This window comes from Schistocerca serialis, chromosome 8 (genome assembly GCF_023864345.2).
Source record: "Schistocerca serialis cubense isolate TAMUIC-IGC-003099 chromosome 8, iqSchSeri2.2, whole genome shotgun sequence".
Taxonomy (NCBI): Eukaryota; Metazoa; Arthropoda; class Insecta; order Orthoptera; family Acrididae; genus Schistocerca; species Schistocerca serialis.
In genome coordinates this window covers 295,433,437-296,424,188 of record NC_064645.1, presented here as the reverse complement: position 1 = coordinate 296,424,188, position 990,752 = coordinate 295,433,437, and the positions used below count along the sequence as shown (strand labels likewise).

General features: G+C 42.8%; 1 protein-coding gene across 1 annotated transcript; it reads right to left on the bottom strand.

The window, feature by feature from the left end:
* Positions 1-30,485: 30,485 nt before the first annotated feature.
* LOC126416144 (NACHT domain- and WD repeat-containing protein 1) lies at positions 30,486-643,632 on the bottom strand. Its single transcript, XM_050083692.1, has 26 exons — positions 643,311-643,632; positions 511,935-512,036; positions 357,237-357,406; positions 306,195-306,293; positions 291,033-291,272; positions 225,444-225,611; positions 203,499-203,716; positions 175,664-175,795; positions 157,392-157,547; positions 156,579-156,746; positions 150,622-150,749; positions 149,711-149,945; positions 139,321-139,413; positions 131,692-131,835; positions 111,444-111,581; positions 107,975-108,097; positions 107,640-107,748; positions 102,305-102,492; positions 101,673-101,746; positions 86,282-86,408; positions 80,965-81,306; positions 67,982-68,346; positions 44,306-44,468; positions 44,036-44,210; positions 42,523-42,657; positions 30,486-30,901 (listed from the first exon to the last, which is right to left on the bottom strand). The coding sequence occupies exons 2-26, from the start codon at positions 512,000-512,002 to the stop codon at positions 30,681-30,683; spliced, it is 4,179 nt and encodes a 1,392-aa protein (XP_049939649.1). The 5' UTR covers positions 512,003-512,036; positions 643,311-643,632; the 3' UTR covers positions 30,486-30,680.
* Between the last annotated feature and the right edge of the window lie 347,120 nt (positions 643,633-990,752).

Sequence of the window (990,752 nt, the reverse complement as noted above, 5' to 3'; positions counted from 1 at the left end):
TCAGTTCTAAATTTCCCTACCTGAGGTGCTCTAGGTAGTAGTGCCCTTATAGGCACTCCTTCATCAAGGAGAATGTGCAGTTCAGAAAGACTCTGAGGAAACAGTAACGCTGACTAATGAGAAAACTACAGAACATTTTAAAGAAAGCTTAAAAATGTTGACTGGGGCAAAGTTTACAATGAACCTAATGCTAACATTAAATTCAACATATTTATTAATGAGTTTGTATCCACTTTTGAAAGTAGTTTTTCTAAAAAGATAATTAAATTTAATAATGGCAAATCAGTAAAGAAACATTGGATCACTAAGGTACTGGAGTCTCTTCACAATGAAAACAGAACTTGTACAAAGTAGCCAGTGCAACTAATGACCAAAAAATTGTGTATTATTATAGAGAGTACTTTAAGATATTAGTAAAAGTTGTGAAAAGGTCCAGGAGTATGCACGTCTTGTCTGAAATTGACAGATCAGATAATAAAATAAAATCAATATGTAATATCATTAAAAAGAGAGACAAGGAAATAGGCCATAGATGACATTATTTCTGTGAAAGAGAATGGCAGCATTATGAAAGAAAGTTCATGCACAGCAGATATTTTTAATTAAACTATGGAAAATCCAGGATGGAATAATAACTATGGTTTCGGCAGCTAGAGACTGTGGTCATATTTGTGTGTGTGTGTGTGTGTGTGTGTGTGTGTGTGTGTGTGTGTGTGTGTGTGTGTGTTGTCTACTTCTGATAAAGGCATTTTTTGCTGAAAGCTTACTTCTTTGACAGTCTTGTTATTGCGCCTAGCTGTGATTCAACATCTCTTCTATATGGTGAGTAGCAGTCTAATCTTTTCAAGATTTTTGAATTATTGCTTATTAAAAAAGGTGAGTAAGTTGATGCAAATAGTTCAGAAAAGAAAGGAAAACAGTACACAGAAAACCAATCCACAGGAAATTTAGCGAATTACAAATTTATCTCACGTTCCCATCTGAAATGGGGAAGATCATCATGACTCTTAAAAGTGAAAGTTTATGTTGTTGTGGTCTTCAGTCCAAAGACTGGTTTCATGCAGCTCTCCATGGTATTCTGTCCTGTGCAAACCTCTTAATCTCTGAATAACTACTGCAACCTACACTATTCTGAATCTGCTACATTGATGTCTGGTGCTCTTCCTCTACAATTTTTACCCTGCACACTTCCCTGCAATACTAAACTGGTGATATCTTGAAGTCTCAGAATGTGTCCTATCAACCTATTGCTTCTTCTGTTATAAATTTCTTGTCTCCTCAAATTTAATTCAGTACCTCCTCATTAGTTACGTAATCTACCCATCTAATCTTAAAAATAATGAAAACATCCCCATAGAAAAAGATGCCATGGCAAACTATATAAACAATTATTTTGTAAATATTCCCCTTACTTTAAGTAGTAAATTTAAGCAACAACCAACAGTGACGACTCCAATGGTAAATACCAGCATGATGACAATCCCAACAGATGGGCATGAAGTTCTAAAAGTCATTAAATGCTTGATATTCAAAATGTCCTCTGGGTTGGATGATGTACCTGTATCAATAATTAAGAAAATTGCTCCATTTGTTGTCAAACCTTTAGTGCACATAGCAAACTTGTCCCTTAGTGAAGGGATATTTCCAGATAAACTTAAAATCTCTAAAGTGAAACCTCTATACAAAAATTTTGACAGATATAAAATAGAAAATTAGCGACCTTTATCTCTCCTCCCAGCCTTCTCCAAAATACTTGAGGAATTAATGAAAATCAGGGTTACAAAATATCTAGAAAAACATAAACTAATAAATAACAGTCAACATGGTTTTCGAGCAGGGCACAATAAAGAAACAGCCATATTGGACTACACAACAGAATTAGTAAGAAATTTGGAGTCAAATAAACAGGTTGTTGGAATTAACCTAGATTTATCCAAAGCCTTCGATACTGTGAACCATGTAATATTACTAGGGAAACTTGAAGCAATAGGCATCAGGGGTACTGTTAAAAAATGGTTTGAATCTTATCTGCAAAACAGGTCACAAGTTGTTGAGCTGAGGTCATCCAACAATCTTCACAGTTTTAAACTCATATCTGAACCAAAACAAATTGAAATAGGTGTTCCACAGGGCAGCATTCTGAGCCCATTGTTATTTCTAATTTATATCAATGATATACAGGCTCCAGACGGCTCAGCCAAAATTCTACTATTTGCAGATGACACGAGTATCATAATTAGTGATATAAAAGAATCATTGTTTACTACAGCAGAAAAAAATGCTCTCATACATACAGTCATGGTTTTATTCAAATAAGCTGACATTAAATACAAAGAAAACAAACTTTATACAGAATGGAAGCAAGTGTCAAGGGGAAAATATGTGCCTTATGCTGGATAGCAAACAAATAGAAAAAGTGTGCACCACGAAGTTTCTGGGAATGCGAATTGACCAAGATTTAAACTGGAATGAACACGGTGTACATCTTACTCAGAAACTTAGCTCAGCATGTTTTGCCTTAAGAATAATATCCAAGGTATGTAGCAAAGAATGTATTGGATCAGTGTACTTTAGTTATTTCCAATCAGTTGCAAGCTATGGCATAAGTTTTTGGGGGAAAACCAGGTCAAGTCTAAATGACATTTTAAAAGAGCTATTCGTATCATGACACACAGCCCACCACAAACTCACTGTAGACCCTTGTTCAGACAACTAAAGATACTGACAATACCATCGATATATATTTTTAAATGCCTGGAAATGATCAGTAAAAATAACTGCGATCTCCAAACGAACTCAAGCTACCATGATCACAATACAAGGCATTGTAAAGACTTCCACATTCCCTATGTAGCAAAAACTAGAAGTGAGAAACATGTTAGCCACTTAGGAATAAAGCTTTTAAATGCACTTCCATCTCAAATTAAAGAATTGAAAGGCAAAAATAATTTCAAGCGTGAAGTAAAAAAATACTTGATGGAAAAATGCTACCACAGTGTAAATGAATACCTGTCTCAGACTGTGGATTGAAACCTGTACTTATTTTTAAAAAATTCAAACTAATTTAATTATGTTTCAACTTCATAATTATGGTACTCATGAAAAATCTGTTAAATATGCATAATACGTTTTGTGTATAAGACGTAGTTCATGATCTATAATTGTTTATCATGAGCACGTACTTTTGTTTTTGTGTAATAAGTTCTTGTACACTACTTATGTACTATGTGTATGTAATTTGTTTTGCTGTTTGTATATGTTTGTCCATTTATTATGTGTATGTGTTGTTATGTGTTACGTGTAATCAAATGACAAATCCTATATCACACGTGTGATCTATTGGATGCTAAATAAATTCTTTGGTAACACAGCATTTCAAAAGCTTATACTCTCCTCTTGTGCAAACTGGTTACTATCCATGCTTCATTTCCATAAATGGCTACAATCCAGAGAAATACATTCAGAAAAGTTTTTCTAACACTTAAATCTATATTCGATGTTAACAAATTTCTTTTCTTCAAAAACACATTTCTTGCCATTGCCAGTCCACATTTTAAACCTTTATGCATTGACCATCATCAGTTATTTTGCTCCTCAAATAGCAGAACTCATCTACTACTTTAAGGTTCATCTATTTCCCTCAGCATCATCTGATTTAATTAAACTACATTCCATTATCTTTATTTTACTTTTACTGATGCTCATCTACATCCTCCTTTCAAGACACTGTTCATTCTGTTCACCTGCTCTTCCAAGCCCTTTTCTGTCTCTAACAGAAGTACAATATCATTGCCAAAACTCAATGTTTTTATTTCTTTTCCCTGAACTTTAATTCCTAGTTGAATTTTTTCTTTGGTTTGCTTTACTACTTGTTCAGTGTACAGATTTAATAACATTGGGCTACATGCAACCCTATCTCACTTCCTTCTCAACCACTGCATCCCTTTCATGCCCTTTGACTCATATAACTGTGTGTTGGTTAAGTACAAGTTGTAAATAGCCATTTGCTCATTGTAGTTTACCCCTGATACCTGCAAAATTTCAAGCAGAAAAGTCCAATCACCATCTCCAAAAGCTTTCTCTAAGTCTACAAATCCTATAAATGTAGGTTTGCCTTTACTAAACCTGTCATAGACATAGGGCCAATATTGCCTCATGTGTTCCTATATTTATCTGGAATCCAAACCGATGTTCCCCAAGGTCAGCTGCTACCAGTTTTTTCAGTGTTATATAAACAATTTGTGTTAGTATTTTGCAACCATGACTTATTAAACTGATGGTGCAGTAATATTTGCACCTGCCAGCACCCACTTTTTTTGGAATTGGAATTATTACATTCTTCTTCAAGTCTGAGGGTATTTCGCCTGTCTCAAGCATCTTGCACATCAGATGGAATAATTTTGTCAAAAATGACTCTCCCAAGGCTGTCAGTAGCTCTGACTCAATGTCATCTACTCCAGGTGCCTTGTTTCAGTGCTCTGTCAAATTCTTCTCTCACTGTCATATCTCCCACCTCAACTTCATCTATGTCCTCTTCCATTTCCATAATATTGCCATCATCTCCCTCATATAGTCCTTCTATCTACTTTGTCCATCTTTCAGATCTACCTTCTTCTCTTAATACAAGTTTTCCATCTGAGCTCTTGATATTCATACAGCTGCATCTCTTTTCTCCAAAATCCTCTTTAATTTTCATGTAGGCAGTATCTATCTTTTTCCTAGTAAAATGTGCTTCTCAAGCATTACATTTGTCTTCTAGCCATCCCTGTTTAGACATTTTGCACTCACTGTCAATATTTTTTCAGTGTTTGTATTTGCTTTCTCATGCTCTATTTTTGTATTTTGTCTTTTCATCAACTACAATCAATATCTTCTGTCTTATCCAAGTATTTTTTACCAATTTGATCCTCTGCTGCCTTCAGTATTTCATCTCTCAAAGCTACCCATTCATCTTTTACTGTCTTACTTTGCCCTGTTTTAGTCTATCGTTGCCTAAAGCTTCCTTTGAAACTTACAAAAGCCTCACATTCTTTGAAATTATTCAGGTACCATCTTGTTATTTCCTGCTTTTTTGCAATTTCTTCAAGTTTAATCCACAGTTTATAACTGACAAATCATGCTCAGAGTCCACACCTGTCCCTGAAAATGTCTTACAGTTTAAAATATGGTTCCAAAATCTCTGTTTTACCATTACATAATCAATCTGAAACCTTCTGGTGTCTCCAAGTCTCTTCCACATAAACAATCTTCTTTCGCGATTCTTAAACCAAGTGTTAGTGATGATTAAATTATGCTCTGTGCAAAATTATACCAGGAGGCTTCCTCTTCATTCCTTTACTGGAGTCCACATTCACAAAATATCTTTCCTACTTTTCCTTCTCCTACTATCAGGTTCCAGTTCTCAATCACAATTAAATTTTCCCCTTCCTTAACTTTTTTCTTTTGTGTCATTTCACAGTTCTTCAATCTCTTCAGCATCTGCAGCACTAGTTGGCAATTAAACTTATGCTACTGTGGTGGATGTGGGCTTGGTGTCTTATTGGCTACAATAATGCATTCACTATGCCATTCATAGTAGCTTACTCACATTCCTATTTTCTTATTCATTATTAAACCTACTCCTACATTATCCCTACTTGATTTTGAATTTATAACCCTGTATTCGGATGACCAGAAGCTGTGTTCCTCCTGCTACCAAACTTCACTAATTCCCACTGTATCTAACTTCAGCCTATCCATTTCCCTTTTTAAATTTTCTTACCTACCTGCCTGTTTAAGGGAACACAAGTTTTTTTCTGCTGATGATGACATCCTCCTGAGTAGTCTCTGACTGGACATCAAAATGAGGGATTATTTTACCTCTGGAATACTTTACCCAAGAGGATGCGATCATCATTTAACCATAAAGTAGAGCTGCATGCCCTTAGGAAAAATTATGGCTGTATTTTCCCCTCGCTTTCAGCCACTTACAGTACCAACACAGCATGGATTTGTTGCCCCTGCAACTACAGAAAAGGCTGTCACCACTCTTCAGGAACCACACATTTGTTTGGCCTCTCAACAGGTACCCCTCTGTTGTGGTTGCACTTATGGTACGGCTATCGGTATTGCTGCGGCACGCAAGCCCTTCCACCGATGGTAAGGTCCACGGTTTAGGGACAGCGGGTACATATAAAGTGGATAATATCTCCAATAAGACACTTAAAGGTTGTGGCCCTGTAATATGTAAAGTTCTTAGTCACTTACACAATGCATCATTAACTCAGTGTGCTGTCCTAGCAAGACTGAACTATGCCATTATTAGGCTTCTCTGTAAAAAGGGAAACTACACAGATGTCAGTATCTACTGTCCATTATCACTCCTTACATAATTTTAGTTATTTAGAAATTTACTGAGCACATAATAAAATCTCTAAATGGTAAAAATTACTAACTGGGGTCTTCTGTGACTTACTGAAGGCTTTTGATGCTGTCAGTCATAGTGTTCTATTAGAGAAGTATTTTTTATGGAACACCTAGTTCAGCAAATATTTAGTTCAGCTTTTATTTAAGAAACAGACTGCAGGAAGCTACCCTAGGGTGGCTGGGTAATACAAAGAGGGACACCACATTATCTGAATGGGGAGAAATTACAATGGGAGTTCCACAGTGTTTGATTATTGGGCAATTACTGTTCTTGCTTTATGTTAATGGTCTGCCATTTTATTACAATCAGGAGGCAGAATTAGTCATGTTTGCAGTTGATATGAGTGTTGTTGTTAAGTTGAGCAAAGAAGCATCAGCAGAGAAAATAGTGTATATGTTTCTGTGAAAGTTACTGAATGGTTTTATACAAATGGACTAGCTTTAAACTTTTTTTTAAAAAAAACTTATTAACCTATTATACTAACAAGAAACAGAGTAGAAAATTGATGAAAACTTAAACTGGAAAGACCATAGAGCATACCTGCTAAAATGTTTACATTCAACTATTTTGTCATTAGAATAACTGCCAACTTTAGGGATAGACAACAGTAATCAGTTAGTTAACATATTTTGCTTATTTTAATTTTTTGATGTCTTATGGGATGTTTTTATTCAAGTCAGAAACAAATACAATGCATGGTAATTACCATTACAAACAAATGAAAGAAAGAATTATCTAGCTACACTATTCTTCATCAAAATCTTGCATCTTCTGTGCAAGGTGTAGCAAACAATCTTGTAGGTCCTCCATGATCTGCAATTCTGCATGGTCGCAGCTGGTAATATCCTTAAGAAAAAGGAATTTTATAGTGTTGGAGAATATGTATCACATTAAATTTGTGTATATTGTTACTTATAACCAGTGATGTTAGAATGTAAGAAAAATGTTTAGGAAGTGCTTGATAATGAATGTTTTTCATTTTTGATGTGACTTATATTACATGTGCAATTCTAAAGGATTAAATAAAATTCTGTTGAATGAATCCAGCTCAACTGCCATTTCTGGAGTTTAATCCTGGATCTTCTAACTTCAGGCTGAAGATAATTGAGTGATCCCCGCACTGAGTAATCTCCGCACAATCCACCTCTGTTCATGGCCATGTGGGAGTTACAAAAGGTAGAGCCCAAATAGAGATGTTTTCACATCGTGAGATCCACAATTGTTTTCTTACTGTAGCTACTATTGTTTGCAAGACAAGTGATCTTGAGGAAACTTCTTCCGGACCTCAAACTTGAGGCTGCTGGAATGTACCCAAACAGTATTCATTAATAAAAGCCAATAATTAGAATTATGTACGGAGTTCCCACAGATACATTTTGCAGCTATTTCTTTAAGGAACTGGGGATATTAACCATGGTCTCAAAATATATATATATATTCACTTATGAAATTCCATACACGTTTGAGAATAACAGACTTTCGCAAGTACAACACTAGAAGGAAAAATGATCTGCATTACAATTAATAAATCTGACTTTGGTACAGTTATAAAACCCTTTGACAGTCTACCCATGAATATGAGATGTCTAATAATGGAAACTTCAGGCTGAAGTATCAACAATGTAGAAAAAGATAGACTGCTCCTTACAATAAAGATGACTGGTTAAGTTGCAGATAGGCACAATTAAAAGACACTAACACAGAAGCTTTCATCTACAGTCTTTGTCAGAACAAGAAAGTGAAACACACACCATTCACTCACACTAGTAAGTATACCTCCCGCACGTATGACCGCCAACTCCGGTAGCTCAGACCAGAATGTAACTTATATGTGGAATGAAAGCAGTGGCCTGGAGGAGTGGGGAAGGGGAAAGGATAGCAGTGTATAGATGGAGAGAGAGAGAGAGGGAAGAGTGCTGTCTGGGAGAGTGTGCAAGGACTAGACTGCCAACAGGTGCAGTGTCAGGAAGCTGTGGGGCAGGGAAGGGGGCAAACTGAAACAGAAAGGAGAACAGTGTTGAAAGATGGGTGTGTCCATTGTCAGAGGGCAGCAAACAAAGAGTGTGGGAGAAGAGAATGGAGAGGATGTGATAGGACAGACTGGATGGAAACTGTTGATTAAAGGGTGTGGGGACAGTTTGTTACCATAGATTGAGCACAGGATAATTATGGGAGTGGAGAATGTGTTGTAAGGGTAACTTCCGTCTGCTTAGTTCAGAAAAGCTGGTGGTAGAGGGGAGGATCCAGATGGCTGGTGTAGTGATGCAGCCCTTAAAATGATGCATTTTATGTTCAGCTTCATCTTTGCCACAGGTGGTCTACTTTGATCTTGGCCACAGTTGGCAGTGACTGTTCATTTCTGTGGACAGCTGGTTGGTAGTCACACGCATAGAAAAAGATGCAGCAGAGCTGATATATGACATGGCTGCTTTCACAGGTGGCTCAGCCCCTGATGGGGAGGATAAGCTTGTGACAGAACTGGAATAAGAAATGCTGGGTGAATGGTTTGGAAAGGTCTTGCATCTGTGTCTTCCACAGGGATATGATATATTTTTGTAGGTAGAGGAGTCATATAAGTAGCAGAGGTCATCCATAAGGTAGACACAGTGAGTCATAATGACAGTGGTAGAACCTTCGACTGCAGGAAGGACAATTATGCCAGGATTTGTTTCGAGGTTGTGCATGGCTATTCTTTCTTCTGCTGGAAGATTGGTGTTCTGAGGAAGGGACCTGGGGAAGCATGGTGATGTAAGGAATTCCTGAAAGGTGACCAGTAGGTGGTTAGGTTGGAGGGGAGGAGGATCACGGTTGGATGGTAGTATGAACTGGGAGTAGCAGGGTTCAATATCGGAATTAGGTTGGCTTTGGGTGGAAGGATTGGCAGAAAATAGGTATTTCCATTGCAGTAGTCAGAAGAAGGGGAGTAGGCAAGGTTTACATGTTATGAGAGGCAGACAAGGAGGAATTCTGTGGCTAGGATAAGGGTGGGACAGTGGTGCTTTGAGAGGGCAGTAAGAAGTCAGCAGGTTGGCTAATTTATGGAGCTGGTATCTGGAATGCTCCTGCATGTGCTGGAGAGCAAGGGATCCAGTTTCAGAGCTGTGATGTACAAAGCAGGGATTGCACAGTAGCAGTATCTTGCCAAGGTAGCAGATATGGTTCTGGGATGCCTGTGCCACAGAGATATGTTTTTGCAGTACCAGGTCTATGAGGTGCAGGAATTGGCAGAATCTGAAAAGGTGAAGGTCATTGTGAAAGGAGGCTTGGGACCCAGAGAAAGAAATTTTTGTGGTTAGACCTTTGTGGAGGATTCCATGGTTAAGGTGGCATTTAAGAAATAGGATGTGGGACTGAGTTTCAGCCATGGAAATGGATACTTTCCTGAACTGATGCAGAAAGATGGAGCAAAGGTCCATTGTGACATGGGTCATGTAAAGAAAATGGGAGTGATGTGGAAATGGGCAAAATAAGGTGTTGATGGTTGTGAGTGGAGCTGGACAATAGAAAAGATACGTACAGAAGCAGATACGCAAAAACGCCCAGAGTTCATAAAAATACACAAAATTGTGTGAAACCATGTGAAAACACACACAGGCATAAAAAATGTAGATAAACATGGGAGAAAATGAACATATAGGGTAGGGAGTATGTGTGTGTTGCGATAAGGGAAGACAGGGGAAGGGGGATGGGTTACATCGAGGATCACAAGTTCATGTGGCACGGGCAGATGTGGAAAATAGAAAGCTAAAGCACCTCAGGATTAATGATGAAGTGGAGTCAGTAGGAGTAATTATAAGTACCAGAGGAAAGAATCTGGGGCATCAGATGCTGCATCAACAGTTTATGTGGTCATGAAGCCATATTTCATACATTGATGATGGTTGATACACTATGGCTTAGAATCAGATGCAGTTTGGAAGGTGATGAATAAACACAGGAAAGAAGAGATAGTAATTGAGAAGTCTAGCCTCCTGAAATGGGTGACATCGTACCTAAGGTCCTTCCCACCACTCCTAAGGTGGTGCTCTGTTGCCCAGCCAACTGCCACAACATCCTAATTCATCCCTACGCGTCTCCCATTCCCAAACCCTAGCCACAGGATCATATTCCTGTGGAAGACCCCGGTGCAAGATATGCCCAATCTATCCACCAAACACTTCCTATTCCAGTCCTGTCACAGGTTTGTCTGATGGCAACAGCAGGTGGGCCATCTGTGAAAGAAGCAATGTCATATACCAGCTCTGCTGCAATCATTGCACACCTTTTTATATTCGTATGAATACCAACAAGCTGTCCACAAGCATGAAGTCACCACCAACTGTGGCACAACATGCAGCTGAACACAACATGCATGATTTCAACAGCTGCATCACTACTTGAGCAATATGAAATCTCCCCTTTGTCATAAGCTTTCCTGTGTAGATGGGAGTTATCCTTACAACACATTCTCCACTCCCATAATTATTCCAGCCTCATCCTACAGTAACATATTGCCCCCCAGACTCAACCCAACAGTTTCCACCTTCTCTGTCCTGTCCCCTTCCTCCCATCCTCTTCTCCCACCCTCTGCCAATGCACCCACCCGTTTTTCCCTGATCCTATTCTCTCTTGCTCTATTTTCCCCACCTCCATGCCCCACAACCTCCTGGCACTGTACCTGTTGGCAGTCTAGTCCCTGCATACTCCACCAGACAGCAGTCTTCTCTGCCCTCACAGATATGGTGTTATCTCTTCCTCTTCCCCATCCTCTCCAGATTGCTACTTCCATTCCATGTGAAAGTTGGATTCTGATCTGAGTTGGTGGTTATATATGTGTGTGTGTGTGTTGTTGGGTTGTTTGTGGGAAGAGACCAAACTGCGAGGTTATCGGTTGTGTGTGTGTGTGTGTGTGTGTGTGTGTGTGTGTGTGTGTGTGTGTGTTTTAGTGTGTGAGGTGTGCTTGCTTGTGTGAATGAATGATGTCTGTTTCTCTTTCTGGTTCGGGTGAAGGCTGTGGCTGAAAGTTTATGTGTAAATATTTTTGAACTGTGTGTCTGCAACTGGATGTGTCAAAATAAAATGTCTGACAGATAGCAGCAATGTTTCCAAACACAGATCCATAGGTTTCCCTTAACAGCTCCTCCTGTACCTCACAGTTCTTAATTAAAGTAAAATACCCTGTAAATGAATAGCATGTAGCTTTATATCATCTTTTTACTTATATATGATTTGACAACTTAAAGTAGTAAAGAAGTTTTGCTATCTGGGGAGCAAAATAACTGATGATGGTCGAAGTAGAGAGGATATAAAATGTCGACTGGCAATGGCAAGAAAAGCATTTCTGAAGAAGAGAAATTTGTTAACATCGAGTATAGATTTGAGTGTCAGGAAGTCGTTTCTGAAAGTATTTGTATGGATTGTAGCCATGTATGGAAGTGAAACATGGACGATAAATAGTTTGGACAAGAAGAGAATAGAAGCTTTCAAAATGTGATGCTACAGAAGAATGCTGAAGATTAGATGGGTAGATCACATAACTAATGAGGAGGTATTGAACAGAATTGGGGAGAAGAGGAGTTTGTGGCACAACTTGACAAGAAGAAGGGACCGGTTGGTAGGACATGTTCTGAGGCATCAAGGGATCACAAATATAGCATTGGAGGGCAGCGTGGAGGGTAAAAATCGTAGAGGGAGACCAAGAGATGAATACACTAAGCAGATTCAGAAGGATGTAGGTTGCTGTAAGCACTGGAAGATGAAGAAGCTTGCACAGGATAGAGTAGCATGGAGAGCTGCATCAAACCAGTCTCAGGACTGAAGACCCCAACAACAACAACAACAACAACAACATGATTTGACAATCAGCAGCTGTATGAAATAGTATTGCAAATTATTTGCTGAATGCAAATTTCATGACATCAATTGCAATGAGTATAGATGTATTACCCAATTGTAACATTTGAAAATATGTGCTGGACTGGGACTCAAAGCCAGATTTCCTGTTAAGCAGTCATCTTGACTATCCATGCATGCTCCCTGGCTTGATCCAAACCTCCACTTCCTTATTTCATAGTCTTATATATGTATCCCCCATAAAGCTCACAACATTACTTGATGCAGATTTACTTCATCCGAGAGTTGCTTCTCTACAGACAAGTTAACTGCATAATTAACAACAAATATACAGTTTTTCTGTCCTGCATGTTCCTAACAAACCAACTTAATACCCCTGCTAATCAATTTTGTTGAAATTAGTTCCAATTCAATGATAAACGAATGTTTCTGAAGGTTAATACTCCCTTTGCTTCCTGTTCATCTATTCAAATAAATCAAAATGTAACGATTCTTTTCCATTCAGTGCACCTGCAAATATACACAAAAGTTTCCTGATTGCATGAAATGGACTGAAAATAGAAAATTAATGAAGTTTTTCCATGCAATAAATATAAGACATACAATTTACCAATTGATCTCATGGCCCTGGAAAACAGTTGCTGTACAGTAATTCATAACAACACTATTTAATCAGTTAATATTGAAGAGATGTTTTGTAATAACCACATCACACCATCTGTGGAAAAATGCCAGTAGCACATTTGGTGGATAAAGTTGCAAGTGACAGAAGCGATTCATTACGAATACAACTCTGTGGTCTTTCCATTGCCTGTATGTCATAGTAGGCTCATTAATTTTAGTTTATTTTTTCACTCATAGTTGCAGAAGCCCATTGTTACAGATAAAGGAAGTGACTTTTGGAGACAGCACATATTTATTTAAATTATAGCTCTCCAAACTTAGTGCATAATCTGCAACTCTAGTGTTTAAGCCACAGTTCAGTTGCGGTTATCTTCTAATTAGCTAGTTAATCTGGGTTCATTTTTGCACACATAGGACCAGAAGTGCACTTGTATAAGTGGAGCAAGTGCCATTTGGTGACAAGTGTCATGTGGTGACAGCAACTATTTCTTTAGTTATGGATCACCAAAATTAGTGTGGATCCAGCAGTGAGTACACTATCATCAGTATTCAGCCTGTATCTCTTACTTATCTTGTTAATCTGGGTTTATACTTTTACACACAACAGGACACAGCAGTGGAAAACACTTCCGTAATTACGGCTCTCCAAATTTAATGTGGAGTGCGCATATCACACAGCTCTTCCATAGTTCAGTTGCATATATCTCATAATTGCTTCTTAAATCTGCATTACAATACTTACGAAGGTTATTAGTGATTATTAGTGTTAATAGAGCACTATAATTTTCTAGGAAATGTGGAGAGTGGCACTGACAAGTATTATACACAGAGTTTTGCAGAGGTCATCTCTGTAGTAACCAAAACCAACTGCGGGAACACCTTGGGCTGCGGATTGGAGCCGCCAGGCGGGGAAGCCGCCGGCGGTGGAGCGCGCACACAAGGACGAGTCGGACGACAGACCAACAAGAACTGAGAACAACCGACAACGACCGACTATGACCGACACAACAAGGAAGAGATAAACAATGGAGGCTTGTGGAAACCACAACACCAAACACCAACAGTAAATCCACTCGGAACCAGAGCCAGGCAAATGTCAACAACGAGCAATGACCAGAATGCAGTACCGCTGAGATAGAAATGAAATCCAGAGCGAGTACCAGACTGACTGGACTAGGGCAGAGCGGGTCCCTATATACGAAACTGGAGGGAGCGGCTATTGATCGCTGTCTGCATGTGGTGTAGCGGTGGCGCCCTCGCTGCGCGAAATAGCCGCCGCGGAGGCGGAGCCCTCTATGGGCCAACCACGTCCATTTGTTCTGGTGCGTGTTCGACTTCTGTGGTGGAAGGTACTAGAATGTCATGATTGGGTTTTGCAACTGTCAGTTGCTTTATGTGGATATCCACTTGAAAATCTGATAAGTTTAATCCAATATTAATTCTAAGATCTCATATGTGGTTTTTGGGAGAGTGTGGGTGATTCTAGTGTTTTATTAATTACATTGCTTGCCAAGTCATGCTAAAACAAAAAATTTGCAGGTAGTGGCTTCACACTATGATTGGCACCCCTACTGGCAGGCAGTGAAAACAAAGGTAACTTCAATGTGGCTGGGGAAAGGGAGCAGTATTTGTAACCTCAGTTATACAATTGAGGATGACATTGGACACATTGCTGAATACGGTCCTCCCACTAATGTGAAGAACTTGTTACTCTTTGAGGGATACAAAAAGCCCTGGATGACTCCTCTATCAAAACATGCAAACACAAGGCTTTAGGAGTCACTGAACAGGATTGGATGGTCACATATGACTGTGATCTATATTTCACTCTTTATTCAGTCACACAAAATCTTGGTTGGTTTTACAGCTAGGTGTTTTTGTTAATAGGCCAGTTCTATGAATAATTTCTGAAAGCATGCAGTGTAATCAGAACAGTATGTGTCCTGTTGCAGTGATCTTCATTGTTATCATTAGAATGTTTAGAATAAATGTTTCTCAAAAACATAACTGAATAATAAGCAGTGACACAATACAAGCGATAAGTGGAAAAAAATGGCACCTTGTATATCAGAAAGGCTTAAATTCAAAATAGCAATACTTTTAGACTTATCATTCAAACTTAAGAAGCCTATTCAATAAGAAAGAAGAGCTTCTCACATTTACTTTAGGAAATGGAAAATCTAAATTCATTAATGAGATTTAGTAGAAATAATTGAGTATTGTTGCATGTGATGATTTAAACATGGATTTCATCTTGGATAGTTATGACAGAGAGAACCTGGAGTTACTTTGAGTTGTACCCCACATTAAAATTTCTAATAAAAATAAAAAGCCAAAGCACAGCACTAGTTGATAGTTTACTTCTGACTCCTACTGTCTTTCATGAAATAGATGTGAATCCATAATAAATGGCTTGCATATCCTCCATGACTGTCAAATGATAGCAGTAAAACTCTAGCTAGGAAGTGAAAAGCAACAATATGAAGAGGATAGTTTGCTAATCACTAGGTAGAAGAGACACCAACACTTTTCATGTTTTTGTTATTTCATCCTGGATTGTGCATTGTAAGAAAGTTTGTTGGTATTCACTAGTTTTACCTATCAAGATGGCCGCGAGTGTAGAAGTGTGTGAATCTAACTTGAGAAAAAGTTATAGTTGTGCTGTTAAAAAGGGAGTTTGTAAGAATTGTAACACTGAAATAACAACGCTAAAAGAACGAATTGCTAGCTTACAATTCATAGTCAGTTCCTTAAGAAGCGATATTGACTCACTCAAGAAAGAAAATCGGGATCTGCGATCGAAGCCAACACTAAGTGAAGTGATGCAAGACAAAAGTAATATATCGTCCGAGTGGGTAAAAGTGCCGTACAAAAATAGTGTTCCAACTACAAAAAGAACAACAAAGTCCGCTAAAAATGTCACATTTTCGGAGAAAAACAAATATCATGTTTTGCAAACAAGTGACTGTGATAACGACTCTCCAAATGATCGTGAACTTGAAAAAGACAGTGAACTGAAAATGAATAGCGTTTTTTCAAATACTGTCAACAACAAACACAGATCATCAGAGAAAAAGAGTAGTGTACTATTACTAGCAGACAGTCATGGCAGGAATCTATCCAGCATGCTCCGTGAGAAAAATCGCGACATAGCAGTAACTAGTGTAGTGAAACCGGGAGCGGGATGTAAAAATGTTGTAGACATTAACTCTCAGACGAAATTAATGCAAGAAAATGACTTTATCGTCTGTATAATGGGTTCAAACGATGTGGCAAAAAATGAAGCAGAGGTTTGCGTGAAAACGCTACAGAATTTTTTACAAGCTAATAAATGCAGAAACACAGTAGTTGCCACACTTCCTCATAGGCATGATCTGATTTATAATTCGTGTGTAAACAAAGAAATTCGGAAAACAAACATTAAAATAAGGAAACTGTGTTCTCAATACACTAAGTGCGATGTACTGGATATAAGCAAGCTGCATGGAAATCTGCACACGAAGCATGGAATGCATTTGAACTATGATGGGAAAAGATTTGTTTGTGATCGTGTTAGTCAAATAATCAAAGAAAGACTTGTAAGGGATAGAACAATTTATCAGCTTCCTGAACATCCTTCCAACAGCGAGGAAAACAAAATAAACAAGAAAGAAGAACGAAAATACAACGCTGCTGACGTTCCTAATTTAAACTAGAGGTATGTGATGCTGTAAATATGATTCCCAGTTACCAAATCGTGAATACGCCCGAACTAAAAATTTATCACCATAATGTGCAATCCCTGCGTAATAAGATCGATGAAATTAACGTTCTATTGACACATGAACTTAATGATATCTCAGTGTTATGCATTTCTGAGCACTGGCTTAACCCAGAATTAACCCAGAATACGAAAATAAACAAATTTGTCTTGGCTGCTTACTACTGCAGGAAAAACAGCAAACAGGGTGGGGTAGCAATTTACACAAAGGAAAATGTAGATTTTATTACACTACCTGACTTAACTAGGGCAAATGTCGAAAAGGATTATGAAATTGCAGCTATAAAAATTACTCAGTTCAACCTGGTTATTGCTACAGTTTACCGATCACCGTCCGGGAATTTTGAACTTTTCTTAAACAAAATGGAGTCATTGCTAAATAAAGTAAATAAAATAGATTGTGAATTGATAATCTGTGGTGACTTCAATATTGACTTCCTCACGAATAGTGGAAATAGGGAGACCATTTTGAACCTTGCAACGTCCTACAATTTAAAGGCTGAAGTAAAAGCAGCTACCCGAGTATCTGAAACTTGTCAAACAGCTCTTGATCAGTTTCTAGTAAAGAAGAGTTTACACAACACCTCACTAAAAATTTTCAATGCAGGTTTTAGTGATCACCTTGCTCAAATATTAAGCATAAAAGTACAAGACAGTATTATTAACAACATGTCTCTTAGAACAACATATCGAAGCTATAATCAGCATAATGTGAACTAATTCAACAACTTATTACAGAAAGAAAAGTGGCTAGGAGTGTACAAAATGAATGATATAAATGAAAAATTCGACACTTTCATTGATACAATAACCCATTTCTTTGAACTTGCATTCCCACTGAAAACATTAACCATACGGTGAAACTCTAGAACAAACAGTTGGATCACAAAGGGAATAAGGGTTTCATGCCAGAAGAAAAGACTACTTCATGAAATATGTAACTCAAAAAATTCCTCACCTGTAGTACGCGCATACTATAAAAAATACTCCAAAATATTAAGAAAAGTAATAAAAGCAGCAAAAATAATGCATAATGATGAAATCATTTATAATTCAGCTAATAAATCAAAGGCTATGTGGAGTGTTATAAAAAAAGAATGTGGAGAATACAGACAACCTTGGAAAAATATAACACTATCACATAAAAATAAAAAAGTAACAAACCCCTTAGAAGTAGCTAATACATTTAACAACTTTTTCACAGGTGTTGCTGAAAATATGTTACAATCAAACTTTAAGAGCATCCAGGCAAATGAATATAAAATAAGTACATGCAGAGGATCAATGTACATCAGTTCTGTTTCACAAGATGAAGTAGCTAAAGCAATAAAAGGACTAAAAAATTCCAAATCGGCAGGTATTGATGGTATACCTGCAACAATGTTAAAGAAGAGCGCATCAAACCTAATTGAAGTACTCACACATTTATGCGACTGCTCACTTCAGGCAGGCACTTTCCCTGATGTGTTAAAAACATCAAAAGTTATTCCTGTATATAAAAAAGGGGATAAAGACAATGTAAATAACTACAGACCCATCACAATTTCCTCCTGCATCTCTAAAGTATTGGAAAAAGTTATGTACGAGAAACTTATGAAATTTATAAATAAAAACAGCATCCTATGTAATGAACAACATGGATTCAGAAATAAGAGGTCAACGACAACGGCTGTCTATGAGTGCATCAATTCCATCCTAAACCTGATGGACAAAAAACAGGAAACAATAGGAGTCTTTATTGACTTGTCAAAAGCATTTGACATGGTGGACCATAAAATTCTGCTATCAAAGCTAGAAAGATATGGTATTCGAGGTCTGTCCAACAAGTGGATCAGTTCCTTCCTGACAAATCGTATGCAGGCAGTGTGCGTCAAGCACACAGATATTGAACTAAAAACTGTATCTAATCACTTATCTGACTATAAACAAATAAAATGTGGTGTACCCCAAGGATCCGTATTGGGACCCCTTCTGTTTCTTCTGTACATAAATGATCTAAGCTTAAATATTGATGCACACAAATCAATCATATTTGCAGATGACACCACGATTCTATTAAAAGGAGACGACGATGAACAGTTACAGCAGACAGTAAACACGGTCACGAAACAACTTAGCAGCTGGGCACAGAGTAACCAGCTTGTAATAAACAGTAAGAAAACCGTTGCTCTAAAATTCCACAATGTTCCTAACAAGGACATGTTTATCCCATCAGTCTCTATCAATGACGAACCAGTTGGTAACAGTACTGAAACCAAATTCTTAGGACTTTGGCTGCAGAGTAACATCAGATGGAATAAGCATATTGAATGTCTCAATACAGAACTGAGCAAAACATGTTATCTTCTTTGTTCATTAAAATCATGCTGTAGTGAGAAAACAGTAATGAATGCATATCATGCGTACTTTCATTCTCGTCTTAGATATGGGGTCACCTTCTGGGGAAACTCTAAAATAGCAAATAGCACTTTTAAACTACAAAAAAGGGCCATTAGAATCTTGTTTGGGTGCAAGCCTAGAGACTCTTGTAAACCCCTGTTTAAGAAATCTGGTATTCACCCATTACCGTGTGTATACATTATGGAAACCCTTTTGTTCTTTAAATTAAATGTAATAGGCAAGGACCAGAGGCTACAAAAAAACTGTGATATACATGAGCACTTTACCAGACAAAACAGGAACTTACATATGACTCAAACCAGCACAGCACTGTGCCAAAAAGGTACTTTTCACATGGGAGTTAAGCTTTATAACAAACTTCCTGAAAACATAAAAGCTATCACTGAGGTCAATACATTTGGAAAATCTCTAAAGTCATATTTACAGCATCACTGCTTTTATTCCATTGAAGAATATTTAAATTTATGAAATGTGTTATATAAATACTTGTGTGTAAAGTGTATTATTGTAAGCTTAAATATGTATTATTGTAAGCTTAAATATGTATGCCTTGAAATTACTTTCAGCCTGTATATTTATAACTTGACTTGTCCAATGTCTTATGCATAAGCTGCTATGTAGACAACAGGACCAATAAAAAAATACAAATACAATACAAATAAGAAAAAAGAATACTTTCACAGTATCATAAATGCTGATTCGGTTACATTCAGAGTGAGTTTTCTAGACAAACAATGGAAATATGTTAACCAAGGGCACATAATAGAGGAGTAAATAATGTAGTAAAGATGTAGTAAGATGATATATAAGTGACATATTGATATGGTTTGGTACTCATTTCTGATATGTTTTCATAGCAGTAATACATTTATTTTCCTTTTAGCATTCATTATATTATCACTTCTACAATTTGGTGCTCGTGAATACATCCAAATGGCCACATAACAAAAGCTTTATTACATTTATTTATTTATTTTATTTTTCAGTACTATGACTTTATTTACAATCCATAAACACGTGAAAAAATAGGACTATTACATTTATTTTCTCTTTTCTGCCAGATCTCAGCTACCTTTGTATCATGAATTCAAGATACAATACATTACTAGCTGGAATACTGAGTTCACTCAGCAGTGTAAGTAACACAAGTTCATACACACTGGAAACCATTCGTTGCTAAGAGTCATTGACAGCACAAGTATCAATAAACCACACTGATTCCATGACAGGAAACCAACTATTGTAGCACTGTTTGTCCGGCAGAGTGTGATGGTGAACAGTGTAGGTATAGCACCATGAGAGTGCCGATGCTCCCATGGGGGCTCCTTTGCCCAAAGTGTGATACAACTGGCTATGCCTGTGCGTTATAGCATGGTCTTTCATTCTTATGTGATGCCTTGGTGTCCTCTGGTGAGAGACCATCCCCAACTGTGTAGTTATCTCTGGGGAGTCTGTATTGATAGCCCTCTGGATACAAAAAGCTTCAACCATGGATTTGTGATGTAGGGCACAGAATGATGCCAGTAGTGCTGTGTGGGATATGAGGAGTGAGAATGTTATACTCCAAGTCGAACAGTGCTAAGCTGGTGACATTTGCTGCACTGCAGGTGGTGGCAGTGTGGGCAAGGCTGTCCATTTTGTCCTCCAAATAGAGAATGTCCTCATCCAAGCTACAAATGAAGTGATACTGTCTGTCTGGATGGCAGATGCACTTGCCTATGCTGTTCAGAAGTGAAGTTCTTATGTACCATGCTTCACCATCCTGTGTCTTCCCCAGTCTTGGCTGAACTTGGCAGCTGGATGCCTTGGCAGTGGCTGGCGATGCAGTTGCAGGTCAGGCTGTCCTGGCATGGGCTCCAACATCTCAAGGGTGACTGCTAGGAAGGAGATGGGATATTTGACTACCAGGGCTTCAACTGGTTTTGCTATTTTCTCTGTAGTGTGTCCCTATTGTTAACTTCATACATGATGCAGCGTTGTGAAGATGAAACCTTGCCAGACATTAAATATGTCTTTGATGGATATGAGGCTCATGATGCTCTTGTCTCTAGAAATATGATGTAGAGCAATGCGCTCGCTCATGTCCTTCTGTTAATGGAGCAAGGCAAGAATCCTTTGACTCAGCATTGTCAGAATGATGACACAAGGCTGTTGAACATAAATGGTGTAAATGATTACACCATGCTGAAAATGCTTTGTAAGACAGCCACTTCCGTGGATGCCTCACTCACAGTTTTTAACATATGTTGTTTAAATATCCTGAACATTATTTCGGCTTTGGCATTGCTTTCAAGGTGAAACAGTGCTGATACTAGGTTTTGTATACCATTTCTATGCCAGAAACAGTGTGCGATTTGCAGGGGAGGATGGGGGGGGGGGGGGGGGATTTCCCTCCCTCTGCATCAGACCATCCCCTCCTCTGGTTTTAGTTTATGCATCCCAACCTGGGATGTTGATTTCCCACACACTGGAGTAAAACTTTACATATAATTTAAATTTGTGGAGCCGAACACTGAAAGTTTTTAGTAAGTCTTACTATTAATACTACTAATATGTTTCAGTTTTCTAACATCAGAATAAGTACAGCTTTTCACAAATGTGCCTCTACTTCTTGAATTCCTCTCGTATACCTGTATGTAGATGGTTTTGTAAAGAAGCTTTACCTATAATGTACTTTTAAAGATATAACAAGGGATGGCTTTTCTGATAGTGCACACGCGTGAATAGTGAGTTTCAGCATTAACATCTGTTTATAAATAGCTGTTTAACCACGCATAATGCTACGGTCCAAGCTAGTAACATATATAATTCTACTAACCCTCTAAGACACCCCCCACTGGTAAAAGCGCAAATCGCACCCTGGCCAGAAATCCTCAAATGTCTTCATTTTAAATTGTGGTCTACTGTGAGACACTACTGAAAAAGACATTGGTCAATTCCTTAACTGTTGTTTCTGTGATGGTGGATGACATTGCAACAATATAATGGAAGTTTGACAACACATCTACTTCCAGTCACTTGGAATTGGTGGAACGGCATGGCAAAATCAATATGGGACCATCCCCATGGCTACATGGGCTTAAGCCAAGATGAAAAAGTGGCCTTTGCAGCCTGCTGCACCTTGATGCAATTGGTGCAGAGGTGGATCAAGACCTCTATATCACTATTGAGCCCTGGTAAGTAGAAATAGTGGTGGGCCAAGTTTTTCATTCTTTTCACGAAACAAGGCAAGAATCCTTTGTCTCAGTACTGTCAGAATGATGACACAGAGCTGTTATATAAATGGTGGAAATGATTACACCATTTACAAGTTGTAACTGATGGTGCACAAGGGTTGAATTTGCTTGTTGGCAGAATGTTTTTTTGGCCATCCTTTGAGTATGTATGTGGCCATCCTTCACAAGACTGGGACATTATCTGTAGCTTGGGTGATGGTCTGTGACATCATTGAGAAAATGTTGTTTGTCTGCTGTAATTCTGAAACCAGTTGGAATTCCTCCTCATCAAATGTTGGGTCCTGTCCCATAGGTAACTGAAGAGTGCCAGCAGTTGCATGTTCCCCCGCAGGCTTGTAGTAGAAGTCATAGTTATAAATATCACACACATACATATGGACTCACTTTATTTCAGAGACTACTGCAAATGTCTCTTTTTGAATTTGTGAGTAATTTCTTTGTCATAAAACAAATGGGCTACTTTGACCCATCAGGATTTTGATATGTAAGCACCACACCTACAAATATGCTGCTACTGCTAATGTTTTTCCAGGCATGTAAATAGATATACATGGTACTGACATAAGTTTCCATATTAGCATTTGAATTGATCATTTGCATTTCTCTGAGCAACTGAATGTGATACATTAGCTTTGTAGCCTGCTGACTGGACACATGAGATCAGCTGCCTGCATAAAAAATTTCGCATGATAATTGACTTTCCCTGAGAAAGCTAGGTCCTAGGGGTGCAGCACAGCATCAGTAGTGGCTAGATGACAATCTGTGGGCATGATGCCGTTTGCACTAAGCACATATCTGAGGTATTCTATGGTTTCTTTGAAAAACTTGCATTTGTCAAGTTCACTCTTCAGGGCAGCTTCCTCTAGGCAAGAAAACACTGCATGTAAATTCTTCAAGTGCTCAGTTTGCTGTAACCAGTCACTATGATATTGTCAATGGAATTTGTACAACATGGGTTTGATGCAGTCCCTCATGTTGATGCTGAAAAATTTCAGTGAACTTGCAATACCAAACAGTTGGCATACAAGCTGTAGGGCATATCAATCAATATTATATTTTAAAATTCCTTGCCTAGTGGGAACTGCAGGTGAAGCACAATCACTTGACATCGCAGGTTCAATGACACTCTAACTTTGTAGGTGATCAAGTTCTCCTTTAATCAATTGTTTTACTGCAATTGGTGCTGGACACACACTACAGAATTTTGTGTTGCTGCAAATTTCAAGCTTATACATGCTGTGAAAATGTTAGTGCATACTAGATCTGGTACAAACAGTTCTTTACATAAGTTTTCTAGGGCATTCAATGGAATTTGCTGCTCAATTAAACCTACTGCATCCTGTGTTATGGATCAAAAGCTGTAAATGTATTGAACTCAAAAATATTTGTTACTAAGTTTTGAATCACTACCAGAGCAGGAATTTAGTAAATGTCTTGTAATAATGAGGAATTGATTTATGATAGGTTTCTAAATTGATTTAAGTCATTGCAGCATTGATGTCAGCCAGGAAACACAATGGGTGCTGATTTATAATTGCATTCAATGGTATTTTATGGGGTTTATTTTAACCTGAATAATATTGAGCTTATAGTGTGTTAATATCCATTTTGCTAGCTGAATATTCTCAGAACTACTGCACATGCTTTCTGTTCCACATAATATCTAAATTAAGTTCTTTTCCACAGCACTGACAGATTGCTTTATGGAAGTGGCAGGTAGACTGATCATGCAGAGACAATATTGAGAGCAAGAAGCAAGTGCACAGTTATGGCTAAGTGTTGTTGACTATCTCTGCTGCATTTGGCAGAGAAGAAAAGTCTAAATTTGATTCTGATGCCAAAATCCTATTTGCTTGGGTCTGAAAGCACACTAATATTCGAACTAGCCAAAGATGAGGTTCTTGGTTTACTCATTTTCACTTTTTCTGGAGGTTGATCTAATTGCACATCATCCCATTGAAAAAGTGTCAGTGGCTGGACTATTTGTAACACTTGCTACGTGGTGGCTCTGGTAATTTTAAAGCTTAATGAATGATTTCTCCATCTGACACATTCTGCAGCATGATGTCATGAATTAGTGAATTCTTACTGTATGTGATGCTTGAACTGGCTGCACTAAATAACCACTTGCAACCTAAACCATAAAAATCTGCTACCTAGCTTGCAAATGTCTGATCTGCCTTTTAACATGACAGACAAAAATTCAGTTTAACTGCTACACTGTATGTTTACTTTCAACAAAATGATGTTAGCAGTTCACATATTTCTACAAAAGACAATGAATTTGGGTCTGCTTCTGGACCAGCTTATGAGAAAACTGAAATATATCTGGACTATTCCAAGAGAGGAAGAATGCATATTGGACATGTGCATTGTTTTACTATAAATGCTGCAAAGTGCTGTTACAGACATTTGCCATAGGATTCCCAATTCTCTTTATTGTCACTGAATGCTGGGAATGCAGATGACAAGACTGCAGGTTGCTGGACTGCTGCTAGAGAATGGTCAAGGGTGCTATTTTTCTTAGTAATAAGTTGTTCAAACTGTTATTGTTATTATTACTGTTGTTGTTCCATTTGCTATTCTTATAAATCCATTAGTTGTTGCTACAGCTTTAGGAATTCTGAATCCATTTTACTCGTTATTCATTCACACTCAAAGCCGGTAATAACTTTCTTTATTATGGCTTTTGGATGCCTTTATTGCACAAACAGATGATATGATAAATGATAGCATGGAACACTGAGTTCACTTGACAGTGCAATACACTTTAGAAGGCAATTCATAGCCAAGAGCCATTAACATCATAACCACCACTAAACTGAGCAGAATGTGTAAGAGAAAACCAACCACTGCAGTAGCATTCAGCATCTCTGAGTCTATCTGACAGATGATAAACAGCATAGGCATAGTATCATGAGAGTGCTAATGAGCTGTAGTGGCCGCTGATTATCTCAGGTACAAGGCGAATGGCCATGCCCACGTGACAAAGTGTGGCCATTGAAGTTGTCACCTCATTCTTGTGCGATTGTGTGGTGCCCTCTCTTAGTATGTCAAGGTTCCCATGAGTCATTGAGACACTACAGTAAGCTGGCTGGAACATCCTCAAGTCCTCTAGCTCAACTTATCTGCAAGCTACTTGAGACATTCACAAAACAGAAGCCACCTGCAGAAAATATCCATGCATCATCCTTTCTAATCCTTGCCAAGTGTTTCATTCTAAATTCCAGTGCAAAAACTTCTTCTTCCCCCCTCCCCCCAACAGTAAAAATGAGATATTACAGCAGATTATGTTAGAGTCTATTTATTTGTCACTAAATGCAATATAAGTTGGAAGCCTTCGGTCAAATAATATATTTGCTTCAGCACACACTTGTTGACCTTTAAGACCCTACAATACCATAGTGAAGTAGCAGCAAGCACTCCACAGTTGAACACGGGCGAGATACCTAGGCAGCAACTGTGTGAACCAAGAACACTGTTGTCACAAACACCTTGTTAGCGGCAGACATCTGTTCTGCAGTAATCATTTCTCTACGATGCTTTTTGGACTATATGACAATGGAATAAGAGCTTGCAGTTAGTTGCAGACTGAGAGAAAGACTTTTTCTCATAGGCATAAGATAATAATACAAGGGGCACAAGAACTCTTATCATTCCTTCCTGGTTAATCTAAATGGGTGTTCAGTGACTTCATTAGAAGAAAGCCTTTTGACTGAAAGCTCCCATATATAACAGTCTTTTTGTTGTGGCTGTCTGTAACTCAAGATCATCTCTATATAGCAAGTAACAATCTCATACTATTGTTGTTTTTTTATAAATTGAGTTATCTGATAATGTTTCATGGCAAAAATCAAACACTGGTATGTTAAGTTGAGAACTGTTGAAGAAAGGCACTGACAGATTGAAGTTATGGATTAGGTATAAGTGGTAAGGTACTGTCAACAACACAGAGGTCTAAAACTGAGTTGCACACTGACATATACTTTTAAATCTATGAAGCAAGTCATATGATGTAACTTTCCTGTAGAATTATCTTGTGTTTCATATTCTGCTCTTAACTACTTTGTCATTTGTCACTCATACGCATGGTCAGGTCTTCCTGTGAGGAATATAATGTACTTGGCTTATGCTTACATCTTTCAATCAATTCTTGTTACTGGGTTGATTTTATGTTTTGCAAGTACTATTCAAAACTAGGATCTTGTAAGATGTCAAAATTTTTGGGGTAACATTCTCTCCTATAGACTCCGACTAACTTGTTTAACAAAATTCTTTTATTGTACTTTTTAGCCTGCAGATGCACTGATTATACCTTCAATGATTTTGAATTCTTAGCAACAATGTAGGAAAAGACAGACTGCTACTTACCATAAACAAGACACCTTTAGTTGCAGACAGGTATAATTAAAAGACACTTACACAAAGCTTTCAGCCACAGCCTTCATCTGCAAAAGAGAAACAAAGAAACACACACCATTCATACACACAAGAAAGCATGCCCCCCCCCCCCCCCCCATACGCATGACCACCAACTCTGTCAACTCAGAGCAAAAAAGCTCTTCTTTGTGGTAAGTAGCAATCTGTCTTTTCCTTCATTCTTGACATTCCTTCATGGATTTTCCATCATTTTTTTAGTATGTACAAAGTAACTCAAAGTACAACTGTCAGGGATACTACTACTTGTTTTTCCAGGCACCTTCTTTGGGAAGTATGTGTGATTTTTTATTGAGCACCTCTGTTTTAGGCAAAGTCAGTAGTTTTGCAATGTAAGAGAAAATAGCCTCACGCTAAATGAGATTGTATACGATAATGGATATGTCAGAATGAGTAATAAAAATATGTGAAAAGTGCTATATGCCAGTTAATTTTCTAACTGAATTCAGACATGCATAGGTGAATTTCTTGCATGACAAGTAGTTAAGTTTTAAAATGTAATTTAATGAATTATTCTATTGTTTATCTCACACATAACACGAACACATTATTTGATTTTGGTTGAAGAGTCATCTGGCATTTATATGTTGGTTAATATTTATTTTTTAATCAAGCCTCATTTTGTTCTTACTCTTTTCTATAAATTCAGAAGTTCAAAAGAAAAAGAAAAATAAACAAATACATCTGTGTTAACCTTTTTCCTTATGAATTTGTGTTGAACTTTAGATGGTATGTACAGTCATGCAAAATGAACAGTAATATGGAGAAACACTGCAACTGATCATAGTCAGAGCCACGAAAGAAGGTTGGTGAAGACAAGCAGTTCTTGAAATTATGGCAGTAGTGGTTTCTGAAGACAGTGCTTTCCTGAGAGGCAGCAAAACAAACAGTCAGACTGCTGTTCTCTGCTTCGCTCTTCAAGGAAGCATGTAGTCTATGAATGATATCTTTTACTTGTGTATATATTTTTTGCTATTTACCACCACCAGAAATCATGATCATTTGGAACAATTCCAGCACTTTTATGGAAAATAATTCACTAAACAATTGGAAGACAATTTTAAAATTTGCATTGCCAACACCCTTCTAAATAGAGTCCTCACAAAGTAAACTATCAATTCTTGGTTATTGGGAACTAAGTTCATCCACCTTCATTTGTAAATCTGGCTATATCAACACAGTCTTTACAGTTTATGCATTTCCACAAATTAAAATTTTTGAAAACATTATCAGCGATCTCTAAAATTAAAATTTAAAGATTAAAAAGAGTCTTGATTGCAACTTTTTATTTTTAAAAGACACTTACACAAAGCTTTCAGCCACAGCCTTCATCTGCAAAAGATAAACAAAGAAACACACACCATTCATACACACAAGAAAGCGTGCCCCACACACACATGACCACCAACTCTGCTAGCTCAGAGCAAAAATAAAAGGTTGTGATCGAGACTGTTTTTAATCTTTAAATTCCACAAATTAACTTGCAGTGTTACCTTGATACGACATCCAAGAAATGTTGCTGCTCCCACTCATAAAAATTTAAAATGGTGTAAGGGGCATTCAATAAGTAATGCAATACATATTGTTTATTGACCAATTCTGGTTAAAATGGTGTCCGCAATTGAGATGCATTGCAAACAAAGAGAAGTCACTGAATTTCTTTGGTGGTAACCAGACCATCACAAAAGTTCACAAGCATTTAAAGAATTTTTTTCAGATACTGGCCTCTTTCTAAAACCACAGTAAGTTGCTGGACAAAGCATTTGTCGTCAACACAACAAGGGGAATAAATTTGTCTGGTTTCTCATCTACAGGACAGCTATAGTGTTAGAATGTGCAGACACTATAATTTGAGGTGATCAATGAATATCAAACAAGCATCCGAGTTCTCAGCTTGACATCTCTGTTTGTAGTACTGACACACTTGTCCACATGTTAGTGTATTCAAAGATTTGTGGTCACTTGCTTCCTCAAAGACTAACTAAAAAGCATAAAGAGAAAGGAGGAACATGCGCAACTCATTATGAGGCCGATGATGAAGATCTCTTGTTGAACATTGTCACAGTTGACAAAATATCGGTTCACAATTTATAACCTGAAACAAAATGGCAATACACACCATCTCTTTTGATGAAGTAGTTCAAAACAGTACCCTCAACAGATAAAGAAAGGGCTGAAGGGACTATTTGGTTGTTTGTTGGTCAAATGATCAGCTCTAAAATCTACAGGGAGACTCTCAGGACGCTGAACAAATGATTAGAGCAAGTTCATTGCCCCAAAAATGCAAAGACATTCCTCCTTATCCATGATTACGCAAGGCCACATACAAGTCTGTGTAGCCAAGAGGAGATCAGAAAACTGTGATGGACTCTTATTTCTCATCCACCCTACAACCCAGATCTCACACCTCCCTTTGTAGGATGGATTCCACAGGAAGCATTACAGCAATGATGGGAAAGTTACTGACGCAGCAAACACTTGGCTAAGGCATAGAGAAGTAAAGTGATAGCATGGTCATATACAGGCTCTCACATTAAGGTGACATGAGGTCACAGACAAAGGTGATGAATTACTTATTGAATGACCCTTGTAGACAACATTCACTCACACTGTTTACATGTAACAGAAAGTTTCCAAGAACAATAAATAAAATGAGCCAATTGAGTTGCTTTTATAAGAACCAACACACAAACACAACTGTAATGTGTTAACTTATTATTAATAACAATAATATTAATAAGATCATACTCATTTCTTTTCCAATGTCATTTGTAATTTGAAACACTGAATGAATTAAATAATCTTTAAAACCAGTCTGTTAAACTCCCCCTTTGTAACATGTCATAAATGATTTTCCATTTGGTGTCTGTGGAACCAATATCAGTATTTTTCATCAATTTTCAAAAATAAAATATTGTTCTTATATTACAACATTCAATAAAATTGCTATTTATGGATTTCTGCTTTGTTCATGTTAACCATTCAGTTAATAGCATTGTTCCTGTGAGCTCAAATATAACCAGTATTCTCAGCAGCATTCCTTAAATTATTCCAAATGTTTAACAATTTAGATAAATTCAGAGAAAGCAGTCAAAAAAATACGAAAAAATAATAGAAAAGTATAGGTACAAATAAATTGTGTGTGCTAGTATCATGATATCACCACAATTATCTCTGTCAGCCTCCAGGAATTTTGGCTATTTCTTGGTCAGCATCTGATTCAACAACAAACTGATTCACCAATCTTAGTTAACTCTGTAAGATTAATTCTGCTGGGCTTTTCCAAAAATGTGAGAAGAAGCTAATGAGAAATGGAGTTGAGTTCTGTGATGAACTAGATCCAATTAAGAAGGTCAGGAGGAAATTTTCAATTCTGTGATGATGAAATTTCAGCAAAGAATGTCAAAAGAGGAAAATGAAGTTTAAATACATTTCTATTACAGGAAGAGCTAGTTATGTTACAGATATCAAATTATGGAAATATTTGTCACCAAGAGCTGAACATTTACATATATCATATTCCTGAAATGTTTGTACCCATCAAATAATATGACTCCATTGTTAATGAAGATGTATAAAATTCTCTCTGTATGTGTGCATGCATGCATGCACACACACACACACACACACACACACACACACACACACACACACACACACACACACACAAAAGGTTCAGTTGCATCAAGCAATGAGTTAAAACAGTCCAGGTGGTCTCACAAGAATGTAATCCCAAATAATATCTGCTTCACAAAGACAAGTGGAAAAAAAAAAAAAAAAAAAAGCCAACTTCACGATTCAAAATAAGGATAACAACTCTGTGTCATGCACTCCATGCTGTGCACTGTAACTGTCTCACCATGATTAGCATATTATCAACATGATTGCAGATCTCTGTCTTAACAGTTCACTGTCCACACTGTTTTTCGGCAATGCAGCTGCCTATAAGACCACTGTCTTTGCCTTTCACTGTGTTCACAGAGCATCACCTCTCTTCATCCTCCACATTAAAAACCTTTCCTTCCAGTCCTGGATCACCGTAACAAGTCACCACGCCATCTGTTGGTGACTGGATACCAGGCCCGTGCAGCTGTAGTGTAAGGATGTGGGAGCAGCCACGTAGCGCCAGCACTACAGTACAACCCCCACTTGTCACTTCACAGGACGTCACTGGTTTCTCCGGGGTGTAGACTGCCAGCAGCTCACCTGAAGAACATGTTATGTCCCACATTTGTTTGTAACAATGTGAACAAGGTACATATGTACTTATTTATTTATTTTATTATTTTTTTATTTTGCATATGGCAACACAGCGAAAATATTTTATAGAAGTACAACAATATGTAAACAAAATGTATAAAACGAAACACTGTGTAAATAGTACATGTATAAATAACAAACAATAGCACAAAAGGATAAAGTACAAACACTCAAGACAAAATAACTACACGTTAAAAGCTTGGCAAGCCTGACTAGAAACTCATTCATATATTTAAAGCTCAATATCTAGATTGCACAGCCAATACAAAGCAGAGGGTTTCGCATATATAACCTCAGGTCTGGCACATCTTCTTAAGGGGCATTCCTCAATAATATGGCGTATGTTCTATTCTGGTGCTCCACAGTCACTGGCTGGTGAGTCGCATAGACCTCACTTGTACTTATATGCAATGCATCTTGCATGGCACGTTCTGATACGGTTTAATTTAGTCCAGGTACATCTCTTTAGGTCAAAGCCCGGTAATTCCAGAGTAGGATCTTGGATACCTTGGTTATTAATTCCAGAATCATTCCAAAAGTGCCACCATTGCTCCTTGATGTCAGGTTGATGTTCTTGTGAATTAACCCATATAGGCTTCCGTGACTTCAAGCGGGTTGATGGTATTTTGTTCAAAAATATCATGGATTGGTAGATTCTGTGGGTAATCTGAGTCATGAATTTTTGACCACTCTCTTGCTGCTGCTTCTTGCCTTCTCAATTGTGGAGGTGGGATATTGCTTAGAGTATGCAGCCAAGGGACTGGGGTGTATTTAATAGTACCCGTTATTAGCCTCATACACTCGTTCAACTGGACGTCGATTTTCTTAGTATGAGTGCTCGAATTCCTGACAGCAGAGCAATATTCGGCAACAGGATATACCAGGGCTATTGCAGCAGTACATAAGGTGGATGCTTGAGCTCCCCAAGTCGAGCCAGCCAATTTTCTCAGGATGTTGTTGCAACTCTTTAGCTTACGTTTCCTAGATGTTTTTTGTAAGTCAGGGAGCGGTCTAGTGTTATGCCAAGGTATTTGGGGTTGGAGTTGTGTTTGACTCTTTGTTCACAGAAGTTCACATTCAGTTCCTGATGGGCCATTTTATTGTTCAAGTGGACCTCAGTCTTGGTTGGATTAGGGCAGAGTCGCCATTTTTTATAATAGAAATTCAAGGACTCCAGATCTTCTGTGAGTACGTTTGCTCCTTCCCCAAGTGTTTTAGTTTGTACAACTAGGACCAAATCATCAGCGCAGCAAAATTTCCTGCTGACTTTATTTGCCAAGTCGCTAATATACAAATTAAATAGGGTTGGAGCCAACACAGATCCTTGAGGAATGCCATGTTTTATTTTATATGATCTGCTGGTGTTGTGGCCGATGCTCACTTTGAAAGTCCTGTTTGTCAGCATGTTGTTCATTAAGGTTGCCAGTTTTAAACTAGGTATGTGTCTCTTGAACTTAAGCATAAGACACTGGAGCCACACAGTGTCGTATGCCGACGACAGATCAACAAAAGCTACACTTGACTTCATTCTGTTCTGGAATCCACTTTCTATATGTAATGTTGAGCTAAAACTTGTTTGCAACAGCTGCACTTGTTTCTGAAACCTGCCTGATATGGAGGGTTTACTCCATCCACGATATCCTGAATTCTATTAAGTATTAGGTGTTCCAACAAGTTAAAGCATACACTCAAGAGGGCGATGGGGCGGTAGCTAGTTGGATCTTCTGGTGGCTTTCCAGGTTTAAGGATTGCTAGCCTATGGGCTATTTTAAATTGTGGTGGTACTATTCCAGTGTTTAAAATGTTGGTGTAAAAGTTTCTTAGCCATGCTTTGCCATTAGATCCGAGTTGTTTTATAAATTCTGGGAATATACCGTCTAATCCCGCCATTTTGCGTATTTTTAAGGTCTTTATCACACCCTTGATTTCCTCTTTGCTAAATGGGGACGAAAGCAATGTATCGTCATTCAGAGTTTTATCAAGTTCTTGTAGGTCTTCTTTAGTTTCTGCTTCAGTTGTTGGATAAAGAGGCATGCGCCTTTATGTGCAATGCCATCTCCGACGGATTTATTTTAGGTTCCTGGTGGCGTGCTGAAGAGGAGTTCCTGCCACTTGTGTTTTCTGTGTGTGTTTAGTCCCTTTTCCCCCCAATGTAAGTCTTTCTGCTCCCGGGATTGGAATGACTCCTTACCCTCTCCCTTAAAACCCACAACGCTTTCGTTTGGTAAGTTACATCATCACTGTTTTTAGATATATTTTTCCCACGTGGAGTGTTACCCTCTGTTATATACATATATATACACAAATCAGTTGGTTTTACTGAGAAATTCATCAATGGAGTAGAAGGAGTTGGCCACCAATAAATCCTTTAGGCTTCTCTGAAACTGAATTTCATTGGTTGTTAAGCTTTTTATGGCTGCTGGCAAGTTATTGAAAATGTCTGTTCCTGAACAATGCACACTTTTTTGTACAAGACTAAGTGACTTTAAATCCTTGTCAAGATTATTCTTATTTATAGTATTTATTCCATGAATTGAGCTGTTGGTTTGAAAAAGTGATATATTTTTAATGACAAATTTCATTAAGGAATACATACATTGGGAAGCAGTAATTAGTATCCCTAGTTCCCTAAACAGGCTTCTGCAGGAAGTTCTTGAGTTCACACCACATATAACTCTTACTGCACGTTTTTTTGCACGGAAAACTTTAGCTTGGCTTGATGAATTACCCTAAAAAATAATCCCATATGACATTATGGGCTGAAAGTAAGCATAGTATGCCAGCTTTTTCATTTTTATATCCCCTATGTCTGACAGAATTCCCATTGCAAATAGAGATTTGTTAAGACGCTTCAGCAGTTCCGTGGTGTGCTCCTCCCAGTTTAATTTATTATCAAGCTGTAATCCCAAGAATTTAACACTGTCCACTTCTTCTATCTTCTTGTCATCGTATGTTAGGCATATACTTGTGGGACACCCCTTACAAGTTCTGAACTGCATGTACTGTGTTTTTTCAAAGTTTGGTGACAAATAATTGGCTAGGAACCAGTGATTAATGTCCACAAAATTTTATTAGCTGATCTTTCTAAGACTACACTTGATTTGCTATTTACTGCAATGTTTGTATCATCAGCAAACAAAACGAACTTGGCATCTGGTAATGTTACTGATGAAAGGTCATTGATATACACAAAAAAAAAGTAATGGCACCAAAATGGAACCTTGTGGAACCCCACATGTAATTAGTTCACAGTTGGATAATGCCTGATAGCTTGATACATGTCTCTTTCCTAATAACACCCCTTGTTTCCTGCCAGAAATCTAAGATTTGAACCATTTTGAAGCATTTCCTGTTACACTATAATATTCTAATTTATTTAAAAGGATATTGTGATTTACACAGTCAAATGACTTTGACAGATCACAAAATATACCAGTTGCCTGCAATTTTTTGTCTAATGAATTTAGCACATTTTCACTGTAAGTGTAGATAGCCTTCTCAATATCAGAACCCTTTAGAAATCCAAATTGTGACTTTGACAGTATGTCATTTGAGATAAGATGGTTATAAAGCTGACTGTACATTACTTTTTCTAAAAGTTTTGAAAATGCTGGCAACAGTGAAATTGGACAGAAATTTGATGCTATTTCTTTATCTCCCTTCTTAAACAGTGGCTTAACTTCAGCATATTTCAACCATTCAGGAAATATTCCACTGATAAACGACTGGTTACACAGATAGCTTAATATGTTACTTAGCTCATCTGTCTGATGAAGCATAAAATGTGATTCATCTGAAAAGGCCACCTGCTGCCACTCAGTGAATGTACAGTTGTAGAACTGGTGTGCAAAGTCCATCCTTTGTTGCCAGTGAATAGCAGTCAATATGAGTGAATGAACAAGCTGCCTGCTGCTGAGACCTACATGCAGCCATGTTTGCTGAGCAGTCATTGAGGACACACTGTTTTGGCATCCCCTTCTTTCATCTGAGTGGTCAGTTGTTCAACAGCTGCACATCTATTTGCCCCTACAAATCTCTGCAGTCATTGCTCACCCCTGTCATCTGTGTCCCGTGGTGCAGCACAGTTGTCTTGGTGCCAGTTTCGGATAGTGTTGTTTTGCAATGGACAGTATACTTTAACCATGTCAGCATGTGAACAGTTTAAAAAACTTAGCCATTTCTAAAATACTTTCACCCTTGGCCTCAAAGCCAACGATCATACCCTTTTGGATGTCAGATAAATCTCTCCGTTTCTGCTTTATGGCAAGGACTGCATTGTTTTCCACCTCTCCTCTAAATACTGTAATACGGACATCAAAGCAAATATATTACAAGGAAAAAATAGTCATATCAGATAACAAAATAAAGAGAATATGCGATATAGTGAAGGAGGAGACTGGTAGAACCAGACATGAAAAGGAACAAATAAATGATACATTGGTGACAGATGTGTATAGTGTTGCAGAACTTTTTAACAAACATTTTATAACTGTTACTGACAAGATAGGGTTGTCAGATTTTGTAGATGCTGTTATGGAATACCTCAGACCAGACATTTCAAGTAACTTCCATAATATGAATTTGACCCTAACTAACCCAGCAGAAATAATGTCCATCATAAAATTTTTAAAATCAAAAACATCTACTGGGTATGATGAAATATCAACAAAGTTAGTACAAGAATGTGATACTGAGCTAAGTAACATATTAAGCTATCTGTGTAACCAGTCAAACCAGTCATTTATTAGTGGATTATTTCCTGAAATGCTGCAAAATGGTTCAAATCTTATATCTCTGGCAGGAAACAAGGGGTGTTATTAGGAAAGAGACATGTATCAAGCTATCAGGCATCATCCAACTGGTAACTAATTATATGTGGGGTCCCACAAGGTTCCATTTTTGGGCCCTTACTTTTTCTTATGTATATCAATGACCTCTCATCAGTAACATTACCAGATGCCAAGTTCACTTTGTTTGCCAATGATACAAACATTGCAATAAATAGCAAATCAAGTGTAGTCTTAGAAAGATCAGCTGATAAAATATTTGTGGGCATTAATCACTGGTTCCAAGCCAATTCTTTGTCACTAAACTTTGAAAAAGTACACTACATGCAGTTCAGAACTTGTAAGGGGTGTCCCACAAGTATATGCCTAACATGCGATGACAAGCAGATAGTAGAAGTGGACAGTGTTAAATTCTTGGGATTACAGCTCGATAACAAATTCAACTGGGAGGAGCACACCACAGAACTGCTGAAGTGTCTTAAAAAATCTCTATTTGCAATGCGAATTGTGTCAGACATAGGGGATATAAAAATGAAAAAGCTGTCATACTATGCTTAGTTTCATTCCATAATGTCATATGGGATTATTTTTTAGGGTAATTCATCAAGTCAAGCTAAAGTTTTCTGGGCACAAAAACGTGCAGTAAGAACATCCTGCAGAAGCCTGTTTAGGGAACTAAGGATACTAACTACTGCTTCCAAATATATTTATTCCTTAATTAAATTTGTCATTAAAAATATATCACTACTTCAAACCAACAGCTCAATTCACGGAATCAGTACTAGAAATAAGAATAATCTTCACAAGGATTTAAAGTGACTTAGTCTTGTACAAAAAGGTGTGCATTATTCAGGAACAGACATTTTCAATAACTTGCCAACAGCCATTAAAAGCTTAACAACCAATGAAATTCAGTTTAAGAGAAGCTTAAAGGATTTATTGGTAGCCAACTCCATATATATAAGTACAATGTAACTTCTGTACCATTTCAGTGCACTAATGTGTTCATTGTAAATAAGTATTATAGTAGTTGTATTACACATTTATTACCTTATAAATAAATAAAAAACTTTTTATTTTAAATTCAGTGCATTGGTATTTGTAAAATGACTTTTCATATAGTGTTCATTAAAAAATTACAATCATTCCACTTGGAACCTGTGGAACGATAAATTAGCTTATTTGTTTTAGTTGTAAATATTTGTCATGTATTGTTATTTTTCTGACATGTTCTACATCCTGGAGGACCTCCTTACTACAGATCAATTGGAATGAAAGTAAATCTAATCTAATCTAATCCTCGACACATTTTATATTCCCTCCACTGCTAATGATCCCAACTGCCATCTGGGAGTGGCTATTGCACATTGATGTCAAACATCTGTGGTGTTCACATTAATGTGCCTGGACCCTATGGTTAATAGAAGAGGTTTCTTTCATGAATTTCATAGGAACTCACAAACTGTGGAAGTAAATATATATGTTGCAAAGACATAGCGCAGCAGATGCCTACATCCACTATCTGCAAAACCACTGTGAAGACCACAGCAGATGATACTTTCCATAGTAGTAGATTTTGGGATTTCTTACCATTGCATTTATGTTTGAAGCACAGGGAGAATGACTGCTTGAATCCCACAGTGCATGCTGTAATTAGTCTAATATTGTCTTCACAATCTCTATGGGAACAATTTGTAGAGTGCTGTAATATATTTTTGGATTCCCCTTTTAATGGATGTTGAGAATTTGTAGGTATGCTTTCATGTAATACTTAGAGTCTATCCTCCAGCATCTGCCAGTACTGATTTTTTTAAAATTTCTGTGATGCTCTGCTGTGAGTCTAACAGACCTGTCACAATTGGTATTGCCCTTTTACATATGCATTCTATATCCTCTGTTACTCCTATGTGGTATGGGTCCTACATACTTGAGCAATATTCTAGGATGGGTAACACAAGAGTTCTGTTCTAATTCAACCACAAACTCTATATAATATCTGAAAGGGATTCCATCAACCCCTGGGGTATGTTCAATTTCAGAAATTTTAGCTGTTTTTCAATGCTACAGACACTAACACCAATATTACTTGTCTTAACAGTGATCTGAGGTTAAATTGGGACAGTATTCTTGAATCTCCCTTCTGCTTTGCTATCGTCAGTTTTAGTCCTTGCGTCACCCTAGATATCTGAATACTGACTTTGGTCCTACAAACAGCCTTTGCATATGATCAGAACTTCCTTGGATTTCTGAGAGGTCTTTCAATATGATTATGCAGTGGTAGTTGGAGAACGTACCATGCAACACCCTTTTGACAGTCACATCTGTTTCATTTAGTATCTATCTATAGCTCTATACATTGTTTGACAATTATGACAAGCACCTGCACGCTTCTGCCCAGAGACAAATGTTTCCAGGTCATCCATGAGATATGATACTACTGTGTTTTTATCATATTTATTGAATATGTTGATTTTCTGACTTATTTTAGTTGCCATTTGTACTCTGGTAATCACTATTGCTACATTGACATCAGGTTAAATGTGGACATCCTAAAAAGGTGAGATTTATTGATGCATTAGATCTAACCAATTTCCATGATGAATGGCCTTCTGAACAAACTGCTTGAAGTAATTAACAGATACAGCAAGTAGTACTGTCTTGAGTCCACCACATGCACATACAAAACTACAAATTTCTCAGTTGGTTGTCTCCTCCAATGTTGACAGTATGATTTAGAAAATTATGTCATAGTGAGCTGTGGTATTCTTCTAAAGGTTTTGGCTGCATTTGTAGTTGAACGTAGTGGTCGGTATAATTACCCAATTAATTAATATCTAGTTTTGATACTGACTCTTGACACATAGAGGATGGTGAACATGTCTAGGGCACTTCTAAAGGATGTAGTTTTAACAGAGGGAGTCACCAGGAAACTGTTACCTCAAGCATCTGTGCTGACAAGACTTTATGGACTGGGTGTCGTTGGGCACTATTGTCAACAACATTAGGGCACTTACATATTTGTTGGCAAAATACCTGATGTAAATACTAAGCTGTTATGTGGGTAAAAGGTATCATCACATCTGCAATTCTGTGGGTTTTGTAAAATGTCTTGGCAACTTCAGAGTGAAAGACTAAGATGTCCTGGAGAGTTTTGACATCATTTCACTATTCACCAGGGTGCCTCTACAAGAGTCACTAGGGCTTATTGGACAGAAGTTTTACAAGACTTTATCTCCATGTAATTTCTGTTTAATGGAGACTATTACAAACAAATGGTAGGAGTCACAATGGGCTGCACACTCTCACCTATGGTAACTAATTGTATACATAGTACTATGAGGAGGAAGCCCTAGCATTATCCAAATGGAAGCTCACATGTTTTTTTCTTTATATGGATGACACATTCGTTACCAGCCCCCATGGAAGAGGAAAACTCCTTGACTTCCTTACACATTTGACCTTCATAATCCCAACATCAAATTCAGTGTGGAGACTGAAGTAGAAGGGAGATTACTATTCCTGGACACCATGGTCTAGAGAAGAGCTGATGGCACCCTGGGCCATGGTGTGTATTGGAAGAAAACACACACTGACCTGTATTTGCATGCAGATGGCTGCCACCATCCTACACAGAGGAATGGAGTACTAAAAACCCTAGTACACGGGCTGCATACCATCTCAGACAATGAAAATCTCCCCAGCAGCTGGAACACCTCAGAACTGTATTCTTAGAAAACAGGTGCCCAGAATGGTGGATCAGACATGCTCTCTGCCCAACCATAACAGCATAACCTGTGGAGATGGAAGAAGTCACAGAGGAAGAGGCAGCCACTGTCTTTACACCATACACTGGCATAATGAAGAAGCACTCAGCAAAAACTACCTTCTGCCACCCAATAGAACAGCAGCATTATTGGAAAGCATCAAAGATGATCTCAGTTTGCAGAAGGCCAACATATAGCACATTCCACTTCAATGTGGAAAGACATATATTGGACAGACAATGCACATCACTGAAGATCATGCTGGTGGGAACGCCAGAGGCACACTTGAATGACGTATGGTGACAAGGCATCAGTTGCAGATCACTGTTTGTCTGAGAATCACATGATGGAGTACAAACATACCAGGGTCTTGGCACAGAGTTCCAAATACTGGTTAGAGAGGCCATAGAAATTCACACCAGGATGATCTTATCAACTGGGAGTGTGGCTATAATCTTAGTAAGGCTTGGAACCCAGTACTGAGTTTAATTCAGCAAACAAAAAGATCTGGCAACCAGGGCAGACAGAGCATCTACCACAACACTATCACAAACACTGATGCTAACATCTCTGTGACCACCAAAGCACAGCTGGGCATGGACCACAGAGTGAGCGGCTTGCAGGGGGATGAGACATGAGTCTGCCTCAGGAGCTCACTTCGTCAGCAAACCTGAAAATGGCAACATGTCTGAGTGTCAAAATATTGCGTCATTGGACACTGTGAACAAGTGGAACAACTGTGGGCTGTTCAGTCACTAAAAAACCCTAATGTGCAACTCACACACAGTCAAATATTTGAATAGCAGCATCCAATTTGATGCGCCCTCCTGACTCATTTAAGGAGTACTCTGCACTTCAAACTCTATGGTGCAAGTATAGGAAGTAACAGCCTAGGTTGTCACAGAAATTCCAATGTCTCTGGTGCAAGCCTTTGAGTCGATTCAGCTCCACGGTGTCTCCATCTGTTGTGGGGACAATCATTTGTTGAATTTCTGTGAACAATGCTGTTGTTCTCAGTCTTCTCTGTCAGTCACTGGAATGATCCCAGTATTATCTTGGAGCCTGTACAACAGACATATTTCATTCCAAGATAAGCCACTATCTTTTGCAGGTTGCTCCCTGTTCCCTCAATGACAAAATAGTGTCTTCAAAATGTAGTATGAGCATCCTAATAGGTACAATTATTTGCATTTTATTCTATGCTATGCCCTTTCCAAAAGGAGTAGTCCAGCATTTACCTTATGCGATTTAGGGAAACTACAGGAAATCTAAGACCTGAAACACACTCCTCCCAGATGCAGGTCCACTGACAACCATTTCATCACTTTCTTTGGGTACAAGCTTAAAGTAATGTCATTTGGTTTTGTAGCTTTCCAGCTCCCTTTATGTATATGGTAGGCAATTTGCTTCAGTTCCAGAAATGAATAACATACGTTTTTTTGCAACTATCATTAGTAAGTCACTTTTTGAAGAGAATCTAACCTACTTAACTACTCAATTTCAAGTCTTTACCTGAATTTGTGAAACACTTCTTCATCATAAAAAAAATCTTTGAGTGACTAGTTCATATTGACTGAATTTGCCCTAATGTAGTAAAATATAAGACCCAGGAGAGATTTTCCAATTCCTCAGCAGATTTATGGTACAAGATGTTTTCTCAGAATATACTTGTCCTGCAAGTACTTCATAATGTATTTCAGCATCCGGAAGGTAATTCTACAAGGGCTGCTGCAAGGAGACCTCATAGTTTCATGGAATGAGGAACAATAATGCTCTTTCTCTGCTGTTAATGTGTTGTTGAAATCTTTTCTATATCAGGTACTGCATAATGATAATGCTGAATCAGAGTTGCACAGATTACTGCTGTTATGGAATAGGTGCAGTTCTGGTGCACATCTAGGAAGACGCAGAACGTGACTGCATGTATTTTCAGAGAACTTTCAAAGTCAAATAAAAATTACTCAGCAGCTAATAAAGAAGTCTTGCAATTATTTTGGCAATCAGTAAGCTCTGACCATACTTATTTGTCACATCATTCACAATTATAATGGACCATCATTCTTCACATTAGCTGACAAGTCTGGAGGTCTGTCAGAATGACTGGCATGGAGGACATTGGGGCTTCAAAGAGTATGGTTATCACAGAAGTAAACAACAACACAATCCTAAGGACACTGAATGTCTTTCGAGCAATTCTTTTGACAAAAATTCAAATCTGAATGATTCACCTGACATCTTTGAATGACTTATGTTTCTTGCTGAACAAAGGGAAGATCAAGCATTTTCGGCAGTATGAAGGCCTCTTAAATAAGGTTTTTCTTTTGAAAAATCCTTTGAAGGAAACTTCAGCATGGATCATACACCAACCATAACTACATTGACATACATTCCTACAGATGAAATAGTTGTCTTAACATGGCTCAAGATTATAAACATCTTGGAAAGGGAAGAAACAGGCAACAAAAAATAATTATTTGAAGACAGAACAATAGATAAAAGATTTAAAATGGGTGAATATGGCTTTTGTCATTCCAGTACATTTACAGAGGAACATACCATAAAACTTCCATATTGCTCCAACATTAAAACACCCGAAATTCATGAAGATTCTTGGTAGAATCAGATGCAATAATCATTGGCCATGTCTGTATCATATGCAATTCACTAGAAAGAGTGCATCTTGTCAACCCAGTACATTTACAGAGGAGCACACCATGGTACTTTCGTAATTCTCCAGCATTTAACCACTTGTAATACATGAAGATTCTTGACAAAATCAGATGGAGGGATCATTGGTCAGGTCTCTATCATACGTACTCCACTGTGAACACTGTGAGCCTCTCTCCCAATACATGTTCATCTACTATTTTTACTTCTTCTTTTCCTACTAACTCTCTCTCTGTCTCATAAACACACACACACACACACACACACACACACACACACACACACACACAGAGAGAGAGAGAGAGAGAGAGAGAGAGAGAGAGAGAGAGAAATACATGTGTATACTGACCTTTACTAAGACTCCAGAGACGCAAGGAACGATCACGACAACTACTGTCAGCTGATAAGAATGACCCACCAAGGGGATCAAGTCGCAGGAATGTCACAGGAGCTGTGTGGCCACAAAGATTCCAGCGACAATTGCCTGAAAATCAATAGAAAATTATGAAATGTTCACATGTTATTATAAATTAAGTGTAATGATCTACAGTAAAAATAATACCAAATATAAAACCTGTATACTATAAAAAATATAGTTTTCATTTACAATATATTTATGAATGTGGAACCATTAGTGTCTTATGTATCTCAAGAAGGGTGTTGTTAACGTATCATTATTTGGCAAGTGCTGCCTGGCTGGTTCCTTCCATGGATGCAGTATGAGAAAAATGAATTGTTATATGATTTTTAACTAATTGTAAACTAATTTATAAAAGCCCACTAATTTATGTTCATTAATCATTGCTCTTATTCTTATTTACGCTAATTTTCAATACTGAAAAGTTTTAAAATTCTCTTTTTTGAGGTTGGCAAATAACCAGTCATCTTCAGATCATGATTTACAATTACAAATCGTACATGATGTGGAAAAGGTGCTTGAATTGCCACTTTATTATAACAACAGGATACAGTTAAATTACAAGATGCTGAACAAAAGGGGTAAGTAGCTACTGAGGGTCCTACTCCCCAGTATCAAGTCGCATAATATATACTATCATTCATTTGTGATACAAAGAGCTGTCCCCTCCTGTAAAATTTAGGATTATTTTATGGTTAGCTGTGATAAGGTATCAATATTGAACAGCTGCATATTATCAACAAATCAAAATAATCTTTCATATTTATGACTCTCCTGGGCATAACAGTCTTTTCCCCCCTCATGTTATGGAGCTCAAAGTTATATTTCTTTTATTAACCACACTTTTGATTTAACTTTTCTTATTTCCTATCTGCCTTTCATCATAGCCAAATACTAATTTTTAAGCTACATATTTACTTTCAAATTTGTTTGCAGTCATGTCTCAGAGATTGCTGAGTTTGTGTAAGAGAATCTTTGTCAATGATCTGATGTCAGTTTCTTTTTAAGTATGTTCCAAATGTACATGAGATTCTTGCAGTTTCTGCAACTACAAAAAATTGGTGGCATATTAATGATAATACAGTATGACTACTGCCTCGTAGACTGATTTTATTTTATATAATAACAAATACTTCTCATCATGTCCACAGGAGACTGCATTTGGGTGCCCCTGTGGTTGTGTATGCATGAATGTGTGTCTTTTTGCTAGAAGCTAGCTCAGTAGCTAGTGTGAATAGTCTTCTGTTGCGTGTTTCACATGTCAGTCCACTACAGGTGATGTTCCTTTCCTGTATTTTACTTATTGTTCCACCCAGGAATTTTTAGTATTGTAATAAATGTGTTATGATTAATCATTGCCTGCACTGTACATCACATGTACAACTCCAGCACTAGATGTTTCAAAATCAATATTGATAGGAATTGTAAAGAAAAATAGGACAACCTGTGACAAGGTCCCAGACCAAAATACGAGCATCTTCCAATCCACTGATCACACAGCCATCACGAGAAGATATATCTAGTGAAACTGTATCCACACCAGGCTTCCATTTCTTGAATAGTGTGCCACTTTGTAAATCATACACAACAATGAAATTTGGAGATGGTTCATCCACTTCCTAAAAATAAAGTTGGGGTATAAATCATTCATTATTTCTTGAATAGAAATACAAAATATATATATGTTTGCAAATGTGACGCATGTGACTTTTACCTTTGCTACACAGCACACATAATGTCCTTCATGTGTTATTGCAGCTAAACTTGTGATGAAATCATGATGTGGAATACGTAGATCATAAAGCAATTTCCTTGATGCTAGGTTCCATACAAGTAGTGGAAATGGCTTTTGTGTTTCATCACCACACACTAAAACCCTGAAAATAAAACAGCAAGTCTATGAAGTTAACAGAATGGAATAATACCACAGGCACAAGAAAATCCATGAAACATATCAGAAGAGATTTTCATGGTTTGGAGTTTCTAATATGTACTAACATATAAAGCTGAAACATTATTAGCATATATCTCTTGATCAATTTACTTCAGAGTTTTGCACAATACTCTAATAAATATTTGGACAGACACATGCTACGTATTTTTTTAAACAACAAGTCTATAGGTACTGTACCTGAATATTAGAAAAATTGTATTTATGAAATTAAAATTATGCAAAAATAATGTCACTGAAGCAACTATTTTCACAGATCCAGCAGCTGAAGAGATCTCTTTCATACTCTGATTACCCTTTCAGTTTAAGTGACTCAAGGTTACATCTGAAGTAACAATAAAGAACATCCAAGGTTGGACATTCAAATACATTGGAACTAATTTACAATCAGAGTGGTTTTACCATGGTCAAGTCGTATGTTGCCCTTTTGTGAAGCGGTAGTACAGAAAACCAGTTCATACTCTTACCGCCAAGTATTTTTTAAAAATTATTCTGAAATTTTGTAATTTTATTGTGCGCATAAAATTAAAAAGATCTTAAAAGCAAAAAAAAAAAAAAAAAAAAAAAAAAGGGATCTTCGTAATTCATATCTTATATAATTTAATAGAATTTCGAGTTCCATACCTATAAAGTGGGCAGAGTCATAGCAAGGAACAAAATTTGTAAAGTGACACAATTCACAGGGATACCGAAGACTATGATGTATATCCAGTTCCTATACATATTTAGCAATTGTGAAGTATTGTTGTGTTCACCAGTTGTATGTATAAAGATCAACTCACTTTTTTTCTTTCAGAAAATGTATTACGGATAAACGAAGCTAATAAGCATTGTTTTTGTTTGTATAATTTCACTTGATTATGTAACAAACTATAGAAAAGATTCATTCATCCATCATGTTCCATACATTCCATTGTGAAAGAGAAGCTCAGGAGATATGGAACGAGTCAAGTTATACATTAGCAGAATGAAGCTACTGTAAATTACATTCATTATTAATCAATGATACAAATGATTTGTTCTTTCTTAAGGTAAATCCAAGACATTAAAACTAGCAGGAAAGCTGTCACTTTCCCAGTCGTAATAAATAAGATGCCTTCCTCCTACTGTTAGTTTATTATCTACATTCTGCATGATCAAATTGCTGTTAACCACAGAATGACAGCTGCCCACGTTTGTAGCAACAGAAGCCTGTTTACAATAAACATTGCTAAATGTTACACAGCTAAAAAGATTCTTCAGTTTTTTAATCTGGATAATTAGATAGTTTGTAGAAGGAGCGAAAAAACTGTTGAATTCTGATTTTCTTCTGAATCTGTAAGGACTTACATTTCTTTCCTTCACTCCTGATAAAACTATGGATTACATATCTACAATAAAGAACCTTCCTGTCAACTCTAGACAATGAAAGTTTACTTGAAAATTAAGAACAACATAGGAAATGATAGATTGCTACTTCCAGTAAAGAAGACATTTTAAGCTGCAGACAGGCACAATTAAAAGACACTTACACAAAGAAACACTCCTCAAGCACACATGAGTGCCAACTCCAGCAGCTCAGACCAGAATGCTACATTCTGGCCTGAGATGCCAGAGTTGGCAGTCATATGTGGATGAGATGTGCTTACTTGTGTGTATGAATGATGTGTGTTTCTCTGTTTTTCTTTGCTGATGAAGGCTGTGGTTGAAAGCTGTGTGTCAATATCTACTATCATTAACACCTTTTTTGAGAAGGGAACATTTCCTGGCCATTTAAAAATTTCTAAAATTATACCACTGTACAAGAAAGGAGAGAACACTGCCATGGAAAATCATAGGCCTATTGCAATATTATCCACATTTTCAAAATTTGTTGAATACTGTTTCCATAATATTAGAAAGCTTGTGGTGTCCCATAGGGGTCTGTTCTTGGCCCAGTCCTTTTCACATTGTTCATCAATGACATAATGCTGATTCTTTTTTGTATTCTGATGATATAAATAGTTTAATTTCAAATAGAGGAGATGTGCTTCAAGAAACAGTCAATGAAACTACCTGTGACATAAAATCTTGGTCTGAGGCAAACAGACTACTAATAAACACTCAGAGAACTCTAAGCATGAACTTTCACACAAGGCAGAACTCAATTTGATGCAGACATATATATTGGCGAAGATGAAATTGTCAGTGTGCATGACACCAAATTCCTTGGAATAACTGTCAGTAGCACCCTAAGCTGGAAACTACATGTAGAGATAGTTGCAAAGCAGCTCAGCAAAGTGTGCTACCTTCTCAGGTCAATAAAAGAATCAGCCAACATTAATACCTGGAAGCTCATATGCCATGCTCTGTATGACTCCATTATGAGCTATTGCCTAATTTTCTGGGGAAATAGTTCTGAATACAATATAATTTTCAAATCAGAAAATCAAGTGATCAGAATCATGTCATCAAGAAACAGAAGTGAATGCTGCAAGTCATTGTTTAAAGCACTAAAAATTCTGCCAATGCCATGTCTTTAGATAATGGAACTGGTTTGTTTTGTAGTTCAGTGTTTGGGAACCCTACACAGAAATCTAAATTGCTAGACACACAACACTAGAAACAAATCTCAGTTAAGAACTGTAGCACACATCACTAAATTATATGTTGGCAGCATTAAATATATGGGCATAAAAATTTGTAACAATCTCCCATCAGGGACCAAGACCATTAATAATCTGAAGGAAATGAGAAGAACACTAAATTAAATTTTATTTACTCCATTACTGCATTTCTTGGAACAAAACTCCTCCTCATCTTCGTATATGCAATATAACTCTGTTTAAATTGTTACTTTTTCTGTCCATGCTCTATGCATTTGTATGTAAACCTAAACTTCATAGTACAGAAGCCAGTCTTCCTTTTTGCCATGTATTTTTAACGTGTACTTATCAATTTCCATGTTCTTTATTCTGTCCAAGTTCTGTAGTTTGCATGTAAACCTGAACACCTTATATAAAGTGCGTCATCTTTACTACCTTACTTTCATAATGAATTTTTAAATGTATATGGTACTTTTGTATTTACATTTTAATTGCTTTTTTAATATATTCTTTGAATTTCCATGTTAGTTGTTCGTCCAAGTTCTGTATGTTGTATGTAAAGCTGAACACTTTAATACAGAAGTGTGTCACTTACTGCTTTACTTTAGTAATTAATTTGTAAATGTATATGGTACTTTTTAATTTCCATGTTATTTGCTTATATGTTTCTTTCCCTTATAATGTGAAATTGTTTAGAAATATTGTGCAACTCTGAATTTTTTACAAGATATCCACCTACATGCTTTTCTGTTTCTGAGCATTAATATGTATTATATGAACATTTGTATCATTATAATAGCATTGTCATAATAATTTTAACAAAGTATAATCTTATCTTCATTTTTGACTTGTCCTATATCATCATGTGCTTCTCTGCTCACATTGTATGACCTACAGGGTACATAAAATTACAAAACTGTGCCCGTCTGGGACTTAACATGTCTTCTTTATGATAAGTAGCAATTTATCTTTTGCTACATTGTTGATATTACTACATGGAGTTCCCACTGTTTGATTTTACTTGAAAATTAGTTGCTTTTTGTGTTGAGTTTGTATGAGACCCACACTACTGCCTAAACATTCATAAAAGTAAATAAATCATAGAATAAACAGTCTTTGTTATATTTTATTTTGTGTAAAGTCTAATCGGTGTTCAGATTGTGTCAAATCAGAGTTAAAGCTCAAGCACTATATCACCTCAAATCATACAGGTCAAGAGTGAATGTGTCACATCACTATTTCAAATTTTGCTGAAAAAAATATATGTTGAAGTTCCGCATGGTACCTCTTCAAAACTATAATATTTTGCTTTTCTGGTGATTTGTTAAAATGCTACAGACCTCTCTAAATGAGATTATTTGTGAAAATGTCATAATGAAAGAGGAAATTGAAATATTGTCATGAAAAAACAAAAGTGATAGAGACCTGAATTTATTTTCAGTAAATACTTTGTTCCCAATACTATACGACATGATTAATAAATACAAACTTCTGAGTATTTTTTAAAAAAATAAACTATGAAAATTTGTAACTTTTTGTTACGCATTTTTTAATATAAACTTGAAAGCTTTCTGAAACAATGCTTTATTAATTAATCTGTTCATGCATAACAACAACTACACACCCAAGAACACGTTCTAACCACCAAGTAATTATAACAAAATGGAGCATGCCTAGACATTGGCATATCTGCCCTAAGTCTTTTATCTCAAGAAATCTCTTCAAAGATCTTTTGAATTGATCCAAAACACTTCTGCCATTTGAGAACAATAACATATCATCAACATTTAAAGCTATGATGACTCGTTTGGCGCCATCTCTGTGAAAATAGACACATCGATCACTGTTTGGTCTGTTCAGTTTCAGTTTTCTTAACACCTCATCAGCTTTTTGATTCTAATTCCTACTAGCCTGTTTGAGTCCATAAACAGCTTTCTTCAGACTCCATACTTTTCCAGGAGTTGCAAAATTTTCTGGTGGAAGGACAGAAACTTCTTCATTTCAGTCTCCATATAATAAGCAGTAGTGACGTCAACATCATCGATTTCCAGGTTCTCTTGAGCTGCCACAGACAAGAGGTATCAAATGGATGCATGCTTGACCACTGGTGCAAATGTTTCCCGATAATCAACACTTTGCACCTGAGCGCATCATTTTACCACTAGGCATCCCTTAAATGTTTCTGGTATACTGCTAGTTCCAGTCTTTATTTTTAATATCCACTTAGTCTTGGGTGGTTTGTGTCCTCTGGGCAGTACTTCTTCAAATGTATTATTACAAGCTACAGATGAGAATTCTTTCTTCATTGTTTTTTTTCCATTCTTCATTATTTGCCCCTTCCAAAGCTTCTTTGACATCAATGTCCTCACTTGGAAGTCCTTCTTTTAAATTGTAAGTAACACGATCACCCCACCTCTTGGGTTTTGGTTCTCTGTTTGGCCTTCGAGATATGTTTTGATTCTCATGACCCCAGTCTTGAGCTTCAGATTCTATTTAATCACTGTCAAAGCCATAAAAATGTTCATTATCACTGTCTTCTAATTTAACTACTTCTTCAGTCTGTGAAGTATTGATGTCCTGAAGAATTGCTTCTTGTTCCAATCCTAAAACATTTGTTGTCTTAGGTTCCTCTGTCTTTGAACTTGAAAAACTTTCATCTTCCAGAAATTTTATATCCCTGCTGACAATTATCTGGCCAGTCTCCCTATTGATGAATTGACAGCCTTTGGTTGCCTGACAGTAACCTAAAAATGTCAACTTCGGTGACTTCTTATCCCACTTCTTGTGATGGGGTTTTGGAATGTGAACTATTGCACTACAGCCAAAAATTCTCAGATGTGATAAACAAGGCTTCCTCCTGTGCCAAAGGTCATATGGCATCTTATCTCCAAGTGTAGTGGACTGTGAACAGTTTGATACATATGCAGATGTCGACACTGCTTCAGTGCAATACTTCTTTGGTAGGTTAGTATCAAACATCATAGTACGAGTCTTTTCAACCAATGTTCTATTAGCTCTCTTGGCAACACCATTTTGATGAGGACTGTAATGAACTGTAAGCTGGTAGATGATACCCTCAGAAGCCAGATATCTTTTTACTTCATAGTTGAAAATACTCCTTTCCATTGTCAGACTGCAACTTCTTGATATTTCTGCCTGTCTGCTTTTCCACTGTAGCTTTGAAGTTTCTTCAAAAATTAACAAACTTGAATCTTGCAAAATCATCAATAAACGTGAGAAAGTAATGATTTCCACCAATAGATGCTGTCTCCATTTGCCCAGACGACTCAGGATGTACTAAGCCTAAGATGTGTTTAGAATACCTTTTGCTAAGTTTGAATGGAAGATGTGACTGTTTTCCCACAATGCATAACTCACAGGGATCCTTAACCACAATATTTTTATTTAGTCCTGTTGAGACTTTTAACAACTTCAGCATATGTATGCAATTCATATGTCCTAGCCTGTGATGCAATAAGAATCCACTGTCTTTTGTATAGTAGCACAGTGTCATTTCACTTGTGTTCAAGGAAGAGATGCCATTCTTAGGCAATACTGTGGCAATTAGTTCACTTTCTTCATAGTAGATGAATCCACCTTCCTTGTTAAAAGTCACTTTATGCACTTTTCTTACAATTTTACTAAATGAGAGCAAATTTACTGCTGAGTTTGGGATATGAACGAAGTCAGATGCTTCTACTGTTTTATCACCAGTATAGAAGGTCAGATCAACACATCCTGTAACTTCTGCTATTAAGCATCACCTCCCATGCTGGTTACTGAATTATTAGTGACTTGACATTATGAAGCTTCTTTCCATCATTAGTAATGTGAGTCAAGGTGCAGGAATCTAAACACCACATATCCTTTCCATGAGACTCCTTACAATCAGCAGCAAGAAAAGCTTTCTTTTGTTGTGTCTGTTTCTTAAATGCATATCCATCATGGATATTTTTTGATGAGCTCCCTCCTTTTTCATTCTTGCTAGTACAATACTTATCAGTATTGTTTGGTTTATTGCACTTGTAACATTTAATAATACGTTTATAGGCCTCTCCTTATTTGTATGTAGAGCAGATCCTACATTTCCATTTGTGTCTTCAGGTTTGACTTTAATAGAATCTCCCGTGATACGTGTGCCACTGTTTTCAATTGTCATGATCATAGGTTGATAATGATCACATAATCCAGCCAGGAGCGAAGTTCCTATCCACTTTTCACTCACTGGAAACTTCATTTTGTTCAACTTTAATGCAGTCAATAAAATACAATTGCAGTAGTCATCTACCGACTTGCAGTTATCTAATTTGTTAATGATTAATGATCTAAGCAAACCAACTTTACGTGCGAGTCCTGAGTCTTCAAATGCCTATCCCAAGGCCATCCAGGCTTCTGCTGCCATCTTCGTGTCTCTTGTATAGGAATAATTTATCTTGTTGACGAAAAGTATAATCTGGGAAAGTGTCGTTTGTCTCACAGTTTGTCATGGACCAAATATGCTTTCATGGCAAATGTCCACATCAGGTAATTTTCGTGACCAATCAACTTTTCAACCATTGGAAGTCCTTTCAGGTTGTACCACTCATTTTTTTTAGCTTTGAGTGAGAGAAAAAATATCAGCAGTCTGAATGCAAGAATGAGCAACTGGCAAAATATGAATGATCGACACACACTTCTGAACTGGCTCTGGATTTCCATGCATGGCTTCCATTTTAACATTAAAAAAATTTTATTTCAACACCTGTGCCTGGGCCCATAACCTTTTGTTGAGCATTTTTTAATATAAATGTGAAAACTTTCTGAAATAATGCTTTATTAATTAATCCGTTCATGCATAACAACTAAAAAAAAAAAAGGAAAAAAAAACCTTGAAAACTTCCTGAAATAATGCTTTATTAATTAATCCGTTCATACATAACAACTTAAAAAAAAATAAAAAAAATAAAAAAAAAACACCTGTCTATATCGATTTACATATCTCAACGCTTTTTGTGAATTTCAGAATTATGTTTTGAAAATATGAGTAGCCACAGTATGTTAACTGTCTTGTGACATGATAAAGTGGAAGGACTGCTAACTGTCAGCTATGACATTAATGCATGAAATTTTTAAACTGTCAAAATATTTGTACATGAAAATGAAAGAATCTGAAATTTTTTGCTTATTTAGACATTATTTTCTCCAAAATCCCCATCCTAAATGTTATAAAAATTTCATGGTATGTTCAGTTGTCACTGTACTTAAGAGAATGTACAATCACAGGGGACAACACTTGTCTATACAAAATGTGAGAAATTTTGTAAGTAGGCCTAGCTCTACACTCAAGCTCCAAAAATCATGGACACTTAAATATTTAAACTGATCACTGGTTTTAAGTAAATTTCATGCAACACTGGTATTTCTGAATTAAGATAATTAATTAACAATATTATAAGTAAGTGGGAAAGCAATTCATAATTTTGTTCAAAAACATTTTACAACAAAAATGAAATACAGAATATTTATACCCACTTTTCTTTTTATGATATAATTCAAATATTATTATTGTCTTCCATCATGATTCTACTTCTTCACGACCTTCCATGAACTAAAATTGTCTACAATGTAACAATTAAACTTTTGAAAAGAGTTCATTTGTTTTTCATCTGCTTGCCACTGAACTTGTATAGGCTAGCTGAATCTGTGCTTGGACAAAGATGATCCAACAAGAGCAGTACTTCGGAAATGGGAACTGCTCACTGATATCTTGATGATGGCCATTTGAAAGCATTAGCAGGACCACGAGGCATCATAAAGAAGATGGTCATATCTTGCAGCTCATGAGAGAGACTTGTTTTCTGTCCCAACCACCACTGCTTGTCATACGCACAAGAAATGAAGTGATCACTACAAAGTCTTTTAATGTATACTGTGGTCTCTGTATTCCACACACAGTAACAGGCTGCATTTCATGGACAACAATTCTTGCGAAGTATGTGCCACTTTGGGATGCAACCCAGAAGTGAGGTGATTGAATTCTTACCACAGGCTTCGTAGCAGACACACTTATCTCTTTTTTAAACAGAATTCCCTTAATGTACTTTCATTTAGAATTAAGAGTTTCCCATTTTTTACTAATGTTGATATGGTGTGTACAAATCCAGTAGAATCTCTTATAGTATCAACAGCATCGTGCTGCAGATTACATCTTGTTGCAAGATGTTTACCGAGGCTTCCTGCCCCATCACACACACTTTTTCCATGACTTGTTGCTGAAACTATCCATTTCTTTTCTAAATCCTGTACTACAGTGCTTACTAAGCTCATAAAGCTGAAAGAGGTTTTTAAAATGAGATGCTGCACCATCAGTCACATACAAATGTTTATCACTGACAATAGCAAAACTGTGATGTTCCAAGAAAGTGAGCCACTCAAGTGAGTACTGATACCTGTGATGTGTGCCAGTGGTAACTTTAAATTTTGTTCTGCAAAGCAAGATACCAGTTCTCGCAAAGTGCACATGAAGAACTAATGTGGTCAGTATTCTCTGATGTGGCTGATTTTACTTCTGCTAAGGCCTGTCTCTGTATCCTCCAGATATGATGGTGAGCTATTCCTTTCATGACACAATGCCTAACATCTGTAACAAACTTCTCTGGGTCTACTATCTTCTTCACCAACTCTTCTACTCCCACAATACATAGCTTATGTAATTGTCAGTATGCTTCAACAGACATCACTTCAACACCAGGACACATTGCACTCTCCTGCAACCAACATTTATCTTGCAGTTCTTGACCCATACACAAAAGCATCAGGTCCATCTCTGTGTACTTCTTTCCTGTGACACTGCTTATGGTGATACAAACAAGTTTCAAATTAGTGCAGTAAATACATGTGCATACTTCCTTCACTGGCTGACATTTTATCCATTTTGGTCATAAAGAGTAGAATTTTAAATTCGGGTACTCCTTTTTGATTAGGAGATATGCTTCTCTTATTGACCTTGTCATATATCTTTTTAACTTTTTCACTGTTTTCACAAACAGAGATAACATCAGCCTGGTTTTTCATTTTTGAATTTATTATCATTAACATATGTCAGTATGATCTGCATTTTCATAAAAGAGAAAGGTTGACCCTCAGTTTTAAGGACTATAACACCAGATCTAATTTTGTGCTTAGTTTTATATATGTAATTGATTTTCTAATTTATTTCAACTATTCATAGTTAATACTATTGTTATAGGGTGAAATCAGTAATTGTTTCACACTTAAATTCTATTGCTGATGTATAAATGAACATAAACTCTGTACCAATTATAAATATTTGGGGGAACAACTAATATTAATCTTAAAGTATCTGTTTGGCTCTATTCAAAAACACTTTAACAAAGCAAGCCCATAATTAATTGCAAAGTCATTAACAGTTTTGTCAAAAGTATTGTTTGTGTAACTATATATGTTAATTTCATGATTTAAACAAATAATTTGGCCTAACTCTTGTAGTAAAAGAAACTGTTAAAAAGATGGAATTTGTTGATGTATTCTGTTAATTTAATGAGCCAAGTTTTAATTGTAATTTTTGTAAATTACATTTCAAACAATGTGTATTTCAGTACCAGTTATTGTGATCATGTACAAGGGCCCAATTTTTGGATCCGAGACAGTCAGTCCATGGCCGAGTTTCAGACGAGGAACCTGTGTTGGTTAGAATGACAACAATGCATCAACTTAACTGTGAGATAAGTGTTACACAATTAGGCCATGTGTTACAACAATGACAGTGTCTGCTCCATACGTACCTTTCTATTCTTTAAGAACCGTGAACTTTGTGGTTAGGTTTTTACTGCTCATAGATACTCATATTGTAACAGTATGTGGATGTTCACCTGAAAACTACACTCCTGGAAATGGAAAAAAGAACACATTGACACCGGTGTGTCAGACCCACCATACTTGCTCCGGACACTGCGAGAGAGCTGTACAAGCAATGATCACACGCACGGGACAGCGGACACACCAGGAACCGCGGTGTTGGCCGTCGAATGGCGCTAGCTGCGCAGCATTTGTGCACCGCCGCCGTCAGTGTCAGCCAGTTTGCCGTGGCATACGGAGCTCCATCGCAGTCTTTAACACTGGTAGCATGCCGCGACAGCGTGGACGTGAACCGTATGTGCAGTTGACGGACTTTGAGCGAGGGCGTATAGTGGGCTTGCGGGAGGCCGGGTGGACGTACCGCCGAATTGCTCAACATGTGGGGCGTGAGGTCTCCACAGTACATCGATGTTGTCGCCAGTGGTCGGCGGAAGGTGCACGTGCCCGTCGACCTGGGACCGGACCGCAGCGACGCACGGATGCACGCCAAGACCATAGGATCCTACGCAGTGCCGTAAGGGACCGCACCGCCACTTCCCAGCAAATTAGGGACACTGTTGCTCCTGGAGTATCGGCGAGGACCATTCGCAACCGTCTCCATGAAGCTGGGCTACGGTCCCGCACACCGTTAGGCCGTCTTCCGCTCACGCCCCAACATCCTGCAGCCCGCCTCCAGTGGTGTCGCGACAGGCGTGAATGGAGGGACGAATGGAGACGTGTCGTCTTCAGCGATGAGAGTCGCTTCTGCCTTGGTGCCAATGATGGTCGTATGCGTGTTTGGCGCCATGCAAGTGAGCGCCACAATCAGGACTGCATACGACCGAGGCACACAGGGCCAACACCCGGCATCATGGTGTGGGGAGCGATCTCCTACACTGGCCGTACACCACTGGTGGTCGTCGAGGGGACACTGAATAGTGCACGGTACATCCAAACCGTCATCGAACCCATCGTTCTACCATTCCTAGACCGGCAAGGGAACTTGCTGTTCCAACAGGACAATGCACGTCCGCATGTATCCCGTGCCACCCAACGTGCTCTAGAAGGTGTAAGTCAACTACCCTGGCCAGCAAGATCTCCGGATCTGTCCCCCATTGAGCATGTTTGGGACTGGATGAAGTGTCGTCTCACGCGGTCTGCACGTCCAGCACGAACGCTGGTCCAACTGAGGCGCCAGGTGGAAATGGCATGGCTAGCCGTTCCCCAGGACTACATCCAGCATCTCTACGATCGTCTCCATGGGAGAATAGCAGCCTGCATTGCTGCGAAAGGTGGATATACACTGTACTAGTGCCGACATTGTGCATGCTCTGTTGCCTGTGTCTATGTACCTGTGGTTCTGTCAGTGTGATCATGTGATGTATCTGACCCCAGGAATGTGTCAATAAAGTTTCCCCCTCCTGGGACAATGAATTCACGGTGTTCTTATTTCAATTTCCAGGAGTGTATTATTGAGGCTTGTATAAAGTTAAACAATAGTGCACTGGCCATATTCAATGTGTATATGGGGGGTTGTGAAAAGTGAAAGTAAACAACTGTGAAATGCAAATGTGCACCTATCAGCTACATCATTTACAGTAGACAGTACTGCACTTCCACACCTCATTTTTCAGCTAGTATCACAACACAGTACCTTGACACTGAGGACAACAAATGAAGAAATAAAAGAGGGCAAACATTGTCACATTTGTTGCCCTGATGTGAGGACTTTTGTATGTGGGCACAATAAATTAGGACTCACGAATTTTGAACAATGAACTCAACAGCAGTTTACAGTGTAGTGGTGCCACAGCCACTCAGCACATGGGTTCCATGGCCACAGTATAACAGCAACCAATCACCAAGTTGGTTCTATGGAAGCAGCCACTAGGTACAGGAGCAGCCAATCAGCAGGTAGTTGGACACAGCTGACCGGAGATAAACAAGATGTCTTGCCGAGAGATTTACAACTTGTAGCAGGCATGTAGACAATGGATCCAGATGAGAACCACAGCCTCAGAAGCAGATGAGTGAATAAGAATAAGATAATTTCATAGCAAAAGCTGTTTTATAATAAGTGATATATAATGAGTGGCTTTAACAAACATGACAGTGTATGTTGAGGTGAATGAAGTGGACAAGAATGGTACTGAAATGCATGACATAGTTAAGGTTAAGGAGGAGGAACCTAGTAGCAAAAATCAGCAAGGGCAAAAGTTTATGGCAGATGGAAAAGTGGAAGCGATGCTAAGGCAAATTATGAGTAGTATGTGTAGGGTGGAAAAGAAAACTGATAGCATTAGAACTGACAAGGTTAACTTAAAGAATGAGCTGAAGAAAGAAATTAAAAAGGATATTCCGGTAATCAGCTCTAATCTTTCAGAATTAAATAAGAAGTTTGTTGCGGTAATTAAAGATTGTGACAATACTAATGAGAAATTAACATTGAGTTGTAAATGTGTGGAAGAGAGAAAGAATCTTTGTGATGACAATAGTAAGAAGGTGGAGGTTTCCGAGCAACAATGTGCTGAAAACAGGGTTAAACTTGAGAACCAAAATGATCATATTAAAAATGATTTAGCAGCAGAGGTAGAAACCAAGTAAGCAGTAGTGGTAGAGGAAAAGCTGGTAAAAGTAAATAAAAATGTAGATTCCAAATTGTCTGAAATAGAGATTAAGGTGGAAGTAGTACAAAATCTAAAGCATAGAGAAAGTGACAGTAGGTCTGATTCTGATAGTAGTTGTAATGATAATAGCAATGACAAATACAGTAGTGATGGGGTATTTTAATTTATTATTGATAATGATGGCAATATGGTAACTAAAAAGGAAGTGTGTCACCCTGTAATAACAGCAAGTGTGCAAACTATACATGTTAATTGTTTACTGGACAGTGGTAGTGATTTTAATGGCATTTCACAGGCATTTTTGAATTATTAAGAAGACAGAGGGTACAGTAGTGATGCATGTTTCTGGAATAAAAATTATTGGTGCTACTGTTAAACTATCAAAGAGTGTGGAACATGAGTTAATATTAACTATGGAATTGGCAGGAGAGCTGTTGGAGTGCAATTTGTTGGTGATCCTAAATCTCAGCATTGATGTATTATTTGGGAATAATTTCTTGTGCAACTAGGGGGTTCAACATTCTGAGTTGGATTCATTATGTGGGACTAATGCTTACCCCAAGTGTCTGTCTCATTTTTCATGTTTCCTGAGGCAGTCAAACTCTTCTCCTATCGTATATGTAGTTTATAAGTGAATCACACACATTTTATCTTTGACTTTTATGTGATTTTGTACGGAAGGATACTTTAATATAAGGATATTTTAGAAAAGTTTTTTCCAGGGTTTCTATGTGTGTATCTATATATATTATGTTGTGTTAGTTGTAAGTAATGGAGTCATAAGAGGATGGATGAAAGTAAATTGGTACCATGATTAAATAATTTATTTCAAAGAAAGAGATAAGGTAAACAGAAAATGAAAGGTGTCAACATATGTGGAGGATAATTAACATCTGAAGTAATCAGCTCAGGGTGTAGCAACAGTGGCAATGTGCAGTAAAAACCATCTTAAATACGAGATCTTAATACTGATTGTGGTATAATAGAAGTGTGTGTGTTCACTGCAATCAGTATCTGGAGATAACTATCTATCTGTGCCATGGTACAGCCTTGTTTAACATTAAGAATTTACAACTTTAAACATAGTTGCCTGGAGTAATTTATGTGGAAAGAATAAGCAAGGTTTGTATGTACAGGGTGACACACGGGACACGGATGGTTTTGAACTGCATACTACTGAGGGCACGGTGGTGGGAGGTGGTCGTGGTGGTTACAGTTCTGATCCACACAAGATGCCATTTCATTTACTCAGTCACTATGGAGCAGTGGGACTTGCAACATAGAGTGTTTGTCTATGACAGTTTTGTGAAAAATGGTGATTCTATTATTGCTACGCAGCGATTATTTCGTGCGTGGTTTAATGTCGGTCAACATGGAACTGTTCTGAGCCGTAACACAATCCTCAGATGGGTGGAAAACTTCAGATCAACTGGAAACATACTGGATAAGAAGCATCCTGGCCCAAGACACAGAGTAACGACACCAGAAAATGTTGAAAGGGTAAGGCAAGCGGCAGTCAGAAGCCCAGGACGGTCAGCTAGACGTCCTGCTAGTGAGTTACGAATCAATCATGAATCAGTAAGACAAATTTTGCATAAAGAATTAAAATTACATCTCTACAAAATGCTCATTGTCCAACAACTTAAGGAAACTGATTTTGCTGTATGAGAGACTTCCCTTACAGAATGCAAGTGATTTTGGGATCGAATGAGAATGAAATTTTATTGATGAGCGATGAAGCTCATTTTCATTTAAACGGGACCGTGAATAAGCAAAACCTATGTTACTGGGCTCCAGAGCATCCACACCTTATCTACCAGCGTCCTCTACACTCAGAAAAAGTAACAGTCTGGTGTGCTCTTGGCTGTTGGCATTATTGGACCTTTTTTTTTTTTATTTAAGAGAACGGGGCTACAGTTACTGTTAATTTGGTTCATTACATTCGTATGCTTGAAACACTCTTGAAACCAGAACTAAGAAGACGATAAATCCCTTTAAAATGTGTTTGGTTCCAGCAGGATGGGGCAACATTTCACACCACAAACACTTTAATGACAGTTCTTAGACGCATGTTTCCTGGCTGAATTATCTCACATTTTGGCAATGTTCCTAGGCCTCCCAGGTCTCCTGACTCACCAGTATGTAACTTTTTTCTGTAACCTTGATCAAAGTCAGAAACGTGATGGTATGCATTTCTCCTCCTTACATGAGGCATCGCAACAACGTTTCACCAGGCAAAGCCGGTCAATTGCTGTTTGTGTATGAGAAATCGGTTGGAAACTTTTCTCATGTCAGCAAGTTGTAGGTGTCGCCACCAAAGCCAACCTTGTGTGAATGCTCTGAAAAGCTAATCATTTACATGTCAAAGCATCTTCTTCCTGTCAGTTAAACTTCGCTTCTGTAGCACATCATCTTCGTGGTGTAGCAATTTTAATGGCCAGTAGTGTATTAATACACACTTTTTACTCTCAACTCCAAAACAGTTACCAGAAACTATTTTAAGTAAAACCAAATTTTACCAGTTTGTCAGTGGAGGACCCCAACTCTCCTTTTGTTAAGCAATATTCCATTCCCACAAACCTCTTTGTGCCCCCCCCCCCCCCCCCCCCCAATTATCCCACCGCTTCTTGACCTTCTAGAATCACCCCTGTATGTAATTGATTTTCTAATTTATTTTGGCTATTCATAGTTAATATTACTGTTATATGGTAAAAATCAGTAATTGTTTTATAACTTAAATTCTATTGTTGATAAATAAACAAATATAAATTCTGTACTAATTATAAACATTCAGAGGAACAACTAATAGTAATCTTAAAGTATCTATTTGGCTCCACTCGAAAACTTTTTAGGAAAGCCAGCCATTAATTAATTCCAAAGTAATTAAATATTTTGTCAAAAGCATTGCTTGTGTAATTGTATATGTTAATTTCATGATTTAAACAAATAATTCGGCCTAACTCTTGTAGTAGAAGAAACTGTTAAAAAGATGGAATTTTTTGATGTATTCTGTTAATTTAATGAGTTAAGTTGTAATTGTAATTTCTGTACATTAAACTTCAAACAATGTGTAGTTTCAGAACCCATTATTGTGATGATATATAAGGGCCCAATTTTTGGACCCGAGACAGTCAGTCCAAGGCCGAGTTTCAGACAAGGAACCTGTGTTGGTTAGAATGACAACAATGCATCAACTTAACTGTGAGACAAGTGTTACACAATTGGGCCATGTGTTAAAACAATGAAAGTGTCTCCTCCATACGTACCTTTCTATTCTTCAAGAACTGTGAACTTTGGGGTTAGGTTATTACTGCTCGTAGATAATCAATAGTAAATTATTGTAGCAGTATCAATGATGCTTATTGAAAGTTAAACAATAGTGCACTGGCCATATTACATGTGTATATGGGGGGTTGTGAAAAGTGAAAGTAAACAACTGTGAAACGCAAATGTGCACCATTCGGCTACATCATTTACAGTAGACAGTACTGCACTTCCATACCCATTTTTCAGCCAGTATCACAATGCAATACATCAACAATAAGGACAACAAATGAAGAAATAAAAGACAGCAAACGTTATCACAATCTCCTACCTTTGCAACAACACAGAAGTTCTGCGAAACTTGTGGAACTAGCACTCCTGGAAGAGAAGGTATTGTTGAGATATGGCTTAGTCATGGTCTGGAGCATGTTTCCAGAATGGACTGCATGCTGATATGAAACATCCTGGAAGATTAAAACTGTGTGCCACACCAAGTCTCAACCTTGTGACTTCTGCTTTGTATGGGCAAGTTATCTACCAACTGAGCTACCCAAGAACAACACGTGATCTGTCCTCACATGTTATTTCTGCCAGTACCTTTTCTCCTACCTTCCATACTTCTCAGAAGTCCTCCAACGAAACTTGCACGACTAGCACTCCTGAAAGAAAGGATATTATGGAGACATGGCTTAGCTGTAGTATAGGGGATGTTTCCATAGTGAAATTTTCACTGTGTAGTGGAGTGTACGCAGACATGAAACTTCCTGACAGATTGAAACTGTGAATTGGACTGAGACTCAAACTTGAGACCTTTGCATTTCACAAGTAAGTGCTCTCCTAACTCAGCTACACAAGCACGACTCACGACCTGTTCTCACAGCTTTACTTACCTCATCTCCTACCTTCCAAACATTACACAAGTTGCCCTGTGAGGAGAACAGGTCATGAGTCCTGCTTGGGTAGCTCATGAGAGGCAAAGGTCCCCGGTTTCAGTCTTGGTCTGGTACACAGTTTTAATCTGCCAGGAAGTTTCATATCAGTGCACACTCTGCTGCAAAGTGGAAATTTCATTCTGGAAACATCCCCCCAGGCTGTGGCTAAGCCACGTATCCATAGCATCTTTTCTTCCAGGAATGGCAGCTCTGCAAGATTTGCAGAGCTTCTGTAAGTTTGAAAGGTAGGAGACAAGGTACTGGTGGCAGTAAATCTGCGAGAAGGGGTCATGAGTCATACTTGAGTAGCTCAGTTGGCAGAGTACTTGACCATGAAAAGCAAAAGTTTGAGTGTGAGTTTTTGTTGGACACAGTTTTAATCTGCCTGAAAGTTCATATCAGTGGACACTCAGCTGCAGAGTGAAACATATTACTGCAACCAGATTAGAATTTTAGCAGAAAAAGGGTCCCAATCAATCATATGCAGACTGGGCTGCTGACCTACAGAGTTGCTGTTTTAAACTTTTGTGTGAGCAGGACTACACAGGCTCTGTAATCGGTGACATTAAAGTAGAGCTTATCCTTGACTCAGAAGTGAGAAACCACAAGATCCATCTTTGATGGAAATTATGCGAAGAGCTCAAGCTCACAAAATTGCCCATGCAACCCAGGGCTTGTTTTACACAACCCATGGTTTGTTTCTGGTGGAAGAAAACATCACGGCAGTCAATTATGGCACTGGTTACGCGGGATGTTATGCCACCTTTGGTGAGGCCTCCACCAGCACGACCTAGTAAACAACCACATCAAGGACGACTGTTCGCTTCAGGAGCAGTGTCTTTGCTTGGATGTAAACATAATTTCCTTTGCCCTGCACACACTGCGTGTCCCCATTGACATGCAAAGGGCACTTGTATGAGGTATGTTACAACAGTTCCAATGAGAGCACATCCCAACCTCTGGGAACAAACCAAGTGAGTGAGTATGCCACAGAACTGTCGGACTCCCACAACACAAACCAGAAAATGTGCTTTGATGCATTCACTGACAAACAACCTATGAGGTTATTTTTGCACACCAATGCTTCTGTATCACTGCTAAACCAATCTATTTGTGTTATTGCTAAACTAGTCTACTTAAGTTTAGGGTCATGCTTCTTCCAGGTAGCTGAGACAAATCTTTGGGCCCTTACTAGGAAATTTTCAAGTAATTACTTACAACCAAGTCACTTATTCCAATAAATTTTATAATTCTGGTAGCAGCTCACCCCAAAGTGGAAAATGGTTTTTGGCTAGAATTTTCCCATGCTTTTGATTTAAGGTATATGAAAAAATCACAGCAAGCAATCTGAAGGGCCTTGCGGCATGTTAATGACTCTTTGTTATAAATACGCTGAATTTTTTTCATCTGGCTAGGAAAGACAACTGATTTTGAAGCTCCTCATGTCTCTCTTAAAGTGATGGCATCCCCATATTTTTTCAAAGCTCACCTGGGACCCTTGGCTCTTATGGATGGCCTTGAAACAGAGCTAGATAGGCTCACATAGGCTAACTCATAAAGTTGCTTAACATCTACACCCCACTGTCAATGGACTCCTACCCTGTGTGCACACCCAACAGCACCTTGACTCCGTGGTGACTTCAAAGTAACAATCAATGCACAAGTCAAAATGGAAACTTATCCTCTACCAACTCTGGATGAACTCTTTGCAAAATTAGACCATGGCACTTCATTCCATAAAACTGAACTCACAGAGGCATATTTTTCATATTCCTTTGGCTGCAGCATCACAAAATTATCTAGAGGTGAACATGCCATATGGACTTTACTGTTATAAATGGTTGCCTTTTGGAATCTATCCAGCCCCTTCCATATTTCAGCATTTCACAAGTGCACTACAACAGAACATTCCTAACTATGTTGCATATCTTAACAATCATTTGCTCACAGTTACAACTTCAAGGAAACCACCTTCACAACCTTGAGCTTTTCTTCCAGACAGGCAACAAGTGGACTTGGAAGCACAACATGCAGAAGGTTTCTTTTATGTAACCTTCCTTGATATACTTAGGGTTTAAACTTTCAACAAATGGACTGGAACCAATGAAGGATTATGTTACAGTTATTAATTACATACAGCCCTCCAAGAATGACAAAGACTTCCAGATATTTCTAGGTAAGGTTTTAAACTATTGTGGCCAAAATTATCAGAAATATCTTACCCAATGAAACAACTACCAAGGCATACTTTTTGAATGGTCACCTTGCTGTCAACAAGCTGTACATGTTACGGGTACCCTAAATGGGCACCATGCTTAATGAAGTACATTCCTGGTTTGCCTCTGATAGTAGCAATACATGTGCCCCTATGATATTGGTGCAGTCCTATCCCAAAAATACCCTGACAGCACCAAGTGCCCTATTTCCTATGCTTCTAAGACATTATCTGCTTCTCAGCAACACTATTCTCAAACAGAGTGGGAGGCCCTCACTGCTATTTAAGTTGAAAAATTGTGGAGCCACTATCATTTTAAATGTGACACGAGCTTCAAAATCAGTTGTCTTCCCATGTCCACATGAAAAAAAATTGAGCATACTTATAACAGAGAGTCTTTAAGATGGCAAAAGACTCTTCAGATTGCTTGGTGTACTTATGGTTTAAATTGTTCCTTTATTTACAGAAATTTCATCTTGTCATGGATCACCACCCACTGCTCACTGTTTTTGTTCCCAAGCATCCCTTACCAGACCAGGCAACCCATTGCCTCCACCACTGGTTGCTGTACTTACATAATTTTCATTATTCTATACACTATCAAGCAGTGATGTTTTATGGGAATGCAGACATGCTGTCCTGATTCCTCATGGAACCCGACCCGTTCTTTGACCAACATGAACTGAAGTGTTTGCATATCGATCAAGATTTGGATTCTGCCATTTACACCTTTTCCTTAACATCGTGTGGCATCATGGACACTAACCACAAGAACCCAGTGACTTTGTACAAAATGGATAGATGGACACTTCTCCCGGGCCCAAATTTCATACCCATCAGCCACAGCAGCATCAATTACACCTAAATCAAATAGTTCTGTTGTGGGTCTGAGAGGATGACCACTGCCATGTCCTGATTTCTCCCAATCTGAGGCCATAAGTCCGGTGCCTCCTGCATACTGTGCACTAGGGCATGTCCCAGATGAAAAGTTCGGTGCAAGAACATGTTTAGTGGCCAAATATTGACTCTGACATTGTGGACCAGGTCTGCCAACGTTCTAGCTCTGGAACTCTGAGAGCATATCCACTTAGATCTTAACGGTCCATTTCTGGGCTCCATTGCACTGGCCATGACTGATTCCTCTTCTCATTTCCATTTTGTGTTCCCTATGTCTAAAGTCAATACTACTGCTATTATCATCACTCAGAAAAAGTCTTTGCCCTTGAGGGCACCTCATGTACTTTGTTTCTGATAATAGGATGCCACTTATCTCCTATGAATTCAAATAGTGTTGCACTTGTAATGGAATTCATAATCTTTGCACTGTGCCTTTTCACCCAGCCTCCAACAGTCATGTGGGCACTAGGTCTGCACCTTTAAAATCCAGCTCCAGAACGAAATGATGTGAAACACTGCATCCAATGATCTCTGTAGCTTTCTAGCAACTTATAGGGCCACACTGATGGAGAACTGCAGCCCACAACAGCAGCTTCAGGGTCACCCTCACCACACCTTTTTGAATATGCTGTGTGCATGTCATCACTGAAGCCACTTCCTTCCTAATGGGCATTTGGAGTGGGCTCGTATGTTTCAATGTCATGCTACCTAGATCTGCAGGACACTCTCCACCTGCCACTGGTCTACATTATATACTGTGGCATCTGTCCACAGACTTCTGCAGTGCTATCAAAATCAACTTCACCTAAACCATCATTGTCAGCAGCCAACTGCTTCTCCACCACCAGTTGAACATCTGGTCCCATGGTCACTCCATAATTTCCCACTATGCCTTGCCCTTCCAAAGTATGTCCATAGGCATTGACTCACTACCTTTCTCAGAGTTGGTTCTCTCCCAGTAGTTGCGCTGCTTTGGAGGGGGGGGGGGGGGGCATTGATCCTCTGGTGCTCCCTTTTATGGCATCACACAGAACTCCAGCATATCAGCTGGCTTGGGGTTAGCATAAGGCACTGTTAATGCGAATAGTGGAGTGCACACCACTGCATTATCTGCGGTGTTATTATGGTGGACTCTATTTATAATACACAGCACTCTGATATGGCTTGGACTAGACTTTGCTTGGGAATATGGACTTAAGACAGCTGGGATTGTTCTTAGTAGCACCATGTCTATATACAGGGTGGTTCAAAAATAACTGTACACACTTCATGGGTGTTATGTAAGCATCAAAACATCAAATAAAGTTTTGTCTAAAATTGCTTTATTTCCAAGTTATGATGCATAATGTCATTTATCATAGGCATTACAACATGGGCCAGCACAGACTTTTGGCATGTTGTCTTTGCTTGCATCATTTTGAACATGTTCTGGGGTAAATGTGCAGTATGAAGTTGGGTTGAATTTTGGATCCCTTCATGTTGTTTCTGAGAAGAATTAATTTTCTGTTATTTGTGTTACACTTGTGATTCCTACTCTCTTGCATAACTCTGAAATAAAGCAATTTCAAACAAAACTTTATTTAACATTTTAAGCTTATTATGATGCATACATTACACCAAAGATGTGTCCAGTTACTTTTGAAACACCAAGAATTAATTTTGTGTTGTTTGTGGTGCACTTGCGATCGCTCCTCCTCTGTGTATCTTGAAAATAAACAAATTTCAGGCAAATATTATTTAGTACTTAATTTTTTATTTAATATTTTATTTTGATGAAATCACCAGGTATATCTCTTGTTGTGGATAAGTTCCATTGTTTGCGGGTGTAGACTGCCTTTTCAAAACACATGTTTTTCCAAGTTACTGAAAGCTAATCAACCACAGATACTAATCATCTGTGTGTCAAAAGGTGTACTGTCACTCCATCAAAAAAGAGAGAGAGAGAGAGAGAAAACACCTGCACCTTTTTTTGACAACAAAAAGAAAATGTCAACTTCTGTGAAATCTTACAAGATCCCAGCAGTAATAGCTCTCCCTGTCTTGATTTTGCCCCACGCTCTAATGTGAGACACAAGGAAGCACATTGTATGGCCACATTAACCATTTCTACAGACAATTTGTCTGGTTACATGAAGTCCAAAGCAGTGAATACAGTGTACATTGTTTGTTGTTGTCGACTCCTCAATAATATAAGCTCAAATTTCTTTCCTCAATTATAGCACTTCTACACTGCCACACCACTCATGCGACATTTGGTTCTAAAGTTTACAGTTACTTTCTTTACTTCATCATACTGCAATTTCTTATTTTATAATGAGTTCAACAGATCAATAACAGTACAGTTACTGCGTACTTTACAAATACAAGAAAGAGCACAAGTGACCAGCACTGAGCCCTGTGGCCATTACTCCACTTACATCACAGAAGTGTGATTTATTTAAATGAATTTTATGGCCCAAACAGACAAAAGCGTTAGATACATCACATAGGATTCTGACTGGTGCCCTCTAACTGTAAGAGATTTCAGGTGAAGGAGAAAATAACAGCATCTATTTTTGCTGGAAACCAAACTGACATTACTGAGAAGGTTATGACTTTCAGGTGGTCAAAATTCTCCTGAATCCCAATTTCTCAAAGGCCATGGAAAAAGTTATCAACAGGGAGAAGAAGTGAGGAATTTCCCAGTTTTTAAAATAAGCAAATATCTCTTAAAACAATGTTTCCATTTACATTTCACTGCATCGATATACATCAAAATCTGCACTGTCAAGATTGTTATGCAATGCCTGACACACATTTTAGCTCATTGGCCCTTTCTCTCTTTTCCTCCATGGCCTAAAGACCCTGATTTGAGCATGGTAAACAACCAAATTGACGTAAAGCAAATATTTGCCATATTCTTTCTGCCATGAATGCTAGTCCAGTAAGGCATATAGGAGAAGTTTCACTATAGGTTATTTTGTTGCAGGTACAACTAAGTTATATTTTGAGTTCTGAGGTAATAGAAAAATATTTTGACAATAAACTGTGTGTTAGTGACTTAAAAATTTGAGAAGTCAGAGTTTCCTTAGAACCTCTTCATAAGACAATTGCAGTTCAATTACCTGCCATCACCAGAAACCAGAAGTGAGTTCAGGAAGCGGTCTTCTCCTGCCTTGAATGTTGTCACACAGTCCCCAGTTCGTAGATCCATCAAATTAACATACATGCGATTGCGAGAGAGAGCCACTAAGTGACTATCATCATGTAGTCCAAAAAATGGCATTTTTTGATTCATGACTCCTTTCAGACGAACAATTAGACGACCAGCATCTAGATCATAAACTCTCAGTTCTCGCCGACAGAGGACAACCGCCCGCCGCCAATCAATGGCGCGCAGACCCCCTGGTCGAGTAACTCCTTGTAGTGTTCGTACCTTCTTATTTGTTCTTACACTCCATACAGCAATTTCTTCATGTTCTGTAGCCACCTGTACATAAATATTAACACAATCAACAGAAAAATCAGAAACTCAATATAAACAACTTTTATATCATTAACAAGTTTACATTCATTTTCACACTGTTGTTGCCCAGTTTTTACAGCAATGTACGAGGGTTGTTTTTAAGTAAGGGCCGTTTCTATTTTTAAAAAAGATACAAATACTTTTGTAAAAAAAAACTTTTATTTTCTGATTCTACACACTTTTACGTATTATTCTACATAGTTGCCTTGTTCATTTAAGCACTTGCCATACCGTACAACTAAGTTTTTAATTCCCTCTTCAAAGAATTCAGCCGCCTGCTCCGACAGCCAAGAGTTCACGGCCGCTTTCACTTCATCGTCGTCATTGAAGCGCTGCCCGCCAAGGTGGTGTTTCAGGTACCGGAAAAGGTGAAAATCGCTAGGAGCAAGGTCGGGGCTGTATGGTGCATGGTCCAAAACTTCCCAGCCAAAAGAATCAATCAAATCCCGAGTCTTTTGAGAGGTGTGAGGCCTAGCGTTATCGTGCAGGAGCAAAACTCCTTTTGTCAGCATGCCGCGCCTTTTGTTTTGAATTGCTCTGTGGAGCTTCTTTAGAGTTGCACAGTAGGCATCTGAGTTGATTGTCGTTCCTCGTGGCATAAAGTCCACTAGCAAAACACCGCGCCGGTCCCAGAACACAGTTGCCACAATCTTGCGCTTTGACAGCGTCTATTTGGCTTTGACCTTGACGGGTGAGGTTGTGTGTGTCGCCATTCCATCGATTGTCGCTTGCTTTCGGGAGTGATATGGGATACCCATGTTTCATCTCCAGTGACAATTTGACTCAACATATCATCCCCTTCTTCCTCGTAATGAATCAAAAAGTCAAATGAAGTGGCAAATTTCTTCCCTTTGTGGTCCTCTGTGAGGAGTCTGGGTACCCATCAAGAACACAGTTTCTTAAAGTTTAGGTTTTCAGACACAATTTTGTACAAAACCGATCTTGAAACTTGTGGAAATTCCAAAGAAAGAGTGGAAATTGTGAATCTACTGTCCTCATGAATCTTTGTTTTGACTGCAGCCACCAAATCATCAGTGATCACAGAGGGCCGGCCTGAGCGTTCTTCATCATGGACGTTTTGACGGCCATTTTTAAACTCTCTAACCCATTGACGCACTTTACCTTCACTCATTGCATTCAAGCCATAAACTTCTGTTAACTGACGATGAATTTCTGCAGCTGATAGGCTTCTCGCGGTCATAAAACGTATCACTGACCGTATCTCACACGCGGCGGGCGATTCAATAATCGTAAACATTATAAAGTAGCACAGCGATGCATACATGTCAGATACAGAGCTGCAACTTGCATCAGTGTGAACGAGAAGGATGCTGGCAACTGGCGCGGTGGCTTGTTGCGGAGTCCGCGCGAACTACGGGACTATACATGCGAACAGCCCTTACTTAAAAAACAACCCTTGTATTTATAATAGAGCAGAATGTCAAATTCATCAAACAAAAATATGTATGACTCACATGCACTTAGAGAATATAACTTAACCAGCAGCAAAGACATGAATTAAATTTACTGTACCATGTTTAGGCCTTGCTAAACAACTGGTAAACTGCATATTTGACACACACTACCTTCAAATAACAATTGTAATGTAATGTCGTGTGATATAATTATGAAATTAAAACACAATCACACTATCCAACATGTCAACAATAAGCAAATGAGACAATTGACAAATTTGTTCCTTGAGATCTAGCGTTCCATAATTCCCATCATGCAAGAGAGCACTCAGAGATGAGGGATGAATCAAATCATTTACTGTAATGTTACACAAGTGGGTGCTTGGAAATGTTGGTACAACATGCAAAACTGGTAAGACTACATTTAAAAAAAGCCATACTTGTGTGAGCAGGAGAGCTATATCAGGGGACTTCATCAAGCTAGCTGATGGAGCAGGCAGCTATTAAATATCACAGGATACTGAGGAACTGAGCTACTGGTGGGTTTTCCCCCACAGTAACAGGTAGACACTGGTTCGTGTGAGATGACTTCCTTGTGCTGACACAAAGCATGCATTCAATTATCATAGGCTCCAAGTACAGTCTGTAATTATTTGTGATTCCTTCAATCTACAATGGCTAAAAAGACATGTAACTGAGACTTGAGTACAGTGATATAGGCCACTTAATCATACGATAAACACTATCAAAGCTATAGTTTATCTAATGGAACAGACAATAGCCAATAAGTTATTAAGATCAACAGTTGCTAAAATCATGAAGCAGCAAAGCCAAGTGAATCTTAAATTGAAAAACTCAATGGGCATTATTATGTACTAAAGTATCAAATTAGTTAGTTGTACAGAATAATATGATAAAAAATCTTAAGACACCAAGTGATACAACACAGATAATAAGGCAACTTCTATGACTTAACTTATACCAGCACCATTAAATTGTAGGATAGTACTGTTTGGTTGGGTAAGCTTCCTATTTTACTATATAAGCATAAAATTAATTGATGATTAATACAAAATGCTACAGGAGACAATCAAATGAAAAGTACCACTAGACAGCTTGTTGGTGCTACAACATATCCCTTGCATTGAAAACATAGTCTAAAAATAGGTTTTCATTATCAAATTCAATTCAACATTACTGAAATTGATGTTTATTTGCATTTTATTCACACAAACACTCTCAACTGATACAATATATCAATACATATAAACTGATATATGGCAAGTAATGTATGTTTCATCTGAAGTTAGAACTTCTATCTGAACCCTAGATATTAATAAATAGTCTATAAGGAAATTATTTTTACTTCTAATATTTCCTAAATTTGCTCTTATTATTAGCCAAAAGTACCATTAATGAAAGGGATAAATGTATTGGCATGTGAGTGTAAAAATCTCACGATCTCTGAAGAGGCTTCTACAAGATATTCAGTTATTACTTTATGTAATATTCTTACTGCATGCATCTATAAGAACAAATATCTTTCTAAAATTATTTACATTAACACTTCGAAGATTATCTCACATGACAATGTTGAATGAAAATGTGTAAAGTAGATTAACGACTTCATTTGCAGGTCAACACAACTAGAGAAATTTATAAGTTCAAAGAAAGCAAAATAGAGGTTTTCTGTCACATGTCGTTGGTAAAGCATTTATATGTAGGTTGCAAACAGGAGTGGAACAACAACTGAACTATGTATGATGCTTCTCCACTCTGAATTTAGTTTTATTCTTGTGGTACCATTTCATAATGAACCCTTGTTTGTTTATTTATTTCTACAGGATTGAGTTTCTTTTCCCATTTCTGTGGAGAACTCTTTATAGAAGCCACACTGAACTGACCTTAAAAGGCTATTGTCAGAAAATTAAGTCAATAATATAATATAAGCTACCTTCTCAAAAATGTTTTAGAGGAGGTGGATTTATAATTAAAGATCACTAGCTTTTCTACACTTTCATAATTGAGTGTTACTATTGCATATTTCAATCTTTCAAGAAATACAGTGACTTACTTATTAATTATGACTGTAATTAAGGGGGGTGGAGAGGAGATGGGACCAAGTCAGCTCAAGATTTCATATTTTGGTTAAAATGTAGCCATAGCCACAAGAGCATTTCACTGGCCAAACCTATTTTATGGTCTCTCCAATAGCTAAGTTTGCAAAATTAATGTCTGATGGTGCAGTATACATCTGCAATTCACATTTAAGTGCTTGATAGAGGGTTCAGCGAACGACAATCATATTATCTCCCTACCATTCCACTCCCGAACAGCGCGCGGGAAAAAAGAACACCTAAACCTTTCTGTTCGAGCTCTGATTTCTCTTATTTTATTTTGATGACCATCCTACCTATGTAGGTTGGGCTCAACAAAATACTTTCGCATTCGGGAGAGAAAGTTGGTGACTGAAATTTCATAAATAGATCTCGCCGCGCCGAAAAACGTCTTTGCTTTAATGACTTCCATCCCAACTCGCGTATCATATCTGCCACACTCTCTCCCCTATTACGTGATAATACAAAACGAGCTGCCTTTTTTGCACCCTTTCGATGTCCTCCGTCAATCCCACCTGGTAAGGATCCCACACTGCGCAGCAATATTCTAACAGAGGACGAACAAGTGTAGTGTAAGCTGCCTCTTTACTGGACTTGTTGCATCTTCTAAGTGTCCTGCCAATGAAACCCAACCTTTGGCTTGCCTCCCCGACAAGATTATCTATGTGGTCTTTCCAACTGAAGTTGTTCGTAATTTTAACATCCAGGTACTTAGTTGAATTGACAGCCTTGAAAATTGTACTATTTATCGAGTAATCAAATTCCAACGGATTTCTTTTGGAACTCATGTGGATCACCTCACACTTTTCGTTATTTAGTGTCAACTGCCACCTGCCACACCATACAGCAATCTATTCTAAATCTCTTTGCAACTGATACTGGTCTTCGGATGACCTTACTAGATGGTAAATTACAGCATCATCTGCGAACAACCTAAGAGAACTGCTCAGATTGTCACCCAGGTCATTTATGTAGATCAGGAACAGCAGTGGTCCCAGGACGCTTCCCTGAGGAACACCTGATATCACTTCAATTTTACTTGATGATTTGCCGTCTATTACTATGAACTGTGACCTTCCTGACAGGAAATCACGAATCCAGTCGCACAACTGAGATGATACCACATAGGCCCGCAGCTTGATTAGAAGTCGCTTGTGAGGAATGGTGTCAAAAGCTTTCCGGAAATCTAGAAATACGGAATCAACTTGAGATCCCCTGTCAACAGCGGCCATTACTTTGTCTGAATAAAGAGCTAGCTGCGTTGCACAAGAACGATGTTTTCTGAAACCATGCTGATTACGTATCAATAGATCGTTCCCTTCGAGGTGATTCATAATGTTTGAAAACAATATATGCTCCAAAACCTTACTGCAAACCACTGTCAATGATATAGGTCTGTAGTTCGATGTATTACTCCTACTACCCTTCTTAAACACTGGTGTGACCTGTGCAATTTTCCAATCTGTAGGTACAGATCTATCAGTGAGCAAGCAGTTGTATATGACTGCTAAGCAGGGAGCTATTGTATCAGCGTATTCTGAAAGGAACCTAATCGGTATACAATATGGATCTGAAGACTTGCCCGTATCAAGCGATTTGAGTTGTTTCGCAACCCCTAAGGTATCTACTTCTAAGAAACTCATGCTACCAAATGTTCGTGAATCAAATTCTGGAATATTCCATTCGTTTTCCCTGGTGAAGGAATTTCGAAAACTGCATTCAATAACTCCGCTTTAGCGGCACAGTCGTCAGTAACAGTACCATCGACACTGCGCAGCGAAGGTATTGACTGCATCTTGCCGCTTGTGTACTTTACATACGACCAGAATTTCTTTGGATTTTGTACCAAATTTCGAGACAATGTTTCATTGTGGAACCTATTAAAGGCATCTAACTAAATCTAATAGATCTGTTTTCAATGGTTCATTTCTTTGGCACTGCATTTTCTGATCTTTAGCTACTGTTAGAAAAAATCACTGAATTTTGTGGCTATTCATTTTGAAACTTACTTCATTTGGCTTATCAAGTTTTTCACTTCACAATTAACATTGGACCAGATTGCATTTGGTTTGTTCACACATTTTCCACTTTCTTTCCAGTGAGAGACTGTACAGAATTGCTTGTGGTGTAGCCAGCATGTCCTCTGCATTAAATAAAGCATTCTCTTTGGTGCCAGATGCTCTGATCACAAATATAAACTACCCATTTTTTAAAAATCCCTGATTCACTATCACAGAAAATTTGATGCATAATGCAGTAAGAATGTAAGAATAAGGAAAGAATTAAACTTGTCATGTACTTTATTCCCTCAGTAAACTTATTCCAATGATCTATCCAGTAAATTATCTCTGAATGGTATGTACATGTGGTACTCCAGTATATAGTGATAGGGAATGATACATACAAGGATACACGACATAACACACTTGAGACACAGAGTGAACTGAACTGCCACCATGAACTGTCAGAGGTAAGACCACAAGTCATTTTCTCCAGCCAGCTATGCTAACATGTTCCCATAGAGGGCCCCTCCCTCCCTCTCCCCCAGTGCTGCAGAGGCATGACCAAGGGTGGTCTGGTGCAGGGTGTAGAGATGATAGCCATGGATTGGGCAGGTGTGTCAATAGCCTGGTTGTTGTGGGTGAGCATGAGAGGGGGGGGCGGGGGGGGGGGGGGAGAATATGTACCCCCAGTATGTGTAAGTCGGATGGGTCCAGGAAAGCTCACTGTCTGGAGGGGCCAGGCAAGTAGCATGAGTAGTAGAGATGGCCAGATGGCAATCATCGGTGAAACATGCAAGCAGAGTTGTGAGGTCAACGTTACCTGAGAAAGTGAGAACTACCCAGAAATGATTTACCAGGGACTCAGGTGAGACCGTGCAGTCATCGTGGGTCCCTGTGGCTACAAGCTCCTTGTCTGTAACCATGAGGCTAAGATCCTCAGGGCAGAAGCAGCAGATGTCTAGTGTTTGGAAAGGATGGGACACAGTCCCAGGGGGAGAAGGATCAGGAGTAGGGGGGGGGGGGGGGGGGAGCCATTGTGATGGTACATTCTGATGGTAGAGTCCCTATCAGGGGGCTTGTTGAAGCAATACCAGGCAGGTTTCAGTCAGCTGATGGAGAGACTCTGAATTGCTTGCTGTTAGGCAGAATGTCATAGGTGTTGGAGCCATGTCGAAGAACTCTATGTGGGCCTGAGAATAAGTGCTGGAGTGTGGGGGCAGATGGTATCATCACAAGGTTATGATGTATTCACACATGGCTAGGTCTTTGGAGCATAATTTTAGGAGGGGTATGGAGGGAAGGGGAGGAACTTGAAGGTTGCCAGTGTGACGCCAGATGCAGTCAACCATGGTGGGAATCAAGGCTAGCATGGGTGGGGACGGGGGTGGGGGTGCAGTCACAAGAGAAAAAATCACTGAATGAAATCACTGGGGAGGGATAGTGTCTTGCCACGTAAAATCTCGGCTAGTGAGGAATTGAGGTCTTGGTTATGCACCATGCACCAGTCACCCCCATGGGACACAAGAATGGATTTTAGGGTGCAACACCGCCTCTTGACAAGCCCATTAGCTTGAGGGTGGTAGGTGATGGTTCGGTAACAAGAAATGCCGCATAGTTTACAGAGATTGGCAAACAGCAAGAACTCAAAATTGCCTACCTTGCTAATGTGGTTATGAAGGGAGGGCAGCCAAAATGCACAAACCAGTTAGATATGAGAGCTGTGGCAACTGTTTCAGCACTGATATCTTGGATGGCAGTAACCTCTACCCAGTGCCTGGTCAGAAATTGGGAGGAGATAGCAATAGTTGCCAGATGAGGGAAGGAGGCAACCATGTCCACATGAATGTGTAGGAAGTATCCCTTTGGTATCTGGAAGGTGCCTAGTGGAGACTGAGAGTTCCAGATGGTTTTACATTGCTGTCATGGTACACAGGCCCTAGTTCATAGCTAAACATGGGCCAAATGTATCTGTCAGTTATTAGGCAAGTAGTAGGTTTGACAGTGGGGTGGGCAAGGTTGTGAAACAGCTGAAAAATAATTCTGTGGAACTGTTGTGTGATGAGCAGGCATGTGTGTCCCAGGGGTGTGTCGGAGATAAACTTTGGCTCAATGATGAGGGTAGAGGAGGCATTGTTTAAGAGGTCCTGTAGCTGAGGGTTGTCCTGCTGAGCCTGTGTGAGCTTGTCAAACTCAATCATGGCCACAATGGCACCAATGCATTACTGGCAGACAGTGACTATGTTGTCTGCACCTTTCACACAATGGACGTTCATAGCGAATTGTGCGATGTATTTGAGGCGCAGAGAAACTCATCCCTGGGTGAGCTACAGATTGCACCAGCCAGGGGCCCATGGTCCATGTAAATGACAAGGGGGCATTCTTCAATATGTTCTCTGAAATACCACATGGCCTCGTAAATGACCAGTAGCTCCTGGTAGTAGGCTGACCAAGTGCACTGTGCCTCAGTCAGTTTATGAGAGAAGAAATGCAAGTGTTGGCTGGAGCTGTTGCTGAAGGATGGCTCTTATCACTAAATCACTAGTGTGAGCAGTGACAGATGTGTGAGCACCTGGAATTCGGTGAGGTAAGGTGGCTGCCTGAACCAGATTACTGTTGATCGCTTGGAAGGTGTGCCACATGTCTGTGGTCGATGTGAGCATCCTGTGATCCATTGTATTTTTACCTCTGAGGGCTTATGTTAAGGGTTCCTGCAGGGCAGCAACATGGGGCAAGTGAAGGAGATAGAAACTGGCCATCCTGAGGAAATGGTGGAATTCGTGGTAGTCGGATGGTGGTGGTAGGTTACAAATCAGCTTGGTGTGCCCTGAAATGGGTGGATGCCAGAAGTATTAAAGATGTGGCCCAAGAACATGACTTCCACCTGACAGAGTTGACATTTGTCAGTGTTGATCACTACACTATTGGCTTTGGGGGCGAAGAGAACTTGTTCAAGGTGGGCAGAGTGTGAGTCTACATCTGGCATAAAAATGAGGATATTGCCCAGATATGCATAACAGAAAGAAAATTTAAAAAGCAGGCTGCCTATAAAGTGTTTCAAGGTTTTTTCAGCGTTTTTAGTCCATAAGGGATAAAAAGGAACTCAAACAATCTAAAAGATGTGGTTATGTGAATGTCGCCTTTGTACATCGTTATCTGCAGATATGCATTCTTACAATCAATTACATTGAACACTTCAGTGCTGACAAGGAAGTGTATGAAGTCTTGAATATTAGGGACCGCGTAATTGTCCACAATTGTGCATGCATTCAAGACACGATAGTCCCAACTAAATCTGCCCAAGCCGTCCTTCTTAGGGTTGACACGGATGGGTCAGGCCAAACTTTTACAGGTGAATGATTCCAGCTTGTAACATCCTGTCCACCACTGCCTTCGCCGTGTGGTGGTGGTCAGGGGGTAGACATCTGGGGTGCTGACTAACTGACAGGCTGGGTGTAGTGTTGATAAGGTACACTGTGATGTAGTTGATGTCTGACAAGATAAAAAGATCACACGGTGGGAGAGCCACTGCTTGAGAGTTTGTCAGTGTGGGTCACATTGAGTCGGTGTCCTGAGCAGCAGAAATGATGTTGGATGTCAGCTGTAGGCTGGAGGTGGGTTGCCCGAGCAAAGTGGTAGTCTGTGCATGGGTGGCGCAGCCAGCGAGCTGTGGAAGTTCGGACACAGTGCAGCAGGCAGTGCCATGTGCAGGCATTGGCTTGGCCTCTGAGGCAGCACTATTAGATGGCAGCTGCAGACTGGAGCTAGGATGCCTGGGTGATGCTGGTGCATGCACATGTGTGGCATGGTTGACGAGCTGCGGCAGTTTGTTTGCAGCGTGACAGGTAGCACTGGGTGCAGGTGCTGGTTTGGTGTGGACAGTGACTTACTGTGAGCAGGCATTGTCCAGCAGAGGTGCAGAGGCGGCGAAGGTGAGTGGTCGTAGCACAAGCACAGCATGAGTTGACTTGAGGTGTTGGGTGACAGGTTCAGGTCTGTAAGCATAGGCAATAAATATGTGTGGAACGGAGGTGCTCGAGGATGGAGCGGACCTCTGTGAGATCTGCCCATGCTGTTTGAATGTGACTGCTTAGGGACATGTTGCCCTGGCAGAGGTGAGCAAGTGTCTCTTGCATGTCTATATGCTGTTAACAGAAATGCAGTATGCAGTCAGTGCAATCCACACATTATAGTATGTACTGTTGCACGAGTTGAGGGTGAAGGAATGTTGGCGTCATCGTGTTGTCATGGCAGGGATGCGTGTACTGTCAAGAGGCATGTAGGTGAGTTTGTTTGCATAAAGTAAGGGCACAAGGGGAAAGACCTGTTGGAAATGAGCACACATGAAGGGCATGCTGTATCCGAGGTTTAGAGTCTGTGATATGAGAGCTGTTAGCAGCTGTCAAGTGAAGAGACAGTCTTCAGGTGTAGGCAGGTGTGTGAGATGTTTGCTTACCTGCAATCTGGTGTCGACTAGGAAACATAGTCCTGATGCGGTTGAGGACATACAGAAGGTGCTTGGAGCAACAGCGGAAGCTGGTGGACAGGCGCCAACTTTGTGTATATCAAGGTGGCTTATGCATTGTTCATGCATGCTTGGGGCACCTCTTGCAGGCTGTCAGGCATGTTTTGGGAACGCATGAGGCTGACGAGAGAGATGCAGTGTCGTCAAAGTGGGCTTGGTGCCAACAGTGGTGAGACTGTGCATGCATGGCGGCCGATGTACCAGGATCGACAGCTGAGTTTGTTTCATACACACAGAGGGTGGTGGCCACAGTGATGTCAGCTTTGGGTAGAGTCAGAAGTACTCGGCGACTGTCAGTGGCTGCAGGAGGTCGCATGCGTGACAGTGCAGCATGTGTATCCATACCATTGTTGGGAGCCTTGTTGATGCTGCGCCTATGTTGAGAAATGGTGAAAAAGCAGTCGGCCAGGGACATGCAGGCACCGAGAGACCCGTTACTAGTGGCGAGTAAAGTCATCTGCACCTGAGATGGAAGCTTAATGATCCATATTGTCTACAGGGCCTCATCAGGCATGATGCATGGGTCTATTTTAATGCAAAGATGCTGAAACAGTTCAGAGGAGGACCCATCCTGTAAATGTTTGTTGTGAAGTACCTGGAGTGGTTGCTCTTCGGAAGTCCAGGAGAAGCATTGTAAGAGTGCCATTTTGGTGGTCTCATATTTCTCCATAGACAGTGTTGCCAGGATGATGTCATAGATAACATCAGCATGGGTGCCAAGGTGGTTGAGTAGAGTGCCACACTTCATGTCATCTGTGACGATGGTGTTGGAAGCAAACATGCTTTTGACAATCACGAACCAAAGGTGTGGGTTGTCTGTACAGAATAGCAGTAGTATGAGTCATGAAGCAGTTTGATAATGCGGTTGGAATATGGCTGCGCAGCACGGGGAGAATTGTGGGTGGGCAGTGGCCGGTAATGCAGGCAGCTGCATGGATCAGAGGACGGACGGCATGGCCATCATGCAGCATGTATGTCACTGTCACTTTTAAACACTTGCGCACCATACAAAGCACTGTTCATGTCTATTGATAGCAAGGGGCACAAGAGATGACAAAATTCGTGATCAGCATAATACAATGTGGGTGTGATGGCCACATTGTCACAATGTGAATTTGCATTATTTTAGGATTCACTCAAAGTTCGGAGTCACCAATGTGGAACTCTGGTACATAGTGATAGCGAATGACAGTTGATACACTGGTATGGAGTACACAATGCACTTTATTTCATAGAAAATTGATTCATACAAGGAGACATGACATAACACACTTGAGTCACAGAGTAAACTGAACTGCTTCAACCATCAGAGATAAGACTGGGAATCATTTTCTCTGGCTAGTGATGCTAATGATCTCAGAAATAAACTAGCATTTATAATTATATGAAACTGTAGTTTTCCCTTCTTAGCTACAGCTGACTCATAAGAATGCTTTACTGCTGTCGTTTGACCACCAGTGTCAGGGAAATACTTTATTGTTAGGCTCACATTCATTTCAAGGAAAACAGCTGGATTTAGAAAATTTATTTCTAATTACTATGCATTACGGCCTTCTACTCTTGTTAGGAATGTGACTATGGAGATGTCAATAACTCTAGATGTCCTCTTTCAGTACTATTAGAGACAAAATCAAGACATACAATGTGTTGGCAATTAGTTTTACTATCTTGTGGATGTAAATATTTCTAGCAGGGGCTTGTACATGGTTAGAAGTACCATTTTGTACATTTCCAAGTCTAATACTGAAGTACATCATTGAAAGAGTGAACTATTTAGGTCTAGGGCCTGATACTTTATTCCACTTCAAGCGTGTACAGCCAATCTCCCTTTCCTACAGTAATATGATATTAATTTTTATCCATTCAGTAGTGTTGCTCAATTTCAAATGATGTTGTGTTACACATAACGCATCTGTAAAAATAGCTACTGATTGTTCAGTTTGTGGCAGTGATGCAATAAAATTGACTTTCTTATTTAAAATGCTTCCTACATTTAGAAGAAATACTTTTATTTTTAACTTTCACATTGTCCAAGGAGCAGTTTTCATTTCTCCACTAAAATTCCCTGCCCACCTCACACATACTGTATTATGTTCCATAGATGATATATCCGAAGAGTTTGATTTGCAATTATTTAAAGTATGGTATATTGACAGAAAGAGTACTATGTAAAATTATTCAAATGCTGCTGGCACTGAATAGTCTCATTCCAGATCTGTTCTGACAAAATAATCAGATTTAGAAATCCTATAATATATATGTTTCATTGATCACATATCTTTCACCAAATAACTTGGACTTACTGTCAAAATGGACTAATGAGAGAACTGTCACAATTTGCTGCATGTAAAACACTGTGGTACAACTGAGTTGAAGAAAGATATTTGTATTTTTGTTTTTGTTCTAATATCTCAAAACATTGATTTTATTATACAAAGTGTACTACATCATACTAGGTGACTTCTGGTGATGTAGTTCTCTGAAAAAGAAAGAAGAAATAACAGAAACTAGTCTCAAATACTCACTGTGGCTACAAAATCAGCACAGTTCCCAAGGCGTGCAATCAAGTCAATGCAAGTGTCTGAACATTGTTCTTCTTCTTCAGATAATAAGCCTTCATTGCTGACAGGAAGTAATGATGGGACAGGAGGATCTCGACAAATCTGCAGAAGGTTTGAAAGGTGCGGCATCCCAACTTCGCCTTTACTGGTTATTTGGTTCTGCAACCTCCACAACAGTTGTGAGTACATTTGTCTTCCATCATACAGAAGTGCAGAACCACACTCTTGTAGGCACTGCTGCAGCAATTCTAGCTCCACATCCCATGTTTCTGAGTTAGATTCTTCCAAAGCAAAATCTTCCAGCACCTGTGACCACAAAACAGCTACTTGAAAGGAAATATTTTTGGAGACTGGTTTTACTCTGAACCTGAGGACAAATGCTCTATTACTGAGCTTACTGTCATTCATGACAAATACTACTACTTAGATATATAATATTTCTTTAAGATGAAGTAGTGCTATTTTTGGGAGTTACCGTCAAATGGGGTGATTTCAGACACGGGGGCAAATTTGGACAGTATGGCTTATTTGCTCTTTGCCATTGCATAGAAACAAAGAGTTGCTTATTTTAACATCCGTGTGCCAGTTATTTTAAGCGAGAGATTACATTTATCGCTTTCCACAACTTTTATTTTGCATCAATTGTTTCCCTATGTGAATAATTGATGAACAGTCTCAGTGTTAAATATCCATGCATTACCATAAAGTGGAAACTTTCTATTGTTGTGCCGAGTGGGAAGTTATTGTAAGCATAATTGTTGACACACCCAGTAGCTAACAGCATTGAGACAATTTCTGTACAAGTTTGTCGAGTTTTTCATGCAAGGTTATAAAATAATGGCAGTTTTTGTAAAACTGTGTACTGTGTGGGGTGATTTCAGACAATGCCATGAACATATAAGAGCAGGAGAGGTGCTACAGTATGGTGTAATTATGACCCGGAACTTTTAGATAAAGCTGTTCGTGATATTCAGAGTGGTAAATTATCATACAGAAAAGCATGTGATTTGTATGGTATACCTAAATCAACCCTACCAAATAAAATGCAGGAAACACATCCGAAAAAAATGGAAGGACAGCCAGTGCTAAATGAAGAAGAAGAAGAAGAAGAAGAAGAAGAAATGTTGAAGCAAGGCATCTTGAGGGCTGCACATTGGGGATTTCCCTTCACTAAATTGGATATTAGTTATTTAGTTAAAGGCTGCCTTTATAAATCTGGCCAAAAAGAGAAGAAATTTCGTAATAATTTGCCAGGAGAAGAATGGGCACATTTATTCCTCAAACAACAGTCAGAAGATCTTTCTGTTCGTTTAAGCGAAAATATTAAACGAGCTTGTGCTGAAGTGAACAAAGAGACTGTTAAGATGTTTTTCTCCAATATCAAGGCAAAGCTGGAAAATCTCCCACCTAGCAACACGATCAACTACGATGAAACCAACATGTCAGATGATCCAGGCAAGCAGCAGATTAATTACGAAACGAGGGAGTAAGCATGCTAGAAAAGTGATTGACTCATCAAAATCTAGTGTCTCAATAATGATGGCAGCTAGTGTTAATGGTAAACTGCTTCCTCCATATGTCCTTTACAAATCAGAACATTTGTGGGACACATGGCAAGAAGGTGGACCACAAGGAACCCATTTCAATAGGAACCAAAACTGGATGATTTGAGCTGCCAGTATTTGAAGACTGGTTCTTTACAATCGCTTTGCCCTATTTGAAGAGTCAAAACAGGCCAACTGTCATGATTGGAGACAACTTATCCAGTCACATGTCTTTACGTGTTATTGAATAATGTGAGCGGAACAAAATTTCATTCCTTCTCCTTCCCCCCAATAGCACGCACCTCCTCCAACCGCTTGATGTACGCTTCTTCAAGCCAATGAAAGCAGCTTGGCGAACTGTATTGACTGACTGGAAGAAACACACTCGTGGGACTATTTCCAGGGATGCCTTCCCATCTCTTCTGAAGCAGACACTGACTAAGATTTCAGCAAAACATAAAGGGTGGATTTCGCACCACGGGCCTAATCCCTTTTGATTCAGGCCATGTCTTACGAAAATTGCCTGATAATAAGGGTAGCCAGCAAAGCAACGCAGATGCAAGGTCTTCTACTTTTGAAGAAATGCTCAAAGAAATTCGTTATCCTCTAAATAAGCTTGGTAGCTCCCAATGCCACCACAATCTAGACGTTCAACCTGGAAAATCAATCACTGGCCGAGGTTTTCAAGGAAACGAAAACAGTGCTGAAAAAAGTGACAGTGCTTTTAGCAGTAGTGAAAGTGAAAACGACACATCATCCAATGAAGTTTTACTGCTGAAAGAACAAGCTTTTCTTGTTGCAGAGTGCAAATATAAACATGGAAACAAGGAGCAAACAAGGAAGTATGTTGGAGTGGCCACAAATGTTGGTGCTACAGAAGTAAGTGTGAAATTGGGGGAAATTAATATAAGAAAAATGGGTAGCTTTGAAAGACAAAGTAATGAATGGAGAAGAGGATCAAATGAGCAATAACACAATGCTTTGTAGAAATCCACAGATAACACAGAATATTGCCCAATGAGGAAAGGAGAAAGTATAAAAATTGAGCAAATGAAGCAGGCAAAAGGGAATACAGATATAAAAAAAAGTGAGATTGAGGGCAAGTGCAAAATGGCAAAGCAGAAATGGCTAGAGACAAAATGCAAGCTGTAAGCGTACATGATTATATGAAAGATGGACTCCACCTATAGAATAATTAAGGAGACCTGTGGAGAAAAGAGAAGCATCTGTTTGAAATGTTAAGACCTCAGATGGCAAGCCAGGACTAAGCAAAGAAGGGAAGGCTTAAGGTTGGAAGTTATGTACCAGGTGGTTATAATTAAACTTTCCTGTTTGACACATTACAACAGGGAAACTAATTACCTTATGAGTTCCAAACTTGGTAGCATTAATGCCCAGAGTATGAAGAGCATGATTTCCATGTATCACAGCGCCATAATCTAGTTCCAACTATGGCCACCAGGTGCCTGATCACTCATTGTAATTCATAGTCTCACACATCTGACCAGTTGCAGTGCACATGTTAATGTGTCAACATGAGCTTGGATGAAAGGAGCAAGGGATTATTGGTAAAACTCTATTATCAAAACAACTATAACACTGCTGCTGCACTTCGAGAATATTGCCAGCTGAAAGGATTACAGAAGGGTCCTCTTTCTCCACCTGCTATGCGGAGCATGTTGAAGGAGTTCAAATCAACTGGAGAACTGGGTGTCGCTTTGGGAAGAGGCTGATGACTGATTGTGTCACAGGTGGTTGATGAAATCGCTGTTGCTATGGCAGACAATGCTGCATGGAATTCCCGATTGTCAGGCAGTGTGCAAGCTGTGTCACAACAGTTGAACATCCCATGGTCCACTGAACAGAATGTGCTTAGAACAATTCTCAAATGTTATCTGTACAAGATCCATATTGTAGAGCATCTTGCACTACAGGATGCACAACGACATGTTGACTTCACTCTCCACTTTCTTGCAAAGATTGAAATTGATAAGGGCTGGCCCTGGACTATCCTATGGACAGGGTGGCCCTCAAGGACGAAAGACTGCAGTGTGATTGGCCAGCATTACTGTGATATGCTTTGCCAGCATGTCATACCCACCCTACAGGAGAGAGACACATTGAACTCAACAGTTTTATGCAAGATGGGGCCCTACCGCACATCGCTCATGAAGTTCACTTGCTTCTCCAAAACACATTTGGAAATGATTGAATTATCAGCTGATAGTTTCCAAATGCTTGGCCGGCACAATCACTCCCTGTGATTTCTGGTTGTGGGGCTACCTGAAGGGCAGGGCTTACCAGGGGAACATTCACACATTTGCTGATCTGAAGTGTAGCATGTCAAGAGGGGTAGCCAGCATACATACGGACATGCTTCGCTCTGCTGTGCAGAATGCATCCTGCACTTTCAGACTCTTCTGAACACTGATGGGCATCAAATTGAGCCCCTTTTGTAGCTGTAATGGTACTGGTACATAGTGGCATGATGTACCATAGCAGTACATTGAAAGTGTTTCATTGAACTGATTCTGCATTATTTCTCTTCCTCATGTCCTTGACATTAATGCTATGAAGTTTGGAACTAATACCATAATTAGTTTCTGTGTTATAATGGGTTAAATAGGGAAAGTTTAATTATAACTTCCTGATATATAAAAAGACTATACAAAGCAGAAATATCAAAACAATATTATGGAGATATAAATGGAAATAGATGATGAAGAGATGAGTGGTGTCATAATGAGAAAAGAATTTGATAGAGCACTGAAAGAGCTAAGTTGAAACATGGCATTTAGACTAGATGTCATTCTTTCAGAATTATGAGATTACTGGGAGAGCCAGCCATTCCATCTCATACCCAAGATATATGGGACAGGAGAAATACCATCAGATTTTAAGAAGAATGTAATGATTCCAATTGAAAAAAGGCAGGTACTAACAAATGTGCAAATTACTGAATCATTAGTTTAATAAATCATATCCACAAAATTCAGACATGAATTATTTATGAAAGAATGAAAAAATTGATAATAGCCAACATCAAGGAAGATTAGGCTAGGTTCCAGAGAAATTTAGAAACACACAAGGAAATACTGACACTATCACTTATTTTGGATGATATACTGAAGGAAGACAAACGTATGTTTATACAGTTTGTAGATTTAGAGAAAGCTTTTGACAGTATCAGCTAGAACACACTCTTTGAAATTCTGAAGGTATATAGAATAAAATACAGGGTACAAAAGGTATAGAAACCAGCCTGCAAGTTGTGAGAACATGAAATGGAATCAGTAGTAGAGGAAGGAGTGAGACAAAGCTGTGATGTATCCATAATGCTATTCAATCTGTACATTTAGGAAGTTATGAAGCCTAAGAGAAATTTGGAAAGCAAACTGAAATTCAGCAAGAGGAGATTAAAGCTTTGATGTTTGCCTGTGCCATTGTCCTTATAAAGCATTTCAACATACATACTGGTTTTATGTAAAATTACGATAAAATTTTTGTGAAAGTTCATGTTGTTGACACAATGTGGAATTCTTGGTCTCACAATGACAACTCTTGGATTCCTTTATAGCACAGAAATCACATACATTTCAAGCAAAACTTTTTATGGTGAATGAGGAGAAACTGCTTGATATCTGGATTATTTCATAACAAGTATTTCTTACGACAAAAGCCTAGCTTCTCTGTTCTTGCAATATACAATTTTAATTATATTCAAAATATGTTCCTACCTGATGAACGTCAGAACCACACAGTTTGTCATAAAGCCATTTATCATTTAATAAGAATTCTTCCTTTATGGAACCTTTCACTTTGTACAGCTGATATGGTAATTCCTCCAATTTCCGATCATTATAGCTGTGAAAATGGAAAAAATGACGAAGTGAGAAATAAATAATTACATTTGGAAATGAATATAATAAAGGGAAACATTCCACGCGGGAAACATATATTTAAAAACAAAGATGATGTGACTTACCAAACAAAAGCGCTGGCAGGTCAATAGAAACACAGACACATACATACACACAAAATTCAAGCTTTCGCAACAAACTGTTGCCTCATCAGGAAAGAGGGAAGGAGAGGGAAAGACGAAAGGAAGTGGGTTTTAAGGGAGAGGGTAAGGAGTCATTCCAATCGCAGGATCAGAAAGACTTACCTTAGGGGGGAGAAAGGATGGGTATACACTCGCACACACACACATATCAATCCACACATATACAGACACAAGCAGACATGTGTGTGTGTGTGAGTGTATACCCGTCCTTTTTTCCCCCTAAGGTAAGTCTGGTCTTTAAATATGTCTGCTTGTGTCTGTATATGTGTGGATGGATATGTGTGTGTGTGCGAGTGTATACCCGTCCTTTTTTCCCCCCTAAGGTAAGTATTTCCGCTCCCGGGATTGGAATGACTCCTTACCCTCTCCCTTAAAACCCACTTCCTTTCGTCTTTCCCTCTCCTTCCCTCTTTCCTGATGAGGCAACAGTTTGTTACGAAAGCTTGAATTTTGTGTGTATGTATGTGTCTGTTTGTGTTTCTATCGACCTGCCAGCGCTTTCATATGGTAAGTCACATCATCTTTGTTTTTAAATATATTTTTCCCGCGTGGAATGTTTCCCTCTATTATATTGATATCATACATTTGGAAATGTTTACATATAACAGTCACCAAATCTTAAAGGAATATTATGCTGCTTTCCCTTATATGTAGAAATAAACTACTTTCAACTAGGGTGCTTTGCTGAATTTCTCTCATCACAAGCACTCATACAACCTCAACTTTGAATTTTTTAATGTCTTAGTTTTATTCCTGAAAGTGCCCTTTTCTTCTCTTACTTGGAAACATTTATCTCCTCTGCTCTCCCTCTTCTCCAATATTACACTTGTTTTCTTTATTATACTTTCACATACAATGGAATGCGCTGGAAAATTAATATTGTTATTACTATTATTACATTATTAACATTACTTTATGATCTCTCAACCTCATTTATGTTTTTGATTGAATGTTGTTTCTAGTCTGTTCCTCATGTCAAACCATCAAATTCCTGAAACTTTAGTCTGTAAAAATGACAACGCATGAACGTGTGTTCAATGTAGGCCGCCTTTAGAATCTGAAGATGGTCATTGTATGGCAGAAACCGATTATGACTGTGTCATAAATGTGATTGCATCTATAAACAAATAAAAAACTTTTTACAAAATAATCAATCACACACTCCATAGACAAAATGTCGTTTTTTTCCAAAACTTTAGTCTGTGTTTATTGAGAAATTCTGTCATACAGCTCATTATTAAAAGTCCAGCATTTGAGTCTTGTAAACTGAAGTAGTTTTGTCAGCACTGGTGTGCAATAATTTTAACTTTGGCTTGCAGTTGGAATAACAGAAAATGAGATTTGTTTGCAGTGGATATTAACAATTTGTTTTAATATTAATCCTCTTGGTGTTAATGAACATATGTTGTCATATGAATTACCTGAATTCAGTTAATTTTCTAAGAGTATTTTTTGTGATTATATCTTGTATTACTTGTGTGCATTTACTATGGATGACTAATACAAAGTAAAAACAGATTAAAAAGTCAATGAGTAGCAAAAGACCATTTGCACAGATATATTTAATCTTGTTCAATCTATTTATTTGATTCTAAGATATATTATTATTTTATATTACTTGTGAACACGGATGTGGGTAGGCTAAATAACCCATAAAAATTGACATTTTGGTTCAAATACTGAAGATGTGCTCTGACGATCAAAGATAACAACATATGTGATGGAGTCGAACATGGAATGTAGGCTAGGTGGCAAAATGACAGGTGAGTAGCAGCGACATGACATTTTGAGTGGCGTCACTTAAGGTTATAATACTTTTGTGTTAATGGAGTCCATTCACTGAAAGGTAGAAGCAATGAGTCACCAACAGGCACAGACACAAAAATAGAAAATTTGCTAGCTTTCTGAATAATCCTTTTTTGGGATAGAGTAAACCACACAAACACACATACACACACCCATGCCCCTATGTGGTGCTGGCTGGACAAAAACTGCCAGTACTGCATTTCAGCAGGTGGACTATGTTGTGGTGGGGTTTGTGTCAGTTGGGGTGGGTGAAATGTGAAGACATGCACAAGGCAGGGAGATGGAGTGTGAGTGGGTGGCTAGCAGCTCAGAGGGAGGCAGCACATTTGCCAGCTAGGAATGTGGGTGGGAGGGGTGGTTGTTCTGGGCAACAGTTTGGTGATGGCCATTCAACCTAGTGGACAGCTGGTTGGTAGTCATTCCAGCATAAACAACTGTGCAGTGTTTGCAGCAGAGCTGGTATAGAAGAAGGCTGCTTTCACAGGTGGCCCAGCCTCTGATGGGGTAGGATAACCCTGTAACAGACTGGAGTAGGGTGTGCTGGGTGGGTGGATTGGTTAGGTCTTGCACGTGCGTCTTCACAGGGATGTGATCCCTGTGGCAAGGGTTGTGTAAGTTGGGTGAGTGATGGAACACCACTTTAGGACGAGTGGGAAAATCTTAGGTAGGATGTCTCTCATTTCAGGGCATGATGAAAAATAATCGAAGCCCTAACAATGACAATGCATATGGTTCAGTTGTTCCAGTCCAGGATGATGTTGGCTGAATTGGGGGGGGGGGGGGGGGGGGGTGGCTCCCTTTTGTAGTTCGACTCGTGGTGGTCTGATGACTGGGGTGTTTTTCAGGATATGGCATGGAAAATCTGTTTGTGGATGAGGTTTGGTGGTAGAGTCTTTTTGTGAAGGCCTTCATGAATCCTTCATCACACTGGGAAAGATAGTTATTGTTGCTGTAGGTATGTCCTCCATAGGTAGCTAGACAGCGTGAGTGGGATTTTCTTGCACGAAAGGGATGGCAGCTGTCAAAATGCAGGTGGTGAGGTGGTGGTTAATGGGTTTAATGTGGACAGAGATGCAGATGGAGCCATTGAAAAGGCAGAGACCAATCTCTAAGAACATAGCACGTCAGTTGAGAAGAACCAGGTAAAGTAGATGGGAAAGAGGATGTTGATAATGTGGAGAAATAAGGACAGGGTGTCTTGTCTCTGAGTCCAGATCATGGACATATCATCAGTGCACCTGGACCAGACAATGGGTTGGGAGTTTGGGAAAGTTTCCTCTAGAGGCCCACAAACAGGATGGCACAGGAGGGAGAAATTCAGATGCCCATGACTGTGCCATAGCATAGGGCATAACACCTTCCAACACTGACCTATTTATGTGGCATCTAGAGGTAACCTTCCTAGCCTTCCAAAACTCCTAACCCCTAGTCTGGTTTAGGTTCACTCATAATATCTTCATGATCTGGACTCAGGGCCAAGGCACCTTATTCTCACTCCATCACAACCCCAACACCTTCTCTCCCATTTGCTTTATCTGGTCTTCAACCAATATGTGATCCCCTGACACTGAACTTCACCTCTCTGATGGCTCCACTCACACCTTCGTCCAGGTTAAACCCACTAACCACCACCTCACCACCTGCATTTTCACACCTCCATCCCTTTCACAGCAAAAAATCCCTCTCATACAGTCTGGCCACCTGTGGCTGATGTCCCTGCAGTGATGAGAACTATCTTGACCAGTATGCTGAAGGTCTCATAAAGACTTTCACAGACAGACACCACCCCCCAATCATTCCACCACCAACAGCACGAGTCAGCTACAAAGGAGTCCCGCCCACCCACATAAAAACCATATCCAACATTAGAGCTTTGATTATCCCTCATCGTGCCCTGACGTGAGAGGCATCATACCCAAGAACCATCCTACCCCTCCTAAAGTGGCGTCCCATCACCAAACCATCCTAGACAACATCCTAGTCCACCCCTATGCCATTAGCAACCCTGGCCACAGGGATCATATCCCATGTGGGAATGACTACCAACGAGCTGTCCACTAGGTTGAATAGCCATACAAAACTGTTGCCAAGAACAAAGTTGACCTCCTGGTGGCAAAATATGCATAGCATGCTCAATTTCAGTGGCTGCTTCACAACCTGGGGCATCTGGATCCTTCCCTCCACCACCAGCTTCTCTGAACTATATACATGGGCATTATTCTTACAAGACATTCTCCTCTCATGCTCTGGTGATCCATTGTCCCCACCCCTCTCCCAAAAATATTCCCATCCTCTGTCCAGTCAGCCTCACGTAATTCACATCCATTCAGTGTGGACCACTCCCCACCAGCTCTGACAACTGTGCCTAACCCTCCTACATCTCCAGTCAACAAACCGGCTGCCTTCCTCTGAGCTACTAGTGACCCACCCCACTCCCTCTCCCTCTCCCTGCCTCATGCATGTCTGCCACACTACCCATTCCACGCAATGTAACCTACACCACATATTCCGCCTGCAGAAATGCAGTACTGGCAGTGTTCATCTGAATGAACATGGGCAGTGGATAAAAGACTGATAGTGATGATTTAAATATTTCTGAGGTAAGCTATTTATTATTAAGGCTTGCTAAGAAACTGTTGTATGGGACTAATGCATTGTGGCAGATTTTGTATCTACAATTCATGTTGCAGTGCTACTGAAAGCTTCCATTGGAGTGGAACTGCACTGATTCACATATAAACAGAAGCCAATGTGAGAAGGAGAAAGAATGGGCTACATGCACACACACAACACTGACTGAACATGGATATTGACTGAATGAATGAGAGAATGAATTAACGATGCTGATGTTTATGTACTATTTCAGAGATAAATTGTTTAAGAGGTAAATTGTTTATTGTTAAATTTATTAAGAAACTACAGTAGTACATGATAAAGGCATACTGTCAATTTTTTATCTAAGTCTTTACATTAAAGTAAAGTCCTTGGTGGACCATAAATAATGGAATACATTAAGGTAACAACTAATTCTGTATTTTAAGTGTGCAAATGTCAACAAACGAACAAACAAGATTGAAAACATTGCTAAGCATTTGGACAATGTTCTTCTTCAAATATAACTACAGAATACACATACAACAAAAATGCTAAACTTTCATGGCAGTGCACCTTCACAGTCAGGTGACCACACTATCTGAAAGTTTAGCACTGTTTCCAGTCTTATATATGTGCGCACTGATCACTCAATTCCTCAACTATGAGCTTATTGTAGGTTGTCATTTTGAGATGAGGTGTACTGACTCAGACAAACACAGAAGTAGAGATGAAGAGAAGAAGGCATGGACTCTGTACATGCACTGTGAAAAGTCTCTGGATATCTGCAAAGTATGAGAAGCATGGAGAAAGATTTCGCAGTGCACTGAATATCAATGGTGAAGTGCTGTGATAATTGCTTCAGAGTTTACGAGGTGCATTCAAGTTCTAAGGCCTCCAATTTTTTTTATCTGGACTGGAAAGAGATAGAAACATGCGCATTGTTTTAAAATGAGGCCGCGTTCATTGTCAATACGTCCCAGAGATGGCAGCATCATATGGCAGATGGAATTTTACAACCAGCAGCGAGAATGAGAACTGTTTTAAATACTTAAAATGGCGAAGTTTTCCTTACTTGAACAGCGTGCAATCATGCGTTTTCTGAATTTGCGTGGTGTGAAACCAATTGAAATTAATTGACAGTTGAAGGAGACATGTGGTGATGGAGTTATGGATGTGTCGAAAGTGTGTTCGTGGGTGCGACAGTTTAATGAAGGCAGAACATTGTGTGACAACAAACCGAAACAACCTCAGGCTCGCACAAGCCGGTCTGACGACATGATCGAGAAAATGGAGAAAATTGTTTTGGGGGATCGCCGAATGACTGTTGAACAGATCGCCACCAGAGTTGGCATTTCTGTGGGTTCTGTGCACACAATCCTGCATGACGACCTGAAAATGCGAAAAGTGTCATCCAGGTGGGTGCCACGAATGCTGACGGATGACCACATGGCTGCCCGTGTGGCATGTTGCCAAGCAATGTTGACGTGCAACGACAGCATGAATAGGACTTTCTTTTCGTTGGTTGTGACAATGGATGAGACGTGGATGCCATTTTTCAATCCAGAAACAAAGCGCCAGTCAGCTCAATGGAAGCACACAGATTCATCGCCACCAAAAAAATTTCGAGTAACCGCCAGTGCTGAAAAAATGATGGTGTCCATGTTCTGGGACAGCGAGGGCATAATCCTTACCCATTGCGTTCCAAAGGGCACTACGGTAACAGGTGCATCCTACGAAAATGTTTTGAAGAACAAATTCCTTCCTGCACTGCAGCAAAAACATCCGTGAAGGGCTGCGCATGTGCTGTTTCACCAAGACAACACACCCGCACATCGAGCTAACATTACGCAACAGTTTCTTCGTGATAACAACTATGAAGTGATTCCTCATGCTCCCTACTCACCTGACCTGGCTCCTAGTGACTTTTGGCTTTTTCTGACAATGAAAGACACTCTCCGTGGCCGCACATTCACCAGCCGTGCTGCTATTGCCTCAGTGATTTTCCAGTGGTCAAAACAGACTCCTAAAGAAGCCTTTGCCACTGCCATGGAATCATGGCATCAGCGTTGTGAAAAATGTGTACGTCTGCAGGGCGATTACGTCGAGAAGTAATGCCAGTTTCATTGATTTCGGGTGAGTAGTTAATTAGAAAAAAAATCGGAGGCCTTATAACTTGAATGCACCTCGTATTTATTTATTTTGATTCAATACAGTGAAATAAGATTGCCAATATTCTTAGTAGGAAGTGTTTTTAATTTATAGTTTCTCCAAGGCTGCCAAGAAAAGGAAAGCAACATGCTGAGAAAAATTATACTTTTCAAGGTTTTTCTCTTTCAGTGGATGAAGGAATATGGTAAATGCACCAAATTTTTTCCTTGGCTTGAATATTACTCTTTAAATATTTTTTATTTATTTGTAAATAATTCATCACAGAGATTTGGACATGTTGTTGAGAGTAAATAACGGCATTAGTGAAGAGGATTTACACTTTACTCTCCATTTTTTTCTTTTTAATAATGCTACCAACTTCTGAAATCTTGATTTGAAAAAGTTTTCACAGGTGAGAAACATGTAACAGTTGCTACCACAGGAAATCAATTTATTTACTTTTATTAAATTTCATTTTATTTTTAATTCTGTGTTGTTTAAACGATATTAGAAACTTTTGCTTTCCCATCTCTTAAAAGCGCTATAGGGACGAAGGGGCTTTTCACACAGCTTATGTATTTGCTGAATTCCATACAGGTTGAGAGGGTGGGGAGAGTAAAAGAAAAAACAGATCAAGCTGTGAAAAACATTATCAAATATAAATTGACTGTACTAAATGAGTAACTTTCAAGAAAAATGAATAACTATCATTTGAAGGAAGATATAATCAGAGTAGATAAGCAGTGAATAAAACAGCTTAAGTGAGGACCATTTTTATAGAACAGAGTGAAGTGTACAGGGAAATTAATAAGAATGAAAACTTTTGATTAATGTAGGATAGCTATGTAGCAAAAAATGATTTCCCATGACATGATGGCATTAAGGAAGTTACTGAATTTAAACAAGCTCGTAAGTCAAGAAATAGAAATGCAGAATATGTAGGGGTGGGGAAAAACTGTTTTATTTTATGACCAATTTAGGTGTTGTGATTCTTGAATTTCTCCCGGCGTATTTGATAATCAAAATATCCACCGGTGTGCTGCCGGTCTATAGTATCCAACGGGCACAATATTTCGGCGATCATACATGTTACCATCATCAGGTGAACTGAAGGACTGAGCTCCTGTGAACGTGCCGGCATGGTGATCCGTATGATATGGCTGCTCAGAGGGAACTGGGTTCGGTCGCGGCGGTGGCCGATTTAAATGCCCTCCGTCCGCGGCGCGCTATCTCCGACGTCCGCGCCCCGCGCCACGGTCGTGCGGTGGAACAGATTGCGACAGCATCTGAGATGACGTCGGTGTGATGGCTCTGTCCGCCGTGGTCGTCACAACTATACGTTTGCTCGATTTACTCTTAATTAACCCGATCGCTGGTTCCCAAGCCTTGCTAAGATTATAGCCACAGTCACAGTTTATGAGGTCGTCATTGGTGCGAATTTCGATGGCCTCTCTAACAATGCTGTCCCAGTATCTCGACGTCTGTACCAGAATCCTCGTGCGGTCATACTCCATGGCGTGATTTTCCGACAAACAATGTTCAGCGACCGCCGACTTGCTCGGATACATCAGTTAAGTGTGCCTCTGGTGTTCACGGCATCGATCCTTGACGGTATGCATCGTCTGACCAATATACGACTTGCCACATTGACACGGAATCTGGTACATGCCAGGGCTTCCTCAAACCGAGGTCATCTTTGGCGCTCCCCACCAGTGAACGAGTTTTATTTGGAGGACAAAACACAGTTCCGACCCGGTGTTTCTTCAGAATGCGGGCGATTTTCCCCGAGAGTGTGCCTGTGTATGGAACAAATGCAGTACCTACCTCCTCCCTCGTGACTTCATCCATCTCAACAGGTTGTGCTGCAGTGGTTGGGCGGAGAGTACGTTGAATCTGCCACTCTGAGTACCCATTATTTCGAAATACAGTTCTCAGATGTTCCAATTCCTGGGGTAGACTCTCTGCGTCAGAGATAGTGCGCGCCCTATGTACTAGAGTTTTAAGTACCCCATTCCTCTGTGAAGGGTAGTGGCAGCTGTCTGCGTGCAAATACAGATCAGTGTGCGTAGTCTTCCAATACACCACATGACCTAGGGTGCCATCAGCCCTTCTCTTGACCAAGACGTCAAGGAAAGGTAATTTACCCTCCGTTTCAGTCTCCATAGTGAATTTGATGTAGGGGTGTATGGAGTTTAGATGTGTAAGAAAGTCAAGGAGTTTATCCATACCATGTGGCCAGATGACGAACGTGTCCTCCATGTAACGGAAAAAGCAAGTAGGTTTCCATACAGATTACAACAGGGCTTCCTCCTCGAAGTTCTCCATGTACAAATTCGCTACCACCGGTGAGAGTGGGCTACCCATGGCGACTCCCTCCGTTTGTTCGTAGTATTCCCCATTAAAAAGAAAATACGTGGAAGTCAAGACATGCCTAAAAAGTTCAGTGGTCTTCTCGTCAAACTTCTGACTAATCAATTCTAGTGACTCTCGCAGGGGTACCCTCATAAACAAGGAAACGACGTCAAAACTCTCCATGATATCTGACTCATCCAACCTGAAGCTATCAAGGCGTTTAACAAAATCCATGGAATTAAGGATGTGATGAGGGCATTTACCCACATAAGGACTTAATATTCCCGGTTGGTATTTGGCCAACAAATATGTAGGTGCCCTGATGTTGCTGACAATGGGGCGTAATGGTACCCCCTCTTTGTGAACCTTCGGGAGTCCATATAGTCTAGGCAGTACCGGACCTTGGGGTAACAATTTCTTAGCGTCACCCTCCAGTAAATCTGCATCCTTGAGAAGTGCCCTCGTCTTGTTCTCCACCTTCTTTGTATGGTCAACGCTGATCTTCCGGTAGGAATCGTCATTTAGCAGGCTCTGCATCTTATCAGTGTAGTCCTTATGGGAGACAACAACTGTAGCATTGCCTTTGTCAGCCGGTAAGACAACAATTTCAGAGCGCTCCCTAAGATCACGAATGGCCGCCCTCTCTTTACTGCTGATTTTTGACTTCATCGGCTTGGATTTCGTCAACGCATGACAGGTATCACGATGTATTTCCTCGGCTGATTCTGGCGGAAGTCGAGCTGCAACCTGTTCAACAGCACTAACAATTTCTGCGACCGGAGTGAACTTGGGGGTGGGAGCGAAGTTGAGACCTTTCTGCAAAACCGAGACCGCATCATCACTCAACACTATGCCACTCAAATTGATGACAGTCTTGCACGGAACCTGCAGAGATGGTTTGTCAAGGAGACGTGAGAACTTGGCTGTTTACCGTCCCGTAGCCTTTTTATGGGCGGAATCAGCTGACACCCAGGTGACACCATCAATCCAATCCCAGGAACAAGAAGTGAACTTACTAGCCAGTTGCAAATGTAGTTTGAGTAATTCCTGTGAGATAAACTCAAGGCTCCGGCGGGTGAATTGCACTCTCTCATATACCAATGCGAGGTTGGCTCGTTTTTTGATTCTCTTAGCTGCTGCACAATCAATGTGATGCATAACCTTAGCAAAATTTGGAACAACATTCTCGGAACGACATCTCTTTAGAAAGGCAAAGTACTTAGCAAACGACATCTACGGTGGCGCAACTTTTCAAATTTCTTCATGCTGTGATACATCTCCTCCCCGTAAAGGTGTATGATGTGATTCTTGAGTTTCTCCCGGGGTATTTGATAATCAAAATATCCACAGGTGTGCTGCCGGTCTATAGTGTCCAACGGGCACAATATTTCGGCGATCACACATATCGCCATCATCAGGTGAACTGACGGACTGAGCTCCTGTGAGGGAGCCTTGAGTTTATCTCACAGGAATTACTCAAACTACATTTGCAACTGGCTAGTAAGTTCACTTCTTGTTCCTGGGATTAGATTGATGGTGTCACCTGGGTGTCAGCTGATTCCGCCCATAAAAAGGCTACGGGACGGCAAACAGCCAAGTTCTCATGTCTCCTTGACAAACCATCTCTGCAGGTTCCGTGCAAGACTGTCATCAATTTGAGTGGCATGGTGTTGAGTGATGATGCGGTCTCAGTTTTGCAGAAAGGTCTCAACTTCGCTCCCACCCCCAAGTTCACTCCGGTCGCAGAAATTGTTAGTGCTGTTGAACAGGTTGCAGCTCGACTTCCGCCAGAATCAGCCGAGGAAATACATCGTGATACCTGTCGTGCGTTGACGAAATCCAAGCCGATGAAGTCAAAAATCAGCAGTAAAGAGAGGGCGGCCATTCGTGATCTTAGGGAGCGCTCTGAAATTGTTGTCTTACCGGCTGACAAAGGCAATGCTACAGTTGTTGTCTCCCATAAGGACTACACTGATAAGATGCAGAGCCTGCTAAATGACGATTCCTACCAGAAGATCAGCGTTGACCCTAGAAAGAAGGTGGAGAACAAGACGAGGGCACTTCTCAAGGATGCAGATTTACCGGAGGGTGACGCTAAGAAATTGTTACCCCAAGGTCCGGTACTGCCTAGACTATATGGACTCCCGAAGGTTCACAAAGAGGGGGTACCATTACGCCCCATTGTCAGCAACATCAGGGCACCTACATATTTGTTGGCCAAATACCAACCGGGAATATTAAGTCCTTATGTGGGTAAATGCCCTCATCACATCCTTAATTACATGGATTTTGTTAAACGCCTTGATAGCTTCAGGTTGGATGAGTCAGATATCATGGAGAGTTTTGACGTCGTTTCCTTGTTTATGAGGGTACCCCTGCGAGAGTCACTAGAATTGATTAGTCAGAAGTTTGACGAGAAGACCACTGAACTTTTTAGGCATGTCTTGACTTCCACGTATTTTCTTTATAATGGGGAATACTACGAACAAACGGAGGGAGTCGCCATGGGTAGCCCACCCTCACCGGTAGTAGCGAATTTGTACATGGAGAACTTCGCGGAGGAAGCTCTGTCGTCATCCGTATGGAAACCTACTTGCTTTTTCCGTTACATGGACGACACGTTCGTCATCTGGCCACATGGTATGGATAAACTCCTTGACTTTCTTACACATCTAAACTCCATACACCCCAACATCAAATTCACTATGGAGACTGAAACGGAGGGTAAATTACCTTTCCTTGACGTCTTGGTCAAGAGAAGGGCTGATGGCACCCTAGGTCATGTGGTGTATTGGAAGACTACGCACACTGATCTGTATTTGCACGCAGACAGCTGCCACTACCCTTCACAGAGGAATGGGGTACTTAAAACTCTAGTACATAGGGCGCGCACTATCTCTGACGCAGAGAGTCTACCCCAGGAATTGGAACATCTGAGAACTGTATTTCGAAACAATGGGTACTCAGAGTGGCAGATTCAACGTGCTCTCCGCCCAACCACTGCAGCACAACCTGTTGAGATGGATGAAGTCACGAGGGAGGAGGTAGGTACTGCATTTATTCCATACACAGGCACACTCTCGGGGAAAATCGCCCGCATTCTGAAGAAACACCGGGTCGGAACTGTGTTTTGTCCTCCAAATAAAACTCGTGCACTGGTGGGGAGCGCCAAAGATGACCTCGGTTTGAGGAAGCCCTGGCATGTACCAGATTCCGTGTCAATGTGGCAAGTCGTATATTGGTCAGACGATGCATACCGTCAAGGATCGATGCCGTGAACACCAGAGGCACACTTAACTGATGTATCCGAGCAAGTCGGCGGTCGCTGAACATTGTTTGTCGGAAAATCACGCCATGGAGTATGACCGCACGAGGATTCTGGTACAGACGTCGAGATACTGGGACAGCATTGTTAGAGAGGCCATCGAAATTCGCACCAATGACGACCTCATAAACTGTGACTGTGGCTATAATCTTAGCAAGGCTTGGGAACCAGCGATCGGGTTAATTAAGAGTAAATCGAGCAAACGTATAGTTGTGATGACCACGGTGGACAGAGCCATCACACCGACGTCATCTCAGATGCTGTCGCAATCTGTTCCACCGCACGACCGTGGCGCGGGGCGCGGACGTCGGAGATAGCGCGCCGCGGGCGGAGGGCATTTAAATCGGCCGCCGCCGCGACCGAACCCAGTTCCCTCTGAGCAGCCATATCGTACGGATCACCATGCCGGCACGTTCACAGGAGCTCAGTCCTTCAGTTCACCTGATGATGGCGACATGTATGATCGCCGAAATATTGTGCCCGTTGGACACTATAGACCGGCAGCACACCCATGGATATTTTGATAATTTAGGTGTTACTTGTTTACCAGTTTTGGTGTTATTTTTTTGCAACAGAGCATACAAAAAATGGCTTGAAGGTAGCACAGAAATACAAATACAAAAACCACCAAATATGGTGATTTAGAAGACTGAAATTTTTCACAACAAAAGTCTTGTATAAGTATTCTTGGACTTCTTGTTGCATCAATTTAGGGAAAAACTTCAAGATTTCAATGATTTGTCACCTTTGTCAGCAGTGTCTGAATGTCTTGGTGGCTGCTGCTATGGTGGTCTTGTATGGCCCATGGACAACCTTTGATTGGTCAGCAATTAAATCATGCTGCCATAGATGGTGTCAATGCACATTGTCGTGGCACTCCTATGGGAGCAGTGGCACCACCAGTGCAGCTGCTGACCAGTGTAGAAGTTGACACCATCTACACTGGTGGTGCCACTGTTCTTATAGGAGTGCCACCAGCAAACATTCTGATACCAAAAAAGCCAAAAGCCAATTTCAATATTCAATAACTATCAGTTACAAATATTAGTAAACAGACATCCTCAGATTTATAACACTTTTATATGTGAAAATGTCAAATTTTATAAGATGTTGTAAAAACTGGTTATATTTTCTGCAGTGTTGGTTTTGTGAAGTTTTCCTGTCCCTAAGAATAATAAATTCATGGCAGGCAGTTAGATCATTTGTGGAAATGGGGACAAAGAATATGACAATGTTTACAATAATGAAGTTAGGGAAAAGAGAACACTGAGTAGGTCTTAACATAAGAGTTGTGAGGTTCCCATCTCTTCCCTCCAAAACATAAGTACTTCTCATATTAACAGCTGTATTTATGTAATGAGTTAGTGGAGAATGAAAATGAGGTAGGCTACTAGAGGCAGGATATTCTGTACTTCAAAAAATGTGTAAAATCTGCATATAGAAATATTAATACTGATTATACATTTTAAATTATGGGAACCACAAAATACCTGAGACAAGAACCTCTGTGGGCCAATGGGTCCCCAACAAAAACAGGAAAGATAATAAGGTGAAATCTTGCAAAAGTAAAAGGAAGAGACACAAAGAAAGGGAGGAGGGAGAAACCTCAGTTGAACTGAAGTAAAATAGTTCCTGAAAAACATATCAAAATTTTTATTGTTGATTTGGTACAGTTTAAGAGGAAGCAAGGTAAAATAAATCAAGATGATTAGCCGTTTGGAGCTGTGAGGGTGGATACCAAGTCATATCCATGTAGCTCAGATGGCAAGAACATTGCCTGTAGAAATTAAGGACATGAATTTGAGTCACGGTCGAGCACAGTTTTCATTTGCCAGGAAGATTCTAAAGAGCACACACTCTGCTGCAGAGTAAAAGCCTCATTCTGGAGATAAAAAAACAAATAATCTAAATTGAAAGATTTGGAGAGAAGAAAATTTATTCAATATTACATGACTCAAGCTTGTGAGAGATCTGGGGTGTTAAGTTGTAGTGCAAATTAAACACAATTTTGTTTTGCTAATTTGAGGTTAATACATACACATGGCATAGCAATGAAGTATATAACATGACAGAAAATAAACATGAAGATATTTAAAAGGCGTGAAAACGCTGTTGGTAAATTATGGGATTTTGTTATCACTGGCACTAACATGAACTAAGGGGCAGACTGTAGAAAACATATCATACCCACAGAACATAATAAGGGAAGAGTATTCATTGGATATTAGACGACTGAGTGACTGTGTGTATAGACAAATCCATAGGACACTGACTAAAGCGAAGGTTACTGAGATGTGAATGTTATTTATGCAGTAAAAGATAAAGTTATCTATATTTATGTAAAGGGAAATGTGGTATAAATTTTGCTTACAAGAGTCACTTACAGACAAAATATGAGAGGAAACTTTTACGCCAGAAATACTTCCTGTTAGCTGAAGGTCCCTTTGTCAAGTGGCACTTCTGCATTAAAGTTTAAAATTAACCATTTTCTCTACAAGCAGGAAAAGGAATGAAAATTCTGGACAAGGTCATTTCTGAAATAAATTATGAGTTTCTATCATTTTATCTGTAATACAAACTAGAGCATCCCCTCTATCCAAAGTCAAAGCCAGTAGCACATTACATGTTTGAGAATTGTAAGTAGCAGAATATGATAATTTAAATATACAAAAAATCATTCAGCTTTTCATTGGAAATGCTCAGAAATTCACAACTTGTTTTTAGAATGGAGACTCCATATAAAATATCTCACATGCAGTGTAAGACAAATTTATATGCAAACTATAAAACTTTTTTATTTTCTTTGAAGCATTAAATATTTTACTTTTAGATGACTTACCATCCATCACTATTATTAGGTTGTGTTAAAAGATGTGCAACCAGCTGTGGATTTTCCTTCTCTGACCAAATGCCCTATTGGAAAAAATTTTTTTTTAATGAAATAGACAAAAATTCTAATGCCATTTCTTGTTATTTACAAAAGGAAAATATAAGAGCAAAAATGAGTGACAAAATTAATAACTATATTCAATTCATGGGACATATTTTATTAATATTTCTGGAAAGGACCTTCTTCTTTGGCTGTTAAATTTTTCTCAGATTGTAAAAACAGATCTGTCTTACAAAACAATTTGAACTCACAAATGTGTGAAACAAAATTTAAATCCTCATCTGATTTCCCAAAATTAATTACAGAAAATTTTGTCTGGGTTCCTCTGAGAGGGGGCAAAAAATCACGATCAATTTCTCTCCCCTGCCTGAGCTTGTGCCCTGTCTCTAGTATCATAAAAAAGTGAGTGAGACAAAAATAAAGAAAATAATACTTTACAGTAAGTCAATCACCATCTCTCTTTTTTTCCAGAACTTGGATGCTTTGGGTAATTCATCAGTTCAGCTCCGCCATAGTATACTGATTGTTGTTTTAGTGGGATTATTACACTGACTTATTTCTATAGTAAATGAATAAATTACCTGGTAATACTGGACTAGTGTCTCATGAGCCCACTTTCTCCTGTGTGAATACCGTTTTGCAGCTGTCTGCAGAAGCATCTCATCATTCCACTGAGCAGTGCTGCAGTCTGCTGTAGCTGACCACCGCAAGAAAGGTCCCATGTACTTGTTGAGCCTAGCCCAGAACAGACAGGCTGGAGCCCATGGAACTGCAATTGTATATAATAAATATCAGAGATAGCTATTAGATTTTGTTTTGTTTCTGTTTATTTTTATCTACTTTATTTGGAAGATGACCTACTCCTCTGTGAAAGATTGTTGATCTAATTAAAACTTCTGTAACAGCAGGTAATGTAAGGCTTTTAACTGCAATATTCTAATCCAGGATTCACATTAATTTGAAAGAACTAATAACATTTTTTTTTCAGTTGTAATTTTCTAGCTACTGACTTAATTATAAATCATAGCTGAAAAAATGTATTCATTATTGGAAACATGAAACTGTACATGTAAGATTTACTGGACCAAATAAATACAGTACAATAGACTGCAGAAACCCCAAGAAAGAAATATAGGGCACAACATAAAGCATATGCACGATGTAGTTGCCATAACAAGACACATGTATTTTACTTTATGACACCAACCAAAGACATAGATATAGTACACAGCAGAGAGATTAACATAAACATTTCACTTCAACACTTCCCCTAAATGTTTATCTCGCTAAATGCAGTACTTAACACATTCCAATTAATGATCTTAAATATTTAAGCTGGACATGTGGCAACGGTGAGAATATCTGCAGCTTGCTGATTACCTGGTACATTCTCAATGGCTAGCTGGCCTTCTTGAATCTTCTTACAGATGTAGTGCATGCGAACATTAATATGCTTTGACCTCTTGTGAAATTCAGGATTTTTGGCAAGTTTAATAGCACTTGCATTATCAACTATAAGAACAGGAACACTCTCCAGTGGTGAAATTTCTTCATAGAGCTTAGATAGCCACATTCCTTCTCTTGCCCCTTCACTGGCAGCCACATACTCCGACTCTGTTGTTGACAGTGATAGGCAATGTTGCCGCCTACTAGCCCAGGTAAGTGCTCCTTCACAAAATCTTGCAACCACTCTGCTAGCTGAGCATGGGGTTGCTGGATCACTGGCATAATCAGCATCAGTATATATCTCCAGTCTTCTGTTTGGATGGCTAGCATCATATTTTATACCCAATGACAATGAACCTTTATATATTTTAGGATTCTTTTTACCACAGACCAGTGATTTTCTCGAGGATTCTCTAAAAATTTTGACACATAGCTCACTGCAAATGCTATATCAGGCCTTGTACCAACAGCTAAATGCATAAGACAGCCAACTGCTTCTCGATATGGAGCATTAGTTGGTTTATCAATGGTTAACTCATTTGACTGCAGATACTGCTCAATTGGAGTTGACACAGGATTTGCCTCTGTCATTTTAAACTGTTGAAGAATATCTTTAGCATAACTTTCTTGATTAATCTCTATTGATCCATTATCGTGACATACAATATTAATATTTAAGAAATATCCTACTGGCTCAACAGTAATTTTAAATCCATCTTGAATTTCCTTTAGAAAAACTTCAACATCCTTCTCCTTACTTGCAGATATTAATCCATCATCAACATACAGAACTAACATCAACAAGTCATCACAGTTTTCTCTATAGAACAATCATGGATCTGCCTTACTTTTCACAAGCCCAAGATTTATTAGGAAATCCTGGAACCATTGGTTCCAACACCTTGGAGATTGTTTTAGTCCACATAAACTTTTATGAAGTTTGCATACCTGATCTGTTCCAACACTAAATACCTCAGGCTGCTCCATATATATCTCTTCTTTTAAGAAGATATTCAAAAAAGCAGATTTTACATCGAATTGTGCCAACTGAAGTTGCTCACCAGCAGAAACACTCAAAATTGCTCTAATTGTATCGTATCTAGCAACAGGACTGAATGTTTCATTATAGTCAAAACCTTTTTGTTGACAAAATCACATGACCATTGCCCCTCTCAGAGAGTGAGAGACAGCTCTATGTATGCAGTCTGTTTGTGTGCTTGTCTGTCATTCAGCATATCCTCTATTTGGTGATCATCAATCTATTCTTTACATAATGCTGTTGTTATTCCATCCTGGACTTTCCACTGTTTGATTTAGTATCCATGTTAATATTATTTCAGTATAATATCAGTTATGTTACTTTTTTACTTATTCAATTTCAATGAAGAACACTACCTGTTTTGTTATTTTCTTGTTTCTGTCCAAGACTTACTACCCATGTGTGGCTTATTGTAAATGTTGGCAAAAAAATTACAGGTATGTTTATTATGGCATGTCTGGTGCAATAAACATACCTGAAATAAAGTTCTGGTGGTTTTTATTAGCATTTACATGGTTTAGCTATGGAGCAAAAAAAATTATCTCTATTATTTTCTGCCTTACTGATTGCTGGCAGCTAGTTATGCCTTAGAATGTGTGTCTTGTTATTGTGGATTGTTATGTCAAAATTCTGTCTTGCCATTTACATCTGCCTTGAAATAACATTCACAACAATTTATTCTCTCCTCCTCTGCACACACATTTTCTTGTCACTTTTGCTATTTATTCCTGTCTCTATATTCTGATAAAGAAACAGTATAGTAAGTTCTGAAACCTAGGGAAATCCCTATTCAATTTGCATGTCTGCTGAACCTATTTAAATTGCTACTGTTTCAGAAACTGGCAAACAGCCAAATCCCTTAAATTCAACATAAGAGTTTCAACAATTATTTGAAATAAAAAGCCATGCCCGCATATATTAAATGTTGTAAGCTGGGAGGAAAGGCAGTAATGTTTCAAAATACTGAATTATTTAACAGTCAATCATCAAAACATTTTAGAATAGTTCTTGATGTGATATAGTAACAATAGTCTCATTCATACACTCCTGGAAATGGAAAAAAGAACACATTGACACCGGTGTGTCAGACCCACCATAATTGCTCCGGACACTGCGAGAGGGCTGTACAAGCAATGATCACACGCACGGCACAGCGGACACACCAGGAACTGCGGTGTTGGCCGTCGAATGGCGCTAGCTGCGCAGCATTTGTGCACCGCCGCCGTCAGTGTCAGCCAGTTTGCCGTGGCATACGGAGCTCCATCGCAGTCTTTAACACTGGTAGCATGCCGCGACAGCGTGGACGTGAACCGTATGTGCAGTTGACGGACTTTGAGCGAGGGCGTATAGTGGGCATGCGGGAGGTCGGGTGGACGTACCGCCGAATTGCTCAACACGTGGGGCGTGAGGTCTCCACGGTACATCGATGTTGTCGCCAGTGGTCGACGGAAGGTGCACGTGCCCGTCGACCTGGGACCGGACCGCAGCGACGCACGGATGCACGCCAAGACCGTAGGATCCTACGCAGTGCCGTAGGGGACCGCACCACCACTTCCCAGCAAATTAGGGACACTGTTGCTCCTGGGGTATTGGCGAGGACCATTCGCAACCGTCTCCATGAAGCTGGGCTACGGTCCCGCACACCGTTAGGCCGTCTTCCGCTCACGCCTCAACATCGTGCAGCCCGCCTCCAGTGGTGTCGCGACAGGCGTGAATGGAGGGACGAATGGAGACATGTCGTCTTCAGCGATGAGAGTCGCTTCTGCCTTGGTGCCAATGATGGTCGTATGCGTGTTTGGCGCCGTGCAGGTGAGCGCCACAATCAGGACTGCATACGACCGAGGCACACAGGGCCAACACCCGGCATCATGGTGTGGGGAGCGATCTCCTACACTGGCCGTACACCACTGGTGATCGTCGAGGGGACACTGAATAGTGCACGGTACATCCAAACCATCATCGAACCCATCGTTCTACCATTCCTAGACCGGCAAGGGAACTTGCTGTTCCAACAGGACAGTGCACGTCCGCATGTATCCCGTGCCACCCAGCGTGCTCTAGAAGGTGTAAGTCAACTACCCTGGCCAGCAAGATCTCCGGATCTGTCCCCCATTGAGCATGTTTGGGACTGGATGAAGCGTCGTCTCACGCGGTCTGCACGTCCAGCACGAACGCTGGTCCAACTGAGGCGCCAGGTGGAAATGGCATGGCAAGCCGTTCCACAGGACTACATCCAGCATCTCTATGATCGTCTCCATGGGAGAATAGCAGCCTGCATTGCTGCGAAAGGTGGATATACACTGCACTAGTGCCGACATTGTGCATGCTCTGTTGCCTGTGTCCATGTGCCTGTGGTTCTGTCAGTGTGATAATGTGATGTATCTGACCCCAGGAATGTGTCAATAAAGTTTCCCCTTCCTGGGACAATGAATTCACGGTGTTCTTATTTCAATTTCCAGGAGTATATATTGTGGAAAATTAATATTTAGATTCACTACCAATATTTAAAAGTTTCATATTTATTGCTTAATAGTAAATAATACAGCAAACTGCCATTTATCTTGGTCAGTGCAGATACAAACTGCATGGGAAAAAAACATGTATAATCTAAAACATATATGTTTTTACTGGAATCTGCTGACAACTTATTTACAAAATAGTACTGAATCATACCAATTTTGTTGTCACTTATTTTCAGTTCATTTATGCAAAATGGCATCCAGGTTATTTTCCCTCTTGTAGTGCTTCACATTTTCTGGAGTGTAAAACCTTTAGTACCATCAAGCAAATTTTATCTTTCATACTAGATTAATGCATTTCAGTGCCTTGGTGTGCATGATAAATTGTTATTAAATTGCCTCATCCTCACTCACTTCGTCTACTGAAGACACTTTTCTCACTATTTCTGTGTCACCTAGTTGATCAAATCCCAATTCATAGGCATCGATATTTAATCATTTGCAGGTGTTTTTGTTATGTCTTCACAACCAGAAATTTGTATTCTAAACAAAAGTATTCATTCTAATTATAACAGAAAATTTTAGACATTTTATTTTTTATTTTTTTAGAAACTGATGATCTATGTATGAATAATTTGCAAGCTGGATAATCCACACCCAGATAAAAGGGAATCTACTGTACATTTATTTTAGAAGAAGTAAAGTTTTTCAATTCCCCCGTAAGAATTCCAATTTGTGGCTTTTTCTGGAATTTGACATCTCATAGATATTGAGATAATAAGACATGGACTTTTTAGCTTAACTTATTTAGACAATTAATATGCAAAACTCACTCATAACTAGTTTTTTTCTAAAAGGCTAAATAAATATTCTGTCTAATCAACTACAGTGTGAGGTTTCATGAAAAAAAAATTAGGGAAGGAAGAGTTACAGTTAGAGAAAGTAGACTGAAGTTAGTAAAAATGTTGGTACCGTATGTAGCTGTGCTATGGAAGATGCTGTCATGTGCCAGAATGTCCAATATCTCAGAGTCTGTAACACCAGTCTTTGCAGCAGTTATGAGAGACAACGCATGCTCCACCTGCCATGACAGAATATGTCCGTTGACAACAGTCCCTTCAAAAGGTAAAAACTCAGTCTTTCACACTGAATAACAAAACAAAAATAGGCAAGTAGAACAGAATGTTAAAGCAAAAATATATTTTAACAGCTGTTTGATACTTCTCAAACAGTACAGCAAAAAATAATTTAAAAAATTGGGGAAATGGTTGTACACAAATAATAATGTATCACTTTAAGTTTCTTACCATATCTTGCCCAAGTATGTTTTCTATTTCTTCCAGCATTTGATTTATCTGTTTGATGACATCACCTGTCGGAGCAACATTGTGGTCTGTGTGTGACCACCATGATGTCTGCCATGCCAGCACCTTTACACATTGAATACTGTTATAATGGGACAAAATTACACAGCCTTATTCTAAAAGTTAATTTATCAAATAAGCAGATCACAACAAAGTGTTACATCTCTTTCTCTCTCTCTCTCTCTCTCTCTCTCTCTCTCTCTCTCTCTCTCTCTCTCTCTCTCACACACACACACACACACACACACACACACACACACACACACCAAAATATCTTTTGAACGTGTGATCAGTAGGATAAAACACAACTAGGGAGCTACTGAGGATGTCCCGAATGAAACAAAGGATAACTTGTGGAACATAGATACACATAAAGGCACATCCATCACTCTAATTGCAATCCATTCTCTTGACATGAACTGCTATGCTTCTCTATAATTTTTTTTAAGATTTGCCCTGACTGCAATATTTTCTGTTTGCCATGCCTTAATTTTTGTATTACAAGTGTCCTGAAGTTCTTAGTTGTAACACTTAACTTGTATTTTTATTTACTTATTTAAATTTTAAACTAGAACATTACAAACACTTTCCATTTCTGACTATAACAATTTCAGTTCCTTTTATTGCAGCAAACACAGAAATGAGCTGAAGGCTAAATCACAAGCAGTTCTAATTTCATACTGTTTTGACAGTTTTATGCAGCTACAGAAGACATTCTCACTTTATTCATATGTTTATTACATGAAGGAAGTATTCATCTTCCTCCTAGGCTGTATTTATTGGTGAACAAGCATTTATTGGCATACAATTTGGCAATTTTGACTTCATGCCATTTTCAAATGGATCTATTTGAAATCCATGTAATACAGCAATTATGTATCTCTGGACAACACTCTAATTATGTTTACATGAAATTTCAAAAATAGATGTAAATATAAAAATGTACATCAGACAATTTAGCAATGGTATTCTGTTGTCATCCCTATGTGTACACTGTCTGTAACAGATATGTCATTGTTGAAGTAAAAACCGGAATAATCTTAAATGAGAATAAAGTTTTGCACTCATCAATAACTAAAATAAACAATAACAAACATAGGGTACAAGACAGAAAACATATTGTGTGACTCGCCGATCTTTCAAAATGCCGCTGCGCAGTTACGCGCGTCCTCTACATGTGGTGCTGTCTGCCAGCCATGCAGGAGCAGCGCCACCTATGTAGCCAGCCAGCCGGCGGCCGCTAGACTCGGACTCAGTTATGATTTGACTGTTAAAGTGTACACACGTCTTACTTTGTTTACTTGATCTATGACTTACATGTATTGTGTCATCCTTGAAATATATTTGTTCAACTTGAAGTTATAACACATATAATCCCATGAAATATTGCACAGTACTAATTCTCACTCTTGAATATTTGACACTGGCATTACAATATGCAGGAAAATCTTTTCTCTATGATGCCTTCATTTTTTCATGTGTGTTTCTTGTATATAAAGCATTCCCAGTTTTCTTGCTCCCTGAGTTTGGGATAAAATCTTGAGCTTTTGATAATAGCCTCCATTGTCATCATTAGGAGCAACTGACTGTCTTCACTGCTGCTGTGGTGGCCTTATATAGCCTGTGGATGGCTTCTTGATTGTTCGATGAAACAAAAATTTTGTCCCATGCCTCCACATACTGGGGCTCTGTTAAAATTTGGGCAGTTGAGATAAGAATAAGTGAGAAGAACTTAAACCAATTTTTCTAGTTCTCTATTTTTTATATGCCATTGGTGTTCTGCACAGCGTTCGGAAATGGTCTGACTTATATAATTGCTTCCACACTCACAGGGGATATTATAAATTCCACGGACCCTGAGGCCAAGACTGTCCTTAACAGGGCGATCTCCTTAATTTTCTTAGGAGTCACTAGGATGAAAAATCAGTCTTATACCATGTGTACCCAGGACTCTTCTTATTTCACTGGATATAGCACCACAACAAGGAAGAACCGCAATCATTGGTTTCTCCTGTAAGTGTGCAGCGTATTCACATTTCCTTTTCTTGGAGAATATTGCCTTTATATCACGTGCACCATAGCCATTCTTTCAGAATGCGTACTTCAGATGGTTAATATCAGACTTCAAGTGGTCTTCATCAGAAAGAGTTTTAGCTCCATATACCAATGTGTTAAAAACAGCTCTCTTCTAAACATGATGATGGACACTCTGTGCATTAAGATATAAATTGATATGTGTCAGCTTGCAGTACACAGAGATGTTGTACTAAAACGTCTAAGAATGGCCACCTTCCTTCCTGCTCCATCTTAACAGTGAACTGGATGTTTGGATGTATGCTGTTCACCTGTCCCATGAATTGTTCAAGAGCTTCTGCATAGTGTGGCCAGATCATAAATGTATCGTCAACATAATGATAAATTAAGGATGGAAGGAGAGGAGCTGAATTTAATGCACATTCCTCAAAATTCTCCGTAAAAAAGTTAGCCAATGATGGAGATAATGGAGTTCCCACCACCATACTGTCCGTCATTTCATTATATTTACTGCCATACAAGAAGTAGGTGGTCATCATCACATGCCGAAACAACTTTCTAGTTGCAAGAGAGAAAGATCCACCAGCATTTTCAAAGAGTCCTCCACAGGAACCTTTGTGAACAGTAATACCACATTTAGACTGACTAAAATGTCAACTCTGTTTGACGAAACAAAAATTTTGTCCCATGCCTCCACATACTGGGATTCTGTTATTAAGGAGGTTGCTGAAATAAGAATGAGTGAGAAGAACTTTAACCGTGATAGCAGATATTACCTGAGTGGTGCATGGCAACAAGCACTCAATGCAGAGAAGCAGGAGAGACATTTCTTGCAGTGTTTGCATTGCCAGGTAAGCGGTGGTGCCACCAGTGCAGACACTGACACCGTCTGCGACAGCAATACGTAAGTGCCTACCAATCATAAGCCGACCAATCAAAAGCTGTCCACAGTCTATATAAGACTACCACAGCAGTGGTGAAGGCAGTAAGTTGCTCCTGATGATGGTGACGGTGGAGGCTACTGTTGCAAGCTTGAGATTTTATCCCGAACTGATGCAGCAATAAAACCAAGAATGTTTTATGTATAAGTGCCAACACGAAAGACTTCATTATCACATGTGTTTCTTGTGTCCAGACATTTGGTTCACTAAGACAGTATTAAGTAAACAGTTAACTTTAATTTCTCTCAGACAGTCTTTTCCTCATTATTTTTGATGAAAATTTAGCACTTGGAAAGAGTCCAAAAACCAGTTTCAGAAATAACACCAGAAACCAATATCTACCACTATCCTTACAAATAAAACATAGTATTAAGACAATTATTCACCCCCTTCCTCCCATCTCTATTCCAGTTTTAACTGTAGGGTATGTCACTCACCTTTACATACAGTGGCAATGTGCAGCTCTGCACTGATGAACGAACACAGTCATGTACACGGCTATTGACACTATGGTTATATTGCATAACAGATGCCATCAGGATAGCTTCTGCTTCTTCTTTTCCCAAATCAGGCATCTAGAACGAATGTGTTCATATCCTTCAGTTATTCATCATGTACTATGCTACACAAGAATTACAATTAACGAATATATTAACGCTAGCCGAAGCTTACTGTGTTGTATAAAAGATATGAGTGTCTGAACATATCATTGATATAACATACAAAACTATGGAGACAAATATCTGCTTGCAGAGCTGTTGAGTTGGAGAAAACAAATGGTCACTGAGTAGAATGCTCTTTTTAAATGGTAGGTTGGAGCTTGCAGATCTGAGAGTGAAGATGTTGCATGAAGTCCGAGACTCCACTAAAACCGTTGGATGTGTTAGTTAAAGAACTCACCTGATAGTCAAAGTATTTGTCGATGCACTAATTCAGCTATTATTGCATTGAGATTTTCCTTGGAAGCTGTTCCAGAGGTCTAATAGTACAATAGGGAGCCTTTCAGTCCAGTGCTCTGTGGCATGACATCTGAGTGAGGCCTTTTATTGTCAGTGGAGCTGTTCCATAAGACCATTAGCAGTAGGGCATTAGGCACAGTTTTGAAGCAGGCAAAGCTGACAGTGCTTTAAAGTGGTAGTAAGATTCTAACTGTTTGCCCTGATTGGTAGTGATGCAGAGGGAAATTCTGAAGTGTGGGATACACTCACGCCATTAAGCATTTCAGGCCAATGAGAGAAACTATCAGTCTCTATAAGGAAGTATTGATATCCTACTGACAGTAGTAAAGGTCCAATGATGTTGATGTGTCAAGTTATTTTGTTGTGCTGACAAGTATTGCACTGTCAAGCAAATGCCCTGCAATCTTTCTTGACTTTTGGCCAAACAAATGCCTTCTTCCCAAGTCATACAGTAGCCCTTACTTCTAGAAGGGAGAGGCTGTGAAGGAAGGAAATTGCATGTTTGTGAAAATCTGCCTTAATGAAAGGTTGCACTTTTTGCATTGACTTGTTACAATATAGTGCTACATTCGAGCTCAGTATTCAAGAACATTAGAGTTGTATGCCAGACAATGTTTCAAGGCATTCTTTCAGTTTGTTGTCTCTTCCCTGTGCACTGGCAAGTGCTAGCAAGTCAGGTTCCTTCACAATGGTGTCAATGCAAGGTATTGCATTGCTGGACTGTTCTGCTCACCATCAACATTTTGAACATCCATAATAAATTGTGCACTACTGCAATTGGCGCAGTTATGCTTTGTCTGGCTTCTGTCAGAAAGTGAAAACAAGTGCTTTTAATCTGTGAGAAGTGTAAAATGACTGTTTCAAATATGCCTAAACTTTTTGATTGACATGCCATAGAGCTCGCCTGTCATATGTTCACCAATTTGCTTGTGAAGCTAACAGTTATTTGATGAAAAATTCCAGAAATTTGTCAGACATGTTGCACACATTGTGTAACACAACTCCAATGATGAAGAGTCCACAGTAACTGTAAGAGGTAAATCAGAAAAACGATAAGCTAACAATAAACCATTGCAATAGTAGCTTTCAATCTGGCCAAGAGTGCTTTCTTTTCATTAATCCACCTTAGCATTTATCAAGGTTTCGGTGAAATTTTTAGCATTTGGTTGTTGATAAATTTCATCAATCCCAATAAATGGTGTAATTTTCATATTGTGGTGGGATGGGGAGCTGAGAAATAGCTTCCACTCTGCCTTGAGGTAGTATAGTGTTTCGAGAATTTCTGCATAAATTCTAGAACCGCTCAGCCTTCCACCATCTCAAACACACGATATTTTAGACATGAGTGGGAGAAAGAAAACCCTATCTACTGCACGTCACGTGTCTGTGTCTGCAGGTGTGAAATCAGTAGTGAGCAAAAGGTCGACACAGTGGCTGAACGGCACTGACAAGTACTTGGAAGTCATAGTGAAAGCACACAGAAGACCCAAGGAACTTCTGTGTTATTCTATGCAGTTTATAATTGTGACTACTGTTAGTGACAAAAGAAAAATTGAGATTCGGAATTGTGAAAAAACTCTTATCTTGGGCTTGCTGGAGGCAAAGCATATTTTACGATATGTTTGTAGTAGAGACATGGTTGTTAAGCCAACTATTTTCTAAATGTTTCTAATGTGAGAGGATATTAGTTACTTAAAAGAAGTTAAATATTAAATGTGAATTTTGCTAATTTATGAAGCTCAAATATACCCATAGCTACTGAAAAGTATTCTTCAAGTACCGAATTATTTCGCAAGTGGTGAGAGAGTCTTTAAGGTTCCTGTAACTAGCATAATTCTTCGGAGAAGAAGTTTATAGAGATTCCAGAAACTGTCTATCCAGAGAAGAAGATCGGCTGTATACACCAAGTAAGTCGACTCGTATAAGTGGGAAGTTTGCACATCCACTTCACACACTCTTAGTCATCAAAAACATTAGAACGTGGCAACCGGTATGAAAGAACTGAAGAAAACAGGAATTTTGAGATGAAAAAGAGAGAAAAAGCTACCGAGTGTTGCCATAGCAACCAAGCATAACACAACAAGAGAATCATTAAGAGAAACTGGATTTTGTCAGACTATCCGCGGGAGAAAATTTGTAAAGGAAAATAAGGGAGAAAGCGTAAGAAAGTCACAACATGAAAAACCGGAGAGGAGATCTCAACGTATTAGACTAAGAAGAGATATGCCTAGAACGATACAACTAAGATCTGGTGTGGGGAGTATACAGCTCTCACACACGTCGCGGGGATGCAGATGTGGAAATGAGCCTACATCCGACGATGCCAGCACCAGCTGCTGTTCACTGGTGCCGACCTGCTGTCACATTAGCTCACTTACGCTGTGAGAATTCTACGCTGGGTGGGTGCAAAGAAGAACTTTAGTACCTTAGCAAGAAGTGATACAAACTATTTAATGAACTTTATTGTTGTTATTGTTGTGGTCTTCAGTCCTGAGACTGGTTTGATGCAGCTCTCCATGCTACTCTATCCTGTGCAAGCTTCTTCATCTCCCAGTAACTCCCAGTAACTACAAAACTTTATTAATGTAGCTATTATATTTAAAGTTAATTTTTAAATGGTCACAATGTCTAAAGTTTGTAAAATTATGGATCACATTCAGCAAATTGAAGAGACATCAGAACCAGCCATATTTATGAGAATCACTAAAGAAGGGCCTGACTGGTCTGAGTTAGTAAATCTAATCAAAACTCAAAATGCTGCTCTAAGTAAGGAACTAAATGCAACTCTGAGAAAGGAATTAAGGTTAGAACAGTCTAGTTTAAATGCTCAGAATGAAACTTTAGGAGTGTTAAATGCCAAAGTCGACTCACAGAGCAAAGAATCTGGTAATATATGCGCAGGCATGGATGCTTTAAAGACGGAATTTGACACCTTGAATAGTAAAGTAGAGGATTTTAAATTAGACTTAAAGAAAGAATTAACCAATTCTGTGAACATTCGTGTAAATCAACTGTTCACTGACTTTAGTCAGAAACATAATGATCAATTACAAGATTTAGCAAAAAGTTAGAATTTGAGACTTAGGACAGATGCAATAACGTAGAATCAGAAGTCAATGAAAAATTAGGATCTTTTGAAAATGTGTGTAACTTTAAATTTAATGCTGTAAGCCAGGGACTGAGTACTTTCAAAGAAAGTGTACATAAGCAGAGTGAGTTAATGCCGGTCATTCAATCACAAATTACAGGTGTTAATACACGAGTAGACAATGTGGAAAGGAAATTCAAAGAGCAATTAGCGAACCTCGACATCATAAATCTCCGACATCATAAATGTAACTGGTTTGGAGGAACAGGTGGAGGAAATGATAGACCAAAAAGTTGCTGTGATAGTGACATCCGGGAATGTATCTCCTATCTTCAGACCTTAGTGATACTAAGCAAGATTTAGATGACCTGTGGAAAGAATTCAAACTTATTCAAGACAAAGTAGAAAATGTGTTAACTAGTGAAGTGGTGACTGATTTGCAGTGGGGAGACTTTCAAAAGAAATTTAAAGAGAAAAACTGGTCTGCCAGTGCACAAGTAAAGTTAATATCAGATCCACGTGACCCGGGTGGGGTCATATGTCACCCAGGGACATTAACATTCTGAGTTAATGGGCGGAGGGACAACTGTCAAATCCCAAGTTGTTTTTGGTGCTGCTTCCATAATAGTTTTGCTGCACCAAATTCCTATCAAACAATTCTGTTATATATCCCCCAGGGACGTTAACATTCTGAGTTAACAGGCAGAGTGACGACCATCGGATCCTGATTTGTTTTCAGTGTTTCTTCCACAATAGTTGTCCTGTACCGAATTCCTTTAAAATCTTAAACTATTCTGTCATTTACTCCTAAAATCTTAAACTATCCTGTAATCTAATGTCTCAGAAAACCAGATATGACAGTCGTATAAAAAACAATCCTAGAGAATCACAGGTAAAAAGTGATATTTAGATAAAGTGAACTGAATGGAATATTATGTTTGTAGAAAATACACTCCTGGAAATTGAAATAAGAACACCGTGAATTCATTGTCCCAGGAAGGGGAAACTTTATTGACACATTCCTGGGTTCAGATACATCACATGATCACACTGACAGAACCACAGGCACATAGACACAGGCAACAGAGCATGCACAATGTCGGCACTAGTACAGTGTATATCCACCTTTCGCAGCAATGCAGGCTGCTATTCTCCCATGGAGACAATCATAGAGATGCTGGATGTAGTCCTGTGGAACGGCTTGCCATGCCATTTCCACCTGGCGCCTCAGTTGGACCAGCGTTCGTGCTGGACGTGCAGACCGCGTGATACGACGCTTCATCCAGTCCCAAACATGCTCAATGGGGGACAGATCCGGAGATCTTGCTGGCCAGGGTAGTTGACTTACACCTTCTAGAGCACGTTGGGTGGCACGGGATACATGCGGACGTGCATTGTCCTGTTGGAACAGCAAGTTCCCTTGCCAGTCTAGGAATGGTAGAACGATGGGTTCGATGACGGTTTGGATGTACCGTGCACTATTCAGTGTCCCCTCGACGATCACCAGTGGTGTACGGCCAGTGTAGGAGATCGCTCCCCACACCATGATGCCGGGTGTTGGCCCTGTGTGCCTCGGTCGTATGCAGTCCTGATTGTGGCGCTCACCTGCACGGCGCCAAACACGCATACGACCATCATTGGCACCAAGGCAGAAGCGACTCTCATCGCTGAAGACGACACGTCTCCATTCGTCCCTCCATTCACGCCTGTCGCGACACCACTGGAGGCGGGCTGCAGGATGTTGGGGCGTGAGCGGAAGACGGCCTAACGGTGTGCGGGACCGTAGCCCAGCTTCATGGAGACGGTTGCGAATGGTCCTCACCGATACCCCAGGAGCAACAGTGTCCCTAATTTGCTGGGAAGTGGCGGTGCAGTCCCCTACGGCACTGCGTAGGATCCTACGGTCTTGGCGTGCATCCGTGCGTCGCTGCGGTCCGGTCCCAGGTCGACAGGCACTTGCACCTTCCGTCGACCACTGGCGACAACATCGATGTACTGTGGAGACCTCACGCCCCACGTGTTGAGCAATTCGGCGGTACGTCCACCCGACCTCCCGCATGCCCACTATACGCCCTCGCTCAAAGTCCGTCAACTGCACATACGGTTCACGTCCACGCTGTCGCGGCATGCTACCAGTGTTAAAGACTGTGATGGAGCTCCGTATGCCTTGGCAAACTGGCTGACACTGACGGTGGCGGTGCACAAATGCTGCGCAGCTAGCGCCATTCGACGGCCAACACCGCGGTTCCTGGTGTGTCCGCTGTGCCGTGCGTGTGATCATTGCTTGTATAGCCCTCTCGCAGTGTCCGGAGCAAGTATGGTGGGTCTGACACACCGGTGTCAATGTGTTCTTTTTTCCATTTCCAGGAGTGTATAACATTGTGTGACTAGTTGAACAACTAATATAGCATAGTATATAGATTTTCTATTTTGTATAGAATATTTTATACCTTTCATGAGATGTGATGTAGATGGGAGGGTTTATATCAGTTCTGAAAGGGGTGGCTATTGATGATTTACGAGAACACACAAATCATGACTAACACACTCATCACACCTTTCAAACAACCATCACAAACAAGTGTGTCTGATTCTTCATCACTTGCTTGTTTCCATAGGGTCGCTAAGATTTCCTTCAAGGACCTCAAGGGTGAAGGTGAGAATGTCCATTCTGTAGGAGACGATTTAACACCAAACCTCCTCCGGCATCTCACTCAAGTACCTGCGAGGTAAGGATCCTGGGGAAGTGGGGTGGGAAGTGTTTCCTGTCTTTGGGGCTATCTTCTTCAATCTTAGCAAACCATTTCTATTTATTTCCTTTCTTACTTCTCATTTGAGGACCTATCTATTTTTTCCCTCTTTTCATAATCACATACTTCTATCGCAGAAGTCCTTCCAACTTTCTGTGGTTTCTAATAACCTACATCCTATCTTTCGATAAGAAAGCTGAAGAATCAGACTACACGAATACACATTTGCATACACACAAGAATACCCTTATACACAAACACTGAAATTACAGAACAGAGACCTGTTGTGATGCGAGAACCGCCAGGTGTTGAAGGGGAAAGAATGGGTGTACATAAGAAAATATGCACACAAGACACACACACACACACACACACACACACACACACACACACACACAGAAAACTATCATACATATACATAAGTATCTAAAAACTAGGACGATTCTTCATCAAGTATACATAACAAGGAGGCGTGGGTGAAGGAAAAAAAGCAAGCAAGCAAGAGCGAAATTGGTAATGGTAGTCATCTAAGAAAAGTCAGTATAATAAATACTCTGATAAAGTGATGAATTGTAGGATAGTAGAACTCAAATAGCCTATTATCTACTGAATGGTGTATATAGATGTGGTATCTACTGGAAGTATAGAAGTTGATAAGTAGGAGGAGGACTCTAGGGATTAGATGAAGTATTAAGAAGTATATGCAAAGTGTACAGTAGATTTGTAATTTTACCAGAAAATACTTAATTATAGTGTACATGGGAATGAATACTGGGGTAATGAATCATGAGGTCTACTCAGACAGGATAAGGGGGGCATACCCGGTATTCACTAAGTATATGGGGCAGGCATACGTACTTGGAGATAGGACGACCTGTGGCCTGAAAAAATAGGAGTGTTTTATAAAGGGGCATACCTACCAAAAAATGGAAAGAGGAAGTCCTCTCATATGGTCAACCCACAGGCAAGGTATAGGTACTGATCCTAGGGAAAAGGGACAGTATTGTGACAAAAGTCCCAAAATTTTGTAGGGATTATTCTGAAAAGTATGAACTCTAGGCACAATGAGCATTATTAGGTTTTATGTAAGTCCACAAGTGTCAAAAAGAACGCATTCATTTTGCCCAGAGTTCCTCCAAAGTACAACAGATAATGAAGCTAGTACATACTAAAGAAAAGTTAGTACAAAGGATAGAAATAATAGAATACTCAATTGTCATGAACACCTGCAATTTATGATTGGAAATAAGGAAAGGGTTCTCACAATTCTTAAATATTATAAATGATGACTATAAACGAAAAAATGTTTGGGTCTTAATGTCAAGATGAAATAAAAACATAATAAAGGAACACTCAGCTAAAGATTGTTCTAGAGAGAAAAAAGATTGCTGTTGAAGTGAAACATGTATGTAGAAACATGTATGAGAAAAGTATATTGTTATGATATGAAATGTTGTTGTGAGTGATGTTATGTACATAATGATTAGTTATAAAATATTGCAAGTCCGATCCGAGGGAGGGGGATAAGCAGTGTTTCGAGATCGAACACAGGATATTTTGGATGTGAGTGGGAGGAAGGAACCCTGTCTACTGCATGTCACATGTCTGTGTCTGCAGGTGTGGAATCAATCACAAGCAAAAGGTTGAAGCAGAGGTTGAACAGCACCGACAAGTACTTGTCGGGCGATCCATGGAAGTTCTAGTGAAAGCACACGAAAGAACCAAGGAAATTCTGTGTTATTCTACGCTGTTTGTAATTGTGACTGTTGTTAGTGACAAAAGAACAATTGAGATTTAGAATTGTGAAACAACTCTTATCTTGGGCTTGCTGGAGGCAAAGCATATTTTATGATATGTTTGTAGTAGAGACATGGTTGTTAAGCCAACTATTTTCTAAATGGACTTAAATGTGTTTCTAATGTGAGACGATATGAGTTACTTACAAGAAGTTAAATGTTATGTGTGAAGTAATAATTTTGCTTCTTTATGAAGTTCAAATATATCTGCAGCTACCGAAATGTATTCTTCAAGTACCAAATTATTTCGCAAGTGGTGAGAGAGTCTTTAAGGTTACTGTAACTAGCATCATTCTTCGGAGAAGAAGTTTATAGAGATTCCAGAAACTGGCTATCCAGAAAAACAGATCGGCTGTATACACCAAGTAAGTCGACTCATATGAGTGGGAAGTTTGCACGTACAATTCACATACTCTTAGTTGTCAAAAACATTAGAGTAGCAGGATTCCTTGTGCATTGATAAGGTACCCTGAGAATTTTACTTCCATCACTTCAAAGACACATTTTTTGTGGGTTAATCACTAAACCATGTTCTCACATTCCAGTGAACAGCTGCTGTATACATGGTAAGTGCTCTGTCTTGTTGGATGACATTACAAGTAAGTCACCAATGGAGATGTAACAAAACTAGTCATTTTGCCCACAATGCACTTGAAAGTCAAGGCAGCACTCTACAATCCTAATGGTATTTGCACAAATTTGTTAAGTCTGAATCGAGTGTAAACAATGACTTTGAGTATATTTTCTGCTGCAGTTGGTGTATGATAAAAAAGGACAGACAAGGTCAATCATGCAGAAAATTACCTTACCATGAATATGCACAGCAATGTTGTGAACATGTGACAGAGGGCAATGATCGGCATTCATTCTGGCATTAAACTGACAACAGTTGCCACTTGTGTACCCACTGTTATTCTTCTTAGGGACTAAATGGTGTATAGAGACACGTCTACTATTTGAAGGGAAACTGATCCCTGCTCCAACAATCCAGTATAGCATGTCAACAACAATGAATCTCCATATGAATTCATGTGGAAGACTGAAGTTTAGCTGTAAGTTGATGCAGCTGTAAGTATTAATCAAAGATTCATTCACAGTAGACAAGTAATTGCTATTGGTTTTTCAATGGGGAAGATAAGAAGAAGGGTAAACTGGGAAATCAGCACCATCAATGAGAAATTGTAGCTTGGTAGATGTCTCTGTTATAAGCAATTGACAGCTGGCCATTTCGATCAGTCACCATCTCTGTTGATGCCTGGTGACATTTTCCTTGTCACAGGGTGGTCATCACTGCCAAGATGCAATTCCAAACATTTTATGGTAGCTGTAGATATTCTCTGCAATGGGAGAATGTCTGTTCCTGTTGGAAGTCACTGTTGTGACACATGTGTGGTGCACCACAATTGTAAGGGCACAAATTGCTTATAAAGTTCAGTTACTTGTGCTTGCAGAAAAGTATCTGTTCTGACAGAAATCGTTGTGATATATGTTGATGGATACAGCTTGACTATTTGGTCAGTAGATTGAGTGAGTGTGTCAAGGTTACCAGTGAAAACTGTGAGTATTTTCTGTGCATGTGCAGGTGAGCATGACAACCATACATTCCACAGAATATCATTGTTAATGGTGTTGCCTGCAAGTGCATGAAGACAACAAAGCAGTTGAGATGGTGTGTGGTTGCAGAGTCCTTCAGTGCAGAGCAGTTTTTCAAGTTGCTTATTTTCTGACTGTGACAAGCATAGAAAAAGTTCTTGGCAGCAAAGGTGTATGTCTTCAACTTCCACAGCCATTTTCTTGTTAAGTGAAACTACTACATTTAGTTTCATCTGAGATAATATGGGCCAAGACAAATTGGCTCACAACTTGGGCAAACCATAATACCAGATTATCCAACAAGAGGACAGGATTTTCACCACGATTACACTAAGGATCACTTTGCTGTTGGTAAGCCAGTGCTTACAGGATTCTGTATGTTTGTCATGGTAGACATTGATTAAGTGATGCAGCTGTTCATGAATGGTCGCACATCTGCATCTACATCTACATCTGCAAACCCCCATGAGATGCATGTCAGAAAGTACATCCCATTGTAGCAGTTATTACAGTTTCTTTCCACTCCATTCACATATGGAGTGCAGGGAGAATGATTGATTGAATGCCTCTGTGCATGCAGTAATTATTATAATCTTACCCTCATGATGCCTACAGGAGTGATGTGTAGCGGGTTGTAGTATATTCCTGGAGTGATCATTTAAAACCACTTCTTGAAACTTTGTTAACGTAGTTACTCAGGATAGTTTATGTCTATCTTCAAGAGTCTTCCAGTTCAGTTCCTTCAGTATCTCTGTTACACTCTCCCACAGATTAAGCAAACCTGTGAGGGTCTGTGCTGCCCTATCTCTGTATAAGTTCAATACCCCCTGTTAGTCCTGTCTGGTGAAGGTCCCTCACACTTCACCAATATTCTAGAAATGTTTGCATGAGTGATTTGTAAGCAATCTCTGTTGTAGAATGATTGCACTTCCACAGTATTCTATCAGTAAACTGAAATCTACCACTTGCTTTATCCATGACTGAACCTATGTGATCATTCCATTTCATATCTCTACAAAGTGTTACACTCAGGTATTTGTATGAGTTGGCAAATTACAACAGTGACTTATTTATGTTGTAGTCACAGGAACTAGTTTTTTTTCATTTTGTGAAGCGCAAAATTTTACATTTCTGAACATTTAGAGTAAGCAGCCAATCTCTGTACCACACTGAAATCTTATCAAGATCTGAGAGCATATTTATGCAACTTCTTTCAGATAGTACTTCATTATAATAACAACATCATCTGCATTTACTATTAATATTGTCTGCAGGGTCATAAATACACAAGATGAACAACAATCTCAACACAATTTCGAGAAATACTGCATCTACCTGGTTGTCTTGATCCAAAGCTTTCAGCATGTCATGCTAAAAAAGTGTGACTTCGGTTTCACATGATTGATGTTTTCGAAATCCATGCAGAGGAAGTCATTCTGTTCAAGGTGCCTCAATATGTGTGAGTTCAGAATGTGTTTCAAGATTTTACAACAAATTGATATCAAGGGTACTGTAGGGTAGTTTTGTGGATCACTTCCGTGTCACCTGTGAATTTTTCCAAGAACTGGGCATGGTTTTTTGTTTGAGAGATCTGCAATAGATTATAGTTGGAAGAGGGGCTAACTCAGTCACAATTTCAGTATAGAATCTGACAGGGATTTCATCAGAGCCTGGAGCTCTGTTCAGTTTTAATGATGTTTCTCGCACAACTGACACTAATACTTATTTCATTTGTCTTTCCAGTGGTATGAGGATTATACTGGGGCAATTCTCCTGGGTTTTCTTTTGCAAAGGAACATTTGAAAATGGAGTTAAGCATTTCAGCTTTTGCTTTGCTGCCCTCTGTTTCAGTTCTGCCTCATTCACTAGGGGCTGGACACTGATTTTAGTGTCACTAATAGCCTTTACATATGGCCAGAATTTCTTTGGGTTTCGTGAAAGATCACTTGACAATACTCTGTTATGGCAGTCATTGAAGATTCATGCAGTGTTCTCTTGACACCCAAATTAAGTTCATTTAGTATCTCTCTATCTATATCCCTACATTACACCTATTATGCAGTAATATCTGTTTCTCTAGAAGTTTCTTTACAGTGACTGTATACCATGGATGTTCTCTCCCATCAACTATTCTATCAGGTGCATATCTATCCAGGACATTGTCAACTATTCTTTTAAACTTGAGTTGCTCTACATGCTCCTGCCCTGCCCTGTCCTCAAAGTTTCAAGCTCTTCATTGAGATATGACACTACTGATTTTTTATCTGGTTTACTGAACATACATATCTTTCTGCTTGTTTTAGTTGTCCGACGTACTTTGGTAATCATTAGTGCCACTACCATGTCATGGTCACTGATACCAGTTTCGATGTCGACATCCTCAAACAGGTCAGGTCTGTTTGTTGCCATTAGATCCAATAGTTTTAGTTTTAGTTGTGTCATATTCCATAGATCATTTTCCCGATTATTTTATCAATATGATGTGGAACAGGTCAGATCACAAGACATATATACACACATGATTAGTACTAATATTAATTTTTTTTTTTTTTTTTTTTTTTTTTTTTTTTTTTTTTTTTTTTTTTAACCCTTGTTGAAACGGAAACTCGTCCATGGAGTAGCACGAGTTGTCCGAAAGAAATGATTTTAAGCAAGATTTAAAACTTGATCTGCTACCTGCCAGACACTTTACGTTGTTGGGAAAATGATCAAAGATTTTTGTTGCTGAATAATGTACTCCTTTTTGAGCAACTGACAGCTTCAATAACAGATAGGAAACGTCATTTTTCCCTCTAGTATTGTATGTATGAACATCACTGTTCTTCACAAACTGAGATGGATTATGTGTAACAAATTTCATTAGCGAATACTCTGATGATGCAGTTAAAATAACTAACTCCTTGAAAAGATGCCTACATGACGCCCTTGGTTGAACACCACTAATTATTCTCACTGCTCTCTTTTGTGCAATGAATCCTTTATGTCTAAGTGGTGAGTTTCCCCAGAAAACTATTCCATAAGACATTATTGAATGGAAATATGCAAACTACGTTAGGAGGCTGATCTGTTTATTACCAAGACTAGTGATTGTACGAAGAGTGAAAGAAGCTGAAGTTAGTTGTTTGAGAAGCTCAGTAATATGCATCTTCCAGTTCAAGTTGTCATCAATGTGAACACCCAAAAATTTGGAGAAATCTAGCCTGTTAACTGAGCCCTGTTCATATTCTTCATCAATTGTTGGTATGACTCTATTCAGTGTCAGAACTGTATATAGTGAGTTTTTTCAAAATTAAGGGAGTGTCCATTTTCTGAGAACCACTTAATAATTCTTTGAAGGACATTCTTAACAGTAACTTCAGCTGCTTTTTCTGGAATGGGATTTATTATAACACTTGTGTCATCTGCAAAAGTACTAGTTCCGCTTGCTGAGCGTTAAGTGGGAGGTCATTCACATGAATAAGGAACAGTAGAGGACCTAAAATTGAACCCTGTGGGACTCCCTTTGTAATAACTCCCCATTCACTAGAATTTACGACCCTCCCAACATTATTTGTGCTATTCACCACAACTTTTTGCTTTCTGTACATTAAGTATGATTCAAATCAGCTGTGTGTATAGCCTTCAATTCCATAGAACCTGAGTTTTTCTAAGAGAGTGACATGATCCACACAGTCAAATGCCTTGGATAGAGCACAAAAAATACCAACTGGCAATAATTTGTTATTTAGGGCTCATACTATTTGATGGGTAAATGTGTAGATAGCATTCTCAGTTGAGTAACCCTTCCGGAATCCAAACTGTGACATGCCGAGTAAATTATTTTCACTTAAATGTGTGACTACTCTTGAATACATAACTTTTTCTAATATTTTTGAAAATGAAGTCAGCAACGAGATTGGTCTATAATTATTTAAGCCACTCTTGTCCCCTTTCTTATGAATAGCTTTGACAATTGTATATTTCAATCTGTCTGGAAAAATTCCCTGTGCCAGAGAAGCATTACGTATATCGCTAAGGACTCCACTTATTAAATTAGAACAACAATTCAAAATTCTGTTAGAGACTCCATCAAAACCACATGAGCTCTTCTTTTTCAGTATATTTATAATTCCCTTAATTTCAGTGGGGGATGTTATGCTATTTCTAAAGGCCTAAAGTCCTGGGGAATGACATTTTTAACATATTTCTTTGCTTCTTCAACTGAACCCTTTAACCCTATTTTTGCTGATATGTTCTATCATGAGTGAGGTTCCTAATTATCTATTCTAGGCAGTTTCCAGAGAAGTCATTTGGTAATTTTCACAGGATGCTTATCATGCACACCAGCAACAAAACTGTAATTTTGCAATTAACTGTTGGATGATTAAAGTCTCCACCAATGATTACAGTAAGACTGTATGCCATGGAGGTTCCCTCCCATTATGAATTGTACATATCCAACCATGCATGGTCAATTATTCTTTTAAACTCTAGCCGCCAGGGTTCCTCTACATGCTCCTGCACTGCACTGAAAGTTTCAAGTTCCTCACTGAAATATTGTTTTAGTTGTACTTTGTACTTTGATAATCATTGTTGTCACAACTGCATCATGGACACTAATATCACTTCTGATGTGAACATCCTCAAAGAGGTCAAGACTATTTCTTGCCACTGTTGTTGTTGTCATTATGGTTTTCAGTCGAGAGACTGGTTTGTTGTAGCTCTCCATGTTACTCTATCCTGTGCAAGCTTCTTCGTCTCCAAGTGTCTACTGCAACCCACATCCTTCTGAATCTGCTTAGTGTATTCATCTCTTGATCTCCCTCTATGATTTTTACCCTCCACACTGCCCTCCAATACTAAATTGATGATCTCTTGATGCCTTGGAACATGACCTACCAACAGACCCCTTCTTCTAGTCAAGTGGTGCCACAAATTCCTCTTATGCCCAATTCTATTCAGTACCTCCTCATTAGTTATGTGGTCTACCCATCTAATCTTCAGCATACTTCTGTAGCACCACATTATGAAAGCTTCTATTCTCTTCGTGTCTAAACTATTTATCGTCCATGTTTTATTTCCATACATGGCTACACTCCATACAGTCTTTCAGAAAAGACTTCCTGGCACTTAAATCTATTCTTGATGTTAACACACTTCTCTTCTTCAGATAGCTTTCCTTGCCATTGTCAGCCTACATTTTATGTCTTCTCTACTTTGACTATCATCAGTTCTTTTGATCCCCAGACAGCAAAACACATCTACTACTTTAAGTGTCTCATTTCCTGATCTAATTCCCTCAGTATCACATGATTTAATTCGATTAAATTTCATTATCCTCATTTTGCTTTTGTTGATGTTCATCTTCTATCCTCCTTTCAAGACACTGCCCATTCCTTTCAACTGCTCTTCCAGGTCCTTTACTGGCTCAGAGAGAATTACAATGTCACTGGCAAACCTCAAAGTTTTTATTTCTTCTACATGGATTTTAATTCCTACTACAAATTTTTCTTTTGTTTACTTTACTGCTTGCTCAATATATAGATTGAATAACATCGGGGATAGGCTACAACCCTGTCTCACTCCCTTCCCAGCCACTGCTTTACTTTCACGCCCCTTGACGCTTATAACAGCCATCTGGTTTCTGTACAAATTGTTTCACTCCCTGTATTTGACTCCTCCCACCTTCAGAATTTGAAAGAGAATATTCCAGTCAACATTGTCAAAAGCTTTCTCTAAGTCTACAAATGCTAGGAACAGAGGTGTTCCTTTCCTTAATCTATCTTCTAAGACAAGTTGTAGGGTCATTAATGCTTCATGTGTTCCAACATTTCTATGGAATCCAAACTGATCTTCCCCGAGGTTGGGTTCTACCAGTTTTTCCATTTGTCTGTAAAGATTTCGTGTTAGTGTTTTGCGGCCATGATTTATTAAACTGATAGTTTGGTAATTTTCACACCTTCCGACACCTGCTTTCTTTGGCATTGGTATTATTATATTCTTCTTGAGATCCGAGGGTATTTTGCCTGTATCACACATCTTGCTCACCAGATGGTAGAGTTCTGTCATGGACGGCTCTCCCAGGGCTATCAGTAGTTCTAATGGAATGTTTTCTACTCCCATGGCCTTCTTTCAGCTTAAGTCTTTCTGTGCTTTGTCAAACTCTTCATGCAGTATCATATCTCCCATTTCATCTTCATCTATGTCCTCTTTCATCTCCATAATATTGACCTCGAGCACCTAGCCCTTGTATACTCCTTCCACCTTTCCTTCTTTGCTTGGAAGTGGTTTTCCATCTGAGCTCTTGATATTCATACAAGTAGTTCTCTTTTCTCCAAAGGTCTTTTTAATTTTCCTGCATGCAATATCTATCTTACCCCTAGTAATACATGTCTCTACATCCTTACATTTGTCCCCTAGCCATCCCTGTTTGGCCATTTTGCACTTCATGTCAATCTCATTTTTGAGACATTTGTTTTCCTTTTTGCTTACTACGAGAGCGCATTCAGCAGACCCGACGGGACTTGGCAAGCACAAACTGTAAGTTAATGTCTCTCCATATTACGATCAGTAATAAACTGTGCAGCGGTGACTGGGATAAAATTGATAGACTACTGCATGATACCATGGGGAAGCGTATGTTGACGACGTCTAGTAGACAGAAGAAGAAGTTTGATAATTTGCTACCTAATCAGACTGTTCGGCATTTAGACGTTTCCCGGACCGTTATCAATTTGTCCAAACGTTCGTTATCTGACGATGAGCCATCTGTGCTTGCCAAGGGAGGAAATTTTGCTGTTAGTCCGCATTTTGTCCCCACGGAAGAAATTATAGCCAATGTAGAAGCAGGAATTTGCAGTGTAGATTCTGTAACAGCTGAAGAAATCCATATAGAAACAGTGAGAATATTAGCCAATGCAAAACTGCCGGAAAGTAATATAACTGTGGGTGAGAGAAGAGCTTTAAAACTCCTGAATGACGATGATAGTATTTTGGTTCTCCCAGCTGACAAAGGAAGCACAACGGTGGTTATGGATGTGGCCGACTATCAGAAAAAAATTACGTATCTACTGGATCCGCAAGCATATAGGAAGCTGAATAAGGACCCCACTAACAACGTTCTCAGAACTGTGTCGCGGTTAATAAAAAAGTCCTCCATTGAAGAGAGTGTACAGAAAGGTCTCTGCAGTTCGGTTGCGCTACCACCGAGGCTTTATGGATTGCCCAAAATTCATAAAGAAAATGTTCCGTTAAGACCGATACTAAGTGCCATTGGTTCGCCCACCTACTCGTTAGCCAAGTTTTTGACTACGCTGTTAAAATCACATGTGGGCCGTTCGGACTCGTATATAAAGAATTCAACACATTTCATCAGCAGATTGAATGGCATAGTGGTCCAGCCGGAGGACATATTGGTCAGCTTCGATGTGGTATCGCTGTTTACCATGGTTCCACTTAATGATGTATTGGAACAGCTGGATCGAATTTTTCCTGTCGATATTTTAGAGCTGTTTAAGTGTTGTTTGACGACCACATACTTCAAGTGGAATGAACAGTTTTATGAGCAAATGGATGGCGTGGCTATGGGAAGCCCCCTAAGTCCCGTAATTGCAAACTTCTTTATGGAGAAATTCGAAGAACAGGCCTTAGGTACTGCCAGCAAGAAACCAAATGTATGGTTCCGATACGTGGATGACACGTTTGTGTTGTGGAGACATGGTAGGGAGGAACTAAGCCGGTTCCACGAACATCTGAACAGTATAAACTCAAGAATTCAGTTTACAATGGAGGAGGAGGTAGACGGCAAACTACATTTCCTCGATGTGCTTGTGTTTAGAAACAAAAATGGTAGTTTGGGCCACTCAGTGTACCACAAACCCACGCACACAGACCGTTACTTGCACCGGGATTCGAACCACCACCCACAACAGAAGCGGGGTGTTATCAAGACGTTAGCGGACAGAGCTAGAAATATTTGTGAACCTGAGTTGCTCGACGCTGAGATGGAACATCTCCACAATGCACTAACGAAGAACGGATATTCGTCCGCCGAAATAAAATGTGCGTTGAGGCAGCCATGCAGAAATCATACTAACGTACAGGCTACTGCAAAATCTAAGGTTTTCCTGCCGTTTGTTAAAAATGTAACGGAAAGAATAGGGAGGATCTTGACGAAGTGGAATATTACTGTAATTTACAAGCCCACCAGGAAGATACAGGAATACCTTAGGCCGGCCAAGGACGCTCGCAAACCATTGGAAAAATCTGGAGTGTATAGGATCCCATACAGCTGTGGTGATGTTTATGTGGGTACCACCAAAAGAACTGTTTCTAAACGTTTGGAAGAGCACAAGGGAAATTGTAGAAGAGGAGAAACGGAACGATCAGCTGTTGCGGAGCATGCTTTCCAGCCAGGGAACCACAATATTCGTTTCGAGGAGACGCAAGTACTAGCGGCCATGAGCGGATACTACGAAAGGCTATACAGGGAGGCAATCGAAATCGCTAAACACCCAAATAATTTAAACCGAAAGGAGGAGGGCGTCAAACGGTATATGGATGCCGATGTTAAAGAAGATGTGTACCACTCGTCCACTACTGGGTGATGGCAACGGCGATCGACGGCGACGGACAGCGGCCAATTGCACTGACGTTTTCAAAACACGTGACGTCACGCCGCGGCGCGGGGGCGCGCGGACACGGAATTTAGCGGCAGTCAGTAGCGAACCAGTGTGTGTGTTGGACCTTCCATCAAGCTACGGACCCCCTTGAAGATGTCTCCCGCAGTCAGAGACGAAACGTTGGGAATCACCACAGAATTCATCAACTGACCACGGCATAACAGCCCGGATAATTAAAATTTTAATACCATGGTTTATTTCCATCACTGGATGTGGTGGCTACTTTAATAGTGAAACTCCTATAACACAATATTATAGCTGATATGAAACAAAACTGAAATAACAATGATTATGGATTTGTCTGAATGTAGGCTTTGGTGATGTAACATGTTTCAACAAATTCCATATTCATCACCTTCTGGTGAAGCCACTCTTCGCCAGAAGATGGAGAGTGTGGCACTCATTGAAACACTGTGGTATCTCAATACTGTCACCAAGCTGGAAACCTGAGATCTTTTCATCTTATATCCAACTGATACTAGTACTATGAGACTGATGTAGCATATGTAATTACAAAAGAAAATGTGGAGTGACACAAAATATTCATTGACAATATAATGTAACAGGGTAGATAAAGGAATCTATTCACCAGATAGTGGTAAAAGAACAAATACAGGGAAAGTTTTAACTTACACAAGCATTTGGGACCAGTGGCTCCTTCTTCCAGCAGATGAGTTGAAGGAGAAGGAAGAGGGGTAAAGAAAAAGGAGTGGAGAGGTTTAGGAAAAGGGCTACAGTTTGGAAAAGTCACCAAGTCACCTTTTCCTTCACCCCTCTTTCTCTCCCTTTAACTCTTCTGCCAGAAGAAGGAGCCACTGGCTCCAAAAGCTTCCATAAGTTAAACCTTTTTCTATGTGGGTCCGCTTGCTGCCACTTGGTGAGCAGATTTTTTTATCTATGCAGTTACATTATAGTGTCAAAAATTGATTATTTTCATTGTTAAAAACATTCATTGAGATATTTGTTTGGGACGCCTCTCTTTTTGTGCAACTGAACACAAAGTTTCTGTTTTGGGGTAAATTGTATCTGCTGTAACACGTCTGAAGCCTTGGTCACATTAGTGAGAGCCCTACAAACTGTGCTGCTTAGTCATACGATCAGTATCAGAAACTATCAGAGATGAAAAAGACTACTATCTGTATCTACATCACTACTCTGCAAGTCACAATGAATTGCTTGGCAGAGGTTCATTGAACCACTTTATTTCTCTTTCATACTACTCTTGAACAGTGTGCAGGAAAAATGAACACTTAAGTCCTTCAGTGCGGGCTCAGATTTCTCTTAAATCATTACAATGATCATTTCTCCATATGTATGTGGTTGTCAACAAAATATTTTCATATTTGCAAGAGAAACTTAGAGCCTGAAATTTTGCTGCTACAAAAAGTGCCTTTGTTTTTATGACTGCTACCTCAACTCACATATCATATCGATGACACTCTCTCCCCTGTTTCAAGAAAATATAAAATGAAGTGCCCTTCTTTGAAATTTTTTGATGTCCTCCATCAATCATATCTCATACAGATCCCACCTCGTGCAGCAGTAATCCAGAAGAGGATGAGCAAGCATAATGCAAGTAGTCTCTTTAGTAGACATGTTGCGTTTCCTAAGTGTTCTGGCAATGAGCTGCAGCCTTTGGTTAGCTTTCCTGACAACCTTACCAGATATTAAACAGTGAACGCCTGTCTTTGAGTATGGGGTATAAGTAATTGGTGTAGACATTACCTCTATTTAACAAACAGTTAATAATAGGAAATAAGACATTTAGAACTTCATCATTAACTTAACAAAATACAGAATGATGTATATCAAAAATTAAACACATCAATTTTCACTCACTTTTATGTACTGCGCCTTTGCACCAAACCTCTCCTTTAGTTCTGTGAAGAGAGGACTGTCATCAGCTACGGACACAATTAACTTGACACTCTCTGGTAGAGTAAGCGGAAGCCAGTCTATTGTTTTGGAGCCATACTCTCTTATCTAAACAAAAAAACACTGAATATTACTGCCTCAAGAACAAAATAATGTTAAGTTGCATTTACATATCTATAAGAACAACACATATTGTGTATTATTATGGTAAAGAGAAATTAAAAATAAATTTTATTACTAAATAAAATGTAGAAAAATTTTCAGATGGTCTTTGCTCTGGAGACAAAAAATTAATTATTATTAAATTACGAGGGCAGTTCAATACGTAATGCAACACATTTTTTTTCTGAAACAGGGGTTGTTTTATTCAGCATTGAAATACACCAGGTTATTCCCCAATCTTTTAGCTACACAACACTATTTTTCAACGTAATCTCCATTCAATGCTACGGCCTTATGCCACCTTGATATGAGGGCCTGTATGCCTGCACGGTACCATTCCACTGGTCGATGTCGGAGCCAACGTCGTACTGCATCAATAACTTCTTCATCATCCACGTAGTGCCTCCCATGGATTGCGTCCTTCATTGGGCCAAACATGTGGAAATCCGACGGTGCGAGATCGGGGCTGTAGGGTGCATGAGGAAGAACAGTCCACTGAAGTTTTGTGAGCTCCTCTCGGGTGCGAAGACTTGTGTGAGGTCTTGCGTTGTCATGAAGAAGGAGAAGTTCGTTCAGATTTTTGTGCCTACGAACGCGCTGAAGTCGTTTCTTCAATTTCTGAAGAGTAGCACAATACACTTCAGAGTTGATCGTTTGACCATGGGGAAGGACATCAAACAGAATAACCCCTTCAGCGTCCCAGAAGACTGTAACCATGACTTTACCAGCTTTTTCTTGGTAGGGGAGTGGGTGTGGCGCCACTCCATTGATTGCCGTTTTGTTTCAGGTTCGAAGTGATGAACCCATGTTTCATCGCCTGTAACAATCTTTGACAAGAAATTGTCACCCTCAGCCACATGACGAGCAAGCAATTCCGCACAGATGGTTCTCCTTTGCTCTTAATGGTGTTCGGTTAGACAACGAGGGACCCAGCGGGAACAAACCTTTGAATACCCCAACTGGTGAACAATTGTGACAGCACTACCAACAGAGATGTCAAGTTGAGCACTGAGTTGTTTGATGGTGATCCGTCGATCATCTCGAACGAGTGTGTTCGCACGCTCCGCCATTGCAGGAGTCACAGCTGTGCACGGCCGGCCCGCACGCGGGAGATCAGACAGTTTTGCTTGACCTTGCGGCGATGATGACACACGCTTTGCCCAATGACTCACTGTGCTTTTGTCCACTGCCAGATCACCATAAACATTCTGCAAGCGCCTATGAATATCTGAGATGCCCTGGTTTTCCGCCAAAAGAAACTCTATCACTGCCCGTTGTTTGCAATGCACATCCGTTACAGATGCCATTTTAACAGCTCCGTACAGCGCTGCCACCTGTCGGAAGTCAATGAAACTATACGAGACGAAGCGGGAATGTTTGAAAATATTCCACAAGAAATTTCCGGTTTTTTCAACAAAAATTGGCCGAGAAAAAAAATGTGTTGCATTACTTATTGAACTGTCCTCGTACAAATAGGAACAGAGTGGAAGAAATTGAAAAGTGTTGGACATTTTTTAATTCCTTTTCTATTTAACTGATTTATAGCACACAGGAAAGATTACAGTGGAACAGAAGTAAAAATTAACAAAGGACTATATCAAATGAGATTCAGTTTATATATATCTGAATTAGTATAGACTGGAAATAGGAAGTGGGAATACTTGTCGCATAGTGCAATCCTACACCCTAATAGGAAGGAGAATCACATGTTAGCAGATCTTTGATGTGAAGCAACATGTACGCTGCATATTTTCGTGTTACGATGGTATAAATTCGAATTCCACCAAACACCACATGTTACTTTCCGAAGCATTAAAATCGATATTGCGACGCGCACACTGGACTCGCATTCGGGAGGACGACGGTTCAATCCCGCACCCAGCCATCCTGATTTAGGTTTTCCGTGATTTCCCTAAATCGCTCCAGGCAAATGCCGGGATGGTTCCTTTGAAAGGGCACAGCCGACCTCCTTCCCCTTCCTTCCCTAATCCAGTGAGACCAATGACCTCGCTGTTTAGTCTCTTCCCCCAAAAAAATCCAATCCAAAAATTGCGACGCACTTTTGTAAGCCAGTCACAGCTCATGTGATGTGATCTCACCAGCTGATGACAGCATTTGACATGTGATGTAGTCAGCCAATAGCAAGATCACTTTTAAGTAGCGTGAACACACACATAAAAAAAGTTAATGGCTTAAATTAATATACATATTGTTGCTACATGAAAAGCAAAGCTTTCACATATAATATTGGTCTCGAAGATTATTAAGCTGCAAGAGAAGCTAAGCTTCCACATATAACGTTGATCTTTTTTGCACGTCATACATCACATAAATGTGGCAGTAAAATTTTTAATAACAATGTAAATGTCTGATCTTCTGGGCTCGAAATTCTTCAGATGGTCGTCCCCAAAGAGTTGATTTTTAAATGAGAGTCAAACGTTCTGTGATCTAAGAAATTCGTCGTACAGTCTCGCATATAGTTTATCTTACATAAAAGGAAATTTACTTTGAAAGTAATGCTTTTTAAAGCAATATTCCCAATATTTTTCCGTTACCTATTAGAAATAGGTTCATTTCAGCAGTTGCCAGAGAGTGCCAGATAACAGGTGTCACTGAACTTGCGCAGCTACGATGATGCAGGAAGCCCACGTGTTCGTACACGTGAATCATTAAAAGATCTTGCATTAAAACGAATCTAATGTAAACAGCTGTCATGTCATGCTCATTGGAGGCAATTTGTTGTTAAGAAGCATTGCACAGTCTTCCTACGGCCTCTGACACACTTTGCTGTTGGCAGACACTTGTATGAGCACCGTGTTTTGTTGTTGTATATGGCGCATTTCCTTTGCGACTTAAGTTTTATTTTCGTTTTTTTCTCTCATTAATGTTTTGTTGCTGCAGTAATATTCTGCAGAAGCGGGATACAGTAATATTCTTTGTTAGAGTATTGGTTCTTACCAGTCAAAATCAAAAAAATTTAGCTTAAAACTAAAACAATGAAAAATTCCCAGAATTCAAAAAAATTCCCAGGTTTTTCCCGGTTTTCTCCCAGATGAAAAAATTACCGGCTTTTTCCCAGATCTCCCGGTTGTCCTGGGTCATATACACCCTGATTTATTTTTTTAATTTGAGCACTTCTCTTTTGGTCTTCCATGTTTAATGTTCCTTCTTTGTTCTTGTACAAATTGTATATTAACTATCCTCCCTTAAACCGCATACCTCAATTTCTGTGGATCTCAAACATACTGCACCACTTCCCATTGATGAACGCTACTTCCAGGATGACAAGTGTTGTGATAGTATATAGTGGAGGTGCCGAGTCGCAGATAGGCACAACTAAAAGACTGTCACAAATAAGCTTTCATCCAAAGAGGCCTTTGTCGCAAATAGACAACAAGAGCACACGCGCGCGCGCTTGAGCACACACGCACACAACTGCAACTCACACTCACATGAATGCAGTTTCTGGCAGCTGAAGCCACACTGCAAGCAGCAGCAGCAGCAGTGCATGATTGGATTGGCAACTGGATGAGGGTAAGGAGGAGGCTGGGGTGGGGAGGGGGCGGATAGCAAGGTAGGGGTGGGGGGACAGTGAAGTGCTGCTGGGGAGCACACAGGTCCAGGGTGGAGAGAGGATAGAGCAGCTATGTGAAGTTGGCAGGGAAGGGCGGGATGGGGGGGGGGTGGTGGGGGGGGGGGGGGGGGAGGAGGGAGTAGCAGGAAAGCAGAGAAGTAACAAGACTGGGTGCAATGGTGGAATGAGGGCTGTGTAGTGCCAGAATGGGAACAGGGAAACGGCTGGATAGGTGACAGTGACCAATGAAGGTTGAGGCCAAGAGGGCTACAGGCATGTAGGATAACCTGCAGGGAAAGTTCCCACATCCACAGTTCAGAAAAGCTGGTGTTGGTGGGAAAGATCCATATGGCACAGGCTGTGAAGCAGTCATTGAAAGGAAGGATGTTGTGTTAGACAGTATGCTCAGTAACAGTGTGGTCCACTTGTTTCTTGGCCACAGTTTGTCAGTGGCCATTCATGCGGCCAGACAGCTTGTTGGTTGTCATGCCTGCATGGACTGTAGCACGGTGGCTGCAGCTTAGCTTGTAGATCACTTGACTGGTTTCATAGGTAGACCGGCCTTTAATGGGATAGGTGATGTTTGTGACTGGACTTGAGTAGGTGGTGGTGGGATGATGTATAGGACAGGTCTTGCATCTAGGTCTATTACAGGGATATGAGCCATGAGGTAAGGGGTTGGGAGCAGGGGTTGTGTAGGGATGGACGAGTGTATTGTGTAGGTTCAGTGGACGGCAGAATACCCCTGTGGGAGCGGTGGACATTTCTCATTTCAGGGCATGACAAGAGGTAGGGCTACCTGGGAAACCAGTCATGTAATCTGCAAGCTAAGCTGCAGACACTATGCTCCTATGAAAGCATGACAACTAACAAGCTGTCTGTCCACATGGATGGTCACCGACAAACTGTGACCAAGACACAAGTGGACCTGTTGCTGAGCAGGCTGCCTCAATGACATGTTTCACTTCAATGACTGTTTCATGGCTTGTGCCATATGGATCCTTCCCACCAACACCAGATTTTCTGAATTGCACTGGTGGGAACTTTGCCTGGAATATATCCTACATGCCTGTAAACCTCCTGTCCTCAACCTTTGTTAGTCATTGTACTCCCCTATCCACAGCCCTCATTCCATCAATGCACCCAGTCTTTTTACTTCTCTCCTTTTCCGCTATGCCCCCTCACCACCAACTCTCCCCTGTCCTCCATCAAACCTCCTGACTGTACATAGTTCATAGCTGCCCTACACTCTCTCCACCTCATCCCTGCGGGCTCCCCAGCAGCACTTCACTGTCCCCCACCCCTACCCTACTATCCTTCCCCGTCCCTCCCCCACCTTCTCCTTACCCACCACTCAATCGCCACTCCCATCATGCACTGGCTCTGCTCCACACAGTGTGGCTTCAGTTGTCAGAGACTGCAATCATGTGTGAGAGTCGCATTTGTGTGTGTGTCTGTCGTTTATTTTTGACGAAGGCCATGCTGGCTGAAAGCTTATTGTGACAGCCTTTTAGTTGTTCCTATCTGCGACTCAGCATCTCTGGTATATGGTGAGTGGCAATTTTCCTTTCCATAATACTGTTATAAGGGAACTTTCTTTAGTGGTGCAGAAGGTAGTACATCATAAAAATATTGAAAAATATAAATTAATTTTATTGCAAAATTTCATATGTTTGTGCATTTGGTCAAACATTCTTAACCAAAATTCTTCTGGGGACTGGATATAATGCCATTCTCTGATTGGCTCAATCCACTCCTCCCACAGTGTCATTGTAGTCTGGCACAAGCTTTGGCTTTATTATTTTATTTGAGACCTTCTCAGTCATCAGCACCATATCCATAGTATGGATAGTTGAAGAAATACTAGGTCCTGTTTGTCCTTCCAACACATGCTGGAACCTTTCCTCATCTTTCAGCTCAGTTTCCCTCTTTCGTAATTTTTGATTTCAGAGAGATTGTGGCATCTCTTTCAAGCTCAGTTCTACTATTCCATAACTACAGTGGGGTTCAAAAGCAGCAAATTTGCTAATTGTGGGGATGTGTAGAAGTTATCTGTCCTCAGACGGGAACCTTTCATCAGGAGCAGTTTTAGTTGTGAAGACACTGGAAAATCTGAAAGTCTGCACCCAGCTTTGTCTGTTTACAAGAGTATAATTGTCAGCAAATTCTTATAAAAAAGTGTTCAGATATTTGAGGTTCATCATCAGTAAAAGGAATTGCATGGTAGTGATTAGCAGACAATGGAAATCTTGGGGGAACACAATCAGTATTTGGATCAACAATATGACATACTCTCGTCTGGGCCGATCTATATCTCTGTCTTCCTCACATTCTCCCTCACTTGATGAAGGTTCAAAAAGAGTCATCACTAGACTATGAAATAGAGAGGTCTTCCCTCTGCTCTTCCTCACTGAAATAACCACTTTTCAATTTAAAAACCTGCAAGCAGACATAATACTGCAACAGCTGCACCAAAATGCTACCAAAGAACATTACAATGTTGCAGTGACTATAGAAACTCTACTGATGTGAGTCTAATATTGTTGGAAACATATCCCTCATCTCCCAAGCCTTCTACAGGATTCACAATCACAAGCCAGTAACAATGCACTGAAACAAAACACATAACAGTAAACCTGCTAACTAGTGGCATCAGAAGGAACTACCATTATAATCAGGATGCTGGTGCTAACTAGCATCAGCAGAAGGAATTACAGTGATTGTAATCGGAATGGTGGTACAGGAAGATGCAGAATTTCAGATCCTGAGTTATCTTGGGAAGATATTTCTCAGCAAAACAGTTTCAGCAGTTTAACTCGAGTTCTCTCGAGATAAACAGTTAGGAGGTTCACCTTCCTAATGATTTGCAGTTTTTTCATTGTTTCTAATTATTTTGTTTCTACAATTTGCTTTAACTTTAATGGTTTTAGTGTACAGATACTTGTAAATGGATAATAATTAGTGACATGCTTAAGGAACTGACATTTACTTCACACTCAGTATCGAGATACAGGTAAATCCATAGAAGAAATGCTGATACACGATGTTTTTAATTTGTTTTCAAATGTTTGGAGATGACAAACTTTCTATTGCAAGCCAATTGGCAATTTTTAATGATTTTTGCACTGAAACACAGTACTTCAGTGACACATGAAATCATATCAAATCATAACACTCACTCCTGACTGAGAGAAACAAAGACTTTCATTTCAATTAAACTAGATGTTTTCATTTGAGGAAACTCCACAAGTATAGTACATAAGTAATCTCAGCACATTTACTTCTTGACAAAAGATGTTTAAAGTTTCACACTTTTGTAACTTTCTTTTTTTAATTTTATTTATTTATTTATTTTTCCAACATAGAAAGACCCTAAAGCTATTCCATAAACTGCAGAAATTGCTATGGTAACATAAAAAAAACTTTTTTTTTTTTTTACAGGTAAGCTCCACCCTATTGGTTCAGAACAATTATGTTAGTAATGGTCATACCAACAAGTTGTAACTGAGATTTTTCTACAAAGCACAACCACATTACAAACTACTGTGCAAGACTGAAATAAATGGTTGTAGCTTTGTCATAAGGTGCACTGAGAAGTATATTTTTTTAGTTCTTGATGGATGCTTCTCAATGCAACTCATGACAGAGCTATGAGCATTTATTTCAATTATAAAACAAGTTGCAGATCTATTTTTCACCTGCAGCATGCTGCAAGTTCATAGTATGCAAGATGCCATTGGTTTTCAGCAATGACTGATTGATTTTTTTTACAGCTTGTCCAGCATATTTTAAGAATCTGATTTCCATAATTTGATTGAAATGCCATCAAATCTGCAAGTGCAGTAATTGAGACTAACCTGATCTATACCATCTATCATGATGATCTGGGGACGCTGTAAACAAGCTGCAGCTAAAAGAGCTGGTAACTTCTCAGACAGGCTTTTCACATTCTGAATGAAAGAACAGATTAACTACATCAGTACTCAAATATGTCTTACAGCTTAAATAATAATGTAAGATAATATTAGAAAGGAATCATCGAAAAAAGGCTACAAAACAGATTTACTGGAAAGAAATTATTTTATTCATGTAAAACTATGTATGCAGTGTTCCACTCTGTGGATATATTTCATAACGAAAGAAAATGATGCTACTACTCTAATATTTCTTAGAATTAAAAAAAAAAAAAAAAAAAAAAAGATCAAAATATTTCTGTTAGTCTTTATTTTCTCTTCTCTTTTTTCTTCTTTCTTCATTACATTAACATCAGTAACATCAGAGAGAGAGAAAGAGAGAGAGAGAGAGATAGCCACGCAAGGATAATAGTTTTTAATTTCTTTAATTCAAAATCAATTTTGATTTTAGAACTTCTAGCCCCATTTACAGAAGCACCTGTTCACACAGAAAAATTTTCCATAATTTCATCAGTACATATGCAGTGTAACAGCAATATTCGTATACTAAATATTACGAAATGTAAAACCTACCAGTCATAAGACCAGATTAAAGTTCTTGTTCTTAAGTCAGACTATAAATGAAATTACAATTACTCTTTGTCAAAACCAAATATAAGCCAGTAATATTTTCTGACTTAGGTGTGTTAACGTCATTGTATATAGCTGGCAACCAATTTACATTGAATTAAGACCAGTTAATGTGGAAATGTGTATACCACTCTACAAGCATGAGCCATTTATGGTGTTAAAAACGAACCTCTACGATATAACTTTCCTGCATTCTGGCACTACCATTGCATTGTGCAGGGTACCTGCTGAGCACATAGCTGTGGAGCCATTGCAGTCTGTGATCATAAACATTTACTGCTTATGCCTTATGTCTGTAGTATCTGCTGTATGCCGTACACACACAGTGTCTTCTTCCTCCTTGTAAAGAAAACATCAAGTAGGGTATTTTTTTCAAAGCTTTCACAGTTTGTAGGGAAGCTTTTGATGCTGAGTTGAATGTGATCAACATCCTCTCTGACAGGAAAATTTATCATACTACCTTCTGGATGACTGTGTATTGGCAAATGTATTATTGTGATGATTAACACATGAATTTCCTCCAACTTATACAGACTCACTGCATTTTCTCTAGTTTCATATATGGGCTGTGTATCCAACCAAAACCTACTTCAATTACAGGTGTCATATCCATTGCTAAGAATATTTTCTTCCTAATTCCTGTTGTCATATGCAGGCCCTCTTGTGATCAGCATATTGCTGACCTCTGTCTGTATTACCTGCCACATGTTATCACACTCTGCAACTATAACATGTGACATGATATCACACCCTGAGTCTCTCTAAGCTTTATACAGTTACTCAAGTAGACAGCTTGTTTGAAATAAGGAAACTTGTTAGACATCATACCATAGTGTGTTTCATTTTCAAGTGCTCTGTACTGTTCAAATGGTGATTAATTTTTAAACCATTTACTTCAGACATGCAAAGTAGGTTTAGAATAAAATTTCATGTGCTACACAACTGTCATATTGGCTGTGCTCTTGATTTTAATAGGTGTATAGGTAAAAATGTAATTAGAGAAATTTGGTTCTACAACTCAGAAACCAAAGTGAGACAGTGGCAGCACCTATGAGGATCTGTTTATAGCAGGGGCATAACCAATGTCCATGACTGGCACTTAAGCTCAGACTCATTGCTTTGCTTTCACAATCATGGAAGAACAGAATGTTGTACTGCTTGCAGGAACAGTGTAATGTGTCAAAATATAATTAGGCACTGAAAGGAAAAAAAGTCCATGTCATGTCAACTGATACAAAGACTGCCATCAAGTAGTGTAACAAAATATAACTGTGGATGGAAATAATCTGTAACAGGGCAAAAATGCTTGATATGGAAAAGACTGACAGAAAAACTGAGAAGAGATTGAGATTACTGCAAAAATACTGTGGCTATTTATCAATCTCACAAGCTTTTGACTCACGGATGAGTGTGAAATATTGTTGATGGGGGAAAGAAGCATTCTTTTTCATACTTTGATTCTGTGTGACATAAATGCTCATGCCCTCCGCAGTGCAATAATATAATAAAAAGTATCGATCATGGAGTTTGATGTTTGTCTTGTAGAAAATTATGCAACAGAAGAGAAAAGACTCTTAGCAGACAAGGGATTTGATAATAATTCTCAGACATTTTCTGGGGTGCATTTTCATTTAAATGAACGACACAAGAAAACTACACAAACTGATAGAGAAGAAGTCTGCTTGAAAAACAAAGTATGCTGAGAAACCTGATATGAAGGCAAAAACTTGCAACATACCAATATGAGTTCTATCAAATGTTTAGGCTTATTCCATAATGAAGAATTGGAGAACGTAGGAGTTTGCACAATAAGGATGAGACAGGTTATTATCTAAAACCAATTTAAAAGGTGCATACCATTAAAAAGCAAAAGCAAAATTAACTTAGGCCTTTAACTAGGTCAGTTCTGAACACAGATGGAAAATACAAAGATGAACTACTGTGTTGACAAACACATACTGAATGTTTCAGATGCTGTAACATCAAATTTGCATGTGAACTACAAAAAACACCATATATATTGGATCAAAAAACAAAAAGTATGAATAAGATTTCGTTTGTGATTCACAAAAACTGTTTGTTCAGATAAAAGAGATAGACTGGAAGTACATCAACAACAAACAATGAGAGAACATTTAACACATTTCAATGTCTGAACGTATCTCACTTTCTTTTTAAATCAGAGCAACCAAAAGTCTAAGTTTTTCTTTGAGAGATTTATTCCTCCGTTTCAACAGCCAAAATTCAAATAGATACCAAAGAAGCTGAAAAGAAAAATTCAAACAATGGAAAATTCAGGATGGAATATAACAATATTACGAAAAGGAAAGTTGCTACCCACCATACAGAGATGCTGAGTTGCAGACAGGCACAACACAAAAACTGCCACAAATAATCTTTTGGTCCAACATTGCTTTTGTTGAAAATAGACAACACACACAAACACAACTCCCACAGACATAACTGCAATCTCTGGCAACTGAAGCCACACTGCGAGCAGCAGCAGCAGTGCATGAGGAGAGTGGCAAATGGGTGGGGGTAAGGACAAGGATGAGGCAGGGAGGAGGAGGGTAATAGGGTAGGGGTGGGGGATAGTGAAGTGCTGCTGTAGAGCATGCAGGAATGAGGTGGAGAGAGGCTAGGGCAGCTAGGTGCAGTCGGGAGGTTCAACGGAGGGCAGGGGGCAAGGAAGAGGTGGGGAAGGGTGGGGGTATCAGAAAAGGAGAGAAGTAAAAAGACTGGGTGCAATGGTGGAATGAGGGCTGTGTAGTGCTGGAATGGGAACAGGAATGGGGCTGGATGGGTGAGGACAATGACTAACAAGGCTGAGGCCAGGAGGGTTACGGGAACGTAGGATATATTCCAGGCAAAGTTCCCACCTGCGCAATGCAAAAGAACTGGTGTTGGTGGGAAGGATCCATATGTCGCAGGCCGTGAAGCAGTCATTGAAATGAAGGATGTTGTGTTGGGCAGTATTCTCAGCAACAGGTTAGTCCATTTGTTTCTTGGCCACAGTTTGTCAATGGCCATTCATGCGGACAGACAGCTTGTTGGTTGTCATTCCCATATGAAATGCAGCACAGAGGTTGCAACTTAGCTTGTAGATCACATGACTGGTTTCAAAAGTAGTCCGGCCTCTGATGGGATAGATGATGTTTGTGACAGGACTGGAGTAGGTGGTGATATTCTGCCATCCACTGAACCTACACAATACACTCATCCATCCTTACACAACCCCTGCTTCCAACCCCTTACCTCATGGCCCATATCTCTGTAATAGACCTAGATGCAAGACCTGTCCCAAACATCCTCTCACTGCCACCTATCCCAGTCCAGTCACAAATATCACCTATCCCTTCAAAGGCATGGCTACCTGTGAAACCAGTCATGTGATCTACAAGCAAGCTGCAAGCATTGTGCTGCATTCTATATGGGCATGACAATCAACAAGCTGTCTGTCTGCATGAATGGCCAGTGACAAACTGTGGCCAAGAAACAAGTGGACCACCCTGTTGCTGAGCACACTGCCCAACACAACATCCTTCATATCAATGACTGCTTCACAACCTGCACCGTATGGATCCTTCTTACCAACAGCAGCTTTTTTGAATTGCACAAGTGAGAACTTTCTCTGCAATATATCCTATGTTCCTGTAACCCTTCAGGCTTCGATATTTGTTACTCACTGCCCTCAACTGTCCAGCCCTTTCCCTGTTTCCATTGCAGCAAAACACAGCCCTCATTCCATCAATGCACCCAGTCTTTTTACTTCTCTCCTTTTCCACTAACAGCCCCCCCACCCCCCCCCCCCCTCCCCTGCCCACTGTCATACTTCCTGACTATACCTAGCTGCCCAACCTCTTTCCACCTTGTCCCTGTGTGCTCTCCAGCAATACTTCACTGTCCCCCACCCCTACCCTACTATCACTCCCCCACCCCACCCTTACTATCCCTCTCCCACCCCAACCCAGCCTCCTCCTTACCCCCACCCAGTTGCACTCCCATCATGCTGCACTGGTGCTGCTGCTTGCAGTGTGGCTTCAGCTGCCAGAAACTGCAGTCATGTGAGTGTGAGTTGCATTTAAGTGAGTGTGTGTGTGTGTGTGTGTGTGTGTGTGTGTGTGTGTGTGTGTGTGTGTGTGTGTGTGTGTGTGTGTGTGTGTACGCATGCTTGTTGTCTATTTGTGACAAAGGCATCTTTGGATGAAATATATACAGGGCTATTACAAAAGATTGAAGCGATTTCATAAATTCACTGTAGCTCCATTCATTGGCATATGGGCACGACACACTACAGATACATAGAAAAACTCATAAAGTTTTGTTCAGCTGAAGCCGCACTTCAGGTTTCTGCCGCCAGAGTGCTCGAGAGCTCAGTGAGAGAAAATGGCGACAGGAGCCGAAAAGCGTATGTCGTGCTTGAAATGCACTCACATCAGTCAGTCATAACAGTGCAACGACACTTCAGGACGAAGTTCAACAAAGATCCACCAACTGCTAACTCCATTCGGCGGTGGTATGCGCAGTTTAAAGCTTCTGGATGCCTCTGTAAGGGGAAATCAACGGGTCGGCCTGCAGTGAGCGGGCAAGTTTCACGTGTAGCCCGCGGAAGTCGACGAATAAAGCAAGCAGGGAGCTAAACGTGCCACAGCCGACGGTTTGGAAAATCTTACGGAAAAGGCTAAAGCAGAAGCCTTACCATTTACAATTGCTACAAGCCCTGACACCTGATGACAAAGTCAAACGCTTTGAATTTTCGACGCAGTTGCAACAGCTCATGGAAGAGGATGCGTTCAGTGCGAAACTTATTTTCAGTGATGAAGCAACATTTTTTCTTAATGGTCAAGTGAACAGACACAATGTGCGAATCTGGGCAGTAGAGAATCCTCACGCATTCGTGCAGCAAATTCGCAATTCACCAAAAGTTAACGTGTTTTGTGCAATCTCACGGTTTAAAGTTTACGGCCCCTTTTTCTACTGCGAAAAAAACATTACAGGACACGTGTATCTGGACATGCTGGAAAATTGGCTCATGCCACAACTGGAGACCGACAGCGCCGACTTCATCTTTCAACAGGATGGTGCTCCACTGCACTTCCATGATGATGTTCGGCATTTCTTAAACAGGAGATTGGAAAACCGATGGATCGGTCATGATGGAGATCATGATCAGCAATTCATGTCACGGGCTCCACGCTCTCCCGACTTAACCCCATGCGATTTCTTTCTGTGGGGTTATGTGAAAGATTCAGTGTTTAAACCTCCTCTACCAAGAAACGTGCCAGAACTGCGAGCTCGCATCAACGATGCTTTCGAACTCATTGATGGGGACATGCTGCGCCGAGTGTGGGAGGAACTTGATTATCGGCTTGATGTCTGCCAAATCACTAAAGGGGCACATATCAAACATTTGTGAATGCCTAAAAAATCTTTTTGAGTTTTTGAATGTGTGTGCAAAGCATTGTGAAAATATCTCAAATAATAAAGTTATTGTAGAGCTGTGAAATCGCTTCAGTCATTTGTAATAACCCTGTATATAACTATTGAAGATCAAATGCACCCCTTTGAGCTTGGTGTTTTGTCAGAATGTAATCATAATGTTACTCTTGGATGGGACTTCTTGAAAGCATCACAATGTTGTAGACTGTGATAGATAAGAACTCTAAACTATCAAAGCTATTCCAACATGCACATAGAACCAAAGCAGCTTTTTTGAATTGCTTTGAAGATGTTGTTATCAAATCATCAGCACCAAGATGAGTTTCAGTTGTTAATCGAGCTGATCTTTCATGCTAGGAAGGTTTTGTTAGATGTGTACACAAAAGTATTCCAGCAAATTATCACAAGCACTGTAGGTTGGCTAGGGAGAACTCTGGATAACTAGTTGTCAAGAGCAGCCACAACTCATCCGTAAAGGTATTTACGTAGGGACAGCTGAAAGTCCAGGTAGGGCAGCTTTATGTCATCAATGAAGAGCAATGCTCAAAATCCACTAAAGACAATGCAATGGAGGAAGGTGCTATCACACTGCCAATAGAATATGGCCTGAATGAGGAACATCATCAGCAAGTGATGGCCATTTTGTGACAATTTTTGGCTGCTTTCAAATCCAGAGTGGAGAAAAGACAGACCAAGTGGCCCACAGTAAAACAATGTATCAACACTGGGGACCATCCACCAATTAGCCAGTGCTCTTGTACAGTGTTGCTGCCTTAGTCATGGATAAACTGGGAGCGAGTGGAGAAGATGCTGCAAGATGGCATCTCTGAACTTTCAGAGTCCTTGTTCCTCTCCTGTGGTCCTTGCAAAGAATAAGAATGGCACATGGCATTTCTGCATTGACTACCAGTGACTGAACAAAATCACAAAGAAGGATTTTGTTCTGGGGTAACCATAAACACTAGAACGAAGAGGTGGCATGAAAAAGCAGAGAAGACTGTGAGGAAACGGTGGCCAATTGTGCGTGGAATCAGACTGCGCTGCACCAGGTGCACCCCCTGCAACAAGTGCATATAAATGACGCTCCTGCTAGACTCGGCAGCTCATATCAGCCCGAGTCTGCAACGTGACTAGTGCTATGCTGTCAGAGTTGTATCGTTTCCTTGGACTCACTGTGCAGCCAGAACGGTACTGTTTTCATGTTGCCTCTCGTTAGTGACATTTGCTGTAATAAAGTTAAGTATTGTCAATTTGCTTTCTGGAAATAAAATTAATAATGGTATTTGCCTGAGTTGTATACGATTCCAAGAATGCTGCATCCTGTAGGCACCCCACTAGGGATGAGTGGGCAAGACCCCACAGATATGTATCCACTGCCATACACTATTGACACCCCTGACTAACAGAAAGGAGCAAAGTATTTCTCCTCTGTGGACATGCAGACAGGCTATTGGTGAATCGAGATTGACAAGGTCAACCAAGAAAAACTGCCTTCATAGCTCCTGAAGGCCTTTATGAGTTTAAGGTTATGCTGTTTGGACTGTATAATGCTCCAGCCACTGTTGAACATATGACGAAAACCTGCTTTAACACCTTAAATAGATTATGTGTCTTTGCTATCTGGGTAACGTTCTCATTTTTCGAAGATATTTGAAGAATACCTAAGTTGCCCAACAACAGTGTCGAATTCTGTCCAGACTGAAAATCTCTGCCTAAATCTGAAAAAGTGCCAATTCATCACCCAAGACTGAGTTTGGCCTGATCCAGAGAAAATAAGAGCAATCACAGATTTTCCAGCTCTTTGGCACATTCATGATGTGAGAAGTTTTCTAGGAATGTGTTCATATTAACAGTGATTCAAAAAGGACATCTGTACCAAGGCGTATGCCTTGGAAGAACTACTGCAGGGAGACAAAGCATTTTCTTGGAATGTGGCACAACAAAAACCTTTCCTTGTCCTCATGGAGGTGCTAACATGTTCTCCAGTTTTAACACTGTATGACAAGAATGCTGACACAGAGCTTCACACTGATCAACAAATTCTGGCCAAATTTATTCCGCAAACCATCAACCACTATGTTGGACCACCTTTCTCTATGGTGGCTGAATAACCATGTGGATCTGTTAGTTCGACTGGTGAGATGGGCACTGAAACTACAGGCATATGACGCCACAGTGGTATAAAAAAGTGGGCACGAGCACAAGGATGCTCACTGCATTCCAAGGAATTCTTTGGTGAAATACAGCTGTAGGGATAAAATATCAGTCATTGCTGCATTAAATGGCAGTGATGCTGAACAGAAGGATGGTCCAGCCCTGCTGAAACCCATAAAAGCCTTGAAGATGGAGGGACCAACCAAAGTAGAATTCCAATTAATAAATGGAGCAGAGTAAAGAGGAACTATAATCCAATGGGGCAGTAATGGTGCTCGTCATCCCAGGCCAGCTATCCTGAAGTATTTCCTTGATGATCCAATATCTGGTTATCAGGACAGAATCAGACACAGGTATAACTGGCCCGGTTTCTACTGATCTGTTGGGCACTAAGTGAACCACTGTAAGGAATGCCAATGATGGAAGCATGTGGCGTAGTTACCTCCAGGGCATCTGGTATCACTCCTGCCTGCAGCAGCACCATTCCACTGAACTGGAATTGACCTCTTGGGGAGGTGCCTGAAATCGACAAATGGGAATCAATCAATAATAGTCTGCACTGACTTCCTCATCTGCTATGCTGTCACCAAAGCTGTACCAACTGCTGAAGCTCCAAAAATTGGAAAGTTCCTTCTAGAAGACATAATTCTGCAGCATAAAGTACCCCATGTTATGATATCCAATTGTAGAAAAGTTTTCCAATCAACACTTTAATAAGACACTGGCAGATATGCTGTCATATATACTGATGTCAGGAAGGGAGACTGGGATACAATACTGGTCTCTGTGACATGCACATACAACATGGTGAAGCCAGACACTACACGTTTCACACTTCCTGCTCCACAGTCATGATGCTGAAATGGCCATGTATACACTGTACCTGTTTCAACCGAATGGTACTCAGAATGACTGCGGGGAACACCTTGTCACTAGGATCAAAGAGGTATATGGGCCCTGAATGCCCAGGAAAAGGACCAAGAGTGCCACAATGCCAAGCAGCGACCAGTGAGATACAGACCAGGGGACTTCATTCGGATTTTTACACCACTGTGGAAATGAGGACCATCAGAAAAATTACTAAAGCCTACTTTGGGTCCTAATGCATCCTTTGTCCTTTTTGAATGTCACATATGAAGTCAGGGATTATGACCCTTCATCAAGAAGACAGAGGTGCAGAGACATCATGCATATTCTCTGTATGAAGTCCTGCTACAGTACAGAGACGAAGATTTGTGAAAGGCGATTCAAGGAAACTGAAGATCCACCAATGATCACAAAGCTTTGAGGGAGGGGATATCTTTGATGCTCATCATAGTGAAGAGGCTGTAAGAACATGAGTATAATATGAAGATCTTCCAGTGTTATCACACACAAGACCACTGGCAGGTTTTGGATCCATGGTGCTGTAGTTGGCTCCAAGGAGAATTTCTGAAACAGCACCTTGCTGTTTCTTCAGGAGAGGGAATAATGACACATGCAGTAAGTGGTTACCATCACTGGATTGTGTGCTGTGGGTTACAGTTCAAATATGACCACCAGCAATTATTTGAATGTGTGTATATTCTAGGAAATTCCTTGTGTGTGTAAATACCAGCATTCTGGAATATTCAATGGTTGTTTACATAGCTGCAAAGGCTGTGCACAAGTTGTGTTCTGTGCTGGTTCTACACTGGTGTCACTAATAAGTGTACTTTCGCTTCTAAGTGCTGTACTTCATTGATGAACCTGCTGTCATATTTCGGTTTGATTGTTATTTCAATATGACAATATTATACAGAGATAAAATGTGTATGGTAATTGGCAGGAGATGATGTTAGAGATTTAATAAAACTACACAAAAAACAACAGAGGAGATCACAGAAAATAATAAATTAAAGTAATGATAATGGTAAAAGGCTAGACTGGCTTACTAAATTCAGAAACAAAGGAAAGCATTTAAAAAGATTAATGATATAGAAAGATGAAATATGGTATGAGACACAAATAACTCATCAAGTGTTAGTTACACAGAGTCAAGTATCTCTTAAGAAAAAAAAAATCCCATATCCTTTCAACAGAACATTAGAAATATAGCAGACAGTAATTTAAACTTGTCAAGCCAGTTTACCTGTGTTGCCCAACACTGGTGACCCACGCTCACAACAGATATCTGGTCAGCAATTCCAGAGAGCAGCTGTTCCACTGTTCTACTTCGAGATGACACTCCCACAAATCTGATTGCAAGCACTGCTTCAGGTAGCCAAGTGTGGCAACACTGAGCAGCACGAGCCATGAGTGTACTCTTCCCGCAGCCATGGCATCCAGACAGAATCAGTGGCTGTCGATAATCACCTGTCAGGTAGCTGAAATATGATGTCGAGCTCCATAAAGAGGAACCAAAAATCTAAGAGCTAAACAAAGTGAACATTTCATTATTAAGTGATGTAGCCGTAAGTTTCAAATCTTCTGTAGAGTTTCAAGAAACAGTACTTAAATTTTTTCTAAGATTGTTTTACAGACATGTAATACCACAGGAAATAATATAATTTCAGTAAAACAAAAAATATATATCACATTTATTTATCTTGAGCCAGGATTACTCATCATAATACTTCATTACGCGACAAGAAGCCATACTTCTTCACAGCCAAGGAATATGTTCTAAGGACAGTCAGTCAATCACTCTCTCACTCATGTTGGTCATTTATTAATCTCCTGCTTCCCACACTCCCTGCTCCTAGGCACTTTATCTGTCACTCCTTATCTACATATGTACATAAAGCATTTAAAATTGAGAAATTAACTATGTGAGTGAGCAATAACCGATATTCACTACACAAACAGTCAGATAATGTGGATTAATTGGCAATTACTTGCAACTTATGACAATCAACAGCTGTCTGCTTACTGTCACTTGGCTAGTGACTGGCTATCACTCCATAATTTAACATGGAAATTGCAACACTGCACTGAACTATAAATATACATGCATATGAAGCACACTGTTGTTAGAGTGTTGTTCCCTCAGAAAGAACTCACCTTCTAATATCATTGAGCACAGCTTCACGGTTCACACTGCTCTGAGCAGCTTGCTGACACACACCAGTTTGTAACATGAGCTCCTGCAAAAGCTGTCCACTGATGCCATAGCTGGACTTAAGCACCATCTGCAATATATTATTGAGTATTTAGAGAAGCACTTAAGTATCCTTAATAACAAAAATGCACAGAATTCTACGGAATTGAGACCAAATGATAACTTATCGTATTAACTACAAAACAGACTTAGGAATGCCGGACTTAGAATATAAATCTGTATTGGTTCTTCTTCTGGGAAGAACAATGGCTTAAAGTTCACAGAGTTGTACCACTGTGTGCCACGTTGAGATTTGGCTATAACTTTTGCCCATTGTGGTCAGAGTCAGAAGTCCAGTCAGAAAATGAAAAATAGAGGAAAAAGTTCCTGTAGCTGCATATTTCTTTTCCAGTGGTAGGATAGTGCAACGTGAAGGACATGCTAACAATCTTGACTGGTAAGGTATGAGTGTAGGTGTGGAGGTGCTTTTGAAGATCAGTTTAAGTTTTTCTTAATTAAAATGAGAACTGCAGCTTCTAGCAAAAATGTTTCCCAGTATAAAATGGAACTACATCAAACCTCCTACAAAAATGGCCATATTAATTTTTTTTCAAGGACTAATAGTTTCCATATTGTAGGGGATGGAAAATTCACAGATTATTAAAAAGTAGTGTTTTAATGGTACAAAATTAATGTCTATTGTTAAATGAAGTGGATTAAGAACAAATGTTAATTGTGTGTATCACATCTAAGTGCAGTAAAATGGTGTTAAGGCATAAGTTGTGTTCTGGGGGTGTAAAAGAGTGGAAAGGGGGTGGAGAGTAGAAGTGTGAGGGATGGAAGGTTGCCGGATTGTGGTCATGCACTTTTCTCCTTCACCGGTCTGCAAACTGAATCATGAGGAGGTGATTCCCCACTCTCTCTACCACATGAAATAACAAAAGAACAACTACAGGATATTTTATAAAGTAATACCAAAACTTCTGCAGTTCACCCTATGAATCACTGGTAACAAAGTGTGTGGAAATGCCAGGAGAAGTTTATTTTTCCACAGAGTGCATTAATGCTACATGGAATACAGAAATGTGTTACTAACAATGTAATGCAAGAAGCGAATATGGACAGAATGTATGTAAATCTCTGCAGGTTGTTCTACACTGCTAGAGGGGAAATTGATTCTTAAGTCATCCTGTACAGCAGCTATGGGATTCTTCCAGAAAAGGTAACTTTCCCCACCATGTGTGCTGCTCGCTTTTCAGTTCACAGACAGACTAAACCTTCCCAACATTGCTGTCCAGTTCTCCAATATGAACAGGCAAAATAAATTTGCTGGGCTCATGTGTATATAGTGAAGTTATTTTCAGTTTAGTAAGTGACTACTTACTTGTGGTTGTCTAGTGAGCTAGTATGTAAGGAAGTTTCACAGCCAGAGCTGTTAATTATCTATTACAATGAAGGGCCTGTCCGAAGTGTGCAATGCTGACAATACATATTCGACAATGTTGACTTACTAGTCTTCACTATAAAGGGCTAGAACACGTTTCACAGCATGAGAGGTATAAAACACATCAAGCCTCTCAACATCTTAAGAGGCATAGAAACTTCAGTTGGCTCCCTCTATACAGTAGTAGGTCACTTAGCTGTTATGGAACTTCACATTTCGTACCATAAGTCAAGCAATGCATTACATCAGGTTACTGTTCTACATTTGAACTTGATCATTCCTCTTCCATCACACATATTGATGTCCATCTTGCAAGATATACAGTGGTTGTGTGATAAGTGGCTTCAATCAGTTCAGCCCATTCTACAAATGACAGCAATTCTTGAATGGAAGAGACTTACATAGCCGATCAGTAACACAATTAATGGTAACAGAACTGCAGAAACTTTTTGGTCATTCACTATTTCACAACCAAGTGACCACAATGCCAATAACATTGCCACAGTGGTAATGCTGATTCCTGTCAGATCACTGAAGTTAAGTGCTGTTAGGCTTGGCTAGCACCTGGAAGTATAAGCGTCCAGGTATGCCTAGTGCTGTTGGAAAGTGGGTTGCACTCAGCCCTTATGAGGGCAACTGAGGAGCTGCCTGACTGACAAGTAGCAGCTCTGGTAGCAAAAACTGACAACAGCTTCAACAGCAATGTACTGAGCACATTCCCTTCCATTTCTACATCCAGTGACGCCTATTCGTTCAGGATGACATGACAGTTCGTCGGTACTGATGGGCCTTTCACGGTTGTTCAGAGTAAGTGACTACAACACAGAACACAGTTGCAAGCCTTCACATTGTGCTGTCAATGATGGACAGCAACACGATGTCATATTTACCAATCCAATTCCTCTCCCACTAACACTACATAGGTCACATTTACAAATTAAGCACATCTCAGCCATTGTTTATGGCAATGCATTTTACACAAAAGCTCATTTAACAAAAGAAAACAAGTACTCACTTAATAAACTGAAAGTACCTCCACAATGTAAACATGAGCTCAGTGAATTTATTTTGTGTAATTACAAACATGAACGGGACTGGAAAGGTTGAGGAAGTATAGACTGTTCATAAATTGAAAAGTGAGCATTGCTCATGGTGGAGGAAGTTTCCTTTCTCCATAGAACAGTACAACTGCCATGAAGGTTGACTAAGAATCAATTTCCCTCCTAGCAGTGTAGAACATTGTACAGAGATTTACGTAGAATCTGTCTATATGGTTTTCTAGCACTAGTATTATTGGTAACTCATACCTGTATTCATTGTAGTGTTAACACACTTTTTGGAAAATAATGGCCTCCTCTCCTCCGGGGTGTCTGCATACTGCATTGCCAGTGATTCATAAGGCACACTGTGGAAGGGTCAGTATAATTTCGTAATGCACCTTGTAGTACCTTTGGTGATAAGAGTGGGTACTCATTTGCTCATTCTTCAGTTGGCAGATCTATATGAGGGGTGTGCATGACCATAATCTGGTGACCTACCGTTTAGACAAACAGAAAATATGTGGCAAGTATGAAGAAGGCAAATATAAGTAAAATACAAGATGAAACAAGAAAAACTTTAGTGACCTTATAGGACTTGAAAATGAAAATAGGACATGCAAATGGAAGATAAGCAGCATATCAATATACTTAACATCACTCACTTGTAGTGAAGGGGCCTCCTGTGGAGAAGCCACTGTTTTGCAGGGCAGTCATGTGAAATTTCATAGCGAACAAATACGAGGATGCATGGTAGCTGCTCACATTTCAGTTCTTCCTTTGCTAGCTACTATTATCTGACTTTGCCTTTATAGACTGATCTATGACCACCACTACTGTTTACCTAAACTGGATTGGACTTGTGTTTCGATAGTAACTGTCAAGCTTTCTAGTTACCGCAGAGTGATGAGCCTGTTACCTACACTCCATAAAGTGGTACAACATTTCTGTACAATACTACTATTTGATGAGCATTCGGTTTACCTGAAACTGTGCCTAATATTAAAACTGCAGAATGTATGTATAATGGTGTAGTTACATTTGGGCTTACATTAGTTTCAGTCAGAAACTGTTATTGCTCAAATTTGCGGACTAGTGGATGATTTAATCTGTTGTTACAGAATGCTATTTTTGTGTTCAATAAATGTTTGTTGACCATAAGTGAGGGTTATAACACAACCTTTAAAAAAATGAAATAAAATAAAAAATGAGAGTTTCAGGCAAATAACAGGAACTTGGAAGCATATTGGGGTTGCATCACATAGTGTAATGTAGAGGGAGAGATCACCTTTACTACTTCAACTGGAAATATGTGTGGCATTGCATAAAACTGTTGGAAAATCCCTCAAAGAGGATGCAAGAAAATACAATGAAGAATTGATAAGAGAAATGTTTGAAAGCAACGTGGTATTCAAAAGCTGTTAATTGAATACAAATTATGAAATTATTATATATAGCCATTTCACTTAAAATTTGTCTCAGAAACTTAGTTGTGGTATGACTAGTCCAGAAAAATTAACCTGTTGGTATTTTCTGTAATCCTGCCAAGAGCCGCGCTGGGTAGCTGTGTGGTCTAGGGCACCTTGCCACAGTTTGCGTGGCTCCCCTCATCGGACGTTCGAGTCATCCCTCGGACGTTGGTGTGGGTGTGTGTGTGTGTGTGTGTGTGTGTGTGTGTGTGTGTGTGTGTTTGTTGTCCTTAGTGTAAGTTAGTTTAAGTTAGATTAAGTAGTGTGTAAGCCTCCTAGGGACCGATGGCCTCAGCAGTTTGGTCCCATAGGAACTTTTCCAATTTCCAAATTACGTAGATGAGTGCCGTAATTCAAATTATGTTATGGGTCCAAAGCCACACAAGTATGCTGATAAAGTGTCCATACACATCCATACCAGAAACAGACAGGTTAAGAGTGGAACAGGCTAATAACTGATTGGAGCAGACAGCTGAACTTTTATTATTACTGCACCAAGCAACTCAAAGCAAGTAAATATGACTTACAGGTAGCAGTAATAGAGATCAATAGGCACACATTAAATTAAACTTCCTGTGTGAAAAAAGAGCAAACTGAGGTGGTGACAGCATATGGATAATTAAACATAAAGATCAGTCTTGCCTGCTTTGAACTTAGAAATGTCTCTCACTGTGTTGATCTATGGACCATATTGCTAACAAACTTTCAATCAATACTGTCCTATGGCAAATCTTCTGGGGATAATGGAGCTAAGGTAAGAAAAAAGTATTTATTCTACAGAAGCATGCAGTCAGAATATTAGTTAAGTTGAGAACCAAATGTTTAGGAAAAGTTTCTCCAGTGACCTTGGCACTCTTACATTCATGTCCGAGTTCTGAAGTAACAACTCACTGAAGGGGGAGGGGGGGGGGGGGGGGGGGGGAAGAACTGTAATTTGGACCATGATTTTCACTTCGGGTTCTGTCTCCCTAGTAGTACTTGCAATTAATAATTAAGAGTGATGAGCTGTGAAATTCACAACTAGATCAACAGAAGTAAAAATAACTTCTATATAGACTGAGAATACTTGTCAAGGGTTCAAATTGGAGATCAATATCCTGGTGCAAAAATTACAGATTAAAGCACTGAGCAGAAATTACCAACAGTCTGTCTGAAGCAAAGTAAATGGACTAGCATGTTCATAGTGGACAGGTAAGAATATTAAATCTCACATAATGTTTAAGGAAGGACTTGAATTTATACTCTTTCCTTTAACAGTCATTCATATCAACAGATGTAAGGATGCATATGTAAAACTATAATAAAAGAGAAAAATACCACAGTTAAATGAAGATCTGTACTACATGGCACAGGACAGCACATTTCATCACCTGCTGAACTAAGGATACTTGGAACAAGAGTCAGGGAAAGACAAAAAGGAATCAATGCTGAAACTAATTTCAGACCTGGAAATTCTTTCATCACAAATTCTAAATCAATGAGTGGAAAAAGAAACAAGAGGGTTATCAAGGATACCATGTGGGACAGAACTTACTTCATTCCTAAAATATAGATCATCAGGATGAGTTTTGAAGTAACAATTCACATTAACATAAAAAAATCCTGTAATTTGGACAATGACTGTTACAGTTCATTTCCACTTAAGATTTCTGTCTTGTGCGGTAGGGATTTGCCAATATTAAGCACTTAGTGAATTCTCCTTTAATTTCCTACATTATGTATAGGCTATATCTTTTCTACAATATTTTCAATTCTCCCAATGAACTCTTCCTTGTGAGGAAAGAACCGCTTATTCTAAAGGTCAGAGGATATTTAAGAGGCCTGCTCCAGTTCTTCCTGTTTTTAGTAAATCTCCAGGAAATAAATCTCCTTTTTTCCTTCATAAATTGGGGTACTAGAAGTTCAAAGCCTTGCAGTAAGTAATACTAAGTTCAGGATTAATTGTGTGCAAGTAGTACAGCTTTTTGCACCTTGGATTGATCCTCCTCAATGATGGAATCAATTACAGAATTGAGATGAGTAGTGAGCTGCGTAACCACTTCTGAAACATACTGTGCGTGCTCTGGCAACTGAGTGTTGAGGCCTCCTTCTACCCATCGCACTGGAATCCGCAGTATATGTTTTTCACTTAACTGAGTCTGAAAAGCATTGAAAAAATACATGTCACTATCAAATGTTGGAGCATAGTTCAAAAGTAATTATGACATTTACATTAGCATTCAAGCAAAGTAAAGATAAGTTCAGAACATATCAGTGGCATGACAAACATTATGTGCTGAACACTACCATCAAAATATATGTGTAGCCAATTAGTGTAGATTTAGCAGTCTGTGGTACGCTAGCTTCACTTATCAGAGTTTTTTGAGCACTGAAACCTACATAATGCAGAAGTAACATAAAGCCAATACAAGTTTCTAATTGTGAGTGCAGAAACTAAAAAGTTAACATATGATTTAAAGGCTAACTTTTGAAATTGTCAATACTGTCTACTGGTGCAAGCAGCCAGACAACTACCTTAGATAGTTTTCAGGAAAATATATCCAGTGGAAGCTGACGGCAAGTCTAGATTTTTAGTTTTATCTTTATTTGACTATTGTATAATATTATGCACTTTCTCATACAGTTATACTGTAATACAGTATAAATAGTAACCAAAAAAATGCCTTAAGATTCTTGTGCAAGCTGATCAGTTAGAACAAACATTACAAGGTGACTGCCATTTATGTGATTCCTCAAGAAGTACAGTAAGCTTTTAAAAATTTATGAAAAGCTATGTACCATACCTTTAACTCTTTGTGCAGTGTGTCAAGTCTCCGCAGAAGCTCCACATCACCTGGGGTTGATGGCTCTGTGGTTGGTCCTGTGTGTGTATACAGTCTATACAGCCACAAGCAGCGACGTGCAAGCTCTTGGCTCATACAGACAGTGTTGTGAACTTCCTGAAACAATCAGTGCGTAATAAACTGAGTGTCAAGGGAAGTTGCTGCATGCACATGTGTTTTGCGTGTGTGTGTGTGTGTGTGTGTGTGTGTGTGTGTGTGTGTGTGTGTGTGTGTGTGTGTATAGGCACACATGCATGTGCTAAGCTGGCTAAAATGTATATTATCAGAATGAACTTGTCTTGGATACCAATGTAATATCACCATGACCCTACTGTCTAATTGCACATGGTCCAGAAAATAATCTTTCTGTAGCATATTCAGCTGATAAGCCTGCAGTGGCTCAAATACAAGTTAATGATACAATAAATCATACTAATTCAAAAACTGCCTGGTTGCATACCTTATCTACAAAAATTGCCAATACTAATTTGCGAATATGAGTGAAACCACAATATCCCGTCTTCATTTCATTAGCAATTGCCTAACTTTGCACCACAACATAAAACTCCACAATGAACAAAAGGCACACATGACAGCTGCTATTTTCTTACAATGTTTAGGCAAATTTCTTGCTTGCTAACAGCAAGAAATTTTAGGTTACTATCATTTGCAAAGTCTTGATGAAACAACTATAATGGTAAAAGGTGAATGTGTTTCACTCACATGAGCTGTGACTCTGAAGGGTTCATTCATTTTAACTAGAGTAATCTAAACAACTTATTTGAGAGCTTGGAATAAATGTTCAACTTCAAACAGCACTCAGATCAAAACTGACATAATCATTACCGGCACAGTGGGCAATGCATCTACATCTACATCCATACTCTGCAATAGAGATGGCCAAACTCATTCATCCGTGGGAACTAGTTCACTGGTGATCACTCTTTTTTGGGAAATGTTCATTTTTACTCATTCACTGTTCATTTGTGCGTGATATACAGTTCTTATGAAAAATTGAAAATTAGTAGCATAGGTGACTGAAGATGGAAGGCACCAAGAGGGGACACTTGCCTCCACCCTGGAGTACAGAGTTTTTATTCATAACAGAATTCTCACACAATTGTAGAAGTAATTTTTGCGATACTGCACATTCTCTCGTTTAGCCAACTGTAGCTTAGGTGGCTGATTGCAGTGAAATAATATAAGGTGGCGCATGAAAAACCGGCCCAATTGCGCAGGATTTGTTGACTGCTACGAGCAGAATGGATAAACATGTAACAATTAGGCAGTGAAGAAGTAAAAAATAAACTAATGCAAACAACAACTTCGAAACAATAGATGACGATTGGTAGGCGACAATGAGCAGTCTAGTACTAGGGGCCGATTTTTCGTGCGCCACCCTGTACCACTGAAATAATATTGTAGAAGTTATCATATTCTGTGACACCGGACACTCGACTCATTTGGTTGTTAGTCAGTCTGCCTTCCATAACAACGAACATGCTCTTTTACCCCGGATAAAAAAGAGATGGAAAATTGCCACTCGTGTGTGCCGTGCCGACTTCCCTTGCATATGTAATAACAAAAAATCTTGCCTTTTTACAAGCATTTCTTCTTCTGTTTATCGAAATAGTGAAGTAAGCTGATATGCCGTTTTGTTACCTGAAAAGATGTACATATCACATACCACGTAATTGTATGTAATTTAGGTAATTATAAAATACTGGTAATGGACACTGAATAGAATACGAGAAAAACAAGAAGTTCAGAGTTCAAAAAAGGTTTGAAACAGATCTAGAATGGGCGTGCACAGTGGTCGAAACAAACAACTCCATACTGAACTACCTGTGAGCAGTCGGCTATGGAACTGCGACGAGAGGCCACGTGAAGGACGTGTCCAGCTCAGCGAGACCGAGACAGATGGGAATGGGACCGAGGCTGGAACGAGACTGGCTGACGTATTGTTGCAGGAACGAGACTGACCGTTTCCCGTTCCCGGGAACTTTAAGTAGAAAGCTGCGACTGAGACCGACTTGAACGGGACCGAGGCTGGAACGAGACTGGTCGATGTGCAATTACGGGAAGCCGCGACTGAAGTGAACTATGAAAGACCATTCCTTAGAGTTCGTTCATTGCTCGTTCCGTTCATCTTGATGAACCATTCCTTTGGACCCATTAGTTCGCGAACGACCCATCTCTACTCTGCAAGTCACTGAAATGCGAGGTTGAAGGCACTCCACACTGTACCACTCATTAGTGCTGCTTCCCCTTTTTCTTATGATCCCTTTGGAAGTGATATGTGAGGGGGTGTATTATGTTCGTAGATTCATCATTTAAAGATGGTTCTTAAAATTTTGTTAGTAGGTTTTCTCAGAAAAGTTTATGTCTACCTTGTACTGTCTGCCAGTCCAATTTCTTCAGCATCTCTGTGACACTCTCAAATGGGTCAAAAAAACCTGTGGCCATTCATGCTGCCTTTTTTGTGCACACTGAATATTCCCTGTTAGTTCTATTTGGTATGGGTCCCACACTTCTAGCAATATTCTAGTATTTGTCAAATGAGTGTTTTGTCTTCACAGAATGATTGCGTTTCCCTAGTATTCTATCAGTGAACCAAGTCTGCCACCTACTTTACCTATGACTGAGACTGTATTATCATTCCATTTCATATCCCTCCAAATTGTTATACCTGTATGATTGTGCTGTATGTATGAGTTTACCAATTACAGTTGTGACCTGTTGATACTGTAGCCATAGGACACCATGTTTTTTTCGTTTTGTGGAGTGCAGAAGTTCACATTTGAAACATTTAAAACAGGTTGCCTACTTTTGCACTATTTAAATCTTATCAAGATCTGACTGAATGTTTATGGAGTTCTTATTCAGACAGTGCTGTATTATAGACAACTGCACCCTCTGTGAGAAGCCTAACAAAACAAACACTGTTTCTTCCATTGTTTCACAAATTTTATTATGGTTATTGCACATCCTAGGTTTCAGGTTATAAACCCATTCTCAAGTACATTACTGATTTCAAAGATGATAAATCTTTCACTAGCTGATGGTTTTCTACTTCCACAACTGATTTTTGCTCCCATGTAAATGCACAACCATTTTTGAAACGCGCTTGGATTGTCAAGTTACATCTTGTTTTCAAAATATTTAGCTAATGTGGACAGAGTGAATCATTGTTCAGCGAAGGGGAACAAGAAATGTTAGGTTGGGCATGATGCTAAATATTTAAGTAATGATAAACCGTGACTGCTGACTAATTCATAAACTGGAACAACTGTTTTCTAGATGTATTAATTAACTAGGCTAGCAAACCTACTTCAGACATTAAATCCGTTTTCACAGATGCAACTAAAGCGTTGCCACGTCTGCATGTAAGAAATCCTAGTTTCAGAGGCACAACTTACGAGATGATTGTTTTGTCATGCCACAGAAAGTTCAGCTTGGTTGTACTTTGTTTCACTGCTTTCCTTCCATGACTGCTTCCTGGTGGCTGTATTTCAAAACACGAGTATCCTGTTGCAGTTATCGTAAAAGAATTGCTGCTGTACTCCATTCGATTTCAGTGTGGTTTCATTTCATTAATGAAAAAGTGAGAACAATGGTCGGCAGGTACATTGCCACAGCTTCTGGAACTACAAGAACAATAACTTGTGTTTAATTTAGGAATGTGTGTGTGTGTGTGTGTGTGTGTGTGTGTGTGTGTGTGTGTGTGTGTGTGTGTGTGTGTGTGTGTGTGTGGAAACCAATGATGTAGGCCTATCACACTATCTCGAAAGATGTTTGGATGAATAAATAAATACACTTAATATCCAACCAAAAAAGGGAGTTGGATAAACTTTGTGATTTGTGAGACCAAGCAGTGTATAAATTGTGGATTATATGCACGAAATAGCCACCCGAGTGTGATGTGGTAGCTGTTAAAAAATCAGTAATTCGGAATGCCTACATCATCGAATACCGTTAGTTTCTAAAACCTTGGAAGAGTGACTTGTCTGCAGACGATATTTTCATGCCAACAGTTGGTTAATTTACCATAGCAGAGAGCATTTTCGTCTCCAAGTATATTTCTTTTATAAATGTGTTTGTGGCCCCTGTTTCAGCCCTGCAGGAAATATATCTACGGTTGTAACATTTGGGTTTCGTCTTCCTTGTATTTAACTCTTGTCACAGCTCTAATGCCATAGCCTGCACTATACCACTAATACCTGCCCATATGATTTCAGTTGACACTGTGTTGAAAGGTGTGCAACTACGTAGAGTTTATGGCGTCCTGTGCAAATTGAACAGCGCAGTGCAACTACAGAAAACCTCAAGCTGTGGCGTCACATTAGTTGCAAGTGTGAATCCAACTTAACGTGGTAACACAACAGCAAAAAACTTTTTCCAAAATTTGTTTTTTGTCTCTCAGATAATGTGTAGCATGCAAAAGTAGCCTGCGTATGCGTGCTAATTAGAGTGCAGATGGTACTATCCCTAACCCAGAAGTCACAGCAGTTTGTAGAGTATAGCTGACTATGACACTACAGTCTGAACTACCATCGACCCACTTAAAAAAATTAGCTAACAATCAAGTGATTAATGTTCCACAAGAACTTCTCTGCTCATGTAACGCATGTGCAGGGCCACACACACAAGCCGACAGCAGTGGTCCGAAACAACCGACATCGTTGCAATCAGTCGCTCACCCTGTCCCTGCCACACATTTTGTCAAACTATCAGAACCAGTATTATGTAAGCCACTGTGTCATGAAGATCTGATATGGAAAATAAACCATTTGTGTTTAACAGCAGTGGCAGTTGATCTCCACTAATATTTGCAACATACATGAATAAAAACAAACGTAAATTGAAATTTATTAACCTTTTTTTGAAGCACTTGTCCTGAGAACTGTAGGTTACATTCCAGAATACATTTTTCATTGGCACGAAGTGACTTGGATACATTTTTCTAGCGAGCTAATAAATGTCGATTTATTAGCCCTCAATTACTTTTTTATTCATTAGTGTTGTAGTGTAACTGTAAATGTTTACATAATAGTTCTGTAATCTCGATGTATGTATGGTAATGTTATCAACAGCAGCACTGCTGAGTTCCATTATTCATTCCGTAAGTAACTTTTGATAATGCGTCTTGCTGTTTCATAAATAACTCATATTCACCAGATGAAGCACAGTATATCGTGACTATTACTATTAGCTTCCCTCGAACTTCTTTATCTGCAGCACAAGCATCCAAATGCTAAATATTTCAAAATCTGATGGTGTCAATGTTTTTGTATTTGTATTCCTTTTCAATATAAGTGATAACTCTGGCTTCCGCTTCGCTTCTTAGGGTGGTTCGTGCTCCCTGAACAACTACAAATTCTAATATAAAGTTGTAGCCAACTTGAGAAAAGTGAAATTAAAGAAAATTACGTACCAATGCTAAACAAACAGACAGAAGGTTCACATCCCGGCAGCCATATTGCATACAAAAATAACATGTGATCCATCAGATTTCCTGGCCTTTCTATGTGATCAGTAATCGACTGCTGTGATCTGCTCACACTCGTCTGATCTACAAAGCGACTGCATGCCTATGTGATGGATTGCTGCAATGTACCACATGTGTGTGGAGCCCTTACTGTGCACATAACCCCTCTAAATGTGGACTTATCATTGTGTGACCATAATACTTCACTGACATGTATTTCAGTTTAGCAGTGGTACCAGTATACTAGTCGTGACTACTGCCTGCCAATTGTGTCACTATTAGCGTACTCAGCAAGGAATAGGAGATGGTTGCTGCCTACCCACTGGACGTTAAAAAAAGACAATAGCCAAATTGAGTAGCAAACTAACTATGTGATGACAGATTATTCACGGTTCTTGTAAGAAAAATAGTTTTAAGCCAAATGAAGGGGATACCCAAAAGATATTTTAATTTATTAATCATTTTTTGACTATGACTCAATGCTAAAGTATCGTAGTCAGGCATGGGCCCAAGGGGGGTTCTATACTAACCACCAATGAAAACAAATTATTGTGATTACATTCAGTCATTTTATATACAGCATTTTATAGTTTTTAGTATTAAAATCATAGGCACCTGTGACATGTTAAATGTAGAGGAGACTGGAGGTTATGTTTGGGGGGGAAGGAGAAACAGTGAAAAACTGTAACCGCCAGAATCGAACCCTAGATCTGCACCTACGATGAGTGTCAGAATACACATCCAAAGGTTTGGTCTTCAATCCTTCACAGTCCAGGGACGTTTTTGTATGTTATCACTTCACAGTATCGTCGGGAAAATCCGTGTGCACGGTGCACCAGAGTTAAATGCATAATGAATTATTCCAGAGAGGGCATTGTGCTCAGTGTTGCTCAGGGGTAACGCTCATTTCACATGATTTCCTGCACATGTGGAGCAATATCGACAGCAGCAGGAACTGCTATCGACTTCCATTACCGTTCGATGTGGGCCTCACTCGCATGTGTACGAGGTCATATATCAAGACCACCTACAATAAATCAGACCTTAAGGCAGATATTGATAGTTGACAATAAGGCGGCAATCGTGGGGGAAACAAACCAGCACGCTTGTGTTTCCATAACGCGTGTGTGTAACATTGTATACGTGACGTTCAAGAGAAGCGAAAGCATTTATTACTAGATGTTATTTATGCTATATGCTGTGAATGTCGTCAAAAGTGCTACGCTAGTATTTATTTTCTAGATTCTGTAGTAAGTTCTACATAATTTAAAGTGTAAACTGTTCTTGCGATGGGTCGTAGCTGTTGTGTACCAGGATATAAATCCAATTAGGGCAAAACATACGATACGTCAACATTTAAGTTTCCCAAGGAAACAGCATTGAGGGACAAATGGATTAAACTAATTCATAGGGATAACTTTGAAGTGAACGATAAAGCGGTGGTATGCATTAAGCATTTTGACCCTAAGTTTGTGGTTAGGGAAGACATTTTTCCTGTGGAAAATAGTGAACCAATACGTGTGCCACGAAAAATACCAAAAGTAACAAATGATGCATTTCCAACCATCTTTCCTAATCAACCTTCTTATCACACAGTACCAGTTCCTAAGCGAAGGAAGAATCCTGAAGATCGTGTTCAACAGCTACTGGAACGTGATGAATGTAGTTTCAGTAAGTGGTGCAAAAATGACAATATACCTGACTTTCAGTATTTTAAAAGTGAAGTGCAGAAAAAGAATGTTTGTCCATTTACAATTTTAGTAAAGGATGACTACGTATCTTTCATTAAATTAAAGGATGATTCAGTCAGTGATGTGCCATTAGTTTCAGTGTGCTTCAAGATATCAAGTTCCTTGGAAGTAAAAGTGTTTCACAAAAATGTGTGTTTGCCTATGGAAACCTTGAAATGGATACTACAGTCTGGGGAGGAAGAGAACTTGAAATGTGACAAGTGGAGGAAATTTGATAATCTGGTGAGTCACCTAAATGGTTTCACAGATAACTCTACTGGCACCATTGACAAAATTATAATTTTAGTCAATGTTCTCAAACAAGCACTAAAAGCTGGTAGTGATTTTGACGCTGAAATAGCACCTAAAATAGAATTTGTTTTGGAGCAATTGCAACTCGCAATAACAAAGCAAAGTAGATACTCTCCTGGGCTTTTGATATGGGCAGCAACTATTTGCTTTTCATTTCCTGGTGCCTACCATCACTTGAGAAAAACAAATGTGTTAACATTACCTCATCCTGTCTATTTAAGGCAATTTCTATGCAAAATGGATCCAAATAAACCTTGTATTGGCCCATCACAGGTAGCTTTTTTGAGGGAAAAAAATAAATTTCTTCAGGGAAGTGACAAGGTAATTTCAGTGATGCTAGATGAAGTTTATGGTAATTCAAAATTCTCTTATAAGGCAGGAAAGATATTTGGTGTTGCTGAGAATACTTCAGATACTACAACAGCAGGTACAATGCAGGTTTTCATGGCATCATCTTTACATTCTGATTATAAAGAAGTGATAGCTCTCTTTCCTGTAAAAAATGTTAATTCTGATACTCTACTGAAAATGACAACTGATGTATTAAAGTTAATGCATGAGCTTCAGTATGATGTTATATGCCTGGTAACAGATAACCATAGCACTAATAGAAAAATGTATCAGCTTGTGTGTGGTGGCACTTTACAGCCGTGTACTACAAATCCAGTCGCTCCATCCAAATTTCTCTTTCTTCTGTTTGACAATGTGCACTTGCTTAAGTGTATCAGAAATAACTGGTTGAACGGAAAAAATGAATCCTTCATAATGCCAAATATTGAGGATACATTTGATCAATACCTTTCTACACAGTGATGAAGGGAATGCTGCATGTGAATATACTGTCAGTGAAACAAAGTTTTCAGATTTGAGGAACCTGTTCATTCTGAGAAAAATAAACTGTTGAAACTTGCCCCAAAGCTAGTGAGAAAGGCAGTATATCCAACTTCTATTGAGAGACAGAATGTTACCCTTGCTCTCAGTATTTTTGATTCTAAAAATGTGGCAGTACTACAAATTTTGAAAAGTCAGGGGATTGAGATTTCTGATGGCACTATTCAGTTTTTGAAATTAATCATTAAAAATCATTAAAAATTTCTAATGTACAGCATCTCATGAAAGGCAAATACACATCAGATGATAATTCTAGTCCAATCACTGGACCTACTGACTCCAATCTTGTGTTTCTTGAAAATTTGAAAACATTTCTTGATATCTGGCATGCATTGCCTACTCATGGAAAATTAACTAATGAAACATATACTGCTTCCTCTCACACACTTGCAACAACAGTTCAGTTATGCAGATACATTTTTAACACTTACAACTGGTCCTATATTCTTACAGAAAAATTACAAACTGATGCTGTGGAAGCAAGATTTGGAGCTTATAGAAGGCTAAGTGGCTGCACATATAATGTTTCAGTTGAGCAAATCTTGGAATCTGAGAGGAAACTGAAAGTAATAAGTCTACTAAATCTCAGATCTACTAAACATGGTGAATTTACATTAAATTATTTTGCAGCAAAAATAAATTACAGCATAAAATACCAAACGTATGAAAATTTAGATAAATTAGAACTTGCTCTAGAGGAACTAGCAAACATTCCCATGATGGATGAAGACTTGAAAGTCTTGGTTTGTATTGCTAGCTACACCATCAAAACAGTGCTTGAGAAGCTGCAAAAAGGTGGAAAATGTTCAGGCTGTGAAGAAATGTTGCAGACACAGGATGAAATTTTGTTGCAGTGTGAAACCAAAGAACTCCTTTCCTATTTCAACCAACTGAATCATGGGGGATTGAAGTGTCCTTCTTCTATAATGATTTCCTTGTGTTGTAATATATATAAACTTTTTCCAAGTTCTGATTAGCAGCACATGTGAACCAGAATTCCTAAAACTTGAAAATCAGAGAGATGCAGTACTTGCCTTAGGAACTGAATTGTGTGACAATGCCGTTAGTAACCTCAGTGATGTGTGCAAATGTGGCATTCCTCGAAAGACAATAATCAAGAAAAGTATTAAAGTGCTTTAAAATATTTTTATTAATAATTACACAAAACTGTTGAATGAAAAGTGTGTTTCAAAGGAAATTGCTCGAACACTAGTCAAACAAAAAAGAGGAACTCACGAAGACATTGCAGCAAGAATAACAAAACGCAAAGTGGCCAAGCTGAGCAGCAAATAAATCCAACAGGTACTCAAAATCAAACACTTCTAACATATCACGTAATGACAGTGACTAGAATTAAGTGCATATTGAGCTTTAGTTACACGTTTCATTTATTATTGCTATGTAGCTTCTATTATGCAAATTATTGTTAGTGTCCAAATATGCCATTTACATGTGTTCTGTAGAGGTTTTTTGGATTTGATTTTGAGTTGCATCTCATAATTTTACTTCGTCATAGTTCTTATTACGTAATTTGTGGCTTTAGTGACAACTTTTTATTTAAGTTTGAAGATAGAAAAATACATAACAATACATTTCTTACGCAATTTAGAATCTACTTTCCATTTATGAAGTTTGTGAATTATTCGTATTAGGGTAGCGCTGAAATACTTGGCCTACGATGGCCGCCATTTTGGTTTCTGTGTTGTGGTCTGATGTATTGTAGGTGGTCTTGCATATATGTTGTTAGCGGCAGAACTATACCAACTGGAAGTGCCATTGCTTGGCAGGAACCCTTGTGAGAAGAGTGTTACCCATGTAATTTTCGTGACAAGGAAAATATGAATGCAACTGCTCATCATTTCACTCACAGCAATTTTAAGTTGTCGTCCTAGGCTGCTGTCTAACCACACAGTAGGAAAGAGCCACATATTCAGAAAGAAACAGTGAAGTATTCGTAACAAGGAAGGATATGACTGCTATTGTTCCTTGTTTCACTCACAGCAATTTAAGCTGCCCTCTTAGGTTCATGGCCCAGTTGCTTGCAAGATAAATTCAGTACAGAAGGTAAGAACTATTGATTTTTCTAGATAATTTCATGGTGTCAAAGGGGACAGAGAACTCTTACAGGAAATGAATTGTTGGAAAGTGTTTGAGCGATTAAAAACCTGCACGAAAGTACAATTTTATTTACATGACAGCTGTTTCCAACCATAAGCCAACAAGAAAACACGCTGTACTCAGTACAATTTTTTCCAGTGTATGATTATATAATCTGTTCATTCGATAATTACAGAAATGTTATGAGGATCTAAGAAGTTTTTTTCAGTTGCTGAGAACTACCACATCTTTATTGCAGGAAGTTTTATGTAAAACATAGACACACTTTATAATTGTACTTCCCAAAGGCTAATTACAGAAACCAATTTGTCCAATTAATGTATATACTAGCCACATTTTAAAATGGAAGTATAATTATGGCGTTCTTTGTTGATGCAGAAATAGCAAGTCGCATCAAGGTTCAGAAAACCATGTTAGAGTGTATGCCCCACATAACAGGCTGTGTAAGTTAATTCAGAGGACAAAGGAAGGCATGGGAATATCATGTAAGCTACACACAAACTAACCTTCGTATTGTGGGCAGCTTTACCTTCATTAACTTATCAACAACCGAAATCACTGTAGCGCACTAATGCGTCGGCGATTGCACCGTAGATAATAGTGTTGTTTATGGTGATTCCTACTAATTGGATTTTGAGCTCAGTAGCTTTATGCTATCATTTGACAAAGGGTGTGATTTCACAGCGAGTTTCATCTACCTTGCTTTTATTTAATATGTCAGGTGTCCTCCACTGTATTCATAAAAACAAACAAATCTTGATGTGGTTCCCCCCCTCCCCCCTTCCACTTCCCCCTCAGATCTATACAGGAACTGGATAAAGTAATATTTATTTATAATTATTTTGTGATTCTTCTATTTCTCCAGGCGTATCTCATGACGAAATAAATCTCGGGTGAACAGCCTGGTTTGAGTGTACAAAGGATACAATGTTCGTGAGATTGATAATGGTCTTCCCCCTATCTTCAGAGGGCAGTTTCTCCGATATACGTTCAATCTCAAGAATATAGAACTAGATAATGACGCGATCTCGGTTCCCAAGAAAGGATTGAACTTTGCTCCGACACCTAAAGATGTACCCATAGCCAACATCATCAGTGCAGTTGAACAGACAGCGGCTCGACTCCCACCTGAGGCAGCGGAAGAGGTGCGTCGCCAAACCTGCAGGGCCATAACCAGAACTAGATCTATGAAACCGAATATTTCCAAAAAAGAGAGGGCGGCCATCCGGAAGCTAAGAGAAGATCCAGGCATAGTGGTCTTACCGGCAGGCAAGGGTAATGCTACATTGATCTTGTCCCACCAGGATTACACAATGAAGATGCGGGACCTGCTAGATGACACTGCATACCACAAGACTGATACCGATCCTACCAAGAGGGTCGAAAGGAAAAATTTGGCGCTTCTCAAAGATACCGGCTTCCCTGAAGAGATCATAAAGAAGTTATGACCCAGGGCCTCTGTTCCTTCGAGGCTGTACGGCTTACCAAAAGTCCACAAGGAACACGTCCCGTTACGTCCTATTGTCAGCAATATTGGTGCCCCGACGTATCCTCTCGCCAAGTACCTCAAGGAGCTGCTTAGCACTCACGTGGGGACATGCCCACACCATATCTGTAACTGTTCGGATTTCTTGCGACGCATCAACCACCTCACGATTAAGGAATCTGACATACTTGTGAGATTCGAAGTGGTTTCCCTGTTTACTAGGGTTCCGTTACCCGAATCTCTGGAACTCATCGGCCGGAAATTTGACGAGTAAACCACCGATCTGTTCAGACATGTTCTAACGTCAACATACTTTCTATTTGACAGTGACTACTGCGAGCAGACTGAAGGTGTTGCTATGGGGAGTCCTCTCTCTCTCGCCGTCGCTAACATGTACATGGAACATTTCGAGGGAGAAGCCTTGGAGTCAGCGCATCTAAAAATGGTTCAAATGGCTCTAAGTACTATGGGACTTACCATCTGAGGTCATCAGTCCCCTTGAACTTAGAACTACTTAATCCTAACTAACCTACGGACATCACACACATCCATGCCCGAAGCAGGATTCGAATCTGCGACCGTAGCGGTCGCGCGGGTCCAGACTGTAGCGCCTAGAACCGCTCGGCCACACCGGCCGGCCAGCGCATCTAAAACCTACCTGTTTCTTCAGATACGTGGATGACACGCTTGTTATTTTGCCACGTGGAAGAGACAAGCTGATGGAATTTCTCGCACATCTCAACTCAAGACACGAGAATACCAAGTTCACTAAGGAGGTAGAATCGGATGGGATGCTCCCCTTCTTGGATGATCTCGTCAAAAGACGAGATGACGGCAGGTTGGGGCACAGCGTATCTAGAAAAAAAACTCATACCGACTTATACCTATATGTGGAGAGCTGCCACCACCCTGCTCAGAAGAACGGCGTGCTAAAAACTCTTGTACACACAGCTCGCACCCTCTCTGACAGGGACAGTCTCCAACAAGAGTTGGCCCATCTGAAGTCCGTGTTTCTGAGGAACGGTTATGAGGAAAGGCAAATCTGGGATGCTCTACGTCCGACACTCGCAACACAACCGGCGGAAACTAATGAAGAACCTGTGGAATAGTCGACCATGGCATTTATTCCATTTTGTGCGGCCTTATCGGGAAAAGTTGGACGCATTTTACGTAAATATGAAGTAAAAACCGTCTTCTGCCCTCCAACTAAAACTAGAACACTTCTTGACAGTGTTAAAGACGAACTTGGTTTACGTAAATCAGGGGTCTATAAAACACTGTGCCAATGTGGCAAGGAATACATAGAACAGACAATTCGCACCATTGAAGACCGATGTCGTGAATACGAACGGCACACGAGATTGCAACAGCCTAATAAGTCTGCAATCACCGAGCATTGCCTGTCAGAACTTCACGGCATGGATTATGACAAGACCAAAGTCCCAACATAAACTACGAAATATTGGGGACTATATCATCAAAGAAGTTATAGATATCAGGGTAAGAAAACCTGAACTGATTCGTGACAGCGGCTATTCCTTTAACCAAGCTTGGGAACCACCCATTACTCGGATTAAGGAGAAGATAGAAATATCTGAGGATGTACTGACTTCGATGACAGGGGGGGGGGGGGGGCGGGAGGGGAACCGCCGAAACGCCGCCGGCAAACAATGGAAGTGGGAGACCAAGAACGAAGTGCTCAGGTTAAAAAGGGTGTAAGACAGGGATGTAGTCTTTCGCCCCTACTGTACATCGAAGAAGCAATGATGGAAATTAAAGGTTCAGGAGCGGAATTAAAATACGGTGAAAGAATATCAGTGATACAATTATTATCCTGAGTGAAAGTGAAGAAGACTTACAAGCTGTGCTGAATGGAATGAACAGTGCATTGAGTACAGAATATGGATTGAGACTAAATCGAAGAAAGACGAAAGTCATGGGAAGTAGCAGAAATGACAACAGCGAGAAACTTATCAGGGCTGATGGTCACGAGGTAGACGAAGTTACTTCTGATACCTAGGCAGGAAAATAGCCAATGACGGAAAGGAGGACCTAAAAAGCAGACTAGCTAACGGGGCATTCCTGGACAAGAGAAGTCTATCAGTATCAAACACAGGCCTTAATTTGAGGAAGAAATTTCTGAGAATGTATGTCTGGAGCCCAGCATTGTATGGTAGTGACATGGACTGTGGGAAAAGCGCAATAGAAGAGAATCGAAGCATTTTTGACGTGGTGTTACAGAACGAGAAGGTTCTGCGATGAAACGGAGAGGAAAGAATATGTGGAAAACACTGACAAGGAGAAGGGACATTTTTCAAGACGACAGGGACTAACTTCCGTGGTTCTAGAGGGAGCTGTAGAGGGTGAAAACTGTAAAGAAAGAGATTGGAATACATCCAGCAAATAATTGAGGACGTAGGTTGCAAGTGCTTCTTCTCTGAGGTGAAGTGGTTGGCATAGAGGAATTTGTGGCAGGTCGCATCAAACCAGTCAGAAGTCTGATGCCGCAAAAAAAAAAAAAAAAAAAAAAAAAAAAAAAAAAAAAAAAAAAAAAAAAAAAAAAAGATATGCGATATGACACACTGCAATAAAGGTCGCACGATGTGACGGTTGCCTGTGTGACATTCTCGTTCCTTCAGGAGCGAGGTAAATGGCAAGCAAACAGACGCAACAGGCGAAAGTAGCTTCGTGTGTGGCACACTGCTGCCAGACTTATCGTGGACAATTCCACATATGTCATACATTTACTCAATACTCGAATGAGGTATGGCTCTCCTTCCAGCATTAAATGTCAGCTACGTTTGGTACCTAAAATGCACCAAGTGTAAAGACCCAGAGACTACATTACTACTGCACAACTTCTCAAAATATATGCTGTGTTTTACTTAATTTCGTCGTATCAGAGTAACTGTGGGCAAAAGGGAAAAGAAAACCAGTTCATTATCAAACTGTGATATCAGATTATAAGAAGCAAAGTGAGAGCAATGTTTTTTACGAGACAATCTCCTCATAATAGAATGAGAAAGATTACATAGCGCCGGCCGGAATGGTCGTGCGGTTCTAGGCGCTACAGTCTGGAGCCGAGCGACCGCTACGGTCGCAGGTTCGAATCCTGCCTCGGGCATCTATGTGTGTGATGTCCTTAGGTTAGGTAGGTTTAATTAGTTCTCAGTTCTAGGCGACTGATGACCTCAGAAGTTAAGTCGCATAGTGATCAGAGCCATTTGAACCATTTTTTGATCACATAGCGGAGAATGCACGCTTCTCATAACAATGGTTATTAAAGTTTTATGCGAAAAATAAAAGTTTTACTGAGAAACTAACTACAGAGACAGCTGTGCCATTGTTTCGTCTACATAACACAATTTTTTTGAGACACATCAGACGTGTATGTTGCATAAAAATGCATCTGAAGTGTTCCAGGCTCTGCTTTACACATTGGACTTTCCTTGTGCTGCCCCATTTGTAGGTTTTAATTGCCTTCGTGAATGCCACCAGTCAGCCTGGCAACATACAAAAACTGTGGATTCAACACTAACATTGTTGACTTGACAACTTGAAATTTCTCTCTGCATGTATTGTACGGTACAGTTACGTGGAGCAACCGACACACTATATTGCGACGGGCTGTACAACACAGAATTGTATTGGTCCTGCATTGTTGACGTCCCAGTTGGAACCAGTTACATTACTTCCATTACTTTTTTATGGTCTCAACCAATGCGGGTTGCTTCTGCATCGTGACACCAGTTGCATTGCATAGCGTATGATATATCATATCGCCTCAGTGAGACTCAAACCTAACTTTCGCTGCTAGACGATGATTGTGGACTAATAGTTCAGCCAGCCACCACTCTGCACAGAGCTTGCAAGAATATTCAGAAAGCTTGCAATAACATTCAACAAGACGACACACCGAATGTCTCTAGCATAGCCTACTTATAAGACATTGATAAAAGCAGTAGAAGAGCTCCTTGTTAATTACTCTTATATATCATCCTCTTTGGTGTATCCGCGGGCCAACCGAATAGCGCGCGCGCCCTGCCGTCGCATCGTTTGCCACAGTTTCCCGTCGCGACCGCGGGCGGCGCATGGCGTTGCCGCCGACCGAAGACGTCGCGCCATTGCTGAGCTGGGGCCTACAGCGCCCTCTGGCCACACGATATAACAGGGGCGCTGGCCCCGAGTCTGGAGTCTGGCAGACAGCTCGTTGCAGTTGTCAGTGCCGACGTTCGTTGTCTGGTTAACTACCTCGCTGTGTGATTCAGTATTGTATAACGACTTAGGCCACGAATCAGGAATATTCTTTGGACACTAATTGGAACTGTATCTACGATTTTAGTCACCACCTGGTCACATCCTACTCCATATCCACATTATGGTTGCCACGCCCGGGCAGCCATAAAACTCTTCACAACCATACCACACTGCTAAAGGTGCTGGGTGTCTTATTCCAAAAGTATATTCTTCCAGATAGTGGATCATATGTGTTCCACATTTGTCTGACAGTATTCCAGACATTTCAGAGTTACGCTTACATGTCACCACTTTTTTACTCACACGACCAAAGTAATGTGGTTTTGGGTTTATTGCGAGCTGGTACTAAATTTGTTAGAAATAGCCACTGGCATTTCTTTACCATGCTGGAACGTGAATGTACACATGCACAAGTACACATGCTCGCGCTCGCTCACATACGCACACACACACACACACACACACACACACACACACACACACACACACACACACACAAAACTCTATTGTTAATCATGTGGCTTTGCTCGTGTTCCCTTAGGCCACATGTATTGCACACATCTCCTCCCCCTCTCTCAGTCCTCCCCCTTCTCTCTGTACGTCTCCTCCTCCCCCTCTCTTAATCTTCTCCTACCTTTCTTATTTCCATCACCTCCTCTCCTCACCTCCTCCTCACTCCCTCTTCCTATCCATCTCCCCCTATTTCTTTCCATCTCTTAATCCACCCTCACTCTTTCCATGTCCTTCTCCTCCTCATATCTTTGACTGTCTCCTCTTCATCCTTCCTGTCTTTAAACATCTCCTCCTCTCCCTCCCTATGTACATATCCTCCTCCCTCTCTCTCTGATCATCTCCTCTTCCCTACTCTCTGTGCACATCCCCATCCTTCTGTATCTCTCCATATCCGCCTCCCCCTCTTACTTCATCTCCTCCTCCCCACCTTACCATCCATCTCCTCTTCCATCTCTCTGTCCATATTCTCATTGCTTCTATGAACATATCCTCTTCTCCCTTCCCCTATCCACATATTTCATCTTCTCTCTCTCTTCCCATCTCTTCCTCCAACCTCTCACTGTTCACCTTCTCCCCCTGTTCCTTTTCCATCTGCCTACTAGCCATCTTCATCTTTCGTCTATCTCCTACACATCCCCATCTCTCTCTATGCCTCCTTCCCCACCTGCTTTTCAAAAATGGCTCTGAGCACTATGGGACTTAACATCTGAGGTCATCAGTCCTCTAGAACTTAGAACTATTTAAACCTAACAAACCTAAGGACATCACACACATCCATGCCCGAGGCAAGATTCGAACCTGCGACTGTAGCAGTCACTCAGTTCCCGATTGAAGCGCCTAGAACTGCTCGGCCACACCAGCCGGCCTCCTGGTTTTCCATCTGCTCATTATCCCTCCGCTCTTCCACTTGCCTCCTAAACCTCCCCTCCTACTCCTACTCTTGTCTCTGTCTCCTGCTCACCTCTCTCTTTGACACCATTTTCCCCTTGAGTTTATCCATCCCTTACTACCCCTCTTAATCCATCACCTGCTCCCCTTTTCTCATTCCCATCATCCTCCCCCTCTCACAGTTCATCCCCTACACTCCCCTCTTTCTCCTCAGCCATGCACCCATAGCGCTGTGCACATATAGCCCCTGGAACGCATTCAGGACACAACATGCCTGTCATGCAAGGCAGCCAAGATGCCAGTGCTTATCAATACTTTTCACCCCCATCTCTACGAGAGATAGGTTGTTCCTGCCTTCACAGTATGTCTTCAAATTTGGTTGAAAGAGATCTAGTCGTTTAGGAGATGTGGAACACACAGACAATGAGATGATCTCAAGCTTCCTCTGTGTCGATCATGTGAGAAAAGTGTGTGTGTTATAGATCGTACAGTCAAGCCTATATAAGTCATAATGCTGCATGTGTAATGTTAACAGAAGAATGTAACTTACTTGTTCCACAACCGTTGTGAGGTATGTGTCTCGGAGTTCTTGTGGGAAGACGTTAACCATGACAGCCAGTGTGCGTTCAATTTCAGAGCGCCATTCGCTGAGCGCCCTCTCCTTTTCATCTGGACAGTTCTCCTGAAAGAAATTAGAAATGCACAAAGATGACTCATACTCTTTCCGTATGCTAGTAGCTAGTGCCTAACATGCTGATCAGTTATTCCACCTGCTATGCATTCACTTTATTCATTACGGATATGAGTGAAATGAACATTTGCAGAAAAAAGTGGTGAGGAAAAGCATTGAGGTTGGCTGAAGTTGTGTTCCATCTATAGTTTGTTCACAACACCCTGAACGAGAGCTCCCTAGTTCTGAATCGGCTAAAGGCTGTAGAAGTCGGTGGACTTCGAGAGACCAGAGTTACGTGTGCGGCCGTTGCTAACGTTAGTGATCTAACAAATGGTTCAAATGGCTCTGAGCACTATGGGACTTAACATTGGAGGTCATCAGTCCCCTAGAACTTAGAACTACTTAAACCTAACAAACATCGCGCACATCCATGCCCGAGGTAGGATTCGAACCTGCGACCGTTGCGGTCGCGCGGTTCCAGACTGAAGCGCCTAGCACCGCTCGGCCACACCGGCCGACTGTGTTCATATAGCTGAAGCTCATAATGTGTGGGGAAGTCTGAAGCGATGTTTATTCATAGGTGGATGACAAATAGTTGGAGATGATGCTAATAGTATCCGTGCAATAACAGACGTTCATATCAATTTGAAACTAGTGAGGTGAGAGATATCACCGTGTACCTTAACCCCTCACCGCCAATCGATAAATTGTTCAGCGACACACGTCACTCCTGAGATACTCGTCGTTGCGCTAGTCTAAACCGAAGATTACACTTTACTTTTGCTAGAAACTGCCTCAGATGCAGCACACAGAATATCAAAACACTGGTGACGATCTGCAGCTATAGTAATATTACGAAATTTTGTTGTGGTTGCGAATATTTTTGACATCAAATGTACTAGGTATGGAAATCACTCCTATCTGGTAACACATGAAAATTTTTGCCAAACTGGGACTCGAAACCGGATTTATCGGTTATCAAGAGCTTTCACCTTTACTGTCTCGGCTATCCGTGCACGCTTCCAGGAGCAACCTAAACTTCCATATACCATAGTGTCTACACCACCATTGCTCTCAGCTTACCTGGATTCCCGCAACGGGGCTAATGAGACAGACGCGTTCGACATTAGTATTATCCTCCTTTTATACGTCCACATTGTAATATCTGTTATTACAATGTCTGTTCTATCAAGCATGCATGCATGATTTCCATACATAATGTAGCTGATGTCAAAGATGTTCGCGATTGTGACAAAATTTCAAAATATGTTTACACCTTAAACCTGACTCAAACAGCTGCCCGAGTGGTAGCGATGAACGATTATAAGAAAGAGTCGATTAACTGGTCTTTTCAATTACCATTATCATATCGATTAACTGTATGCTAATAATCGATTTTCGAGCAATTACCATGTTAAATCTTTACTTTTATAGCTACTAAACATCCCCGTAAAACTATTTTTTACAACAAAAATGTTTGCTCTACCAAAAATAACATTACTCTGTTAACAAAGACTCTGTAGTGTACATCGTAACGAGTACCCACCACTGAGTCTCGAACGGCGAGCTGTTGCTGTGTCCCCTGTCTTTTAAAACAGTATTTCATAAGTAACACATAGTAACTTGGAAAGTGGACATAACACTAAGGTTTGGCTGTGGATGGAAGTCCTCCCGGCTCATAGGCGGGCGGGGTGTGGAGGAAGAATGCCATTGTGGCCACTGCTGTGTGGTGTGTGGACTTGAAAGGGAGAATGTTCACTTACTTCCGTCCAGCGCTGACAACTCATGGGCTTATCAGCCTCATACCGATAAGCAGCTATGGAATAAATTACCGAAGTGACAAGTGCTGGTGAAAGAACATCATAGAGACGCTCATGTTCAAACACACTTGGTACATTAATTTTTTGTTAATTTTCACACACGTAACCACGCTATTAAGTTAGACTGCCGATGTTGGGTGCATGGTAAACAGAACGTAGTCGACACGAAATGGTCCGACCTATGTTGACGTTACACGATGAATAAAAGACGACAGTCGGACTTCTTTCGATAATAAAGTTATATAGATAGCACGTCAACAACACTCAACAGGTTTTGAAACAAAATGGAAAAAGTGCATTACTAGAGCATTGAAATTCACGACATACGAAAATTCAGTTTACAATGGAGCGGGAAGGCTCTTCTATAAATTCGTTGGAACTTAATATGGTTATTAGTACAACAAAATATACTCTTGGAAATGGAAAAAAGAACACATTGACACCGGTGTGTCAGACCCACCATACTTGCTCCGGACACTGCGAGAGGGCTGTACAAGCATTGATCACACGCACGGCACAGCGGACACACCAGGAACCGCGGTGTTGGCCGTCGAATGGCGCTAGCTGCGCAGCATTTGTGCACCGCTGCCGTCAGTGTCAGCCAGTTTGCCGTGGCATACGGAGCTCCATCGCAGTCTTTAACACTGGTAGCATGCCGCGACAGCGTGGACGTGAACCGTATGTGCAGTTGACGGACTTTGAGCGAGGGCGTATAGTGGGCATGCGGGAGGCCAGGTGGACGTACCGCCGAATTGCTCAACACGTGGGGCGTGAGGTCTCCACAGTGCATCGATGTTGTCGCCAGTGGTCGGCGGAAGGTGCACGTGCCCGTCGACCTGGGACCGGACCGCAGCGACGCACGGATGCACGCCAAGACCGTAGGATCCTACGCAGTGCCGTAGGGGACCGCACCGCCACTCCCCAGCAAATTAGGGACACTGTTGCTCCTGGGGTATCGGCGAGGACCATTCGCAACCGTCTCCATGAAGCTGGGCTACGGTCCCGCACACCGTTAGGCCGTCTTCCGCTCACGCCCCAACATCGTGCAGCCCGCCTCCAGTGGTGTCGCGACAGGCGTGAATGGAGGGACGAATGGAGACGTGTCGTCTTCAGCGATGAGAGTCGCTTCTGCCTTGGTGCCAATGATGGTCGTATGCGAGTTTGGCGCCGTGCAGGTGAGCGCCACAATCAGGACTGCATACGACCGAGGCACACAGGGCCAACACCCGCCATCATGGTGTGGGGAGCGATCTCCTACACTGGCCGTACACCACTGGTGATCGTCGAGGGGACACTGAATAGTGCACGGTACATCCAAACCGTCATCGAACCCATCGTTCTACCATTCCTCGACCGGCAAGGGAACTTGCTGTTCCAACAGGACAATGCACGTCCGCATGTATCCTGTGCCACCCAACGTGCTCTAGAAGGTGTAAGTCAACTACCCTGGCCAGCAAGATCTCCGGATCTGACCCCCATTGAGCATGTTTGGGACTGGATGAAGCGTCGTCTCACGCGGTCTGCACGTCCAGCACGAACGCTGGTCCAACTGAGGCGCCAGGTGGAAATGGCATGGCAAGCCGTTCCACAGGACTACATCCAGCATCTCTACGATCGTCTCCATGGGAGAATAGCAGCCTGCATTGCTGTGAAAGGTGGATATACACTGTACTAGTGCCGACATTGTGCATGCTCTGTTGCCTGTGTCTATGTGCCTGTGGTTCTGTCAGTGTGATCATGTGATGTATCTGACCCCAGGAATGTGTCAATAAAGTTTCCCCTTCCTGGGACAATGAATTCACGGTGTTCTTATTTCAATTTCCAGGAGTGTATGTATTTAGCATGTACCGAAAAATGTGGCTGAAAGCTCCCAGCATCCACACTGCCACAAACATGCTGCTTCCCATTCAGTGGCGCATCGCCTTATGTATGTTCCATTATTCAAATCAACCTTTTAGACAGAGCTACAAACCATCAAACTGCTTCCAGCAATTGCTATATTTCTGCCCTGATTGATAATATTCGACGAATAAGGAAAATGAATAAAATTACACCACATCTATACGCTGTCCAACAACAATCACTCGTTTCAAAGCCAGATGCAAAATTCCATAGCTTGGCAACATTTCAGACAATCTTGCAATAATGTGTCAAAATTTTTCTTCAATAGCGAAGACAAAATGCAGCCCTGTCAGAGAGTGGTACATATAAAATCACTTGCAAGCATTATAAAAGAGTGTATATTGGTCAGTCAGGCAGAGCTGTGGCAATTCAGCTACGTGAAAATGAGAGAAGTTGGCGATTAAAGAAGATAGATTCGACCTTTGCCTGGTTTGTTAACCATTTGTAACTTTCAGAGAAGTGATACAGGTGGGGAATTTAGTGTAAAACCTACACAATTCTCTTGTTGCCATGTTAAAATTTGATTTTAGACCGAAGATTATCCGTGAAAATGATTGCAGAAGAATGATTTTAGAAAGACTTCATAAAAGAGTTCTTCGTGTCCGTGCCAACATTGCTGATAATTGGATTCTGCATTAGGATAATTCGCCATCCCATACTGCTCTGTCAGTACAGTAACTTTTAACCTCAACTACCACAGCCACCTTATTCACCAGATATTGCTCCGTGCGACTTTTTTCCATTTCCAAGAGTCAAGATGGCGGTCAAGGGAGACCATTTTCAAATAACACAAAATGTCCAAAAAGCTGTGGTGAGAGTCTTGGACGATATTACAGAAGATGAGTTCCAGAAATGTTACCATCAATGGCAGAAGCCCTGGAAAAAGTGTGTGCAATCAGAAGGTAATTACTTTGAAGGAGACAGCACTAAACTTGACTAAAACGGTAAGCAACATTTTTTTCACATCACTCACATTACCTTATTGTCGCACCTCGTATATGCTGTCTCCTTTACAGATGAACCACACTTCCTTAAAATATTACCAGTAAACCGAAGGAGACCATTCGTCTTCCTTGTCACAATCCTCACATACTCGTTTCATTTCATATCGCTTTGTAACATTACTCGCAGATATTTAAACGACTTGACTGTCTACCAGGACACTACTAATGCTGTATCCGAGCATTACGGGTTTGTTTTTCCTAATCATCCGCATTAACTTACAGTTTCCTACATTTAGAGCTAGTTGCCATTGATCACAACAACTAGAGGTTTTGTCTAAGTCACCTAGTATCATCGAACAGTCACTCACCTTCGACAGTTTCCCGTACAACACCAGGAAACAACCATAGAATGCTAACCACCCTGTCTGCCAAATCGATTACGAATAGAGAAAGTAACAGCTGTCCTCCATAAAACCTGCGGCTCTCACTGGGGATCGTCAGCAGACATTCTGCGGGTATCAGCACTCGGTTTGGTATATTCAGCAGCAGAGTACTGTGCGCCTGCTGGCTTAACAATGCACACATAAAAAAGATAGAAGTACAACTTAACGAGGCTATGCACATTGTTAGTGGGTCAGTACGATATACTCTCACATACTGACTAGTTATCGTGAGCCACATTCCACCTCCTGATATCAGACGGAAGAGAGCGCTACTGCGTCGATACCACAAGATTGCTAAGAACACCGACCTTCCAATAATGGACGACGTATTCCCTGCGTAGCGAAAGAGACTAAGGTCAAGATATCCGATTCTCATCACAGCCAGGACTCCCATGGAAACTGAACTCAATCCCATCGATAAATGGAAACGCTGGTGGCAACAAAACTTTCCCACACTGCCTGAAGGTGCCTTGCAGCCGGAAGAAACCCCCTGGATTTGACCAGGCTCGGGCAGTTTGGAGTGTTTCGAACCGCATCCGAACGGGCCATGGACGACGTGCAGTCTCTACAAGTGGGCAGATCTTCATCACCATTGTGTGACGGTGGTGCGGAACGACAGACAGTTGCTCATGCTGTATCGACATGTCCCGCGCGTGCCTATAAGGGTCCTCTCGAAGAATTTCTCACAGCGACGAGTGATGTAATAAAATACATAAAAGACCTTGATATCCTTCTATAGCTGTTGTTATTTGTGTTATTTTATGCTGGAGAGCTCTAGTAGTTTTTTAATCTTTGTATACGTATTGCCATGTGATAAATAAATAAATAAATGGCTGTCCTCATCCATGGGTACTCCAGACGATACCACTGTCTCTGATAACCATTCGTCGTCGAAGACAATGAACACTCGCTGTCGAGGATAACATACTGGTTTCTGTAACTTAAGAAGTCTTCGACCCACTCACATATGTGGGAATCTATTCCATACGGTTTTACCTTCGTTAACAGTTTGTAATGAGTTACCGCCTCAAATGCTTGTCGGAAATTTTGAAATATGAAGTCTGCCATTGCCCTTCATGCATAGTTTACAGTATAAAAAAATGGTTCAAATGGCTATGAGCACTATGGGACTTAACAGCTGAGGTCATCAGTCCCCTAGACTTAGAACTACTTAAACCTAACTAACCTAAGGACATCACACACATCCATGCCCGAGGCAGGATTCGAAGCTGCAGCCGTAGCAGCGGCGCGGTTCCGGACTGAAGCGCCTAGAACCGCTCGGACACAACGGCCGGCGTTTACAGTATATCATGCGAGAAAAGGGTAAGCTGAGTTTCACACGAACGATGCTTTCTAAATCCGTGTTGATCCATGGACATGTTAACGGTCTGTACAAAATTTATTGTATTCGAATTCAGAACATGTTCTAGAATTCTGCAGCAAGCCTTTGTTAATCATATTGGTCTGTAATTTTGCCAGTCCGTCCTTTTACCCTTGTTATATACAGAAGTTACCTGCGTTTTTTCTTGTCGCTTGGGACTTAAAGCTGGGCTCAGGGGCGGTTGCAAGGGGGCGAGGGGGCTATGGGGGCTATAGCCCCCCTCCCCCCCCCCCCCCCCAATGGATTATCATATTACACTGGATAAAATGACTTCTGAAATCAGCGAATATGGTACTCCAACAGATTCAATCATTTTTTTAAAAATAATTATGTAGCAATATAGATTGCAATGTATTTCAAACACATTTTAACGAAAGAATAAGAGCGGCAAATAGCTTACTACGTAAACCAGTACATATCATTTAACTTAAAATGGCCGTCTTATTATTTTTAACACATATTTTTTACCCTGAACTCCAAGACAGTACCAAAAACTACTTTAAGCAACACCAAGTTCTTCCAATTTGTCGGTGGAGGACCCCAACTCTCCTTTTGTTAAGCGATATTCCAGTCCTAAAGTTAAATGCCCAGGCACTAGATCAGACGAAATAGCGTCGTCCGGACATGAACAGGACGAAGAGAAGAAGCAGAATGTGGAATAAAATAATACTGTGTGATTCATCTAGCACCTATTTTCTGCCGCGCTGCCGCCATTTTCGAAATATTTTTGTGTTCCTTATGGCATGTAACACACAAAAATACGTTTGCGCCCACCATATAAATATTTAGGTTGCTTCTGACATTTATCGCACTTGCCCGCCTCAATTTCTGTAGAAATTCACAACTCACAGTGAGCAACAGCTCCGGGCTTCTATTTAATCGGGTCGGAACGACGCTACAACGTACAGGAAGCTGACCGCGGCGAAGTCTCCGCTCCCTGTTTGACAGAGCCCTTAAGGCCTTCCGTAACCGATCAAACAATTTATCAAGCTTGACTAGTTTCTCAAATTATTTTACAACCTGCCACTTAGTCTGACTCGTTTGCTTATACAGGGTATTACAAAAAGGCACGGCCAAACTTTCAGGAAACATTCCTCACACACAAATAAAGAAAAGATGTTATGTGGACATGTGTCCGGTAACGCTTAATTTCCATGTTAGAGCTCATTTAGTTTCGTCAGTATGTACTGTACTTCCTCGATTCACCGCCAGTTCGCCCAATTGAAGGAAGATAATGTTGACTTCGGTGCTTGTGTTGACATGCGACTCATTGCTCTACAGTACTAGCATCAAGCACATCAGTACGTAACATCAACAGGTTAGTGTGCATCACGAACGTGGTTTTGCAGTCAGTGCAATGTTTACAAATGCGGAGTTGGCAGATGCCCATTTGATGTATGGATTAGCACGGGGCAATAGCCGTGGCGCGGTACGTTTGTATCAAGACAGATTTCCAGAACGAAGGTGTCCCGACAGGAAGACGTTCGAAGCAATTGATCGGCGTCTTAGGGAGCGCGGAACATTCCAGCCTATGACTCGCAACTGGGGAAGACCTAGAACGACGAGGACACCTGCAATGGACGAGGCAATTCTTCGTGCAGTTGACGATAACCATAAAGTCAGCGTCAGAGAAGTTGCTGCTGTACAAGGTAACGTTGACCACGTCACTGTATGGAGAGTGCTACGGGAGAACCACTTGTTTCCGTACCATGTACAGCGTGTGCAGGCAGTATCAGCAGCTGATTGGCCTCCACGGGTACACTTCTGGGAATGGTTCATCCAACAATGTGTCAATCCTCATTTCAGTGCAAATGTTCTCTTTACGGATGAAGCTTCATTCCAACGTGATCAAATTGTAAATTATCACAATCATCATGTGTGGGCTGACGAGAATCCGCACGCAATTGTGCAATCATGTCATCAACACAGATTTTCTGTGAACGTTTGGGCAGGCATTGTTGGTGATGTCTTGATTGGGCTCTATGTTCTTCCACCTACGCTCAGTGGAGCACGTTATCATGATTTCATACGGGATACTCTACCTGTGCTGCTAGAACATGTGCCTTTACAAGTACGACACAACATGTGGTTCATGCACGATGGAGCTATGGAACTCCTGCACATTTCAGTCGAAGTGTTCGTACGCTTGTCAACAACAGATTCGGTGAACGATGGATTGGTAGAGGCGGACCAATTCCATGGCCTCCACGCTCTCCTGACCTCAACCCTCTTGACTTTCATTTATGGGGGCATTTGAAAGCTCTTGTCTACGCAACCCCGCTACCAAATGTAGATACTCTTCGTGCTCGTATTGTGGACGGCTGTGATACAATATGCCATTCTCCACGGCTGCATCAGAGCATCAGGGATTCCATGCGACGGAGGGTGGATGCATGTATCCTCGCTAACGTAGGATATTTTGAACATTTCCTGTAACAAAGTGTTTGAAGTCACGATGGTACGTTCTGTTGCTGTGTGTTTCCATTCCATGATTAATGTGATTTGAAGAGAAGTGATAAAATGAGCTCTAACATGGAAAGTAAGCGTTTCCGGACACATGTTCACATAACATATTTTCTTTCTTTGTGTGTGAGGAATGTTTCCTGAAAGTTAGGCCGTACCTTTTTGTAACACGCTGTATAGTTCGTGTCTCAGAGAAATTTTGATTGACGGTATATTTAACAAGATGGCGGATGTTTTTTGTGTGTGGAAACTACAGTACACGATAAAAACAAATAAGTACTGGCATTTACCAATATGGTAGAGATGTTGCGTCTTTCCCAGCCACACATTACGCAGGAAGATGTTGAAGAAAATCAATATTCTACGCACAACGAAAAAGTGGGAGTGCTACTAAAAATATCGAATCTCTCTGGTTCTTCCACGAACGATGTGTATGTTCCCAAGTTGTGGTATTTAATGAACTTTCGTTATGGACCATACAGAATACATTTTCGTGTAAGTGTATGTCTCCATTTTCAAAGTGATTGCAAAGCAGTTCTATTAAAAGTTTGACTGTCCATTCGGAAAAGTTTGATGTAATAATCAAGTTCTGAGTGTAATGTTCCCTTTAGCAGATTTTTGACCATCCCCCGGACCAGCGTCCTATTTTTCGGTACGCATGCGACAGCATGCGCTACCATTACGTTCCAAAATGCTGGGCATAGAAACGGAATTTTTTCGGAGTTCGTACCACAGGTTCTATTGCTGCTGGAAAGGTAGGGCCAAGTGTTCTGGATAGCCCTAGGAATGGGGATGTTTCGTACAGCAACGAGATGGATTGTATTGCTGTGACTATCATATAGGACAGGTTCAAAGTTTGAGTATTACACACTTCCGCTGTTTAGGCAGACGGAGCAAATCAGTTAATTATTTTTGCATTAGACGTTGTCTGCGGTGCACCTCAACGGATTTATGAAGGTACAATTTGGTTCTTAGGTGGTTCCTGAGAAAATCCGAACGTTTTTCGCCATTTTTTCGGCGTCAGCAGCGAATATCTAAATAACTTATCGCAGTAAATTGCTCAAATTTCAATGGTACATTCTCGGGGCATTTATGTAGAAGTGTCACCTTCCCGTTTTCGAAAACCGTTATCCGAAGTCGAGAAATACATCAAAAACATGGTTTATGGGCATCACAAACCAGTCGAGGAGTCCAAGACAGGTACGCACGGCAAATGCCTGAATTTTTTACGACATATTTCTAAAACGCTGTTCTGGATTGGTTGGTCGGTTGGTTTGAGGAAGGAGACCAGACAGCGAGGTCATCGGTCTCATCGGATTAGGGAAGGACGGGGAAGGAAGTCGGCCGTGCCCTTTGAAAGGAACCATCCCGGCATTTGCCTGGAGCGATTTAGGGAAGTCACGGAAAACCTAAATCAGGATGGCCGGACGCGGGATTGAACCGTCGTCCTCCCGAATGCGAGTCCAGTGTCTAACCACTGCGCCACCTCGCTCGGTGCTGTTCTGGAATAAGCTTAAAAATTTCCGTGACATCTCTATCTGTTTCAGAGAAATAGAGGTTCAAAGTTACCCTACTTGTGCACGTAAAATCTGTTACGGGGCGAAAACGTAGTTCCTAAAGTGACGTAGCACAGAGAAATATGCTGTTAACTTTTGTTTGTCGCGCCCCTCTACTGCCAAAAATGGAAACTTCGCTTCCCCTTTCACAATAATAATGCCGTGTTGTCACAACAAGCACCTGAAAATGCGACCGATTAGCTCATTGTCTTGGCGTTGGTGGTTAAAAGAGAAAGTAGAAAGCACTTGGTGAGCGAGAAACGACAAACGCGCATGTATAATTTCTCCCTCGGCACTAGGAATATGAAGGTGAGGCGTGCGCCTTGTATCGATCAGTCGGTATAGTGTAAATACCGAACGGAAGTAGTATAGATTAGTGAAGACCTGTTATTAGAGCCCCAATTTCCATTCACTATTATATTTTAAACATACTTGCATTCAGTAACTGTCACAAGAACAAAATTGCACAATGAAGCACGCGTTCAAGTGTGTGAGTTCCTAAGGGACCAAACTGCTGAGGTCAGTGGTCCCTAGTCTTACACACTACTTAAACTAACTTATGCTAAGAACAACACACACACACACACACACACACACACACACACACACACACACACATGTACCCATGCCCGAGGGAGGACTCGAACCTCCGGCGAGAGGGGCCGCGCAATCCATGGCATGGCGCCTCTAACCGCACGGCCACTCCGCGCGGCTTCAAGCGTTCATTGGATCATGAGCGGTAGAGTATTTGTTACAGTGCGAAAATTTGAAGTTAGTGTTTTATCTCAAGGGCGTGCAGGTGGAGGACAGCGAGAGAGTACCTTATCTGTCTCCGTTTCGGAGCTGCCAACCGGCGAGTTCGCGCGCATTATACCAAAAGGCTGCAGTGGTATAAATTTGACACGAAAGAAACATAGATTCGAGATTGCGCATTACACAGATAGACGCTCATCTTGAAATGCGTTGCTCACATGTATCAGGGAGAAAAGCTTCGGTACTCGGACGAGAACTGGTGTATTCAACGTGTGAAACTTCCCCTTTGAACAATTATACACGACTGACCTTAAACTGACACACAATATTTTGTTAGCGCAACGCAATCTGACTTTCAAAACTCCCTACTAAAGAATGGCCCTGACAAACATTAAACTATACCTTTCACAAATCACTTACCTCACAAAAATCTTCGCTGCTCAAGCTACTGCAATACAGCGAGCGCCACTACTGCCAGCTAAATAAAAGATTCAAACTACTGAAGGCACTAACTACTGATAGGGATAGTTAGCAAATGAAAGATATTAATAGAGAACAAACAATGTATTTACCTTGATATCATCATATATAAATATATCAGTTCACCTTGATATCATCATATATAAATATATCAGTTCATGACAAATTTCAAAACTCCGCCATCTCTCTCCCCACATCCACCACTGCTGGCGGCTCACCTCCAACTGCGCAACGCTACGCGCTGTTCACATCCAGCTGCCGCTGCACAACACTACAATGGCGAGTATTACAACAATGCAAAGCAGACACAGACTGCCCACAGCACAGCCAGTGATTTCATTTTGAGCGCTACGTAACGTTGCCAAAACGAAAACATAAACAGCCTACTTACATAGCCCCCATGCTCCCCACAAAAATTTTTTACAAATGGTGTTGGGCACTGGCCAATACAGATTTGACAAAAATTTTTCACAATTACAGTAACAAAGATATAAAATGCACACACTTATTAATATTATGTTGGTCAAAAGATCAAAATTTCTCACAGTCCATAAAGACAGTCCACATTGTTCATCACAGTAAAAATGCAGAATTTTTCTCAAAGTCCAAGCAGTAAAAGAAAATGCACATAGAAGTAGTGGATTTCCATGCAGTCTTGAAGAAGTAGTGTTGTCCTTCCAATGGAAAGACAGTGCTGACTCTCGACATGCAGACAGGTAATGGGCCACAACAGAGCAAACCCACAGCAGAGTCAGTCGAAATTTTGAAGAGTATTGATAGGTAGGTCATCACAGAACAGACCCACTGTAGTCCTTGTAGAGATAACGGTATTGGTGGGCCACCAGAGGTGCAGACCCACTGCAGTCCTTGTAGAAATGGCCAGCAGCCATCTGTTGCGACTGTGCAGGTGCACAATCACCATTGAAGAGTCTTGCGGATAATATAGCAATTCCATAAACCACCACTTGTGCACTCACAAAGTTTCTGGAATTGTCCTTAGAACCAGCAATGCTGTTATCCAGTCCCTTGCTGAATCATTAACACACGTGCAAACACTATCAGTCCCTACTTCTCACATATTGTCCATGTACTACGACCAACAGAAACGTGTGCAGTGAAATGTAACTTACAAGTTAATAATAAGATGAACTGGTGTCAATTACAATTTTATAACATAAGAATACAATTACAAAGGTACAAAATACATCATTAAAAACATAATAATACAGAGAACATTTGTAGTACAGGCTTTACAAAAGAATAGATATAGACATATACATCAGTGTTACAGGAATTATGACATGAGTACATACATAGAAGATCCGAATAATTACTGAAACATCAACTTCACACAAGAGCATTTAAACAGAATAAATAATGTGTAAGCATATTTATAAGGTAAATAACATATTATGAATGCCAATTATATTTGAGGATAACAGTATTCCTCATCATAGTGAATGTAGCTTAATATTAATAGAAGAAAAAATTCTATGAAACTGCACAGAGACAGGAAGAAAACAAATACACAAGGGTACACAAACATATAGTGGGATAACACAAAAGGGAAAGGATAGGGTTCGTTTTCAGTGTAACATGTGGTACTGCAGTCCAACCCAAAACTTCATATATCTTTCCTCTTATTTCATCCTTTGTTTCCACCCAAAAAATTCTATCTAAGCATGCTTTCTGTATTTATATGTTCATACATTTCTTACCTCAACATTTATTTCCAAGAAAATCCTACCTAAACCTGTTTTCTCAATGCATTTCTTTACCTATTCTCCATAGTCAGTTTCTTATATAGTCTACCCCCTCTTAAGCTAACTTAAATCTACTGAGCTCAGATATTAAACTAAGGGACGAGGCAATGCAGCAGCACAAAACAAGTTATCACAAACAGCAATGACAAAAAAAATGCCAATTTGCAAAGCAAGCAGCAGCAAATCTAAATTAACAGATAAAATGCAAAATTACAACTAATATGAGCCAATGTGCAGCAACATGAAAAATCAATGAGTAGTAAAATTGGCTTAGCAGAGTAACACAAATTAAAGTTCAGTAGCACTATGCCTGGCAAACAGCAGCAGCAAATATAAAAAATATAAAACTTATATCTATACATGACAAAGCTCAAGCAGAAAAGATATTGCAGTAAAAACAACAATGCAGATAAGGGAAATGTATATTCACATCTTAATGTCTATGTAATTAAAGTGGTGCACCACAACAACTGATTGTAAAAAGAAATATTACCATGTACTTGAAAAGAATATTATGTGTTACTGTTATTAGTTCCTTCTTATTGTTCTTTCCTTTCCAAGTGCTCCTTTTTTAAAGAATGTGGAACATAAAATAATTATTTAATAGATCTGTTGACAGAAAGTGTTCACATTAGCAAATGCATTTCATTTATAAAAGCAATGCTGCAACACAGCTGGAAACCAGATATCAAGTGAAATAAGCAACTACGAAAAGCAAAGTATAAAAATATCATTCAGTAGTCATGTGACATTTCATAAGTTAGTAGAAACTCTCTCAACTCTCGTAGAAAGACACTTGTCATTATCAGGTTTGCAGATGTAAGAATATTTCCAAGGGTAATGGCCTCCCCTTTTTTTTTGTTCTACCTGTGCCGCTGAAAAGGGCTCGCAATAATGGCTTTTTCTCCAGGCGTCTGACAGCTGGGTGCCCGCGACGCATTACGTGCAGGTGGTCACTTAACTTTCTTACGGAAATATTTACGACAGCAGTTTCCGCTACCGTGGCAGTCATATAAAAATATCTCACAGGTCAAGAATTAGCGTTGCAAATCTGTAGAAACAAAATGCTATTGATATAACAGTGTCCAAAAAATTTTCGTCTGCATTGTAATACATTCATGCATATACACACACATTTCATAACTCTTAAAGTACGATTCTTGGTTTCCAACAACCTTTTCCATAAATCAGAGTCCCTAATCCCTACTCCTTATTCCTTACCTTATTACACATATACGTATCCATCGACACTCGTCAATATTTCGTCATTATAAATATGAAGCATAATCAAATAACTCATATAGTAGCCTCAGCCTATTAATCGTAAACATACCTCAGCAGCATAATACACATCGTCGTCGTAAAAATAACATCATAACACCTCAGTCAAATCTCAAAATCGTCGTAGCTTCCTCCAGTAATTAAAAAAAATTCTCTGCTCATGTCAAAAGTGTCATCTGCCTCAAACGTACTTTAAAAATCATAATCCATACCAAATACATCATTCAAAGCTCTCATAGTATCACAATGGTTCCGAAAAAATATGAACAGTTCACAATGCACAGACAAAATACAGTTTCATAAGTGTGAAGTTATCCAGCTGTGTAATTACGTAAACATCTGTCACTGACGTAGTAAAAAAAATGTTTATCTCTCAGTTAAATGATCAGATAGCTGTGTAATTTGTGTGTTAGAGAAATATGGTACCGATGTGTAAAGTTGTATAAGCAAATACCATATTAGCTAGGGTTCCTTGTGGTTGCCACACACATGGTACACAAAGTAAGCGTGTACCCCCCTGAGGATAAATGTAATTATACCCTCAGGTGTTACAAATTACAGCAATGGAATGAAATGTATCACGGAAAACTTTCTTTGTAATTAAAAATCTTTAAAAATAAATGTTTTAAGTATAAAATTGATCACTGAAATGCGTGTCCTGTAGCGCTAAATGTGCATCTTGTTGTAAGATAATCTCTGTGGAAGGGTCGTAGTTATTTTCCTCCGAAAGCTAAATTCTGCAGAAGTCAATGTACTTACCACATGATAAACAAAAGTGAAATGCTTTGCGTATAGATGTCGTAGTTATTATGCTTATTGGCGTGATGAAGAAAGTACTGTACAGTAACGTAATGTTGTGCCACGAAAAAGGCTGTCTCATTGTTGCTATACCACAAAAGTTACTACTAAAACATGTTTTTCTTTCCAGAAGAATTCAGAAAACTGTGCAGATATAAAACAGATACACCGCAAAAGCAACATTGTAAATTGTCACTCATTAGTAGCGTCGTGATAAAATCGTGTAGCTGTCACATAAACTAACTACTGTGCCATCTGGTATCTCTCAGAAAGCACCTAGAATCCATAATGTAGTTGCAAGTAAACCAAAATGTTGCATTAAAATCTCATTAGCAGTACCAGATATAATGTTATTTTTCTCGGAGCCAGCCGGCGCACGTGGCTGCCTGCTGTGCGAGTCATTGTCTGTCTCTTTGTTGGCGCGCGTCGTTACTGGGATTAGGAGGCCTAACTTCCACAAATTCGCCTTGCCGAGAGGGCCCAGCTCTGTTTAAAGCTCGCCAGTTCTGATGGAATTCAGGTCTGTCGTTTTGTCGGTAGTTTACACAGTTTCTTTCATGTCGGTCATGTGGTGGAGAATTTCTCCCTGAATCGTAACTGCGCGCTGAACTGTTGCGTCTGAAATTATTCTGTCTCCCTTGATAATAATAGTTCTGATTACCATATTGTCTGTTTCTATTATAGTCTCTGTCATATTCATTACTACGGAAATGCGATCTTTCTCTGTAACTATTATTACTCTGCCAGTGGTTGTCATATGGGTGGTGTCTATTTTGGTCACGATTTGCGTTGTAAGAATAGCCTTGTCGTGTCCAGTTATTGTTTCTGTCGTCACGGAATTGTGACGTACGTGACCTGTAATTGTTGTGCTCCTGTTTCCGCGTTCCCCGATTGTCAGTGTCAATTTCCAATTCTTGTAACAAACCCTGAAATGCTTCAATGTCATCTTTGCAACGTCCTGCTAAAATAATATGTCGTAAATGTTCAGGCAATTTGAGTAAGCAAATGCGGATGAGTTCTGAGGGGCTGTATGGATTTGAAAGATACTGATTCTTATGCAACATGTCTTCAAAATATTTGACAAGACTGAAAAATTCAGATTGTTCGAAATGTTTCATCATTATGATACCATGTTTTACCCGGTCTTGTGTGGCTTGAGACCAATATGCTGAGAGGAAGGCATGGTAAAATTCTCCTTCACTGTGGCAATCGTGAATGACCGACCGCATTCTTACAGCTGGTTCATTCTCTAAGTAGCCACACATAAATTCTAACCTGTGCTCCAATGACCAGTTGGGAGGGAAACAATGAGAGAATTGATGGAGCCATGCTTGTGGATGAATGTCGTTGCCAGAATTCTTAAATGTTTTGAATTTACGTGTAGTAATGAACAGCTTATAGTCAAAATCATCATGTCGGCGAGTCGCATGTCGGTCATTGTTACTTCGTTTCGGCGGTTCCATCTCAAAATTCGGTGTACCTTGCCAATTTCTTTCATAATTACCGAAATGCCCTGTGTTATTATTTTGTGGCTTTTGCGTATTTCTAAGTTCCTCTTCCCGTGTTGGAGCGCGAGTGTCTTCTGAAATACGTAATTCTTGTATTACCTGTGTCAGTTGATCTTGTACTTCCCGGATTTCTCTTTGGTGTTGCGTATTAATCTGATTCTGATTTTGTTTGAATTTCCTAATTTGTTCGCACTCTTCAGTGTCAGTGAAGGCTACAGGTCTTGTGTCATTCAGATCATCATCTACCTTTGTAGATAAGTTAGTGACCTGATCCGAAAGTTCGGCTACTTTCTCCGATAGTGAACACATTTCCTCAGTGTGTTTTTCTGAACCAAGTTTCAGAGTGTCCATTTGTGTTGAAATCGAATCTACTGTGTCCTTTAAGTTATCCTGAGTTTTTGCAAGTTGCGTAACCGAATCGGTAGATGCAACTGAGTCAAATTTAGCTTGCAAGGTCTCATGATTTTCATGAACAATAATTTGCAGTTCTTTTATGGCTGCTTCGTGATTCTGTAATGCATTTTCATGCCGCGAAAAAATAGGTTGAAAATGCTCACAAATTTGTGTTTTTACGTCATTACAGACTTTTTGACATTTCGATTCAATGTTATGTAACTCAGTAGTTAAATCTTCACGCGTTTGTTCAAGAGTTTGTTCCAATGAGTCTAACTGTTGCTGTGTTTGTCTCTGATGTTGTTCCATTGTGTCTAACTTTTTAAGATTTTGTTCCACTGTGTCTAACTTTTTAAGATTTTGTCCCATTTGTTTCTGATTTTGTTCAAGTGTTGTGTCTAACTTTTGTAGCTTTTGTCCCATTTGTTGCATTAACTGTAATAACAATGCACTGGTGTCTGAAACATGTTCCTCAGTGCTTTTCGGCAGTGAAGTTGCACCGGCAACATTCACATTTTGACAAGCAGAAAATGTGTCTTGACTCATTTGAGAAAACGGTGAGAACCCAAAACCTGAGTCTACAGTATTCGCAAAATTGTGTCCTGTCATTCCCGATTCCTGAGGCAAGCTGTTGCCGACCGATCGATCGATAATGCGTCCCTCTTCACTAATTGTTTCACTGTCCACGCCATTGTTTGCCGCCTGCTCCATTTCCCTATGAACAGTTACCAAATTACTACTTTGAACATCAGTTAATTCATTACTCGGTGGCGCTAACACACTGCTTTCATTTTCACTGTCATTTCTCAGTTTACTTTGGAGCCTAGTATTACGTTTTTCACACGCCATTATTGTCACAGTATTTCACACGACAACACAGAAAAACATAATTTGAAGATAAAAAATAAGAGAACACATTAAAATAGCACTGAAAATAATATCTAGTTAATTACCAGCGCAGCTGCGAAATACTTGGTGCAAATCTACATGCATGCCACAACTGTTTTACTGTACAACAATGAAAGACTGCAACTACAAAGGAGATTTTCTCTACAATTACGCGCTAGCAATAAACAAAATCTACACTAATTACACAAACTACAACAGAAAAATCAGAAGATTCCAGTGAGGTATCCTAGGCTAAGGGTCGCCATATGAAACTTCCCCTTTGAACAATTATACACGACTGACCTTAAACTGACACACAATATTTTGTTAGCGCAACGCAATCTGACTTTCAAAACTCCCTACTAAAGAATGGCCCTGACAAACATTAAACTATACCTTTCACAAATCACTTACCTCACAAAAATCTTCGCTGCTCAAGCTACTGCAATACAGCGAGCGCCACTACTGCCAGCTAAATAAAAGATTCAAACTACTGAAGGCACTAACTACTGATAGGGATAGTTAGCAAATGAAAGATATTAATAGAGAACAAACAATGTATTTACCTTGATATCATCATATATAAATATATCAGTTCATGACAAATTTCAAAACTCCGCCATCTCTCTCCCCACATCCACCACTGCTGGCGGCTCACCTCCAACTGCGCAACGCTACGCGCTGTTCACATCCAGCTGCCGCTGCACAACACTACAATGGCGAGTATTACAACAATGCAAAGCAGACACAGACTGCCCACAGCACAGCCAGTGATTTCATTTTGAGCGCTACGTAACGTTGCCAAAACGAAAACATAAACAGCCTACTTACACGTGGTATGCCCGTTGGCATCAGGGAAAATGAAACTGTTTTAAAGGTGTTGTAGCACTAAGAAAGTTGTAGAGAAACACAACTCAAAACGTATTGAGCGTTCCAGGTCGTGTCAGATAGTTTTATAGAAATACTATTAACAGCACTCGTAGTTAACCGCTCATTTCGTTAATATTTAAATGTCAACACCAGAAAATACACCACGACACAGCATCACTTCTCTCGCATCTTTAATGCCACAACAGTAAGATTTTGACGATGAGGCCAGTGGGGAAAAAGAGGTTTATCGATACGAAACGTTCCGACTTCTTCTGACATGCCACGGGAAGAACAACTAAAAATGTGCGTACTGCACCACTCTCGGCCACTTTCCTTTGTGGATGTCAAGGAAACACTTTTGCTTTGACGACTAACAACAAAGAAAAGGGGAGAAAATGGTTTAGGCCTATGTGTTTACTCACAATTCTATGAAACAGAACCGTCCAAAAATTGGCAAAATTTTTCATTTCTAAAATAATAATTAGTTCAACCAAATTACCACAGATTTTGCATAATCTTGAATTTGGTCATAATTCACATGAGTAAAGAGAGTACCTGTTACGCCTATGCAACTTACTGTAACATGTCCATTGAAGCGAGGAAAGTTATTTGTATCCCTTATGAATTTTTAAATAAAGGACATTACATAAAAAAATTCTTCGACATATGCAACTATTCCCTAAATGGTCAATACACCCATTTGCATGGAAATTCGGGCTCTACTCATTACAGAAATGGCCAGTTTCAAATGTGGCGCTTATTTCTAGGAAAGAAACATGGACGATAAATAGTTTAGACAAGAAGAGAATAGAAGCTTTCAAAATGTGATGCTACAGAAGAATGCTGAAGATTAAATGGGTAGATCACGTGACCAATGAGGAGGTACTGAACGGAATTGGGGAGAAGAGAAATTTGTAGCGCAACTCGACTAGAAGAAGGGATCGGTTGTTAGGACATGTTCGGAGGCATCAAGGGAAGTGTGTGTGTGTGTGTGTGTGTGTGTGTGTGTGTGTGTGTGTGTGTGTGTGTGTGTGTGTGTGTGTGTGTGGAGGGGGGGGGGGGGTAAAATTCGTAGAGGGACACTAAGAGATGACTACACAAAGAAGATTCAGAAGGATGTAGGTTGCAGTAGTTACTCGGAGATGGAGTTTGCACAGGATAGAGTAGCATGGAGAGATGCATCCAACCAGTCTCTGGACTGAAGACCACAACAACAACATTGTGAAAATAAGTCTGTTAGAGTACATCGCAATGAACAGAAGAAAAATGGCGACTACTGACAGGTCGGTACGGCTGCGAGCAGTGTGAAACAAAAGATAGGTCACACAAATTGCTTCGAATTGGGAGGATACTGATCGACCGAAATATAGCCTGTCGCAACTATTTTTGCGGCTAAGGGTTATAAGGGCAGAAAAAGTTCATCAACTTTTATAATATAAATATTTTATTGTAAACATACACTATTTGTACACGCATTTGGATGTAAAAAAATAAATCAATGTGATGAATGAGCTTTATTTTTGCAAAGACTTTCAGCTCTTGGTTGTACAGAAGGAAGTGTGCAACGTAAACTACTAGCAATATTGAGTATGCTTCTGTATTTCCTTTTCATTGCTAGAACTGCTGAAAACGCTCTTTCGCACAAAGTGCTTGAAAATGACAATTGCTTACTTTGCTGTGCTGAGATAAAATTTCATCTATTTTAACCAAAAATAATGGCATATTCATCTAATGAAAGTCATATTTGGCTGGGGCCGCGCGGAGTGGCCGTTGGTTTGAGGCGCCATGTCACGGATTGCGCGGCCCCTCCCGCCGGAAGTTCGAGTCCTCCCTCGGGCATGGGTGTGTGTGTTGTTCTTAGCGTTAAGTTAGTTTAAGTAGTGTGCAAGTATAGGGACCGATTACCTCAGCAGTTTGTTCCCTTAGCAATTCACACACATTTGAACATTCATATTTGGCTGCAGAATCGTTTTTAATTTCCAAAGCTTGCCTTTGCAGTGTTTCTGACAGCACATCTATGCCTACGTAAAAGGATCTGTTGCCAATATGTGAATGTTATTATTACACGAGCAAGGGGAGTAGCGTTTGAATTCGTTAGTTAGATGCAGCAAATGATTTTATATTTTATTCGTAATATGTTTGGTTAAAGACCTCCATAAAGAGTGCTTCTTCCAGGATTCCAAATAATCTGGGAAAAGAGAAATAATTGCAGGTTACAGTTTTACGTTTCCAAAGTAGCAACTTAACAGTACACGCAGTGATGGCATCGCGAAGAATTTGTTCGAATCTACACCTTGCAATTTCAAATTCAGTGAGTTCAACTAATCGAAAATGTATCTGACAGATAAGCCAACATAATTGAACACTTGACTTTCGGAGTGACACACACACAATTCAGTTTGGTTTTGAATTTCCAAACACTGAATCACTCCATCTGTAAGTTCAAATAATCTAGCTAACATCTTTCCTTTTGAGAGCCAACTTACGTCCGTGTGAAATAGCAATTACTTTAGATTCTGTTGCCAAATCTTTACAAAGTGACGTAAAAAGACGCCATATGATTCACAATTTTGATGCACACTTTTAAGTTCGTTTCGTAGTGTCTTAGCTGCTATGGCTTGACGGTGCATAGCACAAGTGAACTGAAATTTTCTTTGACCATCTGCACGAAGCCTGAGCGAGATCCAAGCATTGACATGGCTGCGTCTGTGCATCCGGCGATCAGCTTTTGTTACGACAGTTCATATTTGCAAGGGAGTTCAGATATCACTGTCATTATATGAATTGCTTTTGAAGTAAGCGTTTGCTCTGTAGAAAATAGCATCTCGTTTTGAAGTGTTTCGTTTTGTATGAATCGAACGAAAACTAGCAAGTTAACAACAATTTGCAACCGTTGCTTTCGTCTAACTGTATTGTGAAAAATTCTGCTCCTTCACGGCCTGCACTAACTAATTTGTTATGTATTCGGCCATATCATCAATCCGAAGTTTCACAGTGTTATCTGAAATCGGTATTTGTGAAAGATTTGTTTACTTTCTGGTCCACGAACAATTATCAGCTGCTTTCAATAAACAGGGCTTGGCAAGTGTTTCTTCGACAGTAAGACTTTTCTTAGTCTTTGCGATGAGTAGCGGTAACTCATAGGAAGCTAGGATCGCTGTTTCAGAAAACCGAGCAAAAGATCCAGTACTATTTAACTTCATACGTTTCAAACTCGCACATTTTTGCAGCAAAAAACTGCATCGGTTTACTTTTTTTAAAGCGCTATGTTTAGTGCGCAAATGCCGTTCGAGACGGCAAGGTCTCATGGCATCTTTGCCCAATTCTTCGTAACAAATAACACGTTGCGGCTAACCGACACTATTGTTTTATACAGCAACAAAATCGTATTTAATGTAATCATCACTGTATTTGTGTTAATCCAACAAACTCATGACGAAGTAAAGAAAGAAATAGTTTCGCAAGTCGTCAGTTCACATCAAAAGTATACACGACTAAGCTGCATGTTTGATCGATAATGAATGAACAACCCAGTCCAACTAAGACTTCAGCGACAACAATGCTTGTTTCGGAATCGGAATGACGTGCGACAATCAGCCAAGTTTCCGCATGTTTACTGTACTTGTACGCTACGAATTTTAGTGGTCATATTGGCTACGGTCAGTTACTGCGGTTACATTCAGGCTGATGATCTACGAAGAAAACGAATCACAGAGTACAGGGAAAGTGCTGGGTACCCAGTAAACAGTTCGTCATAAGTTCTAACATATTTGTCTTGATTAAAAAGCTACTTTTTAAATATCGCTGGCCTCGGCCACGCCCTCTTTTATACGTCCACACGTCCCCCTTCGGGGTCGTGCCCCACAGTTTGAAAACCAATGTTGTAAAGTGTCTCCGTTACCATCATGGAACACCAAGTCGTAGTACTGAAGCACATGCAAAATCATTTTGCACGTAAAATCAGGCCTGAGGCGGAAATAAAATTAGTTTTGCATTGTTTCACATAAGTAAACTATCAAAATTTTATTGATCCATGAAGTTCTTTTCGTATGAGTGACATGCCATGCCGCAGCAGGGAAGCGAGGGGAATCAGCGGAAAATTGCTCCTATCGGAGCACAAAAAAGGCGACTGTGCTCCTGTTTATTTAAAAGAGTCTGACTGAAAAGTGAGATGCCAGCTGCCCCATCCTACCTTCCTCATCACTTTTAAAAATTTTCCCATAAATTTAGGCACGCTCTTTTTAACATGCAACTCCCCTCTCATTCCAACAAGCTCCCATCACTGTAACACGCTCGCATCTGCTAGTCCATCGCTATAAGTCGCTCATACGCATCCACTGTCACTTGCCCATTATTTCTCTCTCTTTCTCCGCCCAACTCGTTGTCATTATCTCTTTGTGTCTCTAATTGTCACTGTCTCCTGTCTCTTAGCCACAGTGTGCTACTACTACTGCTGAATCTTCTCACTATTACTGCCTGCCTCATGCACTCTCTTACTGCAACTATCTCAGTCATTCGTTCTTACTGCTGCAACCTCTCGTTGCCATTGTCATAAACTCTCTCTCATTATCGCTGGCTCTCATTCACTTCCACTTTCTTCTTTACTCCTCTTCCACAGACAGAGGTCCTTCTCTGTTTTCCTAGCATGTCTTGCCACTGTCAACTATGTTCCACTGACATTGTGCCCCTCTGTTTCTCTCAAACTGCCATTGTCTCCTTCACTCTTTCTATACCACAACTACTGTTTGCTATCTTTCAGTATTTATTACTTTTCCGTCTCTTTCCCGCTGCTAATTTCTCCTCGTGTCTTAGCAAAGAAAAGCGCGAGTATGTTCACATCCCAAAATTTTTGGGAAAATTTTTCAAGGTGCTGTGGGAGGTAGAATTTGGTAGCTGCTACCGCACTTTCCAGTCAGAATTTTTTATTAAGCAGAAGCACATTAGCCTTTTATGTCTTCCCATAGGTTCATTTTTCCGGTGGTTGTTTTCTTCTTTATACACAGCGCTAAAGTCAATGCGAGAAACGCTTGGCCTGTATTGGTAGCTATTCTCGCCAGTGTCAAAATACTTTGTGACACGATCGCCTAGCATGACACCTACTTAAAATGTGAGATTAAATTTGACACAGTTGGTTGGTAGATCTGTGCGCTTGTTTGAAAAACCAGTGAATAGGAAACAACGAATTTGAAAAACAAATTTCACCGTTACCGGGAGTCTTTGCACTGAAGTGATCAAAGTCATGGGACAGATATTTGCACACACACAGATGGCGGTAGAATCGCGTACATAAGGCATGAAAGGGTGGTGAATTGGCGGAACTGTTTTTGGTAAGCAGCTGATCCATGTGAAAAGGTTTCCGAAGTGCCTATGGCCGTATGACGGGGATTAACAGATTTTGAACGCGCAATGGTAGTTGGAGCTGGACACCATAGGACATTCCATTTTGGAAATCGTTAGGGAAGTCAGTATTCCGAGAATCACAATGTCAAGAATGGGCAAGGAATACCAAATTTCAGGCATTACCTCTCACCACGGACAACGCAGCAGCCAACGGTCTTCACTTAACGACCGAGAGCAGCGGCGTTTGCGTAGAGTTGTCAGTGCTAACAGACAAGCAACACAGCGTGACATAACCGCAGAAATCAACGTGGGACGTACGAAGAACGTGTCCATTAGCGCAGTACCGCAAAATCTGGGATTGATGGGTTATGGCAGCAGACGACCATTGCGAGTGCCTTTTGCTGGCAGCACGTCATCGCAACAAGCGCCAGTCGTGGGCTCGTGACCATATCTGTTGGACCCTAGACGGCTGGAAAACCGTGGCCGGCCGGTCGTAGTGGCCGTGCGGTTAAAGGCGCTGCAGTCTGGAACCGCAAGACCGCTGCGGTCGCAGGTTCGAATCCTGCCTCGGGCATGGATGTTTGTGATGTCCTTAGGTTAGTTAGGTTTAACTAGTTCTAAGTTCTAGGGGACTAATGACCTCAGCAGTTGAGTCCCATAGTGCTCAGAGCCATTTGAACCAAACCGTGGCCTGGTGAGATGATGCTATTGGTTTGTGGCGCTCTCGACATCGCGGTCATCAGCGCCAGTACAAGTTCCAAATCTTCTCCACGGTCGGAGAAAATCTCCGAGCCGGCCGGGAATTGAACCCGGGACCCCTTGATCCAGAGGCAGCAACGCTAGTTACTAACGACGAGTTGCGGACGACCTGGTGAGATGAGTTCCTATTTCTGTTAGTAAGAGTTGATGATGGGGTTTGAAAGTGATGCAGACCCAACAAAACCATGGACCCAAGTTGTTAACATGGCACTGTGTAAGCTTGTGGTGGCTCCACAATGGTGTGGGCTGTTTTTACATGGAATGGACTGGGTCCCCTGGTCCAACTGAGCCGATCATTGATGGAAATGGTTATTTTCGGCTAGTTGGAAAACATTTGCAGCCATTCATGCCCACCCTGATAGGTCAGGGTGGCGGATTGCCGTCCTATGTGCCCAGGTTCGATTCCCGGCTGGGTCGGAGATTTTCTTCGCTCATAGACTGGGTGTTGTGTTGCCTCCATTATCATTTCATCACCATCTGGCGCGCGGGTCGCCCAATGTGGCGTCGAATGTAATAAGACCTGCACCAAGGCGGCCGGACCTGCCCCGCAAGGGGCCTCCCGGCCCATGACGCCAAACGCTCATTTCCATTTTCCATAGACCTCATGTTCCTAAAAAACGATGGAATTTTTATGGATGATAGAGCGCCCTGTCAGAACATACTGGAAAGTTCGAAAGAATGGTTTATTGAACTAGATGGTCCGGCATAAATCCCATCGAACATTTACGGGTCATAATCTAGAGGTCAGTCCGTGCACAAAGTCCTACACCGGCTACACTTTCGAATTATGAACGGAGGTAGAGGCAGTATGGCTCAGTATTTCTGCAGGGGACATCTAGCAATTTGTTGAGTCCGTGCTACGCCGAGTTGCTGCACTACACCGGGCGAAAAGAGGTCCGACACTATAATGCGAGATATTCCGTGACTTTTGTCCCTCAGTGTAGACTTGGGATGTACACTACTGGCCATTAAAATTGCTACAGCACGAAGATGACGTGCTACAGACGCGAAACTTAACCGACGGGAAGAAGATGCTGTGATATACAAATGATTAGCTTTTCAGAGCATTCACACAAGGCTGGCGCCGGTGGAGACACCTACAACGTGCTGACATGAGGAAAGTTTTCAACCGATTTCTCATACACAAACAGCAGTTGATCGGCGTTGCTTGGTGAAACGTTGTTGTGATGCCTCGTGTAAGGAGGAGAAATGCGTAACATCACGTTTCCGACTTTGATAAAGGTCGGATCGTAGCCTGTCGAGATTGCGGTTTATTGTATCGCGACATTGCTGCTCGCGTTGGTCGAGATCCAATGACTGTTGGCAGAATATGGAATCGGTGGGTTCAGGAGGGTAATAAGGAACGTCGTGCTGGATTCCAACGGCCTCGTATCACTAGCAGTCGAGATGACAGGCATCTTATCCGCATGGCTGTAACGGATCGTGCAGCCACGTCTCGATCCCTGAGTCAACAGATGGGGACGCTTGCAAGACAACAACCATCTGCACGAACAGTTCGACGACGTTTGCAGCAGCATGGACTATCAGCTCGGAGACCATGGCTGCGGTTACCTTCGACGCTGCATCACAGACAGGAGCGCCTGCGATGGTGTACTCAACGACGAACCTGGGCGCACGAATGGGAAAACGCCGTGAATCCAGGTTCTGTTTACAGCAACATGATGGTCGCATCCGTGTTTGGCGACATCGCGGTGAACGCACATTGGAAGCGTGTATTCGTCATCGCCATACAGGCGTATCACCCGGCGTGATGGTATGGGGTGCCATTTGTTACACGTCTCGGTAACCTCTTGTTCGCATTGACGCCACTTTGAACAGTGGACGTTATATTTCAGATGTGTTACGACCCGTGACTCTACCCTTCATTCGATCCCTGCGAAACCCTACATTTCAGCAGGATAATGCACGACCGCATGTTGCAGGTCCTGTACCGGCCTTTCTGGATACAGAATATGTTCGACTGCTGCCCTGGCCAGCACATTCTCCAGATCTCTCACCAACTGAAATCGTCTGGTCAATGGTGGCCGAGCAACTGGTACGTCACAATACGCCAGTCGCTACTCTTGATGAACTGTCGTATCGTGTTGAGGCTGCATGGGCAACTGTACCTGTACACGCCATCCAAGCTCTGTTTGGCTCAATGCCCAGGCGTATCAAGGCCGTTATTACGGCCAGAGGTGGCTGTTCTGGGTACTGATTTCTCAGGGTCTATGCACCGAAATTGCATGAAAATGTAATCACATGTCAGTTCTAGTATAACACATTTGTCCAATGAATACCCGTTTATGATCTGCGTTTCTTCTTGGTGTAGCAATTTTAATGGCCAGTAGTTTAATTCTGGGGTCGTACCTTGAAGCCGGGTATGTGCAGCGCGGTGGGCTGCAGGCGGTAGCAGGGCGGCTGCGCGGCGCTGTCGAGGCGGTACCACTTGCGCAGCAGCTCCTTGTTGTCGGCGCGCTCCAGCGCCATCTCGAAGTCCTGCGTCTCCACCGTGTTGGGCAGCAGCGGCGTGCCCAGCGAGTTGCTCAGGAACAGCACCGGCACCACGTACGCCGTCTGCATCTCGCCTGCGCCACAAACACCTTTTCTGTATCACACCCTTCACTAGTGTGTTATCTCACTAGGCATTTGACTGTGTGAACCATAGTATCCTGCTAGACAAACTGAAGCTCTACGAAATTTATGGTATAGCCAATCAATAGACAGCGTAGTATAAAAAAATACAAAAGGTTCTACTTGATAATTCAACCAATGTTGAGAGTTGAGAGTCTTCAGACTGGGAGGAAATGACTTATGGGATTTATAATGAATCTAGTCATAGTTCTGCTCAGTTAGCAAACTTTGCGATACCAGCTTAATTCTGTCCACGTGTGAATTGGTTGTCATATGGACCGGGTGATCAAAAAGTCAGTATAAATTTGAAAACTTAATAAACCTCGGAATAATGTAGATAGAGAGGTAAAAATTGACACATGCTTCGAATGGCATGGGGTTTTATTAGAACCAAAAAAACTCCCCATATTGCTAGATGTGAGAAAGATCTCTTGCGCGCGTCGTTTGGTGATTATCGTGTGCTGAGCCGCCACTTTCGCCATGCTTGGCCTCTCAGGTCCCCAGACCTCAGTCCGTGCGATTATTGGCTTTGGGGTTACCTGAAGTCGCAACTGTATCGTGATCGACCGACATCTCTAGGGATGCTGAAAGACAACAATCGACGCCAATGCCTCACCATAACTCCGGACGTGCTTTACATTGCTGTTCACAACATTATTCCTCGACTATAGCTATTGTTGAGGAATGGTGGTGGGCATATTGAGCATTTCCTGTAAAGAACATCATCTTTGCTTTGTCTTACTTTGTTATGCTAATTATTGCTATTCTGATCAGATGAAGCGCCGTCTGTCGGACATTTTTTGAACGTTTGTGTTTTTTTGGTTCTAATAAAACCCCATGTCATTCCAAGCACGTGTGTCAGTTTGTACCTCTCTATCTATATTATTCCGTGATTTATTCAGTTTTCAAATTTATACTGATTTTTTGATCAAGCGGTACATTATGTAATCCACGTTTGTGAATGTTTGCTAATTTTTCTTGTTGTTTGAGGAGACGATCACAGTTGTCCTTGGAAATGTACCTGTGACTCTCCTGCAGAAATCAATTGACGACATTCCTAAGCGTTTAAGACGCAAGAGCATATGTGGATTTGTAGAGTAGTGCACATATTATCATGGTCCTGAGAACCGACTATAACTTAATCAGTACGCAAATATTCATTAGTAAAAAAATTATTGACATTTAAAACTAGGAGCGACTTCTCGCTCATCTTGTACGTCCTCAAACGCACTCTCTCTTATGACTGACTTAAGTCATCTTCAACAGCGACGACAGTGTACACTAATTACACTCGTGTTAGTGGGGATACATCGCCGTATACATCATTATTGCAACGTCTTCCGCTGCAGTTAATGGTGCATTTTCCCTGACGTTTTCATGCTGACTAAACGAAACAGTGGTGAATCCTGAATCTTTTCTGTTTCTTCCGTTAACCAAGATAGTAAGAGTCCCAAACTCATTAGTCGCTTGCCGTAGTTGTGTAGCAAAAGATGTATCTTTATGAAAAGACGACATTCTACTACAGTAATAAATACCTTCGAAGGTAACTGGTATTTTAAAGAGTTTATAACTGCCACTATTATCACGCTGTTCAGAAATTTGGGTTTATAGGCAATAGATTACAAGCACGGCAAGGCAGGGTAGTATCTAACAGCGGAATGTATCGGACAAGAGCGTTTCTGATGATGATGATGTTTGGTTTGTGGGGCACTCAACTGCGCGGTCATCAGCGCCCGGAGAGCGTTTCTAAACTCTGATGCTAGTGGCAGCACCTGTTGATGCGCTGCAGTGCGAACTATGGAGGAACAAGACAGCTCACAAGATATAAGTCAAAACGGTACTGCGTTTCGGAGTAGCAAGAAGTTATCCTTTCCTAGCGAGTTTTTCTGCGCACGAACTTTGGAGTGTTGTATTTTGTTTGCAAGTGTGTAATACTACAGACTGAGTTAAAATGGACTTTACAACTTTGGAATAATATAGAAATTTACTGAGATAATATACAGAATCAGGAGATGTAACATTTTGTAGCAAACAACCTCAAGTTTCACATATGCCAAACGCAGTTTGGTTAGATGTGACTACCATTTGTGATGTGACAAACATCCCACCGGTAATTAATTTCTTCCCACACTCGTTGCAGCAAATCGGGCAAACTTGTGCAACAGCAGTGTAGATTCGATTTTCCATGTCGGCTAAAATTGTTTGGCAGGAGAGAAACATACACACGGTCTTTAATGAAAGCCCAGAGAAAAAAAACCAATGGTGTCATGTTTGGGGAGTGACATAGTTTGACATGAACATCAACACTGAGGCGACCTGGTGATTTATAATATCGCAGTGAACAACACGTCTCAAAAAAGTTATTGTACCAAGACTAAAATGTAGGCCTGCATGGATGTTATTTTGCATATTCGGTGCGAAATTTATGCCGAACAGCTGCGGCAGAGTTCGTTTCACGAAACCAAAACAAACAGCGAGCACGCTCCGCACAAGTGAAATTAGCCATTTTAGCTGTGCGCTACATTGGGGCTTCTGGTAGAGGACGAGGGTACTGAAGTACTACGTGAATCAAACTTCGGATTGTTTGCTACAAAATGACACATCTGTAAGTTGTCTCAGTCCGCATCTCGTGGTCGTGCGGTAGCGTCCTCGCTTCCCACGCCCGGGTTCCCGGGTTCGATTCTCGGCGGGGTCAGGGATTTTCTCTGCCTCGTGATGACTGGGTGTTGTGTGCTGTCCCTAGGTTAGTTAGGTTTAAGTAGTTCTAAGTTGTAGGGGACTGATGACCTCAGATGTTAAGTCCCATAGTGCTCAGAGCCATTTTGTAAGTTGTCTCAATAAATTTCTACATCATTCCAAAGTTGTAAAGTCCTTTTTGACTCACCCTGTACCTTTTTATTGTACATTTAGGTGCAGCTGATATTAATTCTATATTACAGGTTGTGACAATGTTGAGCCCAAATACAAACAATGGGAGCATTAATATGGCCAAAAGTCGGTAAGCAAGATATGCATTACAAAGAAGCTAAACGGTTACTGAAGGACTAGCCTTTGCAGTTGGCTTCTGTGTAACCGGAATTCATTTACAAGTTTCCAGTACTTGTCCAGAATTTCCTTGCAGTGAGATGGGTCCACGGTGAAAGAAGTAAGCTAAGAAAATGTTAGAGTGCTAAAGGAATATGTTAATGTGAGAAGAAAAACCACCAAACTGATTTAGTTTTATTTTTAATTAAGAGGATATCAACAGAGATAACACGTTATGTTGTACAGCGTCATTTTCAATCTAGTTAATTAAGTCACGAAATCCTGAAGTGAATCCCGTACGCTAGTGACCGAATGTCAGATACATGTACTGAGGCGGTTCGTAGACGCTAACTGTTGCCTTTGAAGTTGCCTTGGCACAAGGGAAATACCTTGCTGATGATTGATTGATTGGTTAGTTTATGCAGAAGTATACCAAAGAGAAGTATTGTGTCAAGAGTTGAAGGAAGCATATCCATATTCCCCCTGTCACCTCTACACAAAATATTCGCCATATTGTGTTGCACATACATTCTAGTTGCGTTATTATATGTTCTTAATTTATTTGCAATGAAAACTCCGAAAATTCTGAGCCTTTCAATAAAAAGAACATTGGTATGTGGTGAGTACTAACCTTTTCTTGTGTTCATAGACATTTTTATTTTCCGTTTCCTCCTTCTCAAAGAGGCCAATAGGCAAGTTATCACATCAGTTTTTTTCTTGCATTCGACTAGCTGAAGGCCTTATTCTCCAGTTAATGTGACTCGGGTGTCTTCTTTGCTCACTTTACGGCAATATTCTGATTGGGAGGAATCCCAGAGAATAGACCATTCTCTATATTTCTCTATAAAGAAACGAATTTTCACCTGGTTCCACTTCATAATATTTATGTAGACTCACAGAATCTCGTCTTCTACTTCGTGTGTTACAGCTTCTGTAGGACTGCGGGTAGCCTCTCCATGGACTATATTTTCCTCTTCTGCTCCCAGAACCTCTTCATCCTCTCTCTTCCTGACCTGCTGGTGACACTATCCTTGCCCTGTATCCCACTCTGTCGACGATCTCTGACATTTTGGTAGATATATACTTGCTGCTCCAATATTCCTTTCCTTCATCTTCATCCCGAATTCCGACCAATCATAGAGTTCAACAACTCACTTGGTTCCTGTCTTTCCTCCTATGCTTCCGGTTATTTCTCATACTCTTTTCGTCGTTTTGTTCAAATTCATCCTGATTATGTGTCCGGTAAACCTAGCCCTTTTGAGTCAGATTTCTCCCGACATTCTTCTCATGTTCCAGTACATTTCTTCCTTAGGTCTTCGCACCCATCTCTCACTATCTCCTTGAGGACTTAATATTTTACTCACTAATTTATCTCTACTTTCTCTAGTTGTTGTGCACCATCTTTTCCTAGTGTTATCGTCTCATCCAGATATAGTACCACTTCCTCACCGTTGTCTTGTAGTGGTGGTGGTGGTCAGTGTTTAACGTCCCGTCGACAACGAGGTCATTAGAGACGGAGCGCAAGCTCGGGTTAGGGAAGGATTGGGAAGGAAATCGGCCGTGCCCTTTCAAAGGAACCATCCCGGCATTTGCCTGAAACGATTTAGGGAAATCACGGAAAACCTAAATCAGGATGGCCGGAGACGAGATTGAACGGTCGTCCTCCCGAATGCGAGTCCAGTGTGTGTCTTGTAGTGTCTGATCTTTACAGATACTTCCTTTTTATTGTATGTACATATATAAAAAAAAAGGTTTTACATCACCTCGGTTCCGAGAGTTCCGGAACCTATACAGAAAACTGGGAGAGAGATCAACATAAACATCAATTCCACCCTTTTTATTGCTCATGAAAACCACACATTGCATGTTGTACCACCATACAGCGTGACTTTCAGAGGTCGTGGTCCAGACTGCTGTACACATCGGTACCTCTAATACCGAGTAGCTCGTCCTCTAGCATTGATGCATGCCTGTATTCGTCGTGGAATACTATCCAAGTTCATCAAGGCACTGTTGGTCCAGATTGTCCCACTCCTCAACGGCGATTCGGCGTAAATTCCTCAGAGTGGTTGGTGGGTCACATCGTTCATAAACAGCCCGTTTCAGTCTATCCCAGGCAGGTTCGAAAGGGTTCATGTCTGGAGAACATGCTGGCCACTCTAGTCGAGCGATGTCGTTACCCTGGAGGAAGCCACTCACAAGATGTGCACGGTGGGGGCGCGAATTGTCGTCCATGAAGACGAATGCCTAGCCAATATGCTGTCGATATGGGTGCACTGTCGGTCGGAGGACGGCATTCACGTATCGTACAGCCGTTACGGCGTCTTCTATGACCACCAGCGGCGTACGTCGGCCCCACATAATGTCACCCCAAAACAGCAGGGAACCTCCATCTTGCTGCACTCGCTGGACAGTGTGTCTAAGGCGCTCATCCTGACCGTGTTGCCTCCAAACACGTCTCCGACAATTGTCTGGTTGAAGGCATATGCGACATTCATCGGTGAAGAGAACGTGATGCCAATCCTGAGCAGTCCAACCGGCATGTTGTTGGGCTCAACTGTACCGCACTGCATGGTGTCGTGGTTGCGAAGATGGACCACGCCATGGACGTCGGGAGTGAAGTTGCGCATCAAAAATGTTCAAATGTGTGTGAAATCTTATGGGACTTAACTGCTACGATCATCAGACCCTATGCTTACACACTACTTAACCTAAATTATCCTAAGGACAAACACACACTCACGCCCGAGGGAGGACTCGAACCTCCGCCGGGACCAGCCGCACAGTCCATGACTGCAGTTGCGCATCACGCAGCCTATTGCGCACAGTTTGAGTCGTATCATGACGTCCTGTGGCTGCACGAAAATAATTGTTCACGTGGTGGCGTTACTGTCAGGGTTCCTCCGAGCCATAATCCGTAGGTAGCGGTCATCCATTGCATTAGTAGCCTTTGGGCGGCCTGAGCGAGGCGTGTTATCGACAGTTCCTGTCTCTCTCTGTATCTCCTCCATGTCCGAACAACATCGCTTTGGTTCACTCCGAGACGCCTAGACACTTCCCTTGGTGTGAGCCCTTCCTGGCACAAAGTAACAATGTGGACGCGATCGAACCGCGGTATTGGCCGTCTAGGCATGGTTAAACTACAGACAACACGAGCCGTGTACCTCCTTCCTGATGGAATGACTGGAATTGATCGGCTGTCGGGCCCCCTCCGTCTAATAGGCGCTGCTCATGCATGGTTGTTTACATCTTTGGGCGGGTTTAGTGACGTCTCTGAACAGTCAAAGGACTGTATCTGTGATGCAATACCCACAGTCAAGATCTATCTTCAAGAGTTCTCGGAACTGGGGTGATGCAAAACTTTTTTTGATGTGTGTATTTATGTATTTTTGGCTGCACAGCTGGCTGACCTCATCTTCTTCAATCTCTCTGTTATTCCCTATCTGCTCCTGTTTCTTGATGGTACATACTCTCCCAGATATATAAATCTGTCCACCTTTTTCCTTCTGGTGTTTTCCAATCCCCAGAAGTATTCAGTGCTTCCATCTTGTTGTGGGCGATGCTCAATCCCACTCTTCCGGCTGTCTTGCTTAGGTTGTCGAGTTGTGTGTTTGCGCCTCCTTTTGTCTCACTTACTGTCGCTATGTCATCCGCAGGGGCTAGTCAGTCCCCTTGTGTCCTAGTATCCTTTTAGTCACCTAGTAACGTCTTTGATATTCCCATTTTCTCGCTTATTGCTCTCCACTGTCTGATGACTTTCCCCAGTCCTGTGCTGCACAAAGCTGGTGACAGTCCACTTCACCGTTTGGCACAGATCTTGGTCGCAAGACTTGTAATGTGGAAGGGGCCGACAAAAATAAGGAAACTTCGAAAATACAAAACAGTACCATCCCTAATACGGTGTAGGAAAATCGTTAGGATTCGAAACGAGTTCTGGTTGTCACGAAATGTGCAAATACAAGTCCTTTATTATTTGCAAGGTAATCTTACCATTCTTTCTGCAAAATACTTGCAGATTTAGGTAACGATGACGGTGGTGGGGATCGATCACGCACCATTCTCTCGTAAGTAGACCACAAATACTCAATAATATTGTGGATCTGGTGACTATGGTGGCCAGGGGACATACGATAATTCAGCCTCGTGCTCACAAAACTAGTCAGGGACGTAGCAAACTGTGTGAGCAGTCTTTGAAGACAGTTTCACCACCGGGGAACAAACGTTATTTCAGCCGAAAATGGTCACATAATTCCTAGAAGTAACGCGATCTTACACATGGGGTAGCTTCAGAATGCAAAAGTTACTCTCCGCCACCTCCAGCTCGACATGAAATGACGGGCAAACCCCGCTAAGCGTTTTCCTCAAATCGATCACCGTTTGTCGAACTGACACTACACCTACCTCGAGTTCGACTTGTGAATCTATCCTCAGTAATTCCCTCAGAAAGCGATCACAACTGTTCCCCAGACTCTCAGTCCATAGTGAGGGCAAACTGGCACAACCGCAAACTGCCGCCACGCTATCTCCGAGCTAATGCGAGCAAGCTGGAGCGTATTGCAACTTCGGCACGGAAATCTGCCATGCGGCGGAATAATCCAATTAGAGTTTGTAGGGTATTCGTCACTCCAAATCGTGTAGCAATTTCGCAGCTGTATCCTACGATCGGCCTACGCATCGACAGCGGATGCGTAATCAGTTGTTACTCTCTCCACAGTGAATCGGAGTGTTGTATTCGTACCAGTGGGTGCACTTGCGTGTATGTATGTGCGTTTATTCTGCGTGAATGTTGTTGTGCACCATAGAAAAATTGCACTGCTCTATTGTTAATTAGTTAGTTCCATAGATAATTTGAACGATCTTTTTATCGAAACGTTGTGGAACGAGTCAGTTTACAGGATATGAATACATAATTAGTGTTAACCTTAATGAATACATTATTACTTTCAGTCCTACTCAAGCAACTATTCGCCTTTTCCTTTTTATTTTTTTGCTGCCTACCAGTTTTTAAGTATAAATGAGTCAATGGAATAGGAGTTGTCCGGGAGAAGTGATTTTAAGATAGAATTAAAAGCTCCATTGCTAACTGTCAGAGATTTTATGTTACTGGACATATGATAAAAAAAGTTTTGTTGCTGGGTGTTGAACTCCATTCTGAGCCCCAGACAACATCAATAATGGGTGATAAAGGTCATTTCTCCCTCTATTGTTCAGATATGGACATCACTGATCTTCTCAAATAGGGACGGATTATTTATGACTAATTTCGTTAGTAAATATACGCAGTTAAAACACCTAGACCTTGAAGACGTACGCACATGACTTCCGTGACTGCTCACTTTTGTGCAATCAATACTTTCTTTTTAAGTGATAAGTTACCCCAGAAAATTATTCCTTAAGCCATTATTGAATGGAAACTTGAAGAATATGTCAGGAGATTGCTAGGTTTGCTTCCAAGATTAGCAAGGTATCTGAACTTAATTGTTCGAGAAGCTCAGTAATATTCTTCTTCCAGTTCAAGTTTACATCAGTATGTACATCCAAAAATTTGAAGCATTCTGCCCTATTTACTGACTCCTACTCATGTGCAGCATCAATTGTTGGTGTGATTCTGTAATGTTTTCTTGTTTCAAAATTTAGGGAGAGTCCATTTTCTGAGAGGCACTTAATAATTCTGTGGAACGTATCATTTACCATATCGCCTGTTGTTTTCTCTCTAATGGGATTTATTACAACACTAGTATCATCTACAAAAGGTATAATTCTGCTTGTTGAATATTAAGTGGGAGGTCATTCACATATACAAGGGATAGGAGTGGACCCAAAACTGAACCCTGTGCGACTGCTTTTGTGATTCCTGCCCAGGCAGTATAGTTTTTTACCTTTCTGATGTTGTTTAAATTATTCAGGACAGCGCTTTGCATTCTCTTTTTAAGTGTATTCAAAGCAGCTGTGTGTAATGCCATCAGTTCGACAAAAATTTAGTTTTTCTAAGAGAGTACCATGATCTGTACAATCAAACGCCTTGGAAAGATCACAAAAGTACCAACTAGCAATACATTGGTATTTGATCACTGAATTTAAAAACAGCATTCTGGATCGAGTAATCCTTCTGAAATCCGAACTGCGATAAGCTAAGTAAATAATTTCCACTTAAGAACGCGACTACTATTGAGTTATTAAAAATGCTACACCAGGAAGGACACCAAATAGCGTAATTTTACTTACTGTGTAGGAGGGAGAACATCTGAATAAATTTTTAGGTGATACAGAGGTATAAACGGTGCAAATGTAGTGCAAGGAGCTGTCACTTTCAGCGGTCAAAATGGCCTTATCACGGGTAGGCAAAGCGTCGAACTGAGCTTGGATAACATATAACCGTATTAGAAAGTTGCTATGTAAACAAAGAGAGCTTCCTCATAGATTTAAGAGATGTCAAAACCTAGTCGACAAACAAAAGCTGAACTAGGCAAAATTGAGCATAAGAAGAGCAATGAGAGAAGCGATCAGTGACTTTGAAAGGACAATTTTGCCAACCCATCCGACTAAAAACCCTAAAAGATTTTGGTATAACGTGAAATCGGATCGAAATCATGTATTCAGTCACTCAGTGACCGTACCGCCAGCGGAACGGAAGATGAAGGTCGAAATGCTGAATTCGTTCTACCAAAACTGTTTCACTGCGGAAGATCGTGATACGTTCTACTTCAAATCATCGCAAGAAGGCCGACATGCTGAGATAAGTAATCATTTACTAGAAAAGCAACTGCAATCTCTTAGTACAGTGTGTAAACTTTTAGATGGCAGACCTCTCCCTCGTCCTGAATCGGTAGAAGTCGGTAAACGTCGGGAGGCTTCGGTAGGGACGCAGTTTCGACTGCTGCCAACATTACGTAGCTGACTGTGTTGTACAAGGTAGCCATTGTCGTCTGCTTCGTTATTGTTTTGCGCTGTACTGTTCTGCGTGTTTTTATTGTGCAGTTGTGCTAAACATTATCAAAATGAGTGAAGAGGCAGTTGCTGGCCCATCTCGGGAATCGCCGACAACTCCTACCGGTAGGCCTACGGTTAGAAGGAAACCAGTATTACGTAGCGATGCTCGCAAAATTATATTGCGTGTGACTGAATGCTGCGAAAGGGAAAGGGAGCAGAAAAAATTGCTTCACCTATTTACAAATCTTCAGTGAGAGCTGCTACATACACAGTACAAAGCATGCGTAGCATTGGAAGATTCAAACTGTTTTCCAAGAATCATCCTGGCGTATCACCACAAACGCCTGGCAAGAAAAGGTGAGTTTCCATTTTAGATATTTTGTTCGCGATCACTTTGAAGGAGCCTCCTATTTCGTCCGAATTATCTTATATTTCATTTTTCCTTGCTACCGTATTGCTTTGTATGGGAACACCACTGGTTACTGTATTATTTCGAAACACATTCATATTACAGTACTTTGCAATCGGATGAATGGTTTGTGAGCGCATAGTAGACAAACATACATTTTAATGTACATGACGATTTCAGTTTCGCTTACGAATAACATTTAAAGCGAGTTTTACTTCCAAGCCTTTCGTCTGCTTTCGTGTAATAGTGCCAGCACTGAAACTGGTAGGCGTGCCTTGTCACCCCCCCCCCCCCCCCCCCATCGGCTCCTCTGCCCCCGCCAGCCAATGCTTGCCTACTCCTCTCCCCGTACTCCCCTCACAATTCTGCCTTCTTACAGTTAACACACTGTAGTGGAAACGCGTCTGTAAGAGATGACAAATCTTAAGACTCTACAGAGATAATGCGAAAGTAATTACTTCCTTTCTATCAGCACTGTTTCGTAGGTCACTGGAGCAACGAAGGGTACATAACGATTGGAAAAAAAGTACCTCATTCTAGTTTCAAGAAAGGTCGTGGGACATGCATATAATTGTAGCCCTATATCGCTGACGTCAGTCAGTTGCACAGTTGCAGAATTACGGAACATGTTAGGTGGTTACGTGTTACAACATTTTGGAGAATGCGAATATTCTCTATAAAAATCAAGATTATGCAAGCAGAGATATTGCGAAATTAAGTTCGCCGTGTTCTTCCATAACATCCATAGCACAGTAGACAACGATACTCAGGTTGATGTCGCGTTCGATAACTTCAGCAAGGCAGTTCCTCACTGTAGTTTAGTGAAAAAATACGAGCTTACCGAGTGTCAGATCAGATTGGTGACTGCATTCAAGCCTTCCTTGCAGACAGAATTCGTCACGTCGGTCTTAACGGAACAAAACCGACAGATATAAAGGTAATTTCAGGAATACCTCAAGTAGGTGGGAGAGGACCGTTACTGTTTACAGTGTGTATAAATGATCTACACTACTGGCCATTAAAATTGCTACACCAAGAAGAAATGCAGATCATAAACGGGTATTCATTGGACAAATATATTATACTAGAACTGACATGTGAATATATTTTCACGCAATTTGGGTGCATAGATCCTGAGAAATCAGTACACAGAACAACCACCTCTGGCCGTAATAACTGCCTTGATACGCCTGGGCATTGAGTCAAAAAGAGATTGGATGGCGTGTACAGGTACAGCTGCCCATGCAGCTTCAACACGATACCACAGTTCATCAACAGTAGTGACTGGCGTATTGTGACGAGCCAGTTGCTTGGCCACCATTGCCCAGACGTTTTCAATTGGTGAGAGATCTGGAGAATGCGCTGGCCAGGGAAGCAGTCGAACATTTTCTGTATCCAGAAAGGGCCGTACAGGACCTGCAACATGCGGTCGTGCATTGTTCTGCTGAAATGTAAGGTTTCGCAGTTGTCGAATGAAGGATAGAGCCACGGGTCGTAACACATCTGAACTGTAACGTCCACTGTTCAAAGTGCCGTCAGTGCGAACAAGAGGTCACCGAGACGAGTAACCAATGGCACACAATACTATCACGCCGGGTGATACGCCAGTATGGCGGTGACGAATACACGCTTCCAATGTGTGTTCACCGCGATGTCGCCAAACACGGATGCGACCATCATGATGCTGTAAACAGAACCTGGATTCATCCGAAAAAATGACGTTTTACCGTTCGTGCACCTAGGTTCGTCGTTGAGTACACCATCGCAGGCGTTCCTGTCTGTGATGCAGCGTCAAGGGTAACCGCAGCCACGATCTCCGAGCTGAGAGTCCTTGCAGCTGCAAACGTCGTCGAACTGTTCGTGCATATGGTTGTCGTCTTGCAAACGTCCCAATCTGTTGACTCAGGGATCGAGACGTGGCTGCACGATCCGTTACAGCCATGCGGATAAGATGCCTGTCATCTCGACTGCTAGTGATATGAGGCCGTTGGGATACAGCACGGCGTTCCGTATTACCCACCTGAACCCACCGATTCCATATTCTGCCAACAGTCATTGTATCTCGACCAACGCGAGCACTCGTCCTTACACGAGGCATCACAACAACGTTTCACCGGGCAACGCCGGTCAACTGCTGTTTGTGTATGAGAAATCGGTTGTAAACGTTCCTTATGTCAGCACGTTGTAGGTGTCGCCACTGGCGCCAACCTTGTGTGAATGATCTGAAAAGCTAATCATTTGCATATCACAGCATCTTCTTCCTGTCGGTTAAATTTCGTGTCTGTAGCACGTCATCTTCGTGGTGTAGCAGTTTTAATGGCCAGTAGTGTATTTACCATTATTAAAGTTCCAACCCTCGTATATGCGGCCGTTGGGATACAGCACGGCGTTCCGTATTACCCACCTGAACCCACCGATTCCATATTCTGCCAACAGTCATTGTATCTCGACCAACGCGAGCACTCGTCCTTACACGAGGCATCACAACAACGTTTCACCGGGCAACGCCGGTCAACTGCTGTTTGTGTATGAGAAATCGGTTGTAAACGTTCCTTATGTCAGCACGTTGTAGGTGTCGCCACTGGCGCCAACCTTGTGTGAATGATCTGAAAAGCTAATCATTTGCATATCACAGCATCTTCTTCCTGTCGGTTAAATTTCGTGTCTGTAGCACGTCATCTTCGTGGTGTAGCAGTTTTAATGGCCAGTAGTGTATTTACCATTATTAAAGTTCCAACCCTCGTATTTTAATAGTCAGAAGTGTAGATTGGTTAGGCACAGCTTCTATCATGTAGTGTTTTATAGAGCTGTAAACCCAAAACCATTTCAGTGTATTGATTTCTTTACTGTATTCTTTTTTTTCATTCAAGCTAATAAAACAAGGGGATATGGTATTATCTGTTGTTCTTCGGATTAGACCTGTGGCATGAATTTTTTATTATTGTAGTAATACTATTATTATCATCAGTATTACTCGATGAGACAGGATTCGATCAGTATAAGCTTTATGTATTTGGCAAAGATCTTCGTTTTGCTCTCCGTTCAAAATTCCCTTTTGAGCGGGATTGTTTGCGGTCCGCTGTCCACGGAGCAGCGCGTCTTCGTGTCGGTTACTCTGAGCGCTTAACCCCATTTGGTCTGCTAAAGCAGAACATGTGGTTTTGGGTTTTTGTTTCAAAATATACCTTTTCCGTCAGCCTGTTAACGTCCTTTCTTTTGAAGTGACCATAGAACCGTGTCCATATTTTATGCATCGTTTCTATACTGTGCACAGTTATATTTCTAGGTACTGCTTTTTCTACATTGGTAATCCAGCTTTGGACCTATCACTGGTTTCCACTATTTATCTTTCGAATCAGATGACATTGTAGCATCAGATTAGAACATTCTGTGAGTTGTTTCTATTTGGTCCTATATTTTAACTTGCTATTTAGATATATAACGTTCGTGTGATTTCATCGGTTGTCACACAGCATTTTATAGTCTTTATTAGGTATTACCAATTAATCAGGGAATAGGATCGCTACGTGCAACTTTTATTTTTGGCATATCGCCTTTCCGGCAGTTTTATTCTAAACTGATGAGTGTGTGTGTGTGTGTTGGGGTTTATGGGCGCTCAACATCGAGGTCATCAGCGCCCTGACACACAGTAAAAGGAACGAATGTGGAGAGACCTAATAAAACTGAAAAACACACTCAAAGCAGGAAAGGAGGGAAAATACGACCTGAGAAGGTAAAACCTAAGGTAAGGGATAACATAGCGACAAGAATGACATAGGAAACCGTCAGTGTCTGGCCACTTACATAAAATATGGGCGAGCTTGTCACACAGGAAACAAGTTAAAATCCCCTCCCTAAAATCTTTGTAAAAACATTCGACATGGCACAGAACTTTAAAACTTTAACCACATTCGTCCGAGTGTTGCCTAAAAGAGTTGGCAGGTCCGCTGGCAAGGCAGCCGCGGCCCGCTGGTCAGAAAATAAAACGCAATCCAATAAAACGTGGCGCACAGTGACCTGGACGCCGCAAGCACCACACAGTGGAGGGTCCTCCCGCCGGAGCAGGAAGCCATGCGTCATAGGGCTGTGGCCTATTCGAAGCCGAGTGAGGAGAACCTCGTCCCGTCGATGGGGCTGAAAGGAAGTACACCACACACGCGTTGTGGGCTTGACTAGACGGAGCTTATTGTCAGTCACGTCCAGCCACTCGTCCTCCCACCGACACATGACTCGGGAGCTCAACAGCGAGGTGAGTGCGTGCAAGGGGATAGCACACTGAGATACGTGTGGATCAAGACACGCTTCCTTGGCTGCGAGATCTGCCCCTTCATTCCCAGCAATGCCAACATGCCCCGGAACCCAGCAGAAAGCTACAACCTTCCCCAGTCGCTGTAGTCGGAGGAGGGCATCCTGGATGGTCTGGACTACTGTAACTGCCGGATACAAATGGTGCAATGATTGAAGGGCACTGAGGGAATCGGAACAGACAAGAAATTTAGGAGAGGAAGAATGTCTCATCTCCTCCAGCGCCCGCAAGATCGCAGACAATTCTGCATCAAAGACCGTGAAAGGCGGAGGCAGTCGGACCTTAAGGACACGATCCGGAAAAACAACGGAGCAGCCAACGGAATCCCTGATGATGAATGTTGGATGTTCCATATAACCCCCAGTGTTGCTCATCTTATGACCTGAGGTATGTTATTACAGCTACGTTTTAAGACTGAGGACTTATATTTCAGGGTAAATATAATGGTTATATGTTTACGTCTAGATGATCGCTGGAAGATACGCATGGTTGTAGTGCCACGAAACCAGTCGTGAATCCAATAAAAAGAATCTTTATACAGCTGAAGCAGTTTTTCACTTTCTAGCATAGAGATACGCAGCTGCGGTGCCCTGTCGTAGAGTTATTTTGCTTTTTACATTTGACTCGATTTTTTTTCCCTGAAATAACATCATGTATCCTGGAGAAGAAATAAAAACTTCGCGGTTTGCCGATGATATTGTAATTCTGTCAGAGACAGCAAAGGACTTGGAAGAGCAGTTGAACGGAATGGACAGTGTCTTGAAAGGAGTATACAAGATGAACATTAACAAAAGCAATACAAAGATAATGGAATGTAGATTAAATCTGGTGATGCTGAGGAAACTAGATTAGGAAATGAGAGACTTAAAGTAATAGATGAGTTTTGCTGCTTGGGGAGCAAAATAACTGATGATGGTTGAAGTAGAGAGGATAAAAAATGTGGACTGGCAATGGCAAGGAAAACGTTTCTGAAGAAGAGAAATTTGTTAACATCGAGTATAGATTTAAGTGTCAGAAAGTCTTTTCTGAAAGCATTTGTATGGGGTGTAGCCATATATGGAAATGAAACATAGACGATAACTATATAGTTTAGACAAGAAGTGAATAGAAGTTTTCGAAATATGTGGTGTTACAGAAGAACGCTGAAGATTAGATGGGTAGATAAAGTAACTAATGAGGAGCTACTGAATAGAATCGGGGAGAAGAGGAATTTGTGGCACAACTTGACTAGAAGAAGGGATCGGTTGGTAGGACACGTTCTGAGGCGCCAATGGATCACCAGTTTAGTATTGGAGGGCAGCGTGAAGGGAAAAACCGTAGAGGGAGACCAAGAGATGAATACACGAAGTAGATTCAGAAGGATGAAGGTTGCAGTAGGTACTGGGAGATGAAGAAGCTTGCACAGGATAGAGCAGCATGGAGGGCTGCATCAAACCAGTCTCTGTACTGAAGACCACCACAACAACATCCTCTCAATTTGTGAAGATTCATCATTTCCTCCTGGACGTTTTTATTTTGTCAGGAAGTGAAATTACTACTACAAATTCTTGAGTAAAAGCATTTGACACTCTGTTAGTCGCTCTGGATCTCCGATGTTTTTGGCCGTACAGTGCTAGTGTCATGGGGTGAGAAGGTCCCTGGTCCAGTATCGTACTAAATAGTCGGCCGTCACACTCCATAGTTGGTTCGACTTTCCGAATGCTGTAGATATCTAATGGACCTGTGAGACTGAACTTTGTAAATATTCTGACTGATTTGATTTTTGTTTTTCGTAGCTATTTATGCACGTTGTCGTTTTGTAACGTTCTTTAAAAAATGAAATAATAAACTTCACGATTATGTTGAATGAAGTCTGATCTGTGGAATGGATACATAACTCGAAATGTCGTGTTGCGTGTTGTAACTGCAAGTGGTGTGCTTGCTCTGTGTTACTGTTAGCAAAACTTTACAGGAATCGAGTGGGCAATGCAACTCCCAGTACCAATAACGAAATATAGTAGCTGCAAAATATATTCAGCCCCGTAGGCAGTGAACCATCTGGCCCTGTTCAAAACTGATAACTTTGGTCCCTCTGCACATGACAAATAAATTAAATTGTCTTACCCCTAAAACAGCAACGGAGTAACGCGATATATTCTGGTCTCTCATAAAAAATATGAATGTTAGCTACAGGCTTAGCAGTGTGCAATGCTGGCCATAATAAGCCTAATGGAAACGCACATGGAATTCATTTGTCTGATAAACGAGAACATTTGAGAATATCCAACTTCTTTGAAAAATATGTGACCTGGACTGGGAGGCGGTACTGATTATGGTGAATTACTAACTCACAGATTTTTTTAGCAAAATTATATTGCATGTTAAGTTTGGCTTTTCAAAAACATCTGATAATTAAAGCTACATTACTCACAACTGATTCACATTGAAACATCAAGTATTATCTAATTTCCTTAATCCAACATAAACGCGAATCGTCAAATTACAAATAGCTCTGTTAACAAATCTTAAAAGCATTACAAAAATGAAATATCTAACTAGTCTTTTTCTCAAAACATTTACGTATATTCTGGGGTTGCTCAACAATTACACATTATCAGCCAACTCATCTATACTAACGCGCTGGCAGAAACAGAAATCACAATTATTTAACACTTTTACCTTATTTCCATGAAGATTTCTGCTTCCATGTTCAACAATATTGACATACCTACATCAATATAACTATTGGTGGCAGCACACCACAAAGACTGCCTACTTCATCGTCTTTCCCTCACTGACAGCTGCCTACAACGAAGCGCCCAGCGCTCTCTTACTCCAACAAAGCAGTATCTTTGGCTCTGCGGTGGCGCACAGTCAGAGATTCACATTGTCGAGCCTATGAGAGATATTCATCGTTTATGGTATACTAGTTTATTTTATTAACATTCTTATCTCATTCCGGCGCCACATACAAGTGCGCCACAGTATACTCCTTTCAGTTTATATGTTGTGACACTCGGGTTCCTAAAGCATTTTAAGAGAATTTGTTTTCATGTGCATACAGGGTGGTGCAAATAAAAATAGCCTGGAGAACAGAGTTCCAGGGTTCAAAGAAACACAGCAGAGAAGAGGAAGTCCAGTACTAATCTGACTGTAGCAGATGTTAAAAATGACCGTCATTCATCTCTTGACACTTTTGGGCCATGATCAGCTAGCTGCTTAAGGCAGATCGAAGCTGGACTGCTGGAACTGCTGCAGTCTCATCCGAAAAGTTCCGCTGCAGTTCTTGAAGACTATGAGGTTGGTTGTGATACACCTTAGACTTGAGAGCTCCTCAAACAAAGTAATCGTGTACTGACAGATCAGGTGACCCGGGTGGCCAGCTAGGGCCGCAACTAGACTGACCTCTGCTATCAAGTCTGTCGGGTGCGAAGATTATGTAAATGTGCTCCAAGCTTCGGTCGACTGTATGCGCAGTTGCTCCATCATGTTGAAACTAAAGTTAGGTCTTTTTCTCCTCCGCTAATGCTGGTTTCAAAATGTTGGCAATCTAACGCGCTGAAGTCAGCGTCTGATGAAGGAAGATGGGCTGAACAATGTGACGTGCAGAGGCTACACGCCAAAACCCAACCTTCTGATTGTACAACGGTGTTTCGTGGAAGTTATGCGGATTCTCCACTGCCTGGGACCTGTGATTCTGTGAGTTGACATAACCGGCCAGGTGAAACCAGGTTTCACCAGTCATAAAGAACAGGTCCATTTACTGTTATCTCAGCGAACAGCCACTCACAACACTGGAGCCTCTGAGGAGCATCTGCTAGTTTTACTGCATGAACAATAGACATCCGGTAGCGATTCATCTGCAGGTGCAGGTGGAGTATTACGTGATATGCCGATCTCTTGCGACAGGCATCGGGTTGATATGGTAGAGTCCGAAGCATTTTCTGGTGTGCGGGCACGTTTCTGAATGTTTGTTGACTTGTTCAGAACAGATCCTGTCTGACGCCATTTTCGGACTAAGCGTTGCGTGGCACTCCTTGACACCATTAAACTTGTCTGCAAACAACTAGTTACCGCGTCTTCGTTGTCACGTAACTTTCCACAACGAACACCCGCTACTCCACTGTGACTACCATCGTCCCCTTTGCACTGTTCCACTCACACTGACACAGCACGCACTACGCTCTGAACCGGCGTGGACCACGTGGCAGGCGTACACGTGGTGAGCACGTCACGTGGTGTGCTTAGATGCATACTTTCACGTGCAATCGTATTCACTAGTCTGAGCCACTTTTATTTGCCCGATCCTATTTCTGTTCCACGTCTCCAATAAACATGTGAAGAACGACAGTCGTTTCTCGTGTTCCACCTTTTGAATGTGAAGCTCACTAGTTTTTTTTTTAATACAAAATTATCCATTTTTCTCATTTTTACGATAAGAAAGTAATGAGGCTGATTTTCTTTGCAAGATGTGGCAACCTTGCAGGCTTGCGTAGGCACAATATCTTTGACCTTGGTCTATAAGCTGCTTCTAGTCCAAGAGGCACATCAATGCAACTGCTCAGTCGTGAGTTGTGCTGTAATAAGTTAACACATGTTTGTGTCTCTCGTCACGGAAACAGAAGCGCATAATATTGCACAACGGTAGGCCATTTCTTTTTGCGTTAAACTGGGTGAAAACGCGAAGACAACTTACGGTAACCTTCAGAAGGCTTTTGGAGAGGAGGTTATGTCAAGAGCTCAAGTTTTTCGTTGGCATAAAATGTTTAGTGAAGGCAGAACGAATGTTGAAGATAAAGACGGCAGTGGACGACCATGAACCTCACGGACGTATGTCAACTTGGGTGAGTGCCTTTTGGACAAACAGTTAACGAATGTTACTACAAAGAAATTTTAAAAAGTCTTCGTAAACGAGTTCTTCGTTTCTGTGCCAACATTGCTGATAATTGGATTCTGCATCACGATAATGCGCCATCCCATACTGCTCTGTCAGTACAGCAATTTTTAACCTCAAAACAAATTTCAGTATTACCACAGCCACCTTATTCAGCAGATATCTGTCCGTGTGACTTTTTTCTATTTCCAAGAGTCAAAACGACGGTCAAGGCACACCATTTTCAAACAACACAAGATGTCCAAAAAGCTGTGACGAGGGTCTTGGAGGATATTACAGAAGATCAGTTCCAGAAATGTTACCATCAATGGCAGAAGCGCTGGAGAGAGTGCATGCAACCAGAAGGAACTACTTTGAAGGAGACAACACTAAACTTGACTAAAACGGTAAGCAACATTTTTTTTCACATCAGTTTCATTACTTTATTGTCGCACCTCGTATCTCTCAGATCAACAGCGACTATCTACGTTTACAGTGTGTTACAAAAAGGTACGGCCTAACTTTCAGGAAACATTCCTCACACACAAAGAAAGAAAATATGTTATGTGGACATGTGTCCGGAAACGCTTACTTTCCATGTTAGAGCTCATTTTATCACTTCTCTTCAAATCGCATTAATCATGGAATGGAAACACACAGCAACAGAACGTACCAGCGTGACTTCAAACACTTTGTTACAGGAAATGTTCAAAATGTCCTCCGTTAGCGAGGATACATGCATCCACCCTCAGTCGCATGGAATCCCTGATGCTCTGATGCAGCCGTGAAGAATGGCGTATTGTATCACAGCCGTCCACAATACGAGCACGAAGAGTATCTACATTTGGTAGCGGGGTTGCGTAGACAAGAGCTTTCAAATGCCCCCGTAAATGAAAGTCAAGAGGGTTGAGGTCAGGAGAGCGTGGAGGCCATGGAATTGGTCCGCCTCTACCAATCCATCGGTCACCGAATCTGTTGTTGACAAGCGTACCAACACTTCGACTGAAATGTGCAGGAGTTCCATAGCTCCATCGTGCATGAACCACATGTTGTGTCGTACTTGTAAAGGCACATGTTCTAGCAGCACAGGTAGAGTATCCCGTATGAAATCATGATAACTTGCTCCATTGACCGTAGGTGGAAGAACATGGGGCCCAATCAAGACATCACCAACAATGCCTGCCCAAACGTTCACAGAAAATCTGTGTTGATGACGTGATTGCACAATTGCGTGCGGATTCTCGTCAGCCCACACAAGTTGATTGTGAAAATTTACAATTGGATCACGTTGGAATGAAGCCTCATCCGTAAAGAGAACATTTGCACTGAAATGAGGATTGACACATTGTTGGATGAACCATCCCCAGAAGTGTACCCGTGGAGGCCAATCAGCTGCTGATTTGCCTGCACACGCTGGACATGGTACGGAAACAACTGGTTCTCCCGTAGCACTCTCCATACAGTGACGTGGTCAACGTTACCTTGTACAGCAGCAACTTCTCTGACGCTGACATTAGGGTTATCATCAACTGCACGAAGAATTGCCTCGTCCATTGCAGGTGTCCTCGTCGTTCTAGGTCTTCTCCAGTTGCGAGTCACAGGCTGGAATGTTCCGTGCTCCCTAAGACGCCGATCAATTGCTTCGAACGTCTTCCTGTCGGGACACCTTCGTTCTGGAAATCTGACTCGATACAAACGTACCGCGCCACAGCTATTGCCCCGTGCTAATCCATACATCAAATGGGCATCTGCCAACTCCGCATTTGTAAACATTGCACTGACTGCAAAACCACGTTCGTGATGAACACTAACCTGTTGATGCTACGTACTGATGTGCTTGATTGTAGTACTGTAGAGCAATGAGTCGCATGTCAACACAAGCACCGAAGTCAACATTACCTTCCTTCAATTGGGCCAATTGGCGGTGAATCGAGGAAGTACAGTACATACTGACGAAACTGAAATGAGCTCTAACATGGAAATTAAGCGTTTCCGGACACATGTTCACATAACATCTTTTCTTTATTTGTGTGTGAGGAATGTTTCCTGAAAGTTTGGCCGTACCCTTTTGGAACACCCTGTATATCAGGGCTGCGCCTAACCGAGTGCTAAGCGAGACACAATGTGGGGAGGAAGTGTGTGCCTGTTGGCTGTACTCACGTGCCAGCTCGCCCAGACAGAGCTCTGGGAACTCGTGGTCCTGCTGCTTCTCCAGCGCCGTCCTCCAGTGCAGGTCGACCACGTGCAGTTCATAGCCGCGCTGTCGACAGCGCGCGCGCACCGCCGGGTACACCTTGTTGTGCAGCGCGCCCTTCTCCACGCAGCAGTCTGCAACACGGGACATCGGTCCTCCAGTCACCCTGGGCGCACTCGGTAGAATGGGGAAGACTGGATAAGGTATGTGACATCACGGGGGACCATATTACAGATAAACACCAGTTAAATCTTTGGAAATCTGAGACATGGTGCGGCGCGGCACGTTACTTTTTACCGCCCTGCCAGTGTCCAGTAATGTTCATTTGTCTAGCTAAAAGCTGTAGTAGAAAATACTAGACCACTACTGTCTACTGCAGGTCGCAACATACATGGAATTATCCGGTAAACGGGATGTGGCTAGTACTGAAATAAAAGTTTTAACTTGGCAATGTAAATTTTCAGGTGTATTTTTACGATAAAGATCACAGTTAATACTGCCAAGTCCGTACTAAGTGTCTACACAATGCAAAGCTCCCACGCACACCACAATCACACACGCAGCCAGTTTATGGTATTTACACCCGTTACCGAAGTTAATAGAGTTGACTAGATCGTTTAGTTATGAAAATGCTCGCTCAAATGTTGTGCCCTCTGCTCTACACGTAACACCTGTTCCAGTCTTAGACAGCACAACACGCCACGCGGTTTTAACTAACAGTCAAAAGCAATAATTTTGATATTCCGTCCGAAATTCCACACGACTTCCACTATACCGTTCCACTATACACTTTGTACTACTTCGCGAACTCGTAATTAGCATATTTCCGCGATTTCACAGTACTTTCGTCGGAGCTGCTTTCAATGATATGTCACTAGTTCGAACCCTCATCCCTGACTTCCTAGATGACACCAAAGGCTTTGTTCCCAGCATAAATTGGCGCGAGTCTGCATTTTTCTGATTGGCTGATATCACAAACAGCAAATCAGGTTGCAGTGTTATCCCGCGCTAACCCGCGCTTTACTTTAATGACCAATCATAGTAAAACATTTCTTTCCGTGGCAATTGCTAAATAAATAAATTTAGAAAAGTATCAAATATAAAATTACTCCTTCTGAAATTACCGATTAATATGTTTTTTTTTCTTTATTGTAATTTTAGCACCTCATACAGGCGGGCTGTCAGCAGCATAGTACGCCGCTCTTCAGCCTTAAGTGGTACAATCATATGACAAAGAGGCGACATAGACAAGACAATGAAAATGGCGGGCAAAAAAGGTAGAGACAAAAAACAATAAACATGAAGCCGTTCACGCTGGACGATAAAAACACTAACAGTTGTTGACACGGCGCACAGAACACGGAGAACGGCGACGGCACATGTGAACAGTGGAGTTGTAACTGCGAAAGAACTCGAAACACAAAACGAAGCACACACACGAGACACTGATGGCGATGATCTCCGGCGCGCGAATGTTCACTATGCGTGTGCGAGTCCCGATTAATATGTGTTCTACTCACGATTTATTAGTACCATAAACTGACTCCACATTTAATTATAGTAAATCTCCTGTATAGTTTAACTGGTACTTCGTGAATAAACAAAACAATTTTCATTTACTTCTGTTCTTCTTCACGCATACAATACTCACACGGCTAATTAAATATTAATTACATTAAATATTAATCAAACACAACATTGTAACATTGTTTTGACTACGACTGCTAGCATTGTTCATCAGCTGCTGACCTCTGCCGCCTACTAGTACAACTAAGGGCAGCTCTGTAACTCAGGTCCATGTCAGCTGGTGACATCTGTCGATGACTCATGCCTATAACGATATCGTCTTAACAAGTGACAGGAGCGATGCAAAGGCGCTACGCCTCAATGGCAAAAAGCATGGGAAACCTCTCGGGTTTCCTCCTTCTTCCCGAACATCCGGGAACGGTCGAGGCTCAGACACGTTGACCCAAGTCGCGGTACGGCACACTTCCTGACGGGCCGTGGCCCTTACCCCACACACTTGCACCGCTTTGGCCTTAGCCAAAGTGATATGTGTGAATGTGAGCAATATGGATCCGACGAACACCTAACACTAAAATGTAAGGCCGACGTCAGAAATCGAAGACACAGGGCAAGCTTTAAGAGACCTAGATAACTGGAGCATGCTTAACGGCATCAGCGACGAAATGTCAGGAGCGCTACACAAGACTTACAACCAGCAACGACCATATACAAGATCACGCCCCGAAACACTCCCTACACCACAATATGATGTATGGAATAACAGAGATTCAAACACTGATATGGAAACAGATGGATATATAGAAACAAGTGATGACACGAACACTCCAATATCACTAGATACATATACGATACAGTAGCAAATCACACGACTGCAACAATACTACAAGTAATACAAACATGGAATTTAGAAATAAGTTAGTAACAGAAAAAAAGCAACGGATTTTCCTGTTTGGACAAGCAAAAGCAGGCCGGAGTGGCCGAGCGGTTCTAGGCGCTACAGTCTGGAACCTCGCGACCGCTATGGTCGCAGGTTCGAATCCTGCCTCGGGCATGGATGTGTGTGATGTCCTTACGTTTGTTAGGTTTAAGTAGTTACAAGTTCTAGGGGACTGATGATCACAGCAGTTAATTCCCATAGTGCTCAGAGCCATTTGAACTATTTTTTTGACAAGCAAAACAAGTATTTAGTTCTTCAGATCATTATTTTCAAACATGTAAACGCGTAATTTGTGAAATGTATAAGATGCAAACTGTAAAACATTTGAACTTTATGAAGTTGTGCATAAACGTACATACGCACTATAATAAGACGTAAATACACAAACACAACTAAACAACATAGATAAGAAGCGCCATTCGGGGAGACGAAGCTTGAAGTTATCTCCCAAGGCTTCTCTCCCGCTTACGGCGTGGTTAAGTGGAGGAAGCAATTGTAGTAACAAATGATACTGTCATACCTTAAGCAAAAATCTCGTAAGTTACTATCACAGCACACATGCATATAGTAGTAGCTATAGAAGAATAGAATATGCTAATTCAGCCAGACAGATCGAAGCCCTTCCACTTGAAATAGCTAGGTAAAAGAACCTCTTTAGCTATCTGAATCTTTCCGTTCGTGTATCATTCCTTTCTTAAGAATATAGTAATTTTTCCAATTGTACTTCATGCATCTTGTGTTTTTTTGTTTTGTTTCTCTTTTTTAATTAACAATTGAATTATACAAAAAACAACAAACGTACTAAAATTCTGAAAATTGCTTGTTTGTAGTAGCAAACGAACCACTGCGGTTACCAAGGTGGTGTATCACTCTGTAATTTTAATAAATAAATAATAAAAAAAATCTCGGTAGAGGCGGAAATTTTGCGGCCAGCTCTATAACGGCCTTGTAGGGCAGATTAATCAGGTGAATCGCTTACTATAAAAAGGCTACTAGTCCGAAATTTATAAATTTCCGTTTTCTCTCGATTATGATCCAAGCGGTTCAATGCACTGTTTACTGCAAACAGGAAAGCTGCTCAAAGGACAGAAAGTGCCTGGCAACGCCTTCAGTTTTCTGTTTGCCGCAGGTGGGAAACTAGGTGGAAGGAGGAAAGATACTCTACAAAGGACGGCATTGTTGAACTCATAAAACATTCGTCAAAATATGATAAGTTTTCCGTTGTTCAGATGAAGGTGGATTTTTCATCGATTACTTTTTATGACTTTGTAGAGGGACTGAGTAGACAATATTTTGCCCTCCATTTCTACAGGGTGCTCTAAAAGTCGCATTACAAACTTTTTATGACTTTGTAGAGGGACTGAGTAGACAATATTTTGCCCTCCATTTCTACAGGGTGCTCTAAAAGTCCCATTACAAACTTTTTATGACTTTGCAGAGGGACTGAGTAGACAATATTTTGAATTGGATCCCACGTCCGTTACCGTGCTGCATCCATTTGAAAACACGTTGGTAACAAATAATTTATTAGACGTGACAGAGTACATCAGTAGTTTTTCAATACTACTCATTAATAACTAAAGAAACCGGACCGAAGTACTCGTTGACGGGTTCCCTTCAATATGATGCAGTAAGGTCTCTCCCGATTTGGGTTTGCAGTGTCCCCTTGGAGTACCACAGTCACTCCAGCGACGGGGAAGGTACCCTTTCCGTAATTCTGGCGGAAAGGGTATGCTATGGAGCCAGACGTTCTGCGTAACGATTTTGATAAAAGCGACGAACAGCTCTTCCACTGTCGTGAACTATGTCATACAGTAGGATCGTGTTGGTGTATTTTGCAGACGTGTACTCAACCATGTTGCTCTAACCGCCACACACGAGTGAATAAGGCTCGAACCAGGTCGGATAGGTAGGGCAGACTTCAAATGATATCAGCTGATCCGACGTAAGCACCCTCCACCGTGACTACCCTGTTGCATACCTACCTAGCAAACATGTTTTCAAACAGATGTAGCACGGAAACGGTTCGTTTGCGGACATGGGTTCCGATTGAAAACGCTGTCTATTCAATCCCATCTACAAAATGGTTCAAATGGCTCTGAGCACTATGGGACTCAACTGCTGAGGTTATTAGTCCCCTAGAACTTAGAACTAGTTAAACCTAACTAACCTAAGGACATCACAAACATCCATGCCCGAGGCAGGATTCGAACCTGCGACCGTAGCGGTCTTGCGGTTCCAGACTGCAGCGTCTTTAACCGCACGGCCACTTCGGCCGGCCCCATCTACAAGTTCTACAAGTTTGTAAGGGGGATTTTAGAGCGCACTGTATAAAGGAAACTGCCTGAGGGTTAATTCGTATGGTATAGTCGATCCTAGACACCTGAAAAGCGTTCTCGTTGTTTCAAAATACCATGAGGTGACCTTTTCAACTGCAAATCCGCGTAATGTTACGTGCCACACGGATATTGCTGACATGATGATGGACAGTTGCAGGCTGAGAAAAGCTGTACAAGCTTTGACACTCCCTTCAAAGAAAGCCTACATACCTGTACCACCTATAAACAAAAGCGAAATGGATGATAGCAAGAAATCTTTTGTCTATATCCCTCAGGACAAGATGCAGTTTTGGAATTCAGTCGCATCATGGCCGACAACAACGGCATCTCTCGATGTAGATAAATATGACTGACTAATGCAAACAGGCAAAACGCCAAATATTATTCAGAAATATGTAACAAACAATATTAAACTTCTTGGAAGATTAAAACTATGTGCCGGACCGAGACTCGAACTCGCGACCTTTGCCTTTCGCGGGCAAGTGCTCTACCAACTGAGCTACCCAAGCACGACTCACGCCCCGTTCTCACAGCTTTACTTCTGCCAGTATCTCGTCTCAACAAACAATATTATTACAACGAAATACGTTTATATATACAATTCTGTTTTAATCTAACCCTAAATTTAATTTGAAGATCCAGTGTACTGCAGAAAGGGCACACGTCCAACACCAACAAAGGCGTCCCCCTCTTTCCCGTTACGTCTTATGTAATGAGCAACTTACACCTACATCAAGAACCAGATACATAAGTCAGGATATAAATTGCATTAAACCGGTTTTATTGAGTTGTGAAAGTAGGAAAAGTGAACACGTTGACTTTCTGTGTCATGCTTTTCAACTTAAACTGCAGCCAGTCGCATTACATTAATTTTTTGTAATGTGGTCTGCAGCCTGTATGAATTGTTTAAAGAACACGACTTTCTGTTTTTAAATGTTGCGATATCGTCAGGTCCAACTTATATTAGGAACCCTCGGATATCGATCACTCGATTTACAAATAATAATTTTATGTAACTCGATTTCTATTTAAACGATACTTTTTGTGAATTCTGCTTTTATTCGATATGAATAGAATAATTTCTAAGTTAGTTATCAAGATATAAACCTAAGTAAATTTTGCAAATTTATTTACAACAATCTTTTCATTAAATTTCGTAATTTACGTAAAAAATATGTGTGAAGTCAATTTAAATACTTTAGTTGCCAGCAGCGTAAATGGTTAGAGGCTTTGTCTCCACTTTTAATCTCTGAACTGACGCGCCTGGCGGGAACAGACGATATAAAGTTAGAGGTGTGTGTGTGTGCAGTCGTAGGGAATAGTTGCAATTTTGTAGCTCTTGTGAGTAGATAGAAATGATATTACCTTCAAAGTTGAATGATTATTGTGAACGGTTGGTCTGAGTGTTTAAAAGTACAGAAGCTAAAGTTAATGAATTTCTGTTATTTAGTAGTTAAAGTAATTCGTTAAATTGTTACGATTCTGGGAAGTTCCACACTTCTTTGCACAGCAAAAACTCAATACAACAGTCATACCGTGAAGAAGGCAACGAAGCCAACATAATACTAGCTAAGTACCAGATTAATAATTTATCAAATTTGGCAGGCCTAGGTTCAAAATTACGCAAATTGTCAAAAATTATTAAGGTTGATGCGCCGATGGAGGTTTGATCTTAGTAGGGTATCACGCCTCGGTGTACATGTTTTTATTTTGCTATTGCAATATCGACGTTACGCCATTGTGAAAAAATGGCTCTGAGCACTATGGGACTTAACACCGATGGTCATCAGTCCTCTAGAACTTACAACTACTTAAACCTAACTAACCTCAGGACATCACACAACACCCAGTCATCACGAGGCAGAATAAATCCCTGACCCCGCCGGGAATCGAACCCGGGAACCCGGGCGCGGGAGCCATTGTGAAACATAAATACTTGATAACATGTCACTGCCCAGAAATACACGGAAGTTAAGATTAATAGAACCCTTTTACGATTGTTCCACTTTGTGGCAATTGAGACAACAGCTGTGATTACTGACATGAGTAATATAACGCCTAAACGTATGCTATCCACGTGAAGGTTAAAATAGAACAGTCTCATTTACGCACTACAATAACGGAATAAAAACTTCTACAGCCAAAAGCAGAAAACTACGCCTATTAAAAATACAATACAACACCGTCTACATCTACATCCTCGTGCATACTCTGCAAACTGGGAACTGTATTTCAGAGCATTCTTATTGTAACACGTATGAATGTTTCTCGCCGTTCCATTTACATTTCAAATGCTTCTGTGCTTCCTGTAATTAGTCTAACAGTGTCGCCGCTGTCCCTGCGGGAACGATACGTAGAGGGCTGCAGTAAACTCCTGCATTCCTCACTTAACACCGATACCTGAAACTTTTGAAGCAGACTTTCGCGATATAGCGGGCGAATATGCGGCTGCTAGCTCACGTTTTCCAGCATTTCCGACACGCTCTCATGTAGGTCACACAAATCTGTGACCATTCGTGTAGTCCTTCTTTTTGTACGTTCAGTACGCCCTGTTACGCCTATTTACTGAGGGGTCCACACACACGAGCATTTTTTAGGATTGATCGTACGAGTATTATGGAGCAAAAGTCCTTTATAGTATGACTGCGGTTTTTTCAGTATCCTACCAATAAACAGAAGTGTGCCGCCTGTTATATCTACGACTGAGCCTAAATGACCTTTCCATTCATTTTGAATCCTCAGTCTTCGCGCAGATTAAATGCGCTCCGCTGCAATTTCTCTCCTGCGCCAACCTCTTCTTTTCAGAGTAGCACTTTCCTCTGCATTTTCTACCCTCTACAGCTCCCTTTAGAACCACGGAGTTAATCTCTGATGCCTTAGCGCATGTCTTATCATTCTGTCTCTTCTTCTTGTCAGTGTTTTCCACATATTCCTGTTTTTGCCGATTCTGCAAGGAACTTCCCCATTCCTTATCTTATCAGTCCAACTGGGTTTCAACGTTCTTCTGTAGAACCACATCACAAACGCTTCGACTCTCTTCTGCTCCGGATTTTCCACAGTCCATCTCGCATTACCATACAAAGCCGTGCTCCAGTCTTGTACTTTCAGGGATTTCTTCCTTAAATTAAGGCTTATGTTTGATACCAGTAGACTTCTCTCAGCCAGGAATGTGGTTTTATGCCAGTGCAAGTCTGCATTTTAAATCGTGCTGTCTCCGTCCGTCAAGGATTATTTTGATTTCAAGTCAGCAGAACTCCTTAACTTAATCTACTTCCTCACCACCAAGTTTGAAGTTAAGTTTCTCATTGTTCCCATTTTTAACTTCTCAGTAGTTTATGTCCCGTTTACTCTCAATCCATATTCTGTACTCATTAGACTGTTCACACCATTCAACAGATCCTGCATTCTTTTTCACTTTCACGAAACTTATCATTAATATCCTTTCACCACGAATTTTAATTCCATTCTTGAAACTTTCTTTTGTTTCTCTTATTGCTTTTTCGATCTATATATTGAACAACAGGGGCGAAAGACTGTATCCCTGTCTTACACCCCTTTTAATCTGACCACTTCGTTCTTGGTCTTCCAATTTCATTGATCCGTCTTGATTCTTGTACATGCAAACAGTGTGGCCAGGTGTTCGGTTTTTTACCGAACTGTTCGGTATTCCAAACCCATGTTCGGTGTTCAGTATCGAAGTACGATTGATTTGGTATTTTTAGAATTCATTTCATAGCACCAAATTATTTACTGAGTTGAAAAATTGTCAAAAGAAGAATGGGGGTGCCATACAGCAAAGCCTCTACGGAAAGTGTCTTCAGTCTCGTGAATCATTCGTGGTCTAACACTAGAAACAAACCGAGTGACCGTATGGTGAAAGCAGAGTTATTATGAATTCGTTGTAATTTGAAGTTGCAACGTGGAACGATCTTTCCCACAATAATTAAAGGCAACAAAATTTTTTTGAAAGCTTAAACTAGCAATAATAAATATAATTTTTAATGATTGCTAAGCTCACAAAATTCTTTCGTCTGACAATATATGGTAATTTTGTCAATTTAATCTGGCAAACCTAATTTTATATCATTCCTGTCACTCTTATTTCTCCGTCGTTTGCTCCTATATTCCTCAGAACTTCGAATACTTTGCACTGTTTCACACTGTCGAACGCCTTCACTGTACTCTTTCCATTTATCTGCTCATCCTTCTGCGTTTAACAGTGGAATTCCCATTTCACTCTTAGTCACCACCCCTGCTTTTAATTTCACCGAGGAGTGTTCTGACTTTTCTATATCCGTAGTCAATCCTTCTCAAGATGATTTCTTTTTCCATTTCTTCAGTTTCGCCTGCTTCCATTCGCCTTCGCTGCCTGCAATTCCTACTAATTGCATTGCCTAGGGCACTTCTGTAATGGACGAATATAATCCACCTTTTTTTTTCACCGTTCAAAAAACGTAAATCATAAGTAAAAGCGATGTAATTAATGAAATACACGCCTGCATCCGTAATCAGTCGCAGGCTCCAGCTTTCGAGAAAATGCTTTGATACGCTTGATTTGCCGCGAAATTATCGCTAGAGTACGAAGTATTCAGCAACGTTAACGAGGTTGTTTATGTTAATGATATTCACACTAAAAATCTGACTGTGGTGTATGTGCCCTCACACGAGTTCTGAATTTTTATGCTTTGAATATTTTATGACATATCACCCTAGAGACTGCATCAGTTTTCTTGAAGTGTAAAGTAAAAAATGAAAGCAAACAATGAAGTACTAGAATTTATACGTCTTTCATTTTCAATTGATGTTAATTATATAAGGCTACATAAGATTAATGCTGATAAAGTCTTCGTTTAATAAGATTCGAAACGTTTATGTCTTTTGTCAGTAATCCCATAGCATTTCTCGATCTTGCGGAAAATATTGCCGTTACATACTTCAGTGACAAAATAAACACTACTGGATTTGAACATGAAGCGCAAACATTCGAAACTTGGTTTAATGCAGCACATGAACTGATGAAGCAGCATGAAAACTTTGACAGACAGTCACTTTCTAAGAAACGTTTGATTGTTGGTACCTAAGACAAAGCAGGTGTCCCTTTATATTCACCCTTGTTTCCCCTTATTCTTTCTCACCTGACCTGTAAAAATGGCATTAATTTTCTTCTGTAGATTAAGTAAACTTCCGATGTGTTCGCATTCATTAATTAATTGTTTCATATCAGTTCAGACGTTTTTTTTCCGAATATCCGTAATGGCTCTCGCTAGATGTTTCCAAAGAGTATACATGCGATAAAAAAGGAAGCAATGCGTTGCACCAGAGATGTTGATGGATGAATGATAGAGATGTGAATGTCACTTTTTTTTCGTCGACCAAAAGAGAGGAGTCTGAGATGTGTCTTGATCAAGAAAGGACGCAAACATTTCATCGGTCTTCCCATTGTAACACTTTTGAAAATAATATTGGATTCTGGCTTAATATAAATACCACGAAGTGAATTGCAGTGCCTGTCTATTTGGCAAACAGTTCATCTCACCGCATAGAAATACGTGTTTCTTTCATTTGGCGACAGGATCAGCAATTACTAACTTCTGCGGCGGCTGTATTCGAGACGACCGTCGCAGCAGAAATAAGAGGTAAAGCTTTCCACTGAGAAGAAAATATAGCTAAGAACATTTACTATGAAATTTCCTAGAAAGTTTATTCCAGATATGTTTGATGGCGTCTGTTCGGCAGCCGGCCGTAAAAGCACTTCATTAACTTCCATTTATGCTTCGGCAGTTAAATGTCGGGAAACATTTCCAATTCAAAAGCTCTAATTCATTCTCCAGCCAGTAGTAAAAAATAGAATAAAATGCACTGGTGACCGAACAGAGATCAGATACCACAATCTTCGGATCGTAAGTACAAAGTAAAGTAATTGTAACAGTGATTGTTGAAAAACGACTTGTATTTTGTCGTTGCTCCTCATATTGAACAATGAGGATACAATGAGAAAAGGAGAATGTGAAGAAATTGAACATTACGGAATGTAGAAAGAAGTACGCCAACCACAGGTAATATCAAGAATATTTCTTTGATCATAGTACGCAAAAGCTTTTTCGCCACAGCATCCAGATCCTTATCCCGATCGAAATCTTTTTTCTAGCAAGAGTATTTATGGTAAAAGTGATTTTTCATTGCGATAGTAAACACTCATATGCGTAACAGCGACAATAATTAGAAACCATCTAGTCGGGAACGTATATCACGACTGAAATTTTCTACAACTACTGAGTTTCTGTTATATTTCAGTAATTCAATTACAGTGTGTACATTTTATTGACAGTAAAAGTGAAATCAAGTGTCAATGAGGAAATTAGTACTAACGGTAGTGATCACGAAAATAGTGAATCAGCATCTAATGCAAATGACATTGCATTGCAACAAGACGGCAGTGTTACACTCGAAAACAATGTACAGCTGACCTCATCTGCAATTAATGGACAGAAATTTTAGACCAAGGATGTCGCATGGCTAACAGTTGATAAAGTTAATTCACAACACTCAATATGTCTTTTTTCAAAATAATTTAGATAGAAACTATGCAACAGATGTAGGAAATTTTCAAAGCTCGACATTGAGTGAACGAAACGTACACACACATACTTAGGCTTTAAGCACATTATATAATCATCATTATCAGGTGTCAACCGCCTTTTTTAAGAACTCGTAATACCAAAATTGTACTTAAAACACTTTCAAACCGCATCCCTCAGCTAAAACTCCACAAACGGGTAGATCACGCTTCATTGTGCAATAGGCGTACTGAAACGTAGCTGCGAAGCTTTACTAACGCTGTTGTGAAGTAGACGACTGCGATGGAGGGCGAGAGGAATCGGGGCAGAGAGCGGAAATGGAAATTTCGGTAGGACATCCGCTGACAGCAACCTGATTTCTCTGATTTCCATCGCCGACTGACATCACAAGGTATCAGCTATTTTCGTCCTCGCCGTGAGGTTTTGAGGAAGACGCCATGCGAAGAAGGGGTTGACTGACAAACGTTGAAGGTTTTCATTTTCGGAGTTAAAAGGTATTTCTTTTGGTTTTCCTTTATGGCCTAGTGCGTATTATACGAAGGGTAAAAAGCAAAACGAGGATAATGGAATGCAGTCGAATTAAGTCGGGTGATGCTGAGGGAATTAGATTAGGAAATGAGACACTTAAAGTAGTAAAGGAGTTTTGTTATTTGGGGAGCAAAATAAATGATGATGGTCGAAGTAGAGAGGATATAAAATGTAGACTGGCAATGGCAAGGGAAGCGCTTCTGAAGAAGAGAAATTTGTTAACATCAAGTATAGATTTAAGTATCAGGAAGTCATTTCTGAAAATATTTGTATGGTGTGAAACATGGACGATAAATAATTTAGACAAGAAGAGATTAAAAGCTTTCGAAATGTGGTGCTACAGAAGAATGCTGAAGATTATATGGGTAGATCACATAACTAATGAGGAGGTATTGAATAGGATTGGAGACAAGTTTGTGGCACAACTTGACTAGAAGAAGGGATCGGTTGGTAGGACATGTTCTGAAGCATCAAGGGATCACCAATTTAGTATTTGAGGGCAGCGTGGAGGGTAAAAATCGTAGAGGGAGACCAAGAGATGAATACACGAAGCAGATTCAGAAGGATGTAGGCTGCAGTAGGTACTGGGAGATGAAGAAGCTTGCACAGGATAGAGTAGCATGGAGAGCTGCATCAAACCAGTCTCAGGACTGAAGACCACAACAACAACAACAAAAAGGTAAAAACGAAAACACATCTTCTTGAGTGACAGTGCTTGTTTTAGAACTGCATATTGAATATGATCTGCGAGATGCTATTAGTTACGGTACGCTTAATGAAATACTGTACAGGCATGTAGGGGCAGATCTGTCAGCATCACTTGGGAGTCACACCATTGACCACATGTGATTCATCTTGTACTGAGCTCTCTCTGGCTTGTGAGAAATAGAGCACTTGGCACATTACATTACATTGTGGACCTTTGCGCCATCACACCTGTCGCTAAGACTGAGGTATATCAGATGGCTTGTATTACAGAAATTCTAATGTATCTCCTGGAGCCTTCAGCGCTATTTAAAATGTTTATTGAGTCTTTGGTAACCTTTTAATTTTAACATGTGAATATATACTATAGAGGAAAAAAAGGACGTACCACAAAGGATTTATCCGAATCGGTAGATGTGACGTGCGTGCAGAAACAAAGCATTACAACTGCACAAAAACTGGATGACTTATTCAAGAGAATGAGCTACACAAATTGAGCAAGTCAGTAACTTGTTGGTCCACCTCTGTCCCTAATGCAAGCAGTTATTCTGCTTGGCGTCGATTGACATAGTTGTTGGATGTACTCCTGAGAGATATCGTGCCAAATTCTGTCCATTAGGCGCGCTAGAGCGTCAAAATCCAGGGATGGCTGGAGTGCCCTGCCCACAATGATACAAACTTTCTCAATAGGGGAGACATCAGACGATCTTCCCGTCCAAGGTTAGGGTTTTGGCAAGAATGAAGACAAGCTGTAGAAACTCTCGCCGGTAGCGGGGGTATTACCTTGCTGAAGTTTAGGCCCAGAATGGCTTGTCATAAATGACAGCAAAACGGGGCGTATAGCCGATGTACTGTTGCGCTGTAAGGGTGCTGAGGATGACAGCCAAAAGGGTCCTGCTATGAAATGAAATGGCATCCCAGAGCGTCACTCCTGGTTGTCAGTCAGTATGGCGGGCGAGAGTGAAGTTGGTGTTCTACCGCTATTCGGTGCGTCTCCAGACTCATCTTTGGCATCGAATCTCATTGACTGGAGTAGAAATGTCTTCAGTCATGAGTCTCGTTTCGAACTGAGCCCCAGTGACCAGCAAAGACGTGGTTGGAGACGCCCCAGACAGCGGTGGGATACCAGCCTGACTCTGTAAGTCTATCTTATCTGGACGGTTATGTTGTCCAATATAAAATGCAAGGTCAATACACCTTCAGCAATCTAAATTTCCAGCCTAGCACTATGCAATCTGACCTACGTGCAGAAAGAATCCCACCTCTTGTGCAATCAAAATATTGTCCACCGTACAACATGTGGTACCTGTAGACTTCTTTTTAACAAAGCGATACTTCGTTCATAACCTACAGGTGAGAACACACTATCAGTCCAACTAATTTTCAACATTTTTCTTTAGCACCGCATCTCAAGTGCTTCGATTCTCTTTTGTTTCGGTTTTCCCACGGTCCATGTTTCACTACCATCCAATGCTGTGATCCAAACGTACATTCTTCGAAATTTATTCCTCAAATAAAGGCGTATGTCTGATATTAGTAGACTTGTCTTAGCCAGGAATTCCCTTTTTGCCACTGCTAGTCTGCTTTTTACGTCTTCTTTGCTGTGTCCGTCATGTGTTATTTTGTTTCCTAGATAGCAGACTTCCTTAAGTTCACCTACTTCGTGATCACCAGTCCAGAGTGTCAGTTTCTCGCTGTCCTAGTTTCTGCTATTTATTATTACTTTCAGCTTTCTTCGATTTACTCGCAGTCCATATTCTGCGCTCAGTAGGCTGTTTATTCCATTCAGCAGATCCTGTGATTCTTCTACACTTTCACTGAGGATAGCAATGTCATCACCGTATCTTATCACTGATATCCTTTCACCTTGAATTTTAGTTTCACTCTCGAATCTTTCTTTTATGTCCCTCATTATTTCTTCGATATATAGATTGAATAGTAGGGGCGAAAGACTATATCCCTGTCTTACAGCATTTTTAATAGTATTGGTTAAAAACAGTCTTGGTTGCAATTTTAGTTTTTTTTGTTTTTCAACGACGCGTTTCGCCTTATTTAGGCATCTTGAGGTTATCTTAATTTGGTATTTCTTAACAATCCTTTAGTCAGTGTAGCCAAAGGGCATCGTCGAATATATCAGGCCAACATCGCCTTCGACGATGCCCTTTGGCTACACTGACTAAAGGATTCTTAAGAAATACTTAAGAAATGCCAAATTAAGATAACCTGAAGATGCCTAAATAAGGCAAAATGCGTCGTTGAAAAATATAAAAACTAAAATTGCAACCAAGACTGTTTTTAACCAATACTGTTAAGCACTGGTTTGTTGTTATGCCACATATAGACTGGAAGAATTACCATTTTTAATCCTAGCACTTCGTTCCTGATCTTCCACTCTCATTGTACCCCCTTGGCTCTTGTACGTATTGTATATCACCTGTCGATCCCTAAAAAATGCCCCTATTTTTCTGAGAATTTCAATCTTGCATCATTTGATATTGTCAAACGCTTTTTGTAGAAGATTGAGCCTCAGCATTTCTTTTTCCAGATCTTTTAGCTTCTCTACCACGTTCAAACTTCTGACGTGGCACACCCAGATTCGTAGAACGTTATCCTTTCGTTGGTTACTTAGTATTCTTCACGTGGTATGGTAATGAGTCTTATGTGAGAAACTTGCTTTTTTGATCCATCTGATGCACTGCCTGCCTTTCAGTGACGATCTCTGTAAAACCGAAACCGGTAAAGAATGAAATTGAATGTGTACAACTGATGGCTATAAAAATGCTTTCATCAAATATTCAACACTCATCGCAAGTTACCTGTACAAGCTAATAATATAACGTAGACGACGGGTACCTGTAAGAGTTCCCTCTTTATGATGATATACTGTTTTTATTAAAACAAAGGCACCGGTTGATATAGTGTGTGGTATGAATCAAAATAAAATATTAACGGAGTAATCAGTCCCTAGAAAATTATAATTTGTTTTGTGAGAAGCTATGAAGCAGTACGGGTGCCTGCTGCTTGTGACTGGTACAATTGTAATTTGTAGAAAAAAACATCCACCGTATTTAGCTTATTTGATATATTTTAATCCCACGCTGTATGTTTTTTTTTTTCAAGTAACTCGAGCCAAATATTTAAAAAGTCGATCTGTTCAGTAGTTTCTGCGCAATGTTGATTCTTACACGGAACCCATTACTGCTTCTCTTTAACGCTCCAGTTTCCTTTAGATCTTATCGTAATAAAGCTCTATTCATCTCTGACGATCCATTTAGGTCTACATTGTACTCTCTTCAAGAATTTTCCTTTTACTTTGAGAAAGGTGCTCTTTGATACGGCACTGCTCCGGAAGAACCTATTACCTCTAATCTACAACAACTTAAAGAGGTATTTGGCAAGTGTTTCTCATCTTGACATGTCTGAGACTCATGACACAGATCTACGTTAACAGCTGCTGTCACAAGTTTAACGAAATTTGTTGTCCATAACGACCCGTTGCGTTACTACTAACACTACTTCCTGTGACAGAGGTAATGGGGTGTCGTTTGCACCACACAAAGCGGCACCCAGTGTCTGATGTGCGACGCGGATTTAATAAGTAACGCTAAATGACCTCAACTCAAAGCCTGTTTTGTACAGCACATCACAGTGCTTCACAAGGTATGCCCCCGTCTTCCTCCGACGTTTGAACACAGGCTTACCCTTGCCGGCTATAGCGAGACCTGCAGCTTATCTTGCGTTCTACACCATAATGGTAGTGTGTTTTGGCTCTGTTATTTAATACTTCTACCAACAGTTGACCTCTGCCAAATAATACAACAATTTTCATTTATGCTGACGATCTCTCCCTCTGTTCCCAGACTGAGACCTTTGAACAGGGATGTTCATGAAAAACGCACACTATTTACAAAATGCACCAATCCACAAATCTGAAGATACGGCAAAGAAATTGTATATACCATGCTTTACATGATATTAACACATTTACTGTTGAGTTACACTACTGGCCATTAAAATTGCTACACCAAGAAGAAATGCGGATGATAAACGTGTATTCATTGGACAAATATATTATACTAGAACTGACATGTGATTACGTTTTCACGCAATTTGGGCACATAGATCCAGAGAAATCAGTACCCAGTTCAACGTCCTCTGGCCGTAATAACTGCCTTGATACGCCTGGGCATTGAGTCAAACAGAGCTTGGATGGCGTGTACAGGTACACCTGTCCATGCAGCTTCAACACGATACCACAGTTCATCAAGAGTAGTGACTGGCATATAGTGACGAGCCAGTTGCTCGGCCACCATTGACCAGACGTTTTCAATGTGCTGGCCAGGGCAGCAGTCGAACATTTTCTGTATCCAGAAAGGCCCGTACAGGACCTCCAACATACGGTCGTGGATTATCCTGCTGAAATGTAGGGTTTCGCAGGGATCGAATGAAGGGTAGAGCCACGGGTCGTAACACATCTGAAATATAACGTCCACTGTTCAAAGGGCCGTCAATGCGAACAAGAGGTGACCGAGACGTGTAACCAAGGGCACCCCATACAATCACGCCGGGTGATACGCCTGTATGGCGATGACGAATACACGCTTCCAATGTGCGTTCACTGCGATGTCGCCAAACGCGGATGCGACCATCATGATGCTGTAAACATAACCTGGATTCATCCGAACAAATTACGTTTTGCCATTCGTGCACCCAGGTTCGTCGGTGAGTACACCATCGCGGGCGCTCCTGTCTGTGATGCAGCGTTAAGCGTAACCGCAGCCATGGTCTCCGAGCTGATAGTCCATGCTGCTGCAAACGTCGTCGAATTGTTCGTGCAAATGGTTGTTGTCTTGCAAACGTCCCCATCTGTTGACTCAGGAATCGAGACGTGTCTGCACGATCCGTTACAGCCATGCGGATAAGATGCCTGTCATCTCGACTGCTAGTGATACGAGGCCGTTGGGATCCAGCACGGCGTTCCGTATTATCCTCCTGAACCCACCGATTCCATATTCTGCTAACAGTCATTGGATCTCGACCTACGCGAGCAGCAATGTCGCGATACGATAAACCGCAATCGCGATAGTCTACAATCTGATCTTTGTCAAAGTAGGAAACGTGATGGTACGCATTTCTCCTCTTTACACGAGGCATCACAACAACGTTTCACCAGGCCACGCCGGTCAACTGCTGTTTGTGTATGAGAAATCGGTTGGAAACGTTCCTTATGTCAGCACGTTGTAGGTGTCGCGACCGGCGCCAACCTTGTGTGAATTCTCTGAAAAGCTAATCATTTACATATCACACCATCTTCTTCCCGCCGGTTAAGCTTCGCGTCTGTAGCACGTCATCTTTGTGGTGTAGCAATTTTAATGGCCAGTAGTGTACTTGGGTTACGTATATTCGACTTTTTTATGAAATTAAAAAAATTATTTTAAAAAAGTAATACATGTAATTTTTATTCAGAAATTGTGTAAGAGATTTCTACAAAATTCTCTGTGTCTAATCCCTCATGAGATTTTTTGACTATATTGCATAGGAGAATTTTAATAACATGTTAATTGTACCTCTATAAGTATAATATAAACTTCATGCAAAATTCATCGTGGAACTACAGTTGACTTGGAGAAGAGTGCAGCTGAAACACAGTTTGTAGCCCAAATATCCTGGGCTCATTCGTGACCATACACTGACTTTCAAGCAGCAATGTCTGAATGTAAACCAAAAGGCACCTGCAAAATTAACATACTGCGTAAAATTTCGGCAACATCCTGTGGTGCTGCAGAAAAAGCAGTTAGGACTAAAGCTTTATCTTTGTGTTACGTTGCAGGTGAATATGCTAGGCCTTTGTGGTATAATTTTGCCCACACAAAAGAAGTAGGTATTGCTGTTAATGAGTCATGTAGATTAATACTGGATGTCCGAAACATAAAGCGCGGCATAAATATTACTGTTTAGCTGGAATTTCTCCTCCAGACATCTGACGTGAGATGGCTGTATGGAGAGAAAGTATAAAGTATCTACCTCCGATAAACACCCATTATATGCTCACTACCCTCCTCCTCCACGACTGACGTCCAAGAAAAATATCATTAGGACAGCGGATAACACTGTCTAACAGACGTGTTCCGACTATGTGGAATCTAAGGTATGAACACCACTGGATGACACCATCGGATAATTAACCACTGGTTTCACTGAAGTATGATTCAAATTTCACGCAGACACAAGACAAAAAATCAGGAAATACCTATTTAAATAATTTTTTAATATGTGAGTTTTTATAACGAAGTAAAAAGTACGAAATTCATCTAGAAAGTACAGAATGATTGCGCCCCATACTCGACGCCGATCCCCCACAGCACCTTGCCCTATTTCAGTGTGATCCAAGTTTTGTTATATTACATTAACAGTTATTCCATAGATCATGAATACGACGTTTCGTAATTATGTGAAACGTATCAGTTTAAGAGAATGTGTCTTTACACAATATAATTAAAATTTTGTTTTATTTAATAATTTTTTTTTTACAATTACTACTTCATACCTAAAAAGTCATCCATTGAGTAGAAGGAGCTTCATTCAGAAATTATTTTAATATGTTTTTAAATGCTGGTTTGCTATCTGTCAGACTTTTAATGCTATTTGATAAATGATCAAAGAGTTTTGAGGTAGCATAATTCACCCCTACTGTGCCAAAGTCAGATATGACCCAGAGCAGTGAACATCATCCTTTCTTCTAGCGTTGTAGCTATGCACTTTGCTATTATTTCTGAACCGGGATGTGTTATTAACAACAAATTTCATAAGTGAATGTATGTATTGTGAAGATACTGCGAATATCCCTAGTCCCTTAAATAAGTATCTGCCATGTGATCTCAGATGGGCTCCATCTATTACTGTGATTACACGCTTTTGTGCAATGAATACATTTTCTCCTGACGATGAATTACCCAAAATATGATGCCACATGAAAACAGTGAATGAAAATAGACATAGTAGGATAATTTACTGATATGCATATCACAAAAATTTGCATTAAACCTAACAGCATAAGTACCTGAGCTCAAGCATTTCAGCAGCTCATCAATGTGTTTCTTCCAATTCAATTTCTCATCAGTGCACACGCTCAGAAATTTTTAATATTCTGCCTTAGCAACAGACTTCCATTCAAAGTCTATATTTATCAATGGTGTACTGTATTTTCTCAAAATTTAGTGAGAGTTCATTTACAGAGAACCACTTAATAATTTTCTGAAAATATTATTCACAATTTTCTTAGCTAATTCTCATTTGTTGAGTGTGATTGCTATACTTGTATCGTCAACAAAAAGAACTAGCTTTGCATTTTCACAAACATAGAATGGCAAGTCATTAATATGTACTAAGAACAATAAGGGACAAGACTAAACCCTGTGGGACACTGTTGTTGACACCACCGCAGACAGAGGGCTTCGCGAATTTTTGCAGACTATCTGTACTGTTAATTTTAACATTCTTAATTCTTCCAGTTAAATATGAATCACACCATTTGTACACTGTCCGACCTCTACCACAGTAGTTATCGAGAAGAATTTCATGATTCACATATTCAAAAGCCTTTGAGAGATCACAAGAAATCTCGATGGGTGGTGTTCGGTTACTAAGATCTTTTAATATCTGATCACTGAAAGCATACATCGCATTTTCTATTGAAAAGCCTTTCTGGAAATGAAACTGACATTTTTTTGGGCCTCAGTTTTACAAATGTGTGAGGCTACTCTTGAATACATTACTTTTTCAAGAATTTTGGATAAAGCTCCCGGTAGTTAGATAGGGCAGTAGTAGTTAGTGTCAGACCTATCCTCCTTTTTATGGAATGGTTTAACAATAGTATATTTCACCAGTCCAGAAAAATGCTCTGTTTCAGTGAGCTAGTACTCGCTGAGAACCCTACTTGTTTGTTGGGAACGAGATTTTAGCACTCTGCTGGAAATGACATCAACTCCATTAGCAGTTTCAGCGACTGAGTTCAACTGGTTGTTCGACATCTACATCTACGTGGATAGATTGCAAATCACATTTAAGTGCGTGGTTGAGGGTTCATCGAACCACCTTCACAATTCTCTGTTATTCCAATTTCGTATAGCGCGCGGAAAAAACGAACACCTATGTCTTTCCGTGCAAGCTCTAGTTTCCCTTATTTTATTATTGTAATCGTTTCTCCCTATGTTGGTCGGCGTCAACAAAATATTTTCGCATTCGGAGGAGGAAATTGGTTATTGAAATTTCGTGAGAAGATTCCTCCGCAGTGAAAAAGGCATTTGTTTTAATGATATCCACCCAAAATCCTGTACCATTTCAGTGACGTTCTCTCCCAGATTTCGCGATGATACAAAACGTACTGCTCTTCTTTGAACTTTTTCGATGTACTCCGTCAATCCTATCTGCTAAGGATCCCACACTGCGCAGCAGTATTCTAACAGAGGCCGGACAAGTGTAGTGTAGGTAGTCTCTTTGGTAGATCTGTTACATTTTCTAAGTACCCTGCCAACTGCAGTCTTTGGTTAGTCTTCACCACAACATTTTCTGTGTGTTCATTCAAATTTATGTTGGTCGTAATTATAATTCCTAGGTATTTAGTTGGATTTATGGCCTTTAGGTTTGACTGATTTATCGTGTAATCGAAGTTTAACGGATTTCTTTTAGGACTCATGTGAATGCCTCACACTTTTCGTTATTTAGGGTTAACTGCCAATTTTTGCACCATACAGATATCTGTTATAAATCGTTTTGCAATTTGTTTTGATCTTCTGATGACTTTACTAGTCGATAAACGACAGCGTCAACTGCAAAAAAACCTAGACGGCAGCTCAGATTGTCTCCCAAATCTTTTATAACAGCAAAGGATCTATCACACTACCTTGGGGAACGCCAGAAATCACTTCTGTTTTATTCGATGACTTTCCATCATTTACTACGAACTGTGGTCTCTTTAGCAGGAAATCACGAATCCAGGCAAGTAACTGAAACGATATTCCATAAGCACGCAATTTCACTAGAAGCCACTTGTGTGGTACAGTGTCAAAAGCCTTCCATAGATACAGAAATACAGCTTATCAGTAGCACTCAACACTTTTTACGAGTAAAGAGCTAGCTGTGTTTCATAAGAACGATGTTTTGTAAATTCGAGTTGATTGTGTCAATAGACCGTTTTCTTCGAGGTAACTCATAATGTTCGAACACAAAATGTTTTCCAAACTCCAGCTACATATCGAGTTAATGATATGGGCCTGTAATTTAGTGGATCACTGCTGCTACCTTTCTTGAATATTGGTGTGACGATCTTTCGTCTAGCGAACGGTTGTATACGTTTGTTAAGTTTGGAGCTATTGCATCAGCATACTGGTATACAGTTTGGACTGGAAAACTTGCTTTTGTTAAGTGATATAAGTAGCTTTACTACTCCAAGGATATCTACTTCTACGTTTCCCATGTTGGCAGCTGTTCTTGATTAGAATTCTAGAATATTTTCTATTTACTTCTGTCTTCTTTGGTGAAGGACTTTCGGAAGGCTGTGTTAAAGTTTCGTTGTGGAAACTATTATAAGCATCTCGCACTGGAGTCCGTGCTAAATTTCGAGCTTCTGTAAAAGATCGCTAGTCTTGGAGATTTTGCGTCTGGTTGAGGGTGGCGGGTTTTTTTGTTTTGTTTCTGCAACAGTGTTCTGGCCCCTTTTGTGTATGAAGGAGGATAAGCTCCGTCGTCAACTTCAGCTGAGGGTTCTGCCTGAAGATGGTCTGAGCCTCGGTCGAAACCGGTCATTTATTAAAGTACCATCGCGATCTAGGCTGTTTCTCACTGATTTTATATAGCTTACAAGATCGCTGTTTCCCGAAAATGTTACAAAAAATTTGAAGTCCATGCAAGCTTTTGCTTTTTGAGCGTATTTATTTCCCTAATTTCAGTAGGAGAGGTGTGCTGAATTTCAATTTTAGCAAATTGCGTAGGTATTGCCTCTTCCAAATACAGCATTGAATTTTCTAATGAACAGTCGGAGCCTTTTTTTCACTACAACATTAAATAATGATTATTAAAATATTTTCTACTCGTGAATTTTGTTAACAAACTTTTCCTTGAGTTTGATAGAAGCACAATCTTCATGTGCTCTTGGTTGCCCTGTTTCCCTTTTAACAATATTCCAAACTGTTTTAATTTTATTGTCAGAGGTGCTAATCACAGACATAATGCACGTACTTCTAGAATTTTTAGTAAATTTTCTTAATACAGTGCTGTAATTTTTATAATTGACACAAACAATAGATTTGCGTTGTTACTTCAGTTAAATACGGAAGAGACTCAAGTAGATGTAAATGTAGTTAATACTCAACAGACTTTCGCCAGGAAATCAACTCTTTCGAAAAAAGTAGGAAGTACGAGGAAAGTTCTGTTGTTAGTTAGTAGCCGTGGGAGAGGTGTGGGCCAGATGGTGCAGGAAAAATTAGGTGACAGTTACCGGGTCACAAGTTCTTTGAAGCCCTGTGCACATCTTAGCCAAATGATAGAGGATGAAAGTTTATTCTGCAACAGTTTTACAATGCAGGATCATGTTGTGATAATGGGTGGAACAGGAAACAGTATTGGGGGGACCATTGCTACAGTATTGAGTGTGACCTGATAAAAATAGCATCTGCAACGAACCATACAAGTCTTGGATTGGTTCCTGCTTTCATGCGGTATGATCTGCCCATATTGAACAGCTCTGTCACTAAGGACAATGTGGAGTTAGATCAGCTGCTTCTGGCGGCTAGTTTGTCAGGCATGGGTTTTGTTCCTGTTGATACTATTGGTAGGTGGGACGTCACAGGGCATGGCCTACATCTCAGTAGGAAAAAGGAGGATAAGTTGGCCGGGATGATAGCAAAATCTTTAACGGGGGCACTGAAACTCAAGGGAGTACCTCTTTTTTAGGCGAAGATGAGTGACCATTGATTCAACTTAATGAGAAGATCAGACAGGCAGGTGCTGGAGATGTTTCAGCTCTTTCTGAAAACCTTGTATTCTTTGTTGTGCTATCTGTCAGAGGGACGAAAATTATTGTTTGTGGGGATCTCAATGTTGATTTTTCGAAAGAATCTGACAAAAAAACAATCACCTTTAAGTATTACTTGGTTCTTTTAATTTGACATCAGTTACTGATTTTCCTACCTACGCAGTACTAGAAAATAGCACAGTGATGGATAATGTTTTTATAGACCAAGATAAATTTAACCAGATAAAAACTTTTCCTGTTAGGAATGGTTGTTCTGATCACGATGCACAGCTAGTTACAGTATATGACATAGCACCATACAGTAATGTGAAACAGTCATCCAACATAGTGCGTTCAATTAATGATTCAAGCGACCAAGCCTGTTCTGTAACCTTTCGACATAGCAGCACCCACCGAAAATCTCGTAAATACGCAGTGTGGAGTATCATTTGGTTTATGAATGCACAAAATTTTCGGATTATCGAAATTTACTGGTAAATAAACAATGTTAATGATGATAGGGCACTGAACAGGTCTTCAATGAGAAAATAGTGGTTATGTTTAATCAAAGAAAACCAGCATGCTCAACGAAGTTCGGAGTGGTCAGTCGTCAGTCATTATGGCATCAATACAGACACGAGAACTTCACTGTCTTGCGTGGCACACAGTGGTGTTCACTTATTCCTGAAACTGAAGGAATCTTTGGTTGGAAAACAGTTTGCAAACAATGAAAACATCAAACAGGTGGTGACATCTTGGCTCAGATCTTCGGTGGTAGAGGAGAAACACATGGGAATTAAAAAATTGACCCTACGTTACAATAAGTGCCTTGCAGCTTGAAAAATAGGGTTAGGTACTACAACTTTGTAAATAAAGTTTTTTGTTTATCTCTTCCATTTTTATTTACGAGTAGTTATGTCAAAACGTTCTTTACTTTCTGGATGACACTCGGATAAAATAATTTATAATAGGCCTATAAGGATTCCTATCCCATGATAGATATTCCTGAAAATTTTTGCTTGCGAATTTTTAATAGCTACGGCAATATTTGAAAGATTTAAAACGAGAAATGTAGGGCACACGCAATAAATAATTGATTCATGAATAGTTCACTTAAATCATTTACAATTTCGTTGCACTGCAAATGATATGACATCTTGTGAGAGATTTCTCAATGACAGTTACTTTCAGTACTCTTTACTATTGTCTACTGCACGCATCCCACGTTTTACGTTTTCATCATATAAGTACTGTTAGTTAGTTAGTAGTTCGTTCGTTCCATGTTCCATGGATATCATAATCATGTGGGATGAGTCAGTTTACACTCACATCACAAATTAATTTGTACATATGATGTTGTTGTTGTTGTTGTGGTCTTCAGTCCTGAGACTGGTTTGATGCAGCTCTCCATGCTACTCTATCCTGTGCAAGCTTTTTCATCTCCCAGTACCTACTGCAACCTACATCCTTCTGAATCTGCTTAGTGTACTCATCTCTTGGTCTCCCTCTACGATTTTTACCCTCCACGCTCCCCTCCAATACTAAATTGGTGATCCCTTGATGCCTCAGAACATGTCCTACCAACCGATCCCTTCTTCTGGTCAAGTTGTGCCACAAACTTCTCTTCTCCCCAATCCTATTCAATACTTCCTCAATAGTTATGTGATCTACCCATCTAATCTTCAGCATTCTTCTGTAGCACCACATTTCGAAAGCTTCTATTCTCTTCTTGTCCAAACTATTTATCGTCCATGTTTCACATCCATACATGGCTACACTCCATACGAATACTTTCAGAAATGACTTCCTGACACTTAAATCAATACTGGATGTTAACAAATTTCTCTTCTTCAGAAACGCTTTCCTTGCCATTGCCAGCCTACATTTTATATCCTCTCTACTTCGACCATCATCAGTTATTTTGCTCCCCAAATAGCAAAACTCCTTTACTACTTTAAGTGCCTCATTTCCTAATCTAATTCCCTCAGCATCACCTGACTTAATTAGACTACATTCCACTATCCTTGTTTTGCTTTTGTTGATGTTCATCTTATATCCTCCTTTCAAGACACTGTCCATTCCATTCAACTGCTCTTCCAAGTCCTTTGCTGTCTCTGACAGAATTACAATGTCATCGGCGAACCTCAAAGTTTTTATTTCTACTCCATGAATTTTAATACCTACTCCGAATTTTTCTTTTGTTTCCTTTACTGCTTGTTCAATATACAGATTGAACAACATCGGGGAGAGGCTACAACCCTGTCTTACTCCCTTCCCAACCACTGCTTCCCTTTCATGTCCCTCGACTCTTATAACTGCCATCTGGTTTCTGTACAAATTGTAAATAGCCTTTCGCTCCCTGTATTTTACCCCTGCCACCTTTAGAATTTGAAAGAGAGTATTCCAGTCAACATTGTCAAAAGCTTTCTCTAAGTCTACAAATGCTAGAAACGTAGGTTTGCCTTTCCTTAATCTTTCTTCTAAGATAAGTCGTAAGGTCAGTATTGCCTCACGTGTTCCCGTGTTTCTACGGAATCCAAACTGATCTTCCCCGAGGTTGGCTTCTACTAGTTTTTCCATTCGTCTGTAAAGAATTCGTGTTAGTATTTTGCAGCTGTGACTTATTAAGCTGATAGTTCGGTAATTTTCACATCTGTCAACACCTGCTTTCTTTGGGATTGGAATTATTATATTCTTCTTGAAGTCTGTGGGTATTTCGCCTGTTTCATACATCTTGCTCACCAGATGGTAGAGTTTTGTCAGGACTGGCTCTCCCACGGCCGTCAGTAGTTCCAATGGAATATTGTCTACTCCGGGGGCCTTGTTTCGACTCAGGTCTTTCAGTGCTCTGTCAAACTCTTCACGCAGTATCATATCTCCCATTTCATCTTCATCTACATCCTCTTCCATTTCCATAATATTGTCCTCAAGTACATCGCCCTTGTATAGACCCTCTATATACTCCTTCCACCTTTCTGCTTTCCCTTCTTTGCTTAGAACTGGATCTCCATCTGAGCTCTTGATATTCATACAAGTCGTTCTCTTATCTCCAAAGGTCTCTTTAATTTTCCTGTAGGCGGTATCTATCTTACCCCTAGTGAGATAGGCCTCTACATCCTTACATTTGTCCTCTAGCCATCCCTGCTTAGCCATTTTGCACTTCCTGTCGATCTCATTTTTGAGACATTTGTATTCCTTCTTGCCTGTTTCACTTACTGCATTTTTATATTTTCTCCTTTCATCCTTTACCCAAGGATTTCTACTAGCCCTCGTCTTTTTACCTACTTGATCCACTGCTGCCTTCACTACTTCATCCCTCAAAGTTACCCATTCTTCTTCTACTGTATTTATTTCCCCCATTCCTGTCAATTGCTCCCTTATGCTCTCCCTGAATCTCTGTACAACCTCTGGTTCTTTTAGTTTATCCAGGTCCCATCTCCTTAAATTCCCACCTTTTTGCAGTTTCTTCAGTTTTAATCTACAGGTCATAACCAATAGATTGTGGTCAGAGTCCACATCTGCCCCTGGAAATGTCTTACAATTTAAAACCTGGTTCCTAAATCTCTGTCTTACCATTATATAATCTATCTGATACCTTTTAGTATCTCCAGGGTTCTTCCATGTATACAACCTTCTTTCATGATTCTTAAACCAAGTGTTAGTTATGATTATGTTGTGCTCTGTGCAAAATTCTACCAGGCGGCTTCCTCTTTCATTTCTGTCCCCCAATCCATATTCACCTACTATGTTTCCTTCTCTCCCTTTTCCTACACTCGAATTCCAGTCACCCATGACTATTAAATTTTCGTCTCCCTTCACAATCTGAATAATTTCTTTTATTTCATCATACATTTCTTCAATTTCTTCGTCATCTGCAGAGCTAGTTGGCATATAAACTTGTACTACTGTAGTAGGTGTGGGCTTCGTATCTATCTTGGCCACAATAATGCGTTCACTATGCTGTTTGTAGTAGCTTACCCGCATTCCAATTTTCCTATTCATTATTAAACCTACTCCTGCATTACCCCTATTTGATTTTGTGTTTATAACCCTGTAGTCACCTGACCAGAAGTCTTGTACCTCCTGCCACCGAACTTCACTAATTCCCACTATATCTAACTTCAACCTATCCATTTCCCTTTTTAAATTTTCTAACCTACCTGCCCGATTAAGGGATCTGACATTCCACGCTCCGATCCGTAGAACGCCAGTTTTCTTTCTCCTGATAACGACATCCTCTTGAGTAGTCCCCGCCCGGAGATCCGAATGGGGGACTATTTTACCTCCGGAATATTTTACCCAAGAGGACGCCATCATCATGTAATCATACAGTAAAGCTGCATGCCCTCGGGAAAAATTACGGCTGTAGTTTCCCCTTGCTTTCAGTCGTTCGCAGTACCAGCACAGCAAGGCCGTTTTGGTTAATGTTACAAGGCCAGATCAGTCAATCATCCAGACTGTTGCCCTTGCAACTACTGAAAAGGCTGCTGCCCCTCTTCAGGAACCACACGTTTGTCTGGCCTCTCAACAGATACCCCTCGGTTGTGGTTGCACCTACGGTACGGCTATCTGTATCGCTGAGGCACGCAAGCCTCCCCACCAACGGCAAGGTCCATGGTTCATGGGGGGGGGGGGGCGGGGGGTACATATGATTACATTCTGAAAAATTTTAAGCTTTTTTCGAAATAGAAAAAAGATATACAAATGCTGTATCAGTACATCCTATGCACCTCCTTTTACACATTACACTAATAGAAATTCTTCTACAGAATAGAAGGAGTGGTCAAGAAGAAACTTTCTCAGTTTGTTTTCAAATTTTACTTTGTCTGTTTGGTATTTTGTATCATTGGGCAAGTGACAAAATTTTTTTGCAGCATTGTGCAACTCTTTTAGAGACAACCATAATGTGGAATAATGAATGTAATTTTTCCTTCTTGTGTTGTAATTATGTACATCACTGTTCCTTTTGAACAGTAGTCAATTACTTAAGAAACATGATAAGGGAATAAAAATACTGTGAAGCAGTAATCTGAATGGCCAATTTTTCAAACAGGTGTCGACAAGAGGATCATGGGTGTGTACCACATATTATTCTTGCAGCACATTTTTCTGTAATGAAGACGTTCCTTCTTAAAAATGAGTTAGCCCAGAACGATATTCCATATAACATTATTGAATGAAAATATGCAAAACATATCAGCTTACTGATTTGTCTCTCCCCAAGATCTGCAATAATTCTAAGTGCAAATGAGGCTTAACTACGTTGTTTTAGTAGTTCTGAAATGTGTTTTTTTCCTATTTAAAATCTCATCAATATGGACACCTACGAATTTTGAAGTGTCCACCCTATTTATATTTTCCTCACCATGTGTTACACTTATCACTGCTGTTGTAGCCCTATATGTGCAAAACTGTGTATGTTGTAGTGCAGGAAAGTAGTCAATGATAATTTTAACAACTGTGTATACCATATGATCTGTTTCTGTATGCATGTTTGTGTGGATTAAAATATCAGTGTCATCTGCAAAAAGAACTAATCAGCTTGTCGTATATGAGGTGGAAGGTCGTTTACGTAAATGAAGAACAATAGTGGACCTAAGATTGGACCTTGGGGAACCTTATAGCTATTACAAATTCGCAACTGCAGATTTTCAGGACTATCCACAAGGAATTAGAAATCTGTATGGGGCTAGGAGAAATCATTTTATACTTTCTATTTCGTTTTAAAACTGTGGTACATTAAAAATAATTATTTAGTGTAGCAATTCAGTTACCTTAATCCACCAAGAAAGTCCCAATGTTTTAACAATTGAAAGTATGTACTTTTTAATTGCTTTCATTATCTTGTGAGACGGGGATTGCAGTGATACAGTCACAGTTAACGTTAGAAGTGAAACTGTTCACAAGATGAAAAACAAAATACTGGTGAAACTGCTAAATATGAATCGGGAGTCAGCGAAATTTCAACCCTGTTGGGCAGTGCTAACAGAGAGGTGGAGTCGAAAAAGTGCTGTGCTGACAGGATGCTGCCTGACATTTACCACAGCGTGCGGGTTTCCTTTTTGTGAAAAGTTTTGCTGTTAGCATTGGAATGTGTTACAACACTGTACTACTCTTTTCAAAAGGTGTATAATTCCGTTAAATAAAGTACGTAGGAGAGATAATCATAAAGTTTTAGTCATTATTTTGAAATCATTATACTGCGATCACGAATTTTGTGATGGTGTTCGTCCTTCAGTAGACACTCACTGTTCAGTGTGACACATTTTTCCAAAAGGTGGATGATTTGGCGGAGAACTTGGATTTAAAAGTCTGCATTTGGCTGTTCAGGAAAACTTCTGCCTAGAAAATCACCTCGTCGTCATTTTGGAACTGCCTGCGACAAAATGGCTTCTTCGTCCACCCACAGAGGAAGAATTCACTGGGCATCATGTCAACAGAACAAGGGAGTTAGACACAATATAATAAACACAAGAGGCAGCTTAAGTGCCTGTGTTCTGTTTAGAGAGAGCAGGGGCGTTGTCATCAAGAAGAGTCACCTCCTAGTTTGGCTTCCCGACGCATCGTCTTTATGGCTATCGGTAACGTTGTCAAGGGATAGCGTGTGTTCCCCACTATGTGTTTCTGCATGAAATTTAGCCCAAATTTACCTCTTACTCAAAAAGTCTACGTTTTACCATAACTATTTACCCACAAACTGTTATTCAAACTAAACCTGTATGCTAACCTTTGACTAAACAGAACCTGATTTGAACTGAACTGTAACTGGTATGAAAGCGACTTGCCTTTGTATTAAATGCGCAACTGAAGTAAAAAATTTATCTGACCCTAATGAAAATTTTCACTTAGCTCACATCTTGACAACACTGTTGCAAATTTATTGAAAGGACAACAGTAAACAGCAAGCAGGAAGCGCCTAAGCTAGTTTTCTATTTCTACGATTGTTGGAACTTTAATAAAGGAAACTATTTATTTACAGCTCGTACAAAATAGATACGTGTTTCAAAGTTTTACTGACCTTCAAAGCAGTCACTAGCATTGTGTATAACCCGTCGCCAGCGATGTGGAAGTCGTAGGATACTCTTAGCAGTGCCAGTTGTGTTGACAGTTCGAGCGACGCGGTCTATAGCCTAACGGATTTGTAGCAGTTCTGAAGCGAATGCCGTGAAGAGTTTCCTTCAGTTTAGAAATCGAGTTGAACTCATGAGGGCTTAAGTCAGGTGAGTGCAGTAGGTGGTATAGCACTTAGCAGCCCCATCAGTCAAACAAATCAGTAACAGCTTGCACAGTACGTGCTTGAGCATTGTCCTGCAAAATCATGGTCAGGTTCTGCAGAAAGTGCTATCACTTCTGTCTATATGCTGTTCATTTTTGGAACACAACCTACGACCAGACTAGAGACAGAAGTGATGACACTTTCTGCAGGACCTGACCATCATTTTGCAGGACAATGGTCAAGCACGTACAGCAACAGCAAGCTGTTTCTGATTTGTTTGTCTGATGGGGCTGCTAAGTGCTATACCACCTACTGCACTCCCCTGACTTAAGCCCTCGTGAGTTCAGCTCGATTTCTAAACTGAAGGAAACTCTTCACGGCATTCGCTTCAGAACTGCTACAAATTCGTTGGGCAATAGACCGCAGCACTCGAACTGTCAACACAACTGGCACTGCTAAGAGTATCCTACGACTTCCACATCGCTGGCAACGAGTTAAACACAATGCTGGTGACTCCTTTGAAGGTCAGTAAAACTTTGAAACACGTATCTATTTTGTACAAGCTATAAATAAATAGCTGCCACTATTAAAGTTCCAACCCTCGTAAATTAATATTCAGACTGTTGCATACCACATGATGCAGTGTGATAATCCGTAATATAAACCTTTAAACAGTGGAATGGGGAGGGTAACCATGCCTATGAAATGATATTTCAAAACAACGATTTTAGAATGAATTATGTTTTCATAGAGACAGAATAAACTTCTCTTAATCTTCACACATATCATTGGTCTGAACAATACTATGCTTAACAAAGAGAACAATGATTTGAAAAGGGTACAATGTTAACAGAGAATTTCTATAAAAAGCAAACAGCTTAATCAGTTGATACGTTAATGCAGGACTCAAGGAAGTGGGGTGGTCTTTGTCTCAGCTCTGAACAACTGAACGACATTATCTAACTGACGAGAATCACTCCGACACACTAGCTGCGCAGTGCTGCAATCTTACCTCAGACTTCAAAATTTATATTCTTTTCGCCTTTCAGTACATACATCATGTTTACCCCTGCTGTCCTTTTCAATAAATCTATCTTCATCTAACAGACACAATGACAAATCAACACAGCATACTGAATACGTCCATCACCGACCACACTTCAACTAAGAATGTATCAGACTGCGCAGAGGCAAAGACTGTGCCACAGCAAGACCAAAGATTCTTTAACAGTAACGTAACTTACTCTCTCCCTGACGTGCACATCGATAACATACAAAAAGCAAAATGACATGTCTACTTTCAAACATCTGCAGTATGCTCCTTTAACGGTTCGCGCCTCACTGATTTATTCTGATACATAACTAGGTCTACAGGTAGCGTCTCTAGGTGATCAAAACGTCTTCGATCTCGTGTTAGATTCCAAATACTACTTAATTTTTAGATCAAAAGGATCAGCAACAGTGGTTGAAACATTTCGACACAAGTAGTCACCTTCGTTCTGTTGCGGCCTTGTCAAAGTGGACGAAGAAGCAAACAGATTTTTGAGGCATCCCCTTGCCACTGAGATGCAGAAGGACAGCGCTCTTCAAGGGCATGAAGATAGAGAACGCGATGTAAACCACTGAATTAACTATACATAACGAATATCCACATTTAATTACGGCCTATAATTGAAAAAATCATGCTCTTTCCTTTGGGAAAAGATTATGAATTACTATCCCATTTAGATCTTCTGGAGGAGACTGCCAAGAAAGCGCTGCCTGTAGGAAAAAGACTGGATAACCGCCGAAACCGTAACATTCTACGAATCGAAGCATTGGCTGTTGGAAGGGTGACTGTGGTAGAAAAGCGAGAAAATTTAAGAAGTGAAATGTAATGGCTGAATCTAGATGTAGTCTCGGTCGTTGATGCGAAATGGAAAAAAGACAGACATTTCAGATCAGACGAATACAGAATAATTCAAGCAGCACCCGAATTCACTATGTGATCAAAAGTATCCAGACACTCCCAAAAACATATGTTTGTCATATTAGGTGCATTGTGCTGCCACCTACTGCCAGGTGCTCCATGTCAGTGACCTCAGTAGTCATTAGACATTGTGAGAGAGCAGAATGGGGCGCTCTGCAGAACTCACTGACTTCGAACGTGGTCAGGTAAATGGGTGTCACGTGTGTCGTACGTCTGTACGGGAGGTTTCCACACTCCTAAGCATCCCTAGGTACACTGTTTCCGATGTGATAGTGAAGTAGAAACGTGAAGGGACACGTACAGTACAAAAGCGTACAGGCCGACCTCGTCTGTTGACTGACAGAGACCGTCGACAGTTGAAGAGGGTCGTAATGTGTAATAGGTAGACGTCTATGCAGACCATCACACAGGAATTCCAAACTGCTTCAGGATCCACTGCAAGTACTGTGACAGGCGGTAGGTGAGAAAACTTGGATTTCATTGTCGAGCGGCTGCTCGTAAGCCACACATCACGCCGGTAAATGCCAAACGACGCCTCGCTTGGTGTAAGGAGCGTAGACATTGGACGATTGAATAGTGGAAAAACGTTGTGTGGAATGACGAACCACGGTACACAATGTGACGATACGATGTCAGTGTGTAGTTATGGCGAATTCCCGGTGAACGTCATATGCCAGCGTGTGTAGTGCCAACAGTAAAATTCGGAGGCGGTGATGTTATGGTGTGGTAGTGTTTTTCATGGGAGGGGGGGGGGGGAGGGCTTGCACCCTTTGTTGTTTCGCGTGGCACTATCACATCAGAGGTCTGCATTGAAGTTTTAAGCACCTTCTTGCTTCACACTGTTGAAGAGCAATTCGAGGATGGCGATTGCATCTTTCAACATGATCGAGCACGGCATGTGGCCGAGTGGTTACACGACAATAACATCCCTGTAATGGACAGGCCCGCACAGAGTCCTGACCTGATCCTATAGAACACCTTTGGGATATTTTGAAACGCCGACTTCGTGCCAAGCCTCACCGACCGACGTCGATACCTCTCCTCAGTGCAGCACTCCGTGAAGAATGGGCAGCCATTATCCAAGAAACGTGCCAGCACCTGATTTAAGGCATGCCTGCGAGAGTGGGAGCTGTCATCAAGGCTAAGGGTGGGCCAACACCATATTGAATTCCAGCATTGGCGATGGAGGGCGCCAGGAACATTTAAGTCATTTTCAGTCAGGTGTCCGGATACTTTTGATCACATTATAACAGGAGTTGTAATTCGCTATGAATAGGAAGGTACGTGAAAGGGAGTTTTACTTCGAACAATTTAGTGATAAGAATCGACAAAACAATTCAGGTACACATGCCGACGTCACAAGCACAAGATTTAGAAACAGAGTATAGGAGGACAGTAAACAGTCAGCTCAGTATCTAAAACGAGATGATTATCATGGGGGACAGGAACACCATGTAGGGGAAGGAACTGAAGACGGTATTACGGGAGAATACGTTTTCGGTTGTAGGAATGAGACGGAGGTGATGCTAATATAGTTTTGCAGTAAACGTGAACTGGTGATAGTGAATCATAAAAGGAGGAGGTACACTTGGAAAATGATTGGAGACACGGTAAGATACAAACTGGATTAAATCATGGTCAGACACAAATTCATAAATTAGATATTGGATTTTAGGCGTACCCCGGAGCATATATAGATTAAATTCACAATTTTGTAATATTGAAGAGTAGACAAGTTTAACAGAAGGATCAGAAAGAATCAACATGGAAAGAAGGAGAATATGGAAGTACTGCGGAATGATGATCTGTGTGTGAAGTTTTCTGAGGCTACAAATATTGCAGTAACGAATGCCACAGCAGGCAGTTCCGTTGAAGAGGAATGGACATTTGTAAAAAGAGCAATCACAGAATTTGTTTGGACAAATATACGTACAAGAAAGGTAGCTGCGAAGAAATACGTCAACTGTTGGAGGAAAGGAAAGTACAAAAATGCTCAGGAGATGACCTGCATACTACAGTGAACGCTACCTACAACGGAAACTCCCTATCGCACCCCCCTCATATTTAGGGGTAAAATGGCCCAGTGGATATCCTGCAAAAACTGAACACAGATCAAGCATGATAACAGGAAGAAGGTGTACTGAACTGTGATAAAGAAGCAAAATCGAAACAGTGAACGGTTCAAGCGCAAGATGTACAACATCGAGCTAAAATGAATAGCGATGGCGTCGTGGTTCTGTGGTCACACAATTGGACTGTGAAGGGGGAGGTCCGCTTCAGATCTCCCTCGTGCTCCATGGATACACTTTTTTTCACAAAATTACGTACTGTCCATTCTGCCACTGACGTATTTGTTCGTTGTATTTAAATGTGTGTCTGTATTGTTGTGTAACGTCCATTTGGAACAGCGAGATGTAAGGAGGGGACCTCCAGATGCACGTACCTCCTAATTGTTCGACACAAGTACCACATATTATGACTTCTGGTTCCATTTTGGATGTTTTGAATTCCTTTGTTGTAACTTGCTTCACATCCGTTTATTTGCTGTTTTCATTTCTGTGAGAGGTCTATGCGGCATCTCACCTGCTCTCATTATTCATCACATTTGCTTGCGACGGTAATATATTCTTATTATATGACTCATATTTTATAACCAACGTGTAGTGTGACAATAGCCCGGACTGGAGAAGGAGAAAGACACGTCAATGAGCGGACGGACAGTTCATAATTTTGTGGAAAAAAGGAAAAATATGGGGCACCAGGGAAATCTGAACACGGATTTCCCCTTTCGCAGACCAATACCGTGACCATTCAACCACGACGTCATTGCTATGCAAATTCGTTCGATGTTGCACATCTTGCCACTGGACCGTTCACTGTTTCTATTTTCCTCCTTTTTTCACAGTTCAGTACATCTTCTTCCTGTTTTATAGTTGATCTGTGTTCAGTTTTTGACGGGCTATCCACTGGGCCATTTTGCCACTAAATCTGAGGGAGGTGATGAGGAGTTTCCCTTTTTAGGAATGACGTAAATACACTGAAGAGCCAAAGAAAATGGTACACCTGCCTAATATCGTGTAGGGTCCCCGCAAGCCCGTAGGAGTGCCTCAACACGATGTGGCATGGACTCGACTAATGTCTGAAGTAGTGCTGGAGGGAATCCTGAAGCGATGTCCATAAATCTGTAAGAGTACGAAGGGGCGGAGATCTCTTCTGAACAGCACGTTGGAAGGCGTCCCAGATATGACCAATAAGGTTCATGCCTGGAGGGTTTGGTGGCCAGCGGAACTATTTAAACCCAGAACAGTGTTCCTGGAGTCACTCTGTAGCAATTATGTACCCGTAGGGTGTCGCAATGTCCTACTGTAATTGCTCAAGTCCGTCGGAATACACAATGGGCGTGAATGCATGCAGGTGATCAGACAGGATGCTTACGTACGTGTCACGTGTCAGAGTCATACCTAGACGTATCATGGGTCCCATATCACTCCAGCTGCACACGCCCCACACCATTACATATCTTCCACCAGCTTGAACAGGTCCCTGCTGACATGCAGGGTCCATAGATTCCTGAGATTGTCTCCATCCGTTCGTTACAATTTGAAACGAGACTCGTCCGACCAGGCAACATGTTTCCAGTCATGAACAGTCCAGTATCGGTGTTGATGGGCCCAGGAGAGGCGTAAAGATTTGTGTCGTGCAGTCACACAAGGACACACGAGTGGGCCTTCGGCACCGAAAGTCCATATCGATGATGTTTCGTTGAATGGTTCGCACGCTGACACTTGTTGATGGCTCAGCATTGAAGTCTGCAGGAATTTGCGGAAGGGTTGCACTTCTGTCACGTTGAACGATTATCTTCAGTCGTCGTTGGTGTCGTTCTTGCATCGTCTTTTTCCGGGCGCAGCGATGTCGGAGATTTGACTGTTTTACCGGATTCCTGATTTTCACGGTACACTCTTGAAATGGCCGTACGAGAAAATCCCCACTTCGCCGCTACCTCGGAGATGCTGTATCCCATAGCTCGTGCGCCGACTATAACAACACGTTCAACGTCACTTCAATCTTGATAATCTGCCATTGTAGCAGCAGTAACCGATCTAACAACTGTGGCAGACACTTGTTGTCTTATATTGACGTTGCCGACCACAGCGCCATATTCTGCGTGTTTCCACATCTCTGTATTTGAATACGCATGCCTATACCAGTTTCTTTGGCGCTTCAGTGTAGAAAGTGTAGGGAAGAAGGCGAAACAGTTGTAGGGAAAATGTGAGTAAAAAAAATTAGGAAATAAAAAAGAATGATATACAATGATGAGCCACACTTCCCACCGTGAGACTGAATGCCTTCTGATGGTGTTGTGGGCACGTGATGGTCTAAGGAAAGAATGTAAGCGGAGGAGAGACGAACGGGCAGTCCTTATAGCAAAGATACGGACCGCAAATGCGAAAATCCATTGATATTAGCTGTTTTGACAAAGGGCACATTGCTGTGGGCTCTGCGGCTGGAGAGGTGAATATCTGAAACAACGAAGCTGGTCGCCTGTTGGCATACTACTATCGTGAACACCTATGGAAAGTGGTTGAAGGATGTTGAAATAAGTGGTACTGTATGGTATTTGACGATCACTTCTCGTTAGAAAACATGGACGTTGGAGGTTCCCCCACTATGTAATCCAGGATATGCAGCGATTAGTGGCAGATCTGACGACAGAGTACAACGCTGGTGCAGGCACAAATGTTTCGCAGCACACCATCTAAAGGGCATTGTTGAACATGGAGCTCCACATCATACTGCGCCTGTGTGTTCTTCTGTTGACCCAACGATATCGTCAATTATGATTGAAGTGGACATAGCATCACTGAGGTTTTACCGCGGATCAATAGAAACTTTCGCCTGCCGAATTAATCGCATTTCTTGTTACACCAGGTAGAGGGTTGGGCCCTTACACGCCATCATCCAGGCGAATGGCTGCACGGAACATGCACAGCACCAGAGATGCGGGACGTTGAGGTTCGAATTATGCTACGGGGTGTAATATATTGATTATTCCTTGCTACTGTAGTGTTATCTTGAAGCTGTGAGAAAGGAGGACAGACGCTCCAAGGCGTGGAAGCAGAGGCGATGCTGAAGGCAGACGAAACTAGGAGAGATATTGTTATATGAAGTAAACCGTAAGGGGAGAGCCTTTCGAAAATGCAGACGCCCCCAGACGCGGTCCCAGGGTGCTAGTTACTCTTCAAGGAATTAAAATGTAACTTCATATGTCGTCATGACGCTGTGGTAGGTTGCCACAGTAGAACTTTGTAACCAACAGGCATGTATTAGCGTATAAAGCCAGCTTTATACTAGCCCTGAGAATAGTAACGACAGTAAGGTCACAAGGGTTATAAAGAGAGCGAAAACGCCAAAAACTGTTGTTGACCTAGGAGACCTTACTCTGGGGAGACTAAGGGGTGGGGCTAAATGACGTATAACAATAATGTTGCAAGCCTTATTTGGCAGAGTAGTTACGTTTAGCTTTCAGCTGAACAATGTTGATACCAAATACGGACTTAGTGCAACTGCATTAACATCCCGCCTTAGGAGCAGTAGAGAGGACCTAACTAAACCGTGATTGACAGGCGCCTGCAAGCGCCCTGCGGTATTGGCTGGGTGGTTTTATGTGGGAAAAAGAGTGTCCCCACGCGACTCTTTAAAACCCCTAGACTCCGCATTTCGTCGGAGTTCTCAGTCAGACGATCTGTGCGCCGAATCCGCATCCGTCGACTCCAGCCTCGGTCCAGCTCCGCGAAAGTCTGCTCTCTCACTTGGAGTGCCTCAGTGAACAGTGTCACATTCAGTATGTTTTGTTTTGCAACTAAGTTGTTGCCTTAAGATGTTGCTTGTGGCCGGCCGAAGTGGCCGTGCGGTTCTGGCGCTGCAGTCTGGAACCGCGAGACCGCTACGGTCGCAGGTTCGAATCCTGCCTCGGGCATGGATGTGTGTGATGTCCTTAGGTTAGTTAGGTTTAACTAGTTCTAAGTTCTAGGGGACTAATGACCTCAGAAGTTGAGTCCCATAGTGCTCAGAGCCATTTGAACCATTTGTTGCTTGTGTTTGCTACTGTGGTTAGCATCCACTCCTGGAACTTCTGCACTGGCTTCTGTTGTAGCAGTGTTACTCATGCTTTTTTAAATCCTAGAACTAGTCTCCAGTGTATTAGTTAAAAAATGGCTATGAGTACTATGGGACTTAACTTATGAGGTCATCAGTCCCCTAGAACTTAGAACTACTTCAACCTAACTAACCTAAGGACATCAGACAGATCCATGCCCGAGGCAGGATTCGAACCTGCGACCGAAGCGGTCGCGCGGTTCAAGACTGAAGCGCCTAGAACCGCTCGGCCACCCCAGCCGGCTGTATTACTTAGTCCTGTCTGGAATAAACAACTATTTCAAAACTCTGTCCAAGAGTCTCCACAACGAGTTCCCTACCGAATCTCACCACCAACTTTCTAGTAAATGCCTGTACCAGTGCTGACTCAGATAGAAGAAAACAGTCAAATGCCTTCACTGTGAATTGCCCTTCTGCCTTCTGCTCTGTACCGCTCGGGAGCGCAGAATGACCGTATCCCCTTTTCTCCCTCTCCCACTTATGTCAGGACACGACAGGGTACATTGAGTTGGGCTTCCATGGGATCTGTGATGGTGATCGCAGGCATCATGACAGCACTGAACTACACGAACAACATTGCGGACCAATTGCATCGATTCATGCTTGAAGTCCCCACCTACGTCGATGGCATCTTCCAGCAGGATAACTATCTGTGTTGCAAGGTGAGAATCCCGCTATACTGGTTTATGGGCATTATAGTGAACACACATTAATGTATTTGCCAGCACATGTGCCTGATCTGTACCCAATGGAACGCATATCGGGCATCAGCTGCGCGCCCGTAAACCACCATCCCGTAATTTGAAGGAATTACTTGACCTGTGTGTAGACGTCTGGTGCCATATACTTCTGGAATTCTGTCAAGGGCTTGCAGAATCCATGCCAAGCAGAATCTTTGTTGTGGTTTGATTGTAAAGTGGGACAACACGCTCTTAAACAGATGGTCATAGTGTTTTGGCTTATCGTGTAGAAAACACTAGAAAACCTTCGATGAAATTAAAAGCGAAGGTAACAACATTAAAAGTGTAGCAGGGATTTTGCTGTTAAATGTAGGGAGCAGATAGCTGGAAAGAGTACACTGAAGGCCTCTACGAGGAGGTGGGGAAAGGGGTGGGAGAGGTGGGTAATGTAGGATGACGTGATAGAAGAAGAAATGGAAGTCCATTTGGACGACACGAGGGATGCAGTACTAGATTCACAGGCTGCTAGTGATTTATAAGTCTAGTAATTAAATAAAGCAGAGGGCTAACATAACGTTCCTTAGGAATATATAAAAGCCACTGGAGGGAATGGTAACCAACCGACTATTCAAATAGGTGTGTACAGTCTACGAGACTGAGACATACCATCAGACTCTAGAAAAAAGTATCATCCACTCAGTTCAGAGTGAGAATTATCGCGCAAACACCCTAACAGCTCTTGCGTCCAAATTGCTGACAAGAATATTATATAGAAGAATAGAAAGAAAATTGAGAATCTGTTAGCTGGTGAGCAGGTTGCATTTTGATCATGTAAAGTTGCCGGAGAGGCGCTTCTGACGTCGCGCTTGATAATGGAAGCAAGACTTAAGAAACATCGAAAAGTTCATTGGAGTTGTCGATCCAAGAAAAGAGTTTGACCCTGGAAAATTGTACAAGACGTTCGAATTTTTCAGAAAAAGTAGGTGTAAGCTGTAGGGAAAGACGGGTGTTATACTATGTGCGTAAGAACCAACAAGGCACAATAAGAATGGAAGACCAAGAGCAAAGCGCTCTGACTAAGAAGGGTATAAGACAGAGAAGTAGTCTTTTCCTCTACTGTTCAGTCGATACCTCTAAGAAGCAATCAGGGAAGTAAAAGATAGGTCCAGGAGTGTAATTAAAATTCAGGGTGAAGAAATGTCAATATTAACACACGCTGGTGACATTACTATCCTCGATCAAAACGAGGAAGAAGTATTGTATATACTGCACTGAACGAACGTCGTACGAAATATAGAATATTGACTGAGAGTAAGTTGGGAAAAGGCAAAAGTAATGATCAGCAGCAGTAAGGTGATTACCAATAAAAGTAAACATCAAAATTGGTGACAGCGAGACAGACGAAGAGAGGGAATTCAGTTATTCTGGAAGTAAAACAACGTATGAAGAAGCAAGGAGCACAAAAAAAAAATTTGCGCAGGGAAAGGAGCATTCCTGACTAAATAAAGTGGACAAGTATCAAACTGGCCTTAATTGAGGAAGACATTTCTGAGAAGGTACGTTTGGAGCGCAGCATTGTATGGAAGCGAATCATGGACTGTGGGGAAACCGGAACGGTCGAGAATCGAAGCATGTGAGACGTGGCGCTATAGGAGGCGTCGAATATTAGGTGGGCTGACAAGGTAAGGAGGTTCTCCGCAGAATCGGCGAGGAAAGGAATATGTGGGAACATTGACAAGCAGAAAGTTGCTGTAGAGGGTAAAATACTATGGGGGAAGACAGAGATTGAAATACAAACAACAAATACATGAGGACGGTGGGTCTACTTGCTGTTCTGAGATGAAGAGGTTCGCACAGGAGAGGAAGACGTGGGGGCTTGCATCAAGGCAGTCAGCATAGAAAAAAAGAATCGGACTATACCATGGAAGTCCCAAGAAGTACTCAGCCCTATCTTTGCCTATGATGGCAGGATACAATTTCGGTGGATACAATTTTTTCCCATACTTGCTTTGCTCATTTAACTTGGGGTCATATTGATACACCTAGCACTCGCCCTTGCTGATTAAGATTGCTCTGATACAGTGGTGCAAAATTTTCGATCCTGCGCCAGTTTGATGGCCTGTTTGAATGGGTGTGATCAGTTGAAGCTCTCATGCGAGATGTTTAAAACTGATGCATGGCTAATCTTCACTTTTCCACTCTGGCCTCGACTGTGATATGCCGGTAACCTGGTACTACGGCTGCCACTTCACTTGCAATTCCAGTTTCTTAACAGAGAGATGATCTGCCACTTTGTTCTTCGTTATTCAGGCATGTCTGAGTACACTGGAAGAGGATTCGCTAACGGCAGAATTATACCACTTCCTTTTAGGTCTAGAAAGTATTACTTATATTTAACTGTTAGTTAACGACGCATAAATGATATAAGCCTTCAAGAGATACTACGAGAAAAATCGCATGTCTTCGGCATGGCATAATGAGTAAGTACGTGGATTCCAGAATCGAAGGAAGAAAGTTCACGTCGCGCTATATGCTAATTTTTTTTCATATTAGCGCTTTTAATCCACTCTGGGACTTTCTTATGAGTGTAATTCAAGTATTTTCTGCAATATTCAGTATTATTTACACATAAATGTGCGTTCTCTGAAGAATGAGTTTCTTCTGTTTCGTGACTTCCGCCTGATTGGAAAACGAATGTCGAAGTAAATATTTGGCTGTTTATTTTCAAATACGCGGCGATTTCCGAGTATGTGGACAGTCAGGAACTTAAGAAGAGAGCTTATATTGTTGCAAGTGAAACGAGATGTTAAATGGATGCGTGTTGTACGCTCTTCCAGATATGCCTGAAAGAACAGACACCGAGCAGAATACACAGGGTTCATACATTATATACAATCTGAAAGTGGAGAGGGGAAGAAAGAGAAGGGATCAATGCCGTCAGCAGCAGCAGTTCATTACGCGGAATCAGGGGTGATGAGTGAAAATTTGTATGGGTCCGGGATTCGAACCCGGGATCTCCTGATTACTAGGTAGGTGCGTTAACCACTGCGCCATACGGGACACAGCATTATTGCAACTGCGTGGATTATCTCGGCACCCCTCACCGCTGGTCTACAATCCGAACGAGCGCCACCTATCCGCAGTCCCTATCAATTTCCTCCACGTTCGCTCTCTGAGATGCCCAGAGGAGACCGGACGTACCTCTGCATCTGCATTGAAGATTGTGCAGCTAGGCCAATATTTACACTGATTCCGTGTAATGTCCCACTACAGCTGACATCTATGATCCACTTCTTTTCCTTTCCTTTCCTTTCTTCCCCCCTCCGCCTTCAATTGACATATAATGTATAATAGCATATCTCTCACACATGTCCGAAAGAACAGACACTACACAGTCATATAATTTGATTTGCCTAGCTGGGCAACGGATCCAACTTCTTCAGTGCGGATGCAGAAATACGTCCGACCTTGTGTGGCAATCTCAGAGAGCGAATGTGGAGGAAGTTGGCAGGAACTGCTGATAGGTGGCGCTCGATGGGAATGTAGATTGGTGATGAGGCGTGCCGAGTTAGCCCGTGCAGTTGCGATAACGCTGTGTCCCGCATGGCACAGTGGTTATCACGCATAGTAATGAGGAGATTCCGAGTTCGAATCCTGGTGCGGTACACATTTTCACTCGTCGCCGTTGATTCCGCGTAATGTCCTGATGCAACTGTCCTTCTCCTTTCCTTTCTTCCTCTCCACCTTCAATTTACAGGAAACCAGCTGGGCTTGGCAGATGAAAGATCATGAAGAGACAGATACTTCACATGTTACAAACAATTACAGGCACTTGCGGGTGGTATAGTTAAGCCACTAACGACAGCTATCATTGGTTCATATAAATAATTTAGAAGTGGGAGGAAGAGCCGGCGGCGGCCGTAGTGGCCGAGCGGTTCTAGGCGCTACACTTTGGAACCGCGCGACCGCTACGGTCGCAGGTTCGAATCCTGCCTCGGGCATGGATGTGTGTGATATCCTTAAGTTAGTTAGGTTTAAGTACTTCTAAGTTGTAGGGGACTGATGACCTCAGAAATTAAGTCCCATAGTGCTCCGAGCCATTCGAACCCTTTTCTGAACAGAATTCTTGTGAGTAGTGCGGTCTTGCAGAGTAACCCTTTGAATACCACTGTATGCCTGCCCAAATCATCACCAGATCCTCGCAATGTTTATCTCTTGAGACGTAAACTGTGCCAGAACTTGGAATTAATGTCGAACAAGACTCATCCTATCAAATGGCATTCTTCCATTGCTCCATCGTTGCGGTTTTATGGCTTCGGCAGCACATTTTCCAGTTACGAGATTTGCGTCACTGATGAATGCTTTTGCAATTCCACCTTTCTCTGCACTTCCCGGTTTACGGGAATACCTTCGCGTTAGTTAGGTGCTGACAGGATCCCCAAGTGCGACATTCAGTTCTGCAGTTGCTTTTACAGGTCTCGTCCTCTTTGTTTTCGTCACAATTCTCTTCAACGACCGACTATCATGACCATTCACACACGTTGCGACTTCGCGGATGATAATTTTCCGTGTCTGTGGTATACGAGGGCTATTCGGAAAGTAAGGAACGATAGGTCACGAATTTGAAACCACAGTGAAAATCAAAACTATTTTATTTGCAACGGTTAGCTACACCTTACAGCTACTTCTCTACACAGTCGCCGCTGAGACTTAGACATTTGTGTAGCGTTGTACTAACTTTTCAATTCCCTCGTTATAGAAGACAACCGCCAGTGCTTTTCGACAATTTTCGACTCCGGACTGCAGCTTGTTGTCTGTGTCAAAATATTGTTTTCATAGTCAGCGGTTCATTTGAGCAGAGATGAACCTCAGGGGTAGCCAATTACGGGCTGTATTGTGGGTGATCAAACACTTCCCATAGAAAACGCTGCAGGAGCATCTTCACTGCCCCTGCAAAAGTGCAGTCATGAATTGTCGTGTAGAATGAGCTGCATGACAGTTATGTTATGTGGACTGCATAGCTTCAGGCGAAATATTTCTAGCCGGGGTCGCTAATTTCTCGCCATCTTTACGTTTTCACTGTGAGCTCAGAACTGAAAAGAGTGACAGGGCGTAACAGACACAGTGCCCAACGCATCTGTGCAAAGCTTGATCAGATTTTCACTGTATTTTCCATTTTGCTATCGATCGTTCCTTACTTTCCGAATAACCCTCGTAAATCATCAATACAGAAGACGCTACTGATCACGACTGACATTTGCAGCGTGTTGAGGACATGCTGCTCGTGGTGAAATACAATAACGTAACATGCATGCATTTATGTTCAAGCATGCAGTTCTCGTGGCGTACTTTTGTGTTTCCAATGTACACCTACAAATACTTCCACGTCTACGTTTAAATCTACATCTACAAATATAGACCTTCTCCGAACTGCACTGTACAGTGTATGGCGGGTGCTAATTTTAGCCATGTTGTGTCCTATTCCATTAGCATACAGAGCGAGGAAAAAATGTCTAAATGTGTCTCCCTTATCTTGTCTTTAAGGTCCCTATGCTAGATATGCGATAGAGGCAGCAGAATTGTAGCACAGACTTCTTGAGTACCAACTCATCAAAGTAATTCATAGGGCTTGTCACCTTTTTTCAAATTTTTCCTTTTAAATTTCCTGAGCATTTAAATAATGTTTTCCTATGGGCTACAGAGACCTGCTAAAAGAAGTGCGTCTCTAAATTGGATCCATGTATGCTGCCATGTTGGCATAATAATAACTCCAAACCCCGGTACATTACTCTAGTATCAGTCGCGCTGGCGTATATCGTGGAATTTACTTTATACATGCACTGCACTTTCTGACCACTATTCCAACGCATATACGCTAATCAAATGGTTCAAATGGCTCTGAGCACTATGGGACTTAACTTCTGAGGTCATGAGTCCCCTAGAACTTAGAACTACTTAAACCTAACTAACCTAAGGACAACACACACACCCATGCCCGAGGCAGGATTCGAACCTGCGACCGTAGCGGTTGCGCGGTTCCAGATTGTAGCGCCTAGAACCGCTCGGCCACCCCGGCCGGCATACGCTAATCAGCCAGAGCATTATGATCAACTACCTAATAGCCGGTATGTCCACATTTCGCACGGATAACGGCAGCGATCCGTCGTGGCGTGGAAGCAACGAGCCCTTGGTAGGTCGCTGGAGGGAGTTGACACTACAACTGCCCACGCATCACCAAATTTTCTTAAATTCCGGGGGTTGGGCAGGGTGGTTTGGGGGAAGAGACCAAACTGCGCTGTCATCGGTCTCATCGGATTAGGGAAGGACGGGGAAGGAAGTCGGCCGTGCCCTTTCAAAGGAACCAACCCGGCATTTGCCTAGAGCCATTTAGGAAAATCACAGAAAACGTACATCAGGATGGCCAGACGCGGGATTGAACCGTCGTCCTCCCGAAAGCGAGTCCAGTGTGCTAACCGCTGCGCCACCTCGCTCGGTCGTAAGTTACGGGGAGGGTGCGATGAGCTTTGACGGCACGTTCAATCAAATCCCAGATGTGTGCGATTAGGTTCAGGTCTGGCGAGTTGGGGAGTCAGCAAATCAATCGGAACACGGAATTATGTTCCTCGAACCACACTCCTGGCCTTGCGACATGACGCATTATGTTGAAAAATGCTGGAAACATGATCGTTAGGAAGGGGTATGCGTAGTCTGCAACCAGTGTACGATACACATTGGCCGTCATGGTGAATTGTGCGAAGCCCACTTAATCCATGGATGCCCACTTGAATGTCCTCCAGCCGCCAGCTTGCCTGCATCCTGCACTTTTTTTTGGTCATCAGTCTACTGACTGGTTTGATGCGGCCCGCCACGAATTCCTTTCCTGTGCTAACCTCTTCATCTCAGAGTAGCACTTGCAACCTACGTCCTCAATTATTTGCTTGACATATTACAATCTCTGTCTTCCTCTACAGTTTTTGCCCTCTACAGCTCCCTCTAGTACCATGGAAGTCATTCCCTCATGTCTTAGCGGATGTCCTATCATCCTGTCCCTTCTCCTTATCAGTGTTTTCCACATATTCCTTTCCTCTCCGATTCTGCGTAGAACCTCATCATTCCTTACCTTACCAGTCCACCTAATTTTCAACATTCGTCTATAGCACCACATCTCAAATGCTTCGATTCTCTTCTGTTCCGGTTTTCCCACAGTCCATGTTTCACTACCATACAATGCTGTACTCCAGACGCACATCCTCAGAAATTTCTTCCTCAAATTAAGGCCGGTATTTGATATTAGTAGACTTCTCTTGGCCAGAAATGCCTTTTTTGCCATAGCGAGTCTGCTTTTGACGTCCTCCTTGTTCCGTCGGTCATTGGTTATTTTACTGCCTAGGTAGCAGAATTCCTTAATTTCTTTGACTTCGTGACAATCAATCCTGATGTTAAGTTTCTCGCTGTTCTCATTTCTACTACATCTCATTACCTTCGTCTTTCTCCGATTTACTCTCAAACCATACTGTGTACTCATTAGACTGTTCATTCCGTCCAGCAGATCATATAATTCTTCTTCACTTTCACTCAGGATAGCAATGTCATCAGCGAATCGTATCATTGATATCCTTTCACCTTGTATTTTAATTCCACTCCTGAACCTTTCTTTTATTTCCATCATTGCTTCCTCGATGTACAGATTGAAGAGTAGGGACGAAAGGCTACAGCCTTGTCTTACACCCTTCTTAATACGAGCACTTCGTTCTTGATCGTCCACTCTTATTGTTCCCTCTTGGTTATTGTACATATTGTATATGACCCGTCTCTCCCTATAGCTTACACCTACTTTTTTCAGAATCTCGAACAGCTTGCACCATTTTATATTGTCGAACGCTTTTTCCAGGTCGACAAATCCTATGAAAGTGTCTCGATTTTTCTTTAGCCTTGCTTCCATTATTAGCCGTAACGTCAGAATTGCCTCTCTCGTCCGTTTACTTTTCCTAAAGCCAAACTGATCGTCACCTAGCGCATTCTCAATTTTCTTTTCCATTCTTCTGTATATTATTCTTGTAAGCAGCTTCGATGCATGAGCTGTTAAGCTGATTGTGCGATAATTCTCGCACTTGTCAACTCTTGCCGTCTTCGGAATTGTGTGGATGATGCTTTTCCGAAAGTCAGATGGTATATCGCCAGACTCATATATTCTACACACCAACGTGAATAGTCGTTTTGTTGTCACTTCCCCCAATGATTTTAGAAATTCTGATGGAATGTTATCTATCCCTTCTGCCTTATTTGACCGTAAGTCCTCCAAAGCTCTTTTAAATTCCGATCCTAATACTGGATCTCCTATCTCTTCTAAATCGACTCCTGTTTCTTCTTCTATCACATCAGACAAATCTTCACCCTCATAGAGGCTTTCAATGTATTCTTTCCACCTATCTGCTCTCTCCTCTGCATTTAACAGTGGAATTCCCGTTGCACTCTTAATGTTACCACCGTTGCTTTTAATGTCACCAAAGGTTGTTTTGACTTTCCTGTATGCTGAGTCTGTCCTTCCGACAATCATATCTTTTTCGATGTCTTCACATTTTTCCTGCAGCCATTTCGTCTTAGCTTCCCTGCACTTCCTATTTATTTCATTCCTCAGCGACTTGTATTTCTGTATTCCTGATTTTCCCGGAACATGTTTGTACTTCCTCCTTTCATCAATCAACTGAAGTATTTCTTCTGTTACCCATGGTTTCTTCGCAGCTACCTTCTTTGTACCTATGTTTTCCTTCCCAACTTCTGTGATGGCCCTACAGGTGTCAAAGAGCTGTTCCCCTGGAAGACGACGGATTCGCACCCTCCCATCAGCATGATAAATAAGGTGCCAGGATTCATCAGACCATGAAACGCTCTACCACTGCGCCAACATCCAGTTGCCCAGCATTAAAGTCTAAAGTTGGTTCCACCACAGTACGGCCCCTGCCCAGTCTGCCCAGCTTACGACATCCAACATCTGTGGTGAGCGGTGACCGACGAACCCCACGACGTCTGGAAATGGTTTCACCTTGGTCCCGCTACGTGTTGAAGACACTCCCCACAGCACTCCTCTATCACCGATAAGTCGTGCAGTTTCAGAAATGTCTGTGCTGAACCTCTGGGCTATCACAATCCGCCCTCAGTCAAACTCAAATAGATCGCGCGTCTTCCTCATTCTACATACCGTCAGGACGCTCACTGATACTACATGCACCTTGTGTGTGTGTGTGTTTGTGTGTGTGTGTGTGTAGAGGGTAAAATACTATGGGGGAAGACAGAGATTGAAATACATACAACAGATACATGAGGACGGTGGGTCTACTTGCTGTTCTGAGATGAAGAGGTTCGCACAGGAGAGGAAGTCGTGGGGGCTTGCATCAAGGCAGTCAGCATAGAAAAAAAGAATCGGACTATACCATGGAAGTCCCAAGAAGTACTCAGCCCTATCTTTGCCTATGATGGCAGGATACAATTTCGGTGGATACAATTTTTTCCCATACTTGCTTTGCTCATTTAACTTGGGGTCATATTGATACACCTAGCACTCGCCCTTGCTGATTAAGATTGCTCTGATACTGTGGTGCAAAATTTTCGATCCTGCGCCAGTTTGATGGCCTGTTTGAATGGGTGTGATCAGTTGAAGCTCTCATGCGAGATGTTTAAAACTGATGCATGGCTAATCTTCACTTTTCCACTCTGGCCTCGACTGTGATATTCCGGTAACCTGGTACTACGGCTGCCACTTCACTTGCAATTCCAGTTTCTTAACAGAGAGATGATCTGCCACTTTGTTCTTCGTTATTCAGGCACGTCTGAGTACACTGGAAGAGGATTCGCTAACGGCAGAATTATACCACTTCCTTTCAGGTGTAGAAAGTATTACTTATATTTAACTGTTAGTTAACGACGCATAAATGATATAAGCCTTCAAGAGATACTACGAGAAAAATCGCATGTCTTCGGCATGGCATAATGAGTAAGTACGTGCATTCCAGAGTCGAAGGAAGTAAGTTCACGTCGCTCTATATGCTAATTTTTTTCATATTAGCGCTTTTAATCCACTCTGGGACTTTCTTATGAGTGTAATTCAAGTATTTTCTGCAATATTCAGTATTATTTACACATAAATGTGCGTTCTCTGAAGAATGAGTTTCTTCTGTTTCGTGACTTCCGCCTGATTGGAAAACGAATGTCGAAGTAAATATTTGGCTGTTTATTTCCAAATACGCGGCAATTTCCGAGTATGTGGACAGTCAGGAACTTAACAGGAGAGCTTATATTGTTGCAAGTGAAACGAGATGTTAAATGGATGCGTGTTGTACGCTCTTCCAGATATGTCTGAAAGAACAGACACCGAGCAGAATACACAGGGTTCATACATTATATACAATCTGAAAGTGGAGAGAGGAAGAAAGAGAAGGGATCAATGCCGTCAGCAGCAGCGGATCATTACGCGGAATCAGGGGCGATGAGAGAAAATTTGTGTGGGACCGGGATTCGAACCCGGGATCTCCTGATTACTAGGTAGGTGCGTTAACCACTGCGCCATACGGGACACAGCGTTATTGCAACTGCGTGGATTATCTCGGCACCCCTCAGCGCTGGTCTACAATCCCAACGAGCGCCACCTATCCGCAGTCCCTGTCAATTTGCTCCACGTTCGCTCTCTGAGATGCCCACAGGAGACCGGACGTACTTCTGCATCTGAATTGAAGATTGCCCAGCTAGGCCAATATTTACACTGATTCCGTGTAATGTCCCACTACAGCTGACATCTATGATCCACTTCTTTTCCTTTCCTTTCCTTTCTTCCCCCCCTCCGCCTTCAATTTACATATAACGTATAACAGAATATCTCTCACACATGTCCGAAAGAACAGACACCACAGATTCATATAATTTGATTGGCCTAGCTGGGCAACGGATCCACCTTCTTCAGTGCGGATGCAGAAATACCTCCGACCTCGTGTGGCAATCTCAGAGAGCGAATGTGGAGGAAGTTGACAGGAAATGCTGATAGGTGGCGCTCGATGGGAATGTAGATCGGCGATGAGGCGCGTCGAGATAGCCCGTGCAGTTGCGATAACGCTGTGTCCCGCATGGCACAGTGGTTATCACGCATAGTAACGAGGAGATTCCGAGTTCGAATCCTGGTGCGGTACACATTTTCACTCGTCGCCGTTGATTCCGCGTAATGTCCTGATGCAACTGTCCTTCTCCTTTCCTTTCTTCCTCTCCACCTTCAATTTACAGGAAACCAGCTGTGCTTGGCAGATGAAAGATCATGAAGAGACAGATACTTCACATGTTACAAACAATTACAGGCACTTCCGGGTGGTATAGTTCAGCCACTAACGACAGCTATCATTGATTCATATAAATAAGAGCCGGCGCCGGCCGTAGTGGCCGAGCGGTTCTAGTCGCTACAGTACGGAACAGTGCGACCGCTACGGTCGCTGGTTCGAATCCTGCCTCGGGCATGGATGTGTGTGATATCCTTAGGTTAGTTAGGTTTAAGTACTTCTAAGTTGTAGGGGACTGATGACCTCAGAAGTTAAGTCCCATAGTGCTCAGAGCCATTCAAACCCTTTTTTGAACATAATTCTTGTGAGTAGTGCGGTCTTGCAGAGTAACCCTTTGAATACCACTGTATGCCTGCCCAAATCATCACCTGATCCTCGCAATGTTTAGCTCTTGAGACGTAAACTGTGCCAGAACTTGGAATTAATGTCGAACAAGACTCATCCTATCAAATGGCATTCTTCCATTGCTCCATCGTTGCAGTTTTATGGCTTCGGCAGCACATTTTCCAGTTACGAGATTTGCGTCACTGATGAATGCTTTTGCAATTCCACCTTTCTCTGCACTTCCCGGTTTACGGAATCCCTTCGCGTTAGTTAGGTGCTGACAGGATCCTTAAGTGCGACATTCAGTTCTGCAGTTGCTTTTACAGGTCTCGTCCTCTTTGTTTTCGTCACAATTCTCTTCAACGACCGACTACCATGACCATTCACACACGTTGTGACTTAGCGGATGATAATTTTCCGTGTCTGTGGAATACGAGGGCTATTCGGAAAGTAAGGAACGACAGGTCACGAATTGGAAACCACAGTGAAAATCAAAACTATTTTATTTGCAACGGTTAGCTACACCTTACAGCTACTTCTCTACACAGTTGCCGCTCAGACTTAGATATTTGTGTAGCATTGTACCAACTTTTCAATTCCCTCGTTATAGAAGACAACCGCCAGTGCTTTTCGACAATTTTCGACCCCGGACTGCAGCTTGTTGTCTGTGTCAAAATATTGTTTTCATAGTCAGCGGTTCATTTGAGCAGAGATGAACCTCAGGGGTAGCCAATTACGGGCTGTATTGTGGGTGATCAAACACTTCCCATAGAAAACGCTGCAGGATCATCTTCACTGCCCCTGCAAAAGTGCAGCCATGAATTGTTGTGTAGAATGAGCTGCATGACAGTTATGTTATGTGGATTGCATAGCTTCAGGCGAAATATTTCTAGCCGAGGTCGCTAATTTCTCGCCATCTTTACGTTTTCACTGTGAGCTCAGAACTGAAAAGAGTGGCAGGGCGTAACAGACACAGTGCCCAACGCATCTGTGCAAAGCTTCATCAGATTTTCACTGAATTTTCCCATTTTGCTATCGATCGTTCCTTACTTTCCGAATAACCCTCGTAAATCATCGATACAGAAGACGGTACTGATCACGACTGACATTTGCAGCGTGTTGAGGACATGCTGCTCGTGGTGAAATACAATAACGCAACATGCATGCATTTATGTTCAAGCATGCAGTTCTCGCGGCGTACTTTTGTGTTTCCAATGTACACCTACATATACTTCCACGTCTACGTTTAAATCTACATCTACAAATATAGACCTTCTCCGAACTGCACTGTACAGTGTATGGCGGGTGCTAATTTTAGCCATGTTGTGTCCTATTCCATTAGCATACAGAGCGAGGAAACAATGTCTAAATGTGTCTCTCTTATCTTGTCGTTAAGGTCCCTATGCTAGATATGCGACAGAGGCAGCAGAATTGTCGCACAGACTTCTTGAGTACCAACTCATCAAAGTAATTCATAGGGCTTGTCACCTTTTTTCAAATTTTTCCTTTTAAATTTCCTCAGCATTTAAATAATGTTTTCGCATGGGCTACAGAGACCTGCTAAAAGAAGTGCGTCTCTAAATTGGATCCATGTATGCTGCCATGTTGGCATAATAATAACTCCAAACCCCGGTACATTACTCTAGTATCAGTCGCGCTGGCGTATATCGTGGAATTTACTTTATACATGCACTGCACTTTCTCACCACTATTCCAACGCATATACGCTAATCAAATGGTTCAAATGGCTCTGAGCACTATGGGACTTAACTTCTGAGGTCATCAGTCCCCTAGAACTTAGAACTACTTAAACCTAACTAACCTAAGGACAACACACACACCCATGCCCGAGGCAGGATTCGAACCTGCGACCGTAGCGGTTGCGCGGTTCCAGATTGTAGCGCCTAGAACCGCTCGGCCACCCCGGCCGGCATACGCTAATCAGCCAGAGCATTATGACCAACTACCTAATAGCCGGTATGTCTACATTTCGCACGGATAACGGCAGCGATGCATCGTGGTGTGGAAGCAACGAGCCCTTGGTAGGTCGCTGGAGGGAGGTGACACTACAACTGCCCACGCTTCACCAAATTTTCTTAAATTTCGGGGGTTGGTTAGGGTGGTTTGGGGAAAGAGACCAAACTGCGCTGTCATCGGTCTCATCGGATTAGGGAAGGACGGGGAAGGAAGTCGGCCGTGCCCTTTCAAAGGAACCAACCCAGCATTTGCCTAGAGCTATTTAGGAAAATCACAGAAAACCTATATCAGGATGGCCGGACGCGGGATTGAACCGTCGTCTTCCCGAAAGCGAGTCCAGTGTGCTAACCGCTGCGCCACCTCGCTCGGTCGTAAATTCCTGGGAGGGTGCGATGAGCTCTGACGCCACGTTCAATCAAATCCCAGATGTGTTCGATTAGGTTCAGGTCTGGCGAGTTGGGGAGTCAGCAAATCAATCGGAACACGGAATTATATTCCTCGAACCACACTCCTGGCCTTGCGACATGACGCATTATGTTGAAAAATGCTGGAAACATGATCGTTGGAAGGGGTATGCGTGGTCTGCAACCACTGTACGATACACTTTGGCCGTCATGGTGCATTGTGCGAAGCCCACTTAACCCATGGATGCCCACTTGAATGTCCTCCAGCCGCCAGCTTGCCTGCATCCTGCTCTACAGGTATCAAAGAGCTCTTCCCCTGGAAGGCGACGGATTCGTACCCTCCCATCAGCATGATAAATAAGGTGCCAGGATTCATCAGACCATGAAACGCTCTACCACTGCGCCAACATCCAGTGCCGATGGTCAGCCGTAGCTGCCAATGTCGTGGTGTTAACGTTGACACGTGCATGGGTAGTCGTCTGCAGAGGCCCATCGTTAGGAGTGTTCGGTGCACCGTGTGTTCAGACACACTTGTACTGTGCCCAGTATTAAAGTCTAAAGTTGGTTCCACCACAGTACGCCCCCTGCCCAGTCTGCCCAGCTTACGACATCCAACATCCAACATCTGTGGTGAGCGGTGACCGACGAGCCCCACGACGTCTGGAAGTGGTTTCACCTTGGTCCCGCTACGTGTTGAAGACACTCACCACAGCACTCCTCTATCACCGATAAGTCGTGCAGTTTCAGAAATGTCTGTGCTGAACCTCTGGGCTATCACAATCCGCCCTCAGTCAAACTCAAATAGATCGCGCGTCTTCCTCATTCTACACACCGTCAGCACGCTCACTGATACTACATGCACCTTGTGTGTGTGTGTGTGTGTGTGTGTAGTCATTCCTAACCAGGTGACGCCGCTATCGCCTGAAAACTTTTATATCGATAGCAGGTCTGTGGTCGTAATGTTCTGGCTGATTAGTGTAACTGTTCCATTTGGCTTCCCTAATGCTAATTTATGTGTTCACCTCATTCGTTGTTATTTCGCAGTCAAGTGGTGCTGTACTCAGGGCATGAGAAAGAGGAGGAGATACAGGAATTCTGCATTACAACTCTTTGCAAGATTCTAGTGGAGATGGTTTGCCATTGTCTTTCTCCGACCTATGAATTGCATGTGTATGTGTGTCGTTTTGTTGGCTATGATAAGTGTGTGTACACGGTAGGGTTGAGCTTGTGATAATGGAAGGAGTGAAGGGAGCCTACTTGTCTCGAATAGCACCAAATTCGACACTGATCTTATAATATGATACTATCTTATCAGAAACAACTAATATTCGCTTCCTTGAGTCATACCCAAATTCAATTTCGCCTCTCTTGAATATTCACTCGTCAGTATAACATGCTGGGTTCTGTTAGCATCGATTCAAAGCTGACATGGTGGTGTCGTAATGCTATATGTAACGTTAACACAAGGTCTCTTCACTTAGCCCACTACCGAACAGTGATAGTGAAGTTATGAGGCACCAAAGAAAGGAAATACTGTGTCAGAATCAAATATTAAGCAATGATATGAAATGACTGACGAAGGAACTGAAGCACGCAAAAGATACAGTCCATTGTCAACGTAACTTCAGCTGCAATTCCCTGTGATAGGTAGACTGGCCAAAAGAGTGTATTTGTATTGTTCGTATTTAGTGTTGTTACCAGGGCTGGCAGCTTATATAAGGGGTGCGAAGAGAGTCGGATGTGAGTGATCACTGTGAAGAATACGGAAATGCCACGTACTCGTGTGAGACACCATTATTATCAGCTGTCCCCCTCCCCCGGTAGCTGAGTGGTCAGCGCGAAATGTCAATCCTAAGGGGCCGGGAGATTTTCTCCGCTCAGGGAATGGGTGTTGTGTTGTCCTAATCATCATCATTTCATTCCCAATCGATGTGCAAGTCGCCGAAGTGGCGTCAAATCGAAAGACTTGCACCCGGCGAACGGTCTACCCGACGGGAGGCCCTAGTCATACGTCACCAGCTGACAGCTTCAAAGGAGCCTCGTCGTGGGTCTCCATTTGGCTCGTTCGTCGAATCGTTCAGTATAAAGATATGTGAGGCACGCAGATGTGATAGTGGTATTCATGGGAATGGAATGCCAAGCGTATTTGTCGTCAAGGTTTCGGTAGATCGCATATGACCATCGTAAGGGAGGATCGGCATATTGGTCTGAGACTAGCAGCAACCGCTCTAAGGAATTACTGTCCCATGCTTAGGCTGCTGTTAACCCCACAACACAAACGGCTGCGTTTAGGATGGTGCCGTGACCGGAAAGCGTGGACTACTAATGAATGGCGCCACATTATATTTGGCTATGAATCGCGGCTGAGCACTAAGCTAGATTACCACCAACGGCCTGTACGGTGGTGCCCCGGGGGGGGGGGGGGGGGGGGGGGAGGTCGCGTTCCTCCAGTGTTTTGAAAACGTAGAGCGGTGCTGTACTATTCCTGACGTCATGGTGTGCGTAATCATCGGAAATGATGTCAGATCACGGCTGGAAATTATTGAGGGAACACTAATGGCACAACGGTACGACACGGCATCCTGCTTTCTCATGAGTTATCTCTCACTTTATAATATCGTGGTGCCACTTTTCAACTGGACAATGGGCATCTACACATGACACCTAGCTCTACGAACTGTCTGCGTGATGTTGAGGTACTCTCATGGCCAGCACGATCCCGAGGTCTGTCCCCAATAAATGTTCGGTATCAGCTCGCACGCCAGCTCTGTCCCAGTGCCTGTATTCAAGGTATCAAGGACCAGTTACAATTGTGGGCCAGCTTCTTCCAAGAGAAAATACAACAGCCTACGAACCGAATCAGTTCACGCGCCCATGCCAGATAGGATGCAACGTCCTACTGGCAAGTGGGCTCATACTGCTAAATTCTTTGTAATTGTGACTCGATTTTGTAATCATTGAAACAACGTCACATACTCCCTGAACCCTTGAAATAACATTTCTTTTCGTCCTTCTCTTCTGCGTACGTCTTTTGTTTTATTACGCTGTGTGGCTTAACAATAGCTAAAGAAAAAATCTTTAGACGCTATAGACAAAGTTTGTAAGGTAAAGTGCTGAGCAAAGAAGTAGTTCAAATACTTCAATACATCGACATCAAACGATATTTAAAAGCCAATACATATAGCCTTTTTGCCTTTTCCGTCGTGTTTTTTCTTTCTACGATCCACTGCGTTTATGTCCTTCAATGAACTGACTTCTTGACCGTTAAGAAAAATTGCATCAATTTACACTAGTGGCCATTAAAATCGCTACACCAAGAAGAAATGCAGATGATAAATGGGTATTCATTGGAAAATATATTATACTAGAATTGACATGTGATTACATTTTCACGCAATTTGGGTGCACAAGATCTTGAGAAATCAGTACCCAGAACAACCACCTCTGGCCGTAATGACGGCCTTGATACGCCTGGCCATTGAGTCAAACAGAGCTTGGATGGCGTGTACAGGTACAGCTGCCCATGCAGCTTCAACACGATACCACAGTTCATCAAGAGTAGTGACTGGCGAATTGTGACGAGACAGTTGCTCGGTCACCATTGACCAGACGTTTTCAGTTGGTGAGAGATCTGGAGAATGTGCTGGCCAGGGAAGCAGTCAAACATTTTCTGTGTCTAGAAAGGCCCGTACAGGACCTGCATGCAGTCGTGCATTATCCTGCTGAAATGTAGGGTTTCGTAGGGAACGAATGAAGGGTAGAGCCACGGGTCGTAACACATGTGAAATGTAACGTCCACTGTTCAAAGTGCCATCGATGCGAACAAGAGGTGACCGAGACGTGTAACCAATGGCACCCCATACCATTACGCCGGGTGATACGCCAGTATGGCGATGACGAATACACGCTTGCAATGTGCGTTCCCCGCGATGTCGCCAAACACGAATGCGACCATCATGATGCTGTAAACAGAACCTGGAAACCTGGATTCATCCGAGAAAATGACGTTTTGACATTCGTGCACCCATGTTCGTCGTCAAGTACACCATCGCAGGCGCACCTGCCTGTGATTCAGCGTCAAGGGTAACCGCAGCTATGGTCTCCGAGCTGATAGTCCATGCTGCTGCAAACGTCGTCGAACTGTTCGTGCAGATGGTTGTTGTCTTGCAAACGTCCCCATCTGTTGACTCAGGGATCGAGATGTGGCTGCACGATCCGTTAGAGCCATGAGGATAAGATGCCTGTCATCCCGACTGCTAGTGATACGAGGCCTTTGGGATCCAGCACGGCGTTCCGTATTTCCCTCCTGAACCCAGCGATTTCATATTCTGCTAACAGTCATTGGAGATCGACCAACGCGAGCAGCGATGTTGCGATATGATATACCGCAATCGTGATAGGCTACAATCTGACCTTTATCAAAGTTGGAAAGGTGATGGTACGCATTCCTCCTCCTTACACTAGGCGTCACAACAACGTTTCACCAGGCAACGCCAGTCAACTGCTGTTTGTGTATGAGAAATCGGTTGGAAACTTTCCTCATGTCAGCACGTTGTAGGTGTTGCCACCGTCGCCAACCTTGTGTGAATGCTCTGAAAAGCTAATCATTTGCATACCACAGCATCTTCTTCCTGTCGGTTAAGTTTCACGTCTGTAGCGCGTCTTCTTCGTGGTGTAGCAATTTTAATGGCCAGTGGCGTATGTTCAAAACTTATTTCATCAATTTATGTTCATCTTTATCAATATTGTAGGCTGTTTCTTTGTACTGGTATTCTAGAACCTAAACAATTTTTCGGTTTCGGGTTTGTGTCCTCTTTTGTGTAAGAAGATCCATTACAGAAACATTCAAATCCTCGTGAATACTTTACAGTTGTGATATTCCATCCCAGTGAGTGTGCAGTAAAGTTTAACGTCCAAAAAAGTAAGTGCACTTAGGTATAATATTTTATTCATCATTCTTTCACGGCTTCACTATCATTAGGAGGAAATAATTACAAACAAAATGCGTTTTATTTATCTTTCTCTTACGCTTGTTACTCGTTGTATAAGTCCAGGTTTGTTATGTGATGACTAAAACAGCTACGGAAAGAGGTAGAACGACAGTGAAACTACCACTAGGCGCCAATGCTTGGACGTCCACGACTCTTCACAGAACGTGGGGTTCGGAGACTTGCCTACTCTCTAAAGTAGGATAGATGATGATTTGTGGCATCTGTGCTGAAGGAGCACAATGCTGGCGCGCGCACAAGTCTTTCGGAGCACACTGTTCATTGTTAAACACGGAGCTCCGCAGCGGACCATCCCCACGTGTTGACCCAACGATCCCGGCAATTACGACTGCAGTGGCCAGTGGGCACGGGACCATCGGGATTCGACCGTAGATCTGTGGAAAAGTGTCAGCTCTTCGTGTGAATCACATTTTTGCTACACCAGATCGATGGTCGTCTCCACAAACGCCGTCATCGAGGTGAATGGCGTCTCGAAATGTGCAGCGTGCCTCGGACGCATGCTCATGAGAGCGTTATTATGCAATGGAGTAGCATAATAACGCTCTCATCAGGATCCGTCCGTGGCGCGCTGAAGACATTCTCCTGCTCTTGAATGGGACCTGTGGTAGCAACCGAAGACAAGCTGACAGCTGCGAGCCGGCCGGAGTGGCCGAGCGGTTAAAGGCGCTACAGTCTGGAACCGCACGACCGCTACGGTCTCAGGTTCGAATCCTGCCTCGGGCATGGATGTGTGTGATGTCCTTAGTTTAGTTAGGTTTAAGTAGTTCTAAGTTCTAGGGGACTAATGACCACAGCAGTTGAGTCCCATAGTGCTCAGAGCCATTTTTTTGACAGCTGCGAAACACTTGCATCCCTTCATGGTTGATGTCTTCTCCGACGACGACGCCTTCTTTTAGCAGTGTAGCTATCCGTTTCTCGGTGCCGCAACCATGCTACAGTGGTGTGAGGGGCACTGTAGTGCATTGACGTTGATGTCTCGGCGACCAAATACGCCTGATGCAAATCTTATGGAACCCATATGGATCGCCATCGGGGGGCCACCACCGCGGCACGAATTACATGACCTTTTGCGTAGACATCTAAAGCCACATGCCTCCACAAACTTACCAACAAACGGTTGGATCCCTGATACACAGAATGAGTGATGTATTTCGTTCCAAAGACGGACAAACAATAGATTAAGCAGATGGTCATAATGCTTTGGCTCATCAGTGTACGTGCCATACTTGACTAAAGATTAAAAGAAATGCTTTTATTATCTACAACTTATGCTGAAAGAACTAATTACTTACACGTGTTCACATGTATCGCATAATTAACATATAAATTAATATCGAGATCTTTTTAAACATAGTTATTGTCTCCTACAATAAAAGAAATTAAGCTACTCCTCAAATGGCACTTCAGAGTCCGCTATTGTAACATGCGTAAGCGCAGTAGTAAAATTTGAGACGCCAGCGCTTTCCAACAAGTTCAAAGTCAAAACTTTATTTCTGAGAAACCTCGGCGTTGGCGTTCCATTCAATCGAGGGCATGTGTGAATGCCATAATTTGAAATGCAGTGTGGAGTCATTTACCGATCCATTCCGTTCAGTGCCGCTCTGTCAGATATTAACAGGAATTTAATAATAATTTCATCGAGCCAATGTTATATCCGCGAAGGAACTACGTCTGGTCGTCTCTTTGTTGTTAATGGCGGTATGGTTCACTAACGAACGGATGTCGAGTCTCTGAACTGACATAATTCACATGTTCACCTGCCCGTACGGTTTGCAAGATATTCTTCTTTTCTTCTTCGCCTTTTCCCGTCTTACTAGAGGGTCGGCATTGTTATATCCTTTTGGCAATGTTTAGTTGCAACTGGTGACTGGATGCCCTTTTCGACACTATCACTCCCTCTGCTGAGGAGTTGGTGTACACCATCTGCCTCCATTTAGTGTAGGTCATACATTCAAGCGTGGTTATGTTTTGAAATGTTCAAATGTGTGTGAAATCTTATGGGACTTAACTGATAAGGTCATCAGTCCCGAAGCTTACACACTACTTACCCTAAATTATCCTAAGGGCAAACACACACACACCCATGCCCGAGGGAGGACTCGAACCTCCGCCGGGACCAGCCGCACAGTCCACGACTGCAGCGCCCCAGACCGTTCGGCTAACCCCGCGTGGCGGTTATGTTTTCTAAGTGTTTGCCATCAGTGTAACTGGGACGTATACTTGGTGCCAGCCTAGCATTTATCGACTGGGTGGCTGTGATTAATCTGACGATTTCCGCGTGCTGCAGTGCGGGATGTATACATTGCAGGACGTTGAAACATCGTAGGTGTGGTCATTAATTGGTGCGCTCGCTAAGTATGCTGAAAAAATATTAGTTCCACTTTCTGCCACCGAGTGAAAATATGACGCTGTAAGCAGAATGTGAAATGATTTCCAGCTTTGTCTTCATTATTCCGTTCATGGCTTGGCGACACGTGCTGTTTTCTTTTGTAAAGTGATTGTTGGTGTAAAGGGATAAGAAGGTTGACGTTTTCCTTACGAAACGCAATGCTATTGAGAAGAAAGACCATGTTTTTAGCAGAACGACAGGAATAGTAGCGCTGCATTGAGGGAACATCGAAGACAGAAACAGCTATAAAGGGTCCCATAATAAATTGGCTAAAAAATATGATGAAGAAATTTGAAGAAACAGGTGAATTAGGCGGGGCAGCACGGAGAGGGACCTGGATCATTCCCATGCCAGTTGTTGATGGAGTTGCTGTAGCCGACCATGCAGCACAGTCAGTGCTCGAGCTGTATCACGGAAACTGCCTCTTCCCTGGCCAAGAGTTCAAAATATTTTGCGGCGCATTTTACGCTGATATCCCTAGAAGACTGAGAATGTGCAACAAATGAATCCCCAAGATGGGTTACAATACCGTGAGGCCGGCCGGAGTGGCCGTGCGGTTCTAGGCGCTACAGTCTGGAACCGAGCGACCGTTACGGTCGCAGGTTCGAATCCTGCCTCGGGCATGGATGTGTGTGATGTCCTTAGGTTAGTTATGTTTGAGCAGTTCTAAGTTCTAGGGAACTGATGACCTCAGAAGTTAAGTCCCATAGTGCTCCGAGCCATTTGTGCCAATACCGTGACTTGGCCCTTCCTTTTTGGCAGGCATGGAAGTGGATGACATGTGGCCAGAGAATATTCTTTGGACGGACGAGGCACGGTGCCGTGAATGCACAGAATTGTTACATATGTGGCTGTAGTGAAACATTCACACCAATCAGCTTATGGGACTGTGGTTTCATAAGCTTCTTTATTCTCGGTCCGTTTTTCTTCGAGGAGATGACACATCACGGGCTTTTTAGGGTTACAGTGACATCTGCACATTATAAGGACATCACTGAGCAACACTTGCTTCCAGCTTTGCAGCCCTGTGCCTCTCTTTTAGTGCAAGATTCGACGACACCCCAAGTCTCTTGGCAGGTAAGAGATTTCCTTCGAGAAACCACATAATCTAAAGGCAATTTCAATACATGTGTCCTTCAAGATCCCCCGGCCTAAATCAGCGTAAATTCTGATTGTAGACATATGTGAAACATCGTGTCTATCAGGGATGTGTCCGGTCTATTCCTGATGTGAAGGTTAATGTACAACGACATCTCTCTCTGATTACACGGGATATGCTGCGAGCAACTGATGACCACGCTCTTTATGGACGCAGCACGTTGCTGAGTCGGGAGACGATACTGAAAATATATTGCAGATTGTGGCCATATCTTAATAAACGTTCCAGAACCACCGTTACCATGTGTGATGGTTTCTCCCCTTTTCCTGCACCCACACCGCGTTCTAATTGCTAACAGCTCTGTATTTTCACCTGGTGACAGAAAGTGGAACTACTATCTTTCGGCATACTCCCCGAACGCACCGATTAATGGAGGTACTTAACGACGTTTCAGCATCCTGTGGTGCACAAGTCTACAAGCCATACTGCAGCACTTGGAACACCGTCAGTTAAACTGCACTGATCAGCCAGAACGTTATGACTGCCGACCTACTACCGATATAAACTCGTCCAGGTGACAGCAACTTCACCTGGCGAGGAATGACTGCTAGTCAGACACACACAGTGCATGTAGTATTAGTGAATCATGCTGCCCCTGTGTAGAATGGCGAAGGCATCTGATCTATCTGAGTTTGACTGAGGGCAGATTGTGATGGCCTGGAGGTTCGGCACGAGCGTTTCGGAAACGTCAGGTGTTTGAGGAGCTCTGTGGTGAGTGTCTTCAGCATGCGCAAAATCAAAGTTAAACCATATCCAGGCGTCATGGGGTTGGGCAGCCACCCCTCATTACGGATGTTGGGCGTCGTAGTCTGGGCGGACTAGTAAAACAGGAGGGCTCGAGAACTACGGCGGAACTAACGTCAGACTTTAATGATGGACAGGTGTCAGTGTGTGGGTGTTTTGTTGACGAATTGATCTGACAAGTACCCTTTGGCTCCAGCAAGAAGCAATTTCAGCCCCACACTACTAAAGAAGTCAGACAGACGCTCCTAACGTAACAAAAAGAAATGCCTGAAACACTTTCGGCAATAAATATCCTCTGGAGTCGTCCACTGTAAGGAAAAGACACAAAAATGTTCTATTTGCTTACGTAATTAGTGGGATACTTGGATACTGGAGTATTGCTAGTTAATCCTGTTAATGAGATTTATATACAAAGTGTGGGAAAGTTCTTTTATTCCTTTTCTTTAAGAATATTATTTACTCGGCAGAATGGCTGAGAGCTGCACCTACTCAACTTGAATAATTATCCGATTGAATTTTTCTAAGTACGGTCGAGGCTGTCACGTGAGAAATGTAATGGAGTGATGTGAATGAAGTATATTATTTCTAATGGAGGAAAGTTGGGGCTCGCCTACGCTGTAACCACACAATAGTGTGAGCTGCAATGACTGCTGCTTGCGTCGTTCGCTGCTGAAAAATAACAAAACTATCTCTTTCTATCTGGATTGAACTTCGTCAATTGAACTCTCACTACAACTTGATGCAGTCAAGGACTCCTATCTGCCCCTAGTCTAACCACTGGTGTGGTACACCAGTCAGATAACCAGTCCACCACGATGTCACTCAATGTTCACTTGCAGGTGCAAACTAATACTCTGTCTGTGTTCACACGGCACATTAAGTGTCACGGCCAACACAGTGAACAAACGCTTAATCGCAAGCGACTCAATATAGAGTATCACTCCGATTCGCTAGTGACAGAGGTGCTCTCTCAGTGCAGTACTGAGTAGAGACTTTGTTCCTCACTCTCTGTGTACACGCATGAGCGCACTCGCTCATGCTACGTGATCCCACTTCAAGAGCATTACCAGAACTACCCCTCTCCACGCAAAAAGCAAAAGGGTATATCGTGCGCTGTCTTTCCCTCGCTCCTCAGGCTCATTGCGTCAGAAATAATCCATCAATCAGCGCTACTCTTACAAACGGGAGAATGGCTAAGCCGACCAATCCGGAAATATATAGCATCTGCATTAGGCATTTACTGTTCATTTGTGAGATCTTTGAAACTGCGCACTAGGTCCATAAAAAAAAAAAAAAAATGCGTATGCTGGGGCTCTCCCAAACAATCCAGCAGGTTGTGCTTTTAAGGTGAATACACGGGCCATTATCTCTTTTCTCTGGTAAAAACTGTTTTCGTCCATGAGCAGCTGCCGGGCAGCACACCTTCGTGCTAACCCACCCTGCTACGGACTTTCTAGTTGGCTGGTTGCCTCCACCGGACAAAAGCTCCTGTGGCTGTCGTGTGTTGAATGTTTGTGTATGCCAGCCTCGACTTTTTAATCTTGGTGGGCACTTATAATTTATTTATGAGATTTGTATATCGATTAAGTGGAAATATGTATAATTGACTCTACTCTATCGAGTTTGGGCTCAAATGAAACGTCTTGATACGCAGAATACGATAGTGAGGTCGGAATATGTAAGAAATGAAGGTCAGGAGACCACGCCACCTTACACAGGCCGTAAGTGTACCTGAACAGACAGTGCACCGGACACTCCTAACGAAGAGCTTCCACAGCCCATGATCCATGCATGTGCCAATGTTAACACCACAAGTATGACTGAAATGGGCACATGACCATCAGCACTGGAAGTGACAGAGCATTGTATGGTCTAATGAATACATGTACTTTCTTCATCATGTTGATAGGAAGGCGCGAATCCATCGTCTTCCAGAAGTAGAGCTCCTTACCACCTAATCTGTGGGACTGCAGAATGGAGACAAGTTGCCAGCGGCTTGACTATTCTCTGGCGAACATTCACGTGGATATCTGTGGATCCACTGGAGCTCGTGCAAGGCACCATGATGTCCAAGCAGTATCGTACACTGGTTGTAGACCATGTACATTTTTCAACAAGATAATGTGCCATTTTACAGGGCTAGGAGTGTGATGAATCAGTGACGAGTTCCAGTTGATGTACTGGTACCCCAACTCGCCAGATCTGAAGCTGATTGAATATATCTCGGATGTAATTGAACATAGTGTCAGAGCTCATCAGCTTCCTCCCATGAATTTACGGGAATTAGGTGACATATTGCAGATGAGGTGCGAACTCCCACCAGCTGCCTACCAAGGTCTCTTTGCTTCCATGCCACGACGCTTCGCCACTGTTATCCGTGGCAAAGGTGAGCATACCGGCTATCAGGAAAGTAGTCATAATATTCTGTGCCAGTGTACAACCATCATAACCTGAAAGCCACATTCAGGCCGGCCGACTCGCCATCTCTCGCCCGTGTCCAGGAAGTGGCTCGTTGGCACGATCGGCTATGATGAGGTCTTCTGTTTGCAAAAGATCTTGTAGGATCAGAGTGAGCAGGCGCGTACCTTGCGAGTCGGCGGCGCAGACGTAGAGCGCGATCTTGCGGCAGCGCGGGGCGACCCTGGCGGCGGCGACGTGTCCCAGCAGCAGGTGTCGCGCGCCCTCGGGCAGGCGGCGCACCTCGGGCGGCAGCTGCAGCGCTGCCGACGACGGCGTCGCCGAGCAGGGCGCCGCCGAGGACGGCGGCCCGCGCTCAGAGTCCCGCGGGCTCTGCGCCGGCGGCGACGACAGCGACATCGAGTCCGCTGCAACAGCCAGCTCGCCGTCACTGCTGGCGCTCCTCTCCAGCAAAAAACAGCATCCACTACTGTTACGTCTGCCACAGACGGCCCCTGACAGGCAGACTACACTCGAGACACCCCTGTGTACCATATAACATACACAAGCACTTGCAGGCGCAACCAAGAGGAAAACAATTCTTCAAAACAAACAGAACTTGCTAGAGACTAATGCGAACCTTTTTCTGCAGAGGTCGCCTCACATATACGAGGAAAGTTGGAGTACACCGCCGACCTCCGCCGGCTTTATAAGGCCAGCGCAGCAGCAGTACTGCCAGTTCCTTGCCGAGCTAGGACCAGCTCCGATGGACCTCACCGACGCTCTTGATGAATGGTCGTCTACAAGTTATTTGTGTTTGTGGGCGTATAGTGATTGTTCGAAAAGTGTAGTTCAGTTTCAATAAACGACATTATACTGAGTGTTCTACAATACTTTCTCCAACTACTTTCGATAAAATTTCTGTACTAAAGTATTATGCCCCCCTGCCTTTCCTTTACGAGGCATTCGTTTGTGTGGATCATGCTACTCTCTTCGAAAAATTTCGGTTTGAATTCAACTGGTTTGAATCATACTCAACAAAAGAATGCGAAAAGTTGGTCTGAATAATTCAAACAATGTTCCAAGGCTAGAAAATTTTAGTGATTGGGGACATATCAAGATGGGAGTGCAACAAGGTTCATTTTTAGGTCCACACCTACTCCTTATAGAGGGTGATTCTTGTTAATGTTTACAAAACATCCGAAGTTACTGGGTGTCAATTATTGAACTATATGAAAAAATCGTCATAACATCTGAACGGTTTGCGTTAGGACGTTCAAACTGCGCGGTTGGCTGCGGGGCACTATGGGAATTAGTATGCGCTGTATGGTTTGGTTTAGCGACGAAGCCCACTTTCATTTGGATGGGTTCGTCAATAAGCAAAATTGGCGCATCTGGGTGACTGAGAATCCGCGTTTTGTTATAGGGAAGTCTCATCACCCTCAATGGGTAACTGTGTTGTGTCCAATGGCCAGTCACGGAATAATCGGTGCGATATGGTTCAAATGGCTCTATGAGGTTCAAAAATGGTTCAAATGGCTCTGAGTACTATGGGACTTAACGGCTGATGTCATCAGTCCCTTCGAACTTAGAACTACTTAAACCTAACTAACCTAAGGACATCACACACATCCATGCCAGAGGCAGGATTCGAACCTACGACCGTAGCGGTCGCGCGGTTCCAAACTGTAGCGCCTAGAACCGCTTGGCCACCTCGGCCGGCTAACATCTGAGGTCATCAGTACCCTAGACTTAGAACTATTTAAACTTAACTAACCAAAGGACATGACACACACCCATGCCCGAGGCAGGATTCGAACCTACGACCGTAGCAGTCGCACGGTTCCGGACTGAAACGCCTAGAACGGCTCAGCCACAACGACCGGCGGTGCGATATTCCTTCATGGCACGGTGACTGCCGAACGGTATCTGAAGGTTTCGGAAAATGATTTCATTCTTATTATCCAAAGTAACCCTCATTTCGACAAGATGCCAGCCGGGGTGGCCGTGCGGTTCTAGGCGCTTCAGTATGGAACCGCGCGACCGCTACGGTCGTAGGTTCGAATCATGCCTTGGGCATGGATGTGTGTGACGTCCTTAGTTTAGTTAGGTTTAAGTAGTTCTAAGTTCTAGGGGACTGATCACCTCAGCAATTGAGTCCCATAGCGCTCAGAGCCATTTCGACAAGACGTGGCAAGACGAAACTCGACCCCATCGAAGCAGGAAAGTGTTTAATGCCCTGGAGGAGCACTTTCGGAACCGAATTTTGAATCTGTGGTACCAAAAGTCCACTGGCATGGGCTCGGATTCGCCATCATGTTCTCCGGATCTGAACACAAGCGACTCGTTTTCGTGGGGGCTATATTAAATGCAAGGTGTATAGCAGTAACCCCAAAACGAATGCCGAACTGAAAACAGCCATTCAAGAGGTCACTGACAGCATCGATGTACCGACACTTCAGCGGGTCATGCAGAATTTCTATATTTGTCTGTGCCTCCTCATCGCCAATGATGGCAGGCAGTTAGAACATGTCATAATCTAAATCCGAATATCTGTTGTGACTTTTACATGTTCAATAAAATGTGTACACGCCGTAGTTTGTAATTAATTAGGTTTTTTCCCCATATAGTTCAATAATTGTTATCCTGTACGTAGACGACGCTGAAACAAATAATTTAATATAAGGTTATTTTACGCATGTTGTATCTTGTGACCTCGGCGGCCGTTAATGGTAGTTGTTGAATGACGCAACCAGCCACAAATACTTTTTATACTTTTTTTTATTTTAGTGCTATAACTGGCTTCGGGCTACCATGCCCATCTTCAGATGGCTAATACTTCCTTTAAACAGATGTTGTGATCAACAGCATGTCGTCTGCTCCACAATGCACAAGATTATTTGAGTATTTAGCACCAGTCATCAGTTGTTTCATTAATAAAAGTAAATTTAACTACTTGCATAAAAAATGCAAGCATTTTAGTGTATTGTCATTAATAAAACAACTGATGAATTGTCGCTAAATACTCAAATATTCTTGTGCAATGTGGAGTAGGCGACACGCTATTGATCAAAAATCTGTGTAACGAAAAATATTAGACATCTGAAGATGGGCTTGGTAGCCCAAAACCGGTTATGGCACTAAAATAAGACATTTAAAAACTATTTATGGCTGGTTACGTCATTCACCAACTAATTTAGTATAAGACACATGGGTCCGCAAATATCGGAAAAATTCCTAGAAGTGGATGTCAAATGTTGAACATATGACGTCACCAGATGACGTACCTCGTCGCACATGTGTTGGTTAGAGCCTATCAGTCTGTCTCACCTGTTCATGTCTACCCAAGAGAGGTATTCACGTCGGTGTGGCTCTGAGCCTATGCGCGTGACTTTAGCGCATGGAGCTCAGGGTTCGAGTCTTGCGTCTGACAGGCACTATTTTTTTCATTGCGTCAGGAATTTATGTACCGGTATTTACACTGAGGTAAGATTTATTATTTTGTTTACCGGCCACGCTGTCTCCGTTGCATTTGCGAAATACAGCAAAAGAAAAACCTACCGTATTGTGTCACATTTACGCAACCAGTTTACCTTCCTAATGCTTCGTCACCAGTAAATGACCTACGTTTTATTCAGTAGAGAATGTCTGTAACCAGAAAGTGAAACGATATAAGGAAGGAACACAAAATAAAAACAGATTTTCTTCGGTGACAGCGAGGATAATAATTTTGTAACTTCTTCCTTTACGATAGATCACATTTGCAAGAGGTATTCGAAATTTGCACCGTTTGCTCCAATGCAGGTATTACACCACTCAATCAGACCCTTCAGAATCAAGCCCAACCGCTGCACATGCGGCGAGGGACGTCCTATAGAACACCTTTGGGATGTTTTGGAACGGCAAATTCGTGCCAGGCCTCACTGACTGACATCGATACCTCTCCTCAGTGCAGAACGGGTTCTCATTCCCAAAGAAACCTTCCAGTACCTGATTGAACGTATGCATACGAGAGTGGAAGCTGTCATCAAGGCGAAGGGTGGGCCAACACCATACTGAATTCCAGCATTACCGATGGAGGGCGTCAGGAACTTGTAAGTCATTTTCAGCCAGGTGTCCGGATAATTTTGATCGCATAGTGTATCTGAGGCGGGACGTAGATACCAGGCTGGTATTTATTTAGGTGCATCTTGGAAACAGCCTAAAAATGAGACTGGTCGGCTCTGCAACAGCAGTCGTTATTTCGCGAGGCGTTTCTATCCTGGACAGGTTCGCCGCCCAGAATCGCGAAAGCGATACGTTACCGAGTTGGGCTATGCTGGTCTGTTATTGTTCCGAAATGTGGCATACATAACATAAAATGTCAGCATCGTGATAGTTTTATATAGGTGAGATAGGCTGCGACTTTGAAATAATATTTAGAGAACATATGAAAGTCCAAAATCAATTTTTGTGGAGAAAACGGAAACTTGTAGTATTCTACTTTGGATGTAGACCTAAAACATTCCTCTCTCTGAGAACAGCAATTTACAGGGTGTTTCAAAAATGACCGGTATATTTGAAACGGCAATAAAAACTAAACGAGCAGCGATAGAAATACACCGTTTGTTGCGATATGCTTGGGACAACAGTACATTTTCAGGCGGACAAACTTTCGAAATTACAGTAGTTACAATTTTCAACAACAGATGGCGCTGCAAGTGATGTGAAAGATATAGAAGACAACGCAGTCTGTGGGTGCGCCATTCTGTACGTCGTTTTCTGCTGTAAGCGTGTGCTGTTCACAACGTGCAAGTGTGCTGTAGACAACATGGTTTATTCCTTAGAACAGAGGATTTTTCTGGTGTTGGAATTCCACCGCCTAGAACACAGTGTTGTTGCAACAAGACGAAGTTTTCAACGGAGTTTTAATGTAACCAAAGGACCGAAAAGCGATACAATAAAGGATCTGTTTGAAAAATTTCAACGGACTGGGAACGTGACGGATGAACGTGCTGGAAAGGTAGGGCGACCACGTACGGCAACCACAGAGGGCAACGCGCAGCTAGTGCAGCAGGTGATCCAATAGCGGCCTCGGGTTTCCGTTCGCCGTGTTGCAGCTGCGGTCCAAATGACGCCAACGTCCACGTATCGTCTCATGCGCCAGAGTTTACACCTCTATCCATACAAAATTCAAACGTGGTAACCCCTCAGCGCCGCTACCATTGCTGCACGAGAGACATTCGCTAACGATATAGTGCACAGGATTGATGACGGCGATATGCATGTGGGCAGCATTTGGTTTACTGACAAAGCTTATTTTTACCTGGACGGCTTCGTCAATAAACAGAACTGGCGCATATGGGGAACCGAAAAGCCCCATGTTGCAGTCCCATCGTCCCTGCATCCTCAAAAAGTACTGGTCTGGGCCGCCATTTCTTCCAAAGGAATCATTGGCCCATTTTTCAGATCCGAAACGATTACTGCATCACGCTATCTGGACATTCTTCGTGAATTTGTGGCGGTACAAACTGCCTTAGACGACACTGCGAACACCTCGTGGTTTATGCAAGATGGTGCCCGGCCACATCGCACGGCCGACGTCTTTAATTTCCTCAACGAATATTTCGATGATCGTGTGATTGCTTTGGGCTATCCGAAACATACAGGCGGGGGCGTGGATTGGCCTCCCTATTCGCCAGACATGAACCCCTGTGACTTCTTTCTGTGGGGCCACTTGAAAGACCAGGTGTACCGCCAGAATCCAGAAACAATTGATCAGCTGAAGCAGTACATCTCATCTGCATGTGAAGCCATTCCGCCAGACACGTTGTCAAAGGTTTCGGGTAATTTCATTCAGAGACTACGCCATATTATTGCTACGCATGGTGGATATGTGGAAAATATCGTACTATAGAGTTTCCCAGATCGCAGCGCCATCTGTTGTTGAAAATTGTAACTACTGTAATTTCGAAAGTTTGTCTGCCTGAAAATGTACTGTTGTCCCAAACATACTGCAACAAACGGTGTATTTCTATCGCTGCTCGTTTAGTTTTTATTGCCGTTTCAAATATACCGGTCATTTTTGAAACACCCTGTATTAGGCATAGTCTCAGTGGGTGGATGTTGTTGCCTTGCTCCACCTTTTGAACTGACTTAATCAGCAAGTTGTAGTTGAGCTAGAGCTTACTATTAATGCTTCACACATAAAAATGATTACCAGATGCAAGATAAGCGATAAACACAGAAAAATATCCTGGAACTGATAGCGGACTTACAGTGTCCATACCGAAGCACTTAATTATATTTATTGAAATTTTATTCGAAATTATTATTTTCATTACGAAATTATATCTCCGTAATCAAAATAGCGAGTCGTGACTACAAAGATATTATATCGGTGAGGCCAACCTCTTTCTCAGCGCTTGTTCTAAATTCATTACGCACTTATCAGTCGTCTGGATCTTTACGGGCTAGAAAGGGCGATATGCATTCAGGCTGCTACTCCTGAAATTAAGTTATTGCATCGAAAAATATCAGATACTGGATGACTGATCCAGTACGGTATTTGAATTTTCAATCATATTTAAATTTTAACGTCAGATTGCGATAATAAAACAAAGATAAGAGATTAATGCTGTTCTTATTTCATTGTTTAATTAATTCTGTTCCATGTTTTAGAGTTTGTGATGCCTACTTATTAAGCGACCATTGCTGCTGCCGAGAGGTGTTGTGTATTTTATGAAGCTAACTTGTACAAGGGGCTTTCAGTAAGTAAGTCAATCCTTCTTTTCCTCGGCCAGTTTCAGTTAGAGAAAAGCGTAATTTATCGTGGGACATCGTGGATTAGTACCGGATTAGCCTCGATAGTTTCATGAATTTCCGATAGATGGCGGGCGGCGTTACACGTAGCCTTCAAAACGGCGTCTTTAACTGCGGTACTATCTGAGCAGAGAGCTATCATTGAGTTTCCTTTGGTGGAAAACCAGAGCATCGCAGATATTCACAGGCGCTTACAGACCTGAGAGTGAACTAGCACAAACCTGCCCGATCTTCGCGTGCCAGCCGGCCGCAGGCAGATGTAACTCCTGCAGTGTTGGGACTCGCGGACACTTTCATTCGACTTGATAGACAGATCACAATGAAATACCTCGCTACTCAACTGGACGTCACAATTTGATGGTAGTGCTGACACGCTCTATCACCAGTTGCGGTACACGAAGGTGTGTGCCCGCTAGGTTCCTCGATGCCTAACAGAAGACCATAAAGACCTATGAAGGACCGTCTGTGTGGAATTGCTTGCGCGTTGCGAGGCTGATAGCGACAATTTTTTGTCGAACATCGTCACAGGCGATGAAACATGGCTTCATCACCTGGACTGGGAAACAAAACTGCAATCTATAGAGTGGAGCCACACTGCCTCTCCTCAAGAAAAGAATCAAAACTGCACCCTCAACCAGTAAAGACATGGTGACGGTCTTCGCAGACTCCTTCACGGTGTAACGACCAACTCCGAAGCGTATTGTGCTACCCTCAGGAAATCCAAGAAACGACTTCCGCGTGTTCGTTGCCGCAAAACTGGAAACCAACTTCATCTCCATGACCACGCAAGGCTTCACACATATCTGCACACCCTAGAGGAGCTCACAAAATTTCATTGGACTGTTCTTCCTCATCGATCCTACAGCCCAGATCTCACACCTTTCGACTTCCATCTGTTTGGCACAATGAAGGATGTACTCTGCGGGAAGCAGTACGTGGATGATGAAAAATGGGCCGACCGCAGTGGCCAAGCGGTTCTAGGCGCTTCAGTCTGGAACCGCGCGACCTCTGCGGTCGCAGGTTCGAATCCTGCCTCGGGCATGGATGTGTGTGATGTCCTTAGGTTAGTTAGGTTTAAGTAGTTCAAACTTCTAGGGCACTGATGACCTCAGATATTAAGTCCCATAGTGCTTAGAGCCATTTTTTTAATGAAAAAATGGTTGATGCAACGGGACATTGGCTCTGACGTCGACCAATAGAGTGGTACCATTCAAGCATACAACGGAGATTATATCGAAAAACAGGATTTTGTAGCCAAAAGAGTGGAGAATAATGTGAAGTTTTGTAATCCTTAGTAAACCAGGCTGCTTTCAGAGAAAAACGTGTTGCACTACTTATTGAACGCCCGTTGTATATTAATCCTCGCATTCAAGCAAACATAGATGGCAGACCTGCGGGTGTAGAGGAAGAGATGAACTCGAAAGGCAAATTAGAACGTAAAGGATATCGTTATGTAAACACTATAGACTATTGCCAAAATTTGGTTCGATGTTACCTTCAAGGCAACCATGTCACCCCTCATATAAGGAATATGATTCAAATACCTGACCGATAGCATTTGTAGTCTGGTCCCTTCAACTCCCTCCACCCTCCACCCCCCCACTCAAATATCTATTCATTTTTTGATGATCGTCCGGTTCTGTTGAAATGATCAGGACATTTTTTAAAACATAACAGACTGAAAGTCAGAGCCTTAGATTTCTAATCTGATAGTTACACTTTTTAATGTACGCAGTTGAAAAAAGCGGAGCTTGGTTTTCTAGCGTCGAAAAGGAAGCGTGAAAAATAGTAATTTCTTCTCCACCACCAAAGGCCATTTAAATATTATTAGAAACTAAAATTATTGTTGGTAGCCAAAGTATTCTTGAAGACTAGAATTCTACTTGAGACATAAAATTTTCCAATCTCATAATTCTTCTTCAAAATAAAATATAGTAGGAATATTTTCAAAAATAAATATTTTCGGAATGTAATGCTTGCAGCTGAAATTTTCTGGAAACTAAACTCTTCTTGTGAACCTTGAACGACTAGGAATGTTCTTGGACATCAAAATATTTCAGAAATCTATGTTTTGTAACGAATCATTCCGACTAGGTAGGAGGAGAGGAAGATTAGAGTTTACTGACCTTTCGACAACGAGGTACTTAGAGACGAAGCATAAGCACTGTTACAGGAAGGACATATCACGATATTTTGAGAACCTTCTTTTTCCACAGTTAGAGACAGATTCCAATGGCTTCATTTACCAACAGGATGGGACACCGCCGCACTGGCATCTGAAAGTGCGGGAATTTTTAAATCAAATGATTACTGAATTATGGATCGGCCGCACTGGACCAAATGATTCAGCCTTACGTTACTGGCCTTCAAGGTCACCGGACCTGGCTGTATGTGATTATTTCTTGTGGGGGTTTATAAAAGACTGTTTATCTGTCTCCGTTACCAACAACAGTGAATGAACTGAGGCATGGCATAACAGCAGCTGTGGAAGCCGCTACTGAAGACATGCTCGCTGCAGTGTGGGAACAATTTGAATACCGCATTGACAAATGCCGCACATCTCAAGGGCATATTGAACACCTATGAAAAGATATGCAAAAAAAAAAAAAAAAAAAAAAAAAAACTGTTTGAGTTTCCCCTTCATAAAAAACAAAAATTATCGTTTATGTTTATTGGTTTCAGAAATATACACTCCTGGAAATTGAAATAAGAACACCGTGAATTCATTGTCCCAGGAAGGGGAAACTTTATTGACACATTCCTGGGGTCAGATACATCACATGATCACACTGACAGAACCACAGGCACATAGACACAGGCAACAGAGCATGCACAATGTCGGCACTAGTACAGTGTATATCCACCTATCGCAGCAATGCAGGCTGCTATTCTCCCATGGAGACGATCGTAGAGATGCTGGATGTAGTCCTGTGGAACGGCTTGCCATGCCATTTCCACCTGGCGTCTCAGTTGGACCAGCGCTCGTGCTGGACGTGCAGACCGCGTGAGACGACCGCTTCATCCAGTCCCACACATGCTCAATGGGGGACAGATCCGGAGATCTTGCTGGCCAGGGTAGTTGACTTACACCTTCTAGAGCACGTTGGGTTGCACGGGATACATGCGGACGTGCCTTGTCCTGTTGGAACAGCAAGTTCCCTTGCCGGTCTAGGAATGGTAGAACGATGGGTTCGATGAAGGTTTGGATGTACCGTGCACTATTCAGTGTCCCCTCGACGATCATCAGTGGTGTACGGCCAGTGTAGGAGATCGCTCCCCACACCATGATGCCGGGTGTTGGCCCTGTGTGCCTCGGTCGTATGCAGTCCTGATTGTGGCGCTCACCTGCACGGCGCCAAACACGCATACGACCATCATTGGCACCAAGGCAGAAGCGACTCTCATCGCTGAAGACGACACGTCTCCATTCGTCCCTCCATTCACGCCTGTCGCGACACCACTGGAGGCGGGCTGCACGATGTTGGGGCGTGAGCGGAAGACGGCCTAACGGTGTGCGGGACCGTAGCCCAGCTTCATGGAGACGGTTGCGAATGGTCCTCGCCGATACCCCAGGAGCAACAGTGTCCCTAATTTGCTGGGAAGTGGCGGTGCGGTCCTCTACGGCACCGCGTAGGATTCTACGGTCTTGGCGTGCATCCGTGCGTCGCTGCGGTCCGGTCCCAGGTCGACGGGCACGTGCACCTTCCGCCGACCACTGGCGACAACATCGATGTACTGTGGAGACCTCACGCCCCACGTGATGAGCAATTCGGCGGTACGTCCACCCGGCCTCCCGCATGCCCACTATACGCCCTCGCTCAAAGTCCGTCAACTGCACATACGGTTCACGTCCACGCTGTCGCGGCATGCTACCAGTGTTAAAGACTGCGATGGAGCTCCGTATGCCACGGCAAACTGGCTGACACTGACGGCGGCGGTGCACAAATGCTGCGCAGCTAGCGCCATTCGACGGCCAACACCGCGGTTCCTGGTGTGTCCGCTGTGCCGTGCGTGTGATCATTGCTTGTACAGCCCTCTCGCAGTGTCCGGAGCAAAGTATGGTGGGTCTGACACACCGGTGTCAATGTGTTCTTTTTTCCATTTCCAGGAGTGTAGATGTGCCAAATCGGATGATTCTTTTTGATACACCCTGTACTATACTCAGTTAAGAAGTAAAAGATTTCCTGTCAGTAAATGCCTAAAATATGGCAACAAGCAGAGAGGCGAAGTGGACAGTTTTAAATTCTTGGGACTACAGTTCGAAAATAAATTTAACTAGGAAGAGCATACCACAGAACTGCTGAAGCGCCTAAGCAAATCTCTATTTGCTATTTGAATGTGTCAGTCATACGTGAAACAAAAATTAAAAAGCTAGCGCAGTATGCTTATTTTCATACTATATTGTCATACGGGATCATTTTCTGGGACAACTCATCAAGCCAAGCTAAAGTCTTCTGAGCACAAAAACACGAAAAACGAATGATTTGTGGTGTGATCTGAAGAACGTCCTGCAGAGGGCTGTTTAAGGGGCTGCTGATACTAACTGCCGCTTCCCAGCATATTTATTTCTTAGTGAAATTTATCATTAAAATATATCTTTTTATCAAACCAACATATCATTTCACAGAATTAATGCTAGAAATAAGAATAACTTTCACAAAGATTTAAAGTCGCTTACTTTGGTTCAGAAAGGTGTCCACTATTCAGAAATACACATTTTCAATATCATGCCAGCAGCCATATTAAGTTTAACTAAAAATAAAATTCAGTTTCAGGAGAGTCTAAAGAATTTACTGGTAGCCAACTCATTCTGCTCCACTGATGAATTAGTTAGCAGAGCCGACTGATGCGTGTGTGTTGTAATACTATCACATACTTTGAATATTGCGTGCAATCTGACTTCTGTACAAATTTTTCTGCAGTAATGCAATCATTTAAATAAGGGCTGTAAAATATTTTTATTTCATTATTTTTATTTGATGATGCGTGGCTACAATAGCCGAAGAATTATGATATGCACTTACGTATATTGACGATTTAATATTTGGTAACAAGTTTTACATCCTTTTAAATATAAAAATGCTTAAGATTTTTTTGACCGATTCTACATCGACAAGTGCAATTGCATTGAAGGTTCATTAGCATATCTGTTCTTATTTTGTAAATATTTATTTTATATTCTTGTTTCCTGACATGTTCCACATCCCAGAGGCCTCCTCAACATGGAGCTTTCGGAACGAAAAGTACATCTAATCTGATCTAATCTGATAACAAGAAGACGGACTTAGCGAGATCTTGTAGAAGACAATAAAGTCCATTTGTTCCAGTGGAAGCTTGTGGTGTCCTTCCCCTTTCTTACTTTAGGCTATTATCCAGTCTATATTTATAAACCGGTCAGAGACGGCGTAGATACTGTTTACAGTGCTCATTTTCAAATCCAATTGTTGGATCTGAGAGACTTTTGAAAACTGTTGGACCACTGCAGAAGAAACCAAGAATCCTCTCCCCCAGCCCAAATTATTCATAGAATCGAACTCCCATGTAAGAATCTTCAAAGGTATAATTACTTTACGAACGAGGCAACGTGTTAAATACAGGGTGTTTATAAATGAACATCGGGGTTTTAACGCTTTATAATATTTATTACGTTAAACAGTTATAAAAGATATGTCAAATGAAAGAGCAACTCAAACAGTTGTGTTTGGCATCAGTGCGCATGCGCAACGCGCAACGTTTCCGCCGCAGTCCGCTAGACAGCGGTAGTAGCGAAGATGGCGACTAGTGAACAGAAAGCGTTTTGTGTTTTGCAGTTTGCAAAGACCGAATCTGCAGTTACTGTGCAACGCGCATTTCGGCTGAAGTTCGGTTGTAATCCTTCAGGTGATAATAACATTCGTAGATGGTATCATCAATTTGGAGATACTGGCTGCCTTTGTAAAGGGAAGAGCACAGTACGACCAAGAGTTGCTGAAGAGACGTTGAGCGAGTGAGAGAGTCGTTCACTCGTAGCCCAAAGAAATCAGTCCAGAAGGCTAGTTTTGAATTACAAGTTCCCGTGTCGACTGTTTGGAAAGTTTTAAGAAAACGCGTACAACTACGTCTTACCGTTTACAGTTATTACAGGCTCTAAAGCCGGCAGATCACGGATTACGTGCCAACTTTGCAAACGAAATGTTGTATTATGACGATGAAGATTTTCTGGGTAACGTTGTCTTCAGTGATGAATCGACCATTCACCTTAGTGTACATGTTAACACTCACAATGTGCGCATCTGGGGCTCAGAAAATCCTCACAAGGTGGTACAGATGCAACGAGATTCCCCTAAACTGACTGTTTTTTGTGCCATATCCTGGTAGAAAGTTAATCGGCCTTTCTTTTTTGGTGAACCTACTGTAACTGGCACTTCTTACCTTAATACACTAGAGCAGTGGCTCTTACCTCAGTTGGAGGAAGATGAGCCAGAGAACTTCATTTTCCAGCAAGGTGGTGTGTCACCTCACTGGCATAGTGAAGTACGTGATTGGTTGAACATTACTGTACCCCAGTGCTAGATAGGCCGCAAGGGGCCCAATGATAGGGCTTTCTTTGTGTGGCCTCCACATTCACCCATCCTGAAGCCATGCGATTTTTTCCTTTGGGGCTTCATCAAAGATCGTGTGTACGTGCCTCCGCTACCAGCAAACCTCCGTGAATTAAGAAACTGGATTGAAGAAGCTTTTGCTACAATCACTGAAGACACACTTATCAACGTTTAGGAAGAACTCGGCTATAGACTTGATGTGTGCCATGTGACAAATGGTTCTCACATTGAACATTTATAAGGTTCTTGGTAAAACTGTTTGAGTTACTCTTTCATTTGACATATCATTTATAACTGTAAGTTTAATATAATAAATATTATAAAGCGTTAAAGCCCCGATATTCATTTATAACACAGCTTCATGGTTGTAGATGTGAAACTTCAATTTTGGTTTCTTTTTTTCTTATATATGTAGATGTGAAACTTCAGTTTTGGTTTCTATTTTTCTTATATCTTGAAAGTTTTAGGCTCTACACTTATTGTCCAAGTGGAAATAGAAGGCGAAATGACAGGGCGTCCAGAAGAGATTATGTAATACACGTCATTTGGTATTTCTTACAGCTATCTTCGCTCAAAAGTAAATGAATGCTGATCGTAATGCTATAAACATTTATGCAACTGATATTGAGAACATTTGTCTGAAAAGCTTTCTCCCAAATTATGCGTTGTATAATGATATGATTTTGCGGATACCTTCAGTGGCACATGTGAATAATGTCTGCAAAATGAGTAGCAAATAGATTTAGCAGTAAAGAAGTGAAATTAAAACGTCACCCCTGAGGCTGAAGTTCTACTACATGAACAGTGAAAATGTGGTAAGCGATAAAAATCTTTTCTATTCATTATTCTGTAGACGATATCTCTGAGAGAAAGTTTTTTGAAGAATTGAGATTTTGTATACGTTGGAAGTCGCTAAGTTGGCTCATTCTCAAATAATGGATAAATAGGGTCTGGGTAATTTGCATGCCATAAGTTACGCTGCCTCAGGTTTCTAAGTTTAATATTTGACTTGTTTTGTTAAACGTTTGGCACAATATTCTTCTGCCATTTCAAGGCGCGAGCGGTGGCCCGTCCTGAAACCACAGGAATTTAACAAAACTTCTGTCCTCATTTCGTCATTGGTGATCCTATATCCTGTTTTCCAGTTTAGCTGAAGTGTAAGTGTAATCTTGCCGCGGAAGGTGCTCGGTTGGAATCCTTTTTATGTGGTCATATCCTTTTTTTTGGTAATATCTAATCTCTTCTGGCACTGTTATTTTTACGCCTAGCTGTGTCTTCATTCCGCAATCTGTTTCTTAGCGTTAGCCCAAGAAGTCACCTCACAAACATTATCTCAGCTCAGAATTGAATTCTTCGTTCATTTCCTTTTTTTTAAGGATCCAGTTCTCAGTAACATACTTGAGAGCAGACTTAACTACTATGTTGTGTTGTCATAGTGCCATCTGTTTCCTCTTAGTTCTACCAAGACACCTCGTTAAACCATCATTTATAGCATTATAGTTTTGTATATTTTGAACTACATCTGAATTAGTTTTGTGTGTTTATATCTTTATCCCATGGTACTCAAACAAATTTATCTGTTCTATTATTTTATTGTTCATTACTATTTTTGCACTTCTTATGTGTTTCCATTACCACTACTTTTTTTTGCAGTTTATAGATACAACGATCTGATAAGTTAGTAAAACGTTATTCAATTTAAGTATTACAGCTATTGATGAGTAGATTATGCCAGAATTTTAAATTTTTAAATTAGGCCAATAATTATACAACATATTGCAAAACAAATTTTTGTTACCCCTGAAAGCTGTTAGACAAATACCTGAAAGTGTTTCTGGGTGACCATTTTAGCAATTCAGTGACACGGATCATCTAGTATTTGGCAAGTTGTCAAATTTTTCTGGCGGGCCTTACTCTGCAGCTATAAAAGTCTAATTTCTAGTGACTCTCACGGAGGGAGGTACTCACCTGAGATGCTGGAGGTGGCGACGCCGCGTACCTTGGCCAGCCCATCCTTGCTGAGCTTCCTCTCCGTCGAGATGCCTGTGGTCCACTGGTCCCCGCCCGCTGTAACACACACAGCGCCGTAACAGGCGAGGGGCAGCCACACACTCTGACATTGCAAGCGCAACCTCGTGTCTGTTCAGCGTGCTACAAATTATCTACTAAAAATGTCCATGATTTAATTTGTGTATACTGGGCAGCGGAAAACATCCTGGTAAGATCAAGTAAGGAAAGGTAGGGCACGCAGAACCATGTAAAAGTTTCCAGACAGCCATAGGAAAGGACTGGAGGTGTATAGCGTCTTGAAAAGAAATAAGATGAACATCAACAAAAGGATTTGATTTGCTCGTACACAGTGGAGGGAAGCAACCTAATAACACCAGTGCCGGTTAGGGGATGTCTAACAGAACAAAATTTTCCAGATATCCATAGTTAGAAGATGTGAAAAGTCTGGACACTATCCTGGAAAGGAGTTAGAAGAGAACACCAAGAAAAGAAAAACAAAGGTAATGGAATGTAGTCTAATTTAATCTGGCGAAGTTGGAGCGATTAGGAAACTAGACACTAAAAGTTATCGAAGAGTTATGCTATTTGGACAGCAAAATAATTGAGAATGACCCAACTAGAGAGGATATAAAATGTAGACTGGCCACAGAAAAAAATACGTTTCTAAAAAATAGAGGTTCGATAAAGTCAAATTTCAATTTATATCTACATCTACATCCATACTCCGCAAGTCACCTGACGGTGCGTGGCGGAGGGTACCTTGAGTACCTCTATGGGTTCTCCCTGTAAGTAGGCTGTTTAGGTTTACTTATTGGTAACGCCACGTAGCGCTCTGTGTGAGAACCACTGGCTGTGCTGTGTGCAGTCTGTGGCTAGTTTGCATTGTTGTCTGCCTTTGTAGTGTTGGGCAGCGGCGGCTGGATGTGAACAGCGCGTAGCGTTGCGCAGTTGGAGGTGAGCCGCCAGCAGTGGTGGATGTGGGGAGAGAGATGGCGGAGTTTTGTAATTTGTCATGAACTGCTATATATATTATGACTATTAAGGTAAATACATTGTTTGTTCTCTATTAAAATCTTTCATTTGCTAACTATGCCTATCAGTAGTAAGTGCCTTCCGTAGTTTGAATCTTTTATTTAGCTGGCAGTAGTGGCGCTCGCTGTATTGCAGTAGTTCGAGTAATGAAGATTTTTGTGAGGTAAGTGATTTCTGAAAGGTATAGTTTAATGTTAGTCAGGGCCATTCTTTTGTAGGCATTTTTGAAAGTCAGATTGCGTTGCGCTAAAAATATTGTGTGTCAGTTTAAGCACAGTCGTGTATAAATTGTTCAAAGGGGACGTTTCATCCCTTCTATTCCAGTCTCGTATTGTTCGTGGAAAGAAGGATTGTCGGTATGCCTCTGTGTGGGCTCCAATCTCTCTGATTTTATCCTTATGATCTCTTCGCGAGATATACGCAGGAGGGAGCAATATACTGCTTGACTCCTCCGTGAAGGTATGTTCTCGAAACTTCAACAAAAGCCCGTACCGAGCTACTGAGCGTCTCTCCTGCAGAGTCTTCCACTGGAGTTTATCTATCATATCCGTAACGCTTTCGCGATTACTAAATGATCCTGTAACGAAGCGCGCTTCTCTCCGTTGGATCTTCTCTATCTCTTCTATCAACCCTATCTGGTACGGCTCCCACACTGCTGAGCAGTATTCAAGCAGTGGGCGAACAAGCCATTCCCTGCACCATGCGTCAATTCGCCGCAGTTCCTCCTGCATTTCAGTACAATTTTCCATTGTTACAACCTCTCGATATACCACAGCATCATCCACAAAAAGCCTCAGTGAACTTCCGATGTCATCCACAAGGTCATTTATGAATAATGTGAATAGCAAAGGTCCTACGACACTCCCCTGCGGCACACCTGAAATAACTCTTACTTCGGAAGAGCGCCAATAAATCAACCAACGACTGTATTTTCATCTCTGGTTTATTCCAGAGGCAGCCGGTTTCGGCGTTCCATTACGATATCATGAGGCCGTCTGTGGCAACAAAGTGGCTGAGCTTGTATTGCCAGAAAACATCATGCAAAGGCGAACCAGTACCCGCACCAGCCGTGTTACGTACACGTGAAGAAGGTAAGCGAACATGTTGAACTATATGTGTGGTCTGCAAAATGCTGGATAGGTCGCTAAGGGAAGAGTCATTGACTAAATGCAGAATGACTTTGCTAGTTCAGTAGCAGAGCCTGTTTACTTTTATTGCCACTAAAACACGTAACTGTTATACGATACGATATTGCACTGCATGTGTTACTCTGATTACGATGCAAAGTTCCCTTGGACAAAGGAACAGAGACTGCTGCGACTGCTGCCGTTATGAAATACACTAAATGCATTCGCATTTGGGAATAATGACAATCATCAGCTGTAGAATGGAATGACGCCACTGAAAATTGGTGCTGGACCATGACTCTAACCCGGATTTCCCGGTTAGTGCGAGCGGTCGCCTTACCATTTGGATATCCGTGCACGAGTGACGGCCAAACCCAAATTTCCATACGTTTGTCGTCAACCTTGCGTCTGTTCCTTTGGGCATGCATGCATGTCCAAAGGAACTTTGCATCGTTATCAGAACACAGGCACTGGAATATCGTATTTCTGCGCCGATAGCGGGCAAGCGACTTTCAAGTACAACGTCTGAACTGTACAGGAATATACATAACGGGTGTACGAGTACAGGTCGTTGACGCACGTTTCACGACATATGGAAGTTTGGGTCTGGCCTTGCGTAGTGCATCGGTAGCCAAATGGCTGAGTGTTAACTACCCTCTGTAATAAAAAAAAATAATAAAAAAAACCTGAGTGAATGGATCAACGAACAACCCGGACGGGTGTCATCGGACGTCCGCCCCAAACAAATGCGACGAACAAAATGAGATAAAAAATGATAAGATGACCGCTCGCGATAAGCGGGGAATCCGGGTTGGAGTCCCGGTCCCGCACAAATTTTAACTTCTGAGGTCATCAGTCCCTAGGTCTTAGAACTACTTAGACCTAACTAACGTAAGGACGTCACACACATCCATGCCCGAGGCAGGATTCGAACCTGCGACCGTAGCGGTCGCACGGTTCCAGACTGTAGCGCCTAGAGCCGCTCCTGATGGTTGTCACTATCCGCAAATGCGAATACATTTACTTTGTAACTATTATGTCTATTGGTTACTTGAAATTCCAGGATGTCTGATGATGCCAAAAACCGTAACGCATAATATTACTAGGTCTGCAACTTTGCTTCCGCCGTTTTTTCTCAAAGTTAGAGACTTTATTGTGAAAAACTTAAAAAAAAATTAACGTTTCAAAGTATTGGCCATAGTTGGCCACTGCTCTCTCCAAGCTTTAGCGCAGCATACGAATCCCACAGTGTATAAACTGGGCATCTTTCGAGGGGAGCCTTGAACCGATCCAATTTTGCACTTGTTCATATGACCGCAAGTGCTAGTCAGCTAGGTCGTGTGTCATGGATCGAAAATGGTGGCAGTCAGAGGGAGGAATATCTGGAGAATACAGCGGTTTGAGTAGAACTTCACATTTCAACGTTTCCAAGTATGTTTTCACGGGAGTTACGACATGGGGTCGTGCACTGTCATGCTGCAAAATCATTTTTCCATGTCTATCGCTGTAGTGTGGCCTTTTGTTTAAAAATGGCTCTGAGCACTATGGGACTAAACATCTGAGGTCATCAGTCCCCTAGAACTTAGAACTACTTAAACCTAACTAACCTAAGGACAGCACACACATCCATACCCGAGGCAGGATTCGAACCTGCGACCGTAGCGGTCACGCGGTTACAAACAGTTGGCCTTTTGTCTTTCAGTGCTCGGCTCAAACACATCAACTGCTTTCGATAACTATCTCCTGTGATTGCTCCCGTCGGTTGCAGTAGCATGAAAAGTTTTCTCTCTTTCACAACCATGCCAGTCTTCAACGTCAAAATCACCAGTCTCGAGGCATGGAAACCATTTTCTGCGAAGTTCTGTCACTAACAGGTGTCTCATCATAGATCTTACCCAGCTTTTTATAAGACTCAGCCGCAGATTTCTTCATATCAAACCAGAAAATTAAAACCTCCCGCAGATGACAAGAATTGGGCTCATAAGTTGACGTATTTAGCCGAGAATAACTTTATGATGCAATCGAAAATAGCCTGATATTTTGATGGCGTATGTTCTCAAATGCCTAAGCTTACTGTATGTCACTTATGACCAACGACTTGCACCACTACTTTTCACTACTGCCGTCTATTGCAAAACAGCGGAAGCGAAATTGTAGATCTAATACACTTCTGGACATTGAAATTGCTACACCACGAAGATGACGTGCTACAGATGCGAAATTTAACCGACAGGAAGAAGATGCTGTGATATGCAAATGATTAGCTTTTCAGGGCATTCACACTAGGTTGGCGCCGGTGGTGACACCTACAACGTGCTGACATGAGGAAAGTTTCCAACCGATTTCTCATACACAAACAGCAGTAGACCGGCGTTGCCTAGTGAAACGTTGTTGTGATGCCTCGTGTAAGGAGGAGAAATGCGTACCATCACGTTTCCGACTTTGATAAAGGTCGGATTGTAGCCTATCGCGATTGCGGTTTATCGTATCGTGACATTGCTGCCGCGTTGGTCGAGATCCAATGACTGTTAGCAGAATATGGAATCAGTGGGTTCAGGAGGGTAATACGGAACGCCGTGCTGGATCCCAACGGCCTCGTATCACTACATCTACATCTACATCTATACTCCGCGAGCCACCTTACGGTGTGTGGCGGAGGGTACTTATTGTACCACTATCTGATCCCCCCTTCCCTGTTCCATTCACGAATTGTGCGTGGGAAGAACGACTGCTTGTATGTCTCCGTATTTGCTCTAATTTCTCGGATCTTTTCGTTGTGATCATTACGCGAGATATATGTGGGCGGTAGTAATATGTTGCCCATCTCTTCCCGGAATGTGCTCTCTCGTAATTTCGATAATAAACCTCTCCGTATTGCGTAACGCCTTTCTTGAAGTGTCCGCCACTGGAGCTTGTTCAGCATCTCCGTAACGCTCTCGCGCTGACTAAATGTCCCCATGACGAATCGCGCTGCTTTTCGCTGGATCATGTCTATCTCTTCAATTAATCCAACCTGGTAAGGGTCCCATACTGATGAGCAATACTCAAGAATCGGACGAACAAGCGTTTTGTAAGCTACTTCTTTCGTCGATGAGTCACATTTTCTTAGAATTCTTCCTATGAATCTCAACCTGGCGCCTGCTTTTCCCACTATTTGTTTTATGTGATCATTCCACTTCAGATCGCTCCGGATAGTAACTCCTAAGTATTTTACGGTCGTTACCGCTTCCAATGATTTACCACCTATGGCATAATCGTACTGGAATGGATTTCTGCCCCTATGTATGCGCATTATATTACATTTATCTACGTTTAGGGAAAGCTGCCAGCTGTCGCACCATGCATTAATCCTCTGCAGGTCCTCCTGGAGTACGTACGAGTCTTCTGATGTTGCTACTTTCTTGTAGACAACCGTGTCATCTGCAAATAGCCTCACGGAGCTACCGATGTTGTCAACTAAGTCATTTATGTATATTGTAAACAATAAAGGTCCTATCACGCTTCCCTGCGGTACTCCCGAAATTACCTCTACATCTGCAGATTTTGAACCGTTAAGAATGACATGTTGTGTTCTTTCTTCTAGGAAATCCTGAATCCAATCACAAACCTGGTCCGATATTCCGTAAGCTCGTATTTTTTTCACTAAACGTAAGTGCGGAACCGTATCAAATGCCTTCCTGAAGTCCAGGAATACGGCATCAATCTGCTCGCCAGTGTCTACGGCACTGTGAATTTCTTGGGCAAATAGGGCGAGCTGAGTTTCACATGATCTCTGTTTGCGGAATCCATGTTGGTTATGATGAAGGAGATTTGTATTATCTAAGAACGTCATAATACGAGAACACAAAACATGTTCCATTATTCTACAACAGATTGACGTAAGCGAAATAGGCCTATAATTATTCGCATCTGATTTATGACCCTTCTTGAAAATGGGAACGACCTGCGCTTTCTTCCAGTCGCTAGGTACTTTACGTTTCTTCCAGCGATCTACGATAAATTGCTGATAGAAAGGGGGCAAGTTCTTTAGCATAATCACTGTAGAATCTTAAGGGTATCTCGTCTGGTCCGGATGCTTTTCCGCTACTAAGTGATAGCAGTTGTTTTTCAATTCCGATATCGTTTATTTCAATATTTTCCATTTTGGCGTCCGTGCGACGGCTGAAGTCAGGGACCGTGTTACGATTTTCCGCAGTGAAACAGTTTCGGAACACTGAATTCAGTATTTCTGCCTTTCTTCGGTCGTCCTCTGTTTCGGTGCCATCGTGGTCAACGAGTGACTGAATAGGGGATTTAGATCCGCTTACCGATTTTACATATGACCAAAACTTTTTAGGGTTCTTGTTTAGATTGTTTGCCAATGTTTTATGTTCGAGATGACAGGCATCTTATCCGCATAGCTGTAACGGATCGTGCAACCACGTCTCGATCCTTGAGTCAACAGATCGGTACGTTTTCAAGACAACAACCATCTGCACGAACAGTTCGACGGCGCTTGCAGCGGCATGGACTTTCAGCTCGGACACCATGGCTGCGGTTACCCTCGACGCTGCATCAGAGACAGGAGCGCCTGCGATGGTGTACTCAACGACGAACCTGGGTGCACGAATGGCAAAACGTCATTTTTTCGGATGAATCCAGGTTCTGTTTACAGCGCCATGATGGTTGCATCCGTGTCTGGCGACATCGCGGTGAGCGCACATTGGAAGCGTGTATTCGTCATCGCCATACTGGTGTATCACCCGGCGTGATGGTATGGTGTACCACTGGTTACACGTCTCGGTCACCTCTTGTTCGCATTGACGGCACTTTGAACAGTGGACGTTACATTTCAGATGTGTTACGACCCATGGCTCTACCCTTCATTCGATCCCTGCGAAACCATACATTTCAGCAGGATAATGCACGACCGCATATTGCAGGTCCTGTACGGGCCTTTCTAGATACAGAAAATGTTCGACTGCTGCCCTGACCAGCACATTCTCCAGATCTCTCACCAACTGAAAACGTCTGGTCAATGGTGGCCGATCAACTGGCTCGTCACAATACAGCAGTCACTACTCTTGATGAACTGTGGTATCGTGTTGCTGCATGGGCAGCTGTACTTGTACACGCCATCCAAGCTCTGTTTGACTCAGTGCCCAGGCGTATCAAGGCCGTTATTACGGCCAGAGGTGGTTGGGTTGTTCTGGGTACCGATTTCTCAGGATCCATGCAACCAAATTGCGTGAAAATGTAATCACGTGTCAGTTCTAGTATAGTATATTTGTCCAATGAATACTCGTTTATCATCTGCATTTCTTCTTGGTGTAGCAATTTTAATGGCCAGTAGTGCTCATTAATACGGTCATTTTTCATTTTCTCCCCTCAGCGACCTATCCATCATTTCGCAAACTACTCATAGTCTCCCATTTATGTTGGCGGGTCCGCCTCTCGTGAGATCTGACGGTCAGTTACGCGTGAGAGACGGGTGTCCGGATATTTTTGACCATGTATAGCGTGCTGTTATGATCTCTTCACCATGTTCTACTAGAGTGGAGTCTGCTACCCACGTGGTCTAGGTACGCGGCAGTGGGTGAGGGTTTCGTATCGGCCCACTGCGCCGGCCACGGTGCGTTATTTCCTACGTCGACGCCAGCATTGCGGGCGTACTGCGTGGGCGTCGGCAACAGGTGGCGGCGCCGCGCCGTCACAGGTCACGGCCAAGGCCCCGGCGTCGGCGTCGCGGCGGCGGGCGCCGCGTGGCTTTTTCCCCGACGCTGTCGCGGGAATTATCACCCCTTTGCTTTAGAGCGCTGCAAAACTAGATCGACACTTCGACAGGACTTTCAGGAGAGCGGAGACAGTAAGTAATCTGTAACCTGCCTCCTTTCCTTTAATTATCATGGAAATGGTAATGAGCATTTGGCGTCAATGGCCGGGAGGCCCCTTGCGGGGCAGGTCCGGCCGCCTTGGTGCAGTTCTTACCACATTCGACGCCACATTGGGCGACCTGCGCGCTGGATGGGGATGAAATGATGATGAAGACAACACCCAGTCCCTGAGCGGAGAAAATCCCCGACCCAGCCGGGAATCGAACCCGGGCCCGTAGGACGGCAATCCGTCAATGTGACCACTCAGCTATCGGGGCGGACGTTTAATTATGATGACCTGTAGCAAGAGGCTTTACACTAACACAATTGGAAAGTGTTCCGCCATGAATTCACCACATCCTGCATTCGAATGTAACAAACTTTCTTGACACAGAAAAGCTTCTGTCCACAAATCAGTACGGAATTAGGAAGCATCGCCCCTGCAAAACATAGCCTACTTTTTCCTCACATGATATCCTGTCAACATCGGATGAAGGGCAACAGGTAGATTCCACATTTATAGATTTTCGGAAAGAATTTTACAGGGTGCCCCACTGCAAACTGTTGAACGTCCGCGCATACAGACTAGGTGCTCAGGTACGCGTGTGGCTCCACGGCGAGTGTTCATCAGAGACAAGGGTGTCAGGAGTTCACTAAGAAAGCGTGATAAGGCCGCTGTTTTTTTCTGTATAAACGATTTTAGAGACAACCTGAGCAGCCGTCTTCGGTTGTTTGCAGTTGACGCTGTCGTTTATCGACTAATAAAGTCATAAGAAGATCTAAAGACCAAAACGATTTAGACAAGATATCTGAATGGTGCGAAAAGTGGCAGTCGATCCTAAATAATGAAAAGTGTGAGGTCATCCACATGAGTGCTAAAAGGAACTCGTTAATCTTCGATTACACGATAAGTCAGTCTAATCTAAAAGCCGTAAATTCAATTAAATACCTAGGTATTACAACTACGAACAACTTAAATTGGAAGGAACACATAGAAAATGTTGCGGGGAAGGCTAACCAAAGAATGCTTCTTATTGGCACCACACTTAGAAAATGTAACAGACCTGCTAAGGAGACTGCCTACACTACGCTTGTCCGTCCTCTTTTAGAGTACTGCTGCGCGGTGTGGGATCCTTACAGATAGGACTGACGAAGTACATCGAAAAAGTTCAAAGAAAGGCAGCACGTTTTGTATTATCGCGAAATATGGGAGAGAGTGTAACAGAAATGATACAGGATTTGGGATAGAAATCATTAAAAGAAAGGCGTTTTCCGTTGCGACGGATTCTTCTCATGAAATTCCAATTAGCAAATTTCTGCTCCGAATGCGAAAATATTTTGTTGACACCGACCTACATAGGGCGGAACGATCACCACGACAAAATAAGGGAAACCAGAGCTCGTACGGAAAGATGTAGGTGTTCATTCATTCCGCGCGCTATACGAGATTGGAATAACAGAGAATTGTAAAGGTGGTTTTAAGAACCCTCTGCCAGGCACTTGAATGTGATTTGCAGACTATCCATGTAGATGCAGTTGTAGATATAAACATAAATAATCTAGTGGACACGGTGAGCAGCTATCGACGAATGTTTTCTGGTGATGCTGATGAATGTGTGCAAGTTGAATGACTATAGTATGATACAAGATGACACAGACAAAATTTCTGGTTAATGTAATGAATGCGACCTTGTTCTAAATATAGCAAAATGTAACTTAATGTGGATGAGTAAGGAAAACATACCCGTAATGTTCGGGTACAGCATTAGTAGTGCCTTACTTTACAAAGTCACGTCGTTTAAATACTTGGGCGTAACGTTGCAGAGCGACATGAAATGGTACGAACATGTAAGGATTGTGGGAGGGAAGGTGAATGGTCGGCTTCGTTTTATTAAGGGGAATTTTAGGAAAGTGTGCTTCATCTCTAAACGAGACCGTACATAGAACGCTAATGCGACTTATTCTTCACTACTGCTCGATTGACTGTGATCCGCACCAGGTCGGATTAGAAAATGACATCGAAGCAATTCAAAGGCGGCTTGATTAATTTGTTACCGGTAGGTTCCAACAACACGCCAGTATCGTGGAGATGCTTCCGGAACTCAAATGTGAATCCCTGGAGGGACGGCGACGTTCTTTTCGAAAACTGAATTGAGAAAATTTAGAGAACTGGGATTTTAAACTGATTGCAGAACGAGTCTACAGCCACCAACATACATTTCCCGTGAGGAACAAGAAGATAGCACCCGAGAAATTAGCGCTCGTACGAAGGCTTCAAGGCAGTCGTGGAATAGGACAGGAAATGGTTAGTGGTGGTACAGGGTACCCTCCGCCATGCACCGTACCGTTGCTTGCGAGCTATGTATGTAGATGTAGATGAGAACTTGGATAGTTTTCAAACTCATACTCATTTCAAAGCCCTTGGGATATGTTGATTAAATTTCGTCGTTATGAATGCTTATTTTCAGTGTTTTTAGTAGGAATGAGCCACGTACCCACAGATGGAGAATCATTTGAGTACATGAAAGCTGCTGGGTGTGCCAATATTTATGGTAATTTTCACGTGGAGACCACAATACAGCGTGCCAATACTCCGTGCACTTAAAACTTATAGCCATCTTTCGGATTCTGGTCTGGCGGATACTGGACCATCATACTGACTGACCACAGAGATAGTTGGTTTTAGGGCAACAGTATGCCAAGAGGGGTGCACACGTGTGCTTCCAGAACGACTACACCAGTAGGTTTGTTCAACTGACTATGGCGAATAGACGGATGACAACAGCTGAACTGTGGGCAGAGGCTCTGAGCAGAGTGCCACCACGAATCGTCAGGAATAAATTGCTGGAAACTAGGTTCAGATCTGGAGTAGCCGTGCTGGCATCGTATCACAGACTGCCTCTGGATCACGGGGTCCCGGGTTCGATTCCCGGCCGGGTTGGGGATTTTCTCTACCCGGAGACTTGGGTGTTTGTGTTGTCCTCCTCATCGTCATCATCATCGTCGAGAGAGTGGCTAGATTGGACTGTGTCATAAAATGGACTGTGTAAAAACTGGGACTTTGTACGGACGCTGATGACCGCGCAGTTGAGCGCCCCATAAACCAAACATCATCATATCACAGACTAGACTCTAGTGAGATACTGAGTGGCATTATGTGATGCTCAGCGAGATTCTCGCTTCTCTCTTTGCGGCGGCGTTGAGATGGACACCAACGCGTCCTGAGACGACCTAACAGGTCGCAGGAGTTAGCGATTCTCGTGTCCCGTACGTCTCCAGTTGCTGGAAACATGGCGTGGCGGACGACTGATTTGATGAAAGGAGGATGAATCCACGCTAGTTTACATAATATATAGTTAACATTTTTCTGTACTCTTCATGTCCTGGGTAACAAATGATAATTCCAGCTAGATTATGCAAGATCCTACACTGCAGTTCTTACTACAAACACTTTGCATTACTGATCTGTCCAGTCTCCACATCTGTCACCCGTAGAACATCTCTGGGATGCTATGGGAAGACGTATACTTTGGTACCAGCCAGCAGCCTAAATGAAGTGACAGGTGTATATTTTAGGAATGACAAAGTTTCCTCAAGACAACATTAGGAGATTGTTGCCTTCCCTGTCACAGAGAATACGGGAGCGTATACTTCCTGTGTGTGTGTGTGTGTGTGTGTGTGTGTGTGTGTGTGTGTGTGTGTGTGTGTGTGTGTGTGCGCGCGCGTGTGTGTGTAAGGGGGGTTGGGGCGGTCACACGTCAGATTGTTGAAGATGGACATCATTTCCAAAGGGAATGGTAGTTTAATCATTTAATATCCTGTACGCGACTTATGGGCTTTCTACAATAGTCATTCGAAACAGCATCCACAATTTCTTCTGAACGCAACTTTTTATTGTGATGAAGATTGCACTAGTGCAATCGAAGCCGTGCTCAATTGACAAAATTTTGTGCAAGCGAAGTGGCTGTATATACGTCCGTAATTAAATAGTGTATGGTTGCTGGATAACAGCCAAACAAGTGTTTAAGATTTAAAGAATATTAAGAGAATTAAAGAAAAAACATTTACTCTTTCAAAAAGCCATTTACTCTTTGACTTTTGATCTTTATTGTATTTTTGAAAACGCTTTTATTAGTTGATATGTGGTACATGACAGTAGTAAAGTAACGAATACAATGCGTACCAAATGTTCACTGTGCTTAAACCTTACCTCCACACTATTTGTTGCATAATGTACACGATTTATAGTGCACAGCTGCTTCAGTAGCATGATACACAGATGTGAACTCATGCCAGTGCCCCTCTGTATACACAGCTCGGTAGTGACGCTGCACGTGCCGATGCATTGTGCGATGAGGCACCTTGGTAGGGGACTGAGTGGGTGGCACATCACGAGTCATGCCTACCCACGTGAGGGTAGCTGATGTTATTGCCCGTACAGTAGCTTGCTTACTCACCGTCACTCATCGTAATAAAACTACTGCAAGGTGAGTACAGCTACAGGTAACAGTTTCATTAATAAATCTGTTATTACAGAACACTTTCTTCAGATGTGAATTCAGTTTGTTACAGAATAGATTACAGATTCGTCTTATTCGCTAAGGCTTGCCATGTTGGAACAGAATTGCAGATGGTAACTGTTGCAGAAGCAAGCCTTGCAGACACACAGATTATTGAGAAGTAATATCGGACAACACAGTTCGTTTAAATTAAAAAGGAATATTCTGTCTTCCATCAGCTTCGATGCAAACTATGCATTTTTGATCATTTCTCTGAAATCAGAGGCACAAAATTAATGCAGAATTTAAAAATGTGTTTTACTGAAATATTTTCTCGAAACGGTTTCTCTATTAGTCTTCAGCAAAAATAAACATTAGTTTTGGCGAAGTGGGGTACATTTAAGAGGATAATTTTTGTAGTGCAGGTACATTCTTGTCTTTCATCTACAAAAATTTGATCGTAAAGTGTCTGATCAGTCTGCCATCCCCACGAATAAAAAATGTGAAGAAATTAGTGTCGTTCCATGAACGGAAGAATGACGGATTTTAAAAATTCTTCGTACAGCGTTTTCGTGAACCTCCCTTGTTTCATACGGGTCACAATTACGTTTTTTAATTTATGAGTGAACTCTATGACTCGTTTTTGAAGATCCAACCAAATTTCCCAGATGGTTCTTGCGTACATAAGAAGACTTCAGAGAATACCTTTCCTAACGCATTAACAGCGTACTGTGCTATGAAGTAATGGCTAATCGTGTTAAAATCGGTTTCCGCTCCTTGTCCCGCAAGGGTTATATAGTACGCCAATTGGTACTGGCAGCCTGTTTTGCCGGTGTTCTACATCTACGATGATACTACGCAATCCACCGCCCCTACATCACTAATAGTTATTTCCTGACCTGTTCCACTCGCAAACAGGGCGAGGGAAAAACGACTGTTCTCTAAATTTTATCAGTAGTGCTTCTCGATAAGAACATCGCCTTTCCTCCAGGGATTCCCATTTGAGTTCCTGAAGCGTCTCCATAACACTTACGTGTTGTTCCAACCTACGGGTAACAAATCTAGCAGCCCGCCTCTGAATTGCTTCGATGTCTTCCTTTAAACCGACCTGGTGTGGATACCAAACACTCGAACAGTACTCAAGAGTAGCTCGCACCAGGGTCGTATATGCGGTCTCTTTACAGGTGAACGATGCTTTCCTAAAATTTTCCAAATAAACCGAAATAGACCATTTGTCTTCCATACCACAGTTATCACATGCCCGTTCCATCTCATAACGCTTTGCAGTGCTACGCCCAGGTATTTAAAAGACTTGACTGTGTCAAGCAGGAAACTAGTAACGCTGTATCCAAGCATTACATACAGGTTTGATCTTCCTACTCAGTCACATTAACTTACATTTCTCCGCATTTGTGGCCAGCTGCCGTTCATTACACCAACTGGAAATTTTGTTTAAGTTGTCTTGTATCTTGTTACAGTTACTCAACTTCGACACCTTACCGTGCACCACGGTATCATCAGCATAAAATTGCTGCCCACCCTGTCCGTCAAATCATTTCTGTATGACTGATTTATTAATGAAATTACTACAGCGAAAATCACAATTTTTGATACATTTTCCATGACGTATACTATTTAATCATATTCTGTGCGATGAAATTGGAAAAAAGGTACAAAGTCAGGGTTTGAGGCAGCACCGCCAGTGTGACTGCCGCGAACCTTGGCCCCTACGCTACGCTCGCTCGGTCGAAACGCAATGAACGTTAAAGGTATAATAGGTACGCATAACAGTTCAACATCTGTTTCCTCGGAAACTAGGGGCGGTCGCATGAAGAGCCGCTAACCAGGTACTCAGAACATGTCCATCGGCAGCATAACTGAACTCATAAAAATCCATTATTAAAAGGTCTGATGGTCTCCTTGTAAGTTTTGTTCGTAACAATGCTGTCCATCAATTTTCAACCTGTTAGGATTGAAAACCTTAATACTTCATAAACGGATCGTCATTTCGAATCGAGCTTTTCAGCGAGGGGTGAAGTATTTGTTGTCTGATGAACAGTGTACTTCTTCAAAAGTTATCAAATCTCTTAAGCAGAGTTATAACGCAATATTACGCTCTTAAGTGGAGTGGTAGCAGTGATGGTGTTTCCATGCACTCACTGTCAGAAAGAGAGGAGATTAAAAAGCAATTTATATATGACCCAGCAAGAACGGCAGATGATACGACAAAGTCTGTATAATATTCAGATGATTTGGTTACAAACCGCTTCCAACACAAAACGGGGAAGTTAACCGAATTAAAAAATTTGCTGGTGGTTTGGTGCTAATAAAAGATGGTGAGTTTCCCTTGTATGGGACGTTATATTTGGTTTCCCGAAGTCGGACTTTAGTTTTATAGATGTGCAATATTCTGCTGTGTAGTAAGTCTCTAGTTTTGCATGGTATAACTGCAACCATAGACTGAGTGTGCGAAACATTGTTCCTTTGCCTAATATAATAACTGCCCTCATAAGAGCAATATACACGCCAACTCTGCTTCCCTGCGGTCAACTTCGAGCTTTGGAGTGTTAGTAGACATGACTATTTTTTTTATAGGTAAGAATTCCAGGACGCCCAGTTTATCAGATGGGCAGGCAGACCTAATCCACATCAGTTTCCAGGCTGTATGTCGTGCTGTTCATAAATAAATGGGAACGCTGAAAGCAGAGAAATGATTTCGAGTACCAAAGTCAAACATTCGATGTTACGTTAGAAAAGGTAACGAAGAAGAAAATTAATTAATTATAGCAGGAAGAAATAAGCTCGATGGATAACCAATGCTGACTGTAAATTTAGAAACAATGCTTTTAATGATTGAATCAGTACAGAAAACAATTATTTCTGCTTAACTGGGAATGACATAAAATAGATGGCACTCCGACAAGTTGTTTTTTAAAATCAAAGGGCTGTGCTGCTTGGAAGTGGTATACTTTTCCTTTGAGGAGGAATCCGACGTTTTTAATCAGAAAGCAAGAGGTTTACAAGAGCTAGGATCGTATAAACAGCAGAACATCGAACGGAATTGCATTCTCTCATATTGTTTTTCCCTTTATCGTATGCGTTCCACAGCGCACAGCAGTAATTGTATGGCAGTTTCTTGTGTTCAAATGAAATCTTTGTTTTGAATTAGTCGTCGGATGATGAGGTTGGAACCTGGAAACAGGTTAAATTTATTTCAATACTGTTAGGCCCTGTTATTAAGGGATTGTGTAGACTGTCTTATTCTTCGACAGAAGTTAGTAAATTGTTGGGACCAATATAGCATCCTCCTTGTAAAAGATTCACTAGTCGGACAGAACGTAACATGTGCAAGCAGAACACTAATGAAAGTGAATGACTGCAATATGACCTTCCGCAGACTCATAATTCTACCTTACAAGGATCCTACATTCCAGATAAAATATTACATAAATAACATCACTATGTCGTAATGAATAAATTCCGTGTAACATATAGTCTGTTACGTAATATTATCATCGATCTGAATAAAATGCTGAGGTGTGAATAAGTAACTTCAATATACACACGTCGGGTTCCACAATTTAAATTAGGGTGTAATGGAGGTTACGCTGAGGCACTAAAAATTACAGCAGACCCATACTGAACATGCTCACAAAGACAGAAATTTTAATAACGTTCAAAGAAACTGTCTTACACATCCAATTCTGCTCATAAGGAGATCGTATGAACTTCGCCTCACTTGGTTCAAATGGTTCAAATGACTCTAAGCACGGCCGGCCGAAGTGGCCGTGCGGTTAAAGGCGCTGCAGTCTGGAACCGCAAGACCGCTACGGTCGCAGGTTCGAATCCTGCCTCGGGCATGGATGTTTGTGATGTCCTTAGGTTAGTTAGGTTTAACTAGTTCTAAGTTCTAGGGGACTAATGACCGCAGCAGTTGAGTCCCATAGTGCTCAGAGCCATTTTTTTTGAACTCTAAGCACTATGGGAGTTAACATCTGAGGTCATCAGTCCCCTAGACTTAGAACTACTTAAACCTAACTAACCTAAGGACATCACACAGATTCATGCCCGAGGCAGGATTCGAACCGGCGACCGTAGCAGTTGCGCGGTTGCGGACTGAAGGGCCTAGAACTTCTCGGCCACAGTGGCCGGTTCCCCCTCATTGATTGATTCATATTGACAGTGTGTTCGGATCACGACTAGTACTTCCACAAATGTAATCGGGAACTCTCGATTTTCGAGAAAATCGAGTTTGAAAATTGTAGGCGTTCCCATGCACTTTGTAGGGTACATGGTATTCAAATGGTTCAAATGGCTCTCACTATGGGACTTAACATCTATGGTCATCAGTCCCCTAGAACTTAGAACTACTTAAACCTAACTAACCTAAGGACATCACACAACACCCAGTCATCACGAGGCAGAGAAAATCCCTGACCCCGCCGGGAATCGAACCCGGGAACCCGGGCGCGGGAAGCGAGAACGCTACAGCACGACCACGAGCTGCGGACATACATAGTATTCAAGCAGTTGCCAGCCGAGTGGTATCATTCCAGCTTCGATCGTCAGGCGAGAAGTTTCCGCCTGTTCCCGCCTCTATCATAGTGCTGCGACAGCTTCGTTATTTTCCTTCAGTGTCGTGGGAGTCATTGTGCGCGTCGCATCGTTGTTTGTCTGTCAGCGTTTCATGTTTGTGACTCAGTTTTGATGCGGCCTTGTCTTGCGCCGTGATATCGTCCGTGGCTCCCAGGAATATTCCACATACAGGTACCGTCAGTTTTAGTTTTGACATGTTCACGCGGTGTGTACAGCCGAGTTTGTTAGAAAGCCACGATTGCGTCTAGACAAGATTAAGGTACTGTAACTTCAGAACGAGTTCACAAGGCTTGCATCGATATTGAATCTTATGTGTTTTAATGTCAAGATTTTAGATCCGCTTCAGGTTGACAGCCTCCTTTTGCACACGGACAAGTCTCCTTCATGAACTTCCAGCATGCTGGAATAGCTGTGGGTCAGCAACTTCTGTTAATCAGTACAACGAAAGAGCAGTCAACAGTTGCAAATTTTACTTTTTTTATTCACTCGGTGGCTAGTTTCGGTCTGAGGGCCATTTTCAAATCATCGTAACATAGTCAAAAGAGGTATTTTCGAATATGTGAAAATGATGTCAAAAATGCGCAATAACGATTAATCTGTAGGCACTATAACTGTTCGTTGCACATTTTTGAAATGGTTTTCACATATTCCGAAATACCTTTTTTGACTATGTTATGACGATTGGAAAATGGCTTTCGGCCCTGAACTAGTCATGGAGCGAATAAAAAAGTGTAATTTGCAGCTTTTGACTGGTTTTTCGCTGTACTCTCTCATTCATCACGATGGTTCTAATAGTATTGTGATTCCGGCGAACGCGGAGGTGGAATATACGAGTCGCAGGATAATTAACGTTCAGTCCGAAATTGATGAGAATTTCATCAAGACTGTCCTGATTCCATTTGGGGACACGCGGAATGTACGCCGGGAACACTGATCAGCTCAATATTGCTTAGAAGTTCATAATGGTTTTCGATCCATGGATATGGTGGTAAAACGGAATATCCCCCCTTCTTTGCACGTGTGTGGATACTGGATACACATAATTTACACAGGACGAGAAGGGACCTGTTTTCTATGTAATGAGAGTGGACAACTCCACACAAATTTCCTGCGTCGTTTCACGGTCTTTATATCCACTAGTGAACATCGTAAAAGGATAACTTCAGCGGACCTCGTTCGCCAAGTGACAGTCATTATGCCTAACCAAGTTCCTGAGGAGCAGCGTGAGACATTGCTTGATGGCTCTAGTGCATTTTCGCCGTTAACCTCGCTTAGGGACTTAACCACTGTAGCTTCCGCGTTTTCACCACCTCTTCTTCAAAACAAGGGTATACAGACACGAGATGATGAGGAGCCAGACGATTGCTCTTTCCTTGTCCTTTGGAAGAGGCCTCTCCCCTCCCCGAGTTCAGACCAGATGCTGCTGTCTAAGATTCATTAGCGTCCCGAGCCCGAGAGCCCGTCCTTTGAATCGCATGAGGAGATTCCTGAGGTGCTCAGTATTATATCGACCGACTTTGGGCATCCCTGAGTCTGCAATGTATTCCCACCCTACTTCCGCGCACGCGGATGGGGAAAGTATGCCACAGGCCACTGCTGATCAGACGCAGATCGGTCCAAGCTTGCCTGTGGAACACTTGGTAACGGTGATAAATATATCGTCACTTTTCATTTCCGTTGATTCTCAGAAGACGCACGGCCCGCTTGGCGAAGAGAGGGTTGGATCCTCTGCACCTGATACTGAATTTCCGTAGGATCCCTTCCCTCCGGTAAGAGGGTGGAAGAGATGGATCCAGAACTTTGCACTCAGATTCATATGTTGACTCTGCCATGCGACTTTAAAGGCACTTGCAAGTTATCAGCTGTATTGTTTTGGTAATAATTGGATGCAGGCCTATATGGTTCAAATGGCTCTGAGCACTGTGCGACTTAACTTCTGAGATCATCAGTAGCCTAGAACTTAGAACTAACTAAACCTAACTAACGTAAGGACATCATACACATCCATGCCCGACTCAGGATTCGAGCGTGCGACCGTAGCGGTCGCCCGGTTCCAGACTGTAGCGCCTAGAACCGCAGGCCTATACCTTTCTTACCTTGAATGTGAACATAATAGTTTCCGATCCTAGACTTGCGATGGTGCGACAATAAATAGATTCAAGTGCAGACGTGGTATTTCTGCAAGAAGTGCTATTTGACCATTTTTCTACTCCCGGCTTTCCTGTTTCTTTAATGTGGCCCCTGAACTAACAGTCGATACCAAATTACTTTACTCAGAAGGAATAGCACTGACTGATTTCAATGTTCTTAATAACCGCCGAGGGCTTAGGCTGCATTTTTTCTAACCTTACTTTAATTCTTCCTTATGCCCCTTCAGAATCTGGCCATTCCACAGACCGGGCACAATTTTACAGGGAGGGTACAGTTTATTTCGTAAAACTCCTCCGAAACTTCTGATAGCTAGAGATTTTAATTGTGTTTTCCATCCTGTGAATGAGACCCCCAGTTTTAATTTCAGGAAGGAACTAGACCATCTGGTGCGCTCTTCGGAAACACACGGTACATAGATCTGTCACTCTCCCACCCTCGTCAGGTACACGCGCTTTATGGCTGCCTCCAGCGGCAGACTCGATGGTTTTTGATTCTTTATGCGGGTGAGCCGTGGTAAAAATTGCTGTTTGAAGAGCGCGCCGCGGGGCGTAGTGTGAAGCAGTCGCCCTCCGTTTCTGGCGGTGGCGCCGTAGTGACAGTCGCAGATTTGGTGTCTCCCCCTGGTGGGAAAGGGGAAAGGTTGCCTCTTCACGTGCATTTAAGGGGCGCTATGAGCTCGCCAGTGGAGACATCAGAGGGTTGGATCCCCTCATTCGAAGGCGCCAGATTCCAAGGCCTGGGCTACTCTCTGGCTGGAATCTCCGCTTTCGAAGATTGTGTTCGTCTGTCTGTCTGTCCGTCTGCCCGCCGCTTACTGTTGTAGCTGTTCGTCTGTCCGTCCATCCGCCTGCCTGCTCGCTGTCCGTCGCCGCTGCTGCCTGCTGTCCGTCCGTCCGTCTGTTCGCCGCCGACGCCGCCTGCTGTCCGTCCGTCTGTTCGCCGCCGCCCCCGCCGCCGTCGCCGCCGCCGCCGCCGCCAGCCGGTGCTCGCCGCCACCGTCGCCGTCGCCGTCGCCGTCCGCCCTGGTCGTCCGACCCTGGTCTTCGTCCGTCTGCGTCTTCGCCTGTTCCCAGTTTGTGTCCTTTCCTTTTCGTGCTGTACACCTCCCGTAAACTTGATCCTCCTCACCTGCTCGTATCCCCGATCCTCTCCCACCCCCGCCCGCTGCCACGCCTGTATTCCCACGTCCCACCCGGTCTCCATCTGTCCACCCTCCTTACTCTCTCCCAAGGTGGCTTCCGCCAGCTCCCCCTTCCTGATGATGTCCTCCTCCCCTCCATCTACCCCTCCTATCAACTTTGACCCTGCCCCCCCCCCCCCACTTCCGGTGTCCTTTCCCTTAGGCACCCTCCCTCCCTTCTCTTCCCCTTGCTTCTCTTTCCTTTTCCCCCGTCCCCTCCCTCACCCCTCACCCCTCTTCCCCTGGGCTTCCCCTCCCCCTTCCTCCCACCCCCCCTACATCCCCTGCCCGTCGCATCTCTGCTCTCCCCTCTCGCTCTCCCACTCCCCTTCCTCCTCCTCCACCTCCTCTCTTGGCAGGTCCCCGGACTTGTACACGCTCAGTGAACATTCGCGCGCTGGAGATCATCGCCATCTGTGTGTCGTGTGTGTGCCTCGATTTGTGTTTAGTGTTCTGTGACCGTCACGCATCAACTGTTCACATGTGCCGTCGCCGTCATCCGTGTTCTGTGCGCCATGTCACCAAGTGTTTCCTGTTTTTTCGAGTCCAGCGTGAACGGCTTCATGTTCATTGTTTTTTAAATCTCCTTTTTTTGCCCGCCGTTTTTACTGTAGTGTCTGTATCACACATATGTCTTGTTATTGTTCCGCTTAAGGCTGAAGAGCAGCGTACTATGCTGCTGACAGCCCGCCTGTATCAGGTGATGAAAATTACAATAAAGGAAGAAAAAAAAAAAACTCGCCAGTGGCTCAGTCTCTCGTCCCCAGCTTGCTAGTCTGTATGTCGTCCGCATTTGTTAGGCAGTTAGTGTCTGTCTGTCGTTCGGAGTGCTAGTATCTCTTTAAAGCCGGCAAAATGAGAGTCTTTCCACTCCGCCAGTAAGAGAACTCCACGAGTGGTCGCCAGGTGGGGGCTTGGTTCCTGCATCTGAGTCTGCGCATTAGGCCGCCAGTCTGCTCGAGTTTGCTCAGGCAATGGTCATTGGTGGTTGGAACGATCGGTTGGTCGGTCACGCATTGAGACACAAGATGACTTGTCCGTCTTGAGCGTCGGCGCATGTGAGGTCGCCACGTCAGTCCAGGTGGCCGCGCCGTATAGCGAGGGGTAGTGGCTTCGCGGCCGACACGAGAGCAGCATGAGTCAACCCACGCCATCGGTCTGGCCGGAGCGAGCTGCGACGCCGTGAGACGGGAGATCGGCGCGCCTTCCTGCGTCCGTTGAAGCGGCTGGCAGCGGACGGTTCGGGAGAGCGATTTGGGGGTGCTGCGCCAGATCTTCGCCAGAAATCGCAGTTTATTAGAAGTTAAGTGATTGGTGATATGTTTTTTGATTTACTCTTGTTAAATTCTACTTGTTCTCTTGGTGAGGTCACTAGCCGTTTTGCTTTGGGGTCGTCCCACCATTCTTCTCCGTTTGCCCACCCGCGGGAAGGTGGTTGTTTATAAATTGGGTGGTCCGTTTTTCCCTTGTGGAGTAGGGGCGGGTTAGAGCAACCTGCGGTTCGGGTCGTTCGGTAATCTCCCTATCAATCTACCGTACGTTAGTAGCTGCCTCTGTCATGTTTGTCGGATTTGGTGTGTTAACGAAGTTATTGCTTGGAGTGTAACGGCCTAATACCTGAAATATGTTTTGATCTTTGGAAACTTTGATATTATTGCCTATGATCTTGAGAGGCGGTATCTGTGTACTGTAGAGCATCTTAACTATTGTTTGGCCAACCTTGTAGAATTTTATATAAGATTGCATTTCGTGGGCTTTTATTTAAATCATTTTAGTATACAAAGTTGCCACCCTTTCACCGTAAGACTTTTCTTAGAAGTTAAAATCGAGTTGCACCTATGGTGGCAAGGTTAATATTTTAATTGTTAGTGTTTTGTACCATTTCCATCCGTCCTACGGGGGGTGCATAGTTTCTGTGCTTGTGTAAATTGTTAAAACTGTTAGTTTAAAGTTGTCTGGTGTGTTGCAGATTTGCACCAGAGGCTGTTGTGAGCGGTCGTAACTATGGCCGTGTCAAAAGGGAGCGGCAAGGTTCTCTGCCCGAAAGCTCATATAGCCAAAACTTGTTTCTTTGCCGGCCGAAGTGGCCGAGCGGTTCTAGGCGCTACAGTCTGGAACCGCGAGACCGCTACAGTCGCAGGTTCGAATCCCGTCTCGGGCATGGATGTGTGTGATGTCCTTAGGTTAGTTAGGTTTAAGTAGTTCTAAGTTCTAGGGGACTGATAACCTCAGTAGTTAAGTCCCATAGTGCTCAGAGCCATTTGAACCATTTTTGAACTTGTTTCTTTCTGCCTCTGAATAAATTGTAACCTTGATATTTAGATGGCGCTGCCCGATTATAATTTTAAATCTGTTTCTTTTAAAAAATGCTTTAGGCACTATTAAAGTGAATAAAATTCCCATTTTTTTAAAAGGAATTTGGTTATGATTTCATCAGTTACTCCCTGGCAACTACTTCCATGCTTACATAGTGTGATTAAATGTGTTAATGTTCTTGATGAATCGCTAGTAAATAAAATAAATTCTTAAGAATATTCTTTGAAAATAAATCACGGTTCAGCGGGAATAGCGATAGACGTGATACTCACTTGTTTCACTGATCTCTGTTCCGTAGCTGTAACCTTAAATCAGGTGCCGCAACCTGTAAAACTGTATCGCCTCCCCTGGATGTGCAGTACATCTCTCTTAAAGAACGCTTCCCTCGAGATTATCGTACGAGAGGTTTGGGCCCGTAGCTTGCGTCAGCGGGACCTTTGTCCTTCTCTTATGGAATGACGGTCAGGGCATGCATAATCACTGCTCCGGAAAGCGTTAATGCGTTACGGGACTGAGGGGGCGGGGGATCTCCAGCAGACCCAGAAATTTTATTGTTCCGTCTTGCGACGACTTTATGACGGTGCTTACGGATTATGGGTGTCCGCCATGTTAAGGCGAAGAGTCATCTGTTGAAGAGACAACAAATGGAAGGACGCAGGGTGGGATAAAAAATCCCGTTCATTTCTGCTGCATGAATTCACCTCACTCACTTGTGGGTGCGTCGTGAAACTGCATGTATCGCGACCCTTACTCAAACCGTTACTCATGTGCTGACGTCCCAGTGTGACATTTCCAGAGCTATCTACAATTACTCTACAGACCTTTATGACGACCGTGCTACTGATACGATTGCCTCTGATACATTTACTCCTCTCCTTGATAGCATGGTTACTCCTGCATTAAAAAAAAGAATTTCTAACTGGTTTTACTCGAGATGATATCATCATCATCATCAGTTATCTGCTATATTAGCAGGTCCTTCGCCTCTCCATTTTCTGCGATCCATTGCTTCCTTCTTAAGGCTGCTGTATGTTTTGCCATCCATCATGTAACCAGTATCTGGAATCTTTTCCTTCCTCGCTTCCTTTTCCCTTCTACATAACCTTCTAAAACTGTTTTTATCAGTCCGTCATTCTTTCTTAATGTATGCCCAATCCAATCCTTTTTCTTCTCTCTATCAAATCTAGTAACTATCTTTTCTTTCCCACTCCTCTCAGTACCTCTTCATTTTTTACTCTGTCCATCCAACTTATTCTTTCCATCCTCCGCCATGTCCAGATCTCAAAAGCCTCCAGCCTTTCTCGAGATGATATATATCGCCTTATTGATGGTTCAACATCGCAAAAATTGCCGGGTCTCATCGATCTTTCTCAGTGACTTTATGTACATTTTTGACCTCTTACAGCTGACATTATTACGTCACTGGTAGATGAGGTAATTATGGCCGAGGGAGGGGGCTGGGGGGTGGGGGGTCTCATTCCTGCCCTTCTTAAGGTTGCTAAAATCATTCTAATTCCGAAGACAACTGGACGTCCAGACTCTGATAAATTCAGCCCGATGAGACTATTTAATTCGACCATAAAACTGTCGCCCGGGTGGTTAATAACCGTTTGTTGATACTGCCAGAGAATATTCTTGCTGTTCACTAAAGCTGTGTGCCTGGGCGCACGATTATGACTTCTGTAGTCGAATGCCGGGACGTCATCTCGGTAACTGCAGCGATCTCTGTTTCTGGAGCCTTTTATTCATTTCATTAAGGCATTTGTCTGGGTCCGTCACAGTTTCTCGCTGCAGGTGCGATAGGCGAACACTGTCAATCATATTCCATGTCACGTATTATCCAATCTTCTTACTGATATTCCCGTGATCACCATCCGACGGACTTACAGCAGTGAAACCCGCTCTCCAAGGCGCTTTTTGTCTTTTCCCTAAAATCTTCGGTTCGCCGTGCTGCTGATCAATTACATGGGTGAAAGATATTGGGGAAAATGTTCACGGTACGAGGGTACGCGGATGATATTACGGTATTGCTACGTCATGTCCTAGACTTAAATTTCCCCAAGGACATATTGCATTCCTTTCGTTCTCTCTCTCTCTCTCTCTCTCTCTCTTTCTCTTTCCCTCTGGGACCCACATTAATGAACGAGAATGTACCCTTTTATCGTTGCGGGGTTTTCTTCATTCCGTGGGAAACGGTGGTTGCTTGCCACAAATCGTTGGGGATTACTGTGGGTGGCTGCCCAATTAAAATGGCTGCATTCAATTTGGGGGAGGTAACGGATCGAATTAAAGGGACAATTCGTGAAAACTAACGCCATTCCCTTAGCCTTCTTTACAAAGTACGGATCTTAGATTCCTTAATTTTCAGTAAGGTATACTATGTGGCACAAACATTTCCGCTCCCAGCCGGCCGGGGTGGCCGAGAGGTTCTAGGCGCTACAGTCTGGAATCGCGCGACCGCTACGGTCGCAGGTTCGAATCCTGCCTCGAGCATGGATGTGTGTGGTGTACTTAGGTTAGTTAGATTTAAGTTGTTCTAAGTTCTAGGGGACTGATGACCTCAGAAGTTAAGTCCCATAGTGCTCAGAGCCATTTGAACCATTTTTTTGGCAACTATTTATTTACAACTCGTACAAAATAGATACGTGTTTCAAAGTTCTACTGACCTTCAAAGTAGTCACCAGCATTGTGCATAACCCGTTGCCAGCGATTTGGAAGATGTGGGATACTATTAGCAGTGCAAGTTGTGTTGATAGTTCGAGCGGCGCGGTCTATTGCCCGACGAATTTGTAGCAAGCTTTTACTGATTTGTTTTACTGATGGGGCTGCTATGTGCTATACCACCTACTGCACTCACCTGACTTAAGATCTCGTGAGATCAACTCGATTTCTAAACTGAAGGAAACACTTCACGGCATTCGCTTCAGAACTACCACAAATTCGTCGGGCAATAGACCGCGCCGCTCGAACTGTTAACACGACTGACACTGCTAAGAGTATCCCACGACTTCGAGACCGCTGACAACGGACTATGCACAGTGCTGATGACTACTTTGAATGTCAGTAAAACTTTGAAACACTCATCTATTTTGTACGAGCTGTAAATAAATAGTTGCCACTATTAAAGTTCCAACCCCTGTATATTAAAGTCCCAGTCGTGTTCTGCAGCCCTGCCAATATGAATCAAATTGGTGAAGTGAAGTTCGACCGGTTCCCACGTCAGCCAGTTTGCTCGACTTTGGTGCGTCCACCAAGTTTATTACATCCGTGCTCACCCCAGTGTTGCGTGTCAGCAGCGAGTCGCCTCCGTCCTCGGAAAACTGTCTGTGACCTTTAGTGCCCATCATCCATCGGAAGCTCGTAGCCCAGTAACTCATCTGGTACATATTTCATGCTGCCTAGCTACTCGCTCCCTGCGCAGCGCACAACACCAACACTCCGTCATTGAACAGACAGCCGTAGATTCTTTACTTAACGTTGGTTGGAACATAGCACAACTCTGGAGACACATATTGCATTCATTATTTCTCGTCACATGAGGATAAATCAAATACAAAACTGTGGAACCATCAGTTGCACACTTTGTACCCAACTAGAAGGCAGCATGACTTAAGTTGAAAAGTGCCAACAAAACACCAGAATGCATTCAGTGTGACCGAATGAGAGAAGTGTTCGTTCACGGTTTTCAAGTGGAATTCATTCCGAACACAGTGGCGAAGATCGACACCAGACCATTCTGGTACTGAAAAAGTCAACATATCACACCAGTTGTGAACTTCGAATTCCTGCGACAGCGACTACGACAGAAAGAGTACTGCAACACCTCCTGTAATATTATAATCGATACACTTATATCTATTCTCCACATCCCACCACTGTGGCGGAGAGTATTTTGTGTACCACTCTCGAATCGTCCACGGGAAGGATGATTTTTGGTAAGCATCTGTGTGAACTTGAATATCCACAATTTTACCTTCATAGTCTTTTCGTGAGATATACGTAGGAGGAAGAAATATATTCGTTGATTGTTCAAAAATGGCTCTAGCACTATGGGACTTAACATCTGAGGTCATCAGTCCCCTAGAACTTAGAACTACTTAAACCTAACTAACCTAAGGACATCACACACATCCATGCTCGAGACAGGATTCGAACCTGCGACCGTAGCGGTCGCGCGGTTCCAAACTGAAGCGCCTAGAACCGCTCGGCCACACCGCCGGCTAAGTAGTTGTAAGTCTAGGGGACTGATGACCTCAGATGTTAAGTCCCACAGTGCTTAGAGCCATTTGACCCATTTAAACCTGACTCCTAGGACCCATGGTGTAGAGTTCGGCAATCCGCTTCTACACTGATTCACAGAACCAGATCCCAGGACTGAGCGATCTGTGACTCGGAAAAAAAGGAGCGTCGGTGCACTGAATACAGATTCTGTGGCATGCTACTGCAACAGCGGCCATATCACATGCTGAAGGAAACGTTTCCCACTGTAATATCTCTTTATATTCGATGAATTATTCTGATACAATTCTACCCTTGAATGACGTTTACTAATATTCTATCTTCATACTCGCAGAATCCATGCGCAAAGTAGTTTCGTACAATAGCTGTGCCATGAGCGCATAATTATTCTTTGTAGTACTCTCTCTGGTGGTTGTTAGAAAAAAGCTTCTAAGATTGTCTTCGTGCCGATTAGCCTGAGCATTGTCTGAAGAATTGTAATCTCAATATTGAGATTTATGACAAAAGATAACTGATACGAAATTGTACGATTAAAAGGGATATATATATATATATATATATATATATATATCCTTCATACAAAATGTGTGTAACAATTTAAATTATTTGACATTTGAGAATTAATGATATTCATCGATATATTTCGTAGTTGTTAATCAGAAGGAAGCTTCCGAAAGACTGGATACGAACCTGCATTTAATAATCCAATTGCTCCATTACTTCTTCGGAAGGTTAAACTTCATCAAAGCCAAATATCCGCTTGAAATGAGGTTTCCGGACTGATTATACCACGCTCCCAAAAATACGAGGCATTTTATTTGTACAGATTAGCAGACTGCCGCAAAGCACGAGCCTGTAGAGAAGAAGAATCATCACCCGATTTCATTCTAACAAGTAAAATTTCTGAGTGATTTTGAGTGACTGAGTTATGACTGTGTTTCCTATTATGAATGATTGATTGCTCGAACGAATTGAGAACTACATAACTACATAATTACATAGAGAGGAGGAAAAATTACACGAGGTTGCAAAGAAATGTGATATAGATCATCTGCATGTATGGATTTGAATAATTACTAAAGTGTGCAGCTTTTATCAGCTGTGAAAAAAAATAGAAAAGAAGGGAGATAAGTTCTTCAGAACACTGCATTAATACAGAGCACACACTGAGCCTTATACTGAGTGTAAAACAATAACAGTTTACAACATACCACACTGGTGTAGGGGAAGTAGAGAAGAAACAATCTGCTAGAGGACACTTGTGCTCTATCAAGTCAGGAAACGGTCTCATATTGCTCAACAAAGATTACCTAAGCTACAGTGCATGCACGTCGTGAGGGATTTTCAATATTATCTCCCTATATTCGTGAAAAAGATTAGTCCTGAAGAAAAAATGAACAGAAATTTTTTGTAGAAAATTTAACGTAGTTTAATTTTGTACTGGGATGCATTTTTGCTACTGTCCGCGTTTTCAAAGTTGTCTAAGAAAAACGTACAAAAGCTACCTTCAAATGCACCTCCACGCACTCTCTCATCCCTCACGTCGGCATTTCTAGTATGTTGTTGATGGCACTAGCTCCTACCAATGTACAAAATTGTGCGACCACCGGAATTCTTTCCCGTATTCCACATTTTTTGGTCTTTCTTGATTTTGCTGTTAAGCCGCTAGCATAGTGGTGCACTTTCAGATTGTAAAATGGACGTTTGAGTAAATTTTACGTCACAGTCTTGTGAATTTTAGCAATAGTAGAGTAACAATTAAATCGTTTCCTTTTATCTGTCCTTGTTGCTACGAAACTGCTTTGCTTATAAAGGTTAAGTTTAGATTGAACTGTAAACTTAATTAGGTTCTGCATAAGGTTCAAAAAGTCTTTATTTTTCTTTCTTTACTTTCACGAGAAATATTAAATTAATATTAACGAAGGAGGCGTCTAAGTCTGTGGCACAGTAGCCCAATCAATGAAGACCAAAAAATGCAAAATACGGAAAATATTTAGGTAGTCTCACACTTTCGTGCAATGGCAGGTGCGAGCGCTGTGAAATACACTCCTGCAAATTGAAATAAGAACACCGTGAATTCATTGTCCCAGGAAGGGGAAACTTTATTGACACATTCCTGGGGTCAGATACATCACATGATCACACTGACAGAACCACAGGCACATAGACACAGGCAACAGAGCATGCACAATGTCGGCACTAGTACAGTGTATATCCACCTTTCGCAGCAATGCAGGCTGCTATTCTCCCATGGAGACGCTCGTAGAGATGCTGGATGTAGTCCTGTGGAACGGCTTGCCATGCCATTTCCACCTGGCGCCTCAGTTGGACCAGCGTTCGTGCTGGACGTGCAGACCGCGTGAGACGACGCTTCATTCAGTCCCAAACATGCTCATTGGTGGACAGATCCGGAGATCTTGCTGGCCAGGGTAGTTGACTTACACCTTCTAGAGCACGTTGGGTGGCACGGGATACATGCGGACGTGCATTGTCCTGTTGGAACAGCAAGTTCCCTTGCCGGTCAAGGAATGGTAGAACGATGGGTTCGATGACGGTTTGGATGTACCGTGCACTATTCAGTGTTCCCTCGACGATCACCAGTGGTGTACGGCCAGTGTAGGAGATCGCTCCCCACACCATGATGCCGGGTGTTGGCCCTGTGTGCCTCGGTCGTATGCAGTCCTGATTGTGGCGCTCACCTGCACGGCGCCAAACACGCATACGACCATCATTGGCACCAAGGCAGAAGCGACTCTCATCGCTGAAGACGACACGTCTCCATTCGTCCCTCCATTCACGCCTGTCGCGACACCACTGGAGGCGGGCTGCACGATGTTGGGGCGTGAGCGGAAGACGGCCTAACGGTGTGCGGGACCGTAGCCCAGCTTCATGGAGACGGTTGCGAATGGTCCTCGCCGATACCCCAGGAGCAACAGTGTCCCTAATTTGCTGGAAAGTGGCGGTGCGGTCCCCTACGGCACTGCGTAGGATCCTACGGTCTTGGCGTGCATCCGTGCGTCGCTGCGGTCCGGTCCCAGGTCGACGGGCACGTGCACCTTCCGCCGACCACTGGCGACAACATCGATGTACTGTGGAGACCTCACGCCCCACGTGTTGAGCAATTCGGCGGTACGTCCACCCGGCCTCCCGCATGCCCACTATACGCCCTCGCTCAAAGTCCGTCAACTGCACATACGGTTCACGTCCACGCTGTCGCGGCATGCTACCAGTGTTAAAGACTGCGATGGAGCTCCGTATGCCACGGCAAACTGGCTGACACTGACGGCGGCGGTGCACAAATGCTGCGCAGCTAGCGCCATTCGACGGCCAACACCGCGGTTCCTGGTGTGTCCGCTGTGCCGTGCGTGTGATCATTGCTTGTACAGCCCTCTCGCAGTGTCCGGAGCAAGTATGGTGGGTCTGACACACCGGTATCAATGTGTTCTTTCTTCCATTTCCAGGAGTGTACATACTAGAAATCCTGACTGATGGTTCAAATGGCTCTAAGCACTATGGGACTTAACATCTGAGGTCATCAGTCCCCTAGACTTCGAACTAGTTAAACCTAACTAACCTAAGGACATCACACACATCTATGCCCGAGGCAGGATTCAAACCTGCGACCGTAGCGGTCACGTGGTTCCGGACTGAAGCGCCTAGAACCGCTCGGCCACAGTGGCCAGCGAAATCATGACTGGTAGGAAATTAGTAGTGGGGGTGTCTGAAGGTCACTTACGTAAGTTTTTCTTGAAAAACTCGAAAAATGTGGCTTCTAGCGAAAACTAAATAAAATTTCAACTTTTTTATGTCTAGGACTAGCAATTTACGTCAAGAGAGCGAGAGATTACTGCGAATCTTGCGCAACGCTCATGCACCTTAGCTTAGTTTTTTTTGGGTCCATCTGAGACAGTTTCCCCACTTGAAAGACCACAAGTCTCCTGTATCAAATTGTTCGTCTCGACTTCCTCTACACTATAGTGGCACGTAGGTAACAGTTACCGTTTACACCCTCTCTATCCGCTCTCGATTTGAAAAGAAAATCTCAAATTTCAGAACCCCAATAATCGTTTATGATGTGCTGTTAAATGAGTCGAAGTTCCATTGGACTCGGAATATGTTGAAACTTCCTGTCAAAACTGTGTGCTGGACCGAAACTCGAGCTCGGGACCGTTCCCTTTCGCGGGCAAGTGCTCTACAAACTGAGATATCCAAGCACGACACACGACCCGTCCTCACAACTGTAATTCCACCAGTACCTCGTCTCCTACCTTCCAAACTTCACAGAAGTTCTCCTGCAAAACTTGCAGGACTAGCCCTACCGGAAGAAAGGCTATTGCAGAGACGCTGCAGAGTGAAATTTGCATTCTGGAAACATCCACCAGGCTGTGGCTAAGTCATGCCTCCGCAATATCCTTTCTTCCAGTAGTGCTAGTCCTGCAAGTTTGTAGAGCACTTGCTCCCTAAAGGCAAAGATCGCGAGCTCAAGTCTCGGTCTGACACACAGTGTTAATATGCCAGAAAGTTTAAAATTAGCGCACACTCCGCTGCAGAGGGAAAATTTCATTTTGGAGTATGTTGTTGACGACCTTGTGGGTTGCATGAGCAGCAGTCTTTAGCCCTCACTCACATGGAGTAGATCGCAAAGCGACCCTCCACAGGGGCTAGCGTCAAATTTTGTTTTGCTTTACTGGGTATTTGTTTTTTATCATAATAACATTATATATTTACATACTTAGTTTTCCATATATGATACCTCGTGTATATATTGTTTGTATTAATTATTTGTTTTTTAAACCCAATCAGATTAATGCTTTGAGGACACCACTTACAGCAGAACTTATTACATCACAGTTACTTAAAAATCTGTAATATTTTAAATATGAGATGTCTTGTTTTATCTACACGTGTCAGGCATTTGCCTGCTACACCCTCTTGGTTGACATGATTGTTCTTTCCACCTTTTACTTGGTCTTTCTAAAGGTCTTACGCCTACTGGGTAATAATTCTTTATTAATTTGCATATTCTGTCATCTCCCATTCGTGTGATACAGTCCATTCGGTTGTTCCTTTATTCCTTAATCTTCTTATTTAAGCTTTTCACTCCCTGAACTTCTCCGCTGACAGCATTCATCCTTCTGTCAGGTAGTGTGTACCATCTCCTGTACCAGTACCCTTGTAGTTCGTTCTGACATCGTTCTGTAGAACTTAGGTAGCGTTTCCTTTCTTACTTTAGTTATGAAAGGTCAATACATTAATCTGTTAACTTTATTAAATGCTTATACTTTATTTTGTACATGCTTTTCTTTCATGAATGATATTTGGTTCCTGGCCCACGAAACCAAAACCCCCGTTATCTTTGAAGATACAAATAGATTATATCTCCTAGTGGTTGTGGATAAAATATTAATAGCTGTCTGGAGCGTTTTATCAGCTCCAAGGAAGTCTTGACCTGGGATATGAGCCGATTGTCGCACTAGACAAATACTTATCTGAGGCTTATTTGCCTAGAAACAGCGAGCCCTTAAGCTGGTGGGAAAACAGAAAAATTCTGTACCCAACACTATACAATTGGTTCTGAAGATAAGATGTCCCAGCTACATCAGTGCCCTGTGAGTGTATCTTTTCAAAAGCAGAACAATATTCTTCGAGGAAAGAAACTTGCTTACTTCGAGCAAAATAGCTCAAATTTTATTTATAAATCATAATATCGATTAATTTTTCTTGCTTGGGACCATATACTGTTGTACTGATTGTGAATGATGACTGTAGATACTTAATTACAATGTGTTTCTTATATTGTATTTTATCTCCAATGAAAGTATGAAAACATAACAAGAAACAGTCTTACTTTTAAAATTTTCCGAGTTGATAAAAAACATTTAGGATTTTGTTGTAATATTTTTAATTTTTACAGTAGATGAAATGCAGAAAATTGAAATCTCAAAACTACTATGGAGATAACATTAACTTCTTACTTGTCCTCTTGATCTTTCAAAAGAGAACTAAATACAGGTATAATGACCTACGTTAAAAAGACAAGATTAGTTTCTTTTATTTATTTTTGTGACTTAATTGGTGAGTGGCGATTCAAGAAAAAGAGCTAGTTTATTCATGTGAGTGAGCAGTTCTGATCCGATCTCTGAAAAGAACGGTTTTGCCCATTTCTGCCATGGTGGACTACAGTTGCCTCTGTGCCAGTTTTGGATAAGCCATTTTGTTGTACCTGGTATACTTTAGATCTGCGTCATGCAAATAGTTAAGAAACTTAACCGTTTCGGATATGCTTCCACCCTCGGACCGAAAGCTAATGATTACGCTCTTTTGGGCGTCAGATAAATTACTCCGTTTTCTCGTTAGGACAACTGCCGCACTGTTTTTCGCATCCCCCGACACTGCTAGTGCTGCCACGTGCCGCACGTTGACGTTGAACGTAGGTAGTAGCCTCGTTAATGTGACGGGACTGTTCATTTTATAGCGTTTCGATTTCTCTGTATACAACAGCATCATCCTCGGAAAGCCTCAATGAGGAACTTCCACCATTACCAATTAGGTCATTTAGTGTGAAAGGTAATGGTGCTATGCCACTCCCTTGGCGTACGCCTGAAGTTACTTTTGGACTGAGGATTTCCTTCCGTGAAGAATGACATGCTGTGTTCATGGGCGACCGCAGATATTTATCTAGGAATGGGCAACATTTCAAGGTTGCGACTGTTATATAACTAGTTCCAAGAGTTTAAGAACTAAATTTCACATAAAGTATTCGGCATGTAAAGTATGTCAAACGCCGAATAGTTTCAAGTCAATAGTTTTTGAAGTTAGATTACTTTGATATTCAAAGTAACCTACACCGTTTTGAATTATCATTCTGAATTTATCCACATGTCGGATTTAGCAGTGTGAAGTTACATCCACCATACAATTAAATACATCACTTCCTGAGAGTTAGAAAATAAAGCTAGAAACGCTCAAAAATATTTTTGTTTATATAGCAACACTGTTAGTTTGATGCTGAAAATTAAGAATCTGAAACACAAAAAGTCTTAAAAACTTAGAAAATCCTGCTGATTATTAAAAAACCAACCAGCAGAAATGTCACTCTTCAAAGCAGGGAAACAGAATATAAATCTTGGAAACATTTATTCAACTTTGATACCATCTGTAACATTTCATTTGCTTACAAAACTTCACATTACATCATTTTAACAGGATTTTTGAGCTATTTTGACGTATTCTGTTTTTCTGAAATGCAATGTTTTTGTTTAGTAAAGACAGTTTTCAAAGCTTTATGTTTTGGGGTGTTTTCGTGAAGCGTCACGTCGGCCAGTATTAGAAGAGCTGAACGTGGGAAATCTTCGAAAATAACATTATGTTGGCTGGTACATCCGATTCCTAACAGCCTAGGACTGAACTAAGGTGGCCCTGCTAATCCCAGATTGAGACTCTATTGTGCGACGCTCAATCCTATAACTGAATCTTGAGCTGTGCACCACTCCACGGAGCCCGAGAAAATCCCGATTCCTGGGACGAAGGATTTTCTTCCTTGAAACTTACCGAGCGAGGTGGCGCAGTAGTTAGGACATTGGACACGCATTCGGGAGGACGACGTTCAATCCCTCGTCTGGTCATCCTGATTTGGGTTTGCCGTGATTTTCTTAAACTGATTCAGGTAAATGCCGGGATGGTTCCTGTTAAAGGGGATCGCTGACTTCCTTCCCCATCCTTCCCTAATCGCATAGGACCGATGACTTCTCTGTTTGGTCCCCTCCCCTCAATCAATCAATCAACGTTAAAACTTATAGTTATTTTCCTTTCTTCTAGCCCAAATAGATGGTTCTGGGTCCACAGAAGTAGTATAGATGAACACACCTGCGGAATTGCAAAACCGAGCTTTTAGATTCTAGAACGATCGATCTGTGATTGTAAAACAGAATGTGACGCAGAAAGAGGTGACTAGTTCGCTTTGATCACACATATGGTAAACGACTAATATGATCAAGTTGTCCAACAGCAGAAGGTAACGACCTTGTGGAAATAGGAGACGGATATTGGGTAGGATTACTACACCAATATTTAGTTTGTGCTGGGAATAAGAGCCGGAATACGAGCACTTGCGTGTTGTAATGGTCCGTTTCTGTAGCTCGATAAAGACTATGAAAGGTGGTAGAGAGTGGATTGCGGGCTGTTTTGGCAATGTTCTGCAAATCTTCACACTCGCCTTGATTTCAGCACAGTGCCGAAAAGAAAAGGTATAATATTCCCCTTAAGAAGCCTAACAACCAAAGATGTTGTTGTTGTTGTGGTCTTCAGTCCTGAGACTGGTTTGATGCAGCTCTCCATGCTACTCTATCCTGTGCAAGCTTTTTCATCTCCCAGTACCTACTGCAACCTACATCCTTCTGAATCTGCTTAGTGTATTCATCTCTTGGTCTCCCCCTACGATTTTTACCCTCCACGCTGCCCTCCAATACTAAATTGGTGATCCCTTGATGCCTCAGAACATGTCCTACCAACCGATCCCTTCTTCTGGTCAAGTTGTGCCACAAACTTCTCTTCTCCCCAATCCTATTCAATACTTCCTCATTAGTTATGTGATCTACCCATCTAATCTTCAGCATTCTTCTGTAGCACCACATTTCGAAAGCTTCTATTCTCTTCTTGTCCAAACTATTTATCGTCCATATTTCACTTCCATACATGGCTACACTCCATACGAATACTTTCAGAAATGACTTCCTGACACTTAAATCAATACTGGATGTTAACAAATTTCTCTTCTTCAGAAACGCTTTCCTTGCCATTGCCAGCCTACATTTTATATCCTCTCTACTTCGACCATCATCAGTTATTTTGCTCCCCAAATGGCAAAACTCCTTTACTACTTTAAGTGCCTCATTTCCTAATTTAATTCCCTCAGCATCACCCGACTTAATTAGACTACATTCCATTATCCTTGTTTTGCTTTTGTTGATGTTCATCTTATATCCTCCTTTCAAGACACTGTCCATTCCATTCAACTGCTCTTCCAAGTCCTTTGCTGTCTCTGACAGAATTACAATGTCATCGGCGAACCTCAAAGTTTTTATTTCTTCTCCTTGAATTTTAATACCTACTCCGAATTTTTCTTTTGTTTCCTTTACTGCTTGCTCAATATACAGATTGAACAACATCGGGGACAGGCTACAACCCTGTCTTACTCCCTTCCCAACCACTGCTTCCCTTTCATGTCCCTCGACTCTTATAACTGCCATCTGGTTTCTGTACAAATTGTAAATAGCCTTTCGCTCCCTGTATTTTACCCCTGCCACCTTTAGAATTTGAAAGAGAGTATTCCAGTCAACATTGTCAAAAGCTTTCCCTAAGTCTACAAATGCTAGAAACGTAGGTTTGCCTTTCCTTAATCTTTCTTCTAAGATAAGTCGTAAGGTCAGTATTGCCTCACGTGTTCCAGTGTTTCTACGGAATCCAAACTGATCTTCCCCGAGGTTGGCTTCTACTAGTTTTTCCATTCGTCTGTAAAGAATTCGTGTTAGTATTTTGCAGCTGTGACTTATTAAGCTGATAGTTCGGTAATTTTCACATCTGTCAACACCTGCTTTCTTTGGGATTGGAATTATTATATTCTTCTTGAAGTCTGAGGGTATTTCGCCTGTTTCATACATCTTGCTCACCAGATGGTAGAGTTTTGTCAGGACTGGCTCTCCCACGGCCGTCAGTAGTTCCAATGGAATATTGTCTACTCCGGGGGCCTTGTTTCGACTCAGGTCTTTCAGTGCTGTCAGACTCTTCACGCAGTATCGTATCTCCCATTTCATCTTCATCTACATCCTCTTCCATTTCCATAATATTGTCCTCAAGTACATCGCTCTTGTATAGACCCTCTATATACTGCTTCCACCTTTCTGCTTTCCCTTCTTTGCTTAGAACTGGGTTTCCATCTGAGCTCTTGATATTCATACAAGTCGTTCTCTTATCTCCAAAGGTCTCTTTAATTTTCCTGTAGGCGGTATCTATCTTACCCCTAGTGAGATAGGCCTGTACATCCTTACATCTGTCCTCTAGCCATCCCTGCTTAGCCATTTTGCACTTCCTGTCGATCTCATTTTTGAGATGTTTGTATTCCTTTTTGCCTGTTTCACGTACTGCATTTTTATATTTTCTCCTTTCATCAATCAAATTCAATATTTCTTCTGCTAGCCAAGGATTTCTACTAGCCCTCGTCTTTTTACCTACTTGATCCTCTGCTGCCTTCACTACTTCATCCCGCAAAGCTACCCATTCTTCTTCTACTGTATTTATTTCCCCCATTCCTGTCAATTGCTCCCTTATGCTCTCCCTGAATCTCTGTACAACCTCTGGTTCTTTTAGTTTATCCAGATCCCATCTCCTTAAATTCCCACCTTTTTGCGTTTCTTCAGTTTTAATCTACAGGTCATAACCAATAGATTGTGGTCAGCGTCCACATCTGCCCCTGGAAATGTCTTACAATTTAAAACCTGGTTCCTAAATCTCTGTCTTACCATTATGTAATCTATCTGATACCTTTTAGTATCTCCAGGGTTCTTCCATGTATACAACCTTCTTTCATGATTCTTAAACCAAGTGTTAGTTATGATTATGTTGTGTTCTGTGCAAAATTCTACCAGGCGGCTTCCTCTTTCATTTCTGTCCCCCAATCCATATTCACCTACTATGTTTCCTTCTCTCCCTTTTCCTACACTCGAATTCCAGTCACCCATGACTATTAAATTTTCGTCTCCCTTCACTACCTGAATAATTTCTTTTATTTCATCATATATTTCTTCAATTTCTTCGTCATCTGCAGAGCTAGTTGGCATATAAACTTGTACTACTGTAGTAGGTGTGGGCTTCGTATCTATCTTGGCCACAATAATGCGTTCACTATGCTGTTTGTAGTAGCTTACCCGCATTCCTATTTTCCTATTCATTATTAAACCTACTCCTGCATTACCCCTATTTGATTTTGTGTTTATAACCCTGTAGTCACCTGACCAGAAGTCTTGTTCCTCCTGCCACCGAACTTCACTAATTCCCACTATATCTAACTTCAACCTATCCATTTCCCTTTTTAAATTTTCTCCTGATAACGACATCCTCTTGAGTAGTCCCCGCCCGGAGATCCGAATGGGGGACTATTTTACCTCCGGAATGTTTTACCCAAGAGGACGCCATCATCATGTAATCATACAGTAAAGCTGCATGCCCTCGGGAAAAATTACGGCTGTAGTTTCCCCTTGCTTTCAGCCGTTCGCAGTACCAGCACAGCAAGGCCGTTTTGGTTATTGTTACAAGGCCAGATCAGTCAATCATCCAGACTGTTGCCCTTGCAACTACTGAAAAGGCTGCTGCCCCTCTTCAGGAACCACACGTTTGTCTGGCCTCTCAACAGATACCCCTCCGTTGTGGTTGCACCTACGGTACGGCTATCTGTATCGCTGAGGCACGCAAGCCTCCCCACCAACGGCAAGGTCCATGGTTCATGGGGGGGACAACCAAAGATATCCAACATAAATAGTGATTGCTGAAGCAATAATATGGTATGGTATGACACAGGCGATTCTCTATGTTTGACCTCTTGATAAGTTATGTACATTCATTTTATACATATGACATAAATTTGCCTATATTCGGCTTTCGTCTTAGCATTTTATAACTCTTCCGTGAAGTTGCCCTTACGCAAGGTTACTTGCGCACAGATGCATGTTTCTTTGGTTTACTTATTTCTGATGTTGTAGTTTCATTCATACATTTATCATTTTCTACAGCTACTTTTGTCGTTTAGTAGTTTATTTCAGGGCTGTGCAGAAAGTATATCGTCCAACTGGCAAATAAAAATCATGGAATACCGAATTAATGACGTTATTAATAAATAGTACATTTTTACAATGTATAGAGTGGAAATTCATTATGGTATACTTTAGGAATGTGACAATCGATGTAGCTGTTGGTTTTATCAAATGATTACTGTAAATTCACTTATAGAATCTTGTCCTAGATTCTTATTCTGTTTTTAATCTATCTTTGTATTGCGTGGTTGGTAAGTTGGATGATGCTATTATTACTGTTTATGCGTATAGGCCTGAAGCACCGAAACCGGTAGCCATGCAATAAATGACATCATAAGGACAGCTATGGGCGTTCCGTTTTCTTACGTCAGCGATCGGCCGAATCCCCCAGGCCTCCGTCACAGGACGGACATACAATAACAATATTTCCTGTCGCACTTAACAGTGCTATAGTGGTAGATCTACGCTGTACAAACACAGTGTGAGAATCCTAATTCTCTAAAGAATAAAATGTCTGAGCTCCAGATTCTAGGAGGGGGGAACTGCCCCTATTTCGTCCCCCCCCCCCCTCCTCCCCGCCCACCAGTCCCGGACCCCGTCTTGCGGAAAGCTAAGGCTTTGTTATGTTTGATTGGTATTCTTCAGTCATATAGCTGTTCCGATTTTTCGTATGCTCGTATTTTATTAATTTGTGGGCGGGGTATAGCTGTCCCGAACGCCATCCTGGAAATCTCTCTATCTCTCTATCTATCTCTCTCTCTATCTACCTCTCTCTCTATCTATCTACCTCTCTCTCTATCTATCTCCCTATCTCTATCTACCTCTCTATCTCTATCTATCTATCTCTCTATCTCTCTCTGTCTCTCTCTCTCTATCTATCTATCTCTCTCTATCTATCTATCTATCTCTACCTATCTATCTATCTATCTATCTCTACCTATCTATCTATCTATCTATCTCTACCTATCTATCTATCTATCTATCTCTACCTATCTATCTATCTATCTATCTCTACCTATCTATCTATCTATCTATCGCTACCTATCTATCTATCTATCTATCTCTACCTACCTATCTATCTATCTATCTCTACCTATCTATCTATCTATCTATCTCTACCTATCTATCTATCTATCTATCTCTACCTATCTATCTATCTATCTATCTCTACCTATCTATCTATCTATCTATCGCTACCTATCTATCTATCTATCTATCTCTACCTATCTATCTATCTATCTATCTCTACCTATCTATCTATCTATCTATCTCTACCTATCTATCTATCTATCTATCTATCTATCTATCTATCTCTACCTATCTATCTATCTATCTATCTATCTCTACCTATCTATCTATCTATCTATCTATCTCTACCTATCTATCTATCTATCTCTCTCTACCTATCTATCTATCTCTCTCTCTCTACCTATCTATCTATCTCTCTCTCTCTACCTATCTATCTATCTCTCTCTCTCTCTCTACCTATCTATCTATCTCTCTCTCTCTACCTATCTATCTATCTCTCTCTCTCTACCTATCTATCTATCTATCTATCTATCTATCTATCTATCTCTATCTATCTCTCTCGTGGTCGAATAGAGCGAACTGGGTTTGACAAGAATGTTGTTTTTGGAATCCATGTTGATTCTCCATTCGGTCTCCTGAAATTTCATAATAAAAGAGCATAGAACATGTTTCAAGATTCTACAACAGACCGACGTCAAATCTACAGTTTTGTATGGCTGTTCGGCGACCCTTCTTGAAACGGGAACTACTGGGCTTTTTTCCTATCACTAGTACCGCCTCGCTCTTCCAGCGACCTACTGTTCGCTGCTGCTCGAAACGGAGCAGGTTCTTTCCCATACTCTTTGTACAATTGTATCATGTCCGTTGACCTTTTCCCTGTTGAGTGATTTCAATTCATTTCCTATCCTGCGGTCACATATGCCAATATCTGTCATTTTAACGTTCGTGCGGTTTTAAAACACGAACCGCAGGTCGATCTTCCTGTGTGCAACAGTCATTCTCCGTTTCGCTACCAGTATGATTGAAGAGTGTCTGTACAGATGGCTTCGGTGCATTTCCTGAGGTAGCTGAAGACCAAACCTTCTTATTTTGTCACGCATGCAGGCAAAATGTTACTTTCAATTTCGTTGAGCGCATCACACATGGCTAACTTTGAGTCCGTTCAGGTTTTGTTTGTCTATAAGGTATTGGCTATGTTTACATTTGTAGTGCAACTATCTTTGATTTCGGATCCTCTTTCTAAAATAGTAGGTCTTTCCCATCATTCACAACTTTACGTAGCACAGTAAAAAGTAAACAATGACACCAGATATGTATTTTGCACCGATGTTAGAAAATTCCGGTAGGATGGAAGTGTAAAACATCACAACATTCGTTTGTGGTGCAACATCTCTGCAATGTTGTAAAGGAGATACTATGAAATTAGGTACTCTCTAGATGAGTGTAGCGTTTCGCGGTCAGGGCCCACTGCAATAAAATTCTTCTGGGTATACGTGACCGCGTCGCGATGTCTTGACATGATAAAACAAACGACATTCGGCTATTGCTTCAGGCAGCATTAATCGCGGTGACAGTCACTTTGATCAAAGTCGCTTGCAATAGAAAGCGAAACGTCGGTCATGTTACCGTAACTCGATGCGGTTAACATACAGAAAATGGTCTGTGTTCTGTGAAATCCCAGAAATGTGGGTATGTGGGTCCTTTTCGTAGACTTACTGAGCCGCCTTCGTAGCGGAGGACGATCATGCACACCTGTGCGGCGCTGCTCGGTCATAAGTCGGTTCGAATCCTGATGGTGGATGAAATTTTCAGTGCCAGTATATGGCCGGCAAGGGGAGAATGGGAGAAGAGGTGATGGCTTAAAGTTTCTGATCGCCAGTCTTTGTGCCAATGTTCTAGATTAAATTCCAGAAGTCTGCGCAGTGTCTAGTGCGTGAGGACATGTGACATTGTTGACGATTCGTCCATCGGAAGGGGGACGTTAAGCTCGGCCGCTGGTGCTATCGAGAAAAGTGGACAATGTCGTGACACCGAGTTCCACCCTTTCTTTCTCTCATCATCGTACAACACAAACATAACAATACACTCTACATGCATCCAATACACTCACCTACACTCTACAAATATGAATACAATACAATACAATTCTCAACGTTCTCAAAGAAAGGGGTTATTGTGCGCAGAGCAAGAACAACCTTTTCGGAATTGCTGCTGAATCCAACACGTGGGAAACCCCAGCCAATAATGTCACACGACATTTACATTTATTTAGTTGCCACTGGCTGTAACGTCGTACCCCGAAGAGGTGTAGTTTAGCGGGAGAGGGGGGCGGGGGCAGGTTTCATAATTTTTTGCTGTTTCCATCTCATCTTTGCTTAGCGTGGCACTGATGCCTAGGATTTTAATAATAATAAAATACGATGGTTGGAACTTAAATAGTGGCACCTATTTCTTCACAACCGATACAAAAGAGTTACATGTTTGCACCTGTTACTGTCCTTCAAAGTAGTCACTAGCGTTGTGTAGAACCCGTTGCCAGTGATGTGGAAGACGTTGTATACCGTTTTTGGAGCATCACCTGCGACCATATTTGCAAAAGGAACGGCGACACTTTCTGTGCAACCCACCCATCATTTTACACGACAGTGCGCGGGCGCATACAGAGCAAGCTGTGGCTCCTCTATTCGGTCGATGGGACTGGGAAGTACTGTACCATCCACCATACTCCCCGGACTTAAGTCCTTGTCACTTTGATTTGATTCCGAAGATGAAGGAACCACTTCGTGACATTCGCTCCACATCAACAGAACGGGCTGTGCTAACGGTATACTACGCCTTCCCCATCGCTGGCAACGGGTTGTACACAACGCTGGTGACTACTTCGAAGGACACTAACAGGTGCAAATATGTAACACTTTTGTTTCGGTTGTGAATAAATAGTTGCCACTATTTAAGTTCTAACCTGCGTACATAATGTATTACAATCATAATAAATGATTTACATCAGTGCCTAATATAGTGATTTAGCTTGTTGGGAGGTAGTGACCTTCCTCTTGAAACCCAGCCTGTTACAGTTATGGCTTCGCTTGTGAAAAGCTTAAGTTTTCTTGGTGTTGACACTTGTCTCTTTTACTACTTGGTCAAGGAACTTCCGTGGATCTGGATACGTTGAGGAGCTTAGAAAGAATTGGTGCTTTTCATGTGGTTTCTGACGCTCCTCGGTATTAATGTTTCTTTTGCTTTTTACGACGTTCTTAAGACAATGTGGCTTGGTAACTGCGAGCGCAAGTGCTACACTACATATTCTCTGGCTTGGAATCAGTTTATGATTTCTCCTGGGTTCATGCTGTACGCTTTCTTCTATCTTGTTCTAATCCTTCCATATCCACGCAATCACTACACCGTCCTCTATAATCTGTTGTTTAGTCTAGCCTCTGCCCGCTGCTACCGTTTTTCCCCTCCATCGCCCTTTCAAGAGAAAAGTTGTCTGTTAATTAATGGAACAGTAGAAGTCCCACTACATGTCCCTTCTTGTGGTGTCTTTGATAGACCTTCTTTCCCACGTATTATTCTTGGTATTTAAACGTCCACTTAATCTGGAACAATCTAAGACAGTGGAATATTTCAAATACTTCGTTTCATTTGTCAAATTTTTACGATGGTCAATGTTACACTCCCACAGAAAGCCTTAGGTCCGCTCTGACTGGTCGACTGATGACTACAAGACAGTACGAGGGGCGATCTAAGAGGGGCGTTCAATAAGTAATGGAACACATTTCCTTCGGCTAATTTCTTTTTTTCTGAATTTGTTGTGGTACATCGCGGTATATTCCCACTTCAGCTCTTATAGTTTCATGAAGTTCGGATAGGTGGCGTCGCTATGTCTAGCGTTCAAGGTGGTGTCCGTAATGTGGTGTATTCCAAACAGAGAACTTTCATGAGTTCCTTGTGGCCGAAAACCAGAGCATCGCAGGTATTCAAGGGAGCCTGTAGAATGTCTACGGAGACCTGGCAGTGAACAAAAGCACGGTGAGTCGTTGGGCATGGCGTTTGTCATCATCGCAACAAGGTCGCGCAGACCTGTCCGACCTAGCATGCGCCGGCCGCCACACACAGCTGTCACTCCTGCAATGTTGGGACGTGTGGACACTCTCATTCGAGGTGATCAGCGGATCACATTCATTCGCCTCGCTACTCAACTGGATGTCTCTGTTGGTAGTGCTGACACGCTCGACCACCAGTTGGGGTGCTGAAAGGTGTGTGGCCGCTGGGTTTCCCACCGCCTAACAAAACACTACAAAGAGCGACGAAGGATAACCTGTGTGGAATTGCTTGCTCTTTACGAGGCCGCTCGAGATAACTTTTTGTGGAACATTGTCACGGGCGATGACGCATTTCGTTACTTCGAACTGGAAACGAAACGGCAATCCACGGAGAGCCTCTCCTCCGAAGAAAAAGTTCAAAGACGGTAACGTCATGGACACGGTCTTCTGGGACTCTGAAGAAGTTATCCTGCTTAATTTCCTCTCTCATGGTGTAAAGATCAACTCGGAAGTGTACTGCCCTACCCTCAGGAAATAGAAGAAAAGTCTTTAGTGTGCTCGTCGCCAAAGAAATGCAAATTAATGCAAGGTCTCATACAAGTCCGTCCACCAGAGAGGAGCTCACAAAATTTCAATGGACTGTTCTTTCTCATCCATCTTAATGCCCTCCATCTCGCATCTTCCTGTTTGGTCCGTGAAGGACACACTACACGGGAAGCAGTACGTGGATGATGGGAGATTGTCCGTCCCGATAGCTTAATGGTCAGCGTGACGGACTGCCGTCCTAGGTGGCCTGGGTTCGATTCCCGGCTGGGTCGGGGATTTTCTCCGCTCAGGGACTAGGTATTGTGTTGTCTTAATCATCATTCCATCCCCATCCGGTCTGCAGGTCGCCCAATGTGGCGTCGAATGTAATAAGGCCTGCACCAAGGCGGCCGGACCTGCCCCCTAAGTGGCCTCCCGGCCAATGACGCCAAACGCTCATTTCCATTTCCAGGGGGAGATTATTGATGCAGCAAGACGTTAGCTCAGACGTCGACCACTAGTTGTTCCATGCGGGCGTAGAGGCCCTCCCAAGAAGATGGCGTAAGACTGTCGCACTGAACAGAGACAATGCTGCAAAATAGGGTTTTATAGTCGAAATGGTGGAATGATATGGTGTACTGGAATTCTGAACAGAACCAATCTGCTTTTAAAAAAATGTTTCGTGTTACTGTATGCCCCTCGTATGATCGTGGTGCATGTTATAAGCATGTCGCCACCCCTCCACTTTTTGTTGCCAGTACATGAATCATGATGATGCCGCTGCTTCTTTATTCAAGCAACTAACTATGTGGAGTGGACGACGTTTCAGACTTCCCTGCCAGAGAAAAATGCGAGGAAGTACTGGGAATCGAAGACAAGTCTTTCCGCGCCGAGCGCAGCGACGCTAACCATTCGCCTACGGACTTAATATTACATTAACTATTTGTTTGTTTGACAGAGCACCAAAAAGCGGGGACTGCAAGAATTGGAGGCCTTGGTGTTGGAAGGCCTGCGTGTCACAATCGAGGCGACACTGGAAAAAGTAAGAATCAACCATGGATCGATTTAAAAAATATTGCAATATTTTGAACTGAGATAGGTTACGAGACAGTTTACACTCATTCAGACAGCTAGCCAAACCGATTCAGCAACGGGTATGTTGCCAGATAACTTTCTTAGCCGCCTAATCACCATAAAAGAGTGCTTGGTGCATCACTGTGAGCCTGAAGAACTCTTAAAAAGAAATGGTCGTCGGAAGCAAATTTTCTGCATATATAGAAAAGTAGAAACAACGTTAGAGCAAATTAAAAGCAAAAGTGTGAGCGTCAAGATTGCAGGAAGAATTCAACTGTTAAGCGTAGAGGAGAGAGCGGATGTGTAGACAGAGGACATCGGAGGATCTGTAGGAGGGGGAGGAACTGTATGCTGACGTGTTAGAAGAAGAAATGGAAGTCGATTTGGAAGATATAGGAGATCTAGAATTGCAGTTACAGTCTGATAGAGATTTTAAAAGACTCGAAGTCAAATAAGGCAGAAAGCGTGGATAATATTATAACAGAATTTCTAAAATCGTGGAAGGAAGTGACATCCTAATGAATTTTATGAGATGAATGTGGATAAAGGGCGCAGTATTGTTAAATGCTGCAACTACAAGGACAGACGTAAATAGCACCCTAGAAACACACACACAGCCGGCCTGTGTGGCCGAGCGGTTCTAGGCGCTACAGTCTGGTACCGCGTGACTGCTACGGTCGCAGGTTCGAATCCTGTCTCGGGCATGGCTGTGTATGATGTCCTTAGGTTAGTTAGGTTTAAGTAGTTCTAAGTTCTAGGGGACTGATGACCTCAGGTCCCATAGTGCTCAGAGCCAAACAGACACACACACACACTCACACAGATTCACACACACACACACACACACACACACACACACACACAGATTCACACACACACACACACACACACACACACACACACACACACACAAACACACACACACACACACACATAAATACATACAAACAAATTTGAAAATCACGTACGTTGTCCCAATGAAAACCAACAGGCATAACCAAATAACAGAGAAAAGAATTAAAAGGATACTTTAGAAGCTGTGACTGGCTGATCGGTGGAATAGAAAGGATGTGCAACCCACTCTGCAACACATTTCACGAAACTTTTAAAACCTCTGCCACACTCGTTTCGTCATCAACTAAAATGGCAGATGCTCACCGAAATTCGCTCCACCCTTTCATGCGCTCAGCACTAGTGACGAATGTAGAAATAGGTTCAGGACTGGGATTCATATTTAGGGTGAAAGGATATTAATGATAAGATTCACTGATAACGTTTCTACCTTCAGTGAAAGCCAGGAAGAAAAACAGGGCACGCTGAACAGACTGACCAGAGCACAATACTGATCTTAGAATAAGCCGAAGCAACCACGGGTAGGAAAAATAAGATTAACGATGAAACTAACATCAAAACTGGGGCCACGAAGTTAATGAATTCTGCAACCTTGAAAGGAAAACAATACAAGAAAGACGCAGTAAGCAACACATAGAAAGCAGATTAGCACAGGTAAAGAAGGCGTTCGTGGCCAAGAGAACTGTTGTAGGACTAAAGCTTCAAATATAGGCCTTAAACGGAGGAAGAAAATTCTGAGAATGTCCGTTTGGGGCACAACATTGTGTGTAGTGAATGTGCGACAGTGAGACAACCGGAGAAGAAACTCGAAGCGTGAGAGATGTGGTGCTATATACGGACGTTGAAAACTAGGTGGACTGATAAAACAATTAATGAAGAAATTCTCCGCAGAATCGGCGAAGGAATGAATGTATGGAAAACACTTAGAAGAAAGGGTCTCTGTTGAAACATCAGGGAATAACTTGGATGGTGCTACAAGAGAGACCGAGGACGTACTGTGCAAATGCTAGAGGTCGGTAGAGGCGACGAAGTAATTTTCAGCCGCATCAAATCAGAAAAAACCAACCTCATACACAGCAGTGGAAACCTGCGGATTCACTGCCGCCGAAACAGTCGGCCCATCCATCATGCGGCAAGGTGTTTTTTGGAACTGTCATGGTGTACAAGTTAAAATGTAAAGCAGTCATCAGTCCGAAGACTGTTTTGAACAGCACAGTGCTTTACAAGGCGGCATGCCATTGCCTTCCTCCAATCTTTGAACTGACTCACTCAGCCAGTTATAAAGGGACCTGCGGCTGAATGTGGATTCCGAACCTCGATTTAACTGGCTATTTTTCACATCATTAACATTTCAAGAGGTGTATGTAGTGATAAGTGACACATAAAACATCTACGATTGACTGGGGATCGAACCCGAGACGTTTGGATTTGTAGTCTGGCATTTTACCACTTTTTTTTTCTTGACTGAACATCATTTATCAGTTTAATCGCGACTTCACTCTGGAGAAGTGAAACATGCTGTCAAAATATCGCAGAATAGGTGATAAAGTGTAAGAAGGCATCTTAGACCTCTTGTACAAAATAATTCTGTTTGAGAAACTACTTCAGCACATTGTCAAAATCTTGCAGAATGACTGTTGAACTATACGAAAACATTTAAGAGCTATCGTACAAATTTGGTTTATGAAACAACTTTAGCGTATTAACACTGCGAGTCATACAGGGTGGTCGGAAATTCGCGTTACATACTTCTAGGACTTGTAGAGGGGAGTGCGTACATTGTATTTTGAATAGGAACCGATGTCCGGAAACGTCATCCAACTGAGCGTCAAAGTTATAGCCGCCGGCGTCTGTAAATGTACGTATACACGGTGTGATTCCGTGATGATGTTACAGACTTTGTAGGATGATGGAGAACGATAAATGTATTAATTTGAAGTAAGGATCCCTGTACCGGATACTAACGAGTCCGCGGGATTAGGCGAGCGGTCTGGGGCGCTGCGGTCATGGACTGTGCGGCTGGTCCTCGGGCATGGGTGTGTGTGTTTGTCCTTAGGGTAATTTAGGTTAAGTAGTGTGTAAGCTTAGGGACTGATGACCTTAGAAGTAAAGTCCCGTAAGATTTCACACACATTTGAACATTTGAACTAACGAGGCGAAGGTTATAAACGAAAGCCGTTCTGATACCTCTGACAGTTGAATACATGTACCGGTTCTTGTGTTGCGAAGAGTGTAGGACTGGTAACTTTCAGTGGTGGTAGTTTGGACAAAAACGAGAAAAAATGTCCAATAAACGTGAGGTCTAAATCGCATACCTGAGGAGCTATGACCATTCGTTGATCTTCGTTAATGTGAAACGCATCTCCTCTATTGAGCAAGTGTTCATAGCTGTTAAGGTACGCAGTTTAGAGTCCACGTTTATTGGACGTTTTTGCAGTTTTTGTCCACACTACCACCACTGAAAGTTACCAACCCTACACTCTTAAAACACAAGAACCGGTACATGTATTCGACTGTCAGAGGTATCAGGATAGTTTTCGTTTATAACTTTCGACTCGTTCGTTTCCGGTAGAGGGATCCTTACTTCAAATTAATACATCTGTCCTTCTCCATCATCCTATACAGTCTGTAACATCATCACGGAACCACCCCGTGTATACGTACATTTACAGACGCCGGGGCCTATAACTTCGACGCTCTGTAGTCTCGTTGTATGACGTTTCCGGACATGGGTTCCTATTCAAAATACGATGTTGGTTGGTTGGTTTGGGGAAGACCAGACAGCTTGGTCATCGGTCTCATCGGATTAGGGAAGGATGGGGAAGGAAGTCGGCCGTGCCCTTTCAGAGGAACCATCCCGGCATTTGCCTGGAGTGATTTAGGGAAATCACGGAAAACCTAAATCAGGATGGCCGGACGCGGGATTGAACCGTCGTCCTTCCGAATGCGAGTCCAGTGTCTAACCACTGCGCCACCTCGCTCGGTAAAATACGATGTACTCACTCCCCTCTACAAGTCCTAGAAGTCTGTAACGGGAATTTCCGACCAACCTGTATGTTAATCTTTGGGCCACATATTGGAAAGTTGTTACTTCCATGCTTTAGTTTTTGATATCTCAATATCGCTGTTTCCGATGGTGAAACACATGTTATAGGGCAACGTTTCTGGATCACTTATGAAAGATTAACCAGTATAAACGGAAGAAAACTTAGAGAGACATCCGAAACCTGTATGACTACACCGCTAATTACAAAAAGGAAGAGTTGGGGCACTTGGATAAGTGCGGTAGAAGTAAGGTCCAAAAATACCGTGTAACTCATGACCAATTACAGTACAATTACGTTTGCTTACTGTGGGACCCTCAGCACACACACCATCAGATTATTTGACTTGTCGCTCTAACGAAGTAGGCAAGTGTCAGCAATATGTCTCGTGGTCTTATCGTGGCGTGTTTATCTTCTGCCGTAGAGGTCAGACGATAGAAATGCCACTTGCACGCTTAGAGTAGCAGATTGACGGTGACCAACTTTAAACAGAACTTGATTAATTTTCACACACATTTATTAAAATAATAACAAGCATAAAAATTACTTAACTTGGTTTGGGATGCTATTTACAATTGACAATCTGAAGTTCCTTTGGTATTGGTACGTTAATCTTATTCTCACATATATCTCTGATACTTGACAAAAGTGTCTATCCATTTATCTTCATGGCTATGTACAGGAATATGGTAATCTTATTAGGCGCAGACTGAAACTTGACTATAGACTGGTACAGATAAAGGTAGAGTGGTACAGACTGGCGCAGACAAATGCAGACTGACTAATCGGAGGTCTGTAGACTCGTTATAATACCTCGCGCGTTCATGTATCACTACGCGAGTGTGATCCGCGAGGAGATAAGGTTCTACGTTAGCAGCAATCTCATTGGCTGTGTTACATATTAATACGCGGATCGGCGAAAGCAGAATTTGGTCCGTCTCTATGGCAGCGCCATCTCGTAGTGCGGAGACGGACGAGCGCTGCGCCTGCGCTGTTGTGCTTAGCGGGGCGCGCTCTAGTGGGATAGTTGTGTATGCGCTGACTACTCGGGACTATGTACACAACACTAACAGTCACCCAAACCTCTGAGTGGTAACCCATATCGTCTGCCTGGATACCTGGATACCATTCCTGATACAGGCGTAGTGCGGGTTGCATGAAACGACATTGGTAGCGGCAGCTAAATCAGCCTGTGTACGGAGAGTGGCCTGACTCCTGACGAAACAAGCTGAGCTTCTGTGCTGACCACCAATGAATCACTGAACCAGATAATGTGGTACATACTAACAAATTATGCCTATAAGGGGTAAACTGTCACAGGAGCATATCAGCGAAGCCTTTTGATGAAATCAGGGCAAGCTTTTAAGACGAAGCGTCGCGGAAAGCTTTTGAAAGGGGGCTCAGGGCACAGTAACATTATGTTGCTTATTTGGACTATCAAATTTTTGCAACCTCCCCATTCCCTACTCTCCGTTACTGTGTTACCATACCCAGTGAGCCCTTCCTCTTCCCTCAGATAAAAAAACCGTTGCATGACAAACATGTTTACAATGACGACGGCGAGATTTTCGAGGTGGAACGTTTCGTGGACAGCGCAAGTGCGAACTCTTACAAAGGGACTTTGCGGTGCGCCTTACCTAGCTTGACCGTGTCGATGTTGGCGGGCTCGAGGATGACGCCGGAGTGCGTGGTGGCGGACCCCGGGGGCTGCGCCGAGGCGGCGGCGGAGGTGGGCGCGGAACCCGCGTACGGGTCGAGTCCTGCGCCGCTGTGGTTGCGCTTCGCCGCCGCCTGGTAACTCGGCGAGCTGCAACACGGCACGCGCCAACAGCGCGTTACACACGGCAGCGTGGCGGCTGCGGCGGCCGCTGCTTCCCTACATTCTACAGCAAACGTGTCAGACTCACACACCAGCTACGGCCAAATAAACGCAACGCTGCAGGAAAAAAAAAAACCTGACATACAAAGCCTGACACAAAAACACGTTAAATTATACATTCGTTCTGTTCCAAAGTTCGGTGGTGAGAAGATGTATGAAGATATAGAATCTACAGGGTGTTACAAAAGGGTACGTCCAAACTTTCAGGAAACATTTCTCACACACAAATACAGAAAAGATGTTATGTGGACATGTGTCCGGAAACGCTTAATTTCCATGTTAGAGCTCATTTTGGTTTCGTCAGTATGTACTGTACTTCCTCGATTCACCGCCAGTTGGCCCAATTGAAGGAAGGTAATGTTGACTTCGGTGCTTGTGTTGACATGCGACTCGTTGCTCTACAGTACTAGCATCAAGCACATCAGTACGTAGCATCAACAGGTTAGTGTTCATCACGAACGTGGTTTTGCAGTCAGTGCAACGTTTACAAATGCGGCGTTGGCAGATGCCCATTTGATGTATGGATTAGCACGGGGCAAAAGCCGTGGCGCGGTACGTTTATATCGAGACAGATTTCCAGAACGAAGGTGTCCCGACAGGAAGACGTTAGAAGCAATTGATCGGCGTCTTAGGAAGACCTAGAACGACGAGGACAGCTGCAATGGACGAGGCAATTCTTCGTGCAGTTGACGATAACCCTAATGTCAGCGTCAGAGAAGTTGCTGCTGTACAAGGTAACGTTGACCACGTCACTGTATGGAGAGTGCTACGGGAGAACCAGTTGTTTCCGTACCATGTACAGCGTGTGCAGGCACTATCAGCAGCTGATTCGCCTCCACGGGTACACTTCTGCCAATGGTTCATCAAACAATGTGTCAATCCTCATTTCAGTGCAAATGTTCTCTTTACGGATGAGCCTTCATTCCAACGTGATAAAATTGTAAATTTTCACAATCAACATGTGTGTGCTGACGAGAATCCGCACGCAATTGTGCAATCACGTCATCAACACAGATTTTCTGTGAACGTTTGGGCAGGCATTGTTGATGTCTTGATTGGGCCCCATGTTCTTCCACCTACGTTCAAAGGAGCACGTTATCATGATTTCATACGGGATACTCTACCTGTGCTGCTAGAACATGTGCCTTTACAAGTACGACACAACATGTGGTTCATGCACGATGGAGCTATGGAACTCCTGCACATTTCAGTCAAGTGTTCGTACGCTTGTCAACAACAGATTCGGTGACCGATGGATTGGTAGAGGTGGACCAATTCCATGGCCTCTACGCTCTCCTGACCTCAACCCTCTTGACTTTCATTCATGGGGGCATTTGAAAGCTCTTGTCTACGCAACCCCGCTAGCAAATGTAGAGACTCTTCGTGCTCGTATTGTGGACGGCTGTGACACAATACGCCATTCTCCAGGGCTGCATCAGCGCATCAGGGATTCCATGCGATGGAGGGTGGATGCATGTATCCTCGCTAACGGAGGACATTTTGAACATTTCCTGTAACAAAGTGTTTGAAGTCACGCTGGTACGTTCTGTTGCTGTGTGTTTCCATTCCATGATTAATGTGATTTGAAGAGAAGTAATAAAATGAGCTCTAACATGGAAAGTAAGGGTTTCCGGACGCATGTCCAAATAACATATTTTCTTTCTTTGTGTGTGAGGAATGTTTCCTGAAAGTTTGGCCGTACCTTTTTGTAATACCCTGTATACGTATTACAAATCAAAGTACCGCGTTTTTCTGTATGTGTCTTACGGCTAATCTCAGGAACTACTGCAATGATTTTGGTACGGTTTTCACTAATAGATATCCTCAATTCACAAGGGAGGTTTGTGCGTATGATACGGTTTATACAAGGGTAATCCTGTAATGGTTCTTTATTTACATGACCATTACGGCACTCCAACCCCAGTTCTCGATACCAATAACATCGTACTACTTTTCTGCGAAGTAACAGACATATTTTTGTGACAATATTCGCATTTGGTTTTATTAATGTATTTGTACTCCGATGTATCGCTATATTACAGTGATATGGTCCTTGTGTGTATTCATTTCTGTGAGACTGTCATAATTTTTGGCTTATTTGTAACCGTTTTGGCGCGAATGCGCACAGAGCAGTCTTTGTTTCACTCTGCAGAAGTTAAGTTGTTATTTCGCTTTGTAAAAGAACAGTAAAGTCCTGTGTTTGGTTAAAGTGGAAATTAAATATATGAAGATTAATACAAAACTGTTTTCTTGATGATGTGACAATTAAGGAGAAGTATGTGAATTTACAAGAAGTTTAATAAAATTGTGGATCGTGAACACAGTCAAAAATTATTTCTACCACACCATTGTTCTGATCTGGGATTGTTAGATCATTAAGAATTTCCTGAAAAACGCATTTGTTAGGTCTTCAAATATTGCTGAAATACAGATCTGGACCTTCTAGCAGTCAAAGTGGAATCACCCTAGAATCAACAAGATGAGCCATGACAACTTCGACGAAATGTACGTGGGAATCCATTCAAGGTAAGTGCCAAAATTGACTTTTTTACAGTGACTTCATTATTTCCATTCTGACGATACCATCAACAGTCAATTATTTTGTTGTTGCCCAATTTGTAAATCATCCCTTCCTTCCAGACGGCGTCATATGCTCCCATAAGGTCAACAAAGGCCACAGAGGTTTTCAGGTTCTCCTGGAAACAGGCCTGGGATGTAAATCTAGCAGTAAAATACCGCCCAAGCACCACGGGTGTTGCTGAGTGAGCTAGTGCTTCTCGGGAGCCAGAACTTTATTAGACTTTCTGGTTACAAGCATACAGATTAACATAGGCATTGGAGTGATAACCTCGTAGCAGTCATGGGAGGTACAAGCTGGTTATCTAGAGAGTTGGCGGCCTGTGGCGGAAAACTCAATAAAATCACAGCCGCCATCATTCTAGAGACCAGCGAAACCTGATTAAGATCTATACGTATTATAAGTTAGTCCCCCCACTACGACTTTTTGTCTGCCTGTGAAGGTTAATCTCAGATACTACTTAACGAATTTCGATGCAGTTTCACTATTAGATTGATTCACAAGGAAGGTTTGTGAATATCTATACATCTTATAATCAAGTCGCCCAGCTGTAGTTAGTGCTAATATTTATGAAGTCGGTGTGGGTCGCTAGTATGTCATAAAACAAGAATATATAGCTTGTTCAAAAAGAGTCGAACACTTTGAAAGGTAGTAGCACTCATCGGAACAAGAAAAATAAGCCCCTATGAACATGGGTACAGAAATGCATACTTTCATAGATACACACATTTATAGGATGGCGTGCGCGACTCTTGGTTGCGGATATTAGCACAGTCGTTGCATTGGTGTTCCGTCAGATGCGCCGCCAGGGTATTACGATGTCTTATTCACAGTACCGTACCTACTAGTGTGTGGTTAGTCTTGTTATAGGCTACGTTAGTTTTAGTCGTGTGTGTGTGCCTTATTGTACAGTACTGTCAATCCTGGGTACGTATCATGGTATTTTCCATTCTCCCAAGTGCGGATTTATTTACGTTTTTTACTGTTATTGCGCTGCTTGTGCGTACATGTGGTGTCGTACATTTACATTTTCATTCTTCCACCACTTGTTTTCGTGGAAGCCTACTACTTGTCAAGTGAAATGGCGGAAATGATATTCCACTATGGTTTAGCAAATGGGAAATTGACGTTGCTGAAAAACATCCACAGTGCAGAGTGCCTTCTGATAAGCTGTTTGGCTGACTTTTCCAGCGCCTGCGGGACAGTGGTACCTTTGCACCTTTGACCGTGTAAGGCCCCGCACACCTAACAGGGTGTGTGTGTGTGCTGCTTTCGGTGGAATAATCCCCTGGGATCAGTGTAAGGTGATTGGCAGCAGCAGAAAGCATGTCTCACTCTCTTATCTGGAGGTTATTTCATGAAAAATTGCTGTACCTGTATCATTTACAGCGCGTTCAGGCCCTAAGGCCATAGGACTACCGCGGAAGACGGCGGTTCTGTCAATGGCTGTTGCAGAAGTGAGCCGCAAATGCACCGTTAACATCCAAGATTTTATTTACAGATGGGGCAAAATTCACAAGAGATGTGTTATGAGTTTCAGTAACGAGCATATATGGGTAGGTGCAAATCAGGAAAGAAGCCATCAACACCGATTCTCAGTCAAGATATGGGCAGGCACTCTTGGCGATATATTAATAGGGACATAGGTGCTACCACAAAGGTTAACTGGGGTGCATTATCTGGACTTTCTCGTCAATGTATTACCTACCTTGCTGGAGGCTGTGCCATTGTCCGAACGAATACAATTGTGGTTGATGCGTGATGGCGCACTGGTACACTTTCATTACAATGTGCACGAACATCTGACAGACATTTCAGGACCACTGGATTGGTCAGATGCACCCCACACCTTGGCCTGTTTGTTCTCCAGACATCAATCTGCTAGACTTTTGGTTATGGGGACGTCACGCAAATCAATGAAGTGTGGACACTACAGGGTCGTGTCTTCAAATCGTGCCTGCAGCTACAATAACTGGGTTTGTTTCAAAGGGTGTGTCATTCCTTACGCCAGAGGGCAGAGGGTTGCACTGTCACGCCACATTGAAGACCTACTGTACACACCTGTTTATCAGAGAAAGTATTCATTTCTGGGCCCTTGTTTAATGGACTTATTTTTCTAGTTTGGATGAGCACTATCACCTCTCAAAAGTATCTGACACTTTCTTCTGAGCACCCTATGTATATAAAACAGAGCGTATCTAAACCTGTGGATCGATTTGAACCAAATCTGGACCAGAAACAGCAGGCCTCATGAGTATTAGCTCTGTTGGGTTCATAACCTAGTCTCAATAGGAGCAAAGATATGGGAAAACCATGCTTTTGCCAGGTCCTGGCATGTAGACTACCCTGCATGAGAGGCATGTTACATAGGAACAGGATTGGCTTGCCAAATCAACCTGTTTCACAGGGCTGTCTATATGTCAGGGGCAAAAAACCGCTTTCCAAGTCCTGGCACATAGGCTGACTTGCTTGGCAGGTGAGCTGTGTTGGAGTAGTATTGACCTGTTTTGCAAGGTGGCCTGTATGTCAAGCGGAAATAAATGATTTTCGAGCCCTGAAGTTATAGCCTGCCCTTCAATACAGGCGTGTTGTGTGAGTAATATTGACTTGCTTTACTGAACTGTATTTCATGAGATACACATGCCAATAAAGTGACTGGGGCAGGTTGAGATGGATAGAGGAGGGGATGGACAGAGTGATGGGCAGGAGGAAGTGGACAGAGGAGAGATGCTTGAGGTAGGTGGAAAGTGAAGAGGGGGGATGGGCAGGAGGAAAAGGAAGAAAGGGGGTCAGAGATGGAAGGAGAGAGGGTGGGGGCAGAGATGGTTTGGAGCACATGGACAAGAAGAGAGAGGAGCAGATGAAGAGGCAGAAAATGTGGAGCAGAAGACAGAGACAGGAGGATGAGGTGGACAGACAGAGGGAAGAAAAGGTGGACACAAAGAGGAGGAGGGGGAGGTGTGTTCAATATACATGTCGAACTCATGTAGGGGGAGGAGAACTGCTGGGAGAAGGCTAGTTTACAATAAAAGACATGTACTAGTGATTTTTCATCAGATTCAGCATGAAATGGTCCTCACGATTGTCGAATAAGTCAAAAGGTCTTATACAGATTTTCATTTAAGAGGCAAAGGACTTAAAGGTGTGCTTCAATATGTTCCGCCGAGTTATTTCCGTTTTATGCATAATATTTCGACAACAGATCTAACTGTCATCAGATGTTGCGAGTTGGCCTATTATGTGTGATAGATACCTGGGCTCCAATCAGATTATAAACTACTGTTGGATTTGTGCAGTTATTTATAGCTGAGGTCGACTCCCAAGGACACCTACGCACTTCAACGCTCTTTTTGTTTCAGAGCCGGCATTGATATTCTGTGAAGAGCACATCCTCTGTGTTTCAAATGCGGATGTGCCATGATTCACGTGGGGCGCAATATTAGAATAGTCGCACATAGATTCAAGGAACATTAGCGGCACACCCAACTAAAACAACTAAGCAAATCAAATCAGTTAACGCGCAGCACTACCTCGGATACGAAGATGAAACGAAATACGAGGGGTGTGCAAAATAAACGGTACGAAAAAACATTGTGGGTGTAAGGAAAAATAATCACCAGCGGCCTGAGCAAATCCATCCCACTATTTCACGAGCTGAACAAATCTCTGTTGCCAGAATTCCTGTGGCTGTTACAGGAGGCAGTCCTCCACTGTGTCCTTTAATTCGTCATCCGAGTTGAAGCGCTTCCCTTCGAGACTTTTTTTTTTTAACGGACCAAACACATGGAAGCCGCAGGCCGAAACTTCTGGGCTGTAGGGCGGATGCTCAGGCTGTCCCCACTTGAACTTGGTCATTACACTTCGTGTGACCTTGAAGACATGTGGACGCGTGTTGTCATTGGGAAGAATCACCTCCTTCGTGAGCATCCTAGGCCGTCTGCTGCTGATGGACTTCCTGGGCTACGTATTGTCTCGCAGTACACGTCAGTGTTAATACTTCTTACTGATCGAGGAATTCGATGAGTATCGGACCTCGGACGTCAAAAAAGGCGGTGAGCGTCATATGGGCTGCTGAGGGCACAGCTTTGAAAATTTTTGGGGGGAGGTAACGAGAAGCAAAAGTTTATAGGGATTCGTCCGTCTTTAAAAAGTGGCATACAAAAATTACCACCGTCATACCTTAGCAAAAGATTTCGCCGACTACCCGAGAAATTTCGTGTCCTAAGGGGGGTGGAAGGATTCTATCCAATCATTCGTCACCAGTATGATGTGGCAATAGAAGAAAGCAAGGGGTAAGCTATATTTTTACAATTAGCGTTTAAAAAATTGTTCACACAGGAGTATCGTTCAAACATACGGTCGTCTGACCATCGCACAGACTCCCGTATGACGGAGTAGTAATACGCATCCATGGCGTACAGAAGCAATTGAAAGGGTTGAAAAAAATTGCTCGCGAAGTCCGGATGGAATCCCAATTTGATTTTACAAAGAGTACTCTCCGGCATTGGCTCCTTAGCTTGCATTTATAGCGGATCCCCTAACCCAGCGCAAAGTCCCAAGTGACTGCAAAAAGTTCAAGTCACGGAAAAGCTCGGTCCACAGAATTACTGACCAATATCCATAACATCGGCTTGTTGGGTTTGCTGCAGAGTTCTTGAACATATTCTCAGTCTGATATAGTAAATTTCCTTCAAATGTAAAAGCTTCTGTTCACAAATCAGCATGGTTTTAGAAAGAGTGCGTGCGACACTCAACTTGCCTTTTTCTCACATGATATCCTGCGAACCAAGGATGAACGGCAACAGGCAAAATACTTTTTAAAGAGGTGCTGACGTATAGGTAGGATCCAGAACTTGAAAGTATCATCTAGCACACACTTATCAATATCAACACCCTCCCTTTCTGGAAAGCGCTTCACACAGTGCCCCACTGGAGGCTGTTAACGAAGAACGAGCACACAGAACAGATTCCCAGATATATGACACGCTCGAAGACTTCTTAAATAATGGAACCCAGTACGTTATCCTGTTCATCAAGGACAAGGAAATCGTCAAGAATATCCCATAGGAATGTGATAAGACCGCTATTATTGTATTTGTACATAAATGATCTGACGGACAGCAGCAATCGGCGGCTGTTTTGCTGATGTTGTGGTATATGGGAAGGTGTCGAGTGACCGTTGGAGGGTACAAGATAACTTCATCAACATTTCTAGTTGATGTGGTGAATGAAAGATAGCTCTAAATCTAGAAAAACGAAAATTAATGCAAGGGATTTAGCAAACCAATCTCGTAGTGTACGAGTACAGCGTTAGTAGTGTGTCGCTAGGCACAGTCACGTCGATTAAATATCGAGGCACAACACTGCAAAGCCATACGAAATACTACGAACATGTAAGACTTGCAGTAGGGAAGGGGAATGGTCGAATTCGGTTTGTTTAGAGAATTTAAGGAAAAATCTGGTTATCTATAAGGGAGAGCACGTATGGAACAAAAAATGGTTCAAATGGCTCTGAGCACTATGGGACTCAACATCTGAGGTCATCAGTCCCCTAGAACTACTTAAACCTAACTAACCTAAGGGCATCACACACATCCATGCCCGAGGCAGGATTCGAACGTGCGACCGTAGCGGTCCCGCGGTTCCAGACTGTAGCGCCTAGAACCGCACGGTCACACCGGCCGGTGCATGGAACACTAGTGCGACTCATTCTCGGGTACTGCTCTAGTGTTTGTACCCCACCAGATAGCATTAAAGGAAGACATCGAAGCAATTAAAAGGCAGGCCGGCAGATTTGTTAGCGCTAGCAGATAAACATGCAAGTATTACGGATATGTTTCGTGAATCCAAATAAGAAACCCTGGAGACAACGCGACCTTCTTTACCAGGAATACTATTAAGAAAATTTAGAGCACCAGCATATGAAGCTGCCTGAAGCACGATGCTACTGCCGCCAACAAACTTTTCGCGTAAGGACCAGGAAGATAATTTGGGCTCGTGCGGAGGCATATAGACTGTGATTTTTCCCTCGCTCCGCCACGCACCATGCTGTGTCTTGCGGAGTATGTTTGCAGGTTTAAGTGTAGACCAAGTATAACTGAAACGTGTGGATGGTAAACGTATTGTCACTGGCACGGAAATAATTAGTCTCATTAATTTCATCAGTGCAGACATCTACACATATCTTAAATTTAAAGGAATTTGTATTTCACGGTACCTTTCAGCGGTTAGTTATTAATACGTTTCGAGCTATTTTTATACGGCAACGGAAACGTACTCGTCCGCTGCGCAAGATGTGGACGGAATGAGTTCAGTTGCTAGATGGCCCTGTGCCAGAATAATCAGGAAGTTCGAATTTATTAAGCATTCCACGCAATGAAATTTCTGCTGGGATGGGACTGAAAATACACTGACGGAAAAAAATCGCAGTCCCCAGAAATAATTAATGTAGAGTAATACATTTGCCTTGGTAACATTTGTGAGATTAGGGGAGGTTTACTGTCTTTGGCCCGAAAAAAAACCATGTTCTTTGAGATGTGTTATAGATATGTGTCAAATTTAGTCAAAATGTTTATTGATATTTCCTCTACAAGCTGGAATTTTTTCTATGGGAAATGTCGAAGAGCAAAGGCGGAAGTGCCGTCGGAACGAAACAAAATTTCAATGTAGATCTCCACGCGCGGTATGTCACCGGTCATCCGACTCGTCCGATATCAAAATTGAGTTGATGTTAGCGAAGTACTCGTGTATAAGATTCTTAACGAGTTGTGCCTCGCTTAAGTTAATCGGACCATAGGAAACAAAATGGCGGCCATTTGAAAAAAATAGGGTTTTTTCATCGATTTTCCGACTTCGTCGGCCAAGTAAAAATATTTATAGTTGATGGATCGGAATAACAGTGGTACAGCTCATAGACAATTTAGTTAGCTTCGTCGGAAACAAAGAATCATGCCAATCGGCTCAGTAGATTTGAAGTTACCATACCGCGCGATAAGAAAAACTCATTTCGAGAAAAACGCGTTTGAGGTTTTGACAACATATAAATGCAGTATTATACAACCTACGTTCAATGTGGTATTCCGGGTCCATAAACCAGTCCTTCCTCTTCCTCATAGAGGGCGTTCTCCTCGATCTGGGCCATCCTGCGCTTCTCCAAAGCCGCTCGTACGGCCGGTGATAAGCGGTTTTCGGCCGCTTGAATCCGGTGGTCGTCCGAATGCCTGGCGAACTGCGTCGGTTGGTTGGTTGGTTGGTTGTTTTGGAGGAAGGAGACCAGACAGCGTGGTCATCGGTCTCATCGGATTAGGGAAGGATGGGGAAGGAAGTCGGCCGTGCCCTTTCAGAGGAACCATCCCGGCATTTGCCTGGAGTGATTTAGGGAAATCACAACTGCGTCGAAAAGAGTCCCAGGGTGACGTCCATCGTTGTCATGGTCTTCAGAGTTACTAGATACCCTTCGCTGAAACTGCTCACTGACAGTAAAGTCGCAGTCTCCATAGTCTTCGCACCAGAATGCAAATGCTTGGGGGCTAACTCCAAACACATGTGTTCAAACTTTCATTTGAATTTTGTGTGTTTCCTCCCAAGCACCGATACAACTCGTCCTCAGAAAGAAAGAAACTGGTGCATGAAGAAGACCGATTTCAGGCAGGTGTATTTTTTTGTTCAACCGCAAATAACAAACATTTCCGTTCCGTATTCGGAAAAACCGTTTCACGGGTGGATTCTAAGCACTTTTATGGATCCAAAAATGCAATTTAAAAAAATCGATTTTTTGAACCAAAAGATAGTAAACCTTCCATTAACACTGTTAAATCGTAGGGTAACGTAAGCGCTAGATAAGTTACTCAGAATGTGAAATTCCAGTCCATTAAGAGCCGGCGTGACCGCCAGAATGTTGAATTCAAGCATGCTAACGTGCACGCATTGTGTTGTACAAGTGAGGGATGTCCGTTAGTGGGTTGGAGTTTCACGCCTGTTGCACTCGATCCGTCAATATGCTATTTGTGTATCACGCTTGAATTGTTGTCCGATGATGTCCCGTAAGTGCTCGATTGGAGATAGATCTCGTGATCGAACAGGCCAAGGCAGCATGTCAACACTCTGTGGAGCACGTTGGGTATCAAAGCGGTGTGTGAGCGAGCGTTATCCTATTGGAAAACACGCGCTGGAATGCTGTTCATGAATGGCAGCACAGTAGGTCGAATCACTAGACTGACATACAAATTTGGGGTCAGGCTTGGGATAACCATGAGAGTGCTCCTGCTGTAGTACGAAATCTGACCCCAGACCGTAACTCCAGATGTAGGTTTAGCAGGCAGTCAGGTTGGTAGCGGGCCTTCAATTGACCATCTCCTAACCAGCACACAGCCATCACTGCCGACGTGGCAGCACCAGCTTTCATTAGACAACACAACAGACCCCCCCCCCCACCCCCCTGCCCACCAATCATCCCTCGCTTGACACTACTGGAGTAGCAAATGGCGGTAGTGTAGGGTCAGTGGAACGCACGCTACAGGTCTACTGACTTGGAGCTGTACGCGAAGTAACTGATTTTTAACAGTTCGTTGTGTGTTAAAATTCATGGTGAACCTTCAGCAATCCTTTACTTCGCACAATTCGCTTGGCTACCAGTTTCGATCAAATGACCATTTTCAAGCATAAGCTGGCGTAAACGGCTGTAAAGTTATAGCACAATAAGAATAAAGCTTTTTTGAGCCCACCATAGTAATAAGTTTTTTACAGAAATAGCTTTACTCAATAGTTTTCGTGAAGAAGCAAAGTACTCAAAAGAGCAAATTACTCTTATTACGGTATAACTTTCCAGTCGTCTATGCCAGCTTATGCTTGATAATGGTCATTTGTCCGAAACTAGTAGAGAAATGAATTGTGCAAAATAAAGAATAGCTGAAGGTTCACCACGAATTTTAACAATTACTTGGCGGATGAATATCCCCACCTGCAAACATTCGTAAGTTCGTTGTGTCACTGTGGTGCCAACTGATGCTCAAATTGCTGCTGCAGATGCAGTACGAAGTGCCAGGGCCATACGTTGAACACGACGTCTTCCCTCTTGATAGTGCTACATGGCCGTCCAGTGCCAGGTTTTCTTGCGACCGTCCAATGATGCGTCACTGCGTGACCACCACTGCCTGCTGTCACGCGCAGTGGCTACATTCCTACCAAGCCTTTCTACAGTATCGCAGAAGGATCATCCAGCTTCTCGTAGCCCTGTTACACGACCTCTTTCAAAGTCAGTAAGGTATTGACAACGGCATCTTAAAAGGCGTTCTTGATTTACATCAACTCACCACATCAAATATCCTAGATAATTAACGCTCACTAATGTTATAGCATTTATTTTAAAGCAAACTACATTTGCGTCATCATAGTGGCGCTACTAGCGCCACTCTTATGCGTCTATCGCGAAATTTGTATAATCATCTTTCAGATGTAAAAACACGCCTACAAACTTTCTTTTATGTTGCACAACTTCTTCTTGGTGTTGCCGTTTTTCTTTTCCGCCAGTGTACTTTGCGACTGGTCTCTACTTTATTCCAAATCCAGAGTGCACTATACTGCCAGAAACATTAATAATTGAGAGTCCATTGTGGGTCGCTAAGTTTTTATCCAGTTAAGCCGCCCTCATACAGTACTGGAGGGCAAACGTTGACCTGGGATGCTAGGCGTCATAACGCAGAATTTCAGGGGACCGTAGACAGCAGAATCAAGTTTTCAGGTTTTCCAAAAGCGCTGTCTCACGTGAAACAGTAGAATTCAGGATAAGTCACCTTGTTGGATTAAATTTAACTTTCCCGTATTTGGTAGTTTATGATCAGTATGTACGTGCTACAGAAATGTGGTGTTATCAAAGAACTGTCATATTAAAGATCTGTCAGAAAAATTTTATTCTTTAAATGATTTGTTATGGTAAAATTCGAAAATTGTATACCGGTTGTTAGGCGTTCTACCAGGGCTTTGAAATTCAAACAATTGGGTAGCAATAGAAACAACTAGAAAACTTACACTAGCAATGGCTGTGCCCACCTCATCACCTAACGTGGAAAACTTTGTTTGACGGAAGTTGAATAGATATGGGGGTAAATAAGTGACAAGTTAAAACTCTGAATCGATATGCAAGGCATACAAGCACAGTTATTGGAAATAAACTTGCTGCATAATTTTAACTAGCCACGATTACTGAAAATATTTTTCCTTCACACCTGCTGACGTGAATTTTCTCTACCACACAGTTTCACAAAAGTTTCATCACATTTAAGTAGATTAAATCTCCTACATTCATGAGGACAGAAACTTGTGGTTAATTTTAACTTCAGCACCGAGACTCTAGGTTTTCGTTGGCGCCATCAATACATTGGTGGTTCCCGTGGTTGTCGGTATGAGTCTCCCTGATAACACTAGCTCACTGCTTGTCACATAGAGTCGAGAAGGCAATAGCGGAGTAACGAAAGGCCTTTTGTGTTCTCGATTGCCACAGGGGTCATTCCGTTAAAACTGTGCCGCGTCATATTCGTCGCGAGTCCGGTAGTGCACCTCCTACATGTCATAGCGTTTTACGATGGCACCAGCTGTTTCAAGACACTGGCTGTTGAAGTTCAGGAAATCCACAGGTCGCTCCATGTGCTCGGCCAAGACAGAGAACGCACTGAACAGTGTTTTGCACGTAATCAATAGAACGCTGCTCGCCGAACTAGCAAAAAGTTAACCTTCTCCGCTGTAATGCAATTCACGAACGATAACGGTTCGCGCAGCGTCGAGGCACGGATGACGAATTAATTTTGCCCGTTTCGGTAGACAGTTGCTTTTGAAGATAGCGTGTGTCCGGCAGATTATGTGTCTCGTTTGCTTATGTAGAATTTGTAACTTTTAGCACCACAATCAGCGTTGAAAACTCGCAACAAATGGAATAAAAATTCAAGAAATGCCTCGCTACGATCACTTTGCTTTGGCTACGACATTTGCAGAAGAACGCTCAGAACACAACTGAACGTTCTTTGACTGTTGGAGAAAGCATGAGTCAGGTGCGCGGAACAAGCCTAAACTTTACCATCATATTTCGTGACTGCAAGTATAGTCTGTCACGCGTGCTTTGCGGTGACGTTTGTGTCTCAATCCAGACAGTACTCATTTACTGAAAGCTCTTTACGATGACGATAAATAACAACGCGTACAGCGATGCAAAGTCAATCCGGACGTGGAGACAAAAGACAGCACTTTCCATTCACATTTGATTTCCAGTGATGAGGCTATGTTCCAGCTGAGCATAAAAGTGAACCGCCGCAACGTAAAACATGGGGAACACAGGAGCCACATACCATATTCGAGCACTCGAAAGAGTCCAACGCTTCATGTGTTTGCGTAGTTTCCCGACAAAAGATTTACGGCCCGTTCTTTTTTTATGGAAAAGACGGTTACAGGTATCAGGTACGGGATATGTTTGAGATTTAGGTTGTTCTACAGTTACGAGACGCTGAAAATTACATTCTTCAACACTTCCATTTAGGATCAATTCTTAAAGCGCTGCCACAGCGGTGGATCTCTCATTACCTGCAAGGTCAGCTGATCTCACGGTATGTGATTTTTTTTGTGAAAGAGTCGTCTATGTGGCTCCCCTTCCAACAACTTTGAGTAAATTGCGAAGGTATGGATGCAACACGTTTTTTTCTGAAGGTAGGTTCAGGATTCCAGTACACTATATTATTCCCCAACTTTTGGCTTCAATATCATGTTTTTCAACTTAATCTGCGTTCAATGCACGTCCTTACGCCACCTTACTGCCAGATCCTGCATGGTTCAAATGGCTCTGAGCACTATGGGACTTAACATCTGAAGTCATCGGTCCCCTAGACTTAGAACTACTTAAACCTAACTAACGTAAGGATATCACACACATCCATGCCCGAGGCAGGATTCGAACCTGCGACCTTAGCAGCAGCGCGGTTCTGGACTGAAGCTCCTACAACCGCTCGGCCACCGCGGCCTGCTAGGTCCTGTACGCCCGCATGGTACCACCCTACTGGTCGACGTCGTATTGAACGTTTTCTGCATCAACAACCTCCCCATCTTCCATGTACTGCTTCCCGCGGAGTGCATCCTTCATTATGCCCAGACTATTTTTGATCCGCTGGGCAGTCAGGGATTCAGTGAACACACGCTTCTGAACATCGCAACTGGTGGAGTGTGGCAGCACTACCAACAGGGACGTCCAGTTTGAGCAGCGAGGTGTTCGATCACCTCAGATGAGCGTATCCGCACGTTCCAGCATTGCAGGAGTCATCTGTGTGTGGCCGGCACGGTGGAGATCGCACACATCTACGCGACCTTGTGCGGATGATCACAGACACCTTGCCCGACGACTCACCCTGCTTTTGTTCGCTTCCAGGTCTCTGTAGACATCCTGCAAGCGCCAATGAGTATCTGCAAAGCTCTAGTTTTGCGCCAAAAGAAACTCATTGACAACCATATGCGTGAAACGCACTTCCGGTACCAACTCCATTTTGAAGGCTACATATAGCGTCTCCGTCTATCGGAACTTCACGAAACTATTGGGGCTGAAGCGGCAATATTGCACCATGTTCCATAGCAAATTCTGCTTTTTTTCGACTGAAATAGGACGAGAACAAAAAATACGTTGCATTATATACGGACGCCTCTCGTACGTACTATAGCAACTACAGAAATGCTCGGTGAAATGTGGGACGAGTGTGACTCTTGCGTGAGTGTATGTCGGCGTCCGGTCGAGGACACACTTTTGTCGTAAACGTAATTCTCTGTTCTTCGTGCATGCCTGTAAAAGAAGTGCCCCTGTAAAGTTTGAGCTGGCCGCTGTGGCAGAGCGGTTCTAGGCGCTTCAGTCCGGAACCGCGCTGCTGCTACGGTCGCTGATTCGAATCCTGCCTTGGGTTAGGTTTCAGTAGTTCTAAGGCTAGGGGACTGATGGCCTCAGATGTTAAGTCCCAGAGTGCTTAGAGCCATTTGAACCATTTGTAAAAGTTGAAGAACCTTTGCAAATAGAAACTTTGTATTCTTATGTGTAAGGTAAAGTTAAATTCATGTTTCTATGGTCATTCATATCGAAGACATGGCCTTGTGGTATCGGATGAATCTTTTTGTAACATCCACTATTTGCTCTCCTCGAAACCGCTGACCTAGAAAATCGCCTTCGGGTATCTTACACCAATCTTCGACACTCGCCCATAAAGTTAATACGATAGCTTCTGTTTTGGGAAGAAATTCTGTGCATTATGCTCTGTGACAAAAAAAGACGACCCATAATGGAATTATCCAAATGGGACCAAAATCGGTAAATGTGATGTACATGTATAGGCAAACAAATAATTGCAGTTTCGGAGAAACTGGATGGTTTATTCAAGAGAAAGAGCTTCACAAATTTAAAGCGAAGCAATAACGCGTTGGTCCACTTCAGGCCCTTATCCAAGTTCGAAACTTCCTTGCAGATTAAAACTGTGTGCCGGACAGAGACTCGAACTCGGGACCTGTGCCTTTCGGGGGCAAGTGCTCTACCAACTGAGCTACCCAAGAAAGACTCACGCCCCGTCCTCCCAGCTTTAATTCCGCCAGTACCACGTCTCCTACCTTCCAATCTGTGGAGACGTGGCATGAGTCGCGCTTGGGTAGCTCAGTTGTTAGAGCACTTGTCCACGAAAGGCAAAGGTCCCGAGTTCGAGTCTCGGTCTGGCACACAGTTTTAATCTGCCAGGAAGTTTCATATCAGCGCACACTCCACTGTAGAGTGAAAATTTCATTCTTATCCAAGTAGTTATTCTGTCCTACTGGCACGTTACATCGTCAAAATCCCGAGCTGGTTGGAAGACCCTACCATACTGCTCCAAACGTTCTCAATTGGGAAAAGATCCGGCGACCTTGCTGGACAAGATAGGGTTTGACAAGCAACAAGACAAGGAGCAGAAACTCTCGCCATGCCCGGGCGGGCATTATCTTCTTGAGATGTATGCCCAGGATGGCTTGCCATAAAGGGCAACAAAACGGGGCCGTGAATATCGTCGACGTATCACTGTGCTGTAAGGATGGCGCTTATAGCAGCCAAAGAGGTCCTACTAAGAAAAGAAGACACTCCAGACCATCACTCCTGGGGCCAAATGGCGGGCGACAGTCAGTTAGGTATCCCACCACTTCCCGGGTGTTTCCAGACCCTTCCTCGGCCTGGAATCTCATTGACTGGAGTAGAATTGACCAGCGAGGACACGCATGCGTAGGGGCCAGAGGTGGACCGACACATTATTGACCCGTTAAATTTGTGAAGCCCGTTCTCTGAATAAATCATCCATTTTTTTAAAAAATTGTGGTCATTAGTTCGTCTGTACATCTACATGACATCTACCGATTTCCGTCCAATTTGGATGTCTCCTTCGTTGTGCGTCGCTTTTTTTTGTCTTAGAGTGTACATGCGAGAACTGTCATCAGTGGACACCTCTGCGTTTAAAGATCACGTTGACGGGCACGTACCGTGTGGGGACACCATTCAGGTAACTGTTAAGTCCACAGAACAAACAAACACAGAGACAGTAAGGAAATTATGTAAGCGAAGCAGTTCCTCTTGTCGCCAGTAACAGCAGACATTTTTATGCAACAATAGCCTATAAATAATGTGCCACTAAAAAGTTGTCTTGTTCGATCCATGGATAACAGGTTTGTTACATGGAAACTGAGGCAGTAAAAGGAAGTATTAAAAAGCATGGCGTCACACGTTTAGAAAAAGTATGAAGTATGGGTCAGCGCAGCTGCAGAACAACTGCGGCCAACATATGCAGATTTCTACAACGTACGAATCGTAGCCAAGGAATGCAGCATTATAGAAGGAAAGTAACTGAGAATCCCGGGTTCCCGGGTTCGATTCCCGGCGGGGTCAGGGATTTTCTCTGCCTCGTGATGGCTGGGTGTTGTGTGCTGTCCTTAGGTTAGTTAGGTTTAAGTAGTTCTAAGTTCTAGGGGACTGATGACCATAGATGTTAAGTCCCATAGTGCTCAGAGCCATTTGAATAGTAACTGAGAATTCCAGGAAGAAAGTAAGTCGAGATGACGGCTATAAGCTTCGTGGCTTCTCTGTCAAGGAAGTAAAAACCCGTGCGCTGTACGCAAAGAATACTAACAGCTACCAGTAAACCATCTCTGCGGAGTGACAGTATACGAGGGTGAATCAAATATAAACCGGAATTTTTGTTTTACGCACCTTTCAATAAACGGGGAGAGGCACGATCTCTGTTCATTGTTGCTTTCGTTTCTCCAGATTGTGAACGTTGTCGTTTAGCTTCTTTAGTCAGAATCGCCACGTCGATGCAAGAGATGCCACCATCTGTTGCGCAACACATTATAACCAAGTTTCTCACAACAGAGGGCATAAAACTGTCTGAAATTTTGAAACGGCTTATAACATGTTAGAGGAAAACATCATGGGGAACTCTTAATACTTCGAAATAGGACAAGGACTTAAGCAAGGAAGTATTCTATCTCCTGCGCTTTTTAATGTTGTAATGGAGGGAATGAATAGGGCAGTTAGAGATATAGTAAAAGAAAAAGACAAAGAGATAATTTTTGCAGATGATATGGTAATATGGGGTGATAGAGGTAGATGTACAGTTACAGCTTGATGCGTGGAAGGAAATAATGAAAAGGTATGGATTAAAAATAAATAAAGATAAGAGTGAAGTAATGGTATTTGGAAGGGAGAAAGGAATCAACGGAAATATTACCTTGAATGGAGAACCCCTCAAAGTGGTAGAAAGTTTCACTTATTTAGGTAGTGAAATATCTAGGGATGGAAGAATAACTAACGAAATTAATAGGAGGTTACAGAAGGGAGGCAATTTCTACCAAACAATAAAACATCTGATTTGGAATAATGAAGTTTCAGAAAGAGCAAAACTACATATGTATAAGAATTATTACATCCCTAATGTCACCTATGGTGGAGAAACATGGACAATGACAGAAAGGGACTGGAGCAGACTGCAAGCAGGATAAATGAAATTTCTCAGAGCAATTAAGGGAAAAACAAGAATGGACAGAGTAAGGAATGTAGAGATTAGAAAGGACCTCAAACAAAAAAGTATGAGAGATGAAATTGAAAGAAAGAGATTAAGATGGTATGGGCATGTCAAGAGCATGCATGGGCAGAGACTCCCCAAAATTATGGAAGAACTAAAGATGGATGGGAAAAGACCTAGAGGGTGCCCAGGAACACGGTGGAATATGGGAGTGAGAATATCTGTTGAAAGTAGAGGTGTGACCTGGCAGCAAGTGGAGGAAGAAAAGTGGTGGGAGGACCGTGCCAAATGGAGAGGACTCGTCAGCACCCAGACCCGGCAGTAGCTGGAGCGGGATTCGGATATAGATAGATAGTGTCTTGGAATAGTTTCGTCATTAATCAGAAGATATTATGTGCACCAGATACATATTACGTCTCAACTATCTATGATGATAAATACAGGCTGAAGCAATGAATTAAAATTTGTACCAAGACTGGCATTCGAACCCGGGTCTTCTGCTCACTTCTTTCTGACCTACATTGAAAAAATATACATTTAAAAGAAATGAGTGTAGTTTGCCGATTACGGAGCCTGAACGCTAACCACTTTTTTTCGGACTGGTGCGTTAAGGGTACCTAAAAGAAAACAAAAAGCACGAGTAACCCCACGGGGCACCGACACTTGTGACCCTACCAACAAAAATAAACTGACCCCTCTCCAGGCGTTGCCATTCTCCCCCCCCCCCCACTCAAACCTAAGGAAAATAACTAAAATGGGGTAAACGTTCGGACGACAATCTGTAAGGGTTGGAAATCCCAGAAACCCTAAAACAAATACATTTTAAATTGTTTCGCTGGCCTTTACCTGTTGGTGCACATTACGATGAGAGGTGAAGGTGGATGTGTCATGAAATGGGGGGACGGGGCACATCCTTACTGTATGGGGGTCAAGAAAGGCGCTACTAAGATATCCCACGAAGGTTCGTCGGCAGTGGTGCGAGTGGATGAGCGCTAGGCTCTGTGCCACTGTGCCACCATGGCACTGCGGCTGACACAGCTGCACAGATTACTCTATGCATCTTCCTGCCTAATACAAACTCCAGTTCACACCTCAGCCCATCACGATGGTACCCTTCTCATCTTATCAGTATTTCGTAGACTCTCCAACACTGGGATAGCACCGTAGTATTGAACATATGGGGATAATTCTGCCTGCCCCTCAGGCGTAGGTGATATCTTAATCAGATGAAATTATATGAAGAGCCAGTGCAATACTGATATGAGTTAAGGAGGCAAACATGAGGAAGGGTTGAGGCATGAACTGGAGTTTGTATTACGGAGGGAGGCGTACTATGATAATTCGTGCAGCTGTTTTAGCTGAAATACCATTTTAGCGCATTGACTAGTGCACCTGTCTAATTAGCAGGAGATCCAGGGTCGAATTCCGGCCTTGGTTTAAATTACACTACTGGCCATTAAAATTGCTACACCAAGAATCAATGCAGATGATAAATGGGTATTCATTGGACAAATATATTATACTAGAACTGACATGTGATTACATTTTCACGCAATTTGGGTGCATAGATCCTGAGAAATCAGTATCCAGAACAACCACCTCTGGCCGTAATAACGGCCTTGATACGCCTGGGCATAGAGTGAAACAGAGCTTGGATGGCGTGTGCAGGTACAGCTGCCCATGCAGCTTCGACACGATACTACAGTTCATCAAGAGTAGTGACTGGCGTATGGTGACGAGGCAGTTGCTCGGCCACCATTGACCAGACGTTTTCAACTGGTCAGGGGTCTGGAGAATGTGCTGGCAAGGGCAGCAGTCGAACATATATCTGTGTCTCTAAAGGCCCATACAGGACCTGCAACATGCGGTCGTGAATTATCCTGCTGAAATGTAGGGTTTCGCAGGGATTGAATGAAGGGTAGAGCCACAAGTCGTAACACATCTGAAATGTAACGTCCACTGTTCAAAGTGCCGTCAGTGCCAACAAGACGTGACCGAGACGTGTAACCAATGGCACCCCATACCATCACGCCGGGTGATGCGCCAGTATGGCGATGACGAATACACGCTTCCAATGTGCGTTCACCGCGATGTCGCCAAATACGGATGCGACCATCATGATGCTGTAAACAGAACCCGGATTCATGGGAAAAAAATGACATCTTGGCATTCGTGCACCCAGTTTCGTCGATGAGTACACCATCGCGGGCGCTCCTCTCTGTGATGCAGCGTCAAGGGTAACCGCAGCCATGGTCTCCGAGCTGATAGTCCATGATGCTGCAAATGTCGTCAAACTGTTCGCGCAGATGGTTGTTGTCTTGCAAACGTTCCCATCTGTTGACTCAGGGATCGAGACGTGGCTGCACGACCCGTTACAGCCATGCGGATAAGATGCCTGTCATCTTGACTGCTAGTGATACGAGGCCGTTGGGATCCAGCACGGCGTTCCGTATTACCCTCCTGAACCCACCGATTCCATATTCTGCCAACAGTCATGGGATCTCGACCAACGCGAGCAGCAATGTCGCCTACGGTCGCAGGTTCGAATCCTGCCTCGGGCATGGATGTGTGTGATGTCCTTAGGTTAGTTAGGTTTAAGTAGTTCTCAGTTCTAGGGGACTGATGACCACAGATGTTAAGTCCCATAGTGCTCAGAGCCATTTTTGAGCAATGTCGCGATACGATAAACTGCAATCGCGATAGTCTACAATACGACCTTTATCAAAGTCGGAAACGTGATGGTACGCATTTCTCCTCCTTACACGAGGCATCACAACAACGTTTCACATGGCAGCGCCGCTCAACTGCTGTTTGTGTATGAGAAATCGGTTGGAAACTTTCCTCGTGTCAGCACGTTGTAGGTGTCGCCACCGGCGCCAACCTTGTGTGAATGCTCTGAAAAGCTAATCATTTGCATATCACAGCATTTTCTTCCTGTCGGTTAAATTTCGCGTCTGGAGCACGTCATCTTCGTGGTGTAGCAATTTTAATGGCCAGTAGTATATAATTCTTTGTTTCGGCCTGTATTCACAGTTCTGTCAGTGTGGGCGTTCCCAAGAGTCTCAGTAATTCTTAAAGGATACAATCTTAGTCTTTGACAAATGTAGTGAAAGTTTTGTAGGCAGAGCAAAATTACGTCCAAAAACACGGACTACGTTGTTGTTCAAACAAGACGCCAGTAGAGCAGAGAGGAAAGTGGAGAGTTGGCGGTACTGTGTCTGCGTGTGACTCTAGGAGTCGCTAACGAGCGCGCTAGCTCGCGCCTAGGCAGCGCGCAGAGGCGCGGCGGGGCCAGAGGCCCGCCGCAGACACACGCAGACCGCGGCCGCCTGCCCCACACCGCCCCCTGCCACCGGCAGCGGCTCGCAGCTCCGCCTCTGGCTGCTGCATTATTCATGGCCGGCCAGCCATAATTATTCAGCACTGGCGCTGTCGCTGACGCGGCCGACTCTCAGATACGGAGGAGGCACCAGATCCGTCACTCGGCGCACAGTCAACTGTCACTCCACGTCTCGAACAGTGCGCTCACGTTCGTTTCTCTCGCACGGATGTTAACACTCCTCGTGCGGTCTCTCTCTGGACTCGGTACTTCTGCCCCAAACAGCGAGATGAAGACTTACAAAACCCTGGTGTGGTTACCATGAAAGACCATACGATTCGGCGATAGACTGTGATAAATGAGTGAGTCCAGCTTCAGCAGAATACTTGACTAATTTATTGCATCGCAGAAAGTTAACGTCTACGAGATTACTCTGCTATTCACAATAAAGTGCCTGGCCGAGGGTTCAAAGAACTACCTTCAAGCTGTCTCTCTACTGTTCCACTCTCGAACGGCGCGCGGGAAAATCGAGCACTTACAACGCACAAGCAGGAAACATGAATATATTTAATATTTAACTCAACACTCACACTACAATCACAGCGCACCCGGTCTGAAGGTATACAAAACATTTGTTGGTTGTTTGGGGGAGGAGACCAGACAGCGAGGTCATCGGTCTCATCGGATTAGGGAAGGATGGGGAAGGAAGCCGATCGTGCCCTTTCAAAAGAACCATGCCAGCATTTGCCTGGAGCGATTTAGAGAAATCACGCAAAACCTGATGATGGTCGAAGCAGAGAGATTATAAAATGTAGACTGGAAATGGCAAGAAAAGCGTTTCTGAAGAAGAAAAATTTGTTAACATCGAGTATTGATTTAAGTGTTAGGAAGTCGTTTCTGAAAGTATTTGTATGGAGTGTAGCCAAGTATGGAAGTGAAACATGAACGATAAATAGTTTAGACAAGAAGAGAATAGAAGCATTCGAAATGTGGTGCTACAGAAGAATGCTGAAGATTAGATGGGTGGATCACATAACTAATGAGTAGGTATTGAATAGAATTGGGGCGAAGAGAAGTGTGGCACAACTTGACTAGAAGAAGGGACCGTTTGGTAGGACATGTTCTGAGGCATCAAGGGATCACCAATTTAGTACTGGAGGGCAGCGTGGAGAGTAAAAATCGTATATGGAGACCAAGAGATGAATACACTAAGCAAAGGATGTAGACTGCAGTAGGTACTGGGAGATGAAGAAGCTTGCACAGGATAGAGTAGCATTGAGAGCTGCATCAAACCAGTCTCAGGACTGAAGACCACAACAATAACAACGCAAAACCTAAGTCAGGATGGCCGGACGCGGGATTGAACCGTCGTCCTCCCGAATGCGAGTCCAGTGTACAAAACATTTGTTTATATTTCAGAACCAATTAAGGTAAAATTAAAGCAGTAGCATCTCTCGGTAGCAAAAAAGAAGTCTTTTGACCTAGGTTTCGACACTGCCTATAAGTGCCTTTATCAGAAGGCAGCGTAAGGGTGTCACGCAGGGGTTTTCCCGCGCAACGGTTTCTTCGGCCGTTTTTACTGTTTGTGCCGAGATCGACCTGTCACTTCTTTGGATAGTGGCAATCACACTACCGTATCTACGGTGTCCTCCTACGGAATTGCACTTCCCCGTTTATCCATTCTGTGCGGACATGGACGGTTGTAGTTTTGCCCTCATCGTTGCCGCGTATGCATTTCATTGTAGGTGCACGTCTAGACGATGAAATTTGTGCTCTCCGGTGAGAAGACGACACACCACTATGCGGACAGTAATCATCGCCCGAACACTATTGCAGCTTATGCCAGCGTCAGTAGCAATATCAGCAACTATATTCTGGGATCGACTTCCATGAGCTGGCCAACAATGCGAATAGTTTCCTCAGTCATGTTGGTCTTCGGGCGACGGCGTCATTCTCAGCTGTTTCTCGTGTGTATCATGTGTACTGAAATTTAATCTGTACAATGAGCAAGCAGCAAACGAAATTAAACAGAATTCTGGGAAAGGAATCAAATATTTAGGGATAATAAAAACTTTGAGGTTTGTCGATGACATTATAATTCTGTCGAAGATAGTAAAGAGCTTGGAAGAGCAACTAAACGGAACGGATAGTGTCTTCAACACCGACAGAAGTATAACAAGCTTAATTGAATTTAGTACAATTAAATCAGATCATCGTGAGGGTATTAGATCAGAAAATGAGAGAGTAAAAGTAGTGCTATTTAAGCTTCAGAATAGTAGAAGATGGCCTAAATAGAGAGGATAAAAAACGCAGACTGGAAACAGCAAGAAAAACATTTCTGAAAAGTGTTAGGACGTCTTTCCTGAGAGTATATTTCTAGAGTTTAACTACGTACGGTTCTGAAACATGAACAGTAAGTTGAGACAGGAAGGTAATATAAGCCTTTGAAATGCGGTGCTACATAAGAATGCTAAAGTTATCGGATGGATAAGTCTAATAATTAGTGAGGATGTACTGAATCGAATTGGAGAAAAAAGAAATTTACGGTACAACTTCAGTAAAAGGAGCGATCCGTTCACGGGACACTTCCTGAGGTATTCAGGAATTTGACAACAAAGAAAGTGTGTGGGTAAATATTGCAGATGCAGTTTAGGATGAATACACCAAGCAGCTCCAAATGGATGTTGGTTACAGTGTGTTTTGGAGACTGAGGGGCTCGCTTAGGATAGAGTAGCATCGTGAGCTGCATCAAATGCCTCCTCACTGAAGACCACAACAACAATAACACCACCACTACCACCAACAACAACAAAACAAAATTTTTTTCTCACTATTACAAAGTCACATTTTTCCCATCCGAATAATTTCGTTACAACAACTGTTATGTTAAGAAAATAATCGGCACTACAACACCTTGTTTAACATCCATATTGTCATGCAATTACGGTGACATTTGCTGATTTATACTCTTTGATGTAGTTGTATTGTTACAAGTTCTCTTCGTCTTTGGACAAGCACTATCATTTCACAAGTCTTCTGCTTTTAAAAATAACTTGGCTCAATAGTGCGAAGTATTTATAGTAGGTAGTGCTCCACAGACCATAAACACTTATCGAAATTCATCATTAGTTGCGGTGTCCGCCCCGATAGCTGAATGGTCAGCGTGACGGACTGCCGTTCTAAGGGGTCCGGGTTCGATTCCCAGCTGGGTCGGGGATTTTCTCCGCTCAGGGACTGGGTGTTGTGTTGTCTTCATCATCATTTCATCCCCATCCGGCGCGCAGGTCGCCCAGTGTTGCGTCGACTGTAATAAGACCCGCACCAAGGCGGCCGGACCTGCCCCATAAGGGGACTACCGGACAATGACGCCAAACGCTCATTTCATTTCATCATTAGTTGCGGTCATGTGACGTAAGTCATGGCAGTGAATTGGTGTGCGGCCAATAGGTTATATGGAACCAGCACAGTAAAATGGTTCGACGTGGAGGCGCAACAGAATATCAGAAAGTAATTATCGGGTTTGGATGTGATAGTGACCATATCTAGCGTGCCCACAAGGAATGGTGTACCGCTCTCAGACGTGTAATACGGTGTAAGAATAACGCAATCCTCTGAATGCACCTGCGGCCCAATAAGTCATTTAACGTGGTACTGCAATATTTTAAGCATGTTTTCCGTATCATGACTTGAGCCCAGACATTCATGTTACCGTGAACGTGACAGGATTTTTATTCCAAAATTCTTAGTGATTGAATTTGCGAGAATTATTGCACAATCAGCTTAACAGCTCATGTATCCAAGTTGCTGACATGAACGATATACAGAAGAATGGAAGATCTGCTGGATGATCATCATTTTGGGTTTAGGAAAGGTAAAAGCACCAGAGAGCCATTTCTGATGATGCAGTTGACAGTGGAAGCAAGACTGAAGGAAAATCAAGACACGTTCAAAGGATTGGTCGACCTGGAAAAAGCGTCCGACAGTGTAAAATGGTGCAACATGTTCGAAATTCGGAGAAAAATACGGGTACGCTATAGGGGAAGTATGTACCAGAATCAAGCGGCAACAATAAGAGGGGGGAAGAAGAACGAAATGCTAGGATTAAAACAGGCTGTAGCGTATCGCCCGTACTTTTCTATCTACACATCAAAGAAGCAATGACGGAAACAAAGGAATTTTCACTAGTGGCATTAAAATTCAGGGTGAAAGGATATCAATGACAAGATTCGCTCATGACATTGCTATCCTCAGTGGAAGTGAAGAATTACAGTATCTGCTGAATGGAAAGAACAATCTAATGAATGCAGAATGTCGATTGAGACTAATTCGAAGAAAGACGAAAGTAATGAGAAGTAACAGAAACGAGAATAGCGACAAACTTAACATCAAGACTGGTGATGGCGAAGCAGATGTAAAGAATTCTGCTACCTCGGTAGCAAAATAACTTCTGACGGTCGGAGCAAGGAGGACATCAAAAGCAGATTAGCACTACGAAAAGGGCATTCCTGACCAAGAGAAGACTACTAGTAACAAACAGAGGCCTTAATTTGAGGAAGAAATTTCTGAGAATGTACGTTTGGAGCACAATACTGTATGGTAGTGAAACATGGTCTGTGGAAAAATCGGAACATAAGAGAATCAAGCATTTGAAATGTGTTGCTACAAACGAATGTCGAAAATTGGATGGACTGATAAGGCAAGGAATGAGGAGGTTGTGCGCAGATTCGGACAGGGAAGGAATATGTGGAAAACCGGGCAAGGTGATAACTTTTAAGACATCAGGGTCTGACTTCCATAGTACTAGAGGGAGCTTTAGAGGGCAGTGAGGAAGACAGAGATTGGAATACATCAAGCAAATAATTGTTGAAAGTGCTCCTCTGAGCTGAAGAGATTGACATGCAGAGGATTTCGTGGCGATCCGCTTCAAAACCAATCGGAAGACTGATGACTTAAAAAGAACAGTTTGTCAATTTTCTCTATCTTCATATGCCGTGGCTATTTCTGTCTTCCCAGATGAGAACAGCCGTGTTCACAGCACTGGCGTTATACGTTCCTGGACTGACGAACAGCCAGACACCTTACTGCACCTTAACTGGCCCGGTAAACCTCGTGATCTTAATCCCATCGCGAATCTCTGGCGTTATTTGGAAAATGTAAGTGTAACTATCCCCGCGGTTTCGTAGCTCCACCGTATCTAATCTTCAGTGAATGGTTTCGGCTGGATATGACTTACCTGAAGGAACTTGTTGACCCTCCTCCTCGCCGAACTGCGAGAGAGTAGGCTGAAATTAAACTCTGTTGATGTGATGTCTGCTGTGGTGACTAATTTTGGGTTCGTCGTGCTTGTGAAAGGATAGAGTCAGTCGGTAAGTTCATCCGAAAGGTGGTGACGATTGTAGCAACTGGAACAAATTTCCGTCAAATTGAGCAGTCAAATTAGTAACACTGTTCTTCAAATAACTGATGCGAGCCCTACTACAGTGTGAAGTGATTGCAGGGAGGATGATTGGTCACAGTGCAAATAAGGTACCACCCATGCAAGCGCGAGAGATAGGAAGCAGAGCACGACCATTACGAAACTCGGCGCTGTCATATTGCTGTGTCACGAGTGGTCTGCAAATATCTGAGTCGCGCTGGAGAGCGCGGGATAGCGGCCAACCCCACAGCGAGCTATCGCGCCAGGCTGTGGAGTGGTGTGGGTAAGTGGGATGGGGCCAGAGGGGGGGGGGGGAGGTGGGGGAGGGAGCTAGCTGCGATCGGTCGATACTACGCCGGCGTGTCTGCAGCCAGGGCTGCGTGAGCGTTACGCGGGCTGGCCGGCTTTTCAGGGGAAGAGCTCCGGCAAGAAAGGAAGTCTGCGCTAAGCAGGATCATCGTGTTATGTTATCGTCTGTACTCACTGTGATCCTACTTCAAAAGAGATACCAGTCTTTGGTAGTTCTGTAGCAGAATTTGGTCTTCTTAATGGAGAATCTGCTAAGTCAGTCACAGAAGAATAAATAAGACTAACTGTTTTCGTTTACACCATTATGCTAGCGTTTTGGAAACAAGACTTATTCTCTTTTAATCAGCTTGGGTGTATTATTGAAACTGTTAGGTCAGCGTTTACGTTCATCAGTGAATTAACAACATGTTTGTTACCTTTCAGAACCTACTTCGTTGCTTGTTCAAAATACAGAGTGTGAACCAAATTCATGCATTCGGACCCCACAGCCCGGTACCCTGCGCAATATGAAGATGGGCGTTAATTTCAGGAAGCAGTATCTGAGGATGTGCATCTGGAGCACAGCATTGTATGGAAGCGTATCATGGATTGTGGAAAAATGGGGAAAAAAGGGAATCGAAGCGCTTAAGAACTGGTGCTATTCAAGAACTTTGAAAATAAGATGAATGAGAAGATAAGAAATGAGATTCTCCGGAGAATCAGCGAGGGGTAGAACATACGGAAGCTCTGAAAAGAATAACGGTCAAATCGTCGGGACATGTGTTGAAACATAAGGGAAATACGTTCATGGTACTGTAGGGAATTTTAGAGAGTAAAATTTGTAGGGGACTATAGACATTGCAATACATCCAACAAATAACTGAGGTCGTTGGTTGTAAGTGTTACTCTGAGATTAATAGGCTGGCAGAGGAGAAGTGGTTGTGACAGGGTTCATTAAACCATTCAGAAAACTGATGGAATAAAAATCTAGACTGAGGAGCAAGGGTCTAATATTGGAGATACGATACATCCTTCGCAGAGGGACTAAACTTCATCAGCATTCTTAGTACGACGTCCACATTGTCTACAATAACTTTCATATGGTCGTTCTTCTTTAAATGAGCCCGTACGCATAGTCCAGTAAATTTGATGAATGTGTCTCAAATGATTGTTCAACATTAGTTTAAAGAAAAAAAAGAGCACCTCCTTCCATTTTATGCGCAGATCAGTAGAATTCAAGGGGAAGTGTGCATTTTAAGCCGTTTCCTTGATAAAGAGTTATCTGCGCCAATTTTCATTAGTTCGAAACACGACATAAAGTTGATAAATTTCAAAATTACTTCATGCGATGATTCCGTCACTAACGAGGTACTGGATTCTCATCTTTGATTACAACAAAGACATTTCTCCGAAAAAGTATCCATTCTACTCTGAGGATGGAGAACAGCTGTTTGTTTCCTACTGCAGACATTTTCGTCTTGATTTACTTCGGGCTCGTAGATGGAGAACGTTATGCGTAAGGGTGGTTCTAACATGGGTAAATATCGTGACTCAAAACTTGAGACATCTATACTCGAAAAAAGATTGGAGGGAAAGTGTCAGAACAGCACTGAAGGTAATTTAAATCATTAGTGATACCTCTAAGAGATACGGTCACATTCTTTCTGCAAGATTACGCAAGGTGTTCGGAAAATGAGCGTCAACAGGGCCGTAGAGACGCTAATGATGCAAGTTTTCTTAAATAAACCAGCCCGACTATTATGCAATAATGACGTGAAATTGTTGAATTTTCTCGCAAAACGCCACTGTTAGGGGCCATTAAAACTGCAACACAAATTGAGCCCCATTTTGCACCAAATTTAAAGATTGGTAATGAAAGTAATTTTTTCACCTAGTGTCGAAGTTGTGGTCGCCATCATCCCATTTCAGTTGTCATTATTTATAATAGTTCGTAGGAGAATACAAGTGTATCGGACAAAACATTCGTCATCCCTACAGAGGCACCACGCTATTACAGCGTAACAGTGCCTGTAGCCACGACAATGACCTATAATTGACATATCCAGCTGAAGCCATTGATGACCACAGCCTACTTAGCAAGTTGCGCCAGTGGGATTACTACGTTTCACCCCCATTCCAGTTAGGCCCCCAAATATTTTACTTAATTAAAGTCGGGCCTATCGATGTCCTTAGGATACCTGAATGTTCGTCAAACCAGGAACGCAAGCTTGCAGCCCAGTGAACGCAGACGTTGTAGTATTGGAAGACGGGAGTGTGCACGGCATGCTGATCACAAAAATAAACAGGCTCTGGATAAAAACACCGCGAGAAATGCATACTAGAACATAAACACAGACTGCTGTTTACGCTGTTGTATTTTACCACGAACAGTACCTGTTCATTGTCCTCAATATGTTGCAAGGTCAGTCGTGGTCACAGAAATGTTCTGTCTAGTAGTGAATCCACTGTTTCAGTGCTGAGTGAATTCGAAATTCGGCAGGCCGTTTTGCTCATATTGAGGGTGCTTCTATAAGCAACTTAGACGAAGTACACTACTGGCCATTAAAATTGCTACACCACGAAGATGACGTCCTACAGACGCGAAAATTAACTGACAGGAAGAAGATGCTGTGATATGCAAATGATTAGATTTTCAGAGCATTCACACTACGTTGGCGCCGGTGGCGACACCTATAACGTGCTGACATGATGGTTTCCAACCGATTTCTCATACATAAACAGAAGTTGACCGACGTTGCCTGGTGAAACGTTGTTGTGATGCCTCTTGTAAGGAGGAGAAATGCGTACCATCACGTTTCCAACTTTGATAAAGGTCGGATTGTAGCCTATCGCGAATGCGGTTTATCGTATCGCGACACTGCTGCTCGCGTTGGCCGAGATCAAATGACTGTTAGCAGAATATGGAATCGGTGGATTCAGGAGGGTAATACGGAACACCGTGCTGGATCCCAACGGCCTCGTATCACTAGCAGTCAAGATGACAGGCATCTTACCGCATGGCTGTAACGCATCGTGCAGCCACGTCTCAATCCCTGAGTCAACAGATGGGGACGTTTGCAAGACAACAACCATCTGCACGAACAGTTCGACGACGTTTGCAGCAGCATGGACTACCAGCTCGGACACCATGGCTGCGGTTACCCTTGACGCTGCATCACAGACAGGAGCGCCTGCGATGGTGTACTCAACGACGAACCTGGGTGCACGAATGGCAAAACGTCATTTTTTCGGTTGAATCCAGGTTCTGTTTACAGCATCATGATGGTTGCATCTGTGTTTGGAGACATCGCGGTGAACGCACATTGGAAGCGTGTATTCGTCATTGCCATACTGGCGCATCACCCGGCGTGATGGTATGGGGTGCCATTAGTTACACGCCTCGGTCACTTCTTGTTCGCATTGACGTCACTTTGAACAGTGGACTTACACTTCAGATGTGTTATGACCCGTGGCTCTACCCTTCATTCGATCCCCGCGAAACCCTACATTTCAGCAGGATAATCTGCGACCGCATGTTGCAGGTCCTGTACGGGCCTTTCTGGATACAGAAAATGTTCGACTGCTGCCCTGGCCAGATCTGGTCTGGTCAATGTTGGCCGAGCAACTGGCTAGTAGCAATACGCCAGTCACTACTCTTGATGAACTATGGTATCGTGTTGAAGCTGCATGGGCATGGGCAGCTGTACCTGCACACGCCATCCAAGCTCTGTTTGACGCAATGCCCAGGCGTATCAAGGCCGTTATTACGGCCAGAGGTGGTTTTTCTGGGTACTGATTTCTCAGGATCGATGCACCCAAATTGCATGAAAATGTAATCACATGTCAGATCTAGTATACTATATTTGTACAATAAATACTCCTTTATTATCTGCATTTCTTCTAGGTGTAGCAATTTTAGTGGGCAGTAGTATATTTGGTGTTTCAAGAGGCACCGTGTAGTAGATTTATATAGCAGGCTACAGTGCAGGTCCTAGTCTTTCCACATTACGAAGCCGTCCTCTCTCATGAAGGTGTCGGCGTCGCACACGTTCCACAGTCCGACGCTCCGGCCGACCCCGCCCACTATGTGGTTTGTCACTGACAGCTGGCAGACGCTGTATAGAAAATATCGCGGCCCCGCAGATGTGCCGGAGATGAAAGGGGACCAAGCCCGCCCAGGCGCCGCCAGTTCGAGGAAACGTTAATTTCAGACGCAGAGGTCGCCGGCCCACCTGAATTACTGTAGCGAAATGGCCCATAGCCCTCGCATATACAATGGCTTGTGGGGGCTTGTTCCCCGAATACTGGTCTGATTTCCCCTGCTCCCCATCCCATCCTTTGTCATCGCTCTGCTGTTCTTCCCTCTAACAGCGCAGAGATTCAATGCAGCAAGCTGTATTAAAACTAGGCATGGGTAAACTCAGCAATCATCACTCGTGGTGCTTGAGAATCATGCCTTGCATTTCGTATACATTACACTCTTGAGAACGAGATGTACTGTCGCTTTACTAACTCAATAAATATGACTAATCAGAATGAAGCACTAGGCTGTCTACAGACTGACACTTTTAAGGGGAGTTTACTATCTTTTGGTTCAAACAATCGATTTTTTTCAATTGCGTTTTTGGATCCATAAAAGTGTTTAGAATCCACCCCTGAAACAGTTTTTTCGAATACGGAACGGAAATGTTTGTTATTCACTGTTGAACAAAAAATGCACCTGCCTGATTTCGGCCTTTTTTCACGCACCAGTTGTTATCTTTCGGAGGACGAGTTATTGTACCGGTGCTTCGTTGGAAACACACAAATTCAAATGAAAGCATTTGCATTCCTGGTGCGAAGACTGTGGAGATTGCGACTTTCCTGGCAGTGAGCAGCTTCAACGAAGGGTATTCAGTAATTCTGAAGACCATGACAACGACGGACGCCACCCTGGGACTCTATTCGACGCAGTTCGCCAAGAATTCGGACGATTACCGGATTCAAGCGACCGAAAACCACGTGTCACCGGCCGAACGAGCGGCTCTGGAAGATCACAGGATCGCCCAGATTGAGCAGAACGCCCTCTATGAGGAAGAGGAAGAACTAGATTATGGATCCGGAGTAGCAGATTTAATGTACGTTGCATGATATTGCATTTATATGTAGTCAAAACTTCAAACACGTTTTTCTCGAAATGACCTTTTTTTTATCGCGCGGTATGGTAACTTCAAATCTACTGAACCGATTGGCATGATTCTTTGTTTCCGACGAAGCTAACTAAATTGTCTAGGAGTTTTACCACTTTTATTCCGATCCATCAACTATAAATATTCTTACTTGGAAAACGAAGTCGAAAAATCGATGAAAGAACCCAATTTTCTTCAAATGGCCGCCATTTTGTTTCCTATGGTCCAAATAAGCGAGGTACAACTCCTATAGAATCTTATATACTTCGCTAACGTCAACTCAATTTTGATTTCAGACGAGCTGGCTGACCTGTGACATACAGCGCGTGGAGGTCTACATCGAAATTTGTTTTCGTTCCGACGGCACTCCCGCAATTGCTCTTCGACATTTACGGTGAAAAAAATTCCGGTTTGTAGAGGAAATATCAATAAACATTTTGACCAAATTTGACATTGATATCTATAACACATCTCGAGAAAAAATTCTCAAAGAATATGCTTTTTTCAGGCCAAAGATAGTAAACCTCCCCTTAAGTTGCATGGCTGTGGGTGATACATAATTTCTTGTAGACGCTTTGGATGGTCTGCGTTTGTACTCAAAGAAACTTCATGCATGGTGTAGTCATAAGCACGTCCAAATGACAGCTGCTTTCCTCCATTCTGTCGTCCCTCCGCTTCGGCACGTCTTACTGCGTTGATTCCATACAACCGACCGGAAAATTCACACCATTGCATTACAATGCTTTACGTCATCAGTGGAGGGCAATACGACCTACTGGTTGCAGTGCCTCACCGTCTACAGCACTGCAGTGCATCCAGTGTGCTGTTCTAGGGGGTGGAAAATATTCTGTTAGGTGTGCTTGCATAGTGATCTGTTGTTGTAATATGTGACTCTCTAAGAAGGAATCTACATAATTAACGCTGATGGGCTTCTCATGTTCGCCTTTTGTTGAAAAAAATTTTTGAGTTCAAAAGGTGACGTACTCGAAACTCTCATTCCATTATACACTGAGGTAGCAAAAGTCAAAGGATAGCAATGAGCAAATATACAAATGTTGGTAGTGTCGTGTACTCATAGTATGAAAGGGCTGTGCAGTGGCGGAGCCGTCATTTGTACTCAGGTGGTTCACGTGGAGAGGTTCCCGACGTGATTGTGGTCACACAACGGAAATTAACATAGTGCGAACACAGAATGGTAGATGGAGGTAGATGCATAGGATATTCAATTTTGGAAATCGTAACGAAATTCAATATTCCGAAATCAAAAGTGTGCCCAGAGTAGCAGATTTCAGACATTATTCTCACCACGGTCAACGCAATGGCCGATGGCTTTCGCTTAACGACCGAGAGCAGCGGCGTTTGTGTAGAGTTGTCAGTGCTAACAGGCATGCAGCTGTGCGTGAAGTAACTGCGAAAATAAATGTGGGACATACGAAGAACGTATCCGTTCGGACAGTGCGGCGAAATTTATCGTTAATGGACTATGGCAGGAAACGAACGACGCGAGTGGCTTTGCCAACAGCACGACATCACCTGCAGCGCATCTCTTGGGCAGTGGCCATATCGGTTGGACCCTGGACGATTTCAGATAGTAAGAGCTGATGGTAGGGTTCGAATGTAGCGCATACACTACGAAGCAGTGGACCCAATTTGTAAACAAGGCTCTGTGCAAGCTGGCGGTGGTTCCGTAAGGGTGTGGCCTATGTTTACATGGAACGGAATGGGTCTTCTGGTCCAACTGGAAATGGGTATGTCTGTCTACTTGGTGACCATTTGGACCATTCATGGACTTCATGTACCCAAGCAACGATGAAATTTTTATGGGTGACAATGCACCATGTCACCGGGTCACATTCTTTGCAACTGGTTTGAAGAATATTCTGGACAGTTCGAGCAAATGATATGGCCACCCACTTCATCCGACACGAATCCATCGAAAATTTATGGGGCGTAATCGAGAGGTTACTTCGTGCACAAAATCCTGCACCGGCAACACTATCGCAGTTATGGACGTCTATGGAGGCAGCATGGCTCAATATTCCTGCAGGGGACTTCCAATGACTTGGTGAATCCACGACAAGTCACGTTTCTGCACTACGCCTGCTAAAGACAGGTACGACATGATATTAGGAGGTATCCCACGAGTTTTGCACTTCAGTGTGTAGGCAAAATATGTTCAGTTATTAATTCTTGTCTATGTTACTGTTTCTGTCATACGAAGCGCTAACACAGAAGACCATGTCGTATGCATGCCGGTAATGCTTTATAGAACTGAATATACTGTCTTTTCTTCTCTATAGAGTTAAGTGAGGGACCAAATACAGAAAATAAAATTGTACTATGAGTCTACGAGAACAGCTGATCATTTGCGATCTAACGATCACCGGAATGTGATGTGAATCTCTTTAATGGTTTCTGTGTGGCGAGGAGAAAAAACAAACGGCTTGCGTTGTCGAGCCACGTAATTACTAGCTTACGCTGGTAATGGCGGCAAGTTTTACTTAAGCCTATGTTGTTTATGACTGTCATATTTCACCTCGACAGCACGTGTTATTGCATGCTGACAACTAATTTCGGACCCAATCACGGCGGAGCGCCGCAGGTAAACAAAAGATTACCCTGATATGGAACACCTAAATCTAACTTGTAAAACAGCTCCAGCTAGATACCATGAAGCACACGGTACAATTTAGGCAAACTGGGAGTGGGGTACTGCAGTAAGTTAGAGTACAATTCTTTTGGGCATTAGGCCTTATCACTCTGTGGAATTATATCGGATTTATAGTACAAAAGTCAAAGTTTCGATCTAATTTCAGAGTTCCTCCTCTGGGCGTCGAAATTACTGTTCTGCTGGAAGTCTTCCTCACACGTTACACTCTTTCTCGTATTTCATTTGAATGAAGAAGAAGCCATATGAGAATTTCCGTATGGCGCCCGTGTCTACCTACAGGAAAACGAACTCCGGTGCAAAATATCGATTCGTTCTTGACTGCCTAAGACTCTCTATAGTAATACAAGCAATGATCTCTCGTTTCATTAGCCACTCTATTAGAGGTAACATGGCTGTAGGTAATCTAATGTCGACCAGAACTGCGATGTCGGTTTTCGAATTATAACTAGCAAAGGACGTAAGATAGGGAAGACCTTATACTTAACCCATCACTCTCGTTGTTCTCAGGAGCACCACTGCATGTTTGTCGAAACGCTTATTTTTGTGGTATAGATCCTATCCAGGTTTACAGAATGACGTGGAGTAATGGCCAGAAGCGTTTCATTAAAAATGATGCAGACAACGGGATCACGCTGATGAGGCGAAAGATTATGACCACCTGCTTAATAAAGTTTTTATCCATCCCTGTCCATACAGCAACGACAATGAGTGGCAGGGTTTTAAAAGTATTTGGTAGGTTTGCAGAAGGACCCGCTAGTTATAAGTAAAATACAGCTACTGACAGAGGTCCGGTGTTAGCTGTAATTATCGTACTGCAGCGGAACTTGGTAGATTCGTTTTTGCGTTAATACGGAACAAATTCGCGCTGAAAAAAATTAGTTCCAATTTTGGCCGCCAGGTGGCTTTACAGCACCTCGTCGACGACTCCTGTGCTCGTACTGAATCAAACTGACTAAATGGCGGTTAATAATAAAATGAACATTATGTTATTCTCAATTGTTTGACCTTTTCTGCCTACTTCCCGTTCTTAATACAGCACATTTGGAACATATGGAAACATTTCTATAAGTATTTCTTGCATTCATAGCGCCAGATTTGCACCTGGTGACCAAAATTAGAACCAATTTTTTCCTGCGCAAGTCGGTTCCGCATTAACGCATTAGAATATCAACCAAGTTTTGCTGACATAGGATAATTGCACCCCAAACTTGTCCTCCTTGAGTAGCTGCAGCTTAATTATAATCACCAGATGCATCCACACACATCACGCAGTTCGCGTAATTTATGGGCTACTGAGAGCCTTTTAGGTGTGTTCAGTCTTGTTGAGACCAAGCGGATTTTGTAGGCAAGACATCAACGAGAGTTCGCTATAGCGATTCTCGAACCACTATAGCACTATTCCGTGCTCATAACACGGACAGCTGTTGGAAGCTGCCGCTACCGTAGGTGAAGACATCAAGCATGAAGCGAAACATGTGGTCCGCAATAAAGCCCACGCATTCCACACCCGTTACGCTGCCTTCGATGACTATCACAGTGGGGTCTCTCTCGGTTTCGCCTACGACGCCGCCAACCCGCAACGCATCTATACCTAGTGGGTTATCGTCAGCTCAACTCCTGCGATCGTGCTGGTTTCGCGGTATCCGGCTCAGCCTTAAGAGACCCTCCCGGTAGCCAATCACATGGGGCAGAGGACAGCAAAAGGGGCGCTCCAGACATGCACTTTTTGTTGCACCCACCGCAACTTCCATGGCCAATACGAAAACTGTAACCTTTCGCCGCGTGAATATCGGACGCCGCCTTCGTCACCCGTACTACTGCGCTCCCTGGATTTGTGCTCAGAGCCTTGCTGTTATGCGCCGTGGAGAAGTCGTGGTGCACGTGAGATACAACTTGAGTACGTACTTAGTTTTGAAGATAAATGTTCATTGGTCAAGAGAACGTAATCTACTCTCTCACGAATCTAATTTCGTTTCGTTGAAGAACAATTGCTTGTGACGAAACGTTGCTTCACATTACTAAGAAGGATTTCTGGAGAACTTTCCAAAGTTACATTTCATCTACTTGCGATCTTTCGGAAGTATTCCGAATGGGAAATACCTCACACACGTCCCGTAAAGCCCAGGCGAATATCTACATCTACATAGATACTCTGCAAATCACATTTAAGTGGCTGGCAGAGGGTTCATCGAACCACCTTCACAATTCTCTATTATTCCATTCTCGTATAGCGCTCGGAAAGAATGAACACCTATATCTTTCCGTACGAGCTTTGATTTCCCTTATTTTATCGTGGTGATCGTTCCTCCCTATACGTAGGTCGGTGTCAACAAAATATTTTCGCATTCGGAGGTGAAAGTTGGTGATTGCAATTTCGTGAGAAGATTCCGTCGCAACGAAAAACGCCTTTCTGTTAACGTTTTCCAGTCCAAGTTCTGTATCATATCTGTGACACACTCTCCCATATTTCGCGATAATACAAAAGGTGCTGCCCTTCTTTGAACTTTTTCGATGTACTCCGTCAGTCCTACCTGGTAAGGATCGCACACAGCGCAGCAGTATTCTAAAAGAGGACGGACAAGCGCAGTTTAGGCAGTCTCCTTAGTAGGTCTGTTACATTTTCTAAGTGTCCTGCCAATAAAACGCAGCCTTTGGTTAGCCTTCCCCACAACATTTTCAATGTGTTCCTTCCAATTTAAGTTGTTCGTAACTGTAATACCTAGGTATTTAGTTGAATTTACGTCTTTTAGATTAGACTGATTTATCGTGTAACCGAAGTTCGAGTTTCCTTTAGCACTCATGTGAATGACCTCACACTTTTCGTTATTTAGGGTCAACTGCCAATTTTCGCACCATTCAGATATCTTTTCAAAATCGTTTTGCAGTTTGTTTTGATCTTATGATGACTTTATTAGTTGATAAACGATAGCGTCATCTGCAAACAACCGAAGACGGCTGCTCACATTGTCTCCAAAATCGTTTATATAGATAAGGAACAGCAAAGGGCGTATAACACTACCTTGGGGAACGCCAGAAATCACATCTGTCTTATTCGATGACTTTCCGTCAGTTAGTACGAACTGTGACCTGTCTGACAGGAAACCACAAATCCAGTCACATAAGTGAGACGATATTCCATAAGCACGCAATTTTACTACGAGCCGCTTGTGTGGCACAGTGTCAAAAGCCTTCCGAAAATCCAGAAATACGGAATTGATCTGAAATCCCTTGTCAATAGCACTTTTCATGTGAATAAAGAGCTAGTTGTGTTTCACAGGAACAATGTTTTCTAAACCCATGTTGACTGTGTCTCAATAAGACAGTTTTTGCCGGCCGCGTTGGCCGAGCGGTTCTAGGCGCTACAGTCTGGAACCGCGCGACTACTACGGTCCCAGGTTCGAATCCTGCCTCGGGCATGGATGTGTGTGTGATGTCCTTAGGTTAGTTACGTTTAAGTAGTTCTAAGTTCTAGGGGACTGATGACCTCAGATGTTATGTCCCATAGTGCTCAGAGCCATTTGAACCATTTGATTAGACAGTTCTCTTAGAGGTAATTCATAATGTTAGAACACAATATTTGTTCTAAAATATAGTGGCCCAGTCGGCCTGCGTTCGTGGCGCGTTTGCTTGTTTCGAGCAGCCGTTTTCGTGGATGACGGCGTATCTGGACACGACCATCGACGTCGTGTAACAAGAAACGTCATTCATCTGATCAAGCGACATGTTTCCACTGCCCGCTGGCGTCGTAATTGACAATGTCGTTACGTCAACCTGGAAACACACACGGGGTCGTCTACTGCAGAGCCCCATGTTTAACACCAGGGGTTGACTATACCGCTATAGTTGTAAGGTTCTTTTATTTAGAACATGACCGGTTTCGGACTCTTATAAGCCGATCTTCAGGTGTCGTAACTTCGTGCTGTGACTTAGAGCGCCGCGGTGGACGAGTACAAAGCGCGGTGTGCTACCAGCGAGCGCAGAGCATAGAATATATGGAAACATTTCTATACATCTTCCTTGCATTCATAGCGCCAGATTTGCATCTGGTGACCAAAATTACAACTAACTTTCTCCAGCGCTCGCTGGTAGGACACCGCATCTTGTACTCGTCCACCGCGGCTCTCGGGGTCACAGGATCAAGTTGCGACACATGAAGATGGGTGTATAAGAGCCCGAAACCGGTGGTGTTCTAAATAAAAGAACCTTACAAATGTAGCGGTATTTTCAACCTCCGGTATAACGCTCAGTTGCGGATGTTTCTCCGACAGGATTATTTGCCATGTTTAACAGCATGCGCCGAACAGTGTGCTCCGAAACACTGCCGCCTGTACCAGCATTCTGCTACGCTGTTTTACATAGCGCCGGGCCATAACAATTTCCGCATGGTCAGAACCACTTACGCTAGTCGAGTCCTCCATTAACAATACGTACTGACGTTGGAACTATTCCTCATCCCCCTCTGTTCCGCTTGTGTACTTTCCTTACCGCGTCACGTGCCCGCAACATCATCAGCCGGCGTTCAATTGTCGCAATAGGCAGTGGGCGTGAATTAAAGTGAAGAAACAGTACTGATATGGACAATGAATAAAAATTTCTGTTTTTGTGGTTTGGGATCTTATAGGCGCCCAACGGCGAGGTTATCAGTGCTTGTGTTTTTGTAAGATACTGGATGCGAGGCGACTGGTTTATTGAGGCGTTTCGGTAATAGTCATAATAAAAAAATCAGTACAGGGCGAATAGCTTCATACACACAGTTTGGGGTCATGTGAATGCGACACATTCCAAGACGTTTCATTCGCGTGACCTCATAACGTACATATGAAATTTTTTCACCCTGCACTGATTTTCTGATGATGATTGTAATCAAAACATGTTCACAGATCATCAGCTCGCATCCAGTAACTTATCATTTACCGTGAAGAACTTTTTGTTTTTATAACAGCCAAACAGTTTCAGGATAAAGATTTATTGAAATCCTTGACCACAGTTTCGGTATATCTAAATATACCTTCATCGGAAGCAAAAATACACTAAAATCACATTCTGCAGTGGAGATATATAAAACAGTCGTGCCAAAGGCGTCGTCAGTAGTTAAAATTATAATATCACCTCCATCTGTACAGCGTAATTATGACGAGATTTCAATAAATCTTTATCCTACAACTGTTTGGCTGTTATCATGTACCGTGAAGATTTTCAACAGTTGCGGCTTTAGACATGTTTAAAATTTTGAAACAAAAATTCTTATTCAGCGTCCATATCAGCACTGTTTCTCTTTTCTAATTCATTAAATGGGCGCACACCTCTGGCGTGACTACGAGTAACACCTCATGTCAGGGAGCATAAAATTTCTGCTCATCAGTGTATGGGTTGCCTGTCCGGCCACTTTGTCATCTCTAAAGAAGCTGTGGTGCAGAAATTTCTCTGCAGAGGAGAAGAATAAACGAAAATTTATGACGCAAAGTCCCATCGAGTAAAAATTACCTTGCAGAAGTTTTCTCGCCCAGAACACAGCACGTATTAAAACGGTTTTTGCAAACCAAGCGGCTTACATGGCTTTTTTCTCAGTCGAAAACAATGCTACAAATGCGAAACGTTACGTATGTATTATTTGAAGTCTCCTGAGTGAGCGCGCCAAGTTTCCGTCACTGCCGACAGATAGCGTAGCTGCAGTACAGTTTGAAAATGGCGTGAGTACGTTACAAGCAACGTGCCGTTATTGAATTTCTCATTACAGAGAAAGAAACTGTGGGCAATATTCACAAACGCTTGTGCAAAGTCTGTGGAGCATCTGCTGTCGACCGAAGTACAGTTAGTCACTGGGCGCGGAGGGTGGATAGTGAGGTCATCAGAAGGCGGTTCGTCGGAGCTCCAGGATTTGCAGCGGTCGGGGAGACCAACCACAGCTGTCACACCTGACGTACTGGAGCGAGCTGATGTTGTCATTCGCCATTAAAGGATGCCATTCGTGGAAGACATTTTGAGGACGATGAGGAGATGCTTCACACAGTGAAGCGCCGGCTTCGACACAAAGACAAGGATTGGTTCCGACAGGGCATACACGCCCTTTCTTCGCGTTTGAGGAAGGCCATAGAACGGGATGAAGATTACGTGCAAAAGTAGGGTGTGTAGATAAAACAGTATTCTTTCGTCTGTGTAGTTCTCATTACGTTCAATAAAGAATTGTTGAAGAAAAAAACTGCGTTGCATTACTTTCTGGGCAATCCTTGTAGTAGCGAACATTGACACTATATTAAACGTTCCAGTGGCCACGGGACCGCAAACGAGCAGTTCTCTAGATAGTTGAGATGTGTGTTTACGAGCCGGCACTGATTACAGTATCAAGTATTGTCCTACTTGTAAAGAAACGAATTAAATTTCTAAGAGTCCTAAATCCAGTCACTTAACGACAGTACGAGCCGTATTGAACGTCTTCCGAAAGTCAAGCAACATTACGTCAATCTGGGCGCCGTTGTCTACAGCGAAATACTAAATTCAATCTCCCGTAATTGTTTCATCGTGAAGGGTCGTAATGACTTTCAAATCTGTTAATTTAGTCGTGTTAAGAGCAAAAGACTGCTAGCTGCTAGTTAAAGGCTACAAAATTTTCAATATTGTCATTATATCTAAAATAAAATCGTCAGTACAGACACTCAATAACTGAATGGATTCTACGTGATTTTATGAATAAAAAATATCTCCATGACATCACACACAAATTTTTGTTTTCCTTTTCTGTCGCATACATAAGAATTTTGAGCATGTTTATCAATTTTAAACTACTTGCATTGCTTTTCTAAAATTTAACCACTTATTGGCGAGTTTAGTGCAGATGTGACACACAATTCACGCATTTTATGCATTAAATAGAATGATATTTTCCATATTTGTGTCTCACTTTTTGTGCTGGGAAGTGAAATAATTTGTAAACTATGGACATAAAAATCCCTATTGCTAAATTAAAGAAATAATAGAGAAACGTTATATTTTCATTCTTCCCACTCAGTTCAATAGATAGTACCTTCCCATTGAATCAAGAACAATAAAATAAGTGTAGTTCTGAAGTATTTCTCACTCGGAATACTTCCACAAGACCACAAGTAGATGAAATTTAACTTTATTTATTTGAACAAGTAAACTTCGAACACAAACAGTCTGCTATTTCCGATTCGGTGCAAAAAAAGTAAATAAACGTTCTAAAGAAATTCTTCTTAGTAATGTGACGGAAAAGTTCGTCTCTAACAATTGCTCTTCAACGAAGCGAAAACAGGTCCTTGACAGAGTAGATTACATTCTCTTGACCAATAAAAGTCTGTCTTCAAAACGAAGTACATATTCAGGTTCTATTTCACGAGCAGCGCAGGCATAAATACTCTCGCGGTGGAAGATTACAATTTTTTTATCTGCTACCGAAGCTGCCGCGGACGCAACAAGAAGTGCATGTCTGGAGCGGCTCCTGTTGCTATCTTCTGCACTCTCTGCCTAATACTGGGAGGCCCTCGGACTGAGTCTGATACCGCAGGAAGCAGCCTAATCGAATGAATTGAGCTGACGATAACCTGCTAACAAGGGAAACTCCCCACCGCAACCCCCTCAGAATTAGTTGTAAGTGGGCTCAGTGGACAGACCTTCAAAAACTGAACACAGATAAAGCATGAAAGCAGGAAAAAGGTTTACTGAACTATCCGCTGGGCCATCTTACCACTCAATCTGAGGGGGTGCAGTGAGGAGTTTCCCTTGTAAGTACAGATGCATTGCGGTCTGGCTACGTCGAAGGCGAAGCCGAGAGACATGCCATGTTTTACCAACCATCAATGCAAGCCTTTAAAGAGTTCAGGAAATGCCTTGAATGGAAATGAATTGTTTCTTCTTTTAGTATTTATCACTAGAATAAAATTCCAAAATTTGTTCCTGTTGGAGAGAAGTTTCTACGTAGTACTTACTTTAAAGGAAGAAACCACTTGTTCCAAGATCACTAAATGTGATTTGAATTTCTTACCAAGAAACCGAGGAAAGGCAACTAATGCTTGAGGGACAGGGAGAGAGGTAGAGAGGCGGAGGGTTGGATTGAGGAAGGGAGAGGGGGCTGTCAACTGATATGTCGCTTGTGTGGCAAACTGTTGTCGAACCGATGCTGATCAGGTCAATCCAGATGCCTTATTTAGTTATCTAATCACGTTTGTCGACCGCTGAATGTATCATTATGATTCTCAAAGGCATACAGGAAGCAGCGGAAATACGTGGATTCACTGATGGCGACAAAAGGTGATGATCTAACTACCAACGAATAAGGTAATGCTGAGTGTTTTGCCATTACCGTAATGTCACAAGAACAGATTATCCTCGCAAGTTCATAACAGGAACATACTACTGAAATCCGAATTCTCCTGATGAGGTTATGTGAGGCTATCAAGACGAAGCGTCGTGTGGTATGCGTTTGCTTCACGGCAACGCCCCAGCGCATTTTGCTCAGCACGTGCCGCTTCTCTGTACTATCAAATCCCTCTCCACCTTCCCGACCTCACTTATTCTCCTAGCACCTAATGGCTGTCACGTATTTCCTCTGTTGAAATTCATTCAATTTCCAGAATGACGACGAGTTTATTTTCGGATAAAAATGAAATGAAATGATCGTATAGCATTGTTGGCCGGGATGTTCCAAAGAGGTTCTGCAACCAAGTGTAAGTCTTATTTCATTCGGCGCCACGCTGGGCGACGCGCGACCGGTGATGAGGATGAAATGATGATCACAACATCCAGTCCCCGAGCAGGAACCGAACCCGGGCCCATTCCATGGGAGGCAAGCACGTTACCACCCGGCTAAGCAGGCGGACGTTTTCGTGATGAAGTTCCGGAACAGCCACAACGCAAACGTCAATAGCCAAGTCTGAACAAGTTATTCACCATTGTTAACAATGTGTTACTTTGTAGGGACAAAACACAGTTCCGCCCCACAGGAAAGAAGACTAATGTGAAGAAAAATATAAGAGGTGTTTAGTTGTTAAGTCCGCATGACTTTATATACAAAATAGCCTTCTTGTGTTTCAATACACAACTTGACCCGTTAGAGAAATTGTTAGAAACAGCCGGCCAGTGTGGCCGAGCGGTTCTAGGTGCTTCAGTCTGAAACCGCGCGACCGCTACGGTTGCAGGTCCGAATCCTGCTTCGGGCATGGATGGTTGTGATGTCCTTGGGTTAGTGAGGTTTAAGTAGTTCTAAGTTCTAGTGGACTGATGACATAGCCGGCCGAAGTGACCGAGCGGTTCTAGATGCTACAGCCTGGAGCCGTGCGACCGCTACTGTCGCATGTTCGAATCCAGCCTCGGGCATGGCTGTGTGTGATGTCCTTAAGTTAGTTAGGTTTAAGTAGTTCTAAGCACTAGTGGACTGATGACATAGCCGGCCGAAGTGACCGAGCGGTTCTAGACGCTACAGCCTGGAGCCGTGCGACCGCTACTGTCGCAGGTTCGAATCCTGCCTGGGGCATGGCTGTGTATGATGTCCTTAGGTTAGTTAGGTTTAAGTAGTTCTAAGTTCTAGGGGACTGATGACCTCAGAAGTTAAGTCCCATAGTGGTCAGAGCCATTTGAACCATTTGTTAGAAACAATTCTAATATTCAACTTCTGAAACTGTCTACAGCAGCATGGCCGTAGCTTTCAGGATATCTAAAATGGTGTCGAAACACTTTCCCTTCATTACCTTATTGTTTCAAAAATAATCAGAGGTCTCCAGAGACAAATCAGGCGTGTAAGAAAGGTGTTCGAGCATCAGGACGCATTTTTGAGCTAAGAAATCGGGTAGTATCTTGCCTTTGTGTGCCGAACACCATCTTCCTTGATATAGGCACTCACATCGAAGCCAAACAGTTCTCACCCGTAAACGACTTAGAATACTCAGACAGTAATCTACATTCACCACTGGACCTTCTGGACGAATTCTGTGTGGATAATTTCCTTTGAGTCAAATAAATCAATGAGCAGTGTCTTGACAAGGCTTTTCTGCGTGAGCATTTTTCTCGGTCTCGGAGATTCTGGACCTTTCAATTCCGTGATTTGGTGCTTATTAAGTGGCTCGTACTGAAAACGGCGTGTGTCATCACCTGTTGCGATGCAAGACGTGATCTGTGAGTTGACGTCTCTGCAGTGTTACACCCTGCACTCTTTTTGATCTCAGTGGGTGAATGTGGCGCAATGCGACCACAGAGCTCCTTTTTGACCAAATTTTCAGTTAGAATATTATGCACGGTTGTCTTAGAAATTCCAGTAAGCTCCACATTCGACGTGGTAGATGCATAACTATCATTTCGAAAACCGTTTGTCACTTTTCGAACATTTTCTTCGACTCATCTGTCAATTGTACCCCTGGAAACGGAACATCTTCAGTGCTCTCTCTACCACCAAGAAAAACGTTTTTACAACTTATTACTTCACCACCATAAACATTTCAAAACAAAACTTAATTTTCGCACAGTGCTCCTTTCACGACCGAAGTTCAAAACATACTGTTCAAATATCGGGTATTACGAGCAGTCTGTGATACCAGCGCTGTTACATTTTAAACGAAACGTAATCGAAATACTTCAGTAAATAATTCATACTTCAGTTTACAGATGGTCTTAATAGTTAGGCGAGTATGAAACAAATCGCCTATCCTGTGGGACGGGCTTTGTACATAACGAAAACTTGCTTTCATTTTTAAGATCGCAGCATGATTTTTTTCGAGGTGTTAGTTAAAGATTTACGATCCCCCCTCGTATTGTTTGTTGTGTGATGAGCAAAAATAACTGACTTAGCAAACCACTAACTCACGTGCATGAAGATGGTTATTATTAAAACGATTACCGGTATACTGCAGTGAAATCACGTCAGTAGCCTTACTGTTAATGATGTCTGCTCTTGAGTAATGTGAAATACCTGCTAACGAGGATGTGTATACAGGGTGTTACAAAAAGGTACGGCCAAACTTTTAGGAATCATTTCTCACACACAAAAAAAGATAACATGTTATGTTGACATGTGTCCGGAAACGCTTACTTTCCATGTTAGACCTCATTTTATTACTTCTCTTCAAATCACATTAATCATGGAATGGAAACACACAGCAACAGAGCGTACCAGCGTGACTTCAAACACTTTGTTACAGGAAATGTTCAAAATGTCCTCCGTTAGCGAGGATACATGCATCCACCCCCCGTCGCATGGAATTCCTATTGCGCTGATGCAGCTCTGGAGAATGGCGTATTGTATCACAGCCGTCCACAATACGAGCACGAAGAGTCTCTACATTTGGTACCGGGGTTGCGTAGACGAGCTTTCAAATGCGCCCATAAATGAAGTCAACAGGGTTGAGGTCAGGAGAGCGTGGCGGCCATGGAATTGGTCCGCCTCTACCAATCCATCTGTCACCGAATCTGTTGTTGAGAAGCGTACGAACACTTCGACTGAAATGTGCACGAGCTCCATCGTGCATGAACCACATGTTGTGTCGTACTTGTAAAGGCACATGTTCTAGCAGCACAGGTAGAGTATCCCGTATGAAATCATGATAACGTGCTCCATTGAGCGTAGGTGGAAGAACATGGGGCCCAATCAAGACATCACCAACAATGCCTCCCCAAACGTTCACAGAAAATCTGTGTTGATGACGTGACATCAAAACTGCGAGCGGATTCCCGTCTGTCCACACATGTTGATTGTGAAAATTTACAATTTGATCACGTTGGAATGAAGCCTCATCCATTAAGAGAACATTTGCACTGAAATGAGGATTGACACACTGTTGGATGAACCATTGGCAGAAGTGTACCCGTGGAGGCCAATCAGCTGCTGATAGTGCCTGCACACGCTGTACAGCCCGCATCTCGTAGTCGTGCGGTAACGTTCTCGCTTCCCACGCCCGGGTTCCCGGGTTCGATTCCCGGCGGGGTCAGGGATTTTCTCTGCCTCGTGATGGCTGGGTGTTGTGTGCTGTCCTTAGGTTAGTTAGGTTTAAGTAGTTCTAAGTTCTAGGGGACTGATGACCGTAGCAGTTAAGTCCCATAGTGCTCAGAGCCATTTGAACCACGCTGTACATGGTGTACATGGTACGAAAACAACTGGTTCTCCCGTAGCACTCTCCATACAGTGACGTGGTCAACGTTACCTTGTACAGCAGCAACTTCTCTGACGCTGACATTAGGGTTATCGTCAACTGCACGAAGAATTGCCTCGTCCATTGCAGGTGTCCTCGTCGTTCTAGGTCTTCCCCAGTCGCGAGTCATAGGCTGCAATGTTCCGCGCTCCCTAAGACGCCGATCAATTGCTTCGAACGTCTTCCTGTCGGGACACCTTCGATATGGAAATCTTTCTCGATACAAACTTACCGCGCCACGGCTATTGCCCCGTGCTAATCCATACATCAAATGGGCATCTGCCAACTCCGCATTTGTAAACATTGCACTGACTGCAAAACCACGTTCGTGATGAACACTAACCTGTTGATGCTACGTACTGATGTGCTTGATGATAGTACTGTAGAGCAATGATTCGCATGTCAACACAAGCACCGAAGTCAACATCACCTTCCTTCAATTGGGCCAGCTGGCGGTGAATCGAGGAAGTACAGTACATACTGACGAAACTAAAATCAACTCTAACATGGAAATTAAGCGTTTTCGGACACATGTCCACATAACGTCTTTTCTTTATTTGTGTGTGAGGAATGTTTCCTGAAAGTTTGGCCGTACCTTTTTGTAACACCCTGTATACACGCGTTGCGGGAAGCAGTATCGGAATGCCAGACATCTGCAGCTTGCCGGAAAAGTAGTGATTCCGAGACGGGAAGTGACGTGTGTTGTGATGTCAGCGGTACACACGCGGTGCACACCTGCACCCAGCAGGCAGCGGCGGCGTGCTGGCTGCCAGCGGAGCGCCACAGCCAGCGCTAGCGCCGGTATCGACGGCGGCGCCTGTGACGTCACGGTGACGTAGGCGGCGGCCCGCGGTGACGCACGAGAGCCGGCCCGCGCCCGGCCGCAGCGCGCGGCTCCGCCACTCGACGGCGGGTCCGGCCACTGGCTTATCGCCGCGGCGGCGGCAGCGGTGCGGGCGTCAGCGCAGCCGCTCCCTCGCGCCACTCCACCGTACTTCCACCCTGCTTCACTTCGTGCGGGAAGCAGCTGTATACGCACCAGTATTAAAGTTCTCGAAATGAGCAGCTTAATTACACTGGCCATTTCCTCTTCCTTTAAAAATATTTGATTACACGTCTTAGCTCATATCCCAGCGCTGGAAGATAAATAAGGGCATGTGTTTTTCACGTAGAGGGTGTATATTTCCATCTACATCTCTACCGAACCATCATTTTAATAAGTCACGGATGCAAAATACTAACGCGAATTCTCTACAGACGAATCGAAAAACTGGTAGAAGACGACCTCGGGGAAGATCAGTTTGGACTCCGTAGAAATATTGGAACACGTGAGGCAATACTGATCCTACGACTTATCTTAGAAGCTAGATCAAGGAAAGGCAAACCTACGTTTCTAGCATTTGTAGACTTAGAGAAAGCTCTCGACAATGTTGACTGGAATACTCTCTTTCAAATTCTGAAGGTGGCGGGGGCAAAATACAGGGAGCGAAAGGCTATTTACAATTTGTACAGAAACCAAATGGCAGTTATAAGAGTCGAGGGGGATGAAAGGGAAGCAGTGGTTGGGAAGGGAGTGAGACAGGGTTGTAGCCTATCCCCGATGTTATTCAATCTGTATATTGAGCAAGCAGTAAAGGAAACGAAAGAAAAATTCAGAGCAGGTATTAAAGTCCATCGAGAAGAAATAAAAATGTTAAGGTTCGCCGATGACATTGGAATTCTGTCAGAGACAGCAAAGGACTTGGAGGAGCAGTTGAATGGAATGGACAGTGTCTTGAAAGGAGGATATAAGATGAACATCAACAAAAGCACAACGAGGATAATGGAATGTAGTTGAATTAAGTCGGGTGATGCTGAGGGAATTAGATTAGGAAATGAGACAGAGTACTGAATGAGTTTTGCTATTTGGGGAGCAAAATAACTGATGATGGTCGAAATAGAGAGGATATAAAATGTAGACTGGCAATGGCAAGGAAAGCGTTTCTGTAGAAGAGAAGTTTGTTGACATCGAGTATAGATTTAAGTGTCAGGAAGTCGTTTCTGAAAGTATTTGTATGGAGCGTAGCCATGTATGGAAGTGAAACTAGTTTGGACAAGAAGAGAATAGAAGCTTTCGAAATGTGGTGCTACAGAAAAATGCTGAAGATTACATGGGCTAGATCACATAACTAATGAGGTATTGAATAGGATTGGGGAGAAGGGAAGTTTGTGGCACAACTTGACTAGAAGAAGGGATCGGTTGGTAGGACATGTTCTGAGGCATCAAGGGATCACCAATTTAGTATTGGAGGGCAGCGTGGAGGGTAAAAATCGTAGAGGGAGACCAATAGATGAATACACTAAGCAGATTCAGAAGGATGTAGGTTGCAGTAGGTACTGGGAGATAAGAAGCTTGCACAGGATAGAGTAGCATGGAGAGCTGCATCAAACCGGTCTCACGACTGAAGACAACAACAACAACAACAACAACATTTCTACTCGGAAAGCAGAGCTACGGTATATCTCGGAAGACACGCAAAGTCTCCCATTTAAGGGGGTTGGACGTCAAACGTGCCCACTTGGAGCAGGAGAGTCACCACAGGACATTTTAATTTCTACTGTCTATACTTTTACAAATAAATTCATAAACATTTGTCACCATGACCATATTGAGAGACGTAGGTGTTCAAAATGTTATTTGGGGTGGTTATGTTAAGGGGGGTAGGACGTCAAACGGGCCGACTTGGAGCAGGAGAGGCAGCACAGGACATTTTAATTTCCACTGTCTATACTTTTACAAATAAATTCATAAACATTTGTCACCATGACCATATTGAGAGACGTAGGTGTTCAAAATGTTATTTGGGGTGGTTATGTTAAGGGGGTAGGACGTCAAACGGGCCGACTTGGAGCAGGAGAGGCAGCACAGGACATTTTAATTTCCACTGTCTATACTTTTACAAATAAATTCATAAAACTTCAACAGCATGACCAGGAAGGATTCAGGATTCACACTCATCGCAGTAGAAGTTGAAAAACGTAACAAAATACCTTTTTTTGCATGTGAAATTTCATCATTTTTTCACTTATTACTAGCTGTATTTGTTGCTATAGGTACACGTTTCTTCCTAAGAGAGATACTTCGATGAATTTTTCATAGCATACAAACAATAGTTACAGGTGTATGAAACTCTAGAATTTTCCAAATCTATTAAAAAACTGTGGAAAAATTGAGATAATTAACTATAAAACTTGAGTTTTTTCTAAACATGAAGTTTAAAATGTTACAGTTCATTCAGTTTTTCATAAATTAAATAACTTCTAGAGTTTCATACACCTGTGACTATGGTTTGTATGCTGTACAAACGTCATCAAAGCTCTTTTATTTAGAAAGAAAAGTGTACCTATCTATAGCAACAAATGCAGCCAGTAGTAAGTGAAAAAAATGATGAAATTTCACATGTAAAAAAATGTGTTTCGTTACGTTTTTGAGCTTCCACTGCTATGATTATGAATCCTGAATCCTTCCTGGTTATGCTGTTGAAGTTAGTTAGGTTTAACTAGTTCTAAGTTCTAGGGGACTAATGGCCTCAGCAGTTGAGTCCCATAGTGCTCAGAGCCATTTGAACCATTTTTTGAAGACAATTGTGACTAAAATATGGCGACAACTGCAGAACTGAGTGTTGCATATTCAAACCCTGGCTGCATCAAAACGAGGCGAAGGGAGCTCCATAGGCACGGAACTGCAGGAGGAACTGGAATCCCAATGCTGCCCATCATTGTTGTAAATGCTCCTAACAGGAAAACATGGCACTGTAGCCATAAAACCTGGACTGTGGATCAGTGAAAGAATGTCATTTCGTCATATGAATCTTCATTCGCACTATTTGCAGCTTCTGGTCGAGTTTACATCCCATTAGTGAAACAAAAAATGGTTCAAATGGCTCTGAGAACTTTGGGACTTAACATCTAAGGTCATCAGCCCCCTAGAACGTAGAACTACTTACACCTAACTAACCTAAGAACATCACACACACCCATGTCCGAGGCAGGATTCGAACCTGCGACCGTAATTAGTGAAACGTGTCTGGGATTAGGTCATGAAATGAGCAGCCATGTCGTGGTGTTCCGTAGGAATACCGTGATTGCTCTACAAGGTCGCATAACTGGCGAGGATCATGTGGCGATATTCACTGATCAGGTCCATCCAATGGACACCAGTTCACACAATACTCATCATCTACGACTGGATTTGTCAGCACGAGGATGAACTGTCGCATCTTCTGCGGCCACCCCAGTCGCCAGATCTCAATATCGTTGAGCCTTTGCGGTCTACTTTGGAGAGAATTGTACGTATCGCTATCCTCCATTATCGCTACACGAATTCGTCACTATTTTGCAGGAAGAATGGTGAAATGAACACGTATTTAGTCATTCCGAGACGACTGGGAGCAGTTTTGAATGCCAACGATTTTCCTGCACCGTATTACGCATTGTAACGTGTTGCGTTTCTTATGTTTCCATAGTTCTGTCCACCCCCTGTACATCCATTTGAGCCTGCTTACTGTATTTGTGCCTGATTCTCTCTCTACAATATTTACCCTCACACTTTCCTCCACTGCCAGACTGACAATTCCCTGATGTCTCAGGACGTGGCCTACCAAACGACCCCTTGTTTTAGTCAGATTTTACTATAAATTTTTTCTTCCTGAATTGGTTTCAGTGCCTCATCATTAGTTATTCGATGTAACCCTCTAATCATCAACATATTTCTGTAGTATCGTATTTAAAATCCTTCTATTCTCTGCTTCTCTAAAGTGCTTATCGTCCACATTTCAGGTCCTAATAAGGCTGCAGATCAGAAAAATACCTTCAGAAATGATTTCCCAACATTTAAACTTATATCAGATGTTTACAAACCCACCTTTCTAGCTTTTGCCAGTTTGAATTTTATAAACTTTCTTCTTCGGCAATCATAAATTATTTCGATGCCCAGACTGCAAAACACATCAACTGCTTTTAGTGTCTCATTTCGTAATCTGATTTCCTCAGCATCGCCTGGTTTAATTAGACTACATCCCGTTACCATTTTTTATTAATAAATTTTGATGTTCATCATATAGCCTTTTTTTTTGAGATATTATGCTTTCCTCTCAACCACTCTTCAAAGTCCACTCCATGCTTTCAGGACGTTATCCAAAAACATATCACTGTGTACGGTTCACGTAAAGAAATTACTAAAAACATAACACAATACTGACCTTGTCTCTCCGGTTGTACGACATACTGCAGGTATCCGGGGCGAGGTAATTCGTGCATTTGGTAGAGTTCACAGTAAACGAATAGTAGCACAAGGAAAATGCACACCAGTCATTCAGTATGTCGTCTTCAGTTGAAGGAACATGTGGGTCCAATATACATCAATGAAGAAAAGTTAGAATTGCCACTCAGCTATGGAGAATGTTAAGCTGGCTGAACTGTAATTGGAGTATTGTTTTCTTATTTACAATGTGGAGACATGAAGTACAATAATGCAGTACTTTTAATCGATTTATTGTACATGATTAAAGACTGCATCATCTTTATTATTCTGTTATTGTCGTTGAAGGTAAATTTAATGCCGCCCAGACAGAAGACCTCGAAACGTTCGTGCAGGGAGGAAACCACCAACTTTGCTTGTTATAGAAACGTTTTATAGATCAATTTGACTTGTATTATAGAAAAGTCTTAGAGAAACACACTGTCTGCCACTTATATCACGAAGAAGTTTTCTTTACAAAAATAGTTTGTCGACTGTATCGATTTACTGAGATATAATTTTCCATAGAACGAGTTCATCAGATATTTATGTAGCAGGTCGATTGCAAAGACTTTAAGCTTCGAAGATACATTCGTAAAGTTTGGGCACGTGAAAGGATAAATTGTATCTGAGTATTAAGAAAAACATTCTTGAATAAAATAGCTCGTGGTAGGCAGAACAGCGGCAGCAGGGGGAGCGAGTCGTAGTCGAGTGTGGTGGTGATCGGTTGGGTTATCTGAGGAGCGATGGGTCCGAGTAAGTGGTTATCTTCTGATGGTGAGTAATTTTGAGAAGCAGAGAGTAGTAGAACTGAATACTATTGGAGGAAAGTTTTCTGGAATTCGATTTTGATACAGAAACGACTCAGCAATCGAAAGCTATTTGCCGCATTGCTTTGTGTGCATTTAGCGATTATTGGAGTTTAATTTTCATTGTTCACTGATTTTGAGTGTGACATAAAGCAGACGATTTATCAGCCAAACGTCCACTTCTGTTAATTAAAAAGTGATTTTGATTAAATACTTAAAAAGCAGAAATTGATAGTAACTTTTTCCTTGAATAATACTTTGTGTCTCTGATAAGGTTAAAAACAATGAACAATTTTATTAAAAGGTGTTCAAATGCTATATTTGCAATTTTGAGAAAATTAAATAAATTGTTATTAAATTTAACTTTTCATTTATAACCACCAGCTACCTTTTCTTAAATGACGCACGGTTTGAATGCAATCAGTACTAAAAGCAGTGTTAGTAAATGAACAGAACGTCGATTGGATAGGGTGTTGTCTTTCTTGAAAAGCGGTACGCAGGGCTGCACTTTCCTGTTGCAGTTTGTTACGTCGCAACAGCATTAACATTTTTTTTATTTTTTTTGAAGGAGCTGACAACGACTGTCAGCTGACATTACGTTGACATGGCTTAAATCCATGATATCAGCACTTGATAATGGCCTAAGGCCATAATTGCGATACAGTAATAAAAACTTATAACAGTCACTGGCGGAAAGATTATGTTCTAAAAAAATTTTTATGACTGTGAATCCTAGCTACAACAAGTTTAAGCATTAACATTGGCAGATACGTCGTTATGGAACCCAGTGTCGTTGCAGGTAAGACACAATCTGTGTCTAATTACAGAACTCATTTGGAAGGACATTTCCTTATTGCGTGCAGTGAAATAAATTACACTCCTGGAAATTGAAATAAGAACACCGTGAATTCATTGTCCCAGGAAGGGGAACCTTTATTGACACATTCCTGGGGTCAGATACATCACATGATCACACTGACAGAACCACAGGCACATAGACACAGGCAACAGAGCATGCACAATGTCGGCACTAGTACAGTGTATATCCACCTTTCGCAGCAATGCAGCCTGCTATTCTCCCATGAAGACGATCGTAGAGATGCTGGATGTAGTCCTGTGGAACGGCTTGCCATGCCATTTCCACCTGGCGCCTCAGTTGGACCAGCGTTCGTGCTGGACGTGCAGACCGCGTGAGACGACGCTTCATCCAGTCCCAAACATGCTCAATGGGGGACAGATCCGGAGATCTTGCTGGCCAGGGTAGTTGACTTACACCTTCTAGAGCACGTTGGGTGGCACGGGATACATGCGGACGTGCACTGTCCTGTTGGAACAGCAAGTTCCCTTGCCGGTCTAGGAATGGTAGAACGATGGGTTCGATGACGGTTTGGATATACCGTGCACTATTCAGTGTCCCCTCGACGATCACCAGTGGTGTACGGCCAGTGTAGGAGATCGCCCCCCATACCATGATGCCGGGTGTTGGCCCTGTGTGCCTCGGTCGTATGCAGTCCTGATTGTGGCGCTCACCTGCACGGCGCCAAACACGCATACGACCATCATTGGCACCAAGGCAGAAGCGACTCTCATCGCTGAAGACGACACGTCTCCATTCGTCCCTCCATTCACGCCTGTCGCGAAACCACTGGAGGCGGGCTGCGCGATGTTGGGGCGTGAGCGGAAGACGGCCTAACGGTGTGCGGGACCGTAGCCCAGCTTCATGGAGACGGTTGCGAATGGTCCTCGCCGATACCCCAGGAGCAACAGTGTCCCTAATTTGCTGGGAAGTGGCGGTGCGGTCCCCAACGGCACTGCGTAGGATCCTACGGTCTTGGCGTGCATCCGTGCGTCGCTGCGGTCCGGTCCCAGGTCGACGGGCACGTGCACCTTCCGCCGACCACTGGCGACAACATCGATGTACTGTGGAGACCTCACGCCCCACGTGTTGAGCAATTCGGCGGTACGCCCACCCTGCCTCCCGCATGCCCACTATACGCCCTCGCTCAAAGTCCGTCAACTGCACATACGGTTCACGTCCACGCTGTCGCGGCATGCTACCAGTGTTAAAGACTGCGATGGAGCTCCGTATGCCACGGCAAACTGGCTGACACTGACGGCGGCGGTGCACAAATGCTGCGCAGCTAGCGCCATTCGACGGCCAACACCGCGGTTCCTGGTGTGTCCGCTGTGTCGTGCGTGTGATCATTGCTTGTACAGCCCTCTCGCAGTGTCCGGAGCAAGTATGGTGGGTGTGACACACCGGTGTCAATGTGTTCTTTTTTCCATTTCCAGGAGTGTAGATGTGAACATATTCTTAACACGTAATGTATAGTCACTGTGAATGAGCATTTCCTCGACGAGGTTAGTCTATTTAGTACTGTCAATGTTCAAAGTACCTTTCACTAGAAATTTCCAAATAAAATAATTTTCATTTTATTAGATACTTTTTCTGCAATTTCCCATCATTAAATAGTTTTCATTAGGTGCTTTCAAACTCTACAGAGAACGATATCCTGAAAGAGACCACCTTCCCAATGGATCTTTTTCGTCTTGATGTGTCGCTTCAGGAAAGCGGAAGTTTCAATGCAAGGCAAAGCAATCGTCGCAGAAGCCACCGAAATTGCGTTTCTCGCTTCTGTTGCAATGAATCCACTCGTAAACACACTACAGCTTGAACAGGAGATCTGCAGTCCTAATACCGACATAAATCGCGTTTTAACACCTTTTCCATCCTTCCCATGTACACTCATACAAAGAATTGCATGGAAATGATTTACAGAATTTTTACAGTTCTTTCCGTGGCCCCAGCGGCAAATCCTTGTGAACCACAACTACTTATCCGGTGTTCTTCTTACAGGCGTACGTTCATTCATAAAAAGAGACAGGTAAATACAAAGAAAAAGCATCAATGGTCCAGCGAAAACCCACGATGGCATAGATAGGTGAAACATCAGCGTCAATGAAGGGGTAATGTCTCGTGTGGGTTGCTTGGTGCTACAATAATTGGCCCTTATTTCATCAGTGATAGCTTAAACGGCAGGGCATATGCCATCTTACTCACACGAAATGTTTCTTGTCTTCTGGATGAGATGCCGCTAAAAACGAGTTTGCTCATGTGCTACCAACACGATAAATGTCCAGTACGTAAGGCCTTGCATGCATGTCGTGCTTTGAAGTAAAGGTATCCTGCAGGTGGAGGAACAGTGTATTAGCGTGCTCGACTTAACTCCTCTGGACTTTTTTCTTTGGGGACGCACAAAACACATTGTCTATTGCAATATTACAACAACTCCAGAGAACATGCAGGAACGTGTCTAGTTTATAATTCACTTTAGCAGGCAGAACTGAAAGTAGCGACGCATTCTTTATCCAACGTTCTGACCAGTGTATCACTTTTCATGGTCACCAATGTGAACATCTTTATAATGCTCTTCAACTTTCTGTGCCCATAATAGATTATACTACTACAAAATCGTTCTAATTACCCGTGTTTCTGTTTCTTATTAAATTGAATGTTGTGTTTATGCGACTACCTGATAGGTTTTTGAAAAGGTATCGTCGGAGGAAATGGAGTAGCAAATAAAAACTACAGAATTCTGTTTAAAAGACGTACTGCTATTATTATTGTCGAAGCAAACAAAGTTACAAGAAAGCAAGCATTCTGGTTAATGTCTACTTGGTAGCTGAACGATATTTGAAGAGTGGAAATATCAAGTGTTCTAAATTCCATTTTCTTCTTTACAAAACGTAATTTCAGTGCTATTGTTCCTAGATTTGTTACAAGCGCAAAATCATGGAGGAAATGTTTAACACATTCACTACTAGGTGGCAAATGGTCTTCGTGTCAAACAGTGCTTTCTTCTGGAGCCCCAAGTGCCATGAGTTAAGGTATTCTGTGTTCAACTGCCGAACAGTTTGTGTGGAAAGCAGAGAACATCTAAGCTTTTATTTGTATCAGTAAAACTTTTTAATGGGAGGACGTATGGGTTTCAAAAATAGTACCGAAAGTTAGAGATGTGAACAGATAAAACAGTGTGTCTGGAAAATGTCTCGAAAAGTCATTTCTGCCTCAACAGCACAGGGAGTTCTACAGCAAACTTCGCAACGTCTGATTCCAAGAATGGAGTTGAGTTGGATACTGAAGTTAATACTGAACGATTTTTTTCCCATGACCGTGCTCGGTAGACCGTCTGCACCGACAGTGATTAAGACGTCTGAGTCCCATCCACATGGAAATCGCGAAGAATGATGTCACTTATGAGCTAATATTGTCGTAACCTGACGCGGGTCGCTACGTACTTACTTCAGAAGCTCACTCTTAAACAAGAGGTGACGCAGGATTTTGAGATCATTCTGCTGTTGGTACATGAGCGGCTGTGTGCGGGAGTGAAACGTCAGTGGGGTGAAGTGACTAGAGGCGTCGTTGCTAGACTAAGGAAGTAGATATGGTGATACGAAATGAGATTCTGACTTGGCTTACTGGTCTGCTTCTTATTGCTTGTTCACGTATTAACAATGAACAACACGCAAAACAGTACAGTCACTGATTTGGAAAAAAAAAAAAAACGGAGAAAGTTTACTAGATTCTTCAATTAGTTGCCAAGACGAATGGCCCCCCGGCCTATAACCTTAAGATTCGGGTATGGACACTAATGTATGGTATTGCAGACCACACGAACCGTGGAAATGTCAAATTCTGTTGCTTTAATCGAACCCTTATAAAGTATTTTTCACCGTGTAATTGACATACAGACGTAGGTACATATAGGCAAATATACGATGGAAGCCAACAGCCCTAGCACAGAGGTACGTGCAGACAAGCTTTGCAAGTCTTTCTTAGTGCGCAAAGCTAATAGAAACTGACTGCTCACTTACATGGTAATTAGTGTAGGTTCGTTCATCTGGGGCTGTTGTCGTTCGTTGGAACTCTCGAACTCTGCCGAACTGTAACTCACTTGGTGTTTGGGGCTGTTTACTTGTAGATGATACGTGACTGCGTTGCTGTTTACTTTATTTGCAATCAGTGATCGTGAAATCAACTGTTTCCTAATGCTTGTGACCTCTTACAGGGTTGACGAAACCGCCTTGCACTTTACGTTTCTACCTAAGTTACAAGGCGTACTGCTAGTATTCATACTTACATGATTTTCCTCTTTTTTCTGGAGACCTTTGATGATTCGGTCGATACACCTTCCTTACCCAGGAAAGATTCGCTCTCGAATCGAAGGCACTAATTTTACACTTCTTTCTTATACAAGTTACATGTACATAGACATGCATAAATGCATGAATGGCGTAATCACAGGGAGAGAGGTCCTGACTGTATGGAGGGTGGCTGACCCATTTGAATTTCTACAAGAGTGCCGCCATTGTGTTGGCCGTATGAGACTTTGCATTGTCGTGGAGCACAATGACCCCACGGGTGAGATTACCTGGTCACTTTCGTTTGATCGCTTGGCGAACGGTGGTCATTGTTTGCGAGTAACGCTGGGCATTCACTGTTGTCGAGTGCTGCAGGAAGTGAATCAGAAGGGGGCCATCTTGGTCAAAGAAGAACGTCAGCATAAATGCTCTTAAGGGCAAAAGATTCACCTCGGACGACGGCGTCCAGCTGTACGTGAGGAACTGGTTAACATCGCAGCACTGGGAATTTTATGAGACAGCCATTCACCGCCTTGTGTCACAATGGGACAAGTGTCTCAACAGCCAGCGCCAGTACTTCTAACATACAGGTACTGGTTCTGTAATTATGCCTCCGGCCCGTTTCTTTTTGAACACCCCTTATATGTTTTGTTTCTTGTCTTGCTTCCACTCAGAAAGTCAGAAACAGCGTCCCTGCTGCCTTTTCCTTTCCTTAAGCCAAGCTGTTAGTCATCCAACCGATCCTCAGTTTTCTTTTCCACCCTGTGTATTATTCTTAGCAGTAACGTTGATGCATGAGCTATTAAGCTGATTATGCGGTAGTTTTCCTTCTAACCTGCCCTTGCTCTATTTGGGTTTGGGTGTATGATATCTTTCGAAAGTGTGACGATACGTTTCCAGTTTTATAGGTTCTACAGACCAACATGAATAGTCCTTTGGTTGCGACTTCCTCCAGTGATTTTAGAAATTCCGAAGGAATGTTTTCTATGCTTCCATCTCATTTGGTCATAAATCTTCCAACGCTATGTACAGCTTACTGTACTACTGAATCCCCTATGTCTTCCATATAAATTCCTGTTTCTTCTTGTATCATGTAACCAAGCAATTCCTCACACTCGTGGAGGCTTTCGGTTGAAAATACTGTCTGAACAAGATCTTCTCTTTCAAAGCCTTGCTGAGCATTACGGGGACATGTATTTACTCGTGTGCTTAGGGTCAGCTGCGAATCCGTGTGGCAGAGGCCGATGTGCACGCATTTCTTAACAAGCTTATGACGACCTCACCTGTACCTAATTACCCCGTCTGCGAACAGCCTCACAGGAGCTACAAACGTGTATTTCGTGGATATTCGGAAGCATCGGTGACTGAAATATCCGAGAGTGAAGTGATGTCGGCGCATGATGTGTTCCTACGCTTCACATCACACGGTGGCTTGTAGAGTACAGAAGCAGATGTAGGTGTAGAATCCAATTACAATCGCACGTTGTTCCAGGCACTGTGCTTCACTATCATTCGACATGCCAATTATTGTATAACCCTATCGTGGTGATGGACATAGGCATGCCTCAGTGTAATATGGACTAATTGCATAAATCACTCAACAGCCAAGATCGCATAAAATATTGCTTTATTTAAGACAACCGGTTTCATCAGACTTGCTGTCCTTCAAGTCTTAAAATCTTGTGTGTATTACATGTTCATTTTACACTGAACCTCACGCACAAGATGTCAAGTGGATACAAAGCAGCACTTGACGTCTTGTGCGAGAGGTTGAGCGTAAAATGGACGTATTTTACAAGACTTTAAGATCTGAAGATCACAGAAAAGTTAGTTGAAACAGGTTGTCTTAAATAAAAAAAATATTTTAAGCGGTCTTGGTTCTTGAATGGCTTTACCATTAAAGGTGATCGCCCTTCAGTACTCTTAAAATGAGAAAATTCAATTAATATGGTCTGTAAGCAACTGTAGTTTTATTTATGTACAATTTTCTTTAAGTACAACTTTCACTATCCGGACACCGATTAGTGGATGTTAATATGGAGTATGTCCATCCTTCGCCTTTGTAAAGGCTTGAACTCTGCTGGGGACACTTTGAATGAGGTTTCTGAATGTCTGTGGAGAAATGGCTGCCTATTCTTCCTCAAGAGCCTAAACCAGAAAAGGTATGTATTTATATATTTATTATTCAAAATTTTAGCATATTATCTGTAAAGCTAAAATAGACCAAACGAATGACGTTTCCTTGGATAATAATGAATCTGTATATTAACGATTTCTTTCTGACACTTAATTTTTAAACTACTTCTACTAATACAAAACTACGATAAAACCCTTAACCGCCCTACAGAATCAGTTTCCTGTTTTTTCATTCATTTTGGTGCATTCAATCTGTAGGCGGTTGCTCCCGCTATTTGCTCCGCCTTATACCATCTCGGTCAACAGCCAGTGTCTGTTCGATTCTTAGGGCGTCAGGCAGCACGTGGGCTGCGTTTCCACTGGAGCAAGTAATTCCACCCATCAATTTTATGCCTTAAAGTCCACACCTCCACGATCACTTGTGCCAACTCAATGTTGATTCTTGGGACACTATTTCATTCTGTGGTTGCCGTCCTCAGTTATCTTCTCTGCATCTGCAGAGTGTGTTGTCTAGCCTGGATGGCAGCATGTTGACTTGTCGTTGAATGCCCTCGTGAAGTCTTCCTTGTTATTCCTGGATGCTGCGTCTTTTCCTCAAATGTATGCAGTACATAATGCTGTTAAATGTCTCCAGTTCCGTATTACACATAATTTCAGTGAGACAGCGCACGTACATACATCCAAGTGTTATATGCATCCTTTTGACGAGCTACAATATGACGTATTTCGACCATTTGATGTTGAATTTCTCTGCAGTCGAAATTGATAATGATTCCATTTCTGTGACCCGAGATACACAAAGATAATTTTTTCAAGTATTTTGATTTGAAATTCTTTTACTGCAATGTCGTGCTTCCTCTTGTACGAGATAATTTCAGTTTCTAGGCAACAGATTACTTCCGTTGCCTCCTCCTCAGTCTGCAGAAAGAGAGCGAGATGAAGGAAAGAAGCATTTCGGATTACGCATCCATAGTTTAGTTCTCTGAGGACGTCCTGCGCGCAGTGCGACGCACATGAATTGTCCGAATTACTTTTCGCATCGGTACGTCGTTACGCCGTGTTAACGGCCGGCGAGTCGCAAACTAAATTACGGCCCACTTGGCAGCTGCGAGGCGGGCAGCGCTCGGTCCGGCGTCAATGGGGTTCCCATTCTGCGCCGGATAATCCCCGTTAATGAGTACCCCTATTTTTCACTGTGCGTTCAAAAGGCAGCGAGAACACGTTGAGCCAGCTATCGCTTCGCAGAAATTGACTCTGCCAGAGCGTTGAGGATAAAATGCTGCGCCACCTCTCGTGCTCCGCCTCACGTTCGTCCCCCATTTGACTGCCTCTCTCTCTCTCTCTCTCTCTCTCTCTCTCTCTCTCTGTTAGAGAGAGAGAGAGAGAGAGAGAGAGAGAGAAAGGAGGACAGATTAAGGGAAAAGTAGCGGAAGTTCCAAGGAGAGAAGAAATGTGGAAAAAGATCACACACAGAGAAAAAGCCAAAGAGAGAAACAATGATGAAGTGATAAACTATGGAGATAGTAATTTTCGTCTTACCCTCACTATGTTCGCAGAACTATTACGATTACGCCTGGGGACAGAAAGGGAAGGTAGTAGCAGCATAACCAGCAATAGTGGAGCGTTTTCACAACCTACACGTTTATATGCCAGTGGCCAGCATTGCACAACCGTTAGATGTAAGCGTGCAGTTTTGTTTGAGAAGCGTCTTGCACACTTTGACAACATATATTTGCAGTGAAATGTGTATAAATTCGCATTTTTCCAGCCACTGTCATTCTGACATTTAAATTTTACTCACAAAATTCATGCAGTATGTCTGTTTTGAAGGTAAGAGGGCTGTAGGGAAAGTAAGGTCCGATCGATCGCGAAATGGAAGTCCCAGTGAGGGTCTGATGGAGCTCTGTATAGGTGAAATTGGACAGTGTCTTTAGTAAGCTCGTCGATCGCACCACGTCGCTCTTTGAAGCTAAGAGGGCTGTAGGGAAAGTAAGGTCCGATCGATCGCGAAATGGAAGTCCCAGTGAATGTCTGATGAAGCTCTGTATAGGTGAAATTGGACAGTGTGTCTAGCAAGCTCGTCGATCGCACCACGTCGCTCTTCTCAGTTTTGAGCGTACAATAAGTACGTAAAGATGCACACAAAATATTATCTCTTACCAAGTATGAGTGCCTGTGAGAGATTTCGCCTTATTTCATGCAGCCCACATAATATAACTGTCATGTATTTCTTTCTCCTTGACGATTCTCGGACGTACACTGCAGGGGCAATGACGACGCTCCTGCAGCGTTTTCATTGGTAACTGTTTAATCACCCACCATACAGCCCGAACTTGGCTACCTCTGATTTTAATCACCGCTCATATGAACCGCTGGCTATGAAGACAATATTCTGGCACAGAGAACAAGCTACAGATCTGGGCAGAGAATTGGCGGAAAGCCGGCCGCTGTGGCCGAGCGGTTCTTAGCACTTCAGTCCGCAACCGCGCTGGTGCTATGGTCGCAGGTTCGAATCCTGCCTCAGGCATGGATGTGTGTGATGTCGTTAGGTTAAGTCTAGGGGACTGATGACCTCAGATGTTAAGTCCCATAGTGCTTAGAGCCATTTGAACCATTAGAATTGACGGAAAGAACTGGCGGCTGCCTTCTATGATGACGGTATTGCAGAGTTGGTACAATGTTACGTCAAATGGAGCGGCGAGTATGTAGAGATTTTGCTGGAACTTGTAAATAAAACATTTTTGGTTTTCAGTGTGATTTCCATTTCGCCGCCGATCGGGCCTGACTTTCTTAACAGGGCTCGTATGTAGTCTCTTTCGCAAACAGGATGACTAATTTATTCTGGCGCTTTTTCAAAGTGATATTACTCAGAATAATTTATTACTTACGTTTCTTGCCAGCCAGAAAGACTAATTCAGTCTAACAAAAACCTCGGCGTTTCCGACCTAATGGGCAAAGCAGGAGCCACCGACTGCCGAGTCACCTTCTACCAATGGCGTCATTGGATGGGATACAGAGGAGCGTGTGATCTGCACACAACTTTCCCAGCAGTTGTCGGTTTTCTTCACCTTAGACCCGCTTCTTCTCACTGTAGTAGCTACTCAGTCAGCATCACCAGGCTGACTACACCATGTAGCAATACCGCGAATCGATCCCAGATCCACTGCATAGCAGTCAAATACGCTGAATACTGAGCTCCTAGGCAGGCAGCAAACCGAAAGACGTGAAGTTTTCGTTAAGCTGGTATTTCTTTGTGCTGTTCATTAGATCGCAGGAACTGTTTAATGTGTGCAGTTTGCTTCTGGGTACTTTAACTCCGTTCAGCGTCTGTCCCCCCTCTTGTAGTTTCCACACCATACGATTTAGTCAAATTTTATAGCGTGCTTGCACGATTCGTCCGGTAGGTTTAATTTTGATCTTTCTTTTTTATTTAAAAATATAATACGTCAGCATCACTATACCTTTCACCTCCTCATTGTCAATGAATTTGACGTAGTGAACAGCAAGCCTTCGCGCCTGCCCACAAAGAAATTTTCCGCACTATTTTCAATTGGACGTGACTGTGCCAAGCAACGCCACTACATTAGTTACCTGTACGACCGGGTGCACTGTCCACTCCGTTCAGTTGTACTGTGCACCCACAGATTTTTGTCGCACACATGAAAGAACGTGCACTGAGTTGACAAAATTCATGGGATACCTCTTAATATCATGTCGGACCTCCCTTTGCCCGAAGTAGAGCAGCAACTCGACGTGGCGTTTACTCTGGAAGTCGTTGGAAGTCCCTTGCAGAGATACTGAGCCATGCTGCCGCTATAGCCAACCGTAACTGCGAATGTGTTGCCGGTGCAGGATTTTGTGCACGAACTGACCTTTAGATTATGCCCCGTAAATGTTCGATGGAGTTCATATCTCGCCGATCTGAGTAGCCAGATCATTCGCTTGAATTGTCCAGAATGTTCTTCAAAGCAATCACGAACAACTGTGGCCAGGTGACGTGGCGCATTGTCATCCATAAAAATTCCATCGTTGTTTGGGAACACTAGGCCTATGAATGGCTGCAAATGGTCTCCGCGTAGGTGAGCACAAAATCATTTCCAGTCAATGATCGGTCCAGCTGAACCATGATACCATTCCATGTAAATACCAGTCCACACCATTATGGAGCCACCACCAACTTCCGCTGTGCCTCGTTGATAATATGGATCCATGGTTGCATGTGATCTGCGCTACATTCGAACCCTACCATTAGCTGTTACCAATTGAAATCGGGTGTAATGTGACGAGGCCATGGTGTTCCATTCGTCTAGGGTCCAACCGATTAGGTCGAGTCCAGCAGAGATACCGCAGGGGATGGCGTGCTGTTGCCAAAGGCACTCCTCATTCGTCACCTGCCATAACCCATTAACGCGAAATTTCGCCGTACTGTCCTAAAGGATACGTTCGTAGTACGTCCCACGTAGATTTATGATATTATTTCAGGCATTGTTGCTTGTCTGTTTGCAGTGGCAGCTCTACGAAAATGCTGCAGCTTTCGGTCGTTAAGTGTAGGCCGTTGGCCGTTGGGTTGATTGTGGGGAGACGTAAAGCCTGAAACTTGATGTTCTCGCCACACTCTTGACGCCGTGGATTTCGAAATATTGAATTCCCTAACGATTTCCAAAATGGAATGCCCCATGCGTCTAGCTCCAACTACCATCCCGCGTTGAAAGTCTGTTAATTACCGTCGAGCGACTATAACCACGCCGGAAAGCTTTTCACGCGAATCACAAATGGTAGCTCAGCCAGTACTCTGCCTTCTTATACCTTGTGTATGTGATACTACCGCCATATCGCTATTCCAAGGCTTTTATCACCTCGGTGTACAGCACAGCCGAAATTTCAAGCTGGTATTGCCAGTATTTGATTAAAAATTAGCTTATGTTCTAAGAATTTTCATGTTCATAGCTGATAATTACTTTCTGCAATGATTATTGATCTATGTACAATGGCATTTAAGATGTAGTCCTGAATATCTTGTTTACCATCATTAGATAAACTCCATAAAACACTTTTTATACCAGTATTTTTGTAAGCGAAACTTCTTGATGTAGAAGTTTCTCTCATAATGAAATTATATGTAGTAAGTTTAAGAGATACAGTTATTAGAAACACAAGGCAATGGTTCAAATGGCACTGAGCACTATGGGACTTAACTTCTCAGGTCATCAGTCCCCTAGAACTTCGAACTACTTAAACCTAACTAACCTAAGGACTTCACACACATCCATGCCCGAGGCAGGATTCGAACCTGCGACCGTAGCGGTCGCGCGGTTCCAGACTGTAGCGCCTAGAACCGCTCGGCCACCCTGGCCGGCACAAGGCAATCGGTATGTACAACTATCATTTATTTAAATATACAGGGTATTTCCATAAGAGCGTGCAAAAATTTAACGGAACATAGAGGATGCTCCACTGAACAATTTCAGGTAGCGAACCTGTGGTCGGTGGAGCCAGCTTAAGAAGATATGTAAATAAACTTGTCTACCGCTTTGTCTAGCATTACTGTTTTCCAGCTTATTTACAACTAACGTGCTTACAAGTTCACATTTACTGTGCTGTTTATTTTTATGTACATTCCTTATTTCCTGCCAGAAAATAAGGAGGCCGAGTCGTATCTTTTACCTGGCCGTCTGAATGGCCACCTGTACTAGAGGTTCGTGCAGAAGTTCTACCTGGGTTGTTGGAGAACGTACGCTGTTTGTGAGAGAATGTGGGTGCGACATGACGGTGGACCGCCTCACTTTAGTGTGGATGTCGACAACCATCTCAGCCTTGTATTTCCTGGTCGCTGGATCGTAAAGGGAGCTCCGATTCATGGCCTTGATTATTTCCTATGGGGATGTATAAAGTCACTTGTGTATGAGATCGCAATGGATACGGAGTTGCCAGAATTGTAACCTTGTGTGATATGATTCGAAACACATCAGGAGTATTTGTCAAGGTGCGTCGGAATCTTGTTCGCCGATGTTATGCTAACATTGAGGCTGACGGCCGTCAGTTTCAGCACATTTTGTAAGATATGGTAGAAATGGTACGTTCATTGTGTCAGTGATTGTATTTACGGTTAATTGTAACTAATGTAAATAAAAAAACTTCACAGTAATGTGATTCTATTCTTGTTATACACTTAACCTGGCTTCTCCGATCCCTCAAATTGTTCACTGGAGCATCCTCTACGTCCTGTTAAATTTTTGCACGCTCTTACGGCAACACCCTATATAATTTGTAAGCAACTGGACTTAGCACAGTCCTTATTATATGCTGGAATGATGCACTGTAACAATCGCAACTTTGAAACGATGCATGTTATCTTCTGACAGACACAAATAACGCATCTTAAGCAATAGAGTAACCGGGAATCCTAAGGCCTAAAGCACACGGTCATCGATAGGCCTGTGCATGCTCCTGTCGTCTGTTTAATTTCTGTTGAACCGCCTTTACCTATATCTATAGGCCAACATTGTATATATGAACATTCATAAGAAGCTGTCTCACCGATTTATGGATTTTTATCTCCATATGGGCCCAAAGCACAGACCACAATTTTGTTGCTCTGCACTACTGAATTGTTATGTGGGATTAGCAACGTAGTTTAGTGTCTGCATCACGTACGTGATAACAACACTTTGTAATCAGAGATACATCGGCAACTGTATCTGAAACTCAAGCTACAAAATGTGCTTAATGAAAATGATGATAATGAAGACCATGAAGTGTTGGAGTAGGTCGTAGAAGTGTGTGTGTGTGTGTTTTGCTTTTAGTATGTATTCTTTACGTTATGATCCTAGGTTCACATCAATTAGAAACTTAAACAATTTCCAAAAGACACTATGTCGTTAGCATATGTACTAAAATTTTATAAATTAACGTTAATAATAAGTATAATCTTAAAATTAATTAGTATTATTATTTTTTCATGGGAAACATACAATGTTGAGACTCAGCTAAAAATGTGTGACCTATGAGTCTGTTGATTTGTCTAAAAATTTAATTTTCAAAAATTCTATCTCTCTCGAAACTTTTTGACTGTGCTTTGGGTCCTCATGGATCTCAGTGCATCACATTGAGAACCAGAGGAGATACGATATAGTACATTCTACTATGATACCGTTCCTAAAGATCGCTATTAGACGCTAATTCCTGGTGACATATCGCTGATGTGCTATAAGCTTCTGGAAGATATAGTTAGGCACTGTAGGTCGATGAATCCGAGTAGACTGCTAGGTAAGTGGTTAAGGATGACGGTCTCCCTGCGGCTCAGGTACTTGGAAAGTTTAATGTTGAAGAACGATAAGTCTTGAAGTGATAAGGAGATGTGTTACAGTAGTGTTAGTGATTGAATATTCATGGGAACTAATTTTATGAAGCGATAAGTGTATAGAACCGTGAATTTTGAGCAATATGAAAATCGTAGAATGACATGTGTGTGGCTGCCATTAGTGGCACATGGCAGAACAATTCCTTAGGCGACAGTGTACAAAATTTCGTATAAGACGCAGTCTTGAATAAATCTGGGTTAAGTAACTAAAGCACTGAAATGTTCATTCTGTGATGTAGTTGAAAGAAACTAAATTATGTGCTAAACAGTAGGAGCAATGTTAGAATAAGAGACTGATGAGGGGCCATGAACTTGCTACAAATGAACAAATAAACTGTGGTTTATTGCTCAGAACAGTCATTAATATAGCGCCCTACACATATAAGATGAAGCACGCAGGTCGGCCGCTGCGGCCGAGCGGTTCTAGGCGCTTCAGTCCGGAATCACGCGGCTACTACGGTCGCAGGCTCGAATCCTGCCTCTGGGAGGTTTACTTAGTTCTAAATCGAGCGGACTGATGATCTCAGATGTTACGTCCCACAGTGCTTAGAGCCATTTGAACCTTTTTTTTTTTAAGCATGCATGTTGATTCAAGCTCACGGTTCAGTTTAATAGCACACTGCGTATCTAACGTAACGAACTACTAGTGCTATTCGGAAAATAAGTTCCGATTGATTGCGAAATGGAAACCACTGTGATAATCAGAAATATTTTATCTGCAACAGTTAGCTACAGCTTCCAGTTACTGCTTTACATAGTCACCACTCAGACTTTCCAATACCCTCGACATAGAAGACAGACGCCTGTGCTTCCCGCCAATTCTCTACGCTCATCTATAGCTCATTGTTTGTGCGAAAATGTTGTCTTCATAGCCATTAGTTAATGTGAGCAGAGATGAAACACAGAAGGAGCCAATTACGGGCTGTAGTGCAGGTGATTAAACACTTCCCATCGAAAACGCTGCAGGAGCATTTTCATTGCCCCTGCAGATTGCGACCGAGAATTGTCGCGTAGAACGAACTGCATAACAGCTATGTTATGTGGATTGCATAGCTTCAGGCGAAAGCTTTCGCCAGGCCCTCATACTTGGCAGGAGACACTGCTTTCTATGCAGCTTTATGTGCTTACCATGCGTTCAGGACTGAAAGTCATGCAACTGACAGGCATACACGAAACACTGTCGAACACATATGTGCAAAGCTTTATTAGATTTTCACAGTGGTTTCCATTTCTTGACCGACCAGAACCGCGTTATCCAAAGAAGTCGGTAAGGGGGAGGGGAGGGGGGGGGAAGAGTTCCAAAAGGTAAGCTTTAAGATCTCTCAATATGATTTATAGATAGCAGAATAACTTTTAGAGGCTCTGTGATATACGTGAGCTATTCAGAAAGTAAGGAGCGATAGGTCGCGAAATGGGAACCACAGGGAAAAACAAATCTGTTTTATTTGCAACGGTTAGCTACACCTTCCAGCTACTTCTCTACACAACCGCCGCTCAGACTTAGACATATGTCATAGCGTTGTACCAAGTTTTAAATTCCCTCGTTATAGAATACAGCCGCCAATGTTTTCCGACAATTTTCTACTCTGGACTGCAGCTCGTTGTCTATGTCAAAATATTGCCTTCATAACCAGCAGTTCATTTGAGCAGAAAGGAACCTTAGGGATAGCCAATTATAGGCTGCATTGCGGGTGATCAAACAATTCCCATCGAAAACGCTGTAGGAGCATCTTTATTGCCCCTCCAGAGTGTGGCCGAGAATTGTCGCTTAGAACGAACTGCATGACAGTTACGTTACGTGGACTGCACAGCTTCAGGCGAAATCTTTCAGCAGGCCCTCATACTTGGCGGGAGACGCTAATTTCTAGCCATCTTTACGTTCTCACTGTGAGCTCATAACTGAAAACAGCGACATGATGCGATCGGCAGGCGTACTAGACACAGTGGCCAACCATCTGTGCAAAGCTTCGTCAGATTTTCACTGTATTTTCCATTTCGCGACCGATCGTTCCTTACTTTCCGAATACCCCTCGTACTGTAATATGATAGTTTAGTTTCTTAGCAATTTAAAGCCATACTAGCTGTTAGTCAAGCGCCACTGTTTAAAATATATGAATATCATAAACATAAAATAGATGCCCTTTCACAAAACATAACAAGAAGAAAAAGCAAACAAACTGACAAGGCTACCACTCACAACAGTAAATAAAAACGTACTATATAACTACACCACAATGAGGAGTCATTTCAGACAAAATAGTCAAACTGTTTAAAAACACAGGCATCAGAATCATTTTTGCTACCACGAACGAATCAAGGAAGAAACTGGTGCATGACAGTTCACAACCAGGTAATAAATTGAGAAAATCAGGAATTTACGAAGTAACATGCAGTCATAGCAATAAACACGACAATGGCCAAATGTCTAGAAATCTTAATACTCTTTCTGAGAGCGTATTGACTATTTCAGACTTGATAAACCTAACAAATCAGCTATAGCGAAGCATATAGACGACACAGGGCACGTTATTGCAATAGACAACGATCTTAAAGTACTGCATACTTTACAGTAGTAAAATGGACGTCTTTGAGGATGACACGTTTCAAGTTCTCATATATCTTCACCAACTTCAGTTCAGTACAGTTAAAATAGAAATTGCGTAATGATTAAGAATATGTGTAATGTATTCACTGGCAGTATCTTTGTCATTTATAACATCCAATTGTGACACTCTCTTAATGTTATATATTTCGTCCACCAATATCGGAGATGCAGCAGCAAGATATCCAGAAGACATTGCAATTAACAAATAACACCAGCATTGAAACATCTAAAGTTAAATCAAAACAAGCTCCGTTTTGACCGCCATCTAGATTCTTCTGCACAGTAGAGTTGATGGTGATGTCGTGTTTTAAATGTCCTTTGCGAGTTTATGAAGAGTGGTTAACACAGTCCGAGAAGCTACAGCAACTGAAGTAACTAACACGCCACAAGGACACAGCCATTTCATATGAACAAACTGAAAGATTATTTGAATATTTCTCTCTTAATAATTACGAGAAATTCCCCTTCTCTTTCTCAGCAGGATGAACACATCATATTCCAAGAGTGTAAAGAACAATTTTATTATCTACGTGTAATTTTGTTAAATGCTCTTGTATTGACGTTATAGCCCGGAACTGGGGTTTGTACTTCGTTATATAATCAAATCGTTCAAGTATGTCAACAGATTTTGTGGTTGGTAGAGGCTAATAATCGCTAATGGTATCACCATAAAGTAAAATAAAATATTGCAGGACTCCGTTTCCGTATCACCGAGCACTCATTGGTCCACTGGTAGATACAGTTTGGGTTGATATACTGCGTCCAATGGCTGTTTACAACGATCACTCCACATGAAATTCAGACGGTCGCCTCTTCGGTCGGGTTGGGAGGAGCTGGTAACGAACGCCACCGGCTGTAGTTGTTTGCGAACGGCCCACCTTTGATCTTCTTCAAATGGCTGCCATTGTTTGAAAGCGGGTGCACAGTCGTGAAAATACGCTTCGAAGCACTCGCACAGCACGTGTTACGTTACGCTGTGAGCGACCGCCTTCTCTCCTACCAAACGTTCGCCTCAATAACTTTTCACCATCGAGATTTGTTTCGATGTGAACAAAAGGCACCTAAGACACACGATGTCTGCGGATCCAATAACTAAGCAAAGTCACACTTACCAACTACCAGCACGCCTATTTCTGTAGCGTTTCCCCCTTATTCCGTGAGGTTGTATTCTCCATAATTTGTCACATTAACTTGACCTCAGATTCTATTTTATCGTATATTTGTTTTGTCCGGTCGCATGTTGGATATGATACACAGGCTGAAACGAAACTCTACCGATAATATTTGGGGGGCTGTTCAGCATTATTATTTTCTGAGTATTTTTGTGCAATATATCTGTGGTCTCTAGTGGCTCGTCACAGAGTAATTGTATTTCGGTTGGGTTTTTACCTACATCTATCCTTGTATCTGTAATACACTCAAAATATCAGCACATAAGTGCAAAAGTCGATGTTATGCATTGTGTGTCTTGTGTGTAAACAAACTTTAGCCATTGACTTAGGGTACTTTATGAAATGACTTTTTTTTAATAATATGAATATTTATATATGTGTTTGGAGAGAGAGAGAGAGAGAGAGAGAGAGAGAGAGAGAGAGAGAGAGAGAGAGAGAGAGAGATTGATTGATTTTTGATTGAGATTTTTACTTTGAGTCGTAACTGGTACATGAATTTTGGTTGCTGCCTCCTTGAATGATCAGCTAGCTTCTGCAGCAGTTTGTGACGTATTACAATTTGGAGGAAGTTATTGTTCTTAAGGTTTAAAATACAACTCTGTTACTTGGCCGTATTGCGGATACTTTTGAGCCCAAATTTTCGTAGCTTTTCATACCTAAGGGACCACTGTTGCAAGTAAATAAGATCAAACAGCAATCTGCTTTTCGTAAGCAAAGGAGATTGCTTAGCACACAAACTTCCTTCAAACTACACGTTCCGCTACATCAAAATTGGTCAGTGGAGTTGAGCACCATACTATTGCACAAGAACATAATCCAATTACTGTAATTAAGATATTATGAGAGGTTGTTACTTGGTGAATGAAAACTATAGAGAATGCATTTCTTTTCCTGTATTTTAGTGAACTTTGTACACTTACAATTCTGTCGATTGATAGACAGCGACGACAATGAAGTCAACCTCCTTTTCCAAAAACAAGATATTTCTATTCTTCAGTTCCAGAAAATTTGTATGTTTGGCAACTCTTACAGACTTTATTTGGTTTTATCACTAAAATATCAATTTTCATTAAATGTAACAATACATTCTGAGCGACGGCCTAGCAACACGCCTTCTTTTCACAAGATACAGATTAACAGCCCTCTTTTTTTAAAAATAAATCAATCGTCTTTTTTTTTTAGAGTCCACACTCAAAGGTTCTCTAATACTATCCTTGCGGGGATTTCGCGCTAAAGAGTTTCTTGCTGTCCAGCTGCGCTTCATTACACTTCAACTACTTTTTGAATCACATTATCAATCACGGTATTTAGATACATTACTGAGCTTCTGAGAATAAAATCAGGCACAAATTAGTTTAAAAAAAAAGCAGTGAGGCACACACAACATTACAACTTGCTGTTAAAACAGAGTCCCACGTTACTCTTCACTTTCAAGGTTTCCATTCAGTGCTGTCTTACGTTTATTGTTTCAGCAAAGGTTTTAATTTTACACGCAGTGATAGATAACAGTATGGATAGGTTTACTGATGAGGCGGTGGCTGATATCAACCTCTTGTATTGATTCTCTGACTGCAGTGGAAGGATGGAACAACAGTGCTATGTTGAGCTGTTCCAACAGCACTTAAAATATGACCTATTGTCAGATATAATTTTTACAGTAATTTATTACATCCAAGAAAACTTGAAACATACTATGTTCACATTACCGATATCAGAATTTGATTGTCATCTTTAGATGTGATTAACTTGCTCACAGTTTCGTCAATATACAGGGTGGTCCATTGATAGCGACCGGGCCAATTATCTCACGAAATAAGCATCAAACAGAAAAACTACAAGGAACGAAACTCGTCAAGTTTGAAGGGGAAAAAAAGTTCAAATGCGTGTGAAATCTTATGGGACTTAATACTAAGGTCATGAGTCCCTACGCCTACACACTACTTAACCTAAATTATCCTAAGGACAAACAGACACACCTATGCACGAGGGAGGGCTCGAACCTCTGCCGGGATCAGCCGCACAGTCCATGACTGCAGCGCCCTAGACCGCTCGGGAAACCCCGCGGGGCTGAAGGGGGAAACCAGATGGCGCTATGGTTGGCCCGCTAGATGGCGCTGCCATAGGTCAAACGGATATCAACTGCGTTTTTAAAAAATAGGAACCCCCATATTTTTTTTACATATTCGTGTAGTACGTAAAGAAGTATGAATGTTTTAGTTGGACCACTAGATGAAGAGGCTGGCGTCAGATAGCAAGGAGAGCTGCATCAAATCAGCCTTTACAACAACAACACAATAAACAAAGGGTCTTGCTTGAAATTGATCAGGTATAGATCGAATGCTAGCGTTCGATCTTTAATTTGCGAAAAGAACGGAGGACTCGTGTCAGAGGTTCGTGTCAGAACAGAAAGACAAAAGACTCTTGGCAGTGCGACGCTGCGATGACCTGTTGATCGATCGAGGCGCTGTGGCGGCACTCGAATAACGTGTCATCGCGGGCGGGCCGCTCGATGTTGGTGGAACACGTCACACGGGCGCGACGCCAGGCCGACCAGTGCTCCGTGTGGCCTCGCGTCGCGTGTCGCGCGGAGCTGCGGCTCTCAGCGCGAACGGCCCCACCCCTGCACGTCTCCAAGATTCTCTTATTTTTCTCTGGTCTCCAGAGAGAGTACATTATTTAGCCATCAACAGTTACTCTATTGAGCCACGAACAGGCACACTATTTACCCATGATTAGAGATATAAAACTACTGTTGGCAGTTGCAGGCTATCACAAGTAAGAGTAAGCGAAGGTAGTTTTCATAGTAGCTTTGATCAGTTAAGGTGGTACCCGCATTACCTGTACGTTAGGTGTGTTGCCTACCTGTCGGGTGTCATCTTACAGTGATGGCTTTCTTTCTTATGCGATCAGTGTCTTTCTGGAGTCCTCTAAAAAATCAGAACCGGTGAAGCGTCTGGAAACTGAGTGAGGATACGTAAAGGGGTGGGTAGCCTACAGAACAGTTTTGTCCTACGCAGTTATCCTTCTGTCTGGTACTTGAAAACAAACGGTATTTACAGCAAAATTGAAATTGTCAATGTTTAATTCAAGTTTTGTTCGAAAATTGTTGGTTTGCAATGTTACAGACATTTTGTAGTAAAAATAAAGGAAATAATAGAGATTTATCGTAAAAAAAAAGAAAAAAAAACAGGAGAACAAAAATATATAAACATCGCTTCAGCACTTCGTCAGGCTTACATACTAACCTGGTTATGTTGTTCACAAACAACTTTCGCATTTATCGGTAATAACAGGAAACTCTGGTTTTGATTGTGATGAAGAACGTTCTATTGAGTAGAAAATGACAATTTTACATATTTTTACCTTTGGGCATGTAAATTGTACTTTCACCTCCTCTGGGATGCACTTACTAGGGGGAAGTGGAGAACAGACGAGGTGTAATTGCATAATTACTCATCACAGCTGACATGTGTTAGAAATCTTCAGCTCCGAAGGATCCGGCTGCTGTGGCCGAGCGGATCTAGGCACTTCAGTCTCGAACCGCGCGACCGCTACGGTCGCAGGTTCGAATCCTGCCTCGGGCATGGATGTGCGTGATGTCCTTAGGTTAGTTATATTTCAGTAGTTCTAAGTTCTAGAGGACTAATGACCTCACATGTTAAGTCTCATAGTGCTCAGAGCCATTTTGAGCTCCTAAGGAGCTGTGTTGAGCCGCCTGTTAACGACCAAACTTCTATGTCAAATTTGCTGTACGCTGTCCTCAGGGTTACCAAACAAGCGAACCATACATGTCAAATTTAACCTCAGTGTTGGAGCTGGTTCCACGCTGTGAGTATCGGGACGAGAGGCTTTGTACGAAGTGCAACGCAAGATACAGACAGTAAATTTTCGAAATCTGCTCCAGCAGCCAGATACCTCAAAGTTATAGATAACAGTCCGGCAAGCTACTGCCTATTGCTTGACGAATGCATGCGTAGACGGATAGACTCGCTAGTGTAACCGGTCGTCGGTCAAAATTTCTCTCAAAAGCGTCAAACACAGTTTGACAAACAAATGAAACAAAGCAGCGCACTGGTAAATACTTTGATGACACGTGTAGTTGGCCAAATTGCTTTATCGTCTACGGGTGCCTTTACTCCAAAATAAGTTGAGGTGATGAGCCATTTTACAGCAAAGAACAGCGCAACCGGCGGCGGAAGAAAGCGTGCGAGAATGAGACGGAGTAGTCGGGTTTTCATTGGAGGGCGAAGGGACAGCGTTACGCGGTGCAGTGGACAGCGGGCAGCGATTAGCGCAGCGGGCGTCCCGTCGGGGTAAACAGAAGCATTAGCTTAGCCTGCAGACGCATCGATCCGGCCGCGAATTACGCCAATTGCAGCGACTCGTGGTGACGTCACCGCTTCCTGCCTTCACTCCCTTAAAAGAGAGTATTTTTACTTTGCCACGAGGAGCCGGCCTGTTACGCAAACGAGGAGATTCGGCCGCATTCACTTCTTAGCGGTAGTTAGACTGCACCCTCAGACACGTGGAGCTGCATCCTTTGTTCAGGTTGAAATATTTTCTAGACTAGGCCTCGCAAAATATAGGTTAGATTATAGTCATAACAGCAGTTTTACACCAGTAACTTACGCAACTAATTTGTCAGAACAACAGAAAAGCAGCTATACATCAACCAGCGGAAAATATGTGAATATGCTCCCGTATATTAAAAGACTCTGACTGAAAAGTGGGCTACCTCATGCCTCATTCTATCTTCCTCAGCACCTTTCTTTAAAACTTTTCTCCAAAATTTTGGCATGCCCACATATTCACGCTTTTATTAACACGCAACTCCCCTCTCACTCCAACAAGCTCCCCGAACTGCAACTCGCTCACACCCACTAATCCATCGCTAAGTCTCTCATAACCATCCACTCCCACTTGTCTACTTTCACTCACTCATTCAGCCCAATTCTTTGCCATTATCTCTTTGTGTCTTTCTGTCACTGTCCTCTGTCTCACAGCCAGAGTCATCTTCGTTCTGCCCTACTACTACTGTCTCCGTCATGCTCTTTCCTCTGCTGCTATCTCATTCATTCCTTCCCACTCCTGCTATCTCTTCTCGCTGTCACGGTATTCCTCGTTGTCATTGTCATAGACTTTCTAATTATCCCTGGCTCTCACTCACTTCTATTTTCCCTTTTTCTTCCTTATTCCTGTACCACTGACTTTGCTTCCTTCGCTCTTTGTATAGCACTGTTGTATCACTGTCAACTATGTTCCATTGCCAGTGTGTCCGCCTCTTTCTCCCACACTGTCTTTGATTCCTTCGCTCTTTCTATACCACAAATACTGTCTGCTATCATCCGGTATTTATTTTTCCGTTTCTTTCCTACTGCTCCTGCCCGCATCTCGTGGTCGTGCGGTAGCGTTCTCGCTTCCCACGCCCGGGTTCCCGGGTTCGATTCCCGGCGGGGTCAGGGATTTTCTCTGCCTCGTGATGGCTGGGTGTTGTGTGCTGTCCTTAGGTTAGTTAGGTTTAAGTAGTTCTAAGTTCTAGGGGACTGATGACCATAGACGTTAAGTCCCATAGTGCTCAGAGCCTACTGCTCCTGTCTTCTTCGCTCTTAGATTCAAAACGTGAGAATACATTCACATGACAAAATTTTTGGGAAAATTTGTAAAGTTGCTAACGAAGATAGAAATAGGCCGCTAGTACCCCACTTCTCAGACTCCTTTGATAAACAGGAGCACATTCGCATTTTTTGCGCTCTGATACGAGCATTTTTCTGCTGGTTCCCTGCTACAGAGGGGGGTGTCACTCATATGATTCCGTATTTCTGGATTTCCAGAAGGCTTTTGACACTGTACCACAAAGGCCGGTTATAGTGAAATTTCGTGCATATGGAGTATCGTCTCAGTTATGTGACTGGATTTGTCTCTTCCTGCCAGAGAGGTCACAGTTCGTAGTAATTGACGGAAAGTCATCGAGTAAAACAGAAGTGATTTCTGGCGTTCCCCAAGGAACTTTGCTGTTCCTTATCTATATAAATGATTTGAGAGACAATCTGAGCAGCCGTCTTAGGTTGTTTGCAGATGACGCTGTCGTTTATCGACTAATAAAGTCATCAGAAGATCAAAAGAAACTGCAAAACGATTTAGAAAACATAACTGAATGGTGCGTAAACTGGCAGTTGACTCTAAATAACGAAAAGTGTGAGGTCATCCACATGAGTGCTAAAAGGAATCCGTTAAACTTCGGTTACACGATAAATCAGTCAAACATAAAGGTCGTAAATTCAACTAAATACATAGGAATTACAATTCCGAGCTATTTAAATTGGAAGGAACACACAGAAAACGTTGTAGGGAAGGCTAACCAAAGACTGCGTTTTATTGACAAGATGCTTAGAAAATGTAACAGACCTACTAAGGAGACTGCCTACACTACGCTTGTCCGTCCTGTTTTAGAATACTGCTGCGCTGTGTGGGATCCTTACAGATAGGACTGACTGAGTACATCGAAAAAGTTCAAAGAAGGGCAGCACCTTTTGTATTATCGCGAAATATTGGAGAGAGTGTCACTGAAATGATACAGGATTTGGGCTGGACATCATTAAAAGGGGGGCGTTTGTCTTTGCGACGGAATCTTCTCACGAAATTCCAATCACCAACTTTCTCCTCCGAATGCGAATATATTTTGTTGACGCCGACCTACACAGGGAGAAACGATCACCACGATAAAATAAGAGAAATCAGAGCTCGTACGGAGAGATATAGGTGTTCGTTCTTTCCGCGCACTATACGAGATTGGAATAATAGAGAATTGTGAAGGTGGTTCGATGAATCCTCTGCCAGGCACTTAAAAGTGATTTGCAGAGTATCCTTGTAGATGAAGATGTCAAACTAAAATAACGGAAAACTATATAATTTCACACCTCAAACCGGATTTTATGTGCAGAAAAATTTTACATGTGCTTCAGTACTACAACCAATTGCGGTCCCCACGCAACCTTTTGGATGATAACGGAGACACTTTTAGCATATTTCTCCGTGATGCGTCACTTTATAAACTATGTTTTCGCCTCACACCGGTTTTTACGTGTACAAGTAGGGTAACTTTGAACTTCTGTATCTCGGAAACGCGTACAGATAAGGAAAATTTTCAAGGTTAGGAATATAATAAGAAAATTACACCCATTGTATTTACATAGTCATCTTGGGATGCGCGGCTCCGTTATGGTACCCAGAAACCAAGTCTTTGTGTTGTTCTTTGAAAAGGGGAAAATATATTTGAAAACGGGGAGAGGGAACTTCTAGATAAATGCCTCGAGAGTATATCGTTGAAAATTGAGCTGTGGTTACTTATTATTTCGATTTCGTTTCACACCGGATTTTGCGTGTGTATGTTACGTGTACAAGTAGGGTAACTTCTAACTTCTGTTTCTTGGAGACGATAAAGATAATAAGAAAATTTTAAATGGCGAGATCGAGATCTTAGGAATTATTGTGAAAGTATCAGCCATTTGAAGCGTATAAATTGAGAAGTACGGGGAAATTAATCAGGAAACTAGTCTGGTAAATAGGGACCTCTTGTGCCTAATAATACAAAAACAGGAATACTACTTCACCTGCTGTTTAAACAACGAGAAAAAAGGACTTAGAAAATAAAGAAAAACCAAGACAGAGTAAAACATTATTATCAACAAAAGCTTATTTTAGGAATGATTTTTAATTTTCATGTTATGGATTTAATATACAGATGAAACCTTCGGTTATTTTCTTGCCACAATAATCACAAAAAATCTGAATACGCAGTTACCAGTTTATTTGAGGCAGTGGATACCATATGACTTCCTACAAATAAAACAGAGGAGGCAACAAGAGTCGTCACAGAGTCGGACAGTAAACCAAATGGTGGTGGTGGTAAGTTCGCATGGGACCATACTGCTGAGGTCATCGGTCCCTAGGCTTACACACTACTTAAGCTAACTTACGATAAGGAAAACACAAACACCCCTGCCCGAGGGAGGACTCGAACTTCCGACGGGGCAGTCGCGCGAACCGATACCAAATGGAACACACGCTAGGTAAAATAAAGAAAGTAAACTGAGTTGGCTTCTTTGTCTCCTTTGAAAGCATGATGACATTCGCAGGTTTTCTTCTTGTACGGAGAAAATTATTTGGTGTAAGGATTATGAAAATCGGGTACCTCTCCAAATACTAAATGAAGTAAAGTGTCTGAACTTTCAAACGTTTGTATTCTCCAACATTTAACATATTATGACAGCTAAATTTGAAAAAACAAAATAAAAAATACATTTGCCTTCTGTAGCTTCACAAAATGTCTCGACTTTCACTTACCACTTACCAGCGTATCGCCACGCACTGAAGAACAACAGAGATTCTATACAAAGCAAAGAGTTTACACCTTTGTTAGGAACAACTGCTGGTCCATATTCAGCAAAGTTAATAAAACTGAATTTTATTTTAAAACTTCATCATTATTTTAAATACGTGGAATAAAAATATAGAGGTGAAATAATTGGTTATTATAGACACAGTTTTTCTTATGAATTTTTCTTTATGTAAGAGGAAATCGATACGTGAAGGTATTGTACGGATCCTAATGTATCATTCGCTTGTTTATATTAAAACACACATGATTATGAAGATACATCAAACATTTAAATTATCGGATGAAAAATAATATCGTTTTGAATTGTTTTGTGTTTGTTGTCATAATAAAATAAGTGGCGCATTACTTATGTATGTCAACAGATTAAAGCCGGGACAGTCCCAAAAAATCTTAAACGACTCTCAGTTCTTTTATTGACGGACAACAAGATTGTAATACAAGAAACAGAAAATGATCTCGAGAGGGAATTCACTCAGCTACGTTCCTTATATTTTAAATTTTAAATATCGACAAAAATGGACTCAGGTATCTAACGGGAATGGCCAGAGAACGATTCACACCTGAATATTTCAATGTTATGAGACATGAGGGCATATGTATTTCAAAAGAATGAAAAATGAAATAAAATTTACAAATTAAGAACTGCCCCTTTGTCAGTGACGCTATTTCTTAAAACCGTCGATACCTCCTATGGAGATTTCACTGCCGAATGCAGTGGCCGACCGTTTCTAGGCGCTTCAGTCCGGAACTGCGCGACTGCTACGGTCGCAGGTTCGAATCCTGCCTCGGGAATGTATGTGTGTGATTTCCTTAGGTTAGTTAGGTTTAAGTAGTTCTAAGTTCTAGGGGACTGATGACCTCAGATGTTTAGTCCCATAGTGCTCAGAGCCATTTGAACCATTTTTTGAGATTTCACTAAATGGTTCAAATGGCTCTTAGCACTATGGGACTTAACATCTGAGGTCATCGGTCCCCTAGAACTTAGAACTACTTAAACCTAACTAACCTAAGCACATCACACACACCCATGCCCGAGGCAGGATTCGAACCTGCGACCGTAGCAGTCCCGCGGTTCCAGACTGCAGCGCCAGAACCGCACGGCCACCGCGGCCGGCGGCCGGCTCTCACTAAATGAAATTATGTATTGAATGATATTGAAGATATTCTCGTGATTCTTTAAGTTCAAGTTTGATAGTTATATTAGCTCCATCCGAAGGTTGAAATAAAATCCTCCTTTTAAGCAAGTGTATATTTACGGCCGTACTTTTTGTTTTAGGAGGTAATCCATCATATTGTGAACAAAATTTACTGATATTTTTTTAGATTTTTATTGATATTATTATTATTAATAACTGAAATTATATGGTATTTTCTATGCAGTAGGCAGGCGAGCCGACTTAGATAAATTAAGGTGGCTAATAATACAGTGGAATAGTGTGCAATCCTTCCCAACGACCAGTATGGCATCTAAGAAAGTTAACTTGTATATGCAATAGCTCTAGAAACATACTGTGCGGCTGATCCCGGCAGAGGTTCGAGTCCTCCCTCGGGCATGGGTGTGTGTGTTTGTCCTTAGGATAATTTAGGTTAAGTAGTGTGTAAGCTTAGGGACTGATGACCTTAGCAGTTAAGTCCCATAAGATTTCACACACATTTGAACATTTATACAAACATATTTTCATTTTTTGTGTTTGAGGGTGGACTGTAGTTTCAAATACGTATTAAAATTAATTCCTGACATTCAACTTAACTATAAGGATATAATACATAAAGACACACGAAAACTTGTGCTGGACCGAGACTCGAATCCAGATTCCCCGCTTATCGCCAGCGGTCGCCTCGCCACTTACGCCACCTGGGCATGCTCCCCAGACCCACTCAAACTTCAAAATGTATCTAATCGTAGATTAATAATTCCATTTACTGCTTCCTGTGCAAGTTTTAGAATCAGGACAGCGAGAAGTCAGTCAGTCATCGTTTTAGTCGCACGCCCGTCTACGCCTAAAATATGCTTATAGCTGATGAACTATAGTTACACGTACCAAACGTTATTCCTGAAATTCAACTTAACAGCAATAGGTAAGGATTTACTACATAAAGCGACACATGGAAACTTGTGCCAGATCAGGACTAGAACCCGGATTTCCCGCATGTTGCGAACTGTCGCATCATCACTTAGTCACCCTCTCTGGATCGACCCAAACTTCCACATGTCACACACCTATCTTTTTCTTCCCCTTGATTATTAACACTGCACGGAAAATCACGAGATGCACGATTGTGGGTAAATGAATTAATAATGTATGTGAAAAAATATACAGATGTTTGATGAAAGTAACGGTCGGTCCGAGGAGCGTGCTCGGATATCCTATGTGATAAGCCGACCGCTTGTGATAAGGTTCGAGTCCCGACCCGGCACAAATTTTCATATGTCGTTTTAGGTAGTAGATTTGCACCTATTAGAGGAATAAACTTCAATTATTTTTACAATATTTTCAGTCTGATTGGGAGGTGGAATCCCTATCTCATTCTATACAGAATTTGTGCCTAAGTTAGTTGCTCCTTGAATGACAAGAGACAGTAGATCTCGCGAACGAAAAACCTGTGCTCAATAGAAAGCACAGATCACTTACGTGGAAAAAGAGGCCCACAGACGCCGGTGCGCCCAGCAAGACCTCACGGTGGATGTACCTGTGAGTGGAGACTCCGAACAGAACTGACGTTGCCAAATTGCATTCGTCATCGTCAGACGGGCACAATAATGTCGTGATAGTATGGAGTGCCTTTGGGAACACAACACTATCAATTGTTTTCCTCATGGAGGTAATTTGGACAACGGCATTTCATTTCTGACGTTTTAAGACTGATGGCTCTGTGCTGTTTCTTTGTCTCTGTAATGTTACCATTCAAGAGCTTAAGGCTTATGGCCATCCTGTTCTGAACTACCGCGATACCGAGGGCGTTATACTGTTGCCTGGTCAACATGTTCACCGGGCCTCTCCCCAATTGAAAACATCTGATCATGCCAAGCTCAGTCCGACTCGATGTGTAGCCGGGTTAGAACCATTGCTGCTGGCTGGGATGTCTGCATCTACATTGGTATTCTGCAAATCACACTGAAGTGCCTGGCCGAGGGTCCATAGAACCACCTTCACGGCAATTCTCTGTTATTCCACCCTCGAACAGCCCGAGGAGAAAACGAACACCTACATCTGCCTGTGCGAGCTCTGATTTCCCTTATTTTATTATGATGATCGTTTATCCCTGTTTATGTCGGCGTCAACAAAATATTTTCGCATTCGGAGGAGAAAGTTGGTGGTTGAAATTTCGTGAGGAGAACACGGCGCCTATGTTTTAATGGTATCCACACCAAATTCTGTATCATATTCGTGACACGCTCTCTCCTATTTTTCAATAATACAAAACGTGCTGCTCTTTGAACTTTCTCGATGTCCTCCGTTAATCTTATCTGGTAAGGATCCCACACTGCGCATCAGTACTCAAAAGACGACGGACAAGCGTAGTGTAGGCAGCCTCTTTAGTAGATGCGTTGCGTCTTCTCTTTTGCCAATAAATCGTAGGTTTTCGTTCGCTATCCCCACAACATTTTCAGAGTATTGTTTCGAATTTAAGTTCTTCGTCATTGCAATTCCTAAGTATTTAGTTGAATTTACGGCCTTAGATTTGATTGATTTATCGTGTAACGGAAGTTTAACGGATTCCTTTTAGCACTCACGCTATTTATTATATAGGGTCACCTGCCAATTTTCACACCATACAGTTATGTTTTCTAAACAGTTTTGAAATTGTTTTGATGATCTGATGATTTTACCAGACCATAAACGACAGCATCATCTGCAAACACCCAAAGACGGCTGCTCAGATTGTCTCCTAAATCATTTATATAGATAAGGACCAGCAGAGGGCCTATAACACTGCCTTGGGGAACGCCAGAAATCACTTCTTTTTTTACCGATGACTTTCCGTCAGTTACTACAAACTATGATCTCTCTGACAGAAAATCACGAATCCAGTCGCATAACTGAGACGGTATTCCATAAGCATGCAATTTGAGTACAAGCCGCCTGTAAGGTACCGTGTCAAAAGCCTTCTGGAAATCTACCTGCCTGTTTTAAATTTCATATCTTTTACACCCCAAGATCACCTACAATTTTATCATGTATCACTTCTACTGTACGATTTACGCGATATAATTATAATTTCATTATTAGCTGTCCTTTCTGGGGTAGCAGTTTCAATAGCCAACAGTATAAATATAGTATTTCTAGAATTCCGAATTATGTGTCACTTTCTATTACATCAATTCCTATTAAGGAAGGCACAATAAACTGGGGACTGAAATGAAATTTGTGAATGGACTGAGATGGAGATTTATCGACAGAATTAGAAGTAGCTTTAGGCTTGGCGGAGATAAGCGTTTTCGGATCCTCGCTATTAATGATGCCTATTAATATCTTGGCAGACAATAATAAAAATGTAACTGGATACTTTTTTCAGGTAACGCAATTAATGAAGCAGATACTACATGAAAAAAAAATAAACTGCACAGCTATTCCGTCCGAGGTTGGTAAGATTTCAGAGTGATGCTTGGAGTGGCAACTTGCTTAAAAAGTTCAAAACTGAAGTACTGTACACTTCACAAAACTAAAATACGTAGTGTGCTGTGACTTTAGGATCACTGAGTCACAACTGAATCAAACTCATGCAAATATCTGGGCGTAATGATTTATGGGGACATAAAGTGGGATGGTCACATAGCCTCACAGCAGATTACAGGCTTGCTTCATAGGTAGGATTTTGAAAAAAGGCAACGACTCTACCTAGGAGAATGCTTACGAAACATTCGTACGACACGTCATAGAATGTTACTCAAATGTGTGGGACCTGCATAAAATGTAATTTTAAACGTATGCAGAGAAGGGGACGGGACAGTGTCATGGAAGCGCTGAAAATTTTTGGCTGACAGTTGAAGATAACCGCCTAATATCCAGCGGAAGCATGCTTAGAAAGTTTCTAGAACTAAGTGCGGAGTCTAGGAGTGTACGAGGCGTAGGCATAAAATTATCACATCTCAGAAGTAAAATTACTTAATTAATTCTGAGTTTGTGTTCAGGTTCATGTTCGTAGTCCTTGTACCCGCTGACATCCCCATATCACAGTACCGCAACAACCCGCTACAGTAGATAAAAAAAATGGCGTTGTGTGCTGTTAAAGCGGAGATAAACTGGCCCTTTTTATTGGTCAACTGTTTAGTTGTGCGAAAACATGACTACCTAGAAAGCACACAGTGTATTTTTGCCTGAATTTTCATACGCAAACGCAGAACAGGCAATGAACAAATGAGTCGCGTGAGATCTAGTTTTGCGGAAAAAATATTTACTTTCTGGAAAGTAATGTGCGTGATTAAGAAAAAACTTAAATAAACCTGGATAGGTTGAAAAATCAGCCAAATAGTTTCTAATAAAGGGTTACTGGAATCCTTGATATCAACAATTTTAAAATTACCTTCTTCAGGACAAGGCAATAGCATTTTTAAAAGTGTCGAAACATCTGTCAAGTGTTCCAGTGAAACTTTATTTGCAACTGGTTGGCTGATTTTTCAACCTCTCCAAGTTCACTTTGGTGCAGCCGCTGATTTTACAGCATTAGGATATTAAAAAGTTAAGTATTTAGTTGAGGGAAAATTTTACGACGGATTTTTATCAGAATTTTCATAGCTAAACGAAGAATGAAAGTCCAAATGGGTTATAAAAGTGACGAACATATATAGCTTTGAACAAAAGTCTAATGTTTTGTAAATCTGTAGCTGAATTGCTGTACATGATTTTCAGCATCATTCAGAGGTTCGAGTCCTCCCTCGGGCATGGGTGTATGTGTTTGTCCTTAGGATAATTTAGGTTAAGTAGTGTGTAAGCTTAGGGACTGATGACCTTAGCAGTTAAGTCCCATAAGATTTCACACACATTTGAACATTTGAACATTCAGAGGTGCGCCAAATGTTTCCCTAGTCTTTTTTTATTTCTTGCTTTCAGACAGGTCCTGTCACACAACATTTTTTTCCAAACTTTTTTTCACTCCTCTAGGGCCTATCTATGGTACTTTGGAGCAAGAAATTCATTGTGTATAATGAGTATTCACACGTACGTTCCTTACAAACAAACAAACAAAAAAGAACTACATTTTTTTTGGATGTTTTCTATACTTTATGGCTTCGTACTGTAGTACAGTCTTCTACCTATCGTTCCCATAGTGAGTACGAATAGAAAATCAGACTGGTTACAGCCAGCAGAAAGGCATATAAGCAGTTATTCTTCCCACAGTCCACACGCGAAAGCAATTGGGAAGACTTTAATACACAGTACCCCCTATCACGCGCTTAGCAGTGGTTTGTAGAGTGTGGATGTAGATGTTATGATTTGGCTGGTCCCACACAGGAGTGGGTAAGTTGCGCTCTCCAGAAATGAAACACTACAGTGGTAGAAACACACGTACAGCCACGGCCATGTGGGAAGTGCCCTCTGCCGGAGCAGTGGCGGGATTCTGGAAGCTGTGGGCTGGAGGCTGCGCAGCCAGCACGCCGTGCTGCGCCATCGATCTGCACGCCGGCCCGTGGTTCCGACGCGCTCGACTTGCAGCCGCAACGCGACACTGCCCGCTGCCTCACGCACGCACGCGTGTAGGCTACGCACGCACGCACGCTAGCCCTCTGAGGCCGCACGCAGTACGCAAGCCTGCTTTGTGCCCGAAGTCGCGAATGGCACTATCTTGCTATCCCGGTATGCGGTGACCGAAGGCCTTAAAATTCGTATGCTAAAACACGGTCCAGTCACATTAAAGTGACCATCGCCTATGTTGGATGTCAACGTGCAGTAATCACTCACGGTCGGCAGATGGCAGTAGTAGAGCAGTTGGGGGGTGGGGGGGGGGGGGTGAGTGGGAGGGGAGGGAATAGTAAGAGAGAGAGAGAGGGGGGGGGAGGCGGAAGGGGGCGATGGAGGAGATGCGGAAAACAGTCCACGTCGAAAATGGCATGATTTTTGGTTTTCGGGCCAAGGGGGAAGCATTTCTGAAACGGGATAGTTTGTAAACCGTTCGCGTGTCGCTGTGGTTAAAAGTACACCGTGGATGGCAAAATAGAGCGATACAAAACCAGCGGCGAGTCAACTCCGGTGCATAAAATGGTTCAAATGGCTCTGAGCACTATGAGACTTAACTTCTGTGGTGCAAATCTTCAAATGTGTGTGAAATCTTACGGGACTTAACTGCTAAGGTCATCAGTCCCTAAGCTTACACACTACTGAACGTAAATTATCCTAAGGACAAACACACACACACACACACACACACACACACACACACACACACACACACACACACACACACACACACATGCCCGAGGGAGGACTCGAACCTCCGCCGGGACCAGCTGCACAGTCCGTGACTGCAGCGCCTTAGACCGCCCGGCTTAACTTCTGTGGTCATCACTCCCCTAGAACTCAGAACTACTTAAACCTAACTAACCTAAGGACATCACACACATCCATGCCCGAGGCAGGATTCGAACCTGCGACCGTAGCGGTCGCGCGGTTCCAGACTGTAGCGCCTAGAACCGCTCGGCCACTCCGACCGGCCAACTGCGGTGCACCATACGCCATAGATGGCAGGGTTGAACGACGGTTACGAGGATGTGTACGGGCGAACAGACGTGCAATGTTCAGTAACTGACCCCCCCCCCCCCCCCAGATTAACCAAGGGGTTACCAACAGTGTTTCCTCAACGAACGTTCAGCGAACGTCGTTGCGTATGGGCTTTGGCAGCAGGCACCTGGTTCGTGTACCCATACGGATTGTTGTTCATCGGCAACAAAGGCTTGAATCTGCACACCAATACCGCAGCTGAGTGGACGAATCACGTTTTATTCTCCATCGGACAGATGGCCACTGGCGTGTACGGCGTGGAACGTCTGCAGCCGAAGGATCCATGCCGGAGGACGAAGCGTTATGATCTGAGGAATGCTTTCGCCGAATTCCCTGCGTGATTTCGACCTTCAGGAAGGCACGATAGATCGGCGTCTATCCTTGGGGACCATGTCCACCTCTATACGCAGTTTGATATTCCTCGGGACGGTGGCTCCTGGCAGCAGGATTATGCAATGTTTTACACAGCTCTCAGTGTACGTGCGTTGTTCAAAGAACACCAGGATGGGTGTACCGAACCCCTGGCTACCAAACTCAACGAATTTAAATCCAGTCGAGAATAAAGGGGACTATGGCCGATGCAAACGGAACTACGTTATCGTGAAACATAAATATCCCCTTGGGCAGGTTCCCCCCGACGCTTTGTTTTGGCAGCCTCTCATAAACTCGTCAGGAAATTTCAGTAGTATGCTCTGGAAAGAAAAAGAAAATAAAAAAAAAAACGCTGAAAAATCGAGTAGCAGCACCTTGCCCATTTGAGTTTAGGTTTTCATGTTTTTCGGCGGTGACGAGTCCAAATTTTTCCGCTGCTGAAAGACTGCTAAGTTACTTGCAATGGGTTGATGTATTACATAGAGAAACAGGGACCGCTGATCCTATCGCTACCTTGCGTTCTTCGCGAGAATTTGCCAACTTAAAGATTGCGGCTGTAGCCTGTAAAGTCTTGGCTCTGGTTTGGCACAACAGCTGTGCACTTAAGAATGTAAGCTCCAACCTATCTGACCTCGGGCCAATTTAAAGAATTCATAATTCATGAAAAACAGCGGAGTGTATTCTACTACCGCTGAAGGAAGTGCTGTAGGCAGAGGTGAACTCATTCCGCTTTCAACCTGCTCATGTTTGCCTGTTGGCTGGGTAGGTAGGCTGCCTCAAGTACTCTGCAGAGGCCGGCTCTTGGGGCCGAGAGGTTCCAGGCGCTTCAGTCTGGAACCGCGCGACCGCTACGGTCGCAGGTTCGAGTCCTGCCTCGGGCATTGATGTGTGTGATGTCCTTAGGTAACTTAGGTTTAAGTAGTTAAGGGGGACTGATGACCTCAGATGTTAAGTCCCATAGTGCTCAGAGCCATTTGAACCATTTTTTAAATCACAGCGCTTCAGTACGTATGTACTCTTGGGCCCATTACGGCAGTTTGAGCTGCTGTGATGACTGCGGAAGAGATAAGGGTAGGGAGGCTTTTATGCGAATTTGTACACTTCAGGCTGCAGGACGCGGCCTGGATCATGGGTGCGTACGGCGTGGGCTCAATTTCAGTTATGAAACACCTGAATATAAATATGAAAACTTATTGACTTGATAACTTAACTAAAAATACTTGTGATCCTAATGAAAAGTGATGATTGTTGGTGCGTGATATACAGGGCTATTACAAATGATTAAAGCGATTTCATAAATTCACTGTAGCTCCATTCATTGACATATGGTCACGACACACTACAGATACGTAGAAAAACTCATAAAGTTTTGTTCGGCTGAAGCCGCACTTCAGGTTTCTGCCGCCAGAGCGCTCGAGAGCGCAGTGAGACAAAATGGCGACAGGAGCCGAGAAAGCGTATGTCGTGCTTGAAATGCACTCACATCAATCAGTCATAACAGTGCAACGACACTTCAGGACGAAGTTCAACAAAGATCCACCAACTGCTAACTCCATTCAGCGATGGTATGCGCAGTTTAAAGCTTCTGGATGCCTCTGTAAGGGAAAACCGATGGATCGGTCGTGGTGGAGATCATGATCAGCAGTTATGTCATGGCCTCCACGCTCTCCCGACTTAACCCCATGCGATTTCTTTCTGTGGGGTTACGTGAAAGATTCAGTGTTTAAACCTCCAATACCAAGAAACGTGCCAGAACTGCGAGTTCGCATCAACGATGCTTTCGAACTCATTGATGGGGACATGCTGCGCCGAGTGTGGGAGGAACTTGGTTATCGGCTTGATGTCTGCCGAATCACTAAAGGGGCACATATCGAACATTTGTGAATGCCTAAAAAAACTTTGAGTTTTTGTATGTGTGTGCAAAGCATTGTGAAAATATCTCAAATAATAAAGTTATTGTAGAGCTCTGAAATCGCTTCAATCATTTGTAATAACCCTGTATATTAAGCTCCATTTTTCATAAAATTTAAACCTCGGTTCTAATCCGCTGTTAAATTTGTGGTTTATGGAACGGGAGTAATCAAAGACTGGGTTAACCATACACGCACTTAACACTCACAAGCAGTTCATGAAAACAACAAAGGCCCTCCACCATGACCAAACGTCGTTAGCAAAGAGATGCTGCTCCGTTGATTTTAACACGCGAAATAGATACGTAAAGTTACCGTTGAAATACACAAATGAAGATCAAAACAAGAACTAAAAAACACGTTTAATTTGATTGCACCGTGTAAGATGGAGATTACGAAAGCTACAGCAGCTAAGGCTCTTTGAGACGAACACGAGCACGTGGTGACAGCGAACAGAGCAAGTACCTAACCAACACGGTTTTCAGAATAAACGTATTAGAACTGCACTGACCTTGTCGCAATAGTAACAAGACGTGAGAGCTGAAGGTTCTTAAAACGTGAACACTAACACGTGGCGGTAAAGGAAAAAGCAAGTACGGACACTGGAAGGTGCGCTATAAAATGGATTGAAAAATCATTGGCTAAATGAAAGTTGTATCATACAATGCACATGCACTCGGGGTTAGAAAAATGAGAAGCTGATTGAACTGAAGCGTTACCCATTCTTTATACTTCCACGTGTTCAAATGAGTAATGAAATCAAACAATGCCTAAGAAATCACCTAATTTGAAGGTATTCTAACTCACGATACTAAAATGAAATTTGTCACACGAAGTAATAAAGTTATAACAGAAAAACGTTAGGGTTTCAGCTAGGCTGAAAAATTACGCAAATTCCAACAGTAGCTAAACGATCGAGGAGAATCTCTTATGAGCAACTGATATTACCACCGCCCAGCGAACAATGACTAACTCCCCTCGGAGTTTATTCTCTCACGATGTCTAATGACTACTGAGGTCGCAGATATGGAGTACCCGGCGGTAGGTGGCAGCACAATGCACCTTATATGAAAAACTTATGATTTTGGGGGTGACCGGATACTTTTGATCACGCTGTGTAAAATAAAGAAGTTTGTACAGTCAAATGGCGGAAATATTATTGAAATATTATACATGACTGTGGCCCGAAAATATGAGAAGATTATCAAGTGACAAAAATGATTCATATAGGTACAGGTAATATCCTTCCTTATTCTATGTAATTGTTGTTGTTAATACCGGTGTACATTTGTTGATCAGAGCGTCACGATGGCGTATTATACTGCCGAAACGGGTAGCCTACGAAATGAAGTGGAGATGAACTTAGAGCTGACGGCCTTTTTGATATTTATAACGCAACTAACCCAGGACCAGGCAAGCCTCATGTACTGACGAAAAGGGACGGTCGAGCATTGCAGAGGATGGTTATAAAAATACCGATGAAATTAGCGAAAGGTATCACTTGTCAGTTTCACAGTGCTACCTCAATTTCCAGCAGTCACGACGGTTGAGTGTAGGCAGTTATAGAGGATGGCGTTGCAGTGGTCAGGCAGCTCCTCATGAGCCACTCATTTCTGCAGTCAGTGCTAACAAGAGTGACGAGCGACGCCACTAGACAGTGGATGATTGGAAACATGCGATTGGGAGTGATGGGTCACAGTATACACAATGAACTTTCACTGTGCAGCGGAGTGTGTGTTGATATGAAACTTGCTGGCTGATTAAAACGGTGTGCAAAGTAGGAGATGAGATACTGGCTGGAGTAAAGCTACGAGGTCGGGTCATGAATGGCCCTTTGGTAGCACAGTTGGTAGAGACTTGCCCGCGAAACGCAAAGATTCCAGGCTCGAGTTCTGTCCGGTACACAGTTTCAAATTTACCCTGTGATAATCGGACGGAAGATTCCGGGTTACCTGTCTTAATGCGTAGTTCAACGAAGGAGATGATATTACAGAGTGGAAGTATTTTTCGTAGTTAAGATGTGGTCCTCTTACTGCACTTAAGAAAACGCTAAATGCAAAAGGATATGAACAGATTTCACGGCGTTGTCCAGTACACACAGTAAAGGAACATTGGGAGACGATGATTTTTGTATCAGCATGATAATGCACCTTGTCACAAGGCAGCATCTATGAGACAATGCTTTGTGGATAATGAAATTCCTGACATGGACTGGTTTGCCCAGAGCGCACTCTTCAACCCAGTGGAACAGCACTGTGGTGAGTTTGAACGTGTCTTTGTTCCAGACCCACCCCAGCGTCCAAAAGCACTACCTTCTCTGATTATTTTCGGCTCTTGAGGAACCGTAGGCTGTCGTTCCTCCACAGACGTTCAGAAATCTCATTGAAAGTGTCCCAGCAGAGTTTAAGCCACCACAAAGGCAAAGAGTGAACATTTGCTACGTTACTGTTAAATATATATGTTTCCATATACACTACTGGCCATTAAAATTGCTACACCACGAAGATGACGTGCTACAGAAGCGAAATTCAACCGACTGGAAGAAGATGTGATATGCAAATAATTAGCTTTTCAGAGCATTCACACAAGGTTGGCGCCGGTGGCGACACCTACACCGTGCTTACATGAGGAAAGTTTCCAACCGATTTCACATACACACACAGAAGTTGACCGGCGTTGCCTGGTGAAACGTTGTTGTGATGCCTCGTGTATGGAGGAGAAATGCGTACAATCACGAAAGTGGGTGCACGAATGGAAAAACGTCATTTTTTCGGATGAATCCAGGTTCTGTTGACAGCATCATGATGATCGCATCCGTGTTTAGCGACGTCGCGGTGAACGCACATTGGAAGCGTGCATTCGTCATTGCCATACTGGCATGATGGGATGGGATGGGGTGCCATTGGTTACACGTCTCGGTCACCTCTTGTTCACATTGACGGCACTTTGAACAGTGGACGTTACATTTCAGATGTGTTAAGACTCGTGGCTCTACCTTTCATCCGATCCCTGCGAAACCCTACATTTCAGCAGGATAATGCACGACCGCATGTTGCAGGTCCTGTACGGGCCTTTTTATATACAGAAAATGTTCGACTCCTGTCCTGGCCAGCACATTCTCCAGATCTCTCACCAATTGTAAACGTCTGGTCAATGGTGGCCGAGCAACTGGCTCGTCACAATACGCCAGTCACTATTCTTGATGAACTGTGGTATCGTGTTGAAGCTGCATGGGCAGCTGTACCTGTACACGCCATCCAAGCTCTGTTTGACTCAATGCCCAGGCGTATCAAGGTCGTTATTACGGCCAGAGGTGGTTGTTCTGGGTACTGATTTTTCAGGATCTATGCATCCAAATTGCGTGGAAATGTAATCACATGTCAGTTCTAGTATAATACATTTCTCCAATGAATACGCGTTTATCAGCTGCATTTCTTCTTGGTGTAGCAATATTAATGGCCAGTACTGTATTTTTGATCGGTTTGTGTATAGGTAAGTACAGTCACCTGAAAGAGTAATTATTTCTTCAGAGCTGAAGTTAATATAAAATTACATTAAGAACTACAGTAGCCTGGAAGGAAATATCGGTCCATGATTGGCTGTACAGACATTCTTCCTTCCGCGGCAATCACGATCTGGTAACAATAAAACACGTTTGGTTTCCCCTAACCAGAAACGATTCGTAGCCTAGCCGCTGTAGTGCAAATATTGGTGGTGTAAGGCATAAATAGCGCTTCTGCCAAAATATGTTGTAAGTGGCTATGCCAGTCACAATAAAAACAGTCTCATCCTGGCTTAACTTTCCATGTTTAGTTTCGGGAACCCAGTAGATTGTTGTTTTACTAGTCTCTGCTGATGTTGTTCATAATGCAATATACTGTGTGTTGGATGCGACTGTTAGCACCTCAGGAACAAGAGGTTAATGTATTGGTGGGGACGGTGACGGGGCGGAGGGGGGGGGGTGGGGGTGGGAGAGTAGATTTCGGTCCACTGATTATCACAGGTTAAAAGTTACGGAATACTCGAGAGCAAGCATTGTACAACAACAACACTTTAAATCACTAATGTACTTCACTACAACATCCAATGTAAACTTGTACAAGATACACAGACGGGCACTTGTATCTGCAGGTCGACTGTACCCTTACTGTGCTGCTAACCATCACAATGAAGCAGACCCATATTCACTGAGACACTATTTATCGTCGAGGTGATGACGACGACGACGACGACGATGATGATATTTTAGTTTGCGTGCACGATAACCATGTGTTCAGTGCCCGTAATAAAACGTTTATGAGTTGAGACAAATCTGGTTCAGAGTGGTGAAGCTACAAAAATCAACAAAAATGAAATAATACCAATTACCTAAAAATCATGAGAACACACACACATATACACCCACACTTGGGAATTATATAATCATGTTTGCTGCTAGTTGTAATAGTTTCGATAAGACGCAATGAAAAGATCAGAAATAACACAAAAGCAAAATTTGTTTGACTGATGCACCAAAGGTTTAACTGAATTAATAATGATTACATTTCAAGATTTTAAACATGGCTGAAACAGCAACTGTCGAAATTCTTCACGGTAAATGATGTTTTAACTACAGACGACGCCTTTGGCACGACTGTTTTATATATCTCCACTGCAGTATGTGATTTTAGTGTATTTTACTTCTGATGAAGGTATATTTAGATATACCGAAACCGTGGTCTTGGATTTTAATAAGCCTTTATCAAATGGCCGTGAGCACTATGCGGTTAACTTCTGAGGTCATCAGTCGCCTAGAGCTTAGAACTAATTAAACCTAACTAACCTAAGGACATCACACACATCCATGCCCGAGGCAGGATCCGAACCTGCGACCGTAGCTGTCGCCCGGTTCCAGACTGTAGCGCCTAGAACCGCACGGCCACTCCGGCCGGCAAGTCTTTATCCTGCAACTGTTTGGCTGTTATTGGAATGATTACATTCTTACTTTGCAACGAGTCCCTGGATACCGTGGGAGCCTTATATTAAAATACTAAGAAGGTATCCCTGAGAAACCTATGAAATTTTTTCGGTGTATATCTTGGGGTTATCAAAAACGAGTCTGAGGCAACTGCACATCGAATGTCGCGGTGAGTGCGAGCTCTGAAACAAGTGCTCCTACGCTAATGAAGGCGCCTAGCAGAGAAGGTTTTGGTTTTGCACGTTGGTATTGGAATTCGATATCCGCTGATTGGCGAAGCGTTGCCCCTCCCGCTAAGTTCCGTTTTCTGCTTCGTCGAACGGGCAGATGTTGGCGCGTCAGGCGAGAGACAACGGGCTGCAAACCCCTTCTAACAATTTCTGCGAGCACACGAGCTCCTGGTGGCAGCATGTTTTCAGATCGTACATCGTGCCGCTTTAAGTTCGTGGGGAGGAATTCTCGATCGACACAGATACGAATTCATCCCTTATTTACGGAAGGAGATCGAAGGCTTGGCCAAGAGCGATACATTGCTAAATGTGGCAGACTTTTTTAATAAAAACTAGAAAATATGAGTGAACAGAAATTGTCTCCTAACGTTTCTTTAGTATTGAGCGGCAAGATACTTACATGTTTCTATGGGTTCCTTTAACCGCCTCCGCAGCTGCCATCGCTAACACACGTCTGTGCTGAGGCGCTCGAGTTGCAGATAAGCCGGTACGAATTCTGGTGGAGAAAAATTTTGAGTCCCAATATTTGGCCGCCAAGGGGAGTAGAGGTGATGGCGCGGAGTTTCTGATCACCAGCCTCTGCGCCAGCATCGTGGATTAAATTCCAAACACCACCGCAGCGTGTCATGTGACACTATTTACGGTCATCCGTTCGTCAGACTGATTCGTCAAGCTCGGAGGTTCACTTGGTGCTATTCGAGAGGAATACGCTATTTGCCCACACCTAATTTCACTATCTACCTTCTGTCATCATTATCATACGACAAATCCATTACACTAATTTGGTCTTCAGTCTTCTGGCTGGTTGAGGCGGCCCGCCACGAATTCCTCTCCTAGCTCAAAATTTTCATTTCATAGTAGCACTTGCAACTTACGTCCTCAGCTATTTGCTGGATGCATTCCGGTCACGCCTTCCTCTACAGATTTTACCCTATACAGCTCCCTCTAGTACCAAGGAAGATATTAAAAGATGTCTTAACAGCTGTCCTACCATTCTGTCCCTACTTCTCTTCTTCTCGTCCGTATTTTCCATAGGTCATTTTTCTAGCTGATGCGGTGCAGAATCTCCCCGTTACTTACCTTATCAGCTCACCTAACTTTCAACATTATTCTGTTGCACCACATCTAAATGCTTAGATGCCCTTCCTTTCTGGTTTTTCCACAGTCGATGTTTCACTACCATATAATTCTGTGCTCCAAACGTACATTGTCAGAAATGTCTTCCTCAAATTAACAGCTATATTTGATAGTAGACTTCTCTTGGCCAGGAATGCCCTCTTTGTCAGTGCTAGTCTGCTTCTGATGCCTCCTTGCTCCGTCCATCATGGGTTATTTTGTTGCCTAGGCAGCAGAATTCCTTAACTTCATCTACTTCTTGACCCTCAATCCTTATGTTATGTTTTTCGATGTTCTCATTTCTGCTAGTTTTCATTACTTTCCTCTCTCTTCGACTTACTATCAGTCCATATTCTGCACTCATTAGGCCGGCCGCGGTGGTCTAGCGGTTCTAGGCCCTCAGTCCGGAACCGCTCGACTGCTACGGTCGCAGGTTCGAATCCTGCCTCGGGCATGGATGTTTGTGATGTCCTTAGGTTAGTTCGGTTTAAGTTGTTCTAAGTTCTAGGGGACTGATGACCACAGATGTTAAGTCCCATAGTGCTCAGAGCCATTTGAACCATTTTTTGTGCTCATTAGACTGTTCATTCTATTCAGCAGATCCAGTAATTCTTGTTCACGTACACTGAGGACAGCAATGTCATCAGCGAGTCTTATCACTGGTATTCTTTTACCCTGAATTTTAATTTCATTCTTGAGCCTTTCTTTTGTTTCCGTCATTGGTTCGTCGTTGTATAGACTGAACAGTAGGGGCGAATGACTACACTCCAATCTGACACCTTTTTTAATCCGAGCACTTCGTTTTGGTCTCCCACTTTCATTGTTCCCTCTTCGCTCTTGTATGTAATTCCGTATATTACCCGTCTCTCCCTACATCTTACCCCTATTTTTCTGAGATTTTCGAGCATCTTGCATCATTTGACACTCATTTGTGGCAATGGACTGTGAAAGAACTTGGATTGTGTAAAAACTGACTTTGTCTGGGCTCTGATGACCACGCAGTTGAGCGCCCGACAAACCAAACACCATCATCATCACCATTTGACATTTGAGAGCACTTTTTGCAAATCAACAAACCCTGTGAACGTGCCTTGATTTTTCTTCAATCTTGCTCTCATTATCAACTGCAACGTTTGAACTGCCTCCCTAGTGTCTTTACTATTCCTCAAGCCAAACTGATTTCATCTAATCTATACCCCACTTTCCTTCCCATTCTACTGTATGTTATTCTTGTGAGCAACTCGGATACATGAGCTGTTAAGGTGCTGTGCGATTATACTCGCATTTGTCGGCTCTTGCTATCCTCAGAATTGTCGGCATGATGTTTTTCCGAAAGTTTAGTGGTACATCGTCAGTCTCATATATTCTACTCACCAACGTGAATAGTCGTTTTGTTGCTTCTTTCTCCAAAACAGAAACGATCAATCATTGCTTCTCGGTAGTAAAGAGTGCTGTAAGGAAAACTCAATTTCATTCGGAAATAAACTTTCAGCTCCACTAGATCACTCTTAGCTAACCGAAGTAACCGTTTCTGTAGGTGAAACTTTACCGATTTCGTCCGAATAGTTATTTAGCTCATCAGTCAAATTTATAACGGCTTTGCTGGTAATGAGGTTCACGATTTTTTAAACTGTGGACCTGACAGTATAGAGCTGTTTAGCACAGACTTCTATAATACTTTTGCACGTCTGTCTTCAAGGCTGCTTAGAAGAATATGAGGTGAGACTTTGGCTGCAATATGTTTACAATTGTGATTTCTTAATACATTTTCGAGAATGATCGCCGGACGAAAACCAAGACTGCCTGTAATGTACTCGCTTCTATAAACTCCTTCCTGGCCTCGTCGAAAGACATTAAAATATCGAAGATTTATGGTAACGAATCAGCGCAATTCAATACGTCCAGACTAGGGATGGTGTCATTCTGCAATACCACTGATACATTTTTATTTCGATTTTTCTTAATTTCTATCGAGAAACTGCCGTATAGACGAGGTATTGCACACACCACACAGCACGGATGAGCGTACCGTCTAACAGACGACGCACACACTAACGGGTACATGGTTGTCTCAGAAACGCTGTATGTTATGGGTTTGCAGCTCGTTTGTAGCAGTCGGATTTCTTATTAAAATAGGGATGATCGCTTTCCCAATTGCTATAATAACCCAATATTTCGAATCAATGGATATCTTGTTGTTATTGTTGTCTTCAGTCCGAAGACTGGTTTGATGCAGCTCTCCATGCTACTCTATCCTGTGCAAGCCTCTTCATCTCCCAGTACCTACTGCAACCTACATCCTTCTGAATCTGTTTAGTGTACTCATCTCTTGGTCTCCATCTTCGATTTTTACCCTCCGCGCTGCCCTCCAATACTAAACTGGTGATCCCTTGATGCCTCAGAATATGTCCTACCAACCGATCTCTTCTTCTAGTCAAGTTGTGCCACAAATTTCTCTTCTCCCCAATTATATTCAATACCTCCTCATTAGTTATGTGATCTACCCATCTAATCTTCAGCATTCTTCTGTAGCACCACCTTTCGAAAGCTTCTGTTCTCGTTTTTTCCAAACTATTGACCACGTTTCACTTCCATACATACACATCATGCAAATACTTTCAGAAAAGACTTCCTGACAAATGTGTACTCGATGTTAAAAAATTTCTCTTCTACAGAAATGCTTTCCTTAACATTGCCAGTCTACATTTTATATCCTCTCTACTTCGACCATCATCAGTTACGTCGCTCCCCAAATAGCAAAATTCATTTACTACTTTAAACGTCTCATTTACTAATCCTTATGAATAAGTATTACTCGTTTTAAAAATATCTTATTAAAAAAATTAGGACCTTTGTTATGACAAACTGATACACCGGTTGCTTTACTTGGTTACCAGTAAAAATTTAGGAAATTTATTAGGACCAAACAAATATTGAAAAACACCGGTTATTCGAAACTAAACTATCAAATGATTCAAATGGCTCTGAGCACTATGGGACTTAACTTCTGAGGTCATCAGTCCCCTAGAACTTAGAACTACTTAAACCTAGCTAACCTAAGGACATCACACACATCCATGCCCGAGGCAGGATTCAAACCTGTTGACGTAGCGGTCGCGCGGTTCCAGACTGTAGCGCCTAAACTGTTTTAGCTGGTCAGTTTTCCCATCCCTATCTTGTACAATACTGGCGCATTAAATATCATCTTACATCAGCAACAAATTGTGCTGGTGACCCATCGTGGATCTACCACGTTTCCAAACGAAGAGCCATGGGTGAAATTTAAGTCCAATTATAGGAGAACTTTGTAGAAACGTTTACACAGAAAATACATTTAATACCTATGACAAAACCCCATGCTGAAACCAGTGTCGGCTTGTAGTTACCTCGCAAACGGCTTATTTGCGGAGGCTTGGTTACTGGAACGTTTTTGCATCCATCACGATATCTGTTTTAAGTCTGTCCTCGCCCACGCGGCACGTGAGGTCCACACAGTGCCTACTTGGTAGCTTTTTTTCCCCCCGAGAGTTCGCGCACGTCCGTATTTTGGTCGCCTTTATGCGGCGCTGAAAAGTTCATCCGCCAGAGCTTTGCGCTGTCAAGCGCGATGGCCAGCCATGCTCACAGCGACGCGGTCGTGGCGGCAGCCACTCTCCCTGTCCGGGAGCGCATGCGCACAGTACAGTAGGAGACTTCAGCGACCCAGTTACCAGGTCACTTAACGCAGGGGGACAAGAAGTCATTCCACTACTAAGACCGTCGCTGTCACCAGATCTGGACATAAACACATCATCCTGCCACCACCACAAGAGGAAAACCTTGTGAGTTAATCAGCATTTCGCACTCATTTAAATATATGGTCAGCCTTCAGAAATTGTGAAACGATGCCTGTCGTCCAGGACCGTGTGCTACAAATATTGTGTCTCACTGTTTAGAGGCACAAAACGAGTGGGTGTTTTCAGCTCGTTACTACAGGGTGTTTCAAAAATGACCGGTATATTTGAAACGGCAATAAAAACTAAACGAGCAGCGATAGAAATACACCGTTTGTTGCAATATGCTTGGAACAACAGTACATTTTCAGGCAGACAAACTTTCGAAATTACAGTAGTTACAATTTTCAACAACAGGTGGCGCTGCGGTCTGGGAAACACTATAGTACGATATTTTCCACATATCCACCATGCGTAGCAATAATATGGCGTAGTCTCTGAATGAAATTACCCGAAACCTTTGACAACGTGTCTGGCGGAATGGCTTCACATGCAGATGAGATGTACTGCTTCAGCTGTTCAATTGTTTCTGGTCTTTCAAGTGTCCCCACAGAAAGAAGTCACAGGGGTTCATGTCTGGTGAATAGGGAGGCCAATCCACGCCGCCTCCTGTATGTTTCGGATAGCCCAAAGCAATCACACGATCATCGAAATATTCATTCAGGAAATTAAAGACGTCGGCCGTGCGATGTGGCCGGGCACCATCTTGCATAAACCACGAGGTGTTCGCAGTGTCGTCTAAGGCAGTTTGTACCGCCACAAATTCACGAAGAATGTCCAGATAGCGTGATGCAGTAATCGTTTCGGATCTGAAAAATGGGCCAATGATTCCTTTGGAAGAAATGGCGGCCCAGACCAGTACTTTTTGAGGATGCAGGGACGATGGGACTGCAACATGGGGCTTTTCGGTTCCCCATATGCGCCAGTTCTGTTTATTGACGAAGCCGTCCAGGTAAAAATAAGCTTCGTCAGTAAACCAAATGCTGCCCACATGCATATCGCCGTCATCAATCCTGTGCACTATATCGTTAGCGAATGTCTCTCGTGCAGCAATGGTAGCGGCGCTGAGGGGTTGCCGCGTTTGAATTTTGTATGGATAGAGGTGTAAACTCTGGCGCATGAGACGATACGTGGACGTTGGCGTCATGTGGACCGCAGCTGCAACATGGCGAACGGAAACCCGAGGCCGCTGTTGGATCACCTGCTGCACTAGCTGCGCGTTGCCCTCTATGGTTGCCGCACGCGGTCGCCCTACCTTTCCAGCACGTTCATCCGTCACGTTCCCAGTCCGTTGAAATTTTTCAAACAGATCCTTTATTGTATCGCTTTTCGGTCCTTTGGTTACATTAAACCTCCGTTGAAAACTTCGTCTTGTTGCAACAACACTGTGTTCTAGGCGGTGGAATTCCAACACCAGAAAAATCCTCTGTTCTAAGGAATAAACCATGTTGTCTACAGCACACTTGCACGTTGTGAACAGCACACGCTTACAGCAGCAAGACGACGTACAGAATGGCGCACCCACAGACTGCGTTGTCTTCTATATCTTTCACATCACTTGCAGCGCTATCTGTTGTTGAAAATTGTAACTACTGTAATTTCGAAAGTTTGTCCGCCTGAAAATGTACTGTTGTCCCAAGCATATTGCAACAAACGGTGTATTTCTATCGCTGCTCGTTTAGTTTTTATTGCCGTTTCAAATAAACCGGTCATTTTTGAAACACCCTGTAAATGCATTTAAGTAGGAGGCCGAGTTGATAGGAGCTGAAGGAGTTCAGGTTGCAATAAATTGCGGTACGGCACACTGTTGGAGAGAAGGATTATTATTCAAGAAACACACAGTACAATGAAATTACTTTTCAGTAGTTTGTAGGACTGCACCTGCGGCTATGAACTGAAAATCTCGTAACATGGAATACCATGAACAAATACAACATTTTCAGGGAAAATCTGTCGCAATGATACTACAACAAAGGGCGCAGATTCACCACGAGATGGAGAAACTCACAGGCATCTAATGTCTATTGAGGCCTTAGCTCTGTAGCGTGTGAGTGAGACAGACAAGAACCAATGTCATAGGGAAACACAGTAGAAGCCGTTTGTGGCCAAGGAGACGTAGCAGAGTTAAATATGGCGGACCTAAGATAGGCCATAAAGGGAAACATTTATGGAAACTATTTTATTCTGTAGTAATGCAGGGACTGAAGCCACAGTAATTTTAATCTACCATCCTTCGGTCAGAGAGCTGGTTGGCCTCTGTAATAAAAAACTGAGTGGAAGGATCACCAAACGCACTTTAACGGATGTCATGTGACGTTCATGAGGGATGTCATGAGCGCCTGTGATGTAAGCAGGAGATACCTGGTTCGAGTCCCGGTCGGGGCACACATTTTGCTCTGTCCCTGTGTAGTGTCACTTTTGCAATATTCACCATTATCGAGGTGAAACATAAATAAAAATGACTGTATGTGAATCAAAACGAACTGCAAACATTGATTTATCTGCGAAAGGTAATAACACTAACGGTAAAAATATACAATATAGATCGATAGATGCAGAAAACACATTTTTATTGTATGAGATTATAATGTGTAAGTAGTAGTATTATCTTTGTAAGAATATAAAACACTATGCAATGCTCATTCTTCTGTCTAGTCTTTTTTGTTCTATTCGTTCTGGTGTTAGCTGGAATAAGGTACGCAAGCTATTGTGCTGCGCTAGCATTTGTTTCTGTCGTAACGTAATTGCAAATATTTAATGGTGTAAACTGTGTCCTAGTAAGAATATATTAGTATAAAGTGATCGTGTGCTATTTCAAGAACTCACGCCACATTTATCTTATGAAAAGAATATTTAATGAAAATTATTTAGCACGTTTCCAGCTGCTGCGGAACGCGTAACAGCGATCTCTGACTTAACAATTAGCCGCCATTACGCGGTACATTTAAAAATATTTCTTCACAGCACAATGTCTGATAGCCGGAGAGGAAGAAATTATGTAAAAATGTTCAGTGAGATTAATTGAAGGAATCCAGTGAAATAATTTTATTAAAACTTGTCTATTTTTTGTGATAGTAATAATTTCAGATCAGTGAACTGCAGCTGAGTAATACCACGCTATTGCATTTACAGTAATTCGTAGGGAGCCTGGCGCTCGATAAAACCAGATATAATACGTAATTGGCAACCTACGAAATTCATTATTTTGCTTATTACATCTCTTTTGTAAGCTAAACGGAAAAACTAACTTCACTAAAAATCAGTAACAGATCACGATAAATCAAAGGACAAACAAATTTACTAGGAGAGTGTTCCCTCTAAATAAATAGTTACATTATTTTTTAAGAGATATAATACCCGTTGATATATATCAACGCCCGTCAGCAACTGAAGGTATTAATATGTAATTCTAATTCTGTTTGTATTAGTTTTGTGTTCACCGAGGTGCCTTGTTTCGATGAGTACCCTTGTCTCCCACTTCTAGAGCGCTTCATTTTGATGTGTATCCATCATGGCAGGTGCCACGGTAGCCGAGTAGCGGCCAGTGCAAGATTTAAGGCGGTCGTATGACAACGCACACAGTAATCGATAACCCTGATGGCGAGGTTCGAAGGCGGCCACCGAAATCAAGCATTCCGATGGTTTGGGAACTCACCACAATCAACCCCATAGGAAACAGAAAACTACATTACCTCACAAGATGCTTTTTTGCCAGAAATATCAATGTATAGCGATATTATTTGTATTGTACAATCAATTTTGCAACACTCAAGTAACGTTTAAACAACAGTATCAACCACTAGAACCCAAAAGTTTACATTAACATTGTAAATGAAATGTAGAATCAGATGCGTATCTTCTTAATTGCAAAAGTGGTACAGCTGACATTAATAGATTACAGCGCTATCTACTACTAATGAGAGACAATGGTCTGAGTGACCCGTACACATTTTTTGGGGAAGAATCCGAACATGCAACAAAATGAGGGGTTCCCGTCAAAAAATAAAAACTTGATCCCGCCCACACAGGAGGGTGGTTAGCAGGTGAGCAGTTGTAGCTCAGACGGATGTACCCTTTACTAATACTAACTTTTCACCAAGAACATTTTTTTCCTATTTGTATTTTCGAGATGTTTAGCTGTCTCAAGTTGAACCAAACACCTTGTACGGGGTGGGACAAAAAAAAAAAAAAAAAAAAAAAAAAAAAAAATGGTCCGTAGAACAGAGTTCTAGTATACATGATCGATGTGATGTACCGGTCTCTGGCGACAGGGGTCGGTAGGACTCAAGCATTTTTCTGGCGAACTGCAGCAACATTTTCTAGTGTGCGGTCACTTTTCGGAATGTTTCTTGACTTGCTCGAACAGTCCACTGGCGTACTGCCTGCCCATAGCGTCCAACGGGCACAATATTTCGGCGATCAGATATGTCGCCATCGTCAAGTACGCTGGCGAACTGAGCTCCTGAGGGCAGGCGGCCGTCTTAAATCCTCGCCACCTGCGTGGCGTTCTCGCTGAGGTCCGCGCCTTCGGCCGCGCGTCAGCGGTCGCTGAGATGCTGGCGTCGACGTATGTGGTGGCGTTAGGGTAATTCCTCGTCCGCCCTGGTCGCCAATTCGTTTTCTTTGCTGAGCGTCTTTTTAATGCTGGTTCCCATACCTTGCTGAGGTTATAGTTGCAATCTCAGTTGATGAGTCCATTCTTGGTACGAATTTCGATAGCCTCTCTAACGACGCTGTCCCAGTATTTAGAAGTCTGGGCCAAGACCCTGGTTGCTGGTAGTCCTTTTCGTTATTTTCGGACAACCAATGCTCTGTGACAGCCGACTTGTTGGGGTGCCTTACTCGAGTGTGCCTCTGATGTTCTCAGCAACGATCTTCGATGGTGTGCACTGTCTGTCCAATATAAGTCTTCACACAGAGACACGGAATCTGGTATTTTATTGGGTGAGCAAAAGAAGTTCTTACTCGTTGTTTCCTCAATATTCGTCCTATTTTCCCCGATAGTGCGCCAGTATACGGTATATAGGCAGTGCGTATCTGTTCCTCCGTGACTTCTTCCGTCTCCACACGCTGTACTGCTAGGTGGGGCGGAGAGCGCGTCTGATCTGCCATTCCGAGTACCCATTTTTCTGTAATACAGTTTAGAGGTGGTCCAGCTTTTGGGGCAGACTCTCTGCGTCAGAGAGCCGGCCGGAGTGGCCGAGCGGTTCTATGCGCTACAGTCGGGAACCGCGCGACCGCTACGGTCGCAGGTTCGAATCCTGCCTCGCGCATGGATGTGTGTGATGTCCTTAGGTTAGTTAGGTTTACGTATTTCTAAGTTGTAGGGGACTGATGACCTCAGAAGTTAAGTCCCATAGTGCTCAGAGCCATTTGAACTACACTCCTGGAAATGGAAAAAAGAACACATTGACACCGGTGTGTCAGACCCACCATTCTTGCTCCGGACACTGCGAGAGGACTGTACAAGCAATGATCACACGCACGGCACAGCGGACACACCAGGAACCGCGGTGTTGGCCGTCGAATGGCGCTAGCTGCGCAGCATTTGTGCACCGCCGCCGTCAGTGTCAGCCAGTTTGCCGTGGCATACGGAGCTCCATCGCAGTCTTTAACACTGGTAGCATGCCGCGACAGCGTGGACGTGAACCGTATGTGCAGTTGACGGACTTTGAGCGAGGGCGTATAGTGGGCATGCGGGAGGCCGGGTGGACGTACCGCCGAATTGCTCAACACGTGGGGCGTGAGGCCTCCACAGTACATCGATGTTGTCGCCAGTGGTCGGCGGAAGGTGCACGTGCCCGTCGACCTGGGACCGGACCGCAGCGACGCACGGATGCACGCCAAGACCGTAGGATCCTACGCAGTGCCGTAGGGGACCGCACCGCCACTTCCCAGCAAATTAGGGACACTGTTGCTCCTGAGGTATCGGCGAGGACCATTCGCAACCGTCTCCATGAAGCTGGGCTACGGTCCCGCACACCGTTAGGCCGTCTTCCGCTCACGCCCCAACATCGTGCAGCCCGCCTCCAGTGGTGTCGCGACAGGCGTGAATGGAGGGACGAATGGAGACGTGTCGTCTTCAGCGATGAGAGTCGCTTCTGCCTTGGTGCCAATGATGGTCGTATGCGTGTTTGGCGCCGTGCAGGTGAGCGCCACAATCAGGACTGCATGCCACCGAGGCACACAGGGCCAACACCCGGCATCATGGTGTGGGGAGCGATCTCCTACACTGGCCATACACCACTGGTGATCGTTGAGGGGACACTGAATAGTGCACGGTACATCCAAACCGTCATCGAACCCATCGTTCTACCATTCCTAGACCGGCAAGGGAACTTGCTGTTCCAACAGGACAATGCACGTCCGCATGTATCCCGTGCCACACAACGTGCTCTAGAAGGTGTAAGTCAACTACCCTGGCCAGCAAGATCTCCGGATCTGTCCCCCATTGAGCATGTTTGGGACTGGATGAAGCGTTGTCTCACGCGGTCTGCACGTCCAGCACGAACGCCGGTCCAACTGAGGCGCCAGGTGGAAATGGCATGGCAAGCCGTTCCACAGGACTACATCCAGCATCTCTACGATCGTCTCCATGGGAGAATAACAGCCTGCATTGCTGCGAAAGGTGGATATACACTGTACTAGTGCCGACATTGTGCATGCTCTGTTGCCTGTGTCTATGTGCCTGTGGTTCTGTCAGTGTGCTCATGTGATGTATCTGACCCCAGGAATGTGTCAATAAAGTTTCCTCTCCCTGGGACAATGAACTCACGGTGTTCTTATTTCAATTTCCAGGAGTGTATTTTGCGTCAGATGGTGCGCGCCCTGTGCAACAGTGGTTTTAGTTCCCCATTCCTCTGCGAAGGGTGGTGGCAGCATGCAAATACAGGTCAGTGTACGTTTTCTTCCTGTACAACCCGTGGTCCAGGGTGCCATCCGCTCTTCTTTTCACAATGACGTCCAGGAATGGTAATCTTCCTTCCATAGTGAATTTGATGTTCATATGTATGGAGTTCAGATGTGTAAGGAAGTCTAGGAGCTTGTTCCTTCCATGGGGCCAGATCATGAGCATGTTATCCACATAACGGAGAAAACAAGTAGGTTGCCATTTGGATGACGCCAAAGCTTCCTCCTCGAAGTACTCCATATAGAAATTCGCGACCACAGGCGAGAGTGGGCTTCCTACTGCGACTCCTTCTCTTTCTCCACAGTATTCTCCATTAAAGAGAAAATACGTGGAGGTCAGAATGTGGCTGAAAAGGTCGTTCGTCTTCTCGTCAAATTTCTGTGCAATAAGCATAGCTGACTCTTGAAGAGGCGCCCTGGTGAATAGTGAAACAAGGTCAAACTGAAGAATCACGTTTCTTGACTTGTTCAGAACAAACCCTGTCTGACGACAGTTTCGGCCCAAGCGTTGCATGTCGCTCTTTGCTGGTACTTTAAGACCATTAAACTTCTCAGCAAACAATTGACCACACCGTTTCCATGACTTTGTTCTCGAGTAACTTTCCACAACGAGCACCGGCCGCTCCTCTGTGAATACCATCGTCCCTTTGCTCTGCTACACTCACACTGGCACAGCCCGCCCTACACTCTGAACCGGTGTGGATCACGTGGCGAGAGAACACGTGGCTGCGCGACATGCTATGTGGTTACATGCATACATTCACGTCCACTCGTATCCATCGTGCGGGCCACCTTTATTTGCCCCACCCTGTATGAAGGAAGTGTATTCAAGTTAGACGACTTCCGATTTTCTTTCTCACAAACTAATCACCCGTAGTCTGTGAAACTTGTGTCACTTCTCGGCGTAATCTCCTTGCAATGGCACACATTTTTCACAAATTTGAGGCAATTATTCCACGGCCGCTGCGAACGCTTCTTTAGGGGTCTGGTTTGATCACTGGGAAACAGCTAATGCAATAGCGGCACGGGTAGTGAATGTGCGACCACGCAGAGTGTCTTCCATCGTTGAAAACCGCCAGAAGTCGCTGGGAGCTGGGTCAGTTGAGTAGGGAGCGTGAGAAATCACTTCTGACTGGTTCTCACGAACGAACTGCATCTTCACGATGGCCCGATGCGCTGGTGCGTTGTCTTGGTGAAAGGGCACACGTGCATCCTTTTCCGACAGTCTCTCACATAATACTGTAAGGAGCTTGTTCTTCAGATTATCTTGGAAAGATGCGCTTGTCACCAAAGTGCTCTTTGGAGTGCACTGAGCAAGGTTTACGCCATCACCATCGCAGAACATGTCCACTGCACTTATCTTACCCCAAATATTTTTGGTGATGGTGAGTTTATGTGCTTCCATAGAGCAGTCTGGAGCTTCGTTTCAGGATTGAAAAACAGCATCCATGTCTCACACCTTGTCATTATCTATGAAAGGAAAGTGCCATATGTGCCGTCATCAGCTGTCAATACTGCAGTCATGGACTGTGCGGCTGGTCCCGGCGGAGGTTCGAGTCCTCCCTCGGGCATGTGTGTGTGTGTGTGTTCGTCCTTAGGATAATTTAGGTTAAGTAGTGTGTAAGCTTAGGGACTGATGACCTTAGCAGTTCAGTCCCATAAGATTTCACACACATCTGAACATTTTTGAGCTGTCAATATTACCTGGCAACATGCCACGCGCGCAGTCTTGTGGTCGTCCGACAGCGTTTGTGGCAGCCACCTGAAGGACACTTTTCGCATTTTGAGGTCTTCGTGTAGGACTGTGTGCAAACATCTCAAGGAAATCCCAACTTCTGAGACGATGTATTCCACATTCATCCGGTGATCCTCGACAACAATTTTTACCACTTTCTCGATCATGCCAACAATCCCGGTTGTTGGGGGCCGTGATTGTCTTGGATCGTTTTGATATGATCCGCCTTCTTTGAATCGTCGCATCCACGAATGCACGTTAGAGACATCCTTGACGTCATCACCATATGTCTCACTCAACTGGTGATGAATTTCGGTACGTGTGTCACACTAAGCACATGGAGAAAACGAATGATTTCACGCTGATCTTGTAATGAGAAAGTCGCCATTTTAAGTATCAAAAACAGTCCTCAGTATCGCTGCTGTCGCTAGAGTTCCATTTTCCTTACAGTGCTGCCATCTGTCACACATTCACAACGGGTGTAGGCGTATTTTAAAATAAAACAACCCACATCTTTCTATCTGTTTCGAGTCCTGAGAAAAAAAAGTCTGAGGAGTTATAACTCGAATTAACCTAAAAATCCAGTTGGTTCTGTGTTTTTAGTCTTCCGAAAAGCTTTTGATTACCCAACACTTCGACGTCTTCCAAACAAAATTCCTTCCAATAGGATTATAGCCAGGTTTACAACTGATCAACAATTTCCCAAAGCCAGAACAAAGTGCTTTATCCTGGATGAAGAATCATCCATGTACATTGGAATAATACCTGGTGTGCCCCAGGTAAGTGCAGTATTTATTCGTCTATGGTTCTGTGGGTAGCATCATTGGCTGACTCAGGGATTTCGCTAGTGGTAATGAAATTCTGTTTCGTAGAATATGCAGTAATGTCCAGTTATTTCTCGGTATAACATCGTCATGGAGCATAGACTCACAGCCCAAATATACAGTAATGGAAAGTTGGGATGCTTGGCAAACTAAGTATCATTTGTGTACAGAAGTAATGATCCACAGCTAGAGTCAGTTACGTCACAAAAATTCTCGCGGATGCAGATACAGTTCTTTTCAGATAAGGCGCCTTTCTCTATAACTTGCAAAATAGTTATTGAAAGGAATATTTGTTTTGATGCGTAAACGACATATTAATTCAGCGATTAACAGAATGGAGGTTGATAGCTATTCGGATGGCGGGTGTTAATCTGTTGCAGTAAAAAAAAAAAAAAAAAAAAACCTCGCTTAGCTAAATTCTACTAGTGTACAATTTTGTGTTCAGTACTGCGAATGTGGTTTGTTCTGTTCACAATCTCCCGTCTAGGATCACTGTTTGCGTCTGACATCCCCAATCCTGTCCAGCGTATAAAATATCACTTGAACTGTTAGTTTTAGAATCATTACTGCGCTGCTAGCCGTTAAAACTGCTGCACGAGGAAGGATGGCAAGTAACAAGATTTATTTACTGTGCTTCTATAGTACTGTCGGAAAAATTGATGATAAATTTTATAGAGGTAAAAAACTGCAGAGGATACAGAGATTGGGATACATCCAGCAATTAAATGTGGACGTAGATTGCAAGTGCTACTCTGAGATGAAGAAGTTGGCACAGGAGCGAAAGTCGTATCGGACTGCATCAAACCAGTAAAAGACTGATGGCTACTGAAAAAGGGGCAGAATTGGGTGGGAAATTTAGCTCACAGAGCTTTCCCGGTGGCTCTAAGCTGGCGGGCAGCTTCTCTGACTGAACTTCCATGACAGATACGGAGGTTGGACAATAATTTGGGAAAACTAAAGCCACAACGCATTGCCATGTCTAACAAAGTTTAGGAAATCGTTGGTATTCAGAACAGGTTCTAGTCGTCTCGTAATAGATAAATACAGGTCCTGTACGGTTTTCAAGGGAATCTTATGCCATCGTTCCTCCAAGATAGATAACAATGATTGGAGGTGGATAGTGATCAGGCACCCTTCTCTCCACAGTAGACAACAAAGGCTCAACAATATTGATATCTGATGACTATAGTGGCCAGTGGAGATGGGAAAATTTCTCATCGTGCTCAAAACATTAGTCGTGTACGGTGTGAGCTGTTTGAACAGGGGCCCTATCTCTCTGAACACAGCGTCAGCATTGGGAAACAAATGTTGTGCCCCGAGATGCACCTCGTCAGCCAAAATGTTCACATAATCCTTGGCAGGAATGCAGCCTTGAGGAATAGCCAAGGGGCCAATAAATAAGTAAATAAATAAATTAAAAGGCAGGTTCCTCAAATTTCCTTAGCTTCAAATAGTTTTTGGTTTCTTTTTTTTCCTCGGACTATGTACAGATTGATTAACATTCGGGTTATAATCTGTCTGATTTCTGTACTGGTTGTAGATAAGCTTTCGTTCCCTGTGTTTTACCAAGAGAAATAATGGACAGTGTCTTAATTTATTTATTTCTTCGCCAGAAAACAGTGCGCCTGTTTATGAAGGAGAATACGTAGCTGCCTTACGTTGCGGTCATAACAATTCGTGCTGTGACGGCGGGAGCGGCTATGGGCAGACAGCTGCCTTGCGTGCGCCCGCCTGCCCGTACAACCGCGAGCCACCTCTATTATTAAGGCCGCGGAAAATAAACTAGCGGATCACGCAGCTTCGGTATACTCCGAAACACGCCTCATTTCCTGGGCGCGTTCCTTAACTCTTCTGCGAGAGGCGGCCTGTAATCTTGGACGCGTTTTTATTGCCACAAAAAGTCTAAATCAGAATTTACTGCACTATTAAACAACTTACTAACTTACTATTTAATAATTACGTGTACTTTTTATGTACTATTTATAAGCAACGAGAATGGTTATACGGAGCGTTTTGACCGAGCCTTGTAGATTCACATTTGGGAAGTGATTTCCTTAACCTGCGCAACGATAATTTGGGAATGGTATCACTGAAATAAGATGGCCGATTTATATCCCCCTCCTCTCTTTTCTAATCAATCATCTTCATCACCTAATTGTATAAGTTCTGAAATATTGATCTTACGCTACTGGCCGTTAAAATTGCTACACCAAGAAGATGACGTGCTACAGACGCGAAATTTAACCGACTGGAAGAAGATGCTGTGATGTGCAAATGATTAGCTTTTCACAGCATTCACACAAGGTTGGCGCCAGTGGCGACACCTACAACGTGCTGACATTAGGAAAGTTTCCAACCGATTTCTCATACACAAACAGCAGTTGACCGGGGTTGCCTGGTGAAACGTTGTTGTGATGCCTCGTGTAAGGAGGAGAAACGCGTACCATCACGTTTCCGACTTTGATAAAGGTCGGATTGTAGCCTATCGCTATTGCGGTTTATCGTATCGCGACGTTGCTGGTCGCATTGGTCGAGATCCAATGACTGTTAGCAGAATATGGAATCGGTGGGTTCAGGAGGGTAATACGGGACGTCGTGCTGGATCCCAACGGCCTCGTATCACTAGCAGTCGAGATGACAGGCATCGTATCCGCATGGCTGTAACGGATCGTGCAGCCATGTCTCGATCCCTGAGTCAACAGATGGGGACGTTTGCACGACAACAACCATCTGCACGAACAGATCGACGACCTTTGCAGCAGCATGGACTGTCAGCTCGGAGACCATGGCTGCGGTTACCATTGGCGCTGCATCACAGACATGAGCGCCTGCGATGGTATACTCAACGACGAACCTGGGTGCACGAATGGCAAAACGTCATTTTTTCAGATGAATCCAGGTTCTGTTTACAGCATCATGATGGTCGCATCCGAGTTTGGCGTCATCGAAGTGCACGCATATTCGAAGTCTTTATTCGTCATCGCCATACTGACGTATCACCCGGCGTGATGGTATGGGGTGCCATTGGTTACACGTCTCGGTCACCTCTTGTTTGCACTGGCGGCACTTTGAACAGTGGACGTTACATTTCAGATGTGTTACGACCCGTGGCTCTACCCTTCATTCGATCCCTGCGAAACCCTACATTTCAGCAGGATAATGCACGACCGGATGTTGCAGGTCCTGTACGGGCTTTGAATAAGTTCTACTGCTGCCCTGGCCAGCACATTCTCCAGATCTCTCACCAATTGAAATCGTCTGGTCAATGGTGGCCTAGCAACTGGCTCGTCACAATACGCCAGTCACTACTCTTGATGATCTGTGGCATCGTGTTGAAGCTGCATGGGCAGCTGTACCTGTACACGCCATCCAAGCTCTGTTTGACTCAATGCCCAGGCGAATCAAGGCCATTATTACGGCCAGAGGTGGTTGTTATGGGTATTGATTTCTCAGGATCTATGCACCCAAACTGCGTGAAAATGTGATCACATGTCAGTTCTAGTATAATATATTTGTCCAATCAATACCCGTTTATCATCTGCATTTCTTATTGGTGTAGCAATTTTAATGGCCAGTAGTGTATTTTCTTAGAGAATACATATAGATACGTAGCATATCTTCAGAAAATTTCTGTTCCGACACTGACAATGTTGAGTGTTTATGGAAAAAGTTCAAGGCAATCGTAAAATGCGTTTTAGACAGGTACGTGCCGAGTAAAACTGTGAGGGACGGGAAAAACCCACCGTGGTACAACAACAAAGTTAGGAAACTACTGCGAAAGCAAAGAGAGCTCCACTCCAAGTTTAAACGCAGCCAAAACCTCTCAGACAAACAGAAGCTAAACGATGGCAAAGTTAGCGTAAGGAGGGCTATGCGTGAAGCGTTCATTGAATTCGAAAGTAAAATTCTATGTACCGACTTGACAGAAAATCCTAGGAAGTTCTGGTCTTACTTTAAATCAGTAAGTGGCTCGAAACAGCATATCCAGACACTACGGGATGATGATGGCATTGAAACAGAGGATGACACGCGTAAAGCTGAAATACTAAACACCTCTTTCCAAAGCTGTTTCACAGAGGAAGACCGCACTGCAGTTCCTTCTCTAAATCCTCGCACAAACGAAAAAAATGGCTGACATCGAAATAAGTGTCCAAGGAATAGAAAAGCAACTGGAATCACTCAATAGAGGAAAGTCCACTGGACCTGACGGGATACCAATTCGATTCTACACAGAGTACGCGAAAGAACTTGCCCCCCTTCTAACAGCCGTGTACCGCAAGTCTCTAGAGGAACGGAGGGTTCCAAATGATTGGAAAAGAGCACAGATAGTCCCAGTCTTCAAGAAGGGTCGTCGAGCAGATGCGCAAAACTATAGACCTATATCTCTTACGTCGATCTCTTGTAGAATTTTAGAACATGTTTTTTGCTCGCGTATCATGTCATTTCTGGAAACCCAGAATCTACTATGTAGGAATCAACATGAATTCCGGAAACAGCGATCGTGTGAGACCCAACTCGCCTTATTTGTTCATGAAACCCAGAAAATATTAGGTACAGGCTCCCAGGTAGATGCTATTTTTCTTGACTTCCGGAAGGCGTTCGATACAGTTCCGCACTGTCGCCTGATAAACAAAGTAAGAGCCTACGGAATATCAGACCAGCTGTGTGGCTGGATTGAAGAGTTTTTAGCAAACAGAACACAGCATGTTGTTATCAATGGAGAGACGTCTACAGACGTTAAAGTAACCTCTGGCGTGCCACAGGGGAGTGTTATGGGACCATTGCTTTTCACAATATATATAAATGACTAAGTAGATAGTGTCGGAAGTTCCATGCGGCTTTTCGCGGATGATGCTGTAGTATACAGAGAAGTTGCTGCATTAGAAAATTGTAGCGAAATACAGGAAGATCTGCAGCGGATAGGCACTTGGTGCAGGGAGTGGCAACTGACCCTTAACATAGACAAATGTAATGTATTGCGAATACATAGAAAGAAGGATCCCTTATTGTATGATTATATGATAGCGGAACAAACACTGGTAGCAGTTACTTCTGTAAAATATCTGGGAGTATGCGTACGGAACGATTTGAAGTGGAATGATCATATAAAACTAATTGTTGGTAAGGCGGGTACCAGGTTGAGATTCATTGGGAGAGTGCTTAGAAAATGTAGTCCATCAACAAAGGAGGTGGCTTACAAAACACTCGTTCGACCTATACTTGAGTATTGCTCATCAGTGTGGGATCCGTACCAGGTCGGGTTGACGGAGGAGATAGAGAAGATCCAAAGAAGAGCGGCGCGTTTCGTCACTGGGTTATTTGGTAACCGTGATAGCGTTACGGAGATGTTTAATAAACTCAAGTGGTAGACTCTGCAAGAGAGGCGCTCTGCATCGCGGTGTAGCTTGCTCGCCAGGTTTCGAGAGGGTGCGTTTCTGGATGAGGTATCGAATATATTGCTTCCCCCTACTTATACTTCCCGAGGAGATCACGAATGTAAAATTAGAAAGATTAGAGCGCGCACGGAGGCTTTCAGACAGTCGTTCTTCCCGCGAACCATACGCGACTGGAACAGGAAAGGGAGGTAATGACAGTGGCACGTAAAGTGCCCTCCGCCACACACCGTTGGGTGGCTTGCGGAGTATCGATGTAGATGTAGATGTAGATGTAGATGTACAATTGACTCGAGACTTACCAGTGTCCTCTCAACGTTGACGTGCAAGGGCCGTTTCTTCTCTAACATTTACTGCTAGGGAAGAAATAATTCAGAGCCAAGATCGCTCTTAAATATTTATTTTGAATTGATGACCGGTTTCAACAAGTCTTTGCTGTCATCTTCGGATCTGCAATACGACAGAGACAAACAGCATTTGTAAATAATTTTCTATGTAGTAGTAATGAACTACATAAGTCAATGAGGAGGCTCAGTCGCAGGCAAATATCCTGCCACTCTCCCTCACACACCACACGAACCACCGAGCGAGGTGGCGCAGTGGTCAGCACACTGGACTCGCATTCGGAAGGACAACGGTTCAATCCCGCGTCCGGCCATCCTGTTCTAGGTGCTCCGTGATTTCCCTCAATCGCTTCAGGCAAATGCCAGGATGGTTCCTTTGAAAGCGCACTGCCGACTTGCTTCCCCGTCCTTCCCTAATCCGATGGGACCGATGACCTCGCTGTCTGGTCTCTTCCCCCAAACAATCCAACCCCAACCACACGAACCGATTCACAGAACATTCTGCCAGCAATTGGTAAAGTGAATACGTGTATTTCAGAAGTATCTTTATCTTGAAAGTACACTCGAATGATTAGTAGGGGCTAACCAGTGCTCGTTAAGCTCACAATCTCTAAAACTGCGTCCCAAATGCTTCACGAGGACAACATTTCCTTTTAGGAAAAAGCTCACAAAGGAGGAGGTGACAACGTGATGAGCAAAACAGGAGCCTCCAACTCATCAGAGCAGTCACGGCTCGACTTCCTCGTTCCCAGAAGACGTTCGCGTCTCGTATGTCAGCGGCACATTCTCAAAATATGCGCACGCCGCGCAGTTTCCGCGAATTTGCGTCGTCAATTAAGAGCAGGGGGATCAAGTAGACGTCAACAGTGAAGCCTCGTTTCGCGCCGAAGGTCTCCAAGGACGCAGCTGCTACAGCTCTGAGGAGTAAATGTGGAAGGCAACCGGAAACCTCTGGTGGCTCTGAAAATTAGCTGGAAGTTACGTCAGGGTAGAAGAAGAGATAAGCGTCGGGTAGGCGTGCTTACCGCTAGTTTACGGTGCGCTAATTTGACTGATTTTGTACCGTCCTTCATTTCTGTAGGTTCCGTAAATTTCCCTTCATTACCATATAACTACTGAAAGCGGAGTCTTCAAAAATTGGCGCTGGAACTTGAAGCGATGAAATTGTCAGGCACACTTTGAGAACCTAATTAGTGTGGTGACGGATTTTATTATGTTACTCTGCTTGGGAAATTGTGTGTTAATCGAAATTTTTTAGCTGTAATCTGTTGCACAGTATCATCGTGTGCAAAGAATACGTGACCGTCTGCAAGAAAGTAATTAAAGTCTATTTGTATTCCTTGTATTTCCACAAACTACGCTGATGAGTCAGAACTTTATGACTAACTACTTACCAACGTGTTAACGCACCCTTGAAACGCAGTACAGTAGCTATTTTGCGTGCCATGGATTACACAAGTCCTTGGTAGGTTTCTGGAGGTATGTGGTACCAGATACCAAGTGTATTGAACAAGTAGCGCAACATATATTTTTTTCTCGGCCAGTTTCGGTAAAAAAAATTGCGGAATTTGTCGTGGGACATCGTGGAATATATCCCACATCAGTTCCTATAGTTTCATGAAGTTTTGATAGGTGTAGACGCTGTACGTAGCGTTCAAAATGGTGTCTGTAACGGAGGTGGATTCCAAACAGTTTCTTTTGGCGGAAAACCAGGGCTTCGCTGATATTCGTAGGCGCTTGCACAAAGTCGGCGGAGACCAGGCAGTGATGAAATGCACGGAGAGTATTTGGGCGAGGACTCTGCCATCATCGGAACGGGGTCACGCAAACCTGTCCGATCTTCCGCGTGCCGCACACAGCTGTAACTCCTGCAATGTAGGAACGTGCGGACACTCTCACTGGAGGTGATCGACGGACCACAAACAAACACCTCTACGCGGTGAGGGTATCTGACGTACTGTAGCCTTCTCGTGGGTTCACTGTCCTTCAATCATTTTCCATGGATGCTCACGGCAGCCGACTAGCTTCGCATTTCGGGATGCTTGTTGCCAAACACTGCCCTTCATCAGAGTCTCTTGCCGCCCAAAGCAGCTGCAATGATGCTCCATTTGCATGTGCTCCGCTCCGGTATTGCCTCACGAACCCTTAACACCATCATCGCCATTCATTAATGTTTTGGTTCATTAGTTTGTTTTATTGTGGACCATAGATAAAGTGGTCGAACTTACTCTTAAAACTTGCGGTAAACAAGGACCTCTTTTAGTCATACATAGGAAAGGAATCGCTAATGAGCCCATTATATTAATATTCGACTCAGAGTGTTCCTGTTATTCAATTCCTTCAGGCAAATGGGACATTTACTGGTGGAATTTTATGGGATTGTTTGAGTGTAAGCCAGTTACAATGGGAGACGTATTATTATATTGTATGAATGCAGAGTCTCGCGGCGATAACATTGTCCACCGTAAACGAAATGGGTGCTTTGGCCACAGCGTGTACAGAAAACCCACCCACACAGACCTGTACGCCACCAACCATCACCATTCAGCACAGAAGCGCACAGTATTGCAAACATTGGTGCATCGTGCAAGAGTAATATCACACGATAATAACCGGCCCATGAACTGAGCCACCTAAGCACGGTTTTCGAGAATAACGGCTACAGCGCCCATCAAGTGAAAGAAGTGATTTCTGGGAAATATCAGAATAAGACCACCGACGAAGAGGAGGAAGAGAAACTAGCTTTGCTGCCATTCTGTGGCTTTGTGTCGGCCAAGATAAGCCGCTTGTTGAAAAGACACAAGATCAAATCAATCTTCAGGCCTCCAACGAAAATCCGTCAATTACTAAGACCAGTTAAAGACGCAGTAGGTCTCAGAGCACCTGGAGTCTACGAAATACCTTGTGAGTGTGGCCAGAAGTACATCGAACAAACAGTGCGCACTGTGGAACAACGCAGGAAAGAACATGAGAGGTATTGTCGCCTACGCTATCCAGAGACATCTGCGTTAGCTGAGCATGCGTTAGAAAACGGTCACTACATAAAATTTGACGATACCTCTGTCGTGGCTCGCACTGACGGCTTCTGGGACAGTTTAATAAAGTAAGCTATTGAAATAAAAATTACCGCATACACCCTGAATAGAGACGGTGGCTTGCAGCTCAGCCCTGCGTGGGATCCAGCGATCGCGCGGTTGAAGAGGGCACATCGAACGCCGACTCAAAATACGCCCGTATGTGGCAATGTCACGGGCACCAGTGACGTCACAGCCGGCAGCTAGCGTGTATAAGGGCGCACCAACAGCCCACTGGCAGACATACCACTTGACAATGGCCAAAGAGTGCTTGGCCGAAAGCTCGTGTAGTTTTAAGCAATTGGCGCGATTGGAAATCCAAGAAAATTTTATTCTATTAGTATATTGGCTATTTAGCATGGTCTCCATGCTACACACAAATTAATTTTAATAACATTGACCTCAAGCAAACTCGTGGCACTCCACCTGCAGCTGACGTCATCGCGCTCACCTGACTCGTGGTAGTGGACAGACGCAGTAGCTGGTCTTATGCCAACAAAGCATGGCAGTAGGCCACTTCCAGGCCAGCCGCTAAATAAGAACGCCTTACGGCTAAATTACCGCAAGAAGAACCTCTGTGAACTGCAATCATTTTCACGGAAAAAATAATTGACGACACTAACTTATCTACACCAGGGAAGGTGCCAAATACTGCACTCACACCGACGACCCTGCCAACAAATGTATTTATCAGCCGGTGGAACAGGTTGCTCTTGCACTTCCATGAGACGCTGCAGAGGAAATACGACGTGAAACGTGCTGTACACTTACCAGGGTTCCTCCACCAAAGCCAAAAATCTGTAACGTACCTAAAGCCCACAAGGAAAGAATACCACTCCGCCCAATCGTCAGCAACATCGTCACACCAACGTGTGAATTAACAAAACAGCTGATAGTGATGTTCCGGGCCTTTGTGAGAATGTACCAGCACCACATACGGAATTCGACGCATTTCATGTATCAGCTCCAGAACTTCCCACTGGGCGAAGAAGACCGCATGCTGAGCTTCAAGGTGGTCTGTTTACAAGGGTACCTCTGAGAGAATCCATAGGGCTGACAGGAAAACAGTTTGGGCCGTCACTAGCGAAACTTGGGTATTAACCCTCAGTTGGTAACATCCATCTCTTAGGTGGGTATACAAGCTTTCAATGTACCGTTGACAGACATGCATTGGTACTTGGATCTGATATTTCAGCTATGCTTCATTCACGAGTTGAACTTTCTACTGTGTGGACGTCATTGTTTCATTTCCACGATATTAATCACAGTGGACATTCTTTGAAAAATTTGGTCTTCTTAGTCTCTCAGGCGGATGTTACCGTAAACGTCAATTTTTCACATGTTACTAACTAAGGGTTAATAATCGCTTTGGCTGTATTTAGTCCGTTAATACTGGATCACTGGTGATTTAGAGTAGCACTGCTTGCGACTTCATTGGTATAAGGCGAGAGCTTATTGGAGGGTAGCGTGGAGGTCTGATGAAAGCTGTTTCTCCCGCGGTGCCAGTGATGGCAGTGTGTTGGTTAGAATGAGGCCAGATGAGGGCCAGCAAGTAACCTGTCTGCGTACTACTGGGCCTACACCTGGAGTTATGGACTGAGGTGCGATTTCGTACGACAGCAGGAGCAGTGTCGTGGTTATCTCACGCACCCCCACTCAAAATTTGCTTGTTAATTTGGTGATTCGACCTGTTTTACTGCCATTCGTGAACATCATCCCAGAGAGTGTTTTCCAACAGGATAACGCTCGTCCAAATACCGCTGCAGTACCTCAACATGCTCTATGGATGTCGAAATGTTGTCTTCCACGAACAGCATGGAACTCCATCCTACAAACTGACATCCGACACCTGTTGGACGCAATGCATGCACGTCTGCATTCAGCATTCTCGCCTTTACACCACTTACTAATGTACCAGCATTTTACATTTGCAATGGCTTATCTCGTGCTTACACTGAACTGTGATTTTGCCATGTTATCCACTTGTTATCTAGAGCAATGTATTCCTGAAATATTTTTCTCTACATTAATTATTCGTTAGTGTTGCAATTTTTTTTCCTGTCAGCGTATGTGTTATACAAATTTCATCGCCCAGTTTTACTTGTCACTGACACGGCCTTAAGTCTTGCACACATTTCATTTTTAAAATTGGTCGACTACATAATTTTACACCCACTCCCGCGGTCGCACGGCTGGCGGCTGTCCCACGGGGGTGAAAGCTATATTGGAGAAGAGGCAACAAGCCAGGTAGTTCCTTCCAGACCACTAGAGGCGCTATGGGTCAAACGAAGCTGCAATTGACCAATGAGAACTGTCCAATGGCGGTTATTGATATTATATCGTCATGCTCTGTACTGAAGTCCACGGTTACAGTCGTCTTTGTATATGTTTCATATTTACATACTACTCATCTTCATTATAAACAGGTTTAGTACTTTAAATTTCATGAAGTTCGCTGTGGAACTGAAGAGATTTCCTGCAGAAAAAATGTCCGCAATTAATCCTAAGGAAGACATTTAATTTTCAGTAAATAATCTCGTAGCCTATAAATGAAAGGTATTCTCTTCTGTCGTGAATGAAGCTGTGTGACTTCTGTTTGCTTACTTAAATAACTTTGATATGTCACTAGTAGTTTTATTTGATGACGAATTTTATTTTTTTCAGAATATTCAACACAACAAATTGACATAGAAATACTCCAGTTCATTTGGATATTACGTCGGTTCAACGGAGAAAGTTAGGAACAAGCAACAGGTTTCTAAAACTACTTCAAGGATTGCTTCTGAAGCGGAAAAGTGTTTGTAAACTGTGACCTGACGTGAATAGTGCTACTTATTTTGTTTGTGAAGATCATTTTTTCGAGGAAGATTTTATGAATAAAACTAGGCATAGGCTAAACAGGAGTGAATTTCCATAACATGTGGTAGGTGTTCCATGTGAAATTGTTAATATCAGTAGTGAATCGGGTGAAACTGTTGCTCATAGTGAAGTTTTTATAGTGTGCTTAACAAATAAAAAGTAAGTTTTGTTTTCATTTCACTGTTTTTATCTACTTTTCCTATTTTTGGTACTTAATATTGATGCATTGTTTTTTGTGTTGAAGCGTTTACAGTTATAAGATGTAGGAACTTTATAAGAAATTAATGGTTAGTAGTTCACGTTTCCTGGGCAATTACTCAGGAATTACAGTCCTGAAACATAGTTGTAACAAATTTTAGAGTTCTTCATTCATTAACACAGTGACAAAGATTTCTTAATTGAACCTCTTTAACTGGCGATTATTCTCTTAATAATAGTTTTTTTCTTCCATTGACCCCACAGCTTATAAGATGTCAAAGTATGACATTATTCAGGGATATTTGTGGTCCAATTTACATGCAACAATTTTTTTTCGCTTGTAACAGTTATTTAGACTACAAGCTTGTTTCGACTTACTGTTAGTTTCAAGTGTTGCGTCTAGTTTTCGTAACGCACAAAACGTCCTGGAGCTCTTATATGTTGATAGAAATCAATATAAGTGTGTCAGTTTGCAAGTCTATTCTTGATGTTTGCGCTTAAGAAAAGATCATAGAAGCAGCGGCTGTCAGACGCAAACGTCAAGAATAGACTTGTAAACTGACACACTTATATTGATTTCTATCAACATATAAGAGCTCCAGGATGTTTTGTGCGTCATAAAAACTAGACGCAACACTTGAAACTGACAGTAAGTCGAAACAAGCTTGTAGCTTAAATAGCTGAAGCTAAATAAAATTGTTGCAGCTAAATTGGACTACAAATATTCCTGAATAATAGGTTGTCACTGCTGTATTGCAGTGTGCTATAGCTGTGTTTATATTATTTTATTATGATGCTAGCCAAAATAATTACATACCACGCCCATAAAACTGAGATAAGGGGGAAAAAACAGCGTACATAAGCTAGGAGGGATGCAACCCGCAATGTTTATCCTTTTTTAGTTCATCTCCATACCACTAGATGCGCTGCTATCGGTCAGTGTTGCCATCTTTTAACACAGGAGTTGCGCTTCTCTTTTCTTGTTGTTCTGTGGGCTGCCCCTGGGCTGGGAGCGCCGTAATAAGCTGGTCTGTTGGCAGTGCGCGCTGTACCCCTGAGAAGTGCGTGGGGCGTGACGGCGCCATCTGGCGGGCGCAGCGTCGCTCAGCGGTGCCGCGCAGCGCGCTCGCACGGAACGCCAGATAAGCTGTGCGGCCCGAGATAGTGCAGCGGCTGCCCTTGTCAACACGGCCTAATAGCGGACACGCTGATAGCCGACCGAGTTGTCCCACGGGAAGGCCTCCTCTATTAGGGGCTGGCTTCCTGCAAACTGAAGCGCGGAGAATCACCTGGCGTGCGACGAAGCACCCGCAAAAAAAAGGTAACAATTAACAGACGTAGGGAGCAACGGCTCTCCGAATCTTCTCATTTTTCGAGCGTTTGTAGTACATACTTCGATGTAATAAATGCAGTCCATGTGCGCTGCAATTCTCAAGCGATTTGAAGTACAGTTTCACCTACGCAAGACCCGCAATGTGCTGTAGATACTGTTATTTTCGCTAGCCGAACATGGCGATAAGATTGATTAATTACTAAAGCAGACTGTCCTCTAATTCCGAATTAGCCGGAACACTTGGTCTACACATGCGTCTACATACCGCGTGATCAAAAAGCCAGTATAAATTTGAAAACTGAATAAATCACGGAATAATGTAGATAGAGAGGTACAAATTGACACACATGCTTGGAATGACATGGGGTTTTATTAGAACCAAAAAAATACAAAAGTTCAACAAACGTCCGACAGATGGCGCTTCATCTGATCAGAATAGCAATAATTAGCGTAACAAAGTAAGACAAAGCAAAGATGATGTTCTTTACAGGAAATGCTCAACATGTTCACCATCATTCCTCAACAATAGCTGTAGTCGAGGAATAATGCTGTGAACAGCACTGTAAAGCATGTCCGGAGTTACTGTGAGGTATTGGCGTCTGATGTTGTCTTTCAGCACCCCTAGAGATGTCGGTCGATCACGATACACTTGCTACTTCAGGTAACCCCAAAGCCAATAATCGCACGGACTGAGGTCTGGGGACCTGGGAGGCCAAGCATGACGAAAGTGGCGGCTGGCACACGATCATCTCCAAACGACGCGCGCAAGAGATCTTTCGTGCGTCCAGCAATATGGGATGGTTCTAATAAAACCCCATGTCATTCCAAGCATGTGTGTCAATTTTTACCTATCTACATTATTCCTTGGTTTATTAAGTTTTCGAATTTATACTGACTTTTTGATCACCCGGTATATATTTTTCAAAACACCGTACGGTGCGTGATCTTTACGGGCATTGTATGTTGGAGGCAGCTTAGCCGTTATCCAGTCAGCTTCAGATGCCGGTTCTCTAAATTTTCTCAGTAATGTTCCTCGAAAAAAAATGTCACCTTGCCTCCAGGAATCCCCTTTTGAGTTCCAGAAGCATCTCCGTAACACCTGCGCGTTGTTCGAACCTACCAGCGAAAAATCTAATAGCCCGCCTCTGAATTACTTCAGATGTCTTCCTTCAACCCCACCTCATACGGATCCCAAACACTCGAGCAGTTCTCAAGAATAGGTCGCACCAGCGTCCTATATGCGGACTCCTTTACAGGTGGACCACTCTTTTCTAAAGTTCGTCCAATAAACCGAAGTCGATCATTCCCATCCCTACCATAATCTCCACATGCTTCTTCCATTTGATATAGCTTTTCAGCGTTAAGCCCAGGTGTATAAACGATGTCACTGTATCAAGCGGGACACTACTAATGCCGTATCCGAAGATTACGGGTTTGCTTTTCCTGCCCATCCGCATTTACTCAAAATTTTCTACATTTAGAGCCGGCTGACATTTGCCACAGCAACTAGAAATTTTGTCTAAGTCCTCTTGTATCATCCTACACTCACTCATCCCAGGACGCCTTCCCATACACCACAGCATCATTACCAAACAACTGCAGATTACTGCCCACTCTGTCGGTCAGGTCAGTTATGTATATAGCAAGTAATAGCGATCCTATTACACTTCCCTGCGGCACTCGTGACGACACCCTTATCTCTGATGAGCACTCGCCGTCGAGAACTACGTACTGGTTTTTGTTGCTTAAGAGGTTTCTGAGCCCCTCACATGTACGAGAGCCTATTCGATAATCTCGTACCTTTTTTATCAGTGTACAGTGGGTTACTGTGTCGAATGCTTTTCGGAAATCTAGGCATATATAATCTGCCTATTGACCAATATCTATAGTTCGCAGTACATCATGGAAAAAAGGGCAAGCTGAGTTTCACACGACCGAAGCTTTCCAAAAACGAGATGATCCCCGGACTTCAGCTTTTCCATGTCTCGCATGTATTCTGTTCCAACTCAGAATATGCTCTACAATTCAACAACGAACCGACGTTAGGGGTATTGGTCTGTAATTTTGCGGATCCTTTCTTTTACCCTTCTAGTACACAGGAGTCGTCTGTACTTTTTCCCAGGCGTTTGGGACTTGGCGCTGGGCAAGAGACATTTGCGATAAATGCAAGCGAAGTAAGGAGCCATGTAAAACGGAATTGGGATCCCATCCGGACCTGCTGATTTATTTGTTTTCAATTCTTTCAGTTGTTTCTATACGCCAGGGATGCTATATAATCCTTACGGGGCTCTGCGTGATGGTCAAACGACGGTGTTTTTGTAAATTCTCCTGCGTGAACGATTTCTTGAACGCCTAAGTTAAAACTTCGGCTTTCATTTTGTTATCTTCAGCTGCCACACCAGAATGGTCAGTGAGTGACCAGATGGAAGCCATAGACCGGCTTAGCGATTGTTCTGAAGACCAGAATTTTCTCGGATTCTCTTCCAGATCTTTTTCTAAGGTATGACGGTGATAGCTGTAGTATGCTTCGCGCATAGGTCTTTCCACAGGCGCCGTTTCGTCTACCAGGGGTTTCTGATAGCTATAAGGTATATTTATGAGAGACAGCAGGGTATGTCTACAGATTACAAGGCAGACAGATTTGGTAAGAATTTAAGTATATTGTTGGAAGAACTGAAATGCGAGATAGCGTGGTACAATATAAAAACGGTTACTCGACCCACAACGTAATCAATCCTGGCTTGAAAATGTCTTGCTGCAGGTCAAGTTAAATAAAACAAGTAACTGTAACTGAATCATAAATGAGCGCCTGAGTAACTCTTCCAGCCCCTGTTTGGGGAGAGAAAGAGAGAGAGAGAGAGAGAGAGAGAGAGAGAGAGAGAGAGAGAGATAAAATGGTTAGTAACGAAGAGAACTGAGATGAATGAAGCCCACGCGGGGACAGCAGCCGAAAGTATGTTTACAACAGAAGCGTACGAACTTTGCCATGTTAGCTTTATCAAGCCTACCTAGCAGGAAGCTAACAATTGCATCACTGTGAAATCACAACCGAAATATTCGCATCTGTGGTACTGCCCAAAGCTGCACTATCACGAGCTACGCGGTCATTGACTGGTACCAAGTACAGGAAACGTGCGCACAAACATGAAAATGGCGGCAACACCCGCGCTACGCGCTAGTGAGAATAAAAATTTGCTCCAACCAAGAACTAAGATCCATTGAGGTGTCGAGCATTTCTCTCCATACTTTAGTTGACGCGGACGCCGAACTATGTAGGCGTCCGGTGGCAGCCGTAAGATTTTAAGACTTGTCTGAAAAACAGTGGCAAAATAAAGTTCTTATAAGTGAATGGGACACTGTCTTTCGACAGTGTTAGGCCATCCAGCGACACCAGTGGAATACTGAATGATTTTCTAGCAGAGAGAGCGGAACGTCAAGCAGTGGAGAAGTTTAAAGAGGAATGTGACGCAGCCTAATGACTTACGAGATGTTATCATCAGTGACAAGACCTTTGAGATTGGTCATGGTGGGTTGATGTTAGTCAAGAATGCCTTTAAGATGACAAAGACGTCATTATCATCACCTCACTGAGTTTAAACGAGGTCGAGTAATAGGGCTGTGAGAAGCTGGACGTTTCTTTTGCGATGTTGCAGAAAGACTTGGCAGAAATGCAGCCGCCGTAGAATGTACAGTCACAAGAAGACCGAGCTTTGGACGGCCAAGTGGCACGACCAAGAGGAAGGAGCATCATATTCGGCGTATGGCTCTGGCACATCATATTGTATCTGGAGCAGCAAATGTTCAAATGTGTGTGAAATTTTATGGGACTTAACCGCTAAGGTCATCAGTCCCTAAGCTTACACACAGCTTAACCTAAATTATCCTAAGGACATACACCCATGCCCGAGGGAGGACTCGAACTTCCGCCGGGACCAGCCGCACAGTCCATGATCTGCAGCAGCAATTTGAGCAGGTTGCACTACAATGATACATATAACTGTTACAAAACGATTACTTCGATAGTTCCGAGACAGACGCCCTGTAGCGTCCATTCCACTGATCGGAAACCTCAGCCATTTGTTGTCAAGTGATAGCTTATTGGAGGGTAGAATGGAGATTTTTGTATCCCGCCTGGAAGGCGGCGCGTGGGTCTGTTCCTGTAAACTGAAGAGTAGGCCGAATGTAGGACGTGAGTAGGAGCAGGAAAAGGTAAGGCTCGTCGGTACTGCGTGTCAAATTATAGATGTTTACTACACGCAAAAACAAGTTAATAAATGGTTACATAACTTTGCACTGATGTAGTACACAGTCTCAAACTGAATCGAAGCTGAGGCGAAGTGTCCCAGCCGTCAGCTCTTGATGAAATGGGCTGAATCTGGAGCGGAGCTCTTAGAGCTCTCCTGCTCCGGATAGAGTGCGCTGTCGTCGGTGTCTGTCGTAGGGCCAATCCTAGCAGAGCGCACCTACGTCATGGCATCGTAGCTATTGATACCACAGAGATCAATTGTTTTTCCTCTTAAAAGCTGATTCTGCATCAGTGCCAGCGACGGCCGTGTGTTGGTTAGAAGAAGGCCATTTGACAGCCTGAAACCTGTCTGTCTGCGTGCTAGACACGCTGAACCTATACCTGGAGTTACGGTCTCGAGTACCATTTGTTGTGACGGCTGGAGCAGTCTCGTGGCTATCCCATGTACTCTGTCTGGAAAACCGTACATCAGTCTGGTGATCCGACCTGTTGTGCTGTCATTCATGAACAGCATTCCAACCGAATAAAAAAAAAAAAAATGGCTCTGATCACTATGGGACTTCTGAGGTCATCAGTCCCCTAGAACTTAGAACTACTTAAACCGAACTAACCTAAGGACATCACACATCCATGCCCGAGGCAGGATTCGAACCTGCGACCGTAGCGGTCGCGCGGTTCCAGACTGCAGTGCCTAGAACCACTCGGCCACCGCGGCCGGCCCAACCGAATACCGATCTCTTAAATTCTGATTGTAATACTTGATACCCTACATCTCCTAAATCGACTTCTGTTCTTCTATCACATCAGACAAATCTCCCCACCTATCCGCTATCTCCTCTGCATTTAACAGTGCAATTCCCGTTGCACTCTTAATGTTACTACCCGTGCTTTTAATTTCACCGAGGGTTCTTTTGACTTTTCTGTATGCTGATTCAGTCCTGCCGTCAATCATTTCTTTTCCGATTTATTCACATGTGAAATATTGCGTACACAATGTATAAAAGGGCAGTGCGTTTGCGGAGCTGTCATTTGTACTCAGGTGATTCGTGTGAAAATGTGCCCGACATGATTATGGCCGCATGACGGGAATCAACAGACTTTGAATTCGGGGTGGTAGTCAGAGCTAGATGCATGGGACATCTCATTTCGGAAACCGTTAGAGAATTCAGTAATCTGAGATCCGCAATATCAAGGGTGTACCGAGAACATCAAATTTCAGGCATTACCTCTCACCACGAACAACGCAGTGACCGACGGCCTCCACTTAACGACCGAGAGCAGCGGAGTTTGCGTAGAACTGACAGTGCTGAAACGCAAGCAACACCGCGTGAAATAGCCGCAGAAATCAGTGTGGAACGTACGACAAACGTATCCATTAGGACAATCTGGCGAAATTTTTTCTTTAATGGGCTATGGCACCAGACGACCAAAGCGATTGTTCAAAAATGGTTCAAATGGCTCTGAGCACTATGAGACTAAACGTATGAGGTCATCAGTCCCCTAGGACTTAGAACTACTTAAACCTAACCTAAGGACATCACACACATCCATGCCCGAGGCAGGACTCGAACCTGCGACAGTAGCGATCGCGCCGTTCCAGACGGTAGCGCCTAGAACCGCTCCGGCACTCCGGCCGGCAAAGCGATTGTCTTTACTAACAGCGCGTCGGCTGCAGCGTCTCTCCTGGGCTCGTGGCCATGTCGGTTGGACTCCAGACGACTGGAAAACCGTGGACTGGTCGGATAAGTTTAGGTTTCAGTTCGTAAGAGCTGATGGAAGGGTTCAAGTGTGGCGCACACCTACGAAGCCGTGGGATCCAAATTGTCAACAAGGCACTGTGCAAGCTAGTGGTGGCTTAATAATGGTGTGGGCTGTGTTTACATGGGATGGACTGGGTCCTTTGGTCCAACTGAATCGATCATTGACTGGAAGTTGTTATGTCCGGCTAGCTGGAGAGCATTTGCAGACAAAACGATTGAATTCTTATGAATGAAAATGCGTTATGTCACTGGGCCGCAACTGTTCGCGATTGGCTTGGGAACTTTCTGGACAGTTCAGAGCCGACTGCTGTGTCCGAGTGGTTCTAGGCGCTTTAGTCCGGAACCGCGCTGCTGTTACGGTCGCAGGTTCGAATCCTGCCTCGGGCTTGGATGTGTGTGATGTCCTTAGGTTAGTTAGGTGTAGGTAGTTCTAAGTCTAGGGCACTGATGACCTCAGATGTTAAGTCACATAGTGCTTAGATCCATTTGAACCATTTTTTTTTGACAGTTCAGGCAAATGGTTTGACCACCCAGGTCGTTCGAAATGAATCCTATCGAACATGTATGAGACATAATCGAGAGGTGAGGTTGTGCGCAAAATCATTCACCAGCAACACTTTCACAATTATGTACCGTTATAGAGGCAGCGTTGTTCAATAGCCCTGCAAGGAACTTCCAAAAACTTGTTGAGTCCATGTCACATCGACTTGTTGCACTGCGCTGGGTAAAAGGTGGTCCGACACGATATCAAGAGGTGTCCCATAGATTTTGCCACCTCAGTGTAAAGCGGGCACATTTACTCGCAAAACCTCTCAGTTGAGTGGCGAGCGCGAGTAGCCTGGGACACTTGGCCTCTGATCTAGGAGCATCGGCGACTGAGAGGAAATCTGTGCTGAGAGCCGCGGACGCTCCGGTATTTTTAGCACCGGCCGGCGTCGAGTCGTCTGTGAGTATACTTACTGGGCTGGCGAAAACAGCTGCCTGCGGTTTGCCAACAGGGCCTCGTCACGCGAGCCGGCGCTCACCACACAGCCGGCGGCCGGCCACAGGCCACAAACTGCCCGGCCTCAAGTATCACGTGTCCGCCTGTGTCGGTCTATGTTGCACTTCCGTGCGAACTACCGAAACAGCTACCGCTTTTGAAACATCTTGATTTGCCAACAGTTCCCACGAAACAACGGAACATACTCGGGTATTTGGAATGTACACGAATGGTTTTCGACGTTACGTCTGTTTCTGTCTGAGCCGTGGCGCTCGTTACTGGCGCACCAGTCTCTTGGATGTCTATTATCGATCCTTCGATGTTTCTTATCTTCGCTTGCCTTGTTGTTTTCCGCATTCGCGAGGCGAGTGGCAGTTGACGTTTGCTCGGGCTACCTGCTGAGACGCCTCGAGGTACGAGGTGGGAAGCAACCAAGTATATGTGGAGTTGGTTGTACGCGGTCTGCCGGTTCAGGATGGAGGATATGTGTTGGCTGCCTGCCTATCTGCTCTCCTGATTTTGCTCGCCATGCCTTGCGACCACCTAGCTTGGGTTGCTGTCTGGTGTATCCTACACGAGCCATACCGGACGTCCAGCAGAAGTTAAGCAGCCTTGTGTTTCTTTTAAAGAAAAGGAGCAAATGTAGAAGACCTTTTGTAACCAATTTTGGTGGCCTCTTAAGTGTGGCCTTAGCGTTACACTGCCTTTGGGGAGAGCTAATTCTTTTAAATTTAAATAGTTGGGGTTCCCTGTCCTTTATAATCTTTTGGGGGTTTTATTTTCATTTTCTCTTTGGGGTTCCTTCCTTGTGCTTGGTTAAATGTTTACTTGTATAGCGGGAAGTCACTCTTGGTTAAAACTCGAAGAAGGTGTTTGATGTTACTGCCGCCTCCGGCATTCGTCTTTTCAATTAAGTGTTGTCATCCCTTAGAGCGACCTGGTGTCACTCCTCGTTAATTAATGCTGGTTTATGTGTACTTAATTTTGAATTGGCCATTTGAATTAATATTTCGAGCGCAGTATAGCACTAAGGCAACCTCATTGTATACCACCTTGTGCCCCAGTCTAGTACCTTAATTTTCAGTGTCACAAGTTAGCTCCACTACCGGTTTTACTGATGTGCTCCCTTCAAAATCTTGTCTTGTATAAGTTTGACCCATGTGTGTCTGGGAATACAGAGATGAGCTTTAGTGTGACTTCAGTGCTAGTCAGTTGATGGAATCTTCATTTTGGCTTGGCTTCCACTAAAGAGTTTGAGTGGAGCATAGTGTGTTTGATTTGTTATTCATTTAATTACTGTAATTTTGTTTATTTAATGGGGAGCAAGACATTTAAAGACTGTTGGTATTAACTCCCCTGGTTGCTGGGTGTTGCTAATTCGTTCCAAATAGCCTACATCTACATCTACATCTACATTGATACTCCGCAAGCCACCCAACGGTGTGTGGCGGAGGGCACTTTACGTGCCACTGTCATTACCTCCCTTTCCTGTTCCAGTCGCGTATGGTGCGCGGGGAGAACGACTGTCTGAAAGCCTCCGTGCGCGCTCTAATCTCTCTAATTTTACATTCGTGATCTCCTCGGGAGGTATAAGTAGGGGGAAGCAATATATTCGATACCTCATCCAGAAACGCACCCTCTCGAAACCTGGCGAGCAAGCTACACCGCGATGCAGAGCGCCTCTCTTGCAGAGTCTGCCACTTGAGTTTATTAAACATCTCCGTAACGCTATCACGGTTACCAAATAACCCGGTGACGAAACGCGCCGCTCTTCTTTGGATCTTTTCTATCTCCTCCGTCAACCCGACCTGGTACGGATCCCACACTGATGAGCAATACTCAAGTATAGGTCGAACGAGTGTTTTGTAAGCCACCTCCTTTGTTGATGGACTACATTTTCTAAGCACTCTCCCAATGAATCTCAACCTGGTACCCGCCTTACCAACAATTAATTTTATATGATCATTCCACTTCAAATCGTTCCGTACGCATACTCCCAGATATTTTACAGAAGTAACTGCTACCAGTGTTTGTTCCGCTATCATATAATCATACAATAAAGGATCCTTCTTTCTATGTATTCGCAATACATTACATTTGTCTATGTTAAGGGTCAGTTGCCACTCCCTGCACCAAGTGCCTATCCGCTGCAGATCTTCCTGTATTTCGCTACAATTTTCTAATGCAGCAACTTCTCTGTATACCACAGCATCATCCGCGAAAAGCCGCATGGAACTTCCGACACTATCTACTAAGTCATTTATATATATTGTGAAAAGCAATGGTCCCATAACACTCCCCTGTGGCACGCCAGAGGTTACTTTAACGTCTGTAGACGTCTCTCCATTGATAACAACATGCTGTGTTCTGTTTGCTAAAAACTCTTCAATCCAGCCACACAGCTGGTCTGATATTCCGTAGGCTCTTACTTTGTTTATCAGGCGACAGTGCGGAACTGTATCGAACGCCTTCCGGAAGTCAAGAAAAATAGCATCTACCTGGGAGCCTGTATCTAATATTTTCTGGGTCTCATGAACAAATAAGGCGAGTTGGGTCTCACACGATCGCTGTTTCCGGAATCCATGTTGATTCCTACATAGTAGATTCTGGGTTTCCAGAAATGACATGATACGCGAGCAAAAAGCATGTTCTAAAATTCTACAAGAGATCGACGTAAGAGATATAGGTCTATAGTTTTGCGCATCTGCTCGACGACCCTTCTTGAAGACTGGGACTATCTGTGCTCTTTTCCAATCATTTGGAACCCTCCGTTCCTCTAGAGACTTGCGGTACACGGCTGTTAGAAGGGGGGCAAGTTCTTTCGCGTACTCTGTGTAGAATCGAATTGGTATCCCGTCAGGTCCAGTGGACTTTCCTCTATTGAGTGATTCCAGTTGCTTTTCTATTCCTTGGACACTTATTTCGATGTCAGCCATTTTTCCATTTGTGCGAGGATTTAGAGAAGGAACTGCAGTGCGGTCTTCCTCTGTGAAACAGCTTTGGAAAAAGGTGTTTAGTATTTCAGCTTTACGCGTGTCATCCTCTGTTTCAATGCCATCATCATCCCGTAGTGTCTGGATACGCTGTTTCGAGCCACTTACTTATTTAACGTAAGACCAGAACTTCCTAGGATTTTCTGTCAAGTCGGTACATAGAATTTTACTTTCGAATTCAATGAACGCTTCACGCATAGCCCTCCTTACGCTAACTTTGACATCGTTTAGCTTCTGTTTGTCTGAGAGGTTTTGGCTGCGTTTAAACTTGGAGTGGAGCTCTCTTTGCTTTCGCAGTAGTTTCCTAACTTTGTTGTTGTACCACGGTGGGTTTTTCCCATCCCTCACAGTTTTACTCGGCACGTACCTGTCTAAAACGCATTTTACGATTGCCTTGAACTTTTGCCATAAACACTCAACATTGTCAGTGTCGGAACAGAAATTTTCGTTTTGATCTGTTAGGTAGTCTGAAATCTGCCTTGTATTACTCTTGCTAAACAGATAAACCTTCCTCCCTTTTTTTATATTCCTACTAACTTCCATATTCAGGGATGCTGCAACGGCCTTATGATCACTGATTCCCTGTTCTGTACATACAGAGTCGAAAAGTTCGGGTCTGTTTGTTATCAGTAGGTCCAAGATGTTATCTCCACGAGTCGGTTCTCTGTTTAATTGCTCGAGGTAATTTTCGGATAGTGCACTCAGTATAATGTCACTCGATGCTCTGTCCCTACCACCCGTCCTAAACATCTGAGTGCCCCAGTCTATATCTGGTAAATTGAAATCTCCACCTAAGACTATAACATGCTGAGAAAATTTATGTGAAATGTATTCCAAATTTTCTCTCAGTTGTTCTGCCACTAATGCTGCTGAGTCGGGAGGTCGGTAAAAGGAGCCAATTATTAACCTAGTTCGGTTGTTTAGTGTAACCTCCACCCATAATAATTCACAGGAACTATCCACTTCTACTTCACTACAGGATAAACTACTACTAACAGCGACGAACACTCCACCACCGGTTGCATGCAACCTATCCTTTCTAAACACCGTCTGTACCTTTGTAAAAATTTCGGCAGAATTTATCTCTGGCTTCAACCAGCTTTCTGTACCTATAACGATTTCAGCTTCGGTGCTTTCTATCAGCGCTTGAAGTTCCGGTACTTTACCAACGCAGCTTCGACAGTTGACAATTACAATACCGATTGCTGCTTGGTCCCCACATGTCCTGACTTTGCCTCGCACCCGTTGAGGCTGTTGCCCTTTCTGTACTTGCCCAAGGCCATCTAACCTAAAAAACCGCCCAGCCCACGCCACACAACCCCTGCTACCCGTGTAGCCGCTTGTTGCGTGTAGTGGACTCCTGACCTATCCAGCGGAACCCGAAACCCCACCACCCTATGGCGCAAGTCGAGGAATCTGCAGCCCACACGGTCGCAGAACCGTCTCAGCCTCTGATTCAGACCCTCCACTCGGCTCTGTACCAAAGGTCCGCAGTCAGTCCTGTCGACGATGCTGCAGATGGTGAGCTCTGCTTTCATCCCGCTAGCGAGACTGGCAGTCTTCACCAAATCAGATAGCCGCCGGAAGCCAGAGAGGATTTCCTCGGATCCATAGCGACACACATCATTGGTGCCGACATGAGCGACCACCTGCAGATGGGTGCACCCTGTACCCTTCATGGCATCCGGAAGGACCCTTTCCACATCTGGAATGACTCCCCCCGGTATGCACACGGAGTGCACATTGGTTTTCTTCCCCTCTCTTGCTGCCATTTCCCTAAGGGGCCCCATTACGCGCCTGACGTTGGAGCTCCCAGCTACCAGTAAGCCCACCCTCTGCGACTGCCCGGATCTTGCAGACTGAGGGGCAACCTCTGGAACAGGACAAGCAGCCATGTCAAGCCGAAGATCAGTATCAGCCTGAGACAGAGCCTGAAACCGGTTCGTCAGACAAACTGGAGAGGCTTTCCGTTCAGCCCTCCGGAATGTCTTTCGCCCCCTGCCACACCTTGAAACGACCTCCCACTCTACCACAGGTGACGGATCAGCCTCAATGCGGGCAGTATCCCGGGCAACCACAGTCGTAGTCCGATCAGGGGATGCGTGGGACGAGCTGGCCGTCCCCGACAAACCCCCATCCGGACCCCCACAGTGATGCCCATTGGCAACAGCCTCAAGCTGTGTGACCGAAGCCAACACTGCCTGAAGCTGGGAGCGAAGGGATGCCAACTCAGCCTTCATCCGTACACAGCAGTTGCAGTCCCTATCCATGCTAAAAACTGTTTTGCAAAGAACGGCTCTGAGCACTATGGGACTCAACTGCTGTGGTCGTAAGTCCCTGCAAAGAACGTCTGAACTAATCTACAGAGAGCGCAAACAAATCGACAAAATTTAAACGGTTATTAGAATACAAGATTTCCTAGTAAATGCAGTAATGCTGCTACTTGCGCACTGCTGACACTGCTCGGCGGCGGAAGGAGACTAAGCGAAATTACACTATTCAGGTACTAAAACACGATGCTACACTCTCAAATACTATAATACGCCCGAAATTTATGAATTAAACAATGCAAGTACCAAAAACACGCAAAGAAATTAAGAATTAAACTATGTAACAAATGAGCTAGGAGTATACGACTTGCTGCTCAGCTGCTTATCCAACGGCGGCTGGGAGCATACTTATTCAATGGCAAGGCTTTGATTAGTTGGTTGCTGTGAATACAAATTCACGCTATTTATTTGTTGCCGAAATTGTTAAACTGTCTGTGTCGTGATTCAATCACCAGCTACGTGTTTGAGCTAAATTGATATAAACCTTACATTGCCTACTTAAAATTTGTTGCCAGCAGAAACCCTTAAGAGAACTAAGTTTTGTCACTGCTTATGTTAACCTTTACTGGGAGCAATATTTCATTTAGTTAAATATTGTCTTAAAATGTGCATTTCTCTGATGTAATAAGCGAGTGATAAATGAAACAAGCAAAGGGGCCTGGTCCTTCCTATTGTGTCCGGTTTGTAACACGTATCACTGTCTGTTACCTACAAATAAATGACATGGTTGTCATGATTCCCTCACAAATTTGAGTCATTATAATTTGTTTTATTTCAACTATTTATGTAAACGGAAATACACTGAAGCGCTAAAGAAACTGGTATAGGCATGCGTATTCAAATACAAAGATATGTAAACAGGCAGAATACGGTGCTGCGGTCGGCAACCAACAAGTGTGTGGCGTAGTTGTTACAGCGGTTACTGCTGCTACAACGGCAGGTTATCAAGATTTAATTGAGTTTGACCGTGGTGTTGTAGTCGGCTCACGAACGATGGGACACAGCATCTCCGATGTACCGATGAAGTGGGGTCTTTTATGTACGACAATTCCACGAGTGTACTATGAATATCAGGAGTCCGGTAAAACATCAAATCCCCGACATCGCTATGGCCCGAAAAAGAACCTTGAAGAACGAGATAAGCGACGACTGAAGATAATCCTTCAACGTGACAGAAGTGCAACGCTTCCGCGAATTGGTGCTGATTTGAATGCTGGGCCATCAACAAGTGTCAGCTTGGGAACATTCAATGAAACATCGTCGATATGGGCTTTCAGAAACTAAGGCCCACTAGTGTACCCTTGATGACTGCACGGCACAAAACTTTACTCATCGCCTGGGCCCCTCAACACCGACACTGGACTGCTGATGACGGGAGACATGTTGACTGGTCGGACGAGTCTCGTTTCAAACTGCATCGCGCGGATGGACGTGTACGGGTATGGAGACAACTTCATGAATCCATGGACCCTGCATGTCAGCAGGAGACTGTTCAAACTGGTGGAGTCTCTGCAATGGTATGGGGCGTGTGCAGCTGGAGTGGTATGGGACCCCTGATACATATTGATACTGTTTTATATCCCGCCTGGAAGGCGGTGCCTGGGTCTGCTCCTGTAATTTGGAGGGTAGGCCGAATGTAGGAAGCTAGGAGGAGCAGGTGAAGTAGAAATACGGTAAAGTAATGTAAAAGATTTTTACTATAGGTAAGACAAGTAATAAAATATGGTTACATAACTTTGGCTATGATGAGCATTTAGGTGCAAAGCCGGATGTATAAAATCTAACAGAAGTTACACAGCAAAATCTATAGTGGCTCGCCCACTATGAAAATGAAACAATGTTGGTCGGTAGTCTGCTCGTGATCAAATGGGCTGAATCTGGAGCGGCGCTCGTAGAGCTGCACAGCGCCGGCTAGAGGGCGCTATCGTCGGTGGGGATCGTCCGCTTTCGTAGTGCCAACTTAAGAACTTGTACCTACGCCTTGGCGTCGTAGCTATCGATACCACAGATACGACTCTGACAGGTGACACGTACGTAAGCATCCTGCATGATCACCTGCATCCGTCCATGTCCATTGTGCATCCCGACGTTCAATTGCAGCAGGAAAATACGACATCCCACACACCCAGAATTGCTACATAGTGGCTCCAGGAACACTCTTCTGTGTTTAAACAGTTCCGCTAGCCGCCAAACTCCCAAGACGTGAACATTATTGAACGCATCTGGGATGCCTTGCAACGTCCTGTTCAGAAGACATCTCCACCCCCTCGTACTACTACGGATTTATGTGCTGTCCTGCAGGATTCATGGTATCAACTCCCTCCAGCAGTACTTCAGACGCTAGTCGAGTCCATGCCACGTCGTGTTGCGGCACTTCTGTGCTCGCGGTAGCGCTAGACGATATTAGGCAGGTGTACCAGTTTCTTTGGCTCTTCGGTGTATATCTATTAAAACCAACAGCTCCCACGAAACAACAGCACATACTCGGGTATTTGCAGTGTGCAGTAATGTTTTTGGACGGTACACCTGTTTCGATTTGCTGCTACAAATAAACTATATGGTTGTTAGGCTTCCCTCACAACGCTAGGTCATTAAAATATGTTTTATTTCAACTATCTATGTAAACGAAGATAATACATTTATTATGGTTGTCTGTCGGCAATAATCATTACGCGAAGGATCATCATGTCTCTTCATGGCTAAACAAATCCACGTGATGAAGTAACGAATTTTTGAACGTTGTAATTCTTCGGCCAACGAGGATACGGTCAATCGAATCGTGAAATTTCTTGCTGAAATACGTGTAAATCCACGCTTGTGATGATATAAAACTGCAAGAGAGAGCTGTAATTAACTATTCATCTTCTGTCTAATGGGGAAATGTTACCAGTGAGTCGTTCGCTCTTGATTATATTACTAGTTTAAGAGACAACTGCAAATTGTCGCTGTAACTTTTTTTTTTGAAAGTTAACACCAGGAGTAGGATTAGCGCGAGCATGACGAAGGTTAATACTATATAACATAATTATTGATGGTTTTGCGACGGGTTGTTGATTTATTGTCTATTACCTTCTGTCTTGGGTACTTCGACTGATGTTTCGCCAGCACGAGTGACTGGCACTGTGAAAGCTTCATCCTCCATTGCTGGTACCGACTGGAGTTTAGGCCGGAGCCGGAGATCATACGCACCGGTCCCGCCTGGTCAGATTTGATGCTGTTTCTCTATTCTCAGTGATTCTCAGAAGCACATCGGCTCCGTTCTTTCGCGCATGAAATTACCAGTCCTTTACGTGGATGTCTTACCACGAGCCACTTCAAGCTGAACGCCGATTTATGCGAACATTAGTCCAGTGGTGGTCAATTTCTTCAAGAAGCAAGACCTGCGCTGGACTTGGCACCTTGTAAACCAAAGATGTGTTGCAGGAACGTCGATGATGTTCGTCGCATGGAGCCATGGTGAGGACACCTGAACAGTCTCCATGCTGAGGTAGAAAAGAACCAAAAACTACCCTTTCTAGACGTGCTCACTACAAGGGATTGTAAGACCTGGGAACGGCGTGTATGGAAAACCGACACATAAAGTATTTTATATTCCGGGAATCTTCAGCTGTTGAAATGGCATGACATTAGGAAGAATTTCGCAGACAATTGATACAATTGTTGTTTATTAAAACACGACCGATTCTCACGACATAAAGCCATATTGTCAGGTGCAAAAACGTTGAATAATCATAGGCACACCCATGGCTGCTAGTCAAAACTGGTAAATTTTGACAGGAAGCGATGGGTATACCTATAATCTTTTAACGTTGTTGTGCCTGATGATTCGGCTTTAGGCTTGAAAACCGGAGGGGATAAAAAACAATTTTACCACCTGCCAGCGGAATTCTTCCTAACGACGCGTAAAGCCAGATACCTGCACAAAGGACCAAATTATTACCTGAGCCAGGAAAAGGCCATAACTAATACGCTCGTAACGCGCACAAGACGAATATATGAGCAGCAGCAGCCCAGATGCCAGATGTAACATCTGGAAAGTGTTCTGAGGAGCAATGGGTTCTCGAGCAGTTGCGTAAGAAGCCTCGCGATGTTTAACACACGGCGAAGTGACAAGTCAGAAGAAAACGATGCAAGATGATAAATTCCAAATGGCTCTACCCACATCTGAGGTCATCAGTCCCCTAGAACTTAGAACTACTTAAACCTAACTAACCTAAGGAAATGACACACATCCATGCCCGAGGCAGGATTCGAACCTGCGACCGCACCAGCAGCGGTGTTCCAAACTGAAGCGCCTAGAACCGTTCGGCCACAGCGGCCTTCGATAAATTCCAGAACGGATAACTTTTCACTCGTAACCAACGTACAAGCAATCCCAGTTGTATCCAAATCGATACTGGAGTTGTAATACCATAGCTCTAATGCTGTACTGATTTATTTTGCCTTTTGTTTTGTTTAGTGTTATATCGTTGAGTTTCTGTAAATGTTGTTGGATTGAATCGATACCATGAGAGTGTTTATTCTTTTCTGTTAAAAACTTAGATGTCTTTTAGAGTATAGGACGTGTAATCCCCCTAATATGTACAATATGAGCAAATTATATGTTTGTCTTCCTCATATAATCTCTTTGGTTATCTTTAAAATTAAATAATTTTATTTAAATAATTTTGTGTAGAACTACCAATATATGCAAATGTTCTGTTTTATTTAATATGTTTGGTTGCTGTTATGTAAACAGCTGATCTTCACTTAGGGTTCTTAGTTATTTTGTATGTAAAAGGTGTTGTGGTTCCCCTCAGGAACGGAACTGTGTAGCGCGCGCAAATTGTGGTTGGCTTACATAGAAAAGGTGCAACCAAGAGCCAATCGGGGACGAGCTACTAAACTAGCAACTGCTCATGTAAAAGTTGTGTATTGTGCTGGTTCCGAGAGAGGATTTTCCTGACGCTTTACAATACCTCGGATGGATGGATAAATAGCTGGAACTATTCTGGAATTGGTATCTATCCTCACCACCAAGAAATGACAGAGTCCAGCAATTCTACCTGCAAATCCACCTACCAATATGCAATTGCCACCACATTGCGCAATCACTGTAATGGAACACTACAGTAATGCACAGTAAAGGATCAGCTCAAAGAATGTTATAGTATACTCAGATATAAGGTAATTTATAAATGAATTTATGTACCTACCTTGATTTTTTTCTTATCATAACACCTTTCAGGTTCCTCTCCGTTTGAACTTAAGTGATTACCAAGTGTCCTTCATGGAAAGCATATTAAAATTAATATGGCAATAGAGTGTGCTAAATTTAATATTGTTTGTTGAAAGAATCTTACAAATATCTCAATTTTGTATTTCAATGCAGTAAAAGTCCAGAACTAAAACTGTTGAGTTATATGTTCATGCTTGCTAAGTGCTTGTTTCACTGATTTAATGAAAGTGTGTTTAGTTTGCTCTGCTACAGTGGTCAAGATTAAGGCCCCCCTCCATTGAAAGTAGTTCAAATACACAAAAATACTTAATTATAGAAAGTTCCAATTACTCTTGCTATTCAAGTCAAATTCTGTACAATATTGGGTTCCTCTTGTGTATTAAAAGTGCATATTAATATTGTAACAGGATCCATAGTTTGTCTATTGTGCTCTGCTACGTAACGATTAATAGAAAGACAACTATCTATGCAAACAGTAACTTCTTTATTCAAAAGACAGTGAGAAGTAATCTGTTAGTGAATTCCATTTAATTTTCATTCTAAGTAGAAAGGTGTTTAGTAGTGAAAGACTTAATCTATGCACAGTAACTAAATTTGCGTGGACCATATCCATATTTCATATCAGATAGGAATTTGTTTGAAAAGTAATATTAAACTTATGTCCAATTTACGATTCTACAGTGAATATTAATAGTAACGTTATTGAGACCATTCTGTTTGACTAAGTCCTCAAGGTAACAGTGTGTTTTGTTATCTGTTATATTTACGCAAATAGTTTGTTCTGATCTGTTAGCTCCAACCTTAATGTGAACATAATGTATTCAGGTGCCAGAGTTCATTGCACTCGCGTGTGGCAAGTATACGTTGTGTTTGTCCGTTCAAGTTACTCATACCTATGTTCTTGAACAAGAACGTCAATCATTATTTTGCCTAATTAGGCTGGTAACAGTTTTCGTTGTTCTTTGAACAGTGTAGATAGGTAAAATTTGTTTGTTACTGTGTAAATATTTAAGAAATTTCGAATTTCACTTCCTCCGTTATGTACAACACGGTCAACATAACGAAATTCCTCTCAGAGGGTAACACTGCTCTGTTTCCTTATTCCATAATTGCTTAAATAAAAATAATTTTACTATACGAACTGCCTCCAACTTTAAGGTTATGGTATAGCAGGCGGTAGTGTTATACGTGGCGACCGTGACAGGACTATTTGTTCTGTTGGGGCATGGTACGTAATAAACCAAACTTGGTATTTGATTACAGAGTCCACAGCGAAGTAAGCAACACGGTACTACGATGACACGTAATGGAGTGCTTGAGTTTTCCCGCCACCGAGCGTTCTCTTTAAAGCGGTCCAGAAAGCAAAGTATTGGCCTGTATGAGCCTCATCTTCTGGTGACCTCTGCCTCTGCACGGCTCAGTGTCCACGCTCCACCTGAGAAAACGATTCCGCCTTCATATCGAGATCCTCTGGAGGTATATACCTATCACTACTTGCTGGATATCCAGTAGAAGGTAGCATGTGAAGCACTTCAGCGGTAATTTGGTAATCACGGTGGACAACATGAAATTTGCGTTGCTTTTTCTGTAAGAAGTGTCTGGCTATTGGCGTCTGTTTAGTTTGTCACCTTGCTGTCTAGCAGTTTGGTTTTCTTTCGTCCTGTGTGTGAGCGCGTGAGTGCGTGCGTCTGCGTGCAGGACGCTTCGAGAACGCGTGTCGTAAGTGAAGTACGAGCGCGTCTTTTAACTTCTGATGATATGAAAGGAGACGCAGACATTGCTAGTATAGGCAAGTTCCATATTTCATACGAAAACGTCATGAGGTTAATGGCGTTAAACCTATAATTAAAAAAACTGTATAGTTTTGAAGAAAACACACTGAAGATACATTTCGCACAAAAGGAGAAACAGGTCTGGGAAATTAAATATCAATGTCGCAGCAAAAAAAAGACGTTTAGTTTAAACACGAGTAGCTGTATAGCTGCAGCGGAAAAAGGCCACTCCATCAATCTTACATGCAACATTCGTGTTTTTGACGCAGTCAGTCCGTGTAAATCACGCTGCATATTTCTGAACAGAAAATAATAGATTTCACTGTCGAGAATAACGCACAATTCTTCTAGATGTATTATTGATAGACACGGTCCGACTGTAACCTTCCCTGCCATTTTCGATCCACATCTAACTGACAGTAATAATTTGTTTTCCTTTGCAGCTTAACAGAACAGTTAAGGTACTGATATAACAAACCCAGAACGATTACAGCGTCGCTTTGTTGTCCGTCTGTCTATCTATCTGCCTGTCTGCCAGACTGTTAAAAGCCCTCCTTCTCAGTAATTATCACCTTGAAATTTGTCACTTACTGAGGTGGCGTCAAAAATTGAAGCTTCTAAGTCAATGCAGTCAAAAGATACGGCCAATTAGGTGACACATCTTAATACTCGCAATCTCAGTCATCAAAACCTATAGGGTACTTTCCATTGATCTACAACGAAGAAATTTGACAGGAAGTAAGGTTTCACAGTACAAGCAAAGAAAAAATTCGAAAATTGTTAATATGTAATTATATCACACGAAAAAAAAAATATTTCTTTTGTCAACTGTTATCCAACGTCAGACTTGAAATTAAAACAATCAATAGTTCTACATTCAGGCTGACTGGGTCGCAATGGTAAAAGTCAAACATCAGGCAAGGAATGACTAGTCTGCGAACGCTCGTTTCACATAAAACTTGTAACGCCATATCTGCTTGCAGTAATCGCTCCTGGATATTTGATGATGGATAAATTCTGAAACGCGTTATGCGAGCAACGAAGTCATTCCTTGCCTGATGTTTCACTTTTACCATTGAGGTACAGTCAGCCTGAATGGAGAACTAGTGATCGTTATAACAATGGTCGCCTGCATCCTGCATGACTTTGTCACATTTATATTATTGAAATTAAAGGGTGGCCGCGGTGGTCTCGCGGTTCTAGGCGCGCAGTCCGGAACCGTGCGACTGCTACGGTCGCAGGTTCGAATCCTGCCTCGGGCATGGATGTGTGTGATGTCCTTAGGTTAGTTAGGTTCAAGTAGTTCTGAGTTCTATGGGACTGATGACCACAGCAGTTGAGTCCCATAGTGCTCAGAGCCATTTGAACCATTTTTGAAATTAAAGCATTCTCAAAAATCTTGGAGTACCTGTCGATAATAGACAAAAATGGTCGATACTGTCGATTCGCGGAGTGTATAAATTTTCTATATACATAATTAAGTTTATATGGAACCCTCAATGTGCAAATCCTACTCGCATATGGTCAATATTTCAAGCCTACGTCTCCCTCTACAATTTTTACCCCTCCCCCTCTTAAGACTTTCCTCCATTATCAATCTTACTATTCCTTGATGCCTCCGGATCTGTCCTGTCAACCTATCCCTTCTTTTAATCAAGTTGTGCCATGAGTTTCTTTTTCTCCAGTACTTCCTCATTAGTTATTCGATGTACCAACTAATCTTCAGCACTCCTCTACAGCACCACAATTCAAAAGCATATATTCGCTTCTTGTCTGAACACATTATCCTCCACGTTTGATTTTCGTACGAGGCAACACTATGTCAAATACCCTCAGAAAATACTTCCTAATACTTCATTTCGTATTAGACTTCAACAAATTCCGATTTTTAAATAGTATTTTCGTACTATTGCTAGTCCGCCTTAAAATTAAACAAATAATCTATTTCGGCCATCATCAGTTATTTTGCTGTCCCAATAGATAACACCAGTCTACTAACACTTTGAACATAGCTGCTAAGGTTCAGTGACCGTGTCAGAATTATATTGGAACAAATAAGCCCTCGGTCACAAATATTAAGTCAAAATTGACCTGGTTTCGACGCTAGTATGAGCGTCGTCTTCAGAATTAGGCTAACTGTTCTAAAACATATTAGGTATATAGTACATTAATAAAATTAAAGTTTGTACTGACTGGAAAAGATGCAGTACTTACAAGTCACATATTAAGAAAGATCTGAGCCGGAAAAGCGACGTCATGAACAGTTGTGAGATGGCGAGCCACTAAGGGCTGCTCGTACTGTGAACAAGGGTTGCAACGAGACTTGTCCATAGTACGAGCAGGCCTTAGCGGCTCGCCGTCTCACAACTGTTCATGACGTCGCCTTTCCGGCAGGACTAACGGAGGATAGTGAAGTACATCGAGGAGGACAGAACGAATGTCACAGGTTTGATTGACCAATGTGAGAGTGTCAGAGAGATATTGAAGAAACTGAACTGGCCAGGCTCTTGAAGACAGACATAAGCTATCCCGAGAAAGCTTAGTTATCTACAAAGCTTCAAGAGCTAGCCCTAAATAGTGCTACAGCCCCTTCGTACCGCTCCCGCAGAGATAGTAAGGATAAGATTAGATTAATTACACCACGCGCGGAGGCATTTAAGCATTCTTCCCACGCTCCATACCTGAATGGAACGGGAAAAAGCACGAATAACTGGTACAATAGGACGTATTGTCTGCTATTCACTTAACAGTGGTCTGCTGAGTTTAGATATAGATGTAGATTATCGGCGGCAGAATTCCGGGACGTTAAAAAAAAAAAAGAGGCTCTGATCACTATGGGACTTAACTTCTGAGGTCATCACCCCGCGCCGCCACAGATACATCCGCCAGGTACACAGATCTGCAAGACAATCAGAAGTACAATCAGAATTTGGGTGGCAGTAGAAGTAGTACTGGCGGAAGTTAAGCTGTGATACGACTCCCACTCCATCACAGTTTCAATTTTCCCAGAAGCCTCAAATCAATGTACACCCCGTTGCAGAGTGAAAATTCATTTTGGACAGTTATAATTTTGTTTTTGATTCTCTCTACAGGTCTGCCTTGTTGATTCCCTGACTCTGGGCAATAAGGACTTCAGCTGTAAATTACTTTGTTTTGACGCACACTGACTGTTTAAACATTGATTTTACACTCGGCTGTACTTTTTGCTTATTTACAATGGTTTCGGAAGCCTTTTACGGCAGTATATTCAGGCACTCAGGCATAGTTCAAATGGTTCAAATGGCTCTGAACACTATGGGCCTTAACTTCTGAGGTCATCAGTCCCCTAGAACTTAGAACTACTTAAACCTAACTAACCTAAAGACGTCACACACATCCATGCCCGAGGCAGGATTCGTATCTGCGACTGTAGCGGTCACGCGGCCCCAGACTGTAGCGCCTAGAACCGCTCGCCCACTCCGGCCGGCATTCCGGGAGGCACAGACCAACAGACATGAAGGCAGGAGGAAGTGTATCGTTGGTCCCTTGGCTCGTATTTCTCGATCGCGGGGGTGTAACTGGAATGAGTTGTAGGTCGCCATCAGGAGTAATTAACTGCCGTGGTTCCAGATCACTCTCGGTGGATGTCGTCGTATTGCACTTGAGTTCCCCGCCACCGCTGCCTGGCGACGCGACGCCATTAACCCAGTTGGCAAGGGCCGACCAGTTTAGCGCTGGCGCTCCATTCGTCGCAACAGTTAGAAATGGCGGATGTCTCCATCGCGTCGCTCTCGTGACTAGGGCGTAACGTATAGCGGCCTACCGACATTACTTTCACTGGTTCATGTTCGTTAGTGCTGTTGGTATTTGTGTGCAGAAAGCAACAAATGAAGCCAGCACTGCTGGTCGAAGATGTTGCTTATATAGAGTGGCCCACGACAAGCAGAAAATTTTTGTTTTGTTATTGTGTTTAGCGTATATTCACACCAATATATCTTATAGGTAATAGTTCTACAAACTTTGCCTTTATTGAAAAGCCGAAAACAACTTTATGTCTTAAAGAACATTACACAAATTCATTAGCGATGAAGATGTTTGTGGAAGTTCCTCATTTCGCTCTCCAGTATTTCGCTTAGGTCTTAGGCGGCTTGCCACTTCCCTCTCCCCGACGTAGGTTCGAGCCCTCCCTCGAGCATGGCTGTGTGTGTTGTCCTTAGCGAAAGTTAAAGTTAGCTGAAGTAGTGTGTAAGCCTATGGACCGATGACATCAGCAGTTTGGTCCCATAGGAACTTACCACAAATTTCCAATATTTATTGAGGAATGGCCTCCTCGGATTGTGGATTTCACTAATCAATATTGCGGAGTTCAAAAAAAAAAAAAAAAAAATCTCAAGGTGACCTCCCGAGAGAATAATGGTTCAAATGGCTCTGAGCACTATGGGACTTACCTTCTGACGTCTTCAGTCCCCTAGAACTTAGAACCACTTGAACCTAACTAACCTAAGGACATCACACACATGCATGCCCGAGACAGGATTCGAACGCGCGACCGTAGCGGTCGCGCGGTTCCAGACTGTAGCGCCTCGAACCGCTCGGCCACACAGGCCGGCTCCCAGAGAATAAATCAGGAGTTGAAAGATGAGGTGATCTCGCCGACCATGGGATATCCTTCATGTGATATCACCGTGTCGTGAGAGTAATATACGTGTAAAACGGCGCCTCAGAGTGCTCACTGAATTAAGGGCTATACGGGCTGCAAGAGGATGTCGTTGTCAGGAGAAAGAAAACTGGCGTTCTACGGATCGGAGCGTGGAATGTCAGGTCCCTTAATCGGGCAGGTGGGTTAGAAAATTTGAAAAGGGAAATGGATATGTTAAAGTTAGATATAGTGGGAATTAGTGAAGTTCGGTGGCAGGAGGAATAAGACTTCTGGTCAGGTGACTACAGGGTTATAAACACAAAGTCAAATAGGGGTGATGCAGGAGTAGGTTTAATAATGAATAGGAAAATAGGAACGCGGGTAAGCTACTACAAACAGCTTAGTGAACGCATTATTGTGGCCAAGATAGATACGAAGCCCACACCTACTACAGTAGTACAAGTTTATATGCCAACTAGCTCTGCAGATGACGAAGAAATTGAAGAAATGTATGATGAAATAAAAGAAATTATTCAGATAGTGAAGGGTGACGAAAATTTAATAGTCATGGGTGACTGGAATTCGAGTGTAGGAAAAGGGAGAGAAGGAAACGTGGTAGGTGAATATGGATTGGGGCTAAGAAATGAAAGAGGAAGCCGCCTGGTAGAATTTTGGACAGAGCACAACTTAATCATAGCTAACACTTGTTTTAAGAATCATGATAGAAGGTTGTATACATGGAAGAACCCTGGAGATACTAAAAGGTATCAGATAGATTATATAATGGTAAGACAGAGATTTAGGAACCAGGTTTTAAATTGTAAGACATTTACAGGGGCAGATGCGGACTCTGACCACAATCTATTGGTTATGACCTGTAGATTAAAACTGAAGAAACTGCAAAAAGGTGGGAATTTAAGGAGATGGGACCTGGATAAACTGAAAGAACCAGAGGTTGTACACAGTTTCAGGGAGAGCATAAGGGAACAATTGACAGGAATGGGGGAAAGAAATACAGTAGAAGAAGAATGGGTAGCTTTGAGGGATGAAGTAGTGAAGGCAGCAGAGGATCAAGTAGGTAAAAAGACGAGGGCTAGTAGAAATCCTTGGGTAACAGAAGAAATATTGAATTTAATTGATGAAAGGAGAAAATATAAAAATGCAGTAAATGAAGCAGGCAAAAAGGAATACAAACGTCTCAAAAATGAGATCGACAGGAAGTGCAAAATGGCTAAGCAGGGATGGCTAGAGGACAAATGTAAGTATGTAGAGGCTTATCTCACTAGGGGTAAGATAGATACTGCCTACAGGAAAATTAAAGAGACCTATGGAGATAAGAGAACCACTTGTATGAACATCAAGAGCTCAGATGGAAACCTAGTTCTAAGCAAAGAAGGGAAAGCAGAAAGGTGGAAGGAGTATACAGAGGGTCTATACAAGGGCGATGTACTTGAGGACAGTATTATGGAAATGGAAGGGGATGTAGATGGGGATGAGATGGGAGATGCGATACTGCGTGAGGAGTTTGACGGAGCACTGAGGGACCTGAGTCGAGACAGGGCCCCCGGAGTAGATGTGTTAGAGAAAGCTTTTGACAATGTTGAATGGAATACTCTCTTTCAAATTCTAAAGGTGGCAGGGGTAAAATACAGGGAGCGAAAGGCTATTTACAATTTGTACAGAAACCAGATGGCAGTTATAAGAGTCGAGGGACATGAAAGGGAAGCAGTGGTTGGGAAGGGAGTGAGACAGGGTTGTAGCCTCTCCCCGATGTTATTCAATCTGTATATTGAGCAAGCAGTAAAGGAAACAAACGAAAAATTCGGAGTAGGTATTAAAATCCATGGACGAAAAATAAAAACTTTGAGGTTCGCCGATGACATTGTAATTCTGTCAGAGACAGCTAAGGACTTGGAAGAGCAGTTTATCGGAATGGATGGTGTCTTGAAGGGAGGATATAAGATGAACATCAACAAAAGCAAAACGAGGATAATGGAATGTAGTCGAATTAAGTCGGGTGGTGTTGAGGGTATTAGATTAGGAAATGAGCCACTTAAAGTAGTAAAGGAGTTTTGCTATTTGGGGAGCAAAATAACTGATGATGGTCGAAGTAGAGAGGATATCAAATGTAGACTGGCAATGGCAAGGAAAGCGTTTCTGAAGAAGAGAAATTTGTTAACATCGAGTATAGATTTAAGTGTCAGGAAGTCATTTCTGAAAGTATTTGTATGGAATGTAGCCATGTATGGAAGTGAAACATAGACGGTAAATAGTTTGGACAAGAAGAGAATAGAAGCTTTCGAAATGTGGTGCTACAGAAGAATGCTGAAGATTAGATGGGTAGATCACATAACTAATGAGGAGGTACTGAATAGGATTGGGGAGAAGAGGAGTTTGTGGCACAACTTGACTAGAAGAAGGGATCGGTTGGTAGGGCATGTTCTGAGGCATCAAGGGATCACCAATTTAGTATTGGAGGGCAGCGTAGAGGGTAAAAATCGTAGGGGGAGACCAAGAGGTGAATACACTATGCAGATTCAGAAGGATGTAGGTTGCAGTAGGTACTGGGAGATGAAGAGGCTTGCACAGGATAGAGTAGCATGGAGAGCTGCATCAAACCAGTCTCAGGACTGAAGACCACAATAACAACAACAACAACAACAACAACAACGGGCTGCAGTCCCGTCTTCCTGAAGCCACATCGCGTTTAGGCGGCCATGTTCACGCAGATGTAGAATTAAGAAACTGTCAATCATGGTCACATAGCGCTCGCAACTGCAATCAACACCCTCGTAATTTGGTGGCTGTGTAGGATCCATCCATCAGTGAGTGGCTTCAGCCGGATGTGGCATGCAGCTCTCAAGGCAAGAGGCTATTTCAGACGGTATTAGTCTCATGTGTCGTGCGTTGTCTTACAACAAATTCAGATAGTAGCTAATTATCGCTTAAAATAAGCATTAAGACTTCTCCAAAGTGAAGCCTGATAATAAATACGTGAAGTATGTTAGCGGCAAGAAACAAGCAATGCTTTCTCTGCGCGATAGCACTGGAGTTACTATCGAAGACAGTGCTGCCAAAGCAGAGTTACTAAACACAGCCTTCTGAAATGCCTTCACAAAAGAAGACGAATCAAATTTTCCAGAATTCGAATCGAGAACAGCTGCCAACATGAGTAACGTGGAAGTAAATATCCTCGGAGTAGTGAAGCAACTTAAATCACTCAGTAAAAGTAAATCTTCTGGTCCAGACTGTATACCAATTAGGTTCTTTTCGGAGTATGCTGATGCATTAGCTCCATACTTACCAATCATATACAACCGTTCGCTCGATGAAAGATCCTTATCCAAAGACTGTGAAGTTACACAGGTCACACCAATATTCAAGAAAGGTAGCAGGAGTAATCCACTAAATTACAGGCCCATATCGTTAACGTCGATATGCAGCAGGATTTTGGAACATATAGTGTGTTAAAACATTATGAATTACCTCGAAGAAAACAGTCAACATGGGTTTAGAAAACATCGTTCCTGTGAAACACAACTAGCTCTTCATTCACATGAAGTGTTGAGTGCTATTGACAAGGGATTTCAGATCGATTCCGCATTTCTAGATTTTCGGAAGGCTTTTGACACTGTACCACACAAGCGGCTCGTAGTGAATTTGCGTGCTTATGGCATATCGTGTCAGTTTGTGACTGGATTTGTGATTTCCTGTCAGAGAGGTCACAGTTCGTAGTAATTGACGGAAAGTTATCGAGTAAAACAGAAGTGATTTTTTGGCTTCGCCCAAGGTAGTGTTATAGGCCCTTTGCTGTTCCTTATCTATATAAACGAATTGGGAGACAATCTGAGCAGCCGTCTTCGGTCGTTTGCAGATGACGCTGTCGTTTATCGGCTAATAAAGTCATCAGAAGATCAAAACAAACTGCAAAACGGTTTCGAAGAGACATCTGAATGATGCGAAAAGTGGCTCTTGACCGTAAATATCGAAAAGAGTGAGGTCATCCACATAGTGCTAAAAGGAACGCGTTAAACTTCGGTTACACGATAAATCAGTCTAATGTAAAAGCCGTAAATTCTACTAAATGCCTAAGTATTACAGTTACGAACAACTTAAATTAGAAGGAACACACAGAAAATGTTTTGCGGAAGGCTAACCAAAGACCGCGTTTATTGGCAGGACACTTAGAAAATGTAACAGACCTACTAAGGGGACTACCTACACTTTGCTTGTCCAGCGAAAATATTTTGTTGACACAGACCTACATAGGGAGGAACGATCACCACGATAAAACAAGGGAAATCAGAGCTCGTACGGAAAGATACAGGTGTTCATTCTTTCCGCGCGCTGTACGAGATTGGAATAAAAGATAATTGTGAAGGTGGTTTAATGAACCCTCTGTCAGGCACTTAAATGTGATTTGCAGAGTATCCATGTAGATGTAGATGAGGGCGTATGTCACGCACGAGTATTAGTGTAGGTAAGTGTTGGACGGTGGTAGTGCTTTCAGAAGTTCCAGCTGATCACCAGAGGTTCGAACAAAAGGCCGAAACCCCTGAAGACGCACAATAACCAGGGCGTTCCACACCGTGAGAAGCAGCGTCACCATCTGGCGTGCAGTCCCTGTATAACCAAACGAATTTTTACGACGTCCAATAGCGTTCTCGTGAGGTTTTCTCACACTCCACTTCCTTCGACAACGACTTCAAATATGTACTGTGTGATGCCCGTGGTTAGTCGACCGCAGTATTGTTGCATCTGGAAGTGAAGGCGCTTCCGTCAGCCTATCGTGAGTCAACATGTAATGGGGTTGACACCATATGCACAACTGACATAAGAGCTCAGTCACCTTAGGCACCGCTGTATTTGTTAACTGTGACATCATCGGGTGTTTCCGATAACGACTAAGTGTAGCAACGTAGTGGTCTAGTATTACGGTATGTTTCTTTTCTGTTTTGTTTTTCTTCTCCCGTTTTCGTTTCTTTTTATTTTCAGTATTATTGAGTGCTCCGTCCAAGCGTCTGTGCTATGAAATCTGATCGGCTTTACCGAGCTTCATACTCAGTGCTAAATATTTCTGTGAACATTTCGAGAGATATAACCGCCATCTGACTGTAACAGTGGTTTTATTCCACAATCTAGATTTCGGTCTTATGCCATTATCAAGTTTTACGAGTATTAAGTCATTAGACGTGAGCAGAACACGACTCATGGTCAAAGCATGTATCTTCGGTAATATAAACCAATTTTGCCAAAAGTAAATACTACAACATTTGCTTCTATATTTACTTTTGACAAAATTAGTTTATATAACCGAACACACATGTTTTGACGATGACGGGTGTTTTACTAAAGTTTAATGACTTTCAGTACTTGTGACACTTGATGATCGCCTAAGGTCAGGCGGTGCATTCAAATGGCGGTTATATCTTTCGAAATGTTTTATATGAATGTGGCTCCACACAAAAGAAAAATCATTGACTTCTGTGAAACATTTACTTATCCACATTAAACCGCCATTTCCGAATTGTATTTACATGTTGTTCCTATTATCACACATTGTCAAAAATTCATATGTATGAATGTTTCTAATGGATGTTTAACCATATGTGATGATAGGAACAGTATATATAAAATTTCTAATGAGTGGTTTAACCATATATGATGACAGGAACTACAGTAACATCACATATAGGAGTAAGAAAAAGCTACAGGGTTATTCTATACGTGTACAGCTGTGCAAAGGAGACTGAATCAGTAGTATCTTTATCGTAATATCAGATTTTAACAAACAAGGTAACGTATTCATTTTTTAAATGTAGCACCAAAGTTATATGTTTTTCTAAAACCTATTTCACAGTGAACGACATCATCTTTACGCCTGTGAGTGTGATAATTTTTTATTACACTCTTGCAGTTTCGACAGCGAAACACAAATGTGTCACCTTACATTGCGCTGACATGGCTTAAAGCCATAATATCAGCACTTGATAATGGCCTAAGGCCGAAATTGCAGTGGTGTAATAAAAACTTATAGCAGTCACCGGCGTAAAGATGATGGATATCCCTCGAAAAATTTTTTATGACTGTGAATCCCAGCTACAACAAGTGTATTTCACAGTGTTTTGACGATTTCAAATTTGAATAACAGAGTGACGGTGGCGCTCTGTTAGCAGAGCGGAGTGTCAAGTTTCATCCCACATGCAGGTCAATAACCATGTCGGACTGGTCGGAGTAACATCTTGCTTTCGCGCTGGAGTACTATTTCCACTACGGCGAATCTGTTATGCGCGTGCAACGCACCTTTCAATATTCAGCTGCGATATCCAATTCCTCCACGTGGAACAATATTGAACTAGGTAAGAAACTTCGGTGCAACTGCCAATGGATCGAATTGAAAGTGAATCGGCCCTCGGAAAACCGTCCGGACTCAGGAGAATGTGTGCGTAGCAGTTCACGGTCAAGCCATCGTCGTCCGTTACGAAAACGTGTCCAGAAGCTTCCAACGGTTAAAAGACAGAATTCACTATGAAATTTCCAGAATTCCTGCAGCAGTTACGAAAGATGTGTTCCAAAACTGGGTGAAACGCCATGACTATTGCATATCCGCGAATGGTCGTCATTTGTCCGATGTAGTATTTCATAAGTAAACTTGAATAAATGTACCTTTCGTAAAATGTTAAACTTTGCTTCGCGGTTAATTTGTGTGATATTCACGTTTGGTTCAAGTGGCTCTAAGCACTATGGGACTTAACATCTGAGATCATCAGTCCCCTAGACTTTGAACTACATAAACCTAACTAATCGAAGGACATCACACACATTCATAGCAGATGCAGGATTCGAACCTGTGACCGTAGCAGCCGTGCGGTTCCGGACTGAAGCGCCTAGAACCGCTCGGCCATAGCGGCCGGCCTATTCACGTTTGAAATCGACAGAACATTGTGAAACACCCTCTATAAAAGCACCTAAAAAGTCTACGAACATGAAAAATCTACCGAAAATATTTTCCACACCCGACGATAAATATGTTTCACAACAGCGGAAAAAGCAACAGCCGTTTGAAAATTCAATTTTGTTGGCTCACCAGTTTTCACGGCAACAGTAGTTCTATTTACCTTTATTTTGTATCATAACTCTATTTGAGAAATTATAAGAAAATATGCATGACCGCTGGGATGTAAACACACAGCTCGAGGATCGGGAAGTCACATTGGTACTAGATTGTCTAGGTATTCAGGAGCGATGCCGGCAGAAAAAGAGAGCGGTACTCACTCCTCAGAGCGGGTGGACACCGAGTCCTTGTCCTTGTGCGCCTGGCCCGAGGAACAGCTGCTGCCCATGGCTACGGCTGCCGCTCGCTCAGATGATCACCGTCTGCAACAAACGACACACACCTCAGCACTCCTGCCGGCAACACAGATGACAGTGGGCCACTACCATTCCTGTCTGCTTGTCTACGTTTCCCAAGTAGTGCTACTTTACGGTACTCCTTAGCACTGTTTCAAAACAGTAACGGAAAAGATTTACAATGACAGAGATATGCAGATATACAGATGGCAGTGGTCTTATGTAGACAAAGTATAAAACGGCAAGTCATTGGCGAGCTGTCATTTGTACTCAGATGATTCGTGTGAAAAGGTTTCCGACGTGATTACTGCTGCACTATGGGAAATAACAGACTTTGAACGCGTAATGGTGGTTGGAGCTAGACGCATGGTACATTTCATTTCGGAAACCGTTAGGGAATTCCATAGTGCGAGATCCAGAGTTTCAAGAGTGTGCAGAGGATACCATATTCCAGCCATTACTTCTCACCACACCCAACGCAGTGGCCGACGGCTTTCACTTAATGACCGAGAGCAGCGGCATTTGTGTAGAGTTGTCAGTGATTACAGACAAGCAACAACGCGTGAAATAACCGCAGAATTCAATGTGGGACGTACGACGAACGTATCCGTTAGGACAGAGTGGCGAAATTTTGCGTTAATGGGTTACGGTGGCAGAGATCAACGCGAGTGCCTTTTCTAACACAAGGTCACCAGTAGCACCTTTCCCGGGTTCGTGGCCATATCCGTTGGTCCCTAGACTACTGTAAACCCGTGGCATGCTCGGATGAATCCCAATTTCAGTAAGAGCTAAAGGTACGTTTAAAGTGTGCTGCAGATCCCAAGAAGCCATGAACCCAAGTTGTCAACAAGACACTTCGCAAGCTGGCGGTGGCTCCATAATGGTGTTGGATCTGTTTGCACGGAAGGTACTGGGTCCTCTGGTCCAACTGAACCGATCATTCACTGCAAATTGTCATGTTCGGCTACTTGGAGACTATCTGCAGCCATTTTTATGGATGAAAATGCGTCTTATCGCCGGGCCACAATTTTTTTTCAATTGGTTTGAAGATCATTCTCGAAAATTAGAGCGAGTGATTTGGCCACCCAGATAGCCCGACGTGAATCCTGTCGGTCATTTTTGGACGTACTCTAGGGGTCACTTCCTGCACAAAATCCTGCATGGACAACACTTTCACAGTTATGGACGGCAAAAGAGGCAGCATGCCTCAAAATTTCTGCAGGGGACTTCTAACGACTTGTTGAGTCCACACCGTGTCGAGTTGCTGCACCACGCCGAAGGAGGTCCTAGAAGGTAACAGGTGGCACCCTATGACTTATCACCTCAGTATGTAGTGTTATATCTCGACAGTCGCTTGACATGAAGATTTACATTGAACAGACATGTTTTAGCACACACATGGGCTACTTTTATACGTTCTATACTCAGTTGTCTTTGTTGCTTACTCTATTTTCTACTTCGAAACCTTCTATGGCAACAACCTCAGGCACCTAATTACAGTCACCGAAATGAACTACACCTTCAAGTGTATCTTACTGCTGAACCATAACATCATTTAATGTAGTACATATAAAAGTCGCTACCATTTCGACGTTGCTACGCCAAACCAAAAGATACGCTTGCTAGTGTATTTCAGTTCGATGACTATGCCTGAGCCGGTCGGGGTGGCCGAGCGGTTCTAGGCGCTGCAGTCTGTAACCGCGCGACCACTACGGTCGCAGGTTCGAATCCTGCCTCAGGCATGGATGTGTGTATGTCCTTAGGTTAGTTAGGTTTAAGTAGTTCTAAGATCTAGGGGACTGATGACCTCAGAAGTTAAGTCCCATAGTGTTCAGAGCCATTTGACCCATTTGAACTAAGCCTGAGTGCCTGAATATACTGCCGTAAAAGGCTTCCGAAACCATTGTAAATAAGCAAAAAGTACAGCCGAGTGTAAAATCAATGTTTAAACAGTCAGTGTGCGTCAAAACAAAGTAATTTACAGCTGAAGTCCTTATTGCCCAGAGTCAGGGAATCAACAAGGCAGACCTGTAGAGAGAATGAAAAACAAAATTATAACTGTCCAAAATGAATTTTCACTCTGCAACGGGGTGTACATTGATTTGAGGCTTCTGGGAAAATTGAAACTGTGATGGAGTGGGAGTCGTATCACAGCTTAACTTCCGCCAGTACTACTTCTACTGCCACCCAAATTCTGATTGTACTTCTGATTGTCTTGCAGATCTGTGTACCTGGCGGATGTATCTGTGGCGGCGCGGGGTAACCGCCCAGTCTGGGCATCCTGTCACGGTTCGCGCGGCTCCCCCCATCGGAGGTTCGAGTTCTCCCTCGGGCATGGGTGTGTGTGTTGTGCTTAGCGTAAGTTAGTTTATTTTAGACTAAGTAGTGTGTAAGCATAGGGACCGATGACCTCAGCAGTTTGGTGCCATAAGATCTTACCACAAATTTCCAATTTGTGTCTGTGGTACGTTTTACGAGTAATGAAGCTGTTCAACTTGTGGAAATGCATCTCAGGATGAAGGAAGAGCACAGTGATTCGTGTGTGTCCCTGCAGAAGGATAAGAGTGACACACAAACTTTAATAGAGACGTGACTTTTGTCCAAGACGCTTAGCGCCCGGGCTAGACACACTGTGGAGTGAAAATGTTCGCTTCATGGGTGCCATGTCAGCTGACTGCAGAACTGGAAGTTTGTCGCGACGGTGTGTGAGGAACTTTCGCGCCTTTTCCTGATCGAAAGTAATAGATTTTTGTACAGAATTGTTACAGATGAAACCTGGGTGCAATATCACTAAAGTGAAACGAAAAGATAGAGCAGGAATTGCACTATAGCTATTCACCAAAACCAAAAATTCCGCACTTAAACCTTGGCAGGGAATGATATCCTAACCCTGTTTTGGGATATCAAAAGGGGTAATTTCAGAGCATTACATGGAAAACGGTTAACAGTGGCTAATAATTCATACTCAAGTCTACTGCGAAATCACTTTCACTATGTTGTCAGGAGCTAACAATGAGGACTTCCGGGTGCAAGTTTCTCGTTCCAATACGTCAATGGTCGTCTGCGTATGTCCGTTCAACCGTAACAACAACACAGGATATGACATCTGAATGTCTCGAACAACCACCTTGCTCGACAGACCTCGTCCCGAATTATTTTCATTTTTTCGGAACTTCGTAGAAACGCTCGGTGGCAAGCATTACAGAGAAAATAAAAAGATGAAAACCGTGGAGCAAGACTGGCTGCGTACAAAACCAAAAGAATTCTTCCCACGATGTGTCCGTGGACTTCCGGAGATATGGAGCGCGTGTATTACATGTGTGCGGATTACACTGGAAAATGAAATACATGTAGTTTTCCTGTATTACTTCGTTTGCGTAATAATAAATATGGGGACCATTTCTAAGCTTCTGCACAGAGATCATGTACATCCGTGTTCGCAGGTCGTGGTCTGGTGGCTAGTGTTGCTGCCTCTGGACCATGGGGTCCCGGGTTCGATTCCCGGCCAGGTTGGGTATTTTCTCTGCCCGGGGACTGGGTGTTTGTATTGTCCTCATAATTTCATCATCATTCGTGATAGTGGCTAGATTGGACTGCGTAAAAAATTGGAGTGTGAAAAAAGCAGTCTGTCTTTGGGCGTTGATGACCGCACAGTTGAGCGCCCCACAAACCAAACACCGTCATCATCATCATCATCATCATCATCATGTACATCTGTAACGATTCCTGCACGCGAAACGTAAGTTTGAGCCAGACTTTTAGTTATCGCCATTAGTTTTCTCTGGTGTGGTAATTTGTGGTTTGAGTGATATATTCTGATTGAAATGGAGGGAGAAAATAATTCAGGTATAATCTCACGTAGCGAGCAGCAGTCTTCCGTCAGAGTTCAAAGTTTTCCGTGATAGAGCACAGGATCGAGGCTCAATGTCACCGTGGGCTTTCCGTTTCCGCGAAGGCAAGAAAATGCCACCGCTGACACTCCAATGTCAGGCCGATGACGATTATGTCTTATGATAAGTATGAAATGATAGCAACAGACTGTCCCAGGGAACCATAGTGATAGAGTCATACTACACGGACTTTCTGGGAAATATTTTGAGGCCAAAGATCCGTCATTGTGCATGATAATTCATGACCACAAATTGCCTAACAAGTACGCAGGGTTTTAGAGAATTATGGGTGGGAAATCCTTCCTCATTCCCACAACAGTTCTGACACGAGGCCACCAGACTTTGATTCCTTTCCAGACATCAAGAAATACCCCGAGGAAATCTTTTTCAGCGAACTGAGGACGCTTCTTATGCAGTGACCCGAGTAAGCAGACAGATCAACAAAGATAATTTCAGGCTTTCTGAAGCACTGTGGCGCTGTTATTGAGAAGAATGGAGCTTACATTGAAGATCTGTAAAGACATTATGTGAAACAAAATGAAAATTTTGAACCATAATTTAACAATGTACAGAAGTTTTGAAATGACTCTGTAATTAACATTTTCATTTAAACCATCCTCGTACATCCTTGGTGCATCTACCCTCCACCTCCACTTCATTTTCATAGCTTCCATTCAAATTGGTACCTTGATCTATTTGAGGAACCTGCATTTCTCCATTCCCTTTTAGCAATTATCAGGTTTTGAATGGTTTCGCATTAAATGTCCATGTCTCGTTGGTATAGGTCTTAAGTAATACTACTCACTGATAACATACTATGCGTTTCAGACACATCGAAAGTTAGTTTTGAAAATCCTGCTTACTTTACTGAAACTGCATTTTGAGACCGACTTACTTTTATGTTTTTCTGTTTTTGTTCCTCTAGGTCTAGGTCTCAAATGTCTTAAATTTGTAAAATTTGTTTTTCGAGTACTTCTTGTAAACTTCTTTTGTTTCAATTGATTTTCAGAGGCGCTGTAGCAAGTGTTAACCGACCATGACTGGAATAAATTTACCAATGCTGACATTTCGTCCTCTTTGTCCTCGTCTGCTTTTTACAAACGTAATTCTCCAGTACTCTAATTAATGCGATAGGCTGTCCCTAATGCTGCCTGCCACGGACATGGCCGCGAAGCCGCAATTTGATATCCCGGAGGACCAATCTCCATTAATGATTACGCACTGCCTATGGCGTATTACATTAGCAACGCGACGGTTACCTAACGTAATGTGACTCGCCGCTAACATGGCGGACAGAAGCCTATTAGCTTGAATAGGTCGAACAGCTTCTAACCACAGTGGCAAGGCTTTGCAAAATAGAGGGTCTCGTGTAACGGTTAGCGTTCCTTTTTGTGGCTAAATGTGAAGCTCCACCTGGAGAGGACATATGATCGCATGCAGAATGCGCAAAATGGTTCAGTAAGAACATTAACAATCAAAAATTCATCGAAGTGAGCACCAATAGGTCTGGATGAATCCGTGAAGACCGCTGTGGTACGTTGTTTGTTACTTGTTAAACCACTGGATCCTCCTTCGCTCAAGAAAGGTTCGAATCCTAGTCCAATCATAGTTTCGGACACTTTCCTAAATAATTTCACGAGAATGAAACAGATGTGTCACGTTGCTCTCGCCACTGGAAAAACATGCATTTGTCGTTTTAACAATATTTCCAAAAGACGGCCTATGATACGAGGATTATTCGGAAAGTAAGGAACGATCTGTCTCGAAATGGAAAGCACAGTGAAAATCCGATGATGTTTTGCGCAGGTGTATTGGGCAGTGTCTCTAGTATGCCCGTCGATCGCGTTACGTCGTTATTTTTAGTTCTGAGCACACAGGGAGCACATAAAGGTACCTAGAACAGCAGTGGCTCCCGCCAAGTACGAAGGCTTGGTGAGAAATTTCGCCTGAAGCTATGCAACCAACAATACATAACTGTCATGCGTTTTCTTCTTCACGACAATTCTCAGCCGCATTCTGCAGGGGCAATGAAGATGATCCAGCATCGTTTCCTGTTGGAAATGTTTGATTACCCACAATACAGCCCGCAATTGTCTCCCTCTGAGTTTCATCTCTGCTCACATGAACCGCTGGCTATGAAGACAACATTTTGGCATAGGTAACGAGCTGTAGGCCAGCGTAGAGAATTGGCGGAAAGCACTGGCGGCTGCCTTCTATAACGAGGGTATTGGAAAGTTGGTACAACGCTACGACAATCGTCTAAGTCGGATCGGCGACTATGGAAATAAGCAGCTGGAAGTTGTAGCTAACTGTTGCAAATAAAACAGTTTTGATTTTCACTGTGGTTTCCATTTCGCGACCTATCGTTCCTTACTTTTCGAATAGCGCTCGTATTTACCATGTAGTAACAAAGAGCAGGTGCAAAAAGTGATATAAGCACAAAGGCTCACGCTGGCCGCGGTAGTCTAGCGGTTCTAGGCGCTCAGTCCGGAACCGCGCGACTGCTACGGTCGCAGGTTCGAATCCTGCCTCGGGCATGGATGTTTGTGATGTCCTTAGGTTAGTTAGGTTTAAGTAGTTCTAAGTTCTAGGGGACTGATGACCTTAGAAGTTAAGTCCCATAGTGCTCAGGGCCATTTGAACAAAGGCTCACTTGTGGGTAAACCAAAAAGTAGGGATAACTTTATTGCTATAGTCTGATTAAAATTACTTGATAGTTGACCCTTTAGTCTCCGTAGCGGGTTTCCTCCAATCACATCGGTCAACGTCACACCCGAACTGGTTGCTATTGTCAAATTGACACAACAATTAGTGAATTCACTTCCACATTCATGTCTGGCTTTCTTTCTTGATATGTTTGTATCACGAACCCTGGATCTTTTCTTTCGTATTTAATTAGACATGACAACCGCTCCAAAACAACACACACAACGATGGTAAGGACGGATAAATGTTTCATACACAGCACTAACCAAACACTTCTGGATCCTTCTTCAACAGACACGATTCAGAGTCACATACACAGTGATTATAATCATAAAGCTCGGCTAACTTCAGGTAAGCTTCGTAGGACATTGCATGAAGCCTAATTTTTGGAGGCTGCAATTAACAGTTTGTGACTGGGTCACCAGAGTCATGATTATAATGGACTTACGCAGTGTAATGGCGTATTGCAGTGGTTAGCATATAAACGTGACGTTTGGAAATTAATTTATTTAACTTTTCTAAATCTAACCAAAAGACTTTGATACTTAATTTTGTTCAGTTAAGGGGCTCCGGAAAGGCTCAAAATCATGAAAAGTTCAATTTTTACTTTTTTGCGTTTTCTGAATCTGCAGACTATTACCTTTTAATAGATATATAATTTATTCAATTCCGAAGACTACAACTATTTTTAAATTTTTTTTGAAATGTGTTCTACATGGGCGTGACCCACTGTGGCGCTGTTAAACTGCTGTCAAATGGTGTTATTATTAACGTCCGTGTTCATCAGGTACATTTTAGTGATGTGAGATAAAGTATGTGTTGTGGCTAACCTGTGATGGTTCAATATATATCGCTGGTGTGATTGTCGATTGTTTCATGTTTATTTACTCTGTCGTTATCTCGAAAATATTCGTAATTAATTCTGTTTCTTGAGTCTCTGTTTTGTTGAAGTATAATAATGAGTAAAAGTAAAGTTATTAGAAATCCTCTGAAGGCTTTTAAGAAAAGGAGAAATGTTGGAAAGCCAAAGGTATGTGTTATTACTGTAAACAATAAAGACGATAACCAAGTGAGTGAACCTAACGTCTCAAGTACACCTGCCCATAGCAGTCAAAGTGGGAAAGAAAATACTTCACAGAAGAAGCTTGGTTCAATTAGTGAAAACTATGAATGTTTTATGGGCGAATCGGATGTGAATGAAATATTTGATATGTCGGTTCTCAAAGGAATTTTTTCAAACCGTGTAAGATGTATTCATTGTAGTGAAGTTGATCTGGAACTCTCCATAATAAAGCACGTAGGACATGCTAGTGAAATACAACTGAAATGTGATAAGTGTTCATACATGACCACCTTTTGGAACAGTGTTGCAGTAACTGCAACTGAAGAAAATGGTAGCAAAATCTACGAACACAACAACGAGCGATGCTTGCTTTAGGCAAGGAACGCCTTCGGGCTGCAGACAGGGCTGTAAAGAGTCTAGAAATACAAGCAAGAGTAAACAGGAGGAGGAACAAGAGGAAGCTGGAGGAGGAGTTTGCAGAGGATGAAGATAATCCATCTTATGGACCTGGATTGCACTAAAAGGTAAATCCAATCTTTGTGGCTCGATTCCCAAAACTTTTATTTTCTCATACTAATTACATGTTTTCTAGGGCTCTTCCAAACATATTTGTTTCAAACTTTCAGTAAATGTTACACAGTACCTTCTGCATAATTTAACAAAGCCTTTTTCCAAAAAACTGTATATTTTTGAATATATAAATAAAAAATTGCAAAAAAATTTTGTGAATTTTCATTACAATTGAAAAAAAATCATCTTTAATAACTGAACAAAAATTTTGTAAATCCCTGTGTTAAGTTGTAGCCCATATTCCAATAAATAATCTGTAAAAAGTTCAACTTCCTACCTCAAATACTTTGTGAGGAAAGATGTAATTTATAAGCGTTATTTTAACATTGCAAGTATAGGGTGTTCCGGAGCCCCTTAAATAGTTTAAATGTAATTTTTTATTTCGAATACTTGACTGTGTGATTTTCAGTCTGTTTTATTTTCTCTGATTTTTCTTTCTATCATTCTTTTTCGTGTGGAATCTGCATGTGTTGCCTATAATCTACAACCAAGTGCCAGCCAGTACTGTCCATCGGTTCGTAACGCAACAGCCAGTCTAGCCATTGGGAGAACACTTTGATGTAACTAACGACAAGCAGAAATATTTGCTTTTAGCACTGAAAATGAAACTTTTTCTCCCTTCAGTGTTCTCGTAGTGATAAGCTTTAAAAGCCGATCGTGGTTTTAGTTCCACCACAGCTTCTTGATCACCGTTTTCTCGGGTACACTGCGCATCACGACGTTGCGTTTAGGTTAGGACATGAGTTTTAATTCAGGGCTACAAAACCCGTCGCAGTGCAGGTACTGGTCAGTTAAAATCAGCTGTCGACAGTCACACCTCGCGGCGGCTGCTTCGTGTTCCACAGGAACAGTATTTGTGAAGCGACCGGCCGTATCTGTGTGTAGCCTATAACCGAGCAGTAGCCGGCAACGGATGTGGCAACATTGTAGCAGCAATTACAGACACCGACTATCAAGTAACTTTAATCGGACTGTAGTGTGCCGTCATTCGGCACGCTTATTATCAGTCGCAGCTCGTCGTCTTTAAACCTCCCCCTGTGCTGGTCCTTCAGTTAGGCGACGCTTGCGGACAGAGACGAGTTTAACGAATGTACACACGTAAAAAAGAGTTTTGCATCATCTCGGTTCCGAGAGTTCCGGAACCTGTACAGAAAATTGGAATAGAGATCAACATAAACAACAATTCCGCCCTTTTTACTGCTCATGAAAACCACACATTGCATGTTGTACCACCATACAGCGAGACCTTCACACGTGGTGGTCCAGATTGCTGTACACGCCGGTATCTCTAATACCCAGTAGCACGTCATCTAGCATTGATGCATGCCTGTATTCGTCGTGGCATACGACCCACAAGTTCATCAAAGCACTCTTGGTCCACATTGTCCCTTCCCTCAACGGCGATTCGGCGTAGATCCCTAGGGTGGTAGGTGGGTCACGTGATGCATAAACAGCCCTTTTCAATTTATCCCAGGCACGTTCGATAGGGTTCATGTCTAGAGAACATGTTGCCTACCCTAGTCGATATCCTGAAGGAAGTCATTCCGATGAGGTTCACTATGCGGGCGTGAATTGTCGTCAATGACGACGAATGCCTCGCCAATATGCTGTCGATATGGTTGCACTATCGGTCGGAGGATGGCATTCACGTAACATACAGCCATTACGGCAGCTTCCATGACCACCAACGGCGTACGTCAGCCCCAAATAATGTCATCGCGAAACAGCAGGGAACATCCACCTTGCTGCATTCGCTGGACAGTGTGTCTAATGCATTCAGCCTGACCGGGTTGCCTCCAAACACGACGATTGTCTGGTTGAAGGTATATCCGACACTCATCGGTGAAGAGGACGTGATGCTGATCCTGAGCGGTCCATTCGGCATGTTGTTGGGCCCATCTGTACCGCGCTGCACGGTTTCGTGGTTGCAAAGATGGACCTCGCCATGGACTCGGGAGTGAAGCTGCGCATCAAGCAGCCTACTGCCCACAGTTTGAGTCGTAACACGAATTCCTGTGGCTGTACGAAAATCATTATTCAACATGGTGGCGTTGCTGTCAGGGTTCCTCCGAGCCATAATACGTAGGTAGCGGTCATCCACTGCCCTTGGGCGGCCTGAGCGTTGCATGTAATCGGAAGTTCCTGTCTCTCTGTATCTCCTCCATGTTCGAACAACATCGCTTCGGTTAACTACGAGACACCTAGACACTTCCCTTGCTGAGAGCCCTCCCTGGCACAAAGTAACAATGCGGACGCAATCGAACCGCGGTATTAACCGTCTAGGCTTGGTTGAACTATAGAGAGCACGAGCCGTGTACCTCCTTCCTGGTGGAATGACTGGAACTGATCGCTGACGGACCCGTCCGTCTAAGACGCTGCTCATGCATGACTTTTTACATCTTTGTGCGGGTTTAGTGACATCTCTGAACAGTCAAAGAGATTTTGTCTGTGGTACAATATCCACAGTCAACGTTTATCTCCGGGAGTTCTGGGAACCGAGGTGATGCAAAATAATTTTTCATGTGTTTATATCAAGACGATCTCGCTGTCGTAGCTCGCCAGATCTGTTGCCAGTCCCTCGTTTGGTAGTTATGTTCGACAAAATTGCTGTCGTGAGTGACGCCTCATGTATCGATATATCTCACAGGTTGTGGGGATCCTCATGGGAGCTATTTGTGACTGAACATAACTAGAATGAACTAAGAATTGTGCGGCATGGGTAAAAAGTCGATATTGTGCCTACGGCCATGGGCCGTTCAAAGGATGGGGGCATAAGGTCTAGGATCGCCGGTACGATGGCATGTTGCCATTGGTTCCAGGTACGCTCCATCGCTCGCAGGTATAGAGCGAGAGCCTTGTTCTGCAGATTCGTGAGATTAAGACCTCCAGAATAGTCTGGGAGAGTTAGTCTCGTATTTGACCTTAAACAGCATTCCTCGACTGAGACAGTATCCAAAGGCTGCCATTAACGTGTCAGCAATACCACATGGCATTGGCAGTACCTGTGCCATATGGGGCAGTCGTGAGTGAAGATTAACATTAGTACATTCCATCCTTTGGAGCAGGTTGTGGGTTCGGAGCAGACTGTTGCATATATGCGGTCGGACGTGCTGGAGCAGTCACCGGTAGCTCACCGCCACCGATTGCTATAGCGATTGAGTGAACAAAACCTCAAGTCCACCGTCGTGAACGGACTGTGCAGAGCCCCCAGCCGTCGTACTATGTGCATAATCTTTGGCTTTATTCATGTTGACCTTGCTACTCGCTGCCACGCAGTATTTAGTAAGAAGAGCAACCACTTGACGTACTTCGTTCTCCGATCAATCAAATATCGTCAATTCATCGGCATGTGCCCAACACACAACGGAGCTCGTACACGGCCGGACGCCTGTAAGAGTCCGTCGAAAATTCCGCTTCAGTGGTTCGAGCGCTGCTGCAAACAGTACCATTGACAAAGGACATCCTTGCCCAACCGAGCCGTGAACAGGAATTGTACCTGCCTCCTTGCCATTGAATCTCACCGTCTAAGGAGCACCGCGAAGGCGGCGCATGAAGACGTTAATGAAATCCCGTGGTATCGCCATTCGTCGCATGGTCGAATCAAGGAAATCATGGTTGATCTTCTCAAAGCCACGATCAGAATCCACTGCTACGATCGCCGCTCCTATGCGACATGCTTCCATCAGGGCAATGATGTCACATTATTCATCTCCAAACCCCTAGACAAGCTTGGTCTGCCGCCAACGTTCGCGCAAAGATTCTGTTGTCAGTATTGAGCATCGCGAGCGGTCGAAATTAATGGGCGCTGACATTCCCTGCCGATTTCAGTATTTGTATAAGCATCCCGCCATGACGTCCATGTCAGTTCTCAGTAACTCTTTATATACCAATACCCATCGGGACATCATTAGATCTGCAAATTGACGATGATATTCGGATGTCAACTCATTTGACTCTGGGGATTTATGTACCTCACCTTTCTCGAGTGCCATCATTACGGGTTTCAGCAACGCCGCTGTATCCGAACCATCCACCCACGCGTGCACCTATCGCAAAACTCTTCTCCCACTCAATCATCCAGTGACGTCTCGGCGAAAAGGAGGCAGTAATGCTTCAGAAATGCAACAGCTATGTCCTGTTGTGACTTCAAGGGCCGATCATCATGGTATACTGTGATCAACGATTGGCGATTACGTGCATGTCCGCTGGTCACGTGATGCGTGGAAATACGTTCTCCGTCGACGTTCTCCAAGCACCGAGCGCGGATCTAAAGTCCCTCCAATTGACGTCTCGCGATCGATGGAGTGCACGCCTGAATACAATGGACTTCCGCTTGACGCTCGGGTGATGTAGCACTGAAGAACAGGTTACGAAGCACCGTGTAGTAGTATTCATGTGTATTTCGGAGCCACGTCGCTTTTTCCTTGCCCTAATTTTTGAGAGCCCTTCGTATCGCCACTTTTGAAGATTGCAGTCATCATGAAAGTACCGTAAGGTGCATTGGGAGATGGCGAGTGCAGGTCTGCCAAGCTTCTTCGATTCACAAGCGACATTCGGGATGAATTAAGTTTCTACGCGCTACGGCTCTGACAGACCTGCTGCTGTGAGAGGGTTAATGTGCATAAATATGCAAGGTGTGGACCAACGTTCAGCAGCCATCACATGGTCTCTTAATACGTCAGAAGCATAAATACGATCCAGTCTGATCGCCGCGTGACTAGTAAAAAACGTGCAGCCCTCGCGCTACCCATGGATCTTTTCCTGTATGTCCATTAATATCATGTCTCGCCAGATAGAGCGCGAGTTAAAATTTGGGGTTTGAATCTACGGTATGAGAACGCAATTAAAATTCCTCCTACCAAGATGTGATCAAATCTGCCACGGAATAGGGGCACAATCTCCTCCGAGTAGAACTGCGCATGCGCCCGTCACTGACATGTCTGGATTTAACATAGATGTTTACAATACGAATAACGTTCACGGTCATCGCCAAGTCCCGGGCTGAATCAAGGTCACAAAAGAGGAAAGGCCGCTGGACCTGATGGGATACCAGTTCGATTTTACACATACGCGATAGATTAGTCTAATCTAAAAGCCGTAAATTCAACTAAATACCTAGGAATTACAATTACTAACAATTTAAATTGGAAGGAAGACATAAAAAATGTTGTGGGGGAGGCTAACCAAAGACTGCGTTTCGTTAGCAGGACACTTAGAAAATGTAACAGACCTACTAAGGAGGCTGCCTACACTACGCTTGTAAGTCCTCTTTTAGATTATTGTTGCGCGGTGTGGGATCCTTACCAGATAGGACTGACTGATTACATCGAAAAAGTTCAAACAAAGGCAGCACGTTTTGTATTATGGCGAAATGTGGGAGAGATTGTCACGGAAATGATACAGGATTTGGGATGGACATCATTAAAAGAAAGGCGTTTTTCGTTGCGACGGAATCTTCTCACGAAATTCCAGTCACCAGCTTTCTTCTCCGAATGTGAAAATATTTTTTTGACACCGACTTACATAGGGAGGAACGATCACAAAGATAAAATAAGGGAAATCAGAGCTCGTACGAAAAGATATAGGTGTTCACTCTTCCCGTGCGCTAGACCCGATTGGAATAATAGAGATTTGTGAAGGTGGTTCGATGAACCCTCTGCCAGACACTTAAATGTGATTTGCAGAGTATCCACGTAGATGTAGATGTAGAACTTGCCCCTCTTCTTGCAGCGATGTACCGTAGGTCTCTAGAAGAGAGTAGCGTTCCAAAAGATTGGGAAAGGGCACAGGTCATCCCCATTTTCAAGAAGGGACGTCGAACAGATGAGTAGAAGTATAGACCTATATCTCTAACGTCGATCAGTTGTGGAATTTTAGAATACGTATTACGTTCGAGTATAATGACTTTTCTGGAGGTTAGAAATCCACTCTGTAGGAATCAGCATGGGTTTCGAAAAAGACGATCGTGTGAAACCCAGCTCGCGCTATTCGTCCACGAGACTCAGAGGGCCATAGACACGGGTTCCCAGGTAGAGGCCGTTTTTCTTGACTTCCACAAGGCGTTCCCCACAGTCGTTTAGTGAACAAAGTAAGAGCATATGGACTATCAGACCAATTATGTGATTGGATTGAAGAGTTCCTAGATAACAGAACGCAGCATGTCACTCTCAATGGAGAGAAGTCTTCCGAAGTAAGAGTGATTTCAGGTGTGCCGCAGGGGAGTGTCGTAGGACCGATGCTATTCACAATATATATAAATGGCCTCGTGGATAATATCGGAAGTTCACTGAGGCTTTTTGCGGATGATGCTGTAGTATATCGAGAGGTTGTAACAATGGAAAATTGTACTGAAATGCAGGAGGATCTGCAACGGATTGACGCATGGTGCAGGGAATGGCAATTGAATCTAAATGTAGACAAGTGTAATATGCTGCGAATACATAGAAAGATCCTTTATTTAGCTACAATATAGCAGGTCAGCAACTGGAAGCAGTTTATTCCATAAATGATCTGAAAGTAGGCATTAGGAGTGATTTAAAATTGAATGACCAAATAAAACTAATCGTCGGTAAAGCAGACACCAGACTGAGATCCATTGGAAGAATCCTATGGAAATGCAGTCCGAAAACAAAGGAAGTAGGTTACAGTACACTTGTTCGCCCACTGCTTGAATACTGCTCACCGGTAGGGGATGCGTACCAGATAGGGTTGATAGAAGAGATAGAGAAGATCCAATGGAAAGCAGCGCGCTTCCTTACAGGATCATTTAGAAATCGCGAAAGCGTTACGGAGATGATAAACTCTGCAAAAGAGGTGCTCAGTAGCTCGGTACGGGCTTTTGTTGAAGTTTCGAGAACATACCTTCACCGGGGAGTTAAGCAGTATATTGCTCCCTCCTACGTATATCTCGCGAAGAGACCATGAGGATAAAATCAGAGAGATTAGAGCCCACACAGAGGCATACCGACAATCCTTCTTTCCACGAACAATACGAGACTGGAATAGAAGGGAGAACCTATAGAAGTACTCAAGGTACCCTCCGCCACACACCGTCAGGTGGCTTGCGGGCTATGGATGTAGATGTAGATGTAGATGTAGATGTAGATCCCTTCCCAGTCGAAGATCATTGTGTCATGTCCTAAGTCTGGAGTTAGCGCTAGAAAAGTGTTGTAATAACGCATGTCTGCAAGGGCAGCACTGCAGGTTACCTGCACCAGCAGGATATCTACCTCCGTGGCGCAGATCCTGTCCTGAAAAAGTTGCAGCTTCGCAAGCGATCGTACGGTATTAATGCTCACTGTTCCCCTCGTTATATGCTCGGTTCGTTGTCGTCGTCATGCTCGTGTCATTATAAAATCCAAAGACTATAGTCCATTATTAGTGCTCAGATGGTTGCACGCCATCGGGTTTCCCTCCATTGTTTTCGTCCTGTGGTGTGGGTCCTGTAAGGGAGCGCTCGTCAAGTGGGGGGGTCCCAGTTCTGGTACCTCATCGACTTGCTCTGCCCAGTCACATTGGTCATCAATACCAGAAACGCCCCCTGCTGCATTTAGATGTGACTGCCGGAAAGCTGACTGCCCCATCGGTTTTAGCACGTCAGTCGGCGTCAGTGAAGAGGGACTGTCTGAAAGGTAGGACATCTGGTAACCATCTGAAGAAATCTTTTCGACGTGTTCCATGTCAGATGTCTCTTCGGATCGAAGTTCTCTCCCGTGTCTCCCTAGGCTAGGGGGAAGGGGGGGGGGGGTTGTGTCGCCTGAAATATAGCAGCGCTTCTTGCGACGCTTCGGCTAGAGTTGTTTTCGCACCCTGCCCTTGGCCGCGGGCGACGCCTCAAGCCCTCCGTCGGGTGCTGGGTGATCCATTGCTGCCGCCACATTCTCGACCTCCACATGCACGCCGCGTGCAACTTGTGAGGCTACGTAAGGTTCCTGCCACATCTGCCTCTCTCGCCATCTCCTCTCTGCTCCCCAACTGGGTCCGCTCTTCCATCAACATGTCCGCGTTATGCTCTGAACTCTGTACCACCTACCGGTGGCCCACCGACACATATGTCATTGTCAGTTTAGTGGGAACTCCTTTCTGTGACGCTTCTCCACTTGGCAGTTGCATGATGCGGCATTGTACGCACTTCGAGTAGATATTTCCTTCTCCACTGCAGCGAGAACATATCGTAAATCACAGTATGAAGAAAAATTTCGAACGCCATTTAACACGGGATACGTGTGACTGAATACCGCCCAGATGGTCGCAACGATTCAATAATCGTCGATTCTGATACCTCAACGGCTGTTCAGAGATCCAAACGAGCCTCATTCCCAAGCCTGAAGGAGCCACTGTTACATTGCTCACTTGGTCTTCAGAATGTCGAAATTTAAATCCACTTTGAGCAGCGGCGATAGTTCTTTCACATCCAGCTTCATCTGTCTTCTTAACCTACATCGTGCTGCTTACAATGGACAGATGCATCCCAACTATGCCTGAAGCAGGTAAACTAACTTCATCCCTAAAAAAATGCCCTATTTCAAAAGCCTGGGCCGCGTGGTATGGCAGCACTGTTTGAGGCGCCATGTAACGCATTGCGTGGCCTCTCCCGCCGGAAGTTTGAGTCCTCCCTTGGGCATGGGTGTGTGTGTTGTTCTTAGCATAAGTTAGTTTTAGCTAGTTTAAGTAGTGTGTAAGTCCAGGGACCGATGACCTCAGCAGTTTGGTCCCTTAGGAATTCACACACATTTGAACACATTCAAAAGCCTTAGGCTTGGCGTATTCAAACTTAAATTGGATCGTATTCTTTCTGAAATTATGTCCCATGGCGATCTATTCAGATAATAACACGTGCTGGTATCAGCGGCGTAAACACTTCCTCTTACATGCGCCCTCACGGCCGGGACAAGACGTCTGAACCGCGCCACTGCCTGATGCAGGCTGTCCGGCCACTGAGGCGAGTTTTTCCACACCTCTTTATTTGGGATTATTTGTGAGTCTGTATTAGAGCCGTGACAGCTCGTCGTACTGTATCGATATGCTCTTCTCTTTGGCTCTAAGATGTTTTCCAGTGAGCACAGCTCCCTCTGGCGAGGCCTGGAGAACTGCCTTGATAGGCCAGCAATCGAGTGTGACAGTATGATAAAGGCAATATCATTAGAGCAACCAAGTGGGAAGGAGGCTCTTCGCCGCCACCCCCATCTCTCTTTGTGTGACGTAAACTGGGAAGGATATGCATGGGACATGCGGGCTTGTGTTCGGATTGCAGTGCTGAGGAACATCAGAAGGGAATAATTGAAAATCCGTCGAGCTGTCAGAGGCGTGTTTACCGGAATTTCTGGATGCTCCGGTTCTGTTTATTGGTACAGAAGTCCGCGCCTCGATGGAATTTTCACGCTGAACCGTATGAGCAAGAATTTGTGTTAATTTGTCTGTCAAATATTTTAATTAGAGCTTTGTATACTGCATCTTATTAGGAGTTTGGTCTGTTACTTGTTAACCATGCTTGGTTCTTTTAATTTGGGTTAGTGGTAGTATGTGCCCCTACAAGGAAGCTGCTTGTGAATTTCATTGGCAGTGTACTATTCATATGCGTTTAAGTGCTTCTATTTGCCTGTTACTAACTCTCGCCTTCCTTGCGGCAAGTGGTAGTTATGGCGCAAGGTGTTGGTCGATGTTTAATAGTATCACAGATTGTCTATTCCTGGTGTGAAAGTGGACTTGGGTATTGCGCGTATGTTATTGCGTTAGAAACGTATAATTTACGTTTAATTTGAACATTTTGGATAAATGTCGTGCTCAATTTGAAGTTGTTGTTTGGCGGAACATCAGCGGTCTTTCTGGACTTGGTTCCAATGTGTCTTATTTATCGAAGCTAATGGACTGCTCATTCTGCTTCAGGTCATGTACATAGTGTGTTTATTTTACTTAAGTGATTTATAAGGAAATTTTTCTTCGTTTTAGGACACACTGTCCTTTCTGGACTTGGCCTGGACTGTCTACGTGACCAGGAGCCGCAGAATTTAAGGCAATTGGCTAGGGGTAGGCTTAGCCATTCTTCCAGGAGGATTTGGTATAACTATATAGTTCTGGGATTTCCTTAAGCCAACTATAAGTGGTGTCTTAAATTTTCCGCTAGCTTGTTAGAAGGCTTAAATTTAGAGTATAGCTCCGTAAGTAATTGATTAACCATTGTTTATTACAATCTCGGCTGAGAATTGAGCTTTAGTTGTGCTGAAGAGAAAGCTCGCGCTGTCCGTTTTCTACTGTGTTACTTCTTCTAGGCGCAGCCGTGAGTTTTAATGCTGTTGTTTAATGTTGAAATTTTAGAGCAATTCTATTAGTTAATGAAAAGAGGTTCCCTTTTTATAACCTTACTGCTTCTTTAAGTTATTGAAACTTTTTACTAGTGGTTGAGACCTCAACGGTCTTTCTTATTTAATGTAAGTTTGAACTGAATATTGTTGTGGAACCCTGTAAGCCATGCTATCATGTCTGCGTTGAGGTTTTAAATCTTCTTTCTCCTTCTTTGGCGACTCTGTATTTTAGTATGAGAATTGTTTGGCTATAGTCTATTATGTGACCTATTGAGTTTTATTAAATTTTTTATTTGCGTCTTCTACTCATGAAGTTTTGGTAATTTTTATGGTCGTTTAAATTTTGATTGAAATTTGTAACTTATGGATTGGCAAACAAGTGATTGCGTGAGAGTTACAATTGACATTTTCTGCCGACACTGATTATTGATCAGTGATCAAATAATCTTTGTTTAATTAATTTCTTAACTCTATTTAATGTAATTACTCTACGCAAAATAAATTTGTTTGTTGCACCAGCGAATGAGCTGTGCCGAATCCCCATCGGTCTAGCCTTTCTTCGTTTTCGATCCTAGCCAAATGAAGAGGCCGTATTTTCACATTTAAGTACTGACGTCTGCCTCATTGAAAATTTAAAAATTTGTGTGTGTGTTTCTTTGAGTATCTGACAGTCAAGTAGTAGGTATCAGAAAATATTGTACGATAAACAAGATGCACAGTGAGCTACTGCAAGAGATTTGATGTTGGTTCATTTTTCTGGCAAACAGGACTGCGAAAAAGAATGTGTGTCGCTGAGGAACTGTTTGGTTCCGTAGAGACCTATTCAATAACAAAAACGTACCATTCAGTTAATGCAATAATTTCATTTCAGATTCATTTCATGTCTCCTCCAACTGTAACTTCGTACGATTCAGTAATTTACTATTTCATTCGCTACATCTGAGATGTTGCCGGATTGTCGGATGTTAAGATTTCCATTAAGGCATAATCAATCGTGTCCTCTAATAGTTTTACCGATGTCAGACTTCTTACGTAGCGACAATTTTAGTACAACGCTTATTCTGTGTTCACAAATAACATGAACAATTCAGAAGTGACTTTGTGATGTAGTGAAAACTGTCATTGTGAATGATAAAGTACCGTGTTGGCCCGGTATTCGGACAAAAGTTTGTGGACTTGCTATATCTTGGCGGAAATCAATTCATGGCAGTTGCGAAGGTTTGTTTATTTTTCGTCGGCCATTTCCTTAATTTCAGTCAGGAGATCGATACACAACCAATACGTTTCACTCAGGAAAGAGCTTTGCAGGACGGTGCTATAAAACTTATGTAAATGAATCCATGTCAATTGCAAGGGCTGGAACAGGAAAGAAATTCGTAGCGGGCCACCTGAAACCAGTCAGGAGACTGACGATTAAAATAAACGTACCCGAAGCGAGCAGGTGCGCAGAACTTGAAGCGTTTCCTTTCATTCTTAATATCTATCTAATGTCCGTAAAGATCAATTGTACCACTAAACGTATCGGATAAAATGTGGCGTTAACTATAAAACAATGAGCACTTTTGTAAAACCAATGAACATACCTACTGGGAGAATCTTTCAGAACTGTAGCATAAGTTAAACCAATGTTACTAAGGAAAGGAAACAAACGATTTCACATGTCTTCTCACTTCCATTTTCTCTTCCCTTGATGGTTGCTTGCACAGGACAAGTATAATATGAACTGACTTTAATTTTTCTATCATCATTGTTTCGCCATAATTAGTTGAGTTCATAATTTTGTAAGGACAGCCATCCTGTATCCATAGCAATTACTCAATTTATATTCTAACTATTTCAAATGTGTTTCAGTGGAAAAAGAGCAGAGGCTGACGGCGGTTGTTCGGAGGCGGACGATCGAACACTTTCCACGTTCTTTTGTTAACTGCTTTACAATAGAAAGCAAGAACCCCGCTGTCTCCTGACACATTTTATCCGATCATTTCCCTTACTTTACGTAATATGTCATTGTGAGATATGCAATGATCTGCTCGGTTACAGACTTCAAAAAATGACACCGGTCCTCCTGCTCCAAGAGCTGATGCAGTCCCAATTACGAGACAATGTTCTGATGATGGACCATAATAAGGTGATGTTTCAATTAAAGCAAGAGAAGTTTCAACCAGTTACACTGCATGGTGCTACCAAAAGAGAGTGTCCATCATCAACATGGGTTGCCTCCAGGTCGCGACTGTCGAGTTACGCAGTCATATACTCGTATATTGTCAGCTATTAATTAACGTCGCCCCTTTGAGAATCTTTCCCAGAGAATGCATCATTGAGAGACTGGAGGTAACGCCACATGTGACGCCCTGACGTTGACGCTGTCCTCTCTCATAAAAAAGTTTGTGCATTTGTACAAAAATGTGCATATGCGCTAGAATGGCATAAAAGAACGTTACAGTCGTATCTCTGCCGTAGTAATCGCTTTTTATTTTATTTTATTTTGTTCGGATGTGATCAGCATGTCAGCGCAACTACACAGAGTAGGCACGAGTGACGTCATCTACATATTGCATACAAGAAAAGCTTAAGCAGCAGTTTTCTTATTCAGAAATCGAATTTTAATAGTAGTTGTGAGAGAGAAGATCGTGTTATGCCTTGTGTCAGAAGGAGAGACGTCTTCCAATACATCTTGGAATTCCACGGCGGTAGGAGGGTTTCTTGCGGAGAGTGATGGTTGATTGGTTTGGGGGGGGGGGGGGGGGTACCAAACAGCGAGGTCATCGGTCCTATCAGATTAGGGAAGGATGGGAAGGAAGTCGGCCGTACCCTTTCAAATGAATGGTTCAAATGGCTCTGAACACTATGGGACTTAACTTCTTTGATCATCAGTCCCCTAGAACTTAGAACTACTTAAACATAAGTAACCTAAGGACATCACACACATCCATGCCCGAGGCAGGATTCGAACCTGCGACCGTAGCGATCCCGCAGTTCCAAACTGTAGCGCCTAGAACCGCACGGCCACTTCGGCCTGCTTTCAAATGAACCATCCCGATATTTGCCTGAAGCGATTTAGGGAAATCACGGAAAAACTATATCAGGGTGGCCGGACTCGGATTGGAACCGTCGTTCTCCCGAATGGGTGTCCAGTGTACCAATCACTGTGCCACCTGCACGGTCATAGAGAGTGGGGTTATCGTTCTGTAATATTGCTGTTCACGTTGTCATCCGAATATGGAATCGATGGTATCAGGGGCGCCGCACTGGACACTTTGCATCAAAGACCACTCGCGACTAGCGCCCGAAAAGACAGATACATTGTTCGTTGTACGTTTAAGGATTGTACAGCCTCGTCATGGACCTTTAGTCAGGCTTTGGGCTTTTTTGTAACAAGACAAGTAGCCACACGGGCAGTACACGACATGAGGAGCACGGTGGACCGCCAGCAGGGCGACCACTGTTGGCATTACATTTCAGACGTGTTAGAGACAGTGACTGCGCCTTGTCTTCGAGGTGTCTGTGACATTATCTTTCAACACAAAAGCGTAAGACGGCATGTTACTTTTTATGCATGAGAGACAAAGGATTTTGGCATGTTTCACTGGTCAACACGCTCTCCAGATCTCTCACCCTTTCGTTGCTGAGAGACTGACACACTACCCATTAATCAGCCAGTACTATTCATGAACTTGAGCACAGAAATGACACAATACAGATAGACGTACCGGCGTGTCATACTAACTCAGTTTCAATAGGTGCCCAGACAGCTTAGCGCCATTGTTGTTGCCGGAAGTGGCAGCTCTGTATACTGAATTTCTCACCCTGTATAGCCACAAATCTCAACAGTGTTTTCTTCACACTACATGATAATATGGGGCGATAAAGAGGTAGATGTATAGTTACAACTTGATGCGTGGAAGGAAATAATGAAAAGGTATGGATTAAAAATAAATAAAGATAAGAGGGAAGTAATGGTATTTGGAAGAGATAAAAGGATCAACGGAAATATTACTTTGAATGGAGAGTGGTAGACAGTTTCACTCATGTAGGGAGTGAAATATCTAGTGATGGAAGAATAACTAACGAAATTAATAGGACGTTACAGAAGGGAGGCAATTTCTACCAAACAATAAAACATCGGATTTGGAATAAGGAAGTTTCAGAAAAAGCAAAGTTCCTTGTGTATAAGAGTTATTACTTCCCTGTTGGCCAGCTGCAGTGGCCGAGCCGTTCTAGGCGCTTCAGTCTGGAACCGCGCGACCGCTACGGTCGCAGGTTCGAATACTTCCTCGGGCATGGATGTGTGTGATGTCCTTAGGTTAGTTAGGTTTAAGTAGTTCTAAGTTCTAGGGGACTGATGACCTCAGATGTTCAGTCCCATAGTGCTTGGAGCCATTTTTGAACTTCCCTATTGTCACCTATGGAGGAGAAACATGGACGGTGACAGAAAGGGACTGGAGTAGACTGCAAGCAAGGGAAATGAAACCCCTCAGAGCAGTTAAGAGAAAAACAAGAATGGACAGAGTAAGGAATTTAGATATTGGTTGGTTCAAATGGCTCTGAGCACTATGGGAGATAACTTCTGAGGTCATCAGTCCCCTAGAGCTTAGAAGTACTTAAACCTAACTAACCTAAGAACATCACACAAGTCCATGCGCGAGGCAGCATTCGAACCTGCAACCGTAGCGATAGCGCGGTTCCAGACTGTAGCTCCTAGAACCGCTTGGCTACTCCGGCCGGCAATGTAGATATTAGAAAGGAACTTATACAAGAAAGTATGAGAGAAGAAATCGAAAATCAGAGATTAAGATGGTACAGGCTGTTGCGTCTAGACAAGACAGCCTAGACACAATGCGAGGAAGCTGAAAGGCACGCGCTTAAACTCACGCAGGCTGGCGTGAGGTCTGAAACAGGATACGTAATGAATGCTATAAAGAAAAGTACGTAGCTTCTGGAATACTTAACTTTAATCCACATTTCTAGAACATCGCTCTTGATGATACATTAATAGAATCTCAATATCAGTTGAATATGGCGCCTTGCTAGGTCGTAGCAAATGTAGCTGAAGGCTATGCTAACTATCGTCTCGGCAAATGAGAGCGTATTGGTCAGTGAACTGTAGCTAGCTACGTCGACTGTACAACTGGGGCGAGTGCCAGGACGTCTCTCTAGACCTGCCGTGTGGTGGCGCTCGGTCTGCAATTACTGACAGTGGCGACACGCGGGTCCGACGTATACCAATGGACCGCGGCCGATTTAAAGGCTACCACCTAGCAAGTGCGGTGTCTGGCGGTGACACCACACAGGCATGTTAAGGGGATGCGTGGGTAGAGACTTCCCAAAATTATGGAAGAACTAAAGATGGATGGAAAAAGACCTAGAGGGCGCCCAAGAACTCGGTGGAAAACGGGAGAATATCTGTGGGAAGGAGAGGTGTGCCCTGGCAGCAGGTGGAGGTAGAAAAGTGGTGGGAGGACCGAGACAAATGGAGAGGACTCGTCAGCACCTAGACCCGACAATGGCTGGAGCTGGATCCGGATACTACTACCACTACTACATGGTATATGCGCATTAAGTAAAATTTTGCTATGTGATTTCTTCCTGGACTCAGTCTCAAGAGAAATATTCATAGTTCAGAGTTCTGGGTGTGTTCCAAATGCTTTCTTTTATCGAAGATCCTCCCAAACTACGGCCTGCGGGACAACACGTGCCCGCGAACACCCTCTATCCGGCCCACGGTAACGGGTCAGACAATACACTGATTATCCAGAACATTATGACCATTACCTACCGCGACGTTGGATGCCGCGAGGTGGCGTTGCGGGCACGTGACGTGGTAGCAAAAGTATGTAAGCGGAGTAGACACGGACGGTGGATCACCCTAGCGAAGATGTTTGCTGTAAATGGAGAAATCCATTGAGATAAGCGACTTTGACAAAGGGTAGATTATTATTACGCAAAGCCTGTGAACGAGCATATCGAAAACGGCGAAGTGTCGTGAACATCTACGGAAAGTGGTAGACAGTAAAATTACCACAAGCCGCTAAAAGGTTGTAAGTCATCGACTCTTCACAGAACATGGAGATCGGAACCTTGTCTGCTCTGTAAGGTAGAATAGATGGTGTTCTGTGGCACTTCTGCCGAAAGAGGACAATGCTGGTGCACGCACCAGTGTTTCAGCGCACACTGCTCATCGTGCACTGTTGAACATGGAGCTCTGTGGCGGAACGCCCCCACGGATTCACATGCTAGCCCAGTGACATCGTCAATTACTATTGCGTCGGCCACGACACCGTAGGGATTCGACCGTCGATCAATGGAAACGTGCGGCTCTTCGGGGGAATCACATTTTTGCTACGCTAGTCGATTGCCGTTTCTACAAACGCCGCCATAAAGGTGAACGGCGGCACGAAACGTGTTGCGCGCCGCAGACGCAGGCTGATGGAAGCATTATTATGCTATGGGAGACGTGCTCATGTGCTTAGCTGCAAACCAGCTGCATCCCTTCATGCTTGATGTCTTCCCCGACGGCGATGTTATCTTTCATCAGTATAATTGTCCGTGTCTCCGAGCCAGAGCTAAGCTGCAGTAATTTGAGGAGCATTATAGTGAACTGATGTTGATGTCGCGGCCACCAAATTTGTCTTGTGTAAATCCTGTGGAAGCCATCTGGGTCGCTATCGGGCGCCGTAATTGAGTACGCACATCAGCGGCCCGATATTTACGCGAATTACGTGACCTGCGCATCGACATCTGATGCCACATTCTTTCACAAAACTACCAACAAGTTGTCGAATACCTGATACGCAGAATAAGTAATGTACTTCGTTCCAAAGACGGACAAACAAGCTATTAAGCAAGTGGACATAATGTTTCGGCTCATCAATGTACTTGGTATCCGGCCCGTCGTAATTTTTTTTGCTACTGTCGAACCTTACTTCTAGAGCATATCCCACGACGAGTGATTCGCACAACGTGTAGAAGAAAATGTTAGAAATACAGCCGTTTAACGAACGATGTTCAACGTAAAGAATCTATTAGTGTTACTTTTTTCAGTCTTGAATAACAGATTCAGAAACCACCTGCTGGCCTGAATCGGTCTCTATGGCCACTATAACTGAACAATTACACACGCATACTCCTTTAAAGTACCGGTCTGTAAACTAGAAGCTGTACTAAGTCAGTGAATTCTCTGTAACGATGTTGCAGATCTTTCCTTTGGCGGCGCATGGTAACCCTTTCCCTTGCAGAATGTCTCCATGAATCCCAATTCTGATTTGTCGTCGTTAACTGATGCGAATTCATTAAAGATGCTCATAAGGCAGTAGCTATGCACATTACAGATTTAATTAACGATAGCGCTTTGTCCCTTTTTCGCCAAATTTTGATGCACAGGTATAAAACGCACTGACCTATTCTACATGGATTCCTATGGAAAAAAACTGACCCACTTAACGAATGCTAATTATCAGTAAGACTCACTAACGAATGCTCATTAAGCGAAGTAACACCAAAGTGCACAATTTACAATGCAAATAAATGATTTGAAATGCGTACAGCAATCGCTTGTTTTAATACGCATTAACTCACCTATATAATGTAACTGAACATTTTAACTGTAATTAATTATGGGATTTCCTGGAAATTTACTGTACATAAGTGGCATGCGTAGGTAAAACACCTAATGGAATTAAGCCCTGTAATTACGATTAATGAGATTTATGTAGTTGTAACTTCCCACTCACAACTGTTTGAAGCTGTGCATCGAGTTTGCTACTGGAAATTATCAGAAACGGCTTCAAATGCTCAACAGTTAGTTTAAATCTGTAAATGTCTTTTGTATATTTCATTTTGAGAACGTTATTTCGCACATAAGTAATGTCGAAAGTGGAAAAAAGCCACGATCAAACTTATGCAACGGATCAAATTGTGTGAGTAGAAAACTCTTACAAATTCCATCGATAATGAATTTAAATATTTACCTATATAAATATTGATACATTGCAAATCAAAGATTTCTATTTGATTTTTCGGGCATGATATTCTGCACTGGTGTTAAAAGGATTTTAAAAAATAGTGATAACATTTTCAGCTGCATCAAAATCTGAAAATTGAGAGTTTAAATTTATTTTTAAAGCACTCGGTTTCAGTTGCGAAATATTCTACCGGAAATGGAGTCTCTGACTGCTGAATGAATGTTTGGCATGTATTAAAGTTCGGGAATCATAATTTGTTCACAAAACAATTTTTTGTCGAAAGGATTTAATATGAGTGTACAAATCAGGCAATACCTGGTTTTCTCCTAGTAATTTTAAATTACAGTTTCATATGTTTGGTTAAGTCTGTATAAAATGATAACTTCCATAAGCACTCACTGTTTTGTAAATAACAGACGAGAATAGTCAGAGCTTGTCAACAGCTAAGCTAACGTACTGGTGTATAATATGGTAAGTCATTTTCTACAATATCTTCAATTAACTCGCGGAACTGACGATGACTGAGAGCATGTGATCTTTTACAATTAACTGCTATTATGACTAGCTTTAGTGCTTCCGACATATTCAGGCAATTTCCGCACAAAGACGGTGGATCAAAACAGTCATTTTTTGCCGCCTTTGACACGAGAGCAATGACACCTACATTTTTTCCACACATGTTTTTGTTACCATCAGCTGTGATACACCTTAAGTTTTTCCACAGATTTTTTTTTTATAAAAACAGCATTTTCTACTCCAAGAAAAATTTCTTCTTCCTTGGCCGTACCGAAATGCTCTGAACTTCAAGAAGCTTTCATATAATTCATTCTTTCATTCCTCGAATAAACGTTAACACCTGTGCCGTATCTGAGGCATCTGTTGGCTCATCCAGAGCCAAAGAGAACCACTCTGTCTAGTTTACTAAATTAATGTATGTTCAGCAGTATCATTTACTCTTCGAACCACCGAATTTGCCGACAGATTGATTTAAAAAAAAAATTATATTTTTAGGGACATAATCGTGCACGTGCAACATTCATTAATTCGCTGTCAGTAAATGGTTTGAACGTGTCGCTCTTTAGTGAGTGAGGCGGAATCTAGCATGAGTTTCTGCTTCCTCTCCAGTATTTACTTCCTTAAACAACATTTGCTGAGATTTGAAACCGCGTTTCAAATACGCACTAATTTCCAACCTTCTACTTCTTGTAAATCTGCGATAACTCTGGGAATGTCCAGTCTCATAATTCTATTCTTTGCCTTTTTATTTGTCTTAATTGCAAGATAGTGATGTCCCCATTACTGCTCAAAATTTCTGCTCTCACGATCTTCCGTTTCTTTTCCACATTTGCACAAATCCGCACAAAAGGAACGTAACTGCAAATCAAAATGATGCCAGTTAATAGAATAAAGTGCAAGGGTTCTGAGTAAAGAAAATGCATCGTATCTATCATTAAGGCGATATTAATCGAATTAAATACTCACAGTTATACACACTTAGTAAGAAATTGTAGTAACAAAACGCACTGTCCCACTATTTAACGCGTATGTTGCCGCTACACACAAGCTGGTGCTGTACTACGGCACTTAACTTCTCGACTCTCTGGAAGACGACACTACTATTGCGCATAATGCAAGACTGCAGTATGTTGGTATGAAGAATTATAGTCCGTCCAACTTTTACTGAGACATGTCAGCGGGACCGGCCGCTGTGGCCGAGCGGTTCTAGGCCCTTCAGTCCGGACTCGCGCTGCTGCTAAGGTCGCAGGTTCGAATCCTGCCTCGGGTATAGATGTGTGTGATGTCCTTAGGTTGGTTAGGTTTAAGCAGTTCTACGTCTAGGGGATTGATGTTCAGTCCCATAGTCCTTGGAGCCATTTGAACATTTGACCGCAGGGAACGAAGAGGTAACTACTATTGCCGTCGTATGGCGAAGAATGTTGCGGTGGGAAGTTGTCCCGTAGCGCCGAAACCATAAGTTACTACCTGCCATCCATGTGGAGCACGTGTTGGTCTCAACGCGGATTTCTAGTACTCAGCCACACACAGTTGATTTCATCAAAGTGTGCGGGCCTGAAGATGGCGTTGACGCAACGTCGAAACTAGTAGCCAAATAAATATAAAATCTGAAGTACAGCTGGAGGAGTTTCATTTTTAATAGAAACCAACCAATTGCTGTGATGTTAATGACGCACGAAATCAACAGGCTTTCGAGAAAGCGCGTTACAACGCAATCGCGAGTGGAATTTATTTGTATCTGGGTATGTGAAATGAAATTAACGGCAAACAATAAGAGGTTTACTGCGCAGTGACTACTGAAGAGCCACTGAGCGTCGTCTCGTAAAGATTGGCAGCAGTGATAGACGTCCTGAAAACTTCTGAATCGTACCGAGTAGTTCCGAGCAGTACTACGGTATCAAGCCTCAAGAAAACTTTAACTAGGTCTTGGCGCTTGGGACTGAGGGTAATAGCCAGTGCGGTCCTTAAAAAGTTTGGAGGCCACTGTTTTACAGGGTGGAACAATGCCGGCGTGAAATGTGTGTCGCACTTCCTAAACGTCGCACCAGCCTTGGCTCAACAGCCAGGTTGGCACTGACGGGGCGGGCCTCGAACGTCACGATGTCGGCGGGAATACTCGGATAAAGATGACGCTTGTCGCTCGGCTTCAGTGCCAAGTGCGTACCTCTGACGTAACGCCGGCACAGACGTCAAACGGAGATGCGTGTGTGTTGCCAAATTCTGACTCAGTGGATGCTATTGTGGTGAGGCAGAAGAATGTTGACGAAATCTGCTCGAGCTATCAGCAAAGCGTGAGGGTCGTCTTGCTGCAGTTTCGGCGACCTCTTCGCTCGGTGTCTTCTAGTGAAACCTTCTCTACCAGAGGACGTGTATGAAGCTCGTCTGTAGGCACTAAGAAGACTCCGCATTATGAGTTGAGTACTATACGAGAAGAATTTTGCATATGAAGTTACCAGAGACGGCTGTCATTAGGACAAAGCAGAACGTTCTCCACGCAAACTTCGAGAACCGTGTAACATCCACCGTATTCCAACATTTTGCAAGCTACCAAGTAATCACGAATAAAGAAGTGCCCTTAATTCCAGTCAGTGATCACAAACAAACTGTCATCAGACTACAGATTCCGATTCATATCATCTTCAGATCTGCCGGGAGAACGGAAACCAAATAAAACTACTGGACAATAAACATCTTGTAAACATTCTTTTTCTTCTTCTTTTTTGTGCGTCTTTGACGCATCAGTGCAGGGTCGACATGGTTATTAACGGAAGTGGGATGCTTAATTGAAGGGGCAATGGGATAGCTTTTCTGTCACCACCACGTTACCCCTGGGATCGAATATGTGTGCCCAAACTGTCAGGGATGGTGTCTTGTAAACACTCATATTTACTGAAACTTCCTGGCAGATTAAAACTGTGTGCCGGACCGAGACTCGAACTCGGGACCTTTGCCTTTCGCGGGCAAGTGCTCTACCAACTGAGCGACCCAAGCACGACTCACCCCCAGGCTGTGGCTAAGCCATGACTCCGCAATATCCTTTCTTCCAGGAGTGCTAGTTCTGTAAGGTTCGCAGGAGAGCTTCTGTGAAGTTTGGAAGGTAGGAGGCGAGGTACTGGCGGAATTAAGGCCGTGATTACGGGGAGTGAGTCGTGCTTGGGTATTTCAGTTGGTAGAGCACTTGGCCGCGAAAGGCAAAGGTCCCGAGTTCGAGTCTCGGTCCGGCACACAGTTTTAATCTGCCAGGAAGTTTCATGTCAGCGCACACTCCGCTGTAGAGTGAAAATTTCATTCTAGAATCTTACTGTTACTCTCCTGGCCTCACAAACTGCAGTCGGTTTTTGGCCTCGTCAAGTTGCCTCATTCACAGTATTCTGTCTTCGGCATCTTCTTTCCTTGCTCCCAGTACCTTGAGATCATTGGTGACCTGGTCTCTCCATCTTATTTGCAGCCTGCCTACAGGTCTTCGTCCTTCCGGCTTAGTTTCTGAGACTTTTCTCAGTAAAAATCTCTACTCTCTTCTATAGACGTGGCCGGCCCATCTTAGTCTTCTTGTCTTGACTTCCGCAACTACATCTGGTTCAATATATAGCTCCCTTAGTTGTCTGTTCTTTCTTCTTCGCAATTCTCCGCCCTCATAGATATGTCCATATATGTTTCGCAGGATTTTATTTTCAGAAGCTCTTATCGTTCTGTAGCGTTCTCGCTTCCCGCGCCCGGGTTCCCGGGTTCGATTCCCGGCGGGGTCAGGGATTTTCTCTGCCACGTGATGACTGGGTGTTGTGTGATGTCCTTAGGTTACTTAGGTTTAAGTAGTTCTAAGTTCTAGGGGACTTATGACCACAGCAGTTGAGTCCCATAGTGCTCAGAGCTATTTTGAACCCATAGTGCTCAGAGCCATTTGAACTATTTGAACTTATCTTTCTGTCCGTGTATTTATCATTTCTCCATATTTATGCCCCATATAGTAATAATGGTCTGACTATGGCTTTATGTAGTCTTACTTTGGTTCCTCTTGACAAAATATTAGATGATAGTAGTTTGTTGAGTGAGTATGATGCTTTGGATTCAGCTTCGATCCTCACCTCTATTTCTTGCTTCTCATCTTTTTTGGTGCTTACTTCTAGCCCCAGATATTTAAACTCATCTACTTCTTCAACGTGTGGTTATCGATCTGCAGAGCTTCCCGTCTTTTTGTTCTGTAGTTTCTTTCTACTCTCACGAGTTTTGTTTTCTTATCATTTGCTTCTAATCCACCTTTCTTTGCTTTTTGAAAGAGTCTGTTTGCCAGTATTTTAAGGTCATCCGCGTTTTCAGCTATTACTGCTACGTCATCTGCAAAGGCCAGCACATTTATTTTTGTTCCCTTTTCTGCTTCACTTCCTGCGTCCAGGGCTTCCTGTGTTACAATGTTGAACAATAGGGATGATGTTCCATCTCTTTGCCTGACTCCGTTTTTTGTCAAACGCCTTGGAGTATTCTCCATCCATTGTCACTACCGTTTTCGAGCCTTTCAATGTCACTTGCACAAGATTCATAATCTTCTTCGGTATTCCAAATTTCTGCATTTTCTCCCACAACTTATCTCTCAATATACTGTCATAGTCTTTCTTAAAATCAACGAATAGTATTGCAATTGCTCGCTATACTGCGAGTATTTGGATATGGCTTCTTTCAGTACGAATATCTGGTCAGTAGTTGAACGAGTCTTCATAAAGCCCTCTTGTTTCTCATTTACTATCTCTTTTAAATAAGATTCTAATTTTTTCTGGAGGATCTTGGAGAACACTTTATAGGCGGAGCTAATTAATGAGATGCCTCTGTATTTACAGCATTGTTATTTGTCACCCTTTTTTATAAATTGGTATTATTATCGCTTCTGTCCACTCCTCTGGCATTCTTTCTTCATCCCAACGTTCGTAACAAGTTTATTTTTTTGCAGCTTCCTTCTTAAAAAATTCAGCTGTTAATGCCATCTCTCCCTGGAGCGTTGTTGTTTTTTAGTATTTTGATTTATTCTGTTATCTCTTTCACTGTCTGCGGTTCGACGAAGAGATCTGCATTCTGATAATCATGTTGTTGCCCCATTTCTGCACTTCTGTCTTCAACATTTACAAGCTCCTCAAAATATTCTCTCCAAATTTCCATACCTTTGGCTCTTCCCAGAACTGTATTGCCACTTTTATCTCTGATGCCATACATCCGTGATTTATATCATTTTCTGAAAAACCTGACTGATTTGTAAAACTCTCTTGCATTCCCTGCGGTTTTAATCTGTGCTCTTTTTTAAATAAACTATCCACATTTTCTCCCTTTTTCCTTCTGAGAAGATTTTTAGTGTCTCTATTAACATTTTCATATGCTTCTTTACTTTCGTTGGAATCCTCTTATAAGTGGTTTGTCCTTCCCTGCTCTTCTTTCTTTCACTTTTTGCTCACATTCTTCTGAAAACAATGGATTTCTTCCTGCTCTTTCTTTTTCCGCAGACTTAGAGTGCCGCTTCTTCCACATTTGTTTTTATCATTTCCCAGTGGTCTTCAATGTCGAGGTTGTTTTGCAGCTTAATGACAGACTCCTGAGCTTTGCCGTTATCCTTTAATCTGCCTATGTCAATGTTATGGTCTTTTATTCTCTCTCCCCCATCCCCCCATGGCTTTTCTATGGCTATTGTTTGGAATATCTATCCTACGACTAGATAATGGTCTGTGGCTGCCTCGGCTTCCCTTATGGTTTTCACATTCATTAGACTGTTTGTATATCTTTGATCTACCAGGACATGGTCTATTTGCTTTTTCGTTCTTCTGTTTGGTGATACCCAAGTTACCTTGTGGATGTCCTAATGAGGGAGTGTGTAGTCATAACTCTTAGATTGGGTGCACTTATACAGCTTAGTAGCATCACTCCATTATCGTTACTTTCAACATGTAGGCTTTCAGTCCCAGCTATTGCTTTACAGATGATTTCGCTTCCAGCTTCAGCGTTGGGGTCTCCCACAACGAGCTTCATATCATATCCTGGTATCTTACTATTACCTCTTCGAGAATTTCATAAACACTGCCTTTCTTTTCGTTCTCCGCTTCCTCGGTCGAAGCATACAGTGCAACTATTGTTATATTTGTGAATCTACCTTTTAGTTTCATGACAGCTATTATAGTGCTACAACGATCAAAAATAATACTACAACGATTTCAAACCTTATTTTCATGATATAAAGAAGAATTGACGATATTAAAAATGTGATCATAATTTTATTATTTTAATTTTTGTGCTTAGTGAATCAAAGACTTTATAGGTCACGGAATAAACTAGCATTGTTTGTACTAAGAAACTATATATGATTGTTATGTGAGAACTGATTCTATGTAAGACATTTTGTCGGGGCGTATTTTGTTCTCGTATTGGTAGGTAGAGAAAGAAAAGTTTCTTAATCGATGTATGTAATGTGAATGTATAAAGGCTATAAAAAGGAGAGAGAGAGAGATAATTCTTGCGGACAATCACCATATTGTATAAAAAAAGGTAAATACAAGTTATTCAAAACAAATATCTCTAAAGTGTATTGTCTTGTGATTTCTAAAGACCGAAAATTGCGGTGTTTAATTTAAACCTGTCCTGAATAACAGCGAAGAACAGTTATGTCATCATATATTTTCTTCGTTTGACCACGGTTGTGATTCGCATGTTACTTTTTGTTACGCGACGTGCTAGGAATATTTTCATTATACGCGCAAAAGTGCACGCAGCTTTAATCGAACCTGCATCTTTCGGAAACGATAACTCTTAATCAGTGCAATTACGCGAATACCGTCTAAATCGCAACCGTGATCACAAAAGTGTTTCCTGGACCTGATTTTTATAAATGTGTAGACTTGAAAGCGAATAGCATTGTACCATCGCTGGCTCGCAACAATTGAAAGAGAACAAAACAGGGACTGAACGGCTTTGAATTTTGACGCCGTCAGCGTTACGAAATCTGAACGACGTAAGTTAATTAAATATTAACAGGAAGAGAATTATTAAATGTTAAATATTAAATCATAGCAAGAATTTAAAGTATTTTAGCATCATTACGTTTCTTTGCATTAGTACTTGAGTATCAGATACCATCATATCTATTTAAAAGACAGTGCGTAAATAAAATTGCCCCCTTTTATAATTATTATTATAACAATTCACTATTCTATCATCAATCGGTTGGAAACCAATTACTGCCACTGCTAAACTTTTGATGACAATAAAACCTACTACAATCTAATATATAAAAATGAATATTTGGTTGTTTGTCTTCTATACGTTCCTGTACCATTCATCCGATTGAGACGAAACTTCGGTGAATTCGCGTGAGCAAGTCCTGGAAGAATTATGAGGGAGTAAGAATTACCCACATATCTCGGGAGTAGCATAGAGGACTCATCAATTGTATAAAACTACTTTGGAAATAATCTAACCGTCCCATCTGTAGGGGTGAGTATTGGAGTGAGAAGACGTGTAAAAGTAAAATATTAATAATAATAATAATTCGATAACGACCGGTATTAGTATCGAATCCATAGTTTATGGAGTCGCTAGGCTAATTTGTGACAGTTCCGAGAAATTTGCACCGCTAAGAGTGAGGTCAAGTGCGGTGGGGAATTACAAAGACGTACAAAATCTCAGTGTTAACTGAAACAGTTTCTACCAACACATGGTACTCGTATCTCTCGTATTACTGTGGCAGTAAGACATCCGTAATATCCCCACAGCTGTGGTTGGGGATGAAAGGAGGTGGCATAAAGGCTTAAATCAGGAATGCCTGGAGCAATTTCAAGTTTATACATGACTCATTATTTCTATAAGAATGGTGTTGGAATAATATAGCTCTACTCCCCCTAGCAGTAGTGTGGGCTGTAAAAACGTTCTAAAAGGACCTGTTGGTTTCTTTCTTGTATTTAGTAACCAGGAATACCTTAAGGGTATGAAGTACAATTGTCTCTTCTTCGTGTTGCTCAATGCGTCAACCAGATGGCAAGAACAAGCACAGCAGCGAGCCAGTCGTTTTTCAGTATAGTCTTTCACTTGGTGGTCCAGGTAAGGCCACCAGAAAACATAGTCATAAAGTTTGTGACTTGTCTGTAGGAAGATTGTTTGACACACAGAGAGAAACAACCAACAAACTGACGTGTGTACGTTTTAGTGTAGCAAATATAAAAATACATAGTGTTACATGTCTATACATTAGCAAATCTGTCGATAATAAACTCCTCCTGGGTCGCTTTAAATAGAACTAGGTACATGTATCACTTACTGTGGGGAAAGTAATACTGTGGGGGGTAAGAACCAGCAGTCTCCTATAGGGGTATGGGTGAAAACGTGTAGAAAGGAGGGATAAGGAAGATGGGGAGAAAGAGAGGGGAAGGAAGAGATGAACAGAGAGAAGAGGGGGAAGAGAAGGAAGGGGTAAGGAGGATGAGGATGTAGAGGGGAAGAAGGAGATAGACAGAGGGGAGTAGCAGATAGAGTGGGGAGGAGCAGATGGGCAGAGACAGGGGGGGAGGGGATTAGCAGATGGCCAAAGAGAGGGGCAGTAGGAGATGGGAAAGGAGTGGTGGTTGGAGGATGTGGACAGAGAGGGGGGGCGGGGGGGGGGGGGGGGCGGGAGGCAGACGGAGACGGAGACGGAGACGGGAGGAGAATATGGACTAATAGAATTGGAATAAAAATCAATGGCAGGTGCTCAACTATAAAATAATGAAAATTTGTTAATATAAGGTTTATAGAAAACACAACCTTAAAAATAGACTAAACATACCTGAATAAAGCGGATTAAGTATTATGCTCGTATTATTCTAATATGATTAGAAGATTTGGCATCGGAATAAGATATACACTATATGATCAAAAGTATCCAGCCATTTGGCTGAATATGACTTGAAAGTTCGTTGCGCCCTCCATCAGTAATGCTGGAATTCAGTATGCTGTTGGCACACCCTTAGCTTCCACTCTCGCAGGCATATGTTCAATCAAGTCCTGGGAGGTTTCTCGCAGAATTGCAGCTCATTTTTTAAGGAGAGTTGCACTGAGGAGAGGTATCGATGACGATCGGTGAGGCCTGGCACGAAGTCGGCGTTCCAAAACATCCCAAAGGTGTTCTACAGGATGCAGGTCAGGACTCTGTGCAGGCCAGTCCATTACAGGGATGTTATTGTCGTGTAAGCACTCCGCCACAGGCCGTACATAATGAACAGGTGATCGAGCATGTTGAGAGATGCAATCGCCATTCCCAAGTTATTCTTCAACAGTGGGAAGCAAGAAGCTGCTTAAGACATCAATGTAGTCCTGTGCTGTGATAGCGCCACGCAAAACAACAAGGGGTGCAAGCATACGTGAAAAACACGACCGCACCATAATATCACCGCCTCCGAATTCTACTGTTGGCACGCTGACCGATGACGTTCTTCGGATATTCGCCGTACCCACACCCTGCCATCTGATCGCCACATTGTGTACCGTGATTCATTACTCCACACAACGTTTTTCCAGTGTTCAATCGTCCATTGTTTACGCTCCTTTAATCAAGCGAGGCGTCGTTTGGCATTTACTGGCGTGATGTGAGGCTTATGAGCAGCCGCTCGACCATGAAATCCAAGTTTTCTCACCACCCGCCTACCTGTCATAGTACTTGCAGTGGATCCTGATGCAGTTTGGAATTCCTGTATGATGGTCTGGATAGATGTTTGCCTAGTGCACATTACGACCAACTGTAGGCGGTCTCTGTCAGTCAACAGACGAGGTCGGCCTGTATGCTTTTGTGCTGTACGTGTCCTTTCACGTTTTTACTTCACTAACACAACGGAAACAGTGAACCTAGGGATGTTTAGGAGTGTGGAAATCTCTCGTACAGACACTCAGTCACCTGACCAAGTTCGAAATCCGTGAGTTTCGCGTAGCACCCCATCCTGCTCTCTCACGATGTTAATGACTACTGTGGTCGCTGATATGGAGTACCTGGCAGTAGGTGGCAGCAGAATGCATTTAATACGAAAAACGTATGTTTTTTTGGGTGTCCGGCTACTTTTGATCACGTAGTGTGTATATATATGTATTGTTGGCTCGTATCCTCGATCGAGTACAAAATATAGTGTAGGTTAGGCGACAGCACCAAGACGATCGTAAAGTGACTGAGTTTTTTTAATAATCAAGTAGAAATGAGTGAATAGAAATACGTGAGTCTTCGAAACTACGGCGATAACTTTAGGTAACAGTATTAACAAAATCATACAAGTTTAAGAAGATAACGAAGTTACATAAAAATGATGAAAAGTAAACAATAACAGAAGCCAATAAACAAAAAGTAAGACTGCAGTTTCCAAAAGATGCATAGAATTTCAAGAGACTATATATTCTACATGAATGAAGAGAGGAACTCAGCCGCACGGAATGGCCGCGCGGTTTGAGGCGCCATCCACAAATTGCGCGGCCCCTCCCGCCGGTGGCTCGAGGCATCCATTGGGAACGGGTGTGTGTGTTGTTCGTTGTATAAGTTGGTTTAAGTAGTGTGTTAAGTCCAAGAATCGATGATGACCTCAGCAGTTTGGTCCCTTAGGAATTTAGGCACATTTGAACATTAGAGGAACTCAAGCTACGTAGGACTACTAAGTTTTTATTTTCAATAACACCTTTCCAGTGGGGTACTTTGTACAACTACGTTAAGGATAAAATGTTCCATTATCACTCACATGTTCAATGCACCATCCAGCAGACGCACAATAAACTAAGGATTGTCAGACTCATCCCTTACTTTTGCGAGCATGTCTGCGTTACCACTGTTATGCGCGGTCGCAGTTCGGCCATAGTTTAACAAGGAGGCACATACTGGGGTCTTTCACGACCACCTCCCTCCCCCTCCCAACCGAAAAGAAATCACTTATCGTGAGATGAAGCGAATTTACTTCAGAACCTTTGTCCTCAACCAGCCGGTGCGGTCGTCGAATGTGTTGCTCTGTGAGGGGTGCAGTGCCGTACTCTCGACCAAAATCGCGCAGTACAATTGAAACGGGAGTGCGGCTGTTGGAACAGAGAACGCGAAACGCTTTTTGTCGTCATGTTATTGTCATTTAGATTAAACCCGCCTGGATAGCCGAGAGCGTGTCCTGTGGGAGGCGTATGTTAACGTCTATCTCGTGTCCAGGATACCCCATCTGGCTACGGTCCTGCCACTGCCGAAGACGATAGCACGCAACTTACTAGCAGTCTCTGATTACTTTGCCAGTGAGGGAATCATCATGAACGTGCGATACGTTACGATACGATACGCTTACCTTCCCTACCACCGTGGGCTGTCTCATAATGCGCAGTGTGCGGCTTAGGGCAGCTGCTTTATATGTCGTCACGATGATATGAACTCCTCTCCAACGCTGCTTGACAGTAACTTTGTTCGAAGAACTGGCCCCTGCCTCTCACGCACCTTATTTTCAGTGGTGCATATTAACGCGACACTATCTCACTTTAAGGACAGACGCAGGATAAAATGCATTCTTGTACTTAAACACATACACTATGTGATCAAAAGTATCCGGACTGCCCCCCCTCCCCTCCCCCAAAAAAAACATACGTTTTTCATATTAGGTGCATTGAGCTGCCACCTGCTGCCAGGTACTCCATATCAGCGACCTCAGTAGTCATTAGACATCGTGAGAGACCACAATGGGGCGCTCCTCTCTTCCAACGTGGTCAGGTGACTGGGTGTCACTTGTCATTCGTCTGTACGCGAGATTTCCACACTTCCAAATATCCCTAGATACACTGTTTCCGATTTGTTAGTGAAGTAGTAACGTGAAGAGACACATACCGCACAAAAGCGTATAGGCCGACCTTGTCTGTTGACTGACAGACTGCCGACGGTTGAAGAGGGTTGTAGTGAGTAATAGGCAGACATCTATCCAGACCATCACACAGGAATTCTAAACTGCGTCAGGATCCACTGCAAGTACTATGACAGTTAGGCGGAAGGTGAGAAGAGTTGGATTTCATGGTCGTACGGCTGCTCATAAGCCTCACATAACGCCGGTAAATGCCAAACGACGCCTCGCTTGATGTAAGGAGCATTAACATTGGACGATTGAGCTGTGGAAAGACGTTGTGTGGAGTGAAGAATCATGGTACACAATGTGGCGATCAGATGGCAGGGTGTGGGTATGGCGAATGCCCAGTGAACGTCATCTGCCAGCGTGTGTAGTGCGAACAGTAAAAGCCGAGGCGGTGGTGTTGTGGTCGTATTTTTCATGGAGGGGGCTTGCACCCCTTGTTGATTTGAGTGGCACTATCACAGCACAGGTCTACATTGGTGTCTTAAGCACCTTCTTGTTTCCCAGTGCTGAAGAGCAATTCGTGGATGGCGATTGCTTCTTTCTACAAGATCGATCAGCTCTTAATTACGCACGGCCTGGGGCTGAGTCGTTAAACGACCATAATATCCCTGTAATGGACTGGCCTGCACAGAGTCCTGACCTGAATCCCAGAGAACACCTTTGGGATGTTTTGGAACGCCGACTTCGTGCCAGGCCTCACTGACCGACATCGATACCTCTCCTCAGTGCAGCACTCCGTGAAGAATGGGCTGCCATTCTCCAACAAACCTTCCAGCACCTGACTGAACGTACGCCTGCGAGAATGGAAGCTGTCATCAAGGCTAAAGGTGGGCCAACATCATATTGAATTCCAGCATTACCGATGGAGGGCACCACGTACTTTTCAGTCATTTTCAGCCAGATGTCCGGATACTTTTGATCACATAGTGTCTATCTCCAAAAATTACAGATAACTTGAGACTGTTGTGTACAACATAACGTTTTATATTCTGCGCAGTTTTTGTTTGAAAATATCCATCGACATACATTTTATAAGGACTTGAATTATAAATTACCGTTGTTTCTGTAATGTACCTTTTTTCGTAAGGGCTGCACACGGTTATTCTGTACGTAATTCTTAAGAACTATGCCAAATTTAAGGGTGTTAGCTTTTTAAGATCCTGAGAGAAGGTACATTATAGCGTAAAAAAGTCAATTTATGCCAATCCGAATTTAAAGTTTTCATTTCAGTTTTTGATAATATTGTTATAAAGAATGGCTCAAATGGCTCTGAGCACTATGGGACTTAGCATCTGAGGTCATGAGTGCCCTAGAACTTAGAACTACTTAAATCTAACTAACCTAAGGACATCACACACAGCCATGCCCGAGGCAGGATTCGAACCTGCGACGTAGCGGTCGCGCGGTTCCAGACTGAAGCACCTAGAACCGCTCGGCCACACCGGCCGGCAATATTATTATAACTTTAGTGACTAATTCTGTCCATATGCATAATCTTTATTCTCTGTCTCGCCTTCCTGGACTTATCTCTTCCCCCACCTCCTTTGCCTAGCCAACTTTTGCAGTTTTTTCTTCTACTGCCCGAGCTTTGTCCAGTCGCGCCTCATCGATGCTTCTGAGTATCTTCAGGGTGAATCCACCAGGATGGATGCCTAGTTGCTGCAGGTACTTCATCCTACATGCATTTCAACTACTGAACACTAGACAAAGATCACATGCATCTATGTTCACAACAATTGAGGGTACAAGTAATTTTTGTGGACAACGCATCCATATATGTTGATTGCAGCTCTCACTTGTATTCTGCATTTCCCCACGTACATATTTTCGAACGTTTCAAGATTAAGTAGGTATCTGAAAGTTGGTTTTATAACATCTAAAAGAGCAAGGGGCAAACCATGTTTGTGGGTGTAGGTTTTCCACTGGCTTCTGCCTGAAGATATTTGCACCATGGTATGTCACAAAGGGAATGTTGATAATTATTATCTGTGGAAAGTTTGTGAATGAATGTCGCCCACACGGCTTAGTGCATTGTTTTCACACGGTGTAAGCTATCGCTGATAGCTTTTCCATAATATATTTGTAAAGTGTGAATTTCGTTGTCTGCCAGTCTGTTATAGCCTCCCAGTGGCTTTCCATCTTCTAATTTCCTGCCTTTCATTTCATTCTTCGTTCTGAGAAGTCTTTCATTCGCTTTTGAACATGCCCCACACATTCCAGTTTTTCAATTTTTGTTTGTGAGCCATAAAGATTGCTCTCTAAAATCGTCTTAAAGCACTAGGATCTCCATCACGTAGACACCTCACATATCTGACACAAATTGTTCAACTGACCTTTGGAATATTAGTTTCATCCCAGCTGCTTCCATCCAACCACTTGACCCCTGGTAATTGTTGCTGCACGCTTTGTGTTCCTACTGCCTCATTTCTTCTTCACTGCCATCATCGTTCTTTCTTGTGTCACACTGAGAGCAATATTTGCTCATTACTTGGAAGTCTAAGATTTTGACTGTGCCCACACTAATGACAGATGATGCACCATGAAGTGGTGGATGGCCCATCTTTATCCAGGTTCCCTCACAAGAGATACACAGATCTGTCTTCACTACAGTGTCCTCCTTCAACTTCATTGTTAATATCTACAGCTCCGCCGACGGAGTGGCCGAGCGTTTCAAGGCGCTTCAGTCTGGAACCGCGCGACCACTACTGTCGCAGGTTCGAATCCTCCCTTGGGCATGGATGTGTGTGATGTCTTTAGGTTGGTTAGGTTTAAGTAGTTCTAAGTTCTAGGGGACTGATGTCGTCAGATGTTATGTCCCATAGTGCTCAGAGCCATTTGAACCATATTTTTCTACAGCTCTCTGAACAGCTGCTTTCATGTCATCCTTGCACTCAATTTCAAGAGTACTGAGGAGTATGCTGTTGTAATCACTAGGAGTATGCTGTTGTAATCACTGAATCTAGTCACAGGTGAAGGCATACTCATCAAGCCACAAGCCAAATTTATGCCTTCTCTGTCTACACCAAAGCATCTCATGGCGTAACAGTCTTGTATTCGCTTCACACATCATGATATGGAGAGCAGAATTCTTGAACTGAGCGTCATATTTACAAACTGTACACAAAATATGTGTACTAGTTACAATGCCAATTCTGTCACTTCCATCATACAGTCTAAGGCCCTTTGACCAACAATTACTACATGCAAGTGAAATATTAATCATATGGGCAAGTATTTCTAAGGCAATTAACCAAAGTCCACTGGAAAACTCGTCGTTGGCACTTCTTCAATGAACTCAGTGGCTTTGTCGAACATTGTTCTTTACACTTAGGAACAGCATTTGCAACACGGTTGATCAAATTTCCTGTACCTTTCACAAGTGAAATTCGATATTTCATCACTTTTTTGAATATGCATCCACTGCTAGGACCGATTTCGAGCAAAACACGTTGATATATGCAAAACTAAAAAATGAAATAAGCTTGTAGCACGTACTATTAAAAAATACTTTGTAAACAAAGGAACCGGCAAAGATAATCTTCCTCACAGCCTTATAGACTCATCTGCAGTTTTGTTTCGATTGTGTGAACGAAAAATTAGCACACAAAAATTTCTATCGTGAAGAAAGTGTGGATCACAGCATAAAAAGAGGGGGAGTGACGTTTAAATAATCTTTTTTAAAACATATTTCTAGCCAGATTTCGATTGTGAAACTATGTGAGTTTATTCTTAAAGAATCAGTCTGATAAATTACGTAATTAAGAACAAACCAGAATTTATCTCAATTTATTCCTACATCTGCCCCTAAGTGGTTTTTTGTGGACTTCAGTTACATCAAAGCTGTCCCGCCGAGTGAGCGTCTGCGCAGGCCCCATGATGTTTATTGTTGGATGGTGAGAGGTCATCCCCGAAATCCGACAGAAAGCCTTCTACCCTTGGTTACTTGGTCGGTGGTCTGGCGTCCAGTGAGCGGTGCTTTCCTCAGTTAGGACGCCCGAGCAGCCTGGTATTTGGTGGTAAACCACCAATATATGAATCGCCAGAGATTCCATTCCATAGGTAAGGCAGACGAGCTGTGCTGCCCCCGGTTTATGCGTTGGTTTAAACCTTGACCGTTACTCTGCATTTGGTTTCCCGCGGTTATTGCGGTTATGCCGTGGTTCTTCCTCTTTCTACGTGTGGCAGCAGCGGTGTGTATCGATTTCGCACCTAGTACTACCTTTGGTCTGGTGCTTATAGTTGCCGGCTAGCCGGTGTGCGGCAGCCAGTCAGTTGGCGTGGATCAGCCAGGAAATCTCCGCGCGGCGCAGTGGGCCGGGCCTGCTGGCGGTCTCTACACAGTGTCGGAGTGTGTGTGAGCTGTTCTGATTGCTAAGAGGTTCGTGGCTCACTGACCCAGGACATCAAAGTTGGGTGGTGATTTAATTACCGTAGCCAGTCTGTTCAAATTGTGCCGTTGGTTTTCATGGTTGCATGGTTCGCTTTTTTTTGGGGGGCGGGGGGGGGGGGGGGGAGGTATCCCCATGAGTAACAGCGAATGTTCGAGTTGGTGAAAGTTTGGCCACCATCCGGTGGAGTTTAACTGTATTTTGGTTATTTGAAGTCCAAGTGCACCAGCGGAATTTTCTGCCTTGTGACTGTCCAACACATGTGTGTAGTTTTGACAGCTTATGCATACTTGGTTGTGGGCGGCTACGCCTTTTACGTTTTGGCATTGGAGTTTCTTGAGTACTGGTTGGGTGGAAAGCAAGTCGTCTTGTCGGTGGGTCCGTTGACTGTTTCTTGGTTGGGTTGCGGTCGGATCGGATATAGTTGGGCAGACTACCTGTCTCCCCTAAGCGAACGTTAATATTTCAAGTGCAGACCAATCCCAGGAAACTTCTGACCGCCACTGGCTGCCTTTTCTCATCGATGTTTGATTGTGTATTTTAATGGTTCGTAGCCGATAGTATGAATTTGTATGCTTTTTATTGGGTTTTAAATAATGGGCCTTAAGCCGTTTTAAAATTGAAAGTTCCTTACTTGTCAAGTCTTGCATTGTTTGGGCTTCAGCTTCATTTAGAAATTTTTTTTCTGGATGAAGCTTTGGGCCTTCTGCTTTTTGAAAATTTATTGCAGTGGTGTTTTCCAATCATGGGCCTTCAGCCGTCTTAAAATTAAAATTCCTTACTTGTTAAATCTTAGATTATTTGGGTCCTCAGCCTCATTTAAAAAAAAGATTATTTAAGGATTAAGCCTTGGGCTTTCTGACTTGTAAAATTTTACAGTAGTTGTGTTTTGAATCATGAGCCTTTAGCCGTTTTAAAAGTAAAATTCCTTATTGTTAAGTCGTAGATTGTTTGGGCATCAGATTCACTTTTTAAAAATTATTTAAGGATAAAGCTTTGGCCTTCTGCCTTTAGAAAATTTACTATTGTTGTGTTTTCAAATTATGGGCCTTCAGTCGTTTTAAAATTAAAAGAGATTGTGCCCTTAAGCCACAATATTGACATATTCAGTCGATAGTTAAGCTCGGAAATTTGCGCTGTAATGTTTGGGCAACTAAATAAAGTTATATGTGTTCGAGTGTAACTGACAGCCGCTCATTTTTGGCCCCTTTCCACAATGCCAACTACCTGTTCTGTCGTGCGGATTTAACCAGGCGTTTCAGCAGATACTCCATGAAGTCTCCAGTGCCATCTACCTGATGCGGAAAGAACACTGTCTGGAATGTGGGTCTCCAGTGGAGGCTGATGAGATTTACGCTGGCCCTCGTTCAGCCCACGACAGCAACTACAGTGGCTCCGACATCCGTTCTTATCACGGATATGACGTTTTATCTATGTACTTATATGCAGTGCTATGGATGATAGATTTGACCGTATTGTATCTTCACCGAGATGGTGACAAGAACGTTCTTTAATTTTGGATCTTTCTATTGGAGTGATTCACTCGTCTCTGACGCTACCCGAGCTACCGCCAATGATTTGATAATTATCTGAGCAGTGTCTTCTTAGATCCTCATCGCCCTTGGGGTGTGCCGGGTATGAGAAGTTAACCTTATGTGCATGTTAATTTTATGGACCGGATCAAATGACAGAACCATATGGATATTTTGTTTCTGAAGACTGTGCCCGGCGCCAGTGGCGGATTAGAAGGATCCGCGAGTGTAGTGTCTAATGTTTGTTTCACCGGAAGGGCGGCCTTTACGTTTTATTCATGCTTTAATCTTGGTTTTGTTGTTTAAATAACTTCTTTGCCCCTAGGAGGGCACAATTGATAAAGATTTTTTAAAAATTGGCTTCTTGCTAACAGAAAACTGGTAATGCCCGAGCTTCCGGGAGACAGGGAGGCCAACCGGCCCTGATGGAATCCGAATCGCATATTAACGATGAGGGCTGGTGAACCGGCTACATTGGATGTGGTTTTTAGGTTCTCAAATGGTTCAAATAGATCTAAGCCCCATGGGATTTAACATGGCTAACCTCAAGGTGTCACGTTCGGTCTAGATGCTCATGACGTCTTCATATTCGTAGTAGTAGGGCAAACTGAGGAATCAGTCAATAACTTAATAGACCTTTTCACAGCCTTATTTTCAGCTGATAAAAGAAAAATACAAAATTTCTCACACTAACATAAGTTATTACTAAAATTTTCCTGAGTTATGTAAGTCTCTATTGACGGCAAATTCAAATATTTATTTCTAGACAGGCAGCGATATGCGAGCTACATTTTCGAAAGAAAGTATTTACTGTGCTTCACTTTTTTTTACAAATATTGGTACCTTATCAGCCATTTGGACCAGTATCAACATATGTCACTAGCCACTGATTATCTCGCCTTTTACCGTAATAAAGCTGAAACTTTTTTTTTTTTTTTTTTTTTTTTTTTTACGCGGCTCATTCAACTCCCTTTACATTTGTTGCTTATATGTAAAAATGATATCGATTTCAGAGGTGTGTGATATGCATGCATCTTGATTTGCTAGCTGTATTGTAAAGTATATCGCACAGTCATCTGGATGTCTAAAGATAGAATAATACAACTGCGAAATCGATAAGATATTGTGAACATAAACAGCTGATCTGATAATGTCAAACTAAGCTATTTCCTTGTGTCGAAAACACTGATTATTAAGTCATTTCTGCAGTATTAAATGATCGTTTAATGCAATAGAGGGTCTCATAGAGCAAGAATTTAATTTCAACTAAGCTACGAATATTATTCCTCCGTTGCATTCAAATATAATATTTATAGCCATTAATTACATTGATTGCTGGGTAGCGCCTTATAACAATTTCAAATCTGTTTATCTAACATTTGCGACTCTGTGTAAAGCTTCGTTTACTACATGAGGGGATTCTAACAAGCTAAACGGTGTATGAATTTAAGGTATGTATGAGGCATATTCTATAAAAATCTATACGAAAAAAATGAAAAAGCGTCATATGCAACAACTATCATAGTCTAGGTCCATTGTCAACACGATGCTACATACTATAGGCATATTCAGCGGTTAATAATATTTTTACTATTTTCACTGTAATTCTGTAGATTTCTGTATGTACCTGAACAGCTGCAGCAGATTCTAGAACGAAGTTCGTCGGAATTGTGTGTCTCGTACAACTTCAGCTAGTTTGTCGAAACATGCTGTGTTTTAGGACAGTGCGCAACTGGCGCACTAGCTTCGAAGTGTCTTTCAAAATCTGCCCCAGGTTCTGAAATTTCTAATCCTTTCTTGGATCGTTTTACCTTTATTGTATTCTCAGGTTACCTGAAGGACGCCCCTATAATCCCTCTACTCATACCGACCAAGCGAAGTAGCCTGGTGGATAAGAAGTTGGACTTTATTCAGATCCCTTGTTATCATTTTGAGAACGTTTTCCAGAACGTTCCCCATCTTCAATCGGATGCTAAGACAATTCCTCCAACAGGTACCCAGTGCTTTGTGTATGTTTTATAAAAACCTCAGTATTTACAGGATGTGAAAATCTAGCATTCTTTCTTTTATCTTACGTACACAGATAGATCTGCAAAGAAATACTAATCATACCATCATAAAATACTTCATGATTAAACAAGAACACTGAAAGGAATGTTTAACTCATTTCGGAAAAAGGGAAGGAAATAATCGATACACGTACGAAACCAATACTTCATCTGACTCTAGACGGGACAGAAACAAGATTTCTTTCAAGTTTTTGTGAAAGGTCTTTCTGTCAGGGGCGAATATTTTGAAGACGATAAACACAGGACCACACTATTGTCACGAGGATACAGGAAGTTGTGCAGTATTTACGTTTTTTTGCGAACTAGTGCGGCAGTGAACGTAGAAAGGATGATAAAACGTTTCCTATAGCCTACCATTCAGTATACAACTCGTACCTTCCTGAAGATATGTGCAAGCTGACGCAGCTAAGGCAGCCAAAGTTTCTCGAAATATATTAAAAACGAGTAAATAAATACAGGTGCTGTTTTAACTGAATGACAGCGGACGAATTTTGTAACATACAAAAACGTTTTTTAACGATTGTAGCTGCTGCATTATGACGTCGACTCTTTTTATCGTACTATATACTTTTTCTCTGGCATGGGAAGGACCCTTTGAAGCAAATTTTGGTGGCGTAACGTAAGTGAAACTTGATCAAATAGTAGCAAGATCATAGTGCCACCAAAGCACTTTCTGCCGTCAGGAGAAAGGGTACCACAAACATCTGCCATAACTCTACTACCAAACTTAGTTCCACAGGCCCTGCGGGACCAAGTTTACCGATAGATCGCCGTGTCATCCTTTGCCTAGGCATCACTGGGTGCGATAGGGAGGGAAGTAGGGTGAGCACACCGCTCTCTGGTCGTCGTCTGTTTTCGTTATGTGGGACCGCTACTACACGGTCGAACACCTCAACTGGCATCACGACGCTGAGTGCACCCCGTTCCGGACCTTCGCCTAAGGAAAAATTCTAATCTCTCTAATTTTTAGACGGACAGTGTGAGTAGTTTGAGCCATTAAGTTTCGGCGTGCTGTCCCAGAAAAGAAATATCTTCAAACCTTTCGGCTATCTTCCAAGTCTCTTGTCCGGAACGTACACGGCCGGATAGTATAACAATTTTCATTTATGCTGTAGTAACAATTCTTCTCTACATCCAAGGCGTATTGGATGGGAGAGTAAGAATAAAATTTCCTGTGTTGTCCACTTGTAATGGAAAATAAGTGACCAATTGTTTAACGAAACATTAACTCCGTAATATGATGTCCTTCAGACATGAAACTCCTCTGTGAGTTCAGGAAGATGCGGGAAGAATCACCGCACCACAATGCCCTGAAGAGTAACAGCCGTGGGGAACTTGGCACAATAAGGATCTCTCTGCCGGAGTAAACTGACGGCGAGAAATGTGTGAACTTTCCGCAGACGTCGGCGGACTGTGGAGAGGTCACACGGGACTGCAGATGGCTATTACTAACATGGGCCACTAGCGGTCCGCAGAGGCTTGTGTCGGAGGTTGGCGTTTGCGAGGCATTCTGGTGTACAGGGAAGCCACCAGTCAGAACTAAAGGCACTGGCCGCCGGGAGAAACATTAGCAACCTACGACAAAGAACACTACAGTATCTCACTGTGTATTTCCTAAATTACGCACCAACAGAGGGCTCCAGTCCATCTGTTAGGAAGTAGAAGGTGTAGCAATAATGTCAAAAAAATGTGTAACGTTGCTGATACGGATAGTCCGAGCAAGATCTCGAATTTTCAGGGCTGCGCGTACTGTTTGAGTTATGGGGTATCGCAAAAATGGATGGAAAATTTCTCTCTCAAGTTTTTTTTAGAATATTTTTGCTACAGACTTCTTTTGCAAAAATATATCTCTGCATTTGAATGAATGATTTGGGCAATCTATTCACTTTCGTGTATTTTATATAGAGCCCTTGGTTATGAAGACAACTCGTGAACCGAAGTTGTCCATGAGTACTGCTGTCTCTTCAGAGGTGACTGAGTTCACTTCCTCCTGAAGTCGTGCAGTAAACTGTCGCATGGGCGAGGTTCTTTGAAGATTGCATCCTGTAGTTTGGTCCACAGGTGCCATACAGTGTTTAGCTCTGGAATGTTTCTAGGTGAGTCATCCCAAACAACAGGGAATATTCTCATTAGAATGCTGTTGTTTCTTTGGTTGTATGAGCTGCATTAACTACGCACAGTTCAGTTTTGCATAGCCACAGACATCATAGACATCTCCAATCGAAGCTTTTTGTCTGTGCACTGGGGAAAGTTTAACGGATTAGAGAATTTCGTTTGTTGAGCTCTGGATAAAGTTCTACTGGAGACTCGTCTGTAAACAAAATGTGCCTCATTTCCCTCTTTCCTTCAGGGCTGGCAACGAAGAACCTTCAGGTATTATTCTCTCAGAAAACGCCTGACGATCAACAATATTTTTTCTAACGATGGAGGTAGTGGTGGTTGCACGTAAGCATGTTTTTCCAGAATTGTCTACGAATAAAGTCTGCTGGAAGTCATCTGAGCCGTCTGTCAGTTGCCCGACTACCGCGTTAATTTTATTCTTTACCATACATCTTATTTTTAGTGTTTGGTATGAGTTCTGTCGGTCGTCCAACCTGTTTCTGTCGCTCACATCACCATCATCTCAATTAATCCAAAGTATAAGGCATTTTAGATCAATACCCAATAATTGAGCAATTTTGGTTTTAGATATTCTACTGGCACGCAGGCCTTGAATCAGGGAACGAAAATGTTCACGCTTTGGTCCCATTTTTAAATGACACCCTTAAAAATGTAAAACGCAGATAACCACAGAGCTGTATAAAGGAAAAATTAAAATTAATTTAAATAAGAAATGTGTAATTCCATTAAACTGAAGAAAATTTAACTTTTACAACACTCTTTTTATCTTCCTATTTAAAATTTAAAGATAAATTAATTTTATCTTTCTGTTCTTTCAGTAGATGAAAACACAAGAATATGTAAAAAAATAATTGTGAATGACGATATTTGTTAACGTACCAAGCACAGGTGTGTTAAATTTATGAAAATGATCTGCTAAGAAGTGCCCTCCACAGAAACACCTGCCTGCAGCAGACAAATAACTGTGGCAGTTTGTTCAGTGTGATTCACCACGTAATGAGAAAGTTCATACAACCAACACCATTTTTCGGTGCAAAATAATACTATCTCCAAAGAGTTTTAAAATTCGGTGGCTCTGTTAATAAAAAAAAAGGGGAGAAACTTTCCGTCCACTGTGTACTGTAATCACGCAAGAATGCCCTCTCTATCAAGAGTAACATACGTGGAGAGAACAAACGTGCCACCGACATAGAAAGGCATTCTCGTCATGGGCGCTGGGCGATTCCATATCATTGGTCCGAAGGGCGGCCGCTTCAGCTGACTGTCACCTACTAACCTGCACAACTCGATTGTGCCCATTGCTGTCTCTTTATTGTATAGAATAGCACCGCATTTTTCGCGTCTCAGAGGTTCAGAGAAAGTTTTTCGTATTCAGGCATGTATGTTACATGCAGTGCTATTAAATTTTTATAAATACCTGACACTGTCGCCTGGACAGCGGTCAATTAATTCAGTGTAAAGAAAGCTTCTGATAAGTTTTCTACTGCTCTGATCGTGTGTATGTGCACTGAATTCCTAGTTTCTACATGACCAAGCTGCCGTCTTCAGATGCACAGAGCACAGGTCATGGAATGAAGCTGAGTCCGTTTCGATTTCAACCGGTCCACGCCCTCTGTTGCGCCGCTCGCAACACCATTCAGGTACCACAGTCTACAGTCTGGTAACGAAATTCTTAAATATTTGAGTTGGCGGAGGAGGAAGCAAACTTACAGCCTGTTGAAACTAGTAATCCAGTGTGCATACACGCATTCAAGGCAATAAAAAGCTTTATATCAGAAGCTTTCTTTGACTTTATTAATTTTTTTCCCGGAAAATGCATACGAAGAACCAACAATCTCATTAAAAACCTTGCCTCAACAGGTTGCGGCAACTGCTAGCTATTCTGACTACTCGATAAAGAGAAGAAACAGGGAATGGGGAAACATAGCTGCAAGTACATTCCAAAACTTCACTGTGTTGGAAAGATGTGAACGAAGGAAAAAATTTTTTTAAATTTTTGGTAGTATTGCTGAAATGGTTTCACACGTCCTTTGTTTACCACGAACTTTGCTTCTTTTGTTTGCATGACTATTTCGTTTTGGTGGAAAATATTGATTTGAACATTTATATTTGTCGAATTATTGGTACTGCTGAGAAAACATGTTAATATGTTCGTTTACGGACTAGCTAGATATAGCTTACAAGTTACATGACACATAATTTGAGCGTAGAGAACAGCCTTCGAACTGTTCGGCGTGGAGTCCCCCCCCTCCCCCCTCCCCCCTCCCCCTCCCCCCATCCAGCACATTGTGGCCCTCCTCTCCCCATCGAGCCGTCTGCGCAGGTATAGGTCAAGTTATTTTGTGCACACTCTAACTGAAAGTAGAATCTGGAGCGAGTACCTGTCGGAACAGGGGGGTTTCTGGGAAAGATGTTCTGTAAGCTAACCAATGTTGCTGAATTACATTCCAGACAATGCCTACCGTAGCAAGTGAGGTAAAAGTGTGAGTTGTTACTGGGTTTATCGTGTGTACTGTGCGGTATTACAGGTTAGTCAAATACACTCCTGGAAATTGAAATAAGAACACCGTGAATTCATTGTCCCAGGAAGGGGAACCTTTATTGACACATTCCTGGGGTCAGATACATCACATGATCACACTGACAGCATCACAGGCACATAGACACAGGCAACAGAGCATGCACAATGTCGGCACTAGTACAGTGTATATCCACCTTTCGCAGCAATGCAGGCTGCTATTCTCCCATGGAGACGATCGTAGAGATGCTGGATGTAGTCCTGTGGAACGGCTTGCCATGCCATTTCCACCTGGCGCCTCAGTTGGACCAGCGTTCGTGCTGGACGTGCAGACCGCGTGAGACGACGCTTCATCCAGTCCCAAACATGCTCAATGGGGGACAGATCCGGAGATCTTGCTGGCCATGGTAGTTGACTTACACCTTCTAGAGCACGTTGGGTGGCACGGGATACATGCGGACGTGCATTGTCCTGTTGGAACAGCAAGTTCCCTTGCCGGTCTAGGAATGGTAGAACGATGGGTTCGATGACGGTTTGGATGTACCGTGCACTATTCAGTGTCCCCTCGACGATCACCAGTGGTGTACGGCCAGTGTAGGAGATCGCTCTCCACACCATGATGCCGGGTGTTGGCCCTGTGTGCCTCGGTCGTATGCAGTCCTGATTGTGGCGCTCACCTGCACGGCGCCAAATACGCATACGACCATCATTGGCACCAAGGCAGAAGCGACTGTCATCGCTGAAGACGACACGTCTCCATTCGTCCCTCCATTCACGCCTGTCGCGACACCACTGGAGGAGGGCTGCACGATGTTGGGGCGTGAGCGGAAGACGGCCTAACGGTGTGCGGGACCGTAGCCCAGCTTCATGGAGACGGTTGCGAATGGTCCTCGCCGATACCCCAGGAGCAACAGTGTCCCTAATTTGCTGGGAAGTGGCGGTGCGGTCCCCTACGGCACTGCGTAGGATCCTACGGTCTTGGCGTGCTTCCGTGCGTCGCTGCGGTCCGGTCCCAGGTCGACGGGCACGTGCACCTTCCGCCGACCACTGGCGACAACATCGATGTACTGTGGAGACCTCACGCCCCACGTGTTGAGCAATTCGGCGGTACGTCCACCCGGCCTCCCGCATGCCCACTATACGCCCTCGCTCAAAGTCCGTCAACTGCACATACGGTTCACGTCCACGCTGTCGCGGCATGCTACCAGTGTTAAAGACTGCGATGGAGCTCCGTATGCCACGGCAAACTGGCTGACACTGACGGCGGCGGTGCACAAATGCTGCGCAGCTAGCGCCATTCGACGGCCAACACCGCGGTTCCTGGTGTGTCCGCTGTGCCGTGCGTGTGATCATTGCTTGTACAGCCCTCTCGCAGTGTCCGGAGCAAGTATGGTGGGTCTGACACACCGGTGTCAATGTGTTCTTTTTTCCATTTCCAGGAGTGTAGTCAGAGCTTAGTATTCTGTATAACCCATTATTGTATGGAGCTGAAATACGGTGGGGAGCAGGGAATGGGGGGGGGGGGAGGGGGAACGTTTGAAACCGATGAAGTATCGCATCACTCCCGCCGCGGGTGGGTGACCTTTTCACGTGATCCACATAATACCCTGGTTCGATAACCAACTATCCCAAACAAGTGTTTTGATGATCTCTCCATTGGTAAAAGATTGCTGACTAGCTGCCCACTATCTCTCGGAGGGGACTACCAAGGAGGAAATGACCATGAGACAAAGATTGGATAACCACCGAAAGGATAACATTCCGCGAGTCGGAGCGTGGGATGACAAACGTTTTAATTTGGTAAGAAAGCTAGAAAATCTGAAAAGGGATATGCTAAGACATAATCTAGATATAGAAGGGGGCAGTCATGTGGAAAGGAAGGAAGATAAGGATTTCTTGCCAGATGAGTATAGGGTAATATCAACAGCAGCAGAAAATGGTGTAACGGGAGTAGGATTCGTTATGAATAGGAAGGTGAGGCAGACAATGAGTTACTGTGAACAGTTCCGTGGCAGGATTGTTCTCATCAGAATCGATAGCAAGCCAACACAGACAACAATAGTTAAGGTATACATTCGAAGTCGCAAGCTGCAACTGAAGATCAAGAGATTGAGAAAATATATGAGGACATTGAACGGGTTCTTCAATACGTAAAGGGAGATGAAAATCTGACAGTAGTGGGAGATGGGAATGCTGCTGTAGGGGAAGGAGAAGAAGAAGAAAAGATTACGGGAGTATATGGGCTTCGTAGTAGAAATGAGGGAGAAGAAAGACTAATGGAGTTCCGCAATATCTTTCGGGTAATGACAGTGAATACTCTGTTCACGAATCACAAGAGGAGGAGGTATACTTGGAAAAGGCCGCGAGATATGGAAAGATTCCAATTAGATTTCATCATGGTCAGGAGTGCTTACGAAATCAGATATTGGACTGTAAGGCATACCCAGGAGTAGTTATACACTTACATCAAAATTTAGTAATGATGAAGAGCAGGCTGAAGTTCAAAAGATTAGTAAAGAAGAATCAGTGAGCAAATAAGTGGGATACAGGAATATTAAGGAATGGAGACATACGTTTGGAAGTCTTCTGAGGCAGTGGAAACGCATAGCTCAGTAGGCAGTACAGCTGAAGAGGAATGGACATCTCTTAAAAGAGCAGTCACCGAAGTGGAAAGAAAAACGCAGGTATAAGGAATGCAATTGCGAAGAAGCCATGGATAACAGAAGAAATACTTCAGTTGATCGACGAAAGAAGGAAGTACAGAAATGTTCAGGGAATTGTAGGAATATAGAAATACAAGTCACTTAGGAATAAAATAAATAGGAAGTGTAGAGAAGTTTACGCGAAATGGTTGCATGAAAAATGCGAAGTAACCGAAAAAGAAATGATTGGCGGAAGGACTGACTCCACATATAAAAAAATCAAAACAACCTTCGGTGAAATTAAAAGCAAGAGTGGTAATATTGACAGTATAAGGCCAGTTCCACTGTTAAATGCTGGGGGGAGAGCAGATGGGTGGAAAGAGTACAGTGAAGGCCTCTATGAGGGGTACAACTTGCATGATGAAGGGACAGAAGAAGATGGTTCAAATGGCTCTGAGCACTACGGGACTTAACATCTATGGTCATCAGTCCCCTAGAACTTAGAACTACTGGAACCTAACTAACCTAAGGACGTCACACAACACCCAGTCATCACGAGGCAGAGAAAATCAACAGAAGAAGGAACAGGTATTTACAGACAAGAGATAGGTGACCCATTATTAGAATAGAATTTAGAAGAGCTTTGTACGAGTTAAAATCAAATAAGTCAGAAAGGATCGTTAGCAATCCATAGGAATTTCTGATATCATTGGGGGAAGTGGCAACAAATAGATTATTCACGTTGATATATATAATGTATGAGACAGACGATATACGAGTATCATCAGACTTTCGGAAAAACATCATCCATACAAGTCTCAAGATTGCAAGTGCCGAAAAGTGCGACAGTTTTCACAAAATCAGCTTAACAGCTCATGTATCCAAGTTGCTAGCGAAAATAATACATAGAAGAATGGAATAGAAAATGAACGATCTGTTAGATGACGATCAATTTCACTTTAGGAAAGATAAGGCACCTGAGTGGCAGTTGCGACATTGAGCTTGATAATAGGAGCATGACTGAAGAAAATCAAGACACCTTCATAGAAATTGTCGACGTGGAAAAAGCGTTGGGCAGTGCAGAACGGTGCAAGATTCTTGTGCACATACAATATGTGCAAGGACCGAGAGTTAACAATAAGTCGACCGCTGTGGCCGAACGGTTCTAGGTGCTTCAGTCCGGAACCACGCTGCTGCTACGGTCGCAGGTTCGAATCCTGCCTCGGGCATGGATGTGTGTGATGACCTTAGGTTAAATTACGTTTAAGTAGTTCTAAGTCTAGGGAACTGATGACCTCAGACGGTAAGTCCTAGAGTGCTTAGAGCCATTTGAACCTTTTTTTTTTTTTTGGGTAACAATAAGAATGGAAGACCAAGAACGAAATGGTTCACCCTTACTATTCAATCTGTACATCGAAGAAGCAATGACGGAAATAAAACACAGTCTCAAGAGTGGAATTAAAATTCAAGCTGGAAGTATATCAATGATAAAAGTCGCTAATGACATGGCTATCCTCATTGAAAGTGAAGAAGTATTACTGCTTGTATTGAACGGAGTGAACAGTCTAATGAGTACAGAATCAAAGAAAGACGAAAGTAATGATGAGATGCATAAATGAGAGGGAGACGAACTTAACAGCAGAACTCGTTATCACGAAGTAGATTAAGTTACGAAATTCTAGGGCCTATGGAGCAGGAAAACGCTTGACGTACAAAGCAAGGAGGACATAAAATCCAGTCTAGCATTTTCGAAGGAGACTTTCCTAGCTACGAGAAGTCTACTAGTATCAAACATTTTTTTTCAGAGTGTACGTTTGGAGTACAGCATTGTATAGAATTGAGACGTGGAGTGTGGGAAAAATCGGATCAGAATAGAAGCATTTGAAATGTGGTGACACATAAGAATGTAGAAAATTATGTAAACTTATAAGGTAAGAAGACTGACAAGAAGGAGGGACAGAATCATAAGAGATGTATTAAGACACCAGGGATTAACTTCCATGGTACTAGAGGGTAAAAACTGGAGAGGAAGACAGAGATTAGAATACATACTGCAATAATTGAAGACGTAAGGCCGCACGGGATTAGCCGAGGGGTCAAAGGCGCTGCAGTCATGGACTGTGCGGCTGGTCCCGGCGGAGGTTCGAGTCCTCCCTCGGGCATGGTTGTGTGTGTTTGTCCTTAGGATAATTTAGGTTAAGTAATGTGTAAGCTTAGGGACTTATGACCTTAGCAGTAAGTTCCATAAGACTTCACTCACATTTGAACATTTGAAGACGTAAGTTGCAAGTGCTATTTCTGAGATGAAAAGGTTTGCGCAGGAGAGGAATTCATAGCGGGCCGCATCAAAGCAATCAGAAGAATGATGACGCAAAAAACAAAGAAAAAAATTACCCTGCATCGTTTGACACAAAGGTTCTTGTCGTGGTCACCACAGATATAGCACAATAATCAGACATCAGATAAAAATAAATAATGTAATCGTCCCGTAATTATGAAACTGACAAGTTTTTTCTTTGTATTAATTCGGCGTTGCTTGCATAACAATATTACATGTGGATCTGGGTGTTCGAAAAACATACGCCTCCTCTCTACGAGATTTCAAGCCAGAGGTTTGTACTATATTAGTTGGTTTTAGTTTTTACGTTTCTTTCGTCGTTATAAGCAATAAAAGAGGGGAGTCAGCATAGACAATGCCTCTGCCCTGTTACTCGTTGCTAATATAATAATAATTACTGCTTAGATATCTCTGTTCAGGCGGAAATAGCGATTATTGTTCAGTTATGTGTTTCTGATTATTTAAAGCGAGCTTACATCCTTAGCACAATTTTTCTGATAGTAGTTCATTACAGATAAATGCGTCATATACAAAAAGTCTGAGTATGCCATGAACATAGTCTGCCAGGACATTAACGTTCAGCATGAACAGCAAGGTTCCCAACACACTTCCTAGGGCCATGTTTGTACTTGTTCACTACTGGCCATTAAAATCGCTACACCACGAAGATGAAGTGCTACAGACGCGAATTTTAACCGACAGGAAGAATATGCTGTGATATGCAAATGATTAGCACTTCAGAGCATTCACACTAGGTTGGCGCAGGTGGCGACACCTACAACGTGCTGACATGAGAAAAGTTTCGAACCGATTTCACATACACAAACAGCAGTTGACCGGCGTTGCCTTGTGAAACGTTGTTGTAATGCCTCGTGTAAGGAGGAGAAATGCGTACCATCACGGTTCCGACTTTGATAAAGGTCGGATTGTAGCCTATCGCGATTGCGGTTTATCGTATCGCGACATTGCTGCTCGCGTTGGTCGTGATCCAATGACTGTTAGCAGAATATGGAATCGGTGGATTCAGGAGGGAAATACGGAACGCCGTGCTGGATCCCAACGGCCTCGTATAACTAGCAGTCGAGATGACAGGCATCTTATCCGCACGGCTGTAACGGATCGTGCAGCCACGTCACGATCCCTGAGTCAACACACGGGGACGTTTGCAAGACAACAACCATCTGCACGAACAGTTCGACAATGTTTGCAGCAGCATGGAGACCATGACTGCGGTTACCCTTGACGCTGCATCACAGACAGGAGCGCCTTCGATGGTGTACTCAACGAAGAACCTGGGTGTACGAATGGCAAAACTTCATTTTGTCGGATGAATCCATGTTCTGTTTACAGCATCATGATGGTCGCAACCCTGTATGGCGACATCGCTGTGAAAGCATATTGGAAGCGTGTATGCGTTGTCGCCATACTGGCATATCACCCGGCGTGATGGTATGGGTTCCACGTGTCGGTCACCCCTTGTTTGCATTGACGGCACTGAACAGTGGACGTTACAATTCAGATGTGTTACGACCCGTGGCTCTACCCTTCATTCGATCCCTCCGAAACCCTACATTTCAGCAGGATAATGCATGACCGCATGTTGCAGGTCCTGAACGGGCCTTTCTGGATACAGAAAATTTTTGACTGCTGCCCTGGCGAGCAGTCTCCAGATCTCTCATCAATTGAAAACGTCTGGTCAATGGTGGCCGAGCAACTGGCTCGTCACAATACGGCAGTCACTGTTCTTGATTAACTGTGGTATCGTGTTGAAGCTGCATGCGCAGCTGTACCTGTACACGCCATCCAAGCTCTGTTTGACTCAATGCCCAGCCGTTATTACGGGCAGGGGTGGTTGTTCTGGGTACTGATTTCTCAGGATCTATGCACCCAAATTGCGTGAAAATGTAATCACATGTTAGTTCTAGTATAATATATTTGTCCAATGAATACTTGTTTATCATCTGTATTTGTTCTTGGTGTAACAATTGTAATGGCCAGTAGTGTAGTAACTTTCGCATCTGCGATGACTGAGCACACGTCATACGACTAGCATCATAAAGTGCTCAAGCCGCTGTTGTCTTCTGAGGAGCGAATAGACTAAGCTGCAAAAAGATTAGCCAGAATCCTAGGACAATAAATTGACATGAAAGACAGTAATATTCACCTTCTTTTTGAACAGGTATTCACTGCAGTAACAGTGAAGGTAGGTGGAAGACTCGACTTCACTGAACTCGTGGCGGACGGCAACAAACCAGTCAGAGAGCGCCGGAAACTCGTCTTTCACCCTCTCCTGTGTGCTACACTCCTAACGAGAGAATGCGCTGCCCACGAACTACGGGGTTTCACGCCCGTGGGCGTGGGAGCAGAATTTGCTGGCGGAACTGCACAACGATAGCAGAGGCCATATCCCGATTTCTGGTGCCTCAGCTTATTCTGTACTGGCTATGACCGTCGGGACCATACCAGTCTTCAGATAAGTAGCGTAGCAGTCAAGACAAACACGACACCGTTACAGATGGTTCGTAAGACAGTCGACAGTGACTATAAATGTTGTCGCAAATGGTTCAAATGGTTCTGAGCACTACGGGAATAGCACCTGAGGTCATCAGTCCGCTAGAACTTAGAACTACTTAAACCTAACCAACCTAAGTACATCACACACATCCATGCCCGAGGCAGGATTCGAACCTGCGACCAGAGTGGTCACGCGGTTCCAGACTGAAGCGCCTAGAACCGTTCGGCCACACCGGATGGCGCAAACGTTGTCCCGGTGCAATGAATTTAAAACTTGTTCTCTCAGATGCGTAGTTCAAGAATAAGGTCAATATCACGTAACTGAATACAGTAATTCTAGGTATCTGTACATGTTATAAAAATGTGTGTGTGTGTGTGTGTGTGTGTGTGTGTGTGTCTGTGTGTGTGTGTGTGTGTGTGTGTGTATGTTCCACAGTTCCTGTTAAATCACTTGATCGATTTTAACAAAACTTGGTACACATGCCTCTTTCTGTCAAGCACAAACCGCTGTGCGGGTAAGAAGTACGTAGCTACCACAGTTCAGGAGATATGACGTCAAACCCCGAGATGCGTGGAAAACTGCTACATCATGCTTGACTCTTAAATTTATTACTTCTTTACTAGTAACTCCATACGCAACATTTTCACAGACAGTGTCCACATGTGCCGCTGAATATACCTACATACATACGAGTATATCATTGTACGACACATCATTCAAGAGAGATGACGTCATGAACACAGAGATGCTGAAAAAAAATCACCATCATGCATGAAGTTGTAATACTCGTTTCTTTAGTGCTAACACTCTCTCACAATTCGTGACACCTAATGGCGCTTTTGACAGTTCTCAACTAAGAAGAGCAAACGGCTGTAGGCGAAAACACTCGTCGCCTACGAGTATAGAGCTATGAAGAGCCGTTACCATACAGACGTTTACAAAATCGCTTTGTAGACACGAGAAGCAGCTGCGCCCAGTGTACAGAATCTGTCCGGAATATTACACTTATACCTCTATAGAATACGCATATTTCCTTGTACGACTATTCAAAAGTGTTTTCCGTATTACACTACAGACAGAGTTGATTTTTTGTTTTCGTTTCTGACAGAAAATTGCCAATATGAATGCCGGTTTCTCAGCTGGTTAATAAATAAATTCCTTTTTTCGTATGTTATGACGATTCCGCCTGTTCCGAAACGGATCCTGTGTCATAGCTTTTTACCTGGATTTTATTTTTGAGAAACGGAACCACAGTAGTATAACCTTATTAACGGGGATTTCTTTGGTGTAGCCCCAAGCAGAAGACGAATCTTGTCGAATTCGGTGGATCGTCACGCCATGTTGGCCCTGTCTTCCATGTGAGTCACATTATGCAGACCGACACATCGATTGAAAATTTGTACCAAGGACGGGATACGAATCTGGATCTCCTGCTCAGTAGAGAGATGCACTAACCACTACGGCACCATGGCACACTGGCTTTGTGTAATTGAATGGACTACCATAAAATGCCTCCCTCCTCAGTCCAAATTTCCATTCACACCTCAGCCCAACTGGAGTCCCCCCTAAACTCGAATAGAATTCCAGAGGATCTCAACTGTACTGGAATAGCACCTCACCATCGAACGAAACTCAGGCATAGTTGCTTTAATCAAACAAAGCTATAGTGTAGAAGACGCGGGCTCGAATCGCACCCTTGGTACAAATTTTCATTCAGTGCCTCAGTCTGCATATAGAGGGTGGTCCATCGATCGTGCGGGAATATGCTATTCAATACCGCTTCAACCGCGCGCGAGCTATGTGCCGGACATCCATCATGTTGGAAGTACATCGCCATTCTGTCATGCAGTGAAACACCTTGTAGTAACATCGGTAGAACATTACGTAGGAAATCAGCATACACTGCACCATTTAGATTGCCATCGATAAAATGGGGGCAATTATCCTTCCTCCCATAATGGAGCACCATACATTAACCCGCCAAGGTCGCTGATGTTCCACTTGTCGCAGCCATCGTGGATTTTCCGTTGCCCAATAGTGCACATTAAGCCGGTTTACGTTACCGCTGTTGGTGAATGACGCTTCGTCGCTAAATAAAACGCGTGCAAAAAATGTGTCATAGTCCCGTAATTCCTCTTGTGCCCAGTGGCTGAACTGTACAAGACGTTCAAAGTCGTCGTCATGCAGTTCCTGGTGCATAGAAATATTGTACGGGTGCAATCGATGTTGATGTAGCAATCTCTACACCGACGTTGTTGAGATTCCCGATTCTCGCGCAGTAAGTCTGCAACTGATGTGCGGATTAGCCGCGTCAGCAGGTAAAACACCTACTTGGGCATCATCATCTGTTACAGGTCGTGGTTGACGTTTCACATGTGGCTGAACACTTCGTGTTTCCTTAAATAACGGAACGGTCCGGACACTTGGATGATGTCGTCCAGGATACCGAGCAGCATACATAGTACATGCCCGTTGGACATTTTGATCACAATAGCCATACATCAAGACGATATTCAGCATTCATATTTCTTTACGTACTACACGAATATGCAATAAAAATGGGGGTTCCTATTTAAAAAAACGCAGTTGATATCCGTTTGACCTATGGCAGCGCCATCTAGCGGGCCAACCATAGCGCCATCTGGTTTCCCCCTTCAAGCTAGACGAGTTTCGTTCTTTGTAGTTTTTTCGTTTGACGCTTATTTTGTGAGATATTTGGCCCAGTCACGATCAATGGACCACCTTGTATACATCATAGATAGACCTGAAAAGGTCTCTGCAACTACATAGTTTTAGGTTGATTAAAGCATATATGCCAGGGTGCAGGCAAGATTCCACGCTTCTTTTAATTCTGAGATGCCATTGGAATACAGCTGGAGAGTCTCTGCAATGCTATCGAGTTTGGGGGGGATACCAAGTGGTCTGAGGCGTGAGCGGGAATTTGAACTGAGGAGGGAGACATGCTAGGGTAGTCCGTGCAGTAGTACAAAGCCACTTTGCCAGGTGGTGTAGTGGTTAGCGCATCTGGCTAGTGAGCTGGAGACCTGTGTTCGAACTCCAGTCTTGGTACAAATTTTCATTCGTCGCTTCAGTCAGCATAATACCTCGTAGATCTTACAGACTTGAAAAGGTCTCTGGAACCATATAGTTTGATTTCATTACGTTAGGAAACGTTTTGGATGGAAGAGTAACACTGCACGAGCGAGGCTCTTTGGAAGATGCATCCGGGGAGGATAGGAGAGAAGAGGAGGGAAAAAGAAAGGTGGAGAAGAGTGGAAGGGGCGGAGAGCAGGGTAGAGCAGAGCAGGGCCTAATTGGGTGGCTGCGCCCCTACGCGGCCCGGCCTTCCCCTGCGAGCTCAGCGCCCAGCGCCTCCTCATCCGGGCGCCAATTTGCCGACGGCGCAGCCGCCACCTAATCTCGGTCGCCATCAAGGCCTGCCGCCGCCTCAGCCGGGGATGAAATGCTCCGATTTCGCAGTAGCAATCCCCGTCTGCTCACCTAATTACCCGTTTCCTCACAGGATCCTCACCCACTCACATCCTCTCTGTCACCTCGCGCTATTCTCGTCCGTTCCTTCTTTACCAACATTAGGATAAGTGTTATTATTTAACGTACCCTTTAAAGGTAGTGATCGAAAATACTTTTAAAAGAATAACTTTATTAACAAACCGAAATTCAATTACAATAACAAGTTTGTTTGTGTGCCATCCTCCGCAGCAAGAGTTGATGTCAGATACAAGGAACACATGAGAGCCTGGAAATGTGGGACAAAAAAATGGCTCTGAGCACTATGGGACTTAACATTTGAGGTCATCAGTCCCCTAGAACTTAGAACTACTTAAACCTAACTCACCTAAGGACATCACACACATCCATGCCCGGGGCAGGATTCGAACCTTCGACCGTAGCGGTCGCGCGGTTCCAGTCTGAAGTGCTTAGAACCGCTCGGCCACTCTGGCCGGCGAAATGTGGGACAAACCAGTCCACATTTGCAGAACACCTAAGAGAAAATGACCACAAACCAACCACTAGAGAAGATGACATGAAAATAATTAGAATCAACAATAAAAAACAATAAAAAACACCTCCTGACCATGCAAGAAAATTACCACATACAGAAAACCAAAGTTGAATAACCAAGTTCACATGCCAAACAATTCATTATTTACACTAATAGATAAAGAATAGAATAACGTTCGCAAAAAGTATTAATACTGTCCAATGTGGTAATAATAGAACCCAACATCTTTACACTCACTCATCCATAAACCCCTCCACAGAATATTGAAACGAAAAATCAAATCAGCTGTCACCAAAGTTTTCAACCACTCACTAACAGCTAGTACATTCACACACACACACACACACACACACACACACACACACACACACACACACACACACACACACCGTATAAATATCATAAATAGAAGTTAGTCTCGAACATATACTTCGTTAGGTTGGCAACAAATACGAAAACATACCAAAGAATATGAAACACGTAATGGAGTCGCAATATTTACGCTATGAAAAGCAGTGTACGACGAAATAGTTGTATCGAGTGACAAAAGAAAGATAGTCCACCACAAAAAAGAATGAGAAACATGGTGAACAGTGTGGGAAAGGCGAGAACACAAATATGTGATTGTGTGGTAGTGATAAAAATTGTAATGTGACCTCCAGACCAGATGTGAGGAAACGCAGATCAGCAAATCGTAAGTAATTAATTTTTTTACAAAAAATCGCGAAGTGAACAGTTTGATAATCTATAACTAACAAAACTGTATCGTTATCGATCCCATTGATGATGCCTTAGAACAGGAGAAGGCGAAACGCTTATGGCATAAATAAAGGAACAAGCAGCACGAAAAGGCAGTTTTATTTACAAAACAAGTATCAATTACAATATATTTGGATGAATGTCCTCGCAACTACAATGGTGTCCGAAATGAAAGCAAAATACAGAAAATGTGCGAAGTTGCGTTTATTTTGCCAGAAAACAGTATGAAACAATGTAAAGGATACAGAATGTAAACAACTGCAACATGCGTAACGGTAGGCAAATATGTTCTTCGTTTTTTCCAGTTTAGACACACATTCCGACAGCTAATGTGCTCAGTGAAACCCACAATTATGGATAAAGAGCTGTAAGGCGAAAGGTTACGGCTCATGCACCGCCATGTGTCATTCCCGTTAACTACCTTATTGACACAAAGTACCTCTGAAACAGGTAGGCCATTGGCAGTCACAATTTCAGATAATTACAACACAGATTGAGTAAGATACCAGGTCTCAATAATAGGACAGTAAAAACAGGTAGGCCTTGATTAATAAGAGTTTCAGCTAATCCAAATTATGAAATAGCTGTTAACTTAATTAAAAATGAACAGACAAGTCTTCAGTAGTAATAGCTTCAGTTAAGTGAAATTGCCATACGCAAAGGAGTCAGCCCTTCAATGATAACAGGGATGTGTGTGTGGGGGGGGGGGGGCGGAGGAGGGGGGGGAGGGGAGGGAGGGGGGGGGAGGCGGGCATATGGGTCCTTCCACAGCATGGAAGAAACACGTTGTCACTCCGGATAAGGAAACACCATTGGCTCACGCAGTTTAAGGTATCCTTTAACAAACAACCAAGTCAGTATCGACTCAGGAAAAGAAAACAACAGCCACAATTCAAGGAACCAACTGGTGGTGAAACAGATCAGCTAAGAAATCGCAATGATAGCAACAGACCTATAGGTATCAATAAGAAAATAACAGTGAAGACCTCAAAATGAAAAACTTAACTGAAGTTCACAAATCGAAGCTGAAGCTTGCCGGTTCCAAAGATGGCCCACAATTCAGCACAGCGAAACTGACTTCAACTCTCTCATTGGTGTGCCATGTCCCAGAGCTGGTTGGCCAGGCTACGCACGAAGACGGCACGGATTCAAATCGGCCTACAAATATGCCCAGCAACTACTTGCCGGACTCCGTGCCGAAGACACTTGGTCTAGTGCTCGCCATACTTGCCGGGCGGACCTCTCACTCCGTCCACCACGCTCCCTTGCTACTCACCGAGTCGCCACGCCACAACACACCCCGTCTACATCAACAAACTCGAGCAGAGATCTTAGTGACATCAAACCAGAGGGACAACAGTCAGATCGAGATAGTGGCGCAAGGAATTCGAAAGGCGTCGCCTGAAACCCCGCCATGGCTCAACCTCACCCCCCCCCCCCTCCCCCCGTTAAACCAATGGGCCCCAGTCCAGCCTATGAAAGAAGAGGAAGGTTAATTAACGGGCTTAAGCTGATTAAGGTGCACCCAGAGGACCTTACCTGTGGCCAGATGCCTGACAAGCTAGTTAACAGGACCCAGAACTTGATGATAGAGCATTGGCCTATGAAACTAGGAGTGAGCATCCCGACCTTGGAACAACCCCTCACCTGACCGGCACAGCTCTTCATGAGAACCTCATCTTCCTTTGTTTGAAAGGGGCGTCTGTTCTTATTATAGCACTCTGTATGGCGGCGGTGGGCTAACCTAATGTTATTCCTGGCCCGTTCCGAATTTCCCCTAAAATTTTCAGGAGTAACAGACGAAGGCAGGAGGTCGTTGAGATCCCACAAGTTGGATAGGGAATTGATGGGACACTCAAACAAGAGAGAGATAGGAACTGCCTTGGAAGCTTTGTGCTGCGCTGTGTTAAATGCGAAACTGAGCCAATCAAGGTGGTATCCCTCTAACTCTGAAGGCTGCGATTCACCCTCTCGTGAAGATGCCTGAATATAATATGGCGTGTTGGTTACGTGCTTAACAGCGTTATGAAAACAAAACTGCTTAAACTTTTCGGAATCAGACGTCCAAGCATTATCGCTAATAAGAGCCTTAGGGGGGCCAAACCAGTCGAAGATATTGGTCAGATGTGCAATGATAATGGCCGCCGTGATTGGGTTTAACCAAACAAATCTGGAAAACGCGTCAATAACCACCAGAGTATATCGGTTCCCCTTCAGGGTACTCCTCGCGGTCGTATTGTAACAATTCCTTCAGAGGACTATTTCTGGGTTTAGCCTTCTTAGAGGCTTCACACTTACCCAGTGATCGCCTGATATCCTTAAGCAATGTGGACCAAGTGAGGTGAACCTTAACCTTTTCCAAGGTTTTATAGAAGCCCTGATATCCTCTCAATAGAGAATTATGAAAATAATAGCAAACGGGAGGCACCAGCTCCTGAGGCAAATAAATTTTAAAGTCCCCGGCTTTATTAACTCGTTTACATAGTACGCCATTTCTAATGGAGCAGTCACCAACCTCACCATCGGATAAGAGTTGCTTTCTTAATGGACCCCACAACGGATCTTGATCCTGTTTGGTTTTAAGGTCCACAAACAACTGGGAAACTTCAGCTAAAACGGCATCCACAACTGAGTGAAACAAACTCACTAACTCCCTTATTCGCAACAGTCCCCTCCTCCTGCAACATGCGACTGAGGGCGTCAGCGTCGAAAAAAGCATGCGACTGAAAGACTGAAAGACTGGAAAACTGCTCAAGTCACACCAATACCCAAAAAGGAAAGTAGGAGTAATGTGCTGAATTAGAAGCCCCTATCACTAGCGTCGATCTATACTAGGGCTTTGGAACATATACTATGTTAAAACATTATGAAGTACCTCGAAGAAAACGGTTTATTGGCACAGTCAGCACGGATAAGAAAATATCGTTCTTGCTTAACACATCTAGCTCTTTATACTCACGAAGTAATGAGTGCTATCGACAGGGGATGTCAAATTGATTCCAAATTTTTAGATTTCCATAAGGCTTTTGACACCGTTCCTCACAAGAGTCTTCTAACCAAACCGCGTGCCTATGGAATATCGCCTCAGTTGTGGGACAGGATTCGTGACTTCCTGTCAGAAAAGTCACAGTTCGTAGTAGTAGACGGAAAGTCATCGTGTAAAATAGATGTAACATCCGGCGTTCCTCAAGAAAGTGTTAGAGGTTCTCTATTGTTCCTGATCTGTATTAACGACATAGGAGAAAATCTGAGTAGCCCTGAGATTGTTTTCAGATGATGCTGTCATTTGCAGTCTTGTAAAGTCATCAGATGACCAAAACGAATTGCAAAATGATTTAAATAAGATATCTGTATGGTGCAAAAAGGTGGCAATTGACCCTGAATAAAGAAAAGTGTGAAGTTATTCAGATGAGTACTAAAATAAATCCGCTAAATTTCGATTACGCGATAAGTCACACAAATCTGAAGCCTGTAAATTCAACCAATACTTAGGGATTACAATTACAAATAACCTAAATTGGAATGATCACATAGATAATGTTGTGAGTAGACGAAACCAAAAACTGCGATTCATTGGCAGAAGACTTAGAAGGTGCAACAGGTCTACTAAAGAGACTGCTTATTCCACGTTTGTCCGCCCTATTCTGGTGTATTGCTGTGCGATGTGGGATCCGCATCAAATGGGACTGACCGATGACATCGAAAAAGTTCAAAGAAGAGTAGCTCGTTTTGTTTTATCGCGAAATAGGGGAGATAGTGCCACAGACATGATACGTTAACTGGAGTGACAATCATTAAAACAAAGGCGTTTTTCGTTGCGACGGGATCTTCTCATGAAATTTCAATCACCAGTTTTCTCCTTCGATCGCGAAAACATTCTGTTGGCACCCACGTACATAGGGAGAAATGATCATCACGATAAAATAAGAGAAATCAGGGCTCGCACAGAAAAAATAAGTGCTCGTTTTTCCCGCGCGCCGTTCGAGAGTGGAACGGTAGAGAGACAGCTTGAAGGTGGTTCATTGAACACTCTGCCAGGCACTTTATTGTGAATAACAGGGTAATCACGTCGACGTCGTAAGATCCTATTATATGTCGCACCTTGAAGTGAAACGCGGAGATGCGGACGGCCCACCTCGAAATCCTACCAGTTTTTATGGGTCGAGTCAATACTCAACTTAGGGCCTGTTGTCCGTCTCGAGATTAAACTCTCTATGCTCAAGATAGAACTGAAACTTCTCTAAGGCGAAAAGCATAGCTAGCGCCTCGCGCTCATAAACGGAGTAATTCACCTCGGGACCAGACAATCTTCTACAAGCGAAAGCTAATAGCAGTCTTATACCTTGATCCTCCTCCAACAAAACTGTAGCAATATGGGCAATGGAGGCATCAGTTTGAATGATAAATATTTTACCGAAATCCGGGACGGCTAAGACAGACGGGTCGGTGATAGCGGTCTTGATAGCTTCAAAAACCGCCTGGTGACTCTCACCCCAGACAAATTTCTCCCCCTTCCTTCGTAGTTTATTCAGGGGAGCGGTCTTCTGGGAAAAATCAGGGACAAAATGGCGAAAATAATTCAACATTCCAATAAATCTGGCAATCTCCTTCCTATTTCGAGGCTGAGGAAATTTCTTCAACACCTTAGTTCGTTCCTAGTCAATCCTAATGCAGTCCCCGGAAATTAAATGGCCCAGAAAGGACACTTGTTTCCTAGCAAGTGTAAACTTGTACTCTTTAACGGTCAACACCGCATCCGGAAACTTGGAGAGGACCTCCCAAAGATGGGAAATATGGTCCTCAGAGTATAAATGACAACATCATCAAGGTAATTAAAGACACAAGAAAACTTCAAGTCACCGAGGGTCCAACAAACGAGACAAAACCACCCCGCCTTCCCTCCCCCTCCCGTGGACAAACCTAACAGGTCCCGTAATAACGCATAATGGTTCCAATCAGTGCAGAATGTGGTGACATGTTTAGATTCCTCGGTAAGAGGAATCTGATAATAAGCCTGGTTGAGATCAAGCACCGTGAACCACTCAGCCCCCGAAAACCAGGTATAGCTGTTGTGAAGATCCGGCAAGTAGTTGTTGTTTCAATTTTGGACACCTGTGTACATAAAACAGAAATGTTACTCCCATGACATCGTCCGTGATCTGCCTGCACGATGAACCCCAGGGTTGCGGTAGGCGGCGGCGTGGAAACTTAGGACTTCACTGGACCGGTGCTGCTGACGTACTGATGGTGGAGGCCACGACGAACTGGATCGGGTCTGCCGGCGCGGAACGCTGAGACGAAACTACAGAACTGCTGGTAGTGCCGAGATGAGGCGTAGGGAGTAACTCACTCCGCACGGTCCAGCAGTGGCTTAAATTGTCGGGAGCGGATGGATACACGCGTGGCGCTGAGAGGGCATGTGACATGGTGTATAAAAATAGTGTACTGCTGAAAGCGCTCTTTGCAGCGACAAGCAGAAAATATACTATGTGATCAAAAGTATCCGGACGCCTGGCTGAAAATGACTTACAAATTCGTGGCGCCCTCCATCGGTAATGCCGGAATGAATACGGAGTTGGCCCACCCCTAGCTTTTATGACAGCTTCCTCTCTCGCAGGCATACATTTAATTCGGTGCTGGAAGGTTTATTAGGGAATGGCACCCCATTCTTCACGGAGTGCTGTACTGAGGAGACGTATATGTCGGTCGGTGAGGCCTGGCACGACGTCGGAGTTCCAAAACATCCCAAAGTTGTTCTGTAGAATTCAGGTCAGGACTATGTGCAGGACTGTCCATTACAGGGATATTATAGTCATGTAACCACTCCACCACAGAGCGTGCATTATGAACAGGTGCTCGATCGTGTTGAAATAAGGAATCGCCATCCCCGAATTGCTCTTCAACAGTGGGAAGCAAGAAGGTGCTGTAGAAGTCGCTTGCGTTGTATTTGTGGAAGTTATTATTACCGCATACGAGATCAATCGTGACCAAATATCGCGTCACCCCATTCACAAATTGTTTGTTGGTTTATCGGCCCCATTCGTGAATCACCATTATCAGCCACTAAAGGCAATGCCTTCCTGATGCATGCATTTTCCTCATTTATTTGCACATATGTAACTCTTGGTAGGTTTTTATAGTTCTTTCCACTGGCGACACTCTGCAGCATTAATATTCTCGATCTGCTGCAAGATTTTATTCCCAGGATGTTTCCTTTGACGAAGTTGTTTAGGAAATCTTCGTGTCAAATTAGGTGGCTATTCATATTCCTCTTCTGTTTTGTATTATGTTAATATTATCTTAATGAGTGTCTTCTTAATACTGTATTATTAGATCTTCATTCGGGTTGTTTTCATTACCCGCCTCCATAACTACTTACTAATTTATTTAATTTCCAAGTTCACATGAATCCACGGTCCACTGCCTCAGCTTAAAGCGCTCCGGATAAGCTACTTTACAATTCGTTAAGTGTTCCCATATTAAGATGGCTGTTCGTCAACGGATACTTTTCGATTCTTAATGTCTATTTGGTTATGGGATTTGTTTTTTCATATCTTGTAGTTTCCCATCTTCATAAGTACCCCCCCAAATAGCAGAACTACTCCACCTGTTTCAGCTGTGTGTCTCCTATTCCGATGTACGTTCACAGATGCTTGTTTAGTTTTTCTATAAACATAGTTTTGATTTCCAGTCTATCTGTTTATGACTTGTAGTTGGCTAGGATATCCACCAAAACCTGTAACATGCAGTACATGTTTTTTTCGAGAATGTCACGATTACAATCTCTTTTTTGACCGATACTTTTTTGCGTCTTGGGTTATTTCTCACTGCCTGTTGAATATCCTTCAAACAAATTTAACAGGCTTCGAAAAAGAGGAGACTCCGTCTCGACTCTATTCCTACCTTAACCTTTTTGTCAATGTCATTAATATCCACATCTATATACTGACATTCCCCTGAAATGAGACGTCTTCTGTGTTTCCTATCCATTCTAATTTTGCTGAGTTCATCTTCCACTCTACATTTTACCTCATCCGTTCAAAATGGTTCAAATGGCTCTGAGCACTTGGGACTTAACATCTGTGGTCATCAGTCCCCTAGAACTTAGAACTACTTAAACCTAACTAACCTAAGGACATTACACACATCCATGCCCGAGGCAGGATTCGAACCTGCGACCGTAGCAGTCGCGCCGTTCCGGACTGAGCGCCTAGAACCGCTAGACCACCGCGGCCGGCACCTCATCCGTCAATGTCTCCAAGAAAATACAGGATGTTTAAAATGATTCATCCTAAATTACAATTCTAAGGAAATTAAGACTGAAGCGAAGCATAAATTTTACCTTACACGTCGTAACTAAAAGTATAATACAGCGTCAGCTGTAAGTCGCCGGTACATGATACAGTGTGCGGAAGGGCTCCCCCTAGCAATTCGCTCGTCCGCTACCCAATGTGCGTCGAGTTGTGAAGGAGATAGCACAGCAACACAAGGTTTTTTCTCTTCTACGTTTCTTCAGGTAGGATTTAGTTACAACTGTGCCGAGTGATTTTCACTGAGAGAACGGCAGTGCACCTCCTACAGATTAAGGCAGTCGACTGTATACCAGCAGTCTCAAGATGCTGGTTGTTTGTGTAAGGATATGTTCACAGGCTTCCACTGTGTGCTCGTTCAAAGCGTAGAGCGCATTCAACGGAGTTTCGCACGTAGACCACATAAATCTACTCCTTGTGCTAGCCACGAGTCAGCCATTCATCACGTGTTTACGTGGTGTGTTTTGCGACGACGTTTGTGTTTCAAACCAGCCGGATTCAACTGCTATATGTCCTTGATGATGTGATAAACAACAACGTGTACTGTTTTGTGAATTCACTGTAGAAGTGATAATGGAAGTCAACAATTTCTCTTCATATTTTGTGTTAGTTGGTGGAGCTACCTTCCATTGAAGTGGATAAGTGATCCGTGACAAAGTAAGATTATGGGAAACCCAGCAGCCATATTACTGTAGTCGAGCAGAAGACAGATTGTCCAACGTTTCATCTGGTTTTCTCATCCGGAGAAACGACTTGTGGCCCAATGTTACATGAACCACGAAAGTGGATTTGTTAAAGATATGGCTTCTCCATAATTGCAAGAACATACTGATAATTTCGTTTTTCATAAGGACGGAGCCACAGCGATACCTGCACGTAAGAGCGTCCTTACGTCAGTTGCCTAATCGATGAGTCGGCCATAACAGGAATACGGATTTAGGATTGCACCATTGGCCTCCAACTCACCAGATCTCACGGTATGTGACCCTTTTTGGGAGGTTTGTGAAAAACCCTGAATTTGTGCCTCCTCTTCCAACAACCTGCAACTATATAGCAACAGCAGAAAACGATGTAGCTCCAGACATATTCAAAATAGTAATCAACGAGACTGGCTATCGTCTGGATCTATGAGAGGCAGTCATATGGAAACCGGCCACTCTCAACCGGACGATGGAATGGTTCCACTCAGAACTAATCAGCACACGACTAAGGACATTTATCCGACTGGGCAATGAGTTGCGAGAAGCACACGTAAAATCTCCGGGCTGTACGTTGAAACTTAGCCTTCGTACGACTGACAGTGTGGGGGTGGGCGTTATCGCAACACGATGATTCCTGCACCACAAGATGATTATTCCTGGGCTTTTTGACTTTATGGCGCGTCGCAGTTTCTACAAAATGTACTCAGAACTCGACGAGCAGAGATCCTTAGTAGTCGAAGAAGGAGATCATCATGACCTTACCGGAACGTGTAGGAACAGCTTCGGATTTCTTTGGCGGATGAGGTGTGGAATGTTTCCAGGGATGGCTTTGCCACTTACCCTAAGGCTCTAAATGGTAGCACCACGTTTCGTTGCCTGTGACGACACAGGACAGAAACGCATGCCCATCGACGTGACACCGCAGCTCCACGCCATTAAGATTATCGTTTTGTTCCTCCGTCATGTGATGAGGCTGTAATGTAATGGTCTTTCATGATGGCATGCATAGAGCCATGGCTAATGTCGACTTGAACACGAATTTCATCTTCCATGATCTCCCGGATAAGGCCATTAATCAGCCCCAGCACACCACGGACAATGGCTCGTTGGGCCTGTTCTGGGCGCCGTTCGTCTTGCAGTCCACCCTCAGCCAGCAGAAAGTGAACCACACCTCACTCTTCTTCTTTGCTTGCTTCCAATCCCACGGCTGGAAGAGAACTTTGGACCAGTCCGCTAACAATAGGGGTGATAACCTAACAATTTCGTGCATTTGTGATGTAGCACAATGCCGTTCGGCTACCACAGCGGTGACAGTATCAAAACATAACAACAGTGGCGACACCCTTTCCTCGGACTGTGTACTATGGTGGATGTTCGGTTTTCTTTGGCCTACCCTTATAAATAACGCAACGATTTTCCTGCTCTCCCAAGCTGATGCTAGCTCGTTTAGTTCAGCAAAACCAATAAGCCAGCTGCCGGTGTCAGAGGAAGGACCGCAGCGTTACTGGCGATCGCAGCCAGACTCTCCACTACTGTATTAATCAAAGGAATAATGACCTTAGCCGCTATTGGGGATTGGAATTAATCAATGGGGAAAGTCGAAAATTAGTGCTGAGCCGAGACTCGAACCAGAAGGATTTTTCCGTTTATCTCGAACGGTCGCCTTGACCGCTTCGGTCATCCAGACACGGTCCCTGACAGACCCAAATTCCCAACTTTACCCACACACTACGGTGGTGCCCCTGTCCATGACCTTCACTACTCGCAGCGATCTCTGATTCCCGTAGAAATTAACGCTTCTTAATGCACCTGCACTGAAAGAACGTTGGCTGTCTTTCCCAGATTATATAGGGTGAACATAAATAAAACCGACAAACTGCAGGGACGGATTCTTCACTCAAAATGGAGGAAGCAAGGTCCTATGAATTTGTGTCTGGAAACAGACTGTGTGCGTGAAACGACAACCAATCGTCCCCAAACATAGTGCAGACGTGCATCGCATCAAAACAGATGTTCAAAGTGGCCTCCATGCGATTTCAGGTGATAGGGATAATAGCGGTTGTCATACAGGATACATATAATCGTACTTTGACTTACACCATGTTGGTGGACCATTTGCCTGGAGCTAGGGTTCATCTCAATATCCTGTAGAACTCGATCCTCCAAATCTGGTGAACGCACATTCCACCGCCTCCTTGCACGTTCGTCTGTCTGAAGGGACCCATGACCATACAAACGCCCTAAAAGGGCTTGAAATGTGTGATGTGGTTGGTGTCTGTAAGGGTGAGACGCCCGGCTTAACCCGCAGGGCAGGACAGGTAGTTTAAATTGTGGAAAGGGGCCAAAACAAGGGGCTTTCAGTTACACTTTATTATTTGTTCAAAAAGACCCCAAAACAATTTTTTTGAAAACACACAGCTTTAATCTTTGGGACTTAATTACTGGCTGAAAACCACTTTAATTTAAAAACGGCTGAAAGCCAATAAGTTAAAACGCAAGGATAATCAGAAATTTAAAAGGCAAGCCTTATCTTGCAACAGTTCTTTATTTATGGTGAAGGCCCCAAGAATCTGAGATTAGCAGAGCAAATAATTTGAATTCAAAATCGGCTGAAAGCCCAACACTTAAGGTTAAACGACATTAAATTTTTTTCTAAAAAACCAAAGGCCTTACGTAAAAGAGTTCTTAATTAGGCAAAACTCAACCAAAACAGAATTTTAAAAGGCAATGCCTTATTTTAAATTAGTTTTCTAGTTAGGCTGAAGGCCCAAAGAACCAGACACTTCAAGAGTAAACAAGTTAAATTCAAATCAGCTGAAGGCCTAACACTTAAAACTGCATAACATTAATTTCTTTTTAAATACCAAAGGCCTTTTTTGACACAGTTCTTTAATTTAGGTTGAAGGCCTTAAGAGCAAAACAACTCAAACTCAATATCGGCTGAAGGCCCAAAACTTGAAATTCAACAACATTAAAAACTTTAAAATGCCAGTCTTACTTGAAACAGTTCTTTAAATTAGGCTGAACGCCTAAAGAATCTTACGCTTTAAGCGCAAAACAACCTTCATTTTTAAAAAATCGGCTAGAAGCCATACAAGTACAAACAGCAAGAACAAATAAAAAAAAGGCAGTACACCTAAGGGTGCTCAGATGTTCGAGGGTCGGCCTGGAATTCAAACATTAACGCTCGCTTAGGTGAGACAGGCAGTCGGGCCAACCATTCACGATCCGACGACAACCCAACCGACCGACAGTCTACAGACCCACCGACAGAATAACTTCTACCTCACCCGACCAGGGGACAACAGGGAGTTCAACACAAGATACTGGCGCCCACAACCAATCATACATGGATCTGTCAAACTACACACCGTGCTGGACAAAAACAACACTGCCTGAAATTTACGTCAACGACCAGGGCAGGTAACAGGAACGTTAACGGCCACAGGGCAGTAGATTCCGCTGGTGCACTTCAGTTCAAATAACCAAATACAGTGAAACTCCACCGGAGGGTGGCTAGAATTTTCCAACTTGAAAAGCACGTTGTTGCTCGCGGGAATATCCCAGCAGCCGACAACGAACGCCAAACGACATAACAACTTCCCGGTTGATTAAATCGAAACTCAACTTTCGTGTCCAGGGCCGGTGAGCCACGGACCTCGTAGCAATGGAAACAGCACCACACACTCCGACACCGCGTTGAGACCGCCAGCGGCCGCTGCCAAACTACGTACCGCGGAGAATTCCTCGCTGCTCCACGCCAACCGACCGGCTGGTCGCACACCGCCCAGCCGGAAACTACAAGCGCCAGGTCAAATATAGTCCAAGGTGCGAATATCGAGTCACACCGCTGCTGACATCCGCGGAGGGAGAGGATAACAGCAGAATCACGATAACCGCCGGAGACTAAACACAGAATCGCAACGAAGGTTTAATCCAGTGCATAGCATGAGGCGGCCACGGCTCAAAGGGTACTTGTTTTGGTATAAACGTGCTGCATCTCGACCGTTTCCATCTGCTTGAGCGCACACAAACTCCACCTCGGCTTGTTCCCGAGAAGAATACCGGGCCATTCTGCTGCTTACCGTTCGCTGTGTCTATCACATTGCCTACAGTGCACAAATAACACGCGGCATCTGGTCAGAGGAACTTTCATTGGCCAGGGTCATCTACCGTGGCAACGATGCACTCCCGGACCCATGTTCGTAGGACCTTTCCTCCCCCATTTCCTGTCAAGAATCTGTCCCTGCACTTTGTCGGTTTTATTAATGTTGAACCTGTTTATATGTGGTTTACGTTCTTTTTGGCGGACATGTCCTAGAGAACTGACACCACATACATATCCCCTTTACTGGTTACCGTACACAGTGCTTGCGGTGTTCGTGAAACACCCTATGTTTCCAGAAAATCATTTTTGATTGTCTCATTACACATAGCATCCTCATTCGACACTATCGACCGTATGTAGAACCTTGCCATACCGGAGCCCACGCATGCTAATGCCAAAATATCCTTGAATCAAACGACTGTCTAATCGTAAAACATAGTTACTCACCCACCTGTCTGCATTGTAAATTCCCATCATGTGATAAAATTAATCCCAATCTGGAATCCCGACCACAACGTAATCTCTTTCTCTTGGCCCACTGCAGATACTCCTACAAGTGCAACGCACATCCTCCTACAAAATCTAAAACAACTGTCCACATTCATCGCCCTCCACACGCCATTCAAACAACTTTCTACATCCTGTCACCCACTATTGAAGATAAAATTCGTTTTGTCTGGTCTGTCCTCACAAGACTTACACCTTTTCACCGACCTCACATCTTCCAAAAAATCACACTGGCAGCTCATTTCGTATGTCATCTAAATGCTTGCCAAATGCAGCGTCTCCACTCTTACCGAAATCGAACCCTACAACATACACAAACAGATCCTATTCTTTTACCCGAAGCTTCACAATGCTTACCTGTCAAATCACATTTCCCCAATCCGCCACATCCTCCAAACATCAGCTCTCCATTTATATCCCTCTTTCATTTTCCTCTTCATGATGATCTTACGATTCCATTCTATCTTACTGTTTACCCAGAAATGTTTTTTTATTTTTTTATTTTATTTTATTTTATTATTATTTTTTTTTACAAGTACCCTTCGCAGTGCTGACGGTCCCTGTCTGTCAATGCGTGAGGTCTTCGTTTAGGTGTGATTGTTCCTTTGCGTCTCCACTTCACAATCACATCAACAATCGACTTGGGCAGCTTCAGAAGGGTTGAAATGTCCCTGCTAGACGTATTAGTCATGTGACATCCAATGACTAGTCCAAGTTCGAAATAACAGAGTTCTCCTGGCCGACTCATTCTGATTTTACCGCTTCACTCCCGACGACATATTACTTCACGCTCCCCTTTAAACTCGCTGCTCCGCCTCTTGTGACCTCTAAGACTGTCTGTATACTTTTGATCAGGTAGTGTACGGCCAAGAGGCGAAAAGTATGCACCACTATTAGTTTGTTGTTAATGTTTCGCTTTTACGGCACTTTGCCCGCTTCCTCAGTAGCTACACTTGCCATTTCAGAATGAAGTAAATAAGTTAACCTGTCCCATTCAGACTACAGGGCGTTACTCGCGATATAATAGAGGACTCGCAGATCGATTCGGCTGTAATGAAGTGAAAGTTTCCAGACGCTCCGGCGCCTGCGCGGGGGTTGGGGCGGCGCCGCGAGTTACTTGCGTCCCGTCAAAGAAACTTCCGGAGATAGTTCCGGACTTGGCGCGGCAAGCTGCGCGCCATGGCCTCGAAACTTCCATTCAGGCTCCGGCGGGCCTCATTCTTGCACGCCAGCGGAGGAAACAGACGGAAATGTTGAAGCCGCACTTCTTTTTGTGCTCGTTCCTCAGCCACACCGTACATCCTGCAGAGTCTTTTTGCAACGACTGCAACCAAATGTAACTGTAAATTACAGAACTTAAAGACAAAGTAATAATAGAATTTTAATAGCTGACTGTAGAGGTCATGTTAACGAAACAGCCGGCCGGGGTGGCCGAGCGGTTCTAGGCGCTACAGTCTGGAGCCGCGGGGCCACTACGATCGCAGGTTCGAATCCTGCCTCGGGCATGAATGTGTATGATGTCCTTAGGTTAGTTAGGTTTAAGTAGTTCTAAGTTCTAGGGGACTGATGACCTCAGATGTTAAGTCCCATAGTGCTCAGAGCCATTTTTGAGCACAACAAAGAAACACTCTGATGATGACCATGGTGTCAACATCAAACATGATATTTGCCTTAAACGAGAACATATGAAGCCCATGCCAATGAGCGTTAATCACCAAGTGAATGCAGACTTTTTAAATGTTTCACTACAAAAAAAGAAATAGACAGCCAATTCCTACTATCTTATAGTTGGCGATAAAATATGATGGCCCCAATTTAGGTTTGCCACATGTCGGGTTTCCCCAATTTTTTCCAAGTTTTGAAGCCATCCGAGGGAATCCCGTGAAGATTTTATGTACTGTCTGTGGTGAACCAGTACCTTTTTTGTGTCTGGAGAAATTAGATTGACCAAACCTACATAGATTTTATTAAACCTTAATTAAAATTCACTGAATTACCTTGAAAAACAGTGGAAAGCATTGTTAGACGGTCTACTTTTCATACTTCCTTATTGGCCAACTCACCGTCGACAGTTTGTGTTGTTGTCTGTCAAATACTGCGATTTGATCCAAATGTCCGGCATTTACGGTGTTTGCCCGCAGTCGGCCAATTATGTGATGGGGACTCTTATACTACCTTATCAAGAAAAAGAATGTTGTATAAACAGTTACCACCTCTGACTCATTATGGTTTTGAAAGACTTCAGATGAATAAAGAGGAAAATTAAGATTCAGAATTGCTTTATTAGTGTCGTAACTGCACTTAACAAAAATTCACATAGTTTCTTTCTTGAGTGCTTTACAAATACTGAATTGCAGTTTATTTGTGGAACAGGTTTTAACTCTTCATATTCTGTTTTTAAATGCAGAAGAAAATAGACACGAAAGTTTCAAAACGCGTTATGTATTAACTTAGTCACTACAGAAAATCTGACACTACTACTTTGTGACTGTGAAAGTTAACCCCGCAGGGACTGTATAAAATGATTGAGAATGTAGGCAAAGGTTACTGTACTAACAACACTTATTTTCCCAAAACAGACAGATTATGCAAAACAAGTTACTGATTGAATGCCGTAAACAGCTAACAGATGATTTAAGACTACACTGGCAAGGATCCTGAGTAGAAGAGACAGTTTAACTAGGTGATACATGAGTGAAGTATCTGGCCCTAAAAAATGTGGATAACGCAAACTGAATTTATCTGAGCAGACTTTGACTGATCAAATCTATTGACGTTTCTCTACATTGGTGCAGCTGAGAGCAAGTGGCGACTGAAATCTGTACGCCCTGACAATGTCGGAGCGGCAGTTCGTTACCCTGTGTACTTCGTGCAGCCACGTGACTTGCAACTGGCGAGATGTGTGTGGCGAAGGTGAGACGTGGAGGCGGCACCTGTGAATCGATCGCTGCCGCGAAATAAAAGTAAAAATCTCACGGTCTAGCGATCAGGCTGACGGATCGCAATTCTCGGTAGATTTTAGTGTGTGACACACCCGATCGTTGGTCGTACCAAGGACCAATTTGGCTCACTTATACGACAGAGCGCACAACGATACCAAACGTCAAGACCGGTAAACCAAAAACGAATAAGTGTGCCCTCACCAGATGAGTAGACCGCAACATTGGACATCACACTGTCAGTACAGTAAGAACTTCACCACAGCCTCCCCAGTCTAAACTACTCGCAAGTGAAGTCAATCAGGACAGGTCCCAAGTACCAACCACACATGCCAGAGCTTCAACTAGAAGTGCTTACCAAACCCAGTGCTTCATACCTCTCCAGAAAAAAATTCCGTTTTCCAGCAAAGTGCATGAACAACGCTGCCTTCACGATGTCTTGAGCCAATCACAGGGCTCTAGAGGCGCTAAATTCCCCCCCCCCCCCCCCCACACGACAACACAAACTCATGTCAAACCAGGGCAAGAGTTAAGAAACCCGAATATCTGGGAAAAAAAGAAAACGCCAATAACTGTTGTTTTTTTAAGTTTTCACAGAGGGGTAAGGGATGATTTGTTCCAAAGTCATATCTCTTCCCAAGGCAACAAGCAAACAAATATAATCTCAAAGATCTTTATCTAAATCGCCTGTCCCTTGGAGCTTGTTAGTCCTAGCTATGAGGTGTAATAAAGATTCTGTCCCCAAACGTTTTTCAGACGCCAAATTCTTCATATACAACCGAGACAGCTGGGCAAGTGGTTCACTGGCCTACTTGCACTATTGGTGAACATGAAAACAGGTAAACTTTTATTACATGTGGCTCTGCACGCTATACCCGGTTTCGACTCCACTGTGTAGACACGTTCCTTCAGACTGTTGCCCAGCTCAGGCTTACACTGGCGCCACAGCAGGTAGCACAGCATTGTTCTGCTGGAGTCCTGTCTTAATGAGGGGCTGTTCTGTCTGCTCTGTATGGCTATGGGCCTGTCCAGCAATATTTACTAAGGGATGGGCTCGTCGCTAATTGCTTTCAACTCCCAACAAGCTGTTTCTATGAGCTAAGAACCATAAAAATACCTCATACTTTTAGCGCCCTACCAGGCTCCATCAACATCTGCTCAGGCCGTTAACTTTCTAGAGACTCGCTCAAGGTCCTTCAGTTTCTAATAAAATGTTTAATAACTTTCTGTATGCGAAAAATAGGTGAGAGAGTAACTTGTCCTCTCTCAACTGTCTTATGGGCCTTATGGTAATAACTTTCTGCCTAATATGTTTAATGACTATTGTATAATACTCTCTGATGTTAGGTGGTAAAAGTCACATAACTGTTTTCAAAACTTTTCCAATGAAGACAGTGCTAATCACTAATGTTTGACGTAAACAATTTTTTAGGACTTACTAAGAATTTTTTCTCATTTAAGAGATTACGTAGATCAACAAATATTGTATCAATTCATAGGAAACATTACAAGCAGGATCATTGTGCTTTACGATTTAGAGATGTAACCAAACGTACAACACGCAATGACCGAAAACCATGAACTCGTGGGTTAGTACTTTTTGCCGCCGACCCCTTCAGTATTTCAGTCACGTCAAGCCAACATGTATAAATATGGTACAGGTAAACAGGCATCATAGATCGAAACTACATTTAATTTTTGGTTTGAGATAAATCTCATTTAAGCAGATATGATGTGAAATTACTTGTTGACGTAATTGGGGCTGTCATTCAGAAATACTGAACAGTTATGTGACTTAACAACGCTAAAACAGGACATTTATCTGAACACAATATTGGAATATGGAACAAATTTCGTAATCAGTTATAAAAGTGTACAAAGCGTTTCATCTCAGCATAAGTATTGCAGCCTACATGACTTGGAACTGCTTGCTGTAGTAAGGCTTGTCTCCAATTCCCCGCCTCTCTTTCTGCCCCCCCCCCTCCCACACCCATCCCACCCATATAATTTTCCCTCCCTCCATTACCAAACTGACTGTTCTTTGATGCCTAGGGATGTGTCCTAATAATTGAGCCCTTCTTTGACTCAAGTTGCTCCATAAATTTCTTCCCTCTCCGGTTCGATTCAGTACCACCTCATCAGTAATCCAATTCACCCATTTACCTTCAACATTCTTCTGTCTGGCAACATATCAAAAGCGACTACTCTCTCCTGTATGAGCTGTTTATCGGGTCGTTTTACTTCGTACAAGGCGACACCACAGACAAATATTTTCAGAAAAGGCTTCCTAGCGTTTAAATTTATATTCCACTTTAGTAAATTTCTTTTTTTTTAAACGCTTTCCTTGAAGTTGGCTGTCTCCATTTTATATCCTCTCTAATTCAGCCATTGTCAGTTGCTGTCCAAACGGAAAACTAATCTACAACTTTTATTGTCAGATTTTCTAATCTAATTCCCTGAACGTTGCCTCATTTAATTCCTGTAGTTTGACATTACCATTGTTTTATTTTTTACATTCATTTTATACTCTCTTCTAAAGGCATTACCCATTCAGTTCAACTGCTCCTCCAAGTCACTTGGCGTGTCTGACAGAATTTAAATATCATCGGCATATCTTTAAAATTTTAATACGTGTCTCTGAACTTCAATTTGCTTTCTTGATTTCTCTATCGTTTCTGTTACTGTTTGCTAAACGTACAGATCGAACAACATTGCTGATGGGCTACAATTATCTGGTACTTCGGTCTCAATTACTGCTTCGATTAATAACTGCAGTGTGGTTTATGTACATATTGTAAATAGCCTTTCTCTCCTTGTATTTTACACCTACTACCTTCAGAATTTGAAGGAGTGTTGAAGACTAGTGCACGAAAATGAAAAACAAACTGTTTCGTTGGCAAGAAGACGCGCATAAGTAAGAGGGACTAGATTAGAGCAACAACTTGACTAAAACCTTAGGAAGTGCCGTCTACCATATACTGTACTATGAATGTATACAATCGTGATGTAACCAGACTTCATTGTTTTCTTTCTCCGTACATCGACGATGTAGATGAATTTCCATCTCATAGACTCAAACGGTAGGAAGTAAGCTAAGAAATAAATGTTACTCGTATCTGAGATAAATCGAGTTCAAGTAGAAGTCTCGTCGTACATACGCCGGTTTTTTTTTTTTTTGCGTGGGTTATCTCAGTCAGCCCAGATGAATGCAACCTGATACAACGATGAACCTATATTGCCCTTGTCACTGAAAAACACATACCCTGCGTCATTTTCGAGGTACAAGTGTAGACATAGAAATTAAAAACAAATGGAAATTTGAAAAACAAACAAAAAACTAAAAACACTATTTTCTTTCAGGAAGTGAACTGTATAAAGCTGTCCAGAAAGATTAAATGATTACTGAATTACCTCTGTTTAAAAATGAAGCTAAATCTTCTTCATAAGTAATACATATTGCACAATTGAAGATAAAGGATTCCGAGTAGAGGTTACTAACGAAAGAGGTCAACCACAATACTATGTCACGTTGCATTACTTGATCATAGTGTGACACTTTGATAAGAAAATCATGTGGCAAGATCCAACGTAAGACCGTGCATTGACATGAATGTCTTCCCGTCGGAGTGAATTTGAGGAACAAAAAGGATTTCGATCACCGCAGTGTCCTGTCACTCTCCTAAGCTCAACATCTCTGTCATTGTGGGGGGATGCTGTCTCAGTATTTTAGACGTACTGGAAGGAGACGTTCATTGTTCATAGTAGCATATTTACGGGTCTGCAGTTAGTTTTCCGAACAAACGGAAGGAAGTAAAAGAGGCATAAGAGTACGATGAAGATTGAAGGAATACAAAGAGGCATAGCAGCATGTTGACGATTGATGAGTCTGCAAATTCACAGAGTTTCAGATTAAAAGTTATGTGGTACGAACTGTGTATGATCAAAAGAGCATCGTGCAATAGAGACCAACCGAATTAGCCAGTGCAATTGTCAACAAAAAGGCCTCATATTCAGGAGAATGGAGTTTGCTCCACCCTACTCCCTTTTAGGTTTTCCGTTGTTTCTCTAACCCAATTCAGACAAATGATGGGATGGTTCGTTCAGCAAGGCCATGGCCGACCAATTGTCTCATTGTGAAAACATACCCTTATATCCATTGTGTACATAAAAAAATTATTTATTTTCGTTTCTTATGATGGAAAACCCTATTTCACTATAACATTTTCACTGGATGAATAAATAAATAAATAAAATTAAAAGAACAAAAAATTTAACGTCAGCGACCATGATGCGTAGACCAGATGCGTCATATTTACTTTACATTCGCAGAAAATAATAAAGTCAAACGTAAAGCTGTACATTGAAATGAATGAGTCTTGTCGCCGTTGTGAAGCATACAAAAAATGGTTCTAAAGGCTCTGAGCACTATGGGCCTTAACTTCTGAGGTCGTCAGTCCCCTAGAACTTAGAACTACTTAAACCCAACTAACCTAAGGACATCACACACACCCATGCCCGAGGCAGGATTCGAACCTGAGACCGTGGCGGTCGCTCGGTTCCAGACAGTAGCGCCCAGAACCGCTCGGCCACCTCGGCCGGCTGAAGCATACATTTGAAGAACAAAGAAGATATGGAATAATGATAAAATCGAGATTTCTCCAGGGTTCTTAATGCTTCGAGATCGCTATAAAACTGACACCTGTTAAAGGAATTAGTCCCACATCAAATGTGTGGTTAGCTCTTCACGAGAGACGGTACACAACACGCTGCTCTAGACAATGTGTTTGCTGTGGACACGCGTAACGCGAGCGGAAGTCCACAGACAGATGAGTGTACAGCAGGCGTTGAGGGCACAGTATGTTCGAAGTTAAACCGTTGTGAATAGCTCAAAATGCTCAAAGGGAAACAAATGTTATTTCGTTAATCATTTCAGAATCGCTCAGGTAGAGGTTCCATAATGAACGGACACATTCGAAACTAGTCACTATAAACCAAAATTGTCAATTCTACCGAGACAGAAATATAAAGAAACAATAAGACTGATTTCAGTTGCTGATCCTTCTATCAACACAATGTTGGAATATTACTCAATTGTATTGCTGTACCTCCCAGTAAAAGAGCAAGACATACTGTGAGCGATTATCTACGATATCAAACTTTTAACTGTCCGTCATCCACGTCTCATCTAATAGCGATATCGGGAATGAGTTAATCAAATCAAAATGGTTCAAATGGCTTTGAGCACTATGGGACTTAACATCTGAGGTCATCAGAACTTAGAATTACTTCAACCTAACTAACCTAAGGACATCACACACATCCATGCCCGAGGCAGGGTTCTAACCTGCAACCGTAGAGGTCGCGCGGTTCCAAACTGAATCGCCTACAACCGCTCGGCCACAACGGCCGGCATGAGTTAATCCTCAGCATTTGAAAGTTGACTGTTATAATCGTCAACTTCCAGGGTATCAAGTTTTTTGCATCTGTTACTCGCGAGTAGTCTTCGCTGTGATATCTTGTGCCCACTAGTAGATGTCTGTTTATTCATTCCTGTATCATTTACGCTGGTTTGTGTTAACTACGATCTTCGGGACTGCATGGCCCACTTCGTTACCCACAATTCCTCAGTACAAACAAGAAGCTCTCGCCCGAATGTAGTGGCTGCCATTCAGACAAGTCCGAATGGCATGGGAGCTACAGCCAACGGTTGAGTTGATAGCTTGGTTTGTGGTTTTTGGAAACGAACTAAGATTCATATGCTCTTATGTGTGCTATGATAGCTGTTCTAGACTGTACTGAGGAGGTAGCAGAGTGATGTACGACTGTAGCCGGGGTTTGCATGTGTGACATTATTATGAGTACTGCGAAGAGTATTTCTCTGTGGACGACCGCAGGGAAACAACATAACATTTGCTACAAATGCTTCCTTAGCAAGCTACATTCAGGCGAGAGCTACTTGTTTGTACTGAGGAATTATGGGTAACAAAGTGGGACATGCAGTTTCGATTAGTGTGGTGCATTTCTTGTTCTGTCCAGACGCTGTATCCGTTTCGTAACCGAAATGAGTAAATACGTCCTTGATTCACCAAACTTTCTTTGTGTTTTCGTTGTCTTCACGAAAACTTTTTAAACAAAGTATTTCCGTTTCAGTGGCATGGTTACCAAGTGGCTTTTTTAACATTAATATCGTGTTTTATATACATTAATTTTATACATTTTGGCTTTCAGTAATTATCGGGTCATACGAAGTCTCTTATTTACATATTGCCCCTCGTTAAATTGGAATATGTTGGTTATTGTCAAGGTGCCATATGGCCCTGGGCTTATACATTACTCAATAATGGGATTTTACTGCGATCTTTTGCCATCAGGACCGCTATCTCCTCAATGAGAATTAAGAGATTACTATAGCGTGAGTTTGCTTGTACACATTTTTAGTTGGCTTCATGAGGGTACTTTTCCGTCGACATCTTCGGATCTGTACTTACTATGTGATGTTCCGTGCAATGTTCTTCGAATATTCGATATTGTATGCCTTTGTAGAAAAGTATGCTTATTGCATGTACACTACTGGCCATTAAAATTGCTACACCACGAAGATGCCGTGCTACAGACGCGAAATTTAACCAATAGGAAGAAGTTGCTGTGACATGCAAATGATAGCTTTTCAGCGCATTCACACAAGGTTGGCGTCGGTGACAACACCTGCAACGTGCTGACATAAGGTAAGTTTCCAACCGATTTCTCATACACGAACAGCAGTTGACCGGCGTTACCTGGTGAAACGTTGTTGTGATGCTTCGTGTAAGGATCAGAACTGCGTAAAATCACGTTTCCGACTCTGATAAAGGTCGGATTGTAGCCTATCGCGATTGCGGTTTATCGTATCGCGACACTGCTGCTCGCATTGGTGGAGATCAATGACTGTTAGCAGAATATGGAATCGGTGGGTTCAGGAGGGTAATAAGGAACACCGTGCTGGATCCCAACGGCCCTGAGTCAACAGATGGGGACGTTTGCAAGACATCAACCATCTGCACGAACAGTTCGACGACGTTTGCAGCAGCATGGACTATCAGCTCGGAGACCATGGCTGCGGTTACCCTTGACGCTGCATCACAGACAGGAGCGCCTGCGATGGTGTATTCAACGACGAACCTGGGTCACAAATGGCAAAACGTCATTTTTTCCGATGAATCCAGGTTCTGTTTACAGCATCATGATGGTCATATCCTTGTTTGGCGACATCGCGGTGAACGCACATTGGAAGCGTGTATTCTTCATCGCCATACTGGCGTATCACCCGGCGTGATGGTATGGGGTGCCATTTGTTACGTCTCGGTCATCTCTTGTTCGCATTGACGGCACTGTGAACAGTGGACGTTACATTTCAGATGTGGTACGACCCGTGGCTCTAGCCTTCATTCGATCCCTGCGAAAACCTACATTTCATCAGGATAATGCACGACCGCATGTTGCAGGTCCTGTACGGGCCTTTCTGGATACAGAAAATGTTCGACTGCTGCCCTGGCCAGCACATTCTCCAGATATCTCACCAATTGAAAACGTCTGGTCAATGGTGGGCGAGCAACTGGCTCGTCACAATACGCCAGTCACTGCTCTTGATGAACTGTGGTATCGTGTTGAAGCTGCATGCGCAGCTGTACCTGTACACGCCATCCAAGCTCTGTTTGACTCAATGCCCAGGCGTATCAAGGCCGTTATTACGGCCAGAGGTGGTTGTTCTGCGTACTGATTTTTCAGGATCTATGCACCCAAATTGCGTGAAAATGTAATCACATGTCAGTTCTAGTATAATATATTTGTCCAATGAATACCCGCTTATCATCTGCATTTCTTCTTGGTGTAGCAATTTTAATGCCCAGTAGTGTATTTTGCCTATAAAGTACGACATATGAAATTATGTGCAGGATAAAGTGTTAGCTCTTTTGATGCAAAACTTAATTATTACAGGGAAACTAATTAATACAGAAGCTCGTTTTAAATGTTGCGTGAAGTATTTGTCTGTGTTAAAGTTTTCATGGAGATGAAGTCAGACTGATTTATAATAGTACCTTTGTTGGTTGGTCAATATTCATGAAGAAAAGAGAGTGTTTTCATGAGAGCAATTTTCTGTGGGATTTCATTGTTCACTAAGTTAACTTCAGAAACACAGGCAGCTTGGAAGTTCTAAAATGGATTTTTTATGGGGTCACAACTTGAGGTTCACAAAGACTGCTACTCCGGGAGGGCGATCAGGGGATATTGTTGTACGCTCTCGAGTGGGCAACTGACGCGAAAGACTGAGGGTGTCCCTGCAGAAGGACCCTCGCATCATGATTATGTCTTCCATCTGCGCTAGGGGACAGATTATGATGGATCTGTTACATGTCAAATTTATCGATCGCTGTTGACGTTGCGAATGATGAAAGAGTTTTATCCGTGGCCTATATCTGCATGTGCGTATAGATATCACGACTCGCGAGCATCACGTTACTCTCAGGAAGCATGGACCTTCGTGGGTCTGCTGTTCGTTTTTCTTCACTTTCCTTCCCGCAAGACATCAGACATATAAAAAATAATTAAAAGTATATACTACACAAGGAATGTGTTAATTTTAAAAATAGTGAGATAGTGTGTGCTTTGTGATGGTGATGTCACACGATTTTCAGTTTGTGATGGTGTCACCTGGTGAGCTAGTTAGTCGAGCTGCGTAAATGACGGTGCTGCCCTGTACTGTGGATATCTGATGAAGGAGCAGCGCTGTTGTTAGGTCAAACGTGACTTGTTGTGCGAATAAATTGTTTGAAAAGGCGAAGTAAGGCGCCTGGAGAACAGGTGGAATATGATAATAGGTAAGTAGTTTATCCTCTTGGTGGTGGTGGTGGTGGTGGTTAGTGTTTAACGTCCCGTCGACAACGAGGTCATTAGAGACGGAGCGCAAGCTCGGGTTAGGGAAGGTTTGGGAAGGAAATCGGCCGTGCCCTTTCAAAGGAACCATCCCGGCATTTGCCTGAAACGATTTAGGGAAATCACGGAAAACCTAAATCAGGATGGCTGGAGACGGGATTGAACCGTCGTCCTCCCGAATGCGAGTCCAGTGTGCTAACCACTGCGCCACCTCGCTCGGTTTAACCTCTTGGCTCTTAAATAATTTAACAACTGGCTTCGTAGCTTAGAAGCTAAATCACCGGGTTCGATCTGTTAAATCGCAAAAAACGTTTTATTAATTTCTAGGCACTTTTGATGGACTGTGACCCCCGATCTAATGGTTAACCGGTTTTTTGTGGCCTAATGTCGTCCTTTCTGGATTCATGCTAGATATTTTTAATTTTGACTGGGTGTTCCAGATAATTATCGGTTTCACGTGACGGTAGGGTGGGCGGATATTTCTTGAAAGTTTTTATAGTTTTTAAAAAAATTGTCTGGCACGCTTGAGGAATCTTGGACTTACGCTTTCTGCTTGCGTGACGAATCGCAAATTGCGTCATTTATTCATACGGTATGTTTGGTCCCGTCTATATTGCAAGTTCAGTGTAATGAATTAAGATGTTAGTAATTTTCTCTGTTTCTTAGTACTGGTTGTAATTATAGTAGAACACAGTTTTTCTAATTTAAAAGAGCTAACTTGATGATGGGTCTTCTAAGCTACAAAACCGGTCGTTAAATAAATTATTTACAAGAGCTGCGAAGCGGTTATTATTCAAGATGATTGCTTGTGGCTGGCTCTCGTACAAAATGGATTAAGACAGATTTAATGGTGTGGGATATAGGAGAAGAATTCATCATAAAATACAAAGTAGCTTCTGGAAAACGAAGATGAGCCCTAGTGAGTGGAAAGGAATCGATACCAGGTTCGATACGACAGATATACACCGCAGCGCCAAAGAAACTGGTATAGGCATGCGTATTCAAATACAGAGATATGTAAACAAGCAGAATGCGGCGCTGCAGTCGGCAACGCCTATATAAGCCAAAAAATGTCTAACAAGATAGCTTACTGCTGCTACAATGGCAGGTTATCAAGATTTCAGTGACTTAGAACTTTGTGTTATAGTCGGCGCACGAGAGATAGGACAGCATCTCTCAGGGAGCGATGAAGTGGGGATTTTCCCGTACGACCATTTCACGAGTGTACCTTGAATTCAGGAATCCGGCAAAACATGGAATCTCCGACATCGCCGCGGCCGGAAAAACACCCTGCAAGAACGGGACCAATGACGAATGTAGATAATCCTTCAACGTGACAGAGGTGCAACCCTTCCGCAAATTGCTGCATATTTCAATGCTGGGCGATCAACAAGCGTCAGCGTGCGAACCATTCAACGAAACATCATCGATATGGGCTTTCGGAACCCAAGACCCACTCGTGTACTCTTTATGGGTTCTCAACACAAGGCTTTATGCTTTGCCTGGGCCCTTAAACACCTACATTGGACTTTTGATGACTGGAAACATGTTGGCTAGTCGGACGTGTCTCGTGGAGGCTCTTTAATGATGTGTGGCGTGTGCACTTCGAGTGATATGGGACCACTGATATGTCTAGATACTACTCTGGGAGGAGACACGTGCGTAAGCATCCTGTCTGATCACCTGCATTCATTCATGTCCACTGTGAATTCCGACAGTCTTGGGCAATTCCAGCAGGACAATGCGACAACCGACATGTCAAGAATTGCTACAGAGTGGCCCCAGGAACACTCTTCTGAGATTAAACACCTCCGCTGGCCACCAAACTCCTCAGACATGAACATTATTGAATATATCTGGGATGACTTGCAACGTACTGTTCAAAAGAGATCTCCACCGCCTCGTAGTCTTACAGATTTGTGGAGAGTCCTGCGGGATTCATGGTGTCACTTCCCTCCAAAACTACTTCAGACATTAGTCGAGTTCTTGCCACGTTGTGTAGCGGCACTTTTGCGTACTCGCGGGGCCTTACACGATATTAGGCGGGTGTACCAATGTCTTTGGCTCTTCAGTGTATATGGGAACTTATATCGTGACGAGGGCATGAATATCAGAGTTAAGAGAGAAGTCACACGTAAGAAAAAATGAATGGAAAAAAAGAATCAGTCAGGTAGCAGCAGCCGGCAGAGGTACAAGCAACAGCAGGGAAGTAAACGATTTTGTGACTTTTACGGGTTCCTTAACAGAAGTGGCCACCTAAATTACTACCCGCATTGAGGTTGACTCTTCATCCGTGATCGAGTGGGAGGCGGCCTCGGAGCGAAAGACTTCCTTGGGCCAAACGTAAGGCCTCCCCAGTTTGTTTGACAATAGAGTTCCAGGCGTTGTCTGTGTCTGACACTGTCCCTCAGCCAGAAGCAATCGCATGTCCTGTTTCAGAGGAAACATCTCAGTCTGAAAGATCTGGGCACTCACAGAGGATGGGATTATTGGTAGCTCCAACATTAGACGCATTGTGAGGTCCCTTAGGAATATGGCGGCCAAGGAGGGGAAGGAAGTCAATGTACACTCCATGTGCATAGCAGGTGGAGTCATTCCATATATGAAACGGGTCCTTCCTGATGTCATGAAGAGTACAGGGTGCTGCCAGCTGCAGGTGATGCCTCATGTCAGTACCAATGATGTGTGTCGCTTTGGACCAAAAGAGATTCTCTCTGGTTTAGAACTACTATCGGAAGTGGTAAAGACTGCCAGTCTTGCTTGCGAGATGAAAGCAGAGCTCAAAATTTGCAGCATAGTCTATAGGACCGATTGCAGACCTCTGGTAAAGAGCAGAGTGGTCTGAATCAGAGGCTCAGTCGGTTCTGTGAACGTGTAGGCTGTAGGTTAGTCGGTTTGCACCATACGGTGGTTGGGTTTCGGGTTCCGCTGAATAGGTGAGGAGTCCATGACACGCAGGAGGAGGCTGCTCGGGTAGCGAGGGCTGTGTGGCGTGGACTGGGCGATTTTTTTACATTAGAGGGCCTCGTGGAAACACAAAAAGAGCTTCAGTCTCAAAGGGTGCAGGTCGAAAACAGGAAGAAGATAGATCTGGGAACCATCGCCGTGACAGTAGTAAATTGTCGTAGCTGTTATGGGAAAGTACCGGAGCTCCAAGCGCTAATAAAAAGCACTGACGCTCAAATCGTTATATGCGCTGGAAGCTAGATAAACCCGGAGATAAGCTCAGCCGAAATTTTTGCGAACGACCTAACGGTGTTCCGGAAGGATAAGCTAAATACAGTTGCCAACATGAGTAACTTGTCTTCGGAGTAGTGAAGCAACTTAAATCAGATTGCAGTGGAAAACAACTGTTTATATGAGTAGAGGTCCGCCTCGATAGGTGAGTGGTCTGTGCGGCAGAATGCAATACAAAGGAGCACGGGTTCGATTCCAGGCTGGGACGGGGATTCTCTCCGCTCACGGACGGGGCGTAGTGTTGTCTTCATCATCGTTTCATCCCCATGGATATGCAAGTCGCCGAAGTGGCGTCAACTAAGAAGACTTGCACCAGGCGACCGATCACCCGACGGGAGACCCTAGCCACACTAACAAGTTTGCACCATCCTAAAAAATTTTTATAACACGTATTGTGTTTCATAGCATTTTGACCTGTTGTATTGTGACACACATTGTATAATTACCACTATTTATGTATTTGACTTCTTGGTTTCAATGTAATATTACACGTAAATTAAGAACTTTGTATCTCTGACTTCCTACGCCAGATGGCGGTTACTGTGCTATAGCAAATTCTGTTATATTTGATGTCATGTTATTCGCATATTTTTCTTCTTTGATAGTCCTGTAATCTGACACCATATAATTTTACCTGTTGATTTTTATTCTCACATGTTTTTCAACTTGTTTGAAAATAACACGCCAGCGTATGTTGGCAAAATGTGCATTTTTACCCTTTCTTTTTTGCTATGTTTTTTATGTACAATTTTAAATTTGAAACATTCAATTAATGATTTTCAAATGCACTTTTGTATTTTGTGGTAATATCTTGCCAAATGAAGTATTGTTACATCTTCACGTGGTACACGCCACATAGAGGGCGTTCCAAGAGCCTGTCACACCGAGGTCTGCTGTATAGGTGAATGTAAACAGCGGCTTCAGTTTTTGTGATCGTTTCATAGCTTTGGTTACTGATAATATCTTGATACCAGTGCCTATGAGTTTAATTTATACACCACAGGTATGGTCTTTTGTTTTTTATTCACTGATCGCTATATGAAATTTTTAACTTCCAGCACTGAAGATGATCACTATGTGATTGAAAATCGATTTTGCTACCAATAAACCATCAATATTACCGCAAACGCTGACCTTCCTTCTAATTTCACGTATATATGGTCGTTGTGCACACATCACCCCATGGAGTCGCCAATCAATTCTACAGACGTTCATTCATTTTTATAAATGCAATGGACAGCTTGTGCTCCATACGTTAAAGTAAATTTCCGGCTAAAATCTTACAGTAATAGGGTTAAGAGATCATGACCGAAAATCGTACATGTTTCAGCTGTTTTCTCTTGGTAGTCAATAAATTACTATTGATAAGTTGAAGTCATGGTATTTCATTGACGTTACGAAAGGCATGGTATACCCATAATATCGTGCACCAGCTCGAGGTGGCATGTACTGAACAGGTAGATGAAAGTCCCCTGCAGAAATGTTGTCAGGCTGCCTCTATAGCCGTCCATAATCGTGGAAGTGTTGCCGGTGCAGGATTTTGTGCACGTAGTGACCTTTCGATTATGTGCTACAAATGTTCGATGGCAATCAAGTCGAGCGATTTGGGTGGCCAGATCATTTGCTTGAATTGTCCACAATGTTCTTCAAACGAGTCAGACGCGAACAACTGTGGCCCGGTGTCATGGCGCGTTGTCATCCATAAAAATTCCTTCGTTGTTTGGGAATATGAAGTCCATGAATGGCTGCATATGGTCTCCAAATAACCGAAAAAAACAATTTTCACTCAGTGATCGGTTCATTTGGACCAGAGGACCATGTCCATTCCATGTAAACACAGCCCACATAGTCATGGAGCCACCACCAGCTCGTACAGTGCCATGTTGAAAATTGGATCCATGCCTTCGTTGGGTCTGCTCCTTAACCGAACCCTACCATCAGCTCTTACCAACTGAAATGGGTCTCATCTGATTAGCCCGCGGTTTTCCAACCATCTTGGGCCCAACCGATATGGCCACGAGCACACTCTTGACGCTGTGGATCTCGGAATATTGAATTTCCTAACTATTTCCGAAATGAAATGTCCCATGCGTCTAGCCCCAACTACCGTTCAGAGTTGTTAATTTCCGGCGTGCGCCCATAGTGATGTGGGAAGACCTTTCGCGTGAATCATCTGAGTACAAGTGACAGCTGCGCCAATGCACTGGTCTTTTATTCCCTGTATAGGCGATACTCCCGCCATATGTATGTGTACATGGTGACAATTGAAAAAAACGTAAATTAGTTAGAAATTACGGCGTGCACACACTTTATCCAACATGTAAATGTCACTACAGATATTTAGGTTATGACATGTTCGATGTGCCTGCCAACATTGGCGATGATGGGGCGCAGACAAATAGCAAAATTCTGCATGACCCGTTGAAGTGTCGGAATATCGACGTTGTCGATACCTACTGAATGGCTGTCTTTAGCTCAGCAGCGGTTTTTGGGTTATTGCTGTACACCTTGTCTTTAATATAGCCCCACAAAAAAGGAGTCTCATGTGTTCAGAGCCGGAGAATATGCTAGCCAATCGAGGCCCATTCCAGTGGCCTCTGGATACCCCAGAGCCAGAATGCGGTGCCTAAAGTACTCCTCCAGGACATCACTCTCCTGCTACGATGGGGTCGAGCTCTGTCTTGCATGAACCGCATCTTATCGCAATCAGGGTCACTTTGGATAATGGGGAAGAATTCACCTTCCAAAACCTACACCTACCGTTCAGTAGTCACCGTGCCATCAGGGAATATCGCACCGAGTATTGCGTGACAGGACACTGCACACCACACAGTCACCCGTTGAGGGTGAAGAGCCGTCTCGATAGAAAAATGCGGATTCTCAGTCCCTCAAATGCGCCAGTTTTGCTTATTGACGAACCCATCCCAAAGAAAGTGGGCATACAAATTCCTATCATGCTCCACGACCAACAGTGCAGTTTGAAAGTCCTAACGCATATCGTTCAAAAGTTATGACGATTTTATTTCAGACAGCTCGTTAACTGTCACCCTGTACATATCGCTATACATGACTTTTGTCACTATAAAGTACAATGTTTATACTTAAAATGCACTCTTAAATATTTACTTATGAATCGATTTCAAAATTCCAACATTTCCTTTCAGTGAATGAACAGCAATTGTCTGTTATGATGCATGCTATGGCTCCAGGCACTTACTGCTTACCAACTATGGCCACTGGTATGTATGACAAGCCAAGAATTCTGGAAATGTTGTCCTGTCTCGCAATCGAAGTATGTGGATGTCTACAGACCTCTTTCGTGATTCATTTCACGGTGAGTTTGTCCTAAGAGTCGGAAAATACCTGTCATGTAAGGAGTTGTCAAAGAAAATGAGCCGTGCGGAGTAGCCCTCAAGGTCTGAGGTGCCTTGTCACGGATCGTGCAGCTCCCCCCCCCCCCCCCCCCCCCTCCGGCGGAAGTTCGAGTCCTCCCTCGGGCACGGGTGTATGTTGTCCTTAGTGTAAGTTAGATTAAGTAGTGTGTAATCTTAGGGACCAATGACCTCAGCAGTTTGGTCCCATAAGACCTTACCCCAAATTTCAAAGAAAATGCCCCATCCGACTCACCGGAAGCAATCACAATGACGTAGGCTACTTTCCAAAAGCGTATACGCACCATCGAGATCTAACACACTATATAATGCGAAGCTGAAGTTTGGGGAACATCTGCAAATCATAGTGAAATAACTGGCTGATCTCTGAAGAGGATAATGTAACCCGAGACCAGGCAATGGTAAGACAACCTGTTTTTTAATATAGAAAACAATATTCTCGAACTTGTCACTCAGAAAGACGTCATTGCTTGAATTCGGACACAGGATGTAGATTTCGCAATTAACACCGAATAGATGGTGGAGATATTTGATATAGTCTATGATGGCGGAGCAAAGATTGATGTGGAGTCTAGAGACGACGATATTCCCGCAGACAAGATTGTGTCAAAAAAGGCTTTGAAGAACTTGAGACTGCTTGAATATTTTTGGCGCGTCCTCCTTGAGTGATATTTACCCATGCAAAATAAAGGTTTCTAACTCACAATTTTGTGTTTAGCTCACCAAGTTTTTGTAACTAATGCATATAATGTAAGTATGAATTTAACCGATTTATTATTAAGTTAGTGATCGTTCATTATTATTAGTACATACATAGATATCAATTCTTTCAGACATTAAAGGTTCATTATTATTAGTACATACAGATATCAATTCTTTCAGACATTTAAAGGTTTTTGTTTCACATACTTGTTTATATGTATGTATGTACGTTGTATTTCTATTTTCTTCATTTTCCAGTTATCCGGTTATCTGGCTGTTGACCCAGACCACCTCCGATAGTTGCAGTTCTAATGTTTATAGATATCCACAAAAAGTGAAATAAACAACTGCCACTGTATGTTAGTTGCGAATGTAGTACAACCGACAATTAATCAATGTATTTTGCAAATTTACGGGCTTCTGTATAAAGCTTTCCACTTTAGGTCGTGCTTAAATAGCTGTCAAATGCCGTTCAAAAAAGAATTGCACGTCGTTTTATTTATTTATTAATGTATGTATTCATAGCACAGCTATTACCGTCGTACAACATCTACTGTGCTACCAAATTAGCTTCTCATTTGTCATCGCCTTAACATATTCAACGGTGTATGATATAAACGAGTTCGTATCGTAGACTCGGCTGTTCATCGACTTTTGAAATGAGTTACATGCATATTTTGCTCAATTTCCTCCTTCATTGAACTGCCACGCAACACGAAGGTATTCGCGGACGGCACATTCATTGAAGAAAAACCAAAAGTGACGTTGGTTATGAATGAGCAGTTGCAGCAGTCGGTTGATCTAATACAACCCGGAGTCCACTTATCGTGCCAAGTGACAGTTGTAATTTTCGTTGGACATATAAACCTCTCAAAAATTCTCTTGCATGTTAGTAGAATTGATCCGCATCTTCGAAGTGTAGTCTTATTTTCCAAACAATAATATCTTTCATTGTTTTGAGGGTCCGTCTTTCATCAGTGAGGTCGGTTATTTTGGTCCTAAGCAGCTTACACGGTTCTTATTCTTCTCGCGGCAGTGGAGAGGTTATCAATGAAAGGCAGACAGTTCAGTCGAGTAGGAGCTCTCTTCTGCTTGTCCTTACCTTTTCCTTTCGTGGTATAGTACTGCACAGCGTAATTTTTGATATCTTAATAATTGAAGTTGTTTGTAGAATCTTGGTAACTCTTCTCCAAGTGGCGTAATTATTTCGTGTAATATCTTAAAGATGACTGGTTTCTGTTTTAATCATTCTTTCACTCTTTCATATTCGGTATCGACAGGTTGTATTGTCTATCAGGTCTGAACAGATGTCTGGCTCTTTATTCTCAGGGCTTTCCAGTACCTGTGTTGAGATTTTTCCTGTCATTTGTACGCATACCACTCTGCTGCTTTCCACCATGTATTCGCCATTACTTGCTAGCACTTTATATACATTACGTTTCGCAGTATTGTGCTGTTCCGTACGCCCAAAGCAGATCAACTTTTATGTCATACACTAAAAATGTTCTCTCCCACTATCAGTTGGGTTCTTTGATGTAGTTCGTCAAACAACTGATTTGATTGTTTCGCTTGATATAGTATGTTAGAGGAGCGTGATATTGTAGCGTGTCTTCTCGAGGAAACCATGTTGCAGTTATCACTTTCACCGTTCTACGCAGAACGCGAAGAACTTGGTACACTACTTTCTATACACTACATTTACCAGCTTTCGAGTGGATACTGAAGAAACGATATCAGTTAATTACGAGGGTCGCTCAATAAAAGATGTCTCAAACTGTTTTCCTACAGCCCTTAATAAACATGAGAAAATCCCCTCAGGTGCTTCAAATCTGATGTTTCTCCTGCACGTCTGCAAAGTTTACAACGATGCCGACAGATGGCAGAGGCGTAGTGAAGCATCAAAATGACGTCTCTGCAACACACTCGCCTTAAACAATGCGCTGTAAAGTTATTTTTGACTGCGTAAAAAGAAACTGTGGTGAACCCATCCATAACTGCTTGTGTGCAGCGTATCTACGCCTGTACTCCACAAACCACCTTACAGTAGGTGGCAGAGGGTACTTCGTGTTCCGCTGTCACTTACCCGTTTTCCTGTTCCACTCGTGAACGGCTCGCGGGAAAACGATTGCAAGTAATCCACTTTGTGCGCTCGAATCTATCTAATATTACCTTAATGGGCTTTTCACGAGACATACGTAGGCAAAAGCAATATACCAGTTGAATCTTCATGGAAAGTACATTCTCGGACACCATCACACCGTGTTGCAGAACGCCTCCCTTGCAGCGTCTGCCACTGCAGCTGTTTCTAAGCATCTCTGTGAGGCTTTCGCACTTACTAAGTGACCCTGTAACGAGACGTGCCGCTCTTCTTTGGATCTTCTCTATCAACCCTATCTCCTGCGGATCCCAGACTGACGTACTATGTTGTACGCTAATAACGCAGTTGATAGGAATACCGCTCGGCGGTTGATAAAGTTAGAGCGCCAGGAAGTGCAGGAGCTGAGCTCCGTTATCGGTCACTTTAGGGACGTCCTGCCACAGCCAAATCTCCCTACAAGACGAATTAAGAGGGTGACAATCATTAGGATCGCATTTTGGCAATCAAGACTCACCAGAGGAAAGTGCCATGTCAGAATAATGTTTGGGACGTCAGGAAAAATTTCACAGCCTAAAGATGCAGTATTTACGGCGCGACAACGCCCCATCTCCGTCTGTACAGGAGAGTCTCTCAGGCACTCAGACATGACAGTCTGCCCTTTGTCAAAGTCACCTATGTTGCAGTCCGTGTCGTCAATGATACCCTCTTCGTCTTTGCTCCGCTTATACAGGAGATTCACCTGCCCCTACCTATAGATTTTATGCAACCCGCAACACCTTCAAATGCCACGAACGAGATTTTCATATTCTCTTCCTCGGTACTCGCAAACTGTTAGTCCTGAAAAAAAATGAACAGGATCTTTCTGTAGGAAATATAATCTAGTTGGATTTCATACCGAGATACGTCTTCGCTAGAGGCCGTAGTTTTCGAATTATTAAAGAAAAACGTACAAAAGTGACCTTGAAACGCGTTTTCCTTGAGTACTCGAAAAACGTGGCCTCCAGCTAGAACGTATACCAGTGAGAAACTTAACTGCATTAAATTTCTTACAAAGACGTTCTGTTCATTTTGCCTGGAGCTGGCGCGTATCTAACGAGAGAATATGGAAAGCTCACATGTGGTTTTTGAAGGCACTGCAGGTTGAATAAAACCCATAGTTTGAGCCAGCTGAATCACCCTGTCTATTTCCATTACCGCGCCACGTGCTCACGTTGGCACCAGGTGGCAATTAATCTAGTGGTTGGCAGCGGTGATAATTTTTTAGCTCGTTAGTACTGAATGCAATTGATCACAACACTTTTTAGACCAATAAAACATGTATATATTACCACTGGCAAAGCACAGTCGAGTACAAACTACCACATGTCAATCCAGTATTGAAGATTGTCCTGCAGGAGGACTGGTCTAGCAGACTTTGATTTACGGTTTGATCCACAATGTATGGCATCTCCGTATTTTTATAAAAAGAAATCATATATCGTAGAGAGTGCCATTCGCCACCAGGAACCTTTTTTACGTCTAAGGTATTTGGACTCACTGTGCAACTATAGTTACTTTCTGTTACATTGCACACCTGTCGCATCTTTCATATCAAATATACACTACGAAAAAAAAAAAAGACTGATGCACCAGGAAGGAATCATCTGAATGGAACGGAAATTAGTAGATGCGATGTACATGTAGAGACACCAAATGTTTATACTTTCAGAAAACTGGATGATTTATTTAAGAGAAAGAGCTTCTCAAATTAAGCAAGTCAATAACGCGTTGTTCCACCTCAGGCCCTTATGCAAGCAGTTATTCGGCTTGGCATTAATTGATATAGTTGTTGTATGTCCTTCTGAGGGATATCGTACAAATCCTATCCAACTGACGTGTTAGATCGGTGCCGGGTTGGTTGTGGAGGGTCCTGTCCATAATACCGCAAGCGTTCTCAACTGGGGAGAGATCCGGCGACTTCCTGGCCAAAGTATGATATAAGCAGTGCGGGATGGCAATATATTGCAGAAATGTAAGTCCGGGAGCCGGCCGGTGTGGCCGAGCGGTTCTAGGCGCTGCAGTCTGGAACCGCGCGACCGCTACGGTCGCAGGTTCGAATCCTGCCTTGGGCATGGATGTGTGTGATGTCCTTAGGTTAGTTAGGTTTAAGTAGTTCTAAGTTTTAGGGGACTGATGACCTCAGATGTTAGTCCCATAGTGCTCAGAGCCATTTGACCCATTTGTAAGCCCAGGATGTCTTGCCATGAAGAGCAACAAAACGGCTCGTAGAATATCGTACTGTAAGGGTGCCTTGGATGACAACCAGTGAGTCCTATGAAAACAAATGGCACCCTAGACCATCACTCCTGGGGGTCGGGCTGTATGACGGGTGAACGGGCTGCTAACCCACCACTGTACAGGGCATCTCCAGACACGTCCTTGCAGATCACTGGGGCTCAGTTTGAAGCGGGACTCATCACTGCAGACAATTCTGCTAGTCAGTGAGAGAGAGGGTATACGACATGGACATAGAGGGAATGAAGGAGAAGATGGACAGACAGGGAAGGAAGAGATGGAGAAGATTAGAAAAAATTCTTACGTAGACAACGCCGGGTACTCAGCTAGTACTAACAATAACTATTACCAGCTTTAACATAGATGCTTTAAGAAATGATCTATTCCATTGCAATAGTGCCGTGAATGGACAAATGGCACCGTTTCGATGAGGAAGCACAGGATTACCATTTACTGATCACAGGAGTGTTGACTGTCGACTTTGCAGGATAGTGGTAGTGATGACTGACCGATCTGCTGCTAGAAGGTAGTGTGTGGTGAGTTATTTAAGGCGCAGTCGTATTCCCTCCTCTCTTTGCTGTTGGTGCTAGCATTGGTGTTGCCTGAAACAGTAAAATAGTTGCTTACAGCCCCCGGCGAGCCGTGTAGCTGCGTGCTGTCGCGGCTAAGAGCAGTCTGATGTACGAGAGTGAATCAGATACATCAAATTGGAGCAACCACTGGGGAACCATGAGCGGCAGCAGCGGGCAGGAACTCAATTGGAACTCTGTGTTATGCTTCTAGGCGCTACAGTCTTGAACTGCGCGACTGCTACGGTCGCAGGTTCGAATCCTGCCTCGGGCATGGATGTGTGTGATGTCCTCAGGTTAGTTAGGTTTAAGTAGTTCTAAGTTCTAGGGGATTGATGACCCCAGATGTTAAGTCCCATAGAGCTCAGAGCCATTTGAATGGTTCAAATGGCTCTGAGCACTGTGGGACTCAACATCTGAGGTCATTAGTCCCCTAGAACTTAGAACTAGTTAAACCTAACTAACCTAAGGACATCACAAACATCCATGCCCGAGGCAGAATTCGAACCTGCGACCGTAGCGGTCTTGCGGTTCCAGACTACAGCGCCTTTAACCGCACGGCCACATCGGTCGGCAGAGCCATTTGAACCATTCGAGCAAGATAGCTATCAGCTTCCAAAGTGAGCAACTGGCTGCACGTGGTGAAGCAGGAAGCTGTAGAGCAAAGCAGTGAAACAGCCTGAAAGATTTGCAGTCTGGGGTCTCAGTGGCTTCCTGTCGACCCATAGGGCATCGTTCCAGTGTGAAACATCAGTCAGGTGTTGGCACGCTGCTCAGCCAGAAGTCTAGTGTTGTTAGATGCGCTATGTTTTCAGCTACAACGGTTTAAGGAAATTGTGCTGATTGGTGCGTGCAATCTTTTAACGATCACATTTTCAGCCTAAAGTAGTAAAGGAGTTTTGCTATTTGGGGAGCAAAATAACTGATGATGGTCGAAGTAAAGAGGATATAAAATGTAGGCTGGCAATGGCAAGGAAAGCGTTTCTGAAGAAGATAAATTTGTTAACATCCAGTATTGATTTAAGTGTCAGGAAGTCATTTCTGAAAGTATTCGTATGGAGTGTAGCCATGTATGGAAGTGAAACATGGGCGATAAATAGTTTGGACAAGAAGAGAATAGAAGCTTTCGAAATGTGGTGCTACAGAAGAATGCTGAAGATTAGATGGGTAGATCACATAACTAATGAGGAAGTATTGAATAGGATTGGGGAGAAGAGAAGTTTGTGGCACAACTTGACCAGAAGAAGGGATCGGTTGGTATGACATGTTCTGAGGCATCAAGGGATCACCAATTTAGTATTGGAGGGCAGCGTGGAGGGTAAAAATCGTAGGGGGAGACCAAGAGATGAATACACTAAGCAGATTCAGAAGGATTTAGGTTGCAGTAGGTACTGGGAGACGAAAAAGCTTGCACAGGATAGAGTAGCATGGAGAGCTGCATCAAACCAGTCTCAGGACTGAAGACCACAACAACAACATTTTCAGCCACAGCGAAGCCACTGTAGGGCCCCGTGAATTAAAGATGGAACATTTTACACTACTGGCCATTAAAATTGCTACACCAAGACGAAATGCAGATGATAAACGGGTATTCATTGGACAAATATATTATACTAGAAATGACATGTGATTACATTTTCACGCAATTTGGGTGCATAGATCCTGAAAAATCAGTACACAGAACAACCACCTCTGGCCGTAATAACGGCTTTGATACGCCTGGGCATTGAGTCAAACAGAGCTTGGATGGCGTGTACAGGTACAGCTGCCCATGCAGCTTCGACACGATACCACAGTTCATTAAGAGTAGTGACTGGCGTATTGTGACCAGTCAGTTGCTCGCCCACCATTGACCAGACGTTTTCAATTGGTGAGAGATCTGGAGAATGTGCTGACCAGGGCAGCAGTCGAACATTTTCTGTATCCAGAAAGGCCCGTAAAGGACCTGCAACATGCGGTCGTGCATTATCCTGTTGAAATGTAGGGTTTCGCATTGATCGAATAAAGGGTAGAGCCACGGGTCGTAGCACATCTGAAATGTAACGTCCACTGTTCAAATTGCCGTCAACAAGAGGTGACCGAGACTTGTAACCAATGGTACCCCATACCATCACGCCGGGTGATACGCGAGTATGGCGATGACGAATTTACGCTTCCAGTATGCGTTCACCGTGATGTCGCCAAACACGGATGCGACCATCATATGCTGTAAACAGAACCTGGACTCATCCGAAAAATGACGTTTTGCCATTCGTGCACCCAGGTTCGTCGTTGAGTACACCATCGCAGGTGTCTGTGACGCAGCGTCAAGGGTAACCGCAGCCATGGTCTCCGAGCTGATAGTCCATGCTGCTGCAAACGTCGTCGAACTGTTCGTGCAGATGGTTGTTGTCTTGCACACGTCCCCATGTGTTGAGTCAAGTATCGAGACATGGCTGCACGATGCGTTACAGCCATGCGGATACGATGCCTGTCATCTCGACTGCTAGTGATACGAGGCCGTTGGGATCCAGCACGGCTTTCCGTATTACCCTCCTGAACCCACCGATTCCATAGTCTGCTAACAGTCATTGGATCTCGACCAACGCGAGCAGCAATGTCGCGATACGATAAACCGCAATCAAAGTCGGAAATGTGATGGTACGCATTTTCCTCCTTACACGAGGCATCACAACAACGTTTCACCAGGCAACGCCGGTCAACTGCTGTTTGTGTAGGAGAAATCGGTTGGAAAATTTCCCCATGTGAGCACTTTGTAGGTGTCGCCACCGGCGCCAACGTTGTGTGAATGCTCTGGAAAGCTAATCATATGCATATCACAGCATCTTCTTTCTGTCTGTTACATTTCGCGTCTGTAGCATATCATCTTCGTGGTGTAGCAATTTTAATGTTCAGTAGTGTATTTTGTTGTTAGTATTCAGCGAAATTTTAATCTCTGCTTGTTGCTCGCATCCACAGTCTTGTCGATGTCACATATTTAACCCATCGCAGGCTAACTTTGGCTGGTACAGTGTACTGTTGGTTTTTGCTCTCTTTTTGATTACTTCTTTAGTGTTGGACAAGGGGTAGGCTTTTCTTTTGCTACATTTTAGGCTTTGGTATTCTGAGCTAAGAATGATTATTTGCGTGTTTTCTTGATCTCCTTTTACTGTTGCTTACAATTTTGGTATAATTTTCCTTGTGTCCTTTGTTGTTATGAAATTCAAAGGAGCTCATTATTTTACCGTGTGTTCCATTCTATTAGATATTAAATCTTCCATTTTGGTAAACTGAGTGCTGAATAGCTTACTTGCATCATCTTGTGTATGCGCTCGGAGTTGTTGGAATTAAGAAATAGATTTAAATACTGTTATAGATTTACTCCCACAAGTGCTCTTTATTTGGGGGAACGCTGGGGTACGTGTGCCCCTAAACTTTTTTGGTCGCCAGGTTACTTAAAAGTTTGACGATGATTTATTTCACGAAACTAAATCGGATTTCTCTCTTTCTCATAGGCAGTCACAAAATGGACTATGTCAGTACAGTCCGTTTCGAATGTTTCGAAGCAGCAGAAACCATTCTCGACAGTTGAATCGCTCGTCGTCAGTGTGGCGGGAAAAGCGATACATTTAGCTGTTTACAACGCTTTGGAGGAGTTAGAAACCATTCTCGGCAACTGAATCACTGGCAACCAGTCAGTGAATCCACTTTCTTGTTTCGTGACTGAGCCGACACGCAGGACACGGCATAGTTGATTATTTACTTACCGCTCCGTTAATTTAAGTTGTCCTGCCTTCCTTTGCGAGTCATCTTAGAGATTAAAGTAAGATGAGTAGCGAAATAACAATCTGTTTTACTTGTTACTTGTAACTAAAAAGCTAAAACCTTTCTTTTTTGTGCGAGTTAAAAGTCAGGAATTTCGACGTTGTCGGTGGAAGAAAATGTACATCTCAACATTTAGAACACGTGCGAAAGTACGTTGAACAAACATGTGTACGATATGAAGTGTGCTAAACAGAGACTTGAATTGTCAGTTGGTGGTGTAAAATAGAGACTTCCCATCACATTAGACAAGCTTTATTCAGGGTACCACCAGCTCGCCGAAGAACTCAATAGAGTTACAGCAGAATACAGAGCTACTTGAAATTGAATATGCAACATCTTGGGCACCAGATAGGTACCATCGATTTCAGAAGTTTCAGAAATGTGGAATAACTGTAAAGGTTTGGTTGCTCACTTCCAACTGCGAAAGGTGATCAAAGCAAGGAATGAACCGGTAGCGGTATGTGCGTAGGTGTATTGAAGTGCGCTGCTAAAGTTGATTTCTTTCTCGACCTAGCTCCAATGTGTGATACCTTTCAAGAATTATTAGAACTAAGCCTTTAACTACAATCACGATACATCTTACTGTATTCCGCCCAACGAAAGATCAGAAATGTGCTGCTGGTGTTCGCAGACAGGAAATTGAACAACGGTCCTCATTACTGTGAAACTCTCAAAACAGTAGAGAGCTGAACTTCAGAGAGTTATACTGGAAAAGAGAACAAATAGCAGACATCTTGAGCCCATCAAATTTTATGAATATCCAGAACAACGGATGGAGAATCGTCTTCTGCACACAGAGGATAATGCTGTCTCTGTATGTGCAGAAGTATTGGACTCATCGACTTTACCTGAAAATCCTGGAATAATATATGGTAAAACAAGTATAAAAACCTCATTTCGTCGTTTTGGTCTTCCTGAGAAAAGGATTGTAACAAGATTTCGGGATTATTTGATGGAGAAAAACATGCCAGCATCCCTCCTTCCTCCTCTCAATGCAGCGAAATGTGTTCCAATGTCTGCTAGTGAATATGAACGTGGGCTGTGGCATATGCATTTCGTTATCACAAGAGCTTCAGTCAAGCTATCTGCCGTCGCCGATCTTATGTTAGTTAAACTGGATGGTCCTCAACCAATTGGTTAGGTAGGCTCATGGTTTACGAAAGACTGACATCCTGCTACTGATACCAAGAGTAAAGAAACGACTAGAGCAGCAAGGAACTGATGTCAAGTTGGAAACTAATATAACGCTAGATAATGTTAATTACAATGTAGTTTTATAGTTAAATAAATTACCATCTACAATGAAAACCAGTAATTGTTGCTGCATTACATCTAGTGTGAGAGTACTAAACTTTTTAAGAAAAAGAGCACTGACGATCACGCAACCCCCAGCCACTTTTCACACCCACCACTTCATGCGCCACAGCTGAAATAGAAAAAAAGAGCAATTATTCGTATGCCTGAAACCGAAGTTCAGCGAACAGACTTCGTGCAACGTTCCGAAGCCACTTGCAGTTATTAAGCGTCTACGGTGAATTTTCATGACAGTGACCTAACTAATGGCACGTTACCTTTTCGTTTGAGCTCGGACTTTCCCCTTATCAGATAAAACATTGATTGTGCCACATGGGACAGACAAGTACGACGCAACTTGAAATTGCTAATGGCCGAATCTTTATGGTGTGCTGCTTTATATGTACCAACCTTTGAGACGGTGTAAAAAAATCGTACTGGACCACTGCAGCTTTTAATACTCCACTGCTCATTATGAATGTGTATGTATAGGCTTAGTGATTTCCTTCTTCGTATCAGTTAGGATGACTGTTGTAGGGCTCTAAATGTTCATCTCTGAAGGCTCGAAGTATTCCAAGACATTCCTCCCAATAACTCCTCCTCCCCTCCTAGATCTATCCGTCAGCCTAGTCGCCCACTATTAAGTTCCTTGTTGAAATATAGCAACCGTCATATGTCCAATGTGGAGCCTCCATCACCAGTGACTGTTGTCAGCATAGCTCCAAATAGCTGTGAAAACCTGCAAATTTCTTTAGGTTCATATCAAACTGTGTGCCTATAGAGTTTCAGATCAGTTGTGCCACTGGATTTGTGATTTCCTGTCAGAAAGATCACAATACGTAGTAACAGATGGTAAATCATGCAGTAAAACAGAAGTGATGCACAGCATATCCCAAGGACGTCTCATAGGCGCTCTGCTGTTCCTAATCTGCATAAACTATTTAGGAGACAGCTTCAGCAGCCTTCTTAGATTGTTTGTAGATGATTCTGTGATTTACCATCTAGTAAAGTATCAGAAGATCAAAACCAATTGCAAAATGACTTAGACTCGAAATTTATATCGTGCGAAACGCGGCAGTTGTCTTCTAGTAAGGAAAAGTGTGAGGTAGTCCACACGAAAAAAAAAAAAAAAAAAAAAAAAAAAAAAAGGCCATTAAATTTCGGTTGCATGACAAATCACACAAATTTTAATGCCGTCAATTCGACATAATTGTAAGGAATAACAATTGCGAACAACTTAACTTGGGACGATCACGTATATATTTTTGTGGGGAAAGCAAACCAAAGATTACATTTTATTGGCAGAGCACTTAGAAAGTGCAAAAGATCTACTAAACAGATTGCCTTACACTATACTTGTTCGTCCTCTGCCAGTATTGCTGCGCTGTGCGGGATCCTTACCAAATAGGATTGACAGATGATATTGAAAAAGTTTAAAGAATGGCAACTCGTTTTGTACTATCGCGAAATAGGGGCGGGAGTGTCACGGATATGATAAGTTAGTTGGGATGGCAATCTTTAAAAGAAGCGCGTTTTTCGTTGGGGCGAGATGTTTTCACGAAATTTCAATCTCCAACTTTATCCTCTGAAAGTGAAAGTACGTTATTGTCGCTAACCTACGTACAGAGAAATGATCATCGCAATAAAATAACATAAATCAGAGTTGTACAGAAAGATTTAAGTGTTCACTTTTCCCACTTGCTGTTAGAGAGTGGAACGGCAGAGCAATAATCTGAAGGTGGTTCGAAGAACCCTCTGCCAGGCACTGAAGTGTGAATTGTAGAGTAGTTATACAGATGTAGATGTAAAATGATACGTGCTCACTCATGCTGCTGACTGTACTCACGTGGTGGTCTGTGATCGCCATAAGAATTAGCAAGTCGTATTCGTTTGTAAAATGGCCTAGATGTAGGAGAAAACTTTAACCGAGGTAGGCTGTTTTCCGTTAACCTCCTTCAGCTGTTTATTCAGCTTCCGTTCAGACGGGGGATTAGTTCCCTTTCTTAACTTGAAAGGTCAAAGGCTATCCGCGCACGATATAGTGGACACTGTTTTGAACGGAGAAGGCTGAGTTCCCTTTTGTTTGGTAATCTGACCCTTCCCACCTGACTTCTGGGTGGGAGTCTGGTGCATCGTGACTGTATTTACTTCTCTGGGAAAGGCAAATCTGTTGTACGGTGCAGAAGAAAATGTGCTGGAAAATTACGCAGACTTTCGAACGTCGTGGAATGCATCAGCAGTACTGGAATCAAAGACAGAGATTTTGTAAGTTAATTCTGTCTTCTTTTCCCTCTGACAGACCGTTACACTAAAACAGAAATATTTGTCTCGCCGAAGGAAACGTGTGAGAGATGTCCGTAGGCGCTACTGAGCTCTGGAAGGGTATTTTCATCTCCCTGGTTGGGGAAGGCGGATCTGATTAGCTTTCCTCGATTTTTTATTACTATTTACTGCGTTAAACTTGTTACAAGTTCTTCTTGCCTGGTAGCCGCTAATTCCAGAGTTACCTGCCCTGGGGGGGGGTTAGTGTATGTACAGGGTGTTTCAAAGATGACCGGTATATTTGAAACTAAACGAGCAGCGATAGAAATACACCGTTTGTTGCAATATGCTTGGGACAACAGTACATTTTCAGGCAGACAAACTTTCGAAATTACAGTAGTTACAATTTTCAACAACAGATGGCGCTGCGGTCTGGGAAACTCTATAGTACGATATTTTCCACATATCCACCATGCGTAGCAATAATATGGCGTAGTCTCTGAATGAAATTACCCGAAACCTTTGACAACGTGTCTGGCGGAATGGCTTCACATGCAGATGAGATGTACTGCATCAGCTGTTCAATTGTTTCTGGATTCTGGCGGTATACCTGGTCTTTCAAGTGTCCCCACAGAAAGAAGTCACAGGGGTTCATGTCTGGCGAATAGGGAGGCCAATCCACGCCGCCTCCTGTATGTTTCGGATAGCTCAAAGCAATCACATGATTATCGAAATATTCATTCAGTAAATTAAAGACGTCGGCCGTGCGATGTGGCCGGGCACCATCTTGCATAAACCACGAGGTGTTCGCAGTGTCGTCTAAGGCGGTTTGTACCGCCACAAATTCACGAAGGATGTCCAGATAGCGTGATGCAGTAATCGTTTCGGATCTGAAAAATGGGCCAATGATTCCTTTGGAAGACATGGCGGCCCAGACCAGTACTTTTTGAGGATGCAGGGACGTTGGGACTGCAACATGGGGCTTTTCGGTTCCCCATATGCGCCAGTTCTGTTTATTGACGAAGCCGTCCAGGTAAAAATAAGCTTCGTCAGTAAACCAAATGCTGCCCACATGCATATCGCCGTCATCAATCCTGTGCACTATATCGTTAGCGAATGTCTCTCGTGCAGCAATGGTAGCGGCGCTGAGGGGTTGCCGCGTTTGAATTTTGTATGGATAGAGGTGTAAACTCTGGCGCATGAGACGATACGTGGACGTTGGCGTCGTTTGGACCGCAGCTGCAACACGGCGAACGGAAACCCGAGGCCACTGTTGGATCACCTGCTGCACTAGCTGCGCGTTGCCCTCTGTGGTTGCCATAGGCGGTCGCCCTACCTTTCCAGCATGTTCATCCGTCACGTTCCCAGTCTGTTGAAATTTTTCAAACAGATCCTTTATTGTATCGCTTTTCGGTCCTTTGGTTACATTAAACCTCCGTTGAAAACTTCGTCTTGTTGCAACAACACTGTGTTCTAGGCGGTGGAATTCCAACACCAGAAAAATCCTCTGTTCTAAGGAATAAACCATGTTGTCTACAGCACACTTGCACGTTGTGAACAGCACACGCTTACAGCAGAAAGGCGACGTACAGAATGGCGCACCCACAGACTGCGTTGTCTTCTATATCTTTCACATCACTTGCAGCGCCATCTGTTGTTGAAAATTGTAACTACTGTAATTTCGAAAGTTTGTCCGCCTGAAAATGTACTGTTGTCCCAAGCATATTGCAACAAACGCTGTATTTCTATCGCTGCTCGTTTAGTTTTTATTGCCGTTTCAAATATACCGGTCATTTTTGGAACACCCTGTAATAGCAGTGTACGTTTCCTCGCCTTGCCGCTGCTGTCCGGTAAGGCGTGTAGTTTTGACAGCTTTCTTGATTGTAGGCTGGTTGGTGACTCTTCTACTCTGGTGGCAGAGATTTCTTTCTTGTTCTGAGCGCTCTAAAGACAGTATTCTGGGGACGTAGTGCAAACCGACGGTTCCGGGTTTGGCGTATTGTTCCATCATTGCATTTGGTTTATAGGACGTAAGGTAGCTTCAGCAAGATAATTATTAGTCATTCGTTAGACTGCCACTAGTCTGAGTTACCATCTTATGAAGTGAATGCAACTCTTGGCTGCCTATCTCATCACTCGCGAAAGTGTTTAATAAAAATAAGTGTGAAATCTTATGGGACTTAACTGCTAAGGTCATCAGTCCGTAAGCTTACACACTACTTAACCTAAATTATCCTAAGGACAAACACACACACCCATGCCCAAGGGAGGACTCGAATCTCCGCCGGAACCAGCCGCACAGTCCATGACTGCAGCGCATGAGACCGCTCGGCTAATCTCGCGCGGCCGCGAAAGTGTCTGTTGCCGGACCTTCTCAGAGGTCGATTCCTGAAGCATCGTCTGTGGTCCCTTGGTTCTTGTAAGACATGTGTGTTCTAAAAGGAGGTCTGATGGCCAGTAGTTGAGTCCACGCCTTCTGCGGGTATAATCTGCCTCAGTACCCTTTAAGGAACTTATGTACAGGTGCGTGTGTTTTATTATTGTATTATTTATTACAGTACCTTGTAATGCCTACATTGAAGGTTATATATGTCTAGTTAATAGTTACGGTCACCTTATGGAATAAATCTAGCAGTGTAGTGTTCAGTGGATGTCGAGGGTTATGTTACAGAGTTTACTATCATCTTATTTCACCCGTTTGATCATCAGTTGCTTCTTTCTTTTTTTAAAATTAACCTTTGCTATGGTATTTGCTGTTTTACAGCAGGTTTCTAATTTTTTTATATTATTGCCGTTCCCCGCGTGTAATGCCTTCAGCCGTGATTGTGGCCATTCGCCTTAAAATTTTAATCTGGTATTTGTATTTTAGCAGTAAGCCTTAAAACCTTATTTACTGTCATTCCTGACATCTGATGCCTTCTACTGTGTTTGTGGCGACTTACCTATAATATTTAAATTCCGATAAGTTGTAAATTGCAGCGAGTTCTTAAACAATTCTTCATTTATTGCCAGTCTTGGCGTGTAAGTGGCTTTCTTTTAAAACATTATCTGCTGCATCTGTATTTAATGGTGATTTGCTTAATTGTAACTCACTGAAAACACTATTATTTACAAAGTTGTTTATTGCTTTATTAATAACGTGTGATATTTTTATTTATTGTTGAGTCTGAAATTACTGGTTTAAAATAAATTGTGTGTAATTGTAAAAGGCAACCAATAGTAAGTGATTACGGCCCTGTCCACTATCGTAACCGAATCCTGCCTTCCCTTAACTACCAGGTTTCAAGCTTCTATCTTCCTTCCTTCGTTTTATGATTTCGAGTGGTAGTCTATTCCTTGCAGGCGCGTTGGACAGTTGGTGTTGATACGCGAACGAATCGCGTAATTCATTCACGCATCACTCGTGGTCACGTTCAACACATCTCCATCTGTAAGGGACGATCAAGAAGCTTACTTCCGGATGACGTTCTGTCCAGAATCTGTATGCCAATCAAGTAAAATGGCCGTGTGTTGCAGCGTGAAGGAGTCCGAAATCGCCCGCTGCACATCACATCCTCGTCCGACAGGAATCATCGACACTTAAACGCCTTTTCTAAGGAATCGAAGGTGCTGCGGTGTCTCCCACTTGGGGTGGCTTAACTTCCCCTTTACGACATCTGCGCTATGGGAATGTGCGTTACCTGAAACAGCAGCACCCATTGGCGCACCTTTCCACGACCGTGGTTTTCATAGACATGATGCCCCATATACGTGCTTGATTCTCCGATGGACCTCTGCCGGTGCTTTCCCTTTGTCAGCCAAGGAAATGGTACCAGCACGCTGGTCCTGTCTGGACGCATTTGGTAACGTCACCATAGTTCACGTTTCCGTATTTACCGCTCACACGTCGGAAAGACACGAAGGCCACACTAATCCCTTACCAAAAAGTCGGTGCTTATACACCCGCATCGAAGACGATGCACATATTTTGCAGCAACGTCCTCAAACTGAAACTTTTTGATCGGCCCTTAGACCAGTCTCCGCATTGTTTAATCATATTCAAAAGTCAGGTGTGTAGGCAATCAGATTATTTTACGTGCGTTTCTGTGAAAGTGAAATGGTTCGGTGTATGAGACCATATAAGGTTATGTGCAATAAACTGATGGCAGCGGCGGAGGGGCAAAGTCGTTAACGCGTCACTTTCGCGCACCGGTTCTAGCCTTGGGATGCGAACTCTGATAATCGAAATCTATGACGCAAGCTGCCGCCCACGCCATGACGCGAAAGGTGACCTGACGGACGTGCGCATTCCACTTCCAAGAAACCACTCGCACGAGATCCAAAAGTGCGAATGAAAATATTAGCAGAAGTCAACGAAGATGCCTTGCTTATATCAATAGAAGTTACAACAAATGTTTCGTGCGTGCAAGTTCGCAATGATGTCCGCTATTACAGGGGACCTACATCATAACGGCGAGGTAAACCATGGGTGTGTAGAGTGGTCAGAAACAGCCTGAAAACGTTGTAAGGTTGTTGCAGGCTACACTATTTTGAGAAGTAGCTGTGACGAAACAAATTCCACACATTGCGTTGTTTGCGAGTTGTTTAGCGCTGAAATTGGCCATTCAGGACGCTGCGCGCGCAAATCCAAGCGATACGTCAGATACTATTAGTGTCAGCTGTTCTCGTAGCGTAGATGTCAGCGCAAGAGACTGGTCAGCTTTTGGCTCTAGTTCTATCCCCACTATTGTCCCATGTGCCATTTTTGTATCACTCTGTTGTCGGATTTTAGGAAACCAAACGATGTACACGTTTGGCGACACCGTCTGCTGCCGGCCGCTTGGATTTACGCGCAACGGCCTAATCGGCTAAATTCAATGGTAATTCACTCGGAAACGGAGCATCGTATCGAGTTTGTTTCGTAACAATTATTTCTCAGCACAACCTACCCTGCAACATCCCTATAAGCTTTTCAGTCTGTTTCTGACCGCCCTGCATACTGCAAGTGACAGAACCATCACAATAATTCCCCCAGCATGATACCGGTACATGTTTCAAGACCATCGATATATGTCGTGCAGGACTAATATAACGGGTAATTAGCTGCATTGAGTTCATCCTCTTGTACAACGTTTCTGTCGTCTTTACTTCGTGTTGTACACGAAAGCTATTCACTGCATGGCATCAACCTGTTTAGTTGTTTTCTTGGAAGGTAATGTAGCAAAATCTATAATTTATTTCAAATCCCAGGAAAAAGCTCTGGCAGGAAGTAATTTATGAAATGTCAGCTATTTCAGAACGTGCGTTTTACTACATTGCTTGTGTGTGAAGTTCCTTGATGCCCTTTGATGTCTTTCACATGCATCATACGCAGTTCTGACAAAAAGATGAAGCCTTGCATTTTTGAGCATGTTGTAATTGTCCATGGATCTCTGATGTGAAATACTCTTTTCTTTTTCTTATGTCATCAGTCCTTCGATTGGTTCGATGCCGTTCTTCTTTTCAATGTATCCTGAGCTAATCTCTGTATGCCGCTATTGCCAACGCCACACATTGCACGGTTTACATAATACAATCTTTGCCTCTATTATTTTAGGTCTAATGCTCATTCCATTACCTGCTTGTCTACTCTTGGACAGTTTAGGACCATCCCAGCTTAATGGATTCGTTTTCCGCCGGCCGAAGTGCCCGAGCGGTTCTAGGCGCTTCAGTCTGGAACCGCGCGACCACTACGGTCGCAGTTTCGAATCCTGCCTCGGGCATGGATGTGTGTGATGTCCTTAGGTTAGTTAGGTTTAATTAGTTCTAAGTTCTAGGGGACTGATGACCACAGCTGTTAAGTCCCATAGTTCTCAGAGCCATTTGAACTATCTAGAAGAGAGAAAAAGAAAACACTATTTCAATACATGGCTCATATTTCTGTGCAGGATTTTGAGTGGTAGGATGAGCAAAAATCTAAATGCGAAAATAAAATGAATATGTATCAAAATACCTCAAATGGTCACACGTTCGTATCTTTTCGTGTTACATCATATACACCATAACACTTCATGAACATTACAGGGATACTAGATGCTATCCTTGCGCCCTGCAGTGTTCTGAGAGTATAATGTTATATGTGATGTAGCACAACAGATAAAGAAACCTGTGACAACTCGAGGTTTTTTATTTTTATTTATTTCTATTTCACATTGATATTTTCGTTCGTCCTTTCATTCAGAGACTTCCACAAAACTATAAGACGTATACTGAAATAGTGACCGAGAAAGATGGCCCACTGGTTAGCACACTAGACATGTTCAGGAGATGACGGTTCAGATCCCTGTCCCGTTATCCAGATTTAGGTTTCCGTGTTTTTCCAAAACTGCTTAAGAAAACACGTGTGTGGTTACTCCAAAAGGGCATGGCCTATTTCTTTTCCCATCCTTTCGTAATCCGAGGTTGTTCTACGTCTCAAATGACCTCGTTGTCGACGGGTCGTTAAACTCTAATCTTCCTTACTTTTTCTTTTTACTAGGTAGTGCCACAAGTTATCTTATTGTTGCAACGCAACACAAACGTCTCATACTAATCTACATAAATCCACCTGATGATGGAGGTTTAAACCTACGAAACTTGTTGTGGAATTAGAAAGCAACCGGCAAGAGTGAAGTTGTTTCATTCAATATCACTAACACTCACGGTAAAGCCTAACGAAAAATGTTCACACTAAAAGTTTCTGTATTTTTATGTACAATTTCCAGTTTTTCAGCTTACTTCCGAAGAAGAAAGTAGCATAAAACTAAGTCTTGAAAATTGGCAAGAGATTCTGAAACATATTATAGGAATTTCCTGAAGGTTAACTCGCATTTATGCCCTTACTGCTTGACAGGCAGCAAAGAAGTCTCCAGACAGGAAAAGGCTCGCTTTCAGGTTGACCGAACAAGAAATCGCAATTCGCGAGGCTGCAATTACATTAGACAAACTATAGTAGTAAGGCAGGACAGAAAGGGAAAGACATTAAAAAAAATTTAACTTCCTGAATGCAGGCGGAAAAGATTCGAAGACGCACCACTGCCGCGTTTACATGCTGATAGAGCCGTAGTCTGCAGACCTTCGTTAGCAATTGTAGCGCTAAGAGAAGCACTAACAATAGTGAGCGCACACTTCACTGGTATGCCTTATAAATGATGAAGTTTGCTAATTTATAAAAGAGTCTTGCTCTTGTACAGGGTGGCCCACGGTGCCCGTTGTAGAAACGAATTGAGTAAGTGGAGGAGTTTTGTCGTGTCCAGAGCGTTGCGGCTGTCCAAAGCGACAGGTGTCGTGGAAGAGGGCGCCAGTTCCATACTCCAGACTGAATAACAATCTCCAGATGGACAAAACAATGAGTGAGAAGGGTTCCGTAAACAAAGTGAAGCATAAGGGACCTGAAATGACGCCGGAAAGCATCCGACGATTCCTTGCAGTCATCAACGATATCCACAGCGATCTATCCGTCGCCGCTTCAGAATGTTAGGAGTCCCTAATACGCCTTTGCGGAGGACTGTTGTGAGATGGGGTGGTTGCGGTTGTGGTCTGTGTACCCATTAGATGAAAAATTAAAGCTCCCTCTGCAATTATGCGATTTTTTTTAAAAGGTACTGAAACATGTCGCGCAACCGATAATGTCTCATGGCAGGAGTAATCACACCAGAAAGTTTCTAGTCATGCATGAAATACACAGGTCAACCACCCCACGTCAACACATTAGTTAATGGAGGCATCTAACTACTGAATGAAAATGCATACTTTTAAAAGAATATTTCCAATAGTCAAGCGGAGAGAATATCAGAAAGTGCAAATGAAAAGTCAATAGGGACAAACAAACACCATTCAGAGATGCAAACAGCATCTTGCAAATCAGACTACTAATTTCGGTCATCAGTTACCGAAACGACTGACTCCGCAAAGTTAACAAATAGTGCGCTCCCTGAACTATTCCCCGGAAAAGCATTGTTGGCCGAATCGCACCAAATAAACTTTCAGTAGTTGGGTGCGTGCGCGCCGGCTGTGAGCTACAGTTAATAGCGTACGGGACACAACTTCGTGTGTGCGGCCCGAGAGGTGCTGCAAGCCAGTCGTTCGAGGAGGCAGGAGGCAGAGAGTGTGAAAAACAAAAATTCTATCTTCTCTCTCAGTTTTTGGAAAAACTCCAGGTCATCCAAATCATCCAACCGTGACGGTAATGATTCCGAACGCCATCCGAGATTGCGACCACTGTCCCCAATGAAATTTCAAGATTTCGACAGAGCGCCAGCAAGAGTGAGACTTTTTGTTTATTTTGTGGGCAGAGGCTAACTGTCTTTGTAGCCACGTACCAGAGCTGCCGTTGAGATGCTGTGTTTTGTGGATCCCATGGAAAACTTCCGACTGTCGCTTTCTTTAAGTAAAGGAGACTTTCCTTCAAGTTAGCATTCCGCCTTTGCACGAGCACTTTCAAGCCGCCCGGCGCGCACCTCCCATCGCGTCAATATGGCCAGCCTCAAGTCGATGGAATTTCAAGGGTGGAGGCGGCTTCTTCCCCGAGGACCAGTTAAAGATACTTGTTTATGGCTGTGGCGAAGGACGAATGCTTGCGTCCCTCCGCCGTTTCTCTCTGCTAGGCTTGTGAGCCGAATATACGGAAAGATACAACTTCTCACAAATCAAAGTGAACAACTAATTCAGTTCCTAACTTGTCCGAAGGCAATACGTGGTATTACATATGCATTTAGCAACTAGTAGTACGAATTATCAAATGAATATCTCAGTTACCCATTCATTACATTACTAGACCTGGGGAGTAGTATTAGACCAAAAAATATGAGTAAAATATGTAGGATTACAATACGTGAATAATTAAGCCACCTTACATTGTGAAACAGGATTTAAAATTTCATTCCTATGAACTCTAAATTCGTTAAAAATTACGGCCGAGAGATAAAGTTAGTAGGCGCAACTTCGACCCAACGTGACTGGACAGAGCTGATCAGAATGACGCATCTCTGACAAATCTTGTAATGTATGATGAGGCAAACTTTCATCTGAATTGGTCTGTTAATAAATACAACTTGCGATTCACTCAGATACAAAGCTGCATCTCATTCATGAAAAGGGCACCTTCAACACAAAGGTCGTTTTGTGGTGTGCTGTTCAACAGTCCATTGGAAGAATCGTTGGACCATATTGTTTTGAAGACAACAACGGCTGGCCAACTCGAGTTTAGAGTCGTATGCGGCCACGATTGATTGTTTCTTCATTCCACAGCTGCAGAGACATTGCATTGTTACGCAATGTGGTTTCAGCACGATATGGCTACAGCCCAAACATCCCGCAATTCAACGTCTACAGTGAAGTGTAGCTTTCCAGATAGAATACGCTCACGGTTGGTTGATATCCCATGGGCGGCGTGATCACCTGATATCTCAGTCCTGATATTTTTTACGGGGTAACCTCAAGAACAAATACCGGAGGTCGCTGTAAACTTTACCTGGCTGAATTCCCGTCAGTTGTTTGAAAATTTTGTAAGCCAGGAGAAACTCAGGTCTCAAGAACAAAGTTTTTTCAAGTGACTCAACAGTACTGACGGGTTGAAAGCCGCATTTCGGGAAGGGATAAACGCCAGTCCTTAAGAAATGATTGAGAACGTGATGAGGAGTTTCCGTGATCGTCTTCAGCAAAGCATCGGCAATGATGGTAGCCAACTGTCTGATGTACTTTTTAAAAAATGAATTTATGTTTAACTTTTAGGTAACGACAGTTTATCTAAAACAGTCGTGTGTAAGGTGTATGGATGTAAGTATACGCTAAACATCATAGTATTCAAATGAAAATGCACGACTTCCAGCTGGCCACCCGCTCTTTCTTAAATCAACTGCATGGCACAGGACTTCTCAAATTTTTGGATAACTGCTTTTCAAAAGACGAATTTCTCTAAATTACTATTTATTGGAAGATTTGCTAAAGCGGTGTACTGAGTACTGATGTCATGAATGATGTCACCTCCCCCTCCCCCTCCAGAATCGAACGATAGGTCACATCTGCTCTGCACCCAGCTCAAAGCTCTGTAAACACACCTGGGTCGTGTCCATATCGGCAAACGGCTGAAAAACAATGGCCTACTCAGATGTGTCCCAATTTCAGAGCTGGTATGGTTCGGGTATGGCGCAGATCCCACGAGGGCAGCGACCCAAGTTGTCAACAAGCCACTTTGCAAGGTGGTGGTGTGTCCAAAGTGTTTACATGGAATGGACTTTCCTCCGGTCCAACTGAACCGATTATTGAATGGAAATGGTTATGTTCGGCTACCTGGAGACAATTTGCAGCCATTCATGGACTTGCTAGACAACGATGGAATTTTTGGGGATGACAGTGCGCCATGTAGTATAGCCACAGTTGTTCACGATTGGTATGAAGAACATTCTGTGCAATTCAATGATATGTCCACCCAGATTGCCCCATATGAATCCTATCGAACATTTATGAGACCTAATTGAGAGGTCAGTTGGTGCAAAAAATTCTGCACTGGCGACACTTTTGCAATTATGCGGTACTCCTAATTACCATTCACCACTCAGCCCACTTGGTATTCCCCCTAAAGCCGAACAGCATGCACAACTGCATTGGCTACCCTAGGACGCCCCCCCCCCTCCCCCGGCTCAAAATTCCTATTTCCGCCTCCCACTGGTGTAAGTGGTTAGCACACCTCACTAGTGAGCATGAGACCTATGTTCGAATCCTGGTCTTGGTACAAATTTTCATTCGTCTCTTTAGTCTCCACATATACATGACACATATTTGAGACTTGAAAAACTCTCTGGAAATGACTAGTTTTATTTGGAGTTAAACAGGTGGTTACCATGTTTTGGCTCATTAGTGTTCATTTTCGCAGACAGATAGGTCGTTCGATGCGATAATTGTTCTGATGGCTGGACAGTTCCCATAATGAAACGAGGAGTTATCACAGAAGACCTCACGTTCGAGAAGCTGCTGCCGTCCAGAAATCTTTCCGTCCTTGCGGTACCTTCCGGTACAGTTCTTTTTAACCACCAGTCATGTCATAACGTGATGATCACATTGTATGGACACCACTGACGAAAGAAGAATACTAAGGGATTGTAGTCTGTAAATGAAGAACTGTAGAGTGCATGGCCTGCCACCTAGTATTCACACGGGAACGGTAATTGGAGTCAGGCATAGGCACAATAATCGCACAATAATTTAATTAGTCTTCTGACTGGCTTGATGCGGCCCGCCACGAATTCCTCTCCTGCGTCAACCTCTTCATCTCAGAGTAGCACTTACAACCTACGCCCTCAATTATTGGCTGGATGTTTTCCAATCTCTGTCTTCCTCTACAGTTTTTGCCCTCTACGCCTCCGTCTAGTACTATGGAAATCATTCCCTGATGTCTTAGCAGATGTCCTATCATCCTGTCCCTTCTCCTTGTAAGTGTTTTCCGCATATTCCTTTCCTCTCTGATTCTGCGCAGAATCTCCTCATTCCTTACCTTATCAGTCCACTTAATTTTCAACATTCGCCTGTAGTAGCACAGTTCAAATGCTTCGATTCTCCCCCGTTCTGATTTTCCAACAGTACATGTTTCAATACCGTACAATGCTGTGCTACAGACGTACATTCTTAGAATTATTTTCCTCAAATTAAGGCATATGTTTAATACGAGTAGACTTCTCCTGGCCACGAACGCCTTTTTTGGCAGTGCTTTTTGCTTCGTCCGTCATTGGTTATTTTGCTGCCTAGGTAGCAGAAATACTCATTAGATTGTTCATTCCCTTCAGCTTATCATGCAATTCTTCTTCACTTTCACTCAGGATAGCAATGTTATCAGCGAATCATATCACTGATATCCTTTCAACTTGAATTTTAATCCCACTCCTTTTACTTGCATCATTGCTTTTAAGCCGTACAGATTGAACAGCAGGAGGGAAAGACTACACCATATCTTACACCCTTTTTAATCCGAGCACTTCGTTCTTGGTCTTCCGCAGTTATTATTCCCTCTTGGCTCTTGTACAGATTGTATATTACCCGTCACTCCCTACAGCTTACCCTTATTTTTCTCAGAATTTCGAACATCTTGAACCATTTTACATTGTTGAACCTTTTTTTCAGGTCGACAAATCCTGCGAACGTGTCTTCATTTTTCTTTAGTCTTGCTTCCATTATCAACCGCAACGTCAGAATTGCCTCTCTGGTGGGTTTACCTTATCTAGAGCCAAACTGATCTGGCACATTCTCAATTTTCCTTCCTGTCTTCTGTACATTATTCCTGTCAGCAACTTGGCTGCATGTGTAGTTAGGCTGACTGTGAAATAATTCTCGCACTTGTCAGCTCTTGCAGTCTTCGGAATTGTGTGGATGATATTTTGCAGTAAGTCAGATGGTATGTCGCCATACTCATACATTCTACACACCAAGATGAATAGTCCCTTCTGCCTTATTTGATCTTGAGTCCTCCAGAGCTCTCTTAAATTCTGACTAATACTGGATCCCCTATCTCTTCTAAATCGAGCCCTGTTCCCCCTTCTTCACATCAGACAAATCTACCCTGCATTTAACAGAAAAATTCCCGTTGCACTCTTAATGTTACCACTCTTGATACCGAAGATTATTTTGACTTTCTTGTGTGCTGAGTCAGTCCTTCCGACAATCATTTCTTTTTACGATGTCTTCACATTTTTCATGCAGTCATTTCGTCTTAGCTTCGCTGCACTTCCTATTTATTTCATTCCTCAGGGACTTGTATTTCTGTATTCCTGAATTTGTGTGAACATTTTTGTATTTCCTTTTTCCATCGAAGTATTTCTTCTATTTCCCAAGGTTTCTCCGCAGTTACCGTCTTTGTACCTATGTTTTTCTTTCCAACTTCTGTGACTGCCCTTTTTAGTCTTGTCCATTCCTCTTCAGCAGTACTGCCTAGTGAGCTATTCTTTATTGCTGTAACTATAGTCTTAAAGTATTTCGTCATCTCTTAGTACTTCTGTATCGCACTTCTTTGCGTATTGATTCTTCGTGACTAATCTCTTTAACGTCAGCGTACTCTTCATCACTATTATATTGTGATCTGAGATCTGGTCCTGGCTATGCCTTACAATCCAGTACCTGGTTTCGGAATCTCTGACTGACCATGACGTAATATAATTGAAATCTTTCTGAATCACCCGGACTTTTCCAAGTACATCTTCTCCTCGTGTGATTCTTGAGTAGAGTATTCGCTATTACCAGCTGAAATTTATTGCAGAACTCAATTCTTCTCTCGTGCGTTGTTCCAAGCCCATATTCTCCTGTAACCTTTTCTTCTACTCCTTCCCCTACAGCTGCATTCCAGTCCCCCAAGACTATTAGATTTTTATCTTCTTTTACGTACTGTATCATTGCTTATGCTATCGTTGCCACAGTGAGATACATCTCTGTATGTGATGGAACATTGAATCCTTGAAGGAATTTGAAAATCTGAGGTCCACTCATTACAGCGTGTGTCCCTGCTAAGAGTCGTCAGGCGCATTTTCTGTGGTGTTTCAGCAGATATTTGCAATTTCGTTTTTGTAATGTGTAGCTGGAGTCAGCCCAAAGCAAACACTGCTCATCATGTCTTTCGTGCGGCGACCACTGTCGTCCCGTTGCAAATAAAATGATTTTACAGTGGAATTTTACGTGTCCATTCAACAGAAAGAAACCAAATTAGTCTACTGCGTTATTCGTTTTCTTTACCAGCAACAGTAAGAGATGAAGAATAACCAGTACTCCAACACCGCCCTGGGTCGCACAGACTGCCACCGTTGTGCATTGTTCAATCGCCCTGGAGTAGTGGTTGTTCTTCCTGTTTTACTGTTCCTGTTAATACAAAAAAGGAACGTCGCGCTAGACTAGTATGGGACCGCTCTATGGAATGGGCTCTTAAAATTTTGCATTAAAAACCATTTTATTTGTAACGGGAAACAAACCGACGCTTTCCGTCTACACTCGGTGTCGCATGAAAGACATGATCAGCTGAAATCTTTTGGAATCACTCCAGCTACTCACTTGCGGTCTTTCAAATATCGAAATGATGGCCCTCAACTACGTACCCTGAGACTCATAGTTGAAGTATTAAAAGTTTTGGCTTGTTTCGTTGTCTATGGGCTGGAATACGTAGTTGCCGCAATACATGCCAAATACTGCTGAGTGTAGAATATACAATATGAATACACACATGAATTGAATAGTCGAAGCTTCCTATCACTCGGCGATCGCGAATTTTGAATGTAACATCGAAATTTATAAATGAAAGAATGCAATTAAATAAAATCTACGGGTACTATTTTAACGACTTTAAATTATGAGTACGATAGCAGAAGTACTTTTAAGAATGTCATTTATTACTGTAAAACACCTATTGGTATCGATGGTCCAGCTATTAAATACCGGGTGATCAAAAAGTCAGTATAAATTTGAAAACTGAATAAATCACGGAATAATGTAGATAGAGAGGTACAAATTGACACACATGCTTGGAATGACATGGGGTTTTATTAGAACCAAAAAGTAGGTTAGGTTAGGTTAGTGTTGTTTAACGTCCCGTCGACAACGAGGTCATTAGAGACGGAGCGCTAGCTCGGGTTAGGGAAGGATGGGGAAGGAAATCGTCCGTGCCCTTTGAAAGGAACCATCCCGGCATTTGCCTGAAACGATTTAGGGAAATCACGGAAAACCTAAATCAGGATGGCTGGAGACGGGATTGAACCGTCGTCCTCCCGAATGCGCCAAAAAAATACAAAAGTTCAAGAAATGTCTGACAGATGGCGCTTCATCTGATCAGAATAGCAATAATTAGCATAACAAAGTAAGACAAAGTAAAGATGATGGTCTTTACAGGAAATGCTCAATATGTTCACCATCATTCCTCAGTAATAGCTGTAGTCGAGGAATAATGTTGTGAACAGCACTGTAAAGCATGTCTGGAGTTATTGTGAGGCATTGGCGTCGGATGTTGTCTTTCAGCATCCCTAGAGATGTCAGTCGATCACGATACACTTGCGACTTCAGGTAACCCCAAAGCCAATAATCGCACGAACTGAGGTCTGGAGACCTGGGAGGGCAAGCATGACGATTGACATGAACAGTCACTGACGTTTTGCTGTCCAGCGCCATCTGTCGGACATTTTGTGAACTTTTTTTTGGTTCTAATAAAACCCCATGTCATTCCAAGCATGTGTGTCAATTTTTATCTCTCTATCTACATTATGCCGTGATTTATTCAGTTTTCAAATTTATACTGACTTTTTGATCACCCGGTAAAATATAAGTCGAGTAACAGGGAAACAATAGATTCCTACTTCACGTAATTAGTTGTGAGAAACAACATAGCTCGCGAGATCTTCACTTCTGAACGCATACTACGTCTTCACTGCAGAAGCCACAGAAATCTCACAAGTGCACAAGTCGGCACTACGAAATGTTTCCATCTCTCGCAATCACGCGCAAACTGCTCGACACTCTCCAAGTATTTCCTGCGGCCGTCCTTCGCGCCTTCCCGTCCAGCACTCCCGTGTCCCGTGCGACCCGCTGCTCCTCCGCCGCTTCCACCCAGTCTCTCCATTGACTTCGGTAGTCGCCTACCGTTGCAACAAGTGCTACGATTGGCTAGAGCGCTCCGGCCATGTCTCCAAGCCAATGTACACTCACAAACATATTGAAACACATACAAAATACTGGATTTACATTTAAATATCTTGAAATTAAATAAATGTTCCTATAGCTGGACCATAAACACACTCTAACATACATCATTAAATACATAAACAAATCAAATAAACATATATCAAAGGAATAGAAACAAAAGTAGGCCAGTAGCCTAATGTCTCTGTGCTTTCTAAAACACAGTTAATATTTGACCTATTTCACATGAATAGTATATATCGCATATTAACAAAGACATAGACGAATAAATATAAGCATGCTGCTACCTTTTCTTCGTGTAACTGTGTACTACTTATGGCCTGACGCAATCAACAGTAATCGTCCACTTTGATCTCCAATAACTCGTGACTATTCAAGTTACATGCCTGTAATTCATACTAATTTAGGTTTACCCTAATAGCTTTCTAAAGACACGTCGATCGACAGAATCGGACGAACTGTTTAGATTTTCGGAATTCATTGCTGGGTGTTACTTGTGTAATTTACAGTCAGATACTAAGCTTTAAACTAATAAAGATATTGAAAATCTGATTACACCATCAGAATCGTCGTGCAAGTAATGGTAATGTACATGTTTCTTTTTAAGGTATCATGATTCCTCTGGCTATTATTAATTTCTACACGAACTGTGAAATGTCTGCCATTATGGTTTCACAAAGTCTGCCATCTTGGGCACTTCCTGCATACAACTCTCCTTCATCAACGCAAAGCCCATTCCTCGACACAGCATCAACATGGAATTCCCAGCCAAGCGGTCGGCCTGGACCACGCGCTGTGGCTACTCCTCTTGCTCCGGCTAATGTTCGGCACCACGCAGCTGCTGATGAGCCGCTGACGATCCCCGCATTGCCGAGCGGCTCGTGCGGCCACGCCAACTCCGAACTTAGAATATTTTCAAGGCGCCATAACTCGTCCGTTGCCTAACATGAAAGTGCAAACATCTGCCGAAATATCAGAGAAAATGAGCCCGACGGCTCGTAGGAGGGACATCCTATATATTCCTAGCTCGTTATTCCTGTAGCTATAGCTACAGTCCTACCTCTTGTGGTCTCGAAAAGCAGAAAAAACGTGTTCAGTGTACTGGATGAGTGGGTTGTTACTTTGTCGTAACCTCCTCTCCAGTCTCTCACCCGCTCTAATACACAGGCCACGTCAAAATGTTATGGAAAACTGTGGTAATAAATTGAGTGCAGTTACGGGGCACCATCGTCCATACTGGACGTGGCAACAATTACTTGACATCCGTAAGCGATAATACAGCTTTGAAGTAGTCGATAATGTTCTTCAATGGAGAGAAAAGAAACACAAATAGAAAAGTAAAATAATGGAGACATAAATTACAAGCTGTTGTTGCCAGGACACAAAAAACAAGCTTGTCTCAATAGATATTATTGATTAAGTTTACAGTAAAAGGAACAAACAGAATTACTGGTAGTGTTTGACCTGTCAGTTCCGGCCGTGTAGTAATCCTGATACTAGTGTACAGTCAACTGACGCGGACATGTGAAGATGCCTTACTGCATGAACATTTTTAAAAGATGTGTGTATCCTGTCAAACCACGTCCTTGTCAGACTCTTCTGTTTCAGAAGCTACAGCATTGTAACAGCCTCAGAGAAAGAACAGCAGGGTTGGTAGGCCTGCTCATAGACGTTTCTCTTAATCCATTCACATCAAATGACAAGCTGCATTCGCAGAGGAAAAATAAATGAAAGTACATGGCAGTGTAAAAAGCGTGGTGTTGCTTTACATTTATTTAGTCCTCCACTGTACGCAACAGTCATAACAGCCGGTATACAAAACAACGATACTAGCTAATATGTATTAAAAATGATTTCACAGCAACCAGCTGACGTAGTTATCCAACGCCCATGCAGTCGTGGGTACAGCGGTTCCCATCTGTTGATCGAAGCTAATCACCAGATGACGTGACCAACACTTCGATGGGTAACCGTCTAGGTCTGCCGTGCCCTCTTAGCAAAGGGTGCTAACTTGAGGAGCTTTTTGATTGAGAAGTAGCGACAGCGGGCGGCAGACCGATGGGCTGACCCCATGCCCCTCCATATCGGCACTCGATGATTCTTTTGGGCTGAGGTTGATACGATTGTCGGTCGGTACCGGTAGGCCTTCCGAGGCCTGTTCGGATAGTGTAATGTATCTAAATATGATGTCATTGGGCCAGTATAAGAGTACTCCCTGATTCAGACTGAGGTGACAAAAGTCATGGGATACTTCTTAATAACATGTCGGACCTCCTTCAGCCCAGCGTCATGAAGAAGCTCGACGTGGCATGGACTAAGCAATCGTTGGAAGTCCCCTGTAGAAATATAGAGCTATACTGCCTCTATAGCCGTCCATTACTGTTGTCGGTGCAGGATTTTGTGTCTCATAAATGTTCGATGGGATTCACGTCGGGTGATCTGGGTGGTCAAACAATTCGCTCGAATTATCCACAATGTCCTGCAAACCAACCGCGAACCACTGTGGCCCGGTGTCATGGCGCCTTGTCATCCATTAAAATTCCATCGTTATTTGGGAACTTGAAGTCCACGAAAGTCTGAAAATAGTCTCAAAGTAGCCGAACATAACCGAGGGCCCATTCCATTGCATGCAAACACAGTCCAACCCATTATGGAGCTACCACAAGCTTGCACAGTGCCTTGTTGATAACCTGGGTCCATGGCTTCGTAGGGTCTGCATCATACTCATACTGTACCAACTGCATTGGGACTCATCTGACCAGGTCAAGATTTTCGAGTCGTCTATGGGCCAACCGATATGGTCACGAGCTCAGGTGCGTCGCTGCAACCGATGTCGTGATGTTAGCAAAAGCACTCGTGACGCACTTCTGATGCCGTAGCCCATTAACGCCACATTTCGCCGCACTGTCCTAACGGATACATTCGTCGTACGCCCCACACTGATTTCGGCGGTTATTTCACGCAGTGTTACCTCTCTGCCCTCGGTTGTTCAGTAAAGGCCGTCGGCCTCTGTGTTGTCCTTGGTGAGAGGTAATTTTCTCTGCCTCGTGATGACTGGGTATTGTGTGATGTCCTTAGGTTAGTCAGGTTTAAGTAGTTCTAAGTTCTAGGGGACTGATGACCATAGATGTTAAGTCCCATAGTGCTCGGAACCATTTGAACAATTTTTGAGAGGTAATGCCTAAAATTTGTTATTCTCGGCACACTGTTGATACCGTTGATCTCGCAATATTGAATTCCCTAACGATTTCCAAAATGAAACGTCCCATAGTTCTAGCTCCATCTACTATTCCGTGTTCAGAGTCTGTTGATCCCGGTCGTGCAGCCATAATCACGTCGGATACCTTTTCACACGACTCACATGAGTACAGATGACACTGCCCTTTTTTATCTTGTGTACGTCATACTACCGCCATCTGGATATGTGCGTATCGCTATCCCATGAATTTTCAGTGTGTACCTTCGTTCAACGTGGTATTTATGTCGTTACTGTCATGCACGACGTTCCCTTGCAGCTGCTCTCTACAATATATTGTGGAGCTGTTCGTTACCACTTTGAAATATCGTGTATATTATTCTTCTTTTCCATAGTTTTTACCCGTCTAGTACGGAGTCCAGTTTTTCCGGGGTTTGGAAAATTCTATTTTTATTATGTAACTTTTGTGGTAAGATTCCCTTTCTGACGCTAAAGTCGTCAGGCAAACAAAGTGAGTGAAGTCGAGTGCGCAGTTTGTAAATCGAGTGAACGTTGTTTCGTACGTCACTGCATTTAACTGTTAAGTGTTTCGTATTCTCTGAGACGGAATTTGGAAATTAGCCTAGTATTTGCCCAAAAGAACTGACTAAAACCATGCGTGGACCGGTGTACCAAACCATCGTCGTTAATCTGGCTCGCGGATTCGAGCTCGGTCTGGCTCACTTCCCTGTCTCGAAAGCTAGTGCGCTGTGCTTTACACGAAACGAGCTGGTCTATTTTGAAATATCCTTATGTACGTATAGTGTAATGGCACATCACTTTTGTGTGTGGAAAATGGACGTCATTTGTATGTGCTCCCCTTCTTGTGATGTGACATAAAAGCTTAACGAGCACTTAATAGAAAATAATACTTATCTGTCGATTGTGGTATAGCTAGCTTGCGTATAGCTAGCTAAAAGTGTCTATAATGACAGGTGGCTATATTACAGTTTAAGTGCAGCTATTCTTAGGGGTCCAGTATGTGCTGTATTATCATATGGCAGCGAAACTTGGTAGATATGCTTCATGCTGAAAAAAAAAAAAAGTTTAAATTTTGGCCACCAGGTGCCAATCTGGTGCTGTGAATGCAAGAAAGTCGTATAGAGATGTTTCCAAATGTAATGAATTAGGAGCGGGACGTCGGCACAAAAGGTCAACAAATGTGAAATGCATAATGTTGATATTATTAACCACTACAAGCAGTTTGTTCAATATGAGCACCGCAAAAGTCAGCAAAATGCTGTATAGCTCCAGGTTTGTACCTGTGGCCAAAATTGGAGCAATTTTTTTCCATTGTAAATCGGCCCTGCAGTAGCATATGTACCAAATTTCGTTGACATACGATAAGTACAGCGCACACTGGATCTATGATAGTAGCTGCACGTTCGTTACAACCACCCGGTGTATACGTTAAAATATGTAACATATTTCTATTTAGAGTGACGCTGGAGCTCCCAGTAGGCAACACACGATGATTGTTTCAGGCTGATGATCGGCCAGATATCTCCGTGGTCTTCAGTCCCTATTCTTGTGATTTCCGTCGGTTGGATGTTGCTGTTTTATATTCCTCGTGCTCCTTTCGAGTACCTTTCCTTTAAAACATTCCCTAACTCGCTGAGAAAATTCTTTCATCTGCCTTGGAGAAGTGCTTCTTCTCCACTAATCTCTCAGCGGGAGTTATGAGGTAACTTTCTAAATGTCATTTATTCAGCTTAGCAACGACAAAACTGTCACGTAATATACATTTCATGAACACTTCTGCCCCTCGCGCAAAGTCCTGCCATCTAGTTAGTCTCTTTCCCTTTAAGATGAGCTGAAAGGCATTAACTCTCCGATGTGTCACACAGAACCACACAGGAAGGAAAAATAAACATTACGTCTAGCGTAAAAGCTCTTTTAACTTGTTAGGAGTGAGGGTGGAATGTAAATCGACCGAGGAGGAGAAAGAATACCTGTGGAATATAGAACGAATTTCAACAGGTATGTTGCTCCCCTTAATACTTGGTATAAAATAAAACAGATCGGCATGAACCTGCGCATTCTGGCTAGATATCATCGCAGTAATACGTTCTCTGCTGCCAGCAGGTACCACAGTCGTGCATTACGAGAAATGTACGGAACCGCGGAAACAATATTTCCTCTCCACGTTTCGTTAGCAAAGTGAAGAAATCTTGTATTTGTTAACCGCTGGCGCTTGTCCAGCTCGTCCACGTCTATTTCTGTCACTAATAGAGAAAAGCAGCCGCCGAGATTAAAAGAAGACAGCACACGATGAAAGTTTTACAATGTGGTAAAAGCTAATGGCGCAGACCTGTAGACTAACAGGTTTTTTTATTTGGACAGTCACCACTTTTTACGAGGAACTACTGCTGATGACCTAGATGAAAACGAATAAAAGATACATTTAGAATAGAAAATTATTAGAGAAACATCAGCAGACAAATGTTACTTCTTACCTGCTGTAAAAGTAAAAAATTGTCAAAAGAAGGTGTGTGTGTGGGATTTAGAACGCTGCAATTATGGAGTTACCATCATACTTACTAAACTAGAGGCGAGTGAGGTTAAAATATGTGCAAGATTAAAAGGTATGATATCCAATGTTGCTTAAAACAGCACCCATCCTTCTCAATCTCAATCGCGTCAACTCGTACTTTTGCACATTTACACAATCTGCAAAATCCTGTAAATTCAACCAAATGTTCGAAGATTTTTTTCTTTTTTCTAGTACTGAGTAATACACGAAGGATTATAAAATGGCGACATACGAATGGTTGGCTGGCTCCCTTTTAAGAAGGCACGGATAAATCAGCGAACCTGACGGTACGTTAAAAACTTTTACCCTAATATTTTAGGGAGCAGGTTGGACATTTCACAGAACCTTAAAATTTGCATCATTCAAAACAATTGGCGCAGCTTGAACAACAGTGTTTCATGCAATATATATATGTTGATAAAAAGGAAGACAGAGAAAGATTTGTGCACTAGAATCATTTACAACGGTACCAGACTTTCGTCAAACGTTTACGGGAACCGCCGACATCCAATGAAGAAAAAAAAAGAAAAAAATGATCGTATTTCGAATCATAAAGCTATTTAACTCCTAATAGTTTTTCATATATTGGAGGAACGACAAAAAACCGATTTCCCCTCCCGAGGGAAGACTGTATAATTAGTAAATTAGTGAAAGTAAAATCAAGTAAGAAATTATGCTTTAGACACATTATTGTCCCAAATGACATCATCAAAAAGTTTAATTTGCAGAGAAGTCTATTAAAACGCGGCTCACACAGCAGAACTATCACCACACCACACATTTATTTTTATGTCATGTTCGGGGAAGGAACAGTTCTTATTACAACGATTTGTTTTCACGCCTTTTTGAAACAAACTGGTGATGCTTCGTCTCTGTACTTTTCTTCATGGATAAGTGAACGCAAACAGAAACTAAGGTAGTATGAAATTCGGTACAGTCACCAGGAATCACAAAAAATTGTTTTCGTTTCCAGCGAAACTTTTTTACCTATTGGGAGAACAGTTGAAAGTATTGATGTACAAAAAATTTAGATAATGATATATGGGTTTATTTTGAGACGAAACTATTTCTTACGCAACTTGTAGAACCTTAAAGCCAGCATATTAATTAAATGTTCTGATAGTCCCTTCGAACTTGAGACATGGCAAGTTATTACTGTAAACATCCTGCTTAATGTAAAAGGAAAAAGCTTATACTGCCATTCAGTTAAACATTACTCCAGAAACACTAATTATGCAAATGTCATGAACGTATTTGACGTAAAAGTCAACTGATCAGTGTGAAGAATTGACAGAAATATTTAAAAAATACAAGAATCTAGCACCCATTCTGACAAATATTGTTGTATATTTACACGTGAAACGCTCGAATCCCTTCAGTGCATTCCTTGTATGACGTTCTACAGACTACAAAATTTTATTTTATCCATGACTGTATGTGAGACTGTGGCTATACTCAGCTTCAAAGCTAAAAAAGTAGGCTAGCGCACCCACAATGCAAAAACTCTAATTTCTCGTATTTCGAAGGTACATGCTTTCCTCATCAGAAATATCTACACACTAGAATCTTCATCATATTTGAATCATTTACGAATGTTCGTGCGTGGAGCCCCTGATGGCCGTGTTATTGTATGAAGATAAAAACATACACAAATACAAATAAAAATTTCGTGATCACTTCCGTTATAACTAGATCCTCTTCTGAGCTCCGTTTTAAGAAGTGAACAGGGTTACAACTAAAGCAACCAAGAAGCTTTTATTTACTTTTGTTTGTGTGTTTAACCACTTTATATTTATACAGTGTTGACACCGCTGTGAAGACTTTGCATGTATTAACATACGTAAATCCTTCGCATGGAGTGTAGTTTATTTTGTGGGCATATTTTCTGAACACGATAGATTAGTGCTTTTGTATTGTGAGTGTTTGAGCCTACATTTCAGATTTCATTTGGATAAACGACTGAGATCAGAGAAGAACATCTACGACAGGACTAAAAGTAGTAACAGTTTAGTACCTGCAAGGAGGAGTACTTGCATTGGTCGCAGCCAGCCAGAGAGCCTCAGGGCCCACTCGTCGCTCACCGGTCACCGCCGCCGCTGCAGTCCGTCATGCCGTCACTGGACTCGAACTCGGTACCGGAGAAAGAGCGGTCACGATCCGCTCAGCGTCGCAAACCAACACTGTCTGTATCCGGGGCGCGCGACCACACTTAACACTGGGGAGGCGACCTGAAGCGACTCGGTGGCAGAGTCGCGAACTGCCGGCGACGGAAATAACCGGCGCAGCGGTGCGGCGGAGTTGGCGGCGCTGCGGCAGGTGCGCGCTGGCGGGTGCTCACTGGCCGGCGTGCGCACACCGAGTGCCGGCGCACAGGCCCGCCGGGCACGCGACCGGTGCGCCGCGCAGGCCTGCCAACCTCGCGCCGCCGCCGTTGCGCGGTCGCGCCAACCGGCATTTCGCGAGCAGCGCCTACTTGTCTTTCGAGCGGCCCACGCTACTAGGTCACAGCCCGTGGCAGTTGCAACCGTCTGCTCGATCCTTGTTCTGATACCTACGTCTACACCTTTAAGGGGGGTAGAACGTCAAATGAGCCGACTTGGAGCAGGAGAGTCACCACAGGACATTTTAATTTCTACTGTCTATACTTTTACAAATAAATTCATAACACTTTGTCACCATGACCAGGAAGGATTGAGGACTCACACTCATATCAGTGGAAGTTCAAAAACGTAGCAAAATATCTTTTTTTACATGTGAAATTTCACCATTTTTTCCCTTATTACTGGCTGCATTTGTTGCTATAGGCACAGTTTTCTTCCTAAGTAAGAGAGATTCTTCGATGAATTTTTCATAGCATACAAACAGTAGTTACAGGTGTATGAAACTCTAGAATTTTCCAAATCTATTAAAAAACTGTGGAAGAATTGAGATAATTAACTATAAAACTTGAGTTTCTTCTAAACATGAAGTTTAAAATGTAACAGTTCATTCATTTTTTTATAAATTAAATAACCTCTAGAGTTTCATACACCTGTAACTATGGTTTGATTGCTGTGCAAAAACCATCGAAGAATCTCTCTTACTTAGGAAGAAAAGTGTACTTATAGCAACAAATGCAGCCAGCAGTAAGTGAAAAAATGAAGAAATTTCACATGTAAAAAAATGTGTTTTGTTACGTTTTTGAGCTTCCACTGTTCTGAGAATGAATCCTGAATCCTTCCTGGTCATGCTGTTAAAGTTTTATGAATTTATTTGTAAAAGTATAGACAGTGGAAATTAAAATGTCCTGTGGTGTCTCTCCTGCTCCAAGTCGGCCTGTTTGTCGTCCTACTCCTCTTAATCTGTAAACCACGTTACAGTGTGTGGTGGAGGGTACTTCTGGTCCTCTATCATCCCCCTCCTTTCCTGTTCCATTCGTGTGGGACGAATGACTGTCGGTAAGCCTCCAAATGGGTTCCAGTTCAAAGATTTTCTCGTTGTAGTGATTTCGTGAGATTTTTATGGAAGGAAGTATAGTACACTGCGGTTGACTGAAAAGGGGTGGGAATTCTTTTCTGATGATAAATTTTTCGGTTACGCCATAGACATCTGATATGTACTACAGTATTTTCTATTGCAAGTATTTTTGAAAGGTGTGAAGATCAAATGAATAAAAAATCTCTTTGTAGGCTTCGCTTATATTCTTTACCGAAGCTAAAATTACATTATTAAGGTTATTGTACATTAATGTACAGTATACTGTACTTAATAGTTTGTAGCATAGCACAAAACTGCAACCGCTCGAATGCACCATTGCTGGAAGTGTAGCTTTGTTTAGACTGGTAGGACCAGTGGTTCCCAACGATTCTTATACTGAGTACTATCAGACATTTGTTAGTACCCTGGCTCTCCCCTCTCCCTCCCGCTGCCAACTGTTGCCCCTCCCCCTCCCCTACATTGCCACCAACTGTATCACCTAACTAAATTGTAGAAGGAAAGATATTTCTTGGAAGAATTTTGTTTTTGAAATGATGAAAGATGAATGATATTTTGTGTGTGTGTGTGTGTGTGTGTGTGTGTTTGTGTTTGTGCGTGTCCGTTATATCGAATGGTGAAGAAATTCGTGAAGCATCACAAGTGCTACCCACAACTCCTTCTTTAAAAAAGAAGCTAACTATCCACAGCGAGGGTACACACTTGTTACAAAACATGCTTCCCGTGCATTACTCCTCTCGTTTGCGGCACTTGCGTGATCTGCGCACAGCAACCCTATTTAAAGTCAAGTAAGTTCAGATGCGTGCATTATACTTACTGTTCGTAAATCAATTCACTGTTGCACTTCTTCCTTCCGAGCAGGCAGAAATTGGACGACTACAGGTGTTAATGCTTTGCGTCGAACCACTCTAATAATAATAGTAATGATAATAACTGTATACAGCACTGTAGTAACCCTTAAGTAGTTACTGCTTTGTCGTGCTGTCAATTAATTCATTTATCTGTTTTGAAGCGAGTAATGAAGCAATTTCTGGACTACTGCAGGTACTTACTACGACTTGATGAAGACATTTTGTTCAGATATTTAACATTGGTTACGTATATGTCTCACTTTTACCGTCAATGATTTACAGAACAAAGCACAACAGATATTTGTAATGAGGGGATAATGCGAGGCATCTGTGACCTACACCACATTAATGCTGCTAACTGAGAAAAAGTAATTATTGATAAGTTAAATAATCAATATAAGGGTCTTACAAAACTACGATAAAGCTAAGGATCTTTTGAAAATAATTTAGTATCGATACTGAAACAGAATCGAAATGATTAGTTTTTACTCCTTAGAAAATTTCATTTTGCTCCTCACGGGTAATTACCCCATGCTGGGATCTACTGGCTAAGACGGTGGGTGCGGAAGCAACCTAAGGTCAGGCGTTCACTTCTCCCTGGTAACGGCAGCCCGCCCACTCATATCTCGAATTATTTTTGTGATTACATATTTCCTTTTTATTTGCGATTTGCGGTCATCATAGATCAGATGGAGCTCAGTAAGCCTGTCTGTATGCCTCCTGTTTTGAATCTGGGACAATGACGGTGCTGGGTTGAGAGGTGAACAGTGTTTGCAGCATTCATTTTAGGGTACATCCATGCCCCGCCGACAGTTAGGTAGTCCTGCTGAACAACACCAGTCATTTCGTTACGGTGCTCGCTTATTTCCAAGTCCGCATCGATCTTAGTTCTGAGTTTTCACTGAGACGGCGCTTTGGCGTTAGGCGGTTGTTTCCGTGTGTGATCACTGGAGGCGTGTGTTTCCGTGTGAGATCGCTGGAGGCGTGTGAGGAGGAAAGGGGTGGCTGCCTTGGCGTGGAGACAGTTCGGCTCGGGTTGTTTGCGTCTAGACGCCGAGTGGGGCCCGATTCGAACCTGCTCGGTTCCAGACTGTAGCGCCTAGAACCGCACGGCCACTCCGGCCGGCGATGCACCTGAGTTAAGTATTGTATTGCGTCCTCCCTTGCGGCCCCGTCGTGTTCTTCTCATAAACATTTCCTTCATGGCATTTTAGTTAATTTTATGCTAATATTTTTATTTCTTACATTGGTAAAATTGTGCGGCCTTCATTATGCGCACTGTTTGTCATGTGCCTTTGCAATTGTGTGTGCCCTTCGTGATACATATTTTTGTTATAATAGATTTGAGTATGCCAATTGTAATGTCTCATATATCATGACGTTCGTGTGTAATGGTGCAATAAATGGATGATTGTTATTTCTGTTTTTGGCGCCCTTCATGTCTTCTTTCTTGTCCCTATTGGTACGCTATCCTTGTACTTGTGTTGGTGTCCCACATCACATTTGAACGTGGTCGCATTGTACGTCTGCGGTAAGCACGATGACCATATCGATGGGTCGCTACACGGTGTATAGGTAATGCGTCACTGCTTTCAGCAGTGGCGTGTGGAACACCTGCACACCGTAGACCAGGTTCTAGACGTCCACGTAGAGTGGATGCACATCAGGATCGACGCATTCAAGGAAGCAAACTGGCCACATCTTGCACCTCTTGCATTACCAAGGACTACTGAGAATAGCAGCAGGATTAAGATCACAAGCGCCTCTGTGCAGCGTACCACTGTCATCTCGCCACTGCGGACCGCGGCTACTTTAGTGTCGTGAAAGAGTCGATTGGAATGTAGAATGGCTCACTATTGTCGTCTGTGGTGAAAGTGTGTTCTGATCTATGCGAGTGATGGATTTATGCGTGTGCGCTGAACCGCCTATTCCCCGAGTGCATTCGCCCACAACACACAGATCCCACCCCAGGCTTCATGGTGTAGGTGAAATCAGTTACATCTTGCGGTCACATTGGTGTTTCTGCAGGACAAAGTAATCAGTACTTGCAACATTGCACCGGTTGTCATCTCCGTGCTACTGTCATTTGTTAGACAGAAAGGTGATGGGCTTTTTCGCAGGTCATTGTGCGTCCACACACCGCTGCTGCGAAGCAATGTCTGATTCGTATTCTTCAACAACTGCCGTGGCCAACATGATCAAATCTATCGCCAATTGAACTCGTATGGGACATGATGAACTGGGAACTTATTTGTTCTCCAGAGCCTGTAAGAACCATTTCCGAAGTGCAACAAAGCATGTAAGACGTTTGAGAAAATATGTTGCAGGATGTTATCCGATACTTTTGTGATTAAAAAAGTTTTTGTTGCTGTTAGTATCCACACTCTCTAAATTATAAAATAAAATATGGTCCGTTGAAGGCAGTATGTAAACGTTATTTATTGAAATTTTGCGACTAGGTAATTTCGAATGAGTTATAATGGTCTGGTTTCATATGTGTAAAATATAATAATCTGATAATTACAATATTAAATACGTAATAATACATGAAATCACAGAAGGGTTTCAAAATGACTTATGGTTGAAATTAGCTAATCGATCGATTTAATTAGAATATTTACTTACAGTCTACAACTTTTCAACTTTTTTTGTTTAATTTTCGCTCTTTCAGTCTCCACACCTAGGAGTGGAGCGGGCTGTTCGATACCTGGCCCATGGGAGAGTCGCAATTCTATTCAGCCAAATATCAGAAAGACTGATCGGAAAATCTGGATCCCAGCTGCGAGTAAATGGGAGGGGTTTTCCAGGTTGCGGCAAACACCTAACAGCCAAGGGAAATCTCTCGAAAACCTTGTTCGAAACCAGAGGATTGGAATCATATGAATTTATTTATGGGTAACGTCTTTCGATGTGTAGCCAAACATTAAATTGTTGTGTATGTGTGAAGTGAGTATATGTTGTTCGTGTTACTGAACGGAGTGACGTGTGACGTACAACCTACAACAGACCACGTTTTCTTTTATAAAACTTTGATGATCGTTTGCATGTGAGAATACACCGCCTGCGCTGCCACAAGAGAGAGAGAGAGAGAGAGAGAGAGAGAGAGAGAGAGAGAGAGAGAGAGAGAGAGAGAGGGGGGGGGGGGGGCGGGAGGGGTGCAATCTATATTGATGCGATTGTTTGGACACTTATTACTGTGACATGTGTGTTTCATTAGTGTGAATTTGTTGTCATACACTGATAAGTCAAACAGTATGACCGCCTACTGAAAAGTGTGGTGGTCCAGTTCTGGAATTCAATTTAGCAGTGATTCTGCGTACCACGGATTCTAAAAGTACTTGATAGGTTTCCAGAGGTTTGTAGCACCAGATGCCTACGCGTAGGTCACACACTTTCCATAATTTTCGGGCGGATGGTTTGTGAGCGCAGAGCTGGCGCCTGATAGCAACCCTGTTGGGTCTCATCGGATTCGGATAAGCCAATTTTGATGGTCAAGACATCAACGCGAGTTCACTTTAACGTTCCTCAAACCATTGCAGCACGATTCTGGCACCGACAGTTATCATGCAGGAAAATAGCATCGCTGTTGAGGAAGACATCAAGGGGTTACAGGTGGTCCCTAATAATGTTCTGGATATTAACTTCGATTACTACCACATATCTTGTGGAAGCCCAAGTGAAGGCCCCCTCACATAACATAATCCTGCTCACACCCACCTGTGTTCATGGCATGCAGCGTGTTCCGAGCAACCATTCACCTGGATGACGCGTGTAAGGCTGAGCCAGATAGTAGGGGTTTCTATTTCATTTCAAAAAGTTTATTTCATGTTCTTGTTATGGTCAAACATTAGAAGGTAGCTTCAGCTGCCTGTAATTTTCGCGTCCCAAGAGCTGGTAGCAGCACGACCGAGCGGGGTGGCGCAGTGGTTAGACCCTGGACTCGCATTCGGGAGGACGACGGTTCAATCCCGCGTCCGGCCATCCTGATTTAGGTTTTCCGCGATTTCCCTAAATCACTCCAGGCAAATGCCGGGATGGTTCCTTTGAAAGGGCACGGCCGACTTCCTTCCCCTTCCTTGCCTAATCCAATGAGACCGATGACCTGGCTGTCTGGTCTCTTTCCCCAAACAACGCAACCCAACTGGTAGCAGCACATCAGCACTGAGGTGGGCAATCTCGATCACGAGCCTCCCACATGTGCTGATGAGGTAACGCCGCTTAGACGAAGATGACCAGGCCACGCTTCAGAACTTTTCATGCTGCCCCCACAGTTATCTCGGCTCCTGACCAATCAGGGCGGTGGAAGCCACGTGGCTGTGCTGGAGGTACCCTGCCGCCCAACACCCAAAACGCTCTCTCTGCCACCCTCGCCCTGTATCTGTGAACACCATTTTCTCTTCCCAGTGCGCCACTGAGGACTTTGTTTCTGTAGCTGCCATGCCATTCGGACATGTCCGAATGTCAGCCACCGCTTTTCTTTAACTTCGCCTAAGTTTGCTGTGAACTATGTTTTGCCCATCACTGCATCTTGGCTCACTCTCGCCTCCCCAGGACTGACTCATGTTGCCCATTTACATTCGATTCTGTCGGTTTGTCTGCCAATAAATGGCCTCATTTCAAGAAAAAACACTGTCTTTCAATACGCCTTGACCGCTCCCAACGGAGCCGTTCCTGCACACGCGTATCTGTACACGATCATCGACCTGCTTTAACAATAAACGGGATTCATCTGACCAGGTGACACGATTCCATTCTTGATGATCGCGTGCCCACTGTAATCATAACTGACGATGTTATTGGGTCAAAATGGGACCACAGATTGCAGCCTATACTGCTTTGGAGAATGAGCAAACATCAGATCCCTATTTTCTGTGAAGAGATATGGACGTCCAACTTCTAGTCGCCTACTCGTGGTTTCAGGATTCTTCAACCACTTTCCATAGATGCTCACGACACTAGCGTGGGAAAACCCGACGAGCTCTGTGGTTTCTGAGATGCTCGCTCCCAAGCAATGGGCCACAACACTCTGCGTTTGTCAATATCGCTGAAGTTGGCGGATTTCCGAATTTGCGGCACCGATTGTGGCTAGAATGATTCCACATTCATCTCTACTCCGTTCATAATGTTCTCTTTCTGCGTCACGCAACGTTAGCACCACCAGGCAGCATACAACCCTGCGGTAGGCAGTGGTCATAATGTTTTGGTTCATCTGTGTATTGTGACTCATTGTGAGTCATTATTATCCAGATAAGCTATTACCGCTTCTGTCTTATTTTCTTAGGTTACTGACGATAATATGGCATTATTTAAGGCTTCTGAGGCCTGATGTTGAGTGGAGGGGCCGTAAAACTGCCTCGCCCACTGAGAAATTACACTACTGGCCATTAAAATTGCTATACAACGAAGATGATGTACTACAGACGCGAAATTTAACCGACAGTAAGAAGATGCTGTGATATGCAAATGATTAGCTTTTCAGAGCATTCATACAAGGTTGGCGCCGGTGGCGACACCTACAACGCACTGACATGAGGAAAGTTTCCAGCCGATTTCTCATACACAAACAGCAGTTGACCGGCGTTGCCTGGTGAAACGTTGTTGTGATGCCTCGTGTAAGGAGGAGAAATGCGCACCATCACGTTTCCGACTTTGATAAAGGTCGGATTGTAGCCTATCGCGCTTGCGGTTTATCGTATCGCGACATTGCTGCTCGCGTTGGTCGATATCGAAAGACTGTTAGCAGAATATGGAGTCGGTGGGTCCAGGAAGGTAATACGGAACGCCGTGCGGAATCCCAACGGCCTCGTATCACTAGCAGTCGAGATGACAGCCATCTTATCCGCATGGCTGTAACGGATCGTGCAGCCACGTCTCGATCCCTGAGTCAACAGATGGGACGTTTGCAAGACAACAACCATCTGCACGAACAGTTCGACGACGTTTGCGGCAGCATAGACTATCAGCTCAGAGACCATGGCTGCGGCTACCCTTGTCGCTGTATCACAGACGGGAGCGCCTGTGATGGTGTACTCAACCGCGAACCTGGGTGCACGAATGGCAAAACGTCATTTTTTCGGATGAATTCAGGTTCTGTTTACAGCATCATGATGGTCGCATTAGTGTTTGGCGACATCGTGGTGAACGCATTATTGGAAGCGTGTATTCGTCATCGCCATACTGGCGTATCACCCAGCGTGATGGTATGGGGTGCCATTGGTTACACATCTCGGTCACCTCTTGTTCGCATTGACGGCAGTTTGAACTGTGGACGTTACATTTCACATGTATTATGACCCGTGGCTCTACCCTTCATTCGGTCCCTGCAGAACCTACATTTCAGCAGGATAATGCACGACCGCATGTTGCAGGTCTTGTACGGGCCTTTCTGGATACAGGAAATGTTCGACTGCTGCCCTGGCCAGCACATTCTCCATATCTCTCGCCAATGGAAAACGTCTGGTCAATGGTGGTCGAGCAACTGGCTCTACTCTTGATGAACTGTGGTATCGTGTCGAAGCTGCATGGGCAGCTGTACCTGTACACGCCATCCAAGCTCTGTTTGACTCAATGCCCAGGCGTATCAAGGCCGTTATTACGTCCAGAGGTGGTTGTTCTGGGTACTGATTTCTCAGGATCTATGCACCCAAATTGCGTGAAAATGTAATCACATGTCAGTTCTAGTATAATGTATTTGTCCAATGAATACCCATTTATCATCTGCATTTCTTCTTAGTGTAGCAATTTTAATGGCCAGTAGTGTAATTCTATTGATTCCCTCGTGCATCATTTTATTCGTTTGCACCACAGCACTATACAAAGTGTTCCCGTAAGAGCGTGGAAAAATGTAATATGACATAGAAGATGTTTCAAAGAAAATCTGAGGTAGAGAACTTGGGTCGGAGAAATCGGCGTAAGAAGATAATAAGAAAAAATAACGCCTTTGGGTACTTTTTCATTTACATTAGTTACAGATAACTGCAAATGCCATCAGTCACACAATGAACGTACAGTTTGTACTGTATCTTATAAAATGTGCTGGAACTGATAGCCATCAACCTCAGTGTAAGCATGACATCGATGAACAAGATTCTGACAAACATCCCTGGTGTGTTTCGGATCACATCACAGGCGGCTACAATTCTGGCAACTAATTCCATCTCTGTATCCACTGGGGTCTCATGCACAAGTGACTTTTGATATCCCCACAGGAAATAATCAAGGCGATTCAGGTCAGGTGACCTCGCAGGCCATGGAACAGGACCTCCCCTTCCAGTCCAGCGACCAGGAAACAGAGCACTGAGATGGCTGCGGACATCCACACTAAAGTGAGGCTGTGCACCGTCATGTTGTATCCACATTCTCTCACGAACAGCCAAGAGTTCGTCCTCTAACAATTCGTGTAGAACTCTCTGCGCGAACCTCAAGAACAGGTGGCCTTTCAGACGACTCGGTAGAACATTTGGTCCAATGAGATTGTCCCCTACAGTGCCGATTGAAATATTCACAGCAAAACGTACTTGATGGTGCGACTACTACAGCGTGAGGGTCTTCCTCATCCCACACAAGACTATGCCTTCTGTTCGAAATACAGCCTCGGTCAAACGACGCCTCGTCACTAAACTGCACGATTTCGAGGAAATCTGGTCGATCAATCCATTGTTGGCGAAACCACTCACACAGTGCTGCCCTTGGTGCAAAGTCAGTCACAAGCATTGCATGGACTAGTTGGGGGTGATAAGTGTGTAATTGTTCTTGGACTACTCGTCACACATTGGTATGTGCAGCACCCATTTCACGTGCAATACGACGAGTGCTCATAATGGAGTCCATTGAAACGCATTCCAGCACCACCTCTTCAAAATCGGGTGTGCAAGTGGTCGTCCTGTTGCTAGGTTCTCGTTTCTTCAATCAACGAGTCTCCCGCATTCGTCGATCGAGAGAAATAAACACTGGTCGTGACGGATGATGTCTGTTAGGAAATCATTCCCTGTACAGCCTTTTAGCAGCGAGAGCATTGCAGTGTACTTCCCCACTTACCCAGACGCATATCAGTGACTTGTGGGAAACTTTGCCGGTACTGCTCTATCGCATTGTACTGTACATCTCTGAATAGCACTGAGCAATGAATGGGTCTGTAGTTGATTCATAGCACGTTCTGTCGTGGGACGATGTAAATACGGTACAACACAGCCACCTTACGGATAAGTAAAGGAAACAAAACCTGCATTACAACTTCCTAGGAATCAGGCTCGTCCTTTTTGTTTCCTTGCAGGAAATAAATAATGTGCATGTAAATAAACAGCACACAACGTGTGAACATGAACGCACGCTAGTTGCAGATAAGCTGGAGAACAGTAATGCTTGACAAATAGGTAGAAAAGTTTTCCTCCATATCTCCTTAAGGTGGCTTCTCCGACCACAGTGAAGCATTCTCTATGTCCTGTTACACTAACAACCTGAAGACGCTGCTTTAACACAACGAAACGTGCCGTTAATAAATCATCACTTAACAGCTGTTTGTGGTTTATGAAAGTTCAATTTATCATGAATTTCAACGGCTGTCGCGGCCCATATTAAAAAGTTGTATGAGACCATAATTGTAGACACACAGGGTGCCTGCTTGCATCTCCGAACGAATGCTGTGTGCTTCCAGAACTGCTTTGCTGACCTAAATCAACGAGAGATCTACGGAGAACAGGTAGGAGGAAGTCCTATTCGCCGATCCATTCAGATGATCCAGGATAGAGGTAACATAACTCACGCAGTCTCCTGCGGGAAGGCATGACCAGTTGTATGTGCATCACCTATACCGCTTTCTACGGAGTCGTGGCTAAACTGTGGTTCGCTGCCACGGGGGGATCTTGCACATGCTACGGTGAATCGTTGCTGCATTGCCTTCCGAAATTGGACCAACACGCTATTAAGTAAGTGATTGTAACGTTCTGACTCATCAAGCCATAGGTGTATTTGGACGATTGTTGTAGCGAAAACATTACTCCGCTGTGTGGCGTACTTAAGACATGAAACTGCTCTGCGAGCACAGAGTCGTGTGAAAAAAATCACCACACCACAGTGCTCTGAAGAGTAACAGCCGCGAGGAACTTGCTACGATAAGGATGTCTCTACCGGAGTAAACTGACGGCGTGAAATGTGTGAAGTTTCCGGAGATGTTTGCGGACTGTGGGGAGCACACACGGGACTGCACACAGTTACTCGTAACTTCGGGCACGAGCGGTCCGCAGAGAATTGTACGGGAGGATGCCATCTGTCAGAAGCTGTGATACACGCTGTTAAGCGGACGGGCATAGCGCTCCGGCTGTGCTTCTTGTTACCACAATACGTCCAGCCTTTCACACTTTTTGAATAATGTAGAATGTCTGGAGATCATTTCTCTCAAGTGGGTGTCTTCTATTTTAAAAGTGGATAGGTACTGCAGATTTATTCTGCTTTAACATGTATCAAGCAGTGAATTCGTTCTTGTAACCACTTTTGGAACATCGTTCTATTTAAAGAAACTGGCATTGGAGCAAGAGAAAATAAAAAAAGGAAAGATACATCATAATCATCATCATATATAGAGTGATTCAAAGAAAATACACTCCTGGAAATTGAAATAAGAACACCGTGAATTCATTGTCCCAGGAAGGGGAAACTTTATTGACACATTCCTGGGGTCAGATACATCACATGATCACACTGACAGAACCACAGGCACATAGACACAGGCAACAGAGCATGCACAATGTCGGCACTAGTACAGTGTATATCCACCTTTCGCACCAATGCAGGCTGCTGTTCTCCCATGGAGACGATCGTAGAGATGCTGGATGTAGTCCTGTGGAACGGCTTGCCATGCCATTTCACCTGGCGCCTCAGTTGGACCAGCGTTCGTGCTGGACGTGCAGACCGCGTGAGACGACGCTTCATCCAGTCCCAAACATGCTCAATGGGGGACAGATCCGGAGATCTTGCTGGCCAGGGTAGTTGACTTACACCTTCTAGAGCACGTTGGGTGGCACGGGATACATGCGGACGTGCATTGTCCTGTTGGAACAGCAAGTTCCATTGCCGGTCTAGGAATGGTGGAACGATGGGTTCGATGACGGTTTGGATGTACCGTGCACTATTCAGTGTCCCCTCGACGAACACCAGTGGTGTACGGCCAGTGTAGGAGATCGCTCCCCACACCATGATGCCGGGTGTTGGCCCTGTGTGCCTCGGTCGTATGCAGTCCTGATTGTGGCGCTCACCTGCACGGCGCCAAACACGCATACGACCATCATTGGCACCAAGGCAGAAGCGGCTCTCATCGCTGAAGACGACACGTCTCCATTCGTCCCTCCATTCACGCCTGTCGCGACACCACTGGAGGCGGGCTGCACGATGTTGGGGCGTGAGCGGAAGACGGCCTAACGGTGTGCGGGACCGTAGCCCAGCTTCATGGAGACAGTTGCGAATGGCCCTCGCCGATACCCCAGGAGCAACAGTGTCCCTAATTTGCTGGGAAGTGGCGGTGCGGTCCCCTACGGCACTGCGTAGGATCCTACGGTCTTGGCGTGCATCCGTGCGTCGCTGCGGTCCGGTCCCAGGTCGACGGGCACGTGCACCTTCCGCCGACCACTGGCGACAACATCGATGTACTGTGGAGACCTCACGCCCCACGTGTTGAGCAATTCGGCGGTACGTCCACCCGGCCTCCCGCATGCCCACTATACGCCCTCGCTCAAAGTCCGTCAACTGCACATACGGTTCACGTCCACGCTGTCGCGGCATGCTACCAGTGTTAAAGACTGCGTTGGAGCTCCGTATTCCACGGCAAACTGGCTGACACTGACGGCGGCGGTGCACAAATGCTGCGCAGCTAGCGCCATTCGACGGCCAACACCGCGGTTCCTGGTGTGTCCGCTGTGCCGTGCGTGTGATCATTGCTTGTACAGCCCTCTCGCAGTGTCCGGAGCAAGTATGGTGGGTCTGACACACCGGTGTCAATGTGTTCTCTTTTCCATTTCCAGGAGTGTATTTACAAACTGATCTGGCACATTGGGCATACAAGGATCAGTAATCACATAGGAACCGGGGTTCGCAAAGGCCATCCGGGGCTACTAAACGGCGTTGCAGTTATTTAGTTGTGGCCGAGCGGTTCTAGGCGCTTCAGTCCAGAACCGCGCGACTGCTACGGTCGCAGGTTCGAATCATGCCTCGGGCATGGCTGTGTGTGATGTCCTTAGGTTAGTTAGGTTTAAGTAATTCTAAGTTCTAGGGGACTGATGGCCTCAGATGTTAAGTCCCACAGTGCTAAGAGCCATTTTTTGAAGTTATTTAGTTACATGCTACGAATGGACGCCCACTACAGGAGCTCCTCAAAGTTTCGTCCAGATGCGTCGAGACACGTCGACGCTGCATTGAACGGTGCACCCCCTCAAAGATACCTGGTATATTTCAAAAGCACCCTGCTGCTGCAGCTATCCCGCCCACAAGGGCCTCCGGCGATGTAACATGTTTCGTGCAGAAGGCCCTTCAGATACCCCGCACAAGAAAAAAAAATCGATTGAGGACAGATCGGGTGATCGTGGCGGCCGTGCCACTGACCCACGGCCACCTATCCAGCGACCGGGAAACGTTGCCTGCAGGTGTGTCCTCGTCTGTCTGCTAAAATGCACGGGTACTCTGTCGTGCTGAAATCGAATGCGACCTCATATAAGCATGTCCAGCAGAACTTCTCGCAGGATTACGAGATTCGTACGACCATCAAGTCGGCCGTTGTGGCCGAGCGTTCTAGGCCCTTCAGTCCGGAACCGCGCTGCTGCTACGGTCGCAGGTTCGAATCCTGCCTCGGGCATGGATGTGTGTGCTGTCCTTAGGTTAGTGAGGTTTAAGTAGTTCTAAATCTAGGGGACTGATGACCTCAGATGTTAAGTCCCATAGTGCTCACAGCCATTTGAACCATTTGGAGAATGTACGGCCCAGTTAAACAGTCTCCGACGATGCAAGACCACATGTTAAGGGTAAATTTGCTCTGTGGCATGAGTAAGTGTAGCATATGGGTTAACATCCGCCAGTGTATGCAGGTTGTAAACGTTTATCAGTCCCTCGAGTGAGAATGCAGCCTCATCGGTGAAGAGGACACTCGCTGCGAAGCTTCGGTCTCGTGACCGTAGCGCCCTCTAGTGGTGTTCGCAACCCCCGGTTCCTATTGATTACTGATTCTTGTGCCAATTCAGTTTGTAAACATGTTTTTGAATCACACTGCATATTATTTCTCAACCCTGTTCTTTTGTCGGTACGCAGTATCTCCCGTGTTACTTAATCAAAATTAATGACTGAGACATCACTGTCAAGACCATTCTCCACTAATGATTAAAGATATTTTCGTTAAAATTTATTTTGAAAATATTGTTATGAAAACATTATAGCAGGTGCCATCTGCCGACAATCTCTTAAACCAAAATGCACGACAGATGTTACAGTTGTTTAGAGTCTTTACGCAAGTGTAGTCTATCACGCGAGTTTGGTCATACAAGTCTGTGTAAAGAATTTAGCATGCTCCATCTTTTCACCATCTAATTTTACTAGTATATATAACAAAAGTTGCTATTTAACTTTCCATAAGCAAGCGTAGAGTACTGCGCGAATGAACCGAACTATATCACCGTTTGTCGTCTCATGATACTACGGTTTACTTTTATAAGTTAATTTGTCGCTACTTTACAGCTTTTGTGTGGTTGCGTTACATTTCTGTTAAAGTCAGTGTCATTAATCTGCATCACCAGCAAAGGTAAAACAAACATTCACTGCCAGGAATATTTGTTTCTTATTAATTTTTCTCTACGAATGAATAATTACAAAGCAAAACTCTCAAATGTCTAGTAACTCATTCCTTCTGTATTCCGTGTTCCCACACTGCCCTAGCGGTTCTAGGCGCTCAGTCCGGAACCGCGCGACTGCTACGGTTGCAGGTTCGAATCCTGCCTAGGGCATGGATGTGTGTGACGTCTTTAGGTTAGTTAGGTTTAAGTAGTTCTAAGTTCTAGGGGACTGATGACCACAGATGTTAAGTCCCATAGTGCTCAGAGCCAGTCCACACTGCCAGAAGCACAACGGTCTGACCATATTCAATCCCACAGAAAACAACGAACAAAATGTTTCGCCATTGTATTCAACGGCGATTCTTTGTCCAAAAAAATGAAGATTGTACAACATTCAGTCATTGTCATTTCCACTTCGTTACGTGGAGAGGCAAAGAGTCACTTCAAATATGTTTCTGCTCAACTTGGATTAATAAACAACGTTCAATTGTACGCCGTAGAATTCCTGTACTCTTTAAAACCGTCCCGTTAATCTTAATGAAAATCAGGGACTAATTAATGGTGCAAGGTTAGTAGTAACAAACTTAAGCGAGTACATTATTAAAGTTAAATTCACTGACTCAGATAAATCTGTGTTAATACCCCACATTAGCCTCATGCCTTCTGATCCTACCGCGCCTACCCCAAATGATAAGGAAAAAGTTCCCAATAGAAGTAACCTTCGCTATGACTGTTAATAAAACGCTAGCCCAGACGCTTCTAAGGGCAGATAGTGTTTAGCAGAACCGGTTTTTCTGCATGGACAGTTATATGTGGCTTTTTCACGATTTCGCGGAGTCAATGATGTTAATGATTTTTCTGAAGATGCTGTACATATAGCAAAAAAGTAAACGATGATCACATAATGTTCAAATGTTTGTGTATTCCTAAGGGACCAAACTGCTGAGGTCGTCGGCCCTTAGACTTATACATTATGTAAACTAACTTCAACTTAAACTAACTAATGCTAAGACCAACACCAAACACACACACACACACACACACACACACACACACACACACACACACACACACACACACACGCCCGAGGAGGACTCGAACCTCCGGTGGAAGGGGATCACATAATAACATTGTTTTCAAAGAAGTTTTGTAAAATGAAGTCTGACAAAGACGGTATCTGTTTTTTATATATTTTACAGTTAACCGTGTTGTATATAACGACACCGATTTTTGTACAATGAAAGTAATATTTGTTACTAATATTCAAAATAAAATACTTTCTGTTAGTAAATCCGTGTATTTACTTATTTCTCCATTGCTTGTTGTTCAGACAGCTCAATTCAACGTTTTACACGATTTGAAGACAACTTATTTGTCGTGTGGTTTCTATTTTGCACCCAGTATCCAAAGTTTCTGCAGAATTGTATTATTACACAACACAGCTCAGGATATTTCACGTCATAAACAATGAGAACCGTGTAAAACTGGCTTTTGCTTAAAGCACAGCACAAATTCCGCAGCTATACTGATCTACTGTTTGATAATGAAAGCCCTCAGCGACTTCCCACTAACTTTAAAATTAATTTCAAAGTTTTTCTCATTTACATGTTTAACACAAACACTCATATGGAAAGAAATGAGACGTCTGAAGCTACGAGGAGCGTTCAATATGTAATATAATTTTTTCTCGGCCAGTTCCGATTGAAGACATGTAGAATTTGTTGCGTGACCTCGTGGAATATTTGCAGATGTTGCGGTCGAAGAAAACATTTGTTTCAGTCATTAATCAACTTTTTGGCTTCTAGAAACGTCCTTTTTCCCATATCTTAATTTGATTTCTCTGCGCTTCATTTTCCTTTTATAAAATTTCGCACGCAGTGACTGCATGAAATTTCACTTTAGCTCCGTCGTTTTGAATTTAGTACCGTGATTTTTCTCTGCTTGTTAAATATCGTTAAACCATGAACGTTTTCCGCTGTATCCTGATCATTTACTGATTTTTATACATTCAAAACAGTTGACTTGTGTCATTGGTTCACACTTTGGTTGATGTTCGTTCTCGATTTATTTCTTTCGTTTCTAATTCAGGCGGCACTTTCAGGTACTTCATTTCACGGAAACATATGTAAAATGGATGGATTATGTTGAAATGACGACCAAATAAGTCAAGACATTGCTACTATCGAAATACGAGTGGCTTTCAATAAGTAATTCAACACATCTTTATTTCTGAAAGCACCTGTTTTTATTCAGGATTCCAATACACGGTATTATTCCCCAGCCTTCTGGCTAGAAACCTTGTTTTTCAACATGATCTCCGTTCAACGCGACGGCATTGTACCACCATACTGGGATGGCCTGTATGCCAGCATGGTACCACTCTATTGATCGACGTCGGAGCCAACGTCTTCCTCCACCAATTACCTTCCCCTCATCAACATAGATCCGGGCTGTAGGATGGATAAGGAAGAACAGGCCAATGAAGTTAAGCCCCTCTGTAGTGCACACTCCTGTGGGAGGCCTTGCGTCATCATGAAGAAGGTTCAAATGGCTCTGAGCACTATGGGACTTAACATCTGAGGTCATCAGTCCCCTAGGACTTAAAACTACTTAAAGCTAACTAACCTAAGGACATCACACACAGCCATGCCCGAGGCAGGATTCGAACCTGCGACCGTAGCAGTCGCTCGGTTCCGGACTGAAGCGCCTAGAGCCGCTCGACAACCGCGGCCGGCCATGGAGAAGGAATAGGTTGCGTTTTTGCGACGATGAAGACGCAAAGCCATTTCATCAATTTTCTGGGGGGCGGTCGGCATTACATGTTACATAAGTGGAATCTAAGCCTACTTTTATAGTGTTTCCTGTCCCCCCTAAATCCGATGACGGCGGCTTTAGCTTCGCCGGAAATGGTAATCATGGAATAAAAATAATTCCTGCGATCTTGGCTACCAGTTTATTGTTATACAAAAATAAAATTACTGATGGCTCTCTGCTTGGAACGCACCTCCGTTTCAGATGCCGTTTTGAATGCTATAAAGAGCGCCGCCACCTAATGCAACTTTTGAAACTATAGCGTCTGAAACAAACATGTCCCACGAGGTCCCGCAACAAATTGTACATATTTTCAATAGGAACTGGCCGAGAAAAGGTTGTATTACATATTGAACGCTCCTCGTAGCTTCAAACGTCTCATTACTTTTCATATGAGTGTGTGTGTTAAATATTTGAAGTTATGCATGTAAGCGAGAAAAAGTTTGAAATTAATTTTAGTGGGAAGTCTCGAAAGGCTTTCATTATCAAACAATAGATCAATATAGCTGCGGAATTTGCACTGCGCTTTAAGGATACAGGGTAGCCTACTTATAAACAGTGAAAAAATCGAAATTATTGTTATGACTTTACTAAATTCTATAGTCTTTCCTGATTACAGTGATATATACATTATAGGCTTTCAAATGAAAAATGACCTATATATACAAAGTTTTAAAGTTACGGTCATGTGTGCCGCCAAGCCCCCTTTACTTCTGTTACAGAAACCACTATTATTTCGAAAAAAAACTGAACTTTCTGTTATGAATGAAATAAAACTTATATTTAGAGGTCTGAGTGACCCTGTTTTTCTTAGTAAATGTCTTCATGGGGGCACTCAGAATACACATGAAAGTTTTAACCATTGCATATGGGAAAGATTACCCAAGAATTTTTTGTAGGATTAAATACATTAAAAGTTGGTGTAAAAGATGCAGTGATATGTTTCAGTAATGGAGTGATAGGAAGGTTAGAAGTGTTGGGAAATTTAGACATAAAATGTGGGTCTAATATGGAAGATCAATTGCTTGCATGTGACTGACAACGGGTGCATGAAGCTGAAACATTCGCTCTTCAAGTTACCAAAGAAGCAAGAAGTGCTAAAAGGAATGCCAAGAGGAAGCTTGAAGATGAAGAAATCCTTCAAGAATGTTCTGAGGCACAGTTTAATTGAACTCTTATCCTCATTCGCAATTTTCCATAAGTTGTATTTTTCAGAATTAAGGTAAAAAAATTTCCTAAAGTTTATAAAGCATTGCTCTAATTTTTTTCTGTAACTTGCAATAGTTCATACTTATGTAGTGGATCTAAGCTTTATGCAGAATCAACTAAATTATAGAAAAAATAACATTATTAGGAAAAAATTATAAAAATTAAAATTTAAGATTTGATACTTTTTATCCTTGCAATATACATAATAGGCGGCATTAATTAGGTCTAGTACCTCAGCCGTCATGTCATCTATATCTGGTAAAAAGTTGGTCTCTTTCAAATGTATAATACTGAATTAAATGATACCTCAATATGAGGAAGCAATTTGGAAAAAAATTGCATCAGTTCTTCGTAATTTTTTAATAACATTATGCAGGTTCAAAAATATTCAAAATATTTCTGATTTGTTTAGGAAGTGTGTTGCATTACCTGATATCAACAAAAAATCTGTAAAACATATGCATTAGAAACAGTGCCTGTAAGAAATAGATTTCGATTTCTACATAATATTGAGTAGGGAAAGTACCCTGTATCCTTAAGCAAAAGCTAGTTTTACTCGGTTCTCATTGTTTATTACGTGAAATATCCTGAACTGTGTTGTGTAATGATACAATTCTGCAGAAACATTCAGTGCTATAAGTTGGATACTGGTTGCAAAATAGAAACTGCGACTACAGTTACGAGTAGTAGTAAAGAAGTGATATAGCGGGCGATCAAAAAATTTCCGTTTGAGGGCGTTGCTACAGCGTATAGGCAACGTAGCGTGACTCCTATGTCGACATAAGCAGCGACATGTAGGCAGGGGATTAGCATTGCATTTGTTTCTTTCTGACGTGCCTGCCGTAAACGCAGAAGCATGAGCTTGGCAACGTTATTACGAAATGCGTCAAAACATGACCAACGTGTTGTTACTCTTTTCTTCGCCGCCGAAGGACAAACGCCGCTGGACAACCAACGGCGAACGAAGCATGTGTTTGGGGCAACATGTCTGTCGCAAACCGGGAAATCTGGGATAAGGGTGCTGCTGCGTCATGGTAAAGCACTTCCCAATATCGCAAGTGTCTTAAAGCAAAAGTTACGCCTGCTGAAGTGGGAGACGCTCCAGCACCCACCCTGACCTTTCTCCATGCGATTATCACGCCTTCGGTCCTTTAATATGCCTTGAAGGGTCAAGGATTCCTGTCGGACGACGATGTGCAGCAGGCAGTTAAGGACTTCTTAAAGCAGCAGACACGGTGCTTTACCAAACGAGACTTTTTTCAACCTGGTGCGTCGGTGGGGTAATTGCCTGAACGCTCATGGCAATTTCGCCTGATTGGCTATCGGTTCTGGACCGTACTTTCTTCGAACGGAATCTTTTTGATCTCCCCTTATAAATTAAAACCTCATGTCTGATGCTAAAGTTGGACTATATGTACAGCGAAAGAGTAGTAAGCGTTAAACATTTCTTCCTTTCATCTGCAGAAATTTGCGGAAGGGTTCCACTTTCGTCACGTTGAACGATTCTCTTCAATATTTCTTGGTCCCGCTCTTGCAGGATCTTTTTCCGGCCGCAGTGATGTCAGAGATTTGATGTTTTACTGGATTCCTGATATTCATGGTAGACTCGTGATATGGCCGTACGGGAAAATCGCCACTTCCTTGATGCCCCTGAGATGCCGTGTGCCAACGCTCGTGAGCCGACTATCACAGCACGTTCAGTCTCACATAAATCTTGATAACCTGCAATTGTAGCAGCCGTAACTGATCTAACAACTGCACCAGACACTTGTTATTTTTCCGACCGCAGCGCTGTATTATGTCTGTTTACATATTTCTGTATTTTAATACGCATGCTTATACGAGTTTCTGTGCCGCTTCAGTGTATTAAGACGCTCATGCGGACAGGCTGTTTGAACGACAGAAAGAGGACACGAAAGAAGGCTCCAGTTGACAGGGAACACTAAGATGCTGTCCTGGCTATGACGTTAATGAATCCGCACGGTGGTACGAGACATATTACCAAGGAATTTGGAATGGGCCAGACGTGTGTGTTGCGTATCATGCTCCGCCAGAATTGCCATCCCTATCATCTGTAGCTACATGAGGCACTCGACGACCTTCATTTCGAACGTGGAACAGAATGTTGTCGATTTGCCCTTTAGCAGCTGAGTGACGACTCTACGTTTTTCCGCTGTGTGCTCTATACCAATGAAGTGACGTTTACTAACCACGATAATGTAAACTTGCATAACATACACTACTGGGTATCAAAACTCTTCGTCAGGTTCAACATTAACGGTCGTGAGGAGTAAACGCATGGTGCGGCTCACTTCATATCAGACGTTCGAAATGGACATCCGTACTCACACTTTCCGACGAGCATTTTGCTAGTTCTTCTACAAGAGGTAACACTGGATATTCGACAGGGTATGTGGCTACAACACGGAGGTTGTGCAATTCGCTCTTCCCGAGTTACAACGCAAATACTGAATGCGAATTTTCTGGACATTGGATACGACGAAATTCTGTTGTCAAATGGCGTCCGAGATCCCCCGGTTTGACTCCTCTTGATTTCTTTCTTTGCGACCAGTCAAAGATGCAGTCTATGACGAAGCCTCAACTGCTCTCGACGATATGTGTCGTCAATTTACCAGTGCAGGAAATGGGGCAGGAGAGGGTGTTACCTTGACAAAGTATCTTAAAGGTTTGAATTTATGTGTAACGTTTCCTGGAAGTGGGTAAGTGTTCTCGTTCTCAAATACTGGATGAATATATTCTGGAAACTTGTGCACTATGTGTTACTCTGCCTCGCAACATAAACACAGTAATACTTGTCTTACTGTGTTAAACCTTAATCATTAGATTATAATCTCTTATTGAGTAGATTTCGTCTCTAATGACCTCGCCATCGATGGGATGTTTAGCACTAATCTCCTTCTGCTATTTCTTGAGTAGATCATGACATTTTAAATTTTTAAATTCAGCCGTTAATTATATGAAATATTAAATATCAAGTTTTTGTTGTCCCTGAAAGCCATTAGATAGGCATCTTGCAATTCGGGCTGTAGTCTGGGCTATTTGTTTGGTAATATGGATGGTTACGCCACCTTGGGATGACGTATCCGTACCTCCTCGACTTTAAGCCAGCCGGCTGCGACCGATTATCGGTGCCGTGGATACACCAGCAGGTATCTGCACGGTGTAATAAATTTCTCGGTTGTACACACTTAAAAAAAGTGTTCAAATGTGTGTGAAATCTTATGGGACTTAACTGCTGAGGTCATCAGTCCCTAAGCTTACACACTACTTACCCTAAGTTATCCTAAGGAGAAACACACACACCCATGCCCGAGGGAGGACTAGAACCTCCGCCGGGACCAGCCGCACAGTCCATGACTGCAGCGCCTAAGACCGCTCGGCTAATCCCGCGCGACTTTACACTCTTAAATACCTACAAATCTAACAATGCATCCTTGCTAGTATGTTGCGTACGAACAATAAGTAAAATCTGTTGTATGATTTCGTTTCCGGTTTTGCAGTTTTAATAGCCAACATTTTACTTTTCTGGTTGTTATATTGCGGCATGAGTTTATATTTATAAACAGTAAGAATTGTATTGCCTCGTACTGGCTGACAGATTTCGTTGCGCTGGTGAGGAAGGCGTCATTTTTTTAACGACAGTAGCCCTTCACTTTCCACACAGGGTGGATTTGCAGTAGGTAGCAGGCAGATCGGGAGGGAGGGCCACTATCTGCTCCGTGCACTTTACTGAAGGATCTCGTCCGAAATGAGGAGGCTATGTCAGTGGTTATTGAGTTCACTAGACTGTAAAACGTGAACCTCTGTGACAAAAATGATGCCTAGTTTAAGAAATGATCCTCGGTTCCTAGACGTGACTCGTGGCATTGTTGGAACTCTACTATCGACCCTACTCTGGTTTAAGGGACCTTGCGTTTTGCACCATCGTTCCCAGAACCTATTCTATGACGATCTCTGGAGAGTTATCGACCTCCACTATCGGATGGAGAATTGTAGAATCCCTCCCTGTAGCTCATAAGTGCACTAGACACAGGAAGCGGATACTAGGATACCAGGATGTATGTGAAATGCACATGTGTTTTTAGCGTAGATAAATCCCTCAACAGACTCGATAAATTACTTTCTGGATCCAGAGTGGAAGAACATTAGAGTCAATAATTACAACAGCATTCGCCAAGGCAAATCAAAGAAAGAAAATGTTGATACATTATTTAACTGCAGGAGCGTATATGAAAATGTCCTGGCACTAGTCTCGATTATAACCAGTAATAATGCTCACATAGTACTAGGAAACAAGATGTCAATGGCAATGAAATTTTAAATCCTGATAATAGCACTCTACATCGCCACTTTATGATGTACGCATATGATGGAGGCGTACATATTTAGAGCCACAAATAATTCGGTAATATCTTACGTAAAACAATAGTGGTGAAGATAAGTATGAAAGGTTGATAAAAACTGACAATCGATTCGTTTTATACAGCCCACGCCTCAAGAGCAGAAGTGGCGGACCACTCCATGGAAAATTAGGACCAAGTTGAGTATGGATTGCATGGTCGCGTTATAAGGTTACACGGGGATTTCAAACTATCACCTGTAGACTAGAAAGCTCACATGATTATGGTAGTTAGTAGGAACAGGGAATCGTGTAAAGCTACTGTAAATATTTTATCCATGAATGAAATTGAGCAGTTAATGAGAGATCTGTTCAAGGTCAGTCTTAGATCTTCTGATTACAGGAATTTGTCATCTGAGACATTAATTTCACGAACATGAAAATAGACTCATTTAAATCATGTTTTACAATTTAACACAGAACATTTATAATTTCAAAAGCTGTCATTTCATGTTTTTGTGCTGAAAACAGAAGGTATCGTACATTTACTGGCGAATGTCTGTAAATGTTTTGAATCGAGTTGGCAGTTGACGAACAGCTTACACACAAAATTTACTGATCAGACAAGTTTTACATTTTGGCGAAACGGTGTTTTAATATTCTTTAATTTTAAAATTTTCTTCTTTATTTGTAAATCCTTGTCGCCAGTTCTGTAACGGCCTCGTCACTACTGCTGTGGAGGCCGAGCTGCCACTGTAGTTACGGCAGGCCGAGTTTGTAAGTTCGTGAAAAGGCTTCTGGTGCGGTACACCGCTGAGACAATTTCTCCCTGTCACTATTGCATAGCTATGTCCCAGGGTCAGGTAACAGGATAGGAGAACAAAGGTTCTACAACTCTCCGACAAATTAGTAATCAAGTGACACAAATGAGTTAAAAGGTTTACTTATCTTTGTGACTTGTTGAATAATGAAGTCTGCAACTCTGCTTTTAATATAACACAAAAAAGGTCCTCAAGGGCTAAGTGCAAATGATCGTAGGTAAACTTCACAGTACATAGCAAATGCAATTTACAGCAACTGGTTGTTCACTTCTAAGAGTTCAAAATGGCTCTGAGCACAATGGGACTTAACATCTTAGGTCATCAGTCCCCTACAACTTAGAACTAGTTAAACCTAACTAACCTAAGGACATCACACACATCCATGCCCGAGGCAGGATTCGAACCTGCGACCGTAGCAGTCGCGCGTTTCCGGACTGCGCGCCTAGAACCGCGAGACCACCGCGGCCGGCTCTAAGAGTTCACTAAACGACATTCCACGTCTAAGTCAGCCCTGGACGATGATCTACAGCCATGCTCATAAATTAAGGATAATGCTGATACATGGTGAAACAACGCTCTGATGGGAGGTTCGCGGCCTTAAACCACGTCAGAGTGTGACCATGCGGTGCATTTGACCTACTGTCGTCGCACGGTGGCACTGGCAGCAGGCCACATACGCAGAGGTGTGTTAGTACGGTGCAGCGAGTGAGTGTGCAGACGTCTTCAGATGTGCTAATAGTGACTGTGTGTTTGAAATGGCTCAAAGAACACATATTTATGACGTTATGAGGGGTATAATACTGGGGCGATTGGAGGCAGGTTCTACACAGCAGCCGGCCGGAGTGGCCGAGCGGTTCTAGGCGCTACAGTCTGGAACCGCGCGACCGCTACGGTCGCAGGTTCGAATCCTGTCTAGGTCATGGATGTGTGTGATGTCCTTAGGTTAGTTAGGTTTAAGCAGTTCTAAGTTCTAGGGGACTGATGACCTCAGATGTTAAGTCCCATAGTGCTCAGAGCCATTTGAACCATTTGAAATCAAACACAGCAGGTCGTAGCACGGGCCCACCGTGTGTCACAAAGTGTGATCTCAAGATTATAGCAACTATTCCATCAGACAGGAAACGTGTCCAGGCGCTACAGTACGGGACGTCCACAGTGTACAACACCCAACACCACAAGAAGACCGATATCTCACAATCAGTGCCCGCAGACTGCGACGGAGTACTGCAGGTAGCCTTGCTCGGGACCTTACCAAAGCCACTGGAACAGTTGTCTCCAAACACACAGTCTACAGACGACTCAACAGACATGATTTATTCGCCCGGAGACCTGCAAGGTACATTCCACTGACTCCTGGTCATAGGAGAGCCCGTAAAACCTGGTGCCAAGAACACAGTACATGGTCATTGGAACAGTGGTGCCAGGTTATCTTCACAGACGAGTGATTCTCACCGGGTTTTCATCTGGTGTGGACCAGGAACCAGATACCAACCCCTTAATGTCCTTGAAAGGGACCTGTATGGAGGTCGTGGTTTGATGGTGTGTGGTGGGTTTATGGTTGGTGCACGTACACTCCTGCATGTCTTTGACAGAGGAACTGTAACAGGTGTGTATCGGGACGTCGTTTTGCACCAGTGTGTCCGCCTTTTCAGGGGTGCAGTGGGTGCCACCTTCCTCCTGATGGATGACAATGCACGGCCCCACCGAGCTGCCATTGTGGAGGAGTATCTTGAAACAGAACATATCAGGCGAATGGAGTGACCTGCCTGTTCTCCAGACTTGAATCCTATCCAGCACGTCTGGCATGCTTTCGATTGACGCATTGCTGCACGTCTTCAAACCCCTAGGACACTTCAGGAGCTCCGACAGGCACTGGTGTAAGAATGGGAGGCTATACCCCAGCAGCTGCTCGACCACCTGATCCAGAGTATACCAACCCGTTGTACGGCCTGTGTACGTGTGCATGGTGATCATATCCCATATTGATGTCAGGGTACATGCGCAGGTAACAGTGGCGTTTTGTAGCACATGTATTTCGGGACGGTTTTCTCAAGTTATCACCAATACTGTAGACTTACAGATCTGTGATGTTTGTGTTCCCTATGTATGTATACTATTAGCGCCACGTTGTGTGGCACCACATTCTGCAGTTATCCTTAATTTATGAGCATGAGTGTATAAGTGGGAGACAGCTGCTCTTCTGTCTTCGGAGAAGGCTTCTATCCATTGTCGTCCTGTCATTGGCGGATTGTACTCGGCCGGAAATTGGCCGAGACGAAGTCGATATCTTTATCCTCATCGCCGCCCGTGGCGCTGGTGGAACTCTCGCAAGTGGCGAGGCTCTATAGCACCGGCACCAGCTCGCATGTTTGCACCTGTGGTGCTTTTGTCCTGGCTGCGTCTTGTTGGGACGACACAGCACTTTTGTATCTGATAATGTAGACCAGCTCATAAAAAGTATCCCGGAACTCGTATACAATGGGGATTTGGCCACTGGATGCCACGAGAGATGGACCCACCAGTATAAAAGTGGTACTATCAGTAGAAAAACTGTCATACAGGAACGGGCCGGACAGGAGAACTCAATGACTCCGAACGTAGACCAGCCAGTGGGTGTCACCTGAGTTAAAAATCCACGAAAGACATTTCAACCATGATAAAGCTGCCCAAGTCGACTGTTGGTGATGTAAAAAACAGAAACTCGAGGGAATAGGCATAGGTAAATGCATGGTGCAGCGAATGGCAATTGAATCTCAATGTAGACAAGTGTAATGTGCTGCGAATACATAGAAAGATAGATCCTTTATCATTTAGCTACAAAATAGCAGGTCAGCAACTGGAAGCAGTTAATTCCATAAATTATTTGGGAGTACGCATTAGGAGTGATTTAAAATGGAATGATCATATAAAGATGATCGTTGGTAAAGCAGATGCCAGACTGAGATTCATTGGAAGAATCCTAAGGAAATGCAATCCGAAAACAAATGAAGTAGGTTACAGTACACTTGTTCGCCCACTGCTTGAATACTGCTCAGCAGGGTGGGATCTGTAGCAGATAGGGTTGGTAGAAGAGATAGAGAAGATCCAACGGACAGCAGCGCGCTTCGTTGCAGGATCATTTAGTAATCGCGAAAGCGTTATGAAGATGATGGATAAAGTCCAGTGGAAGACTCTGCAGGAGAGACGCTCAGTAGCTCGGTACGGGCTTTTGCTGAAGTTTCGAGAATATACCTTCACCGAAGAGTCAAGCAGTTATTGCTCCTTCCTACGTATATCTCGCGAAGAGACCATGAGGATAAAATCAGAGAGATTAGAGCCCACACAGAGGCATACCGACAATCCTTCTTTGCACGAACAATACGAGACTGGAATAGAAGGGAGAACCGGTAGAGGTACTCAAGGTACCCTCCGCCACACAACGTCAGGTGGCTTGCGGAGTATGGATGTAGATGTAGATGTAGATGTAAATCAAGACAAGGCAGACCGCTTGCCAATTGGTATTGGCAGGGATCGCCGAGGAATCCAGATGGTGATTGTGAAAAATGACATAAGGTCAGCGGAAGAAATCATTTATGAGTTCCATCGTGCTACCGACAGTCTAGCAAGTAGAATGAGTCGGACGTAAAAATAATGGGGTGCAGGGGTCTAGCAGCTTCTCATAAGTCACAATATTCAGTAAATACTAAACGACCCTTGGGTTGGTGTAAAAAGCGACGTCATTGGACCGTGGATAACTATAAACGAGTGATTTTATTATACCCTGTGGCAATCCAGTGGAACGGTTTCGGTTTGACAGATGCCGTGAGAGCGTTACTTTGCCAACATGAATAGTGCTAACAGTGAAGTACAGCGGAGATAAAGTTACGATGTATGGGTGTTCTCCTACGTGATTAAGATGTGGCTTCTTCACTGCGCTTAAGAAAACGCTGAATGCAGCATTGTGGACTGCGTACAGTAGAGGAACAATTCGGCGACGTCGATTGTATCAGTATGATAATCGCCTTGTCATAAAGCAGCATCTGTGATACAATGTTTCCGGGCAATAACATTCCTGGAATGACCTGAGAGCCCCGACCTGACCCTAAAGGAACACCTTTGGGTTGAGTTAGAACGGCGACTTTGCTCTAGACCCTAGCGTTCAACATCACCACCATTTCTGGTTTCGTTCCTTGAGGAAGAATGGGCTGTCATATCTCCTCAGACTTTCAGGCACCTCATTGCTAGTGTCCCCAGCAGAGCTCAATCCATCATAAGGGCGAAGGGTGGACTCATTCCATATTAACGTCCGCTAACAGGTTTCCAGATAGTTTTGATCGCATAGTGTATAACAAACGCCTCTCGAATGTTCCTTTAACAAACTAAACTCCGCCCGAACATGCCATGAAGACCCAACGGTACGGACCGGCCGCCGTGTCATCCTCAGCCCACAGACGTCGTTAGATGCATATATGGAGGGGCATATGGTCAGCACACCGCTCTCCCGGACGTTTTGTCTGTTTACGAGACCGGAACGCTACTTCTCAGCCAAGTAGCTCCTCAGTTTGCATCACAAGGGCTGAGTGGATCCCGCTTGCCAACAGCGCTCGGTAGACCGGATGGTGACCCCGTCCAAGTCCTAGCCCAGTCCGACAGCTGTTAACTCGGTGATCTGACGGAAACTGGTGTTACCACAGAGGCAAGGCAGTTGGCACGTTCCTTTAACAGAACCTACAAATGTGATTACGGCAGTAGCCGAAATGATGTTGTTGTTGTTGTTGTTGTTGTAGTCTTCAGTCCTGAGACTGGTTTGATGCAGCTCTCCATGCTACTCTATCCCGTGCAAGCTTCTTCATCTCCCAGTGCTTACTGCAACCTACATTTTCTGAATCTGCTTAGTGTATTCATCTCTTGGTCTCCCTCTACGATTTTTACCCTCCACGCTTCCTCCAATGCTAAACTGGTGATCCCTTGATGCCTCAGATCATGTCCTACCAACCAGTCCCTTCTTCTTGTCAAGTTGTGCCACAAGCTCCTCGTCTCCCCAATTCTATTCAATACCTCATTAGTTACGTGATCTACCCATCTAATCTTCAGCATTATTCTGTAGCACCACATTTCGAAAGCTTCTATTCTCTTCTTGTCCAAACTGTTTATCGTCCATGTTTCACTTCCATACATGGCTACACTCCATACAAATACTTTCAGTAACGACTTCCTGACACCTAAATCTACACTCGAAGTTGAAAAATTTCTCTTCTTCAGAAAGGCTTTCCTTGCCATTGCCAGTCTACATTTTATATCCTCTCTACTTCGACCATCATCAGTTATTTTGCTCCCCAAATAACAAAACTCCTTTACTACTTTAAATGTCTCATTTCCTAATCTAATTCCCTCAGCATCACCCGACTTAATTGACTACACTCCATTATCCTCGTTTTGCTTTTGTTGATGTTCATCTTATATGTTCCTTTCAAGACACTGTCCAGTCTGCTCAACTGCTGTTCCAAGTCCTTTTCTGTCTCTGACACAATTACAATGTCATCGGCGAACCTCAAAGTTTTTATTTCTTATCCATGGATTTTAATACCTACCCCGAATTTTTCTTTTGTTTGCTTTACTGCTTGCTTAATATACGGATTGTATAACATCGGGGAGAGGCTACAACCCTGTCTTACTCCCTTCCCAACCACGGCTTCCCTTTCGTGCTCCTCGACTCTTATAACTGCCATCTGGTTTCTGTACAAATTGTAAATAGCCTTTCGCTCCCTGCATTTTACCACCTTTAGAATTTGAAAGAGAGTATTCTAGTCAACATTGTCAAAAGCTTTCTCTAAGCTACAAATACTAGAAACGTAGGTTTGCCTTTCCTTAATCTTTCTTCTAAAATAAGTCGTAAGGTCAGTATTGCCTCACGTGTTCCAACATTTCTACGGAATCCAAACTGCTCTTCACCGAGATCGGCTTCTACCAGTTTTTCCATTCGTCTGTAAAGAATTTGCGTTAGTATTTAGCAGCCGTGACTTATTAAACTGATAGTTTGGTAATTTTCACATCTGTCAACACCTGCTTTCTTTGGGATTGGAGTTATATTCTTCTTGAAGTCTGAGGGTATTTCGCCTGTCTCATACATCTTGCTCACCAGATGGTAGAGTTTTGTCAGGACTGGCTCTCCCAAGGCCGCCAGTAGTTCTAATGGAATTTTATAAGAAAGAAATATAGTAAACGATCTAGACACAAAATATCCACAATAACAGTAGACTCAGTCAGGAAATTTATTTTCTTTATTATCAAACAAACGTGAGATGTTGCGTAAATTCACAACATTTTATGATCAAACGATTGCCGAGCAGCTACTGGAAGCAGCCATATCCATAAAATATCTGGGAGTATGTCCATGGAACGATTTACAACAGAAAGAGCACTTAAAAGTAATCATAGGAATGGCAGAAAAATCCTAAGGATGCACAGTCCACACATGAAGCAGGTAGCTCACAAAAGTCTTCTTCGGCCAAAAAGTATGTATTGCTCGTCCGTCTGGATCTCTATTAAATGTAATCCACAAAGTAAATCCAAAGAAGAGCATCGCGTTTCATACATCGGCCTTAGACAGATTAGAACTGACAAAAAGTAGCTTGTACCGATGCACTCGTCCTAAGCTACACTGTGAAATAAAATAGACAAAGTACTTAATATATTGCACAAGGAGCTGCAACTTCTATCGTATTGTTTACCACGCTGTACAGTCTTTGATCGTACATCTAACGTACACTGAAATTCAGATGCATCAGAGCCGATCTAATTAATTTTTTTAAATGTTTTTCTGACTAATGCAGATCCATCTATGTTATCGGCTTTCCTTGTTTTCCCTGACGATTTTACCTTTCGCTGTTTAACCTTCTGTTAAACACATTCGATGTAATTGTAACGAGCAGGGGGTAAAACATTATCAGAAAATAGGTAGGTATGCGAGACGTTCCTTGTTAGTACTGAAGCTGATGGTAATACTGTAGCCCTTACATCGCTGTCTCCGTTACACTATGGCAGAGGCTAGTTGACATCAGAGGCCTCCGATGTTTACAATAAAGCTCTGCTATCAACGAAATGAAAATTCTTGATCTCTGTTGAACAGAAAATGTGATACCAAACAAATGGTTCAAATGGCTCTGAGCACTATGCGACTTAACTTCTGAGGTCATCAGTCGCCTAGAACTTAGAACTAATTAAACCTAACTAACCTAAGGACGTCACACACGTCCATGCCCGAGGCAGGATTCGAACCTGCGACAGTAGCGGTCGCTCGGTTCCAGACTGTAGCGCCTAGTACCGCACGGCCACTCCGGCCGGCGATACCAAACAAATTAAAAAAGAAATAGGTCAGTCTTTACTTTAAGGTGACACTCAAATACACCGAAGACCTTACGTGAGTCACAAAATTTAACTATGACGCGTCGCACATTCTCTACAACTAGTGTCTGCCTGCTCGTACTAGAAGAACAAAATTATTTCTGTGAGAGTGGTCGAATATATTTCCATCTTATCAAAGTTCTGCATTGTTTCGTGACACCAATTAGGATGTGGCGTGGTTTCACGTCATACACACAACCAATCCAGTTAATGAATAGACCTGTGCTTCAGAGCTGTTATTGCCTGTCCTCCATACACCACAAAAATCCACTCTTGTCTCTCACAGAAGTCAAGAAGCGCTGACAAAAAAAAGTAAGGTCATAGCAACTGTAAAACGAGACATATATTCTGAAGGAACCGTCGAAACAGTATTTAGCAAAATTTTGCAAACAGTGAGTCAGTTTTGCAACGTTTCTCTGCAGCAACGTAACGCGAAACGCTTCCATACCACATTTAATTTTTACCTACGCTTTCATCAATGCCGTAGTCAATATTCCGCCCGAAAGGCTCGTAATTGGCGTAATTAAAGTCTCATATTAATAATGTTACCGTTTCCATGTTTGCATGACTGAATACCTGATCGGAAGGTTCTCGGATTTCAGTCGTCTCAGTTGACAGGCTATGCGTATAAATTGATGCGGCTGGTAACTCGAGAAGATATTACAGCAACAACGCACAGCGACAGTCTCCATCTGCGTTCAGGGTTCAAACGCTTGGTACTGGCTGCGTAATATTTATTATGCAAAATACGTACATTACACATGGAGGCTATCATAGAGTTTAGTGACGTACTATTGTTTGTGAAAACTGCAACAACACGACAAAGGTATCCAAAACGTGAACCAGTTAGAAGAGTAAGAGGTAGTTGTTACACTTAAATACATACTTAATACGTTAATCGTTAATACATACTTGGCTCGAAGATATCCTTCTTCGTCACCATGTATGGCGACGGTGTTTAAAGTTCCCAGCACATATTTTCAGTACTTCTAATGAATAGCAACTAGGTATCATTTTGAATAGGAGCTAAAGTTCATAAACGTATCACTGTAATATATTGATTATTCCTTGCTACTGTAGTGTTATCTTGAAGCTGTGAGACAGGAGGACAGGCACTCCAAGGCGCAGAAGTAGAGGCGATGCTGAGGGCAGACGAAACTAGGAGAGATATTGTTACGTGAAGTAAACCGTAAGGGGAGAGCCCTGCGAAAATTCAGACGCCCCCAGACGCTAGTTAATCTTCAAGGAATTAACATGTAATTTTCTAACCCTAGAACTAGCCTCCAGTGTATTAGTTAGTCCTGTCTGGAATAAACATTTCAAAACCCTGTTTGTCCAAGAGTCTCCACAACGAGTTCCCTACCGAGTCCCACCACCTGCGTTTCTAGTAAATGCCTGTATCAGTGTTGGCTCAGACAGAGGAAAACATTCACTGTGTATTGTCCTTCTGCCTTCTGCTCTGTACCTCTCGGGAGCGCAGACTGACCAGTAACCCATTTTCTCCCTCTCCCACCTATGTCAGCACACGACATCATTTATGCGCTACAGGAACACTCATGTAAAACAACATATTCCACTTTCTCCGCTGGTTGTTTGACCGGTGATACTTCGTTATGAGTCTGTAACTTATGGCATTTAGTAAACCAACTTACTAACATGGTAAGAATTCTTGATGGTGAGGGACAAACAAAATGTATGGTATTCGTGCCTCAGATTATACACTTGGCATTTTTTCTTCAACAGACTGTCTGCAATCTGTTCCACTATTACTTAAATACTGGGATTTGACATTTGTACTGAAAGAGCTAGGCAGCCATGTATGACTCATCAGGATTGTTGAAAGCCGTCATCACTTTTTCACCTGTCTCTAAGTTTGCTCCAACGGTATGGAAGTTGTGCGTTTCCAGGCTGGTTCCTATTTTTACGTGATAGATCAGAAGCTGACGAAAAAGTATGTGATGGAAATTTAGAAATACAGGATCTTATACATTTAGATATTAGAGTGACTCTAAACACCGCGTGAACTAGTTTGTAAGCAGCAAACGTTTGATACGAGTTCATGAATATTCCAAAGCGAAATCATATTTAAGAAACCCAAAACATCTTATTTCCCAGTGCCGCAGAAATATTTATACAGAATCCCATAGTAAATTTATACGAGTCTGAATTCCTATTCTATTTCCCTTAAAGCATTACAACTGTAAAAAGTTACAGTAATTACAAGGTGGAGCGATATAAACAGGTTCTTAAAGGCAATATGTAGGGTTAAGGAAATGAATTATAAAATTTATTTACTCATACAGTAGAGTAATATACAGTTACTATAACATAAAAATCGTGAATTTGCAATTAATATTTAGTAGAGTGCATCGTATGTACGAAGGAGTGCTGAAAAGCGAAGTCGCTGAATTTTTTGTGTGAAAAGTCTAAAGCTTTTTGAATAAAACAAACGTTATTTACATTCAACTTCTTTATTCTTCACGTGTACGTATCTAGTTCTCAACATCATCCTCCCGGCTTCGAAAACATTTCCCTGAACGAGACACCAGCTTGCTGATACCGTCAATATAGAACGTTGGTTGATGCAGCCACAACCTCACCTCCGCTTGCTCCGTTTCTTCACTATCAAAGTTAGGTCCTTGAAGGTTTTCTTTATGTTTTGGAAACAGATGAAAATCGAATGGGGCCAGGTCGGGACTGTATAGAGAGCGATGCAGGATAGCGAACCCAAGACGTCGGATTGTTACGGATGTCGCAGCACTCATGTGTGGTCTGGAATTATGTTGAAGGAGGGAGTGCTCAGTGTGTGTATGAACTCTTCGAATTTGAAACTCTATTAGAGCAGGCTGTTTCTCACTCACAGATATAGTTACGTTACACACTGACATGGTACACGCTACAGTTCGGATCCTCTAGTGGTACAGGGTTGCAAATATACAGACATGAAGAATAAAAATGTAGAATTGTAATAAAATTTGTTTTATTTAGAAAGCCTTAGACGTTTTTCACATAGAAATTCAGAGGCTTACTTTTCAGTACGCCCTCGTAAAATACTTCTTTCTATATTTAATCACGTACGCTTCATTATTATTAAATATTTTGCCATCGAAAGTAGAATGCAATTTGATTACAGCTTTTTTTTGTAGGTATAAAATTTTCTTCGCACCGTGTTTATATCATACACTGTTTAATTGACATTAAAGTTACAGGCATTCATTTCATTACATCATTATTGTTGTGTAATAATATTAAATTCACTAATTTTAAATTCATTCGTACGCATCATATGTCTTTACAAAGTTATCAGGAGGATTGTAATGATACATTGCTTGAGGGTAATCTTCATTTTACCTATTCTTTACACAAACACTCTGTAATTTTAGGTTATCAAATATAGATAACTCGCTCAATTGACTCCTTTTGCAATGAGCCTGAAAAGCATTAAATGTGAACAAACTGCGTGGAGTAATACTTACTTATGTAATCAAATTTAAAAGTTTTAGAATATTGATTTCAGAGCAACATGTATGTACTGAAAAGGACCGCAACAAATTTCCACAGTGTCTGGAGCGCACTTCTTCAATAGAAGAGAAGAACTAGTGCAAAATTGTGACAGTATAAGATCATCATTATCATCTTCATGAAGTAGGCTGCACAACCTGTTCGGAAACAATTTTGTTCTCGGACGTCCGATTTTCGCTCTCGAGTGCGCTTGTAGTCCACGGTGATTCCGGGGCAAACGATCTCAATCTTGCTTTCGAAATCAAAAATCTGTAGCTCCTGTCTTATTTCTGTGTTCCGTGTTTTGTGCATCTGTCTGCACTCTTTGACAGCCTGAGAAATTTCATCTCAGCTGACATAATTTTCCTTCTGCCTTTCTTTGAGAATACCCACGTCTCATTTCCGTATAATACTACCGGAAACGCCACTGCTTTATAAATTTTCTGTTTAGTTTTTTTTCCGGTTTGCTGTTTCATAGTTCTGTGAATTCTTCCACCTATATATGTTTAAATTTTCAAAGTCTTATTTCTATGTCGTGATATATTTATGGGGATATTCCACATCCAAGATAGTTAAAGAATGGCACTCGCTCCAATATTTTGCCATATGCTCAGTTTTGGAACTTATTACGTTTTTCCCTAGAAATGCAACATCTTTTGATTTACGTGGAGATATTATCAATCTATATTCCTCTGCTATACATCTGAAGAGATATGTAGATATGACCCTCTTTGTCAACTGGCTTGTCTGTTGCACAATAACAATGTTGTCTGCATATAAAAGAGTACTTAAACTATATTCCGGCGAGAGCATTATACCAGCTTGAAAAATCGTTTCCATTTTACTAGGACTTCGTCCACATAGATATTAGAAAGCGTTGGGGGGAGAGAATATCCTCGCCTATATCATTTTTGTTTTCACTATTACTGTTATTTGCCTTCCTGTGTCAATAAACACAGTTGTGATGCTATTGCTAGACTATCTGGTAAAACTTATGTGATCAAAATTTACCGCAGCACGTCTCTATTAAGGTCGTGAAATACCTGCCGCGCGGGATTAGCCGGGCGGTCCAAGGCGCTGCAGTCATGGACTGTGCGGCTGGTCCCGGCGGAGGTTCGAGTCCTCCCTCGGGCATGGGTGTGTGTGTTTGTCCTTAGGATAATTTAGGTTAAGTAGTGTGTAAGCTTAGAGACTGATGACCTTGGCAGTTAAGTCCCATAAGATTTCACACATATTTGAACATTTTTTTGTGAAATGCCTTTTCGAAATTCGACGAAGGCGATCTGAGTTTCGAAACCGAGTGGGGTAGCGCATATGTTAGCACACTGGACTTTCATTCGGGAGGACGACGGTTCGAAACCGCATCTGACCATCCTGATTTAGGTTTCCGTGATTTCCTAAATCACTTAATACAAATGCCAGGATGACTCACTAGAAACGGAAAGGCCGCTTTCATTCTTCATCCTCCCCTAATACGAGCTTTTGCTCCCTCTCTAACGACGTTTTGTCGACTGCATGTTAAACATTAATCTCATCCATGAGTTTCCAGAATTAATTCCCTTCTTTTCTTAATCATTTGTTTGACTATATAAATTCCATCTACTGCAGAGCGGCCCCCGTCTAAACTCATGAGTTCTTCGCTGTTGATAGTGTGTGCTATGCCCTTAAGCCCACTGTTGCTTATTCTAGAGTACATTTTACACGCACTGTTCAGCAAGTTAAAGCTGCTATAATTTTCTCATTGACTCCTGTCACCTTCTTTGTAAACAGGAATGATGATGGCATTTAACGAAGTCTCAGTGTTCTTCCTTGTCTCCAGCACATATTCAGCTGTTGCATCGGTAATCAGAAAGAAGCTTCCACCATATTTCCTGCACTCCGCATTAATCCCGTCCAATCCTGCTGCTTTTCTGTTTTTCAGACATTGACCGCTTCGATAGCCCCCTTAAGAGAGATTTTGTCTAATCCGAGAGGTTCATCTGCATATCCTTGCATTCTTATCTTCGACTGTTGTAATGTAGCCAGGGAAGAAATACATTCTGGTATAAACCAGAACAGCTGCAGATCAATGAATTGATTAAATACTGACGGGTTGGGAAAGTAGTGCAAGATATTTATTCTTTTCCAAATGATTTTTTATATTATGTATGCATTTTTGTCGGAGAAGCAGTGCGGCTTAGTCATTTATTGACCAGCCTTTGAGACGTATGCATTATGTCATACAATCCATCTTTTCCGTTTTTCATGCAGTTCCGTTTCTCACATCTACACGGTGAAAATTAATGAACTATATGAAAAAAAACGTAAATTAGTTAGAAACTACGGCGAGCTCACACTTTATTCAACATGTAAATGTCATTACATGTTTTCAGATTTAGGTTATGACATGTATGATATGCCTACAATAATTGGCGATGATATGGCCAGACGAATAGCGAATTTCTGCATGACGTACTGAAGAGTCGGAACATGATGATGTCGATGACCTCCTAAATGGCTGTTTTCAGGTTTTGGGGTTATTGCTGTGCACCTTGTCTCCAATATAGCACCACAAAAAAGATCTGGAGAATATGGCGGCTAATCGAGGCCCATTCCAGACGCCTCCTGGTACCCCGGAGCCAGAATGCAGTCCCCAGAGTGCTCCTCCAGGATATCAAACACTCTCCTGCTTCGATGGAATGGAGCCCCGTCTTGCATGAACCACATCTTGTCTAAATCACGGTCACTGGATAATGGGGATGAAATCATCCTCCAAACGCTTCACGTAGCGTTCGGTAATCACTGTACCATCAATCACGAGATTCTCAGAACCCCATATGCCCCAATTTGGCTTATTGACGAACCCATCCTAGTGAAAGTGGGCTTCGTCGCTAAACCAAACCATGCATGCGCATACTAATTCCCATAATGTCCCGCGGCCAAGTTCAGAAGTTATGACGATTTCATTTCATATAGTTCGTTAATTGTCACTCTGTAGACTCACTGGGCATTTGGTTCATTAGCTCTTATCACAAGGCTTCGCGGATTTTAAAAATGAAGATTTTTTCGTTATAATTCTGTTTTATTACATTGTATATTTAATTGTTTATTGATTAGAACAAAATGTGAACTAAGTGTTAATCATTTCTGTCCACTCTTTCAAACGCTCCCAGTCAGGCCAACAATACATTGTATTAACTTTTCGTGTCAAATCTAAATCCTCTCTATTGGCATAAAACGCCAGTTGAACGCTTCATTTGTGTGTGTGTGTGTGTGTGTGTGTGTGTGTGTGTGTGTGTGTGTGTGCGCACTTTTTATCACCAGATTTTAATGTTCAACACTTTTGCTACAGTACCATTTAGTATGATGTGCATATGACACTCGGGACAAACAGCTATCAGCTTCCATGCACGGGACGCACTGACTTGGGCGAAACACGTGCGTGGTAACTCACTGCTGCAGTACGCCATTGATCTGAGGGCACCCTCCGACACACAGCGAGCTACTGTTCCCCCAGTATCGCGTCTTTGGTAATCTCTTCCGTAACCCCTCAAACGCGCTGCTTGTATAATTTCACTTCTTCCTTCAAATGTGGTCAGTACACGAATTTTTGTAAACTATCCTGCAAGCAAATACATTTCAGGAATAAAGATTCAACTGTTACACAAATATAAGATACTTGTGGCCACAAATCGATCATTCTCGATGGCACTGCTTGGAAAAGCAGCTATACTCGTGTCGAATACCAAAAGAGTCGTGTGTAACTAAGCATTTGTGTTGAGGAATGTCGTGCACAATGGAAATAACTGCAGGATGCTGTTTACGATCTCACTAACAAAGTGGATCATTGTAATTTTGTTTAGCTTGCCCACTTTAGCAAGATTCAATGAAGACTGGAACTACACTTCTGATTTTTAAAACTGAAGGTCTGCGAGGGCGGCGTGCAACAAGTGTGAAATTTGTCATGAAGTGTACTACATTTGCCACTGTGTAAATGATTAGCATTTCAACTGGATTCGATATACATCTATGTCATTTCAAGCAACCTGCAATGTTCTATCTGACTTTTAAAAACCATAGTGAGATTTTCACAGTCCCTACCTTCCTTCGGGCAACTGTTAGTCCTACAGAAAAAAAAAATTGAGAGGATCTTTTTTAGTAAATTTTACGTAGCTAAATTTGTACTGAGAGACGGTTTCATCAGAGGCCAAGGCGTTTTTATTTATTTATTTGCACGTCACGTTCTGCAGGACAAAATTGAGGAGCAATGCCCTCCAAGGTCATAGGCTGTGTCAGTACATTAAAATACAGCATAAAAGTAATAACACATAAAAATAAAATGAATTCGAAAAAAGTCACTCCATAAGTTTAAGTAAACGTAATCAACAATACAACAAGAATCAGCTTCGAGTAATTCAAGAAATCGTACAAAGCTGACCTACAAATGCTCCTCCACTCACACAAGCATCCCTCACCAGACAATATGTCTAGTATGCTGTTCATATAACCCTGGGTGCGGTATGGGGCGGCGGTGGGGCGGGTGGACTTCTGTCGCCTGCTGTGGGGTTGTGAACCTCTGAGGGCTACGGCGGGACGAAGCCTCACAATCCACAATCTACAATGCTCTCCATATTCCTCACTCCTGCCAATGAACAAAAGTTTCCGACTACACTATTGCCGATATTCGGCCGTTTTTTGACCTCTGTTGGCTGTTATGACACCAGCATAGTCGCCTATTTCCTTAACATAATTAATTAAAACGTACCCGTGAGGGTAATGAAAGAGAAATGACTATTGTAAACGTTACACTGAAACTAATTACGTTGAAAATTTGAAAATCCTATCCAAACTTAAACCCTACAAACACAGTAGTTTCGTTGACAGCAGGCTTAACGAATACAATGACGTAATTGTTTATTTTATGGTGTACAAATTCACTTAGGTAAATTACGCAAAATTCACACAAATGTTAATCTTACAGTTTTTATGTGCTCGACTAAGCCTGTGGCAATAAGGCTAGGGGACTAATGACCTCTGCAGTTGAGTCCCATAGTGCTCAGAGCCAATAAGGCTAACAGCGAAGATCAAGAAAAGGACGAATATGGGAAACAACTCGTTCAGTCGCAAATTTCTGTGTAGCGGTAGGAGGGACTGTCATGAGCAACATATTAGAAACCCTGACCGGTGGGTATGAGTGTGGGAGTGGGGGTGCGTTTGAAGGTCATTTTGGATGTTTTTCTTGAGTAACTCGAAAACTACGGCCTCTGGAGAAAACGTAAAAAATTTAACTACATCAAATTTCCGACAAAGAGTTCCTGTTAATTCTTTATGTGTAGGACTAATAGCATATAGTGAGGGGGAGAATATGGAAATCTCGCGTGTGGTTTTGAAAGCCGGGTATAACATTGCGGGTTGCATAAAACGACATCGCTAGGAGCAGCTCAATCACCCTTTGTAAGCGAAGCTATGCAGCACGTTTCTAATTCTGAAATCGTATTTGAGTGTTGTCTGTTTGTGAAGTAGAACGTCTACCGCCACGTGTCGGAATTCGACAGCAGCAGTATCGTAGCCTATCGAGACTGCTGTTAATCGATACGGAATATTGCTACTCGCGTTAGTCGGGGTCCCACGACCGTCATGCGAATATGAGGTCGATAAGTACAGGAGAGCCAAAGTGAGGACTACGCCATGCAGAATCGAAACGATCTCACTGCGGCCAGGGCCCGAGTGGACAGACATATTGTTCGCTCAGCAGAGCAGGATCCTACAATCACGTCATGTACCTTGAGCCGCGAAATGGGTCTGTTCACAGCAAGACAAGTATCCGTATGGACGGCGTGATGACATTTGGAGCACACTGTCAGCCAGCAACAATTACCGCAGCTTCCTTTGATGTGGATGCTGAGAGAAGCACTTTGGTAGTGGTACGCCCAACGGCAGTACTGGCCACAGGAGTGGAGCCACTTCGCCGCGTTTCTGCATAAAGCTTCACGATGAACAAACTCCTTTGTGCAGGCTCGAGGAGGACAGAACCCGTCATTTTGATACGGGTCCAGCATTTCCCACGATGCTTTGGAATGCCACTGGGTACGCAACAAGACCACGTCTGGTGCGCATATCCGATAATCTGGACTGCGAGTGTTACATTTGCGACGTGTTAAATGAAGCAGTCAAAAAGGAATACAAACGTCTCAAAAATGAGATCGACAGGAAGTGCAAAATGGATAAGCAGGGATGGCTAGAGGACAAATGTAAGGATGTAGAGGCTTATCTCACTAGGGGTAAGATAGATACTGCCTACAGGAAAATTAAAGAGACCTTTGGAGAAAAGAGAGCCACTTGTATGAATATCAAGAGCTCAGGTGGAAACCCAGTTCTAAGCAAAGAAGGGAAAGCAGAAAGGTGGAAGGAGTATATAGAGGGTCTATACAAGGGCGATGTACTTGAGGACAATATTATGGAAATGGAAGAGGATGTAGATGAAGATGAAATGGAAAATACGATACTGCGTGAAGAGTTTGACAGAGCACAGAAAGACCTGAGTCGAAACAAGGCCCTGCGAGTAGGCAACATTCCATTAGAACTACTGACAGCCTTGGGAGAGCCAGTCCTGACAAAACTCTACCATCTGGTGAGCAAGATGTATGAGACAGGCGAAATACCCTCAGACTTCAAGAAGAATATGATAATTCCAATAGCAAAGAAAGCAGGTGTTGACAGATGTGAAAATTAACGAACCATCAGTTTAATAAGTCACAGCTGCAAAATATTAACGCGAATGGAAAAACTGGTAGAAGCCGACCTCGGGGGAAGAAATTTGTCAGTTTGGATTCCATATAAATGTTGGAACACGTGAGGCAATACTGACCTTACGACTAATCTTAGAAGAAAGATTAAGGAAAGGCAAACCTACTTTTCTAGCATTTGTAGACTTAGAGAAAGCTTTTGACAATGTTGACTGGAATACTCTCTTTCAAATTCTGAATGTGGCAGGGGTAAAATACAGGGAGCGAAAGGCTATTTACAATTTGTACAGTAAGCAGATGGCAGTTATAAAGGGGTATGAAAGGGAAGCAGTGGTTGGGCAGGGAGTGAGACAGGGTTGTAGTCTCTCTCCGATGTTATTCAATCTGTATATTGAGTAAGCAGTAAAGGAAACAAAAGAAAAATTCGGAGCAGGTATTAAAATCCATGGAGAAGAAATAAAAACTTTGAGGTTCGCCGATGACATTGTAATTGTGTCAGAGACAGCAAAGGACTTGGAAGAGCAGTTGAACGGGATGGACAGTGTCTTGAAAGGAGGATATAAGATGAACATCAACAAAAGCAGAACTAGGATAATGGAGTGTAGTCAAATTAAGTCGGGTGATGCTGAGGGAATTAGATTAGGAAATGAGACATTTAAAGTAGTAAAGGAGTTTTGCTATTTGGGGAGCAAAATAACTGATGATGGTCGAAGTAGAGAGGATATAAAATGTAGACTGGCAATGGCAAGGAAAGCGTTTATGAAGAATAGAAATTTGTTAATATCGAGTGTAGATTTAAGTGTCAGGAAGTCGTTTCTGAAAGTATTTGTATGGAGTGAAGCCATGTATGGAAGTGAAACATGGACGATAAATAGTTCAGACAAGAAGAGAATAGAAGCTTTCGAAATGCGGTGCTACAGAAGAATGCTGAAGATTAGATGGGTAGATCACATAATTAATGAGGAGTTATTGAACAGAATTGGGGAGGAGTTTGTGGCACAACTTGAAAAGAAGAAGGGATCGGTCGGTAGGACATTTTCTGAGGCATCAGGGGATCACAAATTTACCACTCGGAGATAAAGAAGCTTGCACAGGATAGAGCAGCATGGAGAGTCTCCGGACTGAAGACCACAACAACTACAACAACAACAAGGCTGATGGCTGTACCCTATTTTCGTCGTTACATCGACGTTATCCTTCAAAAAGATACCGCCTGTTTCCAGTAGTGTCCCAGCCACTGAAAAAGATTGTTACGGCCTGCCGAGTGGCTGCGACACCACATCCCGCCAGCCAGTACAGATAACGGGCTCTGGCACAGAGTTGGAGCAGCCTCGAAAGGCGTTAACGCATCCGCCCTCCAGCTGTGTTCGACTCTTTGCTCATGATGTCACTGATGTTGCCCAGGTGGCAACGATTTTTATTTTATTTTACTTATTTATTTATTTATTTATTTTTTTGATTCATCAGTCCTCTGCCTGGTATGATGCGGCCTGCCAAGATTTCCTCTCCTGTGCTAACCTCTTCATCGCAGAGTAGCACTTGTAACCTACATCCTCAATTATTTGCTGGGTGTATTCCAATCTCTATCTTCCTCTACAGTATTTGCTCTCAACAGCTCCATCTAGCACCACAGAAATTCCCAGATGTCTTAACAGATGTCCTATCATCCTGTCCCTTCCCCTTGTCAGTGTTTTCCATATATTCCTTTCCTGTCCGATTCTGGGCAGAGCTTCCTCATCCCTTACCTTATCAGTCCTACTAATTTTCAACGTTCTTCTGCAGCAACACGTCTCAAATGCTTCGATTCTCCTCTGTTCCGGTTTTCCCACAGTCTATGTTTCATTGCCACACAATTCTCAGAAATTTCTTACTCAAATTAAGGCTTAGTCTTGATACCAGTAGATTACTCTTCATAGCAATCAATCCTGATGTGAAGTTTCTTGCTGTTCTCATTTCAGCTGCTTCTCATTACTTTCGTTTTTCTTCAATTTACTCTCAATCCATATTCTGCACTCATTATATTGTTCATCCCATTCAGCAGATCATGTAATTCTTCTTCACTTTCACTCAGGATACCAACGTCATCAGAGAATCTTATTATTGATATACTTTCGCATTGAATTTAAATTCCGCTCCTGAATCCTTCTTTTATTTCCAGCATTGCTTCTTCGATGTACAGATTGAACATCAGGGTTGAATGACCACATCCCTGTCTTACCACCTTTTTAATGCGAGCACTTCGTTACTAGTCGTCGACTCTCATTATTTCGTTTTGGGTCTTGTACATATGGTATATTACCCATCTCTTCCCACAGCTCACCCCTACTTTTCTCAGAATTTCGAACATCTTACACTGTTTTTACAGTGTCAAACGCTTTTTTCAGATCGACAAATCCTACCAACTCGACTTTTTAACCGCAACCGCAACGTCAGAATTGTCTCTCTCGTGCCTTTACCTTTCCTAAAGCAAACCTGATCGTCATCTAACACGTCCTCAATTTTCTTTTCCGTTCTTCTGTATATTATTCTTGTCAGTAACTTGGATGCATGAGCTTTTAAGCTGATTGTGTCATAATTCTCGCACTTGTCAGCTCTCGCAGTCTTCGGAATTGAGTGGATGGATGCTTTACCGAAAGTCAGATGGTGTGTCTGTCACCAGACTCGTACAGTGTACGCACCGACGTGAATTGTCTTTTTATTGCCACTTCCCCCAATGATTTTAGAAAGTCTGATGGAATATTATTTATCCTTTCTGCTTTAATTGATCTTAAGTCCTCCAAAGCTATATGTACTAAATTGTCCACCCTGTATGCCCTTCAATCACTTACAAATTTAACTACGTATCTTTCTTACTATACTGTTTATGTACAACTAAAATTTCGTTATTTGCTATCCTTCCTGGATTTCCAATAAAGATTCACCCACGCAAGGAAAGGGGGGGGCCTCCGGCCCACTTTTTGGAAGTACTTTAATAATCTAGTCAGTTTCTTTATACTTTAACATTAAAAAAATATTTATTGTTTTTAATGAATTCTTCTATCACATTCCATACATGTTTTAAAATTTTCAGTCAAACTCAACCCAAAAATTTAAGTCTCGGTAGCAGTTGTCAGTTTCCCCAGTAAATGTCATATTCATATTTCCAGGTCAAGGCCTTAATTGCTCATCAGTATCTCCTTAGAAATTGTTTTTAGAGTAAAAGGCAACAACAATGAACGAAATGTCCTTTTTTTATAATTTTTTGTGGTGGTCATCACGTCGGTAGTAAACGTTATTGAAAGTATGTTAGTATCGCTAACAGTGGGTTAAAAGATATTTTCTGGTTCTGGAACCTGATCATATGTCATATCTCAAAAAATAAAAATAAAAAATAAAAATAAAAATCATATATCATATCTTTAAAAATAATGTTTTTAATGGGGAAAGTCTCGGCTTCCCAAAGTCGCCAGTGGAAGAACTAGACCCCAGGGTTTTGGAAAATCGTACACTATTTATTGCACACACAATGATTTACTCAAAAAAAGTTTCAGAATTAAAACAATGAACTTTACTTGAAAACATAAAGTTTCTCTAAACTCAAACAAAGTTTACGATTTCAAAACAAGAATTCGGCAATATAAAACTTTCAGATGATTTAATTTTAGGATTTAATTTCAAGGAAATTCAAATTTTGTTTGATTGACTTTAAAAACTGCCCCATAGTGGGTAAGAGATCAGTTAGTGACATTTCAATTCACATGAACCAATCAATAACAATTTTAAGAACTAACAAATGGTCGAAAGAATCATAATTCCCAAAATTTATTTACAACATGTAACGAGTCCCAATGGGCGTGCCGGCCGCTGTGACCTAGTGGTTCTAGGCACTTCAACTCGGAACCGTGCTGTTGCTACAGTCGCAGGTTCGAATCCTGCCTGGGGCATGGATGTGTGTGATGTCCTTACGTTGGTTAGGTTGAAGTAGTTCTAAGTGTAGGGGACTGATGACCTCAGATGTTAAGTGCAATAGTGCTCAGAGCCATTTGAACCATTTGAATCAATGGGCGCCAACGATACGAACAGTAGTTTTCCCCTAGAAAGAACCAAATGACGGTAATACAAGAACTAGGTCCAGGAAAGTAAGGGGATCACAACCTCTGCTCATTAAAAATTTTAAACAATACGTGATAATCGCTATTACCGGGGATAAGAGACGCCCAGTAAATACCACGTGCAAAATTCTAACCAGCGCTCCCGCCCGCGCACAGCAGTATAAAAACCACAAACAGTCAAGTTTAGTATAACTGCATTACTACATATGTATTAGTACACATTAAATTACAGACCTCCCAACCGCGTAGACATCAAATCAAATTTGACACAACCAAGTCCAGAAATCCTCAAGGAGCCTTTATGGGGTCCCACAATTTCAACTGAGAGTACAAAATATAAATTAAGAACACACAGGGGGCTATAGCCAAATCAAGTGACCAAGAAATTTAAATCTTAAAACGCTGCGGTCAAAACCACATCAAAATTGCCGTAAAAATAGTTCAGAAATTATCCAGTTATAAATCTGCCTTACAGTCATTGCTTATCCGGTGCAAAGGCAACACGAAAACTCCCCAGAAAGTATTTGAAGGAATAACAAGGCTTTTAAATACAACCTCTGCTCCACAATACTTGGCGCTGCCTGGAACGGATTAAATGCCAGCACTGAGAGAGGGTAAAACAACAAATACCCACAATGATCAAGATTTTTAGGCTAACAATTTCAGTAAGCCATCTCGAGAATAACATGAATTTCTGTTCAGAACTACTCTGAACTTAACTCATTGTAACATCAGTCCACGCAATAAGACATGAATATGAATTCAGAGTTCAGGAGCAAACAGCAAACGGCATTTAAAACAATTTCAGGGTACACACATCTGGAGATATAGGGACCAGGAAATATGTACCGATTAAACGATGCAGCAAAGGAAAATCACCTTAAAACATTTGCAAGTTCCCATGTCTAACAGAATAAATTCTCCAATTGGCGGATAAGCAATCCAGGTCCACATAGCAACAGCCGTCAACGGCCCCCAAGTGCCAAGGTACCGCGGCTAGTCCACAACACACAAAGCACTGCCGACGCCCGGAAGATCGACGAACACATACGAAGGCACTTGCTAGGCCGGCACTGGCCTCACCTCTCTTCATCAGAGTACGCCATTTCGCGCTCAAGTCGCAACCGACGACCGAAGATCTGAACAGAGGGCAAACGTCGATATACATAGAGCTGTCACCCCGCGCCAGTGTTTTTACTATAATTTAACAATAATTGACGACTTTCATTTTTTAAATTTTTTTTAATTTGGCCACGAAGTCCCTACCCCCCCCCCCCCCCCTCTCTCCCCCATCCTTTCGCAACACGCGTTGCGGAAAATGCTTTGGTATTGCTACGGTTAACTGCGACATTTCTTTCTTGACAAAGGAAATCAGTCGCAACCTATTCAAAGAATTTGAAATTAGCGTTGACAAATTTAGGGGAACGTTCGGAAAAGTATATCGGTGGGTCTGGAAGGGAAATTAAGCCCCGGGCCTTCTAAGTGCGAGTTTAATACCTTAACCACTGTGCCACCTCAGTTGTTTGCCGCATTGCTTTGCTTTCTACGTACATCATCACCGGATATCAGATTTTAAAAAATTATGTCGATTGATTTAGGAAAAGTGATTAAGGCTTCTATCTAAACTATTCCACAAGGTGCAGTGTGTCTGAACAGTGAATCGTATCATAAAACGAAGATATCGGAAGATACGAACAAAATATCTTTCATAGCCTTCAACCAAATCTCCGTTGGTGACGCTCACTTCGGCTAACGTCAACAAATTTGCTATAAACTGTCAGTGAAAGATACTGTTAGCACAGATCAAACCACTGAAATCACATTCCTTGGATACGAAGCATGCAACTGCGCATTTCGACAACCATGCTGTCTCTCCCATTTCTGATCAAACAGGTAGCATAATGTATCATCCACTGTGATGTTGTTAAAAAGATAGATTGTGAGACGCTACCTCATGCTTGGGGGAAGCAATTCGATGACTAAAGCCTAGGCATAAAATCCACAACTTGTAAGGGGAACAAACAGAGTCTACATTCTATCCAATTAAGACATTATGCCAGTACGACCAATAATTCGACAAACAGAGACGTTCAGAGTCAACAGTTTCTCAATGGAGGACCAACAAAGACGTAGTTGCTTAAAGAAACAAACAACCAAAGCAAAACCATGAGGCGTGGTGGCTCATATCGATAGTGCAACTCTGGTGGTTTATCTTTCCTGCCACGGTCGTCAGGGCGGTAAGCAGCGCCCTCTGGGGCCTACGCGACGAGTAACGAGGCGAGGTCCTGTGGGGGGATGTGCACCGGTACGTGGTGGAAGAGGGCTGTCGGGTTGACGCAGCGAGTGTGGGACCGGACCTATCGCATGGAGATATACAAGTTGGCTCTGAACGGAAGGCGCCGTAGCAAGCAGCGGGAAGCGGGCGTCCTGTAATTTGTGTGAAGGAGTAACGATTTTTGCATTGGATGTCCCAGTGGTTCCCGAGAGTTGCGGTGGCTGCTTTCGGAGAAGAGAGTTGGTAAGAGCTTGTGTCTACGCTCTTTTCCGTACGATGTTGCCGCCTGCCGTTATAAACGGGTCAAAATCAGGCCCTTGTATTGACTATACGGGAACTGGTGATGTGAAATTACATTTGTGATTGAGTCTCACTTGCACTGCGACAATTTAGAGGCGAAAACTGTGGTGGTTTCATTAGGTCTGGTTCTTTGCTGTGCAACTAAGGGAGTCAGTTATTTGGGGTAACTGAGGGAGCACCATTATCTTGGTCTAAGTGATACGTTCTCCACGTTTTGTCTATGGCTTTGCGAATCAAAATCGTGGGGAGTACACGTGTGAGTAATTTGCTATTGTATTGATGCTTATGTTGTAAAGACTATTCTCTGGCGTGTTAAATCACGCGCTGATTTGTAGCCAATCTAAGCAGAAGTTAGCACTGCTATTTGCTTATGTGCTACTGTCCTTATGATTGGCATTGTTTGTCTTTTGATTGTGGGTGTGCACACGTCTAAAAAAAATTACGGCTACTATTCATAAGGGTTGTCTAGTAAGGAAATTGTTTAAGCTTTTATCATATGCTGGTCTGTTCGCCTATCACATTGGCTTTCTATGCAGTAACTGAAGGAATGTGTATGATGGTTCAAGATTGTAGGCTGACTAGTATTTGAACTGGTGTTGAGGTTAACGGCGAGATCAGCATCTCGCAAACCCGCACGCTGCGCGTGGTTAAATGTTGCGCTATTGGGGAGCTGGCTAGATGTTCTTGGATTTTGCAAGGATACGTGATGAGCGCATCGCTGTAGTTTTTCGCGTGCTAAATTGCGGGGTGTCGGTGCCGTCCTAGGGCTAGACTTGTGATGTATGTTATGTTGCAAGGGAATTAACTGTACCAAACTTAAGAAAGCGTTTAGTTTGTTTTAGATCTGTCCATGGAATGATGTTCATATTTTGTCGATTGCGGCAATAACTTCCTGTGTGGGGAGATCCTCTGAGGGACTTGTATTGTACTGTTCCAGTGCAGTCCATCTGAAACATGCTGCTTAAAACCTGGGACTGCAGCTCTCTGATGTTACATATTACTGTTTAATATTAAATGTCTCGGATGTAATATGGTTGTTGAGGATTATGTAATTAATTTTGATCGCTGGTTCCTTAAAGGAAGTATTTCGTTTTAAAATATGTGCTCGGTCAGAGCCTATTTAAATATGATTTTAACTCATCATTCAAATTTTCTAGTCTTGCTTTCTTAAAAGGCTTTCAGTTAAATGATTGCTATTTGCCTGTTTAAATGTTTGAGCGACTTAAAGGAAAAGAATATTATTTTGTAATTTGGAATGATTGTTCCTTTTGGGTAATACCTGACATATATGTTCAATAAATGAGTATCTAGTCAATGGTGATGCACTGTTCTATTGCTAGCCTATCCCTTCCACTCTACAGCCTATTGAGCTGCTTTGTGTCGAAATTGTGTTCAGAACACCCCTCTGACCTGACACCTCAAACCAGATAGATCACATGCAACAGAAGGAAATATTACTTACTAAAAAGGGGCAAGAAATTAGAGGAGTGACAATGTTGCTAAATAGGACACTTATTCTTCTTTTCATAAGCAGGTAGCCCATTCCATAAATAATATAACTCATTTTCTTCTGAAAACAGGTTGGTTTTATTCAGGTATTATTCCCCACTTCTTTGGCTACATTCTTCGTTCAATGCGATGGTCTTAAGCAACCTTACGGGGAATGCCTTTGCGCTCTCTTGTTACCACCCAAGTGATCGAAGTCGGAAGAGCCAATGTCTTGCTGCAGCAATGATCTCCCCATCATCCATGTACTGCTTCCCACAGCAGTGCTTCCTTCATTGGGCCAAACAGATTGAAGTCGGGACGCGCGAGATCCGAGCTGTAGTGTGGGTAAGGACGTACAGTCCACTGAAATGTTATGAGCCCATCTCGGGTGCACAGACTTGTGTGAGGAGAAGTTCGTTTGCACTTTTGTGGCGATGAACACACTGAAATCGTTTCTTCAATCACGTGAGCGTAGCGCGATACACTTCAAATTTAATCGTCGCACCATGCGGAAGGACATCAGACAGTAACTATTTCAGAATCCCAGAGGCCCTTCGCCATCATAACCAGCTGATGCTGCGGCCTTCAAATTCTTCTTCGGGTCGTGTGGCACCTCTCCATGGATTGCCGTTTGGTTTCCGGTTCGAAGTGATGAACTCGTGTTTCATTCCCTGTTACAACGTTAGACAAAAAATTGTCACTATCAGCCGCGTAACGCTCAACCAGTTCCGCACCGATGGTTCTTTCTTGCTCTTTATGGTCTTCTGTTAGGCGGTGAGGAACGCAGCGCAACACCTACCTTTCAGTACCCCGAGAAGTGGATGATTGTGTCAGCACTTCCAGCAGAGATGCCCAGTTGAGCAGCGAGGTGTTTGATTGTGAGCTGTCGATCACCTTGAGTGAGAGTGTCCACACGTTGCAACATTGCAGGAATCACAGGTGTGTGTGACCGGCTGACATGCGGAGATCGGACAGGTTTGCAAGACTTCGTTGCGATCCTGAAGACGCCTCGTCCAAGGGCTCATCATACTTTTGTTCATTGCTACGTCTTCGTAGACATTCTGCAGGCACCTGTGAATACCTGCAATGCTCTGCTTTTCCACCAGGAGAAACTCAATGACAGCTCTCTCCTTGGAACGTACCTTCGTTACAAACGCCATTATGATGGCTACCTATCGCGCCACCACCTATTGGAACTTCATGGAACTATAGAGGGTGAAGCTGGAATATTCCACTATGCCCCACAACAAATTACCCATTTTTTAGACCGCAACTGGACAGGAAAAAACATGTTTCAATAGTTATTGAACGATCCTCATAATACAGGTAATGCTGTACTCGCCTGGAACCGCGTGACCGCTACGGTCGCAGGTTCGAATCCTGCCTCGGGCATGGATGTGTGTGATGTCCTTAGGTTAGTTAGGTTTGATTAGTTCTAAGTTCTAGGCGACTGATGACCTCAGCAGTTGAGTCGCATAGTGCTCAGAGCCATTTAAACCATTTGAATGCTGTACTCAAATTCTGCCAACTTTTTTGATATAGCTTTGTGGTCAGATACTCTTCGTCGGTGCAATGTTTCAGAAATTTCTTCTGGATGTTGCCGTTTCCACAAACAGTGGTCGTTTAGTCAGATGACCAGCCAATGGCGCCTTTCTAGTATCAAGGCGGCGAAGCTGATGTTTCGCCTACGGTAATCTTCTCGATAACGTCGTCGGTGTGATGCGCAACCAGAAAACGTCGCTGGCACTCTTGACTGGCGGTATGCAGTCGGCAACCTGGCTGGTCGATTGGTGAGGAATTTGCGAGGGCCATGTCCACTAGTGCAATAACCTTGAGACCTGGCTCGCTAAAGAATCTTCACCAACGGGAGACGGTGACCTCATGTCGGTGGAGGATGGATTCTTTCGTCTGCCGGGCTGTGTTGTCCTCTTGAGTGTAGAGACCTTGGTAACCACTTTCCGAATCGGGTGCTCATCAACAATGTCTTTAATTTTGCATCATTCGAGCTACAGCAACCACCTTATCAGATGATTTCGAGTTGGCTACCATTCGCAATAATTTCGAAGTTTGTGGTCCATGGCATCTAATAGGTATGATGATAGTAGCCATGAGTGGACATGATGTGCCTGTTTAGATGGTGGCGATGTTACCTCGGCTAATCGTATTATCATTTTAATTATATGTCGTGCTTCTTCGTTCCTAACTTTCTGTTGCCCTGTAAGCTTCACACTTGACACACCAAATGGTCATCGAAAGTCATTGGCCGTTCTTCTGTAGATGTGTCACAATAGTCCATTAATAACTAATGTAATTCGCACATGTGATGTCTCCTCAGCTTCTCTAATATAGGAGGATGCAACTGGTGGAAGTGTAGACCGTTGCGAAGGTAGGGTTTTGCACCACCTACAAGTCATTCATTTAGTGGGATAACAATTTTAATTAGCTGATCGCATGTTGACTCATTGTTTGAATTGCGTATCACACTGCAGAGACATGTTGCGAAAAAAATGTCTGAAATGTGTATCCTGCATGGTCCTGTTGTTTCCAAACAACGTGTTGAAGGCCAGCCCATTCTGGAGACTGTGCACTGATGTTTGCCCTGACAGCTGTGTGTACTGCAGCCACTATTTCTTCCAACATCAATAGAACGAAGGCGATTAGCAGATTGCTCACCTGGATTACTCATGTTGGTTGGCATGAGTGTCGAACCAGCGTCAGACAAGGTATCTGTATGTTTGGATCGCGACTGGGAGATCCTGTGGATGTTGTGCAGATCTGTTGACACTGCCACTCAATGGCATCTTCTTGTTGCTTCATCTGTTTGACGTCCACATTACGAAGTGTGGCGGAGGGTACTACATGTACAGGGTGTTTGAAAAGAACTCTTAGTTTTACGTATAAATTTAGTGGGGAAATTAATGAAAAATTACATCAATGAGTACATATCATGGGAAGAGAATATCTTCAAGTTTTGTTTAATGTTATGAGACTTCAATGTGGAATCTATTTGTTGTCTGCACACGCCGAGACGATATTCCCCTTCTCGCCACGTGTTCACCAACATTTCAGGTGTAACTGTCCCAAGCGCTGCGACGATTCTTTACCGTAAATGATTGATATTTCTGATCTTTTCATTGTACACAAGATTTCTTATGTGGCCCCAAAAGAAAAAGTCTAGTGGGGTTAAGCCTGGGCTGCGTGGTGGCCAAGGTAATGGGCCAGCCCTGCCTATCCACCTTCCTGGAAAGCGAGAGCCGTACACAAATAGTAGCTGTAATGAAGTGGAGAGCTATCTTGTTGGAAAAACACAAGCCCGTTTTCCACCTCAATATCGTCCATTTGGGGAAAGACGTACTCTGTCAACATGTCGCAGTAAACGTCCCCGTTTATTGTTTTTTATACAAAAATGGAAGGACCAAGCACACGATCTTCCCTCAAACCGAACCAGACGTTAACTTTGCGTGAGTCACGTTGATGCTCAATAACTTCATGTGGGGGCTCTGCCCCCCAAATTCTGAATTTATGACCGTTAACTGTTCCACTGGCATGAAATGTAGCCTCATCAGAAAAGAGAATCTTTTTTAAGAAATTGACATCATCATCAGTTCTGTGTAGAAAGTCAACAGCAAACTCATATCTTTCGATTTTATCAGTAGTTTTTTTTCATATGTAACAGCTGCAATTTGTAAGCACGTAACCTTTGTATGCACAACTTCATACACAGTACCCTTAGGCACTCCTAATTGCAGTCTACGTCTGGATAATGACGTCTTTGGGCTCCGAACACACGAAACACTGATCTTTTCAACAACATCTCCAGACGTTCTCTGTCTACTACCAGTTTCCTTGATATACTTTAGCCAATGACAGATAGTTTTTGCTGTAGGTGGTTCATCACCGTACTGACGTCTAAAATTACGTTGCACTGTTATAACTGACTCAGTTTTCAGAAGCCAAATAACACACAGCGCTTTCTGTTGCAGAGTACACATTGTTGCTGAGTTGCTCTGCACTGCACTGCACGCACGCCCGGACTGAACCGAAGGAACAGAGGGGGGGGGGGGGGGGGGGGGAACAGCACTGGTGCCATCTTAAAGTCAAGCAGATCTGCCAGCTGCAGGAGAGCCAAACTTGGAGAGTTAATGGATCAACCACCACAAACTAGAATAGTGTATTTGACTTTGTACAGATTCTAGGGCACATTAAAACTAGGGATTCTTTTTCAAACACACTGTATTATTTTTCCTGTTCCAGTAGCATATGCTGTGGAGAGAGAAAGGGAGTCATGCAGCGGGTTCAGCAGGCTACGGCTTCGCTCTAGTTCTGCATCTAAAGTAATTTGTAGTTGTTGATCAACTGTTTTCATAAATGTTGTAATTTTCCGGTCTGACTAGAGAAGTCGCTTGCAGCGCTCACTAATAATTGCTGGCGACTTGGGGATGTGTGCCCTCCACAGAATCAAAGCGAACATACCCCACCGGTGACGGGGAAAACAAATACGGCGCAGCTCACGATACAAATTCCTGCTTTGAATTTTCTCTTTTGCTTTCTCCGTTTGTTTCGTCGACATAGGTTTTAAACAACAGGAATTATTACATTGCTTGCCACAGCATGATGTCGAATTGGCATTAAGTATATTATACGGGTAGATAGATCCTTAGAAAGCACGCGTATTTTTGGTTCTGACGTGCAGAAATTTACGGTTTTCTGAATCAGGAAATGGGCTTGCTTACAGGAAGACGTACAAATGGCTCAAAATGGCTCTGAGCACTATGGGACTCAACTGCTGAGGTCATAAGTCCCCTAGAACTTAGAACTACTTAAACCTAACTAACCTAAAGACATTACACACATCCATGCCCGAGGCAGGATTCGAACCTGCGACCGTAGCGGTCGCGCGGTTCCAGACTGTGGCGCCCAAAACCGCTCGGCCACTTCGGCCGGCGAAGACGTACAACTGCAGGCACAGTGTAACAACACTTGTATAACCATGGACGCTCACAGTGGCGACAACCGTTGCGGTGTCCCTTGGCTTGGCAGCAGAAAGAGGTTTGGGACATTCGTGCAGCCATTGATAGCGCTGGACTCAGGGTTCTCATTATGTCGTCATTTAGCGACGGTGAGGCTTTTGCGTGCAGCACCGCGATGGACGCGTACCTAACGATCGAAGAGGATGAACGTTGCCAGATTACATTCTTATATGGCAGGATAGCAGGACATGGGCCGTTAGAGTAGGTGTGTTGTTTACAAACTCAGCAATCTGAACAATTAGAACACATTTTTAGGCGCATTAAGTAAAGCAAAATTTATTTGAAACAATTAAGCAACATTTGATTTGACAGGCAAGCTCGGCAATCTCAATAGCAAAGCATAGTCCTGTCCGATTTTTAAACATAACTTGTGTATTGTGTATTTAAACCGGGGACCTAGAAACGATGGAGAGCGGCCGTAGCCATCAGTGGTTTACAACCCCACGACAGGCCACAGCAGTCCACCCACCCCACCGCCGCCCCACACCGAACCCAGGGTTATTGTGTGGTTCGGCCCCCAGTGGACCCCCTCCCCCATCCCCCCCACACCCTCCGGGAACGCCTCATATCAGACGAGAGTAACCCCTCGTGGCAGAGTAATGGTGGTGTGTTTGTACGTAGAGACAATGTTTGTACAGCAGTTGCCGGCATAGTGTAACTGAGGCGGAATAAGGGGAACCAGTCCGCATTCTCCGAGGTAGATAGAAAATCGCCTTAAAAACCATCCACAGGCTGGTCGGCACACATGATCTTGACACTAATCGGATTCGTGCAGGGGACCGGCACGCTTTTCCGCTCAGGAAGCAGCGGGTTAGATTGCGCGGCTAGCGGGATGGGCAAACATAGCTTACTTAAAACGGAATTTAACTAAAAGTTCTCAAGCCAATAATAATGAGAAAAACTGAGATCCTTCAAAATTATATGCACATACATGCACAACTTTACTCAAAATGTAGATGTGAGGCAACTCCTCACCATATTAGAACAATGTATAACATGTTGATCGCGTGCTGCTCTCCTTAATTGATCTAGACACCGGGCTACGCATGGAGTAACTTCAGCAGTATTACACAAATAGGTTGAGTCGACCTGAAGAGACTAAGCAGGAATTAACAATGGGTAATCTGCTAATCAACAAGTTAGCAGGAAGCAACTGATCGAGACTTATACTTAACCTTAACCAGCCAATAAAAAGAGCGCAAGAGGAACATTAAGCACTGATTTAAATTGATGATTACAAGGAGCCCAATTCAGATTGGCCCCCCCTTTAAATGGTGTATATAAATCCTTTCCAAAATCAGCGTAAAATTTAGTCTCAACGACATTTAAAGGGTGGACTGAAATAGATAACAAGATCGTAACTCACACACCGACGGAGTTCTTTTCATTGATTCGCACTTTTGACGGCGTAGAGAAAGTATTAATTCGATGACAATATTGGCAGTAAATAACCTTATACGTCAGGCAACCACAGCTAAAAACCGGCACATAATGTGAATAGCAATCAAACAATTTAAACTCGGAGATAGTAAAATATTCTATATTAAAACGAGTGAAAGTCGAAATCCGCAAAAGCTGTTTATTCTATTTCCAGTGTATGACGATCGGTTTCATTCTATGGAGGTTTATCTTCAGGTCATATACAGCTACACTTGATGTGCCACGACTTCCAAGGTACAAGTATTCATAGAAACATGTCACTCCACGGTAAAACCATGAATAAAACGGAAGATGGGCATCCGATCGGAGTAACGCATGATCAGTAATACATTTCCAAAACACAGTCAAAAGATGATCCCGGACAGCTCGTGACAATCCACGTATGATAGAGTGAAACCATCGTCAAAGTCCGCGGGTAAAGACACTCAGTCCCTAGGAGTGGTCACTATACTACAGTATATTGGCAGGCGTCAAATAGAACTGCAAGTTACGACGCTAGTCGCACACCGATAGTCGTCCAGCGAAAATACGGTATACAGCCATTGCGGATTTGAACTTTCACTCATTTTAATATAGGCTATTTTACCACCTCTGATTTTAAATTGTTTGATTGTCCTTCACATTATGTAATAATCACAATGACTGAAAAAGTAAATGAATATTTGGGATTTACAAACTTCTCTGGCGCTCTGTTTGCAACATATAATTCGTTTTTGAGTTTTCTGTAATGAACGGGTGATCATGGGAAATTTGTGCACCTGTCAGATTTTTCCGTATTTGAAGATGATGAAAGTTGTCCCACTACGCTGGCAGCAAAACTCAGTGAAACCCTATGCCATTAGACGCCCCTGCAAAAGATTCCAGTCGAAGAGTGTTCGGGGCTGATGCGTAATTACGAGAATGAAAGGAGAGCCAGCAGGGGCGCAGATAGGGCGGACAGATTTCTGCGAGCTGGCTGTCATCTGTGGGGCACACGGACAGAACACAACGGCTATTGTTCAGTCGCGCCATACATCTTGCTGCTCCGAGCTGCCGCTGCCGCCGTCGCCGCCGCCGCCGCTGACGAAAGGGGCTTTAGTTCCCTCGGAATGAGCACCCGAACAGAGGGGCTTTCACTAGCGCCCATAAAGGAGAGCCGGGGTAGTGAACTGGCGAAAACTGTCAACGCGTCGTGTTCATCGGGGTAGGACTTCGTCTCATTTTTAATGTGAGGATAGAAAAGATAGTTCTTCCAGAATTGCTGTTTGGGAAAATAACTAACTTATTTTAGAAATGTCTCGTCCTTTCATACCTTTTGGTTTCTAGTGATTCCAGAGGCGATGCTTGACAAATTCAACAGCAACTCTTTTCGAAATGGTAATGATCGCGGTTATGTACCTGCACGTTTGTCGCAGCTGTTAGTAAGAAAAAATGGTTCAAATGGTTCTGAGCACTATGGGACTTAACTTCTGAGGTCATCAGTCCCCTAGAACTTGGAACTACTTAAACCGAATTAACCTAAGGACATCACACACATACATGCCCGAGGCAGGATTCGAACCTGCGACCGTAGCGGTCGCACGGATCCGTACTGTAGCGCCTAGAACCGCTCGGCCACTCCGGCCGGCTTGTTAGTAAGAAAAATGGAAAAATTTGGCAGAAGCCGATCTCGGCGAGGGTCAGTTTGGGTTCCTGAGAAATGTATGAAAGGTCAAGGCAATGCTGACCCTACGACTTACCGTAGAACAGGGCCGGCCATGGCGTGCTAAACTTCACGCGAGTCGACTGTGTGAGCCACGGGCGGGTGAACGCTCCGCTTGTATTAGCTTGCTCATTACTTCCCGGAAGTACCCAGCACAGCTCGGCGTTGCCTTTAGTATTGCGCTGTGGCGTTTTTCGGTCGGCACAACTCTCTCCAGTTCCTCAGAATACTGGTGTAAGAGTTGTTTACACTTCGCGGTTAGTTTGTTGTGCGAAGGACGTTTACATGTCCAGTAGGTGTTTGCACAAAAGGAGACGATGAAAGGGTCCTGTAGCCACATTTCATTAGTCCGGTAGCCCATTTTTACTAGCATTTCTTTCTTTTCCTTGTTTCTCTTTTATCATAACTCTCATAGTGGTGTGACTGAACGAATGTTCTAGACGGTGGCATAGTCTGCTGTTGAAAGTCTGCGATAGTCACACAGATTTCAGCAGCAGTTGTACAGAATAGCCAACTCTCGTAGTGGTCAAGTAGGCAAAGAGGTTTGCGCTACTTGTGAGAAATCCACCTGCGTTAGGTTGGTGGCGGAAACGGCATCTTTGGGTTTTCCGGGCCACGTGGAGCGTGAAAGAGGCTGGAGAAGAAAAAGGGAGGCAGTCTGCCGCCGGTACGGGAAGCGTCCACAGCTGAGCTCCAGTCGAAGAAGGGTGAGTTAGACTGACCGCGTGGCGCGTTGTTACTTGGCGAGAGGAGAGCTGTTTGCTTTTGGTCTCGCTTTTCAACTCTGGAAGATTGCTTTGCCTTGTCGCAGCAAGGAATGCAAAACTTTGGCAGATTTTTCTTTTAGTAAATTTCTAAAGCAGACTTGGATCCGCCGGAAGAGCGCCACACGAAGGTGTCGATAAGAAGTGAGCACTCGCTTGTGTATGAATGTCTGTTTGCCTTCAGCTGTGCCTGTATAAGCTTTTATTTTTCTAAATATTAATAGCTTTGCCTTCTCGTAAATTTTCCTTCCTTTATGTATCTTTCGTCCGTGGGGAGCCAACCACGTGGTTGAACATTAGAGTTTGTTGGGCTACCGACATCACTAACTGTCCGATCTCATGTTTGTTTTAAAGAATGTTAACTGTTCAGGATTGTGTGATGTGATATTGTTGCAACTTGGCCACGATACCTAGAAATTGGGTCTCCTCAAACCACGTGGGCACACCGGTGTACTGCGAAACGTGTACCGTTTCACGGGATATTGCGATCAATTATCAGGCAACAGCTGTTATGATTCACACCAATACTTTTAGGTGTAGATTATAACGGTGAATGTATCGATGCTTTTCTTTAATGTTTTAGGAATTGATGTTATCAGGAATTGTATACATGCCTCACATCCATATCTTAAGAATAAATGATCTTATCCACAATTTTCTCTTGTATTCCGAGGTTACGTTTTTGCACCTAAGCACTCACCTCATATCTTTCCCGTTAGCACATCCAATGTGTTTCCTTAGGCACAGGTCCAGTGATTAGTTTCCACTTTTATTTTAAAACAAATGCTTTAGATTAAGTCTTATTTTCAGGTGTGTTCTGGGAGCTGATCTTATGCACAGTGTCCCTGCATTTTCTATTTTATTTTAAATGTTTGATTCTCGTGAACAGTTCACGTGCAATACTATTAATTACATCGCATCCCCTATGAGCGACATCGCAATGTATGCATTTTTATGAGTTTTTGGTCTGTGATCAAATCAATTTATTTTCCGACCCGGCCAAACTTTCGATTGGTTGTATGGTTAGAGTCGGTGGCGACCCTAATCTTAACGTAATAACCCGTAGAAACAGGTTAGTTACAACAACCCAATCATCTGTCTTCACGAGCCTTTAAAAATGAGTGGAAATGACAGAAGATAGGGATGAGAGTTCTCAATACATATCACGCAGTAGCCTGTTAAAATACCGTGCAGAAAGAATTTAAAGATTTGGTTGACACTGAAAGAACAAAGAATTACAACGATCGACAGACGGGACTCGTTCTACAGTACATCAAGAAGCACTTTACGCTAAACTGGCAGGCATGCAGCTTGTGAAGATACTGATGGTATGAAAGCAAAATTTCTGACGTTCCCCGCATTATTCCACTGTCAGCTGCAACTGTTTCCGATGGAACTTAACGAAGAATATGGATAGTTTATATATTACAGCAAAGCACGATGCCTAAGTTAATGGGAAAGCCTGGAGCAATTTTTCGATCTGAAACTCACTATTGTTACATTTATGAAGGAAAAAGGAATGCAGGAATGAAAATTAGAACATCTGGAATGGATTGCAGACCTCCCATTTTAAGTGGAGCTGACTGCACACTGTCCACAGTAAGGCACGGAACGGCGAGGAATAACTTCTTTCTGATTTGACAGGGATGCATTTAAAAAGAAAATCGCGTTGTGAAAGAGCTGTATTTCGACAAACACAGTCCCGTTCCACAAGCTCACTGCCTTTAAAGAAAACGCGATGTCTGAAGAGCTGATTGTGATCTGGAAAGAATTTCAAAGATACTCTTAGCTTCCTAAACGTTTTGAGGACACTGTCAGTCTTACATCTATTTTCGAGACCGTTTGCCGTTTCAGTTGAAAGCGCTCCTGTGCATGTGCAGATGAAACTGATTGACCTGCAAGGAAATTCTAGCTTAATGGCACATTCTGCTACATCAAAAACTGTCCAGGATGTTTACAGTGCTTTCCTCAGGTAGAGTTTCCTCGTCTCCATGATGAAGTTGTACAAGTGCTACAATATTTCTATCGACATATTGAAAGGGTACAGTACCGCCCGACATTGAAAATAGGTACAACATACTTCATTATTCTTGTCAGAACAACATATTTTTTTCTAATAATAACTCAATTTAAATTAATACAGCGAAGCCAGATACCAGTGTGGGAAAGAATGACAATTTATTTATTTAATTGATCACATGTGCACTCCCATAAAATAAATCCCTACATCCAGTTTGGTGAGATCTGTGAAATGCAGATAGTGAATGTGAATATATGATCATCTTTGAGACTGTACTTGGGTCACCTTTGGTGGGACCAAAGAGATGAAATTTACCTGAGCTTTGAGCGCCTGAAATGTGGCTGACCAATACGGTAGCAAGGTGCTCCCCCACTTCGGCAGAGGTGCGAGAGGACCTGAAGAACGGCCATGTTTCAGCACTCTGCCGCTGGATCTAGTGTTGATAAGACCTGTCTTAGGCGTGCTCCGTAAGGACAAAAGAGTGGAGACATGGTATGCATGTGAAATACTTAAGAGTAGTTTGGAATAATAATTTCTCTATTTCAGGAACTTTTGTGGGGAGAATTAAATGTCAGGCAGGTAATATTAAGGGGATCATAGTAATCTTCGGCAGTGACCAACGGTCACAATGAAACCATGTGTAGCAATAAGTTGAAATACTTCCGAGTGCTTAAGTTAAGCTGAATTACTAGCGTGTGTACTATAAGTTGAAAAATTTAAGAAATAGCGTGTGCAGGACTTGAAATTAGAGGCGAGTACTTCCACGTGGTGAGTACTGTGTGAGTCTCAACCTGTGTATGAGACAAAGGATAAAGAGAAGTACTCGTCCATGGTATCAGTTGAGGACGCGCGTGTGTGATGAATATGTTCTAAATTTTACTTTGCGTGTTATGTTTCCGTGTGACGCTTGATTCAAACTATAATACTCTGAGAGAGAAGCAAGGTAAGTCAGCCGTCTATCCAGCAACGCCACTTGGCTTGCATTGCACAGGAAGACGTGCATATATCGTCCAGACTTCGTAGTAGGAAAGAAAAGTTACGAAGTGGGGCAGTGTCGTGTGAAACTGGGATGAATACTAATTGAAGTGGGAAAGCTGAAAGTGATGTGATTATAATGTTGTGACTATTCCTTATGTTGTATTCCATGTTGCAGTGTGGTGTATGTCATGTAATTTAAGTATGTGTGGTTTGCATGGGAGCGTAGCAATGTAGTTTCAGAGGTAGTGGGTTATGCATGTTCCTCTTCTACCGCTCGGTCTGGAGGAAAGTTTCGTGATGATGGTTGTGAGAGTCGAAGTGTGAGATATAAAAAAAAAGATCCACCGTCCTATCCAGAAAGTGCACTGTAGCATTAAATAATTAAGAGACCATAAGATAGAGAATCACCAATGTAAAGCCATGCCCACTGGGCGGAATTTCTCATGTGTTATTGTTGTAGGTTATAGAATTGTGTGTTTAGGTTATAGAATTTATCGGAATAAATAAGACAGTGAAAAGAAAAAGATTGGTGGCCTTTTCCTTCTAATTGTATGTTGTCATGATATCCAGAATTTATAATGTGTGCGCCATTCATATTCAGTGCGATGGCCACGTGTTGGTAAAAGCCGTTAAATAAAAAAAAAGAAAATGTGGTATTGACAGTGCGTAGTGAACAGTCAGAGTAGTGTAGATTACTAATAGTCAGTGGTGCGTTTTCGTTGCGTAATATTCATACAGGAGAATAATTTGTAACTTAATTGTACTAGAGTTCATGTTACTCGACAAATAAGAATGAATCCACTCGCTTGGCAGACCACTCATCTTGCAGGCCTGACTGCTTGATGCCACAGTAGGAGCAAGGCATGTGGGTGCCTCTCAATATTTGTGTGATAGACCCTTCTTTCGATTACGATACAAAATAAGTCACGATTACGTGGCAACCTGAGTACGAATATCTGTGAATTGTCGGCATTTGTCCGTGTGTCGACAGTTTGCACCAGATAAAAATTATGTCTTCAGCGCGGCAAAAGTAATTAAATAATATCGAACATTTGCTTGTGATCAATTTTATTGAGAAATGTGAAGTATAAAGCCAAATCGCATGCAGTGCGACTGCATTGCCGTTTAAATGCAGTGCGTTCGCAGATTTCCCATATCCCACTTCCTCCCGCTCAGAGAGTGTGACCTGTTGGTGGTGGCATGACGGGGGGAGGGATGGTGGTGATTATGGTGTGTGTGTGTGTGTGTGTGTGTGTGTGTGTGTGTGTGTGTGTGGTGGGGGGCGCAATGTGCAATTAAGCTGAGCGCTATGGCCGCTCCTGCCGTAGAAGATAGGTTGAGATAGTAGTCGTCAAACCTCTTTGCTCAAGAGTAATACTGACTGTGTGGGCTGGCACGTCAGGCCGCATATATATCGATCTTGTAATAAACTGGTAATCTACATAAATTAATAAGTTATGAGACGCCAATTGACTGGCTACAGTAACTGTTGGCCTCCAGCCACCAAGTACTGACCTTTAAAAGTACGCAACATTCAGAACACTCGTGTCAGCTATACTCTTTTTAAGATTTCTGCCACCCTCAGCAACAACCCAAAACTTGTGACACTAATTATTTAACGAAGTATAGCGCTGTCCGTTTGTGGATGATTAATTTCTCAATAGCAGTAACTATACTTACCCGTATATGGATTATGCAATGTGAAAACATCTACATGTTTATCTACATCCATACTCCGGGAGCCACCTTGGGGTGCATGGCCGAGGGTACTTTCTCTACCACTGTAACTTCCCCCTTTACTGTTGCAGTCGCGAATTATTCGCTGGGAAGCCCCATGGTGAGCCCGAACCTCTTCAAATTGCATGGGAGGAAGCAATGTCTCTCTTAACCCTTCTAGGAACGTATATTCTCGGAACTTAAATAGGAAAGCATACCTTGATGCAGAACGCCACTTTTACAGAGTTTACCACTGTAGTTCGTTGATCATCTCCGTAACGCTATCCAAATGAATGTGTAATGAAACGTGCTGCTATTCTTCGAATCTTCTCTATTCCCTACATTAATCCTGTCTGTTATGGATACCACACTGATTAGCAACATTCAATTATTGGTCGAACAGTTCTTTAGTAAGCTACTTCCTTTGTAGATTGGCTGCATTTCCTGAGAATTCTTCCATTTTACGTCTATATAGATAATGCAGAGGCCTCCGTACATTACAAGTCATTCGCTCCCCTGTTCCACTTGCAAATAGAGCGAGAGAAAATTGACTGTCTATATGTCTCCATGTGAGCCCTAATTTCTCGAACCTTAACTTCTCGGTCCTTACCCGCAATGTATGTTAGCGGCAGTATAATCGTACGGCAGTCAACTTCAAATGCCTTTTCTCTAAATTTTCTCAATAGTGTTGTCTTGAAAAGAGTGTCGCCTTCCTTCCATGGCTTCCCATTTGAGTTCCCGAAGCATCTCCATAACACGTGAGTGTTGTTCGAACCTACCTGCAACACATCTAGGAGCCCTCCTCTGAATTGATTCGATGTTTTCCTTCAATCCGATCTGGTATGGATCCTAAACACTCAAATCAAATGGCTCTAAGCACTATGGGACTTAACTTCTTAGGTCATCAGTCCCCTTGACTTAGAACTACGTAAACGTAACTTACCTAAGGACATCACACACATCCATGCCCGAGGCAGGATTCGAACCTGCAACTGTAGCAGCCGCGTGGTTCCGGACTGAAGCGCTAAGAACAGCTCAGCCAGAGCGCCTGAAATTTTTCGTGTCATTCGGATAATTCCTTCGTGGTGCGAATTTTTTTTAACGTGTATTTCCTTGTTCTCTGTGTTTTAGCTGCCCCGGCCTCTATACCAGCAATGGAATTTGAGAGACTTACCGAGAAAAATGCATAATGCGTCAAATTAATTGTCACTATTGAACTTTGAGAAGACGACGAAATGGTGTGATGAAGATGTGTTGGGAAACATGCTAGTGGACTATTTAGAGACAGGAGGGTTATGAGTGTCAAATGTTTTATTAATTGAACTGCAACAACAGGACTGTACTGTAGTGGGAAGAGGCGCAAGATTTTAGCAATGCACAGGCCTTCTAGAAATGGTCACGCCCATTTGGCACACAAAGGAACCCCTTCCACATACCACTGAGACGTGGATGCTCGCGTCTTAAGGCGATTCGATCGAACGATGCAAGAACGCGCATTGCGTGCGAATCGGCGTCCACTACTTTCGGAGTTTGAACGACCGTCACCGAGTTAGGTCGCACATTGACCACAACAAATCGACCTTATACAAGAGTGAAGGAACGTTCATAGCGCCCTAAGCCTGCTCACTTCATGAAGAACGGACCCGGGGCAGACATTTGCTTTGGTTAGGCAGTATAGTATATGGATGCTAAGATGTGCATCACAATCGCTGGAAGTGTAACTGTCTGCTCTCTTATTGCTCACATCATCGGCAGTGATTATTACTTCATCTCTGTACATGCAGGGTAACGTCCCAGCTGACTGACTCACTAACTCACTGACTCATCATCTCTGAGGCGAAACCATTAAGTCCAGACATTTGAAATTTTCAGAGGGTGTTGACCCTATATTGTAGGCATCGTTTAAGGAGGGATTTTTGAAACTCCACACTTAAGGTTGTGAAATGGAGGATGAAATGTTTTTGGTAATATGTCTCTATTAAGACGGTATTCAGGAAAGACCTACAAAAATTGGTATTTGTTTCCCAGTTAGAAATAAAGAAATATGTGTGTCAGCAGTTTTGGAAATTTAACCCCTATGGGCGGAAACAGTGGATGAAAAGTTATTTGAAAATAAATATTTATTAAAAACACAGTGAAGAATTTGTAAAGCTATATCCGAGAAAATTGGTATTTGACTTCTCGGCGCGGAACAGCAAGTCGGCCGATCTGAGAACTTTCTCAAAAGATTTTAAAGACACTAGTCGGAATAAACTCTGATTCTGCCTGTCATTTCGTTAATGGTCGTAGTTACTGTTATCTATAGTAGATAAATTACTGCAACAAATTCTTAGTTTGCAGTGAAAAACAGGCGTCGCTATGAATTTGTGTTTGATGCGTGGTAGGTTGCATGCTGCTGCGTATTAAATGTAGATAATCTACTGAATTGTTCTTTGAGATTGGAAGGATATCGTTATATGTTTCCAATCTCGAGAAAATGGAATGTATGTAAAGCACTCCCCCATGAACTCTTATATCAGTGAAAAAACTAGAATGAAATATTCATAATTCCTCGTATCACTAAATAGTTTTAGATTTCGAAACAAGATTTTGGCAAATGATAGCGCGCAAAGATTAGAGTGTTTTGGCATTTTATAAATACCGGGTCATCAAAAAATCAGTATAAATTTGAAAACTTAATAAACCTCGTAATAATTAGATAGAGAGGTAAAAATTGACACATATGCTTGGAATGACATGGGGTTTTATTAGAACAAAAAAAAAAAAAGTATTGCTAGACGCGTGAAAGATCTCTTGCGCGCGTCGTTTGGTGATGATCGTGTGCTCATCCGCCACTTTCGTCATGCTTGGCCTCCCAGGTCCCCAGACCTCAGTCCGTGCGATTATTGGCTTTGGGGTTACCTGAAGTCGCAAGTGTATCGTGATCGACCGACATCTCTAGGGATGCTGAAAGCAACATCCGACTCCAATGCCTCACCATAACTCCGGACATGCTTTACAGTGCTGTTCACAACATTATTCCTCGACTACAGCTATTATTGAGGAGTGATGGTGGACATATTGAGCATTTCCTGTAAAGAACATCATCTGTGCTTTGTCTTACTTTGTTATGCTAATCATTACTATTCTGATCAGATGAAGCGCCATCTGTCGGACATTTTTTGAACGTTTGTATTTTTTTGGTTCTAATAAATCCCCATGTCATTCCAAGCATGTGTGTCAATTTGTACCTCTCTATCTACATTATTCCGTGATTTATTCAGTTTTCAAATTTATACTGAATTTTTGATCACCCGGTATACGAAACCTCCATATATACCTCGATATTCAAGCGACTACAGATTTTTTCATGAAACAATGTTATTATTGACATCTTGAGCTGTCGGGTGTTCTGCCGGATATCAGCGTCGTATTTGCACGATATTACGGTAACGTAGCTCGTTACCTCCATCAGGTGCGACCAGTCTCATAGAATTTGTCGACCTGGAAAGAGCATTCTACGATGTGAAATGGTTCAATGTATGAAATTCCGAGAAAAATAGGGGTAAGACATAGGGAGCGACGGGTAATATACAGTATGTACAAGAGCCAAGAGGGAATAATAAGAGTGGACCACCAAGAACGAAGTGCTCAGATTAAAAAGGCTGTAAGACAGGAATGTAGTCTTTCGCTCCCACCGTTCAATCTGTACGCCGAAGAAGCAATGAAGGAAATAAAAGAATAATTCAGTAGTGGAATTAAGATACAAGGTGAGACGATATCAATGATACGATTCTCTCACCTCACATTGCAATGCTGAGTGAAAGAGGAAACGAATTACTTGATCTGCTGAATGGACTGGACAGTCTAATGAGTACAGAATATGGATTGACAGTAAATCGAAGAAGAGGGCGAAAGTAACGAAAATGGCAGAAATGAAAACAGTGAGAAACTGAACATCAGGATTGATGGTCACGAAAGAGATGAAGTTAAGAAATTCCGTTACTTAGGCTGTAATATAACCCGTGATGGACGGAGCAAGGAGGACCTCAAAAACAGCAGTGTTGGAAGTGGAGATACGGGTCAGTGTTAACGTGGTGAACTGTGATAGCGGTTTCCAACTCAGCACCGCGTGGAACACAACATTACCAAGAATAAGACGAGAGCGCACCGATGGAGGCAGGTCGGTGTAGGCGGATGGAATAAAAAGGCCGAACCGAGAAGAGACGCCAGGACCCGGCGCCCATGGCTCCCCCCCCCCCCCCCCCCTCCACCCCATCATCACGCGCCGCAGCGCAGATTCCCCTCGCGCCTGATTGGCCCGAGCATAAAAGACTACAACACCATAAAAAAGGCCCTCACTGACAAAAATATACCACACTACACTTTCCCCACCACCAAGACAACAAACAAAGACTCATCGGAGGAGAAACACCCCTCTGAAGATGTCCAGCGCAGCTCTGGACGAAACGTTAGGAGCTGAAGAGTTTCATGGACCACGACCTTACATCCCGGAAGGTTTACCAGAAGATATGTCATCTGGTCGTGAAAGCCTTCATACTGTAAACAAAAACATTGTTATTAGGGACCTTCCCAGATGGCTCTACCTCCAGGGGCAGTCAAGACAGACCTGACTACCCAGGGATATGTTGTAAAAACCGTTGAGCAGATGGGCTAAAATGGGGCAGAGAGTAAGTGGCCATTGTTCCAAGTCACTCTGCCAGAAATACCCCAGAACAGGCGTGAGATCAACGTTGTTCTGGCAGTCCCTGTCACTACAGAGCCACTCCACTGCAAGAACAAGGTGGTGCAATGCGTCATGTGTCAGAGACTGGATCACATAGCCGCCCATTGCCAGATGCCCGTGCGCTGCAGAAAATTCATCGAACCCTATGACACCAGAACTTGCACAATGGAACACATGGACCCGCATATAAGGTGCGTGCTGTGTAGGAAAAACCAATGGAAGGATACCAAGGTTGTGAGGTCCACATCAAACACACACAGAAGGTAAAGGGTGCGAAGGCCGCCCCCCACACAAGAAAACAAGACTGCACCACCCCATCAAACCACACAGAGAGACAAAACAGGACAATACACACAGAGAAAACCAAGGCCCGAGACACCAAGGGCAAGCACCGGCCGAAGTGGCCGCACAGTTCTGCCGCTGCAGTCTGGAACCGCGAGACCGCTACGGTCGCAGGTTCGAATCCTGCCTCGGGCATGGATGTATGTTATGTCCTTAGCTTCGTTAGGTTTAACTAGTTCTAAGTTCTAGGGGACTAATGACCTCAGGAGTTGAGTCCCGTAGTGCTCAGAGCCATTTGAACACCAAGGGCAACATATGCGTAAGTGGTTTCTCCACCAAAAAGCCACGGAAACGTCGAGAAATCGAAGCAAGCCCAGTCACCACAACACCAGATACACACACAAGAACAACACTGGGAAAAATACAACAACGACCAGGTCCACCAGGACTGAGGAAGTTCTAGGGACCCCCACACTCAGCTGACCCCATCGGATCAGTTGTTAGGCATTATGGTCCAAACCATGAACCTTGTCATGGAAATGATGAAAGAATTCAGGGAGGCCCTGAGGCAGAACACTCAGATCCTCGTTGGCCTTCAGGCAGCAGTCCAACAGTTGCTCCCCTCTGCGACTTCCTCAGTTGTTTCAAAACCCCCTCATGGAAAAACGACAAAACATCCAAGGCCTGACAGTGTGGGTCTTTATCGCAGACGGCATTGTTAATAAGGAGGTCGAGTTCAGAGAACTCATGAAGGATTTCTCCATCGATATATGCATGATGTGGGAAACCCACCTAAAACCGGGAATAAAAGCGACAGTTCCCAACTACATTAGCTACCGTAAATACAGGCCAACCCAAGGTGGAGGATTTGCCATATACATAAAAAGAGGGATCCCCCTCCTCCAGGTATACTTACCATCTACCAATAAAATCGAAGCAGTGGCAGTTGAAGTAATCACTGCCACTAGACCCCTAACAATTGTTGCAATTCACCAACACCCACAAGACGAGATAGAACAGGGAGATGTAGCTGCTCTAGGGCAAATTGAAGGCAAACTCCTAATGGGAGGCGACTTCAGTGCCGAAAACCCTGATTGGAAATCTAGAATAGCCTCCAGAGCTAGGGCCAAACTGCAACAACTATCGCGCGACCACCACATCGAAACACTGGATCTGGTCGAGACCACACATTTTCCAAAAACTGGAGGTAGGCCCGACGTGTTAGACATAGCCCTCACTCATTAGGAGGATCACAAGGTTTGTGGCCACAAGGACAACCAACAGAATGTCCTCCGATCACAACTCAGTGATTCTAGAGGTCGATGTGGGAGAATGGGTAGGACTCCCTCGGTACCAGACTTCTTACAAACGTACAGACTGGGAGCGATACCGAGAAACTGTCGCCTCTGATACCGCTCGCGCTCCGCCACCTATTGCCAAAACAGTAGAACAAGCGCTGCAAGACCTTGCAGGTATCATCTTGCAGGCAGCGGAAGATGCCCCCCGTCTCCCCCCCCCCCTCCCCCCCACACACACACAAACAAAGGGACGGCCCGCCCCCGCTAGTACAACTCCCGAAACATTTGCTAGCCCAAATCCAACACAACGACACAAAGGGCAAAAGAGTGGAAGATCGCCAAAAATCAGGCCACCAGGAAGCTGCTCGATCGTCTACAGAGAAAGCTGAAGGTAGCGCTCAATCAGTACAGAAACCAACACTGGCAAAACCGCCTCACAGCTCTCAAAGTACACGATCACACATTTTGGCAAGCAACCAAGCAATTCACCAAAAGACGCTTTAGGATGCCTCCACTGCACAGCAAGCGGGGTCTAGCCTACAGCCATGCTGAAAAGGTCAACGCCCTCGCCGACTCCTCTGAGAAGTAGTTTCAAGAGGCAGAACCGCAGGATGACGAACATGAAGAGTTAGTCCGTCGTCAACTAGCTGTCTTCTTCAATGCTGATGATGACCCAGAGGACGAACCCCCACTTTTCGCCCCCGCGGATGTGACAAAAGTAATTAGGTCCCTCCCTACAAAAAAGGCGCCAGCACACGACAGTGTCACCAACCACCTAGTTAAAAACCTTCCGCCCTCGGCTATCGAACACCTCGCGAACATCTTCAACGAGATTACTCGTACCCGCGAGTTCCCAGCTCACTGGAAACACGCGGAAGTTGCTGCGATACACAAACCAGAGAAAGACCCTTTATTTCCGCAGCACTACAGGCTGATTAGCCTCCTGCCAGTTCTCAGCAAGTTCTATGAGCCCCTCCTGCTAATACCCATACGAGATCAAATCGTCAACGAGCGACTTCTGCCGGATTTCCAGTTTGGATTCCGACAGAAGCACTCCACCCCACAGCAGATCATGAGACTGGTGGAAGCAGCCACAGAGGGCTTCAACCGCAGAGGCTACTGCGGGACAGTGCTAGCTGATATAGCCAAAGCCTTCGATTCAGTATGGCAAAAGGGCTATTATACAAGTTATACACAGAGGGATTCCACGGGAGCTTAGTCAGGTTTAAAGCTATCTCACAAACAGAACTTTCTCTATCAAGGTAGAAACAGCCAGCTCCACCAAAAGGGGTGCCGCAGAGATCGGTCCTGGGGTGTTCTGTACCGTCTGTACACTGCGGACATTCCCACGGCCCCCCCTGGTGCACACTGCACAGTATGCTGACGACACAGCCTTTTACACTCGTAACGCGAATAAGGACCTGGTCATTCATAGGCTACAAAGCATTTAGGTGACACAGCAACCTGGGCCCGTCGCTGGTGCACCACCATAAACCCTGAAAAGACACAGGCTGGGCTGATCACCCGGAGGCTCGAGAGATGTGGACCCCCGTCAACGAACACCCCTCCCCCCCTTTCACCTATACCTACATGGATCCCGACTCCCCTGGCGCAGATCTGCCAAGTATCTCGGCGTAATTTTGAACTCTAGACTAACGTGAAAGCCCCACATAGATGAGGTCCATAGGAAGGTCTGTGCCAGAATGTCCATCCTATACCCAATCCACAACACAACCAGCTCCCTCTCCTTCTCGATAGGGGTGAATGTATACGTATCACTCATACGTCCAATAATGGAATATGCGTGGACTGCCAGGGGATATGCGGCGAAGCAGCACCTGGACAAGCTCCAGAGGCTGCAGAACCGCGCTGTCAGGAGGGCTCTGCATTTCCCCCGTGGGTTTCCAACAGACAACTTGCACGCCGCTGCTGAAATCCTCCTCCTCAAATAAATAATCAAAGATCTAGCAAGGGCTTTCTATGAGAGCCCTTCTAGATCTGGAAATATCATCATCCACTCCCTAGGTCGGTATGACATGTCCCGCAATAAGCACAATCTATGACGTTCTTAGACAACTAAGTCGAAGAGAAAAATCACAAAATCTCCAAGTCCTAATACCAATCCTTAATCCTAAAAATACTCAGCATCTCGCCCACCTCAGGCAAGTACAAGACACAATCAGAACGCCATCACGATACAGAGACAGCCAAAATTATCCAAGATAATCACACACACAAGCATACAATGTGGAGTAAAAGCCAACAGGCTACAGACTCCTCCATACATTTCCCCAAGGAGGGGAAAGTAAAAGGTGAAGCCGCTCCGTGAACCCGATACTTCGCTTGAAGATGGAAGTAAGAAACTTGCTGAATCATTACCGGAGAATAAAGCATTGATTCGGCTATTAACCCGAGAAGATTTAGCGCTTTTGTTTTGAATGCTGGTATTGAGGTTGCTATGGGTTTATTTGTCAATTGTTGTTTTTTACTTCTAGTTCACTGTTGCTATTTGAGTTTAAATATTGTCATTTTATCACTTCTAGAGGGTGAGCGGAGCTGTTGACGCTAAGAAATGGAGTGCCACATAGAGAAATCGGAACAGGAGATATTCTTCTGCTTGAGTTCAATAGAGAGGTGAGAACAGCGGAGGCAGAGAGAAATGTTTGCGCCGTTTATGGGGATAACGCCAATGGGCAGAACACGGCAAGAAAATGGTGTTTCTCGTTTTGAAGAGTATCGATTTGGCGTTAGGTAACGTCCCACGTTCAGGCAGTTCGGGGTTTGATGAGGATCGTTTTTAACGCATTAATCCACAATGATCCACGTGAAAGTACTCCAGAACTGCTAAATGTGATGTTCTGAATCATTTCACGATCGTGTGACATCTGCAAGCAATGTTGGACGTTCAAAAAGGGGGCGTGTGGGTACCGTACGCTCTAGATTACAATCACAAAAATCAGGGAGTGGCAATATGTGCATCTTCGCTCGCTCCTCATCAACTGACCTGTGAACAACGCCAACCATTCCTATCCTGTATCGTTACTGATGATGAGAAATAGCGCCTTTATGCTAAAAAGGACAGGTAGGAACAGTTGAGGCAAAAAAAAGCAGCAATTCCCCGTAAAAAGACCTGCACGCATCCAGAAAAGATATGCAGCTGGTGGAACAGTGTAAGTGTGGTGTACTACGAATTGCTTCCCGGAAGTGTAACAATCAGTGCTGACATTTGTCAACTACTGAGATACCTTGCAGACGCAGTCCAAGAACGACCACGAAGGCTGTGTGAAGTGACGCTACCCCACGATAATGCTCGCCCGCATTCTGCTAGACTAACAAAAATCACCATACAACAGCTGGGTTGGGAAGTCATTCCGCACCCACCTTATTCACCTAATGTTGTGCCCTCAGATTTTCATCTTTTCCGTTCCCTTTCAAACAACCTTCATGGAACTCCCTTTCCTGATGAAAATACGCTCCCAACATGGCTCGATGAATTTTTCTCCTCAAAACCAAATGATTCCTGCAGTCTCGGAATCTAAAAGCTACCCCAGCGTTGGCAAATAGTGAAAGAGAATATGTTTCTGACGACTAAATTCTTTGTTACGTGTGTCTGTTGTGCTTCTTAAACTTTTGGAAAAACGCACCGAACTTATGTACCAATATTTATTATTTAAGGCTCATGTAATCAGGATCAGTTGTAGAACAATTAGGTTGGTAATGCAAAACACGTTTCCATTTAATAGTATTGATTTACTGACATAACGTTCGACATGAGCCACAATGAGAATCGGTGGTAATTAGTGAAAAGAACATTAATCCCCCCATAATCTGCAGCAAAGGTTGGCTCACTAGAGGCTCAGTTGCATATTGACTGTACCGCAGCTCAAATGCATACTGAATGTACCGCTAACACTTTGGAGGATACTGGAAGACTGTTTGAGAAATGCAATAAGCTTTCCTAATCTGTACAGCTCGCGGTTGCGAAGTAAACAACTTCAAGATTCATGGAGCAATATACTTAATGAGGCAACAGAAGGTGCGTAGTAAATCACGCGAAGGGATGCTTAGAAAGCGGTGAGAGTCAGCACGGACTTACTCGAAAATTCAGCAAGCGCTCCAGGTCGAAGCTGGACCAGACGCCAAAAAAACCCTACATGGATGGGAGGAATCCCACCTTCTACCACAGCGATAGCAAGAATTTCCCTAAATTCACATAACTGCACGAGAACCCTGACGAAGTGTCCCACCCATCGATTAAAGAATTTGACATAATATGTAAACATGCAAGAGCTTAATACTGGTTAATAGCAGTGGCCCACTGGTTTTGCCATTCGTGCCACAGCGCAGAGACGAACCGACTGCTTTGACTGGATGACAACGTCTGGAGTGAAAGGCACCATATTCTCTTACAGTGCACGACACAGTTGCTGCGGCGTGTTCTTCCATCCGCCTACAGGAACGTGCCTGTAACCAAACTCAATGAGCCGCCGGGGGTGGCCGAGCGGTTCTAGGCGCTACAGTCTGGAACCGTGTGACCGCTACGGTCGCAGGTTCGAATCCTGCCTCGGGCATGGTTCAAATGGCTCTGAGCACTATGCGACTTAACTTCTGAGGTCATCAGTTGCCTAGAACTTAGAACTAATTAAACCTAACTAACCTAAGCACATCACACACATCCATGCCCGAGGCAGGATTTGAACCTGCGACCGTAGCGGTCGCTCGGGTCCAGACTGTAGCGCCTAGAACCGCACGGCCACTTCGGCTGGCGCCTCGGGCATGGATGTGTGTGATGTTCTTGGGTTAGTTAGGTTTAAGTAGTTCTAAGTTCTAGGGGACTGATGACCTCAGAAGTTAAGTCCCAATCTGCTCAGAGCCATTTGAACCATACTCAATGATTCTCTGAATTGCGGTGGCGTAGCACACGCTATAAAGGCTAACGCCGCTTGTCTCAACAAAAGCAGTCCCTTGGGAGGTATTTCCCGTGCTCAGAGAGCCTGGCAAACAGCTACCAAGAGAAGAAATGCAAACTTGGACCAGCTTATCTCCATCAAACTTTATTCTTGAGCTAACAAGTGGGATACTCTGCCACCATAGCCAAGAAAATACGGAAATGTAAAATAAATAAAAAAACATTGAATAGGTATATGCGACTATGTCACAATATGCTTAGCCCGCAATCTCTCAGATGCGTCGAGTTTTAATTTATGAGGCATAACCAGAAGTCACTTGTTGCTGCCTGCACATGCGCATTGACACAATCTCCACGCATGTCATATTCCACTTAAAACAACTCTACCCAAACAGGCCTTGGAGGGCCCAACGGTACTGACCGGCCGCCGTGTCATCCTCGGCCCACAGGCGTTACTGGATGTGGATACGGAGGGGCACATGGTCAGCACACCGCTCTCCCGAACGTATGTCAGTTTACAAGACCAGAGCCGCTACTTCTGAATCAAGTAGCTCCTCAGTTTGCCTGACTGGGGCTAAGTGTACCAGGCTTGCTAACAGCGCACGGCAGACTAGATGGTCACTCATCCAAGCGCTAGTCCAGCCCGACAGCCCTCAACTTCGGTGATTTGACGGGAACCGCTGGTACCACTGCGACAAGTCCTTTGACCCTCATATTCCACCTAGTCGACATAAATGCACATGCACTTTCTCAGAGAAGTTGAGACATGTTGCCGCCCGAGGGGGCCGAGCAGTTCTAGGCGCTACAGTCTGGGACCGCGCGACCGCTACAGTCGCAGGTTCGAATCCTGCCTCAGGCATGGATGTGTGTGATGTTCTTGGGTTAGTTAGGTTTAAGTAGTTGTAAGTTCTAGGGGACTGATGACCTCAGAAGTTAAGTCCCATAGTGCTCAGAGCCATTTGAACCATTTTTGAGACTTGTTTGTGACTTAACCTCTTGTCTGCTTTTCTTTACCTCAGTGAATCTTCTTTAAATTGTCTACCAAAGCTACTCAAAACTAATGCCTAAATTAAACTGTGCAAAACTCTGACTATTGTGATATTCCTGGTTGTGGCCGGCAGTATTTTATCTTGCTAGAAACTCGCCTTGATGCAGTTTGAAACTCGTGAAGTAGCATATGGTACAAAAGTCGAGTGGCGTACAAGCAGCAGATGGTACAGAAAGTACTATTCCCGTGGGAGAGTCCGCCAATTGTACTGAACTTGCTTCTCATTGGTCGGCACATTCGGGTATTAGGTGCCAAAACGCCTAACTTCTCTTATTAATTATTAATATACTTTTCATCGCATTTAACCCAGTTTTCAGTATGCCAGTCTCTCATGGATACCCTACGAGTCTACAATTTTTGCTTATTAAATTTAACTAGTTTTTGAGAAACTAAGAGTAACGATATTACAACTGAAGTGCTTCGGACACTTTCGGATCACTTTGGGGCGCCTGGGAGATGAAGTACTTTAGCTGTGCTAGTCACTCTGTTTCGGGCGTTCTTCAGAGCCGGACGTGTATATCTGTTTCAGATGGACATGTCGTACTCTACGACGGAAGCTGCCAGAAAAGTAACCATACTATTAAGAAGGCTATGTCGAGTGTTGTAGAAGACAGCGTAAAAAGTGATATTTTAAAATATAAACAAACAGGATACCATAATGAGAGGGGTGGCTACCATCATTGTCAGTACTCTAGTACCTTTCGAACACACGGCAGAACAAATGGACGTGGTCAGCCCATAGAGGGCTCCGCCTCCGCGGCGGCTATTCCGCGCAGCGGCTCTCGCGCAGCGACGGCGCCACCGCTAAGCCACGTGCAGACAGCGGCCAATAGCCGCTCCCTCCGGTTTCGTATATAGGGACCCGCTCTGCCCTAGTCCAGATCCCCCTACCTTTTATAAATCCCTCCAAATCCTTCAACGCCATGCTCTCCGCCACGCCTATCGCATCTGTCTCCCCTCCCCCACACGGATCCTGTATGATCTCATCCCCTTCCCCCACCTCCTCTTCCTTGAAAGGATACGGATCCTGTACACCTCCCGCAAACTCGATCCTCCTCATCCACTTGTCTCACCCATACTCTCCCACCCCCGCCCGCTGCCGCGCCTGTATCCCCACGTCCCATCCGGTCTCCATCTCTCCACCCCCCTCACCCTCTCCCAAGGTGGCTTCCGCCAGCTCTCCCTCCCTGATGATGTCCTCCTCCCCTCCATCTACCCCTCCTATCAACTTTGATCCTCGCCCCCACTTCCTGTGTCCTTTCCTTTAGGCACCCTCCCTCCCTTTTCTTTCCTCTTCCCCCATCCCTTCCCTCCTTCCCTCTTCCCCCGGGCTTCCCCTCCACCTTCCTCCCTTCCCCCTATCTCCCCTGCCCATGGCATCTGCTCTCCCCTCTCCCTCTCCCACCCCCCTCCACCTCTCTTGGCAGGTCCCCGGACTCGTACACGGTTAGTGAACATTCGCGCGCCGGAGATCAACGCCTCGTGTCCTGTGTGTGCCGTCGTTTTGTGCTTAAGTGTTATTCGTTTTGTGCACCTACGTTCACGTGCGACAATTTTCGTCTCTGTCTGTGTCCAAGTGTCTGAACAATTTTATTTCGGACTCTACGCCCGTGAACGGCACCTTGTATTTTAAACAGTGTTTGTCTCCGTTTCTATGTCCACCATGTCATCATTTGTATATTTGTGTTTCTCTGCGGCCAAAAGAGCGGCGTAGTATGCTGCTGCAGGCCTGCCTGTAATACAGGTTTCAAAATAACAATAAAGGAAAAAAAAGCCTAGTCCAGACAGTCTGGTACTCGCTCTGGATTTCGTTTCTATCTCGGCGGTACTGCGTTCTGGTAGTTGCTCGTTGTTGACATTTGCCTGGCTCTGGTTCCGAGTGGGTTTAAGTTTGGTGTTGTGGTTTCCACAAGCCTCCGTTGTTTATCTCTTCCTCGTTGTGTCGCTCATAGTCGGTCGTGGTCGGTTGTTGTCAGTTGTCGTTGGTCTGTCGTCCGACTCGTCCTGTGTTTACCCGGTGGTGCGTGCTCCACCGCCGGCGGCTTCCTCGCCTGGCGGCTCCCATCCGCAGCCCAAGGCGTTCCCGCTGTTGGTTGTGGTTACTACACGCACTACAGATCTTGCCCTCTGTAGATACAGAGACTAACTTGGGCAAGTGGCATCCCACAAAAAAAAAGCACAAACTCAACTTCAAGTTCGAGATGACTTCATTGCAGCCTTCGCCGAAGAAGATCCTACGACTGACGAGCTGTCTTCTGCGCTGGGGACACAACTTGTGAACATGACAGGTCGGTGTAAAGAACGGTTTGGGACTCTTATTCAGTCTCTACAGATCTCTCCTGCCTCCAGATCTGACTTCCAACACAACAGCGCATAATTTAACACATGGCATCCCTGTTGGGGAACGTGTATTTAAAGAAAAAGCTACTATCCATTAACGAGAGCTGTGAACCGCGTGAGATGTGAAAATCATAGTGGCAACAGTGAACTGTAATGATTATCATAAAACGCCCGAATCAGTAATGTATGAACAGTGAAAAAGATGAAAAGCGACACTGTGTGAACTGTGAAATTATATCCTGTTTGACTTTTGTAAGTTTCTTTGTACTGTTAGGCAACTAAATCGATAAATGCTGCTAATTAATCCGCGTCACGTAGTTGGAAGTGCAAATGCAAAGCGAAATGTAAAGTTATAAGTGTGTGCTCGGTCCAAAGAGATTACGCTTTATTTCACTGCTACGAGAAACAATGCTTAAGGGAGCAGTTAGCGCAGCAGACTTATATTTGATCAACACTGTCTACAAATTGAAGCCGTTTCTATAAAAAATGTAACGCTACCCCGAATATAACCTGACTTCTGAAATAAATACGCAACTGAACTTACAAAGAAATTCCTGGTCTTAAACTGTATTTCTACTTATCTCACGTCTTGAAAAATATCTTCACAGATTTCTCTAAGGCAACGTACAGTATACGGCAACAAAACAACATTAAAAACTACGACCGAAAATTCCGTATCACTAAGTGCAACGTTCGTATGTATATAATAAACTAAATGAAGATTGGAAATTTTAACTGATAAGAAATAACTTCTGAAAAAATTCAAAAGAAACTCTGTAATCAAAAGTAATGCCTTAAAAATCAACTGATTGTTCACAACAGTATTTGCTTAAAGTGACTTAAGAAATAACTTTAGACAAGGGGAATCACCATAGTACCATAGCCTCATGTAAGCCTATGATGAACTTTCAACTATTACTGGTTTATCTGATTAGCATATTGTTTTAGCCACAGGTGTTAGGTACTGTTATGGAATAACAATACAGCAAATTTAGATGTGGAAGTAACATTTAGCACTTAATCTGTTTATTATTTATCGTATAATGATACAGAGCTTGGATCAAATACATAATTTTAAGAACAAGATGAGACCGAACTGCCGGAAAAGGCCTCCCAGTCAGAATGCAGAGCAAACAACTTAATCTGTGAATCCACAGTAATGTTTTACGTGCCAAGTACATCTTAACCTGAACGTTACACAGCAACTGCACTCTCTCAGTACCTTACACCTCCTGTCAGCTTCTCGTATGAGTATAACATTGTGATGCATTGTACCGTTCACCAACTGGGGTAGACATATTGTACTATTGTTGACACCATGTGCACCTTAACCCGAAAGTTAGATCAAAATTGCTAATAAATGAGCCATGTGTGTTTTGATAAATAATACAGACAATTTCAGTGGCAAATAGTAAATTTGATGGTCCATTATGCGTTGCACGAAGTGGGGTACAAATATCGAACCTCACTTATTGCCAAGCAGGAGGTATGGTAAACACATCCCTGTTTCGTTTAAATGGCTCTTAAGACTCAGGGCTGTGATTGGGGAAGGGACGTGCGTGATGACATCCTGAGTTCAAGGTTAAGACGACGGTTCAGGTTCATTGGAATGCCCCTGCATGTGTCCAAGTTCAATGGCAGTGTTCAAGGTCATACTGTAACTTTAATCAGCATTTCCCTCCTACTCCTTGTAAAAATCAAAATAGGTTTCGCAAACTTAGATCTTATGAAACTAGTATCGCTATCGCCATTCGTGAGGTCCATAGAGCCGTCGACATTGGCGACCAGATTGAATGCAGTGTTCTTTTCTTCTGGGAGGCGTTCTATACAATTTCATTCTACAGCTTAGTGAACAAAATCAGAGCTTACAAAATACTAGACCGATTTTATGACTGTATCTGGATTTCCTAGAAGTTGACGCCCAACGCATTGTTGTAAACGAAACGAAAGTTTCAGGTACAGAGGCAACTTCAACAATCCCAAAATGAAACTAAATTGTGCCTAATTTTATTCTGAGAAGCTCAGTAATGTGTGTAAATACCAAGTGAAGCGCATCTGGACAGCAAGAAACTGTTAAGCGCGTAATCCCCGAAACGATAGTAGTTGTGACTCTTTCAGTATGGACGCTAAAAAAAAGATTTATTAAAAAAAAAGGCTGTTAATCTGTATCTTGTGGAAAGAGGGCGTGTTGCTAGGCCGTCGCGCAGAACGTATTGTTACATTTAATGAAAATTGCTATTTTAGTGATAAAACTGAGTAGAGTATGTGTCAGAGTTGCCAAACATTTATGTATACTGTAAGTAGGCTGTTTAGGTTTTCTTATTGGAAACGCCACGTAGCGCTCTGTATGCAAATCACTGGCTGTGATGTGTGCAGTCTGTGGCTAGTTTGCATTGTTGTCTGCCATTGTAGTGTTGGGCAGTTGGATGTGAACAGCGCGTAGCGTTGTGCAGTTGGAGGTGAGCCGCCAGCAGTGGTGGATGTGGGAAGTGAGATGGCGCATTTTTGAGAGCGGCTGATCTGGACGTGTGTCCATCAGAGACAGTACATTTGCAAGACTCGATGTCATGAACTGATATAAGTAATATGACTTTTGAACAATATTAAGGTAAATACATTGTTTGTTCTGTATCAAAATCTTTCTTTTGCTAACTGTGCCTATCAGTAGTTAGTGCCTTCAGTAGTTTGAATCTTTTATTTAGCTGGCAGTAGTGGCGCTCGCTGTATTGCAGTAGTTCGAGTAACGAAGACTTTTGTGAGGTGATTTGTGAAACGTATAGTTTAATGTTAGTCAGGGCCATTCTTTTGTAGGGATTTTTGAAAGTCAGATTGCGTTGCGCTAAAAATATTGTGTGTCAGTTTAAGCACAGTCATGTATAATTGTTCAAAGAGGACGTTTCATAATACAAATTTTCTGGAAGTGAAGAATAGAAATACCTCTTTTTGGAAAAGGAGGTGAACTTCATTGTCGTCGCCGGCTATCAGTCGACAAAATTGTCATTCAATACGTAACGATCTCTCATAAGTTCTTAATTACAGTAACTGGATTATGTTCTTGTATAACAGTACGGTGCTGAACTCCACTGACCAATTTTGATGTAGCAGGACGTGTAGTTTGAAAGAAGTTTGTGTGCCAAGCAATCTCCTTTTCTCACGAAAAGCACATTGTTGTTTGATCTTATTTACTTACAACAGTGGTCCCTTAGGTATCAAAAGCTAAGAAAACTTAGGCTCAAAGCTATCCGCAATACGGCCAAGTAACCAACAGAGTCGTACTTTAAATCTTAAAGAGCAATAATTTCCTCCAAATTATAATACGTCACCAACTGGTGCAGAAGCCGTATCATTTAAGAAGGCAGCGACCAAAATTCAGGTACCAGTTACGACTTAAAGTAAAGTCACAATCAAAAATCAATCTCTTTCTCTCCAAACACATATATAAATATTCCTATTATTAAGATAAAAGTCATTTTATAATGTCTTCGACACTGTTACACACTGCAGCTATTCTGCTACTGAATCGGAATATGTCATGGAAAAAAAAACAAACGAATATTAATAGAAAATGCAAAACGGTAAACTTTGGCAGCCTATAGATCAATGTGTGACGCTACAGCATATTACCACACACCAGACAAGGATAGTAAACAGAGTTCATGTCGACACCAGGGCGTAAATTCCTTGCAAATTTCATCCCGTGTACTCAGTTGAACAGAAACTATGCTTGCAAACAGGCTAGCGAACAATTTACGCAGATGTTTGCATTTGAGAGAGGACATGAGCTCAAAGAAGCCGGTTGGAGCGGTCGGTGAAACGCCTGACATTTGAACAGGAGTGGTGCCGCTGTTGGCAGGACTGGGTGAACCATGGCTCAACAAAGCAGCAAGAATGAAGAGGTTGACATAGAGAGACGGCAGAATGTGGCGACCGAGCATTCGTCAGAGCATAAAAAAATGTTCAAATGTGTGTGAAATCTGCTAAGGGCATCAGTCGCTAAACTGACACACTACTTAACCTAAATTATCCTAAGGACAAACACACACACACATCCCGAGGGAGGACTCGAACCTCCACCGAGACCAGAGCATCACTTAGAGCCAAAGATTAATCATCTGGTATTTCAGTTCCAACAAAAACCATTGACAAGCGGTTCACAGAACGGGAGCTGAGCTCATGGCGTCCTTTTCACTGACAACCAATGACTTCTGTACACCAACAATCCCGTTTGCACTGATGTCGGACGCGTTCAGCCTGGAATATCATTTACTGGAGTAGAACTGTCTTCAGTGGTAAGTCTCGCTTCGAATTAAGCCTCGATGACCAGCGACGATGTGACTGGAGATGCTCTGGTCAGTGGTGGGAGACTAGCCTGACTGTGGCTCACCATGTGGCTTGACAACCAGAAGTGCTTTTCATAGCACTATCGCTTTGGTTGTCATCCGCTGCTTCCTTACAGCACAGCGGTCCGGCAACGATATTCTACACCCCGTTTTGTTACCCTTCATGAGAAGCCATCCGAGGCTTGAAATTTTAACAGGATAACAGCTTGTCAACGCGCTTGTCAAACCCTATATTGTGCAGCAAGTTTGCTGGATCTAATTGAGAAGTTAAGGAGAATTATAGGCCCTCCAACCAGCTCGGGATTTTGACGATCTAACGTGCCAATTGGACAGAATTTGGCACGATATCTCTCAGGAGGAGACCAAAAAATTCTATAAACGAATGCCAAGCCGAATAACTGCTTGCATAAGGGCCAGCGGTGGACCAACACGTTACTGATTTATTCAACTTACCAACACGTTATTTGCACTACTGGCCATTAAAATTGCTACACCACGGAGATGACGTGCTACAGACGCGAAATTTAACCGACAGGAAGAAGATGCTGTGATATGCAAATGATTAGCTTTTCAGAGCATTCACAGAAGGTTGGCGCCGATGGCGATACCTACAACGTGCTGACATGAGGAAAGTATCTAACCGATTTCTCATACACAAACAGCGGTTGACCGGGGTTGCCTGGTGAAACGTTGTTGTGATGCCTCGTGTAAGGAGGAGAAATGCGTACCATCACGTTTCCGGCTTTGATAAAGGTCGGATTATAGCCTATCGCGATTGCGGTTTATCGTATCGCGACATTGCTGTTCGCGTTGGTCGAGATCCAATGACTGTTGACGGAATATGGAATCGGTGGGTTCAGGAGGGTAATACGGAATGCCGTGTTGGATCCCAACGGCCTCTTATCACTAGCAAGCGAGATGACAGGCATCTTATCCGCATGGCTGTTACGGATCGTGCAGCCATGTCTCGATCCCTGAGTCAACAAATGGGGACATTTGCGTGACAACAACCGTCTGCACGAACAGTTCGACGACATTTGCAGCAGCATGGACTATCAGGTCTGAGACCATGGCTGCGGTTACCCTTGACGCTGCATCACAGACAGGAGCGCCTGCGACGGTGTACTCAACGACGAACCTGGGTGCACGAATGGGGAAACGTCATTTTTTCGGATGAATCCTGGTTCTGTTTACAGCATCATGATGGTCGCATCCGTGCTTGACGACATCGCCGTGAACCCACATTGGAAGCGTGTATTCGTCATCGCCTTACTGGCGTATCACCCAGCGTGATGGTATGGGGTGCCATTGGTTAAACGTCTCTGTCACTTATTGTTCGTATTGACGGCACCTTGAAAAATGGACGTTACATTTCAGATGTGTTACGACCCGTTGCTCTACCCTTCATTCGATCCCTGCGAAACCCTACATTTCAGCTCGATAATGCACGACCGTATGTTGCAGGTCCTGTACGGGCCTTTCTGGGTACAGAAAATGTTCGAATGCTCCCCTGGCCAGCACATTCTCCAGATCTCTCACCAATTGAAAACGTCTGGTCAACGGTGGCCGAGCAGCTGGCTCGTCACAACATGCCAGTCACTACTCTAGATGCACTGTGGAACGGTGTTGAAGCTGCATGGGCAGCTGTACCTGTACACGCCATCCAAGCTCTGTTTGACTCAATGCCCAGCCGTATCAAGGCAGTTATTACGGCCAGAGGTGGTTGTTCTGGGTACTGATTTCTCATGATCAATGCACCCAAATTGCATGAAAATGTAATCACATGTCCTGGTATAATATATTTGTCCAATTAATATCCGTTTATCATCTGCATTTCTTCTTGGTGTAGCAATTTTAATGGCCACTAGTGTATTTGCTCAATTTATAAAGCTCTTTATCGTGAATAAACCGTCCGTTATTTCTGTAACTGTAATCATTTGTTCGTCTACACATGTACATCACATCTACCGACCTCGGTCCCGTGTGAATAATTCCTTAGTGGTGAGTCTTCTTTTTCCCCTTGGAGTGTGTTATCACAGTCTATAAATCGGTGTTTTTCTGCAATGCTTCTATTCTAGACTGTGTTAAAATGCTATATGACCAGCATTTTTGTTTTTTCCTGTACGACACTCCGACAAATTAAATAATAATGGATCACAGCGCACACTGCTCAGCTCACTAATAACGCGACGCAGAGCCGCTAATGAAGATAATTCCTTCATTTACTCAATAAATTATCCGCCGTACGTTGAATTAAGCGCTAATTAGAGCAGTTTGTAGAAAATGAGCTCTGCCCGAGACGTAATGAGTACACACGAATTGTCGTATATTTCTGGCCTCGTGCGTGCGAGCAGAGGCGTAAACCGGTTCTGCTTACACAGGCGCAACAACATTGTCTCGCCAGGTGTTAGGGCATATTGCGAGCTCGAAGTGATATCGTTTCACAACAAATTGCGGCTTCCATGAAATCTATTACTTCATCGGTAAGAACTGGGAAAATGTAGTGTATGATACATTTAAAAAGTCCACAATAATCACGCTGCCAGCTGATTAAACTGACGCCGTAGATATAAAACTAAAGGTATTACATTCCTGAGTTCATTCGTTGGTGGATTTGTTTTCGCGCTCTCGCTTCTCCAATCTTCATTATCAGCAGTACGGATCAACCCCATATGCCACAAAACCCCTCGTAGCATAGTATGTCCTAGCGAATCGTGTCATAAAACGTTACGTCTTTTGCAAGTGTCTTTCACGTGCCTTAGTAGGCAAATACAAGCTTCTCTATCTACTTATCATGAAGAGATGGTGCTGTTAAACATGTATTTCCTACAATAAAACACAAACAAAACCGTCAGGAACTGTAGTAGACAAATATCGGCTAGCAGGATTTAAATCAAATATAACAGTAATTGGAACATGATAAAATTTGCTAAATTAAGTGAAACTATTCTAAATGACTGGGCTGGTTTTATGAACACAAGACACAGTGTACACACTATGCCCTCCATTACCTACAAGAAAATACACAATTCTGACATTTCGTGGTCTGTATTAAAATAGTGTACCCCTTACAGCATCCAGCAGGAAGTGGAGTAGACTGAATTCGAAATAAGACCCTATTCAAGATCATCAGTATGAAGGATTCTGAATACTTTGACTCTTAATGTGTTTGTACACCTTATAAGCAGTCATAATAGCAGTTTTATACATCTTTTGTAGAAGTAAACTGATTATCAACAGCTTGAGATATAGTCGACATGGTGTCTACATAGCACAGTTGTTGGTAAATGGAGTAGTTCATTCTGGTACTCACGCATGATGTGTGAATAAATACCGTTTACAATATGGGTAAAGAAGAGGTTTAAAACGTGGAACAAGTTACCCAACTCCATCTTTGCCGCAACGTGATTATCAGTGTTATTGCAGTTGTCCAGAAGGTTTAATCTAGCTGCATATACACCTAAGTAGATAGTGTTGCATTTAGCTCAATACTAAATGCATGTCTTGGGATAAGGCCGGTCCTGGGTCACTTTTCATATCGGATTGGTTTGTTACTTAATTAAATTAATCATGTAATCCCTTAACCTATAGTTATGTTAATTGTTTTATAACTCCCTGGGGACACCTATTTCTAAGCTAATTGATTTATGATCCCCTTCTCAGAAATCCCCATCTCTCCCCCTCCCCAACGCCATTCTCCTTCCCCACCCCTGTGGGAAAAGAGGGAATTCTTTTTTTGCTACTCCTGCCTAGTTCACTTCTCAGCCATTTTTCCCCCTCCTAGAAAATACTACACAAACCTTCATTTCCTATCCCCCAATCCCCCTCCCCTCCACCACTTCCCCTGTGCTGGAGGTAAAGAATCTTACTCCACGAATTTCAAATCAATGTCCATAATATATTGTTCAATTCAGTTAGCAAATTCTATATTTAATTAGTTTATGGGAGAGAGGGGTCCTGCACTTGGATAGAGCTCATGTCTACACCATCCTGTCCCCTTTTCCCATGATGTGATAAAGGTAAGCACCAAGGAATGGAATGAACTGCAGTATATCAGTCACTGTTTTGGGTTGTCCCACAAGTATGTGTCGTCCAGGCGCCGCCATACAGGCCGACCCCCCCCCCCCCCCCCCATGTCCTAATTGCAAATCACAATACTAAATATCACTGACCGCTAACCGGAAGTCGGCGTCCTTTGATATTCGATACGTGAGAAACCACCTCCACACACTCTCAGGTGGCTACTTCCTGTTGTAACACCTGTGCCTCAAACCTGTAGACCTTGGTGAGGTGACTACTTAACCAAGGGACCTCCATTTATTCACATGGCCCCTGAACAAAGTACCAGGTTGCGGCATTTCTTTGATCGGGAAATTCCAGACCCACTTCCTGTCTCTGTCTCTCCCAAGTGGTAACTTCCGGTTTGCATGAACACATGCATGAACCAACATGTCCAAATAGGTAGACGCAGTTTTTCATCCGTCCTCAGAATACTGTGTTCCTACCAGCCGATGCTGGGAACAAAGGGAGAGCTGATGCAATTGCGATATCAAAAATGGTGGGAAATAGTCCATTTGCACTACCATATCAAATTAATTGTTTAACAAATTGCAGAAGTCAAATAGATTGGTTATAACACTCACCACCACCTTCCGATGATTTTTCTGTGTAATAAAACACATTTTCAATGTTTGAGGACATCCTCCAAAAACTTTGCAAATCAATTAATTAAATTTCCCGCCACAAGTAGATCGTTACACAAAATATATCTGAGGGGTTGCATGAACCGATGTTTGAGAACACAAGCATCTCTCCCTCCACAACGTTTCTACCTTACACTAAACATCTCTGGCGCAAAAAGAAAACCTTCCGAATACACACACTTGCTATCGCGAAGTGCGCGCATTCTTCCAACTGTCGCCGCGCGGGATTAGGCGAGCGGTCTCAGGCGCTGCAGTCATGGACTGTGCCACTGATCCCGGCGGAGGTTCGAGTCCTCCCTCGCGCATAGGTGTGTGTATTTGTCCTTAGGATAATTTAGGTTAAGTAGTGTGTAAAATTAGGGACTGATGACCTTAGCACTTAAGTCCCATAAGACTTCACACACATTTGAACCCTTTTTTTTCCAACTGCCGGGGAGCCGCGAGCGCGCCAGCCATACTGACAGTTGAGAGCTCATCTCCAGACATCCACGCACCAGCCATACAAGACGCTCAGGGGCCAGAAGGACTGTTACCTTGGCCACCCAGCCATCAACCGATCAATTTACATGAGGGAGAATAATCGTCCAGCGCAAACACTCACTGTGGTGTCAACGCCAGACACCACACTTGCTAGGTGGTAGCCTTTAAATTGGCCGCGGTCCGTTAGTATACGTCGGATCCGCGTGTCGCCACTATCAGTAATTGCAGACCGAGCGCCGCCACACGGCAGGTCTAGTCTAGAGAGACTCCCTAGCACTCGCCACAGTTGTACAGCCGACTTTGCTAGCGATGGTTCACTGCCTACATACGCTCCCATTTGCAGAGATGATAGTTTAGCATAGCCTTCAGCTACGTCATTTGCTACGACCTAGCAAGGCGCTGTGTTCAGTAATTAGAATGAATTCTGAACAGACAATAGTGTGAATCATGTACCGTGAAGGGCGACGTTTATCATTAATGGATTAAAGTTAAGTATCAAACTAATTACGTCCGATTCCTGAATTCTAATTCCTTGTCATGTTACAGACCTCACGTCATTATAGTCCTTCCATCCTCACGCCAGCCTGCGTGAGCTAAAACGCGTGCATTTCGGCCTCCTCTAGTAACACGGTGTTGGCTCTTCAGCCAACACAACACTCACCATATTGATCCTTCTCAAATTTCCACGTAAAAATCAGAGAACATGCAAAACACGTCTGCTTCCGTCGCATCCCTTCCAGCATGCGCCATTCAGAGGGCGCCATCTTTCTTTGTACTACCGGTTGCAAATTGGCTAATCTACGTCTTCTGGTTGGCTGCTGAACCCAGGCACAGCGAGACAAGCAGATGCGCCTGGGATGTTTAGTTCTAACTGCAGTTCCTCGACTTGCGCCATAGGGTGGTGGGGTTTCGGGTTCCGCTGGATAGGTCAGGAGTCCACTACACGCAACAAGCGGCTACACGGGTAGCAGGGGTTGTGTGGCGTGGGCTGGGCGGTTTTTTAGGTTAGATGGCCTTGGGCAAGTACAGAAAGGGCAACAGCCTCAACGGGTGCGGGGCAAAGTCAGGACATGCGGGGACCGAGCAGCAGTCGGTATCGTAATTGTCAACTGTCGAAGCTGCGTTGGTAAAGTACCGGAACTTCAAGCGCTGATAGAAGGCACCGAAGCTGAAATCGTTATAGGTACAGAAAGCTGGCTTAAGCCAGAAATAGATTCTGCCGAAATTTTTACAAAGGTACAGACGGTGTTTAGAAAGGATAGATTGCATGCAACCGGTGGTGGAGTGTTCATCGCTGTTAGTAGTAGTTTATCCTGTAGTGAAGTAGAAGTGGATAGTTCCTGTGAATTATTATGGGTGGAGGTTACACTAAACAACCGAACTAGGTTAATAATTGGCTCCTTTTACCGACCTCCCGACTCAGCAGCATTAGTGGCAGAACAACTGAGAGAAAATTTGGAATACATTTCACATAAATTTTCTCAGCATGTTATAGTCTTAGGTGGAGATTTCAATTTACCAGATATAGACTGGGACACTCAGATGTTTAGGACGGGTGGTAGGGACAGAGCATCGAGTGACATTATACTGAGTGCGCTATCCGAAAATTACCTCGAGCAATTAAACAGAGAACCGACTCGTGGAGATAACATATTGGACCTACTGATAACAAACAGACCCGAACTTTTCGAATCTGTATGTACAGAACAGGGAATCAGTGATCATAAGGCCGTTGCAGCATCCCTGAATATGGAAGTTAATAGGAATATAAAAAAAGGGAGGAAGGTTTATCTGTTTAGCAAGAGTAATAGAAGGCAGATTTCAGACTACCTAACAGATCAAAACGAAAATTTCTGTTCCGACGCTGACAATGTTGAGTGTTTATGGAAAAAGTTCAAGGCAATCGTAAAATGCGTTTTAGACAGGTACGTGCCGAGTAAAACTGTGAGGGACGGGAAAAACCCACCGTGGTACAACAACAAAGTTAGGAAACTACTGCGAAAGCAAAGAGAGCTTCACTCCAAGTTTAAACGCAGCCAAAACCTCTCAGACAAACAGAAGCTAAACGATGTCAAAGTTAGCGTAAGGAGGGCTATGCGTGAAGCGTTCATTGAATTCGAAAGTAAAATTCTATGTACCGACTTGACAGAAAATCCTAGGAAGTTCTGGTCTTACGTTAAATCAGTAAGTGGCTCGAAACAGCATATCCAGACACTACGGGATGATGATGGCATTGAAACAGAGGATGACACGCGTAAAGCTGAAATACTAAACACCTTTTTCCAAAGCTGTTTCACAGAGGAAGACCGCACTGCAGTTCCTTCTCTAAATCCTCGCACAAACGAAAAAATGGCTGACATCGAAATAAGTGTCCAAGGAATAGAAAAGCAACTGGAATCACTCAATAGAGGAAAGTCCACTGGACCTGACGGGATACCAATTCGATTCTACACAGAGTACGCGAAAGAACTTGCCCCCCTTCTAACAGCCGTGTACCGCAAGTCTCTAGAGGAACGGAGGGTTCCAAATGATTGGAAAAGAGCACAGATAGTCCCAGTCTTCAAGAAGGGTCGTCGAGCAGATGCGCAAAACTATAGACCTATATCTCTTACGTCGATCTCTTGTAGAATTTTAGAACATGTTTTTTGCTCGCGTATCATGTCATTTCTGGAAACCCAGAATCTACTATGTAGGAATCAACATGGATTCCGGAAACAGCGATCGTGTGAGACCCAACTCGCCTTATTTGCTCATGAGACCCAGAAAATATTAGATACAGGCTCCCAGGTAGATGCTATTTTTCTTGACTTCCGGAAGGCGTTCGATACAGTTCCGCACTGTCGCCTGATAAGCAAAGTAAGAGCCTACGGAATATAAGACCAGCTGCGTGGCTGGATTGAGGAGTTTTTGGCAAACAGAACACAGCATGTTGTTATCAATGGAGAGACGTCTACAGACGTTAAAGTAACCTCTGGCGTGCCACAGGGGAGTGTTATGGGACCATTGCTTTTCACAATATATATAAATGACTTAGTAGATAGTGTCGGAAGTTCCATGCGGCTTTTCGCGGATGATGCTGTAGTATACAGAGAAGTTGCTGCATTAGAAAATTGTAGCGAAATACAGGAAGATCTGCAGCGGATAGGCACTTGGTGCAGGGAGTGGCTACTGACCCTTAACATAGACAAATGTAATGTATTGCGAATACATAGAAAGAAGGATCCTTTATTGTATGATTATATGATAGCGGAACAAACACTGGTAGCAGTTACTTCTGTAAAATATCTGGGAGTATGCGTACGGAACGATTTGAAGTGGAATGATCATATAAAACTAATTGTTGGTAAGGCGGGTACCAGGTTGAGATTCATTGGGAGAGTGCTTAGAAAATGTAGTCCATCAACAAAGGAGGTGGCTTACAAAACACTCGTTCGACCTATACTTGAGTATTGCTCATCAGTATGGGATCCGTACCAGGTCGGGTTGACGGAGGAGATAGAGAAGATCCAAAGAAGAGCGGCGCGTTTCGTCACTGGGTTATTTGGTAACCGTGATAGCGTTACGGAGATGTTTAATAAACTCAAGTGGCAGACTCTGCAAGAGAGGCGCTCTGCATCGCGGTGTAGCTTGCTCGCCAGGTTTCGAGAGGATGCGTTTCTGGATGAGGTATCGAATATATTGCTTCCCCCTACTTATACTTCCCGAGGAGATCACGAATGTAAAATTAGAGAGATTAGAGCGCGCACGGAGGCTTTCAGACAGTCGTTCTTCCCGCGAACCATACGCGACTGGAACAGGAAAGGGAGGTAATGACAGTGGCACGTAAGGTGCCCTCCGCCACACACCGTTGGGTGGCTTGCGGATTATCAATGTAGATGTAGATGTAGATATAGAAGCTTCAGATGAAAAAATTCGCTTTCCCCCAAAAAACAGAGATGTTGTTGTTCATACACCTCTAATGTCTCCCATAAAATACAGTTTCCTTCCTTTTGTACAAGCTATTTTCGATGACAGACACATTGCTTAAGTATCGTTCCTTCTTGTGAAAATCCTGTACAACAGTATGGCACACGCTACACTTTCTCATATGGTAAAACAATTTGTTATTATGAAACATCACCTTAGAAAAAATTTATGAATGACTGTACTGGTTTACATCTTACGTTATTTGATTTTCAAATAGCTGAGCAGAACTGAACGTACTCAGACATTTCTGTCTTTACTTATTCTGATCAACACTAAACTGACACACAATATTTTTTTTAGCTCAACACAATCTGACTTTCAATAATCCCTACAAAAGAATGGCCTTTACTAACAATAACCTATACCTTTCATGAATCACTTACCTGATAGAAATCTTCGTTACTCGACCTACTGCAATACAGCGAGCGCCAATACTGCCAGCTAAATAAAAGATTCTAACTACTGAAGGCACTGACTACTGATAGGCAAGCAAAAGAAAGATTTTGACAGAGAACAAACATTGTATTTACCTTAATATTGTTCAAAAGTCATATTATATATATCAGTTCATGACATCCAGTCTTACAAATTTCGTTTTTCTGACGGACACACGTTCAGATCGTCCGCTCTCAAAACTCTGCCATCTCTCTCCCCACATCCACCACTGCTGGCGGCTCCCCTCCAACTGCACAACGCTACGCGCTGTTCACATCCAACTGCCCAACATTACAATAGCGAATATTCCAAGAATGCCAACCAGCCACAGACTGCACACAGCACAGCCAGTGATTTTCATACAGAGCGCTACGTGGCGTTACCAACATAAAAACCTAAACAGCCTACTTATACTTATCAGCTTAAGATCTGTTACGACCTACATCGCAGGACTAAAATATTAAACTATTTCTGGCTCATGACAGAGTGCTAAGAGTATGCTCTGTTATCAGGTTAATACTATATTTCACTTTACAATTTGGTAATATAGTCTATGACTATCTCTTTCTTTGTAGATGGGAGACTGAAATTTAAAGATTTCGGTGCATCGAAAAACCGCCTGATTACTTCTCCAATTCGCGAATCATATGCATGGTACTCTCGTCCCCGCTTCCACTTGCTCTGTGGTACATCATTGATATCAAATTGATTGAGTAATTAATTGGATTGATCATGAGCACCCCCTTGCATGGTGAGTAAAATTTTTTACTGCAGTCGGTTTACAATTACCAGGTACCTCAAATGGGAATTGCTGAAGGGAAGACGATATTCTTTTCGAGGATCCTATAACAAACGACATTTGAAGCCAATTGGAGAAGGATTCTACCACCGCCAAGATACATTTTGCGTAACGTACGACGGATTAACGCTCATATGGAGATATAATGATAGTCTTTTTTCCGTCGGTGTATTTGCGAGTGGAATAGGAAAGTAAATGACTATGATTTGAACCCACCTGATTTAGATGAGCTGGAGATGTCCCACAGCAAGTCATAGATCTCTGCTAATTCTCTCGAAACACCATCATGTTCTAATGATGGTCTGTAAATATCCCCCTGCATATGTCCTAATCTATTTTATCGTATTCCTACGATTACTACACTAGAAATACGACAGTGTAAGGGTGGCAGAGTCTTCATTGACAGCACAGTCTCTCTCTCTCTCTCTCTCTCTCTCTCTCTCTCTGTCTCTCTCTCTCTCTCTCTCCCCCTCTCCCCCTCTCTCTGTTATTTTTACAACATCCAGTGGAGTAAAACTACGAACTATAAAAACTTCGCCAACTCTACCTGGTAGAGAACTTGATAAGATTATACCATATCTCTTTCTTCCAGTACATCAAAACCAAATACTGTCTGCGTGTTGGCATCGACCATATGTGGTGATTTTGTTTAATATACACATATTCGTCCACTGGAGCAGATGGCCAGAGATCGAAGCTACTTCCATGGACCTGTGTAAAGTTATGTTGCTTATATTGGAGGAATACCATATTCCACAGACTGTCGATCACAACAGGGCGTTATTGTGTTGTTGTCTCGTAAGACTTTTGATGCATTGTATTTTTTTGCTGTAACACATCGAAGCAGTGTGTAACTACAGCTTTTTTACACAGCCGTACAGTCTGTTTCCTACCAGGACGCTGAGGTCTGTACCAGGTGCTAAACCGACATTAACTCTATTCCCATAGAGCATGGATAGTATATACTTTGCAAGTCATTGTGTAGTGAGAGTTGGAGGATACTCTTAACCACCATTTTCATTTGCTCTCCTGTTTCATTCAGAAATCTAGCGACGGAGAGAGAGACTGTCTATATCGCTGCATATGAGTGTTAATTTCTCATATCTTATCTTTGTGGTCCTTACATGAAATGTACGTTGGCGGCGGTAGAATCCTTTTGCAGTCAGCTTCAAATGTCAGTTCTCACAGTGTTCCTTGGAAAAAATATTCTCTACCCTCCAGAGGTTTCCATTTGAGTTACCCGGCGACTGTAATCCGAGTGCAGGAAAATATATTACTCACCATGCAAAGGGGCTCTCAGGACCAATTTAATTAATTAGTCAATCAATTTGACATCAATGACGTACTGCCAGGCAGTTGGAAGCGACTGCGATAGTATCACGCGTTTGATTCGCGAGATGGAGCGGTAGCCAGGCGTCTTTTCGTTGTGGTGAGATCTCTCAACGAAATTGCTATCTCCCACCTACACAGGAAGAGATGGTCATCAACTATAATACCGTATTTATAAAGTGATGCGTAGTATTAACCTAATAGTAGGGCATGCTTTAACATTATGTCATGAGCCGAAAACGAGTTTAGTATTCTAGTCATGTGATGCAGGATGTACCGCATCTTAAGGTGATAAGAACAGATTTTTTTACCATATGAGAAAATACTTGGAGGAAATATAGCTTATGCCATATTGTTGTACAGGATTTTCACAGCAAGTAAGGAGACCTTAACGATATGCTAACGCATGTATTGTCCGATTTCTTCTGTCTTCGGAAATAACTTGTATAAAAGGGAGGAATCGACATTCTGAGTGAGAAATTAGAGTGTACAGACGACAACATGCCAGTTTTTGATTCGGTAAACTTGATTTTTGTAAACTTGTTAGTTTATGTCAGGGTGGAGTTGTAGTTAGAACTTCCGGCCGGAGTGGCCGTGCAGTTCTAGGCGCTACAGTCTGGAGCCGAGTGACCGCTCCGGTCGCAGGTTCGAATCCTGCCTCGGGCATGGATGTGTGTGACGTCAGGTTAGTTAGGTTTAATTAGTTCTAAGTTCTAGGCGACTGATGACCTCAGAAGTTAAGTCGCATAGTGCTCAGAGCAATTTTTTGTAGTTAGAACTGCATGTCCCAGCCACACCTGATTGTCTCACTGTGTCTATTGCCAGCAGCTGACCGGAAGTCGTGGCAGCCTGGCACAGCCAGCGGGTAAAAAGGAAGATTCTGGCATTTTGGCTCTTGCACGCAGTTGCAGCAGCAAGTTCCAGCGATGGCCCTCGTGGCGCCCTCTGAATAGTTGAATAGTGACCTAGCCAATATGGCGGTGGAGTGGTGACAGAAGCTGATGTGAGGGTTGTGTGACTTCTCCGATTTTTATTTGGAAATTTGAGAATATTCAATATGACAAGTGTTTGAAGTGTACGATTATTCTTTTCCATGTAAGCTGATTGTTTGGTAGCTGGGTTGCCGCTGTGACAGTCTCACCAGGCTCTCTACATCTGGTATGACTAGAGTGAGGATACTTGGAGATGGGCTTGCCACTGCCGGCCTGGCCGGTGCAGCCACGGCTCCCCACCTGTCAGCAGACAGTGCATGCGTCTCGATTGCGAGTGTGTGCAACTGGAAATTTTTTTTTTGCGCCAGAGATGTATAGCGTATGGTGGGAATGTTGTGGTGCAGAAAGATTCTTGTTTTCTCAAACGTCATTGCATATAAGACCTCATATTTCTAGTGCTAATATCTATTTGTTGTGGGAATTCATTGATTTGCGAAATGTTAGCATGTTATTCTCTAACACTTTATCACAAGGTGATGATGAATGTTTTAGCTCACCTGTTTGACTCCTGCAAACTGTTAAACAATTCATTTAATAGGGTAGTGGAAATGGATTATTTTCTGCCATTTTTGCTATCATAATTGCGTCAGCTCTTCCGTCGTCCCCAGCATTAGCCAATAGGCGCACAGTATGCTGAGGAGGGATGGAAACCTGCATCTGCATGTTTCGACTCTTTGATTCATGCATGTGTTCACACAAACAGGAAGTTACACTTGAAAGGGGTAGAAACAGGAAGCGAGTCTGATCAAAGGAATGCTGCTACCTGATGCTTTGTGCAGGGGCTGTGAGAGCAAATGGAATTCCCTTGGGTGGTGAGGCACCTATCTTGCTCTACAGGTTTGAGACACAGGTGTTGCAACAGGGGGTAGCCATATGAGAGACAGGAGAGGCGTACAGACTACTTTTCTGGGTATCGAATATCAAGGGACGCCGACTTCCGGTTAGCGGTCAGTGGTATTTAGTATTGTGATCTGTAAATAAGACATTGCGCGGTTTTAGATCTCTGTGACGGCACCCAGACCACAGACAAATGCTTGGGTGACCCAAAATGGCAGCGAATGTATTGCACTCCGTTCCTTTCCTCATGGGAAGTGGGGGATGGAGGGGATGCAAACATGAGCTCTACCTAGGTGGGGGGAACCCAGTCTCCCACAAACTGATTAAATAAAGAATGTGCAAACTGAATTGAACGCTATATTATCGACAGTTTTTGAATTTCCTTGGTGTAACATCCTTCCTCTACAGCATAGTCTTTCTCCCACCAATTCACAAGTGGTGGTGGTGGGGGGGGGGGGGGGGGGAAGTAAGTGGGAGAGGGGAATGAGGGTGGGAGGAGAGCTGGGGGAATTTCTTAAGATGGGAAAATGTGTCTCAGAACTGAACTGTGGAGGGGTGACAAAAAAAGTATCCCTCTTCCCAGAGAATTGTGGAAGGAGGAAGGGGATGGGGAGGGGGATTTCTGAGAAGTATAGATTATCGCCAGGGGTTCATAAATCAATTAGCACAACAATAGGTATCCCCAGAGACTCATACATCAAATAACACAACAATAGGTTAAGGGATACATCATCAATTTAATTAATCAGCATACAAATTTGATATCAAAGGTTTCCCAGAACCAATACTACGATTTATGCGGGTACATCTAACGATAAGTAATCATTTTCCGAGATTGGTTTAAAAAAAGCTTTTAAATTGAGACAGAGTTGATGAAACCATATTCTAATTCATATGTTGGTGCCAAGGCACCTAAACATCCAATTAGGAAGTTTTAGAACCTCCAGCCTATCATAACCGTTACTTGAATTGTCAGAGGCCCTTTGATAAATAGCAACTTCCACATTTGTGGAAGCAACGCAGGGTAGTTCAAAAATGGTTCAAATGGCTCTGAGCACTATGGGACTCAACTGCTGAGGTCATTAGTCCCCTAGAACTTAGAACTAGTTAAACCTAACTAACCTAAGGACATCACAAACAACCATGCCCGAGGCAGGATTCGAACCTGCGACCGTAGCGGTCTTGCGGTTCCAGACTGCAGCGCCTTTAACCGCACGGCCACTTCGGCCGGCCGCAGGGTAGTAGCTATGAGCTGAACAAAATGACCAACAGCCAAATGCTGTTAAATTAGACACGATTCATAACATCAAAATCACTTTAGATCTAGTAAAGAAGTTCATAGGAGATTTATCACTTGCGAAACACAGCCCCACCGTGACAGCAAGCAAATTACGATCCAGCTGCTGCTGAGTAGAAAAGTACATGGTGAGTTTCCTATGCCATAGATGGAACGAAATATACTCTCTAGCCATCTGTATTTGGAAGAGTACAGCAATAGCCTCAATGCTACAAAAACATGAAATTTTAACCATGAATATTGAAGGTTTTGAACGTCCCGCAAGAACTTGGTACTCGCATCGTATAATAATTCATTACATTTTCGTAGTTGAGGTTCAGTCATCAGATGAAATCGAGTGACAACTAAACTAGACATGACTGACAACTGGAAAAGAAGAGAGAACCTGAAAGTTCCCATGGTTGCATGCTTGCATGTTCAAATATTTTCCGATCTTTTTATACGCAAAAGGACAGTTTTACCTCCTGATAATGGCCATACAGACGGAACTACAATTGTGGTTGACAAAAAATGTGAAGCACTGAGAAGGAGAGGAGAAAGCGAAATGAAACATCATGAGTTAAGAGGGTGGGTGATAGTTTTTAGTGATCACAAGGTCAAGTTAAATTTAGAAAGAACTTGGCAGAATGAGTCCATTTATCAGTATGAGATTGCACTCCTTCTGTCCTGAATGCAAGCACTGATTCAGTTAAAAACTGCATCAAAAGCCATGGGTGAAACTAAAAGCAAGGGTGCTAACAATAAGAGCGCAAAGGGAATTCCATCGTTAAATGCAGAGGAGAGACCAGACAGGTGAAAAGACTACACTGAAGGCCTCTGTGAGGGGGTAGACTTGTCTGATGAAATAGAAGAAGAAACAGGAGTCGTTATAGAAGAGATAGGCGATCCAGTATTAGAATCAGAAATTAAGAGAGCTTTGTGGGACATAAGATGAAGTAAGGCAGAAGGGATAGATAATATTTCATCAGAATTTCTAAAATCATTGTGGGAAGCTGCAACAAAATGTCTTTTCGCGTTGGTGTGTAGAATGTATGAATTCAGCGACATACCATGTGACTTTCAGAAAATTATCATCCACACAATTTCGAAGACTGCAAGAGCCGACAACTGCGAGAATTATCGCACAATCAGCTTAACATCTTATTCATCTTGCTTATAAGAATCACATATAAAATAATGGAAAAAATTGAGATTGTGTTAAATGATGGTCAGTTTGGCTTTAGGAAACGTAAAGGCACCAGACAGGCAATTCTGACGTTGGGGTTGATAATGGAAGCAAGACTAAAGGAAAATCAAGACACGACCATAGGTTTGTCGATCTGAAAAAAGCGTTCGACATAGATAGGTAAAATACAATATGTACAAGAGCCAAGAGGAATAATAAGAGTGGAAGAACCAAGAACGAGGTGATCTGCTTAAAAAGGCTGTAAGACAGTGATGCAGTCTTTCGACCCTACTGTTTAATCTGTAAGACGAAAAAGCAATTATGGAAATAAAAGAAATGTTCAGGAGTGGAATTAAAATTCATGGTGGAAGGATATCAATGATACGATTCGCTGAGTGTAAGTGAAGAAGAATTACATGATCTACTGGATGGAATGAACGGTCTAATGAGCACAGAATATAAATTGAGAGTAAATCGAAGAAACACTAAAGTAACGAGAAGTAGAAAAAATGAGAGCAGCAAGAATCTTAAAATCATGGTTGATGGACACGAAGTAGATGAAGTTAAGGAATTATACCATCTAGGCAGTAAAATAACCATTGATGGACGGAACAAGGACGATATCAAAAGCAGACTAGCACTGGGAAAAAGGGCATTCCTGGCCAAGAGATGTCTGCTAGTATTAAACATAGGCTTTAATTTGAGGAAGAAATTTCTGAGATTGTAAGTTTGGAGCAGAGCATTGTATGATAGTGAAACATGGACTATGGGAAAACCGGAACGGAAGATAATCGAAGCATTTGATATGTGGTTCTATAGACGAATGTTGAAAATTAGGGACACACACACACACACACACACACACACACACACACACACACACACACACGCACGCACACCATGTTTGTATGAGCGTTATACTTTGAAAAATGACACACAATAATGTCAAGTGAAACGTAACACATCAGGACACAAGATATCTGTGACATATTGCTGGCCATCAGATTTCCTTCAGTCTCTACCAGCCATGACCTTATGGCTTTCCACATAATGATGCCACTAGCATCACTGCTGTACCCCTCCAAAACGTTGGAGGAATCTAACTTCTCTCCAGCTCATCACCATGCTTTGCAATGATGATCAACTTACTCTCCAATGATGTTCATCTACGATAATGTACACCCACCTTTGATCGCTGAATACAATACAGTGCCAGTCATCAACAGTCCATGCACCTTGGCCACAGTACCACTCTAAACACAGCCGTATGTCTGTGGTATTAATGGTAGCCTAGGCATGGGATGGTAATTTAGTCCACTTGCTGTTGGTCTCCAACTAATGGTGAGGAATGACACAGAATGTATTGATCTATCCTTGTGGTAGTCAAATGTGGTCGACCAGAACCTTGACGAATAGTGTACCTGCACTCATGCTCCAGTTGTTATGAAGCAGTTTACGCCAAATTGTCATGTAACCTGATTTATAATATGCAGACCCATATTGTCAGAATAGTCATATCGTTTACGCTGTATGAAAACTGCAAGCAATATTTATTACTGCCAATTATTGCATTGTAAAATACTTTTACTTCTGCTTCCCTATGGGTAAGGCGATGGAGTCTTATTATTTTGGCAGGCTTGTATGGGCTTTTAGCTGGCTCACAGAAGGGAAATTAACAGTAGTCATAAAGTTGTTTGGCATGAAAGCCATTTTTAACACAGGTATAGAACAGGGGAAAATAGTCTGCCGTGTCTGCAGACCTGGAGCATCCAGACGGCTAGGCAGCTCGCCATAAGATCTGTATTATACAGGAAGAGAAAAGGAATTCATTTTAGGTAGTTAAGAGTATGAAGACCAGGTGAAAAAAATGATCCATCTAGTGCGGGCGGGCCGAAGAGGCCGTGCGGTTCTAGGCGCTGCAGTCTGGAACCGCGAGACCGCTGCGGTCGCAGGTTCGAGTCCTGCCTCGGGCATGGACGTGCGTGATGTCCTTAGGTTAGTTAGGTTTAACTAGTTCTAAGTTCTAGGGGACTGAAGACCTCAGAAGTTGAGTCCCATAGTGCTCAGAGCCATTTGAACCATTTTTTTCTTAGTGCGGGGGGAGTCGTTGAGCTCTGGCATTTCTTGCTAGAATGATTGTTCAAATTATAGTAAGGGATTCTGTGAGTGGTTTTTAGTTATTATTTCAGTAGAAGGGGCGAGTTCCTATGGACGTGGACATGCAAGGCTTTTGGTTGACCATGACTGAAAATCTGTCATGTAGTGGAGAGAGATTTTTGCCTTCTCTATTGTACCACACCTTACTAGTTAGCAATTACACAGTCTAGAAGATTAGGAAATTGTTAAACTTGATTATAAAATTATCAAAACTAACTAGGTCTGCTGCAACATGCTGGCGAGATTCCAACGCTGGCAGAACCAGTTATGTTTTGGGGAGTAAAGTCATAGGACAATTCACTTAAGGATTCCACTGAGCACGTACTTCCTTTGGGTACACCGCAAATGGTACTTGTTTCATGGCTTGAAGCAGAGCTTTAGTAAAGTAGAGAGACAGAGCGATAGAAAGGGAGAGAGGGAGAGAGAGAGAGAGAGAGAGAGAGAGAGAGAGAGAGAGAGAGAGAGAGAGAAGTCTCCAGCTTAGAGCAGAGCGCAGAGGCCACTATTGCAGCCGTCTTCTACACTTACACAGCTTGAGAATTGTAAGCATGCATCGTCGTTGCCATCACCAATGCGGAAGGAGAGCAAAGTTAATTAATTTACACCTGAGTTTCATTTTATACATCTAATTTTCACAACCAGCTAGTTACCCCATCATGTGTATCAGCGAAAGTATCGATGGTCGTTTTTACTTTCTTGGACCTTTCTTTAAATCACCAACCTTGTTTTTTGTTATCATTGGCCATATTAGCGACATTGTTTTTATTCTGTTCTATGCACCACCCATACATGCAAAGGCTACATATCGTATTATAAATGCCTTATCCACCTGTTAAACGGTAGTATGCTTGATTCAATGTATAAAACATTTTGTTCGCTGTTTTAAGGGGAGTAATTACGTCCTATACCCACAGTGTTAAATTTGCATTATTGCTGACCCATTATCTCAGAACCTGTGACAGATAGAGATCTGAAATTTGTGGGATGTATAGTATCACTCCTTTTCTGATTACTGAACCAGAATCAAAATTTACAGAGAAATAATTAGCTAGTTATGATTTTTTTAAAATGTTGTTCGATATTTTCTTTTAAAAGTCCACTTTTTCTTTCGTAAGTAAAAAACCGTCAGAGGTAGAGATGTTTTGGGAGGTTCAATAGCTGCAGTATACTAAGTGGTAACATAGTGTAAAATTAAATATATGTATCTGCAATAGTTCCTGAGATAATGAGTCAAATAATTTTAAAAATGTCATTTCCAGCAAATCAAGTTCAAACATTTTATTTGATATTAACTTACACATGGAGGCATGCCAGCTTCTTGAAACAGCCAGGCCCATAATCAGCATTATCTGGATCCTGTTCTTGACTATCCAGCAAACCTAGAAACTTCTTTCTTTTCCTGCCTCTTGCTTCTTTAGTCATTTCCTCTGCTGCACGCTGGGCTTTCATGATCCTAAGTCGATCCATTCGCTGAAAGGCTTGCAGTGTGTTGGCACCTGGGGTGCTACCAAGTTCCACTAGTATCCTAATTCTTCCCTTTATACCATCATTCAACGTTATCACAGCATCACAAACACCCAGGCATAGAGTTTTCCTTCCTACAAAGACATTTTTTGGAATACGAGTCCAAATTACATTATTGAAAGACTCATTCGGGTTTTGTGTTCGACCGTGGAGACATTTGGAAAGAAGGTTAGGATGAGCTAATTCTCTATATATTGGTTTAATAGCTTCCATCACTGCAGATGGTATGCTATTTTTGTGCCTAAATGGTTCATCGCTACCCCACGCCTGAGCTTTGCGGTACTTGCACCATGAATCAGCACCAGGTGGACAAAGACTATGTATAGGTGTATCATCAGTGGAAGATTTGTGGAAGAATGTAGCCCACACTGCTCGTTTCACCCCTTGTAGGTCATGTGTATTGTTTCTTATTGCCATTCCATAATAATGCTGGAGTTCATCAACGTTTTAGTCTGTAAGTCTTCCTTTACCATTTAGAGTCTTTCCATCTGATAACTTCTCTTTTCCTTTTGTCTGCTTCAGTTTTCGGAGACGTGTTCCCATCCGTTTTTGAACGTGGCCCACACATTCAATCTTAACAATCTGCTTATTACCATAAGGTTGGCTTTCCACTACTGATTTGTAAGCTTTTTAATCACCATCCCCGAAGTACTCAGTGTAACACACACCTCTCTCCTGTTGTTAACGTCTGAACATAGAAACAACTGCAGCAGCCTCCATACCCCCACTAGTTTCCTCACAATTCTTAGCACAATTTGTTTTATGGCTTTCACTTGTTTCATCAACTGATTTACACTGATGACAGTATTTTGTTAGTTAGCACTTCAATGTGTAAAACTTTACCTGTGTCAACACTAGTGACAGTGGCAACTGCATTTTTTGATGTGTGACCTCTCTTCTGCATGTGCCATCAACTGCCACAGATAGATCTGTTGTGTTATTTAATTCTAGCGCTTCTTTAGCAGCAGCTTTCATAGAAGCAACAGCAACAGATCTGACACATTCACCAATTACTTCTGTGTACTTACTTGATCTGGTTGGTGGGTTTGGCAAGTTCAGCGTTGCACATAATACTTCAGCTGTAGTCAATCCTTTCCCAATGCACCTCATTCCATACAGGAATCTAACATTGCTCGTCATTCTTGCACTTTTCAAAAGTCCAAAATGATGTCGAGAGCCTGCAAACTTCGCACTGAATATCAAGTTTGTTAGTCAGTCCAGTCCTTGCAGATGAGTCCTCAGAGATGCTAATTTGCCCACCACAAACCTTACATGACACAGCATCTTGCAAAACTTGTCCTAACACACCCAAATTTAAAAGAACATAACCTAAACTGTTTTGATCTTTGCCAATAAATAAATCCTCATGGTCTCCAAGATTACTCTTCGAAGCACTACCAGGCGTGTCCTTATCACGGGTCTGTCAAAAATCTATTTCAGGATCAACATTGGATTCAGATTTTTGTGATATGCTGCTTTCCATGGAAACGTCGCTTCTTAAAACAACCTTTTCTTTTCGTCATGTTGAAAAGATGTATAAGAGCGTATAATAACACACCAAACCGCTATGTTTTCAGTTCAAAACTTATGAAACACGACAACCACAAAATAAACAAAATGCATGTGCTATACTGCCATTTCTGTTTACACAGTGCATCCAACCTCTTAACACGAACATTAACATGATTTCAAGGAATAAATAGCCGAAAACCACAGCTTTCTAGATTGAATAGTTCAAGAGATAGAGATACTTAGGCAAGTCAGTGCAGAACGACCAGATAATTTTACACACGCACTACTAACTTTGAAATGATAAAAGGGCCGGCTGGTGTGGCAGAGCGGTTCTAGGCGCTTCAGTCTGGAACCACGCTATCGCTACGGTCGCAGGTTCGAATCCTGCCTTGGGCATCGATGTGTGATGTTCTTAGGTTAGTTAGGTTTAAGTAGTTCTAAGTTCTAGTGGACTGATAACCTCAAATGTTAAGTCCCATAGTGCTCAGAGCCATTTGAACCAAATGATAAAAACTACACTTCCAATTGGAATTTTTCCACAAACAATGCATCAAATTATTCAGGAGAGATCAAATATTAATAAGAGATAATAATCCAAAAATGTCACTTTTTGACCAGTTCCGCGATACGTACTCCCCTTAAGGCAATAAACCAAATTGTTGGAGTGACCACTAGTTCCCTTCATTAATGCGTCCTCGTGAGATGTGGAACCCTCACCTTTGTTAGATGTTAGCTACTGTGTGACCTCCTTTGTTGTGAATTTGCATGATCGTATGCGGAGCTTCCCTTCCCTGTAGGTGACTGGGGATAAGAGCTGAAGCATATTAGTGGCATACTAAACAGCTCAACTGACACCTCACACTATGCAGTCCAGTATTGGTCCACTGTCATCACCGAATGCCCTGCATACCAGATACTACGGTTTCTACTGACCGGCAAAACGGAGACCCATAACGAGACCGCTTTTCAAAAGCTGTCACATGCTGATAATGCTGTGTCACATCTTCAAATCTTCTCCTGACCTCCGAAAATCTGACGCTGTTCACACCGCTTATATACCCTACCAGGCTTGGTAACAACACTAAACATGAACAAAATAATGCCCTTTAATAGCAGTTCTACTGGTTATAGAGATTTGTTCAAAATCTATCTCAGCACTATGGGACTTAACAGCTGAGGTCATCAGTCTCCTATAACTTAGAACTACTTAAACCTAACTAACCTAAGGACATCACACACATCCATGCCCGAGGCAGGATTCGAACCGGGGACCGTAGCGGTCGCGCAGTTCCAGACTGAAGCGGCTAGAACCACTCGGCCAATCCAGCCGGCTATAGAGATTTGTAACTAATTATTCACATACCCATTGACGCTGTGTAAATGTATTTCTGACCATACCTACTGGGTGATTCGCTTTTCTTCTCAGGCAGTGTAACTTTTACAAAAGCGATTGTGACCCTGAAATCTGGTTTCGCAGGACAGAGCGGATCAGGTCGTGGAAAGGGACCAAGGTCAATTACTGTTGGTTATACAAGAACACACACAACTTTATTTCTCAAACCTATGCACAGTTTTCTCTTTAAAACAACAAAGATCAGTTCACGGCTGAGGGCCCAAGTAACTCCTCCAGGATAAGTTTAAATAATTGTTTTTAAAACACTGGGAATTAGAGTAACGGCTGAAGGCCTTACTTAAGTAAAATTACAACATCTTCGCGGCCAAAGGTCGAAATAATATTTCAGATCAGCTAAGGAAATTCTTTAAAGTCAAGTATTTACGAATTCCGGCTAAAGGTCATATTAAGGAAAATTCAAGTTAAAAAAAAGATTCCTTTACATAATAAAAGAGAGACTTTAAAGATAAGCCTTTACACAGTACAACAGAAAAACATCTTAAGAAAACTTGAAGTATCTCGTCCGCTGAAGGCCCAAACAATTACTCAAGAATAATTAAAGACAACCTTAAGATAAACATTTACAGAACACGGCTGAAGGCCGTTTCAAGAATTCAAGACAATTAAAGAGAAACCTTACAGACAAGGATTTACATATTAAAGCCACAGATTCGGAAACAAACGCTGCTGAAGGCCTAAATGCAGAGCAACAAGAATTTTAAATGGAACACGTCTGAAGGCCTAATCTTAAAGTTGTTATGAAGTTCGGCTGAAGGCCATATACTAAACATAAAACAGACAATATTAACACACGGCTGAAGGCCTGGCACAGTACCTGCGACCGAATAAAATGACAATCACAAACAACAACCAGTGGTGCTCAGAAGTGTTCCAAGGGTCGTCCTGGGAAGGAAACTCTAACCACAGTTTTGGTGGGACAGACAGTCAAGCGTAACACTAAACAATCGGGTTGCAGTACGACCTACGGACGGCTGAGGAACCAACCAACCGACCAATCAATTCCCTTCCATCTGACCACCAGCACGACAACCAAAAGTATCAGCAAAGAAGAGGATCGCAGCAGGATTATGTATTAATAATTGGTGTATAAACACAGTCCAGGCACAATAAATACTCTAAGATAAAAGGAGAACAACACCAAGCTGTTGAACTATCCGCCTTGCCAGACAGCATCAAGCCGGCCGCTGGTGGCCGAGCGGTTCTAGGCGCTTCAGTCTGGAACCGCGCGACCACTACGGTCGCAGGTTCGAATATTGCCTCAGGCATGGATGTGTGTAACGTCCTTAGGTTAGTTAGGTTTAAGTATTTCTAAGTTCTAGGGCACTGATGACCTGAGATGTTAAGTCCCATAGTGCTCAGAGCCATTTGAACCATTTTAGACAGCATCAACACGGCGAGGAAAACACACTGCCACAAAACTACGCAAACGATCAGGGCACGTAACCGGAACGTTAACGTCCACAAGGCAGAAGATACCGCTGGTGCAGTTCATTAATAAATTATAATCATTTCAAAGATTAAACACCATACAGGAAGACGGCTGCAAACTTTTACCAACCCCAACACACCATCACGTTGCTGCTTGCGAGACAGCCCAGGATGCAACAACCAGCAATCAAGGAAGAGATGTCACAACAGTTGAGCTCTCATGACAGGTTCACTTGTTACTCAACTCCAGTATGCAGGTGTGTTGGGCGACGAACGTAGCAGTTCTCGCAGCAAGTGCCACACAACTCTAACCACGCATGCTTGCCGCCAGCGGACCCGGACTGATCACATACGGCAGAAACTTCCTCGCTGCTCCACCGCAACCGACCAATTGCCACACACACCAAGACATAGACTAATAACTACCACACCAAAGAAGTTACAGCGGTATTAGTATCGATAAACGCTGCTGCTGCCAGTGATCGAGGCAAGTGAGCAACTCGTTCAGATAGTAACTGAGGGAGGAATAAGACGCCACGCGATGGTGATAAAGTGCACAAAAAGGAAAAACGGCATTAACGCGAGCCGACCACGGGTCAGATCCCATTTATAAAAATATAACAATGGCATTGTCATTTATAATATTCCCAAGCTAAGGAAAACGCGGTAGTTGTCTCAATAAGGCCATGTAAAAGTCTCGAAAAGTATAGAAATTAAAAGAAAGGATCTCAACCAATTAAAGGTGTAACAGTAGTACAAATCAAGCTGTTGTGGAGGCAGATGAACGGATAATATTTAATGGAAGTATCGTAAGGCCTCTTACAAAGCCTTCACTCGACAGCCTTTCACACTGTTCATCTTTCTCGAACACTTTGGGAAGCAGACTAGCAGAAGAGACAAGAAAGATTCAACGGAGGCTGCACCACTGGTCATGGCTTTAGGCAGTAGGAGACTTTCGCACAGATTCTCAACTACTGTAATTCCAATGGTAGCGTTACTAGAAAGATGACGGGTATCATGGAGAGCCTTCCAAAATTCCAAGAGCCCACGTTCCAAAACTTCTCCAACATATATTTCTCGTAATGACCACAACGAAAATATTAGAGAAATTCGAGCTCATATAGAGGGACATCGACAGTATTTTATTTCCGCATTCCATCCGCAAGTGGAAAGAAGAGAATCGAAGGGTTTGAGGAATTGTGACACACAGAATGAGCAAAATAAAATTTCCTGGGAAAATTTAATGCCCCTTAAGACAGGCAACTCATATTACACAAATACGCAGCTAGGGCATATGTTGTAATATTTTCCTAGCAAGTTTTTATTTTGCCCACGCTTTAGAAGGATGCAAATTAGGCTGACTGATAAGGTAAAAGTGAGGATGTTCTCCGCAGAACCGACTATCTGTTGAAACAACTTTCATGGTATATTAGAGGGTAAAAACTATAGCGAGAGACTTTGGAATACATTCAGTGAAGACCACAAAAATTGCAAATAACGAACTTGATAGCATCGCACTTCCAAGATCTGAAAATTATAAATACACTCCTGGAAATGGAAAAAAGAACACATTGACACCGGTGTGTCAGACCCACCATACTTGCTCTGGACACTGCGAGAGGGCTGTACAAGCAATGATCACACGCACGGCACAGCGGACACACCAGGAACCGCGGTGTTGGCCGTCGAATGGCGCTAGCTGCGCAGCATTTGTGCACCGCCGCCGTCAGTGTCAGCCAGTTTGCCGTGGCATACGGAGCTCCATCGCAGTCTTTAACACTGGTAGCATGCCGCGACAGCGTGGACGTGAACCGTATGTGCAGTTGACGGACTTTGAGCGAGGGCGTATAGTGGGCATGCGGGAGGCCAGGTGGACGTACCGCCGAATTGCTCAACACGTGTGGCGTGAGGTCTCCACAGTACATCGATGTTGTCGCCAGTGGTCGGCGGAAGGTGCACGTGCCCGTCGACCTGGGACCGGACCGCAGCGACGCACGGATGCGCGCCAAGACCGTAGGATCCTACGCAGTGCCGTAGGGGACCGCACCGCCACTTCCCAGCAAATTAGGGACACTGTTGCTCCTGGGGTATCGGCGAGGACCATTCGCAACCGTCTCCATGAAGCTGGGCTACGGTCCCGCACACCGTTAGGCCGTCTTCCGCTCACGCCCCAACATCGTGCAGCCCGCCTCCAGTGGTGTCGCGACAGGCGTGAATGGAGGGACGAATGGAGACGTGTCGTCTTCAGCGATGAGAGTCGCTTCTGCCTTGGTGCCAATGATGGTCGTATGCGTGTTTGGCGCCGTGCAGGTGAGCGCCACAATCAGGACTGCATACGACCGAGGCACACAGGGCCAACACCCGGCATCATGGTGTGGGGAGCGATCTCCTACACTGGCCGTACACCCCTGGTGATCGTCGAGGGGACACTGAATAGTGCACGGTACATCCAAACCGTCATCGAGCCCATCGTTCTACCATTCCTAGACCGGCAAGGGAACTTGCTGTTCCAACAGGACAATGCACGTCCGCATGTATCCCGTGCCACCCAACGTGCTCTAGAAGGTGTAAGTCAACTACCCTGGCCAGCAAGATCTCCGGATCTGTCCCCCATTGAGCATGTTTGGGACTGGATGAAGCGTCGTCTCACGCGGTCTGCACGTCCAGCACGAACGCTGGTCCAACTGAGGCGCCAGGTGGAAATGGCATGGCAAGCCGTTCCACAGGACTACATCCAGCATCTCTACGATCGTCTCCATGGGAGAATAGCAGCCTGCATTGCTGCGAAAGGTGGATATACACTGTACTAGTGCCGACACTGTGCATGCTCTGTTGCCTGTGTCTATGTGCCTGTGGTTCTGTCAGTGTGATCATGTGATGTATCTGACCCCAGGAATGTGTCAATAAAGTTTCCCCTTCCTGGGACAATGAATTCACGGTGTTCTTATTTCAATTTCCAGGAGTGTTTCTGGGATCACTAGTACCAGGGGACAGATCAATCGAAGCAGGCTTAGGCAATAGGATAACACCTGATTTGGACGAGAGGTGTGTGTTTTATAGGTCCTGTGCGACGCAGAAGCATCCATGTAAACAATTGTAGCATCAAAAATAGACATACTACATACTACAACATATATACACATGTTATGATCGTTAAGAGGAGTAGCACTAAAAGCCAAAGTCCACAATGAATTTTAAGAGATAGTTTTAAAGTCGCCCACCCCTTCCCAAATAAAAAATTCTGAGCTTCAGGCCTGAGAAAAGGAAGACCTGAACTTGTCATGAAAAAGTGCCTTTCCTTGGTTACAAACAGGTGTAGGAGATGAAGACCTGAAACTAGTTAGTTAATGAATATCCAAAGTTATATGAAGAAATTGAGCCTTAGTGAAGGCGACGTCTGTCATCGGGTTAGATAGGTGTCACATGATTAAGTGATTCGACCTCGAGTAACGGAAAAAGGCGAGGACAAAGAAAGAAAGAAAGAAAGAAAGTTGGGCACTAGTGTTACGCTGAGACGAAGAGGTTGGCTAGTGGCAAGTCACATTAAAGCATTCAGAACTGATGATGCAAGAAAATAACACGTGGACGGAACACTAAAAGACGAAAATAATGTTTGAACACTTCGTAGGCTCCGCTATACATTAAACAGAGGCCTGCAGCGTGTATCTGTACATCTACATCTATACTCCACAAGCTTCCTTATGACATGTGATAACATGTAAAAAATACAATTATTGAATATTCATATCAACCTCCTCCTGAGTTACCACAGCTGTCGTATCACTGATCAGATATCTTCTGAGAGTGCTGTACACGACAGGTACCTAGTTGCTTTCACCGTCCTAAGTGAAATAACGCTGGAGTACATGCACCTGCTGTTGTAACAAAATAAGTGATCTTTTTTTTCACTGTGTAAACTGTGTACACATTTTTGCATTGGGGGTTTCCCTGGGCTCTGAGCATTATGGGACTTATCATCTGAGGTCATCAGTCCCCTAGAACTTTGAACCACTTAAACCTAACTAACCTAAGGACATCACACACACCCATGCCCGAGGCAGGATTCGAACCTGCCACCGTAGGGGTCGTGCGGTTCCAGACTGAAGCGCCTAGTACACAATTTTCTCAAGTTATACACATAGGTGGGGTGTCCTCAAACATGTTCCAATTACTGTGAAGCGATACTGCGACAAAAACGGAATTCGAACCATGAATCTCTACTTGTGTTTGCTGAGCACATTGAAGGCATGGTAGAAGATTGGAAATCGTCAGGGATGGATCAGAAAAGAAAGAAAGAAAAAAAAAACAACCAGAAACCAAAGGAGATGCAGCCAGTTTGTTGGTTTCCATTATACCATCATTTCTTCTGCCATTGTGAGTTATTTTGCTGTCAAATATCAAAACGTATCTACTAATACATCCGTGTATAAGTCATTAGCTTTTTTACATAAGTTTAATAAGGAGAAAAGGTGCACAAAACAGAGACTTTAGTCATCAATAACATGTTCGCCTTCACTATTAACAGAGACGTTACTCGTCAATAACATATTCTCCTTCACCAACAACAGTGTACCAAAGCCGATTAACTTTCAGTTTCCGCGACTGCAAAGGCGAAGAACTCGTCTAGCCGCGTTCGGATGAGCGTTTTCATTTGGAAAGGAAGTTCCTTGAAGGTTTTTCGGTAGATAGCGGAAAAGGCGAAAATATGAGGGGGCAAGGTCAGGTGAATAATATGTGTGCGAAATCACTTGAAAACCTCACTCCTGTATAGCCTTATTTTTCAATGTAGCAGAATGCGGGCAGGCTTTATAGTACAGTAGCGACGGTCTCATTGGGTCGCTGACCTTGGATTGCGTTCGCAACATGTCTCATTCTTGACAGTAAATGCCAGCAGTGATGGTTACCTCGAGGAAGCAGTTCGTGGTACACCACACCGTCGCTGTTCCACCAGATTATCTTATTATCCATTATCTTATTATCCATTATCTTATTATCCATTATCTTATTATCCATTATCTTATTATCCATTATCTTATTATTCATTATCTTACTATCCATTATCTTAGTATCCATTATCTTTCGTGGATGCATGTAGGTCTCTGTATGGAGAGTTGCTTCTTTGTTTGGGCTCAACCACATTTTTCATTTTCTTATGATGGCAAAAGGACACCATTTCCCGTCGTCAGTAACGAGCCAGTTCATGACGAGCAAGCAGAGATGCACACTCGGCCACCCGCTGATTTTTGTGATTTTTACTTAGAGGATGCGGTACCCGTACATCCGATTTTTCAACATTCCGCACTGCACTAAAATGTTGACAACTGATGAAATTAACACACTTCATCATATTTGCCAGTTCTCGAGTACACCGACATGGACCATTTTGGATTAATGCTGTTAAGCGATTTTCGTCAACCGCCGAATGTCTTCCTGATGTCAAAATGGGCCTCCGTAAAACGAGAAAACCCTTTTCCTGCCGTGCTTTGTCCAGTGACGTTATCCCCATACACGGTGCAACTGTTTCTGGTTACCCTGCTGCTGTCAACCCTCTGCTGAACTGAGGCAGAAGAATATGTTGGAAGTATTCCAATTTCTCCACTCATACTCCATTTTCTAACATCCACAGCTCCAGTCACTATTTCCAACTGACAAATAGACAATACGAAAACGCAAATAGCAACACTGATCTACAAATAAAAGAATGAGAATCGATAAATAAGGCCATAGGAAACGGTATAGCAACATCCAAAACAGAAACGCCACGAACTTATGCAACAAGCCAGTATAACAACGTAGGAAAACAGAAAGCAATATATATTAGAAATTTCAGTACACAAATTGCATTTATTTAAACACTTCTGGATTTTATCCTTGCAATTTATTCAATTAAAACATTAATGCTGACATTTATTTCTCTTCCAATTGATAAAATTGCAAGATTACTTGACCCTTCATGGCTCGTAGTCCATCTTTTGACAGGTTTTTATCAGCTTTAATTTGGAAAACTTCGTTTACAAGTTGCATTGATACATTGGTTGTTAAAAAAATTCTTATTGCTACAACAATGTTAATTAAATCCTCTTGAATATTCCATTTAATTATTTAGGTTAATGATTCTAAAATTGTCCTTGCAAATATCTTCTCGTCTGGATGAATTTCTGTAGATAAAGAAACGGGACCCCTAATACGACATACTTCAGCAATCATAGCTGAACCAATCAATTCGGAAATTTTTTGCATTAATTCTGAATGTTACGAACAATATATTCATATTTTCTGCATACAATGGCATCTGAATTTGAAGGCAGGCAAATAGCTCATGAAGGCTATTTTTTTTATAATGGCAATTTTCTTTAAATTCTGATGTTAGCTTACGTACTGCCTTAAACTATTCCCCACAAGTTTCTTGAATTAAATTGAAGCCAGAGTCGATACTTTTCTGACCAGACAAATTATTTCGTCTTGTGGTTCTTCTTTCTGTTAAAATATCAAATATACTGCATATCTCCAGCTCTCTCTCAATTGCTTTTGTGACTTAAGGCAGTTTCACGGATCCTCTTTGTTGGAGACATATTCGAGTATCATTCATTCAAAAATAAAGGAATGCAAAGAAATGATAAGCCATAATGCAAACCAACAAACTGTCTGCTTCTCCTTTGCTTTCTGCGGTTTCTTGCAGTGTCTCTTCATAGTAATTGGAACTTACTGCTTGAGAAAAATGTGTGCACATTTCGCACAGTGCCAAAAAGGTCACCGACTTTGTTGCAACAGTAACTGCTTGTACTCCAGCAACATTGAGTGATTGTTACATGGCGCAAACACTGCTTTGGCTTCTATATTCGAAATACTTCTTCGAACATCACTAATTGGTCCATTCAAGGCCGCAGCGTTATCATACCCTGGTGCTCCAGTAACTTGTAACAAATTTGTTCCGTAATTGAATTTGCTGATTTCCCATGTAACAGAATGAAGTCAATAAAGGATTCCTCTACTGTGAACTTTCAATGTTTATATATAACAAATTACGTAAGACATTTGTCGATATGCGATGTATAAGGTGTACTATTAAACAAGATGGAGAAATACTTAGCTTTAGAAACTTTCTCGAATGTTTATATTCTGAAATAATCACCACCAGTTTGACGAATTCATTTTGGCTTCGTGGAGAAGGATAAGACGCAACATCATCGCCTGCTTACTGAAATTTGTGAAGATGATGATACGTAGTTGGGTCAAACTGGGCAGTTTGAAGAAAATGTCCACGTTTATCACTTTCACGAAGATCTCCTTAGTGTTCACGCAAGAGTACGGATTGTCTAGCTAAACGCAATACACAGTCAAGAATAATTCTTGTTATATAGCCTTCCTTTTAGCAAATGACTTATGTTGTTTTAAATGAACAGCCCCATCGTTCGTTTCACATTTTTTAAATCCTATTTCAAGCTCTTTACAGTTTTGAAGTCCTTCAACGTGAGGACTACTTTTTCATGATCAAATACACTGGGGTTAAGCTTTTTCCACGTTTAGAGAGCATGTTGCTTTGCAAAAGAACTATTTTTTAAAGCATGAAAGTAAAACAATATGTAGCACATTTCACAAGAGAATACAATCACATTGTCCTAAAAACTCTCTCACCATTTCTAACTTCACACCAGTCCTTAGAAAATGATCTGTCAGTGTTATCTGCAGGAAAAATGCATCGTTGTACAGTAGTTCACATGTCTCTCTCTCTTAACAAGTTCAGAAGGAAATATTTCAAAGCCTCGCTTATCTTTTCCGGCCTAGAACTAATATTAGTGGAAACTTTCAAATCAATTTGCTCAGAGAGAGTAATTTCGTGGGCAGACATAGTATTTTCAGGCAAACGTGTCTGTGCTTGCACTGTACATACCGAATAGCTTACGGACTCTGGATTATGTGAACATGTAAATCATGATGTTTGTACAGAGGTGGAGGTATCAGTAATTTTCCACAATAAATCTGTGAAGACTTCCAGTTAGTTTAGCAAGCTGTTCCCCTTCTGTTTCTCGTCTTTTCCTGCATTGGGCACCAGATTCCCAAAAGAAGCTGTGGATGAGATAAATTCTGAAAAATATGTTAAGTAATTGTGAAAGGTGCATATAAACGACTAACAAACAAACACAACTAACAGGTAACTGGTGCAGAACATTGTTTGTCGACGTAGTGGCATTACTGAAGGCAAAACGACAACCGATGTGACAATAGGTGACGGTTCATACGTAAAAATCCGGGCAGGGACGGAAATAGGACAGTGCTTGCCCAGTAATTCCGGCAGCTACCTAGAAATGACTGTGACGTGAAAAGTTGATGCCCGCTGCCACGCTGTTCTTTCTTTAGATTTGTTTCAAGTGTCTCTATCAAATAACAAAAAACTTTGACTCTTAACTCTTAACGGGCGGCTGACATAATATTACGGCACTTGTGAGAAATGGGAATGTGCTACACGTAATATTACGTCACCCCAGTTACGGCGATTTTCAGTGGTGTCAAATGTACACTACTAGCCATTAAAATTGCTACACCACAGAGGTTACGTGTTACAGACGCGAAATTTAACCGAGAGGAAGAAGATGCTGTGATATGCAAATGATTAGCTTTTCAGAGCATTCGCACTAGATTGGGGCCGCTGGCGACACCTACAACGTGCTGACATGAGGAAAGTTTCCAACCGATTTCTTATACACAAACAGCATTTGACCGGCGTTGCCTGGTGAAACGTTGTCGTGATGCCTCGTGTAAGGAGGAGAAATGCGTACCATCACGTTTCCGACTTTGATAAAGGTCGGATTGTAGCCTATCGCGATTGCGGATTAACATATCGCGACATTGCTGCTCGCATTGGACGGGATCAAATGACTGTTAGCAGAATATGCAATCGGTGTGTTCAGGAGGGTAATACGGAACGCCGTACTGGATCCCAACTGCCTCGTATCAGTAACGGGTTGTGCAGCCACGTCTCGGTTCCTCAGTCAACAGATGGGGACGTTTGCAAGACTACAACCATCTGCACGAACGGTTGGACGACGTTTGCAGGAGCATGGACTATTAGCTCGGAGACCATGGCTGCGATTACCCTTGACGCTGCATCACAGACAGGAGCGCCTGCGATGGTGTACTCAACGACGAACCTGGGTGCACGAATGGCAAAACGTTATTTTTTCGGATAAACCCAGGTTCTGTTTACAGCATCATGATGGTCGCATCCGTGTTTGGCGACATCGCGGTGAACGCACATTGGAAGCGTGTATTCGTCATCGCCATACTGGCGTATCACCCGGTGTGATGGTATGGGGTACCATTGGTTACACGTCTCGGTCACCTCTTGTTCGCATTGACAGCACTTGAAACAGTGGACGTTACATTTCAGATGTGTTACAACCCGTGGCTCTACCCTTCGTTCGATCCCTGCGAAACCCTACATTTGAGCACGCTAATGCACGACCGCATGTCGCAGGTCCTGTACGGGCCTTTCTGGATACAGAAAATGTTCGACTGCTGCCCTGGCCAGCACATTCTCCAGATAGCTCACTAACTGAAAACGTCTGGTCAATGCTAGCCGAGCAACTGGCTCGTCACAATACACCGGTCACTACTCGTGAAGAACTGTGGTATCGTGTTGAAGCTGCATGGGCAGCTGTACCTGTACACGCCATCCAAGCTCTGTTTGACTCAATGTCCAGGCGTATCAAGGCCGTTATTACGGCCAGAGGTGGTTGCTCTGGGTACTGATTTCTCACGATCTATGCGCCCAAATTGCTTGAAAATATAATCACATGTCAGTTCTAGTATAACATATTTGTCCAATGAATACCCGTTTATCATCTGCATTTCTTCTTGGTGTAGCAATTATAATGGCCAGTAGTGTAATTTAGGGCGTGTAATGAGACAGATGCGGTTCAACCCCTAGACGAATTTGAGCGACGACATTTCATCGACGAGGAACCGCATGTGAGCCCGAACGTCTATGGGATGTTAGCACGTAAGAATCAGAATTCTCTCTTTCTGGAAGTTTTCTGCTTTGATGGCAGCTGATGGTCGACCGGTGCGGTTGTCATTATCAGTCTCTGTTGGTCCGTTTTTGAAATACCTAGACCCGTCTACAAAAGTTTGCTCCATCACTTGGTGCGTTTGTGCTGCGAATTTCACAAGTTGGGTTTTAAAATTCATACGGACACTCTGCTCCTTCAGGTCAGCCATCGCAAAACCACAAACTCCTGGTACCACGACACTAAATACATGTTCACCAGCGACTCGCCATACCGGTCAGAGTGCAGCCAATTGATTCAGAAGGGATTTATGAGGAGACACGTGGGAGTATTACGGTGTACCTGTAATCACTGGTGAGCACAATTCAAATTTTGTGCACACCAGTTTGTAAAAAAAGATTTGAAAAACGTTGCATAGGCTACCACAGGTGTTCAGATCCGATCATCAAATTTTGCATTTTTCTAAAACTAGCTAAAGAATCCCACTCAACGCTCAAGCTGCTCTGTTTAGATTCTGAGAAGGCTTTTGGGAGTATCAGGAGACGCTGAATTTGGTAACATGACTAGCGTGGACATGGTAGCGTAGGAGGTCCGGAGTCTGTATAGAGCTGAAGTATCCGAGCCCAGCCCGTGTGCAGTGAGAGAGCAACGTAACTGATTTTCCGGAAGTCCCTAGTCACTTGACTGGGATGCGTGCACTAAACTACACGTGGAATCAAGATAACTTACGAAACAATGGTACAGTGAAGTGACTAGCATCATGTTGAAGGTCGGACCTACAAAAATATACATATCTCGCAAGCGGACATACTGTGCATGGCGAAGGGTATATTGTAACACTGCTAATTATTTCATTTCCTGATCCAATCGCAAATGGAGCGAGGGAAAAACGGTAGTTTATGTGCACTTATATTTCTGTTGTCTTATTCTCGCGGTCGTTATGCGAGATGTATGTTGGTGGCAGTAGGATTGTTCTGCGGTCAGTCGCAAACGCCGGATCTCTAAATTTTCCCAACAGTGTTTCGCGGGAAGAACATCATCTTGCCTTCACCGATTTTCAGTTGAGTTCGTGGAGCATTTCCGTAATACTCTAACTTATCGACAGCAACTGTAACAGTAAGCAACTGAGTAGTTTTGAAGTCTTTCTTCAATGCGACGTAATGGGGATCCCAAACACTCTAGCAACACTCAAGAATGGGTTGCACAAGTGTCTTCTTTACAGATGATAATTCTTCCAATTAACCCATGTCGACCATTCGCCTTCCCTATAACTGTCCTGATATGGTACTTCAGTTTCATGTCGCTTTGCAACGCTGTTTCTAGGTATGATTGTGAAACAGTAACGATTAATAATGTACACTGTCGCGTAATCCCCACAGCACACCCTATTTACTTTATATGCAGTTTATATGGCATAACATTTTAATTAATGTTATATTGCTTATTGTTGCGGGCACGACTGATAAAATACGATTCTCACTATTAGTTTCTGCAGTTGAAAATATTTTAACTTTATGCGCTTTGACCTATTATGTGGGGATACGCACAACACTGAAAAATTTCCTGCTGTGGACAGGCAATCTTTAATTTTCAATCTATTTTTATATAACACTGATCTGGCTTGTTAGATATGGAACATGGTATCATTACTGTAACTAATTATGGATTAAAGAAATGCTCTTCACTACTTTCATCTCTTGAATGCACAGAAAATTACTCTTATTACATGTACGGAAGTTACAGTATGTTATGTTCACTAAACATAAAAGCTGCAGTGGAATTTTTTTAAAAATATATGAACCCTATTAACTACCACGACTAACGTGAGAGCATGTAACTAAAAAAAATGAAATTTGGTTATTTTGTTATTAGCCAGAATAGGTTTTGCACAGCAGTCTTTGATCACACACAAGTAAAATTTTATCACTCATGAGTTATTTGCGTAACTGATAACATAATAGCAATAAATTATTACAGGTAATAATTTTAACAATTTCTATATTCAAAAAATCAACATAAATTGAAAGTACACACCTTTTACAAATATCAACCTCCAATGGCGTCTTTCTCGATCAAGGGACAAACGAAGGCTACCTACGCATTCAAGCGAGCGCCACAGGCTCTTAACAACTTTAACGGCTACAAGAAGACAGAGAGAGTCATGTTTTAACCTCCACTATTTATAGGCAGTTTAATAAGCATCTTTGTAATTATTTTTCATTATCTGCTTTGATACATACATTCGCCGACCACAGACGTTATTTGTGAAATATAGATACATAAATATTGCACAAAAATAAAAAGTGAAAAATTATTTCCTTTTATACATAATCTACAACCATTCATACAGTAATGAAATAATAATAATACAGATAAATGTTTATTTTTATTAATTTTTTCATATATTCTAATGATTTCGTAAATGTTTTGCCAGGAGACGTCACAATACAAACATTATAAGGTTTTATTACGTACTTGTCTGCATTAACTTACATTTTTCCACATTCAGATAAAACTGCCTCTTATCGCACTGAATAAAAATTCTATCCAAGTCATCTTGTATCCTCCCACAGCCACCTAACAACATTTTTCCCCGCACCACAGCGTCATCATCAAACATTCGCAGATCGTTTCTAATCCTGTTCGTGAGGCCGATTATGTACGCGGAAAACAATTTCCTGGAACGCTTCTGACGATATCTTTGTCTCCGGTGAACATTCTCCATCCAGAACAGCTTACTAGGTTTCATTACTGAAGGAGTCTTCGAGCCACTTAAAAATCCGAAAACCTATTCCGTCTTTTCTGGCCCGCGTTAACAGTCTGCAGTGGGGAACGTCATTTTCGGGAAATATGTGAATGTGGAATCTGTCTTTTTGGGCTTAACACATGGTTCGCCGGATTTCGTGCGAGAAAACTGCAAGTTAAGTTTCGCAAGAGTAATGCTCTCTAGATTCTCTCTTATTTTATTCGAACTTCAGAATATGATAACGAATTCTGCAGGAAATCGATGTTAAGGGTATTGGTTTGTAATTTTACGGATCCGTTCTTTCATCCTTCTCATATAAGCGAGTCACTTGCACTTATTTTCAATCGTTTGGGACTTTCAGCTAGGCGAGCTATTTGCGATAAATGCAAGCTATGTGTGGGGCCAATTCCTCTCCCTAAACCCGATCCTGGCTACTTATTTGTTTTCAGATCTTTCAGCGGCTTTTCATCGCCAGGAATCACGGTTTCTACGTCTTCCATATGGTTGTCTATCGGGCGATCAAGTGACGAATTGTCTCTACGATCTTCCTACGTGAATGATTTCTTTTTAAACGTGAAATTTAAAACATCAATTTTCCTTTTGCTGTCTGCTTTTAACACTCCAGACTGGTCCACGAGTAACTGAGTAAAAGCCTTCGCTTGCTTAGCGATTTTACGAGGGTGAGTCAAATGAAAACATTAAATATTTTTTTAAATATTATTCATTGTGCAGAAGTGGTACAAAGTTGTATCACTTTTCAACATAATCTCCCCTACGCTCAATGCAAGTCCTCCAGCGCTTACAAAGTGCATAAATTCCTTTAGAAAAAAACTTTTTAGTAGCTCGCACAACCACTCATGCACCGCGTGGCGTACCTCTTCATCAGAACGGAACTTCTTTCCTCCCATTGCATCTTTGAGTGGTCCAGACATATGGAAAACACTTGGGGCAAGGCCTGGTGAGTAAGGTGGATGAGGAAGACGCTCAAAATGCAGGTCTGTAGTTGTTGCAACTGTTGTGCGGGCAGTGTGGGGCCTTGCATTGACATGTTGCAAAAGGACACTTGATGACAGCAATCCACGTCGCTTTGATTTGATTGCAGGCTGCAGATGATTTTTTTAGGAGATCTGTGTATGATGCACTGGTGACAGTTGTCCCTCTAAGCATGTAATGCTCCAAAATCACGCATTTTTCGTCCCAAAAAAGAGTCAACATAACCTTCCCTGCTGATGGTTTTGTTCTAAACTTCTTTGGTTTTGGAGATGAGAAATGACGCCATTACATACTCGCTCTCTTCGTTTCCGGTTGGTGGAAGTGAACTCAGGTTTCGTTCCCAGTAACGATTCTTGCAAGGAAGCCATCACCTTCTCGTTCAAAGCCCCGAAGAAGTTCTTCACAAGCATCAACACGTCGTTCTCTCATTTCAGGAGTCAGCTGCAGTGGCACCCATCTTGCAGACACTTGGTGAGACTGGAGCATATCGTGCACAATGTGGTGTGCTCACGCATGACTAATGTGTAAACATGCTGCAATGGCCGGCCGGGTGGCCGAGCGGTTCTAGGCGCACAGTCTGGAACCGCGCGACCGCTATGGTCGCAGTTTTGAATCCTGCCTCCGGCATGGATGTGTGTGATGTCCTTAGGTTAGTTGGGTTTAATTAGTTCTAAGTTCTAGGAGACTGATGACCTTAGAAGTTAAGTCCCATAGTGCTCAGAGCCATTTGAACCAAGCCATTTGCTGCAATGTCATTCAGTGTCACTCAGCGGTTTTCCTTCACTATGGCTTCAACTGCTGCTATGTTTTCTGGAGTCACAACTCATTGTGCCTGACCTGGACGAGGAGCGTCTTCCACTGAAGTCACACCATTTGCAAACTTCATTCATAGACTTGCTGCTGTGACAAACATGCATCACCATACTGAACCTTCATTCGTCGATGAATTTCAATAGGTTTCACACCTTCACTACGCAAAAACCGAATAACAGAACGCTGTTCTTCCCTGGTGCAAGTCGCAAGTGGGGCGGCCATCTTTGTACTGATACTGCGACCATATGTGTGCATCTGCACTGTGCTGCCACCTACAGGCCATTCTGCACGCTGTTTGTAGCACGCTTACCAACTTACAGGATAACGGCGAGAAATTTCGATTTGTTATTACAAAGTTCAGGTTTTCATTTGACTCACCATCGTACGTGGGACCAGAATTTCCTAGAATTCTCAACATCTTTCGCTGACATGTGAAGGCTGAAGTTTTTGATTGCTTTGCGCATAGATCTTTCTATAGCCCCACAAATTTGTAGTATTTTTCGCCTATCGACCTTTCGGTGTAACTTTTAGAAGCGGGATTGCGACAATGTTAGTTCTCTTAGGGTTTTTCGAATTTTTGCATTAAACCACCGTGAGGCTTTTTCGTCCTTAATCAACTTACTTGGCACATACTTCTCCAAAGGGCGATTTATTATTAACTCAGACTTCGATCCCTTAACTCCTCTACACATTGGAAGGAAATGATATCCATTCACGTTCTGAGAGGAATACTGACAGGTGCTTATTATCTATTTCTAGCATTAAATTTCTTCTAGCTTTCGTGATGGATTTATTGAATTTAGCGACCTGCATGATTAAGTCCGGGATCGTCGTGAATATTTTATGGATAAAACCGTCTGGGTGGCTTAATATATTCATGTATTACTCCGTTTCGTCTACTCTCATCAACGTATCAGAACTTAGAAGTTGCAAAACAAGTTTCAGTGTCAGTATGTATAAGCTACGTCTAATCATGGCCTCAGCTGTTAACTACAACTGCAGATGGCTCGATCATGCATAGGTCTTGTATACTGACGCTGAAACCTCTTTCGCAAGTTCCAAGTTTTGATCTGCAGCATAATAAGTAAAGAACTGTATGAAGCGGTCTAGACGGTTTTATTCACAAAAAAGACGTTGCGATCGCTTGTCCGTCTCTTTGCTGACACTGTCCATAAGGTCAGGCCTGATGGTAGCCACGAGGTCTAATATACTTCCATTGCATATATATGGGTTGCTGAACTACTTGCTTAAGACAATTTTTGGCGTAGGTGTTCAGAGCTAATTAGCAAGAGTGTCTGTCTGTACTACCACCAATGACTCCATAGACGCATCAGTCTATACTCCGTAGCTTAAAATCGCCCCAACTAATATTGCCTGATCGGGGTACTTCAGCGCAACTAACTGAAGACATTCTTTGAGAGATTCCGCAACTGTAGCAGGGGAATTAGAAACTAAACCCGGTCCGAACATGCGCCAGAAGGCCCAACGGTATTGACCGACGGTCGTGTCAACTTCAAATTGTTGGCGTCACCGGACGCGGATGTGGAGGGACATGCGGTCAGCACACCGTTCTCCCGGCCATTGTCAATTTTCGTGATCAGAGCCTCTACTTCTCATTCAAGTAGCTCCTCTTTTGGCCTCACAAATGTGAGAGCACCCCGTTTGCCAACAGCGCTCAGCAGACGCGGTCACCAATTCAAGCTCTAGCCACGCCCGACAGCACTTAACTTCGGTGAATTGACGGGACCACTGCAGCAAGAACGCTGTCAAGGGAAGTTAGGTGCCCAGTAAAACCATACCTACACCTTTTAACCGCGTGCATATAACTTTGCAGTCACTCTCAGTTTTGATTTCCGTAGACATAATATTTTTGGAGACTGCAATGAACACTCTCCCCTACACGGCGTATAGACTGTCTTTTCGATACACGTTTCATTACCCGTTAAATATTTTGGAGCTTTCTGTCCCGGCTTCCATCCAGCTCTCAATCTCGAGTATAACTGGAATGCGACAGTTTTCTTGTAGTGCGTAAACGTAGGAACTTTGTTACAAATACTTAGGCAGTTTACTGTTAAAATCTTGGCATTTCAAGTGTCTCTGCCTTGTTCGAAATCTGATTTCGATCCCTGCATATTGTGTGGGAGTGTTCGTGAGAGGACTACAGACTATTGCCTAGCGTAAAGAAAAACAAACCGTTTGCACTCCACATGTATTTTGGTAGCAGAGTAGCTGCTTCCTCTATTTAGTGCACTCAGATCCGTCTAGGTGATTCCAATAACTCTTCCAACCTAAAGCAGGTTCAAAAATCTGCAGCCAAGATGGAACCTTCTGGTTGAGACCATTCACTGGCCTCCAAAACCAAGGGACTTTGATTAATTCTTCGTACGACGCTAAAAATAGTAAGTTCCATTTGCAACCAGCAATTAAGTATACTTTCTAAAGGATTCTGATAGGAAAAATGATATGGAAATCTTATTTGGATCCTACAATTTGCTCTCAGTAGTTAACTTCCCAGCACAGGTGGATAAAGACAGTGGGTACCTGATGTTTTCTTTAATGAGGCCCAAAGAAAAAAAAAAAAAAAAAAAAAAAAAAAAACTGTCTACCGAGTGACAAATGCTCTCACTAATCATGATGCACAGTCAGTAAGGATAAATGACATAGTGCCTTAGAGTGTGGATACACCTCAGTGGAAGTTAGAATCATTAATGACTACAGGGCAAATGTTTTTAAGAGTAATTTACAAGAAACAACTTGGGATGAAATTTATAAAAAAAAAAAATGCCAATATAAAATTTAATCTGTTCCATGATAAATTCATATCAGTATTTGAAAATAGCTTTCTGCATGAGCTAATCGGAAGGGAAATTAAACAGCCATGTAAAAAACCTTGGATCACTAAGGGAATTAAAGTATCTTTTGAAAGGAAAAGGGAAATGTGTCTTTTGGCAAGAACAAGTAGAGATCCCACAGTAGTTTTACAGTACAAAAACTACTCAAAATGACTAAGAAAGGTTATTAGAAAATGAAGAAACATGCACATAATGTCAGAAATCGGTACATCTGACAACAGAGTTAAGGCAATATGGAATATAGTGAAGCAAGAGACAGGACAACCAACCAAAGAGGAGGATAACATTACTATTGAATTGAATGGAAGTGTTATAAATGACAAGTAACAGGTAGCAAATGTATTTAATAAGCCCCTCTTAAACATAGTAGAAGTCATGGTGACCAACACTTTAAGAGAAAGATAACAGCAATATGTTGAAGAATTAACTATCACAAAATTACATCATATGAATGTACCATCAACTTCTACTTCTGAAATTAAGAGGCTCATACATTCTCTCAAGAATAAGAGCTATTCTGGTTTCTATGGTATTTTCAACAGAGTACTAAAGTATTGTTTCCATGTAATAAGTCAAGTATTGTCCGAAATACGTAATGCATCATTAACTCAAGGCATTTTTTCAGAGAGAATAAAATATGCCATTGTTAACCCCCACTTTAAGAAAGGTGATAAGAAAGACGTCAGTAACAACGACCTATTTCACTGGTGGCATCATTTTCCAAAATTTTTTGAGAAGGTGATGTAATGTAGAATAGTATCTCACCTTGGAAACAATAATATCCTCAGCAAATCACAATTAGGGTTTCAGAAGGTTTGCTCTATTGCGAATGCCATTTATATGTTCACATGTCAGATATTACAACCATTAAATAACAAAATAGCACTGGTAGGTATTTTCTGTGACCTATCCAAGCCATTTGATTGTTTGGATCATAGTATACTCCTAGATAAGTTGAAGTTTTATGGGACTGACGGTAAAGCCAATCAATGGATCATGTCTTTTGGTTAAAAGTATGCAGACAGTTGTACTTACTAGTAGTTCAACCAACAGAATCCAGGGACATAATTCTGACTGGGTATAAATCACGTATGGAGCTCCCCACGGCTCAATCTTAAGTCCACTACTGTTTCTTATATATGTTAATGATCTACTGTCTAATGTACAACAAGCAGAATTAGTTCCTTTTTGCGCATGACACCAGTATTGTAATCACTCCCAGTATACAGACAGAAATGGAAGAAATAGTGAACAAAATTCACAATAGTATCGTTGACTGGTTTTCTGCAAATAATCTCACCCTGAATTTCACAAAGACACATCATATTCGGTTCAGCACTTCTAGGGGTACTGCACAAGTGATAAGTATAACACATGGTGATGAAATAATACATAGGGTGGAAACTTCAAAATTCTTGCTGAGAATTTAAACTGGAAAAAACACATTTTGGAACTCCTAAAACAACTTATTTCAGCGAAATTTGCACTTAAAATCATAACAAATTTTGGCGAGAGAGAAATCACTAAGTTGACATATTTTGGTTATTTTCATTCAGTAATGTCATATGGAATAATGTTCTGGGGTAACTCATCTTTAAGAAAGGAGGTCTTCATTGCCAAAAAACGTGTTTTAAGAATAATATTTGGTGTGCACTGCCATCATCTTGTAGACATCTGTTTAAGGAGTTGGGCATTCTGACTACTGCTTCACAGTATATTTATTCCCTCATGAAGTTTGTTGTAAATAATCCATTACAGTTCAACACTAGAAGAAAAAAATGGCATTCATTACTCAACATTAAGGTTGTCTTTAGCACAGAAAGAGGTGCACAACGCTGCAACAAAAAAGTTTGACCACTTACCCAGTGATATAAAATGTCTAACAGACAGGAAGGTAAAATTTGAAAACAAATTGAAAAAGTTTCTCCTTGACAACTCCTTCTACTCTGTAGAAGAATCGCTATGTTTATAATGTGAAAAGGTGGTGGGTTGCAATTACTAACTCAATCTGTATATCTTGTTTTCATTTTGGGGAAAAAATTATTATATAGTGATGTTTAGAGAACAAATAGATGTACAAATTACTTTTCAGTATGGATGGAAAATGACTCTTTGCACATAAAAACGATTTATTGTGCAAAATGATACATGGAACATGAAATTAACTAACAAACTAATAAACTTATTAATGTGTTATCTTTTTGTAGATGTCTGCCGGCCATGGTGGCCGAGCTGTTCTAGCCGTTACAGTCTGGAACCGCGCGACCGCTACGGTCGCAAGTTCGAATCCTGCCTCGGGCATGGATGTGTGTGATGTCCTTAGGTTACTTAGGTTTAAGTAGTTCTAAGTTCTAGGGGACTGATGACCTTAGAAGTTAAGTCTCATAGTGCTCAGAGCCATTTGAGCCATTTTTGTAGATGTCTGTGTTTATTTACTGCCCTCCACTATCGACACAACAGTTACTTTCGAAGTGTAACGATAAACAAAAGATGTATTTCAAACCTACAAACAGCTTATTGAACAAATTCATCATTAATATAGTTATTGCGACGGTTGATTTTATTGTTTACTAAACAGCTCCTCAAATGTCGTGCTAAACTGGATGTGTTTAACCTCATTTTATGTTCCATGCTAAAATTCCAAGATAGTTACCCATTGTTATAGACTGCTGGAAACACAGCTTTGCAGAAAGATGGTGTTGCTGATGGTGTCAGTGTTCACCTGACATTAGAACTAAGCAGCGGATATACATCTTCTACTAATATCCAATACCCATGGAGTTCTATGCAGCAAACTGCTGTTATTTTACTGTTGCAAAACAATTAAATAAGTAAATCCATCGATATTAGTACGAAGTATTCGCTTGGAAACCTGAGAACTATGTAATTCAACTCGCCAAGCAAGGGAAAGAGATCGTATATGTCGTTATTGTCTGCTTGATAGTATTGTTGAATCATCTGATAAGCTGCGAAAAGTAACCTTCAGACATATTTTATGTTTCAAGACAAATCAACACATTTGGAGATTGCACATTTATGGTAACGGGAAAAACAACCATTGATATGTACATATTCATTAAGTTTTCATTTCTATAGGAGTAACTGTTTTCTGGAAGCTGGAATATTCTCAGTTAATTTTTTAATATGCGCTTTGTGTGCTCATAACATGAGATGTTACGTACTTAACTTTTCAAATATCTCGCTTAATAATGCTAGTTTGGAAAAAAAACTCCACCAAAGATCCAAAAAGTGGCACATTAACTTTTTTTTTTTTTTTTAACTCAGTGGCATATGTATCCATGTCAGTAACAGAATGAAGTGCCAGAATCTTATCCTTACTACTACAAAGTAACATTGAATTTACTTGGCTAGGCTGTCTGAAATTAATGATTTCGGTTTGTGTATTAAAAACTTAACGACATTGTTCTGCTTCTGCCGATACGATTTTTTTTACGAGTACAGCCTTTGCTAGCAAAAACATATTTATCAAATTTTCTTTGTTACTTTAGTGCCTCCACATTACATCTTAATCCATTTTCATAAAGCTTTGGCACGTTCAAGCATTTATTCTTCAAGAAAAGTGTACATTTTTGATCGTAGTTGAAACGTAACAGTCAAATTGTTTGTCACTAAGGGGCCATTGCAGTCGTGATAGTTCAACAAAACCATCTAGCTCCCACGCATCACACATACTCTCGAAGAAAATTTGTTTTCAGTTACATTCCTTTATTATTAAACACACGTCTGTGTAACACCACCTCTAGCCTCGATAAAGGCCTCAGTTGGGCTAGGCAGTCAGTTTAAATCTTCCTCAGGTGTGCTACGTCAGGCGGAAGCCACTTATTGATGAGTAGATCTCGGCAGAGCTACCAAATTAGGGGAGGTTGATTGCAACCTTTCACCCGCTGCTGCAGACGTTTTCTATGGGATTAAGAGCGGATGATTTAGCGTGTCATTTGTATCTTCATTCAGTGGACTCACTATGGTGCAGTAAATATCTCCAAAACATCACAGAACCTTTTCGAGCTAAAGTTTTGCCCACCAAACACTGGGGATTAAAGCCTCATCAGTCAGCTGGGGTACTCAATGGCTTTTAACATTTGAAATGACGGAAAATTACGACTTGTAGGAGTACACTAGCAGTTGAGCTAGGCAGTTTGTGGCAAAGCTTCCACTTCTCCTTTCCTTGTCGATTGTTAGAAGAGGCTTCTCATTCCTTCTCGCCGGCCGTAGTGGCCGAGTGGTTCTAGGCGCTTCAGTCTGGAACCGCGCGACCGCTACGGTCGCAGGTTCGAATCCTGCCTCGGGTATGGGTGTGTGTGATGTCCTTAGGTTAGTTAGGTTTAAGTAGTTCTAAGTTCTAGCGGACAGATGACCTCAGATGTTAAGTCCCATAGTGCTCAGAGCCATTTGAACCATCATTCCTTCTCAATCGCTTTAACATTCAACTCTCTGCAGCTAAATGACAACTCAAGTGCTTTGATTCGCTTCTTCTCCGGTTTTGCCACAGTCCATGATGCACTTATGTAGAATGTTGTGCTATAGACACGGGGTTCTCAGATATTTCTTTTTTCAAATTACGGTCCATGTTTGATACGGGTAGATTTAGTTTATCGAGAATACGTTCTCTGTCTTTACTAGTCTTATTATCACGTCCTCCTTGCCTCGTCCGTCGTGCGTTACTTTGCTTACAGTGTAAAATTTCTTCAGATTGTCTACTACTTGAGTTCCAATATTCGCGTCAAGTTTGTTGTTAATCCTATATCTCTCACTATTCAATAATTTTGTCTTTCTTTGATTTACTCTCAGTAGAAACTCGTTCCTAGAGATTGAGAAATGTTGCGTTGCCTCTGCAAGCGGATGCATCTCCAGTTGTGTGCGGACACACAGAGTAGACATTCTGACTACTAGGATGACTGGAGCTACAGCAAAACTCACTCAGATCGGTACGTGTGTGGTTCGGAAATCGGCCCAAACCATACAAATATTTCAGTCTCGACGCATTCAGTGCACCTTTATATGCAATTTTTTTGCGAAAAGCGGAACGTGCCTAACGCGGAAACGGAAAGCAAATCTTAGAACGTTCTTAACAATTCATTGTATAATGCGGAAAAGAGCCTATACAGTGCTACTGTATTACAGTTCATTAGTAATTCACGACCCTACAAGGGCATTACTTTCAACACCTCTGTTAAGCGGCGCAAAACGAAGAAAAGAGGTCCAGCGCAGAGCGGCGCTGCTGGTATGGACCTAAAAGCGCGCCGATCTGTGCAACAACGCATAAGTTACTCTCAGTGTTGGTACAGTACATCAAAGGATACAGTTCGTTTCAGCGCTCTGTCTGTGGACTTTCTCGTTTTCCTCATTATTGACGCACTCCGGCGCATACAGCAACATTGTTGCGCATCTACTAAAACAGCTGCAATCTGCGCAGTGGGAGAGGTGGGTATTGTTCCGTTAAACAATGGTTTTATCCGACAAGGTCATTATTTTTGCCAGTTTCAGTTGACTAGTAGCACTTTAAGAGGAATAGTAACATGATGTCGAACAAACGGTATGTGTCGTTAACACTTAACGAAAAGATTGATGTAATCCGGGCGAGTGAGAAAGATAAACTCTCTGTGCGCGAAATTATGTTGCGTTTCAAATGCGGTAAAACACAAATTTGAGACTTTAAGAAACAATGCTAAGATTCGGGACGAGTGGATGAAAGGGAACGGGCAGGTGAAAAGAAAGGCGAAGTAGACTGGGAACGAAGAGATTAACGAAATAGTGTGGGAATGGTTCGTAAGTGTGCGGACAAAAAACTTTATCTGGACCCATGTTGGAGAGTGAGGCTCTAAATGTCGCTAAAGAGCTTGGAATTACGGAGTTTAAGGCATCCACAGGATAGGTGGACAGTTTAAAAGCATCGTGATGAATGCAGTGTGTAGGGAAGCTAAGGATGTGTGGGAAAGTAAAGCAACAGAATGGAAGACAATACTTGTTCCATTTAATTGTGAATTATGACCCGAAGGAAATGTTCAGTGCCGATGAAACGGGACTGTTTTAGCGCTTGCTATCTTCAAAATCGCTAGCAATTCGAGGTGAAAAGTGCACTGGAGGAAAAATATACAAGGAAAGATTCCCTGTACAGCTACGTGGAAACATGTTAGGTGAAATGGCGAAGACACTGGTGATTGGAAAGGCTGCAGAACCGCGTTGTTTCAAAAACGTAGACGTCAGTGAGCGTCCAGTCACATGGGAAAGCAATAAAAAGGCGTTGGATGGTGAGTGGTCTTATGGAAGAATGGCTGGGCACTTTGAATGCCAAAACGAAAAAAAGGAAATCGCGAAGTTCTCCTTTTCCTAGAAAATGCAAACTGCCACCGAAAGTAACGTTATCAAACGTGAAATTGGCTTCGTTCCCTCCAGGTTCAAATGTCATTATAGGCGATTACTGATGCAGTCTCTTTTTCTTAGTGTTGAAGAAGCCGAAAGTACATTTGCTCTTGCACTGTCGGTTTCTGTCCTTGATGCAGTAAATTGGATTGGCTTGGCAGTAAATAAAACCCGAAACTGTCACCAAGTGCTTCAACAAAGCAGGGTTTGGGGCTCAAGAACAAGGCGCTTCTGTGGCCATCGAAGTTCAAGAAAATGCAGCAGCAATTCCTGAATTAATGAAAATGCGAAACATTTAATGTGGTGCAGATGATTACATTCGAAGTGATGACTTTCTGTCATCTCACTCCACTTCAGCAACAGAGTTAATAGAAATCCGAAACACAGAGGTTAATGATGATGAAGAAACAATGGGAAAAGAAGAGGAGCAAAATGATGTCGCTAGAAAACTTAATACGCCTGAAGAAGCCAATGCATGCATAAACGATGTTGTGCAATTTGCAGCACACACAAATTCTTCCAACTTGTTGAAACTATTGTTTGGTGCAAAAACATTGCTCAGAAGAAACAATTTTGAACAGGAAATTAAAACAAGTTTCCCTCATTGATATGTGACGAAAAAAATGAAAAGTAAAACAAATGAACATGGGAATAATATGTATGTACGTACAATAATCGAATTTAAAGTTTCGAGTAAATTATAGAAATGCCAAGTTAATTATGAATTAGTGTAATAGTCCAGTGTTCTACTGTCCAATATACAGTAAATGAAATCTACTGTGCTGGAGTGAAGGTACGTAAGTACAGTATATGTGAACCGTGAATTTACTTTCAAAACCTTTTCTTATAGAATTTACTTAAGTTACTAGCGATTCATCAAGAATATTAACACATTTAATCACACGATGTAAGCGTGGAAGTAGTTGCCAATGGGTAACTGATGGAACAATTTTTTTTTTCAATAAATGGAAATTTTATTCCTAAAAGCCCCTCTTTTTATTTAAACAAATTTAAAGTTATAATCGTAAAGCATCCTATAAATATCAAGTTACAATTTATTCAGAGGTAGAAATAACTTTTTTTTATAGTGTGAGCTTTCGGGCTGAGAACCTTGCCGCTCCCTTTCAACACGGCCGTAGTCACGACCGCTCACAACCACCTCTGAAAGACTACACTGGTGCAAATCCGCAACACACCAGATTACTTTAAACTAAAAAACATTTAACAACTCACCCAAACAAATAAACCATGCACCCCGTAAGAGGGATGCAAATGGTACAAAACAGTCACATTAAAAATTATTTGCCACCGAAAGTGCAACTTGTTTTTAAAAGAACTCTTACGGTGGAAGGGTGGCACTTTATATACTAATACTAAAATGACCATTTAAATAAAATCCATGAAATGCAGTTTTACATAAAATGTACCAACATGCTCTACGTTACACTTATACCACCTCGCAAGATGAGATAAAAACATATTTTAGGAATTCGGCCTTTGCACTTTAAGCAATAAGTTCGTTAACACCGAATCCAACAAACATGACAGAGGCAGCTACTAACGTATGGCAGGCCGACAGATAGATACAAACTGCCTAACAAATGCGGACGAGAGAGAAACGAGCAAGCTGGGGACGAGAGACTGATCAAGAAAACAAGTAGAATTTGACAAGTAACTGAAAAAACATAAAGAATCACTTAACTTCTAATACATGCGATTTCTGGCGAAGACCTGGCGCAGCACCCCCAACGTTCTCCCGAACCGTCCGCTGACAGCCGCTCCAACGGATACAGGAAGGCGCGCCGATCTCTCGTCTCACGGCGTCGCAGCTCATCCCGGCCGGCCCGATGCCGTGGGTTGACTCCTGTTGCTCTCGTATAGGCAGCGAAGCCACTACCCTTCGCTATACGGCGCGGCCCACTGGACTGCCGTGGTGACCTCACATGCGCCGACGCTCAAGGCGGACCAATCATCTTGTGTCTCAGTGTGAGACCGACCAACCGAACGATCCAACCAGCAATAACTGTTGCCCAACCGACTCGAGCGGACTGGCGGCCTAGCGCGCAGACTCAGATGCAGGAACACAGCCCCGACCAGGCCACCACTAGCTGAGTTCTGTTATGCCGCATACATGCGAACGAGAGACAGACCAGCAACTGGTGACGCGAGACTGACCCAGCCTCACTCGGACTCACTAACCACCGAGTTTTTTTTTCTTTATTTTTATTTTGATCACCTTATAAAAAGGCGGGCTGTCAGCAGCATATTACGCCGCTTTTCAGCCTTGAGTGGTACAATAAGTATTACATATAGGTGGCACAGATAATACAGTAAAAACTGCGGGCAAAAACTGTAGACACGAAAAACGAAAAACATGGAGCCATTCACGCTGGACGAGAAAAATCACTAACACTAGTTGACACGGCGCACATAACATGAATGACGGCGACGGCACACGTGAACAGTGGTGGCGTGACGGCGAGAGAACAGTAAACACAAAATGAAGGCACACACACAAGACACTGATGGCGATGATCTCCGGCGCGCGAATGTTCACTGAGCATGTGCGAGTCCAGGGACCTGCCAAGAGAGGAGGAGGGGTGGGGGTGGGAGAGGGAGAGGGGAGAACAGAGATGCCATGGGCAGGGGAGAAAGGGGGAAGGAAGGAAGGAAGGAAGGGGGAGAGGAAACCCGGGGGAAGAGGGATGGAGGAAGGTGGATGGGGGGTGCCTAAAGGAAAAGACACAGGAAGTGGGGGGGAGGATCAAAGTTGAGAGGAGGGGTAGATGGAGGGGAGGAAGACATCATCAGGGAGGGGGAGCTGACGGAAGCCACCTTGGGATAGGGTAAAGAGGGTGGAGAAATGGAGACCGGGCGGGACATGGGAATACAGGCACGGCAGCGGGCGGGGGTGGGAGAGGATGGGCGAGACAAGCGGGTGAGGAGGATCGAGTTTACGGGAAGTGTACAGGATCCGTATCCTCTCAAGGAAAAGAGGAGGTGGGGGAACGGAATGAGATCGTACAGGATCCGCATGAGGGAGGGGAGACAGATGCGATACGCGAGGCGGAGAGCATGGCGTTCAAGGATTTGAAGGGATTTATAAAAGGTAAGGGCGGCGGAGATCCAGGCTGGATGGGCATAACAAAGGATAGGGCGGATGAGGGATTTATGGGCGTGGAGTATTGTGGAGGGGTCCAGACCCCACGTACGGCCGGAAAGGAGCTTGAGGAGACGGAGTCGGGAGCGTGCCTTGGCTTGGATTGTCCGGAGATGGGGTGTCCAGGAGAGGCGACGGTCGAGGGTGACGCCAAGGTACTTAAGGGTGGGGGTGAGGGCGATAGGACGCCAATAGATGGTGAGATAGAAATCAAGGAGGCGGAAGGCAAGGGTGGTTTTGCCTACGATGATCATTTGGGTTTTGGAGGGATTGACCCTGAGCAACCACTGGTTGCACCAAGCAGTGAACCGGTCAGGATGGGACTGGAGAAGGTGTTGGGAGCGCTGCAGGGTGGGGGCAAGTGCAAGGAAGGCGGTGTCATCGGCAAACTGGAGAAGGTGGACGGGGGGTGACGGCGGTGGCATGTCCGCCGTATACAAAAGGTACAGAAGGGGGGAGAGGACGGAGCCTTGGGGCACACTGGCGGAGGGAAAAAAGGTGCAGGAATCCGTGTTATGGATGGTGACGTAGGAAGGACGGTGGGAGAGAAAGGAGCCGATCAGACGGACGTAGTTAATGGGAAGGGCGAAGGTTTGGAGCTTGAAGAGGAGACCAGAATACCATACGCGGTCATGAGCACGTTCGAGGTCCAGGGAGAGGAAGATTGCGGAGCGACGGGAATTAAGCTGTTCGGAAAGGAGATGTGTGAGGTGAAGGAGAAGGTCGTCCTAACCACCGAGCAGATAGCGCCCCTTAAATGCACGTGAACAGACAACCACCGGAGGGATACACCAAAGCTGCGATTGCTACAGCGGCGCCACCGCCAGAAACGGAGGGCGACTGCTTCACACAACGCGCTGCGGCGCACTCTTCAAAACAGCAAATTTTTACCACGGCTCAATATGCATAATTAAAAATTTTTACCATACTTTTGTCCAAGATACCTTACAAATTTTACGTAGCCCAGTGAGTGTGTGTAATCCGGAAACTTATCCAATTTGGAAAATTATTTTAGTCCCAGGCGATTCCGTTTTGAGCAACTTTTACTGTAACATTCACCTGTGATGTGTTGTGCGGGTAGCCTAACCACGAAGGCTGCTTCTGAGCGACGCGAGGCGCTCATCAGTAGGCTTCGTTCGGCCAGCAGCGTCTTCCTGTCCGTCGTAAGGTCGATTTACTCTGCGGGGCACATTACGTACTCATTCAGTAAGAACCTAACGACATCTAGGAACAATCTTTGTACACATCACCCAATTTTTTTAATTATACTTTATGGGTCATTAACTTGGGAAGCGATGCATGATTTCAGAACTGCGATGAGACACACATCATCTCAGATACTCACAGATTGCTAACCCATAGAGTCTTTTTCGGAAGAATTGCCCTTTATCGCGTCAGATCAGTTAAATTTGTTAACACGGAGTACCAGACAATAAGCTGACGTAAATGAAGACAGTATCTAGTATACAGAACGAATCCTATATGGTCAAGATCGTGATCATATACCTCGCTTGCCCAGCACTACCTGTAACACATGAAACACAAAGAAGGTGATGTATTACCGTGTGGTGTTGGAAGTATCTGACTCGATCGTGCTGACAGGCGTGAATCAAGTAGTCAGCTTCAACATCAATTAATAAAAAGTTTGTCATGGTAGTGTACGTCAACTGCGAGTGTCAACTACAAGTGGCGCTAGTAAGTAATGAAACATATTTTTTCTGAACTCAGATCGGTTTTATTCAGGATTCCAATACACCGTATTATTTCTCACTCTTTTGGCTACAAAACCCTATTTTTGAACATAATTTCTTGTAAGTGCGACGGTCTTATCACTCTACTGGTCGAGTCGGAGCCAAAGTCTTGCTGTATCAATAACTTCCCATCATTTACATATTGCTTCCCGCGTAGTGCTTCCGTCATTGGGCCAAACAGATGGAATTCGAAACGTGAAAGATCCGCGATGTTGGGTGGATCAGGAGAACAGCCAGTGAAGTTTTGTGAGCGCCTCTCAGGTGTACAGTGTTGTGCGATACTTTGAATTGTCGTGAAAAAGGAGAAGTTCGTTTGCATTTTTATGGAGACACCGCCCTGAAGTTCTTTCTTCAGTTTCCTGAGGGTAGCACAAAACATTTCAGAATTGATCGTTCACCATGACACACCGAGAATAAACCCTTCAGAGGCGTAGAAGACTGTCATCATAACTAAACAGCGAAGGGTGCGGCTTTAAACTTTTTCTCCGGAGGAGAGGTAGTGTGTCACCACTCCATGGATTGCCGTTTCGTTTAAGATTCGAAGTGATGAACCCATATTTCATCGCCTGTGATAATGTTCGACAAAAAGTTGTCACGATCAGCCTCAATTTGCAAGTGCGTATGAACATCTGCGATGCTCTTGTTTTCCGCGAAAACAAACCCAATTATAGCTCACTGCTTGGAACGCACATCCTTTACAGATGCCATTTTGAAGACTTTGTATACTATAGCCACCATTGGATCTATAGGGGCTGAAGTGGGAATATTCCACGATGTCCCACAGTAAATTCGGCATTTTTTTCAGCCGAAACTGTCCAAGGAAAAAGAAGTGTTGCACTGCTTGGTGAACAAGCCTTGTACAATTATAACAGTGGGAGGAGATCGAATTTGACTTATTGATCGGTATTATCCATTTAATATTTACATAGAAATAACGAATTTTAATCGCTGACATTTAGGTTAAAGAGTGCACGAGTATTCAATAGCGGGTTTCACATGTGGTCAAGCGTTACTTGAAAATGAAAGTTATTAAATGATATCAAAGAAGTCACTATAGGACTGACTGAAATAGAGAGAAATAATAGCATTGAGGGGCAACAGTGACTCTGTTACCTAGTGCGTAGATCGCAGTAACTCGCTGCATTATGCAGAATGTGCCCGGGAGTTGTCTTTCGATGACGCGAATCACGTAGACAATTGACGCCTCGCTAATCCTATACATCATACTCGATTTTCAGATGCTCTCACAAATATTAGAGGTGTGTGAGACCTTTGCCCTTTCATTGCTGTGGTCGTGCATATACTCCTCCTATGCCGTTTTTCTGTCATGTTGTGTATCGTTTTTTTTAAATAGTTTATCAGCGTTAGAACTAATGTTTGGGATGTTTGTAATTGAAGACTACGTGTTAGGCTGTGATACGACAAGGTGGCTGGGGATTTGGACTTTGCTAATTTCATAACACAAAAAATTGTTCACGTGCAAATGTCGAACCGAACGCACACAAATCTGTGCATAATGTGCACCTAACCTCGGAAACCTGCTATGGGGAATATTCTTGTAGAAATCAGAAATTTGTCCTTCAACAAATAGTCAGTTTGTAAATATAACGGGATGAGGATATTGAAAGGGTAATGCAGTATGTAAAGGGGGACGAAGATCTAATAGTCATGAGCGACTGAAATGCAGTTGTAGGGGAAGGAGTAGAAGAAAAGGTTACAGGAGAATATGGGCTTGGGACAAGGAATGAAAGAGGAGAAAGACTAATTGAGTTCTGTAACAAGTTTCAGCTAGTAATAGCGAATACCCTGTTCAAGAATCACAAGAGGAGGAGGTATACTTGGAAAAGGCCGGGAGATACGGGAAGATTTCAATTAGATTACATCATGGTCAGACAGACATTCCGAAATCAGATACTGGATTGTAAGGCGTATCCAGGAGCAGATATAGACTCACATCACAATATAGTAGTGATGAAGAGTAGGCTGAAGTTCAAGACATTAGTCAGGAAGAATCAATACGCAAAGAAGAGGGATACGGAAGTACTAAGGAATGACGAGATACGTTTGAAGTTCTCTAACGCTATAGATACAGCAATAAGGAATAGCGCAGTAGGCAGTACAGTTGAAGAGGAATGGACATCTCTGAAACGGGCCATCACAGAAGTTGGGAAGGAAAACATAGGTACAAAGAAGGTAACTGCGAAGAAACCATGGGTAACAGAAGAAGTACTTCAGTTGATTGATGAAAGGAGGAAGTACAAACATGTTCCGGGAAAATCAGGAATACAGAAATACAAGTCGCTGAGGAATGAAATAAATAGGAAGTGCAGGGAAGCTAAGACGAAATGGCTGCAGGAAAAATGTGAAGACATCGAAAAAGATATGATTGTCGGAAGGACAGACTCAGCATACAGGAAAGTCAAAACAACCTTTGGTGACATTAAAACCAACGGTGTTAACATTAAGAGTGAAACGGGAATTCCACTGTTAAATGCAGAGGAGAGAGCAGATAGGTGGAAAGAATACATTGAAAGCCTCTATGAGGGTGAAGATTTGTCTGATGTGACAGAAGAAGAAACAGGAGTCGATTTAGAAGAGACAGGGGATCCAGTATTAGAATCGGAATTTAAAAGAGCTTTGGAGGACTTACGGTCAAATAAGGCAGAAGTGATAGATAACATTCCATCAGAATTTTTAAAATCATTGTCGGAAGTGGCAACAAAACGACTATTCACGTTGGTGTGTAGAATATATGAGTCTGGCGATATACCATCTGACTTTCGGAAAAGCATCATCCACACAATTCCGAAGACAGCAAGAGCTGACAAGTGCGAGAATTATCGCACAATCAGCTTAACAGCTCATGCATCGAAGCTGCTTACAAGAATACTATACAGAAGAATGGAAAAGAAAATTGAGAATGCGCTAGGTGACGATCAGTTTGGCTTTAGGAAAAGTTAAGGGACGAGAGAGGCAATTCTGACGTTAAAGCTAATAATGGAAGCAAGGCTAAAGGCTAAAGAAAAATCAAGACACTTTCATAGGATTTGTCGACCTGGAAAAAGCGTTCGACAATATAAAATGGTGCAAGCTGTTCGAGATTCTGAAAAAGTTGGGGTAAGCTATAGGGAGAGACGGGTCATATACAATATGTACAACAACCAAGAGGGAATAATAAGAGTGGACGATCAAGAACGAAGTGCTCGTATTAAGAAGGGTGTAAGACAAGGCTGTAGTCTTTCCCCCCTACTCTTCAATCTGTACATCGAGGAAGCAATGATGGAAATAAAAGAAAGTTTCAGGAGTGGAATTAAAATACAAGGTGAAGGGATATCAATGATACGATTCGCTGGTGACATTGCTATCCTGAGTGAAAGTGAAGAAGAATTAAATGATCTGCTGAACGGAATGAACAGTCTAATGAGTACACAGTATGGTTTGAGAGTAAATCGGAGAAAGACGAAGGTAATGAAAAGTAGTAGAAATGAGAACAGCGAGATACTTAACATCAGGATTGATGGTCACGAAGTCAATGAAGTTAAGGAATTCTGCTACCTAGGCAGTAAAATAACCAATGACGGATGGAGCAAGGAGGACATCAAAAGCAGACTCGCTATGGCTAAAAAGGCATTTCTGACCAAGAGAAGTCTACTAATATCAAATACCGGCCTTAATTTGAGGAAGAAATTTCTGAGGATGTACGTCTGGAGTACAGCATTGTATGGTAGTGAAACATGGACTTTGGGAAAACCGAAACAGAAGAGAATCGAAGCATTTGAGATGTGGTGCTATAGACGAATGTTGAAAATTAGGTGGACTGATAAGGTAAGGAATGAGGAGGTTCTACGCAGAATCGGAGAGGAAAGGAATATGTGGCTCTGAGCATTATGGGACTTAACATCTATGGTCATCAGTCCCCTAGAACTTAGAACTACTTAAACCTAACTAACCTAAGGACATCACACAACACCCAGTCATCACGAGGCAGAGAAAATCCCTGACCCCGCCGGGAATCGAACCCGGGAACCCGAGCGCGGGAAGCGAGAACGCTACCGCACGACCACGAGCTGCGGACAAGGAATATGTGGAAAACACTGATAAAGAGAAGGGACAGGATGATAGGTCATCTGCTAAGACATGAGGGAATGACTTCCATGGTACTAGAGGGAGCTGTAGAGGGCAAAAACTGTAGAGGAAGATAGAGATTGGAATACGTCAAGCAAATAATTGAGGACGTAGGTTGCAAGTGCTACTCTGAGATGAAGAGGTTAGCACTGGAAAGGAATTCGTGGCGGTCAAACCAGTCAGTAGACTGATGACAAAAAAAAAAAACAGTTTCATTTGGTACCTCGTAGGAAGGTTTCTGATAACCACTGTATTCAAGGTTGCAAAGAGCTCAAACGTAACAGACAATGTTTCTACATATTGAAACCTGGGCTCAAACTGGTTACGGTTTTGTAATATCTGCTTCTGTTATTCAGAGAGACTAATACTTGTAGTACGCACGTGGGATAACTTGGGAAAATGCACAGTTTTTCCAGCCACCAATCGATTCCTCCACAGATCCAATGTCATTTTGAAGGTTTTGATTCTGTAGCACGTATCTGTTATGATGAGGCCCTTGCCTTGGAGGGAGGTATTTAAATCAAGTGAGCTGTTAAATCAGCAAGGAAAGCTAAATCGCAAATTCAGTTTTTTGTTTCCTGCAACTGAGGATCAGAATGATTTTCATCAATCACAAACAATAGTTTTTCGTCTCTTAAAGAAAGGATCCAACACCCTACGCGCGCTCAACCAGCGCACGCTACAATTAGGGAGGTGTACCATATTGACTTTCACACTCTTCAAGAAACGTACTCAACTGTCTGTCTCTAAGGCATCTTGACCAGATGGAATTGTAATTCGTAATCCGGTATCCGTAACATGTTTAAGTTTAATGAATTTGGCGCAAAGAGCATTTTGATGAAGAATGCAGTGGATTGCAGTGAGATCATACGTTGCATCAGCAACAGCTGCCATATGTTATTTTATTCGTGCTATTAATCCAAGACTGACTTCCACCATAGACGGAGCTCCTTATGTTACGCCAGTCACAAGCTTATTCCAAATCAGTCCGGCGTTTTCAAGAACTCTTTTAATAACTTTGAAAATGTCCAAACCCGTGGTGGTGTCCTGAAGGGGAACTAAATCAAAAAATTCCTCTTCGACGTTCAACTTTTCATCGAAGCCCTTAATGAAAAGAACTTATTGCGCAGTAATTGGCACCACTGTCATCGACAGATAAGGAATAGTGTGCAAACTTAGTTCCTCTTGGACGTTTGCACCCATTTCCTGAATACATCGCATAATAGTATTAGGAGGCAAACGTACCCTTTCAAAGCATTCTACCGCATGTGGACACATGTCTTCAGTGGGCATCATAATGACATCCTTCACAACGCCTCGTTCAATAATTGGCCTTAGTTACTTGGCTATATGAAGAGCTTTTCCGTAGAACAGATTGACAGATGCGTCGCTACATTAGCATGTTCCTTCACTTCCGATATTACTGCGTCATATTCTTCTTCTTCGCATTTCTCATATTCATTTGCATTGTACGCAGAATAATGACGTTGTAAATTACGTTTCTTAATACTGCATACTTTTTTATTACATAGTGAACACCTTCCAACTTCGTCGCATCGCACAAATAGAAAAGGATTTCGTATACAGACAGAAAAACCGGCTGCGCCGTTTTACTTCCGCTCGCCATGTTATTGTAATCGACAGCGCTACAGGTGCCTAAACCTTACAGTTCTGTACCCAGAGCGCTGCTTCTCTAGGCAAAATTGCAGTACACAGCTCTCGCTCGATGTCACACAAACTGAAAGGCTTGCTCTGCGTTCTAACACGTCACATCGCCTGAAACTCTCCTCCTCTGTCCTAAGGAAACGTAGTATTGGCGCATTTCTGGAACACGGAGAATTGCATGATAGTGACCACGACAAGGTGAATGGACCCGAGAGGACCCGATGTATTTTCTCTGTAGTCGCAGGTACTTGCCATAAATACTTTTGTCGACCGCATTGGCCGAGCGGCTCTAGGCGCTACAGTCTGGAACCGCGGGACCGCTATGGTCGCAGGTTCGAATCCTGCCTAGGGCATGGATGTGCGTGATGTCCTTAGGTTAGTTAGATTTAAGTAGTTCTAAGTTCTAGGGGACTGATGACCTCAGAAGTTAAGTACCATAGTGCTCAGAGCCATTTGAAGCATTTGAACCATAAATACTTTGTTATCGTCTGGATGTTATTACAATTTGTTCGGCGACGTGTCATCGTTTGTTGGATTTTTTCCCCAGTTGCTGTTGTGATCTAGAGATGAACGTTTTAACTGGACACTTGTGTTACTTTCTGAAAGCAGTTTCGTAATCTTTAATACGAAGGGCGTTCAATAAGTAATGCAACACATTTTTTTCTGAAAGCATGTTGGTCTTCTTCGGGATTCCAACACACCATCTTATTCCTTAGACTTTTGGCTACAAACCGCATTTTTCAACATAATTTCCATTCAATGCGACGGACTAAGGCTTCCTTACTAGAAGGATCTGTATGCCTGTATGGTACCACTCTACTAGTCGACGTCGGATCCAACGTCTTGCTGCATCAACCTCCCCAACCCAGTTGTAGCGTAGATGAGGAGGAAAGTCCAGTGAAGTTTTGTGCGCACCTATGGGATGCGCAGAATTGTGCCAGGCCTTCTATTGCCACAGACGGAGAAGTGCGTTTTCTTTTTGTGGCGACGATCACGCCAAAGTTGTTCCTTTAAGTTCCTGAGGATAGCACAATACGCTTCAGAGCTGATTGTTGCACCATAAGGGAGAACATCAGACAGCATAACCCCTTCCGAGTCCCAGAAGATCATCGGAATGACTTTGCGGGCTGAGAATGCGGCTTTGAACTTGTTCTTCGTTGGAGAGGTGGTGTGGCACAACTCGATGGATTCATTTTTTGTTTCCGTTTCGAAGTGATGAACCCACCTTTTATCACCTGCGACGATGTTCGACAAAAAATTGTCACGATCAGCCTCGTAACGTGCAAGCAATTCCTCCCAGATGGTCCTTCGTTGCTCTTTATGGTCTTCTTTTAGGAGGCAAGGAATATAGCGCGCACCCACTTTTGAGTATCTCACCTGGTGGACGAGTGCGTCAGCTCTACATCAGAGACGTCCAGTTAAGCAGCGAGCTGTCTGATTGTGATTCGTCGATCACCTCAAATGAGAGTGTCCGCACGTTCCAGGATTGCAGGAGTCACAGCTGTGTGCAGCCGTCTGGCACGCCGGATATCGTACAGGTTTGCGCGGCCTTACGACGACGAGACGACGACGACGATGACGACGACGACGGCGACGACTCCCTGCCCAACGATTCACCGTGCTTTTGTAGAGAGGTGTCTGTAGCCACTCTGGTAGTGCCTATGAATATCTGCGATGCTCTGATTGGTCGCCAATAGAAAGTCAGTTCTCTACTTAAACACGCCTCCGTTACAGTCACGTCTTTGAAGGCTATCTGTAGCGCCGCCACGTATTGGAACTTCATGAAACTATAGGTACTGAAACAGGAATATTTCAGAATGTCCTACATAAATTCCGTATTTTTCTAACGAAACTGGCCTCGAAACTAACGTGTTGCGTTACCTATTGGAGACCTCTCGTACATTCAATGCTTGCATATCCTCCTCGCTATCTTTTAAATAGGCTTTTAAATATCTGAATCATTGTAAGTCTTTTCGGAGGTAAAGTTTTACACATTAGTAGTTCAGCAATAAATTATCGTTGACTGTTTCTGTGGTGTCACCGCCAGACACCACACTTGCTAGGTGGTAGCCTTTAAATCGTCCGCGGTCCGTTAGTATACGTCGAACCCGCTTGTCGCCACTATCAGTGATTGCAGACCGAGCGCCACCACACGGCAGGTCTAGTCTAGAAGAGAGTTCCTAGCACTCGACCCAGTAGTACAGCCGACTTTGCTAGCGATGATTCACTGTCTCCATACGCTCTCATTTGCAGAGACGACGGTTTAGCATAGCCTTCAGCTAAGTCATGTATTCTGAACAGATAATATTGTGACTCATGTACCGTCAAGAGCGATGTTCATCATTAATGGATTAAAGCTAAGCATCAAACTAATTATGTCCTCCTCACGCCAGCCTGCGTGAGCTAAAACGCGTGCACTTCGGCCTCCACTCGTAACACGGTGTTGGCTCTTCTGCTAACACAACAGTTTCATATCTCGTACTGTATGAAATACGTTTTTCTCTTCGTCTGTCCTTTAAAGGAACCAATACAACATGGGACGTCTGTCAAAATAAATTCTCTACACAGCGCAATTTATTTGAAGACTTTAGCATTTAAATATATATTTTTACAAAAAAATGGCTCTGAGCACTATGGGACTCAACTGCTGAGGTCATTAGTCCCCTAGAACTTAGAACTAGTTAAACCTAACTAACCTAAGGACATCACAAACATCCATGCCGGAGGCAGGATTCGAACCTGCGACCGTAGCGGTCTTGCGGTTCCAGACTGCAGTGCCTTTAACCGCACGGCCATATATTTTTACACCTTCGAGTGATATCTATTCACATTTATAAATGAAGTACTATCGTGATTAACGTTATAAGTTTTCCCGATAAATTACAAGATTGACAACTTTCTGTTACCAGATACAAGATGAAACTGAACATTACAAGGTTAAATTCACATTGTTTTCATGTCATTTTTCTTTATCTATCAGTTTCAATTGCAGTAATAATGACTGCATGAAATGGCCGTCGGCTAGAAGTGTCGCTCTGGTAGGCCCGGCGATTTTCCACTCCGAATGAAACTGCATTCAAAACCGCGTTGCTCCGATCCTCGTTCATTCAACAAGAAACATAAAAAATAAATACTTTGTAATTATTTCCCAAATGATACCGCTTAAAATTCATTAAATATGTCATATGAAGAAGTATTTACCTAGCGTCACTTAGTCGGCAAAGGCGGCAGTATGCTCGAAAATATTGTCACACTGTAACAATCACACGGTAACAACCACTTAGAACTACCTATCGGGAAAGTAGACACAGACCGAGCAACTATTATGGCATGTATGCCACATGATAAATACATTAATTTTTAAACCAGTGTGTGTGTTATCCTTAGAATAAGACAGGTTACGTAGTGTATAAGTCTAGGGACTGATGACCTCAGAAGCTTGGTCCCCATAGAACTTACCACAAATTTCCAATTTGAAACCTGTTGCGAAGTACAGTATCGATGAATGAATCTAAAACACAAAATAATTTGATGGATGTTCTGCATGGTACTACAACATTAAAAAAATACTGTAACTTTCATTACCGATTACGTCCAATGAACGTCTTTAGATAAGAAGTATTTACAGCATTGTAAAGTGAAACTGTAGCAGCAGCTGAGGCAGTTTTTGTACATATACCTTGAAGTCTACGACTCGGATGAAGCAAAGAAAAACTGTGTTTGTTCATTTTCATTGGTGAACGAAAAAGAATTTCTGTTTATCAAAGGTGCAGAGGACGTAAGAAATTAATGTGAATGGTCATAGAAATAGTTCCCACAATATAAAAAGGCGTCAGATCAGGGGAGCGATATAGCCAACCAAATGGACCTTCTGATCCAACTCCGGTATTTGGGGCGTTGATGATGATGTTTTGTTTATGGGGGGATCAACTGTGCGGTCATCAGCACCCGTACGAAGTCCTAATTCTTTCACAGTCCAATTTTTTACACAGTCCAAGAGCCACTATCACGAATGATGATGATGAAATAATGAGAACAACACAAACACCCAGTCCCCGGGCAAAGAAAATCCTCAACCAGGCAGGGAATCGAACTCGGGACCCCTTGGTCCAGAGGCAACAACGCTAGCCACTAGACCAGGAGCTGCGGATTGGGGGGTTGAGTACGATACGTTCTGGCACGGAAAACAGTCTAGGTACTCCGTCTAGTTGCATCCACATCTGACCACTCGTGTTAAGTGCTACATCCTCTAACATTTCTGGAAGAACTTGTTCGATGAAGACTTGGCATTAATTGTGCTTATTGCTTCATCATACCAGTGCTTTCACTGGTTCAGGATTACTTTCAAGGAAAGGAGGTCCTTTCAAAATTTTGTTTTAGTTTGATTCGTTTCTGACCCCGTTCAGTTTGCGAGTAACCATCTGAGAAGGATTTAAGAAGCAAGAGATTGTAGACTACGAGAATAGCTAGCGTGGCCTTCGAACTGGGAGACCCTGCTCTGATGAAATACTTATTGTGCGAAACATAACAGAACAGCGCATACGATTCAACTGTCCACTGCACCTAAACTTTGTTGTTGAAAACGCTTTCGGCAGTATACACCGGGAAACATTGTGGAGTATTGTAAGGCTATACCGAATTCCAGACTATTACACTGTTAACCCATTGTATGTAGGACCTTCACACTCGAAATATTCCATGTTGAATAATATGGCTCCCTGTGACTGTTTAAAGTCTTTATTCAAAGACACAACCAGTTCCGCAAACTATATTTGTATCACTAGATGTTTTCTGTATTTAAATGCATAAAACAATTTATTAAATTTTTTCCGACTGTTAAACAAATAGCATTTATGGATTAGGCACAAACTTAATCGCTTTTATTTTCCAATACCTGCCACTGCCAAAATTTTAATAAATTGATTTATACATTTATATACAAATAAACACATGATGATGTGCCAGCAGCTGTGGCCGATCAGTTCTAGGCACTCCAGTCCGGAACAGCGTTTCTGTACGGACGCAGGTTCGAATCCTGCCTCCGGCATGGATGTGTGTGATGTCCTTAGTTAGGTTTAAGTAGTTCTAAGTTCTAGGGGACTGATAACATCAGATTTAAGTCCCAAAGTCCCATAGTGCTTAGAGTCATTTGAACCATTTTACTGTCGCAGTGCCAGCCGGAGTGGCCAGGCGGTTCTAGGCGCTACAGTCTGGAACCGCGCGACCGCTACGGTCGCAAGTTCGAATCCTGCCTCGGGCATGGATGTGCGTGATGTCCTTAGGTTAGTTAGGTTTAAGTAGTTCTAGGGGACTGATGACCACAGAAGTTAAGTGCCATAGTGCTCAGAACCATTTGAATCATTTTTGAACTGTCGCAGTGCTTTAAGGAAAATAGAATAGGAATTCAAACTCGCATAAATTTACTATCGAATACTGTATAAATATTTCTGCAGCACAGAGAAATAAGATGCGGACTCCACTGCAAGTACTCGTCGATAATTGCACGTGAAATGGACGCTGCACATACTAGCGTGTGGCGGGTACTCCAAGAACAACAATTACACACATATCACCCCCGAATAGTCCCTGCAATGCTTGTGACTGACTTTGCACCAACGGCAGCACTGTGTCATTGGTTTCTCCAACAATGGATTGATCGACCAGATTTCCTCGAAATTGTGTTGTTTAGAGACGAGGCGTCGTTTGATCGTGACTGTATTTCGAACAGAAGGAATAGCCTTGTGTGGGGTGAGGAAAACCCTCTTGCTGTAATAGTCGCACCATCAAGTACTTTTTGCTGTGAATTTCTGCGTCGGCATTATAGGGCACAGTCTCATTGGATCATATGTTCTATCGAGTCGTCTGAAAGGCCACCTGTTCTTGAGGTTCGTCCAGAGAGCTCTACATGAATTGTTAAGAGGACGAACTCTTGGCTGCTCGCGAGCGATTGTGGATACAACATGACGGTGCAACGTCTCACTTCAGTGTGGATGGGCCGGCCGTAGTGGCCGAGCGGTTCTAGGCGCTACAGTCTGGAACCGCGCTACCGCTACGGTCGCAGGTTCGAATCCTGCCTCGGGCATGGGTGTGTGTGATGTCCTTAGGTTAGTTAGGTTTAAGTAGGTCTAAGTTCTAGGCGACTGATGACTTCAGATGTTAAGTCCCATATTGCTCAGAGCAATTTGAACCATTTTGTCCTTAAGTTAGTTAGGCTTAAGCAGTTCTAAATCTAGGGGACTGATAACCTTAGATGTTGAGTCCCCTAGTGCTTAGAACCATTTTTTAACCTGATGATGCAAATATAGTTTGCAAAACCTGCCGTACCTTTGAATAATGATTTTAAACAGTAGCAGCGGGCCTTCTTATTCAGCGCTTCTGCAGTCTTCCGACGAATTCGATCCAAATGGCAGTTAGATTCTGTACATCCACAAAGCTTCGGCTGTACTCCTCCTCTATCCTATCCATAGCTAAATATGCACGTCAAACATCGAAACCCTCTGCAAAATGTGCATACAAGCCAAATATTATTCACCACGATTGCGCGAGACAAATTTTGACGATCAGTTAGCGAGAACATGTGTGAAATAATGTGCTGAGAAGAAGAGATCTACGCAGCCTGCACAAAAGCTTTACTCAAAGAATACTGAAGCTTGCGAGACCTGTTCTACGCGTGAAAGTTGGTTTACTTTCCAAAGCAGCACCGTTGTGGACGCCAACGTATGGATGGATAGAAAGAAGGATCGTTTATTGTATGATTATATGATAGCGGAACAAACACTGGTAGCAGTTACTTTTGTAAAATATCTGTGAGTATGTGTACGGAATGATTTGAAGTGGAATGATCACATAAAATTAATTGTTGGTTAGGCGGGTCCCAGGTTGAGATTCATTGGGAGAGTCCTTAGAAAATATAGTCCATCAACAAAGGAGGTGGCTTACAAAACACTCATTCGACCTATACTTGAGTATTGCTCATCAGTGTGGGATCCGTACCAGGTCGTGTTGACGGAGGAGATAGAGAAGATCCAAAGAAGAGCTGCGCGTTTCGTCACAGGGTTATTTGGTAAGCGTGATAGCGTTACGGAGATGTTTAGCAAACTCAAGTGGCAGACTCTGCGAGAGAGGCGCTCTGCATCGCGGTGTAGCTTGCTACCAGGTTTCGAGAAGGTGCGTTTCTGGATGAGGTACGAATATATTGCTTCCCCCTACTTATACCTCCTGAGGAGATCACGAATGTAAAATTAGAGAGATTCGAGAGCGCACGGAGGCTTTCCGAGAGTCGTTCTTCCCGCAAACCATACGCGACTGGAACAGGAAAGGGAGGTAATGACAGTGGTACGTAAAGTGCCCTCCGCCACACACCGATGGGTCGCTTGCGGAGTATAAATGTAGATGTAGATGTATATGCAGAAGTGGAGAGACTGTGCTACTTTAAAAATGGAAGTGACAGAAAATTATATTTGAAGGAGGGTGGGCAAGAGAAAGTAAGAAAGTGTGTCCTCTCTCCCTCCACCGCCCGGCTCCCCCCACTCCAGAAACTAACCCTGGAACCGTGAGGTACCGTGACGCACAGAATGTTGAGCCTCACGGGAGTAAGGGAGGCAGACGGGGTCAAAGTCAAGGCGACCATCTCGGTTGCCAGAGGTACGGGAAACGACGACGACCTGGACGGTCTCGGGGGAGAATACGCGCTGATTTGCGGCGGCCCTCGAGTACGCTCAGCGAAGTGCTACTGCTCATGCGCGCAGCCCCCCTGACGTCATGGCGGCGGGCACTGAGGGACGGAGGTTGGCAGCCCTGGAGTCCGCTGCGGCAGGTAATCGATGTCGTCAGGCCGGGGCAAGTATTGCGCCTGCGCCGAGGATGCTGCCGCTGTTGCTGCTGCTGCTGCATGACGCTGATGCGAGGGCGAGAGGACTGGGGGAGAGGAGAGGAACAGAGGAGAGAGCTGACAAATATAGCTGTGGGGTCGCAGCCGGCCCACGGCCCGTTACCTCATAGCGCGCGCCGGTTACTGCTCTCTTGTCATACACGACGGCGCTGCTGACACAACACAAGCAACTACCTGTTCACCATCCCTTCCTTTTTTTCTTTTCATTTGACGTATTAGGCTTACTGCGGCCTGCTACTCTTCCCATCTTTTTCCCTGTCTGTCAGGTTATCTTTTCCCTTTTGGTTTAAATTTCTGGCGTTGAGCTCTATGTCTATCTACTTGCGCTAATTTTTCACCACGTCCTTACTTCTTACAAAATCAGCAGCAGCAACAGTTAATAAATCTCTTTATTGAAAACAGACAGCACTGTTACCCATTTCAAACTGACAAGTTCCTTATCTGTCGGATGTTCAGTTTTGTTTTTTCTCCCCTTGCCTGGTTTGCGCCGAGAATCTCTTTTACGTATTATACTTTCTTTTCTTTTCTGCAATTTTTTCGCATCTTCTTCTCTGTCTGGCACGATCTTTTTCACTTTTCGGCTTAAAGTTCTTTAGCTGACGTGATAGCCGGCCTCAGTGACCGAGCGGTTCTAGGAGCTACAGCCTGGAACGGCGCGACCGCTACGGTCGCAGGTTCGAATCCTGCCTCGGGCATGGATGTGTGTGACTTCATTAGATTAGTTAGGTTTAAGTAGTTCTAAGTTCTATGAGACTGATGACATCAGAAGTTAAGTCCCATTGTGCTCAGAGTCATTTGAACCATTTTTGACGTGATAATTTCTCTGGATTCATTGTTTGTAGATATTCGTACCATTTTTTTTTCACCCAGTTTAACTTCCACACTCCAGATTTTCAGCTGCTTACGAATATCCTCATTTCGTATTTTATCTATTCTCTTACATACCTTCACCTCTCTAAGACCACTCATCTCTATTCCTTGTATTTGCTTTTCTTGTCTTTTATTCAAAAGCTACGATCAATTTTCATGTAATAGATTTGTGGATGAGACTTTTATAAAATTTCGGTAGTGTTTCTTACGTTGTTTTATACTTTAAAGTTCTGTTAATTATCCCACAGATACATTCAAATCTAACTTTATCTGCATATCTTCCCTTCTTATTCATACGATATACGATAGTTTACAGTCAACGTAGTTGAATCGATTTTCCTGTTAAATAATTTTTTTCAGTAACTACTGCCTAAGCTCTTACAGAATATTTTCCACAAAAGACCCTTTACTTAGATTTACTAGAGGATATTTTCATATTTCTGAACATATATTGTTTAGTTCATACACTCCTTTTTGTACATCATCCTCTCTTGAAAAAATCTGTGTAAAATCACTAGCGTACAGTTTTACCAAATTGTCTAGTTGTACCAAACTTTTGATCTTAGAATTACATCTGCAAACTACATCCTCTTTGCAAATACCTAAGAGTGTATGAGGTAAACTACAACCTTGTCTCACCCTTTAATTTATTTGTATCGGCTCTGTATACGTGCCTTCTGTATCTAACATTACTGGCTTTCATACTGATTTTCTATATCTGACACTAGCTTCAAGGGTAACTTCCGTGCTCGATTATTCTCCATAACGTTTCTCTAGCCACATTATCAAAAACCCTCTCAAAATCTAAAAAAGCAATACGTGTATTTTTATTAAAGTCTCTCTGCTTTTCAAGAACCTGTCGTAAAACAACTCGCTGGTTTTCAATAACCTGTTGTAAAATAAAAAACTGCATCAGTCGATGATCGCGCCATTTCCAAACCCGACCTGTTCTTCCAACATTAAACAGGCTGGTACTGTTTTCAGTGTTGTATTTAAAATTCTTGCATGAATTTTATGTGGTTTATCAAGCAAGCTTATCTCCCTCTCCTCTTTTTCCTTTCATATACATCGATATTATTTCTTCTTTTTCAGTTGCGTGACAGTCTTTTTTCTTCCAGTTCATGTTAAACAAATGGAACAATTTAAGTTTTAGTGTAATCCTCCATATTTAATGAATTACATCTAAACCTGATGTCTTCCTGAGCTACATTGAGTATATTGTTATATCATCCAGAGCTTTTACTTCCATTTCTAGTTCTTTTACTTCCTTCTCTTCGATGTTAGTATCATATCATAGACATTTATATTATATAATCCACTCTTTTTTATGTTGTTCAAAAGAATTGTATCGTTTTCTATTTTATTTATTATTTTTAGAGCTTTATATGCCATTTGTTGATGGCCATGAATACCATGCTGAACATTACTAAAAGCTATACCGTATTACTAAAATAAACGCTGAAGGAGAGGCCATCATGAAGCCCATTGTAATCTTCATAATGAATTTTCACTCTGCAGCAGAGTGCGTGGTGATTTCGAAATTTCTAGCAAACTGTATGCCCGACCGGACTCGAACCCCAGACGTTTCCATCCCGTGGATAAGGGCTCTACCGACAAAGCTATCTAAATATGACTCACAACCTGCCATCAGTTTCAATTCCACCATTGCCTTCTCTCCTACTCATATATTTCACAGAAATTATCTTGTATACTTTGTCTAACACTCTTGGAAGAAAGGATATTGTGGAGAAATGATTTCCAGAAATGCAAGTACCACAAGTTATGCAGAGGAACCTCTGTGAAGTCTGGATGGTAAGAGAAGAGGTTCAGGCGGAAGTAATGATGTGAGGGCGGGTTATGCTTGGTTAGATTAGTCACTACATCAGTTGACCGCGAAAGGCATGCATCTCAGTTGCAGTCCCAGTCCGACACACAGTATTAATCAGCCAAGAAGTTTTCATTCTGCTCTTTGTTTGACTCGAAAAACACCGCCCTTTATTCCTGAGATTAGTTACAGATGTCTTCTGGGAATACTCTGTTGTCCTCTTCCTCTCTCCTACATCTGTATATACAATGTGCTGGGCACCTTACAGTCATGTGGCTCAGGATACGCCCGTACCACCACAATCCTCCCTCCCCCATTTATTATCAGCCGTGAATGGTGCGAAGGAAGAAAGACGTTGGCAAACATCACTACGCCGTTATCCTGTATGTTGGTAAGCGTGCTACAAAGAGCGTGCAGAATGGCCTGCAGGTGGCAGCATAGTGCAGATGCACACATACCGTTGCAGTATCAGTATCAAGATAGTCGCCCCACTTGCGACTTACACCAGGGAAGAACAGCGTTCTGTTATTCGGTTTTTGCGTTGTGAAGGTGTGAAACCTATTGAAATTCATCGACGAATGAAGGTTCAGTACGGTGATGCATGTTTGTCACAGCACCAAGTCTACGAATGTAGGAAGTTCCCAAATGGTGTGACTTCAGTGGAAGATGCTCCTCGTCCAGGTCAGGCACAACGAGTTGTGACTCCACAGAGCATTGCAGCAGTTGAGGCCATAGAGAAGGAGAAACGTCGAGTGACACTGAATGACATTGCAGCGTGTTTACAGATTAGTCATGGGACAGCACACCACATTGTGCAAGATGTGCTCCAGTTTCACAAAATGTCTGCAAGATGGGTGCCACAGCAGCTGACACCTGAAATGAGAGAACGATGTGTTGATGTTTGTGAAGAACTTCTCCGGCGCTTTCAACGAGAAGATTATGGCTTCCTTGCAAGAATCGTTACTGGGGACGAAACCTGTGTTCACTTCCACCAACCGGAAACGAAGAGAGCGAGCAAGGAATGGCGCCATTCCTCATAGCCAAAACCAATGAAGTTTAAAAGAGAACCATCAGCAGGGAAGGTTATGCTGACTCTCTTTTGGTTCGAAAAAGGCGTCATTTTGGAGCATTACATGCATAGAGGGACAACTGTCACTAGTGCATCATACACAGATCTCCTAAAAAATCATCTACGGCCTGCAATCAAATCAAAGCGACGTGGATTGCTGTCAGCAGGTTCCTTTTGCAACATGACAATGCAAGCCCCCACACTGCCCGTACAACAGTTGCAACAATCACAGACCTGCATATGGAGTGTATTCCTCATCCACCATACTCACCAGACCTTGCCCCGAGTGATTTCCAAATGTTTTGACCACTCAAAGACGCAATGGGAGGAAAGAAGTTCCATTCTGGTAAAGAGGTACGCCACGTGGTGCATGAGTGGTTGTGCGGACTACCAAAAGAATTTTTTTCTAAAGGAATTTATGCACTTTGTAAGCGCTGGAGGACTTGATTTGAGCGTGGGGGAGATTATGTTGAAAAGCCATACAGCTTTGTACCACTTCTGAACAATAAATAATATTTAAAAAAGTGTTTAAGGTTTTCATTTGATTCACCCTCGTACTTAACGAAGGTGTTACCAAAGATTACTTGGTATGGCGTAATCAAACAACAACTATTTCAGCACAGCATATTATATTTGTTTGTGTTGAAGGACAACCGTTGACACCTAGACAGTGTCCGCCTTCTGCTGGTCTTTCTAGCGATGCTACTTCACCATATACAATAGAATCAGCTGTGATTGCCCCATTGATCGTCTTTAAGTTGCACGGACCTTATAAGTTACATTATTTATGTACAATGCAAATCCTAAACATTATGACAACCTAATGGCTTGTTGGTCCACTTCCGAAAGCAATAAGGCAGCGATTCTGCATGGCATGGACCTGACATTACCTTCGTAGGGCGACACATGTCTACATACAGGTTGCTCTGTCCCCGTAAATTATGGGTTGATGGTTTGTAGATGCGGGACTGGTGCCAGATAGTGTCCTAAATGTGTTCCATTAGGTTCAGGCCTGGTGAAATGGTGGCCACGACACCATCGTGAATCCGCTGTCTTGCTCTTCAAATCGCGCTCCTGGCTTTGTGACACGGACAGTTATACGGTTGAAATATATAATCATCAGCAAGGAAGTCATCAAGCATGAAGGGATCCACATCTGCCATGAGGCCTACAATTAGTACCACAATTTCCCAAGAAGCCCAAGTGAATGTTCTTCATCAGTTATTAATACTGCTCGCACCAGCCTGCATCTGTGGCCTTGTGCATCTCGAGCATCTATTCGCCTAAATAACGGCGTATCCGTACACGAGTATCGACCCACTATAACAAGAAACGTGATTCATCCGACCAAATTTCAATCTCGATGATCCCGTGCCCACTGCCGTCGTAACTGACAATATCGGTGGATCAGCTTTGGAACACGATGAGGTCGTCTGCTATGTGTATTGACTGTGCTCCGAAACAGATGAGCCTGTACCACTGCTGTACTCTATCGAGAAACCTGACACAAATTACTGCCTACCCGGCTGTACAGAGCCCACAAGCCTCCGATCTCCATGTTCTGTGATAAGAGGGTTGCCAGAAGTTCTGGAAATCGGGGTGGACAGGGAATATCAGGGAATTTCAAACGTGTCAGGGAAATCAGGAAACATCAGGGAAATTTTTCAAAAAATACTGGAAAAATCTCGTTTTTGTCTCAGTAGATGAAATTGTTTGTTTACTGAGTGTCATGTATCGTCGCTGGCTGGGTGCAGCTTGTGATGTAAAAAAATAAAAGTTATGTTGTTATTCAATGGAAACGTTGGAAATTGAGATTTCGCTTACTGTTTTATCAGTCACAATTGGCGTAAGAATCATGGATTGACCATTGTCATAAACTATTGCTTTATGAAATGTGAATAGTCTTTACTTGCAGTTTCGCGTGGCTTGAAGCAGTCACAGCTAGCGTGCTGTTGATTAAGAAATTTTATTATCATCTTTCTAATTACTTCATGATCGTAGATACGATCATACCCGGTCGTGAAGTTATTGTTATGACAAAACAATTTCCTAAGGGACCAGAAAGTTCTTAAGGGCGCAAAAACAACTGTAACATCACACAAAAGGGAAATTCAATATTAAAGCTGATGCAAGAAGACGATAAAACAGTTTTCTTTTTGTCAATGTAACACGTACATTGGACTGCTCATCTTGGTGTCTGTAATCTTAGCAAAATGCATAATTAAAAACCGAGCGAGGTGGCGCAGTGGTTAGACACTGGACCCGCATTCGGGAGGACGACGGTTCAATCCCGCGTCCGGCCATCCTGACTTAGGTTTTCCGTGATTTCCCTAAATCGCACCAGGCAAATGCCGGGATGGTTCCTTTGAAAGGGCACGGCCGATTTCCATCCCCGTCCTTCCCTAATCCAATGAGACCGATGACCTCGCTGTCTGGTCTCCTTCCCCAAAACAACCCAACCCCCATAATTAAAATGAAAATAATACTGAGGAGATGATAGGAATGAGCACCGATAACTGATTCAATATTTCCAGAACATTTATTATAACTAAAACATATATCGTACCTTATGGTTAGTACTACAATGACGGTAGATTTTTATGTCCGTTTCATGTCCATTGAAGGCTCTTTTATATAGCCATTGTCCTCTTGAGTCGCTCGCGCGTCGTCACGGTGAGTTATAACAGTTCTTCTTTTTACACTTCACTAAAACTTAGAAGGAACACGTTTTTATACATTTAGTAAAAAATTAGATCAGACCGCCACAAATCTACGTCCGTCTTACTTAAGAAAAACAATACAAGTGTTCAGCGCTCAATGCTTCATTTGTTCTCAAGCGAACAAAAAAGTGAAGGATCCCATATCTATCCGTATTCTTCTGTTTATGTTGCCGCCCAAAGACGACGAATTACATTATTTAGGAAATTCCACCACATTAATCATTCTTTATAAACAAGTATTTGCCTTCTGGCTGAAAGTATTAACTATTTGCTGTTTTAATGAAGCCAAAAATAGCGAATATCACAAGCTGAGTACGTGCGCCTCTTCCCTGCTCCCTCGTTCTTACTGCTTCTCCCCTTTTACCACTTCCCTCAACTTGCAGTCAGTGCTACCTCTACTTCTTTTCGCTAGCCTAACAGCTGCCGACGAGAGGCACGGAGGCGTTGGGAGTGGTTCGTTTGGATCTGATTCTCAGAAACTGTAGACGTAACTGCCGGAGACGGCGATCTTGTACGCGTGAGTTGCGTCTTAGTGATTGTGTGAATGTGTGTGTTCTCTAGTTTTCTGACAAAGGCTATGGCCCAAAATTTAGTTGTGAGAGTGTGATTGTCTTTTCTGTGTGCCTGTCTGCGGCTCAGCGATCGTCTTTAAGTTGCTAACTATCCTCATTAGTATTGATTCTGAGAGTATTTGCACATGGATTGATCACTGCGACCTCATTTCGTCGATAAGGTGTCTCTGACACGTGAATAGCTGGCCTTGTGAGTGGACTTCCCTGACGGGCCAAAACCGCAGGCCGTTTCTGTGAGTATCTCTAACGGATAGGGTCTGCCGTTCTGAAGCCCATCGTTTCCCATTAATGTGCAGGCCCTGCCCATCGGATCTAGTCTCACCGATCTGCCCACAGGCCTGGTATGTTTGTGTGTGACGTAGTGTAGGGATTTTCGTAGTTTTTCTGTGGAGCGAAGACTGCGGTGTTCCTCGGCAGACCAGAGGCCACGGGCGCAAAGGCGATGGATGTCATACAACAAGTACATTGTACAGTGCGGCGTTTTATAGACATTTTATTTATTCTGGTACATCTTGTCACTTTGAAAGTAGTTTATGTATTAGAAAGTATGGACAATAAGAAGAAGAAAATTGTGGCATTCGCTGGCACTTTGTACACTATGTACACACGTATGTCTTGAAACCACACAATACCTGTAAAATAATAGACATAACAGGTAATAACCGACACTAACAAACATGGTCCTATCAACATTTCACTGCAGGCACCTATGGTGTTGGTGCACAAAACTTTCTTTTCTCTCTTTCTTTTGCTTGTGCCTTATTCCCACAATAATGCAGGGTCAGGATGGTTAATTGGAATTGGCAAGGTTAATTTAAGGGGTGGCCGGATGCCCTTCCTGCCGCCACCCCGCACCCCCTGGGACGGAATTAGTGCACCCCAATTGTCTGTGTCTAGTGTAATCCATGGAATAGAGCGAATGTGTTCAGATGTCTGCGAGCCGTGTAACTGAGGCGGAACGTGGGGACCAGCCCGGTATTCACCTAGGGGGATGTGGAAAACCGCCTAAAAACCACATCCAGGCTGGCAGGCACACTGGCCTCCGTCATTAAGCCTCGCGGGTCGGTTTACACAACTCTTCTCTGCATTAGACACTTCTTTCAAGTGCCTCTTTTTATTCGAAGGTTATTTCTGAAATCAGTGAAGGTATTTCAAATATGTTTTGCAGCTCCAATGAAATGCGTATTTTTGTCGCCAAACGCGTTTCGTTTAATTGAATTAAAATAATATCAGTGGTCTTAACGAAACATATATACCATTTGGCTTGCTTTCTCCATCAGTTCATGACAAAAGATTGTAATGACAGTACTTAAGATTTTTACTCATACGTTTAGAAATACAGAAGGCCTTACATTTTTTGTCAACTTGTGTCTTTACTTACCCTTGAGATATCAGAATTTGTCAGGGGAAAATGCTAAAACTTCTCTGGAGATCAGGGAGATATCAGGGAATTTCCCTTGGGGAAATTTGTGGCAACCCTGGATAAGGAGTGGACGTCCAAGTCCTTGTCGCATACTCGTGGTTTCGCAGTCCTTCAAAAACTTTTCGTAAATGCTCACGGCTGTACACCACGAAACGTCGACCAGGTTTGCAGTTTCCGAGGTGTTCGTTTCTAGGCGCCGGTCCGTAGGAATCTTCCCTTTGTCAGACTTGGTTGTCTCTATGAATTTTTCCATTTTTTGTCAGTAGCGTCACTAAAATGATTTCCCATTTGCCTCTGCTCCACTAATGTACTTTCTTTACCATGCCGACTCCACCAATTTGACAGAGAAGATAAACTGCTTTTGAGAAGAGTCTTTCGGAAGCTAAGAGTGTAGCTATACAGGTTAATTCCTTCAATGTATTTTTCAACATTTCGGAGAGGTAGTGTCAACAACGTCATTACATACTTCTATTGGATCTTATTCAACATCTAGAAGACGAAGATTCAGATAATAAACGAACAGTGATGGTAGGTCAGTTCCTACTCCGATTTTCAAATTCTCTTCTTGCGTTACTTTACAACGTTTACTCCATTAATAAAATTTGGCTCTCCTATTTTCGTGTAATGTAATAACGTATTTCGCGTCCTTGGTGGTCTTCGTTGCCTTCGAACATGATAAAGCATCTTGATGGGGTATATACTTGAATCTAGGATCGAACAATGCTGATAGGGCTAATATGTTAACGTCTACAGTCGATGGTAAGCGATTTTTGTTGTCTGTTACGATACTACTTTTCAGATTGTCTTCAATAGCCTGTATTGTTTGCAGGCTAGATACTTTGATGTTCAACGTACTAGTTACTGGGATTACTTTACTTTTTTCAACGTACTTTTCTACGCAAATTTCAGCCGTATCCACTTGTATAGGCCGCAGAATGTCACAGTTACCTGCCAGATATACAATACCCGCAAGTGTTAGGCGGGGCCGGCTGGTGTGGCCGAGTGGTTCTAGGCGCTACAGTCTGGAACCGCGCGACCGCTACATTCGCAGGCTCGAATCCTGCCTCGGGCATGGATGTGTGTGATGTCCTTAGATTAGTTAGGTCTAAGTAGCTCTAAGTTTAGGGGACTGATGACCTCAGCAGTTAAGTCCCACAGTGCTTAGTCATTTTGCTAGCAGGGACAGTGTAGCTGCATCCCACTGAATGATATTATTAAAAACTGAACACAAATGCAAAAATCTTTCACTCATATAGATTGTTGAATTCCATTTAGTTCATTCTTTTTTAATTATTTTGATGTTTGACTGTTTTCTTGTCTGATCACTTGCTGCTCCACTTGGTTTACACAACATCACAATCCCTGTCACAGATGTTATCGACTCAAGCAGTTTGTCAGTATCTTCAATAGACTTTTTTCTTACAAACTGGGTGTGTTGGCGAAACACGATATTTTACTTTGTCTTTCAAATGCTATTTCTACGCCTTTAACCGCTGCCATAGATGTCATTATGATATACGTTCAAAAAAGATCCCTCTTCATGACAAGAAAATCGTTGAAAGTGGTAACAAGTTGCCTATTTTTCTACCAACACCGGTGATCGATATTTTCTCATCTTTATTTTGTAAATAGTGATGATCATCGAACGTCTCAATTCCATAAAAGGGAGAGGCAGCAGTCGCAGAAATTCTGCTCGGCAGAGTCCAATCCGAAGCTCCTCTTGAGTCCCTTTCATGTATCTCCGCCCCTTCTCATTTTATTGCTCTCCAGTCATTCCCGTTTTTCTTCTTTTTTTCTTGTTAGCATTCCTTCATCCATTTTTCGTTGGTCGTGTCTTACTTTCTTACGGCCGTGAAAATACTGCGCCCTCACGGAAACGGCGCCCATGGCTCACCGCCACGGCTGCCTTAATCTCGTTACGTTGCTGCTTGCTTTCATTTCCACTTTGTCGTTCCCTGTTCAGAAAATCAGAAAGGCCATATTTTACTTGTAACTACTCTTAGCCTCCTAAATTCAACCTATAAAATATTTTCAAAAACAATTCGTAGATACTGTGCGAAACGTTAACAGCAAAAGCCTCGAAAAGTTCTTGATCGACTTACTTCAAATGTTTGCACGGTATTTTTGCTCGGACAAATCAGAACGTCTTTGCTCCTATTTTTTAGTCAAAATACGGTGTAAATGCGAAGTCAGCATATCCATTCCCAGCGCTGGCTTCATCTGCCGGTAGCTCAGCCGCTCGGCGCTGGTGTCAATTATTAAGGTTGAGCTCCACACGTCCACGGCGTTAGACCAACGAAGTGTGATTCGTTTTCTATGGTACAAGGGACGAACGCCCATCGAGATCTACAGGGAAATGCAGCCCACATATGGCGATAACTGACTCGGTTTAAGAACTGCATGACAATGAACAGCCGGCCGCGGTGGTCGTGCGGTTCTAGGCGCTGCAGTCCGGAACCGCGGGATTGCTACGGTCGCAGGTTCGAATCCTGCCTCGGGCATGGATGTGTGTCATGTCCTTAGGTTAGTTAGGTTTAAGTAGTTCTAAGTTCTAGGGAACTGATGACCTACGATGTTAAGTCCCACAGTGCTCAGAGCCATTTGAACCATTTGACAATGAACAATCGGGGATGCTGCGTTCGTCGCTGACTGACGACATCATTTGCCGCCTGGATGCATGGTGAAAGGAGATCGGCGTGTGATTTCCACGTCTTTGGATCACCGAAGAAGTTCATGGCAGGACAGTGAATCACAGTTTACGATGAAACCAAGACAGCAGTCCGACGGCGGATCGATAGGCATCCGGCCGAATTCTACCCCAGGTGCATCTCAAATCTAGCACTGCGATGGGACAAATGTGTGAACCGGTGTGTGGGAACTGTCTGGAAAAGTGGAGTACGTAGATTAGGATGTATATTTGTCATTCCCTGTATGTACCTTATTTCGGTTAGTAAAAAATTCGGGCAAAGAATTTTTGATTTGCCCTCGTATAAACATTCGGACGGATATGGACCATGAGTAGGGTGACCATATGCAGACATATTAAAAATAGAACAAACAGCTTCAAAAAGGAGGACAATGTTAGAAAAAAGAAGACACACAAACATACGTTCAAAGTACATTAATTAATTAATTATTATATACAACATACGTTCCTCAACTTTTAATGGTACTTCTCTCATGATCCAACTTTCTGTATAAGTATAGGCTTGCTCAGCAGATAACTGTAGAAGGATATACAGGAAAATTCTTTTGTATTATACTGGTTAATCAAACACGTTTAACAGATTCAAAGTTCAACATATTCCTGTCATCAGTCCGCTGTGTTGCAGCGAGCGAAAATGCTTGTTCAGCATATGCATTGTGCCCTGATATAGAAAAAGTATTCACGTTTTAACAATTCTGAATGACAATCAACGGACTTACTTTCACAAAAATACTTGGCCCATTTTTAGCCTTTTTTTCCAGTAGCCTTTCAACATCTGGGAATACAGGCAACAACCTAGTTTTCACATGCTGTTCCTTTCTAACAGCGCAAGCAGAAAAGCAATTATGATCGTCACAATGTCAAAAATCTTACAAAACTCGCTCAGTTACAATAAACAATAAATCACACTCGGACATGAGTACTAAGTACATGACATGAAACCTATAATGCCAAGCCAAGGCAACATGAACTTATGTTTTTGAAATTAGAATGTACAGATTATATGTTTAAACCGACTGCGAGAAAGTAAATCCTGTGCTGTGTTGTGCTGTGAAAGTGTGCTCTTCATTTTCTTTTTCATAGTCAGTTTTAACAAAGATGACGGAACTTTTAACCCATTACACAAATTGTTTCTCCGTATGTATAATTTTAAACGAAAATTGTATACACAACCTTGTTGTATTTATGGCTTGTCGGCTTATGTTAAGAATACTATTTCGCAATCCGAATTTTCAGAACTACTCGCTCTTACCCAGTATATCAAAGATCCCAAGCGATTTACCACTAAGTTTAAACAAATCAAGGTTTCATCTGCAGTAACAATAAAGAAGATTCAAGATCGGACACTCAGATACGTTGGAATAGATTTATGATCAGAGTAATTTTACATTGTCAATTGTATGTGGACTTTCACTAACTTCTACCACATAACACTACAGATGTGCTGTGAAAACGTGGTGTTTTGTTTCCTTCCTCGCAATCAATTTGACACAGTTTCGAGGCATGTGCGTCCTTTACTTTCTCGTAGAACAAGGCCCGTCCAATAAATTCTGTTACCTCGCACCTGCGAATGCCCTCGTATTTCCGGTTTTCGCGTGGCTTGTGCAACATCGATTCAAGATATAATCAATAATTTTTAACACAATTTACATAAAACAAATAAAAATTATCAACATCCAGAAAGCTGATTTAATCTGCCAGGAAGTTTCATAACAGGCCACATTTCGCTGCAGACTGAACATTTCATTCTGGCTGGTGCATTGTTTATCCAAGTAGCTTGCAGTGGATTAAGTCTCATGAAGAATGATGATCATATGAAGAATGATGATCATGGGAATGATACTTTAGCAGATGTGCCAATTTTACAGATTCCATCAAAATTTAGGAATTTATTCGCCGCCATTTTCGTATTTGTCATCCATATCAACTAATTGCTTTTTGCGAGTTGTAAAAACATACTGTAGTGAGGATTTCGTTTATGAATCTTGATGTCACAATAATAATGATGGTATTGCCTATTTACGATATATTTTTAATAAGGCTCTTATTGAAACTGAAGACAAAGTTCGACGTCTTGGTGAAAAATACTTGTATGATTTAGGAATACCAATGCCGGTACGTGATATCTAGCGTAATGGAAACCTCTATGTTATCACGTTCGGAAAATTGATACAACATTAACGAGCTTCCAGAATACATTAGTAGCAACCTTACAAAATTAGCTCGAGATCAACGCAAAGCATATGCCTTTATCGCGCAGAATGTACACAATCTACGAAAAAATCCCCTTTTCAATGCTTGTGGAAGCACTGGTGGCTTCTAGCACATGTTGTCACTAAGGCAGAATATTCCAGATTTTTGGGTGTGCACTTTGATGTTGGAGGACACGTTTTGAGTTCAGCTACTTATGCTATCAGAGTTACAGGAAATTTTTGTCATAAACATACCAGTTGATTAATTTACTATGCCTATTTTCATTCACTGCTTTCTTATCACATCATATTTTGGTGTTCATAACTCACCTGAACCGTAAAATTTTAATTTCTATATTCGGTTCGAGTACATTCTAGAAGTATTCACAAATATCAAGAATCAGTGTACTGGAATGTTCTGTAACTGTATATATACCGTATGTGTTCTGGCCGGAGGCATTTTGGTCCACGCTCTTGTATGTGTATATATATAGAAGAAGGTGTAATTAGATTAATGACGAACACTCACTTCACTTAACGAAGGTTTATTCAGCACTTGCACATACAAGAGCGCGCACAGAACACAAGTGAATATACAGTGTACTGTGTATTCACTTATGAAATTTGTTATTAATAACCCATCACAACTCTAAATCAACAGCAACAGCAACGTGCATAGCTGCAACACTAGGAGAAAGGTCAATCTTCACTATTCTGCGTTATATCTAACTTTGGCACGGAAAGGAGTGAATTATGCTGTGACATCAATCTTTGGTCACTTACCAAATAGCATCAAAAGACTGACATATACCCAGGCGACATTTAAAAATAATTTAAATGGATTTCTCAACGACAACTCATTCTACTAAGTATACGAATTTTCTGATGTAATATAGCAATCATACAATTCGGAAAAACACCTTTTAATTATGACATGACAAGAAACTTTTGTTATACTGACATGTTCCACACCATTACACCGAGTTGTACTCATAATCTACAAAACAAGTATTAATATAGCCTAATCTAATATGTCCATAATTTTTCATAAATTTGTTTTCTTTACTGTTTGCAATCACTGTTATAATAGTAATTTCCTTTTTATAATCATCTTGACGTTTGGCTGCTCGTTCATTTGCCTATTACTTGTCGATTTTTTATGGTTCATGAAACAAGCATAAGAAAATCTGTGATAATGTAGTGAAAATAAAGTTATATATCTTTACCAGATGTTGGTCCTATCATGGTGTCGATAGTGTAACACTGCTTTTGTTTCGACAGGTATGACATTTTTTAACGATTTTTAAATTAGAAATAAAATGATTGCGCGCCAAGGCCACATCACATTGATGACAACAAGAGAATACTGAAATTACGAAAGTTTTAGAATTCATGAATCAGAATCAAGTTCTCCTGCTACGTATAATCAGTTAAAATTAAAAAAAAAAAAACACCTGTTATCTTGACATAAATGACTCATCAGGCCCAGAAGTCGTTGTTGGATAGCGGAAAAGATTTCTGACTCAAAACTGTGTTTAGTTTAAATGTAAGGAAATGCTTTTCATGGTAACAACAATGATAATTAGACTTCATAAAGAATATTAGATTCCAGTTCGACTTCCAGAAATGAAATTGCAATGGCGCGCGATGGTTGTGTCACCAAACGAGTAGCTTCCAAGGAATTTAAGAAACTGAAACATTAACACAAGCTTTAAACATTATTAGCAAAAATTATCAATCGCAATACTAGAGAATAAGAACACAGTAAAGCTCAAATTTGACATTATTCAAGTAAGATTGCAGAATAAAAAATATATGTGACCTTACGGCATGGCAGCCGGAAGAAAAAAGGGTTAGATAGAGGAAGAAGACTTTAGTGGTTTGTTCTTTCTTTTCCGCTTTTTTTAAATGGATACATTAGGAAAAGGATATTAATCCATCACTCAGAGATAAGCTCTGTTTCAGGTAGAATGGATCTATATCTGACATAGTGAAATGTAACGATTCTCTACAGAATGTATCGGACATAGTGAAATGTAACGATTCTCTACAGAATGTATCTAACCTGCAGTAGCACCTGCACTTTTCAAGGTGATTTTACTGCAAAGGGCACCAGAGCTGCTATAGCCACGCTTCTTCTGTTTAGTAGTCATTGCTTCTTGCGATGATACCCAGATGACACCTGTAGGAAAAATAACACATTGGCAACAGTGCGACGACCATGTGAGACAAGGCCGAAGGCTGTACGTTAGCACCTAGCATACAAATTGAGGGCAGCCAAGTGTGAGAGAACTGATCTACCTCCCGGAGCCGCTACTTTTACTGCTCACAGTATGTATCATATTCTCATACAATTTGTTACGATGACAGATAATAATTACAGGAAGCAGTCTTTGTGTGGCTCTGTTCCGCCTGGTGCTGGAAGGCGTCATATCAGAGACGTTTCTGTGGTCTGAATCTGACGGAGGGTGGTAATCTGGCTACGTTTTGCCGTTTTCTTGAAGCTCGTTACTTGATAGGGACTAAGTATTTTTAGTAACAATTGATCACGTTGGCTATAGAAATGGAATTTTTTCTATCTGTGTCGTGTTTTTGCTCTGAGACAAATGTATTCATAAGATCAACAAAAATGTATTTCTTTCATTCGAATCTCTGGTGTCATTCACCCTAAATCTTGTTATAGTTCCTCTCTCGAATGTAACCAGGGTCTACGTAACGTGGACCTCAGCAGTTATGTTGATCTCGTCAAATTCATGCAGCGAGCCACACTGTCAGAGATAGCTTAGTCGTCTCTGATGAAATTAGCTGGCCGTAATTCTCATTGCCGCGCGTAATATCAGGGCAACTGAGACGGGAGATGAAGCACACTCCGGATGAATTCTCCTGCAAACGCCCAGCTAATCTTTTCAACGTAGTGGCTGCGCTCTGCCAGATCAGGTTTTGCTCTCTCTCACTTAAAACCAGATTTCCTCCTGCAATTGTAATGCGTTGTGGGAGATCTGTAGTTTCAAACTGCTCGAAGCGCGATGACCACCAGGCAAAGTAAACGAACAGCGCATGGCTGGATATGTGTCCAGCAATCTTTCTATTCAATATCAGCTTAAAAATATTAGTCGTACATTTCATAAATGACTTAATCCTCTTTACCGTGCTCTTTTGAAGTATTTCTGTGCGAACCTTATTTTATATTGTGAAAGTGAACGTAATTTCTGTGCTCCGAATTAAGACCCTTTAAGGCTAAATAAGCCCTCAGATATGCAGTATATGCCTTATTGCAAGGTGGAAACTACCGCATAGGGTGGAGGGGTGTGGCTTAGATGTCCCTAGGACCTCTACAAGTTGTGAGGAGTGGGAAAGTGGTGACACGAATACTCAACTCTGGAACACCCGGAGAAATTTCAAAATTGGCACGAATATGACTTACTAGACGGAAAAAGTTAATGTGAGATGCAACGACGCATACAGCTGACTCCGGTACTGGAAACAACCCTGTATTTTAGTTTAAAATTTGTTCATAAAAAGCTATGGTGTTGGGACAACCATAGTCTTCAACGGATAGTGCGGGGATAGAGGAGGAAACCGAGGCTTATGTCAGCATAACTCTGTAACACATGGGGAAATTTCAACCAAACTTAGTTCATGCTGGATTACTGTATAGAAAAAAAATACGTAGATGTAAGTCAATACTGGTATTGGGAAAATGTTGACATGCACGCTTTACCCTTGAACGTTTGGAGCAATTTCAACCAAAATTTGCACGAATACGACTTACTACCTGAAAGACACCGTGGATAACAGTTTTATAATTTTATGGGGGTGACGTCGGAGGTTGTAAGGTGGAGAGGTGGAATAAAAGCTATATGATTGATCTTAGTGTCCTATCCATAGGCTGATTGCTGAGAGTTTCGATGACATTTCATCCCTAATGGAATAGCAAGACTGGGAATGTGTTGACATTAAACAAGCCAGCAACACTGGTAATCAGTATAATAATAATAATAATAATAATAATAATAATAATAATAATAATAATAATAATCACTATTACCAGTATACAGAAAATGACGCCACCATGATGTATTTCGTATTTTATCGCTATTCGCGCACCAAAAAATCTTCTACGATTGCGTGATTTTTCACCAAATAATTCGTCAAATCTCAGTGTAGTGGCCTTTTGCAGTTGACAGATGGATATTGCACTAATGCCATTTGTGTTAAAGTGCCCATTAACATCTTCTGACATTGCTCCCAGTGTGCTGAGAACCACTGGGATCAGTGTCACTGGTTGACGACAGACTCGGTGTAGTTACATTTTAAGGCGATCGTATCTGCCAAGTTTTCCAAGTTGCCTCTTGTCGATCTTCCTATCACTTGGGATGGCAATGTCAACGATCCACACTTTCTCTTCCTTCACAGTTCTGATGTCTAGTGTATTATGTCCCAGCTTTTGGGCTGCCTGAAATCGGAAGTCTAACAGTAATTCGGTAAGCTCGTTTTAGACTAATCTTTCTGCCTTCTGGCCTCACCAGCTCCTTTTCACCGTCAAATGGTAATTTTGACATAAGTTTCGGTGGATCATTCGTACCATAGCAATGCGACTATGTTTTTAATTGTTAACATCAAAATTGATTTGGAAAAGTGCTATAGAGCAGAGACTGGTAAATTACTTGTAGAGAGAGACCAAAATGTTTATTCTGCATTGAAGACACCTTGTGGCTTATGAGGCTTAGTAATAATGATAATTTTAGAAAAATGGGGAAAGATATAAACACTGATGTCTGTGTTTCACTAATGAAGTTCAAACCTGTACCTCTCTAATAGAAAGAATAGCTTAATAGCTGTCTCTGAATTCGATACTAAGAAAAAAAAAAAGAATAAGCAAATTAATTCAAAGCTCGACCAGCAGAGAAATACAAAAATACAGTTAGTGCAGGCCGCAAAAGGAACGGTTGGGAACAAAAACAGAAATAAACACGCGCAGTAGAGTAGTAAGTGAGGTCGGGCTTTGAAGGGTCGTTTAACAGCTCGTAGAAAATACCACAAGTCCGAGAAAGAAAAAGGCAGGACACACTTCAATTCTGACGAACGGAAATGGCAAAGGAATTAAGCATCGAGGAGCGAAGTTATAAAATGAAACTGTTGAACAAGATAGAACAAAATTATCAACGAAATGAGTCCTGGGAACATTACCTGTATATGAAAAAGAAACTTTACCTATACGAACTGCCCTCCTTTGTTTTCAAACAACAGGTAAAACATTAACAACGTCAAATGAAGAAAACTGAAAAATCCTTGGGGAATATTTCAAGAAACATATGAACTGAGAATCTAATGAATATTGAAGCGAATCTAATTAAATTTTTTAATGTAAAGTAACAAAATAGTATTTCTTATCTTGGACAATCTATTATCTTGAAAGTTTTTTTTCCTCCTTACTGATTAAAGTGTGTGCAGATTGTGCTCTTTGCAGCCAAAACTATTGTGTGGCCCAGTAAATGCGCCTGAGGAGATTTTCTAATATTGCAGAGTACACAGTGTTTTTTTTAAATTTCTCTGTGCCGTTATAGAAACTGTAATTCAAATTTTGGCCTCCATGGTGAATAAGTATTGCTCATTCTTGTGGACGGTTAATTTCGCCTCTGTGGTAAATAAGGGTGTTCAAGCAATTATTTTCTTTATGCTCATAATCTTACCACTCCCAGATTTTACCTCCCTACATTTCGAATATACTCATACGAGCTAGTCACGTACATAGACAAATGTCCAGGCAATAACTTTACCCACAAATATTAGATCTATTTTGCGAGACGGTGTTTCTAAAACCTACCCAGCTCTTCCTAAAAAACATGAAATCAAACTGATCCACTCATTTTTATGCGAAGTGTGTAGTGTTTAAGCGAATATGGCACATATATATGTATGCAAGAAACTGATTAACATTTAAGGTTGGGTGAGAAGGAAACTCTCTACAATCGGAAGAACCACATAGATATATTAAACTCTTACCAAGTTTTGCGAACAGTCTGAAAATGTTTCTCTTCTGCTGAACGCAATGTCTTTGTCTGACTTGTCGGTCGTATGACTTTTTTCTCGCGAAACTCAACGACACTGATAGGTTTCAATTTGTCGACCGTTTGTTATAGCGACACTGGAGTCTCCAATCTCATCTAGGGTCCATATATCGACTGTCAGTGGACAATTAATTACGTTTGATTCTGGCGACGGTTTAAGAACTGAATATTGCAATAAAAATTCTGCATTTCAGCCAGCTATACGATCACCTAAGGGAACAACACATTTGGGAAAATCATGTAAAAATACAAAGAAACCAGATTAAAATGCAGATGTTCGCGACTACACATATAGAAACGAATTATTGTTGGATGCAACTATGGATCTTTATTTTCAGCAAAAGTGAAGCAAATTATATGTTTTGCATTTAATGTGTAATTTTATGAAGTGTATAACATATTTAAAAACATACAAACAAAGAACTTCAATCTACAACAAATCTTAACAAAACATTTGTATCATTAACATAAATAATAAGTGTTCATTTTCTTGTAATTCACGTGAAATTCTTATTTTAGGAAAAAAACAAATATTCGGTGGTAGTTTTACAATTCCGCTCATTACTTTCTGTAGCGCACATCTAAAACCAGTTCAAAGTATACATCAACATAGCTCAGAGGAGATGTTCTTCCAGAAGAAGTGAAACATCAATTAATAATGTCACGAAAAGAAATGTTTTCTGGTGTTCCCTTTTTTTAATTCCTTGCTGAATGTAGTAATTTGAATATGTTGGTTGTGCGTAAGTTTTGCATCAACATTTGTACAACGACGTAAATTCGTTGCATTTGAACTCCGTAAAACACGTCGTAAAGAAACCGTGGTGTAGGTGTACCGTCGTTGACAAGTAATCAAAACGTCATGGGTATTGTATTTGACCCCAGCCAGTAAAAATGCAAATGTTCAAAATCGTATATCTTCGAAAGTTCTTCACCGATTGGTCTGAAATTTTGACACAACGTTACATTCAAATACTAGAGTTTTTGTACTTAGTAAGTCTAGCGCTTTATAGTACATAAATGTATGTGCGTAATATCTGAAGGATCACTTTGTTAGCAAAACTTCATGTTCGTTTGTTCTAAATCTAAAACCTTCGCAAGTTCTTCATCGACTGCTTTGAAATTTTGACACAAAGTTACATTCGAATACATGCGTTATTTTATATACCTACTAGAGTACCATATGGTATGTAAATATAATTTCATCAGATACCGTTTTGTAAGTACACCGCTTGCATTGCGCAGGATTACAGCGCAGACGCACACACGAAATAAAGTAACCTGTTCAGTTCAGCACAGTTATGGTTCAGAAAACCAGTCAGAAAACTACACTTGGCGAACCCTTTGCCCAGGATACGAGGTTATAGGAACTCTGCAATTTCGTAGTCAGATGAACGTATTGTCTCGATGGCGAAGTAGTCAGATGAAGGTCTTGTCTCGATAGCGAAGCTACAACAACCACATTGTACAAAAACGTTGAGCACGCGGTGCTTTGCTGGCTAATATTATTGTAAGAATTCTGTATATTTTTCGTTGTTTATTGTTTTTTACATTTCATGATTTGCACTATTTTTGAGAACTTTTGGGTTATTCAAATACAGTTATAAAATTTCAGGAAATTTGGCGATTCGTTATATTAGATAGCGTTTCATAATTACACTACTTGCATTGTTGAGGACTACAGAGTAAACATACACACGAATGTTAGGACAGGAAACCGGTTCAGTGCAGTAGAGTTACAGTTCACAACATTTATTTATATTCATAAAAGTTACACATGGGGCCCGTAACTTAAAATGCGTCACCATGATTTCTCCATTGAGAAAGAAGTCCAGACAGTACTTTGGACCAGTTCTTCGTTCTGATTTCTGAGAGAGTACTGCTAAGGAGGATGTGACCATGAAAAAAGAATGAATGACAGACGATGAAGTAACATTCTCCGAATCGGTGCTTAAGTGTCAGTAGTCCTAATGTTGTACAGAAGCTAGAAAAAGTGAAAAGGGGAATGCAAATGCTCACTCTAAATACTGTGGGGGTCAGTGTAGTAAATTTGAAAGAAGATGAGCATTTGAGGTCGGAAGAATATAGGGTGATACCAGCAGAAGCAGATATTGGTACAACAGTGATAGGATTCGTTATGACTAGAAAAGTAGGGTAGTTTTGTGATTCTCAGTAGAACATACGGCAAACTATGCCTACGTCACAAGAAAAAGATGAAGAGATGGAGAAAGTATATGACGATGTTCACTGTGCACATCAGTTTGTAGGTGACTGGAACTTCGTAGTATGGGAAGGAATAGAAAGAGTTACTTGAGAATACAGGATCGGCAGAAGAAATGAGAAATAGGAAAGATGGAGTTGTCCAATACGTTTCATAAATAATAGCGAATACACTATTCAAAAATCACAGTAAGTATTTTTCGTGTGGTGGTTCCCAGTGCCTTCTGCATCCTCGTGGTTGGTCGTAGTTGATTCTTCCGCCTTCAGGGACAGTTTCGTGCCCTGCGTGCCACCAACCTCTGTCCATTCCTCTGCCCTCTTTTACAAGTCTTTTGGCAAAACGGGAGTGAGGGCCTGTATCAAAAATCTTACGGCCGCCATTGCTGATGGTTTTTACTCAAAATTTAAGCTATGGCTGGGATCGAACCTAGAACCAAGGACGCTTTGGTCATTGATCATGGACAGTACTTTTCCTGGAAAAGGAGGGAGGAAGTATCGTCATTCTTCCTCTAAGGCCATGCATTATTATTGCCAATCAGGTTTCCATTAACCAACAGTAATTCGTTTTTGCTTTCCTCTAGGAATTTTTCCTTTGGACCTCAGTGATATATGATTAAAATACCCAAACAAAAAAGTAATAGATGTGGCAACTTTTAAATTTCCGGTCAAACGAACATGGACTTTAGTTAAGGAAAACTGATTCTACGGCCATACACATACACATATATGCGTAACAACAATGACACACCATTGCCGGATCCAAACAAGAAGCAGCAAACAAAATAAAATTAACTTGTATTGAGTGCTATTGTCTCCAAAATTTTACCCCTGTTGCACAAGCATTCAAGTAAAACCATATATAAAAAAAATGTGAGTCGCAGTATCCCGGCCCTATGTCAAAATGTTGGTATCGCACATCCGGTTAAAAGCGGAGTAATATCAATTAATCATATATTTTCTATTAGAGGCCCCTATGCGCTTCTTCGAATTGAATTCAGTGTCTATCCAAAATGCTGAGTGCAAGTGATTTTGCTGTAGTTGCGTTCTAAACTTTGCTTATATTATCCAGTGCTGCTAAAATACTTTGATGAAAAAAATTCGCAACAAGAAAAAATAATTAATGTAATGAAATTTCTTGAACAGATTTGTCCAGATAACATACTTAAGTGATTAACACTGCAAGATCGCGGGTTAATGCAAGCGCGATATAAGCCACAGCAAATGTTAAATAATGATACATAAATAACTGGAGCAATCGCCAGAATTTTTAATGCAAGCATGTAAAAGTGCATGCATTGTATTTTGCAGGTGCCAGATGTCAGTTTGTGGGATGGAGTTCCATGCTTGTTGCACTTTGTCAATCAATGCAGGGACAGTTTAGGCTGTTTGTGAATGACACTGGAGTTGTCGTTCAATTATGTCCTACATGTGTTCGCTTTTAGACAGGTCTGGTGATCAATCAGGCCAAAGCAACATCTCTACACTCTTTAAAGCTTGTTGGGTTATATAGCGTCCCCAGAGAAATAATAAGAAAAGACTTAAAAAACAGTATTTTTAAAGAAGAGACATTTAAAATTTGAATAATGAGTGGACACTAGCCGCTACGCGAACATACATTTTTCTCCCTATTATAATAATTTCTCTGTGTAAGTTTCGAGGGCAAAGAAATATAACAAAATGATCTAAAGAGACGACAAGATACGCTCTTTTGTTAATTTTTTGGTCGTCTTCTTTTCTTGTCTTGGTTGCGTGTAGACGGACATCATGCGAGTGCTGGCAAATGTAAGCGTATTTGTACTAATTAAGCAAGTAATATATTGATTTAATATTATTGTGCACTTTTAATTTGTAAGAGGTGGTCCCGATTTCATGTCCGCCTTCCTTGAATTAACCTGCATTCGAGTAATGTACAGTAAACAATAGCAGCCGCCGATGCAGCCAACGACGCCATTACGTGGGGATATTAACTTATGAAAAATTAGCGGAAACGAAAAACTCGCCCGCTATTGATGTAATATACATTTTTCTCCACAGCCGCCCGACGTTGCAGAAAATACGTAGCTTTAAGATTCTTATTTTCAGTACCACAGCCGAGAGCCAGAGCCAGGAGTCCGACTACAATGCAGTGGTTAATGGAGGTAAGAAGGAATAGTCTCTCGCGTATGTAGGCCGCAATTGTAATTAATAACTGAAGTTTTTTTGCTTTAAACTGAACTGACTAGCCGAGGAAATCGATATGAAAAGTTTATTCCATTATTCAACTTATATGTTCATGCTTTAAGATTCAGTGAGTCTAACGTTCGTTAACGTAAAAAAATAATTTTCACTCAAGTTTAATATTGTTAAAAAAAAAGAGAACTTCACAAAAGCATTTAATTGCAAATCAAAATTGAATGAAATATCATTTTGATTAAGGCCCACCACGTAAGTCGGCAACAATCAACATTACCAGTCAATTCCTGTTATTAAATTACGACGGCCGACGGACGCGACAGTTACAACAGCGGTATGTAGGCGAGCGTTATGCCATTGGAAAACGCTCACTGAAATACTGTTCATGAACGGTAGCGCAACATGTCGAATAACCAGACTGACCTATAAATTTTGCAGTCACGGTGCGTGGGATAGCCACGATAGTGCTCCTGCTGTCGTACGAAATCGCAACTCAGACCATAACTTCAGATGTAGGTACAGAGTGTTTACCACGCAGACAGGCTGGTTGCAGGCTTTCAACTAGCATCCTTCTAACCAACACACGGCCATCCCTGGCCCCGAGACAGAACTGACGTTCATCGGAAAACACGGCAGAACTCCATCCTGCCCTCCAAGAGCTCTCGCTTGCCACCACTGAAGTCGAAAATGTCGGCGGTTGGGGGTCAGTGGAATGCACGCTACAGGGCGTCTGGCTCCGAGGTTTCCTTGAAGTAACCGATTTGCAACAGTTCGTTGTGTCGCTATTGTGGTAAATGTTGTTCAAATTGCTGTTTCAGATGCACTGCGATGCGCCAGAAGTATACGCTGAGCACGATGGTCTTCCCTCTCGGTAGTGCTACGTAGCCGTCCGGAGCCCGGTCATCTTGCTACTGTACATTCTCGTGACCACAGCTATCAGCAACCATCTACAGTGGCTACATTTCTGCCAAGTCTTTCTGCATTATCGCAGAAGGAACATCCGGCTTCTCATAGTCCTATTACACGACTCCATTCAAACTTAATGAGATGCTGATACTGGGATCTTCGTCGCCCTAAAGACATTCTTGGATAACATCAACTCACTAGTTCAGTCTCGAGGAAACTAACGCTCACAACCGTTACAGCGTGTATTTAAGGCAAACCTGATTTGCATCCCAATGGTGGCGTTACTAGCGCCATTTCTATGCGACTGGCTCGAAATTTGAATAGACATTATCTTTCAGATGTAGAAACACGCCTACTAACTTTCGTTTATGTCACACAGCTTCTTCTTGCCGAGATTATTTCCGTCAGAGCAGATAATCTACCTGTGGTGTCACCGCCAGACACCACACTTGCTAGGTGGTAGCCTTTAAATCGGCCGCGGTCCGGTAGTATACGTCGGACCCGCGTGTCGCCACTGTCAGTGATTGCAGACCGAGCGCCGCCACACGGCAGGTCTAGAGAGACTTCCTAGCACTCGCCCCAGTTGTACAGCCGACTTTGTTAGCGATGGTTCACTGACAAATTACGCTCTCATTTGCCGAGACGATAGTTAGCATAGCCTTCAGCTACGTCATTAGCTACGACCTAGCAAGGCGCCATTATCATTTGCTGTTAATCTTGTGATGCCTGTACAGTCAGACCGATGTTCATCAATTATGGATTAAAGTTAAGTATTCCTGAAGCTACGTACTTTTCTCGATAGTATAATTACTTTACCTGTTCCAGACCTCACGCCAGCCTGCGTGAGCTTAAACGCGTGCCTTTCGGCTTCCTCTCATAGTGACTTGGCTGTCTTGCCAAGTCACAACACTACCCAGTCTTCTTTCGATGGCTTGTTGCTTTTACAAATATGGGATACTAAATATTCAATAAGCACGCACGACTGTTGTTTATTGTGTACATTAATGATCACGAATCCGGTATCCTTATTTCTTCTACGGAAACAACGTTTGTGACTGTTCTGTCCATATATGTGAGCCTATTCCAATTTCAGGATGGAAACTGTTCCTTGCAGGTAAAACGATGTGTGAGTGAATCCACGACCTGACATTCCTTCCAGTAAGGCGTGACTGCTAGATATATTTTAAACCTCTTATTCCTAATAACGATAGTGTCCCCTGCTCCTCATACCATTCAATGGGCACATCTATGGGGAGTTATTTTATGTGTATATTTCTCCATACAGGAGTCCATATAGTGCAGTAAAATTTTAAAAACTAGATCTACATAAAATGTAATAAATATATATTCTAAAGCAGAAAGATTACGGATACAATGCAAAAACACGAAATCAGGGTTTATGGCTACGTAGGAAGGATGAGTTATCTGCAAACGGACGAAACTGACGCTACACCGAACATGAGAACGGCGTGGTACACGATCGTCAAAAAAGATGTACACAGTGTAAGTATACAACCAAAAGACACGCCATTGAAATATTTTCAGAACAGCTATACTGACGTTTGAGGTTTTCCGACACGTTAAACGAACAACGGGCGCTAAATTGTCGGATGAAGACCATGCTGCAGACGCAGCGTACTGCTGAAAAAACATCTGGCTTAAACGAGAAAAACAAAAATCGACAATAACTGTCATAATGTCTGTACGCTTATCGCTGTTTTAAGTGGCTTACTAACGGAAGATAAAATAAACACAAATATCCTTCTGCTATGGGCAAGGACTAAGTCTATGGCTACAGCATATGGACTTACCCTTGCCCTTGTAGTCAAAAACCTTACGAGAAAAAAATTCTGGTGATGCTGATTTTTATTTTCCTGATTTACAGCCCAGCGCGGCAGGTATAGGTGCAGTTTTCGCGTACCTTCTTTATGGTTCACAAAAATTTGGTGTTTCTATCTTATATCTTTAGAGCTGTTCAACTTTTATGGTTGTCTCTTATTTAGTAAATCTTTTTACTTATGCATTGTAAATCCTCTTCAGCTATTTCTGTAAGTAATATCACGCTCAACTTCATTTCATGATACAACGTAATAATGTTCTAGGAGTTTCGAAAAAATTAATTTGATTTCGCAAAACTGTATCTTGTATTTTTTGGTTTACCCATTTGGAGCCGCAAGGGACGATCTGCGATAGTAGATTAGAGAATATAAACGTCTTTACCAAGATCGCTAATAATAGCCTTTATTCTCGAAAAACAGCTTCGGTAATTAGTGTTACCATCTTCAGATCTCGACACACAGTTCGTTGCATATTTCTTAAAAGAGCAGTAAGACCACTCTTTCTCAAGAATTGGCAGGTACGGAACAGACTAGAAGACTGATGTAAAAATTAAAACAACTATATATACAGTTATTCACGATATAACATGTGTCTTTCACCACTCACAACAGAGCAGCAACAGAGCACATCATTGTAGCTAGCCTATCTGCGCCCTGGCTGCAATGATATCCTTTGTTGTGAGTGGTATAAGACAGATGTTACGTGGTGAACAACTGTGTATATTGCTGGTTTACTTTTGACATACCGATGCATCAGTCTTCTAGTCTGTTACGTAGCTGCCAATCCTTGAGAAAGAGTATTCTTAGTGCCCTTTTAATAGATATGCAACAAGCTGTCTGTACAGATCTGAAGTTCGTAACGCTAATTACCGAAGCTGTTTTTCGAGAATATCTTCCCAAAGATATTTATCTTCTCTAATCTATGTCTTGTACATAAATATAAATGAAAACTAAGTATTGATTTTAACTTACCCGTAAGACTACAAAATTTTTATTCTCCAAAGAATACCCGCGTACACAAGGAAAATATTTTACTTGGATGCACATACAACCTCAGGTACATTTTACAATTACGTTCACAGTTACAGTTTTTATTTGCCACTCACTAAAGTTCAATGTGCAGTCCACCTAACGGTCGAGATACATTCAGACGACAGTCAAACTCGTCCCATATTTGAAGTGCAGTCATTTATTAATAGATGTGGTACTGAAGTTGACTCTCGTACAGCTGTTGATCGTTTCTGAACTACACTACTGGCCATTAAAATTCCTACACCACGAAGATGACGTGCTACAGACGCGAAATTTAACCGACAGGAAGAATATCCTGTGATATGCAAATGATTAGCTTTTCAGAGCATTCACACAGGGTTGGCGCCGATGGCGACACCTACAACGTGCTGACATGAGGAACCTTTCCAACCGATTTCTCATACACAAATAGCAGTTGACCGGCGTTGCCTGGTGGTTGGTTGGTTGGTCTGGGGAAGGAGACCAGACAGCGTAATCATCGGTCTCATCGGATTAGGGAAGGACGGGGAAGGAAGTCGGCCGTGCCCTTTCAGAGGAACCATCCCGGCATTTGCCTGGAGTGATTTAGGGAAATCACGGAAAACCTAAATCAGGATGGCCGGACGCGGGTTTGAACCGTCGTCCTTCCGAATGCGGTTGCCTGGTGAAACGTTGATGTGACGCCTCGTGTAAGGAGAAGAAATGCGTACCATCATGTTTCCGCCTTTGATAAACGTCGGATTGTAGACTACTGCGATTGCGGCTCGCGACATTGATGCTCGCGTTGGTCGAGATCCAATGACCGCTAGCAGAATATGGAATCGGTGGGTTCAGGAGGGTAATACGGAACGCCGTGCTGGATCCCAACGGCCTCGTATCATTAACAGTCGAGATGACAGGTATCTTATCCGCATGGCTGTAACGGATCGTGCAGCCACGTCTCGATCCCTGAGTCAACAAATGGGGACGTTTGCAAGACAACAACCATCTGCACGAACAGTCCGACGACGTTTGCAGCAGCATGGAGTATCAGGTCGGAGACCATGGCGGCGGTTACCCTTGACGCTGCATCACAGACAGGAGCGCCTGCGATGGTGTACTCAACCACGAACCTGGGTGCAAGAATGGCAAAACGTCAATTTTTCGGATTAATCCAGGTTCTGTTTACAGCATCATGATGGTCGCGTCCGTGTTTGGCGACATCGCGGTGAACTCATATTGGAAGCGTGTATCCGTCATCGCCATACTGGCATATCACCCGGCGTGATGGTATGGGGTGCCATTGGTTACACGTCTCGGTCACCTCTTGTTCGCATTGACAGCACTTTGATCAGTGCACGTTACATTTCAGATGTGTTACGACCCGTGGCTCCACCCTTCATTCGATCCCTGCGAAACCCTACAGGTCAGCAGGATAATGCACGACCGCATGTTGCAGGTCCTGCACGGGCCTTTCTGGATACAGATAGTGTTCGACTGCTGCCCTGGCCAGCACATTCGCCAGATATCTCACCAATTGAAAAGGTTTGGTCAATGATGGCCGAGCAACTGACTCGTCACAATACGCCAGTCACTACTCCTGATGAACTGTGGTATCGCGTTGAAGCTGCATGGGCAGCTGTACCTTTACACGCCATCCAAACTCTGTATGACTCAATACCCAGACGTATCAAGGCCGTTATTACGACCAGAGGTGGTTGTTTTGGGTACTGATTTCTCAGGATCTATGCAACCAAATTGAGTGAAAATGTAATCACATGTCAGTTCTAGTTAATATATTTGTCCAATGAATACCCGTTTGTCATCTGCATTTCTTCTTGGTGTAGCAATTTTAATGGCCAGTTGTGTATGAGATAAATCATTAGTCGTCATAGATTACTGTTTCTGAACGACTTGAAACTCTGGCACCTCCCACAACCGTACCGACAGACAGACATGTCAAAAACGGGCCGGTTAAAACCAATACCGGTATTTTATTCCTGTTTAACCAACATTTTTCGGCGTTTTCTTAGTTTTGGTTATAATAGTTACTTTTTTATTTTTTACTAACAACCGGGTAAAGTTACCAATATACCAATTTCCCCCTCCACCCCCCCCCCTCCCCATGAACCAAGGACCTTACCTTGCCGTTGGTGGGGAGGCTTGCGTGCCTCAACGATACAGATAGCCGTACCGTAGGTGCAACCACAATGGAGGGGTATCTGTTGAGAGGCCAGACAAACGTGTGGTTCCTGAAGAGGGGCAGCAGCCTTTTCAGTAGTTGCAGGGGCAACAGTCTGGATGATTGGCTGATCTGGCCTTGTAACATTATCCAAAATGGCCTTGCTGTTCTGGTTCTCCGAACGGCTGAAAGCAAGGGCAAACTACAGCCGTAATTTTTCCCGAGGGTATCCAGCTTTACTGTATGATTAAATGATGATGGCGTCCTCTTGGGTAAAATATTCCGGAGGTAAAATAGTTCCACATTCGGATCCCCGGGCGGGGACTACTCAAGAGGACGTTGTTATCAGGAGAAAGAAAACTGGCGTTTTACGGATCGGAGCGTGGAATGTCAGATCCCTTAATCGGGCAGGTAGGTTAGAATATTTAAAAAGGGAAATGGATAGGTTAAAGTTAGATATAGTGCGAATTAGTGAAGTTCGGTGGCACGAGGAACAAGACTTCTGGTCAGGTGAATACAGGGTTATAAATACAAAATCAGATAGGGGTAATGCAGGAGTAGGCTTAATAATGAATAAAAAAAAAATAGGCGTACGGGTAAGCTACTACAAACAGCATAGTGAACGCATTATTGTGGCCAAGATAGACACGAAGCCCACACCTACTACAGTAGTACAAGTTTATATGCCAACTAGTTCTGCAGATGACGAAGAAATTGATGAAATGTATGATGAGATAAAAGAAATTATTCAGGTAGTGAAGGGAGACAAAAATTTAATAGTCATGGGTGACTGGAATTCATCAGTAGGAAAAGGGAGAGAAGGAAACATAGTAGGTGAATATGGATTGGGGCTAAGAAATGAAAAAGGAAGCCGCCTGGTAGAATTTTGCGCAGAGCATAAGTTAATCATTGCTAATACTTGGTTTAAGAAACATAAAAGAAGGTTGTATACATGGAAGAACCCTGGAGATACTAGGTTTCAGATAGATATATAATGGTAAGATAGAGATTTAGGAACCAGGTTTTAAATTGTAAGACATTTCCAGGGGCAGATGTGGACTCTGACCACAATCTATTGGTTATGAACTGTAGATTAAAACTGAAGAAACTGCAAAAAGCTGGGAATTTTAGGAGATGGGACCTAGATAAACTGAAAGAACCAGAGATTGTACAGAGTTTCAGGAAGAGCATAAGGGAACAATTGACAGGAATGGGGGAAAGAAATACAGTAGAAGAAGAATGGGTAGCTTTGAGGGATGAAATAGTGAAGGCAGCAGAGGATCAAATAGGTAAAAAGACGAGGGCTAGTAGAAACCCTTGGGTAACAAAAGGAATATTGAATTTAATTGATGAAAGGAGAAAATATAAAAATGCAGTAAATGAAGAAGGCAAAAAGGAATACAAACGTCTCAAAAATGAGATCGACAGGAAGTGCAAAATGGCTAAGCAGAGATGGCTAGAGGACAAATGTAAGGATGTAGAGGCTTATCTCACTAGGGGTAAGATAGATACTGCCTACAGGAAAATTAAAGAGACCTTTGGAGAAAGGAGAACCACTTGCATGAATATCAAGAGCTTTGATGGAAACCCAGTTCTAAGCAAAGAAGGGAAAGCAGAAAGGTGGAAGGTGTATATAGAGAGCCTATACAAGGGCGATGTACTTGAGGACAATATTATGGAAATGGAAGAGGATGTAGATGAAGATGAAATGGGAGATATGATATTGCGTGAAGAGTTTGACAGAGCACTGAAAGACCTGAGTCGAAACAAGGCCTCCGGAGTTGACAACATTCCATTAGAGCTACTGACGGCCTTGGGAGAGCCAGTCCTGACAAAACTCTACCATCTGGTGAGCAAGATGTATGAGACAGGCGAAATGCCCTCAGACTTCAAGAAGAATATAATAATCCCAATCCCAAAGAAAGCAGGTGTTGACAGATGTGAAAATTACCGAACTATCAGTTTAATAAGTGACAGCTGCAAAATACTAACGCGAATTCTCTACAGGCGAATGGAAAAACTGATAGAAGCCGACCTCGGGGAAGATCAGTTTGGATTCCGTAGAAATGTTGGAACACGTGAGGCAATACTGACCCTACGACTTATCTTAGAAGCTAGATTAAGGAAAGGCAAACCTACGTTTCTAGCATTTGTAGACTTAGAGAAAGCTTTTGACAATGTTGACTGGAATATTCTCTTTCAAATTCTGAAGGTGGCAGGGGTAAAATACAGGGAGCGAATAGCTATTTACAGTTTGTACAGAAATCAGATGGCAGTTATAAGAGTTGAGGGACATGAAAGGGAAGCAGTGGTTGGGAAGGGAGTGAGACAGGGTTGTAGCCTCTCCCCGATGTTATTCTATCTCTACATTGAGCAAGCAGTGAAGGAAACAAAAGACAAATTTGGAGTAGGTATTAAAATCCATGGAGAAGAAATAAAAACTTTGAGGTTCGCTGATGACATTGTAATTCTGTCAGAGACAGCAAAGGACTTGGAAGAGCAGTTGAACGGAAAGGATAGTGTCTTGAATGGAGGATATAAGATAAACATCAACAAAAGCAAAACGAGGATAATGGAACGTAGTCGAATTAAGTCGGGTGATGCTGAGGGAATTAGATTAGGAAATGAGACACTTAAAGTAGTAAAGGAGTTTTCCTATTTGGGGAGCAAAATAACTGATGATGGTCGAAGTAGAGAGGATATAAAATGTAGACTGGCAATGGCAAGGAAAGTGTTTCTTAAGAAGAGAAATTTGTTAACATCGAATATTGATTTTAGTGTCACGAAGTCGTTTCTCAAAGTATATGTATGGAGTGTAGCCATGTATGGAAGTGGAACATGGATGATAAATAGCTTAGACAAGAAGAGAATAGAAGCTTTCGAAATGTGGTGCTACAGAATGCTGAGGATTAGATAGGTAGATCACATAACTAATGAGGAGGTATTGAATAGAATTGGGGAGAAGAGGAGCTTGTGGCACAACTTGACTAGAAGAAGGGATCGGTTGGTAGGACATGTTCTGAGACATGGAGGGATCACCAATTTAGCATTGGAGGGCAGCGAGGAGGTTAAAAATCGTAGAGGGAGACCAAGTGATGAATACACTAAACAGATTCAGAAGGATGTAGGTTGCAGTAGATACTGGAAGATGAAGAGGCTTGAACAGGATAGAGTAGCATGGAGAGCTGCATCAAACCAGTCTCAGGACTGAAGACCACAACAACCACAACATACCAATTTCGCATAGCGTCAGTGCTGAAGTATTTTAATTAAATAAAACTTTTTTTAAAAGAAAGGGGAATCTTTATTCCTAAAATTTCTATTTTTATCAAATGTTCTGGTATTACAGAAAATGGGAAAAGCGATCAGTGGTAACGTCCGTGCTGTGTGCAAGACTTACCCCACCAGGTCTATAATTATTTGATAAATACAGTATATTTAACAACAAAGCGGGTTTTTCATTCGAAATAATTAATGAAAAAGAATGCTACAAAAGTTTCATAAAAGCTTATTGTCTGTCTACCATTTTTAGAGAGTAATGAATGGAAAGGGATATTATGGCAATAGTAATAAATTAAAAACTCAACAGTTCATATATTACAATAAAAACAAAAAGTAACTGATCAACGGCTTGAGTCTACACGACACGCCTTCATCTTCTTGAAGCCCTTGGAAACTGACAACTTAATTCGAAACATCTTTTTCCATCCTCAGTTTTAGCCCTTTTGCAATGACTATTTGCATCGCCCAAATAGTGCTATGATACAGTAAAATACCTCAACAGAGGGACAATATATGCTGGTGATTTTTTATAGTATTCAACCCCTCATTACTTTTCGAGAAGAGTAGCAAACGGCGGAGAAATTAAGCTTTCTTCTCTCATTACTGATGGTTTTTTTTTTATGTGTCTTGAAATGTGTAATCCTGAGTGAGTCTTCGAATTTTTCAGTTTTTGTTCGATGTGAACGTTTATTACTGAAAACAGTAGCAATAAAAAACCGAAAATCGGTTATTTCAGAAACTGATTATTTTGAGCGTCTTTAACACTCAGGTTGGACTGTTTATAAAAAAAATGATATAGCCTAAAACCGGTTGTTTCAGCGATAACCACCATCTCTCCATTCAGACGTGACTTATCGTTTCGGGCAGTTCAAAGTTGATCGCCTCTACAAGTCATAAAATCTGTGATTCGATTTGTTTGGTGTTATGAGTTTTATCGGAAAACAGATTACGTAAGCCCACGCTTAGGGCCAATAGAATTCAGATACCGTTGCATACAGATATTCGCTAACATTTACACACGAACAGACATGGACCAATTGTGCGAAAACAATGTCCTTTCTCGTGTCAGTCCGACCCACCACCAACAGACTTTCTCTCTCCCTTTCTGTCTCTATGTCCCTCACGTAATCCCTAGAGCTTAAATAGATTCGATGGTATTCAATGGAGGAGCGAAAGATAATTTCAGCTTTCTTAAATGAGTCGAATTTTATAAGCTGTTGCAACCTGCCTCACATAATCTACGGTCACTTAAGTTCTGCTGAATTTTATGAAAAATGTCACAAGTGGAAAACAACAGTCTTCTCTCAAATGATGGATCATCACGAAAAACTTTCTAGAGCTACATCTAAATGGATACTCTGAAAATCACATTTAAGTGCCTGCAGAGGGTTCCTCGAACCACCTTCACAATTTACTAATATAGCAATCTCGTATAGCGTGCGGAAAGAATGAACACCTATATCTTTCCGTACGAGCTCGGGTTTCCCTTATTTTATCGTGGTGATCGTTCCTCCCTATGTAGATCGGTGTCAACAAAATATTTCCGCATTCGGAGGAGAACGTTGGTGATTGGAATTTCGTGAGAAGATTCCGTCGCAACGAAAATCGCCTATCTTTGAATGATGTCCATCCCAAATCCTGCATCATTTCTGTGACACTCTCTCCCACATTTCGCAATAGTACAAAACGTGCTACCTTTCTCTGAACTTTTTCGATGTACTCCGTTAGTGCTATCCGGTAAGGATCCCACACCGCGCAGCAGTAATCTAAAAGAGGGCGGACAAGCGTAGTGCAGGCAGTTTTCTTGCAAATCTGTTACTTTTGCTAAGTGTCCTGCCAATAAAACGCAGTATTTGGTTAGCCTTCCCCACAACATTTTCTATGTCTTCCTTTCAATTTAAGCTGTTCGTAATTGTAATTCCTAGGTATTTAGTTGAATTTACGGCCTTTATATTTGACTGATTTACAGTGTAACCAAAGTTTAGTGGATTTCTTTTAGGACTCATGTGGATGACCTCACACTTTTCATTATTTAGGGTCAACTGCCACTTCTCGCACAATTCCGATATCTTTTATAAATCGTTTTGCAATTTGTCTTTATCTTCTGATGACTTTATTAGTCGAAAAACGACTGCGTCATCTGCAAACAACCGAAGACGGCTGCTCAGATTGTCTCCCAAATCGTTTATATAGATAAGGAACAGCAAAGGGCCTATAACACTACCTTGGGCAACGCCAGAAATCACTTCTGTTTTACTCGATGACTTTCTGTCAGTTACTACGAACTATGAACTCTCTGACAGGAAATCACAAATCCAGTCACATAAGTGAGACGATATTCCATAAGCACGCAATTTCACTACGAGCCGCTTGTGTGGTACAGTGTCAAAAGCCTTCCGGAAATCCAGAAATACGGAATCGATCTGAAACCCCAAGGTATCAGCGAACATCACAAAAAGGGCAGTTTCTTTGAAACTGTGGGTTGTTCCATACAGCAAATTTATTTTCGTGCGATACCACCACATTTAGAGCGACGGATCTCACAGGTAGGTGCTGTTTACCTTCCTGAAGAGACGTATTTGCACATTCGTATTCCCTTCTTGTAGATGTCTTTCAATGTTCCACAATAACGACAAAAGCGAAGTTACACCACTGCCCCATGGTAGTGCTTCCTATGGAAATATACGTAGCACTGCAAGGAGTTTCAGGAATATTAACTGGATTTCAGAAAACACTACCTTGTAAGTGAATAAAATGAGAAAATTTGGTAAATTTTAACGTCCCCATAGAAACACAAAATTTTTATTTTCCAAAGAACTATCAAATTAATAATGGAACAAAACTTGTGCATACGTAATTAAAATTTCTCGTTTGGCGGTTTGTTCCGAGATCATACGAATAATATAAAATAAAGTTTACGGCAAATTGTACGAAAATAAGTAAAAGTTGGCAGAAACTTTTAAGTTTACCAAAACTGTGTATGATACAGCTGTATACAGGGTTATTACAAATGATTGAAGCGATTTCACAGCTCTACGATAACTTTATTATTTGAGATATTTTCACAATGCTTTGCACACACATACAAAAACTCAAAGTTTTTTTAGGCATTCACAAATGTTCGATATGTGCCCCTTTAGTGATTCGGCAGACATCAAGCCGATAATCAAGTTCCTCCCACACTCGGCGCAGCATGTCCCCATCAAAGACTTCGAAACCATCGTTGATGCGAGCTCGCAGTTCTGGCACGTTTCTTGGTAGAGGAGGTTTAAACACTGAATCTTTCACATAACCCCACAGAAAGAAATCGCATGGGGTTAAGTCGGGAGAGCGTGGAGGCCATGACATGAATTGCGGATCATGATCTCCACCACGACCGATCCATCGGTTTTCCAATCTCCTGTTTAAGAAATGCGGAACATCATGATGGAAGTGCGGTGGAGCACCATCCTGTTGAAAGATGAAGTCGGTGCTGTCGGTCTCCAGTTGTGGCACGAGCCAATTTTCCAGCATGTCCAGATACACGTGTTCAACCGTTTCTTTGCTCACTGCAGGCCGACCCGTTGATTTCCGCTTACAGAGGCATCCAGAAGCTCTAAACTGCGCATACAATCGCCGAATGGAGTTAGCAGTTGGTGGATATTTGTTGAACTTCGTCCTGAAATGTCGTTGCACTGTTACGACTGACTGATGTGAGTGCATTTCAAGCACGACACACGCTTTCTCGGCTCCTGTCGCCATTTTGTCTCACTGCGCTCTCGAGCGCTCTGGCGGCAGAAACCTGAAGTGCGGCTTCAGCCGAACAAAACTGTATGAGTTTTTCTACGTATCTGTAGTGTGTCGTGACCGTACGTCAATGAATGGAGCTACAGTGAAATTATGAAATCGCTTCAATCATTTGTAATAGCCCTGTACTTCCAGCTTCAATAAAAAACTACGATGGGTGTTTATTTTTTCCTATTTCCCGATGTCTTACCAGATGTCCTTCCACCCTATCCCTTCTTCTTGTTAGTGTTTCCCACATATTCCTTTCCTCCCCGATTCTACGGGAGAACCGCCTTATTCCTTACCTTGTCAGTCCGCCTAATTTTCAACATTCTTCTGTAGTACCACATCTCAAATACTTTGATAATCTTACGTTCTGCTTTCCCCACAGTGCATGTTTCACTAGAACACAGTTCTGCGCTCCAAACGTGCTTTCTCAGAAATTTTTTCCTAAAATTAAGGCCAATGTTTGATACTAGTAGACTTTTCTTGGCCTTGAATACCCTTTTTCCTAGTGCCAGTCTGTTTTTTATGTCCTCGTTTCCCCGTATGGCACGTGTTATTTTGCTGTCTCGGTAGCAGAATTCTTTAACTTTTCTACTTCGTAACCACCTATTCTGATTCTAAGTTTCTCGCTGTTCTCATTTCTGTTATTTCTCATTATTTTAGCCTTCTTTCGATCTACTCCGAAATCATATCCTCTCGGTTATTATATATATTGTGTTACCTGTCGTTCTCTATAGCTTACCCTTATTTTCCTCAGAATTTTGAACATCTTGCACAATTATTTCGCTGTCGAACGCTCTTTATAGGTCGACAAATCGAATGAAAGTGACTTTCTTTTTCTTCGCTCTTGCTTCCTTTAACAACCACATCAGAAATGCCCCTCTGGTGCCTTCACCTTTCCTGATTATCGTCTGACAGACCCGAAATCTTCGTTTTCATTCTACTGTACATTATTCTTGTGAGCAACTTGGATTCATGAGGTGTTACGCTGACTGTGCAATAATTCTTTCACTTACCTGCTCGCCGGCCGTGGTGGCCAAGCGGTTAAAGGCGCTACAGTCTGGAACCGCGCGGCCGCTACGGTCGCAGGTTCGAATCCTGCCTCGGGCATGGATGTGTGTGATGTCCTTAGGTTAGTTAGGTTTATGTAGTTCTAAGTTCTAGGGGACTGATGACCTTAGCAGCTAAGTCCCATAGTGCTCAGAGCCATTTGAACCATTTTTGAACTTATCTGCTCCTGCAGTCTATGGAGTTATGTGGATGATATGTTCCGAAATTCTGATTGTACGTCTCATACGTTCTGCACACGAAAGTGAATAGTCGTTTTGTTGCCACTCCTTCTTATGATTTTAGAAATTTCTATGGAATGTTACCTATCTCTTCTACCTTATTGGATCTTAAGTCGACCAAAGCCCTTTTAAACTGTGATTCTAATACTGGATCGTGTCTTCACTGCACACTGAGCTATTTATTATCACAGTATCTATAGCCTTAGAGAACTCCAAGCGCATCTCTTCCTTCTTTAATATTTCCATATCCCACTTCCTTGCGCATTGATTCTTCGTGACTGGTCTCTTAAACTTCAGCTTACTCTTCATCATTACTCGTTTGTGATCTCAGTCTATATATGCTCGTGTGCATGCCTCACCATCCAGTATCTGAATTCGGAATCTCTGCCTGACCATGATGTAATCTAACTGAAATCTTCCCTTATTTCTCGGCCTATTCCAAATATGCCTCCTTCTCCTGGGATTCTTGTACAGAGTATTCGCTAATACTAGCTCAAATTTATTATAGAACTCAATTAGTCCTTCACTCATTCCTAGCACCAAGCCCATATTCTTCTTCTTCTTCTCCTCCCTCCTCTGAAACCTCATTCCAGTCCCCCATTACTTGATTTTCACCTCCCTTTACGTGCTAAATTACCCGTCCAATATCCTCATATATTTTCCCTATATCTTCAGTTTGCGACGTCGGCATATATAGCTGAACTATGGTTATCGGTGCTGGTTTTCTGTCTGTTCTGATGAGAACAAACCTAACACTTGCCCCTTCACATTGACTCACTCTCTGCCTGCCTTTATATTCATAGGATATCTTACTGCCCATATACCATTTTCTGTCGCTGTTGATATTATCCTACACTCATCTGACCAGAAATCCTTCTCTTGTTTCCATTTCGTTTCACTGACCCCCACTACATCTAGACAGAGCCTTACCATTTCCTTCTTCAGATTTTCTTAGTTTCCTTGGCAGGTTCAGCTTCCGATATTCCACTTTCCGACTCGGAGAATGTTATCCTTTCTTTGGCTATCCAATATTTTTCACATGGTCATCTCCCACTTTTCAGTCCGCTCCCGGAGATCCGAATGGGGAACTATTCCGGAATCCAGAATGAGATTTTCACTCTGCAGCGGAGTGTGCGCTGATATGAAACTTCCTGGCAGATTAAAACTGTGTGCCGGACCGAGACTCGAACTCGGGACCTTTGCCTTTCGCGGGCAAGTGCTTTACCAACTGAGCTACCCAAGCACGACTCACGCCCCGTCCTCACAGCTTTACTTCCGCCAGTACCTCGTCTCCTACCTTCCTAACTTTACAGAAGCTTGGGTAGCTCAGTTGGTAGAGCACTTGCCTGCGAAAGGCAAAGGTCCCGAGTTCGAATCTCGGTTCGGCACACAGTTTTAATCTGCCAGGAAGTTTTCATTCCGGAATCTTTTGTGAATGGAGAGATCATCATGACACTTTTTCAATTGCAGGCCACATGTCCTGTGTATACATTATGTGACTTCAATGCAGTGGTTTCCATTGCCTTCTACATCCTCATCCTCATACATCACTGCTGATTCTTCCGCCTTTTAGGGGCAGTTTTCCGTCCCGGGAGACAAGAGAGCTCCCTGAAACGGCATCCGCTCCTCCTCCCACTTTGAGAAGGCCATTGTGAAATTGAGAATAATTTCTTAAGCCGGAAGTCTTCGGTCACCATAGCTGATTAATTTTATTTAACATGTAAACATTCGTGGAGTTCGAACCCGGAACCGAAGATGTTTTGATTACTGGTCAAAAACGCTAACCCTACAATACAGGCGGTAGCGTAGTCATTTCCTCGTTATTGTTGTATGCCGGATATAGTTTAAGTTTCAAACATTTGTCTGTGCTATTCACTACAAATATCTGATAATTCTGTAATATTGTTTGAAATCTATACTGCTACATGAAAATGTCGCATTGCGTATTGTACCGTTGTTTTAAACAATCGAAGTAAAGCTGAGTACTTAAATATGGACGAGACAGGATCGGTACATGACTTTCTGGTTAAATAATTCATTATATTACTAATATAAATTAATGTTTTGTTTTGTTCTCCACTGTTCATTCCGAAGCATAACTTCGTCATCAAGGCTACATGCTGTTGCTGGGAGGCATCCTCAACGTAAACTTAAATCGAGATATGCGAAAAAATGACATTAGAACATCAAAGTAACATTTCAGCTTATGTTGCTTTATCGCGCAAGATGTCACAGTGTTACTTTACTTATATGCACTGCTGCTAATGAATGGTATTATAAGGGTAACACAATAACTTTGTAATGGATAAAAGCTTTCCAGTTGCTTGACAGGTGCTAGGGCATTGCTTGTTATGGTATTGGGTAAACTGCACAATATTTCTACGCGGCTGTTGCAGCTAAAGTCGACGAGCAGCTGCTTCACAGAACTATTGTGCAGTGTAGACAATACCATCCGACGCAACGTCTGAGAGCCTTTGAAGCAGTTATTACGTCCTGAACGCCTCCAGAAGGAAAACTTTCAAACTGTTCAAAGATAATAACTTATATACATCATAATGTACCTTTACTCAGACTTCGCAATTTGCTACATCTAATAAAATGAGAGACAAATTATATATCTTCGCAATCCGGTTACAGAAATCTTGATAGGTGTATAAATATCGAATACCGGTGTAGATTTCCGTTAAAAAGTATTTGTTGTCAAATAATACATGTGAGGTCTATGATGGTTACATACCAAGGAAGCGGTATTAGGTATTAATAGATGTCCTTTGTGGAGGATGCCTCATGGCTAGTAAGAATTTGAAAAGCTGACAAGTCTTCGCTGCATCGCTAAGCAAGAAGCAAACGCTGAGCTAGTTGGGATATCGATGTGGCTGATAGAGGGAATGGCCGTGTCGGCACTGTTCGCTATAGACAGTCGGCTTTTGTGACCACTGGTATGGGGGAGCTGCAGTGGTGCAGAGAGCAGTTAGATTCGGCAAGCTACAGTGGAAACAGCCAGCAAGCTGGAGCTCGAAGGTGGCCACCTATAGACAGAGGTAGAAGGGCGACAACGTAGTGAATCTGTCGGGCTGTCGGACAGCCAAGGCTCGCAGTTGTTTGCTGTCAACACAAGGCGTCGTTTCGGCTGGAGCAGCGGACAGTGTTGGCCTTCCTAAGTCCAGGGGACGCAATACAGCTGGAAGAGTGCTAGCTTATGTTTGATTTCCTTAGCAAAAAGTGGCTGTTACTGTGTAGTGGTAATTTGAGCTATCATATTTTGCAAACAGCTAAACCAATGCTAGCATAATTGAATAATCAGAAGCTTCCGCTAGTGAAACAAGTGGAGGCAGCTGTTAGGTGCGGAATTTGTGGAGCGTTGTCTTACGCGATTGAGTTCTAACAGGATCATTCGGCAAATAATGCAACAGTTTTTTTCTCCTCCAATTTCGGTTAAAAATGCAGAATTTGTTGTAGGACATCGTGGACTATTCCCACTTCAGCCCTTATAGTTAATGAAGTTGGGATAGGTGACGGCGCTATACGTAGTCTTCAAAATGGTGTCTGCAACGGAGATGCGTTGCACCAAGAGAGCAGTCATTTTCTTTTGGCGGACCAGAGCATCACAGGTATTCGTAGGGTACTGCAGAATGTCTACGGAGATCTGGCAGTAAACAAAAGCACGATAAGTCGTTGGGTGAGGGCTTTGTCATCATCGCAACGAGGTCGGCAAACCTGTCCCATTTCCCGCGTACAAGCCGGACGCACACAGCTGTGTTTCCTGGAATGTTGGAACGTGCTGACATTCTCATTCTAGGTGACTGACGATGGATCAGTCAAACACCTAGTCATGGCAACGGTGGTGTTCTGTTTAATATATTCTCCCATGAAGCAACAATAAACTCAGCTTCAAGATGGTTCAAATGGCTTTAAACACTATGGGACTTAACATCTGAGGTTCAAATGGTTGAAATGGCTCTGAGCACTATGGGACTTAACTGCTAAGGTCATCAGTCCCCTAGAACTTAGAACTACTTAAACCTAACCAACCTAAGGACATCACACACATCCATGCCCGAGGCAGGATTCGAACCTGCGACTGGAGCGTTCGTGCGGTTCCAGACTGAAGCGCCTAGAACCTCTCGGCCACATCGGCCGGCTCAACTCTGATGCTTTAACGAAATTGGAAAAACGACTTCGGCGTGTTCGTTTCCACAAAGATGCACACGAATTTCTTCTCCATAACAACGCAAGAACTCATTTAAGTCTGTGCCCCGAGAAGAGCTCGCAATACTTAACTGGACTGTCCTTCCTCACTCACCTTGCAGCCCGGATCTCGCACCTTCCGACTTTCATCTGTTTGGCCCAATGAGGGTTGCACTTCGCAGGAAGCGTTAGGAGAAGGACGGGGAGGTTATTAATACAACAAGACGTTGTCTCGGACAACGACCAGTAGAGTGGTATCACACGGGCATGCAAGTCGTCCCAGCAATGTGGCGTAAGGCCGTCGCATTCAATACAGATTATGTTGAAAAATAGGGTTTGTAGCCAAAAGAGTTGAGGAATAATATGCTGTATTGAAATCCTGAATAAAATGAACTTGCTTCCAGAAAAAAAGTGTTGCATTACTCCCTTTGTATTTCAGGGATAAGTTTGCCAGTTACTGATCGTGCTTTCCTTTGCGTCCTTATTATACGAAAGTTGATTTATGTATTATTCTAGGTTGTTTCTGTTTCTGTTGTGTCTGCTTAAAGTGCTAGTCTTGGTTGGGTGTATTTTATTATTAAGTTCTGGAACAAGGTATTTGGTTGGCTGCCCTTATGTTCTCCTGTTGATACGTATGTTGGTGTTTTACGCGACAGTATGTGTCCCCTTTATTGTAAGTTTTAATCTGAGTGTGGCAAAATATTGGTATTTGATCCCATGCATTAGGTTTAGATTTTCTCATTCTGTTTGTTTGTGCCCCTTTTGCAAACTGATTATTCCCGTGGGGCAGGAGTTTTATAGAGTTTGACTTTATTATAATAAATATCAAGGTCGTTTGGTAATTGACCTCTATTTCCTGGTTTGACCCTTGATCCACACCCACTGATTTATTATACTGTTCAATTACATTTGATTAAGAGTCTATACCCACACAACCCTAGCCACTATCTGCTCGTTCCGTCATCCCACACCACAAAATTAACAAAGCGCTTGGTGGTATGAGCCTCTTTCTCGGTACGAAACTGCACTATGTCTTGCCTGGATGGACATCCTCTCTTGAGACATGCTACCATACGACTCTTGTAACTGGTCATTGATATCCTGGATATTGGCACTGCGACAGTACCACGTCTGAGCTAGTCTCGTAAATGTTCTGTCGGGGACGGGTCTGGAGATCTTACTGGCTATGGTAGAACCTCAGGATCACGCAAACAAAGACAGAAGCTGAAGTAATGAATCACAATGAAATGATAATTAAATCGACACCCTAGATGCAAACAGGCTTTTATATACATGATTGGGGACATGTTAATAATGTGTGCCCCGACCGGGACTCGAACCTGGGATCTCCTGCTTACATGGCAGACGCTCTATCCATCTCAGCCACCGAGGGCACAGAGGATAGTGCGCCTGCAGGGACTTATCCCTTGCACACTCCCCATGAGACCCACATCCCCAACATGTCTACACCACTGCATTCGTAGTGCGCCTAATAGATGTTTGCCCATCACATTCATTAGCCGCGCGTGATTAGCCGAGCGGTCGGGGCGCTGCAGTCATGGACTGTACGGCTGATCCTGGCGGAGGTTCGAGCCTTCCCTCGGGGATGGGTGTGTGTGTTTGTCCTTAGGATAATTTAGGTTTAGTAGTGTGTAAGCTTAGGGACTGATGACCTTAGCAGCTAAGTCCCATAAGATTTCACACACATTTGAACATTTTTTTGAGCACATTCATTACTCTATTAGGCACACTATGAATGTAGTGGTGTGGACATGTTGGGAATGTGGGTTTCAGGGGAGTCTGCAAGGGATAAGTCGCTACAAGCTCACTATCCTCTGTGCACTCGGTGGTTCAAATGGGTAGAGCGTCTGCCATGTAAGCAGGGGATCCTGGGTTCGAGTCCCGGTCGGGGCACACATTTTCAACATGTCCCTAATGATGTATATCAACGCCTGTTTGCAGCTAGAGTGTCGATTTAATTATCATCTCATTCTGGAGAAGCTGCACGGTCATCAATTGTATCTGTTCTTTCGGGAACAGATACTACCTTCATACATAGATAAAATATGGCTACCGGGCCATTGACCTTCTTGTGCGAACCCATGTGCTATGCCCCAATTCGTACGGGACTTGGTAGATTAATCTGCCACAAGTAGTTATGACGTGCTGACGACGACTCAAAACAAAGTCTGGGTCTTTGAAGGTAACGACACACCAGTAGCTGTCAGAAAATCCCGATCAGTAAAGAAGAAAATGATAGCATTTTTTGTTTCAAATCGAAAGGGACCGTGGAGCGTGTTGTTTTGGACACACAGAAGACAGTCACGGGTAAGTGGTACACTGAGCAGTGCCTGTAGCAAGTCATCCAGTCTTTGAAGAAACTACAACCGAAGTCAAGAATAGATACTTGGTTCCTCCATCACAGCAACACTCCAGCTCACCGCACCACAGCATGCATCGAATATTTGCGGGGTACAGGAATGAAATTTCTTGAGTACCCTCCTTACAGTCCAGGCTTTGCTCCTTGTGTTCCTGCATGTGAAAAAGAAGCTGAAAGGAGTGCAGTCGTCAAGTGATGAGGTCCTCCTGAGGGCTTGGGACAACGTTTGTGCCTTACTCCCCCCAGAATCTTCGGAGACCTGGATTGGGGATTGGTTTCGGAGGATAGAAAAGTGTTATCAATGTGACGGAAATTACTTCGAAATAATTAAATGAATAACTTTGTCTTGCAAAACTTTCCTAGTACCGTTTGTGCAATTGTAAAAGGCCCCATGGCAATATGAAGTGTTACTATCACATACTGAACATAGTCTGGTTGCGTCGCAATACCGCCCAATCATTCTGTGCTGTCTACATTACAAGATGTCTCTTGATTTTACAAGTCTTACAGAGACATACGAGAGCGTGCTGAAAAGTAATGGCACTGAATATTTTACTCGGTTCTCGATATCGGTTGAGATATTATATGTCACGCATATTACTCGGTCGACTTTCCTGCTTCGCTGACGCAAGTTGCAACCCTCTGCCGCTAGAGGAGTCTGAATTGTAGCGTGTAGCATGTCGGTGTGTAATGTAACTGTATCAGTGTGTGAGAAAACGCTCAGTAAACTGGAAACACGAATTGTAAGGTATGCACATCATGACAAAACCACACCGAACACGAACTCTGCCAGAGGTGCAACAGTCCGACGCCTTGTGTTCACTGTCATCTATCATCCTCCACACAGTTCCGACTTAGCCCCATCTGGTTTTCCTCTGTTGTTAAAAGTTAAAGAAAATCTTCTAGGACTTAACTTTGATAGTGACGAAGTGGCCTGTTCCCCACGTGGATCCTCTATGACCTGATTCCTTTATCTCATCTGCCCCTATTCCTCGAACATATCCACATACTCTACACCTCCCGCCGCCTTGATCCCCTTCATGCGCGTGTTGTTTTCCCAAGGTAACTTCCATCTTCTTCCCCTCCCAAATGATGCCCAAATGATACCCTCCTATCGACTCTGATCCTCCCCCTCCTTTCCTCTGTCTTTTCCGCAGGCTCCCTCTTCCCCCCCCCCTTCCATCCTGTTTTCTCCCTGCCTAACCTCTCTCTGTCCCCCTTCTGCCCCCCCCCCCTTTGAGTCCTTTTGCATTCCCTTCCTCTGCCTTTCCCCACTCCCTGTTCCGTCTGCCAAGCCCCCCCCCCCCCCCGTGTCTTCTGGGTCCTCGTCCTCCATCGGCTATCCCCCCCCCAATTCGTTTCTTTCCTCTCCTTTCCCCCTTTTATTTCCCATCATCTGTCCAGTCCCGCCCGCCGCCCCCCCCCCCCCCCCCCGTTTGCCCTCTGCTGTGGTATGTCATATTATTTGTGTCAAATTTTTAGTGCAGTGTTCAAGAGTGTGTTCAGTGTTGTGCGTCTTTCCAAAGTGTTACGAACAGAAATCATGCTGTCGCTGGGTGTGAATTTTATACCTCTTGGGAACAGAAACCAGACTGTCGCCGTGTTTTTTAATTGTCTGACTATTATTTTTCTGCTTCCTGTGTATTTTATTAGCATCATCAACCCTTTGTTTTATGTTTTAAGTGCCACAATTTTCCGGCATTTTACTATTTAAGTCACCGATTTTATCGCCAGCTTTTATTATTTATTATCTTCATCATTTTAAAACAAATTCTGTAGGCTGGAGAAAGGCGTACTAAGCTGCTTCCAACCCGCCCCCTTAGGGGAGGAATCGGAACTCAATAAATAAAAAAAGGAAGATGAAGCGGTGCAAGTAGAGGTGAGGTTGTGGTTCTATCAACAAAGTCGAACATTCTACAATCGTGGTATCAACAAACCGGTCTCTCATTGGGGGAAGTGTGTTCGTCGTCATTATGACTATGTTGAGAAATAATTATATAGTCATGAAGAATAAAGTTGTAGAACGTTAATATCTTTCTTCAGGTTTGTCTCCATTAGGAACAGTGTGCTCCACGGCCGTATTAACGAGATCCAAATCGAGAGGAAGGGCAGCATCGACCGTAAATTTTTCATCTGCTTACTGTCGATCAATTTCATCTACTGCGTAGTTATCTTCAGTGCTACATGAATAGAGGAACATAATGAGAATCAGGCGTTAAGAAATAAATTAAAACCAGATCACAAATACATCAGCTCGTAGACCGTAAATTTACATACCAGCCTCGATGACTCATCGTAAATAAAATCGACTATGATGCCACATTGACATTACGGGTAACAAACAGTTAAACTTAGCTTGCTGCTTACGTTTCCGTGTAATTAACCTGGGTATGTGACGTCAATAGTGATTAGTAGCCTCTTGACTGCTGTTATTTGTATACTACATTTTTTTAAATTATTTAAGAAAATAAAATGTAGTAGCTTTACATAAAATTACAATAGCATCCTCTAATACTAAGAAATTAGGGCTATTCGGAAAGTAAGATCCAATCGGGTGCGAAATGGAAACCACAGTTAAAATCCGCTTGAAGCTTTGAGCAGGTGTGTTTGGTAGTGTCTCTACCATGCCCGTCGATCGTGTCACTTCGCTCTTTTCAGTTTTGAGCGCACCGTGAGCACTGCAAAGGCACATAGAAAGTAATTGTCTCCTGCCAGGTATGAGGGTGTGGTGAGGGATTTCGCCTGACGTCTGGCAGCTCACATAACATAATTTTCACGCGGCTTCTTCTTCAGGACAATTCTCAGCCACAGTCTGCAGGGGCAACATAGATGCTCGTGCAACGTTTTCGATGGGAATTTGATCAGCCACAATTGACTCCCTCTGAGTTTCAACGCTGCTCACATTACCCTCTTGCTATTAAGACAACATTTCGGCGCAGACAGCGAATTGTAAACCAGCTTAGAGAGTTGGTGGAAGACGCAGGCGACTGCCTTCTGTGAGGAAGGTATTGGAAAGTTGGTACAACGCTACGACAAATGTCTAAGTAAGAGAGACGACTATGCAGAGAAGTAGCTGGAGGGTGTAGCTAACTGTTGATTTTCACCATGGTTTCCATTTCGCGACCAAACGGATCTTATTTTCCGAATTGCCTCCGTAAAAAACCATAAGTAAAACTCCACATATATCTGGCGCAAGATTACTGAATGAATTTTAGTATTTAAGGATACTGTAGTAATTTAATGTAAAGGTACTACACCTCATTTTTTAAACAATTTTTTGAAAAATGTAGTATACAAATGGCTGTAATGAAGAGGGCGCTAGTTGCTACTGTCGTCACATATCGAGATTAACTGCATGGGAATGTAAGCAGCAAGCTCATTTTAACTGTTTGTTATCCGTAATGTCAATGTGTTACCACGTGAGATTTTATTTACGATGAGTCGTCATGACTTGGATATGATTGATACGTAAACTTACCGTTTGTGAGTCTGCTGTATCGGATCTTAATAACATTTGCTTTATTTAAAAATCTTTAATTGTTTTTACATTAAAAATTCAGAGGGATTACTCTTCACCACGATCTCATACAAGGTCTATTCGGAAAGTAAGGAACTATAGGTCGCGAAATGGAAACCACAGTGAAAATCCAAACTGTTTTATTTGCAACAGTTAGCTACACCTTCTAGCTACTTCTCTACACAGTCGCCGCTCAGATTTAGATATCTGCCGTAGCGCTGTACCAACTTTTCAATTCAGTCGTTATAGAAGACAGCCGCCAGTGCTTTTCGACACTTCTCTACTCTGGACTGCAGCTCGTTGTCTGTGTCAAAATATTGTCTTCATAGCCAGCAGTTCATTTGAGCAGAGATGAACCTCAGGGATAGCCAATTACGGGCTCTATTGTGGGTGAGCAAACACTTCAACATCGAAAACGCTGCAGGAGCTTCTTCATTGCCCCTGCAGAGAGCAGCTGAGAATTGTCGTGCAGAACGAACCGCGAGACAGTGATGTTATGTGGTTTGCATAGCTTCAGGCGAAATCTTTCACCAGGCCCTCATACTTGCCGGGAGACGCTAATTTCTAGACACCTTTACGTTGTCACCGTGAGCTCAGAATGTAAAAGAGCGACGTGATGCGATCGATGGGCATACTGCACAAAGTGCCCAAGGCATCTGTGCAAAGCAATGCATTTTCCATTTCGCGAACAATCGTTCCTTACTTTCCGAATAACCCTCGTATATTACCGAACCCTGTTGTATAGCGGACTTTTTTAATTTTAGAATTTGTTGATTCGCTAACAAACAAGGAATAGTACGGCCTGAATAGTTAAGCAGCAACAAACATGAAAACAAAAAGGTTGCTTGAACTATAAGCTATTATTGGCGCAGCAATCAGTAGCAGGTATTACTAAATTTCAATAAGGTGCATTATACCAAAATTATAAATGGTGGCCGGCCATGGTGGCCGAGCGGTTCTAGGCGCTTCAGTCTGGAACCGTGCGACCGCTACGGCCGCAGGTTCGAATCCTGCCTCGGGCATGGATATGTGTGATGTCCTTAGGTTAGTTAGGTTTAAGTAGTTCTAAGTTCTAGGGGACTGATGACCTCAGATGTGAAGTCCCATAGTGCTCAGAGCCATTTGCACCATTTTTGATAAAAGCTGACACGGTCTCGGATGCCGAATAGGCTGAGAAAGTAAAGTCTCGGGTAAAGCCTTTGCGATCACTTATCAGCTCTACCAGTGAACACTGTTCCAACGTCCACGAAGGCGAACACCGCGTAGCCCCTACGCAGTGCACTCGCTCATTAGGTCTGCAGTAGACGGGAGAGGGCGAAAGACGAGTTCTTATCGCCTTAAAACAGGGACCTTCGAGTGAGGGAGAAAACTTAAACAGAAAACAGACTGGTGTGGAGACCTCAAGGTTGCACCCACACCATCTGACTACGCTAGCAGTAGAATGGTATTCTGTTATAGGAGTAACTTGAACACACTGGCAATCTTCACAAAAGAAAGCCGCAAGTATCTCAAAGGAAACAGCCAAAGCACTGCAGAGACAAACTATATGAAATCTCTAAATGGATAAAAATAGGACCCTGGAAAGTACGAGGTCTGAGACAAAAAGAGCAACAACTCAACAGTCAATTAAAGGCCAGAAACATCAGCGTGGCAGCAATAACTAAAAAGTAAAAGAAACTAAAAGCGATAAAGAATTTAGATGGTTACATAAGGCTTTTAGTGGAGTCAGTCCACCAACTGGAGCAAACTGACAACAGATGGAAGAACAAGAATCGCAGTGCCAGTAAGGCTAGAAAACAGTCTCTTCACACACAATAATACGTCTGTGTGCCATTGAAGAATGAAGATGAGAAGAGACAAGTATTCAATGAGGACTAAAACAAGAAATATTGTAAGCGGAGACAACAGGAACATTTGGAGAGCAGGTATTAAATAACAATGGATATGAAATTTTTTATCCCGCCTGGGAGGCGGCGCGTGGGTAAGGAACAGGAAAAGGTACTAATCTCTCGGCACTGCAGATACAGTTAAGCACCTTTACTAGCGGATAACATATGCAAACATATTCCATAACTTGCAAAGTGGTGCGAAGTTGAAGCGAAGTGTCCTGGCTGGCTGCACCTGATCAAAATGGGCTGAAGCAATCGCGGAGCTCGTAGACCTCGACAGCGCCGGCTAGAGGGTGCTGTTGTCGGTGTCTCTCATAGTCCCAACCTAGCAGAGAGGAACCACGTTGTGGCATCGTAGCTATCGATACCGCATGAATTACGTCACTTTACAACATATCACGAAACTAAAATTAACAAGTTTCTCTAGAAAAAAGGATATTCATACATTCACATGGAGTGCAGCGGACTATAGATCGATTATTGAAAATTTCATAGTGAACAAAAATCTCGGAGAACTAGTACAAGATGTAGTGGCATAGAGTCGATCACTTCCTCGTGATTGTCAATGTAGACTTGATTAATCGATGAAAGAAACCAAGTATTACGAGGAGTTAACTGGAAAATGAAATTTCAAAATCCACCTTCTCCAACAAGATAGCGTAGGAAGTCAATTTCAACTGCGACTCGCACGTTATTGACAAAATAAAATTTTCATATAATAATATAATTACAGCTCGAGAAAACATAAAAGCATGTGTGATCCAGCGGTTCTGGTGGCAGTAGGGAAGAATAATAAATTTAGGAGGAGAAAGAATGTCAAAATATGGAATGAAGGTACATCAAATGCAATTAAAAAAGATCAAATCTTACACTACAAAATGTATAAAGAAATATAAAGGAAAACGTATGCGAAGAGAATAGTGAGAGAAGTCCGTCAAAAATTCTGGCACAGAATGATATTAAACATTGAAAATGTTTCCTAATACACAGGAAAAATATTCTGCTCGATTACGCATAATAGTCAAACAAACTTGGATAAAACGATATCATTGGTAGATAACGATAAAACAGAATTAATGACAATAGTGCAAGAAAAAGAACAAGATGATGAAATATACACTTGAGGAAATACAACGAGCATTAAAGCAAATGAAGAACAGAAAGGAGCAGTGCCAGACAATATTAATGCGGAAATTATCAAACGTGGAGAATTAATGTTAGAACTAAGGCTGTTGCATTTATTAAATTGATGTCGGAAATTGAATATGATATTCGAGTCTTGGAGAGTGTCGAAAGTAATACCATTCTACAAAAAAGAAACTAGAAATGTTTGTAAAAATACAGGGGAATAAGATTGTTGAACATCCGCAACAAATTATCTGCACAAATAATTAATGACAGACTGAAAGGAATAGCTGACGCCCTGTTACTCAGAGAAGAAAATGCTTTTAGAAAAGGCTGATCATGAATGACACTTCCGTTTCTTCATACCTCACTGAGTCCCTTGTAGCCTCACAATGCCCTGCAACCCGCCGATGTTGTTGGTTGCTTAAGTGCGGTGTGTTTTCTGTGTTCCTTGTGTCTTTCGTCGACTGTCGCGAAGTGTACAGACGCACCATTGCTGGCAACCGGGTTGCTTAGCAGCAGGCGGTGGTCCCCCACGACTTCACACGCGTAGTGTGTGGATGGTATCCTGTCCTCAGTCAGTTTTTTTTTTTTAGATGCCTTCCACAATCCCACCTAATTCTGAATTATTCCATTACCTCCCGTACATTCCAAACCATTTGTTGTTCCAGAGAACGCAGTCACGTGATAGCATAAATAGTGGCATAAATGTCCTGTTACGCCAACGCCTCACAATCGAATACTTCTTTGAATCGTTGGCAGCCGTAATGAAACGTAGAGTCTAGAGAATTGAGCAATTAAACAAACTATGTTTTTACAGAAGTGTAAATAGTCTCTCTGACACCTCAGCATGTAGAGTCCTCGCGTGCAGTTGTCACAGCCTCGTCATGGTACGGACACAAGAGAGGCGGGATATACTCCAGAGAAATTATTTTTCCACATGTGCGAGTTGGAAAATATCAATGGACTTTGAACGTTTTTTTGAAAGAAATTTCTGACCGTTTGACTATAGGTTTGTACCAATTTATTTCACACAATTGTGATTTCGGATTTATAACCATTGTTAAGTGCCATCTGAAATCTAAAAAATGTCGGGTGACACGTCATCGTCGAATCAGTGATGGCTGGTGATAACCATTTATATACAGAGGGCGTTCAAAAAGTTTTGCACAGTCGTCTCTAATTTTTTTATTTTTTGCGAGAGGAGAATGAAATGTTTTGTGAACATGCTTGGAAAATTTAGTTATAGATTGAGCCACTCAATGTAGCCTGTGACGCATCTGGCCCAGCGATCTTTCCATGATGTAAATGCACTTTGGTAAAATTCTGGGGTTTGACTCTTACACCATCGCTTGACACATGAAATAAGGTATTTCTCACTTTCAAATGTTTTACCGCGCAGGTGGGCCTTCAGACGACCAAAGAGGTAAAAATCAAACGGAGCCAAGTCCGGACTGTAAGGAGGATGAGGGAAAATTTTCCAACCCATTTTCCTGATTTTCTCTTGCGTCATGAGAGCTGTATGTGGTTTGGCAATGTCATGGGGTAGTCTGATGACCTGACCCTGAAGCTGTGGGTCTTGATGGCACGTCGTAGATTGTCCAATGATAAACAGTAATGGTCCCGGTTAATTGTGGAGCCAGGTTCCAAAACGTCAATGAATATGACACTGCACTGATCCCAGAAGAAGGAGGCCATCCCCTTTCGGCCTACTGTTCGTGAAAGTCACCTTCTTTAAACCTCTGCAACCACCGCCAGATACTGCTGCAATCCACTGTGTACTCCCCATAAACAGGGAGCAATTTCCTGTGAATCGATGTGGCAGAGTCATCGCCGGGCTTGAAGAGGAACTCCATCACCGACCGTTGTCGCAACGTGATATCTACTTCATGGTCCATTATGGCTCACCTGTAAATAAAAGAAAATACTTTTATATACCAACTCATAGCTAAATGTTCTAAGTATGTTCACAAAAAATTTCATTCTCCTCTTGGAAAAAATTAAAAAAAATTAGAGACGACTGTGCAAAACTTTTTGAACGCCCTTAGTACCAGTCGTTATTAATCCATTGTGGACGTTAGACAGCGGCAGCTCAAATATTCAACAAGGAAAATAGCCAAACAGCCGTTAGAGTTGAGAAGTTATTTTATTTTGTTTTCACAATCAGTTTCGGCAATTCAGTATGCCATCCTTAGGCTTCATATGCATCTCATGTATAGACATTCAACTGTGTCGATAGTGGTATAGTGGAGCCATAAGTATCTGGATATCGTGTATTCGTATTCCAAGTGCTTCCTTCGAAGAGTTGTTTTGTCAAGCCAAGGCAGTTATCCTGACAAAAGGACACTGATGAGCCACAACATTACGACCACTGGCAGTGAACGCCGCGCTGTGGCGTTGCGGGCACGCCTTGCGGTAAGTGAAGCATATGCAGAGTGGGACAAAAGCGAATGATTCGAGCTACGATATGCGCTCTAAACTGATGGATCCACTGTCATCACGTACTTTCAGAAAGAGCAGATTGTTGCTGTCCGGCGCCCGAGAATGATCATCTTGGAAACGGCGAAGCTTGTTGCCTGTTCGCGTGCTGTTATCGTGAACGTCTATAGAAAGTCTGTGAGTCCATATTTATACTGATAACTAAGGGACCTCTGTTGGTTAGTATAAAATTTCGAATCAAAACACCTTCAACTGTCTAAATTTCCAATTGTTATTTTATTTGAGCAACCAGTTTCAGCGCCACATTACACGAACTTCAAGCCCTCTGATTGATTTGTAGGAAGAACCCTACCTGTGGTCCAGTCAAAATAGGGGGCAGCATTCAGTGACTGACATCTGTAGACTTTTTAGATGTCGATCCTTCGACTATCACTTGCCGAATGTTAACAGACGACGAGGCAACAAGGTGATGGACGTCTACGTCTCGTCACAGGACGCGCAGGTCGGACGCTTGCTCTTTCTGTAAAGCAAGATAGTTGACGACATGTGGCAGATATAACGGTAGAGTACAGCAAGATAGTTGACGACATGTGGCAGATAGGACGATAGAGTACAATGCCGGTGCAAGCATAAGTGTTTCATATCACACCGTTCAGCGTACAATGCTGAACACGAGACTCCACAGCTTAGAACACCTACAGGCTCCCTTGCTGAAATAACATCGTCATTGCTGTGGGTACGGGATCATTGAGATTGGACCGTGATGCGAAGGACACGTATCACCTGGTCGTAAGAGTAATGTTTCTTGTTACATCATTTCGATAATCATTTCTGGATATATCACCATTCGAGGGAACGCTTCATCGTAACATGAACCACGCCACGGACGTAGGTCGGTGGGGATATTCACTTGGCCTTCATCGGATCTGTGGTAGTAATCGAATGCACCACGGCAATTGTGGACTAAGTGAACGTCATTGTGGACACAGTGCATTCCTTCGTCTCAGATGTCCTTTCCCGGGAACGATAGCAGTTTCAAGGGGCAACTTTCCGTGTCACAAGGCCAGACTCGGGTTACAATTTATTTGAGCTGCATGATAGTGAACTCAAGTTCTTCGGTTCGCCACCAAATTCGCCAGATCCGACCCCGATGGAACACATCTGGGACGCTATCGGGCACCAATTCCGCACCCACACGCCAACGGTCCGTTACATGCTGGAATAGTGTGACTGAGCGTAGTCATCTGGTACCACATATCTCCGGAAAATTTACCAAGGACCTTTATAATACACTTCACGGAGGCTCGCTGCTGAATTGCGCTCCAAAGATGGATCAATACGCTATTGAGCAAGTGGTGATACCGCTTTTGCTCATCAATGTTTATAGTTTTTCGTAACCAAAATTAACTAACACTGACGACGATGTTTAAGCCAAGAGATAGAAAGTAATATGAACTGCTCCCATTACTTGCGTAGTGAGTGGTTTGTTTTCTCTTCAATCTGAAACCTGTTTCTATATCTACATCATACTCTGCAAGCCATCGTACGCAGCTTGGCGGAGGGTACCGTGTACCACTGCTAGTCATTTCGTTTCCCCTTCCACTCGCAAATAGAGCGAGGGGAAAGAGTAGAAGAAAGGGTTAGGGACAAGGAATGAGAGAGAACAAAGACTAATTGAATTCTGGAATAAATTTCAGCTATTAATAGTGAATACTCTGTCCAAGAATCACAAGAGGACGTGGTACATTTGTATAAGGCCGGGAAATACCGGAAGATTTCAATTAGATCACATCACGGTCAGGCAGGAATTCCGAAATCACATACTGGATTGTAAGGTAAGCCCAGGAGCAGATATAGACTAAGATCACAATGTAATAATGCTGCAGAGTAGGCTGAATTTTAAGAGAGCAATCAGGAAGAATCAATGCGCAAAGAAGTACTATGGAATGAAGAGATCCTCTTGAAGTTCTCCTAGGCTATAGATACTGCGACGATTAACAGCTCAGTAGGCAGTTCAGCTGAAGAGGAATGAACACATCCAAAAAGGGTAGTCACAGAAGATGGAAAAAAAGCTTAGGTAGAAGGAAGGTAATTAAGAAGAGACCATGGGTAGCACAAGAAATACTTGAGGTGATCGATGAAAGAAGGAAGTACAAAAATGTTCACGGAAATTCGAGAGTATAGAACTACGAGTCACATAGGAATGAAAAAAAAAAGTGTAGGGAAGCGCAAGTGAAACGGCTACCTGCAAAATGTGGAGAAATCAAGAAAGAAACGATTCTCACAGGGACTGACTCAGCATAAACATAAGTCAAAACAGCACCTGGCGAAATTAAAAGCAAGGGCGTTAACATTTAGAGTGGAATGGGAATTCCACTGTTGAATGGAGAGAAGAGATCTGGTATGTGGAAAGAGTACATCAGAGGTATATGGGGGTGAGGACTTGCCTGATGATGTGGTGAATGAAGAAATAGGAATCAACAGCGAAAATGATGTAAAATGTAATGTGTTCGAAGTTGTAGGAAAAATAGGGGTAATCTATAGGAAAGACGAGTAATATATAGTATGTACAAGAACCAAGAGGAAACGATAAGACCGGGAGACCAAGAACGAACTGCTATTAAAAAGGCTGTAAGGCAGGGTGTAGTCTTTCGCCTCTACTGTTCAATCTTTACATCGAAGAAACAATGACGGAAATATAAGAAAGGTTCAAGAGTGGGATTAAAATAGAAGGTGAAAGGGTATGGGTGATGATTCGCTGCTGGCATTGCCGTCCTCAGTGAAAGTAAAGAAGCATTACAGGATCTGTTCACTGGAGTTGCTCTATTGAGCACAGAGTATGGATTGAGGGTGAATCAAAGAAAGACGAAAGTAATGAGATGTAGCAGAAATGAGAGCAGCGAGAATCTGTCGGGACCTGAGAATGCTGTCTCGAACGACTACGCGGCATTGCCTTGTTCCCCACAATGATCACTGGACGCCTCATTCTCTTTAGGCACTATCTATTCTGCATGACCTTCTAACAACCCTAAATACGAGTAACCCTAATGCATTCTGTTGGTCGTTCCACCTGTCACGGAGAATTGCAGTTGTAAACATTTCCATACACACCGAGGTGTGTACGTGCACGAATCTATATTGGCATCGGATCACACCTTCTCGGCGTTCCATTTTTTTTTTTTTTTTGTCTTCCAATGTATGTGTTGTTGTGGTCTTCAGTCCTGAGACTGGTTTGATGCAGCTCTCCACACTACTCTATCCTGTCCAAGCTTCTTCATCTCCCAGTACTTACTGCAACCTACATCCTTCTGAATCTACTTCGTGTATTCATCTCTTGGTCTCCCTCTACGATTTTTACCCTCCACGCTGCCCTCCAATGCTAAATTTGTGATCCCTTGATGCCTCAGAACATGTCCTACCAACCTGTCCCTTGTTCATGTCAAGTTGTGCCACAAACTCCTCTTCTCCCCAATTCTCTTCAATACCTCCTCATTAACGATGTGATATACCCATCTAATCTTCAGCATCCTTCTGCAGCACCACATTTCGAAAGCTTCTATTCTCTTCTTGTCCAAACTATTTATCGTCCATGTTTCAATTCCATACATGGCTACACTCTTACAAATACTTTCAGAAACGACTTCCTGACACTTAAATCTACACTCCATGTTAACAAATTTTTCTTCTTCAGAAACGCTTTCCTTGCCATTGCCAGTCTACATTTTATATCCTCTCTACTTCGACCATCATCAGTTATTTTGCTCCCCAAATAGCAAAACTCCTTTACTACTTTAAAGTGTCTCATTTCCTAATCTAATCCCCTAAGCATCACCCGACTTAATTCGACTACATTCCATTATCCTCGTTTTGCTTTTATTGATGTTCATCTTATATCCTCGTTTCAAGACACTGTCCATTCCGTTCAGCTGCTCTTCCAAGTCCTTTGCTGTCTCTGACAGAAATACAATGTCATCGGCGAACCTCAAAGTTTTTATTTCTTCTCCATGGATTTTAATACCTACTCCGAATTTTTCATTTGTTTCCTTTACTGCTTGCTCAATACAGAGATAGAATAACATCGGGGAGAGGCTACAACCCTGTCTCACTCCCTTCCCAACCACTGCTTCCCTTTCATGTCCCTCAACTCTTATAACTGCCATCTGGTTTCTGTACAAACTGTAAATAGCTTTTCGCTCCTTGTATTGCCTCACGTGTTCCAACATTTCTACGGAATCCAAAATTATCTTCCCCGTGGTCGGCTTCTACCAGTTTTTCCATTCGTCTGTAAAGAATTCACGTTTTTATTTTGCAGCTGTGACTTATTAAACTGATAGATCGGTAATTTTCACATCTGTCAACACGTGCTTTCTTTGGGATTGGAATTATTATATTCTTCTTGAAGTCTGAGGTAATTTCGCCTGTCTCATACATCTTGCTCACCAGATGGTGGAGTTTTGTCAGGACTGGCTCTCCCAAAGCTGTCAGTAGTTCTAATGGAATGCTGTCTACTCCTGGGGCCTTGTTTCGGCTTAGGTCTTTCAGTGCTCTGTCAAAATCTTCACGCGGTATCGTACCTCCCATTTCATCTTTATCTACATCCTCTTCCATTTCCATAATATAACATCGCCCTTGTATAGACCCTCTATATACTCCTTCCACCTTTCTGCTTTCCCTTCTTTGCTTAGAATTGGGTTTCCATCTTGATATTCATACAAGTGGCTCTGTTTTCTCCAAAGGTATCTTTAATTTTCCTGTAGGCACTAGCTATCTTACCCCTAGTGAGGTAATCCTCTACATCCTTACATTTGCCCTCTAGCCATGCCTGCTTAGCCATTTTGCACTTCCTGTCAATCTCATTTTTGAGACGTTTGTATTCCTTTTTGCCTGCTTCATTTACTACATTTTTATATTTTCTCCTTTCATCAATTAAATTCAATATTTCTTCTGTTACCCAAGGATTTCTACTAGCTCTCGTCTTTTTACCTACTTGATCCTCTGCTGCCTTCACTACATCATCCCTCAGAGCTACCCATTGTTCTTCTACTGTATTTCTTTCACCCATTCCTATCAATTTTTCCCTTATGCTCTCCCTGAAACTCTCTACAACCTCTGGTTTAGTCAGTTTAACCAAGTCCCTTCTCCTTAAAGGTATGTAGGTGGTGTGTGTCATAGACTGAGGCGAGAGAAGTCATGTCTTACCTCCTAATATCGCGTCGGACCTCATTTTGCCCTTCTTAGTGCACCAACTCGCCGTTTCATGGACTCAAAAAGTCGTTTGAAATCCCCTGCAGAAGTATTGAGCCATGCTCTCTCTATAGCCGTCCATAATTGCGACAGTGTTGCCTGTGCAGGATATCGTGTATGAATTGGCCTCTCGATTGTGGCCCATAAATGTTTGATGGGGCTCATGTCGTGAGATCTCGGTGGCCCAATTATTCGCTCTAATTGTCCACAATGTTCTTGAAACCAATCGCGAGCTATTGTGACTCGGTGACATGGCGCATTGTTATCTGTAAAAATCCCATGGTTGTTTGGGAATTTGAAGCCAATGAATAACTGCAAATGGTCTCCAAATAGCCGAACATAACAGTTTCCAGTAGATGATCGTTTCAGTTGGACAAGAGGACCCAGTGTGTTCCACGTAAACACAGCCCACACCATTATGGAGCCACAACCAACTAGCACAGTGCCTTGTTGACCACTTGGGTCCATTGCTTCGTGAGGTCTGCGCAACCCTCGAGCCCTGCCGTCGGCTCTTGTCAACTCAAATCAGGTCTCATCTCACCAGGCCACAGTTTTTCAGTCGTCTAGGGTCCAACCGATATGGTCACGAGGCCAAAAGAGGCGTTACAGGCGATATCACGCTGTTTGCAGAGCCACTCAAGTCGGTCGTCTTTGCTATAACCCATTAACGCCAAATTTCGCCTGATCGTAAGTCCCACATTGATTTCTGCAGCTATTTCACGCAGCGGCGATTGTCTTTTAGCACTGACAACTTTATGCAAACGACGCTACTCTCGGACGTTAAATGAAGGCCGTCAGCGGCTCCGCTGTCCGTGGTGAGAGATAATGCCCGAAATTTCGTACTCACGGCACACTCTTGACACTGTGGATCTCAAAATATTAAATCCCATAACGATTTCCGAAATGGAATGTCCGACACGTCTGGCTCCAACTACCATTCCGCGTTCAAAGTCTGTTAATTTCCATCGATTTGCCATAATCAAGTGGAAGACATTTTTACATGAATCGCCGAAGCAGAAATGACGGCGCCACCATTGCACTGTCCTTTTATACCTTGTGTGCATGTATACGTGCATGTCGTTGTACCACGTCTCTTTTGTGAACTCACAAGGAGAGGCCACGACGTTTGGAACGCGGATTTACTGCAAACTTCGTACACTCATAGTACTCCATGGGGACAACAAATCGTGTAAGCAGTAGCGCGTAGTTCTCAAGTGTTATTGAAAAAATCGCAAGATAATTTCGGTCGTCAAATATATACCTGTGAGTGGCCATTTTTACCACGAAGCGCCGGCAGCCCTGTAATCGCTGGGTCGCTGGCTCGGGTCCCGCTCGTCAGTTTTTTTTTTCTAACACAGTCATTTCCTTTACTGTATATATCACAATTTATGTAATGGGAAAAATACGTGTAATCGGATGGACTTTTATTATATTTACAATGTTATTTGGCAGTCTACAAATTTTTATTATCACAAATAATACACTCCTGTAAATTGAAATGAGAACACCGTGAATTCATTGTCCCAGGAAGGGGAAACTTTATTGACACATTCCTGGGGTCAGATACATCACATGATCACACTGACAGAACCACAGGCACATAGACACAGGCAACAGAGCATGCACAATGTCGGCACTAGTACAGTGTATATCCACCTTTCGCAGCAATGCAGGCTGCTATTCTCCCATGGAGACGATCGTAGAGATGCTGTATGTAGTGCTCTGGAACGGCTTGCCATGCCATTTCCACCTGGCGCCTCAGTTGGACCAGCGTTCGTGCTGGACGTGCAGACCGCGTGAGACGACGCTTCATCCAGTCCCAAACATGCTCAATGGGGGACAGATCCGGAGATCTTGCTGGCCAGGGTAGTTGACTTACACCTTCTAGAGCACGTTGGGTGGCACGGGATACATGCGGACGTGCATTGTCCTGTCGGAACAGCAAGTTCCCTTGCCGGTCTAGGAATGGTAGAACGATGGGTTCGATGACGGTTTGGATGTACCGTGCACTATTCAGTGTCCCCTCGACGATCACCAGTGGTGTACGGCCAGTGTAGGAGATCGCTCCCCACACCATGATGCCGGGTGTTGGCCCTGTGTGCCTCGGTCGTATGCAGTCCTGATTGTGGCGCTCACCTGCACGGCGCCAAACACGCATACGACCATCATTGGCACCAAGGCAGAAGCGACTCTCATCGCTGAAGACGACACGTCTCCATTCGTCCCTCCATTCACGCCTGTCGCGACACCACTGGAGGCGGGCTGCACGATGTTGGGGCGTGAGCGGAAGACGGCCTAACGGTGTGCGGGACCGTAGCCCAGCTTCGTGGAGACGGTTGCGAATGGTCCTCGCCGATACCCCAGGAGCAACAGTGTCCCTAATTTGCTGGGAAGTGGCGGTGCGGTCCCCTACGGCACTGCGTAGGATCCTACGGTCTTGGCGTGCATCCGTGCGTCGCTACGGTCCGGTCCCAGGTCGACGGGCACGTGCACCTTCCGCCGACCACTGGCGACAACATCGATGTACTGTGGAGACCTCACGCCCCACGTGTTGAGCAATTCGGCGGTACGTCCACCCGGCCTCCCGCATGCCCACTATACGCCCTCGCTCAAAGTCCGTCAACTGCACATACGGTTCACGTCCACGCTGTCGCAGCATGCTACCAGTGTTAAAGACTGCGATGGAGCTTCGTATGCCATGGCAAACTGGCTGACACTGACGGCGGCGGTGCACAAATGCTGCGCAGCTAGCGCCATTCGACGGCCAACACCGCGGTTCCTGGTGTGTCCGCTGTGCCGTGCGTGTGATCATTGCTTGTACAGCCCTCTCGCAGTGTCCGGAGCAAGTATGGTGGGTCTGACACACCGGTGTCAATGTGTTCTTTTTTCCATTTCCAGGAGTGTATAATATTCATAACTACCGACTATTAAACGGCCAAACGTATAAAGTGATACTGAAAATGTATGCTTCTCCGTCATTTGAGAAATCCCTTACAGCTGGAAGAAGCCCGAAACGACTTGTTACCTCCAAGTTTTGACCGGCACTGGCGGCTTTCCAAAGATGTACAATTAATCGTCGCGGAATGGTATATTTCGTAAAAACATGAAAAACAAAGTTAAACGGCACCAGCTGCATTGAATAAATGCTATGTTTCCGCACTCGCAAGGTCTTTAAAGGTTTTCCGTGGAAAAACAAACCTCGTTAACATTTTCAAAAGCCTCTCGTTCTGCCGATAATTTGGAAGCAAACCATGCATAACGGGGCATTTAATTAAATAGCGGCGCTGATCAGTGGTCATGCAGTATGAAGTGTATTTTAATAGCGTCTTCAGGAGAAGCAATTTCTCGTTCTCTTTCGATTAAATACGAACAATTTTGAAGACACGGACAAGCATACATTTTCAGTATCACTTTATGCGTTTGGTCCTTTACTAGTAGGTACTTATGAATATTATATTATTTGTGATAATAAAAGTTTGTAGACTGTCAAATAACATTGTAAATTAAATAAATGTTCATCTAATTACACTTATTTTTCCCATTACATAAATTGTAATACAAATAGTAAAGATAGTGAATGTGTTAGAAATAAAAAAAACTTACGAGCGGGACTCGATCCAGCGACCCAGCGATTAGAGGACTCGAACGCTAACCACTCGCCTGCCGGCGCTTCCTGCTAACAAGGGAACCTCCCCACCGCACCCCCCTCAGATTTAGTTATAAGTTGGCACAGTGGATAGGCCTTGAAAAACTGAACACAGATCGATCGAGAAAACAGGAAGAAGTTGTGTGGAACTGTGAAAAATAAGCAAAATATACAAACCGAGTAGTCCATGTGCAAGATACGCAATATCTAGGCAAATATGAACAGAGGAGCGCCGTGGTCCCGTGGTTTGCGTGAGCAGCTGCTTAATGAAAGGTCCTCGGTTCTAGCCCTCCCTCGAGTGAAAATTTTAATTTTTCATTTTCGGTTTACATGACAAACTCTTATGTTTTCATCACTTTTTTGGGAGTGACTATCACATCCACAAGAAAACCTAAATCGGGCAAGGTAGAAGAATCTTTTTACCCATTCGCGAAGTGTATAAGTTAGGTTGGTCGACAACATATTCCTGTCGTGTGGCGCACATGCCGTCACCAGTGTTGTATAGAATATATCAGACGTGTTTTCCTGTGGAGGAATCGGTTGACCTATGACCTTGCGATCAAATGTTTTCGGTTCCCATTGGAGAGGCACGTCCTTTCGTCTACTAATCGCACAGTACTGCGGTGCGGTCGCAAAACACAGACACTAAACTTATTACAGTGAACAGAGACGTCAATGAACGAACGGACAGATCATAACTTTGCGAAAATAAAGCTTTCCCTCGAGAGAAGACTTGAACCCAGGACCTTTCGTTTCGCAGCTGCTCACGCTACCCACGGGACCACGGCGCTCCTGAGTTCACACTATCCTTGATGTTGGCTATCTTGCGCATGGGCTATTCAGTTTGTATATTTTGCTTATTTTTTCATAGTTCCACACAACTTCTTCCTGTTTTCTCGATTGATCTGTGTTCAGTTTTTCAAGGCCTATCCACTGTGCCATCTTATAACTAAATGTGAGGGGGGTGCGATGGGGAGGTTCCCTTGTAAGAATGGCCACGCACAGGTATATATTTGACGACCGAAATTGTCTTGCGATTTTCTCAATAACGCGTTTCAAACGTCGTGGCCTGCCCTTGTCAGTCTATTCTGAGTTGTTCTTCACTGAGATTATCCCGATTTCCCTCTGAGAGTTACTTGCTCCATATCGTGGCGAGTGGGTAACGATGACAGACTGGAGAGACAAGTAGACTTTGGCTGGCTGTGCAAGCAGCGCCACCGCCTCGCCTCAGTATCGCTGACCACGGGGCGGCCTCCCCCCTGCGAACGGTTCCACGCGGCCAGCGTCCCACGGCCTTCGTCCCACGGCTCACGGCCCACGGCTGGCAGCTGGCTCATGACCTTTGTAGTCGTGCACGTGTCGCGGCCAGGTCATACGTGGGCAGTCACAACTCGGCCCGGGACGAGACGCGGTCACGGGGGCGCGCCTCCCGGGCCACCCACGCTGCCTGGTAAGTCACAATAACAACACCTTCCGCGAATAGCGTGATAAACGTGCCGAACTGGAAAAAAATTTGGTGACCTTTCCAATCTATAGGAAGGATACACAGAACTGCCAGCTCATGGTGAATAGCTGTACAAATATACTGAGTGTTTAAAAAAGTATCACATACTCCTACACAAAGTAGTACTGACGAAAATTGGAAGAAGGTCCAGAAACGAATCCGTATTTGTGTATGGACCCTTTTACTTGCGACGACTAAAGTGCAGCATTTACAGATCAGGAAGGATTCACAAGAATAAATTAACACAATATGCAAATGTGGGCAGATGCAAATCATTGAACAATTGTGGAGGTGAGGCATCAATGTAGGTGTAAAAATTGTCCGTTGTGAACCTATAGGACATAGCGTGATAAACGTGCCGAACTGGAAAAACTTGCTGACCTTGCCAATCTATAGAAAGGATACATAGAACTGCCAGCTCATGGTGAATACCTGTACAAATATGTTGAGTGTTTAAAAAAGTATCACATATTCCTACACGAGGTAGTACTGAGGGAAACTGGAAGAAAGTCCAGAAACAAATACGTATCGGTGTATGGACCCTTTTACCTGCGACGACTAAAGTGCAGCATTTACAGATGTGCTGACGGAAAAAGTTCGCAACCCTACAAATAATAAATGTAGAGAGTAATGAAGTTTTGGGACCACAGTTGTCTGGGAAATATATTTAAGCGGTTAATATTTCAAGATCACAGGTTAACGGAAGGGCGTGGTATGACATTGAAAATTTGAAATGCTGGTACATTAACAACCGGTGTAACCGCCAAAAGTTGAATGCATGGAACGTGCATTGTTGCGTTGTACAGGTGCCAGAGGTCAGTTTCTGGGATGGACTTCCATGCATGTTGCACTTCATTATCAATACAGGGGCCATTAATGCTGTTTGTGGATGACGTTGCGGTTGTCATCCGATGATACCCCACAAATGCTCTATTGGAGACAGATCTGGTGATCACGCAGGTCGAAGTAACATGTCGACGCTCTGTAGAGCTTATTGGGTTGCAACAGTGGTATGTGGCGAGCGCTATTCTCTTGGAAGACAGCCCTGGAATGCTGTACATGAGAGGCAGCACAACAGGTCGAATCACCAGACTGATGCGGAAATTTGTTAGGGTGCTAGGGATGATCACAAGAGTGGTCCTACCGTCGTACGAAATCGCACCCAGACCATAAGACCAGGTGTAAATCCAGTATATCTAGCATGCAGACGGTTGGTTGCAAGTTGAAACTTCCCCCTTGTATGTAAAGAATGACAACGCTGGAAAAACTCTTACGTTATTTGATCTTCAAACAGCTGAGCAAAACTGAACGTACTCAGACAGTTCTCTCTTTACTTGTTCTGATCATCACTAAAATGACACACAATATTTTTTGCGCAACGCAGTCTGACTTTCAATAATCCCTACAAAAGAATGGCCCTGACTGACAATAACCTATACCTTTCATGAATCACTTACCTCACATAAATCTTCGCTACTCCAACTACTGCGATAAAGCCAGCTACATAAAAGATTCTAACTACTGAAGGCACTAACGACTGATAGGCATGGTTAGTAAATGAAAGATTTTGATAGAGAACAAACAATGTATTTACCTTAATAGAGTTCAAAAGTCATAATAGATATATCATTTCATGAAATCCATCTTAAAAATTTCCTATTTCTGACGGACACATGTCCAGATCGTCCGCTCATGGTAACCTCTCAAAATTCCTGCATCTCTCTCCCCACATCCACCACTGCTGGCGGCTCACCTCCAACTGCCCAACGCTACACGCTGTTCACATCCAACTGCCCAACGCTACACTAGCGAATAATCCAACCATAAGTCCAACTAGCCACAGACTGTACACAGCACTTTTCATACAGAGCGCTACGTGGCGTTACCAACATAAAAACCTAAACAGCCTACATACAAGGTATTCAGCTGGCCTCCTTCTAACCGAGGCACGGCAGTCACTGGCACCGAGGCAGAAACAGCTTTCATCAAAAAACACAACAGATCTCCACACTGCCCTCCGATGAGCTCTCGCTTGACACCACTGAAGTCGGAAATGGAAATGCCGTGTGGCTAGGGCCACCCTTCGGGTAGGCCGTTCGCCTGGTGCGTCAAGTTGACGCCACTTCGGCGACTTGCGCGTCGATGGGGATGAAATGATGATGATAAGGACAACTTAACGCCCAGTCCCTGAGCGGAGAAAATCTCCGACCCAGCCGGGGATGGAACCCGGGCCGTTAGGTATGACATTCCGTCGCGCTGACTACTCAGCTACCAGGGCGGACTAAGTCGCGAATGGCGGTGGTTTAGAGTCGGTGGGATGCACGCTATAGGGCGTCTGGCTCGGCATTCCCGCGACCACCTCTGACAGCAATCATGTACGGTGGCCACATTCCTGCCAAGTGTTTCTGCAGTATTGCAGAAGGAACAACCAGCTTTTCGTAGCCGCATTACACAATCTCGTTCAAACTCAGTGAGGCGTTGTTAATGGCGTCTGTGTAACCTTAAAGGGGTTTTTGAATAACATCAATTCACCAAGTCGTATCTCAAAGGTAACTAACGCTCACGACCGTTGCAGTGTGTATTTAAAACAAACCTGATTCGCATTCTCACAGGAGCGATACAACCGCTACTGTTAAGTGACTGGCGCGAAATTTGAAAGACATTATGTTTCAGATATAGCAACGCTCCCACCAACTTTCGTTTCCCTTCCACAACTCTTTCTTGGTGTTGCGATGTGTTTTGCGTCGTTGTACTTTACCAAACAAATTAGCAAGTGCTGTGTATGACCGATTTCTGCGACTAGAATACCAAAGCTCGGAGAACGTTAGCCTTGAAGGAGGAGAACCGTGGTTTATTCACGTTGGGGAATCCCCTCATTTTCTACGGGTCGTGCAACAGTACCTCACGGCAACTTGGCATGGCCTATGGATTTGTCGATGTCCGATAGCTCGAACTCCCCGTTCACCTGTCTTGAATCCGTTAAATTCTCGATATGTAACCATTTGAAGTCATTGGTGTATACCCAAACTATCGACAACGTTCAGACGTTGCAGGATCATATGTCCAATGCATGTACCACGATCCGAATGGAGCCAGGTGCATTTGATAGAGCACATGGTTCACTGCGAAGAATGGCTGATAGATGAGTCAGCGTGCGTGGTAACCACATGCAGCGGTGCCTATACAGTCTGCTTCCAGATAACAGAGAGTTGGGAATGAGAGGATCACCTCTGGGTATTGGTTTTCTTCAAGTAGCATTAGAGTAACTTGTCCTCCTGTAGGAATGTATATCACTCTATTTTGAAACACACTTTATACCGTGCTCGCGTTTGTTAACTTTTCTGGAGACCGAAGAACTACGTAGGGATTGAACAAGGTAACACTGTGTTAAGGCCTCGGACTCGAATTCTGAAGGACGGCGATTTAAATCTCCGTTTAGGCCATCCAGATTTGTGTTTTTCGTGAATTTCCTGTTTCGTTTAAGGCGATTGCCGGAACCGTTCCTTTAAAACCACACGGTCGAGTTTCATCCCCATACTTACTCAGTGTAGGCTTATGTTCCGGCTGTAATGACCTGCTCGTCGATGGGACGTTGAACCCTACAATTCTTTTCATCGTCCTTCCGACGTAGGAATAAACGTGCATAGGCTTCCACGACCAGTGGTAGTCGTATTGGGTATTGCGCTACATCACTTTGAAACAGAGGCAAAACAACAAAACTGACTTCCCGACTGTCTTTGTTGCTACGTTGTGTTGAGTCTCCCCAACGTGAATAATTGCAAGAACATTGGAACCGTAGGTTTTATAGTTGGTTATAATTTCTATTTCAAAATGACACGGCCTAGTACCCAAACACTTTTCATTCAAGAAACCACGGAATACTCCAACGCAGACCGTGTGAAACACAGCTTGCACTGTTTATTCATCAGATCCAGAAGATAATATCTAAGGGCATGTTGATATTGCGTTTCTTCACTTCAAGAATTTCTTCGACACATTTTTTTGTGGGGTCTGCTCCTGAAAACTGAAAGGTTGGCCGAATGAAAGAAGTGAGTAGGAGCAGGAAAAAGTAGCACACGTCGGTACTGCAAGAAAGTAAAAGTGGTTTACTGGTGCATGAATATATACAGAGCATACATAAGTTTGTAATGATGAGCAAGCCTTAAACCTGTCGTAAGTAGAGCAAAGTATATGAAGCGAAGTGTCCCGGCCGTCTGCTCTTGATCAAATGGGCAAAATCTGCAGCGCAGTTCTTACATCTTCACAGCGCCAGCCAGAGGGCGCTGTCGTCGGTGTCTGTGCCGTAGTGCCAACCCAGCAGAGCGCACCTACGTAGTGGCATCCTAGCTATCGATACCACACATTTTACATCTTAAATGTTTGGGGCGTCCTCTAGTGGAGTGACAGATTCTCATGGCTGGGATTCACATACATGTAGTAATTCTTGAAAGATATTATATTCGCCATTGACTGTAGAAGTTTTTGTTTTCCCAATTGCAGCTCTGGTCTTAAAGCCATTATTAAGCCGTGTAGTTCTAGGCGCTTCAGTCCGGAATCGCGGTGCTGATACGGTCGCAGGTATAAATCCTGCCTCGGGCATGGGTGTGTGTGATGTCCTTAGGTTGGTTAGGTTTAAGTAGCGCTAAGTCTAGGGGACTGATGACCTCAGATGTTATGTTCCATAGTGCTTAGAACCATTTGAACCAAGCCGTGTAGTGCAGACGACGCTCCTTTAGCACATGTCAAACATTAAAGTCCTTCGAGGTGTACACATGTCATCGAATATCACACATACAGCTAGGAGGATTTTGGTGTTTGACATGTGCTGAAGGGCAGGCGTCTATAGTGCTCCACTTGATAATGATCTTAAGACCGGAAGATAAAATATTTCTGCAATCAATGGCGAATATGATGTCTTTTATAGAGTATCTAGTAGGGTGTTAGTTGGGTGACGCATTAACACATAGTTCCCAGAGACGATTATGCACCATTTTTAGCATGAAGGAGACAAACCCTGTCTTTACGGTATAAGAATTCAGTGGAACATAGTCCGCGACATTAAACACTATAATGGTGCAAAAGGAAGTCGCTAAGATTTCTCGTAACTTCGCACTTCATTGGCGGTTATGTAAAAGAGAGGTTTGGTAGATTATATAATGGGCGTGAACAGCGTCAGATGTGGAGCGATCACTGTGAACGACAGGGAGTCGCCGCATAGCCGCGTTAACAGCACCTGAAGGAATTTGAAATAGTCATTTTGGGTCTCTACGAGGGGCATTTGAAAAGTCCATGCAAAAATAAAAACTACTTACGTGTTTGGGGTTAACCTTTTTTATATTTCGACATAGTCTCCTTTTAGACTTATACACTTCGTCCAACGCTGTTCTAATTTGTTGATCCCTTCCGAATAATAGGATTTGTCCATGTCTGCAAAATAGCTATTAGTTGCTGCAATCACCTCCTCGTTTGAATAAAATCTTTGTCCCGCCAGTCATTTCTTCTAATTGGCGAACAAATCGTAGTCCGAGGGAGCCAAGTCTGGAGAATAGGGGGAGGGGGGGGGGGGGGGGGAAGTGAAACGAGTTGAAAATTTTCTTGTAGCTCAGTTTTCAAACGGTCCAATAACGATGAATGTTATGCACTTGTAATAGTTTTACTCTTTTCCAGATAGTCGATGAGGATTATCCCTTTCGAATCCCAAAAGATAGTCGCCATAACCTTTGGGGCCGAACGAATGGTCTTCGCCTTTTTTGGTGCAGATTCTCCCTTGGTAACCCATTGTTTAGATTGTTGTTTGGCCACAGGAGTATAGTAATGTATCCATGTTTCATCCACAGTGACGAAACGACGCTTAAAATCCTGCGGATTCTTCCTGAACAGCTGCAAACCATCCTTGCAACACTTCACACGATTCCGTTTTTGGTCAAGCGTGAGCAATCGCGGAACCCATCTTGCGGGTAGCTTTCTCATGTCCGAATATTTATGCAAAATATTATGTACCCGTTCACTCAAAATGCCCACAGCACTAGCAATCACATGCTCCTTAACTCTTCTGTCATCCTTCACCATATCATGGATTTTATCAATGATTTCTGGAGTCGTAACCTCCACAGGGCGTCCAGAAAGTTCAGCAGCACTTGTGCCCATATCGCCACTCCGAAAATTTTGCAACCACTTATAAACTGTTCTAATCGAAGGTGCAGAGTCACAGTAATGTCTATCAAGCTTCTCTTTAGTCTCCTGAGGCGTTTTGCCTTTCATAAAGTAATGCTTAATCACCACACGAAATTCCTTTTCGTCCATTTTTTTGGAAATCACTCGACTTCCTTGATTCACATGAATGTCAAGCACAAAGAAATTGACCAAAATGTCTGAAACTTGGTGTGCGTTCTTTCCAAAGATGCTACTAACTAAACATGACCTCGATACGCGCCGGTGGTGCCATCTCTCGGATTTCGCACGGACTTTTCAAACACCCCTCATATTTGATCAGGTGACCAAATCGTGCAGTATACAGTTTTATGGGGCATTCGGATGTGACAGAGATCCAATTTTGGACAGCATGGCAAGGTGAGGGTAGCCATACTTCTCGTCAGGGTTCCAACCGACCACGTCTGACCACCACGCCGGAGTGCTGTCGCATGGCGGTAGCAGGCATCGCGGGCCAGGACAGCACACGAGACGCTTCTGGAGTAGTGGTTATTCTCGTGCTTTACTGTCCCTATTCATACATATCGAGAAAATTAATATCGCATTAATTGGGACAGATCTATCGAATGGTCCCATAATATTCCGCTTTAATAATAATTTTGCTTGTAACGGGAAACAAACCCACGCTTTACGTCGATGCTGTGCGTCGCATGAAAGAGTTGATGAGCTGTATTTGTTTCGGCTGAGTCAGGTTCCACATTGCAGAAACTGAATTGCAAATTTCTGTCGAAATATCTTAGGAAGGACAACCTGTATACTTTCCTTACCGCGTGACGTGCCTGCGACGCCACTAGGCAACTTTCAGATACGTGGTGAACATTAGTGTTTTGTCTCACTAGAGTATGAAGCGCGTAAGGCCGGCTTGTCTCTAGACTGCTGTCTATCCCGCTGGGTGAGTAGCGGAGACGAAGAGTCGGTGTTAGCGCTTGTTAACTTATCCGGTTCACTGGCGAGTAACGTAAAGTTTCCGATAGAGTGCTGCCGCCTATTAGCTCAAGTGCCTTCGTAGACGACGAGCAAACTGGGGACTTTCTGTAGGAAACAGATGGCGCTGTTACCTGGCAGCTAAATCAAAGTTTTCGACTGGTGCACTTCTTCCTGTTAGCTTGAGTACTGTCATGGGACGTGGTCTGAAAACCGATGATGCAGTCATTTGACGAAAGACAAAGAACGTACTTTGACACTCTGTGTTCCAGTGTCCTTCGCATGTCATACGGCGAATCAGACATGTTGAAGTTTATAGAGATTCGCGAATATTTAATGCAAACGAGCTTTATTTGGGAATATTATTACATTTTCAAACGCAGAATATGCTAAAAATGGTCGACTTTTATGAGCAGGGTATGTGGCTGTGTGGCAGAATGCTCACCTACCACGTGTGCGACGAGGATTAATTACCCAGCCCTAGCAAATTTTTGAACGAAGTTACATGTTCCATACCGTATTCCTGAACCGTGAAATACGTAAGTATGAATAAGAATTTAATTTGTGATATTTTAAACTTACACAGTCTTTTATAAAAGATATTTTATAAAAGACATTTGCAACAAAAAAAGTGGATATTTGTGTGAGATATGTAATTAGAAATAAAAAGAGGTACATTTTTCACATAAGAATCAAGTAAATATCTGTTAATTAGTGATTATTTGATACGTTTTATATTTTAATAACGTAGTAATTCGAACTATAAAAAATTAAATAATAATGAAGGAAACGAGATTCCAACCAGCGGCTAATATTCTCGAGTGCTACTGACTATTTTCCCATCTGTACCTATTTTAAACTTCACAGAATTGCTAGTAGAGCATACTCCTCTGTTTAAAAATTTGTATCAGCCGGGAATCGAACCTAAAACTCCCTCTTGGCAGCTGAGTATTCTAACACACTCACGCCTCGCACCTTGCTTTAACATATTAACGACGGTCGGAAAACTTCAGAGTTTTCTCAAGTATTTTTGAGAGTTGCCTCGAACCATTCTGTAAGAATAATATTTCAGTTCAGAACTTCTTGTACCATAAACAAAAAATTACAAAAATGCGGTTGGCGTCTAAACCCCTTGTAAGACGTAATACTGCAGACGGGAGCTCACCATTACCTTCCATTGTATGATGGTAACTATCACAATGGTATCACAGCAAGTACATCTCAGTGACGTAATCTCACTGTGGAAACAGAAGCAGCCTTTCCCATGCAAAAGCTCCAAACCAACAAGTAAATGCCACTCAGCTACCGAGGGTCCATACGTGAGTACACATCACTACGCCAGCTCCAAACAGGACATCCTGTCTGTCATACAAGGCTACACTCGCCTCTGTCCTAGACGCTCCTGGCTGACTGCTTCAGATTTACCACCTAAGGAGCCCTTCTCTTCTCTCTCTCTCTCTCTCTCTCTCTCTCTCTCTTGCACTTGCGCGGCGTCTCCAGACCGTCCATCCAGAAACAGCATGCTGTTGCGGGCTGATAAAGAAATCCAAGTCAAAGCATCGCCGCCAGCTCCCGAAATATAACGATGCAAACGTATCGAATCCCATAAACAAACATAGTTCCGGAAAATACTGGTTTCCCTGGTATTACATATGCGCAAATGCAGCCATGCGAATGTTACTAATGGCTACGTTTATTTCGAAACTCCGCAACGCCTGTGATGGGTAAATTACAAAGTGATAAACTGTTCTCGTTAGATTCTGTCATCATTTGAGATATGTGAGTACAGTAAACAGAGTCTTTACTTACGAACCTGTGGAGTGGAAATGGACCGCAACGTTTCCTTTGTTGAAAAAAATAGTTGGAATACTGTCGTAACCTGCATTAGAGAAGTAGCCAGTATTTATTGGTATTGACTAGTTTCGGACATTGTGTCCATTTTCAAACCATCCGTATTCGTAAGTAGTTGACTAACAGTCAAGCATGCGTGTTTGGATCAGCCACAGCAAACAAAGTAATTGCAATGAAGACTGTTCAACGTACAATAGGCAAGTTAACAGAATATCCATGTACCGGAGGCCGTGGGTCCCTCATATCAAAAGTATCCCTGAGCGGTCTCAGAAAGTTTATCAGTGACGTTTACCCCGTACATAGCCCGCCCAGTTAGCCGTGCGGTCTAACGCACGGCTTTCCGCATTGGGAAGGAGCGACTGGTTCCCGGCACGAATCCGCCCAGACTTGTGTCGAGGTCCGGTGAGCCGGCCAGTCCGTGGATGGTTTTAGTCGGTTTTCCATCTGTCTCGGCGAATGAGGGATGGTTCCCCTTATTCTACCTCAGCTACACTATGTCGGCGATTGCTGCGCAAACAGGTTCTCCACGTACGCGTATACCACGATTACTCCACCACGCACACACAGGGGTTATACTCGTCTGGTGTGAGACGTCCTTGGGGGGTTCCACCGGGGGCCGAATCGCACAATAACCCTGAAAGTGTGATTCGGTGAGGTGTGGCGGAGGGGTGAAGTGGACTGCGGTAGTCGTCGTGGGGTTGTGGACCACTGCGGCTGGGACGGAGCCTCATAGTCGTTTCTAGGCCCCGGTTAACATACAATACAATACAATACCCATAATTAAAGCTCCAGTTTCACAACGCTTTAGAAACACTGCTCGAAATGACGTCAAATTTGAACAGCAAGGGAAAACGTCATGAAAAAAAAATTGACGAAAATTTGATCAACAGATGGAACTTTAAACTTCAGAAAATGCACGCCAACAGAGGCGCAGCACACCACTGTTTCTCAATTTGCGTCCGAGGCGCCGAACATAGTTGCCTCCATAAAAGATCGCGCATTGCTGGTAAAGCTCCTACATGAACGATGACTGTGCGCCAGTAGCGCTGCAGAAATTCTGGACACTCGCAGGTGTGAAAAAGGAATTGGTCTGATGTCTGCGAAGAGTCTGGACAAACCCATTACAAATACTAGAAGACAGGTTCCTTCGAAGTGGAATGTGGCAGGGGAAGAAAAGCAGTTGGCCGAACATCTGCGAAAGATGTGACCACAGCATTGAAGGAGGGGTGGAACGGTGGTTTCGAATCATGCAGTGTAGAGGGAATTGCCCGAACGTTGGACATGGCTGCGAGCACGGTGCATAAAATACTACGAAACATCCTGCATTGTTATCCGTAGAAAACCACCCACGTTCAGGTGTTGCTACCTGCCGACCTGCCAGCAAGAAAAATGTTCGCTCCGGAAATTCTTGCTCTCATGGAAGAGGACAACGAGTGGCTATGGAACATTCTCTGGACGGACGAACCTCATTTCTATTTTCAAGGACATATCAGCACACAGAATTGAAGAATATGGCCAATCAAAATTCCGCACTCACATCAACTGGTACCAATTCACTCTGCAGAGATGACTGTGTGGTGCGAGTTGACGGCATCGTTTACCGTAGGGCCGTATTATTATTATTATTACTTAGGAGATGTACTGCAGTGTGTACAGTCGCCTGTAAAGCCTATGAGAGTCTTTTTTCGCACAAACGTCATTCCAACCCTTCAAAAGAATGGATGAGCGAATAGAGCGAAAGAGGGCGCTTCTCCATATTTTGCGCAATTAGTGCAGCAGCAGCTGCTGCAGAGGCATTTCGGAAATGCTAGAATTATCAGCCGTCATTTCTCTACAGCCTGCCCGCCCAAATCACCTGATCTTAATCCGTGTGACTCCTGACTGTGGAACTATCTGAAAGATGTGTGCGGTGCTCTAGCTACAAACATTGCTGGAGGGCTGAGCAACGCATTCTGAACCTGACCCCCGAGACACTCCGACCTGTTGTGGAACATGCTGTTTCTCGATGTCAATTTGTGGCAGAAAACGGTGGAAAGAATACTGAAAATGTCTTGGGCCAGTCTCACACAATTATAAACCGATTTCATTTCTATTTTTATGCTGATTTTAGCCCCAGGACAATTTAAAATCGATGTCATTTGGCTTTCTTTGTGGTTTTTAGCCTCAGATAACTAAAAAACTATTTTTACCATCCGATGTGGTACCACCTTTACGTGGTGGAAGGGCTTACAACCGTTTTTACTAACGAACTTGTGCAGTCATGCACAATGAACAGTGCGGATGGTGTAATGTGCGACTGGAAACATAGTCTCATATTGTAACTCATCTGTCATTTACAGCCGACACCATTTACGTTAAGACGCTTACAATGCCATCTATTGGTAAAATTTTCCTTAATTTATGTTCTGTGATAATTCCATTTGCGTCAATAATATGGTCTTCAAATTCTCCGTCGTTCTGAGCAGTGGTTCTCTTTCTGCAGCGTTTTCAACCTGGAACTATAATTGTGGAAAGGTGTCTATGGAGCAATAAGAGACGTTATTTACCATGGAACAGTGGTTTGAAGCAGACCATGGAGACGCCGTATTTCCGTTTTTCCGACAATATGACAGTGTGGAAACAGTGTCGGCGCCTCTGTCAGATCCCGCCCAGTGGTTAAATTCTGTCGTTACAAACAGTCGCAGCGTGGGTTCGTAATTGAAGAACAGATCCTAGCGGAACTTTACAATCTGTTCGTAGTCTTGAAAATAAAGGTGCCGTGTGAAATTCTATGGACAGGAGCCCTCGACGTTCGAGGCGAACAGCTTGGCTATGGGAGCGTTCAAAGAATGCTCTGTCAGTTAGAATTTCATCTGTACAAACTGGCTGTACTATAACTGACTGTGTCCTCCACTGTAAAATTTGTAAAGAATTATTAACTTCAGTCAGTGAGGATGCAAACTCCTTTCAAAATATTTGAATGTTTGATGAAGCCCATTTCTGGTTGAGTGGTTATTGCGCCAAAGGAAACTCTGATCAACTAAACCAGCATCGGTTACGCACTGCGGAAGTTAGAGTTCGTTGCAGTGTGCTTTCATGGGCCAATAGGCGCTTGGGGTTTAGAGAACAGAGTGCTGATTTCACAGTGGGGTTTGAATGATAGTTTCTGGGTTCAAGACTACACACATTTGCATATACTGATATTCATCACACTACGTAATTTCAAGGAACACTAACATCGCTTCATCATACGATATTCATACGTTTTAGTATGTGACTTCTTTCAGCGGGGACATACGAAGTGCCGGCCGGGGTGACCGAGCGGTTCTAGGCGCTACAGTCTGTAACCGCGCGACCGCTACGGTCGCAGGTTCGAATCCTGCCTCGGGCATGGATGTGTGTGATGTCCTTACGTTAGTTAGGTTTAAGTAGTTCTAAGTTATAGGAGACTGATGACCTCAGAAGTTAAGTCCCTTAGTGCTCAGAGCCATTTGAACCATTTGACATACGAAGTGCTTCGTGTACCAGTGTACTAGACTAGACGAAGAACGACATCGCAGCCCGTTGCAAACATCCAAGATGGCACATTGTGCCGCACTATGCGAAACTTGAGGTAACGACGTACAGTATGCGTGTGGCAAAATGGATAGCATTTGACTGATGTAAATTTCAAAACTTATAGCTAATGAAATTTTCAGTCCAATGTATTTTCTACGTGACAAAGTTTTCTAACGTTGCGTCATTGTTTTTAACGTTATTCCAAATTTTCCTATTTCTCTGAGTCGTACAGTACATAAACTGAGCGATGTATTTCGTATATGTGGGAAGGTATTATGAAGTAAAAATAAAAGTTAAATTAGCGTTTTCTGATGTTCTTCTAGGAGAATCAATGATACACCACAGGGAATTTTATGCTCTCCTCAACAGTAAAGTTCTTCACCAAAGTCGGAAATGTTCTGTTAATAATGTATTATCCGTCTTAAGATTTGAATGAAGTAGGGTAGGATCAAAGTCAGAATAAAATCAGTGGCATTGGGAAATATGCCCACGTTATATTACTTTTTGCTGCCTGTAAAATAAATTGTTGAATAGGTTCGAGAACGAATTTTCACTGTGCAGCGAGGCGTGCGCAGGTACGAATCTTCCTGGCACATCAAAACTGAGTGTGTGACCAGGACTCGACCCTGAGACGTTTGATTTTAGTGGGCATGTGTTCTACCAACTAATCTGCTCGAAAACAACTCTAAGAGTGGTCCTCATAGCTTTACTTCCTTGCCCGCGAGAAGTGAAGGTCCTAGTTTCGAGTCCTGATCTGGCACACAATCTGCCGCCGGGAAGTTTCGTACCATCGCACACTCAGCTGCAGAGTGAAAATTCGTTCTGGAAACAATCCCCCAGCCAAGTCTCCGCAATATGCTTTCTTCCAGGAGCGCTAGTCCTGTAAGTTTCGCAGAACTTCTGCGAATTCTGTAAAGTGGGAGACGGGGTACTGGAGGAAGTAAAGCTGTGAGGAAGACTCGTGAGTCGTGCTCTGTAGTTCATTTGGTAGGGCGCTTACCTGCGGAAAGCAAATATCCCAGGTTCGACTGTCGGTCAGCTACGCAGTTTTAAGTGTCCTGTCGAACTGTTATTAATTTATATGTCTTACCGGTTGGCCGCAGTGGTCTGGCGGTTAGAGCACTAGACCCTATCTTGAAGGTCCCAGGTCCAATCACCGAAAGGAGTAGAAACTTTCCTCATTCCAGTCCCTTCAGGACTGCCCGATGTCCACTCAGCCTGCTACCAAATGAGCACTGGGGATATTTCTCGGGGATAAAGCTGGCCGGATGCACTGGGACCGTCACCCTCCACCTCCTAGTCCTGTGGCGAAGAAAAGCTCCACTCCACCTGCAATCAGACCAATTGCTCCGTTAACGGTCTAGTGCCACAGATTTTCCCGGGAAAAATATTTAAAAAAACTTGTTTTGCTTGCTGGGTGTCGGTGGTTAAGAAATTTATGGAGTCGTACTGATCGCTGAACTTATGATTAACAGTGTATATGACCGAGCGAGGTGGCGCAGTGGTTAGACACTGGACTCGCATTCGGGAGGACGACGGTTCAATCCCGCGTCCGACCATCCTGATTTAGGTTTTCCGTGATTTCCGTAAATCGCTCCAGGCACATGTCGGGATGGTTCCTTTCAAAGGGCACGGCCGACTTCCTTCCCCGTCCTTCCCTAATCCGATGAGACCGATGACCTCGCTGTCTGGTCTCCTTCCCCGAAACAACCAACCAACCAACAGTGTATATGACGTAAGGAAATGTATCTCAGATAAGAGAGACGTGTCACCCCATGTGCGGTATTAGTAGGGTGACCGTATCCAGACGTACTAAAAAGAGGACAAACAAATTCAAAAAGGAGGACAAAGTTCGAAAAAATTAGGTATAACATACGTTCCTTAACTTTTAATGGTACCTGTCTGAAGGTCCAACTTTCTGTATAAGTTTAGGCTTGCTCAGCAGATAATTGTAAAAAGATACACAGGAAAATTCTTTTATATTATACTGGTTCATAAAACACGTTTAACAGAGTCAACGTTCAGCCTATTCCAGTCATCAGTCCGCGGTGTCGCAGTGAGCGAAATGCTTGTTCAGCATATGCGTTGTGCCCTGATACAGAAAAAGTATTCGGCAAGTTTTAACAATTCTGAATGACAGTCAACAGACTTACTTTTACAAAAATACTTGGCTCATTTTTAGCTGCGAGATAATCCACTAAATTGAGTATCATTACCATTTTGTTTCAGAAATTGCCTAAAATTACTAAATTCGTCAAAACATTTTACACCTTCAATAACAAAAGCTTTACATTTATTTTGTAAACACAAAAAAGGCTTTTTTAACATCATTTTAGTTAGAATCTTTTTTAATAGAAATCCAGTTGAAACAGGAGAAGTAGTCAAACGTACAGAACCTGCCTTTTAAATGTTCATGGCGACATATGCTTCCTCCATAAAAAGTTTAACTTCTTTATCAAAGCCTTCTTCTGTTACAATTTGCAGCATCTGTTTAACCTTTAGGCAAATGAATGTTTTATTTAATCGGTTCTCAAGCACCTTATATACAGTCACATCAAGCACAGAATTGCCATCTCTGTTTACTTGCAGAATATTTGAACTGAACACACACATCAATGAATGCAAGTGCCAAGGTATGCTTCATTTAACCTATTCTCAAAAATTAAAAAAAAAAAACCCTTTGGCTTGGTTTCAGACAGAAATTAAAATTTCAGAGCAGGATACATTTCCAGTAGCCTTTCAATGCCTGGGAAAATAGGCAACAACCTAGTTTTCACATGCTATTCCTTTCTAACCGCGTAAGTAGGAAAGGAATAATGATCGCCACAATGTCGGATATTTTGCAGAACTCACTCGGTTACAATAAACAGCATATTACACTCGGACATGAGTACATGAGTACTGAGTACATGACATGTAACCTACACTGCTACACCAATAAGATATGCAGATGATAAACGGGTATTCATTGGATAAATATATTATACTAGAACTGACATGTGCTTACATTTTCACGCAATTTGGGTGCATAGATCCTGAGAAATCAGTACCCAGAACAACCACCTCTAGCCGTAATAACGGCCTTGATACGCTTGGACATTGAGTCAAACAGAGCTTGGATGGCGTATACAGGTACAGCTGCCCATGCAGATTCAACACGATACCACAGTTCATCAAGAGTAGTGACTGGCGTATTGTGACGAGCCAGTTGCTCGGCCACCATTGATCAGACGTTTTCAATTGGTGAGATATCTGGAGAATGTGCTGGCCAGGGCAGCAGTCGAACATTTTCTGTATCCAGAAAGGCCCGTACAGGACCTGCAACATGCGGGCGTGCATTATCCTGATGAAATGTGGGATTTCGCAGGGATCGAATGCAGGGTAGAGCCACGGGTCGTAACACATCTGAAATGTAACGTCCACTGTTCAAAGATCCGTCAACGCGAACAAGAGTTGACCGAGACGTGTAACCTATGGCAACCCATACCATCGCGCCGGGTGATACGCCAGTATGGCGATGACGAATACACGCTTCGAATGTGCGTTCACCGCGATGTCGCCAAATACGGATGCGACCATCATGATGCTGTAAACGGAACCTGGATTCATCCGAAAAATTGACGTTTTGCCATTGGTGCACCCAGGTTCGTCGTTGAGTACACCATCGCAGACGCTCCTGTCTGTGGTGCAGCGTTAAGGGTAACCGCAGCCATGGTCTCCGAACTAATAGTCCATGCTGCTGCAAACGTCGTCGAAATGTTCGTGCAGATTGTTGTTGTCTTGCAAACGTCCCCATCTGTTGACTCAGGAATCGAGACGTGGCTGCACGATCCGTTACAGCCATGCAGATAAGATGCCTGTCATCTCGACTGCTAGTGATACGAGGCCGTTGGGATCCAGTACGGCGTACAGTATTACCCTCCTCAACCCACCGATTCAGTATTCTGCTAACAGTCATTGGATCTCGACCAACACGAGCAGCAGTTTCGCGATACGGTAAACCACAATCGCGGTAGGCTACAATCCGACCTTTATCAAAGTCGGAAACGTGATGGTACGCATTTCTCCTCCTTACACGAGGCATCACAACAGCGTTTCACCAGGCAACGCCGGTCAACTGCTGTTTGTGTATGAGAAATCGGTTGGAAACTTTCCTCATGTCAGCACGTTGTAGGTGTCGCCACCGGCGCCAACCTTGTGTGAATGCTCTGAGAAGCTAATCATTTGCATGTCACAGCATCTTCTTCGTGTCTGTTAAATTTCGCGTATGTAGCACGTCATCTTCGTGGTGTATGAATTTTAATGGCCAGTAGTGTATAATGCCAAACCAAGAGAGCATGAATACTGAACTGAAAGTACGGAACGGAAATTTTAAATAATAGATATTTGCACTTGCTTATGGATCTAATCGTAATCAGTAGTGGAAAATCGATAAAATCGACGATCCTGCTGCCATCTATAGATAACGTATTTCAGAAAAGAGCAATAGAACGGGGGTAGTTGCAAATATATTTATTTTTACGGTCAACTTTGCGAGAAAGGAGGACATCGTAAAAATCCGCCCGGACCCCGGACGGAGAGGTAAAAAGAGGACATGGCCTGATTTATCCGTAAGTCTTGTCACCCTAGGTGCTAGATAAAGCGGCACCACCGCAGTACGAAGCAGACTGTCTGTGTGCAGATTTATTGCTCCCTTGTCAACCGCAGGAAGACGCAAACGGGGACTGAAATGGTGCGGAACCTCGGCCTCCGGGAAAGAACCGCCTCGTGACGGGTGGCACTCACCGGGCCGGCGCTGTCGTGCCCTTCGGCGAGTTCGCCATTCGACGTGAGCCGCTGGCAGCCGCGCTGGGTAGCCGCTCAAGGGGGACGGCACCGGTGGAACGCTGCACCGGTCTACAAGCCTTACACGTGGAACGAGGCGAAGCATTTCCATATCTGTTTCATTAATAATTTGACTGTATGTATCATACTTAAGCTGACATGAAGGAAACTCGGTACGGAAAACGTTGTTGATATCATAAAATACGTCAGTTGATCGATGAAAGAAGGAAGTACAAAAATGTTCATTGAAAGTCAGGAACGCAGAAGTACAAGTCGCTTAGGGACGAAATAAATAGGAAGTGCAGGGAATACAAGACGAAATGGCTGCATGGTAAACGCGATGAAGTCGAAAAGGAAATGTCTAAATTTCCTTTACTTTACGTCTATGGTTACAAATTTTTGGGTAGTGCCGCTGGCAAGATGACTTTTGCATATGCTGTTATTTATATATGCTTGACGATGCTGGTGCTAAGTTTGTGTTTAACATTTGACGTTGCCGCTATGGCTCCAATACTCCACCGGCAACAGAATGAGTTTTTCACTCTGTAGCAGAGTGTGCGCTGACATGAAACTTCCTGGCAGATTAAAACTGTGTGCCGGACCGAGACTCGAACTCGGGACCTTTGTCTTTCGCGGGCAAGTGCTCTACCAACTGAGCTACCCAAGCACGACTCCCACCCTATCCTCACAGCTTCACTTCCGCCAGTACCTCGTCTCCTACCTTCCAAACTGTACAGAAGCTGTGACTGCGAAAGGCAAAGGTGCCGAGTTCGAGTCTCGGTCAAGCACACAGTTTTAATCTGCCAGGAAGTTTCATATCAGCGCACACTCCGCTGCAGAGTAAAAATCTCATTCTGGAAACATCCCCCAGCCTGTGGCTAAGGCATGTCTCCGCAATATCCTTTCTTTCAGGAGTGCTAGTTCTGCTGCCCGCATCTCGTGGTCGTGCGGTAGCGTTCTCGCTTCCCACGCCCGGGTTCCCGGGTTCGATTCCCGCCGGGGTCAGGGATTTTCTCTGCCTCGTGATGGCTGGGTGTTGTGTGATGTCCTTAGGTTAGTTAGGTTTAAGTAGTTCTACGTTCTAGGGGACTGATGACCGTAGATGTTAAGTCCCATAGTGCTCGGAGCCATTTGAACCATTTTGCTAGTTCTGCAAGGTTCGCAGGAGAGCTTCTGTTAAGTTTGGAAGGTAGGAGACGAGGTACCTGGCAGAAGTACAGCTGTGAGGACGGGGCGTGAGTCGTGCTTCGGTAGCTCAGATGGTAGAGCACTTGCCCGCGAAAGCAAGGGTCCCGAGTTCGAGTCTCGGTCCGGCACACACTTTTAATCTGCCGGGAAGTTTCATATCAGCGCACACTGCACTGCAGAGTGAAAATCTCATTCTACATCGGAAGATGGTCATTATAGACCGAAACCGGTAATCTAATTACAAAAAAAATCTGTGACCATAAACGTAAAGTAAAGGAAATTTATTCTATATTCACGTCACTGTTTTATTCGCGACAGTGTCGCAGCTTGTGAAGGAAATGACTGTCGGAAAGACTGACTCAGCAAATGGGAAGGACAAAACGACCCTCGATGAAACGAAAAGCAAGAGAGGTAACATTAAGAGAACAAGGGGAATTCCAGCGTTCAATGCAGAGGAGAGAGCGGATAGGTGGAAAGAGTACATTGAAGGCCTTTATGTGGGGGAAGAACTATCTGATGTGATAGACGAAGAAGCAGGAGTCGATTTAGATGAGACAGGGGATCCAATATTTGAATCAGAATTTAAGAGACCTTTGGAGGAGTTAAGATCAAATAAGATACCACGGATAGATAGCATTCCATCAGAATTTCTAAAAATCATTCGAGGAAGTGACAACAAAATAGTTCAAATGGCTCTGAGCACTATGGGACTCAACTGCTGTGGTCATCAGTCCCCTAGAACTTAGAACGACTTAAACCTAACCAACCTAAGGACATCACACACACCCATGCCCGAGGCAGGATTCGAACCTGCGACCGTAGCAGCAGCGCGGCTCCGGACTGGAGCGCCTAGAACCACACGGCCACCGCGGCCGGCAAGTGGCAACAAAAATGCTATTCACGTTGGTGTGTAGAACGTATGAGTCAGGCGATATACCATCCGACTTTCGCAAACAAATTATCCACACAGTTCCGAAGACTGCTAGAGCTGACAAGTACGAGAATTATCACACAATCAAGCTCAACAGCTCACGCATCTAAGTAGCTGACAAGAATAATAAACAGAAAAATAGAAAAGAAAATTGAAGATGTATTGGTGACGATCAGTTTGGGTTTAGGCAGAGGCACCAGAGAGGAAATTTTGACGTTGCGGCTGTGAGGAAATGGGCGAGTCGTGGCGCCCTGAAAATACTCCAAGTTCGGAGTTGGGGCGGCCGCACGGGCCGCTCGGCAAACCGGGGCTCATTAGCAACCGCGTGATGCCGCACAATAGCTGGACCACGTGGTTGACAGCCGACCGCATGGCTGGGAATTCCTTGGTGACGCTGCGTCGATGAAACAGACTTGTACGCCGGGAATGCCAAAGACGGCAGACTTTGTGAAATCTTAATGGCAGACATTTCACAGTTCATATACAATCCTGGAAATGGAAAAAAGAACACATTGACACCGGTGTGTCAGACCCACCATACTTGCTCCGGACACTGCGAGAGGGCTGTACAAGCAATGATCACACGCACGGCACAGCGGACACACCAGGAACCGCGGTGTTGGCCGTCGAATGGCGCTAGCTGCGCAGCATTTGTGCACCGCCGCCGTCAGTGTCAGCCAGTTTGTCGTGGCATACGGAGCTCCATCGCAGTCTTTAACACTGGTAGCATGCCGCGACAGCGTGGACGTGAACCGTATGTGCAGTTGACGGACTTTGAGCGAGGGCGTATAGTGGGCATGCGGGAGGCCGGGTGGACGTACCGCCGAATTGCTCAACAAGTGGGGCGTGAGGTCTCCACAGTGCATCGATGTTGTCGCCAGTGGTCGGCGGATGGCGCACGTGCCCGTCGACCTGGGACCGGACCGCAGCGACGCACGGATGCACGCCAAGACCGTAGGATCCTACGCAGTGCCGTAGGGGACCGCACCGCCACTTCCCAGCAAATTAGGGACACTGTTGCTCCTGGGGTATCGGCGAGGACCATTCGCAACCGTCTCCATGAAGCTGGGCTACGGTCCCGCACACCGTCTTCCGCTCACGCCCCAACATCGTGCAGCCCGCCTCCAGTGGTGTCGCGACAGGCGTGAATGGAGGGACGAATGGAGACGTGTCGTCTTCAGCGATGAGAGTCGCTTCTGCCTTGGTGCCAATGATGGTCGTATGCGTGTTTGGCGCCGTGCAGGTGAGCGCCACAATCAGGACTGCATACGACCGAGGCACACAGGGCCAACACCCGGCATCATGGTGTGGGGAGCGATCTCCTACACTGGCCGTACACCACTGGTGATCGTCGAGGGGACACTGAATAGTGCACGGTACATCCAAACCGTCATCGAACCCATCGTTCTACCATTCCTAGACCGGCAAGGGAACTTGCTGTTCCAACAGGACAATGCACGTCCGCATGTATCCCGTGCCACCCAACGTGCTCTAGAAGGTGTAAGTCAACTACCCTGGCCAGCAAGATCTCCGGATCTGTCCCCCATTGAGTATGTTTGGGACTGGATGAAGCGTCGCCTCACGCGGTCTGCACGTCCAGCACGAACGCTGGTCCAACTGAGGCGCCAGGTGGAAATGGCATGGCAAGCCGTTCCACAGGACTACATCCAGCATCTCTACGATCGTCTCCATGGGAGAATAGCAGCCTGAATTGCTGCGAAAGGTGGATATACACTGTACTAGTGCCGACATTGTGCATGCTCTGTTGCCTGTGTCTATGTGCTTGTGGTTCTGTCAGTGTGATCATGTGATGTATCTGACCCCAGGAATGTGTCAATAAAGTTTCCCCTTCCTGGGACAATGAATTCACGGTGTTCTTATTTCAATTTCCAGGAGTGTAGAAATTAATAATAGCCGGAGGAATCATGATACCTTAAAAAGAAAAATATACGTTACCTTTGCATGACGGTTCTGATGGTGTAATCAGATTTTCAGTATCTTTATTACTTGAAACTTTAGTATTTGATGATAAATTAGACAAGTAAGACCCAGGAACGAATTTCCAAAATATAAACTGTTCATCCGATTTTGTCGATCGACATTCCTTTAGAATGCTATTAGTGTAAATCTAAATTGGTATAAATTACAGGCATCTAACTTGAATAGTACATGAGGTATTGGAGGTCAAAAGTGGCCGATTACTATCGATCGCGTCAGGCCGTAAGTACTCCACAGTTACACGAATCAACGGTAGTACCATGCTTATAAATATATTTATTCGTCTATGTCTTCATTTATCCGATATATACTATTCATGAAGAAATTGGTCAATTATTTACTGTGTCTTACAAAGCACAGAGACATTAGGCTACTGGCTTACTTCTGTTCTATTCCTTTGATATATGTTTATATTATTTGTTTATGTATTTAATAATGTGTGTTAGAGTATGTTTATGGTCCAGCCGTAGGAATATTTATTTACTTTCAAGTTATTTAAATGTAAATCCAGTATTTCGAAGGTGATTCATTATGTTTGTGAGTTAGTGTTGGCTTGGAGACAGGGGGGGGGGGGGGGGGGGGGAAGAGCGCTCTAGCCAATCACAGCAATCGTTCCAGGAAGGACACGTGGAGAGACGGTATGGAGGCTGGGAAGGAGCATCGCTTCTGGAGAGAACACGAGGCAGTTCTGAAGAGTGCGGTACGAGGGAGAGAAGCATCGGGTCGACAGGACACGGGGGAGTGCTGGACGCGAAGGCGTGACGGACGATCGCAGGAGATATTTCGTAGTGCCGACTTGTACACTTGTGAGATTTCCGTGGCTTCTGCAGTGAAGACATAGTATGCGTTTAGAAGTGAATATCTCGCGAGCTATGTTGTTGTTAATAATTAATTACGTGAAGTAGGAATCTATTGTTTCCCTGTTATTCAACTTATATTTTACTTAATTGCTGGGCCATCGACACCAGTAAGTGTTTTACAGTAATAAAGGGCATTATTAAAGGTACTTCTGCTAACGTACTCATCATTTATAGTTGTTAAAATAGTTCCTACAGAATTTATTTAATTGCAATCTTTCATGTATAAATGTCTATGTTACGTTAAAATTCGCATTTGCCGAGTGATAGCAACCTTCGACTATCTGATTCATGTGTATATTCATATTGTATACTGTAGACTCAGGAGTATTTGGCTTGTAATGCGGAAACTACATATCACAGCCCTAGACAACGAAACCAGCCAAAACCTTTTAATGTTTCAACTCTGAGTCTGAGTTTACGTAGATGAGGACCACACCACATCACATCATTTTTTATTATTTGAATGCCTACAAGGCTGATAGTGGAAGCAAGACTAAAGAAAAATCAAGACACGTTCGTAGGATTCGTCGACCAGGAAACAGCGTTCGACAATGTAAAATAGTACTAGATGTTCGAAATTTTCAATAAAATAGGGGTAAGGTAGAGGGGGAGACGGATAATACACAATACGTACAAGAGGGAATAATAAGAGTGGACAACCAAGAAGGAAGTGCTCGGATTAAAAAGAATGTAAGACAGGCATGTAGTGCTTCCCGCTAGTGTTGAATCTGTCCATTGAAGACGCAATGTTTGAAATAACAGATACATTCAGAAGTGGAATTAAAATTCAAGGTGAAATATATCAATGATACGATGCGCTGATGACAATGTTATCCTGAATGAAAGTGAAGAAGAATTATATGATATTCTGAATGGAATCAACAACATAACGAGTACAGAATGTGGATTGAGAGTAAATCGAAGAAAGACTGAAGTAATGAGAAGTAGCAGAAATGAGAACAGTCATAAACTTAACATCGGATTGATGGTCACGAAGTAGATGAAGTTCAAGAAGTGTGCTACCTGGGCAACGAAATAACTAATGAGTAAGGAGGACATCACAAGCAGAGTAGCACTGGCAAAAAGAGCATTCTTGTCCAAGAGAAGTCTACTAGTATCAAACAAAGGCCTTAATTTGAGGAAGAAATTTCTGAGACTGTACGTCTGGAGCACAGGATTGTGTGGTAGTAAAACATGGACTGTGGGAAAACCATAACAGAAGAGAATCGAAGCATTTGAGATGTGGTACTACAGGCGAATGTTGAAAGCTAAGTGGACCTCTGAGGTTGCGGTGTCACCGCCAGACACCACACTTGCTAGGTGGTAGCTTAAATCGGCCGCGGTCCATTTAGTACATGTCGGACCCGCGTGTCGCCACTGTGAGATCGCAGACCGAGCGCCACCACAAGGCAGGTCTCGAGATACGATAGAGCACTCGACCCCAGTTGTACGACGACTTTGCTAGCAACTACACTGACGAAGCCTTTCTCTCATTTGCCGAGAGACAGTTAGAATAGCCTTCAGCTGAGTCCATGGCTACGACCTAGCAAGGCGCCATTAGTCTTACATAGTTTGATAGTTATCGTATGAAATGTCTCATCAAGAACGTTGTAAACCAACAAGAAATAAAAGTTAAGTATTCGAGGAGCTGCATACTTTTCTTATTAGAATTCACTACTTATCCTGTTCCAGAATTCACGCCAGTCGGCGTGTGTGTACGTGTGCCTTTCTTTCGGCTACCCGTCACTGTGGACTGGCTGCCTTGTCAGTCCACTACAGAGGTAAAGAATAAGGAGGTTCTGCACAGTACCAGAGAGGAAAGGAATGTATGGAAAACACTGACAGGGAGAAGGAACAGGATGAAGAAGTCGTGGCGGGCAGCATCAAACGTCAGAAGACTGATGACACAAAAAAGAAAAAAAAATTGTGACTGGCAGTAGGGTGCCCTATGTAATGTGCATGGCTCTCATTTAACTCGGTGACGGTTTTTAATGGATTATGAATGTCTGGGGCGCGTGGGAATGTGCAGAGTATTGGACTCGTGAAAGAATGACAGGAAACGCTTCCGCGAGAAGATCAGTGACCAGTGGTTGGGACAGCAGCCGGATGGCGTTAGACTCCGGGAAGTGCGGACTGGCTATAACTCCCAAGGGGCGGCAAGCACTGTCCTCCCACAAAGACTGCTGGCAGCAAAATTCATGGCACAGGCGACACGTCACCGCGTGCAGGTATCGGTTGCGCTATCCCATGTCTTCTGACTTATGTTAAGGGTTAATAGATGCCACTCGTAAAAGGCGCAGGCTGTTGGTAACAAACCCAAGCCTTGCAGAGGTCCTCTGAAATTTATCGAATCCTGTTGTGAGGCTATGGGCATTCGCGGGAGAAAGTGCAGGTCATGTAATGAAGTGTGACTTCAGATGCTAACGTTGAAACGAGTGCCTTTTGGTGGTAGGGGGCAGTGTTGATGTTGTCATTGGAGACAAGCTATTTTTGGCGGGATTCTCTATATGAGGGATTTCTTATGGCTGGGCTGCAGTGGTTCATGATTTTGCGATTGACGACTGGTCCATTTTGGGGGCAAGAAATACACAGGGCCTGAGTGAGCGTCACATGAGAAGTACTTGACGCTAGGACGTGAAGGTGTCCGCATCGGAGAAGCTCTTGCGGGCAGGATGCGAAAGTGTCCGAATCGATTTGGCGTAGCAGCGCGGTAGAAGGTACCACATCTTGGAGACCTACTCAGGTGCTGACGCTTAGTCTTTTCGAAGGGGACTGCACGTCTGCACTATGCAACTCGGCGCATCACAGATTGTAAGATTCTCTCATGTTTTCGGCTATTACAAATAATTCACTTTTACTGTACTGGGACAAACATCTACGATTGTACTGCATGAGTAGTGAATAACATCCTTCACTCTTTGTTTGGTTTTATCTGCGGTTCACTTGCTAGTCTGTCAGTTGTGCAGCGCTGATGCATTCTTGTTTGAGACATAGCAGCAAACAGCTGAGTTTTCAGAGAGAGAGATTTGTTATATGTGAATCTGGGAGAAACTATTTAGAATACTTTATTACGGACATAAAAACTCATTTGCAATACTTTCTTGTTCTTTATATTGATGGACAAAATTTTGGGGGTATTTTAAAGTTATGTTTGTAATTTTTGTCATGAGATAATTTTGTAATTGTTAGAGTCTTCTAATGCTGTGCGGTCTTTCTCAATGTGCGGTCTTTCTCAAAATTACCAGAGGTCGATTTCTCAAGAACGATGTTCCTTAGAGTAAAATCCACTTCCATGACTCATACTGAAGTTGTTAAGATTTTTGTCGAGTATGCGTTGCACATTGTGTCTGACAAAGAAATGTAAAGTAGATCATTTATCTCTAGCTGTTGCATCTGCTGATCTGTCTTTTCTTTCGAGAGCGTCAGTACTCCAGACACAACAACCAACATGCCGAGCAAGAAGTAAGTCACTTTTATTCCAAGGCAGATCTCACCTTGCATTCTTGAGCAAACAGTGTGTAGTCGGGACTGTCACGTGTCGTGCTTGCAAGCAGATCAATTTTCATTGCACAGTATTGGTAATTTCAAAGAGTTATTTTCTTCCATGTAGAGCAGTAATTTATTTTTGTGGATATTCCAAGTCGAACTTTGCGCTTCATATCACGCAACGCTAATAATGTACTTCGGAACTGAGTTTTAATTATATAAATGTCACTGAGCACACAATTTGTTCCCTTTTGCATTTAATTAGGTTCATTTTCCTTATTTCAGTTTTTTTTATTTCATGAAGTTTAAAATTTTATTTCACGACGCTATTCACATGCGCAACACATGCCAACCAAAAGTCAGTTTTGCTCAGCAATAGAATACGGTATCTAAAGTTCACGTTACGTGTGGAGAAACTTTTTAAATCAATGTACTCAGTTTTCTCACATACAGACAATATTTTATAGAAAACTTACAAGTCGCACCACTGGTGAGCATAACTGACAGCACCGACGAAGCAGTTAAATTGATTTCACACTTGCAGAATCCTGGACGATCCCTCCTCTCCTTTGCACTGGTAATGTATGTGGGGTCTTCTGGATTTTAGTCACAAACTTCCAGTCACTGTTCTGATCAAGCATTACGGGATTTAACAGTTGTACGTTAACACTGAACGTCGACAGAGAGTGAGTTCTTAGGAGGAATAACGATAGAGGAACGACACTGCTTTCCTTTCAATCTTTATATAAATTTGGATAGAGCTAATTATCACAGGTTTTGATTATTCATTAATATGTTGATGTCATAATTGTGTTGATGAATAACATAAGCTTAATAATTGTTTGTCTTCGACCCTTTCACACACATTAAGGCTTCTAATCTGTACTCTGGAAGATATTAGTTCAAATTGCTCTGAGCACTATGGGACTTAACATCTGTGGTCATCAGTCCTCTAGAACTTAGAACTACTTAAACCTAACTAACCTAAGGACATCACACACATCCATGCCCGAGGCAGGATTCGAACCTGCGACCGTAGCAGTCGCGCGGTTCCGGACTGAGCGCCTTAGTCTGGAAGATATTAGTAATAGCTCAAAATCATCTCCAACATATTACTCTAGATAGATAGTAGTAGTCAGGGTGAGATATTTCTTTCGCAAATTTCCTACTTTAAGCTATGCCTAGAGCCGTAAGCATTTAAAGGTTAGTTGTTAAGCAGGTGAACTGCCCAGAATTAGTTTTGGAGTTTTAGGGGAAATTCATCACGGCTGGCCATTTGACGACAGAAGGCAAACTGCAGATTCTAAGTAGATTTAAAATTTTATTCTTGACATCACAAATTTTTATAACAAAAACTGCTATAAGACAAAGTAAAAACACAACATGTGATATAAGGAAAGAAATTAAAAGCCCACTGATGGTGCTGGAACTTCAGCAAAACATGTGTGGGAACAGACTGTGTGTTAGCCGAAGGCGGAACCCACTCAAAAAATATTATTTATTTTTAAACAGAGACACAAGAGTTTATTTCAGCCTCAAGATGATACTTAGTCTCAGCCGTATTACGTATGTGACTGTATTCGCTCTTCGCTTAAGTTTTTGACTTAGTCATAGGTCGACTAATAAGGTGACCTCGACTGCTCGTCATCACCGATTTCGTCCACATTTATGATATCGTATGGCTAGAAACGAAAGAGAGAAGTGGGAGCCCCATATGGCCAAGCGTTCAGAAAAAGGAGGGCTGGGCGAGGCAGAAGCCATTTACGTTAGCGAAGAGGAAAGAGTACAGAACAACTATTCGAAGGTTGTTTGTTAAATTCCCTTTGAGGAACAAACAAAAGCACAACTGATGGCGGAGTTTTTTAAGATGAAGAAGGGATACCATTGAGCAGTATTACAGTTTGTCTCCTCAAATACACTCCTCTAATGCAACCCTGCGATGTCCGACAGAATAGACACCTCGCAGAATCCGCAGACACTATGGTAGGTGGCACTCGATGGGAGAGTGGATCGGCCATGAGGCGTGCCATGATAGTCCGCGTAGCTGCGGTAACGCTGTGCCCAGGCTGACGCATTGGTTACAGCATTTGCCAAGTATGCATGTGATGTCGGGTTTGAATCCCGGTCTGGTACACATTTTCACTCGTCGCCGCTGATTCCGCGTAATGCCCAAACGCAGCTGACAGCAGTTATCCCTACCTTTCCTTTCCTTCCTTCTCCCCTCCACCTTCAATTTACGTATAATGTCTACTTTTGTCGTCAGGTAAATAATTTGAACAAAAAATTCAAAACTGCTCTTATGCCATCGTAAGAGGAAAAAACATTTCCATACTGAGAACACTAAGTCAAAAGTCATTCCACTGTACATTACCAGCTATGCTCACCAATACTGGACAATATAATACGTCTCACGTTGTTTGCTGAGAACCTTTTATGAATCTAAACCAAGTTTGTGTTTGTACAGAAACTACCATGTAAAACTAAAAATGCGGCGGTTATAACGTGTGCAAGACATCCTGATAGGTGAAAGACACACAAATAACTACTGGTTCCTCTGTCTTTACAATGAATATCATCCCAGCACGTGTAAATCGCCAAATGCCAGATCATAGAAATATCTAATTTTGTATACGAAGGCCTCGTATGATACATCTTACAATCCCTTCCAGGAAATATATTTGCGATCCCAAATTTTACTTTGCCATTCCTTTTCGCATCTTTTACGGAATTACCAATAAATAAAACATAATGAGCATTATTTCGGATCATTTGCAGAGTAACGTACAAACTGAAGATAAAAAAAATAAAAAAAACATTCCGCGCGTGGATTCGATCCAACGACACTCTGGTTACCATTCGGGATTCTTGTCTCTGCGCTAACTGCTGCCTGACACTGTGCTAACATAAACTACTCATGCCTTGCCCGACCCGCGCCAAAAGCACCATATTTTCTAAACGCTTTACAGTTTGTAGCTCCCATTCATATCACTTTCATTTTTGACCACGTCCTGAATAAATGTGGACGAAATCTATGAAAATGAGTAGATCCGGTCCCTACGTAAGAGAACCTAAGTGTAACCATTATTCGGTATATTAAGATTTTTGGTATCAAAACTAGTTCTTCTCTTGCATTACATTCGAAATCTCCTATTTTTCCATCCGAGTTCTCATCATGTGAAAATTCTAGCTTTAGTCTTCTGCGTTTTAGCCTCTGCTAAATGATCCGACATCTGTTTGCTGGCATCTTGAAATCGCTCGCAGGACATAGTGAAAATTGTTATGTTGTTAGTTTAGGATTCATCAACGGTGCGACACCGTTCCTCCCATAGCCATCCACAGTTCACAGTAATCAGAGTGTTAAAAATGGGAATTCAATCCACTCTCTCAGAGGACGCTTCAGCTAGTGTCAAGAGTAAAGGAATCTCTGAAGTTTTGTCTTCAATGAAGTGACGTCTGAGGGGGCACTCCTAAAGAAGTGAAATAGGGTGCGGTGGAAAAAAGACTAAGTGTAATTAAAAACAGATTGAGAGAGGGGTGACCAGGACGGGACACGGAGGTAAATTCGAGTGCTCCCTGCGCCCACACCAGTTCCAACCAATTCGATCCCGCATCGAAAGCAGAAAGTTGGAAGTGCAATAAGAAGCACTTTCTCGTCCTTCAGGGTTAGAGGAAAAGATCGCGGACGACCTTGTTTCTGTGTGTGTGTTAGGGGGGGGGGGAGGGAGGGGGGCTGGACGGGGCAGAAAGAATTCCTTTAGAATGTGTGATATTGTCCGTAAGGCCCTGGAACCAGTGCGTGGAGGTGATTCGTCACATAAAACAAAATGACGAGTTAATCTGGAATGACCTATGCAGACGGGAAGATAGATTGCTTCTGAGAGGAACTGAAAAAGGGACGTTGCGTAGCCGAATCTACTTGATGGCGAGGTTTTTGTTAGGAGGGGGGGGGGAGGGGGGCAGAAGTTGTTCCATCTCTGAATCAGTAGAGATTTTATCTGCCGACGCAAACCCACGGCTAGGATGTTAAAAGCAAATTTTTGGGCGAATAACTGCTTATGTAATGAGGATGTCCACTCTCCAAGACCCCCACATCACTTTGCACCCAGAAAAAGACAAGTGAGCCGCTCATATGATTAAAGTCAGGGAGACGGTTGTGAATAACAGAATATCAGCGGTCAATAGCCTGGAGGCTACTCATAACGCGGCCGGGGAGGGGGGGGGGGGGGGGGGGAAATCAGTTAATAAAAGGTGTGGCACTGTTAATGGCTATCAACTAGACCGTTCCTGGCAACGGATGTTGTTCCGGACAGGCGGAATATGTTAAAGTATTGTATTCATGGTCCGTCAGTGGAAATAACAGTAGCAAGCTGATACTACAGAAGAACTGAGATGATCATCATGGAGGTGATAATCTTTAGGTCCTTCAAATAGATCAGTCCAAATTCATCGTCTGTGTAACAACCAAAGAGAAGGGAACAATAACACAAAAAAGGAAAAGAAAAATTTTCCCCAGAACAGGCCATGAAAGATCGCGGCACCGACCGGCCGCCGTTTCATCCTCAGTCCACAGCCGTCACTTGATTCGGCTATGGAGGGGTCTGTGGTCAGCAAACCGCTCTCCCTGCTGTTTGTCAGTTTACAAGACTGGAGCTGTTACTTCTCAATCAAGAAGTAGCTCGAAACTTCCTGGCAGATTAAAACTGTGTGCCGGACCGAGACTCGAACTCGGGACCTTTGCCTTTCGCGGGCAAGTGCTCTACCAACTGAGCTACCCAAGTACGACTCACGCCCCGTCCTCACAGCTTTACTTCTGCCAGTACCTCGCTTCCTCTTCAAGAAGTAGCTCCTCAGTTTGCCTCAAAATGGCTGAGTGCAACGAGAGCGAATTCTAGAGGAGTGGTGGGGGAGGGGGGGGGGGATGGACGGCGAGGGAATAGGTAGAGGAGGACCCGTAGAAGGGCTAACACCCTCTACATGAAAGAAAAGCTTGATAAGCCTCTACTTCTAGAGAAATTTCAAAGCATGCACATAGGGACACAGAATTGTGTGATAGTCAATCGCAGGTTGTGGAAAGAAAAGATTCGTAGCGTTTGAGATGTAATGCTCGCGGGCTTTCAAATAATAATGAACTGATGAGTGGTGTGGCCCTCCACTATTTACCCTCAGAGTCTAAATATTAAAAGTTTTGGCTGGTTCCGTTGTCTAGGGGCTGGGATACGTAGTTGCCGCATTACAAGCCAAATACTGCTGAGTCCGTACTATACGATATCAATATACACGTGAATCGAATGATCAAAGGTTCCTACCACTCGGCAATTTTGAATATAATGTAGGAATTTATAAATGAAGTATTGCAATTAAATAAAATCTGCGGGTACTATCTTAACGACTTCAAATGGTGAGCACAATAGTAGAAGTACTTTTGGGAATGTGTTATATTTCTGCAAAACACTTATTGGTGTCGATGGTCCAGCAATTAAATAAAATACAAGTTGAATAACAGGAAAACAATAGATTCTTACTTCACGTAATTAGTTATGAACAACAACATGGTTCGTGAGATGTTCAAATGTGTGTGAAATCTTTTGGGACTTAAGTGCTAAGGTCATCAGTCCCTAAGATCACACACTACGTAACCTAAATTATCCTAAGGGCAAACACACACATCCGTGCCCGAGGGAGGACTCGAACCTCCGCCGGGACCAGCCGCACAGTCCGTGACTGTAGCGCCCTAGACCGCTCGGCTAATCCCGCGCTGCTGTTCGTGAGATATTCACTTCTAAACACGTACTACGTCTTCACTACAGAAGCCACAGAAATCACACAAGTACACAAGTCGGCACTACGAAATGTTTCTATCTCCGCGACCACGCGCAAACTGCTCCACTCCAAGTCTTTCCCGCGACTCTGCGTCCCACGTGCCGTTGCGTCCAGCACTTCCCGTGTCCTGCGCCGTACTCCCCCTAACGCCATTCACTTCAGTAGTCGCCTCCCTTAGTAACAAGCGCTGTGATTGGCGACAGCGCTCGCGCCATGTCTTCAAGCCAACGCACACTCGCAAACATTTTTAAACATATTAGAAATACTGGATTTACATTTAAATAACTTGAAATTAAATAAATTTTCCTACGGCTTGACCATAAACACGCTCTGACACACATTATTAAATAAATAAACAAATTAAATAGACATATATCAAAGGAATAACAAGAAAAAGTAGGACAGTAGCCTAACGTCTCTGTGCTTTCCAAAACACAATAAATAATTGACCACTTTCTTCATGAATAGCATATATCAGATATAAACAAAGACCTAGATGAATCAATATATTTATAATCATGCTGCTACCGTTTTTTCGTGTAACTGTGCAGTACTTACGGCCTGACGCGATCGGTAGTAATCGGCCACTTTGACCTCCAACAACTCATGTACTGTTCAAGTTACATGCCTAATTCATACCAATTTAGGTTTACACTAATAGCTTTCCAAAGACACGTTGATTGACGAAATCGGATGAAGCATTTAGATTTTGGAAATTCGTTGCTCGATGTTGCTTGTATAATTTATCTTCAGATACTAAACTTTAAACTAATAAAGATATTGGAAATCTGATTACACCATCAGAATCGTCGTGCAAACAATGGTACTGTACATTTTTCTTTTTGAGGTGTCATTATTCATCTGGCTACTATTAATTTCTATATGAACTGTGAAATGTCTGCCATGATGATTTCACAAAGTCCACCATCTTTGGCACTCTCGGCATGTCTCCTTCATCGACACAGCGTCAGTACGGAATTCCCAGCCACGTGGCAGCACCACGCACTGGGGCTACCCCTTATGCTCAGCTAACGTTCGCCTCCACGTGGTTGCTGCCTGGCCGCGACCCACCGAGAGGCCCCAGCGCGGCCAAGCCAACTCCGAACTTGGAATATTTCCAGGGCGACACAGCTCGCCTGTTACCTCACATGCTATAGAGGGAAGATGAAAATATGGAGGGCTGATAAGAAATGAAGAGTTACTCGGCAGAACAGGAGAAGGAAAGGAAGTACGGAAAACACTGATGAGAAGAAGGGACTTGAGGGAGCTGTAAAGGGTGAAAACTGTAGGGGAATACACAGATACACAGATTTTAATTCATCTATCAAATAATTGAGGAAGTGTGTAGCAAGCGCTACTCTGAGATTAAGATATTGGGCTGGCACAGGAGAGCAATTCGTGGCTAGTTGTACCAAATCAGTCAGAACACTGATGGTTCAAATGACAATCACCAATCTTCGAAATAGCTGCTGAAGAACGGGCGTCACTTTTCCCCTGACTGTGGTGGGAAATAACGAATCCTGTAATACGAACTATAAGCACAGTGAGCGATCTAACGTAATAAGAAATTCCAAAGCTAAGAGGACTCATATCAGAGGGAAAGGAACATTTTACAAGTACTACAATATTACTTAGTACACTACTGCCCATTAAAATTGCTACACCACGAAGACGACGTGCTACAGACGCGAAATTTAACTGACAGGAAGAAGATGCCGTCATATGCAAATGAATAGCTTTTCAGAGCATTCACACAAGGTTGGCGCCGGTGGCGACACCTACAAGTGCTGACATGAGGAAAGTTTCCAACCGATTTCTCATGCACAAACAGTAGTTGACCGGCGTTGCCTGGTGAAACGTTGTTGTGATGCCTCGTGTAAGGAGGTGAAATGCGTACCATCACGTTTCCGACTTTGATAAAGGTCGGATTGTAGCTTATCGCGATTGCGGTTTATCGTATCGCGACATTGCTGCTCGCGTTGGTCGATATCCAATGACTGTTAGCAGAATATGGAATCGGTGGATTCAGGAGGGTAATACGGAACGCCGTGCTGGATCCCAACGGCCTCGTATCACTAGCAGTCGAGATGACAGGCATCTTATCCGCATGGCTGTAACGGATCGTGCAGCCACGTCTCGATCCCTGAGTCTACAGATGGGAACGTTTGTAAGACAACAACCATCTGCACGAACAGTTCGACGACGTTTGCAGCAGCATGGACTATCAGGTCGGAGACCATGGCTGCGGTTACCCTTGACGCTGCGTCACAGACAGGAGCGCCTGCGATGGTGTACTCAACGACGAACCTGGGTGCACCAATGGCAAAACGTCATTTTTTCGGATGAATCCAGGTTCTGTTTACACCATTATGATGGTCGCATCCGTGTTTGGCGACATCGCGGTGAACGCACAATGGAAGCGTGTATTTGTCATCGCCATATTGGCGTATCACCCGGCTTGATGGTATGGGGTGCCATTGGTTACACGTCTCGGTCACCTCTTGTTCGCATTGACGGCACTTTGAACAGTGGATGTTACATTTCAGATGTGTTACGACCCGTGGCTCTACCCTTCATTCTATCACTGCGAAACCCTACATTACAGCAGGATAATTCACGACCGCATGTTGCAGGTCCTGTACGGGCCTTTCTGGATACAGAAAATGTTCGACTGCTGCCCTGGCCAGCACAATTCTCCAGATGTCTCACCAATTAAAAACGTCTGGTCAATGGTGGCCAAGCAACTGGCTCGTCACAATACGCCAGTCACCACTCTTGATGAACTGTGGTATCGTGTTGAAGCTGCATGGGCAGCTGTACCTGTACACGCCATCCGAGCTCTCTTTGACTCAATGCCCTGGCGTATCACGGTCGTTATTACGGCCAGAGGTGGTTGTTCTGGGTACTGATTTCGCAGGATCTATGCACCCAAATTGCGTGAAAATGTAATCACATGTCAGTTCTAGGTTAGAGGGACCCCCCCTTGGGCGAAACGATAAAATACCTGACGGCTTACCAGAGAGGACATTATCATCGTTGATAAAGAACGTCCGTCCTCAGAGAGAAAAAACAGGAAAAGTCAACGTAATATTGGTAAACTGCAGGAGTATCCAGGGCAAGGTTCCTGAATTAGTATCTCTTATTGAAGGAAATAGTGCGCATATAGTATTAGGAACGGAAAGTTGGTTAAAACCGGAAGTGAACAGTAACGAAATCCTAGACACAGAATGGAATATATACCGCAAGGATAGGATAAACGCCAATGGTGGAGGAGTATTTATAGCAGTAAAGAATTCAATAATATCCAATGAAGTTATTAGCGAATGCGAATGTGAAATAATCTGGGTTAAGTTAAGTATCAAAGGTGGGTCAGATATGATAGTCGGATGCTTCTGTAGACCACCTGCATCAGCAACCGTAGTAGTTGAGCGCCTCAGAGAGAACCTGCAGAACGTCGTGAAGAAGTTTCGTGATCATACTATTGTAATAGGGGGAGACTTCAATCTACCAGGTATAGAATGGGATAGTCACACAATCAGAACTGGAGCCAGGGACAGAGACTCTTGTGACATTATCCTGACTGCCTTGTCCGAGAATTACGTCGAGCAGATAGTTAGAGAACCAACTCGTGAAGCTAACGTTTTAGACCTCATAGCAACAAATAGACCGGAACTTTTCGACTCCGTGAATGTAGAAGAGGGTATCAGTGATCATAAGTCAGTGGTTGCATCAATGACTACAAGTGTAATAAGAAATGCCAAGAAAGGAAGGAAAATATATTTGCTTAACAAGAGTGATAGGGCACAAATCGCAGAATATCTGAGTGACCACCATCAAACGTTCATTTCTGAGGAAGAGGATGTGGAACAAAAATGGAAAAAATTCAGAAACATCGTCCAGTACGCCTTAGATAAGTTCGTACCGACTAAGGTCCAAAGCGAGGGGAAAGATCCACCGTGGTATAACAATCATGTACGAAAGGTACTACGGAAACAAAGAAAGCTTCATCATAGGTTTAAGAGTAGTCGAATCATAGCTGATAAGGAAAAGCTGAACGAAGTGAAAAAGAGCGTAAAGAGAGCAATGAGAGGAGCATTCAACGAATTCGAACATAAAACATTGGCAAACAATCTAAACAAGAACCCTAAAAAGTTTTGGTCATATGTAAAATCGGTAAGCGGATCTAAATCCCCTATTCAGTCACTCGTTGACCACGATGGCACCGAAACAGAGGACGACCGAAGAAAGGCAGAAATACTGAATTCAGTGTTCCGAAACTGTTTCACTGCGGAAAATCGTAACACGGTCCCTGACTTCAGCCGTCGCACGGACGCCAAAATGGAAAATATTGAAATAAACGATATCGGAATTGAAAAACAACTGCTATCACTTAGTAGCGGAAAAGCATCCGGACCAGACGAGATACCCTTAAGATTCTACAGTGATTATGCTAAAGAACTTGCCCCCTTTCTATCAGCAATTTATCGTAGATCGCTGGAAGAACGTAAAGTACCTAGCGACTGGAAGAAAGCGCAGGTCGTTCCCATTTTCAAGAAGGGTCATAAATCAGATGCGAATAATTATAGGCCTATTTCGCTTACGTCAATCTGTTGTAGAATAATGGAACATGATTTGTGTTCTCGTATTATGACGTTCTTAGATAATACAAATCTCCTTCATCATAACCAACATGGATTCCGCAAACAGAGATCATGTGAAACTCAGCTCGCCCTATTTGCCCAAGAAATTCACAGTGCCGTAGACACTGGCGAGCAGATTGATGCCGTATTCCTGGACTTCAGGAAGGCATTTGATACGGTTCCGCACTTACGTTTAGTGAAAAAAATACGAGCTTACGGAATATCTGACCAGGTTTGTGATTGGATTCAGGATTTCCTAGAAGAAAGAACACAACATGTCATTCTTAACGGTTCAAAACCTGCAGATGTAGAGGTAATTTCGGGAGTACCGCAGGGAAGCGTTATAGGACCTTTATTGTTTACAATATACATAAATGACTTAGTTGACAACATCGGTAGCTCCGTGAGGCTATTTGCAGATGACACGGTTGTCTACAAGAAAGTAGCAACATCAGAAGACTCGTACGTACTCCAGGAGGACCTGCAGAGGATTAATGCATGGTGCGACAGCTGGCAGCTTTCCCTAAACGTAGATAAATGTAATATAATGCGCATACATAGGGGCAGAAATCCATTCCAGTACGATTAGATTATGCCATAGGTGGTAAATCATTGGAAGCGGTAACGACCGTAAAATACTTAGGAGTTACTATCCGGAGCGATCTGAAGTGGAATGATCACATAAAACAAATAGTGGGAAAAGCAGGCGCCAGGTTGAGATTCATAGGAAGAATTCTAAGAAAATGTGACTCATCGACGAAAGAAGTAGCTTACAAAACGCTTGTTCGTCCGATTCTTGAGTATTGCTCATCAGTATGGGACCCTTACCAGGTTGGATTAATAGAAGAGATAGACATGATCCAGCGAAAAGCAGCGCGATTCGTCATGGGGACATTTAGTCAGCGCGAGAGCGTTACGGAGATGCTGAACAAGCTCCAGTGGCGGACACTTCAAGAAAGGCGTTACGCAATACGGAGAGGTTTATTATCGAAATTACGAGAGAGCACATTCCGGGAAGAGATGGGCAACATTTTACTACCGCCCACATATATCTCGCGTAATGATCACAACGAAAAGATCCGAGAAATTAGAGCAAATACGGAGACTTACAAGCAGTCGTTCTTCCCACGCACAATTCGTGAATGGAACAGGGAAGGGGGGATCAGATAGTGGTACAATAAGTACCCTCCGCCACACACCGTAAGGTGGCTCGCGGAGTATAGATGTAGATGTAGATGTAATATATTTGTCCAATGAATACCCGTTTATCATCTGCATTTCTTCTTGGTGTAGCAATTTTAATGCCCAGTAGTGTAAGACACTATTTGCAACAAGTAGAGAGAGAATGACTTGCGGTGGGGAATACGGCGAATGCCAATTGGCTCACTTCAAAATCGTGTTATTAAGTGCGAGGCAGGACACCACTCCTTCCTGTGATGTGTTAGATTTTGATCTGATTTGATTTAACAAGGTAGACAAAATTACAGTGGTCCTACCCCCTTGATGCCAATACTGAAACTAACTTTAACTACAATTTCATATACAAGACAGATCCGCGACTCACACTTGTGCCTGGCAGAGCGTTCTTCGAACCACCTCCACACCGTTCCACTCTCCAACAGTGCGTGTTAAAATTCAACAATTAAATCTTCCTGATTTCTCTGATTCTATTACGATGATCATTTCTCCCTACGTGGGTTGGTGCCATTAATATACTTTCAAATTGCTGGGAGTATATTAGTAGCTGAAATTTCGCGGAAAGATCGCGTTTCGACGTCATGGTTTTAATGACTGGCACCGCAAGTCGGGTGTCGTGTCTGTGACACGCTTTCTACTATGAGTACTTCTTACGCCTACCGAGCCGGCAACCAACAATACACCTGAGGGCAGCGGTGACAATTCACTGGGGCAAGCGTTCCCGCAGACAGACACAATCCAATCATGAGCCGCCTGACCACCAGACCGTATCTCAGGAGCCGATAGAGGTCAGTGGCCTCACTGACATAATCTCCTCCTTGCGCCACGTGACTGAAAGTAGTGCATACGGTATCCTGGTGCCCGGGCCCTATTTAGGCCGGTGCTCGAGCCGCGGCGAGCAGTTCACTCCGAGTGGGCTTCCTGGGCCGAGCGCCATTCTACCATTCAGCAAGTCGCTTTGGAGACGCCACAAGGACGGCGCTGTTTTTTGTGCTAGTTATCAAGTAGCAGACTTGTAAGATTTCTTGTCTTTGATTCTACCCAGGATGACTGTGTTTTATACTGGAACTCTGAAACTGTCCTTTTGGGACTTTACCTCGTACTAGGTCGAAGTGCACAAAACCTTACTTGAGGACTGTCCCCTCAGAACTTGAGCCTTAGCTAGCTTAGTGCATTGTATATTTCTTAGTCAGTGACATTTCTAACAGTGTTAGTTTTCATTCTTGTGGTCTTCAGCCCTAGAAAATATTGTTTATTCGTTCTTCTACAAGAAGAGACTGTTTGATCTGGCCTTCGGCTTTCCCATAAATATCGCTGTTATTTCAACACTTGAGAAGAGTTTTTCTTTTCAGTACTGTTTATTTCTTATTCAAGAAGCAATTGTTTTTGTCAAGTGATTTATTCTCAAATTGTACTTAACACATGTCGAAGCAAACATTTTCTCTCTTGTTAAATAAACTTTGTTCTCCAAATCTATATGAACATTTATTGTCCACCAAACCAGGCGGCAACAACACACTTCCCTACTTCGCGATAGTAGAAAGCTAGTTGCCAGCTTCCAATGTTTCCACGTTTCCACCATTTCGATGTTCTCAGTCAATCCTATCTGATGCGATTCCCATACAGCGCAGCAGTACTCGGGAAGAGGACGGACAAGTAGTGTAAGCTGTCTCTTTGTTAGACCTGTTGCATCTTCTAGGTGTTCCATCTATAAAACGCTATATTTGCTTCGCTTTCCCCACAACGCTGTGTAAGTGATCGTTCCAGTTTCAGTTATTTGTAACTGTAGTCGCTAAGTGTTTACTTGAAATGATAGTCTTTAGACTTTTTTATCATTTATCGTGAAATCTAAATTTAATAAAATCTATTTACAACTCGTGTCGATGACTTCACATTATTTAGAGTCGAGTGTCGCTTTTCGCACTGTATAGATATTGCGTCTAAGTCATTTTAGAATTGGTTTTTATCTTGTAACGACCTTGCTAAATGATAGTTGACAGCATCATCTACAAAAAAATCAAAGAGGGCTGGGCGCATTGTCTCCTAAATCGTTCATATGTATTAGGAACAGCATGGGGCTCATAGCACTTCGGTGGAGAACGCCAGATATCACTTCTGTTTTACTCGACGACCTTCCGTCAATTACTACTGTGACCCTTCAAATAGAAAATCACGAATCCAGTGATGCAACTGAAACCGTACTGATTAGACGTCTTTTGTCAGGAAGGGTGTCAAAAGGCTTCTCGATACCTGCTGTGCAGTCTTTTACAAGTGATTAATTCCTATGTTGTATTTAACATACACTGGAGCAGACACATCCTCTCTTGTTAAATAATCTTTATTCTGCCAAATAAATGTGAACATTTCTTGTCCGCCAAACGTCATCATTCTAGAAAAGCCAAACACTACCCTCAAGGAGCAGTACGAGTCCCTTTGCTAGATCCCCATTAGCCACAGTTTATTCATGAATTGATAACCCTATTTTGTGTCTTTTGGCGTCCGGTGCTTCGCATTGGAATATTAATATGGTATGATTTCATCCTCCGTACCAGATAGTCTGCACTCCTCTACACCCGTTGTGTGTAGGTGTTTTCTGAAGTTTCGATGGCCGGCCGCTGTGGTCGAGCGGTTCTAGGCGTTTCAGTCCTGAACCGGTCTGCTGCTATGGTCGCAGGTTTTAATCCTGCCTTTTGCATGGATGTGTGTGTTGTCCTTACGTTAGTTAGGTTTAGGTAGTTCTATGTCTGTGGGACTGATGACCTCAGATGTTAAGTCTGCTCAGGCCCATTTAAACCATTAAAGTTACTATGGCCAATCATTAGACCTATCAGTAGTTTCATGTCCCTACTGTTCAAACCCAAGATTAAAGAACTTCACTTAAAACATGGTTTCAGCATTATTAGCTTGCCATGTTTCTGTTTCTCGGTTTTTACTCATTGTTCTATGTGCTGCCTAAGGATCCAGATACGTAATTTAGATTTTACCATCGCCCTGGTGACGGATAGAAAGGATTCCGGTAGAAGCTTCCCAGCTCTGTACTCCCTGTTTCTTACTACTAATTCCTGAGTGATCAGAGACCCACAGCAGGCTTACCATGTTGCTTGCCGCTATCTTCAGAAAAGTTTCATAACATTATGCAGCGAACTCTGATCTCATTGTAGGGACTGATAGCAATTTCAGACATACTTGACTGTCTGAATTAATGTAGATGCTACGATATTTGCTCCGCAGATTCTTAGCAAATATCTCCACCTGAAATATCGCAGTCAACTTCGCTAGAGAGATAGTGCTGTCCAGTCCTGGCTGCAACAATTACACCCCGGCTACGGCAGCTTCGTCTGTTTTCGGCTTGTCAGTAAACCAGATTATGTCACGCAAATGGTATCGGATCTGACAGAGTGAAGGCATGCACTAGGGGCTCTGTGGGTCTGCCTCGGTGTAAGCTCCATGGAAGTGTGGTAGCACACATGGATGAAACTCCAGATTAGCTATTTATTTATTCACGTGTTGTATGTTACCTAAGATATTTTTTTCTCTTTGTACGTGATTCTATTGAAGTAAAGCCCTGCTGCGAGTGAACTGGTAGTTCTGGAATATATTAAAAATAAATTAATTGTTGAACAACAGGGCCACCATTCGTATTTAACACCTACAAAATAAAGTAGTAAGTTGTGCTGCTTTTCGTGTCTACATCAGAGCAGCAACTTAACTTTTCTCTTTGTCAACACGTAGTAGTAAACGTATTTAAATTAAATGTGGATGTGTAGTACGAATGTGTCATCGTTACATATGATCAAGAAAGTTGATTGCAGCTGCAACGTAGACATGAAGGGCAGCAGAACTTAATTCTTTCTTTTTTTAGGTGTTAAAGCACAGTGATGATCATATTTTTCAATTATTAATTTATTTTTGTCAAACTCCAGAGCTACCAACTGACTCACAAAACGGTTTTACTTAAATAGTAGCATGTACAAGGTCGTGGGACAACGCGAAAACAAAAAAGAACTGAAGAATTGCCATGGCTCAGCGCCTCCCCCCCTCCCCCCCCCCCCCCCAAAAATGAAGTTCCTTCAGGCTCTTGGACTTGGCTCCAAAACAACTGTCTCCCTGTCTCCTTCCCTCTTACTCTAGGACTTTAGGAACTGACTCCAATCGTCCACGCATAGCCAAGCCCAGCCTGAGCCCGACGCTAACCGTCGACTAACCGTCGACCACACGCTACGAGCATTGACCATGCACATGGCGCTGTTCTCCGGGAGATGTTGCTCTTCTCAGTGGATACAGCTCAGCCACGGCAACGCTCGCATCCATCACGTGTCTGGCTCAGTCGTCCTCTGGTGAAACCAGTACCACGCACACCAATGACCATGATCTCTGCTGCCAAGGAAAACGCCCGTGCCGCTCAACACAGGACACATTACTAAAGACATAATCTCCACTGGGATCTGTGACCACTTCCAATGTATAAGAAGGCGGGCAGTGACTAGGTCGTATTTTTCTTTTATTCTGTAACACGTTTCGATCCCTTTTTAGATTATCCTTCAAATCCATGAACTGCGAGTTACTGCACGGCAAAGATCGGCAGTCGTAAATCTTCGACAACTCACGATCCGCGCTTCGCTGTAAATCCTAATTAATGTTTCTTAGGATTACCCAAATAAGATCAAAGCCGGTTACCCAACAAAATAAAAACGTAATGTAGACGGAGTTTGTCTTTCCATACCTTGCACCCCAGTTACCACGCTAAATGTCAATAGTTTATTTATTGTACCAGCTACTATGCTCCTTTTTCTACTCAAGGTGCTCGCTATAATGAGGCATGTTCATAAATTAAGTGTACTATGACAATAAATGTCTCTATTGGTTAAAAACAGTCTTGGTTGCAATTTTACTTTTTTTTACTTTTCAACGACGCGTTTCGCCTTATTTAGGCATCTTCAGGTTATCTTAATTTGGTATTTCGTAAGAATCCTTTAGTCAGTGTAGCCAAAGGGCATTGTCGAATATATCGGGCCAACATTGGCTTCATTAAACTCAGTTTGAAAAATAACAAAAGTAAAATTGCAACCAAGACTGTTTTTAACGAATACTGTTAAGCACTGGTTTGCTGTTATGCCACATATGGACTGGAAGAATTTCTATAAATGTCTCTGTCTTTTTTTTTATTTTTTTTTTTTATTTTGCTTTTTGAGGGTTGGCAACACTGATTGGTAGAGGGGATATCCCGATAAGAGCGAGCGTCGCAGGACCACGATAGTTCGTGAACTCACGTCTCGATGTCCAGTTGCATGAGAGATGTCGGTAACAAATCACGCCAAGGGCGAACCGCCTTCTGTGATCGGCTTCTCACTCGCGGAAGGAATAACATAGAATTTTTTCGCGAATCAAACGGTTTGCGGTGAAGACGTTATGAACAGAACGAGTGTGTCTAAGTGGTGTAGGGAGATTAGTGGAGGAAAAGTAAATGACGAACAGAGGAGTGGAAGACATTCCATTTTGACGAATTGGTGCAAAAGAATCAAGGAAACTGTTCGTGAAGAACGCTGACTGACAGTGATGAAATTTTAGTCATATTTCCACAACTACCTTACACGGAATGATCATAGAACCTCTGGGATACCGGAAACTGTGCGCAAGATGGTTACCTAAACAGCTGACAGAGCAGCACAAGAAAAATCTGGTCAGTAGGGCCCTAGAGTTTCTTGAGCGACTTGAATTGGAAGGTAGGGATAGCTCTACTGTGGAGATGAAACTTCAGTGGCTCATTACAAGCCCGAGACAAAAAGACAGTCGTCACGGTGATGTCATACCAGTTACCAATCTGTCACAGGCAAAAAAATCCTAGACTTAATGGTTTGGAAGGGAAAAAGCATGATGTTAGTAGAATTTCCGACTCAGGAGGAAATCATCAATGAACAAAGTTATTGTGATATCCTAAAAGAATTCAAAGCGAGCGTTACAAAAAGAGGGGAATGGTGACGAGAAGTCTTAGCCACCAAGGCGCACTAGGACTCACTTGGACTCATGTGGTTCGGATGTTTGAAACCACCTTCCACATTACCCTGACTTGGCGCCTTCAGATTATAATCTTTTCACCTCCCTGAAGGCTCACATGAGTGGAATTAAATTTTCGACCTGCGAGCAGTTGCACAAAGAAGCTGTAAAGTGGGGCAAGAGGCTGCCTCGTAATTTCCTCTGTAAATGTTTCTTTTAAGTTGGAAGAAGGGAGATCCCCAGTTTTCACCGACAAAATGATGATTATGATGACTTTATGTACAGGACACATCACTGCTGCCCCCAGGTCGTTGACGTGATCTCGATAGCTGATACAAGGGGAAGCGTAAATCAAAATATCTCATAATGCACTGCATGACTAAAAAATTGTAGTATTCACAAGGGGAGGAGGAAACTAAATGAAAGTTCAGGGCCTGGGTGTGTGCACTAATTCGTTTGGAAGGCTGTCATAAAATCGTTATCAGAAGGCATACTCGATGGTTCCTCATATTAGGACACCAAGGATAGCAGCGTTGTGTCTTCCCCAACAAGTGGAAGAATGAGACCTATCCCAAGATCACCGCCATACTCGCCGACAATGGTCATCCAGCTTAGTGCAGAACCGCGACTCTTCGCTGAACACAATGCGAGGCCATCCAAACTTTCTGGTCGCGACACCTCTCCAAACGCAGCCGTGTGTGTTGTGGTGTTACCAGCAGCCTATGCGTGGTTCGGTACCCGGCTGCTGCTAGTCTCCGACCAATGGTATAGGATGACGCAGAATGTTTCAGGGGCACAGTTACTTGTTCTCGGATGGCGGCACAAAATGCAAAGGGGTTACCGCAGCGCTTGGTGCACAATACTGCGGTCCTCCTTTTTGGCTATCGGAATCTTGTCGATGTGTCTGCCTGCCCTCACAGTTCAGTGCAGTCCAATACAGTGCCACATCCGATTGCCCCATAAATCTAGATATTGCACGACTCGACCAGCCGGTCAAATGTAGACCCACAAACGCAAGACTCACACGAGAATACGAGATCTTCGTGTTCTTCACAGTGATTGCTCAATATCTGGTACTGACCAAATACCTTGACACTAAACACAGACAACAGTAATGTACTCGGTCACAGAAAATTACAACTTTAATGATTTGCTTGTGTGTCGATGGAGTGCACGTTTGCGAAGTTACGCTCAATTCGACCACGTCTTCTGGGTGCTCCACTTATTTTGTCGAACTGTGCATAAAGAACTGCGAAACATTCTCCTCTATCATTTACTCATTTTTTTGTGTAGTTCTCCCAACCAGCAGTGTTACACAGTCTTAAGACGTATGAAATCAGTTGATTACAAGTTAATGTGACCACCTCCTATTTTCGACGTGAGCGTGCAGTAATCACTCACAAACGGCAGTCAGTAGCACTATCAGTGGCTGGAATTTATGGTTCAAATGGCTCTGAGCACTATGGGACTTAACTTCTAAGGTCATCAGTCCCCAAGAACTTAGAAGTACTTAAACCTAACTAACCTAAGGACATCATCACACACATCCATGCCAGAGGCAGGATTCGAACCTGCCACCATAGCGGCCGTGCGGTTCCAGACTGTAGCGCCTAGAACGGCTCGGCCACCCTGGCCGGCCGCTGGAATTTAAAGCGTGCCTGGGAGGGGGGGGGGGGGGGGGCGTGGAAAACAGCTCAGCCGTTGTAATGTGGAAACTGAGCGATTTATCAGACGTCCAAGGGTGGAAGCATTTCCGAAACGGCTTAGTCTGTGAACTGTTCGCGTCCCGCAGTGATTAAAGTATGCCGTGCATGGCAGAATGGAGCTATCGAAACCGTTGCCGAAGCAACTGTGGTACACCACAGGCCATAGATAACATAGGTGAACAATAGCTGCAGAGATGTGTACCGGTGAATAGACATTCGGTTGTTGAGGAACTGACCGCCCAATGAACCAAGGATCTACGAACCATGCTTCCTCAACGACCGTTCGGCGAATGTTGCTGCATATCGGCTCCGCAGCAGGCATCGACGACGAAGACTGCAATTTGCAAGCCAGTACCGCAGTTGGTATCTCTCCGACACTCTTCCTTCATGTCTCGCAACGCTCCGCGCTGCAAAAGGTCGTCATTCAGACTTTTGACGAGTAACTGGTCACGTTAATGTGACTGGACAGAGTACATTGTCCAGCGTTCCGTTTAAGTCATTTCCAGAGCACGCTTCCCTATTCTAAAGCAATAGGCCTGTCTTTCTCCATCGTCTTTTAAGGTATCATCATCACGGAAAGGTCCTGTGTATTTCAAAGAGCAGGGTGGAAATTTATCTGGATATTAAATTTATTGCAGAAGTCAGGACAATTCAGGGAATTGTAAGAGACTCCGGACTGAGTACGCATGCTCATTGACGGAAAGAAATATTCTGCGCCATCTGGTACAAAACTCTGAGATTCTGATTCGGAAACAATTGTTTGTAGAGTCAGGTAAAAAAGAAGGTGAAGACCGTGTAATGGTTCTTTATTTACGTGACCATTACGGCACTCCAGCCCCAGTTCTCGATAGCAGTAATATCGCACTACTTTTCTGCGAAGTAACAGACATATTTTTGTGACAATATTCGCATTTGGTTTTATTAATGTATAGTTACTCCAAGGTACCGATAAATTACAGTGATATGGTTCTTGTGTGTATTCTTTTCTATGAGACTGTCATAATCTCTGACTTACTTGTAACCGTTTTGGCGCGAATGCGCACAGAGCAGTCTTTGTTTCACTTTGCAGAAGTTAAGTTGTTATTTCGCTTTGTAAAAGAACAGCCAAGTCTTGTGTTAAAGTGGAAATTAAATATATGAAGATTGATACAAAACTGTTTTCTTGATGATGTGACAATTAAGAAGAAGTATATGTGAATTTACAAGAAGTTTAATAAAAATGTGGATCGTGAAAACCAAGTCAAAAATTATTTCTACCATACCATTGTTCTGATCTGGGATTGTTTGATCATTAAGACTTTCCTGAAAAACGCATTTATTAGGTCTTCAAATATTGCTAAAATGAAGATCTGGACCTTCTAGCAGTCAAAGTGGAATCACCCTAGAATCAACCAGATGAGCCATAACAACTTCGACGAAATCTACGTGGGAATCCATTCAAGACAAAATTAATGACTTTTTTACAGTGACTTCATTATTTCCTTTCTGACGATACCATCCACACTCAATAACTTTGTCGTTGCCCGATAAAGCGAATATATGCTGCGTGAGCAACATTATTAATCTGATTTCTAACCTACTTTGCAAGTGGTGGTATTGTTACAAGCGGTACTAAATTTTTGTAATGTTTGTCGCTCGATATCGGCAGCCTCCAGAGCGCTCGCTGACCTCTGGAATTATTATTTTCTGTGGGTTGTTTGGCTCAGGTCTGTTTTACTTGGCATGCGCTTTTGGTGCACGGAGTGAGTGAGAAATTTTGTAACGTAGCTATGAATTGTTTATTCATACAAAAGCAAAAGAGGCACTTCTTAATTTTAGACGGTTCAAATAGCTCTGAGGACTATGGGACAACTTCTAAGGTCATCAGTCCCCTAGAACTACTTAAACCTAGCTAACCTAAGGACATCACACACATCCATGCCCGAGGCAGGATTCAAACCTGCGACCGTAGCGGTCGCGCGGTTCCAGGCTGTAGCGCCTAGAACAGCTCGGCCACTCCGGCCGGCTCTTAAGTTTGCGCTACACGCTCTAAATTCGACACTTGTGACCCTTTGGTTAAATTGCCTGGCTATGGCACGTTTGCGAAATATAAAGTTAACATAACATATAACAACAGTAATAATAATATCGGGAACTAAATTAACGACCCATAAATTATGTCGGCCACACAATTTCACTTTGGTTCAAATAATATTTATTCAGAAAGCAAACTAATAGCGAAAGTGGTCGCATTTATAGTTACTGTTACACTCGAACGCATATCCATTTGACACAGTTCGATCTTTCACAATCTCTTCGCGAAATAAAAGTAATCTAGGCGAAAATTTAGAGTTCACCCCAGGCGCTCGGCTGCTTACCGCTCAGAGACTAATCCCGCGATACCACACAACGTGAAATTTTCTAAGTCGTTTCACTTTCTAGCTGCCTAAAGACCGACTGTCCGCTTTCGCTTCTCAATCCGAATTGTACACTTTGGTGTCTCCAGCCGAACTGTCCGTTTTCGCGTCTCTCCTTTGGTGTCTCGACCAGAACTGTCCCTCTCTGAGACGGCGACTGTGGCCGAGCGGTTCTAGGCGCTTCAGTCCGGAACCGCTCTGCTGCTACGGTCGCTGGTTCGAATCCTGCCTCGGACATGGATGTGTGTGATGTCCTTAGGTTAGTTAGGTTTAAGTAGTTCTAAGTCCAGGGGACTGATGACCTCAGATGTTAAGTCCATAGTGCTCAGAGCCATTTGAACCATTTTTTGTCCCTCTCTGCCCGTCTCCGGTTGCGTTTTCCCGCGCGCCGAACATCGTCACTCTACTGACTAGGGCAGTTCCCTTTCCTGAAGTCGTCCATCTGATCGGCTACGGCTTATTCTACAATATTTTACATTTTAACATATTTAAATAATCAAAGCTTGACCACATTCACGTTCTAAATAAAGTAATAGTAATATCCATTGCATAATAAACATTAAATTCTTTTACATAATACCAATACAATTTCCTTCTTAACTTTGAATGTCACGGCCAGTAGCCTTTCACCAATGTGCTTTCTGATAAATAAATAAGAACAAAAGTAACTATTACGCACTAAACTTCACAACAAATATTCTATTACCTAATGGTTCAATAAGGTGTCGTGCTGTCATCGTTCAATGAGTTTTGTGTGGAGGAAATGATGATCTGATGCTTAACTGAAAATACTGATAGTTTAAATTTACTATATCTTTTAAATAAATGAAGTTACAGTGTTGATATTTACAACGTTTTTCATTTTAATGATGCGCTTCTAGATGAAACGTCGATCGTTAAGGTCGGCCAAGCGTTCAGATTTTAGCATTATGGTCTTTGTTACAAAACTTGTTAATTTCACTTTAACAGTAAATCCTAAACTATTATAGATATGATCAATATTATAGTTTTATTGGGACCACCATGAAAATTTATGAAGGATGGTAGATTAAAATAACTGTGGCTCAATTCCCTGCATTACTACAGAATTAAATAGTTTCCATAAATGTTTGCCTTTATAGCCGATCTTAGGTCCGCCTTCTACTGGGTTTCCCTATGACGTAGGTTCTCGTCTGTCTTATTCGCACTATACAGCGCTCAGGCCTCAATAGACGCCCGTGAGTTTCCCCATCTGGTGGTGAATCTACGCTCTTTGTAGTATCCAGTTCTGGACGACGGGGTTCGTTTCACAATTCCTGAAGTTTGACTCTTTCGGCCATATACTTAAATGAGAGCGAAATGCTCGTTAACTCACAATACACAGTATGTAAAAACTGATCTACACTAATCAACCAAGACATTACTAACGCTGCCCACGGCGCCATCTAATGCCGTCTGGTGGTTACGACCAAATCACGTGATAATGGCAGAATACGAGCGGAACAGATACGAATGGGGACTCATTTTGGAGATAGTACTGGGAACAGATACGAATGGGGACTCATTTTGGAGAGAGTACTGGCCGAAAATGTGGAAATCCACCCATAGAATCGACTTTGACAAAGGGCAGATTGTGTTGGCCTGGTGCCTGGGAAAGAGCGCGAGCTGGTTAGCTGTTGTGAAACCACGCGTAGGCGACAAAGTGTTGGAAGTCCACGTCTCATCACAGAACTTAGACGTCGGAGCTTTGCCTGCTCTGTGAAGTACGATAGGCGACGATCTGTTGCAGATTTGACGCTTGGTTCAGGCAGATTCCTGGGCACGCGGTTCAGCATACAGTGTTGAAAATGGAGCTCCGCAGCAGATAAATCCTTCGTGTTTTTATGCAGAGTTACGATTTCAGTGGGTACGGGATCAACGAGATTGGATGGTGGACCAATGGAAACATGTCGCTGGTCAGAGAAACCACGTTTCTTGTTATATCAGGTCAATCTTTATTTACTGGTTTGCCGTCATCCAGGCGAACAGCTGCTAGGAGAGTACGTTGAGCCACAGACACAGGCTGGTGATAGCAGTATTATGCAAAGTGAGTCACTTACCTGGGCTTCTATAGGATCTGTGATAGTAATCGAAGGCACTGTGATCGTTGTGGATTACGTGGACATTATTATGGACCAACTCCATTACTTCATGTCTGATGTTCTCCACGACAGCAATGGCATCTTCCAGCCGGGTCGCTTGTGGTGTTACATCTCGCCTGTCCGCCGCTTCCGCTAACAAATGGAACCCAATGAAATTGGTACCATTCCATGTGGCCTTTGGAGTACCTAACTCTACAGTACTTGCAAGTGTGAATCAAGAACTCAGCTTGACCACTGATTAATTGAAGCTAATGAGGGAGATGTAGGCAAATAGGAAGGACAGTACCACAGTCATAACAATTAAAGCCCAAATTTGCTCCTTAATTGCGATATTTCCTGCTTTCAAAATTTAAAAAACAACGTGAGCGAATGTTATGAGCTGAAACCGGCAAGAAAGAGTACACTAGCGTCCAATATCAAGTTCACATGTTGTAGGTATCAATTAAGATGTAAATTTAAAAATGTAATCAATGAAGCTCCTGTGGGGTTAAGACGAACGAGAGATGGGTAAGCTAGCAATGAAGAGAAATAGTGGAGCATGTTGGCGTGTTGCGTATCCTGTAGGCCGCAGCATCTCGTAGTGTCGTGCCGACGGTGGGTGGTGGTTTTCCACGAGATCTTCTGTGACGGATATGGACGCTACATGTTGTCTGCTCCAGGACGCCGTGAGTGATCCTGCTGGGTTGTTTTTAAAAACTCCTTCCCAGCAAGAAAACAGTTGACTGTCAGATTAGGTAGCATTTTCTACTGCCACCCTAAACGTCCGTTCGTATAAAACCCTTGCCTGTCTAACTAGCAATTGCCGAGGATACCCTCTCCATCTGTTAGGCTGCCATTTCCTGACTGGAGTACAAGGAAGGTGCCTCCCCGAAGATTGTTCCGCTAATAATATACCACCACAGTCGTTCGTGCGCACCCTGGACAACGCTATGAATTATCCTAGCGGCAGAAACTTCCACCATCAAGATAACGACAATAATGACTCCAAAAGACTTTACTCAAAGCCAGCTCTGAAAGAAATCTCCATCAATACTGTAGAAATACCTTATGAGACAGAAGCTCTGCTATCATATGTCTTCAAACACACAAACTGTGACGTTCTGATGATATAAGAGACCCGTAGAAACTCTGATTATTGGAAATCAAAGGTAAATGGAATGAAACATCACTGAAAGACCAAACGCTCAAAATGGAAGTGAAATATTTCGCAAATCGGACCTTCATATCCTACCCATGGATTTAACGGCCGAAGGAGAAATGAAAATACTGACTGTTGAAGTCCAGTCATGTGCACTAACATCAGTTGCTCTTTAGGCCATCCTAGCGCAGCTGCTACTCTATATCACCAGCCCCAGCAGTCAGCAAAGATTATGTAACGGTCCGAGAATGAGTAAACATTGATCTAAACCGGTCACCGTTTTCTAAAATAAAATATTTTATGCGGCCTTCATGGCCTTTCTTATATTTTTAAACGAAGAGCCCACTGCTGGTTTCCAGCTACCCTACCAGACGTCGAAGACTTTGAACAGACTACGAACTGAAGTGACACGGTGCAAACAAAACTTGAAGCTGTGTGGCTACATTACTGAAAATGCAACCTGCGAATGACCCATGCCCGAGGCAAGTTCGGAACCTGCGACCGTAGCAGTTGGGCGGTTCCGGACTGAAGGGCCTAGAACCGCTCGGCCACCCCGGCCGGCTGCCTTCAGGCTGTACCCAATTTCAGCAAATGTTCCAGTAATCAAGACTGCTGAATTTTGGGCGTTAAAATCAGATTCGCATGTACAAAGTACAGTGTGTATGTTGTAGATATGTACTGAATTTGTAAATAAGTGTAGTGTACTGTCCTGAATAAGAAAATAATAATGTTACCTGACACATCCTCCCTGCCAACTGTTTCCCAAAAATGTATCCATGCTCTCTTGGTGCCTTCTTCAAATCAAGAAGATTTTCCAACGATTACCACCATCTTGATGGACACGAAGCCTTATAGTTGGAAAGGCGTTACCTTAAAATTGACTTTGCCCAAAATTACTCGTCTACAAAGGGAAAGATGATATTAAATTTCCGTCTCACTCTCGTCTCGGGGACGCTCAGAAAACGGGGAAGCATTGTTTATTTTTATTATTTTTTATATTAATTATAACTGAATTCCCTAATGAAATAATGTGGCACCACAATCTGTCCATGTCACAAGGTCAGAATCGTGCCACAATGGTCTGAGGAACAGGATAGTGAACTCACACTGATGTTTTGGCCACCAAAATAGCCTCATATGATCCACACGAACATACCTGGGACGTATCGGGCGCCAGCTCCAGGTCCACAAATCACCAGCCCGTAATTTATGGGAATTGCGTGAACTGTTAGTAGAGATTTAGTGCCACATACTTACGGTGACCTATCAAGGACTTGTAGATTCGCTGGTGTATTGTCATTGAAAAGTAGACCATTATGTTATTAAGCTGGTGGTTATATTTCTTTGGTTCACCTATGAATATGTGAATATATATGTTTTGTAGATCAGCACTGATGCTGAGGCTTCGGATCTTTTTTACTAATTTCAATGCAAAATGTTACTTTGCCGACTTTCTCGCAGTGTCATCCTCCAATGTCCATTGCGTGAACACGTATCCGTCTACAACATGATGCGTCGTTTCTGTCGAAGTCTATTGATATTACAACGCAGTGACAACAGTGCGAATCGTGTTCCAGATAGGATTTCTCATGTAACTGAGGTTATCACACAAAGACACGGCATTGCACAGAATGATGACGGACGAGAGTGAAGAAGAAATTTGCAGGGGCGACGAGAAGTTACTCGTCACGACCATCTTATATAAAGCAGTCTCATTTTAGCTGTCGCGTCAAATACGTGTAAAACCTCCATCTTTCGGTGAAATCCTACAACGTCTCCGTTAGGAACAACGGCGTGTAATGGCTGCTGTTGCGGTGACCGTTTAGGGGCCATAGACGCCTTGTAACTGGCCGTCTACATCTGATTACGTCAAGCTGTGCCCAGTTAATAACAGTCCCGTTATCAGGTTCCCTGGAATTACCAGGATTCGTTTTGAGTAGGGAAGTAGCTACAATGCTCAGTACAACTACATGCAAAGAGTATGCAGGGCTGCACCCACGCATATTCGGCCACTCCTGTTTCCGGCATGACGTCTGCGTCCTGCGGGTTGCCCGTTCTTCATCTGCAGGTGCTCCTCTCTGGGAGATTGTTCACGCGCCCTGCTACTAGATCGCATGTTTGGACTAGATGCTGATTACAAACATTATACACACAGGCTTAATGTTAACAGACACCACATCACAAGGATCCACCATCATAGCTCATAGGCAAGCGTTCTGCATCCACGGTGAGGCTGCCTGCTGTCGGGGGAGGGGGGGAGGGGGGGGAGGGGGAGGTGGGAGGGGAGCCATGTTCTGCCTGCGCTGTATTTAAGCCATGTTGCAGCGTCCAGGAGGCTTCCCCAAAATGATCCTCTACTATCCCACCAAACTCTAACCCCTTCCGACCTACACCTCCAACACCTCCGCGTCTCCTACCTATCCGCAAATATTCCATTGCCTCGCCTCTCATCATCAGCCCTGGTATGCTGCCGCGCCTTCACAAACACATCCCTGAGTCTACACGCATTGCATAGCATATCTTAACGCAACTTCAACCAATTCCCTCTTCAAGACAATGACATCCACCCCGGTATTTATCCTTCCTGACAACTTTAACACTTCCCCACCTATCCCTCCAGGTCTTCGAACACCATACACTCCACCTCGCTTTCTGCATCCGGTTACCTTCCCCCACAAGGATCCTTCAGCAACTCATCAAACTCCCACATCTCCTATCTCACATTAAACACCTCCGGACAATCTATACCATCTGCAAAATCAACTCGAATAATCCTGCAGTTTGCCCTCCGTTTACCAATCCTTGTATGCTGTTGAGCCTTCACCAACACAAACCCACCGAACCTACACCTACACACCCTCCACATACTTTCCCAAAGAAACTTCCATCGTCTCTCTGTCCCAGAACATGAACTTCGCCCTCGTATTTACCCATCCTATCAGCTGTAAGTCCAACCCACCCACTCCAAGTCATCAGGGCTACTTCTCCCTCCCCTTCCCACATTTCCTTACCAATTTCTCCCTGTCTGCCTTTCATTCCCCACCACCCTTTTCCCAACAACTATTAGTCTCACCAATAATTCCCTCACTCCACCACCTCTTCTGTCCCAAAAGCCACTCTTACACCATCGATGCTATGTCCCAGTCGTACATTCTTTTTGTTTTGTGACATCTGTCTTGTGATTGGTTTGATGGGCCCACCACGAATTCTTCTCTTGTGCCTACCACTTCATCTCAGAGTAGTACTTGCAACCTACATCCTCAATTATTTGCTGGATATATTCTAATCTCTGTCTTCCTTTACAGTTTTTGCTCTCTAAAGCTCCTTCTAGTACCATGGAAGCCAATCCCTGATGTCTTAAATCATGTCTTATCACCCTGTCCCTTCTCCTTGTTAGTGTTTTCCATATATTGATTTCCTATCTGATTCCGCGCAAAACCTCATCATTCCTTACCACTCCACTTAATTTTCAACATCCGTCTGTAGCACCACACCTCATATGCTTTGATTCTCTTCTGTTCCCGTTTTCTTACAGTGCATGTTACACTACTATACAAAGCTGTGGTCCAAACGCACATTCTCAGAAATTTCTTCCTCAAATTAAGGCCTATGTTACACACATCAAAAAAAGTTTTGCATCACCTCGGTTCCAGAACATGTAAAGAAAACTGGAATAGAGATTAACATAAACATCATTTCCGCCGCATGTTGAACCACAGCGAGATCTTCAGAGGTGGTGGTCCCGATTGCTGTACACACCGGTCCCTCTAATACCCAGTAGCACTTCCTCTTGTATTGATACATGCCTATATTCGTCGTGGCATACTATACATAAGTTCCTCAAGGCACTGTTTGTCTAGATTGTCCCACTCCTCAACGGCGATTCTACGTAGATTCCTTAGAGTGGTTGGTGGGTCACGTCGTCCATAAACAGTCCTTTTCAATCGATCCCAGCCATGTTCGATAGGGTTCATGTCTGGAGAACATGCTGGCCGCTCTAGTCGAGCGATGTCATTATCCTAAAGGAAGTCATCCACAAGATGTGTACGATGGGGGCACCAGTTGTGCTCCATGAAGACGAAAGCATCGCCAATATGCTGCCGATATGGTTGCACTAACGGTCGAAGGATGGCATTCACGTATGATACAGCCGTTACGGCGCCTTCCATGACCACCAGCAGCGTACGTCGGCCCCACATAACGCCACCCCAAAAAATCAGGGGATCTCAACCTTTCTGCACTCGTTGGACACTGTCTCTAAGGCTTTCGGCCTGACCGGATTGCCTCCAAAAAAGTCTCCGATGATTGTCTGGACTTCACTCATCGGTGAAGAGAACGCGATGCCAGTACTGAGTGGTACATTCGGCATGTTGTTGGGCCCATCTGTGCTGCGCTGCATGGTGTCGTGATTGCAAAGATGGACCTAGCCAGGGACATCGGGAGTGAAGTTGCGCATTATGTAGCCTATTGAGCACAGTTTGAGTCATAACACGACGTCCGGTGGCTGCACGAAAAGAGTTATTCAACTTGGTGGCGTTGCTGTCAGGGTTCCTCCGAGCCATAATTCGTACGTAGCAGTCAACTACTGCAATAGTAGGTCTTCAGCGGCCTGAGCGAGGCATGTCATCGACAGTTCCTGTCTCTCTGTATCTCCTCCATGTCCGGACATCATCGCTTTGGTTCACTCCGAGACGCCTGGACACTTCTCTTGTTGAAAGCCCTTCCTGGCACAAAGTAACAATGCGGACGCGATCGAACCGCGGTGTTGACCGTCTAGACATGGTTGAACTACAGACTTCCTGGTGGACTGGAACTCCGTCTAATAGACACTGCACATGCATGGTTGTTTACATCTTCAAGCGTATTTAGTGACATCTCTGAACAGTCAAAGGGACTGTGTCTGTGATACAATATCCATGGTCAACGTCTGTCTTCAGGAGTTCGTGGGTGAACCGTGGTGATGCGAAAATTTTTGATGTGCGTAGATCCTAGTAGACTTGTCTTGCCCAGGAATGCCCTTTCTCCCAGTGCTAGTCTGCTTTTGATGTCCTGCTTGCTCCGTCTGTCGTGGGTTATTTTGCTGCCTAGCTGTAGAATTCGTTAACTTAATCTACTTCGTGACCATCATTCCTGATGTTAAGTTTCTTACTGTTCTCATTTCTGCTAGTTCTCATTACTTTCGTCTTTCTTCGATTTACTCTGAGACTCCACTCATCGGTCTCGTTAGACTGTTCATTCCATTCAACAGGTCATCTACTTCTTCTTCACTTTCCCTAAGGGTAGCAACGTCATCAGCGAATCTTAACATTGATATCCTTTCACGTTGAATTTTAATTCCTGTCTTGAACCTTTCTCTTGTTTCCACCACTGCTTCTTCTATGTTTAAAGATTGAACAGTAGGAGCGAAAGACTGCATCCATGTCTTACTTCGTTTTTAATCCGAGCACTACGTTCTTGGTCTTCCACCCTTATTATTCACTGCTGGCTCTTGTGCATGTTGTATACTACTGGCCATTAAAATTCCTACACCACGAAGATGGCGTGCTACAGACGCGAAATTTAACCGACAGGAAGAAGATGCTGTGTCATGCAAATGATTAGCTTTTCAGAGCATTCACATAAGGTTGGTGCCGGTGGCGACACCTACAAGGTGCTAACATGAGGAAAGTTTCCAACCGATTTCTCATACACAAACAGCAGTTGACCGGCATTGCCTGGTGAAACGTTATTGTGATGCCTCGTGTAAGGAGGTGAAATGCGTATCATCACGTTTCCGACTTTGATAAAGGTCGGATTGTAGCCTATCGCGATTGCGGTTTATCGTATCGCGACATTGCTGCTCAAGTTGGTCGAGATCCAATGACTGTTAGCAGAATATGGAATCGTTGGGTTCAGGAGGGTAATATGGAACGCCATGCTGGTTCCCAACGGCCTCGTATTGCTTGCAGTCGAGAGGAGAGGCATCTTATCCGCATGGCTGTAACGGATCGTGCACCCACGTTTCGATCCCTGAGTCAACAGATGGGGACGTTTGCTAGACAACAACCATCTGCACGAACAGTTCGACGGCGCTTGCAGCAGCATGGACTACCAGCTCTGAGAACATGACTGCGGTTACCCTTGACGCTGTATCACAGACAGGAGCGCCTGCGATGGCGTACTCCACGACGAACCTGGGCGAACGAATGGCAAAACGTCATTTTTTCGGATGAATCCAGGTTCTGTTTACAGCATCATGATGGTCGCATCCGTATTTGGCGACATCGCGGTGAACGCACATTCGAAGCGTATATTCGTCATCGTCATACTGGCGTATCACCCGGCGTGATGCTATGGGGTGTCATTGGTTACACGTCTCGGTCACCTCTTGTTCGCATTGGCGGCACTTTGAACAGTTGACGTTACATTTCAGATGTGTTACGACCCGTGGCTCTACCCTTCATTCTATCACTGCGAAACCCTACATTTCAGCAAGATAATGCACGACCGCATGTTGCAGGTCCAGTACGGGCCTTTCTGGATACTGAGAATGTTCGACTGCTGTCCTGGCCAGCACATTCTCCAGATCTCTTACCAACTGAAAACGTCCAGTCAATGGTGGCCGAGCAACTGGCTCGTCACAATACGCCAGTCACTACTCTTGATGAACTGTGGTATCGTGTTGAAGCTGTATGGGCAGCTGTACGTGTACACGCCATCCAAGCTCTGATTGTCTCAATGCCCAGGCGTACCGAGGCCACTATTACGGCCAGAGGTGGTTGTTCTGGGTACTGATTTCTCAGGATCTATGCACCCAAATTGATTGAAAATGCAATCACATGTCAGTTCCAGTACAATATATTTGTCCAATGAATACCCGTTTATCATCTGCATTTCTTCTTGGTGTAGCAATTTTAATGGCCAGTAGTGTAAAAACAATGAACAAAGCAGTTGGAGTCGCAGCTCTTATACATCCCATTTGTGCCGGCTGTCTATGGTGTTCCATTCACTGCAGCTTCAACAATGTCTGCACCCCACCACATCACATCGCGCAACTCTGTCGCCTAGCAGCCACCAACAATCTCGCTGGTGACTCAGTACGAACGTGTAGTTATGCTACGGTAATTAGTGGACAGACGTTTCTTGGGACTTTGATTTATACTTATTTCTTATCAAGAACGATGGTTTCTGTTGTTACTGTCTTGCTGCTGTTGTGATCTTCAGTGCAGAGGCTGGTTTGAGGCAACTCTCCATGCTACTCTATCCTGTGCAAGCCTCTTCATCTACGAATAACTACATCCTTCTGAGTCTGTTTAGTGCATTCATCTGTTGGTCCCTCTCTACGGCCGGCAGCTGTGGCTGAGTTCCGGTGGCGGAGCCGCGCTGCTGGTACGATCGCAGGTTCGAATCCTGCCCTGGGCATGGATGTGTGTGATGTCTTTAGGTTAGTTAGGTTTAAGTAGTTCTATGTCTCAGATGTTAAGTCCCAAAGCGCTTGGAGCCCTCTCTATGATTTTTACCCTCCATGCTGCCCTCAAATACTAAACTGGTAATCCCTTGATGCCTCAGAACGTGTCCTACCAACAGATCTCTTCTTCTAGTCAAGTTGTGCCACAAATTCCTCTTCTCCCAATTCCATTCAGTACCACCTCAAATTCTATTCATTACCACCTCATTAGTTACGTGATCTAATCTTCAATATTCTTCTGTAGCACCACATTTCGAAAGCTTCTGCTCTCTTTCTGTCTACACTGTTTATCGTCCATTTTTCTCTTGCATACATGGCTACACACCATACAAAGACTTTCAGAAAAGACTTCCTAACACTTAAATCTATACTCGATGTTAACAAATTTCTCTTCTTCAGAAACTCTTTCCTTGCCATTGCTAGTCTACATTCTATACCCTCTCTACTTCGACCATCGTCAGTTATTTTCTTCCTAAATAGCAAAACTTACTTTCTATTTTAAATGTCTCATTTCCTAATCTAATTCCCTCAGAATCACCCGATTTAATTAGACTACATTCCATCATCCTCGTTTTGCTTTTGTTGATGTTCATCTTATATCCTTCTTTCAACACACTGTTCGTTTCGTTCAGATGCTCTTCCAGGTCCCTCACTGTCTCTGACAGAATCACAATGTCGTCGGCAAACCTCAAAGCTTTTATTTCTTCTCCACGGATTTTAATTCCTACTCCAAATTTTTCTTTTGTTTCCTTTACTGATTACTCGATATACAGATTGAATAACATCGGGGATAGGCTACAACCCTGTCTCACTCCCTTCCCAACCACTGCTTCCCTTTCATGCCCCTCGACTCTTATAACACCCATCTGGTTTCTGTAAAAATTGTAAATAGTCCTTCGCTCCCTGTATTTTATACCTACTGCCTTCAGAATTTGAAAGAGAGTGTTCCAGTCAACATTGTCAAAAGCTTTCACTAAATCTACAAATGCCAGAAAAGTAGATTTGCCCTTCCGTAACCTATCTTCTAACATAAGTCGGAGGGTCGGAATTGTCTCGCATGTTCCAACATTTCTACGGAATCCAAACTGATCTTCCCCGAGGTCCGCTTCTACCCGTTTATCCATTTGTTTGTAAAGAATTCGCTATCGTATTTTGCAGCCATGACTTATAAAACTGATAGTTCGCTAATTTTCACACCTGCTAACACCTGATTTCCTTGGGAGTGGAATTATATTCTTCTTGAAGACTGAAGGTATGTCACCTGTCTCATACATCTTGCTCACCAGATGGAAGACTGGGACCCCCAACGAGAAATGGAATGTTATCTACTCCCGGGGCTTTGTTTCTACTTACGTCTTTCAGTGCTCTGTCAAATTCTTCACGCAGTATCATATCTCCCATTTCATATTAATCTACGTCCTCTTTCATTTCCATAATATTGCCCTCAAGTACATCGCCCTTGTATAGACCCTCTATATACTCCTTCCACCTTTCTGCTTTCCCGTCTGTGGGTGTTTAGGATTGGTTTTCCATCTGAACTCTTGGTATTCATGCAGGGCGTTCCCTTTTTTTTCAAATGTCTCTTTAATTTTCCAGTAAGTAGTATCTATCTTACTCCTAGTGATATATGCTTCTACATTCTTACATCTGCCCTCTAGTCATCCCTGCTTAGCCATCTTGCACTTCCCGTCGATCACATTTTTGAGACGTTTCTATTCTTTTTCGCCTGCTTCATTTACTACTTTCTTATATTTTCTCCTTTCGTCAGTTAAATTCATTATCTCTTTTGTTACCCGAGGATTTCTTCTACCCCTCGTCTTTTCACCTATTGATCCTCTGGTGCCTTCACTATTTCATCTCTCAAAGCTACCCATTCTTCTTCTACTGTATTTCTTTCCCTTGTTCCAGTCAACCGTTTCCTAATGCTCTCTCTGAAGCTCTTTGAAACCTCTGGTTCTTTCAGTTTATTCAGGTCCCATCTTCTTAAATCCCAACCTTTCGCAGTTTCTTCATCTTAATCTACAGTTCATAGCCAATAAATTGTGGTCAGAGACCACATCTGCCCCTGGAAATGTCTTACAATTTAAAACCTGGTTCCTAAATCTCTGTCTTATCATTATATAAACTATATGATACCTTCCAGTGTCTCCAGGCCACTTACATGTACACAACCTTCATCCATGATTCTTAAATCAACTGTTAGCTATGATTAAGTTATGCTCTTTGGAAAATTCTACCAGGCGGCTTACTCTTTCATTCCTTATTCCCAGTCCATATTCTCCTACTACTTTTCCATCTCTTCCTTTCCCAGTCCCAAATGACTATTAAATTTTCGTCTCCTTTCACTATCTGAATAATTTATTTTATCACATAATAAATTCCATCACTCTCTTCGTCATCTGCGGAGCTAGTTGGCATATAAACTTGTACTACTGTGATAGTCGTGGGCTTCGTGTCTATCTTGGCTGCAATAATGCCTTGAGTGTGTAGTTCGTAGTAGCCTACCCGCATTCCTGTTTTTTTTATTAATTATTAAACCTACCCCTGCATTACCCCTATTTAATTTTCTATTTATTACCCTGTATTCACATGACCAAAAGTCTTGTTCCTCCTGACACCGAACTTCACTAATTCCCACTATATCTAACTTTAAACCAATCCATTTCCCGTTTTAAATTTTCTAACCTACCTACCCGATTAAGGGATCTGACATTCCACGCTCCCATCCGTTGAACGTCAGTTTTGTTTTTCCTGATAACGATGTCCTTCTGAGTAGTCCCCACCTGGCGATCCGAATGGGGGACTATTTTCCTCTGTAATATTTTACCCAAGAGGACGCCATCATCATTTAACCATACAATAACGTTGCATGCCCTTGGGAAAAATTACGGCTGTAGTTTCCCCTTGCTTTCAGCCGTTCGCAGTACCAGCACAGCGAGGCCGTTTTGATTGATGTTACAAGGCTAGATCAGTCAATCATCCAGAGTGTTGCCCCTGCAACTTTTGAAAAGGCTGCTGCCCCTCTTCAAGAACCACACGTTAGTTTGGCTTCTCAACAGATACCCCTCTATTGTGGTTGCACCTACTTCATGGGGGAGGGGGGGGGGGAAGGTTATTTGGTTATTTTCTTATGTGGGACTTAATGTTACTGTGGTGATGCAGCAAGGAATAAGTATATTCAGACTATTGATGGAATCATCATTCTTCGTCGTGCTGTTCCCTGTTATTCTATCTGGCTGTACCCGAGCTTTGGGTACGCTACGCTCTTTGGACTTCTCTCTTGGTTACGCTACATATCAGCAACGGTACGCTTGGCTAGAAAGTTGCTACTGGCTTGATATTGCCTCCGGTTACTGCTTCCCAGTTGTGGTTTTCGGAGCCGTCTTGTGTTTGATTCAGTAACCAACTTAACTATCCAGAATTCATTTGTATTGCGTGCTAAAATACTATCGTTACATGTCGTGTCGAGAACTTGAGAAATCGAGAAATTGCCAGTTGCTGAAGAGTGCTGCAAGTAAATACAGAACAGTGTTTAACACAAATAAAATTTCGTCGCACTTTCCCACATCCTGGAATTCCGTTATTAAAGAAGCAGTAGAAATGGTAATGTGCTAGAATAACTTCATCCAGTACAGCGCCTGCAAAGAAATGAAATGAAATTATCGTATCGTACTGATAGCCCACCCAGTTAGCCGTGCCGTCTAACGCACTGCTTTCCGGACGGGAAGGCGCGCCGGTCCCTGGCACGAATCCAACCGGCGGATTAGTGTCGAGGTCCAGTGTGCCGGCCAGACTGTGGATAGTTTTTAGGCGGTTTTCCTTCCGCCTCGGAGAATGCGGGCTGGTTCCCCTTATTCTGCCTCAGTTACAGTATGTCGGCGATAGCTGCGAGAACACTTTCTCCACGTACGCGTACACCACCACGCAAACATTGGGGTTACACTCGTCTGGTGTGTAACGTTCCCGGTGGGTATCCACTGGGGGCCGAACCGTACAATAACCCTAGGTTCGTTGTGGGTCGGCGGAGCGGTGAGTGGACTGCTGTAGCCTGTTGTGGGGTTGTGTAACACTGAGGCTACGGCGAGGACGAAGCCTCTCCGTCGTTTCTAGGTCCCCAGTTCCATACAATACAACACAATGACACTGATGGCCGGGAGTCCCCATCTGGGGAAGTTCGGTCGGCAAGTTGCATGTCTTTTCAGTTGGCGGCACACTGGGTGACTTATGTGTCAGTGATGATAAAATGATGAGAAGAACAACCTAACAGCCGCGCGGGATTAGCCGAGCGGTCTAAAGGTGCTGCAATCATGGACTGTGCGGCTGGTCCCGGCAGAGGTTCGAGTCCTCCCTCGGGCATGGGTGTGTGTGTTTGTCCTTAGGATAATTTAGGTTAAGTAGTGTGTAAGCTTAGGGACTGATGACCTTAGCAGTTAAGTCCCATAAGATTTCACACACAACACCCTAACACCGCGCCTCCTAGTGGAGAAAGTCCTCGATCCGGACAGCAATCGAACCCAGATACACTGCATGGCTGGCAGGCAGGCACGCTGACCACTCAGCTAAGGAGACCGACAGCGCTGGTAATGTTCGTGGGGCATGGAAACAAGCCCTTGATGCTGACGCTGGAAAGAGTCAGAGAAATGCACCGAGTTGTTTACGTTCCTACGTGAGCAGAGGCGCCACCAGTGCAGATATGGGCACAGTCTCCTGCAACATGAAGTAATGAAGACACACGCTGACCAGCCACAAGCCATCTATGGGCTAAAATTGTCACCACAACAGCATCAGCCACGACAGTCAGTTGTTGAGCTGTTTCTGACGAACACGATGGAAGATTTCGTCGAAAGATCGTTATTTTTACCCAAATTTGACTTAGCAAGTTAACCTTGTATGTTTTATACACAACCTTGTAACTTATAGAATTGTTGATAAAATTGCAAATCTTAGCAGAACTTTGAGTAATCGCTAGTAAGTGACGTGGAAGACCAAACATTTTTAGTTGCGTCCACCAAATCCATAACACTAAAACATATTCTTACACACAACAAAAACTGATTCATCGAAATTTGGAATATCAAGCTGGAGAAAAATGAAAATTTCAAAGAAATTTATTGATGGAATAAAGTAGCCGACCTCTCAGACCAGCTTCAGCAGGTATTTTCTGGGAGCCACCCACGTTTGCTACAATATCGCCCGTCCATATCTTTTGTATCCACTAACTGTAAGCTACTTACAGTTAGTGAGTGCTTGACATTACCGACGCTTCCATAAGGGCTTCCCACGCAGAGTAACACGCCAAATATTATACACTGGATAATCCAAAGGTCAGCAGAGGTAAAAGCAGAGAGAGTATAATCGGCTGGCAGAGTTTCTGTACAATCGGCGGACGTGGTTCCGTGTAGAGCCGTTCCCGGAAGCAGCCTCACAAGCGTAGCAGGAGGAGGAGGGTCTCGGCAAGACTGCCTACGCATCGACGTCTCTGTCGCACAGTGTATTCGGCTGTGGCACCCGCCAGGAATCCTAGTGACCTCTTCTAATTGCTGTAGTAGAGGTAAAAAAAAAACATTGCCTCAACAGCACATTCCAGATCACAGTTTTATTATGGTTACTTAGTTACATGTTCCACACATAATTTGTTTTATTGAAATGAGATGTAACAAGTCAGATAAAGGATATTTGTATATGATTACCGTCACTGCACGAATCGTCGCTGGCCATTTACAAGTTAGCCAAGGTGAGTCAAAAGGGCTTTACAACTTTATAACGATATAGAAATTTATTGAGATAACTGCATTGAATGAATGTTCCGTCGCATCTTGGCAGAACATTTTTTACATTATGAATGAAATACACACAACACTTGTTTAATACACTACAATATTCATTATTTGCTACACGAACCTACCACGCGGGGTAGCCGAGCGATCTGAGGTGTCATGTCACAGCCCGTGCAGCTTCCACCGTCGGAGGTTCGAATCTTCCCTCGGGCATGGGTGTGTGTGTCTGTGTGTGTGTGTGTCGTCCTTAACGTAAATTAGTTTAAGTTAGATTAACTAGTGTGTAGGCTTAGGGACCGATTACCTCAGCAGACCTTACCACGAATTTCCAAATTTCATACACGAACCTGTTTCGGCTATTACGCCAACATCAGGTACAAAGGTAAATATGTGGTGTAGTGGAATTTTGTTGGATCAAAGATTTTAAACTAGTGGATGTACAGAGTATCTTCATTTCCAGAATGAAAAATGTTAATGTTAGAATTAAGAATAATGCTAGATTGTTTCAGTGTACATGCAATGTAAGATTATTTAGCTAAGATAAAATTTGTGACAGATTAACTAATGAACTGCAGAAAAATTATACATACAGTTGTATGTAGAAGAACATAATTGAACTATAAACTTCGGCGACATATCCTAAAGATGTGGCTGAACAAAATAATCTTTCTTGAATAGGTCCTAAATAACAAGCAATAAGATATAATAGTGATATTAAGCAAGTGATTGAAGCACTTGTGATTACACAAAGTAAAAATCTTTTAACGCAAAGAGTGAAATTATAGCATCTAAAATTCCAGTAAGAGGGGTAATTTTCAACTCAGCCTGAATGGGTTTATGCATAGTATCGGCAGTCATATGTGTTTATAAATTTCCCTTACATTAAGATATTTCATCTTTCTTCATTTATGGAAATGATGAAATACGTCATGTTTCAGATTTTAACTATGGCCTTCTTTAAGCAGGTGGTCTGCAAATACGAAGTCTCCATTTCTTAGCTTCCAGCTTCTGTGCTGTTCCCTCAAGCCGGTAAATATTGTCCTGCCAGACTGACATATATATATAGAACTTGCCACAGTTACAAGTGATTTCATATATTCCCGTCTTTTCCAAAGCAGTGTTGCTGTCTTTATAATCAGGTAACAACAGTGTCGTGCACCTAAAATGATGCTTTTTATGTTCCTGAATTTAAACTTTCTGGCGACATCCAATGATACTTCTCCTAAGTATCATATTGTACACCGTTTATTGCACTCATGAGGTGATGGATCAAGGACAGGGTAAAGAACAGCGTACAGCTGTTATTTCTGCTTTTTGTGCATTATGAAGTCCACTAAAGTAGGAGGCTAGCCATTGTATGATGCTATTTGTTTTACTGCATTTAATTCCATTTGGAAGTTGTCTTCATTCATGGGCATGGATGTTAGGCAATTCACCATAAAATGAAAGGCAGCAGATTTATGGATCCCTGGGTGTTGAGAATTGGCCTGTGGTGGCAGGTTTCCGACAAATTTTGAAAGTGTGAATAGGGTCACTAATATCTATGGTTAGATCTAAATATAATTTATGCAGTTACCTGCAAACTCAATTGTGAATTACCGTTGTGTTTGGAATTTAGTTGTTAGAGGAATTTTTGAAGTTGTCTGGTAGTACCTTTCCATAAGCACAAGACGTCATCAACATACCTAAAGGTGTATCCAGCCTTGGAAGAGATTGGATTATTTTCAAAAAATTTGTTTCAAAGTTGTCCATGAAGGTTTCAGTAAAGACTAGACTGAGGGGGGATCCCATAGCTAGACCATGCAAATAACAGACCTCACACAATCCTGTAATAATAAAATTAGAAGTGTTATCAAACTGTGTAATAGTACAATATGAGACTCAGATGGCTACTCCCTCGTGAACATGAATCCTATAGCTTCCAGACTTTATGGCATCCCCAGACTCCATAAAGATAATATCCCAACGCGTCCTGTGGTGTCTGCGTCCTCCGTTCCATGTTATAAGTTAGCCAGAGAGTTAAATTACCTGATCAAGATCAAAAGCAAGTTCAAAATTAGTCATTGGACCCTTAATTCAGTCGACTTAGTGACCAAGTTAAAAGACATGCAGATCTCCCCTAGGGCCAAGATTGTTTCTTTCGTGTCAGCAACTTTGCAAGCCGTCGCTCGCTTTAATTATAAATATATGTCTGAGTGAAGCTACTCATGTACAACCACAATAAAATAAAAACAGTGAACAGTAAAAGGAGTATGAATGAGAACAGTGGCTTATTTAAGTTTACAAAATAATAACAAGTTTTATTCAGCCTACAACTAGTTGATAAATCTTACACAAAACTAACAAACAGAAACCGGATAAGGAAGGTGTGTGATAGGCAAAGCACACATTGTGGTGGAAGCTATACAAATTCTCCCCTGAATTAAACGTTTTTAGAATGCAATATGACTTTGTTTACATAAATCCATTGAGGCCCAACTCCATTCAAATGGAATCAACTACGATCAACTATAACATAAACTATGGTTCACTTGAGGGCAGGCAGCTGTGAATATGAGTTAATAACTTAACTCCGCTGCTGCAGTACTTTACCCTTTCACCCTGATTCAAGCGGAAGCAGAAAACGGCGTGCTGAGCACGAGGAGCGATCGCTGCGGCAGCTGTAATGTTCTGACGTGTCCACGAAAATATTAGAACTATGCGGTCTGGCGTTCTGATTATGAGAATGCAGGAATCTCCCTATCAGAGCCCCGAAATCTCGGCAGATTTCAGTGTGTGGTGCACCCGTTTGCATGCCTGGCCAAATCAATTTGACAAACAGGCACTCTGCGCATTGGGATTGTCAAACGTCAGACCGGCGACTCAGGACGAATAAGTTCATCCGCGTAACACACGATATGTCTGAGATGATATCCAGTTCCTTTTTCGGTACAGTTGGAAACTGTCACAGGCTGCTAGTCCGCCACAAAATACAGGCCACATGTCTCAACCACTACGCAAAGACCTGAAGTTCTCCACCATGGGAGGACCAGAAGATGAAGGTTTCGAAGAATCACCACCAGTTTCCACCAAGCCTCGGTACAGGAACCGAATTAGCAAAATGAAACCACCGCCACATTGCAAAAACCAACCGAACTACCCTCTACTCCTTGAATCTCCCTTCGTGACTATTCTGTTGGCCTTGTAGCCAATACCAATAAAGCATTGGGGCTCCCACAGAAAAAGAGCAAGCCTCTACTTTTCATATCCTGAGAGTAGCGAATCAGCGACTCAAGATCTCTCTTGTCTCAAAAAAGAAGATTTTAGACTAGGGAGGCATCGTTCTCACGGTAAACAGGGCCATATTTTGGCAAAAACCATCTATCTGGATGAGACCACAATCCCTAATGCACCGAGTGATCTTATCTTTCCCATTTCTAAAAGAAGGCTGTTAACATACCCTGAAATACATGGTTTTGCCACTTACTAAATGAACCTGGCGACTTCATGGCGTCAGAGGATGGGAGGGGGGTTACAGTCCAGCCTCCACTAGACATGAAAATGAACTGAGTTTTATGACCTTACCACCATTTCCACTAAAGCTCAGTTAAAAGCAGGCTCTTTTAATTGGCTTCCTCCTCCCACTTTCAGCCAATCCGGCCGTCTTCCATGACAGACTGGCGCTTAGCCCAGATAAAATGTTTGGCGAACCGGAGCTCTTCTGTCTAAGTGGAAAGAGGAGAAAGCTACAACCAGAAGTCCCTCTGAGGGTAAGAACCACAGTACTCTGTTTCCCAGAATCACTCGCACAGCCAGGTCGCTGTGCTAAGCATTTATGACCCCCAACGCATCCCGTTCCCTGTCCTTGATCGCCTCCGCTACTACCCCCGACCCGTCCCCCCCCTAAGCTCTCTACAGATTACACATGCAATTACAAGAACATTCTGCCCACAAATGAGAAACAAATGCTGGACAATCACAGCTTTGCCAACCAAAAATACCACACCCTGACTTGACCTCATTTAACCAGGAATTATACACACAATCACTGCTGCATGACTCCCAAAGTAGTGATTTGCTGGGTGTTAGAATTGTTCCTGTGGACTCCTGACTCTAAATAACACAATAAGTTCTATCGAAGCGTTCAGAAAATCTAGCTAAGTCAAGTGTGTGTTCTTGTGAAAAATTGCATTTAACCTAATAAAATAAATACAGCAGGAAACACAAAAATAACAATAAAAACACAAACATATTTTAAGTCTCCAACTGATCGTTTCTTCAAGGGTCTTTAGGGAGTCCAAAAATTAACTTTATATTAGTCACACAAATAATCACGGCACTACACTCATTGATCAGAGACTATATTGTCTCATCACTTCCTAGGTATTTGAAAGATTAAATATCGACAAAATGCAGGAAATAAACAAATGTACAGGAAGAAATCATAAGTAACTTATATCAACAAAGACTCGCAAATGAACTGTAAATAGTTCAAACTAAACACAATATTTTGCAATAAATACATGAATATCTCAAACTTAACAGCTTATTTTTTATCAGCTGTTACATAATCAATAACTGATCCTGAACCTCTTTCGTACCAAGTACATTTCTTTCCTTCCGAAGAAGTATTTGTAATTTTTAAACGATTAGATGTAGCAAAATCTCTTAGTGTCTTACCATTTTCGTTTAAACTTATTTTACCAGATTTTCCTAATGTATATGTTATTGGTACTTTTGCTGTTATTGCATTTAAGTCTCGTAGAATGGACTTAACCAGTTTTATCAGATTTACTTATTTAGTTTCTTTCAATTTTTCAAAAAAAGATTTAGAATCTTCGCATTTTCCTTCTTCAGATTGTAACAGGACATCCTCCTCTAGCATTACTTTTCCTCAACAGTAGTTGTCAATACCAGTATTATTTTTCGAATTTTGGACAGTTCAGTGTTACCTCAGTTGCTTTTCTGAAAACTTTGATACAATTTTATACACAGTGTTCTATTTCAACCTAAAACTTATGAGAAGGAATTACTTTATAAAATATTTTAGTCTGGATGTTATAATCGATAAGTACTAGTTCTGAATGTACAGTTATTTTTTATTTTTATTTTTTTTTGAAACCTTTGAAATCACGAATTATTGCACACTTCAAATTTCTATTATTAATTACGCAATCCTGTACTGTTTACTATATTTATTTCTGGATTCATTATGAAATGATAATCGAAATTAATAATGTAACGAAAACTAGTAGGAATTCATTTGTTAAGAAAAATTTTAAACCCTTTGGAATATTGTCATTTCCGCAGAGTGTGAGAGTCGTAATTTTGCCTCTGATGTGATCGGACGTATTTTTGTATAACAGGTGAGAACAACGTAATTTCGGCTTTGTTAATGTGAAAAATCAAAATACTTTATGATATACTAAAACGTGAGAAAATCAGTGGAAAATATATTTACGTAAAACATTCTGCAACAACAATCTTCCAATTTATTTAATTCAAGCCAACTGTCAGGACCCGATGTTAGATTTTCAGCTTCAAGAACCAGACAAGAACTGGAACCGTCTCAACATGACAAGCTAAATAAACTTTCTCCTCTATGCTGAAAGGGTACAGTACCGACCGACAATGAAAATAGGTACAACATTCTTCGTTATTCTTGTCAGTACAACATACGAGGGCAGTTGAATAAGTAATGCAATACATTTTTTTTCTCGGCCAATTTTGGTTGAAAAAACCGGAAATTTCTTGTGGAATATTTTCAAACATTCCCGCTTCGTCTCGTATAGTTTCATTGACTTCCGACAGGTGGCAGCGTTGTACGGAGCTGTTAAAATGGCGTCTGTAATGGATGTGCGTTGCAAACAACGGGCAGTGATCGAGTTTCTTTTGGCGGAAAACCAGGGCATCTCACATATTCATAGGCGCTTGCAGAATGTCTACGGTGATATGGCAGTGGACAAAAGCACGGTGAGTCGTTGGGCAAAGCGTGTGTCATCATCGTTGCAAGGTCAAGCAAGACTGTCTGATCTCCCACGTGCGGGCCGGCCGTGCACAGCTGTGACTCCTGCAATGGCGGAACGTGCGAACACACTCGTTCGAGATGATCGACGGATCACCATCAAACAACTCAGTGCTCAACTTGACATCTCTGTTGGTAATGCTGTCACAATTGTTCACCAGTTGGGATATTCAAAGGTTTGTTCCCGCTGGGTCCCTCGTTGTCTAACCGAACACCATAAAGAGCAAAGGAGAACCATCTGTGCGGAATTGCTTGCTCGTCATGTGGCTGAGGGTGACAATTTCTTGTCAAAGATTGTTACAGGCGATGAAACATGGGTTCATCACTTCGAACCTGAAACAAAACGGCAATCAATGGAGTGGCGCCACACCCACTCCCCTACCAAGAAAACGTTTAAAGCCATACCCTCAGCCGGTAAAGTCATGGTTACAGTCTTCTGGGACGCTGAAGGGGTTATTCTGTTCGATGTCCTTCCCCATGGTCAAACGATCAACTCTGAAGTGTATTGTGCTACTCTTCAGAAATTGAAGAAACGACTTCAGCGTGTTCGTAGGCACAAAAATCTGAACGAACTTCTCCTTCTTCATGACAACGCAAGACCTCACACAAGTCTTCGTACCCGAGAGGAGCTCACAAAACTTCAGTGGACTGTTCTTCCTCATGCACCCTACAGCCCCGATCTCGCACCGTCGCATTTCCATATGTTTGGCCCAATGAAGGACGCAATCCGTGGGAGGCACTACGCGGATGATGAAGAAGTTATTGATGCAGTACGACGTTGGCTCCGATATCGACCAGTGGAATGGTACCGTGCAGGCATACAGGCTCTCATTTCAAGGTGGCGTAAGGCCGTAGCATTGAATGGAGATTACGTTGAAAAATAGTGTTGTGTAGCTAAAAGATTGGGGAATAACCTGGTGTATTTCAAGGCTGAATGAAACAACCCCTGTTTCAGAAAAAAATGTGTTGCATTACTTATTGAACTGCCCTCGTATTTTTTCTAATAATAACTCAATTTCAATTAATACAGCGAAGCCGGATACCAGTGTGGGAAAGAATGACAATTTATTTATTTAATAGATCACATGTGCACCCCCACAAAATAAATCCCTACATCCAGTTTGGTGAGATCTGTGACATGAATGAATGTATGGTCGTCTGCTAACTGCAGATAGTGAATGTGAATATATGATCATCTTTGAGATGATCTTTTGGACACCTTTGGTGGAACCAAAGAGATGAAATTTACCGGAGCTTTGAGCGCCTGAAATGTGGCTGACAAATGGGTAGCATGGTCTTCCCCCACCTCGACGGAGGTGCGAGATGACCTGAAGAACAGCCATGTGTCAGCACTCTGCCGCTGGATCTAGTGTTGGTAAGACCTGTCTTAGGTGTGATCCGTAAAGACAAAAGAGTGGAGAGAATAGTATGCATGTGGAATACTTAAGAGTAGTTTGGAATAATAATTTCTCTATTTCAGGAACTTTTGTGGGAGAATTAAATGTCAGACAGGTAATATTAAGGGGATCGTAGTAATCTTCGGAAGTGACCAACAGTCACAATGAAACCACGTGTAGCAATAAGTTGAAATACTTCCGAGTGCTTAAGTTAAGCTGGATTACTAGCGTGTGTACTATAAGTTGGAAATATTTAAGAAATGGCGTGTGCAGGACTTGAAATTAGAGACGAGTACTTCCACGTGGTGAGTACTGTGTGAGTCTCAATCTGTGTATGAGACAAAGGATAAAGAGAAGTACTCGTCCAAGGTACCAGTTGAGGACTCGCGTGTGTGATGAATATGTTCTTAATATTACTTTGCGTGTTATGTTTCCGTGTGACGCTTGATTCAAACTACACTCCTGGAAATTGAAATAAGAACACCGTGAATTCATTGTCCCAGGAAGGGGAAACTTTATTGACACATTCCTGGGGTCAGATACATCACATGATCACACTGACAGAACCACAGGCACATAGACACAGGCAACAGAGCATGCACAATGTCGGCACTAGTACAGCAATGCAGGCTGCTATTCTCCCGTGGAGACGATCGTAGAGATGCTGGATGTAGTCCTGTGGAACGGCTTGCCATGCCATTTCCACCTGGCGCCTCAGTTGGACCAGCGTTCGTGCTGGACGTGCAGACCGCGTGAGACGACGCTTCATCCAGTCCCAAACATGCTCAATGGGGGACAGATCCGGAGACCTTGCTGGCCAGGGTAGTTGACTTACACCTTCTAGAGCACGTTGGGTGGCACGGGATACATGCGGACGTGCATTGTCCTGTTGGAACAGCAAGTTCCCTTGCCGATCTAGGAATGGTAGAACGATGGGTTCGATGACGGTTTGGATGTACCGTGCACTATTCAGTGTCCCCTCGACGATCACCAGTGGTGTACGGCCAGTGTAGGAGATCGCTCCCCACACCATGATGCCGGGTGTTGGCCCTGTGTGCCTCGGTCGTATGCAGTCCTGATTGTGGCGCTCACCTGCACGGCGCCAAACACGCATACGACCATCATTGGCACCAAGGCAGAAGCGACTCTCATCGCTGAAGACGACACGTCTCCTTTCGTCCCTCCATTCACGCCTGTCGCGACACCACTGGAGGCGGGCTGCACGATGTTGGGGCGTGAGCGGAAGACGGCCTAACGGTGTGCGGGACCGTAGCCCAGCTTCATGGAGACGGTTGCGAATGGTCCTCGCCGATACCCCAGGAGCAACAGTGTCCCTAATTTGCTGGGAAGTGGCGGTGCGGTCCCCTACGGCACTGCGTAGGATCCTACGGTCTTGGCGTGCATCCGTGCGTCGCTGCGGTCCGGTCCCAGGTCGACGGGCACGTGCACCTTCCGCCGACCACTGGCGACAACATCGATGTACTGTGGAGACCTTACGCCCCACGTGTTGAGCAATTCGGCGGTACGTCCACTCGGCCTCCCGCATGCCCACTATACGCCCTCGCTCAAAGTCCGTCAACTGCACATACGGTTCACGTCCACGCTGTCGCGGCATGCTACCAGTGTTAAAGACTGCGATGGAGCTCCGTATGCCATGGCAAACTGGCTGACACTGACGGCGGCGGTGCACAAATGCTGCGCAGCTAGCGCCATTCGACGGCCAACACCGCGGTTCCTGGTGTGTCCGCTGTGCCGTGCGTGTGATCATTGCTTGTACAGCCCTCTCGCAGTGTCCGGAGCAAGTATGGTGGGTCTGACACACCGGTGTCAATGTGTTCTTTTTTCCATTTCCAGGAGTGTATAATACTCTGAGAGAGAAGCAAGGTGAGTCAGCCGTCTATCCAGCAACGCCACTTGGCTTGCATTGCACAGGAAGACGTGCACATATCCTCCAGAGTTAATAGTAGGAAAGAAAAGTTACGAAGTAGGGCAGTGTCGTGTGAAACTGGGATAAACACTAATTGAAGTGGGAAAGCTGAAAGTGACGTGATTATAATGTTGTGACTATTCCTTGTGTTGTATTCCATGTTGCAGTGTGGTGTGTGTCATGTAATTTAAGTATGTGTTGTTTGCATGGGAGAGTAGCAAGGTAGTTAAATAATTACGAGACCATAAGATAGAGAATCACCAATGTAAAGCCATGCCCACTGGGCGGAATTTCTCATGTGTTATTGTTGTAGGTTATAGAATTTGTGTGTTTAGGTTATATAATTTATCGGAATAAATAAGATAGTGGAAAGAAAAAGATTGGTGGCCTTTTCCTTCGAATTTTATGTTGTCATGATATCCAGAATTTGTAATGTGTGCGCCATTCATATCCAGTGCGATGGCCACGTGTTGATAAAAGCCGTTAAATAAGAAAGAAAATGTGGTATTGCCAGTGCGTAGTGAACAGTCAGTGTTGTGTAAATTACTAATAGTCAGAGGGCGTTTCCGTTGCGTAATATTCAAACAGGAGAATAACTTGTAACTTAATTGTGAGTACTAGAGTTCATGTTACTCGATAAATAAGAATGAGTCCACTCGCTTGGCAGACCACTCATCTTGCAGGCCTGACTGCTTGATGCCACAGTACGAGCAAGGCATGTGGGTGCCACTCAATGCGAGAGCCACTTTACGACATTTCAACATTTATGGAATCATTCAGATACTGTTAATAGTTCAGATGAGGGTGTGGAACAATTGCTGCGTTCAGTTCTTATACACGTATGTAATTTTTTAATAATTTTTAAGCCCCGGGATAGTACGCCTGGCGGACACTAAAAATTCGATACATAGGGCTGGAGGCCGCCGGAGTCCACGGATCGACAGCAGCCACTTGACGTAACCGCCGTCACCCACCGTTTCGATGTGTTAACAGCCGCCGCCCAACGTTTCGATGTGCTGGCTGAACCAAAAGTCGAATGCATGGCTTTCTCCTGACGACTGTCTGGGACAAGGCTCCTATGCATGGTGCCACACCCACACGAGTGGGACAGCGGCTCCCGACTGTCTATGCATCCCTGACGTGATGTCAACAGCTACCAGCTGAAGTTCGTAAAATGTGTTGTGGTGAGTGACATATTTCTTTTCATTCTCGTTCTGTGTTTTCCGTAGTATGTGCAGAAGACTTGGTCACGAAGCAAACCAAGGCGCAAAATCTCGTTGGATTATGATACGGCGTAACGATCAAATGTAGTTTAATTCCTCTTTTTGCCCATTATGTGTACAGTTTCATTCTTTTACGGTATAACGGTAGATAGAGTTTACGCAAATGTCAGATACATGAGCAGCGACACTGAATGAAACGGTGTAAGCTTTAAAGGGGCAGTGAAGCCCATTTTGCCAGTATCTTGCCAGTATCAATGTCGATAACAGGAAAAAATAGTCAATACCCTCCATTCCAGGAATGGAAAAACTCTCTGTATACGTAATATAAAGTTTGCACGGAGCCCTCAGTCTACGAGTCCTGCTCACACCAAGGCAGTTTTTAGTACGGCATCATTGTTTTCTGGAGGGTAAATTGCTTTAAATTTAATAAGATGGGCATCACACACAGAGTCCGTTTATGCTTTGTCATTACACGCACCGAGCGAGGTGGTGCAGTGTTTAGCACACAAGACTCGCATTCGATAGGCCGATGGTTCAGCCATACAGTTTTAGATTTCTGTGATTTCTCTACATCGCTTAAGACAAATGCTGGGATGGTTTCTTTGAAAGGAGGCCGCCGATTTCGTTCCGAATCTTTCCTGACCCGAGCCTTTGCAACGTCCCTAATTGCCTCGTTAACGACGGACGTTAAACTGTAATCTTTCTTCCTGTTTTATTATGATACGCCTATGATCGGATCCCCCCCCATGAACCATGGACCTTGCCGTTGGTGGGGAGGCTTGCGTGCCTCAGCGATACAGATGGCCGTACCGTAGGTGCAACCACAACGGAGGGGTATCTGTTGAGAGGCCAGACAAACATGTGGTTCCTGAAGATGGGCAGCAGCCTTTTCAGTAGTTGCAGGAGCAACAGTCTGGATGATTGACTGATCTGGCCTTGTAACATTAACCAAAACGGCCTTGCTGTGCTGGTACTGCGAACGGCTAAAAGCAAGGGGAAACTACAGCCGTAATTTCTCCCGAGGACATGCAGCTTTACTGTATGATTAAATGATGATGGCGTCCTCTTGGGTAAAATATTCCGGAGGTAAAATAGTCCCCCATTCGGATCTCCGGGCGGGGACTACTCAAGAGGACGTCGTTATCAGGAGAAAGAAAACTGGCATTCTACGGATCGGAGCGTGGAATGTCAGATCCCTTAATCGGGCAGGTAGGTTAAAAAATTTAAAAAGGGAAATGGATAGGTTAAAGTTAGATATAGTGGGAATTAGTGAAGTTCGGTGGCAGGAGCAACAAGACTTTTGGTCAGGTGATTACATGGTTATAAATACAAAATCTAATAGGGGTAATGCAGGAGTAGGTTTAATAATGAATAAAAAAATAGGAGTGCGGGTTAGCTACTACAAACAGCATAGTGAACGCGTTATATTGGCCAAGATAGACACGAAGCCCACGCCTACTACAGTAGCACAAGTTTATATGCCAACTAGCTCTGCAGATGATGAAGAAATTGATGACATGTATGACGAGATAAAAGAAATTATTCAGGTAGTGAAGGGAGACGAAAATTTAATAGTCATGGGTGACTGGAATTCGTCAGTAGGAAAAGGGAGAGAAGGAAACATAGTAGGTGAATATGGATTGGGGGGAAGAAATGAAAGAGGAAGCCGCCTTGTAGAATTTTGCACAGAGCATAACTTAATCATAGCTAACACTTGGTTCAAGAATCATGAAAGAAGGTTGTATACCTGGAAGAATCCTGGAGATACTAAAAGGTATCAGATAGATTACATAATGGTAAGACAGAGATTTAGGAACCAGGTTTTAAATTGTAAGACATTTCCAGTGGCAGATGTGGATTCTGACCACAATCTATTGGTTATAAGCTGCAGATTGAAACTGAAAAAACTGCAAAAAGGCGGGAATTTAAGGATATGGGACCTGGATAAACTGAAAGAACCAGAGGTTGTACAGAGTTTCAGGGAGAGCATAAGGGAGCAATTGACAGGAATGGGGGAAGAAATACAGTAGAAGAAGAATGGGTAGCTCTGAGGGATGAAGTAGTGAAGGCAGCAGAGGATCAAGTAGGTAAAAAGACGAGGGCTAATAGAAATTGTGGTGTCACCGCCAGACACCACACTTGCCATTTAGTACATGTCGGACCCGCGTGTCGCCACTGTGTGATCGCAGACCGAGCGCCACCACAAGGCAGGTCTCGAGATACGGACTAGCACTCGCCCCAGTTGTACGACGACTTTGCTAGCGACTACACTGACGAAGCCTTTCTCTCATTTGCCGGGAGACAGTTAGAATAGCCTTCAGCTAAGTCCATGGCTACGACCTAGCAAGGCGCCATTAACCGTATCTGAAGATAGTCTTATTTGTATTATCAAGAGCGATGTACCAAAGAACTATATAAAAGTTAAGTATTCGAGGAGCTGCATACTTTTCTTATTAGAATTCACTACTTATCCTGTTCCAGAATTCACGCCCGTCTGCGTTAGATAGCTTCCTTTTCGGCCTCCTCTATCTACAAGGTGTTGGCACATTTGTCGACACATCATTGGAGCCGAGTATTGGTGACGCGTCCACGTTGCAGTCATTTTGATAGTAACTTGCTCTGATTAATTTGTGTCATGGCTTCGCCACAAACTCCAGATGTACTGTCCGAATTTTATCGCTTGCAGAATCAGCAGACGCAGCCGTTATTGGATGCCCTTGGACAGCTCGTCCAGGCTCACCGTGCCATTCAAACCGATGCGGCCGCCGCCGCTTCACCGCTACCGCAGCCACAACATGCAGTTGCACCGCCTTTTAGGCCCTACGACCCAGACGTGGAATCGTGGACCGAGTGGTCCCGCCAGTTTGGATTTCATCTCGCCGCCAACAGAATTCAAGGTAACGAGCGGCAGCCTCATTTATTGTCGTGTGTAGGGGTGCAAACGTACCTTGTGATAGTGAAATTATTTCCCCGCCGCGACGTAGCAACTCTGTCCTACGAGGAAATTTTGTCGGCATTGGACGCCTATTTCAAAGACACAGTTAATGTAGTTGCAAAAAGGTATACTTTCTTTCGTACAAAACGTACGGCCGGTCAAACTAATAGGGAGTGGGTTGCAACATTGCAAGGACTTACTAGGGAGTGTGCATTTGAATGTGACTGTGGCCTTCCTTATTCAGATACAATGGTACGTGATGCAATAGCACAGAACGTTTCTGATGTTCGCATACGGGAACAAATATTGAAACTAGTCAATGCCTCCCTTCAACCAGTGATAGACATATTGGATAGACAGGACACGCTTGACTTTGCTCAGGAGTCATTTGAAACTTCGCCAGCTGTGTGTCGCATTAACCAGCCCGTCGGGCGCGCTGCAAGTAACTGTAAACAGCCTTCGCGCACGTCCGCACAACCACGTGTCCCGCGAAAGCGAGCAAATGCAGTGCTGAAATCATGCCCGCGGTGTGCTACTAGACATTCGCGTGAACATTGCCCGTCACGCCAAGCTATTTGTTTTTACTGTAATAAGAAAGGACATGTTCAAAGTGTTTGCCAGACAAAGCTCAGATCAGACAATCACAATCATTCCAGGCCCTTTGCTTCGCGCCGGAATCGAACCAAGAATACTCAGGCCCGTGGACCTTCGCCCTATTGCCTTTGCGTCCAAATTGCTCTCGTCTGCGCAACGAAATTATTCCCAGATAGAGAAAGAAGCTTTGGCTCTCGTGTTTGGTGTTACTAAGTTCCATGATTTCTTGTATGGTCGTCACTTTACCATCATCACAGACCACAAACCTTTGACGTCGCTTTTTCATCCGCACAAGCCTGTACCTCCGCGTACAGCGCAGAAATTCATTCGCTGGTCTATTTTCCTCTCGCAGTACCGCTACGATGTCTTGTATCGGTCCACTGCTAAGCACGGAAACGCCGATGCGTTGTCCCGTTTGCCTGTTGCTGAGGATAAAGCGTTCGATTCTTCCGAACTTGCTTGCATGTTCATTGATTCGGAAACCGATGACGTGGTCGAATCGTTTCCGATTGATTTTCGTCGTGTAGCTACAGCCACAGCTGCTGACCCTGTCCTTGCTACGGTTTTGCGTTTTGTCGCTACGCAATGGCCTTTGTCAAAGTCTCGGATCGAGGATCCGTTGGTTCGCCGATTTTTGGCTCACAAGGAGAGACTTTTTGTTCGACGTGGTGTTTTGTTGTTGCGTTCTGATAATGATCAGTCCAGAGTCGTGGTCCCACGTTCATTACAGTCCTCTGTTTTACGGCTTCTTCACCAAGGACATTGGGGTATAGTGCGAACGAAACAACTTGCTCGTCAGCACTGTACTTGGTTCGGAATCGATGCTGCGATTACGATTATCTGTTCTTCTTGCATGGCGTGTGCCGAACAACAATCCGCACCGCCGCGGAAAGTCTTTGCATGGCCCAAAGCCACTTCCCCTTGGCAACGCTTGCACATCGATTTTGCTGGTCCATTCTGGAATGCTCGATGGTTGGTTCTGGTAGATGCCTTCAGTAATTTTCCTTTTGTTGTCCGGATGTCTTCCACGACGTCCTCCGCCACCATCCGAGCGTTGTCTGCTATCTTTTGAATTGAAGGTCTTCCGCAGACTATTGTTTCCGACAATGGCCCACAATTCATGTCCGCAGAATTTCAGTCATTCTGCCAGGCCAATGGTATTCAACATCTGACATCCGCGCCGTTTTCGCCTCAGTCAAACGGTGCCGCTGAACGATTGGTCCGGACTTTCAAGTCACAGATGTTGAAGTTGAAAGAGTCGCATTCTCGGGAGGACGCGTTGTTGCTCTTTTTGTCTTCGTATCGCTCTCAGCCCCGAGATGGTCGCTCGCCGGCTGAGTTGCTCCACGGTTGTCCTCATCGAACCTTGATGTCTTTGCTGCACCCGCCGCATCAGGTTCCTGTGCAGCGGCAGACTTCTGCTTTTGCTCCAGGCGACGTTGTATTTTATCGCAACTATCGAGGTTCACGGCGTTGGCTCGCAGGGCGCATTCTTCGCTGCCTCGGCCGCGCAATGTATTTGGTTTTGGGGGCCTCTGGTGAGGTGCGTCGGCATCTCAATCAGCTGCGCCTCTGTCGTCGCACGGGTTCTGCCGTTCCCCGTCTGCTTTCAGCGACGGTGCCGTCCGGTCAGCGCCCTGGGGACCCATCTACTGGCTCGTCTCATCCCCAGGTGTTACCGCCGATGCCTTCCATTTTGCCCCATGGCGACGCGCCACCGCAGCCGCCGCCGCCGCCGCCTGTTCTCCCGCCGGCGACGCCCGCATTCGACGCTTCGCTGCAGCCGCCAAGCGCCTCCCTGGGTCACGCGCCGCCGATCGCTTACCATGACCAGCTGTCCTCCGCCATGGAACTCTTGCCCGATCCGGACCACATGACGTCATCGCGCGTCGGGTACCCCGACGCAATGGAGGTCGACCCTTCGGCCCCTCCTGTCTCTTTACGGGCACATACACCGCATGTTGACGTGCACCCTGGACTAGGTTTTCAGGCGTTTCCTAGATCCCCTCGGACCGAATGGCCGGGTGCGGGTGGCACAGCCTCGCCTGTTGTTAGGCTCCCCACCTCATCGCATACGTCAACATGGGGTCCTCCCCACGGCGGGCGGAAGCCTTATAACACGACCGTTCGCCGATTTGCCGGGGAAGGAATGTGGTGTCACCGCCAGACACCACACTTGCTAGGTGGTAGCTTAAATCGGCCGCGGTCCATTTAGTACATGTCGGACCCGCGTGTCGCCACTGTGTGATCGCAGACCGAGCGCCACCACAAGGCAGGTCTCGAGATGCGGACTAGCACTCGCCCCAGTTGTACGACGACTTTGCTAGCGACTACACTGACGAAGCCTTTCTCTCATTTGCCGGGAGACAGTTAGAATAGCCTTCAGCTAAGTCCATGGCTACGACCTAGCAAGGCGCCATTAACCGTATCTGAAGATAGTCTTATTTGTATTATCAAGAGCGATGTACCAAAGAACTATATAAAAGTTAAGTATTCGAGGAGCTGCATACTTTTCTTATTAGAATTCACTACTTATCCTGTTCCAGAATTCACGCCCGTCTGCGTTAGATAGCTTCCTTTTCGGCCTCCTCTATCTACAAGGTGTTGGCACATTTGCCAACACATCAGAAATCCTTGGGTAACAGAAGAAATATTGAATTTAATTGATGAAAGGAGAAAATATAAAAATGCAGTAAATGAAGCAGGCAAAAAGGAATACAAACGTCTCAAAAATGAGATCGACAGGAAGTGCAAAATGGCTAAGCAGGGATGGCTAGAGGACAAATGTAAGGATGTAGAGGCTTGTCTCACTAGGGGTAAGATAGATACTGCCTACAGGAAAATTAAAGAGACCTTTGGAGAGAAGAGAACCACTTGTATGAATATCAAGAGCTCAGATGGCAACCCAGTTCTAAGCAAAGAAGGGAAGGCAGACAGGTGGAAGGAGTATATAGAGGGTTTATACAAGGGCGATGTACTTGAGGACAATATTATGGAAATGGAAGAGGATGTAGATGAAGACGAAATGGGAGATAAGATACTGCGTGAAGAGTTTGACAGAGCACTGAAAGACCTGAGTCGAAACAAGGCCCCGGGAGTAGACAACATTCCATTAGAACTACTGGTGGCCTTGGGAGAGCCAGTCATGACAAAACTCTATCATCTGGTGAGCAAGATGTATGAGACAGGCGAAATACCCACAGACTTCAAGAAGAATATAATTCCAATCCCAAAGAAAGCAGGTGTTGACAGATGTGAAAATTACCGAACTATCAGTTTAATAAGTCACAGCTGCAAAATACTAACGCGAATTCTTTACAGACGAATGGAAAAACTGGTAGAAGCGGACCTCGGGGAAGATCAGTTTGGATTCCGTAGAAATGTTGGAACGCGTGAGGCAATACTAACCTTACGACTTATCTTAGAAGAAAGATTAAGAAAAGGCAAACCTACGGTTCTAGCATTTGTAGACTTAGAGAAAGCTTTTGAAAACGTTAACTGGAATACTCTCTTTCAAATTCTGAAGGTGGCAGGGGTAAAATACAGGGAGCGAAAGGCTATTTACAATTTGTACAGAAACCAGATGGCAGTTATAAGAGTCGAGGGGCATGAAAGGGAAGCAGTGGTTGGGAAAGGAGTGAGACAGGGTTGTAGCCTCTCCCCGATGTTATTCAATCTGTATATTGAGCAAGCAGTAAAGGAAACAAAAGAAAAATTCGGAGTAGGTATTAAAATTCATGGAGAAGAAGTAAAAACTTTGAGGTTCGCCGATGACATTGTAATTCTGTCAGAGACAGCAAAGGACTTGGAAGAGCAGTTGAATGGAATGGACAGTGTCTTGAAAGGAGGATATAAGATGAACATCAACAAAGCAAAACGAGGATAATGGAATGTAGTCAAATTAAATCGGGTGATGCTGAGGGAATTAGATTAGGAAATGAGACACTTAAAGTAGTAAAGGAATTTTGCTATTTAGGGAGTAAAATAACTGATGATGGTCGAAGTAGAGAGGATATAAAATGTAGACTGGCAATGGCAAGGAAATCGTTTCTGAAGAAGAGAAATTTGTTAACATCGAGTATAGATTTAAGTGTCAGGAAGTCGTTTCTGAAAGTATTTGTATGGAGTGTAGCCATGTATGGAAGTGAAACATGGACGATAACCAGTTTGGACAAGAAGAGAATAGAAGCTTTCGAAATGTGGTGCTACAGAAGAATGCTGAAGATAAGGTGGGTAGATCACGTAACTAATGAGGAGGTATTGAATAGGATTGGGGAGAAGGGAAGTTTGTGGCACAACTCGACTAGAAGAAGGGATCGGTTGGTAGGACATGTTTTGAGGCATCAAGGGATCACAAATTTAGCATTGGAGGGCAGCTTGGAGGGTAAAAATCGTAGAGGGAGACCAAGAGATCAATACACTAAGCAGATTCAGAAGGATGTAGGTTGCAGTAGGTACTGGGAGATGAAGAAGCTTGCACAGGATAGAGTAGCATGGAGAGCTGCATCAAACCAGTCTCAGGACTGAAGACCACAACAACAACAACATGATCGGATATTCTAAAGGGAAGGCTGACTTTCTTCAGCACGGACAAAATGTTTCTACAATTCGCGACTGATAAGTTTCAGGTTGGTCGGCATGATTGCTATGAAAACTTGCAAATGACGTATTCTTTTACAAGCCTCCCTACTGTTAGTAAACACGCCCAAGCACGCTCAAGTTAGTGCGTTTGCACAAGACTACATAACTGAAACTGATCAAGCATCATAAGCTTCTACAGTCTGACGCTTGTACAGATTTGTTCAACAGCCACTCAAGCACGGCTGCGCAAACCACTTGACGATACGTGCTTTATTAAGTACGCAGTTACGTGTGTAGCTACCTTATGGAGCCGACTAATGTTTGCCTCATTTGCTGTGTTTTACTGTGTCCTACTGACATGCAAGCATGTCTGAAGGAACAGACACTGCCACGACTGACAGGTGTATGAAATGGAAGAAATGTATCCAGAATTGCAAATATAATTAGATTGTAGCTGCACAATGTGTTGGTGACAAATGAAAATTTGTGCTGCACAGGGACTCAACCCAGATTCCCCGATTTACACAAGCAGACGCCCATCCACTTTGTCTATCTGAGCACGCCTCCAGTACCGACCAAAACTTCATAATATGTCACTGAGTATCCACGACTTGCATTTCATCGATAGTGTTTGTCAGTCGTGTTCACTGCCTACTATACTAACACTGCAGCGTGTCCTCAGTGCATATAGCAAGCTCAGGATTGTTCTAATGTAAGTAGATACAAGTAAGTATTCGATACTTTTGTTTCAATACTGAGTACTTTTAGAATCAAATAATTCTTTCGATACTTACTCGGTATTGAAAGGAAAGTATTTTTATTGAATCAATTTTACATACGTTACAGTATCCGAAATTATACCAATGACAAACCGTTTTTCAGCAGAATTTAACAATATTACAGCAGTCTCACCAACTGTAAAACAATGCAAGGAGATTTTATTGAGAGAGTTGAATAAAAGGTATGGGTTAACTGAATGAAATGACCATGCAGCCATGGATCTAAAATTTAAAACCTACAGTTTCAAGACCGACGGCAAGCGAGCGAGCCGTGAAATAAGTCAGAAGTATGGTTTATGACCAACAAAGTAGCCGAAATGAATCAGAAAAAGATACTGCTTCATCTATTGGAACACCGAAATATGACTTTTGGAAACGTCATAGGCAGCTAGTGCGCGCATGCGAAAACTAGAAAGAAACACACCAGAATGATGAAGTATCTCTTTGTTTGTTGAATTTGTAATATCTTTAAAATGGAACCCATTTGCAGAATGGAAGATTTGAAAGCTGCTTTTATGTGTTTGTACAAATATGCTCAATAATATCTTATTGTTTGTCCAACATATGTGCCAAGTAAATGTTCCTTTTGAAAGCCAATGCAACTATGACACAGAATAGAAGTATGGTGTCTTCCAAATATTTACAGCGATTGCTCCTTATGCAAAACCTTCTAAAATGTGACTTCTTTATTTAAGGGTTATCATTAATAAAGAAATGTTTTATTAGAGTACACAAAATAAGCAATCAAGTGAAATACCACAGTATGTACTCAGCAGTACTTCATTTGTATGAAAAAATTAAAAAGTATATCGATATGAGTAGGTATCGACACTTCGAGTACCATTTACTGAGTAGTTATCGATACTCCGATGGTACAGCACACCCTTGCAGCCGTCAGACAGCAGGCAGAGCTACCGGGGAGGTGAGGGCAGAGAGGAGACGGGGGACGGTGTGGTGCTTCCAGGCACGCTTCGCCGCTGCCTACCGATACTCCAATAAAGACCAAACGAGCGCTCCGAAAGGCGATAAAGCGCTTAGGGCGCGCAGGCCCATTCCCCCTCCTCTCCCCGCGTCCAACTCACCCGCTGGTCCGGCAGTAATCCACACTGCAGGGGGTCGGCTGCACGGGCCGAACACTCAGCCAGGAACGCATAGCTCTGTTACCCGCCATGGCTGTGAAATTCACTTGTTCGTTGTTGTGGTCTTCACTCCAGAACTGGTACGATGTAGCTCACCTCACTAGTGTATACCCTGTACAAGTCTGTTCACCTGTCAGATAAGGACTATATGTAAGCTACTTCCATTTGTTACAGTTTACTGTAGTCAAGCATTGGCCCCCCTTATCAATTTTTATCCCTTACATTTCCCCACACACAGAAAATGATGACGAGTATAAGCAAAAACGAAACCATAGTAAATAAACAACCAGGATAGCATACCAAGTCGTGGGATCATCTTATAACTAAAGTAGAACAGGACAGTCGTAGGAGACAAACTTTTGCTTTTAAACTAACGGTCACTTAATGGGGTGGACCAAGGTGACGCTCGATTTTCGAACCGATATCCGTGGTTTGTTTTTCAGTTAACTAACAAGCAAATTACAAAACTGACTTTAGACCGTTACTGTACACCCTTAAGATTCTGTTATGTAAAAATCTTTTATCCAGAGGACAATACACGACATCGACGAAAGGCCTTCTCCGAGTGCGAGGTCGGTTGGTAGGAGCTCTGAATGGCACAATTTTGAACCTAGAACACAATTTCAAAAACTGATGATATTGTGTTATGTATAAGAACGGATATTTTTTAAAAAAATGGTTTTTCACAAAATGGGGACACACTGAAATAAAAGTCAATGTTTTAGACAAAAAAGCCGTTAGAAAAACATGTACCAAAAATGGAAATTAAAATGTATCGCAAAAATCCTACGTAGTTCAGTAGAAAAAATGCCGACTCACAGGCTAGAAAAAGGTATAACGTAATTCCATGTATATTTCATGAGTTACAGCTCCCGCCAACTTGTAAAATGTTCTTCAGCTTCTGTCTTTATTGAAATTGAACAAATCTTCAGTCGGCAGTGTCAGCTGCGTACAGTTGGCCTTCTTTTCGCCAATTTTAAACACTCTTACTTTAACGTTCCAGTATTATCGATTAACTCGCTTCTGCTTACCAACAGAAGCGTTTTTGCACGATTGGGATTAATTTTCGAACCTTTTCCATCCACGCGAATACATTTGTCTGTCGTTCTCAAGCATTCACGTTTTGCTTAGTATAAAAAACAAGTGAAATGATAAGTTAAGCAGACGCAAGACAAGTATATGCTTTCAGACAGCTTACCACAAACAAATCATATTACAAAGAGAAATCTTGTTATGAATAGTATTTTAGTTTATACTAATGCCCTCCGTGGTACTATCCAGAAACTAACAGCATCCCTATTCTTTCGGTAGCTAATATAGTATAACATCGGTTACATTCTAGCGCTCTGATGCATCAGACCTGCATGCAGTAAATCGCGGTTTTAACGTATTTTAGCCGGCCGCGGTGGTCTAGCGGTTCTAGGCGCTCAGTCCGGAACTGCGCGACTGCTACGGTCGCAGGTTCGAATCCTGACTCGGGCATGGATGTGTGATGCCCTTAGGTTAGTTAGGTTTAATTAGTTCTAAGTTCTAGGGGACTGATGACCTCAGATGTTAAGTCGCATAGTGCTCAGAGCCATTTGAACATATTTTAACGTTTATGGCGCACTTTGTCTGAATGAATCTTGAATATAGATTCTCTTAAGACCGTTTTAAGTCAATTAAGTAATTGGGTTAATAGAATTTCTACTCTGGTCTACCCCCTTAAATAGAACAGAGAAACATACTGCAGAACTAAATATAATTACTGAAGGTCAGTGGAGAGAATTTCGTACAAAGAATTGGCAAATAGAAAATTCAGGATTGAAGGAACAGGAGATCACATCATATAATAGTATTATGCATTCAGTTATAACAGAACTGCAAGTATGGGGGTATCTGAACTCTGTACATTTACAAGAAAATGCGTATTTTGTCACCAAACAAGTTTCCTATTACTGGAATAAAACATCGTTGTCTGTAACATAAGATACCTACAACATATCTTATATTCTAGTTCGAAAAATAGTTTATTATAAGATGTTGATTTTTGCTTACGGTGTTTCATGCCTATTTCCTCGCTTAGGAAACGACGAATGGTTACATTATTTTGGGCTATTGTTTCATTTAGCCCTGTTGATTCTGACCTAATTCCCCACTGTTTTGTAGAACTAGCCTTCTCGCTAAATATACATATACATCATGTCTTTACTGTGTCGTGGCAAGATGCTACCGCCGCGTGGGATTAGCAGAGCGGTCTAAGGCGCTGCAGTCATGGACTGTGCGGCTGATCCCGGCGGAGGTTCGAGTCCTCCCTCGGGCATGGGTGTGTCTGTTTGTCTTTAGGATAATTTAGGTTAAGTAGTGTGTAGCCTTAGGGGCTGATGACCTTAGCAGTTAAGTCCATACGATTTCACGCACATTTGAACATTTGATGCTATGCTGCACTGTCAATAAGACTTTGTCCTTCTCTTTATGATTAGCAACACTTCATCCTAACTACAAACGGAAAGTTAAATTTTAATCCACGATTGTTTATTACTTTTACGTCCTGGTGGCTGAACATAATTAATGCGTGTGCTATAGCAATACAGAAGAACACAGGGATGAGCCGCCAGTATGTGCATGAAACGTCTGACTACTATGAATGCAATTAACTCTTTCTGTCAGTAAAATAAAGGCACATTGGAAGAGGTATAAAGGTATTACGCGTTGGAACTAGTATATTCTCTGATAATAAATATGTGTTAACCAAAACTTGTGTCCTGCCACTCGTTAAATGAATCTTAATCACGAACTCTACTTCAGTTATTCAGAACATTGCTATGGTAATTGTCATATCAACAAACAGTATTGGAATTATTGTCACACAGTACTATGCAAACTATGACTCTCTCAAATAGGACAACTGAAGTTTCCAATACAATAAAATATCTCTTAACTTCTCTGTGCGAGATAAGTTCGTCTACTGCTGGTCTTTTACCACAGACAAATGCTAGCGATCATTGTGATACAACAGAGCGCGTTAAATTAGTTTATTAAACTCAGCACAAATTAACACACTTTCTAAATATTAAACATAGTTGCTGCTAATTTTGCTGACGTTTACTGCCATTTAAATAGAATATTCAAACATGAAATCCAAAACTCGTATTTTATCACGTGAATTCCGACCGATGCAGTCAGCGATATCGGGTTAGCTACCACTGAGATAATATTTACTCCTATTGTACATTTTTACACTTATTGTCATTATTTCCTTAAACCTTTGGAATAACATTTTACTTAGCAGAGTTATTATTTTTCTTACATCACTCAACTTAAATTCTTATTAAAAATGTTTTCCAGTATTTAATTAACATTTTCCATAGTTTAATATAACTACAATAATAACTCTCCTTGTTTTGTCATCTCTCGCACTACTGAAAAATGACTTATCTTTGCGATTGTCGCTTTTGAATACCTTGCAAATAAAATTATCTCTTTTTTTTTCAAAAGAAGTTGCATAAATAATTTAAGTAGAGATTATATCCTTTCCACTAAATGAATATTCGTAATGCAAATTTTATTTTTACTTTCAGTTCAATAAATTCAATAAAAGTTTGAATAGGTGACTCAAAACTAATCCCACATGAAAGAGAAATAGCAAAGACAAAAAGCTGAAAACAAAAGCTCTCATGCCACCAGCACTTGAGTAGTAAGTGGGTATGTTGGATGCAATTGGGGATAATTTAGTGAGCAAACCCAACCCACTCACAAAAATAGGATGTAAAAAGATTCAATAAGGTAGTAGGGGAATGGGGTTGCTGGCGCACCTAAAAATTTATAGATAAATTTAGCCCAAAATCATTTTGTAGTAAAAAAATAAAAACTCCCCGTCGCACACCATCACACGCCGGATTTATCAAATTTTTTGCTCACTTAAGATAAGGTATAAAAAATTAAATAAAAAAATTAAATCAATAAAAATTAATCACATAATTAATTCTAGATCGTGAAATTCGTAATCATTATTTTTAGTTCTCTTCTTACCTTTATTCTTTAGTTTAATATCACCATATTTATAAAATTGAATGTCCCAGTTATTATTTTACTAAATTTGTCTGGCAAAATAATTTTAAATGTATCAAGCTCCATACAAATTTTCTCCCCATATCTAGATTTTAAACGTTCACAAAATCTAATGTAATACCATTTATTTATTTTTAGCTCACTAAACTTTTTTAAAAAAATTAGAATTGCTAGCATTATTTAGATTCTTGAATAGAGTATCCATTAATACAAAATAAAATTTTAATCATCTTTTAAATTTTTTAATCTTATAAATATGATTAATGTATGGGATGAATTTAAATTTGACATTTTTGTCAATAAAAATAATAAACTGCACGAGAGACAAGTTGAATGTAATATTTGCAACGAATATTTTAACAGCGGATACCTAGTTGAACGTCGTGTACGGTTTGTAACTCCCAAGGAGTCCACCTTAGATCTCGATGGTGCGAACCATTGTGACCACTGAGGCACGCCATTTTTCCATTCGGTGTTCATGGTGCAAGTCAATGGTCTGTTTTGAACATTTCTTGAGTGTCGACGATGTCCATTTTGTGAAGTGAAATACGTACATCCCATAGAGGGTTAAGCTCTGCACTCATTTTCTGTCGCCCTAGCCGGTTGTTGTGGCCGAGCGGTTCTAGGCGTTTCAGTCTGGAACCGCGCTGCTGGTACGGTCGCAGGTTCGAATCCTGCCTCGGGTATGGGTGTGTGATGTCCTTAGGTTAGTTAGGTTTAAGTAGTTCTAAGTCTAGGGGATTGATGACCTCAGATGTTGAGTCCCATAGTGCTTAGAGCCATTTGAACCATTTTCTGTCGCCCTCCTAATGAACGTGGTGAGTCTTAGCAGCTAATATTTTTCCCGTCATATTTGTTAACACAATACTTTCAAATGAGTTCAACGAAAAACCAGCCAAAGTTGCAAATTTCACTTTTTTTATTTACTCTATAACTAGTTTCGCACCGGGACCCATTTTCAAAAATGGTTTCAATAGCTTTGAGCACTATGGAACTTAACATCTGAGGTCATCAGTCCCCTAGACTTAGAACTACTTAAACCTAACTAACCTAAGGACATCACACACATCCATGCCCGAGGCAGGATTCGAACCTGCGACCGTAGTGATGGCGCGGTTCCGGACTGAAGCGCCTAGAAGCACTCGGCCACACCGGCCGGCGACCCATTTTCAAATCGTCGTAGAAGATAGTCAAAACGGTATTTCCGAAAATTCAAAAACCATGTCAAGAATATATACGTATTATGAAGTGCACCTGAACAGCTACAGCGCATACGATAACTTTCAAACGAGAGTTACTAATGACTGAGCTTGCGTCCTCGCACTGTAGGGGCTACTTGTGAGACACGATGACCAGCGAAGACGGAACTGGAGGCACTCTGGACAGCAGTAGGATGAATCCAGCCTGGCTCTCACCCGCCGTACGGTCCGACAGCCAGGAGTGACGGCCTGAGTAGCTATTCATATTCATAGCAGGACCCCTTTGGCTGTCCGCGTGGATCCCCCGGTCGGAGATCGAGTCCTGGGGTGGGTGGGTTGTTTAGGGGAAGATACCAAGCAGCGAGGTCATCGGTCTCATCGGATTAGACGAGGACGGGGAAGGAAGTGGGCCGTGCCCTGTCAAAGGAACCAGGAACCATCCTGGCATTCGCCTGGAGCAATTTAGGGAAATCGAGGAAAACCTAAATCAGGACGGTCGGACGCGGGATTGAGCCGTCGTCCTCCCCAATGCGAGTCCAGGATTCGAGTCCTCCCTCGGGCATGGGTGTGTGTGTTGTCCTTAGCATAAGTTAATTTAAGTTAGATTAAGTAGTGCGTAAGATTAGTGACCGATGACCTCAGCAGTTTGGTCCCGTAAGACCTTACCAAAAATTTCCAAACTTTCCCCTTTGGCTGTCATCCGCAGCACCCTTGCAGCATAGTGGTATGTCGACATATACTAAGCCATGTTTTGTTGCCCTTCATAGGAGACCTCCTGGGCTTACATTTCAGCAAGACAATGCCCGCCCATACTCGGCCAGGGCTTCCACTGCTTGTCTTCGCGCTTGCCAAATCTTACCTTGACCACCAAAGTCGCCAGGTCTCTCACCAATTCACAACACTTCAAGCAGTATGCACAGGGTCTCCCAACCAGCTCAGTAATTTCGCAAACTAACTCGCCAGTTCGACAGAATTTGGTACGATATCCATCACGAGGACATCCAGCAACCCAATCAGGCCATAGGTCGACCTTCTAGAAGAGCCGAATTCAACAGCGCTTCACTATTCAGAATGGTATTACTAGTTGCGGAGTGACTACAGTATTAACAACTTAAGATTCATGGGCAAGTGCTGTTATCAACGTCACCCTCCACGCCCCCGCTTATATTTCCTGCCGCAGTGGGCAGCTGCACAGCACCGCGCCTCTGCTATACGAGGCCGCCCCGTCCGCGCCTGAACGAGGGCGATGCGGTGGTCAGCGGCGTAACTAAGCGGGAACCTGGAGAGGTTTCTTCGTCTTGAGCTTTGACCACCGAGTAAAGGGGAGATGCCTACGGGTACACGTCCGTGGTGCAGTGGTGGAGTCTACACCGTGCTTTTGATCAGTATTAGTGACAATTGGCCGGAGTGAAGGAAAACTGTGTGTTGTAACGAAGTATGGAAATGGAATTGCGGAGTTTGTCATGCTTAGCTGGATGGTAACGCGCTCGCCTCCCACGCAAGCGGGCTCGGGTTTGATTCCTGGCCGGGTTGTAGATTTTCTCCGCTCGTGGACTGGGTGTTGTGCTGTCCTCATCATCATCTCATCCGCGCCACCGGCGCGCAAGTCGCCCAATGTGGCGTCGAATGAATTAAGACTTGCACTTGGCGGCCGAACTTCCCCTATCCCGACCAATGAAGCCATACGCTCATTTCATTTTTTTTATTTATTTATTTTTTTTTTTTTTTTTTTGCAGAGTTTGTTGAATTTACGCAATTACATGTGGCACTGGAAACTGAATAAACGCAAGTCTAACTGTATTTGATGGATTGCTTGTCTTGTGCAAGTGAACTCAAAGCATGGGGTCAGTCTGGGCGTGTGGTTTTCATGGATCTTTACTTCTTGTCATTTTCTTATAACTAGTTTAGTTTAAGGAGTTGTGTTTAAATTTTGAGCCCACAGAGCCTCAGTGTGAGCTGTAAATTGCTTGTAATTGTGCGGCTTGACACCATAAGTTAAATTCTTGACAAATATATATTGGCATCGTTGCTTCTTAAAAATCGTAGGTTGCTTATGGCGGTTTCATAACTTTCCTGTCAGTCGATATGTAGCTGGTTATTCTTTCTTCGTTTATGGGCGACAGTCCGTTGCTTTCTTGAATATGCTAAGTACGATCTAAATTAGTCTGGCGTCACTAGTCGTACCCGTTAGCTGAATTCTTGTGACTTGTTGTCAGTAAGGGAAAGGACTAGGTGTGTTTGTTGAATGACAAGATCCAGGAGTTATTACGTTAACTAAATGTGAAATGGTTCAAATGGCTCTAAGCACTATAGGACTTAACTTCTGAGTTCATCAGTCCCCTAGACCTTAGAACTACTTAAACCTAACTAACCTAAGGACATCACACACATCCATGCCCGAGGCAGGATTCGAACCTGCGACCGTAGCGGTGGCGCGGTTCCAGACTGTAGCGCCTATAACCGCTCGGCCTACCCGCCCGGCAAATGTGAAATGTTATCTGTTCTAGCTGCTTCTGCTGTAGTATCAATTATTTAAGTTTTTGGGAAATCTGAATGATCCCGGATTCGATTCCCGGCGGGGTCAGGGATTTTCTCTGCCTCATGGACTGATGACCATAGATGTTAAGTCCCATAGTGCTCAGAGCCATTTGAACCAATCTGAATGAATGTAAAGTTTCTGACGCACGTATAACTAACGAAGTTTGGCACAGAAAGATACAAACGGAAAAGACCTGTTACTGGAGTTTTATGTATATTCCGTTTGAGTAAATGTCCAGATAAGTGTAACAGGTTATATGCTAGCTGCTGAAGCATGACTGAAGTTATCATCATTTGTGATAGGCTTGCTACAGTGTTTTAATTGTGCTAAAGAAGCCTGGTAATTTCTAAATGAAAAACCACTTAGGGCGGCAATTAAAATGTTCAGACTTTCTTCGAATGTGCTAATGGACGGATTTTAATAAATGTTTTTAGTGAAGTCAAAATTTTGGTGTATTCCCTCTCAACCCAGCACCAGTCACACCCACTGGGATTCTGTCCCTGCTACAAAGTAATTGCTATGAACATCAAACCATTTGCTGTATTATGCAGAGATTCGTGTTATGCGGAGCTGTCTCGCCAGACTGATGGCGTGCTCTAGCTCGACACAGCCACGAGGGTCAATGTTGGAAAGGCGAATAGTGGACAAAATTTAACTTGAAACTGATACTAATCACACATGGCTACATGTGGTTAGATCTCCACATCAACTACAAGTAGCACTTCGGTAAGAAATTTTTCGTGTCCTTTACCCAACACGGCTCCTTCAGTGACCGAAGCACAATTACATGGTCTCGACTAATCCCACAACAAACATACGACTCTACTGCTTCTTATGTTCAACCTGTCTCAACCACTGAGGATTCTCGGGAGCCCAATAATGCATATTTCTTAGAATCAGCTTTCCATGATTTTTAAAGATAGCTTTATCAGTAACGAGAATTCTTTGAAGAAAGAACTTATTGTCCTGATTTCGCACGAGAACCGAGCGACAGGATTTCATTCGTCTTCTACGAGGCCACGGGTTAACCCGTTGGTGAAGTAACACATGAAAAAGAAATGTCGGTATCGCGTTGGTGCAACGTGCGGTGTCAATTGAGTTGTTCGGCCTACCCCTAATATACTGCAAGCCTGATGCTCGGTAGCGTACAGCGAGAGGAAGTTCCCTATAAAGCTACGCTAATTTAAAAGGAACAATGTCACGCAACGAATAACGTCTTATTGCATGAAAATTACCAGGGGTGGCCAATTTAAGCATAAAATGTGTACCGCACCTCACACGGATACATTAATGACGGAATCTAACTGCCAAAGGAAACTAGCAGTCACTGTAATATTTTGGTTTTTTATCATATCACATATTACATATTAATAGGAGGAGCCAAAACGAGGAAATCTACCTTCTGATGCGACAACCAACTGTCCTACAGAAGATAAAGAACAAAAGAATGCAATGGGAGGGCCATGTAGCCCGTATGCCAGATGGAAGACAGGGGAAGATGGCACTAGCGAGGAAACCAAACACCAAACGCCCCACTGGACGACCAAGGCAGCGCTGGATAGACGACCTGGTGAAGGAACTAGCAGCTCTCGGAATTAGACACCTGGAGGAACCGGGCCCAAAACAAGAAGGAATGGAGGCAGTTTGTGGAAGCAGCGCGTAGTCTGCAGGGCCTGTGATGGCTGAATGTCTATATCTATCATATCACATAAAATGATTTCTCCACTAAATTAATTATATAAACATTTGATACATGGAAAAAAGATTGTAATGTTTTTGGATGGAGTCCGCCTTTAGCAAAACACAATGGAAAAAATGTAGCCTTCGCACGGCTAAGTGGACACACGAGGAGCTACTGTGCAACTCTATCTCAGATACAGTGAATGACAACATAATGGGTTAGTGATTTGAAAGAAGAACCCGGGGGAAACAAGTACAAACACCAATAGACCGATCAAAGTTCATGATGGCTGTGAATGTTAAAACTATACCATAACACTCAGGAGACAACTTGTTGGCTTGGTTACCATCAAAATCTCTCCTTCTTACAGTTTGGAGGAACTTCCTTTGTATTCATTTATATATAAAGGGCATTAATATGCTACGATGAAAAAGGCGTGTACGCTTTATATCGTTTTGTTAATGGCAGCTTCAACAATGGAACACGCAATGAGGACTGCATTGGAACTGCCTAGTCGCCCATAAAATAAAAGGACACTGATGATGCTGCAACTGCAGTGAAATGTGTTTCGGATTAAAAAAATTGTGTTTTGCTAAAGGCGGACCCCATCCAAAAACATATGTATTGTTAAAGCAGACATGGACAAAGGAGCTTCAACCTCAAGATGATTTAAAGCCATGGTATACTTTCTAATATCGTGTCGGACTTTCTCTTGCCCGGCGTAATGCAGTAGCCCGACATGGCATGGACTCAACAGGTCGATGGAAGTCCCCTGCAGAAATATTGAGCCATGCTGCTTCTCTAGCCGTCCATAATTGCGAAAGTGTTGGCGGTGCAGCATTCTGTACACGAACTGACCTCTGGTGGTGGTGGTTAGTGTTTAACGTCCCGTCGACAACGAGGTCATTAGAGACGGAGCGCAAGCTCGGGTTAGAGAAGGATTGGGAAGGAAATCGGCCGTGCCCTTTCAAAGGAACCATCCCGGCATTTGCCTGAAACGAGTTAGGGAAATCACGGAAAACCTAAATCAGGATGGCTGGAGACGGGATTGAACCGTCGTCCTCCCGAATGCGAGTCCAGTGTGCTAACCACTGCGCCACCTCGCTCGGTGAACTGACCCCTCTATTATGCTCCGTACATCACCAATGGGATTTTGTCGGGTGATCGGGATGGCCAAACAACTCGCTCGAGTTGTTAAGAACGTTCTTCAAACCAATCACAAACAACTGTGGCCTAGTGACATTCATCGTTGTTTAGGCACATGACGTCCATGATTGGCTGCAAGTGGTCTTGAAGCAGCCGAACATCCAAAGGACCCAACTGATTCCATGTAAACACAGCTCATATCATTATGGAGCCACCAGCAGCCTGCACAGTGCCTTCCTAACAACTTGGATCCTTAGCTTTGTGGGGTCCGCGCCCCACTCGAGGCCTACCATCAGCTTTTGCCATCCGAAACCGGGACTCGTCCAGTCGTCTATGGTCCAATCGATCTGGGCACGAACTCAGGATAGGGGATGCAGGCGATGCTGTGCTGTTAGCAAAGGCACTCGCGTCATCCGTCTGCTGCAATAGCCCATCAATGCCAAAATTCACCACACTGTCCAAACTGATGTGTTTATCGTTCGTCCCACATTAATTTCTGCGGTTATTTCGTGCAGTGTTGCTTGTCAGTTAACGCTGAACTTCTCTGCGCAAGCGAAGCTGCTCTCAGTCGTTACGTGAAGCCCGTCGCCCTCTGCGTTGTCCGTGGTGAGAGGCAATGCCTGAAATCTTGTGTTTTCGGTACACTCCTCACACTATCGATTTCAGAATATTGAACCTCTAACGATTTCCGAAATGGAATATCCCATGCGTCTCGATTCAAGAATCAATCCGAGTTCAAAGTCTGTTAATTCTCGTCCTGCGGCCATAATCACGTTGCAAACATTTCCACAAGAATCACCTGAATACAAATGACAGCTCTGCCAACGCACTGCCCTTTTATACCTTGTGTAGGCCTACATGATACTACAGCCACCTACGCAGGATGGTCCATTGATCGTCACCGGGCCAACTATCTCACGAAATAAGCGTCAAACGAAAAAACTACAAAGAACAAAACTTATCTAGCTTGAAGGGGGAAAGCAGACGGCGCTATGGTTAGCCCGCTAGATGGCGCTGCCGTAGGTCAAACGGATGTCAGCTGTTTTTTTTTTTTTTTAAATAGGAAGCCTCATTTTTATAAAATATTCGTGTACTACGTAAAGAAATATGAATGTTTTAGTTGGACCACTTTTTTCGCTTTGTGATAGATGGCGCTGTCATAGACACAAACATATGGCTCACAATTGTAGACGAACAGTTCGTAACAGGTAGGTTTTTAAATTAAAACACAGAACGTAGGTACGTTTGAACATTTTATTTCGGTTGTTCCAATGTGATACATGTACCTTTGTCAACGTATGATTTCTGAGAACGCATGCTATTACAGCGTGATTACCTGTAAATACCACATTAATGCAATAAATGCTCAAAATTATGTCCGTCAGCCTCAATGCATTTGGCAATACGTATAACTACATTCCTCTCAACAGCAAGTAGTTCGCCTTCCGTAATGTTCGCACATGCGTTGACAATTCGCTGACGCATGTTGTCTGGCGTTGTCGGTGGATCACGATAGCAAATACCCTTCAACTTTCCCCACAAAAAGAAATCCGGGGACGTCAGATCCGGTGAACATGCGGGCCACGGTATGGTGCTTCGACGACCAATCCACCTGTCATGAAATATGCTATTCAATACCGCTTCAACCGCACGCGAGCTATGTGCCGGACATGTATCATGTTGGAAGTACATCGCCATTGTGTCATGCAGTGAAACATCTTGTAGTAACATCGGCTGACGTACGGATTAGCCGCGACAGCAGCTAAAACACCTTCTTGGGCATCATCATTTGTTGCAGGTCGTGGTTGACGTTTCACATGTGGCAGAACGCTTCCTGTTTCCTTAAATAACGTAACTATCCGGCGAACGGTCCGGACACTTGGATGATGTCGTCCAGGATACCGACCAGCATACATAGCACACGCCCGTTGGGTATTTTGATCACAATAGCTATACATCAACACGATATCGACCTTTTGCGCAATTGGTAAACGGTCCATTTTAACATGGATAATGTATCAAGAAGCAACTACCGTCCGCACTCGTGGAATGTTACGTGATCCCACGTACTTATACGTTTGTGACAAAGTGATTGATGTCTAGCTGTTTACACGGCTGCTACCATAGCAACAGCCAATCAGAGAACGCTCTTCGTCGCGCGTTCTATTCGTTTCACCGTTGTCAAATATCTCTGCTGCTGCTGGTAGCGGCTATTGTAGCCAGTTGCTGACGACGACACTCACGGCCGGTGACATAAGCAATTGTGGTCCGTTTCGTTGCGTGCATTATTTCTCTATGCGGCGAGTTTATTTTGCCCTACGGAATGTCTGAAACTTGCACCGGAGATGTGCAAAAAGTGTGGTTGGTAAACGGAAAGTTCAGCGATCTGCTCATGTTTTGCAGGGTCAGACACGTGAGCTTTTATGCTCAGTGCAGGAACATTCCGAGAAGGAAAGATACAATAGTGCGATTCTACTGCCTCCAGACGCTTTGAAAACATATAAAAACACTGTCGTCAGAGTTTGTAGGGAAAAATACCACGCAGAAGGAGAAGACTGTGGTTCATCTAAGCTACGGAGACCCGCTAGAAAGAGAACAGAATCACGAGTAACAAACTTTTACTCTTTTCAACCAGGTGCTGTTTGTCTCCACTTGCCGGCCGAAGTGGCCGTGCGGTTAAAGGCGCAGCAGTCTGGAACCGCAAGACCGCTACGGTCGCAGGTTCGAATCCTGCCTCGGGCATGGATGTTTGTGATGTCCTTAGGTTAGTTAGGTTTAACTAGTTCTAAGTTCTAGGGGACTAATGACCTCAGCAGTTGAGTCCCATAGTGCTCAGAGCCATTTTTTTGTCTCCACTTACATGGATATGCAACTATAAAAAAATTAAAACAAACCTGTGCTTTACTCTCCACGAGGCAGTATAATTCAGTGCCAGCAAGACGTCTTTGTTAACATTTAACAGAGCCCTCGGTTTTCGATGCAAAAAAAAAAATAGTGAACGGAAAGTTATAATGGAGGTAAGTACATTGTAGCGTAGTGTTGTAGATTTTTAAGAAATTTAATTAAAGTGCTGTTCGAAGAGACTGTGCGTCCCGATAAAACCTGGATAAAAGCCGATAACTCATCCAGGAAAGACTGGACAGATGACACCATATGTTGAAATTCTGTTGTTCCCGTAGTAAAGGACGCAAGAATGATTGTCTTGCATGCTGGAGCTGCATCTGGTTTCGTACCTATCTCCTCGTTTGCAAATCGAGAAAACCAAGCGACTACCACGGCGAGATGAAGCACGATAGTTTTATGAATTGGTCTGAGAGGGAACTACTGGAAAACTTAAATCGACCGTCTGTCATTGTAATGGATAATTCCACAGATCATTCACTTATTCAAGATAAAGCTCCGACGATGGAAACGAAGAAATCCGACATTGTTGAATGATTGAAACTCCATAATGTGAAAATTCAGTAAGATTTATGTAAGGCGGACCTAATGGAAACAGTGAAAAGAAAAGCCACTGTTTCAACAGTATATTGTAGACGAGATAGCTAAATAACATGTCCACAGGGTTCTTAGGCTTCCACCATATCACTTCCACTTCAACATCATCGAAATAATTTGGGTGCAGATAAAACATTATGTGGCAATAAATAACAAAAGCTCTGCTATTGTAGAAATTAAAAACTCTTAGAGGAGAAGTAGAGGCACGAATAAAGCCTGAAAAGTGGAGTAATGTTGTAGGCCACAAAACGGTTGCTAAGGAAGCAGGGAAGAGTGAAGTCTGTCTAGAAAGTAATACTGAATATATCATTAAGTCCTTGGGAAACTCCAGTGACCCTTCCACGGACCAGAGTTCAGATAACGACAGAGTCAAGGAGTAAAATGATTCCGAACCAAGTGACACCTACCCTTTGCCATAGTTCGCCTATATTTTTGTCTCTGAGTTTCATATTATTGACTGAATGGCGTGTACTGCATTTGTACAAAAAATCTCATCTCGTTATTAAGGAATACTGCTCTGGACAAGAATGATAGTCTACATGCGCACTAAAGTGGTTGTTAAGTACTGAATCAGTTTATGTTTTTTTCAATGTTGTTAGCTATTGTATTTACATGAACGATCCGAATACATTTTAGCATCCTTTTTGTATCGAATACGACAACTGAAGACAGTGCAGTTCCTGTTGCATTTGTCGAGATATACAAATCATAGGAACACGAAGTCATTTTACACAGAGGAGTGCGTTTGTTAAGACACAAGGATGTTACGAAGCTTTACAAGCGAACTCAATACCACATGTTAAAAGGCGGGGTGAGAAGGTAGTAAGGAACTGGACAGCTGTTGCTGCTGCAGCTAAACTGTGCACGCATGCACTGGCGAAAGACAACATCGCCCTCCTCGACACTCAACTGTGTTTCGCTTTTGAGTCACTTTGTTACCCTGATCTGGATATAGCGTCCGTTACCTCGGTTCGACGATTGCATCGATAGCTCGTGCTTAACCCTCTCAAGACCCCCGTAAACGATCAAACATTTTGTCAAACTTAACTGTGCCTGCCAAATATTTGACTGTGTACAGTGCTGTTTGACGTGTTTGTCAAACACAGATCGTGTTTACGAGAAATTTTGACTGACATAAAAGTTTGACAAAATGGTGGACGTTGTTTGTGTCGACGTTTCGCCGCCTATGGTTAGTGAAAAATTGTTTTATTACAATTTATCTCACTGCATTGTGAGCTTCCACTACTGTGAAAACTACGATCAAGTATAAAAACAAAATAGCACTAACAATTATCAAAATGATAGAGGTACCACATCTTTCCCATTACGAACAAAAATCAATATTTTAGGCATACAATGGCATATAAGTGGAGTAGAATGAAATAAAAGAAATCGAATTTCTCCGGTTCTTCCAAGGACGAGGTGGGCTATCCTGTTGTTAGAGGACCAAGTTGTTGTTGTTGTGGTCTTCAGTCCTGAGACTGGTTTGATGCAGCTCTCCATGCTACTCTATCCTGTGCAAGCTTCTTCATCTCCCAGTACCTACTGCAACCTACATCCTTCTGAATCTGCTTAGTGTATTCATCTCTTGGTCTCCCTCTTCGATTTTTACCCTCCACGATGCCCTCCAATACTCAATTGGTGATCCCTTGATGCCTCAGAACATGTCCTACCAACCGATCCCTTCTTCTGGTCAAGCTGTGCCACAAACTTCTCTTCTCCCCAATCCTATTCAATACTTCCTCTTTAGTTATGTGATCTACCCATCTAATCTTCAGCATTCTTCTGTAGCACCACATTTCTAAAGCTTCTATTCTCTTCTTGTCCAAACTATTTACCGTCCATGTTTCACTTCCATACAAGGCTACACTCCTTACAAATACTTTCAGAACTGACTTCCTGACACTTAAATCTATACTCGATGTTAACAAATTTCTCTTCTTCAGAAGCGCTTTCCTTGCCATTGCCAGTCTACATTTTATATCCTCTCTACTTCGACCATCATCAGTTATTTTGCTCCCCAAATAGCAAAACTCCTTTACTACTTTAAGTGTCTCATTTCCTAATCTAATACCCTCAACATCACCCGACTTAATTCGACTACATTCCATTATCCTTGTTTTGCTTTTGTTGATGTTCATCTTATATCCTCCCTTCAAGACACCATCCATTCCATTCAACTGCTCTTCAAAGTCCTTTGCTGTCTCTGACAGAATTACAATGTCATCGGCGAACCTCAAAGTTTTTATTTCTTCTCCATGGATTTTAATACCTACTCCGAATTTTTCTTTTGTTTCCTTTACTACTTGCTCAATATACAGATTGAATAACGTCGGGGAGAGGCTACAGCGCTGTCTTACTCCCTTCCTAACCACTGCTTCCCTTTCATGTCTCTCGACTCTTATAACTGCCATCTGCTTTCTGTACAAATTGTAAATAGCCTTTCGCTCCCAGTATTTTACCCCTGCCACCTTTACAATTTGAAAGAGAGTATTCCAGTCAACATTGTCAAAAGCTTTCTCTAAGTCTACAAATGCTAGATACGTAGGTTTGCCTTTCCTTAATCTGTCTTCTAAGATAAGTCGTAAGGTCAGTATTGCCTCACGTGTTCCAGTATTTCTACGGAATCCAAACTGATCTTCCCCGAGGTCGGCTTCTACTAGTTTTTCCATTCGTCTGTAAAGAATTCGTGTTAGTATTTTGCAGCTGTGGCTTATTAAACTGATTGTTCGGTAATTTTCACATCTGTCAGCACCTGCTTTCTTTGGGATTGGAATTATTATATTCTTCTTGAAGTCTGAGGGTATTTCGCCTGTTTCATACATCTTGCTCACCAGATGGTAGAGTTTTGTCAGGACTGGCTCTCCCAAGGCCGTCAGTAGCTACAATGGAATGTTGTCTACTCCGGGGGCCTTGTTTCGACTCAGGTCTTTCAGTGCTCTGTCAAACTCTTCACGCAGTATCGTATCTCCCATTTCATCTTCATCTACATCCTCTTCCATTTCCATAATATTGTCCTCAAGTACATCGCCCTTGTATAGACCCTCTATATACTCCTTCCACCTTTCTGCTTTCCCTTCTTTGCTTAGAACTGGGTTTCCATCTGAGCTCTTGATGTACATACAAGTGGTTCTCTTATCTCCAAAGGTCTCTTTAATTTTCCTGTAGGCAGTATCGATCTTACCCCTAGTGAGATAAGCCTCTACATCCTTACATTTGTCCTCTAGCCATCCCTGCTTAGCCATTTTGCACTTCCTGTCAATCTCATTTTTGAGACGTTTGTATTCCTTTTTGCCTGCTTCATTTACTGCATTTTTATATTTTCTCCTTTCATCAATTAAATTCAATATTTCTTCTGTTACCCAAGGATTTCTATTAGCCCTCGTCTTTTTACCTACTTGATCCTCTGCTGCCTTCACTACTTCATCCCTCAAAGCTACCCATTCACCTTCTACTGTATTTCTTTCCCCCTTTCCTGTCAATTGTTCCCTTATGCTCTCCCTGAAACTCTGTACAACCTCTGGTTCTTTCAGTTTATCCAGGTCCCATCTCCTTAAATTCACACCTTTTTGCAGTTTCTTCAGTTTTAATCTACAGGTCATAACCAATAGATTGTGGTCAGAGTCCACATCTGCCCCTGGAAATGTCTTACAATTTAAAACCTGGTTCCTAAATCTCTGTCTTACCATTATATAATCTATCTGATACCTTTTAGTATCTCCAGGGTTCTTCCATGTATACAACCTTCTATCATGATTCTTAAACCAAGTGTTAGCTATGATTAAGTTGTGCTCTGTGCAAAATTCTACCAGGCGGCTTCCTCTTTCATTTCTTAGCCCCAATCCATATTCACCTACTACGTTTCCTTCTCTCCCTTTTCCTACACTCGAATTCCAGTCACCCATGACTATTAAATTTTCGTCTCCCTTCACTATCTGAATAATTTCTTTTATTTCATCATACATTTCTTCAATTTCTTCGTCATCTGTAGAGCTAGTTGGCATATAAACTTGTACTACTGTAGTAGGTGTGGGCTTCGTATCTATCTTGGCCACAATAATGCGTTCCCTATGCTGTTTGTAGTAGCTTACCCGCATTCCTATTTTCCTATTCATTATTAAACCTATTCCTGCATTACCCATATTTGATTTTGTATTTATAACCCTGTATTCACCTGACCAAAAGTCTTGTTCCTCCTGCCACCAAACTTCACTAATTCCCACTATATCTAACTTTAACCTATCCATTTCCCTTTTTAAATTTTCTAACCTACCTGCCCGATTAAGGGATCTGACATTCCACGCACCGATCCGTAGAACGCCAGTTTTCTTTCTCATGATAATGACATCCTCTTGAGTAGTCCCCGCCCGGAGATCCGAATGGGGGACTATTTTACCTCCGGAATATTTTACCCAAGAGGACGCCATCATCATTTAATCATACAGTAAAGCTGCATGCCCTCGGGAAAAATTACGGCCGTAGTTTCCCCTTGCTTTCAGCCGTTCGCAGTACCAGCACAGCAAAGCCGTTTTGGTTATTGTCACAAGGCCAGATCAGTCAATCATCCAGACTGTTGCCCTTGCAACTACTGAAAAGGCTGCTGCCCCTCTTCAGGAACCACACGTTTGTCTAGCCTCTCAACAGATACCCCTCCGTTGTGGTTGTACCTACGATACGGCTATCTGGTATCGCTGAGGCACGCAAGCCCCCCCACCAACGGCAAGGTCCATGGTTCATGCGGGGGGGGGGGGGGGGGGGGGGGGGGCAAGTAGAAGTGGATAAATTATCACATACTTGTGTCTTCTTTTTAAATGTGAGGGTGAAGTAACCCTAAACAAGTTATTAAATGTTTCACCATCCATCCGCAGAAAACTGATGTAATCATCAGGTTCAGAGTGAAACACTTCCAATAACAGGTTTCCACTTGCATAATTGTCATTTTAAACCAGTTCCTGGACCAGTGTCTTCTTCTTCTTCTTCTTTAAACAGGGCGATAGAGGCAATGTTACAAATGCCTTATCTCCATTTGTTGCCATTCCCACTAGTACTAAAATACACATTATACACGGAAAGCGTCTTCGTAAAAAGTAACGTTAAATTGACAAGCTTTTCTAGAACGTGTACGGGCTTGTTCGACACACGCATGGCTAGATAAGTGCAAACTGGCCAGGCAAGTTTACTCTTTTAGGAGAGACTTAATAAGTTGTAACTTTTTAAAACATTCATTCGAAGAAACTTGATGTAATAATCGGGTTCTGAAAGTAATTTTTTCCTTTATCATGTTTTCATGGGTGAAGCTCTCATTTCAAGCAACTACCTACACCAGATTCTTGTTTCCTTCTTCTGCTTCTTCGAACACAGTGCCGAAGTCAATGCCAGGACTGCTTTCGCTGCATTTGTGACAATTCTCACTAATCTCAAAATACACACTAACACGATTAGTGTCTGGTTCAAGGTGAGGTTAAACTGACGAACGTTGTTAGAATGTTTCCAGAATGAGATTTTCACTCTGTAGCGGAGTGTGCGCTGAGATAAAACTTTCTGGCAGATTAAAACTGTGTGCCGGACCTAGACTCGATCTCGGGACCTTTGCCTTTCGCGGGCAAGTGCTCTTAGGAGACGAGGTACTGGCGAAATTGAAGCTGTGAGGACGGGTCGTGAGTCGTGCTTGGGTAGCTCAGATGGAAGAGCACTTGCCCGCGAAAGGCAAAGGTTCCGAGTTCGAGTCTCGGTCCAGCACACAGTTTTAATCTGCCACAAAGTCTCATTGTTAGAATGTGTACGGGCTTGCTTGGCAGATCCATGTGAAAGTTATCTAAATAAATAAAAATGTGTCTAAAGCACTCTGTTTCAGATTGTAAGCCAGCGCTGTGATGATAAATGAAGTGTCGTAATGGAGCTTGTATTCTTGTAATGTGAAAGACAGGCAGCACTGGAAAAATAATTAATTGTCGTAATGAAAAGGGAAGTTTTAAACACAGTAAAATTTAGCAATCTGACTGCAAGAATTTTGAACAGTATAAACTGCCTGAATAACTTGGACATGAAACCTGGAATAATTGGCTTTCCAAAATTTGATCACAAAAACTGTCTCTGAATAACGTAAGTTGGCCCTGATTGAATTAATAAAAAAACATCATAAACTGTTTCTTTACCTCTATTCTGCGCAAATCTGGATGACGCGTTGCAGTACTGCTCTGTCTTTAGTTTATTGAGAAAAAGTGCTCAAGGCAGATTTTAAATTTAATGAACTTCTCAACATCCAAACAATACGCTTTCCAAACCCTCAAATCTAACAACTTTCAGTACAATAACCAAGTTAGTTTGGAATAAAATACTAATTGGATTCTTTTACCGACCTCCCATTTCAGATAATACAGTTGCTGAAAGATTCAAGGAAAACTCATGCGATAATAGTTGGTGGTGACTTTAACTTACCCTCGACATGTTGGCGAAAACACATGTTTAATTCCGGAGGTACGTATAAAATGTCATTCGAAATTGTGCTAAACGCATTCTCTGAAAATTACTTCGAGCAGTTAGTTCATGAGCACACGCGATTAGTAAACGGATGTGAAAACACACTTGGCCTCTTAGCAACAAATAATCCTGAGTTAATAACGAGAATGAAAACCGATTCAGGGATTAGTGAACACAGGTTTGTCGTAGCGAGACTGAATATTGTAATCCCCAAATCCTCGAAAAATAAACGAAAAATATATCTGTTCAAAAACGCAGATAAAAATTCACTTGACGCCTTCTTGAGAGACAATCTCCACTCAATCCAAATTAATAATATAAGATGTGGCTTACATTCAAAGAAATAGTATCAGCAGCAATTGAGAGGTTTATACTAAATAAACTAAAAAACGACGGAGCTGATCCTCCTTGGTACTCAAAACGTGTTAGAACACTGTTGCAGAAACACCGAAACAAACATGCCAAATTTAAACAGACGCAAAATCCCCAAGATTGGCGATCTTTTACAGAGCCTCGAAATTTAGCGCGGACTTTAATGCGAGAGGCTTATAACGGTTTCTACATCGAAACTTTGTCTCGAAACCTGGCAGGAAATCCAAAGAGATTCTGCTCGTATATGAAGTATGTTAGCGGCAAAAAACAATCAATGCCTTCTTTGCGCGATAGCAATGGAGATACTATCGAAGACAGCGCTTCCAAAGCAGAGTTACTAAACACAGTCTTCCGAAATGCCTTCACGAAAGAAGACGAAGTAAATATTACAGAATTCGAATCAAGAACAGCTGCCAACATGAGTAACGTAGAAGTAAATATCCTCGGAGTAGCGAAGCATCTTAAATCGCTTAATAAAAGCAAGTCTTCTGGTCCAGACTATACCAACTAGGTTCCTTTCGGAGTACGCTGATGCATTAGCTCCATACTTAACAATCATATACAACCGTTCGCTCGACGAAAGATCCGTAGTTAAAGACTGGAAAGTGGCAGAGGTCACACCAATATCCAAGAAAGGTAGTAGGAGTAATCCACTAAATTACAGGTCCACATCGTTAACGTCGATATGCAGCAGGATTTTGGAACATATATTGTGTTCGAACATTATGAATTACCTCGAAGAAAACGGTCTATTGACACACAGTCAACATGGGTTGGCCGGCCGGTGTGGCCGAGCGGTTCTAGGCGCTTCAGTCTGGAACCGCGCAACCGCTACGGTCGCAGGTTCGAATCCTGCCTCGGGCATGGATGTGCGTGATGTCCTTAGGTTAGTTAGGTTTAAATAGTTCTAAGTTCTAGGGGACTGATGACCTTAGATGTTAAGTCCCATAGTGCTCAGAGCCATTTGAACCATTTGAATATGGGTTTAGAAAACATCGTTCCTGTGAAACACAGCTAGCTCTTTATTCACATGAAGTGTTGAGTGCTATTGGCAAGGGATTTCAGATCGATTCCGTATTTCTGGATTTCTGGAAGGCTTTTGACACTGAACCATACAAGCGGCTCGTAGAGAAATAGCGTGCTTATGGAATATCGTCTCACTTATGTGACTGGATTTATGATTTCCAGTCTGAGAGGTCACAGTTCGTAGCAGTTGGCGGAAAGTCATCGAGTAAGACAGAAGTGATTTCTGGCGTTCCCCAAGGTAGTGTTATAGGCCCTTTGCTGTTCCTTATCTATATAAACGATTTGGGAGATAATCTGAGCAGCCGTCTTCGGTTGTTGGCAGATGACGCTGTCGTTTATCGACTAATAAAGTCATCAAAAGATCAAAACAAACTGCAAAACGATTTGGAAAAAATGTCTGAGTGGTGCGAAGAGTGGCAGTTGGCCCTAAATAGCGAAAAGTGCGAGGTCATCTACATGAGTGCTAAAAGGAACTCGTTGAACTTCGGTTACACGATAAATCAGTCTAATTTAAAAGCCGTAAATTCAACTAAATACCTAGGTATTACAATTAAGAACAACTTAAATTGGTAGGAACACATAGATGTTGTAGGGAAGGCTAACCAAAGATTGCGTTTTATTGACAAGACACTTAGAAAATGTAACAGACTTGCTAAGGAGACTGCCTACACTACGCTTGTCCGTCCTATTTTAGAATACTGCTGCGCGGTGTGGGATCCTTACCAGATAGGACTGACGGAGTACATTAAAAAAGTTCAGAGAAAGGCAGCACGTTTTGTATTAATGTGGAATATGGAAAAGAGTGTCTCAGAAATGATACAGGATTTTGGCTGGACATCATTAAAAGAAAGGCGTTTTTCGTTGCGACGGAATCTTCTCACAAAATTCAAATCCCCAACTTTCTCCTCCGAATGCGAAAATACACTCCTGGAAATTGAAATAAGAACACCGTGAATTCATTGTCCCAGGAAGGGGAAACTTTATTGACACATTCCTGGGGTCAGATACATCACATGATCACACTGACAGAACCACAGGCACATAGACACAGGCAACAGAGCATGCACAATGTCGGCACTAGTACAGTGTATATCCACCTTTCGCAGCAATGCAGGCTGCTATTCTCCCATGGAGACGATCGTAGAGATGCTGGATGTAGTCCTGTGGAACGGCTTGCCATGCCATTTCCACCTGGCGCCTCAGTTGGACCAGCGTTCGTGCTGGACGTGCAGACCGCGTGAGACGACGCTTCATCCAGTCCCAAACATGCTCAATGGGGGACAGATCCGGAGAGCTTGCTGGCCAGGGTAGTTGACTTACACCTTCTAGAGCACGTTGGGTGGCACGGGATGCATGCGGACGTGCATTGTCCTGTTGGAACAGCAAGTTCCCTTGCCGGTCTAGGAATGGTAGAACGATGGGTTCGATGACGGTTTGGATGTACCGTGCACTATCCAGTGTCCCCTCGACGATCACCAGTGGTGTACGGCCAGTGTAGGAGATCGCTCCCCACACCATGATGCCGGGTGTTGGCCCTGTGTGCCTCGGTCGTATGCAGTCCTGATTGTGGCGCTCACCTGCACGGCGCCAAACACGCATACGACCATCATTGGCACCAAGGCAGAAGCGACTCTCATCGCTGAAGACGACACATCTCCATTCGTCCCTCCATTCACGCCTGTCGCGACACCACTGGAGGCGGGCTGCACGATGTTGGGGCGTGAGCGGAAGACGGCCTAACGGTGTGCGGGACCGTAGCCCAGCTTCATGGAGACGGTTGCGAATGGTCCTCGCCGATACCCCAGGAGCAACAGTGTCCCTAATTTGCTGGGAAGTGGCGGTGCGGTCCCCTACAGCACTGCGTAGGATCCTACGGTCTTGGCGTGCATCCGTGCGTCGCTGCGGTCCGGTCCCAGGTCGACGGGCACGTGCACCTTCCGCCGACCACTGGTGACAACATCGATGTACTGTGGAGACCTCACGCCCCACGTGTTGAGCAATTCGGCGGTACGTCCACCCGGCCTCCCGCATGCCCACTATACGCCCTCGCTCAAAGTCCGTCAACTGCACATACGGTTCACGTCCACGCTGTCGCGGCATGCTACCAGTGTTAAAGACTGCGATGGAGCTCCGTATGCCACGGCAAATTGGCTGACACTGACGGCGGCGGTGCACAAATGCTGCGCAGATAGCGCCATTCGACGGCCAACACCGGGGTTCCTGGTGTGTCCGCTGTGCCGTGCGTGTGATCATGGCTTGTACAGCCCTCTCGCAGTGTCCGGAGCAAGTATGGTGGGTCTGACACACCGGTGTCAATGTGTTCTTTTTTCCATTTCCAGGAGTGTATTTTATTGACACCGACCTACATAGGGAGGAACGACTTCCACGATAAAATAAGGGAAATAATAGCTCGTACGGGAATATATAGGTGTTCATTCTTTCCGCGGGCTATACGAGATTGGAATAATAGAGAATTGTGAAGCTCGCTCACAATCTATTCAGAGACCAAAAATTCATATACCAAAATCATACATGACACCTATCACGTGGCTGTACAACAGCGATTTTCTCAAACACGTTGGTCGTTTGTAGGGGCCTTTAGACGGAACAAGGCGGGCGCAGCAGGAGCTGGAAATTCTAAGCCCAGCTCAATCCCTGTATCCTGCTCTAATTCGGAAACATCAATCTCCGCACTACTCTGCAATGATCTGAAGCAAGTCAACTCTTCGATGTCCCTACAGCAAGTGGTTTTTGATTTTAGTCTCCAAAAGTTAGATGGTTTTGTCAAGGGACGAATCTCGCTGCCCACTGCAGCACACCTTGTGAGTTCCAACTAATAATAATTTTATAAACAATTGCAACAAATTCCTACTCTCACAGGTTTTTTCATAGTTAAACAATAATTCATTGGTATACGAAGCAAAACAGAAACTCTCTCCCCAATACATGAAAGTTTCAAATACAAGGCAGCCTATAGATTTGCACGCAGCCACGGGAAGACATGCATCTACAGAAATAACTACTGTGAGCCATTCAGAGCCCTTATTCGGATTTAAATGAACATTCCTTCATGGTGCAGCTGCAGACGATGGCCCACTCTACATTGTCAAGTTTGGAGTGCTTCACTTGGCTTTCACATTTTTATCTCGTGAAAAAGGATTCCTTCTCGTGTCTCACACAATGCAGTTTCATGGAATGCAGGTACCCTCCTACATCTGCTGTGCGGAGATGGGGACTATTACTTCCCTATTCTTTACCTGATTAGAGGCTGCTTTCAATGTTGAACAAGTTTATGGGACTCTGGTCTTCTACGTCTTCCACAACCGAGCTAAAGAAAATTGCCAAGGCTGCAGAAAATTTCAGTTCAATCTCACTGCAATAAAGGGAAAGAAAATGGAGAAATAATTAGCTGTGCAATCATTGGCAGTAGTGGATACTATCTGTAGTACTTTGAAGAATCGACTATACTGACTACTGGGATGTGCATATTACATTATAAAATAGTTTACACGACAGTTTGGCAATAAACTTCCTCATAACAGCAACACTCTTTCCTCGGTATCAGATGTGACACATTTTCTTATTTGGATTCGAAATCATAAGAACTTCTGCGTAAGACAGCAATCTGTTTTATATTGAAATCAGATAAAGCCTAAGCTCTAATAGTTTAATTTTTTAGAAACTAAGTAGAAACCGGATTTTGAAGCATGTCACGTCATTGAGTATGTCTCTATCAGCACCACAGCAGGCTACATACATTATTATAGCTCTGCTTTGAAAAGTAAAATTGATACTGATATCTCTGCAGTTAATGAAAACGTGAAAAGAGAGTATACGACGTTTACTGAGGAATTTCTCACAATTTTTCCGAAATAAGAAAGAAAACTTACAATATCGTAAACGGTTTTGCAAACATTTAAGTGAACTGCGTATTCGAATCACAATGCTGGCTATTGAAATTACTCCAGGAAGGAAAGCAGATAACCAAATTTTACTTATTGTGCGTATTCAGTATAGTAGGAAGGACACATGATTAAATTTGTAGGTGGTTTTGGGGTAATTTAATATAGAGAGCTGCCACCGCTTTTAGCGAAAATGCCTCTACCACTGCTGGGCATCCACTTGAACTGAGCTTCGGTGACAGATTTGGGCGTGTCATTCCATCTTGTCGTAAGGGTATATCAGAGTTCATCAATTGCAGTGAGCTAGCGTGAGGCGAGTTCCAGTCTCTCGGCACCCCAGGACCAGATTGTCTCGCTGGGTAAGAATCTGGAGAACAATCGAACATGCTCCCCATCAAGGTTGGTCAGGACAGCATGTACAGTATCTGGTTCGAGGACTGAGAAATGATAATGTCCGTTGCTGTATGTTTACGGTTAATTTCAAACATATGCTTATTGTTTTGTTTTTTGATTGTTATATCCAGAAAGTTAATTTGGTTATTCAGTTCTCTTTCAATGGTAAATTTTATATTTTTATGTATCTTGTTGATGTCAGTATGTAGTTTTTCAATTTTTGTTTTTGGTTCATCTAGTAAGAAAAGGACGTCATCCATATACCTGAACCAATATAATATGTTGTTTTCTTTTGCTACTATTTTTGTGAAAATGATGTGTTCAATGTGGTTTACAAAAATTTGCTAAGGCTCCTGAAACTGGGGACCCCATTGGCAATCCATCTTCTTGTAAATAAAACCCACAACAACGGACATTATCATTCCCCAATCCTCGAACCACCCACATGCACACGGTATAATCATCATAAATAGAAACTTCCTGGCAGATTAAACCTGTGTGCCGGACCGAGACTCGAACTCGGGACCTTTGCCTTTCGCGGGAAAGTGCTCTACCAACTGAGCTACCCAAACACGACTCACAGCCCGTCCTCACAGCTTTACCTCTGCCAGTACTTCGTCTCCTACCTTCCAAACTTTACAGAAGCTCTCCTGCAAACCTTGCAGAACTAGCACTCCTGAAAGAGTGACATGGCTTAGCCACAGCCTAGGGGATGTTTCCAGAATGAGATATTCACTCTGCAGCGGAGTGTGTGCTGATATGAAACTTCCTCGCAGATTAAAACAGTGTGCCGGACCGAGACTCGAACTCCGGACATTTGCCTTTCGCGGGAAAGTGCTCTACCAACTGAGCTACCCAAACACGACTCACAGCCCGTCCTCACAACTTTACCTCTGCCAGTACTTCGTCTCCTACCTTCCAAACTTTACAGAAGCTCTCCTGCAAACCTTGCAGAACTAGCACTCCTGAAAGAGTGACATGGCTTAGCCACAGCCTAGGGGATGTTTCCAGAATGAGATATTCACTCTGCAGCGGAGTGTGTGCTGATACGAAATTTCCTCGCAGATTAAAACAGTGTGCCGCACCAAGACTCGAACTCCGGACCTTTGCCTTTCGCGGGCAAGTGCTCTACAAACTTTTTTTTTTTTTTTTAATTTTGTTGCGTCTCCTTCCTCCCCTTCAACCCATCCTTGCGCTCGCCAGTTTCTGCCTTCTCGGCCTGGCTTCTATGCCATTAAAAGAACGTTTAACACAAAGGATGCTTCTTCTGCATCAAGAAAAGAAAACGTGTTGTCACTGCAGTGGAAAGTTCAAGGTGCGTTGCTTCTGCAGCAAAGGAAACATTTCATTCCTGTTGATGACTCTTTGCTGCAAAACTTTTATTTTCATCTTGTTTTGTTGTTTTTTTATTTTTTTTATTTTTAACTTTTTTTAATATACAAAACGGTTTTTTTAAATTGTTTGTTTCCACTATTCGTTGCGTGAGACGTCTCGGCTTTCTGACGGCACTCAACGCCCTTGTTCTCGAGGATTGCCTATTATGGTATACCCCAAGCATATAGCTTGGTCTCGTTTTTTTCCCCGTTTGTATGTGATCTCCTATGTCGGCAGTTGTCTTCTCTTAGCACTGAGTGCCCAATTGCCGGACGCCACACACTGGTTGTGATTTGGAGTATACGGACGAGGGGAAAAAAAAAAAAAAAAAACAACACTGCCATCAACGTTATTAACAGTCGGACGCAGCGCATACATCTACTTCGTCGTTCCTTGTTCGTTTTTTTTTTTTTTCATCGTCTTTGACGTTGATAGTGTCGTTATTCTCAATGCTGGTATATAGTTCGCGAACTTTTGTCTGTATTTGTCATCCTTCATCAGCTTGTGTGGCTAGATACACTCTGTAGCCCCGGTAAGATGGCGCATCTTCGGCTTGAATTAGGTAATGCAGAGTATGTCCTGTCAGCCATGTCCATATATTTTTTTTCGTCATGGGGTAGTAAGTGCCATCAGGTTGAAACGCCAATGTGATGGAGAATGTCTGTCTAGCTGTCCTGCAGATAGAGGCAAGGTTCATTGTGCACCATTCCCAGACCAATTTATTTTCTCCGCAGACACATCTGTGTTGCAAGTTGTCTATGAGGGCACACTCCCCACATCCGTCAGTTGCCGACAATCGTATTCTGTTTAATTTTTCTTTCGTAGGTATGGTCTCATTAACTACTTTATACCATGTTGATCTGATATTTCTTCCGAGTACTTTGTCGTGGATGTTCTTCCAGATTTGAGCCCAATCCCGTAGGGGATATTTCGTTTCCATGCGGTTTACTCTTCCACTAGTATTCATTATCCGGTATTGTTTGGCGGTTGTAAGGTCCTGTAGTGGTGCGCTCAGTTTCGCTCGGAAGTAACTAACTTGGAGCAGAAACATCCTGATGTGGTTGGCTTTGTAGTGGGTTTCCCCTAGGTTTATCGGTATTGCCATATTAGTAGGTGTATACATCCGTAGGGCCATATGGAGCGCGCTGTCTGGGTAGTCTTCAAACAGCTGAATAGTTCTCCGTATAAGAAGAGCCTTGCATTTAATTTCAACATCTATTAGCCCTAGGCCCCCTTTCTCTGGTGGGAGAGTAATAACATTAATTCCCACTTTGAATATTTCGCCCCTCCAAATATACCAACCAATTTCCGTCATTATTTGCTTGGAAATGCTGTTGACCACAGGGATGGTCTGCCCTATATACCATATTTTCGAAAGTATCACTTTATTGATAAACTGTGTTCTTTGTATGAGGTCCTGTTCTCTGCCTTTATTTTGCTGGAGACAACCTCTCGTCATAGCCAGAAGCTCTTGCCACTTGTCCGTAGTAGTTTTCAGAGGGCAGCGACTCATTCGTATTCCCAACAGCTTGATACTCTCGTGTACCACATATTGGCAGTTATCATCGATTCTAAACCCTCTGCCGATCGGCATTAGTTTAGTCTTTCGATAGTTGAGCTTTGAGCATGAGGCTCGTTCATACTCCCGTACACTATTAGTGACTTCTTGTAGGTCTCGCTCCGAACGTACGATGACACTTACGTCATCCGCGTATGCCACACATTTCACAGTCGTCGAATACAGGGTTAAGCCCTCAAGTGTACAGTTCCGCAAACGGACAAGTGGCTCAATGGCAATGACAAAAAGAGGCATTGACATGGGGCACCCTTGTCGTACAGATCTCTCAATAGTTATTTGCCGGGAGAGTTGCCCATCGATGACGATCCTAGAGCAAGCAGAGGTGTACATATTTTTGACCATCGTAATAAAACCGTCACCAAAACCTAAATGGTTCATAGTTTGGAAAAGGTAGCTGTGCGAGATCCTGTCAAAGGCTTTGCATTGATCTAGAGCTAAAATTGCAGCCTCCGGTTGGGTAATAGCACTAAAGGAGATGATCTCCCTATAATCTGCGAGACTTTTAAAGATCGTTCGACCAGGGACGGCTGCTGTCTTGCTATGATGTATGATTTTATGTAAAACATGTTTAATTCTCGCTGCTAGAACGCGAGCCACAATTTTGTAATCGGAGTTGAGGAGGGAAATAGGACGAAATTTATTGACATCATCTGGTGAGTATTCATTGGGGACGAGTACAATTAGACTATCACTGAATCCTGCTGGCAGTTGCCGACCTGCTTTAATTTCATTACATATGTTCAGAAAGCAATGTTCGAGTAAGTATCAGAATTGTTTGTAGAATTCAATGGGTAGTCCATCTTCCCCGGGCGATTTATTACCCTGAGCCTTCCTCAAAGCCTCCCGAAGTTCTTCCTCAGTGACATCACTTAGTAATAGTTGTCTCTCCGTTTCGTCGAGGGTCGCTGTAAGGTAGTTTTTCATGGTCGTAATTGCCTCGTCATTCGTGGGCTCTGACATGTACAGCCGTCGGTAATAGTCGGTTATATATTCCTTTATCTCATTCTGGGTTGTGGTGACACTGCCATCTTCTGTTTTTAATCTGTGAATCAATTTCTGTCTGGCGCGGCGTTTCTCTTTCGCAAGATGGAAGGAGGATGGGCTTTCGTCATAGGTGCTGTTACCATCGCGAGAACGCATTTTAATTCCTTCCAGTTGTCTTCGTTTCAATAGTGTTTGCTTCGCCTTAATCCTTTTGATCTGTACAAAGTTCTCCTGTGTGATATGAGGAGCAGAATACAGCTCACGGAGACATCGAAAATAAAATTCGAAAAGCTCTTTCTGCTGCCGGCTCCTTTCATAGCTGCAACCATTCAGGCAATTAATAAGTTTTGGCTTTGCGCAGCGGCATCATCACAGCGTGACCGACGGGAAAGTTTGTTGGCGCCGTGAGCAGAGATCCCATACTTCCTGCACCCGTTCTCTTAAACCTTGATCATTGAGTATTGAAACATTCAGCTTCCAGCCTACTCTGCCACGGTACGTTCCCTGCCGTACCATTCGGATTGTACAGTGATATGCCTCGTGGTCGGAGAAGTACAACGGCCACGTCTCCTTTGCAGAGATCTCGTCCCGCAGGCGTTTTCCTACATAAATTCTGTCTATTCGGCTGGCAGTTTGAGCGGTAAAATACGTAAAACACTGTCGGTCCCTGTTCAGGATTTCCCAGGTGTCTTCTAGGTCCATCAGTCGAACAGTTTCGGCAAGTGTCGCACAACCGTTAAAATTCGGCCACTGGTCTTTATGCTTTAAAATACAATTAAAATCCCCGCCGACGATCACGTCCTCCTCATTCCTCCGTAAGAGATACAATAAGTCAGTAGCGTAAAAATGTGCTCTGGCAGCTCCATTTTGATTCCCCGAGGGAGCATAGATGTTTATCAATCGAACTCCATTAATAAGGCACGAGATTCCTCTGCCAGACTCTAGTGTTTCCACGTCCGAGACAATAATACCCTCTTTGAATAACAGAGCTGTGCCTGAGGAGCTATCTGGGATGGTATTTGTCAGTACGTCATACCCAGGAAGTCAGGTAGGAAATGGTGAGCCACCTCTTGCAGCATCGCAATGTCTGCATCACAGCTATACAAATAATCGCGGAGACTGTGTATCTTCTGCTCTGAAGTTATTTTGTCTGTGTTTACAGTGACTATCTTATAGCCTGAAAAGGAGGCATGAAGTTCTCTATGTTAAAAGTCGCTGACCAGTCAACACAAGCATGATGTCGGTGAGGAAATTAATAGGTATCCGAATCATCATCCTTTCTCAGGTTCGTTGAAAGTTGTCGTGTCACAAGTAATTCCGCTCTCCCGGCTGGCATAGCCTCCTTTGGTGGTTCAGACGTAGTCAGTCCTCGATCCACCGACATGTCCTCGATATCATCAGCCCGGCTGCCTGCATTTGACGTGTCCATCTCCTGATCTGAGCCCTTTCCCGTTGGACACTGTTCTTTTCACCCCTCTCTCAGAAGCTGCTGAGAGACCCGATCCTCGTCTGCTGCAGCGTGATTTCCAACCCCAGAGTTCGGCGTGGTCTCTGTTATCGCCTGGTCGTGGCCTCTCGATTGCTTCGCATCTGTCCTGCCAGGAGTTGCGTCCGTTAATTTGCGGGCAATTTGCGCACCTTTCTCGCGCAGCAGTGGAGCTGTTTTCTCAGCATCCTTGTGAGCGATCCGTCGCTTTTTGTGTTTTTTAGAAGAAACGGCAGCCCTTTCACTTGCCACAGCCACTGAGGAAGAGCTGCAGATTGGTAATCCGGAGTTGTCGTTGCTTCCCATTGATTTAGAATCCGCTCCTTTGTCGGTGCGTGGATCATTCTCAACATCTTGGGTTTTCTAGCCAACCTGGGCGCTAACCAAACACGTAGCCTCCGGATCGTTCACTTTCATCGTCACGTCGGGGGTGGTGTCAGCGTTGCCCTCTGGGGTGGCAGTCTCCATTGATATCTGGTCAGCTTCGGTGGTGTTGACAGTTGCGTCCATGTGAGTGACCTCCGTCGCTGCCATGGTCGAACGGATTGCCGCCACATAAGTTAGAGGCACTGATGGCATCTTGTTACTAGGAACACTTTCGCCTGGTGGCAACTGTGTCACTCGTCTCTGTACGCGTTGTGCGCGAACATGATCAGCTGCACCACACCCAGACCAAGTGCGAGGCTGTCCATCGTATATAACAATGGCCCTATATCCACAGATCGTAATATATGATGGAATGTGTTTCTCCAGTTCCATTTTCACCTGTCGAATACCGTTCAAGACATGAACTTTGAAGGACATCCACTTTTCCGCAATATTGCTGATAACCGTGCCATAATTTTTCAAAACTGCATTTATTTCGTCGGCAGGATCTTCAAAAGGTAGTTAGAAAATTCTAACTGTGCGGACACTAAATCCTGCACGAGATACCTGAACTTCGCCAATATTACCATCGCTGTGAGTAAATTTAAGACTACCACCGCATGACTGAAAAATTTGATCGCATATTTCAGCAGTTTTAAACTTTATGTGCTCAGTACTGCTAACGATCGGAAGATGTACACCAATTATTTCATCAAAAGATCGTTTCAAAAAATTCTCAATCCATGCTTCGAGTTCGTAAGCTTTAGGTCGTACATATTTCGGATCGAAACTTAATTTCAAAGTATATTTTCGTGCTAGTTCATTCATAGTCAATTGGTGACATTTTTCACACAATAACCCTTAACTGTGTACGCTACAATAGCCTCAACTCACCGTAAACAGCGCTCAGGCGGCAGCAGCAGAGACGTAAACACCAGCGCGCGTCCGCTCGCCACGGCCGCCGAGGGCCGACTTACCAATCTGAGCTACCCAAGCACGACTCACGCCCCGTCCTCACAGCTTTACTTCTGCCAGTACCTCGTCTCCTACCTTCCAAACTTAACAGAAGCTCTCCTGCGAACCGTGCAGAACTAGCACTCCTGAAAGAGTGACATGGCTTAGCCACAGCCTAGGGGATGTTTCCAGAATGAGATATTCACTCTGCAGCGGAGTGTGTGCTGATATGAAACTTCCTCGCAGATTAAAACAGTGTGCCGGACCGAGACTCGAACTCGGGACCTTTCCCTTTCGCGGGCAAGTGCTCTAGCAACTGAGCTACCCAAGCACGACTCACAGCCCGTCCTCACAGCTTTACTTCTGCCAGTACCTCGTCTCCTACCTTCTCCTGCAGGAGAGCTTCTGTGAAGTTTGGAAGGTAGGAGACGAGGTACTGGCAGAGGTAAAGATGTGAGGACGGGCTGTGAGTCGTGCTTGGGTAGCTCAGTTGGTAGAGCACTTGTCCGCGAAAGGCAAAGGTCCCGAGTTCGAGTCTCGGTGCGGCACACTGTTTTAATCTGCGAGGAAGTTTCATATCAGCACATACTCCCCTGCAGAGTGAAAATCTCACTCTGGAAACATCCCCCAGGCTGTGGCTAAGCCATGTCTCCGCAATATCCTTTCTTTCAGGAGTGCTAGTTGGTTCAAATGGCTCTGAGCACTATGGGACTCAACTGCTGAGGTCATTAGTCCCCTAGAACTTAGAACTAGTTAAACCTAACTAACCTAAGGACATCACAAACATCCATGCCCGAGGCAGGATTCGAACCTGCGACCGTAGCGGTCTTGCGGTTCCAGACTGCAGCGCCTTTAACCGCACGGCCACTTCGGCCGGCGGAGTGCTAGTTCTGCAAGGTTCGCAGGAGAGCTTCTGTAACGTTTGAAAGGTAGGAGACGAGGTATAGGCAGAAGTAAAGCTGTGAGGAGGGGCTGTGAGTCGTGCTTGGGTAGCTCAGTTGGTAGAACACTTGCCCGCCAAAGGCAAAGGTCCCGAGTTCGAGTCTCGGTCCGGCACACTGTTTTAATCTGCGATGAAGTTTCATATCAGCACACACTCCGCTGCAGAGTGAAAATGTCATTCTGGGATCATAAATAGAAGTTAGTCTCGAACATATGCTTGGGTAGGTTGGCAACAAATAGTTAAACATACCAAAGAAGATGAAACACGTAATGGAGTCGCAATATTTACGTTATGAAAAACAGTGTACGACGAAATAGTTGTATCGAGTGACAAAAGAACAACAGTCCACAACAAGAAAGAGTGAGAAACATGGTGAACAGTGTGTGGAAGGCGAGAACAGAAAGATGTGATTATATGGCAGTGATAAAAGTGGTAGTGCGACCTGCCGACTAGATGTGAGGAAACGCTGATCAGCAAATCGTAATTAATTACTTTTTCTACAAAAAAAATCGCGAAATAAAAAAAACTGTATCGTTATAGATCCCACTGATGATGCCTTAGACAGGAGAAGGCGAAACGCGTATGGGATAAATAAAGTAACTAGAAGCAGGAAAAGGCAGTTTTATTTACAAAACAAGTATTTATAACGTGTTTACGTTATTCCTAACGCGTACTGTACGTACAGTTGGTAATGTTCGAGTGTTACTACACACCAACGTGCTTAAGTAATAAATGGATGTTTTGTTGTGTTTCCTTTCGAAGTCTTACCTGATAATTGTACTATGTCACGCCTAATTCCTGAAGGAGAAGTGGATGAGATGAACATCTGAACTGAAACCGCCGTAGAACAGAAACGGTACGTTTACACGGGTTCTTATTCAAAGTATTATATGCTCGATCCACTCTACAAGTTCTGTAAGTTTTTCACGGGAATTTCCCAACACCCTGTACAACGGTGTTATAAACCGCCTTTGAACGTGACCTAGTAGTTTACACCATAGTGATGTAGCCATATGAGATTCGCGACATAGTACATCAGGGTTTTTCAGCATGATGCTAACTAAATGACCCATGATAAATGAATTAGTAATCAGTTCACGAATTGTATTTGGTTTATTCTGCGAAAATGAGCTATTCCTTGACTTTTCTGGCTTTTTCCTTAGTCGTGGTTAGGATAGTGACGTTTTATACTCAACAGACTTTGTCAGGACCTGTTCACGATTAGCAAAACATCGGCTAGGTGCAGGAGATTGTATTTCGGCAGTTGAGTGCCTGGTTGTGTGGGCTCCCACTAACGCGATAATTACAGCTAGAAGCCCTCAGGTTTCAAGTAGCTCGGATAGTGGACAGAGCAACTACTCCTGAAGCAGACTACAAGACCGCCTGATAGATGAACAGCCACAAGTGATAGAGGTTTCTTCTTCTTACATGACGCATAACACGATCTTCCCACTAACAAACAATATCGTAATGCTATTTTTGAATCAGAAACTCCGCCCCTTACATACATAATGTAGGTGCCGATACCCATAGTTACTTTGTGAAGTTGCCTGAAGTGCTAATCAGTTGTATATCGAAGCGTGTAACTGACTTCGTGCCTGTTTGACGTTTGTTGCACACCATCCTCTTCATGTTGCCATTTAGTGACCAGTAGTGTATTATATTCCTCTGTTCTGCTCCGACACATTTTGTTTCGGTGAGAGACCTATCACACTCCGAACTGCACAAAATCTTTCGTGAAACTCCACTATACCCACTCAACAATACATGCACTGCTACAACACACTGTTTTAACAGGATGCTCTGCAATCGATTTTTCTTATCTACTTCGTGCTCTCAAAGCGAACATGTAATTTGGCAGAGAAAATATTACTTCCGTATGTGAAGACGTGGAAAAACATTGAGCATAATTGATTGTACTGTAAATATCGAATGGAAAACAAAATATGTTAATACACAAACAAGTTATAAAGTCACAGTTCCTCACCATCATCTGCTTCCTAGGATTAGGCATTGTAGTCACCTGTTCCTGTCTATGTCACCCATCCATCACTCCACCCATTCCTTTCGAGACCTACCTAGTTCTCGCTTTCCAGTCGGCCAATAATTCATTATATTTTTAGGCAATCTGTTTTCTGTTAGTCTATCAACGTCATTCTTCCATTTCATTTTGTTCTCTTCTGTCTTGTCATTAACTGAAAAGATTTTTAAATATGATCTTATTTTTTCATTCTTTATTTTACCCATTTTACTACAGCATCTTACATATCCCATGAACTTCATCTCTGCTGCCTGTGTAAGTGATTTTTCATTTTTTGTTACTGTCAATGATTCGGAACCATACACAAGAATAGGTGCATCCATAACTTAATAGAATTTCATTGTGTTTCTTTCCTTGTTTTTCTTTTCACAATTTTGGAGTCGTTCCGCAGATAGCTTGATATTTATTAAATTTCTTCTCAATGTTTTTGTCATAGTTAAAACAAATATCAGATCCTAGATAACTGAAGTGGGATACTTGCTCTAAAATTTTCTCATTTATTATTATTATTTTCTATCCAACCGGATTATTTCCTTTGAAAGCCATTATCTGTGTCTTTAATTGCAGATATAGCTAAGTTGTAATATACCTCATTTTGCCACAATCTATATGCTACTCTTTTTAACCTATTTTCTGTTTCCTGTATAATTATTTGGTCATCAGCGCATAACAGAGTATTAAATGGTACGTTGGATTCTATTTTGATTCCTAAATGTATTTCATTCTTCGCTTCGTAACTAGGTCGTCAATACATAAATTAAATAACGTATGTGATAGACTGCATCCTTGTCGAACACCCTGATTTACTAAAACTTCATCTGACATTTTCGAACCTGAACTTGTAACTACTTTTGTATTCATAGACTCTCTACAGTATTAATAATGTGCTTACGGAAACCTTTTATTTCCAATATTTTCCACAAAAGGGGTCTTTTTGCCTTATCAAAGGCTTTCTCATGATCAATAAATGCTAAATGCGTTTCTTAGCCAAATTCGAGATGTTTTCCAATAATCTGTCTTGTTATAAATATATTACCATTACATAAACTTCCATTCCTGAAGCCTGATTGTTCTTCTGAGATTACTGCATCAGCAATGGTTTGGAGTCTTTCATAAAGACTTTTCGGTAAAATTTTATATCCTGCAGCTAGTAAACTTATTCCTCTATAAATTTCTGTGTATTTTCTGTTGCCTTGACTGTGTTTCATTTTCACGTGCGGAACAGTTCTTCCAACACAACTTGGAAATGGAGGAAGCAAAATCCTAAAATGGTTTCTCCGTACTTGATTAATTCAGCGTTAATACCATCGAGGCCAGTAGCTTTTTTGTTTTTTATGTCATGAAGAATCAGAGTTGCTATGGCATGAAGGCACGGGTAAGTAGAGGGGGGATGTTAGAATAGTGTCTAATTTCAAATTTCGGTTACCACGTTGCATTTTTTTCTCTTCAGCATTGCGGCTCACTTAATTTGGCACAGTTGGGAGCGGTACTGATACGGTGGCGATTTATTATAGCTATAAACCAGCTGCAATCCAGTATTTTCTGCCGTTGTGCTGTTCTGTCAAGCAACGTCACAAATATCAGTTGTTAGGTGCAAGTATAGTTCCTCTACTTTTATAATATATTACGCTGCTCGTGAGACGTAAACCAGCGGCTGAATTATTCTAAATTCCTACCGAATAGTTCGATTATAAAGTGTACGATCCCTAGCCCATCGTCAGGCATATTGCTGCTACGGGAGTCTTACCGTTTTCTTTCCAGGTAGCAAGTGACTTCAGGCGTTACAGAGATATACTGTCCTCGTCTTTATCTCTCTGTCTTTGCAGCGCTTTCTTCTCCCACCTCACCCCACCCCACCGGTCCACCCCACACGCATAACGCTCAAACGTCGTCGGGGCTCTCACCAATGATCCTAGCGGTATGGGAATCATATGGATTCGACGCTAATATCAATCGATATCGAATATTTTTACATGTCATAGCTTCTCACCCCATGTCCCACCCTTAGATGTAGTAGGGGTGGTAGGAGTATATTGCATCTCCAGTATTTTTCTTCACATATTTGTACAAACGATACAAATAATAAGTCATGTATTCACAAAATTCGGTCGAAACTCGTCCAGAAGTTTCTGAGTTATGCTTCACCACCCCCTCCCCATGAGGTGGTACTGAGTTCCTACTCCTATGGTGTTTCTTCCCAGATAGTAAATGATACTTGTACCAAGTTTGGATGAAGTCTATCCAGTGCAATGTACATACATGAATACATAGAATAATTCTTTTAAGCTTATAATGTAGATACGAGGGCAATCAAGAAGTTCCCATTTGAGGGCGTCGCTGCACCGTAGATGCAACGATGCGCAACTCCGGTGTGGTTATATAACCATCAACATGCAGGCAAGAGATCAGTGTGCCATTTGTGTCTTTCCGGCGTGCATGTGGTAAACGTGGAACTTGATAAAAAAAACATTCAACAGCCTAGATCGCATAAAATATTTCTCTAAGGGGTTGGGTTGGGTTGTTTGAGGGCAGAGACCAAACAGCGAGGTCACCGGTCTCATCGGATTAGGGACGGAGATGGAAGGAAGTCGGCCTTGCCCTTTGAAAGGAATCATCCCGGCATTTGCCTGGAGCGATTTAGGGAAATCTCGGAAAACCTAAATCAAGATGGCCGGACGCGGGATTGAACCGTCGTCCTCCCGAATACGAGTCCAGTGTGCTAAACAACTGCGCCACCTGGCTCGGTTTTCTCTAGGGCAATCAGTTTCGACAGACATTGCTGTTATTTTCAGGTCTGTAACAGAGTACTTGTAACTTCCTGGCAGATTGAAACTGTGTGCCAGATCGAGACTCGAACTCGGGACCTTTGCCTTTCGCAGGCAAGTGCTCTACATTTTTTTTTTTTTTTAATCTTATTTTGTTCGGTATGGTTCGTAGCGTTTGTTCGGGGCGGATGTCCCATGAAGCCCGTTGAAGTTCATTGTTGATCCATTTAATCCGTTTTTATTACAGAGGGCAGCTAACCCTCTGACCGAACACGCTGAGCTACCGTGTTGGCAAGCAGTAGTGGGCGCGCGTCTGACAACTGAGCTACCCAAGCACGGCACACGACTCCTCCTCACAGATTCAATTCTGCCAGTACCTGGTCTCCTACCTTCCAGTGTCCCATAACATGAGTTAAGCCTGACATTTGAGACAAGGGTTTTAATTTGCCATTATGAAATTGGAAGGGGAACTGAACATTTACATACCTTAATCTTTTTGTTGTAAAGCGTGATCATTTTACGCTGAATCTCACGCCAGGTTGTCAAGTGGATAAAAAACAGCACAGTATCAATGGATTATCATAACTAAAATATTAAAAAAAAATAAACCACTTTTACAAACGGCCATGCCCATATGTTTTCAGAAAGTGCCGGCCGCGGTGGCCGAGCGGTTCTAGGCTCTCCAGACCGGAGCTGCGCTGCTGCTACGCTACAGATGCGCGAAATTTGGCACGGACTTCAATGCGAGATGCCTTTAATAGGTTCCACAACGAAACATTGTCTCGAACTTTGGTAGAAAATCCGAAGAAATTCTGGTCGCATGTAAAGTACACAAGCAGCAAGACGCAGTCAATACCTTCGCTGCGCAGTGCCGAAGGTACTGTTACCGACGACTGTGCCGCTAAAGCGGAGTTATTGAATGCAGTTTTCCGAAATTCCTTCACCAGGGAAGACGAATGGAATATTCCAGAATTTGAAACACGAAGAGCTGCTAGCATGAGTTTCTTAGAAGTAGATACCTTAGGGGTTGCGAAGCAACTCAAATCGCTTTGTACGGGCAAGTCTTCAGGTCCAGATTGTATACCGATTAGGTTCCTTTCAGATTACGCTGATACAATAGCTCCCTACCTAGCAATCATGTACAACCGCTCGCTCACCGATAGATCTGTACCTACAGATTGGAAAATTGTGCAGGTCGCACCAGTGTTTAAGAAGGGTAGTAGGGGTAATCCATCGAACTACAGACCTATATCATTGACGTCGGTTTGCAGTAGGGTTTTGGAGCATACTCTGTATTCACATATTATGAATCACCTCGAAGGGAACGATCTATTGATGCGTAATCAGCATGGTTTCAAAAAACATCGTTCTTGTGCAACGCAGTTAGCTCTTTATTCGCACGAAGTAATGGCCGCTATCGACAGGGGATCTCAGGTTGATTCCGTATTTCTGGATTTCCGGAAAGCTTTTGACACCGTTCCTCACAAGCGACTTCTAATCAAGCTGCGGGCCTATGGGGTATCGTCTCAGTTGTGCGACTGGATTCGTGATTTCCTGTCAGGAAGGTCGCAGTTCGTAGTAATAGGCGGCAAATCATCGAGTAAAACAGAAGTGATATCAGGTGTTCCCCTGGGAAGCGTTCTGGTATCTCTGCTGTTCCTGATCTATATAAATGACCTGGGTGACAATCTGAGCAGTTCTCTTAGGTTGTTCGCAGATGATGCTGTAATTTACCGTCTAGTAAGGTCATCCGAAGACCAATATCAGTTGCAAAGAGATTTAGAAAAGATTGTTATATGGTGTGGCAGGTGGCGGTTGACGCTAAATAACGAAAAGTGTGAGGTGATTCACATGAGTTCCAAAAGAAATCAGTTGGAATTCGATTACTCGATAAATAGTACAATTCTCAAGGCTGTCAATTCAACTAAGTATCTGGGTGTTAAAATCACGAACAACTTCGGTTGGAAAGACCACATAGATAATATTGTGGGGAAGGCGAGCCAAAGGTTGCGTTTCATTGGTAGGACACTTAGAAGATGCAACAAGTCCACTAAAGAGACAGCTTACACTACACTCGTTCGTCCTCTGTTAGAATATTGCTGCGCGGTGTGGGATCCTTACCAGGTGGGATTGACGGAGGACATCGAAAGGGTGCAAAAAAGGGCAGCTCGTTTTGTATTATCACGTAATAGGGAAGAGAGTGTGGCAGATATGAAGCGCGAGTTGGGATGGAAGTCATTAAAGCAAAGACGTTTTCCGTCGCGGCGAGATCTATTTACGAAATTTCAGTCACCAACTTTCTCTTCCGAATGCGAAAATATTTTGTTGAGCCCAACCTACATAGGTAGAAATGATCATCAAAATAAAATAAGAGAAATCAGAGATCGAACAGAAAGGTTTAGGTGTTCGTTTTTCCCGCGCGCTGTTCGGGAGTGGAATGGTAGAGAGATAGTATGATCGTGGTTCGATGAACCCTCTGCCAAGCACTTAAATGTGAATTGCAGAGTAGTCATGTAGATGTAGATGTAAATGTAGATGTGTTCGAATCCTGCCTCGGGTATGGGTGTGTGTGATGTCCTTAGGTTAAATTAGGTTTAAGTAGTTCTAAGTTCTAGGGGACTGATGACCTCAGCAGTTAAGTCCCATAGTGCTCAGAGCCATTTGAACCATTTTTTTTTGTTTTTTGTTTTTTTCAGCAAGTAAAACACATCACGCCTTCAGTACTCTCAAATTGAGAAAATTCAAGAGGAAAACGTGACCTACGGCGACGTTATAACAAAATGTGTCCAAACAGGACCAACTTGCTGTTATTCTTTTCTTGGCTGCCAAAGGACACACACCGGTAGAGATCCATTAGAGAATGACGACGTGTATGGGTTAGCACGCTATCGGAAACCTCCGTTGTGTGGAATGAAAACTGCCGACAAGAGGTGCTGCACTTCATGATAATACCCGTCCCCATATCGTAAATGTAACGCAGAAGTTACGCCAACTCAAACGGGAGATACTCGAGCCCCCGCCCTATAGTGCCGATCTCACCACATGTCATAATCACGCCTTCGGTCCCTCAAAAAATATCTTGAAGGGTTGACGATTTCTGTCGGACAAGAATGTGCTGCAGGCAGTTATGCATTTCTTCACACAGTAGGACACAGTATCTTCAACTTGGTGCGTCGGAGGCATGATTGCCTCACTGATCACAGAGATTTTGCTTTATTGATGTACCGAATCTGGACTGTATAGCCTTGGAACGAAAACTTTTTGGCCGTCCGTTACAGATTACCGCTATGTAAATCTCGGGACTCAAAGATAACTCCACAAAAATAAGCGGATGATACAAAATTACCTCATTTATCCGAAGCGATTTCGAAACTGGTGTTTGGGAAATCTGGTTTCTGCGTACAGCTGACTACTTAGTACTTCTGGTTATATTCAGAAGCTAACATTAGCCTTTCGTGAAACAGAGTTGTGCGCAGCTGCTGCACATTCCTCGGTGGCAATCCCTTTCGATCCGGAGCACGGCTGCGAACCGTCAAAGCAACGTAGGGGACTGCGGCAGGAGTACACAGAGATGTATCAGCAGGTAGCTCTATTTCGGCCGTCGCCATCGGCCGTGACGTCACACCTGCTCGCACCGGGGCCGTGTTTACTTGCGGCCGGGAGCCAGCCGGCCGTGACGTCAGAGGCCTGGAGCCCTGCCCGCCCAGGGTTGCAGAGATTTCGCCCAAACAGCCAGCTGGCTCTCTACTTGAGCTCGAGGCATTAGACTCACAAATGCCCTCGCTTAATGCAGACCTCTCCTAGAACATTCCTCTGGTGCCAAGCAACGCTCTCTCTACAGTTATTCAGAAATACTGAGCAGTAACAGAAATGCATACATGGCGCAAAGTGCTGCCCATATCCCACAGAGAAAAATAAAAACTCTTACGTCTTTCCACATAACAGGTTGATAATACAGGGTGATTCAAAAAGAATACCACAACTTTAAAAATGTGTATTTAATGAAAGAAACATAATATAACCTTCTGTTATACATCATTACAAAGAGTATTTAAAAAGGTTTTTTTCACTCAAAAACAAGTTCAGAGATGTTCAATATGGCCCCCTCCAGACACACGAGCAATATCAACCCGATACTCCAACTCATTCCACGCTCTCTGTAGCATATCAGGCGTAACAGTTTGGATAGCTGCTGTTATTTCTCGTTTCAAATCATCAATGGTGGCTGGGAGAGGTGGCCGAAACACCATATCCTTAACATACCCCCATAAGAAAAAATCGCAGGGGGTAAGATCAGGGCTTCTTGGAGGCCAGTGATGAAGTGCTCTGTCACGGGCTGCCTGGCGGCCGATCCATCGCCTCGGGTAGTTGACGTTAAGGTAGTTACGGACAGATAAGTGCCAATGTGGTGGCGCTCCATCCTGCTGAAATATGAATTGTTGTGCTTCTTGTTCGAGCTGAGGGAACAGCCAATTCTCTAACATCTCCAGATACTGTAGTCCAGTTACAGTAGCACCTTCGAAGAAAAAGGGACCAAAAACTTTAGTCAACAGCGCCTCAAGCGAACAAATGTACAACTAAATGAAACTTTATAGCTCCCTTAATTCGCCGACAGATAGTGCTTAGCTCTGCCTTTTGTCGTTGCAGAGTTTTAATTTCCTAAAGTTGTGGTATTCTTTTTGAATCACCCTGTATTATAGTGTGAGCATACAGATGTTTATAATTACACGTTCGCTACCTCAGAGGCCCCCCATTAAAATCGAGTGATCCTAGTACAATGTCACTTTACTGACACATTTGTAACGATATGCGGTAGATAAATAACGGCTAAACCACTGAAAGAAGCATACCTTTTAACTTCGACACGAGAGGGTAATTTTTTTAATATTTTTTGTCCCGTCACTCCTTGGCAGAACAATTCCATACTTAAGATTAAACAACGACTAAAATTTTATGTTTCCTACTGATTTTTATTTATTTCAAATTAGTTTTATGTTTATTGGGCCATCTTCAGTCAACAACCGACTAACTTCGCAAGGAGCACTAGTTCTTAAGTAACCAAACATTATAAGCAAAGATGCAATCCACTTGCACAGAACGTTATGCACCAAACTTGTTTTTTAACGTTGTAAATTACACTTCACGTAATGGACAATATTGAACACAATAAATAAACAACAAAGTATTACAGGTTATATGCTTACCAATCTTAGCTTAGTGAGGTCGTGACACTGGTTAACAAAATCAGACTGACTGAACACGAACACAGAAGGAGATTACATAAGACAGACCCCACTTATGCAGAACATGTGCTGAAGGAAAGAAACAAATACCAATTCCCCATGGAAGTGCTACATATATCCAACAAAGGAAGGAAATTAAGCGTGTTAGAAGCACTCGAGGTAAACAAACATTTAGCTTAAAAATCACCAGCTGGTTCTAGATGATGAATTACGGCTGAGTACATCCACACCTTTAAGTCCTACATGATGCATCAACCAACTACATACCCACAGACAGTCACAATGACGCATACTGCTACGTAAAATTGAAAGACAACAGGATTTCATGTTCCTTACCTCGCTTAGAACACAAACTTCAACATCATAACAATATAACTTGTAATGCTGTAATATTTTGTATTTTATTTATATACTGTGATCAATATTGTCCATTGCTTAAACCGTTATTTACTATGTGAAACATGTTTGCTCCACAACATTAATGACTTGTGCTCAGTTAAACAGTTCTCAACCAATGTCACGACTTCACAAACTATGGCACCATAACTGTGTAACCTATAATACTGTAACATTATGTATTTTATTCATTTATTGTGTTTAATATTCTCTACTGCATAAAGTGTAATTTAAAACTTTGAAAAGGAAGTTTGATGCACGACATTCTGCGCTCTTTGACTTTATCTTTGCTTATAATGTTTGCTTACCTAACAACTAGTCTCCCTTGCGGACGCGAGTCTGTTGTTTCCTTAAGATGGCCCAGTAATCCGAAAGCTAGTCATTAGTAAACAAAAACCAGAACAACAAAAACAGTCACTTCTTACTCAACATTGAGGATACAGGGTACTTTTCCGGCTCAATATTATGTAAAAATCAACACCTATTTCTTTCAGGCACTGTTTATAATGTATATGTTTTACTGATTTTTGCTGATAACAGGTAATGCAGCACACTTTCTAAGCAGATTCGAAGTATTTTGAATATTTTTGAACCTGCTTAGGGTTATTAAAAAAATTACAAAGAAATTGATGCAATGTTTTTCCAAAATGCTCCCCCAAATTGAGGTACCATTTAATTCAATGTTATAAATCTGAAGGGGAGCAGATTTTTACCAGATATGCATGACATGATGGCTCAGATACTAGACCTATTTAATTCCACCTATTATGTATATTACAAAGATAAAAAGTATCACATCTTACATTTTAATTTTTATAATTTTTTACTAATATAATGTAATTTTTTCTATAATTGAGTTGATTCTGCAATGAAGCTTAGGTGTACTGCATAAGTATGGCCTATTCCAAGTTGTAGAAAAAATTGGAGCAGTGCTTTATAAACTTTAGGAAATATTTGTACCTGAACTCTGAAAAATACAACTTGCGGGAAATTGCAAATGAAGATATGAGTTCAATTAAACTGTGCCTCAGAGCATTTGTGAAGCACAGACATCGTCCTGCAGCGTTTATTCATCTTCTGGCTTCCTCTTGACATTACTTTTTGCATTTCTTGCTTCTTTGGTAACTTGAAGAGCGAATCTTTCAGCTTCATGCACCCATTGTCTAACACACGCAAGCAATTATATCTTCCATATTAGAGCCACATTTTATGCCTAAATTTCTCAGGACTTCCAACCTTCCTCTCATTCCATCATTGAAATATATCACTGCATCTAGTAAACCAACTTTTAATGTATTTAGTCATACAAAAATATTCTTTGGTAATCTTTCCAATATGCAATGGCTGAAACTTTCATTTATATTCTGAGTGCCCCCATGAAGACATGTACTATGTAAAACAGGGTCACTCACGTCTCTAAAAATTGGTTGCATTTCATTCATAACAGGCTCAGGAAGAGAGTGCTTATGATGATACATTTGACGACTTTCTTTTGCTTTTTGGTAACCACACCAAGAATCTGCTCCTTCAGGGCAATGTCCGTGAACAGGGTGGTCATCGGTCGACATCTTATGAAAGTAGGTGGCCCATACTGCTTTTCTCATATCATATGATTTATGCACAATGTTCGAAGTCATTTTCGAGTTAGATTTATTGCAGAATCTACACAGAACAACTAATTTTGGCACTAAACCCTTCCTCTTACTTTGTTGTTCTGTTATTTCCAGACAGCCTACACCATCACATGTTTACATTTCGCCACCTACTTTATCAAAGAAGATAAGATGCCCACATCAAAACAACAAATCCACTACAAACAGCATCATTGTTAACACAAAAATTTGAATCACCTGGAGGTGTGCCATGTGGGAGTTTCTTCCCTGAAGAACTGATACATATGCTACTTTCAACAGTGCGTAACTAACCTAAGGACATCACACACATCCATGCCCGAGGCAGGATTCGAACCTGCGACCGTAGCGGTCGCGCGGTTCCAGACTGTAGCGCCTAGAACCGCTCGGCCTCTCCGGCCGGCTTGAATTTCTTGATGCTTGGCATAGTTCGTATTTATTGCACACTAAAGGATATGTACTTTCACAAATATATGTATCGCTTGGACAACAAACATTCAGTAACACGTGAACAAACTGCTTCAGCGAAACAAAAGTAAATACTAGTCAAGATAATCATTTACAGACACTAAAAACCTGCAGTGTTACCAACATATACAAAGTGTCATACATATAATCGCTGGAAACAGAAAGTTCGCAGTTCTTTTCGAAATATTACTGGTTTCTGTAAGAGAAATAAAGGGGGTGTAGCCACGTACATGACCGTAACTTTAAAATTTGGTGTATACAGGACTTTTTCGTTTGAAAGCCTATAATGCATACATCAATGTAATCAAGAAAGACTATAGAATTTACTAAAGTCATTAAAAAAAATTCGTTTTTTCCACCATTTATAAGTACCCTGTATCCTTAAATTGCGTAACATTTGTCAAGTGCATATCACGTTTACGTTCCAGGTTACAAAGGTTGATCAGTGTGACGACCATCTGCATCCACGACAGTCTGGAACGGCACTACGGATTCCATTTCACAGTTGTTCGCAGCACTTTTCGAATGGTGGACCATGGAACTTTCAGCTGTCGTGACACAGCTCGTGCACTGTTTGAAGACCGCAAGTTGTGTCCCGCATTCTCAGCCACGGCAACAATAACTTCTTCAGCAAGCTGTGACGCAGTTGGCCGTCGGCCTCTCCCAGAAGCAATTCCCAAATCACCAGTTAATTCGAACTTCCGAATCATGTTCTTCAAGTCCGTTCCAGAAAAAGGACCTCTCCGTATTTCTTTAGTGAATCGGTACGAGCGAAGAGCAGCAACACTATTGCTGTTGTTTTGATAAAACAGCTTTACGGGTAGGTCGCTACTCACCTCGTCCAGACCCACGTTGAGTGTCTGCAACTGTAACGCACACTGATTCCCGTGTTTCAACCCTACGTCGTCGTACCAGTACCGCCGCCTAATGGGAAGTCATGATACTAACACTTCTAGCAGCGCAGATCACGCAGCGCACAGTCTGAAGAACATCATTCCTATAAAGCTGGGTACCCATGCGGAATATAGTTTCCCGTCTACAGTGGCCTAAGTAGCGGAAATCTAATTACAGCCTCCCGGTACATTGACCACAATGTCGAAGCCTGTGCGTCTGCTAATAAGCAAACGTAAACGCGGGTGCTGCAATGTTTGGTGTGTTTCCGCCTTTCATTGTGGATAGAAATTATACCTTATGTTTTCAGGAAAACATTTAGTAGTAGTTCAATGAATAATTTCGACCTGAAAGTCCTACATTTTATGTTTTCCTCTTTGTAGAGGGAGACGATGAAGATACATTTCTTAGAGAGTTAAAGTCCTCCATTAGAGAGAAGCCCGCGCAATTGGTCTATAATTGCCTGTACAGTTAAGCTGATCTGTTCGAAATTCATCAAGACTGATCAAAGTAATTATGAAAAGATCTGGAATTACAAAGGCTTAAGATGTTATTTAATAATTAAACGTCTCGTGCTCCAGCGTTTTTGTGCGGGTCTTGGGGAATAAGAAGGAAAATTCATATAAAACACTGCAATTACCATTTTACAAATGGTACTAATCCCACTTAAAGTTGTGTTCCCAGGTCCCGCTCTACTCCATGGTCCTCATTACTTTTATAAGATCTGCTACATTCGTAATTACCTTTCCTGGGCCATACGGATCGTAAATTATAATTTTTCATGGATCTTGTAAGACTCCTCTCTATTTCCATGCAGAAATGCTCTCTGAAAAAATGGTTCAAATTGCTGTAAGCACTATGGGACTTAACATCTGAGGTCATCAGCCCCCTAGACTTAGAACTATTTAAACCTAACTAACCTAAGGACATCACACACATCCATGTCCAAGGCAGGATTTGAACCTGGGACTGTAGCAGCAGCGAGGTTCCAGACAAAAGCGCTTAGAACCAATCGGCCACAGCGGCGGGCGCTCTCTGAAAATCTGTAGTAAGTTCCTAGGGGACCAAACTGCTGAGGTCATCGGTCCCTAAGCTTACACACTACTTAATCTAACTTAAACTAACTTACGCTAAGGACAACACACACATCCATGCCCGAGGGAGGGACTCGAACCTCCGACGGCGGGAACCGCGCGAACTGTGGCAAAAGCACTCTCTCAGAATATTTATTGTTCTGAAGTGCACTAAACTCACGTTCTGACTGATGAGGTGCATGGGGCTGCTTTCACGGACGCAAACTAAACCATCTGCTGCAAATGTAATGATGATGAATCGGAAGATGGTGCGCAGGAACTCGAGCATTTACATACACTGCGTAACGAAAGAAGTGAAGCACCCATGACAAGTCGGATATCAATATAAATTCGTACAAGCACACACCATCGTTGGCTACATGGAAGATTGCAGTTCTCTCTGACGAGTAGTCCGCCAGCTTAGTTGAGTGGTAACGTGCTTGCCTCCCATGCAGTGGGCCTGGGTTCGATTCCCACCCGGGTTGGAGATTTTCTTCGCTCATGGACTGGGTGTTGCGTTGTTGTCATTATTATTTCATCCCTATCACCAGCACGCAAGTCGGCTAATCTGGCGTCGACTGAAACACGAGCTTCCCCGAATGGGGCCCCCCGGCCAACAATGTCATATGCTCATTTCATTTGTGACGAGTAGACCGGTCACCAGAGTGAATCAGTGTTGTTCGTGTTTAGTGCCATTACCAGGCCCGATAGTGTACCTAAGGGGGTGGACACTGGACAACATCAGATGTTGAGTGATTCCTGTGAAGGAGAAGAACATGCAGCGTACTCTTGCGACATAGTGTTATCAGCACATGACAGGAAAGGGGAGCCACTGTGGTTCTCCATTTGGTCGGCTTGTCGAATCGTGCACTATCCAGATTTTGCGACGTTCGGATGTGACAGTGACACAATGCTGGACTGAAAGGAAATATGAGGATAGGCATACTCGTCTTCAGCGTTCCAGTCAACAACGCCTGACCACCGCATGACAGGATCACTGTATTGCACACCAACCTCTTAACATCTCCTCCTGCCTTCCAAGAACAAGTAATGGACTCCCTGCAACACTGTGTGTCATCTCACACCACTGGTCGGATACTGGCAGCATCCGGACTGAGAATCTACTATCCCACGCGTAGCCCGCCGTCAAAATCACGACACAGTTGGCTGCGTTCGGAGTGGTATCGTCACCATGACGCACGGAATGCTGACGAATGGCGTCGCACTGTGTTCAGG

Coding starts and splice junctions, on each gene's coding strand:
- LOC126416144 (XM_050083692.1), bottom strand. CDS start 512,002: ATGGGCAGCAGCTGTTCCTCGGGCCAGGCGCACAAGGACAAGGACTCG. Junction 107,749..107,974: donor ACATACTTGGGCAAGATATG/GTAAGAAACTTA, acceptor CTGTCATGGCAG/GTGGAGCATGCGTTGTCTCT. Junction 68,347..80,964: donor GTGCTGATTTTGTAGCCACA/GTGAGTATTTGA, acceptor ATTTATGTACAG/GTGGCTACAGAACATGAAGA.